Source organism: Pelodiscus sinensis, chromosome 1, assembly GCF_049634645.1.
Source record: "Pelodiscus sinensis isolate JC-2024 chromosome 1, ASM4963464v1, whole genome shotgun sequence".
Classification (NCBI taxonomy): Eukaryota; Metazoa; Chordata; order Testudines; family Trionychidae; genus Pelodiscus; species Pelodiscus sinensis.
Window position 1 is genome coordinate 125,576,449 of NC_134711.1, and position 896,770 is coordinate 126,473,218.

At 45.1% G+C, this 896,770-nt stretch overlaps 12 protein-coding genes and 3 long non-coding RNA genes across 49 annotated transcripts; 10 read left to right on the top strand and 5 right to left on the bottom strand.

Moving 5' to 3' along the window:
* Window positions 1-418: 418 nt before the first annotated feature.
* Window positions 419-34,383, bottom strand: LOC102456631 (TRPM8 channel-associated factor 2). Of its 6 annotated transcripts, none has more exons than XM_075900311.1 (9): window positions 34,224-34,382; window positions 32,324-32,403; window positions 29,065-29,697; window positions 22,039-23,030; window positions 20,645-20,739; window positions 19,529-19,742; window positions 17,920-18,159; window positions 16,241-16,578; window positions 421-6,843 (listed from the first exon to the last, which is right to left on the bottom strand). In XM_075900311.1, the coding sequence occupies exons 3-9, from the start codon at window positions 29,679-29,681 to the stop codon at window positions 6,589-6,591; spliced, it is 2,751 nt and encodes a 916-aa protein (XP_075756426.1). In that variant the 5' UTR covers window positions 29,682-29,697; window positions 32,324-32,403; window positions 34,224-34,382; the 3' UTR covers window positions 421-6,588. The 6 variants fall into 6 exon arrangements, with proteins under 6 accessions (XP_075756447.1, XP_075756454.1, XP_075756426.1 ...); XM_075900318.1 differs by having other exon boundaries at window positions 34,228-34,381; XM_075900332.1 differs by lacking the exon at window positions 17,920-18,159 and having other exon boundaries at window positions 419-6,843; window positions 34,224-34,383.
* An 11,366-nt stretch (window positions 34,384-45,749) lies between these two features.
* FKBP4 (FKBP prolyl isomerase 4) lies at window positions 45,750-77,541 on the top strand. Its single transcript, XM_075900255.1, has 10 exons — window positions 45,750-45,936; window positions 54,417-54,561; window positions 56,530-56,672; window positions 68,550-68,670; window positions 69,060-69,216; window positions 72,033-72,123; window positions 74,062-74,145; window positions 75,075-75,260; window positions 75,796-76,035; window positions 76,837-77,541. The coding sequence occupies exons 1-10, from the start codon at window positions 45,853-45,855 to the stop codon at window positions 76,945-76,947; spliced, it is 1,362 nt and encodes a 453-aa protein (XP_075756370.1). The 5' UTR covers window positions 45,750-45,852; the 3' UTR covers window positions 76,948-77,541.
* A 4,749-nt stretch (window positions 77,542-82,290) lies between these two features.
* ITFG2 (integrin alpha FG-GAP repeat containing 2) lies at window positions 82,291-105,164 on the top strand. Of its 2 annotated transcripts, none has more exons than XM_075900247.1 (12): window positions 82,291-82,501; window positions 84,061-84,156; window positions 84,603-84,644; window positions 85,811-85,988; window positions 86,336-86,475; window positions 87,349-87,497; window positions 89,397-89,491; window positions 94,942-94,995; window positions 97,462-97,553; window positions 98,523-98,640; window positions 99,340-99,513; window positions 99,673-105,164. In XM_075900247.1, the coding sequence occupies exons 1-12, from the start codon at window positions 82,478-82,480 to the stop codon at window positions 99,819-99,821; spliced, it is 1,311 nt and encodes a 436-aa protein (XP_075756362.1). In that variant the 5' UTR covers window positions 82,291-82,477; the 3' UTR covers window positions 99,822-105,164. The 2 variants fall into 2 exon arrangements, with proteins under 2 accessions (XP_075756362.1, XP_075756355.1); XM_075900240.1 differs by having other exon boundaries at window positions 82,292-82,588.
* Window positions 105,165-109,077: 3,913 nt separating this feature from the next.
* On the bottom strand, window positions 109,078-130,048 carry NRIP2 (nuclear receptor interacting protein 2). Its single transcript, XM_006123018.4, has 6 exons — window positions 129,794-130,048; window positions 120,193-120,372; window positions 112,782-112,864; window positions 111,806-111,933; window positions 110,782-110,834; window positions 109,078-109,209 (listed from the first exon to the last, which is right to left on the bottom strand). Exons 1-6 carry the CDS (start codon window positions 130,022-130,024, stop codon window positions 109,117-109,119), a joined length of 768 nt encoding a protein of 255 aa, XP_006123080.1. The 5' UTR covers window positions 130,025-130,048; the 3' UTR covers window positions 109,078-109,116.
* An 18,756-nt stretch (window positions 130,049-148,804) lies between these two features.
* On the bottom strand, window positions 148,805-156,495 carry TEX52 (testis expressed 52). Its single transcript, XM_075931003.1, has 3 exons — window positions 156,356-156,495; window positions 154,012-154,557; window positions 148,805-149,063 (listed from the first exon to the last, which is right to left on the bottom strand). Exons 2-3 carry the CDS (start codon window positions 154,527-154,529, stop codon window positions 148,805-148,807), a joined length of 777 nt encoding a protein of 258 aa, XP_075787118.1. The 5' UTR covers window positions 154,530-154,557; window positions 156,356-156,495.
* A 9,594-nt stretch (window positions 156,496-166,089) lies between these two features.
* Window positions 166,090-179,018, bottom strand: FOXM1 (forkhead box M1). Of its 4 annotated transcripts, none has more exons than XM_075900276.1 (9): window positions 178,862-179,018; window positions 176,408-177,004; window positions 174,722-174,870; window positions 174,299-174,502; window positions 172,762-172,890; window positions 170,183-170,227; window positions 169,144-169,219; window positions 168,442-168,623; window positions 166,090-167,732 (listed from the first exon to the last, which is right to left on the bottom strand). In XM_075900276.1, the coding sequence occupies exons 2-9, from the start codon at window positions 176,955-176,957 to the stop codon at window positions 166,674-166,676; spliced, it is 2,394 nt and encodes a 797-aa protein (XP_075756391.1). In that variant the 5' UTR covers window positions 176,958-177,004; window positions 178,862-179,018; the 3' UTR covers window positions 166,090-166,673. The 4 variants fall into 4 exon arrangements, with proteins under 4 accessions (XP_075756391.1, XP_075756382.1, XP_075756397.1 ...); XM_075900267.1 differs by having other exon boundaries at window positions 169,144-169,222; XM_075900282.1 differs by lacking the exon at window positions 170,183-170,227.
* A 105-nt stretch (window positions 179,019-179,123) lies between these two features.
* RHNO1 (RAD9-HUS1-RAD1 interacting nuclear orphan 1) lies at window positions 179,124-190,225 on the top strand. 2 transcript variants are annotated; one of them, XM_075900290.1, is made up of 3 exons: window positions 179,124-179,498; window positions 180,049-180,255; window positions 185,349-190,225. In XM_075900290.1, the coding sequence occupies exons 2-3, from the start codon at window positions 180,088-180,090 to the stop codon at window positions 185,988-185,990; spliced, it is 810 nt and encodes a 269-aa protein (XP_075756405.1). In that variant the 5' UTR covers window positions 179,124-179,498; window positions 180,049-180,087; the 3' UTR covers window positions 185,991-190,225. The 2 variants fall into 2 exon arrangements, with proteins under 2 accessions (XP_075756405.1, XP_014429092.2); XM_014573606.3 differs by having other exon boundaries at window positions 179,125-179,498; window positions 179,996-180,255; window positions 185,349-190,224.
* Window positions 190,226-192,035: 1,810 nt separating this feature from the next.
* Window positions 192,036-243,040, top strand: TULP3 (TUB like protein 3). Its single transcript, XM_075900305.1, is given in 13 exon segments — window positions 192,036-192,750; window positions 192,752-192,786; window positions 192,788-192,838; window positions 212,056-212,107; window positions 226,975-227,137; window positions 230,280-230,456; window positions 233,524-233,654; window positions 234,807-235,004; window positions 235,525-235,637; window positions 235,979-236,093; window positions 238,545-238,643; window positions 240,953-241,124; window positions 241,488-243,040. Coding segments are annotated over 13 exon segments (1,524 nt in total). The 5' UTR covers window positions 192,036-192,666; the 3' UTR covers window positions 241,622-243,040.
* LOC142818722 (uncharacterized) lies at window positions 201,594-206,892 on the top strand. Its single transcript, XM_075900300.1, has 2 exons — window positions 201,594-206,146; window positions 206,346-206,892. The coding sequence occupies exons 1-2, from the start codon at window positions 205,604-205,606 to the stop codon at window positions 206,760-206,762; spliced, it is 960 nt and encodes a 319-aa protein (XP_075756415.1). The 5' UTR covers window positions 201,594-205,603; the 3' UTR covers window positions 206,763-206,892.
* A 10,717-nt stretch (window positions 243,041-253,757) lies between the features above and the next one.
* On the top strand, window positions 253,758-334,863 carry TEAD4 (TEA domain transcription factor 4). Of its 2 annotated transcripts, none has more exons than XM_075900387.1 (12): window positions 253,758-253,832; window positions 254,224-254,307; window positions 298,889-298,953; window positions 301,496-301,558; window positions 306,645-306,779; window positions 309,030-309,073; window positions 309,495-309,550; window positions 311,225-311,355; window positions 312,934-313,107; window positions 328,413-328,553; window positions 330,080-330,232; window positions 334,636-334,863. In XM_075900387.1, the coding sequence occupies exons 5-12, from the start codon at window positions 306,669-306,671 to the stop codon at window positions 334,747-334,749; spliced, it is 924 nt and encodes a 307-aa protein (XP_075756502.1). In that variant the 5' UTR covers window positions 253,758-253,832; window positions 254,224-254,307; window positions 298,889-298,953; window positions 301,496-301,558; window positions 306,645-306,668; the 3' UTR covers window positions 334,750-334,863. The 2 variants fall into 2 exon arrangements, with proteins under 2 accessions (XP_075756502.1, XP_075756491.1); XM_075900376.1 differs by lacking the exons at window positions 253,758-253,832; window positions 254,224-254,307 and adding exons at window positions 263,942-263,956; window positions 273,547-273,801.
* Window positions 334,864-348,414: 13,551 nt separating this feature from the next.
* On the top strand, window positions 348,415-619,824 carry TSPAN9 (tetraspanin 9). 3 transcript variants are annotated; one of them, XM_075900398.1, is made up of 8 exons: window positions 348,415-348,735; window positions 476,588-476,667; window positions 604,454-604,645; window positions 607,649-607,723; window positions 610,393-610,494; window positions 611,190-611,324; window positions 611,409-611,492; window positions 615,201-619,824. In XM_075900398.1, the coding sequence occupies exons 2-8, from the start codon at window positions 476,605-476,607 to the stop codon at window positions 615,270-615,272; spliced, it is 723 nt and encodes a 240-aa protein (XP_075756513.1). In that variant the 5' UTR covers window positions 348,415-348,735; window positions 476,588-476,604; the 3' UTR covers window positions 615,273-619,824. The 3 variants fall into 3 exon arrangements, with proteins under 3 accessions (XP_075756513.1, XP_006123094.2, XP_006123093.2); XM_006123032.4 differs by lacking the exon at window positions 348,415-348,735 and adding an exon at window positions 431,560-431,835; XM_006123031.4 differs by lacking the exon at window positions 348,415-348,735 and having other exon boundaries at window positions 475,698-476,667.
* On the top strand, window positions 479,984-491,438 carry LOC142818747 (uncharacterized). Its single transcript, XR_012896397.1, has 2 exons — window positions 479,984-483,177; window positions 483,282-491,438. It is a non-coding gene; the product is annotated as an uncharacterized LOC142818747 (long non-coding RNA).
* On the top strand, window positions 491,896-525,238 carry LOC142818746 (uncharacterized). The gene is made up of 2 exons (XR_012896395.1): window positions 491,896-507,130; window positions 507,619-525,238. It is a non-coding gene; the product is annotated as an uncharacterized LOC142818746 (long non-coding RNA).
* On the bottom strand, window positions 604,645-876,169 carry TSPAN11 (tetraspanin 11). 21 transcript variants are annotated; one of them, XM_075900437.1, is made up of 11 exons: window positions 876,078-876,169; window positions 875,842-875,898; window positions 793,187-793,284; window positions 747,030-747,221; window positions 702,335-702,409; window positions 697,974-698,078; window positions 697,228-697,386; window positions 682,869-682,955; window positions 657,705-657,737; window positions 656,942-657,055; window positions 651,899-652,488 (listed from the first exon to the last, which is right to left on the bottom strand). In XM_075900437.1, exons 3-10 carry the CDS (start codon window positions 793,271-793,273, stop codon window positions 656,975-656,977), a joined length of 819 nt encoding a protein of 272 aa, XP_075756552.1. In that variant the 5' UTR covers window positions 793,274-793,284; window positions 875,842-875,898; window positions 876,078-876,169; the 3' UTR covers window positions 651,899-652,488; window positions 656,942-656,974. The 21 variants fall into 21 exon arrangements, 20 of the variants coding, with proteins under 20 accessions (XP_075756559.1, XP_075756633.1, XP_075756626.1 ...); XM_075900454.1 differs by lacking the exons at window positions 875,842-875,898; window positions 876,078-876,169 and adding an exon at window positions 822,151-822,375 and having other exon boundaries at window positions 697,234-697,386; XM_075900427.1 differs by lacking the exons at window positions 875,842-875,898; window positions 876,078-876,169 and adding an exon at window positions 822,151-822,370 and having other exon boundaries at window positions 656,947-657,055.
* Window positions 641,791-702,473, top strand: LOC142818748 (uncharacterized). 2 transcript variants are annotated; one of them, XR_012896401.1, is made up of 5 exons: window positions 641,791-642,013; window positions 673,035-673,163; window positions 673,487-673,543; window positions 674,509-674,647; window positions 701,784-702,473. It is a non-coding gene; the product is annotated as an uncharacterized LOC142818748 (long non-coding RNA). The 2 variants fall into 2 exon arrangements; XR_012896400.1 differs by having other exon boundaries at window positions 673,035-673,543.
* Window positions 876,170-896,770: the final 20,601 nt, after the last annotated feature.

The following is an 896,770-nucleotide window of genomic DNA, read 5'->3' on the forward strand; positions in this document are numbered from 1 at the left end:
ATAGGTGGCTAAAACAGCCCGTAGAGAGGGCTGTGGCTGGGGGGCAATCAGGACGAGGCAGATGACAGCCAATCAGAGCCAAGCTAGGCCCTATAAAAAATGCTGCAGGGCCAAGGGCACTTAAATCTCTCTCCAGGGCTGGAGAGAGATGGACTTGCTGCCTAAAGGACCTTAGGTACCACAGACAGAGCAGTGCTGGGAGAGGCAAGCAAGCCAGCAGGGTTCCAGAGAGTTTAGCACCCAGGCTCCGGCTCTGACACAGGGACCCAAGAGCTGCTGGGGGTTGCAGAGATGTAGCTAGCGAAAGAAATAGGCAGCAGGCTCCACCCCCTCGGCCAGCGAGAATAGACAATTCTGACTGCTGTTTGCCCCTGAGAGGAGGGGCGAGATGAAGGACAGCAGTAGGTCACTGAGTTGAGTGGTTGGCTTAAGGGAATTAGGTCTCCCAGGAGGGGAGGAATGTATATGTGGGCACCGCCCTACAGCAGTATTCAGAAGGAAGGGGTTCTGTGGTCTGGGAGGGACATGGGCCCCAAGTGATGGTGATCTTGAAAGGGACAGGTAATAATGGGCGTGACGCTGCCAGAGGAGGGCACTCTGGTCCATATCTCCCTTCAGGGGTGGTGGGTATAAGAGGAAAGGGGAGGCACTACCTTCCCTGCATCTTAGTGCTCTATCTGTTACCCCTTCCTATCCCTGTTCTGACCATTCCTACAGGCTCCCACAGCAGGCTGTTCTAACCTGGAGAGTCTTCCCTCAGAGTGGATTTATAACTGAAAAGCGAAAAGGCTTCCAGCTTGCCAGATCTATTAGCATAACAATGAAGCTGTGAAAGAGACACTAAATGATAATTAGGCCATTTAACAGGCATGTGCCCCCCTGGAGGTGTATATACTATCAGTTTCTGAATGTACTGACAAAAACAGTTGTGCAGTCCTGCATTATTGCAATATTTCTATTGGACCTCACTTTAAATATTTCACTAGTTTGTTGCTAAAAATTATAAAAAGCACATTTTTAGATGTTTAGATGCACACTTTGAATATTCAGTGTTAGCCTTAAATGCTTGGCTCTTCAGACATACAGCTTTTTAAATAAATTCTTCAAAAGACCGCCCATATAACAAATACACATTTTAATTTTAATTACTATAGTCCAAAAACTTGCTTCCAAAGTCTTCCTGTCCTTTCTGTCCATCCCTGCTCTCCTTCCACCCCCATGTTGAAGAAAGCCCTTAAAAGGGACAACATCCCTTTTCTTCCAGATAGCTGGACAAATAAGTTTTCCTTTCTTTTTACTTAGACTCATAGACTTTAAAGTCAGAAGGGACCATTTTGATCATTTAGTCTGACCCCCTGCACAATGCAGGCCACAGAATCTTACCCACGCGCTGCTAGAATAATCCTCTCACCTATATCTCAGATATTGAAGTCCTTGAAACGATGATTCAAAGACAGCAAGATGCAGAGAATCCTCCCGCTAGTGACCCGTACCCCATGCTACAGAGGAAGGCGAAAAACCTCCAGGGCCTCTGCCAATCTACCCTGGAGGAAAATTCCTTCCCGACCCCAAATATGGTGATCAGCTGAACCCTGAGAATGTGGGCAAGACTCACGAGCCAGACACCCAGAAAAAAGTTCTCTATAGCAACTCCTATCTTCCCACCATTGGCCTATTTACCACTGATAGTGAAAGGTTAATTAATTGCCAAGATCATGTTACCTCATCAAACCATCCCCTTCATAAACCCATCTAGCTTTATCTTGAAGCCAGACAGGTCTTTTGCCCCCATTACTTCCCTTGGAAGGCTGTTTCAGAACTTCACTCCTCTGATGGTTAGAAACCTTCATCTGATTTCGAGTCTAAACTTCCTAATAGCCAGCTTATATCCATTTGTTCTTGTGTCCACATTGGTACAATACTTGATTATTTGATTAACTAATTTTAAGAAAAGCCTCCACCAAAATCAATAGCTTAGTAACATATAAAAGCCTTTGTTATGCCTAAAATCTTTGGAAACATATTTAACATAAAATTTCATAAACATGTCTAATGTTGTGGAGATTGCACAAAGTAAATTAGTGTTCCCTTGACTGCCACACTGTGCTGACCATCAGCTGAGACGGCACAGCACAGTGGCCATTTTTATTTTAATGAAGCGGGGGATATTTAAATCCCTGCTTCATTGACTGTAGGGTAGTCTAATTTACATGCCTCTGTTGGCAGAGGCATGTAGTCTAGACATACCCTTTCTGTTTATCCTGAGTGCAATAAAAACACCATCCAATAACACATACACAAAAAGCAATGACTAACTTTCTGATGGGAGAGGTTGAATTTAATAAGGCAATAGAAAAGAACAGGGGACAACTCCTGAAAAGTTAAAACATCAGCAATCTGTATTTAACTACAGTACCCAGATGGTAAAGGGATAAGAATTAAGGATGGGTGGCAGGCATCTCCTTGCTCAACATGCTGGCTTCTGCAAATATGTTTTTTATTGACTTATTCTCCCCATTGAATATATAGCGAGCTGGGGTGTCTAAGTCAGAGTTGTGAATTCTGCTGGACAGCATGGCATTTAAGTCCATCTTGTGATTCTGGTCCACAGTAAAATATCAGAGTTAGATGGGGTCTAGCACAGGGGAATCAGGGTATGTCTATTCCAAAATAACAGGAGTGCGGGAGTGCCGAGTTCTCATGGAACCCTTACTTTTGCTTCCCAGTTGGGAAACACTGCTCCAGAGTGTCCACAGGGGGCAGCTGTACCAACAAGGGAGTGGCCCTCAGGGCTGGAGCTCCACCATATTGCCTGACAGCACACTGGGTAAGTAGCTCCCCTGCCCCAAATCCTTTCTTTGCCTCTCTCGGGCCTTGGCTGCAGCACTTGAGGGGAGGAGAAAAGATGCCCCTAACAGCCAGGAAGGGAACTGGGGGGAGAGAAAAGGCCTGTACCTGATAGGACATCCCCCCCCATCAGCCTCTCCCCAACACTCACTCTTTCACACACACACCCTCAGCCTCCTTCACACACACACACCACATTCCCAAGGCCTTGCCCTAAGTCCTGCACCCTCCACACCGCCAGCCCCCTGCCCTGAAGGACTTGGGAAATGGTTAATGGATGTATAAATTATTCAAATATCTGATGATTGGTATAATAATTTAATCTGCAAACTCTTTCATCTACTAAACCTTAAATTTGAGGATCCTTTTCTATGGTTCTTGCCAGAAGTTCAAGGACTGGAGTAATCAACTGGAAAAATGGAGGAATTTTGCCTTCTTATTTTAGATTCACCTGAATGAGCAGAATCTGAGGCTATGGATACCTGAGGTTTATGGTACAGAGCTTAGAACTATAATTAAAGCAGCAGTTCATTCAATGATATCAAATGCTTTACAATCACTAAGGAGGAAAGCCTTGCTTAGGTGCAATTTGTTTCTAGCCAAAAATTGCCAGGAAAGAATCTAATAAGAGTTCTAATGTTGTTGGTCTCAAAGATTTTTTTGTTTTACATGCCCTGGTGTTGAAGAATTAGTGTGCCTATATATTTTGTCATCAGTCAGCAAGCGTACTGGCTAGATTCTGATTTATACTATGGAAGTAAAATCAACCTTGATTTGCCAGTATCAAGAGGTACTGTTTGTTTTGGTAGCAAGGGAATAGGTACCAAGAACAGACACTAGCAAGTAATCTTTCAACAAAGTCAAGCTGACTGTACGAATGAAGCCAGTAAATCTATATTTAATTTGAACAGCTCATAAGTGAACGTATTGGTTTGCAGAGTTTATTGGAAGGGTAAGGTCTTTAGTCACTGGCTTTATTTAGTCTGAAGTTAATGGAGCCTCTAGCTCAATTTTATTTTGTCCATTTCAATTCCTTAAAGGGCTATTCTCAGCAGGAATGCAGTCTTCTTCTGGACAGCACATTATTTGGTTTGATCCTACTCCCTAACGTAGTGTTTCATAGTAGCTATAAAATGTTTGTTTATTATTTGAGACTGGCTGCTACCCCAACATTTTCTTGTTTTGTTGCTGCAATTACTGATTAGGCTTCCTGCTTTCCTGACAAAGGCCCAATCCTGCACTTGGGAGTGCTCAGCAAAGCATCTTTGAACTTCAGTGTTCAACTCCCTGATATGCCAGTATTACTCAGAATTATCCCCCACTTTGTAGTATAGCATATTTTGGTTAAAAAACTGATCTCTCTCTTTGGGTAGAATGATATCGGTCAGTTTAAATTTGGATTTCATCCAAGTAAGTCTCCAAACACTTCAAGTCAGACCCTCAGTTGGCATAATTTGTCATAGCCCTATTGAAATGAACAGTTACACTGATTCATATCAGCTAAAATGTGGCTCTGTTCTATTTTGAATTTTCAAGCTCATTTTGGTGAGGAAAAATAAATAATCCCATCTTAAGCAAGAAAGTCCTATAATACAACTGGCAGAATTGTGAGCAATTTGTTTATATCCATTCATTTTTTGTTTTCTGCTTATTAACTCACAAAGAGTGAAATGTATCCCTTTATGTAGAGTCAGCACAAAAATCTAAACACCATTTAAATTGCATTTTGAGTCTTAAAAACAAGGTCAAAGTATGATTTCAGTGGCTGAATTCTTGCATGGAGAACGAGGGGTAATGGTCTACTGGAAGAACACTTCATATCAGTCTGGAAGAAAAAGAATAGAAAGTAACTTTGGAACATGACACAGAAATCTAAGCCAACGCATTGCCAAGAAGATATCCCAGAAAAATCAGGAATTCATCCAAGTCAGAAGAAAAATGAAAATCAGCAAGGCACAGTGGAAAGGAGTTATGAGTATCTGGGATTTCAGATAAGGGCCACTGTAAAAACATATGAGATTTTCTGACTGCGTGTGGAATCTTACTCAGTATTAGAGAAATACAGTCTTAAAAAGAACTAAGAACAATGAAATGTATACTGAAGGTCTATTGCTACTTACATTAAAAACAATACACTAGAAATCAATATTGTCTTTGCCATTGTTAGCATTAAGGATATGAATCTCTTTTGTGTAATCCTTGAACCCCATGATTACTCCACCCATCAGCATGGTGAGACACGTTATGCAGCAAGTAAGCACAGTAAGAATTAAATTCACTCCTAGGTAGAGGGTTGGCACAAAGCCTGTGCTCTAAGTCCTCAAACTAGGGTTTATGTGGACGTTAAGTGTCATTTAGATGTTTGCAGACACAGGGGGAACTTTACACAGTGAGAGTAACAAACTATAGAATTCAGGGCATAGCAAGAATATGTCCCACCATTCAGTAAAGGACAAAGGTTGTGGGTATAAAATCAGAATCAGTCAGTGTGCTGGCATGATCATGGAAACGTTTGGGTGGAAGGGACCTTGAGATGTCATCTTGACCACCCCACTGCACAGAGGCAGCAGAAGCTACCTAGACCAGCAGTTCCCAACCATTGGGCTGTAGACCGCTGCCTGCTGGGCCATGGCAGCTGCGGAAACTCAAGCCAGCTGTTCGCAGCGGCTCCGCTCTAGCAGCCATGGTGGCTGAGACATGGCAAGAGGAAGCGGAATAGGAGGTGCCTTCCTCTCTCCTCCACGCTTGGGGACGGAGGGAGTGTGAAAGAAGAGGGAGCATGTGCACTGCCAACAGCCCCTCCCCCTGCCCGCTTTTGCCGTCGGTAGCACTACACCTGAGGTGGCGGCAGGAGGAAGAGGCACCTCCCTCCTCCTTGGAAATGGCAGCCAGTCAGGGCTCCATGTTCTGCCCGTGTGACCACTTTTGCTGGTGGCAGCAGGAGGAGGCAGAGGAGGAGGCGCCTCTCTCCTTCCTCCCCCCTCTGTAATGGCAGCCCAATTGGGGCTCCATGCTCCCCGCCCTCTACCCATGGGGGCACAAGACGCACTTGGAGAAGGGAAGGGTTCACACAAGAGGCAGGAGTGCGTGCGCTGCCAATAGCCACTTCCCCTTTTCACATGGCAGTAACAGCCACACTCCTTAGGGTGGGCAGCCTCGCTCTGGAGAGTGTTGGGGTGGGGAGCCAAATAGGTGTTGGGTGAGGGCATAGTGGGGTCACAGGGCAAGAGGGTGTTGGCATGGGCTGTAAGGGTCAGAGGTTAAAGGGTCAAAGGGCATGGGGTGTAGGGGTGCGGGTCAAAGGGTGTTAGGCACTGGGGAACAAGGGGCTGGATTGGGGCTAGGTGATTAGGTAACGTTGATTTGCATATTCATTATTTGCATAATGAATATGTAAATATGCTAATAAAATGTTACCAGTCTGCCAAAGATTTGTGAATGGATTTGCCAGTCCCTGGCATAAAAAAGGTTGGGAACCATTGATCTAAACTAATGCAAATTGTGGTACATCTTAAAAAAAATGTAAGAGGCTGTTGGATTCATTTTAGAGACTACAGGCAGCCCCCAACTTGCGATGCGATCAATTCCTGGGGAAGCGTCGCAAGTCAGGGGCATCATAACTTGAACCCTCGTTGACAATGCGGGCTGAGGACATAAGTCTGCTTACAAAAATGGTCGTAAGTGCGGGGCGTCACAAGTTAGTCCGTTGTAACGCAAAGGTTTCCTGTACGTGCCCTGATTTTATTTCTTCTCACGTCTATACAGCTTCATTGGACTCTCCTCCCAGTTCGGTAGAGAAGCCAGTTCCAAGGAGACTTCTTCCTTGATAGGCCATCCCCAGGCCAGAAAGAAAGGAGCCAGATTCTTTTTCACCTGACGAGAGAACTTCTCTGCCCACAGGTTCATCTTGGCAGAGTTGTCCTGGGGAATATTGGGCATTGCCTGGTATTCAGAGAAGAGGAGGATGAATGGTTCCCAGCCAAAGCCCTCTTGCAGCTGAGAAGCAAGAAGGAAGAGGGTTAAAAATATCATAGTGGTCCCAGACTGTAACATGAGACATTGTACTTGATCCCAAAATGCAATCAGCAATATTAATGAACACCTCATGAATATGAAGAAGGAACTCTTTGCTGATCTAAATGGAACCTCTGTGATTATGTGTGCTTCTCACTTCACAGGCATGAATTATTCCACCATGGCAGAAGCTTTCATTTAAAAATGGTACCTGCAGATACTTTAGGCAAGAGAAAAACTTATAAGGGTGACAAATCTTCAGGGCATACAACAATGTGCTCTGGACAGGAAGAAACATCCTCCGTCCAAGCTGCGGTGGAAGCAGCAGTGACCTGGCTTCCTAGCCCTAGAAATCTATTGCAGCCTTCTGGGCCCACTGCTAATACGTACAATGGAAGGTGATTTGCACAAGGGAAGGAGAGGACTGTCAGAGGGAGGTTGTACAAAGGCTGGGTGTAGGGGGATAGCGGATGGAAGAGAGAGGAAAGGAAGGCAGAATTAGATGGGGAATACCTTGGCATGGAATGGGAATTTGGGGGCTTGTTTTCAAAAATAAAAATGATTGAGTATTTAACACAAAGAAAAGGGTGATCAGGCATGGGCTGGGTAAATGATCAAGATTAGGTTAAATTAGAAGTGACAGTAGGGATGTAAGTGACTAGTCACCTATCCGATAAGCATAAGCTTATCAGACAGTGGAGTAGTGACTCGACCAGTCACTCCTCCCCCCCCCTCCCACTTGCTGCCTCTATCAGAGAGAGGCAGCAAGGGGTGGGAGAAGTAGGCGCGGGTGACGGGGAAGTGGGCTTAAAAGCCAGTTCCCTTCCTCCACTGTCTCTGTGGGGACAGGAGAGGCAGAGGCACAGCAGGGAAAGGTGTGAGAGGGGACTGAAGCAGTCCCCACTCATGTTGGTTCCCACTGTGGGGCTTCAGCCTTTGAAATGCAGCAAGAGCCCCCTGGGGCTTTTGTTATATTTCAAAAGCAAAAGCGCCGCAGGGAGCATGGGGCAAACAGGGACTGCTTCAGTCTCCTCTCGTGCTGTTTCCTGGCTGTGTCTTTCTCTCCCCTGCCCCCCACAGCAGCAGGGTGGGGGAACAGGAGCCCAGTGGTGGGGGGAGCTAGCTTAAAAGCCCCAGCACCGTCTCCAGGGTGCTGTCTTCCCTCTCCCCCACTGCCTCTATCAGAGGCACCAGGGGGCAGAAATAAGGGAGGCTGCTGTGAAGCAGCCCCTGTCCATTGGGGTCACAGTGGGGAGCTCTACCCCCCCCCCCCACGGGCAGGGGCTGCTGCCGCCAAGCAACTCCTGTTCCTGTCAGCCAGGGCTGTCTGCCGTGAACCGAGGCCGCTGCACTCAGCAAGAGTCGGGACCGAGCAGTCCTGGCTCGCGCTGGTCCGGGATGCTGCGCCTCTGGATTTTAAACGTAGGAAGAGCCCGGCAGCTCTTACTACATTTAAAATGCAGAGCCACAGCGCGGGTGGCTCCCAGAACCGACACAAGCCGTGATAAATTGTATCGACTATACGATTAGCTTGGTAACCGCAATTTCACATCCTTGGGTGATAGCAGGGATCATACAGAAAGCATGTCATATCCTCTCCTAAACAGACCCTGCCCAGGTAAAGGAAAAGAGACTGATAGGTCTTTGGGGCCCTGTGACGGGGCGGCCCCGCCCCGCACTCAAGCCCAGGGAAACCACCTGGGGCCGGGGGCGGAGAGGGCCCCACCCACACAGCCCTACTGGGCATGCTCCAAAGGGAGCAAAGGTATAAAAGGCTGCTGGCCTGCTCAGAAGGGGCAGACTGCGACCCGAGCAGGAGCTAGCGACCACTGGCCAGAGAAGGAGTCGCCAGGGGAGCTGAGCGTGCTGCTGCCGGGCCTCTGCCGGGCTCGGCCCCAACGCCGGAGCCGCCGACCGACCACCCGCGACCCGAGTGCTGGACCGGACTCCACCAACTCTGCAGCTGCCAGGGGGAGGACCCCTACAGCCGGGCGACCGGCGCCGACAGGTGGGACCGCGGCCGGCTGCGAGCAGGGGGTAGGAAGCGACCCAGGGCAGGGAGCTGGAGAAGCCCCTGAGGGCTCGGGGCGTTGCGGGGAGGAGCCCCCCCGAGCCAGTGGTGGGAACCACCCGCCACTACTAGGGCCCTGGGTCGGGGTCCGGTGGAGAGGGAGGGCCCGGACCCCCCTAACCCTGCTGCCCGAGACCCTGCAAAGTGGGGAGCAGGGTAACAGGGGCCTGCAAACTGTGAACTAGGCCGGGAGGCCGTATTTCCCCTACGAGAGGGGCAGTGTACTTGGGGACTAGGCCGGTGGGCCGTATTTCCCCTACGAGAGGGGCAGTGTACTTTGAGGGCTAGGCCCAGACGGGCCGAGCTAGGCCCCGGATGGGGGTGGCAACCCTGAGGCAGGGGCGAGCCCCCCGACACATGGTGGAGAATGTGGGTACGCGACCCCGCCCCTGGACAGAGGGGCTGGCAAAGGGGATTGGTAGATGCGGGCCGCGAGAACCCCGGGGACAGAAACCGGGGTTGCTGATCTGGCGACAGCGGTATGAAGGGGACCTGACTGAACTGCGGAGGCAGTTGGCAGGCCTACAAGAGCGACAGGACCGATGGGAGCGGGAGGTCGCGAGCCAGTTGGGGGCCCAGGGAAGGGCGGTGCCCCCCGGGGGCTGCCCCTTTGGGCAAGCGCCAATTGTAGAACATGGTAGGGGGCCAACGGACCCTGCTAAAATGGTGGTGAGACTTAGGGTAGAAGGGAACCCCACGGTGGCACTGGTGGACTCAGGGTGCAGCCAGACCCTAGTTAGGGCCGACCTAATATCTGAGCCAGAGCCAGCCGGGGGCCCCATCCGGTTGTTGTGTGTACACGGGGACGTACGGGCGTACCCGACAGCATGGGTGCAGCTAGATGATGGCCAGGAGGTGGGGGTCTATAGCGTGGGTTTGGTCCCGACGCTCGCCTACCCCGTGATATTAGGCCGCGATTGGAGAGGCCTAGGCCGGGTGTTGCGGGAGTGGGGACAGCAGTCAGTGCCAGGGCAGGGCACCCCCCCACACGACCTGGAGGAAGCCGCCCAAGGCAAGAGTCTAAGGGGGGAGGAGAGGCCGAACCCAGGAACAGCGACAGGCCTGCCACCGAACCGGGGAGACCACCCCGCCTGGGAGGAGGAAGTCGAAGCCTTAGAAGTAGAGGGCGACTTTATGAGAGAGCAAAGGGAAGACCAGACCCTGAGTCGAGCTTGGGAGCAGGTACAGGACCCAGGGGAGGGGACCAGCCAAGACCCCCATAAGCCCCAAGGCCCGCGGTTCTGTGTGAAGGCAGATCGGCTATATAGGGTGGTCCGGGAACCCCAGACGGGGGAAGACATCTGGCAGCTCCTGGTCCCCCACAGGTTTAGGAACGCCGTACTCCGGCTGGCGCACCGGCTGCCTTGGGCTGGCCACCTCGGGCGAGAAAAGACCCTGCAACGGATAGGGATGAGGTTTTTTTGGCCGGGCATACACCACGCCGTGAGGGCCTTCTGTGAATCCTGCCCCGAGTGCCAACTCACCAGTAGAAAGGGGGTGCCGAAAGCCCCCTTGGTGGCCCTGCCCGTGATAGGGGTCCCCTTTGAAAGGATCGGGTTGGACCTGGTGGGACCCCTAGAAAAGGCCAGCTCAGGCTGTCAGTACATTATGGTGGTGGTGGACTACGCCACCCGTTACCCAGAAGCGGTTCCCCTACGTAATACCACCGCCCGCACTCTTGCCGAGGAACTTTTTAAACTGTTTGCACGAGTAGGGATACCGAAGGAGATCCTGACCGACCAGGGGACCAATGTATCGTCCCGGCTGATGGCAGAACTGTCGCGGCTACTGAACATCCACCCTCTGAGGACGACGGTTTACCATCCCCAGACAGACGGCCTGGTGGAGCGTTTTAACCAAACGCTAAAGACGATGCTGCGTAAGTTCGTGGCTGAGGACCCTCGACACTGGGACAAGCTCCTACCAGCCTTGTTATTTGCCATTCGGGAGGTCCCCCAGGCGTCAACGGGTTTCTCCCCATTCGAGCTCCTGTATGGGCGACAGCCGAGGGGAATACTCGACCTTTTACGAGAAAGCTGGGAAGAACAAGAATCGCGGGTACAAGGGACAGTACCCTACATCTTACAGCTGCGGGAACGCCTGCGGAAGGTAGGGGAATTTGCCAGGGCTAACCTCCTACAGGCGCAGGAGGTCCAAGCCCGATATTACAACCGAGGGGCCAAACTCCGCTCTTTTGAACCGGGGGACCACGTCCTCGTCCTACTGCCATCCCGAGAGTCCAAGCTACTGGCCCGATGGCAAGGCCCGTTCGAGGTGGTCCGGCGAATAGGGACGGTGGACTACGAAGTGAGGCTGCCGGGGAGGAGGAGAGAGGTACGACTATACCACATCAACCTCTTGAAGGAGTGGAAGACCGCCGAAGGACTACTGGTCACCCCATATCCCCCGGAGCCAGAGCTCGGGCCAGCCGTAGAGGACCTCCAGGGGGAGGCTCAGGTAACGATGGGGCCCGAGTTGAATCCAGTACAGCGGGGAGAATTACAGCGAGTGGCCCAGAGGTTCGCGCCATTTTTCTCCACTCAACCCGGCCGCGTCCACACCACGCATCACCACATCGCTACCTGGCCAGGCCATAAGGTGCGAGACCAACACAGGCCCCTCCCTAGGAAGATGTGGGAAACAGTCCAGCGGGAACTCCAGACCATGCTAGAGATGGGAGTGGTGGACGAATCTCATAGTGAGTGGAAGAGTCCCATAGTTCTAGTCCCGAAGCCAGACGGCACGACGCGATTTTGCATCGATTTTCGGAAAGTGAATGCCATCTCGCGGTTCGATGCCTACCCGATGCCCCGAACCGAGGAGCTCTTGGAACGGCTCGGCCAAGCGGAATACTTCTCCATCCTGGACATGACGAAAGGGTATTGGCAGATCCCCCTGACACCAGCCTCCAAGGAGAAGACGGCCTTCCCTACACCATGGGGCCTGTTTCAATTCGTGACCATGCCATTCGGACTGCATGGGGCAGCGGCCACATTCTAACGATTAATGGACCGATTGTTACAGCCCCATCACGCCTACGCAGCCGCATATATAGATGACGTGGTGATCTATAGCCCAACGTGGACGGCCCATCTGCAGCATTTAGAAGCCGTATTGAAGTCCCTGAAGGAGGCCGGCCTCACAGCCAACCCGCGGAAATGCCAGCTCGGACGCCGGGAAGTAACCTACTTGGGGTACACGGTCGGGCAAGGGACAGTACGACCGCTGGTGGACAAAGTGAAAGCCGTGCAGGAGTGCAAGACACCCACGACCAAAAAGCAGGTACGCCAGTTCTTGGGGCTTGCGGGGTACTATCGCCGGTTTATCCCCGGTTTTGCGGACATCGCAGCCCCTCTATCTGACCTCACGAAAAGTACCCAGCCGAACAAGGTACAATGGTCAGCAGACTGTGAGGTGGCTTTCAGGACACTGAAGGACCAGCTTACTAAAGCCCCGGTCCTGTTCCACCCAGATTTTTCAAAACCCTTCCTACTGCAAACGGATGCATCAGAAAGAGGCTTGGGGGCAGTGCTGTCCCAACAGGCAGAGGGAGGGGAGCACCCGGTAGTATACTTGAGCCGCAAGCTCTTCCCACGAGAACAGAACTACGCTACCATAGAAAAAGAGGCACTGGCAATAAAATGGGCTATAGACGCCCTAAGATATTATTTATTGGGCAACACGTTTCAGGTGGTGACAGACCATGCCCCCCTGAAATGGTTAAATAGCATGAAAGAGACGAACCCCCGTTTAATGCGGTGGTACCTATCCTTACAGCCGTACAATTTCAGTATAACCCATCACCCAGGGAAGGCGCACACGAATGCTGATTTCCTTTCCAGGGTGGGGGAAGAAGAGACGGGAACGGGCGAGGGGATAGGTACCCACTTAAGGGGGGGGGGGTGTGACGGGGCGGCCCCGCCCCGCACTCAAGCCCAGGGAAACCACCTGGGGCCGGGGGCGGAGAGGGCCCCACCCACACAGCCCTACTGGGCATGCTCCAAAGGGAGCAAAGGTATAAAAGGCTGCTGGCCTGCTCAGAAGGGGCAGACTGCGACCCGAGCAGGAGCTAGCGACCACTGGCCAGAGAAGGAGTCGCCAGGGGAGCTGAGCGTGCTGCTGCCGGGCCTCTGCCGGGCTCGGCCCCAACGCCGGAGCCGCCGACCGACCACCCGCGACCCGAGTGCTGGACCGGACTCCACCAACTCTGCAGCTGCCAGGGGGAGGACCCCTACAGCCGGGCGACCGGCGCCGACAGGTGGGACCGCGGCCGGCTGCGAGCAGGGGGTAGGAAGCGACCCAGGGCAGGGAGCTGGAGAAGCCCCTGAGGGCTCGGGGCGTTGCGGGGAGGAGCCCCCCCGAGCCAGTGGTGGGAACCACCCGCCACTACTAGGGCCCTGGGTCGGGGTCCGGTGGAGAGGGAGGGCCCGGACCCCCCTAACCCTGCTGCCCGAGACCCTGCAAAGTGGGGAGCAGGGTAACAGGGGCCTGCAAACTGTGAACTAGGCCGGGAGGCCGTATTTCCCCTACGAGAGGGGCAGTGTACTTGGGGACTAGGCCGGTGGGCCGTATTTCCCCTACGAGAGGGGCAGTGTACTTGGGGACTAGGCCGGTGGGCCGTATTTCCCCTACGAGAGGGGCAGTGTACTTTGAGGGCTAGGCCCAGACGGGCCGAGCTAGGCCCCGGATGGGGGTGGCAACCCCGAGGCAGGGGCGAGCCCCCCGACAGGCCCATACGTGTCTTCTCATATATGTGTAAGGCACCTCCTGGGCACTATATAAATAAACGGCAATAAATGATGGGGGAGGGGGTGTTACACCATCCTCTGTAGCATCTGGGGAGGCCCAGGTCAGAGACAGGGCACCACACATGAGGGACCTCAGCTCTGATCAGCATGACAAGTCGTAGGTTTTCAGATGAAGGCTATGCATGGGCCCTGACTCCGACTCCTCCTCACAAAGGCAAGGAACCTCAACAAATGAGAGCCTCAGGACAGGGATGATGGATTCTTCCTAAAATTGGGTAGAGGGGTCCAGCAGGCCCCACCCCTTCCATGGTCTGCCACTGCCTCCCCCTCCCCCCAAGGCCCTGCCCCTCTGGACAAGCTGGAAACTGACCCACACCAGGAAGCCTGGGTTCCCTTCTGTGTGCTTGGGGGAGCAAAGCAGTCCCTGGCCTGTGTCCCCATACCCAGGACCCCCACCCCCCCAGAGCACATGGAGGATCTGCTGCTCCCCAGAGCTGCTCACTTGGCTCTCACACTTATTAGAGTTGCCAACTTTCTAATCACACAAAAGCAAACACCCTCGTCCCGCCCTTCCCTGAGACTCTACCCCTGCCCCAGCTGGACCCCACACTTGCTCCATTCCCCCTCCCACCATGGCTTGGTCCCCCCACCCTCACTCACTTTCACAGGGCTGGGGCAGGAGCTTGGGGGGCAGGGTCCAGCGGAGTTGCAGGCTCTGGGGTTGGGCCAAGCATGAGGGGTTACGGGTGCAGGCAGGGACTTCAGGATTGGGGTCTGGTCCTAGCAGCACTTACTGTGGCTCCCTGGAAGTGGCCGTCCGGCCCCTGTGGCCCCTAGACACACAGACAACCACAGAGGGAGTGTTCACGCACCGCCCTTGCGCCCACACTTCCTATTGGTCACAGTTCCTGGCCAATGGGAGCTGTGGAGCTGGAGGGGGGTCCTTGGAACCTCTCCATCCAGGAGCCGTGTGGAGCCTATGCAGGGAGGGACCGGATCCTGCCTTAGCCCGGGGATCCTGCTGCGCCGCCAACCACAATTATAAAAGCCTGGTTGGCATGTCCCTTTTCGATCCTGTATTCCAGTAAAAAAACCAGACACCTAGTAGCCCTCATCCCAATTCAGATCCAGTTTTTGGCCAGATGTAGGGGTGGGGCCTTGGTTGCTGAAGGGCCACAGCCAAGCCATGTTAAGAGACACCCAGGCAGCTGTGGAGAGCTGCAGACCCTCCATCTGTCCTAGGGAAGGGGTGAAAACACTGGCTGGGGCTGCTCTCATGTCCTCCCCGCCCCCCGCCCCCACCCCAGGTGGATGGAGGGTCCATGACTCCCCACAGCTGTCCCCACTACCTAAGCTGCTCTTACCTAGGCCAGACTCCAGTTTCTGCAAAGGACACTGGCATATGTTCCTCGCCCAGCTGTGGAAGACCTGCCACCACTACTCTCCCCCAGTCCAACCAATGGCTCCTTTTCAGGCCACTCTAGGTGTGGTAAGGGAGAAGGGAAAGGCAGATGTTCTGCAGCTCCTCCACTCTTATCTGCCCACAATATGAATCTGGCTCCCACTCCCCTAGTAACTGAGCACCTCACGATCATTGTGTGTCTCTCCTCACTCTGCCCTGAGAAGGAAGGCAGTGGTGCTAGCCCATCTCACTGATGGCACACACAAACCAGGCCCATGTCCTCAAAGGTAGCTAGGTGCTAACCACCCATAGAGCATAACATGCAAAGAACCAGACCAACAGCTCCCGTTTTCCTGCCCACCAAGGGAAAGCAGCCGATGCTGTCTGCCAAAGTCCAGCAGCAGAGGGAGTGCCTGGAGAAACACTAGGGTAGACCGTCAAGTATCAGAGGGGTAGCCGTGTTAGTCTGAATCTGCAAAAGCGGCGAGGAGTCCTGTGGCACCTTATAGACTAACAGATGTATTGGAGCATAAGATTTCGTGGGCAAAGACCCACTTCGTCAGATGCATGTAGTGGAAATTTCCAGAGGCAGGTATAAATATGCAGGCCACGAGGTGGATCCAATCAAGGAGGATGAGGCCCACTTCTAGTAGCTGATCTGGAGGCGTAAATTCCAAGAGAGCAGAAGCTGCTTTTGTAGTTAGCAAGCCATTCACAGTCTTTGTTTAATCCAGAGTTGATTGTGTCAAACTTGAAGATGAACTGTAGCTCAGTTTTTCATCTTCAAGTTTGACACAATCAACTCTGGATTAAACAAAGACTGTGAATGGCTTGCTAACTACAAAAGCAGCTTCTCCTCTCTTGGAATTCACGCCTCCAGATCAGCTACTAGAAGTGGGCCTCATCCTCCTTGATTGGATCCACCTTGTCATCTCCAGCCTGATCCTGGCCTGCATATTTATACCTGCCTCTGGAAATTTCCACTACATGCATCTGATGAAGTGGGTCTTTGCCCATGAAAGCTTAGGGCAGACTGGTCCATTCATGTGCCTGCAGGTGTTTTACAGACCTAAGCTCTTGACCAATCTTTGCATGAGCTGCAGACTCCACCCTGAAGGTGTTTCCCTCCATCTCCAACTCCGTGTTTCCCTTGGTTACCTGCAAATATGTCTCCAGTGCAGTCCACACGCTCCAGTCCTTCAGCTGTGCCCCTTCCTTCACATAAGCTGTTATCCTCTCCTTCCGACAGTGCGGCTGGAGGGCTGGGTGGGCCCGGTCCCTGGGGATCCCCAGCACCTTCTCATGCACATAGACAGACCACAGGTTGCAGGTGGCCTCAGTGGTGTGAGGGGGAAATTCCCAGCCTGCCCGCTGCTGGTTGTGCCCAAGCTCATGGATGGGACCCCACAGGCCGGTGGCTCGCATGTGTTCCGTGTTCACCATTTCCTCCACTGACTCCAGATGGCCCATGATGGGGTAGCCAGCATGCATCCAGCCTGGAGGGAAGACATAGTACCACAGGCAGTGTGAGAGCTCACCCCCAGATCAATCTTAGACATGCACCTGGCCTTGGCCATTGTCGGCAGACAGGACACTGGGCTAGGTGGACCTTTGGTCTGACCCGGTATGGCCAGTATTATGCTTGTGGTGCATTTGATCACTGTGGATGCAATTATTTTAAACTGCAGGTCCTGCCCATATCCATAGCGCCTTTAACATAGGTCAGATATTTATAGGAGCCCCAACCCTCGCTAATGTTTTTCTCTGCACCACACCCCATGAGGCAGGACTGGACTGTGATCCCCATTGTATGGATGGGAATTCAGACACAGAAACTGCACTGCAGTTGAAGCATGCCTCTGCAGCTTATGCGAGCATACCCTAGCAAGCTGGGATCTCCCTAGGGCAGGTACTGGCACCATGAGGCTGCACCACAACGTGCTTTGCTGCAGGCTTCACAAGCTGGCTCTTGACTCCGGCTTATTGCTCGCACAAAGCCCACACTAATTTCTGTACTGCTTGCAGCTTCAGTACTTGAGCGAGGTAGATGAATGATCGTGCGGGTATGTCTGCATGAGCTGCAATCATACCCTCTGACTGCCATGTGGTCTAAGTGACTTGCCCATGGTCACACAAAGTCTGTAGCAGAGCAGGAAGACCCAGGTCCAGTTCTGAGAGCCCTGGACAAGGTGTCTTCCGGATGGGTCCTGACATACTTCACAAACCACACACACTCCTTATATCTGCATTTTAGGAATCGCTTCCTTTCCTGCTCTATCACCTCTTGGGAAGCGCGCAAAGCTGTTCAATGGCCCCCAGCAACATTTTACAAGAGATCAAGACCAGAAAGAGGCAAAAAAAATTCTTCTCTCGGTGACATTGCTGCTGAACCTTATTTTCAGTAGGTTTGGCAGGTGTAACGGGAAGGCCCCATCGCTGACATTTAACACACAATCCTGTTGCTGAGACAGATGGGGGAAACAGACTCCAGAGCGCTCGCGCCAAGCTGCACTGTAGTAACAACTATGTAGCTGAGCACTAGTGTCAGCAGCTCTGACTCTGACCAAGCCCAGGGAGCAGAACTGCCCGGTAAGAAGAGGGTCACAGTCCCTCGTCAAAGCCAAACAGAACTCTGCCTCAGCAGATCCATCCTGGACACCCTGATGGACACCGAGAAGCACTAGGAGGGACTAGAAACGTGCAATGCTGCACGTTTATTTGACTCGCTGCATTTGTCTGAACTTTTGGTTTAACACAAAAGTGTTGAATGAATTAAGTTACTGCCTAAGGCCACTTCTTTTGGAAACCCTGCTCAGACCACATGGCCATAGACCCACCAGCTGAGATCTGGACGTCTGTTACAATCCTCTCTGGCCGTGGGAACTTGGTGGGGGCTGCTGCCAACTCAGCTATAGCCAGCATGATCTGGTCCCAGATGGTCAGAAGAGGCTCTGGGTTCTCTATATGGCGGATGCTGTCAGCTGGCACCGTCAGGATAAGGTTCTCAGTAGCTAGCTCGGCCCAAGGAGCAGGGTAGTGCCGGATGCTGGCCAGCCACTGGCATTTACAGGTATCTCCTGTAACAACATGGAAACCACATTAAACATACCCCAGTCTCCCAGTTACATGCCTTGAGTATGGACTGCAAATGTGCAACTTCACCCTGAGCTCCTCTCAGGAAGGAGAGCAGTCCTTGGCATGTATAGAGCACTTCACACTTTCAAGTGCATTAATCATTCAATGCTCCTAAAACGTATCATTATCCTCTTACCCCCGGTAGTAGCATAAGAACGGCCATGCTGGGTCAAACAACGGTCTAGCTAGCCCGGTATCCTGATTCCCAACAGTGGCCAATGTCAAGGCCCCAGAGGAAATGAACAAAACAGGTAATCATCGACTGATCCATCCCTTCTGCCTATTCTCCCTTGAAACTGAGGCACAGAGTGATTAAGTGACTTGCCCAGGGTCACACAGTAAAGCTCTGACAGAGCCAAGGACAGTACTCAAATTTTCCACTTCTCAGGCTTAAGTGCAAGATCATCCTGGCTCATTTTGCTGCTGAGCCTCCTGTCTAGTTATTATCTCCAGGAGTGAAATTAGATACCAGGACTTACTAGTGCACCCTGCACTGGGCCTAGTATCCTTAGCAGGAGGGCAGGGGGTTGGCTCTGGGCCCAAGGGGCATGGCTGGGGTAGACCCCTCCCACCAGTCCTTCATAGCCAGAAGGCTGGGACCCTGGGAATTCCAGATGCTGCCGAATGGCTGGGATCCCCAGGCCCTTTTAAATTTCTGGGCCCTGGGGTAGCTGTCCCTTTAGCTTCCCACATTGGTTGCCCGGCCAATAGGGTCTGGAAGCGCTGCAGGAGCAGTGACGTTAAGGTGCTGCCATGGCAACATTACCAGACCCTATTAGTATGGCCACCAACAAGGAGGAGCAAAAAGTCAGCTGTATGTGGGCTGGTCCAGAATCTGGTGCACCCCATCAGCCTACTTTCACCTCGGATTATCTCCTACCTTTACGTGAACCGCTGTTCTTTGCATCCACATCTAGTACTGATTTTCCCATCATGTATTTAAATAGCAAATACCCAGCTGTGAAAAATGGAGCACATTAAAGGAGCAGTTATTGATTCCTATTGTAGTGACATGAAATTGCCACACAGGGGCAGGAGAGGAGAGGGATAAGGAAAGGGCAGATCTGTTTAATGCTAACCTAGGGCTGGTGGAAATCTTTCAAAAGGGCAATACAAAATTTTGACAATTTCAGCAAAGTTTTTAAAAAAAAAAAGGAAAAAATGACCGTCGCAGTTTGTTGTTTTTTAGTCAATCTGGATTGTAAGTGTTGGATTCCAGTCTTATGTAAAGCTGTGCATTTTGATTTGGGTGTCCCTGCGCAGCGCTTGGAGGGAGGACTCGGGGACAGGCCCCATGGGATAAACACCTACCCAGTCGGAAGTAGGGAACCTTGACTGCCCCTTGCACTGTGATGGACACTTTGCCCAGGCGGCTTCCTCCTGGCACAATGATGTAAATGAGGCCACCCCAGAGGCAGGAGACTGACTGCTTCTGGCAGCTGACCTGGCACTTGTGTATCACCATGGGGGGCCGTTTCAGCTCTGTTGCAGCAGTGAGGTCATCCGAGTGACACCCGATCTGCACCTGGGGAATAGAAGGGCCGGAAGAGCAGGGTCAGGCACTCCAGTCTCCCAACTACAGCCTCCCCACCCCCTCTTAAGGCCTGCCTGCAATAGCACTCACACAGCTGCAGGGCACTGATTGCAGCCCTGCCCTGAGCTGCCCAAAAGCAGTTGCTGTCTGGCTGCTGCACAGGAAGCAGGTTCATAAAGCTCAGTGCAGTTATCAGGGCAGCTATGCCCCTCACAAAGCCACCTGCCTCCCCAGCACTGAGGCTAAGGTCCTTCAAGGTATTTCAGGTGGCTTGATTGCTGTCACTAGGTGTTGGCACCTTTGGGGACCCAGGCTGGAATGCCTCCCTCATCAGAACCTCAGCACAGAGGCCACTGATTGACACAGTCGTAGTGACTGAATGCCCCTGTCCCTTGAGAGCAAAGCAGATGCAAGCTGGAGAAAGTGCAATAGATGAGGGGGATGCTGACAGTCTGCTGCCTCTGGCATCTCCAGAAACACTGACCCAATCTCAGACTCCAGTAACATAGCGCACTGATGTCTGCACTGCAATTTATTACAGCAAAAGGTCCTGGAGCAGCATCAGTGGCTGCCTGATCCTCTCCCCGACTTCTGTGCACTGCTATCATGAAGTAGACGCACAGTGCAGAGCACAACACCCCAAGGAGCAGCAAGAGCTGTGAAATACTCTAACCAGCGAGGCAAAATGGGGAGGAATATGACAGTCAAGAGAGAGGGCAGAAGAACTGATTTTTTAAAATGTGATGGCATGAAACAGTGAGCAAATGGCAGCAGAAGATAAGGGATGAGAAAGGAGCAGGGCTAGGCATAACAAAACGATTCTTGAGGACAGTTTCAGCTCATCTCATTTGTGTAGGTCCCTGACACATGTCAACCAGTGTAACAGAAATCACCTGCAGACCAGCACTGATCGCCATGCAAGGAAACGTTATCACTGCTGTGTTCCCATCAGGTAGGTAAAGTCCTGTACTCAGCCATGCTGCTCCACCTGTAGGGAATGGCAGAAGGCTTGATTACAGGGCACTTCGGATCAGGTCTTCAAAGGCATGCAAGCACCTAACTTACAGTGAAAATAATGGGAGTTAGACACCAAAATACCCTTGACAACCTGAGCCTTACTGGGCACTCTCCGCCCCTGCCCATTTGCCTGGCTAGAGTCATGCAGTTTGGGGTTTCCAGAATGCTAAGAAAGAATCCAATATTTTGTTCTTGCTCCAAACTCTCAGAAGTGGCCTGTTACCAGACCTGCTGGCAATGTGCTGCTTGGCTGAACACAGAAGACATTTTAACATAAAGGACTTGTTCTTTCTAGCCCTAACTAAAGCATGGGTACCCTAGCATTTCACTACAGCGAGACTTGTTTCTGGACAGCCACCCTAGTGAGCTGCAAGCATCAGCTGCCCAGCAGAGATGGTAAAGCTGTGATAAGCAGCTGAATTCACAGAGCTCTTTATAGTGCTCAAGCAGAAACCCTCCCTTACTTTGCAGTTAAGGTTATTCAAGTGTACTTCAGCAAGACTCTTAAGGTATATCTTCACATCAAAGTTATTTTGGAATACCAGAGGTATCCTGAAATAGCTACCCCAACATCTTCACAAGCCACCCGTTATTTTAAAATATTTTTCCAAATAACAGGCATGCTATTTTGGCATCCCGGTGTGGAAGAAAACAACACCGGTAACCCTCATTCCACGAGGGTTAAGGGATGCTTAAAATAGCACTTTATTTTGAAATAAACTCGAAATAAGTTACACAATTTACGCAGCACAAATTGCGTATCTTATTTTGAGTTAAGCGTGCAGTGTAGACATAGCCCTAAGGGCCAGATTGTAGCGACCCCACTTCACTGAGAGTAACTGGATTACTTGTGCAAGTGGGAAGACTTTATTCACAGCATTGCACATCTGGCCCCAAAAAAATCCTTATGCAATTGCCAACTAAGCCACCATTCACACCTCTAGGAAGCACAACTCACACTCCTTACAACCCACACAACACACACTCACAGACTGCAGCTCCCCAGCTCTGTCACTTCTAATATGGCACCATGCACAGTGCACTCATGCGGTTCCCCAAAATCACGTGCAAACACCCCGGTCTGACACCAAACCTGTCTGTCTGGTGGAATGGGGTTGCGTGCTATGGGCACATGAGAAAGCATGCAGTTGGTGTTAAAGTGCCATCTCAGAAACGTGGGAGTGCATGGGTGTGTGAGTGAGAGAGAGAGACTGCAGTTACATTTTCCATGTGATTCTACCTGGGGGAAGTGGAATTATGCTCCTCTCACCTGCATTTGTGCCATCAATTTCCAGGGTGATAGGAGAGGGGGACGGGAGCATGCAGACCCCATCGTCGGGGTTCTGCAGCAGAACAGAACAGTCCGTCATGGTCTGGGAGAGCTGTGTTGCCAGGCACAGCAGGGCTGCCTCCTTGGAGTTGCTCTTGATTGGGTTCTTCTTGCTGACCTGCGGGATCCCACCTCTGCGCAGCACTTTGCGCAGAATGCGGTGGAACGAGGAGTATGCGGGGCAGTCTTCAGCAGGGATCCTCAGGAAGGCAGAACAGTCTTGCACCAGCTTCTGCAGCCAATTTGCCAAGGGGACTCCGAGGGCCTCCTCCTTGTCCACATGCCTCTGGAAGAGGGAGAGTGCCTGGCGGAAGTGGTAGCGACGGAGAAGCTCTTCCGGGAGCAGCACTGGGTATTTATCTGCCTTCATGCTCATGCCCAGGATGCTGATCCCAAAGGGGTTGAGGATTTTGTTGCCAGGGTATCCAGCAACAGCAGCTTGGCCTTGATTCTGGCAGGCCCAGTACCAGGCCTGCCCCCCAATCAGCAGCCCTCCCCCCTCCGCCACAAAGGTGTGGATCTTCTCTGCCTCGTGGTCGCTGTGAGAAGAGCAGCAGAAGACGCTCATGTCGCTGGTCAGCCCCGATACCCGGTGGTTCCACCCCTCCTGGGACAGCAGGGAGCACAGCCCCTTCAGGTGGTCAGCAACCCCAACCAGCCCCTGCCTCCCAGCGTCCAGCCAGCGTACAGCATTGTGCAGGAATGCTGCCAGCTTCGGGGCACACAGCTGGCCCTCGTGAGACGCCACCACCACCCGGCCTCGGCCATAGTGTGCTGCAGCAAGGAAGCAACGATGGGAGCTGTCCAGGCCAAGGGGGAAGGCCAGCACCCCGTGCACCAACAGTGAGGAGGGCACCCCGCCCGTCACTATATCCAGTTCCGACACACCACTGAGGAGAAGCTCTGCATCCTGGCTGAGATTAGCCCCGTGCCTGCAAAAATCAAGGGGCATCCTGCTTAGGCCCAATACTGACATCCTGTATAAATCACAGGATCATAAGGGATACCAGGGATAAAGAAGAGCTTGAAAAGAAGAGCTTGAAAGCATGTGTCAAGTGTGTTCAAGAAGCTCAGAACCCAGGAGACCAAAGAAAAAGAACCCCATCTTTACGTTGTGTTTTCGGCTGTTTTAACTCTGATGTCTAAGCCAATTTCCTCTGGCCTTACTCAAGATTTTTGAACCCCTGGGGTTGGCAAAACCATTATAGCAGAGGCATAACATGCCTAAACCATCTCAAAAATGCATCCTCTAAATCCAGCCTGAAAGATTTGCCAGTGCGCCTTTTCCTTAATTATTCTGTGGCTACTGTTGCTCAGAAGAGATGACTGCCTCTGTCTCTCTCTATATATAGATCAGTGACTCAAGCTGAAACAAAGCTCGATCTCTGTAAAGTATAAGCCACTTTTCCTAGCCATTAACCTCTGCTCCCCAGTACTCCTATTTCGCATCACTCATACGTATCATTTTACCCTTTGCTGCCCTTGCATGGCTCTTGCAGTTAAAGTTCTAAGGAGTGCTGCTGTACAACTTTACCAAACTTCATTGTCTCTTTGTCACTTGTGAGGAATCTTCTGCTATTTGGAACATCTGAATTTTTCACACAAACAAACAAACAAACAATGCTTAGAGTGTGAGAATAAATAATGTTCAATTGTCGTTAGGGCAGAAGTTAAAATCTCAGGGCTCCTCATTTGATTTCTTCCCCCAGCTTCTTTTGTCACACATGGCACCAATTCCTGTGGCATGTCTGTGGCCTTAACGCTCAGTTTTATTTGCAATGGATGAAATTTATTCCTATGCTAAGGGCCAGAACCAGGTGCGAGCAGCATTTAAGCCCTACTTTAACTCTCAAAATAGGGTGAATTTCATCCTAACAAAACAAGATGATCTCCATGTATCAGAGGGGTAGCTGTGTTAGCCGCAGAAACGAGTCCTATGACACCTTAAAGACTCACTGATTATTTGGACATAAGCTTATGCCCAACTAAATCGGCTAGTCTTTAAGGTGCCAAAGGAATTCTCACTGGTTTTGATAATCTCCATATAAGTTTCCTAAGAGGAAAGCCTCATACCCACCTTATTGCAGATGTTCTCCAGGTGAGAACATGGCAATCAGCAACTTGTAATAAATAACCTAATTGCATTAATTTGTAGCTATGTTCTGAGCACCTTTCTGCATCCTACTGGAAAGATTTTTTACCTTTGTAGCAAAACAAACCCAGCATCTAGAGAGCAACAAAAGCAGTGACCCAATTGGAAAAGAGATGTGGGAAGGGGAAGGGACTGGGGAGACAAAAATTTGAGAGGAAAATATTCTTACAACTGCTGTGGTTTCAACTACAGCAAAATGAAGTGGCCACATTATGGAAGCAAAGCAACAGCTGTGGTCATTAAAGACCCCATTGCACTTTGTTTAAGTCAAAAGCCCAGATTCTGAACTACAGTATGCCAGGCACAACTTGGGAGCAGGGGCAGAAAGAAAATGGCTAGACATACCCTGGATTCTGGAGCCAGCTGGGAGCTTGTCTGGTTTGTGGTACAAGCCTAAAGCTTTACACCTATTGTTCTTAGCCTGCTGCTGCACACAGTCCAAGCTCCATCCATAGGATGGCTGCATTTCATGTGTCATCACATCACATAAAATCCCCATCCAACTCCTGCCAGAGCCAACAGGAGACTTCCCGTAGACTTCAGTGGAGATGACTGGGACTCTGGAAGCATGGTGCATTATCTAAGTAACACAATTAATTCTCAGTATCTGTTTTCTAAAGCAAATTCATTGATTGGATTTTTAAAACACAGACTCATAGAAATGAAGGGCTGGAAGGAACCTCCAGAGGTCATCTAGTCCAGTTCCCTGCCCTGTGGCAGGACCTCTCTAGCCCATCCCTGACAGGTCTAGCCTGTTCTTAAAAACCACCAAGAATGGGGATTCCACAACCTCCTCTGAAAGCCTCTTGCAATGTTTAACCATCCTGATGGCTGGAAAGTTTTTTCCTATCATCTAATGTAAATCCCCTTGCAGCCAATTAAACCCATTAATTCTTGCAACTGTGGTTTAAACAAGTGTTGCAATGAATCTGCTGGCTTGGTACTCAGCACCTTCCCCTCTCCCTGGCTGAGCTGCAGAGAAAGAGGTGCTCAGTGAGGGATGCTGGGTTACTCAGTTCAGTACTCAGCCAACAGAGTGGGGACTGAAGGAAGGAAGCAGTGTCCTGAGAGCTGAGAGGGCCTGGCTCAGGTGGAGTTCAAGGGACCAATTGGCCTGAAAGCTGAGTAGGGAAACAGCTAGTTGCCTGTTTTTGGCAAGGGAGCTGCAGCAGCAGCAAGGGCACCCCAAAGCTGAGGGACAGCTTAGGGCACTATGAATGCCTCAGGCCTAGGATGACCAGATGTCCCAATTTTAATTAGTCCCAATATTTGTGGCGTTGTCTTATTTAGGCACCTATTTACCCCCCTTGTGCCAATTTTTCATTCTTGCTATCTGGAGACCCTACCAACAACACTCCCTGTTCCATCTAAGGTTCCTGTAATATCACACAGTCCTGGAGTACACAGCTGAGAAAAGAGTCAGGTCCAAAAACAACTTGTAGTTCTCATGGGTGGTGAGTTATATGGGCTCGTGGTGCCCAGGCTCCCGCAATATTTAGAGCCAGGGGCCCTACTCCACCAATATTTGGAGCTGGGTCTCTTCCCTGGCTCTGAAAACTGCCTATCCCCCCCACCCCTGCAAGAAGATGCCAGCGGCCGAGGTGTCAGAAACTGCGCAGCCCGGCGCGCCTCGGCGCTGCTGCACATGCTCTGGCGGCCCCGGGCACTTCAAAAGCCGGGGCCACACACCATGAAGCCGGTGCAGGACGTGGGAGGCCTTCGGGTGAGTGCGGCCCCTCCCCACTGCCCATGTGCCCCCTACGGCCGGCCACCCCCTCCCGTGCGCACCCCCGCATCTTCCCCCTCCCCGCCTGTGGGCTCACCTCACCTTTGTACCCCTACTGCCGGCCACCGTCTCCGGAGCAGCTCACAGGGGGCAGGCGGGCTCCCTACCTCACCAGCGCCCCTCGCTTGCCTGCACCCCAGCAGCCGATCATGCACCCCAAGCCCGAGAGCCGCCCCCTCGGTGCTGGGGCCCTACAGCCCGGAGTCTCGCCACTGGCCGGGCTGCGCCGCGCCGCTGGAAGGACTGACTGGCTGGGCAGGGCAGCAGCAGCCGCTCCTTGCGCGCTGGGATCGGCCCCAAGCTGGGCTGCTGGCGGCCGGGCTCCGGAGCTGCCCACATGGTGGGGGCCCGCTGCTCAGAGCCCACCCAGGGAAAAAATACCAGCCGGGTGGGGGGGCAGCGTGGCTGGACAGGGGAGATGGGGGGGCTGGGCAGGGGAGATGGGGGGGCGGGGCTGGCAGGTGCGGGCAGTGTAGCTAGCCTGGGAAGATGGGGGGGAGGGGCAGTACAGCTGGCTGGAGGAGATATGGGGGGGGGAGGGTCGGGGGCAGCGGGGCTGGCCAGGGGAGATTGGGAGGAGAACTGGGAGGCAGGAAGCAGGGGTGGCTGGGAGGGCGTTGGGGGCACCAGTGCTGGTTCGGAAGGGTCGGGGAAAGCAAATCGGCCAGTGGGGAGCGGGACTGACCCCGGTACATGCTGATCCTGGGACACTGTCAGTCCCGCGCATGGTCCCGGCAAATCATGAGTGAGTCCGGCGGCAGCTCCACAACTCACTCGGGATGGGACAGGGCTTCTCCTCCACCCCAAAGCATCAGACTCAACCAGGAGTCACCAATTCGGCCCCACACAGCTTGCTCTGGGGAGCTACATTTCCTGGGCAGGTGGGATATTGAACCTGGAGGATAAATGTGGCTTCCGGTGCCTCTGTGTGTGGGTCCTGCTCAGAGCGTTGGAGCTCTGTGGTTACTACGGTTTCACATGTCTCTTGGAAACCTTCCGCCTGGCCCTGGGCCAGTAGCTGGAGCAGCTCCACAGATTCCACCCTGGCAAACTGGAAGGCAGAAGGTTGGGGAGGGGAAGGGGAAAAATAGGAAGGAAGGGGCTTGTGCTGAAGGGAGGGGAGGAGAGGGGGGCAGGGCAGGAGAAGAAAGGGGAAGGCACCAAGGGACAGGGTGCAGGAGAGACAAATGCCAGGGGACCAAGTGGAGACAATGAGGAAAAGGCCAGGAGAGGAGGTGTCAGTGGGAAGGGGGACAGGGTGATGCTGGGAGAGGAGAGGGTAAGGGCACTGGGGGCTAGAGGAGGAAGGGGGAGGTGCTGGGAGAAGGCTTGAAAGAAGGGGTGAGCATGAGGAAGGTGGGGATTGAGCAAGTCATGTGTGAGGGCACAGAGGGGCATGAGGGGAATGGGGGCAGAGGGTGGTGAGGGGTGGGCATCAGGAAAAAAGGGGGCAGGGCAGTGAGGGAAGGGGGAGGCACCAGGAGGGTACAGGGCTAAGGGAAGATGCAGGCGCCAGGGGATTTTGGGGTGAAGCAGAAGGGCAGACACCTGCAGGGGAGGGACCAGCACCAGAGGAGAGAGGCAGGGCAGGTGTGTAGAGGGATGTTTTAGGAGAGGGGATGAGGAGGGGTAGCTCACATGATCAGAGTGGGGCTACTGGAGGAGTGGGCACTGGCGGGAGAGAAGGGCTGATGGAGGGGGCAGGTCTCAGGAAGGCTGAGGGCAGTGAGAAGGGCAGGAGTCAGGACAGCAGAAGAGGGTGAGGGGTTTGGGGGGGGGGTCAGCAGGCACCAGGGGAGCTGATGGAGCAAGGGGAGGAGACATGGCAGCAAAGGGAAAAGGTAGAGGTTTATACGATATTTATTAATAACTTGGGTGCCACAGTGGCACATCCAAACAAGCCACATGAACTCAGTACTTGTGCACAACACAAAATTCATTCTGCTCATGGGAGGAAACTCTTAGGCTATGTCTACACTGGCAGTTTCTTGCGCAAAGGTTCTTATGCAAGAAGTCTTGCGCAAGAACACATCCACACTACCACGTGTGAGCTGTGCTTTTGCGCAAGAGCATCCACGGCCGTGTGGATGCTCTCTTGCCCAAGAAAGCTCCGATAGCCATTTTAGCCATAGGAGTTTCTTGCGCAAGAAATCCCTGCTGAGCATCCACACTGCCCTCTTGCGCAAGAGAGCTTACACCTGTTAGAAAAGAGCGTAGCTCTTGCGCAAGACACCCTCTCTTACCACTCCATACTGTAAATTTCCTTGTGCAAGAGCAGGCGGGCAATGTGGATGCTCTGTGGGTTCTTGCACAAGAACAGCTGTATTTGCGCAAGAAGCCGCGAGTGTAGACATAGCCTTAGAGGGAACACTTCCCCCAACTCTCTGCCCCCGAGTTAATGTCACACACATTGGGTTAATACAACTGCAGGATAGCTGCATGCGGGGGGGTTTGGTGGGGGCCAAACGAATCCCTGTTGGTAGGAGGATGGTGGGAAAAGCCCTTCAAGAGGGGTGACATGACACCTTTTACTTCTGGTCATCTGTCTATCTTGCCCTGAGTGTGTTACCTCCAGAGGCGTGGCTAACAGGGGGAGGAGGGTGTTGCCAGGGGGCGTGGCTAATGGGGCACCACCAAAAACTATACTAACCTGCCACCCATGGTAGTACTCACCTCATCCTATGTGCAGTAGGCTTGCAAGAGCCTTCCAGACAGTCAGTGCTCAGGGCCCACAGACATGACCCTCTCATGGCCCTGCTGGTAATCTCTCTTGGGTGGGAAGCAGTCCTTCTAGACTCCATAGATTAACCCAGTGCCAAATGACTACCCAGAACATCTCTGCTCTTTTTCCATTGAGGATTTGATTAACTAAAGGATCCCTGCTTCCCTGTTGGGATAATGACTTGCACCCTCAGAGGCTATCAGGAAATGGGGGTGTTTCCCTCCTTTCCTGGGCATTTATGTAAATCTCTGATGGCTGTACTTTACTTGGCCAAAGCCATTAATGAGAAAGGTAAGCGTTACTTACCGGACAATCAAGGGCATCTTTGGTATCTTCCCAGAGACTTTGAAGATCCCTGGCTCTACTGTATTGCCTGTGAAGTACACGCCAGCTACACTGGTCACTCGGTTCCCAGGGAATTGGAACAGCACCTTCTCCACCCCATGTTGACTAGCCCAGTACCAGGCCTGACCACCAATAAGCAAGCCCCCACCTCCCTTTACAAACTGGACCAGCTCCTCTGTCTGAGTGTCATCATAGGCATTTGTACAGTAAACCCCCAGGGAGGCATTGAGCCCCACGCCCGGCTGCACATTAGTGCTGGACTTGAGGAGCAGCTGAGAGAGTGGATCCAGGCTCTTATGGACTCCGACCTGTGCCTCCGCGGAGGGTCTGAGCCAGTCCACAGCATTCCTGAGGAACTGTGAAAAGTTGGCATTCTTCAGGATTGCCTCATGAGAAACGACCACCATCCGGCCTTTTCCATACTGAGAGACAGCGACGAGTACCTGCTTCTCAGGGCCTACCAACACCGGGAACGCAGCATCTCCTGTGAGCAACAGCTCACAAGGAACAAAACCTCCAGTAAAATTCCACTGCCCAACTCCATCCACAAGCAGCTCATAGGTGGCAGAGGGCTTCATCTTCAGTTTTCTTTATCTGATGGGAAGGAAAAGGAATATTACTTTGCAGTTCGACACTGAAAAGTGACTGTCCATGACCAGTTAACTGTCCCACAGGGAGCCCTCAGGAAATGGGCTTTGTTTACAAAAGAGGGGCCAGCACTGCAAACACTGGGATCTGCTTTACAGCAGAAAATTAGTTCTGCAGGGGTGTGAAAAAGCCACCTCCCCCACTGGCATAGTTAAGCCGACCTAATGCCCTGTGTAGACAGCACTAAGATGATGGAAGAATTCTTCTGTTAACCTCGCACACAGCTCTCAGCAAGGTGACATTCCTACAGTGACAGCAGACTCTCTCCCATTGGCAGAGGTGGTATCTATGCTGAAGTGCTACAGCAGAGACCTTGTGTGCCATTCTAGCTGTTTGAGTGTAGACAAGCCCAGAGAGTGTGTACACAGTATTTTGGAGCCCACAGTAGCTTGCCTCCCCACCTAGTCTGACAGATGTGGGTCAGAAGGGCTCTAAAAATAGCTGCGTAAACCCATGGAAGTGGGCTCAGGCCCTGAAGTTCAGGGATGGAGGTGGATTTCAGTGCCTTCGCCACAACTTTGAAAGGCTGTCTATGCAGCTAATTCTAGAGCACTTGCATGAACCCTGCTAGCTTGACTTGCTCAGCTCAGACAGGGAAGCTTGCTCCTGTAGGCTTCAAAGTGCTGTGTGGACGTATCTCAGGCTTGCCATCTTCTCTTTGCCTTCTGGCTTTCTGCTCCTCCAGCACTTTATGAGCACAACACCTTTTTCAGCAGGTGGGCAAGGGGATTTTCTTTATCTGTTTGGGTTATTTTTAAGCATGATGTTTGTCACTGAAACAGAAAGACATGACAAGAAAAGAATCAATTCTCACCAGAGAAAAATGTTTTGACATGGAAAAAATTACTGACACAACTCATCCCATTACACAGTGTGGAAGAGGTAAAGCAAAAAATAAGCCCAAGCAGCAATGAAGATTTCCCATTCAGACTGTGGTGGGGAGAGGTACTAAAGACTGCATTAGAGACTGGGCTATTGATTTTACATGTAAGATACTCAGATACTATACTGCCAGGTGGCAGTCTAAACCCTGGAGCTAGATAAAGAGATAGAGAGCCAGATGGAGCTGTCTGCAGTTAAAGACTTAATCCCCAGGAGACATACTGTAGGACCTACATGAAATTTAACAAAATTTTCCTCCTGTATCAGGCAGTAGAGAACTGAAGTAAAATGTCAAACATGAGCGTCCAAAGTTAGGCACCTAAATAAAAGCCACCTGATTTTCAGGCAGTGCTGGTCACCCACAAATGCTCCTGAAGTTGACAATGGGAGCTGTGGTCTGCACCTCTGCAGGACCCTTATTTAAATCCCTTACATATAGGCATTCAACTTAGGAAAGTTTGGCTGAAGTCTTAATCAAACTGACACTCCTGGCTATGCCAATGCTCCTTCTCACCCAACTGTCCAAACAGCACAACTTAGGGGTGTTAGTCAGTGCCAATCAGCTCCTGCCACTCAGGAGCCCTCAGTGCTGACTCAGTGCAGGGTGAAGGAATGATGGAGAGGGAGAGACCAGCAGGCTTCCGAGCAGGGCTGCTCCCCCTCACTCTAGTCTATGGTGGTGTGCCAACAAATCACTGAAGCCGCGCCTAGATGGCTTTCACAATCAACATTGAACAGTCATGTAATATTTGGCTTCCCTGAAAGCAAGTCACTGATCTGCTAACAGAGGAGAACTGGCTTTGGGTAGAGGAGCAGGATCTTCCACCCGGATTCATTTATCACTCACTCCTAGGGAAATGGCGTCCCAGCCAAGAGTCATGGGACTATTAACTCATTGCTTGTCCTTGGACGTGCAAGGAACATTCCCCATCTTGCACAAACATACCAGAGATCTTCTTGCTATTCCAAACCTTTGCAAAGTGAATTCAGTAATTGTAGTACTAATTAACCTAGGGAAACCATGCCCAATCCATGAGTTTGACCATGTTTACGGATGTCATTCTGAACTCCACCTTTGCCACTCTGTGTTTCAATGAACCCTAAACTGAATGGTAAATACCAGGGTTTGATATAACAGGATAAAAGTTTGACACAATCTGTGACTGAAACCAGCAAATTTTGCATAACTCTGGTTAAGTGATTTGCCCAAGGTCATAAAATGAGCCAGTGTCAGAGCTAGGGACTGGAAGGCAACCAAGTAGTCATCATTCTCTGGGCTGGATTCTCCACTTTGTCACCCCACTTTTACATGGCTGTAACTTCACTGACATTTACACTGGAATAAGTGAGAGGAGAATAGAGCTCCCTATCATTTACTCAGTGGTCAGATTATGTAGCCTTATCCAAACTGAGGAGTACTGTATGCAACTACTCATAAAGTATTCACCATCTTGGGGTACAATTGCCAATATTTGGCCCTAAATCCTTAGCCTGTGCTTCTTCCTGTTTTAAGGAATACAAAATGGCATCAAGGGCCTGCTCCAGAGCCAAGGGATCTGCACACCCAGACGCTTACCCAAAACACTGCACGTCAGTGCAGCGTGGACAAGTTGGGAACTGCTTAACAGTAACTCCATTACTCTATCATCATAACTTAGTTTTATTGACTTTCATATATGTAAAAAGATACCTTTAATGTTGCATTTGCTTTACCCACCCCCTTTGTTAAAATGGATGCAGGACTGCAATCTCCATGGGTTCCCAATTGATCTGGAAATACAAATAATAAGTAATAACTACAGATGTTAGAGTGAAACCAACTAACCATTTAATCTATAGGCTGGTGCTAGCCCTAATCTTGGTCAACCTCTAAGCTTGCTGCTGATGCTTATCGGTTAATGGTATTGGTTACTCTCAGCAGGGCAGTGAAGCCTCCTTCCCAGGTGCCTGGCGGGCAAGAGCTGCTTGTTCCACTCCTGGGGAGTAGGCTTTGTTGAGGTACGGAAGCCGCCTCCCCAGGAGCCCACCTCCAGGGAGGCTTTGCTGCAGGCGCTGAAAAAAAAAGCTTAAATGAGCATTATACTGCAGAGCCCACAGCATGGAACTGCTGAGATTTTCAGTGGTTACTTGATGAGCTATTTCACCGCATTGTAACGGTCTTATTAATAACCATGTAGCATGGGTTAGGAAGTGCACAGAGTGAAGAAGGGGCAGATGGACAGCAGCAGCATCGCCCTCCTGGTGCAATCGTCCCGAACAACAACAGGGGAATCTTTTGATGAAGCACAAGCTCATCCAGGTCAGTTCTACTCTTGGGTCAGAAAAGAAAAAAACACCTTAATGGGCCAAAACCATTTGTCTGTCATTCAGCCTGGCCATATGTAAGAGGGGGGAATGGCCCCCCACTCGATAGAAACTTTCCTGACTTCTACACTATTCACGTGAAATGGGCCAGTGAAAGGATCCAAGTCCCCGCTCCCTCTTCTTTTACCCAGAGGCCTCCCTGACCTTGAGAGCTGCAGTAAACTCCATCCCTAACTTTATTGTGGTCACCTAGGAAGGGGCTGAATGTTCCCACTCTGGGGTGCTCTCTTCACACTGAAGGCCTCCCTGGCCCACTGACGGTTACGTACAGTTCAAAGCAAATGCAATTTATTAAACAATCAAATGTTAAAAAGAAAATAAGGAAAAGTGACCGGAAAACACCTCTCTCCGCTCTATGGCGCAGAGACCCGGGAACGTCAGGGCAGGTCACAGTCTGTTCCGTGTACATCACAAGCCTCCTGACCAGTCCCTGGCTGTGCTGCAGGGACGCTGCGGGTCAGATGCTTGCTTTGGGTGGCAGGACCCTTCTCCCCAGCATCAGCCCCTCCCCAGCCTGGCTTGAAAGGCCTGTTGGCTGGTGAAATCCCCATGCACCTCTCCCTAGGGTCCCCCCCTGCTCTCCCACTGCTGCTCACCACACCCACTTCCACTCTCTATTGTGCTGCATCCAGCTGCTGCTCTGGCCCCAGCTGTAGCTCTCCTCTCAGTTCACGCCCATGTTATCTCCCTAGCTCAGCCCCACTCAATCTGACCCAAGAAATTTAGCTTACAGGTTTGACAGGACTCTCCCCGGACTCCTCACTCCCTCATTGGCCTACCCACACTTGTCAATCAGGCTGACCTGCAGTACTGGCCTCTTCCCATTGTTCCTGGGGGCTGTCATTCTCAGGACCCTGATTTCTCAGAGACCTTTCCCCTTAGAAACTGGGAGTTAACTAACCAACAATCCCTGCTGAATTTTAGCAAGGGGGTGGAGGGGAACAACAGTCCCCTTATATGTAGAAGTCACCCAGCGATTGAGACAACACAATCCCAGAAGTGTGAAAGTGAGCTGGTTTACTCCTAAATCACACCAAGTGCAGCCCCTTTCCCCTTCTCAGCCAGGGTAAGATTGCATGGCAGAGTACTGCCCAGTGCTTTGTGCAGACCAGTTCTAACACAAACTCTGCCTTTCGGAAAGTAATCAGCTAATAAATATTTACACAGCCCTTTTCTCTCCTGGCCCTTCCCATGTACACAGAAGAACAATCTCAGCTCCTTCTCACCTACTCGGGTCCCAGCAGGGGGATTCACTCAAGTCTGCTGCCTGCAATCCAATAGTCAGAATGTTTTGGACTTCAGATCCCTCGCAGTCCTCTTTACTAGGAAATGAGGGGAGGGGAAGAGGAGGCAGTGAGAGAGCCAGATTCAGAGAGGAGGAGTCCGGATTTCCAGTCTCTCCAGCTCCACCCCAAAAGCACGTCACTTAAAAGAGGAGGGTTTTCTCGGACTGTTTTGCTTACTTCTCACTCCTCCAGTGAGAAGTTTGCATTTTTAATATTTTGGGTATTTTAATATGAGGGAACAACTTTTTTAAAGTAAAAAATAGCAGTTCATTTTCAATTTTCTTCTAGACTGAAACTTCATATACTAAAGAAAAACATAAAAGCAGACGCCCATCACACCCACCCACCCAGGAACCTACCACTGCAATAAACCCCGTTGCCAACTCGATCCACAAAACTATACTAGCAACACCATCGCAGGACCTGATCACATACACCACTAGACCAGAGACTTATACAACTACACATCCACCAATGTGATGGATGCCATCAAGTGCCAGCATTGCCCCTCTGCCATGTATATTGGCCGAATGAGGACAAAGGATTAATGGACACAAAACAGACAACAGAAATGGTAACAAACAGAAACCAGCAGGGGAACATTTTAGCTTTTTATAGGACATCTGATTGACCACTTCTTCTGCAGCCACTCTAGCCTCATTGGAGGACTACTATATTGTCTTTTTTGGGGTAATGCGAGGCAAGGCTACAAGCCTCCAGCAAGGAGCTTTGGGGTCTGGTCCATCCCATCACAATCTCCCACATTCAATCTATTGTAGCTCCTGTCCTGACCTTCTCCTCATGCCTACGTGGGCCTTGTAGTAAAAATGAGCAAGTATGCAAGGCCAGGGAGAGCGAGCGATGGAGCGGGCAAAGAGGATGGAGTGAATGAAAGGCAGGACCTCAAGGAAGGGATGGGAAAGAGGTGGGGAGGAGGTCAAGGCAAGGGTGCTGTTTTCTGCAATCCTAGGTGGGGGAGCTTTGGAAGAGTCTGAAAGATGGGCTGTCGTGTGAAGAGGCTGGAGAGTCAGTGGAGTGAAAGGAGCTGGGTTAGGGTTACCAGATGATTTCAAAAAAATACCTGACACACTTGATCTAAGATGGGGGGCGGCAGGCGGCCGGGAGGGGAGTGGGGCTGGCTGGGAGGAGGTCGGGGGGAGCAGGGCTGGCCAGGAGAGATTGGGGGTGGGGGGTGGGAAAGTTGGCGGGAAGCAGGGCTGGCTGGGAGGGGATTGGGGGTAGTGGGGCTTGCTGGGGGGGCGGGACTGGCTGGCGTAGAGCGGGGCTGGCCCGGGTTCACTCAGATCTCAGAGTGCTGCCCGTCCCGCTCATGGTCCCGGCGGGGTGCACAGGCGAGTCCAACCTCGGGGATTCCATCCCGCCCTGGTCCCTCCCCCTCCCTCTCTATGCAGTGTGACGGTGTCTACCAGCCAGGCAGTATGCAACTGCATATTGATACTCATGATAATAATAAAACTTACTTAATTAGAAAATACCAGACATTTATGTGTCCGGTATTTTCTCAATTTGTTTCCTTGACAGAAAGCTCAAATACCGGACTGTCTGGTTCAAAACCAGACACCTGGCAACCCTAAACTGAGTTAGCTGGAGAGAGCCGTTGGAGATTATTAGGGGTGAGGCGGAAACAAGAATAGCCCCTGTAATGACCATGAGGGTTAGCCAGCAGCCTAGGGACTAAAGGGTTAACTATGTCCCTTACCTAACCAGGTAGCCGGCAGCCAATAGAAATGTAGGTAGGAATTTCAAACTGGGACAAAGGAATTTTTGAGTTTTTCCCTCCTTTGTCTCTGGGCAGTTTCTCTCCAGCTACTGAGGGGGACAGACATGTCTCTCTGTCCAAGAAAATACTCTTCACTATCTGTAAGTAGGGTAAAGTTTAGATAAATCCAATAGGTTTCATTGTTTTATGGTTTGGGAATGGGAATTTGATGTCTGTGCATTTAAAAATTTCCTGTCCTTTGTAACTAAGCTCTTGGCCCATAGAGGGTCCCCTCATGAGTATATTAATTGGTGACTTTTTCATCTAGTCATTATGCTTGTAACAGGAGTATTGTGGTGATGATAAAAGTTCTCTCTCTTTTTTATTAACTTGGTATTGGTTAATTTTTTTGTGTCCTGATTTTATTTTAGGGGTGAGATTTTCCAAGCGCTCTCCCCTCTGGTTTCCTTATCATTACTTGGGTGTTGGCAGTGGATTTTTATCCCCAAAATCTAGGTTTTTTAAGATTTTGGGGGGAAGTTTTATACCAAAGCCTGGAAAGATAAGGTTTGGGGGTACTTTTGCGGGCCCCCACTTCTGCATTCATCATGCCAGAGTGGGGATTGAATCTTGACAGCCCCTCTCTCTCGGTTCATATTCCCAACAGCCTTCCCCCAGCCTCTCTGACTTGCTCGCCTTACCGCTCTACCCTGCACTTAACAGTGTGCCAGCAGGGGAAGCACAGATAGGGGAGGCAGAGAGACTACTTGAAACTGGCACCACATAGTAGCTTGGCAGCCAAGAGAAGAAACTGCCACAGGCTACCAAATATATCACACATGCAACTGCAGCTGAGATATCAACAAGCACGCCAGGGCCGCAACGTGTGAGGCTTGGTTACATAACACTAGCAACTTAAGTCAGTATAACTACGTCACTTTCCATGCCCCTGAGCAATGCTGTTGTGCAGACCAAACTCCTGCTATGGAGGTGCAGGAACTATGCCAGCAAGAGGCCCCTTCCCATCAGCCTAGGTCCACAGTCTGAAACAGATTGAGAACCCCTGGCTTATGTTATCTGAGTCACACTTGTTCATTCCCAATGCCTGAGCACAGACACATTCCAGAGGAAACTTGCACAAGCTACTTAGGAGGGACAGAATCCCACCCCACCACTCAGCAGCTGGGAGCACAGTCCCCCTGGGCCTCTTTGTAGTCAGCACTACTGTGCACTGCACGCCACATCTTGGCAGTTTCTTCTTTTGGCTGCCAAGCTACTACGTGGTGCCAGTTTCAAGTAGTCTCTCTGCCTCTCTGCCACTGGTTATGTTTCCAACATTCCCCACCCTTTCTTGCACCCTCCTGGGTATGACTGAGTCTCCTGCACAGCTTCTCCACACAGCTGCTTATTGGTAAACCACCCTTTTGGAGAGTGGTAATTATTGTCTTACTTTTGCATTGCTGATCCAGACAGATATGACTTGCTGTGGATCTGGAAAGAGCTGAATCTGTGCAAAAGGTGCAGGACAGGAAAAGAGTGTGCAAAGTGCAATTAGAAATAAAGAAAAATACTTAAAAAATGATGCATAATTCAAATATAGTTTCCTTCATATATACAGTATTTTGTATTGTAATAGATCAAAGTATTTCAAAACATAATTCATCTTTTGAAATACTGTATTTATTGTCTGTCCCTTCCTCACTTTTCCAGTGTTTACAGCACTTGCCCACATCCCAGTCCTTTTCCACTTTGAACATAGAACTGGAAGAATCTTCCTGGGTCATTGAGTCCAGTACTCTGTTATCACAGGCACCTCCATTATATAATCCCCTTCATAAACTTTTCAAGCTACTTCTTAAAACTAGTTAGATTTTCTGCCTCTACAACTTCTGATGGGAGGCTATACTAGAATTTCATTCCTTGGGTAGTCAGAAACTTTCTCATTTCCAACCTAAATCTAGTCATTGCTGCACACTTGTCCTCTCTGGTATTACCTTGCTCCCCTTCTACTCTATCCAAAATCAGCTCCCAAACTCGTCGTTCTCACCCAGAGTTCTGTTCAAGTCCTCTCCCCTCTACGAACACCTCCTCTGGCTGCCTTTGCATTGCCTTTTGTTTTGGAGGCCCTACGTAAGTCATCTCTGACCTGTATCTTTCACAGTGGTCCTGAATCTCTTTTTACAGTAAAGCTCCTTCACAATGCTCTGGCAATATAAACAGGCCTTCAACCAGTTGTAATGCGTAGGAGGACCATGCCATCTTTTTAACTATGCCAAAATGACACCAGCTGCAAGGCCCCCTTTATTTTCTACTAGCAGTCTTGCTTCCATGCTTTTTCCCATGACATTCTCTACATCTGGAACAATCGTACCACACTTAGGCTCCTCTCATTTCCTCTCCCTCATTTCTATCTTTTCTCAATTCCCACTTCTAGCATGTCAAACCAAGTTCATTAAATTGGTACCTTTTCTGCCTCTAGCCTGCGCCCCTTATGTTCTCTCCCCTGGGGTACAAAGTTTACAGTCTAAAGTTTAAATCTCCCGTAAGTTCCTGGAAGTATCAGTTTTTGGTAATATTTTAAACTCCTTTTCTAAGCACACAACAATTCAGTGGTGCATGAATTAATCACAAGTCACTGCATTTTGGAGACTGCAGGAGGAGCTCTCACAATGATGTGAGAAGCGTGTCCATCCAGCAGCAGAAGCACAATACTACTGCAGCCTCAGCCATCCCTGCCACACCTGAGCCTTGGCAGCATTCCCCTAATGACCATTGCTCACACACAGCTCACGCTGCTCCAGAACTTCCTTTGGAAGAGCAGAGGAGAATCCCTGAAAAACTGAGGAGGGCAGAAAAAGGCGGAGGCAGTTGGAGAAGCTGCTTCTTGCAAAAGGGTAAACCAGTCCCACTGTGTGTTTACTGTGACATTGTCTCTTACATGAATGATTTATATACATTGTAGAAATACTGTCACTATATAGGATCATTTTTGGAACATTACAATTACTTTCAACACTTAATTATTTTTGAAATATTTAATGAACAGAAATTACAGAACACTGTGGTCCCTATGGATACTGATTACAAGTTAGCTATCCAATAGCTAACAATAGTTAGTTCATACTTTTTTGTGACTGTCAGTTGTTTTTTTATTGCAGTCCATAAACATGCACTTACTTGTATATCATAACAGAGCATATTTCTGTTGCCTACATAGTACAATATACACTTTTATCTAAGCCCTCTTTCTACTGACATGTTCCTCTATTTACTGTTCAGCTAAATTCAGATAGCAGCGTTACTGTAAAGCACTTTAGTATGGATAGCTGTAACTCAACCCTCTGAAGTAATATCAGTTCTGTGTGTAAACATGAACCATGATGCTTCAATTAGATCAGTAGTTCTTAAACTACAGTATTTACCAATCAGTCCTTCTTCTGTCAAAGGCAATAGTGAGTCCAGGAAAGAACAACATAGTAAGTGGGAATGAATGACAATTCCTCTCTTAGGGGTGAGGTGAGAGTAACTGCAAATTTCCATCTGGGCAGCCTGCTAGTGGAGTGTATTTTTGCTGTGCATTAAACCTGAAAGTCTCTCTCTCACTCTGACAGAGGAGTAGAAGGGAGTTAAACCATGAAGAAATACTTTTTAAAATGCATTTTTAAAAAATCTCATGATTTGGGGGGCTAATCTAATGATTTTTTGAGGACTGACTTATTTGATCTCTTGAGATTTGCAATGCCATGCCATGGTATCTGTACACATTCCTGATTCTTTTCAGCCACATTGTCACATGTATGAATAATGTCCAAATTTATATTTAACATTTGTAAAGTTTGTGGGGAAGACAACTTTATGATTTATAAAAACAATGTTTCTAGAGCAAGGAATTGTGTGGGGGTGGGGAGGGCAGGGAGAACATAACTGGGATCATGCTCATCCCACAATTCATCCATTCCTGTTTCTAGATGTAAGAGCACTACCACTTAAGGTTCTGCTGCTGTAATAAGCTCACATGGGTGCAGTAGTCTCCCAAACAGAGTTCCTAAATTGTAGGATGGGGGCCTAGCCAGAGTGTCGGTCAAAGGCAAACCTAGCAGCTGTCAAAGGAGAGAAGTCAAATATCACGTGGTGTCAGCCGAAGTCCTTTACTGAAGGAGTTTTTGTCTAACAGTTCAGTACAAACATTCATGCTGCTGAAATGCAGTTCCCAGATGCAGTCAAACCACCAGGAATGAAAGAAGGAAAAACAGAGTACATCACTAGGGAAATAGAGTCAAAAGCTTGTAGGAAGAACGAAAATATAGACTAGGAACCGCCCAGAAAGCCATAACCTTACTCCATTTACTCCTTCCCCCTCAAATAATACCTAAGGGTACATCTACGCTAGCTCGTTAGTTCGAGCTAGGTAGGGTAATTAGGGCAAGCACAGTTGCAAATGAAGCCTGGGATTTAAATATCCCGGGCTTCATTTGCATGTTCCCGGGCGCCGCCATTTTTAAATCCCCCTTAGTCCGAACTCCGTGCCCGCGGCTACACACAGCACAGAGTAGGTAGTTCGAATTAAAGATCCTAATTCGAACTACTGTTACTCCTCATTCCGTGTAGCTACGGGCACAGAGTTTGGACTAAGGGGCATTTAAAAATGGCGGCACCCGGGAATATGCAAATGAAGCCTGGGATATTTAAATCCCGGGCTTCATTTGCAACTCCGCTTGCCCTCATTACCCTACCTAGCTCGAACTAATGAGCTAGTATAGACGTACCCTAAGCTATGTTCTTTCACAGGGAAGACTTTGAGTTTCCAAGCTACACCCATATACTAAGGAAGAAGAGACCCTGCGGTTATAGTATGGTTACGTCTCCCTCTCCCTTTAGGGCAGTGGTTCTCAAAGTATGGTCTGTGGCCATGACCATCTTGCAGGTGATCTGTAGGCTCGGGGCTTGCCCCAATGTGCTCCAGCCCCATGGTCCCCCTCCACATGCTTGGAGTGCCAGCACTAGCTCCCTGCAGTGGAAGTGGGGAGAACCCCAAGCCTGGTGGAGCAGATCCAGCTCTCAGGGGTAGGAAGCAGTCCTGCCTCTCTCCTCCCAGCCCCAGGCTGGGGGAATGTCAGTACAGGAAATCATTCACTTGGAATCTTCCCCCACGGCTCCCATTGACTTGAATTGTGGCCCATGGGAGCAGCAGGGGGTGTGTGCCTGGGGGCGGTGGGGTGCACAGAGCCAGGTAAGAACCCCCCAACCCCTCATGCCCAGACCCCTACCCCCATCTTCCTCTTGTACTCCCTCCCACCAAGACTCCGCACCCTATAAGCCTGCTCCTGCACCCTTCCCCTCCCCAGACCCTGCACCTCCTCCCACCCAGACCTTGTTTTCCCATCTGTACCCACCTCCTACCCAGACCTCCCACCCCCAGCAGACCTCACCGCCTTACCCCCTCATCCACCCTACTTCCCACCCACACCCCACATCTCCATCTCCTCCTACACTCCACCTCTCTCACAGACCCTGCACCTCATCCCTATCCTGCTTGCACAGGAGCAGCCCTAGCCGAGCTGCTGGCAACTGGCGCCCTACGCGAAACGCACAATCAGCACCCCCACCTCCAAAGCCCTCAACGGCCATTTATCTTGGCACCCTAGGCAACTGCCTAGTTTGCCTATATTGATGAGCCGCCCCTGTGCTTGCAGCAGCCACCCCTCCCCCACACACTGGATTCTTCATTTTTGGCTCCACCCTAGAGCTTGGGGGACCCACAAAATCTATTAGCCCTGGGATCCCAGAAGAGTTAATCTGGCCCCTGGGAAGCTCTCAACTTTGGTCCTTCCTTCCCCTCTCTTGCCCCCATGGGGCTAAAGCATGAGAGGAGTGAGGTGTCTCAATCTGGGGCCATATAAGTGAGAGTTGGAGGAAGTTGTTTGCTTGTTGTTTTTTGCTTCTCACTTGTGTGGCCCCTGACTGGTTTTTCTGTGGATCAGTGGCCCCCGGCCCAAAAAACGGTTCCTCACACCTGCCATAAATAAAGACAATATTGAAAACTTTTGGTATGGACATAAATTAATATTTTTATTTAAAATTAAGTTGGGTAAACTAACAAGATAAAGTGCTTAATCTATGTAATGATTTTGATTAATAATATTTCCCTTCTTACTGGTCATATATGCCCTCTTATGTTATAGCAGTTTTTATGCTTCAGTTGCCTAATATGAATAATTTAGTAACAGAGAGGTAGCCGTGCTAGTCTGAACTTCGTAAAACAAAAAAAGCAGTCATGGAACACTTTAAAGACTAGCAAGGTGGTTTATTAGGTGATGAGCTTTTGTGGAACAGACCCACTTCTTCAGATCATATTCTGAAAGTGAAATGGCATGACCATTATATAGCAGAGGGATACAATGAAGAACTAAACAAAACAGCTACATAGAATAGAAGGTAAGGGCAAGAGGACCAGGAAGAGACAAAAAAAGAGGAAATTGCTTATTGTAAAAATCAATTAACTGGCTAATCTGGAGTTACTAGGCATATCAAAAGGTGGGGAGGCTGTCTTTGTAATGTGTAAGGTACTTATCTAAATTAAGGCCCATTCACAACGCATCGAATTTTAGAATAAATAAAAGTTCTGACGTGTGTGTGTGTCTCTCTCTGTAATTAAAACAAAAGACAGAGCTATGTAGCACTTTAAAGACTAACAAGATGGTTTATTAGGTGATGAGCTTTCCTGGGCCAGACCCACTTCTCACGAAAGCTCATCACCTAATAAACCAGTGGTCCCCAACCTTTTCAGGTTGGCGGGCGCCAGGGGGCGTGGCCGTTCGCCCGCCGGGCGCCAGGGGGCGGGGCCCCCTCCATAGCCGTGCGCCCGGGGAAGGTGCCCCCTGGCAAGCGCCGCGCGCCTGGCGCCCCCCCCCGTAAGCGCCGCGTGCCCGGCGCCCCCCCCCGTAAGTGCCGTGGGGCCGGGGCCGGGGCACGCGCGGCGCCAGAGCCGGCAAGGGTACGCGCGGCGCCCCCGGGACCGGCCATGCGCCCGGGGCTGGCACCTGCCAGCCCAGATTGCTCCGCAGGCGCATGTAAAGAGCCCGGCGGGCGCCATGGCGCCCGCGGGCACCAGGTTGGGGACCACGGTAATAAACCATCTTGTTAATCTTTAAAGTGCTACATAGTTCTGTCTTTTGTTTTAGCTAGACCAGACTAACAGGGCTGCATCTCTATCACTACTCTCTGTAATTACGGTATTTAGAGTTAAGCAAATGTGTTTTGTCATCATGGGTGGTTGGCAGGCGGGCCACAGAAAGGTTTGTGTTGAGAGGGGTGGGAGTGGGCCAAAAAGTTTGAGAACCACTGCCTTAGGGTTAAGAAAATAGAAGAGATGAGTGAAAACACCAAGGTAATGCAATCATAGCTGGCTGTCAGTCATGAGGTAGGGCCAAATAAAAGAACATTTCTGTTTCCATTCTCCAGGATGACAGGGCTGTGTGACCGTGGGCTGTTTTGCCATGATGGCTTTGTTCTTCTAGCAGATGTCACTTGTGAAGCAGAGCTGTGCAGGGAGCCAGTCCCACAGGAGCACTAACTCCGGGGGACAGGCGAAGCTGTGGCCGAGGCTGTGTGTGCTGCCTTTGGAGTGGGCTGCCAGCCAGAGGGATCCGGATGCAGAGATTTCACAGAGCAGCAGAGGGCCTGGCGGGAGGCGGGGCAGCATTCTCTGCATGTCTGCTGCAGGCATCAGGAAGTGGAAGCAGAGGGCGCTGCCTATCTATCGGCTAGGGCGCTGCAGCGCCAACCCCACCCCACGCCCCCACACACTTTAGGGAACGTCTGACAAGTGTGAGAGGAAAGAGAAATAGAAAGTGCAGGAAAACTCGGGAACACGCCGGCAGCTTCATGCTGCGTGCAGTGACGGCCCACAAATGCACCCCAGCACAACTGAGAGGGGAAATTGTAAAGTTGCTGGTTAGGACAGGGAGAAGGCAAACAAACCCTACATTAATTAAGAATGAAAAGTGAATATGAAATGAGGTATTCTGGGTATCTCAAAACTAATGACCCAAATACTGATCCCATGTACATCAGCACAAATTCAAAGTAACTCCACTGACAGTGAGGTCAGCATAATTACTCCTCATTTGCAGGGGTGCACCTGAGAGTAGAAGTTAATTTGTCACATTGCAATATAAAGGGGGCTTTACTGCCAAATGAGGCATTACCTTTTGGGGAAACTGGTGGCAACTGCCCAGCTACTCCTGGGGCGGGAACATGTGTGGTGCTCAAACCCACAGTACCAGGATCATGCCTTATCCATTAGGCCACTGGGAAGCACCCACTTTGCTCTTTTCAAAGGTGCTATTTGTTTTTTTTTAAATTATGGACTAACATGGCTACACCTCTGAGATTAGGAAAAGGCAGTTAGTAAGCAGTAGCCACGATTTATTGCAGCTGCAAAACTACCAATAAAAATAGAAGTCAGGCTAGAAAATAGATCTTTAAAGAAGGAAGGTCAATGTTGCTATGAGAGTGTTTGCATTTCTTGTTTATTTTAAAGTCACATTTTTTAAGGAGAGTGCCAATGGGCAAGTAAGGAGACCTGAGTTCTATTCCTGGCCCTGCCATTGTCTCAATTTGAGACTTTGGGAATATTCCATCTCTTCTCTGTGCCTGTTTGGCTATCTCATCTGTAAAATGATCATGGATTTAAGGGCCAGATAGGGCAATTGTGTTTGTGATCTACTCTGACCTGCACATTGCAGGCCACAGAACAGTGCCCACCCACTCCAGTAATAAGCCCATAATCTGTAGCTGAGTTACTGAAGTCCTCAAATCATGAAAACAATTTTAAAGTTAAGACTAGATTTGGAAGTAATTTAGGGCTTGATTTGAAACGCTGTGACTACTCAGCATTATGTGTCTCTTTTTGAAAGTATGGATGGAAAGCACTATATAATATACAAATGTAAAATATTAATAACCATTATAGCAATTTTAAAATGCAGTTTTCCACAGTGCCACTTCTTCTTCGCTGCAAGAAAAAAAACCAAGGTGGGGGAGTCAAAAGGGGATTGACTAATTTACTTCTGCCCCCCTGGATAACTTGTAATTTTTCTCACTTTCATTTAGAAACCTCTTATCTGGAAAGGGGCACAGAGAAAGACTAGCGCAACAGTTACAAAAACTGCCCATGGGACACTTACTACCACCGGGAATGAGTGGATGCAATGACAGCCCATGTGAGTAAAGCAATTTTTTATTGGACTAATTATTATTGTTGAGCAAGATAAGTTTTCATGCTTACCCAACAGTTCTTCTTCAGGTCTGGTTACGGTAAAATACAATGTGGATCAGATTGTTTAGCCTAAGTAGTTAACGCTTTTGGAGGGACCATTCAAGATGAATGGGGTGATACGATGTGTCCAGCCAGAGGCAGGAAAGGCAGTGGGAGAAGCAGCTGGGGGAAGACGCTGTTAGTGGATAACAGATGTTATTAAGCCATAACTCCAGTATCGCCGAGTCACGATTTGGAATAACACAGCGGACGCTCTCAGATGCGCACCCCTATGCACCAAGCTTTGCTCGCTACACGCCTGCGTCCGCTCGTCTCTGCTTTGCTGCTCCCGGAGCGCGCCACCTCCCTCCCCTCCCCGCCCTGCCGCTGGGCTTTTCCATCGCTGCTTTTCGGGTGCTTGCGCGGTGCGGACTTTAGACCCGGCCCCCGGCGCGCCCCTGCCTTTCACCAGACCGGGCTGTCCCTCTAGAAACTTCTCAGTCCCGCCTCTTGCCGCCGCGAGAGCCCGCGCCTCGCTCTCCACTGCCGCGCGCCCGCTCCCCCCGCCCGCGCCCCGTGCAGCCCGCGCCATGACTGCGGAGGAGATGAAGGCGGAGGGGGCGCCCGTGGAGGGCGCGGACATCACCCCCAAGGGCGACGGGGGGGTGCTGAAGGTAGCGGGGGCTGGCTCGGCGGGGCGCGGCTGGGAGCAACGCGGGGGCGCAGGCGGGCGGCTCCCAGGCCGGGTAGCAGGGCGGCGGGTGCAGCGCCGGGGCACTGTGTGTGTGTGTGTGTGGGGGGGGGGGGTGCAGCGCCGGGGCACTGTGTGTGTGTGGGGGGGGGGAAGGGGGGGTGCAGCGCCGGGGCACTGTGTGTGTGTGGGGGGGGGGAAGGGGGGGTGCAGCGCCGGGGCACTGTGTGTGTGTGGGGGGGGGGGAAGGGGGGGTGCAGCGCCGGGGCACTGTGTGTGTGTGGGGGGGGGGGAAGGGGGGGTGCAGCGCCGGGGCACTGTGTGTGTGTGGGGGGGGGGGAAGGGGGGGTGCAGCGCCGGGGCACTGTGTGTGTGTGGGGGGGGGGGGAAGGGGGGGTGCAGCGCCGGGGCACTGTGTGTGTGTGGGGGGGGGGGAAGGGGGGGTGCAGCGCCGGGGCACTGTGTGTGTGTGGGGGGGGGGAAGGGGGGGTGCAGCGCCGGGGCACTGTGTGTGTGTGGGGGGGGGGAAGGGGGGGTGCAGCGCCGGGGCACTGTGTGTGGGGGGGGGAAGAGGGGGGTGCAGCGCCGGGGCACTGTGTGTGTGTGGGGGGGGGGGAAGGGGGGGTGCAGCGCCGGGGCACTGTGTGTGTGGGGGGGAGGGGGGGGTGCAGCGCCAGGGCACTGTGTGTGTGTGTCTGTGTGTGTGTGTGTCTGTGGGGAGGGGGGGTGCAGCGCCGGGGCAGTGTGTGTGTGTGGGGGGGGAAGGGGGGGTGCAGCGCCGGGGCACTGTGTGTGTGGGGGGGAGGGGGGGGTGCAGCGCCAGGGCACTGTGTGTGTGTGTCTGTGTGTGTGTGTGTCTGTGGGGAGGGGGGGTGCAGCGCCGGGGCAGTGTGTGTGTGTGGGGGGGGAAGGGGGGGTGCAGCGCTGGAACACGCAGCGCGCGCGTGTGTGTGTTTGGGGGAGAGTGCAGCGCTGGAGCCCGCTGGGGGACGCACCTGGCAGCCGCCTGCGTCTTGCTTCGAGCGTGTGAACGCTGCCCCGCCGCCGCTGCTGCCCAGGCCGGGCGGGACCCAGGCTACCGGCCCGCGGCGCGAGAGGGCTTCGCAGCCTCTGCGGTTACATATTCGCCCCTCGTCGGGAGGCGCAGGCAGAGCTCAGCCCCGGCGGGGCGCGCGACCGCGTGCGTGACCGCATCGGGCGGGCTGCGGGAGCCCAAGGTGCGGCGGCGGCGGCGGCCCGGTCTTGCAAGGGGCCAGACACTTGGCGGCGGGGCTGCTCCCCACTCTCCCCATAGAGACCGTGAGCGTCTCTCATGGTTCCAGCGGCAGCCCTGCCTGGGGACTGGGAAGCAGCTGGCGCACATGTTACAAGTGGTTTCCCCTTGAGAGCCAAATGCTGTACTCTGGGAACTACAGCCACATGCTCAGCTGCTGCAATTGATGTGGTTCCACAGAAATCCAGGACACTCTGCTGATTTACAGCAGCTGTGCATCTGACAGTAACGGTTCCAGGAGGGGATGATCCATCTTAATGTGAGTGTCCTCCTCAGACAAAGGTGCAGCACCACATGGTTGGATCTGTAATCACCTTGACCCCACCTTCCTGATTTTTTTTAAAGGTGGGTGGGGCAGAGATTAGGGATGTGAATGACTAGTTCACTATCAGATAAGCAAAGAAGCTAGTCAACCCTTGCTGCCTCTGTCAGAAAGAGGCAGCAAGGGGGAGGGAGGGCAGAGAGAAGAGGAGATGCTTCAAAGCAGCAGTGCTGTGTGGAGCTTGGGGCTAGACCCCACGTTCCACATGTCACTGCTGTTTTGAAATGCTGTGTGCAGGGACAGCCAACTGGCCCCGGGCTCCCTGTGGCCATTCAAAGTGGCAGCAACTCAATTCCCAGCTGACCCTGTGTTCCATGTAGCACTGCCGCTTTGAAACGCTGAGGGGATCACAGGGCCAGTGGGGGACTCAAGCAGACTTGAGCCCCCCAGTGGCCCCTTACTCTCCGTCTCCACAGCACTTTTGCCTTTAAAGCATGCATTTAACCGGAGCATGCTGCCCCTCTAGAAACTTCTCAGTTCCGCTTCCTGCTGCTGCGACAGCCCGTGCCTCACTCTCCTCTGCTGCCACACACCTTCTCCCCCCCACCAGCAGCACCTCATGCAGCCCCCGCCACGCCCAGCACCCCATGCAGGCCCTACTGCGGAGCGGGCCCTGATGCAGAGCAAGCCGCGCTGCCCGCGCATGACTGCAGAGGAGATGAAGGCGGAGGGGGCGCCTGTGGAGGCAGAGCCTTCCTGGGGCTGTTGCTGTACTTCAAAGGCAGAGGTGCTCTTATTGACTAATCGAATAGTCAATGTAAATTGCATCAACTATTTGATTAGCCAAATCAAAATGTTACATTCCTAGTGGAGACTGCTATGTATCAGGTTTTGTGCAGTTTAGATGCAGCCCATGAGCTTTTGGCAAGCTGAAGATGCAGCCATCAGCTGGGCCGAGTCTCTATGCTTCTTGCATTAAGAGGCATGGCTTACTGCCAAGCTGACTGTAGTGGTACCATTGATCATTATACCCAGAAAAGCAGAAGTCTGACTTACACAGGGTTTGAAAATTCAGAATGTAACTTTTTATTTTATTTTATTTTTGTAGGTGGATACTACTCCACTCAGACTGTAGTGTATAACTCTGCCTGGGGCTGTTTTTTAAATCCCACTCCTGTCTTGCAAAACCCATTCCACCAGTTTCTTCATTATTTCTTGCATTAATTATCCCACTCACACAAATTTTAGATCCTGCAAGAGAGACAGATTCCTCCATGCTACTTTAAAAAAATAAAACCCAAGAACAGTCAGTTGATATATAAAAATATGGAATTAAGATGCAATTTTTATGTGGGAAACTTGGTGAGAGATTAGTTATTTGCAAGAAAACATTGAGTCTGGTTTGTTGTTTTATTTTCCCACTCAGTCCTGTCCACAACAAAAGTACATTTTCTGTGTTCCTGCTATAATGGCAGGAGCTCTCCAGGATCGCAGTCCTGCAGCAGGGCTGTACTGCACAGTCCTTTTCAAAAGTCTGTTTTGATTATCATCCTTAGTCTTGTTGAAATGTGAACATGTGGATCTATGAGGGCACCCACGTACTCCAGAAATAAAGAATGAAAGACTCTGTCCACCCTTCTCTTAGACTGAGCCCCTTCACAGGTTGTATAATGGGGTAGGAGGATTCATTCACATCAGGAAAACTACAGATTCTAGCATGATTTAATTTGAAGTTTACATAGTGTGTATTAGGGATGTAAGCAACCAGTTGACTACTCAATAAGCTTAGGCTTATTGAGTATTTGAGTCGCTACTCGACTAGTTCCACCCCCACCCCCACCCCCGCTTGCTACCTCTGACATAGAGGAAACAAGGTGGGGGGAGGGCAGGAGCTGGCTTAAAAGCTGGTTCCCCCCAGCACTGTCTGCAGGGGGGTGGGGAGGTAGAGGTGCAGCGGGGGAAATGGTGTGAGTGGGGACTGAAGCAGTCTCCACTTGCACTAGGTTCCGACTGCTGCCCCTCTGCCTTTTAAATGTAGTAAGAGCCCCGTGGGCAGCTCTTAGTACATTTAAAAGGCAGAGGTGCAGCAGGGATAATGAGCACCCCCACCTTATCGACTAATCAAGTAGTCAATGGAAATTCCATTGACTACTTGATTAGCTGATTGATCGAAATTTAACATCCCTAGTGTGTATGCAGATGACCAAAATACAGCCATGTCATAGAGTTAGTTGCACAGTTCAGATTGCTGTGTCCTTTGATTCCCGGTACCTGTTAAGGTTTTGAAATGTGCAGATTTGGGTGAGTGTTGTTTGATAAGTGTAAAATCAATACTGGTGGCAGGGTGAGGAGAAAAGGAGAGGTTGACAGCTCTTTTAAGTCACAGTCCTATTTTCTAGAAAGTTTCCCTGCCAGGACAATGTGGGATGCTGAGGAGTGCACTTGGGGGATGCTCCTGTTTCTCAGCAGTGTTAGACTATAATTAGATCCAATCATTGTATCTTGGTGTTACTGCAAGCAGTATCAGATCTAGGAGGTTAGGCCCAGTGCACAGGCTGTTAAATACAATTAAATGAGAGTGTAGAGAGATGTTTACAACCCTGCTGTGAATGGAAAAATTAATTCAGTGTAGGTGATTGAAAAACGCTGGGAGTGCAGGTGAACCTTATGATCATCCAAAATGAATGAAGCACAAAAGGTGAAGCACACGTATGTGGTGCAAGGTCAGACATGACTAACTTTCGAGTACCCAACACACATCGTAAAGAAACAACTCTTCAAAATGGGTACCCACCACTTTCTGAGCATGATCCCATTTCAGATCTCAGGTTTCAGCTCAACATCCCAATGCTAACAGCCATTGCTGACAAATCAGGGTAAGATCTTCTAAAAATAATTTAAAAAAATCTAAAGCACAAGGTGGCATACTGCTGGTGACACCGAGGGTCATGACACCAAGGACTGTGCTTTATTTCCATGTAAATACACTTATCTAAATCAAAAAATGGAAGGCTACAATCATCAGTTGCCTGAACATCTGTCTTCCTTGACAGATGTCATGAATTTGCTTGTGTTAATTAATCAGCAGTATTTTTAAAGCAGAGTGCACATTGGGTGGGAGGAATAGCAGCTATTGCCCATCATATAGTGGCTGGTGGGTTGTACTTAGTATTTGGGCTTCTCTCTGTATATACATTTATACCAGCAAGGGAGTTTTTCCTGTTAAACAGCTGGCACTGGCAACTTTACATTTTCATAACCCTCTGTTTCGGTGGTTAATAGTTCTGTCCCTACCATTCTGGACTGAAATTTTAATGCTTGTGCTCTAATGCTTAAGTGCTATAGTTCAGTCCTTTACAAGAACGAAGCTTGTAGGAAAGACACACAGAGTGATTTTTTTTTAAAATTTTTACTACTTTGTGGGAAGGGAGAGGGTGGGTTGTTGTTGTTGTTGTTGTTGTTGTTTTAACAGTTGCAGTTTGAAGAAGTAAGTCAACATTTTGGAGGGAAATAGTTCCGTCCCCTACAGTTACAGGGAAAATCTGTCTTGATTTATAAGCTCCAGAATGGACAGTCTTCATAAGCACGTGCAGATGAGTGTGTTCAACTTTTGGCATTTTGGGCTTTGCCAGGCTGCTCTGCACATGCACCTGTTTCCTCTGAATCTCTTAGCTTGTGTTCCATCTGTATCTACAGAGCTACATGAATCGTTCCAGTCTTCCCAAATAACCTAGGGATGTTAAATATTAATTAACTAATCGAATAGTCGATGGGATTTCTATTGGCTGTTCAATTAGTTGATAAGGACTAGTGCCGCATTTAGCCTTTCAAATGTACAAGAGCCCCAGCAGGGCCTCTTATGCATTTCAAAGATTGAAACACCTCCTGGAGTGTGGGGTCAGTAGGGAGTTCCCTGCTGACTCTGGGCTCTACTTGGCATTTCGATCTTTGAAATGCAGAAGAGCCCCTGGTGGGGCTAGTGTACCTTTCAAAGAGGAAGTGCCACTACTGCGCCCCTACCTCTGTCCCATGGGGTGGGGGGTGGATGGGAACCAGCTTTTAGCTGACTCCCTCTTCTCTTCTCCTCCTCCCCCTCCCCCCGGCTGCCTATATCACAAAGAGGCAGCAAGGGGGTGGGGAGAGGAGTGATTAGTAGACTAATGTGTAGACTGTCCAGTAAGCTTTTGCTTATCGGATAGTCAATTTCGTCGCTTACATCCTTAAAATAACCTTTGTCCTTGTTGAAATGCCGGGCTAGTTCTAGTTCTGTCTCCTCTACTTATGAACTTTCCTGGTTTCTATTACTTGGTGAGACCTTGTACCTTAGGAAGAGGTCAAATAATGTTTCCCATGTTACAGATGAGGTAACTGAGGATTAGTGGGGTTGCACAAGGATACTGCTTGCTGAGCTGGGAATTGAGCCCAACTGGCAGTCCCTCTTGGAAAAAAATGTCAAATCTATGTATTTGTATATGTTGTCTGTAAAATGGATCTCCCCTCACCACCTTTACAAAGTTCTGAAAGTCTGTGGATGAATAAGTCGAGCCCTGCATAGATAAAACATGTGTAGCCACAAAAATGGCTGCAGGTATCCACATCCATGGATATAAAGTGGATAGCCAGAGATTTTCAGGGTTCTAGATACAAATTTTGTATCCGCAAAAATGAGCCACACATATCTGCAAATTTGAAGGGTTCCTGATACAGATTGAATCTCTCTAGTCCAGCACCCTTGGGACCTGACCAGTGCCAAACCAGAGAATTTGCCAGACCATGGGAGGTCAACATTGTCTAGCAGCCTTGCCAACACTTTCACTGCTTACTGGACATTTAGGGGTAAATTAGAGCTAAATAATAGCACAGAACACTGTGAGCCAAGACAGGTGGCTGTAAACAAAGTTTATGGGATTGCAGGAAATTTGGCCACACCCATGATAAGTGGACATCCGGCTAACTAAAATCATGCTGGACCAGAGAATGCCGGTCTAGAGCGGTTCAACCTGTACAAAATTTGTATCCACATCTGTATCTACAAAATGAGCCATGGATCCGGGCAGATAACCGTGGATATAAGGCAGATATCTGCAGATTTTCAGGGTCGTAAGGCTATGTCTACACTGCCCTCTCCTGTGCAAAAAATATGCAAATGAGGCAAAGCATGGAATAGCATCACACCTCATTTGCATAATTAATGAGCCGCCGTTTTTGTGCAAGAGGCTTTTGCACAGTTTTGCGCAAAGCCCCCCTCTTGTACAAGAGCCGTTTTTCCTGAAAGAAAGCGGAAAAATGGCTCTTGCGGAAGAGGGTTTTTTTGCACAAAAATGGAGCCTCATTCATTATGCAAATAAGGCATGACAATATTCCACACTTTGCCTCATTTGCATATTTTTTGCACAAGAGAGGGCAGTGTAGATGTAGCCTAAGAGTATTATGTAACCTAACTGTGTTCCCTACTAGATAACACTTGAATTTGAGACTAGAACCCTTAGTCCCCATCTAACGTAAGAATGTGTTCTCAGGTAGAAAGAGGCAGGGCTTCTTCTTGACTGCACAGATGTTTTAGTGCAGAATTCTGCTTCTGTGCTTAAGACAGCAATCAAGTATATACACAAGGAAACAGAATTAAGGTTTTATGGATTATACCTTACTTTTGTCATTTCCTAACTTTTGAGTGATGTCCCTTTAAAATCTTGGGGAATGAAAAGTTAGCTGATAAGTGTGTATTTTCTAAACAGATACCATGCTGTGAAGCAGATATGTAAGCACCTCTTTGCTGATATAGTTTGGTCAATGTTGGGATAAAGGTTTTTCCATGAGTGTCAGTGATTTCAGTAGGGTTTAAGAGGAAGTTAGTCTCATTAATGAAATAGAAATTGTGATAATCACCTTTCCCTGCCAGAATAATCCCTAGTGTTATGCGAAAACCCTCTCCTAAACTTTCCGGCTACATCTACACTGGCCCCTTTTCCGGAAGGGGCATGTTAATTTCAGCGATCGTAATAGGGAAATGCGTGGGGGATTTAAATATCCCCCGCGGCATTTAAATAAAAATGTCCGCCGCTTTTTTCCGGCTTTTCTAAAAGCCGGAAAAGAGCGTCTACACTGGCCCCGATCCTCCGGAAAAAGCGCCCTTTTCCGGAGGATCTTATTCCTACTTCGAAGTAGGAATAAGATCCTCCGGTAAAGGGCGCTTTTTCCGGAGGATCGGGGCCAGTGTAGACGCTCTTTTCCGGCTTTTCTAAAAGCCGGAAAAAAGCGGCGGACATTTTTATTTAAATGCCGCGGGGGATATTTAAATCCCCCGCGCATTTCCCTATTACGATCGCTGAAATTAACATGCCCCTTCCGGAAAAGGGGCCAGTGTAGATGTAGCCTCCCATTTTAGGTTGGGTAGATCCTGTAGTTGGATTTATAGGTACTGTTTTAAAAAAAGCTTCCTTTGGAAACATGGTATTTTCATTTGCTTCCTTTCAGAGAGTTAGTTTATCTTTAAAGGTTGCAATTTTCAAATCTAGGTTCCCATAGTTAGTCTCCTAAATCTAGATAGCTAATACATACTTGACTGATTCTTAGATTCAAAACTTCAACATTTTGGCTTAGACGGTCTTCCTTTTGACAGCAAAATGTGCGCCTATCAACCCAAAATAGCTCAAATGCAGGAATAGCTTATGGTAGCCAGGTAGTATCTTAGGATGAATAGAATGAAATAATAGTAGTAATCTTCCCCAGTTGGTATTATCAAGGAAATCTGTGTAGTTACCAGGAAGCCGAAAGAGCCATTTTCTCTGATTTCTAATCTAAAGAACAAAGTGTTAGGATAGTGTAAGCCTGCCTAGTGTTACACACAAGGCACAGTTATGTGACTTCGTTATTCAAACTGTATTTGTATATGTATCTCAGTATCACTTACTTAGCATTTCTTTTGCAGGTTATCAAGAAGGAAGGAACTGGGACAGAGTTTCCTATGATAGGTGATAAAGTGAGTGTCCATTATACAGGATGGCTCCTGGATGGCACGAAGTTTGATTCCAGCCTGGACAGGAAGGACAAGTTCTCATTTGACTTGGGGAAAGGTAATGTCTCGTGTTTCATGTTTAACAATCTGTTTGGTACCGGTAAAGCTGAGAACTCCCTCCCCCACATATATAATGATTGTGGCTTTATTTAATTCTTTCATACTTGCATATTTTAGCTCCTACATAATTGTGCTCTAGAAACTAAATGTTATGTTTTTTAAACATTAGACATGTACCTGTTCTGATTTTTGAAGTAAACCTTCTGAATGCGAATGGGGTGTAGTCAGTGCAGCAAAGCCTGCCTCAGCATTTATCTACATGGGAAGGCATTTCTGATTAACTCTCTGTATGAATGGTCTTATTATGGAATAAGAATCTTACAAATTTTCTTAGTGCGATTCCAAAGTGGATTAAGATAATTTGGAATAAGGCATTCTTATTCCAGAATAATAACCACAAAGGAAACTAAACAGGAAAAACTATTCCCTCTTAAATAATATATTATAATAATATATTATACTAGGGATTATTTTCCCCATGTAGAGAAGCACAAAGAAGAATGCTGATGATCTGGAACAATAGTCTAAATAATTGAACTTGCTTATTCATCTCAGTGGTCAGATTCACCCTGAATTGTACTGATAACTTAAAAAATCCACACTGGCTATTTCACTCTTCTTGTCCTGGTAGAAACATCAAGAGAGCATAGCTATTTTTGATATTTGGATATAAAAGCAGATTGTACAGGTTTAACCTCTCTGGTCTGGCAACATCTGTGGTCTGGCATGATTTTAGTTAGCTGTATGTCCACTTATCATGGGGGAGTCCAAGTTTCCTGTTGTCCCATAAAGTTTGTTTACAGCCTCCAGTCCTGGCTCTCAGTATTCTGTGCTGCTGTTTAGTTCTGATTTACCCCTCATGTATTCTAAGAGCCCGGTAAGCAGTGGAAGTGTTGGCAATGCTGCTAGAAAATATTGACCTCTTGACTGTAGGTTCGGCAAATTCTCTAGTTCAATGCCGGACTAAAGAGGTTCAGCATTTGAAGCAGCTGTCAAACGGTGAAGGTGGAGAATGAGGAAAATAGTCCCTCTTCCCCTATGTTTGTAAGTCATCCTTTGTCAGAAGGGAGTGGGAAAGAAACTGAGGCATGCTTCTCTTATCTCCATGACTCCAGAAGCCCAGGAATAACTTCTTCCATTTCCTGAACCTCCAAAGCTTCTCCTAGACATCTTGTACCTGACACTTATATTTTGTCAATATGAAAATGTCAGCACACGTAAAATTAGGGGACAGTGTAAAGTTGACTACCATAAAATAATTAATGGAAAGACTAGTGTACCAATTGGATCTGGGGCAGTTAATAAGAGGATTTGATGTGGCATGTCATCAGGGGTTCAAGCCTCTATTGTCTTTGTCTTCAGAAGAAACATTTTCCTCCTCCTTTTGCTCAATTTTTTGGGATGAGGGAATGCGAAGAAGGCAAGTTCTAAGGGTGTCTAAAGGAATTAATGCCCCAACTGTCCTCAGCTGTAGTAGAGCTTATTTACCTAGATTTTTTTTTTCCATGTTGAAAGGCATCTGAATAACATTTATGCTGCCTTCTGCCAATTGATAAAGTACAAAGAGAAAAAGCCATCATTGTGGATTGTCTGTTTTCAAAATATGAAAAAATCTTACACTCTAAGACCTTCCTCTTCCAAGAATTTATTATTATTATATCACAGCACTTGGAAGCATGCCAGGAACCTCAGACGGTTTGTACTCTTGTGTAGACAAAAGATTGGGAGTGGGGGAATTTAGGGTTAAGTACTGAAAGCCAGATTTTGATTACTGGCATGTTTTTACTTGAATGTAATTAATCCTGAAGTATACAAGCTGAAGAGAGCAGAATGAAGTCTGTAGTTTCTATAAAGTGCTATATCAACTTTTGAGTGTTCGTGTAAAACTCTAATGACCCCAGTGACTCACTGTTCGCTTCTTTGATGTATGCCTAGCAGTTCTATAACTGAGCTCTGATTTGTGCAGGTGAGGTGATCAAAGCTTGGGACATTGCTGTGGCAACTATGAAGGTTGGAGAAATCTGTCGGATTACCTGCAAATCAGAATATGCCTATGGTAGTGCTGGGAGCCCCCCTAAGATACCTCCCAATGCCACATTGATTTTTGAGGTAAGTAGGGATTGTCATTAATACTACACTCTGTGTAAAAGAGATGGTGCATTTGCTGTAGAATGTAGGGAATGCATCTTAACTCCACCAGATGACACTTGCTTATTTCTAAATTCCTTTCATTAGCTTGGAAGACTGGCCAGTCAATGGGAACAAAACAGGACAGTCCTTGCCCTCAGAATCCAGGACCATCAGCGGATATACAGTTTAATAATTAACTTTGTTTTGAAATCTTGCCCTAGCTTATGAACTTGTAGGAAGAGGAAAGGGCTGGAGGAGGGAACAGTGTGACCTGTTGTTACTCATATGATCCGCACCATAGATCTGGTAGCAGATGCAAGGGAGATTGACACAGATGTATAGCTCACTCTAGGATGGGATCCAAGGACACCTTATTGGCATGAAATAATACATTCAAAGTGAAATACTCTTTATATAAGGGAGGAAGAAAGGAAGGATGATCTGGAAGGGCAGAGAGTGAGAATTCCAGGGTTCCATTCCCAGCTGCCTTTGACTTGCTGTGTAACTTAAGGAAAAGGGGGTTCTATACAATGGGAATAAGTAGGAGGTCTGCGGTCAGGATATGGGAGACTCTGGGTCCAGACCACCTGCCCCAGTGACTAAATAATTGTTCATTCAAAACAGAACAGCTTCAACAGAAGAGATGCAGAGACCTAGATCAGACTATTCACATAGTTGTGGTGAGAGCATTTATCTGAGAGGTGGGAGACTCCTGTTCAGTTCTCTTCTTTCCATTAGGTAGAGAATGGAAATGAACTGGGGTCTTCCACGTCCCAGGTGAGTGCTTAACCCCAGAACTCAAAGGCATCACTATCTCACACTTTCAGTTTGAATGGGCAGCGATCCAGTGTGTAGGCTCTGAATATATAGCATCAGGGCCCACAGGTGAGAGAGATGTGGGCAATGCTCATCTTCCTCTGGTTCAAGGATCACATGGGAGATGAGTGTCCAGAGACCTCAAGAGAAATATGGTGCCCAGAACTGGATGCAATACTAGGGATGTTAAATTAAGATTAATTAACTAATCAAATAGTCAATGGAAATCCCATTAACTATTTGATTAGTCTATAAGGACGCAGGGTTCTTGTACATTTCAAAGGTTCAGACATAGCATGGAGCGTGGGGCCAGTGGGGGAGTCCCCCGTGGACTGTGCTTCCTTTTAAAATGTACAAGAGTCCTACTCGGGCTCTTGTACTTTTCAAAGATGGAGGCGCAGAAGGGAGTGCGGGGCCAGCAAGGGACTCTCCTGCTGACCCTGTGCTCTCTGTGGCACCTGAGCCTTTAAAATGTACAAAAGCTCTGTGCCCTTGTAGACTAATTGAACAGTCGATGAAAATCCCATCAACTATTTGATTAGTTAATTAATTCTAAATTTAATATTCTTAGTATTGTGTCCAATTCTGGGCACCACATTTCAAGAAAGATGTGGAAAAATTGGAGAAGGTCCAGAAAAGAGCATACAAAATTATTAAAACATGACTTATGAGTGAAGACTGAAAGAACTGGGCTTGTTTAGTTTGGAAAGGAGAAGACTGAGAGGGGACATGAGAGTGGTTTTCAAGTATCTAAAAGGGCATTACAAGGAGAAGGGGAAAAAAATTGTTCTCCTTGGCCTCTGAGGCTAGGACAAGAAGCAGTGGGCTTAAATTGCAGCAAGGCAGGTTTAAGTTGGACATTAGGAAAAACTTGCTAACTGTCAGGGTGGTGAAACACTGGAATATATTGCCTATGAGGGTTGTGGAATCTTCATCACTGGAGATATTTAAGAGCAGGTTAGACAGACACCTGTGAGAGATGATCTAGACAGTACTTGGTCCTGCCGTGAGGATAGGGGACTGGACTCAATGACCTCTCGAGGCCCCTTTCAGTTCTGTGATTCTATATAGTTGTGAATAAGCGAAACAAAACTTCATTCTGTGGAAAACATTGGGCCTGTTTCTGCAGATGGCTCCCTTGCACCTAATGCCCTTTGTTCCTCACTACTTTTAAGTGTTGCCTTGATTCACCCTGCAACACGATATAGATGCTCTTGAATCATCTATAGTGAAGCTAAAAGGTCAAGGTCCTCAAAGGTAGATAGATGCTTAAATAACTTTGAGGATCTAGGGTGAAGTCGCAGTGATATCTGATATGTTTCAAAGTCTAAATTACCCTTCCCAGCAAAGAGAAGGTTTCCCTCCCCCCGCCCCCCAAAAGGTATTCCCAAGATGAACACAGAGCAGAAAGGGAGGATGCTACCAGCTGCCTCTTGTCAGCCCTGGAGAAGTAGCTCCTACTGATTACTGGGATGTGGGTGGGTGCAAGCCTGTCCACAGCTAAAAAAAGCCCGTCCCTTAGCCTAGGAAGAAGCTACTGCACCCAGAACTCAACTAAGTCTGAGGGACAATGAAGGCAAAAACCAGGAACAGGTGTGAGAGTTAGAGGTGCAAAACTAGGGAAGCTGAAGGGGACACCAAGCAGAGAATTCCAGACAGTGCCCCACTGCTCCTCAAAAGCTTCCAGGGAGCCAGTGGACACTGCCCAGAGGAATTCTTTTGGATACATGAGCAAATAAAAGAATGAAAACAGAACAGGCCCCCAAACTTGCAGGGACCTCCTCAGCCAACTGCCTTTCCCTGGTGTTCTGAATAGCTGCCTTAGCCATTACTAGGAGGGGTTAAGATGGCCCCATGATTTTGTGACCACATAGATAAAGTCTGCATAAACAAACAAGTGTAGGGAAATTTTAGAACTGTCATCTCATGTGAGGCTTGACCCCACATCCCTGAGATTTGAGTCACATGTTCTGCCAATTGGAGTGGGGGCAGGGTTGGAGAGAGACACATTATCCCTTCTCTCCTTATGTACTGTCCTAGAAGAAAATAGTAGAGCATTGGATTTCATTTCTTGGAGCCAGAGATTCCCCCTTTAAGGCAGTTCTGGGAGCATGTTTTATAGTATGAAGAGTCCATTGTACTCCTCCCCAGATATTCTAGCAGGGAGAAGAGGTTTCTTACCTAGGTACATCTACACTGCATGGCTATCCTGAAATAGCTACCCCACATCTACACAAACCGCTGGTTATTTTGAAATATTTTTTGAAATAATGGGCACACTATTCCACCATCCCAGTAAACCTCATTGCATGAGGGATAAGGGATGGCTCGAAATAGTACGTTATTTCAAAATTTGGCGTTGTGTAGACGTACCACATTTAAAAATAAGCTATTTCGAAATAGATTTGAGAGAAGATACGCAATTTGCATAGCTCAAATTGCGTATCTTATTTCGAGTTTAGGATGCTGTGTAGATGCACCCCTAGGAACCATGCTCATTACTGCACAGTCTAGGAATATTAGTGCAGAGGCTCTGATTTGTTCAGTGAGGTCATCAAAAGCCTGGGATATTGCTGTGGCAACTGTGTAGGTTGAGAAGTCTGTCACATTACCTGCAAAACAGAATAGTCCTTATAGCTCTGATAGGAGCTCCCTTGAAATATTTCTCAGTGCACACAGTTTTGAGTTGTTTGTTTCTCCGGGGCAGGGATTCCCCTTTGGAGGAAGATCCAAGAGAGTCCTTGGTCAGATGGCTCTATTGGAATGCACTGTTGTGGAGACTAGGGATATAAGCGAGTAGTCGAGTACACAACTACTGGCTTCTCCCCTCCTTGCTGTATGAAGCAGCAAGGGGGGTGGTGTGTGGAAACAGGAGCTAATGTTGCGGGGGGAGCCAGCTTAAAAGTCGATTCCCCCTGGTGCTGTCTCCTCTTCCCCCCCCCCCCCCAATATAAATTGTCTTTACATGATTAGTCCATTACTTGCCTCTTAACATCCTTAGTGGAGACCATAGGGCCTTTGCACGGATGTGCTGTGGTTTTTGTAAGGATGTGCATAGGGCCTGGCTTGAAGCTATGACCTGTTCTCTATGGTGGAATGTCTGGGGAGGAAGATTATAATGAAACCCCTCCCTTTTTGCCCCACATGTGACTTTTATGGGAAGGAGGTTGTCTGCCTCAGAGCATTTAACCTGATTTATATTCCTAAGAGGGGCTTAGATAACCGCACAAGTTGCATTAAGGAGATGAGTTTATATTCCTCTTCTTTTCCACTGAAAAATGCTGCATTGTTCTGATCTAATGGCTCAAAAAAATAAAAATGGCCTAGTATCTTGCATGCCATAAGGCCCAGGATCCAGTGGTACCCCACTTCCTCTCCAGACTTTGCAGGGTAGGGGGGGAGAAAAGACCTTTCTTATTGAAGTGGTTTTTTTTGCAGCTTACTCATGTGAAAAGAAGTACTATTACAGCTCCAGTGAGAAAATCATTGTAATCACTTTAAGTGGCTCAGCTTGATTCTATCCCAACAAAGGTGACAAATACTCTACAGCTTTTATGCCTGGGGAGAAATGTTTGATCTTCCAAATGCTTGTGCTGAGGAAATTGGGAGGAGTTTTATGTAAAAAAAATAAGTTCTAGTAATATGATGCAAATGACTTTCCTGAGAATCTTAAGAGAAAAATTCCAAAGAGTATCTGGTTCTCTGTTGAACTTAACTCAGCTTTTCACTAGCCTCATTCTACTTCCTTTTGTGCTCTGCTTTCTGTTTCCCAACTGCTCTTATGCATGAGACCCTTTAGCACGAGTACTCGAGTAATGAATGTTCTAAGCAGTGAGTTGGGGCTTCCAGCCTTTTTTCCCCCCAGTAGAAGTTAGGGATGTAAAAAATCGTTGAAAACTGTAATAGTGTAACATTAAAAATACTAATGGTTACATGGTTAACTGTTTTACCAGGGGTTGTATGAGCAATGGATCTAGAGAGGGAAGGAAGAATGGTAGAGGGATGCCTCCATGGTTCCTGGAGAGCCAGCTGCCCTGCGCTACAGTCTCTGCAGTAGAGCTGGTAGTCTCTCGGCACGTGTGGGCTGCTGGCCCTGCTCACGGGGAGCTGGCTGTCCCGCTCTGCAGAGAGTAAACTGGCTCCCGGTGTGCTCCAGTTTCCTGCTCCTGGCCTTGCTCTTGGACAGCCAGCTGCCCCTTGCTGCAGGCTCTGACAGCCCCACTGCTAGGGTGCCGGGAGCTGGATTGTACTGTAGAGCCTTCAGCGCAGGGCAGCCAGCTCCTCCGGAATGTGGGGCAGCCAGCTCTCTGGGCAGGGAGAGTTTAACCAGTAACAGAAACAGATAAGCATCAGCTTATCAATTAACATATTAAACTCTTACATCCCTAGTAGGAGTCATTCCACTCATCTGCCTCCCCCTTCCCCTGCCCTACCTCCAGATGAGCAATGAAAGAGGGACCCTTTCCCCAGACATAGAGCTTCCTACTCCTTGTTCACTGCCCCGATGCTGCTTTAGCTGAACTCAGTGAGGGACTCAATAAGGCATTTAAACCAAAGTAAGTGTGTTTAAGGCACAGGGTTGCAATTATTTACTAAATCAGGGTATGTCTACACTACAGCACTAATTCGAACTAACTTAATTCGAATTAGTTAATTCGAACTAAGCTAATTCGAACTAGTGCATCTTGACCTAAAAACTAGTTTGAATTAGCGTTTTGCTAATTCGAACTAGCATGTCCACATTGAGTGGACCCTGAACGGAGGTTAAGGCTGGCTGGAAGCAGTGCCGGCAGAGCATCAGATTAGGACTTAGAGCGTGGAACTGCTGTCTCAGGCTAGCCGAGGGCTGTGCTTAAAGGGTCCCGACCTCCACCCCAGACAGACAGTTCTCAGGAGTTCCCCGCTCGCTTGTCTAACTCGATGAGGGACAGCAAAGCAGTCCTGTCTTGGATTGCCCTGAATGCCCACACTCGGCACATCACAGCACTTGGCCATCAGCCCGGCTGCACTTGCCGCAGGCTGCCATCCCGGGGGGGGAGAGGTCAATCGGGGGGCTGCAGGAGAAGAGCCTGCAGAGCCACCCCAGTCCTCCCCATCGGGGGCTTGTACCCCATTCGTCCCTCACCTTCTTCCACTTATCCCTCCCTAGCCCCCCTTCCTGATGTACAAAATAAAGGACACGTGTGTTCAAAAATAGAAACTCTCTTTATTGAACAAAACTCGGGGAGACTGGGAAAAGGAGGTGGGAGAGGGGAAGAGAGAGGGTAGGAGAGGGGAGGGCAACTAAAATGATCAGGAGTTTGGAACAGGTCCCATATGAAGAGAGGCTAAAGAGACTGGGACTTTTCAGCTTAGAAAAGATGAGACTGAGGGGGGATATGATAGAGGTCTATAAAAGCATGAGTGGTGTGGAGAGGGTGCATAAAGAAAAGTTCTTCATTAGTTCCCATAAAAGAAGGACTAGAGGACACCAAATGAAATGAATGGGTAGCAGGCTTCAAACTAATAAGCGTAAGTTGTTCTTCACAAAGCAAATAGTCAACCTGTAGAACTCCTTGCTGCAGGAGGTTGTGAAGGCTAGAACTAGAACAGAGTTTAAAGAGAAGTTAGATAAATTCATGGAGGCTGGGTCCGTGGAGCGCTATTAGCCAGGGGATAGAAATGGTGTCCCTGGCCTCTGTTTTGGAAGGCTGGAGATGGATGGCACGAGACAAATGGCTTGGTCATTGTCTTCGGTCCATCCCCTCCAGGGTAGCTGGTGTTGGCCGCTGTCGGCAGACAGGCTACTGGGCTAGATGGACCTTTGGTGTGACCCAGTACGGCCGTTCTAAACTCAGGGCTCAGGGTCGGGTGTGTCACTGGACCACCTTGATTTTCATGCACACCTGCTCCTGGGTGGCCAGGCTGGCAGCTCTCCTGCCCTAGACAGCCACTTTCCTGTGCCTAGTGTGGAGGTCGTGGATGAGGTCCACGATGTCCGCACTAGACCAGGCGGGCGCCTGCCTCTTGCAGCCCCGGGCAGGCTCCTGGGAGCAGCCAGGTCCCGGGAAGAGGCGGAGGGCTGGGTGGCAGCGGGTGGTTGGCTCGTGCCGTGCCAGGTGCAGGGTCTGCTGGCTGGGTGCTGGCAGGCTTGTACCTAGCACGGGCACCATAGCCAGACCATGCCCCTTTAAGGGCTCCGGGGCCAGGAGGGCGGCAGAAGTGTTTCCCTGGTGGTTCCCAGAGTGGCCACCAGGGAAAGCTGGGAAGAGCTAGCCTCCCACTAGTTAGAATTAAATGGCTACACAGCCCTTAATTCGAACTACTTAATTCGAACTAGGCGTTAGTCCTTGTAGAATGAGGTTTACCTAGTTCAAATTATGCACTCCGCTAGTTCGAATTAAGTTTGAACTAGCGGTTTGCCTGTGTAGCGCCTATCAAAGTTAATTTTAATTAACGTTTGTTAGTTCAAATTAACTTTGTAGTGTAGACATACCCTCACTTACTAAGCCAGTGTAAATTTTTTTTATGAAAATAAGACCATAGACCAGTGGTCTCCAACGTTTTGGGGCTGCCAGGCGCCTGGGGGTGGGGCTGCTCACGTGCTGTGCATCCGGGGGCGGGGCCGCTCACAGGCCACGTGCCTGGGGGGCGGAGCAAGCATGCGCTGCGCGCCGGTGCCAGCTCTGGCATGTGCCTCGACCCCGGGCAGGGGCTGGCACCTGCCGCAGGCCCGGGGGCGGGGCCAGCCCAGATTGCTCTGTGGGCGCACATAAATGGCCCGGTGGGCACTGGCACTGCATTGGGGACCACTGCTATAGGCTGTAAAGTTCTCTTTTTTACCACCTGCAGATTAGCCAGCTAATTGTGGGTTGGAATGATTTTCCAAAGTGATGATCTGCTAGCCAAAAGAAGGCACATTCTGCCAAAGAGGGAAGCAAGCCCTCATTTGGTTATTGCTCCCCATTTCTCTGCCCCATGCAGGTCCAGTGTGTTCCTGGTAGGATGTTCTAATTTACACCAATCTAGTCACGGTCCCTCGAGGGACCGTCTGCCAGCTGAGAATTTCCAGAGAACAGCAGTGCTGCAGCCAGGATCCCTTCCTCTCCTTACACGTGGGACAAATGGAAGGGATGGCTTAGAACCAACATTATGCTCATTGAGAGCTTCCTTCGCAAAACAAGGGTCTTCTCAGCTGGCTGGATAAATCCATTAGCCAGCTGCCATTTAAGCGGTGCTATAGTGCTGGATGTGGGGAGTCTGTGACCCAGGAATTCTTTCCAACAGTTGTTTGACACTCCCAAATGATTAAAGTCTGTTCTATCTAGGCTTAAAGCTAGTTACGAAAATCCAGACTAAATGAGCAGTTAATGTGGTAAAACGCCCTTTTCTGCAGGGAGAGACGAATTCCTTCCTTAAGTGTCTCATTGGCATGTTCCTTTTTTAATCAGAAAGTTGTGGTTTCCCTACAGTGACATCATAGGCCGTTGAAAAAAGAGGGAGAAACACATTGCATTCTGGAAGACAGAAACAGAAATGAAAGTGTCTTCTCATGACTGGCCTTGTACATAGTAGGCTCAGGAGTGTGCAGGTGGAGATTGAGCAGCTATCTCCTCATCCTATCAGCATTTGCACTGGTCACAGTCTGGACTCATTTCCCATTTTTTGCTCCTTCTGCCAGGTTCAATATGTATTGAAAGGTAAAACAGAGGGCTAGTGCAGTGTGTGAAAAAGCTGGACAGATACATGCTAACCTAGGGTTTCAGCTTTATGGAACCACATCCCAAAAGAGAGATGTCATCAAATTGTGCATGTAGAACAGTGTTCTGCCGCTTCCAAGTTTAAGCACCTTTCCAGATCCAGATATTGTCTATTCTGTGAACCTCCCCAGCAGTGACCTTGCACAGTTGTGTTTGCTATCTTTAAACAAGGAGCATTAGCCTAAATAGGGCTGATTATAGCCACTCTGTTCATTTATACTTTTTGTTTTACCATCAGTCTCACTACAACAGGTTTATTGGTCTAAACAATCTTTTGTTACCATTATCATAACGTAAGACTTGCTATCAGTGATCAGCTTGCTGGCCCATCTAGTCTGGTATCCTGTTTTCAACAATGACCCATGCAGATAGCTAGGGGGAAGCGGATAGTGATTATCATTTCTTAAAAATCTGGAAATACTCTCATGCCACACTGTCGTTGAGAACTTGGGTACATGTTCCAGCCAGCTTAATTTTCAGTTGCAACAGTGGCTGTTTGTGTTTCCCTTCCAGCAGCCTACAAACTCAGAGTCAGTTTGGCTTCACTCTCCTCTTCTCAGTATCCTAACCTTTCCCTGAAATGTGGTGCTTCCCAACCTAGCCCTCTTTGTGGTAGGGCCTCACTCACCAGTCCATCACAAGAGGAGAAGGAGGGCTAACAACAATAAATTGGGAATCACTTGACTTCACCTGAGTTAAAGCTAGGCTGAGACTCGACTAGACTCTTGGAGAGTTTCTCCTGAGTTACTGGGACCAGCCTCTGGGAATCTGTCAAGACTGGGGCTCCAATCCTGTGCCTATTGAGTTCAGTAGGAGTTTGTCCGTTGACTTAGCGAGAACAGAATCTGGCCTGTGTGAGCAGGTTGCTTCAGCTCCTATAACTGCATTTGATGTTTCTTCATATTCTCTCTCTCTCCTCTTCCCCCACCTCTACCCCCCGCTCTCCATGCCAGTCTTCTCCATTTCTACCTCACCTTGTTGCTCATAGCCAGCGCCGATCCAGTTAACTTCTGTTTCCTCCAGAGTCCTATTCAAGAGAATGTCATGGTCATCATAGTTCCCTCTCAGCTGCGCACTTGTGTGCATGCGCAGAGGACATTTTTACCCTACCCACCTCCTAAGCAGAGCCACGCAGCAGGGCAGTGGACGGCAGGTGGCTGCTCCAGTGGCCAAGGCCAAGGCTGGAGCTGCAGGGCGGAAGCAGCTGGGAAGTCACCAGACAGCTCTGGCCCCAGCTTCAGCCCTACATACGCAGTTCCTGTCACTGGGGATCCAGATGGGGCAGGAGCATGGGGGGGGGGGGGGGGTATGGGACTCTTGGCTCTGGCTCCATGAAGCCCCAATGGCTGCATGCAAGGTGCCCACATGAAATGAGTTTGGCAGGTCTCAGCCCAGCCACTAGCCAAGCCCATACTGCAAAAAGTGCTACAGATAGAGGCCAAGCTGGACTTAGCTCCAGAATATGAATGCCCTTGAGCATACAGTCACTGTGTGGTGGGGGCCCGGCTGGCTGCCCTACTTACTATGCTTGTTGTGACCCATAAGCCACCCTCCCCAGTCAGGCTAGAGACCTCTGCCCCCCCCCCCCCCAACACACACACACACGTACATACGTACGTATGTAGCTTCTGGACTTGGGATGCCACGGCAGGAACCACCTCTGGCCTGGCCACTGTGCTGGGTGCCACCTCACAGCCTCTGCTTGAGGGCTTCTTGCTTGTGGAGAGAGGAGGGCTAAGGCAGGATGTCTGGATCTATCCCATGCCTCTAGCGCAGGCCTGCACAACTCGGGAAGTGGCGAGGGCCATATTACTCCAAAGAAAACAGCTGCGGGCCACAAGTAGGGATGCTCTCCCAAAAAATACCGAACCTGCGGGCTAAAAATTTTTGTCAAGGGGAAAAAACCCCCACGTGTGTCTCCATTTGTCCCCCTGGCATTTGTCTCTCCTGCCCCTTGGTACCTTCCCCTTTCTCCTGACCTGCCCCTCTCCCCTCAGCACAAGCCCCTTCCCCTCTCCTACCTGGCTTCTGCCTTCCGGGTTGCGGGGCTGCCGGAGCCTTTTTGAATCCTGCAGTCGCTGGCCGTGATGTCACGCTGGTGTCTGCAGGCGTCCCGCTCTCCTCGCTCATGCCCCACCTCCTCGCACCGGAGCTGCATGCAGGCAGTCTGGCAGCGAGAATCACTGCACTTCCCCGTCCCTGGCGGCACTCTGCTCCTCCGCCTGGCCGGAAGATCGGATGGGGCCACGCTGCCCGTAGCTGGTATGGGCCGCACAGTGAGCCCCTGCGGGCCGCATACGGCCCTCAGGCTGTATGTTGTGCAGGCCTGCTCTAGCGCCACGGCTGGGAGGGGCTGAGGCCCCAGAACAACACTGCGGGCCACTCACCGTGGGAGGTCTGCCCCTCCTGTGAGATCTCCAGCCAGCCCTAGCCCAGCCTGGGACATCCCCACCCCCATCTCTGCCCACAAGGGCTATAAACAGAGGAAGTTGCCTACTGAAAATTTTGCAGTGTTAATTTTCTTTTAATTTGACTTCATATTAAATAAACATTTAAAGTCATGCTCCTTGTTAATTAGCCCTTATTTTAGTGTTCTATCTTCCATAACATTTAACAAAAAATTATATAAAAAGATATTGGTTAATAACTTGGGTGCCACAGTGGCACACATCCGCACAAGCACACAACAAAACTCAGCTCATGGATGGAACGCATATGGCCATGCCCATTTGTAGTGCATTTAATTCCAGTGCCAACATGGCAGCCAGGAGCAAGTCCATCCGGCTTTAAAATGCAAGTCTTTAATGTCATTCCTGCTGAGCTGCCTGTGGTCCTATCGGTATTTAGTGTAAACGCTCCTCCCCCCCACCCCTCTTGCCTATCCCCGCACAAATACTCACTAATTTTAAACTGCCTGTTGAAGGATGAGGGCTGGCTCTCACTTGGTGTCATCCTTCTCACAGCATCATTGTCTATCAAACAGTATGTAGAAGGCAGGACTATATGGTTACAAAGCTTGTTCATAGTATTCAGGCTTTCATGTTCTTTGCCCCTAGAGGGCTAAAAGTAATGACAAACACGAAAGGAGTTGCAAATCCATCTGCAGAAAGGCAGGTAGACTCTGCACATGGCAGCAGTCCCAGCTGTGTTTGTCTTATGCGTGAAATATCCAGTCCTTATGTGCAGCAGGATTTTCAAAGCCCTTGCTGCTGCTTTTCCTCTCATGCATGGGAACATAGCTCCACAAAACTGCTATCTTGTTACGATAGGAATTAATGTAAGTCTTCCCTTTTCTCTGCAGATAGAGCTGTTCGAGTTTAAGGGGGAGGATATCACAGAGGATGAAGATGGTGGAATAATTCGACGAATCCGTGTGAAGGGTGAAGGCTACTCCAAGCCGAATGAGGGAGCCCTTGTAGAGAGTAAGCCTGTTTCAGGAATATTAAAGGAAGTTGTCCTGTGAGTGGGTGGCAGGACGGATGGCTGGTTACTAGATAGCAAAGAAGTCATTTTAAAATCACCTCTTTTTCTTTTTTGCTGGACAGCTTTTAATCTACCAGAAACCTGACTTGGAGACTCAGGAGGCTTGGTAGGGCTGCCCAGGTGCCCACACTCTTTGACAATAACAGCCAGACATGTTTCAGGAAATGGAAATGTGTCAATAGAGGGAAGGGGGAAGGTTCTGACATTTGTTCCCAGATGTGAGTGAACAGGTTTACTGGGTTTAGCACAGATGTTACATTTGTTGCCCAGACAATCTTTTTTAAGGGGTACCTGCCTGAGAGTGTTGGTTTTTTTTTTTGCATCTCAGTCCACCTAGAAGGTCGACATGGAGATCGGGTGTTTGACAAGAGGGAGTTGCGGTTTGAGATTGGAGAAGGAGAAAATTATGACCTTCCTCCTGGCTTGGAACAAGTAATTCAGAAAATGGAGAGGTCAGAGGAATCTGTGGTGTATCTCAAACCCAGGTAAGTGTTGCTGAACTCAGGTGGTTTCATTAGGTCAACAGTTCTCAAACTGTGGGTCTGGACCCTATTTTAATGGAGTTGGCAGGCCTGGCTTAGATTTGTTGGAGTCTGGGGCTGAAGCCCCAGCCCCACTGCCCAGGGCTAAAGCCAAAGAGCTTCAGCTCTTGGTTATAGGTCTCAGGTTATAGGCTCACTGCCTGAGGTAGTGGGGTTCAGATTTTGGTCCCCCCTCCTGGGATCATAGAGTAATTATTAACAGAAAGGGGTTGCTGTGCAATGAAGTTTGAGAACCCATGAACTAGAGCTGTGATGTCCAACCTGTTTTGAAGTTTATTGCAAACTAGCCACACTCAACTGGCCAAATAGCCACATGTGGCTAGTGTGTTGGACACCACAACATTAGACTGTGACCCTGGCCCAAGGTGGCCCTAGTACTTCTGGCTTTTGATTATTCTGGGCATATTTGCAGCTCAGGGGAGTGGGTGTGAGTGTTTTCTTAGTGTAGTTTTTCCTTCTTGCCCACCAAAATACCCTGGTCCAAATTTGGATGGCCCTGATAGGTAGGAAGTATCTAACCAGCTTGACACTCAGGTTGATGAAGCAGCTAAACTGTAATGTGAGTGGACATGAGCTGCATTCCCCACTGTTGGAGTAGAGGAGTAGAATTGACTAAAGGGTTCAGGTGGAATATAGTGATTGATGTACCAAGACAGAGCGATAGTCTAGCTAATGCCGTCTCTGAGGTTAGGGAGAGGGGTAAAAACCCCATGCAGCTCCTAGTATTCAGCATAAAACTGTAGCGGGTAGTGCCTTCCTATCCCCTGGGAGTGATTATGCTCTGAAGCACTTGGATTCACAGCTGTTGTCGTTTTCTTCGTAGCCCATGTGATTTCACAAGTTGTTCCTATATGCTTAAAAATGCATGCCCTTTTTTGACTCTTATTTACCTCAGTAATAATCAGTGTATAGTGATTCATGTGAATGAGCCTGGAGTAGAGGACGGACATTCTTGAGATCAGCCTTTTGATCAGCCCAGTGTGAGAAAACACCCGGCTTATAGAGGCTAAAGTTAGGAAAATCTCAACTATGAACAATTTGAGAGACTTTTGGGGAGATGAAAAAACATCTCTGTTTCCTCTGAAATAACACCACCTTCTGTTCAGCTTCCATGGTGGATGCAACATTTGTTTTGATGATGGACGTTCTGAGGAAGGTGGGGCATAGGCAGCAAGAAGCTGCATCTTTTTTAATGGTCCCGCATGTAAGCAGTAGTTCCCTTTTCCAAAGAAATAAGACAGATTCTAAGGAAAGGGAGGGGATGCAGGCTACACAGCAAGGTTGCAAGCATGAGTAGTTTGTCATTATAGCTTTCAGCAAATCCTGCCTTGTTTTAAGTTTTGAAATACCTTAAACTGAATCTGCTCTGCATTACTCACTAGCATTAAACAGCATTTGGAACCAGAGTCCTCTCTTCATTCTCAGAATGGATAGAGGACAGGCAGCAACTAGACACACTCCCCTTACCCAACATGCCAGCAACTGTGCTTAAGGTAGTCCTTCAGCTGGGAGGAAGTAGTTCTGTGTCCAAGCTCAATAAACTCTTGGCCCCAGGTAAGAGTCACCAAGAGAGGCATCTACTGCCCGTTACCAGTAGTTTTATGGTGTGGTCACATCTACTAGGAACTGAATTATGACCAGCAAACTCATTTCATATAGGCCATTTAACAGCCATGACATGGTAACAGCTTTGGGTCACTGCTGGCTAGGGTTGTAATCAACTAGTTGACTATATGATAAGCAAATGCTTATCGGATAGTCGACTCGACTAGTCGCTCCCCCCTCCTTGCCCCGTTTGCTGCCTCTATCAGAGAGAGGCAGCAAGGGGTAGGGGAGCAGTAAAGCTGGTTCCCCCGAGCACCGTCTCTGCAGGGGGCAGGGGAGGCAGAGGCACAGTGGGAAACAGCACAAATGGGGATGGAAGCAGTCCCCGTTCTGGCCGAGTCCCACAGTGGCACTTCTGCTTTTGAAATGTACGAGAGCCCTCCGGGAGCATGGAGCAGGGAGCATGTGGCAAGCTGGGACTCAAGCAGTGCCCCCCTCCCCTCACTGCCTCTGAAAGGCAGCAAGGAGGGGGGAAAGGAGCTGATGCTGCAAAGCAGCCCCTGTCCACAGGGGTCCCAACAGGGAGCTGAGCCCCCTCCCCCGGACAGGAGTTGTTGCCGCCAAGCAACCCCTGTTTGTATCGGACAAGGCTGGCCGCTGCGAACTGGGGCTGCTGGACTCAGTGCGAGCCAGAACCGAGCAGTCCTGGCTCGTGCTGATCACTGTGCCTCTTCATATTAAGTTTAGTAAAAGCCCAGAGGCTCTTACTACATTTAAAAAATGCAGAGCCACAGCGCGGCCGGCTCTGGAGCCGGCACGAGCCAGGACTGCTCAGTCCTGGCTCAGGTTGGCTCCTCTGGAGCTACCCCCTCTGCGGCTCTGCAGAGACACCTATCGACTAATCATATAGTCAATACAAATTGTATTGATTATAAGATTAACCAGATAAACACTTTATCATCCTTACTGCTAACCCAAAAACAATACAAACTAGTAACCTAATGATGAAAGAATTTGCATTCCAATCCCACACAGTCATCCAAGCCCCACCTCTCCTGTTTTTAGGCAAAAACTGCTCATGCCTTAGTGTCTTTGATAATGCTGAGTAGAATGTGAATATGGTGCTTCTATACAGGCATTTTATCTTGGCTCCGTGCTTCCATAACAGAGAAAAGGTCCAGCTGGATTCTTAAAGCCATTTACTTCTGTTACAGCTACGGTTTTGGGAGTGCTGGGAAGGAGAAGTTTCAGATCCCTCCAAATGCAGAGCTTCAATACGAAGTGAAACTCAAAAGCTTTGAAAAGGTAGGAACAAAGTGCTGAAGTCCTGTTGTGGGAGGAGAGGGGTGTGTGAGTACAGCCTCTGCTTGAGAGAGCAGGAGGAAGATGAACTTTGAGCAGCTGAGGATGGAAAAAAATATTAATCCTATAAAAGGTGAGGTGGGAATAGGAATCCTTGGATTAAATCCCCTGTTTTTTTTCAATGGACCCAAACCTTTGAGCAGCATCTCTCCTGCATGAAATCCAATTCATGCTTGGTGGTAATATCTCCACCATTCCTCCATGCCTTCCTTCCTCTCCTTGTCCCATAAAAATGCAGCACATGCCAATTGATTTCTGTAATGCTGCCTGGAGGGAAAATAACAGATGTCTGTTGTACTCTTTATCATCTCTCAATAGTCTGGTGTCACTGGACCTTTCCTGTTGGGCAGGATGTAACACCTTCTGTTGGAGAGCAGCACTTTACAGTAGCTAATATCTTCCTCTTGTCTGCTGATTTATACAGTCACAGAGGCTCATAAGACAAGTGTTCAGATATTATCCTAGGGTATGTCTACACTATCAGGTTTGGTTGACAGAACTTACGTTGACTTCTAAAAACTGACAAAACAAAAATCGCCAGAAGGTGTAAGCCTTTCTTTCCTCTGTTGACAGACCATGTCCACATTGGGGGAACCATTATTGACATTGTGAGCAGTGCACTGTATGTATGTATCCTACAGTGCAGTATTGTGGGAAGGCAGAGCTAATCCCTGCGCATTTTGGGATTCCTTCCAAGTTCTCCCACAACATCCTCCATTGCTGGGAGTGGCATCACAGTAGCTCTGTGAGCTCTCCGTGCTGAGGAATGTCAAAGCAGCACAACAGTCTGTCCTCCCTTTGTAGCAGAAGTTTGCCTGCCGCTGTGTTCCTAGTACAGGGCAAAACAAGAGCAGTTCATTGTTTTGTTCTGTTTGTTGCCCAAAGGGAGCAGCTCACTCAGCTGTCAGATACTCCCTGAAGCTTTGAAAGGAGAGGGGCACATGCCTGCAGGTCAACAGAGATCAAAGCACTGAGCAGAGCCATCAGGTCAGAAATGGTGGGATACAGGCTCTTTGTCATCAATAAAGGGAGAGGAACAGAAAAGTCTCTGGTAGGGTGGAAGTTTTTTTGTCACCAAAACTGGGTGTTTTTCCCATCAAAAGTTGCATTACAGTGTGAACTCTCACTGTTTTGTCGCCAAAATATAGTTTTTGGTGACAAAACTTGGTAGAGTAGACAAACACTTAGGCTACGTCTAGACTGGCATGATTTTCTGCAAATGCTTTTAATGGAAAAGTTTTTCCGTTAAAAGCATTTGCGGAAAAGAGTGTCTAGATTGGCACGGACGCTTTTCTGCAAAAGCAATTTTGCGGAAAAGCGTCCGTGCCAATCTAGATGCTCTTTTCCGCAAGAAAGTCCCGATCGCCATTTTCGCGATCGGGGCTTTTTTGCGCAAAACAATATCGTGTTGTCTACACTGGCCCTCTTCCACAAAAGCATTTGCGCAAGAGGGCTTTTTCGCAAGTGGGAGCAGCATAGCATTTCCGCAAGAACACTGACAATCTTACATGAGATTGTCAGTGTTCTTGCGGAAATTCAAGCGGCCAGTGTAGACAGCTGGCAGGTTTTTCCACAATGCTTTTGCGGAAAAACTTGCCAGTCTAGGCGCAGCCTTACAGAATGGGATACAGATGTTTTAAGTGATATTAACGCCTGTAGCAATTCACAAGCATTAGTAAAGTCTAAACACTAAATACATTGCTACAGTTATAATATCTGTTTTAACCATGCTAACACACATGTGAGTTGGACTGGTTCTGGTTCTGCATTTGTCAGTGTTGAGTTGAGACATGGAGACCTTGCCCTGAGCTGGCACCTCATCTCCCAGCATCACAGTTTCTTCCAAAAGCAGGTGGCTGACAACTTTTTCTGTCTGGACAGGCTAAAGAATCTTGGGAGATGAATACAGAAGAGAAGCTGGAACAAAGCTCCATTGTGAAGGAGAGAGGCACTCAATATTTCAAGGTAAGTTAGAATCCTCTCTGCATGTTGTCTGTATTGACCAGTCCCTGCTACAGACCTGTATTGGTGCTGGAGAAGACCCTATTGCAGGATGATCTCATATATTGAGTGCATGTTGCTTACAATGTGCTGCTGAAAATAGGGGTGCTTGCCTTGGGTTTTTTTTGTTTCTTGGGGAGGGATTGGGGGGTACTGGAGGATGGACCTTGGAGGTTTTTTGTCTTGTTAGAGAGCTCTCCTTGATGTCTATTTTGCATTTTTCCCTGAGGACCAAGTGAGGTGGAGCCTTATAGACCTTTTTTTGTTGTACCTACTGTGTTATATGTCTGGAGTTAGTGAGCTGGGGCTTTTGCAGCTTTAATGAGAATTCTCCACTCTGCAAGAACAATGTGGCAAAGCTACAATGCTTGAATTTACTGCCATGAGACAATGCTACATGTGGGCAAGGTTCTGCTCACCCATGGGGACTGAGAAGGCCATTATTACAGCTGGGGACCAAGGAGGAGTTTTGGCTGTCCTGGGTGCTTTCTTGTGGCCTGCCCTGGCATGCATGCCACAGTGTCACTTCCCCTACCTCTAGAGAGTGCAGCATGCTCCCTGCTCTGCATCTCACCAATTGCAGCCGCTGGTACAGAGGGGGTACAGTGATATCCTGCCTTTTCCTTTTTAGTGTGAGATATGTGGCATTCATGGGGGACTTGGCTTTCCATGGTATATTTTGGCCTGGTCCTGTGGCTTTTGCACAACTAGAGAGAAGCATATTAGTGTCCTGCCCTTATATCAATTTTATCTTCACATACGAGCACTTGTGTGGATTTTGGCCAAAGAAAATGTTCCCTGTTTATCATAAGGTAGCTGTTCCTAGGTTGAAAAAGGGGCATAAGGAGTGTTGTGAAGAAGGGGTGGACCTAAATTCAAGTTCTTGACTACAGGAAGGGAAGTACAAACAGGCAACATTACAATATAAGAAGATTGTGTCCTGGCTGGAACATGAAACTGGCTTCTCTGAAGAGGATGATGCAAAGGCCAAGAGCCTGAGGCTTGCTGCCCTCCTTAACCTGGCCATGTGCCATCTTAAGCTGAAGGAGTACTCCCTGGCCTTGGAAAACTGCAGCAAGGTAACAAGGTTTTACACACCCTGATGAGCAAAGTGGGCAGAGCAGTTGGGCCTTGCTGTAACTAGTGGGCAACACAAATCACTGTAGTGGGTTTCTGCCTCTTACTTACTCTGCCCACACCTGGGATGGGTTTAATATGTCAAATTCCTCAATGGAAATTATTATTCTTTTCCTTCTTCATTGACTGTGGGAGAGTTTTTAATAGCTTCTTGTTTGAGAAGCTCTGAGCACTTTAGAAAGGAAGGTAAGCTTCACTTTTCAGATAGGGGAACTGAGGCACAGAGAGGTGAGATGATGTGGCCAAGGTCACACTGGAAGTAGGTGGTCCAGCCATGACTAAAATCCACATCACCTGACTTCCTGTCAGATGCCCTAGCAGCTGTGGCACACTGTCTCCCTTTGTCTTACCAAGCCCATAATTCCTGGAGTGTGTACCCTGTAAAATAAGCAAGCTTATCCCCTAAATGTATCCTGCTGATTGTCTGGCTGTATTTTCTAAAGCCAAACTCCAGCCTACTGCTCCCTTCTCATCCAGGCTCTTGAGTTGGACAGCAGCAATGAGAAAGGCCTTTTCCGGCGTGGCGAGGCCCATCTGGCTGTCAACGACTTTGAATTGGCCCGGACAGATTTCCAGAAGGTGCTGCAACTTTACCCTAGCAACAAAGCAGCCAAAGTGCAGCTTCTAGCCTGTCAGCAAAAGATCCGGGAGCAGCACGAGAGAGAGAAGAAGTTGTATGCCAACATGTTCCAGAGGCTTGCAGACAAGGATTCCAAGGTAAGTGGCAGCACACTGCAGAGTCCTGATAAGATGAAAGAGTTCATGTGGGGAAAAGAGGCAAAAAAGGTCATAGGGATAGTCTGCTTGTCATCTTTGGTGCTGCTGATGGTACAAAGGGAGGATATCCCAGCACTATGTAAAGTCCTCATAATTCAGAGCCAAAATGGAATCAGAAGCATGTGCATGCTGTTGCTCTCTGCATGAATACATTAAGCATGAACCTGGACTAATTTAGGAAGAACGGCGTGAAGCACCTCTTTGCCCAGGCTTCCCTTACTGCTCCTGGCTTCTTAGTTAACTGAAGAAATTTGAGAAAAGCAGGGTGCATGGTCTGTGTTACTGAGATCCTGAGTCTCAGCTGAGAGATCCTGTGGGCGAGCACCAAATCTCTTTGGGTATATCTACACTACCCCACTAGTTCGAACTAGCGGGGTAACGTAGGCATACCGCACTTGCAAATGAAGCCCGGGATTTGAATTTCCCGGGCTTCATTTGCATAAGCGGGGAGCCGTCATTTTTAAAACCCCGCTGGTTCGAACCCCGTGCAGCACGGCTACACGGGGCACGAACTAGGTAGTTCGAACTAGGCGGGGTTTTAAAAATGGCGGCTCCCCGCTTATGCAAACGAAGCCCGGGAAATTCAAATCCCGGGCTTCATTTGCAAGTGCGGTATGCCTACGTTACCCCGCTAGTTCAAACTAGCGGGGTAGTGTAGACATACCCTTTCATAGTAATAAGCTGTTAGAGTGGGGAAGAGGTGAACATATTACTCAGATTTTTTCAATGTCTCCCATGTAGCCAGAAGCTGATACCCTCCAGACCAGTGGCAGCTGCAAAAATGACAAAGATATGAAAGAAGAGAAACAGAATGGAGTTGAAGATAAATCACAAGTTGATGCAGAAGCATAAAAACAAACCCGAATCCATTAGTTTTGTAAACTGAAGAATTTCCAGTGAATTAGACCTTTATTTTTCTATCTGGTTGGATGGTGGCTTCAGGGGAGCAGAGGCTGGGGCCACAACACCGCAGTCATTTGCAACTTTGTGTGTGTCTGTGTAGGAAACTCGGTGGCAGCCCAGATCTGGTGTAATTTTAGGACTTTATTTATTCATTCTATAGCTCTCTGTTAATGTTGGGAGGTCTGTCAGGATTCCTTCTGCTCAGTTTCATTTCATTCTGCCATTGGTGTGTGTCTTTTTTGGAGGGGTGGTCCCAGCTCATTTTAATCCCAGTCCTGCTTCCTAATCACACTTCCTTGATTTTTTTTCTTTTAAAGCAATCTGCCTTTCTTGAGAGAGTCCTCACCTGAGAGACTTACGAACAAATTACTGCACCCAATTTGTCTGCCTCCACCTTGCTCCTTGCTGTTGCCTCTGTTAAAACAGAAACCCCTCCCATGAGTAAGTGTTTGTAACCCTCATTGTATGCCTGTTCTTTGCACATTGCTGAAGGTGAAGACTGTGAAGTCAAAGCTTAAGCAATAAAGCAGAAAAACTCCCAAAGGTCAAATTTGTGTTTTTAAACAGGATGTGCACAGCTCTACGAAAGAACTTGATTCTCTCAGCATCCCCAAACTATACCAAGCCTTCACAGTCATACTGCTGCATCTAAGTCGTAGTGGTTTTAATAGATGCCTGTATTCAGTGTTCACCTCGTTCATTATTATAAAAGATAAGCTTTCTCCACCCACTAATTGCAAAGGAAAAAATGAACTTCTCACTGTACCTAGAAAAACTAGGAGTCCAGTAATTGGTGCCCTCAGCTTCTGCACCACAGCTTCTCTGTTGATGGGAGCATTGCCAATAGTCTCAGTTTCTGAAGCATCTGTAGCAGAGCCTGCAAAAATATCATTCACTGATGCATCAGTTTTAAAGGGACTGCAGCAGTGGTTAAAGTTATACCTAGTAGAAATATGCAGGATTTTTAAATCTTAAGTATAAGCTGTTGAGAAGAAAGTAGCAAAATGACTCCTGTTAACTTCTCCAATCCCACAGAGACGCCGTTATATGTTGTACACCCTCCCAGCTATGAAGTGTTCTTCCTGACTGCAGGCATGGAATGTAGCACTGTTCTAAATTTATCTGCCTTGGTGGTTCTGCTACCTGGAGTGAAACCAATGGGCGTCACTTTCCTTTTGTCACTGTGCTATAGGGGGAAAGGGTGGGCTGGTTCACCTAGGGGCTGAGTTCCTACAGAACCACAGATTGGATATCTTAAGTGGGCTGTCCACCTACGGCAGAATATTGCAGCACGCATACTTCATTTAGATATAGGATGAGGGTCTTTGCCTTCAGAGAATGTAAGTGGAGATGCCCTTTGGCTTTCCTTTACATAATGGGATGGAGAAAGGAACAGCCACGAATGAAGAATTTTAAGGAAGAAAGGAAAAAAATCCTACACGCTCATCTGAACCAATATGTATATTATAGCTTTCATTTAAATGAGCTACAAGCACTTGGAGAATAGAGGATGTTTGTTCATAACTCAGCAAAATGTTCTTTCAAACGTATAAATGTTACTATGCAGAAGAAAAACTCTGCTTTAACCATCTTAATTTAAAGGAAACAAACACAGAAACAGCTTCTTTAACTTGTCAAATCTTGTTTTAACCCCCCCCTTTTTTAGTAGTTTAATATACTACACTGTTTTTGTTTCTGCTATTTGAGTATTTCCAATTCCAAATGAGGTGTGTTGTTGATGAGTCACTTTCTGTGTTCCTTCTAAGATTTTCTATCCATGAGGTAAGTGAGTTTTGTCTTGTGCACCAATATTGAGGTAATGTGTGCTAGTTCAATGTGGCTACGTCTACACTGGCCCCTTTTCCGAAAGGGGCATGCTAATTTTACAGGTCGTAATAGGGAAATCCGCGGGGGATTTAAATATCCCCCGTGGCATTTAAATAAAAATGTCCACTGCTTTTTTCCGGCTTTTAGAAAAGCCGGAAAAGAGCGTCTACACTGGCCCCGATCCTCCGGAAAAAAGCCCTTTTCCGGAGGATCTCTTATTCCTACTTCAAATAAGAGATCCTCTGGAAAAGGGCTTTTTTCCGGAGGATCGGGGCCAGTGTAGACGCTCTTTTCCGGCTTTTCTAAAAGCCGGAAAAAAGCAGTGGACATTTTTATTTAAATGCCGCGGGGGATATTTAAATTGCCCCGCGGATTTCCCTATTACGACCTGTAAAATTAGCATGCCCCTTTCGGAAAAGGGGCCAGTGTAGACGTAGCCTGTATGTCACCGTGGTACCTAAGTTATAAACCTCTCCCTTTTCCCCTCTGCTGCCATGTTTCCCACCTTCCCCTTGCCCCTTCTGCTCACCTGGTGCCTGCTGCTGCCCTCCTACCTGTCACCCTCTGCTGTCCTGGCTCCTGCCCTCACTCCCTTCAGCATTCCTGGGACCTGGCCCCCTCCTCTGCACCAGCCCTTCTCTCCCCCCTGTGTCCACTCCTCCTCTAGCCCCACTCTGATTTGTAGCTACCCCTCCCCTCTCCTAACACCTTCCTCTACCTACCTACCCTGTCTCACTTCTCTGCCCTCTGGTGCCTGTCCCTCTCTTTCATGCCCATCACCATGTCTGCCCTTCTGTTTCACCCCCACATTCTCCCTGGCACCTTCAATTTCCCTTACTCCCTACACCCTCCTGGTGCTTCCCACTTCCATCACTGCCCCTGCCTTCCCAACACCTGGCCCCCTTGCCCTCTTCCTCCCTGATGCCTACCTCCTCACAACTCTTTACCCTAATTCTCATGCCCCTCTTCACCCTCACACATGACTTGTTCCATCCCCTTCCTTCCTCATGCCCACGCCTCTTCTCCTCTCTCCTCTTCCTTCCTTTTGTACCCCTCTCATTTCCCAGCATCACCCTGTTCCCTCCCCTCTCCTACCCCCACTGACACCTTCCCATTTCCCCCCACCCCTGCTCCTCCTGCCTTTTCCCCTCATTGTCTCCTCTTGGCCCCCTGGCATTTGTCTCTCCACTCTGGCCCCTTCCTCTTCCCTCAGTACAAGCCCCTTTCTCTCCTCACTTCCACCTTCTGCTTAGTTCTCTCCCTGCCTCTTCCCTCCCCTTCTGCCTTCCTGATACCTGCATCTGCTGGGCTGGGCAGAATGGTGGGTGGCTGCCCTGTGTGGTGGGACTGGAGCCAGGGCTGTGGTGCTATTTTTAGTACTGTGGCCCCAGCCCAGAAAAAACTGCACCATGGCCCGACTCCAGTTCCGGCACACAGGGTAGCTGCCTGTGGCATGACTCAGCCCCAGGACAGCTGAGGGTGCAACCACAGTACTAAAAATAGCACTGCAGACCCGGCACATGAGGCAGCACACTCTGTACCGCGGTCCTAGCCCCAGAAACTACGGCCCCAGCTCCTCTGAGGGGCTGGGCCACACAGCGGGCAGCTGCCCTGTGTGCCGCGATTGGGCCTGGCCATGGTGCTATCTTTAGTACCTCAGCCCAGGCTCCAGATCTGGTAGCTGCCACACAGGCCACATGGTGGCTGCTCAGCTGCTCATGGGTGGGCAGTCATCCACCATGTGGCCCTGCCCCTGGGAGCAATTGGGGCCACATTTGTGCAGCTTGGTTGAGGGCGTGGGCAGGAATGAAATTCTTGGTGTGCACCCATGCAGGTGTGCACCTTACAGGGAACCCTGGTTACTTTATAATTCTTGTGTTTCCAGCTCTGAGGTTTCCTCCTGAACTGATCCACTTTACTGTGAGCCTTATTCGGATCTCACTGTAACACACTGTAACACCACTGACTAATGGAATTCCTCCTGATTTATTCTAGTGTAAACTGGAGGAGAATCAGGCTGTATGTGAACAAGACCCATTTCCTGTGCTGCAGTGAAACTACCTCTTGAGTGGAACATTAGAAACACTACATGACACTTTAGGACAAACTATGAAGCACAACATCCCAACTTATGTGGGGGAATTTCAAGAAATAATAATTGGGTCCCCCACCTGCAATATATGAACACTTTCTAGCTGAATTTTACAGTTTTTTTGGACCTACAGGTGCCGTCACAGATCTGATTATGTAAAGTTCAGCATGAGAACTTTACACAGGTTTCATGTTCTAAAGCTGAACTATAGAGTTCTACCATTGTTTATACTACTACTAATATATTGCTTTCTATCAGTACCACCGCACCTGTTCAAAGAAGTTGCTTTTGCCACAGGGGCCACATGACCACACAGGTGGATTTCAGTCATCTGAATTGCAGTGACTGGAGTACAAGAACCCATAGCAAGTAAACCTCAACCTGCTTTACAAAGGAATGTATCCTATTGAGGAAGCCAAGAACTAGAGACTTTGTGACTGTCCATGGTCACACTACATATTAGAGAGCTGGGAATTTAGATGTCTAGTTCAGAGAGAGCAGAGGTTTCAGCATATAATTCCGTTTGTACATAGCCTCCTGGCTGTCTGCACTGGTGTGTTCTTGTGCATGAACATTTTGCGCAAGGGTTCTTGTTCAAGAACTCTTGTGCAAGAAAACATCCACACTGCCATGTGCTTTTGCACAAGAGCATCCATGGCAGTGTGGATGCTCTCTTGTGCAAGAAAGCTCTGAAGCCCATTTTAGCCATAGGGCTTTCTTGTGTAAGAAACCCCTGCCATGCATCCACACTGGCCTCTTGCGCAAGAGGGCTTACATTTGTTAGAAAAGAGCATAGCTCTTTCGTGAGAAGCCCTGTCTTCTGACAGACTGTAAATTCTCTTGCGCAAGAGCAGGCCCAGCCATGTCGACTCTCTGCTGGTTCTTGTGCAAGATCCGGCCAGTTAAACGTAGCCCAGGACTCCTATGTGCCAGAAGTGAATCGCCAGGATCTCATCTTTATACCGAAGTGAAGCGGGCTCCAGTGATTGTTAACCATGGCACCATAGGGCTCCATGATTTGTGGGGCTCAGCGACTCCAGTGCCAGTCTGTTCAGTGTATGAGTGAAAGCCAGTGGGTTTGTAACTAGCACATGGTGAAACCCAAGGAGGAACGTGAGAGTTGAGCTGGGCTCTTCCCTACTCTCCCCATTGTGGCTGCCTAAACCCCACTGTCACCAAACCCCGTAGGAGTCGCGCCCCCCCCCCGCTGAGACTTTAAGCAGGCGGCTGATAACGCTGCAGGTTGCAATCCAGCAGCCTGGGCTGCTTTTCCCGCGAGAGGCGGGAGCTGCCCGTGACAGCCAAGCGCCGGCTGCAGGCGCCCGCACAGCGCTGGGGGGAGGGGCCAGAGGCGGAGCAGGGCCCCGCCCCGTGGAACTGGTGGAGAGACCGAGCCTATGGCTGCGCTGCGGGCTCTGGAACCGGGTCTTGCGAGGACCGGCCTATCACGTGATAGCTCCCCCTCCCACGTGCGCTTTTTGAGCCCAAGGAGCTTCCGTAGCCCCACCCGCCCTCTCTGCCGCAGAGTGCCGGCCCACCCGAGTGGGAGGCGCCATCTCTATGGTCGCCGGAGAGATGCGGTCGGTCAGTTATGTGCAGCGGGTGGCGCTCGAGTTCAGCGGGAGCCTCTTCCCCCACGCCATATGCCTGGGGGACGCCGATAACGATACGGTACCGAGAGGCGGCAGGGCGGGGGGGACTCTGCGCATGCGCGAGAGGGGAGCGCGAGAACACGGCGAGAATCTGCAGGATCAGTGGGCGGGGTCTGGATCAGTTTTTGCATAACGGGCTGTGGGCGGGGCACCAGCGTGGTGCGCGGCCTGAGCGAACGCCCCCCCCCGCCCCCGCGCGCTGTGCCTGGCGGTGCTGCCCCCGCGTGCTGCCTTCCCCCAACATCACGCGCCCTGCGCTGCGTTCTCCTGGCGCCCCCCCTGCATTGCCCCTCCCCCCCCGGTGCCTGGTGCTGCCCTTCCCCTGGCAGGCTCCCTGCACTGCCCGCCCCTGGGTGCCTGCTAAGTGTGAGAGCTGGCACCCTCTTGGGAGGGGTGGGGCCGCACTAGTTTACACACTAGTTTGATGATTATTTTCACATCTTTGCGGGTGAGACTGTGTGTGTGTTTCCATCCATGTTGTACAAGATTACGGCCTCGCCATTTGAGGCAGGTCATACCAAAGCAGTGCAAACCCTTGGTTAGGTCACTGGAATGCAATTCAAACACTCCTGTTCCTCCCATCCAATGTGGCACAAACAATCCGCCTGTAGTGGACTACTGTGCTCAAGTGCTACCTCAGGATTCCTGAGAGAAATGTGTGACCATCAGCCTTGATTATTACAACTCGTGTTCAGGAAAAAACTACTGAACCTGAGAACTCCTCCATTTGATACAACACTTAGCAACACGGGTCACTATAAACATGTAACTTGTTTTTCCGCTTAAATAGAAACTTGTCTATCCTAATCAAAATTATGGAAGTCAGCAGCTAATTGTCGCTGGCCTCTCTGAGAAATGGCCAGCCCCTGGAGAAATTTTTGAAATCTCTGTCACTTGGTGCATTGGTCCATTGCAAAGATATTATTTATTTGTATTGCGGTAGGTACTAATAGGCCACAGATCAGATCAGAGCCCTTTGGAGCTGGGTGTTTTACATGTGTATAGTATGAGACAGTTCCTGCCTCAAAGAGCTTACACTCTAAAAAGAGAATGGGAGGGGAAACGGAGTCAGTAAACACTAAAGTGATTTCCATAAGGTCACGCAGTACATCAGTTGTAGAACCCAGCTCTTCAGAGTCCCCCTCCAATACATTGGACTAATATTTTAGGGAGCATTTCTGTCCGCCCAAAGGATGTAATCTCAGATGGTGCTGATTTAATGGTGTTCCAAAACAGGGACAGGGAAATCAACCCAGTCTTCCCTGGTGTTTGAATTTGAATATGGGAACCCCCTCCACTACCTCCCTATTTGATGGAATAAAATGTTCTCTTTTATCTTGTGTCTCTATGGTAGCTACGTTTTCTCCCATCATCTCTGGTCTCCTCTTTTCTCTCTCATCTTACATCTGAATTCTGGTCTTTTTTTCTCTCATGGGGCTTCTGAGAGTGAGTGTGAATTTCCCATCACTAACAGTCTTCCCTTCTCTTCAGCTGAACGAGTTAGTGGTGGGAGATACCAATGGGAAACTCTGCGTGTACAAGAATGACGATAGCAAACCCTGGACTGTGCGCTCCTGTCAAGGAATGGTCAGTTGGGACAGAGTTTGACACTTCCATATTCTTTTGAGCCTTTGCCATTTGTTTACTTGGAATGCTGTGTGGGAACAGAATGCCTGCTTCTCTGAAGGCTATCAGGACCAGCCCTGATGCCCTGCACAATTGCATCAGTGATCCTGTTTCTGCCCTCCCCTCCTTCCTCCCTGGGCGAGCAGTGCTGTCCAAAGTGCTGAACAGCCACAGGAGAGAAGATTTTGTTCTCTACCCAATCCTGATCCTTCCCTCCATATGCTGAGGTCCTTGGGCCTGGCTTCTCACTCATTTGCCTTGAGGAGTGAGGTTAGACAGGCCCTCAGCCAATGAGATGCTGATTCTGAGGATGATCCTGAAGGCTGGGAGATCGCTAGTGCAGGATTAGCACAATGTGTTTTCCTTTGCTGCTTCCTGTTTTCTGAAGTCCTTTTCTTTTCTTGCAGCTCACCTGTGTCGGTGTTGGGGATGTGTGTAATAGAGGAAAGGTGAGAACATTTGGCTTTTCCCCAGCTACACTCATGCTGGTGGTGGGAGATTGGCTTTTGACATGTGCAGTTGCTTGGGATTATGGCACATTTTAATCTCCAAGGTTTTTCTCCATACATCTCTTCCCTTGGGTTTGAGAGAGCTAGTGCTCCTGATTTAAACATTGTCCTTCAACTAATGTCCTGTTTGAGCCATAGTCAGGCCTGTTGAGTAAGCAAACCAACCCTTTACTAGAGAAGTGACCTGCCAATGACTAGCTCATCTTATCTTTACTGGCATTTTTGACCCTGGAATATTCCACCTGATTCTCAGGGTTATTACTTGACTGTGCTGAGCCCTTTGGTGCAGATGTTGGCTGCCTGCCATTCACTTCTGCACACTTAAACTGACTCTTGCGAAGACTGAGATGCAGAGCAGCCCAAGCACCATTGCAGGTTCCAGTCCATGTAATACAACAACTCCAGCTCTTTCTGGGCTATTATCTACTAGGATTAAACCCAAAACCTTTGGATTCAATAATCCAAGATCAGGTTCCATGGCTTAACTGCTATAGCAACTTCATTAACCTTTATACGCTAGTGAGGGAAAGAGCCACTCGACATGAATATAATGAATAGGAGGGGACTATGACATCTGAAGTCTTAGGTCTGGTCTGCACTAAAAATGTAGTTTAACCCAGCTGTGTTACTTACGGATATGAAAAATCCACACCATTGAGCGACATTGTTAAGCTTACTTAACTCTTGGGGAGAAGGATTGCCTACACCAATAGGAGACCCCTCCTGCGAGAGTATGTAGCATACACTGAAGTTCTGCAGCAGTGCAGTTGCTGTAGTGTTACAAGTACAGGGAAGCCTGTGGGCTGGCAAAAGTGACCAAGAAGGTTGGACACTGTGGCTCTGCAACAGCTTTTAGGCAAAGGCAGAATCTCTGCTGCACTGTTCTGTACTCTCCAAATATCTTTCCGTCAGTGTAAACTGGCTCTGGTGCAGTTGCCACTGTTCACCGATCACACTTAGCTGATTGCTATAACAACTGGTCCCTCCAACAGCGTTCACAGAGTAGTCATTGTTCATCTTGATGGCCTTGCCCGTGTCACCATGAAGGACAGTTGCAGGCAATCTCACCACCTCTTCTATTAATTCTATTTCCTCTCTCCTGTCAGAATCTGGTTGTTGCTGTGAGTGCCGAGGGCTGGTTTAATCTCTTTGACCTGACTCCTCCACCCTCAAAGCATCCAGATGCTTCTGGCCACCAAGAACCTCCAGTGGCAGATGAGCAAAAGCTGGTATTCAGGCAGCACATTCCTGCCAACACCAAGGTCATGCTGATCAATGACATTGGTGAGTATGTGGGGTAGAAGGGGGCAGAGCAGGAGCTTATGAAAATGGTGATGGTAAGAGTAGAACAGGCACATGGGGCACAGTGGGGCAGTGCACATACCAGGACATGAGGGAAGCAGAGGAGAGAACACCTTGGGGCTTTGGGGATGCAGCAGTACATGAGATGTGAGGGAGCTGAGAGGTCTGAGATTTTTCTAAGGTGCCCTTCACTTGGTATCTGAACACTAAGGCTCTCTTGGATCCTGGTACGACTAACACTTATGTTGCTCAGTGCTAAGTGTGCCTGCAGGCAGTGAGACTGTGATGTGTCGAGGGAACCCATTGTTGTCCCCCGATGTCCCCTGCAGATGGAGATGGGAAGTTTGAGCTGGTGGTGGGTTACACAGACCGAGTGGTACGAGCCTTCCGCTGGGAGGACCAGTCTGAGAGCTCTGACCACATCTCTGGCCAGCTGGTGCTGCTGAAGAAGTGGCTGCTGGAGGGACAGGTAGGAAGCAGAAATCCCTAGGGGAGATACGTTGAGTACAGACTTCAGGAGCTGTCTCCCCCAAAAGGCAGAGCCCTCCAAAGGAAGGGGAGCAAAGCTTCAGTCTTCCAAACAAACGAATCAGTAATGGGAGTCTCAGGAGTGAATTTCCCCAGAGTTTGTGCTGGGTGTGCAGGGCAGCTGACTGATGCAGATGACTGAGTGTCTGATCAGTTGTTTTAACCTTACTGTGCTCTCTGTGAATCCAGGGTTGCCAGCCCTTCAGGATCATCCTGGAGTTTCCAAGAATTAAAGAGTAATCTTTAATTAAAGATTATACCATGTGATGAAACCCCCAGGAATATGTTCATCCAAATTGTCAATCCTATATGAATCCTTTCCCCACCAAAGTGCTTCCATTCTCTTCTGGGGAAAAAAGATTGCGTTTCCCAACATGAGGCAGGACATGTCATCTCTTGCTGAACTCAGCTCACTGCCTGATGACTTTCTGGAAGAATTGTATCAGAGGGGTAGCCGTGTTAGTCTGAATCTGCAAAAGCAGCGAGGAGTCCTGTGGCACCTTATAGACTAACTGAAGTGTAGGAGCATAAGCTTTCGTGGGCAAAGACCCACTTCGTCAGATGCATGTACGAAGTGGGTCTTTGCCTACGAAAGCTTATGCTCCTACACTTCAGTTAGTCTATAAGGTGCCACAGGACTCCTCGCCGCTTTTGGAAGAATTGTGTTTCTCCAAAGAGCTGGCTGCCTTGAGTGTGGCAGGGGGCATTCACTGGAAGTTGCCAAAGTATTGGTGGGGGATACATGCACATAGTCCCTTTGGGATGTGTACAACCCTTTCATTAAATCCTCCTTACTGTTCCTGGGCTGGTGCAGGTAGACAGCCTCTCTGTGAACCCGGGCCCTGATGGTGCCCCAGAGATGATGGTGTCCCAGCCAGGCTGTGGCTACGCTATCCTGCTGTGCACCTGGAAGTCAGACCTGCAGCCCCCAGCAGAAGGAGGAGACAGCTCTGCAACCAGCAGGTGGGCATTTGGATCCAATGGCACAGACATAGAGATGCAGTTTTACAGACCTGCCACAAGGAGGCACAGTTGCAGCATATCCTGACTTCAGTCAGTCGGCCCCATTGACTTTGCATCCTCCTTGGCTGCCTGAATTCTACCCTGGCCTGTCCCCCTGTTCTGGAAGCATGTACATGCTCTAAGCCCCCTTACCTTTCCTCCCCCAAACCCTGGTGTTCCCTGCTTTGCTCTGCCATGGACCAAACATTCTGGCTACAAGTCTTTTATCCACATAATGCTCCCCGTGCTGTGGGTTGGCATGCAGGGCAAGCAGATGCCATTGGGGTGTGGAGGAAATGGCTTGTGAGATCCCCAAAGGTTTGGGGGAGTGGGTGCTGAGTTGAGGGAAGTGGACGAGAGTCGTGTAAATGCCAAGATGAGGGAAGTGAAGCTTACTGGGGATCTGATCAATGGGCAGGGAACTAGCAGGAGGCTTAGTCAGGCCTCTGAATCTAAAGGCCCATAGCAGAACTTTGGTGGGTTTTATTATTGTTGTCTGTGCTCCCAGAGGTGTCAAAAGGAGTGTTTTATAAATCAAATTTGGGGAGATTGAGACAGAAAAGCCCCATACGTTCATCCAGACTCTCTCCCTGGGACCAAGGCAGGCTTGCTCCTTCCAGAACCTGTTCTTGTGTCCCACCTAGCTGATTTCCTGAGTGAATAAAAGACAGCCTTATAATATAACAATTTCCCTACTGTTCCAGGTCTCTGGCACTGGTGCACCTCAGATCCTGCTAGCTGCTGCTTGTGGCACATAATAGTCTAGTTTCCTGAGGGCTCTAATACTTTGGCCTCATTTCGGTTGTTAGGTTTAGTGTACTTGCACACTAAACCTAACAACTGGTGCTGGTACAGGAGGTCATGGATAGGGCTGGGAGTGGTGCCTGCGTCCGGGTGGTCTGGAGTCTCTGGCTGCCCTAGAGGTCCCACTGCCCCATGTTTGAGGGCCCCGGTGGCCATTGGGGAGCCGTGGAGGGGAAACCAGGGTGCAGGCAGGGAGGTGGATGGTGGCCCACTCCATGTATGATGCCATGCACTCCTTCACTGAGGTGAGGGTGAAAAACATGGTGGTGTGCTGGTTCACCAGCTTGTCCCAGGTGGCCTTTCTCTGCTCCCAGCCAGCCCGATGCACTTCCTGGTTGGCAGCCCTCTCCTGGTGCTCTTCTTCGAGCCCCTGAACGAGAAACTGCAGGGAGGCCATCTGCTCCTTCATGAGCTGCTTCTGTGTGCATTTCCACTTGTGGATCCTGCTTAGGTGGGTAGATGGCATGGGAGTTGGGGGTTGTGCCAAGCCCAGTTGTGAAGCAGAGTTACAAGGGCAGTCATTACAGGAGACACTGTGTATGAGGCCTAGCCCTAATCTCTGAGCCAGTACCGAAGGTCTCAGTTCATACAGTGACGATGTGCTTTGAGCAAGGCCATCTGTTGCCTAGACAGCAGGCACTTTGCAGCAGGTACACAGATGTCTCAGAGGAGGATCACAACACCCATGGCCTGGGGACAAGCAGGCATGGGAAGGTGCTGGCCAGGCCAGGAGCCTGCGGGCAGAATGACATGGCCCGTTATGTTGAAATAATGGGCTTGGTGGTGTGGATGCTCTGCTTATAAATTTGGCCTTAGGGGGTTTATTTCAAAATAAAATCCTAGTGTAGACCAGGGCTCTCTGACTGAAATATCCCCCAGATGAACTAATCTTGCCTGCCTCGCAGCCCTTCTGAGACAACAAGCAGCTCCCCAAAGTCAGCATGTGTAAAAAATCCCAGCTTTGGGATTCGAGGGCAGAGGCTAGGGAGTCGTTCTGAGATTCTGTCTGTCTGGAATCCCTAACCCTTTCCCCTCTGTCTCGCTTCTTCTCCCTAGGGAGGCCCCAGTTCGGGATGTCATCCTTCACCAGACATCTGGCAGGATTCACAACAAGAACGTTTCCACTCACTTAATTGGCAGCATTGGTCGAGGTAAGAGGCAGAACCTGCAGCAATGTGCAGGGCTGAGACCATGGACTCCGAGATAGCGACTGCATTAGAGGGTGGGGATATCACTTAAAGAAATCCAGCAGAAAACGAGATCCTTAGTATGTGGCCACAAAAACAGAGAAGCCTGGCCCACATTAGCTAGCCCCCAAATTAGGGCTGGCCCTGGGATGTTCAAACAGCTAAACAGTTTGCATTGGGCTTTTCTGTGCAGCTCCCTCCAATGGAGCTGCCCTCATCTCCCACCTAGCGTAGCTTCCTCCCATGCTAGCATTGCCCTGGATGCCTGCTTTGTGCAGCTGGGCCGTGCGCCCTGCTGCACTGCATGTGTCACCCTCATGCCTTCACGTCAGCAGCTTCAATCCTGCACATTGAGTCAGTTCATTTGCCACCCTCATTCCCAAACCCACCTAGTGCTGCTGCGGCACATGTTCCTGCCCTGCCCCATGCAGTCCCAGTCCCACACCTCTGCTCAGCTTTAGCCCACTTTTCCTTTACCCTGCACAGTCCCAGCCCCTTCTGGGGCCATGTCCAGGCTCTAGGCTTTGTGCTGGCTCACCTCCCATTTTGGTCTTTGTAGCTGCCATATTCAAATCTTGGCCAGCTGCAGGCTCCTCTTACCCCCTTATGTGTAACCATCCCTCACATGCAGCTGCCTGCTCTCCTCTAGCTGCAGGCCCTTTCCTGCCTGCCCATGGTCCTGGACTCTTCCTCCTAGACTCCAGCCTAGCAGAGCTGCCCTAGCTTCCCTCCTTTACTCCATAGTTCATGGAGACTGTGATCGAGGAGGCATGAGTTGTCAGTGTAATCCTCTTTCTCTATTGCAGTGGTCCCCAATGCGGTGCCCGCGGGCGCCATGGCGCCCGCCGGGGCATTTGTAGGCACCCGCCGACAACCCGGGCTGGCCCCGCCCCCCGGCGCGCGGCGCACTGGAAGCGCAGGCCCCAGGCGTGCGACACTCACCGGTGCGCGGTGCTCGGGCGGCCCCAGCCCCGGGGCACATGCGGGTGCGCGGCGCCGGTGCCGGCCCCAGGCACGCAGCTCGGGCGGCGGCGCCAGCCCCGGGCACAAGGGGCTCGGGCGGCCCCGGCCCTGGCGTGCCCCAGGACGCGTGGCCCTGCCCCCGGGCGCCCGGCGCATGAGTGGCCCCGCCCCCGGGCGCCCAGGAGCCCGTAGAGGTTGGGGACCACTGCTCTACTGCTTGTTGAGTCTAGTTGTGCTTGCTCTGGGCTGGGGAGAGGGTTATCCCAACCATGCTGTCTGAGGAAGTGTGAGCTGCTTTGTAGAGCTGGAGCAGTGAGGGGGAGCCTCTAAGGTTCCCATTCAACCTGTCACATTCTCCACATCTTAAATGTTGCTCCGAGCGCTGGGAGCACCAGGCCATGGAATCAGTTATTTCTCTGCATATGAAGCCCCAAACCTTGTATTGATTGGTAGAGCTTGCTAGCAAAAGGAGATGTGCAGAACACGGGGAGACAAGGATTCCTGATGTCAGAGCAGTGCCATCTGGTGAGGGCTAAGAGCTAGGCTTTGTACAGAGGGGTCAGGTTTCTCTCAGTACACTTCTGAGCATCCAGCTCTAACTGGCTTTCAGTGTCACTTTACAAACCCCAAGGAGACTGTACATGAGAACATTGCTTACCTGGCACAGTGTTGCCCAAAAGAAAATCCTGCCATAAGAACAGAAGAATGGCCATACTGGGTCAAACCGAAGGTCCGTCTAACCCAGTATCCTGTCTTCTGACAGTGTTCAATACCAAGTGCCCCAGAACAAATGACCAGAACAGGTAATCACCAAGTGAGCCATCCCCTGCCACCCAGTCCCAGTTTCTGACAAACCGAAGCTTGGGATACCATATCTGCCCACGCTGACTAATAGCCATTGATGGACCTTTCCCCTATAAATTTATCTAACTTTTTTTGAACTCTGTTTTAAGTCTTGGGATTTCACAACATCCTCTGGCAAGGAGTTCCACAGATTAACTGCGTTGTTTAAAAAAATGCTTTTTTGTTTGCTTGATACCTGCTACCAGAGGTGAAAGTAAGTGGGTGTGCCCTGGTACACAGCTATGGCAAGAGCTGAGCTGACTGAGCTAAGCTGTGGCAAAAGCCAGCAGGGAGCTATTTAAAGAGCAGACAGGGATCTGGGTTGCAATAGGACCGTACCTATAAGAAATTGTAAGTTACTTTCACCGCTGCCTGCTACCTGTTAATTTGGTGACCCCTTGGTCTTGTGTTACGAGAAGGAGTAAATAACTCTTCTTTAGTCACTTTTTCCACACCAGTCATGATTTTATAGACCTGTCATATCCCCCTTATAGTTGTCTCTTTTCCAAGCTGATACATCCCAGTTGTCTTAATCTCTCCTCATATGGCAGCTGTTCTATATCTCTAATAATTTTTGTTGCCCTTTTCGGAGCTTTTTCCAATATCAAGGTATCTTTTTTGAGGTGTGTGTGTGAGACAGAGAGAAGAGCTAGCGAACTCCACTCCATTTCCACAAGGCTGGCCAGCAAAGGCATTGCAGTTTGGCGTCCCAGTCTCTCACAGTGAAGCTGAGTTCTTGTGTAGTCGCTGCGTGGCTGAGGGAAGGGACTGCCCCTCAGCTGCACTGGCTGGCTGTGGGGAAGCTGTATGTCAGCACCTAATCTGGAAGGTTCCCTTACAGCTCACTACGTAGTACTCTAGTCAGCTGGACCCTGCTTCTCAGAAGGCTTTCTGTGTTGTCCCCCTCAGGTCCTCAGGGTCCTCTGGTTTCTCCTGTCACTGTTTTTTCAGTGAAATATGGGTCTCATTTCTACATGTAAGCACTCTCCTGCTGCACTAGACACCCAGACAAAACAGAGTTGTGCCAGAGTGGGAAAACCACAAAGCAAAACTGATTAGAAGCAGAGGCCTTCACACTTGCCCTTTGTGTAGACAGTTGCTCTTCTGTAAAGAAGACACGAAACCTCAGTTGCTAGGCAATTGCACTCACTTTCCTCCCTGTGCACAATAGGTAGCTTTGCAATTACCCTGGTTAGATCCATGAGATAAGTTGTGAGCCACAGAAGGAAAGTGACTGAGTCGAAGTGGGCATTGTTATCAAACTGTGCTGAATGTCCTCTCTAGATGGGAGGCAGGGTAAAGATAGCTAAAGTGGCTGGTATAATCCCAACAGCAGAGCTGGTTTCAAGAGTACATCAACACCACAAAACAAAACAAAAAACCCAACACCACAGGAGCAAGTCTTAGATCCCAGATCAGATAACTTGGGCTCACATTATGGGGCTAAAAATAGACATGTAGATATTTAAGCTCAGGTTGGAGTGTAGCCTCCGAGACCCTCTCCCCTCATCGAGCATGAGCTAGAGTCTAGGCTCTGAAGCTCAAACATCTACCTGTCTATTTTAAGCACTGTAGTTCAAACCGTGCAAGCCTGAGTCTGTTGATCCAGGCTCTGAGTCTTACTCCTGCAAATCTTTTTTTACTGTGTAGTTGTATCCCAAGGGACCCCACTCAGTTACAGTATTTAACAGTGCCACTCTGTGGCTACCGTCAGCTATGTTCCTTGGAGAGACATATGCCCCTTTTCATGCTGCCCTCTTGGTACTGTCATATAAAAATACAATTTTTGCCTGGCCTGCAGACCTTGGGAATGGTGCTGTGTTTGCCTTTGTGTATCATGAAGGATTGCCTCATAGCACTTGCTCATGGGCACAGTATGTGAAAGCCACTTTGTGTTTGTGTTCCCATATAGACAGCTGTTCCTCTTCCATCTTGTGGAGTTTGCCACATGCCCCCAGCAGCAGCACCAGGCTGTGTTCAAGGGCAGGGAGTCAGATGTAGCTGCGTAGCCTCTCCTGCTCCACAGTGGAGTTGCTACCTGCACTTGTGCATTTCTGGAGAAGTGGGGGCTATAAGAGAGACAATTAAACCACAGGCTCCTATGGGCATGCAGCTGTCACTCCCATTACGTGGGGAATCCCAGGGAGCCAAATCAGCCAGTCCCACTTGTGTGTAAGCTCCTGTTTAAAATTCATCGGTTGGTAATGACCAGGAGTGCCCCACAGGGGAAGGAAAGTGATGTGGCTGGCAGAAAATAGGATAGTATCAAGATGGTGAAAGTATGGTAAATAACCACTAGGCAGAGTTTCAAGGCTGAGCAGAAAACTCTCCTAACATTTCAGGCTTGATTCCTTCAGTCATTCCTGCAACACCCAATTGCTATTTCCCCTCCCTGTCCCTGTCCCTGTCCAAAGCTCGTATTGTACATCCACCACTTGAGTCCTTATTTACATAAGCTTCAGGAGGTAGCCGAGTTAGTCTGTACAGGATAAACTTAAAAAACCAACAAATCGTTTGGTAGCACTTTAAAGACTAACAAAACATGTAGATGGTATCATGAGCTTTCGTGGGCACAGCCCACTTCTTTAGATGACCAGAGTGTTGGATGTCCAGGACCAAAATAAATAGGGGAGAAGGGAGGGGGGTGAGGGTGGGAGAAGGAAAAGATGGGGGGGGGGGGACAAGAAGAGGCAGTGGGTATAAAATATACCAAGGGGAAAGCCATACTGGAATGTAATAGGAAAAACAAATAGTTTATAAGTACATAAAGGCTGAATAGTCAAAAGAGACAGTTAAGAACTATTAATTAGCAAGCAACAAATGGTCAGGTAGCACTTAAAGACTGACAAAACATGTAGATGGTATCATAATGAGATTCTCATAGACATAGTTAGTGAGAGCAAAGTCAGACTCACAGTTGTTAGCTTGATGCTGGCCCTTAAATTCAAGGGCAGTCACCAGCTCAAGTTGTTTTGTCACAGTTCAGGGGAAAGTCAAGCTGGACTCTCTGGGTCGAGAGCACCATCAGTGTCCCTTCTGTGGGCTTTAGGTAGCAGTGCCAGATGAAGGGGGTGGAGCCTCTATCCCTAGCATGTTAAAAGCTTCTTCCTGGAATTGCTGCTGTCACAGAGCCCTTGAGTGGGAGAGAAATCAGAAGGGGAGAGCCTTGCGACCTGTGGCTAGGAGTGGGAAGGACTATGTTTAAGACCAGATTAAAATATTGGCCAAGCCCAGGAAGAGGAAGCAGAAAGGAGGGGTGCAGAAGACTAGAAACAGCAACAAGGGCCACTAGCTTGGGAGGGTAGATTCACTGAACTGCTTCTGTGCCCCTTTTCCCTTTCAGCTCGTCCTCTCCCTCCAAACATTCAGACATGACTATATCACAGTGACCCACCCCTCCAGGAGAGCAAGGGAAGCAGACTCCTCTGGCTTGCCACATGCTGCCTCACCATAGCCCTAGTGCACCATGTAGAGAGAGAGAAGGAGACGGGAGTGGTGGACAGATGGATAGTGAGAGGTTATGGAAGCTACAGCTCAATCTCACTGCTGAGATCGGGGCTAGATCGACTGCACCATGAGCAACATGTGCTTCTGTTCTGTGTCCGCAGGTTGCACTAAAACAGATGCTGGCTCAGGCCTCTTTGCGCTCTGCACTCTGGATGGTAAGTCCCACTGCTGCCCTTGGGTCGAGAGACAAGGAAGGAAAGGATTGACACCCGTTACCTATCTGGAGTAGGGCTATAGGGGTTTTTCTAAGACTACACCAGAGGCTCAGTGCTACTGAATTTGAGAAGGGATAGAATCAGGCCTCTGAAGTACCAGTAGAGCAGTGATTCTCAGACCGAGGCTCAAGAGTTGCAAGCACTCATATCTCCTGTGGGATTGAATTATTCATCAGGATGCTTTTATGATGTTATTGACCTTTTAAGTTATCAGCTTGTGCTAAGTTATTAATTTATTTGCTGTGAGAACAATATAAACTAAGTATTTCCCTGTCATACTCTTTAAATGTAAGTAGTCCTATTGAATTGACAGAATAAATTCACTCAACTGTGGCTCATTTGGATAGTGCTTGCTAATTTGGCTCCTGAACCGCTGAGCTCTAAGTGTTACTGCCTTAGAGATATGTAGGAGAATTTGGCAGCAGAGGTTGCTGCACTGGCATTATTCCTTGTCCTCATCTCAGATACATGCTTTCATCTGAGGGGAGAGGGCAGAAGGTCCCCATCGCTCCCTGCACCAGCCTTTGCTCTTGTGCCCACAGGAGCCAAGAGGAGAGGCATCACCAGAAGGTCATGCCCTGATTCAGCCAGGTGTATATGTACCAGGCTGACTCTAGGCATGAGAGTGGCCCCATTTTGCTAGGCATGTGCTCCAGTTTCTTACTGAATCAGGGCCATGCTCCAGGGTTTTGTTCTCTACAGGAAAACCGAAATGTTTATTTCTCAGTGAATTATTCATAGCAGTCCACTACACTTCCCTAAGCAGGTGCTGTGCATCCATGGATTTCAAAGCACTTGACGAACATTTGTGTGGCTTCAGTGATCAAACAGCAGGTTCTTAGGAAAGGTGGTACTAAGAACCCAAATCTCCTCCGACTCCCAATCTTCTGCTCTAGCCACTAGATAACAGTCCCCATTTAAGACTCGAATCATTCACAGAATTTCTGTGTAGGTGTATTTCCAAGTCCACTTGCACGCTAAGCTGAAATTCTATACAAACAATGCCATCAAAAGAGCAGGGAGGCATGTTCCTTACCCACTTTAAGGTGGTTGAGATGCTGCCAAGCAGCAAGGTAAATGAAGAGGCTATGGTGTGTAGTGGACTGTGCATGGGCCTGGGAGCCAGGTTCTCCCATGTGATTTGGTAAAGAAGAGACAGGATTCAGGTCTAATAAATAGAAGGGATTTGGTATTGAAGCTTTTGGATACAGAAAGCTGTGATTCTCACTAACTTTAACTCCCAGACTGGCTAACAGCCTGAAGTCACCATGCAGGGTCTCCCTAAATCCTGGCCTACTTCAGTAGTCATGGAAGAGACATCTCAAATCAGATACTGCTTAAGCCAGAGGGTCCCCAGCTGTGACTCATGGATTCCTGGTGATCCAAGGCTGATTAATCCCTGTTTTGACTTGTGTGGCCTTTGGCAACTCCATTAGCCTCCTTCAAACTCAGTTCCCCTCTCTGTAAAATGGGGCTAATGATATTTACTGACTCCACAGGGTGCTGTGAGGATTGTTTAGAGTTTAACCCATGCTTTGTCTCACAGACACACCTTTCCTGCCAGTCACAATCTCCTAGCAACATCCATGTGCCAGCTATAGCAGTTGCTGACAGGGAACAGAAATGTTAGGAAAGTATCAAGTGGGTTTTTAGTTTCTCTTAATGTAATTTGGCCTCTGGGAACATAAAGGAGAAGCAGTCCCATGTGAACATCCAGCTCTCTGCAGATCCCAGCTCAAGCGCCTCGGATCACCAGGAATCCATGAGTCAGAGCTGGGGACCCTCTGGCTTAAGCAGTATCTGATTTGAGATGTTAGAGCTCATTGTGCCGCCATATCGTATTCTGAGAGAGCATTTCAGTCCATTTCCCTGCAGTCTCAGAGTTCAATCCAATTAGCAGAGCTGCTGCTTTTTCCCCTCTGTATCTCCAGCTATTGCTGACAAGCTAATGGGTCCTTGTTGCTCCTGGAGTGAGAGACGGTGCTGTGTGAGTCATCAACCACAGGCAGCACTACAGGGCTTCTTCTCCCTGGGAGATTGCAGATGGAAGCCTCTGGATCGGGCGCAACATGTTGCTGGGGACACCACCATCCCCAGTGGTAGTGTCACAGAGTCAGGCTTGGCTGCATGTCATGGGGATAGGAAAAGTTGGCACCTCCCTTTGCTTTGCTCTGAAATCTGCTTGGCTATAAACAGAGCAAGCCTGGAATTCTTGAGGTGGCCTGAGCATGTTCAAATGCCCCCTCCTCCCTGCCAATTTCAGAGCATGCTTGACTCTAATACTGAAAAGTACCCCTGGCAGCACAGCTGTGGGACAAGGGCTCGCTCCACTTCCCATCCCACAGACCCAAGATGCTGACTCCTTTGTGGTTAGATGTTGTCAGAATGTCTCTCTTTCCCCTTCAGGAACATTGAAGCTCATGGAGGGGGCAGATAAGCTGCTGTGGTCTGTGCAAGTCGATCACCAGCTCTTTGCTCTGGAAAAACTGGATGTTACTGTGAGTGTAAACGTGAACAGAGCAAAATCTGGTGTGGGGAGAGGGTGACTGGGGTGAGACATTGAGATGTCTCTTTGCCATCTCACCCACAGAAGAGAGAGCAGGGCATCCTGGGATTGTCCCATGCCCACACAGAGGGCCCAAGAAAATGGAGCCTGTACTACAAACCCCATCGGTACTGTAGACATTCAGCTAAGGAACTTGCTGGCACATGAAGTTGTTCAAGCCAGTAACTCAACAGAATTCCAAAAGCAATTGGCCATTTACTGTTACTGTGAGTGTAAACATGAATAGAGCATCCAGACGTATAATTAATGACACCACATAATTACCAGGAATATTAAACTTTGTGCCTCAGGGCTTAAAGAGTTAGACACCAGGATGAGAGTTATATGGGGCGGGATACCTCCAGGGTTCTTACACCTTACTCTGCAGTATCTGCTGTTGGCTGTAGTCAGAGACAGGACACTGGGTTAGATGGACCTTGGGTCAGATCCGGTACAGTAATTCTTTTGTTCCTCTCCTCTGGAAACTGGAACAGCCTGACTCTCCTCTTCCAAAGCAGGTAGGTCAGACTGAGATGCTTATAGGAGAATAAGGCAGCGAGGAGTGATTGAGAAGGAAGCAGTCGCTACTAGGGAATCAGGATGTTTGTCAAGAAGGACTGAAATGGGGAAAATGAGAGGTTGAGAGCACATGGGATGGGAGAATGGGTGACTGGCCCTGTCTACATTTTGTGTTGTAGGGCAGAATGAACCTAGAGAGGCCACTTGTACAGGAAGAGCAGAGATGTCTTTTCCTTGAAAACAAGTTATCAGTGTCCCCTGTTAGGAGACTGCTGCATTGAACACATGTTATGGAAGAGGCTAGGAATGGATGCTCCTTGCTGTAGGCTGCTGGATCTCTGGATGGCTGAGGCCTGTACTAATCAAAGCTCGTCCCGCTCTCTCACCTGTGCAACTCTGGCAGGGCAATGGACACGAGGAGGTGATAGCCTGCGCCTGGGATGGCCAGACGTACATCATCGACCACAATCGGACTGTGGCCAGGTTCCAAGTGGATGAGAACGTCAGCGCCTTCTGTGCAGGTGAGTGTGGCCTGCTCCTGCATCTGAGACACGAGGCCTGGCTGTGAACTGAGCTGTTGGCTGCTTTCCATGAAATATGTCACTGCTGCTCTGGGAAAGGGGGAAGCCCCCAGATAGTATGTCCTGCTTTGGAGGTGGGTGACATTGTGGGAAGCCCAGCTAATTTCTTCTTCCTGGCTGCTGGGAAGAGGCCATGTCAGAGGGGAGGGATGGTAGGAGACCTGACCCGGAAGAAGCACAAGTGTCCTGCTCTGTGCCACATTTACTTCCTGTTGACCCCAGTGGGTGCTGTGCCCCCCACTGTCAGCTCCTGAGACCTTTTCCCATCAAGGTGTTTTCACTGATTTTCTCTGTTGCCCTGGGGCACCTCTGCCCCCAGCTGGATTGCTCAAGCACTCGCTGCACAGACAGCCTGCTCCTGCCACCATGTGACTCAGTTTAGCACAACACAGGCCATGTCTCTGTACAGTGCCTCTCACCAATGTATTGGCTGGCAGCCAGAGACTTTCTACTCCCTCTTAGATCAGTAGCACAGTTGGGCACAGAGGGGAGAATTAGGTTACTCCATTGTGTTTGCTGTACCCCACCATGTGCCTTCTGATCTCCAGTTGCCTCCCCCTTATCTGTTTTCCCAAGTTACCACTTCATTTCCTCTGCTTTTCACTAACTACTGTTGGCTCCCTCCCTGGCTTTTCCCAGGCCTCTATGCGTGCAAAGGAGACCACAACAGCCCCTGCCTGGTTTACGTCAGTTTCAATCAAAAGATCTACATCTACTGGGATGTGCAGCTGGAGAGAATGGAATCCACCAACCTCCTGAAGATACTAGAAACCAACCCAGAATACAGGGATCTTCTGCAGCAGCTAGGCGTGGGTGAGCATTGCGCAGTCTGCAGAGTGCAGTGAGAAGGGTGATGGGATAATGGGAGGAAGTGTAAGTGGTGGTGACAGCTGGGGTTCCTAGCTACCTTACTAGGGCTACAATGTTTCTCGCTAGTGGTGATAGTGCTGTTCCTCTGTCCCACTCTTACAGAGGCAGATGATGTCTCGGCTGTCAGAGATCTGATTCACAAGACCCTGTACTTCCCAGAAAAGCAGCCACAGAACAGCTCTTCCCAACATCGGGACCCTGCTGGAGCAGACTCCTCCAACCACCCCACCATTCCTGAAGATGGTTTATAATCAGAGCTGAGCTTTAATTAGCACCTCTTCTCGCAGTAGTGACTCCGTTGCATCAAGCTCAGTTTGCATCTTGCATCTTTGTCAGTGTAGACTTCCAGCGAGCTGGCAGCAGCAAACACGGCACTGTGTTAGAACTGAGCTTTCAGATCAGGATTGAGGTAAGATGAGAACAGGGTGCTTGTTTTATCCATGCAGGGTGGCAAGTTCATTGCCCTTTAAAGTAGAGGCAATGAAGGTCCACTGAGGTATTCAGCTCTCAGCAGCCATGTTCTCTGCTGCCCAGACTTGTGTTTGTGTGTGGGGAAGGGCAGGGGGTGGGGAGTAGAGAACAGCAAACTTCAGTCCAGTTCTTGATAAGTTATTTGTGCAGTACCTGTGGAGTTGGTCCTCTTGAGTTTCTAGCAGCTTAAGGGGGGAATCAGCTGGTGGTAGAGAGGGCTTTTGGATTGTTCTTTTTTTTTATCCCATCTCCATGAATTACTAGACAGACCTGGAGCATTACTCCTGCTTCAGTTCAGACACCTCCCTTGGTCCTAGACCTCCTCTCACAGTAGCAGCCTTTCATTCCGAGGGGTTGATCCCATGCGCAGGGCTGAGTTGTCTCCCCGGTACTCATGAGAGGGAGATGTGTAGGGACACCTAGGCTTCCCTAGCAACGGTGCTGGCAAAAGCAACCCGAGCTGCCCTTAGTAGGAATACAATCAAGAGAAAATGGAGCTCCCATTCTGGTCGCTCACATAAATGCTATGGGCCCAGCTAATCCCTGGGCTGACTCTGTTATTTATACAGAGCAGTCAAGAATTGGACAATACATTGAATCCATTCTAAGCATTGTTCTATGATCATGACAAGCCTTGCAACTAGCGGTGCCACTGTGCCTCCCAGCCTTGCACATCTGTAACAGCTGCAGTAGTGCTACTCTGCCTTCCGCCTCTACACACCCGGAACAGCTAGAAAGAGACTCATGTTGCTTTCTAGCCCTGCATGTGTAATACCTAGGAGAAGTGGGCACTGCAAAGCCTGGGACCATGGAAGTCCAGGTCCAGCACTCTACATGGTTGGGGGGTAGGGGGCACTGCAGGTTCTGCAGGCGCTACTCTGCTCTCCAGCCCTTGCACATCTCTGTCTGCTTTACCTCCTTCAGTCCAGCACCACTCTCAGCTCATTAAGATGAGATCAACAGGCAGACCTGCTGCTCTGCATCCATTATCACCTCTCATCCATGTGATGATTTATTTAACATGCATAATGGATGGACCTTTCCTCCCCCTGCCCCACCACAGAGAGATTTGGATCTGACTCAGAGGAAATATAATTAATTCAGTGATCACTCCTTAGCAAATGATAACATGTAAGGATCCCACAAGCTGTTGAGCTCCTGCTGCACCATGTTCTGCAAAACACTCTTCAGCACCTCAAAACACCAAATTCCCCGCTCATTTCAGGAGAGTAGAAGTCCCTGCCCGGGGAGAGATATAGAAGTGGAACAGACAGAGTTGGGTGAGGTGGGAAGCATTTGATCATTAGACCATAATCCTCAACTCCTGGGAGTTATTTATGTCCAGAGATCTCAAAGTGTTTTAGAAATAAAGGTTCTCCCTATTTCTCAGCTATAGAAAGGGAGGCACTGAGAGGTAAAGATCCCTGCTTCAGGCCACACCGGTGAGTTGGTGACAGAGCTGGGCACAGAAGTAAGTTTTCCTGATTCCCAAATCCTGTGCCTTCCCCCATCCAATTCTGCTCCACAGCTACAGAGAAAGCAGGTTTTCTCTTCCCCTGTAACCAGTACAGGGGATAGCATTATGGGTAATTTCTTCAACAGTGCTTAAGGCCTAGATTATGAGGATTATGTCCCTGAATATCTTGTAAGGGCCTAGGCCTAAATGACCTAGGACCTCAAGTCCCATTGATTTTTTTTTTTAACATTGCCATTTGTGGATAGGGAGGGGTTGGAGTTTCAGGAACACTCCTGCACAAACTGAAACTGGGCCTTTAAGATGTAGAAGCATCTGTTGAAAAAAATCAACTAGCCTGTAGGAAACATTTAGTGATGAATGAGATGAAGCTGTGGGGATAGTTATCCAAGGGCTTGTCTTCACTAGAATATGCCATTGAGCAGTGATCTCAGCTAACACAATACTGAGTAGGACTTTTCAGGTGCTGTAGACAGGGACCAGCCATGTTTCACACTGTGCCAGCTGGTGATGGGTTACTAGTAACCACTTATCAGGGCTGTGTTTTTAATTTTGTCATTTTCTAGTGGAGATGAATCCCACTAGAAAACTTGCGATAGTTAGCATCTTATTCTACGTCCAGGCTGCAAGTCAATTACGGTCTCCAGCCCCAACACAGTCAGGCTTTGCAGAAGACTCATGGTTAGCAATTATCTTCATTTCTAACACAGCCAAAACTCAGCATTTCCCACCTGGCTTTTGAGGCTGGGCACTGAACAGCAGTATAGGTCTGTCTCTGTAAAAATGATGGAGAAAGCTCTTGCCACAGGTGTTGGTGTGATCCCAGGGAACATTCACCTAACATTCCTGGAGTGGAAGAAAGTGACAAAAATAATCACTTTCCCGTGCTATACTGCTGGGGAGGGAGGGTCTGATGCATGTTTCTCCCTATGTCTATAAAGCTTCTATGTCCCACTGTTATAAGGAGTGAAAGCAGCGAGACTCCAATGGAGCTGGAGTCTAAGCAGGTTTTCTACACAGGCTTCCTCTGCCAATCCTATGGGACTCTGATGAATTTGTGATGTAGGCACATAGTTGCCTACACCTCTGCCAATGCTCCTCTGTCCCTTCCATTTGGCATGCAGTTCCGCACAGAAACACACACGCTCCCAGTCTCACATGTGCTCTTGTGCTCATTACCGTAACACTTCGTTTGTCTGGGTATTTTTTACACATGCGCCAACATAGAGTGCTTATGAAAAGAAAATTATACACAGATATAGTCCTGCATGGCCACAGCGTGATGCCTCTTCTCAAGCTCTGTTCCCTGCACATCCCACTTTGGTTGGCAGGAGTTACTACATGTCCCAACTCTGATTACATCTCCTGATGGGGTCCCCCTCACCAAAGGGTTCCCACAGCCTGCTACCAGGAGCTCTCCATCTGCCAATGCCGGGATTAGACTGGCAGAGCTGCCTAAGTACTCTGAGCCCGGGCTGTGGCTATTGTATAGCATTCCCAGTGGCCTGACAGAAGAGCAGCTGTTTGCTCAGCTGGGTCAATAACAACAGAGAATGACTTGCTTTTGGCTGCCTGCTTGAAGCAGAAATCTTTATTAACAACACATGAGATAAGGGAGCACAAATGACTGTCCTGGTACGGTGGCTGCAGCATGTTCATATAAAACACAGACTCCGCCACACAGGTCAGATTGTGGTCTAGATTGGTGGTGGGCAACCTGCAGCCCATCAGGGTTTTTTATGAGGCCCACAAGACATTTTGTTTACCACTGTCCACGCACAAGGTTGCCAGATTGTGCTGTTTTTTGTCTATGTAATTTTTTTTCCTACTGGAATTACAAAAGTGACACACATTTAAAGCAAAAGGATGAGAAGTGAGGTGCACACAGCATTGTGAGAACCATATGCTCCTTTGCATGCAATCAGAGCGCTACTGGTCACATATTGCAAATTCTTGGTATACAAGCACAGTTAGTAAAACTACCCTATCCCAGGAGACCGTCTTGGTTATGACAATCTTGAAGCCCACTGAGTTGAAGGAGGGCCACTAATGCAGCCCACTCACTAGTCTAGGTTGCTCCTCCCTGGTCTAGATTGTTCCTACCAATCAAAGCCAGTGGCTGTTCCTGTTTAGTCCCATCTTTCCCCTGTTCCCATTACATGCACAGGAGGAGGGCAAGGACAAAAATCCCTTATACAAACCAGAAGTGTTGTCTTCTGCTGAGGATCAGGGCAGTCTTTATCTTGCCTTTGTGCCAAATGATAACTTCCCTTTCTCTCCATGTCCCAAGCTGCAACCCAGCAATCAGTGGTGGCAACCCCACTTGAATAACTTCCACTAAAGTGTGGCTCTACAATGAGAAGTGACTAAACATGGCCCCTTCTTCCTAGGGTACATTCAGGGTAATCTCTGCTGCTCGTAATGCTTTTCACCCCGCAGAACCAGCACGACTGAGAGAGGGAGCTGGATTCTGTTCCTGCCTTGCTATGATCATTGACATCTGTGCAACTCCACTGATGGCACTAGGACTCCACTGTGTCACACGGCAGAATTTGCCCGACAGCCTCTTAGTCACAGGTAATAACAGAGGAGAAAGAATGAGCACGCTTGACTCTGAGATTCTAGGCAGCTTGCAGGATTGGCATTTAGGCCCAGATCCTTGAAGGAATTTAGGTTCTTACCTTTCTTTGAAATCAACAGAATGTAAGATCTGAACCATAACTGATTCCAGTTCAGGATGCTCAGTTTCCAAACAAAAAGATTTTTTTTCCCGTGAGACAATAAAAATGGATGCCTCCCCACTGTTACTTGCCAGTTTGACCTGGGGGGATCGCTTAGAGCCTGAGCTTGTGAGCAAGACCCAGCCAGCCAAGCACCTGCAAGAGAGAGAATGCTTGGGGCCATCTCAGAATCCCTAGCCCACCCTGCCCAATGTCCCATCGCCAGTCATAGCCTTTCTTGATGCTCTGAAGAAGGAGATAAAAAACTTCCCAGAATACATGGAGGCCTTCCTGACCCCTATAAATGGCTGTCTGAAGCCTTGAAGCATGAACTTTAGAAACACAGTGAGACCCATGACTGCTTAGCTATACTCTGGCCCCATTACAAGCATATCCCCCCATACAGTTATACTCAAAAGTTTGTCCCCTCTCTTGAAACTAATGCATTTGTTTCCCCCCACAGCTCCCAACTGGGAGGCTGTTCCAGAACCCCATCCCTCTGATGGTTGGAAACCTTCCAATTTCCAGACTGAATTTATTTGTGGCCAGTTTACATCCATTTGTTCTTGGGATAGCATTGGCCTTTAGCTTAAATAGCTCTTCACCATCCCCCGTTGTTACCCCCTTACAGTACTTATATTTCATAGAAAAATCATGCTTCAGATCTGCTTGATATTTTCTCCTGTCCAGTGGAAGAGGACTTTAGTCTTTGGTGCCTTTCAGGAAAACAAGGATGACTAAGCACTGACAATGGCTCTAGGAGAAAATACATTTGTAAATGCACTTGAGGCTTTTCCAAAGTTAAACAAGGGTTAAGCCATCATCAGCATCACTAACTCTAAGAGCGCAAACATCACAAGTCATCCCCCTGAAAATCATGGGACTGGCTTAAAAATCATGACATTTTACAATTAAGCTATTTGGGTTTCTTTTTATTTGTCACTTGGTTATTAATACTTTATTGCACCATGAAACTGACTTTTTTCAAAAAATCAAGCAGTGGTTCTTGTGTAATCCAATGACTCCAGCAGCGGGGGCTTGAAGATGAACACCAAAGAGTGCAAAATGGTGAAATGGTGAGAACTGGCAACATTTGATGCTGTCATGCGAGGGCAGAGCCTAGCAAGGGTGCTGGGCAGAGGTTCCATTTCTGATGCAAAGGAAAAGAGGCCAAACCATGATTCAATTCCCAGTGAAGGGAGGGAGCAAAGGAAGCAGTAGAAGGGATCTCAACCTGATTCAAGCCTAAAGCTCTCACTGCCTGTATTGCTTCTGCCCTTTATGCGTTGGGGCTGGGACAGGATTTGGCAACCCAGATAATGCTGAGGGTAAATGCTGTTATCTACAAAAGGGTCCACAGTGTTCAGGGAGAAGGTAAATGCCACAGAGCTCAGTACCGAGTGACCTATTGGAAGTACCAAGCACTTGACTGACACAATAGGGAGGAGAGTGGAAGAGCATGTCTGATGATAACAAATTGGGAATTAGAGTCTCCTGTGCACAGATGTAAGGATCAAGCAGAAACACCCTCAACACAACTGACATAGAGACTGCATGCAAGCATACATGACTGATTCAAAAGCAGGAGAAAGAGGAGAGACTGGAAAAGCAAAGGCACAAAATCGGGATATTAGCAAAAGAAACAAGAAAGCATCACTATAATATTTATGTGAGAAACAAGAGGCTAACATAGAAAAGGGCAGATCTGGTACTTATCAGGATAGGAGAACAAACAAGCCAAAGGAGGAAACTGAAATGATTCATTATGGAGAGGAAGAGAGTACAGAATAGCCAGATAACCTAAATTTATCCACAGCCACGGAGGCTGGTGAAATTCACACCACTGTGCAATCAGAGTAAGCAGAAGCATCAGAACCTTTGGAGATTAAATTGAGAACTGATGAAAGATAAAGCCTCTGGAAGGAAAGAGAAAAAGCAAAGGATTTTTTGAAGGAGAATAAAAAGAGGAGGATCCCAGGATTAGGCTGTTCTCAGTGATGGCAGATGACAGAACAAGGAGCAATGGTCTCACGTTGCAATGGGGGAGGTCTAGTTTGGATACCAGGAAAACAATTTCCTTAGGAGGGTGATGAAGCACTGGAATGGGGTTACCTAATGAGGTGTTGAAATCTTCATCCCTAGAGCTTTTTAAGTCCTGGCTTGACAGAACCCTGGCTGGGATGATTTAGTTGGGGTTGGTCCTGCTTTGAGCAGGGGGTTGGACTAGATGACCACCTGAGGCAGGTGCAGGCAAAATACGTCTCCCAGGTTGGATCCAGCCCACTACCGTCTGACAGCCCAAAGGGAACCTCAGACGGCTCCCAGCCTGCCATGCCCCCTCACACCACTCAGTGTTCGGTTGCAGGGGCCATGTGCTCTCTGTGTGCCACCCCATCCCCCAGCACAATCTTGCAGCTCTCAGTGGCCAAAAAGTGACCAATGGGAGCTGCCTGGGCCATCATGAAAGAGTGAGGTTTACCACTTACTTTGAGTGGCCCCCCCCATCACATATTATTGCCCATCCCTGTCCTGAGATCTCTTCCAACCCTAATCTTCTATGAGTCTATGACTTACAGGTGAGTAAATTTAACTGCAATGCCTGGTATATTGTACAAGCAGATAACAGAGAAGCCAAGTAGTGAGCACCTACACAAAAATAAGAAACAGTAAGCAAAGTATATTTCTCAAAGAAAAATCATACCAGTTTACCACAGGAACCAATCCTCCCATTAAAATCAGTGTAAAGACCTATTGATTCCAGTCTGAGCTAGAGAGAACTCTTAGGTTTTGTTTGTTTGATGAAATAACAAACTTAATGGATAAAGGAAATGGAGTGGACATAACAGCTATTGATTTCAACAGGTTATTTGATACATTTCCACAAACTATCCTTTGAATGAAACTAGAGAGTTGTGGACTCAATGAGTTGCCGCAGGGTGGGATATAAAAATAAACAACGCATTTAACAAATTGTGTTCATTCAAGAGTCAATGTCAAATTTGAAAGAGGTTCCGATACCAGCCAATGTGCTCAGTAAAAATTCAAATGCACAAATGATACAGATCTAAGAGGAACTGCAGATATTCAAAGGATAGGATCATAATACAGGACAATCATGACACATATGAGACAAAGACCTTTAAATCATTGTTATTATTCAGGAAAGGCATGTAAAGTGTGTCACATAGGAAGAAATCATCGGATGCACAATTGTAAAACATTGAACTAGGCATCTACACCACAGAAAAGGAGCTGCCAGATACAATGGGTGATGAACTGAGTAAGAGTCAACAGTGCGACACATCCATTAAGAGAGGCACATGCCATACTGAGTTGCATTGACAGGAGTATTATATATAAAATAAGCAGGGTAATTATTCCACTCTTCTTAGCACTAGTTATGCCTCAGAGTCCTGATCCCAGTTGAGGGAGGGAGGGAGGGAGGGAGGGAGGGAGGGAGGGAGGGAGGAAGGAAGGAAGGAAGGAAGAAAGAAAGAAAGAAAGAAAGAAAGAAAGAAAGAAAGAAAGAAAGAAAGAAAGAAAGAAAGAAAACCCAGATGGATCCAGGAAAAAGATGCCAAAGAGCAGACATTAGAACCATTTACAAGTGAATAAAGGGACATTATGAAGGAGGCTGGCATCAGTTATTCTCATTAGTCATTGAGGAGAAAAGATGTAACTGGGCACGTATTGTAGAATAGAAAATTTTAGTCAAAGATTAGAAACAAAAATTATCCAATGCATACTTTTGAGAATGGAGACAGCTGCCCACAATGGTTATAGTGTGTCTGTCCCTTGAGATATTGATGCGATGCTTTTAGGGTAATGAAATCAGGCCCACCTGTATGAAGGAGAAAGGATGACCTCCCTCCCCCTTTCCCAGTTTCTGTCCATTCCAGGTGAGTTTGTAATCTGATCTGATACTGGGAAGGAGTCAGGTTCTTTCCTTTCCAATGGGGTGTGAAAGTGCAGTGATTGAAGTAGATGGTGTCTCTTTGTTGAATAGCCAGGGTCCAGGCTAGAAGAGGATAGCTGATGGCAGATATAGGCTGTGTGATATCCCAGTTGAATCCCTCCCAGTGAAGAAGCAGCACTGATGCGTGTATTAATCTGGTGACTAGCGCTCCTGGCCAGCGGGGGTGTCAGCACAGTTCCTATGGTTATCAGGGAGAGAGACTAGCACTGGAGCTCATACAATACAGTCTGGTAGCAAAGGCTGGCCTGGCCAGGCCCTGGTGCCTCCGTTGCTTGCAGGGTGTTTCAGCTCAGCCTTTCCTAGAAGTTTGCCTGCTTTGAATGAAAACTCTCAAAATACAGAGACTGCAATGTAGCCACTTCCAGTAAAATCCTTCTAGTCTGCTCTGGGCCAGTGCAGGGCAATGAAATCCAGTTCTCCAGAGGATAGGGGGCCATTGGCCACAGGGCCTTACCCAGGCCTCAAGGGAAGAGAGTTCATTCTTGTCCAGGTAGACCTGCATCCAAAAGGGAAGGAAAACTTTAATCTTCAGAGGCTTTAGAAGAAAGCAGGCAGAACCTCTGGAGACTGCTTGCAGTGACACTTTCTATGTTATCAATCCATGGCAGTGTAAAAAGAAGTCACTAAAAGGGCAAAAGCAGGAACCAGAGAGAACAGGGACAAAGAACAACTATCCACGCAGCACGTGGGGACAAGCAGGAGTGTCCATTGCAAGGAGGAAGAGCTCTCCATACAAGAGGTCAGCTTCTATCAACAACTGTGGAACAGCACCTGGCTCCCCTTTATCTCCTCCATCCCCAGTATCAGCACCAGGACTCAGCAAGATTCAGGTGTGTCAGCCCCAGCTGCAGGTTTCTCTGGTAGGACGCAGAGTCTCTTCCCTGTGGACATGGGGAGCCAGCCCATCACTGCCCATGCTCATCAGAGGCATTTAGGAAAGGCAGCTCTTCATTCAGGGCTTTCAGCCGCAGGACTCCTTCCTCCAAGTCGATGCAGCACTAGTGGATGCAGACGATAGCTGGTTACTCATAGTGCATATCAGAGTCACAAGGCATCAGCAGGGTATATAGACTGTGTGGTGTCTATTACCACAAGAAGCTGGAGCCCATCCAATAATCAGTCCCTCCCCCCCCCAAGCCAGATTTTCGCATGCACCCTTCCATCAGATTCAAAGCATTCATTAAGGAAGCATTCTTCCTTAGGATGCTCTCCACTCTCGGCCTTCTTTTCCTTCCATCCCCCTAACACAACTGGACCTCTTCTTCTGAATAGACCTTCGTTGCTCCTTCCCTCCCCTCACGTCCTCCAGCTCCCCAGCAAGGCCTGCTCAGGTGGCTCTCTCGCACCTTCAGCACAGCCTCCTTATTCACGCATTGCATACTTGGCCCTTGTTAGGGGGATCAAAGACATCCCACCCCCCAACACGTTCCAGGCTGGGTAGATTCCAAATCACCTTCCGCTCTTAGCTCCCTGCCTTCATTCCCTCTGCTTCCCCATTGTGTTTCTCTCTCACCCCTGCATATGGCCCTGGGGTACACTGATCCCACACTGCACATCTGGTTCTGTCTCTTCCCCACCTTCCAGATTATGGAGTCAATCAGTCTTCAGCCTGACGCCATCCCTCCCATTGAGTGACAGTGCCCAGCCCCATTGTTTTCCCTTCCCTCATTGCTCCCTACTTCCATCCTCCCCTTTCCCACTCATCTGTCCACGCTCCCATTCCTGCATTTTCCCAGCCCCATCTTCTCACCCCATTCACCTTTTGTCTCTATCCTTGCTGCCTCTTATTTACACATCTACAAGGCCTTCACTGGCTTTCTTAGCACAGTTACAGTTGAGGTTTTCTTTACACTTGCATTCATCCCTCTCCTTCTGTAGTTCTCTCTGTTCCGTCTGCAGGATAGGGGAGTTTCACAGCTGCAAAAAGCATTTCTTCTCCTAGGAAGCATTGTCTGATGTTCTGAGTAATCACAACCGAATCAAGACGGGGCTTTCTCTTCGAGCTGTGCTAGAATCTCAGTCACAGGCTGTGTTTGGGAATGGCAGGCATAGATGCTCTCTGTCCCTACGCTGCGGGGAGGCAAAACCTCTAAGAGAGATTTCCTAGCTGAGTCTCCCTCCACTGAACAATTCAAAGTCCATGCACTCCATGCACAGACAGGCCCATCCTCCTGCATGATGGAGACTGGTGGGGATTCTTCAAGGTACATCAAAGATACTCTGAGGATGGGGCTACTTTTAAGAGATGAAATCTCCTCGCCTCGTGTCCCTGAGCAGAGCATTTGCCCCGCTCCCAGGACAGAGACACCGGGACTGGGAGATACTCTGTCTCTCTCCCATGGGGTTGCACAGGGCCCTAGCCACTGCCTTATCCGCTAAGGTTTTTTAATGATTGGAGATCCATAGCAGCGAAGAGCGTGCTGCAACCGGAGATCAGGAAGCAGGGCAGCTGACATCCTGATAGGTTTGGCCAGCAGCATCGCATGCTTCCTGCAGCCCCAGCTGGGGTCTTGTGGAGACATCACAACTGCTCCATGCATAGATGTGATGAGAGGGAACCCATTCCTTACCTTGAGAGACAGCAGAGTCTGGAGGCCGAAACAGAACTCCAGCATTTCATCCTCTGGGGAACCAGAGAGGAAGTGAGTCAGGCTCAGGCATAAGGGTTTTCTGACTGTTGCTTTTACACAGCACCTGTCTTATGACTGTAGCTGGAACTTGCTAAAAGTTATCAAAATGATGGCACATATGGGGTCAGCATGTGAGGCACAGTAGAGTGTGGCAACCCCTATCTTCCCAGACTCCTGAACTCCAGCCATCCCACAGCTGCAGCCTGCAGGGATTAAGTGCTACTCTTCCTGCCCAGACTCCTATACACAAGCAGCCATCAGAAAGGCTGGAGGAGAAGTCCCACTTTCCCACACTGGAAGGACACAGAACTAGGGATGAGCAGAAGCAAAGAGGGGGAGGGAAAAAGAATAAAGTGAGCTGGGGTGCGGAGAGCGATAGAAACCAGAATCGAAGGAGGAAAGGGTGTGGCAGAGGTACAGTAAGGAGGGCTAAAGACAACAGAGGAACATGACAGAAAGGGGGCTGGGAGTTAATAAGTGGGGCGGAGGAGGAGGGGACAAAGGCACTGGGAGAAATCAGTGATGGCTGAGAAGATAAATATGATGGGGGGAAGGGGCGGAAAGAAGAATTCGTTATTGTTGTATGCAGAGATCCACATTCCTGCAAAAAATGCAATCTCCCTGCTACTCCCTCCAATGCCTTCATTCCCATCAGCCCCTCCCAACAAGATTCTGCCTCTAGTTTCCAGACTTTTCTACAATACATTTCTGCGGCAGGGAACACTGACAAACATAGCCATCCTTGGGTCCTAGCAGGAAGGGATCTCTGGGAGGGGGACACAGCAAGAAGTTCTGGAGCCTTTCCCCATCTATTGTCTTTAGTACATGGTACTGTGCCTGGACCCAGCCCTGTGGGCCATGGGACCTTCCCCCCATCCCTGCTCCTAGAGGAGCGATATAGGTGTGCTCAGCAGGGAAGGAAGAAGCGATCTGGGAAGGGGGAAGGAAGCTCTGTTGTGCTTACCTACAATCAGCGCTGAGCACACTACTGTCTCCTGGCCAAGCTGCACCTCCACACACTCCACCTGGCCAACCACACTTAGGACAGGAAGGAAGAGATCCCCATGGTCAGCATCGGACACTTCCTGCAGCCTGTGGGACACAAGGGATGTTACTGCCTGAAACATGGCATGGAGAGGGGGAAGAACACTGGGAGCTCCAAGTAGTTATGGGCACTTCACTGTCTCCATGGGACTGGCCTGCTGAAAAGGGGAGCTCACTCATGTAACAGGCATGTCAGAGAGAGACAGATTTTCCAGGGGTAGCCCTGAGGCACTTTGGGGGCAGGTTTCCCTGAGCAGGTGCAAAGAATCATCTGGTCATCTTGGGATATGTAGTTATCTACAGCCAAACTGTTACCCCTCTGCCAATGCTCCTCAATCCTGCCCTGCAGCCATGAGTGCTGACTTCCTCTCTACTGGGGGGCATGCTCAACACCCCTTCCACTACAAGCCCTGCCCACATCTTCCTGGCATCTTCCCTACCCTGAGCACACCCTGTGCCCACTTCTCTCCCTCCCTCCAAGCACCTTCTGCATACTGCAGAACTGGCTGATTGACAGTAGTGCTGGGAAGGGGACCGGGAGAGGAGTTGATCTGGCATTGCTAGTGGCAGCGAGGCACTCGTGGGGAGGGAGTGGAGTCCTGGATTTCCCACACAGCTCTGCCAGTGCCTCTCAGTCCTACCCTGCAGCCCCCTGCTATTCCAGCCCAGGGCTCCCCTCACAACCCTGCCAGTGCCCCTCAGTCCTTTCCTCTGACCCCCTGCATTTCCAGTTTTGGGCTCCCCACATCGTAAGCACCAGGTGTGAATACAGGGGTTCCCTATATGAACTGGAGTTGGGGTATGACCAAAAGTGGTAATTTCAGATTCAGACTGAGCCCAGTTTAAATGCTGTGTTTTCTGTCCCACCTCCGTCTCTTCTGCAAAAAGGCTCTTACCCCAGGCGTTTCAGACAGCTCATGGAGATGAGGTTTTGCTGGCAGCCAGTGTTAACAGAAGCTCTTAATACTTGACCTTGGCACTAGAAGAAATATAAAGGCAGGTTAATTAATATGGACTTAAACTGATCCAACCCCCCTGGAAATAATGTGAAAAATCCCTAAAATCTAGAAACAAAAGATCATCAGAAGGTTTGGGGTTCAGATAGCATCCACAAGTTGGGGGGTGACTGGGATTCCATAGAGGCCCTAGCAAGTTTCTGAGAACCTGACCTCACTAGCATTTTCCTGTCTCTGTCTTATTATGGGAGGCCTGGTAACCTGCCACCTCCTCCTCTTCTGGCATCTTTAGGGAAGGATGATGGGTCTGCTTCCATCTCGCTGTTTCATTCTCCCTTCCTCCTACTGAGTGAGCCCCCAACCACCCATCCGTATAGTTTTGCATTCTCCTGCCACAAACTGTACTCTTGTTTGCTACTCTTGGAGTGGATTCTCCTCCCTCCAGCTCCAGTTTCTGTGAGTACCCAGACAGGCTCAAGGGAAGAGATTGACTGCTCTTCCCTGGAACCACTGCAGCATTCAGGAAATTAGAAGGGGGCAGACTCCTTTCCTGCTTTACTGCCTCTCCCCTCTGCACTCAGCTAGGGTCCAGGGAGCACAAGGAAGCAGTCACCATTTGCCTCCTGCTCGCTTCTCTCACAGCTGTTGGTGGCATTGCTTTCTAAAGCTGAGGCAGAAACAGTCCTCAGTACTTGGGAGAGGATTTATAACCCTAGGCTACCAGGAGCTGTGTGGATTGGCCCTGGAATCAATAGGTAACATGATCAGAGAAAGATGAGACAGAATCACAGAACACAGGAAAGGAGAAAGACATATTAGCTCCATCCAGTCAATCCATCGTGTCCCCTGCCAGTGCAGGACTGTTTCAAGGGCCTATTCTCCAGGGACATGTTCAGGATTCATTTTAAATTATCCAAGTGATGAAATTCTTCCCTTTCCCTTAGGAAGATTCTTCTATTGACCATCACATCTTGCTGTCATGAAAATTTCCCATATATTTTGCCTGCATGTTAATTTTCTTCATTTCACTATGGGTCCATCTACACTACACCCTTAAACTGCAAATTGTGCAGCTTATTTCAAGTCAATTTCAAAATAGCTTATTTTGTAATTTGGCGCGATCTATCCAGCTCCAAATTTCAAACTAAACTGCTATTCTGAAACGTCTCTTAATCCTCGTGGAACAAGGTTTACAGGGACGTCAGAATAGCGAGCCCATTATCTTTCAAAATAACAGGCTTGCTTAAAAGACGCAGAATAATTATTTGGGGATACCAGAAGTATCCCAAAATAGCTCTGCAGTGTAGACATATGCTATGCGAGATAGAGCAGTGAGACAGCTATAGGCAAGAGCAATCCCTCCCAGAACTCCCTGGAGGGTGGGGACAGCTCTGTACTACCTCCAATACAGGGTGCTGGATAAACTGCCAGATCTAATCCTAAATACAACACAGGCAGAGCTCTGCTTCTCATTACAATCTGTGCCACGGGAGCATGATGGAAAGAAAAGGGTTAATGAAAGAGAAAGTTCATAATATCCTGATTTCTAAACCAACTCTTTTCACTCTAAACTAATCTTCCCAGAGGGCTAATTCCAATATGAGATTTCATTTTGAAAATAAATGGCTGGTGAGTTGTCAGAGAGAGAGAAAAAAAATAGTGAGGGAAAGATACAAGCATCTAAATAAGGTAATAACAGAAAGAGTCGTCAGAACCTCCAAGACTTGGAGCATTTTTGATGGATTCAGAACTACTGAAACTGGAACAGCTAGACGTCCAGGTACATTTGAAGTAAATCAGTCCAGGGAGTATCACAATTACGAGTGCTTAAATCTGTCACATTCTCCACTAGAATCCCCAGTAACAATAAATAACAAACACTCTGGGCTCGTCTACATTGGCTTTTAGAAAAGCCGGAAAAGAGCGTCTACACTGGCCCCGATCCTCCGGAAAAAAAGCCCTTTTCCGGAGGATCTTATTCCTACTTTAAAGGAAAAGGGGCCAGTGTAGACGTAGCCACACAGTCCTTACATAGCACTTTCCACCTTCAGAATGATTTATAAATCTTAGCAAATTATTCATGACACTCAGCACTTTGTAAATATTAACTATTCCTCACAAAACCCGGGTGAGGCAGACAAGTGACTGGACCCAGGTCATAGAGGGAGTCAGTGCCAAGAAAGAGCTCATGGATTCCTGAGTCCGAGTATGATGCTTACCGTTTACGCTCCTTGTGCTAAGGAGTCATTTGGCTGCTAATCAGGAAATCACTGGTGTCCTGCAGGGCAATGGGTCAGGAAAGTACAGAATGGACAACATGAAGCTCTAATATCCCAAGCCCAGTAGCAACAGCATGCAAAGAATGTAAAACAAGGCAGAGAAACCAGCTCCAGAAGCTGCCCAAAGCACTGATTCCAGCAACCAGTGCTTCCAGTACATGCTAGCACAGAAGTATCCCTCTCAGCAGCCTTGCAAATGAGCAGCTTTGGCCCCTATCTCATGCTGCAGAGCATCCAGTTCTCTCCTTGTGGTGAATTTCATGCATGAAAGGACTGAGAGACCCAGCCAAGCTGCTGCCTATTCAGTGTATAAACCCACGCATTTATACTCCATTCACTCTCAGCTCTGGCCTCTTTGTGCACAATGAACATGAGTACATGGAACAGGATGTTAGAGCTTTGCGGAATGAAGCGAAAAGCCTTCCTTCGGGCTGACACAGCTACTTTCCTAGAAGCTACTGCTGCCAGTTACCTCATATCAGTCTTCATCATCCCAAACCACTAAGGTTAAGCATCAGAATGAGCTGTAGCTTGTACCTTGTGAGAGGACACCACTTTCCAGTGTTCTCATTCCACTGCCCCCCCGCCTCCTGCCCCCACGCTGCACAGCAGCCTACCGGAAAAATTACTACCCTAAACTCCCGGCAGCTGAAAAGAGAACAACACTGAAATGAGAAGGGCCAACCATCTGTCCCTGCTGTGAATGCTCACAGACTGGGCTGTACTCAAAAAGCCAATTTCTGACCCAAGTGTACCAAATGTCTCTCTTTCTGCCTTCGGAACCCTGAAAAGCTGTCTCAGCCACAGAATGCTCACTGAATGGGGTGTAGGTGAAACACTGACCCCTCCGAGATGGAGGGGGCAGTATGTTAGGGAAGGAAATGGGATAAAGCAGGGCTACTCAACTTTGGAAGCCCCAGGAGCCACAATGATACTCACAGCACATGCCGAGGGCCGCAACTTAAGTGTGGTTGCATATACATGTGAATATATATGCAAATATATGCAAATAGCTTCTTTCACACTGACAGACATGAATACAAAGATTAAGCCTTAAGCCATGATGCCGGAACCAAATGTGGCCAGTGTAAGCCAGTCAGCATCTCAAGGCTAAGCAGCCAGCACTTCCCACAGTGCTCCAGTGCTTCCAACACTTCCACCCTGGGGGCTAGAAACACCAACATTCACTTGTGTCTTTCAGTGCTCACCTCCCCTCCCCCCCAGGAGACGGCTGGCCATTTTGGAGCATGTTCCTAGTGGAGGCCATGTTCAAAGGATCCTACTGATGGGACCATGTGTTGAACCCTGTGTAAACCCAAACCGCACCACGGGCCGTGTGTTGAATAGCGCTGGGATAAAGCATGTGTGCTCTCAAGGGCTGAACCCTGCTTCTTGGCTGGTTAGTAGGGTGCACAGTGTTATCATAAGAACATAAGAACGGCCGTACTGGGTCAGACCAAAGGTCCTTCTAGCCCAGTATCCTGTCTACCGACAGTGGCCAACACCAGGTGCCCCAGAGAGGGTGGACCGAAGACAATGATCAAGCAATTTGTCTCCTGCCATCTCTCTCCAGCCTCTGAAAAACAGAGGCCAAGGACACCATTTTATCCCCTGGCTAATAGCCTTTTATGGACCTAACCTCCATGAAATTATCTAGCTTCTCTTTATGATGTGTCCTGTATACTACAATCGTGGACAATAATGGAAGATTGCAACAGGCTTGTAGCATTTGACTGAAACATTTCATCCCATTAATAGGTGTTAATCCTGCTGGGAAACAGTTAAATGGATTCTGCTGACTAACTGAGGCAGATAGCCCATTGCTCCATCTGGATAAAAGGGAGGTGGGAGTGGCTTTCTAGGAGCAGAGGATCTTAGGGGGTAGGCTGAGCTGAGCTAAACTAAACTATGCTACGATATTCTGAAAGAGGAATCCTAGGAGCAGCCAAGCCATGGAAGGAGGCTTGAGCTGCACTTTATGTAATGTTATGATTAATTGTTTTATTAATAAAATCAACCTCCAGGAAGCTAATATCCATGAAATCAGTGACATTTCCAAGGGCTAGATTGTTTCCTAACTATATCATGAACTCATTATCAGTCAGAGGATCATGTTTACCTTAAAGGAGCGATAACAGGGTTGAAAGGCCAGATGATGCCTGTGAGCAGATCTGGGTTTCAAGCCCTGTTGGAGTCAGAAGACTTGTTCATTGTGTTACTCTTCTTCATAGCCATTCAGAATTACTACCTACCAAACTTTAAATCTGGGGCCATCAGATGCCATTATTATTTATTCAGTGTTTATTAGTCAAATTTCCAGAAAAGAAAGGAGGGGGAAGGACTTTTTTAAGAATCAGTCATTTACCAATAGCCATATTTTTGCAGAAATCACATCAGTTTCAAAGCCAGCTAGCTGCTTCCACGGAGCTCTGTCCTGTGGCTGCAGCACATGCTCAGCATGGAGGAAAAACAGCCTCACACTGTGGGCTCCTTCAGCGTTTGTTTCCAAATGAACAATGCACAAGCCACAGTACAAAAATAACATCTTACTTCTAGTGTGCAGATGTCAGTCACATGACTGACTTTCCAATATGCCTTGCAAAATCTGCAGCTGGCAAACAATGGGATGAAATAAGGGCACTTTGCTCTAGAACTGTATGCAGAACTCGTATAAATCAAGTAAACAGAAGCCACAATGACTCTGCAGCAGAATGTGTTTTGGACATGGAGATCTCTGGAACTAACCAAGGCCCGAAATGCAATTTGACTGTATAGTTGTTCGTGTGAAAATAATGATAGATTGAGGATCCTCACGAACTAATTACCATTGACTATCTGCAGTCAGCTTTATTTCCAAATACTGCAGCCAAGTGACATTATGGGGACACACATGTCACCACCACATAATATTCTGCTTGCTTGCTTGGGTCTAACCTATAAAGAGCAGCTCTTAGCTGAAGAATAAGTTTCACACAGACGGATTCTGGCACAGAGAACAGACTTTTGTGAAGATGTGCTCAGTCTCTTTTAAAAACAATATCACAGCTAGTAATAAGCATTCGTCCCAGACCTAACAGCACTTGCAGCTTTTTGGTGACTCCTACTCAAGCAGTTTCCATGCATGTGTTTTTATCCATGAAGTGAATTAGAAAAGTTTCAGGACCAAAGGAAACTGAGTTCTTAAGGTGGGAACTCAAGTTCAATGAATAATACTTGACTATCACTCAGCAGAACAAAATAAGCCTGACTATAACAGTCGTCAATGTTTCAGAGTAATTCTTGTGAAGTGGTTACAAATTCTCTCGGAAATCCTGACTGCCTGTCACTGGATGGGCTGGCCCTTAGAGGGCTCAGACTCATTAGAACTTATCACCTGCCTCTCCAGGTGTTGGGCTTTAAGGCAGACACAAGGCAGAAAGATACCAGCCAAGAAGAAGTGCCCATGTCCAGGGGATAGGGTTTTCAAAAAAGCACTGTGGAACTGAACAAGTGGTTGAAGAAACTGTGGAGTAAGGACAGACTCAGTATATACCAAAGCACTGTTTGAACTTTGGTGCTGTTTTAATAATCCAGATTGCAAGAAAGGGTGTTATTTAACTTGCATCAGAGTGAAACGAGGTTTACAGGATCGGTTGGCAAAGGCTTCCCCAGCCGACAGATCCGCGTCTAGACTGCCGCGCTGTGCCGGATCAGCTGATTGTTGGCACAGCACGGCGGCCATATTTATTTTAATGAAGCGGGGATTATTTAAATCCCTGCTTATTTGCCTATGCCAGGTAAACTAGTTTACACAGCTCCATCAACGGAGCCATGTAGTCTAGATATACCAAAAAATGTCATTCTCCATTTATGGAAATACAAAGACCCTATCATGTTAAAATAATCAAACCCCTTTATTCTCCGAATTGGTTTGAGCAAGCCCTTTGGCTACTTTGATATACTCCAGCAGCTCAAGCCATGACTTCACACCAGTGCAAGTCGCAGTATGTCCTTTTGCTGTTATGTCAGATGTATAAGCTACTCCAGTGGCTAAAACCCAATGTAGACAAAGCTGAGTAACTTCAACAGTAATAGCCTGGAAACAAAACAGATTAATAAGTAATTGTGTGAGTCTGAGATACATGGGCCTAAACTTTCCAAAAGAGTGTGAGTGTCCCCTTGTGCGTACATTTGTATGCAACTGTGGCACCTATGTGTTCTAACTGGAAGTGCAAAGACATGCACATTTTACTGGAAGTCTAATCTTTGAATATAAGGATACTAATGGATTTAAAACTAGCCACTGAAATTGAAATATAGTTTTAAAGGAGATTTTTAGTCACCTAAAATTAACCAAAAATGGATCTATACCTTTGGCAATGGTGGTTCGACACACGTGGGATTTGGATTTACTTCAGAGATTGCAAGAGGATACTAGGAGGTGTCAGGCTAGTTTTCTTGTACATGGAACAACTTAAGAAAAAAGGCACTACAGAAGTTAAAGTAAGACTACCTCACTGGGGCTCAGTGGAGCTACTTAATGTTTGTGGATTCAACCGAACAAAGAAATCTTCTGAATCCTTACTAATTGACCACATACATTAGTGAAAATATAGCAGTAGGTGAGCCCACAGCTCTGTGGGAGAAATAAATTGTATTCAGATTCATGCACGGAACAAGAGAGGGACATATGTAGCTGTTCTGAAGAAAGAAAGAAAGAAAGAAAGAAAGAAAGAAAGAAAGAAAGAAAGAAAGAAAGAAAGAAAGAAAGAAAGAAAGAAAGAAAGAAAGAAAGAAAGAAAGAAAGAAAGAAAGATCTTGTATAGTCCACTTGACTGCGTCTGATCCAGTCTGTCAATGAGACAGACTGATAGACATAGAAAATGGAATGAGGAATTGCAGAACAGGAGAGAGAACAGAAAAGTAGCAGTTCCTCTGCTTGGGTCATTTGAAATAAGACTGGACAAAAGCACTAGCACAGCCTGTAGCTAACACTCTGGCATTGGCTCCCCAGGAGTGAAACAGATGGGACTCTGGTTATTTTCTATCACTAAATACATAAAGCAGCTCTGTATAAATGCCAGGGTTCTTACCTTGCAGTGTATGAGCAGGGACACAATCTCTTTTCGTCTGTCATTCTGTTTCTTTTCTGCCCCATTATCCTTGTCCTTCACCAGTGGGGATTGAACCCATGTGGTATACTCCCTGCTCTCACCCCGCAGCTTGTTCAGATTCCCCTCCAAGAGGCGCCGTTGTACCACACTGTGTGGCTGCTGTCTCCACCACAAAAAAAGAACATTGTCAGCAAGGTATTGGACCATGATCCAGAAAATTACTTCTACCACCAGCAGCTGTATGGGCCTAGGAAAGCAGTCTGCAAAAGCTCTTTAGGCCTGGATGAGCAACTTACTCTCAGAGGCCACACATGGCATGAGTGTCTTAAGGGTCCTTCTTAGGGGCGCCATTTCAGATTTTGAAGGGAGGTGACCGACCTGTCTATGCCGTGATGGAGGAAGAGTGAGAACATGGGAGGATAGACTGAGGACAGAGGCTTCAGCATTGTTACTCAGCATGCTCAGCACAAGCCAAGCACCAAATGAGGGGGAAACCAACCCCATCTCCCCTTCATCCCCCCTCCCATCCCACATCCTCTTTATACAAGGGCTACTATGGCATTGGAAAACTCTACTTTTTTTGGTGGACAGCTTAGCAGTTAGCTGACAGGAGCACTGTATCTAATTCCTACATAAAAGAAAGACAATTAAATAAATATTAGACCCACTCAGCTCTAACACTAACTTATTCTGACATCTTGTGGCAAGTCACTTCAGAGACACCAATGATTCTTAACATTTTAATGTATATTCTTACTTTGTTATTAATTCTGTGGAGGGAGAGAGACTCAGTCAGGACTCCTGGGCTCTATCTAAGCTCTGATAGAGGAGTGGGGCCTAGTGGGTTACATCAGGGGACAGATACATTTCAGCTCTATGTAAGAACATCAGAATGGCCATACTCGGTCAGATCAAAGGTCCTTGTAGTCCAGTATTCTGTTTTCCAACAGTGACCAATGCCAGGGGCTTCAAAAGGAATAAACAGAAGAAGCAATCATCATGATCCATCCCCTGTCACCTATTTTGTTTGTTTTAAATTTGCTGCCTTTAAATTTAATTGGGTTAGCTTCTTGTGTTATCTTAGTGATGAAATGAATAACATTTCCTTATTCTATTTTTCTATACCATTCAGGATTTTCTAGACCTCTAACATATCCCCCCACCTGTTAGCCATTTCTTTTCCAAGCTGAAAAGTCCCAGTCTTGTTAATCTCTCCTCATATGGAAGCTGTTCCTTACCCCAATCATTTCTAGTGCCCTTTCTGCACCTTTTCCAAATTCAAAATACCTTTTTTTAGACGGGGTGACCAGATCTGCATGCAGTATTCAAGATGTGGGCATACAATGACTTTATATAGAGGCAGTGTGGTATTTTGTCTTATTATCTATTCCTTTCCCAATTATTTCCAATATTTTTTTAGCTTTTTAGTTTTTAGACTGCCACTGAATATTGAATAGATGTTTTCAGAGAATTATCCACAAGGATTCCAAGATCTCTTTCTTGAGTGGTAACAACTATTTTCAACCACATCATTTTTTGTATCTATAGTTAGGATTATATTTTTCCATGTGCATTGCTTTGCATTTATCAGCACTGAATTCCATCTGCCCATGTGTTGCCCAACCACCCTGTTTTGTGAGATCCCTTTGTAACTTTATGCAGTCAGCTTTGAATTAGTCCCCATTCACCCCTTTTTTCAAGAACATTTAAAAGTTTAGCAGCAGTACAGAGCCCAGCAGCACAACACTCATTCCTATTCTTTTTTTCCCTATCTTTTAAGTGGAGTACGTGGCAATGTTTTCATGATGATCTAACAGTCCTTCAATTACTTGAATGATCAGTCTTTTGTTATTCTTAATCACCTGCCTCCCTCTTTTTATAACAAACTGTCCTAAAGGCAAAGCTGCAAGCAGCTCAAACTGTGTTGCATTTAAGAACTGCCTCTAAAGTTAGGGCATGGGCTTGCAGCAGACCTCATGTATGAAATCCAGCGGTTCAAACTTTTAGCCCCCCATAAATGGTACCCTTACTGTAATGGCCAGCTGCTTCCACCTGCCCCTGAAATATCCAGCTCTCTTATGGTAGGAGTTTGGGCTTGGTAGCTTTTTTACCACAATGTAGTGTGAATTTCTGAGAGAAAGAAGGCCTACCAAGTCCTTCTCCCTACGGCTACATCTAGACTGCAAGCCTCTTTCGAAAGAGGCTTTTTCGAAAGATACTTTCAAAAAAGCTTCTTTCGAAAAAGAGCATCTACACTGCAATCTCTTCTTTCAAAAAAGTGAGCCACTTTTTCTAAAGAGAGCACCCAGGCAGTCTGGATGCTCTCTTTCGAAAAAGCCCTGTTTGCATTCAAGAACGCCTTTTTTCGAAAGAGCACTTTTGAAAAAAAGGCATTCTTCCTCGTGAAATGGGGAATACTGCCGTCGAAAGAAAAGCCACGTTCTTTCGATTTAATTTTGAAAGAACGCGGCTGTAGTCTAGACGCAGGTGAAGTTTTTTTGAAAAAAGGCTACTTTTTTACACAGCCCACAAGTACAAGATACACTGTAATATCCTTACAGAGAACATATCCCTGCATCTCAATAGTTGTCAATTTGATCTTAACCATAAGGCTATATAAGCTTAGATTAAACCTCAAATGGAGCCCACTGTAGCTCTGATTTATCAGCTTCCCAAATGATTAGAGCAGGAGACCTGTTTTCTATTCTCAGCTCTGCTAATAGTGCAATGAATGTTGTGGGATAAGACATTCAACCTTGCTGATCCTCAATTTACCTACCCATAAAATGTGAAGGGTAATAGCTTTGTAAAGTGCTTTGGGATGAAAGACACCATCTAAGTTCAAAGAAATAATTACACCCTTTTACCTACCCACCCTCTATTCCCTGCATCCCAGTCTACACATTAAAAGGGAGGACTGCTATGTCATTTTATTCTCTAAGTACTCCAAGCTCAGTATAATGAGGCTTTAGAGTCAAACTATAACCCAGTGCCAATCAGGCTGCCAGCTAAGATTGGGGCCATGGGAGAAGGACAGGGGCTCCATATTCCCATCCTCTCTTCTCCTTGTACTCTCACAGTCTGTCATCCAGACTGTCTCACAGTCTGTCATCCTGCATTACTGAGGAGAAATAGGAATGAAGAGAAGACAGGGCAAGAAATGCAGCATGAGGGAGAAGATAAACTGGTAAGCTGGGAGGTGTGGTGTCGGGAGAAAAATGGTCCTTCATGGGAAGCTTCCTGACTCTGGGATGGTTGGACAGAGCTCCTTGTGGAATCCAGCAATGCTGCTCCTTAGCCAGTAGAGGCTGAACCTAATTCAGTGAACCTTCCCTATTTCTCCTTGCACCTCTGGAACTCAGTCCCACCTTGGTGGGGTCCCGGAATCCCAAGGGTGGGGATGGCAACACCAGGGCTGCTGACAGACTTGCCGGGATCCCAGAAGCTGCTGGGCCTTCCCCAGCCAGCCCTTCAGTGCTGTCCAGCCTGTGCTGCTCAGAATTCTGGTGATGAGTTAAAGGGCCTGAGGCTCTGGCTGTTGCCATGGTAGTGGTGGCTGGGAGCCAGGGGGCTCTTTTAAATCACCAGGCCCCAGGTCCTTCCTATTGGCAGCCGTGAGCAGCACTGCCCCGCCTAAGGAACACACCTGAGCTGAGGATTGATTGCTAGATCATACACAACAATTACATATGGCTGATTCTCACAATTTTATCACTTGTCTTGTTTTCCGCCGAGTCATGTGATCACTGGAGACTCTCAGCTTTCTTTTCTCTGTTTTAAAATCTGTTTCTAGCCCTCATGTTTGCAGAGATAAGCTGAAAAATATGATGTATCTGCACCCTAAGGGCTCAGAAACCAGAAGGCAAAGATAAACAGCCCAACCTTTATATTTTAAAAACATATCAGGATTTTTAAGCCAGTCTTGATATTTAAGTGGGATCAGTAATACTGAAATATACGTAACCGTGTGAGTTTTGGGTCAGACCAATAGCCCATCCTGTCCTCCCAATAGTAGGTGGTGCCATATGCTTTGCATATAGACACAAGAATAGGGCAGTTATTGAGGAATTCATCCCCTGTTATCTAGCTCCAGCTTCTGGCAGCCAGAGGTTTTGGGGCACTCAAAGCATGGGGTTGCTTCCCTGGCCATCCTGGCTAATAGCCATTAGTGGACCTGTCCTGCGTGAACTTACCTCGTTCTTTTTATGAACCTAGTTATACTTTTGGCCTTCATGACAATCCTTGGCAATGAGTTCCACAGGTTGACAATGCATTGTGTGAAGAAATATATCCTTTTGTTTGTTTTAACCTGCTGCTTATTTATTTCATTGGGTGACCCCTGGTTTATATGTTATGTGAAGGGGTAAATAGCTTTGGGATGAGTCTTTGCATAGGTTGGGGTGGGCAATAATTTTTACTGGGGGGCCACTCCAAGCTTTTGGCAAGTGGTCAAGGACCACACTTTTCTATGGAGGGAGTATGGGGTCTGGAATGGAGATTGGGTGCAGAAGGGAGCTCAGGGTAGAGTATTGGGGGTGCAGAGGAGCATGTGGGGTCTGATCCAGGAGAGAGTGAGAAAGGAGGTCAGGAACAAGACAGAGAGAGGGATGTGGCTAAGAAATGACTGAATGGTGATTCTGGCCTACAGCTGGAATGCATAGAATGCTGAATTGTCTCTCATGGCCCTACCATGAGTAAGGCAATGTGACCAGGTGACTAGACCACCAGATTGAGAACCCAGGTCTCCTGATTCCATTCCCAGCTTGGCCACTGGCCGGCTGTGTGCCCTCAGGCAAGTGACTTCATTTTATAGATGGAGACACTGAGGCACAAAGATGTGGAGTTAATGATATTGACCTTCTTTGTAAAGTGATTTGGGATGAAAAACACTATATAAGAGTTAGGTATTATATTATTGTCGCTCTGCAACAATTATCATAATTAATTCCCTGTATGTGGTTCCACAACCACCTAAGGAATTCACACTGGGTGATAATATGCAGCCAAAAAGACATCTTGCCACAGACACATGAAGGGAAAATCATGGGAGACAGGAGAGATTCCAGAAGACTGGAAAAGGGCAAATATAGTGCCCATCTATAAAAAGGGAAATAAGAACAACCCAGGAAACTACAGACCAGTTAGTTTAACTTCTGTGCCAGGGAAGATAATAGAGCAAGTAATTAAGGAGATCATCTATAAACACTTGGAAAGTGGCAAGATGATAGGGAACAGCCAGCATGGATTTGTAAAGAACAAATAATGTCAAACCAATCTGGTAGCTTTCTTTAATAGGATAACAAGTCTAGTGGATAAGGGAGAAGCGGTGGATGTGGTATACCTAGACTTTAGTAAGGCTTTTGATAGGTCTCGCATGTTATTCTTATCAATAAACTAGGTAAATACAACTTAGATGGGGCTACTATAAGGTGGGTGCATAACTGGCTGGATAACTGTACTCAGAGAGTAGTTATTAATGGTTCACAATCCTGCTGGAAAGGCATAACAAGTGGGGTTCTTCAGGGATCTGTTTTGGGACTGGCTCTGTTCAATATCTTCATCAACTATTTAGATATTGGTATAGAAAGTAGGCTTATTAAGTTTGCAGATGATACCAAGCTGGGAGGGGTTGCAACTAATCTGGAGGATAGGGTCATAATTCAAAATGACCTGGACAAATTGGAGAAATGGTCTGAGATAAATAGGATGAAGTTTAATAAAGACAAATGCAAAGTGCTCCACTTTGGAAGGAACAATCAGTTTCACACATACAGAATGGGAAGCGACAGTCTGGGAAGGAGTACGGCAGAAAGGGATCTAGGGGTTATAGTGGACCACAAGTTAAATATGAGTCAGCAGTGTGATGCTGTTGCAAAGAAAGCAAACATGATTCTAGGATGTATTAACAGGTGTGTTGTGAGCAAGACACGAGGAGTCATTCTTCCGCTCTACTCTGCACTGGTTAGGCCTCAATTGGAGTATTGTGTCCAGTTCTGGGCACCGCATTTCAAGAAAGATGTGGAGCAACGAGAATGATTAAAGGTCTAGAGAACATGACGTATGAGGGAAGACTGAAGGAATTGGGTTTGTTTAGTTTAGAAAAGAGAAGATTGAGGGGGGACATGATAGCAGTTTTCAGATATCTAAAAGGGTGTCATAAGGAGGAGGGAGAAAACTTGTTCATCTTGGCCTCTGAGGATAGAACAAGAAGTAATGGGCTTAAACTGCAGCAAGGGAGGTTTAGGTTGGGAGGCTTAGCAAGGGAGGAAAAAGTTCCTAACTGTCAGGGTGGTCAAACACTGGAATAAATTGCCCAGGGAGGTTGTGGACTCCCCATCTCTGGAGATATTTAAGAGTAGGTTAGATAAATGTCTATCAGGGATGGTCTAGACAGTATTTGGTCCTGCCATGAGGGCAGGGGACTGGACTCGATGACCTCTCGAGGTCCCTTCCAGTCCTAGTATTCTATGATTCTGTGAAGTACCTGGTGCTGCTGTATGTTTCTCATTATTCCTGGAGATCTAAGGCCTCCTTTTCCTCTCACCCCAGTACAAATCAAGAGTGTCTTTACTGAAGTTAGTGCAGTCACACCACTGTAAAACCAAAGTGAGTGGAGAATTGGGCCCTAACAGTATTCCCTCTAATTTTTCCATTCACGTGCAGAATAAATTTTGTTATGTGCACCAAGGCATGTGCAGATGTGAATCACTAGTAGAAACACAGCTTGGAGGCATATGAATCTCATCTGCGTGGCCACCCAAGCACTCAGCTTACAGGGAACACTGGGCCAGTACAGGAAGAGAGCAACAAATATTTTCACATAAACAGAGTGAGTTCTTCTTGGAAGTTATTGGGAGGCTGGAGTTACAGTGTTTGTTGTTCAAATATTCATACAACCACTGTTTGTGAGAATGTTCAGGAATCCTAAAAGTTTTGTGATTTTAACACAAATCTCATAAATTCATATCTGAAAGTTAGCCATAATTTACTTGCTATTCCCCTGTTTAAAAAATTTCAGTCAGCTAATGGTGTATTAGATATGTTAACATGTGACTTAAGTGACCAGTCAGGGCCAGTTCATGAGCAATTGGCAAGCAATAAAGAAGGCCTACCCAGCAGAATACAGACTCCATCTGCCTCTTATGGATGGTGCAGGGGAAGGTGTGTAACACGTTTTCCTGTAGTTTCTACATCTGCTGACCTGGTAAGAAGCTGCCTTGAGTGGTCCAAGAGTGAACTGTCCCTCCCCCTTCTCAGCACTGGGAAGTTGTAGAGATACAGGGACTATAAGGGAAAGTGGGGAGGGTAGGTGATAACTAGATACTGCTCCCTGAGCTTAGGTTGTTAGCTGATCTCTTGAATCACATGGTGAGTCAGTGCTGATATATGTACCTGGCCCGATGAGGTGAGAATGACAGCTAGTGCAACCCCATGCAGTGTCTTTGGGGATCACGGCATGAAACGTATGAATATTTTCTGAATGATTGTGCCCTGCAGCATGGAAAGGAGTTGCCACAGCTCCTTTAGGAACTAAAACAAGTAGAAAAAACTTAAAAAACAACAAATAGTCTCACAGCACCTTAAAGACTAACAAAACATGTAGATGGTATCATGAGCTTTCATGGGCACAACCTACTTCTTCAGATGACCAGCTGAAGTCCTGTTACAGACTAACTCGGCTACCCCTCTGAAGCTTTAAAACCAGTAGGGTGGGCTGATTACCTAAGGGAATAGTAAATGGCACCACACTAGGGAGCCAGATAGGGAGGTCAGCATATACTGGTTCAAAGTGGGTTTTCTAGAGGCTCAGGCAAAGAAAGGGTGCCATACTTTAACTAACACAGTCCCTTTGTTTTCCGTCAGTAAATGGACAGGACCCTTTGTCCAAAGGAGGACCCTAGCACTTGAGGAGGGTTTGGAAAGGGTGTTGGGTCCCATAAGGAAGAGGGTGATTTCTGGTATGTTTGTTAATAATCACATAGGAACTTTTTGGTTTTACGTTTTTTCTGTGATGCTTTTGTCCTTAAAATGTAGTCAGCTGAGAGAGAGCTGGATGGTATTTTGTAGTAGCTGGCATTGTACTGTTCATAACTCTCAGGCAAATAGCTCAGCACAGGGGTTGGCTTACAGGCAAACCAGTTTACTGGGGGTATCACAGGAAAGGCAGGGAACTATGCAGCCTTACCACACCCCGCCAGAAGGAAGTAGGACAATGGTTCCTGTCAGAGAAGGGATGGCTGGAGGCCAGAGACCTGGCTGGGCACCATGGAGCGGATACAGGTGCATGTAGAGATATAATTCTGTAAGATTGAGATTTGGAGACACTCCCACATAAGGGGCTGTGTTGTCTGGGGATTAGGAGATGTGCAGCTGGTGAGGGAGAGGCTGGGAACCCTGCACAGATATTGCAGCAGTTTCCCAAAGACACTCCCATTTGTTTTATTAAAATTTTATTCCTTTCTCATTCACTGACTTGTTTAATGAACCCCCAAGATCGTTACAGTGTAGTTCTCTGAAACAGAGAGATCTCTAGGTTTCAAGAAGAGTCAGTGATGGTCCCTCTAGCCTGCTTCCCCAGTGGGCTGGAGCTGCCAGGAGATCCTCCTGCAGTGGAGATAGTTGACATAGTGCCCTGTATTTCCTGGGCCTAGGAGTTGCCCACCTCAGCAGCAATCAGATCACCTCAGAGCCAGTGATTTCTTTGGGTCAGGTCACTGACTACAGGCAACTCAACCAACTTTTTGCAGGAGCCCTCATCAGTTTGGTAAAACAACCTGGAGCCTGCAGGGGAAAGGAGCAGGAAACAAAGCCAGACTGGGAAACAGCATTTCAGCTCAGATCCTGGATCAACATAGTGTGTTACACTATGAAGTAGCGGAGAAAACTCATGGTGACCAATGGGAGGGGCAGAGATGTACTTAATTGATTAATCCCAGGAGAAACCATTCCCTGTTCTTATTATACATCCTTAGGGAAAATCCTGCCTGGTCTCTCCAGCTTCTCCTCAGAGTGCAGGGGCAGAGTCCCTCGCCCCCTGCTCTTGCCCCACACCCACGCCCTAAGGAAATGTGTCAAAGCAAATCCAGAATTGGGAAACTGCACAGAAAAGTAAAACGTTTCAACAGAAGACTCCAAAGTTTCAGGGACTGGTGGGTGTGTTTACTGCGGAATACAAGAGGGACTGTTTCCACATTATATCATGTGACTCAATGTATGGATTCACATCAGCCCAACATGTAAACACATGTGAAACATTCACAGAATCCCCATGCAAGTTACACAAACTGTGTGGGCTTGGAGCTGAGAGCTAGGGGGAATCCCCTGCCATCTACTTCCTCCAGGCTGTGAAGGGGACTAGACCTAATGAAGATGGATAGGGAGAAAGATGCAGGAAGGGAGGGATAGCTCCTTTTTCTTCTCCTACCCCAGCCCTATAATGACTCTGGTGAGCTATTTGTTGTACCTGGACCTATGATTTCCCCCCCCCCCCCCCCCCCGGCTAGTATCTCTAGATTCCCTGGTATCTCTAGGAGGAGAGGAGTGGAATATCCAGTTCCAAACTGGGTCCCGCTTGACTCACCAGATCCTTGGAGGTGCCCAGCCTCTTTAAGCCATCCAGGGGCAGCAGATCAGCAGAATCCTTGTGCACGAACTGGGTGGCCTGTTTCAGGTGCCTCTTCTGTTGCAGGATGGCTTTATCCTGCAGCTCCACATCTCCCTGTTTTCTCTCCGGATCTTGAGTGTCTTCACTCTGCTTTTCCTCCCCATCTCCTAGCCCCACTTCCTGGACATAGGTCTCCCTCGTGCTCATGGCGAAGAGTCCAGCTAGGTAGGTCTTTTTTGGGATGGCAGAGTGCTCTCTAGGCTCCCTCTCTGTGTTTGTCTGCTCTCCTGTGACTCACTCAGGATCTCTGCTCTCCCTTTCCCCTTTATCTATCTCATCTGTAGCTGCCCCATCACTGTGGTATCTAGATGCCCTTCTCTCTTTCTGGCTTCCTCCTGCGCTCCGCTCTTTTCCTCCCTCCCTTCTCCTGCCCTGACTGCAGCTCTGCCTCCTCCAGCCGGTGGGTCCCTGCTGTAGCAGAAAAAGCCCCACGTCAGAAACCAATTTCCATAAATTGCAGCAGAGACGGTAAGATGCTTCAGCTGGAAAAATCCAGCAGCAGAAGGATGGCCCTGCTGCTGGGGGTTGGACTCACCTTCCTCCTGCTTTGTCTGTATGGGTGCACACATATACTGTCCTGTTCCCCACTGATACGCCAGAGAGACTGTAAATCTTTCTGTGGCAGGCTGTGCTGTTCAGAGTCTCTGCCGGGGTTTTTGACGCATCTCACTAAGTCTATTAATACTGGAGAGAACATACTTTGCTCTAGGAGATGATGTAAAGGGAAAAGCTTTAGCCTCCAGGGTTCTGTCAGGCATGCCCAATCTCTCTTATTTGAACAGAGAGTCATACATTTGGGATGGTTTTTAAAGCCAACGTGGAGGATTTTACTGTGTGTTTCCAGTGAGACACAGAAGGCCTACTTTTTTGCTCACACCAGCACAACTGCATTGGGCCTGACTCTGATCTCACGGGAGTAACTCACTGAAGCCAGTGCCTTGTGTGAGTGTAAAATCAGAGTGAGATCAGCAGCAGGCTCACTCAAGTCAATGCAGCTACTCCTGATTTACACCTTCGAGATTTGAATCTTTCTGTTTTGACTCTCACCTGCTGAAATAGGTGCAGTTTGAGAGCCGTGCTTCAGTCCCTGATGTAGGGGCAGGGACAGACAGCAGGTTTTACCCTCCACCCCTTTTTGTGTCTTTCCATCTCTGCTTTGAATTGTCAGCTGAAGTTTGGTCTGTTTTGGTCCCCCTGTAAGCCAGTGTAATGCTTTGAGAGTCACAGAGTGCATGATTCCGATTTCACATGCACAAGAGCAAATCAGGAATGTCTTCCCCGAAATCAGCAGCATTACATTAGTGTCACACTGATGTGAATGAGAGTAGAATTGGGCTCTAGGCATTTAATTCTATAAGATCAAATCCAGAAGTCCTTATTCAGGCAAGCTACCATTGATCGCATTGAATGGCTCTTCATTTATGCTGTTGTAGATGTTCCTACCCAAATCCAAGGAGGCATTGAATTGCAAGGAGCACGTCAAATATCTGGGTGGCATGACTACAAGGGATGCTAAACATCACTCAGATCTGAAATAGCATTGGACTCATGACTGCTACTCTTGTGACATGCAGCCACGTTTGGAGAAGCAGAGTTATTACCATGAAGTGTAAAAGGAAATTGCTGCTGTTTCTTGTCTTCAGCCTCTTGCTATGTGAGTGCAAGGCATGTGAATGCTTGGGACGCCAAACATTACGAGCTTTAGGGGGTAGCAGAGTTAGGCTGTGTCTAGACTGCACACCTTTTGCGGAAAAGGGATGCAGATTAGACACAGCACAATTGCAAATGAAGCGGGGATTTAAATCTCCCCCGCTTCATTTGCATAAACATGGCTGCCACTTTTTTCCAGCTCGGGGCTTTGCCGGCAAAAAGCGCCAGTCTAGACGGGGATCTTTCAGAAAATAAAGCCTTTTCCGAAAGATCCCTTATTCCTGATTTTAAGAGTCTGTAAGAACTCTGAGGTGGCTTTTCAAAGGACTAGTGCCAGGGGATGGGGGTGCCCATGGCTAGTGTGATTCAAGAGTAGGGCTTCCTGGATGGAATGCTTCCTGATGCACCTTTTAAGGCTACGGGAAGACTGTGAAATATGGAGGAAGATTGCTGGGTGGTATATTTACTGTTATTTGTGATCTGATTTTAATTCATAATAGCTGCAAGTAGACTCTGGGCTAACATTGGAGGTATGAATGTTCCCAGGGAAGCCACATCCCACACTGTTATTCCCTTGCTCATGGGTTGTTACAGTTATTAGGTTAATTGCACTTATCCTGGTCTCTCCAAGTGCTCCTCCATTCAGCTCTCGGGCCTCAGGCTATCATCGCTCTCTGGATAGAATCACACAGTTCTCCTGTTCTTAGACTGGGCTTTGAGTTGCAAGCTGATTGGCTCATCAGGCCTGACTTACGCTCAGACCCTGCAGTTCTGCTCACTCTGCAAAGAACAACAGTGGTACCGAGTGGCTAGGCAGCCATTTGGGAGCAAAGTAGTATTGATTAGAGCAACAGCACCTGAGAGAAAAACAAACCCAAGAATAATAAAATAGACTTTGTGCATGACTAGTATGATAGATAGCTAACCATCTTCTACATGGGGACCCTGGTAAATCTAATTTTCCAGAGGTATGCCAAGATCTCTAGGGTCTGGCTGGCACAGTCACAATCACCCCCATTTCTTCAAACACCATAACTTTTTAACTTCTTATACCCCTTTGATCTGTTAGATCCCAGTCTTGATGGAACAGGACTTGCATCTTATTAGAAACATGGTGTAAGATGTCCAAAGGTAACGGCTTTCCCACTGACTTTCAGGTGTGTGCTGGAGTGTCCTTATTTGGGGCGATTGTTTTCTTCCTGTTTCTTCTTTCCAAAGTCCCCTCATAATCTAAATCAATGCATTCACAGAGGAAAGTCTTATAACCCATAACACAAAATCTCACCACCCTCACCAGGTCATACAGAGTGCTCTTAAAATTGTCATATCTCAAAATTCTTGACTTATGACACCACAGTTTCTCTTCCATCACAAAGGTGGCCCTTCAGTGTTCTGCTGGCTCTGCCTGGTCTGAGATACCTGCAGAGGATAAAAGCTTTACTACTAACAGCTAACGAAGATTCCCTTTTAGCTCAAGTGTTAAGAGGCTTGTGGGGTGGTTTTGTTTGTTTGTTTGTTTGTTTTTGAGCTAAAGATTCTGGCATCTTACTCAGAAGCCACAGTTATACCTCTTTTGTGCAGCAAAAGTAAATTTGGGTAAATTTGTCATGCTTGGAAGCACCTGAGAGGCACTGAAGAATTTTTAACCAGTTCCCTCATTTGTGAGTAAAAGTCATTGGAAGCTGCCAGGTGGGAATTCAACACACCTAGCCAAAAAACAAGAGACGGAATACATCCCTTCTAGCAGCATGTGGTGAGGGCAAGTGGCAGTAGCCAGGGTAGGTGAGGAGTGAAATTCCCGGAGTGGCATTGAGGAGAAGATGATCCCAGAAGATGAAGGAGTGGGAAACAAAGTGAATGGGATTCTCCTTCCATCTGCGTTCTGGGATATGGAGCCAGAGAAAATAAGGCTGTTGAACTTTGAGGTGCCACAAGAAAAAAGCTGAAAACTCCAGTGCTAGAGTCCCCCTGCATCATGCCTTGCACTGGAGACTTTCCGTAAATATTGTGTCTGATAGAGTCATAGATGCTGGAGATGAGAGATTTACTTAATCATAGCCCATCTCTCAGAGTATGTCTACACGACAGAGTTTTGTCGGAAAAACAGCTGTTTTCCCCACAAAACCTGCATTACGTCCACATTGCAATCGCGTTCTTCCAAAAGTAAATTGAAAGAACAGAAGGGTTTTTCCGGTGTTGGTAATCCTTTTTCTATGAGGAAGAAGCCTTTTTCTGAAAGAGCTCTTTTGGAAAAAGGCATGTGTGGACGGGGAGGAGGGTTTTTTTTTGTTGTTTTATTTTTTTTAATTTTTTTTTGCAAAAGAAGAGGCCTCCAGGAAATAATGCAGGTGCCCTGGTGGACACTCCATCCAAATTAATCAGGACTCTATAGTTCCTGTCTCCTGACCCCTCTTAAAGCTGCAGGCACCCTGGACAAGCCTTGTGGCAGGAAACCAGCCTGAGAGCAGCACCTCGCCACACGGTTCTCCCTGCCACAGGCCTGGCAGAGCCTCAAGCCCCCTGCGACCCTCCTGGCCCTCACAAGGAGCAGTCCCAGGGATCCCAACACCCACCCAGGGGGACCAAGAGGCGGGCACCCTCCTAGTCTTGAGTGGAGATCCTGACCCTCCTCAAGCTGTGGGGTCTCTGCTCCAGGCAGTGAAACGCTGGCATCTATGAGCGCATGGCTGCATCCCTGGTGGAGTGCGGACGCCCACCCTGGACCTTGGAAAATAAGGTTAAAGAGCTCTGTCAGGCATACGTCTGAGCCAGAGAGCACAGCTTGCGCTCAAGGGCAGGACCCCACACCTAATCCTATTACCAGGAGCTACACCAGATCCTGTGAGGGAGGGACATCTTCCCCACCCATTGTCGTGGACTCCAGCCTCCAGACCCCTGTCGTTGCCTGCCCTGAGGTCATGGCAGAGGAGGAGACGGACGCCATGACCCTGTCCCTGGAACCAGTGCTGATCAGCCAGGACGTCTCCCAGGCCTCATTGGACGCCAAGGAAGGATCTTTGGGTGAGTGGTCTCAGTTTGTCACACACTCAGGATGGGGGAGGCAGGCGCACAGGGGGCACAAGGGTCCATGAGGAAAACCCTGACGGTGGACTTCCCCATGCCAAACTGGTTCCCCACCAACTGGTGGCGAGCTTACAGAGGGCGATGGCGACCCGCTGCTCCAGGGGATAGCAAGCTGCAGGTGGGTGTCCCATTTCCAGAGGGCAAGGACAAGCCAGGCACATAGCTCCAAAAAGGTCACCTTCCGAATGCAAAAGTTTTGGAGTCACTGCTGGTCATCCCAATGCTCCATGACCAGCCGGTTCCACCAGTCAGAACTGGTGTTGAGCCTCCAGAAACACGTCTTCACACTGGGTTGCGGTTGCCAGAGTGTAGCTCCTGCACCCAAGGAGAGGGTCACTAGAATGAGTATGGGGTCCAGCTCGGTTAGGACCAGGAAGGCGGCTGGCATAAAGTGCTGCAAAAACTGCAGCATGGCCGTGTGGAGCCATCGCATGCCCTGGGGCAGCTCCGGCTCCATGGTACAAAAGCAAAAGCTGTAGCGTCCACAAAAGCAGGGCAACCACATTAGGCACTGCAAGAGCTTTGCTGTCCCCCAAAGAGGTAGGCAAGCACGCAGCAGAAGCAGATAAACGGCTGTCCGGGGGGTCCTTTTAAGCACGTGTCTCTGCAAGACTCCAGCACCAGCATTCAGAAGGAACTGGTGACCTAAAGCCCTTGCTGAAGTGGTTCTAGGTGGTCTTTTATGCAAGAGAGCGTCCAATCAGTGTGGACACTCTCTTTCGAAAAAGCGCATTGCTTTTTCTGTGCATTTTTGTGTGTGGATGCTCTCTTTCGGAAGAAGTTTTTTCGAAAGATCTCTTCCAAAAAAAGCTTCTTCTGAAAGAGCCTGCAGTCTAGATGTAGCCTCAGGGAGCAATGCAGCACTATTCCCTATAGCACATAGTCTAGCACAGAGGTGGCCAACCTGCAGCTCGCGAGCCACATGCGGCTTTCCCCCCCTTAAAGTGCAGCTCGCAAAGCCTCCCCTGAGTCCCTAGAAATGGCCCCTGGCTCCCTGTACTCACCGGGGCAGAGGAGCTGTCTGGTGTGGTGACTCAAAATGGTGTCCAAAAAGCCTTATCTTTTAAAGGTGCAGTGTCCTTTTTTTTTTTTTTCCTTTTGCTCAACAACTCTGCGGAATGGTGGGGTGCTCTTCCTTTTTTTTTCTCAACAACTCTGGGGGGCTGGATGGGAGCTCTTCCTTCCCCCCCCCCCAACAAAAATTGTTGCTCAAAAAAAAATTCTGGTGTGGCTCTTCACATTTTTTCGGCCGCTGTTTCGGCTCTCTTCATTTAATGGGTTGGCCACACCTGGTCTAGCACTCTGTCCAGGATAGTTTTTAAAGTCACAAGCCATGGAATTTCTACCACTTACTGCCTGTTTTATAGCATCTTGCTGATAAACCCTTCCTATCTAACCTAACCTCCTTTTTCTTAACTCTTCCCCCAATTATTTTACCACTTTAAAGCCATCTTTGGCTTTTTTATCCAATTCAAATATCTGTTGTCTATTAATTTGTCTTGTCTGAGGACTAGCACAATCCAGGGGGAAGTTGGGTCAAAGGTAACTTTAAAGTATCTTTGCATGATTCCATCTCTGAGCTACTAAGGGATCAAAACAATCCCCAACATAATATAGGCAGTGCACGGGCTTTCACTACATTACACTAGACTCCCACAAGGCACAATGGCCATAGCAACATATGCTATTGCCTCGTTCACAATATGACCCCATTCCCAGGGTCTTGTGTTGGGTGAGGCCAGTGATGGGTTGCCTATGTTGGCCAACACAGAGTGACAGACATTGCAACCACAAGTAATATATTTGGGGACCTGTGATGGGTTGGATCAGAGAAGCCCCCTTGAGGTTTTCCTGGTGTAGAGGTATGATGGATAGGAGGAGTACTGGCCAGCATTCAGTGACTAAAGTGTTAAATTCAGGTAGTTAAGGGGTATTGGCAGGGAGCCAGGAGAACCAATGGGAGAGGGTGTTGAAATTTGAATGAAAAGATATATCTGGCTGTCATGGAAGATGGGAGGGGTTCCAGAAGACTGGAAAAGGGTGAATATAGTGGCCATCTATAAAAAGGGATATAAGGACACCCCAGGAAACTACAGACAAGTCTGCTTAACTTCTTTGCCAGGAAAAATAATGGAGCAAATAATTAAGGAATCCATCTGCAAACATCTGGAAGATAAAATAAATGATAGCATAGATTTGTGAAGAACAAATCATGTCAAACCAACTTGATAGCTTTCTTTGATAGAATAATAAGGCTTGTGGATAAGGGGGAAGAGGTAGACATGGTATACCTAGTCTTTAGTAAAGCATTTGATACAGTTTCACATGACCTTATTGATAAACTAGGAAAATACAATGTAGATGGGGCTATTATAAGGTGCGTATGAAACGGGTCTTCTTAGAGAGTAGTTATCAAAGGTTCACAGTCACGCTCAATGTGCAGCAGCAGTTAAAAAAGCAAACAGAATGTTAGGAATCATTTTAAAAGGGATAGAGAATATAACAGAGAATATCTTATTGCTTCTATATAAAACCATGGTACGCCGCCCACATCTTGAATACTGCATACAGATGTGGTCGCCTTATCTCAAAAAAGATATATTGGCGTACGGATGTGGTTGCCTTATCTCAAAAAAGATATATTGGCCTTGGAAAAGGTTCAGAAAAGGGCAACAAAAATGATGAGGCTTTGGAACATCCCATATGAAGAGAGATTAAAAAGACTGGAACATTTCATCTTAGAGAAAAGGAGCCTAAAGGTGTGTCTAGACAGCACCTGTCTGTCGAAATAAGCCATGCAATTTGCACTACACAAATTGGGTAGCTTATTCCAAGTCTAAATTGAAAGAGCTTATTTTGAAATTTGGTGTGGAACGAAAGTTACAGGGACGCCGGAATAGTACACCCGCTATTTTGGGAAATAGCGGGTGCTTTAAAAGATGCAGCATTGCTATTTTGGGATACTTCTGGTATCCCAGTCTAGACATACCTAAGCAGGGATATGATAGAGGTCTATAAAATCATGACAGGTATAGAGGATAAGGAAAAGTTATTTAACTTGTTCCCATAACATAAGAACTAGGAGTCACCACATGAAAACAAAAGGAAGTTTAAACAAAAAGGAAAGGAAGTTTAAACAAAAAGGTTTAAAACAAAAGGAAGTTTTTCTTCACACAGCACACAATCAACCTGTGGAACTCCTTGCCAGAGGATGTTGTGAAGATCAGGAATTTAACAGGGTTAAAAAATGAACTAGATAAATTCATGGAGGTTAGGTCCATCAAAGGCTATTAGCCAGGGTAGGTAGGTATGGTGTCCCTAGCCTCTGTCTGTCAGACGCTGGAAATGGATGAAAGGAGAAGAATCACATGATGATTATCTGTTCTGGTTACGCCCTCTGGGGCATCTGGCATTGGCCACTGTTGGAAGACAGGATACTGGGCTAGATGGACCTTTGGTCTGACCCAATATGGCCCTTCTTATGCTGAAAGGGCATTATAAGTTGGGTTCCACAGGGATCAGTTTTGGGACCAGTTCTGTTCAGTATCTTCATCAACGATTTTGATAATGGCATAGAGAGTATGCTTATAAAGTTTGCAAATGATATCAAACTGGGAGGGCTTGCAAGTGTTTTGGAGGATAGGGTCATAATTCAAAGTGATCTGGAAAAATGGGGAAATAGTCTGAAGTTAGTAGGATGCAGTTCAATAAGGACAAATGCAAAATATTGCACTCAGCGAGGAACAATCAGTTTCACACATACAAAATGGAAAGTGACTACCTGGGAAGGAGTACTGAAGAAAGGGATCTAGGGGTCATAGTGGATCCACAAGCTAAATATGAGTCAACAGTGTGAGACTGTTGAAAAAAAAAAGCAAACATCATTCTGGGATGCATTAACAGGAGTGTTGTAAACAAGACATGAGAAATAATTCTTCCGCTCTACTTTGTGCTTATTAGGCCTCAACTGGAGTTTTTCATCCAGTTCTGGGCACCGCATTTCAAGAAAGATGTGGAGGAATTGGAGAAGGTCCAGAGAAGGGCAACAAGAATGATTAAAGGTCTAGAAAACATGACATATGAGGGAAGACTGAAAGAACTGGGCTTGTTTTGTCTGTAAAAGAGAAGACTTTCAAATACCTAAAAGGTTGTTACAAGGATGAGGAAGAAAAATTATTCTCCTTAATCTCTGAGGATAGGAGAAGAAGCAATGGGCTTAAATCGCAGCAAGCGAGCTTTTGGTTGGATATTGGGAAAAACTTCCTAACTGTCAGGGCAGCTAATCACCGGAATAAATTGTCTAGGGAAGTTGTGGAATCTCTATCTCTAGAGATATTTAAGAGCAGGTTAGATAGACATCCATCAAGGATGATCTAGATGGTGCTTGATCCTGCCGCGACGGCAGGAGACTGGACTTGATGACCTCTTGAGGTCCCTTCCAGTTTTAGTATTCCATGATTCTATGATTCTATGAAGCTTATCTTGTCAATCAAATCAATCAGTGAGTGGAACAATTAGTCTAATTAGTCAGTTAAAGTACAGTCTTAACAGCCATCTCCTGAGGAGATACGTTTATGGAAAAATGTAGCAGGCAGTGTCCAGCCTGATATGAATTCTACTTGCTGTATAAATATTGACTATTTTAATGATGTCTTCTGTATGTATTGATTTCACTATTTTGAGCTCAGCTGCATAAAAATGGGATGTCTCTAGTTGCATGGTAATGAAGTAGTGTTAGAATCATTAGCCCTGCTACAAAGCATTCAAATGTGTAATGCAGAAAACAGAGTGAAAACATCTCCCTTCAGTTATAGAGTTATGTGCATACCACATCTGTTTTTACTTCAATTTGGTAATGTGGGAAAACTACAATTTCTTTGTCCCTACTAACATACATGGTAAAAAAACCCAAACTTTTTTCCTAGTGCTTTTTTCAGCTTGATGGCCTTGTAGTTAAGGCACTGGCTTGTTACTGGGATATTTCACTTACTGTCAGCAAATAGATGTGAAACCCTCTGGTAAATCATGTCCTATTGTCTTCTTGTGGCTGGTCCATGTAGGAGATGATAGCTCACTACCACTTCTAATTATTCCACTAGGTCAAGTGGTAAAAAGCTGTACTGTTGGGTCTAATAACCTACACCAGGGGTGGGGAACCTTAGGGTCAGGGGCCACCGAATCACAGAAAAATCATTTGGGGGCTGCACACGGTGAAGCAAAGTGAGAAGCCTCTGACAGGAAAAAGACACTCCCCGCATTCCCCTTGCACACCAGAGCCTAGGGGGGGCCCAGGCTAGTAGATTTTGTGTGCTTCAGCCCTGTGGGTGGTTGGCAGGGGAGCTGGAGTGCCAGCACGGGCTTCCCAATGCTGAGCTTTGGGGGCGAGATCCAGGCAAGCCAGGATCCAGGCAAACCAGACACAAAAGGTAGAGGAAACCAAGTATGCTCTCTGAGGCCAGCAGAGCTCACAGTCTCCATGGGGGAGGGGACTTCACACTTCCAGAAGGGGTGGGCTGAGGGCAGCCAGCCCTCAATGTGCTGCCCTCAGCACAGCACACAACCCTGCCACATGGAGTGCATGATGCAGGGCTCCAGCAATGATTTAAAGGGCCTGGGGCTCTGGCTATCATTGCTGCTACTGTGGCATCAGAGGTGGCTGGAGCCCCGGTCCCCTTTGAATTGCCAAGCCTGGGGCAATTTCCCCCTTTACCTCCCATCAATCAGCGGGCCTGATAGTGGTCGCTCCTCCAGGCACAACAAATGCAGACATCTTAAAGTGCTGATCTCCCACAGTGCTGGCTGCTGGGTGAAGAATGGTAGTAAATTGTAATTGCTGGATGCTGCCAGCTAGTGGCAGGGTGGTACTTCTGGGACCAAACCATCTTCTGTTTGATCACTAGCCTGGAATGAATGTTTAGAAAGTGTGATGATCCTGAAAACACCAGTCACAAAACCCTGATGTTGGTGCCACATCATTTGAAGACGTTGTTTTATTCACCTTTGGTGAATGTTAAATATGTAAAACTTCATTACTGTTCCAAAACTCTAAAGACAGAGTTCCTGTCTGAAGGCATGAGGACTGGAAAAGGTTTGTTCTATAACTGTATCAGGAAGATGAATCCAGGTGGACGGATTGCCAAGCAATGACATTTACAGACTGTCAGGAAAGAGCTGCTGAGTCAGAGGGGACCCATGAGGCCTTTGAAGCAGGAGGAAGAGAAGAGCAACTAATAAGGGCACAAAGTGAAAACTGGGGCTAGACAGGGATGGTGGGAGGGAACTACAAAGAGCAGCCTTATATACACCAACATACCAAGCAGAAAGAAGAGTGAGAGGAGTTCATTCCAATCTAGGTGTGAGGAGTCTGGATCAAGGAGGCAGGCACCAAAGAAATACCTGCTCCATGGTGAGATTGTTGTAGAGCAGTGGTTCTCAACCTATTTACCATTGTGGGCCATGCATGCAACCACAGCCCCCTATGTGTTATGTGAACTAAAACATTTACTATCTGATCAGCCTTGAGGATGTCAGATGAGCCACAGATGGTTGCTGATTGGCCACAAGTGGGCTGCAGGATGAGAACCACTTTCCTAGATAAAATGTCAAAGGCCAAGTGAGGGCAATGAAAAAAAGCCCAAATCAAAAGGCAGGATGGAGGCCTGTGGGCAAGAAACAGGTAGCACCCACCACACCTGCTCCTAGTAATCCAATGTGAGTCTTCAATATATCCCACTCCAGGAGAGTCCCCTTCTTTTGCAGGGACTCGAGAAAGTAATGGAATGCCAGCTGGAGGAACCCGAGAGCACAGTATAAGAGGGGAAGATGGCACAAGCAGAAAGACCGCAAACAAGAGGAGGTGAAGAATGGAGGAAAGAAAAAAGTTCTAAGGAGAGGGATTAGAAAGGAGATCATGGCTGGGCAGAAACAGAGAGAGGCATTGTCTGGTGTATCTGTCATCTTTGCCTCCAAACAATGGGTGACAATGTTCACTGCTCCAGCAAAGCATTAGTATTGAAGTACCAGGCCTCAGGAAGGAAACTGCCAAACTCATCCAGCCACAAACAATTCTTCCTCTAATTATTTTGTTCTGCATGTGGAATGATAGTCTGACTGACCATAAATTAGTATTCCCAGATAAAATCATATTAAAATGGAATTAAAGTTGAAAGTACATATCAGTAATTGGAGGTATAATACACCGCAGGGATTTTGTAACACACCCAAGTGTTTTAGGGTTTGTCTATAAAGGGAAATTAACTGCAAGAGTTATTCCGTAATAGCTATTGCACTTTACATTCACACTTTATCTTGGTCTGAAAGAACTTTCAAGTGTAGGAAAGCCCCCAAACACAAGAAATTCAGTGTTAAAATTAATCTAAACATGCTAAGCTATGGAAAAGCACAGTTAAGCCAATAACAAATATTTACTCTCATCTGTAGTGACCCCACTTAAGTGCCATGCTTATTAATTTAGATTTATAAAAAATTAAAATGGAGCTTTATGATTAAAGTATTTTAGTGTGGTGGTCCTAGATTAGATTTTTAAAATGTTAGCTTTTTTCTGCCTTGTGGTGTTACCACATATTTTTCTTTTCAGATTCTTTTTCCACATCCATGTGGTAACTAGCAGCCTGATGTTAAAGTGTGGCATATGCAGCTATGTAAAATGTAAGGCTGCTTAGTATGTACTGGACCTTTATATTACAGTGTGTATCTGTGAGACACAATTCAGGACAGCAGTTGTTACGGAGAATCTCACTGTCTCAGGTACACATGGGCTGCGTCTAGACTGGCAAGTTTTTCCGCAAAAGCACTTGCTTTTGCGGAAAAACTTGCCAGCTGTCTACACTGGCCGCTTGAATTTCTGCAAGAACACTGACGATCTCATGTAAGATTGTCAGTGTTCTTGCGGAAATACTATGCTGCTCCCGTTCGGGCAAAAGCCCTCTTGCGCAAATGCTTTTGTGGAAGAGGGCCAGTGTAGACAATATGGTATTGTTTTGCGCAAAAAAGCCCCGATCACGAAAATGGCGATCGGGGCTTTCTTGCGCAAAACCGCATCTAGATTATCACGGATGCTTTTTCGCAAAAAGTGCTTTTGCAGAAAAGCGTCCGTGCCAATCTAGACACTCTTTTCCGCAAATGCTTTTAACAGAAAAACTTTTCCATTAAAAGCATTTGCGGAAAATCATGCCAGTCTAGACGTAGCCATGGAGACTTAGTATCGGTTCTTCTTCTCTTTGTTTGCCTTTATGCCAAATCAGTCAGCAAGACTGAACATATATTCGCTCTTTGCAGAAGGCTTCATACAGAGCAGATCAAAAATGACAAGCTGATTCACAAGAAAATTTCAAAAGATTTTTGTTATTTAAATTGTCTTCTTTTTTATTACCAACCTCCCTTTTCTACAAATGACCAAAAAATTAGCTCTGAAAGCAGATAACTCTCCCCTGCCTCCAGTCTTGGCATGCTCTATCCAATTTGCCTTTCTCCTTTTTGCAAAGTGAAAAAAGGGGACAAAAGGTAGAAAGGGCTGGGAAAGAGCTTCAGAAAACATTATCTCCCAGTTCTAGTTGTGACCTTTAAAAAATTATTATGATTATTTTTTATTTAGGAAGTATTAATAGGTTCACAAATCCTTAACTTGTAAATAGCAGAAACAAAACAATCATTACAGTATTGAGCTTTTCTTTAAGGAGACTATACAGCAGTGAGGGGCAATCTAGGCTAGTGAGTGGGCCAGATGAGTGACCCCCCTCCTTCATTTCAATGGACTGCAAGATTGTCAGAGCCAAGATGGTTTCCTGGGGTAGGGTAGTTTTGCTAACTGTGCTTGCATACTAAGAATTTGGGATATGTGCCAATTGAACTGTAGTAGTTCTTTGGATGCAGAGGAAGTTCACAGCTCTCACAATGTTGTGTGCAATGAGCACACACCTCACTTCACATACCGCTTGCTTTAAGTGCCTGTCACTTTTGTAATACCAATAGGAAAAAAAACCCAACTATGTGGATGAAAACTAGCAGAATCTGCAACGTTATGCATAGGCAACAGTAAACAAAATGTCTTGTGGGCCAACCATAGAATCCCAATGGTCCGCACCTGGCCTTTTGACTGCAGTTTGCTCATCACTGCTCCACAAGAACCTTTTTAACAGGGTGTTACAGTATTGCAGAGTGAGCCTTATTACAACTCGCTTAACATGTGATTTTATTAAATTGTGACCTCTGATTACACATTTCACAAAGCAGGCATGGTTATCAAATGTTAATAGTTTAAAAAATGGACAGATGTGCTTGTTTATTTGCAGCTGAATGTACTCTGAGTACTACATAAAAAGTAATCAAATATCTAAATGTCACATGTATGCATAATTTTCCTAACAAAAAATGCCAAGATTGATACACACTTATTATAATATATTGTTTCCTAATTGATCAGATTCCAACATTTCCATTAAAATTAGCTTATTGTATAAAACAGGTTTTCTAGAAAGCTGGGAGATATAGTGCCTGAATAGCTGGCCAATTGTATGTGTTCCCTGGATCTCCCAATATTTTAAGTTCTCCAGTTTGCAGTTTGGGTAAAGATCTGGATTATTTACAATGGGTATTGTTGGGTAGGGGAAAAATTGTCCTGCCTCTAGTTCTAACCCAGGCTCATAAAGTAACCTTTGCTAAAGGGTCTGTATTTTTCAATTAATTAATCCATGGTAGCATTGCAATGTTTCCACTGTTACAACTTTCTTATTCACAAAAGACCTAGTATTTGGCTGGATTTACAGCACCCCTAAATCACTACTGCTTTGAGCTGATTGGTTTGATAGTATGATAGAATATTTGAAAGAGGTAGTTTTATTGATCTGTACAAAGTATCTGTACCCCTTCTTGGTCTTTTCTGAATCCATATAAATTCTAAGAAGATCCTTTGTGTTGCTGCTAGGGTTTAATCTAGGATGATTATAGGAAGATTTTGAAACAAGAAAGACAGTCCAGCACTTTTTCATTTACTGAAGTATCGATTTAATATTTAAGTCAGAAAGCTCTTCTAGACTGACTGAGATTTGGATTTGCAGGTGTCTTGCAGAGTTTTTTGCCTGTTTGTGCCCACATGTTTTGCGGAGGAATGACTTTTCAGAATCTGACTAATTTAAAGCCAGCACTTAGATTTGGCACAATTTCTTTTAAATTCAGCTGCTTTCCCAAAGTCCTGGATTTTTTTAGAAACTAATTTTAGGGCACTGTTTGGTTTAGATAAAAATAATATTACATCATTCTGATGTGTTCTTACAAGTTATATTCCAATGAAAAATGCATTGTTCCTTATCCTGTATGCAGAAAGCTCCAGGGCCAGGGCATGAAGTAAAGGAGACAAGGGACATCCCTGCCTGGTCCCTCTATGTCAGTGTTTCTGAAAGTGATTTTGCAGAACACTTTCAGAAACACTGCTCTGTGTAATTCCAACAGGAGCTGTAAGCCCATTAACTTTCACAGCTGCTTTGGGGCTGGTATACAGAGCAGATATTCATTTAAGGAAAGTGCATTTGCACAGGACTTGAAACAGAGAGTTCCGTCCTACTCTATCAACCTTTCTCTGCATCAAGAGATGATAAGAAAAATTGACCTTTGTTAGATCTGGCATTATGAATGGTTTCAAGTACTCTCTGAGGATACGTCTACACAGCAGCGTTATTTAGAAATAACTGATGTTATTTCAAAATAACAAAATGCACGTCTACACTACAAGCCTTTATTTTGAAATAATGTTGAGATGGGGGACTTCTTACTTCAACTCCTGTTACCCTCATTTCATGAGGAGTAAGAGAAGTCGAAAGAAGAGTGTTCTTCGATTTTCTGTTGTGTAGCCCGCACCAAAAGCCGAATTAAGCTATTTCGACTTCTGCTACACAATTGACATAGCTGAAGTTGCGTAGCTTAATTCGACTTTTGCCCTGCTGTGTAGACGTGCCTTGAGTGTCGTCTAAACTTAATGAATCCAGTCTGATCAGGGTTTATATAGGTTGAGAGCATGGACCACTATTGGCTGGCTAGTATTTTTGTTAAAATCCTTATGTCATGATTCAACAGTGCTATGAATCTATAAGAGCTGCATAAGCTAGGTCTTTTCCAGTTTTAGGAGAAAGCACCGCAGTAGCTTTTTTCATAGGTTGTGGAAGTTCCTCCTTTTACAGAATGTCACTGACAGTACCTCTCAAGGAACTCACTAATACTCCTTAAATATTTTGCAAAAAGTTAAGGTGAAAAGCCCTCAAGGCCCTGCAGTTTTACCACTTTTCACACTTGTTATTATTGCTTCTATGATTGCTTTGTCTATTAATTCCTCTACAATTTATCAATTGTCCTCATCTTTGGAAAAGCCTGTTACTTCCAGATATTGGAGAATAGTTTCAGGACTTGGCATATCGACATATAGATGGTTTTATCATCAATAACATTTGTTTTGTTAAGGTGCGTAACTATCTTTTGCTGATTGTTATTAATTGGTGGAATAATAGGTTACTCTTGTATCGCTTCAAGCTTTCCAGCTAACACCCCAACAAATTTTTGTTTTCTTTTTAAGAAAACATCTGCTATGAAAACCTATGGACTTTTTCTAGGATTGCCAACTTTCTGATTGCAAAAACAAAAATAAAAACCACTCTTGCCCCACCCCTAACCCCTTTTCTGAGGTCTCCCAGCTCACTCCATTCCATTCCAATGATAGCTGTGGAGCTGGCACTTGGGGCAGGAGCAGCATATAGAACCTCCCAGCCCCCTCTGCATCTAGGAGTTGCAGGGACATGCAAGCCACTTTAAGGAACCACACAGAGCCAGGTAGGGAGCCTGCCCTTGCCCTGCTGACCAGACTCAAGCAATGCATTAATAAAAGATGACAGGAAATGCCCTGATCAGTGGCCCTTTGGAAGAGAAAGAAGCTCTTGCTTCAGTCCCAGTTGGTGTCTTCTGAATGGCTAGGAGTATTCGAAGGAAGTTTCATTGTCGTGAATATTCTGGCATGCATCTACATTGAATTAAACTTGTCAGGAAGGCAGTTGATAGAAGAATGCTGGCAACTAAGTAAGTTAGGCTATGTCTACACTACCCCGCTAGTTCGAACTAGCGGGGTAACGTAGGCATACCGCACTTGCAAATGAAGCCCGGGATTTGAATTCCCTGGGCTTCATTTGCATAAGCGGGGAGCCGCCATTTTTAAAACCCCGCTGGTTCGAACCCCGTGCAGCGCGGCTACACGGGGCTCGAACTAGGTAGTTCGGACTAGGCTTCCTCGTTCCACGAGGTGTACTGGTAGTTCGGAATAGGAAGCCTAGTCCGAACTACCTAGTTCGAGCCCCGTGTAGCCGCGCTGCACAGGGTTCGAACCAGCGGGGTTTTAAAAATGGCGGCTCCCCGCTTATGCAAATGAAGCCCAGGGAATTCAAATCCCGGGCTTCATTTGCAAGTGCGGTATGCCTACATTACCCCGCTAGTTCGAACTAGGAGGGTAGTGTAGACATACCCTTAGAATGGTGTTTTGATCTCATTCTGTGGGGTTGTTTAAATATTTAACTCTTAGGAATTAGTTTCTGCAATTCTTCAGGACATACAATTTACTCTGGTATCAGCTGACAGGGACAGTGCTAACTATATTGCACTGCCATGAGGGGTATTAAAAAGAAAGCTATATCTTTCCAGGGCCAGATGTTTCCATAGGGATTTCAGCAAATAAAGTAGATTGTTTTGGTGCTATTTCAATAGGAGTCCCCTCTTCTTGGTGTTAGAGCCCTGACAGCTGCTTTTGCTTGAGTGATGATTGTTAATTAGTATAATTAGGTCCTTTCCTTCCTTAAGGAGGAAACTCCTATTCTTGCTTCATCAGTCAAGATGCAGGAGCCAAATCTTAGGAATTACCTCTACTTCCCTAACACATTGAGTGCCCAAACCCTCCCCATCAGTCCAGGATGCTGTGTGAGGAAGCCCACTTAGTGAGGGCAAGAAAAAGAAGTTGCTTGACTGGAAAGGATCAATGAGTTGCTCTCCCCTTGTGTGTGCTGTGCCTTTTTTTCCAGACTTAGAGCTGGATTTTCAGAGGCTCTGAGTACCTATTGTTCCTAGTGACTTCACTTGGATTTGTCAGTGCTCAGCTGCTTTGCAAATCAGGCCCTTAAAAGTTCTCCTTGCCCTTAACATTGGTCACAGAATATGGGGTTACCCAGAATCTCTCCTAAATGGTGCTCTCAGAATTCTCATGTGTGGCATATCTGTGAAGTGTTTTGCAATAAGAGCAGGGGACGTGCCCTGCAGGATATGCATAAGTGCAACCTTAACATGTCAGACAAACTCTCTGTCACATTGAACCCCAGGTTGACTTCTTCTGTACTGATACCCACCCCACACATACACCCTGTGTTCTCCAGCCAGGCCTTCCACTCAGTTACTGACCCTCCCATACCCCTAAGCCAACCAAGCCATGCACCTTCCCCCTCCTGTTGATCGAAAGGCCAAGTGAACACACTGACCAAATGTTCTTCCCAGTAACAAGCCACTCCCACTCATCCTGACCAAGCACTGCAAGTTGTCTTGTTACACAGGTTCCAGCCACCATAATCAAACTGAAAGCTTCAACCCAGCTGGCTTAGCATTTTATACAAGAACCAAGGGCCTAATTGCAGATTTGGATGACCTTGAGGAGGGGCAACAGGATTTCCTGGTTGTATTTGGGGCTACCTGAAAGCTCAGCACCCAACTGGTTCACAAATGGGAAGAGAAGGAAATCTTCCTGGGCAGGTGCCAGAGACTCTCTAGAGCTATCAGAATGCTGGCCAGCTCAACAATAAGCATCCGAAATCCAAGACACGGGTAAATACAGGCAAGGATGTCACGCTGTCTAAGTGCTGCAGTTGTGCCTCAGTGCTGGGGACTCTCAAGCACAATGCTGTTTTAAAGCAAAGCTGTTGCATTAGTATTTTTATGGGGTAGGTTCCTGGATAATAATTTTTTATATCAAGAAGCAGAGGAATCTTGCTATTCTGGGGGTGCCCAATCGCTGGCAAATCCTACTTGCATCATCTGTGTACTCTCAGTTTTTGGGGTGCTGATTGCTGTTATTTGACATGATGGCTTGCGCAATCTCATATAGTTGGGTCCCCTGCCTATAGTGTCAAACAGCCTCCTTGTGCCTTAGGATTAGCCCATCTAGTGGGCTGTGTTCTGTTTGCTGACAGGGCCCTGGTGCCTCATTTGTCTCCCAGAAACAGCCAGCTCCTGGTATCTCTGCAGCAGCTCTTCATAGACCGGACTGCTGTTCCTCAAGGCGAGTCTCTGGGCTGTCTCCTGATAATGTGGTTGGAGACTGGGGCAAGGCAAGTCCCAACAGTCTCTAGTTGCAGGTTTGACTGGTTGCAGCTGGACATAGAGAGATCGCAGGCCTCTTCCTGCAATCAGGTGTTTGTATCTGTCCAAAAGGAAAGGAGGATCAATGCATTAAGTTTCCAAGCACAGAGGTACCTTGCATGTCTTTTTCTGACTTAGCTAGCTGTCATAGGATTGGAGGGATTAGGACCTCACTGTTAATACTAATTTTCTCTAAAGAAAGGGGTAATATACTTGGTTACTATGCTGCACTGCTGGATAAAGGTCTCCCTGTCTTCTGGAAAACATTGTTCAAGACTGATCCCAGTTACAGGAATGCATGCCTGCTCATAGAAGTACAGATGTTTAGCAAGCTCCCCTAATCGATACTAGCAAGGAGTGGTTCTGTCCTATAGCTAGGCTTGGCTAGAACCTCCTAGTCTGCAAGGAATAGGCATCCTCCAGGGGTTCCAGCAGGCATAGCAATATGTACGTGCAAAAGGGAGAAAAAACAAAGAGAATGAAGGTTCTACAGAATTTAGATAATTTGGCTTCAGTTTGCCAGTTACTGAAGTATCACTGTGAGCATGCAATTGTTTAAGCTGCCTTGTGGCAGTTTGAGGAATAATAGGATGGAACCAAGGGCACATGTACACAGCTGGGCAAAAGTCGAATTAAGCTACACAACTTATGTCAATTACATAACTGAAATCAAAATAATTTAATTTGGCTTTTGCACTGTCTACACAGCAGGAAGCTGAAGGAAGAAAACTCTTCCTCCGACTTCCCTTACTCCTCGTGAAATGGGAGTTACAGAAGTCAGAGTAAAAAATCCTCCAGCTTGCCATTACTTCAAAATAAAGGCTTACTGTGTAGATGCGCTCTTTGTTATTTTGGACATTATTCTGAAATAAATTACATTATTTTGAAATAACACTGCTGTGTAGACATAACCTCAGGGAATAACATTTAGGCAGACTATCAGGTGGGGGCAAAACTTCCTGATGGAGATATGCTTTAGGGCAGCTGTAAAATAGTCTCTCCAGGAAGTAGTGGAAACCCCATCATGTAGGAATTCTTAGCGAGGCTGGACACAGCAGCAGGAAATGTACTGTAATGAAAACAGTACTACCTGCAGAGATAAGCCAATGCTTGTCAGACCTAATTTCTGTGATGTGAGTGCTCTCTAGTGGCCATTCAACGTACAGTACTTACTGTTGGCATTCTTGGGTTCAGAATGACAGGAACTGGGGTGTGTCTCAGCCAGGATGCCACAGCAGGACAAAGTTGCTTATTGGTGTGGTGGAGCATCTCTCTTAGAGTTAGGTTGTTCTAGACTCCCACCCCTTGCCTGGAGGTGAAGAACCCCCCTTCAGCCAGGGGTGTGCTGAGGCAGTATGTATGACTTACTACACTGTCCTTTTTCCAGCACCCCAGTTTATTGCTCTGCAGAAGCACAGATCAGTGTACGTTCTTTGCAGAAAAGTATTAAGAAGAAATATACAGCGTTGAACCTCAAAGCTATGGTGTGCGGAGCCCTTGGATGTTGGTGTTAACATTTATCAATCAGCCTAAGAGACAGTACCATACAACTTCTTAGTAAATAACTATGTAATATGTACACAAATCTTTGCAAACGGTATTCTGAATATTTTTGAACAACTTAAACACAACCATTCAAGGGCCAAACTATTGGTGCTATTTATCCAGACTTCCTCTGTTTTTGTGGCTTCATATATTTCATTCCTATGTTTCAACAGAATAAATCAACTTTTATACTTTGGTACACACACAGAGATACATTCCCCTATGATCTTCTCAAGGAGAGAATTTCTCCATCCCTGCGGTATGAACAAAATGTAGGAGTATGTCACCTAATCTCCAGAGCCCAAGGAGGATGGCAGCTTCTTGGCACCCCTCCAAACACCTTAGAATCAACTCAGCAAAACTGTCTGATGAATTCCCATACCATAGCCAAGTTTCCATTTCTAGAGCTGCAGCTGCTGTCCAAAGCTGCACAGGTATTAGGACACAGCCTCCACAGCAGACACAGCTCTTGGTTCTGCACTGATCAGTAGCTAGGTCCAGTGGGCTGTTGGCACTTCCATATTCAGTTGTAAGTGTTTTCTTCTGAACTCTCATTGGCTCTGAGCCCAAGCTCTGACCTGAGCCACAAATTCAAAGCGCTGTTTTTAAAGTAGCAGGGCTCACGCTGTGAGTCTCTGAGCACAGCCCAAGAGGCTTGCTGAGAAGACATGCCACAATGACCTATGTCGCTATGCTTCCTGCCGCTGCCATAGCATCTAACTGAACAGCATCTTTGTCCTCCAGCAGGAGGAAACCTGTCCACAGGGGTATGATCTACTGGCTCTCTAGCCAACTAGGACTGTGCAAGGGTGGGGATGGAGAGACCCTTTCCTCCTGTCTATCCATTCCCTAGCCAGTCAGGGCTCTGCGGGCAGGGATGATGTTAGTGGCTCAGCTGCAGGAATGTGGAGTGTCGGCTCTATGTTGGAAGTGCCGTTCCAGTCCAAGGATTAAAACATTGCTTGAGTGAGTTCTTAGGGAGCTCACATCCCAGGTGCTTGGCTCTGTAGGGACACGCTTTCTCCTCAGAGCATTTAGGTTAAGCCTTTTGGAGAGAACCAGGCTGTCCTTGGTAGAGGCAGATTACAATGTATTGGGGCCCCTCACAAAGAACATTTGGGCCTCCCATATGCCTCTTGCCCTGGGGACCCATCATCTGTTCCACTCCTCCCCCTGGGGCCCTATCTCCTGGCCAGGCCAGAAGTTGCAGTCAGGCCATAGTAAGAGCCACCCTGGGAGCCTGGACCTCTATGGGGAGACCCAGCCCCTTCACCTGTCCTGGGCAGTGCACCCCAAGGAACAGGAACATGGACTAAGGGCTGCTCATAGGCTCCCTAGCCCTATACCCAACCTTCTAATTGCATGAAACCAAACACCCTTGCCTCTTCCCATGCCTACCCCTTCTCTGAAGCTCCCACCCCTCTGTCACTCACTCTCCCTGCCCTCACTCACTTTCACTGAGCTGGGACACAGGGTTGGAGTGCTGGAGGTAGTGAGGGCTCCATGTGGGGCAAGAAATATGGGTACAGGTTGCAGGAGGGGGCTCTGGGCTGGGAGGGAGTTTGGGTGTAGGCTCCAGCCAGGCAATGCTTATCTCAAGGAGCTCCTGGAAGTGGCTGGCATGCCTGGCTCCTAGGCACAGAGTGGCCAGGCAGTTCTACACATTGCCCATGCCTGTGGAGACCACTCTAGAGCTCCCATTGGCCACAGTTCCTGGCCCATGGGCACTGTGGAGCCAGCACTCAGGGCGGGAGCAGTATGTAGAGCATCTAAGAGCTTTACTTGGCAGCCATTTCTAGGAGCTGCATGGGGCCAGGGCAGACAGGCAACCTGGCTTAGTCCCGCTGTTTCATCAACTGGCGCAGTCAGTGGAGCTCACCAGAGCTGCCAAGATCCCTTTTCAGCCTGACAACCCTACTCCCCATTTCAGCCCAAGTTCCCTGGGCAGCTCTTCCCAGGGCCTCGTTCCAACTTCTGGCCTGGACAGGTGTGGAACTCCAAGGGAAAGAGAAGGAGCAAACATAGGGCCAAAGTTCTGGTGCTGGTGCTCCCCCATGCCAAAACAGGTTCCAGCATTCCTGCAGAGGCCCTCAAATGGCCAGGACTGCTGGGAATAGATTGCATGGCTCTATGCAGTAATCCACCATAAGACCTTGGAGAGCTGAAGACAGAATCAGGTTGGGTAGCAAAGAGAACTGAAGAGTGTGGCGCTAAACAGAAGGGGCTATTGATCACCATTAACATGGGGTTTGCATGGGGAAAAGGTGGTTAGAAAGAGGCTCTCTTTCTATTTCCTTTTCCCTGCTCCTCCTTCCATAGCTCTTCATCTATAACATCTCAGTGCTTTCCAAAGAAAGGGAAGTATTATCTGGGTACATCTCAGACTGTGAATTCCTTGCTGTTACAGAGACCATTGGCATTGCTCCATCCCTGCTGTTCTCTGCTAGTGATACACGTAAGTGTAATCTCCTAAGGGTTGGTCGACTTGGCTCTCACCTCTAATTCTGGTTGCTGGGTTTAGTGTGGGGATGACTGGGTGACGTTGGTGGCCTGTCATAGAAATGTAGGATGGGAAGAGAACCTTGAGAGGTCACCAAGCCCTAGACCTGGCACTGAGGCAGGACCAACTAAACCCTCTGGCGTTAGAATCTGTGACTCCTTTATCCCTGTTTTCCAGAGGTGAAATCTGAGGCATAGAGCACTGATGACTGTTGCCCAAGATCACACAAAAGACTTGGGGATAAATGCTCTTCTAGTCTTGTGCACAGTCCCTAGGAACTCAGAGGCTCCTGTGTAGGGGAGATACCACCAGGCTACGTCTACACTGGCCCCTTTTTCGGAAGGGGCATGCTAATTTTGAAAGTGGGAATAGGGAAATCCGCGGGGGATTTAAATATCCCCCGCGGATTTAAATAAACATGTCCGCCGCTTTTTTTCCGGCTTGGGGAAAAGCCGGAAAAAAAGCGTCTAGACTGGCCCGATCCTCCGGAATAAAGCTTTATCCTCCAGAATAAATACTTTGAAGTAGGAATAAGAGATCCTCCGGAATAGGGCTTTATTCCGGAGGATCGGGCCAGTCTAGATGCTTTTTTTCCGGCTTTTCCCCAAGCCGGAAAAAAAGCGGCAGACATGTTTATTTAAATCCGCGGGGGATATTTAAATCCCCCGCGGATTTCCCTATTCCCACTTTCAAAATTAGCATGCCCCTTCTGAAAAAGGGGCCAGTGTAGACGTAGCCCCCAATGTTATCACCAGGATGTAACCCAGGAATTATAAAATCTGTGTCTTGATAAAATACCATCTGCCCAGCTATTCAGTACCAGACAATGGGCAATGCCAGATGCTTCATATACAGTTGGAAGCCCACCTACCACCAATCCTTTTTGAACTGGTGACTAAGTTTCTATGGCCTGCCATGTTCTCCAGAGCAACTGAACGGGAATGGGGAAGTCAGTGCTTCTTACCGGTTAAACTCCTTAGGAGGCAAAATATTTCCCTGACTATTTAGTGGAGGTGCTCGGCATTCGCTCATTATCTTCAGTCGCTTGTATTCCTGTAACTCTTTCTGTATTTGGGCCATAGCTTTTTCTTTATGTTTCTGGTCCAAAAATAGAGTTCCCTGTGTGATGAACTTGAGGTAAGTATTCTCATCCATCTCTGAAGGAGGAGGGACAGGGGGTTGAGGCATGCAGTATGTCCTGGCAGTTGTAATCCATCGCCACACATTGCTGTCGTAAGGGATGTCTGGCCTTGAAGGGAAGAGTGGTGGCAGCCTCCCTACATCCAGCCAGGTGTGGTATCCCCAGATGTGCCAACAGCATGTGTCTTCCCAGGGGCAGCGCTGTTTCTGATGAACCTTGATCTTGGCATCTGTGCATGGTGGTCTTGCAACTGCCAGTTTATGATAAGCTCTTGGGGAAAAACCAGGCCATGCTGTATGCCTCTCTTTACACAAGAACTCAGGTTCTGCCCAAGTGGTCATCTGCAAAGAGATCCCAGACAAGTCCTAGCTGGGGAAAAGCAGGGAGAAAACATTTGATAAAGCCAGTCCTCGGTAAAGATCTCTACCATCTCTGTGTTCTTGCCATAGCTTGCAGCTTCTCAACTGAGCAAAGTCAGGTACAATTTGCAGTGTTCACTGTAAATTTTCTCCACACAGGCCTGCCAATTCCCCTCAGTCCTACCCTGCACCATCTCTGCTGTTCTAGCCCTGGGTTCCCCACACAGCCCTGCCAGTGCCCCCTCAGTCCTGCCCTGCAGCCCCCCTGCTATTCTAGCCCTGGGCTCTCCACAGGAGAGAAAGAAAGCATCTTCCACTGTTTTCCTCCAAGAGAAGAGGGAGGAGACTCAGTTCACATTTATCCTTTAGCGCACCTAACACTAGAGGGAGTGTCCCATAACTTCTGTTTACTGAGGCGATATCTAGACTATGGAGTTTTTCTGGGATACCTCTGGTATCTCAGAAAAACTCTGTGGTGTCCAGGGAACGCATCTGCTCTTCCAACATATTTTGCGGAAGACCAGACGCTCTTTCGGAAGCCCTGTCCTCTTTGTGCCACGAGGAAGAAGAGTTCTTCCGAAAGAGGAGGTTTTTTCCGAAATTTGGCCCAGTGTAGAGGGGCCAAATTTCAGAAAAGCCTCTTCCAACAAAACTATCAGAAAAAGATACGCAAATTGCAGAGCGCAATTTGTGTATCTTTTTCTGATAAAAAGCGGCAGTCTAGATGTAGTCTTAGTGTGAAGGTATGTATCTTCTTGAGGGACCAAATGACCACAGAATCTGTCATCAGAGAGAGCTTTCTGCTGTTTGCACTCTCAATACTTTCTCCCCTGTGCTGACTCTTTGCTCCATCACTTCCTACGCCTTCCTTCCCTCTATACATCTTCCAACTGCCTTCCTCCCTGTCTCCATCCCTCCCTGGTCATTTGTTTTTCCAGCTGGCTAATCTACTTCTAACAGTGAAAGGGCTGAAATAACAAAACCAAAAAATGGTGCCATCTTGTCATTCACTCTGCATGTATGCTCCATCCCTCTCCCCTACCTTCTCTTTATACTCTCTCTATTGCAGGCTGCTTTGGGACAGGGATTGACTGTTAGCCTGTTTGTACTGTGCCTGGCACAAGGGGGTGCTGTTTTTTGCCCTGGGTACTACAATGAGAAATGTTTAAAAGTCACCAGCTTTGCTATAAACAGTACAACTTACAAAAGATTCATTGCAAAGCGGCATGCAAATACAGTGCACACCCTGCCACGATGAGTCCTGTGTAGCATCTTACCTAGAACTGCATGCTCTCTGTGGATATTGTGTACTGCCACTCTGGGGGAAAAGGAATCCAATTTCCTCTTTAGATATCTACTGAGTTTGTAGTTTGATACCCATAGGATTCTGGAAAATCATTCTAAAAAGCCTCTAGAATGCCATAGAAAATGAGATCGTCTCTGTCAATGTGGAATTCAATTCAGAATTAGGTCCCCTGCTATGGAAAGACCATTCTATCCAATCAACGGGTCTCTTCCATAAAGGAAGAATTTCAGGAACAAAAGTAATATCTGCAGACTGTAAATTGACAGTCTTGCCATAAGCACCTTTCTAGAGATGTTTCCGTTTCTTTCTCTCCAGGCAAGCTGCTTGGGCACAAAGAAGGGCTTGGAGGCAACTCTCTTCGGACAGACACAGCCGATTTCCCAAGAGCTCTAGCTCTGTGTGACATTAGTATGTGTATTTGTTGTTATGGCAACTATATCTCGGTCGTACTTACACAGATTTTCTATAACACTATTGGCAATAGAGCACAGTTCAGACTCACCCCACAGATGTTTACCTTCTGAGGTTTGCAATTAGACAGTGATGCCTAGGTCATAATTTTGAGAAACAATCTAAGATCCTCCTCCTTTAGGTGCATTACCAGCCCAGCTCCAGAACGGCAGGTGATGGGGATTTGTAAGTTTCATGTGAACAAAAACAAAATGCTGCAAGGCTCAAAGAATCACAAATGCTAAAAAAATATTCAAAAGAGAAAAACTCCTGACTTCTTGGCTGCTTGACTTCTCTACATCTCACTGCTGCTTCCTCTTTCTTCTTTTCATGCCCTGCTGTCCAGTGCAGAACTAGGATTTCCCTTTAGGCTCTCTTGTTTTCTCATCTGCCCTTGGGCCTTGGACCTGAGAGCTGCACTGCACAGATCAAATTTCACAGCAGTCGCTTGTGATGTCATGTACAGAGAACTATGACTTCAGCTGGCACTGAAGCAGGAGCAAATGAACTAAGGAATCTTGAAAGGACATTTGTGGTAAAATAAAAGGAAGAGAGCCTTCTTGCCCTACAAATATTGGCAGCTTTGCCTCTAAATTGAATGTTTTTTTTCATTTAGGGGCAAAAGCAAGACCTAGCACTTCATCACCTCAAAGTTCTGTAAAGGCAAGTGTGTCTCCGACTTAGAGATGAGGAAACTGAAGGTTCAACCAGAAGTTATGGACTTGAAGCAGGAACCATATAGTGAAATTCTCTGTCTATGAAATAGAAGTCAGACCAGACAACCATAAGGGTCCCACCTAGCTTTAAAATCTCTGAGCTAGGCCTGTTGATGAATCATAGTTAACTCACGTGATTAACTAAAACATTAATTGTGATTGAAAGTTAATTATGATACACTATTTTAACAATCAAATACCAGTTCAATTTTATTAAATATTTTTGATGTTTTCCTACATTTTCAAATATATTGATTTCAGTTACAATACAGAATATGCGTACAGTGCTTACTTTATATTATGTTATCTAATATATAAAGGAGAATGTTTGTAAGTTTGTGCGCTAATAACTTGTACGCTATAAGAGCTACCTCAACCAAACTTTGCATGGGATAACCTTTCCTCCAGGAGAAGGTTTTACGGTACTGTTGGACCCAATTGGGCCCAAGCTCAAGCTGTAAAAATAAAAATGTAACCCACCGCGCTATGCTGCAGGGGCCCTAGATCCCGTGCCTGGCCCCTAGCGCCATCCAGGACTGGCCCCCTTCTGCCTTCAAGGTTACGTAAGTAACCCTCTTCCCCCCCTCCCCTGTGCCGGCATGCAGTGCCCCAACTCCCACGTGCACAATGGCTTGGGCACCCGCCCTGTCCCCTGTGGCACCTGTAGCCCCGGGCACGAGCTGGGGCGCCCCTCCCACATGTAACCTCCCCTCCACCCAGGGTCGCACCCGCTCTTCCCTCTCCCCCTCTCCCCCCCGGGCATGACGCAGACCTATATTTTAATCCCTATAGAAATCAGTGCAACTTTTCTACCATTCAAAAAAAAGATAGTGGACTACTGTTTTTCTACATTTTCTTCCTCCGGTTTCCCGAGCAATACTGGGTAACTCCACCTAGTATAGTCATAAAAGAAAGTATTCTAAAGCATGAGAAAACTCATAAGTGACATTATTTGCCTAAGGTATATCCCAATAGAGTTGTCAGATATTCCTATTTTATAGGGACAGTCCCAATATTTTTTTCCCCTGTTTTTCCCCCCTCACAAACCACACCATTCTGATTTTTCACATTTGCTATTTGGTCACCTATTCCTAATAGGACTGACACATTAACTAATGCCAACTTATGAAGACTTTGCCCTCTAACAGGAACTTTACCCAACCATCTCAGGGTGCTTTACAAATATCGTGGACCTGATTTTCAAATCTGCTGGGTAGCCCAGGCTGGAAATCAAGTTTGGGGTAGTCTGGGAATCCAGCACTAATTATCAAAGTCTTGCAACATTCCTAAAAATAGCTCCATTTTATTATCTTCATCTGACAGGTGGGGAAAGAAGAGAAGTTAAGTGACTTCTCCAGGTTCAGACAAAAAGGAATAGCCAGTTTGGGGAAACAAATCCAGGTGACTTGATTCCCCTTTCTTTAACAGGGACATGACATTTCTTTTCAGGGAGTTCCCAGACTACTGATTGGATGACTCACCTCTGGAGATTCCTACCACCCTCTAATCTCTGCCTAGAAATCTAGCTGCTCAACATGGAAAGAAAAACTGAATTTTAAAGAGGTTTCAAACAAAAGCCTCAAATAAAATTGACATGCCTGAGGGTAAAAGCTTTTTATTAATAAGATATTTTTCCTTGCAACGTTGTGTGTGATGCACACACCTCCAACCGAGGAAAGCTGAATGAGGCTGTAGATGCCTTGTGATTCTGTCCAACCAGCTTTGCATTTGTAGTTACCAGAACAACTTGTGCTACTCCCTTTAAATGGATGGAGTCTCATGCCTGAGGGGCAATAGGGCTAGCTTTGGGTTGGTTCTTTTGGTTTTGCCCAGCTGTATCCTTGCGTGCCCGTACCTTCAATCTGCAGGTAATACTGAAGCATTGTAAAACACATAGATCGCACTGGAGAGGGGCTTTGTAAATAAAGAGTAAACCTGTCTTTGTGGGTAGAACAGGAATAGGCACTGAGCCTGAAAGACTCCCTCTTAGGGACAAATTTCCAAAAGATCTCACTGCCCAACATCCAAGCACTTAAGAGCCTTCATTTCCAAATGCTCAGCTCCCAGGAGCACCCATTGTTTGCAGACCAGGAAGACGCGGAGCAAAGCCGCGGAGGGGCTCGGGCAGCCCAGGCGCGCCTGGGCTGCCCGAGCCCCTCCGTGGCTTTGCTCCGCGTCTTCCTGGAGACCCCCCAGCAGACCAGGGAGACACAGAGCAAAGCTGGGGAGGATGCAGGCGGGACCGCTGCGCATCTCCGTGGTCCCACCGTCCGGGTTTCCCTGGTCTGCTGGGGGGCGCAGCTAGTGCGCCCCCCAGCAGACCAGGCTTTTCTCGCCTGGGGTAGAGCAGCTGGGGCTGCTGGGTTGGTCCTGCAGCGCCGCTCCTCGGCGCTACTGGACCAACCGGGCAGCACCCCAGCTGCTTTTCCCCAGGTGTCCCCAAGTCAGCCGCTGCTTAAACTGATCAGCGGCTGACTACAGGAAGCCCGAGGCAGAGTTGCTCTGCTCCGGGCTTCCTGGAATCAGCCACTGATCAGTTTCAGCTGCTGACTTGGGGACACCTGGGGCAGAGCGGCTGGGGTGCTGCCCGGTTGGTCCCCACAGCGCCGCCCCTGCGGGGACCTACCCGGCAGTGCCCCAACTGCTCTGTCCTAGGCGTCCAGATTCAGCTGCTGTTGAAACTGATCAGCGGCTGATTCCAGGCAGCCCAGGGCAGAGCAACTCTGCCTCGGGCTTCCTGTAGTCAGCCGCTGGTCAGTTTCAGCAGCAGCTGAATCTGGAAGCCAGTTCCGACTTACATACAAATTCAACTTAAGAACAAACCTACAGTCCCTATCTTGTACGTAACCTGGGGACTGCCTGTATATATTTTAGGGCTGTCAATTGATGTGCATTAACGCGTTCATTTTTTAAAACACTTTAATCTCAGGCATTAATGCTGCACTGCCCCTTTGAAGCTCCACTCTGGCACTTCAAAGGGGCAGCGCTGCACCGAGCTGAGGTCAGCTGGGACTCCAGCTGATCCTGGGCTCCCGCAGTGCTTTCCCTTTGAAATGCCACCACTGCATTTCAAAGGGGCAGCTGCACTGAGCCTGGGGTCAACTGAGAACTCCAGCTGATCCCAGGCTTCTGCAGTGCTGCCCCTTTGAAACACCACTGCAGCGTTTCAAAGGGGCAGTGCACGCGATTAATCTCTTGACAGCCCTCATATTTTTGTTAGTCTAAGGTGCCATGGGATCGCTCATTGTTTTTAAAGTTACAGACTAACATGGCTACTCCTCAGACTTTTATTGTGAAAGTGCAACTTACAAACATAGATTTATTTTTGTCACAGAAATACACTCAAAATCAGAACAATGTAAAACTTTATAGTCTACAAGCCCACTCAGTCCTATTTCTTGTTCAGCCAATTACTAAGACAAACAAGTTTGTTTACATTTCTGCAGGGGAGCCAACAACCTTGGCAGGCAAGGTGGTGGGGGGTGGCAGCGCCATGCTCCCAGAAGTAGTGGAGCCTTGGGTGGAAGGGGTGGGGCTTGGGCAGCCAGCTGTTGGAGCCTCCCAGAGCATACCATGCCAGTCCTCCTAGCTGCATGTAGCACACGGCATGGCATTCCAGCAGTGATTTAAAGGGCCCAGGATTCCAACTGCCACTGATACATTAGGAGCAGCGATGGTGGGAAGCCCTGGATCCCTTTGAATTGCCAGGCACTGGGGCAACTGCCCCCCTTTATTCCCCCCCCCCCCATGTTGGCGGGCCTGTCTTTATGGGAGATAATGCTGCCCGCTTCTTATTTACAGCTGTGAGTGCAAACAGGCTTCATGTGGCACTTTTGTAGCCAACACTGAAAGCACTTACGTGCCAGATATGCTAAACATTGTATGCCCCTTCATGTTTCAGCCACCATTCCAGAAAATGTGCTTCCATGCTGAAGATACTTGTTTAAAAACTAATGTGTTAGTGACTGAACTCCTTGGGGAGAATAGTATGTCTCCTGCTCTGTTTTATCCACATTCTGCCATATATTTAATTGTATAGCAGTCTCAGATGATGACCTAGCACTTGTTCTTTTTAAGAACACTTTCGCTGCAGATTTGAGAAAACACAAAGAAGGCACCCATCTGAGATTTCTAAAGAGACCTACAGCACTCGACCCAAAGTTTAAGAATCTGAAGTACCTTCCAAAATCTGAGAGGGACAAAGTATGGAGTATGCTTTCAGAAGTCTTAAAAAAGCAGCACTCTGTTGTGGCAACTACAGAACCCAACCACCAAAAAAAGAAATCAGCCTTCTGCTAGTGGCATCTGATTAAGATGATGAAAATGAACATGTGGCAGTCTGCATTTCATTGGATCATTATTGAGCAGAACCTGTCATTAGCATGGATGCATGTCCTCTGGAATGGTGGTTGAAGCATGAAAGGTATCTGGCACATAAACATCTTGTGACATTGGCAGTGCCACATAAATGCCTGTTCTGTCTTTCAGGTGACAATGTATACAGGAAACGGGCAGAATTATCTCAGACAAATGCAAACTTGTTTGAGCAATTGGCTGAACAAGAAGTAAGACTGAGTCAACTTGTAGGCACTAAAGTTTTACATTGTATTAAAATATAAAAGTTATTTTTGTACATAATTCTATTATTTTAAGTTCAACTTTTATGGTAAAGAGATTGCATTACAGTACTTGTATGAAATGATTTTAAAATACTATTTATTTTGTTTTTAAAGAACAAATATTTGTAATAAATATAAAGTGAGCACTCTGTATACTTTGTATTTTGTGTTGTAACGGAAATCACTATATTTGAAAATGTAGAAAACATCCAAAAATATTTAAATAAAGGGTATTCTATTATTGCTTAATGTGATTAATCACACACATTTAATTGTGTGATTAATTGCAATTAATTTATTTAATCCTTGGCAGAGCTAGTCTGAGCATCGACAGGGGAAAGTAAGTGAGAATAAAACTCAAGTCTGCTGTCTCTCAGACACATGCTCAATTCATTAGAGTACAGTTCTCTGGCAGGCTTGTCATGTGTTTAGCTCTTTGCTGCCCATACCATTGAAGTTAATGGCGAAACTCCCTTTAGGCAAACACTTCATTGCTTTTGAAAATCCCACTTTTAGGTTTCTTGTGCCTTTCTACTTAGATCCATCAGCACAGTGGTTCTCAACCTGCGAGCCATGTGCAACCCATTAAGCACACAGCTCAGCTGTATGCTAAAGGCTTAGGGCCCGGTCATGGCTGCCCTTGTGCATGTCAGGCTCCTGGCTGCTGCCCAGCTCTGTTCAGTAGAGTCCAGATTGCTGGCTGCTGTCTAGCCTCACTCAGCAGGCTTTGGGCACCTGGCTGACCCTGGCCCCACATGGAGGAGTCGGAGTTCAGGCTTCTGCCCAGGCTTCAGGATACCCCCTGGGCCCATGTGTGAGACTCTGAGGTCCTGGCTGCTGGCTAGCCCCAAGCCCTGCACATCAGGGTCAGATTCCAGGGTGCTGGCTGCCCCTTGGCCCAACAAGGTTGGAGTAAGTGCTGTTATTTGCCCTAGTGGGCTCTGGTGTGCTGGCTGACACCTGGCCTGGCAGGGTCAGGGTTGGTGCTGCCACCTGGCCTCATGCAGCAGGGTCAGGATTCCTGCTCACCCTGCATAGCGGGGTCTGGGTCCCTGCCACCTGCCTGGTACTTTGCTCTGCCTCCTCCTGGCCCCACTTTGTGGAGCAGTCTCAGGGCAGAGGGCACTAGGCATAGAGGTTGAGTGGGGTTAGATAGGGGAGCACTGTGGTTCTCAACCTGCCACCCAGAAAACACTTTGTGGGTTACAATGGTAAATAGCTGGAGAACCAGTTTTAGTATTTCAATGTGAACTGAATAGTGAAGTTGCATTTTTCATTCCCAAACCAGTTGGATCTGATTGTACCCTCTTTTCATTTCTGAATTTTCTACAGCCGGTCCCCGACTTGCAAACGGTCGAGTTACAACCGTTTGCATTTACGACCATAGCTCCCATGGAGTAGTCATAAAGGCGGTCCCAGAGTTACGAATGCGACGCGCACTTATGAACAGCGCGGTCGCTATGTAACTCAATGGGGTCCGAGTTACGAACAGATCGAGTTACGGCCAAGTATTTGGTTTGTAACTCGCGGAGAGGCTGTATTTGAATGTACATTAGTGAACAGAAGCTGTTTCACCTTGCATAATTCCTCTTTTGTTTGTGCCAAAAGAGACCATAAAATCAGATACGCTTTTAGGCTATATTTGTAGAGACATCACATCATAGAGTGAGGGTGGATAACAATATGACCACGCTTGGCATATTCTATTCTGCACAGCACAGATGTAGGAGTGAGAAACCAACAGCAAATGTGATTATGTAGTTAGGAAGTGACATCTGAGGAATGACCCATATACATGGGTCTTAGGCAAATGACCACTAAGAGAGAAGCATGAAAGAACTTAACTGCAATTTTTGAAAAGGTATATAGGTAAATATGGATTTTTAAATCTCAAGAGGAGGAGGGACACCCAAAACTTGTGTAGGATGTTTTCTAAAGACAGGGAAGATATACTTAGCAGGCTGGGAGACCCCATACATCTTAGTTTTATAAAATCAAAGGTCATGGTGGTAGGGCTTCTCTATGAATACTAGGAGAGAGGATTTATTTAATGTGGTACAAGGAGATAATATAATCAGACAAATGCCCTATTTTCCTGTCCACTGACTTTCCCCATGAAAATGATGGAAGCTACATACGGAAACCACAACTAAGGAAACAATCCTGTATTAGTCCCAAGGGCACAGACAACATGGGACCCAATATCTTTAATAGTTACTTCCCATAATTTTCCTAATGGAATACCCCTCTGCACTAATGAATATGAGTAGGACTGGATTATATTCAGCATTCTATTCACTGAAGGCAGAGGCAAAATTCTAAGAATGGTATCTGACCAAGCTGCAAGGGTTTTATCTCCTTACCAATAAAACAAGGGGATGGGAAAATGTTGTTATGAAGGTGGAATTGTGCTAGGGAAATCTTAGACTGAACCAGTGCAACCACTCAGAAGAGATTCAAATGCCACCCAGCTGATGAGCAGAATTCTTTGCTTCCACTGGTAGTGCACATTTGCACATGTCTCTATGCACACAAAAATTGTATTCTGCACATGGATGGAAAGAATCTGCACTCGGTCTAAAAAGATTAGAGGGACTATTGGACTGGACCACAAAGCCCCACTGGCTAGCATCAGCCTGTGTATTACTAAGGAATATTACCAAGTATTGTTAGAAATCACTGAGATTTGTGTCCCTTTAAATGCAAAGGCCAGTGCTAAATAGTGAGGCTTTACAGTCCAATCTAAGCTTTTCTTTGTATTATTCCACTTTGACAAGACCATTGCAACTCTATCTGCAAAATTAGATTTCAGGAATATAGGGGGAAGATGGTGGAAGGATATCAAACACAATATTAAACAGAAACAAATTAAAATTACAACAGGCTATCCTCCTCCACCCCCTGGATGCGTTAGTTTCTGGAACGCAGTGACACAAGATATCATTGATTAGACATTCTTACTGATAACACCTAATTATATAAGAGTGCTTCTCCTGTGGATATATTATTAATTTTCTAGTGTGGAGACTGTTGCACTTTCCTCTAAATATCTGGTACTATCCCATCAGAGAGAATGTACTGGAGCAAGGTTCTAATCCAGTATTAGTTTTTTGTTTAACATGCTTTGATTAGAATTCCAGACAGGGGTTTGGTGCTCGTCAAATGTCTGCTAGTCTTTTTCTCAAGCTCCTGCTTGTGATACACTGGTGGGCAGTCAACTTGCACCATGGGTGGACACTGTTGCCACCATCTCCCCTCTTTCTAGTCTCTTTGCTTCTTTCCTTTCAGCCTTGTTTGTTTCTTTTATTCCATTCCACCCCTCTTTTTTGTTTTTAAACAACTTATGTTTTACTTCTGCTGAACCCCAAAGCTAAGTAGTATTTAAAATAGGGAGAAGTTGAATGGTGACTGTATGAAACCATGATCCTTATGTTCTCACAGCTGAGGAGGACAAATGCTAGGAGCATCAACTTACTGTCAGGGTCTTTAGCTCTGAACAGCTAGCAGAACAGATTCCAGGAGTCTTCCATAACTCTAAGGTTTTCTCAAACATTGACAGGGTGTAACCCAACTCATTCCCCCACCCTCCCCCCAAATTTTTTCCACCTCATATACCACCAAAATTAGTCTAGAGACTTGCTTCCAAAACTGAGTCACAGTGCTAGAGCATGAATAGCAGGCAAGAGAAATAGACATAGCATTGTCTACCTTGAGTGAATTGTTAAAAAGTTGGTACACCAAGAAAGTTAGAATAACCATGCTGATTCTGCCCCTTGAGCACTGGCAGCATGTGGCCCAGCAATACAACCCCCAGTTAGGAGACAGGAAATAGAAACAGTTTGGTTGAGGTACTTTTGTGTCTTATTTTGTTTTTGAACAGAGGTGTCATCTAAACCCCTTCCAGGGCACTTTCCTTGTTATTACATAAACTCCAGAGGACTCACACCTATTACACACGGCAATGGAAGATACACAAGTGAGTTTCAAGAGACTCCATATTTTTAAGTGAAGATTTTAACATTCATCTTACAAGTCCTCTCAGCCTCTTGAATTGGTGGGACTGATTAGAGCAGCTTGAAGCATTTGGCTAAATGTCAGTCTGAGCTGCAGCAATAAATGCAGCTAGGTCTCCAAGTGTACAGTGTCAGGGAGCTGGTGAGTGGCACCCAAGAAGAGACCTAGATTTCAGAGCAACTGCTCTTTACCACCACAACCTGGATGACATTGCTGTGAGACAAAACCCAAGCAAAGGGGTTAAGTAGGACTGTAGCATAAAAAGCTGTTACATTGCAGTTGGAAGAGACAGACACATGCAGAGGGATGTTTCAGTCTCTACCCCAACAACATTCAGCATGCCCCATGTCAACGTGTTTCTGAAGTGAAAGGAAGACCAATGGCCTCTAAGGCATTCAACCTGGTTCAGGGGGAAGAAACAGGGACAATGCTTCAAATCATGCCCTTTACCACCCATTTTTATTCCCATAAAAAGTCTAAAAGAATAAAGTGACATTTATAATTAAAAGCTAATTTAAGGAATGTACAGTATTTACAGTCATGAACCCTACAGGCAAGACACCTAAGGAAAATGAAGCAAAGTGAGAGGAAGGGAATTGTATGAGGGAGTTGTTGAGGACAGAGCCAGGAAAGGCTAGGAATTTTTCTCCCTCCAGTAGCTGTACTTTGGAAGGGCCTATGTCCATCTCTTCCAACCCCTTCGATGACAGGATTCAGCATCCATCGGGAGACATTCTCTGTAACCTTTTCACAAGGGACTCTGATTTTCCACTAACACAGACCTGAGGCAAGACCAACCAATAGGTTTTGGCCTGTCCCCAACTAATATTTATTGCAGCTCATAAATGAGCTCATAGCAGCCAATGGGCCTGTCTGTTTTCCAGCCAAGCAGATCTCAGTACAGCCCAGTATTTCCAATGGAAATAAGTCAAAACCACATGATGGGCCCCTGCATAACCATCTGAGCAAGTCTCAGTAGAACCCAGTTTCCATTACAGCTTAGGAACAAGCCAAACACAGCCTATCTCAGTTCAGGAATAAACTGAGACCAACTCATCTCTGGTCCCAGGATATCATCCTCCAGGCCAGAAAAGCTGATATCCAGTAGGATTTTACTCAGGCTGTTGTTCATAGTGTCCAGGACCAGACCCTCCATGAGAGACTGATTCTCAGGAAGGCCAGAGACTGGCAGTTCTGGGGAGGATTGCTTGGTGAACTCAGGAGTAGAAGCAGGAGAGCTTGTTAGGGGCCCGGAAACCATGTCATTGGACTCTGTTTGGAGAAGTTGTTGAGGGGAGTCAAACAAAGGATTTTTAAGGGGAGTGCCGTTGAAGCCCAGCAAATCCAAGTTCTCTTGGAGGGGTGTGAATGGTACCTGAGGGATTCTCACGGGGCTGAAGTCCAACTCGCTGTTTTCCTTAGCAACAGGTGCAAGTCTCCAAGAGTCAGCACCCCCCATTGGTGGAGTAACAGTTACAGCTTTGCTGGGGGTAGATGAAACTGGCAGCTTGCAGAACATCTCCTTGACTGGTGTTTTAAAGGGGCCACCCTCCTCCTGGGAGCAGCTGAGCTCCAGAGATTGGGTTTCCCACAGTAAGGAAAGGTCAGACGTCAGCCTGAAGGAGTCAGAGCCAGTGCTCTCTGGCATAACCAGGACTGGCTCTTCTGAGCAAGGCAGCACTAGGTGCTGTTTCCTTCTGGACCTGCCCATTTCCCGCCTCTTTATAATCACTGTGTCAGATACGCCCCGCGGTGGGGACTTCAGCATGGTGAAGTGTTTCTTCTGCTTCACACATGGCACTGGGAGCAACAGGCCTGGCTCTTCATCAGACTGTGCCACTTCTTCTTTTATAGACAAGGCTGGGGGGAATGAGGACAGCCATTTATCAGGATAGGAGTCCTCCTTTTCCTCCTTTATACACAGAGCTGCAGGGAAAGAGGTTGGTATGCCACCAAGCTGGGCGTTCTCCTTGACAGATTGGGTTGGAGCAAATGGGGACAGCCCTTCCTCACAGTGACTCTCCTCCTTCATGGGCTCCGCAGGCAACAATGAGGATGGCTCGTCAATGGATGGCAACACCTACACAGAAAGCATAGAAATGAGGTTAGACACGTTGCAGTGAGTAAATCATAGGGCAGGAAAGATAGCAGGAAGGAGAGGGGCAGTAGGGTTTTGGGCACAGGAAGAGTGAAGGAAAAGAATGCACATCACTGAAGTCAGTAGCAATAACAGGATTAGAGAGAGAAGAGCTAGCAGAACAGATGGGAAGGAACTTAGCACAGCACCAACAGATGGCGACCCTAGAGAGCAGTACTGCCGGAGGGGCACTCTGAACCCAAGGAGTGTTGTGAATGGAGGGTGCAGGTAGTAAGGAGAGCTAAGTGCTTCTGAAAGAGGCAAAAATCACACTGTTCAAAATGCAAAGGGAGACCAAAAATGCGTTGAGCGCGCAAGCTGGTTCAATTCGGAACTGAATGAAAGCTTGAAAAAAGGAACGAATCCACTCTGCTCCCAACTCTGATTCACTAGAGAGTCGGTTCACACTGTGAGAGAAGAATCCCTGTGTAGACTAAAAAACAGTCAACCCATGATAAGGCAATTAGAGCAAAGCACAGTCGTCTTAGGAATGGGGGATGGAAGGCAGGGGCAGCCAAGCGCCAGCCAGCTCCAATTCCCCCAGCGGCAAGAATGAACATTTGTGATAACAGTACGGAGGGTAGGCAAGAACACCGTGTGCAGATCAGGGGAGACTGCACCACAGAAGCCCATGGCTAGCAGAAACACTGACCTTTGGAGCAATGCGTACACGTTTACTGCTCCGGATAGCCTCTGAGCCACTGAGGGAGGCTCCCTGGGCCATAGGCTGAGGTACCTTCAGGGAGGACTGGAGGATGAGAGACTGACTCACAGGGAACTGGATTGGAACGAGGTAGGAGCTGACACGAGGAAGCAAAGGTTTCATCTTTCGGCCTGGAAGGGAAGAGAATGGATAAGCTAGAGTCCTGCTTCGGGGAGTCTCTTCACCTCCTCCCTCGCACCCCAGGCACTAGACCGCCACGAGCTGAGAAGCCTGAACCATTCCCAAAATAACAAAGGGTTCATGCTTCCTTGCCTTTTCTGCATAGTTATGGGGATGCATGTCCTGAGCTGAAACCCAGCAGAACCCCCAGAGCACAGGTGAACAAACCCCCCAACTAAGGTGTCTTAGGTTGGGATACTGCTCCCAACAGAGCTCAGCTCCTGCTCCCTTTGAATGCCTGTATCAAGTTTTCCCCCCCGAGATGTCTTCTCTCTCAGGTGCAGCAGCCCTGCCCTCAGCTCCAAACCTGTCAAACAGGAGCGGCCGTGGCAAGCCTGCAAGCAGGCAAAGCTGGACAGCAATTTCCATTTCTTTTCCTATGGACTGGAAATGGCAGTACAGGATCAAGCGCCCATCACCCTGGTTAGGGGACTGGCTCTCTCTCTGTCCGAGACAGATGCACACACTCACGTGCATTCTGCGGCTCAGTTTTGTTGTTGCTGTTGCCCCCTGTGTTCTTCTGGAGTTCTGCAATGTGTCGTTTTTGCTGCTATGGTCATTATGGGATAAGAAAGAGGGGGGGGGGAGGGAAAAGAGTTAAAGAGAAGAACTCATCTCTGATTGCTTCGCTTAGGAACCTGGATCCAGAGACCTTTGCTGAGCTACTGACAACAGAAAAATTGCGTATGAGTGCCACCTGCCATTGCATGCTCATGCCATCCCTCTGCCAGCTGCCACCCAAGCCTTGTAGAGGCTGAGCTGACATGTTGGAGCTTCTCTAGCTGAGGTCTCTGCTTCAGAAGAAATGATCTGATTTTGGTGTCCTCACTGCCTGAGGAAAAGTGAACAGTACAGCTTTATAGCATGTATTGTCTTTTGTACAAGCCAAAGCCAAAAATGCTCAACAGAGGACCAGCAGAGGAAAAAAAGGAACTGAAGATCTAAGCAAGTGGAAAGAGGGATGGGGTTGGAAAGGAAATGGAGGCAAGTCTGGCTAGCTGTTTGCACACCTGTTAGCACTACACTGTTGGAGGTGAAAAAGGCAGCATCAGCTTCCATCCTGCCAAAAGTCATGGTGTTGCCATGTTCTAGGGGAAAGAAAGTAGTGCACAGAGAATTTGCCCTTCCTCAAACTACTGTCCAGAAGAAGAGCTGCTGCCAGGCAAGGTTGTACATGAAACTTCTGGCTGGATTTGTTCTCTGGAGACACATTTCAGGCCAATATTCAGGTGCTGGTACCTCACTGCACCTATAAATATGTGCATGCAGCTATTATGTGGGTTGCAAATACCCATCTGTCATTATCCCGTCTTCCAACAGCTAGTGTATTTTCTGCAGCAGTTAGAAACTTGGCCCTCCATTGTATCATGTCTCCTTCCCCAAGAAAGGTGTGCAAGGAGCTAATGGACTGGCAATTACAGTGACTCATTTCCCTTCCCCAAGCATCCTTTCTGCAATGACTGGCAAAAGGAAAAGCAGCCCAAGCCCCGAGCCAGAGGGAAAGTCTTACTGATTCAGAGTACTCAGGCGACGTTGGTGACCCCGCATCCTGTGGCTGGTGGCAGCAAGGCATCAGAGGGGAGAAAAATAACAGGGCGTTACCAACCAAAGGGGAAAAAAAATATGGGACATTAACCCTTGCACAAAATTCTTAAGTCAGAGCAGCCAGCTATTGAACATGCCCACCCACCAAGGATAGATCATAGAAAGCGTCCAGCCTGCCTGCTCTGACAATCACTGCCACAGGAGAAGGTCTCCATTCCTTTCACAGAGAGAATCCTTTTAATAGCCCCCGACAGGTTAAACACAACCTTGCAGTACATGAAAGGCCCAACCAAACTCTCATTTAAGTCAACAGGAGTCTTTCCATTAGCTGCCATGCGAATTTCCATCAGGCCTTTGGGAAGTGGCTAGTTGAAAGTAGGACTGTCAAGCAATTACAAAACTTCATGGTGATTAATCTCACTGTTAAACAATGCCATTTGTTTAAATATTTGTGGATGTTTTCTATATTTTCAAATATATTTATTTAAATTATAAGACAGAACACAAATTGTATAGTACTCCTTTATATTTATTTAGTTACAAATATTTACACCATAAAATAAACAAAATAAATTGTATTTTTCAATTCCCCCATTACAAGTGCTGTAGTGCAATATCTTAATCTGAAAGTAGAACTGACTAATGTGCACAAAAATAACTGCATTCAAAAATAATATAGTGAAAAACTTAGAGCCCTCAAGTCCTACTTCTTGTTCAGCCAATTGCTCAACATTTGTTTGCATTTGCAGTAGATAACGCTGTCTCTCATATACAATGTCACCTGAAAGTGAGAACAGGCATTGATGTGGCACTGTTGTAGTTGGCATTGCAAAATATTTTTGTGACAGATGTGTGAAGGATTCATATGTCCCTTCATGTTTCAACCGCCATTCCAGAGGACATGCATCCATGCTGATGATGGGTTCTTCTTGGCAATGATCAAAAATAGTGTGGAACAAGACATGTTTATTTTCATCATTTTAGTCAGATGCCACCAGCAAAAGGTTGATTTTCTTTTGGTGGTTTGGGTTCTGTAGTTTCTGAATCAGAATGTTATTCTTTTAAGACTTCTGAAAGAATGTTCCACAACTCCTTCCTCTAAGATTTTGGAAGGCATGTCAGATTCTTAAATCTTGGGTCAAGTGTTGCAGCTATCTTTAGAAATCTCACCTAGGAATCTTCATTGTGTTTTGTCAAATCTGCAGTGAAAGTGTTCTTAGAACGAGCATGTACTGGCTCATAATGTAAGGCAGAATACAGGTAAAATGGAGCAGGAGACCTACTATTTCCCCCCAAGGAATTCAGTAAAATGTAATTAATGCATTTTTTTAATCAAAAATCATCAGCTTGAAGTATGCCCTGACATAGTGGCCAGAGTATGAAGGGGCATACAAATGTTTAGCATATCTGGCACATAATTGCCTTGCAATGAGAGCTACAAAAGTGCCATGTAAACAGCTGTTCTCACTTTAAGGGGACACTATAAATAAGAAGCAGGCAGCATTATCTCACATAATGTAAACAACCTCGGTTCTCCAAGTGATTAGCTGAACAAGAAAGAGGACTGAGTGGACTTGTAGGCGCTAAATATTTACATTATTTTGGTTTTGAGTTCAGTTATGTAACCAAAAAAAATAAAATCCAGATTTGTAAGTTGCACTTTCACAGAAGAGTTTGCACGACAGTACTTTTTATAAGTTGAACTGAAAAAATACAATTTCTTTTGTTTATCATTTATGTAATGCAAATATTTGTAATAAAATATAGTGATCACTGTGCAGTTATATTCTGTGTTGTATTTTAAATAAAAACCTGATTAATCATGATTAATGTTTTTTAATTTATCGTATGAGTTAACTGCAATTACTCAACAGGCCTAGTTGAAAGCTTAGCGTCCTTCTTTCAGTAATCACATTGCTACACAGCACCTGGAGAGTCCTTTCGCCTCAAAGTTGCTCTAGCCCTTCATGTTACTTTCCACTTCAAACAGAAAACCTGCCATTATTAAAGTTAACAGTGACTTAGTCCAACATCTAGGGTGTCTAAACTACACCCCTCTGCCGGCAGAGGGAATGTAGATTTGGCACTGCGAAAGTGCAAAAATGAGCCCGTGATTTAAATATCCTAGGCTTAATTTGCATACTCACATTCAGGCACTGTGTCAATCACACGCCTTTTCGAAAGTGAAAGTAAAGTCTACCCGTGGCTCTGCTGACAGCGGGGAGCTTTTTCAGCTTCCCGTTGTCGGCAGAGCCACGGCTTGACTTTACTTTCACTTTTGAAAGGGCGTATGATCGACACAGCATCCGAACGTGAGTATGCAAATTAAGCCCGGGATATTTAAATCCTGGGCTCATTTGCACTTTTGCAGTGCCTAATCTACATCCCTCTGTTGGCAGAGGGATGCAGTCTAGATGTAGCCATAGAGAACGGAAGCCACATGCCAAGGGGACTTCATCCCTCTGTTGAAATCAAGTGCTGTCAGAGGTCCTGACGTTCAAGATTTGGGAAGACTACCTGTTTTCCTTCCCAGGAGCCACTCACCTTGAACACTTGGTCCAGTGTCAGATAGCGGTTTGCCTCAGGATGGATGGTCCAGAAGGAGATCTTACCATTGGCAGACGTCTCCCGTACAAACATATCATGAAGGGATAGATTGTGTCGAATTGAGTTCTGGGTGGAGAGGAAAAACCTTAATGTTTTTGAAAAACCAAGCAAATGCAGGACCTGACACTACAAACCAGACAGGGAAAGTTCCCCCTGGCAGACCACGGTCCTGCATTCTCACCCGGTACCCAGATATATCCCTATCATTAAAGCTGCATAGTGCATCAAAGATACTTCAGATGCCAGTCCAGTAACCAGTGAGCCCTCTGCCCTGCCTGAAGGAAGTCAAGAGAGTATGCTGAGGTGTTTGGAATGGAAAAGGGAACATCAGGAATTGAGGGGGGCCCTTAGTTTCAAACTATTTTCCTTCCTGTTTCACAGGTTGCTTGTTCCTTTGGATGCAAATGAAAAGCAATTCTCCACCCAAGTATCCCCCTAGAACAGTGGTTCTCAATCTATTAATTATTGTGGCCCACATAAGTGGCCCATAACATATTATGTGGGTTGTAGGTTGAGAACCATAGCCCCGCACCCTAAAACTACCTACAGTCACCTATATCCATTGCTTTTTCTCAGTGGGCCAGGGCCAGGAGCCCTGGGAGCAGGCTGTGCAGTATGATCCCCAAATCCTAGTGTTGCGGGGCTTGGCAGCCTCAGGTGCGGACACCAACCCTCTTGGCCAGGCAGGAGCCGGGACTCGGATCCCAACCTACAGGGCCAGACAGCCAGGATCCGAGAAGAGGGTCTAGGAGCAGTGTTCCACATAAAACTTGGGGCAAATGCCAAGTTCCCAGAGGTCCCTCTCTCCCCTCAGATCCACTCTTCCACCTCCAGCCCAATATCAGCCCTTCAGAGGCTGTCTACCCCTAAGGAAGCGCCTGCCCTCTGCCAGACCAGAGCAGTAAATTGTGAAATTTTTTTTACCACACAGCCATGGCTCAGCTGTATGCTAATTGGGCCGCAGGTGGCTTGAGAGTTGAGAACTGCCCTAGTGAGAGTCTTTGCTAATGTTGTAAATCACCTAAGTTACACTACTTCGGTGAGAGTACTACTGAAATCGATGTACCTATGTTCAAGTTACAACGTCTACACTGCGCTGTATCAACAGGAGATGCTCTCCTGCTGAATTGTCTTCCACTTCTTGGGGAGGTGGAGCACAGATACAGGTAGAGGAGAGCACTCTGCCATCAACTTAGCTTGTCTTTATCAGAGCCGCTAAATTGACACTGCTGCATAGATCTCAGCAGTGCCAATTTAGTGGGAAATATAGACAAGCCCTAAGACTCCATAGGTGCTAGAAGTAGAGATGATGCTGTGCAATTTGGCTGGAAGTGGTTTCCATTATAATGAGGTTTACAGTTTGGTTCAATGGTTTTCAGCACCCCCACTACACAAATTGTTCTAGCACCCCTGCAAGACACTGTTGCCCACACGTAGGGGTGGGATCAGGTGCACCCCCAGCAGAACATGTTACCTTCCAGCCTGGCTTGGCCACATATTTGAAATAAGGAAAATGGTCCTCAATCCAGGTATAAATATCCTTCAAGGTCATGCGCTTCTTCTCAGTGCTGTTGATGGCAAACTGAATCATGGCCATGTAGGAGTAAGGGGGTCGTTCTGATACTGAGTCCTGCCACAAGGAGGCGGTAGCAGTGGGAGCAATGGAGTCTTCTTCAGTCTGGAAGAAAAAAGGAGATAACAGTATGAAACTTGCAGGGGCCCAGGAAAATTCCCAGGAAGATCCTCTTAACTTCAGGACCCTGTTGCAAAGATCAACTAGAGGCTCAGGTTACACAGATTTTGTCAGTTGGGCTCTCTTTGAGTGTTCTCACCCATATGTCCTGTTTTCAGTTTCCAGAAGTTTCCTCTTTTATGTGCCCCACATCTCCCCACTTACCTTCATCCTCTCCTGCACAGGTGTCTTGTTCTCTTTCTCCATCTCTTGCTTCACAGTACAGGGGCCCAGCCCATCGGAGCTCATCTTCCCTAGCCATTGGATGTTAGTCAAACTGTTATCCAAGCCGCTGCTTGTTGCCTCTCCACTGCCTGCAGGGAAACAAATGGAGAGCCCTGCTCATTCACCTGCTGCCATTCCAGATGCTTAGAGAGAGATCCTAGAAAGGTCTCCTCAAAAGGGCTCAAGCTCCCCATCTCTAGCTAGAGACACAAGGTGGAGATCTGATGCTAAAAGCATCTTGCAGATCTAGACAGAGCTCCTGATTTAGCTGCAGATCAGCCCAATTGCTGTAAAGGCTCCAAACCTAAAAATCCCAAATTGGATCTGAACCTTCAACTGCCCTGGCCCAGAGTGACTGCTGAGAATAGTGCTTAAAAACATCACAAGATATTTATTAGCCAATGACCCAAACATCTTTGTCCCAGCTAGGGATGTAAAAACAGCCCAGAATAGTTAAGCAGTTAAATGATTTAACTGCAGGCAGTGCGGGTTGCTCTGGACCCGGCAGCTCGCTGTGGCAGCTGCTCCTGCACGCCTCCAGCCAGGCCCCCATTATGGGGTCAACAGATAAGCATGCTGGTAAGGTATATGTTTACTGGTTAACCTTTAACATCTCTAGGCCCAGGCTGAAAAATCCTCTCTCTTGTAGTTCTGACCCCCCCTCACTTCCCACTCTGTCACTATAGGCACTTCCCAAGTTACAAATATCTGACTTAAGAAAATCTGCACTTGCAAACACAAACGCACCTGCAGCCTCAGGGAACAGGCAGGAGGCACAGGTTGCAGCAAATAGCGCAAGTGCTAGACGGAGGACTCTGTAGGAATAGGGGGTGACTGTGCAGCTGGCAACTGAAGAGAAGCAGCACTTACTCCTCTGGAGTTCTCCTTCCGCATTCCTCCTCCATGTGAGTGGGAGCTAGGTGCAGCTCCCAGAGGGTAGGGGAGTGGGGTGGGGAGGAAAGGGAGGAATGGCTGGGAGGATGGGGGCTGCCAGAGCAGGCACTGAGCATGAGAGGGGAGAGAAAGCTGGCAGATGGGGATGGCTGCAGGAGCCAGCACAGAGACCGGGGAGGGAGTACAGTTGAGGGATGCCCAGAAGTTCCCTTTCAAATCTCCACTTAACTCCTCATCCTCCTTTCCTCAAGCAGCAGCATTCAAGGTTAAATGAAAAACTATTTCTATAATTTTTCATTGCAAATTTATAGTATTTCAGCTACATTATGGGTCACATAGGCTTTTGTGGGCTAGCCTGGGCACCTAACCACCATTCAGAATATTGTTTCTGTGGGAAAATGCACTCTGAGTTTCAAATAACCAACTTACAAACTTTTCAAACACAACCCTTTCATAAGCTGGGGACTTTCTGTATACCAAAATCCTGACCTGTAACATACCTTACCAACTCTCAGAAAAACCCCAGGCCCTAAAATCACTGACTTTTACTTGGACTCAGGATTTGAACACCTATCAGCGTACATATAAACCTAATATATTAATCACCTGGGTTGCTTGAAATTTCACATTTTCACCACTGCGCTCTCCTATATCAAGCAGAGCATCAATCCCCCATCTCTACCCACTCCACATTGTGCTGAAGAGTTCAACAGAAGGGTACAGCCTACGTACTGTTTCCTTCCTGTTCTTGTCCTTCCATGGAATTGACTTGTGGATGCCACAGTACCGGCCTTTCCATAATCCCAGGGTTTTGTCCAATGTTCTTCTCTCCATCCTGACAATCTGCTGCTGTGGCTCCCTTTGTTGCTGTGCTTGTCTCATCATTTGATTGGAGCTTCTGCTGAGTTGCTGGTGAGCCTGTGGGGAGTGAGTTGCCCCCACTGCTGATGAGAATGAACTTGTTGGGCCCATTGCTGCCACATTCTTTCCCTTTGGCTGTCAGAGCCTCGATGATACTCTGAATGTCAGCATCGGGAGGGATGACTACCACCTGGGTGTTTGTCATGGTAGGGTGATTAATGATCTTTATTCCTGCTGGGAATTTCTGGGTGCTACCCTCCACTCTGTCCCTGGATTTGTCCTCTCTGACCTGCTCATGCTTGGGGGCTCCTTTACTTTGCCCATCTGGTTCATCTCTCGCTGGGGTGTTGGATGAATTGCGATTTGGGAGGGACAGTTTTCGTCTCTTGAGAATCAGAGGCCTGCGAGGGCTGGTCCTCATGATTGATCTGTACAGTCACTCGCCATTGAAGACTGCAAGAACAGACCCTGCAAAATATAAGAACATGAAAGAGGAGCTGTAAGCATGGAACGTACAGGAATGGAATGAATTATCTCTATGCAAGGTACCAAATCAGCTGATGTATGAGGGGTACAGTGGTAATCCTAAAAGAGGAAGATTCCTCACCATCTGTCTTGTGACTAGAGGACAATCCCTATGCCCATAGGGAAGAATTGCATGCCACATCCATTGAAGGGAAAGGTTCCTCCTTATTTATTGATACACATCTTGTGAAAACTCCATACAGATGAGGAGCACTAATTGCATGATAACTGAATATCTCAGATCACACCCGTGAGGTTAGTGTTATCATATTTGTTTTATAGAAACACCATAAACTCAGAGCTTGAAATAGATTTGTTAGAAGCCAAGCACTTCCTTTCTTAGCACTGTGTAACTCAATTCACCATCATCTAATGTCAGAATAAATTTCTTAATCTGGACTTTATGGATGGTAAACAATTTTAAAGTTTAGAACTAGGGGAATCAATGACAAAACCAGAAATAGGGATGTGGAGATAGGATAATTGTTGCATTTATGGGAGTTGTGGCAAGTGGTACTTTGCTCTTGCACAAGAAATCTTCAGTGGATCTACAGTGCTTGCATTATACAGATAACGTATGGGAGACTAAGAATTAACCAAAATGGAGAGGATTTCACATCATTGGAGCGGATTAGGGGTATTAAATATCAGTTAATTGAATAGTCGATTAACCTCATGAATTCTTATTGGTTACTTGACTATTCTATAGTCCCTAGGGGTGGGGCTGGCAACCAGTGCGCTCCAGCCCTACTCCAGAAGAACCTCCTGACACTCTGTGCTGCTGCCTGTGTATAAGAGACAGCAGCGTAGGGTACCAGGCAGGAGCTGGCCCGTGAGGGGAGCCAGTTTAAAAAACAGCTCCCCTCACAAACTGGCTGCCTGTCACCCCACAGCGTTGGGTGGCAGCAGCTCCTGTCCGGAAGGAGAGGGGTCCGAGTTCCTGGACCTGGCGTGAACCAGAACTGAGCCAGGTTAGCTGCCCACTTGGCTCTTAATACACTTTAAATGTAGAGCCACAGCAGGGGTAGATCCTTGATCTGGCACAAGGCAGGACGTAGGCTACTGGCCAGCCTGCTAAAAAATTTATTGGCAAGTGTTGGGGAGTGGGGGAGGGGGGGGGGAGGATGCGTGTAGTCTGTAGCATTAACAGACAAGCTTTTGCTTATCGGTTAATAGACTACACTATTACATCTTTAGAGCCAATCCAGCCTGTTAGTAACAAAACATCCTCAGAACCGATAATTTGTAGGGCCCTGCAAATCCACAGATATCTGCTTTCTATCCTCGGATATCCGCTTCCACAGATATGGTTGTGGATATCTGCTGCTCATTTTTACAGCTATGGATCCGTATTTTGTATCCGTGCAGTACCCTAGTCATTTGTACGGTCATAAAAGGGTACAAACAAAACTGACAGAAAAATAAACTAGCCCCCTTCCTAAGTGATAGAGGCAAGTGACACATCCAACCCTGGCCTCTGGAAGGAGGCGGCTTCACGGGACGCCCTGCAGCCACTGACAAAGGCCTCGCTGCATCCTGGCTGCGGGTGGTAGCTCTGCGCTGTCACACACACGCTGGGAATTCTCACCTGCTCTTTCCCCTGGCCCCAGCCCCTTCCCCCATCCATCTCCCCACAGGCTCTCCGGCTCCTAGAGCCCCCAGCCCGTGTTTTCACCCCTTCGCCCTGCCCCCCATGGCCCGCCGGTGCCCACCGACCCCCTTTCCCTTCCTAGTGGCCCCTATCAGTCTCCCCGCCCCGGCCCCGCTCCCGCAGCAAGGCCCCTCCCAGCCCGCTCTCACCCCGGTGTCGGTGGGGGCAGGGGGTCGCGCGCCCCGCTGCCTCCCCGCGGGGACCCGGCACCGCCGGGCTCCGCAGCTCTCAGGGCACAGAGGCAGTTCGTTTCGTTTCCCGGTTTGAATTTGGCGCCTGGCGGCCCGTTGGCATCACGTGCGAGGGCGGGACCAATGGAGATGAGGCCTGGGGCCAGAGCGTTCCATCCGGCAACGGAAGTGGCCAATGAGCGCCCGCGCCCGGCGGTGCTCGCACACGCCTGACCCCTGGCAGGAGCTGGGATCAGACCCGAGGCCGGTTCAACCCCCCCACCCGGCTCCCTGCGCGGAGCAGCGTCCGCGGGGGCGGGGGCGCGGCCGTAGGAGGCGGCGGCGGCGGCGTTTGTCTCGGGGCTCTGCCCCCGCTCTCAAACGGTGGCCCCTGAGCGCCTTTGCCGCTGCCCTCCCCGCCGCACCTGCTCTGTGCTCCTGGGCCTGCCGCCCGCCCCGCCGCTGCAGCTTGGAGCAACCGGCCAGCCAGTGATGGCGGAGTAGCCGCCGTGTGCGAGAGACAGCCAGCCCCGGAGCAGCCGGGCGGGCGGCGTGTGCGTTCAGCTGCCGGGCTGTGCGCGAGAGAAAAGTGCCCAGGAGTTACTGGATGCCTGGGGTAGGGCATAGCGAGAGCACCGCGTATGTGTGTGTACACGCCTGTAGATAAGTAGAGCAGCGGACCCCAAACTTAGCAGGGTCGTTACCTCCTCCTCCCCTGTCTGCACCCTCCAGCTGGTGCGGCTGTGTGGACTAGGTAACCGGAAAGGGCCACGGCTAGGGATGGTGGAGCAGCATTATGTCAGTTCCACCTTGCTGATGTCGTTTAGTGAGGATCTTCCCAGGAGCAAGACATGACTGGATATACTCAATAGGGAGGACACCCCAAAAACCCAAGACCATGGGGAGAGGCACCCACTACAGACTATATCTTGTGTAACACCAAGAAAGCTCTGATTGTGTCCCTAATGGGAGTATGGCTGAGTGGATGTATATAAAAATGTATATTTCCATTTTTTATTAGACTTTTTTGGAGGCAGATCAGAAGTGTGTTCTATGTAGGAAAAAACAGTTGCTAGGTTTGACGACTTGACATCCCTCTGTTGCTTTCTGCAGATTTGGGTACAGTTTGTCATCTCTTTCCTCTTCTCCCTAACTGGCTCCACCAGGCATCATGAGGTTTCATAGCGACTTTCTTACCCTTTTTGATGCCTCCAAAGAAGAAATGCATCCACCAGGCTCACAAGACACAACTGCGATTCCTTGAAACTCCAATAGAGGGGCCTACACATCACTATGGATCTCCATTGCCTTTGGCTGAGAACCCAAGACGTGTTTCTACCAAACCTCTTGACCAAAATGCTTCCGTCTCATGGGTAGGTGCAGGTTTGTTTTCCTTAGTTTCTTATAGTAAGTGTTCTCAGCCTTCTTATGCATATCTTAATAAAGAATTGTTTGGAGTGGATCTTGGACATGGATTACACACACACTCCCCCCCCCCCCCCCGCCTGGTTACAGTGTTACAGTTGCTTCAGATCCCAATCTAGCAGTCACAAGCAGCCTGAGATGTATTTTAAATTAGCGCACTCACATCTAAATGGGAAATGGTGGCCACTGGCAGAGTTCCCTGTCTTGGGAACTAGCATGGTGGCATGAAAAGGTTGGGATCCATATGAGATGGGGATTCTTTTTGGCTTTTATGATAACTGAAAACCTTGGAAATGGATAGTAGAATAGTTACTGTTTAGTTACTCTTTATTGGATTTGATATTTAAACTACAGCAATTATTTCAAACTGTTTGGTATAACTCTCAACTCTCCAGCACTTAAATGTGACAACTTCCTGCTCAACTATGATACAGAAATAGAGTCTGCATCTTAATTGTGGTTCTCTTATTTAATATTCATGTATTAATAATCTCAATTTTGTAAGTTTGCCTATCTATGGTCACCCCCCAATGGAGTTAAATGTGGGTTAAAATGGATGTTATATCTTGTAATGTATATAGTTAAAAGGTGGAATACTTGATGTAAAATGATGAGGCCTACTTCCACAGATGCAGTGTGATAAGGAGCAGGTGTCTTCCCTTAGTTAAGCTTGTTGGTGAGAAATGCAGTTTCAAAAAGCCAGTGTATTGCTTGGAAACAAACAAGTATATGCCTGAGGTCAGTGGGAGTCTGTTGGAAGATCAAGCCTAAGGAGTGGATGTGTTTGTTTTCAGAGGCTTTAGCAGAACTACATAGACTACAAACCAAGAATCAACAGCAAGAAAAATGGTACTACTGAGAGAGTTGTATTTTCTAAAAAAATTTAAAATTGTGTTCACTTTTCACTGCTCATGTACTTTATTGATGTCTTGCATTTCATTCCTGATTGGACAATGCTGGTCAGTTTTACTGTTACACTTCATTTAGGTCAGTGCTCTTTTTGTGTGTGTGGTGGGGGGGGGAGTTGTCAACACCCCAATGAGCTCTTTAAAGAAACATGTTTTCATTGATAACAAATCTCAACTATTTGTTTTTCTGTTACATATTGTTAATGTAATATTACTTGGTTTCAATCAAAAGAAAATGTTGGGCCTGAAGTAAACCAGCAAATAGATCATCTCTTCTGGAAAGCAGGGTGATAATGCAGGCTACAAGCAGACACTATGGCGAAGATATCCAGGCAGCAGATTTTTGAAGCAGTTTTCTATGTACTTTAACCCTGCCCTCCTTTTCATTTTTGTGTGTGTTAAATCTTCTGCTTTTCCTAACACAACTCTTCCAATAGACTCAAATCTTGTTGAGAGGACTGCTAAGTTTCTTTTCACTCAGTCCTAGGATACTTTATTATGATATGCACATTTGCTTAAAAAATCTTGTAATTGTTCTGTAGGAGCTACCTGTCTTTGCAGAAGCCATTACCAGGCAGCTCTGTTAAATAACAACACTTAGGTCTCAAAGCTTTATAACAAAGCAGCCCTAAAAGATTTCAAACTTTAATGAGGAGTCCTGTGGTACCTTAAATGCTAACAGATTTATTTGGGCATCTTGTTCATTTGCAGCTGACAAAGTGGTTTTTACCCATGAAAGCTTATGCCCAAATAAATCTGTTGGTAAGGTGCCACAGGACACCACCTTGTTTTTGCAGATACAGCCTAACATGGCTACCCCTTTAAAACTCATATGAAACACTCCACCAGCCCCAGAGATCTAGATTTCTCTGTTTGATTTTAAATTTATTTTTGTATTTTTAATAGAGCATTTTAAACTCCATGAGTAAAACAGTTCCTGAGAGAAGACAGAATCCATTTCCATCTGGAACGATGGAAAATTTCCCAATGTAGACAAGGACTTATTTGGATTAGAGATGTTAAATGAAGATTAATTGGCTAATCAAATAGTCAATGCAAATTGCATCGACTATTCGATTAGTTGCTTAGGGCACCTCTGCCTTTGCTACACTTCAAAGGTGAAAGTGCTGTGGGGAGCTCAGGGCCAGCAGGGGACTCAAGTAGTCCCATGTTGGGCCTGTGCTTCCTGCGACGTTTCAAAGCGTCAGCGCCACAGGGAGCCCAGGCTCAGCGGGGGAGTTTCCTGCTGGCCCCAGTCTACACATGGCATTCCAAAGTGGCAGTGCTGCATGGAGCGCAGGGTCTGGTTCCGGGCTCCATATGGTGCTGCCACTTTGAAGCACCCCCACCTCTTTCCCCTCCCCTTGCTGCCTCTTTCTGATAGAGGCAGCAGAGGGCTTGAGGGAGGGGGGGCAACTTGTCAACTAGTCGTTCACATCCCTAATTAGGATATGCCTGAGAAATAGTCTGTTAATAACTAGTGTCAATTACAGGGTTAACTGCAATTCTGGGCTCCTCCTGGTCTCTTTGGGTACACTGCTACTCAGGTCTTAAACCTCAGCCTATCACCTCTCTTGAGATGGAATGGAGATGGAAGAATTTTCCCTTAGACTGGTCCCTGGATAGCCACTCTCTGTAACCTTGGATCTGACTTGCATTCAGTACTTGCAGTTTTTCTCCTTCTGGGGATCAGTGTCAGTGGTATCCAGTGATCAAGTAGCATTTTAAAATTATTATTATGAACAAAAGCATTTCAGAGAAAATAGATCTTTAAAATAATAAACAGATTGCATAGATGTCTAGGTGTCTTTCACATGGGAATCTTGTAGAGAAGTAAAATCCTGTTTAATTGGTTAATCAGTTAAATGTAATGTTTAACTGGTTAATTAATTAAAAGGAGGGGTGTGACAGGGCAGCCCAGTTTGCAATGCGCCCTGGTTCACCCTGGGCAGGGGCTGCTCTGGATGTCCAGAGCAGCCCCTGTCTATGGCAGGCCCCATGGAGATGGAGAAACCCCCTGCCTACAGCGGGCAGGGAGCAGCTCCAAACTGTTAAACATCATATCCCTAGAAACTTGGTATATTTAACTTCCTAAAGACTTCTCAAGAAAAATATTTTGTCAGCTTTTCTACTTGGACAACCCTCTGGCAATGAACAACCCCTGTCCACCTCAGAGGGCTTTTAATTGTTTGGTATCCTTGTGATTTCCATGCTCCCAGCCGGGTTAAAACAAGGCTTGCAGCGTTCCCTGGTGTCTTCCAAATGTGTGCCAGGATGCTCTTATTTAGGATCCACTATGTTGGCTTCCTGTGTAGCTCTCTCAATAACTAAATTATCAGTATTCTTCAATTACACAGTAACTCTATAATCATCACAACCAGCACCCAAGTTTTGGAGATCCCCTTGGTACTAGGAGAAAATGAATGATTCTAGAAAATAGATCGTTTCAATTAGGGATTTAATGGAACAGTTTGTGGAAATCATTTTTTAGTATAAATGAATCTCTATCCTAATTCTTCAATACACAGTAGATCAGGGATCTGCCACTTTTTCCTGACATAGTCTGACTTGGGAAATGTTCAGGTTTTAAATGCATTACAGAAACTGTGGGCTTAAAGTTGTTTATTTTTTATAATGTAATCTTAGAGTTCAGTAGCTTAGTGTGCACTTAATATTGGATGTTGACACTGCTACAATGTACTGAAAGTCCTGGAATACCACAAAAATGTAAATAGGATCATTTTGTGTGTGTGTGTGTTTGTAATAGTCTTGCAATTTCAGTCTGGGATCCAAGAACCTTGATTTTTTTTTTATTATATATATATATATATATATAAAATATATTATGCACATACATACTCACACATATATATAATCCGTAGTAAAGGTCCTGCTAATCGGATTTTGCCCTTAGAGATACCAATGCAGCCTCAGTAGGACTTGTTGAAATTTCATAAACAATTTTGTTGATGTACAGGAATGAACAGAATCCAATTCACTCTTTGAACTAAGGATGTTAAGGACTTGATGACTATCCGATAAGCAAATGCTTATCGAATAGTCAGTCCACTAGTCAATTTCTCTTCCCCCTCCTCCTGCCCTTGCTGCAGACAGAGGCAGCAAAGGGAGTGAAGAAGGGGTACTTCAAAGTGGCAGCGCCGCACAGCTGACTCGGGATCACCTGTGCAGCGCTTCTGCTTTGAAACCCCACGCTGCCCCAGCTTGAAACTGTCCCAGCTGATCCCGGGTTCTGTTGAAATGCCATGTGGAGCCTGGCATCAGCTAAAGAGTCCCCAGATGACCACAGACTCCATAGCGCTGCCCCTTAAAATGCAAGATGGCATTTTAAAGGGGCAGCACCTCACAGCTGAGCTGGGGATCAGTTGTATGGCGGCTACCCCTTTAAAACGTCACCTCGGCATTTCAAAGGGGCAGCGTTGTGGAGCCCAAGGTCATGTGGAGACTTCCCCAATATCCCCGGGTTCTGGGGAAATGCTGCACGGAACCCAGGGTCAGCTGGGGAGTCCCCCACTGACCCCAGGCTCCATGAGGGTGCTGTGGCTTTGAAAAGCACAACAACCCCCTCTGGGGACTTTTGTACATATCAAAGCAGGCACGCCTTTGTGTAGCCCAGAGTCAGCAGGACTTCCCATTGGCTTGCGTTCCTCCTTTTAAGTGTACAAGAGCCACAGAGGGATGTGCCTATTGACTAGTCGAGTAGTCAATGGAAATTCCACCAACTACTCAATTAACTGCTATTTAACATCCTTTAAGCTGTGGCTCTGCAGAGATAAGAGAATGACATAGAATTTTCTTTTGTTTATCACTAAAGTAAGCAAACAAAGGCTTTGAATATATTCAGGGAAGGAGGTGCATTTAAATAAAGTTACTTTTCAGAATAGAACTTTAAGGGATATCTGAGCCTCCAGTATTTCTCACTCATCTGGATAGTGAGCATGATTACTGGACTTCTAGCCAAAGAAGCAATAAAATGGGAGTTCTCAAACCAAGAGAGGCAAGCAGCAGAGTTGGGGAGTAGGGTAAATAGGGTTGCCCTGTGAAAGAAGTAGGGAGTATGATGTCACCCTCTCTGAAAGAAAATGGTTTTTCACCATCTCTGTCTGGCCCTTCAGGTGTCCCCACAGTTTGAAAGCACTGTGTCAACAGGCTTCAAGAGATGTCAGAAGAACCGGGATGACAGTCGTGGTTTCCTCCATGTGGGAGGAGTATATCGGAAACACACCGTCTGTAAATTTCCACCTTTAACGTTTGAGGCTCCACATGCACACCTCAACGCTGGAGCAACAGAGTGTTCACACTCTAGTGGTAATCCAGAGAACTGTGGAAAGACATACCATATCCAGAAACAGAAGGGCACTGCAGCAAAGCTCACTACCTTAATTGACAAGCCTATGAGCTATAGAAAAAGGGCCTCTCAGTTTCCTTACCAGCATGCCGAGCCAGATGTCTTCAGTCCACCAGATGTACAGACTCCAGACCTGTCTTCTGTGAGAAGCTATGGCTGCAGTGGTGCTTTGCCAGAGAGGAACAACCTCTCTCCAAATCCACACAGTGGCCTTGATCTCTCTACTGATACCACTGAGAACCTTGAACCAACAGCTGTACTAGTCAAGGATACCCCAGAGCATGAGTATGGAGTGAAGGTAATGTGGAGAAAACGGTCTCGCTTGATGAGATACCTAAGGGAGAAGGGGATGTTGAGCCCAAGTGACATCCTAGTGAAAAATGTCAGTGCTGATTCTAGCCAGTGCTGATTCCTTTGACCAAGAACAGACAGACTTTGATGTGAGGGGCACAATAACTGAAGTCTCTCTTTGCTGGCTTCAAAATCACAGGCATTGCTGCTAAGCCTAGATGGAAGATCAGGGAAGGGATAAAGGGAGAAGCCAGGACTTCTACTGGAGGCTGAGACTGCATCATGCTGCAGAGGGATGCTTCCCCCGTCCCCGAGTGCTCTTTAGTCTAGCTAAATCATCTTCAGTACACAGCAATGGGTGAGGGTGCTGCTGAGAGGCTCCCATTCTCCAAGAGGCTCTGCGCCCACCCACGTGTCCTTTCCTGCTGGCCAGCAGTATAGTCCTTGCACCTTGTCCTGGATTTACAGACCCTGCCCACCTCCACCTGGGCATGAGCAAGGATGCGTCTTAGCACCCTGCTTCAGCCGCGGTGAGTGAGCGGCCCACGCTGGCGTCTCTGTGTCCAGCCCAGCCTCCTCCCCGCGCAGCCATTCTACAGCCCCGCCTCCTCGGAGCCTCCCTCTGCTGCCCGCCTGGAGCCGGGTGGCTCAGCCTCCGGGTGCCAGGCACGAGGCAAGAGCAGGGGCGGGCCCGCTAGCGCCTGGTAATAAGCATGCGCAGGTTCTGCCCTGCTCTCTTCCAGGCACTGTAGCCAATGAAGGCTCCTAGTGTTGCGCCTTCGACAATGGCACGATGCCTCTGTGCTGGGTGCAGTTCCTAAGGGTAGCGGCAGCCAGCGGGGCTAAGTGCGAGTGGCCGGGATCCCATAGCAATGGTGGGGTGAAGATGGAAAGCGCAGGGGACCGGGCCGGGCTCCGCGGTGGCAAGTGCACAGGCGGGGTGGGTTGGGGGGCACCGGGGTTTCGTCCTGAAGCCTCCTCCGCTGGGGCTGGTGCAGTTTCGCAGGTCTGGTGCCTGGGCTCTTGCTCCCCGCTGGTACCGAGTGAGGCGCCCCGGGCTCAGTCGCCGCGGATGCCGCTGTCGGGCCCAGCGCACCTGGACACGCCCCCGCCACATACACACGCTACAAGCGCAGCCCCCTTAAATGTTTCCCTCCCCTCCTTCTCTCCCTACCCCGGCTTCTGTGGAAAACCTACCCAGTCAGGCTGGACAATGGCCTTCCCTGGTGGATAGGGCCCCTGGCTGTGTCAGAGCACCAAATAAAATTACTGCACACGGGAATGGCTTGGTTTGGGTTAGTTCATCACAGTATTTTAATCTTGTGTTAATTGTAGCCGTAGGAGATAAAAGCAATAGACTGATGTCTTTGAAATGAATGATGTTCCTTTGATGTACAGTTTATCGATATGGGAGCGTGTGCAGCTTGCCACCCTCAGAGAGAACCTTACATGGAAGGGGTTAATATAACATTTAGTGGTGGAAAATCCTCTTTGAAAACTTGTCTGCACTTCAGGGTCCCAGAGCCTCATTATCCTCTCTTCCTGAATTTTGTCAGTGCATCTTTATCAGGTAGCCAGTCTAGGCTGGAGTTCCCACAGCTGCTGCAGAGGTGGGGGATTTTAAGAAAAGGCTCATGTCTGCATGCAAAGGTTGTGTTATTTTAATTTGGTCAATATAATTAAATTAGCTTCAAGGGAGTAGCTGAGTTAGTCTGTTACAGGAGAAAAACAACAAATGGTCTGGCAGCACTTCAGAGACTAACAAAACATGTAGATGGTATCATGAGCTTTTTATGGGCAAAGACTACTTCAGATGATCGGAGTTATTAGTTTAGGATATGTATACTCAAAATAAATGGGGGAGGGGAAGGAGAGGAAAGAAAAAGGAAGAGGGTGGGAGACAGAGAGCATCAGTAAGTATCTGAGGATTGTGTAGTTAAGCTGAAGCAGATAAGAGTCAAAGTCAATAGATAGACTCCCATGTCAGGAAGGATACTACACAGAGAGCTGTTTGCACCTTTAATGGCTGTTGAATTGGTGATGTCCCAACCATCTTTCATCACAATTGAGTCCATTAGCATGTGAATTGAATTTGCGGATGAACTGTAATTCCAGTGCTTCCCTGTGGATCTGGTTTATGACAAGACAGCTACTTGGAGATCTTTCAAAATGTGATGTGGAAGATGGAAAAGCTCACCAATAGATTTCTGTATGTTTCCTTTATGTATATCTGATTTGTGTCCATTGATTCTTTCCCGCAGAGACTGTCCAGTTTGTCCAATATATATAGCAGTAGGGCACTGCTGGCATTTAATGGCATAAATCAAATTACTGGATGTGCAGTCAAATGACCTTTTGATATGGTGGCTTTCTGGTAACCATGCCACACAATCACATCATAAGCCTCCAGGAACCCAGCCCTGCAACCAAAAAGGATGCCAACTCCGCCCATCTAGGACTGAAAGTGAACAATCCATTAAGATCAACATACTGCACTGACTACAGTGAAAAACTCCACCCACATATCTATACAGGAGAATTAATCACTGGAGCCAACAGCCTAAGCCACTAAATCAAAATTAACACCAGCTCACTAATATCAAATGACCTTTCCTCAGTAGGCCAATCATAGCAGCCTTTCTGAGTTTTCTGACTTTTCTTAAGATTCTATTGCACCAAATCCATCATCATCTGGAGATTCTCCTTAAAATGAGATACATATTCCCCCATCAAAGTCCTGTTTCCTACCGACTGCCCTCCCAAGAGTCTCAAATTAAATTTAGGTTCCCCTCACCTGCCTCCCATATAGGAGATCAAAGGGAATAAAATAAAGTAGATGCTGGAGTATGCTTCTGTACAAATCTAGAAGAAACGAGCAAAATGTCCTAGTTGTTGTCATACCTGGAGACATGTAATCTTGACATAGATTTTCAGGGGCAGTTAAAGTCAATTTCTGTTCTCCTACCTGATGAGTAACACCAAATTTGACCTTTTGTGGTCGACTTTGGAGTAGTATAAATGCAGCTCTGTGAAAGTCAACGTTCTTGGCCTCTGGAAGGTGTCCCACAGCGCCCCAATTTGACCACTCTGGCCAGCGCTTTCAACTCTCCTACTCTCCCAGGTGCTCAGGAAAAGCCATGGGAACATTTGAATGTTAATTCCTGTTTGGCTAGCATGGTGAGCACAGCATCACTCCTCAGCCACACACCTGACCATGAATGCCTAATGTTGCAAATGAGCTCCAGCATGGAGCATGAAGGAGATCCTGGATCTGATTGCTGTGTAGGGACAGGAATCTGTGCAGGCAGAACTCTGAAGCAGCAGAAGGAACGCTGATATTGATGCCAAAACCGCACAGGGCATGGTGGAAAAAGGATACAGTAGGGACAACCAGCAGTGCCATGTGAAAATAAAGTTGCTCAGGCAGGCATCCCAGAAAACAAAGGAGGCAAACATTTGGTCTGGGTCAGAGCAGCAAACATGCAGCTTCTATGAGCAGCTGTATGGGATTTTAGGTGGAGACCTAACCAGTGTTCCAAAACTCTCCATGGATACCTCCAAAGAGACTCTTAGGCACCCTCTGGCAACAAGGAGGACACTGTGGAGGAGAAATGCTCAGCAGGCAAGTGGAAGATTTGATACTAACAGCCAGGATTGTTTTTTAATTTGGAGTCAATCCTCTCATCCCAGGATTTATTACCGCCGAACTCTGATGGCAGGGAGGGCACTTTTGGTGAATTTACAATTATAATCATACCTCAAATGGGTTAAAATAATTGGGTTTTATCTGTGGTGGCCACTTCGCTTACTTATCAGGGGCTCCTCAGAACAATTTGTTAACATAGCTGGAGACAGAGCGGGAATCCTCCCTGCACATCTCTACAAAAATGTTATAGACAGAGCTTGCCAATCTGGCTCTTCTAGGTTCCCTGCGTTTCCTAAATAAAAATACATGATTTAAGAACAGGATCATGATGCAGAGAACACCTTGTTAAGAACAACATACAGGACTGTCACATCACTGTCCTGTCATTTGAGAAACTGGTTTTTGAAACCTCTCTAATTCGCAGTGCTCCTCAATGTGCTCTCCTTATTGCCTTGGTGTCTGGCTGCTAATTAGTGGCTGGGCAATCTGCCTGGAGTCCCTTGCCCCGCCAGAAACTTCCCCCCTTACTTTCACAGATGTTACAAAGCACACAGCCACCAGCCACTTGGGATGTTAGGAAGTATGTAATTTGGTTATCGTGTAGCCAATGACAATTTTGTTGGGTACATGATTAAAGTGGGTCTTCTTTTAAAAGAACTTGAGAGCCTGCATGCAAGCACGCTGGCTCTCTCCCAATTCATACTGGATCCAGCACCTACCCCCACTGTGGTGCTTGTGCTCTGGCTCTGGCTCTCAAGCTATTTAAATACAAAACGGGGGAGGAGGGTATTGCGTGTAGGCAATAGCATTAACTAATAAACATTAGTTTATTGGTTAATTGTTTAACTGGCTACGCTATTACAACCCTAGCAGCCACAACGATGGGAATGTTGCTTTCATTGAAGTTTAGCCTTGTCAATAAACTGTGAAAGTGTGCCTTTAAATGGCCAAAAGCACATTCTACCACCATTCTGCACTTTCTCAGCCTATAATTGAACTGCCCCTTACTGTTGTCCAGGCTCCCTGTTATGAGCAAGGAGCAAGGGGTAGGCTGTATCTCCAAGGATAACTATTAGCATTTCAACATTTCCAATGCTAATCTTGTGGTCTGGGAAGAAAGTTCCAGCTTGCAGCTCTGAAGAGACCAGAGTTCCTAAAGATATGTTCATCCTGTGCCCTTTCTGTCCATCCTGTGCCCTTTCCATCCATCCCATGTTGATGTTGGTGTGAAAGCCTTTGTGATCCACCGGTGCCTTCTACACCAAGAAGTACCTGTTGTAGTTCATGTACTCTTTGTTGAGGTGATCAAGTGTCAAGGTAGGGATGGGTGTTCCATCTACTGCTCCACCACAGAGAACCCCATCGTGGCAAAGCCGTCCACCGTGTCCTGCACGTTTCCCAGGGGCAGTAGCTTTACTAGCAGAAGAGTATTGATTGCCCTGGCTACTTGGATCACAGCAGTCATCATTGTAGATCTCCCCACTCCAAACTGATTCCCATCTGACCAATAGCAGTCTGGTACTGCAAGGTTCCATGCGGCTATTGCCACCTCCTTCTCAACTGTCAGTGCGGGTCTCCTGGTATTGCTGCTCTTCAGGACAGGGGAAAGCAATGTGCAAAGTTCAATGAAAGTGGCCTATGCATGCAAATGTTATCGTCCCATAGCTGTATAACTATGTGGTCCCACCAGTTTGTGCTTGTCTCAGGGATTAGAATCAATGTTGCACTGTGTCAACAGGATAGACTGTTGCCAGCATATGCCAAGTGCTCCACTCAGTGGTTTCATGCCTATCTGTGTTCTTGGCCTTATCAAATTCTTCTTTACTCCAGCAGCTTCTGGCTAGGCTCTGGACAAGCCACAGCATAATACACTCGGGCTGTGTCTACACTGATGTGATCTTGCGCCAAAGCGGCCGCTCTTGCACAAAAACTTGCTGCCTGTCTACACTGGCCGCGAGTTCTTGCGCAAGTACACTGACGTTCTAATGTGTGAAATCAGTGCTTCTTACACTAGAATTATGATGCTCCCGCTCAGGAATAAGCCCTCATGCGCAACTGTTCTAGTGCAAGAGGCCATTGTAGACAGGCAACATGAATTTCTTGTGCAAGAAAACCCTATGGTTAAATGACCATCAGAGCTTTCTTGTGCAAGAGAGTGTCTACACTGGCATGGATGCTCTTGCGCAAAAGCACATCTCTTGTGCAAACATACATGCCAGTGTAGATGCTCTCTTCTGGAAGAGTTTTTGCACAAGAACTCTTCTTCAAAAGAGTTCTTGTGCAAGATCATGCCAGTGTAGATGTAGCCAAAGGGCTACATCTACACTGCAGGTTTTTTGTGCAAGAACAGCCAATCTTGCACAAAAACTTGCAGTTTGAAAGCATTGTCAACAGGCTTAAAAAGATGTCAGAAGAACCAGGATGACAGTCATGGTTTCCTCCATGTTGTAGGAGTATGTCAGAACCACAGTCTGTAAATTTCCTCCTTGAATGTTTGAGGTTCCACATGCACACTTCTACTCAGTAGCATCAAGGTGCTCACACTCTTGTGGTAATCCAGAGAACTGTGGAAAGACATGCCATATCCAGCAAAAGAGGGGCACTGCTGCAAAGCTAAGCCTAGATGGGAGATCAGGGATGGGAATAAAGGGAGAAACCAGGACTTCTACTGGAGGCTGAGACTGCACGGTGCTTCCCCCGTCCTCGAGTGCTCTTTAGTCTAGCTAAATCGTCTGCACCACACAGCGATGGGCGGGGGCGCTGCTGAGAGGTTCCCATTCTCCAAGAGGCTCTGCGCCCACCCACGTGTCCTTTCCAGCTGGCCAGCAGTATAGTCCTTGCACCTCGTCCTGGATTTACAGACCCTGCCCACCCCCGCCTGGGCATGAGCAAGGATGCGTCTTAGCACCCTGCTTCAGCCGCGGTGCGTGAGCGGCCCACGCTGGCGTCTCTGTGTCCAGCCCCGCCTCCTCCCCGCGCAGCCATTCTACAGCCCCGCCTCCTCGGAGCCCCCCTCTGCTGCCCGCCCGAAGCCGGGTGGCTCAGCCTCCGGGTGCCAGGCACGAGCCAAGAGCGGGGGCGGGCCCGCCAGCGCCTGGCAATAAGCATGCGCGGGTTCTGCCCCGCTCCCTTCCAGGCGCTGTAGCCAATGAGGGCTCCGGGTGTTGCGCCTTCGGCCAATGGCGCGGCGCCTCAGTGCTGGGTGCGGTTGCTACGGGTAGCGGCGGCCACCGGGGGTAAGTGCGAGCGGCCGGGATCCCATAGCAACGCGGGGTGAAGATGGAGAGCGCAGGGGACCGGGCCGGGCTCCGCGGTGGCAGGTGAGAGCCGGGAGGCAGGTGCACGGGCGGGGTGGGGCGGGGGGCACCGGGGTTTCGTCCTGCAGCCTCCTCCGCTGGGGCTGGTGCAGTTTCGCAGGTCTGGTGCCTGGGCTCTTGCTCCCCGCTGGTACCGAGTGAGGCGCCCCGGGCTCAGTCGCCGCGGATGCCGCTGTCGGGCCCAGCGCACCTGGACACGCCCCCGCCACATACACACGCTACAAGCGCAGCCCCCTTAAATGTTTCCCTCCCCTCCTTCTCTCCCTACCCCGGCTTCTGTGGAAAACCTACCCAGTCAGGCTGGACAATGGCCTCCCCTGGTGGATAGGGCCCCTGGCTGTGTCAGAGCACCAAATAAAATTACTGCACACGGGAATGGCTTGGTTTGGGTTAGTTCATCACAATATTTTAATCTTGTGTTAATTGTAGCCGTAGGAGATAAAAGCAATAGACTGATGTCTTTGAAATGAATGATGTTCCTTTGATGTACAGTTTATCGATATGGGAGCGTGTGCAGCTTGCCACCCTCAGAGAGAACCTTACATGGAATGGGTTAATATAACAGATTTAGTGGTGGGAAATCCTCTTTGAAAACTTGTCTGCACTTCAGGGTCCCAGTGCCTCATTATCCTCTCTTCCTGACTTTTGTCAGTGCATCTTTATCAGGTAGCCAGTCTAGGCTGGAGTTCCCACAGCTGCTGCAGAGGTGGGGGATTTTAAGAAAAGGCTTGTGTCTGCATGCAAAGGTTGTATCATTTTAATTTGCTCTATATAATTAAATTAGACAGCTACAGCCTGTCTAGTGTGGCTGCAGTATACTGTACTTCTGAAGGAATTCTATGCCAAAAATAAAAATTCTGTGAGATTGACTGATCAGCATAGGCTTATTGGTTAATCGTGTAGTCAACGACACATTGCCATCCCTACTCAAGAGACTATATCGTCCGTCTCTCCACACCAAGGAAGGATTAAGTATACCTTACATAGACCAAGGATAGTTAGTAGGCAGATTGTGTCCAAATTGATAGCACCATCACTTTTGAATAGATCGTGAATCTTTTTATTTACTTAATATAATTGTTACTGTAGCATGAAAAATGTTTCTCTGGAGTCTGGACTTTGAGCAAGAAAACGACCTTGACAAAAAATAATTGAATGTCTCAACCTATACTATTCCTGACAAGGGTGTGTTTAATCTTTTCTTAAAAACTTCCAAAGACAGGAATTCCACAATTTCTCTGCAAATGAATAAATGTGGAGGCTCCAGCATGTCAATAAGGACAGAGAAGAACAGGCTGCACAGAGGTTAGCGAGCACCTTGCAAGCCTTCCATCTCCAGGGACTCAGCAGTGAGGCTGAGGCTGACCCTGAGATAGTACAAGAGCTGGGTCTGCCCCAGAACATTCTGGGACCTTGCCCCTCTGCCAAGTGCATTATAGCCGCTCCCCAAGTTGCAAACAGTTGAGTTACAACCGTTCACACTTACGACCAAAGCTCCCATGGAGCGGTCGTAAAGGCGGTCCCCGAGTTACGAACGCAACCTGCACTTACGAACAGTGCTGTCACGTGTAACTCTGTGGGGTCCGAGTTACGAACAGCTCAAGTTATGGCCAAGTGTTTGGTCCGTAACTCGGAGAGAGGCTGTAATTGTAAGCAGGCAGCGTCAACCCTGCATGATCCAAGTGCAGAAGGGCTTGGTGTTCATCTATTCCTGTAGCTAAAAAGTTGTTCCTAATATCATATTTAAATATCCTTCACTGCAGACTTCTTGGTTTACCCTCAGTGTACATGGTAAACAATTCATTGCCATTGTATTTTTAACAAACTATTTTACATATCTGAAGACTCACTTATGTGTCTCTTAAAGTGTAGTTTTGCTTCAAAATTGTGACTCTCAAATGTCTTTATGGCTTTCCATGTTTGTCCATTAGTAACTGCATATGACATCTCAGATTTTAAGTATACATTTTTTTTCTAATTCCTGGCTGTGGAAACTCATCCTGGGATTTAAATCGAGCTGTGTGTGTCACTTGTTCCCCCTCTCCCTTGGATTTAACTTTATCACCAATAACCCTGTCCCAAGTGAGGTGCACTTTAAGTGTAGCAAAAGTGCAGTTGGTGTGCTTACCTAAGAATACCTCACCTCAGGGAAAATATTCTGCAAGTGGAATCTAGTTAACAGTCTTGTTAACAGTGTGTGAGCCAAGAAGGGTTTCAGCTTTCCCTCCATAAGGATGAAACACTGCATAACAATCACATTGGGTAAAGGTAGCAAATATGTCACTAAAATAAGTAGTTATGAGCTGGAATGCATTGTTACTAGATCCATTGAATTAAAAAAGCTCTTTTTGCAGTCTCTTTTTCAGAGTCACAACTGCACCTGAATCAGGATCCTGTAATTCTTTCTAAATGTAAAATATTGATAGTGCATTTAAAGTAGATGTGTAAGGACTTTCTCTGTGCCATGACTCATTTAAATAAAGAGATCTAAGCTTTCATTTTTGCTATAATTGCAACTGAGACCAGGGACATGGTTTACAACCCTTACAATTTGTAGTCAACTTGTAAACTGTTCCTGCAATCAGGCCAAAGCTTTGGGTTGCTCAAGGCCCTTGCATTTTTATTGGGATGTAATTAGTCCAGTCCACACTACACTCTTTAACCTTTTTGTAACTGTTAGGGTATAAGATTTTTGTAACAAGTCTGCTTAAGGTGATTAAAGTTGTAGTCCTTGAATATTGAGGAAATGATTAGCCCTTCCTAAAAGAGGAAAGTTCCATTCTTTAAAACCTCAGGTCAATGGGAGAAACTCTTCTGTCAACTTTGCTTACACTTTGTGACTCAGAGGAATAGTGGGATCAATAGGGACACCCTCAGCATTTGATTTAGTAGTTTCTTACTAGACTTGCTACATATAACCCCAGAAGATCAACCTCTGGAGCGTCAATATTCCAGGAAGCAGGGGTGAAAATAAGTGGGTGTGCCCTGGTGTGCAGCTCAGGCAAGAGCTGGCTGAGCTGCTGCAAAAGCTAGCAGGGAGCTATTTAAAGAGCTGGCAGAGCCTGGGTTGCAATAGGACAGTGCCTGTAAGAAATGTTCAGTTACTTTCACCTCCGGCCAGAAGTATAGACAAGGCCTGAGTTGGGCCATACATTAATGACTCAAAGTGCTAGATTTGTAGAAGCCCATACATGGGCTTCCACACTTCTTCTCTGCAGTGTTCTTGTAAGACGTTCAAATAAGGTAAATAAATGGACAGGGATCCAAGTCTCATGCTTCCAAGAACCTAACTAACTTAGATGTTTTACTTACTTATTGAGCCACCTACCCTGGGTTAAAATTTTAATTCTGCTGATCCCTTCTTGATAACTTTCATTATTTCATTTAAAAAATTAGATTTTGTATGTGGGATTAAAACTACTGTCCTGTCTACTTCGTGTATTCTCTTGTGTAAGGAATATTTGTGTTGCTTGTGAATGAGGACACCCAGAATTGTGTTTCATGTGAAAGGACATAAAATAAGGGCAGTTTGGAGAGTGAGGTGTATATGCAGATTTTAGTTTTTGAGGAAGTGGATGAGTAAGGGAATTAGCATTCTGAAGGGAAAGCTGCTTAAATTTAGGTTTTGGGCGTGAAAGTAATGATTGCTTTAGCATGATGTGGAAAACATTCCTGCTTGAGCTTGTAGCTTCTGCTCTAAATAAATCACAATAACTTTTAAAATGAATAGATTTCACAGCAGCCATAACTGGGACTATGAGTCATGTTTAGCCTGGACTAGGTATAGCACAGACAGTGTAACTGCTGACTTTGTTGCTAGGAGAGAATGGTATTTGTTTTATTTTTCATTGGTTCCATGCTGTAATGGGGTACAACGTCAACAAAAGTGACAAAAACAAGGTTTAATAATTCACAAAGGGGAGGTCATACTGGTCAGGAACCTAAGTTCCTGAAAACTGTTCACCTTCTCTTCCTGTCCTACTTTTTAAATAAATTTGTTTTGCCATGGCGGAGAAGCTGCTAAAAACAAACCAAAGAAACAAAATGTCCTCAAATTTCCATTAAAAATTCCTATCTCATTGAAAGGCCTTGATTAGTTAGAAGTGTAGCTGGTGCTCTCTTGCTGCTGAGTAGAGAGATTCCTGTTTAGATGAAGCCTGGTGAGGTCGAGATCAGGTGCCCAAATTAATAAATCACCAGAGCTATATATGATAATCTTCACAAATTAATTAGTTGCAGGTCATCCACAATCTTCCCTGTGAAGCAGCACCTGCTAAGGGGGCAGGGCTAAAGCCCTGAAACCACCCTCCCTTCAGGACAAAAGCTTCTGGCCTCACCATCCTGCTGTAGGGCAGAAGTCCACAGCTGCCCCCACCCCAAGTCTGGTAGGTTGAGAATAGGAGGGAGATATCGTGGGCTCTACAAGCCACACTTTAACTGTAAAATACTTGCATTCAGCTTATGAGCCGCAGTTTGGCTACATCTCATCTAGATAATAAGATGGATCTAACTTAGCGTAACTCTATCCTTCACAATCCCTCAGAAGAAGCAGTAGCGCTGAAGAGCTAAAAGATGCCCTATCCTGAATTATATTGTGACTTAATTTTCCTATACATTCCAGTCACCTCATGGCCAGCAGATAGACGGTCCCTCAGGTAAGCTCCTTGCATGCCACTCAAAATAGGGATGTAAAATCCTGCTTCATTAGAAACCGGTTCACTGATTAAATGGGAATAGGTTGGGAGCCTCCTCCCATCCCCAGGCCTCCCATGGCTAGTCTGGAATGGCCTCCACGCCACAGGAATGGGCTACCCCAGCCTGGCTGCTCCAGCCCTGTGGGCCTGCTGGCACCCAGCCCATGCAGGCTGAGAATCCGCAGCCTCATGTAGGGGTAGAGCGAGGCAAAAGCTGCAGCAGGAAGGAGCCAGCAGTCCTTCCCCCACTGCTTCCACCCAGCACAAGCCTGCCAAGTCCCAGCCCGTGAGCCTGTGCAGGCTGGGAACAGGCAACCTTCCCCACCCCACACAGGCTGCTCCCAGGTAACAGTTACCCAGTAAGGGTGATGCTTATCGTGTCACTGTTTATCAATTCACATCCCTAGCTCAGAGAAACCATCTGTGGGGGCCCTGTACTCTCTGCACACCATGGGCCCTGGGGGTAGCCCGCCGCACACTGCTTTACGCTGCAAGCATGGTCTAGGCAGCTCCCATTGGGTGGAAACCAGCCAATGGGAGCAGTGAGATTGTGCTGAGGACAGGGGCAGCACACAAAGCACCCATCAGGTCACATGGCATGCACACACATGTCCCCCGCAGCTTGCCACTTTGAGGCTTCTGCTGAGCTGAGGGACAATGGCAGGCAGGATCCAGTGGTTTTATGGGCCAAATCTGGCCCAGGGGCCATATTTTGCTGCCCCAGCATAGAGCTTGCTACACAGTGGCTACTTAATTTATTTTCTGCATTGTAACTGGCCATTGGAATCTATGGATGTTAAAAATGCATTTAAGTAATGGTGTAACTGCTGAAAATGTTCACAGTTGCATGGTTACATGCGGGAGAAGGGATAGGCTGCTCTCTGGGAGCTGATGTGCATGGGGAACCGTCTTAAAAGCCAGCTCCCCATGCATACTGGCTCCTGTCTGCCCCTCCCCCCTCACTGCTGCCTCTGATACAGGAGCCATTGCATGTGGGGAGTCAGCTTTTAAGCTAGCTCCTCGTGCATACAGGGAGCCAACGTGTAACTGTGAAGGTTAACTGATGAGCCCTGGCCAGCCACAGGTTTTTAATTGCTTTGTAGGCATACCTGTAGTGTAATGTACAGGGTTCAACAAATTATACAATCTACTCACCCGTGGCGAGTAGATTGTAACCCGGAAGACCCGGGTTCAGGCGATCTGCGCATGCACAGATCGCCAGACAGCGCGGCTGGCGAGCGGGGCTCACCATGGTTCGGCGAGCCCTGGTAATGTATGTTATTGACTACGAAAAGATTTAGCTGGCATTGCCTGGGTCTGGCCAGTGGCAGGGTGGGAGCAAAGATGCAGGTCTCCTGAAGTGCACCCTAGGTAGGGTCAGGGCCAGAGTGTGGGGCTTGGCCTGGAGTCACAGAGGGGGCTGAGGCACGAGGGAGACCTGGCCTGGAATTTGGAGTGGGGGCTGGGGCAGGAGGGGGATCTGGCTCAGGGCCCGGAGTTTGAGGGAACCGGGCTGGAATTTGGAGGGGGAGCTGCGCTGGCATTGGGGCAGAGGACCAACCGGGAGGGGTTTGAGGCTGGAGGGCCACTTACTTGGAGCAGTGGCAGGCAAGATGGCAAGTCTCATCCCTAGCTGGCCACTCCCTTGGTGATGCAGCTGTCCTCATTGGTCACTGCAGGATAGCTATTCCCTGCACTTGCTGCCCCTGGTGGTGACTGTTTCGCATCGTGACCTTCCTCTCTCTACCTCCTCCCTTTCCAAGTTATGGAAAATAGTCAAATTCCAGGCACATCCCGTTTTCCTGGCACACCCAAACCCTGATCTTGCTTTAAGTTAGGACAAGAGGAAGCTGAATACCAAATTTGATGGTCCTAGCTTTTACTATTAGGAGTTTTTGAACAAATGGACTTGCAGATAGACTTACAAATCTCTAAAATATCAATATATAAATAAAATTTGATTTTTTTTAATAGCTAAGCTTTTTATAAATGTGAGAAAGTACCTTTTGACTCTATTTTTTTCCCCATTCTGTTGAAAGAAATATATCAGAAAAGTCCCACATGGGCAAATTGCACAGTACAAGTAGCATTGTAAAGGTTTGATCCAAAGTCTATTGAAGTAAATGGTAAGGCTCCCATTGACTTCAGTGGGTTTAGGAAGAGGCCCTAGGAGCCTGCTAAGCAACAATAAAGTGCTAAGCAACAAAACAGGTAAGTAAACAAGAGAACTCATCTCACCATAACACCTATGATGAAACAGTGGAAACCTAGAGAAAGAAAAGCACAGATAAATGCTCTGTGTGCTGAGAGTACATATGATGGTGTTAACCATACAAGTTTTGCATATTTTGTTTACTATTGCCTAATTATATTATTGTATTCTGTTTCCTTAATCAGAAGTTTGATGGAGCTAGTACTTGCTGCTGGGCATTTTGGGCTTTGTGTACAGTTTTAACTGAATAGATTTTTAAGGAAGTGAATGTCTTTTTAAAAAAGTAGGTTTTTAGCCCTTATGGCTCCTTAAAAATCTAACTGAAAGTGACCTCATGGTATAATATTCTTATTGAACTTGCCTATAGCCTATCATAAGATGGGATTTTCGGGTCTCTCCTCCATGTCCGTGTCTCTGTCTCCTCCTACTGCCTTCCCCCACCCTCCTCCGCCATCTCTCCTCCGTCTCCTGCCTTTCTCTCCATCTCTCTCTTTCTCTTCTCCTTCCCCTCCTGCCTCTCACTTGGGGAACTGTGGAGCCCAAACAGCCGTATGCTGCATGGGGAGTGCTGAGCCCAAATGGCCGCTTGTTCCCATGGGGTGGCCCGGCTGAGCAGTGCAGAAGTCAGCTGAGCGTCATGGCGGAAGGCGAAGGACCTGACTGGCTCCAGGACCCGTCCCCTGGCCATGCACGCCTGCAGGAAGCAAAAGGGGCCGGAGCGGTGACGTTCACGGGTAGGGGGCGGGGCCTGGAGCCACTGTCACACCGCACGTCACTTCCCCGCCCCACCCCCCCACTTCGCCTCCTGCCGTGGCACTCGGCTGACTTCTGCACCGCTCATCTGGGCTGCTGCGGGGGAGCAAGCGGTGCAAGCGGTCGTTTAGGCCCCGCGCTCCCCAGGCCCCGCGCTCCCCATGCACGTGCTGCATGGGGAGCGCGGGGCCCAAACATCCGCTTGCGCCGCTTGCTCCCCCGCGGCGGCCCAGCTGAGTGGCGCAAAAGTCAGCCGAGTACCACGGCAGGAGGCAAAGGACGTGACTCAGTCAACAGCACCGCCCAGAGGCAACAGCCAGCATTTCAGCGTTAGTCACATACATTGGGCTACTATATATATGATCGTAATTTGTAATAGTTCTTATAACTCAAATAACCAAACACATTTTGCAAAACCTTTGTAAAAGTGTCTACTACCAACATTAGATTCTGGACCTGCTCCCACAAGCTGAAATTTGTTCTTGATGTATAACTGCTTGAAAACAAAGATCTGTAATTGAAATGCTGATGCAACCTCAGTTTACAGTGTTTAGAAATAGATGTGCAGTTCTATAATCTAGGGGTCTGTAGAAAACTGATTATATGAAATGTTTTGTGGCAATCCATCTAAATACAATGGTGTCGAGAGTGTCTTGTGTCTACCAATGAGAGAGTTGTTTTAGTTCTGGGAGAAGTTTGGACATTTTCCACTCTTGCTGCAGGTACTGCACATCTTCCCAAGAGTGAAAGAGTAAAATTACATCAGTCATATTGTAAGCTAATAGGCTTTACTGTTTGAAAGATCTCCTTGCTGAGATTAGTCATGGATATTGTGAAGAAATATTTGTTTGTAAAACACTTTTAAGATTAAAAGTATTGTTTGTTTTTGTTAAAATCTTGTTCCAGTATCTCTACAGATGCAATTGTTTTATGCTTTTATTAAATGAATAGAGTAAGCCACAAATAAGATCATATTATTAAAAATATAACATCATAGAGAGTTGAAGTAATAGAAGTAAAGACCTATTCCTATTAGTTGACTCAGTTCTTTAATTATTGGAGTTGCTTTTGTTTGTGCTTCTATGCTGACTAAAAGTAAATTTAGGCCTGGTCTAATTTAACCACATTAGGTTGATTTTTCTAAACAATGAGTTTACACTAACAAGCTCATTCCCTCAACTTTAAGGGCCATTAAAGTTGATTTTGGCACTTCTGTTTTTCACAAGTAGTAATGATAAATTCGATCTTGCATGGTCAACTTTACGATAGTGTAGACGCAGCATTGTGAAAGTCAACATTCTTGGCCTCTAGGAGACCTCCCACAGAGCCCTGCTGTGACCGCTCTGGCTAGGACTTGCAACTCTGCTGCTTTCCAGGTGAACAGAAAAAGCCCTGAGAAAAATTTGAATTTCATTTCCTGTGTGGGCAGCATGGCAAGCACACCTGAGCAGTACACCCAGCCATGAGTTCAAGTTCCATGAGCTCTATGGCCACCTCCAGTACCCAGGTTTGCAAACAAGTCCCAGCATGGAACCTGAAGGAGATTGTGGGCCTCACTGATGTGCGGGGAGAGGAATCCGTTCCTGTAGAGCTACTGCCATGAGTGAGGGGCGGGGAGTACCTGCTGCTGGTGCCAGCCCCACTAGTCCTCTTCCCTCTGGGCCACATCACCTGAGGGAAGAGACGGGGCAAAACAAGGTTAGGGAAGAGGTGGGGAGAGGACGGGATAAGGACTAGGAGGAGGCAGAGCAGGGACATGAAGAGGCAGGGCCTGGGCAGAAAGGAGTTGTGCCGGCTCTTCTCCCAAGGTTCCCCCTGACAAGTTGCCTCTGCATAAAATCAAGAGAAAATCTGATGGCTTTGTCCTTCCTAGGAACTATCACAATAGTAGGTGCTTAGGGACTTTTTTAAAAAATTGATTATCCCCACTTGCAGCATGCTTTCCGCCTCCTGGATTTGTCCTGCTAGGAGCTTGATGGGGCACTGTGGTTTGAATGAAGCATATAGCCTTGTTAGTTAAATCTGGCCAGAGGGAAAATATTTGTGGTGCTTTAAAAGGGCCAACATTTCCTGCTGAGAAACTGGAATTAAACTCTCCCCAAACTCAGTGCTTTCCAGTAGAGTTCTTTCTTTGCTTGTTTTGACCAAATCAATTAAAGGGGCAGATGTTTTCTCATCAGCACAACGTATAATATTCACAGCCTTTCCATGGTAAGCTTTTAACCAATTTATATAACCTACCCTGAGCTTGGAGGTCTGAGGCTTTCTTACATTATATGTGACTTCATTCTTTTTTTCAATCAAAAGGTCCTTCCCAATAATTCGGCATTTTGTTTTTCCCCTCACAGGAATTACATTAACACCAGCTCACTAATATCAGATGACTTTTCCTCAGTAGACTGATCATAGCAACCTTTCTGAATTTTCTGACTTTTCTTAAGGTTCTGTTGCACCAAATCCCTCATCATCTGGAAATTCTCCTTAAAATGAGATACATATTCCCCCATCAAAGTCCTGTTTCCTGCCGAGTGCCCACCCAAGAGTCTCAAATTAAATTTAGGTTCCCCTCACCTGCCTCCCATATAGGAGATCAAAGGGAGTAAAACAAAGTAGACTCTGGAGTATGCTTCTGTACAAATCTAGAAGAAACAAGAGCAAAATGTCCTAGTTGTTGTCATACCTGGAGACACATAATCTTAACATAGACTTTCAGGGCAGTTAAAGTCCATTTATGTACTTCTGCCTGATGAGAGGAGTAACACCAAATTTGACCTTTTGTGGTCGACTTTGGAGTAGTATAAATGCAGCTCTGTGAAAGTCAACGTTCTTGGACTCCAGGAGGTGTCCCACAGCGCCCCAATGTGACCTCTCTGGCCAGCGCTTTCAACTCTCCTGCTCTCCCAGGTACTCAGGAAAAGCCATGGGAACATTTGAATGTTAATTCCTGTTTGGCTAGCATGGTGAGCACAGCATCACTCCTCAGCCACACACCTGACCATGAATGCCTAATGTTGCAAATGAGCTCCAGCATGGAGCATGAAGGAGATCCTGGATCTGATTGCTGTGTAGGGACAGGAACCTGTGCAGGCAGAACTCTGAAGCAGCAGAAGGAACGCTGATATTGATGCCAAAACCGCACAGGGCATGGTGGAAAAAGGATACAGTAGGGACAACCAGCAGTGCCACATGAAAATAAAGTTGCTTAGGCAGGCATCCCAGAAAACAAAGGAGGCAAACATTTGGTCTGGGTCAGAGCAGCAAACATGCAGCTTCTATGAGCAGCTGTATGGGATTTTAGGTGGAGACCTAACCAGTGTTTCAAAACTCTCCATGGATACCTCCCAAGAGACTCTTAGGCACCTCTGGCAACAGGGAGGACACTGTGGAGGAGAAAGAAGAGGAAAATGCTCAGCAGGCAAGTGGAAGATTTGATACTAACAGCCAGGATTGTTTTTTAACTTTGGAGCCAATCCCCTCATCCCAGGATTTATTGCTGCTGGACTCTGATGGCGGGGAGGGCATTTTTGGTGAATTTACATTTATAATCATGCCACAAATGCATTAAGATAATTGGGTTTTATCTGCAGTGGTCACTTCACTTACTTATCAGGGGCTCCTCAGAACAGTTTGTTAACATATCTGGAGACAGAGCGGGAATGCTCCCTTCACGTCTCTACAAAGCTGTCATAGAGGTACTCTTTCATCTTTCTCAGAAGGTTTCTGGGGAGGCCTGCCTTATGATGTTGTTCACCGTATGACACATTTCTACACCAAGCTAGCAATAAGTGATCTGGCTTCATTACAGCACCAAGCATTGTAGCATAAGGTCCAGGTTTCTGGCCACAGTCAGTCAGCATCCGCTCCCTATCATGCTCTATGATTTAGAGAAGACTGATATCGTGTATGGCAACCTGGATGAAGCAGGGGAATCTCTGTAACATACCATCAACCTCCATTTGCTCATCTCCCACAAAGCATGACGCCAGGTTTGCTAACCATGTGAGCCCCTGCAGTCCTGCCTGGTTTCCTGCTCCCTAGCAGGTCCTTATGGGAAGGGAAATTTGCACTGTCCTGGGAAACGGGTGTGGCAAACACATCCTGACCATGTGAGCCCCAGCAATCACACCCAATTCCCCCACCCGTCTTTGCAGGGCTCCTCACATCCGTGGTCCCCCTTTGCAAACGCATACTCATGCCTAGCTATGAGTGCTGCAGCCACTCTGTCACATGTTTTCAAAGCGGAAACAAAGGAGCAAGAAACTCAGCCTGTTGCTTATCACGCCTGCCTCAAAACCACGTCCAGATGCACGGTGTAGATCTGTGTCTTGTACCTGCCTATTAGGCACTTAAAAACATGACTTTGGTCTTGTTCATAACATATGCCTATTGTTTAGCACAGAGGTTCTTTCATGGTAAAAGATTAGCTTCTGTGTTCTACAATGTATCTTCTCTAAAGTCTGCCCTTCATATTTTTCGTTACAGCAATTGCAACCGTGAATCTGTTGCCCACTGCTCTTGGTCCTTTATCACATACAGAGCTGCTGAGGTGCTCAGTAGCGATGCAGGAAAAGCATCTGGAGCAGAGTCCCCCGACACTCTATGCTGAACTACCTGCCTGCTTCGCGAAGTTCGATAGCCTTCTCTCCTAGGCACCCTATAATGTGCGGCGGGTGGGGGAGTGAAGGGCAGCCTTGCATTCAACTGCTAGGGATATCTCTTGGGGTATGTCTACACTACAAAGTTAATTCGAACTAACAGCCGTTAGTTCAAATTAACTTTGATAGGCGCTACACTAGCGCTCCGCTAGTTCGAACTTAATTCGAACTAGCGGAGCACTTAATTCGAACTAGGTAAACCTCATTGCACGAGGACTAACGCCTAGTTCGAATTAGCTAGTTCGAATTAAGGGCTGTGTAGCCACTTAATTCGAACTAGTGGGAGGCTAGCTCTTCCCAGCTTGCCCTGGTGGCCACTCTGGCCAACACCAGGGAAACTTGTCTGCCCTCCTCCCAGCCCCGGAGCCCTTAAAGGGGCACGGGCTGGCTACACAGTTTGTGCCAGTTGCAAGCCTGCCAGCACCCAGCCAGCAGACCCTGCACCTGGCACAACATGAGCCAGCCACCCGATGCCACCGAGCCCTCCCCCTCTTCCTGGGACCAGCCTGGCGGCTCCCAGGAGCCTGCCCGGGGCCACAAGCGGGCGCCCGCTTGGTCAGGTGCGGAGATCGTGGACCTCATCGAGGTTTGCGGGGAAGCCTCCAATGTCCACAATCTCCGCACTAGCCACAGGAATGCGGCCATGTACGGCCGCATGGCTGACAGCCTGGCCGCCAGAGGCCACCAGCGGACCCGGGAGCAGGTGTGCTGTAAAATCAAGGACCTGCGGCAGTCGTACTCCCGGGCTTGCCTGCCAGGGGCCGACCCGGAGGCCTGCCCCCACTTTCAAACCCTGGACCGCATCCTGGGGGCTCACGCTGTCCATGCCCCCCGGGTGGTCATCGACCCCGGGGCAGAGGGACCCGTCCTGGACACTGAGGAGGAGGTGCCAGAGGATGCCGAGAGCCAGGAGCCTGCCGGGAGCCGACCCAGGACCCCCGAGGAACCCCACAGACCACATCGCCTGTGTCGTCCGAGGCTGGGGAGGGCTCCACATGTGAGTACCATCATGCTCCCCTTATGTGTACGGGGCGGGGGTGGGGGAGAGAGGGAGCCCAGGGACCGTGCGCCTGGGCCTTGCCCACCATGGAGCAGCAGCTGTGTGTCATGCAGGGGCCTTGGCCTTGCAGAGGGGGGCTGGGTTTCACCCACCTTGTCCCCAGGGAGAACTGACCGCTGCTCTTGTTTCACCACAGCTGCAGCACCTGGGACTGCAGGGCGCACCACCCCTCCTGCAACAGCCACCCGCGCCCGGGCAAGTAGGCACACCAGGAACCAGGAGGACTACCAGCGGCGGCACCTCCGGTTCATGGAGCAGCTGCTCCGCAACCAGGAGCACTGGGTCCGGGAGGACCTTCGGCTGCGCCAGCGGAGTTTGGAGGCGCTGGAGGAGCACGGCCGTGCCCTCAGAGGCCACCTCCAGACCCTGGTCGACTGGTTCTTGCCTCCTCCAGCTCCTGCGGCTGCCCCAGCTCTCGCTCCTCCTCCCACCCCTGCTCCCCCTGCTGCCCCTGCTTCCTCTCCCGCTTCCTCCGCACCCCCCATTCCTCCTGCCCCACCCTCCACACTCATTTCCCCCCCCCCCCGAGGCCCCCGCACCCGCAGTGTTGTGAGACGGGAGAGCCCAGACGGACCTCCAACCCTGAGCTTTCCCTTCCCTTCCCTCCCTCCCCTTCCACCCTCTTCCAGTTCCCTCCTCCCAGGTTTCCCCCTTCCCTCTCCCACCCTCACTCCTCCCTCCCCCCACCCCAGTTATGTAAAATAAGAAGAGATTTTTTTGGCCAAAACAGGTGTCTTTGACATTAGGAAGGGAGGTTAGGAAGGGGAAAGGGGAAGGGGGGGAGGGTGGAAGAAGGCTCCAGTGGGGCATGCAGGGAGAGTTCAGTCCTTCTCCTCCACATGGAAGCTCTCCCGCAGGGCTTCCCGGATCCGGACGGCCCCCCGCTGGGCTTCCCGGACGGCGGCAGCGCGGGGCTGAGCGTATTGGCCAGAAATGCGGTCAGCCTCAGCCATCCAGGCTGGCAGGAAAGCCTCCCGCTTCCTCTCGCACAAATTGTGCAGCACACAACATGCTGCCACCAAGGGAGGGATGTTGTGCTCGGCGAGGTTGAGGCGGGTGAGGAGGCATCTAAATCGGGCTTTCAGTCGCCCGAAGGCCCCCTCAATGATGATGCGGGCCCTGGTCAGCCTCGCATTGAAGGCCTGGCGGGAGGGATTGAGGTGCCCCGTGTACGGCTTCATGAGCCAGGGCTATAGGGGGTAGGCCGCATCCCCCACCAGGCACACGGGCATGTCCACGTCCCCGACCCTGATGTGGCGGTCGGGGAAGAAGGTCCCGGCCTGCAGCCTCTGGCACACGGAGGAGTTCCGGTACACCCGTGCGTTGTGTGCCTTGCCGGACCAGCCCACATTAATGTCCGTGAACTGTCCCCGGTGGTCACACACGGCTTGCAGGATGACGGAGAAGTACCCCTTGTGGTTCACATACTGGGAGGCCTGGTGTTCCGGGGCACGGATGGGGATGTGCGTCCCGTCAATGACCCCCCCGCAGTTGGGAAAGCTGAGGGCGCCGAACCCCCGGATGACCGCTTCTGGGACAGCGAGGCGGACCACCCTGCGGAGCAGCACCCAGTTGATGGCCTTGACCACCTGCGGAGAGACACAGCAAAGCGCGAATCAGTGGGGCGCCTGGGTGGCTGGGAGTGTTTGTGCCCTGGCACTGCCCCGCGCCCCACTCCCGGAAGCAACCCCCCTGGGCGGCGTGTAGTACGGCCAGGAGAGACCGGCCCCTCCGGTGCGGGACACTTTCACCTCCTCCTTCCAGAGGGCGATGGCCACACACTTCTGGAGGGGGATGGCGGGCCTCATGCGAGTGTCCCTTCTGCGCAGAGCAGGGGCGAGCCACTTGCAGAGCTTCAGGAAGGTGTCCCTCTTCATCCTGAAGTTCTGGGTCCACTGTTGGTCTCCCCAGCGCTCCAGGACAATGCGGTCCCACCAGTCGCTGCTGGTGTCCAGACGCCAGATGTGGCGGTGCACGCCGGCACCTGGGCGCCGCCGCAGCTGCTCCATGGCTCCCAGGCGGAGAGGCAGGGGGCTGACGTGCACCAGGTGGTGCCAGACAGCCTCCAGCCATTGCTGGCAGGCTTGCAGCAGCAAGTCCAGAAACTGCACCAGAAACTGCAGGGCAAGCTCTGGCTCCATGTTGCCACCTACGGCGGCGTCCCCAAAGGGAAGCACCGACACAGATGGGCGCAGAGAAAAACGCTTTGCTGTCCCTTGGCAAGGTAGGCAAGCAAGTGGAAAAGCTGAGAACCGGCTGTCCAGGGGGGGTCCCTTTAAGCACGAGCCTCAGAGAGCCTCAGACAGCAGCCACACAAAGCAACTACTGACCTGATGCCCTGCCAGAACCGGTTTCATCCGCCCTTAAGTGCTCCCCAGCGTCCAATCAGTGTGGATGCGCTAGTTCGAATTAGCAAAATGCTAATTCGAACTAGTTTTTAAGTCGAGATGCGCTAATTCGAATTAGCTTAGTTCGAATGAACTAATTCGAACTAAGTTAGTTCGAATTAGCGCTGTAGTGTAGACATACCCTTGGAACAAAAGGCTGTCATTCCCACACAAGAGGATTGTAATATGTCATTTGCCCTCGCACACTCCCTGCCACCTGACCTCATGCCCAGAACTCCTTTTCTGTCTCTGTTCCCTGCGTTTCCTAAATAAAAATACATGATTTAAGAAGAACAGGATCATGATGCAGAGAACACCTTGTTAAGAACAACATACATGACTGTTACATCACTGTCTTGTCATTCGAGAAACTGGTTTTCGAAACCTCTCTAATTCGCAGTGCCCCTCAATGTGCTCTCCTTATTGCCCTGGTGTCTGGCTGCTAATTAGTGGCTGGGCAATCTGCCTGGAGTCTCTTGCCCTGCCAGAAACTTTTCCCCCTTACTTTCACAGATGTTATGAAGTACACAGCCACCCGCACTTTGGGATGTTAGAAGGCATGTAATTTGGTTATCATGTAGCCAACAAAAATTTTGTTGGGTACATGATTAACTGATAAGTGGGTCTTCCTTTAAAAGAACTTGAGAGCCTGCATGCAAGCACGCTGGCTCTCTCCCACTGTGGTCTTTGTGCTCTGGCTCTCAAGGTATTTAAATGCAAAACAGGGGGAAGGGGAGAGGGTATTACGTGTAGGCAATAGCATTAACTAATAAACATTAGTTTATTGGTTAATTGTTTAACCGGCTACACTATTACAACCCTAGCAGCCACAACGATGGGAATGTTGCTTTTACTGAGGTCTAGCCTAGTCAATAAACTGTGAAAGTGTGCCTTTAAATGGCCAAAAGCACATTCTACCACCATTCTGCACTTCCTCAGCCTATAGTTGAATTGCTCCTTACTGTTGTCCAGGCTCTTTGTGTATGGTTTCATAAGCCACAGGAGCAAGGGGTAGGCTGTATCTCCAAAGATACCTATTGGCATTTCAACATTTCCAATGCTAATTTTGTGGTCTGGGAAGAAAGTTCCAGCTTGCAACTCTGAAGAGACCAGAGTTCCTAAAGATATGTGCATCACGCACCCTTTCCAACCACCCCATGTTGATGTTGATGAGACAGCCCTTGTGATCCACTGGTGCCTTCAACACCAACAAGAAGTACCCATTAGGTTTATGTGCTCTTTGTCAAGGTCAGGTGTCAAGGTAGGGATGAGTGTTCCATCTACTGCTCCACCACAGAGAACCCCATCACAGCAAAGCCAACCACCGTGTCCTGCACGTTTCCCAGAGGCAGTAGCCTTACTAGCAGAAGAGTATTGATTGCCCTGGCTACTTGGATCGCAGCAGTCATCATTGTAGATTACCCCACTCCAAACTGATTCCCATCTGACCAATAGCAGTCTGGTACTGCAAGGTTCCATGCCAATTGCTGCACTCAGTGGTTTCATGCCTATCTGTGTTCTTGGCCTCCTCAAATTCTTCTTCACTCCAGCATCTTCTGGCTAAGCTCTGGACAAGCTGCAGCGTAATACACGAGGTGTTTGCAATGCTTGCCACAGCAGTTTGAAGGTAAGCAGGGTCTGTGCTAGGCATGTTAAAGACTAGTCAAATACCCGATAAACATTTCTTTATCTCATAGTCTTTTGACTAGTCGATATTCCCCTCCCCTTGCTGCCTCAGAGAGGGGCAGCAACGGGGGGGAGGGGAAGGCGTACTTCAAAGTGGCTGCCTCCGCATATTTCAAAGGGGCAGCTGCCGTGGAGCCCAGGGTCAGCTGGGTATTCCCAGATGACCCCGGGGTCTCCGTGGCATTTTGCCAGAACCCGGAATCAGCTGACCCCGGGCTCCTAGTGGCACGCAGTGGCATGCTGTACAGAGGTCCACATTCTTCTTTTGAGTTCTGCCCCTCCTGCTGGGGCTCTTGTACATTTCAAAGGAGGAATGCAGAAGTGCCTATTGACTAGTCGATGGAAATTCCATCAACTAGTCGACTAGTAAATTAACTGCCTTTTAACATCCTTAGTCTGTGCTTGCCCTGGTATGTTGTCTGCAAAGATATCCAGGGTAAAAAGGGCACAGAAAGATTGTTTGCCATTGCTTTCAAGTAGGGGGAGAATGAAGGAGATAAATGCATTATGGGGTACTGAAGACATAGGATGCTGACGGAGAATTTAATCCGAGGGTTTGGATGGGGGCCCAAAACCCCTACCAAATCAATTCCAGACACCCTTCTTAAGCAACCAGCTTTATTCAGGAATGCCTTCCAGGGCAAAAATCTCCAGGATACTCAGGAAAAAGTTTCTGCAACTGCCCAAACAAAAGGCAAGGTCTTTTGTACTGCCTTACATGGTAATTACCCCTTTTTCACTGACCACTTACAATTGCATGCATATACAGGTCATGCCCCTTTGCACCAAATTCCCTCCAATCATTATTTGTCCCCTCACAGTCCCTTTGCAGGCCTTACAACAGGTTCAAACCAGTTTCATCTATCCCCTCCTTTTGTATACCTGTGTTCAAACATGTACCTCTTTACAAAGACCAGACTTAACATCCAGGTCACACAGAGGTCATACTGACAACAAATTAAGTTTATCCTTCAATGCTGATGACAGAACCACCCGCTGCAATGTTTTTGTCCTATCAGGCACTGGGAGCCAACCCAGAATGCAAAAAGACAGCAAGAACTGTGGGATGGCTACCCATAGTACATTTCTGTCAATATCAAAGGTAGCCACCGTCAACCTCATGCACATGGTGAGGACATGCACCTTCGACTTTACAAGATCAGGTGCTTAAACATTTTACCTTAATAAATTTGATCTAATCTTATAGTGTAGACATACCCTCAGCTTTCAAAGTTCCATTAAGTTTTTCTACCTGCTCATTGGTCCCATCATTTTTTAATGACAACAGCCATGACACTTCTACCAAGATGGGTCACTGTTTTCCGGGGAAAATCTACTCTGCTGAAAATGATTAAAAAAAAAAAAGCTATTGCCACAGTTTCAGCTCTATTATTAGAGAAGACTTTGGTTTCAGAACATGTGGCTTCAGAATCCATAAGTATTGTTTCTTTCCACCCCGATTAGATATTGTGGGACCTTTCACTAAACCTTTAGACACTCTGGAAAATGCCTCCTTGGTAATGGGCTGTTTCAGTATTGCTTCATGAATGTGGTTAATACATCATTTTGTCTTGTATAAACTGCAGTATAAACATGAGTTTTTAAACCTATCAAAGAACTGTTGTAACTGGGTGTTCCAGTATGGTAAAAAGTGCATTGCAGGCTGGCAGTTAGTTTATAAACTTGTTTGTTCTGGAACCAAGTCTTTCCTCTGTAGAGCACCACATGCACTTGCAGTGCATTAATACTTTTTTTCTTCTTTCCTTTTCTCAGTGTTTTTGAAGATGAAAGTGCAAAATTGCGTCAGCTGAAACTAGAGAACCAGGTATGTGAATAGACGGTGCAGAAGTTGGCAAGTGTTATTGTGAGGGTACGTCTACACAGCAACATTATTTCAAAATAACTAGCTTTATTTCGAAATAACTTAGTCTGAGTTAACACAAAGACACGGTGATGAGTATAATATAAATACTTGGAATGATGGTTAGAGACTGATAAGAACTAATTGCTACCTTTAAGGATTGCCGCCTTTAAGGATTTTCTGGTTATCACTAGTTCAAGGGCAAAATTTGCCGCTTTTTTTGTTTTGATTTCCTTAATATTTTGTGCTTCCTACAAGTGTTGCTTTATTCATTTCATTAGGATTCAGTCATTACAACACTGAGCTGATCAAAAGAGAGGAGAATTAATCTCGATAAAGAATTATCCAGTTTAAACATCAAAGCAGAAATTAAAATATTCTCTAAACAGTAGAAAGAGCTGCTTAATCCCTCTGGGTATGTCTACACTACCCTGCTAGTTCGAACTAGCGGGGTAATGTAGGCATACCGCACTTGCTAATGAAGCCCGGGATTTGAATTTCCCAGGCTTCATTTGCATAAGCGGGGAGCCGCCATTTTTAAAACCCCGCTGGTTCGAACCCCGTGCAGCGCGGCTACAGGGGGCACGAACTAGGTAGTTCGAACTAGGCTTCCTAGTTCGAACTGCCGTTACTCCTCGTGAAATAAGGAGTAACGGTAGTTCGAACTAGGAAGCCTAGTTCGAACTACCTAGTTCGTGCCCCGTGTAGCCGCGCTGCACGGGGTTCGAACCAGCGGGGTTTTAAAAATGGCGGCTCCCCGCTTATGCAAATGAAGCCCGGGAAATTCAAATCCCGGGCTTCATTTGCAAGTGCGGTATGCCTACATTACCCTCCTAGGTCGAACTAGGAGGGTAGTGTAGACATACCCTCTGACAGGACACTTCCAGCAACTTTTTATCTTCCTTTTTCTAAATACAAACCTATTTTGGCTTAGCATTTGATTTGGAAGAACATTCAGGAATTGTACCTCTTTTCAAACCACTGATTGATACACAACTTGCTGAATGCAGATCACCATAATTATTAAGGATATTTGTGAGGGGGGTCACTCACCACCGTAGCGGGGGTCCGTCGTCGGTCCCCGGAATCAGTCCATTCCGCCCGCACAGGCCTCCACTCATGTGGCGTTTCCCCTCTGGAATCTTCTGGTCGCGTTGCTCTCTTTGCCACACTGCCCTCCGGCAGTGCCCAAATCACTCGCTCTGAGCCCCCCTTCCGGGGGTTTGGTGTCTCTCCAGCAGGCCTGTCCGCAGGCCTAGCAGGCTGGCTGTCCGAGCGCCCTGGCCCAGCCTAACTCTCTAGCCCTGCCCTAGCTCCAGAGAGCGTCCTGCTCCCTCGGCAGCCAGGCTCACAGCCCTGCCGCAGGCCTAGCAGGCTGGCCAGTTGGCTGTCCAAGCGTCCTGGCCCAGCCTGACTCTCAAGCCCTGCCCTAGCCCCAGAGAGCGTCCTGCTCCCTCGGCAGCCAGGCTCACACTCTTGCCGCAGGCCTAGCAGGCTGGCCAGTTGGCTGTCCAAGCGTCCTGGCCCAGCCTGACTCTCTAGCCCTGCCCTAGCCCCAGAGAGCGTCCTGCTCCCTCGGCAGCCAGGCTCACACTGCCTTGGCTGAAGCAGCCCTGCCCTTTTATAGCCCCCAGCTGGGCCTTAATTGGCCAATGCCACCCAGCTGGGCTGAACTCCCCGGGCCTGCTCCAGGCTGGGGTTTGGCTCTTAAGGGGCCAGTACAGGGCAGCTGCCCTGTTACAATATTAAATTTAGATTAATCAACTAATCAAATAGTCGATGTAATGTGCATCGACTATTTGATTAGTTGATAAGAGCACCTCTGCCTTTGAAATGCCAGGCTCTTGTACATTTCAAAAGCAGGGAGCACGGGGCCAGCAGGGAACTGTTTGACCCCATGCTCCCGGTGGCACTTCTGCTTTTGAAATGTAGCAAGACCTCTGCTCTTGCTACATTTCAAAGGTGGAAGCGCTGGTAGTTCCCTGCTGCACCCCTGTCCCTTCTCCCCATAGAGACGGTGCTGGGGAGAACCAGCTTTTAAGTCGGCTCCCAACAGCACTGGGTCCTGCTCCCTCCTCCCTTGCTGCTTCTCTCTGATAGAGGCAGCAAGTGGGGGAAGCGACTAGTTGAGTCACTAGTCAACGATCCATTAAGCATTTGCTTATTGAATAGTCAGCTAGTCACTTACATCCCTAATACCTTAGGGCACTTAAATAAACATATTCATCCTTGCTAGTCTGCCCTGTGAAATTTAAGGTGAGTATAGGTTCATACAGAGATGGAATAAAGTTTGGTGGGGACCTAAGCTGCAGCAAGTGGGGGGGGGGGGCTGCCTGCAGCCCCACGTAGGGTCCCACCCCATTTTCCCTTTCCCCCATGGCTGCACTCCTGTTCCACCCACTGTCCCTCCCTTTTCAGCCCCAACCCCTCCTGTTTGCTCCTCTCTGCCCTTCCAAGACTAGAGATGCTCTGTTCTCCCCACCACAACCCCAGAGGCATGGCAGGGAGAGAACTCTGCCAGCCCTGAAGCCACAGCAGGGAGTGAGAATGCTTCCAGTCTGGAGCTGCAGATGGATCTAGGTGCTAGGGCTTTGCTTGGTGCGTCTGCTGGGAAGTGGAGAGAAGGTACGGGGGGTTCCCCTGTAAAGTGCTGCTACTGAGGTTAGGGAACTGGGGCTTCTCCTGCCATGTCTGGTGCTTCTTCCAGGGCTCTGAGCGTCCACCGCCTGGCAGCAGGGCTTTTTCTGATCTCACCTGGCCAGGGCCCCTGGGCACAGGCCCCTTTGGCTTAGTGCCTAATCCATCAGTGGATTCATAGATTTTTAAGGCCAGAAATCCATAATGATGATCTAACTACCTACTGCTCCCCTACACTGCTGTCTCAGATACAGAGGCAGCAGTGTGGGTGGGGAGGGACGGCAGCTTCCCAGGAGCCGGTACACGTGGGGAACCAGCTTTTAAGCTGGCTTCCCACACATTCTGGGAGCCTGCGTGTAACCATGAAGGTTAATTGACGAGCCCAGTGTTTTCCATCCCTATTCCTAACACAAGTCATAGCGCATCACTGATTAATTCTTATATAGAGTCTAATAACTCTAGGGATGTAAGAGACTAGTCAGCTTGTCAACTATCTAATAAGCAGAAGCTTATCGGATAGTCAGTTGGTGATGCGACTATTTGCTCCCCCCCACACCTTGCTGCCTCTATCAGAGAAAGGCAGCAAGGAGGGGGAGCAGGAACTGGTGCTGGGGGGAGCTGGCTTAAAAGCTGGTTCTCCCCAGCACCATCTCTGCAGGGGGCAGGGGCGGTAGAGGCACAGTGGAAATGGTGCGAGCGGGGACTGAAGCCCCTTTCACTGCTTCTGCTACGATTCTGCTTTTGAAATGTACAAGAGCCCCAGTGAGTGGGCACTACATCCCGAGGTGACTGCCTCCCTCTTCCAAGACTGGGGCTATCCTCTAGTAGAGCTCTTCGTAGTGAGAGACAATGCAAAGTGCAGATGGTTCTGTTCAAGATTCGGCTTCAAGTGGGGCTCTCTGCCACATCCGTTCCTGTACATGTGATCTGAAGGTCTTCTTTACAACGTCCGTCAATTTCCCCTCATCGGCAAGGTCCTACGAAAGGTCAAAAGAGACATAGTGATGGTCATCCTCGTCACACCGGCCTAGCTTCGCCAGTACTCATTTGGGGTGTTGATGAACCTGGTTCCTGCACTCCCAGAAGGCTGCCACTGAGGCTGGACCTGCTCTCCCAGGACCAACATCACTTGTTCCACTTGAGCCTCAGCTTGCTCCACCTGACGGTGTGGTTCATCGTGGTTGAACCTTCAGGAGCTGGCATGTTTGGGTGACGTGCAGCAGGTCTTCGTTGAGAGTCGTAAGCCCTCAATGCAATCCACCTCCCTGGCTAAATGGACCTGTTTCTCTGCATGGGTGCAGCAGTGGTGAGTGGTTCCAGCCAAGGCCTCCCTTCAGGAGATCCTGGACTACTTGATGTTCCTGAAGTGGAAGGGTCTGGCCTTGGCCACCATCGAGGTCCACTTGGCGGCCATCTCCACTTTTCACTGTGGGACTTTAATCTGGTCCTGGCAAGGCTCACAGATCACCTGTTCGAGACATTATCTATCTGCCCCGTGTCGCTACTCTCCAAGGTGGCCTTCCTGATCGCTGTCACCTCAGCTAGATGGGTGTCGGAGCTCTGAGCACTGATGTCAGAGCCGCCATATACCTGGTTCTTCAAGGACAAGGTCCAGCTGCCGCCACACTCAGCTTTTCTCCCCAAGGAGGTTTCTGCCTTTCACGTGGACCAGGACATTTTTCTGCCAGTCTTCTACCCCAAGCCTCATGCAAACAATGAGGAGAGGTGCCTCCACATACTAGATGAATGTTGAGTGGTGGTTTGTTACCTGGAGAGGACACGTGCTTTTCACAGCTCTATGCAGTTGTTTGTGGCCTATGTGGAGTGTGGGAAGGGTTTCCCTATCTCCTCCCAACGATTGTCTAAATGGATTACTTCCTGCATCTACATGTGCTATGAGTTGGTGGGGGCCTGGCCACCAGAGCTGATTAGGGCCCACTCCTCTCGCTCAGGCTTCCTCGCAAGCTTACCTTGTGCACGTCCCTATCCAGGACATCTGTAGGGCGGTGACATGGTGGTTGGTCCATATCTGCATGTCTCATTCTGCCATCACACAGCAGGCTGGGGGATGTCACTTTTGGCAGGGCTGTACTGCAGTCTGCATTCTCATAACTCCTACCCACCTCCATAGACACTGCTCACAGTCACCTATATTGAATGGACATGAAGAAAAAAAGCAGTCACCTGTTCTGTAACTGGTGTTCTTGGAGATGTATTGCTCACATCCATTCAACCTCCCACCCTCCTCCTGTCTGCTGGAATTCCAGCAATAAGGAACTAAGGAGGGAAGGGATGGGAGGGGCACCCTATATAGCATGGCATTCATGCCCGACTCCAGGGGACACTAGGGACCCTGGCCCCTATGGGTGCTGCTTACAGAAAATCTTCCAGCACCGGTGCATGTGACAGGCACACACACGCCTATGTTGAGTGGACATGAGCAACGCATCTTGAAGAACACCAGTTACAGAACAGGTCTTTTACATGACCTGTTTTGCCTAAAGCATCTTTGAGTTATGCATATTCATATTCACAAGCCAATTCTTAAGAGGCACCATGATGATTATTAATGCCAACATGTATTAATGCCTAGGCGTATCTGTTGTTCTTGTTGACTACACTCATTTCTCTCCCATTTGCTGCCTCTATCAGGGAGTGGGAGCTGGCGCCTGTGAGGAGCTAAATTAAAAGTTAGCTCCCCCTCCCCATGAGCACTGGATCTGCCTTCCCCTGCCAATGCTGCTGCCTCTGATAAGGAGGAAGCAGTGTGGAGAGCGAGGAGGGCAGACTGGAGCAAATACACGTTGGGAGCAGCTTTCAAGCCAGCTCAGCCTCTGTCCATGAGGAACTGAGATCCCTTACAGGCAGGGGCTGTTGCCACCCTGTGCTGCTGCCTCTGTATCAGCCCGTCTGTGAGGGAGAACTGGTTTTTAAACTGGCTTCTCTCATGGACTGGCTCTGCTTGCCACTCCACTGGCAGAATGGGATGGCAGGGGGCTCCCCGGGAGTGGAGCCAGGAGCACGCTGTCTGCAGGCCTCACACCTGAGGACTATCATATAGTCATGTAACCAACAATATTTTGTGCGGTTATACAACTGGTCCATTACCCGATATCTAGCATCCCTAATAATCATACTCATGTGCTTTATTTGAAGGAGGGGGTTGTTTTCCCCTAAAGCATCTATTATTGACTCCAGTATTACAAAGAAAACCAAACTAGATAGCCCATTTGTCAGCTGTATGCTAGCCTGATGGTCCTAATTCTCTGGGCACTCTGCTGGAAATTTGGTAGACTCAATGTTATTACTTTGTTTCCTGTGTTCACGGTGTTCTGAATTTTCAGGCATCCTGTGTTGCCTGAAAGTAAAAAGTTTTGGAAAGATTTTAATGTGCAATGTTCCCAAAGTTTCAAATGCATCATGATAACCAGTAACCATACTGCTCCAATGTATTTTCCCTGAAGTACATTAATCTCCATTATAATACAGCGATGGAAAAAGAGCTGGATATTAGCCAAAAGTTAAAAAGGTCCAATTTTATTATTTGTATGTCACATCAGTGTAAGAGACTTTTTAAAAGAATGCTTAGAAATTTATTATAGAGTTTCTCTTTCATCTAGTCTAAACAAAGTGAACTGCACTCTAACAGTCTTACATAAATGCTTGGAAGATATAGATTTTTATCAATAAATGCTGGTAAATATTGATTTTTGCCATACAAACTCAAACTGACTGTAATGGGGCACACTTCCCCACGCTGAGGAAGCCCCAAATCTTCACTCTTCAGCCCCACATCACTCCTTCACTCTCAGGTGTACCACTATAAAGGTATGTTTAGATTACATGCCTCTGCCAACAGAGGCATGTAAAATAGGCTACCCAACATAATCAATGAAGCGGGGATTTAAATATCCCCTGCTTCATTAAAATAAAAATGGCCGTCGCGCTGTGCCAGCTCAGCTGATCATCAGCACAGCGCACGAGTCAAGACGCGAGTTGGTCGACAGGGAATGCCTTTGTCAATTGCTCCCTTATGCCTCGTGAAACGAGGTTTACAGGAGTGGTCGACAAAGGCTTCCCCAGTCGACCGATCCGCATCTTGACTCATGCGCTGTGCCGACGATCAGCTGAGCCGGCACAGTGCGGTGGCCATTTTTATTTTAATGAAGCGTGGGATATTTAAATCCCCGCTTCATTGACTATGTTGGGTAGCCTATTTTACGTGCCTCTGTCGGCAGAGGCATGTAGTCTAGACGTACCCTAAAAGAGAGCAGCTCAGCTCAGTTGGGGCTGACTTCCATGAAGAAAGGACAAGTGCCACCTGCTTCAGCCAAGGATCAGAGTGAGTCTGAGACCATAAGAACCAGAGATGCTGCAGCCCAGACAAATGCCAAGCCAACCCCAAAGGCCATGAGGTGCAGAGCTTGAACATGATGGCAACATTATCCAAGAATGAGAGGACCCTTCACTTAAGTACTCCTGAGAATGGGCACAACTGTAGACCAAGGGAAGGGACCCCCTAAAACTGAAAAGGTCCAACCTTTGAAATAAGACAAGACAAACTCTATTGGCAGGTGGAAGAGCCACAGACTTCAGAAGTACTCTGTCAGCTGCTGGTTCCTTGAAGATTACCCGAGGATCTTTAATACCTTGTTTATTTGGTGCCCTGTGCTGGGCACCTGTCCAGAGAAAAGACCCATTGTGTTGGGTAGCACAATGATTCTTCCACCCAGGTGTCCACCAGGATTTGAAGTATGATTGTGCATCTTGCCCCGGAATGCCAACACATGGGCCCAAAAGGAGTGCCAGAAGCACCTCTCATTCCCCTCCCCTCATTTCCCACCAGAAAAGCATGCATCCAGCCACCATTACAGACTACCATTGACCCTAAGATAGCTGCCGAGTTTATCAAGGCCTTAGCCCAGGTAGAGATACCCTACAATATCTTAATGGATCAGGGGACAAACGTAACTTCCTGATTGATGTCTGATTCTTGCCATCTTTTAGGCGTACAGGTCCTCAGGATGTCCCTATATAACCACCAGATGAACAGAGTGGTGGAATGTTTAAAAAAGACCTTAAAGAGCATGCTATGCACATTTGTGAAAGAAGATCCACGACAGTGGGATATGTTATTCCCAGTGTTGTTATTTTGTATATGGGAGGTACCCCAAGCCTCTATGGGATTCTTCATCTTTGAACTCATATATGGGAGACATCCACAAGATATCCTCAATCTTCTGAAGGAGGGCTGAGAAGAGCAGCACACCCATGTAAAGGGGGTCATCCATCATGTGCTACAGCTATGGGAGAGGCTTCAGAGACTAGAGACCTTTGCTAGAGAGAGCAGGCGTGGTAGCATCAGGCTCAAAACTATAAAAAGGAACGAGGCTATGGGGCTTTGTACCTGGAGATTGGATCCTAATCCTTTTGTCCTCAACTGAATCCAAAATATTGGCTAAGTGGCAAGGCCCTTGTGAAGTCACATGGTATATCAGGTCAGTGGATTGCGGTTGCCCTTTCTGGATCAAGTTGAGTCATGTTCCTAACACTACCAGCCCGTCCTTGAAGGGTTCATCAGCCGGGGTCCTAATTCTGCTTCAGGAAGGTAGGGAGTGATCAGTAATGTGTCTCTGCTCATCCAGGTTTTCAGCAAATGTACAAGATACCACAATTGACTGACTTGATCCTCCATGTGATAGGGGTTTTGCCACTTAGCCAATAGTTTGGATTTGGTTGAGGGCAATGAGATGCATGTATGTCTTGCAGCACTGGCCCCCAAACTTAGTCTCCAATGCTATAGTAACGGGGTATGCTTTTACTGCATGTATGTTGTCTCTTTTACTTCCTTTCAGCTCTTCCCTCTGTCAGGGAAAGGAAACTTCAGTAACAGATTCTCCCCCATATTTATTTTGAAGATAATGTGGTGTTGACTTGTGCTGTCTTGCTCCCTGACATTCCCTTTCTTCACATTTCTTTTTCTCCAGCTCTTGGATGAATATGGAATATATTTTGAATTTTTTTATTCCTGTATCAATATAGGAGTTCTGTGATTTGAGTCTGGTTATATATTTTGTAAAACTACAGAACCAGCAGAACTGAATTTCTGGTAAAGGGCTTGACTACCAGTCAGTAGGGTAAATTTGACTTTCAATATGTATTTTCAAAGTTTCTCAAATTCATATGTGTATTGTTTCTTCTTCCAAACCAGTATTTTAAGAATTATAAAATATATTTTTAATGTACAGGCTATCCTTTGTGAATAACATTGCAATAACTAATTAACTTAGATCTTACCGCTGTAACAAACCAGCCTAGAGACCCTGTAACAGCTTAGAGAACATGGCTCTCACAAATAATATTAGAATAAGAGCCACTCATGTACCCCAACCCTCAGAAATGCCAACTATAATAACAAATCCATTCATGTGGGATAGCACTCGATGAACAGTGCTAGGATAATAAACCAAAAAGTGGAATCTAGCTTGAATGTGATCATGCAACTAAAGAAACAATGTGCACGATCCAGACCTTCTGAGGAAAGTTGCCTTAAGAGATAAAAAAGAACAACGGAGAAAAAACTGAGACTTGAAATTAAAGGTACATGCAGGGAAGAGCCATCAACAGAGACAAAAAGAGAGAGGGCAGCTTACTAGGTTTCGCGGAGAATGATGACAGAAGGAGTTCTGCATCCAGGTGTTCGTTTATTTTAAGGACAATGCAGAGAGAAGTGGATGGGGGCTATCATCGGGAGAACAGCCTTCAAATTTCTCTTAAGGTGACTAATGGGCAGACAGGAATGATCTGTCTTTAGTACAAATTACTTTTATACAAGCAGCATATCCCAGTTGGCTTACTGACGAGCTACAGCATACTAAAATCAAATTCTCCGCTTTCTGTACCAAACATTGTTCTCTTCACAGTTACACACGTGCATCCAGCAATGCTTCCCCTAACTCTTTAAGTTAGAAGTTGTTTTCTTATTGCTTGTTGTGATATCATAATTGACAAGCTTATAAATGCTGACACTAAGATTGGGATTCACAGTTCATTTAACTCTGGCTGATTTTGTCATTCAGCTTTTTATCACAAGGAATGAGTTCACTTGGTGTATCAAAGGGGTAGCCGTATTAATGTGTAACGTTAAAAACAACGAGCAGTCCTGTGGCACCTTAAAGGCTAACAAATCTATTTTATATATTTTAAAATATAAAAAAATGTGTCTGTCTGCAAGTCTGTTTGTTCAGGAACTCCTCCTAAACAGTAAGAGCTACGGCCACCAAATTTAGTGTGCAGCTTCCTCTTCTCCTAACTTAAAGCAAGGTCAGGGTTTGATTGTGCCAAGGAGAAGCCGAAGCCCTGTAGTTTTCTATAACATGCAAAGGGAGAGGCTGCTCTTCCAAGGGACACGACATAAAGGGCAGTGCACCCACAGGGGAGAGCTATATACAGGGTGTCCACTGAGGGCAGACACATCACCAAGGGCATGACCAGCAGGGCTAGGGTTCCACTATCTTGCCTGTGAGCACACCAGTAAATAGACCCCCTGCCCCAAGCCCTTTGTTCCCCTCGTAGGCCTTGGCCTCAGCTCCCCTCTTCTCCCGACAGCTACAGAATATGGAGGGGCCGCTGGAGGCCTGGACTGGCCTCTGAGCCTGCCCTGTCTGCAGGCAGTGCAGGCTGGAGTGGGGAGGAGGATGTGAAGGATAAGGCAGGCCATCAGAACCTTGTCCGCCCCCCCTTACAAGCTGCAGGAAATTGGGGGGGGGGAGCTGCTGGAGGCTGAGGTGTCCCCATAGGCAAGCCCCTCCATACAGGCTGAAGGCAACAGGGGGCCTACTGGAGGCTGGGGCCAACTCCCCAAATTTCACCCCTTCCTGGATAGGCTGCAGGACACGGGGAGGAGGCGTTAGAGGCAGGGACCAGCTCTGGGACCTGACCCTCTCCTACCCCGAACCTGCAGGCCATAGGAGAACCCTGAAAGCCTGAATCGGGCCCCAGAGCCTGCCACCCCCCATGGATAGCCTGTAGGCTGTGAGGAGCTGTTACAGGCCGGGGGCAGCCCTCAAATCCTGCACCCCCTGTGCAAAGAGCAGTGTTGTCTTCAAGTTGTCTTTGTCAAGTCCAAGTAGAGTCTCAAGTCCCTAAAGTCACTTTTGAGTCAAGTCCCAAGTCAAGTCTCAAGTCTTAATTTAAAAATGTCAAGTCACTTTTGTACAAGCTATCAATATCGGCATTTTCGGACAATTTTTTCACCATGTCGATTTAACAGACTTAGCAAGTCTCAAGTCAAGGCTCAAGTCACAAACAATGAACCTGAGTCGAGTCTCAAGTCGAGCCACCTAGGCGACTTAAGTCGGACTTGAGTTCAAGTCGTGGGACTCGAGTCAACAACTCTGGCAAAGAGGCTGCAGGGGGACTGCCCTCAGAGCCTCACCCAACCTTCCCTCCCCAGACAGGCTGCAGGTCAGGAGGCTGGGTCTGGAAGCCAAGACCATTCCTCTGAGCCTTGCCCCTTCCTCCCCCGCAATGCAGCCGCAGCCCTGCATGAGGAGCTGCTGTCTGGAGAGTGCTGCCATTAGAGTTGCCAGGTGTCCGGTTTTGAACCGGACAGTCCGGTATTTGAGCTTTCTGTCCAGGAAACAAATTGAGAAAATACCGGATTTATAAATGTCCGGTATTTTCTAATTAAGTTTTATTATTATCATGAGTATCAGTGCATAGTTGCATACTGCCTGGTTGGTAGACATGCTCACACTGCGTGAGCGTGTATCAGCCAGGCAGTACGCAACTACGCAGTAGAGAGGAGGGAAATGGGGGCAGAGCCGGGGTGGGATGGAATCCCCAGGGCTGGATTCACCCATGTGCCCCACCGGGACCGTGCGTGGGACAGGCAGCACCCCAGGATCTGTGTGCGCCCAGGCCAGCCCCACTTCCTGCCGGCCAGTTCTCCTCCCCCCTTCCGTCCTCCCCGGGCAGTCCCGCTCCCCCCGACCTCCTTCCAGCCAGGGCCACTCCTCTCCCGACTGGTTCTCCCCCTCCCCCCCCCCCCCCCGCCATCTGAGATCAAGTGTGTCTGGTATTTTTTTTAAAATCATCTGGTAACCTTAGCTGCCACGGCCCCATGTGATGAGCTGCTGCCACAGTAGTACCATTCTTGCCGCTCCAGGGTGGCCCCGGTAAGCTCCCCTCACTTGGGCCTCCCAGCCCTTTGTCCTGGGCCCCCTGCCCCTGAGTCTGCCCCTCCCACTCCCTGCCCTTCCCTCTGCACCCCCTCTACATGCCTGAGCCTCCCCCACACCCTAACCCCTGCCTTGAGTTCTCCTCTCCCATCCCCCGGTCCTATACAATCATGTAAATAAAACATGTACATTTTCCCTTTAATTTACAAAAAACTCCAAACATTACTACAGTTAAGGTCTCAAGTAATATCCATTATATCATGATGTTTCATTGAGTTTTACCCACAAAAGCTCATGATATATTTGTTAGTCTCTAAGGTGCCACGGGACTGTTTATTGTTGGTATATCAAGTTCTCTGTCATTCACTTTAGCTCAACACACATGACTGAAACACCCTTGACTCACCCTGTAACTCCTACTCCTTCACTAGTGTCCTATCCATGACCCCAGTGTCTGGGAGCTGTCAGTTGAGTTCTCTCCGGAGGCTTTCTCCCATCAAAAAGTCCATTTCCTGTGTAAGTCCTAACTTGTTTTGCTGAATCATAATGATATCTCTGAGTGTAATAGTAATGTCATTTGGAAGAGGGAGTTCTGATCAAGAATTTGAGAAACAGTATGCACCAGTGTAATTGAAAACTGGGAGAGACATGTATTTTCAAACTTAACTTTGGCATTTTGTGGTGTGTGTGTGGTTTTTTTTTCTTGTTTTGAACTTTTTACTAAGCAAAAGTTGCAATAGCATGTTAACAGTCTACACCTATATAGTACTTTACTTATTTTCGCATCAAGTTAATATTTAAAGAACCTGGCTAAAGTTTCTGGAGATTTGCTGACTGGAGAGCCCTCCTCCTCTGAGTACATTTAAGAGGATGAACACATTTCTAAACACCCATTCTTTTTTTAGCACTTACTTGGAGGGGAAGCTTTCCCATTACTAGAACAGTCCATATTTTATTATACCACAGTACCATAGGAGGGAGCAGTTTACATTTTTCTGGTAATGTGCAATGCGAAGTCTAGCTCCTAACAATAAAATTAATGAATTTGTCATTCTGTTTAAAATATAGATCCTTCACTCTAGGTATTAAGATAACAGGTCAGGGGATAGCTAGAGAGCTGGCACTTTGTCATCAGATGAATTTATTTAATAATTCCTTCCCTGAAGCATTTAATTCCTGGATACAAATACCACATGTGCACATCTGTTCTCCTTTTCTTGCAATCTCTCCAACAGAGCACCTCTCTAGTAGCAAAAAATATGAGATATCTTAACTGGTGTCAAATGCTATCCATACAGTAGTAGTTTATTTTAAAAAATTCTGTTTGAGTGACACAAATTGAAGTGTACACATATCCCCTTTCCCATGTAGCGTCCCACCCATCCAAATCAATTTTTGTCCACATCTTTCTCCCTTCCTTTCATCTGAGTTGTTTTCTTATCAGCATCTTTTTCATTCAAAACTGTATATTTCTTAGAAACATTTTATTCCAGCTTGCTCTTGGGTCAGGTTCTCAAATATGGTTAGAAAGAGCAATCTGTATTAAGATTTTGCGATAAATGTTTTAATTGTTAACCATAAAAAAGTAAAGTTGCATAAATACACTAATTTCAAATTAAACTCCAAGAAGTATATCTGTGCTATTACACATTTGACAACCGAAGATGTTATTCAAAAAGGAAGAATGTTTAGTCATGGTATCAGAGCTACTGTAAAGAGGCTGGAGGGTTCCGATGGGTCATTATTTCTATCCTATCACTCAGTTTTAAATAGGCAAGTTATGGACAGTGATTAATAAAACCATGAAACATGTTCTGTATTAATGATTCTAGTTTGTGAAATGCTTCATAGTAAATTCTGAATGAACTTTCTAAATTTAACTCAGTGTGAATTAAAGAGCTGTGACAGTTTATATTGGATACAAAGACAAAAGGTTTCTGATGGCCAAGGATTAGGCTGAAGTCTAAGATGGTGTCTTGACCCCTTGCTGCCAGCAGTGGAATCTGAGTATCCAAGTGGGTGCCTCACTCCACTTCAGAATCATTCTGAAGTGTGAGGGTCTTATCAGAATCCACCAGAGCTTTTCAGACATCCCAGTCGTTCTAGTACAGTAAAACTCCATTGGTCCGGCATCTGATGGTCCGGCACTCCTGATGGTCCGGCACCATCAGGAACCCAGAAGTGCTCCGGGCAGCCAGACCATTGGAGCTGCTCTGCCCCCAGCTTCCCCGATTCAGCCGCTGCTGAAACTGACCAGCGGCTGAATCGGAGAAGCTGGGGGCAGAGCAGCTGGAGTGCTGCCGGTAGGTCCCGTAGCGCTGCCCCTCGGCGCTGCAGGACCAACCCGGCAGCACCCCAGCTGTCCCCGATTCAGCTGCTGAAACTGACCAGCGGCTGACTCCGGGAAGCCGGAGGCAGAGCTGCTCTGCCCCGGGCTTCCCAGAGTCAGCCTCTGGTCAGTTTCAGCGGCGGCTGACTTGGGGACGCCTGGGGCAGAGCAGCTGGGGTGCTGCCGGGTTGGTCCGGTAGCACCGCCCCTTGGCACTGTGGGACCAACCCGGCAGCACCCCAGCTGCTCTGCCCCAGGCGTCCCCAAGAGCAACTAGGGTGCTGCCGGGTTGATCTCGCAGCGCCAAAGGGCGGCGCTACTGGACCAACCCAGCAGCACCACAGCTGCTCTGCCGCAGGCGTCCTGATTCAGCTCCTGCTGAAACTGACCAGCAGCAGCTGAATTGGGGACACCTGGGGCAGAGCCAGACTATTGGAAGGGGGGGCTATGAGGGGTCTGGGGTGGCATCCCCCCCACACCACCCTAGACCTCTCATAGCCCCCCCTTCTGATAGTCCGGCATATCTGATTATCCGGCACCCCCTGGGTCCTAAAAGTGCCGAATTATCGGAAGTTTACTGTATAAAATAGTTTGTTACAAATAGCAAGGGACTGTGCATTGCCTCTTACTCTCTGGTGGTGGGGCTGTACATCCGTACTTCATATCCTTTGTTTCTCTTACAGCGAGCTCTTCTGGAGAAGAAGCAGAGGAAGAAACGTCTTGAACCCTTGATGGTGCAACCAAATCCAGAAGCAAAGCTGCGAAAATCAAAGCCCAAAGGGTGTGAGGAGCAGACTCCCTTAGTGGAGACACTCACCCCTTTTCACAGTGATGTTGTCCTGCATGGTGCGTAGTCATCCTTATCAACAGACATTGTTAATAATGCTAATTTGTTTTTACTTTTGAGGTGATCAAATTTACATTCCCTAGGGGAATGAGTGGGTGAGAAACTAAAGGGGTTAATGATTTTGTTGGGTACAAAAGAAGAGCAGCAGTACATTATTCACTTGTTTTTTGTCCCTCATCTCGCTGCAAAGCAGCATTGCGTTATTAAAAACTATCAACCAGAACTGGACTCTAGTGACAGATTAGCGAATTAGACTGGGAAAAGCCATCCACCTCTGAAAGACTTCTCCTTGGTTTTGGTAGCTCTATATGGCTGAATGGAAGTATATGTGGAACTGTTTAGTTTCCTCACTTCCTGGGAACTTTAGTTGATTTCCCAGAAATGTAGGGAGCTATAAATCTGGAGCAGGAGAAAGATTGGATGTTTCTGAAGAGGAAAAACAAAAGGAGGACAGGGCATAAATGACCAGCAGCAATATGCACTGTCTTTCAAGACAGAACTCTTAAAAATTGCTGTGACAGACTGATTCGGAAGGGGAAGGCAGTACAGAGGTTGATCAGTGAATTTAGCTTTCTTACTTTCCTCTGACTCTGCTGGTGTTTGTACACAATGGCTGTGTCTAGATTGGCCAGTTTTTCTGGGAAATTAGCCGCTTTTCCAGAAAAACTTGCCAGCTGTCTACACTGGCCGCTTGAATTTCCACAAAAGCACTGACTTCCTACTGTAAGAAATCAGTGCTTTTTGTGGAAATACTATGCTGCTCCTGTTCAGGCAAAAGTCCCTTTTGCGCAAAACGGCCAGTGTAGACAGCAGAGATTTGTTTTCCGCAAAAAAGCCCCGATCGCGAAAATGGCGATCGGGGATTTTTTGCGGAAGAGCGCGTCTAGATTGGCCATGGACGCTTTTCCGCAAAAAGTGCTTTTGCGGAAAAGTGTCCTGCCAATCTAGACGCGCTTTTCCGAAAATGCTTTTAACGGAAAACTTTTCCGTTAAAAGCATTTCTGGAAAATCATGCCAGTGTAGACGTAGCTGTCTAGATTGGCAGGATGCTTTTCCGCAAAAGCACTTTTTGCGGAAAAGCGTCCGTGGCCAATCTAGACGCGCTCTGCCATTTTCGCAATTGGGGCTTTTTTGCGGAAAACAAATCTCTGCTGTCTACACTGGCCCTTTTGCACAAAAGTTTTTCTGAAAAAGACTTTTGCCCAAACGGGAGCAGCATAGTATTTCCACAAAAGCACTGACAATCTTACATGAGATCGTCAGTGCTTTTGCGGAAATTCAAGCGGCCAGTGTAGACAGCTGGCAAGTTTTTCCGCAAAAGCAGATGATTTTGCGGAAAAACTTGCCAGTCTAGACACAGCCAACGGGTTTCTGCCACAGCCCAATTCCTGTTGACAATCTAAGGGAGTAAACTGCCCTCTGCTGGTGGCAGAGATTTTTTTCATTCTCTTTCTTCTCAGTCCTGGAATTTCTCTCCTCTATCCTGCGAATTCACTTGCAATTAGGATGAATTACAAATCCAAATGCTGAGTGAGAGAAGTTTTTCAGATTCTTGTCCCTGTGACATGCAGGCAGGTTCCATTGGATTTAGGTTTTGCTGCATGGCAAGAAGATAAATTTTGGGATAGTTGGCCCTGCACACAGCAGAGAGCTGACAGCAACATAAAGCCAACTGTTGGTAGTAAGGAAAGCCATTAGCACTGTGAAAGCAACTCTAACCAGTGGCAAGAGTTCTGTGGTCTGATAACATCAATGAAATAGAGGCAAGAACCATTGGGGACGGTAACACAGCAGGGGGCATTGATGAGCTCACAGCCCAGGGAGTCCCACACATGATGAGGAATAGGAGGTGACAGTGAAAGTCCCGTAATTTTGTGAAAGTATATGAAAAGGTACCATGAGAGTCAGAATTCTTGCTATTAGGAGGTAGCAGGGTGTTCCTTGGGGTGCTGTGATACACATATGGATACCAAGAGCTAAAAAAGATCATACTGAACTTTTTAGTGGTAGTTCCTAGAAATGTATTGTGTCTTTTAGCATCTCATCTCTTTAAATGTCTGTCATGTTCCAGCGATCAGTGGCTGCAGATTGGGAGAGCAGTGAGATGGGACTTCAGCTGTAGCATTTGGTGGGCTGATAGCACACTTAGACTTAACTGGGAGAAAGCAGATTGTGAGAGAAACTTTCTGGTCAGAGAAACTAGATATGAGGAAACTAGATACTATAGAAGTCAGAGGAAAGAGAGATGTAAATTGGATACCTTCCCCATCCTTGAAGCTACTTATATATTTTCAGACCAAAAATTTTTAAGATAGAGTGAAGGTTGTAAATGTGTCAGTGACCCAAAGGTAAAACACCTGAGTAAACAGTTGCAGTTTTAAAATGCAAAACCAGCAAAAAGCTAAGAAATCCAAATCAAAGACTGCACTTAAATTCTAGATGGTTTGGAAATGCAGAGTTAAGGTCCCCCAAACAATCTTCACTCTTCTATATCCCTGGTACATAGGGCACTCTCTGTATAAAGTGTCTGTGACAAAAACGGCATTGTCACAGCTGCTTTGTATGGTTAACCTTATGTATGTTGATTCCACTAGAAACCCAGGTGGCTGCTGCATATATTTTGGCATCTTGCCTACAGCTGCAGATACTCCCCTAGTTTACTGTGACTTACATAACAGTATTTATAGCATATCATCAAGGTGATTAAAAAAGAACATGACTACTGTGGACAGGAAAGGCTTAAGATGATTGCCCATAAATAAAATAAATCTAGGTATTTCAGTATGCTTTACAAACATAAATTAATTGAAACTCACAACACCTTGTGAAAATAGAGTATAATTATCCTCATCTAGAGATGGTCTGGAGAGGTGAAAGTGACTTTCTCTAGGTAGCACAGAAAGTCTGTGTCAGAGCCATATTTAGACTTGAGGTCTCCTGACCCATAATCCTGTAAAGTGCTTCTTTGTGAAATCATATTTTCCCCTTCTGGAAAATGTCTGGGCACTCAGATGCATCAGTGCTCTAAAAGGGTGTTTGACAAAGAGAGGTGAAATTAGATGTCGTCTTTTGATGTTTAGCACAGTCAGCCAGTTACAAAAGGAGTGAGATTTCTTCATTCAGTTTCAATTTTGCCTGCAGGCATTGATGGCCCAGCTGCCTTCCTGAAGCCAGAAGTACAAGACTTGGGGACCAAACTCCAAATCCTCTCTGTAGGATCATCCACAACAGAAGATGATGCAGATCAGGACAATGATGAAGAGACCCTGATAGACACAGCTGCCAAGCCAGATCTGCAAGAAATACTACAGAAACGAGGTGAGAGTTGGCTATATGGAAGATTTGGATAGGAATCTCTGAAAGGGTTTTTCTAGTTCATAATTTTATTTTTTATTTCATCAGAAAGCTAAAAATTCTGATGAAATATCTCATAATACAATTGTTTATGTGAGTTTCCATACACAAAGGCAGCCAGCAATTTCTAGAACACACATTGGCAGATGAGTAACAGTCATTGAGATGCTAATAGTAACTGGCATGTAACTAACACATTTTGAAAGATTACAGAATAATTTCTGGTCTTTCCAAAAGAAGTAATCACAAATTGCCACTCTTGGGTTTGCCAGAATCCAGGACATTTTTATTCCATGTACCTATTTGTTAATATTGCAACAACACAACATAGTTCTTAGTTATTAGAAATCTCCACAGCCAACAATGCAGTAATTACTTAACTGTTCAGGAAAGGTGCCCTTCCTGACTCAGAGGATATCCCAAACAGTTGTTATAGAAAGTATTCTTAAAGCTTTATTGTTAAGTACTGTGTCCCGTTGAGCAATTTTGCATCAGTGTGTCCACTACTGCCAGTACTGCAGGAAGTCTGTTAGTTGTGTCCTGTCTAAACTTTTTGAAGTGAAATAAAAATGAGTACTATATAATTCAATACATAGTTCACACTGCCTTGTCATAATTCTCATCTAAAAGATTCTCAAAGGACTTAACCTACAATTTAATTTGTAGGAATCGTTTCATCCACCATTCCGAAGCAACAGTTGTTTACCAATGAACAGAAACATTACACAAGAGTTACGAAAGGAAAAGAGAGAATATCTGATTGAAATTCAGGGAGGCAGAATATAAATACTCAGATTAGAATTGGCCAGAACACCAGGGTTAATGCCTTTCCTCTTTCAAAAGATGCTTATTGCAAGTGGTCAGGAATTTAGCTTTATATCTCATCCAAAATGCCCTGTATGTACAGTACCATTTTGGGACACTATTTAATATTGATTTGTAGGGAAGAATGCAACAGACTCAATAAAATCATGTACTACTGTACTTCTCACTTCTAAACCTGCTTACCAAGGGAAATCACATATGATCACAAAACAAAGTGGTGCGACTCTCCAAGTATGAGTCCTACGAAGTTTATAGAAATTCCTTCTCAGTTCTTCAAGTATATGTGGGTACTGTGTACTGTTGACTGGAAATTATCTAGCAGTGTCTGCAGACCTGAGCATATGCAGAACAGCTCCTCATATGCTGTCATGTAGGGAGCTGTGGACCCGCTGCGACTCATTTATCTCTCAACTCATCTGTGGCTAGAAACTTCTCAAAACTTGGTGTCTGCTGTTCCACAGCTTCCCACTTTTCTCAGTTATTGTGAATTAATCTTTCTTTTGTTTAGTTATTTATTTTATTTATTTTATTTCATTATTTTTATGTAATTTCAGAACGGTTATGATTTCAAAAGGGAGGGGTGTCGCTCACTTCCGCACCACCTTTCAGGACTTCTGGTTTAGTGCACTGCACCAAATTAAGCTAAAGATACTATGGTTTAAGTTTAAGCCCTTCCCACAGGTTTTTCCCCATAGCAACAGGAATTTTAGTTGTCTCTGGTGTCTCAGAGAGACCTGCTTCCCATCAAAAGGCAACTCTTCTCAAGGTTTAAAGACAAGTATAGAAAAGACAGGGAACCTTGCTTAATGGAATGCATCTTAACTTTTGAGGGGTCTGCATCCCCACTTGCCCATTGGCTTCAGCAGCTTAGGCAGCTCCAGTGACATGAGAACAGCCCCAGAGACAGCGACTTCTAAGAAAAGAACTCTTTCGCTTTTCAGGGAAACAAAGACAAATGGTATGTCACCCCATAAATCTCAGTCATGGGAGACCCTGAGTCCCCTAAGGAATAATCTAGAACTCTTTTTATGAGGTACTGACACCTTGGTGCCAGTTTCACTTGGAGACTCAGAGTGAAATTGGTAGCAAAGCTTCAATACCACATAAGGAATTGTGTGCAGAGAAGTCTTCCATGCACAAATATTGGCTCCAATATCAGTATCATCCAATACTTCTCAGCACCTTGATGTACACAGGACTTCTGCCTGTACTCTGGTACCATCATATCTTACAGCTCCAATGTCAAAGAAGCTTCTCTGTCAACGTCTCCAGTACTGCATGCACCAATTCTTCCTGGGCACTAGTCCACAGGCCAGCTCAAGGACCATAGGCTATCATAGCTCTCCACTAACCTTGAGATTCTTTTCCATTGAATATCTTCTCATTTTGGACAAACACGGGTCTCCCCTACTAAGGAACTCTACTAGAGTTCTCTCTTGGGTACTGCACTGACAGCTGAAACCTGACTTCCAACACTTGGTACTGGCATCAGTGCCCCTGGACCCACCATTTTAGCTTAGGGGTGGTATTTCTGACTCTGAGGTCTCTTACAGGGTAATGAGCAGGAACCTTCACATCTCTCAAGTCCCATTTACTGAGGAGGACTTTGTAGAACAGTTTTAGAGGGCACCATCTAGAAAGAAAACCCAACACCACAAGTACTGCCTCATTCATAGGCATTGACAAATCATCCGTCATGTGTATTTATTAGACAGCTTCTTACTCATTTCACTAAAATGTCACTATGCTCAGAAAAGCAATATCCCACGAGAAGAAAACTCACATTAGGAATATAAGGATTCATTCAGTAATGTTTGAGAGACACTCGGTCTTACAAACTACAACAAGGAGCATCATGTATATATAAATGTAAATATGCAAGGAGTATCATGTACGTAGAAATATGTAAAAATAAATTTATATAACATAGGGGTCTGGAATTAGGCTACTGAGTTACCATTTTGGTATCTAAATAAGTGAGCTGATTTTCAGAGATATGGAAATAAGGATTTAGGTGCATAGCTTTAGACTTTTAAGTCAGCTAAAAGGGCATCATTACTACCCTAATATTACTTTCCCATGTAACTAGTCATGGCAGGTATGTTGTGGGTTAAAGTGAGGATCAAAGCAGAGAAGGTAACTGAGTATCATGTGAATTGGTGATGCTGTGCATTCATGACACCTGCTTGGTCCTGCATTTTGACAGGGATCTCAGGCAGTTTGAATTTTGATGAGGACACAGAAGAGGAGGAAGAAGCTGGAAAGAGGTCAGGATCTCATTCTCCGTATTCTGAATCTGAGAGGCCTAGTTCTGCAGCCAGCCAGAAATCTGCGACAGTAAGTGTCAGACCATGCCTTCTAATGCCCATATGTAAGGTGCTGACTTGTATCAGCCCACAAGGGACTCATTCCCATAATCAAAGTCTCTTTCCAGGCACAGTTTTATTTTCCAGACATATACAAAACAAACAAACAAACAAAAAGATACAGAAATAGTCCTCAATCCACCCAAGACTACACCTCTTTTTCTCTTTTGTCTGTCACTGCCTGATTCTTTCTTGCTCTTTTGGTTGAGCACTGTCTCTCAGGACTTTCTCCTTGGAGGCTCCTTTCTACTCCAGCAGGTTCTTTCATCCTCCTCTCTTAGGGGACTCTGGCAGCATCTTCCAGGGAACTCCTTGATGCTCCTGTTCCCCTGCTTCTCCTTCCTTACTGACAACCTGGCTGTAGGAAATGTGATTCCCCTCCTCAGCTGCACCTAATTAATGAACAAGGTTGGCTGGCCCCAAGCTCTGGCTGTTAGAGGAGAAAACAACCTAGTAAAGCACCTCAGTGTTAAAACATGCTAGTTCCAATCCCCAAACTGTAGCCAACCTGCTCAAACCTGAATCCAGAGGGAAGCCATGGTGTTGATTTCTGTACCTTATATCCAGTCCTCCACTAACTTCCACTGCCATCTGTGCCCCTTTGTTGAGCTGCACCTTCTGCACCTTTATTGTTGTCACTGTTCCTCTAGTCACTGCTCACTCATGCTATGGGGAGATCTAATTCCACTATAGATACAGACTGAGCGAGCATAAACACGCTGATGGTTTTAGCCCATTGTCCCATAGTTTTCCCCAGCCTGTCCTAATCCAAGATCCAGACTGACCCAAAAGTGCTATTCCTCATACAATCTTTTTTTTTTTTTATACAGTACATTTTAAGCTTAGCTTAGAGGTAAATGTTGTGCTAAAAGGGATGTTCCGCCCTTTGAATATTACAGCTTTTCATCCTAGGTCCTCTCCCCAGCAAGCCATTCTGTCCTCTAGTTGTTGTGGACTCTAGACCAATTTCTCCTTCCTCTTTCTCTGATCCAGCTTCACTTCCCCAATATATCATTGCCCTCTGGTGATATGGGGATCTCCTACCCTGTATGCCATTCATCTCTTAAGCTACAAGGGCCTCTGCCCTGATTTCATTTTGCTAATGGGATAGGTCTTCCCACAGGAAAGAGGTGCTTCCTGCACTGCTTCCCCAGAGACAGATGCTCAGCTGGGAGAAGTGGAGAACTTGGAGGAGTTTGCATTACGCCCTGCTCCCCGTGGCATTACAGTGAAGTGTCGAATCACTAGAGATAAGAAAGGAATGGACCGAGGTCTCTTCCCCACTTACTACATGCACCTTGAAAGGGATGACAACAGAAAGGTATTGGGACCAGCACATGGTCTCCAGCCCTGGGCTACTAAACTTCTAGTGCAAAACCTTTAGCTGTGTTGTGGAGCAGTGCTTAAATGGGAAAGGAACAAGGAGCTGAGAAAGCTTTTGAAAAGAAGATGGGGTGAAGGTCTGTATCTGGGCATGGTACTAAGGCAGCTGTTGGGAGGTGTGGAAACAATAGCATAAAGAAGGTGAGCTAAAGCAGCAGTAAAAGAAGAGCAGAGGGATGAGTTTCTGGTTAAAAACTAGAATGGAAAGGTGCTTATAGTCTGAGCCATTCAGTGAGCTCAAGGCAGCCAAGATTTGGGGCTGTTTGGTCATTGGCAGGAGAGAAAAGTTAGTGGAATGGAAGTGACATAGGGATAGCAAGAGGGAGTCTGACAGAGTGGGTAGGAGCTGATAGGTAGAGCAATCTGATAGGGACAGTGGGACGGAGGGCAAAAGTTATGCTGTACCTCTGGGCTCTTACAGAGCTTTTTGTCGTGACTAAAGTTTTTTGTGTTTGCAGACCTTCCTTCTTGCAGGGAGAAAACGGAAAAAGAGCAAAACATCCAATTATCTCATTTCAATTGACCCAACAGATTTATCCCGGGAAGGGGAAAGTTTCATTGGAAAACTCAGGTGAGAGCCACAGATAAAAGCTGTTGAGATGTGTAAAGTTTTTATGTTTGTGTACTGCAAGAGAAGTTGGAGGAATGTGACCTCATTTTTTAATTCATTCTGGCTATCACTTTGGTACCAGTATCTGTTTCAGACAGATAACTGTTGCCATTTATTTGAGGAGTCCTGGTTTAATTTTTTTTCTAGTTCAGGTTTTGGGCTCAGCATAAGAGAGACTTTCATTAGAGCTGTTTACTGTGCTGCTGAAATCCCAGATGGGCCGATACAGTGTAATTGTGTCACTTAGTCTCTTGTCAGGGGAAAGGCGAACATTTCACTGACTCTCTGTTTCCTAATTCTAGGTCCAACCTTATGGGAACGAAGTTTACTGTCTATGATCATGGAGTTAGCCCAGTAAAGGCTCAGGGGCTAGTAGAAAAGGTCCATACACGACAGGAGCTTGCAGCCATTTGTTATGTAAGTTCCTTTTCCTTTAGTCCCCTTCCCCAAGCTCCTGAATCATTTCAGTCCAGGCTTTGGGGATGGCACACATCCTGAAGTTACAGTCACTTTGGTGGAGGTTTTGTCAGGACTTTCAAGCCACATTGGGTCAGTATTAGAACTGGAAGCCTGCAGGAGAACTTCAGGTAGCTTCAGAATGTGTTAGTGATTCAGCAGTGGGTTTTCTAAATTCATCAGCACTGTATCAGTACAACAGGATAATTATAAGGGGCTTTGGACTGCCAGAGGACTTGCAGTAAAGTCATAAAAACAAGATCTTGATTATTTATGGTTCTTCAAGATTTCAATGGCAGATTAACAAGAGATCAGGTGTGTTATCTCCAGTTTTGTCCAGTTTCTACTCTTGTAATCCTAGTGTCCTCTGGAGTTTCCATTGGATACAGGATTCATCTTTTCCAATCCTAAAATATTATGTAGTGTTTCTGTGAGCTGTTAAAATAAGCAGAATGTGTCACCTAAAAGGTAGCTTTGTGTTAATAGTGATGATGTGATGTTTCTGTATATACAATGAGCAATTCAAGCTTGTAAAATGTTTACTATATACAGGTAAAATCATTATCCTATTCTACTGGTCTCTTCTCAGAAAGACTTGAGATGGAATAAGACAGGTTCCAGCTCCAAGGACCTACAGCAGAAATCCCCAGTTTGTGGGGTGTGCCCCACCTGGGGGATGTGGAAGAATATTCAGGAGGCACAGTTGGAGCCTGAGCCAGTCCCCACTGTTGGTGGGAAAAGAGCACCATACAGCTCCATGCCTGGTGTCAGCCTTGGATGATGGCCCTGTATGCAGGGATCCAGCTGCTGGTCCATCTCCAGCCAAGGCTCCACTTTTGCTTCTGCTCCTACCCCGAGCTTTGGCCCCAGCTTCTGCCTTTTTATCCCATCCATGTCCCTGGTGCCAGCTCCAAGGGAAAGGAGAGGGTGAGGACAGAGGTAAGGGGAGGGTGCAAGGTAAAATGTTTGGGAATCATTGATCTGTAGTCTATAGCAGTAAAATGTAATAGGATGTGAGGGGAAGCTGTATAACTGCTATTAATGTTATACCTCATTTTTATCATATGTGCTAGGAACTTTCAGGAGACATCTTGTTGGAATAAAATTGAAATAGCCTTTAAGATAGATTTTTGGCTAAAAGTATTAAGCAGTTGCTGACTAGAAGACCAAAGAAGTCTGTTTTTTCTTCAAGTAATGGTACCTATTGTACTCCATTGTGGATTACACATGTGCACCATGTACCAGGAGTCACAGAATTTGAAAGTAGCATCTATTGGTCTGCACGTGTGTCCCAATTCACCTCATATACCCAAACACGGTGATTAAGGGCAGGACTGACCTACCACCTCTTTTCTTCCTACTCATTGCCACATGGTCCAGGTTGGAAGCTTAGTGTCTTCAGCTCTGATGTTGTTCCTGAAAAACAATAGTGTTAGCTATAAATAGTTTGTGGTTTTAGTAGTCTTAATAGGTTTAGTAGTTTTGGTAGTTTTAAAGTTTTAAGGCTCCAGGGGTCTCCTCCATTCTTCCCCACTCGGGTACTAGGCTGTACCCAGAACCCCAAGCTTCAAACTCTGTATCTTCTGCCTGCAATCTTGATGACCACCAGTTCTGTATCTAGTGCTTCCGACAGGCTCACGTCACAGATTGGTGCAGTATTTTCAGTCCTTCCCCAGCCACACCTGAGACATACCGGCTTTTCACCTCCATATGTACCTCATGGATGGCCATGAGGCATCTATCCCCATACGTCATCCTGAATCAGCAAGAAGTGTGCCTCCTGCTGCAAAGGCTGACTCTGGTCCCGGAGGATCCAGCACCACAGACCCAATGGCAGGGCCTAGTAAGGAGATCAAGAAGCACTTCCATAACAACTAGCCTAAGTTTTCCTCCATGTCCTTTTGAAAGATACTGGACGTTCCTATGAGCAAACCCACTGGTTCAGTCCAGTTTGGGAGAAAATTCTAAATGTAGCCTTAAAAATAAAACAAAAGCTAACAAGAATTAAATACATTGTCCATTTAGACAATAAGATCCTTGCAGAGTTGACAAAGTACAGACACAATCAGAGTTATGCTGTCTATAATAGTGTTTATACCTTTGTTGCTAGCAGAGATCTAGCATATTTCTCCTAAAAAATTTAAAATATCTTCATTGTCTGAGAACCACACTAACCAAATTGTGTAAGCCTAAACGTGCTTTAGGCTTATATTTGAAATTTGGTTAAAGTGGTTTTGGAGGAGAAAAAGAAGTATATCACTCATAGGGAAGGAAACAGTGCTGCTGCTATTTAAATACAGAAGTAACTAGCATGTTTCTGATTTCAGTGTAGACAGGTCGATCTCAGTATCCTCTCTTCTGGCTGAAGCAGTGTTTTAGTTCCTGAAAAGAACTTATTTCCTTGTCTTTTAGGAAACCAACGTGCTAGGATTCAAGGGTCCCAGGAAGATGTCCGTGATCATTCCAGGGATGAATATGAACCACAAGCGGATTCCAATCAAACCACGAAACGTACGTTTGGAACTGGGTCAGATTCCAGTGGAGCAAGGAAAAAAGTTTTAACCTCTTAGTGATCCAAATGTTAATTATTGGCAATCATAGAAATTAGAAGAAAAAGACTTAACTATCCCGTCCTCCAGAAGTTAGGGGGGGATTCTTCACTACACTGTACTTTCCAGGCCATTTTTAAATTACTTCTATATCAGGATTCTACAATTGCCCTGGGGGAGATTAACTTCATATCCAGCCTAAATTGCCATTTTTAAAATTTGGGGATATTTCTTTTTGCTTGTAGCCCTTGTGCGGCCCTCTAAAATGTGTCTCCCTCCTTGATCATTGTATAGCCAGGCTGACAATATTTAACTCTTGTTTTATTTGTATTACTATAGTGCATAGGAGCCCTAGTTATGGCTGGTCTCCATTGTATTATGCACTGTACAAACACAGACTAAAAAGATGGTCCCTGCCCAAAGACTTTACATTCTGTGTATAAATCAAGAGATAACAGGTGGCTGCACACACAGAAAGAAACACGAGAAAACAATGAGGTATGATGGGCAGTGGTCTCAACACATCAATTAAATCTGAGAGGCTCACAATGCTCAGAGAGCATAAGGGATACAATCAAGGCTGACCACCGACCTGGGATGCAGGGTTGATGGGTGCATCTTCTTGTAGCTTTGGTCAAATACCAACCACAGTTTAGCTCATATAGATTCATTATCTATGTGGTGTGCAGCATGACACCCCTGAATAAGTAGAGCCCACTGATCTCTAAATCATGGCCCCAATGACATTTCTAAATGTAATTTGTTGATGCCCATTCCCCAAGTTCTATGGGCATCCTTATAGAAACAAAATCAGAGACACAATTAAATAGTAGGCCTATTTTAAAAGCAAACAAACCCAAGAAGCAATAGACAGATCACCACATCCTGCTCAAATCTTTACCATAAATCAATTAATCGGTCACTCAAACCTCCCTGAACAACTGCTTTCCAAGCATCTCCCTCCATGGAATAACTTCAGTTTGAATAGCTTTTTTATTTTTCCAGATTGAAGTTCATTTTGCTACTTGTTATATTTCCTTGCCACTTTGTCCTTGCTACTATTTGCATCTCCTCCAAATTTACTGTTCTTCTCAGATATAGTCAGCTGGTTTACCCCCTTAACATTTCCATGTGGGTGTGTACCTACGCCTAAATGTGGTAGAATAGCAGGGGATGGAGTCCACTTTAATTCATATTTACCTGTAGGCCACTGTAGCCTTTAAATTTTCCACTGCAGCCTCCTACCTTCTTGCATGAGAGAAGGCCCCTGCGGCTTAGAAATAGACTTCTGCAAGTACATTGAGAACTGGAGGAGAAGGTATTCTCACTCTCTTTCCTGGTTAGAATTGACATGCAGTGGGCCCAACAGGAGAGAGAACCTCAGGACTGGGAAAGTATGGAAATATCTCCATGATACCTGCAGGATCTTATTTCAGCAGGGCTGAGTGTATTGTTCACTAGATCGGTGATACGCATGGTTACAGAGTAGGGATGTTACCAAGCAGTTGACCGAAGTATCGACTACTCACTCCCCCCTCCCCTTGCGCCTCTATGAGAGGCAGCAAGTCGGGGGACAGGAGCCGGTACTGGGGGGAGCTGGCTTAAAAGCCATTTCCCCCCAGCACCGTCTCTGCAGTGCCACCTGTCCCTTCCCCCCGGGGGGGGCCCTCTATCAGAGGCAGCGGGGGTGGATAGGAGAGGCTGCTGAGAAGCAGCTTTTGCCCACCATGGGCAGAGGCTACTCCAGCAACAGCCTCCAGCAGGGAGCTGGGCCCCCCTGCCTCCCTGTAGAGAGGGGCTGCTACCACCAAGCAGCCCTTGTTCACGGTGGCCTGGGCTGGCCATGTGCAGGGGTTGCTCCAGCAGCATCCCCTGGCCGCTGCAAACAGGGGCTGCTGGACTCAGTGCCAGCTGGGACTGAGAAGTCCTAGCTTGCGATTGTCCAGGATGATGTGCCTCTGCATTCTAAATGTAGTAAGAGCCCAACGACTTTTACTACATTTAAAATGTAGAGCTGCAGTGTGGGTAGCTCCTGGACCTGGAACAAGCCAAGACTGCTCAGTTCCAGCTCGAGCTGGCTCCCAGAGCTACCCTTGCTGTGGCTCTGTAGAGTGGTCCTTATCAACTAAGCATATAGTTGATACAAATTGAATCGAATACACAATTAGCTAGATAACCACAATTTAACATCCTTATTACAGAGTAAACCTAACTTGAGAGAGGCAATGACTAAAAGTGGATCCTCCCAAGTATATTTTTTCTCTTGAGCAGGAGCATGAGAGCTTGTTGTCAAACTGGCAAAATAAAAGCCTGGAGAACCTGATTGAGCTTCACAACAAGGCTCCAGTCTGGAATGATGACACTCAATCGTACGTCTTGAATTTCCATGGCAGAGTCACTCAGGCCTCAGTGAAGAACTTCCAGATCGTCCATGAGAATGACCGTAAGAGCTCAGGCTTGTGCCAGAGTGGGGTGGGGAATGGGTCTGTCATCCAATGAGGAAAAGAGCATCGTTGCATTAGGGGTAGGGGAATTTGTGAACACTGCTCCTACACAAGGACTACAGGATGAGCAAGATGCTGAAGACAGAAAGGAGAGTAATAGGGAATTGCTGTCCCAGCCAAAGCATAGATCTGGGATTTCTCTGTAAAGGAAGTCAGCAGGACTATTGTTCTGGAAAAGCAGATTCTGAGCCACTCTGGTAAGGAGGGAAGATGGGATAGACTCTCCAGCTAGGTGTATTTGGAACTGCTCCACTCTCTGTATGAAATAGCTAGTTTCTGACCCCCTCTCTTTGCCTCCCTAGCTGACTACATTGTGATGCAGTTTGGTCGTGTAGCAGAAGATGTGTTCACTCTGGACTATAATTACCCCCTGTGTGCCCTCCAGGCCTTTGCCATTGGACTCTCCAGCTTTGATAGCAAATTGGCATGTGAATGACAGAAAGAGTGGACTTCAGCATGGAACTCGCTCCTATCCCCGCACCTTGTAGATGAGTTTTTGAGTGGAATCATGAGAAGTATCCTGGGGACAGAAAGAAACTGGAGGCCAGATATCTGCAAGCTCAACAAGAAGCAAGTAGTAGATTTGGGGGCTTTACAATAACCAATAGAGACCATGGCCCTGTTGGAAGGGAGATCTTTGCATGTGCAGTGGTGGAAGACAAGGATAATGTACGAAGTCTTTGTTACAAGCATTGAGAATCTTGATGGGTGATGGTGTGAGCTCATCCTGCTCCTCAGAAGCTAAACATCATTGTGACTGAAAACACTTGCATTGGGATCAGATTAATAGTGCTTTAGTGCCCAGGGACCTTGGCTCTCACAGTGCCCCTGTGTGCCTGTACTAATGCAGCGAATATTAAGATTAGTTCAGAGAAGGAAGGAAAAGTACAGTCTGTGCCCTCTCTTACGCTGTAGAGCTACTCTCCTGTGTAAGGCAATGGAGAGAGAACGAAGAGATGGTATAAGCCCGATGCCCCTGTGCAACTGTAAGCAGTGTTCAGTGAACAAAGAATAGGAATGTGCCCCATGCCTCTATACTTTTACTCAGCAGGATAATTCTCTGTCAAGGCTGATGGATCCCACTTCCTGTTAATTGTTCTGCTTCTCATTGTCCTGTGACAACCTTTTCACCAAATAAAGATCTCCCATCATTAGGAATGTGAGAAAAGCTCCTATGGTCACTTTTAAGCGGGCAATATTAATATTATGATCATCATGGTTTCTTTTATTCTTAACAGCTCTAAAACTGAAATTGAATAGATCATTGGACCTGAGAGAAACTAGCCAAGAAGGGTATGCCATTGACTATTCCCAAAATGCAACATTCTGATTACCTTAAATACTAGATTCTGTAGGTCAGTCAATCAGAAACATTTAAAAAAAATTATTTTATGAAAGTTTGCTGATTTTTAGGAATGAACTGATATCTGAATTTCTTCTTTGTTTTATTTAGCTTTTTTCTCAGCAAATAAGAGATACCCTTTTATGGCAGTCTGAATAGCTGATTCCAATTGCATGTGGTTTAATAACCACAGATATCTCAAATCATGACCATTGCAGACAATTTTGTATAAAAATTTAATCTGAATATGAGATTAACCAAAAAATAAGATAATAGACATTTTGCAAGGCAGAAAGAAAGAACAAGAGTGGTCGAAGTACTGCTCATAGGCCTTTATAATGTGTCCTGAAGTAGCCCTCATCTTTAATTCTGGGTTGCAGTTAATGGAGACCATAAGTCTCTGCATGCAGTCCTCCTTGATCCACCAGCTTCAATTTTCATCGAAGTGGAGCACCTCATAGGGTATGTCTACACTACCACCCTAGTTCGAACTAGGGTGGTTAATGTAGGCATTCGAAGTTGCAAATGAAGCCCGGGATTTAAATATCCCGGGCTTCATTTGCATCTTGCCGGGCGCCGCCATTTTTAAATCCCCCTTAGTCCGAACTCCATGCCCGCGGCTACACGCGGCACGGAGTAGGTAGTTCGAATTAGGCTTTCTAATTCGAACTACCGGTACACCTCGTTCCATGAGGAGTAATGGTAGTTTGAATTAGAAAGCCTAATTCGAACTACCTACTCCGTGCCACGTGTAGCCGCGGGCACGGAGTCCGCACTAACGGGAATTTAAAAATGGCGGCGCCCGGCAAGATGCAAATGAAGCCCGGGATATTTAAATTCCAGGCTTCATTTGCAACTTCGAATGCCTACATTAAGCACCCTAGTTCGAACTAGGGTGGTAGTGTAGACATACCCATATTGAGACCTCTAGGTTACATGAGGTATGCATTGGCTGTATATTAAAGAAGAGGGCAGCTACCATCCTGTCTGTTTCATGTTCTTTATGTACAGCTGTCAGAATCGTTCCTTTCACATTCATTATGTATAGTTAATTGCCCACGTGTCCCTCTGTTAAGTAAACTACAGGAGTTCCCTTCTTTGCATGTTGGGGGTCTATTTTAAAAGGTCATTGTCAGCCCACAAGTCCTATCTGGATGCTTCCAGCAATCAGACTTTCATCATTGTGCCATTGTTTTTGCATTATATGTCACTTAAGTCTTTATATCGGTGGATATGATCTTGCTGTTTAATTTCCAAAACACCAAACTCTGTGTAGACATGTCCTAATGATAGAAAAAAATGCTTCAGTCATAGTAACATGTAATCTCTGTATTTAACTGTAAACGATGAGTTGTTGCTCAGAGCTCCAGTTCTAGAAAATTCTTATCTCACAAGTACCCAAGCTACACTGGCTGAGGTGCCGTTGCATTCAAAGCAATCTCATCAGCAGAGCATTCAGCAAAAAGAGTTTGTACCAGGTACCTCTTTTGTGCCTTCATGCGCTTGTCAATGTAGGGACAGAATTCAATGGCTCTTGTGCTCTCTTGTGTCCAAGACACTGCTTTGCAGTGTATCTACCTAGAAAAGCCAAGAAACCAATTCATAGCGCTTCTGTCACAATTACTTTGTAACTAGGAAAATTAGTAGAAAATTAGTTTATGTTCACTTGGGGTTACTTGAAAGCACAAATTAATTGATAGTCCAGAAAAGGTTTCCTTGTGCTTAGCAAGCCATCTTGCATCTTCCTGGCTCATCTCCCCAACCAGGCAATGGCTCTTTCAAACTATTCAGGGTAGTAAATCAATGGGTGAGCCTAACTGATCATGGCTAAGTCAGTGCCTGTGATTCTTTCATGGGTTTTCTCATGAAATTGCACAGACAGATAGCCAAATTTCTTGTCTCTTTTAAAATGCTTTCTGTACTGTGGGCATGTGATCTTTCACTGTCTTCTAGTATTGAAGCTCTTTCTTTTGTCTCAATTTTTGAGTTTTTTTTTTTTAAAGGAATTGTACACCGTGACCTTGTCCACATTAACATTAGAATGTGTTAGCCACACTGTGTTTAAATAGAGGCTATTGCTAGCAGGTCCTAGCATGGTTTCTGTGATAACCTCCATTTCTAAAACATTTCTAAAACTTGGGAAACTTTTCTAAAAAGGTTGATATACTAGTGCTAGGAAACAGTCCTATAATTTGTCTGTGGGGTCAAACTAAAAGCCTGATTTTCAGACAAAAATCCCAGTGCACACTGCTCAGGGAAATAGTATGCTCTATCACATTTAAATATGTCTCTGGATAGCTTGATGTCAATCCTAATGTGGACAGAAGCATGGGTCTGTTTTTGTTGCTCTTTGAACAGGCAATAGCAATGCAGGCATTGTGTGTTTATCTCATCTCAGAAACTTTCAGACATATCTAATATATAAAGGAGAATGTTTGCATGTTTGTGCGCTAATAACTTGGGCACTATGGATGTGTCTAGACTACATGGCTCCATCGATTTAAATAATCCCCGCTTCATTGACTATGTTGAGTAACCTACTTTACATGGCTCCATCGATGGAGCCATGTAGCCTAGACACAACCATTGTGGGATTTAAATAATCCCTGCTTCATTAAAATAAAAATGGCCTCTACGCTATGCCGACAGTCACCTGATCCGGCACAGCACGGCAGTCTAGACGCGGCACGGTCAACAAGGGAAGCCTTTGTCTAGCGTGCTGCATCTAGACTGCCGCGCTGTGCTGGATCAGCTGATTGTCGGCACAGCGTGGCGGCTATTTTTATTTTAATGAAGCGGGGATTATTTAAATCCCCACTTCATTGACTATGTCAAGTAAACTACTTTACATGGCTCTGTTGAGGGAGCCATGTAGTCTAGACACACCCTATAAGAGCTGCAACCAAACTTTGCATGGGGTAACCTTTCCTCCAGGAAAAGGTTTTAATGTACTTTTGGCAGTGAGGGGAGAAGCAGCTTCCTGGGGGAAGCGGCAGGGACAGTCACTAAGGCTGGCGCCGGAGGCATGAGGGGAAGGGCGGTGCTCCGAGTGGCAGCTGCCCCACTCACCTCTACCAGGCTGTTCAACTGCGCAGGCGTGTCCAGGGCAGGGGAGGCCCCTCCTTCCTCCTGCCCGTGATGTCACTTGGCCCGGGCCCCTCCCCTCCAGTGGCGGCTGAGGGTTGCCGAGTGGCAGGCTGGAGCTTGCGGCCACCGCTAGGGGGTGATTGCGGGCACAGTGGGGCGAGCCCAGCAGGGAGGCAGTGGTGGTGCTAGTAGCGGCCTGGGGTCCGGCGCAGCTTCCTAGTCGCGTGGCGGGGAGCCCGGCACCTGCTCACCGCGGCCCGCAGGAGAGGGGAGCCCCCAGCGTAGCCCCATAGTGCAGCAGGTAGTGGGGTGAAACATTTGGGGTGGGCGGTGGGGTTGTTGCCCCCTGCAGCACCTGCAGCCCCAGGCACGAACTGGGCCGCCCCACCTACTCTAGTTCCTGTGCTCGCCCCCTCCCGCCCCTCACACGGGGCACCCCGGGCAGGACCCCACCGCCTGTCCCGAGCAACGCTGGGTAACTCCAGCTAGTCATGGGATAAGAGGGAAGGTCCTATCATGGGCTGATAACTGGTTAAAAGATAGGAAACAAAGGGTAGGAATAAATGGTCAATTTTCAGAATGGAAAGAGGTAACTAGTTTTATATATTGGAGGCTTCAGTGCCCTGCCTCCATTATATTAGTGTTCTTCACTCACTTTGTTGCTGCTCTGAGTGCCCAAGGTCCACCTAGATGACTGAGGGGCTGGCTTTGTGTGCTCCCTGCTGCTTCCAAGCTTGTTTTGCTCTGCAGAAATGTCCAGTGGTTTTTAGTCAAGTATTGTTCTACATGAATTATATTTATAACTTTTGTACTCTAAGAAAAATAAAGTAATTTATAAAAAACAAAACAATCAAAAAACCCACTCAACTCTGAATTGGTCTTGTTCTCTAGGACTTTTGCTGCATATGGTGTTTGTTGTTGGCTCTGATCTCTCTGCTTCTTCTGCTTTGGCTACTGTTCTTTTTTTCCCTGTCTCCCTCCACTCCATCTCTCTTCTTTCTGTATCATTTTCTTCTCATTTGTCTCTTACACTCCTCCTCAGTGTCGCTTTTACATATTTTTAGAAGTGTGACAATTGCCTTGGAGACACAAGTACCACAAGTTTCCCTTCTGCACCACCAGGAACTGCTTGAAGTCTTATTTGTTCATTTTGCTTCCCCTTTATTCTCCTGCTGCTCATACCCCTTCTCTCTCAAGTGTTGTGGCTGCTTTTCCTCGCCTCATGTCTGGGCTGCTGAAGGGGTGTATCTTAAGCACTGGAAATATTTACCCAGCCATGGTCACTTGTTCCAAGCCCCTCCTGCTGTCCAAGTTTCATATGATGCAATTCTGGAACAAGGTTGAAATAGTGTGAGGTAAAGAGGGGCAGTTCAGAGCTAAAGGTGAAAAGAAATGTCTTCCTCACTCAGGGGAAATGTCCATTGATCCATTGGTTTAAAAAACTTGACGTAAGGGAGATCTAACTTTGCAGACCTCTGTTCTGAATGCAGGTTGAACAATCACCCATTTACCTCCAGCTCAGCCAGAAGTGATACAAGATGCAGGGATTTTCTGCTCTCTGTGTTCGTCTCTCAGATCTGCAGCAGGCAGTTTCTATCTCTAAAGCACCGTGATAGAGGCCATGCTCTCACTCCCACATCAAACACACCATCCATAAAACTCCAAGAATAGGCTGAATATAGGAAGCAAATGCTACAATTCAATGTGAATCCTCCAAGATGCTATGAGCTTTTCAGCTTATGTACATCAGAAACGGGGGAATATTAATTTCTTGCTCTTTTTGGCTCAATCCTCCTTGCATTGAAATGTTGATATCAATAGGACTAGGCTCAAAGTCTGTTACTTAAAAGTATAGCTCAGTGATAAAGCACACACCACCCAACAAGCTCTTTTATTTCCTTATATTAATACTTTATGGCTACGTCTAGACTGGCATGATTTTCCGGAAATGCTTTTAATGGAAAAGTTTTCCGTTAAAAGCATTTTCGGAAAAGCGCTTCTAGATTGGCAGGACACTTTTCCGCAAAAGCACTTTTTGGGGAAAAGCGTCCGTGGCCAATCTAGACGCGCTTTTCCGCAAAAAAGCTCCGATCGCCATTTTCGCAATTGGGGCTTTTTTGTGGAAAACAAATCTGTGCTGTCTACACTGGCCCTTTTGCGCAAAAGTTTTGTGCAAAAGGCCTTTTGCCCAAACGGGAGCAGCATAGTATTTCCGCAAGAACACTGACAATCTTACTTGAGATTGTCAGTGCTTTTGCAGAAATTCAAGCAGCCAGTGTAGACAGCTGGCAAGTTTTTCCGGAAAAGCAGCTGATTTTCCAGAAAAACTGGCCAGTCTAGACACAGCCTATGTATATCATAGCTATTGTTACTTAAAAAAATTTCCTTATCCCATTCAAAGAGGTAAGCAACTATTCCTTTATCCCAGTGGTTCCCAAACTTTTTGGCTTCATGCCCCCTTTTTGAAACACACACACACACACACACACACACGTTGAGGAAAAAAAGGAACTGATGGGGGGGTTGCCTTGCGCCTCCCCTGGAATTTCTTCATGTCCCCTCCAGGAGGGCATGACCCCCAGTTTGGGAACCCATGCTCTACCCCATCCTTTTCATAGATGGGGAGCTGGGAGTTTGCATGAGCTCACTGTATTGAGAAATGGGGATTCAGTTTTGTCGAAAAGAGCACACCCAAGAGTCATCCACGCTACTTTTCAGAAGGAATGTGTCAAATCTATGAGCTCTAGTCCTGTCTGTAACCACTACATCCTACTGCCTTCCAGAGCTACAAATAAGAACTGGGCATGGTGAGTGTGAGCTACTGGTGAAGTGTTGTATCCCTTTCTAGTGGCTTGACCACAGAGATGATAATAGCCTTACTATTACTATCAATTACTTATTTAGCTCAATTAATAAGAGATCAGTTTTACATGAAAGGAGGTGAGGACAGGCTAAATGTCAGAGGTTTCTCAAGAGTTTTTGTCCTTGTATCCTTCAGTCTACAGCCTTGTCTCCCCATTTTGTTCCCTTTCCCATTCTCAGTGGAGTTCTTGTTACCCTGCTGGGGCTCACAAGTCACTTTTCTGTTTCATTTTGGGTAAACCTTTTCACACCTAGATAAGCTCTGTGCCCAGAAAAAGGTCATCCTTTTTATGTCAAGGTAAAAACTATTATCATTGTACATAGATGATTTAGCATTTAATTGTCAGTTGATATATATGAATGAATGTTGTTTCCACTAGACTTGAAGGTAGAATCTGATCTCATTTGCTTTGATAAAAGTAAAGTGATGGTTTAAGAAGAAAGAATCACTGCACTATGCTACAATGAAGCAGTGAGCTTAAAATATAGAAGTGAACAAAGAAAAATCCTTAACTTGAATTGAGATCCCCTTTCCTGGTGAGACACTATGCACACAATAACATAATTGTGACTGGAATTTGGTGAGCAATTCTGTGGATGATTCACAGAAAGGAATAAAATCTAGCTCCCTCTCTGAGCTGTGTATATTAGCCCCAAAGTCAGCAGATCTGACCTCCCAATACACACAAGCAGATGTAATGATTGATAAGATGCCATTTTTACAAAGTCATTTTTCACGGTAGTACTTTTAAACATTCACTTTTAGTCTTCATGTGGTTTAGCAGAGACACACAGAGGCTAAATGGGTTCATTACAGGTACATCATCATGGCTTGGCTTCGCGAACGAAGATCTAGGAAGGAAATCCACGTCTTCTGCAGGCACGCTGGTGGCTGACGAGGCCTATACAGGACAGACAGGTCCTGCCACAACAGCTGCAAATATAGGTCTGATCCGGGATAGGTGCTGAGGGGTCACGGTTCTTCTTCCTTCTCCTTTTGTCCTCCATACAGGCCCTGCGGGTATCTTCGAAGAAGGAGGTGGCCTGGTGGACTGTGTGCCGCCAGGAGTTGCGATCAGCTGCTTGTGTTGCCCACTGACGGTGGGCAATACAGGTACATATTTAAAGGAAAACAGCAACATGTGTGGGTTTACTGTGTATAGAATAACACCATAGATAATTACATGGTTTCTTTTAAATATCCAGTCATATTTTAATGCTCATGTATGTTACTTAAAATTGTATGACTTAAAAATTGATGGGGGCTCTCTACATTCTAGGAGAAAATTAAAACAAAAAATGTAATGGCATTTAACTACAGAGAAAAGTAACATATATATATATATATATTGCAACTAGGGACATTTTCAAGTTCTTCTCCGCAAATATGAGATGTAGGAGCTTACTTTGAAAGAAAGAAAGAAAGAAAGAAAGAAAGAAAGAAAGAAAGAAAGAAAGAAAGAAAGAAAGAAAGAAAGAAAGAAAGAAAGAAAGAAGAGCTACTCACATAGTCATGTGACCCCACAAGGTGGACTATCACTGGAATCTGCAATGCTGCTGAGAAATTTTAACCGTCTCAGGCCTTGGTAGTCTGTATTGTTATTCTGATACAGCTGCACTGGCAAAACACTCTATTGTGGATTTAGTTATAATAATATAAAATATGTTGGTTTGAGGAACCTGAGAATTACAACGCTTTAGTTTAACTGAAGTCACCAATCTCTGTGTATGAGTATTTGGGTGAAATATACAGCTTGTGTTATATAGCAGGTAGGGATGTGAAAGCCCCCACGGACAGGGGGCTGCTCCAGTCCCACAGGGTCCACTGCAGACAGGGGTGCTCCAGCCTGGCTGGAGCAGCCCCTGTCCACAGTGAGCCCAGGCACACCACAGGCAGTGGGATCTCAGGTCATGCCCATGGTGGTGGTCCCTGCCTGCTCTCCCTTTAATTGATTAACCAGTTAAACATTATATTTAACTAGCTAACCAATTAAATGGGATTTTACATCCCTATTAGGAGATCAGACTAGAGGATCCAATGGTGCCTTCTGGCCTTAAATGCTATGCTCTGTGAAACCAGCATATGCAATACCAGTATATACACAGCTACACTGTATAACTGTCTGCAGCAGGACTTTTTACTGGCATGGCTATATTGGTTAAAAAAAATTACCTCCCTAAAGCCATGTCTACACCACAGAGAAGATTGAAGCAGGCTCAGTTGATCTTCCAGAGTTCGAATTAGTGGGTCTAGTGAATACACACTAATTCGAACTGAGAGGGGCACTCCCAGTGGTGTCAGTAGTCCTGCTTCCATGAAGAGAAAGGAAAGTTGAAGGGAGAATGTGCTCCCTTTGACTTCCCGCAGTGTGAATGGTGCCAAAAGTTAAGATACTTTGACTTCAGCTACGCAATTAAACTTCAGACAATTAATGTAGCTGAAGTTGCATATCTTAATTCGAATTTATCCTGTAGTGTTGACAAGGTCCCAGTGACATAGTAATGGTCGTGAAAGTTTTAAGTGTAGACCAGACTTTAATTTCCCCAGTTGTAAAGGAGAAATGGGTCATCTCAGCACATAAGAATATATATCACTGGTCATAGGTTCAAAGAGTCAGTAAAGTTGTTCTGCCCTGCATTTGCCTTCCTAGTTAAACTCTTAACAATACTGACTAACCTACTTTGTAGGCTTTTTTGAGAGGGTTAGGTAAATATTTGTCAAGAGTGCTGAATGTGAAAATGTGCACAAGGGCTAAGTATTGTAAAATGAGACTGAAAGAATTGGCTGTGCTGCAGAGTGTGGTGTGAGTGACTCACGAAGGCTGTGTCCAGACTCAGGGGTTTTTTCGGGAAAAGTAGCCTTTTCCCGAAAAAACTTCCCCTGCGTCCAGACTCAAGCCGCGTTCTTTCCAAATTATTTCGAAAGAACGCGGCTTTTCTTTCGATGGCGGTAAACCTCGTTTCACGAGGAAGAACGCCTTCTTTCGAAAGTTCCTCTTTCGAAAGAAGGCGTTCTTCAATGTAAATAGGGCTTCCTCGAAAGAGAGCATCCAGACTCGCTGGGTGCTCTCTTTCGAAAAAGCGGATTGCTCTTTCGAAAGATCCGCCTGCAGTCTAGACGCGATCTTTCGAAAGAGGCTCTTTCGAAAGATGCTTTCGAAAGAGGCTCTTTCGAAAGAAGCCTGCAGTCTAGACATAGCCTAAGAGAGGGATTCTTCCTTCTTAGTCCTGAGCCCAATGTCTCCCCTTCTGGCACTACAGGGTGTTATGCTGCAGAGCCTAAGCTTGAGGAGAGGTGCTGCATCCCCGACTCAGTGCCAACCACAGTATTCCAGCATGGGATAGGAGATGCTGGAAGTACCATCTTTGGGGTCACTGAAGTTATTTTAGCCTCTGTCCCGTTGCAAGAGATTGGGCCACTGCTTATGCACCCAAGGGATGGAGAGTTTAGAAAGTATTGAAAAATCAAATGCTTGTGGAAAGGGAATATTTTATTGATCTTTCTTTTTCCACTCTTTCATGGGAATGAGGCCTACTAAAAAGGAGCACGCAGCAGAGATGGATGCCAACCTCCCCCTCAGAGGGAGGTGGGAGCTGCTCCTTCCTGCATTGGAGGTGGTCTTAAAATGGCCTGGGAAGGGGAGGGGGATTATCATAATCCCAGTTGTCATGGACTTGACACTATTTGTAATTTTATGTCAATATTTATTTAGCTCATGCTACTATTTATACCTCCTTCCTGTCACTGTTTTTCAATGAGCAGGGAGTGATACACCAGCATTCCCTGAGACCTGCAAATAGCAGCAATGTTTTAAATGTTAACTCTTTATCCTTTGCTAGTGTAACTCACACACCTACTGGGTGTATTTCACTGTCCCATGTAGTGGCACTTAGACCACTTACAGAGAGAGAATGAGTGTGCTCTACAGCTTGTGCTAAAAGCCAGTTGGCTCTCAGTTTAGGCTGTTGAGGTCACTCATTCTCTCTCTGGTCTAAGTGCCACTACATGGGACAGTGAACCACACCCAGTAGGTGTAGTGACTGTTCCAGGTAACAATCCCCTGACCTTTCCAAAGGTCACCAAGTTTTACAGTGTGCGCCCACCTCTGCATGAGTTACAAATCACCCTGAACCAATGTGCAGGTAGCTCTGCCAGTCTCTGCTACTCTGCCCTCTGTGCACACTGCCCGGTAGGGGTGGCTTGCTTGTGTCCCAGTGTAAGTGAAAGCAGCTGCCACAGAGAGTGGGGACAATCGCATCCTCTTTGCCTCCCAGTGTTGCCACTTTGGATGGAGGCAGGGCAGAACCTCCCCCTTCCACAGGCCCTATCCACTCCTTTCCCCAAGCTCTGCCCCTGCTTTGCTCCATTGCACTCCTTGCCCAAAACACCCTCCCCCAAGCAACAGAGCCAGGGGATTACTGAGGCCCTGGCATGGGACACTCCCCTCTCCCAATTACTGCAGTGGCAGCAACAGAGCATCCTAAGCCACAGCTGGGGTTGGGCCGGTGTAGCGGTGAGGCAGAGTGAAGCGGGCTGGGAGCTGAGTGGCGGGGGTGGAACTGCGTAGCTCCTGGTGCCGGGGTGTGGGTGTGATCCCTGCGTGTGTCCCCCCCCCCCCCCCCAGGTAATCCCCAAGCTGCCGTGGGCCCCATGGGCTGGCTGCATTCCTGGAGGTTTCCTCACAGACATACTCTTCGGTTCCAGCAAAATGCAGGACAATGTAGCACTTTAAAGACTAACAAGATGGTTTATTAGGTGATGAGCTTTCGTGGGCCAGACCCACTTCCTCAGGTCTGGCCCACGAAAGCTCATCATCTAATAAACCATCTTGTTAGTCTTTAAAGTGCTACATTGTCCTGCATTTTGCTCCAACTACCCCAGACTCACACGGCTACATTTCTATCACCATTCTTCGGTTCCAGGCTACTCTGTGATTCCCGGGGCTGCAGGGCAATCCTGGCGGGAGGCGACTCCTTCGCGGCAGTGATTTCCGCAGCCTTCTCCGCTTGGCCCTGCGGCTCGGCCATGCCCAGCTAACTCCTTCCCCTGCGCCTGCCGGGAGTTTCCTCTCGCCTCTGCCTAGTTGGAGGGCCAATTCCCCCCCCCCCCAGCCCCCAGTCTCCTCCCCCCAGGCCTGAGGCGAGTCCTGGTCACTCCGGTTCCCAGCTCCGCCTCAGCCCCTCGCACACCCCCGAGGGGCCGGCCAGCCTCCTGCCTCGCTCCCTTCCCGGCCGCGTTCACTTCATACCAGCCCCGCATTCCTCGCATTCCTCCCTCGCTCCCGCCCGCCCGCCCGCCGCGGCTGGGAGCGCCCCCCGCCCGGTGCCTCCAGCGCCCGCCCGCTCCGCTCGCCAGGTGGGTGCCATCCGCGGGGGGGGGGGGTGCAGCCCTTTGGCCCCGGGCTCCGGCCGCTTCCCTCCCTCCCCGCCCGCCAGCTGCATTTCCCGCCCCCCCCCATCCATCCCAACTTCCTGCGCTTGCTCGGGGAGCTGGGAAAGGAGCCCCCCGAGCGCAGGGCGGAGCCGCTCCCAGGAGCGCGGCGGGGGCCGCCCGTAACTTTCTGCCGGACTCGGCGCGGGCTGCGCTCGCCAGCTCCCCGCCCGGCCGCCCTCTGCGGCGCTAGGACACACGCGCACCCCCCCCCTCCCAGCCCCAACTCCCACCGCCGCGGCCAGGGGGTGGGGAGCAGGAAAGAGCGAGGCTGAGCCGCTCGGCAGGAATGAGCCTGCTCTGTTCCCCTTGGCAGCGAGTCCCGGAGCAGGCGGCGGAAAAGGGGAAGCGGATTGGAAGCCGGTTCCTCTGCGTGTAGGGAACAAGCGCCACTCTCCAGGTCAGGAAACGCTCTTTCACCGCCTGCTTTTCCTCGCGGCGGACGGGTGCGTGGGGCGAGGAGGGGGGAGGAGAAAGGCACAAATGTACAAAGAGATCGGGAAACGGATGGAGGCTGCTGGCTGCCTCCCCCTTTCTCTTCCCAAACTGTTGGAACTTGTTGCTGTAGAAGAAACCAACAGCCCCCTGGAGAAGCCCTTGAGAAATCGGTGCAGTGAGCACCTTGTATTGATTTTGTTTGTACTGTTCTTACACCGGGGGTGGGAGTCTCCATTTACATTTAAATTCAACAGCCCCCCCCCAGGCCTACAGGAAAGTGATGAGCCCCCGTGGGACTTTTCCCTGCGGCGGAGAACGCGCTCTGGGGGCCTCAGTTATTAAAAAATGGAGCAGGGGGAGGGAGTGTTTCCTGGCCCTTTCTCGTGTGTGGCTGTTCCCCCTCCAAGCCTCTCCTGTGCTTCCCCCGGAGGTTAAGTACCCTGCAGCCAGCAGGGAAGGGGCCCTGTGTATCTTGAAAGTGGGGAAGCCCTGTGGGCTCTTTGGGGGGGGGGTGTGTGAAAAGGGCAATATATGGTGGGTTGTGGTTTTTGGTTTTTTTTTTACGGAAACTTGACTCGAATGATTGTTAGTCTTTGCAAGCTGAAATCAGTGGGACTCCTCCACAAACACACACCACCAAGTTCTTTTTATGCATAGAGTGGAAGGAGGCTGATTTTGTTCCTGTTGCCTGTCGCCTGGGAAAGATTGCCGAGAGGCTGCCCCCAGACGTGGGCAGTCATGACTGTCCGTGCGCAACATCGCAGGGAACATGTATCCACCTGTCCGTCTGCCTGTCCATCTGTCGGTGTAGATGTCAGAGGCTTCATTGTCTCTGCTCTGGAGGGAAGCAGGCAGCAGGACAGGGCGTTGGGCGATGGGGAGGAGCGAGAGGGCCAGAATAAGGGGTAGAGAAGCAGTACAAGTAGGACTGGACCCGATTGGAAAGGCTGCTGCGCTGCTTGGTGATTTTTCTCACGCTAGAGAAGAGTCTGGACTCGGCTGTAATTAATATAACAGCGGATTCGTTATTGAGGCTGCTGGGCACAGAGAAACTGTAGTTCTCACTGGCTCTGTTGCCTCCTAGACTTACCAAAGGCAGCCTGTTGCTGCACAGTGCCACCTTACAGGGTTCCCCCTAAATCCTGGCCTGGACTGTACAGTCACTCACTGGACTATGCACTGTATGTACTTGTCTAAGACCACTGGACAAAAAGGGACTTTCAGTGGAAATTGCCAGCTGATGGTTTTGTTTTTCAGAAAAATTCAGAGTTCAACCAGAATACAATACATTAAAAAGTGTCAAATTTCCTGTCAATATGATGTGAGAGAAATCTCTTCCACCCCTTTTCACTTTCTTGAATGTGCTTTTCTATTTTGAAGTCCTTCAATTTTTTAAACAGTTAAAGTAATAGTTTAAAATAAAAAAACCTAGTGTAGAACTTTCATAGAAACCCATATCACAGCAGCACTGCAGTCTGTTCTTGTGAGTCACATGACTGAGAAGAGGATCTGGGAGAAACAAGTTTAGAACAAACAATTGTAAGAATATCCTCCGGAATCTCTCTAAGTCACTTGACTTCAGTGTGAAGACTGGGATGGTGTAGATAGAGGACTGGGATGGTTGTTGAATAGTAAAGTAACTAGTGCACAAGACATACTCTGTTCTGAGTGATTGTTACAGTTGTTTTCACAGCTTCTGCCCACAGTTTTGTGTAAATTTTTACATCTAAAATTAAGGTGTGCCATTGATAAGGCTGTCTCTCTGAATTCTTGGTTCAATAGCAACTGAGCTCAGTCAGCCTCTGGGGGAGTTCAGAAAGTTAACTCTGACCAGGCCATTAGGTTATTTCAGAGAGAAGCAGAAATTCATTTTTATTTGTTCGTAGAAATTAAAGACTGATTACATTATCCAACTCATCATGCATCTCTTGGCAGGTGGGATGCAATGCAGAATTTTTCCCTAAATCCCATTTGATAGTGCTTTGTCCAGTCAGGTTTTTTAAATGCCAACTGATAGAACTTCCACCGCTTCTCATGTGAGGCTGTCCCACACCCTGATACAAGTCACTAAGGGTATGTCTACACTACAAAGTTAATTCGAACTAACAGACGTTAGTTCGAATTAACTTTCATAGGCGCTACACATACAAACCGCTAGTTCGAACTTAATTCGAACTAGCGGAGTGCTTAATTCGAACTAGGTAAACCTCATTCCACGAGGACTAACGCCTAGTTCGAATTAAGTAGTTCAAATTAAGGGCTGTGTAGCCACTTAATTCGAACTAGTGGGAGGCTAGCCCTTCCCAGCTTGCCCTGGTGGCCAATCTGGGCACCACCAGGGAAACTCGTCTGCCCCCCTCCCAGCCCCGGAGCCCTTAAAGGGGCATGGTCTGGCTACGGTGCCCGTGCCAGGTGCAAGCCTGCCAGCACCCAGCCAGCAGACCCTGCACCTGGCACGACACGAGCCAGCCACCCGCTGACACCCAGCCCTCCGCCTCTTCCTGGGACCAGGCTAGCGGCTCCCAAGAGCCTGCCCGGGGCTGCAAGAGGCAGGCGCCTGCCTGGTCTAGTGTGGACATCGTGGACCTCATCCACGACCTCCGCACTAGGCACAGGAAAGTGGCCGTCTAGGGCAGGATAGCTGCCAGCCTGGCCACCCAGGAGCAGGTGTGCATGAAAATCAAGGTGGTCCAGTGAGACCCCCAACCCTGAGCCCTGAGCTTCGAACATAAAAACATAAGAACGGCCATACTGGGTCAGACCAAAGGTCCATCTAGCCCAGTAGCCTGTCTGCCGACAGCGGCCCATACTAGGTACCGTGGAGGAGATGGACCGAAGACAATGACCAAGCCATTTGTCTCGTGCCATCCATCTTCAGCCTTCCACGAACAGAGGCCAGGGACACCATTTCTACCCCCTGGCTAATAGCACTCCATGGACCCAACCTCCATGACTGTATCTAACTTCTCTTTAAACTCTGTTATAGTTCTAGCCTTCACAGCCTCCTGCAGCAAGGAGTTCCACAGGCTGACTATTTGCTTTGTGAAGAAGAACTTCTGTTATTAGTTTGAAGCCTGCTACCCATTCATTTTATTTGGTGTCCTCTAGTCCTTCTATTATGGGAACTAATGAAGAACTTTTCTTTATGCACCCTCTCCACACCACTCATGATTTTATAGACTTCTATCATTCCCCCCCCCCCCCCAGTCTCGTCTTTTCTAAGGTCCCTTTAAGCACAGCCCTCGGCTAGCCTGAGACAGCAGCTCCACGCTCTAAGTCCTAATCTGATGCCCTGCAGGCACTGCTTCTGGCCATTCTTAACCTCGGTGTAGGGTCCACTCAATGTGGACATGCTAGTTCGAATTAGCAAAATGCTAATTTGAACTAGTTTTTAGGTCTAGATGCACTAGTTCGAATTAGCTTAGTTCGAATTAACTAATTCGAATTAAGTTAGTTAGTGCTGTAGTGTAGACATACCCTAACAGAGAAGTTTTCCCTATATTCAGCTAATTTTACTTTTCTTAACATTTCATTACTTCTGTTTATGCCTCAGTATACCATACTAGGTAATTCATCACTTTCTCTCCAGTACCTTCTAAGTACTTGTGAAGTGTTAGGACCCTCAGCCTTTTCATAATGAGTCTATATTTTCAAACTTTCCTCATAAATTAGTTCTTCTAGACTTCTGATAGTTTGTGCTACTCTCTCTCAACTCTCCAGTTTGTCATCATCCTTATGGAGATGTAGGTTCCAGGATAAGATGCACTATTTCAGGAGAGGACAAACTTGTCTTTGAGTAAAGTGATGTCTGACAAAATGACACTGATAATTTATGCAGTCATAGTGCCTTGTAAATTCATATCCGATTTGTTCTGTATGCCCACTGTAGGGTGTCATTAAGCCGTGCTGTTTCCAAGGTTTTCCCCTCATGTTGTATATCATGCCGTTTTCCCCTAACTGTACTGGCTTTACATTTTCCACATAGCATCTTATTTTCTAACCTCTCTTGGCCCCAGTAAATCATCTCTGTTCACTGGTGTTTGTAACTCTGATTCCGCATCATCTGCAAAATTCATTAACATGACATTTATTTAGTCTTCCAAATAATTAATTAAGATGTTAAATAAAACTTAACTAACACTGATCTTTGCAACTCCATAACAGACATCCCTGCCTCCTTGATACATTGTTATCTATCTTTCCCCTTTGCTTCGCAACCTTTGTGCTCATTTTCCATCTATGTCAGTGTTGCTATCTGAATCAATTTGAATTACTTTTCCAGGTATGATTTCCTGGAAGAGAAACAAATGCTTTCCTAAATCTCAACTTACTACATCATCGACATTCCTCTCATTTGCTAACTTTGTAACTCTGTCCCCATTCAGAAAGTAATTGAGTTTGTCAAGATTTACAGTGGACTTTAAAAACTCATATTGCTTTGTTCCTGCTTCACTGCCATCGATCTAGGCGTCACTGCTATGCTCATCACCATGGTAAATGAGCACCTACTAGGTTACCCTTGGAGCCCAGCAAAGAGCATTATAAAAGCCCAAGAATTTGCCTGCATGGAACTCCTTGCAGGATCCTGAACAAGATAATTAGCTTGTCTCCCCCTCCTTATTTTTGTTCCCAACACTTATGATCAATCACTCTCCCAGTGTTTTGTTTTGTTTGTTTGTTTATATGTTTTCAGAAGTAGGCATTTTCCTGCTAGGGAAGGGCACTTTTTCTAATTAGAGACACCTCAGATTCAGGCCAGGGACCTGTACTTTTAGTTCCCCTGTTCATATTTCATTTTTGATACTAACACCAGAAGCTTGGTATTGTATTCCATCTGCTGGGCTTCAGTGTACAAGATGGAGCTGAACATGTGTCTTTGGAGCTTCTTCTGGGCTGTTGTCTTAGAGAAAATAAATTAGCTTAGTCCTCACAGTGTTTCCCTTCAAACAGTATGGTAACCATTAATGACAGATGTCCAGTCAAAGTCTAATCCCCAGTAACCAATGGCTGCAGGGTAATAACTAAGGGAGGAAAGGTCAGGAGAGCACAGAGAACGTGTAGAGTGTGAAGTGAGTGTGTGAGACAGCACAACTACGGATGGTGCAGAAATAGGGATGATGTGATGGTGAGTGTGTCAGCCTATCCGGGCTGAAAATATCCTGCTTCAGTTTTGCCCTTGGGTAGAAAACACTAATATTATACCTACTGCACTGGTGAACCTAGAACTGGCAGGGCTTAAAGGGGCACCCTCTACTTGGAGTTTGCTTGTTTAAAAAATGAAGCGAAAGTACTTTGAGATCCCTTGCCTATCTCTGAATCCCTCTGCCAATTTTTGTACATTTACAATATCATTTTCCCAATTTTTTGAAAAGATTTTTCTCTCTCCCCCTTATTGCTGTGTGAAGGACCCACACAAACAACAAGGGAAACTGACTATACAGAGGAAACAATGAAAATGGTCAGATCACATCGTTCAAGTAAGCTAACTGGAAAAACAAAGACAAATAACAGTTTGTCTCTAATCTCTCTCAATCACAGATGTTACATATAGCGATAGGTAAAAGAATTTCAGATAAAAATGTAAAGTTGACAATGTCCCTTTAAGCAACTAGTTTTGCTTAGCAGGGGGCATCTGCAACTTAACCCTGCAGAAGGTATATAACTAGCTGATTTTCCCTGGGAGAGGGGCTGGGAGATTAGAGAGACAAACTAGTGCACCTGCAGGAGATACTGTCCCAGAATATGGGAGGAAAATTTAACCTGGATGTGGCCTTTTTCTTTCTCTTCAATTGGTGCTACATTTGTACCTCTGTGAAAGAGGCACCTGATTTGGGACTGAGCACAGAGTGATGTTTTATTTTTTCTTTCTGTGACAAACCTAATAACCCAACACCCTGGAAAATGGGGAGACAGCAGGGCCAATTTTTATCTCAGTTATCCTGGTATAAATTAGGAGTAGCTCTACTGACACCAGTGGAAAAACACTCATTAAACAGGAATGAGCCCAGAATCAGGGCCAGTATCTGCTTGTTCACATCCTGTTACAAAGGAATTAATCTGATAATATTCCATGAATCCTGGCTCTGTACTGCAATCCAGTTGTTTTCAAGTAACAATCTATAAACATTGAGCTGCTAATGGGGCCCAAATGGGCTATGGGGACATTTTCTGGCTCTTGCAAAGATTCCTGCCAGCCCTAGGTGTTACAGGTAGACTCTGTTATGTGATTTAGCTGTTTCCCAGGCATTCCTTGGCCAGTGGTTCTCAACCAGGGCCCTAGTTTCAGGAGATGCACCAAGCAGGGCCTGTGTTAGATTCACTGGGGCCCAGTACAGAAAGCTGGAACCCCATTGCCACTTGAGTTCTGCCACCAGGGGCTGAAGCCAAACCGGAGCAACTTAGCTTCCTAAGACTCCTGTGATGTGGGGCACCAAGCAGCTGTACTGCTTGCTAACCCCTACCACCGACTCTGGCTTTTATAAGCAGAAAATCCCTTGTTGTGGCACAGGTGTGCAGTGGAGTTTTCATACCACTTTTGGGAAGGCCTCAGAAAGCAAATGATGGAGAACCCCTGCCTTAGGCCTCAGTTCAGCATAGGGTTGCCAGGTGTCCAGTTTTGAACAGGACGGTCCAGTATTTGAGCTTTCTGTTTGGGAAACAAATTGAGAAAATAGAAATGTCTGGTATTTTCTAAATAAGATGTAATGTAGATTGTGATGTAATGTCAAGTATTTTTGTTGAAACCAGCTGGCAACCCTAGTTCAGCAAAGTATTTAATATCTTTCTTTAAGTGTGCTTAATTCCAACTGCAGTCAGGGGGAGTAAAGCACATGCCTAAGTGCTTCACTGAACTGAGGCCTTATTTTAGATGATTGGAGGGGCCAGAAGTAAAAACTTGCTTCTCTCTTAGGACCTCGGATAGGCAGTGACTGTGTTGGTGACAGCTGCAGTGCTAATGTTGAGCAAGGGGGCAGTCAGGTTGTCATCCAAGAAGGCACGCAGATGCTGTTGGATGATGGCCACATAATAAACCATATATACAATGGGAATACTGATGTTTTCACCGCCAATGTTAACTTTTGCTGGGATCTTCAAGAGCTTTAAATTTCAATGGATTTGGGTGTGTCACAGTCCTGTAGCCTCCTTTGTAATTCCCAGCCATCCGGGATAACATGAAGAATAATCTTGAATGACTTCCTGTTTTATTACAGTAGCTTTGCTCTAAAAAGACCGAAACTTTATATTGTGCATTTTAAATAGTGACTAATTCACTATTAGAATTACTAAATAAAATTCTACAACCTTGTTTACACTGGAGTGAACCATTACATTTCAACCTATGTAAATGAATTCGATGGATAATTCTAGTGCGGCTGAGGACATATTTATTTAGCTGACACTTGTTACTGCACTCACTCATTTTACATCACTATGGATCCTTCCACTTCAGGAGTGCCAGTCCTGATTTCCCCTGGCATAAGTGAGAGCTGAAGTAGGCCCTCAGTCTGCGTGTGCCCTTTTGAGTTGTGTGTGCTGTTCTCTCGTCATCACAGATGGCACTAACATTGGATCATGCCAAAGACCACGCATGCAGTCTTATCTCATTGCATCCTGTTTGACTACATAATCAGGGGCTGCACTGATGGAAATTCTCATGCTTTCTTGTTTTGATTTGGATTGCTGCGCTGGACAGTGCATCCTCTCTCTGGTACAGATCAGGCTGAGCTACTGTGATCATTTAAGACAGTTTTGTTTTGCTTTACTCAGGAATTCAGGTGCCATGTGCACAGCAGCTGCTGCAGGGAGAGTCAGTGTACTAAGTAGGGATGATAAAAAGCCCCCCCCCCTTCCTCCCTCCCCAGTAAATGTGTAACCGCTGAAATTTTCAGTGGTTACACATTTACTCACAGGGGGAGAGGTGGCTCTCCGGGAGCTGATGGTTTCAGGGAGCCTGCATAAAAGCCAGCTCCTTGCAAGCACCGACTCTCGTCTGCTCCCCTTCCTTCCATGCTGCTGCCTCTGGTACACTGGTTAACCACTTAACCATATACGCTATCACATCCCTAGTACCAAGGAAACTGAGCGAGTTAAGCTCTGAGTGGGAACCCAGGCTTGCGAGTGACACAGTCTCAAAGCAGCAGTGCTATGAAGGACTTTTCCTTTACAAAACAGACTTGCCCTGTAGTGAGTCAGACAGCCATTGTGCTGCGTGGTCAGGCAGAGCAAGGACTCTATCCATTGGTCAGACATAGATTACAGAAATCTCTTCTCCTTTCCTCCCTGCCTGCCTTTGTGCTAGTCTGGCCTGTTGCTACGACCCAGTAGAGTCCATGCTTCACCTCTGTTACTTGCATTTGAAGCTTTTTACAAACCCAGATTTTCCCAAATATCATTCAAATGACTCGGCTCTTGAATATCACTCACATTTCAGCAAAGCATAATTACCCTTCCCTGTGCTAAAGCCCATCAAGATGCGTGGCAATGCCCTTTCCACCAAGAATACCAGGGTCAAAAACTCTCTCAGCAGCTGTGCCTGTTGAATGCTGGTAGTGCAGGACAGTGCGGTACAAGACACAGATGCATATCAAGACTGCCCCTGCTTCAAAGAGTTTATAATCCAAGGGAGCCAGATGCAGAATAGATTGCATATCCCTGGGAGTGACAAGGCTGTAATCATACATACTGTTCAGTTCCTGTGGACACTAGGGAAGAAAGGACTCTTCAGGAGGGATTTGCAGGAGGGAAGGAGGCTGCCTGGATTGGAATGGAAAGAGTTGCATGGAAGAGAGCACGGATACGAGAGAAATGGATCAATGGGGCATCATGCCAGGTATGACTGGGAGAGCAGAGTGGTCAGGGAAGAGACTAGGGGTACGTCTAGACTACAGGGTTTTGTTGACAGATACTGTCGACAAAGCTTCTGTCGACAAAGAGCGTCTAGACTACATTCAGTTCTGTCAACAAAGCAAGCTGCTTTGTCGACAAAACCCTGTAGTCTAGACACAACCCTACATGCAATAACACCTTCTGTCGACAGAACTCTGTCGACAGAAGGCGTTATGCCTCGTAAAATGAGGTTTACCAGCGTCGACAAAACTGCTGAGTTCTGTCGACGTTATGTCGACAGAACTCAGCGGTAGTGTAGACACAGGTATAGTTTTGTCGACAAAAGTCGACTTTTGTCGACAAAACTCTGTAGTCTAGACACACCCTAGGTTGGAGATGAAGGCCAACGCAAACTTCTGTAAGGACTCAAGAGCTAAGAAATGAATATAAACTTAGGTTCTGACTCAGCTCCCATTGACGTTAATAGAAAAACCCGCAGTGTGAAATGGAAGTCCATGGAAACACCCCCACTGATTTCAGAAAGTTCCTGCTCCAGAGAGATTGATTCCTATTGATGTTGGCTGCCCTTCTCTTTTCCCCTGCAAGCCTTAACTAACCCCACATACTCTTGTATATCTGACATCTTCTCCATTTCCCGGAGTTTTTTCATTTTAATGTATGTGCATCTCCTCCTGAAGACACATTTATTTATTGCATGAATTCTTTTCAGAGGAACTGAGCCATAATTAGTGTCCCTTGGGGTTTCCGAGCCTCCTTCCACTCTGGTGAGTTTCAATGCTCTTTCCTCTTGCACCTTAGTAGCTAGATTTCTTAATTCCCCAACATATGCCTTCCTCAGATCAAAAGCGCTGGTACTGCTGCATTGTGTGAATACGTTCCTTGCCATGCTGAATGCAAGGAACTGGTTGTTATTGCTTCCAAGTTCCCTATTATTCTCAGTCAGAGCCTCTCTCGGACTATGAAGCAGCTGTGGCGTGCCGTCTTCTCTGGCTCTGTGGGTTATTAGGAAGTTTTTTGTAGGTTTGGATGGTATTTGTTACCCAACAGACAGTTAGATACTGTAGTTACAATTCTTAGCAAGAATGGTGTTTCATGGCTTAGCATACCCCGAGAGTTCTCCCAAGGGTTTTTCATTATTTGATCAGAGTAACGCCTAGGGGGCCCCAGCCAAGATTAGAGTACCGTTGTCCTGGGCGCACCCTACAGATTCATAGCAAGTAATAGTCCCTGCCCTGGAGAGTCTACAATCCATATATATAGGATAGAGAAAGAGTGAGATGGGAAACAGGGACACATGGTAAGTCAGTCGCAGAATCAGCACTGGAACCTTTGTCACCTGACTTCCAGTCCAGTGCCCTATCCACTAGCCCACACTGCCTCACGTTCCCATTCTGGTGTCCAAGACACATGTAGTGGGGGGGGGGGGGGGGGCTGTGCTTAACAAACCGTGCATGATACTGGATCCCTGGCGAGGAGAGTACTTACACAAAGCAGCTCTAAGAAAGCTGAACAACTGTAGCCAGCTGGCTGCAATTCTTCACAACCCCAGGAAAGTCTGATTTTTGTGTTGAGTGGAGCAGCTGTCACAAACACTTCGGAGGAAGCTGCTACCAACAGTAATAACCTGGAGGACGGATATTAGGAAGCAGATGTGTCAGATTATGGATGCCCTCCTTGTCAATGAGGCCTCTGCTGAAGGGCCCTTGGCAGCTGTCTGTCCCTGCAGGAACTCTGAATCTCAATGAGATGCCATGTGTGGGAGGGAAGAGAGCAAGCACTGATCTTACCAGTCCCGAGGAAAACAACTGAACTGAAGCTGCTGGATCTGTAAGGGTTTTGCCCTGTTATTCTCACGTTCCTTTCCCGCTGCCCACAGAGCTGATACATTAAAATGAAGCTGATACATTAAAATGAAGGACAGGCCACAGCAAAGGAAAAACACAGGCACCAAGAATGAAGGGAAAAAAATAGGAATTGAACAGAAGGAATTGTGGCAGCAGTAAAGGTAGTGGTGGTGTGAGGTATCAGCCTGTTCAAGCTCTGAAAATGTGGGTGGGACTCTTAAAACACAAGTAGCTACCTTTCTACAACAAATAAGGAGGGGAAGGGTGGCAGAAGCAAGGGTTAACTTGTGACAGAGAATGATAAAAGGGGGAAAAGGAGTAAAGGTCACTAACTCAGAATGAGGGCACTCCAAGAGGGACACCAAGAAGAGAATCCTGGACAACATCTACTGCTCTGAGAGAATCTAAGTAATCTGTGGACAGTGCCCAAAGGAACTCTGCCTGGGTACGTGAGGTCAGAGTGAAAGGAAATAGGTAGAGCTGGGTAGAAAACAGATTTTCCATTGTGCAGGAAAGTCTCACATTTCAAAATTTGGTTTAATTCCACATCGGCAAGTAAACATTTTTCTGCAAAAATAGAAAGTCTAAGAAATATTTGTTTTGGAAATATCAGAATGTTTTGGTTTTGATTTCACCAAAATATCTTGTTTTGTTGTCAAATTGTTTGTTAGGTAATGTCAAAGCATGATAGTATAAAATATTTTGTATTTAATGCATTTCATATGACATATAATGTGATGGGATCCCAGAAGTGCAGCCTGGAACTGTGGGTCTGCCATGTCCCCTTCTGGGAAAATGGTGCGGAGAACCCTGGGTCAGCTGGGGACTCCCCAGCTGATCCTGGGTTCTGCTGAAATGCTGCGGGGAGCCCGGGATCAGTGGGAGAGTCCCCAGCTGACCCTGGCTCCACGTGGCATTTCAAATGGACAGCGCAGCATGGAGCCTGGGGACTCTGAGTCATGACTCTGCACCATGCTGCGCTGCGGCTTTGAAATGCACAAGAGCCCTCAACGGGCTCATTTCAAAGATGAATGCGGAAGTGCCTGTCGAGTAGCTGATGGAAATTCCATCGACTACTTGACTAGTCAATTAACTGCAATTTAACATCCTTACTCCAGGCAAGTCTGGTGGGCATTGCTGAGTCCCCAGGCAAGATTGAGCAGTTCCCCTGGCATGGCCTCATGAAGATGAGTCCTTGAATTCTAGTTCCCTTGCTAGATGGTGACTATTGAATTGATAGTTGTTTGACATCCATCCTGGGCATTGGTTACTCTCCTTGCTGTTGTCTTTTGGGAGCTAATATCTGGCTGATTGTCCAAATTTTAGTGTGTTTTAGTGACAACCACACAACGTGATTTCATAATTTCACAGTTACATTCAGATGAGGAATATGGTGGTTGGAGGGGGCTCCCCTAAGATATAGAGCATCCCATATAATATATGTAACATTTCTAATATATAAATCAAATAATCGTGTAATATAAAAATAGAGATGTATTGAAATTATAAAGTTGAAGTGGAACATTTTTACCTTATCTAAACGAAACATTTTGACTTCCTGCAAAATGTTTTAATTACAGCAAAGTTGCTTTTTCTTGTTCTGTTGAAATTTGTTTGACCAGCTCTAGAGGTAGGCCAGGCTACCAGAGAAGCCTCCATCATCCCGCCCCACACCATAATCCAGCTTTCTCCTCCTGCTGTGAGGAGTGGCTGTTTTGGCCAAGTGTAAAGGGCCAGACTTCCGTTTCCAGGAATGTCAGTCTCTGCTCAGGTGAAAGAGAGCAGGTACAGTGCAGGGAGCAGCAGCTCCGGCTCCTGTATTGCTGTAGCTCAGTCCTGACCTGAATGAATCACCATGAGTCTCTGATTCAGGAAATCCTGTAAGTCCATCGCTGTTTCAGAAGCACTTAAGCAAGCGCTTAAAGTAGGGTTGCCAGATGGCTGAAACAAAAATACCGAACACCCCCTAACCCCCCCCCCCAAAAAAAAACACCTGGAAAAAGTTTTGTTGAAGGGGGGAAAAAAGGGGGAAAAAAAAAAAAAACCTCCAGGAACCTGAATCGCTGCTAGGGGTTACCAGGTAGTCATTAAAAAAAACCGAAAAAAAACCCAGACATGCTTCAGGGGGGGAGGGAGGGAGAAGGACCAGCCAGGAAGGGAGCGGTGCTGGCCGGGAAGGGAAGGGGAGGGGCAACGGGGATGGCCAGGGGAGATGGGGGGGCCAATGGGAAGCAGGGCTGGTCGTGGGGGGCAGGGTTAGGCGGAACAGGGCTGGCCGCGGGATATCGGGGGAGGGAGGAGGGCTGGCTGGGAGTAAGGGGGGGTGGGAAGCACAGCTGGGGGGATATCGGTGGCCGCGAGGGTGGCTGGGAGGAAGGGGAGCCGGGAAGCAGAGCTGGCGGGGGAGTGGGGAGGCTGCAGCAGCGCTGGCCTTGGAGATCAGAAACAGAAATGGGCCAGCAGGAAGCAGAGCTGAAGGGGGGTTGAGGGCCGCGGTGCTGGCCGGGAGGAAGGGGGATTGGGAAGCTCAGCTGGTGGGGGAGGTGCAGCGGCGCTGGCTGGGAGGAAGGGGGGGCAGGAAGCAGAGCTGGGGGGCGTGTAGGGGGGCTGGCCGGGGAAGATCAGGAGAGGAAGTGGGGGAGAACCGGCTGGCCGGGAAGGGGGGGTGAGCAAATCAGCCAGCGGGGAGCGGGACTGACCTGGGCACTTGCTGCCTGTCCTGCGCAGGCTCCTGGCGATGCACAAGCGAGGAGGAGGCTTCCCCTCCTCCTCACACTCAACCGACTGAAGGCTCCCGGTGGCAATCGTGGCCCTGTCTCCCAGCTGGGACTCCCAGCTGCTCCCTCCGCCCCCGCCAGGCTTCCATCCTGTGTGCAGCTGGAAAAATCAGAAAATACCGACATTGCACATGTCCGGTATTTTCTGATGTTTTTTACCGGACAGAGCACACAAACACCAGAGTGTCTGGTACAATACCGGACACCTGGCAACCCTAGCTTAAAGTTAAGTACAGTACTTAGAAAGTCATAAGTCTTCATGGCCTAGTCCAGTGGGACCCAAAACTGTCTGTAAAGTCAACCATCAACTGCATTTTTTTGCAACCTACTTGTGGTCCAAATTTATGTGTGTGCGTGCGGGGGGTGCCATCCATCCACAGCAGCACCCTCCACCCAAGCACAGTAACCCTAATCCCAGCCTCGTGGAAAAAAACCCCTAGTATTGGGATGGGAACAATGGAGAGCCGAGCCCACTCTGCATTTATCCTGCAGCGATGGCAATTCGTCTGTGGAGCTGGACCCCAGAAGTTGCCTGATTTGAGTCTTGCAACCTGGCACATGGGGTCTCAGTACCACTTGGGTCTGGCCCGGCTGCCCCTCTGTCCAGCATGAGGGGCAGCTGAGCCAACCCTGAGCCATGCTGTGACTCTGTGCACCATGTCGATGTCTGGCGTGGAGTCCAGGTCCAGCCCCATAAGATAGTAGCTACTGCTGCAGGGAGAGTGGGGGGCAGGCTCGCTCTCAAACCCTCCCAAGCCTGCAACCCATTTACTACCTTCCTGCCCCCGTGGATTGGTTTAGTTCAAATAGTCTTAAAGGTGTTATCCAGTACCTACTTGGTGGGGTGGGAGGGTTGTAATTGTAGTCCTTCCCACACAGGAAAAACACACACATTTTGATTCATAAAGACCCTGCTTTCGCTAGGCAGTAGCCGCGTCTGTATTACTATAAAAGACATGTTTAACACCTTAGCTGACACAGGTTACAGTGCTAGGCAACATGAGGCAAGTTGTAGTTTTAACATTTAAACAGGGTCAATCTTTAGGGCTGAACACGAGTTAAAAATAAAATGTACTTTGTGCCCACTTGGATTTGATCTTGTTAAAAACAGACCTTTTTATCCTAGTGTAGACAGAGTCCAGGCCCCAGGGAGCAAGGCGATTTCTAAGCGTGAGAAAAGAGGTGATAAAGAGGTGATTTGGGTTTTACTTTTTCTGTTGCTGAATCTCCGCTGAGGAGACGTGACTCATTGCCCAGGAGCAGAATCTCTTGGATGTCTGAATAACCTTCTGCAGAGCACCTGCCAATGGAATAGGCCATTGGTGATTGACATCTGACTATTAGTTGTCCATTTTTCATTCTCTTAAAGGCATGGTGCCTGTTTTGGTTCAGTTCTCATTACAGTTCTGGTGTCATGTTGCTTAGGACTGAGTTTCAGTTATCTCAATGCCTTTATCTTCTTTCACATGTTTTATGTGGGGGTGTGAGCACATGGTTAGTGTCCATTTCCTTGGAGTTCAGTGGAAAACAAAGCAATCCCCCAGAATGGAGTTCTAATAATTATGCAGCCTGGCATCTTTCAGTCTCCATGCAACCACCAGATTAGTCATTTTGTGTATATTGTTATTATTATTTTATTATTACATTATTATACTGTTTTTTGTTTCAAAAGCTTTTGTGTCACCTGCGGTGACTGTTTAGGATTGAAATGGGTGTGGATATTACAAAATCTTCAGGAAACCAGTGTTGTCAACTCTCATAACTTTTTCATGAATCTTGCAATATTTGGGGGTTTATCCCCCTTAAAGCTCCAGCTTCTGGAATCATATGAATTCATGAGACTCTTGGGGAGAAGGGGTTTCCAGTAAAGTTCAAGCCCTCGGGGTGTAGAAGTGCTTGAAAAAACAAATCCAAAAGATTCCAAAACCAAAAAGAAAACGATAAAAGCCTAAAATTAATTATTTTAAGCCAGTCCGATGACATTGGGGGCCTTACTCCTGAATTTTGAATGCTTGGGATTGGCAGAACTGGGAAATCTTCCCAGCACAGGCCTTGCAAACAAAACAGCATCTCCAAGTCTGCGGAGTGTGGTGATTGCTGGTAGGAGCCCTAACCTACTCTTGGTCTCTTTCTCTGCACTTTCTCTTGCTCCTTTAGCCCCTTCAGTTCTGCTTTTCATTTTCATATCTTTCCCCCTCACCTTACCACACATTTTCATCCTTCCTTTTTACTCTGCTTCTTCTCAGTCTTCTTTTCCTTGGTGATCATTTTTCTTCTCTTTCAGTCAGTCTTTCTTCCTTCCTCCCACCCTGACTGATTAGGTTTTGTATTCTAGTGGCACCTACTTGTCCTCTCTGAGACAAGGGCCCTATTGTGCTAGGCCTTTCTATAGACAAGTCCTGGAGCAGAGATAGCTGCTGCCTCAGAGTGTTGGCAGTCTGTGTCAGACAAGACAGAGCATACGTCTCTCTTTTTCTTTTGTTCTCTCTTGTCTGTGTTTGTCTTTTTTCCTGTTCCTTTTCCTTTCCTTCCTCCTTATGTCTGGGTCTCTGTCTCTTTCTCTCGCCTTGCTTCTTCAGCTCTGCCTTCTTGTCTCCATCCTGCTTTTTTCTGGGTTTTCCTCCATCACTTTTCCCTCCTCCCTCTCTGCTTCCAGCTACAGTCTCATTGCTCTGTTTACTCCCTCTTCACTATCACTCTTTCTCTGCTCTGGGTTCTCTCACCCAGTTTGAGCCTCTTCTTTTCGCTGCCCATGGCCATGTCTGTGCTGCCACTTTCCTGCCCTGCAACTTTTTAGCTCAGGGGTGTGAAAAACCTGTGAAGCATGGATATAAATGGACTCCCACCCCTGTGAGCCATGCCCTTGGTTTGGTGATTGCATAGAGCGCTGGGAGAGATGTTCCAGCACTAATGCTGTGATTTACACTTTCATGCTATGGGGGCTTAGGCTTGATGTTTTTTTGCTCCCAGCGGAGATACACCCAGATAAGCACTGATTTTTCCCACCTCTTGGCTCAGGGGAGTGGCAAAGTGGGATTTTTCTGCTCTTTTGTTCTCTTTCACGGCACAGACTAGCTAGCTAGAGCAGCGGTTCCCAACCTTTTCCAGATGGAGACCCATTTTGACAATTCAGGAAGACTTGGTGACCCAAGGCAATTCAAAAATGGGAGGATGCAGGAGGGGGCAGAGCCACCTGGGGAGACACTTGGCGACCCATATTTCCCATAAGTTGGGAAACCCTGAGCTAGAGGCTCACAAACTGTGACTTGAGAATTACCCATCCACCCTAGTGGCTCATAGAGTGAAACATTTGGAGAACTAAGCAGTGAGGGACGGAGGTACTGGAAGGTGAGGTGGGTTTGTAGAAGAGATTTGCTTCTGTGGGCCAGCTGCCAGAGCTCTGGAGTACCTCTAGCTCAGTGGTTCCCAAACTTTTCAGCATCATGCCCGCTTTTTGATTTTTGAGAAACCCTCACGCGCCCCTCACCCCACACCAGCAACATTTTTTGGGGGGGGAGATTGATGGGGGAGAGCTGAGTCGCCTCGCGCCCCCCCCCCCCGAATTTCTTCACACACCCCAATTTGGGAACCCATGCTCTAGCTAGTACTCTGCCCTCCTCATCACATGGATTTATCCAGTATGCATCATTATGCATTATGTGTATCATTGTAGTGCCGTGAACTACACAAACACATAGTGAGAGTCCCTGCCCCAGAACACCTTGCAATCTAAATCGACAAGACAGGAAGGTGAAAAGATTTGCCTGAGGTCACCCCACAGATCTGTGGTAGAGCCAGGAATGGCACTTCAGTCTTGTGATTCGCAGCCCAGTGGCTCACCTACTAGCCTAGTGGTCTCCAACCTTTTTACACCCAAGATCACTTTTTAAATGACAGACCAAGCCAAGATCTACCACCCCGCCCCTTCCTTGAAGCCCCGCCCCTTCCTTGAAGCCCCGCCCCCTCTATTCTCCTCCTCTCCATCACTTGCTATCCCCAATCCTTATACTGCTGCTTATTTTTTTTTAATTCTTCTGTAGGAAGAGGTTTTTCCAACATTTGGCCTGTCTACACTGGACCAAATGTCAGAAAAAAACCCCTTCTTTTGGAAGCCACCTTATTCCTTGTGGAAAGAGGAATATAGGGGTGACCAAAAGAGCCTGTTTGCTCTTCCACTAAAAAAGCGGAAGAACAAACGCAACTCTGGATGCAGAAGAGTTTTTCTGGGATATCTCCAGAATCCTGAAAAACTCCTGCTGTCTAGCTGGACCCTTGCTGTGTTGAGACAGGATGTGTAGGCTCTGGGGTGGGAATGAGGGATTTGGGTGTGGGAAGGGGTGAGGTGTGCGTGCAAGCTCTGGGAGGAAATCTGGATGCAGGAGGAGGTGGAGAAGGGGATACTGGCTTGGGGAGGGGGCTCCAGGCCAGGCAGTGTTGGGATACTAAGCAAGCCACAGGCTTGCGGATGTAAGGGTGCAAGAATCTGGGTTGGGGTATGTGAGGGGCTGAGGGCAGGAGGTTCCAGTGTTTGATAGGCTCAGATCTAGGTTCTGGGGAAGGGGGAATGTAGGAGTGGTTGTGGCCAGATGGGGGCTTGGCCCCAATTGGGGGTTTGTTGGCCAGGATTCATTTTTAAATAGAATACTATGTTAAACACAAAAAGTTTCTGCATTGTCTTTATTTATGAGAATGGCAGGGAACCTGCCTTGAGTCAGGGGTCACTGACCCATAGAAAAGTCATTTGGGAGCAGGGGACACTGTACTGGGGAGGGGTGCTAGTGGGTTCTGGAGCAGGGAACAGGGTGCCAGTGGGGGCAGGGGAGAGGGGGCAGGGTGCCAGGACAGGTTTCTGCAGCAGAGGTCAGGGTGCTGGGGGGGACAGGTTTCTGCAGAGGGGAGCAGGGGGACAGGTTTCTGTAGTAGGAGACAGGGTGCCAGAAGGAACTGGTTTCTGCAGGGGGGGCAGGGTGCCGGGGGACAAGTTTCTGCAGGGGGGGCAGGTTTCTGCAGCGGGGTTGGGGGGGCAAGGGAGAAGGAACAGGAGGGCAGGAGACAAGTTGGGGCAGAGGAGAGGGAACAAGGTTGGGGACAGGGAGTTCCCTACACCAGCCACGGAGGGAAGCCTCCGACCCGCACTCCCTCCGGACTGACCGCAGGGCAGCTGGGCTGGAGCGAAGAAAAACGGCTGCCCGGCCAGCTGGCCATGGCGCTCAGCCAGGGTGCCACCAAGCTCCACGTGGGCAGGCACAGTTCCTTAAGCTGGAGGGATGACTAGATAATTCATTGTGGCTTTATTTTGAGGAGTGTCTTTCACATCGACTGAATCCCTGCATGCTTTGGAGAGTTAATACAGAGCTAGTGACCGCAGAGAGAGAGGGACATTAAGAGGCAAAGGGGAGGTGTGTTTTCAGATGAGAACTGATAATAGATGGAGAGTTAAAGACCAAAGAGACACAGGAAGCAGAAGCACCTATAGAGGAGAAGGCTCCCTCTTGAAGCAGTAGTGAGATTGCATGACAGGATCGTGACTGCTAAGACAAGGAAATTTCCTGGGTGTTTCTCCATGGTTTATTGCATTATCAGTAAAGGGTCTTAACAAACTACTCTTGTGAAAGCCAGGGTCCTCCGCTCAGCCAAAGACCAGGAAAGGAAGTGACCCTGAAATGGTTTTTACTTTACTGCGGTCTTCCTGGTGGGAGACATCAGGTACTGAGACTGTATTTGTCATTGAAGGTTCTGTGACTGCTTCTCCAAGTGGCGCTTTGGAGTTTCTAGCTGGCACCATTACCTCCAACGAGTGGAGCTCTCCCACCTCCCCTGAGGGGAGCAACGACTCGGGGGGCAGCGAGGCCTTGGACAAGCCCATCGACAATGATGCCGAGGGTGTGTGGAGTCCGGACATTGAGCAGAGCTTCCAGGAAGCGTTAGCCATCTACCCACCATGCGGGCGGCGGAAAATCATCCTGTCGGACGAGGGCAAGATGTATGGTAAGGAGAATGGAGGGAGCGTCCCACCATCTCAGGAGTGAGATCTGTGCAAACCCATTTATCCTGCCATGTATGATGGTAGGAGTGAAATCTTGCTCTCCTGGAGATGGCCCAGAACATGCAGCAGCTCAGATCCAATACATTTTAACAGATCAGAATTGCAAAAAGAAGTGAGGGAGGCTCAAAATTGGGTTTAAAAGAGGCTTTTTCAAGGAGACCCATTAAGTGCCAACCTGGAACTGGAATGTTGCTGATACAGGTTTTGGATAAGTACAAGCAGGGCTTGACAAAATGCGGCGAGATCTACTCGCCAGCCCCGCACCGCGCATGCGCCAGACTGGCACCGCACATGTGCGCAGCGCCGGTGAACAGGGTGAACGGCTGAAATCTACTCGCCACGGGCAAGTAGATACAGCGATTTGTCGAGCCCTGAGTATAACACAACCTGTGCCTGTCTGCCTTTGGTGGCATCCCCCACAACCATCTGTGGTTTGGTGCTGAAGGTTCCAGGTTCAGTCTTCACTGATGGCCTTGGTGTATGTGTCCAGGGTTTGTTACACTGCCTCGTTGTGTGGCCTTTGAGTGGGGAACTCTTTGAGAACAAGCTGGTATGAATTCTGCTCTCTACACTTCCTGGTGACAAAATTTTGTCTACTTCCAAGCCTGGTATGAATATTTTTCACATGTGGGCTGTTCTCAGGTGCCTTGCACAGTGCTCTTCTTTTCCTCTAAGGTCAGACTGATAGGGACAGTAGCTTCCTATGGTCAGGAATAAAGAGAGGTGTTGGCCTGCAGCAAAAGGGTAAAGTATCTGTGAAGAGCTGGTACAGAGTGTGTGCTGTAGTGGGAGTGGCCCCTCCAGGATTGTCTATACCGGAAAGGTGGTATCTATTTTGAGTTAAGTGGCAATCAGCTAATGCAAGGGGAGGGGGGAGACCTTTACTGAAGACAATAGGTGTTAAGAGGAAAAATCCTAGTGCTTCTGTGGTACAACCAAATGAGGTGCTGAGATGGCACAAGCTGTGTTCAAAAGTCTCCGACTGATTGGCTTCTGATGGGCCCATCTAGAGGCCGTGCCTTCAGTTTGGCATGGGTGGAGTTTTTCAAAGCCCTTTTCTACAGAAGGAAGGTTTTACCAGTTACACTTGCATGGTGTTGCACTTACAGGAATGGTTCTCAACTAGGTCCACAGAGTATTTTCTATGGGGGTCCGCAAAATACTTAGATTGAAAACAGACAGAACAGAAGTCAGCTCTGTGTACAGAGAGGAGATTGCCAAAGGCGTCTACACTTCCATTTAAAAATGTTTAGGGGCCCACCAGTGAAAAAAGTTTTAGAAACCTGACCTAGACGGTATTTCTTCACTGCAGAGTTGGCCTTGGCTCTAACCTATAAAACCCTCCCATAAAACCCTCTGAACTGAGTCTCGTGCTACTCTAAACCCAGACAGCCTGTCCCAGCTGGGACAGTAGGTTGCTAACCCTCCTATTTCACAATGAGGATGCTAAACCACTTGAGTACTCATGGTCCTCCTTTGTCTTCCCATGCCAGGAAGGACAGACAGGTTCTCCAACAATTCCCCAGGGAAGAATCATAGAGGATCACAATCACCTCAGGGAATGTGTGTGGCCTCACCAAGTCCTAGCAGCACACTTGGGCAAGTGTAGCACCAATGAGCAGACAGTAGCGTGGTTAGGACTTTGCAGTGTGGCTGTCGGCAACTGTGTTAGGCTGACCCAGGTCCTCACAAGTGGATGCCAAACCCCTGGTTTAGCTCTGCAGTGAAGACATAGTCATAGTTACCCTGGTATTATTGCTTGTATTAATATTGGAATAAGGGTGTCCACCCAGAGTATAATCTATATATGTATTTTTAGAGGTTCTGTCTATGAGTTCATTTGTTCAGGAACTCCTTCTCAAAGGTAAGTGCTAGGTTCACCAAATTTGTTATGCAGCTTCTTCTTCTCCTGAATTAAAGCATGGTCAGGGTTTGGCTGTACCAGAACAACCAGAAACCCTGGGAAAGGGACAGTTTTCCATAACAACCAAAGGGAGGGTCTGCTGTTTGGTAGGACACAATACTGATACTATCCACTGAGGGCAGCCATATCACCAAGGCTATGTCTAAACTATGAACCTCTTCCACAAAAGGAAATGCAAATAGAGCGCTCATTTGCATAGGTCACACTCTCATTTGCATTTCCTCCTCAGATCCCTTTTGCACAAGAGGTTTTTGCGCAAAAAAGCTGTGTAGACTCAAAAAGGAGCTGTCTATGCAGCACTTTTTGCACGAAAACCTCTTGCGCAAAAGGGATCTGAGAAGGAAATGCAAATGAGAGTGCAACCTATGTAGATGAGCGCTCCATTTGCATTTCGTCTTGTGGAAGAGGCTCGTAGTTTAGACGTAGCTCAAGGGAATGATCAGCAGGCCTGGAGTTCTACCATCTTGCCTGCCAATGCACTGGGTAAGTAGCCCCGCCCCAAACCCTTCACCCCTCTTGGCCCTGGGTTGCAGCGCTGGAGCGGGGAAAAATGGCCTCTGATGGCCGGAGGTGGGACTGGGGGAGAGAAAACACCCCGGCAGCTGGGGGTTGCAGGGGAGGGAGAAAATGCCCCCGGCGACCAGAGGGCTGCTGGGTAGGAGAGAAAACACCCCTGGTGGGTGGGGGGTGGGAGGCTGAGGAGAGAGAAAAGACCTGTGCTGGATGGGGCCTTCAGCCCCACATCACCCTTCCCACCCTCACTCTCCCACTTCCCTCCCACCCCAGCCTCCTGCACTGCCCCCTCCAACATTCACATAGCCCTGCTCTAGTTCTCGTTCTCGTTCTCGTTCTCTCACACACACACACACACACACACACACACACACACACACACACACACACACACACACACACACACACGTCACCAGCTCCCTGCCCCGAAGGACTCAAGCACTGGGTAAATCTTTTTTAAAATCACACCTTTATTTATAACTCAAAGTGTTCCAAGGCCTTATTTTAAAATTGACCTTGCTCATCTTCCTTGATTATGAAATGTAGATTATCAGCACACTTAACACCATCTGTAATTACTTCCATTAACATAAAAACATCCCAGTAAAACCAGGTTGTTTTGTTTGGGTGGGGTTTTTTTGGTTTGGTTTTAAACATTCTGTGCAGTATTTGTAAACAAAACATGGCGGTGATGTGACAGGCTGGGCATGAGACTCAGGAAGTGGAGCTGACAAGATGCAAGAGAATTCACTTAGGAAGAAAACGAGAACAGAAGGGAAACTGACAAGTAAACTAAGGGCCTGATCCAAAGTCTGTTGAAGTTTAATGAAAGGACTCCTGTTAATTTCACTGGGCTTTGGGTCAGGCCTTAGTTGAGCAAAAAGGTCAAAGTCAGTAATGCATCCTCACGGGCAAGGAGTAGACCAGACTTATGGGCGAAGAAGTGTGATTCACTACCCATGCTGGGATGGAACAATGTCCCTGGTTTCCTCGGTGCTCCTCTATCCAATGAGGATGGTGAGTTCAAGGCACCCCTGGCAGGCCCCCAGCCACTGATTTATACCCTTCTTGGCTCACATGTCTCTGGTGTCCATGCCACGGAAGAGGTGTCCAATGCGTGATCTATCGAAAGGTCTGACCACAAAGAGATGTAAATATAGTCCTGATGTCATCTTTGCAGTTTATAAGCTGGTGTGTTGAACAGGACAAACTGTGTGTGCAGCAGGCCCAGCCAGCAAGGGAAAATTATACAGTAAAACTCCGATGGTCTGGCATCTGATGGTCCGGCACCATCAGGAACCCGGAAGTGCTCCGGGCAGCCGGACCATTGGAGCTGCTCTGCCCCCGGCTTCCCCGATTCAGCTGCTGCTAAAACTGACCAGCGGCTGAATCGGGGAAGCTGGGGGGAAAGTAGCTGAAGTGCTGCCGGTAGGTCCCGTAGCGCTGCCCCTCGGGGCTGTGGGACCAACCCAGCAGCACCCCAGCTGTCCCCGATTCAGCCGCTGCTGAAACTGACCAGCGGCTGACTCCAGGAAGCCTGAGGCAGAGCTGCTCTGCCCCGGCTTCCTGGAATCAGCCCCTGATCGGTTTCAGCAGCAGCTGACTTGGGTACACCTGGGTCAGAGCATCTGGGGTGCTGCCTGGTTGGTCTCCGCAGCGCCGAGGTGCGGCGCTGCAGGGGACCAACCCCTCAGTGCCCCAGCTGCTCTGTCCCAGGCGTCCCGATTCAGTTGCTGTTGAGACTGACCAGCGGCTGACTCTAGGAAGCCTGGGGCAGAGCTGCTCTGCCCCGGCTTCCTGGAGTCAGCCGCTGGTCAGTATCAGCAGCGGCTGACTTGTGGACGCCTGGGACAGAGCAGCTGGGTGCTGCCAGAGTTGGTCCAGTAGCGCCGCTCCTCAGTGCTGTGGGACCAACCCGGCAGCCCCCCAGCTGCTCTGCCCCAGGCATCCTGATTCAGCCGCTGCTGAAACTGACCAGCGGCTGACTCCAGGAAGCCCGGGGCAGAGCAGCTCTGCCTGGGGCTTCCTGGAGTCAGCCGCTGATCAGTATCAGCAGCGGCTAACTCGGGGACACCTGGGGCAGAGAAGCTGGGGTGCTGCCGGGTTGGTCTCGCCGCGCCAAGGGTTGGCGCTACCGGACCAACCAGGCAGCACTCCAGCTGCTCTGCTGCAGGCGTCCCCGATTCAGCCGCTGCTGAAACTGACCAGCAGTGGCTGAATCAAGGACGCCTGGGGCAGAGCCGGACTATCGGAAGGGAGGGCTATGAGCGGTCTGGGGTGGCATCTTCCCCACCACACCCGACCCCACCCCAGACTCCTCATATCCCCCCCTTCCGATAGTCCGGCATATCTGATAATCCGGCACCCCCTGGGTCCTAAAGGTGCCGGATTATCGGAAGTTTACTGTACAATGTGTTTGATCTGCAAAGAATTCACTTACCTGGAGGCAGGAGAAGCTACAGAAAGTACATGCCCCTCTCCCAGAACTCTTCCACTGTCTCAAATCAGGAGGTGGCCTACACAGATTGACTTTTTCTGGCATGATAGCCCAGTTCTCTAGGGGTACATCTACACTGCAGGCTAACATCAAACTAAGCTAAGTAGCTTCAGCTATGTTAATTGCGGAGCTGAAGTTGAAGTACTTTACCTCGACTTTTGGCACTGTATACATTGCAGGAAGTCGAAGGGAGAACGCTCTTCCTTTGACTTCCTTTACACCTCGTGGAAGCAGGACTACCGGCATCGACCGCAATTTCCCTCTCAGTTTGAATTAGCGTGTCTTCTCTACACCTGCTAATTCAAACCCTGAAAGATTGACAGCGGCAACTTCGATCTTCCTCTGCAGTGGAGATGGACCCTAGGGGTATGTCTAGACTACATGCCTTTGGTGACAGAGGCATGTAGATTAGGCTACCCGGCATAGGAAAATGAAGCGGCGATTTAAATAATTGCCGCTTCATTTAAATTTAAATGGCTGCCGCCCTGTACTGATCAGCTATTTGTCAGCTCAGCGCTCTAGTCTGGACGCTCCACAGTCGACATCAAAGGCATTTGTCGACCTCCCTGGTAAACCTCATCCCACGAGGTGTCCTGCCTTAAGAATGAAATTGCTTTTCACCGTGGTGGATAACACCTAAGCTGTTCAGAACTGGTTACCTTGGTTTAGTTTGTTCTTGTAAATGTATCGACCTAAGCCAGGGACGGTAGATGTGTATTTTCCAATAGTTTAATTGATTTAAAATCGCGCCTTTACTGAAACCGGTGTGCGTTTCAGAAGGAGGGTAAGGGGGGGGAGGTTAGTGTCTATGACATAATGATATTAGGGGTGGTAATTGGGGAAGCAGTCTTTGTAATGGGAAAGGTAGTTAGCATCCTTACAAAGATAGCTCACCCTCCCCCCTCCCGTTCTAAATTCTGATTTGTCAATTTTAGATGTGTTCACTTTTTTTGATTGTATCCCTTTGGTATATATGGTCGTGCCAATTTTCTTCCACAGTTTGATCTGAGGAAGTGGGTCTGGCCCAGGAAAGCTCATCACCTAATAAACCATCTTGTTAGTCTTTAAAGTGCTACATGGTCCTGTATTTTGTTTTTACATCCCTAGTGCTCTGGGGGGACCCTCCAGAGAATATCCGTGTAGGGCGAATTGCTTAGAGACCAAGCTACCATAGCTCAGGACAGAGATTCCTCCGCTATAAGGCACCAAACCTGTCACACAGAGAATTTCCGTTTCACCCCACTAGCTAGTACAAAGTCACACAAGCATTTCTCTCAGGCACTCCTGTTCCCATGTAGCCAGGGCCTTTTACAGCCTGTTTTTCATATCATGGAAAAGCACAGCAACAAGGTGGGGTTTGGAGTCACACGAGCAACTCACGTGTCCCATGCATGAGTCACTACTTTGCAGGTGGACAACATTGCTCCTCATGCTAGTCTGCACCTTCACAGGGAAGCTTATCCGATAAGGATTGGCACCTCCAGCGCCCATTGTCCGTCAGTTACTCCTATTCAACTTGAATGGTCCTGTCACAGCAGGCTGGCCAAATGTCTCACTCAAGGGACTACTCAAGATCAAACACACTGAAATACAAGCACAGAGCCAAATACAAACATGACACATGCGTAGACATAGCATAATCCTAACCAGCAAGTCATCAGCTATTCATAGATACCTCACCTTGGCTCACTGTGTACCAAACGTATTGCAATATGGAACAGTGGTTGCAACAGTGATCTATATCGTCCTGTTTTAATCCGATAATGTCACAGACCTGTATTTCTTACAGTAGTGGTAAGGCAGCTTTCAATAAGAATTGCATTGTAAAAGGTGCTTGTGATTGCCTGCTGCAATATCAGTGAGGGTTAGACAACAAATGGCTGCTGTTTTTCACCTTCTCAGACAATATTGTGCCCTTGGGGCAATGATATAAATGACTGTGTGTCTGCTCGGGAAGCCGAGGTTGCCGCCAGGTTAACATCGTCCTTCAGGAGCTGGAAAGGTAGTACACCAGTGCCGTGTCCAGATGACCGTGACTAGAGGGGGGAATTGTACACACCAGGGAGGACAGAAAAATAACCAACGGGGAGACAGCAAGATTAGAAATAGAGCAAAAAAAAGAAAAAAACCCAGCCAGTGAGATTCAGCAAGAAAGAATGCAGCTCAGTCACCCAAGAGAAAGTCAATCCAAAGTGCAGCCATTCCAAGAGAAGGGGGGCACCAAGGAAGCAGTGATGCCAAGAGAGGGAGCCAAAGCTTGCGTGTTCAGCGCGATGGGCTTACTGGTAAAAGGCTCGAGTGATTTTGGGCTGAGTGGTGAAAGTTGGCATGGCACAGAACAGTGCCTCTCACTGAGGTTCGCTTGTGAGTGCCCTTGTGGTGTTCATAAAATCATAGAAGGTTAGGTTGGAAGAGACCTCAAGAGATCAGCTAGTCCAGTGGGTCCCAACCTTTTTGATACCGGAGACCGGCAAACTCATTCACAAACTTTTGGCAGACCAGCAATGTTTTATTTGCATATTTGTGTATTCATTATGCATATATTGAATATGCAAATAAAATGTTGCGGGTCCGCCCAAAGCCCTAGTCCCCAGTGCCAGCCCTAACCCCTAGAGCCCTCCACCCCTCTGCTACCCCCAGCATCAGCCACTGACCCCAGAGTCCCCTGCACCCAACCCCCCCAGTGCCAGTCTCCCACCCCTTAGAGCCCCCACCACTAGACCCCCCCCAGTGCTAGCCTTCTGTTTTCAGAGCCCTACTGCACCCAATTCCTTCAGAGCCCCACAGTGCCAGACCCCAATATTAGTCCCATCCCCACAGGCCCCCAGTACCAGTCCCCCACCTCTTAGAGCTCCCAAAGCCCCCAAGCACTAGCGCCACCTCAGAGCCCTCAGTGCCTGCCCCACTCCCCTCACCTAGTCCTGTGCCACTTCTCTGCCTGCATTGCTGTGGCTCTGGGAGCCAGGGCTGGGGAACACGGCCCAGCACCTCTCCTCCTGCTGTGGCTGTTGAGAGAGGCGTATCCTGCCCCACCTCTCAGCCAGACAGTGCCAGGCAGGGATGGGGTCTCCTCCCGGTCATGGAAGAGTGCTTCCTTGTGCGGCGGGAGGCCCACGCGGAGCCTGGTGCAGCAGCGTGTTGGGCTCCACACAGCCCTTTAGCTGCGTGGCAAACCACTCTTCCGCAGCCGGGAAGGGACCCCCACCCCTCCCTGGTGCTGTTTGGCTGAGAAGTGGGGCAGGATACGCCTCTCCCAACAGCCGCGGCCTCCAGCGTTGCCGCAGCCTGCTATCAGTCTGCGGACCAGCGTTGGGAACCACTGATCTAGTCCATCTCCCTGCTCAAAGCAGGTCAACGCCAACTATTGTATTTGTTTCTTGAGGGAGGGAGGTACCTTACCAGACTGGATTGGTATGGTTTTTCCCAGTCCAAAAAAGCCACCTGGGAAAACACTGGAAAACAAACACATCTGTTTTATGAAATGAAACACACAAAACACATCCTGTGTGATTCACTTCATAAGCACACATGTACCCAGGTAGAAGGCTCATATTGCCCAAAGGGAAAGCTTCAGTTGCATTCCCTGTCTACTAAAAAGCTAAACTTCTCACTCTCATATCTGCCCTTTCTAGCTGAGTTGCTGCAGTTTCAGCTAACCCAACAGGAATGTGCCAAAAACACACACTCCGTAATTGATTCTGAGCAAACTGGCCAGCCACTCAGCTTTGCAAACAACTGACAAAATCCGGAACACTGCTGTGTCTCACTGGTTTGTTATTTTGATCCAAAGAGCTTTAGCACAGCCTTCTGCGCGCACACGCACACGCATATATGGGATCCAAATTTGGATCTCTAGTTTTGAGTGCCAGCAGAAAAAGAAGAAAATCGGGTGGCTGTCCTGAAATCATTATCTTCTAGTTTGTCAAGTTCCTCCTTCAGCTGCTTTGCAAGTTCATTGTCTCTCAGTAGAGTTCCTTGTGTGAAAATGCATGTTATGATCAAAGACCAGTCCACCTAAGATGTTTTTTTTTCTGCTTAACTGTTGTTGTTTAAGCAAATGGCAAGACATACATATTATACATTATGTGCATTTTCAGCGATGTGGCACCATGCTCTGGGGGGTATAGACAGGCATAGAACAAAAAGCATCACATAGGGACATGCTTTCCAGAGTATGTGTGATCATAGCCATTATTAGATCTTTCCTCATATTCACAGAATCATAGAACCATAGAGCTGAAAGAGACCTCAGAAGGTCATCATGTCCAGCCCCCTGCCCAAGGCAGGACCAATCCCAACTAAATCAACCCAGCCAGAGCTTTGTCAAGCTGAGACTTAAATACCTCTAGGGATGGAGACTCCACTACTTCCCTAGGTAACCCATTCCAGTGCTTCACCACCCTCCTAGTGAAATAGTTTTTCCTAATATCCAATCTGGACCTCTCCCACCACAACTTGAGACCATTTTCATTGTTCTGCCATCTGTCACTACTGAGAACAGCCTTTCTCCAGCCTCTTTGGAACCTCCCTTAAGGAAGTTGAAGGCTGCTATCAAATCACCCTCCCTCCCTTCTCTTCTGCAGACTAAATAGATCCAACTCCCTCAGCCTCTCCTCATAGGACATATGCTCCAGCCCCCTAATCATTTTGGGGGCTTTGCCCACGAAAGCTTATGCTCCAATACATCTGTTAGTCAATAAGGTGCCACAGGACTCCTTGTCGCTTTTGCAGATCCAGACTAACACGGCTACCCCTCTGATACTAATCATTTTGGTCGCCCTCTGCTGGACCCTCTCCAATGCATCCACATCCTTCCTGTAATTGGGGGCTCAGAACTGGACACCAAACTCCAGATGTGGCTTCACCAGAGCCGAATAAAGAGGAATAACCACATCTCTGGATCTACTGGCAATGCTCCTCTTAATGCAACCTATTATGCCATTAGCCTGCTTGGCTACAAGGGCACACTGTTGACTCATATCCAGCTCCTCATCCACTATAATCTCCAGGTCCTTTTCTGCAGAACTGATACTTAGCCAGTTGGTCCCCAGCTTGTAACAATGCTTGGGATTCTTCCGTCCCAAGTGCAGGACTCTACACTTGTCCTTGTTGAACCACCAGATTTCTTGTGGCCCAATCCTCCAATTTGTCTAAGTCACTCTGGACTCTTATCTCTGCCCTCCAGCATATCTACCTCTCCCCCTAGCTTAGTGTCATCAACAAACTTGCTGAGGGTGCAATCCATCCCCTCATTCAAGTCATTAATAAAGATGTTGAACAAAACTGGTCCCATAACTGAACCTTGGGGCACTCGGCTAGAAACCGACCGCCATCCTGACATTGAGCCATTGATTACTACCAACTGGGCCCGACCTTCCAGACAGCTTTCTATCCATCTTACCGTTCATTTATCCAATCCACATTCCCTTAACTTGCTGGCAAGAATATTGTGGGAGACCATATCAAAAGCCTTGGTTAAGTCAAGGTATATCACATCCACTGGCTTTCCCATATCCACAGAGCCAGTTACCTCATCATAGAAGCTAATCAGATTGGTCAGGCACGACTTGCCCTTCATAAATCCATGCTGACTATTCCTGTTCACCTTCCCCTCTTACATGTGCTTCAAAATGGATTCCTTGAGGATCCCCCCCATGATTTTTCCAGGGACTGAGGTAAGACTGACCGGCCTATAGTTCCCTGGATCGTCCATCTTCCCTTTCTTAAAGATGGGCACTATAGTTTCCTTTTTCCAATCTCTCCCGATCTCCACGACTTTTCAAAGAGCATGGCCAAAGGCTCCTCAATGACATGTGCCAACTCCCTCAGTACCCTCAGATGTATTAAGTCCAGACCCATGGATTTATGTACGTTTAGCTTTTTTAAATAGTTCCTAACCTGTTCTTTCCCCACCAGGGGCTGTCCACCTTTGTCCAATATTGCGTCACTTAGTGCATTAGGCTGGGAGCTGACCTTGTCCGTGAATACAGAGGCAAAGAAAGCATTAAGTTCTTCAGCTTTCCCCACATCATCTATCACTAGGTTACCGTCCTCATCCAGTAGGGGCCCCACACCCTGTCTGATCACCTTCTTCTTGCTAATATGCCTATAGAAACCTTTCTTGTTATCCTTCACATCCCTTGCGAGATGCAATTCCAGTTGTGCTTTCGCCTTCCTGATAACTTCCCTACATTCTCGAGCTATGCATTTATATCCCTCCCTAGTCATCTGTCCAAGTTTCCACTTTTTGTAAGCTCCCTTTTTGTGCTTAAGTTCACCAAGGATTTCCCCAGTAAGCCAATCCAGTCTCCTACCATATTTGCTTCTCTTGCTATGCATTGGAATGGTTTTTTTCTGTGCCTTCAATAAGGCTTCTTTAAAATACTGCCAGCTCTCCTGGGCTCCTTTCCCCTTCATGTTAGCATCCCAGGGGATTCTGCCCATCAGGTCTCTGAGGGAGTCAAAGTCTGCTTTTCTGAAGTCCAAGGTGTGTATTTTACTACTCTCTTTTCTTCCTTTGGTCAGGATCCTGAAATATACCATCTCATGATCACTGCTTCCCAGGTTGTCACCCACCTCTACTTCCCCTTTTAGTTCATCCTTGTTTGTGAGCAGCAGGTCAACCTGCACACGGCCCCTGGTCGGATTCTTCAGCACCCCAACACGCTCCAAAAACTTCCTGGATTGTCTGTGTACTGCCATATTGGTGTCCCAACAGATGTCAGGGTGATTAAAGTCCCCCGTGAGAACCAGGGCCTGCAATCTGGAAACTTCTTTCATCTATTCATCTAATCATCTTTTATTATTGTAATTGTTGATCCTTTCGGTCTTTCCTTTTCTGCCATTTCTAAACTTGCTGTATTTAGTAGACTGCAAGATGGAATCAGTTTGGCTTGGTTTTATCCAAGCCAAATTCTCAACCTATTTGTCATCACGGGCCACGTAAATTATTCCTGGGAGCATTGGGTGCCAAAAAATTAAACATTATTTGCACAGTATTTTAAAATTCTGCATATTTTATTTGTTAACGTAACACAATATAATCACAGCAGTTTCTGTTATTTTGGTAATTTATTTCAAAATACCCATCACCAAGAAATAATGCAGATACAAAATACCCATCATCTACAATAATGCAAACACAAAAAGATTTGACAAATAGATTCCTAACTAGGCATATTAATACAACATTTTGAGTAATTAATTTAAACTATAGTACAGAAGCGTGTTTCCCACACACTGTGGAAGCAGCGCAAAGGCTTGGGGGAGTCAGAGGTAACGGGAGCTAAGGAAGAGGGAACTTGGAGGATTCTTGGGTATGGGTAAGAGAAGAATGAAACAGGATTTTTGTGGGAAGAGGAGAGAGATTTTTAGGGAATTGAAGAGCCACCCCAATGCAGACCCTGGCTCAGGTTGACCCCACATGAACTTTGATGCTCTCCTTGCGTCCTTTTTAAATGTCTAGAACAATGATAACCTTCATTCATACGTGGAATTTGTTTTATTGAGGAACTTTTTTTCCTTTTCTTATCACTGTTTGTCTATTTAGGAAGCTTTAACAGGTTTAAAAATCTTGCCAAGTAAATATCAGAAACAAAACTAATAAATTACAACCATGAGATTTTGTTTCAAGAAACAATACACCGGAATATAGACCTCAGATCTATATTTAACAAATTGTTACCCTATTGCAGAGTGAGCATTGTTACATCCATGACATGTCATTTATAGTGATTTTATAAAATTTGCGTGAAGTCTCTGATTTCACTTTTAACAGGCAAAGCATGTCTACCAAGTGTTAATTAAAACAAAGCAAAACAAAACAAAAAAACAGATTGTGTGTGTGTAAAATCATAAAGTCACAAAATCCTCTCTTCAATATAGTACAGGTTGGACCTCCGTGGTCCAGCACCCATGGGACCTGACTGGTCCTGGATTAGGGATTTTTCCAGACCCGGGAGGTCATTTCAGGCCCCCACCAATGCCTCCTCTCCACTTCCTGGCTCTCCCCCCAGCCCAGCTGAGCCTCACACCAGCTCCCAGCCCCTCCCCAGCTCAGCTGAGCCAAGTGCCAGCTCCTGGCATTCCCCCACAGCCCAGCTGAGCCACAGACCCGCTTCCTGCCCTCCCCCACCCCCAGTAGCCCAGCTGAGCCGCGCACCGGCTCCCAGGCCTCCACTGCCCTGCAGCACGCCGGGACTCTCTGGTCCTGGAACTTCCGTGGTCATGCCGGACCATGGATGTTGCTGGACCAGAGAATCCCAAAGTTTAGAGGTGCAATCTGTACTAGGAATCTCAGTGTGGTAAAACTACAACTATTCAAAAAAATGATGAGTCCTGTGGCACCTTAAAGACTCACCGATTTATTTGGGCATAAGCTTTCGAGGGCAAAAACTACTTCATTGGATGCATCTGGTTTTTACCTAAAAAAGCTTATGTCCAAATAAATCTGTGAGTCTGTAAGGTGCCACAGGACTTCTCGTCGTTTTTGCAGATACAGACTAACACGGCTACCCTATGAGACTTACTACTATTTAGTAGTTCTAGGCAGTTGCTTGTGAGCCGCTCTGTAACAAGCCCTCTATTGTCTCTGTGAGATGAAGATCTATGGAATGAAACCAGGAAGACTCTGTGCAATTTATGCTCAGACAGATGACCTCCCACGCCTGTTGGTCACTGGCAGAACTAGCTCACCCTCCTAGTCCTGCTGCACCTGCTGCTGAAGGGTGTGCAGCCAGCGGCTGTTCCTTTTTAACTGTCACCTTGAACTTCTGACCTGTTTTCTGGTCTCCTGCAGACCGCACACACTCATCCATGGCACGCACAGTCTCCACAAGGGCTAGGGGACTCTGGAAACTGGTGATAATTGATTGAAACTGATCTACCTGAATGGCTTTTTTTGGCATTCACCATGTATTCCCCTGCAGTCCAAATTATATCACAAGCAATGTTCCCGCTAATCTTTCCCATCCATGTGCTGATTTTTTTCCATCTACAGTTGGAATACATTTTATGTGCGCTGAGGCATGTGTGAATGTGCACCACCAGGAGAAACACAAATCTAGCTGTGGGCACTCTGCTGATCAGCTGGGCAGGATTGGAATGTGTCCGGAGGGGCCACACAAGCACACAGCTTACAGGGAGCACTGATCACAACTGCAGTCTCAACATCCCTTCTTTTCTCAGCATCCGATTTGAACCCTTAGACCAGCAGTGGGGAACCCACAGCCCAGGGGCCAGATGCAGCCCCCGGCTTGTCTGAGTCTGGTCCCCATGAGGCTCAGGGCTCCCCCTGAGCCCACGCTGGTGCTCTAGCCTTCCTACTGCCCCCCTGTTGGGTTGAAGCACACAAAATCTATTAGCCTGGGCCCACCTAGGCTCTGGTGTGTGAGGGGAATGTGGCGAGTGTCTTTCTCCTTCTCAGTCAGGGGCCACCTCAGTGATGGGTTTTTGTTGTTGTTGCTTCTCATCTGTATGTGGCCTCCAAATTATTTTTCTGTGGGTCAGTGGCCCCCAACCCAAAAAAGGTTCCCCACCCCTGCTTTAGACTGAAACACAGCAAAGGTGGCGTAACCTTGAGAGAGCCTCCTACCAAACGCAAACGATATTAGTTTGGTTAATTATTAGTGTCATTTACATAGCCCCATTACTGTGCACGGCACTTCATGAAAAGAAAAAAAAAGATTAAAGAACAAGCAAAGTCTGGGCCCGGAAGACCTGCCAGTCTAACAGCACGACCAGCTGCAGTACAGATAACCGAGAAAAGAGCCAGATTGAGTCTACAATTTCAGCCCATTGCCTTATTGATTCTCATATCTCAAGGGAGAGTTTGGCCAAAGAGTATTGCAGATGTGATCTTTTTGGCTTCCCAGGGCATTTGACTTTCTAAAGCAGCTTGAGAGCTACAGCTAAAAAGTGCCATGTAAGTGCTAAGTATTATTTCTGAAGGGAAATGTCGGAACCTCTCTTGAGTGCAGGGGAGGGGAACCTGTGGCCCCTGGCTTATCTGGATCTGGTCCTCCTGAAGCTCGGGGCTCCCCCTGAGCATTGGGGAACCTGTGCTGGTGCTCCAGCCTTCCTAATGCCCCACAGTTGGGTTGGAGCAAACAAAATCTAGCCTAGGCCTGCCTAGGCTCTGGTGTGTGTGAGGGGAACGTAGGACATGTCTTTCTCCTTAGTCAGGGGACATGTCAATGAGGGTTTTTGTTGTTGTTGTTGTTGCTTCTCACTTGTGTGTGGTCTCCAACTGATTTTTATGTGGGTCAGCGGCCCCTGACCCAAAAAAGGTTCCCCACTCCTGCCCTAGTGAGTTGGCAGTGGCCCAGTGTAACTAGAATGTCCTGCCTAATGGATAGCACCTACTCTTCTCTGCCGCGCCAGGGAAGTGAGGAGTGTAGCTCAGAGTCGCAGACTTTGTGTGAGCGAGAGAGGAAAGCACATTTGTAGCACTAATACTGAAGGTGCAGGTGGTCCTGAGCTCTCATCTGCTAAGTTACATGCCCTGCATCAAAACCAATGGGTTTCAAAGAAGTACCTGATCAGCTTGCTGAGGTGACTGTGGGCCTCAAACCATTATTGCTGGAATTGAATGAAGACAGGGAGTCAGTTCTTCTGTCCCAAGAGCAGTGAGCCCTTCTTGAGGAGGGTTAGAGATCAGTAGAGACATGCGAAGGAGCAGCCCAGAAGGGAATGATCCCAGAGATGGAATTCTGTCCTCATACCCACATATACAATTACCTGATAGTCTAGAACTTGTGTTTATATCAAAGGGGCTTACTCCAATTAGTTAGTGCTGTTCTGGTGGCATTCTTTGATGCCCCGCAGGGATCAGAGAGAGGTTTCTGGGATAGACTTGGGCAGGGGCCATGTATTTACAGTGAGATACAATCAAATGCAACATGTTTCCCATGGTGTGTCTCATACACAGTGATCCCAGGATGTGGACCATAATGGTGACTGAATTCATAAGTATGGACAGTGGGCTTGGCAGTGTAGATGGCACACAATAAAATAGTCTTTTCCTCTGCAGAACTCAATTTAATAGCAATTTACTGCAGTTTTCTTGACTTGCAGTATGGAAACCTATGCAGTATATACAAATGTTGTGAGAGTTCAGTAAATCGGGTCCCAGGCTACTGGGATTACCTTGGATTAACCATTAAGGCTTGAGATTTGTGTACAGAACCAGCAGATCTATTGAATGCACGTCATAGGCAGCCACATAACACTGACTACATTCCTAATTTGTGTCCCACTATGTACTGGGCTCAGTGTGAGACCATAGATGCATTCCTGGGGGTCAGACTTCCAAAAGCCTCGTTACAGAGGGGTCTCCCTGGGACACCACACACGCCTGCATAGCATGGAGTAGCCATGGAGGACATTGGGGTTCTTAAGCCCAGTTTCAAGGCTGAGGACTGAGGCTAGGAAAAGTGGGCTGCTAAGGCAGTGGTGTTTAATTCTTTTGTCAGTGAGAGGATTAGGTCAGGGAGGTAAGACTCACAGGAAGCTGGGGAACCAGCTTGACACAAAGAGACAGAGAAGCCTTTACAATGGCAGCTCTGAGCATCTATGAAGCTGACCCCCTCTTGTGGTTGGAAGAGAGAAGACGGGTATATATGGACAGGCAGCCAAGTCATGTGGAGTCTGAGGGCCAGGGCACCTACAGGAAAGGAAACCCCAAGCTCTACTGAGGCGAAGACATACCGTAGCTATGTAATTACGTTTCATCGTCTCCTCCTAAGTGTGTGCCTGGCTGTGGATTCAGCACTGACCGCGCGATGAGAAGAGAGGAACAATGCAGATTTTTGTGAGGTCTGAAACAAGTTGGATGTGTGTGAATTTCGGCCTTGTTAATGTCGTGTTTAGAGACTCAGACACTGCTGGTGAGAAGCCAGGTAAGGGAGTGTCCTCACTGCAGCGAGACACCTGCAACTGGCCCGTGCCATCTGACTAGGGCTTACGGGATTGTTAATGACAATATAGACATTTAGGCTCAGGCTGCAGTACAGTGTGTGAGAGCCCAAACAGTCGGTTAGTTGGAGCCCTGTGTGCCCGAGGCAGCCATGGGTGTCTAATGGCAGTGTAGACGTGCCTTGAGCGTGGCGGAACGTGAGAGCTGAATCACGGTCACCGTACCAGTGCTTTGGAACAAGGGCTTGTGGGAGAATTGTCATGGAGTCTGAGGGTGCTGAGTGACTGGACACTAGTGGTGCATGCATTGAGCCGAGGGAGGTTCTGTAAAAAGGAGGAGCTAATGAGATGAAACAGGCAGAAACGCTGATTTAGTGACTGGGTGAGAGAGCCATCTGTATAGGAAAGTGATAGGCAAGGTTAAATTTGGAAAGGAGATAGGCCAATGGGGAATAGTTAGAGGACAGGAGAGATGAGGCCAAGGGCTAAAACCTTAGTGGAGAAGTTCCTACCAAACAAAGGGGAGTTAGGAAAACAATAGAGCAGGGATTGGGAATGTTAAATTTTGATTAATCAACTAATTGAGTAGTCAATGGAATTTCCATCGACTACTCGATTAGTCAATGGGGTCATTCGCTAGCCCGCTGCACCTCTCCTTTGAAATGTACAAGAGCTGCCCGTGGCTCTTGTAGATTTCAAAGAGAGAGGTACAGCAGTAGGGACTCTGCCTCCTCTACCCCCCCCCCCCCATGGAGACGGTGCTGGGGGGAACCGGCTTAAAAGAGGCAGCAAGTGGGGAGGGAGGGGCGACTAGTCGAGAGACCACTTAACTATCCGATAAGCTTCTGCTTATTGGGAAGTCGACTAGGGTATGTCTACACTACCCCGCTAGTTCGAACTAGCGGGGGTAATGTAGTCATCCGCAATTGCAAATGAAGCCCGGGATTTGAATTTCCCGGGCTTCATTTGCATAAAGCCGGCCGGCGCCATTTTTAAATGCCGGCTAGTTCGAGAGTAGCTAGTTCGGATTAGGCTTCTAATCCAAACTAGCCGTACTCCTCGCGGCACGGGGTTCGTACTAGCCGGCATTTAAAAATGGCGCCGGCCGGCTTTATGCAAATGAAGCCCGGGAAATTCAAATCCCGGGCTTCATTTGCAATTGCGGATGACTACATTACCCCCGCTAGTTCGAACTAGCGGGGTAGTGTAGACATACCCCTAGTCACTTACATCCCTAGTAAGGATATGCTGGGTCATCAACAGAGAGGCCTCATGGGGAGGTAATATCAGACATTCAGGAGGGAGGGAGCTGGGGCCAGATGAGAGACCAAGATCATTGATTACTCAGAAAAGGCAGTTTCAGTGGTCTGAAAGGAGAAGAAGCAGGACTGGAAGCAGTAAAGGAGACTATGCTGGGAGATAGGAGGAGGAGAAAACTTTTCCCAGGACTTTGGTGGGAAATGGAAGGTGGAACCATAGCCAACAAACTTGAAAGAGGCTAACCATTACGGCAGTGAACTAAGTAGCAGGGAAGCTATCAGTGAGTGATTAATTGTTGCAGTTATCTTGCGGGAGAGGAAGGATCATACAGTAGAACAGGGCTCCTCAACACGTGTCCCCGTGGGCCGCATGCGGCCCATAGCCTGTTTGTTTGTGGCCAGCGGTGCGGTTTGGGTTTATGTGGGGCTCAACATGTGACCCATGGGTGGGATCCTTTGAACATGGCCTCCACTGGGAACATGCTCCACAACGGCATGGTGAGCACTGAAAGACACAAGCGAACAGGCTGGCTGGAACAGATGGGTACAGGGTGTCGGCATTTCTAGCCGCCAGGGTAGAAGTGCCAGGAGCACTGGAGCATTGTGGGAAGTGCTGGCTGCTTAGCCTTGTGGGCAGAGCCTGAGAGGTGCTGACTGGCTCACACTGGCCACATTTGGGTCCAGCGCTTCAGCTTAAGGCTTAATCTTTGTATTCATGCCCCTCAATGTGAAAGAAGCTATTTGCATATATATTCAACTACACTTAGGCTGCAGCCCTCATCATGTGCTGTAAGTATCATTGTGGCTCCTGGGGCTTCCAAAGTTGAGTAGCCCTACAGTAGATAGACTAGGTGAGTGGATCTAGGAGTGTCATAAGAGGCACTGTTTTTAAAAAGATGTTGTCCAAGAAGCATCTACTGTGTCTGGAAGGAAAGAGGAAAGGAATGAAGGGGTTAGTTTTGACAGTGGCGATTTAGCTAAGTTTTTCTTCCCTTAGGATTTTGTTAAAGCCATGTCCCAATGAACCCAGAGCTACCTTCCTATTTAGTTGCATTTCATGTTTATAGTTCATTGAAAGGTGCAGACGTGCGGTATATCATTAACTTCCTAGTGGCATCATTTTATTTGTGTGTGTCTGTTTCTGGTGCGGGCAATTCTTGGAGGAGATGTTTTATAATCAACAGTTAAGTAAATAAATATAAAGTCCAGAAAAAAGTGACATTGCATTTGCCATCCATTAAAGTCATACCACCACATTGAAAAGATGGGTTGGATGATTTCCCTGTGTCTGATTTTACTTAACACTTTTTGTGAAACTGTTTGGTCACCCCTGTCAGAGATTGCTTACCCATGCTGCTCATCAAAGTGCTGCCCAATGCAAATGTTCTTTTCTTTGTCTTTGGAACAGGCCAGATTGGGAGCAGGAGCAGGTATTTCCACAGCATTTCCAAATGGAGGGTATCTTTAGAGACTGCTCTCACCAAGCACAGACTAGAATCTCCTGTTCCCCACTCCCTCCTTTGTGTGTGCATGTGCTTTCTGATACAGAGCGTTTATCCCAGGCTAGTGGGGGAAATTTCTTTGGGAATGCCTTGTGCAGGCAATATTTTGTCACTGGAAGGCAGCAAAGAATAGCTGAGAAATTGGATTGGGAGGGGAGACATTTCTCATGGCTTAGGAACCTGCTTTGACTTCTTCAGGTATCTGCAATGATGAACAGCACACAGTACAGAATGGGGAATTACAGATGCTTTGTGCTTCTTTTAGGAAAACCATGTTGGGATTTACTGAATTCAAGTAGCTGCATTCTGGAGTGAGGTGGAATGAAAGCCAAATCTAATGCTGGTAGGGATAGATACCTAATAGGAGTGAGAGATACAAAAATAGGAGGTGAACTTGCTTTAGATGCACAGGGCTATTAAGAGAACAAGAAGCAGAGAAAGAACCTGAGAGAGGCTCTTTCTTGCACACACTGTTTTTTCATCCCATGCCTCCAAGGGGAAGGCTTCAGGGAGGATAAAGGGCTTTCTGGCTGTAGGCTACAGTTGGTATGTTGGCTAGAGCTCCATGAAATCCAATGCGCAGTTCAGACAGAGGAGACACAACTGTTGGCAGGTTCCTGTGACTCTGGCAGGCTTCAGTGGGAGTTATTCTAAGAACACAACATGCGGTCGGATTACTGAGCTCTAAAAAATGATCCATCTGACAGTGTGCAACAGCTCCCAGCCCATTCCAGCCAAGCGAAGACAGGGCACTAGGCTTTGAATATCCTGCAACCAGGTTTGTGATGGAAACAAACTGCCCTCTGTAGTCTGTGAACCTACACACTCCCAGAAATCCATCACAAGCGCACCTCGGGCTTTAAATAGGGAGAACAACAGATCTTTAGAACTGGCAGCTTCTTGTGGGGTTATGACCTTGTGTTTTTTTAATTTGTTCCTATTAGTGATGTTCTCGGGTTTAGCACACTCCATAATTCTGTCTCTGGGTTCCTAATATCTGTGTTTGTTGTGGAGCCGTTAGCAAATAATATACCCTGCTGCCTTTCTGTCTCCTGGCTTGGTACAGAAAGTGGCCCTTCAGAGAGCAGAAGGTGAAACAGGGATACTGAGAGATGGGAAATAGAAAGCAAAACATAGAAGCTGGAAGTGACTAGGTGACTGTAAATTCTGCACCAGCTTCTTGTACGTGCGACTTGACAGATTGTAATGGAATCACATAGGCTATGTCTAGACTATATCCCTCTTTCGAAAGAGGGATATAAATTAGACAGATCGAAATTGCAAATGAAGCCGGGATTTGAATTTCCCACGCTTCATTTGCTGGCCGCGCATTCTTTCGAAAAAGGGCTTTTCAAAAGTGAAACCGCCGTCTAGATGCGGTTCTTTCAACCCCTCTCCCCTTTTTCGAAAGATCCTGTAAACCTCATTTTTTGAGGAGTACAGGATCTTTTGAAAAAGGGTTTGTTTGTTTTTTCAAAAAAAGTCATCTAGACGGCGGTTTCACTTTCTAAAAGCCCTTTTTCGAAAGCGTGCAGCCACCATTATGCAAATGAAGTGTGGGAAATTCAGATCCCGGCTTCATTTGCAATTTCAATCTGTCTAATTTACATCCCTCTTTTGAAAGAGGGATGTAGTTTAGACATGCCCATAGTGTCTATATTGGAGCAGAATTTGGCCTGCTTTGTCAGAGATGGTCTTGGTGATATTTGTGAGGGGATTGGGCTCGCTTTGTATAAACTCACAGATTTGAATGGTGTTGCACCACAGATGAATCTTCCCATAAGCCATATTTTTGCTGGTTTATGAAAGTCTACAATTCTTCTTGTAAAATTCTTTCTGGGTCAGTTTTTCTTTCTTTCTTTCTTTCTTTCTTTCTTTCTTTCTTTCTTTCTTTCTTTCTTTCTTTCTTTCTTTCTTTCTTTCTTTCTTTCTTTCTTTCTTTCTTTCTTTCTTTCTTTCTTTCCCAATTCCTCCTCCTCTGCAGACCATCCTCCTCTGTAGACATACACATTCCCTCACATTTCAGTAGAGGCAAACAGGTTTTGAGGAGTTCACTTTGTTCTGCTGAATTTCCATTGTCTTTTTCCAGCTCTGGGCCAAGCCAGCATTTTGGAAGTAGTACCCTTTGCTCCATAAATGCAAGTCTGGGAGGCTACTGGCTTGAGTCAGCCAGATGAAGGCTTTGAAAAGCTATAAATATTATTCTTGGCAGTAGATTAAGTCTGGACTTCCCATGTTTCTACTGGAAGTCTCCATGGAGGACTCAGCGAGTTAGAGTGGAAAGTTTCTCAACCCTTCATTAAAGGATCTGGGCAGGGCTGGCCTTAGGCTGATTAGCCCTATTCCCCTGAATGGGGCCCCGCACCCTGAACCCGGAAGTGTGCCGGGAGCTATAGGTGGTGAGTTAATATTCAGAGCCAGGGCCCTGCTCCAGCAGTATGTGGAGCTGGGTCTCTCCCCCAGCTCTGCCTGGAACAGGAGCAGGCCCCGGCCCCCCTCCCCGCCAACCCCCTGCGCGTCCTCCCACCCCGCCCCCAGAGTGTCCCCCCCCCCCCCAGCCCCGGACTGTCCCTGCTGTGCGCGGCTCTCAGTGTGGCTCCCCCTCGCTGGCGCATGCTGCTGCTTCCATGTGCAGTATTTGAAGGTGAGTGGGGAGGACGCCCGGGCATAACATGACGTCACGGCCCGGGACTTTAAAACTCCACGGAGGCACATTGCATCGCGTGGCCTGGCTCTGGGTTCGGAGCCCAGGGCCCAAGCGCAGACTCTGGCCACGCAAAGTGGAAGGCAGAAGGTAGGGGAGGGGGAAAACTAGGGGAAAGGGGCTTGTGCGGGGCGGGAGGGGGGAGGGGAAGGGGCTTGTGCGGAGGGGGGAGGGTGGAAGAGGAAGGGGCTTGTGCAGAGAGGGGAGGGGAAGGAGCTAGTGCAGAGGGGAGAGGGGGAGGGGAAGGGGCTTGTGCGGACGGAGAGGGGGAAGAAAGGGGAAGACACCAAGAGAGGGTGGAGGGGAGACAAATGCCAGGGGGCCAAGTGCAGACAATGAGCAAAAGGGCAGGAGGGGAGGTGTCAGTGGGAGCTTGTAGTGGAGAGGGACATTGGGGGCTAAAGGGGGAGGTGCTGAGTGAAGGTTTGAAAGAAGGGGTGGACATGAGAAAGGTGGGGATGGAGCAAGTCATGTGTGAGGGCACAGAGGGGCAGGAGGGGAATGGGGCAGAGAGTGGTGAGGGGGTGGGCATCAGGGAAAAAGAGGGCAAAGGGGGCGGGGGCAGTAAGGGAAGGGGGAGGCACCAGAAGGGTGCAGGGCTAAGGGAAGGTGCAGGTGCTAGGGGATTCTGGGGTGAAGCAGAAGGGCAGACCCCTGCAGGGGAGGGACCAGCACCAGAGGAGAGAGGCAGGGCAGGTATGTAGAGGGAGGTGTTAAAAGAGGGGATGAGGAGGGGTAGCTCACATGATCAGAGCGGGGCTACTGGAGGAGTGGGCACAGGGGGGAGAGAAGGGCTGGTGGGGGGCAGGTCACAGGAGGGCTGAGGGCAGTGAGAAAGGCAGGAGTCAAGACAGCAGAGGAGGGTGAGGAGTTGGGGGGCAGCAGGCACCAGAGGAGATGATGGAGCAGGGGGAGGAGACATAGCAGCAGAGAGAAAAGGTAAAGGTTTATAAAATATTTATTAATAACTTGGGTGCCACAGTGGCACATCCAAACAAGCCACGTGAACTCAGTACAGGTGTACAACACAAAATCCATTCTGCTCATGGGAGGAAACTCTTAAGCTATGTCTACACTGGCAGCTTCTTGTGCAAGAACATCTTGCACAAGAACACGTCCACATTGCCATGTGCAAGTTGTGCTTTTGCGCAAGTGCGTGCATGGCAGTGTGGACGCTCTCTTGAGCAAGAAAGCTCCGATGGTCATTTTAGCCATAGGGGTTTCTTGCGCAAGAAATCCCTGCCAAGCGTCCACACTGCCCTCTTGAGCAAGAGAACTTACACCTGTTAGAAAAGAGCGTAGCTCTTGCGCAAGACACCCTCTCTTACCACTCCATACTGTAAATTTCCTTGCACAAGAGCAGGCTGGCAGTTTGGCTGCTCTGTGGGTTCTTGCACAAGAACGGCTGTACGTGCGTAAGAAGCCGCGAGTGTAGACATAGCCTTGGAGGGAACACTTCCCCCAACTCTCTGCCCCCGAGTTAATGTCACACACATTGGGTTAATGCAACTCCAGGATAGCTGCATGCGGGGGGGTTTGGTGGGGGCCAAACGAATCCCTGTTGGTAGGAGGATGGTGGGAAAAGTCCTTCAAGAGGGGTGACATGACACCTTTTACTTCTGGTCATCTGTCCATCTTGCCCCGAGCGTGTTACTTCCGGAGGCCTGGTTAATGAGGGTCAGGGAGTGTGGCTAATGGGGCACCACCAAAAATTATACAAATATGCCAGCCCTGGAGGAGGAGTGCGTTGGCTGCCTGCGCCACAGGAGGTGTGAGTTTAGCACAGGGTTTTCCTGTGCCGCAGGATGGTATGTGTGTGTGTGTGTTGGTGTGGGATTTTTTTGTGCTGTGGTTTTTTTTTTTTCTCAACCTAAATTGCTGTGGGGCTCCGTCGAAATTGTTTGAATTGGGCCCCACACTTCCTAAAGCCAGCCCTGGATCTAGGCATTGAATCTTTAACAGAGAGCTTTACTTCCAATTGTTTATCCACATTTTTTAGTTAAATAAGTGTTTCCAAAAAACTTCTAAACCAATACTCTGTCTCCCCAGAGAGTTTTTAACCATCCAAATACAACATTCCTTTTTAATTATCATAGTTTTGATATTTGTGATTGTCTAATCCTCCTAGTTTTTCACACATGCATGTAGCCTTCCATGGAAAACAAGACAGAAAAGACCTGAATGTTTAAGGTTCAATAAAGAAAGCAAGAAGAAAAGCCTTCCATACTTTATTGATCACAAAATCTTCAGAGGGTAGCCATGTTAGTCTGTAACTGGGAAAACTTAAAAAACAACCAATAGTCTAGCAGCACCTGAAAGACTAACAAAACATGTAGATGGTATCATGAGCTTTCATGGGGTCATACGAAGAACTGGTTTGTGCCCACGAAAGCTCATGATGCCATCTACATGTTTTGTTAGTCTCTAGGCTACTCGTTTTATTGATCACAGTTAGCCTGATCTGTTTTCTTTTCCTTGTATAGATCCTTTTAAATTCTATCCAGACAATATAGGGAACAGAATTTTCAGTCCAGACTTCTGCTCTTTAAACACTGGCCTCTGCCACATGAACTAAATTAGAACATTCCTGAGTTAGGGGATAGTATTAGGGCTTATCACCTCTCTGCAGGCCACTATAGATAGAAATGTCTAGGCTGCATCTTCTTTCTGAGATCATATCTCTCTAAACTTTGGTTTGCATTATTTCCTTGTTCCAGGCCGAAACGAGCTCATTGCCCGCTATATTAAACTGAGAACAGGGAAAACGCGTACAAGGAAACAGGTAGGTGTGAAGTTGACTGTGTTACACTGGCTGCTTTGTTTTTGTCCTGTAGGATGGAAGGGCTTGTGTGAATAATTGCCTGTCTGCTGGTTGCAGTTAATCTCTGCCTCTCGGAAAGAGATCATCGCAGCTGGGTAATGAGAGTTGTGATCTCAGTCGATCTGAGTGTCTTCCAATAGGAATGTAGCACTGCAACACAGGGAGATGTCCTTACATTCAGTGAGATAGTAAATATCATATTTTTGGGTTACTGAGAGAGGCCATTAACTGGCTTAGGCCTATGGTACCTTTCTCCCCTTCCTTCTCAATGACTGGAAGTTGTTACCATCTAATGGGTGACACATGAATGGCAGTCTCAATTCTGTCGGTTAGACAAGAGTCCCATCGTCATAGCTGGTCCCCTGTTAGGCCATCCCATTTGAAAGGCCAAAGAATGAGTAGCCCTAGGAACAGAACTCCCTACACCTCAGGGGTTAGAACACAGTGGGTGGTTCGGGCTATTGAGAATAGCCTGGCATTGCTGGATTTCAGGTCTCAAGACCTTTCAGTTAAGAAGCTTTCAGGCACATACAAATTCAGGGTTAGCTTTACTCCTCTCTTAACTCACCCGCTTTATAGAGGAGTTGGGCAGAGGCTCAGGCCTTATTTGTCCCCTTTTTTATGATGGTCGTATGCTAGTTGTTGGGATTTTACTCACTTTTCCCCAAACCAGTTTTGGGATTTCAAAAAAGCCATATGCCGGTTTTCACCCAAACGTTGGCTGTCTGGAAACCTGGGGCTTATTTGAGGGGAAGCAGACAGGGACAGGCTGAAGGGCTAGGGTCAGCAGAAGGCTCTCCCTGGCAGAGGAGATGGGTACTCATGGGTTGCAGCCTTCCGCTTCTCTCCTGACCCCAGCCTGTTAGTGCAGCCCCAATGCACAGAGCTGCCCCTCCTACATAGAGCTCCCTGCTGATCCCAGCCCATCAGTCCTGTCAGCTTCTCTGCACAGTGGGGCAGCAAGACAGGCAGGGGGTCCCAGATAGAACTGCCTGGATGCTGCAGGGAATGGACGGCTTTCTCAGCTATTGCCTCCTCAGTCTCTGACCCCCATCCCCTGTGAGCGCCAAGCACTCCTTCAGTCCTCTGCCTACTGCCCATTGCTTATGTTTTTTACTGATTTTTAAAAATAAAGCCCAATGAATTCCCAGGGGGATTAACAATGGCAAATGAAGGCCTTAGGCATAGCCTGTGGAGGAAAAGTCATGGGAGTCAGAGGAATTTATAAAGGCAAGGGTGGTGAGATGTAGGTATGAAATCCCTTTGGGGAGCATCCCTTCTCTCTGGACGAGGCTGTAACGTGGTACTATAAGCAGAGCAGCAGCTTCTGCCTTCATTCTCTTCAGGGCCTAAGGAGTCTGCTTACATGCCACAAGTCTGTGCTTTCAAGAGCCGTTGAGTCAGCAGAGGCCTCTAATTTGACACCTGTTCTGAGTCCCTGCGTCATAATCACAGTAGATTTGTTTACATTTGAGTTACCTCAGAAATTCCCACTGGAGACCACCCAGAGTTACACTAGTATGGATTTATTGATTGAGGAATTAATCCTCTACTATAAGCACTATATAGTTAAATTAAAGAGGATATAGCTGTCACTAAATGTTTAAATTAAGCTATCTCTCTCTCTCACACACATTCCTGCCCGCAGGCTCTCACACACTTACACAGGCACATGGGTTGCAGAAGAAGCCAAGACATGTAGATTCTGGAGGGTCTGTCTGCTGATCATGGCTGGGGGAGCTGGGCAGGAGAGAAACTGGCTGCAGGAAGAGGAGCTTCTCAGAAAGAGAGCTACTGTCACATGCTCTCTCCTTTTCTTGCCTCTGTACAACTCCTGTGACTCATCACCAGGGAGCATGCCCAGACTTCCCTTGATCCAGTAGAGCAGCAGTATCTCCTTGATTGGTCTGATCACTCATCACCTGGCTCCAGGTGCTCAGCCTTGCAGTTTCTAATCCCAAACACACATTAGTCTCCATGCACACACACATTCATATTTTAGGGGAGAATGCAGTTTAGAGCAATTTACAAGCAGTGTGGATGAAAGTTACAAAAAATTGGAAGGTTTTACAAAGATTACGACCAGTTGCCGAGTTTAAAAGACAATGCAGCTGAAACAATTACAAAGTTTCAGAGACGCATTTACAAATAATCAGTAATGAAGTGATTTAGAAGACAACTGTCCTCCTCCCCCCAACAATGCAGTCACCAGGAGGTTTTTGTCAGTCTCTAAGTCATGTGTTGGCAGGACCTCACAGTTAGTGTATTTCCAGAAAATCCATGTGTAAAATCAAGTAATAGCTCAGGCAGAGGCTTTTATGCAACAGTTTGGAAGAAAGTCTTACTACAACCTCTCTTTAAAAAAAAAAAAAAAAAAAAAAAAAAAGAAACTGAAAGGATTGCAAATTCCCCAATGCACAGACGTCATGGGCTTCTGTTCAGTATTGCAGGCAACACCCAAGTTGTCCCCTTGAATGAGGATGGTACTTGTTTTCCCATGCAGGTGTCCAGTCACATCCAGGTGCTGGCGCGTCGGAAAGCCCGGGAGATCCAAGCCAAGCTAAAGGTATGCTGGGCATCCTTACCCATAACACAAACCCCAGCCTGTCCCTTATAATAGCCCTGTTAGAAGGGAGATCAGCAGTTAAACTGCTGTAAGCCGGGGAGGAAGAGGCACTTCCCAGGAAGTGCTGAGCTAACACTTGTATTGTTATGGCTCTGTGGTGCTGGAGGCAATTTCTATTTAAAGAATGAAGAAACAATGACTTTCATTTCTATGGGGCTGATTTACCTCTGGTGTATGCCGCCTTAGTCTGCATCACAGGGCTCACAGTGGCAGAACATACCTGAGGGTGGAGGAGAGTTTGTGGTGGCATAAAATGGCCACAACCTCCATTTCTTGCACTGCGAGAGCTTGTGATAGGGTCAAGATGAGACATGGGGATGAGCTGACTCCTGGTGGAAATCCAATGGAGCTTCCAGGACAACCTAAAGCTACCTCAGCTAGCATAACCCCAAGGGCACGGCTGTGGTGGCAACAAGTACCTCCTCAGGAGATGGGTCTGTGTTGGGGAGGAACAGGCCTCGCAAGTTGTGACTTCCTATGCCAGCTGAGGTGACCTTGACCACGTGTCTAACACATGTCTGGGTGAGAAATATAATTTAGGACTGAGCTGCTTCGAAGCTGTAAGTGATCTCTGGGGTGTATTAACAGAATTGTTGTATGTAAGACACAGAAGGTTATCATCCCACTGTACTCCATACTGGTAAGGCCTCAGCTGGAGTGCTGTGTCCTGTTTTGGTGCCACTCTATAGGAAAGATGTGGACAAGGGTTAGAAAACATGACCAATAGGCAGGCTTGGAAGGAGGAAATTTTTATCATTAAATGTTGGTAAACATCAGTTTCACCATACACACGCAACCTGAAAAAACCCATTTCTAGCAGCAATAACGGAAAGTTACAGCTAGGCAAACAAGAGAAATGCTGCTTGAGAAGGTATCAGAGTTTGATTTAAGGATATTTACTGTGTATATTTTGACGTGTGATATTGACAGTTTGTGTTTTAATGGTTATAAACCTTTAATTTTTTCAAGTTCAGTGTCTATTGTCATTAAATAATTGCCTCCCCCACCTCATTATTTCCCACAATGTTAAAAATTTAACTAGATAAAAATAAAAAGCCCTTAAAAAGCCATAATTTTTGCAACTGTGAAAATTTAAATAGACAAAATAACTTTAAAAAAAAAAACATCTGCCAAAATTATTTAAAAAGATTAAATTCTAGCAGGCTCACCTAAAGAAAGGTTTTAAAAACCCAGGGTATGTTTAGTCTTGTGAAAAGAAAACTGAGGGGGGGGATGTGATAAAACTTTTCAGATATGCTAAGGGATAAAGAGAATGGGAATCAGTTGTTCTCCATGTCCACTGAAGGCAGGACAAGAAGTAATGGGCTAAATTTGCAGCCAGGGAGAGATAATAGGAAATGCTTTCTAATTGTAAGGGCATTAAACATTAGGCGGTTGTGGAATCCCTGTTGCAGGAGGTTTTTAATAACAGGTTAGACACACACTCGACAGAAATGGTCTAGGTTTACTTGGACCTGTGTCATTGGAGCAGGCTGGAATTGATGACCTCTCAGGGCCCCTTTCAGCCCTACATTTCTATGACCCCTCAGTGTTCATGATCAGGAGCTGACCCTCTTTAAATAACCCAGCAGGACTCAGGCCCGATCAGTGTTGAATTGCATGCATGTGCATTTTGAGCCCTGGCCACTACTACACTTTCTACCCCACTCTCAGTTTCACTGTAGAGCTCTGTTCTAGTTCTGTGATCTGTGAATCATGTCCCCAGCTGCTTTGGAAAGAGAAAGAAGTTACAAATTACAGCTGCACAGTTTCTAAGATGCTAGGTCTGGCTCTCTGGTCTGAAAGCCTGGGTGCCAGTCAGTGATCTATTCAGGTGGAAACTGGCATGAGAGACAAAGTGTGAGTAGGAAAGAACAGCCCACCATGTGCCAGGAGTTACTGGATTTGTATCTGTCACTTTGATACCCATCCTGGAGCACCACAGCCCTGAGATTTGGCATGATGGGAAAGTGAGCCAGCTGAGCCTGCTTTCACTTAACACCTAGGGGCAAAGAGCCTTCATTCACAGGGAACGAAATTGTCTTGGGGAGCTCCATTTCTAGCATCCTTTTATATTTCCTTGGGCCTTGCTGTGAGCTCTGCTCAGATGCCTGCAGTGAACCATTTCCCCGCACAAAGCAGTTCCTTTCTGACCTGCACAGACAAGTCTGCTTCACTGATTTAACTTACTTACTTCACTCCCCCCACTCATGCTTGTAAAGCAAGTAGATACAATCAGAGTGGTGACTGCCCTTCTTCCTGCTGACATCTGCGTGCTCTCCTGCTGCTGGTTCCCCTGCCATATCAAATACACATTTCGTGTTTATACCCTGGAGATCAGACCTGCCATGTTCTGATTTATTTGGCAGTTAGCAGAGGGTTATTTCCACAGCTCAAACAATAGTGTATTCTGCAGCTGTCCACAGTACCTGTAACAGGCTTGTGCTCCATGTTTATGATGAATTTAACAAAGATAGGGTAAAGCTTGAAGAAGACTTCCCCAGAAGAAAGCAATTTTCTATGGCCCAGTTGGCTAAAGTATCTGTCACCTGAGCTACAGCCAAACTGAAAAATGATCTGCTAAGAAAAGAAGTGGGGGAGAAGTTGTCCTCATTTCTTTCTTTACAAAGCATAAGAAGGGCTGGAAGGGGCAGTGGGCAGGAGGGAAATGGAAGGACATTTTTGTTTTTATGACTTCAGCGACACGAGGAATGTGAAGTCTGCTCCTAAGTTCCCTGTAAGTTGTGCCGCCTGCACCCCAAACTTCTAGTCCAGCCCTGAACCTATCGTTCCCACCCCCGAGCCTGCTCCCCAACAGGAGCGTTACACTCACCCCACCCCTCCATCCCAAAGCCTGAGACGCTCATCTCTGATCCCATCCCAAAGTCTGCACCCCACAGCAAAAACCCTCACAGCTTTGCACCTCTGCCCTCTGGCCGAGCCTCCTCATACACTGTAAACCCCTTGGCCTCACCCTACCATATGAATTTTATTATGTGCACCAATATAAATGTGATGTGTCACACATCACCGTGTCACACGTCACCTCCACATTGGTGCACATAAGAAAATCAATTCCACTCAGGGGTAGGAAAAATTAGAGGGAACACTGGTCTGCTCTTCCCTATTTTTGCTGGATGTCCAGAGAAATTGATTGAATTTCTCATCCCTTAGATGCAGGGGAAGGGATCAATGATGAATTTTTAACAAAGACAAGTTTGCTTCCACCTCTTTGTCAGAGATTTGAATTAACAAAATTCAAAACGTAGAAAAAAATTTTAAATGGTCCAATTGAAGATCCCTTCTACTCTCAGTTGCCCAGTTTTCATTTCTCAGTGACAGTGTGTTGTTACTCTACAGGTTGTCTGTCATTTCTTATGTCTTCCACATAAAACAGAGTAGACTACATTTGAATTTCAAATGGAAAAGCAAATTTAAAAAACCCTTTTTTCAGTGGTGGCAATTAGAAAAATCTTTTTATATGATCAAGAAACAAAAATGGATATAATCTTTTTTTTAAATTAGCAGGTCATCTCGAAAATATTTTCCTAACACCTTATTTAAATAGGTCTCTGCAGAGACATTCGCAGGCTTTTGAATATTTGTAGGCGTTGTCAGCAGTTAAAAATATTTCCCTCCACATAGTGAGTGCTACCAGCTGGTTCTGTCAAGGCCCCATGGAAAGCACTATAGCTGGAGACCATTTCGTCTGTAGAGATTCAGTTATTTTCAGGGTGTTTTTTTTTTACTTCTGCTGGTTTTTTGTTTTTTTTTAATTATTAAGCATTCAGGGATTTTTGAGGGAAGAGAATATATTTTAGGTACTAAAGTTAGCTGCAAGGGAAGAAGGTACTACTTTTCTTCACTTGTAAGAGGTTTCCTATTCTCAGTTGTTTATGAAGGCCATCATCCCACCTGTGACATCACTGTTACAATTATGATGTCACAGACAGAGGAGAGTCTAAATTAGGAACTGGGTAGGGAACAGGGGAGTGGGAGGGAGAGTTGTCCTACCTGCTGCAGATGTTCCCTAGCTGGGAAGAAGAGAACTTCCTGTAGAAAGAGCCTTGATATTCCTGTTGTACATATGAAACGTGCTAGTGACTACATAGTGTCATTGCCCACCAGCATAAATGCCCAGCTCCATAGCATAACTAAGGCTTTGTCTGCACTTGTGGTGGCATGTAGGGTATGTGTAGCTACATGCCGCAGTGAGAAGCTCTGGTAGAGGAGATTCAGCGGGACACTACACTGCCAAAAATAGCAGTGTAGATCAGCTTGGCTGTGCAGTGCATATACCCTAGGGTTCAGGCATATAGGGCGCTCTGCTCCTCTAAACTCTGCTTTGCCATCTACACTGCTACTGATAGCTCTGCTAGCTGGGCATACAGTGTCCATACACTACACAGCACTGCATGTATTGCTTTCCTCTACAGTGAAAGCTGGGCTTTCCCGCCATGCATGCCCAAGGGCAATTTTATAGTTGCTTACAATTTGTTTTCTCCCTGAAAGTACGGATTATAATAAAGTAACCGATCCTCACTTAGAGTAGCCCACATGCCAGGTTGGAGGGGATTGTCTGGTGGTGAGCTGTTTTTGTGTTACCAGTGAGTCACAGTCTAGATTTTTATTCATGGAAAAGTATCTGTCCCGCTCCAGCCCCTTGCCAGTCATTCAGAAATGGCTGGCTGGATATGACTCTCATGCCCCATAACACAACCTCTCAGCCTTGGAGCTGAGACTAAGTGTGAAAAGGTTCAGCCCCAAAGGAGAAATGTTGGGAAAGTGCTAAGTGAACAATCACCGGATTTTATAGTGGAAGTTGCAGCCTTAACTCTGGTGAAGGACAGAGCTATGTGTGTTGGAACATCACTTGTGGTCTTGCTGAATGACTTTACTGGCCTGATTTTTCCGAGGTGCTGAGCACCCATTTGTCTGAAGGAGAGTCGTGGATACCTAGCACTACAGCAGGCCATATATTTATTATTATAATCACCGTGTCTGTTCTCCCTCCTCTCCCCGCTAGGATCAGGCAGCTAAAGATAAAGCCATGCAGAGTATGGCTACAATGTCATCTGCCCAGATCATCTCTGCAACCGCCTTCCACAGTAAAATGGCATTGCCGGGCCTCCCACGACCAGCCTACCCTGCTGTTTCCGGGGTGAGTGAAGTGTCTCAGTGGAAACGGGGCAGGAGAGTCAGCTAGAGATAAGGATTAGAAACTGTGACACACACCCCATAAACACACCATCTGGGACAGGTTCAGAGTGCACCTCATTAACATGAAGGGCAAATTTGCCATGTAATAGCAACATTTAAGCTGGTGTAAATCCGAAATAACTCCAGTGAAGTCAGTGGAGACGCACTTTGCCGATGTAAAACCAATGTAGACAAGAGGGGCGTGTGCTGTTGTAAGATGTCTGTGCTGTCTTTTTTGGCACATGGTTCCTTTGTATTGGGCAAATCCATCCTTGCCGTCCCTTCCTAGCCCCCATACAGTCATGAGGGCTTGTTTACCATGGTGACGGGTGACCTCATCTGGAACTCAAGAGAGGTGAGACCTGATCGAAAGGCCCATGGGTGTCAATGGAAAGACTCCCCTTGACAGCAGTGGGCTTTGACCTGGGCCATAGAACTTTAAAATTCTCTGTGCCCTGCCGGAGGAATCCTACTGAGATCCCGAGGGGAGGGATACTCCTTCTGTCAGGGCAGGGGGAATGTTGAGCCTCTGGGACTATATAATTCAGAGGCTGTGCTAAGGGGATGATGGAGGGTCAGATACATAATGCAGTCTGCGTCTTGCTTTAAAGCCGGGGTGGGGACCCTTTTTAGGTTGGGGACCGCTAGCCCGCAGAAAAATCAGTCGGGAGCCACACGTAAGTCAGAAGCAAAACCAAAACAAAACACCTGGCCCCCAAGTGAGGAGAAAAAAGCCCTCACTGACAAGGCCACTAACTGAGAAGCAGAAAAAAAACCCCACTCTCCTCACTCGCTTCACTCATGCAACTCAGGGCGCCAGGATTCCCCTTACGCTCCTCTTACGAGAGGGGGAGGGGGAGTTGAGGCTCAGGGCTTTCCCCCAAGACTGGGTGAACTCCTCTGGAAGTCCAGGGCTAGTAGATTTTGTAGAAGCCCCGGAGATCTGGTGTGGGGACTAAAATGAGGGGTTCAGTGTGTGGGAGGGGACTGCCAGAGGGGGTGGGCTTCCTCCCCCTGCCAGGCAGAGATAGCCCTGCAGGGGCTTTAGTGCTAGCTTCCTGCCACTTCCCTACACAGCGGGGGGTTAGCACTCACACTCCAGCCATGCGAGGGTGGGATGGGTGCTGAGGCTCAGAAATTCACCACGGAGCCGTAGTGCCAGCACTATCTTGCCCTGTGGGGGAAGCCCCAAGTCTCGTGGGCTGGGGTCAAAGCAAACCGGAGCCCTGATCCAGTCCATGGGCTGTAGGTTCCTCATCGCTGCTCTAAAGCCACTAGATCAGTCACCTGAATGCCCCAGCTCCAGTAATGGGAGAACCTTCTCTCTCTCTCCCTCTCTCTCTCTCTCTCTCTCTCTCTCTCTCTCTTCCTCTTCCTCTCTCTCCTCTTTTTTTGTTTGTTTGGTTTTGGTGCTGCCAGTTGTAATGCACTGCAATGTAATGTAGCAATCGGGATGTAACCTGATAAATAAGGAGACAATGACGTCTGACTGCCCGCTAACCAAAATGCTAGGCCCAGCTGTGTTCCTCCCTCATTCCTCCAGCTACTGTCGCCTCCATGTTCCCCTTGGACATTGTTACCGCATGACATATCAGCACCCAGACTGCCTTTCTCTCTCTCACTGTTTCTCCCTCTACCCTCTCCACTCTGTGAGAGGTCAGGAGAATAATGGTTTGGAATGGAGTCAGTATTCCTGGTTTTGAAGTTGGACTGATCGGGTGTACCCAGTATTCTTTGAGCCATGGAGCAAAAAACCTTAGAGCAGGCATGGGTTTGCAAGGCTTCCCCGAGCCTGCTTTCAAGATTCACATAGCCAATGCAGAATGCCTGTGTGCAGCACAAAATAACGTTTTTCCTGCTCCATCTCTGAAGAGAGGTCTATTTCCTGGTACTAGCCTATCCTGAAGTAGCCTCCCAGCTCATCTCAGTGTGAGATGCTGGGTTAATTACACGCAGCCAAGGTGTCACAGTGACTATGGACTTTGAAATTGGATATCCCAAAATGGAGCCACTCTTACCCAGTGACTACCTCTGGAAACATTGGCCTTGCCTACCACATCCTTTCAAGACCCCTTGGTGGCACTGCAGGGGGATAGGGACTAACTTAGCCCTTCTCACTGTTGTACTGTGCCATAACCAGCCTCTGACAGGAGGAAGATCTGGCTTTCTGTAGCCGCAGGATGGTGACCGTGTCTGTACTTTGGTTTTGCAGTTTTGGCAAGGAGCTTTGCCAGGCCAAGCTGGATCCTCTCATGAGTGAGTACTCCCACACCTAAGCATACAAAGCATGGCCAAAAGACAGTATAAATGCATGGGGATTAATGTCTAGGTGGGCAGGCCACATAGGGAATCAAGTCAGAAGCTCTGCAGGTAAGGAGATTGCAATCTTTGAGATGAGCTTGAAGGACTCCCTGGAGTGAGTCTATACTATGGGAGGTGTAGGTAAGAATGCTGCGTGCTGTTTGGGTCCCTCTTTATTGTGTTGTGCATTGGGTGCTCCACTGAAGTTAGGTTCTTAGAGTATTGACTATTTGGCCCCCTTTCTGGGTCCTTCTTGGGTCACGTGGAGTTACATCTCCCCACCTCCCTCAGAATAAGCCCTTCACCTAATTTGTCCAAAGAACTGAACAAAATGCTTTGATTTTTCATTAATTAACTCTCATGTGTATTCCTGCAGCGTGAAACCTTTTTCTCAACAAACCTATGCTGTTCAACCTCCACTCCCGTTACCAGGTAGGTAGGGAAACACCATTTCTTGTGTAGCACATACACATCATATTGCCATGTGAGAAAATCATAGTTCTTTAGTTGTAACTATAAAAGAGACTTCCGCACTTCCTGCCTCTGAGGGGGAAATGGGAAATTCAGACATGTCACAAGGAACCACAAAAATGAGAACAGCCTACATCTAGTCCCAGACTTAGTCTATCCAGCTACAGATTTACCTAACACGACCAACCAATGCTTGTTCCATCCAGCTCCACTCACTTAATCTAACCGTAACCATAACTGATCCAGCCTTCTACACCTGTCCTTTTCAATTTCTCTCATCCCCATGTACAAAAAGCAACATTTACTTTCAGTCTGAATGACTCCACTTTTAATTAAGGGAAGCCACAAACATAAAAGAACAGTATAGCTTCTGAGAGAGCACAGTGTGTGTGTGTCTCCTCTACAACAGGCCGCAGCAACTCCAAAACCAAAATGACGGCTTTCTCTGCACGCAGGCAGAGTTATTAGACAAATAGGATGAGACTCTGAAAGCTGCCTCAGGATTTAGATGCCACGATCCCATTAGTGGAAGCGGAGCAAGACTAAAAGGCTTGCTGGAGATTATGTAATAAATCAATTGCAGAGGCAGGATTAGAACTCATGGGCTACGTCTACACTGGCCCCTTTTCCAGAAGGGGCATGTAAATTTCATGAGTCGTAGTAGGGAAATGCGCGGGGGATCTAAATATCCCCCGCGGCATTTAAATAAAAATGTCCGCCGCTTTTTTCCGGCTTTTAAAAAAGCCGGAAAAGAGCGTCTACACTGGCCCCGATCCTCTGGAAAAAGTGCCCTTTTCCGGAGGATCTTATTCCTACTTCAAAGTACTACTTTTAAAAAAGCCGGAAAAGAGCGTCTACACTGGCCCCGATCCTCCGGAAAAAGTGCCCTTTTCCGGAGGATTTTATTCCTACTTCAAAGTACTACTTTGAAGTAGGAATAAGATCCTCCGGAAAAGGGCACTTTTTCCGGAGGATCGGGGCCAGTGTAGACGCTCTTTTCCGGCTTTTTTAAAAGCCGGAAAAAAGCGGCGGACATTTTTATTTAAATGCCGCGGGGGATATTTAAATCCCCCGCGCATTTCCCTACTACGACTCATGAAATTTACATGCCCCTTCCGGAAAAGGGGCCAGTGTAGACGTAGCCATGAGGTTCCAGCACCCTGCTTCATCCATTAGATCGCTGTTTTCACCACAGTAAGGGGTTGCATTTCCAATGTGATGATCTCCACAGATGCCTTGCTCTAGAAGAGCAGAAGGTGTTTTTTCCAACCCAATCTCAGCATTTCCTCCTTCACAGTGATGGATTTTCCTGTGAGGTAGCCAAGCAGCTTGTCTTGCTATTCATGTGAGGCCCAAGCCAGCTCCTATGGAAGTTGGTGGGACCCTTTCCTTTCACTTCAGTAGCAGTTAGATTAATCTATTACTTAGTAGCATGCGCAGGGACACTTGCTCAGAGAAGAACAATTGAGGAGCTGGTCAGAGGAGGGACAGCGTGCTGGGTCTGTGGCAAGTGTTTTTACATGCGGGTTTAAGTCCAAAAAGATTTTCACTGGGCTGTGACATTAGATGCAGAAAATGACAGTTGTTATCGACTTGGCTCTTTTTCATTTCATTGTATTATCCCCTTGCATTAAGGGTTTGATTCTCCCGCGGGCCTCTCACCTTCCCCATCGGCTCCACCTTGGCAGGGGCGAAGGGTTGCCAGCTCCAAACTTTGGATGTTAGAATTCTCTGCGTTCTTGGAACAACAACAAGACCAAGACACGGTAAGATACAAACCTCACTCCCATTTGCCATATATTTTTCTTCTCTGGATAGTTGTAATTTACACTGTTCAGCCTGGCTGTCTACACTGCAGCATTATTTCGGAATAACATTAGTTATTCCGAAATAACATTGTCCACATCTACACAACAAGCAGTTATTTCGTCATAATGTCAAATAATGTTGAGCTGGAGGACTGCTTGCTCCAACTCCTGTAACCCTCATTGTACAAGGAGTAGGGGAAGTTGGGGGAAGAGTGCTTTATCTCGAAATAACTGCTGTGTAGACTAGGGATGCAATAGTGTAATCAATTAACCAATAAGCAAAAGTTTATCGGTTAATGCTATAGACTACACGCATCTCTTCCCTCCACCCCCTCCCCCAACCACTAAATTTTTTAGCAGGCTGGCCAGCAGCCCAGCTCAGTCCCAGCTTGCACTAGGTCGGGGACCTACCACTGCTACGGCTCTGCATTTGAAGTGTATTAGGAGCCAGGTGGGCAGGCAGCCTGGTTCGGTTCTGACTCATGCCAGTCTGGGAGCTCAGATCCCCCCCGCACAGGGGCTGCTGCCACTCCATGCTGTTGCCTCTATAAGAGGCAGCAGCACAGGGCAACAGGTAACTGGTCTGTGATGGGGACGGGTTTTTAAACAGGCTCCCCTTGTGGACCAGCTCCTACCTGGCACCCTGCGCTTCTGCCTCTGATACACATGCAGCAGCACGGAGTGGGGCTGGAGTACACTGGCTGTCGGCCTCACCCCCAGGGGCTACAGAATAGTCAAGTACCCGATAGGAATTCATGAGGTTAATCCGCTATTCAGTTAACTGATAGTCGACATCCCATGTGTCAACAGCGCCAAAAGATAAAATAAGCTATTTTGATTTAAGCGACGCAATTAGCGTAGCTCAGATTGCATAGCTTATTTCAAGTTTAGCCCTGCTGTGTACGTGTCCCTTGTGTCTGGTTATTTCACTGTGTTTTGAAACATTCCATCCACTGAACTGCTCTGCACTGGCAGGACAAATTTAGAAGCCAGGCTTGGGAAATTTAGAATCTGGTACAGACAGATTCTCTGCCTCCATCAAAATGCCTCAAGGCCCAAGAGACAGAATAACATGAAGCCAATGTAGCCAGTTCCATGCCATTGACTTTTGGTTCCCCTCCTAGTGTAGTGGGGATTCAGGATATGTGCCGGGGTAGGAGGATGTGGCCAGAGCGAACAGCACATGGTGATCATGAGCCAATGGAAGAACCCCCAAAGAGTCATTTATGTGGGCCAGTACAGAGACTGCTCTAAGTTGGCTGGGGCACTTCCTGCAGCATTTCCTGTAGTGTTTTCTTAAGGGTCCCACTCCCACATGATGTTCATGCCAGTTGTGATGTCACTGCTTCTTGGAACTTAGGGTCCAAAGGGGCTCCCTTTTCTGTCGCCGTCCAAAAGCTCCCTTGTGCTTAATGGTCAGATGGGTCCAGCTAGTCCACTCTGCTCCCATCTTTTCTGCTGTGAAGCGCATTGGGGCATTGGGTGATAAATGTGAACCGAGGCCCATCCTAATGTCTCGCACCTGTCTCCCTGCAGTACAACAAGCACCTGTTTGTGCACATTGGCCAGTCAAGCCCCAGTTACAGTGACCCCTACCTCGAGGCGGTGGACATCCGGCAGATCTATGACAAGTTCCCTGAGAAGAAAGGGGGCCTGAAGGAGCTCTTTGAAAAGGGGCCGCCCAACGCCTTCTTCCTTGTCAAGTTCTGGGTAAGAGAAGCAAGCTCCCAGCCAGCCCAGCTGCTCCTGCTCCTTTTGCTGTTTTGTGGGAAGTACCGGATGCCAACTTTGCAGTGTTGAGTATGCAACTAATTCACCCACTGCTGGCATCTGGGACTCCCCCCGAAGAGCAAAAGACCTTGTTATGACATTCTGGCTGGGGCGAGGCAAACATTTGGTGTTGCCTTCTGCAAAGCTGTAACTGACTAAACTCTTGGGAGTTTATTTAGTAGCAATTAAGACCAGTGGTTTAATGATTGATGTGTAAGGGAAATCCTTCTCCTCTGCAACCATGAAGCGATCTGTTCCCTGACTCTAGGACGGTATCCAACAACTTTCCACCTGGGTGCTCTATTTTCCCCATCCTGCCCTATCTTACTTTTTCTGTGGGTTTGTATTATCTATGCACAAGTGACTTCTACTATATACACACACTGAGCACAAGTCCAACCACACGATAGAAAACATGCACCAAGGAAAGTGGTTTATATAGAAAATGTGTTCTTGAATCAGCCTAGCAAAATTCTATCCTCTCAATTGCCTGGATAGAATTTTTGAGGGTCAAGCTGAGATTTTGAAAGAGCTGTAGCATCGTGCCACTGCATCTTGTTTGTGCTGTAGGGCACAGAGAAGATAATTTGGAGACGAACGTTGTTGTATTATAAGATTACAAATAATAGCAGCTTGGGGTCATGGGAGCGCTGGATGGCCAGGGGATCTCTAATGAGAGATGGAACATTTCACTTTAAGATTACCACTTGCAATTCAATGCTGGATAAGTAACGAGACAAGGAGAAACAAGCTGATGGTTTTAGTCCCATTCGTAGTGGATGCGCATCCTTCTCTCACATTATGTTAATGGCACTAACTGAGCACCTGATTGGTAGGCTCAGCAGAGACAGCATAGAGTTCACCAAGCAGGGTGCATGGCTTCTTTGCAAACACCTTGGCTGTGTTTTGGACTTGTGTACGCACCTGTGTGTTTTTATCCCACGTGGCTAAACAAATAGTAGATGCCACTGAAGTTTGAATTCAGCCTTAGTTTGAAGGATGTCAGTGGCACAGGATGAATTTCACCCAAAGGGACTACATGTCATCTCTGTGCTGGGAATGGGTGGGGCATCTCCTGATCACAGGACATGGACTGACAGCTCCTGGTGTTTGGGGCATTCCAAATCCTGGTCTTCAGTGGGAGGGAGGCGGGGGGGGGGGGGGGGGGGATGGGAGTGCTGTAGAATTTGGAATGCATCAGAGAGTGCAGGCAGTGATACCCTCCAGCATACTGGTTGTGATGCCATGTGGGCACCATGTGTCGGTGAATCATGGAGTATATATGTGTATTTTATCTGGTGGTGACCTTCCTGCGCGCCTGAAAGCAGACGTGTAACCATTATCCTGTGACCCTGTTGCTGCTTATCATAAGTTAAGCAAAGTTGGACAGGGTCAGTAACTGGACTGGAAACCTCCAAGGAATATCTACTCTCTGCCAAGAGCAGTATTTGATTCACCGCATGCCAGTTTGGAACCACTTTCTCAGCATAACGCTAGAGAGTGCAGGGCCACCAGGGAAGCTTTCTTTTGGCAGATACGGAAAACAGAGGTCTTGAGCACTTGAGATCATTCATGATTCAGTGGCATTTTTCACAAGAGCAATGGTGCTAAGCTGGTAGAGTTTCAGGGTGGTGCATTGATGAGAGTGTTATTTCTAAAGTGCACTAATATGTTGTGCATGATTTGTTGGTGCACTTGACCGTCGCGTGGTTTGAAGCAGTGCTGGGTTAATGTGAACTAGGGAACCTTTAGTACACGCCAGTAAGTTCGACACAGACCACTTAAAGAACAGCACTCTGGTGTGTTTTAGAAATCACACCCATATAAAGCATATTATCCCACCATGTAGACAAGCCCAATCCCACTGACAGTGGGGCAAAGGGGGAAAACTGTCCCAGGGCACAGCGATTCTAAAGGGCCCAGGGCTTCTGATTGCTGCTGCTCTTGGGCCCTTTCAATTGCTTGTGGCTCTAAAGCAGAGCTGGGCAAAATATGATCTGCAGGCCAGATCTGGCCTGCGAGAGCCTCATCCGGCTCCCTGCCTGCCCCGTCCCCACTCAGCACTCAGTGAAGCCAGCTGCCATGGGGCCATGTGCTTCTGTGAATGCTGGGAGCCTGGAGGAGGGGGCAGAGGCTTCTCACACTGCTCTCACCCCTGTAGCTCCGATTGGCCAGTTTCTTGCCAATAGCAGCTGCCTGTTTGCAGTGTCTGGGAAAGTGTCAGTGCATGTCCGCCCTTTCCAGGGATGCAGTGTCTGGGAAGACATATGGGGGCTGGACCAGGGGTGCAGAATGTTTGGGTTTCATGGAGTAGGAGTGCAGGAGGGGGGCAGAGGGTTGGGGAAGAGAGGGACTGGGGTGCCAGAAGCAGGCTCTGGCTGCGAAACCTTACCTAGGTGGCTCCCAGCCAGCAGCCCAGCAGGTTCCTTAACCAAGGTCCCTGCCTTCCACACCCATGTATTGCTCACAGCAGCTACAGGGGCCATGTGAGCCCAGAGGTTAAGAGGGGAAGGCCTGGTGTGACTGTCAGCTTCCCAGGACAAGCCGTTGGCTTCTCCATGGCTGAATACTGGAGCTGGTTGGGCAAATGATGAGGAGGGAAGAGGTTTCTGCAGGAAATGTAGACTTTCTAGGGAAAATCTAAAAACAGAATTTGCAGCCAACAACATTCAATTGGAAATTCTGCCACAGTGTCTCATGGCAGTTGTAGTTCAATGTGCTCTGTGGACTCGGCTCTCTGGCCAGAATACACCTCCCATGGTGCCATTGGGTCTTTTCTTTAGTTGAGCAACCATAGTCTATCATAGGTGATGCAGTTTGACTGGGACCCAGCCCATGGGGGCATAAGGGAGTAGAAGTACAGGTTGGACCTCCCTGGTCTGGCACCCTCAGTCCCCTCTGCTGCTGGCCTCCAGGCTCTCACAGGGGCAGCCAGCCTCCTGCTAGGCTCCCCTCCTGACTGCCAAGCCCCCTGCCCCAGGACCGGCCTCCCTGCCCCCCAGTCGCTAGCCCAGCTCCACTGCTGGCCTGGCTGCTGGACTCCCAGACGTCCCCCACTCCCAGCTGCTGGTTTTCTCTGGTCCAGAAGGATCATGGATGTTGCCAGACCAGAGAGTCCTGAACCAGAGAGGTTCAACCTGTACAACTTTCATGAGGTACTGTGTCCGCTGTTTGTAATAATGTTTTTGGCAGAAAACTGAACGTTTTGGATGCTCTCTCTCTCTTTTTTTTGTTTGTTTGCAAAAAGTCAAAATGTTCTCCAGAAACCAGACCCCTCATATTAAAAAAAAAAAAAAAAAAAAAAAAACCCCAAAACAAAATCATACTTTTTTTTGTTATATAAAAACAAGGTACCAGAATTTTCAAACGTAGGGGCCTAAAAGTAGATATTAAAGCCATATGTAGATTAATATGTTAATTTAAATGGCAGTTGCATGTGAGCAGTGCCTCTCAAAGTCAAGCTACTGATTTATTACATTGTTGTGTATTCACTGAATTCTGTTGCTGTGGCACCTCGGAGCCTCGGCAATAGATCAGGGCCCTGTTGAACTAGGTGCTGTCCAAACACAGAAGAAAACACCAGACAAGGTTGCTAAATGTCCCAACTGGATGGACCTAATGCCATTGCTGTCAATGGTGTCCAGACAGCAAAGCTGGCAACCCTGCCCCAGTCCCTGTTCCAAAGAGTTTGCAAGGATTCAATGCCTGCCTTAAACCCCCAAGTTTGGGAATTTTGGCCATGATCAGCAATGGCTGTTTCTGTGATACGGCCGTGTGCCCATATTCATTCATTAGTATTTTAGCTTACCGATACCAAACATACAATTTGTTTAAAACTTGAATAATTCCAGCAAACCCCCTGTGATGAATTCGGCCTTTGGAGTCAGAGGGACAATGAACTGAGCCCTGGGCTTGGATCGGTGGCTTGTGAAGAGCGACTCCATGACATTTCCCCATGCTCTGAGCACATTCCAGCACATGACAATGAGGAATATGAGACACTAGCCTCCCAACACATGGGCAGTGGCAGCCCTGCTCTTTTCCAGGGTAACTCTATCTCTTGCACCTGTTACTTGGCTCTTCCCCTGAACCTCCTGCTACACGCATGCTTATTAATAGCACAGGACGAGGGGTGCTTATGGCTTCGCACGCCACTGGAATGGAGCACTCACAGTGTACAACTTTCAGGGGATGGTATGCTGGTCAAGAGGCCACCAGGGAGGGGGGGGGAGATGGAATGAAAATGAGAGACCAGGAGTTCAGTGTGAGTAAGTGGAGTCTAGTGCTGTTCAAAGCAGCTGTCTGCAGAGAAATCACCTGCTGCCACTCAAGGGTTAATGGAAAGTGCACAGAGCAGTCTGATTCAGAGCTCGGTGCAGCTGAGGAATTGCCCACAGGGCTGATTGGAGACTTTTCCTAAGTGGATGATAAATAAGTACAATAATCGTCTCCCCTTGGCAATGGGAAAGCCAAGAAACCAGTCAGATTGTTTGGTTCTTTCTTTCCATGAAGAGAATTCAATACTCATAAGAGGAGCTGGAGGGGAGGGCTAGAGACTGAAATTGTCTGCTTTCCCACAGAATAAATACAGCACCAGCAGCTGCACTGCCTGCTTCCCCACACATACTGCCCTGCCTGCCTGTGCAACTTGAGTCAGTTTCTAAGTCCATTCCCTCCTTGGCCATTCTAATTGCCATTGCAACTAGCACACTAGGCAGCAATTAGTAATGAAGATTTTGATGGTGTTGCCCCTTTTGCTGAGAAGGGACTGATGACCCCAATTAATTTCACGTGAGCTCAGGAATCAGAGTAAGACTGCACAGACTTTTAGCAGCTGTTCTGTTCTCACAAGAGACTGTACAAATGCTCCTTTTCCAGCCAGTGTGCTTGCCATGTGCACTCAGAAGCACAGGAATTGTTTGTTGGCAGAGGGAACCGTGTCGAGGAGCAGGGCATCTGTCCTCCAGTTGTCAAAGTGGCACAGAGTCATACAGCCTGGTTGAACTTGTCTTTGCTCCTGGGTTCGCAGATACCGCTAGTGGCTGGAAAGGCCTTCTATCATCTTTGGCTAGCCCCAGATCCTCCCCCTTTCCTCTCGGACATGGATCTACCCATCAAGGCCCCCCAGGGACCCTACCCTGGTGACCATCTGGAAGAAGCGGTGGGCAACCTGCAGCCCATTGGGGTTCTACGAGCGGTCCATGAGACATCTTGTTTACCATTGCGCCCACGTGCAGGGTTGCCAGATTCCGCTGGTTTTCGTCCGCGTAGTCTCATCCTGCCTGTATTGCTAACATGACACGCAGGTAAAGCAAGGGCAGGTGCAGTGAGGGGTGTGCTGACTGCACACAGAATTGACTGTGAGAGCCACGTGCTCCCTCTGCATCCAGTCAAAGCGCTGCGAGGGTTCAGTCAGCACACCCGGCAAGTGCTAGGTACACAAACGCAATTGGCCAAAACTGCCCTATCCTGGGAGACTATCCTGACTACAATCTTGCGGCCCACTGAGATGAAGGAGGGCCACTCACTAGCCTAGGTTGATCTGGAAGCTGCAGCTGATGCAGTGTCTTATAGACCTGCCTTGTAAATGGGAAATACCTAATGAGCAAGGCCCTATCAAATGCATGGTCCATTTTTTTGGTCAATTTCATAGTCACAGGAGTTTTTAAAATAGCCAAATAGAGCTGGGCTCTGAAGGCAGCATCTGCAGAGCTTCCTGCAGCTGGGGGAGGTACCTGAGAAGAAGACGACTTGTCCCTCCCCAGCCCTGCTGGGACTAGCAGCTGGAGTCCCGTGCATGCGTGGTACGAGCCACCAGCCGTGCCTGTCCCCCTTCCTTACAATTGCTAGATTTCATGGGGGAGATCTGATTGCACAGGTTTTGATGCATTTTTCACAACCATGAATTTGGTAGGGCCCTACTAATAAGAGCCTATCATACTAGGGCACCACATTCTGCATTAGCGGTCAGCTAAATTCTGGGTCCTGTCACTTCTTTTAAAGTCCTAAAGGAGAAGAGGCCTGTTTTGGAGACCACAGTTTCTTGAGTGGCTATTAGCAGTAATGCTCTGGTTGGCGCCAGTGTGACTAGGGCTAGCGTCATATCAGTGGACGGCGCTCAGCTGTAAATCGCTCTCCCATTGCAGATCAAACTGAGCCTGAATCCTGGCACCCTTAGAGCACAGTACAAGACGTGGCTTTCTGAGCAGGCCTTTTCTGCCTGGGGTTGCTGCGGTTGAGTGACATGCTCCAGCTTTCACGAGCAGTTTGCAGCCCTGTCGCCAAGAAGTCCCAGATCTCCGCTGTGGATGATCCATTTGTACCCACTATGCTGTGGTGCCTCTCAAACAAGTTGCTTCAAACCTACATATGTAATTATGCCGCTAATGGGGCTCATGAAACTTGGCCACCTTTGTAAAGCCCTAGAAGACAGGCCTGCTGAGAGGGATAAGGAGGAACAACAGGAGGCAATTGCCTAGGGGCCCGGGTGATTTAAAAGGATCCAGAGACCCCTGAATGTTGCTGGCTGCACAGCAGGGGCTAGGCTTCTATCTGCCCTCACTGCATGCCGCTCCTGGAAGCAGCTGGTCCGTCCCTGCAGCCCCTGAGAGGGGAGGGTTATGTATCTCTCATGCTGTCCCCATCCCGAGCACTGGCTCTGCAGAGCATTGTGGCCAGGGTGTGCTGCAGAAGTGGTGCCACTGGGCAGTGACGTGGCGAGAGCTCTCAGCACCGCGCCTAGGCGCTGCTGCCCAGGGGATGTGCCACTTGCTTTCGAGAGCCACACGAGGTAAATGCTGACCCTCCCCCCCAACCACCTCCTGCAACCCAACCCCCTGTTTCATCCTATAGCTCAAACCTCTCATCCAAACTCGCTCCCAGAGCCTGCCCCCCACATTCCCTCTCACACCCCAGCCCGCAGCCTAAGGTAGGGTTGCCAGGTGGTTTAACCAAAAATACCAAACACCTCCCCCCCTCCCCCCCCAAAAAAAAACACACAGAGGAAAAAGTTCTGTTGAGAAAAAAAAAGGGGGGGAGACCAAAGTTGTTGAACCAAAAAAAAAGGGGGGGGGGGCCTGAGAGTTATTAAGCTAAAAAGATATTAAAAAACCAGCATGGCCCCTTTGAGAAATGCTTTTGAGGCGTTTTGCTGGCAGCCATCTTGTTTTCCTGCTCCAAGACAGAAGACAGCTCCTCTGCAGAACCAGGAGGCGAAATACCGGACTGTCTGGATCAATAGCGGACACCTAGGGAAAGGAAGGGAGGGTGGGGGAAAGCGACGGAGAAAGGGAGGGGAAGGTGGAGTGGGCGGGACATCAGAGAAGGGGCAGGACAGGAACATGGTCTCGCGGAAGGGGCAGGCAGGGGTCTTAGGGTTTGCGTGATTAGACAGTTGTCAGCCCTGCTGGACGGGCATGTGCATGCCCTGGCTGGCAGCTCAGTAGGTACCAGGCAGGCTGTATCCACGCACATGCAGCTTATACATGTTTGGGGCCTTTTGCCCTGCCACGGGGACCGGAATTGCTGTTGTGGGGCCTGCCTGAAGATCAGCAGGTGATAATACAGTGTAAGATGTACAAAGCAACAGTATGACACTTTTCCAAGTAGGGTGACAAAGGCACAGTGAGGGTAACTCACTTGCCCATTAGGCACCAGGCTCTTGTGGTAGGAGAAGGGTCTTGTCCCCAATGGGTCTGACACTTATTTGCAGTGAGATCTTAAATAAGTCTCTTAGCCGTGGTAAAATGAGGGCATTCATACCTGTCCACTGAGCTGTGAAAATAAATTAGTTCAATTTAAATAACAATTAGCATCTCTCGCCTGCTTGGAGGATGAGAGAACCCTGCCTAGGGTCAGGCTGACATCTCTGTACTAGGCCTGGCCCAGAGCCCGGGACAGGAGGAGTCGCATGAGCAGGAAGGAATAGGAGGGCCTGGGGCTGCGGGGCACTAATCTTCCCTTAGAAAAAGAAACTGCTCTCACATGGAGAGGAGAGAGGAGGCACCTAGCATAGCAGAGCAGCATTCAGCTCTGCTGGAGGGGACGCTGGAGAGGCTGGACCTGGGATACAAGAGGGGTCTGGACATTGGATTTGAGAGCTTTACCATTCCTGGGACTAGTTCAAGCCCTGTGGGGTTGGCTCTGGGCATTGTCCTCAGGGCATACACAGTGTGAGTCCCTGGATCTTCGCTGTTATTTCATAGATTCCAAGACCCAAAGGGACCAGTGTGATCCTCTGATCTGATTTCCTGCATAGCGCTGCCCACGGAATCTTACCCAGTGCTGTCTGCAACAAGCCTGCATCTTCTCTGGGAGCTAGAGCAGCGGTGCTCAAATTGTGGGTCGGGACCCCATTTTATTAGGTCGCCAGCTTGCTGGAGCCCAGGGCCGAAGCCGAAACCCAAGCCCCACCACCCAGGGCTGAAGCCAAAGCCTGAGGGCTTCAGCCCTGAGCAGCAGGGCTCAGGTTACAGGACCCCTGGCTTGGGGTGAAGCCCTCAAGCTTCAGCTTCGGTCCCCTACCCCCGCCCAGGGCAGTGGGGCTCAGAATTGGACTCTGTGTCCTCCTGCACAAGGGGCGATGGAGCTCAGGTTTCAGTCCCCCCTCCTGGGGCATGTTGTAAGAAAGCCTCAGTACAATAACGTTTGAGAACCCCTGAGTTAAAGCATCTCTTTTAGGGTATGTCTACACTACAATGTTAGTTCGAACTAACGGACGTTAGTTCGAACTAACATTCATAGGCGCTACACTAGCGCTCCACTAGTTCGAATTTAAATCGAACTAGCGGAGCGCTTAGTTCGAACTAGGAAAACCTCATTTTACGAGGATTAAGCCTAGTTCTAACTTACTAGTTCGAATTAAGGGGTGTGTAGCCCCTTAATTCGAACTAGTGGGAGGCTAGCTCTCCCCAGCTTTCCCTGGTGGCCACTCTGGCCAACACCAGGGAAACTCTATTGCCCCCCTCCCGGCCCTGGCCCCCTTAAAGGGGCACGGGCTGGCTACGGTGCCTGTGCCAGGTGCAAACCTGCCAGCACCCAGCCAGCAGACCCTGCACCTGGCACGGCACAGAGCCACCCACCCGATGTCCCCCAGCCCACCCCCTCTTCCCGGGACCAGGCTGGCGGTTCCCGGGAGCTTGCCCGGGACCGCAAGAGGCGGGCACCTTCCTGGGCTAGTGCAGACATCATGGACCTTGTCCACGATCTCCACACTAGGCACAGGAAAGTGGCTGTCTAGGGCAGGAGAGCTGCCAGCCTGGCCACCCAGGAGCAGGTGTGCATGAAAATCAAGGGGGTCCACTGAGACCCCCGACCCTGAGCCCTGAGCTTACAATGGCCGTCCTGGGTCAGACCAAAGGTCCATCTTGCCCAGTAGCCTGTCTGCCGACAGCGGCCAACCCTAGGGACCCTGGAGGGGATGGACCGAAGACAGTGACCAAGCCATTTGTCTCGTGCCATCCCTCTCCAGCCTTCCACAAACTTTGGGCAGGGACACAACTCCTACCCCCTGGCTAAGACTACTCCATGGACCCAACCTCCATGACTTGATCTCACTTCCCTTTAAACTCTGTTCTAGTTGTAGCCTTCACAGCCTCCTGCAGCAAGGAGTTCCACAGGTTAACTATTTGCTTTGTCAAGAACAACAACTTTCTCTTACTAGTTTGAAGCCTGCTACCCATTCCTTTCCTTTGGTGTCCTCTAGTCCTTCTTTATGGGAACTCAGGAAGAACTTTTCTGAATGCACCCTCTCCACCCAACCCCTGCTTTTAGAGACCTCTATCCTGTCCCCCCTCCATCTCCTCTTTTCTAAGCTGAACAGTCCCAGTCTCTGTAGCCTCTCTTCATCTGGGACCTGTTCCCAACCCCTGATCATGTTAGTTGACCTCCCCTCTCCCAGCCTTTCTCTTCCCCTCTCCCACCTCCTTTTCCCAGTCTCCCCCAGTTTTGTTCAATAAAGACAGAGTCAATGTTGGAAGAAATGTTATCTTTATTTTGTACATCAGGAAGGGGGGCTAGAGAAGGGTAAGTGGAAGGAGGTGAGGGAGGAATGGGGTACGAGCCCCCAATGGGGAGGAGTGGGCTGGCTCTGCGGGCTTCTGGGGGTGGAAGCTCTCCTGCAGCCCCCCAATTGCCCCCTCTCCCCAGATGGCAGCCTGCGGCAAGTGCAGCCGGGCTGATGGCCGAGTGCTGTGATGTGCCCAGTGTGGGCACTCAGGGCACTCCAAGCCAGGACTGGTTTTCAAGCGGGGCACCCCTGAGAACTGTCTGTCCGGGGTGGGGGTCGGGTCCCTTTAATCGCAGCCGTTGGCTAGCCTGAGACAGCATCTCCACGCTCTAAGTCCTCCTCTGATGCCCTGCCGGCACTGCTTCCGGCCATCCTTAAGCCCTGTTCAGGGTCCACTCAATGTGGACATGCTAGTTCGAATTAGCAAAACGCTAATTCGAACTAGTTTTTAGTTCTAGACGCATTAGTTCGAATTAGCTTAGTTCGAATTAACTAATTCGAACTAAGTTAGTTCGAACTAACTCTGTAGTGTAGACATACCCTTAGAGAGTATTTTCAGACTGTACCTTAAAAACTAAAGCTCGGTGGGACATTAAAGAGCCCAATTTGCAATAGGGTTTTCTTCTGGAGTCATCCTCAAGAATTTCCACTTCCCACATTATTGGGCAGCTGCCTTTGTTCCCAGAGGGTTCGGAAAGTCCTGTCTTCTGGTGCATGGGTTGGGATGTTCAAAGGTGACTAAAGAAGATAAGTGTTCAACTCCTATTGATTTTCTGCCTAAGCCTTTTTGAAAATCCCAGCTGTAACATGCAAAGTGCTTGGAATGGAAAGTTGTTGTATGAACATAACATATCATTGAACTATAGGCTGTTACTTCATTGTGACATGGCACATCAGAATGTTAGGAAGCTGGTGTGGCTTAGGCCTGGTCTGGATTTAAAATATAGATCAACATATATTTATGGTGCTCAGAGGTGTGAAAAACCTACAGCTATGCCAGCCAAACCCTGGTGCAGACATATTGAGATGAGTTGTCCTTAGAGAGGTGGTGTTTCCAGGGCAATGGAAAAAAAAACCTCTTCTATCGCTGTAGACTTCATCATATGCTGGCATCGCTACGGCACTCTAGATATATTTTGCTAGCAGCTTAAGCATCGCCTTAACTGAAGTTACTGACTGGTAATGATGCCTGGTTAACTGGAACAGTCTTAACAACATAAATTTACCTAGCGCTAAATAGTTTAATGTTGATTAACTAGGTGAGAAATTCTAAGCCCTGACCTTTTAATAGGTGAGTTGCCAAATTATGGTGGCATCTGTAATGACTTCTTAGTTAAGGCTGTGTTGATCTTTTCACTTAAAGTGGGACTGCAGGCCTTGTGTTTCACCTCTTTAATGATTAAATTTGTGTTCCAAATTCTACCACAGTTACTGGTCAAGTGATCATCCAGTTTTCTCTGATGTTTTCTGAATAAAATGCTTGCTAATTTTTCTAGGGAAAACATTTTAAAATCTGTTTTTTAGACTGTAACCCTCATCTTTTTTGATCACCCCTGCTACATAGTCATAATGTCCAAAATGCATAGAGTTAAGGGGTCTGCAACTCTATTTGAAAAAAATATTAGAGGTCTGCTAATGGAAAGGCTGAGAACCACTGTCCTAGGGCAGGGTTGAAAAGACTGGGCCTACTGAGGTCCCAAAACACAGTGCACTTGTTCTGAGCTGAGATTGTGATGAACTTGTAACCACAAAGAAGTGCCTGGGATGGAGGTTTGAAGTACTTCTCCCACCTAAATCCATGTGAAGAGTTGGGGTGAACTCTGGTAAGGTCATTAGCTTTTATTGTTTCTAATATGTTTTCTTAATATGCTTTTTACCTTAAGAATAAAGTAGGGTTGTTTAAGAGGTTCTGGTGGGTATAGGGCCAGCCCACAACATTTTGGCCACTGAGGCAGGGAGCTCAAATGATGCCCCTATGCCCCTTTTCTCCTGCCTGCCTGCCTGTTATGTCTCTTGTGCCCTCCTTCCTCCAGCACAGCACTCCACCATCTCTGTGCATCTAGAGCAGAGAGAATACATGTGCACCAGCAGCAGACACAATTTTCTACACTCTGGGTCCTAGTGGCGCCCCCCCCGTCTGGCACTTGAGGCAACCGCCTCAGTTCGCCTCATGGTTAGGCCAGCCCTGGGTGGGTGATACCTAATAACTGTAGCAACTACACCTGTAAACTGTCTCTGAGGAGAAAGTGAGCAGGTGTCCTTGAGCAGCCTGTCTGGGCTGGAAATCACACAGTGCAGTCAGGGAGCTGTGCAGCCTGGACATATTCCATCAGCAGGGAGAGGGACATGAGTCTCTAGAAAGGCAATAGCTGGGGAGCTGGAAGCCTGAGCGTAGGTGCCTTTGCTGGGCACTGAGGGGACACACGGGGGCAGTTGCCCTGAATTGTGAGGTGTGCTCTGGGAAGACGGGTGAATTGGATTTCAACGGCCTGTTTCTCAGCTTTCAGTGGCATCATGTATCTAGCAGAGCCCAGCAGTTTCCCTGAAGGCAGAAGTATCCCTGTGTGCGTTGCGTACTGCACACTGCCTGTGCAGATGTAGACGGAGGCAACAGGGATGGAGCAATGGAGCTGACATGCTAAGTGGGAAATGGAATTGGACTTTGTGAAATAGATGGGGGGGGGGGCGGTTTATTGCATTTCCTCTTTCTCTTTGCCTTCCATGTGCCTGAAGCAATACCTTAACAGGCGGGGGAATTAGATTGGATTGAAATGCTGTATTCTTGCTTCCTGCTAATGCTGTTAGTGTCACCACTGGCAAAGTGATGAATTCTGCTGTAGCATCGGCTCCTGTATTATGGAGTGGGGGACCAGGGGCTGCTGGTTATTTCTGTAGTGCAGGGTCTTTATCTGCCCCAGCCAACTTGTGGGGCCAGGTTCCTGATTCTGGAGCTAAAACTTAAACTTCTCGGAAATGGTAATAAAGTGGCACCACCAGCTCCTGTGGGAGGCCTCAGAGAAAGAGTCATATGAGAGGGCACGTGGCTGTGACGAACAGGACAAGGATTCCTTATTGTGGATGCCAGATGCGCAGACAGCCCAAGTTCATGGCTCTCTAACTCCTAGCCTGACTAACACAGCCAGTGCTCCTAATATCACCAAGCAGAATCTCCCTGTATCTAGGCCCGGCCAGAGCAGTCATGGAAGAACCTGCTGACTGTTGAAATACGAAGGCTCTTTCCATACTGCAGTCCCACCTTAGCTCTAGCACTGTTTAAGTGTGGTGGAAAGAGGATGGCGATCAGTCGTTCTCCGGGTCCACCATTGTTGAGGGTAGGACAAGGAATAATCAGCTCACTTTGCAACAAAAGAGAGTTAGGTTGGATGTTAGGAATAACTTTCCAACTGCAAGGCTAGCTAAACTCTGGAATGTGACCTGGAAAGCTTGCAGGATCCCAAACCCTGAATATCAAGAAGAGGTACTGTTAGACAAATGCCTCTTAAGGATGTCTAGGTATCTTAATCTTACCTCAGCATGGGGAGATGCACTAGCTGATCTCTTGAGGTCCTTTCCAGCCCTACATTTCTGTTATTTTATAGATTTCTTAGCAGGATTCTACCAGGTTTCTGTGACCAGTGTGAAGATGGAGTTTTTTCCTTAGCATCACACTGGATGTGCTTGTACAGTGGGCTCTCCCAAGGTTTATTCCCTATGGTTCCATAACCAGGTTCTTTGATAAAAATCTCTGCTGACATTGGTCAGGAAAACCACACTGGAATGGTGTGCTGGTTCTAGTCACACTGTCAACAAAGCCATGGAGCCCACTGTGCTAGGAGCAGATTTACTTTTCCATTTCCCTTAACCCCGCAGGGAGTAGTGCAGATTGAAGAATTGGAAGAAAGGTAATATAGTCAATTAGCACATGGTCTCATCAGACATTGAAGAATGTGAGACCCTCTGTTCTCTTGTTTTAGTAAGATGAAAAAACGAAGTGCCTTTTTCTGTTGCTTTATTTTTTTAAAGGCATATGTAAACTTTTTCTTTTCCTTGTTCAGGATAGAATATAAGCCTGGCATGACCCCTGGTGGTAGATGCACAGCACTACATCTTCAAGCTTGGGGCCCAAATGATAGCTTGTGCACCTAACTTGAGCCCATATGCCTATTTCAAGAACCTAAATAAGATTCATGAACCAAAATTAGAATTTGGGTGTCTACATTTCAGCAGCCAGATTTGAAAAGGTGTTGCAGGCCCTCAGTGGGGATGGGTTATGGCTAAACTGAGCTAGATCCACCAGCAGTTTGTGCCCCTTAAAATGGTGTTTTCTGTCTCTTTATCTAGGTTCTTTATACTATGCTAATCACCGTGGCTGCATCTAGATTGGCATGATTTTCTGGAAATGCTTTTAACGGAAAAGTTTTCCATTAAAAGCATTTTCAGAACAGAGTGTCTAGATTGGCACGGACGCTTTTCTGCAAAAGCACTTTTGCACAAAAAAAAGCTTTGCGCAAAAGGGACTTTTGCCTGAACGGGAGCAGAATAGTATTTCCACAAGAAGCATTAATTTCTTACAGTAGGAAGTCAGTGCTTTTGCGGAAATTCAAGCGGCCAGTGTAGACAGCTGGCAAGTTTTTCCGGAAAAGCGGCTGATTTTCTGGAAAAACTGGCCAGTCTAGACACAGCCCTCAGGTAGCTAACCACCTTCCCCCTCCTGAAAATAAATTCCTTCTCCTAGTCCTGGCCACCACCATATCCTCCCTGCTTATCCACTTTCCTCCAATTTCTAAATCCATGGTCTTCCTTTTAGCTCAGGTAGCTCTGCCCACCTGAGAGAACAGCTGTGTACTTCACTGTCAGTAACAACAATGTCTTCTGGTTCACCAGGCCAGACCACCACATCTGCCCCCTGTACAGACAACAGTAAGCCACTGCATGGTCCAGTTAAAATAGCTGTTGTCTGTTGCTCACATCCCTTCTCCAAACAGCCCGCATCACAGACATGACTGCTGTTCTTACGTGTATGCTAAACTTTAACAACGTATCTCTGAATTTCCTCCGCCACTTCTGCGGTACATGTGTTGATCTGCTTTGCAATGTGATTTCCCTTTTCCATGGCCCCTACAAACATAAGCCTGGTGCCATTGGAGAACCGTTTCCTTGGGTGAGATGTGATGTTGGTAATCCAAACCTACTGAACTACTTGGGACTATCCTGCTGTCCTTGTCTTTTTTCCCCGCAGGCTGATTTGAACACTAACATTGAAGATGAATCCAGATCTTTCTATGGTGTTTCCAGCCAATACGAAAGCCCAGAAAACATGATCATTACCTGTTCCACGAAAGTGTGCTCCTTTGGAAAGCAGGTGGTGGAGAAAGTGGAGGTAGGAATGGGATGCAGTGGAGACCTGAGTTCAGAGCTCTTTGGGTACAACACAAACCCCACCTATGTATCTGAGGGCAGACAGCACCCCCTTGCTAAGGAGATGCCTTGGGAAAGGGTTGAAAAACAGGCAGCATCAGTCTAGTGCAGTGTATCAGACCCACAGCGATGGGCCTGGTCCTTGCCCCTAGTTTTGCCCTCTTGCACCATTTTACTGCATGTCTTTGCAGTATTTGGCATTTCCCCTACTCACCAGCTCCTGGAGTGAGTGACGGAGAAATCGCAGCATTCATTGTTTTAAACAGTTATCTTTCCAGCCCTTGTAGTTGGGGAGGAAAACTTGAAAACATGACCTCTCAGGGTCATAAGCCAGAAGGCAAGTAAGATAATCCCCACGTGTATTATTATTTTGATACTCACCATTTTTAAGCTAGTCTTTTGTGACTTTATGGGACTCAAGTCAGGATTTTTAAACCTCTGGCTTTAGCCAGCTCAGTGTGCTCAAGCGGCCTGCAGGATGATGCTAAATGACAGATAGAATATATAGACAAAGGAAGTTTCCATCCCTTATGTCTACAAAGATAAACTTTCCCAGTGTTTGCTGACAGCTAATGCCACCCGCCTACGGCGAGTGTCTAGACTAGTCCCTTCTGCTCCCCATATAACAGCAAGCTCTGACAGGAATAAGAGCTACGCCTTTCTTAAAGTGCAGCAAGAACTGCTCTTTGCCTTGTCAGCTGAAATCCAAAGCAAATCTGTGGCTGGGGGCCATTCCATTATTCAGAGACCAGGAGCCTCATTACAATCTCAAAGGAAGGGGCAAGATGCAACACCTCCTCCGCCCCTGATTTAGTGTTGTGTTGGGGGTGCTGGCCCGTGAACGGGGAGATAGGATTCTAATGGGAAAACAAAGTGAAGGCGTATGGGAAATGCGGAAGATTGCTAGGAAGTGATAAACTCCCCTGTCATTTCAGTTTGGGGGACGTTTACATGTTCTGGAGTTACAATGTGACAAGTAATGAAAGAGCTCCACAAATATGTAATCTACATTTGTTAATCTGGGGCAGTGTAATCTGGCAGGTAGAGAATTGGACTGAGATTCAGGACATATATTCCTAGATAAACCATTGCTTTGCTCTGTGATCTCAGGCAAGTCACAATTCCTGGGTGCCTCACTTTCTCCATCTGTGAAACGGGAATAATGCTTCTGATCTATCTCCTGGAAACATTGGGAAACTTAATTCTGTTGATTGCAGCAAAGCACCCTGAGGTCCTTAGTTGAAAGGTGCAACAACAGTACAATCCATGGTAGATATGTTCATTTGGTTCTCTTTTAAACTATCAAAGCAGAGAAATTTGAGGACTCAAGGAAAGCTACATCAGAATGGATGATTGTAAAGAATGACGAATGAGCTAATGTTAGTAAAGTGATGCGAAAATGCAAATGGTAATTCTTATTTGTAACTGTTAGTAACATTAATGAAGGCAGTAGTGACCCTGTGTGTACCTTTCTCTTTTACACTATAGACGGAGTATGCTCACTATGAAAATGGACATTATTCCTATCGCATCCACCGCTCCCCTCTGTGTGAATACATGATTAATTTCATTCATAAACTCAAACATCTCCCAGAGAAATACATGATGAACAGTGTGCTGGAGAACTTTACTATATTACAGGTGAGGATGCTGAATTGTTTTTTATTGTCACTTTGAGCTATTCAAGGTGTATCCAAAAGTGCCCAGCTGTGACTCAAGGAAGATTTCCACAGAGAGCTCAGTAGTTAATCTGTGCCACTTGCATCTCAGCCCCCTTTACAGAGCTATGCAGAGTGGAGTTAGTCACAGAAACAGGAGCAGAGAGGCATGGGCAATGAAGAGAGAGGAGAGATAAAGGATTGAAAAGGGAGAGTTGATGTGGCCGGAAAGCTGTGCCAGATGTGAAGGCAGAAGTTGTTTTTCAGCGGAGAGTCCCTCTAGAATTGGGGCTGGACTGCACTAAAGTAGACTCTTGTACCAACAATAGCTGGAGGATGAAATTGTCCCTGCTCTGGCCCCTTTACACCATGTAAGAGAGCCAGAGCATCATAAAAAAGTGCTGAAAGCCCTGGTGGTGACTGGAGGAAGATGACTCCAGTGCAGGCACTGCAGAAGACAGCCATAAAGCTGCCTTCCCGGGCCTCATCCCAAATCCTGGCAGAAAGGGCGTGTTGCTGCAGAGATTCCGCGGCACATAGGGCAACCCTGGGTTGGGAGGCTGCCATAACTTAAGCTTCCAGGGTTGTCCAAATTACATGTTGGGGCCTTTTCAGCCCCTGGTGCAGCCAAGAATGAGAAGGGTACCAGGGTCATTCAAAGCCACCCTGGACTGTTGAGTTTTGTGCTGTGCCTCTTTATGGCACACCACGGATCCTCACTTGCTAGCTCTGTGGGGGATGGCCTTCTGGCTAATGCCCAAGATTGGGAATGTGAAGGCCTGAGGTTCCTGGCTTTCCCTAGAAGTCCTGTGCCCTTGGTCAAGTCACATCCCCTTTCAGTGACTTAATTCCTTTATCGGTAGGACTGGGTTAATGCCATTTCTCTGCCACAGGGGGCCTTGAGAAACTTTAGTCCCTTGTGTTTGCATCAAGCTTTTAGGTCCTTGGAGGAAAGCTGAGCCCACAAGTGTAGTTCCAGGCGAGCAGAGGAAGAGGGTGTGGTAGTATGTGTGCCGTAACTCATGCTGCCGAGCACTTGCAAATGCTTTACCATCTGCCTCGTTCCACAGCCATGCCCAGTGCCCCTGTCAGTCTACCATTGAACTTGTCCTACTGTTGCACTTGCTGATCTCCTTTCCTTCCACAGGGCTTTACAGTCTGAACAATGGTAGGTACCCCCCCCCACACTCCTCCCATCACAGACAGCTGTATCTCACATAGGCCAACAAAGCCTTACACTGCCCACACTGGTAATCCTACAGTCTTGGTGCTGGGTCTGAGAATTTTCCACCTTCCCCACCTTCTTCCACTTTGGGATGAGGGGGTCTCTTTTGGTACCAGGTGGATTTTTAGCCCTTTGACTCCCGGGGCCAAATCCAGAGGAAGTCTCAATAAATTCTTCCGGCCCTCTCCTCTGTTTTTCAGTGGAGAGTCCCTCTAGAATTGGGGCTGGACTGCACTACTGCGGGAGATTGATCTAATTTGCGCAACTCTCAATAAGAGCCGAAGTTGACGTACTCGGATCTACTTACTGCAGTATCGTCACTGCGGTGTGTCGACTGTAGGTGCTCTCCCGTGGACTCCCCGTGTGCTTCCCATTGAAGCAGAGTGCTGGAGTCAACAGGAGAGCGCTCGGCAGTCGATGTATCACATCTGTACTGGATGTGATAAATCAACCCCTGCTGGATTGATCGCTGCCCCCATTGATCTAGCCCATAGTGAAGACATGTCCATAGTCTCATATGTACCATTATGAATTGTATGCCCGGCCTTATGCAGCACGTCTGCATTCGGCCCTCTGAGGCTATGAGAGTCTATTTGTCTGCTACCTCTGTATAGCACTTGGAAGAGGTCAGTGGAATGTTCCCCTCCCAGACTTGGCCCTGGCCAGTTCCCGTCTCTGAATCCCAGACGCAGGGCAATGATTAGTTCAGCCACAGAGGTAAGCACAAAGCAGGAAAAGAAAACAACACAACAAAATCAGCTACAAATTCACAAATCATCAATGACCTTAAAACGAGTTCCTGGGGCATTGCTTCCGTGGGTGGCCATGCACCTCATAACGCACAGGCCCACAGTTCATCTGTTCAGTGTGTGGTTGGTGACCATGGACTATGACAGCTGCCAGTGTGAGCATTTAGCTTCTGATCTCCTGGCTCCTCTCGCAGGGCAGAACAGGGCACAGGTAGGCTGTCAGACATAGCCTCTATCAGAGGTGTGCTGGGTACAACCATCACTGCCAGCAGCAATCAATCACACCAGCTGTAAGAGTGACCCTCTAGCATGACCCTCTAGCTTCGCTGAGATTATTGAAGGGCTGGGCAGGGTGTGAGGGCGATTGATATAATAAGAAAAATAACTTGCAGGAGCCTGTAGGAATGTGTAAATTCAAGTAGGCAACTCCCAGGCACCTTCTGCTTACACACTTCTTGATGTGTCAGTTAAATCTATTCAGTCACTTAGGACATAGCTACACAGCAGGGCTGAAGTTGAATTAAGCTACGCAGCTTCAGCTCTATCCATTGCGTAGCTTATGTCGAAATAGCTTAACTCAGCTTTTGGCGCTGGCTACACAGCAGGAAGTGGAAAGAAGAGCCCTCTTCCTCCGACTTCCCTTACTCCTCGTGACATGAGGGTTACAGGAGTTGGAGTAAGAAGACCTCCAGAGCTGCCTTTCACTGGCATTAGGAGACCTTTCCATTCAGCACCCTCTCAGTGCTGTTGGAAGTGGGCAGGCGTAAGCGAAAGGACCCTCCCCCAGCCTTTAGGAAAGATCCACAAGGCCCAGGAACTCAAATATTTACCAGGGACAACCAAAAATATTACAGGGGTAGGTGTGAGGGTCAAAGGGTCAAAAAAAAAAGAACCTTAACGGGACACTGAGCAAAGAACCCCAGTCAGTGCCCACGGCTCTTCAAAAACATGAAGGGAGCCAGTGGAGGCACCTAGAGGAACTCTGTTCAAGTAAGTGAGCAAAGGGAGGATTGTAAATAGTCCCCTGAGTAGTGGGAGACACTCCCCATCCCCTCAGCTAACCTCCTCTCCCTGGTCTTATAGGGTACATGTACACAGCAGGGCTAAACTCAAAATAAGCTACGCAACTTGAGCTATGCTAATAGCTTAAGTCAAAATAGCTTATTTCGAATTTGGGCGCATCTACACAGCACTTATTTTGAAATAGAGCACTTTTCCTCCGACGTCCCTTACTCCTCGAACAATAAGGTTGACAGAAGTCAGAGTTAGAAGCCCATTATTTTGAATTTATTTTGAAATAACGGGCTTGCTGTGTAGACCTGCAATACATTATTTCGGATTAACGTCCATTATTCTGAAATAACGCTGCTGGGTAGACGTAGCCATAGGTGGCCACTTAGCCCAGAACTAGGAGGCGGTTGACAAGGAGCACCCACAACTTTGGAGGCTACAGTTAGGGAGTGCATATCTGAAAAGGTGTCGGGAAAAGTGCAGCCAGAAACACTAAAAGATATCCAGGAAGAACTGGAATAGGGTCTGCAACCTGGTGCACTGCAGGCATATGTGCGCCAGGGTGTCGCTCATGCTGCAAAAGGGCCAGGCATTGGGACTGGGAGTGAACCATGCCAAGTACATGCCCCCATGCTCACAGCTGAGGAATTCTGTGCATTTGGACTGCCAGGCTACGTCTACACAGCAGCGCTATTTTGGGATACCGGAGTATCCCGAAATAGCTGTTCTGCTTCTTCACAGCAAGCATGTTATTTTGAAATATAATGGGCTCACTGTTCCAACCTCTGTAAACCTCATTCCGTGAGGAGTAAGGGACGTTTCGGAAGAGTAGGTTTTTCAACATTTGGTGCTGTGTAGACCGCTCCAAAGTACAATATAAGCTATTTTGAAATAAGATTGACATAAGCTACACCATTTGCGTAGCTCAAATGCCGTATCTTATTTCGAGCTCCAGTGCAGTGTAGACGCAGCCTCAGTGTAACACACCCATGCCTCAAACTTGGGAACAGTGACATCTGCTGGTTCCACGGACACATGGCTGCTCACTGCTCTCAGACCTGACAAGACTTTTTCCCTTTGCTTGATGAATGCTTATTATACACTGGGCACATATTTCCATTCTCTGTGGTCCTGAGGATGTTTCTCCTCCTGGATTTTCATTGACTCTCAGTCCCCACATTGTGAGAAAGCAGTCCCTGTTAGTACAAGGCAGATGCCTTCATTATGGGTGTTTGGAGCCAGCCCCAGGTTGGGGCGTCATTACTAATCTACGTCACCTTCCTGTTTCTCATTCGGTAGATTATGTTTAACAGTGGATATGTTTAAAGATGTTAGAATATTTGCAAGTTGAGATGGAAAAAATAGTACTTGCTTTCTTGCCTTCCTTTCTCATTTGTCTAGGTTGTGACAAACAGGGATACTCAAGAGACCTTGCTGTGCATAGCGTATGTTTTTGAGGTGTCAGCTAGTGAACATGGTGCCCAGCATCACATCTATCGGCTGGTGAAGGACTAGAAATTCTCTGCCCAAGAACTGCCTCCGTGAATGTATATCTGAGGGAAACGCCCGTGCCTAATCCCCGATACCAAACTGAAAAATAAACTGCAGACATGTATTTTCAGAAAAGAACCTTTGAGCTAGTTTGTGATTGAAAGAGTAAAATAGTTCAGCCTCCTGGACTTGTTTAAATGGCGAAAAGGCTTGAAAGCAAAGAAATTGAAAAACAAGTACACAATATCACACCACACCACCCGTCTATTAACTGCTGCCTCTGGATTCCATCTTATTCGGGGCAACAAGGCCTCAGAGCAGCTCAAGAACAATAGGATGCAAATGTACTTTCATACGCACAGATGTACGGTGAGATATGCAGATGTATGCATGCATGCACACAGCCTCAGGCTTGGTCATAAGCACAGGTTGGGTCATGTGTATGCACCCACTTGGATATGTACCAAGTCATAGTCGTGTGTATTCACAGGTTCATTTGGACACTCCTGGCCAGCACACATTTGCACTGTTAGATGCATGCAGGCATACAGATGTGTACAACAGACATGCACAGAAGAAACACACAGCGATGCACGCATGCAAGCAGAGACATACATACAGAATCATATATGCAAGTGTGCCTGTTTGCACATCCAGTCACACGCTGCTTCCATTTAAACTCTCCTGAGCACCAAGATTTTTCAGGTCTTGTACACAGCACTCAGGGAAGTAACGCTTCCCACTGTGTGGGGGGAGGGTGTGATTGACACTTTTACCTTTCTGAAGTGCAGTTCTCCTCAAAAGAGCAAACACATAAAATCCTGTCTTCATACTCAGCAGATTTCCTCCCCCTGCGTACTGAGTCACCTCTGCTGACTGAACTGACATAAGCCCTTCTTTTCACTCCTGTTTGCCCAGCACAACTCTAAGAGTTGGAGTCTAACCCTTCTTGTGTTCCAGCAAAACAATGATTTACTAGGATCCTATCAGTTACTGCTGTTCATTGCAGACCATGGGAGGGTTGCACATGTGTCACTGAGGGCACAATTTGTCCAGCTGGCTCTTTATCATTGGTGATGATGTTTGAGAAGAATTAAAATCCAGCTGAGCTGCCAAAGGCCCCACTGAGTCTGAGGGGCATGCAGCTGGGGAAATCTCTTCTGTTGTAAACTGCCATACGCTCTGGCAGCAATGAGTGATGATAAACATGGAACTCGATGATACCATTGCTGTAGAGTCCCTTGCCAGAGAAGAACCAGCCGGACAGGCAGCTGCGAGGGAGTTGGAGTGGCATTGGCCCTGCTGGTGGGAGGTGGGGGAGCTGATGAAGTATCAGTTGTCCAGTCTCAGTGTCTCAAAACACATTTTCCGGGTGCTTTTAACATCAACTCCTGAAAAATAATCATAGAATCGTAGAATACTAGAAGTGGAAGGGCTCTCGAGAGGTCATTGAATTTAGTCCCCTGCCCTCACAGCAGGGCCAAGCACCAACTACATCCCTGATAGATGTCTATCCAACCTGCTCTTAAATATCTCCAGTGATGGAGATTCCACAGCCTCCCTAGGCAACATATTCCAGTGTTTAACCATCCTGACAGGAAGTTTTTCCTAATGTCCTCCCTAAATCTCCCTTGCGGCAGTTTAAGCCCATTGCTTCTTGTCCTGTCCTCAGAGGCGCAGGAGAACAATTCTCCCTCACCCCCACTTTACTATCTCACATGTTTGTTTCAGGCACATCCATCCATCAAGATGCTTGGCATATGCAAAACCACTGTTGTAGACAACAGGAGCACATGGGAAATCACAGTGCCCTGACCCAGTATCCACACTGCATGGCTGTGTCTAGACTGGCCAGTTTTTCCAGAAAATCAGCCGTTTTTCCGAAAAAACTTGCCAGCTGTCTACACTGGCCGCTTGAATTTCCGCAAAAGCACTGACTTCCTACTATAAGAAATCAGTGCTTTTTGCGGAAATACTATGCTGCTCCCGTTCGGGCAAAAATCCCTTTTGCGCAAAACTTCCGTTAAAAGCATTTCCGGAAAATCATGCCAGTCTAGACGTAGCCCATCAGTGTTGCTGGGAAAGTACCTGCTGAGCAGAATAGTGATAAAATACTCCCCTGGCTATAAGCCAAGCACCATATTTGCACACAGGCTTGTGAGGGGCAGGACTGTGTGAAGAAGCTCAAGAGAAAGGACAGTGCAGTTTGCTTTGAAGACAAAGCTGGTTGAGCTGCTAAGCCAGGCCAGAGTTACTGAAACTTTCTGATCACTACTAATTTGTATTACAGCTGCTCTATTGGCCCCAGCTGAGACTTGCTACAGCATTTCTAGCTGGGGTTTTAAGGGAATTGCACCACGTTCTGGAATGTTGCAAAATCCAGCCTATTCCACTCAGGCCCCCTGACACACAAACATTCCTTTCCGGAGTTCCTTTCACTATTGCCTGTTGATACTGTTTGTGGGTGAATGAGCTCAACTGAAGAACAACAGTGAATGGCACTGTGAGCATACACAGCAGCCATCTCCTTCATTTGAGTCATTCTGCGGAGCTATGAACACTGAACACCTGCATTGCTGAATGGAACAAGAGGCAGCTGACACTCCAGCACACAGTCCTTAAGGTTGTGTCTGCACTAACACTAGCCTCAAAGTATCCCGTTGGTGCAGCAGCAATAGCAGAATGTTCATTGGTGTTTTTGCCATCAAGTCATCCAAGCCTGCTTCACACAGGTCCCTGCTAAATGATGAATGACAAGGTCCACACCCTCACTCCCTGTTGTGGGCACCAGCAGGACTGAATGTGTGCTAGGAACATTAGAAAATCTTCAGGAAGAGGCTGGCTGGCATAGACAAGTCGGTATTTGCACACAGGCTTGTGAGGGGCAGGACTGTGTGAAGATGCTCAGGAGAAAGGACAGTGCAGTTGGCTTTGAAAAAGAAGCTGGTAAGCCAGGCCAGGATTACTGACACTTTATGATCACTACTAATTTGTGTTACAGCAGCTCTATTGGCCCCCGCTGAGACTGGAACCCCACTGCATTGCATGTTGTACAAACCCCTAAGAGCTTGCAGTTTTAGCAGACAAGACAGACAAAAAGCAGGAGGGGAAACAGCAGCACTAAGGGGTCAAGCCTTAAAATGTAAGAAGGGCATAGAGGAGTTGTCATCAAACTCTTCTGAGTTACTGGGGTGGGCCTGTGCTACTAGAAAGCTCTCTCAGTGTTTCACAAGCAGTAATCAGCTAAATCTAGGTAGGTAAATATTTAATTCCCATGATACAGATGAAGAAACTGAAGCCTACCCAGTCTGCACATAGACTTGTAGTTGTTCAAGTAAAGATGTGTTTGAAAGCCATTTAATTACATTGGCACAAGTTTGTGTGTAGAGGCTCTCATTTAAGAAAAATGCGCTAAACTTAGAAGAGTGTCTGCCCTCAAACTTGAACCACTTTAAATTAGTTTAAAAACACCACTTTAATTAAACTGCAGTAAGCTTGTGTTGCATGCCTCATCTACCTGCAAATAGCTTAAGGGACTTTCCACGGATCCCACAGCAAGTCAGCAGCAAAGATGGGAAAACCTAAGGCAGATCTTAAACACTTAGTCTGTGTCTATACTGCACCCCTTTTCCGGAAAAGGGATGCAGATGAGACAAGTCGGAATTGCAAATGAAGCGGGGGATTTAAATATCCCCCGCTTCATTTGTATAAACATGGCTGCTGCTTTTTTCCGGCTCGGGGCTTTGCCGGAGAAAAGCGCCAGTCTAGATGGGATCTTTTGGAAAATAAAGACTTTTCCGAAAGGTCCCTTATTCCTGATTTTAAGAGGAATAAGGGACCTTTCGGAAAAGGCTTTATTTTCCGTAAGATCCCGTCTAGACTGGCGCTTTTCTCCGGCAAAGCCCCGAGCTGGAAAAGAGCGGCAGCCATGTTTATACAAATGAAGCGGGGGATATTTAAATCCCCCGCTTCATTTGCAATTCCAACTTGTCTCATCTGCATCCCTTTTCCGGAAAAGGGGTGCAGTGTAGACACAGCCTTATAGAAACACAGTAACATGAGTGAAAATTTAAAAGCATACAGTTGTTGCAAACATGGCCAGCTTCCACCATGAAAAACTTTGGGTTGTTTCCCACTCTATCCTTAGAAAAATAGGGATTAAAATAGTTTCTGAATAGCTACTACTTTTTCAACAGTATGCTTGATTACTGGTGACCTGTCTACCATGGTTTTGTGCTCTCCTCTCCCAGCAAGCTGCTCTGGGAAACAGATCTTTAAATCTGTGGGGGACAAGCAGCTGCAGTCCTGATGTGGCCATTTGAGCAATTGTATGCTTCTCCCCCTGCAACTAACAGATATTTTTAGCTGCTATTTTGTTTATCTTTGATTTGCCTTTCCTCTTATTCTTAAGGAAATTGCTTCAAGCCCCAGTACACATCACAGGGAGGAGGTCTTGAAATAGCCAAAGAGCAAACAACGATGAGAAATAAGCAGCAAGAATTAAATGCACAAATCAAATCAGTCAAAGCTGATGAGATTGTTTTGGGTTTTTTTTTTAAACCAAATTACTCAAATAGTGGTCAAAAGGAATGTAATAGCTGTAATGTACTTGGAGTGTTTTAAAATTTCTATGCCAGACCTCACTGAATTCCATGTGAAATTCTAGCAATTCAAATTTGCTTGGATGTTAAAAGTTACATGAAAAACTTGTTGAAGTAAGGAGCATGATAAATGGTGCTATATTAACCAAGGGAAGGGTAGGTGCTGAAGAGATCAGTGTTATGTCTACTGTCATTTAACAACTTAATTGATGAGCGGGAGCAAACAGCATGGTAATTAAATCTGAAGCTGGTACTAAAGAAGGTATCCCCAACAGAGCAGATATAGGGATGCCAATGCTTTTGAGCTATGAATCGTTTTAACCCCATTGAAACACTTGACTGGAACCTGGAGAATAGATTGAAAGGTTAGATCTGAAATATAATTTTAAAATGTCCTTAAAAACTAAGGACAGATGGCAGCTGAACAGTAAATTAGCAGTTAGCAATTAGATGACATATAATGCTAAAGACTGTATTGAGGAAGGAGGTATTTTCCATATGTTTCAGGGATGCTAGAAATAAAAAAAAAACCCTATTAGAAGCAAATGCTCTCACTCGCTTGCACTTTCTCCCTCAAAATGATTATTCTGCAGATCCCGCTAGATCCCAAAAGACATGCAGTAGGGCAACAGAAGAGTACGTTTATACACTTTGCAGTGTAACCAGCTCAATGGAGACTAGCTGTGTTGTACTGTTGATGAAGATCTCACCCTCTACAAATGGTCACAAACCAGACGGTAAAAATGGCATTTCATTGGAGCAAGTGTGGTGCTGATCTGAGGGATTCCCATCTTTTTTGGGCCCTCCTACCTAGGACTGTATTGTGGCTAATTCCTGCATGGGATGCAAAAGGCCCTCGTCCTTCTCTTCTGCTCACTGTTGCAGGTACTGCTCACAGTCCCAATTCAGGAGCTCAGGTAAGCACAGGGTTTATACAGGACTGGTGCTGCCAGCCACCTTTGCAGTGGGCAGAACTGGATGGCTGTGGAGTGGAGCACAATTTGCTCCTCGTAAGGAGAGTAACTGTGGCAATGCTCCCCTTGCATGGCCTGGGAGCTCCTGGAGAGGATGTCTTCCTCTGGGGCTGGATAGCCGAGTTTGCACCATCCACAACTCCCACCAGGGCCTTTAATAGCTGACTTACAAAAAGGAACGATGTCCGCATGTAATTATAGTAATAGATTTACCTTGTATTCAAGCAGCAACAACTTGTGTTTTTGAAACCAAAAGTTTCGAGTTTCCTCCCCCATGCTGCTTATGTGCAAATACTGTGATGAGGGGCAACCTTTAAAAAAGATAGCTAGAGCTAGTGAGACGGACAGCCAGTGATGATGACAGCTGTCATCCCCTGTACTCTGTAAGGCCAAGCAAAAGACAAAACTAGTTAGCACTTATTTGGCAGCAAGCTTACTAGGTTAGAATGCCTACAGTTTCAGCATAGATATGCAATGTTCTTCTACAGCTTCATTATTGCCCATTAGGTGTCAGTGCCACCAAGTCTAATTTCAAAATGCAATTTTTTGAGGGGGAAAAGCAGTTTTCAGTAAATCTTAATTGTAACACTTTTGTGGACAATAACTGAATTGTCTGCAGAGGAGCCTGCCTACTTTTAACTCTAGATGATGCTAAACTCTCACCTATAAACTATAGCATGTAGCAAGGCAACTGTGCTCAGATAAAGAGTAAACCTGGGAAGCGGGGTTTTTTTTCTGTGCAGTGAAGTTATGTCTTTTGTTGGAGGCAAAAAGATGCCAGGTTGACATCCCTAGGGATGGTTTGAGTGTTTTCTGGGCACAGCAAAAGCAGAGCACAGAGAGCAGCAAGGCAAGGTTCCCTCTCTGCCATATACCTCAGCACGCTTCTGTTAGGTGCCCCTGCACTGGATGGTTGCACTGGTGTAGCTCAGCAGATAGGAATCCCTACACAATTTAACAGTTCACATTGCAAAACACCAAACAGCAGCATAAAATGCACCCAAACGGGTGGTCATGGTGCGATCGGAAGACTTACTACAATCCAGGCATGTGGAAGCATGTTTACCAGACATCAAGCCAGAACCTCATATGGAGGGTGCCATCCATGCCAATGGCTCATTCCCACAATGGGGTCCATAAGCTATTTTTGTGGCACCCTTCCCTTATCTTCTTCCATAGACTGCCATATCCTTGGGGGTCAATCATTCAAGGAAGACATGAATTACCACTATCTGCAAATCCAGTGAAAAGCCAACAGCAAGTCCATGCTCCCTGAGGCTGCTCTAATTCTTCCATTTCACAATTCTGGGGAAATTTACCCTTAAGGAAGGGCTCCATGGGCAGTGATTATAACAGCTGTGCTGTTGGGGAGTCGGGAAATGGCGTGGGGGAGGGGCGGGAGAGGGCAGTAGGCTGGCATAGAAGAACTGAGCTCTCTCGAAGAGATAGCAAGATCCATGCAGAACCACTTTGCGTGCTGGCACTCCTGCTGGGGTGGAATGATCTCAGCTCCTATAGTCTCTTCTCACAGGTATTTCCCACTGAGGGAGCTAGCCAGCCTAGCATAATTAAGGCAGAGCACACTCCCATCCCACTTACTGCACAACAAAATCCTCCACAAAATAATCACTGAGGCTTCAGGGGGCTTGCAAACTGGTAAAGGTATGGAGGAAAAACAAAGCATCTTTGCTGGAAGTGGTTTATTACACTTACTTGAATTACAATACTCTTAGAGGCGCCAGTTGCGATTAAGGCCCCATGTGGCTGCCAGGTGTTGTATTTACATGTAGCAAGAGGCAGTTTCTACCTTGAAGATCTTGCTGCATAAATAGAGAAAGACAAGAGGGCAGGAGAAAGATGAGGAGTATGAGTCCATTTCACAGATGTGACACCAAAGCAAGCAGAGAATAAGTGATTTGCTTCCCGGTTACAAAAGGAAGCTATGGCAGAGCTGGGAACTGAATGTACGTCTCCTTAGTCCCAGTCCAATACCTTAATTGTAGATCACCCTTCCCTTGAAATGGAGTTGGGTAAAGGCAGACAAAGGAGAGGTAAAGGCGGTAGAGAAGCAGATTTTGTTAATGCTATAGTCAATGGGCATGAGATACTATAAAGGGGCTGTTACCTATATATCAGGACAAAAAAGAAATATGAGAGAATCACTATGCAACAATCTGTAAGCACCTAGTGGATAATGTCTCCATTAGCAATAATCAGAAGGGAGTAATAAAGGAGAAATCGTTCCAAACAATACTTGATCGTGAATAGTGCCCGATAAATTCTCAGTGAATTGCAGAATTAATTACTGGCTGAAAGGAATAGATGTTCTTTATTGACTTTAGTGCACATTTGATAGTGTCTCAGGAAATTAATTCAACTTGCATTCAGTATGAGTTCTATCATCAAGGGCTGAAACACAACCTGGAAGGACAGTGAGCAAAAGGTCACTGTAAGCAGGGAACTATGCAGAGGGAGTAGGAGAGGGAGTGGGTCCAACCATGCAAATCCATGATCTTGACCTTGTCTACATCCCTGAGATCTGGCTGGGTGACACTGCAAGTTTCTGCTAGCCCACATCGTCCCCCCAAGATGTGTCATACTTCACAGACCCAGGCTGGACCAGGAAGCAGACAGGACTGTCTTCATCTTCCTCAAACATCAAATCTGAAAGATGTTTCTCAGGTAAGATAAATTAATTAAAATTCACTCAGCTGACAGTAGAATCCAGAGCCAAGAGAAACAGATTTTATGCTCATTACTAGAACACCACTGATGGCAGGATTCATAATGGAGCTCACTAACGCTTGACTGGCAACGGTCGTGGAATCATGCTGAACTACAAGGAAGACAGAGCAACCCCCCTCCAAACTCATCAGCTTACTAGCCTCCCTAAGGTTTTCCCAGGTCATCACTGGTCCAACCCACAGACCCAGTTACATCCTGAACCCGGCTTAGATGTGAATGTAGCAGACAATACAATCCAGCCACAGTCTTGGGTAGACCATCCTCCCATGAAGGGAATGGTCAGAGCCCTTCCAGTGCCCAGGCAACAAGGAAGCACCATGATTCTGATTTGACCACAAAGACTCATGGACACGGCATGACCAATTTCCAATCCATGTGTTGCAGGTTTGCCTGGACCAGTGGCATACCTCACAAAGCAAGCTCCATCTAATTTGTGCTGCAGCCAAATGATAGTCCGTTCAAATGGATCACCCAGGCTGTAGTTATATGAAGTAATACTTCTTTTTGTTTTAAGCCTGCTACCTATTAATTTAATTCGGTGACCACTTGTTCTTGTGTTATGTAAATAACACTTCCTTATTCGCTCTCCCCACACCATGCATGATTTTATAGCCCTCAATCGTATTCCTTCTTATTTGTCTCTTTTCCAAGCTGAACAATCCCAGTCTTTTAAAACTCTCATCAGATGGAATCTGTTCCATATCCCTTGTCATTTTTCTTTTTCTTCTCGCTACCTTTTCTAAATCTATCTTTTTGAGAGTAGAACTGCACCCAATAGTCAAGATGTGGACATACCATTAGGTGCCAGGCTTTTAGACTAAGACAGGGAAATCCTTCCTCATCTCTCCCCACTTCACTCAGGATTGCTCATTTGGAGGAGGTAGATAGCTCTTTTCAGCTTGTGGTTGCTGGAGCGACTGATCTTGTTCTTCCAGGTGGAGTGATCTGGGGTGGCCTCTTTAGGTAATGCTTGGAGGCCCAAACACTTTGCTCTTTTTTCTCCCAAGTGGACACTTGCTTGGGATGGGGTGCACTAAGGTGAATCTGGCAGAGACACCGAATATCTGGTTTGCTCTTTCCAGCCTGCTACAAGACAGCAGTATGCTACCCAAAGTGTGGAGCATATTATGGCACACTGGACATGACTCTTGACATTACTCTCCTTCAAACAGCCCCTGTCTCCCATCACCCACACAGATTCCTAGGAACATGAGAATGGCCATCCTGGATCAGACAAAAAGTCCATCTAGCCCAGTATCCTGTCTTCTGACAGTGGCCAATGCCAAGTGCTCCAGAAGGAATGAATAGAACAGATAATCATCAAGTGATCTTGTCGCTTATTCTCAGCTTCTAACAAACAGGATAAGGAGACCTTCCCTCTTTTTAAACCCTGTTATAAAGCTCTTTTTTAAACCCTGTTATAATCTTGGCTTTCACAACAATCTCTGGCAAGGAGTTCCACAGGTTGACTGTGTGTTCTGTGGAAAAAAATTCCTTTTATTTGTTTTAAAACTGCTGCCTATTAATTTCATTTGACAGGGGAGGGATAGCTCAGTGGTTTGAGCACTGGCCTGCTAAACCAAGGGTTGTGAGTTCAATGCAACTCACAATGCTTGCAGAGACCATTTGGGGCAAAAAATTTGTCAGGGATGGTACTTGGTCCTGCTGTGGAGGCAGGGGACTGGACTCAGTGACCTTTCAAGGTCCCTTCCAGTTCTAGGAGAGAGGCAATCTCCATAAAATTTAATTTAAATAGCACTTCCTGATCTATTTTCTCTACACCAGTCATGATTTTGTAGACTTCAATCATATCTCCCTTAGTCATCACTTTTCCAATAAGTTCCAGACTTATTAATCTCTCCTCATATGGCAGCTGTTCCGTACCCCTAATAATTTTTGTTGCCCTTTTCTGAATCTTTTGCAACTTCAATATATTTTTTTCAGATGGGGTGACCCACAACTTCATGCAGAATTCAAAATATGCATGGAGTTATATAAAGACAATATGATATTTTCTGTCCTATTAGCTATCCCTTTCTTAATGCTTCCCAACATTCCATTTGCTTTTTTGATTGCTGCTGCACACTGAGTGGATGTTTTCAGAAAACTAGTTACAGTGACTCAAAGATCTCTCTTTTGAGAGGTAACAGTGAATTTAGACCCCATCATTTTATATGTACAGTTGGGATTATGTTTCCTACATATATTACTTTGCATTTATCACCATCGTCGGCCATTTTGTTTCATAATCATCCAGCTTTGAGTTCTTTTCAGTCTGCCTAAGACTTAGCTATCTTGAGTAGTTTTGTATCTGACATCCTGCACCAGAAGAAGAGAGGGAGTGGAAACATAACACATTCCTCCACGCCTGTGCGGAGGCTGTATTACAACCGAAGAGAACCTTACCTTTTAGCTTCCACTGAAGTTGCCAAATCCCATTCAAGGATCTTATAACTGATTCTTAATTGTGAATGACTACAGCTTGCATCAGAACAAAGTAGCAAGGGCTGCAAAAACTCATCCTACTTGGCTGAAAAATATCAACATATTCAGGAAGGTTTCCCAAACAGCCTGGATCCACCCCACCAACCAGCTTGCATCCCCACAGCAAGAAGTTCTGGTTACCCTGAAGCACTCTTACCCCAAGGCTTGTGATTCCAATCCAAGCTTTTCCTGCCTTGTGAAAGAAAGTATGAGTAACTGGTGTCACTCATGATGGAAACAGCTAGTTCACCACACAGGGAAGGAACCCTCATAAGAACGGCCATACTGGACTAGCCATACTGGGCTAGCCAAATGGTACATCTAGCCCAGTATTCTGCATTCTGATAGTGGCCAATGCCTGAGCCATCAGAGGGAATGAACAGAACAGGTCAGTTATTGAACGATCCATCCCCTGATGTCCTGTTCCAGCATCTGGCAGCCAGAGGCTTAGCCTTGATGGATCTATCCTACTTGAACTTATCCATTTTTTTAACCTTTTTTGAATAATATTGGCCTTCACAACTGTCTCTGGTAACAATTTCTATAGGTGGATTGTATGTTGCATAACATTCTCTTTGTTTTAAACTTGCTGCTTGCTAATTTCATCAAGCGACCCACAGGTCTTGTGTTACGTGAAGAGGTAAGTAGCAGCTCCTTATTCACTTTCCACTCACCATTCATGATTTTATAGACCACTATCATATCCCCCCCTTAGCTGACTCTTTTCTAAGCTGAACAGTCCGTGTCTTTTTACATTTTCCTCAGATGGAAGCTGCTCCAAATCAATAGTAATTTTTGTTGTCCTGTGTCCTGCTTGGTATCTTTTCCAATTCTTTGTTTTTTCCTGAGATGGGGTGATTAGCATTGCACAGTTAGGTGTGGCTGTACCACGGGTATATAGTAGCATTGTATCTACTGTTTTATTATCTATCCCTTTCCTAATGGGTCTTAGCATTCTGTTAGCTTTTTTGACTGCTGCTGCACCATGAATGGATGTTTTCAGAGAACAACTCCACAATCTCTTTACTGAATGGTAACAGTTAATACAGACCCATCATTTTGTATATGTCGTCGGGATTATGTTTTCTAATGTGCATACTTTGCATTTATCAACATCAAACAAATCACTCTGCTGCATACGTTTTTCTCCCTGAGGGAAGAATGAGAGAACAAGCATGTGACACTCATTAGTCATGTTGCTTAATGCACTAATGGAAAGTGCTCAGATGCTATGGTGATGAGCATGGCATAAGAATCTGAATAGAAGGAGGATACATTGATGGGAATCAGGCCCAGCTTCACATATCAGTCTTTATTACTGAAGATCTGGAAGAGGTGATAAAAAGCACGTTCATTGTGTAGATGTTCCTGACTGGGAGTAGCAAAGGCCACAGGGATAGAGGAAACACACAGGGAGCTACCTTTCTGAAAGAGGAAATAATCACATCCTCTCGCAGAAATACAGAGGGTGAGACTTGGGAGGGAGGAGAATTCTGCCATTTCTCTTACACATTAGCTACGTCTACACTGGCACCCTTTTCCGGAAATGCTTAAAACGGAACACTTTTCCGTTATAAGTATTTCTGGAAAAAGCGCGTCTACATTGGCAGGATGCTTTTCCGGAAATTTCGTCATTTTCACGATAGGGGCTTTTTTGCGGAAAAGACTACTGTGCTGTCTACACTGGCCCTTTTCCGGAACAGTTTTTCTGGAAAAGGACTTTTGCCCGAACAGGAGCAGCATAGTTTTTCTGGAAAAACAGTGACAATTTTACAGTAGATCGTCATTGCTTTTCCGGAAAAGCAAGTGGCCAGTTTAGACAGCTGGCAAGTTATTCCGGAAAAGCAGCTGCTTTTCTGGAATAAGTGGCCCAGTGTAGACACAGCCATTGTGATTGTAGTGGTCGGGGGTGTTGTTCCAACCTGTGGACTGGAGGGCTCTCTGTTGGGCCTAAGATATAGGAGAGAGGTAGCTGTCTCTCTCTGTTGCCCAGAAGCAGGGAGATTCAGATAGGGGCTTCCCTCTGCCTTTGAATAAAACAAAAACAAACCAACAAACAAAAACCCAGGGCCTGTTAGCAGTGATAGCGGGGGTGTCACAGACGCTGGCAGGTTAGGGAGGAGTTTGCAGTGTGACAAGGCAGCCTAAATGTCAGTGCCATGGAAAGTAATATCCACCACTCTAACTGAGCATGCAGAGGCCTTAATGCTGGGCTCCTCAGCAGCAGGGAAGCTAATGCAGGGCTGTAAGGATTCTTTTGTGATCAGAGATTGGACTGTGCCCATGAAAGCTCATGATCCCATCTCCATGTTTTGTTAGTCTTTAAGGTGCTAATAGACTATTTGTTGTTATTTACGTTTTTCCTGTTACAGACTAACTCGGCTACCCCTCTGAAGCAATTTAACTAAGCAATGGAGAGTGGGGGAGGAGGAAGGGTGTTACCTATCTCCAATACCCAGAGGAAGTAATTTCCCAGGAGCCAGAGGGGTTATTACATAGAGTGGTCATAGGGCTGATAGCTAGAGCAATGTGCGATACAAAGTTGGTTATCTGCATCTGCAGAAATGATCGGCCTGTGGATACCCTTTGAGCTAAAGCGGCTGTCCAAGGATTGGCAGGGCTCTACCGCTGGAGTGGGATTGGTGTGAGGGAGGCTCCAGCGGGCAGCTGCGGGGAAACCTGGGCGAGCTCTAGGGGCAGAGGGTGCTGGCGGCACCGCTTTGGGGTGGCCCAGAGCCCTGCGCCCCGCATAGCAGAGGCCGGGCAGTGGCTGCGGGGCCCTAGCAGACTCTGGTCCCTCTCTGGAGCTTAAGGGGCCCAGCGGAGGCGCCGAGCTCGGGACAGGCGGAGTGGGAGGGAGCCCGCTGCAGGCTCCCGGGGGCAGGCAGAGCGAGCTCAGGCCCGCTGGGGGCTTAAGCCCCCGGGTGCCCAGCGCCCGGCTCAGAGATCGCCCCCTGCCCGCGGGAGCAAAGATCCCCGGCAGGGCCCGGCGGGAGCAAACGGAGCGCGGCTTCTCTCCCCGCGGGGCCGCAGCCGGCGCCTCCTCCGGGCAGCGCGGCGCCCCCCAGCTCCTCCCCGCTCAGCTCCGCGGCCCGGCCCCTCCCCCTGTTTCCGCTGGCAGCAGCCGGAGCCTGGAGCCGCGTCCCACGGTGCAATCGCAGCTCCCCCAGGACCCGGCCCAGCTCCCCGCCCGCTCCCGGGACCCGGTGAGTCCGGCGCCGGCGCGGCAGGGTGGGGAGCGGCTGGGAAAGTTACAGGCACTTTCTAGCCTGAGAAGTTGGGCGGGGGAAGGGAAAGCTGGGGAGACCCGGGGGGGCGGGGTGGAGGAAGGCGGGGGAGCAGTGGGGCAAGTAAGATCCGGATTCAGGGGGCGAGTTGGGGCCAGGTTAGGCCCGGGGGTGCTGGGCAGAAGCAGCAGCAGCGGCTGGGGTGGTGTAAAGGGGATGCAAGGAAAGGTGCGGAGAGAGCGGGGTGCAGCAGGGGAGAGCCTGGGGGTATGCAGAGGGATAAGAGCTGCATATGGGGACGGGCTCACTGCCCCTCTCTGCCATGTGGATGACCCAGCCTCTTGTTTTTCCCCCAAGCTGGCGCGTGTGTCTGATTCCCCCAGAGATGGAAAAGTTAGTGGCAGCAAGAGCAGGGAACAGCCCAACAATGGCTGTGTGGGCTGGGCCCCCTGGGCCAGGGGCTGAAGTGCTCTCGTGAGAAAAGATTTTATTCATTTCATTCGCCTCGTCCTCAAAATAAGTGTGTTTGGAGCGAAGCCCTTTCCTGCTTCTGCTCCCAGCGTCTGTGGGAGGGGGTGTGAGCTCTCGCCCCACAATGCTCCTGTATCACTGCAGCCCAAGCAGAGAGGAGGAACTTCAGGGATGCTAAAGCACAGATCTCAGCTTGGGAGCAGTGCACTGTGGTTGGAGGGGGAAAGCAGGGGAGCTCCTGTACTATAGGCTGAACCAGGGGTTCCCCTATAATGCAGTAGCTCCTGTGGGAAGTGGAGTGCCGCAGGAGAGGGAACATGGGAAGCAGGCTGGCCTACCATACTAGTATGATCCTTCAAAGGGCTGGTCATACCATTTTTGGCTTTCTTCCTGTTGTTTAATGTTTGTTCCTGTTTTCCCCCTTTTGCTTAGAGGAAATGTCAAGAAACATTTCATGTTGAATTTGGTGAAATGTGCTCTTAACTCAGGTCCTGCTGAGGCCTGGGAGGTGTTGGAAGGCAGTCACCTCCTAAGGAGGTGGCATGTAGGGTATAGGGGGTGCAGCACAGGAGGGGCTGTGCATAGAAAATAGGGTACAATGGGACAAGGATGACACTTTGGGGGGGGAGGTATATTTGTGGGCGACAGTTGCAATTCGGTTACTGCGTCCCTTTATTAGTGCTCTAGTGTGTTGTCATAAGATGGTATTCCCATGAATTTGTGATCAAAGGACTGGGAGTCAGAACATCCGAGTTCTCTCCCGAACTGTACCCAGAACTTCCTGTGTGACTTTACTGCTTCTGGCTTGATTTTGAAAGATACAGAGTGCTCACAGCTTCCACTGACTTCAATGAAGAGTCCGGATGCAGAGCAACTGTGAAAAATCAGGCCATTAGCCCCCTCTCTGCTTTTGCCTGCACCTAACCCTTACCTGTTGGGAAAAGCCTTCTTTTATAGAAGGTTTTATGTAACTGCAAAGCTGCTGCTGTTTTTGTATGTTTAGTTGCTATATTAAACATATATTATATTATATTATATTATATTGCTTTTGATGCCCTTCTCTGCAATGATATAGAATAATTATTGCCAAAGAGGAGGATGCAAACAAGACTGGTAGGTATGGCACCCAAGGCCAAATTTACAGTTCTCAAGACTTTTACAATGAAGTGATGTGGGTCAGCTTAAAAAAACCACGCATGATTTAAATAGCATTTCATTACCTCTTGCTTCCTTTTTGTATTTTTCTTAGTGTGAATAATTCAAATTAATTAAGTCAAGTTAGCTTGAGCTTATAGATGCTTTCACTTTTGCAGTCTTAGTGCTGCAGTGTTTGGGTTGCAACAGTACAGGCAGGGTTTGGAGCAGGGGACTGCAGAGATGTGCTCCACTATCTAAGCTTCCTTTTAAACCAACTAATCATAGTCCTTGGGGTTGCCAAGAAAACCTTGAAGACAGAATCAGAATTTAGGCAACACAGCAGCATCTGCCTGTTTCAGACAACTTGAAACAATAGCTCAGAAGTATGAAATAACACCTTCTCTGAGATGAATGGGACAACTCTGAAACTACAGTCAACATCAATGTATAATTTAATTACTTTAAACATATTAATTTAGTTCACCATTGATAACTAGCAGAAATATGGTTTCCATGTCCTTTAGTCTCCCCATGAAAACTTCTATGATTCAGTTGTGCATTATCAATTAAAAAAATAAATCCCTGTGAAAAAAGGAAGTGCGAGAACAACATAGTTAATAAGGAATTATTTTGGGGAAGTTCTGTGACACAGGAGGTCAGACTCAATGATCACATTGGTCCCTTTTAGCCTCGGTGTCTGTGAAACCATTACTGAAACTGCTGTACTGATTGTATGATTCAGTTTCACATTTAACTCCACAAAAACCTCCATTTTAAAATGGATGTGATGTTGCAGCAGAATTTACACCACAGAATCTAGGGAGTTGGGCTCAGAGTCTAGTTCCTGGGACTTGCTATGGAGTCCAGGAAGCTTTTACTGCAAGGGATTGCTTGTGTAAAAACAATTGTAAATGTTTTTTTCTGCCTTACTTGGGTTTTACAAAATCTCATGTTTGTCAGTTTTCACAGTTGGGCTAGTTTTAAGTGTCCCATTAATTTTCTTTATTTCAGAAATGTCCTCAGATTTATTGTTCTATGAAAAGAGCAGAGGTACTTGTGTCAGCTCAACCAAAACCAAATCTGGGGTGGGTCAGAGCAATTTTGAGTGTTATAACTAAGACACAAGGGCTGGCACTTCAGTTTATTAATAGGGTGCTAATATTGTAAATATCTCTACCTGTGGGAAATCTGGAATAGTAGGGTGCATATACTGTCTGGCAGAGGATAGAGACTGAGGAATCTATTCATGGTTTGCATTGTTTCTTTGTTTGAGATGTTTCTCTTCTAACCAAACTGGATGAAAAAGGACGGGTTAAGTTCAAGAAAGGGCAGTTCACTCCTTACTCTTACTTGCACTGTGTTCTGAAATCTTCTCTCTAAGTCCCTCTGTAGCTTTCCCACTGGATTCTCCTGTTTTCTCAGAATAAAATCTGTGTACAGGCAGTCCCCGGGTTACGTACAAGATAGGGACTGTAGGTTTGTTCTTAAGTTGAATTTGTATGTAAGTTGGAACTGGTACATATTGTAGGGGGGGAAACTCTAGTCAAACATTTCTCCAGAGCTCAGTTTTATTCTCTCAGACCTCACTTCCCTCAGTCCTTTATTCTCAAGCTGAGGTGTCTGCTGAGAAAAGCCGCTCTGCGTCTGCCTGGTCTGCTGGGGGGAAGCAGCTAGTGTGGGGTTGCCTCACCCCGTTTGTAAGTAGGGATCCGATGTAAGTCAGATCCATGTAACCCGGGAACTGCCTGTACTACTTTATAGTCAGTTCTGTGTTCCTTAGGGTCATACAAAAAAAAAAAACCCTTTAAATTCTCATTTGGGCAGCTTGCTGTTTTCTGTAGCGTGTGTGCAATTCTCATTTGGGCAGCCTGAGCTCCAGTGGGCAGAGAGTTAATTCTAGCTCATCATCGCCACCTTTTGCATGGGTTTTTACAGGAAGGCCATAGAGTGTCTTTCTGGGTGTTGCTTTGGAAAATTTGGCTCTGCATCTGGTGGGAAATGATCTGAGTACAATCCGCAGTTTAGAGAACACTTGTTTCCAGGCTGTGTTAAACAAATTTTGCTGAAGTTCTAAGCACTTGAGCCCATCAATAAAAAATCTTGCGGAATGGATCATGCTGCCTAAGAAGCTAGTCCCTGCAGTAAAATGCACACAGGCAGATCTTGTGCCAAGCAGAACTCCACTATCTGTAAACAAAGTGAAACTGAGTGCACTATTTTTTTTCTCTCAAGCTGAAAGAAATGCAGAAAACAAACATTGGGTGTAGATGGTGACAAGTGAACTGGATTTTTATAATTCTGTTACATCTAAGGGGTTATGTTCTCTGTTGGAAAGATTTGTTTTAGGACATGCCACCTTTTTAGTTACGTTGTGTCATTGTATAATACTTCTGCTTTAGAGCCCCTAAATGTGAACCTAATTTGAAGAAACTGTCTTTGCAACAGTAGCAAATGGAAAGATCTCTTTTTCTTGGATGAAATATGTGAAGGGTGTTACCAGGATGCAGGGGAATTATTTAGTGAGATATAGTGAAACCTATGTTTTCTGGCATGTTGGTGGAATGGAGGGTGCCAATTAGTCAAAAATTCCATTTACTTAAGAATTATACTTATCGGAATACCAATTTCGACATATCTATTTTCTGTTTTATTGTCAACACAACTCTATTATTTCTCTCATTTGCTTTTTGCTTGTATCTTGGATGCTATAGTCGTACGATATTTAATATGATAATAAAAGACAATACACCAAGTAATAAGACAACCAGTCACAATGATGGATACAAATAGAAAGAACAGCTTTCTGCTCTTCTCAGCTAACTTGAGTGTAGCCTGACTGCTCTTGGAAATATTCTAGTCCCAAATAGCATTGGCTATTCCAGTTAGCTTCAGCATTGATTCTAGTTACAAGATGAAGATTTGTATTGGGAGATATCAGAAGTACTGGTTTCTAGAGCTTTCAGGTTGTTAGTTTTGGATGACGCAACTTTTACTGTACATGGGCTTTAATAAGTAAGATCAAGAGGAAGATATTTCAAAACGGAAAATTTAGCCTGAACATCAGAAAGAAACTTCCTGACAGTGAGATGTAGTAGGCTGTCATCTGGTCTTGCCAAGGGAAGGTTAGTAAGTCCCATTGGTTAGGACTCTGAAAGCTAGAGAGAGAAACACTAGAACATATTCTTCAGGGAACTGCCCTGCATTGTCCCCAAAGAGATTTTACAGACTAAATAATTTTGTTCATTTCTAATGCCTATGATTCTTTAAAAGGAAAAAAGGCTTAGTATTTCTGTTCAGTTGTCTGATATATACATTATGATAACATTGCAAGAATAGTCTCAGTTAAAAGGACTGTCACCTTTTAAAGAAGCACAATAGGAATATTTGCATGATGTATTTTAAATTCCTTTGAAATAAAATTTTCCTTTGGATGTAAAAGTTTTCCCTGAAACACTTGAAATCATGTAACACATTTGCAGCCCTGGATTGATGTCTGGTAATTCTGAAGCTGGAAGTGGAAGTGACTAATAGCTGGGGAGTCAACTTTCATTGTCTGTATTGAGAAAAATACAAAAAGGAAATCAAGAGCATTAAATAGTGGAAAGTAAATTACATTTGGCCCATACAGTTTTTTGTACCAATTTAATTGTGTCAGTAGTGTGTGTATGTGATTTGTGTACTGATATCCTTTACAGCCTCATCGTATGGGTGCAGATTTATCACTATGAAGTGGCTTGTGCTGGTTTAGTTTATTGCCCTAATGAGCTATATTCAGGAGAAGCTCCTTTATACAGGCATATCTGCATCCCCCCTAGAATACTGTACTACTTTAACAGTATGTTTCTAAACCAATTTATTTAAAGCAGTATACAAAGTGTGTGTGGACCATCCTTAAAATCCTCTGACTCCCAATAACCCAAGCACCTGGCTCGTTGAAATTTAATATTGAACATTGTGTCTTCTTTGGACTATTCACTAGTTGCAGTATTGTTTGCAGGATCACCCTAAATTGGTGTTAAACACAGGCAGAGAGGTTAAAAAAGTCATCCCAAAAAATCTTTAAAATTGAGGAGGGAAATGGAGAATGCCTTTTGAAATTCCTGATTTGTTTAATTTTCATTATTTTAATCTGAAATTTTCCATACTTTAATTTGGAGCAAGGATGAGTGTGTTTTAAATCACTTTACACTTTTCTTAACATTCACTTATCTCAATGCTGTCAGCTTCAATTTGTACTTTATACTGAAAATGTAGTTCCGTGAGTGAGGGAAAAAATGTTTTGCCCTGTTTGAAGAAACTGGGATTTGATAAACTGTAATTGAAGTAATGTAGGTTTGGAGACTGTGCTAAATATATCTAGAGTGTTCTTTTCCTTCCTGAGTCAAGGACAACATTGCAGAGTATTATTTATATGTATTTGAGAGCACTTTGGAAAAATCCTGTCAGGCAGATGGAATACTTCTCTTGATGTGTCAGGGAAACTTCATCCGCAAATTATTCAGAATAAGTTTGCATTTAAAATAAAACCAAGTTTCTAGGCGGTAGGCTTGGAATGATAACCTTTCAAATATGAATACAGGCAGTCCCTGGGTTACGTACAAGATAGGGACTGTAGGTTTGTTCTTAAGTTGAATTTGTATGTAAGTCGGAACTGGTACATATTGTAGGGGAAACTCTAGCCAGACATTTCTCCAGAGCTCAGTTTTATTCTCCCACACCTCACTTCCCTCAGTCCTTTATTCTCAAGCTGAGGTGTTTTCTGAGAAAAGCTGCTCCGCGTCTCCCTGGTCTGCTGGGGGGGGGTGGGCGCTAGCTTCACGTCTCCCTGGTCTGCTGAGGGGAAGCAGCTAGTGCGGGGTTGCCTCACCCCGTTTGTAAGTAGGGATCCGATGTAAGTCGGATCCATGTAACCCGGGGACTGCCTGTACTTTAAATCTATGCAGTATCTTATTGTTAAGTTTGCACACATGCATCTTCAGTGCTTCCCCAAGCTTTGCCAGACAGTCCTGGAGTGGAATTGAGAAAACTGATGGTCTCCTATCAGATGGGTGGACATACACTCAGACTTTAAGGTCAAATAGGACCATTGTGGTCATCTGGTCTGATCTTCTGACCATTGCAGCACCCATCCACTCCTCTAATAGACCCCTAACCTCTGGGTGAGATACCCGAGTCCTCAAATCATGGTTTATAGACTTCAAGTTACATAAAATCCACACTAGTTTAAACTTGCAAGTGATTGTGTCCCATGATGCAGAGGAAGGCGCAAAATCCCCAGTGGTCTTTCACCACTCAGACCTGGGGGAAAATTCCTTTCTGCCCCCAAATATAGTTAGATCCTGCACAGGTGGGCAAAACCTACCAACCAGATACCACAGAGAATTATTTGCTGGTAACTCAGAACCTTCCCCATCTAGTGTCCTGTCTTCAGTTGTTGGGGAGTATAGCTACTGGCAGTCACCGATGGGCCACATGCCATTGTAGGCAGTTCAATCATGCTAGCCCCTTTATAAACTTATCCAACTCAGGATAAGGCCATTTTTGAAGCCCATTAGGGTTTTTGTCCCCGCTGCTCCCCTTGGAAGGTTGCACCTTTGATGGTTGGAAACCTTAAATTTTGAGCCTAAACTTGTGGATGGCAACTTTGTATTAATTTGTTCTTGTGCTAATACTGTCCTTAATTTAAATAACTCCTCTCCCTCCCTAATATTTATTTCTCTGATGTATTTATAAGGAGCAATCAATATCTTTCAGCCTTCTTTTTCAAAGGTTAAGCAAGCTAGATTCTTTGAGTCCTCTTTTGTAAGGTAGATTTGCCATTCCTTGGATCATCCTAGGTGCCCTTCTCTGCACTTGTTCCAATCTAAGTTCATCTTTCTTAAAAATGAGAAACCAGAATTGCATACAATTCCAGATGAAGTCTTACCAGTGCCTTTTTGCAGTGGCACTGACTCTTCCCTGGCTCTGCTGGAAATACCTCACTTGATGCACCCCAGGACTGCATTCGTGTTTTTCACAGTCATACCACTTTTTCTCATAGGGTGTGTCTAGACTACAGAGTTTTGTCGACAAAAGTGGACTTTTGTCGACAAACCTATACCTGCGTCTACACTACCGCTGAGTTCTGTCGACATAACGTCGACAGAACTCAGCAGTTTTGTCGACGCTGGTAAACCTCATTTTATGAGGCATAACGCCTTTTGTCGACAGAGTTTTGTTGACAGAAGGTGTTATTGCATCTAGGGTTGTGTCTAGACTACAGGGTTTTGTCGATAAAGCAGCTTGCTTTGTCGACAGAACTGGATGTAGTCTAGACGCTCTTTGTCAACAGAAGCTTTGTCGACAGTATTTGTCAACAAAACTTCTGTCGACAAAAGCCTGTAGTCTAGACGTACCCATAGTCATTTTGTGATCAACCAGCACACCCAGGTCTTTCTTCTGCTTTGTCACTTCCAAGTACCCAGTTTAGGGACTAAAACCAAGAATTTTTTCTATAAATGCATGACCTTGCACTATTAGGGTACGTCTACAAGCAGCATTATTTTGGAATAACTGAAGTTACACTACAAGCCTTTATTTCAAAATAATGTTGAGCTGGAGGACTGCTTTCTCCAACTCCTGTAACCCTTGTTTCATGAGAAATAAGGGAAGTTGAAGAAAGAGTGTTCTTTCTTTGACATCTTGCTGTGTAGACAGCACCAAACGCCGAGTTCAGCTATTTCGACTTAAACTACGCAATTGATGTAGCCGAAGTTGTGTAGCTTAAATAGACTTTAGCCCTGCTATGTAGATGTGCCCTTACATTTAATCTAGTTTCTGTTACTCCAGTTTACAAGATCCTCCAGGTTTTCTAGCATGATATTCCAGTCCTCCTCTGCATTGGCAGTACCTCCAAACTTTGTGTTATCTGCAAATTTTATTAGCACACTCCTGATTTTTGCGCCAACATCTGTAAATAATGTTAAATAAGATTGGTCCCAAGACCAGTCCCTGAAGATCTCTCCTAATAACCTCCCTTCAGATGAACAGTTCACCTTTCTAGTATGATCCATTGTAGTCTCCCCTTTCACTAGTTCCCTATTCACTTTTCAGTTCTCATATTAATCTCCATTTTCTCCAACTTAACCATTAATTTCCTCTGTGGAACTGCCTTAGCTGTCTTACTGATATCCAGGTAGACTAGATCTACTGCATTTTCTTTGTCTAAAGCATCAGTTATCTTCTCAAAGAAGAGATCAGGTAGCTCTGGCATAATATACTTTTTGTAAAACCATGTTGTATTTTATTCCAATTACCATTCACTTCTGTGTCCTTAACTGCTTGCTCTTTCAAATTTTGTTCCAAGACCTTACATACAATAGAGGTCAGTCTAACAGGCCTGTAGTTTTTCCAGTCATACGGTACAACACCCGAGTTTATAGATTAATTACAAATCTTTGCTATTGGCCTTGCATTTTCCTGTGCTAATTTAGTTTATATTCTTGGATGGAGAATATCTGGGCCTGCCAATTTAGTCCCATTAAGCTTTAGAGTTTGACTTCCAGGTCAGATGTGGTAATTTCTACCTCCACATCCTCATTTGCCACACTGCCACTAAACCTAAACTCTTCATTACCCTCATTAAAAAGAGAGAAAGTATTTGTGTAGGTGTTGGGCCATGCTTAGATAATCTGTAATCTCCATCCCCATCCTTCGTGGTTAGTGATCCCATTTCTTTCCTGTTTTCTTTTTATTCATATAGTGAAAGAATCTTTCGCTGTTGGATTTTAATTTTCTTTGCAAGGTCCAACTGTGACTTTTGGCAGTTCTCACTTTATCCTTATCACTTTCTGATCTCCAAGAGGTAGCTCTCCTTGCAGATCCCTACCATTTTCTAATCCTTATGGGCTTTCTGCTTTCTCTTACTCACCTAGTCTACAACTCCTTACAGTTTTTTCCACTTTGTTTGGGATGCAGCCTATACTTTCTGTAGTTTTGACTTACAGTGATTCTAAGTTTCCTCCACATTCAGATCCTTGAGTTCTTCAGTCCAGTCCTGTCCCCTAACTAATGTCCTTAATTTCCCAAAGTTTACTTTTTGGAAATGAAGCAGTGGAACTGCCAAGAGTCATCAGTTTTATAGAGTGGAGCTGATATGCCCCAAATAACTGTAGAAGCAGGTGCTAAAGTTATTCATATGCAGCAAAGAGGAACCAGAAACAAGCTGGAGGACAGATGGATCAATAGACACCCGCTTTGCCCTCTCCCCAACCTCTTCTATTCAACAGGTTGGAAGTTTTGGGGGATGGGAGTGGAACAGAGTCAGAGTTTCTTTTCTCTCCTAGCAGTGAGAGCAGAGTAAAATGTGGTACTTCAGATTCACTGGACACCTATTAGCTAGCTAGTGACTTATGGATAAGATGAAGCTCCCATGCTGGCAGGGTAAAGAAACAGCACTGTGGCAGAAATTCCAGCAGACAGCCCCATGCCAGCAGTTTACAAAGACAGAGAGGATGTTTGACTCATTGTCATCTCCCTTTTTTAACCAGCTCCTTATCCACCAAGATCTTGCCCCCATTTTACAAAACCCCTTCCTGAAGAAACTCTGGAGTGGGGCAGAGACAGGACCACAGTTCAGGTGAAGGAAAGTATAAAGAGAATGTTTAGAATAGGATTTTTGATGGCCTGTGTGACTTAAACTTCCTCTTTTAGAACAGTGCGTGTCACCTTTTCCATACCGCCTCATCTGTCCTCAGGGCCCTCTTCCCATTTAATGATATGGAAAGGGCAGTTTGAAACCCCCCTAATTTAGCATGCAGCAGTAAAATATCTAACCCTACGTGCGGTACTTCAGTATGCCAGAGTGCACTTTACATTACAGGCAGTCCCTGAGTTATGCAGATCCGACTTACGTTGGATCCGCAGTTACGAACGGGGCCCTCCCTCTCCCTGGTCTCCAGCAGACCAGGGAGAGGAAGCAAAGTGGCGGAATACGCGGGCAGCGGACAGCCCAGACGCGTCTGCGCTGTCAGCTGGCTGTGTGCTCCGCGGCTTTGCTCTGCTCTGCTCCCCGTCCCCCTGGTCTGCAGACCAGGGGGACGGGGAGCAAAGCAGAGCAAAGCCACGGAGCCCGAGGGCAGCAGGATAGCCACGGCGCGTCTGGGCTGTCCCGCTGCCCCCGTGCTCCGCGGCTTTGCTCCGGACGCCTGTGGTACAGCAGCTGGGGCGCTGCTGGTTGGTCCCGTAGCCCCGCTCTGCCCCAGGTGTCCCAAAGTCAGCCGCTGCTGAAACTGACCAGTGGCTGACTACAGGAAGCCCCTGCTCCGGGCTTCCTGGAATCAGCTGCTGATCAGTTTCAGCAGCAGCTGACTTGGGGATGCCTGGGGTTCTTAAGTTGAATCTGTATGTAAGTCAGAACTGGCCTCCAGATTCAGCCGCTGTTGAAACTGATCAGTTTCAGCAGCGGCTGAATCTGGACGCCAGTTCCGACTTACATACAGATTCAACTTAAGAACAAACCTACAGTCCCTATCTTGTACGTAACCCGGGAACTGCCTGTACTTGCGTAGAGGGATCCGCTATGGTGTGACATAACACAAAGGGGTTACTGATATTGAACGTTGCTATGCATGATTGGTGAAATAATCAAAGTATCTGTGTGGAAGAGATGCTGCCAGTTTATTGACACTGAGCATTTAAAGACATATGGCCCTACCTGTGACACTCTGAGTATCTTTAATTATGAGAATTGAAAAAGATAGAGTTTAGTGAAATTATGTTGCCCATTGCAAAGTGTAGGGAGTAAAAATAGAACAGCATGCTTTCACTTTCTGGTTCTGCCCTAATACAATGCAACAAGATTTGAATTGAAGACGTTGCGGGGAGAATATTTATAGACATGCATTCACTGAGGGTTTGTCTTTACTAGAGAATATGTTTAATGTGGGCGGAAGGACTTGCTAGTGAGTATGATGTTGACCATGAGTGTCATGACATGACATGACATAAGAATGGCCGTTACTGGTTCAGACCAAAGGTCCATCTAGCTCAGTTGCCTGTCTGCTGACAGTGGCCAGCACCAGGTGCCCCAGAGGGGGTGGACCAAAGACAATGATTAAGCAATTTGTCTCCTGCCATCTTTCTCCAGCCTCTGAGAGATGGTCCTTGTAGATGAAGTCACAGTGATAATTATGTCGTCTAACTTGGCTCCTTCCAATCCACTGCAACATCTGAGTTGCATTTGAAATAATTGTTATGATTTGTAAATTCACCACTTTGTTCCAAAAAATGTAACACTGAAACATATGTGCTGAAACTGTGCTGTCAAATAAAATGCCCTACTGCCCGAAAATCAACTACAATTAATTACAAATTAAAGAAAATATGGGAGATAAATCTTTTTCCTCCGTTTCCTTTGAGCATAAAAGCACTCTGTATATAGTCAGTTTCTCCTGTTGTGTGCCATGTTCCTGTCAACAAACTGGGAGAGAAATCACTTAAAAAACCCCTAATTTTAAAACCACAAAAAGCTTGCAGGGGGATATAATACCTGAGACTATTGATAATATTCTTTGGTGTTACTCAGTTTTTAAAATGAAACTGTCTCTTTAAAAGACAAAAGCCCCACAACTTTTTGTTGCTGAATGCTCACAAAAAAGCTTATGCTTCTCTTGCCAGTTCAGCAGCAGAAACCTAGCAATATTCCCAGTGCTGGCTATGATCCTGTCAACTTCAATTATGTTGTGCAATCACAAGTGAATCACATTGGCTTACAGAGTATTACGTACATTTGGGGAAAAAAACCCTAATGATTTGGCAACTAGAAAATAAAACTGGTAGAGAGAGCTCCTTTCCAGCTTTGCTCTAAACTGAAGAATAGAAATATAGTAAAATAAAGGGAGGGTTAGTGCAGAAATCTAATAGTGGTTGGTTTCTATTTAATAAATAAACCTTTCTTGTGCAGATTCCACAGACTGCAGGGAAATATTCTGACCAACAGGAATAATCATTTTTAAACCTCATCTCCCTCCCTGATTTTTACTTGAGGAAGCACCTGAATTGCTCATGAATTTTATAGAGTAAGCACCACAGAGTCAACTTATCCCTGTTGGGGCCATAACTCAGCTTCCCTATCTCTAGCAGTGGTTTGGTTTTAGATACACTCTGGAATTTCCAAATCACCCCAGCATGGTTTAGTACATTTCAAACTGCACCCCACCCTCTGGGGGCAGGTTTAATGACCCCCTCCCCAATCTCTCCTGACAGTCAGATAAGAGCCCCACCCATGGTAAGCCTGTTTTCCTTATGGCATCCTGAAATCCCTCAGCTTTTCCCGTGAACATGGTTCAGCTGTCATCCTCCTGGGGTCTTTGTCTCCTATGGATAGGCCTACTTTCCTAAGCTCCAACTGCCAGTTTCCTCTGTGGGGAGACCCTCAAATAGCATCTACCTCATGTAGGTGGCTCTTAGACTGAGCAACAGTTAAAGTACTTGGCATGTAAAGGAAGGCTTTTGTGTAACCACTTCCCTTGTTCCCTTTAATTGTAGAGAGTCTTCAGAAGGGAAAAAACCCTCTTATTTGATATTCTCTTAGATGGTATCCTTGTGTGTGTGTGTGTGTGTGGGGGGGGGGAGGCAGGATGAGAAAAGAAGTTAGTTAAGTGCTTATGTTGTTAAAGTCTGATCCTGTTTCCGAAAAGACAAAACAAGACACAGACAAGAGAAAATAGCATCACGAATCATGGGTAGTGTGAATGGTTAGCATAAGTGCATGATTCTTTAATGGTATCAGTTGAGCTTTTTGTTTGTACTAGTTCTGTTTTTCTGTATTGGCTTTTGCTCCATTTCCCACCAGTGCTAGTTGCTATAGGTTATTGTGACATTTCTTGAGCCGTCACTTGCCTCTTACAAGTCGAGCTCCCAATTAGGGTAAATGTATAGGCCTAATTATTACAACATACATCTCTGTTAATATATATTATTTCCATTAGGTGGTCATTCCCCTTTTCTAATGAGACTGACTTGTCACATAAAGGGCTGCTTCTGTCCATTGATATTTAATGTCTCCTAATGTAACCTTTGTTTTAGTATCGTGTCCATTGCTTTTATACTGGTGTGCCTTCTAAAATTAAATCTACGTCTGCTTCCCCCCTCTGGAGAGGCAGGTAGGATGTGTGAGAGTACTTTGTCTTGACCGTTCCTTCACAAGCTGAGAGAAGAATTGTGTGTGTGATGGGAAAACTGTGTCAAACGGGAGTCCCGAAGATGGTCAGGTCAGTCAGTGTAATTTTTTTCCTCTCTTATCCCCTTCTGGATTTCCTTAGCTGCTTGCTCGTTGACCTATGTGTGTGCCACTAAGAAGTGGGATCTTAAGGTGGGATTTCAGACGCACTTAAGCATTGACCTAACGCTGCCCGCAAAGATGTTAGCAGCAAACCTGCCATTGACACCAATGGGAGCAGAGCTGGACTCAGATGAAGCTCTTTTGAAAATCCTCACCCTTTAGGATTTGTGACATGGAGAATCAAACGTTATCTCCTCTCGTATAAAAAGGGCTCCTGGGGTAATTCTGGTGTCTCTTTTACTGTTGCTTTGAAGTAACCATGTGTATTCCCAGGGAGATATTACACAGAATTATTTTAGTTTCATCCGGTATGTGGAAACATTGGCCCACTTTGTGGTCTTAATTATTAAATGTTATATCTGTCTCTGACACTTTGGAAAGGGAAGTGGGGAGGGGGGAGGAAGAGATCCTTTGAAGGGCACTATGGTATTCACTACTGATACTGAATATATTCCACACCCTTATCCAGCCATAGCAACCCTCCTTAATTTAATCTAATTACACAAACATGTATTAATCAACAGGGTGTGAAAGTGGTGTCAGATGCTACTATGTTGACGTCTATCCACCTCTACACTCACATCTTTGGTGCCCTAGTACGAAGATGCTGCCCTGGACTTCCTAGGGAGATTTCCTGAGGGTATTGACCTTCCCTAATAAGCATCTGGAAAATGGAAAACTATGCTGTTCTGACATTGTAGAGAGATCCACTTCCTTTCTTTGTGGCTGTTGGGAGAAGCAAGAGAAAGCTTGTCTCTTATTGCCATCTGTTCTGCCAAAAGCTGAGCAGGGCAGCAGGGCCTGGCAATGGGAGGAACAGGGTGTCAGCGGCCTGCTTACCCACTTGATTTGTTGTGGGGTAATGCTCTGGAGGTGAAATGTGTAGAGCAAACTCTAGACAAAGAGCAGCCGCGACAGTATATTTTGAGATCAGTGAACTGTGAGTCATAGCAATCCGCAATAGCTGAGGTTGCTAGAGTTCAGACTGGAGGAAGGATGTGAGGGTTGTAGCTCAAGGCTTGAGGGAGGATGGGATGCAGTCAGTTTGTTATTATGGTCAGGCCAATGGGGAAAAAAAATCTCCTCTCTCCCTGTGATCTAAAAAACCCAACATGTTAGGCTGTGTTGAGGAAGGGCTAGCGATGAATTCTGAAAACATACTCTTGCTGTTGTGCAAATCAGTTGCAGGCCCCCCTCTGGAATATTGTATTTATATCTAGTCTCCTCATCTCCATAAAGAGGTAGCAAAGCTAGAAGGGGTAAAAATACTCATTCGTGTGAGGAGAAATGAGAGATTAGGAGACAGATTTTTCAAAGGTTCAGATGACGGACATCTAACTGCCATCTGAGTCTTTGAAAAGACTAGGGATGTAAGCAACTAATCGACTAGTTAACTATTCAATAAGCAAAAGCTTATCGGATAGTTGACACATTAGTTGATTAGTCACTTCTCCCGCCTTGCTGCCTCTATCACAAGGAGGCAGCAAGTGGGGGGAGAAGGCAGGGGTGCTGGGGGGAGCCAGCTTAGAAGGCAGTTTCCCTCTAGCTCCAGCTCCGTGGGAGGGGGCAGAGGTGCAGGGGCGGCGCTTCCTCTTTGAAATGTACAAGAGCCGCAGTGGGCTCCACATGGCTCCCCGGGCTATATGCAGCGTTGCAGTCTTTGAAATGCACAAGAGCCCTTGCTGGGCCTCTTGTACATTTCGAAGGTGGAATGCTGTGCTAGTCCTTATTGATTAATCAAATAGATGATGGAATGTAAGAGGCATATAAAGTAATGAACAGTTTAGAGCAGGGTGTTAGCAACGTTTCTGAAGTGGTGTGCCGAAACGTAAACCTCCTGCTCTGGGCTGTGCTGCTGTTTTGGGAGAGAGGGGCTCTCTACACTGCGCACACCATGGAATAGGGTTTCTGGCCAGGGGAGAGGGCAGAAGCAAAGCAGGGGGCAGGAGAGGCATGGGGGCAGGCTGTTTGCCAGGGTGTTGGAGCGCCCATGCTGTCTGGCTAGGGGGAGATGAGTAAAGGGGGAGGGTCCTGGGCATGAGGGGATGGGTGGGGCACTTACTTGTGTTTGTGGCACATGGCAGGCTGGGCACAGCGGTGGTAGTGTGGCCGCAGTGCAGGGTCACCAGCTCTCACAGCAGCCGAGCAGGGGTCACCCAGCACCTTGCCCACTTCCTTAGGTCTACCAGCTGGCCAGGGCGGCAGGCACAGTGCCTTCTTGTGCAGGCCGAGTGTCAGTCTCTCGGCCAGCTCCTTGGGCCACAGGTGGGCCAGCCAGGTGGCAGTGCTGTAGGCCATGTGGCCAGCACGTCCCCTTGGGTGCAGACAGAGGCCCTGCTCCAGCTGTGGCAGCTCTGCCAGTTGCAAACAGTTCCCTTGGCAGTGGCAGCCTGCAGGAGGAGGAGGTGGCGCGGCCGGACCCTGGGCCCTGTGCACCAGAGGCAGTCCCGCTGGGGGAGGGAGAGAGCCACGCGGCACATGGTGGTGGGGCAAGGGGTGGTAGGGACTTGCCAGCAGCAATGTGCATTTCAGCTGGCTCAGGGATGCCTCTGAGCACGCAGCCACTGTGTGCGCAGTCTAACCTGCTGCTGGGGACTGGTGAGGGTGCTGGCAGCAGGTTAGTGTGCGCGTGCCACTCAAAATCGGCTCGTGTGCTGCTTTGTGGCACGTGAACCGGAGGTTGCCGACCCCTGGTGTGGAGAAAATAAATTACTTGCTCCTGTTTTCCCTCTAGCTGTGTTCAAGAACAACATGACACCCAGTTCAGTTAAATTAAAGGGCAAGACATGTCATGTGGATAAAAGGGAATTCTTTTTTATATGATGCATAATGAATGGGTGGCACTCTGTTGCAAGATATTGGGTAAAGAGTTTATCAAGGAATGCTAGACATTTATATAGCGAAATTCACAGTTACTGTGGATAAGATGAAGTAAATTATAGGCATATGGTGCTTCCAGAGTATAAATCAACCACTAATTGCCTAGGGCTAAGTGAGAAACTTCCCTGTGGGTTGCTGCATATTGGAGTTTTGCAGGTTTTTTTGTAGCCTTTCTCTGAAGCATTTTGCAGTGGGTACTGTCAACAACAGGATCATGCACTAGAACAGTGGTCTCCAACCTTTTTAACTTTTTCCATTTAAGTGCAATGTAAGATCTACCTCAAACCCAAATGATCTCCCCCCCCCACTTCCTTCTTGCCCCTTCTTTGAGTCCCCGCCCCTGTCCCACCCCTTCTCTGAGGCCTCACCCTGCTCACTCCATCCCCCTTCGGCCCCCATCCTCACTCAATGTCACCTGGTTGGGCAGGAGGTTGGTTTTGAGGATCTGGTTTTGAGCCAAGGAGTTTGGAGTGTGGAAGGAGCTCTGGGCTTAGCCTTGGGTGGGGGATTGGGATTGGGGTTTCATGGTACAAGCTTTGGGAAGGAGTTTGGGTGCAGGGGGACTCATGTCGGGGTCAGGATGTTGGGGGCAGGAGGGAGGTTCAGGACAGGGACAGTCAAAAACCAAAAAACCCCCACTTTGCAAATAGTAAAAGAAGTAACAACAACCCCCCTCATATGTGTTGGGTCGGGAGATGAGAGGGAAGGACAGTGTGTGTTTGGGAGAGACAGAGACACATGCAGTGTGTGAGAGTGACAGAGACTTGCATTGACAAGCTCCCTCCATCCCCTTCTCTCTGTGTGGAGATAGGGAATAGGAGTGGGGGGAGGAGGAACACCCTGACATCAGCGCCCCCCCTTCTCCCTCCTACACTCTGCACAGCAAACAGGAGACTCCCAGGGGTCACCTCCAAGGTAGAGGGCAGGAGCAGCATGACAGGGGGTGGAGGGGCAACTGAAGTGCCAGCGCTTGAGAGCTTCCTGGCCAAACCAGTCAGGATCCCCTGTCAGCTGCTCCAAGATCTACTGGTAGATCCCAATCTACTGGCTGGTGACCATTGCACTAGAAGGACCACTGGTCGGGTGTTTCTTATGGCCCCAATCAATGAGAGCAGGAGCAGCCTGAGGCAGGCTGCGGCAGCTGGTGCCCCAGGCAGAAGGCACGATCGGCGCTCCCGTCTGCACGGCCGTCAATGGGCACCCGGGCTGGCGGCGCCCTAGGCAACTGCCTAGTTTGCCTTGCCTCACGGGCCGCCCCTGAATGAGTGTCTCCTTTTAGCTGATGGGAGGCATGTGTGAATAGATGAATAGCTGGGGAAGCTTGAAATGGGTTATTGCTACACAAAGATCTTCTGTCTTTCTCTCTCTGTCTCAGTTCAAATGACTTTGTGTTGTGATCTCTTTAAAACTTGATACTGCAAAAGTGTAATGTAACATTAAGTATAATATTTAACCTTGAAGTAATAGGAAATTGAGAATTCCCCAGGCAGCCTTAACTCTGCCCCTGAGGGGAACATGTGCTATGAGTGTGTCTCAAGTTACATGATCACATAACACTGGGCAATGGAACATGCTGTTTGGCAAATGTTTGTTACAAATTGGGTTAAATCTATGGCAATGTAGAAATATGTCATATACCAAATACGCTAAATTATCTCATTCCACTAGTAAATGGTGATAGACACGATTTCCAGAATGCTGATCTAGGCACAAAATCACCTGGGAATACTACTTTTACACAAGTGTCAAACAGACCGTACATTTCAGATGTTTCTCACATATACTCTAATACACCATTCCTCCCACTGCCCTTCCTCTTACAGTGCTGAAGTCACTTTCACAGCAGGTTGAAAAGTTTGTCTCTATTCTCACATTAGTGACGACAAATCACATCACTTTCTTAGCATGCTGACTACGGTCAGAAGTGGGAGTTTTGAAACCTCCATTGTAATTCAGGGCTTTTATTTTCAAATTCATCTGTTTCTGCTGATAAGGTGGGACTGTGCCATGCTGAGCAGAGGGAATTTCCTGGACTTTCTTCCAAAAAATAACTATATATTTTAAAGTAAAAAATGAATCTGGTTTCTAACTAGGCTCAGATACTACAGCAATATGTTACTGAAATACCCATAAATAGTGAAATAATAGCATCAGCATTCTTTTTGAAAATTCAGTGGAGTACACTGTGAAGCCTGACTTTAGAAACTGCCCAAGGGAGTGGTACAAATGGTATATGATTGTTTAGTAAAGAAGGTCTTCAGTTATGTTTTCAAATAGAAATGGTCCACCAGAGGCCTGATCTGTTAATGTTCAGTGTTCACTGAAGCTCATCTTTTTGTTTCTTTAGAGTGGGAAAGAAGTGGGCTGAGGAATTTAAGGGGTAATCGAGGGGCTTTATTATTGTATATGTGGGCAGTCATTAGAAAGGGCTGGACAGTTTATGATTGCATAGAATGTTTTTGATTGTGTGCAGAAAATCTCAAGATGGCATGAGTAGAAACCAGAGGAGAAGAATGGTCCTTTGCTGTACTCATGCGACTGGGCTTTGGGAGAGTTAGGTTCTATCCCCAGCTCTGCCACAGGTTCCCTGTGTGACTTTAATTTAGTTATTTAATCCCTATCCCTTAGTTTCCCATCTGTACAACTGGGATAATAGTATAGGTTGAACCTTTCTGGTCTGGCAACATCTCTGGTGTGGCATGATTTGAGTTAGCCACATGTCCACTTACCATGGGTGTGGCCAAGTTTCCCACAGTCCCATAAAGTTTGTTTAAAGCCACAAATCCTGACTGTCAGTGTTCTGTGCTGTTATTTAGCTCTAATTTACAACTAAATGTCTTTTAAGAGCCCAGTAGGCAGTGGGAGTGTTGATAATGCTGCTAGACAACACTGATCTCCTGTGGTCTGGCAAACTCTCTGGTCTGGCACCAGTCAGGTCCTGAGGGTGCCAGACTAGAGAGGTTCAACCTGTAGTACATTTCTCTCACCCTTTGTCTGTCCAGTCAGCTAAAACAAGGACAGTCCCTTCCGGTGTGTTTGTACAATATCCAGCACAATGGGGTGCTGAGCTGGTCAGGAAGAGCGCGAAGATTATAATGAGATGAGGATCACATTGTGACAAGTGTTGTTACAAACACTATGGAAGCTCAGGTCCTGAAGAACTTAGTTTAATGTGAAATAAGATACAGCAAATGAGGAAGGAAGTAGAAAGACAAACTAATTATAATACAATCATACAGTAACATAGGTTAGTGACATGTACAACTTAATGGTCCCAGTTACATGAATTTTTTCTTAACTTTAAAATGAATGTCATTTTTTTCTGATTGTCACATAACCCAACTAACATCTGACTGTCTATTGGTTTTGATTACTGCTAACATGATTGATTTCTTACTACAGTAATTTTAGTTCAAATAGTTATTGTTTTGCCACTGGAAGATGTTCCTTTTGTAATTCAACAGGGCTAAGTTTATGTTGGTCAGGAATATTATAAATCCCATCCTGGGGCACCCAGTAAAATTGTTCTATTAGGTCAATAGATAAAGAAAATTCCCAGTTGAAACAGTGTTAGGCTTGGGTATTTATTAGGTCAAGATAATTTCTGTAGTTGAAGGCCTTATGCCAAAACTGTAAATGACCCTTTCCTTTAACTTACTAAAATACAACAAAAGTTTAATCTATAAATATAGACATTAGTAGATACAAGCATCCTGCAGGTAATAGATAAATTATTTATGGCGTCAGGAGACTGTTTTGTCTTGGAGATATTGCAGGGGTTAGCTATTGTCCTTTCTCAGTTTTCTAAAGCCTGGTCTCTTCTCAGATAATATAATGAATAAGTTATTTGCAACCACTGAAAAAAATTACTTGTTACTACTCTGAATCTATGCGATATAGGACTCCTCCCCAACTAGGTTTCAGATTTATTTATTTTTAATCAGAAGAACGTCTTTCCCTTCCTCATCTATAGTCAGGCTTAAATCAGGAGGAAATAAATCTGTTGCCTCTATATGATAGGTCAGCCCATCCTTCTTCTTGCTTTAGTAATCGTGTTCCTCTTCCTTTTATCTCTCACATGACAAATGAGCATCCTTGTCTGGTCTCCCTTGGCTTGCTGCTTTCTCATTGCTATTCTCAAAGCTTGTTCAATAGTCATAGGTTCATTTCTGCAGTTCATGAGCTCAGCACTCTCCAGGTGTCCTTCCTTTCTGTACAGCAGCGGTCTCCAACCTTTATAACCACAAGGTCACTTTTTCAATTGAAGTGCAATGTAAGATCTACCTCAACCCCAAATACCCTTGTCCCACTTCCTTCCCACCCCTTCTTTGAGGTCCTACCCCTGCTACACCCATTCTCTGCGGCCTCACCCTGCTCACTCCATCCCCTTCCTCACCCATCCTCACTCACTTTCACCAGGTTGGAGTAGGGGGTTGGGGTGCAGGCTCTGGTCTTGGCCAAGGGGTTGGAGTGTGGGAGGGGCTCCAGGCTTAGCCCTGGGTGGAGGATTGGGGTCCAGGAGGGGTTTCAGGGTGTAAGATCTAGGAAGGAATTTTGGTGCAGGGGTTCTTGCATATGGGGCAGGAGGTTGGGTATAGGAGGAGATTCAGGTCTGGGACAGTGGTTCAGGAAGCAGGTTCTGGCTGGGCACTGTTAACTGAGACGGCTACCGGGTGGTGAAGCAGTGGGGTTAAGGCAGGTTTACTCCTTCCCTGGTCCAGCATCACTCCTATAAGCAGTTGGCATGTACAGCAATGGCTCCAGGGTACCATGTGCTGCCCCTCATCTACAGGCACTGAGCCCACAGCTACTACTGTGGAGACCCTCTGTCTGCCTTTCTCGGGAGCTGCAGAGACATGCCAGCCACTTCCCCGAGTAGCAATTCCCATAGGGATAATTACTCCAGCCATGACAGGTTAGGTATTTTAGAACTCACTACTTAAAAGAATTACATTTAAAAGTAAGAGAGAAATGAAAATGATGACATGCACAGACCAGTCCAAAACCAAAACTAATCCACTTTGCAAGCAGTAAAAGGAGTAACAACAACAACCCCCAACGTATGTGTTGGGTCAGGAGAGGAGAGGGAAGAACAGTGTGTATCTGTGAGAATGACTGACACAGTGACAGAGATTTGTACTGCCAATCTCCATCCATCCCCTTCTCCCCCCACATACCCTGCACAGCAGGGAGGCAGCTCCAGGGAGAGGGCAGAAGCAGCATGACAGTGGGTGCAGGGGCTACTGAAGTGCCAGCGCTTGATAGCTTCCTGGACAGTCCAGTCAGGATCACAAATCAGGGGCTCCTAGATCTACAAGTAGATCCCGATCTACTCATTGGTGACCATTGCTGTGCAGTCTGCTTGGACCCTAAGTATGCATCTGTTGTGCTTACTGTATTTTGAACCACTTTAAAATGAAGAAAATATCTTGGGCCTTAGGGGGCAATTCATTCAAGTCATGCTAGATTTCAGAGACGAATAAATTGAAGCTGTCTAATTCTGTAAAGAATGGGTTCTGACTTACGTGCTTGAAACCTTATGCTCCCACTTTGTCTGCCCGTATCTGTACTCCTGACACAGTTGTTTTCATGTTAACATCTTCTCCAGCTTAGATTTCTCTCTGCACTAGTAAAAGCTGGATATGGGGAGCTGCAGTTTTTTCAGGAATTGTGAGTAAGATTATCACATCAGGCAGCCAGGAGTCAAATCTCTCCTTGGAGAAATCATCTGCAGAGCACCACGGAATGCTAGGACACATGGTTTGGATTTTAACCAGACTTCAACTTTATTAGTCTAATTACACCCACGATTCCCATTGTGGGACAGCTAGCAAACCCACTTGCATCCCACTGTTCCTTTGCCAACTCTTGGGGGGGCTTCCACCTCAGGGGGAGCCAATCATCGCGCTTGGTGCAACCTCTTGTCCACAATCGTCCCTCCCGTTTTTGGGCCTGAAGCAAGAAGGGAACCTCAACTACCAGCTGGCACCACTGTCCAGCACATTTTCAGTGTGGTTCCCCAGGGGATTAGAGACACTGCCGCCATCTTGTCAGGAAATGCCATCAGGATGATCACCATGTTACATTTTTGGACCCAGAACTTAAATCTGGACACCTTTCATAACAAGTCACCATCATCTGCTGGGCTGCCTCCTCCCTTCCTCGCTTGGGCTGCCTAGAAGGTCACCCAGTAACAAATGAGCACCTATACTGGAGAGGTGGGTCCATCCTCTCGGTGAAACTCAACCATATTCGTAGCTATGCAGCAAGGAGTATTAACCAAGCCACCTTTGGACTCTGGCCAGTGTCTCTTTTCCTGCTGTCCTTCTGCTAGGCCCTGTCTAGCTTTTGTGGGTCTTCCAGATCTTGCAGGCCAGCATCTCTGACCATGCTATCCCCATGCTGGTAAACACGTCCCCCAGCAGCCCTGTCAGAACCGGTTTGAGCCAAAATACATTCCAAGGTCATTCTCCCCCGCTGGATAGCAGATATGTTTGGTGAGTCTTTCCAGGGCACCAGCCCATGTAAGGGGCACGAGCTGGTCCCAGCCCATGCCCTATCTGCTGTGCCAAGACAAAGTCAGATCCCTCCTGAGGCCCAGCTGAGAGCCTCTCATCAAATGACGTGCTCTTTTTGTAAGTTCAGTGCACAGTGCTGGGCACCTCAATTCATATGCTCAGGCGTGGCTGTGCTGTAACACAACCTTTGTTATTGAAAAGGGAAAGGAAGCAAATGTAAGCAGACTCTATAGTGCTTACGGGCAGTCCTTTTTTTCCTACATAACTTTCCCTCCCAGCTCTTTGCGCTATATTCACAACCATTTTGGCTCTTTGCCTGTAATGGATTGGCCACCCCTGGCCTAGACTCTGCACACCCTGATCCGTCTGCTATATGGAATGAAAGGTAGCCAGGCTCTTTTTGTGGCAAGCCCAAGAATGACATTCTCTTCCTAAACATTGCCACAAAGTGGAATTTGATGAGAAAGGGATGATCCCCATGCAACATGAGGGAATTGCCACTGAACTGCATATATCTGCAGTGTCCTTTCCGGACAGTGACTGCAGAGCCGGAGCCTAACCAACCCTCCTTTTTGACCTGCAGCTGTTGATCTGTAGAGAGTCACTTTTCAGTACATATCTGTAGTTCAAGAGTCTACTGTGACCAGTCTCTCTTGGCTGAAGGGACTAGCTCAGTGACCCAGAAGGCCAGTAGAAAGGCTGCTTTGAATATAGCTTCACTTCTCAAATGGGAGATTGGAGGAAGAGCCCTGACTGATTGTCTAAGGACCTGCAAGGTCACTAGCTCCCTGACAACACTCCATGTTCCAGCAGCTTGTGCCCAACATTGCAGCATTATGTGGACCACGAATGCCCAATAGGAGCCCAGATGGTCAAGAAAGCTGCAGTTAACTAGTTAATTCTAGTTGTGGTGCCAGCTGCCGCATTGTGGTGAGGTGGTTAGCTTTCCATGGACCTGAAGGGGCAGGATCGCATCTCTCCTCCCCCACACCCCCCTCCCACCTTGCTTCCTGGAAACCAATGGGTGGGACCAGAAGTATAAAGGCCAGAGCTGTAGGTTCAGTTCCAGCCATCTGAGGGGACAGATGCTTCCCCTGAGCACCCCTGCTGGAGGTTGCAGTAGGCCCAGAAGTGGATGTCAGGCCCGGACCACTGACTGTTCTGACCTCGGAAGAGCTGCTGGTGGTGACAGAGGCCCTTGCTGAGCAAGAGACCCCTCTGGACCAATAAGTATTCCCAGAGGAGGATTGTGGAAGCGGCTTATGGATAGCGAACTCCTGTGTGGCCGCAGCGCTGATTCAGTGGCAGACCTCTTTGCTGCTAATAGGGTCGTAGGCTGGAACGCAGGGGAGTGGGGGAAACTTGTGCGAGGCAGCCTCTCTGACTGGACCGCTTGGGTGTAAGCAGGGGCTGTTGAACTAACTGCAGCTCTCCCTGCGTGTAGGCTGGAGCTGATTAACTCTCTGTGCTGCCTGGCTCTGAACCAAGAGACTGGGCTAATGGACCAGTTGCAGCTCCCTCCGAAAACAGGTTGGAACTGATAGACATTTTGAGCTGCTCTGCCCAGAATCAAGAACAGCTCCCCCAGAGTATAGGTTTGGACTGGTTGATTCCTGGTGTTGCCTGCTCTGTGCCCTTGCCTGGGCTAGTAGCTTAATTTTAGTTGTGGCTCACCCTGGAGTGGACCCGACCTAAGTGACACTTGTGTTGTCACACCCTGGAGCTGAGGCTGGGGTTAATAAGCAGCATTGTTGCTAGGGCCCTGAATTATTGTCCGTCCAGGCCTTGCTAGTTCCGCATGAACATTGATGTAGTGAGGGGGGCTGGCTCCCAAAGGCTTAGAGGGGGAGCAGCCCTGCCAGAATGCACTATAACCCTAAACTGCCAGATTCGGGGTTCCGCCTGCCCCCACCCCTCGTGTAAATGTGTAACCACTAAAAATTCAGGCAGTTACCCGTTTACACAAACACCCGCTAGTGAGCATCCTTAGTGGGAACTAGGAGTGGGAACTGATGATTAGAGGTGAGACATAAGGTCATGGACGGGAGGAGAGACATGGATCGAGCACAGAGCTGGTGCACTGTAAGGACAGGGGGAAGGCAGGTAGGAGGTAGGGGCTGAGCAGGTTAAATTGCATGTTTTGCTATTAAATAGCATGGTTTGAACAATCGATGGAGCTGGGTGATTCTCCAGTTAGGCTTATGGGGGGTTGCCTCAGCTGAGCCTATAGTCCTATTATCTTCAGTCAACCAGGTTTTGACAGACATAGGCTGGTGGCCAGGATGCAGCAGCTCTTTGAGAACTACCAGACGTGGGTTCAAGACCCAAGCCATCACTGGTCGCCCCGATCCCCTGTTTGATATGAGAGATGCTGAATGAGGTGTTACCTACCAGGCACTTTCTTAGGCTTTGCAGGAGATGCAAAGATTAGGCAATGGCATTTGCAGGAAAGAGCCCAAACCAACCTCCTCTGGAATCTTGTGCCTAGCTATGCTCTCCATGCTTTCAACTGGTCTGACTGAATAAACGGGAAGTCCTGTGGCACCTTATAGACCAGATTTATTGGAGCATAAGTTTTTGTGGGCAAAGACCCACTGTGTCCGATGCATGTAGTGGAAATTCCAGAGGCAGGTATAAATATACAGGCATATGAAAAGAGTACCAATCAAGAGTAAGGCTGGAGATAACGAGGTCAATTATAGGCTCTCTAACACGGCTACCCCTCTGAAACTGATCTGAAGTTATTTGCTATTAAGTGCTCCCCCTCTCTCATAAGGGATCCTCAGACCCTGAACTAGGGATGTAAAACCCCAGTTAACCGACTAAGCAGGATCCAGGAGGGGGATTGCTCCAGCTAGGCTGCAGCAGCCCCCAGCCTACAGGGCTCCCACTCCTAGCCCTGCACTGGGGCTGGCTGCCAGTTCCCACTGGAGCAGCCCCTGTCTGCAGCGGGCCCCCTGAGCAGCCCTCTGCCCGTGGCAGGTGGGAGCTGCTCTAGCCTCCGTTGGTTACTGGTTAACCGGGACCTGTATGCCTCGCCCATTAAGGGTGATGCTTACCGGTTAATCTTTCACACCCCTAACCCTGACCCAGATCCTCTGTCTTTGGGGGTAATCCCTTGCAGGAGGGCTAAGACACGCAACCTGATTGGAGATGTCTTTTTCTGCTGTGTTGTCCCTGCTTCCGCTCTGTGTGGTTTTGGGCTGCTGCCCTGCTCTCAGGGAAGGTGCGTTTAAGTGCAGGCAGCCTGAAGACACGTGCCTACCTCCACTATGCCCATGCTTGTGACCAAACCTACCTCATGTACAAAAGCACATTTCTCTCTCCTTGTATTCCTGACATGCCAGCCTTGGTTGGCCAGGCCCATCTAGTCCTGTCCCCATTTTCACACCTTGACTTTGCCAGTACATGGCTGCTGCTGGCATCAGGGCCTGTTAACAGGTGCCTCTGAGCCAGGCACTCCAGCCATAGTTATGGATCAGTTTTATCCCAGCACTGGGAGGGGCTGTCCTCGTTTTCAAGTGCTCATCATACAAGAGCCAGGAGGAGTCTGAAATTGTACTCCGTGACCTAGGTATAATACCCAAATACTTCAGCCTGGGTCTGTACATTGTTGGGTATAGCTGTCCCATCACCCCCACATAGATGGTATAGGCTCTCTTTTCTGCCTTATCCCTGTTCCCCAATATAGGTTTCCTAAACAGAAGGGAAAATACGTCCATATACTTGGCTTTCCAGATCTTCTTACATGTTAACGGGGAAAAAATGGGCCTCCAACTAGTCATGTGCAGAAGACCATATACAAGCCCACATGAATAGACCGATTGGGTTGCTGCCATCAAGGCTGTAGGGTGGGGAGAGGGAGAGTTGTGGGATCAGAGACTGGAATCTGTAAGGCTGCTGTTTCAGGATTTAGAGGGCTGGTAGCTTGGGGTGTAGGGCTTGGGTGCTGGGGTTCCCCTGTGTCCCATACATGCAAGCAAATAGCATGTTTTGTAACCCCCCAACCCTGAAGCCACCCAGCTCATTGCTCTTACCAGACCTTCCTGCCTCAAGCCATAAGATCACCTTAGGGGGATTGTACTGAAACTCACATATGCCCACTGAGGCCATCCAGACCTTTCTTGCTTTCCCAGTGGTCCCTGACTGTGAACTGACCCTGCTACGGGGACCAAGATGTGCCATGCTGTGCCTTGTTTCCAGGGCTCTGATCCAGTCTGAAGAGGACCTCATCATCTCCATGAGTCCCCCTGACCCTGGCTGCTTAGGACCTGGTTCTCCTTCTGCCCTCTTGCTCTTTTCTGTATCCTTCCTGGCCTTTCCAGATGCCTCCTGGTGGGGTCTTGCCTGAAATTGGTCTGTACCTCTGCTCTGCTGCCGGATCTCATTCCCAGCTCTAGTCAGCCACATCCCCAGCCTAATTAAGCAGGTTTTGATCATTGCTGTATGCTGCTTATGATCCTTGTGCTCTGTTCCTCTTTGATTGCTGGAAACCGACAAACTGTCAGTGGCTCTGAGCACATCACTCCATGGTTTCAAGTCTCATGTAAAACCCCACGAGACAGCAAGCCTACCCCAGCTGGGTGGGAGGTTTAGGGCCCTCTGAGCTTTCTTGCATAGCATTTTCCAGCCCAAGTTTATTCCCTCTATGTTCTCTGAACTTTTGTCTTGGACCCGATTTTTTTCTTATGTCACGTATCCATGTCTCCAGAGTAACAATAGGTAGAAATCTCTGGGTCTGCTCTTTGCTTTCCAGGTGGCTTCTCTCCTCCTGTATCGCTCTTCAGAGAACTCCCTGTCTCTCAGTGGAGACATTTGTGGCATCCCCCAGAGGGTAGAGATGGAAAAAACCTGTTATACCACTCAGCCCTCCTTGCTGCTGCTGTTGGATTGTTCCCGAGAGTACACTTTGTCCAGCTTAATTTTTAAAATTTCCAGGCAGCCAGGCTTCACCTAGAGCTGAATATACTGAATCTTTTCCGGATATGTTGCTTAACTGTTCCTGTTCTTAATTTTGTGCCACTGCCACAGTTGTATCTCCTTGTCACTAAATAATTCCATTCTTTGTGTTTATGTCCTTGAAATATTGTCCCCATTCTTTTGATGTTGCTAGGCCAACCTATGCTGTGCAGTTCTCTTTAATCTGTTCTTACATGTAATTTCTTCATTACTTGCTCTGTATTGCTACAGAGTAGGTGGCAGGGGGATTAGATGACAGTAATACTGTAGAACTTTTCCTTCTCTAATTTCCATGGTTAATTGTTTTTGAATGTATTTCAGGACCTTTTAAATCCTCTCAAGTAACTTACTCTAAGAAACTGTAGCAATTAAAACGTCTATCTGTATTACACTGGAGGAACCTTTAAAAAGGGGATGGATAAGAATTAGGAAATTAATGGACAGTTAGCCTTTTGTGTGAAAGGTTTGAGGATTTAAAAATTAATGTCTGACCATTGGGGCATCAAGTGTTGAATAAGTGAAATTTTGATCCGTATTGAACTATAGATACTAGCAGTAGAAAACCTGTTATATTCCATTTACTTCACCCACACGATCATTTCTGAGAGGACAGTGAAAGACTGTGTCCAACAATCGCTCCAACTGAAAGCTCTAATTTATTACAAATGGATTATGGCCATGCAAATTTTGAATCCTTCTCTGTCGTAATTACAGATTGGGTCGATGGTGATTATGGTGGATACTACATATTTGGATTTTAGTCAGGGATTTTGAGACAGTGCCAAACAGTCGACATGAAGTGATATTGTGACAAACCCTAACCTGCTAAAACACGGTATTGTATTGATCAGAAAGAGTCTGAACAGTAAACCGTGTAAGTTATACCAATTGGGACAGACAAGGGGAAGTGTGTGTTGGCCTCGAAGTTGTTTGTTTTTACTCTAGCTAAAGGAAGATTGAAACACATAACGTTGTTTAAAATTACAATTTTTTTCTAACATGTTTGGTTTTAAAAATGTACGCTTGGGCGCTCTCTGTATATGAGAATTTTTCCTGTGGGGTGACAGTGTGACATCATCACGACACTCTGTCTCCCCACGCTGAACAGAGTCCCCAGAAGGGGAAGCAGTGGCCATGACTTGGGGTTCCCTTGGCCCCTCTTTGGGGGGACACCCTGGGCTCCCTTGCTGACTCCCGGCTCCCTTGTAGGAGGGCTAGAGGGTGGCGGCAGAGGCTCTAGGGGCCTAGTGGGGAACCGTTGCCTCCACCTGGCCTGTGCTCGGGCCGCCGCCTCCTGGCATTCCAGCCTTGAACCACCCTTCCCCCCCCCACCCCCGCAAGATTAGAGCACCAGCACTGGCTTCCTGAGGGGGAGGGAGGGGGAAAGGCAGAAACCCCAGGACTCGGCGCTGGGTCTTGCTTGCGGGAGAGCATGCGCGCTGCTGTGGAGAGAGGCTGGAGGAGGGGGAAGCTGAGATGCTGGGTTTGGCTGCAACCGGTGTTGGGGAGAGAGGGGATGGGAGGGGAGGATGAGAAGCTGCAGCTGGCTGTGGCCGAAGAGGGTGGCTGAGAGCTTGGGGTTGGCGCGGCCCCAGCAGCCAGGTGTGGGGGGCCAAGAGGCTGGGGGGGGGGTTGGAGGCTGGGGCTGGCTGGGGCGGGGACAGGCGGCTGGTGCTGGCTGCAGCTGGAGGGGGTGGTGAGGAGCTGAGAGGCTGAGGCTGGCTACAGTTGGGTCGGGGGGTCCTGAGCGGCTGGGGCTGGTGCCCTGGCCCTCCTCAGTGGCTGTGGGATGAGCTAGGCCTGCCTACCCCTAGAGACAGAGGGGTTGGCAAGCGTAGTGAGCGGGGGAATCACCCCCTGTGACGGCGCGTTGGGGGTTCCCCGTCTCCTGCACCCCGAAATGGCACAAACAGACTGCACCAGCCGGTGGAATAGAGGAAGTTTATTGCCTCTCCAGGATACCGCATAGCACAGATGTAGTCTGGTCACAGAGCTGGGCTAGGATGCCTCAGGCCCCCTTGAGTTGGGGGGAGACTGGGCCCCTAAACTCCAGCTCCTCTCCCTAGGCTGTCTCCTCCATCCTCACAGACAGCCACCAACCAACTAACCCCCTTCCAGCCCTGCCCCCCAGCCAGGGCAGCATCCACCTTCCTTTGTTCCTCTCCATGGGGGGTGTCTGGCCACTGGTTCAACAAGTTTGGCATTACCTTGGCCTAGTGAGGTTTTCCCTGCTGGGTCTTGCTCCAGACAGCAGGGGTCACCACAGCCCAGCAAGTACCCCCACTACGTCACACCCCCTAGTAAAAATTAATTGCAGATATTTTATTTCATAAATGTTGACTGAAAAATATTCAAAGAGACATTATTTTAATGTTTATGGATTTTAAAATTACAATATTGAAGTAATTCCATATGCGTCTTTTAAACTTTTTCAAGTTTCTACTCTTGTCATATATTGCTTAGACAAATTACAGAGCATAAAAATTAGCAGGATAAAGTCGTAGTTAAGGCTGCATGTTGTAGGGATGTTAAGTGGTGATTGATTTGCTAGTTAAGTAGTCGATAAGCACTTCCACGTTCCGCCTTGGAACTGTACAAGAGCGCCAAAGGGGGCTCTTGTGCATTTCAGAGTTGAAATGCTGTGTGGAGCCCAGTGCCAGTGGGAAGTCCCGCTGCCTCTGGGCTCCACTTGGTCACTTCCCTTCCTCTTGAAATGCCCAAGAGCCCCCGCTGGGTAGTTCCCAGCTGTTCCCAGGCTACATGATGTTTCATGATCAGCAGTGTGGCAATGTGTCGGCAAGCAAAATTTCATGGTAACTTCCCATTAAATTAATGAATTTACCTCTGCCACCTGATTTTTTTTAAAAGGAGTGTGTATTTGTAGAGAAAATAAAGTATGTGACTCTGTATATGTGTTTGTTATATTGTTACGTCCAAAAACGAAGGTTCTTAGTTACCTTTTGCAATCTGTGACTTTTGTATCCAATCATCTCTTAAAATTAAAATAAAATCCTGGGGGCAGCAATGGCCTTCTGCAAAATTTTTCACAAATCATAAGCTGTTGCTGCTCCAGTTTATTTTCTTTTTAAAACAGTAGACACTGTGTCTTTTATTTATTGGTATGATTCACCATCTAGGAGGACTCCCAACAGGCCAAGAGTCAGTGCCAAAAGCATCCATTTATGTTATGTTTCCTGCGTTTATATTTTTGTATGAGCGTTTCCTTTGATAGCAACCCCGAACAATGCATAGACTAAACTCTTTAAGTTATTTTAACAATAGTTATTTGTTCAGGGACAGTAGTTTAGAGTTGGCTAGTACCAGCCATTTACAGCCAATGGATCTAGGGTCGAGTTTTGGGGAATCCAGCCAAAGTAAAACAAACTCTTGTTTGTTAGAGCAGCTAAAGCAACCCAATTTGAAATGTATCAGAATAGCCTGATGAACCATTAGATGAATGAGAGGGGTAGTAGCAGGACACAGAGAAAGAGAAATATGGATATGAAAATTCTTTTTGGGTTTGTTTTCTAGGTTTTTTTGTTGGTTGAAATATTAAAAACAGCCTTATGCCTTAAGATCTTTTAATTGCATATTTATTTTAGATTCAGTTGAAAGTACTGGACTGGGACTCAGGAAATATGGGTTCCAGTCTCTTCTCTGTCACTGGCTTGCTTGGTGACTGGATAAGCCACTTCCCTATTCTGTGCCTCAGTTTTCCACTCTGTAAAATTGGGATAATGATAGCTCCTTTGTAAAGTGCCTTGAAATGTACTTTATAAGAAATAGATATGATTATTGTGTTATACAATCAACTTGTATGCAGATGTTGAATATTTTAATACATCGATTTTAAAACTGCATTGATCTGACAGTTAACTGATCTTACTACACTCTTTTGCCTATAGTGTTGTAACTTCCTAAAGATTCTTCTTAATAAGAATTTGACTTAAATACTTCATGTGACTCTTACCTTTCAATTCTAGCTATTTTCCATGATGTAAAAGGAAAGCTGTTCTCCATTTTCCAAAATGCAAGAAAAAGGGGATAATGAATGAAACTGTAAGATGGAAAAGTGCAGACTGATAAAAGGATATCGTTTCTCACACAATGGGCAATTTGACTTTGGAAATCCATTGTCACAATGCTATATAGGCCAAGAATTAGCAAGATGCATGGAGAGACTGGACATGTATATGGCTATCAAGAATACCCACATGTAATGCTAAAGAGTTGGGAATAAATATTAAGCTTCATGTGTCAGGATTTAAGTCAATATCTAGCTATTGGGGAATAAGATGAGAGCATTGTGAACATCAAATTGTGCCCCATCTGCCTACTCTGGGGTTCTTGCACCACCGTCTTCTTCAGCATCTAGTGTTGGACACTATCAAAGACATGATGTTTGAGTAGATGAACCACGAGTCTGACGTAGCATGGCAATTCCTACGTACAGAAGAACAAAATAATGGCTGTACTGGGTCAAACCAATGGTCCATCTAGGCAAGTACCTGTCCTCTGACATTGACCTGTGTCAGATGCATTACAGGAAACGAACAGAACAGGCAGTTTTGAGAGATCCATCCTCAGTTTTCAAGTCCCAGCTTCTGGCAGTAGGAGGTTTAGGGACAGCCATGTCATGAGCTTGCATCACTAGCCATCTTGGCTAATAGCCATTGGCAGATCTGTCCTTCGGGAATTTATCAATTTTTTTTTCAAACCCAGCTATATTTGTGGGCTTCACAACATCCCCTGGCAATGAATTCCACAGGCTGACTGTGAAGAAGTATTTCCTTATGTTTGTTTTAAATCTTCTGCCTATTTATTTCATCTGTTGACCCTTAGTTCTTGTGAAAAATGCATAGTCCAGTAGCACCTTAGAGATTAACAAAGTGTGTGTGTGTGTGTGTGTATACCGTATTTTCCGCCATATTTTCCGGTGGATAAGGCTACTGGGCGTATAAGACGACCCCCTAATTTTTTAGTTAAAAGATAGGGTTTCGTCTTATACCCCAGCGACCCTCCGCCTCCCCGGCTTTGCTCCCGGTGTCCCTGGTCTGCTGGAGACGGTCCCCAGCAGACCAGGGACACCGGGAGCAAAGCCTCTGAGGACGCCCCGGCAGCGGGACAGCCCTGGGCTGCCCCGCCGCCGGCTTCCCCCGAGGCTTTGCAAAGCCGCAAAGCTGTATACCCGGCGTATAAGACGACCCCCGATTTTTGGGGGATGTTTTTTAACATCAAAAGTCGTCTTATACGCCGGAAAATACGGTGTGTGTATATATATATACACAGTTTGTCAGAGGAGCAGAGTAGAGAAGAAAGTGGGGACCCTCACAATTTATAAGAGAAAAAGATGGGACAGGCGAATTGTAGTAGTGGTGCTAATGAGGCTAATTGAGTGGCCTAGAAGAGTCGGTACTTTACTTTTGATATCAATTGGGTGTTGAATGTAAGGAAAGCAGGTTTTATAATGGCCTATCCAGTTCATGTCTTTGTTCAAGCCATGACAGACTGCGTCAAATTGCATATGAAAGCCAATTCCACAGTCTCTCTCTGTGGTTGGTTTTTGAAAATGTTTTTCTATGGGTTTTTGTATGTTACCATTTCTTGTATCTGACTTGGGTCCATTAATCCTTTGTCATGGAGACTGTTCTGTTCGGCCGATATACATGGCAGAGGGGCATTGCTGGCATAGATTACACAAGAGGATATGCTTATTAGTTGTATAAGTCTCTGATGTTGTGGCTTCTGTGGTTAGGTCCTGTAATGGTGTTGCTAGTGTTTGTGGACAGAGCTGGCAACAGGGTTTATTGCAGGGGTAGGCTCCTGGGTGAGTGTATTTGAGGTGTGATGCGTGGTTGCTGGAAAGAATTTGCTTCAGGTTGTGGGGCTGTCTATAGGACATTATTGGCCTGTCTCCCAAGGATTGTGAGGGTGAGGGATGTTTTCCATGATAGGTTGTAGATTCAGTGTTGCACTGGAGGGGTTTAAATTGGGGGTTGTAATAGGGATGTAAGTGACTAGTTGACTATCCAATAAGCATAAGCTTATTGGATAGTCGACTAGTGATGTGACTAGTTACTTCCCCCCCCACCCCCCTTGCTGTCTCCATCAGCAAGGGGGGAGTGTGAGCCAGCTTAAAAGCTGGTCTCCCCCAGTACCATCTCCGTGGAGGTCAGGGGAGGTAGAGGCACAACAGCCTCTGCTCGCGCTGGTTCTGCTGCACTTCTGCTTTTGAAATGTGTAAAAGCCCCACCCGGGCTCTTGTACATTTCAAAGGCTCAGGTGCTACTGGGAGTGCAGGGCCAGCCCCTCACTGGCCCTGCACTCCCTGTGGGGCTTCTGCTTTTGGACTGTAGTAAGAGCCCAGCAGGTCTCTTGCTAGAGTTCAAAGGTGGAGGTGCCTTAATCGACTAATTGATGGAAATCCCATCAATTATTCAATTAGCTAATTACTCTAAATTTAACATCCCTGGGCTGTAGATGATGACTAGTGGTATTCTGTTGTTTTCCTTGTTGGGCCTGTCCTGAAGAAACAGATTCCTGGGTACTCGTCGGGCTCTGTCACTGTTTCTTCACTCTAGCCATGGTGGGTATTTAAGTTTTAATAATGCTAAATAAAGATCCTGACTAAGCAGGATCCAGGTGGGGAACACTCCAGCCGGGCTGGAACAGCCCTCCGCCCACGGGGCTCCCGTCCCTAGTCCTACACTGGGGCTGGCTGCTGGCTCCCAGCCCCCGCAGAGCAGTCCCTGTCCACAGCCAGCCCCAGGTTTCCTTTAGACAGGCTGCTCCAGCAGAGCAGCCCTTGCCTGTGGTGTGCCCGGGCTTCCCCCGGATAGGAGCTGCTCTGGACAAGTGCAGCCTCTGCCTGCAGTGGCCCCCATGGGACTGTTGCAGCCTTGGCAGGTGGGGAGCTGCTCCAGCCCCCACTGGAACTGGTTAACCTTTCACATTCTTAGTCTACTCTTAAAATGCTGCTGGGTCACTGTAGCTCTTGGGTGAAAACGTTTCTGAGGCAAGAGCTTCCCAGGAGTTAGTAATTATATCAGTTGTAGAGACTCGCCATTGACATAGCACTGTCTCTGGTTAAAATTCATATGTGGGGAAGAGGAGAAATTTCAGACTTACAGTTATTTATTAGCAAATGTATCCAGTGTTGCTTGGGTCTTCAACTGAAGTAACTTTTTTGGAAAATAAATGAAAAATGTATAGGCTTATGATTATATTTTTTGAAAATGAAGGCTGGAATGAGGGTTTGGAGGTAAGGAGAGGCAGGGGATGGGTGACTTAGGGCAGAGGGCCTTTAGTTTTCTAAAAGTTTATTTTCTCCTTTAATTCTTGTTCTGTATTTTTCTAAAAGTTTATTTTTACAAAACTTAAATTATGGGCCAAAGCTGACCAGACAGTCTGTTATTGAATGTGCTCTTTGTTTTAATTGTTTTTTAGCTCATTTAAAAAAAAAAAGTCATCTTCTGCAGAACAGCCTGTATGTTTGTTTCACCACTAGATGGTGCTTAGAACACTTCAGTTCCTAGTAAAGTCATTTTTGGAATAGGACTGTTGTTTTAATTATAGGACTATGGATTTCCAGTTCATTGCTTATAATACAACTTTCCTTTCCAGTAATTATTTTTATTACTGTATGTATTTTAGAGAATGCTTTTTAATTTAGCTAATCAAGTACCTTTTCTTTCTTTAAAAAAAAACAAAACCACACTGTTGTACATTTAAATTGGTCAGCAGGCAAGGAGGAAGATTCCTGTAATCTTAAACTTGAAGTGCAAACTAGTTTGTTTCAGAAGCCAAAGCCAGTAAACTCCATGATCAAATGGAAGGTCAAGGTGCTGCATGGAAATGTTAGTTTGGGATCGAGTTTGTTGAATTTTATAGCATGCTGCACATGGAATATATTTGCTTTCTGGTGCTGATTTTTTTTCGGAGAGTCAGTGTTTATTTTATACAACTTATTACTTGTTTTAAAGTTGCATATTATAGTTTATACTGGTTACAATTAAAAATACCGTTCCCTAGCACTTCAGTGCAAACTTTGCTCTGTTAAAGTTTTCAGTTCAGAGAAGGTGCTCTTCACTGTACTCTTCCTAATGATGTTCCCTCCATTTCTAGATATATTATTCTCTTTCTTGGCTACAAATCTGAGGACATAATCTAGTGGAAAAACTGGAAAAAAAGAAAGTTCAAAGCAGTTTCAATTGATTATTCTCAGTGCTTATTGGGTGGGGGGGGGGTGGGACTGAACAATGGCTTTGAGAGGGTTTTTTGGATTAAACCAGAAACACTGTGCATTTTGGGGGAAAAAGGTGTGTGGTGGTTTCCTTTGCTGACTGCTTCAAAGATATATTGTCAGAGTTGGGATTGATCTACTGTGCTGACCAGAAGCAAGGAACCTGCATCTTGACCATTGTCATTGAAGCTGGTATAGCTCTTTCTCTCTCTCCTTTCTTGAATTGTGTTGGATTATTTGGAGTGCTGATAAGCAAAGGTCTGCAGCTGAATAGTCACACACAGATTTGGATTTGAGGAATAGGACATACTATTTGCACAAGAGAAAAATCTTGTAGGCCTTGAAAAGGGATGCTTTTCATCCATTGTCAGTCTTGGCATAAAGGATCAACATGATGTTCCTTCACCTGGTATAAAAAAACCAGGCATCTTTCTTAGTTACAGAATTTCTGGTAAAAATACACCCAACTCTAGCAATTTTATCATGTTATGAGCGGTGGTGATTTTCTTTAAAGCCTCTAGTCTGGCTATCATAAAATATAGGGATGTTAAGTAGTGGTTAATAAGCTAATCAAGTAGTCAATGGAACTACTCAATTAGTTGATAAGGGGGTTAGCTCCCTGGGGGCATTGTGAGCTGAGACTGGGCAGTCTCGGGTGGGGGGGGGGGGCGGGAGAAGGAAAGCAGAGGTGTAGTGGGGGATCCGGCGGGTCAAGAAGGCTAACGGCATATTAGGGTAGCAGATCTAGAGAAGTGATTATTACCCTTTATTTAGCACTGGTGAGGCCACGTGTGAAGTATTGCATGCAATTCTGGGCCCCCCATTAGAGAGAGGCTGTGGACCCATTAGAGAGGGTCCAGCAGAGGGCAACCAAAATGATTAGGGGGCTGGAGCACATGACTTACAAGGAGAGGCTGAGGGATTTGGGCTTATTTAGTCTACAGAAGAGAAGAGTGAGGGGGGATTTGATAGCAGCCTTCAACTACCTGAAGGGGAAGGGTTCCAAAGAGGATGGAGAAAGGCTGTTCTCAGTGGTGACGGATGGCAGAACAAGGAGCAATGGTCTCAATTTGACGTGAGGGGGGGTTTAGGCTGGATATTAAGAAAAACTATTTCACTAGGAGGGTGGTGAAGCACTGGAATGGGTTACCTAGGGAGGGGATGGACTCTCCATCCCTAGAGGTTTTTAAGTCCCAGCCTGACAAAGCCCTGTCTGGGATGATTTAGTTGGGATTGGTCCTGCTTTTAGCAGGGGGTTGCACTCAATGACCTCCTGAGGTCTCTTCCAACCCCATGATTCTATGGTTCTATGAACTTCCTAGCTTGGGGGAGGTGGATCTCAAGCCATTCTCTGCCCTCTCTCCCCTTCCCATCTCCTGTTATGGCCTCTTGATAAATGGTACAGTTTGTCCTTTTGTGCATCTGAGACCTGCTTCTGAGCCCACTTCCCTTTATGTTATGGGGTGGGGGGGGGGCAAAGGAGAATTGACAACAGATCCCACAGAATGCCCTACAAAGTTAATACTCTGAGAGGAGATAACTGAGAGGAGTAAATGAGGGAAATTCCAGAGAGCAATTCTACAAGCCTCAGTCCCCGCATAATGCACGACTCTCGGTGAGATGTGACAAGAACTCAGATTAGCGGGGAAACAAATTTCCCGCAATAAAACTGGAAGATACTTCTGTCAGGCTGAGTATAAAAAAGAAATAAAACTGTTCCCAAAGGAAGCACTGAAGCCAACATATATACGGGGCTAGTTTTTCTCAGACATCGCATGCAGAAGCTGTGCTTTTCTTTCTGGATTTTTCCGTTTGGATTGGCTGACTCAACTGCCAGTGTAAGCTCTGCCCTTGAGAAACCAGCTAAAGAGGACTTCTTCTTCTTCAGATTGGGGTGATCCCTCCCCCCATCCGCCACAATCACATGGGTTAGGTTCATTCAACCAGAGTTGCAGAAGAGGCCATATGACTCACTCCATATCCAGGGCTACAGATCTGTCTTTCATCTCCTATCTCTATTACTCCTGTATATCTGCCTCCTGTCCCTCTGCTCCTCTTGCTGGCACCAGGCCAATGTGGTGCCCCGGGGAGAAGGAGGATGTGGCAGCTGCAAGTGAGGAGGGAGGGGGAACAAAAAGGGGGAAATAGGGAATTGATGGAGAGAGACTGAAAGGCTTAACCCACTGCCCCCCCTCCTAGGCTCTAAATCCTTCTCAGGCTGTGCTAGGCTCTCCCAAAGTCTCAAAAGCGCTCCAGACTCCTCCCCCCAACTAATCCATCTTTCAGAGCCAGTCCCTTCCCCCCTGTCCCTCCAGCAGCACCCAGCTGTCCCCTCCTCTTAATACCCTGTCCCTGTTTGCTCTTCTCCCAAACACTCCTGTCTGCCACTGGCTCCCTCTAACCTCTTCCATTTTTGAGGCGTGGGGGGATTAGACTTTTGTCTCCCCAACACCTGCTCCTGTTGCTTGGAGGAGAGCCTGAAGCGGAAATTGGTAATTAATTCTCATTCCCCAGAAATGTCACACTTGGAGCTGCCCAGTACGTGGCAGCTGTGCACATTGCCTTCTTCGGTCCCAGCTGAGCTCATACCCCAAAACCACCCACTGTGACTTTTAGAAGTTCTGGTTCCCACAACTCTCATTGGGGAACTGGTAATTGCAGGTGTTTCAGCACCTCTGAAAAATCAAGCCAACTGTAAACAGCTGCCTTGAAGAAGGGCATAGATATCAACACTGAATCCTCTCCCTCTCCCCAACTACCCCCACACTCACTATCAGTCTCTGGCATGCCCGTAAAAGCAAACCACAGTGCTAGTTCACAGATCTAGTTTGAACAAGGGTTGACTTCAGAGTACTTTTGTAAAAATGCCATGACAGTCCTTTATATTAGTCTCTTGATGACTAAAGGTTAATATCAACTGATATGGAAAATTATGTTTTGTGGTTTAGGTATTTTTTTTCTTGTAAACTGCCAGCCCTGCAAATTCAGGAATCTTAAGCATCGGATTAATTTCTTTTGCTCACAGGTAATAAAGGTTTACAGGCGAACTTGTGTCTTCAAAAGACATCTGTGCTACTGTACTCCATTTGAATTATGTTCTGAATAACTCCTGTGCCATGTTCTTGTTATCAGTGGATATATACAGATGTAACTGATTTGGAATTAAATAAATGCTTTCCTTGCTGATGTATAAGAAGGAATAGATTTCTGTTCCTTTTCTCTGCTTTGCATTGACTCAGCAGGGCAAACATGAATAAGAACCAGCAAGGGTTCTTTTCTGGCAGGTCAGCAGGTAGAGCTTTGAATATACTTCGGGAGCAGGCGTGAAGGAAGTATGGTGGTGTTGTAACTCACATTTTAGGGCACAACTGCACTTGAACGTGCTTCTTAAACAGGCCAATGCATGTCTACTGGGACTGCTGTAACACATCGTCTGTAAGAAACCGATCTGCCCATAGACACATTTTTACTTAAAGAGAAAAACCTCCTCTCTTCAGGTTTAGTGTATTTTTCCTCTTATTTGTCTTTCATGTTGTAACTTTTTTAAGATATGAAGAATAGTGAAGCTTTATGTCTTTGTTAGAGGCTTGCTTCATTTTTCATTGTGTTATGAAACACCCGCAAAGCTCTTGTATTATGCTATCTGCAGAGGAGTTTATGCCCAGGTGTGTAGACTTTCATGCCCTGGGACAGCTCTCTCTGGTGGTAGTGAATATTTCTAGAGCGAAATAGTTCTTCTAGAAAATATACCTTCTGGTTTATTTTGATACTGTTGACACAGAGAATAGATTAGATTAGCTCTCATTACTATTTGCCTATGGTACCATCCTTTTATTTTGATCTTATTTGAACTCCATTCATAACAAACATCTTTGTCATGTGGGAGAAAGGCCAGGCCAGTCAAGAGGGATAAAGTAGTTTGTCTAGTGCATGGATACTGATGAAGCCAGGCTTCTGTCTGTGTGAGAGAAACTGGCTATCTTTAATTATCTGCTATCTTTGGTGGGGCAGATGGGATGAACCATTATCCTAGTCGTGTTCCCTATTGGAATCTCCATTGTTCTCATTGTGAGGAGAGCCACTGTCTTTTCCTCATCCTTCATGGGACTCTGTATGATTGTCTGCATGCAATGGAGAACGTGCCCCCTCTCCACCACAGAATTGTACCTCTTCCACATACAGGTCCCTGAGTGGACTCTCTAGACTTCCACCCATAATCCTACTTTCCTTGTAAGAACAGGCATCAACACTAGACCTCCGAATGGAAGATCACTGCAGCAGCAGCTTGCTAGTGCTTGCCACCTCCTGTGTATCTTGCTATATAAGATGGGTTAGACTATTATCAGTAATGGCACCATTGCTCCGGTTTGGCTGGTGAACAGAGTATTTTACATTCCAATGTAAGTTAGTTAAGTCCACAAGGAACTAACATAATAGTCTCTTCCTCCCAAAGTGTGTCAAACTCCTGAGAACAAACATGGAAACAGTAAAAATAACAAAAGCCTCCACTGTGTTTCTCAGCCTCTTTGAGCCCGTAGGGGAAAGCATCTGGTATAGCCTTTAGCTTTCTTTTATGGACTATAAATCCTGTTACATTGCCAAGTGGCATAATATTACATTACATTTTTATAGTGTTTTTTCAGAGGGAGGGTGCACAATGGGTTTATTTCTTGTACAATAACGTCATTCACTAAAAATGAAAAAAGAAATCTAGAACCATCTTATATTCAATCAGCTTGAGTTACGATTAGATGCAGTTCTACAGGCAGGTTTGTCATTTTTAATATTTTCTTTTGGATTATATACAGTGATTGTAACCTATAGTAAGAAAGTTAACAACGATAACTGCATTAATAAGAGGATGTTTTTGACTCAATTCATATAATACATATAGTACACACACATAACCCCCATTCCTCCCAACAAACTTGATTAAGGTGGTTAAGTGTATTTTTCATTAACTACCATACATTAGGAATGTTAAAAGGTGTTTGTTTAAGATTCTGTGTAACCGCTGAAAATTTCAGTGTTTACATGTGGGGAGCAGGTAGCTCCCCACAGAGGCAGCAGCACAGGGTAAGGGATGGGGGGGACAACAGACAGCTCCCTAATACCGTTTCACATCCCTACTACCAATCTAGAAAATTGCAAATTAAGACAACATGAATGTAAAACATTAGGATTGAAATCACCCACAAATTACCTATCTTTGAGTACATAGAACATTAACATTTGTGCCCTACACACTGCCATGACACATCCCTTTCAGAAACAAATCTACAGCCATCTCCCTCTATTGCAAGCCTGTTCATAACCCTCAAATCCAATTACTCAGGCTAGGACTGCATTAAAGGGGAAGGTCGAATCAAGATACACAACTCCAGCTACGTTAATTATGTAGATGGCGTCGACGTACCTTGATTAAAGTTTCCCCGCTGTACTAACAGCAGGAGGCTTAAAGAAGCAAAATCTCCCAGCGGCTTCCCTCACTCTTTGCAGGTGTAGGAATACCAGCTGCTGATGGGGGTGCTCTCTGAGTTCAATTTAGCGAGTCTTAGCTAGACCCACTACATCAAACTCTGGAAGCTTGATTTAGTGTCAGTCTTCCGCTGAGTGAAGATGTGGTGTTAGATGCAAACAATCAACCTAAAATTTGACCTTGGAGTATTCTGATTTCAAGAAATATATTTGACCTTGGGAAATGTCTATTTTATCCACAGATAAGAGAAAAATATTGGGGATGTTTTGTATAGGAAGTAAATTTATTCTTTTTTTTGTTGAACAACAAAGTGGATGTTTGTTTATAAAGAATGTGTTAAAAGTAGAAGTATTGTAAACTCCTTGCATGGAAGATTGAAGAAGATATGTCAAACATGAAGATTGTATTTTGATAGTGTTAATATCCCAGGCAATTAAAGTAAAAAAGCTATGGCTGAAGATTGTGTCTTTTGAATTTGAATAACTGGATGTGTGAGTTGTGTTTTTTGTATTGGAAGTATGTTCTGCAAGCATATAGGATGGGAATGTGGATGTAGATTGGGGTGGGTAATAATTTTAGAAGGGGGGGATCACTTCACAAATTTTTGAAGTGTCACTTGGCTGCCGTGGAAGGTGTGGGACCAGGACGCTTCCGCTCTCCCCCGCCCACAGACCCGGATTGCCCTGAGGGTGGGGAAGCATGTGAAATCTTTGTTCCCATTCCATGGTGTCTAGAGAAAACCATCAGCTGTTTTGAACAGTTGACAGTTGCCTCTTGGCACTGAGTGCCCCTTGCAGGGTGGGAGGAGACTTTGTGTGCTCCCCCCCCCGCCTTCAGGGCCTGGGGCGTAGGAGCGCGCAGACTCCCTCGCCCCCTGGTTCCACCCTGCAAGGTGTGTGCAGCACTTAGAGGTCACTCTAGGTACCGCGCATTCCTGGCGGTGGGGTGGAGACTTTGTGTGCTCCCCCATTCCCAAGTCTTGATTGGCCTGGAGTCCGGGGAACGGCAAGGACCCACTTTGCGGGTCGGATCTGGCTCGTGGAGGCTCTCTTGCCCGCCCCAATGTAGATGGTTGTGAAGATTAATAGTGTTGAGAGTCATTTGGATGCTAATGTTTCTTTAGCTCATGATTGCCTACATGTCTGATGGTTGTACTGGTGGGAAAGAAGTGTTACAACAAGATTGGATGTCTTCCTAAAAGATATGCTCTAACTCTGAAAGAAATTGTGGACTTGTTGCAGAAATCAGTAAGTGAAATTCTGTGGCATGTGCTAGGTAGGAGTTCAGAGAAGTTGACCAAAATGGCCTTAAAATCTATTGATCTATTTGTAACTGTACAGTTTTTTCTTTGCATGTTTGCAAATGCCCCTGTTTCTTAACTGGCAGTATCATTTTAACTATTGTAATTCATAAAAATGTTTTTAGGTGTGCATCCTGTGATCTGATTTCCTTGCCCATAAATTAAAATACAGCAGTAATACAAAATAATACAAAAGGACTGCCCATAAATATGATCATCTCCAATCTTCAGTCCCTCCGCTTCTCAATCGCCTAAGAAACGAGAGGCTTTATAAGCGCTTCTAAGGCTAATGAATCTAGGTCCATGGTGGGCAACCTGTGACTATCAGGCTTGTGGGTGAGGAACTATGAGACATTTTGTTTACCATTGCCCAGATTCAGGGTTGCCAGATTCTGCAGGTTTTCATCTGAGTAGGGTTTTTCCTACCAGTATTACTAAAGTAGCACACACCTAAAGCAAGGGCACGTAGACTGCATACAATATTGATCATGAGATCCGTACACTCCCTCTGCATCCAATGCACTGCTGTGGTTTAACTGGCACATGCTGCAAATTCTAGGTATGGAGGTGCAGTTAGCAAAACTGTCCTATTCTGGGAAACTATCTTGGTTACGACAATCTTGCTGAGACTGAGGGCCACTCATGCGACCCACCCTCTAACTTAGGTTGCCCATAGCTGATCTAGGCTGATTTGACCAAGGGTGCAGTGAGTCAGTCAAGAACCTTTCATAGAGATGACCTGCCTACAATTACACCTCATTTTTCAGAGGCAGGGGCTCTCCACTGTGGCAATATGTCCTGGAGAGGGAGGCAGTCTCTCAGATCAGACCTAGAACAATTTGGGACTTTGTAGATTAAAACCAGAACCTTGAGCTCTGTAGCTTAATGGAAGCACTGGTCATTGTGCACCTCTACCTCATAAGTGAGCCCTCATTTTTCAATGCTAGCTTCGAATTCTGACCATATAGAGTGAATTATAGCAGTCTAATCTCAGGATTAGATGTGTGTAAAGGTGTGTAATTGTGGCCGAGACTCCATTGGAGAGCAGTTTGTGCACTCAGCATCAGATGCAGATGGAAAATAATACTCTTAGACACAGCCACTAATCAGCACACATGGTTGCCAACAGTCCTGTATTAGAAGGGATGTCCCGTATTTAAATAGAAAATTGCCTGTCCTAAATCGGCACGGGATGCCTTTTATCCCATAATCCAACAGCAGGGGGCCAGTACTCACAGGAGCATCTTAATACTCTCCTCCTATCCCCGGCCCTTCTGAGCTGCGCCGGGAATGCAGGTGGGGCCGTGCTCAAGGGCCAGGCTTGTGAAGGGAGCGTGAAGATGCACTTGACTACTGGCCCCTGCTAATTCCAGCCCTTGGGAGTGGCACTGTCTGCTTTCCCTGTGCAGGCTCTGTCAGGCAGGGTAAGAGGACGGGGCTGCATGCCCTGGCGCTGCACTGAAGGGTCACAGAGATAAGCTTGCCCAGCGCTGTGGGACTGGCGCCATTCACACATAATGGGGCAGGATGATCAATACCCGTTTTTCGGGTCCCATCCTAACCCTGCCTATTCTCCTTGCCCCATTACGAGGCTATGGCCCAGGATCAGACTCTTGCAACACTGTTTGGTGACTTGCCTGCTATGGCCAGTGCTGGCTGGAACACCTTCCCTTCCTGCCCCCCGGTCACGTGTCTCAGAGCAGCACAGATCTGATGCCTCTCTGCTCAGCTCTCAGCTGGCTCCCCACATCTGCTCCTACTCATGTGGTACTGGCACTGCTCCCTGACCTGCCACTTCAGGTGAATTCCAACAGGCAGGGGATGGAGCTGGCTGCAGGGCTTCCAGGGAGCCATTTTGTCAGGCACAGCAGTTGCCCACTCCCATGTGGGAGCTGAACAATGAGCCCTGTTGGTGGTAGGCAGACAGGCTGGTGGGCATTGAGCCAGGATTCCAGGAAGGATGGAAGGGGCTGGCCTCCAGAAGTTCAAGTCACGATTGGGGACTTCTGAGGTCTGCCCCATATTTTTTAAATTTGGGGTTAGCAACCTTACCAGTAAACATCCCTGGCATATTTCAGTAGGTTTAGTTCTGCTTAAATTTTCTTCAGAATTTGGGTTAATTGCTATTTATAGACTGCAGTGGATGATCTGAAAATGATCTTGAGCTAATAGCTCATGAGAATATTGGCTAATGCGGTAGTGGAGATATCAAACAGGGCGTAGTGCTGGTTTTGTGCCATACAAGTTACAACTAACCAGGGACCTCACATTTTAGAACCATTTGCTAGATATCTTTTTAAAGTGGATTAACACACACTATTCTCCTGATAGAAACTTCTGGAATTAAGCAGTGTCAGATTAGGTAATTTATTTTGCAAGCGTCTGTTAGCGTGCACATGTGCTTTTTGTGTGTCGTGAGAGTAAATGTTGTGGCTGCTCTTGAGTCCGTTAGTAAATTGCCAGACTCAAAGCTGGTTATTTTCTTTCTGAACTGTAGTTAATCTTCACCGTTCCTTACATAGAATTGACCATCTGCTTTAAAAATAAAGATGTAAAACAATTACGTATGATCCATTTGACTGATCTTGGTGCGTGTTCTCATAAGAAGACATATTGCTGTATTTCCATCGCCAGGTTATGGTCATTACAATTTTTTGTAATGTGAGAGTAAGCTGAGTAAATGATTGATTTAGGTATACATAAATTATTACGAGTTCATACTGTTCTCATAAGCTCAGTTGACTCCGCCTGGGTTAGGAAAATGTGCTGTTGTTCTCAAACTGATACTCAATTGCAATTTTTAAAAAACTGTGCCTAGAGTATAAGCTAAGTTGTACAGGACTCTGTAATTTGTTTGTTCTTTCCCATGATAGTGTTTCTCATGGCATCTGTTGCAGTATTGTAATACCATGCAGACTTGTGCTTTTAAAAAAAGTCTTGTAAGGCTGTTGAGCACTTTTACTCCTATGAACTTGTGACATGTGAAATCCCATCACATTAGGCATGTATGAGCCGATGTGAATTTTGAACCCAGAGCAGCAGTGAAGAGGTAGGAGATGAGAGAAGAGTCTTTTTGTTAGGATGATTGAGATTTGTGCCACACATCTTTTACATAATGGATTTGTTTTTGGCATCACAGACATTTAGGAAAATCTTTTTTTTTTAACAAGGTGTGTTTTTGCTTTGAATCAAGACATTCAGTGCTGATACGTGCCAAGTAAAGCATGTTGAAAAAATAATCCCAGCTGTATACAGAGAATGATGGTGTCTAATTTAGCAGTTACCACTCAAGAAAGAGATCTTGGAATCATCATAGAATCATAGAAGTGTAAAATTGGAAAGGACCTTAAGAGATCATCTAGTCCAGTCCTCTGCATTCAAGGCAGGAATATTTACTAGACGCATGGTGTCCAACCAGTTCTGAAGCAGTAGCCACTGCTATAGCTAACTAGTTACACTCAGCTGGCCAAATAGTCACGTGTGGCTAGTCTTTTACTAACCTGAGAGTTGGGAAGGTGTTTTGTTTTGTTAATGTCCAGCATAAACCTCCCTTACTGTAATTTAAGACTATTGCTTCTTACCTCCCCTTCAGATGTTAATGAGAAGGATTTTTCTCCTTCCTCCTTGTAACAATCTTTTATGCACTTGAAAACTGTTATATCCCCCTCATTCTTCTCTTCTGCAGACTAAAAAATCCAATATTGTATAGTCCTTGAATTATTTTTGCTGCTTTGCACTTTCTCCAATTTGTCCACATTTTCCCTGAAATGTGGCACCCAGAAATGCCACAGTTGGCCTAATCAGAGTAGAGTAGAGCAGAAGAATTATTTCTCTTGATTATATTTGTAGTAAAAAATTGAGTGAGCATTTATATATTTTGTAGTCTGTGTTGTAACTGAAATAAATATATTTGAAAATGTAGAAAACATCCAAATATATTTAAATTAATGTTATTCTATGGTTTAACAGTGCGATTAAATGAGTGATTAATCATTATTTTTAAATTTTGTGATTACTTGAAGTTATTTCTTTTCATTGTTTGATAACCATGATTAGAACTGAAAAAGATACAGAGACGGATCACAAAATGATTAGGGTTATGAAACAACTTCTAAGAAAGGAGAAACTAAAAAGACTGGGACTATTGAGATAGCACACAGTTGTGAATGGTCTGAGGAAAATTAATTGGGAAGTATTATATACCCCTTTGCTTAACACAAGAACTAGGGATCAACCTATTTTAAAATATTAGGCAGAAGATTTAAAATATTAGGAAATACTTCCACACAGCATGTACACAACCCGTGGAATTAATTGCCTGCAGATGTTGTGAAGGCCAAAAGTATAACTGGCCACCAAAATAATTATATAAGGTTGTGGTTACGTCTGTCAATGGCAATTACCCTTGATGGTCAGAGAGACCAGCCTGTGTTCTGGATTACTCTAAACCTCCATATGCCAGAAATTGTGACTAGACAACAGGGGATGGTCTGGACCACTCACAATTATGCTGGTCTGTTCATTTCCTTGGAAGCATTGGCCACTGTCTGAAGACAGGATACTGGGCTAGATGGACCATTGCTCTAAGCCAGTAGGGCCATTCTTATGTTCTTATGAAGTGAGGGAGAAAATAACAAAATGAAAACACCATCTCTTTCTGAGTTTTTACATGGCAGAGCTTCCATGGGCCTTGGTCAGAATTATTCTCAGCTTTCGTCTCAGCTCTATTAAGACCCTTTAATTGGCTAATGCAGCTAATTTGTACTCTGCAAGTTCTAATGGGAACTGGTGTTACTGAAAGGCCATTGTGTTCTCCAAACCTCCCTAAGAATATGAAATGTCCACCATGGCGACTTAATTTTAGTTAGCACTCTGGCATTTCCTACATTCAAACCCATCAGTTTGTTCTCTCTCTTAATTTCCCCCCATCAATCTATAAGGTCCCTTTGCTAATTGCCATAACCCCAGCAAGGAGGATCTGAATGCACAAAGACAGAGTCATGATGATACTTACCATAAATTAGCTAATAGAACACGTGTCCAAGTATAACACGCACTCATGTATTACCCAGAGTTCTTCTATCGTGTGTAAAAAATATATTAGAAAATCCGCGGATGTGCATAACCCGCAGAGACTTCTGCCGCCTTCATAAAAGAATCTGGTGGTCTTTGATGTGGTTGCCATTTGCCAGCTATAAAGATTGTAGATTATGAAGTCATGCAGCCCGATAATACTGGGTCTTGTTATTTTATTTTAGTAAACACAACAACATTGCCGCTCTTATTAAATTCTTATTAAATCAAAGATACTGATTTTATTATGTTGATCTTGTCTTGTAATATGAGTAAAAATCAAATTGCATAAGATTCGGTATATACCCCGCGGCAGGGGTGGAGGGCATGATAGGTAAAAACATGGACAACCCGCAGGCTATAGTTGCTAATTTATGTTACTTCTCCTGTGTTTATCCCAAAGGTAAATACAGAATTTCATAGAAAATGGGCCTTCCTACCTTTGATCCTAATCTGGTTTGCAAGACAGGGTTATTATGGCATAAATTGGATGTCAGGCGGACAATAATAGCTTGTCAAAGGAGAACAGGGTAATTCTGAACATCTTTGGCCTTTTCCACCCTGATGGAATACAGAAAGGGTATGGTGGGAAAGAATGCTACCAAGTAAATGATACTTCCTTGCATCTTGGAATGTTACAAGATGAGTGGCCTAAATCTTCTTTTAGGGAGCAAGAAAAGTGGCTGCTGAATGGGTGAAATTAGCTTCCATATCTGTTGAGAAAATTCAACATCTTCTAGTTTAATTCAGTACTTGATTTTTCTCTGTTTCCTCAGATACTTCCCTGGACGGAGAATTTTACAGCTCATAAGATGAAAATAATAATAATGATTTATTATTATTATTATTTATGTATTAAGTCCTTTAATTGGGCATTCAGCTTGTCCAGTCCGTATGAAAAATCCTAGCAAATTTATTTCCTATACAGTATTTGTCAACCCATAGAATTCTGTAGTTGGGATATACTCTCTGCTAAACTTTGGAAGGGCTCGTCTAGACTATGCCGAAGTTCCGAAAGAGGATATGCAAATTCCATGGGAATTTGCATATTTTCTTCTGATCCCACTTTCTAAAGCTATGCTTGCATAGTCGGGATGTGAGTTTTTGTTGTTGTTGGTTTTTTTTTCCCTGGCAACCCCCTCCCTTTTTAAAAAAGCCACATAAACCTCTTTTATTGAGGAAGAGTGGCTTTTCGAAAAAGGGAGGGGTTGCTGAAAAGAACCACGTCCCGACTACTTTCACTTTCAAAAGCTCCGCTTTCGAAAGTGAGACTGGAAGAAGATACGCAAATTCCACATATCCTCTTTTGGCACTTCGGCGTAGTCTAGACATAGCCTTGAAGTTTTTAGAGTCATTTCTATAGAACCCCATTGTATCTCTCTTGAGTAGTCTTTGCTGAATTGTATAGGAGTTTTCCATAGGTTAAAGTAGGGACAAACTTTTCCTCTATCTAGTTATCTCAGTCCCCCTGGTACTTAGTGAGAATGGGTGTTGGCTTGAGAGGAAGATTTATCTGTCTTTTCTTGCATAAAGACCTTTCACCAATCCGATCCACGTGATTGCCGATTGAGGATGGCTTTTAAAGTGACCTAAGTAGTTCATGTGTAGATTAAATTCCCATTTCCAACTGCTTTCTAGGTTTTTATATTAAGTACTCAGTCATATTTTGGAACATAGATATCTGGTTATTAGCCAGGATGAGCAGGGATGGTGTGCCTAGCCTCCGTCAGAAGCTGGGAATGGGTGACAGGTGTGGGATCATTTGATGATTACCTGTTCCATTCTTTCCTTCTGGGGGCACCTGGCATTGGCCATTGTCAGAAGACAGGATACTGGGCTAGATGGACCTTTGGTCCGACCCAACATGGCCATTCTTATGGTGGGCAGTATGAAGAAATGAGGCTGCCCTGATTGAGGGCTTGGTGACAGTACCCCTAGTACTGTGAGAAAAGACGTAAGACTATGTCTGCACTAGGAATTGAGTGACAAAGCTTTTGTCATTCAGAGGTTCTAAGCCCCTCTCCCCTGAAAGGTAAAAGTTTTGCTGTGGCAAATGTCAGTGTAAACTGTGCATTGTTGGCAGGAGTGCTTTGCTGTCAACAATGTGAACACCCCCTTGTTGGGGGCCAGAAGTATTTTGTCAGCAAAAGGCACCAGACCCCAGACTCCCCATTGTGGCTACTGGTCTCTACGGGATAGCGCCCTCTCAGAGTGCTGGGGTTGCCAGTCAGGGTAGCCCCTACTCCCCCCGTTCTGACCTGGAGTGCAGGGAGGCCAGGCAGCATGGCCCCAGCCCCAGAGCATCCAGCCATAGACAGAGTCCTTCAAAAGCAGAAGTGACTGGGGGCAGAGCACAGTTTGCATACCTTTTTCCAATAGATCATTGTAGTCTAGACAGAGCCCTGGTTGTTTAGGGAGGTAAAGGTGCCTCTGATATCCACTGCCGATGGGTAAAAGTGCTAGCCAACAGTGGCTATGCTGCCTGACTTATAGAGACACAGCTGTGTTGACATGGCCGTTTCACTAAAAGCAGTGTGTAGTGTAGGCAAAGCCAAACATTTGAGAGAGGTTTGATGAGAGGAAGATGGAAATGAACAGGTGAGCCATTGTGGCTTTCTTGTTCTGGGGCAGTCTCTGAGTGACTGAAAGAGAACAGACCCCCAAAAGGTTTTCAAAGTGCAAGGCAATTTCCTGGGTTTCTTTTATATTTAACTTTTTAAAACATACCAGACTGTCTTTAAAATTTCAATTATTTATCAGGTTTTGAGTTTGGATAATTGCCTCTACTTCCCATTCCCCATGGTATCCTTGAGGCTCTAATTTACTGTAATAATTTATGAGGAAAAGACCTCTCTGACTGTAGTAATCTGGTAGCTACTGTCTTACTTGTCTTCTGATCCTGACTCTATAATATGAATGGCATTTACAGCTAATAATCTAAAACAAGCAGTAGCCAAGGGTAGCCCATAAAGAACTAGGCAGGTTTGAAGATTGGACAATTAGCCACAGATGGTACTTGCAGTTCCTGCGTGTCCCTGGGGAAAACAGAAACTCTGGGGTGGGTAGCTTTTAAACTTGTCAGCTAACAATATGAAAAGATCTCTGATTGATAGACTTGAAAAACATATTCCCTGTTCACCAGATCTGCTAATTACTACGTAGCCTGCACTGCACTGTTTGTTTTGCTAGGAACTTGATTTGTGGGTGATTTTTAAAAAAACCTACTGAGCACCACCAGTTTTATAAAGTTTGATTTTAAAATGTCCATTGATGCTTAAAGGCTGAGGATATGACTGTAGCATTTACCAGAGGTGAGGGAAAGCAGCAAGGTCATCAACCATTTGGTTTAGGGATGTGAACGACTAGTCGACTATCTGATAAGCAAAAGCTTATTGAATAGTCAACACACTAGTTAACTAGTCACTCCCTCCCATTGCTGCCTCTATCAGAAAGAGCCTGGGGTCAGCTGGGGACTCCCCCACTGACCCTGGGCTCCATACTGCACTGCCACTTTGAAACTCTGTGTGTAGCCTGATACTGGGCTTCTTGCGGCATTTCAAAGTGGCAGCATTGCATGGAGCCTGGGGTTAGCAGGGGACTCCCCAGCTGACCCTGGGCTCCATGTGGCGATGCCTCTTTGAAGTGCCACGGGGCCAGCGGGGAACTGCTTGAGTCCTCCACCCTGGGCTCCCCACAGTGCTTTCGCCTTTGAAGTGTAGCAACAGCCACGAGGCTGTTGCTACACTTCAAAGGCAGAGGCGCCCTTATCAACTAATTGAATAGTCAATGCAAATTGCACTGACTATTCGATTAGCCCAGTAAACTAAATTTAATATCCCTAATTTGGATGAAGGTTTCCTTTCTAATAAAGGGAAACAACTGAATAGCAAGAAGGGAAGGGAGATGGTAATGCCTTTATTCAAGTTCTGTACATGTCCTTACCATAGCCATGGATCAGTGAGGAGAAAAATAGTATTTTCCCAAGCTGGGTCTACAGATACCAGAGAAAATATATGCTGTTCAGAGTGTTTTGTTTGGATTGTCTTCACTGTATGAGATTTCAAAAACAATACACTTTTGGTACTTTTTCTCTGCCTCTTGGCTTTGAACCTGTAGGGTTCACATTGTCAAGCTTTTTTCTGCAACCAAAAGGATTTTTTAAAATGAAAGTGGAGATTTTTAGAAAATAATTTTATTCATACAGATGAGGCTTTAAGGATCCCCTTGAATATCACAATACTGGCCATGCAATCACAGGAGTTGGCAGTTCTGTAAATTCTTGTTTTTTTATGAAACTGCAATCAAAACAGCATGAGTTAGTACTTACCAATGATGCACTTCTGCTTGCTTATTTACTAGGGGTTCAGTTCTTTGGAGTAGATTCAGCATATGGCTGCTTGCATAGTGTCAGCTACAGGCTTGTCAGAAGAGTGTCGATAAAGAAAATAATACTAAAACATGAGCAGACTAGGCATGTTGCAGAGTATATTGCCGATATAAGGGGTTGGGGGATTTTAATTTCAGGTTTTGTAAGGGACTCGAGGAATGTATGTCAAAAGTAAAACCTCTTTGAACATCTTAAATGTGGAAGGTGAGATTGATGTGATAACGGAACTTGATATTTTATGTTCTGTGTGCAACAACAAATCGTACACCCAGAAAAATATATAATTCAGTAGGGATGTCAATATATAAATAACGTTAAAGTAACAATATAAATAGGGCCCTATCAAATTTACAGTCCATTTTGGTTAATTGCACAGTCATACGAGTTTAAAAATAGTACATTACACGATTTCATTAATTTAAATCTGAAATTACATGATATGATATGATTGTAGGGGTCCTGACTCAAAATAGAGCAGAGGGGTGGGTTGCAAGGTTATTGTAGAGGGGTCAGGGTATGCCATCCTTATTTCTGCACTGCTTCTGGCTGTGGCACTGCCTTCAAAGCTGGGCTGCCAGAGAATAGCAGCTGCGGACTGGGAGCCCAGCTCTGAAGGCAGAGTTGCTGCCAGCAGCAGCACAGAATTAAGGGTGGTATGGTATGATCTTGCCAGCCTTACTTCTGTGCTGCTGCCTTCAGAGCTGGGCCCTTGGTCAGCCAGGTTCCTTGATCCAGCCACTCAGCTATGAAGGCAGCTCAGAAGTAAAGGTGGTAACCTTGAATCTCTCTCCTTTTGGGTTGGGACCTCTAGTTTAAGAAATGCTGGTCTCTCCCGTGAAATCTCTAAACTACAGGGAAAAAATACACAGAATATTGTGTGTGGGAGGCGGGGGGCGGAGGGGGGGGAGCGGGAGGAGAACAGATTTCAGGTCCATGATGCTTTTTTCATGGCTGTGAATTTGGGTAGGGCCCTCAGTATAAGACCGTGGTAGGAAAAGAAACAATAGCCTTACAGTTTAAGAAGCCCTTAAATAATGTGGCAACAAAATCAGGGAGGTAAAATTGCATAGCCTAAGAGTTTAATGAAATAAAGAGTGAGTTTGTAAGTATACCAGGGACAGAAGGGAACACAGACACATGGCAGAACCCATATTAGGTAAGGAAGGAATTGAAATGCAGATGCGGAGAAGGCCATGACAGTGTTCATAACTGCTTTATATTGGACTGCAATGAGAAAAGAAAACAGGGTTGGAGAGCTTTTAGAGTGAGTGCAGATATAGGTAATTTACAGAGTGGGGGCAGAATGAATAAAAAAAGTAATAAGGGTTGTACAGAAATGGATTTCTTTCAGGCAGTCAACGCATCAGAATACTCTTGAGTTACTGATTGATAACTGTACAGCTTTTTCCTCCCTCACTTATGCAAATCCCTGCCCTCTGGCTGAAAGGCTCCAATTTACATAATCACTGTGTGGCTGGTTCTCAGCCATACAGGGAACATGCTCATATCTGTGCTCTGATTGGCTCCTCTAATCCTCTGGTTCAGATTGGCTTAGAATTTTCAAGCTATTTGTCAGCAACAAAGGTGCTGTTTCAGCTTCTTACTCTCTCCAGCTGACGCAGAAAACTGTCCGGACATTTACTTGAAAGGAGGGGAAGTAATGAAAATGTGACCCTCAGACGGCTAAGGGGGAAATCGTTTTTTAAAGTAACGTTGATTCATTTTCACGGTTTCCTCTCATTCCTTTTCCTTCTCTTCCCTTTCTCTCCTCTCTCGGCAGGGTAGCAGAACTGTTAATCTCAGCCTCTCCAGGGACAAGAGCTTTGCTGGCATGCAGGTTCATAGATCTCAAAGCACTTTAGAAAGATGGATATTTATTGTCCCTTCCAGCTTGTAACACAGAGAAGCATAGTGACCTGCCTCAGCCTTGTAGCCAGGAAGAGAAGGAACCTTTGTTGCTCTAATTCCAGTTTCATACTCTAACCATTAGACCATGTACCTCTCCCTTAAGGAGATATTGAGATACAAACCTATTTATTGCTTGACCTCCTTGCTTTTATGTAATCTAATGTTCCTCTTAATAAAATATTCACAAGACACAGACTATTACAGCTTCTGCAAAGTGCTGTAGAGCCTTGCTAATGCATGTGTTAAACGGCAACTCTTCTATTCCATATGAAAAGTGATGCAGTGAGCAGCATAGATGTGTGATGTGTTTTTTGTTTTTTGTTTTGCAAAACATACTGCATTTTACTTACTGGGTATGCTACTGCATATTGTCATATATTTCATAACTCAGGGTCATGCAACTCAAATGGAGCACTGCATGCTGGGACCTGTAGTATCTGTGAGCTTTATCTCCATATTAAGAATAATGCTGTCTTGTAACCAGTGGAGGGTCACTGTGATAAAGATGAAGCATTGCATATTGGCTTTGTACAGGTTGTACCTCTCTAGTCTGGGACTGTGTGGTCCAACAACATCCGTGATCCAGCATCATTGGGGACTCCATGGGTGCGCTGGGATTGGAGCTCTCCTAGGGAAAAACAAGCACAGCAGGACCATGGATATTGCTGGATCAGAGAGCCATGCCGGCAGCCGGAAATGGAGTCCGGAGTCTGGCAGCAGAGGGGCTGGCATTGACCTTCTCTGGTCCAGTAGAGTCCCTGATGTGGGACCTTTAGGTTCTGAGGGTGCGGGACCAGGGTGGTCCAACCTGTAGTCTCTAGATTTTCCTCTGTGACACAGATGAGGGCTGTTGCACTTGGATACATTTTAAACAAAATAGTTTTACTCCTCCAGATCCTGTCAGGTTGCCAGTGAGCCGTCTTAGTTGGGTAAAGTTTCAGAATACACTTGTGATCATCACAAACTGCAAGATTCTGAGGCATCTTTAAAATAAAGTGTAGTCACAGCTGTGACTATCTCATGTACATCTACTGCTGTACGAGTATGCTAGAAGACCTTTCTTATTGCCTTAAGAAAATTGGATAGCCCAGTCACTATATTGAGTATTTCTAAGGCACCTATTGCTATAATACATTAATGTTGATATGGTTAGAAAGCGAAAGGTGTGGGGGAGGTGATATCACAGAGTGTAACCTTCAAAGATAACTTTAACGGAAGCATAGTATTTTGAAAGGAGGGAGGTGTTCTCTGACATGGAAAGAGTAGGTTTCATAAGACAGTATGATCCTGCGGTAGGGCACTGCATTAAGACTTAGGAAATTCTATTGCCTTTTTCTGGCTCTGTCACTAGCCTGCTTGGGCATGTGACCACTTCATCTTGTGCCTCAGTTTCCTCAGGTGTAAATTGGGATAATTGCTACCCTTGTTTGAGAGGTGTGGCTGGAATGGTTTATATAGCCACTACACAGATGTATTTTTTCCATGTAAAGCTTTTTTATAACAATCAGGTTAGCAGCTTTAGAGTAAAGTAGCTATTCACTGAAGAAGGATAAAATAAAAAAAATCTGTCCTTGCTCACAGCACTGACTAAATGCTAGTGGAAAACTTTTGATTGAGATGAGCATCTCCTTGTTCCCACTAATAAACTGCTGGCATTGCTCATTAGCCCCAAAATGTTGGCCTCCTGTAAACAGACCCAGGTTGGTTTCAGGAACCTTCTCTCTGTCCTCTGGTCCCTTGGATGAGCTAGCCCTGACCTCCTCTGAGGCCCTTAGCATAAACTCATTACTGCCAGTGCAAGAGCTTTCTCTTCAGCACCCCTGTGATCCAGAACAGCCTCTCTACCTCATTGAATATATCTCATTTCACATCTCGGCTGAAAGCTGCATTTCCTGCACGGGCTGTGCTGCTTGTTGTCCCATTATCTAACGCCGTGAAATGTTAGGATGCGGGTTTTATAAAATACTAAACAAGAGAACATTGTATTGTGTGAGCTAGTGGCCCAGTTGGGGCTTTATTTTGTGATCTTTAGACTGGAAAAATTTCACACTGTGTACCATCATGACTCATTAAACTCGTTCTTTCTCTGAGCGAGACCAAATCTCTTCCCCGCCAATCCATTATTTAGGACAGGAACATACAATTGTCCAAGACATAATGCCAAACAAAAGGGATGTTATGTCTGTTCATTTAGCATAAAAATATATTCACTGCATCATCAGGAAACTTATTGAATTTAAAAAAGGGTGATGGTAGAAAATACATATCCTCATAGTCCCCATATTCCCAAACCAAACAACAAATAGCGCATCACCACTGGAGAGGTGTATCTCCATTATTCCTCAAGGAACTGTCATGATTTGCTGATTTTATAAACACGCATAAAGAAACATTTATCAGTAAATAAAGGTAAAACCACTTAAATGCATATTTTTCAAAATTGCTATTACGAGTGATAGCCAGACCACTCACAGTGTCTACCCTGTGGTTGGCCCATGTTAACTGGCTTGGGCTGTGGAGCTATAAAATTGCAGCATAGATATTTGGATTTGGGCTGGAGCGCAGGCTCTGTGATGCTCCCCCTATGCAGGATGCATCTGTCATAGTCTTTTGTTTGAGAACCCTTCTGCAGTTTAATCTCCTGCACTCTTAGGGTGTGTCTACATTTCATTCCTCTCTCTCTCTCTCTCTCTCGGAATGCAAATGCAGACACCCAAAATTGCAAATGAAGTAGGGATTTAAATATCCCGTGCTTCATTTGCATAATTGCGTTATGGCGTTATTGCGAAATAGCGCTATTTCAAGAGAAAAAACGGGGTTATTTCGGGAGAAAACCCTTCCCTCAAAATTAACCCTTAAACCTCATTTTTTGAGGAATAAGGGTTATTTTGAGGGAAGGGTTTTATCTCAAAATAGCGCTATTTTGAGAGGGGGAAAAAACAGGGTTATTTCGCAATAGCACTATGACACAATTATGCAAATGAAGCATGGGATATTTAAATCCCCACTTAATTTGCAATTTCAGGTGTCTGCATTTGCATTCCTCTTGAGAGAGAGGAATGAAGTGTAGACGTATCCTCACATGCCTGTTAGCTGTCGACTTTCTCCCATTCTTCCAAACTTAAGTTGAATTTGCCATTGAGTGACAGCTCATTATCCTTGCAACATGTGAGATGTGCTTAAAAAAACAACCCAACCTCCCTCCTCCCAAAGAAATCTACATTACAGGCACGCTTGCTCAAATGGATTTCCTGTACTGTCTGTGCAGTAATGCCAACCTCAAGTGCTCAACAATTGAGTCATGAATTTTTGGGTTCTTCTTATTTGCCCTCTGGCTTTTGAACCATGTGGGTTCTCACTTTCAACCTTTTCTTCGCAATTGTGTGGGTAGAAACTTTAATTTAAATGAAAGCTGTGATTCTCACATACCTCTAGAACTTGGGTATTTTTCTGTACAGCCCCAGTATTCCAAGACTCAGGATAAAATCACAAGAGTTGCCAGCATGGTCTGTGTCTTAATCTTGCTCTGGTCCCTGGAACTTTCTATCCAAGCATCAGTGTTACTGAGCCTTTTGGAATTTGAAGGTGATGTATTTGATTTGGCTCCTACTTGTGAGCTAAAAGAAAGTGAGCAGTTGCTGGCCCTCAGCTACTATCCTTTCAACGCAGGATTGAGTGATTTTAAATGCTGCTGCATTGTATGAGTATGTGGTTGGTGGGGTTTTTTCCTTTGGTTACTATCCGAATGCGATTCATTGTTTTGGGGGAGCTGCAACATCTTCTAGTGCAAATGTCTTGAATGATGTCAGTTATAGTTTGTATTTATTAGCTTTCTCTGCATTTAACGGACTAGAAAACTGAGGGTTTCTATGATGCCCATTCCCAGTGTGTTTAAGTTTATACATGGAGGATTTATGAGCTAATGGATGCTGAACTGTCTGGGTGGGTGTTTTATTTATAGCTTTCCTCTCCTTTTTGTCTGTAAGTTAAAGTTTAAATAAATTGGATGAAAAAGAGGCGGGGGGGGGGGGCTGTGGGGAGAAGAGGTGTGTGAGAACTTCTGAGAGATCCCTCTTCTCTGGCTGATCTGTAGGTCCAGCTGTTAGGGTGGCTCCAGTGTTTCACTCTTCTTTTTTTTTTCTCCCTGCAGCAGCTGTTGCAATTTCATCAATGCTCCAAATACCACATTTCCCATTAGCGCCAGTGCTCCCTGTTTTAAGGAGAATTTCATTTGTATGTGTTTCATGTGTATTATTGCTAGGGGACCTCCTGCAAAACAGAGTGATTCCATCTCTGAATTCCAAAGGGCTGGATTTCTTGGCAGGACACAGAAATGCACATAGCAAGATTTGCAGACTTGCTGGCAACAAGTGGTTAAGTGTTTTTTTTTTTTTTTTTTATTGTCCTGTGCTGTCCTCTTTAAATGCCACCGCACTGTCACTGGCCTTATCCGTGTCTGATTTAACAGTGGATGCCAGCTTTTTTTTTTTTTTTGACAGTTTTAGTACCATGTCTCTCACTGACTGTCTCTGTTGTGCCAGATATTTGGTGCTTGATCCTGAAAGTGTTTGCTAATGAGTCATCTCTGCCTATTTAGGGGTTTTCAACTTTAATTTAGATTTTTCTTATATAATTGATTGAGGTTTGTGTGAGTGTGTTGAAAAATCTGGTTTATTGCAAGCTTCACAAGCATGGAACTTTGCCCAAGTCCTTGGTCCTGCCCTGCAGTCCCCCCTGCTCTGCCCTGCAGTCCCTCCCGGGCTCCTCTCTATGCTATGACAACGAGTCGTACTCTAAGCCTGCAGGATGCCCTGCTATTCCAAGATGGAGCACTTATACAGCTGTACTTTTAAGCCTGCCCTCCTTTTGCAGTTTTGAAAAAACTTAAAACAACGAATAGTCCTGCAGCACCTTAGAGACTAACAAAAAATGTAGATGGTATCATGAGCTTTTGTACCCAAGAAACCTCATTATACCACCTACATTTTTTGTTGCTCTCTAAGGTGCTGCAGGACTATTAGTCTGTAATAGGAAAAAAAATGAAAAACAACAAACATGGTTCCCCCACTGAAACTTTTTCAGCTTTGAGTAATTTCTGAGGAAAGATTACCATTCATGCCAGGTTCTGTGAGTGTAGGTGCTACTTTTAGTATCGGCAATTCATGTAAAATTATTTAGGGATGGAAGAGACCTTTTTAAAGAGTCTTTAGTCTGTCCAACACAACAGACAGGATTGAGTTGGCTATCCTTAAACCATCTCTGATATAAGAATGTCTAATTCCTACTTTGAATATCTCCAGTAAGGGTTATTTCAGTGTCTCAAATGTTAAGAGCAAAAAAAAAAAAAAAAAAAAAAAATTATCATCATCCTCTAGTTTGACCTGCATTCCACAAATCTCCACCCACTTGCTCTTGCAATGGCCCCATAATATATATGGAGATATATCTCATAGAACTGGAAGGGACCTTGAGAGGTCATTGAGTCCAGTCCCCTGTCCTCATGGTAGGAGTAAGTACCTTCCCTGACAGATTTGCCCCAGTTCCCTAAATGGCCCCCTCAAGGATTGAGCTCACAACCCTGGGTTTAGCAGGACAATGCTCAAACTATTGAGCTATCCCTCCCTCAACCTCTGGCTGAGTTATTGAAGTCCTCAAATCATGGTGTAAAGACTTCATGTTACAGCAAATCCAGCATTTATTCTAGTTTAGACTAGGGATGTCAAATATCGGTTAATTGAATAGTCAATTAACCTCATGAATTCTTATTGGTTGGTCGACTATTCTGTAGTCCCCAGGCAGCCTCTGTTTTGGGTGGAGGGGTCTGAGCTCCTGGACCTGGCATGAGCTGGAACTGAGCTGTTCTAGCTTACTACTTGCCATCTTCTGCAGCTAGGAGCTATGGGAAGGCAGAGGGGCTCATAGTGCATCCTGGGCGCAGGCTCAATCTCCCATGATGCAGTGTTTTCCATTCCAGCATTCCGTGATCATTCCCATGTTCAGAGCAGCCTGTTGTGCTCTCTCTGTTTGTAAAGCCAAGGGTGAAAAGTTTCTCTCAGGACAGAGCGCGGAGGCAGATCATCTGGCTGCTGAATTTGAGCAGCCAGATACCGGGGCTATTAAAGACTACTACATGGCACAACTCAAATCAGGGAGGCTTTGAGGCAACATTTTGGCAATGAGCACCAATAATGTGTCTTTTTACACAGCACTCTGCCATGCTTTGTTAACTTGATGCTCTTACATGAAAATTGTGATGATTCCTGACTTATAATTGTAGTCAGCAGATGATCAGATTGCTACTATGTATTACTGCAGGCAGCAAGTGCTATATGTAGGAAACAAAAATTGGTTCTCTTTCAGAGAGATTGTTTTTTATTAAATACCAATTAACAACACACTCAATGCTTGGGAAGGGAGGTAAAAGTGCAGGGTAGTATAGGCTCTCTTAGCAGTGTGTCAATTCAGCTATCATTTTGGAAGTCCTCTGAAGCGGTGGACTGAATGGAGTACCAAGACATTCAGGGAAGTTGCAAGGAACGCATGGGAAGGCATAGAACCAATTCTGTATTGACTGTGGAGGGGATGAACGAGGGGTAGGCAAGGTGTTCTGCCTGGAGAGGGATTAGAGATTTCAGCACCTATGTTTGCTTTTCCAATATTTCTGTCATCGCCCTTTTTATAGTGTGCTCCTCATTCTCTTCCCTATCCCCCCACCCCCCGCTTTTTTATTTATTTTAAAATTTTCCTGCAGGATCTATATCTGTACCCTGCATTCTCTCTTTTTAGCCTCTGAGGTTTGGAGCACCTCTTGGAACAGGTCTTACTTCCTCCACCTTAGTCATTTCCTTATCTGGCAAAAGCATTCCACCAGTGTGTGGGGTGTTCCTCATGAGGGCCACATCTGCAGAAGCACAAGACACAATACTCAGAAGCATTATAGTAAAATGGACCTCTTTTTACATACCAACCGCTCTCTCAATTGTCCTTTGGAGAAGGGGAAGATTGGGCACTGAAGATGGGGCAAAGGCTTTTTAAGGAAATCCCCGATAGCATGTAAGGACAATATTATAAATTATGCCTCTGTTTTCCACAGACAGGGGATACTGAAGCCAATATCTCATTCCTGAGGGTAAGCAAGGATGCAAGGGTACATCTCCTGCATTCATGTAACATCAGGCCTGGCTCCTATGCTGCTCATCTATGTTCCATTTTGATCCCTGCATAAGTTATTGATGCAGGAAAATGTCCTACAGTGGGGGAAGGAACAAAGCAGTTCTGCCATGGAACCTTTGGCGGAGGACTGAATACTTCAAGGGAAATTTCCTAGAGATCTCTCTGGAAGATTCCCATGCAATCTTGGTGTGCCTCAACACATTGTTCTGCCGCACTGCTTAGCTGTAGGGAAGAATGTGGAATGCACTCGAACACTGCTAATTTTGTACATTTTCTGTCCCTTCATTCAATTCTAGACTACACAGAGCAAAAGACAGCTCTGCCTCCTGTAACTTGGCAGCATCAACTAAAAAGATCACTTACCAGGGCTCTTTCCTCTCCTTCATCATGTAAGCCGGAGTTGGACTGCTGGGACTAGCTAGACTCCTCTAGAGTGGAGAAGAGGTTCTGACTCATGCCATTGGATAGTCCTGCTCCACAATATTCTGCAACTCAACCTCCTTGTCCATAACTTTGTTCCTAGGATTGACTGTATGGTCTGCTGTCTCAGATCTGCCAAAGTGTCCACAGGGCTCTAGGCAGTGGAGATGGGGTTGTTCCTAAGGATAATGTCCAGCTTCAAGTCTTTGGTGTGGCACCAAAGCAATGGTTTGCCTCCCTTTCCTTCTGCTATACCTGCCTCAGCTCCTTTACCTTCACATGACACTGGCGCATGTCTCATTCGTAGCCCTTATCCAACACGTCACAAGAAATCTGATCGTAAATATGGTGGTTCTACAGCTGCAGCGGAGCTGAGATTGCACAGGTTCCTCTCCTCACAGCACTGAGGGTATTTGCTGTATGGAGCTGCCACAAGTCAGGGGGGAGATGAAATGCACGCGCTCCAGCCTGAGCAAACAAGAAGTGGAATTTAAAAGATGTCAGGAGTTTCTATCCAGGACGGGAGGACGCTTGTGTACCTGGTTGCAGGGCAGTGGTGTTCGAACTGCTGACTAGAGCACTCAGGATGGACAATGTGGGATACTTCCTGGGGCCATTTAACGTGACCTAACCAAGTGTGGTGTCTACGCTGACACTGTTGATCTAACTTTGCTGTAAAAACTTTACGCGCCAGGTCGAGGCGGTTTTATTTTGTTGGCAAAGCAGGAGAGTTTTGTTGGCAGAAGGAGCCATGGCAATGTATGTACTTCCAGTGTTTTGTCAACGACACCTGATTTTTGTCACAATAACTGTCTAGTGTAGACAAGTCCTCGGTCTCCCCTTGTAAGGCAAGGTCTCCAGTCCATTGACCATGTTGGTAGCCCTTCACTTCACCTGTTTCAATTTGAATCTTCCTTAGAAATGGGAGACCAGAATTGCACACTGTATTCCATATGAGGCCTCTCCAGTGCCTTGTATAAGGGTAATATCTCTACTGGAAAAAACTTTCCCGATGCATCTTGGGATTGCATTAGCTTTCTAAATGACTGTTGTACTTCCACAGCTCAGTCTTCCTGTGATCAACCAGTACACCCAGCTCTTTCTCTTCTTCTGTCATTCTCAATTGGTATGTCCCCGACTTATAGTAAAAATCTTGTGGTTTATCCCTAAACATATGTCTTTGCATTACTAACTTTCATGCCATTTCTGTTACTGCAGGTTTCCAGGTCATTCACGTCTTCTAGTGTGATATTTTGGTCCTCCTCTATACTGGCAGTACCCCGCAATTTTGGGTCATTTACAGATTTTATTACCATACTGCCACTTTTTGTACCAAGGTTATCAAAAATGTTAAATAAGATTTGCTGTAAGACTGATCCCTGAGGAACTCCACTAGTAATTTCCCTCTTGCCCTACAATTTACCTTTCAGTATGACCCTGTGGGCTGTGTCTAGACTGGCAAGTTTTTCCGCAAAATCGTATGATTTTGCGGAAAAACTTGCCAGCTGTGTACACTGGCCGTTTGAATTTCCGCAAGAACACTGACGATCTCATGTAAGATCGTCAGTGTTTTTGCAGAAATACTGTGCTGCTCCCATTTGGGCAAAAGCCCTCTTGCGCAAATCATTTGCGCAAGAGGGCCAGTGTAAACAGCACAGTACTGTTTTCCGCAAAAAAGTCCTGATCGCGAAAATGGCGATCGGGGCTTTTTTGCGCAAAAGTGCGTCTAGATTGTCCATGGACGCTTTTCCACAAAAAGTGCTTTTGCGGAAAAGCATCCTGCCAATCTAGACGTGCTTTTCCGAAAATGCTTTTAACGGAAAACTTTTCCGTTAAAAGCATTTTCGGAAAATCATGCCAGTGTAGATATACCCGTATAGTCTCCACTTTAACCAGTTCTTTACCTGCCTTTCGATTTATGAATTAGTTCTCATCTCTGGTTTAACTAATAATATCCGTTGTGAAATGGAAATGCCTTACTGAAATCCAGGTAGATTAGATGAACTGCATTTCATTTGTCTAAAAAAAAAAAAAAATCACTTATCTTCTCAAAAAACAAATTGGATTAGTCTGGCACAATCTATCTTTTATAAAACCATATTGTATTTTATCCCAGTTACCATTTACCTCTATATTCATAATCACATTCTCTTTCAAAATTTGTCCCAAAATATTGCATACAATTGAGGTCAAACTAACAGACCTGTAGTTTCCTGGATCCCTTTTTCCTCCTTTCTTAAAAATAGTAACTATATTAGCATTTCTCCAGTGATAGGGTACAAGCCCTGAGTTTAGTACTTCATTAACAATTCTTGATATTGGTTTTGCAATTTCATGCTCCAGTTCTTTTAATATTTTTGGATAGAGCTTAGCTTATCCATGCCCCTGATTTGGTCCCATTAAGCTGAATTTGATTTTCATCTCTAATGTGGCAATTCCTATTTCTCTATTCTTGTTCCCACTAGTCACTGTTCCTAAGCTTCTAATTGCTCCTATTAAAACTGAGGCTAAATATTTGTTTAGGGGTTGGGCTATGCGTAGATTATTTTTCTCTCCAGCCCATCCTCAGAGCTTAGTGATCCCACTTCCTCCTTCCCTGTTTTCTTTTTATTTATATAGCAAAATAACTTTTTACTATAGAATCATAGAACACTAGAACTGGAAGGGACCTCGAGAGGTCATCGAGTCCAGTCCCCTGCTCTCACGGCAGGACCCAATACTGTCTAGACCATCCCTGATAAATGTCTATCAAACCTGCTCTTAAATATCTCCAGAGATGGAGATTCCACAACCTCCCTAGGCAATTTATTCCAGTGTTTAACCACCCTGACAGTTAGGAAGTTTTTCCTAATGTTCAACCTAAACCTTCCTTTCTGCAATTTAAGCCCATTGCTTCTTGTCCTATCCTTAGAGGCCAAAGAAAACAATTTTTCTCTTTCCTCCCTTTTAGATACCTGTGTGGGCTTTGGACACCTGCCCCCATCGAACCTAGTTTAAAGCCCTCCTAACTACATTGGCCAGTCTGCATCCAATACAGTCTTCCCCTTCCTCGAAAGGTGAACCCCATCTTTAGATTTTAGTTTCCTTTGCAAGGTCCAGCTCTGCTTGGCTTTTGGCATTTCTCAAAATAAAAGTTGAGTATCAGACTGAGCTGTGTAGGGGCTCCACTGGTGACAGCTTTCAGGGAGGGAGAACAACTGGCCATCTGAGTTCTGTTTGAGGGGAATGAGTGAAGCCAGCTCAGTGGTTTCCCTCCTCACTGCATGGTCAGTTTGTGGAATCAATAACAACTAATGACTGCTGGTGACAAAATCTTCAGGCAGATTTAACAGCACTGGGCTGTAAATTTGCCCCTTGATTAAGTGATTTGTCCATCAGCATGACCAGTGCTCTTTGCATGGACTGAAGTCTGACTAGAAGATGCCTAGGATACTGAAGGAGGCCAGGTGCTATTGGACAACTTCTAAGCAGGGATGTAAAAGAGTAGTCAATTAGTCAACTACCTGATAAGCTTAGGCTTATCTGGTAGTTGAGTCAACTATTTGCTTTCCCCCCCCACCCGGCTGCTTCTATATCAGAGGCAGCAAGGTGGGGGGGAAGCAAGAGCTGGTGCTAGGGGGAGCTGGCTTAAAAGCTGGTTCCCTCCAGCACCGTCTCCGCGGTGTCACTTGTCCCCCTCCCCGCCTCGTGCTGCTGCCTCTCAGAGGGGGTCCCAACTCCTTGCTGGGATCCCCTCCAGATGGGGATTGCTGCCGCGAAGCAGCCCCTGGCTGCAGTCAGCCCTGGCCGCCATGAACAGAGGTTGCTCTGGGAGCAGCCTCTGTTCATGGCAGCTGGGGCTGGCCATGAACAGAGACTACTCCACAACAGCCCCTGTCTGCGGGGGGTCCCAGCTCCCCACTGGGACCCCCCCTGCAAACAGGGGCTTCTGGACCCAGCATGAACCAGGACTGAGCAAGCCCAGCTCAGTCCCAGCTGGAGCCAGGTCCAGGAGCTACCCCTGCTGCAGCTCTGTAGTTTAAATGTAGCAGGAGTTGGCCTGTCTGTGCGCCTGGCTCTTGCTACATTTAAACTGCAGGGCTGCAGCAGGGGCGGCACCTTCCCTTATCGAGTAATCGTGCAGTCGATACAGTTTGTGCACTGAGCATTGCTTTCTTGAATGTGAACGGGGCCACTAGCAAGTCTTCCATTCTAGGACACTGGAGATTGCCCCATTATAAGACTTCTATGTGATCCCCTTTAACTGTAGTACCCAGGTGTATGCTCTCCATTGTAGGGCCTTAGGCATTATCTCCTATTACACTGCTCTCCAGCCAAAATGCTTCTGAAATAAATGTAGTGAAACTTTACTGATTCTGGGTCACTGAGAACAAAAATGATGCTTAAAATTGTTTATTGGCTCTAGTTTTCACGATATGCTATTGGGTCAGTATATACGACCCTTGACTTGCGAATGGCGGAGGATAAGTGAGTTATAAAGGGAAGGGATCTCAATTTAAACCAGAAATGACTAAAATACATCTTTGACTGGATCTATGAATAAATCTATGACTGGGTTTGGAAAGTACTTGCTTTTTAGGAAAAACAATGAAGGATGAAGGATGCAATCTGAAGCTGGTATTGCGTCATACATGATATGAATTGCATCATGTTATTCCTAGAAGTCATGGATGTTTTGCTGCATAATGGCAATGTTTTGCCATCAATTCCAGTTGGTCATGCAGTCCATATGAGGGAAACCTATGACAACATGAAACAACTTTTGAGGTGCATAAACTATGACCAACATCAGTGGCAGCTTTGTGGCAATTTGAAGGTTGTTGCTCTCCTGCTTGGTCTGAAGACTGGATACACAAAGTACTGCTGTTTTCTCTGCGAATGGGATAGTCGTGCAAGAGATTCCCACTACATCAAGATAGATTGGCCACTCCGACAGTCATTGGAGCCTGGGAGGAAAAGTGTTCAGCATCCACCACTTGTTGAATCAAGGAAGATTTTGTTACCACCCTTACACATCAAGCTGGGTCTGATGAAGAACTTTGTCAAGGCCATGGACAAAACAATAAGGTGTATTAGGTCTCCCATTATAAGGGCCCTACATGGACCCTTTCAGTTACAGTGGGCTGAGGGTCCCCCCTCATAAAACCCTAGAGGGTAGTTTACCATTATAAGGCCCTTGGTGGTCCCTGTCTAATAAGGGATTTAGATGGTATCCACTGTTATGGAGTCCTTTTTTGGCTTTCTTTAGACATGGGGGCAAGGGTCTCGTTCAGAAGTAAGAGGCAGGAATTTCTTTAATGCCGGTTCTGTGATTAGCCCCCATTTGATTAAAGGAGATTATGATTTGCTTCCCAGCGTTGGATTCTGGGTGGCTAAAAGTATAGCAGCCATGACTGATCTTTCCCACAAAGTAAGCTGAAAACTTCTTGCATCTGGGGGGGGGGGGCAGTCTTGAGACAAGTAGCATCTAAACTAAACTCCATCATTGCAATTGACATCTAATTTGATGCTGTCTAGAGAGGAATAATTACCAGGCTTGCTTTGCACGTTGATAGTACTTTTACTACAGTTCAGCATGACAAGTGCCTTTTTTCACAAGTCTTAGTGTTGATTCTTGTCCACTCTCTTAGTCCTGCCAAAACAATGTTCTCCAATAACTAATAATGTATTATAACTGTTCAGTTATCCTTTTTTCTTCTTCTTCTTCAGTTTCAGTCCATTTTTCTCCAGTTTGTCAAAGTCACTTTAAGTGTTTTCTCTGGCTGAACTTTGTGGCAGCTTCTGTGTGGTGTTCTCTCTTAGACAGCATTGATATTACAATGGAACATCATTGCAACCCACTGGCTTACCTGGTGTACAGGAAAGTAATGGAAGAACTCTTCTGTGCCTGCATATAGCTGGTGTGCTAAGCAGCAGGGAAAAGGTAAACCTGGCTTCCTAAGGGTTTGTCAGTCCCTCCCAGCTCTGTATCAATCCTGGATCTATCTTATGTATTCCCCACTCCATTCTTTCAGTTGACAGTTACATCATTGACTATTCACTGGACTGGAAATTGATCCCCTGTGGTACCTTCTTAGATACTTCCTCTTATAGTGTATACTGAAGCATTAATAGCTCTTCTGTTGGTTTTTTTTCCATTGTGTATCCACTTTATAGTAGTTTTGTTAAATACACATTGCTCTAGTTACCCAAGGAGAACATGCTGCAGAACACATACAAAAGTTAAGCTGTACTGTGCCATGTGTTGCATTTGAATCCAGATCTCCAGAAAGAGATCTAGAGGATTCAACTAAAATGTTGCCTACATCCATTTTATTTATTTTTAAGCTTAATTGTTCTGTTTAATAATGTGCATGTATTTAACTTCTGTCCTGTCAATGTTCTTATTGAACTGCACACAAGCAGGGTTGCCCACCATCAGTAAATGTATGGACCGTCCGTAAAAAATTAGCCAAAATTGGACATGTCCGTAAAGTCTGTAAAAAAAAGTAGGTGTCTGTAAATTTCGTAACAGCATTAAATGTTCAAAAACAGCAATTATCCTATAGCAATTAAATTTCTTCTGTGCTGCTTCAGCCATTTTACTGTGGAGCAGCGGAAATTGGACATTTTAGTTTATTTAGCTCAATGGTTGAGGTGACATAACATGACTCACGTGATCCACGTGATATCATCTACATTATCCAGCTGAGTTAGCGTCAGCACATTGATGTATGAATGACAACGATTACTTTTCACTTTTGGCCATTTATGTCATCTTAGTATACTAAAAAAATTGTCTATCCATAAATTTTTCCCATTTTGTCCATAAATGAATTTTCTGTGTGTTAGCAACCCTGCACACAAGAAATGTCACCATTCCCAACCCCCCCTGCCCGCCCCCTACAAAAAAAGAAAAGTAAGGAAACCCAGATTTTGTTCATGTCATTTCTTTATGAATAGGTAGGTCCCTGCAGGGTAATAAAAGGATTTAGTATCTCTGGCTTTATTTCAGCTAAATGTTCAGTACTTCATTGGCTGCAGTTGTAGACCTCACATACACAGTATAAGTGCACTCTTGTTTCCAATACTTGTGGAAGTTGGGTACCTTTAAGGAGGATTCTGTATTATGTTACATGTTTCAAGCTGACAGTTCAAATTTCTAAAGCAGGATTTTTCTGATTACAGGCTAAAGTTTGGATTTCTACTCCCACCATCCCCCTTCACCAGTTCTACTGCCTAATAATGCAGAGACTGATATCTAGTGGATTTGTTAATGGTCCCAACTACATTCTTTCAATTCTTTTCTCACAGGAAAATATCTGTAAATAACAGTCTAAAATTTCTTATTCTGCACTAGGTTTTCTGTCACCCTCATGAAGATTAGTGTGCCCCTTTTATTTTCAGTGTTAGAAAACCTCCAAGAATAATCAGCCCCTAGAATGTGATGATGGATTTGTTTCATTTGGATCAACAAGAGGAGTGTGTGTTAAATGTGCCTTTCCTTATCCCTTTTTAAAGGAAACACTTGATCACAGCGTATATTGTTATAAATAGTTTTGTCCCCTAATCTATTATATTAAACTAAGTTTGATCATTGGATCATTCATCTCTTTTGTTTTTCCTGCCTGTTTAATGTTTGAATCTTATGTTGTTTGGTTTTAGAATGAATGCAAGCATATGTAGTGTGGTTTGAATCCTTGTTTTCAGAGTGAAATCCTGACTCGTTTGAAGTCAGTGGCAAAAATCCTATTGACTTCAGTGGAGCCACCTTTAATTTTTACAATGCTGAATCTCACTTGTTTTTAAAGAGCTGTCCAGTTCAATCTGAATATGGATACTCCTTGCAATACTAGTAGTAAACATTGAAGCCATAGATGTGATCAGAAGCTTGAACTTAACAGTTTTTCCTCCTCTGTCTTCTATGATAAAATTCATATTATTTGTTTTTTGGTCATATTTCCAGATTTATTTCACATAGTTAATTTTGATTCAGATGTGAATGTTGAATTATATCACCTGATCTCCAGTTGAAGTGAAAACTTTTGAACACTTGTGAATCCGTATTTAGGCATCTTTCAGAGATGATTGCAGGGAAAGTTGTAAATATTTGGCACCTCTGGAAATCAAGCTAAATAAAGTATGAACTTTTTTTTCTTGCTTTATGCAAACCAGTTGATTTTGACCTTAATAACCACAGTTGTGTCAATAACAATTCCTGATCTTTACCGTTCTCTTTATAATTTGTTTTGCTTTTTAACACTTCAAGGTGAAATATTGACAATTTCTGCATATGATTACTAGTTGCACAATTACTATTGTATGTTGTATTACATTTTTTTAGAAAAATAACTAACTGAGCTTTATAAATATGTAAGCAAATTTATAAAGAAATAGTATCTGTTGGAGAGTGATCCAACTTGTAGCCGTAACGTCTGTTCTTCAAACTGCTTAATAACTTGTAGGACTGAGTTCTCAAAATAGGTTACTGAAGATAACATGCTTCCCACTCCAAGCCATAGTGTCCATGCGTATATGAAACTTTTGATGGGATAGAACCAAAAGAACTCTAGAATAGTGTTTCTCAATCTTTTTTTTTATAAAGTACCCCTTTAAAAAAAAAAAGTATAAGTACCCCCCACCTTTTTTTAAGTACCCCCTCAGGACCTACAGTTTTCAGACACACCATTTTTTTCTACCATTGCAACACATTTGTTTAAACAACTTAATCGTAGCCAGGCGGTCGATGAAATTTTTGGGTGTAAAAAGTACAAAAATAATAAAGCACTGTAAAACTGAAAACAAAAATTCAGTTTTCTCCAAATTTCAGTTGTGTTGATGTATCCCCCCATACTTCTCTTGAGTACTCCTGAGGGGACTCGTACCACTGGTTGAGAAACACTGCTCTAGAACACTTATTGTAAAAGTGGCAGCAATCTGTCCTAGTGTCATTAAAATACATTTGAAGTGTCACTTCTTCCACAAGGCCAACACATGCTGATTTGTGTCAATAAAACTCACATAGTTAAACCTTTACTCCTTGGAAGTTAATCAATGAGACTAGAATTTAGCTCCCAAACTCCTAGCTAGCACCCTTCTCTTGGACTCGCAGTGTTGTCTGTTGATTTACATGGCAAGCTTGTCAATGCAGAAATGGTCTTGTACTGCATTGTCCCTCCCACCGTAGATCAGTTGGCATCTGTTAGAAAAATATATGCTGATTGAGTCCTGGTTTGTTTGAGGGCTCGAAACTTTTATTTTAAAATTTGAAGCTGAGATTGGGATCAACTAGATTCCAGGAGCCAAAGCTTTAAGACACTGCGAAGCTCATAACATTGCAATAGTTGGCAGCATTAATTACCTTTGTGCTGATCGTCTTCTGGTTAGGCTAGCTGGATTTAGTTTAGATTGTAATACTTCGTTTTGATTTTATTCACGAAAATAAATGCCTGTCAATTGGGGTGTTACAAATGTGCTAAATAAATCTCCAACCATTTAGTCTGCAGAACAAGCTAAGATCAAGAATTGGTAGCCTTCTAAGTCACATCATGCAGAATATCCAGTGCTGTCTGATTTATGCTGTAACTTAGAATAAATTTAAGACTTTTATTTTGAACTGCCACATCCCATATATTAAAATGATTATAGGGTGCTGACTAGGCAGCACAATTTAATAAAATGAATGAGTGAATGTGAGTTGGGCCTTTTGTTCAAGGTACAGCTTTGTTGTTTAAAAAAAAAAAACTTGCGAAAGAAGATGAGGTGCTGTCAAGTGATGGATCACAGGGGATTTGGGAGCAGTTGTCAGTAGCGCTCGCAGTGGTTTATCTTTCTAATAATATATTCCTATGTGATGAAATAACCAAAAGGAAAATAGAAATTGGGTAAAATTCCTGTTACTGATGCCTTTTTGCACTTTCCGATCTGAGAGACTGAACACTTAGACAGCCTGAAATGACAGACAACACAATCAACTATTGTTTGTTATGTGCAGTATTTTTTATGAGTGGATAAAACATGTGCTTATAGCATAGTAGTATCTGCCTTAAAGGCACTAACAGAGATCAGTGGCCCCCTGTACTAGGCCCTGTAAATAGACATTGTAAGGGTCTGTCTACACTGTAGAGTTAACCCAGGGGATCAGGTGTTAGTGGCCACATTACAGAGCAGCAGTTTTCAAATCTTTTTTCCCCATAACCCAGTTGAAGAAAATCGTTGATGCCCGAGTCCCAACATAATTTGAATAGAGTATGGGCTCCAGGGTGGCGCTGAGGATTAGAGCTGTGGGCTGTAGCAGGGGACTCTGGCTTTGGGGGAGTGTCAAGGCTGGGACAGGAGGGGCTTAACTCGAGTGGCTCCCACTCAATGGTGCAACAGTGGGGCTAAGGCAGCTTCCTGCCTCTCCTGGCACTGCAGACCATGCTGCACCGCAGAAACAGCCAGCAGCAGGTTCCCAGCCAGTGGGAGTGCAGAGCTAGTGCTCAGGGAAGGGGCAGTGCTCAAAGCCCTGTGCACTTTTCCCCCTGTCCACCAGAAGTCCGGCCTGTTGCCAGCTGCTTCTGGGGCGCAGGGAAATTCTTGTTGTAGGACAGACAGGTAGCCTCTCAGCACCCCCATTGGTCACCTGATGCCCCTGCAGCAATGAGACCCAGAGCCTGACAGTCCATGTCGTGACATGTAGTTTGAAAACCAGAGTTGCAGATAGGGTTGCCAGATTGTTGAAACAAAAATACCGAAACAACTGCCCCTCTCCCCCCAAAAAAAGCACCGGAAAAAAATTCTGTTGGAAAAAAAAAGTGGCGGGGGAAACCAAAGTTGTTGAGCAAAAAAAAGGACTCCATATTGATCCCAGATTTTTCCTCATTGGCTTCCTTCAGTTAAACTGAACTTTTGTTTGAAAGCAAAAAAAGTTTCTTTTTTAAGTTTTGAGATAAACAGATGTGCTGCTGCCCTGTTAATCCAGCCATGCAAACGATTTCCAGTTAACAGTATTTGTGGTGAAAGGTAGGTATCCACTCTTCCCCAGCCCCATTCATTTCAGTGAGCTGTGTAAACTCAAAAACTTTATTGGAACTATGCTGAATTCTTCATAGACAATTTTGTTCTCTTTCTTGAAAACAATCAAGCAATATAATTTACAAACTGTCAATGTTATTTATGTTCAAGGGAACCCGCAAAGGGAGGAAAATTATGTTTGTGTACATTATTTCTTGGTTCGTGATGTATAAAGAAGGCTTGAAGCCAGTGTGCCCTTTAATTTTCCCACACACATGCAGAATGAATTTAGTTATGTGCACCAAGATGGAGGTGGTGTAACACTTCACTTTCACATTAGTGCACATAACAAAATATCCGTGGTAGAAGGTGGGGCCAAGGGGCTAGGTGTGTGGGAGGGGGTTCAGGTCTGGGGCAGAAGATTGGGCTGGGTAAGGGCGTGAGGGTTCCAGCTTTGGGTATAGGCTCTGGAGTGGGGCCAGCTATGAAGGGCTCAAAGCTGGGCCAGAGAGTTGAAGTGCAAGGGAATGTGGGCTTTGGCTGGGGATAAAGGTTCTGGGGTGGGACTACGGATGAGGTGTTTGGGTACAAGCTGCTCCTGGGCTATAGTGGGAAGAGAGGACTCCTTCCAGCTCTGTCTTTCTCTGCAGCAGCACCTGGGTTGGGGTGGTGAGGTGCTTCTCCTTACTGCAGTATCTCCAGGGCTGGGACCACAGAATAGGTGCCCCTTCCCTACCAGGTACTGGCTGTGGAGGGTTGCTCCTCACCAAGCTGTGGCAGGTCTGGGCTGGGCAAGTTCCATGAGGATCTGTGTAGTGCTTGACAGGCCACACAACTTACAGGGAACTTACTTTGAAAGCCTTTAGATTTTTTTCCCCTCCCTGATTATTTTCCATTAGAAAGTCAATTATTTTCTGGCTGGTAGCGTACCAAAGAAGCTGAAATTTAGTTAAATTAGAAAGAAGATGGTTTTATTCAGGCTGTTTAAAAAGCTGTAAACTCTGTTTTTAACACCTACTTAATAAAAATGCTTTAAAATATCAGGAGAAAATTAATTTGTTTAAATTAAAAGGAGTCATCCAAAAAAAGCTTCCAGCAAAAGGGAATATTGGACTTTACCTTCCTGCTATTTTTAAGGAATTAAGAAAGTAAAATATTCAAAAATCAAAACCCAGAAGACCAACCCTGTGTTATTTGCATTATAAAGAAGCAAAACCAGACTTACCACTCTTTAAAAATTGCAGATAGCCTATAAGGTTGCATATTTAAACAATTCCTGATTCATTTTGTGTTGCTCTAGAACCTTAATTACTGCACTTTTTATCCTATCCTAACCAACCCAACCCCCACTCCCCTCCAGTTTTACTGCTGCATGATGTGGGATTTTTTTCTTTCTTTTTTGCATTTAATATTTTAACAGGAACCTACTGTAGTTTCTGAAGTAGCGGAAAGTTAATTTCTGCAACTCCAATATAAAGATGCTAAAATATACTCCTTAATCCAGTGGTTCTTAACCTCTTTGGCACAGTTACCCCATAAGCTTAACCAATAAACCAAAATTACTCCTCCTCCTTTTTAAAATGGCAATAGACAAAAATAAAATTGCGATTCATCATTTTTAGTGTATTTCGTTTTCTCATGCATTATCTTGAACAAAATTGAACACCTATTGTATTTTAAACTTATTACCCCCTGAAATATGCCAAATTACCCATGGAGGGGTAATTACCACCAGGTTAAGAACCAGTGCCTTAACCATTATTTTAAACCTACCTCGCTACCATTTTCTCATCAGTGGCTTCAAACTAGAATGATAAGGACACATGTGGCAGCAGCCTCTGCATTCCTGTGTTCCAACAGAATCCCATAAAGTGAGCTATCAATCTGTAATTCAAAACGGTAAGGGGGGAACCCAGCTGAAGCAGTGGAAGGTCCCACTTCTGGTATTTGTGCAGCAGCTGCCTGGGCATTGTGCCATACATCAGAGGCATTTTATAGTCCCTCTCCGTCCAGCCGAAAGCCTTGATTCCCTTCCCCCTTGCTATTTCCAATGCTTTAATAGGCGGACCAACTTGAGCTGGGTGAACTTTCCAGAGTGGGGATAGTGGGGGTATTTACTTTGTAAACATCCAGCTTTATTCTTCAGAATTCAAGGCCTCCAGGATGCAAGTGACCCATTTCTTTTCTCTCAGTGTCAAACCCTGGGTCACTGACCAGATATTTATATTTAAATGTTAATTTAAAGAACCTTTTCTCACTCAGACTACTCAACTTCCTTTTTTTACTCTGAGCCATATTATCAGTATTCGGGTTCTATTTAGTCCCTTTCCAAATGAAAAGCAATGAAAAGATTGATAGTCCTGATCTATTTGTGTGACCGATTCCTCCTATGAGTAATGGCGAGATTCATTTTTTGGAGTCAGTGCCTTCTTCTCAAAACTTTTTTCCCCCCTGCCAACAGATATCTTCTCTGAACTTGGACTTATTTAAATAATTTTTCACTTGGAGATATTTTAAATGGTGGTTGGGAAGATTTTATTAGCCGCTCCCTTCATTTTCTGAGACGTTATAACCAGAAGCTTATATACTATCTGTCTTTTAGAAAAAATTAAATCAAAATCAAAATCCTGTCAGCAGTAAAGAAACCTTAAGAACTTCTGTACCAAAGCAGCTGTTAGTGAGCATCTCTGATGGGGGTCTTGCCATCAGTGAAAGATTGTGTCTTACTTTCTAATAAAACCCTCATATTGCCTTGCTTGCAAGAATATTGTAAGGAAGACAAAGTAGTATTTGGAATTTGATGTATAGTGCTACTTTTTGTATTCATGCACATTGGTCTGGGTCCACTGTTGAGGGTTTTGGGTTTTATTTTTATTTTTTTGTTTTAAAATGTGATTCAGCTATCTCCTCTATTTATCTGAGTGACTATACACTGAAGTGAGAAACTACTGTAGTAAAATGAACCTGACAGTAATGGTGTTCAAGAACATCATAAATCTAACCGATGGAAGAAACTTTCCGGGTCACCTAGTCCAGACCCCTGCAAGAAATGGGATTTCATTTACAAAAGGTTGGCAACTGTCTTACTAGCTTTGAAGCCTCTCAAGTGTTAGAGCATCATGGATGATTCCAATACCTAAGCTCCCTTTTGTGATGCTGCCTGAAATCTCTCCCCAGATGGATCATTTTGCTGTCTTAACTCTGAGGAAAAATAAATCAAAGGGTCTAAATAGTTCATATGATGAATAATGGGCAAAAATAGAGCTCCCATAGCTGAGTCACTGGTCTGCATTAGGGATATGAACAACTAACTAGTTGACTATCCGATAAGCAAATGCTTTTATCGCAGAGTCGACATACTAGTCAACTATTCGCTTCCCCCCCCCCACCTTGTTGCCTCTATCAGAGACAGGGAGGGAGGGGAGAAGAGAAATGAATGCTTCAAAGCGGCAGCACCACAAGGAGCCCAGAGCCAGATTCTGGTTTCCATGTGGTGCTGCCACTTTGAAATGCCATGTGTAGCCCAGGCCAGCTGGGAATAGGGTTGTCAGTTGTCTGGTTTTTGCCTGGACAGTCCGTGATTTCTGGCCCCTGTCCGGAAAAACAGAAAATACCGGACATATAAAATGTCCGGTATTTTCTGTTTTTCTTGGATGGATGGCCGACAGGGACATTGTTCCCCCGTCACGTCTGGCATGGGCGGGGGGAAGTGAGGAGCATGGGGATTCTTAAAGGTGTAGCGCCCTTTTTTGTTCTCCCGCTTTTTTTTTTTCCCCCCTCAACCAAGTTTTTTTTCCTGCCATGCTCGGGATTTTTGGTGAAAGCATCTGGCAAGCCTAGCTGGGAATCCTTATTGTCTAATTGAATAGTTGATTCAAATTGTATCGAGTATTCGATTAGCCATTAATATAAATATAACATCCGTAGTCTGCATCTAGCCAAGGCTGGTAGTGTCTTAAAAATAGTATTCTCTGGTCGTTTTTTGGTGGTCTGTGTAAAATGGGCTTCAGTCCAGACATTAGTGGACGAGTCTGCTATTCGAAACATCCACTTGCTACTTATACTCTTATTGGTGATTTCAACAGAGAAGGCCTGAGTGAGCCAAGGAGACTGAGCTTTCCAAGTTGTGTTCCTTCCAATTTATTTCCTCGGTGCACAGCAAATGACTGCCGTGGATCCGGGTTAAAATCTAGGGTCTGGTTTTCTAACAGCTTTTGTACCACTGCGGCTATACTGATTTCATACTGATTCAGGTTGAACTTCTCAAGTCCAGCACCCTCAGGACCTGACTGGTGCTGAATCAGAGAAGTTGCCGAATCATAGCAAGTCAGTATTGTCTAGCAGCATTGCCAAACTTCCATTGCTTACTGGGCTCTCAGAAGACAATTAGGTGTAAATTAGAGTTAAATAACAGCACAGAACACTGAGAGCCAGGACTGGGGGCTGTAAACAAACTTTATGGGACCGTGGGAAACTTGGCCACTTCTATGATAAGTGGACATCTGGCTAATTGAAATCATAGCGGACCACGGCTGTTCCAGGATTAGAGAGGTTCACCCTATATAGTGATACAATTCCTAGTATGGGTGAGGTTAAATCGGTATTGTGGGAAGCAGCTCTGTGTCTCAGGGTTTTTTTGTGTAACAATGTGAAAATAACATTTTTAAGATTGTCAAGGTGAGCACTAAAACGTGAGGAAATGCCAGAATTTAGGATGCTTGTGCATTCTTTATTCATCCTCCTTGTTCAGAAGCAGTAAGATACATTCTTTAATTATGTGACCACATACTGTTTTTTCCCCTCAGGATCTGCTCATTCAATGCACAGGATGGGCAGTGTTCACTTAATGTGCTAACTAGTAATTTGCTTTTGCCTAATTGCTCAATGGATGGCCACATGCCTTTGCAACCCTTGCTCTGAATGCAAATGTATTAATTTCCTTACGGGCTTTTCTGTGGGGCTTAGTACTATTAGTATCTGAGTGCTTCATAAATATTAAATAATGTATTTTGACAGCATCCTTGGGAGATGAGCATATCTTGTCCCCATTTTAGAGACGGGGAGCGAGGTCCAAAGTATCTACTAATCTAGGGTGCCTAATATGGGATGCCTGGGACTTGATTTCTCAGAGTTCTGAACATTATATAGCATTTTACATGCTCAATGCACAGTTGCATTGCCTGCTGTAAGCACTTTTGCAAATCAGATCTCATAATCGTGGGTCAGGCGCCCAGAAAATGAGGAATACACAGTTAGTGACCACATGTAAAAAGTTCAGTTGAAATGATTTGCTGAGCATCACAGAGGAACTCTCTGGCAGAGGCAGATAGAATCCAGTTCTCCTGGGCAGCATTCTGTTGCTTTTTCTGTGAGATCACCCTTTCTTTTCCTGAAAATCCCGATCTCATTCACGGAACACCTTTCCAGCTTCTGCAATAGGTGAGGCAAGTGTCCTGTAGACACAGCCTTCTTCATTACACAAACCTATTTAAACCCCAGAGCATATTCATCTCGTACACTGAATGAAGCAGAGGTCCTGTAGAAAAACCAGGTACGTGATGATGTAATTAAAGAATGTATCTTAATGCATACATATAAATGCTCTCCCACCTGTTATGCTGGGAACCTGACTGTCCCACAGGCTGCCCTCCATCCCCGCTCTGCTGCACTGAGTGGGGTGAACTCACCCAGGAGGGGACGCAGCCTGCCTGGGGCTTCTCACGTCCATCCCCCCTCTGTGAACTGGGGGAAGCTGCCCAGTGCGTCTCACTCCCTGCTAGTGACTCCCAGTTGGGAACAAGATTTGAAGCCCCCTAGGATTTGGTTCCCAGCTGGGAGTGGGGGGAAAGTTCCCCCTCACCCAGGCTTCTCTCCTGGCTCCAAGACAGGGGCAGGGTCCAGTTGCCCAGCTCTCCAGGGAATTGGGGAGCCAGCTGGGCAACAGCCAATGTATGGTGAGTCACCTGAATTACACCGACATAAGCTTTACACTGCTCGTGAAGGTGGAGTTATGTTGGTGTAGCAGTGCACTTACGCTGGAGGGAGGAAGGCTGTGGTGTAGATGCTGACATAACTAGGTTGATATGAAGGACTTTGTGGACCTAACCGTGTAATGTAGACCAGCCCTTAGTTGTCACAACCTTTCTGTGAGGTAGGTAAATGCTGTTACCTCAGTTTTACAGATGGAGAAACTAATGCATAACGAATGAGGTCAACCTTTTACATTTGGCTGCATTCCACAAATACAAAGATAATGAAAAACAAGCTAGGGATGCTTCAGCGGAACACCTACCAACACTCATAAAAGGAGGGGAAAAACTCCAATGCAGGGAATTCCCTTACCAGCCACATACTGCATTAACCACTGACTTGCTCTACTCCTCCTGAAATAAGCCTCATGCCCCTCTTCATGTTTAAAAAAAAAAAATGACACACACTGCCATTATAAAACAAACCAGCTCTTTGCCTCCACTCCTACTCCAGCAAGGGGCTGGGATTTGCTTAAAGATTTTCTCCCATATGTTCCTTTATCCCTTTTAAATATAAAATGAATTCGTTAAAGGTTTAGGATTCCAAAAGAATGATCTTGATAACTCACCCCCAACCTCCCAGACTATCTGACCTCGTACATCCTGGCATTGAAAAGTCAGTTGGGGTAACATGAAAAATTGTTTCATAGGCCTTCTTGTCTCAGAGCAACAACTACCCCAAAACACTGTGGAAAATACAGAAATTTGCAGCCACCAGTGGGATGGCATTAATTTTACAAAGACATGCTGTTGTTTTAATTAATATTGATGTTGCACCAGCAGACAGTTTCCTGGGATTCCCTTACTAAGGATGGTACTATAATTGCTTTTCTACAGCAAACACCTCTCCAGTATCCCCTGCTGTCGTCTTATGAATATCTGGCTGACTGTTATTTGTGCCTGCTGACTGAAAAGTAGTGTTTTGGTTTTATTTTTAAACATCTAGGTCTTGTTTTACCACCCGCCTTGTTGTTTTTGAGGTGGTTCACCCAAATCAACACCAAGGCTATATCTACACTCGTGACTTCTTGCGCAAGTAATATGCAAATGAGGCTAAGCATGGAGTATCGCCAAGCCTCATTTGCATACCTAATGAGCCACCATTTTTTTCAGAAGAGGCTCTTGTGCAAGAAGGAGCGTCTACACTGCCCCTTCTTGCGCAAGAAAAACCCTCTTGCGCAATGCCGTTACACCTATTACTTTTCAGGAAAAATGGCGTTGCACAAGAGGGTTTTTCTTGCGCAAGAAGGGGCAGTGTAGACGCTCCTTCTTGAGCAAGAGCCTCTTCTGAAAAAAATGGTGGCTCATTAGGTATGCAAATGAGGCTCGACGATATTCCATGCTTACCCTCATTTGCATATTACTTGCGCAAGAAGCCGCAAGTGTAGACATAGCCCTCATGTCCCATTCTCCTCTTTACCTTCTTCCCAGACACTGTAATGTAGCTTGCTTCAGTGCAGACTCACCACAACACCTCTTGCTGGTCCTCCTAGGAATGAGCTCAGTCATGCCCTTCTTCAGGGCACCTCCTCTGACATTATGTCGCCATCGTCACTTCTGCTCCTAGGCTACTGATGGGGTTGAGCAGGCCCCAGAACTCGGTCATTCAAAGGGGCCTGGAGCTCCTGGCTTCTGCTACTGTGGCCCCTTTCCTGCAGGACTCCTGGAGCACCGCTGTACACAGCTCTGAGGGCTGGGGCGGGGGAGTTTGCCATGGTCTGGCCGGCATTAAGGGCAGATCTCTCTTGGCCCTGCCCCTTCCACCTTTGAAAGCATAGAGCCTCCCTTCTGGGAGCATAGAGCCTCCCCCCCACCTTGCCCTGGGATCTGGGGTGGCTGTCGGCCCCTCTATCTGTTCCAGGCCTGGGTCACTCTCCAACCCACAGCATCCTCTTTGGGACATGCCCCTTTGGCTGTGCCCCACTCCATTCTAACCCCTTTTGAGGGAACAACACTCCTCTGTCCACCCACTTGCCTAGGTATTCGACTGTAGTCCACTGTCTAGCCACTTGCCTTAGTGGCAAACTGCAGCCCTTCGCTGGCCACTCGCCTTAGTGCAAAAGGAGGATAAAAGGGAGGGAGTGCTGGGCCCACCCACTACTCTGGGTCCCAACCCAGTGACCTATAGCCAGCAGCCACAAGCTTCCCCATCTCCAGCTCCTCAATCTACTTCGCTGGGCCACTTCATCCCAGCAGCCCCCAGCACCTCCCTTGGTCCTAGTGTCAAGGCCTCAGTCATTAGCCTGGATCTTCCTCTCACTCCAGCCAATCCTGCCCAGCATTACTCTGGCCAGGGTGCTGGCAGTTCTTCCTCCTTAGGCTTCCAAGAGGGAACTGACTCCTCTGCCCTGCAGCCCTTCTTGAACTATAGCGAAACTCTTTGTCAGCAGTAATAATAGATCCCTTAGGGTAGGTCTACACTTGCACGCTAGTTCGAACTAGGGATGCAAATGCAGGCATTCGAAATAGTCAATGAAGTGGGGAGTTAAATATCCTCAAAAAATGAGGAGTAACGTTAGTGCGAGCAGAGTAACATGCTGGCGAGATCATGCTAATGAAGCGCGGGATATTTAAATCCCCGCTTCGTTGACTATTTCGAATGCCTGCATTTGCATCCCTAGTTCGAACTAGCGTGCAAATGTAGACGTACTCTTACTCTGTGGGTTCAGGCAGTAACAGAGCAATGCCATTCACTTAGGGTGCATCTACACAGCAGGGTTTCACTCGAAATAAGCTATGCAAATTCAGCTACATCAATTGTGTAGCTTATTTCGAAATAGTATATTTTGTAATTGGGAGCATCTACACAGCACTTATTTTGAAATAGAGCGCTCTTCCTCTGACTTCCCTTACTCCATGTACAATGAGGGTTACAGGAGTCGGAGTAAGAAGTCCTCCAGCTTGAAGGTATTTTGACATTATTTCGAAATAACACTAGTTATTTAAAAATAATTTACTGTTCGACGTACCCGTATATTCCTATAAATGCAGAGCCTCGACATTACAACATATAATGGTAGAGGATTTAGAATTTAGGTTGCAGTTTAACCCAGATTTTCCTGGCTTGTCTATGATTTGACTCTAATTTAACCGTGCTTTCATTTAGTATTTCATGGGGGTTTTTTTGTAGTAAAACTTTGAGGCAGATTTTCAAAAGGATCCATCTCCTAGTCAGTCTTTTCAATGAAATGGCCAAGAGTCCCAAGTTCTTTGCAGCTCCTTTTGAGAACGTGGAGTCATTTAAGCTCAGTGGAGCTGAGTGCTGATAACTGCATTTAGGTGCCTAAAGAGAGCAGTTGGGTTCTGAGCTCTTTTGAAAGTCAGACCCTTTAAGGCAGACCTTTCTCAAATGCACATTAGGTGTCTCTGCCATGGCTTTTCTGAATCTTCTCCATAATGTGAATGGCTCTCTGACTATTTATATATGCTGATTTCTATCTTCTAAGGCTACAAACTACTTTCCAGTCTCCCTTATAAAACTGCAGTGTCTGTCTGACTGTCTCCTTTCTTCTTTTAGACCCAAGTGCTCTCTTGTTCTCATTCTGTTTTCCCTTTCGTGTCCTAGGATGGAGTGCCCTGTGCTTTCTAATACACTCGGGCTTATGCTTTCTATTTGAGCCAAATTCCCTGTCATGTGATAGTTGCATTCTGCATTCTTACATTCGTAACAGATATTTTCTGCATAACCCGCATCCCTCCACCCTTCAGAGTTTAAAGCCGCCAATAAAACACAGTCTCAGTTGCCATAGATGGAGTAGTAGAAGGATCACCAAATGTTGGAAGCTCTGGAGAGTGACTGGGGAGATGGTAAGAGTTTATTAGGTTCTTGGAGGATAGAGGGTCAGAAGATCTGTTGGTTGTGACATGTAAATGCAAGAAGTTCTTGGGTTTTAGTTGAGCTAAAAGATAGAGGTTTTGGTTTTTTGGAAAAATGGAGAAAGAGAGAGGAAAAACTATAAAGAGGCCTTGTAATAACTGGTAAAAATTACATTTGATTCATGCATGTCCATCACTTTTATTTTTATTTTGTTTCCTTGCGAGGAAATATTTTAATATGTGTTTCTTTAGGCATCACTAGAATTTCTGCTACTCAGCCTTAGTGAGTAGTTCCTTAGCTCCTCTTTCTCCCTTTGTACTTTCCATTCAGGAATACAAGAACAAGTCTGGAATTGCAAAGCTGCACAATCCAAGTTTTGTTCAAAACTAATCTTGTATTCTGTATCTGCATGTGAGTCTGTCTTCTGCTGTCGGTCATTAGTCTTTTTGAAAAAAAAAATTGGTCTTTTTACACAATAATTTACAAGGGGCATAATTTACAATTTATGCTAAGGCACTGAACTAGGACCTAAGAGATGAAGACTTATTTCCTGCCTCTACTGCAGGTGATCTCTCTGAGCATCAATTTCCCTTTTCTGAAATGGAAATACTACTTTTCTTCTCCAGCCTTTGTCTGTCTTGTCTAGTCAGACTGTAAACTCAGCCGAGGGAAACATCTCTTTGTGAATGTATGTAGGCTGGAAGCACAGTCTAGTGGTTTGGATTGAATGATATCGTGGGACTCTGAAGACCAGGGTTCAAGTGCCTGATCCACCACAGAGTTCCTGTGTGACCTTGGATGAATCTCTGAGGGTTTATCTGTGCCTGAAGTTTGTTGTTGGTTAAATGTAATTACTTCAATGAAACATTTGTCATTAACAGACGTTATTAAACCCACTTTGGAAGCACGTTCAAGGAGTTACATGATGGGTTTACATTAGTAGCTGTGGATGCACCCCCATTCTGAAAGAACTGTTGCACATAAGCCCTTACTCTAGTATCTCACCTTCCTTTGTCAGCTACCTGGGTTGTCTTGGGGCTAGTGAGAAGTTCACAAACCTGTGTGAGATTATTGATCTGCCTTGCCTTGTGCTTCAGCATGGTCTCATGGGGTACGTCTACACAGTGGTGTTATTTCACAATAAGTGATGTTATTCAAAAATAACAAAGAGCGTGTCTACACGGAAAGCCATTAATTCGAAGTAATGGTGAGCTGGAGGACTTCTTACTCCGACTCCTGTAACCCTCATTGTATGAGGAGTAAGGGAAGTTGAAGGAAAAGGGTTCTTCCTTCAACTTCCTGCTGTGTAGATGGCGCCAAAAGCCGAGTTAAGCTATTTTGATTTCAGTTACACAACTGATGTAGCTCAAGTTGCATAGTTTAATTCGACTTTTGCCCTGCCGTGTAGATGTGCCCATATTGAGGTTCCTGATTTCATTGCCTTGTGGGGAGGGTGTGTGTGTACAGGCCCATCTGAATTCTAATCTCTGCTGTGCACAAACATGAAAGCAGCTATCTGAACAAATGAATGAGAGGAAGTACCACTAGGCCTTAACCCAGTGTTACACTAAGTGACCGGTGCTGTGGTTGTGTTACTGAAGTGTGAAGGACAATAATAGGACCTCTTGGAGAGGTTTGATGAAGTGTGAAGCTCTGAACCATATATTTTGGTGAAATCCTGCTACTAAACCAGTATATTTTGTGGACTCCACCAACTAAATCTCCTGGGTACAAATCAGGAGAAGATTGATTCCCAAATCCTGGATCTTGTTGCCCAGTAAACTAAAAGGCAGACACAATCCCGAGACTCCCTGAATCACAGCTGGAGGAACCACAAGGGTAACATTGGATACCAAACGTGTAGGGACCACTTTAGGGAAGTTTTATGTGATAATAGGATAGCTGCTATATGGGGGAATTAAAACAATTTTATTCTGGATGCCATCAGGGTACTACTATGTTGGTCTCTCTACTACCTGGGCTTTTATCCTCCCCTCATGTGTTGTTCAAATGGCAGCCACTCCAGAGAGTATATAAATTCTCCATCCTCTTTTTCCTTCAAACACACAACTGCTATTTAAGCTCGCTGCCCCCCCAGGCCTCTAGGGTGGAGTTTATTATACTCTCTCCAGCCTCATTGACCTCGGGATATTAAATTTATTTTAATCAACTAATCGAATAGTTGATGGAATTTCCATTGACTACTCAATTAGTCGATAAGGGCGCCTCCCACCTTTGAAATGTGGTAAGAACCCTGCGTCTTCTTGCTACATTTCAAAGGTAGAAATGCCTCCAGTTCCCCACTGCACCCCTGGCTCTCCCCTCCCCCAGAAACAGACTTTCAAGCCGTCTCCACTCAGCACCGGCTCCTGCTTCCTTCCCCTGCTGCCTCTCTCTGATAGAGGCAACAAGGAGGGAGGAGCAACTAGTTGAGTCACTAGTCGACTAGTTGAGCATATGCTTAGTGGATAGTCAACTATTAGCTTACATCGCTATATTAACCCTCCCCCCCTTACTGCAGCCAGGACAGTGATATACAGTTGGTTAACCAGGAGACAATGGTTTGAAGGAAAGACACTTTAATTGTTATGGCAGTTATAGAAAAGAAAAGGCACAGGAAGTCATGCTATGCAAATATTTAAAAAATATTTTTAGGCCCTTTTGGATTACTGCAGAACTCTATTTTTGTGGCAATGTGCTGTATGCAGGTGTTAACAAAAGAACTTAAGTTATGGCAAAGAGAATGCTCAAATGTGCCATGAAGATTGCCTGGCAATGCAAGCTCTTTTCCAGGTCTGCTGTGGCCCAATGTGGTTGGCTGCCACTGGAGTTAACTGGCAAGAGCTGGTTAACCAGTAGCATACCAGTGAGCTGTAACCAGTTAACATCCCTAGCATGGAAGTACCAATTCCTAGAAGTAGATTATTTTCTAGGCATTTTGTGCCACAGGTCCAAAAAACCATGTACAATGGGCAATCCCCCTTAGCTCTCTTACCCACATGGGAGATGTCCTTCTGTCAACACCCCATGTCCCAAGGTGCAGAGAGCTTTATTGAGCCCCCTGTGTACAGTAATTTGTGACCTTGAGAAAGCACAAACTTTTCTGCACATTTCACTTGGTTTTTATGTTTTAATCAGCTTTATCTTTGCCCATTGTTATGCATATACAATAATGTTTTTACTGCTCATCCTGTTTAAATTGGTGCATTCACTGTTATTTATTAAAAATTAATTGAAAATGTCTTTGCATTCATGGTTCTGCATCTTGAACAATTAATTAAAATGCCCTTGCTGTGATAAAATCCACACATGCACTAAAATGCAATCCTCACGTACGCAGTACTAAAATCTCCACATGAAGCATTGCACATACACATTAACACATGTGTAGTAGTCCCGAATAACATCTTATGCAAAAATCTATCCATTGTTCACAAGTGGTCCCTCTCTTCTGAGAATGTGCACACATACCCCTGATTCTGTACCCATGAGTTGTGGCAGCATTTCAGAGAGTCCTCTAGCTATTCATAGTGTTCAGGAAGTCTGCCAGCCTCCTCCTCTGATCCAGCCACAAAGATCTCCCTTCCACGCTCACAAATGTTGTGCAACATACAGCAAGCAGCTATCTTAAGTCAGATATTGTTCATCATTTTCAAGCCTCAACATCAGGCTCCTCCATCTACCTTTTGTTCTTTCAATGTATGTTCCACTGTCATTCTGCAGTCTGTGCATTCAGGCAATGGCCAAATAGGTCCTTTCCCTATCCTAGTGTCCAGGAAAAAGCTTCATAGCAGAGGCTAAGTTGGGTCTCTCAGTGTGACTGAAGGACTGGCAGTTCCATCTATTAGAGAGAGGTAGCTAGGGGGTGGGGGAGCAGGAGCTGGTGCTAGGGAGAGACCTCATAAAAGCTGGTTCCCCCCAGCACTGTCTCCATGGGGGGCACGGGAGTCAGAGGCGCAGCAGAGAAATGGCACGAGTGGGGACTGAAGCAGTTCCCGCTCATGCCGGTTCCCACTGCATCAGAGGGAGCTTACTCAAATGTATCTTCCCTTTTCTTCTTGAGGCTGGATGAGGAGGGGTTGGTATTAATTACCAACTGATTGGTGACATAATTACAAGATCTTAAATATTCTAGGAAAATATGATGGGAGAAAGAATAAGGTAGCACCCCCTCTTAGACTTGTAGAGCAAACACAAAACTGACTCCTCAGCAGTTCGAGATCAAAATATTTTTCACCCTGTATCAGGAGGGAAAGATAAAGAGCTTGCTTTTGGCCATGTTGAGTTTAACAGGAGGCAGACCAGGCTTTTCTCGCCAATGCCTGGGGTAGAGCAGCTCGGGGGCTGCCGGGTTGGTCCCACAGTGCCGAGGTGCGGCGCTATTGGACCACCCCAGCTGCTCTGCCCCAGGCGTCCCCAAGTCAGCCGCTGCTGAAACTGATCAGCGGCTGACTACAGGAAGCCCAGGCGTGTCCGATTCAGTTGCTGCTGGTCAGTTTCAACAGCGGCTGAATCTGGACGCCAGTTCCGACTTACATACAAATTCAACTTAAGAACAAACCTACAGTCCCTATCTTGTATGTAACCCGGGGACTGCCTGTAGTTCCAGGGTAGTGTTAATTTTGCTTTTATTTGATATTAAACAAACATCATAACCATTGCTTCTTGCTAACTCTCCCTTTTTTTAAATGTTTGTCTTCCATACCTATGAGCTGTTTAAAATACAGACTTATATCTAGGTTTTTTGTTTGTATTGGTGGTGCACATAACAAAATTCAACCCGCCCAAGGATGGAAAATATTAGAGGGAACACTACCGTGTTTGAATTTCACATTTGTGTTTCAGAATTCTGAGGCTACTACGAAACACTGGCTGATGCTTGGCCAGCATCAGCCAATGTACTGTTACTTCGTAAATGACGTTGAACCTATCTTGAGACACAATGTTACCAGGTTATCAGCTCTGTAGCACAATGCATTGCTCTGTGGATTTTACAGTCATAGTGGCGGCAACATCACCTTACTTTTCTCATCAGCCAATTAACTATCAGGCAGATCCTACGTATAATTGTAATATTCAACAAAATGGCTGTTGTTTTAGAATGAAGTACCATGAATTTCTCACATGGTGTGCCACTTTCAAGAGCAAAAATTCAAGTGGGTGATATTAGGTGTATAGGTGATAAGGCATTTTTCCCTTAGGGTATGTCTATACTTGCATCTTCTTTCAAGAGAGGGATGCAAATGAAGGCATTCGAAATTCCAAATGAAACCAGGATTTAAATATCCCACACATAATTTGCATAATCGCGCTATTTTGAAATAGTGCTATTTTGAAATAACAGACGCTGTTAAGACACGTTTATTTTGAGAGAAACCCCTTCTCTTGAAATAACTGGTAAACCTCATTGTATGAAGAATAAGGGTTATTTAGAAAGAAGGGTTTTCTCTTGAAATAACTGCATCTTAACAGAGTCTGTTATTTTGAAATAGTGCTATTTCGAAATAGCGCCATAACATGATTATGCAAATGAAGGGTGGGATATTTAAATCCCGGCTTCATTTGCAATTTCGAATGTTTTCATTTGTATCCCTCTCTCGAAAGAAGGTGCAAGTGTAAACATACCCTCATATATTACTATATAATCTCATTTAAGGGCCTACGATTATGAGTGCGCCTAGGGCCTACGAAAAGCTTAATCTGGCCCTGCTGCTCCGCTCTGCTGCCATCTTCCAGGCCAGACTGGTTGCTCCGCTTCACCATGGTGGCTTATCAATGGGATAGCTCTGTACACACCTCACCTGGGCCACAGAGACGTGCTTGCAACAGCATGGAGCTAACAGCCAGAAGCCACTTTAGCCTGTGTGGGATGCACTGAGATCCACTTCTTTTTCGGGAGCCAGTGCCAGAGAGAGGTGCCTGCTGGTCCACTAGTAAGATTTGAGGACTGGCCCTGGCCCTTAATTAAATTGAGTTTGAGACACCTGCTCTAAAGGGTTCTGTAGCCTGACATCGAGTAATACAGCTACTAAACACTTAAAAGTATAGCACCGTATTTCAAACAATCAAAATCATACTTAACTAACGTGCTGCCCATTTACACTTTGCACTCCACAGTTGCGAACTGTACAGTGGAACAAACAGGCAGTTTCATGTTTTGATTATAATACATTAGGGCTGTATACTGCATCCCTTTTCCATAAACGGGATGCAAATTAGACACATCGCAATTGCAAATGAAGCGGGGATTTAAATCCCCCCTGCTTCATTTGCATAAACATGGCTGCTGCTTTTTTCCGGCTCGGAGCTTTGCCAGAAAAAAGCGCCAGTCTAGATGGGGATCTTTCGGAAAATAAAGCCTTTTCCAAAAGATCCCTTATTCCTTTTTTTAAGAGGAATAAGGGATCTTTCAGAAAAGGGTTTATTTTCCGAAAGATCCCCGTCTAGACTGGCACTTTTTTCCGGCAAAGCTCCGAGCCAGAAAAAAGTGGCAGCCATGTTTATGCAAATGAAGCGGGAGGGATTTAAATCCCCGCTTCATTTGCAATTGCGATGTGTCTAATTTGCATCCCTTTTACGGAAAAGGGATGGAGTCTAGACACAGCCTCGTTGTGGTGCGAGTGTGTCTGGGGATCCCACAGTGAGGGCTATCAACAGGTGGCTTGATCCTGGTAGCCTCTTGCCTTCGTTTCTCTCTTGTGTCTCCAGGAACTCCATATGAGTTTATCCTCTAGTCCAGTGTTTCTCAACCTTTTCAATTCCAGGGACCGGCTTGCTGCCTTCCTAAACTGTGTCAGCAAAATCTCTGCTCTAGTCTATGGACGTAGTCTGTTATCTTTTGATAACTTTTAGTGCACATAGACTATGAGCAAAAGCCCCAAAACATAGTCCATATCACCCCAATGTGTGTGGTCTTTAAAACCTGGCTTTGTTCTCACCACGTCCTGGTGTCTTCTGCCACAGCTTCATCTCTCTGCCAGGAGAGCTGGCCCAGCCCTTCCTGCTGGGGTGCAGCACCGCTCTTCTTGGCGATAACTTCCAGTGGTTCTCTGCTGAGAGCATCCTTGCTAGGCAGCCTTCCTCTCTCCCCTGGGCCCTCTCACTTTTCCTCAGAGTCTAGCTACTTGGCAAGGAGATGGCAGCAGGTACACACTTCCGTGGCTGCTCCTTCCTTCTGGCCCTTGGATCTGGCTCTCTGATGTGCAGTCAGCAGGCATCTGCTGCACTTCCTGGTTTTAGCCCTTTTCCAGGATCCACCGTCTGGCTCTGGTAGCACTCCTTTACCGCCCCGTCACTGACCTTTGACAGCCCCCTAGGATCTGCCCTGCCCTGATCTCTTAAAAGGCCTAACTGGGAGCCCTGGACTGGAACAGGAGTGCTGAGCCCAGTTTCATTTAATGGGGCAGCTACCCTGTTAGACGGTGCAGGTGTAAATGTCATTGGTTTTAGTTCATTTTCATGAGATCATTTCATTAATTTGGGGCTTTCGTGCCTTTTCAAACAAAGCTGAAGCACTGGGCCTTCATTGTCCCTTTTAAGAAATACAGAGCGTGGAGAGCAACTGGCAGAGAAGCATGTAAAATCCATCTAGGAAACATGCACAGACCTTGGATGCACAAAACCTGTGAGGTGGATACGCAAACGAACGTGGCCCCATTTCTTGTATTTTGTATACTAACCAGGAGAGATTTATGCAGAGTTTGTTGACTGCTTCTGTAATGAGTCCTTTAGCCCTTTTCATTTTCAAAGCAAGCGAAATATTCATTAAGGATGGGGAACCAAGACACTGCTAGATTATGCTTTTTGTTGTGCTTACAGGCCTACCTGTTATCTGTATGCTGTTCCTGGTCTGTCTAAGGACACCTTCCCAGGTGTCAGCCCTAATGTCTTTACCTGTCATGCAGAGCAAATTCAGTTACCCTGCTCTTAGCCCAGAACCTGGGCTACGCTCCTCTCTGTATGAACCCTCTGTACCTAGCAGGTTGTCACCCACAATCCCTTTGGGAGTCTGAGGTCAGGAAGAGCATGACCAGGTAGATTCTTAAACCAAGCTCTTGTTTGTTTAACACAAAGGGAACAAAGCACAAGAGAAGACAGATTTTAAAACAAGACTTCATGCAGTTCTGTCTTACCTGAAAGTTTATCATTCTCTGGTGGTAACCTAGGCAGTCTTCACTTTTTTAAACACCCGTGCAGAGTGGTGTATTTCAGGGTGGTTCCCCTGAACAAATCTCCCCTCTCCTGTGAATCTCCATTTAAAGTACTATATTCCCTTTGGTCTCTGGTGTGTCTGTCTTCTACGTTGCTTGCCTTATTTCTTACCAGTACTCAAGTGTTCACAGAGAAGTGGCTTATCTTGAGCCATTTTGTTTCCTTCCTGCTTGTTTTTTTCCTTATTAAACTAAACCAGCAAACATCCTAATAATCAGGTCAACATGCAGTATTCATAAATTATTCCAGAGCAGCTCCAATTTCGTCACAACATTCTGCCCGATCGCTGCTAATAGAGTGTTTAAGCTGGAGTCTAAACATGTATGGAAATTCAATAACAATGAATTGTCCCTTGTAAAAATTCTCCCCATGCTTTCCCTATCCTCCTTGGAGTCCCTGCTCAGCCTGCAGGCTCTGTCTCACCTCTCCAGTCCTTGGCCCCCCTGCTCAGCACCAGCAATGCATGACACGACTGGAACTTCCTCAGTCTGCTCTTTGTCTTTCATTTTATTAACTCCTGCCAGCTTTCATCCTTTGCTTCCATCTTACTCGGCCTGGAGTTCCACTGCTTATTCATTGCAGCTAGTTTAACTATTAATTGCCACATTGATTCCTCAGCATCATTGCCATATTAGTGCTTACCATTCCAATTAACTGCCCTATCGATTCCTCACCTCACCATGCTTCCTGCTCTCCACCATTGCTGTGACTTGGTCCTCTCCCTCCCTACGTCACCACTCGCCTCTCTTCCTTCCTCTGCTGCTCCTATACCTGCAGCTCTCCCCCTACAAATCCTCAGCACACCTTTCTCTTTTCTCTTTCTCCTCATTTATGGTACCAGGTGCCTCAGACCTAGCCACACAATTTTTCCCTTCATTCTGTTCCTTGCAACATGGGCTATATTCTGAGCTGCCCTTCTCCCATATCAGTGGTAATGCACTTAAATACTAATGTCTAGAGGTCTCAGTGGGATTGGGGCCTCACTATGCTAGGCACTATACAAACATGTAGGAAGTGTCTTCCTTTGTCCTGCTCTCCCTCTTTCTCTCCCCTAGCCTGGCTTATTGAACCTTAAGTCTCTCCCCATCAGAACCTCTTTCCCCTCTCGTATCACAGCCTTCTCTTCTTTTCTCGTGATGTGACAGCAACGTTTGCTTCTGACTCCCTTGCTCTTCTTTTCACTTTAGCCAGTGTCTCCGTATCATCTTGTTCTCTAGGAATTTATGCCATTGGTCTCTCTCTCTTCCCCCCACTCCCCCTCCGCTCCCCACAATCCTTGTCTCTACTTTCAGGAATTGGTTGCATGCTTTCATCTTGCTCCCATCCGGTACTACCCTTTGAGTCTTCTCTCATGTTTGTAAGCCCTTTACCTCTCCTGCCTCTCTGTAACATATTCTTTCACACTATAGGCACGGATCCACTCCACCACACAGGTCACTTGCTTCATTTGATCTTCATTAGGCTTTGCTGCGCCTTACTCATGGGGAGGAACTGACTGAAAATGTACATGTAATATGAAAGCTTGGAATCAGAGACCATGTGCTCCTTGAATTCAGCTGTGTAAGGCAGATGCACAGAACAGATGTCAGGGATGTTAGAAATCTAGTATGTAAGGTGCAGTTGGGTGTGAGTATTAAAACCCATAAGCATGGGAAAAGCTGAAAAAATCTAGAATACACTGACATAAGAGGGCATAGACAACACTCATTCTGGAAAAGAAAAATGCAAAGAAATAAGAAGCAGTCATGCTGATTACATAAGGGGCTGCTCAACAATCTCAGATTATACAACCCCTCTCCCCCAATCATCCTGTGGTGGAAGTGGAAAGGGAGGCAGACAATGAGGCAGGAATATTTCGGTAAAGCATACTGGAAGAAAGGTAAGAGATCTAAGAGCCAAATGAACGCAGAGTAGCCCAGGGGGTTAAGAGGGCTTTTACAAACACATCATATGAAAAAATAGTGTGAGGATGAAGGAAGGTTCAGTAATACAGGAGGAGATGAAACTGAGTGACACAATGGAGCTACCAAACTTTTCTTGTAGTTTAAAAAAAAAAAGAAAAGAAGTAAACAACTGGTGAGGAAGGCAGACTGGTGTCATTGCTGTTAATAACAGATGGGTAAAGCGGGTACATAGAAAAAGTGGACATGGTAGCTAAGCAGCCCCAGATGCCACATACCCCAAAGGGTAGTCTAGAATGTAGCTAACCTTTTTACTGTATTACTGTTGTTGAGAGGGAGAATGGACAAGGGGGGAGGTATTGAAAGGCTGACTTAGAGCAAAGACAGTACTGACCTTTAAAAGGAGAGCAGAGTGAGCCTAGCAATTGATGTTCTGAATATATAACTGCTAGTAAAATAATGGACTAAATAATAAAAGGGGGGAGCAGGAAGAGAACTGTAGGAAGCTGTAGGGCAACAGACTCCTATGCAATAGATCTCACCAGACGTTATTGCTCTTTTGATAGAATTACAAAATTAATAGATGTAGGCAACAGAGAAGAACATGGATACATATTTGGATTCTAACCTGAAAATTAATTGAAATTGGTTTGGGTTGGAACAGTATCAGGTGGATTGAAAACTAGATAAAAGACAGTAAACAAATGTTAATGATAAGCAGCAATGTATCAGAGAGCTGGATGAAGCTGGGGGCTCAGTAGTTAGATTGGTCTTCTGTAACATCTTCGTTAATGATCTGAAAGAGGGAGTAAACAACCCACTAATGACATTTGAAGATAAATTGGGAGATGTGAGCCTCAGGGAGGGAAGAGTAATAATACAGAGGGACCTAGCAGGGTTAGAAAATAGGGAAAGAAATGCAATTAGATTCTGCTAGGAAAACTAACACATCTGGGATGAAGTACTCCAAAGTGCATTTACTAAATGGGAGGGAGAAATGTGGGCATCTGCTGAAAGAGGCGTATCAAGTCTAACTGCTGTTGTGCTGACAAGGGCATTAGGTGCTGAAGAACTGCCTCTGTATGGCTGCTCCTAGCTGTGTTAACACCACTGGAGTTTAAACCAATGTTGGCTACAGCGAGACTTCTTACAGAAATTCTAGCATAGACAATGCTTTGTTCTGCTTTCGAAAAGTTTGGTCCTGCCTATGTCAGCAGCTCAACTATTTAGTATCATTTCAGTGGTGGGAACTCAGGCTCAATTGGTCCATAGATGGCAGCACTACTTGCTACACTACTGTGGTGTGGTGTTAATCTTCCGCTCCTGGCCACTGGTCTTCATGCTAATGGTCTACAGCAGGGGTCAGCAACCTCTCCAAAGAGGCATGCCAAGATTTAACCCTCCTGCCCTGGGCCGTGCTGCTCTCTCGGGAGGAGGGAAGGGGCTCTCTCTGCCGCATGCCCTGTGGACCACTTGGATCAATGCAAACTTTTTCATGGACTACCAGTTGCTAATTAAAACTCACCCTTAATTTACATAATTATGCCCCAGCCATTTTGCTAGTATTGCAGCTGGGGAGAATGGTTTACTTTAAATTATTAAATAGATTAAGCATTTTAACTTATGTTTATCAAACTTCATTTTAAATAAAGTAAAACATTATGTCCAGCACAAAAGGTTTCAATGTTTTCTTTCTCTATGGCAGAGGTGGGGGGACCTTTATTGGGTCAGGGGTCACTGACCCACAGAAAAATCAGTTGGGGACCACATAAGTGAGAAGCAAAAAAAAAAAAAAAACCCTCCTCCCTAAACCCCCAGCCCTCACTGATGTGCCCCCCAACTGTGACACCTCACTTCTCTGGCGCTCTAGCCCCCATGGGGCGAGGGGAAGGGACAGGGAGGACTGAGGTTCAAGGCTTCCCATAGGGGTTCTGGGGTTCCAGAGCGAATGGATTTTGTGGATCCCCTTAGGCTCTGGGGTGGGAACAAAAATGAGGGGCTCAACATGCAGGACAGGGTTGCCAGCAAGTGGGATAGAGATGCAGGGTCTGACAGGAGTTGGGTTGCTGGACGGGCTGAGGAGGGCAGGGTCTGGAAGGGAATTTGGTGGCAGAAGAGGGGGTAGGGTGGGATGGGGATATGAGAGGGAGTTTGGGGGTGGGAGGGTTGGGGGAGTAACACAGAAAAGGTGGAAGAGTGAGAATGTAGCCAAATAGCTAGTTGGGGAGGGAGGCAAAGAAGTGGGGAGTAAAGGAAAGTGCAACTTTTGCAAAGTAAAATTGTATTTCTCCCTCACATCTTCTCTCAGCCCCATGATCCCTCTCTCAGCCTGATCCCCAACATCACCCCATGTCCCTCAGTGCAACCCCTGCCCCCTCCTATCCTGCCCCTATCCTCCTTCACGCCCCCCCTTACTTCACATGCCTGTACCCCCAGCACACTCACTCCCAGTGCTGCGGCCCTGCCACTCGCAGACCCCTGGGAGCAGCGCTGGGGCAGGGAGAGGCGGGCAGAGTCTCTTCCCTGCCCTGCCCTGCCCAGCCCAGCCCTTTGCCTGCAGGCTGTGGCTCCGCTGCTAGGGCTGGCAGAGGCTGGGGCTGCTCGGGGATGGATCCAGCCTGGCCGGGTGCAGCAGGGCACTGGGGAAGGGGATCCCCACCCCCGCACACAGCTCATGGGGAGCAGTGCAGCAGCTCAGGCCTCAGCACGCCACATGTGACCGGCTGCCCTGCCCCGCCCCCTCCCGAAGCAGGGAGCAGAGCCTGCAGCCGGGGAGAGGGGAAGAAGGGGAGAATTAATCCCTTAGCTGCACCCCCAGGCTGAGCAGGGGCAGCCCCAGGGGCACATGTGCGCCTCTCCCACCCCCCTCCCCAAGCGGAAGCCAGAGCTGTTGCTGCAGCTGTGCAGGTGAGGGGAAATATGAGCTCCCCGCTCCATGCAGGGGCGGGGGCGGGGGGGAAGAGTGGGGCTGAGCTCTTACCCCGCGTGCCAGTGAAAATCGGCTTGCGTGCTGGGGGTTGCCGACCCTGGTCTACAGCAGCTGTGCCCCAGGCCCTCAATTGGTTGGGTAGGCAGCATTCTCAGTGGATACCTGCTCTATATAAAGGCCTCAAGAATCAGAGGAAGTTGTCTGAGCAACAGGCCAAGCCCACTTGTCGATATCTGATTTGACCCTTTCCTGGCGCCTCGCCTGACCTTGCTTACTGGTGCCACCAACCCACCTCCTTGGATTGGATCTCCTGGCTCTTGACTCCCCCTTTTCGCCCCCACCAGCACCCTGAAATGGCTCTAACGCTGACTGAACTCTTGGCTGCCAGACCACCCACATGTCACCTGACTGCAGTACTGCCCTGAGCCTGCTTTAGGCACTAGCCATTGCTGGCAGGACCTGTTGTTGCTGACTGTCCCTGTGGGCCATCTGTAAGGCTTGGTCTGTATGAAGGGTTCTCAGCTTGGGTGTCATGAAGAGGTCCTTGGGCCTGTGAGGACGCTGCCTTTCCCATATTGATAAATGGGAGAAGCAGTTCCAGGAGGCCCCGATGCAGAGAATGGGGCATAGTATGGAAAAGGGGGGGGACGACTCTGATTTACTCTAGGACGCTGAAAATGAGTGCCAGTAATGAGGCCTTAGGCCTCCAGTGTTGAAGATCGCGTAGCAGATGGATATAAATCTTATACACAACAGATTGGAAACCAGATTCTCACCACTACTTCCAAAAGCATGACCGAAAGGGGGAAGACCCTCCACAAACTGGGCTAATGCTTGGCTCTTCTCCAGGAAATACCCATCTAAAATTTCCCTCCGTTGTTCCTGGCTCAGCTTCACAGGTAAGAGCAAAGTGGGGACAAGGCACCGCAGTTCTAAACATCATGAGTAATAAAATCTTGGCCCCACTGAAGTCAGTGAGAGTTGTGTGGACCTGCCCAGTGCTGGATTAGACAACCTGGAGCATACAGGATATTCTTATTTGCATTGTGGCATTAACCTACGGTGCCCTGGGTAAGCATCAGGATCCCATTGCGTTTTGGGCTGTACAAACACAAAGCAAAAGAGAGGCCCTGGCACCTAACACCTGGCAGTCTGAGTGATAGATGGTTGCCTGGACCTCTGGCTAGACTTGCACTCCCAAAGCTGCGCCCCCTGAAGGAGGCAAGCAATTAGTAGCCAGTGTCAGAAATCGGTGGCCAAAAAGAACAGTGTAAAAGTCCCACAGTCAGTGGCACAAGAACAGGTTTTGGAGTGTGGGGGCTGAGCTGCACTCCCCATTGCCTATGTCTGTGCCCCTCACTGCCCCTACAGCTGGGGCCAGCAGCTGGGAGCCCACATATGGGGCCGATGGGGTTGAGCAGGACCCTGCATAACTGGACCAGCAGCTATGCAGGATCTGAGGCCAGTCGCTATGTGGGGCCTTCAGCTAGTGGCTGTGTGGGACCCTGGGACTGGCAGCAGAGCCCACAAACATGAGTGGGCCTGGTGGCTGGTACCTTGGGTGGCAGTGGCACAAGGGTGATAGGCAGGACCATAGGTGGCAGGGATCCAAAACCTGGGAGTGCTGCAGCACTTCCAACACCTATGCCCACAGTTGGGTTTGGTGTGGAAAATGGTTTTGTGTGGCATGTGGTAGTACATAATGTTCGCAGTACCAGTGTTATAGTGTAAATAAGATTCTGATGCTGTTTCAGCTGTTTGGTTTTGTTTTCCAATTTCCCATTTCTTTGTATGTCATTTGTATGTATGTTTATAATAATACAAAAAAAAGGTGCAGCACTTGTTGTTTGCAGCTTCCTCTAGTAGCAATTCTTGGGGCTGTGCCGCCATATCAGAAGTATCTCATATAACTGAATTTTAAAATCTGAACTTTTGAAATGGCTGAGTCAGAACAGCTGCATATATCTCCAGGACTAGCTCTGTCCCCGTCTTCGCCGTTCCACACCTCACTTACCACTCTATTCACGCTGAGGCTCTGGCTGCCTAGGAGAGTTTACAGCTGTGCAGATGCACCAATGCAGATGCATTGCTGTACGCTCATTAATGTAGCTGCCCTAAGCCAATGGGATGGAGCTCTCTCATTGGCTTCATTACTTCAGCCCCTATGCACAACCGGCTCCCTGGTGTGGCTGCAAAGAGTGCTCTCTGAATTCCTTTCTTGTTTCCTCTCTCAGTCCCTGTAGAGCTCCCAGCTTGGGATTCAAATCAGGATGCACCACATGGAAGCCCATTCCAATCACGAGAATATTTTTCAGCCATTCCAGAAAAATAAGTGTGAAAACAAAAACAACATAAATTCAGGCTAACAGATTGGGTTCTACTGCCTCATCCCCTCAAATAATAGTTTAAATAGATCTGGCTTCTTATAATCATAACCCACAAACTTTCCTCCAGATTGACCCAGTTGATTTCATCTGTTCTTCTACAACTGTGGTAACCTGAGGCATTTTCTGTACGTGCATGCTGTCAATAATCAAGCTATAATGACCTCGCTTTTTGTTAGGGTTACGTGTTGTTTGCTCCTGGAGTTGCACATGCAGGTTGCTGTGCATGACACTTACAAAACTGGATGCACATGATATGCAGGAAAACAACTTCAGTTATATTTTGCACCACTTGAAAGAAACATAATCAAGGGATAGGATTTGGGCAGGTGGAATGGCTGGGGGCATGCAAATGTCACTGCACCAGTGCAGTTTTGATAGAGGAAATTTTAGCAACAGAGAAGGCTACAGAGAGGTGTCATGTAAAGGAGAATTTTAAATCCCGAGATAAATCCTGATCTCATGTGAATTAAGAGCCGCTTATTATTATTTGCCATTGCAAATGTAGGGGAATTTTGCCATGGATTTTCATTGGGATCACCACTTACTCGCATATGTTGTTTTCCCTTTGGGCAATAGCAAGCAATGGATGATTTTAATGAAACATGATGCTTTGCTATCAGGGAGAAGCTCCAGAATGAACTTGCATGGCTCTCAATCTTAGCCTTTAAAAGATAAATCATGCCAAGGCATGAAAATCCATTTAATTCCTTAAGAATGAAAGCAACATGAGGTGCTTTGAATGCGTAAGAACAGGATTCTTGTGTGTGGATGTTAAAATTAATAAACCATATTCTGTAGTTATGTGAGAGCCAGTGGAAGGCAGGTTTTCCTTTCTTGAAAAAGGTTTCTAGCATTTCAGAAATCTAGAGAACTAGATTTATACAAGTATGTGTGTTTGTTTCATATAATGTTCATTGCAAAGTAATTCAGTGCAGTAAACACAGACAGCAGAGCAGTGCAGAAGAGGTGTTTCCATATGGCAATAATGACCCTCAAAGGAGTGCATTACAAAGAGGATAGAGAAATCTTTTAAAATCCTAAGGAAAACAGTGCACAATGGATGGCTGCTGCAGAACTAAACATGTGGACAAACTCCTGCAAATGGCAGGGTCATTCACAACTATTACAATTCTTAATAGTAAGTTATTTGGGCGTGTTTACAGCCGTGTTGTGTTCATAGTACTTGGACAATGTGAATTGCCTTGGGTTTTCCTATGAAAGTCTAGCATTATACATAGTCTTTTTTTTATGAAAGGCTTTACTGATTAGACCAATATACATTATTCATATTCCTGAACCAAGATTCTTTCTCGCACTTAAAGGGACACTATCCATGCAAGTCATGCTGCTTCCAAAAGTTTTATCCACCCTTGCTACACTGAAGAAAATGGAACTTTTAAGAAAATGGAACTTTTCTCTACTTTTTTCATTTTGTTTTACTTTGTTCATTTGGTAGCGCTCTGAATAGTCAGTTTCAGTGATTTCCTGTTTTCCATGTAGGTCTTTCACAGGGCAACAAGGAAGAGAAAAATATTTAAAGGAACAGAATAAGATGATTATAAAACCACAAAAATTGTCAGGGGGACTAAAAATATGTGTGACACCCCTTTGTATTATTTTTGTTTTAAATAGGTGAAGTTTCATGCTGATGGTGTTCCTGAGTTTGATTTTGTTTCATAAACTGCAGTTCCACAGCAGTTTCCCCAAACCTCCTCCTTAACTGCAACGCAAAAGGGAATTCCAGTATCTCTGTATTTAAGGATCAAGATTTCCTCTCCCATATAAATAACTTTAATTTAGGATCTTCAAAAAATATTTACTATTGAGATTAATCCAGCCCTTCCTCTGTGCAGCTGGTAAATTTCCAGGGCCAGATGGATTTCCTGCAGAAGTTAATAAAGCCTTTAAATAATTACTAATCCCTGTTTTTGCAAATAGGTTAGTTTTCTCTCTTTCTGGATAAGGTCCTGCATTCTGCCTAATTCACTCCTCTACTGAGGTCACCTTGCAGTGGAGTAGGAAAAATCTATCAGATCAAGGGTTTGTTTGTTTGTTTGTTTTTGCATTTGTTGTGTTTGTTCCTTTTGTTTTAAAACCCTGGCCAAGACATTAGTTAACAGATTAGAAAGGATAATTACCAAATTAATTCACACAGATCAGACAGGCTTTATGCTCTGTAGATACTCAGTTGATAGGATGAGGAAGTTGCTAATTTCCCAGGTCTAGCTACTAATAAGAAATGCATCTTATTTTCTTTCCGCTCTGAAAATGCTCTTGCTTTGATTACATATTACTGCATTGTACATCTTACATTTGACAGTGTTTCGGTGCTTGCAGCTGTCTTTGTGCAGCAGGCAAGTCAGCCATCTCCATTATCCGTTTAAAGCTCTATATCCGTGGAACCTGAGCCCTGCCTTTTAACCTTTAAAATGGGGGTGGTTTGGAGAGGGTTATCAGAGACATTTAGTCCCTCTGTCCCCTAGTTTTAGGGACTTCGCTATTACATTTTTGATTGATTGCAAGATGTTGTGACAATATAGTGGACATTTCAGGTAATAGAACATCTGGTCCCAGTCCTTATCTTCTACTTAAGTTAAAACATAAGGCTTCTGTAGACTTTAAATACAAAATTATAAAGACACTCAACAAAATGAGTCCCCCAGAATTTATCATCTGTGTACTATGCAGCAACCATGGAAGATGTCTTACCTGGTTTTCCCCCAACCACTGTTTTTTTCCCCAAAAAATATTGTTTTTAGTAATAGCCAATTCTATTGCACTCATCACAGTTTTGAGAAATGTGCATAACTAATATTTATGTGGCTTTTTATTCTGAAGGTCCCAAAATGCTTTACAGATCTAACAAGTTGATTTTCAAATTGTGTGTAGAGGTAATTTCTGCCAATTAAATTTGTGGAAACACATGGCAGCTATTCAAAAGTGCTTCACAGTGCTACCCAGTCGCTTAGGGCAAGAAGTGTGTGAAGTTACTGTTTTTTCCTGCTTGTTGTGTGAGTGTGGGATACAGTGTGGGAGCCTTTTTGTGGTCCTTAGATTTCTTGTTGGCTGAGTGATTTTGAAAAGCTAATTAAATTTTAAATACAAGATATACTTAAAAAGCAGTAAACTGGGATAATCTCGAGGCAGGCATTTGAAAGCTAGCATGCACATGAACAACTCATTAATGAGCATCCTGTTTTTCCCCCTATAGCTAGGGTATTGATGTCGTCTAAAAGACCCAATTAGAGCCCATTGATGTTTGAGAGAGCCTATATAAGCACAGCAGACACATTAGCGAAGGGCAAAAATGAAGCATGTGTACAGTATGAGCTGAAAGTTTGGGTATTGAGCAGTGCTAGATACTGTCCGAGAGGCACTGACCTGGAATATCTGGCAGCTCAAAGTATTTTGATAAGATGAAATTTTCTGAACCTTATTTGCATCAACAGCTAAGTTCAGAATCAAATTATAGAAATGCCATTCTCTTTTAAAAATGACTATGCAAAAAGGGAAAATGTCACTTTTTCTCAACTGATTTGGTCACTTGGATTGTTAAGAGAGCCATAGCTGCTGACTTTATTGATTGCTGGAACAATTTGCATAGTGGGGGTGCTGTGAGCCATTGAACCAAAGTGTAAATCCTGTACATAACAGAAACCACTTCAAGCCGGGGGTGCTGCAGCACCCCCTACACCTATAGTTTCAGCACTCCCCACACCCATTGTTTCAGCACCTGTGCTTTTATTACTGTAAGCTATACAGTGCACTAACAGTGTGGCTCTGAAAGAGAGAGCTGGATTCTGTTCTGGCTCATCAAAATCAATTGACTTATTAAGTAAGAACTGGTCTGCACAACGAGCTTAGGTCGACGTGTTCAGCATAAGGTCAAATTTATAATGAGTGTGTCTACATTGCTCAGTCCCTCCCATCAACTTGAAGGGCTTTCGAAATTGACCCCTGTAACTCCACCTGAAAAAGTGGAGTAAACCCTGATGCAACGTTCAGGAATTAAAGGCAGTATAAACTAGGAATGTTAGCAAATGTTGATTTTTGTAAATGTGTAACTGCTGAAATTTTTCCGGGGTTATATGTTTACATTCTGGGGGGGAAGAGGGAACAGGCAGCAGCTGGTACTCATGGGAAGCCAGCTTTTAAGCCGGATCCCCACGTGTGCTGACTCCTACCTACCTCCTTGCCCTCTAACCCGCTGCCTCTGATACCGAGGCAGCAGCACCAGGAAGGGAGCAGGTGGCTCCGCACAGCCGGTACATGCAGGCAGCCAGTTTGAAAGCCAGCTTCCCACGTATACTGCTTGCCCCCCCCACTTCAGTGTCAGATCCAGTGGCTCCATGGAAACCAGTGCTCATGATGAGCCAACTCCCCCTGAGCACCAGCTCCCATCTGCCTCCTGCGCTGCTGCCTCTTTGGGAGGTAGTGGCGGATGGGGAGAGCAGGTGGGTCCATGGGAGCCGCCATCATGGCCGGCCCGAGCCCTTTTGGCACCCTCGGCCTGGGCGTGCGGCGCCGCCCCTTGGCGCACGGCGCATGTGCGGCCCGGCTATGGCCGCTGGCGTGCAGCCCGGGGCCTGCCCCCAGGGCACACGGCGCATGCGCTGCCCATCCTGGCCACTGCTGCTGGTGCGCGCGTCGGGCCGTGCAGGGCCCCGTGACCGTGGGGGGAAGGGCGCTGCTGGTTAGCGTCGTGGGGCTGGCGCTGCGGGAGCTGGGCGCACGGTGCCTGATGGCAGCTGTAAGGGACATCGCGCACCCCTTACAGCTACCATCAGGCGTCCCCATCGGTTGGCTCTCCGGGCAGCTGCCCGGCTCGCCCATGCCTCAGTTCGGCCCTGGCCGGCACGCACAGGGAACCTTTGTAAAAGCTGGCTCTTCACAGGCACCAGCTCCCACCTCTCTCCTCCCCTTGCTGCTGCTGATACAGGCATTAACTGATAAGCCCAGGCTTACTGGTTAATTGTTTAAACAGCTACACACTAACATCCCTAGTGTAAACACTGTGTGTTGTAATTCAGAGTTACTGCCTCCAGGTGGTGACCCAGAATGCCCATTGTGATTGCTCTGGTGAGCTGGCGAACACTTTGTACTCCACTGCTCCTTAGCCAGGTGAACAGGAAAAGTCCTGGGAACTTTTGAATGTTCATTTCCTATTGGAGTAGTGTGGAGAACTCAGCAGCACAGCTAAACAAATGCATTTCCAGAGATACACATACTTCCAGCATGAAGCGTTCAGGAGAGAGTGGATCTGATTGCTATGGAGGAGGGGAGAGGAAGAGTCTTTTCAGGCAGAGCTCCGAACCAGCAAAAGTATTTTGATTGCTGTGCCAAAATCGCACAGGGCATGGTAAATTAGGGCCTCACAGCAATGCTGTATGAAAATAAAGGAGCTTAGATAAGTATACTGTTGGACAAGGTTGGTTCTGAGCCACAGGCAGCGGAGGCTGATGACATGCACCCATAACCGCCCATAATCATGGTTTCATCCCATGAGGTATTGGGTCCCTAGCCCAGAATTCCAATATGGGACAATTGGATAGCTGCCCACAGTACATTACCCCATGAATTGATACAACCTCTGGCAGGAAGGGTGTGCTCCATTGACCACAGCCACCCAGTGGGGATATGCAAAATCACATTTGTTAAATCAGGTGCTTTAAGTCAAATTAAATAAAATTGACATAATTTTGTAGTGTAGACATGCCCTACACTATTTTAATAGTAGTATCTTTACTTAATGCATGGGGCAAAAAAACATCAAGGTGAGTTTGAAAAAGCACCTTGTTGACTGCTGTTTTGATCTGGAAATGAACCCTGTCAATTTTGGATTGAATAAAGATCTCAACTAGTTAACACGTTACAAAGGCAATTTCCCCTCTGAATATTCATATCTCTAGACCAAATGCTGTGAATGACCCACTTTCACCCTGACTTGATTAGCTTCATTAACACAAGCAACTTCTTCCTTATATATACCCTCCCTTCTGTTACTTCCACTCCAATTCATCTGATGAAGTAGGTTTTATACATGAAAGCTTATGTCCTAATAATTCTGTTAGTCTCTAAGGGCACGTCTGCACTGCGCAGAAGATCAACGCTGCCACAGTTGATCATCTGGGGGTTGATTTAGTGTGAATAGACATGATAGATTGAACTCAAAGGGCACCCTTGTCGGTGCTGGTACTCATGCTCCTTGCACAGAGTAAGGGAAGTCGATGGGAGCATTTGTGTCCGTTCTTGGCCTCCCGCTGTGTGGACAATGCAGAAACGTGATGACGTCTACTCCAGCTACTTAATTTACATAGCTGGAGTTGTGTATCTTACTTTAGCCTTCCCATGTGTAGACCAGGTCTAAGGTGCCACAGGACTCCTCATTTTTTCTGGAAATGAGTGACATACAGCAAACACGGGAGACCAATGTACAAAGTTTACACTCACTGTTCAGATTGAAATTATCCTTTTAATATTCCACATTTGAGTAAAATGTATTATTAAAAAGAAAAATGGCCAGAAAATACATTCTTTTCCTGGTTTGCAAGGGGGATGACTGGGTTAAGTATTCTTTCCTTCAGTTTGCAGTGCAGGGGAATGGCCACATTAGTAATAAAGTTTTATATCACACTAGAAGATTTACTCTGTGTTGCTTGGGTGCTTCAGGACAGGGAGCTGGGGAGTGAGGGCTCAGGGAAGGGGCTTGGAAGGAGTGTGAGGGATTAGGAATGTTAAATTGTGGTTAATCAGCTAGTCGAGTAGTAGATGGAATTACCATCTACTACTCGATTAGTCAATGGGGGGGGGGGAAGGCGCTCACTACCCCTGCTGTGGCTCTGCAGTTTAAATGTAGTAGGACCTGGCCATGCAGGGCCCAGCACCTACTATATTTAAACTGGAGAACTGCTCCCTTCCCTCCCCCCCCCCTCCCGCTGCCTCTGACACAGTGGCAGCAAGGAGGGGGAAGTGAGTAGTCGACTCGACTACCTGATAAACATGCTTATCGGGTAGTCAACTACTTACTTACATTCCTATGAGGGCTCAGGGCATGGTATGGAGGGTGCTGGAGTTAGGGCAAGGGGTGTGTGGTGTGTGGGTAGACTCAGGGCAGGAAGTGGGAGGTGCTGGAGTCAGGGCAGAAGTTTGGGCATGGGCGGGGCTCAGGGCCAAGGACTGGGTTGGGATATATCCATCTTGGTGGCAGAGCAGCAGCTCCCCAGGACAGTGGGGACTGCGCAGCCTAGCCTGCCACCCCCCCAAGCCAAGGCTACCCAGCACTGCCAGGGCCACTGGGTACAGTGGCTAGCAACAGCCAAAGCCCTGTCCCAGCCGGCCACTCTGTTCCCAGTTTGGCCGCTCTCTGATCACTTGACAGCATGACTCTTGCTGCTAGCACTCGAATTCCAGGCACATCCCGTTGTCCTGGCACAACCAAACCCTGACCTTGCTTTAAGTTATGATGAGAGGAAGCTGCCTACCAAATTTGGTAGCTCTTAACTATTACAGTTTAGGAGGAGTTCTTGAACAAACACACACAACACCTCTGCCTCCCAATATATAATAGATATTCCATACCAGTGGTATAGAAATAATAAATTGCAGATGATCTGAGAAGGTTCTTGTCATTCTGGGCTGGTTTCTTTGAAGGAACAGTAAGAAGGCACGTACTGGAGGAGTGGACAGGGCATGAGGGAGAATAAAGGCGTGAGAAAATAGCGGGTCTGAGAGAGAGGATAAAATCCTGCTTGATAGTGCATATACCTTTCTTGATAAGTTATTGGTTACCTGTGTGACTTTTAAAACTTTGAAAGGTTTTTTTTTTTTTTTTTAAGTGAAGGTAAGTTGGGCATAGATGTCAGGGGTGCTATTGGTGATAGAGGCTATCCACAATTGTTTTTTCATAGCACCACAATGTGGCTCTTTTAGGACATCATTTTACTAAATCCCTAGCATCTTTGCTGTCGTGGGATTATGACTTTTTTTTCATTTTGCTTCCAGGGCCTTTAATTTAGTTTGCCTTTTAAAAATCCATCCTGACAAAAGGCATGTAACTATGTAAGCATTTAACAACACACATTTGGTAGATTTCTCTCTGTCTAAGATGAATGTGTAGCACATAGGACGAAACAAAATGCCAGCATCCCAATTAATTTGCAAATGGAAAATATCTTCCTTTGATGAATGTACAAAGTGCTGCTGTTAAAGGCCAATCGATATTTCATACCATAACTGCTGCATACTTGTTACATGCCTAAATGGATCAGAGAAGATTGAATGACACATCTTATTCCAAAATATCTATTTTTTTCTTTTAAGCACTGCTATGAAGAATTTTAGGGAGGTTCTCAATCGCTGGGCACTGACCAAAAGTAATTTGGTCCTCTTGTCCCTGAGACTCTGAGGGTGCGACTGACTTTTTCAAAATTGAAGTGAATGTGGGCTTGGCTCTTGGAAGGCAGTCAAATGCCTGCTTCCATTCTTTTACACCCCATGTTAGGCTCTGAATGCCTGGTATTGCAGCTAGCGCCTAGCATTCTCGCCAAGTGTAAATGAGCCCTCCTCAATGCAGATAAGGTCATAAAACTGTAGATTAGCTATTGCGGTCATACTTCTGCATTTAAAATGCCTCATTAATTAAGACACAATAAAAGTTAGATGACTTATATCATAGGACAGGTTGTTCAATTACTACATAATTTCTATAGGTTGATAGACTGTATCTTATAGAATTGTGACCTAAGTGTGTTTCCCTTCCCTTTCCTTCTTTGTCATTTTTAAACTCTCACACCCAAGTGATAAGAGTTGACACAGTGATCATGAAGCTTCTGACTGGCAGCACTGTTATATAAACCTGCTGGATTACAGTAAGAGGTTTACCTTGCTTTCATTTTCTTCACTGTTTCTTGTACCTCAAACAGAATAGATGCAAACCATTTATTCTGCATTCTCATGAGATGAGTAAAATGGATACAGTCTCTACCTTCTCTGGGATTCAGATTTTTCTTTTCTTTGCCAAAAAGAAAAAAAATGTAATTGCACGGCTGACACTTTACTGATACATCCACTGTTTAATGTCTAAGCTGACAATATCCCATGGTAATGCCGCAGAGCAAGCAGGAAGATGCAAATGTCCAAATGAGACCCAGTTAATAAATCTAAATAAATAAATAAAATTAAAATAAATTCTGATGAGCTGAAGACAGGAAGGAAATCTGAGAGCATTGCTTGGAGAAATGTTGAAAAACTAGGGTAAAGCCATGGAATAGGGTTTAGTCAGCCTTGCAGGATGAGTGTTGGTCCTGATGCAATAGCTTGTTTGAAGTTATTCTACCTGAAGGTGGTTCAAACATCTTAATGAAGTCTTCCTTTATGGTTCCCATCTTTTATTGTCCCCAGAATTTACTCTGGCCTATACTTTGAGTTATTCCAACATGTTCTTTGTGGATGCAGGAATGTCTCCCTTGAAAGGAAAAGGGGAGAAAACCAGTATAGCAACATAATCCATTATCACAGTTGGTAGCCTCAGGTGGAAGGCCAAGGATGAACTGGGCTATGGAGACTGAGCTACCTTCATATCTTTAGGGCTACGTTTACACAGCAGTGTTAATTTGAAATAAAATAGTCCACATCTACACTACAGCCAGTTATTTTGACACTATGTCGAGCTGGAGGACTTCTTACTCCGACTCCTGTAACCCTCATTGTACGAGGAGTAAGGGAAGTCGAAGGAAGAGTGCTCTACCTCGGACTTTCCGGTGTGTAGATGGTGCCAAAATCTGAATTAAGATATTTTGACTTAAGCTACGCAATTGACCTAGCTCGAGTTGCGTAGCTTATTTCGGCTTCAGCCCTACTGGGTAGTCGTACCCTAAAGAATTATGCTCCACAGCCTTACACTGCTGCTGCATGGAGCGATCCTGTTTTGCTTCTGTCTTCATGCTTGTCTTACACCTTTCACAAATGCTGAATTCACTGGCTATGTTTGGGGTTCTGCTGTGCCCTTTGGATAACAATGGCATGTTCCTCAAACTGGGCATATAAGCTGAGGTGAGTTTTCTGTACTTCTGAACCACATGTTATAAACAGTCTCCTGATTTCCATTAGTTATGCTCCTCTTCTGGGATGCCATTCTCCATGCTATCCCTTGACTTAGGCTTAGGGTTACCAGAGGGTTTAAAAAAAATACTGGACACACACTCAGATTGGGAAGAGAGGGGCTGGCCGGGAGGAGCTCAGGGACAGGGGGAACTGGTTGGCAGGAAGCAGGGCTGGCCAGGAAGGGGTCGGGGGAGCAGGGCTGGCCAGAGATCTGGGGGAAAAGGGAGGGGAACTGGCCGGGGGAAGCAGGGCTGGCTGGAAGGGGGTTGTGGGAAGCGGGGCTAGCCGAGGAGGAAACGGCCGCCGGGGAGCGGGGCTTGCCGGTGGTAGGGGAAACAGCGGGGAGCGGGGCTGGCCTGGGCGCACGCAGATCCCAGGGTGCTGCCCATCCCGCGCCCGGTCCCAGTGGGGCTCCTGGGCGAGTCTGGCCCCGGGGATTCCATCCCCTTCCTCTACTGTGTAGTTGCGTACTGCCTGGCTGGTAGACATGCTCATGCAACTACGTACTGATACTCATGATGATGATGACAACTTAGTTAGAAAATACCAGAAATTTATGTGTCCGGTATTTTCTCAATTTGTTTCCCAGACAGAAAAACTCAAATACTGGACTGTCTGGTTCAAAACCGGACACCTGGGAACCCTACTTAATCTAGATGCTCCGGGCAGTGATGGGTTAATGAGGAAGGGAGCCTCCATTAACACTGAAAGTGTGCTCTGCACTGCAGGCCTCTCTGCTGTCTCTGTGCCAGCCCTGACGTATTGGTATTAAATGCCTCTGTTCATGGGATCACACCTGCTTACACTTAAGCGCCAAAAAATGAATATTTGAGCAGTGAAGGAATGGAGGTTATGAAATGAATGTGCCAGGAATTGTATCTTTATCGCAGTGCAGTGAAGCAGTTTTGAGAGGTGTGTTGCCTTGTTAAATTGGTTACTCATTTATGAAGTTATTTGTCATCCTTTTGGATCTTTCCTCTTATGGAGTCCTGCTGGGTAGATTTGTTTTACAAAATTATCATTTCTATTGTAACAGAACATACAGGTCAGCCAGGTAGCAACCCCACCGTGCTAGACACTGAACTGACATTGAATATGATGGCTCCTGCTCCAAAGTGCTTACACTCCTTTCCCCACCCCCCCCAAAGAACTTGGAAGCTGCTTGAAGAACATAGGTAGGAGAGTTCTCTTGTAAATATGATAACTAGCATCTTGAAAAGCAGGTGAATAAAAAGACACCAAAATATATAATTTATTAACATCTCAGGAATTTTAGGCCAATCTCTTGATTTTTAGGGGACTGACTTGTGGTATTGGAACACTTGAGGTTCACAGTGCTGTGGTGCACCCACTGTTCTGTATGGATTCCATCTGTGCTATGCACAACTTCCACTCTAATCTCTCTGTGTGTGTGTGCCGTTATACATCTTTTCTCTGCATAGAGCTATTGATGTTGTGGAAATGAGACAATAACTGGTGCTATCTATATATTTGCATTACTCTGCAAGCCAAAGTTTGGTTTAGCTGATGTCAGCTAGTTTACAGTGAGGCTCTGTCTTGACAACAGGGCGACTTGCCTTTTTATTATGAATATCTCTACAAGTTCACAATTACAAGTATTGTTGTGAGTAAAAAATGATGCACATAGGGTAGAGAAATTAAATTACCAGGATAGTTCTTTGTAGTCTCTAAATTTAAATAGCTTGTGTTTTTTAAGAGAGATAATTTTAAACCTAATATTTATAGAAAGACACGATATGAACTGTGAAAAGGCATTTATCGAATTACCTTCAGTTTTAATACTCTAAGGTATATCTAGAAGTATAGCTGATTACATATATTGAAGTATGGTTTTAAAATCTGTCCTTTTAAAAAGGTTCTAATCGTCACTATATCAAAAGAGATTACTTTACTAATTTCAGAAAAAACATACAGCAGAGATAGAAGGGGGTCTAAAATGGGTGAGTGAAATGATTAGAGGCCTGGGAGACTTCCATATTAGGAAAGACTGAAAAGATTAGAACTGTTTAGATTAACGGAGAGATTAATAAAAGGGGATGTAATTGAGGCTTAGAAAATAACAAATAATACACATTGAAAGCAGATTAAAGGAAGCACTTTTTTACATAATGAATAGAGAACCTATGGAACTCACTGCCAGTAGATCAGCGTTTCTTAAAGTGTGTTTTGTGGCACACCAGTGTGCCGCGAGGCAGTCAGAGGTGTGCCTTGGAGAGAACAGAAAAAATTCTGCTCCCCTGCAGAGCCCGTAGGCAGCTCCCGCTGTGGTTGCCCCACCTCCCTCCCAGCCTGCAGGACGGTCCCTGTCCCACGGGCCTTCGGTGCTGTGCAGCCTTCTCCTCCTCCATGTGTGCAGGCAGCAACTTTTACAGAGGCTGCTGCTGCTGCTGCTGGGAGGGGAGGGGTGGTCGGAGCTGAGGAGCTGCTCCCGGACCTCTGCATTTTAAAACTGCTGCCTGCAGGGAACTCAGCTCAGGCTCTGCCGCCCCCTCCCCCACCTGGGGCTCACTTGGGCTCTGCTGCCCCCCCATGCGCTGCTCTCTCTCCCCTGCACCCCGATCCAGCCTCCTGGGGAAGTGGCAGAGTTTAATCTGTTGGGGACGGTCGGGGTTTCTACTCCCTGCCCCTCCTCCCGCCCTGCCAGCAGGAAGCCTGGCCTTGTGCTGCAGGTGTGCTGGGTTCCCCATTGCCTGGGCGGCAGGGCAGGGGGGAACTGAGCTTTCCTCCCCCCCCCTGAGAAACAAGAGCATGCTCCTTGGAGGCTTTCCCTGCTGCAGCAGGGTGCCAAGCCAGGTAAGTGTCCCCCCTCATGCCCAGGCCCCACACCCAAACCCCCCTAACTCTCCTTCCCCAGCCAAGACCCCGCATTCTCAGCTTGCTCTGACACCCTGCCCTAAGTCCCCTCCTGCACCCTCCCTCCTGGCCAATCACCCTGCCCCAATACCTGCTCCTGGCCAGACATCCTGCCCCAAGTCTCCTCCTGCACCCTCCATCCTGGCCAGACAACCTGCCCTGAGACCCTCTTCTACTCTCCCTCCTTGCCAGACACATAACCTCATTTAGCATTTGTTTATTATTATCCTTACTTTTTTGTGGTCTACGTTTTCAGTTCCATGTACCAGACTGTTATTAGGACAGTCTTCCTTGTGTGCGTGTGCATGTGCGTGCGCGCGTGCATTTTGATTCCCAGGTCAGGTGGTGTGTTTTTTCTACTCGACAAAAAAAAAATCCTTGGTGTTCCTCATAAAAAAAATTGTTTGGTGTTCCTCAGTCTTAAAAAGTTTAAGAAACACTGCAATAGATAGTGAGTCCAAGATCTTGGTAGAATTTAAAAAGGATTAGCTATATATGTGGACAAGAGTGCATATTCCCAGTTACGCAAGATGAGAGCAAAACAATTAGAAGGGATAGATACACATTTTCTTCAGGGCATAGATTAACTATTCTTCTGAAGCATCTGGTACTTTCCACTGTCAGACAGGATACCAGACTAGATGGACTGATCTGTGATGGTAATTCCTATCTTCCTGTAGATATTACTTGCCTAAAAGATTCTGCTGAGATAGTTATCTGGTTACTTTAGGAATGCCATTCTAAAATTGCAGTGCAATTGTTTTTCCATGCTTCCCACACCTGTTTGTGTCCACCTGTTGTCTCTTGTTGATAGTAAGTTCTTGGGGGAAGGGGCATCTCTTTGTTCTGAGCTGTACAGTGCCTAGCACAATGCTTCTCCACCCTCAGCCCCTCAAAACAAATAACGAATGAAAATAAAAGACTTGCCAGATTACATTTCCTGGAAGGAAATGTAATGGTGAATTACATTCTAAAATCTGTTTCTGAAGGGTCATTTTTAGGTTTAATTCAGTTCACAATGAGGTTTAATTTTTTAAAAACAAATTTATACCATTAGAAATCTATGAATTGAAAATATTTAAATTTTGTTTTAACAAATAAACATTTCCTTGTAGTTTGCGACCCAAATATTGTAGCTTTCTCCTAGTGTGAGTGACCGTATCTGTGTAATTGACTAGACAAGACTATTATCCAGGGTTTCCCAAACGTTTTCAGCCATGGAGACCCTATGGGGTCCTGCAAATTTGGCAGAGTCCTTAAAATATTATGAATTTTAATTCAATAGGTACCCAAATAAATAGACAAAGTTTTGGAATTCTGTGTTTATTTCTTTTATATTTCTTATACATTCTTTTTTTAAAGAAAACTATTAGAAAATTAGTAACAAAATAACAGGATCATACAACTGTCATTAATATTTTCTTGCAGAGTCCCTGGGTCCATCTCCTGGAGTCCCATGGCTCCACGGAGCACACTTTGGAAAACCCTGCCAAAACTATACCTTAGAAGTCTATTTTTACATCCAAGTTGAAAAAAGTGAAAATGTAAATAAACAACAATGTAAAAATAAACTGGATTTTTGAAATATGGAGTTTATTAATAATCCTAAAACATTGGTTATGGCTGAGTTAAGAAAATTTGCTTATGAAATACGTGATTTTTTTGCACAGAGGGTAATGGTCAGTGAAGATGACTCTAAAACATAATATTTTGGCTCAACATGAAGGCACAGAGTAGTTAGTGGAAGTTTTCTCTCCTACCCAAAAGTTTAGATTGAAGAGTCATAAAATGCTGGCCAGATTAGTTCAAAATAATGTTTGATGTTATGCCAGAAAGAGCAAGAGATTTTCAAGCATGCATATCTATGTCCTCTGTGGGGCATTTAGAAATATTGGATTTGCTTGGTCAGTAAATTTCCACTGATGCATAGTAATAAACCACAGTATTAATCACATTTCACTTGATTTGTGCCTAGAGTTATCTTTCACTAGCTGCAGCAGCCTGAACATACTGATAAGTGTTTATTTCCTAATATTTTATCTGAATATCATGGAGTGTAGTTCTGGTCCTGTTAGAATGTATCGAGCCATTTATTAGGTAGTGAATTATTATGCCTGATTCTGAATTGAGAAAACTGGCATGCACATCTGACATTTATTCTATTTTTAGATTCAGACCCCATGCCTGATCTTTGACATTCATACCCCATATCTGCTCTGCATTAGCATGTCATTTCATCATCAGCATTTGATCTTAGCAAAATAGCATGTCATGACATTGATTGCAGTTATTTCATTGTCTGACTTTAAGGCATGGTGACACTTCAGATTCCATATACAGCATAAGAGATGGATTGTGAAATGCGAAATCCAGACCTCTGGTATATGCTGGTGGCAGCCAGTCTCCTTGAACAGAACACTATTGACCAAATGCCATTGGATGCTTGGCACAGTGGACTGTCCCACAATGGAATATTTTCTTGTTCATGTGTGGATGTTGGAAGCCAGAAGTCTTTATCTCTACCCAGTGGGGATGCCATTTTAATAGACAAAATTGTACATTTGTCAATAAGAACCACATAATATGTAGTCCTGGGGGAATTTTGCAGTTGTTTCACTAGGAACTATAGTAAAATTGCAGAATTGCCCCAGGACTGAATGTAGTTTGTTACACAAACAGAGGCTCCAGTGCCAGGAGTGGGAGAGGGGGATTATGTCTGTGAGTCTGAGACACAGTAGTGTTTATTTCTGGATATGTGTCTTATGGAAACATAATTTTCTAAAATATAATTCTCAAGTGAAGGCAGCCCTGACTGAAAGTAGTGGAGGCTAATAGGTATGGCACAGATCCTGGTAGCAAAACCTTCAGCCTTAGAAGACCCACCTCTGGGGTGAGGGAGGAAGTCCATCTCTATGGCTCATTAAATATGTACAGCTTTTACTAAGACTTGGCTTTTGGGATGTGGACACTTGTCCATTAGGAACAGTCCTGAAACCCAGGCATGATCCTGAAACCCATTGACTATGATTCACCAAGTTATACACCACACTACCAGATGCTGATGATTTGGGCCAGATATTATCCAGTGAACTAGCAGTGAAGTCTCTCTTGTTGTACCCAAGCTATGTGGTCCCCAAGTTGAGAATTTTATTGTGGAACACTCCACAGGGAATTCTTTTGTTCAGCGGTTCGGGAGAGGTTTTATTATGCCATGTATATTTTTTATAACCCAGTCTTATTGTTTGCCAGAAAAATCTGTAGTTCTATTTAACATATAGTTAGCTGTGTAATTTACTCTGGGTTAGCTCTTGGGAGTAAGGACCTTATCTTTTAAAGCATCTCACACGGATGCTAGCACTTGGTGGGTTCTCAGTAAACCCTCAGATACCTCTGTTAAGTAAGAGGACTCTGTACTAAGGCTGTGAGGAAAGAATGAATCCTGGTACACTAGGCACAATTGTGTGAGATTAGTTACAAAAGGAAAGTAGACAATTCCAAATTATGTCCCAAAGGGTCACTCCTAAAGAAAGAACAAAGCCGCTCCCTCAGGGTTCCTTTGGTTTAGTACTGCAATTGCCTTTTGCTCCATTATTTTTGTCTGGTAGGGGTATAGTATCATAATTCTCACAGGTCTGATCTTGCTCTGTGTCTTGTATTCTGGGCATCTCCCATTGGTCATATCGGGGACTTCTTTGTGTTGTTTCCCTGTTATGCGGCTGGTCCACATCTCCTGCTGGGCTTCAGTGAGTGACAGCCTCTGTAGGCCTCAAAGTGAATCTTTTCCCACCCTTAGTTCCCTGTTGGCCTCAGCTCCTGCTGTTCCACATTCTTTGCCTGCTGCTCCTCCAGCATTTGTTCTGCTGGCTATACAACCTGCTGCTCAGTGACTCCCTTGGGTTTTTACTCTTAGCTGACTGCTTGCCGAATTGCTATCCCATTCTCATCCTCTAGCCCTAAAAGGGCTGATTCTCCTGGCCCTAACTCTCTTGGGTTTTGTCTCTGGCAGCCTGGCAGACCTTGTTTACTTGGCTTTATTCCTTCAGCTTCTGCACTGCAGTCTCCAGCCTGTCATGTTCTCGTGCACGTATACACACAGCCCTTTTCTCTGTCTCGGTTCCCAATTCTTTCTGCTCTCTGGAAATCATGTTTTTCCTGGACAGTTCCCTCTTCTGGGTGGGCGGCGATCTGCATCCCTGCTCCTCCCACAATGACTTTTGGGCCCAGTTTCTTCTCTCCTAGTCCTTCAGAAATGGGAGGGATGTTTATCCTGTAATGAGTGAGCAAGGCTATTGTTGGCTTAGGGGAATCCTGGTGTTCTGTGCACAAATCCACAAGACTAGGTATTAGTAATGGGAGGTACTTATATGTGGTGAGAGAGGAGACAGTTGGCCCTACTGAGTAGCTTGCTTGCCTGGGACTCAGGAGACTAGGGTTCTGTTCCTGGTTCTGCCTCAAGCCTGCTGGTTGACCCAGAGTCACTTTGCCTGTCTCTCGCTCAGTTTCCCCACATAAAGTAGGCATAATAATACTGATCTCCTTTGAAAGTTCTTTGAGATTTACAGATAAAAAGCACTAGATATGAGAGAAGTAATACAGGGTGAGCACCCTTGGCACCTGAGTGGTCCTGAACAAGGGAATGTACTGGACCCAGGAAGGTTGTGGAGAGCCTGGAGGCTGCCCTGAAGTGCCCGGAGGCCTGACCTCCTCTGCCTCACCTGCCTGCTTCTGCCGCTCCCAGCCTGCTAGTGAGACTCTGCTCCTGGGGTTCCCTGATCCCGCATGGGGTGGCAGCTGCACCCGGGGTTCCTTGGCCCCAAACCAGCAGCCGTTCCCGGGGTTCTGTACCCCGGTTGTCTGGCCCCACATGAGGCGGCAGATGCTCCTGGGGTTCTTCCCCATGGCCAGCTGGTCCCATGCAAGGCAGCAGTCACTCTTGAGGCTCCCTGCCCGTGTCCTCTTTGGGGTGGCAGTCTGTGGCAGTCTGTCCTGGTGTTATCTACCCCCAGGCCATTGGTCCTGCAGACTGCCGCTGACCAGACCAGTTCTGCTTCCAGCCACACTCAACCTGTGTGGCCAAGGCTCTCTGGTCTAGCTACATTTGTGGTCCTACTGGACCACAGAGTCCTGGACCAGAGAGGTTCAACCTGTATTACTATTTTGTTATGCTTGCTCACCCTCACCCTAATATGAATACCATCTAAACATGACCTCCCAATTTTCCCTCATTCATTTACAGCCATCTAGTTGTGGCTCTTAGTGTTCTATGCTGTTGTTTAGCTCTAATTTACCCCTTAAATGTCCTCTAACAGCCCAGTAAGCAGTGGAAGTGTTGGAATGCTGCTAGATAATATAGACCATCTGTGGTACGGAAAATTCTTTGGTTTGGGACTGGTCAGGTCCCAAGGGTGCTGATTTAGTGAGGTTCAACCTGTACTTTATACTTGATATCATTCTTAAATGTGTTTTACACTTCAGATTACCTGGGAAATTGAGATTGGTCAGAGAGTAGGAAAACCCGGAAGCTAAATTAACAGGAAAGGTGGTTCTCGACATCTTTACATATGCCTGATTTACACTGCTTCGTTAGAGCAACACAAACTGCCTTGCATCAACTTAGCTGTGGAGTTGTCTTCACTTAAATTTGGTGCCTGCTGATGTAAGTGCCTCTCTACACCGATTCAGTAAAGCTACCTCCCTGAGCACTAAAGAGTCACCACTGATGTGATTGGGCTGATGTAGTTTTTAGTATAGATACTGTGTTGCTTACATGGACTATAGGGGCTTTCCTGTAAAAGCCCCATAGTGACAATACAGTCAATACAAGTGCTTCTGGTAAGGACACAAGTGCACACAAGTGATTTAATACCTGCGGTGGCTTTACATAAACATAAGTTAGGTACGCACGGCCCTATTCTGCTATTTCAAATCCTTGTTCTGTCTCATGGGCATAGTATTCATGGGTCTTGAGTTGTTTTAGCTATCCTGAGCTACTGATGGGAAGAGGGTGGTCATCAAGTTTCCTGGCAACAGTCTAGTTTAATTTAGGGCCTTTTGTAACTTGGAGAAGGTCTGAATATTCTTGGTCACTGGGTTGTATAGAAAAAGAATGAATATGAAAAGTGTATTGATAGCTGCCCCCCTCAAAATACTTGGAGTCCTGCCATTCTTGGCATTCCAAATCCACGAGACATGTTCGAAAAATTCACAAGTTTTTTTTTTATTAAAAAATAACTTTTAGATAGAGAGGATGGCCTAGTGGTTAGGTGCTAGCCTAGGCCGTCAGAGACCTGGACCCAATTCCCTGTTCTGCCACAGTCTTCCTGTGTGATGCTGGACAAGTCAGCATGTCTAAACAGCAGGACTAAGCTCAAAATAAGCTACACAACTTGAGCTACGTCAATTGTGTAGCTTAAGTCGAAAAAGCTTATTTCAACTTTGGGCACATCTACACAGCACTTATTTCGAAATAGAGCAGTCTTCCCCATACTTCCCTTACTCCTCAAGCAGTGTTTACAGAAGTTGGGGTAAGAAGCCCGTTATTTTGAATTATTTCACAATAGACTCGCATTACATTATTTTGGAATAATTGATGTTATTCCAAAATAATGCTGCTGTGTAGACATGCCCTCTGTGTCTCAGTTCCCTATCTGTAAAATGGAGGTAATAGAAAGGCCTTGCCTCACAGGGGTGTTACAAGATGAACACATTAAAGATTGTGGGATACTCAGATGCTGCAGTGATTAGATTCTTTTTTTTTCTTTTTGGTTTTTGAGGGTTTTTCTGCAATCATGAGGGCTGAAAACTTCTTTCCTTCAGTTCTGATTCTCATGTAATCTCATAGAATCATAGAATAATAGGACTGGAAGGGACCTCGAGAGGTCATCGAGTCCAGCCCCCCGTCCTCAAGGCAGGACCAAGCTCCGTCTACACCATCTCTGACAGATGTCTATCTAACCTGTTCTTAAATATCTCCAGAGAGGGAGATTCCACCACCTTCCTTGGCAATTTATTCCAATATTTGACCACCCTGACAGTTAGGAATTTTTTCCTAATGTCCAATCTAAACCTCTCCTGCTGCACTTTAAGCCCATTACTCCTTGTCCTGTCCTCAGAAACCAAGAGGAACAAATTTTCTCCTTCCTCCTTGTGACACCCTTTTAGATATTTGAAAACCGCTATCATGTCCCCCCTTAATCTTCTTTTTTCCAAACTAAACAAGCCCAGTTCATGAAGCCTGGCTTCATAGGTCATGTTCTCTAAACCTTTAATCATTCTTGTCGCTCTTCTCTGTACCCTTTCCAATTTCTCCACATCTTTCTTGAAATGTGGCGCCCAGAACTGGACACAGTACTCCAGCTGAGGCCTAACTAGTGCAGAGTAGAGCGGCAGAATGACTTCACGAGTTTTGCTTACAACACACCTGTTGATACAACCTAGAATCATATTTGCTTTTTTTGCAACAGCATCACACTGTTGACTCATATTCAACTTGTGGTCCACTATGACCCCTAGATCCCTTTCTGCCATGCTCCTTCCTAGACAGTCACTTCCCATCTTGTATGTATGGAACTGATTGTTCCTTCCTAAGTGGAGCACTTTGCATTTCTCTTTATTAAACCTCATCCTGTTTACCTCTGACCATTTCTCTAACTTGCTAAGGTCATTTTGAATTATGTCCCTATCCTCCAAAGAAGTCGCAACCCCACCCAGTTTGGTATCATCTGCAAACTTAATAAGCGTACTCTCTATCCCAATATCTACATCATTGATGAAGATATTGAACAGTACGGGTCCCAAAACAGACCCTTGAGGAACTCCACTTGTTATCCCTTTCCAGCAGGATTTAGAACCGTTAACAACAACTCTCTGACTACGGTTATCCAGCCAATTATGCACCCACCTTATCGTGGCCCTATCTAAGTTATATTTGCCTAGTTTATCAATAAGAATATCATGCGAGACCGTATCAAATGCCTTACTAAAGTCTAGGTATATGACATCCACCGCTTCTCCCTTATCCACAAGGCTTGTTATCCTATCAAAGAAAGCTATCATGACTCTGGGAACCAGGCTGTTGGAAAAAAAAACCAAATAACTTGAAACTTGCAATAAAATCACAGACACTGGCAATTACTGGGTGTGCATCAGCCTGGAATTGTGGACTACTGCATTAGAAAGAACTTTGTAGTAGATGACCAAACAAAATTCCATCGCTCTTTAATTTACCAATCTTGTGCCCCTGTTCCCCCAGATTTCCTTCAGTTATGCAGCACTCTGCTATGTGTCGGATAAGAGGCTAGTGTCCTAAATATACATCTTTTTGATAGGCTGACCCTTAGTTTGGAGACCTGTGGGCTGGAGTCTTAAATCTGTTTGTTCCTTTGCTGTCTGTGTGCCAGATGCTTAAATATGAGACTTAATGGATGTTTTGGTAGGAAATCTCGTGATTCAGTAAAATTTGTATCAGATTAATGAAACCCATAAGAGGATTCTGAATGTCTTCCGTGCCGTAATTATTCAAAAGAAGGGCATCTGAGACCATGTGGGAGAGGACAGTGCATTTTACTGTAAGGTCACACTAACATGCAGAGGCAGCCGTAGGTGTTTCTAAACCGCCGAGGCAGCCTTAGGTGCTTCTAAACGGCCTTACGGCAATATTTACCAATCAAGTCTCCTTTAGATGCAGAATGGCCAGCACTCACACAGTATGTTTGTAAAAAGCCACCTGGCATAACAAGGGATGATTTTGTTGGGATAAGCGAAGAGTTTGGCATAATTTATTAATTGAGCCCTGCAAATACCAAGGAATAAGCCAGATGTGATCTCTCCAGCTGCGTGACTTTCAGTGGAAGTGGGGAAAAGGCTGAAATGAACTGGAGCTTGTAATGTAATTGAGTGCTGTTAGGGCCTGATTCTGTCAGGTGCTTTTGACCTTCTACTTCCTTTGTGCCGAGGGGGAGGTGAGGCCATACAGAACCTTAAAGCGTTGGTGCCTTAGGTCAAAATTTTGAAACTCCAGAGCTTAAAGTTAGTCATTTACTTAAGTAGCCTAGTTTTCAGAGCTGTTGAGCTCTAGCAGTTTGGTTTGGTTTCACTCTGAAATTTTGAGTGCTTGGCTTCCCTGAAAATGAGGTCCGCTATTTAGGTGCTTAAGTATAGAATTGGATGGCTAATGTTTGGGCTGCTAGTGCGAGATTATTGGCTTTAGTGATCAACAGAATAATAAAATGCTTTTGGGTTTGCTGCAAAGCATAAATACGTAATGACCTCACCATGCTTGCTGCTTTTTTATACCTGCCATAAATTTTCCCCAGCCACCAGAGCTTTCTGATGAGATGTCAAAGGTATTCTGCAAAGATATGAACAAAAATAGAGAGGTGCTAGAAATACAGGTGGGGGGACGAGGGGCTGCCACATCCCCTGGCTTGAATTAGTTTCCTTTATATAGAGGATTTACAGTTTGGTTCAGTGGCTCTCAGAACCCGCACTACAAAAATTGTTCCAGTGCCCCTAGCAAAAATGAGCTAAATATATTTCTGTTTATTGTCCTAAAAGAACAATTAACTTACATCTGGTTTCCTCTTGTTTGTTTCCAAATTGTGTTGGCTAGTTCTGTTCTTCTGACCATCCCAACCTGTATCCTTCAGCCCTGGGGGAAGATGAGATCTAGCCTAAAGGAGGATCAGAAAAAGTGTTTAAAATAGATCTCTATATAGCATGGCTTATAAACTTTTTTTTCATTTTATATGGTAAACAATATTTTTAAAACCTCCACTTATCTCATTCTCTGTCTAGGCCAGCATCATGGTCCAGCAAGGCTGAGTGCTGCTAGGTTAGCTGTGACAGCACAAAACTGCACATTGTGGCACATGCAGCAAAGCGAAACTCACTAGTCCTCATTTCAAGGTGGACTCCAGAATTTATATTAATCAAACAAAAAACACCTCACATGTTGTTTATAACTTATATGGTGCCGAATATTTCATCTGCCGCTTAGCGTTGATCATAGTACCTAGCACTTACCAAAAACTTCTCATGAGTAGATCTCAAAGTTTTACAGATGAGGTCAGTATCATTATTCCCCATTTTACAGATGGGTAAACTGAGACACGGAACACTGAAAATAATTGCCCCAAGTCAAGCAGTGGGCTTTTGTCAGAGCTGGAAGTAGATCCCAGATCTCCTGCAGCCTAAGACCAGTGCCATATCTATCCTCCATTACACAGAAGTACATTTGCTAAGGTGTTGAGTCTGTGATCAGATCTGCCAGGATGACCCTTTGCTTTGATTCCAATCATTACTGACTTCAGTGGGGTTCTGTGCAGATACAGGGCTTTGCAAAGAGAGATGCAGTGGCAGTATTGGGGAATTAATACATGAATGTCTGACACTTACAGGTAGGGTAAATGATACAAGAATGGAAACAATTCCATATAAGGAAAGTATTGGAAATTGCTACGGCAGGGGTTGGCAACCTTTTCAAACCAAAGAGCCAAGCTTGGTCAAAAATCTGACCAAGTGGTCAACAAAGAGCTGTATAAGAATGCCCATTTGTGTGATTGAAAACATACAACTTAATATTATTGATATTCGCATAATGATTAATAATAGAATGAATGAAATATATTGTACACTCAGACTGTATTTAATGGGACTCCTGCTGCTGCATCTTTTTTTTCATCATGGCGGGTCATATCCAGCTTCATGCACACATTCAAACTTCCTGGGTAATGACGTATTTTTAAAATTTTGAATTCGTTTTCCGTTTAATTTAAAAAGTTGCGTGTATTTTGGGAATGACAAAAGACTCCTATTTGGTTCCACACTAAGCCATAGCTTGCAGACCCCTGCAACAGGAATTGCCTCCCTCCAGCCTTCTTAAAACAAATACTGATTTATATTTTTCATCGTTTTCTGTAGTATAGGAGCAAGGCATAAGGCCACTTAGGGTTGGCAGCAGGGGACAGGTGTGCATAACATTATTACTTGACTGAGACATTAGTAAGAAGTACATTGCAGGAGATAAAATATTTCAGAGACAGCCAGGCAAGCAATAATTGTTCATTCTGTTGTCAGTTCAATGGAATAGAACGTTTAAGCAGAACTTGCGATGCAAATCAACCATGGCTATCTTCTAACAAATTATGAGTTTCAGTGAATTGCAATGGAAATGTTAATGCAAATCCCTTTTAATAAGCAAACAAGTCTTTCATAACATTTTTTTTCAACTTAGCTATGGCCCCATATTAAAATTTGTAAAAACAAGCTTTTCAAAAACTTCAGGCCAATAAAATGCTTCCACACTTAAGTCATTAAAATAATCCAATGAACTCAGTTATTGTTAAAGAAATAAACATCCCTTTCAGTGTTTGAATCCCATGGTGGGTAAATAAACAACACCACATACCTATGATGAAACTGAGGTAAAGAGCTTAAGATTACTAAAGGTGTGAGTTTTCACATATACATATAATTTACAATTTAACAGTGTAAACTTTTGTGCTAAAGATGTTAGCACTTGTTCTTCTTTAGAACACCTCAGTATAAACGTAATTGCTGCTTAATACAATTAAGTATTTGTCACTTGGGAGCACAGTGACATTTGCATGTCAGCTTACCAGAAAAAAAGTTCAACTTGAGCATTTAGAAATATACTAACTTTAAGATCTGAGGGAGATGGGGGCAAATTCGGTACAGTAAGCTCTCTCTGAAGCGGAGGAAAAACACTTCAAAGGATCTTAAAGAAGCTGTCTGCAATTCATCATGAAAAAGTACAACATTTAGAAGTTACGGTGGCCAAATTTTTTTTAAAATAGTTGAACTTCTAAAATCATATTTAGGTATGTGCCTGATTTTCAATAGTGCTTATCATCCAGCTGTTTATCTTTGGGCTCCTATTTTTAGAAAATCTTGGCCCCTCAGGATAGGCTATGGGAGAGGCAAATACAGTTTCCATCATCATGACAAAAAATAAAATAAATATTATGATACAGTAATTCATTATTTAACACTATAGATGTGTTTCTGAAAATGTTTGTATTAGTGAAAATGTGCTATGTGGGGTCAATTTTCCCATTTGAAATAATGGAAAAGGTGGGGGTTGCATTTCAGGTAATGGTGGCAAAGTCAATTTTTTGTTGGTGCTGGGTCGTCAATGTCAATATTAGATATCTAGCAACACAAGCCGCCGCGGTTTGTCAAAACACAGAGATAAACACGTGAGTGAGCAGAGGAGCATTGTAACCACATGTATTCATCCGCTCATGCATATTACCACTGTTTTCACAAATTTATACCACCGCGTGAAATAGTCCGCCACTTGATTATTTTCGTGTTATTTCGGTGATGGTTATGTTATTTGAAAAACACTCCCCCCCAAAAAAATCGTGCTATTGAGAAAATGTGTTAAGCGGGCACGTGTTAAACAAGTAATTACTGTATTCTCTTTAATACAATTATGTTAGGATATTTGTTAAATAATTTCTGACTTAGTGCTTAAACACACTGTGATCTTATCTTGCAAACACACACACTCCTGAGTTATTTTCCTCATGTGAGTAATGATGGGACTACTTATGTGAGTAAAGTTATGTGCTTGATTACTGGATTGGAGCCTGTCAGTTGCTGAAACTGCTTAGAGAAGAGAGAGACAAATCAATTTTATGTATAGTACATAATTCATGGCAGGGTAATTAAAATACTATACAGAAAGCAGAACTTGTAGAATAAATGTATCACTGCAGACAAATCATATCGTTATAAAATCATGGAAATGTAGGGCTGGAAGAGATCTTGAGAGGTCATTTTGTCTAGCCCTTTGCTCTGTGGCAGGACCAAGTAAACTTAGCTTAGACCAGTGATAGGCAATAAAACGGCAGCAGTTCACCAAGGTTAGTCTCTGAGGGCCACTGTGACTATATTTACCTGCGCCTGTGCAAGTACGGGAGATTGTATCTCCTGTTGGCTGTAGATTTCCATTCCCCGCCAATGGGAGCTGTGGGAAGCAATGTGGACCAGGACACCACTTCTCTCACTCCCACTGTCCGGGAACAGTGGTCTGCGGCCATTGAGAGCTATAATCACCCGTACCTGCGGTGGTGCAGATAGATAAATATAAAGGTGCTGGCCTACCAGGGACGAATCATGATAAACCAGATCTGGCCCACCCCTAGCAAAGACCATCTTGACAGATGTTTGTCTAATCTGTCCTGAAAATCCTCCAAGTTTGGGAACTGTACAGCTTTCTTTGGAAACCTATTCCAGTGCTTAATTATCTTTGTAGCTAGAAAGTTTTTTTTTTTTCCTACAATGCAACCTAAATCTCCCTTGCTGCAGATTGAGCCAATTACTTCTTGTCCTACATTCAGTGGACATGGAGAACAATTGATTACTGTCCTCTTTATAACAGTCCTTAAGAGTGTTATTAGGTTCCCTATCTGTTGTCTTTTCACAGGGCTAAACATACCCATTTTTTAAACCTTTCCTTGTGGGTCAATTTTGCTAAATCATTTATCACTTGTATGGCTCTCTCTCTCTCTCTCTCTCTTTCTCTCTCTCTCTCTCTCTCCATCTCGCTCCAGTTTGCCCACATCTTTCCAGAAATGGCCATAATACTCTAGCTAAGGCTGCACCAGTGCAGAGTAGAGCGGACAGTTACCTCCCATATCTTACATATGACACTTATGATGTTACTCCCCAGAATGGTATTAGCTTTTTTTTTTTGCAGCTGCATCACATTGTTGCCTCATATTCAATTTATGATCCACTATAACCCCCAGATTCTTTTCAGCAGTACTATTGCCTACCCAGTTATTGCCCATTTGTAGTTGTGCGTTTGATGATGATATGGTCGTAAATTTAGAATAACTGTATAAAGATGACATCATATTACAAGATGCTGATGGGCATATAGGTCTAAGATTGAAGAAAAACGGATTATTATTTTCTCAGTATAGGTGCTCACACGATTAAAGACTGTGTTGTAGTTTGCAAACTTGAGAGGTCAGATGTAAGATTGTGCATAATTTTTGCATTTCCTGGCTTAAGTGCTTCACTATGGAAACTAAAAGGTCTGTTAACATTGGAGTGTTTTTTTTTCGATTTAGTATCTTTTGTGTGGATAGTTCCTTTACATAGTTATTTTTGCTATTCCGATACCAATTTATGAACATTCAGAGCTAATGTGGAACCAGTTTTAAAACACCAAGCAAACCCAGAAAACCCCTCAGGTTTCAGGGTAGTCCTCTTACTGTAGGTTTTCCAGGTAACATGAGAGAACTTAATTCTGTGTGTATGTTATAGGATGTCTTGATATCATTATCTAAATGTGCTGTAAAGTCACGCCATGAGGCGTCCCACTATCCAGGGTGAGAATTGTTGCTGTCTAGAAAGGAAATTCAGGTCAGAGTTTCAAGTTTGCAGGCATCTATAATGAAAGAAGGCTGACAGAATACAATATGCTAGAGCAATAGTTCTCAACCAGGGGTACATGTATCACTGGGGGCATGCCGAGGTCTTTCAGGGGATACATCAACTCATCTAAGTATTTGTCCAGATTTACACGGGCTACATAAAAAGCACTAGCGAAGTCAGTACAAACTAAAATGTCATACAGGCAATAACTTGTTTATATAGTACTTTATATACTGTGCATTGAAATGTAAGCACAATATTTATATTCCAATTGATTTATTTCACAATTATATGGTAAAAATGAGAAAATCAACATTTTTTCAGCAATAGAGTGCTATGGCACTTTTGTACTTTTATGTCTGATTTTGTGAACGAGTAGTTTTTAAGTGAAATGAAAGAGAGGGGCATGCAAGACAAAACAGACTCCAGAAAGGGGTACAGTAGTCTGGTGAGATTGAGAGTCATTGTGCTAGAGTAATCTCTAACATTCCGATTAAATATTGTGGAAAGGGCTGCAGGCTCCGATACTGTAACATTTAGGAGATTTAGGATTGATTGATTACCTTGTAAAGACAGCAGCTCGGTGTTTCATGTTATGGTTAATTATATTATGGTTCATGGCGTCATACTATATGTGTGTATAACTGAGAAATGTGCGTATGAGGCAGACACTAGACACTAGCTGGTTCCATTTTCTTGTCCCATGCCATTCCTTTAAGCTGCAAAAAATGTAAAAGTATATAGTTACTGCTAATTTCACTGGGGGGTTGTTAGCTTCTGTATATCTAATCCTTACTTTTACAGTCTTTTATTTCATTAAAGGAGTATCGTTACCTCATGATTCTTGCCCATAAACAGCTAAATAGTACTTGACATTTAAAGAGATTTTCTGTTGTGCACTTGTATAGTCAAAGAGTAATACTAATCCTATTAAAGATATTATGTCATGGAGGCATGCCTTGGGGGGAAGGCTTGTTCTAATTGGCTAGATGTAAAGTAGAGGGGAGGGGCTATCAAGAGAGTGGATGTATCACTTGATAGTTAGGTCAGGGATTTCTGTGGGAAATGCCCAGTGGTTGCAGTAGCTGATGATTTCACATCAACAGCAGTGCAACACTGAGAGTGAGCTCCAATAGCTGATTACTGAATGAGATACTGCAAACGGGTTAAAAAAAAAGAGCAGCATGTGAGAAGCAGTCAGAGTGAGGCAGAGAAGAGAGCTGAGAGAGCAAGAAAAGTGCTCAGGCTGGAGAAAGTCTTCCAGGTGTACTTGGGGAAATGGATATAAGGACCATCTGCTGTCTATAGATCACAGGACTGTGGACTAAGAGTGTGGAGAAAGAGTTTTAAGTAAAAAGCTAAGTTATTCATAACCAATTTATCAAGACGTCATGAGAATGTTCCTGCATGGGATGCTGGTGCATACATTAAAGCTGCAGATCCCTATTGTATAGCCTACTAAAAAGGAAAAAGAAAAGCAGCAATGCAGGGATTTTTGCATTAAATTCTACAGTGGTTATGTGATTTGTGTATTAAGATAAAGAAAAATCCAGCTTTGTAAAACTGTGGAGTTCACAAGGCACCACATTTAATGCTGAGAGATGCTAGACATTAAATCTGACAACTGTGAAAAGAGAGATCATGGAGAAGTCAAGTAGTGAGGATTCTTCAATTCACCGTAGTCCATCTTTGGATAGCAAGGACTCGGACTTTGCTAAACCTTCTACCTCAGGCAGGCAGTTTGGTCGAGGTTTTACTGCTGGAGCTTTTTACGGCACTGCTGGATCACGCACACAGAGTCACACCAGAGCTGGAACAGGGACCGGCATTGGAACTGGGACTGGCATAAAAAGTGACAAATACAATGCACCCAAAGGCAGCAAATATGTAGTGTTTTACCTGGATCTATCCTTTGTTTTCCTTTTAGAATTTAAGAAGTGCAACATGGCAAGAGGCTGCCTGTGTTGTTTGAAATACATGATGTTCCTTTTCAATTTAATGTTTTGGGTGAGTACTGCCTTTTTTTCTATTGCTTCATTTGTCAGAGTTCTCTGTACTGCTGCATTATGTGCCTAGTGCATCTTTTCAACACTACCGTATGCTTTTTTTTTCTCCCCCTCTCTTGTACCTGCATGGAATATTTACAGTGCTAAATCTGTGCCCTATGGGAAAATGTACATGCTTCCTACAGATTTTATCTTCTTATAACTGTACTTTAATTACAGATGATTAAAACTGGAGTCTTTAATTCATGTGTTTTGACCAGGATAAGTTAAAGAAGGGCAGGACCTTTTTACCATGTAAAATGATCCAAATGAGTTTAGTGCAATTTTTTACATTCTTTTATAATGCCTGGTGCTACTTTATGTTGCAAGTTAATTTAAACCTAAATCACGTTGTTGTTGTTCCCTTCAGTCTTCTCCACTTTCCTAATGTAATTGACAAACTGCTTTTCTAACTGAATGAAGCTTTGTCTCATTTTTCCACCTTTAAAAATATACATATATTCTAGTTCTTAAGATGTCAGCACAAATGTAAAATGACTGGAATGACAAATGACTCCTGATACTGTTTCAGTTGTAGTTGTCTAAATTGGTGTGTTAAGTTGGAGACTAGCTTGTGCTTTTGAGGGATCAAAATTGATTTTCCTCTATCAGCCAGGAAGCATGAGGAATTGTAACAATGCTTCTGCAAGCAGATTCAAAGTGTAACGACTACTTTAAGCAAACTAATGTCATGTACACTTGGAAAACAATTGTGTGAAGTCAGCCAGCTACTAGGCATCCTTGTTTGAACAATATTTTTTGGGGGGAGACGGGTAAAATGCAAGCAAATTGAAATGTCAAGTACATTTCAATACAGCACAGTACAAAATTGTTTTATCAGAATTAAAGGTCACCAGGTTTCTGGTGATTAGGAAAAGCAATTTTAATATTAATGCATTTGATCTTAAAAAATCAAGGTTATAATTCAGAAATAAAAAACCTTATCTCAGAGATAAATGAAAATGTAATTTTGTTGGTTTATTTTTAAAGTAGAAGGGTATTAAAATTCCAGTTTGGATAGGTATTTCTGCTGTGAAGAAGTCAACATTCAAGTTAAGAGCTGCTTTAGCCACCGGCTTTGCTGTTTAGCTGACCCACTTCCTAAAATAACTTGTAACTGCCAAAGGGAATGGGAGACCTCCATAGGGCACTGGCCGACTCGCGCACCAGTGAACTCCAGGAGTAATGCTCTGAAACATTGCCATCATGGAAGGTGTGAGAATCTGACTTAGCCAAGTTTCACAGAAGGTTGGGGCTGAAAGGGGTCACTCAGGAACATCAGTCTTGATTTTTCACGACACGAATCCAACCACAAATTTGCTTCACTTCTGTTTGGAATTCCTGTTAGGATATAAAGTTGTTGCCAAGCTGGGCCATTCATGCCAATGCTGCATTACTCTGGCTCCTTAGAAATATTTTCCTAAGCTAAATATTACCATTGGTTTTAGTAAATGGGACACTAGATGGGGACAGCACTGAATTACTGCAGAGAATTATTTCCAAGGTGTCTGGCTCAGGGTCTAACCCATCATCATATTTGGGATTGGGAAGGAATTTTCCCCTAGGTCAGATTTCCAGAGACCTTGGGGTTTTTTTGGTTTCCTCTGCAGCCTGTGGTACAGGTCATTTGCAGGTTTAAACTACATCAGTTATGAAGTTTCTGTGACTTGAAGTCTTTCAAAGATGATTTAAGCGTTTCAGTACCTCAGCCAGAGGCTATGGCTTTATTACAGGGTTGGGTGACTGAGGCCGTGTGGCCTGAAATGTGCAGGAGGTCAGACCAGATGATCATAATGGTCCCTTTTGACTTTAAGGTCTATGAATTCATTACTCTTGGTCTTATTGCTCTTATTCTATGTGATCAATCCTTAGCTATCCCTCCAAACTCCATGTATAAATGGTATGAATCCCTTTTTTGTCTCCTCCCCAAGTGACATTTTTCTAGGTTGTCCATAGTTAAGTCTTAAATCTCTCTTGTTGTATTCTTTTATTTGAGCTCCTTATTATTCCCCCCTAACTTCCCAGTGACCCTGTTTGTGTGGTCCCTTTGTGAACTCACTCCACCCTATTTCATACCTTCTCAGACCTTCTCTCTCTGTTCCAATGCCTGATTCCTCTTCTCATCCAATGCTGGACTCTTCTCTGTCTCTCTATGCAGTCTTATATTACCAGGGCCAAGATTTACTGTGCACCCTTCCTGTATCTCTGCATCTCTTTCTCTCTCTGTCTCACCTGAACTCTTGCCTGAAAATGTTTCTTTCTTGATTTATATCATGTTTTTATTTTATTTATTTATTAATCGTTGTCTCTCTATTCATCATGGTAAGTCCTGTCAGTTGTTCTCAGATGCTCTTACACAGAATGTAATCATTGGCATAGAATAATGAATCTTTGAGAATTTGGAGAATTGCTGAAAACAAACTAGCAGGTTTTCCAAGTTGTTTGCAATAAGGAGTTGGTTCCATTTGTGTTGAGGTTCGAAAGTTCCTGCTCTTTTACAAAATCATCTATTGTGTTAAACTGAAATGCGATGACTCCTGTGCATCCGCCCATTATGGTCAGTGGGCTGCAGTACCGTTGAATGCTACTGTGGAACGATTATTTTTAACCAGAATGTTTCATCCTTTTGTACTTTTGCTGCTCTCAGATGAAAGTTGTGTTTATTTTGTAACAGTCTGGGTCAGTTAGAATGAAGTAGGCTGTGGCCAGGTGCTTTGCAGTCTGCCCGATTTTGACTTTGAACATTGGTCTTGATCTGACCTACCATGTTATGTTTCTTGGATGCCATCAAAGCTTTGCTAGTGTTTCTTAACACTGATCTTCAACTAACCCTGTTATTCCAGTCTTGGGCTCCCCCACAGCTCTGCCAATGCCCCACAATTCTTCCCTGAAATCCCCTTGGTATTTCAAGCCTCTCCTCCCAGATTCGTTAATGCATCTCTGTCCTTCCCTAAAGCACACCCTTCTATTACAGTTCAAAAATCATGCCTCTTCGTCTCTGCCAGTACATTTAATTTTGGAGCTATGTCAGGCTCTGCTGCTGCAGTTGTATGTCCCCACACAGCTCTGCCTATATTCCTCAGTCCAAACCTACAAAGTTCTGGGTTTCTCATGAGCAGTGGCTGCTAACTTGTTCAAGACTATTGTGATGGCTTTGTGACATGGAATGTTTTTCTCAAAGGGCTCATTTTAGAGTACCACACCAGTCTGAACTTGTGACTTAACCTACAATGTGAATCCACGTCTCCAGAGATGGAAGGTGAATGCCGTAAGTCAATATCCTCTCTTCTTGCAAATGGAAGAGACACTATTTCATGAGTTTGTTTGGAGAACTCTAAATTGAAACTGACAAGTTATGTTTCAGGGAGCCTGCAATCAGGTGCCAGTCTAACCTTCTGTCTGTTGAATTCTCTTATTAATGAGTACTACAAAATATGAATTTGTAAGGCATCCTGTTGTGGTTCTGCAGTGCAGAAAACCTGTTTGATTTGACAGCATACAGAGCATTGTCAACAAAATGCAGTAGATAGGGATTATTTAGATCTCAGTGGTACTGGTTGAACTTCTCTAGTCCAGCACTGTCTGGTCCAGCAACTTCCGTAGTCCGGCACGATTTGAGTTAGCCGGATGTCCACTTCTGTGGCTAAGTTTCCCATAGTCCCATAAAGTTTTATAGCCACCAGACCTGGCTTTCAGTGTTCTGTGCTGCTATTTAGCTTTAATTTACCCCTAAATGTCTCCTAAGAGCCCAATAAAGCAGCAGAAGTGTTGGTCATGCTGCTAGACAATATTAATCACTTGTAGTTCAGCAAATTCTCTGGTTGGGCACCAGTCAGATCCTGAGGGTGCCAGACTAGATAGGTTGAAGCTGTGCTTCATCACTGTTATGTTTTGTAAGTGGTATCTTTTGGAGTCTCTTCTCCTACAAACCATCTTCATATGCTGTGTCCTTTTAGCTAAAGAGTGTTGGGCATTGTTCCCTTTTAAGGCCCTGTCAGTCCTGCTTTTGAGCAGTTCCCTAGAAAATGAGGTCAGTGGCTCCTCTTTCACCATTCATAGCCTGGCAACAAGGGGCCAAACCTGATACCTATGTAATATGAGATCCCCCATCTGTCAGCCATTTGTGCTGCCCCTTTGGTCTGGCTCAAAGGGTATCCATCTGAAGAAGCTGTGACTGTAATGATTAGAATACAGTTTGCACTGTCACATACCTGTGTACCATCTCTGTGTTGGCCTTGGTGAACAGGTGGTACGTTGTTTCTACAGATGATCATTTTAATTGTCACATCGAGAATTGTGTTAAACTTATAACATCTTAGTCATCTGTACTCTTAACAGGAAAATGCACTTTTGAATTTAGTACCAGGCAGACTAACTTATAATGTGGGATGCACTTGCTCTGTAAAAGATGCATCTTGCTTTATATGGGCATACCAATAATTTGAAACAGAAGGTATTTTTCACTATATTTAAGAACTTCAGGTATTTTTCTGTGGCCCTATGTGGCTCTTAGCAGTTGTTCTCAGCCATCTGGCTTTGCTTTCTTTTGGAGATTAGAAAAGTCTGAGCTGAGGGTTAAGCGAGCTTATAGTATTTAATTGTGTGGCTAGGATGGCGATTTATACTGAATTCATCTTAAGTGCATAATATGTTTGACAAAAGGTCTGTGCGTGTACAAATATTAGTTGATTCAAGTGTATCTTCCAGGGTATTTATGTGCAAAATGGCCAATACAGCCTCACAGAATTTCATTTATAGAGATAGCAGCTTAATTGGTAATAGCGATAACTACTAGATTAAAAAGATCAAATATGGGTTCATATAAAATATTTTACTTCATTGTGTTTGTTATCCAGAAAGATATAGTGTTACAGCAACTAGTTATAGAACATATTTCAAAGTCTTTAATAAGTTATGAACAGAACAGTAAACTTAAAAAAAATGAAAGTTCACTTGTCCTATTTAAGGAAGGGAAATTTTGAAGTGTTGACAATATGTGATCAAAGTTACAGTAGACAACTTTGCAGATCGAGTTTAGTACGTGGATAAATGTTAGGTTGCCCTTATTCCTTTAGTTAAGGGCAATTTAATCCCAAATTATCTGTATATTTTGGAATGTTTATATTATACATTTTGATAGAATTTAGTTACATTTGTTAATATGATGCATTTGTTCTCCATGAATGTTTGGTGCGACAGAAAATAATACTGAGATCAAATAATGTTGTCGGGGTAAGAAAGCTAAGAATAGCCAGGAAATTAATTAATGTGATTTTTCTTTAAAATCAAGCTTGCCTAAATATTTTTTTGACAAAAATATAAACCCTCCTGTTAGGACTTTAAATAATAGTTACAGGTATTTTGTCAGTTAAAGTTAATATTAGTCACATTAATCTTATAGTGAAGGTCAAAACAGATTAAGTTATATATACTTTTTTGGAAATGTTCAATATTCAGTTTTCAAGCAGACTTTTCCAGTAAGAGATTTTGGAAATGTTCTTAAAATGTAAACCTTCAACAAAAACCAAGCTGAAAAAGTGAATTTGCAAATGGCAGTGCAGATAATTTCAAACAAGAATCACTGCTTGATTCTGTTTATGAATACATTTTAATAAAATAAAGGGAAAAAGCTGTCCTTGAAAATATTTTCTATTTCAGTAAGCAATCCAATTTTATCTAACAATAAAGCAAGTGGTCATAATTTCCCTTATTGACCAAAAATGATCATGGATATTTAGTGATGGAGCAAATTTAACAGAATATGTAAAGCCAGTAAACTATGACACATCTACTTAGTCTGGGGTCTGGGATCAGATGCAGAGAGAGAGAGAGAAACATGTCTGTTCTGTTGGTGGGTTAGACTGCTATCACAGGTATTGGTACTGTAATGCAGCTAAGATCGCTAGAGCTGTGTATGTAGGGTAATCCATACTTAGAGGCATTTTTTTCCCAACTGGAATATATACTATAACAACATACTGTTACTTTGAATTGCAATGCTTTAATGCGTATCTGAACCTGTTGGTCAGACATATAATCTTGTGAGCAGGCTTTGTGTCTTTGCCTAGCTGTAAAGTTAACCTTTTGGGTTTAATGGTGTGTATGGGGTCTCTGAAATAAGAACAGGATTGCAAGCTATAGGCAGTGTGTAACAGGGCACACATTCAGATTTACCGGTTGTTCTGACTTGGCCCTGACTGCATGATTTTGTGATAATTTCCTGTGTAGTCCATAACTCTTTTTTAACATAGGGAATAAAGAGAAGGAATAAAGAGAAGGAGAGATGTAAAAGTATATAGGGAACTGGGTCTCATGACAAGCTATCAATATTTTTTTCTATAATTTTCTGGCAGGAGTGAATGCAGAGCCACTTGAGAACATCTCACCTGGCAAGTGACAGAATACATACACAGTACAGAAAATCTGTACTGGCACAAGGCATCAGTGTGGTGGCATTTAAAATACTACCCAGGTAAAATGAGGCCACTTAAAAGTTCAGATTCATTCTTTGTTTTTAAAGTGCTACATACTGAACTCGGACAGAAAGGTTTGAATTTTGCTAAAATGCTGTTTCAGGTTTCATTCTTGTCTATATGAAAAAGCGCATTTTGAATGGGGATTTCAAAGGTAAATAATTTATTCTCAGCATGATAATTTAGACTCTTTTTTTCTAAATGCACACTTGTGCATGCTAGGGTTGCCAACTTTCTAATCACATAAAACTGAACATCCTTGCCCTGCCCCCAGACACCACCACTGCCTTGCCCTGTCCCAAAGTTCCTGTTCCCAACCACTGCATTCCTCCTTCTTCTGTTGCTCAGTCTCCCCCATCTTCATTTGTTTATTTTCACTGGACTGAGGTAGAGGCTTGGGGTGAAGGAGAGGACTCTGGGCTGGGGCTGAGGGGCTTGGGGTGTGAGAACAAGGTATGGGTTCTGAGCTGGGTGTGCAGGTTCTGAGGTGGGGCTGAGCATGAAGGGTTTGGGGGCTAGAAGGGGACCCTTGACTGGGCCAAGGGGTTGGGGTGTGGAAGGGAGTGTGAGCTGTGGGCTCCTGGAGGAAGTTTGGATGCAGGAGCAGACACAGGGCTGGGAGACGGAGTTAGCACACAAGAGAGGGCTCCAGCTGTGGTGTGGCCAGCAATGAGGGGTTTGGGGTACAGGAGAGGGTGTGGGCTTTGGCTACGGATTTGGGGCTAAGGATGAGGGGTTTTGGGTGCAGGAGGGGGCTCAGGGTTGGGGTGCGGTTAGGGTGCAGGAGTAGGTTTGGTCTGAGCTCCAAGCGGTGCTTACCTCAGTCAGCTCCTGGAAGTGGCCAGCATGTCCTCTAGCTCCTTGGCAGAAGCAAGGTGACGTGGCTGTGGTTTCTGACTAGTGGGAGCTGCGGAGCCGGCACTCAGGGCAGTGACAGCATGTGGAGACCTCCCCTCCCCCAGCCATCTTTTCCCTTACTGGCCAAGGGATATGTTGCCTCTTCTGGGAGCCACATGGAGATGGGCAGAGAGCTTGCCAGCACCGTGCCAATCGGACTTCTAAGAGCCCATTTAGTAGTGTTCCTGTCAAAAATCGGACGCTTGGCAACCCTACTATGTGCAAAGGTTGTGATCTGTACAGTGCGTGCATGCATTGCAGTGCAATTACATGCATATTTTCGCATGTGGATCTTTTAGCTGCTGTTTTTAAAATTTGGTGCCCAAAATGGGGATTTCGAAAGTAATTTCTCAGCTCACCATTTGTACCTCCCCTTTGTTTCCTATCTTTTAACCATTTACCAGACCACGAGAGGACCTTCCCTCTGATCCTGTGGCAGCTTCTTTTGCTTAAGTTCTTATTATTTGTTATATTGGATGAATGGTGTATTGATTTATGATTCAAAGGTAGATGTGTCAGATAGATTTGTGGTAACATAGCTGGCTGGACACAGCTATTTGATCATCTTTATGTGAGGCTCTCTCAATTCACTGAATGTGAGAAGCACAATGCTCACATAGGCCCCGAGGCAAACTCTCCTTGTCAGACTCTGTCCTCACCCACAGCAGAATTATCATCTCTTTTCCCTCCTGAACAGTCACCCATTCTGCTTCCCTCTTACTATGCCCCGGCTTCTTGCAGTGACTCCTTTTCTGGCCATGGTTAAAAGCTTTGACTGATTTACCATTGCACCCCTGTGATGCTTCTCCTACAGCATTTCTCTGGCTCTGTCTTCACTGCCCACCACAGTATCTTCTGTGTCTCATTAGCTACAGTGGTGAGAGGGACTTGCAGCACCTTCATTGTGCCCTGAGAAATTGGCAGCAGTGGCTCCGTAGAGGAGCCTTCTTTTACCCCACCATACACCATAAATCAATAGATACTTAAGGGATGTGTGTGTTCTAGTGCAGCTGGGCCTGCCAGTGGGTTGTTGGGCTTCCTATGTGAGTTCCTGCTGCTTCCCATCTTGCTTGTTCTAAGGGCCATGTAAAGGAAGACTGGAGATGACAACACAGTTCAGGAGCAGTGAGAAAAAAAGAACAGCAGCCTGTCTTCACCCTGACTATAAACCAGGTGTGGGCAATAATTTTTGATGGGGGGGCTACTCCAAGAATTTGGTAAGTGGCCGGGGGCCGCACTCTTCCATGATAGTAATGGAGGAAATGCGAGGTCTGGGATGGAGGTTGGGTGCAGAAGGGAGGTTGGGGTAAGGGATTAGGGTGCAGGAGGAAGAATTGAGTCTGGGAGGGTGTGTGGATGAAGGAGATGGTTATGACCTAGGGCAGGGGACTGGAATGCAGGGGTTTGAGATGTGACCTAGGGTAGGAGGGGATTGTGTTCTGGGGCAGGAGATTGGGGTGCCAAATCTGGGAGGAGGTATGGGTGCAAGAGGGGGGCAGAAGGTTTGGGTATGTTGATGGGGGGGCAGAGGGTTGGGGAAGGCAGGAGCTGGGGTACCAGGGGCAAGCTCTGGCCAGGAGATATACCAGTTAGCAGCCAAACCTGCCTGCAGAGCTTAAAATGTTTCCCTGCCTGCCTGCCTGACCGGCCATGTGCTTGTGTGAATAACTGAGCCAAGGAAAGGGGGTGTGATTCTTCTTGGCTGCCTGTTGTTTAAACAGGCAGCTCCCATTGGCCAGTTTCTGGCCAGAACCTGGTCAATGGGATTATGTTGGCAGCTCCTGAAGCTTCCCCCCACCCCCTGTTCCAGTTTTGAAACAGAAACGGGCTCCAGCAGCCGTGTTTCTGAGTGGCATGCGGGGCTGAGCCCTTGCCTGGGGCTCCCTGCTGACTCCGTGGGCTGAATCCAGTGGCTTGGTGGGCTGAATTTTGCCCAGGTCTGCTATAAACCTCACAGTGGAACTCTTCAGCTCTGGTATTCCAGGATTCCCTAGTGCTGTGGGGATATAATTTGTGCTGGTAATGGTCTCAGACAGATGCAATCAGAATTGAAGTTGAACCCTTTAAACTAGATTAAGTTCAGTGAATAGGAAACCTGTGAAAGGGTGAATCAGCTTGCAGAAACCTACCAGTAGATACGGATGTTGTGCCCCTATGATAATTGACTAGACAGAAAGCTTTTTAGGAGATGTTACTGTGCTGGCTTGTATTATGATAAAATGTGCTGATGGGCCTGGAGTGTGTTTTGACATTTTGAGGAGAGACTGTTTTGATCATGTGGTGAGAGGGAATTGTGGTCTGGTGGCTAGGTCAGTGAAAAAGTGTCAGGAAAATTTAGCTGTATTTCTAGTTCTACCAGTGATTCACTGGGTGACTTGGGCAAGCTTCTTCATTCTCGGTGACTCAGTTTTTCCATCTGTAAAATGAGGATCGTGATAGTTATTTTTGTAAAAGAAATCTGTGAATGCAAGTGCAGAACACTGTGCTGATTCTTTATTTCGTCTAATGTTTCATACCTGCCTCTGGATTAATAGACCAAACAAAAAATGTAGGTAGGTTACTTTATTCGGGTCTCTCTCTTCTCTCTCCCCTACTCCTGCCAGACATGCCTGTCATCCTCCATATGGGTCTACTGTTGAGATTGCTCTGAAGGTGAAGTTCAGCTCATGTACATGTAGTAGGATGAACACATGGGATCCTGACTATCTTGGTGTGAGAAGGAAGTTAGATTTGTTTGCATGAAAAGGAGGAAGCTATTGTCTCTGAACATAAGACCAAGTAAGGCTTCCATACAGAAAGGCCAAGGGAGAGAGAGCTCAATGTGTGGAAAGAACAGTCCAGTGAATTGGGGTTCTGTTGTATGCGCAAATAAAAGTGTGACCTATGCAAGGCTGCGCTGCCATTTAATAACGCAGTTAATTGTATGTAACTGTACCTGGTAATTTCTCTCCACTCACCCTGTGCCAATGTCTCAGTAACTTAACCTACCAGCATCTCTGTCATTGGACGTCTAACATTAAATCAAAAGAGGAACCCTGCTTTGATTGGACTTCTCTGGAGATATAGATGACCTCAGTGTCACTACCATTACCTCTACTTTGTCTGAAAACAAAGAATCCTGATATGGCTGGAGTTATGCTGGTCAGTAGTGAGCATACAGTGAACCTATTGGAGAGTTCATGTAAGACTTAATCATTTAATGTCATCCCACAGAAATGACTGCAGGCGTTGAACTCAAAGCAATTTCACAGGCTTCCGAAACAAATTAGCTCTAAATCAATTCAGATAGTCATCTCCATTCCATACAGTCCCCTGCTGCTTAAGAGCAAATTAAATTGCTGTATGTATTGGACAGAGATAATTGAACCTCCAAATGTTTGGAGGTTCAACTTGGATAATTCCTCTGTATTTCTCCCCCTTGCCCTGCTCCTGGTCAAGTTTGAACTGCCATCCCAACATCTTTGGTCTAACTAGTCAATGAATAGAAACAAGTGAAATTGGTTTTCCATTAGGAATCTGTAGGGCTAATCACTGATTGTGGTTATCCCTGAAAAAAACAACAGGTAAATCAACCCACGTACTCGCTACTTTAGCATCCTGCTTGTATCATTTGGTCCTACATGTGCCAATATAACCAGGGCTGAATTGTAAATGTTCGCAACTACGCCTATCATACAGAGAGCATCATTATTAAGTGTTTGGGAAGTGCCTAGTGCAAATTGGATGCTAGCTCAAATAACTAATAAGTATTATCAATTGGAAATTGGCTGTTCTATTATTTTGTCATTTACAAATTTATCAATTTCTTAGTTCTGGTGAGTTTTGAGACACTTCACTGAAAACACTGTAATTGTTCCATTGGCTCATTAGTGCTTTTTTGGAATTGTGTGTGTGTGTATTTGTTTTGTTTAATCCAGAACTGAAATAAGCAAATTTTAGACCTTAGTCCTGTGTAATCCTCAATTCCTGGATTTTAATCAATGCAAAAACTGAAGAAAAAATTGTATGAGAATAATTGTGCATTTTCTTTCTGTCTGTCTGTGTCTCTTGCTTCCTCTCTTTCCCCTCTCCTCCCACTAGAGCAGGTTTTTGAAAATATTTCTTTTAGCTGGTGGGTAAAGTTTTGTCTGTGTGCATGGATGGTGTATGTGTTCATGTACACTGGTACCTAATAGGACTGCTGCTGCCCCATCATCCACTTGGCCTTTGCAAAGCATCGTATTTAACTGCTTATCTGAAATCCAAATCCTCCCAAGTTTCATAAAACTACATTACATGGGAGCATAATGGGCCTGATCCAAAGCCCATTAAAGGCAATGGCAAGAGTTCCACTGACAATGTATAATGTGTATGTACACGTGTTTATCTACTTACCTTTCTGCTATATGTTTGTAACTATGTAGCTATATACATATATGGTACATGTTAATGTGCACATGTACATGTATGAGTGAGCATTACATACAAATTCACTTGGTCTGCAGGCTTAAAGAGTAGAAATGTGAACATTAATATTTAGACTAACATAAACTGTACTTTGCTATGATATTTTCCTGGAAATGTTGATGGGTCAGATTTATTCGTTGTAATTTGTGTGTATCTCTGTTCCCCTTCCCACACCTTTTGACTGGGGTCTTTTCCTCTTCATTTAATTCTTCTGGCATTTGATATCGTATCATTTTTTGGAGTTTTTTTTTACCATGTGTATAAAGTTTGTTACTGCCAGCACTACTTCTTAATCGATAAACTTTTTATTGTTGGTTGTTAGTTCTTGGTCTAGTTATTAAACACTGTAGATTTTCAATGTTAGTGCTGTGCAGGTGTTCCTTACATTTTGCTAGCAGCTGTGTTACTGGTGACGAGACTGACTTCTTTACAAGACTGATTTCTTCCTCAAGAAAATCTTGGACAGCTTCCAATCAATTATGGTTTTAAGCCAGGTAAGAGAACTGCTTGTCATTGGGTTGTCATTCAGAAACATGGACATTTAATTGCATGATGAACAGCTGTTTCAAACTACATCACTGGTAGAGAATCTTAGTGTCTTACGATATTGCTACATTGCAGAGTAAGCCCAGGGGAGAAACTCAGTCTCAAGCCTAATCCCCCTTCAATCTACACACAAATTGCACTAACACAGGGATCAGACCTGGGATTCCAGGACACTCCTAACCCCCCTCTCAGGTGGAGGGTCTAAGTCTGAGCCAAGGATTCAAGCCCTATCACTTTGCAGAGCAGAGGAAGCCTCACTGGACCCATGCTGTGGATGTCCTTCAAAAGATTTCCATCATCCCATAGGACAACTTTGTTCTGTGGACAGTCAGGTTTTCCCACCCAGCTCCGTGAGCAAAGAGCTAGAGTGGGCACATTGGGATGGCGCTAGAATGTCTGGGATAAGGGTGGTTGGACTTGGCCTACATAATGGAGTATAGATGCTGGAGCCCAAGGTTGGGACCCAGGGTTCAACAATTCCTAACCTGGGATTACAAATGACTGTAGACGTTCAAGCCCTAAGGGTACGTCTACACAGCAGGGCAAAACTCGAATTAAGCTATGCAACTTCAGCTATGTCAATTGCGTAGCTTAAGTGGAAATAGCTTATTTCGGCTTTTTCGCGCTGTCTATGCTGCAGGAAGTCAACGGAAGAACACTCTTCCTTCCACTTCCCTTACTCCTCGTAAAATGAGGGTTATAGGAGTTGGAATAAGAAGTCCCCCAGCTTGACATTATTTAGAAATGTAAGGCATGTAGTGTAAACGTGCACTATGTTATTTTGGAATAACTTCAGTTATTCTGAAACAACGCTGCTGTGTAGACGTACCCTTAGTTAACAAAACCAGCATGTGCTAGCTCAAATTCCACTGCCCTGATATGTCTACGCTGTAATGTAAGCCTGTGGTTAGTGGAACTTGAGTCCACAGACCCTGTGATTGAGAACCCCGGGGTTAAGTGTCTACACTAGGTTAAGATTTTTTTGAAACTGGACGTGAGCCCAGGCTTCTATCTGCTATTCTGCATTTTGAGGGACCACATCCAACTACCACATCCCAGACTTCCCAGTGCCTTTCTAGAATAGGCCCCCTCTAGCCCTTTGTTTCTGTTCACTGTGGGAAAGCTGGACTGTCCACCCCTGCATGTCCCAGGAAGTTTGAACAGGCCACCAACACATCCCGCTGAATCATCATTTTGGTCGGTGCGCCTCCAGCCAGAAACACAGGAGGGCACCTTTTGGAAGAACTTCTCTTGCTTAAGCTTTCACTCCTATTTCAGGAAATGGAAGGAGCTTCTGTGAGGCGCTGGCCGGTGTTTCTGGCAGTGTTTACTGACCTATTGGAGCTAATGAGGACAATACGGATATGGAATAATTGCACAGGCTGATGCTGCTTGCGACTTTAGGTATATCTGCTGATGCCTCTTTCATAGACTGGTACTTCTAAAGCAGGGTCATAACCGGACTGGTTGGACCACATCATCCTGCAGACCTGGGATGACCAGCAGCAGGTGTAGAAATTCCACATGAAGAAAAGTCCATTTCTGGAACTCTGCAAGCAGCTTGCCCTGACCTTCTGGTGTCAGTACCCACTCGTGAAGGCAGCTATACTGACCCAGAAAGGGATTGGTATAACCATTGGGAGGCTGGTTACTCTTGACTCTAAAAGGTCCAAAGTCAACTGGTTTGGTGTTGTAAAATTGACTCTTGGTAAAGTGGTGGTGGAAGTTTCTGAGGCAATCAGGCGTGTGCTTTCTCACAAGACATTTCTGAATTTGTTGCTGGCTTTGAGAGAATGGGATTTCCAAATTGTGCAAGGGCCCATGATGGGGCTCTCATGCCTCGAGTTTGCCTTCCTTTAGGAGAACAGGAGTACGTACGCGGCAGAGATCGCTATTGCATAGGTGCACAGGCCTTTGTGAACCAGAAGCTGTGTTATGAATGTCAATGTGAGCTGCATTGGGAAAGTTCATGCTGCTGCTGCTTGGGAGTCTAGATTTGTACCAGATGTAATTGTCATAAATGGAGCTGTAGATCTCACTGTTATTTTGTGGAGATGCCATGTATCCACTTGTGCCTTGACTTATGAAACCAGAACCTGACCTTAGAGGCCCAGCCAAAAAAGGCTTAATTACTTTGTCAATGTGTTTAAAATGGTGGCTTAATGGCAGACAGAAATCTCACTGGCATGGTCTACAGACCACTTTGGATACATTAGAATGCCCACACTGGGTCAGACCACAGTCCATTTAGCCCAGGACCCTGTTTTTCAACAGTGGTCAGTGCCAGATGCCTCAGAAAGAATGAACAGAACAAGACTATTGATTTTCCATTGTCTACTTCCAGTTTCTAGCAGTGGAGTTTAGAGACCCCCCAGAGCATTGGATTGTGCCCCAGACCATCTTGGGTAGTGTCCACTTATGGACCTATCCTCCATGAATTTATCTAACTCAGGGTATGTCTACAGTACCACCCTAGTTCGAACTAGGGTGGTTAATGTAGGCAACCGAAGTTGCAAATGAAGCCCGGGATTTGAATTTCCCAGGCTTCATTTGCATCTTGCCGGACGCCGCCATTTTTAAATGTCCGCTAGTTCAGACTCCGTGCCCGCAGCTACACGCGGCACGAACTAGGTAGTTCGGATTAGGCTTCCTAATCTGAACTACCATTACTCCTCGTGGAACAAGGTGTACCGGTAGTTCGGAATAGGAAGCCTAATCCAAACTTCCTAGTCCATGCCGCGTGTAGCTGCGGGCACGGAGTCTGAACTAGCGGACATTTAAAAATGGCGGCATCCGGCAAGATGCAAATGAAGCCCGGGAAATTCAAATCCCGGGCTTCATTTGCAACTTCGGTTGCCTATATTAACACCACTAGTTCGAACTAGGGTGGTAGTGTAGACATACCCTCAGAGTTTCCCAACCTATGGATCGGGACCCAAGTATAGGTTGCCATTACATTTCAAAAGGATCGCAAAATGTCTCCCCAGGTGTCTCTTAAGGAGCCATTCACTCATTTTTTGAATTGCCCTGGGTCACCAAGTCTTCCTGAATTGTCAAAATGGGTCCCCATCTGGAAAAGGTTGGGAACAGCTGATCTAACCCTTATTCAAATACAGTTATAGTTTTGGCCTTCGTTCACATCATCCTTGGCAATGAGTTCCACAGGTTAACTGTGCAATGTGTCAGAAGTACTTCCTTTTGTTTTAAAAACCTTCTGCCTTTTAATTTCATCGAGTAAGCTCTAATTCTTGTGTTCTGTAAAAGGATGATAACACTTTCTCCACACCATTAATGGTTTTATATCTCTCTTATCATATCCCCCTTCATCTTCTAATTTCTAAGCTGAACTGTTCCAGTCTTTTTCGTTTCTCCTCATGAGGAAGCTGTTCATACCCATTGCCATATCTGTTGCTCTTCTCTGCACCATTTGCAATTCTAGTGTATCTTTTGTTAGATGGGACAACCAGAACTTCATGCGGTATTTGTTGTGTATGCACACCATCAGTTTATATAGTGGCACCATCTGTTTTATCTGTCTATCCCTTTTTTAATGGCCCCCAATATTCTGTTCCATTCCAGTGTTATCAATGCTCTCCAAATTTCTGTGCCTTGTTGTGGTCTTCACAAACTTTGTGATGCTAGAGATAAACCATTTCCATATGACTGAATCTACAACAATGATGGACTGCTGAACTGCTACGCTCAGCCTGAAAATGCACTGACCCACAGCTGGGAAACAGAAGTCAGGGTTGTTCTGTACTCCTGTGTTATGAGGTTGCATGGGCCATGTAAGAGGGAGAGTAGTACTCCATTGTGAATGTGCTTGTACAATGCTTACAGGACCTTGGGTTCCATTACACCGTGCAATGACACATGGGATGGCAATTGATTGTTGTGCATTCTACTAGTGAATGACATGACCATTTATTTATTGTGCTCTTTTGACTGCCGCTGCACACTGCGTAGATGTCTTCTGAGAACTATCCACGATGACTCCAAGATCTCTTTCCTGATTAGTTGTAGCTAAATTAGCCCCCATCACAGAAATAGAGTCAGATGCTTGCAATGATCTGGGGCGACTTTTGCCTCCTCTGTTCTGTAGCAGGCTGCTCCTCTGTGGAGAGCATCAAAAAGCTCCTCCAAATACTGCCCTAGGCTGTGCTGCAGTTTCCTCTGTGGCAAAACCTCCTCAGGAACTGGTTCCAACACCAGACTTGCTTCAGTGGCCCCCATCTGTAGCCAATGGCTGCTTTATGTACCCATGCTAATGTCTGGGGTCAGTAGGTCACCTTCCTGGCTGACCCGGTCATTGTGCAGCCCTGTTGGCTCTATGCTCGGTATTCAGTCAGACTCCTCATAAAACGGGCACAGTGACTGCAGGTTCTCAGAGGTGCGTTTCTGGTTCCTGGTTTATGGTAATTGGTCATGAGCTATTGAATCTGCTCTCTGCACTGTTCCTTTCTGATTTTGCTGCCAGTTTTTTTGCTGTTTGTTAGTAGGCGCAGCCACTCCTGGTACTCATGCCAAAATCCAGTGTTTTGCTGGCCTTGCGCTAATGAGAGGCCAGAATCTAGCTGTGATTGTGCAACCAAGAAGCAGCACACTTCCAAAGCACTTCCTGCACTTGGTGACCATTACAAATACAGGAGACGATTCATTGTACTTTGCAGTTCAGCAGCTAGAACACCCTGGAAGGGCTAAACGCCAAGGAGCTGTAAGTAAACAAAGGGGGTTGCCTCTATTTCCCCAGGAGCTAGAAAGAACGGACACCTACCCATGGGATTGTGAGATAGCATTGGTGGACTGCCAGGTCATGAGTCCAAGCAGGCTTGAGCTCACAGTCACAGCAGATGTGGCCTTGTACTGCCCCTCCACGCCCTCTGAGGACCTGGGTCTCAGGCCCAGGTGAGTCCAACCAATTTGTGTGTATAGTGGAATTGGGGGTTGCATTTGAGCCAGTGCAATGTGGACATATCCTATTTGTTTTCCTCATACTGGTCCTTCTTTTCATGCCAGGCCCCTGAGTACATCCCTTCTGCAGTATACACAATAAATGAACCAAGAGCCCCTTTAAAATGTTTATGAAAACATATTCCCCTGTAGTCCTTCCTTTGGGTTTTCATGCTTGCCCTCTTTTTTCTGTTTGTATCTGTCTACAGTATTTATATATGGCCCCCATTACTGTAGTATATGTCCGCCTTGCAATCTTAATTTATTTATCCTCACAACACACCTCTCTGTGAAGCCTGTGCTGTTATCTCCATGTTACTGAGGGGGAACTGAGGCACAGAGACCAAATGACTTACCCAGGATCATACAGGGAGTTTGTGATGCAGAATAATCTTGAATCCAGGCCTTCCCAGTCCTAAGCTGATGTCTTAACTACTGAACCATGCTCCTTCATTGGGTCGAGCCAATCCTGCAAAGGATCTTGATGCAGGCAACCCCCGAACTGAGGTCAGCTGGGCTCTGCAGGCAGAGGGTTCATAGGCATAGAGTTTCTTGCAGATGTAGGGTCTTAGACTGTCAGCTTCTTAGGACAGGAACCGTTTCCATTTCACGTGTTGTTGGAAGTTAAAGAATAATAATACAAATGAGTGCAATTTGTTATGATTGGTACTAGTTATGTTAATTGTTGTGTTGGTTGTATCCAGTCTCTGGTAGCCTCTCTAGTAGTTCAGTGTGCATCAGGATTTACAGAATAATCTCCGTAATAAATGTGACATGAGTGCTGGTAAGAAAACTGAACTTCTTTTTCTGTAACCCAGTCATCTGACTGACTTGTGTCAAGGTTAGTAAGATGGTTACTTCATCTCATGATATGAGGTTAGGGCCACTTTTTTCAGTGGTTACTCTTATGCCCTTCCAGTTTAAAAAAACCCCAATGCAAATAAATAAAGCATCGTATCAGCCACAAACAAAACAAACTAAGAGAGCCAGTTAACAAAGCCCGGTAAATAAAACCCATCGGAGGTGGAGGTCAGTGTAGAGGACCTGAACTCTTTTTGATGGATGATAATTATTTTGCTTCTTATCCGATATCTCAGTAGCTGCTACCTCCACATCTCTATGGCTCTCACATCACATGGCTGTCTTCTTCTCAGAACAGTTTCTGCCTTTTCAGATGCTTAGCACAGCAGATCTGCCACCCATATTTGCTCCTTGTGTGTTTCATTGTTAGCGACCACTATGTTCAACCTGTCAACACAGAAGCACAAGCCTCAAAAACCAGATAGCCAGTTTGGTCTTTGGTTTTGTGCTTTAGATGTTTTCTGATCCTCTCATAGGATTCACCCGCAGAGGTGGTTAGGGTGTATGACCTTGGTGCATTTGAGCTACCTGTTACTTTAACAGGTTGGTGCCTACTTTCTCTGTGTGATCTAACGTTTTCTCCACTAGAAACAGAAAGTAACTGTCTGGCATTCTTCTCACAGAGTTTCTCCTGTTCTAGTTTTCTGACATGGTCTTTTTGTAACTTCTTCAGGGTTAATTGTTGGCTCAAGTAGCATGTTACGTGTTGGCACTTAAGATTTTGTCCTGACCATAAGTCCTTGGACTGGTGAGCCTAACAAAGCAGGAGAGGAGAGGAGAAAAATCAGAGAAATTAAAATACTGTACAGAAAAGTAGGTTACTGCAAAATGAAGATTATAAATATAAGTATTCAATAATAAGTCATTGTATTTTAAGATTCTTAAAGTAATGCTTCCTTGATCATGCTGTGGTGTAGTTTTCTTTTTCTGTGTTGCTTTTAAATAGCTATTAATGCACATTAATACCATACAACATATGGTACAATGTGATGAGTAAGTTTTTGCTATGACACCTGGAACGTTTTCATTCCCAGACTTTTAAGTTTTTAAATTCACAACCTTAATGTTGCAGTAATATAATTGTTGTACTTTTATTATTCCTGTAACTGCTGAGATTACTTTTTCCTTATTCTTACAAAATCTTTCCTGAAATACCCTTACTTCAGCTAAAACACTTAAGCTCTTTTGATCCATGCTGTACTTTTTGTAGCCCGTCATGCAGTTTTGTTGGTACGAGTCATGTTTAAACAAACTCCATCCAGTTTGAAAGTGAGTTGGCTCAAGTGCTGACATGAAGAAAAACATTGATCCTATTACTTGTCTTTCCAAGCAGCTGAAGTATATAGATTGTGTTTTCTAGTACACTATATTGATTTTGTAGGTTGCTGTATGTGTTACACTGTTTCATAGCATTTATCTGAACTGCTGACTGTGTATCTGTGTCCATAGCAGTTGCATTTCTGGCTGTATCATGCTTTATACAGTCCAGATGGTGCTTCTTTTCCATTGTGTGTACTGTAGCCTCCCTGTGTGTGGTGCGTTATTTAAAATGTCATTACATAGCCTATTGTATTTTAATGATTTTTAACAAACTCTCTTTAACTTAAAATTTGTGTGTAACATAACAGAGAAAAATAAACCTCTCTAGTGTGACACTCTGAAAAGTGGTATGAAAATTAGCTTTTTTTTTTGTACCAAAAAAAAAAAAAATCCTTTTATTTAATTAAATAAAGTAAAGGCACCATGGTGACTTCACCTTTCACAGTGGTGCAGCTATCTTGCCATGTGTCCTACTTTCCGGCCCTTTACAGGAGTGAGCTGAATGTTTTACTCCAAGGGCTAAATTAAAGCTAAAATGCTGGTTTTTTTTCAGGAAACTTTTCTCTTCTTTTTCTCAATAGACAGGAATATAGAACAATCACATTTCCAAGGCATACATGGTTTTGGAAGTTATGAGAAAGCACGTTTGTCACTAAGAAGCTTTCTCTGCAGTGTGTGAGACGTAGTAAATGGTAGACACAGGCCCCTAGGGACAAGTTTAAATGGGTGAACTGTTCCCTATTTCAGCAGTCCTGGGGATTTTTCCTCGCCAGTCGGATGCTATATTATGAGGCTGACCCGATCCTTAGTGACAGCTTGTCGGGCTGATTAATGCAGACTCCAGAGAATAGCTCTTTGCTGTCTGATTGATTCATTTTGCCAGTCTAATTCACATTCCTGTGGTGTGAATAATAAACGAGTGATTTAATGAGTTCCCCCCAAATCCATTCTAAATCGCACATCCTGATTGGAGCAGGGCATGCTTTCAGAAAGCTTAAATACGTGGAGTGTACTGCATGCTGAAAACCCACTAAATTATATACTTCTACCATAAATCTACATTAGAAACTTCAGCATGAATTTCCATGTTTGTTCTACGAATAGAAGCATCTCCAGAGAAATGATGGGCGTGTTAATTATTACTTGTTCTTCATTTTGTTGGCTCTCAACTATTAGTATGTGTCCCTCTACTAAGATATTACAGGTTCTCAGGAGCCCCATTCTCAATTTTAAAGGTGACTAGCAAAGAAGGAAAAAAGGGGCTTCTTTCCATTCTGGTCTCTTTATGGTATACTTATCTTCTACACTCCCCTTTATATTTATTTTTGAATTTAGTTGCATGTCCTTTGCATTAGAAATTTAGATATAATCTGTCCTGTCTTTCTTGGGGGACACTCTGAATGACCGGAAAACAATATTGCAAAGTCACAAGCATTAAAGAATTTTAACCAGAACAGTTAAAAGGGTAAGAGACTTCTATTCTAATCTTCTGGTGTTTGTTTTTCTTAACTGCCTGAACAAATAGTTGTGAGGAAAGCTTTCTTTGTTGAAGTTTCAAACATCTTCATCCCTTCCATTAACATCTTAACCCCCATTCCGGTACTGTGGACCTCCAAGGAGCCCTCTAGCAACAAGGATGAGAAGGCCTGGTAAAGTAAACACAAATATAAGGTGGGAAATAACTACCTTTAACCTAACCCCTACCATCATACAAACCCTGAAGTTTAGACATACTAAGAAGAGTGATCCCCTTCAGATCACTTTTAACCATTATCTTTTGTGTGTCCATGTGGATTGTGGTTTCCCATGTACCCTTTGGATGTGTACATAATCTCCTGTGTCTCTGACCCGCGAGCTCTGTTGTTGCAAGTGTGCCCTTTGCTTTGCTATGTGTGAAAGCATGCATGCCGGAATGGGAGGCTGTGGTCTTAGTCAGATCACCTGGTAGCCTAGGCTGAAAGGAATGGTAACTGCTTGCTTTTATCCCTTTCTTTCCTCCTCTCCCTTTAACAAAGCTCAGGAGGTGGATTTGCACACGTGAGGCTTTCCTTTTGCAAATCTCTTACTACGTTGCCTGAAAATACACAGCTCATCAGACTTGACTTCACATTTTTGAGTGGATAATAGGTAGGTGGCTACATTCATTAGTTTTCTCAGTTGTTCAAAGAGGCTGAGCACCTTAAAAACATCCTTCTTTGTGTCTTCAATTTAAATGCTGGATGAAGAGGTTTAGAAGCTATAATTATGAACATGTTAAAATGACAACCTCTAGAATAGTTTTTTTTGGCATTTTTCTTCACTGGTTTACTACTTTCCTTTGGGCTTCTGTTCTACTATGTCTCCTACTTTTGTCTTTTACGAGGGCTGCCTTGGTGTGATATTTACTCCAGCATGGCTCTTCTTGCTGCGGTATCGGCACACATTCATGCTGGTCACTCATGCAACGTATTCATTGGTTACTCATCTCAAGGTTACTGTTGTTACCGAGTTTGTTGTAACCAGGCTTGGCAAACAGCATGCTAACCTGGACAGCTTGAAGGGGAAGAACAGGTGTGCAGCAATGAACTGTATTATAGTTCAGGATGATATAAACTGGAGATCTGTTTTTAACTGAGTGCATCAAACAACCCTGAAATAGGAAGGCAGTGTACAGGGCTTGCAACGTTTCATAGAAAGGAAAACCACAGGCACATCAGATTCACCCTAGTGAATCCGATCTTTCATCCGCATCTAGTTTGATATCCTTTCTCTTGAAGTCACAGAAACATCAGCTCCGGGAAGCAGATCCTGTGGTCCATCATGAAACTAGCAGGTTGAATGTGTCTGTAGTATAGAAGCTACAACTTGTTCTGCACATTTATAAACTAACCAGGAGAAAGAATGGCCACATCTCCTGAGTAACCCAGGACCTTTGCAATCTCCCAGTTCATTTCTGGATCAAATTCTGTGGTGGGATGCTGGCTAGAAGAACCCCTAACTAGAGGCCCCATATCTTACAGAGTGTGTAATCTGACAAAACCAAAGGTTGACCACAGTCAGCTCTAACTGCAGAACTCACGGTCTCTTCCCCTCACGGAGATCCAGAAACGGGAAAAAAACTAAATCCCAATGCTCCAGCTGTCTGGGATGTAGAGAGTTGTGCCCTGGTTGGCCAGGAATATGCTAACTTCAGTTGTTTTTGGCACTTAGATACAGTAGTGGTTAAGCCCTATAGAATCATCATCTTAAACCCTTGTACTCCGAGTGGAGCATAGGTCATCTACAAGTCTCCTCCACTTCACTCTGTCTTGAGACAAAACTTCTAGCTGACTACAGGAGTACCCCAGTTGTTGTTCTTCAATCTCAGTAGATCTTCTCCACGTTGCCTGAGGTCTTCCTCTTTTGCGTTTTCCTTGTGGGTTCCATGTGAGAGCTTGACAGACTATGCTGGATGATGGTTTTCTGGGAGTATGGCCTAGCCATCCCCACTTTCTTCTCTTGATTTGAACGTCAAGGGGCTCTTGGGGCAATTCCTTTCTGACACCTATAATTATTCCCTAAGCATGAGATTTAATTATTCTTTCATCATATAGAATCACAAATGTTACTTGTTGTAGCAGTATGTAGCTCCTTTAATAATCCAGTGACATTTGATTTAGTAGATTCCTGCAGTCATGAATACCACAGAGTATGTGAATAAGTATTTTCCTTTCATGTGTTCTAAATATTTTAATTGCCATTAATTTCAAATGACAACTTGAGATCTTATTCTGAAAAAGTCTTATAAGGAGGAGAGTGGTCAGTTTTTACTCGAGTGGTTCTTTACATCAGTGTTTTAATTATCTTCAGTGTTGATTATCTTCAGTGAAGTTACTACCCATTTTACCTGATATGTATGATTGGAGAATCAGGTCCTGTTCCCTGCACATTTTCTGTCAGAAATTAGCTGATCAGCCACTAGTTGCAACAGCAGGAGAAATGTGATTTAAAAAAAAATCCTCAACTAGGGCATCAAAAATCATTGAATTTTCAGAAGCACTCACGCCTGGCTCAACTCTGCTCCTATTCAAGTCAACATCTTTGTTTGCCAGAAGTGGGAATGAGTGACAGAGGCTGGATCGCTTGGCAATTCCCTCTTCTGTTCATTCCCTCTGGGGCACTTGGCATTGGCCACTGTCAGCATGCAGGATACTGAGCTAGATGGAGCTTTGGTCTGAACCAGTATGGCCATTCTTATATTCTTACTTCTCTTCAAAGGAAGCAGAAATAGCTAAGCATTTTTGAAAGTCGTACCTCAAGAATTTGCCTGGCTAGAATTTTTTGGAACAAATATACGTGTTGCTTTGTTAAAACCACTCATAAAAGTTTGAAGAAAAAATGTAATTATATTTTACACTTCAAGGTATCTAATTATGCTTTTCTGCTTGCAGACCTGGATCCGAATGATCAGTGGAATGGATGTTTAAATGTACAGACTCTCGTTTGGCCAACTAAGTACTTTGTGTTAGGGCTGTTTTTTCAAATGTAGATGACTAGGACTAACTTTCTTTTTATAGGAGGTTTGTAATTTAAAGTGTCTTCACTTTTGAACAATAGCTTGCAGCTACTTTTAGTTGCCGTTAATGATACTTTGAAGACCATTGAGCTCTGTTTGCTCTTGTTTTAATATCTTAATTAGGAAAGGTCTTTTACATTCAGTTTCCAGAGCTTGATCATTCAAGTATAATAATAATAAGAATGGCAAATAGTTTCAACTGATAAATGACATGAAATTTATATTTTGAGCATTCCTTGTTCAAGGTTACTGAATTGGAAAGAACAGTTTAAATTAAACCATTTTTTTTCTGTCTCCAGAATGGCAAGGTTTAGTAAAAGAGATTTCCATTCATTCAACAAGGTGCCTCTGTGATCTAGTGGTTAAAGTATTGAATGAGTTAATGGGTCTCAATCCAGATCTTACTGGACAAGTGATTACAGCACTCAAATCACTGCCATAGCTGACAGATATTAATAGCCCCTTTGCTGGTAATTTCAGCAGAGAGGCCAAAGCTCAAATAGATGTATCACTGAACTAACTTCTAGTGATGTCCTGAGAATAGGTTTGAGGCACATCAATGGGGCATAATGGGATAATTTTACATTGTTGTTGCCTGTGCTTCATTGTGTTGTGGTTAAGCAAAGTTTATAGTTTCAGGGCAAGCAATCTCTGACTTTTCACTACCGGTCGTACCTCCCTTAACCGGGACTCTGTGGTCCGGCGTAAATCATGGATGTTCCTGGACCACAGAGCTCAGGAAGAGGGAGGTCCGGCAGTGTGGCAGGAGTGCCATAAGGGGCACTGGCGACTCAGCTGGGAGCCTAAGAGAGGGAGTGGGAGTGCAAGTGTGGATGGCTTGGTGGGGAGTTCTGGCCCCAGCAGAGCTCCCTGGCCCCAGTAGCCTGGGAGCTTTAGCCTGGCAGCGGCTGTGGAGCTCCAACTCTAGCTGTAGCTAGAGAGCTCTGGCTCCGTCCAGGCCATGAGCTCCAGCTGCGTTCTGACTCCAGTGGTTGGGAACTCCAGCCCCAGCGGCAGCCAGGGAGCTCTGGCCTGGGCCGCGGAGCTAGGTGGCTGCGGAGCTCTGGCCTGGCCCCGACAGAAGCAGGGCTGGCGAGAGCCCTGGTGGGCTGAGGCAGCAGCAGGGGGCAGGCTGGAGCCCTAGTCCAGTGGCAGCACAGGGCACAAGGGGAGGGACTTTCCCTGGTCCGGCAAATCCCCTCGTTCAGGACCAGTGAGGTTCCGAGCGTGCTGGACCAGCAAGGCCCAACCTGTACCAAAATTTTGGGGACTTGAAGGCAAAGTAGTGCTGGGATCAGGTAGGGGAAGAGTAGGGGGTGGAGGGGATCTGATTTATTGTAGACTTCTCAAAGTGGGGGGAAGCATTGATGGGGGACACAGAATGTGTAATGGGGCGGCAGGGCACTGAAAAGCTTTGCCAAAAAAAGACTGCATCCATTTTCCCCCATGGCAGTAACTCTGCCTCTGCTCTGCCTATAAAATGCACTGCAAATGGAGAAGGCTTCCTTCTTCTAGTAGTTCGTGTGCCGCGAGCTTCTAGAAGAGCAGAAGGAAGAAATGACGGATGTTTGGTATTTTATTGCTGTATCTGCTTTGCTGTACTTCAGACTGCAGTATCTAGCAAGGGTCCTGTTGAGCCTGAATCTTCTATAAAATGTGACCCTGCTGTGAAATGTGACACTGTGAAAGGAACACTATCCTGTTTAGCAGATCTGCTCCGAGTGCAAGCAGTCTTATCTGTTGACTTCAGTGATTAAAATGAGTTTTACTTTTCACTCCAGTTCACCTTGTAGAGCCAACACAACTCAAATAGACACAACTGGATTCTGTTCTTTCTTGTGCATCATCCACTGAATCCACTGCTAAAGTCCAATCCATTATAGCTTGTGCACACCCAGGGAAAGCAACAGAATTTGGCCAGTGAAATCTTTTTTACTAGTGATTGTGCGAGAGAGGAAAAGAGTCCAACTTGGCACTCAGTTCCAAGGCTTATGTTGCAAGGTTGACAGAGCAAACAAGGGCACCATTTCAGGAGAGCGGAGGGAAGGGGGGTAGAGAAAAGAGGGCTGCAGCCATGCGTACCGGGATGCTCTTTGCTCTTCTTCCCATTCCTGACTACCTGTGTACTTTCCCCTTACTCCCTGATAGTCAGAGGAATATGAAAAAAAGGAAGCGGCGTCCTGGTACGGATGGCTGCAGCCCCCCTGCTGTCCCGAAATGGTGCCCTTTAATCTCCTCCCCCTAGTTTTCTAAAATTGTAAACTGAGCAGATTGAATGTAAAAATAGAGACATAATATAATATGGAACCCTCTGGTGTCTTTTCCCATCACTTTTCAGGAAAGGACCAAACCTAGCCCAAAGCATTGGGGTAGACAAGAGGTGAAATTTCTTGATGGCCAGGACAGAAAATACAGCTCGTTGGAGAAAGATTCTCTATTAACACTGCCACATCAAATGAACTTGTACTGGTAATTGTAATTGCCTCTCTAGTAATTAGACTTGATAGTAGGGATGTTAAATATGAATTCTTATTGTTTACTCAACTATTCTATAGTCCCTGGAGGTGGGGCTGGCAACCAATGCGCTCCAGCCCCACTCCTGAGGAGCCCCCAGCCACTCTCTGCTGCTGCCTGTGTATCAGAGGCACAGCGCAGTGCCAGGTGGGAGCTGGTCCATAAGGGGAGCCAGTTTAAAAAACAGCTTCTCTTATCAACCAGCTGCCTGTTGCCCTGCACTGCTGCCTCTGTATCAGAGGCAGCAGTGAGGAGTGGCAGCAGCCCCTGTCCAGGGGGTGGTCTGAGCTCCTGGACCTGGTGTGAGCTGGGCTGCCTGCCCGCCTGGCTCCTAATACACTTTAAATGCAGAACCACAGCAGGGGTAGGTCCTGGACCCATCGCAAGGCAGGTCTGAGCCAGGCTGCTGGCCAGTCTGCTAAAAAATTTACTGGCAAGGGAAGGGAGGGGAATGCATGTATTCTATAGGCTTTTGCTTATCGGTTAATCAGTTAATTGACTATACTATTTTGGCCCTAGTAGAAGGGAAGTGTAATGTGCTGATTTAGGTATTATGCTAGAGTATCTAACTATAGAGTGATTTTGGGCAGTATTCCCCAGAGATGGACTCTCAGAATGAAACTTTCATAGCAATGGAACAGAATTTTAAATCAATATGAGATTTATTCGGTTTTGCTTTGCATTCTGGTTTATTATCCTATAGTGGATAATGAAAGGAAATTAATATTATTTTTAAAGATAAAACACAATATCTTCCCCATGTGAACACTACTCTCTAAAGCACCTTTGCTGTCACTGATATGTTCCATCATGTCTCCAGTTTAAAATAGCCAATACAATCCAGATTGTTTGTTTGAAAACTGGAAAAAGGAGATCTTTTGCCTTTACATCTCAGTAAGCCTTTGAGAATTCATAAACTTTCTGCTCCTTTTTGTTTGTTTAACTCTGGATAGAACAACCTAGTTCCTGCCAATAATCTGTTTTTAATTTTCTTTTTCTTTCTTTTTTGTGTATGGTAACTTCTTTGTTTCAATAAGTCATGTTGATGCTAAGCCCAGTGGAAGTGGAACCAAATTCAGTATTGAAAGGTGAATGGAAAGATAAACACCAAACTGAGTTAAGTCCTTATATGTGCTGACGTCCTTAAAGGAGGGAGTTCAACAGAAGCAGAAGCTTTAACCTTCACTTTTCTAAACTACTTTATCCGTCCACGAACCTTAGCTGCTTTTCTGGGGATACTAATGATAACCCTCACTGCAGCACAGTGAGGTCTCAATTATTATTATGATTTGTATGCACCACTATAGGTGCTGATTTCCCCTGCAACTGGGGGGTACTCAACTCCAGGCTCCTCCTCCTTTCTCCCAGAGGTTCCTGAACAGCTGATTTTCAGTGCTTTGGAAGCACTGGTAGGGCAGAGGAGGAGTTGGTAAGTGGGGTCACCAGCATGTGGGGCACAGGCAATGGGAGCTTGACTGCCGGTGGGTGCTCTGCATCTACTCATTTTTCCTAATGCAGTACCATTTAGAAGATCCTGATAATACTTGTGCTAGAGGCTGTGTATGCACATAGCAAGGCAGTCCCTTCACCAGAGAGCTTAAATAGACATGACAGAGAAAGGGTGGAAGGAAGAGACTATTTAATACCTACACCTAAAAAGAAACCCCCTGCCAAATCCTCACTGATATGGCCCCTGACTGAGAAGGAGAAAGACACTCCCACATTCTCCTCACACACCAGAGCCTGGGGGGGAGGCAGGCTTGTGGATTTTGTGTGCTCAAGTCCCATGGGAGCCCTGAGTCTCAGGGGCCAGATCCAGGCAAGTTAGGGACTGCATCCAGCCCCTGAGCCTTAGGTTCCCCTCCCCTCCCTACACTTCTTTATAGATGGGGTACTGGAATACAGAGCAATTAAGTGACTTGCCTAAAGTCTGAGTCTGTGGTAGAGCTGGGAGTTGATCCCAGATCTACAGAGACTCAGTCGAAGGTTTTATCCACAAAAGCATTTTCCTTCTCTTGGGAATCTAGATATTACTATAGGAGTGGTAGTGATGATGATCATTCTGGGATGTTACAGGTCTATGGAGAACCAGTAGTTGTATGGAGACTTCTATGGTCTCTATTCCCTCCATTCTGAGGCATTATTATTAAACCTATAACTGTCTGTGGACTTTGCTGGAGCTAACTCAGTTTTCAAATAGATGATTTATATCATCCTGTGTATGTGGGGCATGATGGGGGGCTATTATGAACAGAAATCCATGCTGCTCTTAATTTTGAGTTTTGCTGATAGCCAACTGGTCTGATTGTATGTTTGTCATGTTCCAAAAATGATGGTTGAGCAGCTGATCATAAATTCAGGGAGAGCTGATGAAACAAGAGACAAGGTGAAAGTTAAAATACATGAAGTGTGCTGTGTGAATTCTCCCCAAAGGCTGAACTTCATACATTGATTATTCATGTCTAACTGAAGATTTCTGCAGCTGCCCCAAGCACGGGGAAGCTCTGCCTTTCTGTTTTGGGCTCCTGAGGACTTGCTGCCTGAGTTGATCTGAGTGAGTAACAAATCATGGCGTTTGTGAAAAAAGCTGTGCCACATAGCACTGGTGTAGTGGTTATTGGGTCGTCTCTTCCCTTTTCTCAGTTGCTATTTACTGTGTTGCAGTCAATCACTTGGGGTATGTCTGCACTACAGGGCAAAAGTCGAATTATGTAGCTGAAGTCGAAATAGCTTAATTTGGCTTTTGGTGCTTCCTGCACAGCAGGAAGCTGAGGGAAGAGCACCCTTCCTTCGAATTCCCTAATTTCTCGTGAAATGAGGGTTACAGGAGTCAGAGTAAGAAGTCCTTCAGCACGACATTATTTCAAAATAAAGGCTTTCTGTGTAGATGCACATTTTGTTATTTCAAAATAACATCAGTTATTCCAAAATAACGCTGCTATGTAGACATACCCTAAGAAACTAAGCAGGTGTCCACTGAGAGTAAAGAATGAGCAAGAGAAACTCTCCATTTGATTGCCTTTACTGATACTAGTTCTCCTAACCAACCACAGCTACTACTCATGTCTGGCATTTGGTTGAAAATACATGTATACTCCCTGCTTCATTAAAGAAAACAAATCCAAAGTTTGAGGTTCTAAGCTGGGTGTTAAGACTTTTCCTGCTCTGTGGAAGTCACCCAAAGTTTTGGTATTTACCTCAATGGGTGGAAGGACTGGCCCATAAAGAGGATTCTTCCATAGTGGAAAGTCACATATGTATTTTGCTTTTAAAGTTATTGATGTTTGTGCAATGGAGTTGAAAAATAATTAAATGGGAATATAATCTTGTGCAAATGTATCTGACCAGAAGACAAGTGTGATGCTGGGTTGTGTTAAACCACAAGATGAAAAAGAGAAAGAAATGAAAGCAGTTCTTGGATAGGAAGAAATCCAACAAAGTAGCCAGAGGTTTAACTTAATCTTCAGGTGGTTGATTGTTAGCATTTTCTAACACAAAGCAAAAAGAATCTGATTCCAAACCATTTCACAAGAGCTGCAGGAAAGCAAACCAAAAGAAGGAAGGATCAGCATAGAGATATAATAGCTAGAAATGATCATGCTAGGAAATGGTTAGTCATTAGAAAATAAAGTTCTCCCTCATGTAGCATAGGTGTGGGGCAAGGCCCACTTTCATTGCTGCCTGTTGTACCTAGGAAATCTCTATTGAAGTGACAGCATTCCGTTTAGAGTTTAGAATTCTGTTACATTGTTTCCCAGTCCAGAGCTGTACAGGAATTGTGCTGTGCACCAACAAAGTAGTTGATCAACACACAAACCTAACCTGATCCTTCTTCTGAAAACATAATGCTTCCTTTTGGGTTTATGTTCCACAGTCCTCAAGATGTGAGTGATGGTGAATTAAAGTCACCCAATTTTAGAACTGTAGCATCTTAGAGACTAACAAATCTAATCTAATCTATCTATCTATCTATCTATCTATCTATCTAATCTATCTAATCTATCTATCTATCTATCTATCTATCTATCTATCTATCTATCTATCTATCTATCTATCTATCTATCTATCTATCTATCTATCTATCTATCTATCTATCGGGGGGGGGGCGAGCTTTTGTGGGCAAAACCCATTTCTTCAGATGGGTTGTGCCCATGAAAGCTCATGATACTAATATATATTTGTTAGTCTCTAAGGTGCCAAAGAACTACTCATTGTTTTTAAAGTTACAGACTAACACGCTACCCTTTTGAGAATTATAGACCTGTTTAAATTGATCATTTAAATAGCTGATTGCCTTCTAGTATGTTGTTTTCTATTAAAATCTTGTTTTTGTCTGAGGCCTTTTTAAAAAAATATTATTTTATTCATGCAGAATCTTTTTGATTGGATTAATACAACCAGACCAATTTCAAAATATCACAAGACGTCTGACAGATGAGAATGTGTTTGCCAAATCTAATCAGATCACTGATCCATCAAGTCTCTTACTTAGCCTCTGGTTACAGCCAATATCTGATGTGTCTGAAGAAGATGAAAAAACCCGTAAAGCACCTGGACAATTTTACAGTGATGTACTTGGGGGAAAATGTTCCTTCTTGACCCCAAGGTTATCATGTGCATCGAAGTATGATATTCGATTACCTCCCATCTTAGTATGTTGAGCTGTAAATGTAAGTTCCATACAGTTTTAATTGGCCACCAAAAAACTTCCAGCTTTTGACTTCTTTGCTTTTAATAATCACTCCAGACCATCTCAGATTTTTGACACTATTGTTAAATGTTTGTGATGGGACCAGAGTGGTTTAGAGAAGAACAAGGATATCCTTAAAATATAAAGCACCCTCATGAAATTAGATCATTGTATCTTTTAATGTAGGCGTAATGAATTTTTTTGGTAAATTTTTTGGTCAAGACAGTAAAGACTCCAGAGAACATTATATCAATATTGTTATTATCTGTCTCTATATACAAAAAAAGATTTTCCTGCCTGATGACAGAATGTTCCCGCCAGGCAACAGAATGACATCATCAGTGTCAACAGACCCTCTCAGTGAAGTGAAAGTGGCTAGAGAGATGGGGGTATGCAAACATAAAGAGCAGAGAGTCCCCTAATATTTATAATAAGTAAATAAAAAGATTTCATGGTCCACTCAAAAAAAGTCTGGCGGGATTTGGCCCACGGTCTGCCTACTGACTACTCCTGGTATAACGTTTCCCCATACTTAGCTGCAAGACCTCCAGAAAAAGCCCAGCTGGTACAGAATATATTTTTTGGTTATTGAATAGGATATGCTCTGTTTTCTGAGTTGATGCTGATGTCAGTACCCCAGTGTGGTTAAGGGGATACTTTGATGCAGGGAGTCATTTAGGTGATTCCCTAGGTCACTGAAGAACAAGTGTCCCATTGTGGCTTCTAGCTAAATGTGATTCTGTTTATTTTGGATGAGAGGCAAAACAGAGTTCCTGAGCACCTTTCACAAGAGTGGGAATGCCAGCCCTGGTGTCCTGGCCAGTTCTAGCTTGGGTGACTACATCCTGCCTCCATAAATTCCTTCCACTGTTTCCCATGAGCACAGTGTTTGTCAATTCATGTTCTAGACAGTTACTTAGCTTCATCATGTGCAATTAAACAGTAGCCACATTGTACCTCAGTGTTGGAGAAGTGATGTTTATTTACACAGTACTGCCTAGACATCAGAGAATGGGGCTTTATTATGGATAGTTCCTGCTCTAGAGAGTTTGCAATCTAAATGGGAAAGACAGATGAAGAGGTTTAGTATGCGAGCAGAGTGAATAGTGTTGTGATGGCCAAAGTTTTATTGGTGAGGTGACATTATTGTTTAACCTAGGATTGGATTTTGTTGGGCGGGAATTAGCGCCACTGAAAGACAAAGGAAGGGAGAGGTGATGTAGAAAGGAGGTGATTAGAAGTTGAGGGGGCACGGCAGAGGGGAAGGGAGAGGGCTGGTAGATTGAAGACAAGTTGAAGAGACTGAAGGTGGGAGCTGGAACAAATGGCCAATCAGTGCAGTGGAGAGACTGTCTTGTGAAAACTGTAAGAAATGTTCTGCTGATGTGAGAATCCATTGTCCCTGCTGTAGAACCTGATGGGTTTCTCACGTGTCTTCTGCCACCTTCACTTTCAGGGCTGGTGCCCCTCTGGAATTTTCTCTCTTACCTAAGCATGCATGGTTTGGGGGCTTTTTTGGGTGGTGCTGGACTGTGGTAGGAGAGATTTTGTATGTGTCTTAGTGGCCAAGGGCCCATGTCTTCCCTTCGGTTCTGGGCCTAGGGTGGACTGAGAAGAAGACATGATCCCAGCTAGGTCCCTTTTCCCCACAATGCTGCCTCGTGCCCATAAAGCACTCTTGGGGGGGGGGGGGGTCTTTGGGCTGTAAAGTGCTATATGTAGGCCACTGTCTTTAGTGTTGCTACTTTGTCCCTGGTGTCAGAGTGTATGCGGCTTCTTAAATAGCCATGCTACTACTCTCCGAAGCCAGGGAACAGGCTGTCTGTCACTAGATCAGCCACTCATCTTTGAAAAGACTCCTCCCTAGGTTCTCTGCTCTGGGATGACAGAGAGGAGAACTCTGGTTTGCTTTCCAGATTACCTGCCTTCAAAGCGACTGTGCTTCAATGACCTTATCGCTTTTTCATGATACTGAGAAACGTTTACCATAAATATGTCTGCTATTTATGACAGTGTTCACAAGTACAGCCACAGCTTATAATTAATTATGTAAAAATCAGCCACAGGGGACTTCTGAGGGAAAAGTGATTTCCCCCAAGAAAACTCTTCTCAGAACCCATTGGCTGCATGTGTTTTTGCAGCAGTCAAAAACCACTGAATGTCAAAGTGGTTTAGTATTCAGTTCACACAAGCCGCAAGCAAACTGCATGTAATTCTGGCCAGTCTGTGGATGAACAGTGAAGGATGCAAGGCACTTCTCTTCGTATTTACCAGGCATGCTCAGGCCACATCTGTGAGAGCGAATGGCATTTAAAATATCATGGTAAAAAGAAGTGACTAACTCATTGCTTGTTGCAATGCTTGTGCTGCATTGGGAAAGCATTTCTCTAGAGGAGAGTGCACTGCACTGTTTTTACTGGTAAAAAGTACCTTCAGACATAGTACATTTGCTTCCCTTTATGTTTGTAGTAGTGAGCGGCAGTAGATAGGGTTGCCAGGTGTCCGGTATTGATATGGACAGTCCAGTATTTTCGCCTCCTGTCTGGTTTAAAAAAAAAAATCAGAAAATACTGGACACCTAAAATGTCCAGTATTTTCTGGGTTTTTCCCCCTGCCAGGAGGCGAAAATAGGCACCTGGCAACCCTACATGAACTCAGCAACCGGGCCTAGCCCCCAGGCCGCTCCTGGACCCCCCCAGCCTCTCCGAACTCCCCCCTGCTTACCTGGTTCTGCAGGGGAGCTCTCTTCTGGCACAGAGTAAGAAAACAGGATGGCTGCTGGAAAAAAAAAAAGCCCCAAAGGTCTTAAAGGGGCCATGCTCATTTTTTTGTATTTTTTTTTTTTTGCAACTTTGGTCCCCCCCCCCCCTTTTTTTTTTCTTCCCAGTGGTTTTTGTTTTTTGGCGGGGGGGGGGGAAGGGGTGTTCAGTATTTTTGGTTAAGCCATCTGGCAATCCTGAGTTGCCCTTATGCAGCTATTACTATTGCTGTTGTGTTTTGCAGTTGCTCTCAATGCCTTTTCCCTATTTTCGGGTCCCTTTTCATGCTCCCTTAGTAGCCCTGTTCTGAAATAATGAAATATGATCTCCCAGAGAACAACTTTTCCCTCACTAAACTTGTTGCAAAAATTCAGACTGAAAATTTCTCTTCTAATATCTCTTGTCTTTAAGGGATGGAAGAAGGGAAAGAGATTGGGAGAGAAAGGGTTGCATGGAATCAAAAAGAAGGAAGGAAGGAAGGAAAGAAAATGAATTTTAGACACTCCCTTCTCCCTAGAACAACCTTTTTTACTTTGTTTCAGCTTCTGGTCCCAAACCAAGCAATGCAGAAGCTCCCCAACTGTATGTTATGAAAAAAAAAAGATAAACCTTTCAGATAGTATATGTTCATTTTGAGCTGTTTGTTTTGTCTGTGTTTACCTGATCCATTTGGCTATTGTATGTTTCTGATGCAAATCAAACTCACTTTTACTTAACTATTTTGTAGCATGATTTTACTGTGCAATGTTTATTAAGTTTCCTCTGGATACATGTAGTGACAGTCCTGAAGCTCTTCTAGACCCATGTGATTGATGGGAAGATGTTATCAGCAAATGATGAGGGAAATGTCAGTGGAAACATTGGCACTGAGAAGATTCCAGTGTTTCTAATTCTCATGATTTTATTGAGTGGCATATTATTCGGCATTTCCTCTAAAGACCCAGATGGAGTCACGTGATTGTGAGACTCTGTTTTTAGTTAAAAATAATCATTTGTAGCCTTCATAGTGGCAGAAAGAGACTTGAAAATGTGAGCCCTAAAAGCACTGAAACTAGAAAGCAAATACAGTACTTCCTTCCCACTACTAATCTTTGAATTCATAAAATCTCAGGATTTTTAAGCCAGTCTCGTGATTCTGGGGGGCCTGACTATTGATTTTTGGTAATAACACAAGTTAGCAAAAGAAAAGCGTTTTAAGGAGAAATTGGAGGGTGCTTGGAAAGCAGAAAGTTGTTTTGGATGAAAGGGGTGGTATTAAGTTGAGAGTGGGAGGAAGAGACAAAGGACCTGATTCTGCAAGGTGCTGAGACCTAGAGTGTCTCAGGTATGGATTTCAATGGGAGTTTGGCATTAGAATACCTTTGAGGATCTGAGCCTGAGTGCTTTTAGCTTCCATTACCTTCAGTGGGAATAGAGGTGACTCAGCAACGTGCAGCATGAATGGGGCTCCCATAAGCTGTTGGTGAAGAGGATTAGGAAGGGCATGTGAAACAGTCGGGTTAGTAGGAAGAAATTAGATAGGAATTGAAAGGAGCAGTGAAACTGTTCAGAGCTCTGATGTGAAGGCTAGTAGCTTGTACTTGATGTAGCAAAATAGTCAATGAAGCAAAATATTCCAGAACACTGGTATCAAGTGAGTGACTCTCCCAGGGAGACACTGAGTCAGATTTTAAATGCTTCTCCCAAAATACACCTTCAAATGCGTATTACATCTACATGAATAAAATTCACACACCACTGTATTCATGCAAAGCTCTTCAGGGCAAGGGCAGTGCCATCTTTTGAGTTCGTTCAGCACCTTGCACATGGGTGCTGCTTAAAACAAATTAGCTTTTCTTCCTCCAAAATTAATTTTAACTTGAATATGGTCTTTTTGCTTTTAAATAAAAAAACTGTCAACTTTCAAAGGCTGTTTCACAAAATTGTCGAATGCTGAGTCAGAGTTTTTTGTGCTGCTGGAGATTACCAAATCTTAACACTCATCTGTCAAATGCATTTCAGCATGTTGAAATGAAATCTCTAAAGAGATTACATTTTGAATTCATTTGTGCATATTTTTATGGGATTTTATGCCTGGATATTTCAGTGTCTCATGAACTGGTTTAACAGCTGTCTCTGATTGTGTACACCTTTGAAGATAGCTGACTTAACAGACTGACAAAGGTTGGTGTGAGCCACAAATGTTCACTGTATATTTTACAAAATAAAATGTGCTTGTTGCACTCCCTAGAAGAGTTTGTATTGGTGGTGTTAGAGTAGGAAGTTTACTAATTTTTTAAATTCCTTAAGGCTATACTGCAGTGCAGTGATCTGCGGTACATAACATTTTTCTGAGACTAGAATCCTACAGAAGGTCTCTGTATGCCTTTTGTGTGACAGCAGCAGTGTGTGTCCAGAAAGGGGGTTTTCTGTCAGAGATGCCCTTTGTTATATGAGTAGTTGTGATACCCCATCTTGCATTTGATGCATGCACAGAGAGAAAATCAAAACCATTTTTGAGTTGGAATTTGGATCTGTGGGTCAAAGTTTTTCAGCCAACATTTCATAAGCCTCGTGTAATGTGTCCTGACGTTTGAACTACATTAGAAGAGGAATAGATGAACTGGTTCAGTTAAAATAAGGACTGATCTGAATTGTGCCTCTGAGTGAACCAGATGCTAAAGCTGCTTTGTTTGGTTAAGGAGGGGCTGCCTGGGAAAGAGAAGATGGAGCTGTTTCCTGCTTCCCCTGGTCACCCTCATTCCCCTTCCTGCAGGCTATGACATGACTAGTTCCTCCCTTTTTGCAGTCTGTGAGAAATGCAGCAGTAGAGATAAACACCTGTTTGAGAACCCTGATATATAAAGTAATTTGCCTATAGAACTACTATAGCATGGATCGAGGCAATGTAAGCTTCACATCCCCTCAGCTTCCTTCTGTATGCCTTGACCTAGGATGGGATAATTGTCTCCATCTGTATCCACCTCTTGATCTCTCTCTATCTGGTGAGATTGCCAATTTTTTTGTGGCCAGCATCCATTAGAACAGGGTTGACAAGCAACTAATGGGAAGTTAGACAGGAACAGCTTTTTGGGCTTGACGGAGTCAGTGCCCTTTTCAAACTGGTGACCTAGATAGAGGTGAAAGGTTGACTATTCCATTGGACTTCCTCCCCTTCAACTAGAGTCATCTGGTTTCTCCTTCTCCAACATTTTTGCATTTCTAGTTTCAAATGTTAGAAGGCAGGGCAGTGACACAATTTCATGATTTTATGGTTGAATGTACCAAATTGTAGCTAAACCACAGAACATTTTACTAAGTGACTTTTTTCCCCTTAAGAAGCTCATCTAACCTTCCATGAAACATGTCGCCTCAGATTACAATTGACTTGCTGACATCCTTAGAATACATTATTCTTTTAAAGGAAGATTAAAGGTTTTTTATAAGCAAGTTCATGGATATGTAAGAACTCAACCATTCTAACTGAAGTACTATAGAGCATATTAACAATGTCCTATAATAGCTAGGTGGCTCAAGTTAAAGATGTGTAAGTATTTTAATTCATAATGCATTGGCTTTTCCTAAGTTTGTAACTTTATCTAACCATTTCAGAGTGAGTCTTGTCAAATAAAGTTTATCATCAGGAATCGGTTATTTTTAGAAAATCACCAGTGGGCTAGAGCTATAAAAATGCTTATAAAATAAAAATTGCTTGGATACTTTTTGTGTGTGTTAATAATAGTGCCAGAAAATCTGCTGTAATTAAAGTTGCATAGTAGTTTCCATTTGAAGACGCATTTTCAGCTCATAAAAACTCTTTGAATGGTTTACTATTATTATTTTATTATGGTATGTCCTGGAGGCTCCAGTGAGGAGACATTGTACAAATAAGTAAAACAAAGGCAGTCCCTGCTCTAGAAATCTAGCAATCTAATCGATATACAGCAAGGCTAAACACTAAGGATGAGATGGAGGACAAGTAATAATACAGATGCATACATTAGTAATCTTGGTAGTCAGAGTAGTCACATGTGACCACCAGCCTAACTGGTGCGTGCCGACCGTGATTTGTCATCATCACCATAGAGGTGGCTTTAAGGAGGATTTCGGAGGTTCAAGTTGGTGACTTTACAGATTTTGGTGATGAACTGATCCCATGCTTTAGGCTAGCACAGGAGAAAGGATGAAGGAACATGTGAGAAAAGCAGACAACTGGGCTATGGATACTGGCATCATTAGAAATTAATGATAATAATCAAGATTAGCTCAAAGCAGAGCTGAGGAGTTGTTGGGGGGAGGTTTCTAGGTTGGTTTTATTTAGCAGGACTGAGTCACTGGAGGCAGACCTCCAAAAGACAATTACTGGTACATAGAAGGAAAGGTCTCCTCAAAATGTCCTTCAAAATCATAGATTCTAGATGTTTATCAGATATGTGCTATTCGATGCCAACTTTGAAATCTTCTCGCTGAAATAATTCTTCCCTGAGAGAGGCTGTCCCTTGCCCCAAACAGAATGATGGAAGGTAGTCTCTTGTTGTATGCAATATTGTTTCATCTGTCTGTCTGAAATAAATCAATTCCTTTTGCATTTGGAGTCTAGGATTAAATTAATAGGAAAATTAAGTGCCTTGTTGTCATTCCCTGATCTGATGTTGTTGCGTTCCCATTCCAATATTAAAATGACAGAGGTGGAGGACGTCTTCTCTGCATCAGGAGTAGGACTCTTTGGCCCTTTGGTTGCTGAGATTTCACCTGCTGTCAGTCAGTCAAGGACGTACACCCCGCACCTTCTCCCCGGGAACGCTAACTTCCCTCTTCTGTTCCCATCCTGCAACTCACACTCCCCTTCTGAGAGCCAAGGGACAGCAGCTCAGCTCCCTCGTGCCAGGTGTCCTGACTAGGACACATGTCTGGAGGCGTTTATAGCACCTGCAGATAGAAACACCATCATTTGAATTTAGCACTCTTGTGCTGGAATCAGAGGGAGAATAACAGAAACCCCACTTTAATAATCACTTCTTTGACTTCCCCATCTAAATTGTCATGAGTTTGTTAGCATCAGTGCTATAGTGACTATTCCTTTCTATCAAAACACCTGCTTGATAAATCTGTAAAGTGAACATAACTTTAAATGTAGTATATTACTTTCATCCCAGAGTGCATCAACGACTTAATCTTTGCTGTCATACAGTGCTTGATTATATTATACTGGGATTCATCTAATCAGTTCTTCCCTCAAATAATGATCAGGGGCTCATTCTACATCGTGACATCTTCTTTTGCATTTTCATGACTGTGGTTATAGGTTTTAACAGCATTTCCACTTTAAACCCTCATTTCTAGAGGCTTATAATTTTAAACTCACGCCATTCTTGTGTTCTGTATATTTTAATCTTACAGAGAGAAATATCCCAGTGCTCTGTGTATCGACATACAGTGAGGGACTAGGGATCTAGTTTAATTAAAGTTATCATCATCCAGGTCTTAGTATTCTTGTTTGATGCTGAATGAATGACTTGAAGTGCAATACTGTGTGTGAAAGTCCATGGTTTTAATATCCATGAATATAAAGACAGATCTCCATGCCAGTTCTTCATTAACTTGCCTTTAGCGCTTGGCTCAACCATTGACTTCAACAGTTTGATTTATATTGTTGCTATTTTGCTTTCAAATTAGAGGTACTATTGTGCTAAGTCTGGTTTTAAAATCAATGCAGAGTAATTGCAGTATGTTTGTAGTTGAAAGACATTAACAAGGGAAGTATGTTGTTGTATTAATGCTTGGAACAAACACAAACAATTACAGTTAAATTCAGTATCTTTTACCAAGCTAATTTAAACTCATTTTATGCTGTATCTTTCTAGACTTTTAAACTTGTTTTTCATAGGTAAACATCTAATAGGGCAAAGCCATTAGTTCAGACTATCTGGTGTAACTCTTTGCCACGCTGTCATATTTAAAACAAATTTTTAGTTTATTTGCTATCACCCCAGGACTCTGGTAGATTGTCATCCTATGTTCTTTTGCAAATGACTTCATGCAGGCAGAGTTTTGTCTGGTTGCATGATCCACTTTTTGTCGTTTGGTCCTGTCTTCCAGTCACCTGTTCTAATTTTAGTGTTGACAGATGTAATCAGTTATGTTTGGTATACTTCCATAGCCATATTTCCAAAGCTTGTCTCAACCAACCTACCTCATAAGCTGCTAAGGAGACAGTTTCTTGGTCTAGTTGGGAGTATCCAATCCATATGCTTGCTCCTCCCCCCGTCCCCAATGTAGTGAGAGGACCACTACTAAATAAATAAAATGAGTACATTTTAGTGACAATTAATTTTAGTGACAATTAACAGTGATTGTGTTAATGCACGAGACAAGCATATGGATTGGATGCTTTCAACTAGACTAAGAAACCGTCTCCTTAGTAGCATTTTCAATCACACTTAAATCACACTTCTCACTGAAAACATTTTATTTGCTCTTATTACAAGTGACACCTAAGATGACTAAAATAGAAGAGATTAAGGGGAAAACATTTTTTGGTATTTTTATACTGCATTACATTGAACATTTGACAACCTTTTTGTGCATCGTGTGAATTTCACTGTTTTTTCCTCTGTGAAAGATTCATAAAAACATTGGGAAAGAATATGTAAACAAATAGAAAGCGTTACTATAAACCCACAGAAACTAGCAGAGGGACTCAGTAGTAGGCTTTTTGCTACATGAAACTGCATAAACTGGTTGGATTTAAAGTTGACCATGCCTCTTTAAGCATTTGTGTTGCTGTATTGTTGCTTTTGTCCTATTTAACATGTGAAAGAATAGAAGAGGGGAAGACACCATTAGACTCTTGCTCATAATTCCCTGCCAGATATCAATTAAAAGTATAAAAATATGCACAGAAAATACTTAAGTCTTGATTGTAGTTGGGACAAAAGACTGTGTTTTCTTAGTTAGGGCCACAATACGGCATGACGTTCTCTGATGCATGACATACAAGGAATGACAGCTGTCATAGACAATTTAATTTTATATTTGGCTCATGTCCAAAATCAGATTGTGCAGCTATTTTCTCTGTACACTTCCAAGCTGCAGTTTTCAATAAGTGTGTTTATTGCTATGTTTTACAAATTTGAAGTTATTTTTAAAATCCAAAATTTAACCAGACAGTGTAGTTTTATAACCCTAGATCAACTTGTGTAATCTCACATAGGAATTTTGCTGTACACAATTTCAAATTAATTTGTTATTTTGTTATGAAATGATCACTGACCCAGTTCTGTGTAGATAGATGAAAACTTAGGAAGCAGTAAAAGTTTTTCTTTGTAAAAGAGGTTAGATTAAAGTTAAATCCAGATGTCAGCATTTTATTTTATTTTTTATTATTGGACTCATCTCTTCCCTTCAGCTTACTATAAACTGCCGGGGGAGCCCTTTCTGTTGCTTGCTAATGTTGTTCGATGCTGGGAGCTACTGTGAGTTTGCTCTTATATGTGATTTCTTTAAATAAGGAGAAGTAGTAACCTTCAGGGCTTTGACCCACCCAAGAGAAGAATTCCAACATCACTTTTTCACCATCTGTATATCAACTACAGGAGGGACCTTCTTGGCCCCCCGCCACCAGCCTCTCCCAGCCCTGGCTTTGCTACCAGCTACAGGCCAGCTCCACTCCCTGCTGCTGCACACCAGCCCCTGACCTTGCCGGGCAGTCCTACTGCCACGCACCGGGCCCCAGCCTCCCTGGGCTGTTCTGCTGCACATGCCGGGCCCCAGCCTCAATGGGCAGCCCTGCTGCTCTACACCAGGTTTCCTGGCCCTATAGGACTCCTAGTCACCATTCCTCCACTGGGACTCTGTGGTCCTGCAACATCCAAGCTGGACTACAATGTTGCCAGACCAGAGAGTCCTGGGTAATAGAGGTTCAACCTGTAGTGTTCCTGCAAAATAGGGATGTGAAAGATTAGTTGTTCCCTTCTCCCCTCCCATTGCCTCTATCAGAAACAGGCAGCAAGGGGGGGGAGGGGGAAGGGGAGAGAGTACTTCAAATTGGCAGTGCCACATGGAGCCTGGGGCCAGCTGGGGTGTCCCCAGGCTTTCACTCGGCTTTTCAAAGCGGCAGCGCCACTTGGAGCCCGGGGTCAGCAGGGGAGTTTCCAGCTGACCCTGTGCTCCATGCTGCACTTTTGCCTTGAACTTTAGCAACAGCCCTACACTGTTGATACGGCTATTGCTACACTTCAAAGGCGGGGGCACCCTATCGACTAATTGAATAGTCGATGCAAAATGCATTGACTATTTGATTAGTCAGTTACTTGCAATTTAACATCCCTACTGCAGGGCTGTTTTTCAGCTCCAAGACCCTCTCTTAAGGAGAACAGTGCTGAAGATCATGTGATGTAATAATCAGTTCATAAGGATATCAGTAACAATACTTTACATTACTCTGGAGTCTTTCCTCCAGAGATCTCAGCCCACTTACTATATACTTGGCAGGTAGCTTGAGTAGCTGCTTTGATCTGAGGCTCACAAGTGCTTCTCTTAAGGAGAACGGAGGTGCTGAGAGGTGAAGTGACTTTCTCAAGGTTGCACAGTAATTCACTGGTCCTTGAGTCTGAAATAGATGTGACAAATCAGTGGTAGACTCAGGAATAAAGGAGCTGAGAATAGAAGTCTTAACTTCTAGTCTTCTGCTCTGAGCCCCAGAGCATCCTGATGAAGTTGGTATCTATTATATCCACATTTTACAAGTGGGAGAACACTGAGGCTCAGCGGGAAAATGACTTTCCAAAGATCACACACAGTGTGTGATCCCAGAGCTTTTGATTCCTATGTGTGAACTTTAGCTATGAGCTCAGGTTCCTACTCTCATTAGATTAGCATAGATTTTTGCTGCTTCTAATGAACTGCGTGGTCTGTCTTTTAGGACATGTCCGTATGGGTGGGTAATATTCAGGAGGTGAACAGATGGGAGAATTTGCAGAGCATTGGTATATCACTTGTGAAGAGGAAAGAGCTGTACTGTTTGAGTGGCTTCTACCTGAACATCAGTGGTGCTACCTTTCTGGCCAAAGGGCTTGTGGGTTTAGTGGAGAGTGTTTTGAACTATTAAAATAGCTGGCGTCTGTGACTGCCCACAGGAGGAATATGGAGTATCCTGAAATTCAGGGCAGTGACCCAAGGAGTTCCCTATTTAGAGGAAGAAAGCATCAAACTGCCTTGTGACCCTGCAGTCCTATAATGTATAGGAGAAGTAGTGTAGAAACATTGTGAGGAAGTACGGACAGGAAGCCCCCTTCGCTGCTTCAGCTCTAGTGGCGCCCAAATTTGGTGAGCTCACCAGCATTAAACCCTTCTCCTTTTTGCCGTTTGCGACCATTGAGATGACTGCAACCTGCACAGGATCCCTGATGGTGCCCTTAGCACATCTCTGCTGCACACAGATGCCAGGAGGAGCAGGGAAGCAGACAGGAAACTGATAATACTAGTGGAAAATTCTCAACTGCCCTGTGATTTGAGACATGAGGGGGCGGCAGGTGCAATGAGGAGGCCAGGCATCGTATTGAAGTGACTGAGCAGGGTGTCGGAGGAGAAGCACATAGATGCTTACGTCTTGACCTTGGCTGGGCTTGTGGTGAGGCTGTTGTGAATGAAATGCTCTGCCTAGGAAATTGTGAGGGGAAGGTAACAGAGAATCCTTTATGGATGGCATGTGTTCTAGATGCCTAATGAAAGGGAAGAGGAGGGCAAATTGTTGCTAGGGGAAATGGGGACAGATGGTTGAAACAAATGACTTGGGGATTCTGGAATACTTAAGCAACCTAGCAATCTATTGGAAAAATATGCAGCGAAGCAAATGCCCTCAATAAGTTTTTTCAAATTTTCATGGAGGATAATTTCCTGTCACAAATGGTAGTTGAATCTGACAGTCCTGCAGTCATGCTACCTTTGGGCTATGCTGGGATCAAATCTCTCAAGCTATACAAGGTTGGTTGAGTCTGGTCAGGGCTTGGATGGGAGAGCGTGAAAGAAAAGCCAGGCTGCTGCAAGAAGTGGGGTTGAGGATTAAATAGGAGTCACTCTGTGAGCTCTGATTCAGGAGAAAATAATTGCTCTGTGGCATGGTAAAATACAGGCTTGAAAGTCGCACCCCTAACTGATATAATTATGCTGACAAAAGCCCTACCTATATCAGCAAAAAAAGTCCTTTTGCTGATACTGCTTATTTGGGGAAACCGGTGTAAGCTGTACCAGCTATTAATAGTCATAGACTCCAAGCTTGGAAGAGACCTTTATGCTCTAGTCTGACCTCCTATATAACAAAGGCCCTAGAACTTCCCCCAAATAAAAGTACTGTGTGCCCCCTTACTAGGCAGATGTGCCCATGTGATTATACCAAGATAGCTATACCAGCAAACCCCTTCTACTGGACACAAGGCTCCTTTGTTATCCGATAGACTGAGCATGGGACCAGAGATGGATTCACTAAGCCACTTAGGCACTTGACCATCAGATTTAGGTGCTTAAGTTAATTTTCAGGTGCCCCTGCAGTTGGCAACACTCCTGTTCAGCTGCTGCTTAACCCCTATAGATATTGAAACTCGGTGCCTAAGATTTTGCACGAAAAGTTCCCTATGTGCCTCTGTTTCTGCCTCTGAATATGCATGTCTCTTCCTAGGCATTAGACACCATCTCCTGTCCATACTAGCAAGGCCATTCCATTGACTTTAAGGGCTGTTAAAAGTCAATTTCTGTCATCCTGCTTTCATGAGAAATAAGTGCTAAATTCGATCTTTCATAGAATCATAGAACCATAGAGCTGGAAGAGACCTCAGAAGGTCATCAAGTCCAGCCCCCTGCTCTAGGCAGGACCAATCCCAACTAAATCAACTCGGCAAGGGTTTTGTCAAGCTGAGACTTAAACACCTCTAGGGATGGAGACTCCACTACTTCCCTAGGTAACCCATTCCAGTGCTTCACCACCCTCCTAGTGAAATAGTTTTCCTAATATCCAACCTGGACCTCTTCCACCACAACTTGAGACCATTGCTCCTTTTTCTGCCTTCTGCCATCTATCACTACTGAGAACAGTCTCTCTCTATCCTCCTTGGAACCTCCCTTCAGGAAGTTGAAGGCTGCTATCAAATCCTCCCTCACTCTTCGCTTCTGCAGACTAAACAAACCCAACTCCCTCAGCCTCTACTCATAATTCATATGCTCCAGCCCCCTAATCATTTTGGTTGCCCTCTGCTGGACCCTCTCCAATGCGTCCACATCCTTTTTGTAGTGGGGGGCCCAGAATTGGACACAATACTCCAGATGTTGCCTCACCAAAGCTGAATAAAGGGGAATAATGACATCTTTGGATCTCCTGGCAATGCTCTTCTTAATGCAACCTAATATGCCATTAGCCTTCTTGGCTACAAGGGCGCACTATTGACTCATATCCAGCTTCTCATCCACTGTAACCCTCATGTCCTTTTCTGAAGAACTACATTCCAGCTTGTAACTATGCTTGGGATTCTTCCGTCCCAAGTGCAGGACTCTGCACTTGTCCTTGTTGAACCTCATCAGATTTCTTGTGGCCCAATCTTCCAATTTGTCTAAGTCACTCTGGACCCTATCTCTGCCCTCAAGCGTATCTACCTCTCCCCCTGGCTTAGTGTCATCCGCAAACTTGCTGAGGGTGCAATCCATCCCCTCATCCAGGTCATTAATAAAGATATTGAACAAAACCGGTCCTAGAACCGAACCTTGAGGCACTCTGCTAGAAACCGACTGCCATCCTGACATCGAGCCGTTGATCAATACCTGATGGGCCCGGCCTTCTAGCCATTTTTCTATCCCACTTACCGTCCATTCATCCAATCCACATTCCCTTAACTTACTGGCAAGAATATCGTGGGAGACCTTATCAAAAGCCTTGCTAAAGTCAAGGTATATCACATCCATTGACTTTCCCACATCCACAGAGCCAGTTACCTCATCATAGAAGCTAATCAGATTGGTCAGGCACGACTTTCCTTTTGTGAATCCATGCTGACTATTCCTAATCACTTTCTTCTCTTCCAAGTGCCTCCAAATGGATTCCTTAAGGATCCCTTCCATGATTTTTCCAGGAACCGAGGTAAGACTGACCGGCCTACAGTTCCCTGGATCGTCCTCCTTCCCTTTTTTGAAGATGGGCACTACATTTGCCTTTTTCCAATCCTCCGGGATTTCTCCCGATCCCCACAACTTTTCAAAGATAATGGCCAAAGGCTCCTCAATGATATTTGCCAACTCCCTCAGTACCCTTGGATGCATTAAGTCCAGACCCATGGATTTGTGTACGTTTAGCTTTCTAAATAGTTCCTAACCTGTTCTTTACCCACCAAGGGCTGTCCATCTTCATCCCATCTTGTGTCACTTAGCGCATTAGTCCGGGAGCCCACCTTGTCTGTGAATACAAAGGCAAAGAAAGCATTGAGTACTTCAGCTTTCCCCACATCATCTGTCACTAGGTTACCTCCTTCATCTAGTAAGAGCCGCACACCCTCTCTGACCACCTTCTTCTTGTTAACATGCCTGTAGAAACCTTTCTTGTCATCCTTCACATCCTTAGGCAGTCGCAATTCCATTTGCACTTTTGCCTTCCTGATAACCCCCACGCATTCTCGAGCTATACATTTAAACCCCTCCCTGGTCATTTGTCCAAGTTTCCGCTTTTTGTAAGCTTCCTTTTTGTGCTTACGTTCACCAAGGATTTCCCCTGTAAGCCAGTCCGGTCTCCTACCATGTTTTCCTCTCTTGCTACGCGTCGGGATGGTTTCTTTCTGTGCCTTCAATAAGTCTTCTTTAAAATGCTGCCAGCTGTCCTGAACTCCTTTCCCCTTCATGTTAGCATCCCAGAGGATTCTGCCCATGAGGTCTCTGCATGGTTGACTTTCCTGTAGCGCAGATGCAGCATAGTGAAAGTCGACGTTTTTGGCCTCCACTCTGGTCATGACTTTCAAATCTACTGCTCTCCAGGTAATCAGGAAAATTCCAGGGAAAATTATGAATTTCATTTTCTGTGTAGCCAGCATGGCAAGCAGATCTCAGAGCTGGCAGCACACCTGAGCAGCTCACCTGGCCATGAGTTCAAGTTCTGTGAGCTTCATGAGTTCCCAGGGTCGCAGACAAGCACCAGTGTGGAACATGTAGGAGATTCTGGACCTCTTACTATTTGGGGAGAGGAATCTGATCTCACAGAACTATGAGCCAGCAAAACACCAATGCCAAGATCGCAAAGGGCACCGTACAGAAAGTGATGCCCAGCAGTAAGGAGTGAAAATAAAGGAGCTGAGGCAGTCTTACCAGAAGACAAAAGAGGCAAACAGACAGTTTACAGCATCACTATAAACATGGCACTTCTGTGAGCAACTGCATGCAATCCTAGGGGGAGACCTGACCAGCTTCCCTAGCCAGTCGGTGGATTTCTTCCAAGACAGGCAGCCTCAGGCAGCAGTAGGGAAGAGGAAGAGAAGGAGGAGGAGGAGAATGGAAGGGGACTTCTGATGAGTTCACATTTTTTATCTTGCTAAAAGTGGGTTAAAGTAATTGGTGCGATGTGTGGTGTGCTCTGGGCCTACACAGTGTGGGGGGTCCCTGGAACAGCTTGTTAACATGTCTGGAGATATAGCAGGAATCCTCCCCGCACATCTCCATGAAGTTCCCACATTGGAACTCTTAAATCCTTCTTGCAAGGTTTCTGGGGAGGCCGGCCTTATTCCATACTCCATGGTAGGACACTTGCACATGCCAAGTCAGCAGTATGTGCTGTGGTGTCATTGCAGCACAAAGACTGAAGGATAAGGTCCAGGTTTCTGGCCACATTCTGTCCCTATCATACTGTATGATTTGGAGAAGACTGATATCGCACATGGCAACCTGAATGAAGGCGGAGGAAGATGTGGGGGAAGTTATAAGTGATGTCTCTGCAATAAACCTGTTTGCTCATTCCCCAGTGAAGCATAGTTTGAGCCCTTGCCCTGCCCTGTCATACTCAGATTCCCTCTGCTTCCCTCCCACCTGCCAGCTCCTGCAAATGGAGGGCAGGGTGCCAAACACAGGGGCACTGCCTGGTCTCTTGCCCTGCCCTGCCCCCACACCCAGACATCTGTCCTCTCCTGCCTGCGGGGTTGTGCCCTGGCCTGTTCCTTACCTTGCTTGCCACCAAGCAGAGTCCAGCTGCTCCCCTAAGAATTCTGAGGTGTACCTTCAGCAAAGTGGCTTTGTGCATAACAAATCCTTATTGTCTTTAGATAAACTTTCATTTTGTTCTAACAGATTATGTTTTACACTCTTCAATGTGTTTCCTATAAAGTCTGCCCTTCACTTTTTGTTTCAGTGGGAACAGTAGTCAGCCTGCTATGCACTCCCCTGGCCCTGTCAGCTGTCTCCTGGCACATATGACAGGTGAAAATGGACTAGGGAAGAGATATTCAAGGAGCAAATGAAATCTGCCAGCTTGGACAGGGTGTGTGTAAGTGAGTGGAGGAATACGCTGCTGGAGGAGATGTGTGCGGAGGGTGAGGAAAGGTTAATGTGCAGAGAACAGAAAGTGACGCACCCAGAGAGTGTTATCATTCGTGGCATTTGTGATGGACCTCATAGTGGCTTTCCAGGATGCCTGCCTAAACAGGCACCCTCTCCAGCCCTTGTGGACCAATATTCCCTCCTCCACTGAGTTTCATAGGCTCCTCCCCTAGGGGTCCTAGAACATGGGGGATGGAGGGAAATCAAGAGTAGTATCTCACTCAACTCCCAGGGATGTGTCATGAAGCAAAAGGCTGTTGTTCTTGCAATTGTGATCACCGCCCCTCCCCCCCAAGCTCCTGCCCTGGGCTCCTTTTCTGTCCCTACTCCCTAAATAAAAATGCATGATTTCAGAACGACTGTCTCTTGATTGCTTGTGCTGAAGAGAGGGTGGGGATTACAGGCAAGCACATTGTGACTGCAGGGGTACCTCACTGAGAGGAACATGCATGACTCTCAAAACTAGCCATTCATAAAACTGTCTTTCAAAGCCTCTCTGGTTTGCATTGCCCCTCACTGTGTTCTCCTTAATGCCCTGCTGTCTGACTACTCAAAATCCCTGGGTAGGCGAACTGCTTCAGCATTCCACCCTGACGTTTCCCCCTTGCTCTTGCAGATATTATGGAGCACACAGCAGGCTGCCATCACAATAGGAATGTTGCATTCACTGAGGTCTAACCAAGTTAGTAGACCGAGGAACTTTCCCTTTAAACATGTAAAACCACATTCTACCACCATTCTGCACTTGCTCAGACTGTAGTTGAACTGCTCCTTACTGTGGTCCTGGCTGCCTGTGTATAGCTTCACGTGGTACAGGAGCAAAGGGCAGGCTCTGTCACCAAGGATGACTATTGGCATTTCAATGTCTCTGCTTGTCATTTTCCAATCTGGGAAAAAAGTTTCAGCTTGCAGCTCGCCGATGAGACAGGAGTTCCTAAAGATGCGCATGTCATGCACCTCTCCCAACAGCCCTTGTTATCCACCAGCCCCTTGAACACCATGGAGAAGTGCCCCCTGATGTTTATGTACTCCTTTGCAAGGTGATTGGATTGCAAGAGGAGATATGCTTTCCATTGAGCCCCCCACCACAGTTAAGGAAATCCAGCAAAGTAAAGCCCTCTACCATGTCCTTCACATTTCCCAGAGTCACTGCCAGAAGGGTAGCAGAAGAGTATTGATTGCTTTGACTACTTGGATCACACCAGCTCCCACTGTAGATTTCCCCACTCCAAATTGATTCCCAACTATCCCATAGTTGTCAGGTGTTGCAAGCTTCCACAGGGCAATTGCCACTCGCTTCTACACCATCAGAGCGGTTCTCATTCTGGCAATTTGCATAGTTCCATGAAAGTGGCCTAATGCATGCAAAAATTTTGCAGCCATTGCTTATTGTCTCATACCTGTATCACCATGCGGTCCCACCAATCTGTGCTTGTCTGTCGGCACCAGAATCAGCGTTCCTCTGTGTTCAGAGGATCGAATGAGGTGGCATTTGCAATTCACCCCACTCAAATGCTTCACAGAAGAGTTTTTTCATGGCCTCCTGAGATATTTCCTTATTCTGGCGGATGCTGGAAACACTTTGGACATACTCCAGCATTAGGCACACCAAGGTAAATATCATCATCATAATGCTTTGATGCACAATGGGATCCATGAGGGAGTCCATGCTACTGCTGCTATGGTGTCTGCATGGTTAACCAACAAGAGAAAAAGGGGTGTGAAAAGACTGTTTGCCATTGGTCTTAAGCACGGAGAAAGGGAGGAAATGTGTACATTATGGGCTGCTGACGATATGTACCCAGAACTACCCGCTGCACAATTTTGGTCCCAGAGTGCACTGGGAGAATAACCCAGAATGCAAAGGGGAACAGGCACTGTCGGATAGCTACCCCGAGTGCATCTCTCTGAGTCAACAGTAGCCACCCTACTGGGGACAAGCTATTTCAAACTATGTTGAATTCTTGCCCACAGTGGAGAAATGCACTTTTGACTTTGCAAAATTGGGTGCTAAAAATCGCCCTTAATCAATTCGACCTTATCTCTCAGTGTAGACATGGCCCCAGATTCCTTCTCATCAGATAGAAAGAAGGCTCGAATTAAGGGATTCATACGTCCCAGGTGAGTGCACCAGCCACTGGGCTAAAGGTTGTAAATAGGCCCCATATCACATTCCTGGCCATGAAAAATGCATCTCAGACTCTGAAATCTGGTCTCCCCCATGAAATCTGGCTTCCTGGGTAAAGGTGAAGGTATACTAAAATACACTGAGGGTCCTAACCCAAAATGGGGGGCAGATCTATTGTAGGGGATGGTCATGGTGTTGGCATCCTTACTTCTGCAGTGCCTCTCTGGACGCCAGGGAGATTTCTGATGAACTCAGGAACCTGAATAGCAGATTCTACCAGTTGAGTTACCCCAGAATCTGTATAGTGCATAATAATAAGCAAAATCTAACAACCCAGCATCCCGTGACTGCAGCTGTGCCAGTGACTGCCTAGCCTGTTATACCTACCACCTATGCCAATCAAGAGGGCACCTTTCTCGGCATATGAAACCCAAAGGTGATAGAGCTTTTATTTGTTTTCTGATCTGTTTCCTTCACAGCTGCCTTAGACATGCATTTGCTGCTGTTACTGATTTCCTGTCATAGGTGCAGTCTGCATGAACTAGATCAGACTGAACTTCAAGATCTTTTTGAGTCTGTTGGGATAATCTGTGAAAGTATGTTTGTTATGCGCTGTGTTCGGCTTTTGTATTTTGTGCACCAAAGAAATAAAAAAAATAAAAAGAAAGAAAGAAAGAAAACAGACAAACCGTCCTAACCTTAATAGGGCAGAATTCAGTCTTGGTCTTAGCAGGTGACACTGGAATGACTTCAGTGCTATTGCACCTGTTTGTATCAGGTTGGAACGTTATGCAGTGTATGGGATGATGGAATGAAGCGATATTTACAGGTATTGGGGTGTCAGCCAGAAGTACATCAACTGGGCTACACTCCTCGCGGTGGCCTTGGCAGCTAAAGCTCCTTGCGATTGGACGATGAAGAACTAAAAAGACATGCTCTTGCTCTCTTGTGGTCAATCTAAATTTATATTTCATAGAAAGAACAGATAGATGTTAACTTAACAGGGTGGGAATGGTGCTACTCTGTTGTGAGTGACAATACTAACTGAAATGGTAGAAAAGACAGCTTGATTTAAGAAATGCACTCCCAACTTGTTTTTTAGATCTATGGACATGGATAAACAAGCCAGGAGAGGGGTTCTGAAGAGCTCCTCTAGCAGGTGGGGTAAAAACAGTCACTACATTATCCTAAACTGTTGCATAGTTATGCACCCTAAAAAGGCTGTCATTTTCCAGCACAGAAATAGCCATGTTTCAATGGAGGGTGATATGCAGTTTGTACAGTGCTGTGGTTTAGAATAAATAAATACACGTTAGGGGACTTGTTGCCAGAAGCACAAAAAATAAAATCTCTTTAAGGGCAGTAATGTCTTTTACTTGCATTTACAAACAGCAGTGTTATCTCTGGTTTAAAAAAGAATGTGCCTGCATTTTTAATTCCTTACTATCTTTTGCAGAATAAATACTGCATGAAAGGAAAGGTGGCCTTGTAGATGAAGGACTTGATTTGGGACTAGGGTAATCTGGGTTTTAATTCTGATTCTTCCACAGATTTCCAGTGTGACTTATTGCAGGTCACTCAATCTCTCCTTGCCTCCATTTCTTATCTGTAATATAGGGATAATCATACTCATTTCACAGGGCTAAATTACAAGGACACATTCATTCCAGTTTGCAAATGCTTGAATAGTACAGCAAGGGGAGCCATGTAAGTACCTAGACAGATAAATACATGCAAATTAAACCACCCACAAGTCTAGTTAACAGCATGCTCAAAACATTAGTCAGCAGGCATCTCATTGCAGCTTATCCTGTGTAAAGTGTCAGTATGCACAGGTGTCAGTGCCAAACACTCTGTAAGGTACCAAATCATGCTGTGTGTGTCTTTTGATGTTATTCTAAGGAACAAGTGTCTTATCAGTTACATTAGAGATTCATACTGCAAAATAGGAAATTATGTGTGTGGGGCAGGACAGCAGGAACAATTCTTATTTAGAGGTTACTAACACAGTCTGAAATTCTTCAATGAATGTTTTCTTTTCTATGTTTTTCTCTCTCTTCCATCCTCATCTTGGCATTGTTTCTACCACCTCCAGCTGTTTTTAGAGGTGATTGTTTAAAGTGACAGTGATTAAGAAATATTTAGAGCTGTATAACTGTGAAAATGTTTTACTTAATTTCTAACTGCGTAGTGTACGAATAGGATCAGACTGGCCAACACTTGGCTGATATTCAGAGACACCTCTGACTGAAATTTAGCAATGACGAAAAGGAAGCTTGTCAAAAAAACACCTCAAAAGCTTCTGCAAAAGGATGAAGCGTTTTTATCACTTTAACGTTCCATGAAGTTAGTGAGATGATTTTTTTTCTAGTAGCCAAAAAGAAGTTTGTTGGAAAATCTAGCCCTCTTAATTTTTACAATAATTTTGTCTTCTCACGCATACTTATCACAAAAAATACAGTGGTTTTTGCAAATGGAAGTTTAAAACCAGCATTGATAATGGCCATAGTTGGATACCATAGGTTACAAATGTAGTGTCATAAAAATGCGTGGATGAGTGACATTAGGGTTTTTAATACATATTTTGGTTCCTAAATAAGTTGCCTACTTTTCAAAGTTCCTGAGATCCCAGAGTTCCAGTTAACTTCAGTGGAAGCTGAACATCTGAGGATTTAAGTCCCTAAGGTCAAGGATCTTTTCTGAAAATCTTGGTCCCTTTTCCCAATAAAGAAATGAATAGATCTAGTCTCAAGTCTGTGAGTTCCTCACCATGGTTGAACAGTTTGAAATGACTAAAATGGAAATTTAGTCTAGTTTCTTTACCTCAGTTATATCAGGGTCTTCTGCTGCTGAGTGAATTAATACCCATTCGGATATGATACTGACCTAAAAATCATTCTTCAAGTTCATCATTTTTACTGCAGCTAACATGTCCCTCACATTAATATCTTTATTCAAGAAGGATCATGTCATTTGGTTGCACTAGGCAATCAAATTGCACCCAAAAGATGGTGTAATACATGACAGCATATTGTCTTTTAAAAAAGTTAATTCCTCCTATATTTTCCTTCTCATATTTTTACATGGCACTCATTATTTTGTGTTTGTGATATCTGAAGCTTCATGCTATGGAAAAGCCATGCCTGGCACTTAAAATACTTATTTAAAGAAGAAACATTAACACAATTCAGCACATACAGATAACTGAGTTATGATTTCTGGCATTATCAACTGTATTCATGCTCTGTGAATGAAGTGAAATGTGAGTCTTGCAGAGTCCTGGGAAAGGAGTTTCTCTTTTTCCTTGGTTTCATAAAATAGAGGTAATATTACTAAAATAAACCTTTTGCTTTGCTTAAGACTCCTGTGTATTTCTGCTCTTCACTACTTCAGTAAGGCATCTGCCAATTAATACAGTTAATTCAAATGAATCACATTTGCTTCTAAAATTACAGTCCTTGTTAAGATTGAGTATTATAAATACTACATCAAAACATTTGAGGCAGCTATTAAGTACTTTTGGAGGAGAAAAATGTCAATTGCAAAAAGGGTTGGCATTTCTTAAGAAATGAAAGCTTTGTGCAGAGAAAGGTTAGTTATATGGCTGAGACTTTTACATGCAGCCTCAATTATACAAGCCTTTATCAATTCAATATAGAAGACAGTCAGTCAGTGGGTAGAGTAATATAGCAAGTCTCTGACAGATATGACTGTATTAAATTGCATGCAGTGATGGCATTCTGCCAGCCAAATAAGACTGTTAAAATGAAAAAGTAGCGTTATTTTAAAATGTTAAACCCGGCCTTCTAAACCCATTGCTGCTTCATCTCTCTAGGTTTGTAGTTTGATAGCATGGCTTTTGAAATTACAAAAGGCAGGCTTGGAACCCAGAACAGCAATGGCAATATTGCTCTTATGTTTTAGACCATGACATTCTCTCAGTGGCTTGTACGTGCTTGTTCATGAGATTTTTGCATTGTCAGCCTTTGTCGTGACATTAAAGAGCCACTGTTGACTCATAGGAAAACTTTGGAAGACATCCTATTTAGGGACAATTCTAATGGTGTGCCATGTTTTCTGTACCGATCTATATTATAAAAACGAGTAGTCCTGTGGTGCTGTAGAGACTAATGAATATATCATGAGCTTTTCTGGGCAGAACCCACTTCTTCAGATGAACTGGAAGCTCCACAAAGTGGGTTTTGCCCACAAAAGCTCATCATACTGTATATTTTTGTTAGGCTCTAAGATGCCACAGGACGACTGGTTGTTTTTAAAATTACAAACTAACAGTTGAGATTTTTCAACATATACTACTTACTTTCTTTTCAATACTTGGGGAGACTTTGGATGAAACGGCATCTCTTGCTTAGGGATTCCATCTGCTTCTGCCCATTAGACAGATAACATAATCCTTTGTGATAGCACACTTTGTTGCTGTAGAGAAGATTGTGATATCTGAAGAGAACTATGACTTCAGATGAAGAACTAAGGGATGGCAGCAGCCATCTTGAATTACGGTATGTTTGCAACTTGGTTTCCACTATGAAACTGATTTTGTACTCTTTCCTAAATAGGATTTCCAGATACCTTCACAAAAAATCCCAAACATGGTGGGGGAAAAATTTGGTTGAGTAAAAAAAAAAAAGGGGGGGGACCAAACTTGTTGAGAAAAATAAGTATTTTCTGGGGGTTTTTACATTGTAAAATATAGTTATAACATTAGTTGTTGTTGGATTAATATTGATCATTATTTTTCCTTCTATAGCTGGGTCAGCATTAAAACTCTCCCTCATGCTCATAAGCTAAAACCTTATCACCTTTCTTTTTGCATAATTATACTTTGAGCTGGTGATTCTTTAGAGAATACTGTACCATTTTAAGTGCTTTTAAAATTCTCTCTGGTTTGCTGAAAAATAAATGCTGCAGTTGTCTTGAAACTTCCAAACCAAATGTTAAAGGCCATGAAATTGTTTAATTTGATGTAGATTAAGAGCTCTCAAATCTAGTAATTAAATTTGTCCAAAGAGCTATTTGGGCTTATTCTTTTCATCATAATAAATTAAATAATTTCCCTACTGAATGCTTGTATTATTCTGCCTCTGCAGCTACTTCTTGCTTAACAATATTTAAGCAATCTTACAACGGAGCACACGTTTTTCTTAACTCTCCTTTATATGCATGTGTTTAGGTAATGTCACTGCCTCAGTTGCTTTCTTTGTATGTGTTCAAATAAAGATAAATTTGACACAGGGTTCTTAGGCCCAATACTGTACTATAAACAGAATTGTGAGGGGAACCCAGTATCACAGATTGGCTTGTTCTAAGGGCTGGAAAGTCTGGTGCTAAGCCTACTTGGTCTCAGAATGAGTCTTACCTGAGGAAAACCAGGCAAATTGCCACATAGAGCAGAAGGTGAATACAGTAATCGGCAGGAGAGCTAGGCTTAAGCAATGTTAAAGAATTGGAGCACCGATCGCAGCCCCGCTTCCCCAGCCATTCCCTCCGCCCCTGCCAGGCTTTCGCACACAACCAGCTGTGCTGAGGGCTCCCAGCGCTGATCACAGCCCCACCTCCTCGGCTACTCCTCCTGCAAGGCTTCCGTTAGGCGCCCAGCCAGAAAAGCAGAAAATACCAAACATTGCACATGTCTGGTATTTTTTGAATTTTTTTACTGGACAGAGGGCACAAAAAATGGACTGTCCAGTTGAATACCAGACACCTGGCAACCCTAATTCCCGGACTGTCCGGGTGAAAACTGGACACCTGGCAACCCTATTCCTAAATCAACAAAAAATGGAATGGGTTAAGTCTTTGGCTGGAATTTAAATTTTCTGTCAAGTTTGAATCTAATTAGATGAGGAGTTCTATATTTATGACACCTGAAAAAGGTGAAGGATAATTAAGACTCTGAAGTGGCACTCAGAATTCTTGGGTTGAGTTGCATTCCTGATGCTGCCACAGACCTTCCGTGTGGTCTTGCATACTTCATATAATCGCTCTCTCCCTCTTTCCCCCATCTGGAATATAGGACCGATCAGGAAAATAGTACTTGCAGGGGGCTGACAGAATTGCTGGGCCTCTGGGCAAAGAATGGAGACCAGCTCTGCAGCCCTGGAAGGGGCAGGGCCAGAGGCAGCCCTAGACTAGCTGCCAGCAACTGGCGCTCTAGGCAAACCGTGCAATTGGCGCCCCAACCTCCAAATCCCTCAATGATATTGCATCACCATTTGGTGACCCAGTTAACTTGGCGCCCTAGGCAACCTGAGCGGGGCCTTAAGCTGAATGGAGGGGAGGGGGTTGGAAGGCAGCCAGGCCTTCAGCACTACCCTGGGCGTGCCGCCCTGAGTGCTGGCAATGATTTAAGGGGCCCAGAGCTCTGGCTGCAACTGTGATTCCCTTTTGAATCACCAGGAGATGGTCATCTCCTATTTTTCACATACTTGGCCTTAGTCATTTAAAAAATTAAAAAACAAGTTAAAATGGGGGGGGGAAGAAAGGGTTCCTGGAGAAATTTTCTGACTTGTTTCAAAATAGGCTATATTTGGTGGGGAAAGCAGTGATTCATGCGTGACTCATGTTTTTTAAGTACGACTTAATCAAAAAGAAAGAAAAAAGAAGAAAATAATTGAAAGAGGAAACTCAATGGCAATTCTTATTTTATTTGCTACTCCAGTTTTGCCAGTGGATGCCGAAATTTGTTTTGAAAATGCTTGTGTGCATTGGTGACTGGGTGACCCATTCACCCTCCACCCACCATAAGTATCTCGGCTCTGAACCTTTCTTGATATAGTCTGACCCCCTCAGCCACCTCAGGGAGAATGTGTTGGAAAGCACTAAATTAATGTAAGCATAATGCCCACTTTAGAGGGGAGCTGAGATTCAGTAAACTCATTGATCATAGATCTTAGTTATATGCAGCTTCTGAATTCAAGCAGATGTTGAACCCAATAATACTGAAAATATAGATGCAAATTTTACAATCTTGTTACACTGACATTCTCTCTGTAATGCACAGTGTCTCAGAAATGTTTTGCTTGTTTTCCATTATTATTTAAAAAGCAAACTCAAAGCCTGTATTCCCCTTTAAAAATAGAAACCAAACATTGGATGTAGGAGACGATTGTTGTCTTGGAGCCAGTGGTTGCCTGCTTAGCCACAAAGGTCTTCATCTAGCTCAGGGGTGGCCAAATTTATGAACCCTCTGAGCAGCATATGATGATTTTCAGAAGTTGAAGAGCTGGGGTACTCCTTCTGGGGTTCAGAGCTTCTGCCCCATGGGAGGCACCTGCTGGGATTTAGGGCTTCAGTCCCACTCCTACAGAAGCCCTGAGCCTTGGCAGGTGTACCCTCTCCCTGCTGGGTAGAAGCCCATACCCCATCAACCCCCTGCAAAGCAGAGGTTCTGAGCTCTTCACAGCCCCATTCTGGTAGGTGAAGAAGGGGTGTGTGTATTGTAGGCTCCAAGGGTCACACTTTTAATGGTAAAAGAACCATGGCTCACAAGCCAGAGTTTGGCCATCCCTGATCTAGCTCATTATCTTGATTCCCAAAATATCATGAAGGATTACCCTTGTCTATCCCTTTCTTACCAGAAACCTGCTCTGCTCCCCATGGACCTGATATACTATGTGCACATCTTTTGCCAGCTTCAGCAGTTAAGGGTCACAGTCCTGCCAGTCCCTGTGTAGAGGAATTCTATTTGATCTGGCAACTACTTCCCTTCCAGTTTGAAAGGACATTGCATTACTGCGTCGTAACCTGCGTTAAACCTGTGTTTCGTTCACTTTCTATTTATAAAGTGCCTTTCACCCACTGACATTTAGACTAACTGGTTGGAAGCTCTCAAAGCTGCTTTCTTATGAAATCTCTCTCTCAGCAGAGCAAGTTGCTTAGATGCTTTTTGCTTGAGCTTCTGTCAAGTAATGTGTTGACTAAAGTACTCCTGCAGGGTCCTTCAGACAGATTTTACAAATGAGAGTGAGACCCTACAATTATCACTGACTTTCAGTGGGAGCTGGCTGCATGCTTTACTCCCCTTTCTAACTTTGAAAATATCCCCCTTATGTCTACAATGTAGACATAAATGCCTCAATAGTTGAATTGGATATAGGGAGTAGTGTACTCTATTGGTTACAACAGGAGACTGAGAATTGGGACTCTCAGAGTCTGTTCATAGTGCTTCTGTTTGACCTTCTGTATGACATTGGGGTAAGTAATTTAAACTCATTGACTCAGTGTCCTGAACATTACAGTAGATATAATAGTACCTTCCTAATTCACAGGGATGTTAAGACGTCCTTGTTTGTTAAGCACTTTGAAATTCTCTGATTGAAGGTCCTATGTAGCTCTCAAATGGATGATGATGATAAAAGGTTTGCTGTTTGTAACTTTCCTGGTGTGTGTTCATGAAAGCAAAATTGAAAAGGCTTTTAAATGGTTAAGAACTGATAAAGCAGAGTCAAGAAATTAGCTTTGGTTTATAGAGATTATGTGTCCATGTCCTAAGATGTGCTCATCCCTGTATTTTTCATTACTGCAATACGTTACTTTATGAGCATTGCCATATATCATTTTTTTTAGACAGTTTTTTTTTCCAGGTGAGAAGGGGGGAAGGAGGGCTATTAAGTGAAAGCAGATAAAATTGTAAGTTATTACTTACTAGATATTAAAAATCTTGGAAGTGTTCCTTACAGTTCGTGGTGATTTTAAATTAGGAACCATCTCAAATTGCTTATTGGCGTCAATGTGTTCCTTTCGTTTCAGTATCTGACATGTCTCCAAGATTATCTCCTGGTCTCTGAGTTTCAGAGCTGTATACGCCAAGTCTGAATAATTGTTTTTGGAAGCTCAGAGCCACAAAACTGAGTTATTTTAATTGCTTTCTGCTGCAGAAGTATTCTTCCTAAAATATAGTGACTGGAATGGCACACAAATATTCCAACTATGGCTATGCTAATGCCTTTTAGAGCGCCTCAGTAGGTTCTGTTTATTTTTGTTTAGTATAGACACGTCAAGATATTCTTTAACTGTTTCCACGACTGGTAAAACTCTTTGATATTTCAATTTATCATTCATGGTCACACTTAGCCTATTTACGAGCAACATATATCTATGTGCCTTAACATACTTGCTTAAATTCTGCCCTATATACTTGTATTTATCTCTCTGCTTATGAGTGTCTGGCTTTTTTTTTTCTTTAATAAAATAGTGGATAAGGCTGCAGCAAGTTGTTTTCTAATAAATTAAATCTTTCATAGGAAAAATCACTTTAATGAAGTAATGGAAGAAATATTATTACTAATTGTAAAATCATGGACACACCATTATTGACTAAACACAAACTAGTAAAGAAGAAAAAAATGGGGTTTTCATAGCAATGCTATCAATTTGGATAAGAACTTGTGTGGCATAGCTTATGTTTAGTCCAACCATTTTATTGAGTATGTAATTTTCACTGCATGTTATGTCATCAGTTATCTATTTGGATCGCATTGACACATTTTGTGTCAGATGTTATATCTTATTTATGTATTTGATTTGGTGGTTTGCTCTCTTGTTCTGAAGCATCATGGGGGATATGGAGAGGAGTCATGGTCTGCTTGTTAAATGTGGTGTGTGACTTTGTGCAAATCACTTCTCAGTGTCTATTTCCTCATTAGTAAAACAGAAAGTGACACCTCAAAGGAGCATCAGGAGTCATAGGCCCCGATTCTGCAAAGCTTGTAAGTTCCCACTGACATCCATGAGACTTAAATATATACTTAAACTTAAGCAGGTGATTCATATGCTTTACTGTACTTGACAGTCTTTCTTTATTTGGGGTTATATTGAGGCACACCCATTGAAAGGGGCCATGTGAAGGTACCTTACCTCAGTAAAACAGAGGAGGCAGTAGGCCTCTTAGACCTCATTATGTAGGAGAGTAACAGAGAGGTAGCCGTGTTAGTCTGATCTTGGTAAAAAAAAAAAAAAAAAAAAGCAGTCATGTAGCACTTTAAAGACTAACAAGATGGTTTATTAAGCGATGAGCTTTCGTGGGGCAGACCCACTTCTTCAGATCATATTCTGAAAGTGAATTGGCATGGAGAGTCACGCAGGCTACTCCACCTCTGTAGGGAGAGAGAGGTGCAGTTCATTTCTCCCATTCCGCAGTCCCAACCCAAGATCTGGAGTAGAGGCGAGATGGAGCACTGACTACAAATCTGCCTAGCTCTGGTGTGGGCAATTCAACAAGAAAATGGCTTCTTGAACTTTCTTCTCCTACAACTGCACACTTGCTGAAGTGACCCAAAAAGAATCTGGCCTTCAGTGTTTGTACAGCTCTTGGAGATCTTTGGTCGGCAGCAGCAATAGAAATACAAAGTGGCATACTGTTCAGTGCCTGTCAAACCTTTTAATAAAAGTCTGTTATGCAAAGAGCATTTTGATCATTACTAAGAGAAAATTCTAATGGTTTACTTAAAATACCTTCTTTTGTTTCTCTGCTGTAGGTGGTTTAGAGGTGTTGTTTCATCTGTTAATTTGTCTGTACAGCTAGCTGGCCATGTGGTGAATGACAGATTATATTGTCTTTCCTTCAGAAAATCTTCTTGTCGATTTCAGCTTTTCAGATTCTTTAATTTTTTTTAAAAAAGAATGATTACTGCAAAAGACATTTACATTCCAAGATGATGCTAAATAGATTCTAAATGGTACCTGTTGCTTAATTTACAGCTTTTAAATTGTTTAATATCATCATCTTTATTCAGTGTAGAATCAAAACGTGAGTGCCTAGCACAATATGTCAGGTGTATTTCACTCTTTACTTCCTTCCACTAAATATCCTGTCGCACCATAAAGCGGGAATGAATGATTTGGTCCAAAAAGTGACACCCAACTACAAAGTATAACTCAGATTCAGTGCAGTCCATTATGCCACGGTTCAGGAAATGGAGATGAACTAACCTCCCCTTGTGAAATCCCTTTCAAGCCAAGGATACTTGGCTTCAAACATTGTAAAGAATAATCTGTATTCAGAGGAAGGCAGACAATGTAATTACTTATCTGGTTTTAAAGGGGAGAGTAAATATTCTCTTAAAACCCAGTTACTAATTTTTGTCAACGTAATGACACCTGCTGTTAGCATGAAGTTTGTCCTTGGGTGTTACAGAGATCTCAGTCTACCCACGGACATAAGAGTGCTACACTTCATATATAGTTCTTTTGGTATCTGTTTGCTACAGAGCCTACAAATCGGGCCAATTCTTTCAAACTTTTCCTCACCCAAGTACTTTAGAGCCACTTAAGTAGTTCCATTGCAGCCAGTGAGGCTATTAGCATGAGTGAGGATTTGAAGGACTGGGGTGCTCAGTTTTAGTCTTTAAAGTATGCACGTGTGTTTCCCTTTGGAGAAATTCTCTTTCAAATATCACTGAATGGCATTTTTCAATTATTTAGGAATTTGGAGTTTTCTGTGGTGAATGCATGTTTTCTAACTACTCTATTGTTTTCACTGTTGAATATATTTTTTTCATGGTAAGGCTCATGACCACATGCATTACATGTGACTGGCCAGTGCCAGGGGCAGGCTTTTGAACTTGATACTGGTCTAATATGTTATAACAAATCCTGTATACCATAAGCGGTGAGGAGTCCTGTGGCACCTTATAGACTAACTGAAGTGTTGGAGCATGCTTGGGGGTCACGTAACTAAAGCTTTCGTGGGCAAAGACCCACTTCGTCAGATGCATGCAGTGGAAATTTCCAGAGGCAGGTATAAATATGCAGGCCAGAATCAGGCTAGAGATGACGAGGTTGTTCCAATCAGGGAGGATGAGGCCCACTTCTAGTAGCTGATCTGGAGGTGTGAATTCCAAGAGAGGAGAAGCTGCTTTTGTAGTTAGAGCCATTCACAGTCTTTGTTTAATCCTGAGTAGATTGTGTCAAACTTGAAGATGAACTGTAGCTCAGCAGTTTCTTTTTGAAGTCCGGTCCTGAAGCTTTTTTGCTGCAGGATGCCTACCTTTAGATCTGCAATTGTGTGTCCAGGGAGATTGAAGTGTTCCCTTACAGGTTTTTGTATGTTGCCATTCCTAATATCTGATTTGTGTCCATTGATTCTTTTACGTAGGGACTGTCCAGTTTGGCCGATGTGTATAGCGGTGGGGCATTGTTGGCACATGATGGCATATATTACGTTAGTAGATGTGCAGGAGAATGAACCAGTGACAGTATGGCTGATCTGGTTAGGTCCTGTGATGGTGTTGCTGGTGTATATATGTGGGCAGAGTTGGCACCGAGGTTTATTGCATGGATTGGTTCCTGAGTTAGAGTTATTATGGTGCGGTGTATAGCTGCTGGTGAGAATACGCTTCAGGTTGGCGGGTTGTCTGTGTCCTGCCTCTGGAAATTTCCACTACATGCATCTGACAAAGTGGGTCTTTGCCCACGAAAACTTTAGTTACTTGACCCCCGAGCATGCTCCAACACTTCAGTTAGTCTATAAGGTGCCACAGGACTCCTCGCTGCTTTTGCAGATTCAGACTAACACAGCTACCCCTCTGATACCTGTATACCATGTATTTCAAAATGAAGGTGGGGATGTATCATTTACACAGTGTGCCATACGGACACCTGAGTCAAAAGTGATTGTATTCTCCATAAACAGAGAAGTCAAGTGTCAGTGGAATGCAACAATTAATTCTTTATCATCTGTATGTCTATTTCATAATGCACAATACTTAAATGTGGGATGTGGTTTGCTATAGGGCGCTTGTTTATTATTTAATGTCATGGGTCTATGCTTCGTTAGGTGTCATATTCCTTTTGTTTATAATGATAAATATAAATAACTAAAAACCTTGAAAGTCCCAAGATCAGTGCACAAATTGAATTTGTATTGGGAAATAAATATTTTTGTTTAAGATGTATGGATATAATCTTAATAAAACGTTATCCTTTATTAAAAAAAAAAGTGAAACCTGTAGGTCTTTGTCACTCTTGCTTAGTATTTCTGAGCACAGTATACTTCACTCTGATTGATCTCCCTCTTAAAATCTAACATGGAAGGTAATATGCCTAGCATAAAGCAAGAATCCCTATAAGCTTTGTGCAGCCAAATCAATACTGTACTTTTTGGAGATGGTAGCTGAAAGCTCTCTAGAAAGTAGGTCTTGAATTAGGATTTTTTTCTGGTTTATTTTTCCTCTACATCCTTTTGATTTTCTGAGTCAGAAGAAGTGGGAGGTAGAATGATATTCCTTTTCCCCCAATTGCTTGGCGTGAAAGTGGATTCTGTTCAGCTGCTGTTAGTTCAAACAGCCAGCTGTTGCAGTTGTGCTGAAGAGTATAACCACTTCCATCTGCAACTAATTCCACTGGTTTTGGATTTTGCAAGCAACCTTTTTAATTGTGTTTATGAACTATAAACGTGCTCACTGCAGATTGGAATTCCAAAGCCGAAAAAAGATGTTAGCTGTAAAAATAGCTAATTCTATTGAACCTTGGGTTGCATTTTTATATCTTTTACTCAGTTCTCATACAGGGCTTTTTAGTTGGTTGGATTTTTTAACCACTTTTGGCATCGTAGATTGGTGATGGTAAAGACAGCAGAGACTGAAGTATATCTCATTGATGTATATACCAGTTAATTTTTTATATGACAGGCATTGAATAACGAGTTTGCAACAATTTGCAGTAGTTATTTAGGGAGTTTAATTCATTTCTCCATAAGTCATGGAAATTTTGGTTCAACAATGTTTGTAATCAACAGTATTTTTAACATTATATATATACACACACACACACACACACACAGAGAGAGAGAGAGAGAGAGAGAGAGAGAGAGAGGGGCTATTTCAGATTATCACAGGCTAGATTGTTTATCTTGTTTTAATTTACTGCCCTCTTCAGATAAATTAATAGAGAAATATTAAAGTAAAAAAATTCTGATCATTCAAGAGTGGTTTCTATTAGGTATTTGCATATTCAATTAATATATTGAGCTTCCAACATAATACAGTAGACTGTGGTGAAAGATTTAAATTAGATTTTATATTGAGAAAATCAAATAGAAACTATATTTATGTTTAATATATTTGTGCGATTAGAATTACAGGCAGTCCTCGGGTTACATGGATCCGACTTACATCGGATCCCTACTTACAAACGGGGTGAGGCAACTCCGCACTAGCTGCTTCCCCCCAGCAAACCAGGGAGACGCGAAGCTAGCGCTCCCCCCAGCAGACCAGGGAGACGCGGAGCGGCTTCTCTCAGCAGACACCTCAGCTTGAGAATAAAGGACTGAGGGAAGTGAGGTGTGGGAGAATAAAACTGAGCTCTGGAGAAATGTTTGGCTAGAGTTTCCCCTACAAATATGTACCAGTTCCGACTTACATACAAATTCAACTTAAGAACAAACCTATAGTCCCTATCTTGTACGTAACCCGGGGACTGCCTGTATATTAAGAGCTCTTTGTGGTGCAGAGTTGGAGTGAAACTTTCCAAAGCACCTAACTCCAACTTTCAAAAGACATGTAGGTGCTTCAGACTCTAAGTCCCATTGATTTTCATTGAAACTTAAGCTTCTTAAACACCTTAGTTGCTTTTAAAAGCAACACTTAGGTGTTTAGGTCACTTAGGAACTTTGAAATGTGCTTGCTTTTCCTTTTAGTTGTACTGGTAAGTACTATACACTTGTGGGTGCTGTAAAAGTAATTAACATCATACACTATAATTCAAATTTGACTGTATACTAAGGATACCTTTTATATTAATCATTTCTATGACAAAGTGAGTTGATGATGGAGAAGTAAATACTGCTTTTCTGATTTTTTTTATATACACACATTATATATAAATAAATAAAACTAGGTGATCTTGATGGTCTCTTCCAGATTTAAAGTCTATGAGTAAAGTACACACACACACACAATGAGAGTCATATTTAGTTATTCTTTTAAAATTATATATTAGAATTTGTAAATATAAATGCAAATTGCTGTTATAGTTAGAGATTAAAATATCTTGTGTGATGCTCTTTTTAATTAAAATACTGATTTTGAACTATTTTAAGAGAAACTGTTTCATAACTTAAAACTACAAGCCGCTTGTATGTATCATAACGCAGAGAATTTTCCAGATTCTGCGAAGAAGGAAAGACGTTTCTGATCAATGGAAAGACAAAGCATAGTGACCAAGAGCAGGACTAAAAGAGAAAATAAATGATAAAAATAATGAAATAGTTCAATTAGTTCTGACTAGAAATGTCTGTTTTGGAATGACTTCATTACTTTAGGATCATAGTGAAGTTGTGTGTATCGGTGGGTGAGGTTCTGCAGCTTGTAATATGCACAAAGTCAGACTAGGTGATCTTGATGGTCTCTTCTGGATTTAAAGTCTACGAGTAAAGTATAGAAATTTAAGACAAAACAAGACTAATAATATTCACCCTAGTATATAGTGGATAAAAGGAAAGCATACTATTCTTGTTGTTTAGTGCTTAGAATTCCACTTGAGGCTAGGCGCTTAGAGGTCAATGATTCCTTTTTTATGGCCCTCTCTGCTCTACAGGTGGCACTGTTGTGACACCTTTGTCTATCCAAGATGTGTCCACACAGCTGTGTTTTTTCACAAGATAACCATGTGCAGTGGTATGAAATTTCTTCAGTACATCCTGAAAAGAACTCCAGGTCCAAAATGAAGTGCTTCTGCTGCTGCTTTAGGCACTCTTTCTGATGTCTCAACTAATGATAACATTCCTTTGCAGCCAGCGCAGAATCATCAATTTCCTGATATTATCTGGGTCTTATCATTTTAGGTGTTTATCCCCCCCCTTAGGCTTTAATGATCACCTGTTTATATAATAGAGGGCTAGGACTTGTTGATGTAGTAGAATACATAGCTAAAATTTCACTGTATTAAGTATGGGATTGTGTGTTTTGGTACATGAGTATGTGTATAAATATAGATCAGCTTACATAAAAAAAACTCTGCACATGGCTATAATTGAAAAATGCAACTATTCGTTTCTGCATTTTCCTGCCAGCAAGACAGCATGCTGTAATAGCAAATCCCTGCTGCAATGACTCTGCATTTCTTGATGATATCTTAAATGTGTAGTCTAATGGTTGGGTATGTGCTTAAACGTCTGAAAACAGAATCAACAACCCCGCGTTTATTAAGAAACCCCTGGGTTCCTGTGCATGATAGCATGGCCCTGTGATTCATTCCACAGGAGGATGGTGGAAACAAGGGTACTTTATATTTTCTTGTCTCTTTCGCTGCTAATCATGAATGAACTATGATGTATATTTTATAATCTAATTTAAATTGTCATTTTAAAAGCCCCAGTTATCGAAGGCAGCTGTTACACTTAAAAAAAATGGTCTTACTCTGACATTGACAATGTGGGAGACACTAAAGCCATTGTCCATACAGCTGTGAGAACAGTTTAACAAAGTCATTAATGTTGACAGCTCCAGTGCTTGGGGCTCTCAAGACAAACATGATGCAGGCTGTGTTAGATCTGTGGTACCATAACCCTAGTGGGAAACGGCAGATGAAAAAGCGCTTCATTGAGTGTTCTGCAGCGCTCCCTGCCAGACACCAGCTGAGTGTTGAATGGGGATCGCATGAGAGGTCTGCTTCCAGATCAACAGATGTAGCAGAGAGAGTGTTGAGGCTTCTGGATCAGCTGGCAGCCCTTTTGTATGTGAGAGAGCACCACAAGGCTGGTAAAACATCAACACTAACTTTAAGGTCATTGGCAACCAGGGGCCCTGGAACAGTTTTTATAGTGGATGTGTTGAGAGCCATTGAACCAAACTGTTATCTCTGGCTATGATGGAAACCACTTCAAAACCACCCCTACTTACAGCGCCTCTGTTGGGCATGAGCTGTGGGATGTGAGAGAATTTTGTGGAGAGGTTGAAAGGAAGAGCTTGTATGGGATGCTTGTTGCAAGCTGGAAGCAGTTCATGCTCCTGTTCGGTGACCAGTGGCTGAATAGTAATAGGGAGGTAGCCATGTTAGTTCTTCCTTTTGTTTCATTGAGTTGAGGGAGCTGTTAGGGTAAGGCAGAGGAGACCTATACAAAACCCTTTTCCAGCACCTCTGCCACAGTCTTCTCCCCTGTAAACCGGGTGTGTGATACTGGGAGATGAAGAGCTGCATGGTGGCTGTTAACCAGGTATGGGTTAAAGACTTGGTTGCTAGGTGGAGGGAGTATCATCAAAATCAGCCTAGGGCTGACGTGCTCCAAGGGAGTTTTCACGAGCTCAAAAAGATCCCAGTGCAGCTAGTGCTTTGTAACCTCTGTTTACACTGCAGGCTGGGGCCTTGACTTCTTGGCTAATGTTTACTCAGTGTACATCCATTGAAACCACCAGTGCCATTAGTGCAATTGCAGGAAAACTGAATGTCTATAAATGCCTTATCTGGTGCCTCCCTCTGTGTTGTGGTGTAGCGCATAGTCAGTCACCCTTAACTCACCCGTTTGTTAGCTGTTGTTTAGAATGTTTCCAGCAGGAGTTGTTCATGACCTCCTCTGGCAGCTTGTTCCATTATTGAAATGTTCTTAATGATTCCATCTTCTTCATGAAAAAAGAAATGCCTAATTATGTAACTTGGAGAGAAGAGGGGGGGACTAAGATCATATCTTTTATTGGACCAACTTCTGTCGATGAGAGAGAGAGAGAGAGAGAGAGAGAGAGAGAGAGAGAGAAGCTTTTGAGATTCAGAGCTCTACTTGAGGTCCAGGCCTGGTCTGATCTCTGTGTGTCTTGAGTAGTTGTCTCTCTCGTCAACAGAATTTGGTCCAAAACCAAAATTACCTCATCCAGAACCTTGCCTATCCTAATATTCTGGGATCAACAAGAGCTACAACTACATATTGCATGTACTGTTTAACTTCAATATTTTTCCTGCTACAGCTTTAAGCCCATAAGATTTCTTGTTTTGTTTACATCGATTAACAGGAAACTGGGGTATCTGTCTACTTTTTACTATTCTTACATGAATTTTAGGCATGGGTGGTGGGTGAAGGCCTAGCTTGGGGGCCCCAGCCCTGCCCTTTCTGTGTCTACCAGAGCCCAACCCCATTGGGATTGCTGGGCTGCACTCTGCACTCCCATACTCTACTTATGCTTATGGCTGCTGGCCCCTAGTCCCAGGAGCAGCCGCACTGCAGCTCCGACCCCAGCGCCAGCACAGAGGGCAGCCCCCACACAGCCCCGGTCCCAGGAGTAGCTGGGCAGCTGCCACGTGGCCCCAGACTTCTTGGCTGGCCAGAGCACTGGTTGGCCTGGCAGTCACACAGCAGCCAGAACTTCTGCTTTACCCAGCCAGTCAGAATGTTGGTGACTGGGCCACCCCGGTCTTTTACGGAACGCAATGCCTTCCCTTGCCTATATTACCCACTGCCTCATGCCTGGTCCCCCACTGCACCTCTGCCTCCTCTGGCCCCCACAGAGATGGTGCTGGGGGGAACTGTCTTTTAAGCCAGCTTCCCCCTGCACTAGCTCCAGCTCCCCCCCTTGCTGCCTCTGATAGAGGTGGGGGGGGGGGAAGCGACAAGTCGAGTATTGAGTCGACTAGTTGCTTACATCCCTAATAAGAACTAGGAATGTCAAAATTAATCAACTAATGAAATAGTTGATGGAATTCCATTGATTGTTCAATTAGTCAATAAGAACATAAGGGCACTTCCGCTTTGAAATGTAGCAAGAGACTGTCCAGCTGTTGCTACATTTCAAAGGCGTAAGCGCTGCGCTGCATTCTGCCTTTGAAATGTATAAAAGCCACAGCAGGAGAGGGGCTCTTGTGCTTTTCAAAGATTGAAATCTTGAGTCCCCTGCTGACTCCAGACTTCATGCTGCTCTTCCTCTTTGAAATGTACAAGAGCCCTAGCAAGGACTCTTGTACATTTCAAAGGTGGAATGCCACTGCTGCACCCCTACCCTCTCCCATGGAGCTGGGGGGAACTGGCTTTGTGATAGAGGCAGCAAGTGGGGGGAAGCAACTACTCAACTAGTGTGTCGACTGTCCAATAAGCAAAAGCTTATCGAATAGTCAGATAGTCGATTAGTCACTTACATTCCTAATGAAAACTAGGGGTCACCAAATGAAATTAATAGGTAGAAGTTTTAAAACAAACAAACAAAAAGTAAGTTTTTCTTCACAGAGCGCACAGTCAACCTATGAAACTCCTTGCCAGAGGATGTTGTGAAGACCAGGACTTTAACAGGATTCAAAAAAGAACTAGATAAATTAATGGAGATTAGCTCCATCAATACTTATTAGCCAGAATGGGTAGGAATGGTCCCCCTAGCCTTTCGTTTGTCAGAGGCTGGAAATGGATGACTAGAGAGGGATCATTTGATGATTACCTGTTTCTGTTTACTCTCTCTGGGGCATCTGGCGCTGGCCACTGTCAGCAGACAGGATACTGGGCTAGATGGACCTTTGGGCTGATCAAGTATGGCCATTCTTTATTTCATATGTTCTTAAAGAATCATACAATGAGCAAAATTAAGTTTAGTTGTCCTCCTGTATTTTAAAATAAATGAGCAATGAAATGTTGGCTAATTTTTTCCAACATTGGCACCAAATAAATAAATACATGTAATCTGTTTTTCAAATATGCTAAGCTCCTCTGGCTTGCCTTGATTTTAAGCTTCTGAGAAAGAAGACACTTCATTTTCAATACCTAAATATGGATTTAAGAACCTCACTAGAGGCCCCCTGGACTTTAATGCCATTGCCAACGGATAGGTATTAGTCATTAAAAAAAGAGATGAAGATATATGTCCTCAAATACTTAAAAACTTCTGATATCTAAAATGGACTATCCCTTCCAAGCAACTATACATCATTCACTGAGATTGCTTTACCATACTACCTTTTCCCATTTTTGGAGGTTTATTATCTTGGCATCTAAATTCAATGTTCAATTTGTCATCCAATGAAACCCACCAGATCCTTCCATGTGGAACAACTGCCTAGCCAATTAACCACCTTTCTCTATTTATACATTAGGAAGGAATTATCAATGTGATTTGCTCCCCATTTGTCTTTATTGAATTTCAGTTCAAATCATTTCAGTTCACTCCTCCAATTTGTCACTTTTATTACTACATTAAATGTTATGTGTAAGCTACTTGGCAGTATCCCCCTTCTAAAGCTATATTTTATATGAACTATCTGTAATTTTTTTCTTAAATGATGGGATGGGGGGGCGGGGGGACGGGAAAATAAAGCCTTGTCATTTCTGGAAAGAACAGTATTTCTACTCTGAGATTTATTTCAGTGGGTATACACAGTCTCCTCTGAGAGAGCTCTGTCTTATCATTTCTGAGGCATTATTTTTCTGATTATTTCCCCCTCTCGCCGCATATATATTTTGGTTTAGTAGTTAGAAATTTGTTTTGAATTTTGAAAAGTTAGTAACACAGAGATGTGTAGGCTCTTCAGTCAGCAGTGCGCACTGTGTTGGCACACCACAGTAGTTTTGGAGCATGACACTTTAAAATACGTGTTCCAACAGAGCATTATTTCTGAGTCTGATCAGCTTAGCTTTTTCATAGTTTTAGTGTGTATAATTTATGTATATTTCATTTCAATTATTAATGAAGCTGCTTCTAGACTTTCAATATGAGAGGCAGGGCCCCACAACACAGCGAGGAATGCTTGTTCAGCATGAATTTGCCTGTGGCGTGGAACAGGTTTCAGTTTGATTAAATTTTACCTCTGGCCTTGCACAGGGTGCACTCAAAGCTTCCAGTGTCCATTGCTCTGGTTTATGTCGTACATTTAATTTAGCTCAAGCAAAATGCAGGACAATGTAGCACTTTAAAGACTAACAAGATGGTTTATTAGATGATGAGCTTTCGTGGGCCAGACCCACTTCCTCAGATCAAATAGTGGAAGAAAATAGTCACAACCATATATACCAAAGCATACAATTTAGCTCAGAATTCTGTCAACCTACGTAGAGCCTTGTGTGAAACTAGGGTTGAGACTCTGCACTCACGCAGTGTGGTGGCTGCTTTGATATATTGGCTGCAGCAGGCAGGCAACCACATTACCCTGACACAGAAATATCCAGTTTCTCAGACAAGATCCCTGCTTATTTCAGTAGATGAACCTCTGGCAGCAGCAGAGTTCGATTATGTCAGCAAGCAGTTCTGAGAAGCTTTACTGCATGAAAAGATCAAGGAGCAAACTAGAATACACTTTAATAGGGATCAACACCACTCGAAATAGTTACTCCTTATTTTATTTTCCTTAACTGTAGATCTTACTTAAAAGAATGGGAAGTGATGGCACGCCTAGTTTAGAATCAAAGATAATTACATTTAACTAATTTAGCGAGTGTCCTACATAGGCCATTAGGTGGATTTGAAGGCCAAATTCTAATTGCTGAAGAGTGATTGGGAGCGTATGTCATTGAGAGAGAAATGATCCATGCTTCATTGTGAAAGGCCACATTTAGAGTGTGTCTCTGTTAAACTGTACTTCCTATAAAAGATGTATCCAGACATGGAAACAGGCTGATAAAGTGTTTTACATTGTACAGAGGAGAGCTATCATGCTACTTCCTATATTCTGCTGAAATTCCATTGACTCTGTTTATGTTTTCTTCTTGTTCCTTTAACCATATTGAAGAATATTTAGGAGCATGGAAATACTCTTATATGATGGCAGACTGAAAAGACTGGGATTATGCGCTTTGGAAAGGAGATGAACAAGGGGGAACATGATGTTCCACAGAATGCATAATTTGACTGTGGACTCACCTGCCACATTATGTGGTTGAGAACAAGACCTCAGTAAATTCATAGAAGAAATGGCTGTTTATATAGAAAACAACCATATCTAGGGTTATAATTTTTAATGCTTAAAATATTGGAAGGGATATAAAAACTTCATGCTTCAGAATTTAAACTAACATTTAGGGATTAGTTTAAATTTTCATCAGGGTAGATTATGCTATCGTGCTTCTGTACATCTTCCTCAGAAGCACTTAGGGCTAGTCTCTGTCAGAGACAGGATACTGGACTGAGCAGAATTTAGTGCTGAGCCAGAGTGGCACTTCCTGTGTTCCTGCTCTGACACCAGAAAAGTACCTGAGAAAAAGATGATACAACTGAGATTTTAACGTACTATCATATACTATTCTTAGTATATTTCAGCATACTGAAATATTCAGAGAAGATGCTGAGAACATTGTTCACCTTTGCATAAATATGAGTTGTCTTAAAATACATAATGTTGGATAAATGATTTTGGTAACAGTATGTTACTTTCTTCTTTTCCTACTCATTCCTTTCTGCCCTGTTTATCCTTGAGTGTCACTGGCTTTATACTTGACCTCATTTGGATGTTTGCGTTCACTTTGCTTCACTTGGGAAGGGTGCAACTTAATGGAAAATGTATAACAGTTTCAAAAAGAACCTATATGCCATTTTCAAGAGAGCCTTAGGCCTTGAAAGCCTAAGTCCCATTGATATTCAGTGAGCCTAAAGCCTCTAAGAGCCTACATCACTTTTGATATGGGTCTTAGGGTCCTAAATCACCTGGATGTTTTTGAAAATTTGATTCAATGAAAATATAGAAAAGGAGTCTTTTAAATCTCAGTGTGGGACTAATCCTATTAGGCATAGTGATTGAGAAACAGAACTAATAGCATACTGTAAAAATATGCAGAGGATGTAAAGTTAAGAAGGATTCTAAATACATTATTGGATATACTTGGATTACAAGGAGGTTTAGGTACACTAGAGGAATGAGCAGTTGACCATATCATAAAAGTAAGACTGCACTTCAGGTAATTCCAAATAGCTATACTTTTCAATTATCTAACTTGGACCTTTAGTCTGATAATCTCAAGGGTCTATGGGAATCATGTATAGTCCAACACCATCTCTTTTACTACTAAGTAGATGTAAGGTGGGGTGAGGAAACTTTTTTTTCTATCAAGGGCCATTGACTTAGAGGAAAAAAATCAGTCATGTGCTACAGAGGGGTTCCCCGACCAATAGGAGCTGCCGTGCTGGAGACAAGGGCATCACTCTGTGTGTCCCTGATCACCCCTGCATAAAGGGGCCATAGATATAGGCTTGAGGCTTCTGGCCCATGACATGAAGATTTGCCATGGACAGGATGAAACGAAGCCGGGTCTCAGATTCCTCACTCTTGATGCAAGGCACAGTGAGGGCAGCAGTGACTGCTAGCGTGAAATGCCAATTATTTTGTCCATTGTTTCTGCTTCTGGTATGAAAAGAGAGCCTGAAAGATTGGGATTTCACATACCTCTTTCCTTCCCCACCTTCCTCAAGTAAAATCTATCATGTTTTTCTAACTTTGAAAATATCAGCATGAAGTGCGGCGTTCCCTCGTGTTACTGGAATACTGTGTTGACCCAGAGAACTTCTTTAGTCCTTCGCTGAATTAAGGAGGGGAATTGCTAAACTTTAAGATGGGCTGGGGAACCTTTTTTGGGTGGGAGGTCGCTGACACACACAGAAAAATCAGGCTGGCGCCGCACAAAGTGAGAAGCAAAAAACCGAACAAAAACCAACCAACCAAACAAAAAAGCCCTCATTGACGTGGCCCCCAACTGAGAAGGCAAAAGACACTCCTCTCATTCCCTTCACACACCTGAGCCTGGGAGGCCTAAGCTAGTAGATTTTGTGTATCCAGCCCCGCAGTGGGGTGGCGGCAGTAGTGCTGGAGCGCCAGCGCGGACTCCCCAGTGCTGGGGGTGGGGAAGCCCTGAGGCTGGATCCAGGCAAGTTGGGGGCCACGTTTGGCCCCCAGGTCTTAGGTTCCCTACCTCTGCTTTAAGCAAAGGTGACTTTCTTTCTGACTGTTTTTAAAGCATTTCAGTTAAACAGGCCTTAGTAAAAATATTAGACATTGACACAAACTCTTCGCTTCTCAACTGCTGATGGTTTCACTTTTTCGATAATTTGTAATGTCAGTCCTGTTAATTCTCCTCTTATCTGATCTAGGGTAGATCAGATCTCATTTTTTAATACACACATAAGAAAACCCAACAGAAATAGAATGCTATGATTCTTGCACCTGTTACAGAATAAGCCTGCGAGCTGAAATAATGAAGTTTGAAAACTGTCTTGAGACTAGCTTACTGGTAATTGTGTTGCTTGGCTTTGTTCAAGATGACCGAGGTGTGATTGTTTAAAAATCATATACCGAGCATGCTTTGTTCAAGTGTGCACCGAAGAAACAATAAGTGGGACAGCTGTGTTAAGTGTGCACCGGCATGTCTAAGACTTATTAGAGTTTAAGCAGGATCACGCCAACTGTTGTCAATGTGAACCAATTTAAACTATGATGATTCTCCAGCACCTGCTCTAGCAGCATTCCAGCAGACCTCCCAACTTGCACAGAAGGGAGCCCAAGCCAATTCACTAGAGGAGCCACTCAGGTTTTTGGAAGAGAGATTTGGTCCCATGGAATTTAGGAGCCATATATTCTAAGGTTTTTGTCCCCCTCCCCATAGTAACGTACAGCGCAAAACAGTAATAAACAGAGGTAGCAGCTTGTTTGTCCTCTACTATGTTAAGGCTTAAAGAATAAAAGTATCCACTTACTACTTAGTTGCAGACTTTTCTTTAATCTGATCTGATTACGCAGACATATATTGTCCATTATCAATTATGTCTCGGCCATATGGTGTCTCCAGAGCGATTCTTTGAAGAGGGCCATCTGGCCAAGACTATGGTAGTAATGGACAGTGTATGTCTATGTAATGAGATAAGATTAAAGAAAAGGAAATACTTCAACGAAGGTGTAACACCATTATATTATTCTTTGAAAGCTGAAACACAGGCTAAATAAAGGGAACAACTGAAAGACTTGTGGGATTGTGAGACAAAGCATCTCACACTTTAAGGTGGGTCTGTTTCTAATCCAGTTTAAGTTGTTCCTCTTTAAAAGATGTTGGTATCTGATATATTTATGTCCTATATGTCCTGATTTGGTGGGGACACAGCCCAATGTCTAGGGAAAAGTATGAGCTTGGCTGCACTGCTTTTCATTGTACAGCACAGCTAAGCAGAGTCAAGCCAAGTCAGTATGGGGATGGGAGTAGGGTTGTCAGGTGTCCAGTTTTGAACCGGCTAGTCCAGTATTTGAGCTTTCTGTTCGGGAAACAAATTGAGAAAATTTAAATGAGAAAATAGAATTGTCCAGTATTTTCTAAATAAGATGTAATGTAGATTTTGATGTAATGTCAAGTGTGTCTGGTATTTTTGTTGAAACCATCTGACAACCCTAGATGAGAGACCTCGAAGGAAAATCCAGGCCCTGCAGGAAGTAGTGATTGAGTCAGGAAATCGTTTTCCTTTTAGCCCAAGTGGCAGTATGTTGTTGAGCTGCCTGGAGGGACTCTCTTTAAAACCAAAAGCCCTGACTGTGTCTGATGATTAAACATTCCCAGATAATGAGCATTCTGACCAAATTACTATTTGGCCTGATTTTCAGAGAGGCTTAATACCTGCTGCCGCTATTGACCTCAGTTCTGGGTGCTCAGTACTTCAGAGACAGAGTGATGTTTACCTCTGAGTAGAGTCTAGCTTTGGTTCTGATGGGGGCCTGACCATAGTGCCAATATTAACTAAGATGAGTGAAGGCTGTACTCTGTGCACTCCCAACGATAAACTGCTTCAGACTTAAATATAAAATGTACCTGACCATTTTTGAAATTTGCTGTCAGGTATTTCATACTTGCCCCCAAAAAGAAACAGCCAGTTAGCTAGTAGCTTGTTAATGTTCCTCTGCCTACTAACCAGTAATTGCTTCCTCATTTTGCTTTCTATTTTTTAAAGTAGAATGATGAGTAGGGGAAAGAACCAGGTATGACACTCTCTCATGATGCTGGGCAAGAGAACATATAGGCACCAAAAACCATCACTGAGGGAGGTGTGCTGAGTGAAAAGGGGAAGGACAAAGGTTCCCAATGCTTCTTTTCCTCAGCATCCTGTATTCTAGGCTCTGGGATGGGATGGCTTGTGAACTCCATCAGAAGAGGAAAGATTTCATACAGAAGCTTCATTGGGCAGGGATAGTATCCCTAGCCTCTCCCAGAAGTTGGGAATGGGTGACAGGGGATGGATCACTGGATGATTCCCTGTTCTGTTCACTCCCTTTGGGGTAACTGGCATCAGTCTTAGTTGGAAGACAAGATACTGGGCTAGATGAACCATGGTTCTGACCTAGTGTGGCCGTTTTTACGTTGGGTAGGCAGACATCTGACAGATCTGATGAAATGTAATCTCTGAGGTGCATATGTACTCTGTCGTGCTGCTATTAATTTCACCAGCCAGCATGTCCATTGGCTCCTTCAGGTGCCCATACTCTTCAGGGTTTATAAAAACAGTGACAAGACACCATTTTCTGTAAAAGCTACAAGGGTGCTGGAACAGCTCAGAAAACTGGGTCCCTGGATGTGCCAGCACTTTGTGATAGAATTCTGGAGAGCACACAAGAGTGGATTACTGGGTGTGGTCCCATATCTGAGTATGGGGCACGTGGTAAGCCCTGAGAGCAAAGCTTGAGATGTAAGCACTCAGACATTGTTGCTCCTCCCTTTGTTTACGTACATGAATCACCCCATAATAACCAATGGAAGAATTTTAATGGAGAAGTAAATTTGATTTAGCAAAACGCGATCAATAATATTTCTAATGTGAATGAGATGCAGTTATTACTCTTTCTGCATTTCTCTTAATTGACCGAGCTTCAGCAGAGATATTGCATTGTTACTGAAAATGTACTAGGGGCCAAAGACTATCCTGGACATTTTTCAGATGGCTCGGTAGAATGTGTTGAGGCCCCCTTACTAGTTGGTAGAAAAAGAGAACTCTCTTCTCAAGTCTGCTAAGGCCTCTTGGCATCACTTCATTGTGCAGAACAGCCATAAAACTGACACATCTGGCCACGTAGGGGTAACATCTGTGTGTTGTACGGGAGCATGGCCAGAGGATCTCTCCATCTTAGCAGTTCGGGGTACTGGAACAACACTTAAGGAGTAACTCATTCTCCTAGCCAGCCGTGGTATCGAGGAGCTACAAATACGGCATAAAGTCCCCTGGAGTCTTGAGCTAGTCCAAGCTCAACGCAGCTGGACCTGATGTTCATTGTCAGAAAGTCCAAAACAGTGATTTGAGTAGCCATGCTGATTTCAGTTTGCCTGTATGATGCTAAAAGACATGATTGGAATGGGAGGGGTGAAAAACAGTGGTCACACAAATCTCTGCCTTTTCTATGTGGGCAAGTGTAACAGGGTCACACTCCCAGGTGCATGTGCCTGTATTCATTCTGGTTTTTGTGGGGTTTCAGTGACTCAGCCCTTCGGCCAAGTCACACACAGTCTCTTAAAACAAAGCGAACCCCTTTGGGGTACAAGTCTAATAGGCCCCTCTCCATGCCCTCTGCTGCTCTTTGAAAGAGAGCAGTGCCTCGGGGCTCCTTCTCTGGAGGCAGCACCTTAGCTCTCTCAGGGCATTTCTGGTCTCAAGTCTTCAGCTGGGCCACAGTCATTCAGTCTCCTCCACCCAGGTTGCCTCACTGTCCAGGCCACGACTCCCAGTAGCAGGGCGGGTCAACAGAATGGCTGGGCCCGTGGGCAACGGGGGAAGGGCTGGCTCCACACTCCCATAAGGAATGGGGCCTCAAGTGGAAGGGACGGAGTGGGAATGTGAGCCTCCTGCCAGCCCTTTAGCGCCGCCTGGCGCCCTGGGGCAATTTAAAGGCAACTAGGCTCAAGCCACCACCACTGCTAAACTGGGGGTGGCAGCTGAAGCCCCTGGCCCTTTTGAATCATCTGGCCTTGGGGCAACTGCCCCTTTTGTGCTCCCTACCCCCCGCAGGCCTGCTCAGTGGCTAATGGGTAGGGGCGGTTGGAGGGACTAGGGCCCACCCTTTACTTTGAGTCCCAGCCCAGGGACCCTATATATAGTAGTTGTCTGCAATATCCTTGTAAATGACTGTGTTGCTGCTTTCCCATGGCTTCAATACATTCTTCACCCTTACTTCAGGGCCTTGCCTTGGTGGAGTCCCAGCAGCCAGCCCAGAATACCATCTACTATTCTGCAGCTCTGGCAAGGAACTCCTCTTGCTCTGACCCTGCAGCTCTTCTTATACTGCCCTGCTGGCCCCTGATGGGCTGCATCCCACACAGCTGCTCTACGCAGCTCAGAAGACCTCTCTACTGCTCTTTTCTGGGGCATGGCATGGAGGGAGCACAAGGCTTCCAGCAGGGAGCCTCAGAACCTAGTCCAGCCCGTCACAGGAAGAAAAAGAGGAGTCATGGGATAAAAGTTAGAGGAGGGGATGGGGCAGAGGTGGAGAATCGAGACTCTTGAATTGTGCTCCCATCCTAGCACCGAACATCTGAGTAATCTTGAGCAAGTCATTTATAGAGCCAAATTTTGCCCATGGAGACTCATGTACCCCTCATTGAAATCAGTGGAAGATGTATAAGAATATCTGATGGTAGATTTGCTCTCTAATCCCTTGTTATGTGTCTAAAGAGCAAGTTCTGTCGATTTCCAGGAATACATTTATTGCTGCAATAGTGGGGGGGGGGGGGGGGGGGACATTCCCACTCCCCCGTAATGGACTTACTGGCTATCTTGGCAGCAGCTGAAACCTTTCAGCCGAAAACATTTTCTGGCCAGGAGAATAATTGCATTCGCTCTGCAATGCTGACTGCCTTGGGTTCAGTTAGATTAGTCCCCTTAGTTGGATTTTTCCTTAATCATAATCCAATGTGTAAAATTTTCAGTGGTGGGACCCTGCCACATTGGGACTGGAAAGTTGTTCCACACACATAGGGCAACATATAGTTCATCTGTTTACTCATAGTGGCCCTGCCAAAAGAGATCTGGTCTTTTATTGTTTTGGCTTGTTTTAATTTGATTTTTATGGTTGTTATTGTTAATATTAATATTAATTATTCAGCCTGTGTATATTGTTTACAAGTTATTACACTGCATGTTTTCCCATAGGTTGGCAGAGTGACAATAGCACTTTGCTTGTGTGAGACAGAAAAAAAGGGCTCTTTTCATTTTCCTTGCTAATTATTGCACAATTTCTGTATTATCACACTGTTTGATTTTACTACAGGAAAGTCCCAGAAGCAGCAAATGCATATCAGTTCAAAGATGTTTTCTTCTCTTTTCCATTGCATTTCCAAAAAACAAACAGGCGATTCCCTCTTCTATCAAGTCTCTTGATTGTGGGGGTGAGATTCACTTTTTCTACATTTTTTTTACATAGCCATATGGAATTGACTAGATGGTCATTTTCTATTGCATTGGACTAGGAGGTATACTTATTTGACAACATATTTTACACTGCCGGGATAGTATCTGGCAAAGTTTTGTACTCTAAAAATGCTTGAAATTGCTTCAGTGTGCCAGTAAACACCCATGTTATTACAAACCCACATTATACGGGTGAGTGATCCCACATCTTTTGGCACTGGCAGAATAGATTAAGAGCCTATTTTTAGCTGCTTTCGGGTTTTTTTTATGAGTTTGTAGTTGTTGCACTAAAAAGGTAATATATAACTTTGAGTTTTGTTTACATTATCATCATTCAAAGTGGTCATTAGGTGATGATTCTGAGCCTGTCCTTTTTGTCAAAATGATGCAAGGGGCAAGTCACTTTGTTTGGGTCACCAACCTTTAAAATATGAAAGAAAATAGATGGCCAAAATATTGCAAAATTAGGCTCCAAAATACAGATTTTAGATTCTCCTAGGAAAAAAAAGTGGCAAGCACCAGCTACTCCCACAGAATTGTTGCTCTTGTATTTAAAATATATTCTCTGCTTCAAAAATTAAGAAATTACTTGTCAGTTTATATTACATATTGTATTAACTGGAATGTCATATAAAACGTATCTAGTAAGATGTAGTTCAATGCATATGACTTTCACGCTTGATTATTTTAAGTCTCAGATCTACAGAAGAAAAATTAGTTGTCATTTAAACAACATGCAGTGTGCAAGGCTCTTACATTTTAAGGTTATAAACATTTAAATTAGAAAGGTCCTGACTTTTGGATGGTCCTCAGCTCAAACATCTGAGGAATTCCTGAAAATAGTATTTAGCCAGGGAGCTAGGTGATCATTTTCAGAGTCTATGCTCATTTCTTTGGGAGTTGGTGTGATAACCAGAAAGCCTCCAGTTGATCATATTCACTTGAAGTTCTGATTGTAAAATGCAAACATTTATGTATGTAAGTAACTGTATTCATGTGACTTGTCCCATTTATTTAAATAAGTCTCCAACATGAGTAAAGTTACATGTGTGGCTAACTGCATGCAGCTTTAGACCCTGAAAATCCCCTGGATGAAATCTTTTTTTCCATTAACTTCAATGGGGACAGAATTTCATCCTTTATATTTAGGCACTTAGTTTATGCTTAGATTCCCTTTGCCTTGAACTCTTAAATTCGCTCTTATCCATAGGTAGTGTCAGAGGCTCAACAGCTAACAGTGTTGATGAGACCAAAGGTCAGCTTCCCTTCCAGTCCTCAGTCTTTAAGAGGATATAAAGATAGATATGAACAGCAACTGTTGTAGTATTTTTGTCATTTATATACCTTGTTCTCCTGACCAAGAAATATGCCAGGGGCACAGGTAGCTGTTTGCAACCAAATTCCTCTTTGCAGTGATGAGATCATAAAGGCTGGCCCAGAAATATATTTAGGATAATGGAATTAAACATAATACTGCCCTAAAATGTTCTGCTACAAGCCTCCCTCTGTGCAAAACCCATCTGATCTCTGTGGATTAGTTGAGCCAAACCTTAATTTAATCTGAAAGATAATACCTTTTGGAAAGTGATTTACAATCTGTATTTATTAAAGACACTGGTCTGTTCCTAACAAGAGCATTACTGAAGGCTTTTAGCCGTTTTTAGAATAGGTGAAATTACTGTATTATAGTTAGATAGGAGCCATTGCCACTTTGTTAAAAGGAATACTTAGGCTTCCTCGAATACTGGGGCTGCTTCTTCCAAAAGAGTGTTAGAAAATCAACTAAGAAACCATTCTGCCCTGAAGACTCCTTCTGATTTAATGAGCAAATAGCCCCTGTAAATGTCTTCTACAATGATGGAGTCCCCATTTACTACTTGTCATTGAGAAATATTCATTTGTCCAGAAATTAATCCTGAGTTGCCGCCTCATAAATGTAATTGGACAGATCCAATTCTTGTAAAAACAAAACAATAAAATGTTACTGTACACCTCCAAGCATATTTCATTTTCACTAGATGGCTCTTGAAATATTTATTTATTTCTAGGTTCCATGCTCCCTTGAAGTTTTATATGGTATTAACAGCTTGATGTTGGGAGATCCTTCTTTATTTTAAACAGTAATCACAAGGAAAATAGTGGAAACCACATTTCATGGGTCAGTTAAAACCAAATTAGAAAAAGGACTGGAAAATATTCTCTATAAAAATCCTTCACTGGTTGAGAAGAAGGGAAGATGGAGTGATCAAAGTATATTTTTCTGACTCTGACTCTGTGAGGCTTCAACAGAAGGCATCTGATTTAAAGTGGACATGAAAAGCACAGGTTATTACTGCACCAAAATGGGTGTTTGTTTTTATCAAATTATGCTATTTGATTTTTCAGCAGTAGATCATCAGTAGCAGTACACTTGTTCAGACAACCCACTGTAAAATATCTCTGTTTGTTTCTCAGGTTTTGTAAAAAAAAATCAATGATACAATCATGTTCAATGTACTGTTTATTCCCCGAGTACAGGCTGCACACGTGTGCATATTTACAACTCTGCCATCCAGCTAGATCAGTGATGTGCAACCTAGGCTTGTGAGTGGGCCTCGTGAATGGCCCTCCTTCATCACAGTCGACCTCAAGATTGTCAAAACCAAGGTGGTCTCCTAGGGTAGGGCAGTTTTGCTAACTGCATTCGTCTTCCTAGAATTTGCTGGGTGTGCTGACTGAACCCTAGAAGTGCTTTGATTGGACACAGAGGGAGCATGCAACTCTCACAGTCAATTCTGCGTAATCAGCATGTTTCTCACTTCACATGCCCTGGCTTTACATGAGTGTCATGTTAGTAATACAGGGAGGAAAAAACTACACAGATGAAAACCAGTGGAATCTGGCAACCCTGCATGTGGGCACAACGGTAAACAAAATGTCTTGTAGGCCACACACACAGCCTCAAAGGGCTACATGCAGCCCTGCCCACCACTGAGTTAGATTAATTCATGGTCTCATAGGCCTGTTACCAAAAAGGCTTATGAGGCCATTAATCTGGTTGGATGGTATAATGCTATTTTAGGATAGGATCTTTTGACCCAAGCATCTGAGTAGTTTACAAGCCTCATACATTTCACTCCTAGGGTTGCTAGGTGTCCAGTTTTGAACTGGGCAATCCAGTATTTGAACTGTCTGTTCAGGAAACAAATTGAGAAAATATAAATGAGAAAACAGAAATGTCCGGTATTTTCTAAATAAGATGTAATGTAGATTGTGATGTAATGTCAAGTGTGTCCAGTATTTTTGTTGAAACAATCTGGCAACCCTATTCACTCCCTGTGAAGAAGGCAAGCAGTAGCATGTCCAGGGAACTGGGAAGGTGCCTTGTCTGGCCCAGAGTCACATAGTGAGTCTGTAGAAGAATTAGGCAAAGAGTCCGGGAATGTAAAATCTCATGCTGTAACTGCTGGATACCTCTTCTTTCTTAAGATGATGCTTATCTCCAAATTTGGGCTACATTCTGTAGCCGCAGTAATGAATAAATTAGATTTTTAATTGTAAGTAAAGAGAAATGAACTAAGAAGCAGACTGCAGGATTGTAAGCTCTTTGGGATAGAGCCAGCCCCTTTGGTATGTAAGCCTTTAGCACAGCAGGTGTCAATCTTGATTGAGGCCTTGTGTTGTGAATAGTTAATTGGTAATAATAAGGTTTATTTGCTCATACATAAGACATAGTGCGCTCAGTCTGAAAACCAAGGTTTATTCAAGGAAAAAACAAAACAAAGCAAAAATACACAAAATAGAAGGAAAAGTTATAATCTCTTTGAATGCAATTTCAGTGAAAACCAGCAGGCTGTGCTAATTCCTAGCTAAGGCAAGACAGCCCTGTTGTTCTCCCTTGAGTATGAACAGAGAAGAACTCTGCAGAATGAAGCATGTGTTTTTTACATATGCAGAGGATTTATCTGTGTATAATTAAAGAAACATCCAACAGTATTCCTTAAGAATCCTTTAAAACACTCAAACCCCTGTTTTGTAAAGTATTTCTTCTCTCTAAAGGATTCGAACCAAGGAGAACTGCATTTTTACACTATACGGGTAGCACTATTTAAATCAGAGTTTGGGAGGGTGCCCTGGTTCTGTATGACAAGTGTAACTCTATTGTGACTTCTTACATATTAGTGTTCAGAGGAAAGTTGTCAGAACTGATGTTATCTTGTCTTGTTTCTCCTCGAGACAGCTAGAATCAGGATTCCATAAGGGTGGTTGTTAAACATTACTATGCATTGCTTGATTAAAGATTAAATGGATTCTTACTAGGGATAGTTTTAGTAATAAGTGGGTGTTTTCAAGATAGAAATAATGCCATGTTTCCTCTACTCCAGTTTCCCAAGAAGAAAATGGACCAGTTACCTTGCAAGTGAAAAAAATTGCAATACAAAGATCTAAGCAATAATAACAATATTTAGTAGTTACATAGGGAATTTCACGTGAGGCTCTCAAAGCTCTTTACAAAGGTGAAAGAGCGTTATTACACCTTTTTTACAGACAATATGAATTCTAGAGAGGTGAACTGACTTGCCAAAAATATCACAGAAAATTAGGGGCAGAGGTAGAAATAAAATCCATATCCATTGACTCCTAGTGCAATGCTTTACCCATTGAACCATGCTGTCTTCAATAGCTGAGCAATGGAAGCAGCTGATGACAATATCTTACACCTTTTTGGTGGTCTGGCAGCATAACTTTAGTAAGCAAGTGTATCTGTTGTAACAGATAGAAGAGGTCATGCTGTACTATCCATAGTGATGACTATCTAGGAACCACAACCAGTGAGAGCTGTGGGGGCGATGCCTGCTGACGAGAGGGCAGTGCACAGTAGGGATGTAAGCAAGCAGTCTCGCTGCTACTCGCTCTCCCCACCCTTTGCTGCCTATGAACTACTCGCTCCCCCCCCTTTGCTGCCTATGTACTACTCGCTTCTCCCCCCCCTTGCTGCCTATGTATCCGGCAGAGACGCAGCGGTCCAGGACAAGCGGGAGCTGGGACTGCTCCTGGGTGGCTGCACCTCTGCATTTTAAATGTAGTAAGAGCCAGGAGGCTCTTATTGCATTTAAAATGCAGAGCTGCAGTGGAGGTAGGTCTGGGACCCGGCTCTGCATTTTAAATGCCTGGGCAGTTCTTACCATATTTAAAATGCAGAGGCACAGTGGTCTGGACCTGGTGTGAGCCAGGACTGTTCAGTCCCAGCTTGTGCCAGGTCCTGGACCTACCCCCACTCCTGCGCACCCGGCTCCTACTACATTTAAACTGCGGAGTCTCAGCAGGGCCCCTTATCACGTAGTCAATACAAACTGTATCGACTACACAATAAGTCAGTTACCCGCTTCTTAACATCCTTAGGGCACAGATAGAGCCTCTGCGTACCTGGGCTAGTGATGGGCACTAGCCTAGAGTCTGTGCTAGCTTAGAGAAGCTCTGATTAGGCATTAAGAGGGCTCTGAATGCAGCATGAGTTATATCAGATCAAGTCTCTTTACTGTTTTTCATTTCTGAAACACTCCTTCCCAGAAATAGTAGTTTAACAGCTTCCATCTGATGTGTGACCCATTATTCATGCTTATGACATGTCTTAAGGGAAATTTCAGGCCCTGAATTGAAGGGGCATTGTGGCAGTTTCCATAAAGCATACACTTATATTCCTTTAGCTTGCTCACGTACCCCTTCCAGCATTGTGATTAATGCATAGCACAAGATTTACAACATGAGAAGAAATCTCCATGCAGGATCGATATAAAACCAAGCCTACAGTTGCCAAACTAGATTCATATTGTTTCAGTCATCACTTGCTTCATATAGATGGCCTTTTTGTTTCCTTCCCCAAGGAAGATGGTGGGTGATCATTCTGTGTGGAGGGATTTTTGTTCTAGAGGAGTAGCAATAGCAAATCTAGAATCATAGAATACTAAAACTGGAAGGGATCTCGAGAGGTCATCAAGTCCAGTGTTCATCAAGTCCAGTGGTCCTCATGGCAGGACCACTACTAAATGTCTCACTACTCCCTGCAGCCTGGATGCTCTGCATCCTGGCTCTTGCACTCTGCTCTGCTCCAGTTTCCCATTTGATATTAATTCTTGTTGCAGCTATAGTTTTAATCATTATAATGGAGAAGTTTAGCCTGTTGCACACCATGGTTCTTGAATTAACCTGCAAAACATGAGGAACAGCCTGTGTGTCAGTTTGAATCTAGTATCATGTTACCATGTTGTATTTGACTGTCATTCTAAATAAAAAAGTCTTCATGAGTTGACAGAGTTAACAGAATGGGATGAAACAGGATGGCCCCATTGAAGCAGTCTCTGCTTTTGCAAACCCAATGATAGACATGAAAACAAGTACAGTCTGTTGTTCTGGGAAGAGATAATACTGAATATACTCAATTGGTTAGTTTAGAAACTAGTGGAACAATGTCTAGGTGTTTTCTTCATATTGTCCAAACATGATCATTATGGGCCAAAGCCAAATGAAATCTACAAGAGGATGTATTTCCACTGACTTCAGTGGGATTATCAGGTTGATAAATCATTGTCCCAATTCTGCTGTTGAAGGGACTGGTTTTTTACTACGTTTATTTGAGAATTAAGGGGGGGTTATAAAGTTCTTACAGCAACTAAAAGTGGTGACATAATTGTTAATGATAGAACTCACCAGGGGAGGCAGCCTGCTGGAAAACAAAGCATGTGCATGTCACAGAGGAACCCCGCACATTGGGGATAAAAGGGGGGGGGCACTGCTGTTGTCCCAGTGTGGAGTTGGTACACCCTGTCACACAGTTCTCGATACTCCCTGTAGGTTTGGTAATGACCACAAGGAGGATTACGGGGCCTCCTCCCCCATGATGGCCCTTGAGTCTCCTGATTGGGATAGGTAATAGCAGTTGGGGTTCTGACCCTCTTGACAAGGCAAAACAGACCATCTGTAGCCCCTGGCCAGAGCTGAGCAAACCTGTGTGGGGCGAAGCAAACAAGCAGTAGCCATACTTAATGACAAATGTGGGTGGAGAGTAGGGACACCCGGGCTGATCCTACTCCAAGTTCCAACCCAAGGCCCTGAGAAGCTGGAAAAATCCCAGTTAATGGTTTAAACATCGTCGTCTTCTGCATTCTCTGCGTCACTGCCTAGCACAAAGCGTATCTTTGGGCATCTCCTGGGCTGGCATTGGCTCAGCGTCCCCCTCAGTCTGCCAATGACTGTTGGCAAGTCATTGGCTGCATAGGACAGCTCAGCAGCTACAACCTCTTGGAGAGTCACAGGGCGTCCACAGTACATGTTCTTCCTACTCCTCAGCCAGCCCAGACTGAGCTGGGCTGACTCCTTTCATGTATCTGGAGCATGTGCAGCAGGGGTCTGGCCTCATGGGCCCAGAGTAAGTAGTCTAGCCCCATTGGCCCAGTGCAGGGTTGGGACAACCAGTTGCTTGGCAGCAATGGTACTTTTTATGGGCCCACAAATGTAGCGTTCTGAGGGAGTTTTTATTGCCCGAGGGGAAGCATTATCTGAGCTGCCTTTTGCTCTGTTTCTATTTGTCTGGCAGAGGACTAGCTGGGTAGAACCAGCAAATCCCTGCTAATCTTCTAAGGAGCTAGATAGAGCCACCAGGAACTCAGGCATGGGGGAAGGGAGAAGAGAGACAAACCAGGAATTGGGCAGTGCAGGGTGTGTGCGTGCGCTCATGGGACGGGGGGAGGATGTGGATGTGGATTAATGTGGCCATTTGGGGAAGGGAAATTTGTCAGTGTTCTGTCAAGGATTTCACTTTACAAACACTTTCCTCCTGTGGGTAGTTCCATTCAACTCCTGTGAGTTGCCCCTTTGTGTGACTGTAGATTTGAATCTCAGATTAGTAAGCATTAAAGTTGTACATTCTCACTGTTCACATTTCCTGACTCTTGTACTTAATTGCATAAGATTTATTTTGCCATCTGTGTATCGAGTGTATTGCTCATACACCTTTGCAATCATAGAGTCGATTTGCAGGTCTTTAGCTGACGCTGATTACAAAACCCCCACTTTTACTAGAAATTGTGCAAAGCAGAGACATTTCAGCCTGCAGCTAATTTTTTTGCAGCGTAGTGGCATCCAGGCTATAACCAATCTGTCAGTAGGCCCAAAGAACTGTTGGTAGCACTGGTGACAGTGGCAGTCTCAGAAAGCCGGGAATGTTGAGCATGGTCCTGAGCCAAACACTGATGAGGTAGAGAGAACACGATGCCTCCTGATTGCCAAACTCTCTTTGCGTGGAGCTACTATATAAGGGCCAGTCAGCTGAAAGCTTGGCTGGACTCAACCTGACCTTTTCGGTGGGCATGGGGCAGATATATTACTTACTGTATGATCAATTTAACAGGCCTACATGAACTACTTATGAAAGGGATATTGCGAAGGCTCCATTATGGCACTCAGTTTGGCAAGAGAGCTAGAATTAATAATGTCATTGCAGTAAAAGTCAGCTGTTCTCTAGTCACACTCCTTGCCAAACGTTACGAGATGCAGATCCAGAAATATTTCCCCCATCTGCCAATAGTTTCAAATCATCTTGGCAAGTTTCATATTTCTATTTAAAACTCGGTTAAAGAAAATTGCTCCCTTGCTTTCTGGGCTGAGAACTCTGACACCGAGCGCCATGAAGAATGTCCCCTGTGTAGCCTACCTGCATTTGGTGAAGAGGGTCTAGAGCAACAAACATTCTTAAAGGCCATCACAAAGCTTTAATTTAGTGTCTGAGATATAGCGAACACCTGTTACAACTCCTGATTTAATGGTTTTGTTCTGGATGGTCAGCAACTTTCAGGATCAAGCCATTTCTGTCTTGATTCCAGCAAAACATTCCACAACATATTTCAAAGTAGAATTGACATCTTAAATTGATAAATTATAGAACTGCCATTTTATTTCTTCTACTCACCCTGTTTAAATGAAGCAGATTAATATATTAAATACGTCTCGGCTATTTTGTTTACAAAATGTTGAAGTTATATTTATTTTCACAGCTTGCTGTTCTTTTGATCTGACATGACAAGAACACTCTCTTCTCAAACTACCACCCCAGGCAATGGATTCTGCAGCGTGTTCTATTTGGGAATAAGTGTATAACGGGATTTTCAATTAGATTCTAAAACATATTCTCCCCCGCCCCCCCGGTCCCATTTCATAGCTGAGCTCCATTGTAGCTTCTATGTTTTGATTAGGACCAGTTATTTAATAGCAATATATGAAACCAACTGAAAGGCCTTAGGTAGTAAATTATGAGTGTGATAATAATATATACGCAAGTACACTCATTCTTTACGTTTGCAGAATTCCTGTATTATCCCATTTTTAACTTTGTCCTTGCTGTAATATGTAAGCTGTAAAACCTCACAACAGTAGTCCTCCCTACTCACATGAATAAGGGCTTGGAGAGTCAGCCCCTGTATGTTAACAGTTACATATCATTTGTTGAGTGAGGCAGCACTAAATTATTTTATATTGCCCTGGTTATTGTATATGGCAGAGGCTGCCACCAGATCAACTATGTTTTGAGGGAACAGCATCAGGAGTAAAATGTAGGTTTGGGCCAGAGAGAGGAAAATCTTCCTCTGTTACTCAGGCAAATGAACTGAAGATATAAATCTTGAATAACTGGAAAGTTTTGTGGTGGCTCCGAACCCTCGGTTGCTTTTTCCAGGGTGTAGACAGAGACAAGTAAAGGCAGAACTGCAGCTACGTCACAAGTGGATTCAAAATTAAATTAGTGCCAAATGAGGTGGAAGATCCTACTGATCTGTCAGTGTTGTTTTAACTTTGCAGTTGGGCAGTGGGTTTGGGAGGGCAGGGATATGAATATATCCCTACAGTCAAGTGTGTTTTGATTTTGATACTTCGGACCATGCTTTTTATGGAAATATCCTCCCTTGTTCTTTGTAGCTAAGGGAATCTGCATGTGATATTCATCTGACACTGCTATTTTGACTGTGGCATGAAGCGATATTGTTCCATTCCTACTCTAGTTTTAATCTGTCTAGCAGCTGGCACGTTTCCCTCTGTCCTTCCAGCGCAAATAAGACTAGGGCAGGGGATTTAAAAATTATATACATTTCATTATAAAGGGGGTGAAGGATGGGGAAGGCTGAAAGACAATATGTGGGGGAAAAAGGAACACAGAGGGAATAGAAAGTCTGACAAGTGGGAGAGATGGAAGTTAAGGATAGTAGCTACCCAGAATAGAGAAGAGAAGCTTGTGGAAGTGGAAACTAGTCAGTAAAGAAAGCCAGTATTAGAAGCTGAGTTTTCCTGGAAGATGGAGGAATAAACTTGAGGAAAACAAGCTAGATGCTTTGTGTTTATTTTTAATTAATAAACATGGAAAAATCGGGAAGTGGAAAAGAAAAGATAACCAAGTGGGAAAAATGAGTCAAATGAAAGAAGGAAAACCAAAAAGAACAACTAAGACAAGGGAGACATAAGTTACATGGATTTTAAGCAAGCATATCACGTACAGTCTGCTAAAAACCTGGCTCAGTTGTGACAACTCACAAATGATGACACTCCTTTTTCCTCCATCGACCTCCTGCCTAGTCTAACTGCTAGAGATTTGGCCTATTCCCCCATTTCAGACTCATGAGTGGCAGCAGCAGACCAGTGAAGATGGGAGAAGAGGAGGTTCTGACTTCTCTTGCATCTTCAAAACACAATGGCATCTCCTTTTCTTAGGGCTTGAGGAAGCAATTTGGGGGCCGAAGAAAAAGTGAAGCTCTTCTCACACCACCTTCAACTGCAGAACTTGAAGTAGGTGTCTTGTGAAGGAGGAGGGGAAAGCAGGGCACAGGCACCACTACAGAGATATTAAAGACTAAGAAAGTGTGAGATGAGAAACTCTTGATGGGGAAATCAGTGAGAGCTAATGGAGTATGGGAGGTGCAAGAGACCAGGGAGATAAGTGTAGGAAGCTAAAGGGACTCTGTGGAGCAAATGGATAGCAGAGAAAAGGCAACATTACATGGAAGGAGAGGAAGGAGGTGTATATTGGGGGCAAATGAAGCAAAAAAGGAGAGGGAAAGAGATGCTGGTTTCTCAACAAAAAAAGAGAGAGGAACACTGATAGAGAATCCTCTAAAACAGGGTGGGTAGAAAAATGGAATGGAGTTTCGTGGTTAATCTGAGGCTTGAGGTGTAGGAAATGAGGGATAAAGGAAAACCAACAAACAAGAGAAGTTGACTCCTAGGTGGAGTGAATTTTAATTTAGTCTCCCTTATTTTATTGTACTTCCTTGGTCAGTGTCCCCTCTCTCTCTCTCTCTCTGTTTGTGATGTGATGACTGTTTTTGAACACTTGTGATATTTATATTTCTTGGCACTCTGGCTTCTGTAATGGAATATTTGCAGAGATGGAAAAAGCAGAAAACCTAAAATTGATCAAAATTCATCCACAGACCTTCAGCAAATGAGCCCAATAACCAATGCTTATTTGGAGAATTACATCTTGAAAATGTTGGCAACTCTGCATGGATCTCAGCACAAACTGCTAGGGAGCGCATTCTCCTCCATTAAGGATGGATGTGTTGCACAAAGATGTGTTGGTCTGATGTGTTGCACAAAGATGTGTTGGTTTGATGTGTTGCACAAAGATCATCATTCTCTCTGTCTTGCCCTCATTATTGCCGTACAAATACCTTTTCCACTATCGTATTTAGAATGACCCAGTTAAATACTTGTCAAGAATTTTTGCCACGCTCTTCACCATAATATCAGAACACCTAGTTGTGAAGGGGGATGTGTAATGAAGGGAGAATCATTTGCGGCCTCTCCTCAGAATTCCAGAATTGGCTGTGGTTTCTAGGAACAAATAGTAGAAGTTTTAAAACTTCTGCCCAATTCCTTGTCCTGTAATGCTGAACTGTCGTTTGCTCTTCCCACACATATAGCTATCACCTCATACACTTCACTTGTGTTCAGCTATTTATACTGCATATGTGTTAACATTGCAGAGATCAGCATTATTTTTTGGTATTACAGTGCGAGTTCAGGATATTTGGCTTGTATTTTGTTTGATTTTTACTATTTTGGAAGTGTTTGAAGTCAACTCATGGAGGGGTAATGCTTGTCACCATCAACTGGTAATATGATGAGTGGGTATCAGAGCATGTTTAAGGATCTTTTAACTGAATATTTCCTGGCTTTTAAGGCCTTGTGTGGATAGACTTCACACTTGACCTTCTTAGCCAGGTTGTTAATTAAGCTTTTTTTTTTTTTAAGGTGGCAAAGGATGGAGTAGAGTTATACTGAATCATGGATTAACACAGACTCCATTTTGTGATGCTAGTAAGTCAGATAATGTGCCTGTGTGGCCCAGGACAGACAGATCAACTTAGGACCTCTTAACATGAGAAGCGGGGAGGGAGATTTGGCCTGAATGGAGGCTAGAATGGCTGAGAAGAGGGCTGAACTTGCCCATCTATTTCTGCAACAATCAGGAAGGCTTGCATGGCGTATTTTACTTGTCACAGCTTATTTAAGAATAAATCATCTCAAACCAACCTACAGTAGAACTTCAAACACCAGAGTTACAAACTGGACACCATGGGTACATCTAGACTACATGGCTCCGTTGATGGAGCCATGTAGATTAGTTTACTCGACAAAGGAAAATGAAGCGGCAATTTGAATAATCACCGCTTCATTTAAATAAAAATGGCCACCGCCCTGTGCCGATCAGCTGTTTGTCAGCACAGCGCGGCAGTCTAGACGGGGATCTGCTGACCCCAGAACCCTTTGTCGGCAGATCCTTGATGCCTTGTGTAACGTTTCATGAGGCATAAAGGATCTGCCGACAAAGGGTTCTGGGGTCGGCAGATCCCCGTCTAGACTGCCACGCTTAGGGTTGCCAGATGGTTGAAACAAAAATACTGACCCGCCCCCTCCCCCTCCTCCCCAAAAAAACCACCGGGAAAAAATTTTGTTGAAGGAAAAAAAAGGGGTGAGGTGGGGAAAAGAGACCAAAGTTGTTGAGGAAAAAAAAAGACTCTCCAAGAACCTGGATCACTGCTAGGGGTTACCAGGTAGTCATTTAAAAAAAAAAAAAACCCACCGGACACGCTTCATGGGGGGAAGGGCGGGAGGGGAAGGACCAGCCAGGAAGGGAGCGGTGCTGGCCGGGAAGGGGGGGGGGTCCTGGAAACAGCTAACGGGGGGGGGGGAGGGCAACAGGGCTGGCCGGGGGATTTGGGGTGGCCAATGGGAAGCAGGGCTGGTCATGGGGAGGGGGGTTGGGTGGAACGGGGCTGGCCGCGGGATATTGGGGGGGGACCAGCCAGGAGGGGGCGGGGCTGGCCAGGAGTAAGGGGGGGCGGGAAGCACAGCTTGGGGGGATCAGGTGCTGCGAGAGTGGCAGGGAGAAAGTGGGGGTGGGAAGCAGAGCTGGAGGGGGGCTTGGGGGCCGCGAGGGTGGCCAGGAGGAATGGGGGCTGGGAAGCAGAGCTGGCGCGGAGAGGTACAGCGGTGCTGGCTGGGGGAGATGAGGAAGAGGAACGGACTAGCGGGAAGCAGACCTGGGTGAGGGTGCAGGGGGGCTGGCCGGGGAAGATCAGGAGAGGAAGGGGAGCGGGACTGACCTGGGCACTTGCTGCCTGTCCTGCGCAGACTCCCTGTGACGCAGGCTTCCCTATCTCCTCACACTCAACCAACTGAGAGCTCTCGGCGGCAATCGCGGCCCCGTCTCCCAGCTGGGACTCTCAGCTGCTCCATATGTCCAGTATTTTCTGATTTTTTTTTTACCAGACAGAGCGCACAAATACCGGACTTTCTGATACAATACCAGACACCTGGCAACCCTAGCTGCGCTGTGCCGACAAACAGCTGATTGGCACAGTGTGGCGGCCATTTTTATTTAAATGAAGGGGCGATTGTTTAAATCGCCGCTTCATTTCCCTTTGTCGTCCTGCCTCATCTACATGGCTCCGTCGACAGAGCCATGTAGTCTAGACACACCCCATGTGAAACCAGAAACAACTAATCAGGCATCAACAGAGACATCCCCCAAACCCTCAAAAATGGCAACGACTATACTGCGCTCGTATTGCATCTTAACCCTGGGCTGCCTGTCCCCACGTCACACCACAGTCATTTACAGCAAGCTTTCCCTTACAATGAAAGCTTGAACCAACAGATCAGAAAGAGCACAAGGACGTGCACTACTTTCACCTTCCCCTCCTCCCCACCCACGGGAGGCATGCGCACAGGCTATAAGGGGGACAAGCATTGCAAACTCTTGCCAGCACTGAGCAGGAAACTCAGTTGCTGCTGAAGCCTGACCTGGAGTGTCACCTGCCAGATTTGAGGCCCAAACTTCATTTTATTCAGAATTATCATAGTTGAGGATATCCTCCATTCCCAAAGTTTTCATAACTCTCAGGTTCTACAGGTTGAACCTCTCTAGTCTAGAAACATCTGTGCTCCTGCATGATTTGAGTTAGTCAGATGTCCACTTATCATGGGTGTGGCCAGGGCCGGCCCGAGCCCTTTTGGCACCCTGGGCACGGGCGCATGGCGCGTATGCGGGACCGCCCCCGGAGTGCAGGGCATATGTGTGGGCCAGCCACAGCCGCTGGCGTGCAGCCCGGGGCCTGCTCCTGGGGCGCACGGCGCATGCGCTGCCCAGCCCAGTCTGGCCACTGCCATCGCGGGTCATGGGGAGTAGGGTGCAGCTAGCTGGTGCTGCGGGAGCCAGACGCGCAGCGCCTGATGGGAGCTGTAAGGGACGCCGCGCACCCCTTAAAGCTGCCATCAGGCGCCCCCCATCTGTTGGCGCTCTGGGCAGCTGCCCGGCTCGCCCATGCCTCAGTCCAGCCCTGGGTGTGGCCAAGTTTCCAGTGGTCCCATAAAGTTTATTTACAGCCACCAAAGCTGGCTCTCAGTGTTCTGTGCTGTTGTTTAGCTCTAATTTACCCCTAAATGTCCTCTAAGAGCCCAATAAGCAGTGGAAGTGTTGGTCATGCTGCTGAACAATATTGACCTCTTGGTCCAGAAAATTCTCTGGTTCGGAACCAATCAGGTAGGTCCCAAGGGTGCCGGTCTACAGAGGTTCAACCTGTACTTTACCATCCTTTTTTGACAGGGTAACAAGCCTTGGGAGGAGGGGGGTGGCAAGGGGAGCAGTAGATGTAATTATTTTTTAGTAAGGTCTCTGATACCATCTCACATAATCTTCTCTTAGGCAACCAAGGGAAATATAGACTAAGTGAACCTACTATAATCTGGAGATCTGTATTCAGAAGAAATTATAAGTGATTTACAGTCAAGCTGGAAGGGCGTATGGAGTGGATTCCCACAAGGATCTCTCCTGGGTCCAGTCCTCTTCATTATCTTCATAAATGATTTGGATAATGGCAAGAAAATACACTTAAAAAATCAGTGGACAATACGAAGCTCAGAGGGGTCACAAGTGCTTTTAAGGACAACATTAGAATTCAAAATAATCTTGACAAACCGGAGAAATGCCCTGAAAAAATAGGATTAAATGCAGTAAGGACAAATGCAAAGTACTATATTTATGAAAGAATAATCAGTTGCACAAATACACATTTAGACATAACAGCCTAGAAAGGAGTACTGTAGAAAAAGATTTGGTGGTTATAGTGGATCACATATTAAATATGGGTCAATAATGTAACACTGTTGCACAAAAAGCAAACATTGTTCTCAGATGTATTAGCAGATGAGTTGTAAGCAAGACCAGAGAGGTAATTCTCCTACTCTCCTCTGCACTAAGACCTCAGCTGGAGTACTATGTCCAGTTCTGGGTACTACACTTGAGAAGGATGTCGTCAAACTGGAGAAAGTCCAGAGGCAATCAACAAAAATGATTAAAGATCTAGAATACATGACTTTTCAGGAAAGACTGAAAAAAATTAGCTTGTTTACTCTGGAGAAGAGAAGATTGAGGGGGGATATAAGTGTCTTCAAGTACATTGGTAGTGATAAAGAGCAGAGTGATAAATTGTTCTTATCCACTGAAGACAGGACTTGAAGCAATGGTATTAAATTGCAGCAAGGGAGATTTAGTTTGCACATTAGGAAAAACTTTCCTAACTTTTAAGTTTAGTTAGTCACTAGAACAAATTATCTAGGGAGGATATAGACCTTTCTTCAGTGGAGGATTTAAGAACAGGTTAGACAAACACCTGTCAGAGATGGTCTAGATAATATGTGGTTTTACCACAGTGCAGGACACCTGCTGGGATTCCTTCCAATCCTACATCTCTATGATTCTGCGATTTTAGTTCTCAGGTTCTAAAGTCATGTGAGCTAGGGTTTGAAACACACATAGTGCAACTGTGATTTTATTTGTACCATCCAGACACATTTTTCCCATGTGTACATTGGGAGTCACTCCTGAAATGCTGTGTGCTAAGGAGTCATCGATAGGATTTTATCATGACAAGCAGTTTTATGTAAAAAAACCCTCACTGTTCAGATTCAGTCCAACAATTGAAGCTTTTGTATGAAATCCATTAAAATCAAACAAGGAAATTCAAGCCTAATGTAAGGTGATAAGGTACCCTGTTACAGGTTGAACCTCTCTAGTTCGGCGCTTTCAGGACCTGACCGGTACCAAACCAGAGAATTTGCCGAACCATGGGGGATAGATATTGTCTAGCAGCATTACGCAGGCTTCCACTGGTTACTGGGATGTTAGAAGACATTTAGGGGTAAGTTCCAGCTAAATAATAGCACAGAACACTGAAAGCCAGATTTAAACTTTATGGGACTGCGGGAAACTTGGCCACACCCATGATAAGTGGACAGCCGGTAAAGTAAAATCATGCTGGACAACGGATGTTGCCGGACCAGAGCTTGCTGGATTAGAAAGCTTCAACCTGTACTAGATGGGGTTGGTTAGGATGAATGTCAGGTCCTTCTGAAGTTGATGTGTCTTAGAGTGGTGGGTAGTGTCATTGTGGGTGATGACGCTGTCAAGCTTTCACAATCTAAACTCCTCTTCCAGGGGTTGCACATGGTGCTGCCATTGTGAAAGATTTTGCGGGTGGATCTGGATTTTGTTTAGACTCTCAGGCATGAATGCCGGCTGCTCCTATGCGTCCTCTGCCTCCTGCCTTCTCTGAGAGTGTCCAATTGCTAACTCTTCAGGGCAGGGATTGTCTTCATCTTTTGTGTCTTGTACAAGCGTGTTGTTTGGGCTTAATTGTATCCGCACTTTATACAGTAAATGAGCAGCCTGAACACAGCCTGAGCTCCTTCCCAGTGGGCTGGAATGTAGAGAAGGTTAGCAAGTTGGCAAACACAGATTGGAGAGATTGTTCAGTGCATGGCACTGAGCCTGGTGGAGACGGAGGAGGGGCGGGGAGAGGGGCTAGAAAACGGCACAGATATGGGTGCATGAGAAGTCAATAATTTATAGGTGCCCAATACTGGGATTGCCCTTCCTGGACAAGTGAATTTGTGCTGCATGAATGGATGACTGGATGGGATGAAGGATAAGTATTCAAGGAGTGTGAATGCCAGAGGTGAAAGAAAGGGGCGCAGCTCCAGCAAGAGCTGGCTGAGCTGTGGCAAAAGCCAGCAAGGAGCTATTTAAAAAGCTGGCAGGGACCCAGATTGTAATAGGACAGTAACTGTGAAAGGAACTTACATTTCTTACCTGTGGTGAATGCTCAGATACAGTACTTATATGGATCATCCTCTCTCTGACCACTGCTAGGCACTGTGCTGACGAATCCACATTCGGATGTTAGACTGTTGCTAATTGCTGCCCTAAAGAGAGGTTTCATTGCCACCCATGTCCACCATTGCACTGCCACAAACATGTAGAAGAGGCAGCCCCAGTAGTCAGAACAGAGATGTGCTGTCTTGCTATCAGTCAACAGAGAATACGTCAGATGAAAGGTTAGCTAAGCAGCCATATTTGGAGATAGGGTGCAGCTATGCATCGCCAATAACTTGAAAATAGAAGACGGCAGCTCTTAAGAAAACACAGCAGAAGCAAAATAGTTCAGGATGTCAGGATGAGAGTTACTGAGCAAGATTAGCCAGAATTGCTTCAGGCTTTGCCAAAGAGAAACTAAGAACATTAGCTCAATAAAAACTTCTCAGTCCTTGGCACTTCCGAAAATTGGGAAGCTGTCGAAATATAGATTTAGGATCCTATCCTTAGGTTCCTATTTTTGAAATTCTTGGCAATATATTTGGGTGGGGGGAGGAGAGGAGAATGGGGGAAGAAATAAGGCAATATAAAAAGATTTAGGTTATAGGGATTTTTCCAAGGCAGCGTCATAAAGCACATATGCTATGGTAATATTCCTAATGCTGGTAGTAAGAATGAATATTTACACAGCACTATGCTATGTCTGATATTTCCCCAAAACAGCACACTGCTGTGATCTAATTTCCAGTGTGCTGTGCTCCTATTCCTGGGCAGCGTGCACGCATGCTTTTAGCATTTATAATTCATGAGAGGTTCAGCCTGGCTGAGCTTTAAATATTGTGGGCCTGATGTTCCTCTCACTTTCACACGTGTCAATCATGCGCAACTCCACTGAAATCAGCTTCATCTCCGCCTTGACATGCTACCTTCTGTGGAAATTGTGTGTGTGTGAGAGAAACAAACTACGTCAGCTTAATGGCAACTAGAAATCTCCCTGTGTCGGGAAGATCCCAAGGGAGCCAGTACTGAACAAAATAATAATCGATGGCAACAAAATGGGCCAAAATATAGAAACACAAGGCACGATTAAAAAGAAAATACCACAGGAAAAGGAGAGGGGTGTGGTGATTATGTGAGGGATAGCTTCCTTAAATTTGAACTCCCATTTTTGTAGGGCTGCTAGAAAGGTAGGTTTTGTAGCTGAGGTGGGAGAGAGAAAAGGAAAGGAGAGATGAATGAGAGGAATTGGAGGCATTCAGACTGCTGATATCGTATTAGGGCAGGGCAAGGAAAAGACTGGAGAGTCTAGTAATGTTTTCCTCCCCGTTTAGGGACAGTTCTCCAAGTCTGCCAGTTCTGAGTACCAGTGTCATACTTTCTGGCCAGTGGATTTGAAACACCTGGCACTGATTTTTCAGAGGTTCTCTCCCCCACAACTTCATTGGAAGTCCATGGATGTGATGAGTGAAATGTCAGGGCCTCGGTGTCTCAAATTCAACACCTAACATTTAGAGGCTTCTCTTAGTAGGACCAGTGAAATTAATAAACTGTTGGGTTCAAGCCAAAGCAGTCTTTCTGTGTTCCTTGAGAATATTCTTGCGTTCTTATCTAAAGATTTATCTAGGCAAAATTGTGCAGCTAACATATTAATTATCTCTGGATAAACACTGAGCTCTCAGAGTCTGTGCAGGATGGTTTATCACCACCATGTTGCTGTTAGCATAGCTAGTGTGATGAGATTTGTGATGCGATTAGTACAGTATCTTTGTGGTGAAACATGTCTTTAATGCGGTGATCACTGTAAGCAATGGTAATAACATGCTGTAAGTCAGAGAAGGAGCTAATCAGTAGGGTATTTGAGGACTGGTGTAATCAACTCTTCATAGTTTGGGGCAGTGAGATTTGACAGAGGAAGGCATGCTGGTTAGAGAGGTGCCAAAGGGTCCTGAGTTTTGGTGTAATTTCGTAGATCTGCCATGGATTTCCTGAGGGAAACATATTTAACCACTTGTGCCTCAGTTTACCATCAGTTGTTACCATTAAAAGTGATCATTTGTCCTTTCTCATTCTAAGTGGGAAGGACACACTCATCTCGGATACCTCTGTACAGTAACTGCTAGCAAATTACTCTCTCTAACTACACCACCATGTCTGGAAATATACTATAGATCACGAGGGATGGTGAGATAGAATGATGTAGAGAAGTGCCTTATATACGTAAAGATGCCAGGCACCACACACAAAAGGATGAATGTGTGGGCTTGCAGAGATGGATGGACTATTTTTATCTTATAGTAACTTTGCACAGAGGCAGCTCCATTTTTTTTACTGGGGTTGACTCTGATTTACTATGGTACTATACATATATAGCCTCTCTCAGTGAACGAAGATACCTAAGAGAAGCAGGGAAGTATTACTGTCCAACTTGACAGATGGGGAACTTCAATTGTAGAGCCTAGTATAGGGATTGGGACTCCCATAGGGAACTATAGCCATTGTATGGCTATTGTACTTTGTATACATCATCCAGATTGATGGGAAATCCTAAGGGATTTCCAGCAAATCAAAATGCTAGAAGTACTAGGGATGTGATGGACTAGTTGACTATCCGATAAGCAAATGCTTATAGGATAGTCGACATGCTAGTCGACTAGTCGCTTCCCTCCCTCCCCCGGCTTCCTCTATCAGGAAGAGGCATCAAGGTGGGGGGCAGAAGAGGGGGTACTTCAAAGCAGCAGCGTGGCTTGAAGTCTGGGGCAAGATATCAGGCTCCACATGCAGCCTGGGGCCAGCTGGGGTGCCCCCCAGCCTGCACGCAGTGTTTCAAAACAGCTGCGCCATGTGGATCTTGGGATCATCAGGGGACTCTCCCACTGACCCCGGGCTCCATGCGGCACTGCTGCTTTGAAACACTGCGGGGAGCCCGACGTCAGGCTGCACATGGCATTTCAAAGCGGCAGCACCATGTGAAGCCCAGGATCAGCTGGAGTCCCCAACTGATCCCAGGCTCTATGTGGCGCTTTCACCTTTGAAGTGTAGCAACAGCCCTAGAGCCAAAGCAGGGTTTTGACTAGATGCAGTCAATGTTGTATGCAATCAGCGCCTCACTTCACATGCCTTTGCTTTACGTGTGCGACAGTTTAGTAATACCAGTAGGAAAAAGACTGCGTAGATGGAAACCAGCAGAATCTAGCAACCCTGCGGCAAACCAAATGTCTCACGTACCATGCATAGAACCCCAATAGGCCACATGCAGCCTTTTGGGCCTCAGGTTGCCCAACGCTGATCTAGATGCATATGATTCTTCATCAGCCCTCGGAAGTGTTTTTTTTTTCTATATTGCTAGGAAGTTTACTTATTTAATTTTGGAATCATTTGAGGTTACTTTTGAAACTCTTGCTTGCTTGTTAACTCCGTAAAGGACCATTTTGAAAGTGCAGGTATTTGTATACATCTGTGATCAGCTAGAATAGTTTAAATAGTTGTCTCACTGCAAGAGAGAGAATATAGAGAGAGGCCAAGCAATTTACACAGGGCTGCATGGTCCAGTGGATTGAGCTCGGGCTGAGTTCCAGACATATCTGAATTTTAATTCTAGCTCCACCACTACAAAAACTGTGTGGCCTTTAATCAAGTAGCGGTGCTACTGTAAACTGTACCTTCTATCCACAGATCTACAACTATAAATTGTCTTTGTCCTTCATGTGAGGTAAACAGAATACTATTAAAAGAGGATTAAGGCTAAGGGACTTGCCCAGATTTGCACAGAGCTGGGATTAGACCTTGCGTCTCCTGACTCGCAGTACCAAGCCAAATCTTCCAGACCACAATACCTCCTGTATAAATCACTGAAGCTGTTTGTGTCACTGTTAAAGATTTTTAAAAGGAAACTTCTTAAGGTATATCCTTCAGTTATTGCCATATATTTACACCTTTAGCTGAACTTGAAGAAGTATTTGCTTGGAAACAGCTATAAAATGTATCCATTTTCATTTGTCTTTGTCATCGATATTATTTCTTACAACAAAAAGTGGAGTAAATGCCATCTGATTCTCATTATGTAGTTAAGAAAATGGGTAGTCACATTTTGTTTGCCATTATCAAGTACATTTTTGTTCTATTCACTAACTGTAGTATCCAGGATTTCCCTCAGCCTGATAATTTGTAACATGCATTTCTCTGCCTTTTGAGATTTTTTTTTTATAGCTAGAGAGAAAGGGCTCATCTAGACTACATCCCTCTTTCGAAAGAGGGATGTAAACGAGCCTTATCGAAAGTGCAAATGAAGCACGTATTTAAATATCCTGCACTTCATTTGTATATTTGCTTCCAATCGCTGTATCGAAAAAGGGTATTTTGAAAGTGAAACCACAGTCTAAACACGGTTCTTTCAACCCCCCCTCCTTTTTCAAAAGATCCCGTACTCCTGAAAAAAATGAGGAGCACTTTCAGTCGGGCTCATTTACATCCCTCTTTCGAAAGAGGGATGTAGTCTAAACATAGCCAAAAATTTGCTGACAGGGGTGCAGATTGAAATGGTTTCATATCATGTTGGAATTGTGTTCACAGATTTTAAAAGCTGCATTGGACATTCTCTCATTAAGTTCTTATCACTTAATTATTTTTCCAAACAAAGTGGAAATAGAGTTAAACATGACTCAGAGAAATACGGTAAACCCTTCCTCTGGAGTTAAACTCATGGGCTACGTCTAGACTACATCCCTTTTTTGTAAAAGGGATGTAAATTAGACGTATCGCAATTGCTAATGAAGCGGGATTTAAATCTCCCCCGCTTCATTAGCATAAAAATGGCGGCTGCTTTTTTTCCGCACGGAGCTTTGTCAGAAAAAAGTGCCAGTCTAGACGCTGATCTTGCGGAAAAGAAAGCCTTTTCCGAAAGATCTCTTATCCCTCTATGAAATGTACAATATACCAAGGGAGACTGCAGAATCTCCAGGTTGGATAGACATCTATCAGGGATGATCTAGATCAGGGGTAGGCAATATTTTTTAATTGGGGGCTACTCTCAAGATTTTGGAAAGTTGTTGAGGGCCACACTCTTCCATAGTAATAATGGAGATGCAGGGTCCAGGATGGAGGTTGAGTGCAGAAGGGCTCTTGGGGAAAGGGATTGGGGTGCAGGAGGGAGAATTGAGTCTGGGGGGGGTGGAGTTTAGGCAAAGGAGGCAGTTGTGGCCTAGGGTAGGGAACTGGGTTGTAGGATTTTGGGATGTGACCTAGGGTAGGAGGGGGTTGTGATCTTGGGCAGGAGATTGGAGTGCCAGATCTGGAAGGGGGTATAGGTGCATGTAGAGTAGCAGGGCAGGAGTTGGGGGCAGAGGTTTGGGGAAGGGAGGAGCTGAGGTGCCAAAGGCAGGTTCTCACCAGGAGACTTACCTGCCTGCCTGCCGAGCTAAAGGCTTGCAGAGCTTAAAATGTTTCTGCCTGCTCGGCCATGTGCTTGAGTGAATGAATGGGAGGGTTGTGCTTTGCTTTGTGGTTCCCTGTTGTTCAAACAGGCAGCTCCCGCTGGCCAGTGTTTATCCAGAAACCGGGCAATGGGATTGTGCTGGGGGAGGGGGCAGCATCTGAATCTTCACCCCTCCCCTCCAGATTCAAAGAGAGAGTGCCCCACAGCTGTGTTTCTGAGCAGCATGTGGGGCAAGCAGGGGAGCCTGCCTGGGGCTCCCCACTGCCTCCACAGGCCGGATCCAGTAACTTTGGGGGCCTCCGGGCTGTATTTTGCCCAGGCCTGGTCTAGACAGTGCTTGGTCCTGCCCTGAGGGCAGGGGACTGAATTGGATGACCTCTCGAGTTCCCTTCCAGTTCTAGAGTTTCTATGATTGTCTGAAGAAGTACTTCCTTTTGTTTGTGTTTAAACCTACTACCTATTAATTTCATTTGGTGACCCCTAGTTCTTGTGTTATGTGAAGGTGTAAATAACACTTCCTTTTTCCTTTATCCTCACCAGTCAGGATTTTATAGATCTCATGCATTAGAATTGTGCAATAAAGAGCTCATTTTCCTCAGTGACAGAGCATGCTGTCAAAACTGATATCTTTAAAGGATCCTCATCTACTTTTCAGTATAAGTTTTTTTTGATGAGCGGGAAACTGAGTTATTAGGTTGTTTTCTTGACAGATTGCTTAAAGGTGTCATGAACGGAGAGGGAATAATGGATTTGTGGCCATTTTTTCCCTGTTAAATTAATGTGTACAAAGAATCAGAAATAGTAGATTCGGGAATTTCTCACCTCTCAATTGCAGGAGTCAAGTGTTGAATCTCTAAGAGAAGTCTGTTCTGCCATCTGTTTAAGTTTTTGAGTTGGATAGATGGTAAAAATTAATAAAGATTTTAAACAGTCGAAATAAAAATCACTTTACCTCTCATTTAATACATTTAATTTCTTTGATATCTGTTGTCTTACACCTGCTAGTCTTCCAACTGTCCATAGTTTTCCAAGGAAAACAGTAGATAAGACTGCACTTTTAAGGGGTGTCGAAACAATAATGAATCTTGCTCCATCATACATCGTAAAACAGCAAAAAGTGGGAAATTTTGTTTTTCCTTTGCAGGTGACTTTTAAAACTGATTTAATTGTATAAAATATCTTCATATATGGTTAAACCTATTGCAGTCTGTTTTGGCTACCTAAATGGTGTGTTTATGAAAATCCTTTGACAATTGTGGTGTTTTGGCCTTTGTGTATTGCAATGAACTCTGCAAGGGTAGCTGAAAAACCTGGAAGGTCAATGATATATAGCACATTTCTATGGAGAGTTACTATCAGTTGTATTCTCTCCTGGAGACATTACTTTTACTGTATTCGTTGTTTTTCTACTGTTTTCTTTAAGCTAACATAAACCATTCAGGATCACAGTACAGATTTGCTTTTTGCGTATGGAATAGGGATGTAAGCAACTAGTCGAGTAGTTGACTACCTGATAAGTCTAGGCTTATTGTGTAGTCGAGTCACTACTCAACTAGTTGCTTCCCTCCGACCCTTGCTACCTCTGATAGAGGCAGCAAGGGGAGGGGAACAGGAGCTGGTGCTGGGGGGAGCCGACTTAAAAGCCAGTCCCCCCCCAGAACTGTCTCCACGGGGACATCTTTTGCATTACTTTACATACTGTCGTTGGACTTTTCAGCTTTACATTAAAGGGACACAATCCATGTGAAATCTAGTCAATTTAAAAACTGTAGCTATTTCCATTTGTGCCAAATGAGTGTAAAATGCTCGCATCAAGGTGAATGAACAGAAAATGTGGATATAATAGTGCAGAACATCCACTAAACACTCACTTGCACAGTAGTAAATGACTACACAGGGTGCGACATATTTGAATGAATTTCCCTTATTTTGCACATATCATTCCTTTAAATTATCAAGTTGGCGTAGCTTAACATTTGCATCTAAGGAAGTCTTCACAGGATTCCTTATAAACTTCTGATTGACATTTTTGCAAGCCAAGGGGTAGGAGTTTTACAGTGTGTACCAGGAAAAATTAAATAAAACAAAATGTATTTTGATTCTCCCCAATGAGATGTGTGATAACCACAACAGAATTGACTTTGGCATATGGGTCTTGCTTTCTCAGTTCAGGATTGAAGGGATGAGGAGAGAACCGTAATCTGGATAGAGATAGGGGAAGGATAAACAGGCATCTTTCTAGCCTGTCCTTTATTATCCTTGCCCATATTTTCTGGAGCACTGGCATAGCCACAGGTTTGAGAATGCCTGAGGAGCCTGTGAAAACCTTTCAGAGATCTGTGATTCTGCATATTGCAGAAGGATCGAGGTCCAGAATTGCTCGCTGGTGACACAGTTTGAGGAAGAAACTTCTGGGTTAGAGAAGCTTCTTCCCCACAAGCCTTTGCTGAAGGGAAGGTGTGGTCTTTCATGTCTTCCTGGGAATGTTTGTCAGTAAAGGCAGGTCTCCAATGACAGGGAGATTTGTGCTGTGGTGATCGATCCCCAGCTAAATCGACTGTTAATTGCTTTGTCATCGACTCCGGTACTCCTGGAACAAGAAGCGTAAGGGAAGTCGACGGGAGAGTTTCTCCCATTGACCCACAGCAGTGGAGATCCCCTGGCAACTCGATCTAACGTACATTGACTCCAGCTACCGTATTCATGTAGCTGGCACTGCGTACCTTAGATCGGTGGTTTTCAAACAATGGGTGTGACCCAATACTGGGTCATGGAATGTCAGGCACCGGGTCTCTTTGCTGCCGGGGGTTAGGTGACCAGTGGGAGTGCTAAGGCAGCTGCCTGGCTGGCCTGGCACCACAGACTGTGCTGGGCCACAGGAGCAGCCAGCAGCAGGCCTGGCTACTAGTTGGGGGGGGAGGGGAAGGAGAGTGCATAGGGCTTTGAACACTGCCCCTGCTCTGAGCACTAGCTCTGCACTCCCATTGGCTAGGAACCTGTTGCTGGCTGCTTCTGGGGGCAGCATGGTCTGCAGTGCCAAGAGAGGCAGGAAGCTGCCTTCGCATCCCTGCTGCACTGCTGCCCAGGAGCTGCTCAAGTTATGCCCCACCTGCCCCAGTCGTTAGCCTCCCCCCAAACCTAGAGCTGCCTCCTGCACCCCAAAGCTCTCACCCTCCGCCCCACCCTGGAGCTCACGATCTAGTCAAAGTATTTTGGGATGTGGGCATCAACAATTTCCTTCAACTGGGTCATGAGAAGAAAAAGTTTGAAAACAGCTGCCTTAGATCAAAATTGTCCCATAGTGGTGTCATACCTTGATATCTGTTTGTTTGATTCGTGTCCAAGAACTCGAGAAAAGATTTGGACTCTACTAGGAGGAGGATTCCTGTTCTTAACACTAGAGCCTGCCCTGCACACAAATAGTTTTCAACGGAATTACTTTTACCCAATAAGAACTTCAGAATAGCCCTGTAATAGCAATCAAGGAGACACTGCTTCTAGAGACCCCAGTAGACTTGCTGCTCTCCTCTGGGTGTGGGGGAGGGGTTGAAGGCAATATGCAATACCACTTAATGTCTGCTAGTTATGGATTCTCTTTTAATGAAGAATTAGTTGTGGAATTAGGAATTTAGCACAAATTGTGAATTAGGGTTGCCAGCTGGTTTCAGCAAAAATACCGGACACACTTGACATTCCATCACAATCTACATTACATCTTATTTAGAAACTACTGGACATTTATATTTTCTCATTTATATTTTCTCAATTTGTTTCCCGAACAGAAAGCTCAAATACTGGACTTTCCAGTTCAAAACCGGACACCTGGCAACCCTATAAAATCCTAGACAGACTGAATTGAGAGAGAGGGCTCTGAAAGATTTTTTTAGACTGACTCAATTCCTACTAGCCTGTGAGAAGAAAGTTAGGTTTCTTGAAAGTCACACACAGGCACTACCTGCCACATGCTCTATATTCACTTGCACCTCCCCTCTTTGCTACCCCCTTCTAGAAGAATCTAGTGGATTGCTCTATCCCTCCCCCATTCCTCTTGAGGCTCTTCTCACCCCTCCAAAGTTGCCCAGAGCAAGTGGCTTTTCCCTATCCTGTGTTATAAATATATGTGCATCATGTGTGCACGTAAGTGTCAGTAATATCTGCTGGAGTTGTAATCATTGCTGAGATTCTGATACTACATTTCTCAGAGTTTTTCTGTCCCCATCTCTTCCAATACCAAAAGGGTTTCAGGTTCCATGATAGCGTCTCTTCTTATCTAGCACTAGCAACTTCTTGTCTAGCTAATAACCTTTCTCGATATCAGGAATGTTTCTCACAGCATACGTAAAACAAAATAACATGAAGAGCAAACATGACAGTGATTGAAACCTCCCCCTCTTTCTATGATGTGCTATTCTTGGCTTCAGCTCTTCCTATTTCAGTTTAAGTTGACCTTGGAATTCAGAGAAGCCCCAGGACACAGTTCTCGTATACAAGTATTTCCCTAAAATTATTTCAGATGAGCTCTTGCTGATTGATCCCTATGCGGGCCTTTGAATGCAAGCATTAAGTAGGACCTTCATAGAACCTAACATTGTGAGGTGCAGGACAATGAGAGTAAAGAGGGCCCTCAGCATCCAGCAGGATCAGACCTATATTAAATATTCTCCTGCATAATTGGTATTGGTCTCATTTTTGTGGCTAAGTTCTCCCTTGATTCAGCTAGTCTGACTGAATATTCAAATTGTGACCAGTCAGAAAATTCTGATCTAGAGTCAGGATGTTTGCTTTATTTAAGCCATAAATATCCTTGACATGAACACTACAGTATTTCATGTTTATGCACTCCTCTTTCTGGATCTCAAATAGACCTTGCATACCCTGGAAAACTACTTCAGTGGAAAGCCACACTTTTGTCTAAAGATTAGTAAAACAGCTGGATGTGTATTTCAATGTCCAGACTACATTGGCTTAGGAAATAACATACTCTGATACACAGATTTATTTGAAAGAATGGCAACAGTGAACTGCACACGTTAAGGACCTGCTTCTGTACAAGTCAGTAGAAATTTTGTAGGACTCAAAAATATCTTGCATCAAAACCATTTTGTTAAGCATTCCTGTGTCACTTTGATGCAGCAGATTTTTGAGAGGCAGGCCGAGGGGCAGGTTGGCTTGACTTAAATGTCCATCAACCCATGGTCAGCTGAATTTTATTTCTTCTTTTATATTTGGGCCACCGTAACTCCATTTTTCTCGCCTCCCAGTTGCAGATTATTGGACTGGAGGAAGTGACAAGATTTGATGTACTCAGGGGAGTTCAGTCCTAGTGTTATCCTGTCTTATCCCTGTAGCATTAGCCTCTGAAGTGAACAAGTGCTTGCTGGGCCCCTTGGCAAGGTGTGGGAGGCATCTCTGCACTCTTAGAAGGAGCAGGGCCGCAGGCGGAAGGGATGGGATGGGGGCAGCCATCACTCAGTGCATCCCATAGCATGCCATGGTGCCCCACCAAGCCCTTAGAGCTGCCCAGAGCATGCCACACGGTGCTCCAGCAGCAATTTAAAGGCCTGGGACTTTGGATGCTGCCACTGCTGCAGCAACGGTGGCAGCAGCTGCTAGGAGTCCTGGTCCCTTTAGAATCGCCATGCCTCAGGGCAGTTGCCCTCCTTCCCCACACTCCTCCCTGCAGGCCTGGACGTCCTGGACTCTTCCATTCTTCTGGCCCACCTGTAATATCTGTCCTTATTGGTTGCCCTCTTGAAGCAACCTGGTGTGTCTGTACTGACACATTTCCAACAGAGAGGAGACAGAGCACTTCATCTGACTCAGGTTGTTCAAATATTTACAAGCAGCAAGAGGCAGAGGGACCACTTTTAATGGGGGGGGGATGCAGTTTAATAACCTCCTTACTGAAGGCCCTTTGCCAGAGTCCATGGAAAATGGGAAACCCTCCAGCTCTTCAAGAGATGATCTTCCCCAAGCAGTATGTCTAGAACACTACACACTATGAAAGTGTGTCAGGACAGTTTTGGATGTCCCAGCAGGAAAACCTGGGCTGGGTTTAGCCAATGAATTGTAATGCTATCGTTTCCTGTTGGATTTAATATAGGAGTTGTGTGCTATTACTGGTTTTTGTTTAAACATTGATCATAGCCCCAAAACATTTTACCTTAGTTTTTAAAAAATTGTACTTCACTACATAGGAGAGTGGCTAGAGCTACGAGCAAACTACGTGGGTTCATTTCCTGACTTTGTACATCATGCCTCTGTTCATCTTTTAATATTCTGATACTGAAACTTGAATTGTATTTAGTGCTACCTACTTTGTGTATAGAATAACAGGCAGGTGTAGTAACACAACGTATTTTCTGGTCTCAGGGCCAGATTCTGATTTCATTTAGAGTAGAATTGGAAGTCAGTGGAGTCACACAATATGAAACTGGTGCTGGGTCCTTTGATTTTCCATGTGTGAATGGAACAAAAGAAAGTGCCCACATAGTTTGAAAGCCCTCTGAGTCTAGGTAACAGTGAGGATTGATGCAAAATGCATGGGGGGTGGGAGTGGGGGGAGGAGACTATGCAATCCCAGGAGGGGTAGGGCCTTGGGTAGAAGGGATGGGGGCAGCCAGCACCTCAAGCCCTTAGAGCTGTCCGGAGCATGTGGCGTGGTGCTCCAGCAACAAATTGAAGGGGTCAGAGCAGCCTCTTTACACTACTTATCTGTTTTTAACACATAGAGTGGTTGGTTTAGAACCAGCCTTTGCAGAGGGATTTTTCTCATTCTAATCCCTAAATCTTGACTCAGAGGTGCCTCCAAATGGCAGAGGGCAAAGAAGGAAATCTGTTGATGTGTAGAATGTAGTTTAATCCACTGCTAATTTTTTTGAGCCTATGGAAAGTGCTGTTTGCTTGGGATACTGCATTCTTGAGAATGCACCACAGTAAACCTTCAGTAGAGTGTTTTAAATCATGGGAGACTGGTAATGTCTTTTGTGCCATAAAATTTCTCTCTCAAATTTGTAGACTGATCTGGGATTAGAAATGTTGGCTGGAGTCTCAGCAACTCTTTAAAAGATCTGACATATGTATTGTTTTAAAAATACAGGAGCATTAAGCAGCTGTGATGAATATAAACAAAAAGGATACAGAGGCTTCAGGAGGATTTGCTTGGGAAGAAAGAGACAAATTAATAACACATGATGAATGGAGGTGCCGCGATCTGGTGAATCTGTATCTGCGAAGGCTGAATTTCTTTATATTTGATAATAGATGATAAACTCACCCCAGTTAATGTAGGGCATAATGTGCACATCCGTAAAGAAGAGGAAACATACTTCATAAGCAGTAACAATGCAAGCACAAGCGTCAGAGTTGAGTGGAATACATAAACATATAATTTGGAGAGAGCAGCAAAAAGATTTTAAGTACGCCCAGGTAAATGTTCTCTGCAAGCTGAGCACTTGTATAGCCACTCAGGAGAGATTTAAGTGCTGCCCAGCTGATTAGCAGTGTCCACAGCTAGGTTTTTTGTTTCTGCTGGGGGTGCACATTCTCACATGCCTTGGTGCACATAAAATTATTCCATACATGGAAGGAATAGATAGAGGGAACATTGGCCCACGTGTATTTGTAAAGTAGCACTACGGGGTTCTAGTTTCAAAGGCCTTTAATAGTAAACATCTTCATAATGCAACTGTTGAAAAATTCAAATTCTGAACGTGATAGTTTTTGTGTTATTGAAAGGATGTAGGATTTCCCATCTTGTGTGATAAATTTCTAAACTCTCCTAGGACACAACCTTTGGGAGTTTTGACTTTTATCCAGATGTGCTGTTTTCCTTTAAGTTGTATTTCTACTTTAAAAAGTAACTGTAAAAATGTTTTTTTAATTTCCGTATAAAATGGATTTAGTTTACAACTGACAGAATTTCCTTCTACCTTCCAAACTCTCAAGTTCCCCCTGGAATCTGAGGGCATGTCTACAGATCAGCGTTATTTTGAAATAACTAGGTGAGCAGCTACACAGCAAACCCGTTATTTTGAAATAATTTTGAAATAACGGGCATCTTATTCCAGTTTTTGTAACCCTCATTTTGCGAGTAATAACGCCTATTTCGAAATAGTTATTTTGAAATAGGGTATGTGTGGATGGGGCAGTTGTGGTTTTTCAAAGTCATTGGCCTCCAGGGTTTCCCACAGGTGCCCTGTTGGCCACTCTGTCCACACTCGTCAGGACTCTATAGTTCCCCTTCTCTTGCAGGCTTTAAACTTTGCATGGTACGCAGCAGGCCCAGCTTGCACTGAGACACATAGCAACACCCAGCTATATCTACTGTGCTGCCATGGCAGACCACAGTGCTCAGTCTGAGCCCCCACAACTGCGAGCACAGCTCCAGCCAACTCCCAGGCCCCTGCCTGAGGGTGGAGGAGGTGGGCCGCATCCTGGGCTGGTGTGGAGATTCTGGATCTCATAGAAATCTGGGGAGATGAGGCGAACCTCCAGGATCTCCGCACCCAGCGCAGGAGTGCCGATGTCTACAGCTGGTGGCTGACAGCCTGTGCCACAGGGGACATAGCCACACTCAGGAGCAGGTGCGGATGAAGATGAAGGAGCTCAGGCAGGCCTATACCAAGGCCAGGGAGTGCAGCTCCTGCTCAGGGGTGGCACCGCAGACCTGCCGGTACTACGACCAGCTCCACTGCATTCTGGAAGGGGGAACAGTCCCTCCCACTGCTTGTTGTAGACTCTGGGCAGGAGAAACGAGATTTACCGGAGTGGTCAGCAAAGGCTTCCCTTGTTGACCGCAGCGCATCTAGACTGCCCCGCTGTGCTGGATCAGCTGATCGTCGGCACAGCGCGGCAGCCATTTTGATGTAAATGAAGTGGCGATTATTTAAAACTCCACTTCATTTTGCTATGTCTAGTAAACTCATCTACATGGGTCTGTTGACGGAGCCATGTAGTCTAGACACACTCCTAGTCAAATTGCTTGCCACGAGGCAGGATTTGTTGTATCTAAACCATTGAAGACCGATGGCTATTTGGAAGTCCCCAGTGGAGAAGCTTCTGCACCCTTCCTCGGTAGTCTCTTCCTTGTCCTATTGTTGTTACTGTGAGGCCAGAACTACACTGTACCATTTTGTTTTTCTCATTAGTATTTCTCGCGCTCTCATTTGCATAGTTTCTTCCGATCCATTTTGAGGAAGAGGTTTTTGGGCAAAAAAACGCAGTGTAGATGGGGGCCATTTTGCGCAAAAAAACCCTTTAGCGCAAGGTCCTGTATACCTTCTTTTTTGAGGGATAAGGGATCTTGCGCAAAAGGGTTTTTTTGCGCAAAATGGCCCCGTCTACACTGTGTTTTCCGCAAAAACCTCTTCTGCAAAACAAACCAGAAGAGACTATGCAAATGGGAGTGTAAGAAATGCTAATGAGCTCTTCATATGCATTTCCTCTGCCGACAAAATGCTACAGTGTAGATGTAGCCTCAGGAAGTTTTCTCTGAGATTTAATCTAAATCTGGTTTAAACCCATTGCCTTGTGTTCTCCCCTCTGTGGCAGGAGAGAACAGCTTTTCTCTAGATTTTTGGTGGCAGAGGTTCAAGTATCTGGAGACCTGCATTTAATTAGCTGAATCAGGACGCCTGGGGCAGAGCAGCTGGGGTGCTGCTGGGTTGGTCCAGTAGCGCCGAGGAGGGGCGCTACTGGACCAACCCAGCAGCACCCCAGCTGCTCTGCCCCAGGTGTCCCCAAGTCAGCCGCTGCTGAAACTGACCAGCGGCTGACTACAGGAAGCCCGGGGCAGAGTTGCTCTGCCCCGGGCTTCCTGGAATCAGCCGCTGATCAGTTTCAACAGCGGCTGACTTGGGGACGCCTGGGGTAGAGCAGCTGGGGTGCTGCCGGGTTGGTCCCCGCAGTGCTGAGGTGCGGCGCTGGGGGGACCAACCCGGCAGCGCCCCAGCTGCTCTGTCCCAAGCGTCCAGATTCAGCCGCTGTTGAAACTGATCAGCGGCTGATTCCAGGAAGCCCAGGGCAGAGCAACTCTGCCTCGGGCTTCCTGTAGTCAGCCGCTGGTCAGTTTCAGCAGCGGCTGAATCTGGACGCCAGTTCCGACTTACATACAGATTCATCTTAAGAACAAACCTACAGTCCCTATCTTATACGTAATGTGGGGACTGCCTGTATATCTTGCTGTCCATATTATCCTTTAATCTCTTTCATTACCTTTTCCCAAGTTTCACCCTTTATTAGATAGAATTTTTCCTACTTGAATTTAATTTTTGTATTTCCTTGTCGTGCTACTTTATCTCTCTAGGCCCCTTTGAATTATGTCTGAGTTCTCACTTGTGTTTTTAAATACTCCCAATTTGTCATATATAAATTTCATTAACATGATGTTTACAGCCTAGTCTCGATCATGAACGACAATATGAAACAAGAACAGTTGTAGCACTAATCGATATGTTATCCTCAACAGAAATTGATCCAGTGCCTTTATCATCCTTTGTATAGTCATTAAGCAATTTTCATCTTACCTGGACGCTCTTATTCAAACTAATTGGAATTGTTCAGTTCACATTTGGTGAGACACAGTATCAGATGTTTTACTAAAATCCAAATATGTATATTAGAATGGGTTCTCCTTGTTCACTGTAAGCTCCAATCCTGCAAAGCAGTCTTGATTACCGGATTTCCTTTGCTCTTGGATCTTTTCTTGTAGTCTGCTTTTTTGCAGATTATATCTCAATGCATTCATGACTCATTTCACACGGTTTCACCTAGGCCAGTGTTTCTCAAAATGGTCCACGGACCCACTCTGAGAAAGCTGCTACCAGAATGTTCTGGTTTGTTTACTTACTGGCTCCGCAGCCACAGAGTCTCACAGCTACAGTTGCCTGCAGTTTGCTGTTTGAAGCGGCTGCTTCCTGTGGCGAACTGCAGCCAATGGGAGCCACAAGTCTCTGTGGCTGCAGAGCAGGTAAGTAAGCAAACTGGAGCAGCTCGGTAGCAGCTTTCTCAGAGTGGGTCTGTAGACCATTTTGAGAGACACTGACTCGTGCCCATTAGGGAATTTTCTTCATTGTGCTAAGGCCAGAGGCCTATTAAATGGGTACTTAAGCCTGCTTGCAGCTTGAGGGCAGAACCAGACTTGTCACTAAGTAGTCACAGGGGAATGCCTTGTGCTCTAGCATTCCTTGTCGTTTTTCATCTGCTTCTGCAATAGCCAGCAGCTCTGCCATACCACCTTGCTGCGGAGATTTTCTAAAGAAGATGGAAGATTTCCAAACTGTATTTCAATGTTTTGACTTAAAATACAACTCAATAATGTGTCCATTTGATTCCCAGTCCTCTTCCCGGGTTGCATTTTCTAGATGAGGAGATTATCCTGGGCGTACCACAATGGCTGGTGGACCTATAGATTCAATGAGAGAACTGAGCCAAAAAAATAGAGGCAAAAGCTCTAACTTTACCCCTTATTGAGCGTCTCATTGGGAAGCTTGACTGGCTCAGTGGACAGAGGGTATTTCCCACACGCCGCCCCTTTCCCATGGGCAAAAAAGGAGCAAGCGGGATGGAAATAGCTGGCTTCAGTGGCAAATTGTTCCTCCTTCCCCACTGCAATGCTGGCAGCAATACCAAGTTAATGCACTGATGGAAAATACGACCCATGTCTGTAGTGCCTACCCTAGCCGCCATGGTCCTAACTCTAGAGCTCGACCGCCTATTCCTCCTCCATCTTCCTTTGGAACACGGATGGAAGGACCACCCACAGCATAGCCACTGCCAACACCAGTAAGGGTAAGGGGGTCTTTGGGCCCAGCTCCTTTCCCCTGCAGTAACAGGCCTCCTAAAGGACATTCCAGGCTGCCACTTCCTATGCCGTTCCAGACTGTCACCCCCCAGGAGAAAGGCAACATGAGCATTCCAATAGAGAGGGGCAGAAGCTCTGGGAATTTTGGTTTCACCCCACCACCTCCCTTCTCTGAGGCAGAGTCCCGGGGACAAATTCCCAGAAGGGAAATATGTAAAATCAGCGCTGTTGCCCCTTGCTCGCTTCCATGAATTGCAGCGTCAGATGTGCAGACAAATGAGTGTCCAGTTCTCTTAGTGCTACAGCAGGACACTTTATGGGAAGCTGAAGCTTTTCAGAGTACCTGGAAAAGCAGATTCAGAGACCTAGTTTGTGCCAGCACCAAACACCCCGCGCCAAACAAGTACAAGGTGCATACTTGGATGAAATAATTGTTACTGGCATGGACACTAGCAAGAAGCCAACAACTAGAACATATTCTGTTGGCTCAAGGATAGTCCAAAGATTAACTATCACATTAAGCAATGAAAAAGTGGCCTTGAATTCATGCAAGAGGGCTCTGATGTAGGCATGTGAGAGTGTCCAAGAAAAAGGTCCAGTCTCTATAGTATGATCTTATAAACACATTCAAAATAAGGAAGCGTTGGAGAAAAACTGATAGTAAATGCTTTCTTAGGGCAACTATTATGATTCCAGCCCCAGATGGCTATAGTATAAAGCCTTGGACCTTCATTCTGGTTCTTTCAGCATTTCCCCAATTGATCCCGTGTCAGGAGTCGTCATAATTCCTAACTATTGAAATAAACTTCCATATAGTCTCTGTTTCCAATCGGATGAGTTTATGAAGTTGTCAGGTGAGACTGATATTGTACTTTTAATTCAGACATGTAGTACTCAGGGCGATCACAGAATTCATTCTTGAAGTTAATTTGAGAAATATTCTTTTGTCAGGCGTCAAAGTCCATTCTGCAGGAGCACTGGCAGATTCAGGGCAGAGAAGTCATGTTTTCTGCATTGAGATCTGCTTAAGGCTGCCACGTCACCATCAGTACATAAAGTCATCCTGTTTTACTTACTGGCATTCGCCTTTAGCCATTGACATTTTTCGGCAAAAGTATTCTCTATGTTTCTGTGCCCAGAGAAGATAGAGAGTATATAATTGATCTCACTTTGTCTCTCTGTATTTAAAAAATTATTCTGACTTAAGGTGCTCCTGGAATCTCGTTGGCTTAAGCTCAGGAAAGGAAATCAACTGAATTTTGTGTATATATGTTCTCTTTCCTTCTTCCTGTAGCAAAAGGAACATGGTGTAGGTTACGGGTGGGCAATAATATTTGATGAGGGGCCACTCCAAGATTGTGGTAAGTGGTCAAGGGCTGCACATTTCTATAGAGGGTATCTGGGATGGAGATTGGGAGCAGAAGAGAGCTTAGGGTAAGGGACTGGGGTACAGGAGAGGGTGTGGGGCCTGAGAGGGAATTTGGATGAAGGAGGGGGTTGTGACCTGGGGTAGGAGGTTGGGGTGCAGGGTCCAGGAGGGGATATGAGTACAGGAGAGGATTCTGGCCTGAGGAGAGGTATAGAATGGGGTGCAGGGTCTAGGAAGCAGTTGTGACCTGGGGGAGAGGAGGTGCAGAGGGTTTGGGTGGTGGGACAGGGAGTAGGGAAGCAGGAAGGTTAGGAGTGCCAGAGGCAGGCTCTGGCTCAGCCTTGGCAGCTCCCAGCCAGCAGCCCTGCAGGACTCTGAGGCAGGCTTCCTGCTTGCCATAATCCCAGGCTGCTCAAAATGGAAACCAGCCAATAGGAGCTGAGAGATTTTGTTGAGGGGCAGGAGCAGCACACAAAGCTCCCCCTCTCCTGTCAGTCCCTGGCACAGGGTACCACAGGGAGTTGCCAGCTGCTGAAAGCAGCATGTGGCTGCTTAGTGCCTGAGGGTTTTGGTGGGATGGCCAGTGGGCCAGATCCAGTGACTTGGTGGATCGTACTGGGCCTGTCTCTGTTGTAGGTTCTGCATCATGTATCCTTGTCACTTACTGTTCCAACTGTTGTTTCTACCAATGACACCTTACTCAGCTAGTAAAATTTAACAGGACTTAGCTTTTTCCTTTCCTCATCACTTGTTTGCTGTTCAGTAGCCGTGCCAGGCCATGGGTGGAGTATCTTGTTCCAAGAAATATGAACTATCATTATCTTAGCCTGCAAAACTACAAATGTTATTAGTGGTAATGAAATGATCCTACTGCTTTTGTAAATTACAGTCACAGTATTTTACTTTGATAACCTCTTGGGGCAAAGCATTCCTCAAGTTACCTATATGCAGCATGAAGCACAATGTACTGTGCGTTAATTGTCAAAGGCCCACTTATTTTCATTGTGGGATATAGTGGAAAAAGAAGGGCTGATCAATTTTCACTCTGACCTTCAGTGATTGTGAATTCTTTCTTCATATCCTCTCTGATAATACCATCTAGGCAAGATAATCCTGTATACAATCTCACTTCATATAGTATGTCAGTTTTGGAATACCTCTGACCATCTGTTTTGTCCTTCTCTTGACTTTTTAATCTTTACTATATCTTGTTTAAAATAAGGTGACTAAATATGGATACAGTGCTCCATTGTTGAATAGCATAGTTATTTTATTTTCTGTATTTTATTTCCTTTGTTTAATGCTACAAAATAATCTTTTTGCTGCTTTGACTGATGCTTCTGCTTAGAAGGCCTCTTTCTGAGGTCTTGACACCACAAGTTCTGAGTCCGTTTTCTTACATATAACTCTAGTAAGACTTCCCATAAAATATATTCCTTTCAGGCCACCACAATATCAGTAGGGATGCGAATGGGTAACTGGTTGACCATTATCTGATAAGCAGCACCTTTACCAGTCGATGCTTTCTGGGTAACAGTTAACCAATTCCTCATGAGCAGAGGGCTGCTCCAGCCCTTCTGGGCCCCCATGCCAAGTTGCCAGCTGTAAAATAACACTTTTATAAAAGTATTTGAAGAATATAAACCCCAAAGGGGGAGAGAGGTTTTTTTTGACATAATGTAAGGTGTTATAATTTGGAACAAGAGGAGGGAATTCAGCAGAAGTGCCATTTAGATGAATATCTTGGGGGGGAAAAAAATCCAGTGAGATTTATCAGACTACAGAATAGTATCCCTGGGGAAATGGTAGAAATGCCATCACTTGAGTAACTTAAGGCTGAGTAAAAGCAAAACAGTGAATAATCCTATATAGGAATGTAAGGGAATAGTCAACTAGTTGACTACTTGCTCTTCCCCACCCCCTTGCTGACTCTGTGTCAGAGGCAGCAAGCGGGGGAGGAGGGAGGGAGCAAAAGCCGGATCCCCCAACATTGTCTGCGTGGTGCAGGCGGGGGAGGAGGGCAGAGCTGCAGCATCCTGGAGCCAGTGTGAACCGGGACTGTTCTACATTTAAAAAGTAAAGCTGCAGTGGGATTAGCTCCCAGGACTGGTATGAGCAGGGACTAGGCAGTCTCAGCTCGTGCCAGCTCCGAAACACTGCAGCTCTACATTTTAAGTGTAGTAGGAGCCGGGCTGCTGTGTGCCCAGCTCCTACTACAGTAAAACTCCAATTGTCCGGCATCCAGTGGTCCGGCACTCTGATAGTCCGGCACCAACTGGAACCTGGACGTGCTCCAGCCAGCCGGACAATTGGAGCTCCTGTGAGCCCCACACATGCTCATAGGCTGGGAAAGGGAAGGGGTGAAGAAGGTAAGGGGATTATACCCCTGTGACGGGTCTGCCGGACTGCACTGTGTCTGGGTGGGGTGGGCAGGGAACAGCACAGAGAGGGGCGAACCCTCTATCATTTTGTAGAGAGGCAGGGTAAGCCCCGCGCAGCCACCTGCTACATGCTAGCTGGGGCTGCAAGTGGCAGCGGCGGCCTTGGGGAAGCGGCAGGACAGAGCAGCTGGGGTGCTGCCGGGTTGGTCTTGCAGCGCCACCCCTCACCTGAGCGGCGCTGCAGGACCAACCTGGCAGCACCCCAGCTGCTCTCTCAGCCGCTTCTCGAAGTCCGCTGCTACCACTTGCAGCCCCAGCTGGCCTGTCGCCGGCGGCTGTGCAGGGCTTTCCCTGCCTCCCTGCAAAACGGCTGAGGGTTCACCCCTCACTGCGCCGTTCCCCGCCAACTTCCCCCCCCTTTCCCACCGGTCACAGTGCGGGTCTAGCAGACCCGTCACAGCCCCCCGCCGGAGTACCTCCTGATACTCCGGCATATCCGATAATCCGGCACCCCCTGGGTCCAGAAGGTGCCAGATTATCGGAAATCTGCTGTACATTTAAACTGCAGAGCCACAGGAGACTACTCAATTAAATGATTAACTGCAATTTAACATCCTTGATCCTATATGCACAGAGCCCAGAATAAGATGACTCAGTACATGTTTTCTATCTCTAACTTAGAATCAAAGAAGGGTAGGACTGGAAGGGACTCATAGGCCATATTTCTCAGACCTTTAATTGTTTTTGTTGCTCATCCTTGGACTTTCTCCAGTCATCTTTCCTGAAATGTGGCATCCAGAATTGGACACAATGCTCCAGTTGAGGCCTTAATCAGCGCAGAATAGAGCAGAAGGATTATAAAGTACGGACCTGCCTTATAGTAGCTCCATCTAGGTTGTATTTCCCTAGTTTGTTTATGAGAAGGTCATGTCAGATAGTATCAGAAGCCTTACTACAGAAATATATACCACATCCACTGCTCTCCTACCCCAAAGCCATTAGATTGGTTTGAAGTGATTTGATTGTGAGAAATCTAGGTTGACTTTTACTTATCACCTTGTTATTTCTAGGTATTTGCAAATAGCTTGAATATTTGCTCCATTGTCTTTCTGGGTACTGGAGTTAAGCTGATTGGTCTGTAAGTCCCCTGGTTGTTCTTATTCCCCTTTTTATAGCTCCTGCCTCTACATTCCCTCTGAAATATCTCCCATGTTCCATGAGTTTTCAAAGATGGCTCAGATATTTTATCAGTTAGCTCCTTCTCCTGTAATTCTGGTTTGAAAAAGTAAAGTTCCTCAACAATAAATAGAAATAAAAGCACAGCCCTTCTCTTCTCCATATTATCTGTGCGTGTCTGTGTGTGTTGGCTCATAAAGGGTAATTAAACTGAGACGTTAAAATTTTGGAGGAAGCTGTTTTTTCCTCAAAATATGTAGTGTCGGGTGGCTGGGTTTAAATCCAATGTCAGTTGGGTTTCTGGAGATTTTCACTGGTGCAGTGAGAGTAGAATTTGGCCCAAGGTCTAAGGCTATAAAATAAATCTTCAGTATGAAGAGTACATATTTTCAGCAGGAGAATTAATGGTTGGAAAATTGAAAAGGTAGCACAAAACTTGAGCCATTCAGTAGTAAGAAAAATGTTTAGTTTGCTTAAAAGTAAAGCTAGGAACTTCTATTCAGTACAGAATGCCATCTTGTGGAAGTTGTGGGAATATGTCATTTCTTTCGTCCTAAAATGTCAAAGTGTAGGTTTGCATTGGGTTTTAAATATTACTCCTGTTGCTTGATGTTCTTGTGTACTCTACAGTTTCATTTGTAGGTACCGAGTGTATTCCAACATATTGAAGCATGACACATGATGGAAAATGAAAAGGTTGTGAAATAACAAGCGGAAGGACACTCTCCTTTCCATCAAGGCTAGTCAATCTGTGAAATCAACCACAGGTGACCATCAAGACAACTACTGTGGTTGATATTAACAAGCTGGCTAATTTTAGCACGGCTACTAACTTTTATAGCTGTAAAGCTACAAACAGAGGTACTTATAATCGGATCACAAACTTTGGTGTGTAACACGATCACTGGCATGGTCAGGAAGGAATTATCCATACTTATGAATTGCACAACTGGCCAGTGAGTTTGTCTTTCTCTGAAGCATCAGGTATTGGCCATTACTGGAGGGGGGAATACCAGGCTTAGATAGAACAGTTGTCTCTATGAAGGAATCCTCTCCCAGATGCTTCCATAATCTTTCCATTCAGCATTTAAATTAAATTAGAATGGCCATCCTGGGTCAGAACAAAGGTCCATCCTGCCCAATATCCTGTCTTCCAGCAGTGGCCAATGCCAGGTGCCCCAAAGAGAGCTGTGGCCCATTTGGGATGTGACAGAACATTCCATATTTTTATAGAAACTGCTAATGAATAGGACGTAAGTGCTTTATGCAAGACACTTCATGTGAAATATCAACAGAAAGGTTGTAATCCACTGAATATATTTACCCCATTTGTACTCATGTATCATTTTTGTAGTTCAAGTTAGGAATATTGAACTGTGCATCTGTAATTCCATGTTTGCTACTTTGGGTCACTCCCACTGTTCACACTTCAAGGCTGTGATAGACCATTAGTAAGAGAGAATGGAGCTTACCTTTCCTGTAGACTTGTGGGTGAGCCTGTGAAGTATCCAGACAGGGGCCTTGCAGACATGTGGCCATGTCCCCTGATGCAGGGATCCATCTTGGATGTTGTATTTTTCCACAAGAGCAGGTGAGAAGTTTTGAATGAACACAAAGGATTCTTGCCTTTTGCAAAATCTATTTAAGGGTGGGGACTGAAGTAATCATGGTCAACAGTTCTCCCTGGCTACCCCACCCAAGATGACTGCTGGAAATAACTCAGACTGAACTGAGGGAAGGAACTGGGCCCAGGTTGGAAGGAAGTCTAGTCTGGGAAGATTATTAGAAAAAGTTTTAGGGTGAGATACTACATGTAACTAGTTTCTTTAATGAAGTTAGCTTAGCTTGAATGTTCTGTTCTATTTTAATTAGTGAACTACTTTGTTCTGTGTGCTATCTTTTATGACTGCTTGCATACTACCTTTTATACTGACTAAAGCCACTTTTGTTTATTAATGAATCCAGTGTAAATAATAGTTAGCTGGAGGGAAGCAAGGAGTCTGTTCATCTCTCTCTTTACATTGAGAAAGAGGGTACATTTCATGAGCTTATACTGTACAGATCTCTCTACAGCATAAGAGATTTACATAGGGTTCAGCTCCCAGAAGGGCCATGTGCTTGAGCACTGAGAGAAGGTCTTACACAGTGCTGTTAATACTGTGTGTCTGCAGCCTTGGGGATGTGGCCCTCTCTCTGTGTTGAAGAGCAGGGCTCAACAAGACAGGATTACTGGGGTCCCAGGCTGTCAGGGAAAGCAGGTTCAGTGGGGTCTCATCACATCAGGAAACAGTGCCAAGGGTCCAACCCATCAATAGAATCCACAACCTTGGCATTAGTAGCCCCGTATGCTAGCGGAGCTAACCAGCCAGAGCGTTTTGGAGTAGTATACATATTTCACTGGTCTCTGGAATCTTTTCTCAAACACTAAAGTTCAACTATCATCTGTTTCTTTTTGGCCATAGCAATGTGCTGAATGCCTGTACAGATAAGCTCATCCTAGAGTTGTGGGTGACTCCCTTTTGTTCCTGTAAGCAGGTGACTTTGACATAAATCTTACAGAATTTCAGCGTTCATTACTTTGAGTGTCTGGGGCAATGGTCTGGATGCACTATCCTCCCAAGTGGAAGGTCACATCTGTGGCCACCACGCTGCTCCTAAGCATTGGTTCTCCTGCTCCTCTAGGAATGACGACCTCCGTTTTTGCATTCATCCCATAGAATGCTTTTGGTGACAGTCCTGTGACTTTGCTGACAACCTGCAGCTGAAATTCATTCCCTCTTTTCTCAGTTCTGCTGTCTTCCTTTCTAAACAACAATCCTGTCCTGCCATATTGATTTGCTTGCCTCCAACCCCATCTAAATAAACGCATTGATGATTTTTGAGTCTTTCCTGCCCCCTCTTCTGAACTCACCCCTGTACAGGAACTTGTCAGCTTTTTCAACAATAAAGATGATGTGGAAAAGAAGTGGGTTGTGCCCACCAAAGCTCATGACACCATCTACATGTTGTGTTAGTCTCTAAGGTGCTGCTAGACTATTCGTTGTTTAAGTTTTCCCAGTTACAGACTAACTCGGCTACCACGCTGAAGGTGGGAAAGAGTATCATTCCTCATTTCTTTTGCTGTCCACCATTCTCCTATCTACTCTCATGCCTGATTCTGAGGTCTTCTTTTATTATTTACTGGTTACCTAGTCCCTCAGCTCATACCCTCCTGCTAGCTATCCTCCCTCAGTGTATGACACACCCTTGTCATCTCCCCTGTCTTTCCATTTATCTGCAAGGACACTTTATATCCTCAGTTTGAAACAAACCTTCCCTCAACCCCATTTGGCACTTCAGCTTAACTGTCCTGTGTTGTCTCCCTCTTCCTCTACATTCGTATAGTCTTTAAATGTGCTTTTACTTCAACTCCTTCCTACATGCCTGAGGTTTCCATGGCTCTGGACTCTCTTTGTTCTCTTCCTTCATTATGACTCACATCTCTTCTAAAGGCTCCTTATCTGTTGGCTTCCATTAAGGTTTTGTCCTAGATCCCATCCTCCTCTTTTCTCCACTCCATCGAGGCAGCCTTATCCATTTCCATGCTAAAGACTCCTACATTTACTACCAGTCTCTGAAATATATTTTACTGTGTAATCACCAAGATTATTTATGTGCCTAGTGCTGAAGATGGCTGTCCAGATATTGGCAGTAGGAGAGCCTTGCCGTGGTGGCTGCAGACAAGCTTCTCACTTGCTTTTCATGCTGACTTCAATCCCCGAAGCTTTGTTTACTCTTTAAAAAATAAATCTTTGGTTCTTTTCTGTAATAAATAATTGGCAGTGCTTTCCATTGGTCCCAGGTTGCTCTTGGTTTAAACTAAATCTTTTTTCAGTGATGTGTCCCCCACCAAAGCTTAGAAATGCCAATTGTAATGAAAAACTTAAATGCCTTTTGCACGGTGAGAGGTGCTTCTCACCCTGTGAACTTTCACACTCTTGGCCTGAACAAATGGCTGCGGTTCTCATCTAACAACCAGAGCAGCTGCGCCATGGAACAGATTCCAGAGAGAGGTGGTTGAGGCACCATAGCTGCCGAGATTCAAGGACAATGTAATGAGATCTTTACTGGAAACGAATTAGGGATTTTCACAAGTCCTCTTGCAGTACTGGATGAGGAAGATTGTAATTCACCTTTCCTCTCATGTACTAAGCTTGCATGTCCCAGGCTGCCTTGCTATGAAAGGGGAGTGTGATCGAGCATTTTCAAACTCATTTTTAAGGAAAAGTTGCTAGGAGGGTTTATACAATGAGTCCAAATCACAACAGATTGCAAAAGCTAGCAACACACTTAACTAAGTCCCTAATTCATTTCCTGGTGTAAAGAGATTAAAATGTTTTCAGATCTCTGAGGGAGCATCTACACTGCACCCTTAACCTCAAAATAGCTTATTTTGGAACTTGGCGCCATCTACACAGTGACAAATTTTGAAATAAAGTGCTATTCTGAAATGTCCCTTAATCCTCGTGGGAGATGGAATAACGTGCCTGTTATTTCGAAATCTGTTTTGAAATAATGGGCTGCTTTAAAGGTACAGAATAGCTATTCCAAAATATCTCCACAGTGTAAAGGTAGCCCTAAAGAGAGACTTATTTAAATAAGCCACATTTTCCTGATGTAGCATCCTTTAAAACAGTAGGTCCTAAAATATTTTTAATTTAAAATTATTTTTTCCTGCTCCACCCTGATGTTTAGAAGGGCCCTAAATGGGTGAAGGACAGCAACAACATCACCAAACTTACTTGGGCCCATCCTTCTGCCTTTTCCCTTTCTTTGTGTGCACAAACCGGTCAACAGACTCTTTGTCACTGGTTAGTTTAATATTTGCTGCTGTTGTTACCAACAAGCCCCCTGTTTTCAGAGTTGGGAGAAAAGTGTGTGTTAGGATATGCTCCATCCACAACGGCCGTGTATGAGAATGATACTATTGTGCAGGTGCATAATAGGAGATGTGCAACTGATCATCAGGAACCAGTGGATGTTGGCTATATATGGAGAATTGTCAAACACACACTGTGAAAACAAAAATATCAATAAATGTAATACCAAATACATTATTTTTCTCTTGTCTCTTTAAGTTATAGCAATCTTAAGGGTAAAACATACAAATAGGTGTAAAAATAAATCAGGTAGCTAGAAGGATTTTAATGTTTAATCTGATTTACGGTGTACTCTGTTTTTACCACATTTGTCACTCAGCTACTTGAGCACCAGCAATCCTGAGGGGTCAGGTTGCAAATGTAGCTTTAGCTTGAATTAAGTGATTTTCCCAATGAACATCTGGGTTTAAATGTGAAACACGTGCAAAGTAGACACAAGGGGAGAGAGTGCTGAGATCTGAGGGCCATTGCAAATAGTCCCTTGCAGGCCCCCAGCATGCCTTGAAAGAGGAGTTACTCTTGCTGAGCCAAAGGTTCTCTCTGGCTTGCGTTCTGCTCTCCCCTATGAATGGCATTTTCTCTAATCAGAAGAGGTCAAAACAGGGCTCATCAGAAACCCTGAACCAGATGAGCGGAAACGTTTGTTATTTCAGGAACTATTTCGCTGCTGTCAGTAAGGTGGCAGATGCACAAAGAGCAACTTCCAGCTGAGCGCGGCTCCTCCAGCAAAAGCACTTACCCGCATGCTTAACTTGGAGCACATGGCCAATGCCAATGGGACTATTCACGGGGCTAACGTTAAGCATGTTCTTTCCCATTGTGTGGGATCTGGGCTGGAATGCTCAGCACCTTGCAGGACTGAGCCTGAGCTTAGCACAGCTGCTAACTCCTCAGCCGCAGAGTCCCATTCTGAGTGCCAGCTGTGGGACAGAGCAGGATGCACATGGGTAATGAAGCCAGATATCAGACAAGGCAGAACTTTGCTAATGGCTGAGAAGTGCTCTGGCGCTTTGCTGTAGCTGACAGATAAGCAGCAGCAAGTACGACGTGCATCACTGGAATTAATACTTTGTGGTTTTCTCCTTCCTACAATAGTCATGGTTTGATGGCTGCACAGTGCTTCCAGTTTGGGGTTCTCTTCAGTCCTGCCCCCACTTGAAGTCAATGGGAATTTCACCTTTAATGTCAGTGAGAACAATTTCCAGAAAGCTGCCTGCAAATACCGCCCAGCTTTCAGTGTATGTACAGTACTGACATTTTGTTTGGGCATCCCACATGTTCACAGATAGACATTTGGCACCAGCATTCAGGGGCAGCTATTTTTGAATCTATGGTATAACTTGGTTTATTATACCCACAATAAAATGACTGTTGTGACACCATCATCTCTGTGAACAGTTGGAGTGGGCTGCTATCTCTAGACACACACAGTGCGGGTGGAGAGACACATTTCCAGAGCCTGAAACAAAATTGTTAACCGTGAAAATCAAAGGCTTATTAATTTTGTATTTTTTTAATAACCTTGTACTTTCCTTGGTATTAGTCAGAGTCCTTAAGTAGGAAACAAATTGACCTCACTTAGGAATCTGATTTTTGTTCTTTTCATTGTGCATCAAAACTGCACCTGCTTCCACAGTCAGGAGACCCATTGCAGGGGTAGCAGTGGGATTTGCTCATTAATTCTTAAAAAGAAGAGCAAGAACTCTGCCATTCAGTCACATGAGTGGTAACCTAGGGTGAGGCAATTCTGCAGGTAAGAAATGGAATTTTACATTCCTTTAGCACCAAGCAATGAATAGTTACTTTCGATCACTTAAGTAGTTTGATAGCCAAATGCTTCTTTTCTATTTGGAAACTGAACTATTACTCCCGAGGAAATTCTGCAACCCCCCCACCCCACTTACAAAAAAAACTTCAACAAAAATTAAATCTTCTGCACACAGTACTTTAAAAATTTTGCAAAATTCTGCATATTTTGTCATAAGAACACACTATAATCACACTGGTTTTAGTTCTTTTTGGACATTCATTTCAAAATACCTGTCAGTAAGTATACAGACGACAAAAATATTCAGGAACGGTTGTTTAACAAATAGATTCATTACTAGGCATATTGGTACAGTACTCTTAATAATAATTCATTTAAACTACAGTATAGAACCGTATTTCCTGCAACCCTCAGAAGCAGTGCAAAGGCTGAGGGAAGTCGGGGTAATGGAGAAGTTGAGGGAGAAGGGAAGTAAATTGCTACGAAGGAGCCTGGGTGTGAACTTGGAGGGTTGTCAGAGGTGGGTGGGAAAAGTATGAAATGGGTTTCTGTAGGCGGTGTGGAGGGACTTTTAGGGATTATTAGGGATCTTCCCCCATGCAGACCTTGGCTGATCCCTAGCCTCTCCCATTTACTCAGGCACATGTGTCTCTTCACCTTCATGTGTCCTTGCACCCCCTGCCCACATGTCTCTCCACCGCCCCCCCCCCCCACTCAGACTTGATTCCCCCATCTCTCTGTGGCCCTGTATCCTTTCCTCTTGTCCCCATCTGTCTCTGTGCTCCCACTCAGCTACCCGGTCCCTTTGTAGCTCTGCATCCCTCCCCCATCATTATTGGCCCTGCACCTCCTTTCCCCTATGGCTCTGCCTCCGTGCCCATTCAGCCCTTGCCCCACTAGCCCTCATGAACCCCTGTCTGGTCCCCTGGCAGCCCACACTGTCTGTCTTCCCATAGCTCCTGTCTTCTGTCCTGGTCCAAAAGGCGCTATGAAGAAGGCTCTGCAGGCTCTTTCCTTCCCTAGCTGGCTGAGAGTGGCTGCTCTGTTCTGTTGCTGCAGCTCCCACTGGTGGACAAAAGGAGGAAATGAAGACACTATCTTCTGCTATGAACTGCTTTTGTTCTAGCACCCTCTCACTGCAAAATATTAGCAACATTTCAATAGAAGCTTCCCCCCCCCAAAAAATAAAAAATGTGCATGACTCATTAATTATGCATGTGTGCAGTCGCATAGAATTCCCACAGGAGTTAAATGTGTCCCTTTTTAATGTTGGAATCTACCTTTTTCTCTCTTTGCAGTTATGTGGCTGTGGACTGTTGGGCGTGGGAATATGGTTGTCGGTGTCACAAGGAAACTTCGCCACATTTTCTCCCAGCTTTCCATCCTTTTCGGCTGCCAACGTTGTCATTTTCATTGGCACAGTCATCATGGTGACCGGCTTTTTGGGGTGTCTGGGTGCTATCAAGGAAAACAAGTGCCTCCTTTTAAGTGTAAGTCACCTGTATTGGAAGTAAGTTGTACATTTTTAGCAGCGTGGGTTATTAGCCATTGGAACTTTTTGGTTGCATTCTTCATTAGTGGTGGTTTTTGAATTCTAAAATATATGCTCTAGTTCAAACAGAGATATTTTTGAGGCAAGTCTGTGGAGGCCAGGCTTAGATGATCACAGTGGTCTCTTCTGGCCTTGGACTCTACGGCTCTGAGACTCTAGGGAACGACGATCTCTACCTTGGAAACAGAACCCTGATTCCCTGGTTACTTTACAAGTGACCTGTATGGAAAAGAATGCATTAGAGAAAATGTTTCTATTGACTTTTAAAATCAATGTATGGAATTCTATAGCAGGTATTCTCTATTAAACTCTGCAGAGTGAGTTAAAAATCCTCCTCCTCTTGTGCTGTGTAATGATAGTTATATAGTTAGAATGATACCACTACTTGGTTTTATTCAAAGAACTATGTATACATATTTGTTTCTTTTTATAAACATTTCCCTCATGTAGGTAACACAGCAAATTAAACGGGAAATACAAACCAGGAACAATTCTCAATGTACAGTTCATCACAAACCAACTGCCAGGCAAGAAACTGACTCATCCAGAAATCTCAACATTAGAAGAATTGTCTTGAAAGCATTCATGATAACTCCAATAATCTACCGTCAGTCTTTATCCCTCCCCGTATTAAAGCCCAAGAAAAACACTGTGCGCCAAAAGTTCTCAACTCTGGTCACCCCTAGACCACACAGATTAATAATTCTCAACTCTGGGTAGATGAAAACTGGTGCGTGAATTCTAGACTCTGCTGGCAGCCCATTCCTGTTTAAACCTAGAGGACTCCAGCTTAATCACCGCTACTAGTTGGAAGTGCAAAATCTTCACGTGATAGAGCCAGATTCTAAGCCAGTTAGGGATTACTAAATCACAGCGGCAGAGTTGTTATGAAATAAATGTGATTTTTTAAAAATAGCTCCTTAAAAAATCTACTTATGTTGTTAACTTCACTTCAGGTTGTTAGAGGAGAAGGAAGTGGGAAGATGCTCTTCTCTGTTTATGCTGTTTCTTTATATTTTGTGTTTCATTCAGCGTGGGCAGCTTGGGTAATTTTTATTCTCTGGATCTCATACACTTAGCTACTATGCTACTCTTTGAGTTTCCAGTGTAAAGAAATGTTTCTTGTTTTAAAAAATCATCTTGGTTGAAATTTTAAAAAATGGTGAACTTATCCCTATTCGTATTAGTAAAACACAAATCTAAATGGTTCACTAAAAGCTATTTGCCATTGCATCTTTATACTGTACTTTGAAAGTGCCTCAGAAGGTAGTAAGAAAAGAGTTAAGGGCTTGTCTACATTGTCCCACTACTTGGACTCTCAGGACAATAATCACTATATGCATCAAAGAGCTGTGCTGTAACCACCTAGTGTGGATGCTGCAGATACAAAGTAAAACAAAAGGAACAGCTGGCCCAGGGCCAAGTGATTTAAAAGGGGCCAGGGCTCCTGGCCACTGCTACTGCAAGCCAGGCAGCACTGAAAGGCTGTCTGGGGGAGGCTAGCCCCAGCTCTGCCCTTTCTGCCCAAGAGCCCACCCTTTCTGGGGGGCCCAGAGCCAGCCCCCCTCCACTTTGCCCAAGGCCTAGCAATTCTGTCAGCAGCCCTGCACCCCTAGCATTTGTACAAAGTACCTTCACTCCCCTGTAGTTTGAACTATGGGGCAGTGTAGACATACCCTTTAAACTCTGGAAGGGACTGGTCTGCTGGTGCACTGGAGACCTAAATACTGGAGCTCACGCTTTGGAAAGCAACCAGAGTGTATAAGTGTGTTTCCGTGACTAAGCATGTTTAGATCTACCTAGGGAAGTCTACATTGCCATCCAGAGGCATGACTCCAGCACCTGCGGACGTACCTGAGCAAGCTTTAATCTAGTGAGCTCAAATAAGAATATCAACGAAGCTGCAGCAGCACAAGCTGCAGCTAGCTGCTGCAGAACACACCCAGGGCCTATGCTGCTGTGACTTTACTGCTGTTATTATTCAGACTAGCTAAATAAAAGCTAACTCAGTTCTATGTACGCATGCTCATTGCCATGTGGACATGCCCTTGGTGATTTGCTGCAAACTAATACTAAGCTATGAAAAATGCTTTGAGATCCTTATTAGGAAGGTGCTATAAAAGTGCAAAATAATAATTCAGTTTTTGAACAAAGGAGCAGTTAAATTCAGCTAAAGCTGGGAATTTGTTCCTATACTAGGGGAAATTTATCTTTGTGGCAGCAGGCCTTGTGTTTGTGTTCACTTTGCTGAACATACTGAGGAACATACTGGTACAATCTGATTTCTGTGCCCCTAGCCAGTGAACTGCACAGTCAAGATATGTAAACAGTGTGACATAAACATTGCTAAAAGACAGTTTTATTGTTCTCCCTCTGAAGGTGGAGAACAATAGTTAGGCTTAAACCACTGTCTAATGAAAGCACAGTCTGGGGAAATGACAGTACTGCAGGAGAATAACAATATGATTAATTTAGTTTAAAATTTAGTAATTTTGAAATCTAATTTGTAAGCTTTGCTGAATGTGGGGAAGAGGTAGGTGGGGAGTCAAGGTTAAGATATGTTCCTAGGATTTGAATTGCAAAGTAACACAGACTTTAAAAACGCACACACACACACACATAAATACAGACACACAAACCCCCAAATGTATAAGAGATGGATGACTGGATTACAGGAGGGATAATTCATCAGTGGGAAAATGATGTGAAATATATACTGCATAAAAAAGTTCTGTGTAGGGCAAATAAATGACTGCAGTCCTCTCAACCATCATGATTTTCACATGAAATATTTGGGATTCTTGTTACACCTACTGTCTGTATTGCACTGAAATTGTGTTTTCAATCTGGTTTGTCAAGGCCAGGGGCCCTTGACTAGCATGCTTGAATTAGTTCTTTATTCAGGTAGCATGTATCCATGTTTTATTTCTCTTTGTTCTAGTTTTTCATCGTTCTGCTGATAATTCTCCTGGTAGAGCTGATATTACTCATTTTGTTCTTTGTTTATATGGACAAGGTAAGCAAATATGTCCCGTAGATTAGTTTATCAGTTCTGGCAGCTAAGCTGGTTTTTGTTTGCTTTTGTTAAACAAAGATTCTTCTTACTCAGTGGAAATAGCTTTAACCTTGTGATCTTCACTTTTATGTGTGCCTCCTCTGCATGTTGTCTGAGAGTAATTATTGATTACGGTGGAAGGATTCTCTGAGAGGGTTGAGGTAAAACTTGAGTTTTGCAGTTTCCTGCAGAAACCAAAAGCTGGGACCTCTATTTTGTCCTTCCCTCCTAGGCTTGCAGTCTCCTCAGTTTAAGTTGTTGCTGTCTCCTTGTGAAGTTTGTTCTTGCAACCCTCCTCCTTCATCACCAGCAATGTCTGAGTGGCTGGATGACCATGCAGTGGTTCTTAAGGCCAGATACCCCGTTCTTTCCACCACCTGTTTTCACAGGCAGGTTAAGTGGAAAGATAAGCCCCTTTCTATCCCCCGTAGTGCCCAGGTTTCTTGCTAGAAAGCTGCATTCTGCCTAGCCAGAATGGGATGAGTGGCATCACAGTGTCACGGCATGCTGAAACCTTTTTAGGTTCATTATTACTATTGAGTAAGGGATAGGCAGGCAGCTCGCTCCTCAAGGACATCCTCGGTATTCAGAGGAGCAGATCTTCCTTACTGGCCGCATGTGATGGCAGAAAATAGCAGGGAGCAAATCATCTGCCCTTTCCAGCCCCTTCACAAGCCAGCTAGTCATCCCTTGAAAAGACGGGGAGGGGCCTTGAAGAAATGAGAGGTTGGAAGTCTACAAAAACAAGCTGATAAATTGAGGATGGAGTCCTGTGGGGAAGGAGCCTTTGGCCTGACCGGGGCTTACTTGGATGCACGTTTTAAGAAAGCTTCACAAACTTTTCAGTGGGGTTGGCTTCATTGCACCAGTACCCTAGTCAGCATGATGAAAGCTAGCTTGGGTATGTCTACTGAAGCCCCACTCGTGGGCGGCAGGTAATGAAGGCAAGGGTAGGCATTGTCTTTGGACCCCACCCACATGTTGCCCCAGCCTTTCCAGCTGGCCAGAAGTGTGGCTGCCTGGCTGCTCTGGGGGCTGGAGCAGAGTCAGGTCTGAGGTGTGGCTGCCTGGCTATTCCAGGAGCTCGGGCCATGGCACAGCTGTTCTGGGAATCAGATCATGGCCAGGGAGTAGCCATGCAGCTGCCCAGCTGCTTTGGGGGACAGGGTTAGCACCATAACAGGGGCTGGACTCCGGTGGGCATGGGGTTGGAACTTGACTCCCCAAGCCAGCTGCACAGCCACCACCTATGGCCCCATTCACATCCCATGATGGCAGAAGTTTCTAATTTAATGAAATTGGAGTCCAGTGGGTTTTATTGCATATCTGACCATTCTTGTTTTGGACTCATTTAATTTCAGCTCAGTCCCTGGCTTCCTCTGAGATCATGAGCCAGTTGTTTGGATCCATGTTTTCAAAAATGTCCACTTATTGGGATATAAAATTTGAGACCTTCTGTTTTTTCAGAGGTCCTAGGCATTCAAAACTCTGACGGAAGACAGTGGGAGCTTCTGGTGCTCAGCATCCCTGAAAATCAGGCTGTAGGGGAGTCAAGTTAGATACTCATAAACTTTGGCTCCCGAAATCTGGGACTTAACTTCTCAGTGTCTCATATGCCCTATCTGTAGAATGGGGATGATAATATTTCTCTCTCTTCCCATGGCTTTGTATGCTGATTAGTTTATTGATGATTATAAAAAACGTTTAGAGAAAGGGTGCAAACTGTTACAGTGAGGCTGGGACTCTTGGGCTTTATGTTCTTAAATTAAATAGGTCAGACTCTGCTGGTAGGAAAGAATGTTGAAATTTGTAGTTGGACATTGTTGTGTCTAACTTTGCTGCAGATTTAACTCAATTTAGCTATGCTGGACTTAACTCCTCTCGAGTCATCCTAGCTTAAGAGGGAGTTCTCACTACAAAATAACTCACAAGCTGCACAGAGGGCTGCGCTTCGCAGCACAGAATGAGCTGTACTAGCACCGGCGATAGCCTATTACCATTATGGACTAGCTAGCTGAAGTGAAAAACACCACCACACTTGAGTTACTGGGGTTTGTGTGTGAGATGGGACACAAGAGCGAGGCGATACTCAAGTAAAAATGTTAACCCTATAGTAAAGAGAAGCCTCATGTTCTTATAGGTGTGTGTGCATCCATACAGCACGCATGTTGCATATGATTATGCTGCACATGTCTATGGAGGTGATCCATGTTGTCTGTCACCCTCTCCCTCCCTTCCACTCATACGTTTTTTTAAAAGGGGGGGGGAAAAGTGGCAAATTATTACCTCCCAACATACACTCAGCTGTTAGCAGAGAGGAGACTGCTTGGTCCCTCTCTGTGCTTTTCTGTTCCATGTCCATAGTTTAAAAGATTTAATAAATGCTAAATCCAGAATTGGGGTGGGGGAAAACTAGAGCTTCAAAGGCAATTAGCATCCACGGCAGGCACTTTGCATTGTCAAGTGAAATGGAGTTTAGCTATAAAGGTGAGGATTCTGCTCAGTGATGTTCAGTGAGAGATCTATCATAATGTGCATCCAGAGGTGGGGATGAAGGCAACATATGTATGCAGGTTTACACATTGGATATTGTCCTTTAACTGGCTGTGTTTTGTTTTGATGGGAAACAGGTCAATGAGAATGCAAAGAAGGATTTGAAAGAAGGTCTTTCACTTTACAATACGGAAAATAATGTGGGACTGAAGAACGCATGGAACATCATTCAGGCAGAGGTAACATATTTTCTTTATTTAAAAATATTAGCTGACCATCATTTTGTTAACAGTAATTTGCTCTGTCTCATTCCATAACTGGCAAGTTGGTGATTGATATCAGTCAAATATTTGTATATCACTTTACATTCAGAAAGCACCTTGGGCATTCTGTGGGATGAAAGGTGCTTTATAAAAGTAAGATGTTTTTCATGAGATCCACTGGGAATAGCTATGTGACAGGAATATCACTACAGGAGGTTATGATCTGTATAAGAAAGATAAAGGAAGAAAAGAAATTGATGTGTTAGGATTATAATCACAAACCCTGAAATGCCATTTGGGAGCTGAAAGTAGCAAAGCCTGTGGGTTTGAGTGAAATTGGTTGCAGATGAGGCTTTAGTTGGAAACGTGTTTTCTAATGGTAAGCTCAGAGATGTGGGAGTTCAGGACTACTGGCTTCCTCTCCCGAGAGTGCCATTGACTTAGTAGTCACAATTTCTCATGTCTTGGCTTGTGTCTCTCCAAAAACTTATTTTCTAGACAGGGCTATTTATGAGACTCTTTCAATTTTTGTCCATGCTCTTTGTGATCTCCAGGCGAGAGGTGGTATCAAAGTGCAAAATACGTGGGGTACAACAGTGGGTTAAGAAAAGTAACATGTAAAAAGTTGGTTTGTGAAGCTTCTTCATGGTCTTTTTGTATTTTACTTGTAGATGGAATGCTGTGGGGTTACTGATTATACTGATTGGTTCCCAGTCCTGGGGGAAAACACTGTCCCAGACCGATGTTGTAGGGAAAACTCCCAAGACTGTGGACGGAATTCAACTGTAAATTCAGTGTGGAAAACGGTAATACTTTCTCAGTTGAACTTGATTTTGTTTTGAGTGCACCCATGAAATGGGCAAGACTTAGGTTTTATTTTTCTCTTTCAGGGTTGTTACGAGAGAGTTAAAAGTTGGTTGGAGGAACATAAGCATGTTCTCGGGACAGTGGGGATGTGTATCCTCATAATGCAGGTATTACTCTACTCTTATGTAACCCCTAACTTATTACTATTGTAGTTATCTTTATTTTGCCAAAAGATGTTGCTTGGCCCCTTACAGATCAAGTAGCCAATGTCCCTGTTTGAATTTGAGAGCTTAGAATCTGAAACTGAGCTTTAGTTTTGCTGGACCTGGAGTTTCATGGATTTATCCTGTCTGTTAGATTAAATTCCCTAATTCTTCTTATTGAATCAAATAATATATTTTGGTTTTTGGGGAATAGTGAAAACTGGTGTTTTTCATCCTTTTTTGTATTCCGCCATTAAGGGCATGAATAGGTCTGACAGAACTCATAGCTTTCAGATGCAAAATAATTATAGCAACACTGTTAATGCTGGCAAGGTGATACTGCATAATTTACTCTGGTATCCAAACCTCCTAATTGTGTGTGTGTGTATGTGTGTGTGTGTGTGTGTGTGTGTGTGTGTGTCACACAGAGAGAGAGAGAGAGAGAGAGAGAGAGAGAGAGAGAGATTAAGGGATAGCTGGATTCTATCCATATTTGGTCTTAAACATGCACAAAATATTTTGCCTAAATTTTGAGGACAAAATTGGTCCAAATGTTTTTAAGTGGCCTAATTTTCTTAGCAGTTCAGATTTCTTTTCCAAGCTATAAACCACCTACGCCTGGTACTCTGTCCATACATGAGGACAGGTTACTTTGTTTTGAAAATGATGATGCCCAGTGATGTTCTAGTTATGGGCAGGCTGACAGTCAAGGGTCAGTTATAAGTGTCAGCGAAGAACACTGAATTCATAATGGTAGCCATCCACAGAAGTTCACTCATGTCTGCTGCTTTTTAAAGTATGCTGATTTCACAATGTTTATTTTACTTAAACCCATAAAGGAAAAAATCCTATAGAATTTAATTAAAGAATTAATCTGCTTTTGATTGCTACAAAACCATGTTATAGAATGTAAAAGGGAATTATGGGGATTAAGTGCAACAGGTGAGTTAAAGACAGACCTACAAAAAAGAGCTACCTCTCCAGTAACATTTGTAGATTTCTAGGGTTACCTCTGTGCTTTGGAAGAAAGCAACATCCTGCCTGCTGTACTGTCTGGTAACTGAAGAATGAGAGCTGTGTTTTTTAAAAGGCCATCAGTTTTTTGTGCCTTCATGGCACAGAATGTGACAAAGAAGATTTGGAAACCATTTCAGTTTTTTTCATAACTCTGACAATAACTGGCTGTTGTCAGAGCTACTGAAACCTTTGAGCACCTCATTCAAGATCCAAGGAGGGTCGCAATATTTTGTGACTTAAGGTGGAAAATGCTTAGCACAGCCTCAGATATCAAGGAACAAAGCCTAACAACCTCTTCACATGGGCTTACTCTTCACAAAGGAGAGATAGAGAACAACTCTCCTGATGAGTTGAAGTTTCTAGCTGAACGTTCAGTGTTTTGTTGCATTATTGCTACTGCAGCGATTGCCACTTAAAGACAATCAAACCAGCAATTACCCTGACTGAAACCACAGTGTATTATCTGAGATGGCATGATTTTTCTCCTACACTTTATAGCATATAACTTTAAGCCAAATCTGATTATCAACTACAGGCAGTCCCCGGGTTACGTACAAGATAGGGACTGTAGGTTTGTTCTTAAGTTGAATCTGTATGTAAGTCGGAACTGGCGTCCAGATTCAGCCACTGCTGAAACTGATCAGTTTCAACAGCGGCTGAATCTGGACGCCAGTTCTGACTTACTTACAGATTCAACTTAAGAACCCCAGGCATCCCCAAGTCAGCTGCTGCTGAAACTGATCAGCGGCTGATTCCAGGAAGCCCGGGGCAGGGGCTTCCTGTAGTCAGCCACTGGTCAGTTTCAGCAGCGGCTGACTTGGGGACGCCTCGGGCAGAGCAGCTTGGGTGCTGCTGGGTTGATCCAGTAGCGCCGCCGCTCCTCGGCGCTACTGGACCAACCCAGCAGCACCCAAGCTGCTCTGCCCCAGGCATCCTGATTCTGCCGCTGCTGAAACTGACCAGCAGTGGCTGAATCAGGACGCCTGGGGCAGAGCAGCTGGGGTGCTGCCCGGTTGGTCTAGTAGCGCCCAGAGCGGCGCTACGGGACCAACTGGCAGCGCCACAGCTGCTGTACCACAGGTGTCTGGAGCAAAGCCGCGGAGCACGGGGGCAGCGGACAGCCCAGACGTGCCGTGGCTGTCCTGCTGCCCGCGTGCTCTGCGGCTTGGCTCTGCTTTGCCCCCCCCCCCCCCCCCCCCTGGTCTGCAGACCAGGCGGACGGGGGTGGCAAAGCAGAGCAAAGCAGAGCCAAGCCGCGGAGCGCGTGGGCAGCAGACAGCCCTGTCCGCTGCCCGCGTGTTCCGCCGCTTTGCTTCCTCTCCCTGGTCTGCTGGAGACCAGGGAGAGGAAGGGCCCCGTTCGTAACTGCGGAACTCGGGGACTGCCTGTACTCTGTGTTTAGATCTACTGTATGCTATGCAGAACTTGGCTCTTTGGTAACTGTGTAATTGGTTGCAAATACGGACTTTTTAATGACCGTCCCTGTATTAATCAGACTCATAGAACAAGAGAAATTCAGAAGTAGAGATGTAAAAGGGTAGTCGATTAGTCGACTACCTGGTAAGCCTAGGCTTATTGGGTAGTCGAGTCGACGTTGCACATCCCCTCTCCCCTCGCTGCCTCTTATATAGAGGCAGCAAGGGGAGGAGGAAGCGGGAGCTGGCTTAAAAGCCAGTTCCTCCAGCACCGTCTCTGCGGTGCCGTATGCCCCACCTCTGCACTGCTGCCTTTATCAGCAGCAGCCCTTTCCGTGGGGGTCCCAGCAGGGAGTTGGGGCACCCCGTGGATAGGAGCTGCCGTGATGAAGCAGCCCTGTGTGCAGCCTGCCCCAGATGCTGCAAACAGAAACAGCTCTGGCAGTGTGCGGCAGCCTGTCCTGGCCACAAACTGAGGCTGCTCTGGCAGCAGCCCATCTGAAGGGAGGAGGGGAAGGCAGTTGGGGAAGCTGATCGACTCCATGTGTGCCAGGACTGAGCAAACACGGCTCATTCCCGGCTTGCACCAGGTACAGGAGTTACCCCACTGTGGTGCTGCAGTTTAAATATAGTAGGAGCCGGGCTGTCTGCGCACATTTAAACTGCAGAGCCGCAGTGGGGGTAGCAGCTCCTTCTAAGCGCCTTCCCTTAGCAACTAATGTAGTTGATGCAAATTGTATCGACTACACGATTACACAATTACCCGTCTCTTAACATCCTCATTCAGAAGCAACCAAACATGTTCCAATAAATAAATAATGAACCAGGGCTGATGTTTTTTCTTTTTGCAGTTTTAAAAAGGGGATAGTCCAAGTGTTTCTGTTCAATTGTCTTTGTGGTATGTTGGATTCAAGTGAGTTTCTTGCTGTTCTTTTGATTTTCTGATGCTGAATTGCAATACAGCATACCTCTGGGAAACTCTGTTCATCAGGGATTAGTGCTTTATGGAAGCTCAACTTCAAGGAAGATACATCTTCTGCAAATTCTGATCACCTGTCCTCTCAATTCCAGACCCCTTTAAAGGTCTGCTGTTGGCCACTCAGAATCCTACTGAACATATCGGCTGGAGGGATTTTTTTGGTATTGAGTGAAAAAAAATTCAGGCACCCTTAGACAAAAATATCATCAGCAGAGTTTTGAGGTGTTCTATATTGAGCCCATATTATTTGCTCTCTTTCAGATACTTGGCATGGCCTTCTCTATGACACTCTTCCAGCAGATTCATAGGACTGGTAAAAAATACGATGCCTAAATCTTCAAAATGTTAATTGCATCTTCACTTCTGTCTTGCCATTAAAAACAAAGCAAAACAACTGAAAAGAAAAATCAAGCTTTGCTCTACTGAGGGCATTCATCCCACCGATCAATCTACATCATCATTACTTGAGTGATTACTAGCACAACTTGTTACTTGACTTACATTTTTCTGTTTTGCATTTGCCATTTATTTGCCAAAGAAGAAAAGGAAAATTATAAAAGCAAATCAGTTTTCTATGCTAATTCATAGATCTATTATTAAACTTTTCCCTAACTTTATTTAAGAAAATGCTTTGCTCTACTAACTGGTGTTAGACATGCAAGGGTAATGCGTGTTTAACTTCAAGAAAGAATTCTTTGCAGTCTTCTGATAAGTCTCAAACTGCTCATGTCTGACATGCTGGAGGACTCGGCAAAGCCACTCAGACTGAGAGCCCTAGGAATCAGAGCTGCTCGCTTGCAGCTTTTTGTACCTTACGCTGTATACTTTTTTATTATGGAGATAGCTTAGAATTTAGTAGCCTGATTTGTAACTTCTTACTGTTATGTTTTACATTTGTTATATTTTAATCTAGGAACCACTGTGCGATCTTTGAAGGATACATATTTAACATTATTTTAAAAGGTGAAAATAAAGACACGATCGTTCTAAAGTCCAGAAGGAGGCTACATTTAACTGCATTCACTAAGCTACTGTGGGTTTGTACCCTTACTATACTGAGGAGAGTCCTTTCCATCAGGTGGCTCATTACTTTAGGGCCAGATTGAGTTGTCCTTACTCTGTGGGCAACTTACTCCTCAGGTGGGTGCATACAATGGGACTACTTTCAGCAAACTATTGAGCATGAAAAAACTTGAAAAACAACAGTGGCCATGTAGCGCCTTAGAGACTAATAAAAATATATAAACAGTGTCATGAGCTTTCGTGGGCACAACCCACTTCTTCAGATGACAAATGGTTGTGCCCATGAAAGCTCATGGATACTGTTTATATATTTGTTAGTCTCTAAGGTGCTGCAGGACCATTGTTGTTTTTTTAAGTACTTTTAGTTACAGACTAACATGAGATCTACTGAGCACGAGTAAGTGTGTAATGTAAATAACTGCTCACTGGAGCCGTGAATGGGTAAATGGTTAACTGGTTACCCAGTATCTGGGGGCACCCCCCTCCATCTCGTCCACAACCAGATGGAGGGGCTGCTCCAGCCTGCCGGCCCTACTTGGGGGTGGAAGCAGCCAAGATTGAGCAGCCCGCTCCCCCCCACCTGCTACACTTTTAATCAGTTAACCAATTAATTGGGATTTTGCATACTTACTGCCCACTAGTAACAGGAAGGGGCTTCACCCTCTGGCCCATTGAGTAGTCCCATTGAAATCAGTGGGATTGCTTATGTTGCATAGTGCTGTTCAGCGTAGGGGGAGCACAACAAACTCATTGTCAGCTTTTTCATGAAAGGCGTTTACTTTCAATGGATGCAGTTTTGTCAGGCTGTCGCAGTGGCTTTGAACAACCACAGCGTGATAAAGCTGGTTAAAGGCAAGTGGAGGGAAGGTTATGCCGTATGTCCATGGGGATCATCAAAAAGGTGATTTACATTTTCACTCTGAAATCAGTTACCAGCTAGGCGCTGAGAACCTGTTTGTATCTTTGCACATACAGTACTGACTTTTGTCATTTTCCAAGTCACATGTACAACATTGTAGTTCAGAAACAACACACATTTCTACCGACATTCCTGCTAGAAAACTTGAACATATTCCTGTCTAGTTTGAATGCTGCTTCTTTCATAGTGGCCCCTGCTTATCTTTTGTTACATTTTTGGCAGAGGTCTTTCTTATATTTTGCTGCTTCACAAAGGAAAATATGAATTAAAATGAAACTTCAGTTATTTTGTGGATACTCGTTTTATTGTAGTCAGAAGTTTACCATAAAATTGAATATTTAGACTGGTCATTTAAAAAATACATTTTAAAGCTACTAATTTATTGCCCACTGGGCTCAGCTAGCTGTTGAAGTGTAAAGAGATAAAAGGGCATTAATGTAAGTGAGAATTAGGCTCTGAGACTCTAGTCTACCATTTTCAAATTTGGATGCCTACCAAAAGGCAACTGCATTGATATTTAGGCAGGTCATATATTTAGGTAACTTTCAGAGTGGTTGAGCTCCTACCTACAGTGTGCACAGAAGTCAGACACACTACAGGGGCTCAACCTTTTTGAAAAATCAAGCCACATATTTTTACATGCCTAGACTGCAGAATTAGGTTTTTAATTTTAGGCATTCAAGGTTGAAAAAGTTGGCTCTAATGCACATGTTATTGGTGCAGGATTATACAATCCTTCTGAAATAGCTGTTTGGTTGTATATATTCTTCCACTGGCCATATTGGTGACTGATGTTTCATTCATATTTCCTTTCAAAGACTTGAGGAATGAAAAGGGGGAAAATAAAAAAGGCAAAAAAACCTGGTTTACTTTAATTGTAACTAAAATTGGGACCATGTGTGTCTGAGCTCTGTTTGAAACATTGTGTGTCAAGAATGGGAGCTCTGGCACTGAGCATATTAGCTGCTATGCATAAAATACTCTCCAAAGTTTCTAAAAAAGACAGGTTTTGAATTTTTACATTTTAAAAAATGTGTATTTTTAATTAATAACTCTACTTTTTATGGTAGGGTTGTTTCTCTTTCTCTTGTAAAATACCAATGTTTTCTCTCTCAGACAAACACAGATGGGTGGAAAAATAAGCAAGGCCAGATGTTAATCCTTCTAAAGTCGCATAGTGGTACCTGTTGAAATCTTAAATTTTAATCTGTGGTTGGTTTTTGTAAAAAAAAAAAAAAAAAAATCAAATCAAAGTGAATATATACAAGTAACTGTGAAGGCAAAATACATAGTGAAAATTAAGCTATTTTGCCTTCCCTTAACACATATTTTTGTAGAATTACTCGATTATGTTTTATGATCTGCTATTGAAAATTTCTTTTTTCATGAATTCTTTTTGCATTTTAAGTACAGTATTAACAGAGATAATTACACAAACAGTATTGTCAAGTCTCACTTTAGCTGACTATGGAAAGGGAATTAAGCAAATTAAGTAGACAATTAGCATTATAGCACAGTAGCTGAGTATCAAACTATGTAATGGAAAACCTATGTTTTGAAAACAAAGAAAAAGCAATACTGTTCTTAAGGTGACAAAAGCCAGCCATAAAAAAAATCATTAGATTGTATCTGTGGGTATATATCAGAGAAGATACTAATTGTCCTTTAACTGTTTATTGAAAGGGATATAAATCGTGTTTAAAAATGCACTTTTTTGCTTGCATTGGTGGATGGCTGTCTGTGCATTTTTCAAAACATTGCTTTGATTATTTAACGACACATTTTTAGCATGTTTTAAATAAAAACTGATACTGAGTAAAAGTATTTTAAGTGTATACAAATGTTGATTTGTATTTATATATGCATATATATATATATATATATATATCTCATTGAAGCTCAGTTCAACTGTATCAAAGTTTTGTTTCTTTTTAAAAACTGTCATTTTAGAATTTTGCATACATGATATTTTGTGCTTTTTGCACCCAAGTTTTTATATATAAGCTTACATTGTAAAGAAGCTTAATCTGGTTGATCCCTTTTTTTGATTTCTGAGAGGCAAGAGTTACAGCAGGAGAGTATGTATCAAGAGGGAAAAGGGCTTTTTCTTTTACAAAACGTAACAGCTTTACACTTCCAAGCATGTGGCTTTCAAATCTTGGGTGCATAATGTCCAGAAACCAGGGCTGTTTTCTCAGTCTAGCTCATTATGCTTACCTATATTCCTAATAAAAAACAAGGCCAGAGTGCATTTTATTTCCATGGTGAAGTACAATGGTTGCTGGAGAAAACAACCACGTGTAACAGGAATAGGTTCTGTATGGGAAATAAGAGAGCTCATAAGAATGAGAGTAAGTGGCTAAGGTTCAGAGATTCCGCACTACAGGTCTGAGGAAAGGTCATAGCAAAGTGCTTAAGTTGTTAGCTGGTGCATGTTCCCAGTTTCGCTGACTTCAAGGACAGTTGATGGTGTGTGGTATTGTCAGGCTCTAAGCCTCGGGAGAATGAAACAAAACACTTTTAAAAGTTAAGTCAGACAGTTTTCTAGCATGGGATTGTCAAATCATTAACTTTTGACTGTAGCAGGGTGAGTGCCTTGAAATTATATGCTTAAAGCAATCATGACCGGACCTCCTAAAACAGCTGTTGTGAGCAAAATTAAAGACAGTGACCAGTCCTGCCATTGATGAGATTTCTGATCACTTTGTTTCACTTGACAAAAAATGGCTCCAAATTGCTGTACATTAAGGCACCCAAAGAGGTTAAAAATAAGTGACCCACCATAGGATATGTTTGGAGGGAAAAAGGGCTTGGGGTTTGGAACCCTTTTTTGCTTGTATAAAGAAGGGCACAAATGCTTTTTGATTTTATCTGGGGAGCATTCCCTCTGTTTTTTACTTTGCAAGTTATAAATAAATTAAGTTCTTTGTCTTTTTTGGAGGACGTGTTGGGAGTCTTGGGTAATCTCTCTTTGCTCTCCAATCTTAATTAAAATAGCACTGTTAGATCTTTGACGCCCTTTGTCTAGAACAAGGGTCAGCAACCTTTCAGAGGTAGAGTGCTGAGATTTCACGTATTCATCTCTAAGTATGGGTCCAAGTGCCGGTGATACTTTTTAAAGTCATTAATAGTCCTACTTACAGCAGCATCATTAATAAATAAATTAAGATGCAGATCTTACCTTTTAGTTTGATCTTTGGCCTTGCTGACTTCTTCAATCTCAGGCTCGTATTTTGATACTTCAAGCAGCACACAAGCCTCTGAGTGTTCAGTCTTTAACCAGCTCTGAGATGAACAAAGAACAGTCTTCATATGTGAAAATATCTATTCACAGAGGTATGTAGAGCCAAAGGCTGAGAGCAGTGAAAACAGCACTTTCTTCAAGCAGTCAGATTTCACAGACAGGGATTTTCAACAGGCCATGATAGAGACCCCATTATCTGTCTCGGTAGCCTCAAGTATGTGATACAGATCCCTAAATGTCGAGGTCCATAAGTCTAAGCATTACAATTCAATTAACTGGATTTCCAAATCCTCAACACCCATCCACTGAAACACTGCTGAATCCATGTCACTAGCAGAAAAATGGTCTGGTATCATTAGAAAGGAAAACATCAGGCCAGAACATGGGAATCTTGAAAACTGACAGAAAATTCTGATGCGTGTTCTTTCATGTACATTTTAATTTCAACAACCCTGATGGTGCGATGTTTCAATACTTCTTTAAAATGTTGGAATATTGGACAGCTGAGCTGTCAATGACCTGAGGAAAAAAACATTTTGCAACAAATGCCTTTCATGTTTCAAAAACATCCATAATAGTATAGCCTGCACCCTGCAGATGGAGATTGAGTTAATTTAGCTGTGCCGTGATGTCAGTTAGAAACATCAGTTGCATGAGCCATTTGTCATCATCCAGTTTGGGGTAGTTTTGACCTTTTTCTGACAAAAAGATCTTGAGTGTATCAAGACAGTCCACAAAGCGTGTCAAGACCTTCTCATGGCTTAACCAACGAACATTACAGTGAAGCGGAATGTCCTTGTATTCACTGTCCATTTCCTTGAGCAGGGCTTAACCTGCCCATGCTTTGCTTTTCGTATCTCAATGGCCCATTTGATTGACTCAGCCTTGTCCGCCTCATCCTTGAAGTGTTTCTCATGCTTTGTCTGCAGATGTCGCCGGACACTTGATATGCAGCAAACGCTCACAACATAGAGCGCAAACAGCATGGTCTTTATGTTGAACAAAACCCTATTGGTTTGTCCAAGAAGGCTGAAATGAGCGAACATCCAACTTTGCTTTTTTAGGAACTGTCAGTTGCTGAGAATCAATTTTTTCTTCTGTCCAGATGTCTGTATTTTTTTTAAAAATGTACTGGTTTGATGGCTTTGCTTTTTTCCTCCCTCTGGCTTCGGCTGCCTCAGAATAACACGAGGCTAGTGCATGTGGGAGAAGCAGGAGATTGTCAAAGAGCAATAGTTTTTCCAGTTAGCTCTATGCATATGCAAAGAGCAATAGTTTTTTCAGGATCTGCAATGCATACCCAACCCCTGGCTTCAACCCCCAATGGCAGTAATTCGCCTCCCCGCAGGTTCAACATCCCTGCCCCCCCCCCCCCCCCCAATCCCCAGGCAGCCTACAGCTTCAGCTCTTCAATCCCCAGGCGGCCCATGGCTTCAACATCCCCAGTACACAACCTGACCGCCTGCAGCTTCCACATGCCACAGCAGCAACTTGCCCAGCCAACCACATGTTCTAGGCCTGGAATCACTGTCTGCCCCACAATGCACCCTCAGCCCCAGCTGGTCCCCAAAATGGCACTGGCTGTCCTCAGCTTCAACACTTCATCCTGAAATGCATGTAATGGGGTCTTGGTTAGGGATGGGGGGTTGGGGTGGGAATCAGTGCTTTACAGTAAATTGTCCATGAATTACGTAACTCTTTGGGGGGGTGGGGACGCGGAGGGAGGAGTCCTTAATTTTGAGTGTTCGTCTTAGTGTTACAAGGGGTTTCATGAGTAGGTGGATCTTGGAAATCACTGAAAAATGAGTTACCCCTTGTCATGGCGGTGTTAAAGGGGACACACAATGGAGCTGAGGAACTGAAGATGATACACCACCGAGAAAAAGAAAGGTGCCTTTAGAACCTAAGTATCAATTTGGTAACCTTTAGTGACATTGCCTAATACTGATATAGTTATGTTAGTGCTGGTGTGAATAAAGTGCACTCTTTGTCCATTGGTAGGTGGAATAATAGGTGTTAATGTCAAGTCACAATTGTACACAAGCGAACTTCAGTTGCCTTTGGAATTTTATCTTGCGAATGTTGCACTGAGTAACTGAGCTCCAACAATGTATCTGTAGTAGAATAATATGCTGAAATGCACATTTGAAAGTCACAAGCGGAGTGTAATGTAACTCAGCCACCCAGTATTTTTGATGCCATACATTTACACAAATTAAACATATCATTTGTATTGTGCCAGAGACACTGTGATTTACTGGAATAAAGATAAGGAGAAAAAGGACATTTTCCCAACAAATCTATTTCTGGCAACGTGGTCTGTGTGTAAAAGGGAATTGGTGAGAAGCAGAATGCAAAAAAAGCACAGCTCATGTCCTGAAATAATTTCCTTTTAATCTTAATTTGTTGGCTTCATCAGTTAGCTCTTGTGTGAAACATGGAGATATTTTTATATCAGAAATACATTTGCAGACCCAGAACATTTGTTGTATGTGTGGTAGATAGTAGAACCTAATGTGCCATTCCATCCAGGTTACGTTCACACCGGTGTTCCTTCTATGCAATACCTATTTTAGCCTTTGTACAAATTATTTTGTATTAGTATTACATATAAAAAATAAAAGACATTAGAAAAGGGATGTACGTTTGACCTTTATTCCCCTCCAAATCCAACCCCTCTCCCCCAGATTAGCAGCTCCAGTAGTTAAAGCATGCCAAGAGACATGTCCGTCTCTAACAGATGGGGGCACCGAGATTCCCTGATGTATCAATGCTCTATTTCCGGCTGGCAATGTTCTGTGATAGCAAATGAACCCAGAAGAGGAACAGTGAAGAGAGCAGGTGACAGTATTGCTCCACGGGGAGTGATCTGAACAAGAGTACAGGTAGTCCCCGAGTTACGTGGATCTGACTTACGGATTCCCCCCCCCCCCCCCAGCAGACCAGGCTTTTCTCCGGACGCCTGTGGTAGAGCAGCTGGGGCGCAGCCGGTTGGTCCTGCAGCACCACTCTGGGCGCTACTGGACCAACCCGGCAGCACCCCAGCTGCTCTGCCCCAGGTGTCCTGATTCAGCCGCTGCTGGTCAGTTTCAGCAACGGCTGAATCAGGACGCCTGGGGCAGAGCAGCTGGGGTGCTGGTGGGTTGGTCCAGTAGCGCCGAGGAGCGGCGCTACTGGAGCAACCCACCAGCACCCCAGCTGCTCTGCCCCAGGCGTCCCCAAGTCAGCCGCTGCTGAAACTGACCAGCGGCTGACTACAGGAAGCCCGAGGCAGAGTTGCTCTGCTCCGGGCTTCCTGAAATCAGCCTCTGATCAGTTTCAACAGGCTGAATCTGGACGCCAGTTCCGACTTACATACAGATTCAACTAAAGTCGGAACTGGCGTCCAGATTCAGCCTGTTGAAACTGATCAGAGGCTGATTCCAGGAAGCCCGGGGCAGAGCAACTCTGCCTCGGGCTTCCTGTAGTCAGCCGCTGGTCAGTTTCAGCAGCGGCTGAATCTGGACGCCAGTTCTGACTTACATACAGATTCAACTTACGTACAAGATAGGGACTGTAGGTTTGTTCTTAACCCGGGGACTGCCTGTACTGATAATGCTAGGTTTAGAAGGGTAATTGAAAATAAAAGAGTTCCTAAGGTTGTGCACTAGCAGAACCTACATTGTGTTGTTCCCTGTAAAGCAGTGGTAATGTAGGTCTTGCTACACAAGGTGCAAAAGGAAGATAGTCCCTGCCCCCGAAAACTTACTAGTCAATAGAAGTTGAGAATTCAGGACACACAGTGTCAAAAAGTTTCCCCCTCCTTTGGCTCTCCTCTTTTTGGGCACTGTTGAAGTAAGTCTTTGAGCAGGGACGTTAAAATTAGGAGGGTAGTCACTTGGGGTATGTCTACAAGCAGTGTTATTTCAGAATAACTGATTTTATTCCAAAATAACATAGGCCACGTCTACACAGCAAGCCAAAATGTCAATGTCAAAATACTGTCAAGCTGGAGGACTTCTTTCTTTGACTCCTATAATCCTCATTTTTACGAGTAGTAAGGGAAGTTGGAGGAAGAGTGCTCTCTCTCAGCCATCCTGCTGTGTAGACTGCGCCAAAAGTGGAATTAAGCTATTGAGCGATGCACTTTACATAGCTCAAGTTGTGTAACTTATTTTGGCATTAGCTCTGCTGTGTAGATGTGCCCTTGGTGAATTGAGATGTATTCCTCACATAGGGAATAGGCAAGGAGATGGACACTGGCAGAGGGGCTAACAACATATGGTCTTTGGGAAATGCATGACTATGTAGGTTGAGGCAACTGAGGCAACGTTGACAATGGGAAGTGGAGCTGAGGCACACACAGGGCCCGTGAGTCAACAGCCATTGTGAACGGGGAACAGAGGAGCATGAAGAATTTCCTGAGAACATGGCTGTGGTGTGTAGGGATTGAGTCATAGAAGAGAAGCAGATAAACCCAGTTCATTAATTTGCCAGGGCACTGGTTAGATTTGAAAGCTGAAATCTAACAAACTACATTTGCTTTTATAGACTAGAATCTAGCAGGTTAACCCCTTTTATTGAGTCCAGGGAGCGTTAGTTCACCAATTACAATGCTAGATTTTTTTTCAAGTCCACTGTTAACTTAAACAGTATTTTCCAACTTAGTACACTTGCTTATTCTTAATCAATCAACAATGTATTAATTTACCTAGAACCACATGAATCAATAACTCCACTACTCAGAACTTAAACAATGAATAGTCTAGCAGCACCTTAAAGACTAACAAAACATGTAAATGGTATCATGAGCTTGTGTGGGCGCAACCTACTTCAGATGTAATCTGAAGAAGTGGATTGTGCTCACGATGCCATCTACATGTTTTGTTAGTTTTTAAGGTGTTGCTAAACTATTTGTTGTTTTTTAAGTTTTTCCTGTTACAGACTAACTCAGCTAGTCCTCTGAAGCTTTTACTCAGAAAGAGAGATAATCAATCATGTGTACTATGTACAGCAGGGGTGGGAAACCTTTTTTGGGTCAGGGGCCACCGACCCACAGAACCTCCCTCCCCCACAAAATAAACCCTCACTGACATGGCCCCTGACCGAAGAAAAGAAACTCCCCACATTTCCCTCACACACCAGAGCTGGGGGGGAGAGGCAGCCTAGTAGATTTTGTGTGTTCCACTCTTACAAGCCAGTATCACAGACTAGAGTTAGAGCTCAGCAATTACATCAAAGAACAATGCAAATTGCCATGTTATTTATTACATTTACTTAATGAAGTTCTTGAGCAGCTGGCATATTTTTCATACTTCCAAGGATGCACTTGGCTTTAAGGCGCCTTACAGAGGGGTTCTTACGTCTGTTTGATTAGATTGGTCCAAATGGACCAAGTTTAGAATATTAAAAGCAATTGCTTAAAGTTATTGTTTTCAATCTCTCTTGAGCCAGTTTGCTGGGACTTATAAAGAAGTTAAAATCTAAAATATGGTTGCTTAAGGTCTCACTAGAGAGATCCAATGGTGGCATGTGGCAGAAGATTCACTGACAAACTGAGCCTGCGTGACACATTGGTGGTGGTGAATTTATCCACTAATGATATCTGAAATGAATGCATAGATGATATTTAAGAAGTCGTGTATATATACTGAAAATACATTTTAAAAGTCTGTGTACAAGGCAGCAGTGACAAGAGTTTTGAATCAGACAAAGGATGTCAAGCAGGTAGATTAAGCATTGTATCTGATCACAACAGAAGCCCCGTTTACATAGGCAATCAGCAGGAAAGGAGCAGAGAGGAAAAAATAAACTATCAGGATTAGCCTGCCCATGCATAAAGACAGTGAATTCCGGGGATTTAAGAAGAAAGCAACGAGCCATATCTCCACGGCTGTGATGATCCATGCAACCCCGCTGCCCGCCCACAACACACCTTTCAAGATCCATGAATCTTCCATGTACCTATCACAACATGTGGTGTACCTCATCCAGTCCTGTAAAGCCCCAATAACAAGTATGTGGGTGAGAGGAGACAATCTCACCACTCTTGAATATTCTCTCACAGAAAAATGATAAAAGACAGAAATACCATATCTCCTCTGGGGAGCACTTTTCACAGAGCCATCATTCTCTCACCTATCGTTCCTCATCCTCAAAGGAAACCTGCACAACACTTTCCATAGACAAGCTGGAAGTTAAAAATTCATAACTTTGCCAGACACTAAAACCTATAGCCTTAATAAAGCCACTGGATTTATGACTCATTACAACAATCTGTGACTCACTAACCACCCCTTTTTTTTTTGGTCCTAAGTCTGCAGGGCTGTGTCTAGACTGGCAAGTTTTTCCGCAAAAGCATGTGCGTTTGCGGAAAAACTTGCCAGCTGTCTACACTGGCCGCTTGAATTTCCGCAAGAACACTGACTTCCTATTGTCTGAAATCAGTGCTTCTTGCGGAAATACTATGCTGCTCCCATTTGGGCAAAAGTCCTTTTGCGCAAAAGGGCCAGTGTAGACAGCTCAGATTTGTTTTGCGCAAAAAAGCCCCAATTGCGAAAATGGTGATCGGGGCTTTTTTGCGGACAAGCACGTCTAGATGGCATGGACGCTTTTCTGCAAAAAGTGCTTTTGCGGAAAAGCGTCCATGCCAATCTAGACACTCTTTTCAGCAAATGCTTTTAATGGAAAACTTTTCAGTTAAAAGCATTTGCGGAAAATCATGCCAGTCTAGACGTAGCCTAGCTGTATAACCCACCACTTCACCTTGCAAGGTCTCAGCTTAGCCTGTGTTTTAACTACTTACGCTAAACAATCTGTTCTCCCTTGCATTTAGCTGGGTCAAGCAGAGTACCATTGCCAGACCTGAAACATAGCTCTGTGTAAGCGTGAAAGCTGGTCTCTCTCTCTCATTAAGGGTATGTTTACACTGCAGGGTTTTTCCAGGATACCAGCAGTATCCTGGAAAAACTCTGCTGCGTCTAGGGAAAGCATTTGCTCTTCCACTTTGCATTTGCACTTCTGCAAAACAAAACAAAACAAAAACACAAAACCTCTTTTGGCAGCCCTGTCTTCCTCATTCCATGAGGAAGATGGAATCTTCTGAAAGGGAGATTTTCTGAAATTCAGCCCAGTATAGACAGGCCAAATTTCAGAAAAGCCTCCCGCCTTCCCCCCCCAAAAATTGGAAAAAGCTGTAATGTAGACCTAGCCTAACAGATATTGTTCCAAAAAAGATATTGTCTCTCCCACCTTGTCTTACTATCCACTCCTTTCCCTGACATTATCTTAAAAGGCAAGACAAATGTGGATCTGTTGCTCAATTTATAAAGCATATTAGTTGTAGCAAGAAATCTGGCTACATTTCTGAGGCCAAAAAACAAGAGCTGGAAGGGCATATTTGCCACTTGCTGCACTCTTGAGGCTGTGACTTCTCTTTGGTGGATGAAAAGAAGCTATTTTTTTTTCACTCAGTGTTAAACCTGACTGTTGCACAACTTCCTTCGTGTTTGGAAGAGTAGGATTTTGTGCTTGGCTGACTGACTGCACTTTGGGGCCCATTGTGAAAAGGGATGGGTTGGTATATCTGTTCTAGAACTATACTCTGTGACTGTGTCTACATTGGCAAGATTTTGTGCAAAAGCAGATGCTTTTGCGCAAAAACTTTCTGCCTGTCTACACTGGCTGCGAGTTCTTGCACAAGAACACTGACGATGTAATGTATGAAATCAATGCTTCTTGCTCAAATACTCTGACGCTCACGCTCAGGAAGAAGCCATCTTGAGCAACTGTTCTTGCACAAGAGGCCAGTGTAGACAGGCAGCCAAGACATTTTGCGCAAAAGCAGTCTAAACGGAAAAAAGCCCTTGTGGCCGCTTGGACGCTCCGTACCTGCAGTCAGCTCCGGACTTCCTGGTAACCCGAGCCCCCTTAAAGGCAGACGCAGCCTGCAGAGGCCACGAGGCAGAAGCAGCTTTGCCACCTCTACCCAGAGCTCTGCCACGCGGCTCTGCTCCCTGCAACAGCCACCAGACCACCCAGGATGGCCGCTCCAGGGGTGGAGCAACCCGCACCCCCAGCGCAGAAGGCCCCAAGGGGCACAAAGCACTGTACCCCTTCCTGGTCTGCAGGGGAGCTCGAGGTCCTCCACGACTCACGGTCCCGTCGGTGCAACATGGACATTTTCCGCCGCATGGCCCAGGAGCTCTCTGACCAGGGTCATCCAGCCCGGACCCTGGAACAGGTCCAGACTAAGGTCAAAGAGCTGTGCCTGGGCTATGTCTGGGCCAGGGGGCAGGGGCCGACACCTGCCCTCACTACCAACGGCTCCATGCCATCCTGGGTCAGGCACCACCACCCCATGGACCCTCGGTGCCGGTAGACACCTGCAGGCGCCCTGCTGTCACCAGGCCCAGTGAGGTGGAGGAGGAAGCACAGCTGCCCAGTGGGTCAGAGGACGAGGTGGACTGGGGGAGCAGCGGGACCTTCCAGGTGGAGGCCCTCTCCAGCAGCCCCGATGTCTCCCGTGTGTCCTAGGAGGCCGGGGAAGGATCCACTGATAAGTGTTGCAATTTGCATTCACAAGGGCGGGGGGGAGCCAGGCGCCTGGCATGGGGAGAGGAAGAGAGCATCACTCAGGCCGTGAGAGCTGCATGCTGTGTAGCATTAGCAGTATGCAGCACGTGCAACCACATGCAGCCTGGTGACCGAGTTGCACGTGGCTGCGGCAGGCAGCTCCAGGGCATGCCTGGGACTGTGCTGCTCACACACATCCGGCGGGACTGGAGGGAAGGGTTAGGAACCAGCCAGGGGCTCAGGCCAGAGCCCGCACCTCCGCAAGGGTGCAGCACGCAGAACAGCACACTGTTCCATGCCTGGCTGTGAGGCACAGCCAGCTGCTCCTGGGAAAACCGCAGCATCACAGCCCTGTGAGCGTGGCCCCCACTGAGCCCCTCACCTGCTCCCGGTGCTTTGGCTAGCCCACCCGAGGGAAGTCCCTACTGCGGCCACACATGTCCCTGGGCTATGTGTGTGAGGACTAGCGGGAGGAGGAGAGGGGAAGTACTTGGGCTGGCCCTAGGAGACGTCCCACGTGATCAGGATCTGAGAGCCCAGACCACGTCTGCCATATGTGCTCCCAGGCACTGTGAGGGGATCCATCTTGCTCCCTGTCAAACACCATTGATTAGCCTAAAGCCTCACAGCCTCCACCGGCAGGGAGTTCCACAGGTTAACACAACACAAGCGCCCTTCCACAAGGGGTCAGGACACAGACCAGTGGTTACAATACATGTAGGAGGACCCTACTCCAGGGGCGGTCCTGTATGCAAACATACAACACGGGGGGAAGAGGGATAACTGAGTCAGCCCAAGCCACACTACTGTGGTGTCACCTGGGCTCAGGGGTGGAGGGCATGAGGTGTGGGGACAGTGGCTGGGCTACCTGACTGACCCATCCTTTCTTCTGTTCCCTGCAGCGGGACCAAGCGGGAGCGGGGGACCCTCCAGACCTGCGGCAGCGGCGGTACCCCCAGCCGCCCAAGCACCAAGCCAGCAGGTCAGGCAGTGGGACCAACTGCTTCGGCGGCACATGCAGGCCATCGAACGGGTGGAGGCAGCCATCACACGCCGGGTGGAGGCAGGCCTGGAATGATGCCAGCAGGCCTGGGGCCCCTTCCAGGCCCAGTGTGTGTGCATGGCAGATGCCATCTCCGCCCTCACCGCGCACATTGTACATTCAAAATTGCAAATGAAGCCAGGATTTAAATATTCTGTGCTTCACTTGTATATTTGTGTTATGGCGCTATTTTGAAATAACGGTTGCTGTTAAGACGCGGTTATTTTGAGTGAAAACCCTTCTCTCGAAATACCTGGTAAACCTCATTGTATGAGGAATAAGGGTTATTTTGAGAGAGGGGTTTTCTTAACAGTTGTGTCTTAACAGCAACTGTTATTTCGAAATAGCGCCATAACATCCCAGCTTCATTTGCAATTTCGAATGTCTTCATTTGCATCCCTCTCTCAAAGAGGGTGCAAGAGTAGACATACCCTTAGTCACCCTTCAAATATATAAGGGACCAATCAGTAAAAGCCCCACTGCCTGGTAGAGGTGATCTTTGAAAAAAATTGGAGAGATTTTGAATTTACTTCTTCTGACAGAGTGCGTTCTCTCACTGGATGTGGGGTCTTTAGCACAGATCCTGAAACACAAAGTTAAACAACTCAAATGCGTTGTCACAGGTAACTCCATTCAGTTGTAGACAACGTGCAGCCCAAAGACAGAAGAACAAATCCCTTGAAACTGGAAGTCAAAACATCTCACCTCTTCACAGAGCTCACAAAGAGCTTGTTCACCCAGACACACAAGTCACGACAACCCTCGGTAGAGAGACGATACATCCTGCCTTTCTGTGGCCATGACACGTGTCCATCATCCACACCAGAGTGACAGAGTGATTTCACCTCCTTGGTAACAGAACCAATCTCTCTGTGGGCTCCTATGGAGTAGCAGGGAGCCTGCGGCGGCCTTTCAGAGGGAGAGGCTGGGGGTGCCTCTATTTCAGTGGTTCTCAAACTTTTTGGCCTGTGGACCACTTGGCTCAATGTAAACCTTTCCATGGACCACCAGCTGCTAATGGAAACGCACGGTTAATTACATAATTATGCCTGAGCCATTTTGCTAGAGCTGCAGCTGGGGAGAATGGCTTCATTTAAATGATTAACCAGATTAAACTAACATGAGAAAGTTAAAATGCTTCAGTTTAAATAAAGTAAAATATTAATTTATGTCCAACACAAAAGGTTTCAATGTTTCCTTTATTTATGGCAGGAGGAGGCAACCTTTTCTGGGTTGGGGGCCACTGACACACAGAAAAAAAATCAGTCAGGGACCATGCAAGTGAAAAACAAAAACCGCCAACCAGCACTCAGGTGGCCCCCAACTCAGATGCCTCACTCCTCTGGCGCTCCTTGGGGCGAAGTGAAGGAACAGGGAGGACTGAGGTTCAGGGCTTCCCATAGGCCAGATTTTCTTTTCTATTAAATGTTATGGACCCCCTTAGGTTTTGAGGTGGGGACAAAAATGACAGGGCTGCCAGTGAGTGGTATAGGGGTGGGGTGCAGAAGGGGGAGAGGTTACACGTCCTGGGTGCGAGGTAGGGTGCAGAAGTAGGCTGGGAGTAGGGTGTCTGGCCAGACAGAGGGAGCGGGAGCAAGGGAGGGTGCTGCCAGGAGGGAGGGTGCAGGAGCAATGGTGGATGCAGAAGCAGGGTGGGGATAAGGTATCCAATCAAGGAGGAGGTGCAGGAGCAGACTGGGGGTAGGAGTTGGACCTCCCTGGTCCGACATAAGGATGTTAAAATGTGGTTAACTGACTAGTCAATGGAATTTCCCATTGCAGGGGCTCTTGTACATTTCAGAGAAGGAATGCGGAACTCTGCGTACTGCCCGGGGCCAGCGGGAAGTCCCATCGACTCTGGGCTGCACGCAGTGTGCCAGCTTTGAAATGCACAGGAGTCCCCAGCGGGGGCTCCTGTGCATTTCAAAGCCATGGAGCCCAGGGTCAGGGGACTTGCAGTCTCCCGCTGACTCCGGGGTCCATGCTATGCTACATGCTGCTAGGAGCTCGGGGTCAGCTGGGGACTCCCCAGCTGATCCAGGGTTCCAGGGAAATGCCATGGGAAGCCCAGGATCAGTTGGGGAGTCGCCAGCTGACCCCAGGCTCCAGGGCTGCCTCTTTGAATTGCGCAGAGGTGTTTTCCAGGACAGATGGTCAGCATACCCACACATCGTACTGCAAGACTGACCTTGTTATATGAGGAGCTTCCAAATTTGTGTTCCTAATGTACACATGGGACTCCATAGTGAGTTTTATGCTGAAAGTGACTCCGTAAAGCTCACTGGTTTGTCACTATGTATTTGTGCACAATTTACTAGGGAAAAAAAAGATGTTTTTAGTTAGCTGCCAGCCCTGCAACAGGAATCTGAACTCAAGCTAGGAACATTGCCTGCACTCAAACTTTGTTAACAATTCTGTTGATGATGTGAGAGCTGGAACAGGTCTGGTAACAATCTCATGGCTCTGCAATTCTTATAAATAGTTGTGTTTGTTTCCTGACTTAACACAACAGTCATTACCGGAAGGCTGCTGCCTGGAGGTGGTGTGTTAGAAGGTGCCATTTTCTACTTATCCCTTTCCCTAGAAGATTCATTTGTTATCTAAGTGTTGTTGGAACAAGAGGTGAGATTCTCAGCTGTGCCACTAGATGCGCAGCACAGAACTGACAGCCAGGACGTGCGGGTGGTGCTAGTGTGGCACACCCTGGCTTTAAGCCATAACAAACAGTCTTCCTGGGTTGCTCTATAGGCTGCAGCACTGCTCAGAATCACCACAACACTGTGTTGTGCCCCTATCTGTGGCATGTCCTTCCCCACCTTCAGCATGCTTCCCTATGCCAAGGATTGCGAGATTGACCTGAAAGGCAGTGCCTGCGGCTCTTAGGGCCCCTTCATGCTACTCCATTCCTTTCCCTCAGTGTAAAGGGTGTGAAGCAAGAATTAAGAGCTCACCCTGTGTGTCTTTCACCTCTAGTTGTTAGTCACAAAAACTGACAATCCGTGGGTTCTTTCCTGAATGTCCATACAGTATCCCCCTGATTTGATGTAACACAGATGATCATGGTTGCAGTGAAAATCTTGCGTAATGCTGATTTGGAGGATGGTCTGGCAGGGCTACTCAACTTTGGAAGCCCTGGGGGGTCACAATGATACTTACAGCACATGCCGAGGGCCACAACTTAAGTGTGGTTGCGTATACGTGCAAATATATATGCAAATAGCTTCTTTCACACTGAGGGGCATGAATACAAAGATTAAGCTTTAAGCTGTGGCGCCGGACCCAAAATGTGGCCAGTGTGAGCCAGTCAGCACCTCCCAGGCTCTGCCCACAAGGCTAAGCAGCCAGCACTTCCCACAATGCCCCAGTGATCCTGGCACCTCCTCCCTAGGGGCTAGAAACACCGACACCCTGTACCTGTCTGTTCCAGCCAGCCTGTCCGCTTGCATCTTTCAGTGGTCTCCCAGGTGGGGTGAAGGCTTGCTGTTGTGGAGCATGTTCAAAGGATCCTACCCGCAGGCCACATGTTGAGCCCCAAGTAAACACAAACCACACTGCAGGCTGCAAACAAACCCTTGGGCCTCATGTTGAGTATCCCTGGTCTAAGGAAACAGTAGTTTGCTCATAATGACTCTCAAAATAGACAGATCCCATGAAGATCCCTCTGTATCCACTGTCATGACCTGCAGCACCCGCAGTTTCAGGAAGAAAGGTAAACATAAAAATGGTTCTACCCAGCTATCTGTTCTCCCCTCATCACAGCACTTACATTTTAACTGTACGCCTCCAACAGAAGACTCCTTCTTGGACTGTCAAATGGAGCACATTTATATGCTGCAAGGAAAACAATCAGGAGTCTGTTTAAATGCCACCTGTCATCTACTGCAATGCCACATATTTAAATAATTAAAAATGAAACAATGGGTGCAAGCATAATGCTATATTCATATACACAAAATATACATGAATGCAGTATTAAGGGCTCTAAATTTTAAAAATTCAGCTGCTAAAGTTTCATATACAAGTTTAATTTTACTCATGCATGTGTATTCTGATAATCCTCTTATGGGGTCATATAGATATGAGTTGTCCATTAAAAGAACAGAAAATATTTCCATTTTTCCTGCACATACGTATATAATAATATAAATATAATAGTTTAGTTTGATGATCTACTTAAGAATCTGGACATTTTAGATAAATTATTGTGACAAAACATAATATTTGTTTTGTCCCTGCATATGTAGCGCACACATTTAAAAGATTATTTCCTTTGGATACAGATGCGTTTAGGGATAATTCTTCATTACCTGTATGGAGTTAACTCATTGTATTATAAGATCTGTGGAACAGCATCATATGTCGATAAAAATTAATGAATCTGTATTTCCGATAGAGATGCCTTCTCACATTGTTATAAACATTTCAAACGGTTACTTCCACAGTGGGTTGGGTGGGCTTTCTATATAACATTGTAACTGCCCTTATGACCGTTTGGATATTTGCTGTGGGTTAAATTTGTTCTAGAATAGAAGCGACTAAAAAAATATAATATTTTCAGTTCACAGCTGGAACCCAGTAATATGTGCTCCTTATCTAAACAGACATCTTCAGCACAGCTCAGCAGTGTCTTTGTATGTGCTTTCACTGGGCTCTGAAAAGTATAATGCCATCTGGGTTCATGGAGCAGGCAAAGTCTGGTTAAGGTTTCCCTGCCATGAGCATTCTCACACAACTAATTTGTCTGTTCAGTTGTGCTTAAAGACAAGTTAGAGCTTTGTTAACATCAGTTTTCCCAGACAGCCTAGTAACAGCACAGCAAAGTAGCCTATAGCAAAGGCTTCCAATCTTTTTTATATCAGGGACTGGCAAACCCATTCACAAACTTTTGGTAGACTGGTTACATTTTGTTTGCATATCTGCATATTCTTTATACAAATAATGAATATGCAAATAAAATGCTACCCATCCACCAAAAGCCCCAGTCCCCAGAGCTTCAGCTCTGCCAGCCCTCCCACCGCTTAAGGCTTAGAGACCCCCCAACACCAGCCTCCTCTTTCCAGAGCCCTACTGCGCCCAACCCGCCAAGCTCCCGCAGACTCCACTACTGGCTCCACCTCCGGAGACCCCCAGTGCCAGCTCCCCACCCAGACGCCCCGGTGCCCCCTGCCCCCAGCGCACTGCACTGGGGATAAGGCGCTTGCACTGGGGAGGCGCTTGCACTGGGGATAAGGGCTCGGCATATGCCAGGGTGGGGGGCGCCCCGACTCTGGGCTGGACGCGACAGCTCCTGGGGCCCCCCGCCAGCCAGGGCAGGGTGCGGGCGGGAGCTGCACTCACCCCTGCATAGTGTGGCCTGGTGGGAGGGCGGGCGGGATCCGTGTTTGGTGCGCGCGGGGCCAGCGATGCGGCTCCAGCCTCCTCCTCGGCGCTGGCGGCTCGTCCTGCAGCAGCTCCCCGCACACATGGGCCCCACCGATGGGACCCCCGCCCCGCAGCTCAAGCCCCGGCTGGGGCTAGAGTTGCCAGGTGTCCAGTTTTCTACCGGACAGTCCAGGTCCATCTAGCCCAGTATCCTGTCCTCCAACAGTGGCTAATGCCAGGTGCCCTCAAGAGAATGAATAGAATAGGTAATGATCTATTAATCCATCCCGTCACCCATTCCAAGCTTCTGTCATATAGAGGCAAGTTGTTACAAACCCCTAATCATTTTTGTTGCCTTTTTCTGAACTTTTTCCAATGGCAAGATATCTTTTTTTGAGATGAGCGGACCACATCTGCATGCCGCATTCAAGATGTGCAGGGCTGGACACTAAAGAGCAGATGGTATGGGGGATCTTTGGCATGGGGGGGGGGGGGGCACATGGCATAAAAGACCAGAGTGGTGGAAGCCAGGGTGTGATCCGCACGGATGTTGCCGGACAGGAGACTCCCAATTTAGGGAGGGGCAACCTGTATAGACATGCTTTTCACCACGAGAATCCCATTTCACTTGCTGCTTTTGGCCAAGAGAGGTCATCACACATGCACAGGGCTCTACGTACACGAAACAGCTTGCAGGCTCAGGGCCTGGCAAATATTTGTTCCCATTTGCTTACTAACACTTTAGCTCCTCCAAACAACATGAGCTCTGCAGGTGGGTAACGATGAATGCTGCTGTCACAGGCTGATTGGCAAAACATTACTATCCCATAATGATCCCATATTATTTTTTAAAGAAACAGATACATTTTTACATCTGACCAGAGATCAACACCAGCAGCAGGTCGTGTGTTTGTCTGAGTGCACCTGCCGACATGTCTCGGCACATGAAAATCTTCAAAAGGGAGAGCGAGCATGCTGAGATGTTTTCTCAGTATAATGCCAGGTTGTGTTTTTTGTCTCTGGGAGGGAGGTGTTAGTGACTTGCTTAGCTCCATTTTTACAGCTAATTATTTAATTATTTACTTTGGCTGCTTTGGAGGCCCTGGTTTTCATAATTGTTAAAATTGAAACCCTCTCGGAAAAACTCATTAAAAAGAACAAACCTGCTCAACTGTCTGCTGTAATGACCCTTCTGAAAGTCACAAGCTAAATACCATCCAACATGGTATCACCATGATTTGAAATTTCTGCATTCTGACCTTAGAAATGTCAGATATTTTTGGGGTTCAGACGATGTTTGCTAATTATTTATGTAGTGCCATAGATGTGCTTGTGGTTATTTAGAAAATAAAATAATATGGTCCTTGACAGGAAAACCTGATCACAGAAATTAAATCAAGCACATAGAAAAGCTAATAGACCACAGTGGTCAGAGATTGGAATGTGTGGATTGGAAAGATGACATTGCGAGCTTGTGGGACTGTTCTTTTTCCCCACAGATAGCAAGTTCAGTGCATCTTCTGTGCTAGTAGATTTCTAACAACCATAGTTTGAATAATTTCTCACTGTGAAATATGTGTATGTAGCAGAAGGAAAACAGCTATAAACAACCTTAAAACCACCAGGAAAGAGAAAAAGGGGAAAAAAGGAAAGAGAAAAGGACACTCCCCCCAAAAAGACTGAACCCCCTCCAAATTTTGTTTTCAGTTTCTCAAACCAAAAGCTGTTTAGTTTTTCAATTTTTTTGGTCAAAGAACTGGAAAAGTTTGACATTTTTCATGTTTTTTTGAGAAAACTCACATTACCAAATTTTTTGAGAATCATACTTACAATTTTAACCAGCTATTGGAAAGACTAAAATTGTTTGATTTTTTTTAATATTAACAGATTATGTTGAAAATGCAAATAAAAATATTTTTTCTCCTCTTCTTTGATTTACACAATTGTAACTGAGACCTAGGTCTAGCCTGATGGGTTTAAAATATCAAAGTTAAACAACATGTTGTGGCTATAACCCCAGGGCTCTGTCACTTAATGTGTGCAGAGGGGAAGTCAGTACCAATAATCTTTGTCTATATGCCTCCTTAAATCTTGTCTTTGCTATGATGCCTACAAAAAAAATCAACAATAGGTAGGCTGTCTGTGTGCACAGATCACTGCCTGTCATAGTGACCAATATTGTCTCAGTGTTTCCTTGTATTCTTCCTTTGATTTGTAGTCACCTATTTGTCTCTTGTCTTACACTTAATATTATCAGCTCTCTGGGACATGGTCTGCATTTTGGTCTCTGTTTGTACAGCACCTAGCACAATGGGATACTGCTCCAGGGCTGGAACCCTGAGGCAGTATGGTAGTAATAAGAAGAGTGAATTTCATGCTTTGCAGAGTTCTGCTGACAGCTGCTAACACCTGGCTAGTGAATCCACATAGAGAAAAGAAATCTCTTCATATGTGAACATGAGAAAACTAGAGACAGTCAATGACTGTCCTTTGCAGGGAAGATAAAACAGGAGGCAATAGTGCTTACCATCCTACAATCACAATTTTAGAAATGGAGTGTGTGAATGTAACAATTTAATGAGTGATGATAGTAACTGATTCCTAGATTTAAACATTATGTAAGCAACAGGAATGAAAACTTAGGCTGTCATGATCTTTAAGAATGCAAAGCTATATCATGTCATCAATTCTTAAACACTGATTTAACCAGGGTGCTTGTTTAAAAAGTCAGTGGCCCAGTGCTGCCCACAATCAATCATGTATCCCAGCAGACACAGTGCAAAATCAAAGGCTGTAAATTTCTCTTGGCCAGCAGATGACTCCACACACTGCGCTGCCAACAAAGTGGCCTTGGTTTTGATAGCAGAAAGACACAAAACAGATGTTACCATTTAGATGATTTAGAAGATAGGGAAGGAAAAATGAGGACTAGCTATGTCTATGAAAATGTTTTGCTGAGGACTCACAACCCATTCTGTAGTGCATGGGGCTTAGGAACAAATACAGTAACTGCAACAGCTGGCGTCAGAAATTCCGAGGTTTAGAGGAGAGCAACAAAATTTTGCCCAGGCTGTACTGCACCATTATGTGCTGCTGATCGGCGTGTCAGAACAATTTTGATAGTGGGGATGCTGAAAGCTATTGAACCAAATTGTTGGGTAACCTGCATACAACAGAAACCACTTCAAGCCCAGGGGTGGGACAGCACCCTCAGCCCTCCTAGTTCTAGCACCGATGCTGCTGATGTATATGTGGTTATGCAGAGATTTTCACACCATTTTAAAAATAGTTGTAAAGGAATATGACTTTCTGAATTCCAAGCACGTGCAGAAGCCAACACTCTGCAAATACTATACCTCTACTCCCCTGAGAGGTTAAGTTTGTTAGATTGTGTTGATAGAGTAATAAGCCAATGCAATGCATTTCGCAGCTATATCCATACTCATGGAAAGAAGCTGTTGATTTGTCCAATAACTGTTGCACAGACCTGGCCAAAAAAAAATCATTTTAATTTTTGAAAGCTACTCATCCTCTTTTAACACATTTCAAAGTGGTTCTCCAGTGTACAGTTGCAATCTGCCTGTATTGCAAACTGGAATGAGAATGCTAGAGAAATCTCTGGTGGCCCCAGTTACATTTCTCTGTACACAAAGGGCAAATAGATACCATCAATCTGAATAACTTTCATTTAGATTAAAAGAACAACAAATCAAGAAAGAACAAACCAAGAAAACGTCCCTTTAAGAGACAGGTCTTCCACAACATGGTTGTGTCTCTTATTTTAGAAGGCTGAACAGACCTGAGCACAAAATGGGTGCCAGCAACAGCCCAGACCTTAGAAATTGCAGTAATACCAACAGGCCCGCCAACAGGGAAGGGGAGGGAATAAAGGAGGCAGTTGCTCTGGGGCCCAATGATTCAAAGAAGACCGCAGCTCCCAGCTTCCTCCGCTTCCACAGTTGCAGAGGCAGAGGCCAAGAGCTTTGGGCCCCTTTGAATTGCCACTGGTATACCATGCTGCGTGCTCCATGCAGATGGGAGGGTTGGCACTGGTGCGCCATGGTCTGGGTGGTGCTACGGGCTGACTGTCCTTGGCCCCGCCCTTCCCACCTTTAGCCCCATCTCTTTCAGGGGGTGCAGAATGCCCCCTCCCCCGACTCCAGGGCCTGTGGTAGCTGTTGCCCCACTGATCAAGCACAAGCTTTCAGAAATCTGGAATCAGGCCCCCAAATCATAAGCTTGGCTTAAAACACCTGATAGTTTTTAAAAATAAAGGCTTATTTTCCTTTTCCTTGTGGCCTAGATTCTTTGCTCCTAACTGTACGACTTTACATTTGGCATATGGTTTGATTGTGCCCACCGCCTCTACCTGCACACCAAGTGCATTTATGACCATGCAAATGCCCTGCCTCATTATTGAGTGGCTCACCCCCAGCCACATGAACACTCAGGTGTATTTTTCCCACCAGCTCGCTGAAGCTGGGTCTCTCCTTGCCTGCAGGAAGTGGGTGAAGGGCTTCCTCCTCTCTCCTGGGGAATGCCCTGCTGCTGGCTCAGTTCCTGGCTCAGTGCTGCTTTGTGGGTGGGTGGAAAGGTCTAAGAGCCGGATACCCCTGACCCCTAGCAAGGAGGTAACCAGGCCTGCTTTAGCGCAGGAAAGGGTTAAAAGGCGCTCAGAAGCCAGGCAAAGGGTGCTGGACAGACTGCAGAAGAAAAAGCCAAATCAGCTTCTGAGGGGACCACAGAATGTGTAAAGCCCACAGGCAAAGCCTTCTCCTACTACCAATCCCTTTGAGAACCAGCAGGTCCTGCCAGGCCCTGATCCTTTGGACTCTTGATTGTAAGGCGACTGGCTGTTTGGATTTTAGGGAACACTCCCTGAAGTGAACCGATCTACAGGTAGGGTGTAACCAAGCAACTTTAACTCACAGGGGATATTGGCTGGTCTTGCCCACACAGTCCTGGGCTGCGACTTGCTAGAGAGAGTAACTTGGAGTCCTTCTATCACACCCCCTCAAGGGCCTAGACCTAGATGTGGGTGGAAAGCTGACGATCCCCAACTTAAGATCTGGCATGGGTTCCTCTGATAGAGGTGGCTGGATGCTCTAGCCACAGGCTGTCCGGCCCTCTGAGTTCCCTGTCACATATTGCAGTCTCTCCACACATCCATCCCAGACAATTAGAAGTGATTATTGCTCAGGAGCCAGATTCCCCTGCTGGTCACATGAAGACCATCCAGCAGCATGCTGGTTCTGCAGAGGAGCAGAGCAGTGCTCTGTAGTATTGTCATAAACTATTTTTCTAAGGATTGTCACTTTCTACCTCTACCACCCATTCCATAAAGAAATTAATCTGGTGTGTTAACTGTACAGACAATAGGACTCTGGAGAAAATCAATTTCTCTGTGATAGTCCTTAAATGGCTGAATTGTTAATGTCTCCAGGTGTTCAGGCAAAGTTTTAGCACTTCCACCCCTTCCCCTAAGATTATGCAAGTTTCCATGGCCAAAGGGGTAAGACTACATGTAATATGACAACTGGAGTGCACGTTTACTCCAAGAAAACTCATACACTTAGGAATGCATGGATAATTTTTGTACTTAAGGTTGGCTTAGTACCTTTAAACAAAGCCAGTCACGCAAATAAATACAGCTAAGGATGGACGTACACTGTACACCACATGAGAGACACGTTAATAGCCTCTAACACAGCCGTCTCCAACCTTTATAACCACAAGACCACTTTCAATTGAAGTGCAATGTAAGATCTACCTCAACCCCAAATACCTTTGCCCCACTTCCTTCCCGCCCCTTCTTTGAGTCCCTGCCCCTGCTCTCCTGCCCCTTCTCTGCGGCCTCACCCTGCTCACTCCATCCCCTTCCTCACTCACTTTCATCAGCAGGGGCGGATATAGGGCAGGGCGAACGGGGCGGCCGCCCCAGGCCCCGCGCATGCGCTGTGGCACCACCGCGCATGCGCATGGCAAAAGGGGGAGGGGGCGCGGAATTATGCTGCCCGGGGCCCCGCAAAACGGTCATCTGCCCCTCTTCTTCAGGCTGGGGTAGGGTTGGGGTACAGGATCTGGTCTTGGGCCAAAGGGTTTGGAGTGTGGGAGGTGCTCCAGGCTTAGCACAGGGTGGGGGATTGGGGTCCAGGAGGGGTTTCAGGGTGCAGCTGGCATGTACAGCAATGGCTCCATGGGACCATGTGCTGCCCCTCATCTACAGGCACTGAGCCCACAGCTACTACTGGCCACAGTTCCCCAGAGCTGCAGGAATGAGGTCTGCAGGCAAGGACAGCATGTGGATGTTGTAAAGCAGGCTTTTTCTGTCCATGGCCTTCGCGTATAGCCCATCCTGCCACACAAGGCCCCTCACAGAAAACCCAGACTGTGAGATACTCAGAGAAGCATGGGAAGCACAATGCAGCTTTCTGTAAAACAGAATTTAGCTTTGCAGGCATCATAGAACAGGGAGGTGAGCATGAAAAAATAGAACACAGCTGCAAGAGATAAATAAGACTCTCTCGACCAGTCCTTGAAGGCAGGGAGGTAGGCATAGGGAGATAAGACGCAACTGCCACGCACACTGACCATGCCCACACCCAGCACCGTCCACGGGGCCATCAGGCGGGCATCATGAAAAATCCTATAGGGCAGTATTTCACGTTACCTCATTACCAGCCTATCAGGCCCAGCCAGGGAACTGACCCTAATAAGGTACCGGGTATCAGGTTATGTTATAAAAGACCCTCAACCCCTTTGTTCGACGGAGGTTCCATGTATTGAAGGCACGTGGGTTTTTTTTGCCCAGCTGAAGGATTGATCACCCTGAGGCTGCCTTCCCCACCCTTCGAGTCAAAGATAAGGGTGCGCGAGTCCTGAGCATGCTCCAAGTTTTTGTGCGTCTTCATGTTGTTGTTATTGCTGGATTTGTAAGTATTACTTAAATCTATCAATTGTTAGCTTAGTCAGTAGTTAAGTTGTATTAATCATATCTTGTAATCTTGTAAGGTATAAGCAAGTTGCATTGTATAGATAGTGTAATTTTGTGTTGTGTGATAGTGTTATGTTTTAGTCTAGGTACAAGTGTTAGAAGAAAAACCCAGAAGTTGTTAACCTGTAACAGCAAAAATCAATGACTAACTCTGCCTGCTGTCCTAAAGTAACATTGAAAGGATTAGCTGTGGGTAGCCTTTTTTATTGTTATTATTTTAGCTTTGTTTTTTGTATTTTTCGTTTGTATGCTGCGCTGCGTTAAGCGAATTAGGAATAGTGATTTAATATAAGTAAATTGTAATCTAGGAATTGTAATCAGTTAGGTATAGTTGTGTTCAAGTTTTCTAGCCTGTAAAAGCATTGGGCAATTGTTAGTTAAAAAGACCATTTTCTAATTGTTGGTTTTGATAAAAGAATCATTCCACTTAATAAAGATCATTTGTTTTACACCATCATCCAGTAGTTTTCACTGGGTAATCGGCTTTAACCCTTGAGGCTTCCACCACATCACTGAACCAAGGTGTAACAGTGGAGACCCCCTGCTCTGCTTTTTTCAGGGTCTGCAGGGATATGCAAGCCACTTCCAGGAGCAGCAATTCCCATAGGGATAATTACTCCAGCCATGACAGGTTAGGCATTTTAGAACTCACTATTCAAATAATTAAATTTAAGCATAAGAGAGAAATGAAAATTATGAAATGCACAGACCAGTCAAAAACCAAAACATACACACTTTGAAAGCAGTAAACATCGTAACAACAACCCCCCCTCTGGCGGGGGGGGGGGGAGATTGGGTCAGGAGATGAGCGTGAAGGATAATGTGCGTTTGTGAGAATGAGAGAGTGACAGAGACTTGCATTGCCAAGCTCCCTCCATCCCCTTCTCTCCGTGTGGTGATAGGTACAGGAGTGAGTGGAGGAAGGACACCCTGACATCAGCGCCCCCCTCTTTTCCCTCCCCGACCCTGCACAGCAAGCAGGAGGCTCCCAGGGGGGCAGCTCCAGGGAGAGGGCAGAAACAGCATGACAGTGGGGGGAGGGGCAACTGAAGTGCCAGCGCTTGATAGCTTCCAGGCCAAACCAGTCAGGATTATAAATCAGAGTCTCCAAGATCTACAGGTAGATCCCAATCTACTGATTGGTGACCACTGCTCTCACATAACTTTTTGAACTGACTGTAGTTTCTATGGGAACCATGTATTTCTGTGTAGCAGAAATACATTGAGAACAACTGAAGGAAGGGAGGGAAACTTTTTTTTAAATTTACCTTTTCTTTCAATCATAGGGTGTGTCTAGATTACCTAGTTTTGTCAACAAAGTGGACTTTTGTCGACAAAACAATACCAGCGTCTACACTACCGCTGAGTTCTGTCGACGTAACGTTGACAGAACTCAGCAGTTTTGTCGACGCTGGTAAACCTCATTTTACGAGGCATAACACCTTCTGTCGACAGAACTCCGTTGACAGAAGGTGTTATTGCCTGTAACGTTGCGTCCAGACTACGGAGTTCTGTCGACAAAGCAGCTTGCTTTGTCGACAGAACTCATTGTGTCTGGACGCTCTTTGTCGACGGAAGTTTTGTCGACAGTATCTGTCGACAAAACTTCCGTCGACAAAACGCGGTAGTCTAGACGTACCCATAGAAATCAACACTTAGTGTGAGAGCTGTAAATAGGCTATAGTGCCCCCAGGCACAACCTACACTGGTATGTACAGAAGGCACTCTCAGTTTGCTTATCTTGGAGTCTTAGAGCACAACACTAGCAGCACATGTTCCAGCCAGATTAGGAGCATTTTTTGTTGAGTTGCCTGGGAGATGCCAGGAGGTGTTTGAGCAAAAATGTTACACAGTGGACACAGCAACTGCTGAAGCTGCACAGCAGTGCGTAGCTGCTACATAGCACGTTTCCCTTGACTTCAAAGCATTATGCCAAACTGCGTAAACATCAGTAGCCCCATTTTATAGACAGAAAAAATGAGGCACAGACAAGTTAAGGTCCCAGTCTAACCCTGGGTACCTCTAGGCCTGGGTGTCCAACTTCAGACACCAAGGATTATCCCTAATCAAACCAATTTTTGAGCCTCATTGTCCCCTCACACCAATGTAAATCAAGAGAAAGCCACTTAGGGTGCATCTACACTGCACAGTAGGTCAAAATAAGATACGCTACTTGAGCTACACAAATTGTAAATCTTATTTTGATGCTATTTTGAAATAGCTTATTTCGTAATTTGGCACTGTCTACACAGTGCCAAACTTCGAAATAACCTGCTATTCCGAAATGTCCCTTACAACTCATGGAATGAGATTTACAGGGACATTGGAATAGTGAGCCCCGTTATATTTTTAAATAACAAGCTTGCTGTAAAGTCATGGGATAGCTATTTTGGATATCTCTGGTATCCCAAAATAGCGCTACAGTATAGATGTTGCCTTACTGTAGTCGTGCTACAATTAGATTACAGCAGTGAGAGTGAGAAGAGATGCAGGTTCATTATGTAAAAAAGTTGCATGAATGTAAAATCAGGGTATGTGTGAGACTCCAGTTCAACAGGTGCCAACTGAGCTTTACGAGCATCTGCTCCAGTGCCAAAATAGAAGATAGGTGCATAAGTAGCTTTATGTGGGGATGGTGTGATAAGCATATGCAGGATCGCTATGAAACCTGAATTAGCTGCACCTAAATTCTGAGCACAGTGGATAGTTTCCAAAGCATAAGATCCTAAGTGGGACATTCAATATCGATGTGGGGGGAGGAGGAGGTGCTTGGCTACACTTGGGCACACTCAGGCACCTTTCGCAGGCTGAGGAGATGGCTAATGCATAAGGCACAACTGGAAGTGAGCACAGCATGCAGCACAGGAACAAAGAGGCAACAGCTGGGACAGGAAGGCCTCCAGTCACTCAGAGAGACAGGTCAGGATGGATATGGAAAGGTGGAGCTTAAGGATAGGTAATACATGTCAGGCACACAGTGGGTTGGGAAGACAGCAAAAGAAGACAGGCAGGTTTGGGATAGAGCAAGGAAGCAGGAGCTAACCAGGGCACAGAGAGGATGAAAGGGTATTGGGGAGTTTTATAGCCCTGAAGCAATTGAGAGAGAGGAGCTGGCTCTTAGCATACTACCAGTGCACTGCAGTTATGCCAAGGTTTGCTGGGGCTTGCTAAGCTGGAGGGCATGCATAGAAACAAAGGCTCCAAGAGGATGGCATCCAAACCCTCTATGGTGAGCTCAAGGACAACCTGGAGACCACAAGACAGAGGCACCCATAACTTATCTACAGCTGAGTATGTCACCATGGTCCAGCAATTTCTTTGACATGAACACCTAGCCAGACGATGGCCATGGGCAATACCATCATTTCTGATAACTAACTGCTCCAATCACAGGCATAATCTGATGCTCATTTTCCTGTCTCTGATGATTTTTTTGTTTTGTTTCACTTCATAGCAAAACCACTTTTGGCTCCTTTATACTTCTTTTATTGTTGGAGGAGGCAGTTTCCGCTCTTGATAACACATGGAGCTGCTAGTCACCATGCAGCCACTAACATTTCCTTATCACAAAGCCATCGCCCATATCTTGACAAATTACCCAGTGTACTTTGGATAAGCCTTATTTTTTAAATAGATGTTTCTGGTAAATAATACTATGGACTTAACTGGGCAGAAAATTGGAGTGTTGAGAGAAATGATTTTCAGCAGTAGCACCAAAGAGATGAAATGACAGAAGTTTTGGTGCAAAGGCTGTTAAGATGCAGGCTGTAAAGACTGAAACTTTCTTGAGAAATCGCTATGAAACGCAATGTAGGCATAAGACACAGCTTATTTGGGGAAAATCTGGTCACTGAATGCAACCAGGGAGAGCTTAAATTCTGCTTTGATGGACAGCTGGCTCTTCTTGCATTAAACTCAAAATCAGTGCAAGGGATCCTGGCTTATTTTATTCCAGGAAGTCTCCGCACTGCAAGTGTCATACACTGGAGAGATGTGCAACCCAGATGAATAAATGAAAGGAACTAAAGAAAAGGGAGCTTGAAGGATACACAGCAGGGAAGGGAACAGGCAAGACAAGAACTGGTTAGTTAAGACCAATCAGTTGTCCCCATTTACTATGATAAATATTTTTCAAATTTAGGTGTTCCAAATCAAACGTAAATTCAATATATAGAATCACAGAAATGGAAGGCACCTGTAAAGGTCAAGTCCAGTCCCCTGCCCTCATAAGGCACCAAGCACCAGCTAGACTGTCTCTGACAGATGTTTTTCTAATCTGCTTTTAAAAATCTCCAGAACTAGAGACTCCACAACTTCCCTAGGCAATTGATTCCAGTGTTCGACCACCCTGACAGTTAGGAATTTTTTCCTAATGTCCAACCTAAACCTCCATTGCTGCAATTTAAACCCATCCTCAGAAGTTAAGGAGAATAATTTTTCTCCCTTCTGCTTGTAACAGCTTTATGTACTTGAAAACTGTTATGTCCCCTCACAGTCTTCTTTTTTCTATATAGTTTCTCCTAGTTAGGAAGCCTATTTTTAAAGGTTTTCAGCACATCTGGAAATCAAGTTATTTTAATAGATATCTACAAATATATTTAAGAGCAGTGTTCCCTCTAAGCTGCCCAGCGGCACAGCTTCACTGCCTAGTCAGAGGCTCAGGGTTCTGTGCATGGAGTTCACTGACTGGGCGGGGCTTATTAATCACCTGTAAAGCTGGGCTGCCATGCAGGTTATAGGGAACTCTGTTTAAGAGCCCACCTTTAGGAACCTACATTTGAATATTCTGATCTATATGTTTTGAATGAAATAATGGAAATGCAAAAACAGATATTTAAAAATGTAGTTATTAAAAAACACAAACTAACTAAGAAGCAATAGCAGCACCATAAAAGCAGTGTTTTTTGCCCACACATCTATCAAAGATATGTCTTCATGGACCTGCCTTAGCATCTCCACCCCCATGTCAACGCGCAAATTACTTTGAGTCAAGGAAACAAAATGAGACTGCACTGGAACAGATGTGCCATAAATCTGCTAAGGGCTGAGAGTGTCTCAACAAAATGAGAAAGTGCTTATACAGAGAAATGAAGTACAATATATGTTACAAGCATCAGACAGCCTACCTGCAACTAGTATAAGAACACATGCTTGATTTACTTATGGTACAATCAGCACAGAAAAAACTCTATTTGTTAATAATATTTAGCTGTTTTTCATTGATAGTTTTCAAAATACTGCACTCTGGTGAGTAATTAGCATTGTCCCTGTTCCCCAGAGAGGGGACACGAAGCATGGAGAGATAGGACATGCTCACCACTGCATAGTGAATTGGTGGAAAACCTGAGATTTTTCCCATCTGCCAGTGCAATGCCTGATCCATCAGAAGATGTTCTCAACCCTTAAAGTCGTATAGCATTTAACAGAGATGAAACCATTAGCATTACTGAGAAATTGCTGTATTAACTTAGCAACTTTAATAGAGTGCCGAACCATACTATAGCAGGGATATAATTTCTGTTAAATAAAATACCATGGCTTTTTTTTTAAGGGAAATATTTACCATTCAAGGACTAAAGAAACAATTTCTGTTTTATTGAAATGAGATAAAATGTGTTTATGGGACTTAGTTCTGATTTAAATTCTATGCCTTTATTCACTGCAAAATTATAGCTCCACATACAACAGCACAGAAATCTGTCAAATAGGCACCACAAGATACATTTTGGTTGTTTGACAAGGCAAAAGTTGGTTTAACAGTTATTAGACTGGAGTTCTAGAGTCTGTTAGTAAGTTAATGAAGCATTTTTACATTACTCTAACTGGTAGACTGTTTATATTACAATTCCAAACAAGCTGATAATGTGCATATTATAAAAGTACAATAAGGCAAAAGTTCTTTTTCTCCACTAAATTTTATGTCCGACAGGAGAGCATATTTGTTCCATTGCTTTAGACTGTATACAAGTTCTTTATATTGTTTAATATCCTCACCAGCTGTACTTTCTATTGTGCAATACCATTTTGAGAGCTAGAGAGACTTTAACACAAAATGGAAGCCACTGATGCAAAATTACATTTTTCACTTTAAATTTTCTTTAAAGCAGTCACTTAATAGCCTGATGAATTCTAAAGCATCTATATGCAAACAGGTACTTTATCAATAGAAAAGCTAGTTGCTGCTGTCTGTAAGGAGGTAATGTTTACTATGTTTGAGCCAAATTGTGTACTCATATTTTATAAAGTACAAATTTAGGCTTCATCCTACAATTGACAGTCTGCCCACAGGATGCCAGTTCCCAGTTCTGCCTTACTTCGTTCCTGGAATTTAATTTTATGGGTAGCAAATATCGGTGAAGGAACCAGCCTATGCTACTTTTATCCCCAAACTGGTTCTTCTTAGGGTTTGTCCTGCAAACCTCCTGTCTCAGCTCCCCTCCCCCACCCCCATTCTCTCTCTCTCCAACCCATATTTCCTGAATGTAGTTAACCAGGCCTCTTGTAACCTCAGGGCAGATCTACATTACAGCCAAAAGTTGGCTTAAGGTATGGAATTCCAGCTCTGTAAATAACCTAGCTGGGGGATAACATACCTTGAACCGAGTTATGGCACCATCCTCATAGTGTGACGTCAACAGAAGAAAGGCCCCTGTTGACTTCCCTTGCTCCTCGCAACTGTGAAAAGTACCACAGTCGAGGAAAGTGCCCACAGTGTTCGATTTAGCGGGTCTTCACTAGACCCACTAAATCAAATGCCAGACTATTGACCACTACAGCACAGATCTTCGCAGCAGTGACATGCCCTCAGAACGACTCAGTAAAAACACAATTTCAAATATATGCTGCGTCCTAGCATTTGAAACAAGATAAAGCAGCAGAGAAACCCTGGAATCTGCCACTCTGTTATGCCTCCTCTCTCCCCATCCCTTGCAGCTATCCCATGATTTAGCATGGATGACATGGTCAGTAGCCTAAAACACAAAGGAAGGCTGCTTAGGTATCTGTTTACACTGCTATAAAAGGAAACTATCAAGTGCTATATACCACTGCAACAAACATACACCTTCTCAGCCTATCCCTTTCTATCACTTCTCATTCACTATCAAGTGCTTGACGTTCACCTCCCCTTAACCCAGGATGTCATCCTCTCTTGCACACTTGTTACATTTTTGAACAAGCACATTTGTGCTTTCTTCCATGCTGCCCTTCATGCTTTGAAGGTGCTTCCCATACACATCTGCAAAGTTACCTCACTATCTTCCTTCAAACCCTCCTTAAACCTCTCCTTTGCTCAGAAGACTATACAAAAAAACTTCACAATAGTTTTGACTGCAGGTATGCTGAGATCACTTCCTGTCATGCTGACCAGTACTGTCTCTTTGTATCCCTGTTACTCCTGCATTGGTCTGTCTCCACCTGTTATCTCCTGTCAGATACTTACATTGTAAGCTCTCTGGAGCAGGGATATGATTCTTTTTTGTCCTGCATTTGTATTGTGCTAACCTATAGGGTTCTGGTCTATGACTGGACAACCTAGGCCCTAATGCAATACAAATAATACAATAAAAATAGCAAGCTCATGTAAATAATGGAGTGTATCAATAGAGCTTTATCTCAAGATTAAGAAGAAAAGTAATGGAATCTATTCAACTTGTTGTGGATGGAGGTGCACATATAGAAAGATCCCCAAATAAGTCATAAATGACACTTTAACACAGGCACATATATTGCCGCCTGCCTTCCCCTCATCCATGCACGTTTGGCTGTCCTGTTCTCAAACAGAAGCTTGCTGGTGTTAAACTGTAAAACAAAGAAGTGGTAACGAGCAAATAATGAAAGAAACTGCCTGTGACTTAAAAGATGCTTAACATAACTTGGGCTGTGCCTACATTTAAGGAGAGACAGCTGCACCACTGTAGCACTCCTGCGCTACGTCTAGACTGCAAGCCTCTTTCAAAAGAGGCTTCTTTCAAAAAAGCCTCTTTCGTAAAAGAGCATCTAGACTACAAAGTAGATTTTTCGAAAAAGTGAGCCACTTTTTTGAAAGAGTCTAGATGCTCTTGTTAAAAAAACCACAGTTTGCATTCAATAGTGCCTTTTTTCAAAAGAATACTTTAAAAAAAAGGTGTTATTCCTCGTGAAATGAGGCTTACCGCGATCGAAAAACTTGCTGCGTTTTTTCAATTTATTTTCGAAAGAATACGGCTGCAGTCTAGACGCAGGTTAAGTTTTTTCAAAAAAACCCTATAGTCTAGAGTGACACACCCCTGGTGAAGATGCTCTAAGATGACAGGGGCAAGTTTTCCCGTTTGCTTAATAATTCCTGCCATCACGAGAGAGGGTAGCTATATTGGTTGGAGAAGTTCTTCTGCTGACACATTGCTGTCTACACTGGCACTTAGGTGGGTATGATTTACATTGCTTGGGTGTAGATTATTCACACTCCTGAGCAACTTAACTTACACCAAAATAATGTGTAGTAGGGATCAATGTTCCCGCTAATCTTTTCCATCTATGTGCGGATTGTTTCTATCCATGTACAGAATACATTTTTATGCACACCAAGGCATGTGCAAATGTGCACCACCAGTAGAAAGAAAACCTAGCTATGGGCTCTCTGCTAATCAGCTGGGCAGCATTTGAATCTCTCATGGGTGGCTGCATAAGTGTACAGCTTATAGCCTCAGTGAAGTAGCAGGCCCACAGTATATAACTAGCTGCAGTAACTGCATTAGAGATATTTAAGGTTCTGAGGTTTTAAAAATCATTACTATGATTCTTACAGTCTATCTTAAAATAAGTCACAGAGGCATCACTGGCAACAGAAAAATGACCTTTCGCTTACACACATTTAAGTAATAGTGGTCAAGTGTTGAGTAATGCACGCAGGTGTAACTTGTGAAACTGCACATACTTTGGGTTCACTTGTATTTTGCAAAACAGCTGAATCTCTCAACATTGAATTTAAAGTTATATATAAAGAAGTTGGGGGTTCCTTCTATTTTGCAACTGTGTAATCAAGACCTACTCTATGGCAGAAGAATAATTCATTATTGAAAGAATTTCACTCTACTGAAAGAGAGCCTCAGAAAGAAAATTGCTTACACTTCTAGCCATCCACACTATCTAACCACCTATCTATCCTTTCAATCTAGCCATCTGTTCTATCAAAGGACCCACTCCAGCTATCTAATAATTTATCCATCTTGTGCTCATCAAAGAGGTTTCTGAGCAATCTGGCAATCACAGCAAAGTGATAGCAATTCAGATTTGTTTTTAAATATATTTCTTTTTATTTGTTCCTCATAACTATAGGCTCACCAGCAAAATAATCCTCATACCAACATGGAATTGATATTATGGATCTTTTTCTAATGACAGAGAATGATGTAATAGTGAAAAATCTTCTTAAATAGAGATTTTTCTCCTTTGAATCACGATCCCCAAGCTATGAATACATCTCCCCTTTTATTAGTTAGGTTTGTGCTGGTAATCTGCAAAAAAAGCAGAAAAGCTAAAAGTCCCAACTGAGGCACTTTGGATAAATACGGAACAGCAACAAGATGCAATGCAAAAGCAGATACTCTCCCACTGTTGGTGCCTACTCACAATCTTCCCAGAGGCCCTAAACAATAGGTAAATATCTTTCTCTAAATCAAATCTAACTGAAATGCATCCACTCTACTCATACAGTACCCTCTGCTGGGCTACTCAAGGTGTCGCACTGGCAGCAGGGCCAGTCTACTATCCTATCCTAAATCTTCAACAAAATGGATTGTGATGGCAGTGCAGCTTCAACCTGGGGTGGATGAAGGGGCAGACAGACAGGTTTTTTTTTTAATTACTCAGCAGCAAAAAGTTGACAATGTTATGAAATACAAAACATTCTGGTTGATCCCGTCATTAAAAAAATAAAGCTAGTTGCTCAAATTAAGATACCTTTCAGTCACTAAGCTATCTCTATTAAATTACGAAATCTGGAGGCACGTTTACTACACATTTTTCTGTAGCTACAAAAGAATGACTTTACAAATCATACCACATAAGGGCAGTAATCCATTTTTTTGTAAAAAACAAAAAACAAAAAAAACCACACACACACATATTGTACCAATGGGGAAAAAAAAGAAAAAGAAAATTCTGTTTCTTTTCTCAGTTAAAAAAGAGTCCAAAAGGTAGATTGTAAAGTGTCCCAGGCAGTGACTTTGCTAAAATTCATCTCAATTTAAGGCATCTCAACATCAGCAGAGAAGGAGGCTATACATATGGCCCATTAACCATGCACAGGTAATACTGACACTGGCACATGTCGAAATTTTGCATTAAGGCAGAGAGAGTGGAGACTTTCATTCTTCAGTAAGAGTCTATTTTAATTCTTCTGTGTAGACCGCAGGTAAAAATCATCCCACAGCTCTGTGTTTAAAGCAAAACAGAACAAAAATAAAATTATTGTAGGACATTCGTAGTGGATGGAAAACACTAAAGCATATTAGCAGGTCTAATCCAATGTCATTGAACCAAAAGAAAAAAAAATTAAAAGCCTTTTTATTTGCATAGTAATCACATTTCCATTCAGTCAGATATGGATTTTGTTTTTCCATTAATACCATATTGACAAGCAGAGCTCTCAAATATCAACAACAAAAGATTCCTTATATGGAACATCACAACTCTTATGATGCCTGATTTATATGCTCACCACAGGGGAGGCCTTTAGACCCAAGCTCATTGCACATCCAGGGGTCCTTCTTCGTGCAGTCAGGCAATTGATGGCTTTGGAGAAGAAGTTGTCTGCTGAGGTGCACCCTGTGAGATGCGAGAACATCTTGGGAGGCTGTGAACGCTACCGTTCCCACTGAAGTCAATGAGTCTGATCCTGCTGCTACTGTGACGCAGTGTGTTTCACCATTGATTTTAGTGGGGAGCAGCATTAAGGCCAAGGGTAGCTAATGGAGCTCAGCATCTCAGACCAGATTCATTGACTGTCTGCTTTCCCAGCACCATTAGGCCCCTGTGCCCTGCTGTATGGAGAAGGTTAGGAGCTCAGACTCAGGTAGGGGGAGGCTGGATGGTGTACAAAACACATCAGTGTCATCTATTTCCTTTCAAAGTGGGACAGGAGAAACACCAGCCACCTAATTCCTGTCCTCAGCCCCCATGAACGATTTCAGTTAGTGAGGAGGGAAGCACTTGCAGGATAAGGCCCTGTCAGGGAGAGTCACGCCGACAGATCTTACAAAGTAACTACATCCTGATTGGAGACCTTGGCATCCATCTCCTCAGCTGTTTTTACCTTACTTCTGTCTTGTTTGTCACAGTAGGTTAATTTCTGGCAGCTATTTTTCCATGCTGCAGAATGTTCACATCATGATTCTATTTATAGTTCCCGGGCTGACAGTTGGTAATGAAAATATATTCTCATAATTTGTATGTGCTTCTTTGGCTTTCTTCTTTTCACCTCCCTGACCCCACTGCTTGCTTCTTGAATGACTGAAACTTTTCATGCTGCCACGAAAAAGTAGATGAAAAGAGGGGCATTTCTGAAGTTGAAGATGATTTAACCACCCCTGAAATCAGTCTCATTTAATTTATGAGATCAATCTGATTGTCTAGTGATTAGGAATCTTATTGCTTTCTGGATATCTTCAAAGATGTAGATTATGAAGAATTGCAGAGATTAGGAAAAAAAATTCCAACTGTTTCAAATTAAAACCTTAAGACCTTGTCTGTGCTTAGACAGAACATATACAGAATCCTAACCATAACTAGGTTGGGCAGCTGCAAATTCACTCAGAGGAAGGTATACACAACATCTTGGTCTTTGAGTTTGCCAGACAAGCAAAGCTGCAAGATGTATTTTATGCATATGTGCATTTCTAAGCTCTAAATCAGCCCAATGCAAAGGCTCCAGGCAAGGTCTCACCTGCCCATAAGGACAAATTCTGATCCTGCTGACATGGATGCCAAATTTGCATTGACTCCGAGAATGGGATTTGGTGCTAAAGCACAAATCTGTGTCCAGGCTTCTGTTGTCTGGAGCTAGGCCAGGCACAGGGCAGAGTGGGAAGGGAGGAATCTTCCCTATACTATAGGGCAACTGAGCAGATGCTCCACAAAAGTTGCTTCAGCTGATGGTCACGATAGTCACCATTTGGCCGTATGCTCTGTGGGGCAAAGAACAAGAAGATCTGAACTGTGTGGGAATCTCTGGCCAGCCCATGTCCCACCCCTTGCTGCTCTCTGCAGCAATGGGCACTGTGATGAGCATGAAGTCTGCACCTCTGGCACAGCTCACCCTCCCAGTCCCTTCTTCCCAGTGGACTCCATTCCATGTGGGCCAGGTATCTACCCCAGTATGCAGCACTTCATTGATGTGGGGGCTGTGAAGTGGCTGCCCCTGCTCTGGGGCAAGAGAATGCTAGAGAATCTCAGAGTTTGCTTATTTGCTTGAGCAGGGGCATTCGCCCTCGGAATGTGCGTGCAGTGCATGTAGCTCTGCTGCCGGGCCCATTTTCTGCCTCAGCTGTTTCTACTAATTAGGCTTTGATGCACAGGGTCACATCTTGACTTAATTGCAGTCCGACTCTTTTGGCAGGCCATTTAAACAGAACATCTCCATGAAGCCGAAGCAGGTGCTTGTTTTCCAGTTCTATGACAAGGAAGCCTGTCAACATAGCAAGGAGGCGGCAAAAGATCTACAACCAATTCACACACAAGATAGCTTATTACCAGTTTGACAGTGCACAGAAAACATAGGGCCCAATTCTCATTTACACCAAAGTCACTGTTTATAGTTCTAGCAGTGGGAAGGGGCCTTAGAGTGAGTGGAAATCTCACGTATGCCCACTTTAAAGCCTCTCTGTGCTCTAATGTAGCCTTAGCATTAATGAAAATGAAGCCCCCAAACCTGCTTGGGTCTACACAGAAGCTTGGCTTGCAACAGAAATAACAAAAAGGCCTTTTTGTTGCAGGAGAGAGGTCAGACTGCGGTTCAGCCCTGGCAATCAGAGGTGACCATGATCACTGCTGATTCCAGGCACTGTTGTTATTATTTGTAACACAATGACACCTACATGCTCAAGTACAGGAGCAGGGGCTCGTTGGGCTGGGCACTGTTCACATGCATATAAGAGTTCACAATCTCCACCTGCAATGAGAGACCCAGCAAAGCGACGGTTTGAGTGACAGTTAGCAGTGAGTTAACAGTGCCCAGTCCTACAATTCTATGATTCCCGTTACTTTCACATGTTACACATGCCCTGTGCCAAAGGCATCTGTGATACCTGCTAGGGACCAGACCACCTTGTCTGTAGCCCAACTCATTTGAAAACATCACCTTTATTGTCCATGTGCGTGTCAGATTCCATGATGCTTTAGGGACCAGGCCAGGGTCTGACTTGCACGCTGACTGACTTGAATGGAAAAACAAGGAGTCCTGCGGCACCTTGGAGACTAACTACAGTGCACTCTTATTTCAGAATAAGCTATTCTGGAAGAAATACTACAAAATAGCTTATTTCGAAATAGCGCATCTACACTACAAGGAAGCCTCAAAATTAGAGGTCGGCTTCCCTAATGTGGATGCGCTACCTCAATTGAGAGCCCTAGGAGGCACTAGGGAGTAATTACTTTGAATGACCCCTGGGGAGGAGCGTCTACACTACTGCTATTCTGAAAGAGCTATTTCGGAGTAGGTGTTATGCCTTGTGGAATGAAGTTTACAGAAGTCGGAATAAGCCATCCATTATTTCAAATTTATTTTGAAATAACGGAATTGCAGTGTAGATGCTGGCATTGTTATTTTGAAATAATATCCTTGCTCTCTCCTCTCCCCCAAATTAATTAAGGACCCGGGCAGTGCTGGGTAAATCTTCTAGTTGCAAATAAAACAAAAATTAAACTTACAATAAAAGTTAGACTATTTCAGAAAAATCTACTCCTGACACCAATAACATTATTTTGATCAAATTAGTTATGCTAGTAATTGAAGAGATTTCGCCTTTAATTTGTATGCTTAGGACCTGATCCTGCAATAAGTAATTCTTACTTAAAGAGTACCGCTGCCTTTTCAATATTTGTAGGAAGATAAAGTTGTATCCCAGGCATCACTTGAAGTTAATAGGAGCTTTGACATTGACTTGAATGGGATCAGGATTTCTCCTGTAGGAACTGCCATACAAAATAAGATCACTGATACATCTAATCCAGTATTCTGTCTCTGACACTACTTCCATGGAAGATACAAGAAATTCCAATATGGCAGTTAAGGAATAACTAGGGGAAAGTTTCTTCCTCATCCTCTCAACTAGAAGTTAACAGATTCTCTGAAGCATGAAAGTAATTTATTTTATCCTATCAAATGTAACCGGGGACCTTCTCATCTGTAGACACAGCCAGTCCTTTTTTGGAATCCTGCTACGCTCTTGGCTTCTGTAATTAGGTAATATGATTGCTGTATTCCCAATAGCAAAAGGAATACTTGGAGAATTCTACTAACATTGCTAACTACTAGATACAAAGGCCATTAAAAAGTGAAAGTGAGCCACTGTAGACCCATTGACTTCAATGGAACAGTTCAACGGAACAAGTTGGTCTTGGAAAGGTGGGTTTGAAGACAGGCTCTATGTTAGGTTTTACAAACATTTAATCATCCTTAGTGCTTTTTTACTCTGACACAACTCCGCAAAGGCAGGCAAATTGCATGCAAAGCCACTGCAAGGTTGACTGTCCGTTATAGGTTATGCTATGCAGAAAGAGCTGACAGCCTTTTACCAAACACCCAAGAAAAACAACAAGAAATCATGCAAGATGGTCACAAGTCACAAGAGCATTCCCAGGCATGCATTTAAAAGAATAGCACACGCACCATACCATAGTAGGGGTAAAGAAGGCTAACCAGTCACATTACAGAATACGCATCTTCTTCCTCTTCTTTATAGAGAATATAGACAAAATAGGCAGTCAGACCTGCACCAAGCAGCTAGCACACCATAAACAAAAACAGTCAGGAAAACAAGTTAAATTGGATTCAACAGATTAATTTAGTACAATAATGTCAAAGCATTGAATTAGCTGCCCCCTATTCATTCCAAATTAGCACATGACACAATCTCTAATTTCCTCAGGACAAGAACTGAAATTGACCACAGGAAAGTAGCAAATTAGGTTTTCACGTAACATATCAGTATGTTTGGAAACAGAGAGATTATCAAAAATTTTCACCCATTGAAATTAAAATGTTCACCCACTGAGATTAAAATAGTGAGCAGCTGTTTCTATAGTTTAAATCATTCAGTCTTTAAAACCAGTACAAATTAATTTACAGCACAGCAGAACCACAGAGATTCCCATCCAGCAATGCACTTGAACACATGCTTAGCTTTAAGCACATGGATCACTACCTTGACTTCAAGTGAGCAGTAAGCTGCTACTCAATGTGAGTAAGGGTATCAGAAGCTGGCTCATATTTACATTAGTCAGTTATTCACAACAGTAGTCATTAACACAAATTAGCAAAGGTTTTTGAAGCTGGACAATGTTATTTTCTTAAATGCTATTGCTTTCTCTGGAGATAACTACTTCTCAGAGAGAACAAGGGATACTTTCACTGCCTGGGAGTTTTCTCTCACCTGACTACCCAAGATCCAACCTTTGGCTTCTTTCTGCCATTTGAAAAATAAAAAATTAAACATCAATTACATGTATTTAATATCAGGAAAATAATTTCCTATGTTAGGAAAAACTAGACAATGTTGAGATTCATGAAATCAAGTACAGACTTTCTTGCATGCTGTCTGGAGAGAAGCCATTTCTCCATTCCTTATCTGGCCTATTTCAGGCTAGTTTCATGGCTGCAAGACTTGCTATTGGTGAGACAGGTATACAGGTCTCATTCAAAACCCATCATAGTAGAAACTTCCATTAACATCAATGGACTATATATAATGAGGGACATAGTGTATGCAACATTAAAGCAGCAAATGTCCTTGGAACAGAGAGCTATGTTTGATTTAAAAAGATAGTGAAAAAGTGCATTCACACTCAGTTTTGGTCTCAAATGAGCATATAGCTTGTATCTATTACATGAAAGAACTCTTCCAGATTAACAGACTAGTGCTGTATTTAGGAAAGCAAAGCGCGAGGAAACATCATCTGTTGCAAAACAAGTGTTTTGTTTGGACCAGGTCTAACCTTATAACACAAATATTAAAACCTCTCAAGAATTAAAACGTCATGGAATGCATCAGCCCCAAATTGTCAGACATGCCGTATATAAGAAACATGTATATCTGTGATAGGAGGCAGCTAAGTTTGAGTTGGGAGAGGTCAGCAACAGTAAGGGGGTGATGCTACGTTATACAAGGCATTGAGCCTTTATTTAGACTCTGAGGGGGGAGAAACTAAGGGATGCATAAATGTCCTATTGAGCTTGATTGTGCTTGGTATTTTTTCTTGTCTGTTGTTCATTCTTATCAGTCTGAGCACTTGTTTGTTGATTGGATTACAAAAGCCATGGGTGTGCAGACTGCAGGGGAGCAGATACCAAGCTGTGAAAGACCATATCCATGATGCATGACAAATCAGAAAAGCTTCCTGTTTACTGTCCATTGCCATTTCTGGATGATAAACCACTGGGGGACAGGAGTGAAGTAGTTGAACTGGATTGGGGTAAAAGCTAGACACTGTCTTTCCCTTATAACTAGTGCTGGGCAACATGTTTGAAACAAGAAATGAGAAACACTAGCAATGTAGTGTTGGTTTTTTTTAAACTTGCTAAAAGTAGAGCGAGACCTATGTAATGGAGAAAAAGACCATTTTTGTGGTTTACAGTGAAACAGTGGGAAATGGTGGCCAAGCACCAGTGTGTATATGGAGAATTTACAGTATGAATCCCACCCCTATACATAAATAGAGCATACGTTCAGTACAGTGTATAACTGAGTGCACAGGGCATATTCACTTATATTTTGCCTGCACATTCTCAGCACTGAAAAGTGAGGTTGGTTGGCTGCAAATCAGATCAGAAGGTCTGTAACTTTTCCACCACCAGAATGTACTATTATTGTAGTCACACCTTTCCCTGTGCATGAGAACATTATGGTGGGTTGGTAAGGAGCGGGCCAAATCTGCTGCTGTGCTGCTGCAGATGCTCTTCTGTATGTGCAATTGAGAATACACTTCGACATATAAACGCTAATTGCTCTTTTAGTCCATCTGCTCCTGAGGTACGTTCACCTCTTCTGATCTAGTCTTTACGTGGCATAAACTCCATTGCAAATATTTCATGGCCCCCTTGCTTAATGAAAAATTGGTTAAAAAGAACAACAAAATGATAGTTCTAAATTTATTACTGTTCTCATTGGACACAGAGCACAACTTGCTAAGTACTCAGTATGGCTACGCAAGCGAGTAAGGGACGGGATGCCTTTATGTGGACTGCTAAAACATGAACTGAAGCGAGAGAGGGGAATCAATCTTCACAAAATGGCAACCTATCCCCCTGCACAGGTGGGTAGGAGGACCTGGAGAATGGCCAGAGTTCTAATGCCAATGTGTCTGTCTGTTCAGCCCTGCAGATCCCCCTGCAATTGGCTCAAGGTCCTCCAGAGGGCTGTGGACTGCTGGTTAAAAACAAGCAGGGTTGGGCTAGAGTCAAGGGAAAATATTTACAGGAGTTCTGCTCCAAACAAGGCCTTGCTGAATTTAAGCCTGCTCCTGTTCCTGCAGTACAGATCAGGGACCCCTGCAGAGTGCACAGCTGGCCAACCATGCCTTATCCATGGGCCCAGTGGCCTCCTTGGAATATTTAGGATATTCCTCAGTGCCTGTGGTTTCACTCTTTCACCCACTCCAGAGCAAGATCATCCAGTCCAACAGTGATAGCCTCTTCTAAATCGTTGCAGTTACAAGTGACCCTGAGCCTATTCCTCCAGTATGCTGCCAGTGTGGAGGCAGTCAGTGCTGGGGCTGATGTCATCAGTACCAGACAACAGATATCCCATGGCTGGAACTAGAGTCAATAGAACCAGCCCTATCTACTCTCAGTGCAGAAGTGGGGAGTGGGTAAAGACACTACTGCTCTGTCCCGTGAGCTGAAGGCAGAACGGTGCCCATCGACACTTCCCTTAGAAGTCTCCCCTAGCCTTGGAATGGTCCAGATTTATTTTATGGGACTTCTTCCTTTCTGTATCAGAGGATGGAGAACTCCTCTTCCTCTTGGGAGAAGACTTGATCCTGAACAAGAAGAGGTATCGCTTGCCAAATGTGAAGGTGACTGCCGATCAGACACACACCTCTTGCGCTGTTCCAGCAGGTCTGCTGCAGCTTCAAGTCTCTTGCCACTTGGGTCCTCTTGGTGAACATCTTGCAGTTGGAGCACTTGGCAAGCACCTACTGTGGGGGTCACTATTGGGGATCACCTGCCCCTCCTCTCCGAAACAAGACAGTGCTTGAACACTGGTAAAAACAGCATACAAGGCAGCCCACTACTCTATTACTATACTATTAGTACACTTAACCTAAGGTACTACTAACTACTACCTAAAGGAAAACAAATCTTAGATTGCAAGTATGAGGTGGAATCGACAAGAAGCTCTGACTCTCGCCATGGTGGTAAGAAGGAACAGAGAGGACTGTAGTGACACTGGACTTTTACAGCGAGGGGAGGGACTATGGTTGCAGGGCGTGGGCATTTCCCTTAAGGTATTGCTAGGCCAAGTACTCCTGCTCACACTTAAGTAGAGTACATGGATGCAGCTACTCAATGAAGAATAAAAATGAATATTTTAGAAAACCATGGCAACCACACTTCCTTGAGATCTTATAGAGGGTTCCATGCCCTAGAAAAGTTCTATGGTAGCTATTACCATCAGATCAAGGGAACTGCATTGGAGTGGAATCTGGACAGCAGTCTGGCCCTAAAAAGCAAGCCAAGGGAGTGTCTAGGTAATGTATGGAGTGCCACCTTTATCCCAGCTCCTGGGCACATGCAGCATATTTTGGACTTTTCACCTGAGTTTCTGAAAAGTGGCCTATGGGATTTGGATGCTCAGCTCCCACATCTGAGATTTTCAAAGGTGTCTTTCCATCATAATGATAGAGATGTAGCTGTGTTAGTCTGGTGTAGCTGAAACAAAATACAGGACTATGTAGCACTTTAAAGACTAGCAAGATGGTTTATTAGATGATGAGCTTTCGTGGGCCAGACCCACATGAAGACGGATTACAAGCAATTAGAAACACTATCCCAGAGGACACCACTGCCAACCTGATAGCAGACCTATGTAACTTTGTTCTCACCCACAATTACTTCCAGTTTGAGAACAACTTATACCTCCAGATCAGCGGCACAGCCATGGGTACACGCATGGCCCCACAGTATGCTAATATCTTTATGGCTGACCTAGAACAATGTTTCCTCAACTCCCGTCCCCTTTTACTCTTTCTCTACTTACGCTACATCGATGACATCTTTATGATCTGGATGCATGGCCAAGAAACACTGGAGACATTCCACAGAGATTTCAACAACCTACACCCCACCATTAACCTCAGCCTGAACCATTCCACATGAGAGATCCATTTCCTGGACACCACAGTACAAATCAACAATGGAAAATTAGACAACACCCTCTACAGAAAACCCACCGACTCATACAATTACCTACAGGCTTCCAGCTCCCATCCAGCACACACCATACGATCCATCATCTATAGCCAAGCCCTTCGATACAACCGCATCTGCTCTAATCCCACTGACAGAGACCAGAAACTTCAGGATCTCTACCAAGCATTTATAAACCTCAACTACCCACCCGGAAAAATAAAAAAGCATATTGAAAGAGCCAAACGAATACCTAGAAACCATCTACTACAAGACAGACCCAAGAAAGCCAACAATAGAACACCACTTGTCATCACCTACAGGCCCCAACTTAAACCTGTCCAACACATTATCAATAAATTACAGCCTATACTGGAACAGGATACTAAACTCCAAGAAGCTCTGGGAAACAGACCCATAGTCTCCTATAGACAACCACCTAACCTCAAGATGATTCTTACCAACAACCACAGGACATACCACACTAATACCAACCCAGGTACTTTCCCTTGCAACAAACCCCGTTGCCAGCTTTGTCCACATATTCACTCTGCCGATACCATTATTGGGCCAAACCAAGTGTGTTATAAGATCAAGAATACATGTTCCTGCGCATCCAGAAATATAATTTATGCTATCATGTTCTGAAAATGTCCATCTGCTATGTACATTGGACAAACGTCTCAGACACTTCGCCAAAGGATCAATGCCCACAAAACAGATATTAGACAGGATCACAAAGAAAAAACAGTTTCTTGCCATTTCAACCAGAAAGGACACTGTCTCAACGACCTAATTACATGCATCCTACTCCAGAAGACTTTCAAATCTGCACTTGAAAGGGAATCCTCTGAACTGTCATTCATGCTAAAATTCGACACTCTCCGCAGGGGGTTGAACAAAGACACCAACTACCTTACCCATTACAAAGATAGCTTCCCCAATTATCACCTCTAATACCATTAGCTCACAGACATCTACCCTTCCCCACCTCTAATATCATTAACTCACAGACATTTACCTTCCTCCCCCCTCCCGCATCCCCCTTCTGTTCTGAAATGTGATTTGTCCTTTTCATATGTGTTCATTTTTTTTAATTGTATCCTTTGGTATATATGGTTGTGACTATTTTCTTCCACTATTTGATCTGAGGAAGTGGGTCTGGCCCATGAAAGCTCATCATCTAATAAACCATCTTGTTAGTCTTTAAAGTGCTACATAATCCTGTATTTTCCATCATAAAGCATTTTACATTTTCTGGTGACCTTCAACAGAGCGATGGCTGTAAGGAAAAGAGGGTTAGGTCCAAGTATAAAAGGGAATAATTATTTCCATAGCGGGTCTGCATTTCCTCCTGGAGACCTTTGCCATTTATTACATGATATATCCTATATTCCTGACCACACTTTGGGTACGTCTAGACTACAAGCTTTTGTCCACAGAAGTTTTGTTGACAGATAGGGTGTGTCTAGACTACAGGGTTTTGTCGACAAAACTGGACTTTTGTTGACAAAACTATACCTACGTCCACACTGCCTTTGAGTTATGTCGACATAACATTGACAGAACTCAGCGGCAGTGTAGATGTAGGTATAGTTTTGTCAACAAAAGTCCAGTTTTGTCGACAAAACCCTGTAGTCTAGACACACCCTTTGAGATCACGGACTGGCTCGAATGTGTTATCCCAAAGCAAAATGATAGTGGACAGAGTTCCTTGTCTGTTGCGTTTGAAACCAAACGTTTAGCTTGGCACAAAAATCTCTTACTCTCTCTCTTTTCATTCTATTATTCTCTCTGTCTTCCTCACTCTTTCACACAGACTCATCAGAGAAAGGCAGCAAAGTCAATGGGCTGTGCATAGGGCTGGGTTCCATTTTGCATTTTAATGACAGCTCTTTACCTGCCTCACTGTGTAGTCTTGGAAAAAGTCCCATGTGACCAAAGTGTGACTGGGCTTGCATGGCAGTGCTGGTGGGCAGGAGTCAGAGGCTTGCACTGTTTCCAGCCAGTAGGAGCTGAGCAATTGGCTGAGGTCAGTTCTTATTGGCTGGTTGTTTCTGGCCAATAGGAACTGAGGATTGGGTTGGGAGCTTGCATGAAGCTTCCCCTCTCCCTGCAGAGCAGAGAGCCGCAAGGACTGTGTTTTAAACCATGGCAGCTGCATGCCTAAGGATCCTAGCAGGGTGGTCTGAGGGGCAGATGCGGTGGCTTGGTGGACCAGATCTGGCCCCTGGGCCATATTTTGCCCAGCCCTGGGTTAAAGTGTGCTTCCCCGGAGCAGTGTGGCTGTGCACTGCTGAAGGCTGAACCCTGACAGTTCCTGATCATGGAATACCTGTACCTGAAACAAAATGCAGGACAATGTAGCACTTTAAAGACTAACAAGATGGTTTATTAGATGATGAGCTTTCGTGGGTCAGACCCACTTCCTCAGATCAAATAGTGGAAGAAAATAGTCACAACCATATATACCAAAGGTGTATACCATATGTACCTGAAAGGCACAGTTTAGCCCTCAGCCTTTCTGGGCATGATTTTCAGAAGTGTTCTGTAGCCACAACTCCAAAGGAAGTGAGTGGGAGCCATGGATATTCAGTACCTATGAAATATAGACTTTATGTATCTGTTTCCCTGTCTTAAAAAGGACTTGTGTGAGGCTCCAAAAGCAACATTTGGCCAGAGCTTTTACGTTGTGAAGTGCTAAATATTACAATTAAGGTTAATGATGTCTCACAAACAAATGAAGGTTGTTCGGATCCACAAGATCCTGTAACCCATTTTGCCTGAGTGACACTTCAGCTTTTCTATTTTAAAAATAAAACAGGAAAACAGACAGAGAAATGCAATTGTACATCCCAGCAAAGAAATGAAAGGCATGAGAAATTGATGCGACATTATTGCTGCTGCCAGTAGCTTGAAAATTCTGAGAATGGACATACTCAGAGCAGAGGGATTATAGCAGCCAATCAAGAATATGGAGATTTTCATGGAAGAGAAATCCCTATAGTATAACTGGCTAATGTCAGTCAATCAGAATGAAGGAATCTGCATACTGTAAAATGATGGAACTATAACTGTAAATTATTATGCAAAATCAGATACATATACCAATGAATGTGCAGGAAACTGCATAACTGAGAAAAACAACAGCTGTGCATCCATAAATGTGCAAAATCCCTGAACTCTGACTCAGTTGATACCATGTCAGTACCATTTTTCATAATACATTTATGAAGAGAGTAATATGAGAATTCTATGCAAATCAATGATAAAAAAAAGAGATACAAAGGAGGGGAAAGTCTCAGTAGCCTGAGAGTAGCCAAAACTATATTACAAAAGCAATGGTTGTTAGATAGAAAGGAACAAGTTTCACTTAGAGAGAAAGAAAAGCTCTCTAAAAAAGCAGTTTGACAGTAGAACAGCTGCCATGAGAGGGCATTGAGGCTCCATCAATGGATATATTGAAAAACTGAACTCACTCTAGGCAACTGTGATACTAAAAAAGGGAGAACTATATAAACTATATTAACGAGTAAAATCACATGTCATAACGGAAGCCAATTATGTTGTAAGAGGAGATAGTGTCTTGCAGTGCCTAGATGGTGCAAAAACTAGCAGAGACTGTCTAAGCACTTGTCTACATATGGAGTTCTTCAGGAACAGTTGTTCCCACATATAGTAGGCAAGTCCTAAGAAGGACTCTGTTGTCCAACCTCTAGCATAGTGATAAGGATCCACATTCTCAGCTGTGTGGTGATCGGATATTAAGGAGCAGCAAAGCCTATTTGTCGGTCTTCTACACTGGCTTACTGCTATTTATTATGGGATTTTGTTGCTTTGGACCTGTGGAGAGAGATTCACATAGATCAGTGTAGTAGAAAAATTCCAAATCCTTATACAGGCAGTCCCCGGGTTACGTACAAGATAGGGACTGTAGGTTTGTTCTTAAGTTGAATCTGTATGTAAGTCGGAACTGGCGTCCAGATTCAGACACTGCTGAAACTGACCGCCAATTCTGACTTACATACAGAATCAACTTAAGAACCCCAGGCGTCCCCAAGTCAGCTGCTGCTGAAACTGATCAGCAGCTGATTCCAGGAAGCCCGGGGCAGAGCAACTCTGCCTGGGGCTTCCTGTAGTCAGCGCTGGTCAGTTTCAGCAGAAGCTGACTTGGGGACGCCTGGGGCAGAGCAGCTGGGGTGCTGCAGGGTTGGTCCAGTAGTGCCCAGAGCGGGCGCTGCAGGACCAATCGGCAGCACCCCAGCTGCTCTGCCCCAGAGTCCAAAACAAAAGCCTGGTCTGCTGGGGGGGGGGGCGCACACTAGCTGCGCCCCCCCCCCCAGCAGACCAGGGACACGGGGAGCAGAGCCGCAGCGGCAGCGGGGTGCCGCGCCTCTGAGGCTTTGCTCTGGCAAAGCCTCAGAGGCGAGGGACCCCGCCGCGGCTGCGGCTTCAGTCTGGGTGCCTGTGGTCTGCTGGGGACGGTCCCCAGCAGACCACAGGCACCCAGACTGAAGCGGCAGCAGCGGCGGTTCCCCGCGCCTCTGAGGCTTTGCTCTGGCAAAGCCTCAGAAGCGCGGGAACCCGCCCGGTGCCCCTGGTCTGCTGGAGACGGTCTCCAGCAGACCAGGGGCACCGGAGCAGCTTACGAATGGGGCTTTCTCGCCCTGACCTCCGGGGCGAGAAAGCCCCGTTCGTAAGTGCGGATCCGACGTAAGTCGGATCCGCGTAAGTCGGGGACTGCCTGTATTGGAAAGCCCTGTTGCAATGCTCAGAGGCAAGAAAGAATTAAAGTTGCTCTAAGAATCAGCCTCTTGACTTTTAAACAACTAAATGTCACCTTCTGTGGTGCAGTAACACGATATTGTATACAATAATATTCCCTAAAAGGAAAACGGGGATTTGCATGAAACCACAATAAGCTGAGTGTCACTCCATTGTCCCACTTCTTGCCTCTCAACTCTCCCAAGCCAGAAAAGCAGCGTCACCATCTTTCCTCCACAGATCTGTCCCTTCAGAAGCAACAGCAGCTATGTCCTCCCCTTCACTCCTTTCCTCCTCTTCACTCTAGTTCAGACCTGGGCAAAATACCCTCCACAGGCCGGAGCCAGCCCGCCAAGTCACTGGATCCGGCATACGGACTCAGTGGGAAGCCTCAGGCAGACTCCTTGCTTGACCTGCGTTCCCCTCCTAACACCGTTCAGAAAAACGGCTGCCACATCCATTTCTCTTTCTCAGCTGTGAGCCAGCGAGGGAGGAGTGGTGCTTCATGCAATGCTCCTGCCCCCAGCACAATCCCATTGGCCAATGGGAGCTGCCTGTTTCAAGAACAGGCAGCTTGTGAAGCACCACTCCCCCTCCCCTCCCGGGCACTTATTCATCAACCCACATGGCCCCTGCAGCCTGTGCGGGGGTGGGGGTAGGCAGAGAAGCTGCCTGAGAAATGTGTTGGTCTGCTGGCTGGGAGTTACCCAGGTAATGTCTCCCAGCCACAGCCTGCCTCTGACACCCCAGCCCCTTGCTCCCCCGAACCTTCTGCCCCCACGCTCCTGCCCCTCAACCCCACATAACCCAAACCCTCTGCCCCCTCCTTAGCCCATATCTCCTCCCAGATCCTGCACCATAATCTCCTGCCCCAGGTCACAACCCCCTCCTGCCCTAGGTCACAATCCAAAACCCTGCACCCCAGTCTTGTGACCCAGGTTATAACTGCCTCCATCACCCAAACTCCCTCCCAGACCCCAGACCGCCTTCTGCACCCAGATCCCTTTCCCCACGATCCCATCTGCACCCAACCACCATCCCACATTTCCTCCATTACTATCATGGAAGGGAGTGTGGCCCTTGACCACTTTCCAAATTCTTGTAGCGCCATCCTCCCCCCCTCCCCCCATCCAAAATTGTTGCTTGCCCCTTTTCTAGTCCCATCCTGCAGGGACTAGAGAAAGGTGAGAAGTTTCCCGACAAAGACTCTAAATGCTGTGAAGTTACAAAGTGGAAATTTACAAGATGTGCCTCCTTAAGAACTGAACTTGCACGTATTGGTGGATACTCATTCTCTTCGATGGAGAGAGCAGCTGGCTAGATGGACTCATTACAACTGTGATTATACTCATCCTTCCCAATCATGAGAAAACAAATGGCCAATGGATTGCGTGAAAGATTAGTTGGAGCAGATAACTTCCGATAAAGCACTCATAAGTTCAGCACTTATCAGGTAAGTTAACAATGTTACCCACTTACATGGCAAGTGAAGGAAAACCTCACTCTGGGCCAAAATAATCCTGCAGTTCTTAGGGAAATTGTCCATTAAAGTCCTGCTCATTATGTCCTTGGCACTTTTAGCAATAGAAGGATTTTAAATCTCTGTATCCTGGCTAAACTCCAGGATGCTGCCAACTAAAAATTCCCAAGAGATGCTTTTTCTTGAAAACAGAATCTTTCTGGTTGCAAAATACCACATTAGAGGAATTGGCAATTTGGCGGTGGATGAAGCAATGGCTGGCTATAGACACAGATGTTTGCAATTCTGTCAAATGCTTTGACGCTTGTGACTCTTGTAATAACAGCAGCATTCCAACAGGGATTGGCTTAGGGGAAAATGAGTCCTTTTGATTTTAGGGAGGGGAAGCTCTCGATTAGCCAAAGAAAGCAATCTGTTTGTGTTAGGCCCACGGACAGCAATTCTGGGCCTCAGGGCAAAAATCAATGGCCCCCTGTCCCATCTGGAGAAGCCCCAAGTGGCTCCCCTGCCTCCGCCACAGGAGCCCTGGTCCAGCCCTGTTCTATCCCCACTTGTTGGGATGAGCAGCAGGGCAGCTGCAGCGCACCTCCCTTCCCTTCCCCTGGCCCAACCTTCCTGCTCTGGGGAGCAGTTGCAGCATCTCTTGATTTCTTGATTGAAAGATGCTTTTGATATGCCCCATGTAGGTTATAGGGCTCAATAAACCTGTCCCAGAACTTGCATGTAGCGTATCAAAAGCATCTTTCAATCAAAAGATGCTTTTTGGCAGAGCTACAGTGGCATCTACCAGGGCTCTCAGGCCCCCACTGGGCCCCTGGGCAATTGTCCCCTTTGTACCACCCCTTCGGCAAGCGTGATTCTAGGCAACTGCACCTGATTCTTTGGATCCCACCTATTTCCTCAGCTTGTACTTGTAAAAATACCCTCAAATAACCTGGTGCACAGTTCTGCCTATTCAAAAAGGCCTACTCAGGTTTTTTTGTGTGGCAAGTCTCCAGAATTGACATATTTTTCATTATTAATTCATAAACTAAGAATTGAAATACTGAGCACTTTCATCCAACTATCTCAAAGTGCTTCATAAACACCAATTAAGTAAAGCCCAGGGAGGGTAGTGCTCATTTTACAGATTTGTAAACCAAGGTATTGAGAGACCAAGAGACTGGCTCAAGCACATACAGTGAGAGAGTGGCACAGCCAGAACCCAAGACTAAGATTTCCAGAAATGATTATCTAGCGTTAAGCTCCTAAATCCTTTTCTCGGTGCCTAAATTTAGTACCTGATTATCAATGGGACTATGCATCCAGCTGCTCCTACAGAATATCAAGTAGTTTCTGTGTGGTCAGAACTATTGAAAAACAGGGTAAGAAATTTAGTAGTGAAAAATGAATGCAGGAGCCTAAACTGGAGCCATTTTTTGAAGTTTTTGAAGAACTCTGAAGTCCAAGTTCCCTGCCTTAACCACTAGACAACATTCCCTCTTTTCATATAGTTCCTCTGTGTTTACTGCACCAACAGTCAGAAAGAACTTCTTTTAATGGAGAGATGATAAATCAATTCAATTTAGATGTTGGGGAAGATTATGAAGTAGCAATAGACTCCAATACAAGAAAAGCCATTTCACACAATTTGTTACCAAACTTACAGTTTTAGATTTATTTTTACAAGTAGAGAGTGGGATGACTTGAGAGAGTGGGCTAAAAATATCACATGGGGGAAAAAAAAAAATCACATGGAGTGAGGAGATAAAGTGAAAATAAAATGCTGCTGCTTTTTTCTTTTTAGCATCTGTTTGAAGTGTTTGTCTTTCATTGAGTTACATGTTTATACAATTATATTGACATCTCCTGTCCTCCAAAATTGAATTTCAGGTTTAAAGCTGTGAACCATTCCCTCTATCACAAAGCAAATCAATGTCTGAGAAGTGCCTGTGAAGCACTAGCAACTTTCTGATGATTTGGATTATAATACGCCTTGCTCTAAAAGGTCTCACTCCCTGGCATGACAGGAGTTGACCTCATACGAACAACTAAATAGAACAGTGAGTTTAATAAACCACATTAATGGAACATTACATTACAGATTTTAAACTCATAGGAGTAAAGCAACTGAGATTTAAGGTTACTATAGCAACCCAAACTCTCCTCTGTGCATGTACTGTGTGCATGCTTTTTTTTTCTTACAAGATTGAACAATGATGGGCAAAGGGACATACTACTGGGCAAACATAATATGTTAATAATGAACCAGTTTTACTGAATATAGTAAATAGATAGGGTAACTTCAGTACCAGCAACATTTCCTTATATTTCCCTTTACTTACAATAGGAAATACATCTGTACATTGCAGTATTCAAGGTAAGACTAGAGGAGACTACCATTATAATCTAGTCTGACTTCCTGCATGTCACAGGTCACAGAACCCTACCCACCCATTCCTGTGATAAGTGCATAACCTGAGTTATTTAAGGCCTCAACTTGATTTAAAGACTTTCAAGTTACAGAGAATCCACCATTTTAGTTCTTATCAGAAAATAACTCATGGACCATGCTGCAGAGGAAGGCCAAAACCCCCAGTGTCTCTATCCATCTGACTTGGGAGAAAATTCTTGCCTGACACCAAGCATGGAGATCTGTTAGATCCTGAATGCATGGGTGAGACCTCCAGCTAGAAGCTTGGGAAATAATTCTCTATAGTAACTCAGAGAAATTCCTCATCTAGTATCCCTTGTCTGGTCAGCTTATATCCATTTGTTCTTGTGCCAACATTGGCCCCTAATTTTAAATAACTTCTCTCCCTTCCTGGTTTTGTGGACATGGGCAAGACAGTGGACTTAATATACCTGGACTTTAGCATAGCTTTTGATACGGTCTTCCACAGTATTCTTGCCAGCAAGTTAAGGAAGTATGGATTGAATGGTGGATAGAAGGCGACTGTCGGGCTCAATGGGTAGTGATCAATGTCTGGTTGGTATCAAGTGGAGTGCTCAAGGGTTGGTTCTAGGGCCAGTTTTGTTCAACAACTTCATTAATGACCTGGATGAGGGGATGGATTGCATCCTCAGCAAGTGTGCAGATGACACTAAGCTAGGGGGAGATGTAGATACATTGGAGGGTAGTGATAGAGTCCAGAGTGTTTTAGACAAATTGGAGAACTGGGCCAAAAGAAATCTGATGAGGCTCAACAGGGACAAGTGCAGGGACAAGCGCAGAGATGGAAGAATCCTAAGCACTGTTATGGGCTGGGAATTGACTGGCTAAGTAGCAGTTCATCAGAAAAGTACCTGGGGATTATAGTGGATGAGAAGCTGAATATGATAGTGTGTCCTTGTAGCCAAGAAGGCTAATGACATATTAGGGTGCATTAGAAGGAGCATTGCCAGCAGATCTAGAGAAGTGATTATTCCTCTTTATTCAGCACTGGTGAGGCCACATCTGGAGTACTGTGTCCAGTTCTGGGCCCCCCCACTACAGAAATGATGTGGACACATTGGAGAAAGTCCAGCAAAGGGCAACCAAAATGATTAGAGGCTAGAGCACATGACTTAAGAGTAGAGGCTGAGGGATTTGGGCTTGTTAGTCTACAGAAGGAAAGAGTGAGGGGGGATTTGATAACAGCCTTTAACTACCTGAAAGGAGGTTCCAAAGAGGATGGAGAGAGGCTGTTCTCAGTGATAGCAGAATGAAAAGCAATAGTCTCAAATTGCAGTGCAGGAGATCTAGGTTGGATATTAGAAAAAACTATTTCACTAGGAGGGTGGTGAAGCACTGGAATGGGTTCCCTAAGGAGGTGGTGGAATCTCCCTCCCTGGAGTTTTTTAAGTCCCGGCTAGACAAAGTCCTGGTTGGGATGATTTAGTTGGGGTTGGTGTTGCTTTGGGCAGGGGGTTGGACTCGGTGACCTCCTGAGGCCTCTTCCAACCCTATGATTTTTATTCCCTCTGATTTATATCTCCTTTGTTTTGTTAATCTAAACATACCAAGCCCTTTAATTCTCCTCTCAAAGGCAGATTTTCCATTCCTCTCTAATATAGTAGCCCTTCTCTGCATCTATCCAGTTTAAATTCATCTTTATTAAACATGAGACACAAGAATGTACACAGTATTTCTAGATTTCCAAGCAGGGCCTATTGAAGTCAATGAGAGTCTTTCTAGTCACTTCAGTGGGCTTTGGAATAGGCCAATAGCGAGACAAAGCTCCAGCTGTTCCCCATGGGACTCGCACTACTGAGGGATAGTGCTAGCCTCAAGCGCTCTCATTCTCTTCACTAGAGGCAGGAGCCACAGTCTACCGAGCCATACTCATCGCAGGCTAGTTCATAAGTTTGGAGTAAAATCCCCTCTGGAGTCCTGATTTCCCTTCTCGAGGCAGAGGTTGAGATGTTGTGAGAAGGTTTGCGGGGGAACTCAGGCCTGCCCACTCCTCCGAGTTCTGGCCCAGGAACCCTAAGACAGTGGCAACAGAGAGGGATACTGCCACTCACAATCTGGCAGCTTTTCCCTGGTCCACTTCCCCAAATGATCCCTCCCAGTACCTTTCCTTTGGTAACTGCTCTCAGTCCTCCACTCACACCTACACAGCTCCTGCACACAGCACTTCCTTATTCTTGTCCTTCACTCTTCCTTCTTCCAGCCTTGCCTGGGGATGGGGAGACCTTTTAAAGCAGCTCCATAGGCCTTAATTGGCTGCAGATGTCTAATTAGCCTATAGCATCTAGCAAGATCCAATTCACCTCAGGTGCCTGCCTGATTATGCTGCATTTAGGCTTGGCCTTTTTTTTTAACTCAGGGAAGAGAAAGCTGTTCACCCAAGCCCCAGCATATCTTCCGACCATAGTATGTGGCAGCCAGCAGGTCTGGGTCTGTCACAGTATGGAAAGGTTCTAGTTCACTGCCCCTGGTGTAGATGGTATAGATGCAGAGTTAAACCTGCTGTAACAAGATGAATTCTGGATTTCTTGATATATAAATGTTTAAAATCTCACGTTTAACACTAAATTAAAATGTTTGTGTGTTCACGCATGCATGTGTGTGTTTATTTGGTGTGAAGGGATTATTACTACTTTGCAATTGTTTTTCATAATTGTTTTTTCTCCTACCCTACCAAGCAGCAGTAAGGACTGACAGTAGGATGACCCCACCTACACAACAAAAAACAAGAAGGAAAAATAACTGAATCATCAAAGTGTCAGCCTCCCCGCTTCAACAAGAGATGTTCGAAGCCCTATGATAATGCCAAGGTAGTGCACTGCCCAAGGGGGAGGCACATGGCTGGATGTAAGACGGTACTAGAGAAAACTATCACAAACAGAAATACTGGTAAACAGTTTAGTGCACTTTCTGGCCTGCAGTAGCAGTCGTGGCCAAAGGATTGTGCCAACCAGAGGGTGTGGAGGTGCCCAAGTGGGAACAATAGTAAGAAAATATGGCCAAAAGATGGGACCTGAGAAAACTCAAATATTAGCTGATATTGCGGAAGCCTTAAGGGTTATATTTCCACTTGCCTGAAATTAATGAAAATTATCTTTTCCTCTGTAGTAGCTAAACTCTCTTTCCCCTGTAGGTAAACCAGGCAACATTGAGTAGATGATAACTCTACACCAAGAAGAGGCACAACAAGGTCAATTCCCAACTCTGCTCTCTAGTCTGGTCAGAAAATGATGGCTCTGAAGCACAGTTACCCAAGCTGGCTGGGCTAGGTGAACTGACGTTGAGCCTGTGCTCCCTAGAGGAACAGAAACTATGGATGGGAAGAGGACGATCCTGAGATACTAACAATCAGGACACAGATTAGGTTGCAAGTAGGAAAAAGCTGCAACAGCTATTGCAACATGGCATGAATAACTATGCAAGAGGCTCTCGATACCATGAGAAGGAATATTTGGCAAAAGAGAGGGACGTTTCTGGAGAAAATAAAATGTTGACCCGGAAGAAGAAAGAGTTACTCATCTTGTGCAGTAATGGTGGTTCTTCGAGATATGTGTCCCAGGGGTGCACCACTCTGGGTGCTGGTACGTTCTTGCACCAGCAACCGGAGATTTTTCTAGCAGTGTCTGCCACGCCATGGTCCCTCCTCGTGCCGTTGGTGTCTGTTAGGTGTGCACGCAATGCAACTCCCTCTGTTCCTTCTCTATTCATGCTAGTAGAGCAGGTCTCCAAAGCAGGGGAAGGCAGGAGGCTAGTGGAGCACCCACAGCGGGACACATCTCGAAGAACCACTGTCACTGTACAAAGTGAGTAACTCTTTCTTCTTCGAGTAGTTTCCCCATGGGTGCTCCACTCTGGGTGACTATAAAGCATTAGTCAGATTGTGGAGGTGGGCTTGGAGCCCTATTGTTGTCATGGACGATAATACTGTGTGTCTGATGGCCACATATGATGCTATGGAGGATGCAACAGCATAATGTTGTGCAAATGTATGGTCTGATGACCAAGTGGCTGCGTTGCAAATGTCCTGTAGAGGTACATTTTTGAGGAAAGTGGGTGTAGAGGATCTGGCTCTGGTGGAATGGGCCGTGATGGTGCCCAGTGGTTCTTTGCTCTCTTCTGCTGTTGATCAATATTTCTTTTACTCTTTCAGAGCAGGTGTTCTTGGTATCCAGGAGCCGTGAAGAAACCAAGCATGGAGGTGGACTTTATGGAGCTCGAGGTGAAGAATTGTGCAGTGATTCTGGGAGAGTTGAGGTGGAAAAGCATATGGAACTGTGACAGTCATTCTGAGGAGGTATGGATACCATGTCTGTCTCGAACACGCTGGTGCGATGAGAATCACTCGAGCTCCATCTGATTTTGATGATGACCTTGTGGAGAATGGGGGGGGGGGGGTGCATAGAGTAGCGGTGCGTCCTATTTGATGGCAAAAGCATCCCCCAGAGATTGCTTTCCTAAGGCTGCTCTGGAGCAATAAAGGTGGCATTTGCGATTGTTCCTGATCGCAAAAAGGTCTATGTCTGGTTGACCCCATCAGCGAAACACATAGTGAGGGTGTGTGTATCTATCTCCCATTCGTGGTGGTTGTAAAACTGGCAACTGAGGGTGTCTGCTGTCACATTTAACACCCCTGGGAGGTACACAGCAACGAGATAATCTGTTGTGCCAGGCACCAATTCTATAGCTTGAGAGCCTGTGTTCATAAGGACGAGGATCATGCACTGCCTTGCTGATTGATATAATACATGAAAGTGGTGTTGTCCATCATAATGTTGATAGTTTTGCGAACTATGTGGCGTAGGAAAAGCTGGTATGTGTACCATACCACTCTCAGTTCTAAAAGGTTGATATGGAGGGTTTGCTCTGTGAAAAACAATTTGCTCTAGGCCGTGAGGGCTCCTAGGTGAGCACCCAATCTCATGAGTGATGCATCGGTTGTAATGGTATGTATAGGAGTTAGCTGATGGACTGGAACGCCAGTTAAGACATTGTGTGGAATCGTCTACCAGTGCAAGGAGTTGAGGACCCGTGACAGAATGGTAACTGACTTGGAGAGCGGGTCTCTGGATGAGGTGTAAAGTGCAGCAAGCAAAGACTGAAGGAATCTCATGTGAAGCCTCACCAGCCTGACAACACAGGTTGTGGAGGCCATATGGTCCAAAATCATTAGGCATTCGCGAACAGTCGTGGTAGGAGTCACTCGTACTACCACTATGAGGTTGCATAGGGTGTTGAATCTGTGCATGGGCTGTAACGGTACTGATGTGTGCTCCTATAAATTCCAGCAGCTGTGTGGGATGGAACATGGATTTTTCATAATTTATATGGAAGCCGAGATGGAGTAAAAGGTTCATGGTAGTTTTGGTCATGTGCGTCGTTTCTTGGAGGGATGTGCCTTTTATGAGACAGTTGTCTAAGTATGGAAATATTATGAGCCCCTTACGACATAGGCATGTTACTACAATGGCTGATGTCTTGGAAAACACCCTGGGGGCCATTGAAAGGCCAAAAGGGAGCACTCGGTATTCATAGTGATGAACACCAACAGTGAACTGTAGAAAATGTCTGTGGGTGGGGTGGATTGTTATGTGGAAGTATGCATCTTGAAGGTCGAGAGCTGAAAGCCAGTCTCCTTGATCTAATGCTGGGATTATTGTTGCTAGGATCACCATCTTGAATCATAGATAAGCTATGTGATTGTTGAGCCTTTGTAAATCTAGAATGGGCCTCCATCCTCCATTCTTTTTCCACGTCAGAAAACAAGTTGAGTAGAACCCTTGGCCCTGGAACTCTGTTGGTACTGGTTCTATGGCACCTAGGAGGAGGAGGTGAAGCACCTCTTGCTGTAGGAGGGTCTCATGAGAGAGGTCCCTAAAGAGGGACGGGGAGGGAGGGTGGGTAGGAGGAAGAGAAATGAAAGGGATGGAGTAAGCATAGTGGATGAGGTCTATGTCCGATGTAATTTGAGCCCATTGTTGGAAGAAGGCGCAGAGGTCTTGAATTGTGGATAGGTGATTGATGGAGTAACCACAAGGAGAGTTTTTCTGGCTCCCAACTGAACCTTTAAATCTGCTGTTTGGTGGAAGGTTGAGCTGCTGCTGTTTGGTGTGACTGTTGATGTTGAGGCCTACGTCTTTGCTTTTGCCGAAAGTCATATCTTGATTGCTGCCTGTATGGCTCCCTACGTCTTTGGTAATTGGTATATCTGGCTCTCTTAAATGGGGACATGTACATCCCCAGGGTCCAGAGGGTGGTGCAAGAGTCCTTCATCGAGTGAAGTACTTCATCAGTTTTTGCAGCAAAAAGGTTGGTCTTCTACTTTCTGCTGCAAATCCCTAGGCACTCCTGATGGTTGGAGACAAGATATTCTCCACAACACAATTGCAGAGGCGGTGACACGTGTGGCTGTATCTGTCACATTCATCGCAGACTGTACAGCAGTGCGAGAAATTGTATGGCCCTCCTGCATAATGTCGAGGATAAGCTACTTATGTTCAGGTAAAAGTATTGTGTAAATTCTTGGAATTTAGAGTAATTTGAATAGTCATAATCTACTAACATGGCGGTATAATTCGCTGCTCTGAGGAGTAGAGTGGCCAAGGAATATACTTTGTGGCCAATTATGTCCATTCTTTTGTGGTCCTTGTCTTGTGGCATTGCCCTCATATTTGGTTGCCTGGCTTTGTGTCTAACCAAATCGACTACTAAGGCGTTTGGTGGAAAGCAGGAAAAAAGAAAATCCATTCCCTTTGGTGAGACAAAGTATTTTCGGTCCGCTCTCTTATTGGTTGAAGTGATGGATGCTGGGGTCTGCCAGATAATGTCTGCTGGGTCATGTTGGTGGTGGGGTAGTGGATATTATTGCCTTATTTGGCAAGGATAATGATTTATGGAGAGGGGATCTCTCTTCGCCTTCCGACAAAGAGTCCTTCATTTCAGCGTGGACCGGGGAGTTTGGAATAGTCATCGAGGTAGAAGGTTGGAGAGAACGAGGTGGCTCCCTGGATGTTACGGAACGTGTGATATGGCAACTCTTCGAATGAGGACGTGGATCCCATGATTGCCATTGCCCTGGGTAAGGGAGTGGCGGATATGTGTAATGAGGCGCATACCAAGGTATGCATATGTAGCAGGCCTAGTATCCCAAGACGGGGCGCTGTGTGCCGGACTGGAGTGCTGGGAAGAAAAATGGCTCTGTGGTTCAATGCCATCTTCACTTGGGGAGCGAGAGAGATTTGGCAATCTGCGAGAGTGCACAGATTGTATTGAGGAACCTGGGGATACCAGTGCCAGTAAAGGGTGGCTCCTGACAGGGGCATCATGTAGTCAATGGTCTTGGGATGGTGCAGAGGTTCTTATATTACTCGGTGCCGTGGGAGAGGGTTGTGCTGATGGTCCGGAGGAGGCATATCAGCACGGGGTCTCTTTGGTGCCGACTTTCGTGCCGATTGAGTTGGGTGTTTTGGTGCCGAGCTGCGTCTGTGGTGGCCAGATGGTGCGGACAGTGCAGTCAGTGCCGCTTGTTTTTGCTTGAGCTCTGAGTGTGCTCTCTTGTGCGGTGCTGGCATCTTGGGCAGCATTGTGCCCAATGTGCTGGGTCTGTTCATAGTGCTGACTTTCGAGGCAATCAGTGCCAAGGGCAAGGATCGGACTTGGGGATAGTCTCAATTGTGAGACAGACTTGCCAGAAGAGGGGACATGATTTGTCCATACCTTTTGACTCAGATGGTGGTTTTGAGGCACTTAGGTAGTCCTCTGAAGGTGGCTGGAGAGACCTTTCATAGAGGAAGGTCTTTAGTCTGTTTGGATCTGAAGACTATAACAACTTATTGATTTCTCCTCCCTCCTGCCCACCGCACAAGTCTCCATGGGTGGTGAGTATAAAAGGCCTGGGGAGGCTTAGCCTCCCCAAATGGCCAGTCTGTTGCTTTCGGAGAGCACCCTAGTTATGACTCCACTTGCGCTCTGCCCTCAGGCCCTACTTCCACTTGCTCTTTTCTCCCTCCCCTCCTCTCCTCCCCATTTCACTCTGCCTGCATGGGGCCCTCAGAAGAGAGGGCGAAGAGGCATGTATGAGTGGTGAGTGGCCAGCGAATGGGCAGGAGGGCCCAGGGGAAGGGATTGGGGGTGCCCAGCCTCCCCAAATGGAGGAGTCACGGACCACTCATGCAGTTTTCCTTTAAACCAAATGTTACAAACATGAGCTTTTTAGAGGTGAAGGTTCCTGATTTGATTCTAGCTGAAGACCACAGTATTTGTATGTAATACATACTACCACGGTTCATTATGGGAGGGATTTTCAAAAACTCACATCAATGGCCTGCTGCTCTGGTAACGAAAATGGGAGTTTCAACACTGATTTCAGGGCTAGGACAGCATTAAGTGCTTTTAAGTATCCCACTCTATCTGTACATAGGGTCTAAAGCTAGTAAGGTTTTTTTTAAAATTGATGTTCTAAATAAAAGTTAACTTTCTGACACACAACATTTCTTATTCCCCCAGTTTTTAAGAGTTTTTAAACCGATCTAAATTTCGACTTGAGCAACAGGAAGAGGAAGACAGAACTTTCAAGTATAAAGGATGTGAGGGTGTCTTCCAAGAGACTGTTTTAAACAAAAAACTCTATTCATTGACAAAAAGAAGCTGCTAGTCAGTGTCTGGGACAGGAATAGACTGCCTTCAAATAGGCATAGGGAGTGTTCTGCTCATGCTGGCAACACGGATGCTGACATCTTTGTTGCCTTCACAGCATGTCTAGTTAGCGTTTCAGCTTGCTCGCAGGGAGGTTAAGGGGCTAAAAGGCACATTGGTTGAGATGTGCGCATTCAAATGAAGAAAATCCAACTCCAGGCTTTGCAGGCTAAAGTTACTGGTACAGAAGTGAAAGGACCTCAAAAGATCATCTAGTCGAGTGTTTCTTAACCAGTGGTACAGTACCTTTAGGGGTATTTGAGAGAAATCTGGGGGGGGTACGTCAACAGCTGAAATTTGGAGAAAACTGAATTTTTGTTTTAAGTTTTACAGCACTTTATTATTTTTGTACTTTTTACACCCAAAAATTTCACCACCGCCCGGCTACAATTAAGTTGTTTAAACAAATGTGTTGCAAAGGTAGAAAAAAATTGTGTGTCTGAAAACTGTAGGTACTGGGAGTACTTTTTTTTTTTTTTTTTTAAAGAGGTACGTTATAAAAAAAAGATTGAGAAACACTGATGTAGTCCATTTGCCCATGCAGATGCAGAGCCAAGTATACCTAAGTTCTGTCAGACAGGTGTTTTTCTTGACTATTTAAAAAAATTTTCCAATGCCAGAGATTCCACAATCTCCTTAGATAATCTGTTCTAGTGTTCAAACTAGAATTTAGATACTAGGAAAAACTTTCTAACTATAATCTAAATCTCCTTTGCTGCAAATTAAATTGATTACTTCTTGTCCTACCCTCAGTGAACACAGAGAAAAAAAATGGTCTGTAACTATTGTTATTCAAGACATGGAGTGGACATGAGCAACACATTAGGGGCATGTGGATTGTGTGCACTGTTGTCAGAGATTTTTCCCTCAGTGATATCTGTCAGGCTGACTCTAGTGCCCGCTGGAGCTCATGTGCTAGTATAAGGGGCATTGCTGGCCCTGTACTGTTTCAGTTCCTTCCTGCTGGCTAATTCCAACAGAAGGGTAGCAGCATGGGTCGTGGAATGGACATAAGCAAAACATCTCAACAAACAACAGTTATGCACTGTAGCGTGGACACAGCCTGCTTTTTGCTGTGGCATGAAGCTATATATGCCCTACGCACTTCCACCGGTGGTGTGTGTTGTAGACACCTTGCAGGAGCCTTGTGGGAATAGCACAACAGCAAGCATTTTAAAAGCATAAGCTTGAATGCAGCCACCATATGTTATTTAAAACATGTCTGAGGAATCAGTAGGAACTTGACTTTCTCCCAGGACCTCTTCCTACACAAAAAGACAACCAAATGCATAGCTTCCTTATCTTTGACTAAATCTTCTAAAGAGTATGTGCATTTTGAACATGTCGGTCAGTCTGGTCACTCTCCCTAGAAGAGAGAGAGAGAGAGAGCTGCCAGGTCCTTCTGTAAAGGCTTGGGAGACTGAAGAGGGAAAGGATGGTTGGGAGGAGTCATGCCTGCTGATATTCAAGACCAAGCTAAACTCAAAAGTCAGACTTCCTTCCTGGCTAGGTTATGTTGGATACATTTAACATTCTTGGAAAGAAAAAATGTCTTTGTTTTTTCCCCTGGATATTAAAAATAATCCTTTTACTGCGATTTTTTTTTCTGGAGACCACTCGATTCAATATTCAGTGTGAAATTCTTTTACTATAAGTTCCAAAGGAAGACAGAACCATGTTGAGCTCTTCCTCAGTTGTGGAATCTGGAAGATTTCTAGGGACAAGCTCCAATAACCCAGATTTTTTCCTCTCTCTTTTCCATTCACTACAGTGTCCATTTTGGAAAGTGAATGTGCAGTTTTGTAGCTAGCATTAGGAGTACACCCTTTCATCTCTGTCAATAACGGGTAATCAGAATTATTTCCCTTAACACTACTGCTAAAATGACTAAAGATGGGATAGGGCCACACACCATTTTCTGGAGTGCATTGTGAAATACCAACTTTACTTATCAGTAACCACTGAAGGAGGGAAACAAACAAGCCTATTTCCCATTTTGACAAATTTACGATTAGTGGACAAGAGATGTCCACATCCAAAATCATTTTGCATCAGAAGTACTGCAACCATAAATTCTGAGAAGACTCCTGAATATTTAATGCCAGAGGATTAGTAACAACTTGTACTGAACAAAGAACTGAAGGAAAAAAATTGCCCCCATGTGTTCAAGCTTAATAGCAACATGCCTCTATATAAGCAACAGATAATAAATTAGCTGCTCCAGGGTTCACATGGAATTTCTGATATTTCCCCTGATCTCTACAAACATCTCAGATCTAAGACTTCCTGTCTTTTTTTCCTCTGCCAAGTTCCAAGCTTGTGAAACATAAAAGGGAAGTTTTGCTAGACCATTGAGCAGAAAAGTACATGTCATTCTGCTATAAGAACCTGAGAGAAATGGAATCTAACACCAATATTCCAGATGGGAGAAAATATTTTCCAAGGGAGCAGAATTGTCTAATGGTTAAAGCACAAGAGATAGAAAAACTTGCCTTATAGTGATTGACTGAAGGATCTAGTTAGTTTAACAAAGAGAATTAAGGGGTGACCTGCTCACAGTCTAAAATTACCTGCCTAGGAAACATATCTCTGATAATAGATTTCTCAGTCAAACAGAAAGATATAATATGACCTAGTGGCTCAAAAGTGAATTCAGACTGAAAATAAGGCATAGATTTTTAACAGGGAGAGTCATTTACCATTGGAATAATGTATTGAGGACCATGGTAGATTCTTCATCACTGAATATTTTAATATCAAGATTGAATTGGTTTTATTTTTAAATGATATATGCTAATTCAAAAGGAATTCTTTTGGGGAAGTTCTCTAGCCAGTGCTATACAGGATATCAGACTAGTGTTCCCTTCTGGCTTTGGAATATAAGCATCTATGAAAAACAAAAGTCTGGGTTCTGTTCCTAGTAGTCAGTGACTTACTCTGTGATCTTGGGAAGGGAAAAAAGCAAATTAGGAGGATAAGAGGATACTGCTGCCTCCTTTCCACTACAGCTGATTGCAGACAGTTTTCTTATTGGTTAAGACAACCCAGCTATTTGCCACTTGAATAGTGTCAACTAGCGCTATCCCTAGATGCCTGAAATGATTTGTCATTCTCTTTCTGTTTCAGTTAATTGTTCCATTCACAAGAGAGACGGGGAAGCTTGTTTCCCAAATAAACTTTCCCTCCCACAGACAGGAAATGAGGTCAAGAAATCCATCCATCCTTCCCTCAGAGTTGAAGGAACTAATTGTCATAGTGGGCTGTTCTCTACCTATCACCCATACATGATGTTCTCACAGAGAAAACTTTGCTACTGTATCTGCTCATTTTCTCTCTCTCTTTTTTTTAAATAAAGAAAGTGGTTTAAACTGGCCTCAAAAGCCACTCAGTTAGTTAAAAGAGTGCTGTGCGATTCACTGTTCAATAAAACAAAACCCCCCCAGGAAAACCCTGTTAGAAGAAACTATGGGCCAGATCATCATCAAGAGAAGCCTAAGTCAGAGGTACTAAATTTGAAAACCTTATATTTCCTATTTATGCCAACCACAGCTGCATGATCAGCTACTGGATTAAGATCTCATAGTTTAAAAAAAAGCAAGCTTTACATACAAATCCAGATGATATTATGTGCAATATCTAAAAGACAAGTGACAGAAAAGCACACCAAGGTCTTGTGGATGCTAGACTTATTTTCCTAAAATCTTCTGAGGCTCCTGCCACCAGTTCACCTTCCTCAGTGGTAACATGAAGTACAAACAAGGTACTGGGGCTGCAGGTGTGAGTTGGAACAATAAACCAGGGTTCAATTTGCTGGGGGGACTTACCTGAAGACAAGCTATTCCTATGCCAACAGCTCCCATTATCAAAAGATGATCTGCCAGGAACTGTTCCAGTTTAGTAATGCATCCTCCCTGCAAGCAAAATCACTGTGTTTACTATGTGGGATAATAAAACAGTGTTGACAAGATTTCCTCCCCATTTCCTCCCCCTCTTATCCAGCTTTTATAGTTGTTAGAGACAGGAAATTAAAGCTCTTTAGTGTGTGTAGTGCTACAGCCTATATCCTCAAAATCAAAAGGAATGAGGACAGGGTAGGGATGTATTAGTATAGCCGATTAACTAATTAAGCAAAAGCTTATAGGTTAATGCTATAGACCAATGGTCTCCAACCTTTTTAAGCATAAGATCATTTTTTGAATTTAAGTGCAATCCAGGATCTACCTCAAACCCAAATACCCTTGCCCTGCCCATTCTCCAAGGCCCCGCCCCTGCTCACTCCATCCTTCCTCTCTTTCACCAGACTGGGGCAGAGGGTTGGGGCACAGGTCTAGTCTTGGAGATTTGGAGTGTGAGGGGGCTCTTCGCTGAGCCTGGGGCAGGGGGCTGGGATACAGGAGGGGACTCGGGGAACAGGCTCTGTAAGAGTGTGGGGATCCAGGGGGCTCATAGCTGGGGTGGGGCTTGGGTGCAGCAGGGGGTTCGTGACTGGGGCAGAGGTTCGGAGCTGGCTCTATCTGGACACTGCTGATCACAGGTGGCTCCTGGGCGGTGATGCAGTGGGGCTAAGACAGGCTCACCCCTGCCCCGGCCCTGCCCCATTCTCCAAAGCAGTCAACAAACTCCATCCTTCCCAAGCCCTGTTGTCCCCCCCCCCCCCAATTCTATGGAGATAGAATACAGGGTCCTATCTCCTCTGCCCTGCCCTGCCCAGCAAGCAGGAGGACCCCAGGGAGGGGCAGCTCCAAGGCAAAGGGCGGGAGTTGCACAGCAGTGGGGGGAGGGGCACCTGAAGTGCTGTGCTTGATAGCCTCTTGGCCAAACCAGTCAGGATCACCTGTCAGAGGCTCTAAGATCTACCAGTAGATCCCGACCTACTGGTAGGTGACCATCGCTACAGACTATACGCATTTCCCTCTCTCCCTCCGCCAGTAAATTTTGTAGCAGGCTGGCCAGCAGCCTAGCTCAGTCCCCACTTGTGCCAGGTCCAGGACTTCCAACTGCTGCAGCTCTGCATTTAAGTGCATTAGAAGCCAGGCGGGCAGGCAGCCTGACTCAGTCCCAGCTTGTGCTGGGTCTGGAACCTACACTCGCTGTGGCTCTGCATTTAATTGTATTAGAAGCCAGGCAGGTAGGCAGCCCTGCTCAGTTCCAAGAGCTCAGACCCACCCCCCACTCTGGATAGAAATTCAGGGCGACATGCAGCTGGTCCGTGAAGGGAGCTGCTTTTTAAAATGGTTCCCCTTGCGGAGCAACTTCCGCCTGGCATCCTGCGCTGCTGCCTCTGATACAGGCACTGGCTGTCAGTCCTACCCCTGGGGACTATAGAATAGTCGAGTAACCGATAAGAATTCATGAGGTTAATTGACTATTCAATTATCCGATATTTAACATCCCTAGACGGAGAAAATATTCCACACTGACAGTAAAGCCAGAGAAGGTCAATTCTATTTGCTGTGAAGGTTTTTAACTCCACAAACAGTAAACAGCATGCCCAAACTTGAATCCTCTCTGCAAGTCTTGGGATTTGTAGATTGCTAGCTGCCTAGTGGTCATAGCAACTTTAGGACTCAACATGTGCTTTATAGGGAGTTTATTATTTTGTGTGAATCTTGTGCTGTTAAAGAATAATCACATGCTTGGTTCTGTGCAAAATATCTGTGTGTGTAACATGTTTTACACTTACCATGGGACTCCTGAGGGAGTTTAATGGCTCACATAGTTGTGGGTGTCTAGGAGAGGGTGTGTTTGAGCTAAGGGGGAGTCTGAAGGGTCACTACTGGGTCCAACGGGGCAACAGCTGGACAGAAGCTTTCAGGAAGAGTTGCCAGACAAAGGGTCTGTGCCCTGAGAATATGCCTAGGGATCTCATACAGATTGAGACAGATACAGAAGAGGCACTGACAGGAGTGGCAACCCACAGAAACACAGGCATCTCTTTTAAGTAATAGTAGTTTAGATGGAGCATGTGCAAAACCCCACCCATGATTTTCACCAGAGCACTGAGCACTAACAAATCTCTGAGGGGGCATAACACTACTGGGAGAAGTATGCAAACCCCATTTCCCCTTATTTACAGGTTATAGGCTTTTTGCTGCCCTTTCACTGGAGAGGGGCAAAATGCTGCCATTTGCCCTATCAAGAGCATGTCACAAATCTGCTCACTTTTCCCTATAACATACAAATATTAAAGGCATATGTGCATGTCATGTATTTGTTCCAAATGCTTTAACTGGGGCAAATGTACTTTCCTTCCACACTGGATGTCATTTTCACTATTTAAAGTAGTCAGAATCGACAGCTTCTTGCTAAATCTAGTGGTTGCCATACAGAGCCACCAACTGGTTGGAACACTCGCTGCTGTGGAGATTACACTATTGGATACCTTCAAACACACTTTCTTGTTAGTGACATTCCAGTAAGCTTATTTGGAACATGGACTCAAAGCAGAGATGTTGAAATTCCATTCTAGTAACAACAGAACAAAGGCTGAGAGCTGAATGTTCCCCAGCAACTGTGTGATAATAAAAACTAAGAATGGCAGAGCTCATTTTTCAGCATGCATGCTGAAGAGAAAAAACAGAAAAATGACTGTACAAAAATGGCACTTTCCTAATTAACTGATCTCCTCTTTCTGTGTATTTAGAATAATTTTTCACTGAAGTCAGCAGATGTTTGGAATGTATTGCATTTTTATTCGCACTAGTCCTGCACAGCCAACACAGCTTGGGAAGAGGGAGCTGGAGTCTATTTTTTCCTATGTATCATCAACTGATTTATTTACTCATTTCCAATCAGTGACACCTGTGCAAATCCATGGACGACAAATGATTTGCACTGGTGTTGCTGAGGGCATGATTTGACTTGCAGAACTCGTATTTCTTATTATTTGCACTGAGATAGCACTCAAGCCCCACACATGGACCTGAACTCCACTGTACAAACACAGACCACTAAGTCCCTGCCCTGAGACGCTTACAATCTACTTGGTCACATAATAGACTTGATGCATCTCTCACTTTCAATAGTGTAAATCAGGAGTAACTCCACTGAACCCAAAGGACTCGTACCAGTGTGTAAGAGGAGCAGGACCGTCAAGCATAGCATAGGCCATGGCATGGAAACTTTCCACACTTCTGCTTACCAGCATGCCTCAGTCCACAATGGTGTCAGTGTTGTTAAGAGACTAGAGCAATGTATTATGTTTCTGGAGTGTTTTGTCTTAAATGGAAACTTTTTTTTTTAAAGATTGCATAGAATTAAACTAGTAACTAGTCACAAATCACATCATATTTTGGGTTCATATGGATTTTTTTAAAGGTCCTCGGTTTATCCCCCCTCCTCCCGCACTGCAACAGGACTGATTTTTATTTTCCCTAACACATTTTTATTATCCAGTTTAGAAAAGTCTCAGTGCCACAAATGCAAAGTAGTAACCTGAGCATTCAAAATGAAGTTTCACTCTGAAAAGTGACTCTAATAATGGCATTTGGGGGAGGTTTTCCAATATTATTGCCGGTCACTGACTCCTGATTAGTTGTGCTTTGTATTCAAATAAAAACCTGTCAGACCCACAAACTCTACCTGGGAGCTGAGAAGCAAGCTGGATGCTTCTATTCACACAAATCAGCAACCCTAACAGAGGATTTTACAAGCCAAGGCTATCTAGCCAACCCTTTTCACTAGCATTATATTCACTTTAAAGGTGACCTACAAAGGAAAAAAAGTGAGTCTGCTGCCTTTTTGGCTTCATTATCATGCAGAGAGAAGGCCTGAAAGGCATTAGATTTATTTAATACTGGTTTGGTCCATCAAATTTACCCTAGAAAACCCTATAGATGCCAAAAGATCAAGTAGAATTAGGGCAGGGAAAACACTAAGGATGTGAAACCTAAGCACTTTAGCAGATAAGTGATTTTTAATCAAGCTGTTCCAAATTCTGTGTTTTCTTAAATTTAAATTCATTTAACTCAAATACCTCAAAAAACAGTTGTGAGGAAAGTTCTTTTAAGTGAAGATTTATATACCCACAATATGCTCATCCTGCTGATTAAAGGCTGAGATAGCTCCCAACCTACCAGTCTAGTTCTCTGATTATTTGAAGAAGCCTTCCAGCGAGGAACAGGGAAAAGGAGATTTGATATTCCTGATATTTTTAGAGGAAAAAATGAACAGAAAATATCCCCTTTCTATTTATATTTTTAATAAAAACTCAAGTCCTTCTTTGTACATGATAGTGAACCTAAACATAGGCACATGTATTGTGAATGACTGACAACTGCTGTGACACCAAATCTAAAACTGACTCAATCGCTATGATTGGGTGGCACAGTCTTAAAGCAGCTTCTGGGCTGGGGGGGGGGGGGGGGGGAGAATGAGGAGGGGGGATAATAAAGTAATGAGAACTGAATTTTGATTGACCAATTGTCTCCCACCCACAGAAGCATATCCATTCAGGTAACTTTTTAAAGTGCTGATTTGTCAGCGTCAACTGGTAAGCTAAGGACCTATATTTTCTTCTATTCTTCAATGTCTAGAAATGGATTTTCATCCATTAATTCTGGAAGCAAGCATTAAATGAATGTGTATTAAAAATAAGGTTTATAAAGTGACACAGTACTTTGTAGCATGCACAGTACAGTATTTTGTTGCCACTTGTAATGCAAAACCAGAAGCAGAGAAAAGCTTAGGAAAAATGTTGGCTTTGGAGTTTTAAGGGGATTCTGTGCAAAGAATCAAGTTTTAAAATTAGTTTCTGCTGTTGGATGTAACGCACACTGTGCCAGAGAAAGCAGCAGTGTGAAACAGTGAGTTATTTTGGTGTTAAAAGAAAGAGAGAAACCCTACCCCAGGAGGTAGTTATGTAATTCTTTTTTGCTTCCGTCAATGCAAAGTACAGCAGGGACTTAAAAAAAATGAAAACAGCCTAGACTTTAATACTTTCAAGTCCCTTTATTGCCTCTCTCATGTTTATCATTAAACAACTGCAAATATTGGCACTGAATTTAAGATCAGTTGAATTTCTAGCCTGCAAGCAAAGACTGAAGTATGAATATCTCTGAAGCATCTGGCCAGCATTCACAGAAAGACTTCTAAAGCGATGTTTTTAACAAAATCTGTAACTAGGTTTCTTAAATATCACCTCCATATGTCTGAGTCTGGTCCACAAGGAGGATTCTCAGTACTTGTTCATTCTGTAGTCAGTGCTGTTTAGATAGGGAAGATGTGTGGACTAGTGGACAGACTGCAGGACTAGAATGAGAACCTTTTCTCCGAATTTTCAAACCTCCATTCCTGAAGTCAGACTCCTAAAACCATTTATAGTTGGGCAACAAAAATGATTAGGGGTTTGGAACAGGTCCCATATGAAGAAAGATTAAAAAGACTTGGACTTTTCAGCTCAAAAAAGAGGAGAGTAAAGGGGGGATATGAGAGAGGTCTATAAAATCATGACTGGTGTGGAAAAATTGAATAAGGAAAAGTTATTTACATAGTCCCACAATGAAAGAACTAGGGGTCACCAAGGCTAGACTACATGGCTCCAGAGATGAGGCATAGAGGATCTGAAGACAAAGCATTCTGGGGTCAGCAGATCCCTGTCTAAACTTCCGCGCTGTGCCGACAAACAGCTGATAGGCCCAGCACGGTGGCCATTTTGATTTAAATGAAGCAACGATTATTTAAATCGCAGCTTCGTTTCCCTTTATCATCCTGCCTCATCTACATTGCTCCGTCGACGGAGCCATGTAGTCTAGACACACCCCAAATGAAATTAACAGGCAGTAGGTTTAAAACAAACAGAAGGAAGTTTTTCTTCACTCAGTGCACAGTCAATCTCTGGAACTCCTTGCCAGAGGATGTGGTGAAGGCTAGGACTTTAACAGGGTTCAAAAAAGAGCTAGACAGATTCATGCAGGTAACCTCAGTGATCCCTCAATGGCTAATAGCCAGGATAGGTAGAAATGGTGTCCCTAGCCTCTGTTTCTCCGGAGGTGGGTGACAGGGGAGGGATCACCTGAGGATTACCTGATGTGTCCCCTCCCTCCGGGGCATCTGGTATTGGCCACTGTCGGCAGACAGGATACTGGGTTGAATGGGATCATTGGTCTGACCCAGTATGGCCGTTCTTATGTATAGAATCCTAAATACCAAGTGGGCTGATTTTCAAAACAGCTGCACATTAATGGGAGATGCAAGTGTTAAGCATTTTGGAAAATTAGGAAATTTTTATTTGGGAGCCTAAATATGGCTGTGGAAATCCAACATTATGTCCATAGATCTGAAAATGTTTGACCTATGGGCTCTATACCTGTCTCTTTAACTGATACACTGAGTGTCACTGAGGAGGCCACTGATCCTAAGCATGACATCTGTTCTCCACATCTAAACGGGGTTGGAGACAGAGAGAGGGAGGGAGAGAGAGACAGACTGTGTCTAAGACACAGGGACCGTGACACATGTTTGTGTGTAACAGTGTGTGGTAAAAAGACAGGGCAAGTATTTGGTACAGTATGTGTGTACAGTGATTGCGTGAGCACATGAGGCAGAGAGACAGTGTGTGGCACAGAGTGTGTGTTTGTGTATGAGAGAGAGTGAGAGCTGGCTGCTGGAGAAGTCTTAGGAACAGTGCACTGCCTCTTTAAGAAGCTTTCCTCTCATTCACCATTCATCCCTCAGACTGGAGCAGCTCTCCTATGTGTCCCTCTCCCAAACCCCTTCAATGCAGAGATGGGGTACAGGGGCGAGAGGACACTCTGACAACAGCATTCCCCTCTCATGGTCTCTCCCCCCCACTCCCCAGAACAGCTAGCAGGAAAGTCCTGGGAGCAGCTCAGCTGCAGGACAGAGCAAGGTGGAGGAGGGGCAGCTGAACACACACTGCCACTGCCGGCTTTGGCTTTACGTATGCATGCTCTGCTAATCAGCTACGTAGGCTGGATAGAAATGTTGGGTGAGCTGTGTTTTGCCCACCCCTGAGGTAGATACTGATAGATCTCTGTGGAAAGTTCTACAACCTGGAGAGAAAGTTCCACAATCTTCTCCATCCGCAGCTTTCAGATCAGCTCCTCATCTCTAGGTTTGCTCTTTTGTTTAGTAGGTAACCAGTCCATTTTTCAGTTCCTGAGCATAATCAGACTTATAGATGGGACACAGTGTCTTCATAGTTGAGTTTACAACCAACTGCCATTATAAACTCCAGCTTTAGTCCACTCTCTCCAATCAGAATGACTTGGGAAATGGGTCGGGCCTGAAAATGGCCAGATCGGTCGTCAAAGTTTGAGCAAAGTGCAACACATTTGAATTACAGATCAGTAACACAGTTTCCAATTTGAATTTTTGACTTATTTCCTGTTTCTTTTCTTCCCTCTGGTGTGAAAAGCTATTTGCTACTTCTTCAAAGCTCCTTGAGAACTCATGCCTCAGCAATATGAGAAGAAAACAGACTGTTAGTTATAATTTTTGTTGCAGCTGTGAGCCAAGTTCTCCCCCCACTGATGGCAATGGGACTTTTTTTCCCCCTCACTAAGCAGGACCAGAATTGTTCAAATTTGTCAACAGTTGATGCTGATTTTGGGCACCTCCACTTTTGGATATGCAGCTTGAAATGCCTTGGACCTACTATAACGGGTCCCTTTTATCTACTGTCTCTTGATACGTATTAACTGTTATTTTCCCTATTAGCAGTATCTTGATGATTTTGGGAATCTGAACTTATGAAAACTGGTCTATGCTATGAAGTTGTTAGGGGATTGTTGCATAATGGAACCCACCATTTGCTGACAAGGACTGTATCTCTACAGTGGTGAGTTGTTAGAGGTTAGTGGTCACTATTCAGGTGGAAGCACCTTGGGACAACAGTTTAGCTCAAACTTTCCTATTTCTTATCTGCAGGGAGCTGGTGTTAGCTGAATGGAAAATACCAGCAAAGGAACCACAAGTTGGTAGGGAGAAACAAACTCAAGAGATGCACTGAGACAGGACTAGGAAGCTTTGAGAAGAAGGGGGTAGGAGAAAAGACGGACAAGGCTGTTACAGAAGGAAATGGGGTAGGATGACCTGTTCCACACTGCTATTCAGCAATGGTCAGAAGGGCCAAGTTTGGAAAGAGAAAGCTCCATGTTTTTGAAGAGAAGTCATACAACTGAAAGACAAGATCCTGGGCATCCCAAGGACTTTGACCAAGCCCAAAGAATTCTCCAGAGTGTCAAGGGAATAAGACAGGGCAATGTGGAGAGGGGCATTCATTATTTTGTCTACATATGTGTATCCCCATGCTGTCAAGTAAAGAGAAATAGTGTTTTAGACTCCTGTGAAAAGTCCATCCATGTGCCCCTAGAGAGGTAAAGTAGACAACCAGAGCTCCCACATGTCTGGAGTTCTGGGAAAAGCTACAAGAGTCTGAGGGGTCAATAATGGACCCCAGGCTTAGGCAATTGGACTGCAAGCTCTCAGAAGGGGGTGCTATGCAGAGGATCTATACCTTGAGAGTGTACCTAGAGATGCCAAGTCTGGGACAGTGCCTGGAAACTATTCAGACTATGGAGGCTTAAAGCAGATGGTTTCCAGCAAGGAGTATCACCTCTGAGCAGTCTGGTGAATGTCCAAGGGAGAAGCTCAATTAGTTATGTGACTCTTAAATATCAGAATTAAGATTGTAATGATAGGAAATCAAATTTTCAAAAATCTGTAGGTCAAAGTTAAGCATGTGATAAACATATTATCTTTATTAAGAATAATATGTTTATATGTGGGAAATATAAGGTTTATGAGGCCCATAGCTATGCTTTTCAATGCTTGGGTTTTGTAAGTAGCATGACAAGTATGTATTATACACAGTTGACAGTTAGCAATGTTAGCTCATTTAAAACCCAATTTTATTGTTTTGAATAATTTATTTAGAGATGCTCCAAGATTCTATTAGTTGCTATATGCAGTTCAATCTGAGCTTCTTGGATGGAAGTTGTGGTAACAGACTGTGCTTCTAAGGGCTGAGTTTCCCAGTACAGAGCCTGGACGAGTTGCTGTGAAGCTCTTGTTTTACGTACAGCCAGATGGAACCAGTGGCAGAATAAAGTAGATCTTTTGCAAGCATGTGATGCATTGAACATAACAGTATACTAGAAGCATACAAGGACTAAGAAATACCATGAGTAGAAGAATGGAACATTTAAAACCCCATTCGAGTGAAATGGCTTCAAAATGTGAAAAACAACTCAAAATGGTTTGCACAATGCTTTACTTTAAATCTGCAAAGCAATGGATGCTAGCAAGGGTGAAAGTAGCTATTGTCAGAAATGAGGAAAGTGGTGGAATCTCCATCCCTAGAGGTTTTTAAGTTCTTGCTTGACAAATCCCTGGCTAGGATGATTTATTTGGGGTTGGTCCTGCATTGAGCAGGTGTTTGGGACTAGATATCCCCTTGAGTCTCTTCCAACCCTAATCTATGATTCTGTGAAATGAGACTGTCTCTAAAAACACTTTGTGTGTTAAATAGTTTTCAGTTAGCTCAGACAGAGAAGGTAAACTATGAAAGTGTATTACAGGGTGTCCCCACTGTAAGTCACCCCCGTATACATCCATTCTGCATGAAAGTCACTGAAACGTGTAGGAACTGATGCATTATAAGTCCTCCCATTCCCTGTTCTTAAGTCACACACACACACACACACACACACACACACACACACAAAACCCCAAAAAACAAACCAATTTATGCAATGGAAGTCAGTTGTGGGGGGAAAATTCCTGACTTTGTTTAGCTATAAGTCCAAGTTTTTTTTTTTAATGCATCTTGGGTTTATAGTGAGGATGGCCTGTACAGAAAAGTGGGCAGTACTGCACTCCCCCCAAAAATGAACCATATGAGAGGGAGGTTTTTATAAAGTGTTGTTGTAGCTTTGTTGGTTCCAGGATATTGGAAAGACGAGGGAATGGGGGTGAGATAGTATTTTTTATTGGACCAACTTCTGTTGGTGAGACCCAAAAACTTTCAAGAAGAACAGCGTTATGTAATTTCAAAAGCTTGTTTATGTAATCAACAGAAGCTGGCCCAATAAAAGATATTACTTTGCCCAGCTTGTTTCTCAAGAGTTGTTTTTAAACAGGAGTGTAGCACAAAGGTGAAACTGTAGACTTCCTAAGTAATCTAAGGCTGTCGAGCCAATCTTCCAATTTCTTGAAGCATAGAGGGTAGGATCTGAGGGCTTGATTAATAGACATCTCAGACTGTTAGTGGAATTTAGAACAAAAAACTAGAGCAAGACTACTGGGAAATCCAGAATTAACCCTTGACAAAACAATTAGAATTGACCAAGAAAAAGAAGTTACCCAAACTGGAATGGGGCTTGTAGAGACTGCACAGTAATCTGACTCTGTAGACATGGTATTTTGAATTCTCTAACATAAGACACAAGGCAGAAAGGCACATGGAGCACAAGTCAGAATCAAGTAAAAATAGCACATGCAGCTGCATGTACTGTGACAGTTACTACAAGTCTGTACAATGCCTGACAAATGGGAAAAGATGCGGGAAATGCAGTGCATTCCATCATCTTGCAAGAGTTTGAAGCACCAGCAATGTGCACACTGCTTAGTTCAGGTGAATGTGTCATTGGTGTGATGGACAAACAGTACCAGAGGATGAATGGCCTGCCAGCATGAAAGCAAATAAGATAAATACTAATTTTAACTTGGACATTGGCGTAAAAGCCACTATATTGCTAGGAACAGTATTAACACTATATAAAAGCCACTGATACTGAAGAGTAAATGGATAAAAACTGAAGGATTACAGAGGTGAGACTGTTCACGCTAAAGCCATGTGAACTAGATAGATAAGTAAATAAATGAAAAAAGTTATAATTTGTAATACCACCAGGGAAGAGTCCCTCTTATTGAATGAAAAGCATGTCAAATGGCTGGTGTCCTAAAGAAGGAGCAGCACTCCTAGGGTTAGGGAAACAAAACAAATTGAGGATGCCTTGCAGAGGATAGGGAAGTTCACAGCAGAGTACAGAATAAACCTCAAAGAACCCAACTATCCAACAATTCACATCCACAGGAAAGTTACCCTTGCCTTATGGTAGAGGCTAAAATGGGAGCTGGATTGGTTCATTGCTCTAGAATTTTCCCCTACATAGGGAGAAAGCTGATGCCAAATATTTTTCTACACCTGACATAATCAGCAGGGTTCTGACAGCTGCCCTTCGAGGAACAGCATGTTTATGCATATTCAGCACCTGATTGGGAAGACATTGTTTCTACCGGCTGCCATTTGCATTGTGTTTAGCATCCAAAGTGTCTCACTGGAAAGTACAACACAACTTTCATGGTCTAGAGGTTTACATAATGTTTTTGATATGAGGAAAAACAAAATTAGAGGAGAATGACCATAAGCCCCAAGCAGCTTTGTAAAGAACCAGAGCAGCGGGGCTAAAGCAAAACAAACAAAAATATAAATTCCACATAACATAAATAACACACCTGGGAGAGAAGTTAACAAAGCAAGATAGGGATCATCACTGACACGCCTGCCCCAGCAGAAAAGGAAAGGCTACCGGGATTCCTTGGAACTGTGAAATATGTAGAGAAATAAATGCCTAATCTGGTTGTTCAAGACGACAACCCGAGAGAGCAATTTTCCAAAGGACATAGGATACAATTCTTAGGATACGTCTACACAGTTATTTTGAAATAACGGCCATTATTTCAAAATAACATGTGAGTGTCTACACAGCAATTCCGTTATTACAAAATAATTTCGAAATAATGGATGGCTTATTTAAAAATCTGTAAACCTCATTCCACAAGGAATAATGCTTATTCCGAAACACCTATTTTGGAATCACAGTAGTGTGAGTGCTCCATTGCTGCTTTTTGAAATAGCTCCTCCCCAGGGCCATTAAAGTAATTACTCCCCAGTGCCTCCTGGGGCTCTAAACTGAGGAAGCACATCCATATTAGGGAAGCCGGCCTCGGACTAATTTTGAGGCTGCCCTACAGTGCAGAAGTGCTATTTTGAAATAAGCTATTTTGGAAAAAAAATCAAAAATAGCTTATTTTGAAATAAGCATGCTGTGTAGAAGTCCCCTTCATAAAGAATTTGAGAAACTGACAGTGTTAATTAAAGAGAGTTGGGTCCTGAGGTATTAGGAGAATAAGCGCAAAAATAAATTGTCCACAGACACCTCCAAGGAAGGTATCGATATGGTTGTCTTACAACAGTTACGATCAAAACTGAAGACAAAATGATGTAAGTGTCCTGAGCACTACAAAAAACTGAGAGCATCAAGATGTCTAAATGAAGGAGTTGTTAACGGAAACTGACCATAAACCACTTGTTGCCATTGCCACGAGGGGCCCGGCAAACACAACCCAGAGGACAGAGATGTTTTTAGTTATAAAGGTACTATTTGCAAATTGAAAGGGAGAGATTTGCTGCTTGCACATTCCCTACAGAATTTGACTAAAGTTCAGTGGAGCAAAGTAGGCAGATTTGTTTATGCTGGCTGCAGAAAAGCTATGTACTTGTCCCAGACTATTATTCTCTCTTCCCGGAGATACCTTTACTAGAAAATACTACAGCTAAACAGATGTTTAGATTTGACATGCACATTTATGCACAGTTTTGCGGGCATGAGTTTAAGCAGTGAAGTACACATGTAGACATATAAAACTGTTAGTGCCCATTAACCCCCATCTAGTGAAAAATGGTGTGTCAGTAATAAAAGGTCTACTGAAAAAGAATGACGAGTCAGACGCTGGTCCATATTAAGCATTGTTAAATTACAGAATGGCACCACCTATCCAACTAACACAAGAATGCCTGCACTGTTAGAAGCTGTTCTCTCAGTCACTGGGGATTTGCAGATATATAAAGAGACAAATAAGACACTACACAAAAAAATGATTTGAGTACCTAAAGCTGTCGCTTCATGAAATGAAGCTGTGAATATCTATGATGGAAACAAGAGTCGCAAACAACAGTGGTGTCATGAGATGTATCCCCACCGTTGTATGAGATTAACACCCCATTTGTACATGTCTTATAGAGGAATAAGTGACACCTTTTCCAAATCCCAGAAGGGAGAGAGGTAAGGGGCACAGAGCCTGCCATTTGAATGGAGAGGGGTCAGACAGGCAACAACCACAGCAGGCTGAGAGCACTGAGTCCCAGGACTTCAAACAACTAGCCGCCTTCTGACAGCAGTAGCGCTGATGTTATAGGGGAGTCCTGGAGGTTCAAGTAACTGTGATGAGCACATTGAACTCTAATTGACCATTCTTTGCAGTTTAGTTACTAGGTTGGTTAAAAAAATGTGTGTGTGTTATGTTAATGTTGGTTTTTAAATGTTGTACCTATTAAGTTTTGGTTTGAAAGGGAAAATATACCAGAGAGGACTGTGCCTTTAAGAGTTGATTTCAACAGAATCAGAGCTGGGCGCTAGGAGGCTCTTCACAGGCAGTTGGAGCCAGACTCAAAACAGACCAGGCAGCATAAGGACCGAGTGATCACAGAACACCACACAAAAGTGCAATTAAAGCGACTGGGACTTTTCAGTTTAGAAAAGAGGGGACTGATGGGGGGATATGATAGAGGTATATAAAATCATGAGTGGTGTGGAGAGGGCCAATAAAGAAAAGTTATTTATTAGTTCCCTAAATAGAAGAACTAGAGGACACCAAATGAAATTAATGGGTAGCAGGTTTAAAACTAATAAAAGAAAGTTCTTCTTCACACAGCATGTAGTCAACCTGTGGAACTCCTTGCCAGAGGAGGCTGTGAAGGCTAGGACTATAATAGAGTTTAAAGAGAAACTGGATAATTTCATGGAGGTTAGGTCCATAAAAGGCTATTAGCCAGGGGATAAAATGGTGTCCTTGGCCTCTGTTTGTCAGAGGCTGGAGAGGGATGGCAGGAGACAAATCGCTTGATCATTGTCTTCGGTCCACTTTCTCTGGGGCACCTGGTGCTGGTCACTGTCGGCAGACAGGATACTGGGCTAGATGGACCTTTGGTCTGACCCAGTACGGCCATTCTTATGTTCTTATGTTAATTATTTCGGATACTTTCATCAGTTTTCTGGATGTTCATGTTTGAATCCCTTAATTTTTCTGTAAGATAACATCATTTATGCTTTGTTCAAGAAACAGGGAAAAAAACAGACCAACAAAATGACATTTTACCTCCACCTTGTAAATGTTGGATGGATGATCCCTCTTCCCACATTTGAAGGTGACTGTTTTACAGCAGCTATCTGGTACCAATCGGCCATTGGACTCTACAGACAGGATATAGATACTGTGCTGCCAATCAGTAGAGCTATTGCTGCCACAGCATTTGAACTGCAATGGAAAGGAAATGCTGACATTGTGTGGATGGCATGACATTATCCTCACAAGAAGAAAACAGAGTGGGTTGAGTTATTGGTCAGTTAAAACATACATCCATTTCAGTTGATAAAAATGCCAACAGGATGGATGTTTTAGCAACTTAGTTTGGACTCCAGCCATGTCAGCTACAGCCTGCTGCTGGGCACACACACAACCCAGGGGCCAGATTCTGATCTCACACTAGCTTTTCAATAGTTAAATTCTACTAGCTCCAATAGTTATTCCTAATTTATATCAGTGTAGATGAGATTGGAATCAGGTCCAGTGACCATACCTGTTGCAAAAGGCAATGCTATCATGTTTACAGAAGTGGTCACTGATTTGGGAGTACCTCTGCTTATACATTTCGACTTTGAGAACTGTAAAGGTAGCTATCTAAAGGCTGAAACTTTCAGATGTTTGCCTTCATTTCTTCGGTCTGAAAATTAGGCAAGTTCAGGTCATTTCATGAGATTCCAGCAACTCGTAATAATAAATGAAACATGAGCTGGGACAAATAGCAAGGCAGAAGCAACATGAGCAACAGAAGGTTTCCTTACGTCTTGCTGCAGGCGATCGACGGAATGTGTGATGTGTGTTTTCCCAGGAAGAGCATAATTCTCAGTCAAGGTCTGGGTCAGGTGGCGTTTTAGCTCCTCGCTCAGCTGTACACCAATGAGAAAAGTCATGATGAATACATTCTAGAAGGAAATGTGCATTCTTGCTTTAGCTTTTAGATCACTCCCAGGCATGCTTCAGGTCCTTCCTGTTTCAGTGTAAATCATAAATAAGTCCCCAGTGTCAGCGGAGTTACAGTGGTGTAAATCTGGTGTAAAGTTGGAATCAGGCCTGATATATTTAAAGATTAAAATCCTAAATTGGTGAAATCTTCTTTTAAAAATTGCTTAAAGCAACATAAGCCCTAGACAAACAGGAAATTTCAAAGGCACAGATGGCCCTTCATCCTAAGTGTGAGATACCTATGTCTTTAAAAACAAAAGAAAACAAAAACCAAGAAAAGTCAAACACCATAATTATCTTTTTGAATACAAAATTCTCTTCCTCACTAACCCCTCTATAACCTTCTGTTCCCTGAACTATTGTTCTGTGTCTTATCTCATGGCTGCTCATGTTGTTAGGTTACATAAGCTCTTCAGAGAAGAGATCGCATATTAATCTAGATTTGCAAAATGCAGTGTTAAATTACAGTGCTATGTAAAATGATAATAATATAATAAACAGGAAATGAAAAATATAATTGATATTAAGACCAGGTCATTAACTGCAATCTAAATTATTAAAATAAATTAAAGGCATGAGATGAGCAACATTATGAGGCTGCCTGGTAATAACTTCATGGAGTGTTAATCTGATTGATGGAACTTCGGATTGAAACTACAGCCCTTTGATTACTGTTTACTTAAAGTCAGTGTGAGCTGGCTTCTTATCTATGATTAGACTACTGGGATTTAAAATGTAAATAAAATAAAGTGTTAAAGAAAAAATGATGAGCCAGATTCTGATCCTAGTAATGCTGTATTAAAACAAAAGACAACTCCGTTGAAGTCAGTGACAGTGTACCAGTGTGAGACTAGAATCAGGCCAAAGATTTGCCAAGAGGGAAAAAAAAAGTGCATGGAGCAATTCTTCATTGCACCTAACTTCAAAGCTTTAAAAAAAAAAAAAAAAAAAAAAAAGAACAGCTTCACTGTTGTATAACATGCGCAATACTGGCCAAAATATAATATTCCCTTCATAGATTACGTGGGAGTATTTCTGGTGACGTATGGTGTTTTTTGGAAAGGCGTCCACAATTAAAGTCAGCAAGTGTAATGTTGGATAATTCTACAAAATTGAATCCAATTCATACAAACATTTTTTTTTTAAACTGACAAATATACCAGCTGGTGGGAGGAAGAACAGTAGATCAGGACTTGGGAACTGCTTCCACACAATATGGGCCTCAGTCTAATGTTGCTTCTGTTCTAAACCAATATAAGGCTGTTAGCTTCAGAGATATTCTGAGACAAATGAGACCGGAATCTTTAACTTTCTGAAAGTCGGTCTCCACCTAAAGTGCTGTAGTGCTTTGTGAAGATGCTAGCTATGCCCACAGGAGAGCTTCTCCTGTTGGCATAGGTATTCCATCTCCCCAAGAGAGCATCTCCTCTCGACACAGCACTGTCTACACTAGGGTTGGGGAGGGGGTGGTGTGGATTTGTGGTGAGGAGACCATGGAAATGCCCACCATGTTTCACCACTACCAGTTCTTGGGGATATAAGTTTCAATTGTCTGCCAGCAGTCATACAGTTCATAGAGCCAAAAAAATTACCCCATAGGAGTGGGACAGAGGAGCTTGAACCTAACCTATGATCCAGATTTGTTTTGGTTTAAATGCAGTTGTCTGGGGGTAGCAGTGGAGATGAAGAGCTCATCGGAATTGCTGAAACAGCAGTGAGGGCATCCTTCTCTAGTTATACAGGGCTTCTAGGGGAGTAGGGAGTTTTCCTTCATGTTTCTAGAAGGGATGAGATTTTTTTTTATCCTGCAGTAACATGTTGTATGTGTTGGTTAGACTCATATTCACATAGGCAGGCCACTTAACCAGATGGACCAATGTTCTGAACCTGCTTATTTTCTAATTTATGCTATGCCTGTCAAGCGATTAAAAAACAATCGTGATTAATTGCGCCATTATTTGAGCTGTTAAACAATAACAGCATATCATTTATTTAAATATTGTTGGATGTTTTCTACATTTTCAGATATATTGATTTTAATTACAGCACAGAATACAAAGTGTATGGTACTCACTTTATATTATTTTTATAAGAAGCACTTGCACTGTAAAAAACAAAAGAAATAGTATTTTTCAATTCATGCAACACAAATACTAAAGTACAATCTCTTTATTATAAAAGTTGAATTTATACAAATGGAGAATTATATTTAAAATATGATTGAATTAAAAAATAAAATAATAAAAAATTTAAAGCTTACAAGTCCACTCAGTCTTCCTACTTCTTCAACCAATCAGAAGTTTGGTTACAATTTGCAAAAGATAATGCTGCCCACTTTTTGTTCATGACATCATCTGAAAGTGAGAATAGGCATTTGCATGGCACTCTTGTACCTAGTGTCACAAGATATTTGTGTGCCAGATGCACTACAGATTCATATGTCCCTTCATGTTTCAACTGCTATTCCAGAGGACATGCATCCAAACTAAGGACAGGTTCTGTTCAATAATAATCCAAAGCAGAGAACACCACCACATGTTCATTTTCATCATCTGAGTCAGATGTCACCCACAGAAGGTTGATTTTCCTTTTTGGTGGTTCAGGTTTTGTATTTTCTGCATCAGTGTGTTGCTGTTTTAAGACTTCTGAAATAATGTTCCTCACCTCACCTCAAGTTGGGAAACACTTCCGATTCTTAAACTTTGGGTTTCATGCTGTAGCTATTTTTAGAACTCTTACATTGGTACCTTCTTTGTGTTTTGTCAAATCTGCAATGACAGTGTTCTTAAAATGAACATGTACTGGGTCATCATCCAAAACTGCTATATCATGAAATGTATGGCAGAATGTGGATAAAACAGAACAGCAGACATACAATTCCCCCTCAAGGAGTTCAGTAACACATTTAATTAACACATTATTCTTTTAATGTGCATCATCAGCATGGAAGTATATTCTCTGGAATGGCAGACAAAGTATGAAGGGCATACAAATATTTAGCATATTTGGCATATAAATGCCTTGTAATGCTAGCTACCAAAGTGCCATGCAAATGCCTGTTCTCACTGTCAGGAGACACTGCAAATAAGAAGCAGGCTGCATTATTGCCCATAAATGTAAACAAACTTGTATATTTTAGTGATTGGCTGAACAAGAAGTAGGACTGAGTGGACTTGTAAGTTCTTAAATTTTACATTGTTTTGTTTTTGAGTGCAGTTATGTAATAAAAATAAATTATACATTTGCAAGTTACACTTTTATGATAAAGAGATTGCACTCTAGTACTTCTATGAGGGGAAGTGAAAAGTACTATTTCTTTTGTTTATCATTTTTTAATGTGCAAATATCTGTAATTATATAAAGAGAACACTGTACACTTTATATCCTGCATTGTAACCAAAATCACTATATTTGAAAAAGTAGAAAAACATCCCAAATATTTAATACATTTCAATTGGTATTCTATTATTTAACAGTGTGATTACTCATGATTCATTTTTTAATCGTGATTAATTTTCTTTAATTAAATTGCGTGAGTAACCATGATGAACTGACAGCCCTACATTGAATGTGTAGGAACAAATTACAAATGTACTCAGCCTCAAGCACACTCCTTTGCACTGTTACAGCCTGCAGTGTTCTCAAGAGGTTTCCACTTATGTGCTCAGACAAAGGCTCAAATGCAGCAGAAATGTACAAAGGAGTGAAGACAGCATCAGCAGCATATGAAGGGATGCCATAGCCTCCTTGTGTGCTGAGCTCTGCAAAAACCTGTCTGCACCAGGTCACATGGAGGGAAGATGGAACGGCCAACCAAAGTGTACACTGGACAAAGTCATCTTGCCCCAGAATTTTGGAAGAGGATGGATCAGGGGTTGTGCCTCCTGTTTTTCCCTCATATTCTATGGCTGAGGCATAACTAAGATGGATGGGACTGGGATTTTTGTTTCTGAGCCCAGCAATATTTCCCTGTAGGTTAGAGCTTTATTATGTGGTCTTGCTTTGTACAACAGCATTTGGCCATACAAATTTAAGAAAATCCTTTGGGTAACTTTTATACATTTTATTTGCAATTATTTTCTACTGAGCTCTTATATGGAAAAGACTTTTTAACCCAGTCTCACAGACAGAGTATTGCTCTAACATCAAAAATATAAATGCAACAAACCTTCCAACTTACCCTTTGATAGTAAACATAGGCAAGAACTCCAGCAACCAGCTCAATAAGGAAGATCAAGAGAAGCATGGAGAAGTACTGCAAGGGGGAAACAAAAAATAACCCAGATTGTATATGATTAGAAAAATTGGACAATGTAGTTTACCAACGGAAGGGAAAACATGTTCCTAAAATGCCAGGAACTCTGACACTCCTATGTTTGAGAAATGGTATTTCCCTGAAGTTCTGAAATAATTTTCCCATGAAGAAGCAAGCAGAGAAAAAGAAAGACTGTTCAAAGGCTGGGGGAAGATTAGCCTAGAACTTGGGAGATTTGGATTCAATTCCTTATGCAGCCACAGACCTCATATGTGACCTTGGTCTCCCTGGGGATGAGTTCCTCATCTGTAAAATAGAGAGAATAGTGCTTCTCTGCCTTCTAGAGGTGCTGAGAGCTGCTGGGACATTATGGTAATGGGGGTCACTTAAGTAGCTGACAAAGATAGACAGAAACATGCTGAGCAGGAAATGAAGGAGTTAGGATACAAAGAGAAGACTACCAAAGGAAGAGCAAGTGGGGATGAAAGGACAAGATGGAAAAGCCCATCATCAACAGCAAGAACAAGGAGAAGTAGGATACTAACAGGTTCCTTTATCGGAGATACTGGCTTTACCAAACATCTGTATCCCTCGTAAAGAAAGCATGACTGGTTTGGTGCAAAGTGACTAGAACAGGGGTGGCCAACCCGTTAAGAGATAAAGAGCCAAAACAGTGGTGGACAGAGTTCAAAGAGCCATGTACTGAGGGGAAGAGTTGTTGAGAAAAAACAAACAGGCCAGGGGAAAATAGGTGCCGGTACACCATCCTGGGGCATACCATCACAAAAAAAAGCACTGGAAGGGGTGAGAGGTGCAAGCTCTAGGAGGGAATTTGGGTATAGGAGGAAGGAAAGAAGAGGATGCTGGCTCAGGGAGGCAGCTCCAGGCTGGAGAGTGTTGGGCTCAGGTGGAGGGTTGGGGTGCTGAGCAAGCCACAGGCTTGTGGCTGTGAGGATGCTGGAGTTTGGGCTAGGATGCGTGAGGGGTTCAGGGCAGGAAGGCTGGGAGTATGATGGGCTCAGGACAAAGATTTGCAGCGTGTGGATGGTGCAGGAGTGGTGTGGCAAAAGACTGAGGATGTGGGGGTGCAGGAGTTTGGGGATGTGAGAGGTTCAGGACAGGGGATTCCAGTGTATGAGAGGCTTAAGTTTGAGGTTGGGGGGCGGGGGATGCAGGAGTGTTATGATGCTGCGGCCAGATGGGGGCTTGGCCCCAACTGGGGGCTTGTTGGCCAGGCTTCATTTTTACATAAAATATTATGTCAAACACAAAATGTTTCCGCATAGTCTTTATTTATGCAAGGGGCGGGGAACCTGTTTTGAGTAAGGGGTCACTGACCCACAGAAAAGTCAATCAGGGCACACAAGTGAGATGCAAAAAAACAACAGCTCCAAAACCCCCCAAGCCTCACTAATGGGGCCCCAACTGTTCTCGTAGGGGTAAGAGACAGGATGCTGGGACAGGGTGCTGGTGGAAGGGTCTGGCCAGGGGGAGGGGACAGAGACAGCTGGGGCCAGTACCTGGGGATCCCGGGTCTCAGGAAGCGTGCTGGCTGCTCTTCCCCTCCCCTCCCCCAGGAACCCCCCCCCCCTGCTCTAACCCAATCCCCATCCCCTTCCCCAAAGCCAGGAACACACTCCCTCTAACCCAATCCGCTCCCCCCCTAACCTAATCCCTCCCCTGAGCCAGACACTGCCCCCTCTCTATACCAATCCCTTCCCCCCCCCGCTCGAACATAATTCTCAGGTCCTGGAGACGGAGCTGCCGCTGCCATCGCTACAGCCACGCGCGTCTCCCTGCAGGCGCTAGGGGCATGTGCGCTGAACGGCCGGCCTTGAGACATGCTGGCTGGGACACCGTGCACACCCCCCGCCATCCGAACCCAATCCTCTTCCCTTCCCCTCCGCTTTCCTCCCCTACTCCACACTAGAGCCAGGCACCCCCCTCCCTCGCTCTAACCTAATTATCGGGTCCCAGAGCCACCACTACAGCCGCATGTCTCCCTCCAGGCACTGGGGCATGTGCACTGAGAGGCCAGTGCACTGAGCGGCTGGCACGCCACATGCACTGCTCCAACCCAATCCTCCTCCCCTCCCCTTCCCCAGAGCCAGACACCTCCCCTCCCCACTATAACCCAACTCCCCTCCCCCAATAACCTTATGCCCAGGTCCTGGAGCTGCCACTGGCACTGCCGCCGCCACACCCAGAGCCCTTGCCACTGCTTGTGCTCAGCAGCCGGCTGCTAGCACATGGAGGTTGGGACGCTGTGTGTGATTGGGCCTGCATGTGCAGTGTGCTGGACGCTGTGAGCAGAATGGTGCGGGCCGTGAGCATACATGTGGCTCACAGAGGCCTGGCCATGACAGCGGTTGACCTAAGCGGTTCCGGGTTCTGTCCCAGTTCCATCAGGAGCCGCGGGTTGGCCACGCCTGGACTAGAAGATCCCTTAGGGAGGTATATAGATATAGGTGTATTCTTGTTTAGAGCATCTAAGGAAAACATCATAGTTTAGACCCTGCTTCAGCAAAGCACCTAAGTATGTGTTTAAATCCGTAGCAAAGCATTTATGCGCATACTGAATAGCCAATGTGCTTACACGCTGTTATGAATTGCAGCCTTAAACAATTAATGGCTTTTCGCACTAAGCATGCCTCAAAGCTAATTTTATAAATTCAAAAGTCTACTTTACAGCCATTTAAAAACAAAACTGTAATAAAAACAAAAGCAACCTAGCAAAGCAAATGTACACTGAGTAATCTGCACATGGAAAACGAAGTTCAAGGCTTTAGCTAGTTTCATGCTCTTGCTCTCTCTCTCTCTCTCCTGCATGAAAAAAGTATTTCTGCACTTTGTGTGTGACCCTTTCGACAAATTAATAGCAGTAGTTTCTAGAAACATTCATATTGAGGCACAAGCCAACAATAGGAAATTTCTGCCTCAAAGATTAAAAAAAAAGCTAAGAATTATGAGCATCTAAAAATTGGGATTTGAATGTAAACAGTTTTACAATTTTAATTACTACATAATGGTCAACATCTGTGCCCACTGTAAAGAACCCAATCCCAATCTTTTATTGAAGTTTAATTTCTCAGTTTATTCAATTAACTTTTGTCTACTATAAATAATAATCCTAACAGAAGTATTTTCCCGTTATCCAAGATGGGATATAGGAATTTCCATACTGTATCTGTCACAAGATCCTGGAAAATACATTCTGAAGCTCCATGTTTATTGTCTCAATGATTCCAGCTCAAATATGCTCATAAGCAAAGAGTATTTATTCCTAACTACCAGCATTGCAAACACTTATGAACGTGCTTAATTTTATGCACTTGAGAGTATGTCTACACTAGGAGAAAAAACCCACACATCCTGAGACAGTAAGGCTGTGTCTAGACTACTCCTCTCTATTGACAGAGAGATGTAGATTAGGCACGTCGAAATTGCTAATGAAGCAGGGATTTAAATATCCAACACTTCACTAGCATAAACATGGCCACCGCTTTTTCCTGAAATGGAGCTTTTTCGGGGGGAAAAAAAACCAAAAAAACCCCCAAAACGGCAGTCTAGACACAGATCTGTTGAAAATAAACCCTTTTTTGAAAATTCCTATATTCCTCAAAAAATTTGGTTTTCAGGATCTGTTGACAAAGGGTTTATTTTCAACGGATCCGCGGCTAGACCTGGGGGTTACAGTGGATGAGAAGCTGGATATGAGTCAACCGTGTGCTGTTGTAGCCAAGAAGGCTAATGGCATATTAGGTTGCATTAAGAGGAGCATTGCCAGCAGATCCAGAGATGTCATTAGTCCCCTTTATTCGGCTTTGGTGAGGCCACATCTGGAGTATTGTGTCCAGTTCTGGGCCCCCCACTACAAAAAGGATGTGGACGCATTGGAGAGGGTCCAGCGGAGGGCAACCAAAATGATTTGGGGGCTGGAGCGTATGACTTATGAGGAGAGGCTGAGGGACTTGGGTCTGTTTAGTCTGCAGAACCGAAGAGTGAGGGGGGATTTGATAGCAGCCTTCAACTTCCTGAAGGGAGGTTCCAAAGAGGATGGAGAGAGACTGTTCTCAGTAGTGACAGATGGCAGAACAAGGAGCAATGGTCTCAAGTTGTGGTGGGAGAGGTCCAGGTTGGATATTAGGAAAACTATTTCACTAGGAGGGTGGTGAAGCACTGGAATGGGTTACCTAGGGAAGTAGTGGAGTCTCCATCCCTAGAGATGTTTAAGTCTCGGCTTGACAAAGCCCTGCCCAGGTTGATTTAGTTGGGATTGGTCCTGCCTAGAGCAGGGGGCTGGACTTGATGACCTTCTGAGGTCTCTTCCAGTTCTATGGTTCTATGATTCTAGACTGCCGTTTTTTTCTGAAAAAGCTCCCTTTCGAAAAAAGCGGCAGCCATGTTTATGCTAATGAAGTGCGGGATATTTAAATCCCTGCTTCATTAGCAATTTCGACATGCCTAATCTACATCTCTCTGTCGACAGAGAGGGGTAGTCTAGATGTACCCTAAGTCTCAGATTCCAGGTCAACTGACTTGAGCTTGGGTTATGGGACTAACTATTTTTAGTCACAGTGTTACTCAAAGGCATAAAATCAGTCATGCCTGTAAGTATTTGTAGGATAAGGGCCTCAGTCTCAGCCTTGAGAATCAATATGGGTTCCTTGCACGTCAACTGTAATAGGGATTCTACAAGCTAAAGTCTGTGCTCAGAGACACACAGGTGAACACTACCTTCAGTAAGTTTGCCAAAGTGTAACTAATTGGCCCTGTAACAGGAACCTAAAACAATTCTGTTGATGATGCTCAAGAAGGATCCTGATCCCATTCTGTGAGCTGAGCTAGTTTTGCAGGGCTAACATAGTGACCACCTACTAAATCTGGGATCTTCAGCATGAGGCACAATTGCTTGAGCTAAAGGAGATACTCCTTTAGCTGGCAGACATATTAGAGCCTTACTCCCTCTTCTGAAGACCAGCCCTAGGGCAGAGGTATAGAAGAATCACAATCTGGACTGCCAGATGCTTGTGAACAGACCCTGAAATCTTTATGTATTTATTGTCATTATTGGAGATTTTTAAACTTTTTCTGGCACCTGGAGCTTTATATCTCAATCAAAAATATTGGTTTGATAAAAAATAATTGACTTCAACCCCAAGGGGGACAAAAGTAACAAATGTGCAAGTCAGGATTACATGAACAAGAGTAAAAAAAGGAGAAAGAAATAATTTGTCACTAAGATATGGCTTTGAATGTACATAGGCAGATTTACAAATGGGTTTCTTTTCAATTTAGACCCATAGTACAAATAATTCTTTCCTTTTATACCTTTGGACATATGTTCTTCAAATTTACCTCCTTGTCTACAAATGTATGTGGGTTCTATTACCAGCCATAAGGTTAGATACCCATTTTTTAAAGGATGCTTGTTAGGGCCAAATTAACTTTTGTTCTTTATCCTCTACAATTCTGGGGTCTTCCCCTCCATGCCTCAGGTATACATTCTACCATGAGTCTAATGTGGCATCCTTAAAAGTATTATTATCCACTTTTGGTTGTTGCTAACAAAATGACCTCCTGTATGGGGTGTTTTTTGTTTGTTTGTATGTGTTTTGGTTTTTTGCATATTGCCCATTCAAGTATTAACCAACAGAATTCTGAGAGAGAGAGAGCTCAGCCAGAAATGTGAATACTGCAGACTAAGGCAAACTTGATTGTATGACTGCCCTAAGTGCTAGATTTGGAAAGAGGGGAAATGTGTTTAAATTGACTTTGGTGGAGTTGTGCTGAGTTGTACCATCTTAGCATCAGGTTCTCCAACTGCAGTCAAATGGACTGAGGGCCTGATTTCCCTCTTACTCTGCTGTAACTCCGCTGAATTTATTGGAGATAATTCTGATTTATTCTAGCGTGCAATGGAGTAGAATGAGGATTTTTGTTTTCAAAACATCACCCAGTTCATCCCTACTGAGAACTTCTTCATTTGAGATGAGCAAAACTGGATACACTTTGCTCTTAATAACACTATGTGAAAGGAATCCCTGCAGTTTTTTTCACAGCTATTGAAATAACTCTCTGAGCCATGACAATATCAACATTTTACCATCACTGTGTTTTTTTTTTTTTTTTTGTTTTGTTTTTTTAAAGAACATAGAATCCCAGTCAAAGGAAAGTTAGTTTGATATTCCTAACCTGTATGCTGGTGTAAACCAGGAGTAACTCTGCTGAAGTCAATAGAGCAATACCGGTGTAAAATCAGAATTAGGTAATCTAAATGCTCCTACGAACCCACTATTAACTGAATGTTATAGTACACAAAGCACTTTTTGCATACAATCTACAAGAGGTCCATACCCATGGTATGACATTATGCATATTAAAAATTCTGGGTAAATGTAAATACTGCACATGGATTCAAGTTGATGTATTATTGCTTTCTGGAACATAAAAGGACCAGTACTACATTATAAACACAGGATGAGAAAATTTTGTTTTGCAGTAAGTAATATTCCTGAATATTTATACAGCATCTGTCAATCCAGAGAGATCCCAGAGTGCTTTACCAACTACCTACCACTGAAACACACATGCTTCTGAAGAGAAACACCGCAGATATTTTAACAGAACAAAGCACAGAATGCACACGAAGTCTGAGCCACAGCACGTGAAGTGTACCATATCCATTTAAAACTGTAGGAGCATCTAAGAAGGCAGAATGTAATTAACAGAAATGACATGAATTAAAGGAGAGAAGGGTTAACAAACAACCCTAGTGATGTTAAGGATCCCATTCAGGACTTCGGCTTTATAAATCATTAAGCAGGGACCATCTCACTGTTATATGTCTGCATAGTAATGAGGCCCTAGCCTCTAGGTGCTACCATAATTAAAATAAAAACAAAACAAAACAAAACAAAACAAGTTGGCTAGAGAAATGGCAAGGAATCCTAGAATCTTTCAACTACTCTCTTTTGGAATTGGGCAGCAATGAGGAGACCAGGGATTCTGAAAATTTTGGGGTTTCATTCCTGACCACATCTGTGAAAGTAAGGATTGAAGGGCAGGCAGAATTCAACCCCCCTAACCCTATGGAAGCATAAGAAGGAAACTCCTCAAGTTAAAACTCATGGAGTTTCTTGTCCCCTTTGTCCCTAGAATAACAAAAGTAAAAAATAGGAGAGTTAAACATAATAGCCATGGAATTAAAGAACTGTTCCTCTTTGGAAAGCACATAGTAAAAGGGATGGGATGTGTCCTTCTAACATAGCTCAAAGCAGCCTACCAAAATCTGGGAAATTGTTAAAAAATTATTTCTTTCCATTTATTTTTTATTTTTTTGAGTTCTGGAGGTGGATCATTATGTTGGCAATTTTACAGTTGATGCATTTGTTACATGGGATTCTAAGAACAGTGATTAGGATGCTTGCCTCATTAACTTGTCACTTCTCCTGCTAATCTCCTCCACACCTGCATGTCTTACATATTGAAAAATAGTAATGTTCCAAGAGTATTGTGAGAAATTAACATCCAATAAAATCTAGGTCAAACCTAATTATGAGAATTAAACTTTCAGAATGGATGTTTTGGAAAATCATAAGCTTACCTAAACCCATCTATTTTCTGTGTCTTGGTCCGAAATTCATATCTAATACTGCCTAGGACACCAAATGCATATTACTTTTTTTTTTTTTTTGAAGGAGAATGTTAACAAAAGGATGGCTTCACTTTGTCAGCACCAATTCATGTGTCACTGAAACAGCATTACAAATACAACTCCAGGGTTCTCCTAAAAGAATATAATTGCTATGGTTGCTATTGAAGAGAAAAATTATACCTTCTTTTAATGGCAGTCTAAATTAGTACATGCCATCACCTCTCAGGGATTTTTAAAAAATCAAGTCTTCTATTAATACTTAGTCAAGTCATCAGAAATCTTTCTAGAAATGTAAAGAGTAAAAGAAATATCAGATAAAAGTGTCTTTTAAAACGCCTCTTTCTTTCCTAGTAAATAAATGTCACTAGATTCCTTGGCACATGCTCAGAATACATACATTTGCCTCATGAGAAATGTTGTTTGTTCAGTGGTGAAAATAAAGCCAGGCTATTTTTTCCAGCAGCTCTTGAAGGTTCCTTCCCCATCCACACTGAGTATTGATTCATTAGTTAAATGAGGATAGCAATTATGCCTCAAACCCCAGGCCTGGCATCTAGTCTGATTAGTTTGGCTAGACTCTTGAACAGACATATGGGGAGGTGGGGGGGACGGGAGGGGAGGAAAGAAGACTGGGTTACAGAGTTGCTCACTAGACTTACTTTACCACTACGGAGGCTTGTTTGGAGACCTTCTGAAGCCCTCTTCTGTCTGACAATAGAAAATAGGTGGTGGCTGAGGGAGAGGATTATTATAGTGGCCTCTCACACATCTGACTCATGCCCATTCCTGTTGCCACAGACAGGCCTCATGCAGAGTGGGGGTAGTGAATTGGGCAGGTTCCCCTGCAGAAGGACATATGGAGGCAAAGACTGGCTTGCACCCAAGTGGAAGCATAAGAAAAACCAGGGCTGAACCAAGGCCTGATCTACATGCAGCCTTTATTCAATCCAGCTGCATATGCACCTACACTTGAACATGTCTTCCAGCAACATAAGCGGCCAGTGACAGATACACGGTAACATCACTTCCCCAAGTGGTGTTGAGCCATGATCAAAGCGGGGTCAATGCAGCGTGAGTGTGGACAACTATGTTACTGATGTTGATCCTTCTAGTCTCCCTGTTGTTGTCCCACAATGCCTGACATTGTCTGTTCTGGTCACAATTGTGAAATTATTCCCCAGGGACCATGGGGACCAAAAAGCCCCCTACTCCTCTAAAGCCCTGCTAATTTTTGAAATGCCTTTTCCCGGTTGTCCATTTTGGCCAGCACATTGAGCAGCTCCTCACAGTTGCATACATCTGCTCCAGATGAGCTCCAACTTGTGACAGGAGATGTTGAATCTCCTGGGCCTGGGGGAGAAAAGGCTGTGACAGACCAGCCATAGAAACATGGACAACTGCAAACAGATTGCAGGGGGATTCAGGAGGAGGATTATGACCGGGGCTAACAGCAGTGCAGTGTGAAAGTAAAGGAACTGTGCTAGGCTTTCCTGGCCTTCCGATATGTTTAACAGTCAATCCAGAGCCACGGAGCTGCTATTTTTACAAAGATCCGCATGCCATACATACCTGTGATCCCACTCTCTCTCTCCACTGACCACTCTGGAGACTTCTAAGGATCCCGAGTCACAGGACAAGGAGGAGTAGGGTTGCCAACATTGACTGACGCTATTCCAGGAGAATTTTTCACAACATGACGCATCATCAGTTTCTTAACGTAGCCAATTAAAATCTCCAGTTTTGCTTTCAGTAGTCACCCAGAGATTGATGCCAATTCAGTTGGCAACCCTAAGGAAAAGAAGAGGATGGGGGAGAAGGGGAGGCATGCAACTTGTGGGGTCGAGTTGGGGGAGAGAAAACTTCACTGTGAGCCAGGATCCATCTGAAACTCCATCACAGTCCAGTCAGTCCCAGCAGTTGAGCCTGGGTAAGCTCAATGCAAATGACGACTCCTTGGGTAGGTTTGTTAATTTCTTTCCCATTATGGTGAAGGCACCTCCAACTTAACGGGACACACTATTGACCTTTCATTATTTTACTCTTTCTAGAGGAGGCAGTGGTACAACAAAGAAAGGTAGCGTTGTTTGCTTTTTATTTCCCTGTAGAGTCAGCCAAAGAGGCACCATGAGGAGCAGTTCATTCATGTACACAGGGATGTTTCTTAAATCCTCCTGAGAGATCTTGATGAAACTTTCATGGAGATACTGTCCAGGCCTCTTCCAAAAGCTTCTAGGGATGGCAGTCTTATTTCTTTCTCTGTGGAAGGACACTTTTCCACACCAGTCAGCAATAAGTTCAGGAGGCCCCATTGCAGTATAGAGGCTAGCAGCATCCAGGCCTGGGTGGTTTCAGAACACTCGCTGCAGGTGTGTTCGCTCTGCCTTTGTTACCCTCAGGAATTAGGTATCAGCCAAATTCACCACTGTCTCTGGAAAATGGTGCCAGAGTTCAGGTCTATTATCCTATACTCACTGCTTCGTGCAACCAAAAGTTCCCTCCTCATTTCCCTCATCCCTGGTGGGCCAGGCTCAACAAGCTGGAGCTATAAGTGGCATTGTGTGCACAAACACTCCAAAGCAGAAGTGTCAAGAAGCATGTCTTGTGCAAAACTTCAGAGTAGCAAGGGAGGGAGTTCTGAATCTTTTAACTTCTGATTTCTGTTGTCTCTATATACAGCCGGTGCCCGAGTTGTGAACGGTCGACTTACGACCATTCGCATTTATGACCAAAGTTGTTGTAAATGGAAGACCCTGAGGGTACGTCTAGACTACATGCCTCCGTCGACGGAGGCATGTAGATTAGACAGATCGGCAGAGGGAAATGAAGCCGCGATTAAAATAATCGCGGTTCATTTAAATTTAAATGGCTGCCCCGCTCTGCCGATCAGCTGTTTGTCGGCAGATCGGGGCAGTCTGGACGCGCTGCGCCGACAAAGAAGCCTTTCTTGATCGGCACAGGTAAACCTGGTTTCACGAGGCATACCTGTGCCGATCAAGAAAGGCTTCTTTGTCGGCGCGGCGCGTCCAGACTGCCCCGATCTGCCGACAAACAGCTGATTGGCAGAGCGGGGCAGCCATTTAAATTTAAATGAAGCTGCGATTATTTTAATCGCGGCTTCATTTCCCTCTGCCGATCTGTCTAATCTACATGCCTCCGTCAACGGAGGCATGTAGTCTAGACGTACCCTCAGTTACGAACACGATCAGCACTTACAAACAGCACGGTCGCGTGTAACTCTATGGGGTCCGACTTATGAACAAACTGAGTTATGACCAATTGCTTGGTCCGTAACTGGTTCGTAAGTTGGGGAGAGGCTGTATAGACAAGGGTACCACTGTATGTGTTACATTTGCAGCTGCAGCAGCCTTGAGAATTCCGCTACACAAGCATTCAATGTCAGAGACGTATACGGAAAAAAAGAAGAGGACTTAAAATGACACAGGTTCAATGAGCTCTTGCAAGCCAGTGCTGACTCAGACCCTGAAAAAAGGTCCTGGAGCGTGAAAACTGAAGACAGCCTGGAGAAGGAAAGAGCGACAGACTGGAGCAAGGCCTAGGAACCCCACAGGGAAAGGAGAAGGAAATGAACAAGGACATAACAGGTCTTCTCCAGCAGCAAACACGGAAGTTGCAGACTCTTGTGGACCTGGAAGGTTCAACAATTATAGACTCATCCCCCTTAGCAGTCCACAAAGAGCTCCACTGCCACATCTCCCTTTGTCCCTCAACATTCCATGTAGCACAAAGGATCAGGATGCAGCAGAGAACATTAAGGACAACTACGGCTTCACACACACTGACATGCGAAAACCATGGTTGCTTTACATGTAGCTAAACTGGACATGAATGTTCTTTCCTCTAGTTAGATTCTGTTTCATTAATATATGAAGTTTTGAATGTGTTTGCTTTGTTTTATTACAGTAATATTCATGTTACTATTATTTGGAACATAATTCACTTTTGTATTTTCACATGTGCTGGAGATTGTCTAGCAGTTCTGAAAGTGCCTGTTTACTTGTTACTGTACAACCTGACAACTCTCAGGGTCTGTGACAAACAGTTTAATAATCACAAATGTATAAGTGTTGCACAATTCCTAAAAGGCCTCAAAACAGCAGGACCAGGCACAGCACAGTACACTACAACATATTCCTGTGGCTCACGATAAAAATGCTCTTTCAAAGCCTCCCTGACCAGGATAGTTCTGCACTGAAATTTTCTCATAGCGCTTGTGTTTTACTTTTCACACTCTGAAAACAGTCACTGCACTCCCCCCCGAGTAGCCTTTGCTTCACAAATAGTATGTCCAACACAACGAGCAGCTATAACTGCTAGGATTTTTTTTTCCATTTTTCATGTGATCCAATTTTGTGAGTAAGCAAAAGCATCAATCACCCTTTTAATCTACAAAAACAACAAGAAATCCTGTGGCACCTTATAATCTAACAGATTTATTGGAGCATAAGCTTTCGTGGGCAAAGACCCACTTTGTCAAATGCATGTAGTGGAAATAACATGGCTATCCCTCTGATACTTCTCATCTTTTAATCTACCTGCTGAGCCAGTTGTTGAATCCATCTGTGGCACTGCCCAGGTGGCCAGATTGCAGCCTCACAAGGTAGAGGAGCAAGAAGTAAGTTGGGTTCCCTGTGATTACTATTGGCATTTCAGCATTGCCTTTGGTAAGCCACTGTTTGGGAAATAAAGGCCCTACTTATAGCGTTCTGAACAGTCCTGTGTTCTTAAAGATGTGAGCATCTTTCTTGTTCACTGGCTAGGCCACACTGTTATCAGTGAAATGTTACTTACCAATAAAGCTTGCACAACGATGTATTTTATGACAAGATGTATTCTATGGCAAGATGCTCTGGTGTAAAAATAGGAATGTGTGCCCCACCACAATTTAAGAACACTTCTGCTAAAAATCTATCCACTCAGAATCAGTCTTGCTGAGCAGGAGACTATTAATGGCCATGCATACCTTCATGACAATGACTCACTCAGTGGATTTTCCAATTCCAAAGTGATTTCCCACTGACTCAGCAATTCATTGCTGCAAGTTTCCACAGAATGATCACCACTTGCTTCTTCTCAATGTCATAGCTCTCACTTTGGTATCCCTTGCACTGGCGGGGCTGGGTTGAGCTCAGCACACAGATTCAGGAATGTAAAACCTTGTGCAGTTCTTCAGCCACACTTTGTCATCTCAAACCTGCACTATGATGTGAATCTACCAGTCAGTGCTCATTTCTTGGGCCTATAAACCGCAATGCATGATTTGCAGTTGCTTTATGAATGCTACCTCTAACCTTGAACTAGTTTGCACAATGTCTCTCAGCAATCTGTCCTCCAGAAAATCATGTTACACGCTGATTCAGTTTGTCTTATGTCAGTGCAGATACCAGAGCATTCTGCATCCTTTTTTGCAAAGCTTAAGACAACAGTGCACAACTCTTACTCTTGGGGGAGTTTTGCACCTAAAAATTCTGCACCAAAAATTAAAAATTCTACACACAATATTTCAAAATTCTGTAAATATTACTGTTTTATTTATCAAAATAATGAAGTATACTCATCCTGGTTTCAATTATTTTGGTAATTTATTTAAACTAAAATACAATGGCTAGATAATGGAATTAGGGAGCACTGGAGAAAATCCCCAAAGTCCCTTGCCAAAGAGTAACGTAGCCAGGTATAACCCTGTATTTCGAGTTCTTAGAGAGCAAATATATGCAATCATATGTTCACTGTTACATCATAGGCAACTAAACAGGAAGTGAGGGCTGGGCAATCAGACAATTTATATTGGATACTGACCCTCTCCAGAAAGGTCAGTGGCAAAGAGATCCTGGACCACCTTTTTATAGGATTTTTTTTTTCAGTCCAAAACTTCAGTTTAGTTCTACTCACTAAAGCACCCTAAGCATTTATAAAACCATACTGTCCTTTGTACCATTCTGGCAACGTAAAGGAGAGTTAAAACTTTTACATCTTTATACTCCTGTGAACATTTACAAAGACAATGGGAACAATTCACTAAGCAGGCATTCTGCTACATTCTGCTCGAGAAGACGGAGCTTGCCTACCTCCGTAGAAACACCCCAATGCCCTACTCCTTCATGCGGAGCATGCTGCATTAGCAAGTGAGAGGGACATGCCGGAAGCAAACATCCTGAACTATTTTGTGATGTTTGCACCAGCGTCCATTGGCACAAACCCAGCAGAAATGGTGCGGGATCCCAGCCACTCCTCCGGGAGAGCACATACTTTGTCCACAATGTCACTGGAGGTGTGTTCTTTTCCACTCCCATGTGTGGAGAGCAGTATGAAGTTGAATGAGGCTGTAAATGTTGGCAGGGCTGTTGCTAACCCAGTGGACTGTAACTAGCAAAGTCCACAGTGGTCACCTGCACATTCCTGCCTTCACACTGTCCCAAACCCACACTTCTCATAGCAGCACACAGACCTGGTGGTGCCTTGTTAGCGAAACAGGAGAAGCTACCCAGAGAGCTGCCACCTGGCACAGCTGCAGCCACAAAGCATCTAAAACAGGGGTGATGAACCTACAGCTCCCTCAGAGGCTGCATCTGGCCTCCGGCTTCTCTGGATCCAGTCCCTGCCTGATTTTTCTGTGGGTCAGCAGCCCCCTACCCAAAAAAGCTTCCTTACCCTGAACTAAAGCCCTCACCTTCCAGTGGGGAGAAAGGAAGCATGTCCACAGCCACCTCCTCACATGTTCTGCAGCCAGTTTCACATCCATGGGGGCTTGCAATGATATTTTTGCCTGCTCTGAAAAGACTCTGCTGTGGTCTGACGCTGCTGGATTTAGCAGATGAGATGGTGGGAAAGTGGTGGTGGTGTCAGTCTCTCTGACCCAGTAAACTCGGCTAACTGTTTGCAGCATCTTTGCTCTGTGGTTGTGTTTTAGCAAGTCCAATGCCACCAGTCTTTTGGTGTCATGGCCCAGACTGACACTGTCTGAAGAGGTGGCGAATGGCAGAAGTACTCACCCCAGCATCAGGCTGGGAATGGTTGCAGACCCAGAAGTGTGCTTGTTTGCAGGAAGGGATTGAGGCTTATAGCTGGTGATGGTCACTACTGACCTAATTGTGGTGTGGGAACATTGCCTACTCTCCCCTATACAATATCCAGCAGAGATGGAGGCATGACCTGTTCCCCACCAATGGGCTGTAGCTTATAAGCTAGAATGGAAAGAGTCAAGCTTAAGACTGAGCTGATGGTCTCTGGCTCAAGAAAAGAAACCTCATATAGTGCTGGACTAAGGAGAGAGTTGCTTCCACTTGGTCTGGTCCATTCTGCTGCAGGGGCCTCTTCAGAGGAGCTGTGTACCTCTGGGAAAGTCAGATCTACTGGTTCCCCTATCTTCAGTTCCCAGAGTTCACATAGCAGCACTTCCACTGAGCAACATTCCAGAAGAAAGAGCTTCTTCCTTCCTCCCCCTTCTAAAGTGCTCCGCAAAAGAATCCTGCTTGTGAGAAGGCTCACACTGTGGTTTCCTAGACCAGGCATGTCCAAAGTCCGGCCCGGGGGCCAATTGCGGCCCGTGTCCCGGTTTAATACGGCCCCCCAGGTAATTTGGCAATATCTATCTTTTATGGCCCCCAACGAATCCATATGTATTGAGATGAATACATTGTAAAATCTCAGTTAATGTCAGTTGGTCTAAATCAGTTATAAATATATTTGGACACAACATGTATACTTGGTGTTATGTTCCTGTTCATATTTTTTGAACTTAAAAGTTGACAGACAACCTTTATTACCAATAATATGTAATGTACTTTACAATGTTCCTGACATATATTTCAGCTTCCTGGATTTTTTTTTCATCTGGCCTTCAGATATGAAAGGCAGAGTGATTTAACACCTGTTTAGATTTGTCATCCATGTGACGAAATGAAAAGTATGCCATTTGCAATAAACTTTGCATAAAATAGTTAATTTGCATTTAATTTTAATGGTTCAAAGAATGTCAGGCAAAATGGTCGGCCCTCATGCATGTTCACTTCATCAAATCTGGCCCTCTTTGAAAAAAGTTTGGACACCCCTGTCCTAGACCAACTAACACAGCTCTCAGACTGTGGCTGTACGAGCAATGGGGAGACGTTACTGCTTCAATTGGCAGCACTGTCTGAGACCAATCTTTTTCTCCCTCCCCCTTTTTAAGACTGAAATAACTGCAACTTCACAGTCCCTGTTTTCAACTTCCAAAAAAGTAGGTAGCAGGACAGGCTTCATGGAAGTGAGATGAAGTCAAGGAATTGTTGCTGCTACATACAACAGAAGAAGCATCCGCTAGCACAGGTATAAGCTCAGAATATACCTCTCTGTCCTGCACTGCCAGAAGAATCCTCTCCAAAAGCTGCAGCTTCCTATGTTTCTTTTCCCAAAGATGCAGTCTGCTGTGCTGATGTGCTCCAGAGAGCTTCAATCAAACTTCAAGGGGCTACACTGAACCGGCTGGAGACACTGTGCGCTCATTCAGTGAAGGGATACCCATAGCAACACATAATAGACTACACAGAACTGGAATTTTCCAACATTGACTTGAAACAAAATGGTAAAGAAACGCAGGACAGTTTGATAAAGCTGGAATGGAATGAAAAATTAGAACGAAATTCTGAAGTTGGAACAAAATAAAATGGTAACATCAAAACAAAATAAGGCACTTTACAATTTTTTCCAAGTGCTCCAAAAATATCTTGTTGAAAGTTTTGTGGAAACTGAATCAATTTTGCAAAAGCATTTCTTTAATGAAAGAATTTCACATCAGAAAATACCAATTCATCAGAAAATTCTCAGCTAGTACTTGACAGTCCCTGTGTGGAGCCTCACAGAAGTCAGTGGGCCTTTGCATGAATGCAGAAATCCAAGGGCATTGAGCAGTTGTAAGATCAGAGCCTAAACCAGAAGAGTGTATTTATAAAGAAAACTAGTAAAAGAAAACAGAACTCGATCCTGTATTGAATAATAAAGGCTTTAGATCAGGTTTTTCCTGGCCATTAATAACCAGCTGGAAGAGTTGAGGCTAGAAACAGGGCAGGTCTTGACATCTTTTTTCTGTGAATTATGGCATGTGAAAAAGGAGATGATGGTTGTTAAAGAAACTTCTGTTACACTGTTCATTTAAAAATAAATAAAAAGAAGACTGTTCCTTTCCACAATTCACCAGCTGTAAATTCCCTCTGAAAGAAAGAATGAAATCCCAGATTTTAATACATAAAGTCAATAAGTCACTGTTTCTTTTGGCAGATCAGAGATGAAGTAATGGGAATGTCTAAAAAGACAAAGACCAATTAAGTAAGATCCCAGATGTAAATTTTGTTTAAATAAATAAAATAAAATCTTATTGATATGTTTTGGAAACGTGCATCTGTCTGATTCTCTGTCCATTTGTTCAAGGACTCCTCCTAAATGGTAAGAGCTAGGACCACCAGCTTTAGTATGCAGTTTCCTTTTCTCCTAACTTAAAGCAAGGTCAGGGTTTGGCTGTGCCAGGAAAATAGGATCTGCCTAGAATGCGATTATTTTCCACAACACGGAAAGGGAGGGGGCTGAGCGGAGTGACGCTATATTGCAGAGTGACCACTGAGGGCAGCCGCACCACCAAGCAAGCGGCCAGATGGATTGGGTAAGTGCCCCCCCTTCCCAAACTGCTCTTCCCCAGCCCTTGGCCACAGCATGGGGACGGAGGGGAAGCCCCACTGATCAGCAGCCCCATCACCTCATGGAGGGAGCAATACCCTCCTCCAGCACTGCCAGCTCACCCAGCATGCCTGCTCCCTGTCTGGCCTATGCAGTCCCCCTCTTTCTGCCCCCTGTGCCGGGCCTAAGGAGTGCCACTGAGGTCGGTTTGCGCAGTCCTCACCTCTTGCCCCTGGACTGGACCCAGGGAGCGCCAGCATGCACCCCCCGCCCCCCACCTCTGGTCCCTGGCCAGGGTCCAAGGGTACTGGCCAGCGCTGCCCCCCTTCAGGCCAGGACTGAGGAACCCTAGTGGGGACAGCCTGTGTAATCCCCACACCCCAGCCTGGTCAGTGGGACCACCTGCACAGCCTTCCCCCACCCTATAGCCTCTGGGAAGAAGCTGGCAGCAACCCTCTACCCTGAGCACCCCTTCCCCTTCCTCTGAGATCAACCTCCTCTCAACACTCTGCATTGATTCCTGCACTCCCCTCCCCTGAGCCTCCCCTCCTCACCCCTGCCCTAACTCCTGAACCTCTCAAGCTTCTAGCCTCCTGCCCTGAGTCCCCCACATGCCCAAGACCCTGCCTTGACTCCTGCACCCCCACACCCCCAATCCTCCTGCTTTGAAGGGCCCAGACAATGCTTAGTAAGTCTTCATATAACATAACACAGCACAACATAACATATAAAAAATAAAATATAAAAATAGCTTTTATAAACTCTAGAAAAACTGCATCAAATGTTTCCATGACATTAAACAACAAAAAAAAGAAACAGTTTTAAAAATAAAATAGACATCTCCCTCCAGCATTTGCAATGTAATTGGTGCAACATGATGCAAGTGAATAACAACCTGAAAATGAAAACGTCAGGACTGTCCTCAGTGACCAGGTAGAGAGAAATGATCAAAATAAACAGAGTATAATCAGTAAAACTAGATTACTTTTTAAATAGTTCAATTTTAGCTTCCTAAGGCAATGGCAGTAAAATAGACACACACAAAAAATTTTAGTAATTTTTTTAAAGTTTAATAATCCCCTGCATTGACACAACACCTTTCACTGAAAAAAACCCCCAATAAATCTCAAAGCACAAACATTTCCCTTATCATTCTGATGGCCTATCTTATTGTACAAACACCTAATGAGATTCAGTTCTTGCTGCACAGCATTTACAATACAAACAGAGAGGAGAGACAAGGGTCAGCGAGAAAACAGAGGCAGAGAGAAAGAAGGTGACCTGCCCAAGGTGATATATGGCCAGGAACAGAACTTAAGTCCCCTGATTCCCAAAGCAATGTCCAGCATGCTGCCTCTCAGAATAACTCATTTAGCCTGAGCTGTATAATAAGTATTTATTACACATTTTACAGAGGAGGCACCTGAAACAGAGATGTTAGATTACTTATTCAAGGTCACACAGTGGAGCGGTGGCAGAACCAAGACCAGAATCAAGATGTCCTAGGTTTGAGTAATCTATTGCAGTCACTAGATACACTGCTCTTAGATAAGAGAGACGATGGACTGGTAATATTCTTCAGCCCCTCCTGTGTGAGCAAAGAGAGGAGCTGAGCTAAGTGGGAAACCTCACGCTTCCAAAAGGACCTGTCTGAACTCAACGCACAGCATGAAAAGTTCACTACCTTGGTTCGAAAGAGACAGCCAGAGTTGCACACAAAAATAGGGAGCCTGCTGCAGTGGTGGACAGGACAATTCAATCAACAACTATTATCAGCAAGTTTTAAAATGTCACATCACTCACTTCCCAACACGGAAAGGGAGTTGATGACAGAAGAATGCCACCAAGCCTTCCTTAAACACACACAAATGACAAGTCCTTTCCCCTTTTCTTCTGTAGCAAAACAAGGCTTACGAAAACTCTGCTCTAACCAGCTGATGTGCAGGCCTCTAGAGAGGCAGCCTTGTTTTTGCTCCAGGATTCTGCCCCTCCTTTGGCTGACGTCAATACAGAGCTGGGGAATGGGAATCCAGATGTTTGGCTTCATACATTTCTCTGCTTCAGCACTTCACCCACAAGGTCATAACTCTTCATGAGTTTGAATCTACATTTCTTAAGTAGCAAGAGAAATAAACTAAGCCAGGTGATCAAACCCTGCTGTTTGTTAAAATCCTATAAAAACTCCAGAGCGGCACTGTGCTGAGGGATGTAATGTGAACACAGCTGTACACTAACACAGCTGCCCTTTTACCCACATAATAAGATCACCCACATGAGAATGAGAATCAGGTAAAACAAGGCCAGAACAATGGCCTCATTTACAACAGAGGCTTGGGTGTTCAAGTGGCCATAAAATATCTTTACACTATGACATGTCACCTGCTGGGCTCAGTGTTTCCCCTTCTAGTGATGGGGGAACCAAGAGTAAATCAAGCCCACTCCAGAGAGTTTCTACTGCTCACCTGGGTTTTATTTTTCAATATTTCAGCCTTCCACCCTGGAGATGCATTTTTTTCTCTGCTGCAGCTTGTCTCTCCTCTACTGGGCTGAGGTATCCCTTGTTGACTAAGCTACCTGCTTTCCACCATTCTCTCACAGTGCTATTCTTATACCAGTAAAGAGACTTTTAGTGCAGACCTGGCCTTACGGACATATGAAAGGGTGAAAGGGCCTGTAGTGCAGCAATGGGCAACCTAAGCTAGCAAGTGGGTCACATGAGTGGCACTCCTTTATTCTCAGTGGGCTGCAAGATCGTCATAACCAAGACGGTCTCCTGGGATAAGGTAGTTTTGCTAATTGCACTTGCGTACTTCGCGTTTGCAGGGTGTGTTGACTGAGCCATAACAGTGCCTTGATCAAATGCATGGCTCTCACAGTTAGGGTGCATCTACACAGCAGGGCTTAACTCAAAATAAGCTACACAAAAATTGAGCTGTGTCAATTGCGCAGCTTATTTTGAAATAGCTTATTTTAAAATAGGGAGCATCTACACAGCACTTATTTTGAAATAGAGCGCTCTTCCTCCAACTTCCCTTACTCCTCGTACAAAGAGGGTTACAGGAGTTGGAGTAAGAAGTCCTCCAGCTTGACAGAATTTCGACATTATTTGGAAATAACTGCCTGCTGTGTAGATGCGGACTAAGTTCTTTTGAAATAACGTTGCTGTGTAGACATAACCTCAATGTTGTATGCAATTAGCACGCACCTCACTTTACGCGCGTGTCACTTTAGTAATAGCGGTAGGAAAAAACAGTGTAGATAGAAACCAGTGAAATCTGGCAACCCTGTGCGTGGGTAACAGTCAACAAAATGCCTGATGGGCCTCACACAGAACCCCAACGGGCCACACACGTAGAGCTGAGCAGAGATATGCAAGGGTCTCAGGGTAGGAACTGGGCCAATATCAGAACTGGGGTCTATTACAAAATCAGGGCTCACTTTTAGTTCACTTTTCTGTCCTTCATTGCAGTGCAGTCAAGAGAAAAGGGCCTGGTGTCTGAATCACAGCAAGCGTTTCAGACAGTTTCTGTGCAAACCAGAATCCAAAGTTTCACAGCTATTATAACAGTTGAGACTTTACTCAAATGCCTGATGACTGAGGAATTCAAGCTTTGTCCTGATGGGAATCAATCAGTTCTCCCAAAAATATTTCTGGAGGACATTTTGCAACAGCACTTGCCCAGATCTTATGTCAGCATGGGATAGTTTAAAAGAACAGCATTCCAGCAATTCTACCTAATCTTACCAGTCTAGTTTGTCTAGTCTTAAGTGACTTGGCAAGCACATAGGAGCTTTTAACAAGAGATTTCTACTGGAAAATAACCCAAATAAATACTTTCATGAAGCTCCAACTGACTAGGGTACATCCCCAACTTCCTTGGGAACAATTTCAATGTTACTGAGACATATGGGAATTTGATCAAAGAATAAAACGTTTGGGCCCAGAAATGATCCTAGGGAAACTTTTTGAACTAGCGATTGCTCTCTAATCCAGAAAGAAAATCCTGAACTGAGTTCCACAAAATTTGGCTATAGATTAATCTTTTGCAACACATGAGCCATTGCAACAGAAACTATCCCATCTCTTTTAGAACACATCTCTTTTAAACCTCAGTAGGGCTACTTCTGATTTACACAAGTTTAAGTGAGGACAGTCATACCCACTGATTGTAAAAAAGAGCATGTGCTGCAAAATTATATTAGGCTCATACCAATACCTGGGAAGCCCTCCATGCTTCTTGGTATTTTCATCACAAATATGACTTTCTAGAAACATGCAAAAATCACAGCCCTAATTATCTTCCATTTTGTCTACATACCAGAGCAATTAATCAAGGTCTACTAATAAGTTTAATTTCACTTAACAGAATGAGATCCAGAGAGCTGACACCTGAGAAATGATACTCTACTAAAAATATAACACTAACCCATCACATTCCCATAAGCAATACAGTCATCATGCTTCAATTCTGTCAGCTTGCACCATCAGTTCTTCCTTGCAGGCTCCCAGTGGAAAGTTCTTCCTTTAATAATTTGCATTCTATTCTCTCTTTCTGCTTTTTTATTTCATAAATCTACAGTGGTGTCAAGACTGACTGAGATCTACTATTATTGTTTAATCATTTTAAAATGCACGTCATTATTTTTCAAAACCAAAATTAATTGTCAAAAGTTTTGGAACATAGTCCATAAAACTCCCGTAGATGAAAAGATGGCCAAATAAAATTATTTCTCAGATAATGGTCTCTTATGTGCTGTTTTCGCTATATCTCTCTGAATTTCCTCTCATTTTTTAAAAAAAGGAAGCTGGACTCAAAGTTCTTATCTTTCACCATTTTACTTACTCTACTGAATTTCTGTCTTTGCTGGACTTATTTTTAAACACATTGGGGATTGCATTTTCAATAGATTCTCTTAAGAAGTTGATGCTGAGGAAAAGAAGAGATTAAGAATAATTAAGATAGTGCTTCAGAGTCAAAAATCTAATATAATGATAAAGGTGGGATAAACAAAATCTACAGTGCAAATTTGCCATCACTCTAGGCCAGACGTTCAAAGGATAGCAGTAATCACAATGACTGGGGCCAGCTTTTCCAAGACCTCAGCTCTCAGTGAGGCACCAAAGTAAATGGCACATTTTCAGAAGAGCTCAGCCTACTGCATACTTAGCACTTTTTAAAACTGTGACCCATATTTAGATGCCTAAAAGGGAGCTGAGTTCTTTGGAAAGTATGGCCCAAAGCATGTCAGCTCACTAGCTATATAAAGTCAAGCTGCCTACTATTTCATGAGGAGATGTCCAAGGACAATTCAGGAAGCTGCAAGAAGTACTGTTTGCTATTTAAAAACAGAGACTCTTCACTTTGAGTCAAGGTAGGAACTAGGGTTGCCAGATGGTTTAAGAAAAAATACTGAAAAAAACCCACCACATTGTGGCCCCTTTAAGAAATGCATGGTGAGGCTTTTGGGCCCTAACAGGCTGCCCGTAACTGCCTGCCATCTTGCCTCCCTGCGCGGGGCTGGACAGCTCCCCTGTGGAACCTGGTAAGCACTAGGGTTGCCAGGCTGCCTCCATATTGAGCTAGACAGCCTGGGATTTTCACCTCCTGGCTGGGAAAAAAAAATCAAAAGGTACCAGACATTTTAGGTGTCCGGTATTTTCTGATTTTTTTTTTACCAGACAGGAGGCAAAAATACCGGACACCTGGCAACCCTAGACAATACTTCAAAGCCGCATTGAAGGACATCAGGCATCCCTGGTCATTGAATGTTCCAGGGCACTTTTGCTGAGAGCAAGGTGTCAGCCATGGCATCCTAGAAAAACTTGAATCTGGGTTGCTACATTCTGCATGGCTAAATTACCTCTGCAGTATTCTAATGTAGCCATGCGAGATTGGGCAGGAAGGACAAAGAAATAATAGTATGGGGTGTAGGCAGAACAGAAAAAAGAGAAGATTATAACATGAAATTCAGCTTGGAAAAATGCAAAGTAAAGCATATGGGGGGAATAATTTGAAGCTGGGAGAGCAACAATGATAAAGAGGGACCGGGCCAGGCGAGAGGAAGAGACACAAATGATGCAAGTTAGATGTGAATTTGAAATACACACACACACACACACACACACACACACACACACACACACACACACACACACACACACACAAAAGGCCAAGATAGGCTTGATCAGGCTTGATCAGCATGTAGAGAGGTATCAAGTTATAGAGATGAGAGCTATGGGAAGACATAGCAGGAACAACATGTTGCCTTCTGGGCATCCAAATATTATAGAGGCACTGAAAAACTTCAAAGAGCAGCAATAAAAGGGATCGGAGAGCTGGAGGAACTGATTAATAAAGAAAGATTAAGACCCTGATGCTGCACTTTGCATGACACAGCAAGACCTGTGATGTGCCCCACTATGGTGCATCAAAATCACTGTAGCTGAGGGAAGGAGCAAGGGTTTCCTCACCCGTGACTTTGAATGCATATTTCAAAGGTGAAAAGAGCTGAATATATTCATTACAACTTGGCTCAGGGGAGAAAATTAGGACCTACAATTCTCTTAAGGTTCTAAATGCTTCAATACTTAAAAGGCTGGACTCAATAGACTCATGGGAGGAACACAAAAGGGGGGAGTAGCTAAAGGGGGCTACATGACTGCCCCACATGATTCCTCCCCACTTTGGAACCCCAGCCCTCTCCCTGTCCCCTCCCCATCTCATCCTTCCTGTGGCGGGGCAGGGGAGAAGCAGGGAGGCGCACTGTCTACTTCCTGCTAGACCAGATACACATTTCTGAACCACAGGACTCTCTGGAAGCACAGCGGTGAAAGGAGCAGAATGTGGTTCCAGAGAGTCCTATGGTTCAGAAATGTGTATCTACCTTATATGCAGCTGTCTCCCCTGGGGTCTGTACAGTCCCACCAGAGGACAGGGCTGGGGGGCAGTACTGGTAGAGCTACTGGGGCAGGGCCCTGGCTCCTGGGCGTGGCGGCCTCCCATTCTGTTCCTTTCTCCGCAGTGGCTCCTGGGAGAGCCCTGTGGTTCAGTGCTGTGCACATTCAGTAAGGAAACACAGTGGCAAAAGGAGCGGAAGGTGGTGCCATTGGGTGACCATAGCCCTCCAGTGGGGCTGTACAGACCCAGACAGGAGAGAGAGCTGTGTGGAGGGGCTAGAGGTAGGAGCAGTATAGCTGTGCCAGAACAGCTGCCAGCACGAGGCTGCCCAGTGGGCCCAAGTTCCACTCCTTTCGCTGCTGCAGTTCTCTGCTGAATGGGCGTGAGGGGGCAGAGGAACATGCAGGCATCTGGGGAGAGGTGTGTGGCCTCTCTTGCCCTTCCCAGACATTGACAGCTGTGTATAACATGGAGCAATAGGATGAGGTGAAGACCGGAAATGTTTGTGCTGATATCAGGAAGAATCCCAACTGAAATTGAAAGCAGCAGTGTAAACACCACCATTTATTCTTTCAAAAGTAGAATGGTCAAAGCACTGGAAAATACGCAAGAAACACATTGCAAGGTGACCCACTCTATGTTTTTTCTCTCACTGTCACCTAGGCTAGTACAAGCAGGACACTCAGCAGCAGCCTAGCAATAACAGAAATTCTTTCCTCTGTAACAAACTCCTCCCTGTTAATCAAAGGTCTAGCAATGGAACGCAAATCCTGGCCAAAGCTCTAGAAACACGATTATTAGTTTTCAAACCTAACCTGAAGTGTGTACTGTGCTTCAAACTTTGTGACTTCACCTGCTTAGGAAAACCTTCCTGAACAGGGATTTTGTGAACCGGAGCTTATAAAAGCTCTGTGCTAGTGCATAGGCACCAGGCCTCGTGTCGGATTCTCCTCTGGCACACAGTGGGGGAAATCCAGAGTAACTCCATTACAGTCATTAGAGTAACATTAGTATAAAATAGGGTTGCCAGATGGTTTAAACAAAAATACCAGACACACTTGACATTACATCACAATCTACATTACATCTTATTTAGAAAATACCGGACATTTATGTTTTCTCAATTTGTTTCCCCAACCAAAAAGCTCAAATACCGGACTGTCCGGTTCAAAACAGGACACCTGGCAACCTGAGTATAAAACCAGTTTGAGTACAGCATCGGATCCTTTGATTAGATCATGGGTGGGCAATAATTTTTGGTGGGGGGGGGCCACTCCCAAGATTTTGGTAAGTGGTCAGGGGTTGCACTTTTCTATGCAGGGGGTGATTAGGCGGAAGTAGCGTGCAAAGTGTCCTTCCTCGACAAGGGCTACATGGCACCTTGAGGGAGCTGTCGGTTGCTTTGAGCAGCCTGGGGTTGCAGCAGGCAGAGAGCCTGCCTCGGGGTCTCAGCAGGGCAGGCCAGGCCAGGGGCTGGGTCAAAAAGCTTGGCAGGCCACATCTTGCCCACCCTTGGGCTAGATATACAAGTGAAATAGATTAGTTTCACTCTTCATGGGTGATGTGCAGAATGGAAGGAAGCAGCAAAGACAATAGAAAGTAAGTTATATTTCTTAAAACAGTTTCATTATTCTAAAATATTAGTAAAGAGCAGGAAGGATATTTGTTAAACTAGCATTAAGTGTCCACTTAACTACACTTCAATTGGGTCTGTGAAGGTGAGGCCTTTAAAATTTTACCTAATTCAGATGCCTTCAAAGATTTCCTAATAAAAAGCGCAGTGAAAGAGGAAAGAGTCCCACTGAAAGTGTAATGTGTCACCAGTGTTGCCATTTCGAGGCAGGAGGTAAATTTTCTCTTCCAGGTTGCAGCTGATAATCCAGATGATGCAAGCCTAAAGTTCATTATTTGCTTTTTCACAGCAAAGCACATTGCATTTCCAATGCCCATTAGTGACTTGGTAACATAGCTATCTCTTTTCTTCAATGAAAAAAAACCCCCAGAATCAGTATGACCGGGTTAAATCAAGAAAACGCTGACGGGTCATTTCCAACAAAAATAAGATAACGTCATATTCCCAGAAGCAGAATGAGCCCACACATGCTGCAAGATAGGTGTGTATCGTGCCAAATTTGATGTGCAATTACTGAGGTTTATACTAAGTTTGTCTAAAATTAAGTATTAACATGGTTGTATATATGAGCTCTGAGTCTCCGGTTCCTGTGTCGGATGCTGCCTGTCATCAGGATGCTACCCCACCCTCCTGGGGAGGGATAACTGCAGAGAAGTGAGCTCTCTAGAGAGGCTGAGTCTAAAGCAGTAGGCTCCTCTCACCACACAGAGCTACAACGGGGCAATGATACAAGGGGTAAAGGGGAAGGAGCACATTTTTCCGTGGCTCTGGCTTGAGATTGTTGGTGTGGCCCTGTACAAACTGAGATATTAGTTATGTAAGTCAGGAAGCTCTTCTGATATCCTGGGAGATAAAGGAGTTTCCACTTGTCCTAAAATGATTAATGTATTTTTGCTGGTTTGAGACCAATATTATTTGTACATTGCAGGGAATCTATCCATCTAATCTATTTATAAAGTGCCCAATCATGGAAGCATCAAGGCTAGGGAGTACAGCCTGACTGATGTTGCCATTAGAGATATCAGATCTCTGTGCTTGCAGTTATTAATGGTTTTAATTCAGGGTGGTTTTTTTCCCTACTCCCATAACTGTGTAAAGATGTTTAAGGGAGAGAACTAATCATAAATTTAAGACTTGTTTACTTACAAACAAACAATAGACTCGCCTGACTCCCCTCAGCCCCCGCCCTTCCACTTAGTGGCTGTTTAGACAACTGAAAGAGATTTATAAATCATTCTTATCACCGGTCTTTGAAAATTAATCCCTCCAGCCCTGTAAAAATTGTTGTGGTCTCTCTCAAAACTGTTTTTGGATGACAGTATCTGTCTTGCAGTAACAATAGAAGACAATATTCCAGGTACATTTTTACCAGAAGCACAGAAAGGAACTATAGCCTCTGTGCTATGTGAGATGATGCTTCTGTTTCATAACTGCACCTGGTGTTAGCCCTTTCTACTGCCATCCTGCACTGCAAATTTGTCTACTTTGCCACTTCTTGACCTCCTTCTTCATTACAGAGAACTAAAACTGCTTCCCATGTGTCTTCCATAGTATCTGGCTTTCAGATAATTTCCCCCTCAAATTGCATTTCTTGGGTCCTATTCCTAACTTTTCATGGTCCTCTAGTATTATTATTATTGTGTCTCCATGGTAGTTGCGGCAACTAATAATTTATATTTTACCTGTGAATTTAACTGAGGTTCTGTTCAACATCTTTTCAAAGATCAGATATCAAGAAAGGAGACAGCCTGGATTTTGGAGCTCTGAGCCACTCCTAGCTGTACCATATTTTGGAGCTCTTGTTTTAGTACCTGCTTGTGACAGGATGTCTGTTCCCTTTAAATGAAGCAGGCCCAGTTTACCTATGCTAGAACTGGTGCTCTCAGTTTGGCCAATTAAACAGGCAGCGGAGTGCCTGGGGCTATAAAGAACTAGGCCATCAGTAAGGAAGAAGAAGTAGGTGGCTCCCTGGGAGAGGCCTTTAGAGCAAGGTAGGCAATAATTTTAGAAGGGGGGCTGCTTCACAGGTTTTTGAAGTGGCCCTGCGCTGCCTTGGAAGGGGCAGGGCCAGGACACTTCCATGCTCCTCCCTCCGGCACCCACCCACAGGCCCTGATTGGCATGGGGGTGGGGGAGGGCATGAAGTCATTGCCCCCCCACACACACACCATGAAGAGAAAACTGGCCTCTTGTGATGGGAGGAGACTTCGCATGCTCTCCCTACCCCCAAGCCAATCAGGGTCTGGGGGCAGGGAGTAGGGATGTTAAATTTTGATAAATCAGCTAATCGAGTAGTCGATGGAATTTCTATCAACTACTCAATTAGTCAATAAGGAGGGTGCTCACTGCACCTTCTCCTTTTGAAATGTACAAGAGCCTCGCTGAACCAGAGGCAGCAAGGGGGAGGGGGAGTGACTAGTCGAGTAGTGATTCAACTACCCAATAAGCCTAAGCTTATCAGGTAGGCAACTAGTGGCTTACATCCCTAGTGGGGAGAATGAACCAAGTCTCTTGTCCCCTGCCCCCACCCTGCAAGTGCATGTGCCACCAGAGTGAACCACCAGCTATTCAAAACAGACATCACGTGTTCCCCTGTCTGAGGGAAGGGAGTGGCATGGTGGCTTTGGGCAAGATCAACTTGCTTGGTAGGCCAGATCTGGCCCGCAGAGGCTCTCTAGCCCACCCCTGCTTTAGAGTGGGTGTGTGCGTGCGCGCGGAGGGGAAGCGGGGTTGAGAGGACAAAGAAGTGGGAAGGAACCTGGGCAGAGAAGAGGCCACCAGGGAGAAAGTCCAGGGAATGAACTAGTGCCCAGTCCAAAGAGCGAGGAAAAATCCTGCAGTTGGCCCTGAAGCAGGAAGGACTGAGAAGTTACGTCTACACAGCAGAGTTATTCCGGAGTACTTGACATTATTCCGAAACAACACAGTGTGTGTATACATTACACAGTGTGCACTACAAGCCTTTATTTTGAAATAATGTCGAGCTAGAGGACTCCCCTCTCACACTCATGGTAACCCTCATTTCATGAGGAGTAAGGGAAGTCAAAGGAAGAGTGCTCTTAAGACAGCACCAAAAGCCGAATTAAGCTATTTCAACTTCAGCTACGCAAGTGACGTAGCTGAAGTTGTGTAGCTTAATAGACTTTAGCTCTGCTGTAGAGATGTGCCCAGAGAGTCAAAGGGGAAAATCCCCTGGGAGCTTTTGGGCTGAAAACTATATTGTGTTTTCCTTATGTTTAGGAAATAAAATTGTACCTAGAAAAAGAATCTGGGTGTGGCAGCGGGTCCTGTTTGAGGTGGGGACAAGCTAATACCTTACATTCCTGCATTTTCTTTCCACTTCAGAAACAAGACCAGCTCTAGGATAAGCAGGCTGGTTACACTGTACCACTTGAGGGTTTGGAGGGGTTCTTTGCTTTTTTTCCCCCCCTCAGATGCTAGGTGTGGAGTTGAGGGTGATGAAAATTGTTTGAAGCTGGTCAGCAAAGAGCTGCTCCTGTTGGTGTTCCCGAACCCAGTGGTTCTCAGCCAAGGGACTCTACCTCTGGGAGTACCCAGAGGTCGTTCAGGGGTTACAGCAACCTACTGGGGTATTTGCCTAGTTTTTCAAGAGTTTACATAAAATGCACTACAAACTAAAATTTCATACGACTTGTTCATTCCGCTGCATGTATGATACACTAAAATGTAAGAAAAATATTTATATTCCAGTTGATTTCATAATCCTACAGTAAAAAGGAAAAAGTAAACAATTTTTTGGTAATAATGTGGTGTGATGCTTTTGTACTTTTCAGTGAGGTGAAACCTGGGGGCAAGCAACTCAAATCAGACTTGGAGAAGAGGTGTAGTAGTAGAGAAGAGGTTGAGAATGACTGCCCTAACCTATTTTACAGGATATTTTAATAAACCAACAGGGCTAAGAAAACGGAGGAAAAGTATGCTCTGCCCCTCTCACTCTGTTTCCCTCCTCCTCCATTCCTCACTTTCCAACCCTCACTAATTTTTACTGGGTTAAACAGGAGGTTCAGATTCAGAAGGGGAATTACGGTGCAGGAGGGGGCATAGGTGTTGGCTCTGGGAGGGGGCTCAGGGCAGGGAGAGGGTTTTGGAATGCTGGCTTTAGGCAGGGGAGCCAGTGCTATGGCATGGGGGCAGGCAAGCTCTGGGAAGAGGCTGGGGATTGCAGTGCAGGCACTTATGGGGCCACACTCACTGCCCACAGCTCTAGGTCGGTGACACAGTGAGGCTGGGGCAGGCTTCCTGCTTACCCTAGCCCTGGCCCCACGCTACAGTCCTGTGTGGCTATAAATATCTACCTGTACGTCGACACTGGCATCCACTGATTTGCAGTCTCCCATTTCCAGCCATTGGGAGCTGAGAGGGGAGGCAGTGCTTGCAACAGGACTCCTGCCCCCCCCCCCCATATATGGGGCCATGTTGGTCACTCCTGGGAATGGGCAGCAGCATGGGGCTTGCCAGGCAAGGAGCCTACCAAGCCACAATCGCAACTGACTGGGAGACTCCCCAGATCAACCAGTCAATTGCAAACTTAGGCCTTTTGCTCAAGGAAATGCAATGGCTTCCTCTATTGGCTTTGGGCTCTATCATTAGGGATATAAAATTGCAACCCTGACTCTGGTTCCTCTGGATAAGGAGGCGTAAGCCTAGTTTTCCTCTCTGACTAAGATATTATAGGAGTCACATGATGTATTTGTGACTGTTGTTCGCAAGTTACTGAACCTCCTAATGTAGGAGTCTGGTTTTCCTTATGACCTCATAGGAGGTCATTTAACCAACAGACTTCACGCGGCACGGACTAGGTAGTTCGGACTAGGCTTCCTTGTCCGAACTGAAACGAGGAGTAACGGTAGTTCGTGAAACGAGGAGTAACGGTCTGAACTACCTAGTCCGTGCTGCGTGTAGCCGCGGGCACGGAGTCCGCACTAGCGGACATTTAAAAATGGCGGCGCCCAGCTTTATGCAAATGAAACCCGGGAAATTCAAATCCCGGGCTTCATTTGCAACTCCGGTTGCCTACATTGCCACCCTAGTTTGAACTAGGGTGGTAGTGTAGACATACCCTCACAGTTTAAGCACATGCTATAAAACCATACCATGACAATGGAAAGAAAATCATTTTGCTTCTATGTTGAAAAACATTACTCATCCCCAGTGGGTGGGTGAATAGGAATTTTTAAGGCTGTATTAAAGTATGCTTCTGAAAATGGTTATGTAGAAATAGCACTTTATTACTCAACATCTGCTTCCAGATCATGTGAAGAGTAACATGTATTTTCTTTAGAGACCCGAATACATTTTCACTCCTGACAGGCCTTCAGAGACAACACAGCTCAGAGAGCTGGAGGGGGTTTCACCCTAGCATCACAAACAAATCTGAGAACCAAATTCCAATTCTGGTGCCAAATTCTGCCCTAGTTTACACCCGCAAAGCCCTATAAAAGACAATGAGGTTCTATCAGTGTAATGAGACAGAATTTGAGGATAAGTAAGATTGTAAAAGGACTCTAGCATCTGATCTGCAGAATCTCTGATTAAGAGATCATTTAGTCAGAAAAAGCCCAGGCTTGACTTTCAGGGCTCAGGCTTGGGCTGCAGTTCTGGGTACTTTGCGCTCTACCAGACCGTGGCCCTGAAGAGGGCCTTTGTGATTTCCTCCTGTCATCTAGGAATAGAAGGCTTATCTGGGATGGGAAGGGATTAGGTCTGGATATATTCCTATAGGATTCATCATACGGCCATTGTCATTAATTAAAGGTTAATCTTTAATTCCTAGAGACTCCTGGAAAATCCTAGAGGGTTGGCAACCCTAGAAGGGATAGGGACATGTATGCCATGTAAGGACAGGCAGGGGAAGCACACAGCAAGCTGTCAGATCAGCAGTTTCTGGAACAGGCTGCACAATTACTGCAACCCTGGAGCTGCTCTAGGTCAGGGTTTCTCTTGAGTCAAACATCACTTACAGAATCTTTCAAAATATTCAATGGTGGCTCCTGTCCCATAGGGCTGGCTGCGTTCACCTCTCTGCTCCAGGCACTGTGACCTCTGGGATCCCAGCACTACTCAGGTTTGGCCTGATGACAGGTAAGCCATCAGGTAAGCCAAACGTGTGAGTGAGTGGCACTGCAGCCTCACGAGTTAGGTCACAACTCCATTCACTCAAACTTAGTCCAGGCCAAAGGGGAGGCGGGCAGTGAGGTAGGACAATCTGAGTGTGCTACAACCCTTGGAGTGGAGAGCCGAACCCAACCAGCCCCACAGCACAGCAGCTACAGAAGCAGCCACTGTGGGGTGAGTGCTGGGCAGGACCCAAAGCCCTGAAGGTCAGGACCTGACCAAAGTCACCCTAGGGCATCCACCCCTGAACTATTTACTGGTTTGCAACAGGCCATAAACATTTACAAATGTGTCCTGATCCTGAAAAGTTTGAGAACCTCTACTCTAAGTTACCTCAGGGCCATTTTGGTCCCCAGCCACTCCACCCTCTAAGTTGAAATTCAATATAGTGGAGAACTGAGCACTCAAATTTCAAGTTGAAAATTCTGGGTCTTGCAGAAAATATCTGTTTGGATCCTGAGCAAATCTGGGACACAAAACAGACACAAAATGCTCAAAAACTCCACAGCACCATTTTTCTGAACACAGTCACTCTTCTGTAGGGTTGCCAGGTGTCCAGTATTTGAGCTGTCTGATCGCGAAACAAATTTAGAAAATATAAATGAAAAAATATAAATGTCCGGTATTTTCTAAAGAAGCTGTAATGCAGATTGTGATGTAATGTCAAGTGTGTCCAGTATTTTTGTTGAAACCATCTGACAACCCTACCATTCTGGAGACTGCCTGGAGACAGATATACAATTTGTTTGTACAGCTAGCTGATGGACATTGATGAAATAGCTTCCTGTATCCATGTCAAGTGTGCAAAACTCAAACAGAGCACTTTGTAACAGAGTGCACATTATGCCAAAGAAACAGCAATTTCCTCACCCACTTCAAACAAGCTAATCAAATTAGACAATTTGACACATAAGCTTTCCAACAACATTCTGACACTCCTGTGGGATTAATTCCTCTTTAAAGCCCCAAAACTGCTGTGCATATCCATTACAGGAAAAAAATGTCATTCCTAATTTGATTAACATGATCGATAAACTAATTTCACATTGCTTCTAAATGGTTAGAGATGCACACTCTCTTATACAAAAATGTGTGAGAGAACAATCTTTGGGACCGAGAAACACTATAGTCCCTAGCTTTGGAAGTCAACAATCCTGAGATGGTTTTAAACATCTAGTACATCATAAAATTATTCAACCTACAGACATAGCATTAACTAGAGAAATGTCCCCCGCGGCATCTGCAATTCCAAATTGTCTAATCTGTATCCCTTTTCCGGAAAAGGGGTGCAGTGTAGACACAGCCTTAGAGTGGGATTTGTAAAGGCACCTGAAGATGCAGATAAGTATCTAATGGAGTTTTCAAAAGGAGTCAAACATCTAACCCTCACTGAATTCCATAATGTCTTAGGAGCTTTTGAAAAATCTCATCACTGGGTCAGACCAATGGTCTAATTTAGCTCAGTATCCTCTCTTCTGACAGTGGCCAATGCCAGGTGCTTCAAAGGGAATGAGTTACCAAGGCCATTATCAAGTGATCTATCCCCTCTCAGTCCCAGCATCTGGCAGTTGGAGGCTTAGGAACACCCAGAGCATGAGGCTGCATCCCTAACATCTTGTCTTATAGCCACTGCTGGACCTATCTGTTATGAACTTGTATTGTTCTTTTTTTAACCCCACTATACTTATGGCCTTCAGAACATAACCTGTGGAACTCATTGCCAGGGTAACCACGACATTTGAAGAAGTAATTCTTTTTGCTTGTTTTAACTTGTCAAATTTCATTTAATGACTCCTAGTTCTTGTGTTATGAGCAGAAGTAAATAATACTTCCTTATTCACTTTCTCCATACCAGTCATACTCGCCAGACATTTATCATCACTCCATTTAGTCATCTCTTTGCTAAGCTGAAAAGTTCCAGTCTTATTAATCTCTTCCCATATGGAAGCTGTTCCATACCCTTAATTTTTGTCACCTTTCTCTGTGCCTTTTCCATCTCTAATATCATTTTTGGAATGAAGTGACTAGAACTGTATGCAGCATTGCAGATACAGCACACACAGATTTATGTTGCAACATTATGATATTTACTTTCTTCTTATCTATCTATTCTTTTCTTGATGGTTCCTAACAGTTAGCTTTTTTGACAGCCTCTATACATTGAGTGGATGTTCTCAGAGAACTATCCACAGGGACTCCAAGATCTCTCTCGAGTAGTAACAGCTAATTTAGATCTCATTATTTTGTATATTTAATTGGAATTATGTTTTCCAATGTGCAATATTTCTATTTTATCAACATTGAGTTTCATCTGCAACTTGCTTGCTCAGTCACCCAGATTTGTGAGATCCTTTGTAACTCTTCAGTCTGCTTTGGACTTCAGTAATTTTGTACCATCTGCAATTTTTGTCACCTCACCATTTACCCCTTTTTTCAGATCACTTATGAATATTTATCACTCTCTACTCTGAAAACATACTGGGTCATCTAGCCCAGCATCCTGTCTGCAGACAGTGGCCAATGCCAGATGCCCCAGAGAGAGGGAACACAAGTAATCCTCATGTGATCCCTCTCCTGTCATCCATTTCCAGACAAACAGAGACAAGCTAAAAGAAACAGGATTCCTACACATCCTGCTAAAAGTCATTAATGTACCTAACCTCCATGAATCAATCCAGCTCTTTTTTTTAAACTCTGTTCAAGTCCTGGTCATCACAACATCCTCTGGCAAGGAGTTCCACAGGTTGACTGTGTGCTGTGTGAACAAAATCTTCCTTTTGTTTGTTTTAAACCTTTTGCTTATTAATTTCATTTGGTGACTGCTAGTTCTTGGACGTTCCACTTTTCCTTATTAACATGTTCCACCTTAGTCGTGATTTTATAGACCTCTATCTTTCCCTCCCTTAGTCTCCTCTTTTCTAAGATGAAAAGTCCAAGTCTTTTTAATCTCTCTTCATATGGAACCTGATCCAAATTCCTAATAATTTTTGTTGCCCTTTTCTGAACCTTTTCTAATGCCAATATAGCTTTTTTAAGATGAGGTGATCACATCTGTATGCAGTATTCAAGATGTGGGCGTACCACGGTTTTACTGAGGCAATAAGATAGTCTTGGTCTTATTCTCTATCCCTTTTTTAATGATTCCTAATATTCTGTTTTCTTTTTTGACTGCTGCTGCACACTGAGTGGATGTTTTCAGAGAACAATGCACGATGACTCCAAGATCTCTCTGGAGTAGTTGTAGCTAAATTAGTCCCCATCGTATTTTATGTATAGTTGGGATTATTTTTACCAATGTGCATTACTTTACATTTATCAGCATTACATTTCATTTGCCATTATGTTACCCAATCACTTAGTTTGGCAAGATCTTTTTGAAGCTCTTCACAGTCTACTTTGGTCTTAATTATCTTGAGCAGTTTAGTACCATCTGCAAATTTTGCCACCTTACTATTTACTCCTTTCTCTAGATTATTTATAAATAAATTGAATAGGATTGGTCCCAGGACAGACCCTTGGAGGACCCCATTACAGTAGACCCCATTCCAATAATCTGGCACCTTTAGGACCCAGGGGGTGCCGGATTATCAGATATGCTGGACTATCAGAAGGGGGAGCTATGAGGGGTCTGGAGTGGGGTGGAGAGATGCCACCCCAGGCCCCTCATAGCCCCCCCTACCGATAGTCCGGCTCTGCCCCAGGCGTCCCCGATTCAGCCGCTGCTGGTCAGTTTCAGAAGCGGCTGAATCGGGGACACCTGCAGCAGAGCAGCTGGGGTGCTGCCAGATTGGTCCGGTAGCATGCCCTCAGTGCTGAGAGACCAACCTGGCAGCACCCCAGCTGCTCTGCCCCAGGCGTCCCCAAGTCAGCCGCTGCTGAAACTGACCAGCGGCTGACTCCAGGAAGCCCAGGGCAGAGCAGCTCCAATTGTCCAGCTGCCCCGAGCACTTCTGGGTTCCTGATGGTGCCAGACCATCAGGAGTGCCAGAGCATTTTATGCCAGACCAATCGAGTTTTACTGTAGTTACTTCTCTCCAGTCTGAAAACTTACCATTTATTCCTACCGTTGGTTTCCTGTCTTTTAGACAGTTGTCAATCCATGAAAGAACCTTCCCTCCTATCCCACGACAACTTACTTTAAGAGCCTTTGTTCTTATGTGATGCATGATTTCCCTTGCCTAAATATTTTAAAAATCTGGTCCCTATTATCCACAGAGGGGTTTCAAAAGCCTGAAGCATTTCACATTAAAACCTCCAGCCAAAGAACCAGAGTGTGCAGAAATAAGCATGTGGAGTTTTGTTTTGCAGAGTAAACACCCTGGGCTACCTTACATAGGCAGCAAGCACTCCATGACTCATCCTGTCCTTCTTTACAAGCACTCTGCCGCAAATAAATGAATAAAAAGCAAAACAATGAAGACTCAAAAAGAAACCAATCTAAGGGAAACCTTTCCAAAAATTTTAACATGAACTAGTGAAAGAAATGTTACTAAGATACTTCCAGCAAATGAAATTTAAACTCGTACAATTATTTTATTGATCTATTAAAATGAGGTTGTAACATAAGTTCCTAACAATTTCTCCTATTATTCACCAGATATCCATGATACCTTATCAATGTATTCATGGAAAGAAGACAGGGGCTAAATAGTAAACAAAGAAATAACTGGATATAACTGGATTTAAAATTCGTAATATTGTTATTGGCCTGTCTTCAAATAGAAGAAGCTACTTAAGAAGCTAAATAACTATTTTACATATCTTCTTCAATTTCATAGGATTTTGTGAAAATTACTTACTTTTCCCAAAAATAAATTGTTTGGAATATAATTACTGACTAGACAGGTTTCATTTGCCCTTAAACAAATTATTTTAACCATCCTTAACCAGTTTTAGGTACCTAATGCAGAAGATTTTGTCACAGATATTTTTAGTACTGTAAATGTGACGGGAAGCTCATGAGCAGTAAAGAAAAACATCATTGATGCCTGTGACCTGTCTGTCACTTTTACTAAAATATCTGTGACAAAATGGGAACTGCCCACACTCCATCCACAGCGGTTAGGCAGTATCAGGGTCCTCATCTCCCACAGCAGGTATGGCTCAGAGATCGTGACGGGGGGGTTCGGGAGGGGTACGGATGGCAGAGGTACTCTGTAGCTCCCAGCCACCCTGGCCTGAAGTCACTGAGGTCTCTGGAAGTCACAGATTCCATGAATTACACAACCTCTATGACGAAATTGTAGCCTGATCAGATATTAAAACTGAAATCACAATAATTCTGGCAAACAATATGCATTTGATTTTAACTTACCACAAAAAGAAGCCCCCCCTAGAGGTGGCCCATTCTGAATTATGTAATCTCTGCAAAAGATCTCCACAAAAAGATAGTCAAAAGAAATTATAATATAAATAAACCAGTTTATCATTTGTATTTGGTAGTATGATGTTTTATTTAATATTTTATTTTCCTTTCTTTAATAACACAACAGCCATAGTTACTCATTGCGCTCGATCTTAACTTGGTGTTCCCTGAAGCATGTAACTAAATAGTAAGAGCCTCACCTCTGACTTGGCAGTAAGAGGAAAAATAGAACTGATCTGCCATTTCTTGCCTTAAAAATATTTAGTTTAGAGAAACAAAATTACTTGGTGACCAACAATTTAAAACTTGCCCTTCCCGACCCATGATTTTCATCTTAGATCTTAGTTTCCAAAAAGGGTCTGCATTTTGTTCTAGTAACATATGACCCTTGAATGTAGTTGTTGCTAATGTAAAGCTGAGTACACTTGAACGTCCTTTATCTGTGCACCTGTGATCCAAGCACACTCTTCATTGTGGCAAACATCCATGGTCTGGAAAATTCCATAAACTGGTATAGCCTGTTTCCTAAAGTTTCCAGATTAAAAAGGTTCAAGTGTACTTACACTTCTTAGCTACAGTTTGAACCTCTCAAGTCCAGCACTCTCTGGTCCAGCAACATCTGTTTACTTATCATGGGTGTGGCCAAGTTTCCTGTGGTCCCATAAATTTGTTTACAGTCCCCAGTCTCAGTGTTCTGTGCTGTTATTTAGCTCTAATTTAGCTTTAAATGTCTTCTAAGAGCCCAGTAAGCAGTAGAAGTGTGGGTAATGCTGCTAAATAATATTGGCCTCCGGGGTTCAGCACTGATCAGATTCCGAGGATGCCAGACTAGAAAGGTTCAATCTGTACAGGATTTTTGGTATAGGCACAACGTATACTTCCATTTGTGCCTACAAATGAATTGCAAGTGCAAACATGATGGCACTAAATAGGACTGGTGAAAACAAAAGCCAAAGGTTTTTCAATGAGAAAATTGTGTTTTTGACAAAATTAGATTTGTGAAAGTTTCTGCTTTCCTTAAAAAAAGTTTCAAATGAAATGTTTTATCCAGCCCTAATAAATGCCTTCATGTTTGCACTTGCAATTTATTTGTAGGCAAATAGGCTAGCACTTCATGCTAGCCCTAAACTTACAACAGCTAGATGATATTGGTGTACCCATTCTCTTGTGTGACCCACCAAAAGATTTGAGTAAGTCTTACAAAGTTTAAAAGTACAATTCATATACTGGAAAAAAAACTTTCTATTTTTTGACAATCATTATGTGATGTTTGTTTGCTAGAAAAAAATCCAGTGGAGGCAATTTGCTTCAATGTTCATTATGACTTTCATTTTAATAATTATTCAGTGTAGTCTTGCAATAGGTGGAAATATAATTTGGCTTATTTAAGGTGAGTACCCCTCTCTCTCCCAGTTATAACAAATGCATAGGGATAACGAATGGCTCCACATGGCAGCCTTTTTGTACAATGCATTACTCATATTAGTCAAGGAGTTCATTTTGGCTCAGAGCACTCCTGTGCAGCCAAGTTTTATTCATTAGTTCATTTGCCTTTATAACGTACAGAGTGTCAGTAATACGTCAATGCTCAAATCTGAAACTAGGTGAAGGAAAAGAAAATTAAATGAAAGATGACTCTTCTACAGAAGGAATTTTTTCCTTTTTTTTTTTTTATTTAAAGGAGTAGGGAAATAAAACCAGTGGTCAATTACTATTTACCTAAATAACTGTTCCATATTGTGAAATGCCTCTGCTCTTGTTTTTACATATAAAAGGGTCACTTATACATTCATTTTTGGTTTTGTAACGGATACAAGTATTAGTTTTGAGATCAGGAATTGTAAATAACACTTTAAATATCTTTTGAGGTAGAATTGAACTTAGTGACTGGTGAAATAGGGGACAGGATCGGGAATCAAAAAACCTGGATTCTATTCCTAGCTCTGACAATGACTTGTGAGGTTCTTAAGAATATAAGTTCACTGTTCTGTGCCTCAGTTGCTCCTTCTTAAAAATGGGGATAAATATGCCCTCTCTTTGTGATGCACTTAGAGTTCTATGAATGACAATTACTAAATTACTGCTAATGAATACACTTTCGTAAATAAAACTGTCTGCTGAAAATCCAGTTTGAGAACAGTCAATTAGGAAAAATAAATCTAAATCTTTCTTTAAGCACTTTCATCATTTTAGCAGACAGTGTTGCAGATTTAGATTTTATTGTACATCCACAAGCAATAATTGTACAAATTCTTAGGCTACTGCTGCTATACAACTCTTATTAACATTACTGTATTTAATCAAACATAACTAATGTCATTACAGGCAGTCCCCGGGTTACATGGATCCGACTTGCATCGGATCCCTACTTACAAACGGGGTGAGGCAACCCCGCACTAGCTGCTTCTCCCCAGCAGACCAGGGAAATGCGGAACGGCTTTTCTCAGCAGACACCTCAGCTTGAGACTAAAGGACTGAGGGAAGTGAGGTGTGGGAGAATAAAACTGAGCTCTGGAGAAATGTTTGGCTAGAGTTTCCCCTACAATATGTACCAGTTCCGACTTACATACAAATTCAACTTAAGAACAAACCTACAGTCCCTATCTTGTACGTAACCCGGGGACTGCCTGTACTGTTAAAATAGTCACAGTATGACATGTTGGGCTTGCCTTTGCCAAGCACCATACTTATTTTCAAGCTGTTACAGAAGGTTCCCCTGTATCTACCTGAAGTCAATTCATGGGCACACACACACAGGTCATGATCTTGAGAGTTTCTAAGTTCTTTCAAGCTCCATTGAAATCAATGATTCTAAACTGAAAGTCCTTACTCAATTTAAATCAGTGAAAGCTATAGCTGGCCAACATTTTTCAAACAAGAGCTAACAGCTACAGAAAGAATAGCTTATTGTTATATATGAGTTATAAAGTTATATGAATATGAAAAAATATTTATAGATACCTTTCAATGCAAAAAGGGGAGAGGTAGCTCAAACAGGCCTGGTCTACACTAGGATTTCTCTGAAATTAGCCCCATATGGTTGATTATCTAAGCAACGCATCCACACTACCAAGCTCGTTGTTCTGCAATTAGGGGCTACAGAAGTTGAACACTGTAGTCTTGTTTTTCATGAAGAGCAATGCTATTACTGACTGTGCATGCCTGCAATCACAGCAGTGTAGATTCATTGGGCTCAACTTCATTGGGCTCCGGGAGGCCTCTTGCAGCTGTCCGCTATGACTGCTCTGGCCGCATGTGGAGTCTCCATGCTCCCCCCTCCCACAGGGCTCTATAAGTTCCAAGGATTGGGGAAGTGTCTGTCCCACGTCACCAGCTTCATGAGCTCTGTGCAAGCGACCGGCACATGGAGACATGAGCACCCCCAACATCCCCTCAGACATCCCAATGGCTGCCAGCACTTCTGCTTCAATGGCCTCCACTGCCCAGGGATGCAGGAGAGCTCCAGCAAGGGAGAAGTTCAAGGAGAGATCTTGGAGCTCATTGAGGTGTGGTGGGAGGAGTCTATCCTCTAAGACCTCCACACCAAAAAAAGGAACACTGACATCTATGGCAGGATTGCTGCCAGCCTCTTGGCCAAAGGCCATAGCAGGAACTTGGAGCAGTGCAGGCTCAAAATAAAAGAGCTACTCCAGTCCTACCACAAGGCTAGGGAGCAGAGCAGACACTCTGGGGCAGCACCTCAAACCTACTGCTGCTACAACCAGCTGCATGCCATTTTGGGAAGGGCGCCGGTCACCTGCCCCACATTACTCATCAAGTCCAGCCAAGACATGCCTGGTGTCAGCCTGCAGCAGGGTGGGGTGGAGGATGACGAAGATATGGAGGAGGTGGCAGCCAGCCAGGCGACAATGCCCAAGGGCCAGGAGCTGCTCCTCACTTCAGAGCCTTTCACCCCAAACGTGTCTTGCAGTCCACCAATGACCCCAGGAAGGGCACTTCTGGTGAGTTCTTTAACTTTCTCTAATGACAGGCGGGCTTAGATGATCAGCTGTGAGGGGACGGCATGCCCTCTCTCAGCATACTCAGTGCTGGGGAGCATGGAGCAGCTTGTTCACATGTCTGCAGACGGTGCAACACGCTGGAGTACTCAGCTCCATGAAGCTCTCACACAGGAACCCCTCAATCCTTCTCATATGGTTCCTGGAGAGGCTAGCCTTATTCCGGCCTCTGTGGTAGGATACCTTCCCACACCAAGCCACCAGTAAGTAGTCTGGTGTCATGGAACCACACAAAGTGTCTCCTGTGATGACTGCCCTTGTAACTTTTCTTCACAACTGGGACAGTGGAGAATTGGGCGCACCCTCCTCCCCCCCGCCACACCTCCCACTGCATTTACCCACCTAAGCAGGATCTGCAAGCGAAAAAGAAACCAGAATGAGCTCATGAGGGAGCAGATGGTCTGACTTAGTCCCTTGTGCAGGAAGTCGAGGCAGAGCGCCTAGATTAGGTCATTGAGAGAGAGGAGTGGCAGGCCGACCAGGAGGAGCGGCAGCTGACCGGGAGGAGAGAAGGGCTGTGTAGGAGGACAGAAAGACCATACAGGAACAGCTCACATGCCAACAGGAGAACATGTTCTTCACCCTCCCCATGATGATGCAGGGCATAGCGGCGGGCATGGAGCGGGCCATCATCTACATTCCTGCCCGCTCCATAGCTTCTACTGCAAGGGTTACCAGGAGCTGCCGAGGCTCCAGAACATGGGGGTGGAGGGCTGCTTAGGTGGCCGGAGGAAAGTGCCAGTTCCAGCCCCATTCCTGAGCCTCCCCCCCCCATTCCATGTTCTATTTCAATTCCCTCCCCTGTGGTACGTCCCCCCGAATAAATGATCTCTTTATTGTCTGTTCTGCAGGGGAGAGGAGAATAGAGGAAGGGAGGACAGGGGAAGGGAGAGGTGGGGCATAAAAGGCGCACACAGGGAATGCAAGGGCCCCTTGTGGAGAGCCACAGGGGAGAGTCTCAGAATTGTCTTGTGTAAAACTGTCCTTCAAGGCCTCTCTGATGAGCACAGCTCCTTGATGTGCTTTCCTGATGGCACTGGTGTCTAGTTGCTCAAAGTCCCTGACTAAGCGTTCTGCCTTAGACCTCAACCCTGGCAAAAAAAGTCTCCCCCTTATTCTCACACAACTTGTGGAGCACACAACATGCCATTAACACAAAAGAGATGTTGCACTCACTAAGGTCCAGGTGGGTGAGGAAACTCCTGAACTTCCCGTTCAACGCCCGAATGCACATTCTACCACCATTCTGCACCTGCTCAGTCTGTTATTGAACTCCTCCTTGCTAGGGTCCATGCTAACCATGTAGGATTTTGTGGGCCAGGGGAGCAAGGGGAAGACTAGGTCACCCAGAATCACAATAGACACGTCCATCTCTCCAACTCGGATTGTCTGGTGTGGGAAAAAAGTGCCGGCGTACATCTTTCGGAAGAGGCAAGAGTTCCCAAAGAAGTAGGCATCATGTGCCTTCCCGAACCATCCAACATTGATGTTGGTGAACTTCCCCCTGCAGCATTCAGTGGTCATGGTTTGCTTTGCCTGGCCAAGGGGAGCTGTGGAGGTGGTGCCTGCAGGCAATGGGGCAGCAGGGACGTACTAGTCACCTCTTCCCACAAATTCCATTGGCTGGGAATGGCAAACTGCAGCCAAAGTGAGCTGAGGGGGGAAGTGCCTGTTGACCGTCAACGTCAGCAAAACGTCTTGTGGCCCGCATGCAGCCTGAAGGAGGCAGGTTGCTCACTCCACTGGTAGAGAATGTCACACACTATGCCCTGTAAACCGCACATACGTGGCAACTTTCCACATCTTACACATACTCAGGCAGTGCAAAGCTTCACAGATGCTTGGGATGAAGGCAAGGCCAGGATCACAAGGGGCTAGATTAGCCATTGTAGCATCTGGAATGATGCAGCTTGGCTCAGAGCATTTATCCCTGGCAAGAGGGACACAAACCACTCTGACCCTCCCCTTCCCAGCCCGGAGCTGGCTGACCTGTCTCCGTCAAGCCTCGGGAGCTTCCTGCACTCGGGATGCAAAGCTCCCACCCTACCTTCCCTGATCTGCCCCGACTCTCTACACAGCCTGTGTTGTACAATGCTCAAGCTTGTTTAGGTGTCATTATGCACCTCTCTCCTCCATTCAAAGAGAACTTCTGTTGCTGTTGACTTTATGTGTCTTCAGATCATGCCATAACTCTGCTCAGCTCCTTTGTCTCCAATGGGTTTTCCAAGCTGCAACTGTCGACAGAGGGATGCAAAACGTTGAAATTGCTAATGAAGCAGGAATTTAAATATCCCGCGCCTCATAAGCATAAACATGGCCGCTGCTTTTTTCCCGACACAGAGTTTTTTTGTTTTTTTTTAAAAAGGCAATCTAGACATGGATCTGTCGAAAATAAAGCCTTTTTCAACAGATCCTGTATTCTTCAAAAAATTAGGAATACAGGATCTGTCGAAAAAGGTTTTATTTTCGACAGATTTGCGTCTAGACTGCCTTTTTTTCCCCCCTCCGAAAAAACTCCATGTCGAAAAAAGTGGTGGTCAAGTTTATGCTAATAGAGGCACGGGATATTTAAATCCCCGCTTCATTAGCAATTTCGATATGCCTAATCTGCATCTCTCTGTTGACAGAGAAGTGTAGTCCAGACACAGCCTGAGTGACCATTTAATTGGCATTTAGTAAATAATTCTATCAATAATGCACAAGCTAGAATAGATTCCCGCTTCCTTCCTCTGAGCTATATTGGTTCTGAAGGCTGAAGTGAAATGCAATATAAAACATTTACGTTACAGAAGTTTTGGAAAGAAATAGGGAGGAAAACACATAAGCAGAAAGATTGCAACATCTTGCTGTCACTTAACACAAAGTTTAGGATGTGGCATTCAGCACCTTTTCTGAAAGGCTTTTGTGTTCATTTTCACCAGTAACTTTAGAGCTTTTTGGAAACCAACCTGGATTTCACAAAATTGCTGAAAGTTACTTTAGCTGATTTTATTTTACGGATATCCAGCAATAGTTTCTCAATTGCATCACAGATACAAAACAAAATGCTTGGTATACTGGGAAGCCACCTTCAAAATATGCTGCTTGTTTCGTAAAAGATACATTTCTTCATACTATGTTTCACCTCCAGGCCAAGTGAAGGCACTAACAGAATGCTGTACCTGCCCTTCTTTCTTCTAAATAGGGTTTATTAGACTCTTATTAGTAAGCATTGGCTTTTGTTAAATATAAAATTCAGTTACTTACTGCGGAAAGACAGCTCCTTTGTTCCCTGATGATTGCACAGAATCCCAGAAAACCTGTAATCATCACAAGACCTCCTGCAAAGATCAGGATGTATGCAGACACGGCAAATGTACTAGATGCCAGGATATTCAGATAGTCGCTTTTGTCAATTAGGGTCCATATGCCAACTGCCATCACTGCAGCACCACCCACCTGTGGCACAAATGGAGAAGGAAATGTACACAATGAAGCCACGCTATGAAATATTTATTTCTGGAATTTAGAACTTGTACCTTAGCTGAAAAACAAATCAAGTATCTGGGGAGCTCTAAGAAATAATTCAGAGTCATCAGATGATTACACAATCTTCCATGTTCTTGGTGTGCAAGCAAGTTTTGACTCTTAGGAAGACATTTGCTTTGCTGTTAGTTTTTAGTTCTACAATGTTCTGTGCGGAAGCAACTCTGGGAGAGAGGAAGATGTGCAAGTAACAGGAGAGTTTGCTATGTGTCCGGAGTTCTAATCAGAGGCAATTCTTGGGACAGAGTTGCCTCCTGGGAACTGGGCCTTGGCATTCGGCTAAAATTCCTGGAAGAGGGGACTGACCAGCATACTGTTTTACTATATCATCTCGGGATAGTGTATATGTGTAAATCAATAAGTTACATTATAACTAAATTCCATATTGCAGATTTCTCTTGCACCGCAAAGCTGACCTGTAAGGCCCTTGATTTCGACTACTGATTGGCAGAAGTATGATACTTTCTGAAGGAGACACTGGTGTCAGAAAATGGCAACATCAACACCAGCAGCACGACCAAATTAGAAGTCAGTCTATTATTTCAATTCCTGAGTAAAGAATTCTGTCAATAATTCAGGGTGAGACTGGGGTGACATGGTTCGGCTGGGAGGTGAACACAGCAATACAGGAATGGACATAATGGACAAGCAGCTAATGCTATTTTAGTTATTTGAGCTGGTAAAATAATTTAAGATTCCTTAATAGACTTATTCTAATAATCTAATCATATTTTTTTCATCCTAACACATATTGTGGTATCAGAGCATCTATACATGGTATATTGATGAATAGAGAGACTGACTTTACTCTTGTTTGGGTCATAAAATAATGACCCAAAGAACAACCAGCTCAGTCTAAGAGTGTACGTTTACACAGCAACGTTATTTCGAAATAACTAGCATTATTTCGAAATAACTTAGTCCGCGTCCACACAGCAGCCACTTATTTTGAAATAATGTGGAAATACTGTCAAGCTGGAGGACTTCTTACTCCGACTCCGGTAACCCTCATTGTACTAGGAGTAAGGGAGGCTTACTTACCAACCAAAGCAGACTGTTTCCCAACCCACTAAAAAGTATACAGTGCAGGTTTAACAACTGAGGGTATGTCTAGACTACATGTAAACTAATTTACCCAGCAAAAGGCAAAGAAGCAGGAATTTAAATAATCCCCACTTCATTAAAATAAACATGGCCGCCGTGCTGTGCCGACAATCAGCTGATCCAGCACAGCGTGGCAGTCTAGACGCGGATCTGTCTGCTGGGGAAGCCTTTGCCGATCGATCCCTTATGCCTTGTGAAACGAGGGTTACAGGATCGGTTGGCAAAGGCTTCCCCAGCCGGCAGATCTGCATCTAGACTGCTGCGCTGTGCCGGATCAGCTGATCATCGGCACAGTGTGGTGGCCATGTTTATTTTAATGAAGAAGGGATTATTTAAATCCCTGCTTCTTTGCCTATGCTGGGTAAACTAGTTTACATGGCTCCGTCGACAGAGCCATGTAGTCTAGACATACCCTGAGTGATTAAAATAATCAGAACAGCATTTACCATGAAATAGTACTTCGGATGCTGTGAGAAAGAAAACTTAACAACTGGGGAAACTATTCCACAAAACCCTGACCTGCAGAACACGCTGGAATTCCACAAGACAAACATGTCTTACACATGCCTCTCTAAGAATTGCTAATGTGTTTTATTTCCTGGTATATCTTAACATTTTGCTGTATGACAATGCACCTATTGTACCTCAGTGGTCAATCGCAGGCAGAGACCAAGGCAGTAAAACAAATATCCTTGTTAGACTCTACAATTCCTATTAGCTCTGACTGCTCCTCTTCCACTCTCCATCTCACTCTCCCCAAACCATCAGCAACAGAAACCCAGCCATGTCCACACACTCTTCAGACTCCTCCTCCTAAGGTCCTATGACATTTGCTCTATTCCTACTTCTCCCTCTATCCCCACCCTCTCTCTTCTCCTACTCTCATCCTTGCCGCCACCTCCACTCACTTCTTGCCACCATTCCTAACCTCACACCCTTTCCCCTCCTTTCCTTGCTAGCTCTGGAAGTCATACTCCACAATCAAAAAAGATCACAACCACCCATGACCTTCCCCTATCTCACTCCCACCAGCTCTCACAGAAACCTAGATCCTTTCATCTGACTAGGGTCTGATTAACTCTTCTCAGGGCCTGAGGCTATTAGATTTTGTGGGGCCCTGTAGGCACTGGGGCGGGACCAAAAATGAGCAGCTCGGTGGGCTGAGGCAGGAGGGTGGATGTGGAAGTAGTGAGGGCTCCAACTGGCAGTACTGTTTCTAGGCTGGGACTGAGGCATGAGGAGGCTCTCATGTGGGGGTTGGGTTGTAGGGTCTGGGAGGGAGCTCGGGGCTGGGGCGAAGCATTGGGGTCCAGGGCGTTTACCTGGGGCAGCTTCTGTTTGCTATGGGGAAGAACAAATGGATCTGTGTGGCCCCCTTTTGGAAGGAGTAATGGCAGTATGCTGAACAGCCCTCCACCCCCTGCCAGGAAGGGGTGGTGTGGAATACGGGGCTTTAGTGTCTGCAGCACAGGGCCCCAGGCTAAGCCAGCCCCCTTTGCCTAGGGCCCTGGGCTACAGACACTAAAGCCCCTTTCTCGATCTTGCCCTGTGCCTGACACTGCCCTTCCACAGCTGCACTCTTTCATGGAGTCCTCTCCTCTATTTTCTGCCCTGGATCAGGTCATGAGATCCAATCCTCCTATCCTCTCTCTTCCCCCTTTTGAATAGCACAGCAACTGTCCTGTCTCTCCTCTCCCCAGCCTTCCTCTCTGATTTTGACTCCTGGCTCTTCACCTTGCTCTCCTCACAGTCTCCCACACTCACTCGTGGTGACTTCAACCAGGCTTTGGTATAAAACTTCCCCCAAAAAAATCCTAAAGACCTAGATTTTGGGGATAAAAAAACTGCTACCACCACCCAAGTAATGGTAAGAAAAGCAGGGAAGAGAACTTGGGAAATCTCAGCCCTAAAGTAAAATCAGGACACAAAAATTAACCAATACCAGGTTAATAAAAAAGAAATAACTTATTATCACCACATTACTCCGGTTACAAGTACAGTTGTATTGGCTAGATGATAAGAGCCACCAATTAATAAACTCATAGGGAATTTTCCCCATGGGGAACAAAACTTAGTTACAAAAGAGAGGAAAACCCATTTCTAAATGCACAGACATCAGATCCCCCATTCCCAAAGCATAAAACAATAAAACCTAGTGGATTTATCTAAACTTTACCCTACTTACAGATAGTGAAGAGTCTTTTCTTGGAAAGAAACATTTTGTCTGTCCCCCTCAGTATCTGGGGAGAAACTGCTCAGAGACAAAGGAGAGAAAAACCCAAAAATTCCTCACTACAAATTCATTTTCTTCTCTTCTTCCATCTTCCTTGCAAAACAACTCTACTTCTCCAGCTTAACTGAATCTCCTGATCACAATACCAGCCACCTTTCTACCATCTTTGACTCAAGCCTCCCTCTCCTCTTGCCTCCAGTTCTCTCTCTGCACAGGATCTCAGTTTCCCACGAGAAAATTGACCAATATGACATAACCTCTCTCCTCTCCTCAGTTTGCCTCCCCTTATTTCTACAACTCTCTTCCTCTGTCACAGGTGAGGAAGTGTCTTGTCTGCTGTTCTCCTTTAACCCCTCCCATTTGCCCAGCAACTGCAGTCCCAATCTCCCTCATATCTACTCTCATCCCCTCGACTCTTCTCCATAACTTCTTATGCTCTTACCCCTCGCAATACAAACATGCTTCTGTCTCTCCTATGCTTCTGTCTCTCCTATCTTTAAAACCCTCCCACCTCTTTACCCCATTTGCTTCTTCCACCTACTGCTACATCTCTCTTCCTCAGCAAATTTTTTTTGGGGGAGCATTCTTATTTTGGGGATTGGTTAAAGGAAAACTTTAGTATTAAACAAGGGCTGAATAAACAGATGAGTTTGTAGTTAGAACCAGAAGATACTAACATTAAAAAAAAAAAAAAAAAAAAAAAAAAAGAGTAGCTTAAGCACCTGCAGGATTGTAGCCTTTATGATATATTTTAATTAATATTAAATATTTTTAGTTACAATTAAATTAGGAACCCTAGTCATGGATCACTATCCCTGTGTGCCACACACTATACCAAAAAAAAAAAAAAAAACAAAAAAAAAGGAGCACCTACCCTAAAGAGTTTCCAATCAAAGTAAAAGACGAGAGACAATTGGTGGCTAAAACACCTGGTGGTTGCCAGGATTTAGGAGGGAACAAAAAGTGAGCTGTGTCGTCTTCTCCCTTCTTCGCACTCAACTGGACACTCCTCTCTCCTCCACCCCATTTTACCAGCTTGTTACATATGAGGGATATAATGTGAACAGTTACATGCAGGATCCCACCCTGCTCCTGGGGAGCTGGCTGCTGCCCCGTGCTATGGGTGCGTGTAACCACTGAGAATGTTGAACGCTTGGAAAAATAACTAATATTCAAAATATTAACCATTATAACTGCTGTACTAAATATAGCTCAACTCAATTTCCTGAGAGAGCACTATGCAAACTCTAGCAGCTTGAGCTAAAACAGACCTCTTACACCAAGCATTCAGAGAAGATTTACCTCAAGCCCTGGACATTTTCTGTTGTTTTCTCTGTAAACAGCATCCTTGAGAACATTTGCTATGCTTTGCCCATGCAGAAGTTTTCATGGTCTTAAGTCTTCTGTCTCTCTGATCTCTTTAATGCCTGTCAGTAATATGACCCCAAATTTGCTGATGCTGCGCTTTCAGTGGGTCTCACTTTTCTGTCTGAAGTCTTACAGACTTTTAGCTATATGCATTCATGTTATAGATCTCTCCTCTGTGCCTCTTGGGTGGATGCTATGTCAAACCTACTGAAGGTCAAAACGTAAATTTCACTTATTTATGGCTCATAAATGCTTTCATAATGATCCACAGTTTCTAAAATACACTGGTATGAAAGGACACTAAGTCAAATCCTTCACACCCAGCATGAAATAGCTAGATGTTGCATGGCTCCATGGAGACTGCATTAGACCAACATCTGAAATAGTGGGCAACCTCAATGAGCTACCCTCCCAAAAAACCTTGCAGAAGCAAAGATCTGGAGAGCCTCAATGTGCTGAATTTTCGGGCCCCACATGCCTTTGTGTGATGCTGCATAAATAGTTCCAGAGAAACAGAGCTTTATAATTTGCACCTCAGGCAGCCTCCCCTAACTTATCCTCATGCATTGCACAATGGATCTGAATTTGCAACCTTTTCACCTCCTGAGGAAGGGATCATTTACATTGTAGGCGTCAACTTTTAAAACTGCATTGTGACCCACCACAGTTACTACAGAAAGGCAGGAGACGGTCTTGAACTATGTTACTAGGCTAGAGCCTCTGCTGCAATACAGGCAGTCCCCACATTACGTATAAGATAGGGACTGTAGGTTTGTACTTAAGTTGAATTTGTACTTAAGTCGGAACTGGTGTCCAGATTCAGCCACTGCTGAAACTGACCAGCGGCTGACTACAGGAAGCCCGAGGCAGAGTTTCTCTGCCCCGGGCTTCCTGGAATCAGCCGCTGATCAGTTTCAACAGCAGATGAATCTGGACGCCTGGGACAGAGCAGCTGGGGGCGCTGCCAGGTAGGTCCCCGCAGCGCCGCACTTCGGCGCTGCGGGGACCAACCTGGCAGCACCCCAGCTGCTCTGTCCCAGGTGTCCCCAAGTCAGCTGCTGCTGAAACTGATCAGCAGCTGATCCAGGAAGCCCGGGGCAGAGAAACTCTGCCTCGGGCTTCCTGTAGTTGGGGGGGGGGGGGGACGTGGCAGCAGACCAGGGAGACGCGGAGCAAAGCCGCGGAGGACCCGGGCGGCGGGACCGCGGCGCGTCTGGGCGGTCCCACCACCCGTGTCCTCCGCGGCTTTGCTCCGCATCTCCCTGGTCTGCTGGGAGGGCCCCCACAGCAGACCAGGGAGATGTGGAGCAGCTTTTCTCGCCCCGGAGGATGCAGGCGGCGGGACCGTGGTGCATCCTCCGGGGTGAGAAAAGCCCCACTTGTAAGTACGGATCCGACATAAGTTGGATCCGCGTAACTCAGGGACTGCCTGTAATTCTCACTGAAATCAATGTGCTCAATTACAGGGCTGAAGTTATGCACTTGCTTAAGTACCTGGCTATATTAAGGCCGTAGTCTTTTGAGTATAAAGACACACATTCAACAAAATGATCCACATCATTTAATACAATATCAACTGCAACTCTATTTAACCTTTAAGAATGCTGGCCAAAAGGGTGTGCTTTTGCATTGACAGATTAACTTCTTTACATAAACAGTCAATCTAAAGAGAAAATAATTGGCAAGGTTTAATAGGAAAATGCAAAATACTTTCATTACATACTGAAAATGATGCAACCCAGTGTGAATAGAAAACAGCTATTGATTATGTTAATACCACAAAATCCCAGCATTTTGCCAATGCATTTTCAGGTAGATTAAGTAAGTAAAGACCCCAGAAATGCACCAAAAATTTGAAAAACATCTACAGCTGGTTTTGAAATCATTAAAGTTGCTACCCAGCTATTACTCAAATACTTGTAAGCCAACTAGGGATGTAAAATCCTGTTTAATCAGTCAACTGTTCAGATGTTATATTTAACCAGTTAACTGCTGAAATGAGGGTGGGCGGGGTGCTGCCTCAGCCTGGCCAAGATGGAGTGCCCCCATGCCCACAGCACAGCAGACTGCTCCAGCTGGACTGGGCCCACCACAGATGCAGGCTGTTCTGGATGGGCTAGAGCACCCCTTTCTCGTGGCATGGAACGGCGGGCCCAGACAGTCCAGAGGGGTGAACGGGGACTGCTCCAGCTGGGCCATACCAGCCCACCACACTGCACTGCAGGCTGGGCTGCCAGTAAGTAACACCTGATAAGGATGATGCTTATTGGTTAACCAGTTAGCCATTCGCATCCCTTCTAGGACATGTTACTTAGATGATAGCCTGAGGGTGCTTCCAGTTAATGAAGTAATAGCCTGAGGGTGCTTCCAGTTAATGAAGTAATAACAGGAACCAGAGACAAATCAAAATCTGAGCTTGAAGCTCATGGTATTTGTAAGTTTCAATGCCAACAAATCCTATGGGCCAGATAATATACAAGGGTCACACATAAGGTATGGTACATGTCTGAGTAGCATGACTACATCCTCAAATTTGGAAATGTCCTTTAGATATAAGCAGAAGAACTCTTTGTCAGCAAAAAAGGAGATACCTTACTTCCAAACCATGGTAATGGTTTCTGCATTGAGAGTAAAGTTGAGTTACTTGCAGGAAACAAATTTGTTCAGAAAAGTCAGCATTTTTTTGGCTGTTTTGAAATTGGTCATGAAAAGATTAGGATTTTTACAAAATATATTCTTAATAAAAAATGTGTCACATTTTTTAATAAACAAATTACATGAGCTTTATAGTGTCTGTTAGGTTATTTGCATTTCATTATCAAAATTGTGTGATTACCCACCTACTATCACTTATTGATTCCATTCCTTACTGAGTGGCCTAATATAAATAAATACTCCTGAGGGAATTCTACTCCAAAAAATTAAAGATTATGTGCACAATATTTTAAAATTCTGTGGGAGATCTGAATACATAGGGCAGGGGTCTCAAACTCCCAACCCACAGGCCAGTCCTGGTCTGAGTAATCGTGCAATCCGGCCCAGGACTCCCCGGGGGGGGGAAGAGGAGGAGCGCTGTCTGTTACCAGCCCCCAAGCCTCCCCGCTTCCCACCATCACCCTACCCTCTCCCCCTCATAGCACCCCATCTTCCATGCATGTGGGTTTGGAGATCATTGGGGGGAGCTTGGTGCCACGCAGCAGCAGTGGTCGTGGCCCCCCCCACCGCACTTCCCACGGCAGCAGGATCCGTGTGGGGAGTGCACTGAGTGGGCGCACTCATTCTGCTGTGCTCCACTGCCCCACAGCTCCTGTGCCTGAAATGCCAACCCTCAACACAGCTGATGAAGGTATGGACTTCTACCTTTGCAAAGCAAACACTTGTTGTGTGAAGAAACCACAGTTTTTGTGGATGGTGAGAGCCAGCATGACCTATGTTAGCTCTAGTACAAATGCTGCAGTCCTTAATGCTACAGTTGTGTTCCAAGTAATGCTCTGGTGCACTTCAGACCCCCAAAAGACTCAAGTCATCATCAGCTAGGATCAAACCCAGGACCTCTGGAGCTTAATACCTGAGCTTCTACTGCATGAGCTAAAAAGATGCACCTAACTAAGCCAAGGCTGTAGCAGTTCCATAAATCAATACAGGCAGTCCCCGGGTTACGTACAAGATAGGGACTGTAGGTTTGTTCTTAAGTTGAATTTGTATGTAAGTCGGAACTGGTACATATTGTAGGGGAAACTCTAGCCAAACATTTTTTTTAGTTTTGGATAGCATAGGGAAAGGTTAACTCCCCTCTAATGTTTGTTTTGCTGTCTGTTCCCCTGTTCAGAAGATTTCACATCTATTTCTGTCCCTGTGACAAACTCAGGACTAAAGGAGTAACTCATCAAATACCAAACAGCTCTGCACCATGCTTTGAGCTAATAGCTTTATTTCCACACACCACCCAGGGTTCTAGGAGGAGGGTCCTTTTTTTGCTAACACAATGAGGCCAGCACTTTGTTTGTTTTGGTGGAGTCTTTGTTTGCCCAGGGAGCCCAGCATGTATAGGGGGAGGAGGGGCGGAGAGGCTGCTTTTGTCTGCTGTTTGGCAGCCTGTTGCTCAGGGGAGGGGGCAGCCTGTTGCTGGCAGGGGGGGAGGGGGGAGGCGTGCAGGATGCGAGGCCGCGGGGGGGGGGGGGGCAGCGGGCGTGGGGAGGCACTTTTCCTCTGCCCGGCAGCTCTGCGGGATCCCTGTCCCTGTGGCCAGCTGCTGCAGGCAGAGGCCAGTTGGAGCCGGCCGAAGAGGAGGAGGAGGTGGATTCTAGGACCCAGGTGAGCGAGCCCCGGGGACGCGGCTGCGCTCAGGGAGCCCGGCATGTATAGAGGGGAGGAGGGGCAGAGAGGCTGCTTTTGTCTGTTCGGCAGCCTGTTGCTCAGGGGAGGGGGCAGCCTGTTGCTGGCAGGGGGGCAGTGGGCGTGGGGAGGCACTTTTCCTCTGCCCGGCAGCTCTGCGGGACCCCAGTCGGAGCCGGCCCGAGGAGGAGGAGGGAGGAGGATCCTAGGACCCAGGTGAGCGAGCCCCGGGAATGCTGCTGCGCATGTGCGGGAGTTGCCTCACCCCGTTCGTATCTAGGGATCCGACATAAGTCGGATCCACGTAAGTCGGGGACTGCCTGTAGATGTTCTAGTTGCCACTGGCTGGGGATGGCCAGGGGGCACGAGAGTGTCATAACAAGCCAGCGTGAATTACATATGCATACCTCCAGAAGTCCCATGCTTTAGGGCAATTAGGGTCTCCAACAACCCCTCCACGTTTTCAATTAGGGATGTAAAATCCCATGTACTGTAATTGCTTAACGGGTTAAGCATTAAGTTTACTTGGATCAGGCCCCACATGCCTAAACATTAAAACACAATGGAAATACGAGTGTGTAGCAAGCTGTAAGATGTATTACTTACTATAGCGTTCTCCATTTTTAAAGGATCCCTTCAGAGGTCTTTGTGAAGTCTCAATACAAAACTGTTGCTAATCTAGCATAACTGCCAGCTCTGATCTGTAATACATTTAAGAAGGCCAGGATCCTCAGGTCCTGCAGGGGTTCTGGTATTTCAGCAGATGTTTCAACAGTGGATACTGCCAAAAGGATTAATTTTGTAGGCCACAGGGACCATGCAATTCATCAGATGATTGAATAGTATTTTCATGGATTCGCTGCAATAGGGAAACTGTTCTTCTCTCAATCCACTTTTTCCGTCATATGCATCTATTCTTGAAAAAGATATTACTGCTGCCCCACAGGACAGTCTTCTTGTAACTGGCAGAGGAATTTCAAGTTCAGCTGGCAAATAAATGAAAATTTCCTAGAAACGAAGACCACAGGGAATGCTGTCTGAGAATATATCATATGTAGATTCCAAATACAATGATAATGGAAGAGATGTAGCAGCTCCTGCTCAGCATGAACTAAGACTGGAGTATTAACACCAATATTTTGATGCCAAAATGCTGTCTGTCTGAAGAGAAATGAATAAAGCACTTGCTAACAAAAGTGGGGTAGATGGGCAGGGAGAAGCAATATTTGCCTCTTCTAAGCTTTTTAAAACACTTGTGACAGTCTGATATCTATCTAGGGCTATCCCTCAAACTATGTCAAACAGGGTTGCCAGATGGTTTAACCAAAAATACTGAACACCCTCTCCCCCCCCCCAAAAAAAAACACCGGGGAAAAAATTCTGTTGAGGTGGAAAAAAAGGGGGGGGGGGAGGAGGAGAGACCAAAGTTGTTGAGAAAAAAATAAAATAAAATAGCATTAAAACAGCATGGCCCCTTTCAGAGTACATGCAGAGTCAGAATAGGGATAGGAACAGGGAAGAGGTAGAGCATTAAGACCCAGGGGAGGCATTGCTTCCCCTTGGTCTTTAGGCTTTTTGCCGGTGGCCACTTTGATTTCTTGGTCAAACCAGAACACAGCTTCCCTGTGGAACCAGGTAAGCACAAGGTCCAGGGGCGGGGGGATAGGGATGTCGGGGACCGGGGGGGCGAGGGGCTGGGCCCAGTTGCTGAGTGTGTCATAGGGTTGCCAGGTGTCCGGTATTTTCACCTCCTGGCCGGAGGGGAAGGGGGGAGGAAATCAAAAAATACTGGACATTTTAGGTGTCTGGTATTTTCTGAAATTTTTTAGCAGACAGGAGGCTAAAATACCGGACTGTCCAGGGCAATACCAGACACCTGGCAACTCTAAAAATGAAGCTGGAGGGGAAAGACTAAACACATGCAATCAATCCTATAGGACAAAACTAAATAAGCAGCCAAGAAAGAGAAGTAAAACACTGGAGAGATGATTGCAGCCTGCATAGACATAACTGAGCTACCTTTAGTCAGTAGCTTGGTTAGCAATAGCCATAGCAGCACAGACGACAATGTCAACTAGTCACTCAGTTAAGTACCCTTGGTCCCAGGCAGGCTTATATGGCCTGCACTAAAGCACATGATGTTGCAGCTTCACCGCTATTAATCTTCATGCCAGCAAGCTTAAAGCTAGCTTTGGCCTGTCTATGTGTGCTGCAATCACACCTCCAACTGCTGTCTAGAAATACCCATAGATGAAGCCTCATCATACCCTGTGAAATTCATACATCACTGACCATTCCTGTAAACAGTTCCCAAATGCAGGACTAATGTGAGACAATATTATGAGACAAAAGTTATAGAAAATATAATGAAACAAAAGGGATAGAGAACAAGACGGAGAATATGTTATTGCCTCTATATAAAACCGTGGCACGCTCACATCTTGAATACTGAATACAGATGTGGTCACCTCATCTTAAAATAAGCTATATTTGGATTGGGAAAGGTTCAGAAAAAGGCAACAAAAATGATTAGGGATTTGGAACAGGTCCCATATGAAGAGAGATTAAAAAGACTTGGACTTTTCAGCTTAGAAAAAAGGAGACTAAGGGGGGATATGATAGAGGTCTGTAAAATGATGGCTGAGGTGGAACAAGTTAATAAGGAAAAGTTATTTACTTGTTCCCCTAATATAAGACCTAGGGGCCACCAAATGAAATTAATAGGCAGCAGGTTTAAACAAACAAAAGGAAGTTTTTCTTCACATAGCGCACTATCTGTGGAACTCCTTGCCAGAGAACGTTGTGAAGACTAGGACTTTAAAAGGGTTAAAAAAAGAGTTAGATAGATTCATGGAGGTTGGGTCCATCAATGGCTATTAGCCAGGATGGGCATGAATGGTGTCCCTACCCTCTGTTTGTCTGGAAATAGATGGTAGGCGAGGGATCACCTGAGAATTACCCTTTGTGTCCACTCCATCTGGGGCATCTGGCATTGGCCACTGTCTACAGACAGCATACTGGGCTAGACAGACCTTTGGTCTGACCCAGGATGGCCTTTCTTATGGAATATCACAGTACAGGCAGTCCCCGGGTTACATGGATCCAACTTACATCGGATCCCTACTTACAAATGGGGTGAGGCAACCCCGCACTAGCTGCAGGGGACTGCCTGTACAATGCTTCTTAAGTGCACATTACCCTGTAGCACAGGAGAGGACAATCATTTTTGATGGGGGCCACTCCAAGAATTTGGTAAGTGGTGAAGAGTAGGGATGTGAACAAATAGTTAGCTAGTCGATTAACTGATAAGCCTAGGCTAATCGGTTAATCTAATCAACTACTCGCATTTCCCCCATCCCAGCTTGCTGCTGCCAGTGTAACAGAGGCAGCAAGAGGGGGGAGCAGGAGCCGGTGCTGGGGGGGAGGCAGCTTGAAAGCCAGTTTCCCCCAGTACGAGATCTACAGTGCTGCCTGCCCCTCCCCTCTGAGCAGCGGGGGTGGTGGTGGTGTAGGGGTGGCAGCCACAGAGCAGCCTCTGTCCTCAGCCAGCGCTGGTACTGCCATAGACAGAAGCTGCTTTGGGGCAGCCTCCCCCAGCTCCTCCCCCGCCCCACAGCCTCTGTTCACAGGGAGCTCAGGCCCCCCACAGACAGGGACTGCTGTCACCCCGCAATACTGCCTCTGTATCAGAAGTCAGAGTGTTGGGGGGGAAAGAGGCTGAAGTACCAGAGGCTCCAGCCAATGGGAACTGCAAGATTGCGCTGTGGACGGAAGTTGCATGCACATCCTCTTCCTCTCCCTCCCCCCACAACACCTGGCTCACAGAGTTCAGAAAGCTGCTCTGAGCAGCCTGCAGGGGCAGGGCAGGCAGGGAACTGGGCTGGATCTGGTGGCTTGGTGTGATGGATGTAGCCTGCAGATCGTATTTTACCCGCCCCACTTCAATACCACAACTCACCTATTGGACTGAGGCATTCTGCAGAAGATAGGTCTTTTAAAAAAAAAAAATCAAGGAAAAAGCTACAGAATAATCTTCTGAAACAAGCTTCTTAATTAGAAGTCAAACTAAATATTCCATTGCACACACAGGACTAGCCCATATTGTAAACTATAAAGGTATCGGCCTCCTTTATAGGTATTCCTATAAAGCATTAGGAAGCTGCAGAAGATCAACAAGAGCATTCAGAGAAAGGTACTGCATGCTTTCTACACAGTAACAGCCCTCAGGATGCTCATTGCTCTCCTTTTACATTCCTGCAATAACTATGCAAAAGTACAATCAAACTCACTCTGCTATATACGAGGAAAAACTCAGAGCCTAGCAATAACTGCAAACTACAAGAGATGTGTCAGAATCATAGCAGAAATGCTTCATCTGCAATTCTGTATACAAATATTACACACACACACACACACACACACACACACACACACACGAATTTCCCACCAGTAGCTATAGGGCAGACCTAGGATGATGTCCCTTATTTATCACCATACAAAGAAAAGGACATCATCACCAGATGCTCCGGTGCTTATGGTGTCATTTCCACCAAAGCAACTTAAGCATTAAACCAGAGCTTGAAATATGTGTAAAACACATATTAGCTGGATGACAAAGCCTACTACAGTAAGACTCCAATTGTCCGGCATCTAGTGATCCGGTACTCCTGATAGGCCGGCACCACTGGAACCCGGAATTGCTCCAGCCAGCCAGACAACTGGAGCTCCTGTGAGCCCCACACACGCTCAGGGTCCAGGAGAGGAGAGGAGAGGAGGGGATTATACCCCTGTGACAGGTCTGCCGGGACCCGCACTGCGGAAGGCTGGGGGGGCAGGGAACGGCGCAGTGAGGGGCAAACCCTCCACCATTTTGCAGGGAGGCGAGGGAAGCCCTGCGCAGCCACCGGCGACAGGCCAGCTGGGGTTGCAAGCGGCGGACTCAGGGAAGCGGTGGGGCAGAGCTGCTGGGGTGCTGCCAGGTTGGTCCCGCAGTGCCGCCCCTCGTCTCGCCCCCTCTCCTCCGCCACCACTTGCAGCCCCAGCTGGCCTGTAGCAGGCGGCTGTGTGGGGCTTTCCCCCACCTCCTTGCAAAACGGCAGAGGGTTCGCCCCTTGCCGCGCCGTTCCCCCCACGCAGAGCCATCACAGCCCCCCACCGGAGTACCTCCTGATACTCCGGCATATCCAATAATCCGGCACCCCTTGGGTCCCAAAGGTGCCGGATTATCGGAAGTTTACTGTAGCTAGAAGTAATTATGGAAGACATGTAGGGGTGGGCACTGACAAGAGCCAGAGGCAGGGCCTGGGACAAGAAGCTGTCTATGATTTCCTATCTTCCTCCCACTGGCGCTTCCTGGACTTGGCCCAGAGGGAGAAGAAAGGGAGAGCTGCACAGGCTAATTGGCCACAGCTGCGCTGGGTGGCCTGGCTGAGTGGGGGTGGGCCAGCTCTGTATGCTGCCCAGACCCAGCAGAGCTTCCTGCCCTCTTCTCTCCCCTTAGTCTGACACCAAGGACGCGGGGTAGGGATCTGGGGCAGGAGGGGCCACTTACCTGGGCCAGTGACAGGCAAAATAGCAAGACTTATCCCCAGTTGACCACTCCTGTGGTGGTATGGCTACCCACAAGTGGTCAATCTGCAAAGCTTTGCAGATAGCTTCCTGCAACCAGTGGTGACTGTAAGTAAGCATCCATCCACTCAGCCCCCTCCCTTTTCATGTTATGGAAAACAATCAAATTCCAGACACATCCCATTTCCCTGGCACAATCAAACCCTGACCTTGCTTTAAGTTATGATGAGAGGAAGCTATGTACTAAATTTGGTGGTGCTAACTCCTAAAGTTTAAGAGGTATTCTTGAACAGACAGACTCAGACAGGTGGACAGACTCATGGACAGATGCACAAATATCTTTTTATATAATGAAAATCAGTAAACACACATTTTGAAAAACCTGGAAATCAATTGTGACGCAAAGGAACAAGTACTGCTGAATTACTTCTGTTAGGATTTTTATTTTTAGTGATTAGGCATCCATTATCTTCCCATTTCTGAATGTCAGCAGAAAATTCTCATTATTAATGACCACACAGCCTAGCCACAAAGCCAGTCCACTCCTAACTCCTCTCTTCTCCTTCCAGTGACAATATTATATTTGATTCAACATGACTTGCCTTTCATAAAAGACTTTCCAGAATATGAACTACAGATTTCAAGTGTACTGCCTACAGCTAATTTTTGCTTGTGGTGTGCAACTGAAGTGAAAGAGAGCAGTTATGCATTAATTCATGTAAATGTGTTAGCGAGACAATTTTAGCAATACCAAAGGTGTCAAAGCCCAGAGATATAACCTAGATTTGAAAGATTTGGGGAAAAAAAAGAATTAAACTCATTTCACATTTTGTCTTGTGATGCAATTTTTACTGTAACCATCGGGGTAAATTGGCCAGTGATCCAAGTTGCATACAGAACATACATTAGTCAGTAAGTGATTGTAAGCAGGGCCAAAGTGGACTCAGCTGTACCATTCTAATATTTATTTTGCACAGCCAAATGATTTCAACTCCATCAGGTCATTCCAAATTTAGAAATAAGTAAGTATGAAGGAGGGAGAAGGGAGAATTGTAGTTGAAAGTATAGCTAGCCACAGAGGATATTCTAGGGATATGTCAAGAAGCCTGCTATGGGTGTTCAGAGATGGTTTAAGCCTGTGGTTCTCAACTGGTGGTCCATGGTGACTTTTTTGATGGTCCACAGGAACATTGTCCAAAGTCACACAGCGTGAGAGGCACCGCCATTAGGCTGTTTTACACCGTGTTCACAAACACGCAGCGCATCATCCATAGTGTCACCTAGGACATAACCGCGTTGTGTTGCCAGTAACGTCTGTCTGAGGCTCTGAGCGTCAGTGTAGCTGCTGCTGTTGTGCTGAGCAGTTGTTGTGCTACATGTGCTGTTTTACAGGTGTGGTGTAGTTTGTTTATAATGGCAACGACAGGAAGAAATGTCAAGTGCAAGTATTCGGAGGACTACGTCAAATTCGGCTTCACTTGTCAAGAAAAAGAAGGCATGGATTTGCCACAACATGTTATTTGTTTCAAAGTCTTGGGGAATGACTCAATGAAGCCAGCTAAGCTGAAACTCCATCTTGAAAAGTGTCACCCCAACTTGTTGCAAAAAGATGAAAATTATTTTGAGCAGCGGTTATCAGGTCACAAGTGTATTCTACAATAAGACAAGCAATGCAGTGCGCACTTCCTACATTGTTGCATACAAAGTTGCACAGGCCAAGAAGCCTCAGATCATCGTAGAGCAACTCGTGCTCCCCTGTGCAAAAGAGATGGTGCGGCTTGTTCTTGGCGAGGAAGCAGCAAGGAAACTGAATGATATATATGTCTCCAATGACACAGTATCGAGACAGATAAATGAAATATCACAGCACATCAGTGAACAAAATAAAGTCTCCATTGATTGCCATACAATTGGATGAATTGTCCGACGTCACACTGTGCTCTCAGCTATTGGTGTTCGTACGATACATGGTTGAGGGAGACTTCAAAGACAAGTTTCTTTTTTGTAAGACTCTTGATACCACCACAAAGGCTCAGGATGTGATGGAAATTGTTAATTTCTTTGAAGAACATGGTCTGCATTGTTTAAATTTCGTGGGTGTCACCACTGATGGTGCACCTGCCATGCTGGGCTCAAGATCGGGCTTCCAAACGCTGGTGAAACAGCGTGCTCCAATGGTAACCAGAGTTCATTACTTCATTCATAGGGAAGCTTTGGCATCAAAAACATTGCCTGATCAACTGAACGCCGTTTTCAAAGGGTTGGTGAAAGTGGTGAATCACATCAAATCATCAGCTCTGAAACCAGGCTGTTCAAAAGATTTTGCCTGGACATGGGTTCCGACTTTGATGCGTTGCTGTTCTACACTTCTGTACAGTGGTTGTCAGCAGGGAACGTACTCAAGAGCTTTTCAATTGACAGAGGAGTTGGATTTATTTCTCCAGGCTCAAGGGAAAGAGGAATTCTGAAATGTGCTGACAGTCAAATTTAGAACTTGCGTATATTGTCGATATTTTTGGACTCTTGAACAAACTGAATCTTCAGCTGCAAGGGAAAGGTGCAAATCTGTTCTCTCACCAAAGCATCATCAAGGTTTTTCTTGACAAACTGGAACTCTGGATCGTAAGAGGCAATAATTTGGTTCAATTTCCATATGTGAATGCCATGCTCGGGGAAAAGGAAGCCATTCGGATGCAAATTCTCTATCATTTACGGACGCTATGAGACGAATTTCAATGATACTTTTCAGAGGTGGACAGGACAAAGGATGGATTATCTGTCATCAGGAATCCATTTACAACAGATGTTATAAGTGTTCCAGAGAATCTGCAGGAGGAATTCTTGGATCTGAAAAATGATTTTGTGACTCAAGACGTGTACTCAACAGTCTACCATAGAGAAATTTTGGGCCAGCGTGACTGGGAGTTACCCAAATCTGTCAGTACACGCAGTCAGATTTCTTTTGCCATTTGCATCAACATATATGCGAGAGACTGGAATTTTGTGTTTGTTGCATATTAAGTCCAAACAGAGGAATCAGCTTGCAGTGGAAAGCGATATTTGTTGTACATTATCAAGTCCCACTCCAAACACTGAAAAGCTTGTCAGTGAGAAGAGGAGAATCCAAAAATTTGTTAGTAAGAAATAAATTTCAAACCAAAATGTTCTTTTTTATCATGTCTCAAAAAGGAGGTGGTCCACGAAAATTTTTTGATTGGTCTGGTGGTCCGTTGACTGAAACAAGTTGAGAACCACTGGTTTAAGCGGTTGAAAGGTGGCTCACTGGAAGGATCAATATACAACAAATCCCCGACCTCTAATAATTCTTAGAATATGAAGATCACACAGCCTCTCTTCTGAGTTTTGTACAAAAATGTTGTCTGTCCAAAGAGCTTTCAACATTGGCAAAGCCTAGAGGCAGTCAAAATTAGGCCAACTAGCTTCTAAAAAGTTTACTGATTATTACAAAACATGTTTGAGGAGGTTTTCCTGATTCTAACATGAAAGATTACAACTTGTCCAATAAAGCGATTAGCTCAACGGTTCCCCTGAAGTGAGAACAGTGCACTGCGAATGGTATGTGGAACATTTGGGGAGACAGAGAATGTGGGCTGTTGGGAGGGTCAAACAGGGGTTCATGAGTAGGGTTGCCAGATACTTTCACAAAAAATCCCGAACATGGCAGGGAAAAAATTGGTCAAGGAAAGGAAAAGGAAAAGGACCAAACTGAAGGGGAAGGAAAAAAAAAAAAAAAAAAGAGGTCACTGCACCTTTAAATTCCCACACTCCCCCACCAAACACAGAGGGGGAAATAGGTCCGCTGTTTTACATGTCCGGTATTTTCTGGGTTTTTTAAACTGGCCTGTCCGGACAAAAACCGGACACCTGGCAATCCTATTCATGAGGGCTAGTGGGGAATGACAGGCGCTGATTGGGAGTGGAGGGGCAGGGAAGTGCAGAGCTACAGGGAGGATGGCAAGCCACATAAGGATAGAGGATGCACAGAAACAGAGACTGGGGGATGGAGGTAGTGAGTGTCTGAGTGGAGGTGGAGGGGCACATGTCTGACTGAACGAGAGAGGCTAGGGGGTCAGCCAACATCCACATGCCAGAAGCTCCTTAACATTCCCTTTCCACACCCCAAAAACTTGCTCCATATTTTTCCCACCCATACTGCCCAACCCTGCAAGTTCATATCCAGGAACCTTCCCAGCAATTACTTCCTTCCTCCTCAGCTCCTCTGTTAGTCCTGACTCCCCCAATCCTTTGCACTACAGGAAATATGGCTCTGTTTCCCTCATGTATTCCCTCCCTTTGGGGAATCTGGCATTGGCCACTGTCGGCAGACAGGGTAATGGGCTAGCTGAACCTTTGGTCTGACCCACTATGGCCGTTTTTATGTTCTACTGTAGTTTAAATTCATTATTACTTGGAGTTCTATATTATCATACCTAGCAAGCAATCTATTGGTCAAAAATTTTCTGAATCTTTTTTTTGTCTGTATTGTTACAGATATACTGACAGATATTTCAAAACAAATGATCAAAAATAACTGAACCTGACATGTTATTTTGACAAATAAAATACACAAAATTTTGCAGAATTTGAAAGTATTTTGTGCAGAATTTTAATTTATTTGGCACAGGATTTCCCTAGGAGTAGATGTTGCTCTCTTGCGAATGGGAGAGCTCCATGTCATTGCACGCGGAAGGGGATGTGTCCAGAAGGCTCTCTGTTAAGATGCAGTCCAAACTATATTAATAGGTGCGTCAAAAGATGTGGTCCAACAATAATAAAACTAAGAATCCCTGAGCTATGTGGATAGGGCAACGTATCACCACTCTTTCCCATCCCCTAATAAAATGGTCCCGAAACATTTAAGGATACCTCTCTTACTCCATCTGCCCCCCAAGAGGGGCCGTGACTATGTTGAAAGGGATGAGGACAGGGGTAGAGCAGGTCTGGAGGGGTCTGGGGCAAGAAGTGGGGCTGTGGCCAGGGGCCAAGCCTAGGGATGCAGGCAGAAGTGGAGCCATAGCCGGGCTGCGGAGGGGTCTGGCAGGCAGGTGCACAGCCAGGCACGGCTCTGCTCCTGGCCTAACCCCCAGCCTTAGGCCCAGGCTGATAATGGAGCTATGGACAGCAGTTGAGGCTGGCATGGGGCTGGAAGTAGAGCTGCACCAAGGCTGGTGATGGGATCAGGTGTAGAGCAAGGAGCTGGGGATGCAGCTGGGAGCAGGACCTTAGCAGAGCTGGGGACTAGGTGGCCCTCCCGAGTGGGGGCTAGTCAGGGCCCACCCTTGTTCTTCCAGACATTCCTCTATGGCTCCTAAAGGGGACCTCAGTATTAATAAACGAGAACACCCTCAGAATGCAGGAAAAAGTCACTGAGCTGAAAAGTTTAGCCACATACTTTATTTGCTCTCGTGTTATTCATATGGACAATGGAGTGCTATTTAAGGGAGTATATTATACTATTGCTGCCAGTTATTCTTACCACACTAAGTTTCATTAAAACCAATCTAAGTACTCTGTGCATTTCAAAGAGAATCCGTAAATAAAATACAGACTGAAACTACGCCAGCTGCTTACTCAATAATGTCTATCTCCTAAGCAGCAGCAACAGCAGCCATATTAGCCTTACTTTATAGTAATGTTTTAACTTAGCACATCAGAACTCAAAGGGAGAGCAATCATCAACATGGTGAAATACTTTGAAAGGCACATCATGACCTTCACATGAAGCAGCAAGGACATACAATGAATTCCTTTCTCAAGAGGAAACCTGATGAAACATGAAGCTCTAAGAGCAGAACAGAAATTCCCAACCATCTCATATGGATTAAAAAGTAAAGATCAGAAAGGCTGTGTTTTAAATTACGAGTTCCTAAATTACACCCACAAAATGTGTGCGCCCATGCACACTGGTCTATTCTGCATATAACACATACATGCTTGCCTATATGCACACTTTACTGTTTTGAATGCACATTTGCTAATTTGCATGTGAGTGAAGGAACATTTTGCTGATGGAATTGACTTGCGGGTGCTGGATTTTGAGCATTTTAGCCCTACTTTGCTCATATTCATTTTTTACATCAGAAATATTATATTGAAGAAATACTAATAAAAAATGCTGCATTTGAAACTATTTTGTAGGACTACATCACAATCTTGGTACCGGTCTCAAGATGCTTAAGCAACAATTTCAAAGCAGTATCTAAATTAGTGCATTCAAAAGCTGTTGTGCTCCTTCATTCCCTAGCAGAAAAATATATATATTCCCAGAAGCACTCAGGCATTTGCAAATCAAACTAATAGCATGTCTAACTACCCAGTTTGTGTGGCATATGGACTTTCTAGATGCTGGCACACATGTTGAGGTTGTTTTGAAAACCTATCACCAGTAGTATTCATCTTATCTGTTACCATAAAGAAGTTCCATTGTTATCAATCCCCAATAACTCAAAAATCATGAGTCAGGACCCAAAAATATGACACTGGCTTACAAGTCATAAAATATTTCAAAGTAAATAAATAAACTGGGGGTTTTCTTTGTAGGTCTCTCTTTACTGAGCCTGTAGTGTGCACGTGGTTCATGTTTTCAACCTTTTCTTCAACAGCCTTAAAAGATAGAGAAACTCTCATGTGGGGGGAGGAAGAAGCAGTTATGCTCATGCAATCTCTTGATTCCAGCAGCTAGGGCTTTAAAGGGAAAAAAACTCACTAAATGTTGCACGACTTCTGATAAAAATAGCTAGAGCTGGCAACACTGCTACTCTTAAATGGTGCATAAGCACTCAAAAAGAAATAGGCCTTTCATAAACAAAGGTCTTATCCTCCCATAAAGAGGTAGAGTAGCTTCAAAATCATCATGGTGCATAAGTGGACCACTCCTATTGCCTTACCCTCAGAGTTGCAGTATGCTGCACTCCATGGACCAGTACAATGGGACACAGTACCATAGCTCTGCCTACGTTCTGTCCCTTCCCGCCCATTCCCAGGCACTGGGGGAAGCTATGAGGAAAGGGACAAGAGAACATCATGCCCTGAGGCACAGACTTCAATCCTGTTCATCCTTTTCATAGGTAACAGGCGTAGAGAGAAAGGTTCCTTATTCCAACCTTCATTGGTAAGGGACCAGAAGAATCCATGTCACCAAACTTGGGGTCACCAAATGAAATTAATAGGTAACAAGTTTAAAAACAAACAAAAGGAAGTTTTTCTTCACACAGTGCACAGTCAACCTGTGGAACTCCTTGCCAGAGGATGTTGAGAAGACCAGGACATGAACAGGGTTAAAAAAAGAACTAGATAAATTCATGGAGGTTTGGTCCATAGATGGCTATTAGCTAAGATGGGTAGGAACGGTGTCCCTAGCCTCTGTTTGTCTGGAAATGGATGGCAGGAGAGGGATCATGTGAGGATTACCTGTTCTATTCACTCCCTCTGGGGCATCTGGCATTGGCCACTGTTGGAAGACAGGATACTGGGCTAGATGGACCTTGGTCTGACTATTCTTAGGGTTATTCTTATGCTCATGTGAATGGTATGGCTATTCTTATGCTCATGTGAATGAGATCTGGTTACAAATATTATAATAATTTTGTCCATTTGTATTTTTAACATATTATTAAATATACAGCAACTCTTATTCGATCATCTCTAACATTAGTTGTTCAAGAACTGACATTAGGCATGCAACAGAGCCTCACAAAAAGCTACACTAGTTCTGTCACCCAGTACACTGGGTATTTTGGTTTTCACTTGACCCAGGAACTATGAAAACAGAAAGGTCCAATATTAGCATGCAGCATTTATAGCAGGCAAATGCAAAGAAAAGCTGTGTTACGAATGAAAGGAACAGCAGACTGAACAGAGATGTTGATTTATATTATCAAAATGTTGTGCTGCCAAAAAATTAAGCAAATGTCTCAATAAAACACTACACTAGGTACAGAGTGTACAGCGCAGTCTATCCATAAGGGCGTGTTAGGAAAAAGCTAACCATGAGAGGTCTTTGCAACAGGAAGAAGAAACAGCAAGCAGAATATGCAGATCTAAAGTAAATCACACTGAATGGAAACACTAATCTTCCATGAGTGCCAGGTGGCAAGGCAGAATCGAGGGCAGCAATGAATTACTCAGGGCTACAAAAGAAATAACCAATTAATTTTTCCTTGAAGTTGATTATGCTGAAGTGAGTTTTAGCTAATGGATTTAAAAGTTCAGTGAGGAATTCACACATGCCTCAGTGCCATATTTATAATGTGCTCTACAGCCTGAGTAAGGTTTTTTTCGAAATGTTTCTTCAGACTGCCTGGCTGTGAAATTGTGCCTGTCAAGGTATTCTCAATAGTTCGTCTCTTGCGTGGTATGACACAAAGATTCTACCCAAAGGTCATTTCCCTAAATAAATAGATTATAAAGGCAATGCAGTACTACAAACTTTAGCTCCTAATACAGATGTAATAGTGTAGTTGATTAACCAATTAACTGAGAAGCAAAAGCTTATCGGTTAATGCTATAGACTACACACATTCCCCCTCTGCCAAGACATTTTTAGCAGGCTGACCAGTAGCCTGACTCAGTTAGGGTTGCCAGGTGTCCAGTATTGTACTGGACAGACCAGTTAAAAAATAGAAAATACCGGACATGTGCAATGTCCGGTATTTTCTGATTTTTCCGGCTGCGCACTGGACAGAAGCCTGGCGAGAGCGTGGCTGGGAGTCCCAGTTGGGAGGCAGGGCCACGATTGCTGCCGGAAGCCCTCAATTGGTTGAGTGTGAGGAGGAGGGGAAGCCTCCTCCTTGCTCATGCGTCACCAGGAGCTCACGCGGGACAGGCAACAAGTGCCCAGGTCAGTCCCTCTCCCCGCCGGTCAATTTGCTCACCCCCCCTTCCCGGCCAGCTAGTTCTCTCCCACTTCCCCTCCTGATCTTCCTTGGCCAGCCCCCCTGCACCTCCCCCAGCTCTGCTTCCCGCCAGCCCCTTCCTCTTCCTCTTCCTCATCTCCCCCGGCCAGCGCCACTGCACCTCTCTCCGCCCCTGCCCCCGCTAGCTCTGCTTCCGCCCCCCCACTGCACCTCCCCCGACAGCTGTGCTTCCCACTCCCCCTTCCTCCCAGCCCCCCCTTCCAGTGCTGCTGCATCCCGCTCCCCCGCCAGCTCGGCTTCCCGCTCCCCCTTCCTCCTAGCCACCCTCGTGGCCCTCGATCCCCCCCCCCCCCGCAGCTGTGCTTCCCTCCCCTCCTTACTCCCAGCCAGCCCCATCCCCTTCCAGCTGGTCTCCCCTCCCCCAATATCCTGCAGCCAGCCTCGCTCCACCCAACCCCCCCCCCCGACAACCAGCCCTGCTTCCCGTTGCCCCCCCACCCATCTCCCCCGGCCAGCCGCATTGCTGCCGCTGCTTCCCTCCCCCCACCATTAGCTGTTTCCAGGCCCCCTGCCCCCTTCCTGGCCAGGGCCTCTCCCTTCCTGGCCAGCCCCCCCCCCTCCCCAAATGAAGCATGTTCGGGGTTTTGTTTTTTTAAATGATTACCTAGTAACTGCTAGCAGTGATCCAGGTTCTCAGAGGTTGTGTGTGGGGTTTTTGTTTTTTGTTTAAAAAGCTCAACAACTTTGGTCCCCCCCCCCCCCAATAAACTTTAAATGCAGAACCATAGTGGGGGTAGGTCCCAGACCCAATGAGAGCTAGGACTGAGCCTAGGGTTGCCAGATGGCTGAAAGAAAAATACCAAACCTTCCCCCCCCTTCAACAAAACTTTTTCCCGGTGGGGTGTTTTTGTGGGGTTTTTTTTTGGGGGGGGGGGAAAGGTTTGGTATTTTTCTTTCAGCCATCTGGCAACCCTAGGATCAGTCCTAGCTCTCATTGGGTCCAGGACCTACCCCCACTACGGTTCTGCATTTAGAGTTTATTAGGAGCCAGGCAGGCAGGCAGCCCAGCTCAGTTCTGGCTCATGCCGGGTCTGGGAGCTCAGCCTGCACCAGACAGAGGCTACTACCACCCTGCACTGCTGCCTCTGTATCAGAGGCAGCAGCACAGGGCAACAGGCAGCCAGTCCGTGAGGGGAGCTGGATTTTAAACTGGCTCTACTCGCAGATCAGCTCCCACCTGGCACCCTGCGCTGCTGCCTCTGATAGAGAGGCAGCAGCGCAGAGTGGTAGGGGGCTCCTTGGGAGTGGGGCCAGAGCACATTGGCTGCCAGCCCCACTCCCAGGGACTATAGCTAATCGAGTAACCGATAAGAATTCATTATGTTAATCTGCTATTCAGTTAACCAATATTTAACATCCCTAGCTCCTAGCACGTGCCACTAAGGGCTTATAGTCCACATGTACGACAAACACTACCAGCCTCAGCACCTGATCCAAAGCCTATTGAAGTCAGCGTGCTTTTATTGATCTCAGTGGACTTTGAATCAGGTCCACTTCTGAAATCTCGTTCACTATTTGCATTTTTGTGCACTTAAATACCTTTGAAAATGTGGTTCATCATGCTTACTATAAAAACATGTCATTTTTAACCTGGTCTTTTAAACAACTAAATACACTTCAGAGAACAAAATATTTTGTGTTATTACACTTGAGGAGTTTCCTTAACAGGAAGAATTAAAAGGACAGACTTTTACTGTGCTTCTTGTTAGGCATTCTTACCTCAGCAGGTTAACTGTCAAAATATCAGCAGAAAGGCTGTTGAAATGCTTTTTGCTGGTCCAAGAAAACCTACATTTGCAATAAACACGGAGACAATGCAATTTTATCCTGCTGCATTTTTCAACAAAACTTGATGTGCTCCAGGCTTTTACCAGTCTTCATAAGTGGAAAGGCCAGTAGCTATAAATGTCAGCCAGTGTCAGTATTACAGCAATGACTGCTCTGTGAAACCTATCCCCTGTTCTCTGATCCATTCTGACGCGCTGTGGTTTTTCAGCATCATAATTGGTATTGTGATAAACAAACATGAGCTTGTAAAAATTAGCAGTGGCTTCAGACATTGTGCTTTGATTCACTAAGGAATTTTCCATTCCTCTGTACCAAAGACTATCAATGCTCAGTTTGGGTTGGAGAGAAATTTTCTCACATGGATCAAAAATTGCGTGAAGGACCAATTACTTCATATAGGAGAATGGAAGGCAAGAATGACCCTGATCCAAAGGATAAGAAAGTGGACTGGGATTGAGAAAACTGGGTTTTATGCTAGGCTCGGACATCGATCTGCTCTCTGAACTTGGGCAAATCACTTCACTTCTCTCTTTCCTCACCCAACTTTGTCTTGTCTATTTTAATGGTAAACTTTTCCAAGATGTTTCTTATATAGCAAAACTTGTAAAGTGGTCAGACATTAATATGTGCAGCATGTGATAAAGATGATATCTGCCCAGATAGACACAAAGTGCTAATAAACAGCATCATGCATCATGTTAGGGGCAAATGCCTTTAATGGCGTGCTCCAGAGATTGTAATTGGCCCCAGTTTTATTTAACATTTATTCATGATTTGGAAAATAAGTGGACAAGCAGCACATAAATAAAATCCACAAAGGACAAGGGTCTTAAAAATACACTATAACAAAGGAACAAAACATACTAGCTTTAAAAAATTGGACAATAGGGGAAAAATAAGATTAAACATTGAAAAAATGCAAGCTGGGGAAAATTCATCTGAAAAAGATATTTTGTTGGTTTTATTTGATTGAATTTTAATGAGGATTGGTCTTTCATTATTTTACCATAATTATTTTCTTAATATGTTGTTCAGCTCCCTAGGCCCCTTGACAGGGTTAGGAAGGAAATTAATAGGAGGAAGAAACTCAGAAAGGAATACCACAAAATGAGAGAGGAGTGGGACAGCAAATTAGATGCAAACTTAAAATATGATGCGGTAGGTGGGGACCAGTATGGTTTTGAACATCATTTCACAGATCTAGGTACTGCTATGCCTCTTTGGCAAAGTACTTAAGGACATGCCTGACTTTAAGTACCAGAGTAGCCCCACTAACGAATCACATCCTTAGAAGTTACATAAGAACAGCCATCCTGGGTCAGTCCAAAGGTCCATCTAGCCTAGTATCCTGTCTGCTGACAGTGGCCAATGCCAGATGCCCCAGAGGGAGTGAACAGAACAGGTAATTATCACATGATCCCTCTCCCGCCATCCATTGCCAGCCTCTAACAAACAGAGGGTAGGGACACCATTCCTACCCATCCTGGCTAATATTTTTTCAAGAAGAATGGCTCTTGTGCAAGAGGGGGTTTTTTGTGCAAAAAGGAACCATTTACACAGCTCTTTTGTGCAAAAGCCTCTTGCATTAAAACGGCTGCTAATTAATTATACAAACGAAGCACGGCGATATTCTATTCCACGCTTCATTTGCATAAGCTTTTGTGGAAGAAGGCTGCAGTATAGACGTAGCCAAGGAGGAGTTCCACAGGTGATTGTGCACTGTGAGAAGAAAAACTTCATTTGGTTTATTTTAAATCTGCTACCTATTAATTTCATTTGGAGACCTCTAATTTTTATATTATGGGAACAAGTAAATAAACTTTCCTTATTCACTTTTTCCACCTCAGTCATCATTTTACAGACATCTGTCATTCCCCCCCGCCAGTCTCCTCTTTTCTAAGCTGAAAAGTCCAAGTCTTTTTAACCTCTCTTCATATGCGACCTGTTCCAAACCCCTAATCATTTTTGTTGCCCTTTCCTGAACATTTTCCATGCAAATATAGCTTTTTAAGATGAGGTGACCACATCTGTATGCAGTATTCAAGATGTGGGCATACCATGGTTTTATATAGCGTCAATAAAATATTCTCTGTCTTCTTCTCTATCCCTTTTTAAATAATTCCTAACATTGTTTGCTTTTTTGACTGGTTCTGCCCATTGAGTGGATATTTTCAGAGAATTCTCCACAATGGCTCCAAGTAGTTGTAGTTAAATTAGTCCGCATCATATTTTATGTATAGTTGGGATTATTTTTACCAGTGTGCATTACTTTACATTTATCAGCATTAAATTTCATTTGCCATTATGTTGCCCACTTACTTCGTTTGGGTGAGATCTTTTTTAAACTCTTCACAGCCTTCTTTGATCTTAACTATCTTGAACAGTTTAGTATCATCTGCAAATGTTGCCACCTCATTGTTTACCACTTTCTCCAGATCATTTGTAAATAAATGAAATAGGATTGGTCCCAGGACAGACCCTCTCTCTATTCTGAAAACTTATCGTTTATTCCTACCCTTGGTTTCCTGTCTTTTAACCAGTTATCAGTCCATGAAAGGACCTTCCCTCTGTGCCTTTTAATTTCTGTTTAACCAACCTCCTCATTTTTGTTCAGCACATATTTCAATACTTTGGTTGATCAGACCTCCATTGTCGTATGTGATTATGCCTTGAATACTGGGCTTCATTCTCTTTTCACATTAGTTTTAAACTGGAGTGATACCAGAATCAAATGCAGCGTGGATGATCTAAGCACACTGAATCATGCCGATGAACTCACATTCTCTTGTGGAAGACAGAGAAACATAGCAGTCAGAACCAATATTGATAAAGTATGTGATCCTGTCGCAAAGCTGATAAAGCTTTTTGCTGGGGCTGCCTTGACACCTGCTGCTGTTCTCATCCCAAGTCCTGTTTCAAAGGAGGGCAAACAACAGACATGTTGATACCTGGCTTGAAAGCAGAATCTCTACACAAGCCTGAGGTCTTTGAGTTTGTTCTGGAGTTCTGACTCCAGGGTAAACAGACAAATAAATGACTTACTATAGTTATACTGAACACTCATTGTAGTAGTCAGACCCATTTTGGGTTGTTTGGGTATTGAGATAGTTGACAAATGCTGGAAGACAGGATATGCATCATTAAAATATGCAAATGACTTACTAGGTAAAAAGATTATTGTGTACACTCCATAACCACAAACTTTTCAGTAAAGAAAAATAAGTAGAGAACATTGCCTGTCTTTATGGAAAAGTCCAATGATCTAACTAGCTCAGGGTGAGCAATAATTTTTGATGGGGAAGCTACTCCAAGAGTTTGGTAAATGGTCAAGGGCCTCACTCTTCCATGATATTAATGGAGGAGGTGCGGGGGTTTGAGATGGACGTTGAGTGCAGAAGTTAGCCTGGAGTAAGGGACTGAAGTGTAGGAAGGGGGTGTGAGATCTGGGAGGGAGTTTGGGTGAAGAAGGGGGTTGTCACCTGGAGTAGAGAAGGGTTGTACGAGGTGAGGATGTAAAGGAGTAGTCGACCAGTCGACTACCCGATAAGCAGGAGCTTATTGAGTAGCACTACCGACTACTCACTCATCTTCCTCCCCCCTGCATTTTTAAAGGGAGGCCGGCAGGAGAGGACGTTGGCTGAATCCCTGATCTGGGGTCTCAGCACAAACCCACACCTCCTGCTCACTGCCGCTCTGCATTTGTAAAGGGAAGCCGGCGCGAGTGCTGAGACCCGGGACCAGGGATTCAGCCAGTGTCCTCTCCTGCTGGCTTCCCTTTAAAAATGCTAAGTGGTAGCAGAAGGTTGTGATGAGAGGACAGCTCTGAGCTGGGAGTGAGCACTGACACTGCCCTTCCTTATTGACTAATTGAGTAGTTGATGGAAATTCCATTGACTACTTGATTAGCCACTTAACTGCTACTTAAGATTCCTACTATGAGGGGCTGCAGGGTTTGTGAGGGGGTTGTGATCTGGGTCAGGAGTGTAGGAAAAGGGGCAGGGATTTTGGTTGTGACTACAGTTAGGGGTTGGGATGCAAGGTCTGAGAGGAGTCTGTGACCAGGAGTAAAAGTGTTGGAGGGGTGTGCAGGTTATGGGGGGGGGGGCATAGGTGCAAAAGCAAGGGTGCAAAGAGTTTGGGTTACATGGGCCAGGGATGCAGAAGGGGGGCAGAGGATTGGGGGAGGGAGGGGTTGAAGTGCCAGAGGCAGGTTTTGCATGGGAAGTGCTTATCTGGGCAGATCCTGGCCAGCAACCCTACCTAGCACATTCCTCAGCCAGGCAGGGGCCAGGTGTGCTGCTCTGAATGCTGCGAGGGGGGGGGGAGACGGGGAGAGGAACTTTGCACACTACTTGTCCTGCAAATAGGCAGCTCCCTTTGGCCAGAAACTGGCCAACAGGAGCTGCAACATTGTGCTGGGACAGTATGTAAAGCCTCTCCCCCACTTTCTCTTGTGCTCACAGCATTCAGAACAAGGATGTTAAATACTGGCAAACTGACTAGTCGAGTAGTTGATGGAAATTCCATCAACTACTCAACAGGCACTTCCGCATTCCTCCTTTGAAATGTACGAGAGCCCTCGCTGGGAGCTTTTGTACATTTCAAAGGAGGAATTCGGAACACCATGTACAGCCCTGGGCCAGCGGGAAGTCCCACTGACTCAGGCTGCACAGGGGTGCCAGCTGTGAAATGTACAAGAGTGCCAAGAGGGGGCTCTTGTGCATTTCAAAGCCGCAGTGCAGCATGGAGCCTGGAGTCAGCAGGGGACTCAGAGTCACCCATTGACCCCGGGATCCATGTTGCACTGCGGGTTTGAAATGCTGCACGGAGCTGGAGTCAGCAGAACCCAGGATCAGCTGGGGAGTCCCTAGCTGACCCTGGGTTCTGAGCGCATTTCCCCAGTTGACCGAGGGCTTCACAGCACCACGTCAAAGGGGCAGGCAACACAGCTGAGCCAGGGATCAGCTGTGCAGCGCTGCCATTTGAACACTGCCTCCACGTTGCCCCTGACCTTGTCCAATATCCCACCTCAGGCAATGACCAAACTAAAAATGCTCAGTCATATAAAACTTTATGGATTTTTTTTCTGTCTTACCCACCTGCCATAATTATATCTGGTGACAGAATATTCCACAGAATAATTATAATCTTAGCCTCAGTGGTGCGCATTATCACACTGTAGACAAATCCCTAATGTTTTAATCACTTGTGCAGTAGTACCCTTTACACTTCTACCTTGCATGCCTTTGAAAGAACTCTTTTATATCTGCTGTGCCTTGTTTGAGATAAACAGTGCACTGAAGGCTGGGATGTATATTTCAGCTACTTATATTGTGACATTTTCTGTATTACCCATAACATTAACATTCTTATTAACCAATAACATTCTTTAAGTACTCTAATATATTGTTTCTTGATGCCCATATGCATAAAGAATATGTTTTCATTGTGTGGCCTGGCAATAAATTAATTCCCCACTAGCTTACTATGACATTGAATTACATGTCATTTTTGTCTCAGTAATATTGTTATATGAGTGGCATAATGATGATGTATTTTGCGCAAGATGGGTAATACGAGAAATTGCTGGAAAAGTTATGTATCATTTCTGTATCTGAAGTTAGGAATATAAACTATACATCAATTACAAGTATGCTTACACCAATGCCCCCCAGAAAGAATGAAATCAGTCGAGAGGGCTTCTTGTGAGAAAAAGCCATTAGAGAACCATAGGTCTCAGAAGATGTTTCTCTCAAAAGACTTCCTAGGATGCTACAAAAAACCCGAGTCATGGCTGCTTTTACACTGCAGGGCTATGTGATACTGGACTCATAGCAGAATACCAGCAATTTTCCACTGGGGTGGGAGGGGCACATTGGAAAACAAAGGATTCCTGCCATATGTGAAACCTATTGAAGACCGTGAAATGACCATTAGGATTCTTTCATCACTGAATCCCTACCCAGGATGAGTGCTGAGCATATCTAAGAAACAAAAGGGGTGGGGGAGAAAGACTGAGCCCAGGCTGGAAAAGGTATCAGGGTTGTGAAAAAATACTTGGAACTTTAAGCCGCAAGTGACAGCATTTTGCCTTCAACAACCTCCACAATCTGCTTAAAACAACATTTAAGGCAAGAAATTACTGCTTGTAACCAGTTTCTGTAGCATCTAAGCTTATACTGAGTTTGTGTTTTATTTGCTGAGTAATCTGCTTTGATCTGTTTGCTAACCCTTATAATCACTTTAAGTCTATCTTTTGCAGTTAATATACTTGTTTTGGTTTTCTCTAAAACCAGCTAGTGGAATTTACACGTAGGGGACTAAAAGCTGTGTATATCGTCGTTCACACTGAGTACTCCGTGCAGTGCAAGACATGGCAATTTTGTGTTTATACCCCAGAGGCAGTGTGCAGTTGAGTGTTGGGCAATTCCTTAGCTGGTGCCTTCCCATGCTGTGCTGATTTCAGTATCTGTGTCTTTTTGTAGCTAGGTGTGTCCCTAGTGGTGGGTGTGATGGAAGAGGCTTGAGAACTTGTAACAGGACAGTTTAAGGGAGCCCCAGCTAGAGGAACAGGTGGGTTCAGTAGTACCTCAGTATATCAGGTGCCCCACTGGGGGAAGGTAACATCACACTTACTGCTAATTTATATTCCATCATTATGCAAGTACACAAAGTTGTTTCTCATAAATGTTATGAGCTAGGTGAAACCACATGATGGGTTGGGTTAACACCCCACTGAGATTGATAACTGAAGTGTGGGCTCATACCTAAAAATTGTATGCACAAGTCTCTACCTAAAATAACAGAGTACATGAACCTGCCCAGGAGTTTCTGGTTGAGTGAGAGGGAGCTGTGTATGCACATATGTGCAGAGACAAGACAAAGACAATAGTGAAATACAAAAAAGGAAGAAAGTTGAACAGTATCCTGCCAACACAGTGTGACTCTGGAAAAAGCTAGAGAGCGCTTTGGGAACTTGGGGGTAAAGAGGGTTAACAATACATGCGTGCTCCATTTGCTTGGTTACTCCTGCATTCAAAGGAGAACTTCCCATGAAAATTGACAAGGTTTTGCAGGAAAGAAAATACCAGATTCAATTTCTACTTCCATATGAGCATCCCCAAGACCCCAAATTTTGACTAACTGCTCAGATCAAAAAGGGGTAATAAGGAATATTTAAGGTATGGGCCTAAATTTAATTTTCTCTGCCATTGTGATACCTAATAACCTAATTTTGCATGAATTTGTCTGAATAACTCCCCCCCCCCCCCGAAAACTTAGTTACCTCGCAATTCATTCCTGTTTTAGATCATAAGGACAGGTTGAACCTCTCTAATCCGGAACTCTCGGGTCTGGCAACATTCAGGGTCCGGCATGATTTTAGTTAGCCAGATGTCCACTTATCATGGGTTGTTGCCAAGTTTCCTGAAGTCCCATAAAGTTTGTTTACAGCTCCCCATTCTGGCTCTCAGTGTTCTGTGCTATTATATAGCTCTAATTTACCCCAAATGTATTCTAAGTGCCCAGTAAGCAGTGGAATTGTTGTTAATGCTGCTAGTGAGGCTAATGAACTTCCATGGTTCGGCAAATTCTCTGGTTCAGCACTGGACAGGTCCTGAGGGTGCCGGACTAGAGAGGGTCAACCTGTATAGTAAAAAGTGTAGTCCCTAGTATTTATCCCTACATTTTGATTCCTATATATCTTTTACTAACTTAAAAAAAGCCCACCATGACATGTGTTTAATATTTATTTTGTGGTTTCCAATATTCTGAAGGATTCTATCAAAAGCCTTTAGGAATGTGTAAATATATATGTTTTTATTTTAGTGCATTTAAAAACACTTATCTAGTCAGTTTATAAATTCCAATGAGGCAGAAAAGCATGATTTAGTAAAATCTGTGGTGGTTTGACCCTGCCTACTAGCTATAAATCATGTTGGTGAGTAAAAGTTATCTTTTCTACTATATTTCCAGGTCCTGACTAGTAGTCAGGGCAGTCCGTACTGCTATGGAAAATATCCGTGTGGTGCGTTTGGGCCCCGTGGCCAGCCCCACCCCTCAGATGGCCCTCCACCAGTTACACCCAGCCACCACTCACTTCCAGATTGAGGTGAATGAGTCATGTGAGCCTATGGGCTGGAGGAGTGCTCCCCCACCCGAAAGACACTCCAGAGAGGGAGGACAGTGTCCATCCCACTCTGGCCGAGCTACTGCCCGGCTCCCAGGGGAGGGGATCGTTTCCCCAGAGCTGCACACCACCTGCCCTGCACTTGCTACAGTTTCTCCGCTAACTGGCCCCACCTTTCTCTCCCTTCTTCCCCAAGGGGACAGCAGGCACTCACTGCAGAGCAGAGCAGCACCCCAGAGGCAGGGATGTAAGCAACTAGTCGACTATCCAATAAGCATATGCTTATCAGATAGTCGACTAGTGACTCAACTAGTCACTCCCCCACCCCTGTTGCTGCCTCTATCAGAGAGAAACAGTGGGGGGGATGAAGGGGAAGCAGGAGCCTGTGCTGGGGGGAGTCGGCTTAAAAAAAAAAATCGGTTCCCCCCAGCACCATCTCTTTGGTGGGGCATGGGAGGCAGAGACGTAGCAGGGACTGGGTGTGAGTTGGGTGCCTGGTCCCTGCCACTGCGCTTTTGAAATGTATTAAGATCCGCCAGGCTCTTAATACACTTAGCTCCACGGCTGGGAGCTAATCCCCCTGTGGTTCTGCAGTCCCACCCTCCCCCAGCCTTATCAACTAATAGATTAATTAATGGAAAATGCATCGACTAGTCGATTAGCTGATTAAACACCATTTAACATCCTTACCCAGAGGCCTGGCTGGTTGTGAGAACTTTGCTGGAGCCAGGAACTCTGTTGAGAATGTGGACCGCAGGCTCAAGCCACCAGGCACTGGCCCTGGTAGGAAGAAGGGATGTTAAACATCGTGTATTGTGTAAATATGTAACCACTGAAATTTTTAGTGAATACATGTGTACACACAGGAAGGCAGGTGGGAGCTGGTGCTGGTGGGGAGATGGCTTATGAGCACCAGTTCTCACCTTTCCCCACTTTCTCTGATAGAGAGGAAGCAGCATGGAAGGCAGGCATACGCAGGAAGCTGGCTTGAAAGTTGGCTTCCCATATGTACCGGCTCCCGCCTGCTCCCCCAACCCCTCTATCCGAGGCAGCAATGCGGAAGGGCAGGCAGCTCCGCGGCAGCTGATGCTCGTGGGGAGCCAGCTTTTATGCCCCGCTGCACTGCTGCCTCTGTGTGTGTGGGTGGGGGTGTCGGGTAACTCCAGGAGCCGGTACATGCGGGAAGCAGGCTTTAAATCTGCTTCTCCATGGGGACCGGTTCCTACTTTCCCTCCCTTACTTGAAAGCTGGCTTCCCATACAAGATTAACCAATAAGCCAGGCTTATCGGTTGAATGTATAAATAAGTACACACTAACTTCCCCAGTAGGAAGAAGAGGCACTGTGCTGTTTGGTCCTCTGGACCTGCCTTGTGCATGCAGCTGCTTAGGGCAGGGAGGGAACAGGGAGTGTCCGGCTGCATGGCCACCCCTGCTCCTTCTGAGTCCTCTGGCCTGCAGGCTCATACCACTCAGGAGAGCCTCTCTGCCCTTCTCTTGCCTGTCCCCGGCAGCTCTTGGCATGCCCCCACACCAGCTTCTGTCCCCACAACCCTCTATTTGAGGGCAGCCCCCCATGGAGTGGCAACCCTACTCCAGGGTTGCAGGGTCAGAAGCTGCATAGGAACCAAGATGGCCCTGCCTGTAGTGGTCTATATTGTTCACTCACCTATAATGGCCAGGATGCTGCTTGAGAAAGTTTGGTCTGGAGACTAGGGCACTAGACTGGCACTCTCAGTGTCTCGAGAATGGACCTGAGTTCAATTTTTGCTCTGCCTTTTGCCTTCTAGGTGCCCTCTATACTTACCTCCTTTGTGAAGCATTTTGAGATCTAGGGAATGAAAAGCTCTCTATAAAAAGTATGTATTATTATTAAGCTCACCTCTTCAACGCTTGTTTCCTGGGATACTGAACCCCCTTCAGCTACATCTGGGGGAGTTGAGCCAGTGCAGCACCTCATAGGATCGAGTCCTTAAAAGACAGATAGAAAGTGGCCCACTGTCCTGCCCTCTTACATAATAGAGGTTTTAAATACAGGTTGGACCTCCCTGGTTCAACACCCTTGCCCGGGACCAGTCAGGTCCCAGGCAAAGGAGTTTGCCAGAGAAGAGGAAGTCTGGGGAGGAGGGGGCTCCTCTCCCTGTGAGCTGCGGCAGCCCTGTCACTGCCAGAGTTCTTCAGCTTCTCTACCCCACCAACTGCGGGCTCTGGGCCCCTGTGGGATCTGACGACTCATTGTCCCCATCAGCAGGCTCCACCCTGAGCTGCTGGCAACTTCTGTCACTGGGGTTCTCTAATCCCGCAACATTCTGGTCCTTTCAGACCATGGATGTTGCCAGACCAGAGAGTCCCAGACCACAGAGGTTCATCCTGTACTACATATTTTTGTTAGGAGTCAAGATGCTTCATTCTTTATTTCCTTAAGAATATTCAGATGAATAGAATCCAGTCTTGATGATTTAATGCAATTTAGTTTCCTGAGTTGGTCCATCACTTCTTTCAATCTTGTGAAGGATAACCCTAGGGAAGGTACTTCCCCATCATGCTGCGTTCTGAAGACCGCTGCAAAGAAATTATTTAGTTTGCCTGTAATCTATTTTCTGATTGCTGTCTTTCCCCCCCCCCTCCCAGCAGTCTAGTGAATCCACTGCTTCTCCTGCAGGCTTCTGATTCCTAATGCACTTTAAAACCTCTAATCATTGTCTTCATATTTTTTGTTACCTCGTCTGGCCTGAAGTTCCTCTTGCTCTCAGTGTTGCACCTTACCTGTCAGACCTTGTATTCTGTTTTACCTTAGCATGTTCTGAATTACAGATTTTTTCCAATTACTACTAAGGTGCCAAATATACTTCTATATCTTGCTATTTATCAGTCGTCCCCCCCCCCCCCCAGATAAAACTCTGTGGCACAATTTGTGTGTGTGTGTGTGTGTGTGTGTGTGTGTGTGTGTGTGTGTGTGTGTGTGTGTGTTCTGTGCTATGCATGACTTGTGTGATGCTAAGGAGGTTTTTTAATTAGGTGTCATGCTAAATTCATTTTCTACTCTTTCCAAATTATTGATAACCTCCTGAATTTTTTTTACAATATCCTTTACTTTCTGCCTAGTAATATCAGTGGATCTGGCACTATAACAGCCTACAGTCAGTCAATCAGAAAATGTAAGATGGCAAGATTATTCGACATTGTTCTTCCCATTAGCTCCTCCTCCTCTGATTAAGTCATCTGGGACACTGCCCCAACTCGGAAAAAAACACCATAAAATAGATCAAAGTAAAATACATTTACTTCCTCCAAATGATTCCACCATTCAGAGCTGTGAATTGAAGGGAATTTCATGCCCAGTTGAAGAAGCCATACAAAGCAACTGTTTTGTGACATGGTGTATAGTTAAGTCTGAGGCAGCAGCAGCACTTCAAAGAGCAAGCCCAGGAGCACAGCACACCACTCAGGATAGGTCTCACACAGGCTACCCTACCCAAGCTAGCAAGACTCTACTGAGTATAGATAAACACAATATTGAAGGCTGAGAAACATGGGCTAGCAAGTCACATACCTTCCCAGTGTGTGTGTTAAATTTGTATTAGGAACTTTCAAAGATTCCCTTAAGTAACAAGACTGGGCAGAGCTAAGGCAACTGTTTCACCTAAAATTCTAACCAAGAACAATCACTTCTCACCCTTCTCAGACAATCTGAGCTAGCACAATGTATCAAATGCAACCAAGAGAAGCAAAAAACAGCAGCATACACTTACACACCACTTTTCATTCAATAGCACAAAGCCCTTTATGAAGGTGGGCATTATACCTTCCCCTCCTGCTCCCGCCCCCACCCCCCTCCCTTTAGCTGATAAGGAAGCTAAGGCTCAGAAAGGTTAAGATAAAACAATTTTCTGAGCATCTATTGATTTTGGATGGCTTCATTTTTGGCTGTTCAGTTTGAAACACCTAGGGTCCAATTTTCTGAAGTGCTGAGCATCCACAATTCCAAATGAAATCAGCAGAATATATAGGTAGTTAGCCCTTCCAAAAAAAAAAAAAAAAAAAAAAAAAATCAGACCCTATGTGTTTTTAGTTAAACACGCAAAAATGGTGGCACCTAAAAGCATGGGCTGTGTTTGACAATACTGGGCCAACTTTGTACACAATCGGTGGCAGAACTGAAAACGGAATCTAGATGTCAAAGACCCATGCCCAACACTAACTACTAGACACAGAGCCTTCACGGAGCCATTTTGGGACAAGCAAAAATGTCTTGGGACAAGCAAAAGTGTGTCTATACCTTTGCTATTTGAAACCGGTGCTTTTGAACGGTTTAATGGCAAAGTGTATTTCAGCAATGAAGATACATTATGTCACACTGACAATATACCTCTACCTGAGCCCTAGCTGAAAAGAAACGTGACTTTCTTACCCCACGAGACTTTTAAAACCAGCTGCAAACGTGGCCCTCAGGATATCAAAGCTAAACTGCAAGGTTGTCAGCAAGTGTGGAGAGATTTTGATTCATGTAATGAAGAGTCCTATGGTGAATGAATATAGGCTGACCCTACACTTTTAGAATAGGGCATTATACCTGCCTTACAAATCCCCCAGGTATGCTCACTGCTTGCATCCTTAGTCCAACCTCAGGAAAGCACCATTAATCTAGTCAAATTAACTTTTATTGTAGAAGGCAAATTCTTGTGGCAGGGTCTGTTTTCTGCTTGTACAATGCCTAGCACAACAGGAGGCCATGACTGCAATAAAAATAATAGCAATGTGCAAAGATTAAAATGTACAGCATTTAAAGATGTCCCAAACAAGAAGCTATTTTCCTTTTTTCAGAAAAATGGTTCTCCTTTTCACTAGGTTTCTTCAATTAGAAACTGGACTTTGAAAGCGAAGTCCTCTTAACTGAGTACATACCTCTTAAGTACCTTGTCTATGGACCTTAAGTCTCCCACCTCTTTTTTTAAAAACCTACTCAGTCATCCCATATGCTGAAATCTGAATAGACTGAATACAGCATTGTTAACATTCCAACAAGGTTCATTATTAATCCTTTTTATTTGAATAATAGGACATCAAATTCCTGCTCTTAAAATCCAGTGGGTACCAAACAAAGTTTGAGTAATAAGGCAGATACACCATTTTGTGGGAAAATCAATATAAAATGTATTATAGCAGTGCTTTAAAAGCAAACTATTACCACATATCCCATCTGTGTGCAATTTAAAATAAAACAAAACATTGTAGAGATATACATTTGTGTAAAACTGTATTGAGTACAATTTCACTAATGTGGTGGATCAAACCTGGGATCTTTATTCAGTGTTTACTCAGAAAAAGCTTGCACTGATTAAAAATAGAAACTGACAAAAGATCCCAGGATTTGACTCCTAAAAATATGAAGCTACAACTTTGCCATCATCAAAAAGCAGCTTAGTCTAGTGCAGGCCTGGGAAAAATATGGCCTGCGGGCCAGATCCGGCCCCCCCAGTCACTGGATCCAGCCGTGGACGCAGTGGGGAGTCCCAGACAGGTTCCCTACTTGCCCCGCAGCCCACTCAGAAAAGCATCCCTGGGGCCATTTCTCTTTCAAAATTGTGATCTCAGAGGGGAGGGGGAAAAGGCTTCAGGTGCTGCCCCTGCTCCCAGCACAATCCCATTGGCCAATTCCCTTACCCCAAGTTCCCCGCTACACTCAACCTCCATCCCAGACCCTTCACTTCCTCCATTAGTATAATGGAAGAACATGGCCCTTGACCACATTCCAAAATCTTGGAGTGGCCTCCTGTCAAAAATTATTGCCCATCCCTGATCTTGTGGATAGGATGCAAGAGATCTGGGTTCTACTCCAAGCTCTATTATTTGCCTACTGTGCATGAATTCTCACTTTTTGTCCTCTTTATTGAGGTTTCAAGCTCTAGGGCAAGAGTTCTCAAACTTCACTGCACCACAACCTCCTTCTGACAAGAAAATTACTGTTACCCCAGGAGCACGAACAGATCTGGCCTAAGCTCCCACTGCCCCAGGTAGAGGGGGCTACAACCCCCATGGATTGTTTCCTACAGAGTATCCATACCGTTTAGCATAATGAAGTCCTGATCTCAGTTGGGGGCCTATAGATAGTTCATTAATACAAATTCATAATACTTGTGATGTTAATTGTGGTACCAACTTGCCAAATCATCCCTCATGTAAAAACAAGAATTTGCCCCAAAGTAGTCTTTAATTAATAGATGTAATAAATGTAAGTTTTATCATTCAGTAATGAAGGAGAGGTAAAGTACATAATGTGCTTGAACTTCTGTATGTGATAAATTACACTTTTTTTAAAAATAGCTTTTTTGTATTTTCTGGCAGCAGCCTGGATCTATTTTGCAAGTAGAGCCAAAATAGCTCTCTCTAAAAGATGGCTGAGGTGGGGAATACACTGTGAAGAATATGGCAGTTCCTCTTAATGTCCTCCATGATATGCTTCCTAATATCCTATCTCCACATACCTTCCTAGCACTAATGTTGCCTCAGCATGAAAAGATTATCACAGTTCATCTGCTCCCACTGCGTGGAATCCCAGACCTGGCCCAAGTCTAGGCTGGCAAGTTATTGCACAGCAACTCAGCCCCAACACTGTAACTTTCAAGGCGCCCGAACTGGCAAGGCATTGAGAAAATTGCCAGTGCTGCAATCAATCTTCTGGAGTTTAATTTAGAGAGTCTAGTTAAGACTTGCTATACTGAACTCAGAGGGTGCCCCCACCAGCGTCCAGTACACCTCCTTTTGTGAAGAGTAAGGGAAACTGACAGAAGCACTTGCTCCCATCAGTCTCCTGCTGGGAGGATGCCATCAAGCTCAGCTTAAGGTAAGCTCAGCTATTCTACATAGCTGGGGTTGTGTACCTTAAGCCAAGCTGCTGGGTCTAGTCTAGTTAGAGCGCTCACACCTCTGTGAGAAGTGTAGAATTTGCTGTGGTCTAGTCAGCGTGCTGGGGTGCCAGGACGGACACTTGGACACTATGGTGTGGTACTGCTTCCTGACAGGCTTCCAGTACCTTTCCCACAATGCCTGTTCTGATGTCTCTGGTCATCTGTTTGAACTCTACCGCCCTGCTCAGGTGACCAAGACCTCCCCTTGCATTCTTTTTGAAATTTGAAAGGCCCTTCCCATTGCATCCACATGGTATGTTCTCAGCCCATCGCTCCAGCTGGCCATGCCTGCTCCAAGCATCAGGAGATTCCTGGATTGGAGCTATGCCAGGGTACTAGACCTCATCAGCATTTGCTTAGGAGGCGGCAGGCCAGTCCCAGCTGCACGCCAGCCATAGGAATTTCAATATCTACAGGCAGATTTCCACATGCATGTCCAAAAGGGACCATGACTAGGATGCACTGCAGTGCAGGACTCGGCATTTATAGAGGCTGGCAGTCAGAAGCTGTTTTGTACCACTGAAGATGCTAGTCACTCACAGTCCTTGGAGGCTGTGGATGATGCAATTGGTAAATGGCTTGGGAAGCACTCAAGCAACTTGCTGGGAGGGGGAGGATTACAGAAATGAGACTTTTTTGTTCTGTGTGATGCTACCACCAGCAGAGGGTCCATCAGATAGTGAACAGATCGTTGATACAATCGCTTACATTTTTGGTAATCTGCCTCACAGACCTCACTGAAAGCATCATGCAGCTGGTATGCTACCCTTCTCCTCAGATTAGCTGGCAAATCAAATATGGTATTTGACCTCTGAAGGCTGACATTCCCTCACCACTGTGCCATCACTGTGTCTAGTGTTAACAATGGACCTTCTGTTACACTTTGCAATTTTGGCCTTGATAGAGCCAGCCTTGAAATGCCAGTCTCAGGAAGTTCTAACTCCTGCAGAGCACCTGAAGCGGGCACAGAGGCACCCAGGAAAGACTACAGAAGAGTTTTTGAGAGACGTCCTTAGCAATGCAGATGCCAAACACAAGGATTTGCAGGAGTGGAGGGACGACGACAGAAGGGAGCACATAGTGGTTCCTAAGCACGATGGAGTGATAAGCACACTTGCTAGAGGTGCTGCTAGCAGTGCAGAAGGAGCAGTTCTGTGTCTGCCCCTCCTGCAGCCAGTGTCCCAAAACTTTTTCCAGTACACCCCCCCATCCTGCCAATGCAATTTGGGGACCACTCTCTCCAGGAGCCATTCACCACATTCCACCTATGCAGTCGCCTACAGGCTGCTGATGTACTCAACGCCAATCTGCATGCAGCTTAGCCCTGATGAACTACAGCCCCGACAAGGCTGCTCCCCACTGTGGCACTTCAAGTGCAGAAGATGGGGGCCCTCAAAAGACTTTAAAAATACCCTGCCACTAAAGGCTTCTGCTTAAAAACTCCTAAGGTCACTGATTACCTAACCGTGGGTGGTATGTTACCACCACCCAAATACAAAAACCCTTTGAGAATCCAGGAAGATACACTTGGGATTTCTTCCCAAGTTCTTTAACCCTCCCTCAGGAGAGAGGGGTTTTTTTTTAAGCAACAACTGTAATGTCTTAATAGCTGATCTTGCAAATCTCAGGCACAGGCACATGCACACAGAACAACCTGCTTTCTAGGACACAGGAATTAGATCAGTGTTAAAAAAGTTATTTTATTAACAAAACAAAGAAGATATACTTGGCGATAGGGAGGTGAAAGTATAACCATGTACACAGTTAATTGAGGAGCCTGGGCTCCTGGTGTGCACAGGGAACCTGTTTAAAAGTCAGCTCCCCGCACGCACTGGCTCCCTGGCAGCTGTCTGCCCTCCCCTATCCCAAGTGTTACCACTGAATTTTTCAGCAGTTACACAATTAATTAAATGCATTTCAACGTCCCTGCTTAGTAAAGCATGCTTGGTTGCTAGGTGTTACAGAGCAACTTAAAAAAGGCTGATTAAAAGCACAGAGAATAGATTCCCTGGGATTCAATTTAAAATTTACAGTGTATTGGGGACAGGATAGACATTGGCACAGCACTGAGGAGTTCAACAAACCTGATCACGTCTAACTAAACATTCCGTGTTCTACTTACATCTCTGTTGTTCCATGGTTTCGTCTTTCCCTAGCCATGGATATCGTTGGAAATTCCATGTCTTGCTCCTGGTTCTCTCCCAGCTCTTGCTCCAATCACACAAAAGACTATAGCAAGAGGGACCTTCTTCAATTCAAAACTCATACTCTCTTTGCATTGGCTCTCTGGGCTCCTTGCAAACACTTCCTAGAGACTCTCAAGGACCCACTGTCTCTGAGTTCATCCCTTACAGTCAATTTAGTTAACTGAATGGCTGGGATGTCCAGGAAAGGATAGTACCTCCCCATTCGTCCACAGTTCATCAGATGGTGGGGTTGCATATGAACTGGGAACGTACACAAACTTGTGACATTCTAGGGCCATACCTCACCTCCTGCTTCCCCTCTCTCCCTGTCTCTCACAGTGCAAATGTTTGTTTCATTCTTCACGGGTGTCCTACATCTACCTTTTTGTGTTAAGTAAATGAAATTCCTATGTTTCAACAAAATCTTTATTCCATTACAAGAAAGCAAGCAAGCTAGTGAACCCCAGCAAAACTAAGGTCACTGTAGTACTGAGTGCAGCACACGGACCAGTGAGCGTAACCCCCTAGCAACACAGCTACTGTACTCCAAAGGATAGCAACCAGTTTTGACTTTCAACATGCACCTGTCTAGACCAGCCTGCATTAATATATGTGAAATGCCCAAGGTGATCCACAAGCACCTGCAGAACCATGGGAAAATAACCTTATTAACCATGAGGTTAATGTACTCAGAATCTAGATAGTCTGGTGCCAGAATTGGCATGTGCATGCCATCTATCACTCCACTGCAGTTTGGGAAGCCCATCTGTGCAAAGCCATCCATAATTTCACACGATGCCCAGAGTCACGGTCTTTCAGAACAGGATGCGATTGATGGCCCTGCACACTTCAATCAGCATGAGTCAAATGGTCAGCTTTCCGACTCTGAAATGATTGGTGACCGAGCAAAAGCTGATTGGAGTAACCGGCTTCCACAGTGCAATTACCACTTGTTTCTCCACTGGCAGAGCAGCTCTTATTTGAGTGTCTTTCTATCACAGGATTGAGGTGAGCTCAGTATACAGTCCCATGAAAAATGGCTTTTTCACAAAAGTGAACTTGTTTCCCAAGCCCAAAAGTGGCATTTCACTATGGTCAGCACCTCCGTGAATGCCACAGGAAATCTTGTGTCGTACAAATGCTGCACAGACTCATCATCACTTTGCATATTCAGGAATAACTCAACTGCCATCCATGACGTGTTAGTGAGGTCTAGCAGCATTTTCATCAACAGCTGTGGATCCATTTTCACAAACGAAGCATGCAGCACAGAAGGCATTGAAAGATGGTGCCAGAGTATTGATGGAAGTGCAGGGGCTGTTGGGATACAAAGCAACGTACCACAGGGCATTGGGGCAGGACCCAGGATATCCTATGTCTCCCCACAAACCTCTGAGGCAGAGGAGGAAGAAGTGTTCACTAGAATAGCTGCCCAGAATGCACCACTCCCGCTGTGGCCACGCTAATGTACTGACAGAAGGGACACCCAATAATGTTTTTGTTTTTGCACTTTGTGAGCAGTGCTGTAACTGTCACTGCTTTACATCTGCCAGTGTAGACACAGCCCTGGAAAGAAGATTCCTCTTCCCATGCTTCTTGCAAGAGGGGGAGATCTGTGCACATAAGGTATCCCCCATGTACAGGTTAAGTGGACTTGATCAGACCATTAAGGCCTAGTGCGACAAGACTATACATACTTCGGTGAACACTTATTCATTCAAGTGGTCTCTCTGACTTCAGTAGATTTACTCATTTCTAGAAGTATTCCTCAAGGGTGGTAGGATAGCACAACTGGACACAGCGATTCAACTGACAAAATGTAATAAATAGTAATCGTATGTACAGGCAGTCCCCGGGTTACGTACAAGATAGGGACTGTAGGTTTGTTCTTAAGTTGAATTTGTATGCAAGTCGGAACTGGTACATATTGTAGGGGAAACTCTAACCAAACATTTCTCCAGAGCTCAGTTTTATTCTCCCACACCTCACTACCCTCAGTCCTTTATTCTCAAGCTGAGGTGTCTGCTGAGAAAAGCCGTTCCGCGTCTCCCTGGTCTGCTGGGGGAGGGGGGGCGCTAGCTTCGCGTCTCCCTGGTCTGCTGGGGGGAAGCAGCTAGTGCGGGGTTGCCTTACCCCGTTTGTAAGTAGGGATCCGATGTAAGTCGGATCCATGTAACCCGGGGACTGCCTGTACTTCTTATGTAGCACTTTGTACCAGTAGATATCAAAGCACTTTTACAAAGGGGTCTATATCATTTTCCACAGATAAGGACGCTGAAGGGAATGGAGAGGTGAAGAGATTTGCCCTCGGTTACCCAGCAGGCAAATTTCAAAGAGAAAATTTTCAGAGAAAAATAAAATATATAGCAAATCTGCCAGATTGTCCAGACAAAGCTGTCAAAACATTTTCAGCCCATTCAGAATGATCCACACCATTTAAAAAAAAAAAAAAAAAACTATCACAATCTGAGAAGAATGATGTCTATGCTGGTTGAAAAGCGGTGCTTAGTTAATATACATGAAATGGCATAGCAAAGCCATTAGAAGTGCCTCAATTACTTGGTATCCAATTTGAAGCACCTTCCTCTCTTCCCCCATCAACTAGTGACCCAAAAGCTGTTCTCCAAGCACAACATAAAACTGAATTAAAATGTGATGTCCAAAAGGATGTAGAAGACATTATGAAAAAGATTAAAATATCATTGTAGATTACTAATGTCTTCTCCAATCTTGTTTCCAGAAACAAGAGGAACTTAACATGAACATCCAAACCATTTAAGTCTTCTAGCAAGACTGTCCTTCTAATACTAGAAGCTTAAAGAGGATTTTCAAAGAACTTTTCTTTCTTGTGGTGTAGTGAATTGTCCTTTATTAACACCCCCAGTCTTCACACTATCAGATATAATTTGCAGTTCATTAGTTTTCAGACACAGCTTTTTAACATCTTTTTCCAAAGAAATCAATATAAGAACCACTAAATCTTTTGATCTACTCAACTCCAAATAGAAGATTCTAAAGCTTGAACAGCTGTTAATATTAAATATAATGATGTACTAAGGGATAAAGTGAACAGAGGCAATATGTAAGGAGCATGAAAAGTCTCCAAGTAAGCCATGGCTGAAAATGATTCTGAAAATAGTAAGGAAACAAGGGAAGCTGTTCATTTAACTCCATAATTTTCAGGTCCTGTGGAATCAGGAAATACATGCTTTTCTACACCCTCTCCTTCCTTTTGCAACCACTTGTTAGAAGGCATTTTTATCAAGATGAACAGAGCATAAAGAAATACCGGTAATTCTGCAGAATTACCAAGAAGTCACACTTACCCAGAAGAAGAAATTAAACACAAACAAGAGATATTTCAGATAAACAGTCATCCAGTCATCTTGCTCGGCTTTGTTAAAATGGGACATTGTTGGAGTTCCTAGAAACAAACAAACAAACAAACGATAAGTGTACACACCCTACATTTTCAAACTGATTATTCCTCCCCCCAAAACCCTCAGACACATCCTTTTGTTCTAGAACAGAATGTAAGGTAAAGTTCTACACTGAAAAGTGACTTTAAAATAGCATTATGAGGCCAGGTTTTGATGATTTTTAGATCAAATATGCTCAATTTGCAAATTAAAAAAGGTATGTTTTCTGACTTCCAATCCTGTAAATTCACATTGACTTCAGTGTCAAGCTGGGTTCTTTTCTTTTTGTCAGCTTCACCACTAACTGTCTGCATACAAATCTTCATCGGCTCCCATGGTTCTCAGCAACATATGTAAAATGTCCACTGAATTAGAAGAACTGTAATTACATTATAATTCTATTATCTGACTTTCCTTTATCCAAAACCCCCAGTTATCCAAATCTGTAGCATGGTCCCCCATGTAGCCCTATTTTAGTTGATAGGGCTTCTGGTTATCCACATATCCAAAATTTTGGATGTCCCCAGGGCACTCGGATAATGGAGATTACTGTATTAGGAATTCAGTCATGAGATTCGTTACTGATAGATGGGAAGAACTGGAATCTAGGTGCATCCCTCTGAGAGTGCTGGGTCTACATGGTGAATAAGTGTAAAATACAACGAAAACAAATTAAAGTCAGAAGGTTGAAATGCAGGAAGAATTTGTGGAAAGATCAATCAGGTTAAATAATATCTACTGGGCTAGAAAGATAAGAAGAATTGATGTTCCTAGGTAAAGACTTTGTTAATTGGAAGCTCAGGACTGAAAGAATCCATGATTTAATTTAATCACACACAGAAATCCCTTTAGACAACTCAAAAACCATAAATGACAACAGGCAAATGTCAAGTCAAGGTTCATTTTTATAAACTACACAAAACACTCCAGTATAGTATATAAATGTCTGAATTAAGATTATCCAAATAACCAATTGCACCATGCTCAATTTTCCTTCTAATTTTTTCCATCCATGTGTGGAATACATTTTGTTATATTCACTGAGGTACGTGTGAATGTGCTCCACCAGTAGAAACACATGCCGCCAGCTGTGGGCACTCTTAATCAGCTGGGTGACACTTGAATCTCTCCTGGGTGGCTGCCCAAGCTCTCAGTTTACAGGGAATATTGACCACTCTAGAAACAAATTCTGAGACAACTGTATCTATTCCTTACACAGCTTCATCTTGTTTCAGGAATATTTCCAGCCTAAAAAAGCTTTCAGAGAATGTGGATCACCAGGAAATTTAAAAAGCTTGATCACTCTGAAACTTTGTGTGATTTGTCCAAAGCTTTCTAGAAACTTTTTTTTTTGCAAGGATAAGATCTGGCATGAGAACTCCAACATGGATTGGTTTCATTCTGAGGAGATCAAGAGGTATTAAAAAATTAGGTTTACAAGAGGAGGGTAATGGACTAAAATAATAGGAGGAATTTTCACTTCTCCAGACTGTCTGCATTTTTAGAAAGTTATACACAATGTATTGTAGTGTATATCAACAAAATGTGAGTTAGATGAGTGGTATATGTACCCAGATAGCACTTAGAGGTCTTCTGAAAGTATATCCACTCATCTAGTTATTTGCCTAGTTTTACCAAAAGGCTACATAAAAAGCACTAGTAAAGTCAGTACAAAGTAAGTTTCATACATACAGTGACTTGTTATACTGCTCTATATACTAAATGTAATTACAATGTTTATATTCTAGTTGATTTGTTTTATAATTATTTTTACCATATAAGTAAGCAATTTTTCAGTAATTGCATGCTGTGACACTAGTATTTTTATTTCTGTCTTTGTAAGCAACTAGTTTTTATGTGAGGTGAAACTTGAGAATATGCAAGAAAAGTCAAACACCCAAAAGAGGTACAGTAGTCTGGAAAGAGTCTGAGTAAGGATGTTAAATTGCGGTTTATTGACTAATCGAGTAGACAATGGAATTTCCATTGACTATAGGAAACCCCAAATTGCAACCGCCAGAGTTGCAACCTCCCGCATTTACAACTATTTTTTGAAGTGCAGAAGGGCTCAAAACCACCCAACATACGTTCTTGGCCTGCTTTTACGACGGCATACGGCGCCTATCATCAATGAGGGCTCAAGTTACGATGTCTCCAACTTGCGACGCTTCCCCAGGAACCAATCGCGTCACAAGTCATGGGTCGCCTGTACTCGACTAGTCGATAGGCACGTCCAAATTCCTCTTTTCAAGTGTACATTTCAAAACAGGCAGCCAGGAGTCAGTGGGACTTTCCCAGTGGAGGCTCTTGTGCATTTCAAAGCCATGGAGCCCAGAGTCAGCTTTGAAATGCCGCAGGGAGCCCGGGATCGGTTGGGGAGTCCCCAGCTGACCCCAGGCTCCATGGTGCTGCCCCTTTGAAACACAGAGGTGGAGATGGAGTCCCCAACTGACCCCAGGTTCTGGAGAAATGTCACTCGCAACCCAGGGTTAGCTGGGGAGTCCCCAGCTGACCCCGGACTCCATGGTGCTTCAGCGTTTTAAAGGAGCAGCGCTGCACAGCTGAGCCACGGATCAGCTGTGCAGCAGCTGCTGCTTTGAAGTACCCCTCCTCCCCGGCCCCCTTTGCTGTTTCTATATCATAGGGGCAGCAAGGAGGGGGAGGGAGGAAAGTCGGTCGACTAGTCAACAGACTATCTGATAAGCAAATGCTTACCGGATAGTCAACTAGTCCTTAACATCCCTAGTTGAGAGCCAGCAGGTTAGGTAATACTACCCAGTAAGCATTACCTAGTAAGGTTAACCAGATACCCATTCACATCCTAAATAGGAACTGGTCTTGTATTTTTATTAATAAATTCAAAGATACAATATGCATCTGGCATCAAAATAGAAGAAATAGTTAAGACTTAGAGGAATGGATTAGGCAAACAGACTCAAAGGTGGAATATGAAATTAATGTAGAATGATGTGCATAGGTAGAAATGATTCCCAAGGTAAATACAGTTTTACATTACAACAAATGAATTAATGAGGCAGAGGAACAGGCACCGGGTGTACTGGCAAACTGAAACATTACATTTTTGGTCAACTGTGTAAAGTACTAGTAGTAGTAGTAGTAGTAGTAGTAGTAAAGAAGTCAACCAAGTAGGGAATACTAGCTGGACTTACCCAGCGTTGCCTGGGAAATGAGAAGAACAAATTGTAGGAAATTTACGAAAGGAGGGGACCCTGAGCCAGGGGACCCCCAGAGCCACAGTCCCTGGGGGCTGATGGCTCCTGGCCCACACCTGACCCTGTGAGAGCAGCAGGACCCTCCTCCCCGCAGGACCAAGCAGCCAGCCCCCAGGAGAACAGTACACAGTCATGTGGCCAGTAGCAAGGGGACTTCTCTTTCCAAGGTTGGCTCAGGGATCCACCCGCCCTGCCTTGGCAAGCAAAAGCTCAGAGCTCATATCTAACCCTGACGTCTGGAACCAGACACAGAAGAGCCCCACTCACAATACGAAGAGCAGCTGGCTGGTTTCACAGCAGTGTAACACATTGAAGGTTTAACCCAGCCCCTCCGCCCTGTGCTGCAGCAGGCACACTGATTCCTTCTGCTCGGATAAGCCCAGCAAGCTGAGCAGAAAGGCTGCCGGCTTTGGTTTTGGTTTCCGGGGGGAGGGGCAGAGGGGCTGGCAGGTGGGGAGCAACCCCGGGTGGAGGGAAGGTTATACGCAGGAGGGGTGCCGCAGCTCGTGCCCGGGGCTGCAGGTGCCGCGGGGGGCAGGGCAGGTGCCCGAGCCATTGTGCTCATGGGGGGGGGCACTGAGTGCCGGGGGGAGGGTCAGTTATGTAACCTCGCAGGCGGGAGGGGGTTAGTCCTGGGAGGCTACACACAGGGGGGCACCCCAGCTCGCGCCCGGGGCCTTAAGTGCCGCGGGGGGCAAAGCGGGACCCCAATCGGGTCCAAAAATACCTTAAAACCTTCTCCTGGAGGAAAGGTTAACCCATGCAAAGTTTGGTTGCGGGAGCTCTTATAGTGTCCAAGTTATTAGTGCAGAAACTTACAAACATTCTCCTTTATATATTAGATAGGGTGGTACTTGGACAGATGTGGTGGAAGAAAATCAGATTCTCTGTCTATGTGGGGCACAGGGTGGCAGTTAGGGAGGTGGTGGGGAAGGGGAGGATGGTGGCAGTGTGCAAAAGAGCCAACCCTGCTCCCCCTTCCTCCTCCTCTCTCTATCCCCCACTTGTGTCTGGCCCGGCACCAGTTTTAACCATCAGCGCCCTTTTCCACGCCGACATCCCTTCTCTCCCCAGGTCCACCTGCCCGCCGGTTTGCACGCCGGCTGAGGCATGCCTGCGCCGTGAGGGCGGTCCTCCACGCGCTGCCTCTGCACAAGCGCCACAGGCCCAGAACAGCAGCAGCCTAAGAGCACATTGCCACCAGCGGAGTTAGTGCCGGTAGGGGCGGGGGGGAGGGGGGCCCCCGTCACACCCTCCCACCGTACCTTAAAAACCTTCTCCTGGAGGAAAGGTTATCCCACGCAAAGTTTGGTAGCGGTAACTCTTATAGTGTCCAAGTTATTAGAGCACAAACAGTCTCCTTTATATATTAGATTATATAAATCCAAGGATATTGTGCTATCACTGGGAGCATGTGATTTTTCACAGCACTGATTAAATTGTATTTGAAATTGTCCATTTCTGACCCATCAAAGCAGAAGACAGTAAAAATAAGTCAAATAAATTGATAAGTGGAAAGGATGGATTTACAGATAAAACAAGATTGTAAAACAATGGAGGGAATACTTTATCTTGAAAAGGGGGCAGGATTAAGGTAGTTAAAAGATTATAACATTGAACCTGATGATACTGAAGAAAACAGAAATAGAGGAAACGGGTTTAAATGAAGAGGCATTGTTGATAAGCAGAATTTAAAATTGTATTATTTTAAGAGAATAGCTAAAATGAACTTCTACAGAGGTAGTGGAGTCAAGTGGTAATAATGTATTTATGCAAAAATTGGAGGACTATCTGGAATTTGATAAATTCTATTTTGAAAGTGATTATGTAAAAATTGCACCTTCCTACTCAACAGATCTGCTCTGTGTTTATTCAAAGTCACATCTATTTACATGGAACATAAAAATAAGTTTTTACAACTTTTATTCCTGTTCTCCCTGCAGAGCCCACACAATTCAGAAAGGGAACATGGATTCTGTTCCTTCTTGTGCATCATCAGCAAAGTTGCTGAGAAAGATTTAGTCAGTTACACCTGGGAAATGGATTGGAACTGAGGCTACTGGGTAAAATTCTACGGACTGTGTTATACAAGTCAGAAAAGCTTATGATAATTGTTCCTTTTGGCCTTAAAATGTAAAAGTGAATCCTGGCTCCACTGAAGTCAATTACTTTTGCCACTGACTTCGCTGGGGCCAGAATTTCATACAATGAATCTATGAAGCGCCATTAACACCTCATACAGAGGTGTCACAAGAGGGAAACAATTGAAGAAAATGGAATTGCACAGGTGTGTAACGAATGTCAGAATTTGGCCTCCAAAGCTTTTATGTACAGTGATAGTTAGGGATATGAAAGTGGAACCGTGTAAACAGTTAACTGATGAGCCTGGGCTCATCGATTAATGTTCTCAGTTACACATAGGCTCCTGGTATATGAGGGGAGCTGGCTTAAAAGCTGGCTCCCAGCAGGTAATGACTCTCAAAGACCTGCCTGCCATCCCATGCTGCTGCCTTCCATACAGACGCAGTCGCATGGGGTGGCAGGCGGAAGCTGGCTCCCCGCATGTACTAGCTCCCCCGCATGTAACCGTTGAAGTCTCCATTACACAGTTACTTATTTACTCGTATTTTAACATCCCTAGTGATAGTTGAGAAATAACCCACATTCAACCTCAGAACTTACATTGAGTGGATAGTCAAAATCCTTCCACAACTAGAAATCACTAGTTTATGTATGGGAAAACTGGATTTAGAAAATTGTGATGGTCATAGTCACGTTCTATAAAACCAGGATTAAAAGTAGGGATGTTAAAATTCAGGTAACCTGCTAACCGCGTAACTGGTGAAAATTTTCAGCTGTTACCTGGTTACATGTACCTGCAACACGAAGCGGCAGCCAACTCCCTGGGAGCCGGCTTTTGCATACCAGCTCCCACCTGTTGCCCCATGCTGCCGCATCTAACCGTTTGGATAACAGAAACTCATACTTATTGGTTACCTGTTTAAACTGCTACACTGGTACATCTCAAATTAGAACTCAATCCTAATTGATTTAATTTGCTTCTATTTGAGTCCAAAAATCACTTCCACTAGCTGAAATTTGAAACTATGTTACAGAGTGAGCCTGTTTAGCTCACTACATAGATTGTAAATTATTAAGAGCAAGGAGTGTCTTTGTTGCTTTGTGTTTGTTCAGCACCTAATAAAATGAGGTCCTGTTCCACGACTGAGGTTTCTAGACACTAACACAATACAAATAACAGTCCCAAATAACAGTATGCTTTATAGTGTCTTCCCTTTCTATATTACTGGAGGGGAGATTCTAAAATGTAACCCTTGTCAGTTATCCTTAAAACACAGGAATATGAAAACTGATCCTACGAAAATTAACACAATCCCTTCCCTTTCATCCTTCAGTGAATGAATATTCCAACTGATGTACAGAAACTGAAAATTAAAATCCTTGCTTATTACTGAAGTTGCTAATGACACATCCTTTATCTTTGAAAATGCTTCATTTCCTTTATCTGGAAGTAAATATTTCCTGTAAAGACACTTCAACGAATTAGGTATTTCAATCAAAACTGATTCAACACTTCTATCCTCTCTTAATCTTTGCTATTTATCATTCGACTTATCACTTCACAGCCATGTTTTTTGAATCTCAGCAAACACTCGGCTTGGGTTCAATTTGCATCATAATAAAAAACACAAACCAAACTGCCCCTTTCTATCCAATCTACATGCTGCAAAAAATCCAAGCTTGTTAAAAATCTGAAAGTTCCTCAACACTCACCCCAATATTCACAAGCAAAGAGGAAATAGTCTATTAAAAGTGATGTTTTTCGTAAGGTGATCTGTCAAATACAATTTATTTTTTTCTTAGTTTCCACTTGGAAATGGAAGTGAAATAAGCCAAAGCACATTAGGAAATGTTAGTGCATAGAAGGGGTTTCACAGACATTTAATGCATGGCATGCTAGGGCACTGTAGATTTACATTGCAGTTTGCCACATACTAACAGAAAATCCAGACATGCCTTGAGCTCAAAAGAAAGTTAAATCACATTGAACATTTGACTTTGTAAAAAACTGCCCTCTTCCAATCAGAGCCACACGTAGGATGAAATTCAGCCCCTTGTAAAGGGCATATACCTAAAGCAAACACACCACTTAAGTCTTCAAAAAAAGGTCTTGCATGGTTTTACATAGGTCACTGGTTAGCCTTCTCTTCTCAGTTAAGAGGGTGCATTTTAGGCCTTCAAATGCCACTGCAGAACTGCTCAGCAGGGTCTGACTTGGTGGTCAGAGTAGAGTAGGGGTCAGATATCACACCAAGGCTATGTCTACACTGGCAGGTTATTGCGCAAAATGGCCGTTCTTCCGGAAAGCGTCCACACTGCCCACCCGCTCTTGCGCAAGAAGATTTACAGTATGGTGTGGTAAGAGAGGGCTTCTTGCACAAGAGCTACGCTCTTTTTTAACAGGTGTAAGCCCTCTTGCGCAGGAGCTCTTGCACAAGAGGCCAGTGTGGAGGCTCCGCAGGGATTTCTTGTGCAAGAAAGCCCTATGGCTAAAAGGGCCATCAGAGCTTTCTTGTGCAAGAGAGCGTCCACACTGCCATGGGCGCTCTTGCACAAAAGCACAACTTGCACAGGGCAATATGGATGTTTTCTTGCGTAAGACTTCTTGCACAAGAACCCTTGCGCAACATGTTGTTGAGCAAGAAGCTGCCAGTGTAGACACAGCCCAAGTGTCACAGCTAAGTTACAGTTAGAAGTCACACCAAGGGTCAAGGGGGATGGAGGGAGGGTCAGTAAAAGGAGGCAGGACAAGGAAGAAGAAACAGGAACAAGGGGTGGTACAAAGAATAAGGAGCAGAAACCAGTGGAGGAGGCAAGAACCTGGTCTCAGAGGTCTGGCCAACAGCAGGCTTAGCAATTAATTGCTCAGACAAGAGGTATGGCATGAACAAGACGCTTGATGCTAAATGGTATCGTATCAACTGCTAGTCAGGTGAACTCTGTATAGGGGGCACAAATCCTCTGTTTGTGGGTAGTCAGCAGCAGTTTCCTTGTCTAGACTTGCAGTGTGGTGGTGGGACACAGAGGGTAGGCTTGGCAAACCTAAGGGACCTGAAATGCAGGACACTGCCACCGAATCAGGCTGAGTTTTGAAAGTGAGGTTTGACTATATCCTCTAGTGATAGGAGCTTCCCAAAGTGATGGCCCAAGCAGTCTCTCTGTTGCAACGTTGCGTCACAACATTCTTTCCCCAAGCACAGAAAAAGCACTTGGATCTTCCAAAATGCATATATGTCAGGGGATGGTGGGCATGGGACAGGCTTCTTTTGACAGAAATTAGTGCATTTACAAGTGTATTTTAATGCTGTGCAAACGACAGCTTGAGAATTTTGCTTGCTTTCAGGGTCATCTCCAGTTTAAATAAGGAATCTACTACTTGGTAATAAATATTTAGTATTGGTTTCTAAATTTTCCAAATCTTCAGCAAAGAGGGGGGAAAAAAAATCACATAGAAAAGGTTCCACTGTAAAGTGAAAGTCCCAAACCACTTCACTGCATTTCAGCTCCACTTATAGGCACAGACTAACCAGTAAACACCTATTTAACAATGACCTTAGGCATGCTTGAACCCTATTGATGTTTGAGTCCCATTGACTAAAACAGGATTTAAACATATATAAAATTACTGTGCAGCTAGGGTAATATCAAAAAAGATTACAGATTACTCTGCTACAGCATTATGGAATAAAACAAGTGGGATTTACTTTTATAATCAGAGTCAATGGACACTAATTGGCCAATTTCATGTAGGCCAAAGGGTGTCTGGAGGAGGAACTTAAATGTGGCGGTAGGAGCTTAAGGATCAATTTAGGGAAAGTGTTTCATACATAAAAGGTGAAGTGGTAGAAAGCATGAAGACATTTCTGGGAGAATCAGACAGGAAATCAAGACTAGAAACCTTGAGGGGTCACAGGATGAAGTGATAAAACAGAAGGTCAGCTAAGTGGGAGAAAAGAGTTGTGGAGGACTCTGAAAGACAGCACAAGAAACAAACTGGATTTTGAGGAGAAGGAGCCACCAGTGGAAGGATTCAAAGGGCAGGGCAGAATTTCAGACAGACAGAAGAGAAGTACAATCGGTGTCAAGGAGCCAGAGAGAAAGAAACTGAAGTACTCAGATCAGTGGATGATAAGGGCTCAAAACCAAGGGTGCCATTTGGGGGGGACGGGCTAGAGGGGTCAGTAGTTCCCTCTGAAGTTTGAACCCTGGATTTAAAATGTGAGGTCTGCTTAAAGTACATGCCCTCGTCCCAGAGGCAGCTCTTAACTGCAAGGGAGTTTGTGCTGCTCCCAGCTTTGCCTTTGAAAGAGGCAGGGTGATTAACTTAACAAAAGGCTTTGTTATTCAAGTAATTGAAGGTTTCTTAGAGCACTATCAAAACATTGCAGGGTACTCCACTTAAGATAGGGGGGAAAAAGATCTGCATTTGGACACTTCCGTTAAATTTCTCATAAATGTTCTCGAAAAAGCGCTAAATAGTGAGGTGGCAAAATTTGCAGATCATACAAAATTACTCAAAATAGTTAAGTCCAAAGCTGACTGCAAAGAGTTACAAAGGGATCTCACAAACCTAGGTGACTGGGCAACAGAAGGGCATATGGAATTCAGTGTTGATAAGTGCAAAGTAATGCATGTGGGAAAATATAATCCCAACACTGCATACAAAAATGATAGGGTCTAAAATAGCTGTTACCACTCAGGAAAGAGGTCTTGGAATCATTGTGGATAGTTCTCTGAAAACATCTGCTCAATGTGCAGTGACATCCTAAAAAGCTACCAGACTATTGGGAGCCATTAGGAAAGGAATAGATAACACAACAGAAAATACAATATTGACTCTATATAGAGTCATGATTTGTCCGCACTTTGAATACTTCATGCAGATCTGGTCACCCCAGCCGAAAAAGATATATTGTATTTGGAAAAGGTACAAAAAGGGCAACAGAAAGGATTAGGGGTAAGAAACAGCTTCCATCTGAGGGAAGATTAACAACGGGACTTTTCAGCTTGTAAAATATATGACTAAAGGGATCCGAGGAGGGTATGATAGAGGTCTTTAAAAAAAATAAATAAAAAAAAAAATCATGGATGGTGTGGAAAAAGAGAATAAGGAAATGTTATTTATTCCTTCACTAACAACACAAGAAGCTCACCCAATGACATTTATAAGCAGCAGATTTAAAAAAACAAACAAACAAACAACATTACTATTTCTTCAGTGTTGACCTGTGGAACTGTTTGCCATGACATGGTGGAATGACCCATGCTATAACAGGGTTCCAATACAAACAAAATAAGTTCAAGGAGGCTCCTAGCCAAGATGGTGTTCCTACATTCTCTTTGCCAGAAGCTAGGAATGGGGAACAGGGAATGGATCATTTGATGACTGCCTCTTCTGTTCATGCCTTCTGAAGCACCTGGCATTGGCCACTGTTGGAAGACTGGATATTGGGCTAGATGGATCATTGGTCTGATCCAGTAAGGCCATTCTGGTGTTATTATATAGAGCCCAAATATAGCTGCTCCCTGTGAGGCTGATGACATTCTAAGAGGTTTGAAGCAAATGTATTTCCCTGAAGTCTGGAAGGTTTCATATGATTCTAGAATATTCTGGACCTTTGTAGGACATTAGTGAAAATGAATCCACATGCAGAGTTCCTAAAACATTTTACTTCAAATTTTCTCATCTGTAACCAACAACAAAAACAGCACGCTGGTGCTCCCTCTCCAAACATCTACCTAGGTCGCCAGCTCCTAAATTAGGACCTGCTTGTGGAGATGGTGCTTCATTCAAACTTTTGCACCATAAAGAGATGCCACTGGTTGGCTTTTTTACAGTGTAGCAGAAGGAGCAGCATGTGTAAACCATATTTCTTGAAGAGTAGCGTGAACTATTGGTGCCAAACTACATCAGTGTAAACACAGCCCTGAAGAAACAACTTCTGAGGAAACTTTTTAGAGGCTAGTTAGTTAAAGAGCAACCACAGTCCTTATTAACTATCTAGTCATTCAGTTCTCTCCACATCTGCTCAGATTTCTGGACACATCTAGTTCAGAGTAGGCACACTCAGAAGCTTAACATAATTATTAATGTAGCCACTCTCACATTAAGAGTATATCTCTTTATTAGCCGAGTCACTTGGTTTTGTTCCTTGTGCTTACAGATTTCAGTTAATATTTTCTGGCCATAAGAAAAATTAACACAAGGACATTTAGAGAGGTAAAATAAAGCTGTCGTGAAAGTGCAGATCCATCGAGAATATGACACTGTCCCATTCCTTTACTTCATGGCATGGTTAGGCTCAAATTATCTGGAATGACACTAGTCTGGGCTGAATAAAGGAAAAGGTGAGTTCATCTACAACATAGAATACTGATAGATAGCCACTGTAAAGGGTTGGGAAATTTTATGGTAACAGGGAAGAAGATGTTCAAGGGCTTGAAAAGAAAAATAACAGAATATTTTGGAGTTGTCTTGTGACGCGAGTAATTTTTTTTTTTTTAAACTGAGCCAAATATCGCTGTCACTTCAATGTGGGTAGAATGTAGCATGTTGTCTGTCTCTCTCTCATTTTCAAGGTCTCAGTGAAAGAGACCAAACACTCTGCTTTCATGATACATGCAGTTTTGCAAGACAGTTAGAAAACCAAGATGTGGGCCTTAATCCAACAGAGCACTTCACTAGGTGTGCTAAAAGTGAATGCTTAAGTGTTCTGCTCAATTACTGAGGCATACCAGGCAAAGAGGTGCTTCTTGCAATGCTTTCTGAAAGAGGCCAGGTTCATACTTAATGATATTTCCAGTAGCACAGATGGGCTACAGAGAAGGCTCATTTAATGACTTAAGTAAAGGATCCTGCAACGGAAGAAAAGTAGTTATCAAATAAAGTTCATACCCTTGATTCTTAAGTTTTTGGAACATAACCCCACAACTGCCTAATTACCGTATATACTCGAGTATAAGCCGAGTTTTTCAGCACAGTTTTTGTGCTGAAAAATGCCCCCCTCGGCTTATACTCGAGTCAGCATCTCGAGAACTGAGGCGGGCGGGCTCAGCGCGTCTCTGCCGCCGGCCGGGTCTAGCCGCGTGAGCCCGGAGCTCCGGCCCCGTTAACCGAGGCACTCGGGGCGGGGGGGCGCTGCCAGGAGCGGGCTGGGCTCCATGTGTCGGGGGCCGTCGCTGCACGGGGCGCTCGGAGCCTCTGCCGGCCGCTTGGGTTGCGGGTGCGCCTGCACGTGCTGCTCGGAGCCAGCGGCCTCGCCCCGGGTCTAGCCGCGTGAGCCCGGAGCTCCGGCCCCGGTAACCGAGGCGCTCGGGGCGGGGGGCGCTGCCGGGAGCGGGCTGGGCTCTGTGTGTCGGGGGCCGTCGCTACGCGGGGCGCTCGGAGCCTCTGCCGGCCGCTTGGGTTGCGGGTGCGCCCGCACGTGCTGCTCGGAGCCAGCGGCCTCGCCCCGGGTCTAGCCGCGTGAGCTGGTGCTGGGTGCTTTCTTGCAGGCGGCCCTTCAGGGGCTCATTGGATTGGTGGGAGGACTTTGAGGACTGTGTTGTGATCTTCTAATATTTAACATTACCGGTATTTATTTATTTATTTCTCCTACCAAGAAATCTTAAGCACTTGCACTGAATTTGTCCTAAAAGGTAAAACCCTGCATGTAAAGTTTATTGTCCAGTGAGATCTATTAGATGATCATTAATTAATATACAATCTCTCTCAACTTATGACGCTGAGCTGTATACTCCTTACACAATATGTGGAATACAGGGGATGGAGTGGGTGGATTCTATAAGGAGTGGGGCTTATGAGAAGTAAGAGGGGTCAAAAAGGAGGGACGGGGCCTGGCGCCCCCCATCCTAAAAATTCTTTTTTTTATCCTGTTAGAAATGGATCCCAATATTGGTACTTCTAATCCTGGACCAAAACAAAAACGCAGGTCATACGAAGCTGGTTTAAAACTTAAGGTTGTGTCAAGAGCAGAAGAAAGCAATAACAGTATTGCAAGTAGGGAATTTAGTGTTGACGAAAAACAAGTAAGGGAGTGGCGGAAAATGAAAGCTGACTTGGAAAAGATTCCAAAGGCAAAAAAAGCTCGACGTGGTTTAATGACTTCATATGGGGCTCTAGAGACTGAATTGCATAAATGGGTTATGGAGTGTCGTCAAAATGGTTACTGTGTAACACGCATGGGAATTCGCTTACGTGCCCTTCAAATGGCTAAAGATGACAAATTTAAAGCACCAGGCATTGAAAATTTTGTTGCATCAGCAGGATGGTGTACCCGCTTCATGAATAGGTTTGCCCTATGTTTGCGGCAAAGAACGAAGATTTCACAGAAGCTGCCAAAAGACCTTGATGAAAAAGTGGTGTCATTCCATTCATTCATCATAAAACAAAGATCCATAACTATGACCTGGGAGATATTGGGAATATGGATGAAACGCCTATGACCTTTGATCTTCCAAGCAACAGAACTGTGGCAAGTTTGGGAGACAAAACTATTTTACTAAGAACCACAGGAAATGAAAAAAACCATTTCACAGTCGTTCTGTCATGTTTGGCTAATGGAACTAAGCTGCGGCCTGTCATTATTTTTAAAAGAAAGACCTTGCCTAAAAAGGTCAAATTCCCACCACGAATTATAGTGCGTGCACATATTAAAGGCTGGATGGATGAAGACAGAACAAAAAAATGGCTGGAAGAAATTTGGAACGGACGACCAGGAGCAACCTTAAAGAAAAAACCATCATTGCTAGTTTGGGATATGTTCAGAGCCCACACATCTGATGACATAAAAAAATTGGCAAAGTCTTCTCAAGTTACTTTGGCAGTTATTCCAGGTGGGCTTACATCTGTATTGCAGCCCCTAGATGTGTGTTTAAATAAACCTTTCAAAGACCGTGTGCGAAAGATGTGGCATGAATGGATGTCATCTGGTCAAGCTCGACTGACAAAAGTTGGAAATCTGAGGAAGCCAGACATAGAATTGATAGCACAGTGGGTTCGTGATGCATGGGAAGAGATTCCAGAGGACCTGGTGCAACACGCCTTCAAGAAATGTGGCATTAGTAATGCTATGGATGGCAGTGAAGACAGCGCTTTGTATGAGAACGACAGCAGTGATGGTGATGACTGTGAACTCAGTGATGATGACAATGTCTATGCTGATAACCTCACACCAGCTGAAGCTCTGTTTGGACATACAGATGATGAGGAGGAGAACTCCAGTTTTGAAGGATTTTAGCTCTTGTGTGTTAGCTTGGTTGCTGATTGAGCTAAGGTTGTTGTACTTTTAAAGTTATGGTATTTTTGATACCATATTATTTTTGTTGACCCCCTTTTGCACTTACAGAGCTAGGTTATTGTTTTTCTTTGAAATAAATATTCATGTAATTTTATTGGTATCTATCTTCATTTTTTACATTTACCAGTAACTGCCTCATTTCCTACCCTAGGCTTATACTCGAGTCAATATTTTTTCCCAGTTCTTTGGGGTAAAATTAGGTGCCTCGGCTTATATTCGGGTCGACTTATACTCGAGTATATACGGTAAACAGATTTTACAAAGCATCCTTTAAATTTAAGGGCAGCCTTGCCTCAAAATGATGAGCTTGATTCTCTCACTTCGTTGACTTTAATGGATTTGATCCTGATTTTGAGTGGAGTTACACAGATGTAAATCTAGAGTTTGATTCTTGTAGTCCGGGACACTCTCATCTGGCAACATTTGTGGCCCGGATGACTACTGATATTGCTAGATCAGAGAGCCCCAGTAGCAGAGGGTGCCGTGGCAGGCAGAGCAGCAGAGCCCACAGCCAGCAGGGCATTAGGAAGCAAATCCTGTGGGGCCACCGAAGCTCAGTGGTGCAGCAAAGCCAGTGGGACCAGGGAGAGGAGTCCAGTGAGGAGGTTGGTGCCCCCCCCCCGGCACGGTCTGGCAAACTCCTTTGTCCATGACCGGTCAGGTCCCGAGGGTGCTGGACCAAGAAGATCCAACCTGTAGACAACAAAATCTTTTGATATATAGATATATATATATATATATATATATATACACACACACACACACACACACACACACACACACACACACTCCAGTTGTCCAGCATCCAGTGGTCCTGCACTCCTGCTAGTCCGGCACCACCTGGATCCCGGAAGTGCTCCAGGCAGCTGGACAATTGGAGCTGCTCTGCCCCGGGCTTCCAGGAGTCAGCCGCTGGTCAGTTTTAGCAGCGGCTGACTTGGGGATGCCTGGGGCAGAGCAACTGGGGGGCTGGGTTGGTCCAGTAGCACCGCCCCTTCAGAGCTGCGGGACCAACCCAGCAGCACCCCAGCTGCTCTGCCCCACGTGTCCCCAAGTCAGCTGCTGCTGAAACTGACCAGCGGCTGACTTCTGGAAGCCCGGGGCAGTGCAGATCGGGTCCTGCCAGGTTGGTCCCGCAGCGCCGCCCCCATCCCTCCCACCCCACACCCCTCATAGCCTCCCCTTCCGATAATCAGGCATATCTGATAATCCGGCACCCCCTGGGTCCTAAAGCTTCCGATAATCTGGCATTTTACTGTATGTAAATTCTTCTCTCATTTTTTCAGGCAATACACTTCAGTCATATTTGATTAAGATAAATCTGACTTTTCACTCCTAAAAACTTCTAAATTATACATAAACCTGGTGTTCTCACTGCTTATTGTTATGAACTACAAAACTTTAACTGTGCAAATGAAATGAGCCTCATATCTTTTGAAATTCTGTTCTCCATTATTTTCGTTTTACTGCATGGCTGGTTCTAAAAGAACAGGTGTCAAGAATTTGGGTCTTGATTAAATATAGATGAAAGCTCCTAACTATTCATACAGTGTCATGCATTTGCATGTGGTATTTTAAGAATATTGAGGTTTAAACCATATTAACAATGAGATTTAAAATACAGTCTCATAGACTTTAAGGCCGGAAGGGACAATCATGATCTAGTCAGATCTTCTGCAAACTGCAGGCCACAGAAATTTACCCACCCACTAATGGTAATAGAACTGTAACCTGAGTGAGCCACTAAAGTCCCCAAATAATGATTTACATACTTCAAGTTACAGAGAAGCTATCATTTACACTAGTTTAACATGTAAGTGGTCCATGCCCCTTGCTGCAAAGGAAGGCAAAAACCCTTCAGGGTCTGTGCCAATCTGTGAGATTCTCTCCCTCTGTAGTTTGCCAGTCAATTCTTTCACCATTGTTTCATCTATTGATATGCAACACTGGTCAGCTTCCATCAGCCTTTCTACTGACACTAAACTAGATAAAAACAGCTCTTTATATAGCCTTTACATTTTATTTAAGCACATGTAAATGAAAATTTAGAAATAAAAATAATTCAAGGCTTCTTATCTTTAGATTTCTATAGACAGACTATCCAAGGGATCAAGGGATAAGTAAAAGGTCCTCTTTGATGCTCTGCATGAAATAAATCTCTTCAATTCCCTGCTCTGGGAAATAAATAAGTTTACGAACTGCTATTTTTACCAAGCATACGTCTATAGAAATACCAGACAACCAATCCTATTGGCATGGATTTTCACTGGTGTAAGTGATTAAACCATAACCTGGAATTTAGTAAATACAGGTCTCTCTCTCTCTCTCTAAGCTATGCTATCTCTGGATGGTGAACAAGTGTGAAAAATTAGTAAAAATGTATTTTAAGCACCGAAGTGAGGAATGATGCTTGTGAATACACACAGGTAGCATCAGGTCTGTTGGTAACAAGGTGCCATTTTTACACAGTCACTTGTCAGAACAGAATCAAACTTCAAGAACCAACAAAAACTGCAGTATTACAAAATTATGAACTCAAACATATTAATAATTCACATCCATTAAAATGCCTTGATTATAAGAAAATACAAAAACTGTATTAACTCAGACAACTTTGTGCAGTGATTTGTAATTTCAAATGTACTACACTTTTTTTTTGTAAAAAACTTGAAAGGATGTGAAGATTTCAATATTTTTTATTAAAAGTTCTTCAGTGGTGAAATCACAAGTTTTAAAGGGGTAAAGATGCAGTACAAAATATCCCCGTCTGAGAATTAAATTTCATGTGTACACAACCGTATCAGAGTCTGGGCACTTAGAGTACTGAAATAAAACAGCCAGCCTATTACAAAAAGCCACTCACTCAATTCACCTTTCCAAAGGAAGCTCAGTTAGAAAATTTACCTTTTAATCATGTTTAGCAAAGCAAGAATGGGAGTCTGTTATATCAAGATTTATGGCCAAAATCAAGGCAATGATAATTAGCCAAAAGGTTAATTCCTCGATGATATCATTCAAAAACGACCAACAGTTGGTCTACTGGCTTTTGTCAGAAGTTGAAGCCATATCAACTAGACAGTCTGTGGGAGATTAAACAAGTTTACAAATGAGTCCAAGAAATTACACTGGCAGCTGAGATATTGCAGTATAGAAAAGTCAGTTTGCTGAGATACATTCAGATTTCCTTCTAAATTAAAAAAAAAAAAAAAAAAAGATGACTTTAGATTACATTTTGCTTCTTATCACAAGTGTATCTTATGATTCTCTGTCCATTGATCATTACTGATTCTATGTGACTAACATGATGTTATCGTCAAATTTAAAAGTGAACAGATTTTTTTTCTGTTATTTTGCAATATAAAATTGATCTTCTCAAAAAAAAAAAAAAAAAAAAAAAAAAGATTTGAAATAACATACAGAACTGCCTTGGGACAAAATAATGAATACTCCTTGGGCAGGAATACAAACAAGTCAAAAGACAAACTGTTTTGTCTCGTGCATATACTTAACTGACGCAGAACTGTGTTGTTTTTATTAATGCACAGAGTGGTATTAATTTCACATTTAGCTGAAGTCACGGAGGGAGGGAGAGAGGAAGTGTTCCCTCTTTAGATCACCAAAAAATAATCAATAGTTTATACAGCTTTCTGACAACTGATCCCTTAAACAACATATACTCAAGCTTGGACATTACAGTACTGCATACACAGACCGCTACTTTGTCTTAAGGAGCTGCATGCAACACAGTTGCTGTAAAACCTGCAATTTTGTTCTTTGAACTATTTTATACAACATGACTCTATAAACCCCCAAAAGCAAACATCCCACTTAAGACTCAATGCATCTGTATTCCTTAAGAATAATAAATGCAACAAATATTAAGTACTTTATGTGAAGAAGAAATAAAAACAAAATGTTTACACCTTTTAAACTAGAAATAGGTTGTTGGATTATTAGAGAGGACAGTCTGAGCTGGCACAGAACTAACGATAAATATCAAAACACTACAATCTGTATTGACTGTTGTATGTGGTGCTCTAATTTTTAAAACTCCTTGATTAAATTAAGCTTTCTAGAACACTTGTGAAGTATTACAATTCATTTTACAGGGTATTTGCAGGCAAAACAGGGGAATCAGTAAGAATGTTTGTTAAATAAAGGAGTATTTTAAGCAATAATCTGCCACTCTCAAAGGGTAGAATTATATTCTTTTTATCTTTCAGAAAAAGCTGGTTCCAGCTAAAAAATAACCATGAATCAACTGTCGCAACAAGATTGTATTTTATGTGTGTGTTTGTTTTGTGGTATTTGTCTTATTGCTAGACTTGTAAGTTTGTCCTATATGTCATGTATGTTGCCAGTATTGTATGCTGTGTGTCACGTAACTATTTTCTAAATTTCATTTTGTTATAACAAAAGTCAATTTTATACCCCCCCTTTCAAAAAAAAACTAAGTGGTACCACACTATTTTATATCATGGTTGGGGCATAATCATAATATTGTTAATACCATTTTTTCAAAGTTCAAAAAGGTTTCATTAATATATGTCCATATATTTCTTCCTCAACAAATAAAGCAATTGCAAACCAAAAAAATCTCTATTATTAATTACAGAGTTTTTTATTCAAAAAAAATGTTAGGGGAAACCTCAGTAGGTAAGTGTGATATTGACAAAATATCATTTCTTATAAATTTGTTGGCATTTTTTAAATAGAGTTATAAAATTGCTGTAGTTAAATTGTTAAAAAACACAACTATTTATGCATAAAGCTAATTAAATATTTCAACAGGCTTAAATGTAAAACAAGCAAACAAACAAAATGTTTATTCTGTCAATTAATTTAAGCCATTTAAGGTTGCATCCTACAGATACCAGAAGATCTCACCATAAAGACACCAGAAGATAATGGGTATACACCAGAAGATAATGGGTTCAAGTATGGAGAAAAAGGAAATGTTTCATAAATAAGAGCCTAAGTCTACTATACAGGGACATTTAAATTGGCACTCAGAAATCACTGTTAACTTAAAGTTGGCTACTGTGTAAAGTGAACAGTAGTACTTCTGTATCACTGTATTATTGCTGTATTGTATTACTGATGTACATAATTTATAATATGCATAACATTGCTAAACAACAACAAAAAGGTAAACCAAAAGTTGCACAGTATCTATACATTAAACAAACAAATTCACTGTTAGCATAACTCACAATTTAAGGTCAAACAAACAACAAATAGTCTTTAAGATGCTACTAGACTAACAAAACATGTAGATGGTGGTATGAGCTTTCGTGAGTACAACCCACTTTTCCTAACTAAAGCACATATTATTCAAAACAATCCTGTTCAGTATCTGGGCACCAATACTAAATCCTGACACAAAAAACATTTAATAAAATGGTTACTGTCCATTCACTAGATTATCTAGAAAACAACATCCAAAACAAACCAACCAACCAACCTGGCTCTATGTCAACTACTGGCGTATCACAAAGCAGTGTTTCCAATGGAACAAAGAAACTAGCTATTCCTGTTTTCTGCCCAGCAAAGCTTATACCAAAAAGCAACAACCAGCAGGAAAAGTAACCTATAAACATAAATAGACAGTACTGTAAGGTAACCAATTATATATAAAGGCCTCATTTGTATAATGTCACTACTCCAATTTTCTGTTTTACTTCTTACACATGTAGTCTTGGGGGACACCTATAATAATGCTTATCCCAGGATAGCAAAATACTCAGCCTATAACTAATAATGGTAACTGTAAAAACCCTAACAGGAGTGTGTTCCTATCATTGCACTAAATTGAAAAAACCCCCACAAGCTACCACATCATAAATTTATTTATTTATATAATTATGCTTGGCTATAAGGTGGTGTCATAGGTACAAATACCTATATGTCCACATACACTACATATAAATATATGCACCATATCCACATATATTACTTATCTGGCAGTGCTCCAAGGTTCAATCATGAAACTACATTCCTCAACCAAAGTCCTGAGCCTAATATCCCCAGGCCCACCATACAGGACTTAACACAACTGACAAAGTCTGCTATCAGTCAAACAAGGGAGTGTGCAAACTAAGGGACAGATGGGGCATAAATATGTAAATAGCAAAGAAAAATAGCTATATAACAGTGTTTAGCTCACTGGGTCACCTTCAGTCCATACATTATGTTCTTCCTGGACAATGGGTAAACATTCTCCTCATATAAAAAAAAAAAAAAGTTGGGGAATGTAGGAGAAAGAAAGAGCCTGAAGCATGGGCCTGGTGCTTCAACCAAAGTTAGAGTTATACTATGAGTAACGGACAGGCCATGTCAAAAGCAGATGTTTGCCTGCAAGCCAGTGTCTCTGCACTAGAATTGCTAGCACTGAAAAAAAACAACAAAAAACAAACAAAAAAAACCACACTACGTAAATATATTTCATCAGTACAAGGACACCCAGCTGAGTATATGATAAAATAGTTTGAAACATCAACAGTGTAAGCATAACAATGGGTAGTGAATAGGAATGCTTTGGAGGAAAGTACAAGGGGAGGTACCAAACGTGTCATCAGTGCACAAGAGGATAAGTACAGTGGATATCATAGATTGTTCATTTCTGTCTATAAATATTGGGGTACCTCGACTTAATTCTTTGGCTGGCCTAGGGAGCAATAGTGAAATTCGTATTATTGACTGAGCCGTGTCCATTGTCTCGGGTACAAACATGTAGGGGCTCAGAGATCATCTGGCTACTGACAACTATTAATGTACTTCGTTCAACAATAAACCTAACTTAGGTACCTTCATATCTTATCTGAGTCTGTGGTCTTTGAGAGCTCTCGTGAAATCTACCAACACAGAGCTGGCATGATATACTGAGGGAAGCATACAAAAATACATGCAGCCAAACATTTATAATCACTGATGCAGCAGGAGACCTGTCAGGACGCTACACTAGTGAATCCCGAATTTACTGTATCGCTGTCCTGAACTACTATAGGGTAAACTGAGGCACAAAGTAGTTAAGTGGCTTGACCAATATCAAACATCAAGTGGCAGAGGGAGAGAAAGCACCCATGAGTTCTAAATCCCACACATTTGCTTTCGAGGAGACTACATTCCTTCACCCGCTGGGCAAAACAGGTAGTATGGCAAAAGTCAAATCCAATTTTTATTAAGAGACTCCAATGCAAACTATTTAAGAAGAGCTTGACTTTTAAATGGTGTTTGTTTATTCAGTATCTTTCCACTGATTGAAAAGAAAAGCTATCTTTCCCTAGACACATTTTAATTTTTCATGTAGTAAACAAGTATTCCTATAGAGCAAAAACCAACATGGTTTCCCTTTGTTTATACCCTTCTGCTTGCCATAAGTTTAAGCAGAGCCTGCTGAGTACACTTGATTATCCAAACCCTTGTTCTGACTGACTGATAGGACTTTCCTGGCAATGTTATTGTTGTACCTCCTCAGACCTGCCAAGGAATACACTTGGACAAAGGGTGGGCTGGAGCACTATGGCTTTTGGGGTTGTTTACTAGTACAGATCCTTAAGAGAAAGAGGATACTCACACTCATACTCCATTCATGCTGGCAGTTTGGAGGCACTCTGCAAGTGCGGTGTAGATTGCTTTTGATTTTGCTGGTGGCTGGAGTGCTGGCCAGGCATCAGCTTCCCAGAGACTCGACCATGATGTTTCTTGGGAGATCTCTTCAGATCTTCAGGAGGCTTTACTTCTCTGGGCTGATCCCAGGTTTCTGCTTTGATGTTACATCTTGTCAGAGAGAGATCTTCTGGCTGCTTCTCAGTTAATTTATCTGCTTGCAGGGTCTTTGTTTGCCTTAGAAGGTCACGGATCCTAAACTGTCTTTTGCTTGAGCATTCCTCATTCATACTTCACATTCACTCCACAGGTTACATACATATTCATAAGTCTAAATAAAATTCAGCTTCATGGCCTTGAGTAACAAGAAACTGCATTGTACTAAAGAGAACATACCAAAGACATGATAAAAAGCTTAACAAATTGTAACTAAGAGAGCTAAGGTCAGTACAAAGGGAAAAGCAGAGAATGTCCAGTCAGCTAGGCACTAGCAGAATGGAGGTCGTATCTCACTGGTTAGTTACAGCCATGCACCGACACCCAATGGTGATAATGGAGGCTTCACCACAAAAAAAATAAAAAATAAAAAATAAAAAAAAAGGGTATTTTATATATTTTAAAGGAAATAGGTTGGAGACCTTTCTTGTAGATTTCTCATAATATCATTTAGCCCATTTCAACCATTTTCTTTTTTATTCAAATACTATCCCCCTGACATTCAAGAAATTGCACCAAGAGCCTTAATGCTGGTACAATCACTGTGTTTATACAGTGTGAAGCAGAAATGGGCCCTGACCAGGTTAAGATCTCTAGGTGCTATTGCAATATGGATGTTAAAAATAATAGGGCTTGGAGCAAACTGAAAAGGGCCAGAAAAGGCATCTGCACAAATAAGTTGTCAATATGCTTTAAAAAAAAAAAGGGGGGGGGGGGGAATCCTACAAAAAGCTCCCGTTGTACCATGTTGTGGCAGAGATGTGTTGGGTTTGAGGGCCTGGGGAAATAGATTTCTTTCCTTATTTAAAGATGAAGAGTGATAGCCTGACTCCACTGATGTCAATGGAGTCCAAGTTTCAACCAAACAGTCTTAAAAGCAGAAAGAAGAAGGGAGGCAACACCACCTGGAAAACAACCCAAAACAGCCATCTATCAAGGCACTTTGCTGGAAATAGTTACCACCACTGAACAGGATGGTGTACATAAAGAGCGAGAGCAAGGGAAATCCAGGTAGCAAAGTCCACTGGGATATCTTTTTTTAAAAAACCTTGTCCCAGTCCCAACAGACACCACCACTTGAAACACAACCCCAACTTTTTTCCATTATTTTCAATGGGAAAATTGACCCTGCATAACACATTTTCACTTAACACAATCATTTTCTGAAACATATCTATAGCGTTAAATGAGGAATTACTGTATCTGATATTAAGTTAATTCAAAGGCAAAATATTGTTTCTTCAGAAACAGCATTAAGTCCCCTTTAGCAGGAAATATCTAGTAATCTCCAGAAATGGGGCAATTCCACTGGAAGCTGGGAAATTACTCAACTTTCCCTTCTTTTTGAAGGTGAATTAATAGAAAGAGGCTCTTGCAAGTCCCCCTTTTCCCCAGCCTCTTCAGCACATCATCAGAGGGCTAGACTTAAGTGAACAGAGATAGAGAGGGAGGAAAAAACAGTTTTAAACTGTCACTCATTCTTCACACAATCCTCCCCCTAGATTTCTCCTTTTCAATCAAGAAACTCAATCCAGAGCCTTAATATGGCTCTGAGTTCAGCTTTCTAGGTCTACACTTAAGCAGCCAAGCAGATTGTCTGGTGGGGTGGCCTGGGCTGGAAAGCTTCAGCTTCTCTTTTTGAAGTGCTGTTGCAGAAGTGCTAGCAATTGGGACTTCAAACAAAAACTATTAGTTCCCACATAGCTTGACTGTAGCACTAAATGGAATTAAGTGGAGAGTTCTACAGGGTAACCTTACAGTTTGCTGAACTGCAGACTGCATCAAGTCTCATTCCAAGTTTAATTTCTTGTTTACCCTCAGAGAACAGTATAAAGAAAACAGAACACCACGGCTTTTGCTTTTCATAACTCCATAAATCAAAGTATCCAGCTGGAAAACCAATGACGACAAAGTTAAAATTTTACTCACAGACCCACGAAGCTGAACATTAGCATACAAGAGTTGGTTATTCTTAAATGTCACCTGTCAAAAACTTTACAGTACACACAATTGCACATCAAAATAGATATCCACTTCCCATTTTTGCACAGGCCAGATGAATACACCTTTTCAGAAATGTAGCCCCAAAATGAAGTGTCTGTGGGCTAGAGAAAATAATTTTTTTAAAGCACATTTAATAAATGCATGTTGTACTGTACCTTCAACTTCCTTCCTACCGCTTCAGAGGTTCCGTACAATAACTGAGATATATGCATCTTAAACTATAACACACCGAGATCATGGCTTACCCCAGAAGGGTGAACATTTGCCCCCAAGATGAGGAGCCATAGTTCAGTGACTCGTAAGGCCCCCATTCAGCCAAACTACCTATGCATGTGCTCAACTTTAAGCAGGTTACTTGCCCCCGAAGAATTCAATGGGTCTATTCACATGCATAAAATGAAGCAACAGTTTAAGTAATTTCCCAAGTCAGAAAGTAGGAGCTAAAGCAGTGGTCACCAACCAGTAGATCAGGATCTACTGGTAGATCTTGGAGCCTCTGAGAGGTGATCCTGACTGATTTGGCCAAGAGGCTATCAAGTGCCTGCACTTCACCTGTCTCTCCCCCTACTGCTGCACCTCTCCCACCCTTTGCCTTGGAGCTGCCTACCCCCACCCCTGGGCAGGGGAGGGAGAAGAGGGGTGCTGATGTCAAGGTGCCCCCTCTCACTCTGTATCCTATCTCCTCAGAGCAGGACTTGAGATGGAGTTTGCTGGTTGCTTTTGAGAGTGGTGCAGGGTCAGGGCAGGGGTGAGCCTGCCTCAGTCCCACCGCACCACCAACCAGGAGCAGCCTGAGGTAAGCAGTGCCCAGTCGGAGCCCACATCCTGAAGCCCTACCCCAAGCATGAACCTCCTCCTGAATCCCAAGCCCCTGCCCTAGCCCTGAGTACCCCTGCCTCCAAACCCCCTCCCAGAGCCTGCACCTAGAACCCCCTCCAACACCCCAACTGCCTGCCCCAAGCTCAGTTCTGAGCCCCCTCACACTCCAAATCCCTTAATCCAAGACCAGAGCCTGCACCCTAACCAGCTGCCCCTGCCTGGGAAAGAGAGGGAGGACCGAGTGAGCAGGGCGGGGCCTCAGACAAAGGGCACAAAGGAGGTGGGGCAAGAGTATTTGGGTCTGAGGTAGATCTTGGATTGCACTTAAATTCAAATAACGATCTCATGCTTAAAAAGGTTGGAGACAACTGAGCAAAAGTGATATAGAGGGGTCCATGAAGCTTAGCTGCACTGGGACAGTATTTCACCTTACAGAGGGGCAGGCAATATTTAAAATGGTTTTGATAAATCACTCAGTTTTCTCTTCTGGCTGCCCAGGCACACAGCTCTAATTTTAACCCAGGGAGCCTCAGAAACAGTATTTACTGTTCTCAAAAAAAGATTCATATACAGCAAGTCATATGGCCTACAATCTTGTTAACACTCGGTTACTGTATTTTAAATCATTCTAGTTTCACAGACAGCAGGCTGGGAAAGGAATTTAAAGAGGCAACAGAGAGCATAGGAAGCAGGCAGACCATCACCTTGCCATCCATTGCTTGCAAGCCACTCTGGAGTACTATACACAGGTTCCTCTATTGTAGTGGACACGCTGTGCTTATCCCTCATCCCTTGTTATTTCTGTTCCTGTTGATTCAAATTCTCCCCCACTAAGACACATTTGATAGTTGCATTGCCATAAGAACTAAAAAATACTTTGTTTTTAATAGTGTTCTGCCACTGACATCCAACTAATTGCTTTGGCCAGGAAAACAAGTGTCAACTTGACATCAAATACACATGTAGTTCTGAGGCTGTAGAGCTGAGAATGCCAGAAACATTTTTAAGTGCCACCAACAAGCTTAATTTATTGGAAACCAGTAAAGGGGGTGGGGGGGGGGAGAATAGCTGGCAGAAGACCAATCTTCTTTTATTATAAAATTACCCTATTTTCTTAATTCAAAGAGGGATCATCAACTTGAAAGTCACATTTCACTCTGAACGCTGTCTACCTCTAGATCCAAGCAACACCTAATATAGCTCTAACTGAAAAAGGTAGCAAAAATCATTTTAAAAGGTAGCAAAAATCATTTTAAATCCACCCCATTTCTGATTTGCTCACATTTTTGACAATACATGGAGTGCTGTCAAACAGTCACTGTTCGCTTGAAGGGCCAGTTATTAGTACCTAAGCAGTCAACTTTCTCTGCAGGCATGCAGGGACTGGCCTAACTAAATATATTTGCAGGATCAGTACCTTAAGTCAGTTTCCTTCCTTGCTAAAAATAAACATCAAACAAGGGATCAGAAAAACTTTCACAGTGGATATTTTTTTAAAAATTGAATAACAGCTGGTTCTTTAAAATAAACTTAAGTTATTTTAAAACTTTTTTTAAAGAAAATCTGTTTATAAAAATGTGTTGACAGCATCCCTTTAAAAATAAATTTCAGATAAAGCAGTCACCAATATTAAAGAGAAGTATTTACTTCCCTCTCAATGTGCCCTACAATCTAGTCTAATGTATATTTTATACTGCTATCATCATGGTACCCTATGAGCATATGTGTGTAGGAGGAGAGGAGAAACATCCCTTCCCCTCCAGAAAATCCTAAAGGCATAGTGCTAATGGAATTGCTATGGATTCACATCAGGATAAATGAGAGTCTAGCCCTTAAAAAGGGTATGGGCCTGTGACTCCACTGAAGTTACAGTCACATCAGGGCAAATGAGAGTTAGACTGAATACTTTTATTTGCTTCAGAGGGATAGCCAAGTTAGTCTGTAACAGGAAATACTTAAAAAACAACAGTCTGGTAGCACTTTAAAGACTAAGAAAACATGTAAATGGCATCATGAGCTTTGGTGGGTACAACCCACTTCTTTAGATGACCAGAGTGTTGGAAATCCAGATCCAAGGAAAAATAGGGGGGGGGGGGGGGGAATTGAAGGGGAGGAAGAAAAAAGTGAGTAGATAAGCTTCAGAGGGATAGCAGAATGAGTCCGTAACAGGGAAAAAAACTTTTAAGCAACAGTCTAGCGGCATCTTAAAGACTGAGTAGTTATAAGGGGCTGATAAGAACCATTAGTTAGCACTTTATTTGGACATGAGAAGCTAACTTCTAGCATATCCTTTAATTTCTAACAGACGCGCTCGTGCTCTAAGATTTAAAATCCTTCTATTAAGACATCAACAAAAGTCAGTTTTTAAATGGGATTTTGATGTCAGCCACTAGGAAATGTGTTGCTAATATGCCAGGATATTGACATCCTTTAGCTTTTCAAAGTCAGTCCGATTTAAGGATTCCTTCTAGACTTTTATAAGGAAATATACACCTAAACAAGCATAAGCAGGTTACCAGTACTGTATGGAAACAGAAGCTGTATCCTCAAAGGAACATTAGACAGCTAACTGGGGATCTCGCTTTCTAGCGATATACATGAGAACTGCCAACTAACATCTCAGAATAGTGATAGAAATGTAGCCGTGTTAGTCTGGGGTAGTTGAAGCAAAATGCAGGACAATGTAGCACTTTAAAGACTAACAAGATGGTTTATTAGATGATGAGCTTTCGTGGGCCAGACCCACTTCCTCAGATCAATAGATCTTCCACTATTTGATCTGAGGAAGTGGGTCTGGCCCACGAAAGCTCATCATCTAATAAACCATCTTGTTAGTCTTTAAAGTGCTACATTGTCCTGCATTTTGCTTCAACTAACATCTCACTTACAGTTGGCAGACGGCACACTATTCAAAGTAGGAAGAAATAAAATCGAAGAGGGCGAAGTGTTGCAAGGCTGAAGCACACCTCTGAAGGGAAAGCAGAAGAAAGGTGGAAAACACTTCTCGTGCTACAAGGCTGGTCCCTGAGTGTAGCAGCACATCACTGGGGAGCTGAGGAGAAGCTCTGTACTGCTTGCGAGACAGGCTGGAGCTAGGGAGCAGAGCTGGGGGCGGAGGGTAGGAGGGGGAGACGTGGGAAGAGCCAGTATGTCGCAGCACTGGTCTAAAGGAGCAGAACGAGGGGACACAGCTGGGGAGAGCAGGGGAACCCCTGTAATGGCGCAGGGGGCTCATTCAAGGCTGCAGAGTTCAGCTCTAGGTCGGGGGTGGGGGCAGGCCGAGGGGGAAGCCAAGATGCCACTGGCGCGCCGCAGCCCCCGTGCAGCCCATGGAGCGAGAGGGAAAGGGGGAGAGCGGCGCCCCGCTGGAGCGGAGCAGGGGGTGGGTCAGTGAGGCAGGAGCGGGCCCGCGCAGCAGCCCATTGCGCTCGCTGCTGGCGCTGCCCTGCCTGGGGTGCATGGCCCCCGTCAGTCTCTCCGCAGACACCCCCGCTGCGAGGAGCGCTGAGAAACTTCCTTCGCTCCTGGGGCGCTGCTCGGTAAGATGGCCGCAGAGCCGCCTCGGGGCTAGCCCGGCAGCCCCTCCGCCCCGCTGCACGCCCCCACTTACCCCGGCGCGGGCTCCTGCGCCCACCGCCACTCCCGCACCAGGCGCAGGGCGCTGACACCCCCGGGCGAGGAGCCGACGGATCCGGGAGCCCCTAGCAGCAGCCCCGGGCTCCCCCTTCCCCTCCCCTCCGCGGCCACGTGTATGCAGCCTGGGCAGGAGCGTCTTAAAGAGGCAAAGCGCCTCAGAGCTGGGACGCCCCCTCTACTTTTCCGGGTAGCGCCTGGGCTCAAGGCGGCGAGATGCAGGAGGCAGCGCAACGCTGAGGCGAGGAGGGAAGCAGCGAGGTGTGGGGCCGAGGCCCTAGTGCTCTTCTATAGCAGCGTGAGTGAGAGAGAAATCAGGCCCACCTGCCTCCAGTTCCTCTCGGGAAAAGGGCTTGTGGCATCCAGAAGCAAGATCCCTTATGGGGTATTTTCAGGCCAGGTCTAAACTAGACCCAAAAAGTCAGCTAGGCAGGCAACTCCAAGATACATAAATAATAATCAACATAGCTGGAGTTGAGGTACCTTAAGCTGAGCTTGGTGTCATCTCCACAGCGGGAGGTCAATGGGAGCAAATGCCCCTATGGCCTTCTCTTGTTCCTTGTGAATCGAGGAGTACTGGCACCAACGTGGGGTGCCATCAGCATTTGATTCAGCGGGTCCTTACTAGAGCCGCTAGATTGAATGCCAGAAGATTGATCTCTAGCGCGGTAAGTATAGAGGTAGCCTCCATATACCAGTGAAGGAGTGAAATGTTACATCAAGTTTCAAAGACTCACTATTATGAAGAGCTGAAAACAGAAACTGTGGAAATGGCAGAGGTGCTTACTGGTTGGTGGCGATTGGGCACCTGGCATAGTGTATGCTGAAGAAAATTGTAGGTTCAGAAGTTACAACAGGAAAAGAACAATTACTTAGAAAAGCTAGAGGTCTTCAAATCACCAGGGCCTTATCAGATGCATCCTAGAATACTCAAGGAATTGACTGAGGTGATAAGTGAGCCATTGGCTATCTGAAAACAAAAATAAGGACAGCCCAGGAAACTACAGACCAGTTAGCTTAACTTCTGTGCCAGGAAAGACTTCTGCCCTACTCCTTCATCAATGCTCCAACCCTTCTCATTCCATTCCTCCATCACTATCACTTGCTCTTCCCAACCTTCACTCACTTTCACCTGGCTGGAGCAGAGGGCTGGGGGGCGAAAGGGGAGCGAGGGCTTCTGCTGGGAATGAAGATTCAGTGGTGGGGCTGGGGAGGAGGGCTTGGAGTACAGCAGGCAGCTTCAGTCTGGGACTCAGTGGGTATGTCTAGACTACATGGCTCCGTTGACGGAGCCATGTAGATGAGTTTACTAGACAGGAAAATAAAGCGACTATTTAAATAATTGCTGCTTCATTTACATAAAAATGGCCACCACGCTGTGCCGATCAGCTGTTTGGCGACACAGCGGGGCAGTTTGGATGCTCCGCGGTCGACAAGGGAAGCCTTTGTCGACCGCTCCAGTAAACCTCATTTCACAAGGCATAACGGAGCAGTCAACAAAGGCTTCCGTTGTCGACCGCGGAGCATCCAGAGTGCCCCGCTGTGTCGCCAAACAGCTGATTGGCACAGCGCGGCAGCCATTTTAATGTAAATGAAGCGGCGATTATTTAAATTGCCACTTAGAATCATAGAACCATAGAGCTGGAAGAGACCTCAGAAGGTCATCAAGTCCAGCCCCCTGCTCTAGGCAGGATCAATCCCAACTAAATCAACCCGGCCAGGGCTTTGTCAAGCCGAGACTTAAACACCTCTAGGGATGGAGACTCCACTACTTCCCTACGTAACCCATTCCAGTGCTTCACCACCCTCCTAGTGAAATAGTTTTTCCTAATATCCAACCTGGACCTCTCCCACCACAACTTGAGACCATTGCTCCTTGTTCTGCCATCTGTCACTACTGAGAACAGCCTCTCTCCATCCTCTTTGGAACCTCCCTTCAGGAAGTTGAAGGCTGCTATCAAATCCCCCCTCACTCTTCGCTTCTGCAGACTAAACAGACCCAACTCCCTCCGTCTCTCCTCATAGGTCATATGCTCCAGCCCCCTAATCATTTTGGTTGCCCTCCGCTGGACCCTCTCCAATGCGTCCACATCCTTTTTGTAGTGGGGGGCCCAGAACTGGACACAATACTCCAGATGTGGCCTCACCAGAACCGAATAAAGGGGAATAACAACATCTCTGGATCTGCTGGCAATGCTCCTTTTAATGCAACCTAATATGCCATTAGGCTTCTTGACTACAAGGGCACACTGTTGACTCATATCTAGCTTCTCATCCACTGTAAACCCAAGGTCCTTTTCTGCAGAACTACTTCTTAACTGGTTGGTCCCCAGCCTGTAACAATGCTTGGGATTCTTCCGTCCCAAGTGCAGGACTCTGCACTTGTCCTTGTTGAGCTTCATCAGATTTCTTGTGGCCCAATCCTCCAATTTGTCTAAGTCACTCTGGACCCTATATCTGCCCTCAAGCATATCTACCTCTCCCCCTAGCTTAGTATCATCCACAAACTTGCTGAGGGTGCAATCCATCCCCTCATCCAGGTAATTAATAAAGATGTTGAACAAAACCGGTCCTAGAACAGAACCTTGGGGCACTCCGTTAGAAACCGACCGCCATCCTGACATTGAGCCGTTGATCACTACCCGCTGGACCTGGCCTTCTAGCCATCCTTCTATCCATCTTACCGTCCATTTATCCAATCCACGTTCCCTTAACTTGCTGGCAAGAATATTGTGGGAGACCGTATCAAAATCCTTGCTGAAGTCAAGGTATATCACATCCACTGACTTACCCATGTCCACAGAGCCAGTTACCTCATCATAGAAGCTAATCAGATTGGTCAGGCACGACTTTCCCTTTTTGAATCCATGCTGACTATTCCTAATCACTTTCCTCTCTTCCAGGTGCCTCAAAATGGATTTCTTAAGGATCCCTTCCATGATTTTTCCAGGGACCGAGGTAAGACTGATCGGCCTATAGTTCCCTGGATCATCCTTCTTCCCTTTTTTGAAGATGGGCACTACATTTGCCATTTTCCAATCATCCGGGATTTCTCCCAACCTCCACGACTTTTCAAGGATAATGGCCAAAGGCTCCTTGATGACATTTGCCAACTCCCTCAGTTCCCTCGGATGCATTAAGTCCAGACCCATGGAATGCCCCCTCTCAGTTTGAATCACCACTTCATTTTCCTATGTCTAGTAAACTCATCTACATGACTCCATCGACGGAGCCATGTAATCTAGACATACCCAGTGTTTCAGAGTTCAGGAAGGGATGCTGGCTCCACCTGGGAGTATAGGCTCTGGTGTGGGGCCAGGAATGAGGTGTTTGGGATGCAGGAGAGTAATCCAGGCTCGGGCACAGAGGTTGTGGGGGTGGGATCCCAGCAATGCTTACTGTGGCTCCCAGGTGCATGGCGGGTGGCCAGCAACGCTCCACCTGCTGCCCTCATGCTCAGAGATGCTGCTCCTGAAGCTCCCATTGGTCGCTGTTCCTGGCCAATGAAAGCAGTGGGATCAGTGCCTGTGGGCGTGAGGGCAGCATATGGAGCCTTCCCACCCTGGTCATCCCTGAAGCCAGGGCAGGAAGTAGCCTGCCTTATCCGTGAACTCCTGCTGTGCCACTGACTGGACTTTTAATGATCCAGGCTGCAGCGCCACCAGGATCCGTTTTTCACCACACATTCCAGCAGAAAACCAGATACCTGGCAACCCTCAGAAGATTGCTAAGATGCACCACCTCCCCCTCACTTCAAGATGGACACTGCACATCCCTTTACTCAGTACACATTGCAAGAACAAAGAATTCTCCCCCCACCCCAAACAAAACACACAAGATAAGATTGTGCCCAATGACTCTGCTTGCCTTCTTGACACCGATTATAAGAGAATCTTTTTGTTTTAAATAGGAAAACGCATGAATACAATTCCCATTTCCTCTCCTCCACAAGACATGTTCCTAGGCTTACAGTTCCTTACAGGCTAATGGGAATATTGAATTCCCATCCTTGATTCACCTCACCCAGTATCAGATGCTTCAGAGGAAGATGCGAGAAACTCCAGAGTAACAATTATGGAATAACTTGCCCACAGGGGAACTTTTTCCTCACCTACATCAGTTAGATACGTCTACACTATAGAGAAGATCGAAGCTGCCTCTGTCGATCTTCCAGAGTTTGAATTACGGGTCTAGTGAAGATACGTTGATTCAAACTGAGAGGTGGCGTTCCAGTAGATGCCAGTAGTCCTGCTTCCACTAGGAGAAAGGGAATTCAAAGGGAGAGTGTTCTCCCTTCATCTTCTTGCACTGTGAACAGCGCCAAAAGTTGAGTTCAAGTATTTAACATAGCTGAAGGCAATTAACATAGCTGAAGTTGCATATCTTAATTTGATCTTATCCCGTGGTGTAGACATCCCCTTAGTGAGTGGATTTGGCTTTGATTCATATGGGTTTTATCTCTTTTTTTTTTAACCCTATCCAATGTGAGTGTTCTAATAATCAGTAGAGGATGGAGAATTTTTCCAAAATTGAGCAATCAAACTGCTTATAAATTAGATGGTTTATTTTAGGGGTTTTCTTTGAAGGTGTTCTTCACAGTTATCAACTTCTAATGCCTTTCTGCAAGCTACTAAATGGAACCTGGAAGATAATTTTGATTAAGTTTACAGGATTCATTTAGCAAAACAGTAGGGCACAGGAGTGAATTTCTGAACTTGATGCTCAAATTTAGAATCATTATTAAATGTTGCACTAGGAACATTAGGTTGCCAGGTTGGGCTAGGATAACCTTCCTTAGTTTTCCTGGAGGCTCTACTGAGGCTTAAGAAATTTGTCAGAGTTCTGGTGAAACTTACTAGATTTGCCAGCCCATTGACATTACATGCACACGAGGTAGTACCATAGTAGTACTACTCATCGTGAGTCAGGGTTGCAGCCTCAGAGGATGACAAAATGAGAAAGAAGTCAAGTCTTCATAAGAGGTCATAGTATATATGTGTGTTGACACTGTGCACACTGAGCTTGGGGAAGAAAATGGTTGCTGAACCCTACACTCAGGAGTTCACTTGTACTGTGTCATTCTTATTTATTTTTGTAGCACTATCCTATGCCTGCATTCTGGGCAGGAATGTCTATTTGTGAGAACACAGCAGAATAAGTTTTAAGCTTTTGCTGCCCATTGTCTGTTGAGGGGGACAGAGGGACACACACACACACACACACCAGTCCCCTTTGAATATCTTTTTCTGGCCTTTGCTTGTCTCCAATGCACCCCTCTACAGCAGGACAAGGACTAAGGTAGGGTCACTGAAGCAATGCTAAATGGGTGGGAAAGCTCCCTTACACAGGATATTCTGGGGGATCATTTACAACCTTTTTATCCCACTGGTGCATGATAAAGGGGCTACTCCACAAGACAGAATCAGGCCCAGGGAGAGCTGTGTAGAAATATAAGATGCCGTACATAGAAAATAAAAGACATCACACTTTCATAGCAGTTCCATGCCATGCCTCCCCTGCATCCCAGCCTGGGTCAGCTGAGGAGTGAAAGCTGTATTCTCTGAGAGGTTGCCTGCTAGATCCCCTCCCTGCCCTCATTTTTTGAGGAATATAGGATCTGTTGAAAAAGGCTTTATTTTCAACAGATCCGCGTCTAGACTGCCATTTTTTCGAAAAAACTCCATTTCGAAAAAAAGCGGCAGCCATGTTTATGCTAATGAGGCATGGAATATTTAAATCCCAGCTTCATTAGCAATTTCGACATGCTTGATTTGCATCCCTCTGTTTACAGAGGGATGCAGTCTAGACGTAGCCCATGAGTGCTCTACTGTTGGTGACTACACAGCGGTACCCAAACAAGTGATAGGTGGGTTTCGGCTAGGTGCCACACGTGGATGAGAGAATCACATTGGCTACTATGGCACTTATGTCAGTCTGTGTAGGGATTGCATAATGCCTCATGAATGTGTGGTTAGAGGACCAGGTAACCGCATGGCATATTTCTTGGAGCAGGACTCATTTTAGAAAAGCTGTTGATGTCACCACTGCCCAAGTAGAGTGTGCCATGGGGAGTATAAGGAGAGGTCTGTCCTGGAATGAATAATATTGGATGATGCAAGATGTTACCAGTTTGGAGAAATGCTGGGAGGAGAGTGGCATCCCGGAACACTGAGCTGCAAAATGAACAGCATCTGTGATTTATGGAAGGGTCATGTCCGGTCTACATAGAATGAAAGTGCTCTTCTGACATCCAGCATATGTAGTATAGCCTCCTCTCGGGAGGCATGAGGCTTTGGGCAGAAGGTGGGGAGGACTATAGGTTATTTATGTGGAAGCCTCTGTATTGGAAGTGATCTGAAGGAACCATGAAATGGAGAAAATGCCTGTTCCCTGGGTGTATAGTTATGCAAAAATACGCATCTTGGCGTGTCCTTCGTACAATGTGTGGGCTCTTGCTGGAGAGGAATGTTGAAAAGAAAACACACTGCTGCGGTCATTTTGGTCCACCTTTGGTAGTCACTGCAGTGAGACAGAACAGGTGATCGTGGTGGAAGAGGAGCGTCCAAAAGGGATAGAGGAGAGCGAAAGCAATGTTGCAATGAAGAATCATAGGGGTTCTGGGTCTCAGTTCTGGATCTGGCACCTGCTTCACCTAGACAGCGAATACAGGAGCTGTCGCCATCTGAAGCGGGCATAGGTTCACGGGATTTCTCACAATTTTTGAATCCCAAGAAGCACAGCATTTTGTTATTCAACATTGTCTCCATGCTTTTATGTTGTTCTTGTTCTCTCTTTTTTTTTCTAAGTAAAGGCCTGATGGGCTCGCCGCTCATGGCGTGCTGCCCCTGAGGGACTGTGCGGTAACTATTTACAACTGCTAATTAACTGTGTACAATAAATTTTTTTTAGTGACTCTTACTAACTATTAGAATGAAAAACAGAACAGTATTTAACTACAGTATAACTCAATCTCTAGATACAGAGAAGGAGAGAGGTTGGAGCTCCGTCTCCAGCCAAGGGTGGCAACGAAGGACTTGAGGGGAGCCTGGCGGCACACGTGTGAACTCCAAAAGGCGTGAACAGCACATGTCCCTCCCGCGCCGATACTGCTCATAAAAGTCTCCAATCTGCAGCACCGGGATGAGCCTGAGACCAACAGTAGAGCCCCCTCAGGATCATCACTTGAAAAAGAAGCACCAGTTGCAGCCATAGGAAGTATCTACCCTCCTGGTGCACTCCCCAGAGTGCTTCCAGGGGCTCGAAGTCTGAGGCAGGCTCTGTTCTGTATGGATGCACTATTTTAGACCAATTTTGATGCTTCCCCTTAGTGAGGACATGCAGGTTCGAATTTGTTAAATCGGGAGTGCATATGTCAAATTTAGTAAATTCAAAATAATTTTCTAGTGTAAACACGGCCTAATAGAGAGTCCATTGCCTTCTTGCACTGTGGTGCAGTTAGAGTCATATAAGAGACAACTCCTGGCTGTCTGGGTTTTATTGTTCCCCTGGCTAGCCCAGTTAAGTTACTGGCAGGGCTGGCTGGGACTGGGTCCCACAGCAGATCAAGAACTGCAGCAGGTAATCCTGCTCCTTACTGCTCCTGTGCTCTGCATCCCTGTCCCTTTCGGGCTTAAGAGGAGAATTTAAAGGTTTGTTACAGAAATGCAGCTTCCTTATCGCTGTGTATACTGTGGGCCACATTCTCCTCTCATTTAACTGAGCTTTACGCCACTGTAATTCAACTGACCTCAAAGGAGTTATTCCAATTTTACACCCAGGTAAAAGAATCATCTGGCCTAAATATCTAAGCCCCATATTGTAAATAGAAACACAGCATAAACTAGGACACAGGAAAGGAAGCTATCTTTCAGGCAGAGTTTCTTTACCACTCATAAAACTTGCTATGGCATTAGTTTGAAGATTTTACATATGTCATGACAATATTTTATTCTAAACAGTAACTAGACAACACCCGACTTGTGTGGGATGGAGGTAAATGTGGATCTGAAACAAGTGAAATACCTGGTGATGATATAATCGGTGTGATGCATGCGTCACTTCCATATGGCTGAGCTTTTGTAAGATAGGCGGGGAGGGGGAATTCTGCTTTTTCACACACTAAGATTCTCCTCATATTTTGAATTATAGCCCCTGAGGAGTCTTGGAAGTTAAGGTGCATTTTAACAGCCTCCCCCCCCCCTTTTTTTTTGAACCGAAGAAGATTCTTAAAACTCAGATTCTTCAATCACTCTTAACAGTTTTAAAACACAAACAGCCAGAGTATGCAGGTGAATAAGAGGGCGGAAGGTACAAGGATCCATGCCCGGACCAGGCACAGAGATAATCCCTGTTCTTTCCTGAGTGCAGGGATTGCTCCCTGCTGGCACTCCAGGAGAGTCTTTGCTTCAATCTTCATGGCTGAGGATGTTAGGGAGATTCCCAAACCTGACCCACCCTTTGTAGGTGACAAATCTGAGGACTTGTCACAGATTGAAGTGTCATTAGAGGAGGTTTTGGAACAAATAGAAAAACTTAACAGTAACAAGTCACTGGGACCAGATGGCATTCCCCCAAGAGTTCTGAAAGAACTCAAACGTGAAATTGTGGAACTATTAACTCTGGTTTGTAACCTGTCCTTTATATCAGCGTCTGTACACAGTGACTGGAAGATAGCTAATGTAATGCCAATATTTAAAAAGGGCCCTAGAGGTGATCCCAGCAGTTACAGACAGGTAAGTCTAATGTCAGTACCGGGCAAATTAGTTGAAACAATAGTAAAGAATAAAATTGTCAGACACATAGAAGAACATAATTTGTTGGGCAAAAGTCAACATGGTTTCTGTAAAGAGAAATCCTGTCTTACTAATCTATTAGAGTTCTTTGAAGGGGTCAACAAACATATGGACAAAGGGGATCCAGTGGCTATAGTAGACTTAGATTTTCAGAAAGCCTTTGACAAGGTCCCTAACCAAAGGCTTTTAAATAAAGGAAGTTGTCATGAGATAAGAGGGAAGAGCCTTACATGGACTGAGAACTGGTTAAAAGACAGAAAACAAAGGGTAGGAATAAATGGTACATTTTCAGAATGGAGAGGGGTAACTAGTGGTGTCCCCCAAGGGTCAGTCCTAGGACCAATCCTATTCAACTTATTCATAAATGTTCTGGAGAAAGGGGTAAACAGTGAGGTGGCAAAGTTTGCAGACAATACTAAACTGCTCAAGATAGTTAAGACCAAAGCAGACTGTGAAGAACTTCAAAAAGATCTCACCAAACTAAGTGACTGGGCAACAAAATGGTAAATGAAATTTAATGTGGATAAATATAAGGTGTAATACACATTGGAAAAAATAACCCCAACTATACATATAGTACGATGGGGGCTAATTTAGCTACAACTAATCAGGAAAGAGATCTTGGAATCATCATGGATAGTTTTCTGAAGACGTCCATGCAGTGTGCAGCAGCAGTCAAAAAAGCAAACGATGTTAGGAATAATTTAAAAAGGGATAGAGAATGAGACAGAGAATATATTATTGCTCTTATATAAATACATGCATACAGATGTGGTCTCCTCATCTCAAAAAAGATATACTGGCATTAAGAAAAGGTTCAGAGAAGGGCAACTAAAATGATAAGGGGTTTAGAACAGGTCCCATATGAGGAGAGATTAAAGAGACTGGGATTTTTCAGCTTGGAAAAGAAGAGACTAAGGGGGGATATGATAGAGGTATATAAAATCATGAGTGGTGTGGAGAAAGTGACTAAGGAAAAGTTATTTACTTGTTCCCATAATATAAAAACTAGGGACCACCAAATGAAACTAATGGGCAGCAGGTTTAAAACAAATAAAAGGAAGTTCTTCTTCACATAGCACATAGTCAAACTGTAGAACTCCTTGCCTGAGGAGGTTGTGAAGGCTAGGACTATAACAGGGTTTAAAAGAGAACAGATAAATTCATGGAGGTTAAGTCCATAAATGGCTATTAGCCAGTATGGCTAAGGAATGGTGTCCCTAGCCTCTGTTCATCCGAGGGTGGAGATGGATGGCAGGAGAGAGATTGCTTGATCATTACCTGTTCGATTCACTCCCTCTGGGACACCTGGCATCGGCCACTGGTGGCAGACAGGGTACTAGACTGGATGGACCTTTGGTCTGACCCAGTGTGGCCATTCTTATGTTCTAGGGGATAAAGAGGTGCAGTTTATTTTTCCCACAGCCATGCAGTGGTAATAGAAAGTAGGAGTAGAGAGGAAAGGAAGAGTGAGAGAAAGAAGATGAAAAGTTGAGAAGGAAAACAATAAAACAAAATTCTCCAGACTTTCTTGAGGGAAGAAGGGAATATGCTATGGGAAGAGTTTCTGTTAGGTGCTTAGATAGTATGGTGGTGCACATAACAGAAATGCCATTAGATAGAAATGGGAGTGTGGGGGACAGACAGGCTCCCCCTGTACACCCTTACTGATTGTATTCTGTCTGCCACAGATGTAGGCACATACTGCGTCTTCCTAAGGGACAGCGCTGTGGGAAGCTAAGCTGCAGGCAGTAAGCTGCTCCCTGGGGCACAATTCCTCTTCTAACTCCCTTTTGGATATTGCAGAGCCACACTGCTCCCAGTGTGGGCCTGTGCCTAATATAGGCACAATCTGGCTCTAAGTACAAAGCTCCCTTATTATTACTGTGGATGTTGTCTCTGTGATCACATACATTTTAAAAATAATCAAGTGTGGGAATAAATTCTGCTTTCCTGTTCAAAACCATGCTCTGCCCTGGCATTGACGTCAGCCTGTCAACTCAACTTGACTGCCCACCTGAACCATAGAAGGGGAAGGAACCATTTATTCAGCCGGAGAAAGGGATTCGAGCATGCTCTCCGCCTCAGTGCCAGATCCTCCTGCCAGAGCCATCTGTTTGAGAGACATCACAAGTTGTTCCATTCTGCTCCAGTTTTACAAATGAAAGTGACGGGAATATACTCCTTTTTTTTTTTTTTTGGGATGAAGCAGGGTATTTTATTGGTGTTTCTGTTGTGCTAGATGTCGAGCATTTTAACTTTAGTAAAAGCTAATTTTGTAAAAGAGAGATTCCTAGAGGTTCAGGAATCTGATTAGGATTCTACTCTGTCACTGGAAAAATGAAACAAGGGTTTCAGTGCTTCCCTCATTGCTAAAGAACTGAACCAAAGCCCATAGTTAAATTGTGATTGCTTTTGTCATGTGAGCAATCTTGCAGAAGTCAGCCGTCTGAATTCTCCTTCTGCATACACTTCAGTGGAGTTGTTCTTGAATTAGACAAGTGTCTATACAAGAGTCTATGAGAGGTGGTTCAGTCCCAATGTGACCATTGGCTTGAGTAAAATGGATGAGATTTGGGCTTGGTTCCGTCCTCTTTCCATCACTCCAGCAGTGCAATGGAGACTTAAAGCTGCCTTCATCAAGCAGCTGAGGATTTTCTCAGGGTGGGATTTTCCCAGCATGCTAATTGGGCTGATATCAAAGCAAAGGACTTTGGGATGCCTTTGAGTCCCCACATCTTATCTTTCTGGGCTGATTTTGAGTCAAAGGCCTTTCAAGGGATCAGCACTCTGATGCTCACTCTGTCAAGACTGTTTGCAAGGCACGGACTTCTGTGAACTCACTGTCTCAGCAGGTCTGAAATAAGCGCATAAGCCTTTGTAAGGAAACTGGCTCAGTAAACGGAGGAAGGGAAGAAGACAAATTAGTTATTGTCTTAAGAAAGAAGAAGGAGGAGAGGTGCACAAGGAAAGCACAGCCTGTCATAAGAGAGAGGAGAAAACTAACGGCAAGACTACACTACAAGGACAAATCAATCTAAGGTATGCAATTTGAGTTACATCAATAGTGTAACTCATATTGACATAGCTTAGATCTACTTACTATGGAGTCCACACTGCAGGGGTCAACAGAAAAAATTCTCTTGTTGACACCCCTTACTCATCTCGTTCTGCTGGAGTACCGGATTTGACCGGAGAGTGATTAGCAGTTGATTTAGTGGGTCTTTACTAGACTCACTAAATTGACCACTGGTGGATCAGTCGCTGCAGTATTGATCCACCCCACAGTGGAAAGAAGTCCTAGGACAGAAAATACTCTTTTTAAGGAATGTCTCTAAGAGTATGTCTACACTACCCCCCTAGTTCGAACTAGGGGGGGTAATGTAGTCATACGGAGTTGCAAGTGAAGCCCGGGATTTGAATATCCTGGGCTTCATTTGCATAAAGCCGGCCGGCGCCATTTTTAAATGCTGGCTAGTTCGGACCCCGTGCCGCGCGGCTACATGCGGCACGGACTAGCTAGTTCGGATTAGGCTTCCTAATCCAAACTAGCTGTACACCTCGTTCCACCTCGTTCCAGGCGTACAGCTAGTTTGGATAGGAAGCCTAATCCGAACTAGCTAGTCTGTGCCGCGTGTAGCCACGCGGCACGGGGTCCAAACTAGCCGGCATTTAAAAATGGCGCCAGCCGGCTTTATGCAAATGAAGCCTGGGATATTCAAATCCCGGGCTTCATTTGCAACTCCGTATGACTACATTACCCCCCCTAGTTCGAACTAGGGGGGTAGTGTAGACATACCCTCAGTTTCTCTTTGAAACCAAGATGTTGCAGATGCAAGTATTGAAATGAATTCTGCACATACTAATCACCTGGGCAAGGGAAATAATTGTGTATAACATTTCACATAAGGGGCCAATATGTAGTTTCAGTTACTGCACATATGACATGGTTTTTATGGGTGTTGTAGCAGTCTATTTCATAAAATATGTCCTTCTGTAATTATTAATAACTAGCCAATTAGCCCGTCATAAGACGGGATTTTCAGGTCTCTCCTCCACATCGGTCTTCTCTCCTGAGTCTCCGGTCTCTCGCTCCATCTCTCTCTCTCCTCCTCCTACTGCCTCCCCCGCTCTCTCTCTCAGCTCTCCTCCGCCTCCTGCCTCTCTCTTTCTTTTCTCCTCCCACTCCTGCCTCTCACTCGGGGGACCACAGAGCCCAAACAGCTGTTTGGGCCCCACACTCCCCTTCCTGCATGGGTTGCGTGGAGCCCAAATGGTCGCTTGCACCACTTGCTCCCACGCGGCGGCCTGGCTGAGGGGCGCAGAAGTCAGCCAAGCGCCACGGCGGGAGGCGAAGGGAGGCAGGGCGGTGACATTCACAGCCAGGGGCCGGGGCCTGGAGCTGCTGTCACACCGCACATCACCGCCCCTGCCCCCCCTTCCCCTCTCTCCGTGGCACTCGGCTGACTTCTGCACTGTTCAGCTGGGCCGTTTGGGCCCCGAATTCTCCATGCAGCACGGGCCACCCAGAGGGAACAGCCAGCATTTCGGCGTTACAGACTCTCAGACACTGGGCTACTATAGATATGATAATAATACTGAATTCATCAATTGTATTTTGCATCTAAAGACCTCAGAGAGCTTTACATGGTTGGGAATCAGTATCCCCATTGTACAGGTGAGGCAGCAGAGGCACAGAGCGATTTGCCCAAAGGCCTAGCAAGTCAGCAGAACTGCCAGGATTAGAGCATAGGTGTTGTTTTCCACTCCTCTAACCTGTAAAGTTTCCTCTAGATGTAGAATATTTAGAATCAATCAGAACTGCCATTCAAAGTGAATTTTATTTGCGGTTGTGAAAAGGAACCTAATCTAAAAAGAAGAAAAGCAACATAAAGCAGCCAGAAAGAAAACAGCCAAAGAGTTATCTATTTATAAAATATTATTGCACTCAATAAGCACTACAATAAGGTGCAACTGCACAACCTCCTTCCCCTTACCCAAGAGTTGCAAGATGTTTACAATGAAATGTTTAAAACGTGTCAGTGCTTACTTTTAAGAAAATAAAAGGCTAAACAGTGAGAATTCTGCAATCACTAGCCATGAAACAAAGGTTTCTAACTCCCAAGGACCTACATTTATAGCTCCAAGAGATTAAATATTACCTGTTTCAGTTGACATCAGTTCAGGAAGGTGCAGGAACATATGGTGACAAAAGACTATGTATGACCTATGACTGTTGACTGCCTTAAAATGAAGTGATAAAACCTTAAAATCAAAATAGAATTTCACTGGGTCATTGTAAAGACTGTAAAATAGAAGTGATATGTTCAAGCAGATGAATGCTGGCACTAAGTATAAGACTAAAAAACACTAGAGAGAGAGCAAATAGCTCTAGATTTCAAATCATGTTAAGCATGGCTAGCACTCACTTCAGTGCAAATGAAACTTTTCTCTTTCTGGTACAGTTTGCTTCCATCCATATGTTCCTTCCATTTCCCTTGTAATTGATTGGTGAGATACCTATTTATAACTCACCTGTTAGGACAGGTTGTCTAACATTAAAGCACTGGTTTCCAACCATTAGTACATGTGCTAATACTGATACAGCCTTTGTGACTTAAAATCCCATCTACCCTGCATTTTGAGAAGAGTGTTGACCTCAGAGAAGTTATCATCATAGGGGCACTTTTGTTTTCAGCCTCTGTTCAGAGCCACTCAAAGAAGAGTGGGCATAGAGATGCCTCTCTAAAGTCATGATGGAGACACATTAATGTCAAGATAGAGGCTTCATGTGGCAGTGTGGACGCGCTCTTGTGCAAGACCTTTTGTGCAAGAACTCTTGCACAAAACAGTTCTTGCGCAAAAAGTCTTCAGTGTAGACATAGCCATAAAGTAGAGCACTGAGCTGTCATGCCATTGGAGGCTGGTGTGGTTGAGTAGGAAACTTCAGCACTCTGAACTAAATGAAGCTTTTCCAGCACTGGGCAATTGATTTGCATTCATAGATATAATGAACTGCAATAATCCAGGGGAAAGAAGCATTTATCTCTGCTGCAAAGTCTATAGTAGCTTCACGTATGGAGGCTTTCAGGGATGTGTCTTGTGGCCATGCAGCTCGCTCAGTAGCACTGCCCGTTTTGGGGTTGCTTTGGCCAGCATCAGATTCCAGTGGAAGGAAAGAGTACAGGTACCTTGCTCTACCAACACTCCGTCTTGCACTGGACTTTCTGCTATTGAGGTCTGCACAAGAGACTCTAGTCATAAAATTATGCTCCTATACAGCACTCATCACTATAATCTCTGAGAACCACTTAAAAGCCCTTAGAGGAAAGGAGGTACAGATGGGGAATTGAGATACAGAGCTGTCAGCAATTTCTCCAAGATCACATGTGAAGCCTCGCACTAAGGCAGGTGGTGAGTGCAGGGTCATTCTAGTCTCAGGCTGTCTCCTATTCACTAGTTGGTCCTTTCTATCCAGTGAAGAGAAATAAATGGCACAAATACAAGGTGGGGGAAAAGCTGTAATGAAATCTCTGAATTTGGAAAAGATCTAGCAGTAAACAGATCTTTGATTAAATGTGAGCTTCCAGGTATGACAGTATTGGGAAAGAAACAAATGCTATTCCTGGCTTCACAGAGTAGTGCAAGGAAGCAATGGTTTTGTGTTGTGGAAAAAGAAACGTTTAGGCTGAACAGTATGGATACATCTACACAGCACCGTTATTTTGGAATAACTGACATTATTCTGAAATAACATAGTCCATGTCTACACTACAAGCAGTTATTTTGACCTAATGTCAAAGTAATGTTGCGGTGGAGGACTTCCTACTCCGACTCTTGTAATCCTCATTTTACGAGGAATAAAGGAAGTCAGAGGAAGAGTGCTCTACCTCAGACTTCCTGCAATGTAGGCAGTGCCAAAAGCCCAAAGAAGCTATTTTGACTTAAGCTATGCAATTGATGAGGCTGAAGTTGTGTAGCTTAATTCGACTTTAGCTCTGCTGTGTAGACTTGCCCTATGAAATAGTTCTTGACAGTAATAGAGGACAGACAGCAGAGCCAACACTAAGGGTATGTCTAGACTTCATCCCTCTGTTGGCAGAGGGATGCAGATTAGGCAGGTCGACATTGCAAATGAGGCAGGGATTTAAATATCCCGTGCCTAATTTGCATAAAAATGGCTGCCGCGTTCTGCCGACTCAGCATTTTGTTGGCAGGTTTACAGGATCTGTCGAAAAATCCTTTTTTTCCTCAACAGATCCCCCTCTAGACTGCGGCTTTTTGCCGACAAAGTGCTGAGTTGGCAGAACGTGGCGGCCATTTTTCTGCAAATTAGGTATGGGATTTTTAAATCCCTGTCCCATTTGCAATGTAGACCTGCCTAATCTGCATTCCTCTGCCAACAGGGGGATGCAGTCTAGACATACTCTGAGGGAAGAGGTGGTAGGATTTTGGAGATTTGAGAATCCATTTGATGAGACATTATGGGAATGACAGAGTGAACTGTCTTGCAAAATGCAGGGTTTCGCAGTGATTGATGAAAGCAGGAGCCGTTGGGGGTCCTGCTGTCTACGCTCACTTCATCACAAGGAACAGCAGTGCTTAATGGCTGTTATAATTGAGCTGAAGGAAAAGGGCTGGGTCAAGGAGAAAGCGGGACACTGGAGAAACAGCATAAGACAGGAAGTGCAGTAAAGTAGGGAAAGAGATGTGAGGAGAGGCGGATACATGCATGAAAGAAAATATCATGTAAAGGAGCTGCCGCAGGTAGCGAGTCTGTGAAGGAGGACTGCAATTTGCACAACTTCTAAAATAAAGGCAGGGGCTGTGATGGGAGTGAGGTGTACAACCCCGGATCATACCATGTCTACATGGTTTTCATTAAGGGGAGGGACCGAGTTAGATGGAAAGTTCATGTCATGCATGGACTCTGCAATAGCTTCATCATGTAGAACAGCTGTGGGGTCTGAGATCTCCTGATCCTGTGATGTTCACAGATTTATCGGGATATCAGGTTGAGCTATGAACCTTTATGAGGCTATGTCTACACTCCTGAAATAGCTATTCCACGTCTTTTGAGCGCACCTGTTACTTCAAAATATAACGGATTTGCTATTCTGATGTCCCTGTAAACCTCATTTCATGAGGAGTAAGGGGTGTTTCCGAATAGTGATTTGTTTTGAAATAAGTGCTGTGCAGACAGCACCAAATTTCAAAATAACTTATTTCAAAATTGAGTCGAAATAAGCTACACAATTGGCATTGCTCAAATTGTGTAGCTTATTTCGAGCTCCGGGTACACTCTAGAGGGCCAGGGCATTCCTTCAGGGGCCTAGAGAATTCCTGGGCAGGGCCAGAAACGCCCTGCCAAGCCACTACTGTCAGCTGTGGCAGTGTTACTTCTTTTCCAGCATTTACTGGGGAATGGTCCTGTGGACAGCACCCTTTTCTCATATTTGCCTTCTCTGTGCCTGCTACACAGCTACAAATGTGTGGAGTTTATACAGAGGGTTATCTGTGGAGTGGAAGGGAGGGATGGTGTTGTGTTGGCTCAAATCCTTCTCCCTTTGATACTTGTTTACTAAATACCAGTTCTGTATGTGTACAGAAGTAGGATGATCTATTTCTGTCTTACAACAATCATGAAATACTTTATATTCCTTCTGTAAGTAGGGAGAATGTTAAACAGCAACCATTAATCATTTGGAAATCTGTATATCCATTTAATTTGCACTCAAGAATATTAAAATTATTGGCCAAGGAGTTCTTTGAAACATGAGTGCTGACTGGAAAACAAGTTAATTGGTGCCACTATTTAAAAGGATAAACAGGATGATCCCATGAACTATAGGATGGCTAGCCTAACATTGATCCCAGGCAAAAGCATGGAAAGGTTGATGTGAGCGAGGTAACACAGAAATTACTGGATGCAGTTCTTTGGTGTGTAAGTTCAGGAAGTCAGACTAGATGATCAAAGTGTCCCCTTAAAAAATCTATGGGCTAAAGAGGTGGATTTTCAGTTTTTCCGTTCCCTTTGCTAGACTTTCCAGGTGGCGTGCTCTTCCCAGGAGAACATAGATAGCTTGATCCAAATCTTGTGGCCAATTTGTAGCATAAATTTATGGACTCAAAATTATATGAATGAGGGTCAGCTATAAAACCAAATTCTGATCATTAACATCTTAAAAATGCCTGGCCTCAAAGGCAGTTTTATTTACTCCTATGATAAAGGGAATATTGCATGATTATTCAAGACAGCAATATGATTGGCAATGTACAGGAAATGTATTATCTACTAATGCCTTGTACATTGCAATTGAAATTGCATTGTGCAATAAAAATCCATAACTGAACTTAATTAGCATGATTCAAGGTGGACACAGGGCACTGTTTAACAGAGCAGAAACAATTAAAGAAGCCTGTACAAATGACAGGCTATGGGACTCTTATGCTTAAAATAGAAAACTCTATTCCTGACTTTCCTACTAACATGTTGTTTGACTTTGGGCCATTCAGTTAGGTTAATGTTTCCAGACTTTTATACTAAAGAAAGGCCTGTCCATTTATATTAGGGCTGTCAATTAATTGTAGTTAACTCAAGCGATTATCACAAAACAAATTAACTAAATTTTAAAAAAACAAGTGCAATTAATCCTAGCTCTAATCACACTGTTAAACAATTATAGAGTACTAATTTAAATTTATTATACATACAGGCAGTCCCCGGGTTACGTACAAGATAGGGACTGTAGGTTTGTTCTTAAGTTGAATTTGTATGTAAGTCGGAACTGGTACATATTGTAGGGGAAACTCTAGCCAAACATTTCTCCAGAGCTCAGTTTAATTCTCCCACACCTCACTTCCCTCAGGCCTTTATTCTCAAGCTGAGGTGTCTGCTGAGAAAAGCCGCTCCGCATCTCCCTGGTCTGCTGAGGGGGGCGCTAGCTTCACGTCTCCCTGGTCTGCTGGGGGGAAGCAGCTAGTGCGGGGTTGCCTCACCCCGTTTGTAAGTAGGGATCTGATGTAAGTCGGATCCATGTAACCCGGGGACTGCCTGTATTTCTGGATGTTTTTCTTCATTTTAAAATGTATTCATTTTGTTTACAACACAAAATACAAAGTGTAAAGTGCTCGCTTTATATTTTTATTTTTGATTGCATACATTTGCACTGTACAAAAGACAAACTAAAGAAATAGCATTTTTCAGTTCACCTCATTCAAGTACTGTAGTATAATCTTTTTAACATGAAAGTGCAATTTACAAATGTGGATTTTTTTTACATACCTGCCAGGGGCACCATTTCAGATTTTGGGGGGGGGGGGATGACCAGAGCATGCTGTAATGATGGGAGCGGAAGAGAATAAGAGCATGAAGGGGGCGGACTGAGGACAGAGGCTTCAGCAGTGTTACTGAGCATGCTTAGTACAAGCCAAGCACCAAATGACGGGGGGGGAGGAAACCAACCCTATCCGCCCTCTCCCCCCACACATCATCTCTATGTAGGGTTACTAAGGCACTGGAAAATTATACTTTTTTTTTGGCAGACAACTTAGTATTTAGCTGACAGGAGCACTGTATCTAATTCCTGTGTAAAAGAAAGAAAATTAAATAAATATTAAATCCACTCTGCTCTAACACTAACAAAGTCTGACCTCTTGTGACAAGCCGCTTACGGGACACTGGTTGCCCTTAACATTTTAATGTATATTTTTACTTTGTTACTAACTCTGTGGCAGGAGAGAGACCCCATCAGGAGTCCTGGACTTTATCTCAGCTCTGGAAGAGGAGTGGGGCCTAGTGGGTTACAGCAGGAGGAAGATACATTTCAGCTCCGTATAACAACAACAGAATGGCAATACTGGGTCACTCAGACCAAAGGTCTATCTAGCCCAGTATCCTGTCTTCCATCAGTGGCAAGTGCCAGATGCTTCAGAAGGAATAAACAGAAGAGGCAATCATCATGATCCAGCTCCTGTTGCCTATTTTTTGTTTTAATCTGCTGCCTTTAAATTTAATTGGGTCAGCTTCTTGTGCTATATTAGTGAAGGAATGAATAACATTTCCTTATTCTATTTTTCCAAACTGTCCATGATTTTCAAGACCTTCAATATACCCCCCACCCTTTAGTCATTTCTTTTCCATGCTGAAAAGTCCCAGTCTTGTTAATCTCTCCTCATATGGAAGCTGTTCCTTACCCCCTAATCATTTCTGTTGCCCTTTCCATATATTTTCCATCTTTTTTTAGATGGTGTGTCCATATCTGCATACAGTATTCAAGATGTGGGCACACAATAACTTTATATAGAGGAAATATAGTATTTTGTCTTATTATCTATTCTTTTCCTATCGATTCCCAATATTCTGTTTGCTTTTAGTTTTTAGCCTGCCACGGCACATTGAACAGATGTTTTAAGGGAACTATCTGCAAGGATTCCAATATCTCTTTCTTGAGCGGTAACAGCTATTTTAGACCCCATCATTTTTGTATCTATAGTTAGGATATTTTCCCATGTGCATTACTTTGCACTTATTAACACTGAATTCCATCTGCCCTTGTGATGCCCAACAACCCAGTTTTGTGAGATCCCTTTGTAACTCTTTGCAGTCAGCTTGGGACTAGTCACTGTTTACCCCCTTTTTCAAGAACATTTATGAGGAGTTTAATAGCAGTGGTCCAAATGCAGATTCCTGCAGCACAATACTCATTCCTACTCTTTCCTCGCCATCTTTTAAGTGGAGTACTTGGCAATGTTTTCACGACGATCAAACAATCCTTCAATTGCTTGAATGCCCAACCTTTTGTTTTTCTTAATCACCCTGCCTCCTTCTTTTTATAACAAACTCCCTGCCCCAAAAGGCAAAGCTGCAAGCAGTTCAAATTAAGTTGCATTTAACAACTGCCTCTGGAGTCAGGACATGGGCTTTCAGCAGACCTAAAGTATGAAATTCAGGTGTTCAAACTTGGGAGAGAGGCCCCATGAATGGTGCCCTTGATAGCTACACTCAAAAACAAAACAATATAAAACTTTAGAGCACACAAGTCCACTCAGTCCTACTTCCTGGTCAGCCAAATGCTATGACAAACAAGTTTGCTTCCATTTGCAGAAGATAATGCAGCCCACTTCTAATTTACAATGTCACCTGAAAGTGCTTCCATGCCAATGACATTCATTAATAAATAATGTGTTATTGTTAATTCTGTGATTAAACTCCTTGGGAGAGAATTTTAAATAATTTGCTCCATGGTTTTACCTGCATTTTGCCATATATTTTGTATTATGGCAGTTCCAGATGATGACCCAGCATATGTTGTTCAATTTAAGTATACTTCCACTGCAGATTTGACAACATGCAAAGAAGGTACCAATATGAGATTTCTAAAGACAGCTACAACACTAAACCGAAGGTTTAAGAATGTAAACTGCCTTCCACAATCAGAGCAGGACAAAGTATGGAACATGCTGTCAGAAGTCAAAAAGAGCAACATTCCAATACCAAACTACAGAAACCAAACCAGCACAACACACACACACACACACACACACACACACACACACACACACACAAAAGTAGAGAAAAATAAAAGAAACCATACCTTATGTTGGTGATGTGTGACTCAGATGATGAAAATGAACAATTATCAGTTTCACTGTTATCAAGCAGAATATGTCATTAGCATAGAAGGGAATACCTGTTTGCACTTTCAGGTGACATTGTAAATAAGAAGTAGGCTACATTATCTTCTGTAAATGTAAACAAACTTGTTTCTCTTAGTGATTGACTGAACAAGAAGTAGGACTAAATGGACTTCTAGATTCTGAAGTTTTCCATTGTTTTATTTTTTTGCATTATATAAAAAAATATACAATCGTAATTTGCACTTTCACAATTAAAATATTGCACTCTGGTACTTATTTGAGGTGAACTAAAATACTATTTCTTTTGTTTATCTTTTTTACAGTGCAAACATTTATAATAAAAATAATAATATAAAGTGAGCACTGTACACTTTATTTTCTGTGGTTTAACTTAAATACATAAATATATCTAAAATATGAAAACATCCAAATATATTTAAATAAATGGTATCCTATTATTGTTCAACAGTCCAATTAAAATTGTGATTAACCGTGTCTATGTTTTAAATCTTGCAGTTAGTCATAATTAATTTTTTTAATTGTTTGATAGCCCTGACCTATATTTAACTATTGAGATAAGTAGCTTTATTTTCAGTGATGATGAGCAATCAAATTCAGTTTCTGTCGGTTTAAAAAATATTTTCCTTAAGCTCCCTAAGTCTCAGTTTCCCCAACAGTAAAATGGGAACAGTACCTCCCTCCTTGACGAGCAGTGAAGATTCATGATTACAAAGCATTAAGATCATTTTCTTCTGTGAAATCCCATATAAAAGCCAAGTATAATATTAATATTCTGAATAAGATGTCTTGTCCCTGTGTTTTCAGGGAATCTTCAAATTATAGGTATAGGCCCCAAACCATCTCTCTTCAACAAATAATTTAAATACATGCTTAATTTTGAGGGTGTGTTAAAATCTCATTGTAGTTAAGTATAAACTAAATGCTTTGCTGCATTGGGGGTCTTTATTTAGAAGTCAGTACTTCTAACTAAACATTATTTTTTGTTTATAGTCAATATATTATTATTTCAGACCATAATATTAGTTCATGCTATCATAAGTACATTAGTTTTCACAACCTTTTACATATAGTACCATCACCCCTTAACACATGACTATGATTCACGAGTTCTTTCTGTTTATACTGCTCAGGACAGTGAAAAATTCACAAGTTTGAGCAATTCAGTTAAACACACCTAACCTTTGGCATAGACAATTCTCCCATTGACTTAGCTGTCACATTTTGGGTGGTGGGTTACCTACACCAATAGCAGAAGTAGTACAGGTTGAATCTCTCTAGTCCAGGGTCCTTGGGACCTAACCAGTGCTGAACCAAAGACTTTGCTGAACCATGGGAAGTCAATATTGTTTAGCAGCATTACCAAAACTTCTACTCCTTATGGGGCTCTTAGGCTAGCGTTGCCAAAATAAATCAGAGAAAGAAATGCAATTTGCAGTTCGTAAATTGCGTATTTTTTTCACTTTCCTGTCAAAAAAGGCTGTTCTGAAATTTGTTGCATCTACACAGCATCAAATTTAGGAAAAAGTCCTCTTTTGACACATCTCTTCTTTCTCTTAAAACGAGGTTTACAGGGATGGCAAAAAAGTGCATCCACTTTTTTGAAAAATTTTCTGAAAAAGCAGACACATTCCTTGGATGCAGCATTGCCTTTCCGGGATACCTCCGGTATCCTGGAAAAGTGCTGCAGTCTAGACGTAGCTTTAGGTGACATTTAGGGGCAATTAGAGCTAACTAACAGTACAGAACACTGAGAGCCAGGACTGGTGGCTGTAAACAAACTTTATGGGACTGTGGGAAACTTGGCCACACTCACGATACGCGGACAACCGGCTCACTGAAATCTTGCCAGACCATGGCTGTTGCCAGACAAGAGAGTGCCAGACTAGAGAGGTTCAACCTGTACCTGCACTGAAATGCTACAGCAGTGCATCTACACTGTAGCAGCATTTTTAATGTAGATAAATCCTTATACACTGTGCTTTTTGTCTCCTGGAGACCTTGCTTTCATTCATTCCTACTTGGATATGTTCCTTGATCTAAAATACAATTATTAGTTTGTCATTATTTTTTGTTGTTGTGATAGCCTCCATTTTGTAGCTGTTATATAAACACCTAACAGAAAATCAGCTCCCATCCCAAAGCACTTATTTGCCACCTAAGGATTCCTTTAGAAAGGTCATTCAGACCCATATGATATTGCTGTTCTCCTCCGAAAACAGCACTACTCCATTTCACAAGGATTTTCAGTAGCTTCCCTTCAGTGTAGAAGGGATTTCTGAAGAACAGAGAGTTCTTTAAATTATCCAGTTCTTTAAATTATCTCTGGCTCTGTAAAATTCCAGCTCTTACCTAAGGATCAGGGGGGAAAATGGGAGGGGGTGGAAATCTGTAAGGACATTTTTCCTTTTATAAACTGAAAGAAACCAACTGTCAAAGCTCTTTCACAAGTTGAAAGTGTAGGATCTCACTTTGAAAAATCTCTTATTGTGTGCTAAGGGGCATTTGACCAATATATAAAATACATGTGGACTATATGGCTTTGCTCTTTTTAAAAAAAATCACCATCTTTGCAGAGAAATGGACTCCGCTGAAAGGAACTGACTGTGCCCCAAATTTCTATTAAATGTAGAAATGCACTATGCTTTGTCTTCCAAATGCCTTTGTGGCACCTCCACCTCCTTTAGGACAGAAAGGATCAGAGTCTCTCTTGCTGATGCAGGAAGATGTAATTTATATCATCATAATCCTGCCTGGCCACTAGTACCAAATAACATTGCAGCCACATTCTTTGGCATTTCTGCTTTAGATTACAGAGGGGTTCTATAAAAGCCTCAGTGACAGAGGCTGCCCAAGAGATGCTCTGAATCAAAATATCCCCTGACTGCCCTGGCCAGCACTAATACTACCCACTTGTAGAGCTCCCAGCTGGCCTGGCTCTCAAGTCACTTTGTCTCTTAGGGTATATCTACACAGCAGTGTTATTTCAGAATAATGTAAATTATTATATACTGATGTTATTCTGAAATAACATAGTCTGTGTCTACACTAGAAGCAGTTATTTCAACGTAATGTCAAAATAATGTTGAGCTGGAAGACTTCTTACTCCAACTCCTGTAGCCCTCATTTCATGAGGAGTAAGGGAAGCCAGAGGAAGAGTGCTCCCTCTCAGACTTCCTGCTGCATAGACTTTGCCAAAAGCCGAAATAAGCTATTTCGATTAAAGCTACGCAATTGACATAGCTCAAGTTGCATAACTTATTCGGCTTTAGCCCTGCTGGGTAGATGTGCACTCAGTTGTGTGATGAGGGAGAAAACTGGGCCTAGGTAAAAGCAGGGACTTTTACCCCTTAAAGCAGGGCTACTCAACTTTGGAAGACCCAGGGGCCATAATGATACTCAAAGCACAGGCCAAGGGCTGCAACTTAAGTGTGGTTGCATATACATGCAAATATATATGCAAATATATGCAAATAGCTTCTTTCACACTGACAGGCATGAATACAAAAATTAAGGCAAGACTGCACAACACACAGGCCCCTTTTAAGTAAGTTCTGCTCAGATTAATACAATGCAATATTTACCCGATTTCCACCCATATGTCAGCACTTTTAATGAGCAATGCCAGTCCAGGAATGTAACAACTAAAACGCCTATCAACAGAAGACCATTATAGTGACTCCTTTTTTGGTTTAGCTCACACCCACAGGCCGCAAACAAATGGGCTGCGGGCCACATGTGGCCCATGGGACGCGTGTTGAGTAGCCCTGCCTTAAAGGCTCAGCTCATCTTGTGACAATCCAAATTAAGGCAAATATCATAATGATGTGTGCTCTTAAGTGAGAGTGTGAAATGTTTGCTTTCAGCTTTTGTGATGATCCTGGGGCCATTCTCTCTGTAACAACACAGAGAAGTGTTAGGAGGTGTGGCATGGCTTATAGCTATGCGCTTATGCAGCTCCACTGGCCAACCTCCCCTGGCGATATAGCGTGGGATGGAGAAAAGTGGAACAGCAGTCATAGCAGTTGCACTCATGTTCTACAACCTGAGTAAACTGAATTCTATTCCCTCCAGATTCTTGTGAATAACCCCTATTTAAGGCCCACACATTCAGGCTTCATGCGAATATCTTCAATTTAGTGCTTATAGAAAATAATTGCCTCCTGTGTATTCCTCGGTGCACCGCTCCCTGTAGCTGTGTACAGTCTTCTTTACATTTTCCCAATGAATGTTTTCAAATGTAGGATTTATATTTCATAGAGTATATGACTGTCAAGAAAACAACTACTGAAAATTCTCACCCAACAGTCCCTAAAGAGCATAATGCAATGCAGTGCCTAGGTTTGCTCTAGAAAGTACTCACTTTTGGAGAAATATTAACACGCAAATGAAAGAATCTGATAGCTATATTAGGGTATGTCTACACTATGCGATAAGGTTGAATTAAGATAGGCAACTTCAGCTACGTTAATTGCACAACTTACGTCAAAGTATCTTAACTTTAATTTTAGCGCTGTCCATGCTGTGGGAAGTTGAAGGGACCATACTGTCCCTTCGACTTCCCTTACTCCTCATAGAAGCAGGACTGCTGGCAATCACAGGAACGCCCCTCAGTTCAAGTTAATATGTCTTCACTAGACCCACTGATTTGATCCCTGGTAGATTGACAGCAACTGCTTCAATCTTATTTATAGTGTAGACATACCCTTAGGAAGTAGAGGTCTTCCATAGAAAATACAGGATGTATTCAATTATAAATTATTTGAAAGAAGCACCATCAAAAATAATTATTCAGGCAAATATTAATCTTACTAATTGAAATAATTATGAAAGATCATGCCAAGCACATGATTTGCACTCAATGAATTTTGACAATATATATATATATTTCCAGTCTATAATGCAGACAAGTTTGTTTTTCATGGCCAGTATTAGAATCCTTATTACAGCACATGCTTTAGTTCTCTTATAGTAACGTGTATTATTTTTTTAATACTAAGTTAAATATAAGATCTTTTCAAGGGGACTTGACTGAGATCTCACTTCTGTATGAATCAGGAATAGCTCGACTGAAGTCAGTGGTGTTACACTGGTGTAAAGCAGAGAAGAATCAGTCTCTATAGGCCAATTCTGGTCTCAGCTATACCAGAGTACTGCAAATCTAGAGTAATGCTACTGCTAGAATTGTTGTGCTCAGATTTACAGCAGCATGAACAAAAGCAGAATTTGCTCTGAAGTCTTTCATAATTATGTTTTATGTAATTTTGATAAAATATTTGTGAAAAAATGCTTAAAGATGCCATGAATTTCACATCAGCTCTCTTAATGCAATAGCTTGTCAGCTTAGTTTTCTGAACTGCAGATTGTGGTTGCTTGGTTGGCCTGTACAGCAACTATGGCAGTTGTTCTCCCCTCCCCCCATTTTTAATATACTAATTTCTTTTTCTAGTAATGCTTAATCGTAGAATCATAGACTACTAGGACTGGAAGGGACCTCGAGAGGTCATTGAGTCCAGTCTCCTGCCCTCATGGCAGGACCCAGCAGGACCAAGTACTGTCTAGACCATCCCTGATAGACATATATCTAAACTGCTCTTAAATTTCTCCAGAGATGGAGATTCCAGAACCTCCCTAGGCAATTTATTCCAGTGTTTAACCACCTTGGCAGTTAGGAAGTTTTTCCTAGTGTCCAGCCTAAACCTCCCTTTCTGCAGTTTGAGCCCATTGCTTCTTGTTCTATCCTCAGAGGCCAAGGAGAAATTTTTTTTCTCTCTCCTCCTTGTGACACCTTTTTAAATACCTGAAAACAGCTATCCTGTCCCCTCTCAATCTTCTCTTTTCCAAACTAAACAAGCCCAATTTTTTCAGTCTTCCTTCATAGGTCATGTTCTCTAGACCTTTAATCATTCTTGTTGCTCTTCTCTGGACCTTCTCCAATTTCTGCACATCTTTCTTGAAATGCGGTGCCCAGAACTGGTCAGAATACTCCAACTGAGGCCTAACCAGCGCAGAGTAGAGCGGAAGAATGTCTTCTCGTGTCTTGCTCACAACACACCTATTAATGTTAATGCATCCTAGAATCATGTTTGCCTTTTTTGCAACAGCATCACACTATTGACTCATATTAAGCTTGTGGTCCACTATAACCCCTAGATCCCTTTCTGCCCTATTCCTTCCTAGACAGTCGCTTCCCATTCTGTATGTGAAACTGATAGTTCCTTCCTAAGTATAGTACTTTGCATTTGTCCTTATTAAACTTCATCCTGTTTACTTCAGACCATTTCTCCAGTTAGCTCAAATTACAGCTTGATTTAGTGAGGCACACCAAGGTCAATTGGTTTTGAAGTCTCCTAATGACTGAATGGCTAATTCGAGTGATGAAGCCAGAATCCTGCTGGTCCCTAACATTTTGCTGCAATCACTAGGACATCTCCCTCATATTTGGGACAAAAGTATGAGGTGAAAAACAAAACCAGCAATATTTTCTTTCAAGTTAACAGCATCTTGGGTTATTTGGGGTATGTCTACACAGCAGCATTATTTCTGAATAACCAATGTTATTTTGAAATAACAAAATGTGCATCTAAACAGCAAGCCATTATTTCAAAATAATGTCAAGATGGAGGACTTATTACTCCAACTCCTGTCACCCTCATTTCACGAGGAGTAAGGGAAGTCGAAGGAAGAATGTTCTTCCTTTAGCTTCTTGCTGTGCATGCAGTGCCAAAAGCGCGGCAACCATTTAAATTTAAATGAAGCGGCGATTATTTAAATTGCTGCTTCATTTTCCTTTGCCTACAACCCTAATTTACATGGCTCCGTCGATGGAGCCACGTAGTCTAGACACAGCCTTTGTGGCTAACAACTTTTTTCCCAAATAATTTTTAAAGCCATGAGACAATTTCCCTTTCCAAGCATCAGACTGTGAATATGCATGCAAATGAACCTTGTTAATTCAGGTTCCTTGGCTGGATAGTGCAGGTAACATTTATTAAGAACTGACATTGTCAAAGTTCAGTAGACCTCTATTAATAGAACAAAGCTATAATGCCACAAGTGATTTGCTGAATGGGAGTACTAATGCAGGCAGACCGGCTTCATCTGTATCAGTCTGCAAACTTCATTTTTCTGTGAATTAAGAAACTTTAGCTTCACCAGTAATTGTGTTACTGCTCTGTAAGGCCATCAGTGGGAAATGCTGGGGAGGGCCACATGCATGGAGGATCAAAAGCCATGCTAGAAGGTGAAAAACAAGGTTATTTTATCTACATTGAATCTGTTGTAATGTCTCAGAATGATACCCACTCAATACAAATGTGCTCAGGAGAAAAAGAGAGATTCTCCCTGCAATAGGGAGAGAGATGTATTTTCAGGCCAGGGTTTATTTGAGGGAATCTGGGGAGCCAGATTCATTGGGCGACTAAGGGGGTATGTGTGCACTGCAAGTAGATACCAGCAGCTGGCCTATGCCAGCTGATTTGGGCTCATGTGGCTCATGTTTAATTTTAGTGTAGAGTTTGGGTTCAGACTGCAGCCTGGGTTCTGGGACCCATCCACCTTGCAGAGTCCTCCTGTTAGGGCTACAGAATCATCTGAGATGAGAAAGTCCCAGAGCGCAGGCTGCAGTCCGAGCTGAGATATCCACACTGCAGTTAAACAGCTCCTTAGTTCAAGTCCAAGTCAGCTGGCATAGGCCAGCCTCAGTTTTTCAGTTGCAGTGTAGACATACCCTTAAGTATTAGTGCAGACAGTGTTTTTACCATCATGTCCTGAGTGTGATGTGCTGGATCACAGAATTCTGCTTGGGATTGTCGCCTGGTGTGCTGATCAAGCTACTGACACCTGCCTTCCTGTCCTCTAGTGCTCCCATAACCCTGTCCAGCTGAGCCAGAAGCTCTGGTCTCCCCCAGCCAAGGCACAGAGTTGGAGTTACTGACACCCCAACAGAAAAACACAGATGGTGAACTAGTTCAGCTCTGGAAGGACTCCAAGAACTTAACCCCCCAAAAGGCACCAAAACCCCAGATAAATCTGTCTTACCCTGTATAAAAGTTTTACAAAATTTTACACAGAGAAAGCATATAAATTCAGCCTCTTTATCAATAAAAGAGAGATATGCATGGTGGTTGCATCCCCCTCCCAGTAACAGTTATTTACACTGGCCTTGAAAATAAAATAAAATAATTAAAAGTGGATTTATTAAGTGTAAAAAGTAGAATTTAAGTGATTGTAAGTGAAAACAGACAGATCAAAGTAAGTTACTAAGTGAAACTAAACAAAACATGTCAGCTAATCATAATAAGTTTCTTTGTGTGTTACATGCAAATTCTTACCCTAACAGTTGTTCTAATCTTCTCTTTTGCAGGCTAGGCAGCCTTTTAGCCAGGGCACCTCCTCCCACTTTTCAGTCTTATATGTTTCCAGCAGTCATTTTAAGTGATCAATGGAGGAAATTCCCCTAATATTTGATCCCCTCTCCCACCTTTATATCCTCCTTGCCCAAGGTAGGAATTCTTGGTGTTCAGTTCAAATTTTTCTCATATTGAGTGGAAAAGTACTAGATCCAAAATGGGTTCCAGCACCAGGTGGCAGGGTCACATGTTTTTGTAGGACCAACCACAGGTTGGGCTTACAGGAAAAACAAAACCATACACAAGTTGTTGATTTGATCCCTGAGCCATTAAGTTCCTAAAATATTCCTAATAGCCCTCATGAACACATTTAGAATTAAAAACAGATTCACACTTCAGATTTCTAACTTCACATACAAGAATGACACATGACAAAAGTAGGACATACATATTCAGGTGATCACAGACTCTTGAGTGATAGGTTACATGACCTGTTTTGCAAAAAGCATCTTTGAGTTGTGCATATTCTTATTCTTAAGACAATGTTTATAATGCCAGAGAGAGGGCCTTGACAATGAGCACCAGTTTAAAGCAGATGTAATCCTTCCCACTCCTGTGCTCTGCCCAGGCAAGTGCTGAGCACTGTCTAGACACTGTTTATTAGACAAGTGCTGCCACTGATGAAGCTGCCCCCATGATATCATATGTTGTGCCTTAGAGCGACAAGCAGTTACTTTGATCTGTCTGTTTTCACTTACAATCACTTAAATTCTACTTTATGCCCTTCAGAGTGCTCTGTGACCTTGGAACATGTTCTCTCTGATGGTATGCACTGGAGCATTCATAGCTGCAGGTCCGAAGGCTGTGGTAGCATTGTAGCAGGAAAGCAGTGGTCCTAGCTCTTCTGGAACTCCCCTGCACATACTTGGACTGCATGCAAATGCTGGACTTTGTCCTTTCAGGGGTGGTTCTGCTCTCAGGGCTGTGTTCAGAGGTGCTGGAACTGGCTATGCTAGGAGTGCTGCTGCACACTCTGGGTAGAACTGGTTTCCATTACATGCAGGGTGTACAGTTTAGTTCAGTGGCTCTCAGCATGCCCACTATAGAAATTGTTCCAGCATCCCTAGCTGCACTTGTGAGTCTTGCACATAAATCAAATACATACATTTTAAAAAATAACAGAATAATGTGTGCCTTAGAATTGCTAGGAGCTGCCAAAAGCTCATGCATTAAAATACAGATCTGCTGGTTTTCTGCTTTCCTCCTGGGAACATATTTCCCCAGATTTGCAACTGCGATGGCAGGTCCCCCCCACCCAAAAAAACAAAGGCCTCAGTTTAGCCAAAAACAAACAGCTTCAGCTGATTATACAAGTTCTACATCCATCCACATTTCTCAAGCCTAATTTTCTTGATTGCCTTTGCTTGACTATCCAGTGCTCCTAAGCTCCCTGGGTATGTCTGCACTACCCCGCTAGTTCGAACTAGCGGGGGTAATGTAGTCATCCGCAATTGCAAATGAAGCCCGGGATTTGAATTTCCCGGGCTTCATTTGCATAAAGCTGGCCGGCGCCATTTTTAAATGCCGGCTAGTTCGAACCCCGTGCCGCGCGGCTACACGCGACACTGAGTAGCTAGTTCAGATTAGGCTTCCTAATCCGAACTAGCTGTACTCCTCATTCCACGAGGAATGGCGCCGGCTGGCTTTATGCAAATGAAGCCCGGGAAATTCAAATTCTGGGCTTCATTTGCAATTGCGGATGACTACATTACCCCCGCTAGTTCGAACTAGCCGGGTAGTGTAGACATACCCCCTCAGATGTAATGAGTCAGATTTGTAGAGGTGCTGCTGGACACTCGCAACTACAATTTAAAAGTAAATTTAATGCCAGTAAAAGCCATTGCACTGACCACGCTAAAGAATGATGTTCTCTGTTTAATTACAGGTCAAGAACATCATGAGCAGCATGAGATTGCTCTACCACACCCCTCCTCGCCCCCCCACATACACACATGTTAAAGAGGCAGCTAGTGCATTGGACTGGGAGTTAGACAAGAGTTTTGTTCCTGGCTCTGTCACGGACAACTGGATGGTCTTAGGCAAGTCCTTACATCGCTCTCTGCCTCTGTCTTGACTATGCAGATTGTAAGTGCTTTGAGACAAGGGACAGGCTCTTAGTGTGTGTGCCTGTACTGAACCCAGCACAGGGGGCCTTGATGGTCCCATAATACTGATAATTACTAAGGCTCTACCAAAAGGCCTGGACCCAGCTCAAGAAGCACAGCCTCCAGGGTTGAGAAGGCCATGCTCTTTGTCTGTGCATCCCAACTGTGTACTCACTTTCAATAGGGGTGTGATTTCAGTAGTAATTTTTTTGATATATACAAAGGAACTGACGTGCCTACTAGCAACTCATTTGATGCAAGTCAAACAGTTATTGGATGGCAATGCTTCCTGGCTAGTAATGTGAGACCTACATGAACTGCTGACCTAGAGATGATTAATATCTTGTCCTTCAAATATAGCAGTTAAATCTGAGATGGAGAATTTTGTTCCAATATTTTTCATGTAATTCAAAGGAAAGCTACCAATTATCCTGAACCCATCAGTCAAAAAGCTAGGAATCAACCCCTATTTTTCTCAGCCTGCTCAAGAGATTGGAAACACTGTTCAGTGTGAGTGCATTGAAATGCTTTGGAAAGTAAAGTTTTAGATGGATTTTCCTCTTGATACAATGTATTGTTATTGGTTAATTGTTATCAGTGGCCTCAGCATTGTAAAAGACAGAGTACAACAAAGAGGCCTGACTCACCACTTTCTTACACCCACCAGGCATGATGCTAACTACACAAGATGTAAGTGAACTGTTACCACTTCAGAAGCTGGTCCAATAAAAGTTATTTCCTTATTCACCTTGTCCCACTACATCAGAATATTTTGTACTCTCTATGCACATGTCTTAAGTCATTCTGTGAGGTACAATGGTTCCATCACTAAGTCTGTGATCTCTGTGCTGAGACTCAGTTTGTTTAGAATGAGAAGTGATCGTCAGCTTTTGAAAGTACAGACCACTGGTCTGGCAAACATCAAGTGCAGTTTCCTTGTAACTGTTTCAGGAGTTCTCAGCAGAGAGGAAGTTGCTTTTTCTAAATGTGAGGACCTCATGCGCACCACTTGGTACATACCACAGCAAAGATTCTGGTGGTCTGGAAGCTGGAACCCTACTGAAATCAGGGTAGGGACAACTACCAGCAACACACATCTACCAAGGTTCATGAAGAATTCAGCACATTAGGGCTTATGTTAGTCACAGAGTGTAGCCAGACAGGAACCCCCCCTTGTAACATCCATTTTTGCTTGCCTGGAGCATACAGGGCACACAGAGCAGAAGGCCCAGGCTGTGTGACCGTGAATGGCTGTAAACAGAGATACGCCAATTGCTGACCAAGAGGCTGCCAAGGAGTGTCCTTGACTTAACCCATATTGATATGAACACACAGCCGTCCGCGGGGGGAGGAATCTCTCGCCCAGTAAAAAATGTCTAGTGCTCACAATTTAGTTCTCTCTCTTGCAAGTGTAAATTAACTTGAAACTTGCTTGTAAGAACTGGCGCCACAAAACGGACCAGTAGAATTCGGCATCTTAGATAAGAAAGAGGATACGGGCCCCCAGGGGTATATAGATGGGTCCAGCAGCGCATTTTCTCTGAGTGTCAATCTACCATCTATCTGCTGGTCGGGTTCGGTGTTTGATCTCCCGAGGCTCCAAGGGGACGCCCACCTCGTATTCGTCTTTCCTAGGAATTGAGAGACCGGCCCTGGCCTAACATGCTGGAGTCGAGAGGCACAGAAAGAGGTAAAAATTGTACCTGGATGTGGTCCTCTGCTTAAGTATATATATATACATAGACTTAGAGCTCTTTAAAGATTAAGCTGTCACTTGGTACCATTATTTCTATTTTCTATCTTTATCTTTTTCCTGTGATCATTTTTAAGACCTATATATATATATATATATATTTGCTAGCATTTAAGAAATAGAGCAATAGCCATTGTAACCATATGCTTTTATAAGTCTTTTAATAAACCTGTAACTGTTTAAGCTTTAACCTGACTCCTCCAGTTGCTGTAACAGAACCAAGCACAATTTAAAAGAACTTCAGCCGGTCATAAAGGGACAGACATAGGGAGAGCTTGGGCGTTTGGATCTGTGTTACTCCCAGGTGACAAGATCCGTTGGGGCACCTTTCCAGCCTTTCCCAGGCTGCCCGCTGCGAAGGAACTGTGTGTTCTAGCAGTTAAAATCTAAGGTGTAATAAGCTCTTCCTATATAACGGGGTGTCTGTTGGCCTTCTGGCCACCCTCTGCGACGGGACCCCGGTCCTAGCAGTAAAGACACGGACGTTAAACCTTTTCTCGGAAGCATACACACACACACTGCCCTGACCGTCGGCTGACACAGAGTCCCCTCTTTCTTCCATCCCCTAATCAGCAAGACACCTCACCACTCTGTTCCTCACATTAGACATGTATAAAATTTCATTTCTTGGTTATACCAAATGTTTGGATTGGTGATCTGTTTCTGGTAGAGAAATAACAAGGAAGTACAGCAATGAGACACATGTAACCATGTGATACCACATCGCCAAGTAAGTAGAGATTTTGAGGGAAGAATTTTTCATTATTTTTCCAAAGATAGTGGTCCTGATTTTATAGGCTACATGGGCTCCAACTCAGAAAACAATTGTCTTCAATATGACACTGCAAAGCTTATTGTATATATTGTGTAGTCTTGAGTAAACAGCTATGCATGAATAAAGAAAGAGCTATCAAAGAGATATCCCAGTTCAATATGCGTCCAGTGTGGACAAGCAGCTCCTAGTGACTTGCAGTTTGGGTGCAACTTAAAAACTTGTATGCAATGGCTGCATAATCACACCTGGAGTATTCAGTGCTGTTAAAGTCTTACAGTAAAGAAATAATACATTAGACTGTATTATATACTCTTCCTCCATTCTTTGCTTTTGTTTTGTTTTGTTTTCTAATCTTCCTCTTGATTAAGAAGCCAGTTGTCTTATCCTCTCCCTGCAGGAAAATGAGTAGTGGGAATCACTTGGATCCTGCAAAGAAAGAGCTGTGCTCTTGAACTGCAGACCAGAGACTTTTCAACTTTGTCTTGTAGCTCTGTATTATTCATTCAGTAGGAGTACTAGCTAGCAGAAGATGCTCGAGAGGTGACCGGGTCCTCTTCTGATCTTGCCCCATTCCAGGGATTCTAGCAAAAGTTGGGTTTTCAGATGACTTAAGCTGAAAGATCAGCACCGCAGGTGGGTTTTTTGTGACCAGAGGCCCACAGCCATGGTTTTGCTGTCAAAATGAATTAGGACCAAAGACTAAAACTAAAAGTCCTGGATTTTTCATGAGCTAACAACTCAACTGCCTGCAACTGCTGCTGCATAAACAGTCCATTTGAATGGAATTCAAAAGCTACAGTAACTGTATTTGTTAGTCCTGTCAACTCCTCTGAGACCTGCTCCAGGTGGGTGGCAAAGAGAAGGAGGAGGAATGAGATGGAAAGTGAAGGGAGCAGTTGCCTGACAGCTAAAGATAGAGCTGAGTTACTTTTACTTTTCTGCTTTTCCTTCACTTCCTGTTTCTCTTTTACGAAAAAGTCGTAACATCAGTATTTGGTTTGAATGAAGGAGGGGGGATGGGCTCTAAATTGTATTTTCAATCTTCTCTACCAAATTGAAAAGAGAGAGAATTCTTAATCTGAGCACAAACTGCAACCATTGTACTGTACAATCCATGATAGCAATTTGGTGAAGCAGAGGCTACTCTGGAGGAAGCCTGCACTGCTTTGGACAGGTAGGACGAGGCACATGTGAGTTGACAGCAGCCTCAAGATCTGAATTATTAATCTAAGATTATCCAGGTATGAATGTTTGTCAGCAGAGGAATGATAGACTGTGAAAATTAGTGGAACCAAAACCCAGCAGCACAAAGATTCACAGGGAAGCGGGGGGTGACAGGCAGAAGACTAGCTCACTATACATTCCTGAACTGTGTATGAAAGACTTGCACCCTAAGAATATCAGAATAATTTTAGAGAGAAATAAGGGCTGTAAAAGCTTTAATCAGAGTCACAAATCATGAATGCCTGCAATATTTAGAGTTGTGATGTTCTTCTGCTAAGGCATGATTTATAATGGAAAGGTTTTAGATAAAGGCTTCAGCACAACAATACTCATGCAGTGTCAAAGTCCAAGAAGCCTGCATTTTAGCTGGCACAAATCCAACCAGGTAACACTACCTTACTTATTTGGGCTATTTCCTTTTTTATTTAGATATACAGGCAGTCCCCAGGTTACATGGATCCGACTTACATCGGATCCCGACTTACAAACGGCGTGAGGCAACCCTGCACTAGCTGCTTCCCCCCAGCAGACTAGGGAGACGCGAAGCTAGCACCCCCCCCCCCCCAGCAGAGCAGGGAGACGCGGAGCGGCTTTTCTCAGCTGACACCTCAGCTTGAGAATAAAGGCCTGAGGGAAGTGAGGTGCGGGAGAATAAAACTGAGCTCTGGAGAAATGTTTGGCTAGAGTTTCCCCTACAATATGTACCAGTTCCAACTTACATATAAATTCAACTTAAGAACAAACCTACAGTCCCTATCTTGTACGTAACCCGGGGACTGCCTGTACTTTAGTTAAACTGGAAATCAAAAGATTCCGGCTATCTCCTGTATTGTATTGTTTGCATTGGTAGTTGTAGTCTTAAGGACATGATATCAGTGAGAGGTTTTTGAACTGAAATCCAATGTCCATTGCAGCAAACAACTTTTGGGGAACACCACATATTTCAAAAGGGGCTTTTCAAATTTTTTCCATTAATATTTCTTTGAATAAGATAAAACCAGTAACTTGGTGTTAGATTTTTGTGGACTATACATGAACTGGAAACCTGTGCCCAAAAGAAAAGAATACTGTTTTCACAGTTAGCTAACTGAATATGCCAAATACCAAGGATTACTCATTTCAAATGCTAATTTCTAAATCTTGATGGGAAATGAATCACAGATTTCAATAAAAGCCCATGTCAGACTACTTCTAACAAAATGAAGAAGTTGATTTTAACAAACAGCAAAGACAGTTGTTGCTTGACATTATAATAGAGAGAAAAGAAAGTGGATTGAGTAAAAATAGGGATCTGACATGTAACATAGAAGAGGTGAAAGATAGGAATATAATGACTATTAGTAATGATTATTCACCCATCCCACCAAGGAAGTGGTGGTGGTGGTAAAATATTATATCCATCAATCAGAAATTAAAAGATCCATTAAAGAAATAAACGTGGCTAAAGTATTATAACAGGAACGTCTAAAACTAGGCTCCTAAGTTCTTACTTAGGCATCTAAAGGAATGGTTTGATTCTCTATCCCATAGCTCTTATTGACATAAATGGGAATAGCAGCCAAAACAAAACAAAAACAACCAACCAACCAAAAAAGCTAACAGCATGTTAGGCACCATCAGGAAAGGGCTAGATAATAATACAAAAATATATTGCCACTATATAAATCCATGGTATGTCCACATGTGAAATACTGTGTGTAGGTCTTGTTATCCTCATCTAAAAAATGCATTAGAATTGAAAAAAGTACTGAAAAGGACAACAAAGTGCTTCCGGGTATGGAACAGCTTCTGTAAGAAGAGAGATTAATAAGACTGGCACTTTTCTATTTGGAAAAGAGACAACTAAGATGGGATATGATAGAGATGTATAAAATCATGAATGGTGTGGTGAAAGTGAAGAAGGAAATGTTATTTATCCCTCCATATAACACAAGAACCAGAGGCCACCAAGTGAATGGATAGACAGCAGATTTAAAACAAACAAAAGGAAGCATTTCTTCACACAACACACAGTCTGCCTTTGGAATTCTTTGCCAGGTATATTGTGAATGCCAAAATTATAACTGGATTTCTTTAAATGAGGTAAGTTCATGGAGGATAGGTCCATCTATGTCTATTGACCAAGATGGCAAATAGTCATAGTCTGGGTGTCCTTAGCCTCTGTTGACAGAAGCTGGGAGTGGAGTAGAAGGGATGGATCACTGAAGGCTTACCTTTTCTGCTCCTTTCCTCCCATGTGCCTGATATTGGCCACTGTCAGAAGACTAGATGGACCATTGATCTGCCCCAGTATGGCTGTTCTTATGTCCAAAATTGCCTTTTAAAGCCACTTTTGTACTCCCTTGATCCTGGCTGTATTCAGACCCAGGCCTCCATTGTAAATTAGAGTAGCCTGAGGGCTGCTGTAACTCTGGCCAGCTGCCAAAGGTCTCTTAGCATCTGGAAAGCACCAGACCATGGGAAACCATAGAAATTGTCTTCTTTTCATAGCCATATCCCTTACACTGGTAGCCAGGAAGGTGGGTAGTGTACGAAACAATACACCAGTCCTACATCACCTGAGGATGCCCTTATGTTGGACAATATTGCTGAGACAGACTACATTGGCATGAAGCCCAACATCTGCTAGCACCACAACACGAAGCAACTGCACCACAGTGGAGCATCAGTTCCACTGGGTCTAATTCTGAGCTTGTCTTTTGATCAGAACTTTCACTGAATTCGGTACATGTTTTATCACTGCGAGTTATTCAGGATTAAAGCTGAGCAGAAAATCGTTTATTTTTTTATTTGTGAAAATGTCAATTTCTGGTAACCTTCCTCTTCCAGTCACAGGGAAAATTTTCACTGGGGTGGAATATTCAGGTGGATCTGCTGGCAGCTGATTTTGAGCAGCCAAACATGGGAGCTATTAGGGACTCAACAAGGGAAAAGATGGAGGTGTTTGAATCAGGGAGGCTTAGAAGCAGCATTTTGACAATGAGCCCAGTAATGTGTCTTTCTGCAATGCATTCAACTAGTCATTGTTTACTTGTCATCTCGAAAGACCCTTGTAATGACTGCAGCCTAAATATTAACTGTAATATGCAAATGTGCCGATTACCTCTATGTCTGAATTTCTGCTGCACCCACTCTGTGTAAGACACAAATAAAGAATCATTTTATTTGTAAGACTAAATTAAATTAAACAATACACAGTTACATTTCTCACAAGAGATATGACAATGAGCAGTACTCTCTCAAATGAGGCTCTCACAGCTGTGTGTAAGTCCAGCTGCCATTATGGAATATGTCCTTGGGGGTGGAGTATAAGAGATACCATGACAGGTCCAGAACATGCAAGAAATGTCTATGGGGAGTTTTGGGAAGGCACGGAACATAGTTTTGTATGGGCTGCAGGGGAAGGTGAGCACAGATGTGTTCTGACTACAGAGCAGTCAGGGACCTGAGCATCTCTGGTCCTTCATGAGCTTCATCATTTGCTCCTGACCCTATTATCCACTCCTGCCTATCTGCTCTCCTGGTTATCCATTTCTAGTCTCTCTATGCTCTGTGCTCACTATATGCATGATCAGATGTTTATAGCACTTCTCAGAATACGTCCTCCTTACTCTTCCTTGTTCGCCTCTTTTTCTGATGGAGGTGCTCTGCCAGGATGTAGAAACTGGCCCTCAAGGGCACATTTGCAGAAGCAAAAGAAACAATATGCAGAGTCAGTATTGTGAGTGCACTCACACCCTTGAATAATCAATAAAAGTTATATACGCTTTTTTCCTCACTTTCCCTTGGCAAGCATGCAGCACGGAGAGAGAGCATTATAATTTCAATCCATGGTGAAATCTGCAAGATGTGAGGAAGGGTCTGGATGGTTTCAGAAGGGGATCACTACAAGGGCCTAGATATACTATTCTGAACACTGGCATCATTTTCCACAGGAAGGGGGGGATCAAAATTGATATCACACTACTGGGGGTAATAGAGGATGCAACGGTGCTGCTCCTGCATGTGTACAGCTTCACACTGTGTTCATATGCTATTTGCCTGTGTGCTGCTTTGGTTCCTTCAGAAGTAATTACTGATTGGCACAGCAAAGCTTCCAAAAATTGCGGGTGAAGGGGGGGGAACAAAGCAGCTCTGACAAGGAACCTTTGGCAGAGGTTTGCAGAGTTCTCCCAAGTTGCCTAGAGATCTCTGTGGCAGATTCCCGGAAGACCCCATGTGCAGGGTCCCCACTGCATTGCTGCACAGTGTGAAGAATAAGCAGGTACAAACAGTACTTAATGTTGTTAATTTCTATCTCGTCTCCCATGTGCATCATATAGCAAAATAAAATACATGCTATTTCATGTAACCATGCAGTACAAAAGCTAAATTAATACTTACTAGACCTTCCAGCTCCTCCTTCAGGCATGCCAGAGCTGGATTGCTGGGATTAGGTAGATCCTTCCAGAGTCAAAAAGAAGACCTGGCTTGCCGTGCCATTGGACAAGCCTGTTGCCCATCCCACATTCTCCTCCAACTCAGCCTGATTCTCCACCACTTTGTTTCTGAGATTGACTACACAGGCTACTGCCTCCAGTCCCCCTGAAATATCCAAACCGCTCTTGGCAGTTGAGGTGAGGTTACCACCAAAGATGGTGTGCTACTCCTTGTAAAAGTGGCATGTTTTCTGCATTGCACCAGAGCAATGGTTAGCCTTCCAGCTCCTTGATCTTAGCACAGTACTGCTTCATGTCCCTTTCATTGCCCTTCACCTTCATGCCATAAGCAATCTGTGTGTAGATGTCAAATTTCCTACACCAGGATGGGAAATGCTACTTTACAGACAACTATCCCCACCGACCATGGATGCTGACTTTCGTTTTTGCCCGTGAATGCTTTTGAAGAGGTGTTTGTGTTTGGAGGACAATTCTTGAAATTCTTTCATATTCCAACAAATTGTCTGGTAGTACTTTATAGACTAAGAAAACATGTAGATTGTATCATGAGCTTTCTTGGGCACAGCCCACTTCTTCAAATGACTGGGGTGTTGGATGTCTAGGACCAAAAGACATCCAACACTCCAATCATCTGAAGAAGTGGGCTGTGCCCATGAAAACTCATGATACCATCTACATGTTTTGTTAGTCTATAAAGTGCTACTAGACTATTTGTTGTTTTTTCAGTTTACCTGTATGGACTAACTCGGCTACCCCCGAAGTTTCTTTCATATTCCAGTTCTTGAATATGTCTTTCATTGGTATCTTTATTATTTTAATAATGATTCTTTCATGAACTACATAATTATATTATTGTGAATTACAGTTTATTAAAATTATTGCAAGCTGTCTTCACTAACATCCCAGTTTAAAGATACGTCTCACTATAACTATCTGAATGAAACTGTCAGCAATCTTATTTACATCTAATTCTGTGTTATTGCCTTGATGCACACTAAAGGACAGCTACATTATTCAGTCACATCTGTCCCATGATTGGAGATAATTTAAAGTCTTCTGAAGCTGGAGAATGTGTTCAGGATGATACAGACACAGTGAGAAGGGTCCTTATACATTTGCAGTACTCTGAAAATATAGTGCGTCCAAAGAACTGCAAATGACTCCAAGTTCTTTCTTGATTTATAACAGCTAATTTAGGCACCATGATTTTGAGTGTATGGGTGTATATTTTGCCATGAGCATTATTTTGCATTTAACATTGAACGTCATCAGCCATTGTTGCCAAGTCATCCAGTGTCACGAGATCCCTTTGTAACCTTTTATAGCAGGCCTGGCCTTACTATGAGGCCAACTTAGGCGGCCGCCTCAAGTGCCAGACTCTGCATCTAGACTGGCATGATTTTGCGCAAATACTTTTAACGGAAAAGTTTTTCCGTTAAAAGTATTTGTGCAAGAGAGCGTCTATACTGGCATGTGCCTTTATGCAAAAGATTTTCTTTTGCACAAAAGCATCCGTGCCAGTGTAGACGCTCTCTTATGCAAGAAAGCTCCGATGGACATTTTAGCCATCGGGCTTTCTTGCGCAAGAAATTAACATGGCTGTCTACACTGGCCCTCTTGCTCAAGAATATTTGCACAAGAGGGCTTATCCCTGAGCAGAAGCGTTGGAGTATTTGCGCAAAAACCACTGATTTTGTACATTACAAAGTCAGTGTTCTTGCGCAAATACTCGCTTGCTTTTACGCAAAATCATGCCAGTCTAGATGCACCCTGTGTGTGTGGGTGATGGGGGGAGGGACACCACTAGAACCCAGAGTGTAGAAAATTGTGTCTGCTGCTGGTGCAGCAAGAGGGCATCATTTGAGCTCCCTGCCTCAGGTGCCAAAATGTTGTGGGCCGGCCCTGTTTTGTAGTCAGCTTTGGATTTAATAATCTCGAGTAATTTTGTACCATCTGCAGACTTTGCCACCTAACTGTTCACCCTCTTACAGATCATTTATGAATATGTTAAACAGTACCAGGTACAACACTATTTACTTCCCTCCATTCTGAAAATGGGACCATTTATTCCCACCCTTTGTTTCCTATCTTTCAACTAGAGTGCCTAGGAATGCTTTCAAGATCATCTAACAATCCTTAATTTAATTTAATAACAAGCTGTTTGCTATCTTAATCACTTTGCCTCTGTTTATAAACAAACTCCCTGCCTAAAGGCAGAAGCTGTTAGCAGCACAGAACTCATCGTGCTCCAGACTCAAGCTCTGAGGCTCCTTGGTGCTGAGCACCCTGTGGCGGGATTATGGGTGCAAGCACCACTCTCCTTGCCCTCCTCCGCGCAGAGGGAGGGGCGGCTCTGCGAACTCCACCGCCTTGAGTTTGTCTTGTGAATCCCTAAGCAGGATCTGTCTGCAGTGGGATGGATGGGTGCAACCAACCCTCTGTCCTGGCCAGCAGAGGGGGTTCAGCGGACCCTCTACCGCATCACTCCTGAGGGGGCTAGAGTCTTAGCCCTACCGCAGGCTTTGGGGTCCTTGCCCCTTTCGACGGGCGGTTATGCGTCTGTGGGGCTGGGCGTGACCACCGTCCTCAGCCTGCCCCCCCGCGCGGGAAGTTATGCCACCTGGAATGCTTTTGTGTGTGGGGTGGGAGGGGATGAGGGGAGTGGGGGACCCAGGCCCTCCCTCTCCTCTGGGTCCCAGCCCAGGGCCCTAAGTGGAGTAAGGTGTCAGTGAGTCACCCTCCACGGCAGATGGGGCAGTGGCCCTAAACTCGGCTGCCCACGGGCGCCAGAAGTGCCCTGCCCCGGGCTCCTTCCACTCCCCGTCTTCAGGCCCACTAGCGGGACGCCCGTTGTGTCACTCACCCCACCGGAGCCACCGGGTCCGTCCAACTAAGATCCAGAATCCGCTGGAGCCGTCCTTCTTCTTCACCCGGGGGGCGGGAGGCTTGGTGCTCCTAGAAGCCAGGGTGGCCACGTCTCCGCTTCCCCCTTGTGGCGTCCTCCGGTTGCTCTTCAAGGTACCCGGGGAGTGACGTCAGGGGGGTTAGCTCCACTCCCCCTCTGCCTTCCTCTCTGGGCGCTCCCCGGCGCATGCCCGGGGCCCCGCCCCCTAAGGCAGGTCGCCCCCCCCCCGCCCGTGCACTTCCCCGCAGGCCGGGTCAAGCCCCGCCTCCTCCGCCGCGGGCTCATCCGGGCTCCCCCGCATTCTCGCTCCAGCCAGGCGGGCTCAGCCCTGCCGCGGCGGCCTTTCTCCCGCCCAGGGGGGTAACCTTCCCCCCGGAACCAGTACGGACCCTGCCGGGTCTGTCACACACCCCACTACTTTTTTTTCTTCAAGTGCAACAGCCCCAAAGCACCTATGAAGTTGGCACCCATGCCACAGATCCAACAACTCTGGTGAAGTCCAGGTGGAAACATGTTTGCTGCGAAAGGCTAGTATGGTCAGCTGGGAAGATGCTATATGAGCTCTCTATGCTGCTGAGCAAACAGGAAATGGAATTGAAACTGCTGACCAGAGTAGTCATGATGGGCATTGTGGGACACCTCTTGATGGCCACTTAAGGTGATATAAGCAAACTCAGTATCTAGATTGCCCCTACATCACTCTAACTTTGTCACAAAAATCTCAGTGATGCTTATTGAGGTGGTTTTATTATGCTGGCATAGCTGGAAAGGAGCATTGTAGCATGTATACCTCCACTGTTTTGTTGACAAAACCTGACTTCTTTTGACAAAACTGGGTAGTGTAGATAAGACTTGATGCTTGATTTCTTACAATAGCTCATTTGCATTTAATGAACAGGATTTAACATCATCTTCTTAGAGTTACAAGGCATTTTCCCTGTTAGATGAATTACATAGTCACAGAGGTTTACAATGCAAATGCTTGTTATCATTTTGTCACATGGCACATAGATGAGAGAGAACAATTCATGCAGCATCCTACCTGCACTACAACACCGACCTTCGACACTAGCCACATTCTTAACAAGCTTAGCATCTAATACCTATATTCATAATGCTAAAACACAGGTAAACAAGACTGATTTCCAGCTATCCATTTGTAGATGTTCAGTGAAACCTAATGATTGCCATAAACTGGTATCTGGTCTGCCAGCATCACAGGTTGGATTTACTACAGCAGTATCAGTGCTAAACGACTCTTGAAAATGGGACTTCTTGAAATGTTGTATGGTGCAAAACAGTGGGGAACTCCACAAGTGGCCAGAAATAAAATGTCATAGGCAACTGTTGATCATTTGGATCATGGTGTATGCATAAGAGGTCTAATCAGTTGACCCAACTAGAAAAGCAGGAAACAGTTTCTGAAAGATAGGTGCCTTGAACAGAGTTGCCTTTTGTGATAGCACCAAGCTAGCAAAAATCAGCATTACAAAGGCCTGGTCTCTTGTTCTAATATGATTGTCTTGCTGCATTAAACCACCGTTAAGGCAGCAGAAAAACTGAACATTTGTTTTTCTTCCAGTAAATGAAAAGTGTAAGCATGAGAGAAAGTGAGAGAGAGAAAGGCTATGTCTACACTGGCACGTTCTCACGCAAAAACTCTTGCGGAAGAGAGCGTCTACACTGGCATGTGCTTTTGCGCAAGTGATGTGCTTTTGCGCAAGAGCATCCATACCAGTGTAGACACTCTCTTGTGCAAGAAAGCTCTGATGGCCATTTTAACCATAGGGCTTTACTGCACAAGAAATTCATGTTGCCAGTCTACATTGACCTCTTCTGGAAGAGCTCTTGCGCAAAAGGGCTTCTTCCTGAGTGGGAGCATCAGAGTTTTCATGCAAGAAGCTCTGATTTTATACATTAGAACATGTTTACTTGCACAAGAACATGCGGCCAGTGTAGACAGGCAGCAAGTTTTTGTGCAAGAGCGGCTGCTTTTGCGCAAGATCGCGCCAGTGTAGACACAGCCAAAGTGTAAAGGGTTTGTCTGCACAACTGGTTATTCTGGAACAGCTGTTGAGCTTTAAACACACTATACCTTAATCTGAATTAACTTTCAAATGTAGACAAGCTCAATATCTTTCCTTCCAATTTGTGTTTTCTTGTTGTCAATCTTCTGCATTTCATATTTCTCTTATCTGGGTTCTGATTTTAATCAGGGCACCATGTTTGTGACAGAACCAATGAGCTCCTCTGAAATGCTCAGACTAATACTTCTGTGGTTTCAATTCAGAAGGCCATCTTATAGGAAAAACCTTTGTCTGGGGAATTCACTTGTCTCCTGAGTTCATAGAACTCGAATCTTTTAGAAATGGCCAGTTCTCAGAAACTTATTCTGTGGTGAAAAGCAGCATGAGTTGGTAGAAAGAGCTTTGGTGGGATCTGGAAGGGTTTTATGACTTTTTTGTAGCATTGCCTTTAGTCTGATTTGTTGTTTTAATTTTGTAAGATTTGTACATGCACCTAGAGACTAGGCTGGTAACTTTAAAAACGTGCATGGATATACATAATTTATAACATGTACTATTGACTGGTTTTAGCTGTTTCTTCTGAGCCACTTCATTGTATAAACCTCAGTTTAGATATTTTTGTTAAGTGTGGAATATACTCACTTAGATGGAATATTTCTAAAGAAGCCTATTATTTACCCTCCATAGAGCATGATTTTCATTTGAACAAGGCATTGTTGTTTGCATTGCTGAAGGCCATTCACCAAAAGTACAAGGAATTCATGACAGGTAGCCTTGATCAACATTTTTCAGCTATATGAATTGCAAGTTATTTTTGTACCGGAGCAGAAAGAAAACAACACTGAAAGGAATGCAATTCACATTTGCTTATTTAACGTGACAATGGAATGGAAGAAAATTATACAGACAAAAGCCTCCATTTCTTCCCCAGATCTATTGACCAGTGGAAAGTACCCACCTGCTGAGATGGCAATTGGTGCAATTTTCTCTGGTTCATGGTTACTTCAGAGTAATATCTGAAAATATCTTTACTGAAAAGAAGTTGCATTTCCATAGGTCTATTTCTTTGATTTACCATGTATGTCATACATTAGTCCTATTTTTAGCCTCATGTCTAAATTTTGCATTGAATATTTGAGAGCTCAAGTTACTGACATTGTTCAGGGTCCTTACAATTCTATCCCTCTATTGACATATACATGTAAATATGATTTCCATCATGTATTAGCACAGTCATTCAGGAGACTAGGGTTCTATGCTGCTTTAGCCCTTTGGCCCAGCAAGGTTCAAACACTTCTGAAAGCTCTCAGTGGCTCCCCTGTGGTTTGCTTAAATATATCCTAGGAGCAAGGATGATGTATTCTCCACTTACCTGAGCATTGGATTTACTCTATTTTAACAATGTTCTTTTTGGCTGAATAGGTCACAGAAATTACTGCAATTCATTTCAATGACCTCTCATGCAGATTGTTTCACAGCCTGAATGGAAGCAGATTCTGAACAATAGATCGGTATGTTTTCAAAGCACATAGGCCAGACCTGGGTGCTGAAGGTATGGTGTCTAAGCCCAATTTTTTTAAGTGGGTGCTTAAAGTTAGGTTCCTGAGTTTGTGTCTTGATTTTCAAAAATGTTGAGCACCCAGCATCTCCTCCCACCGACTTCACTGCAGCACCTCTGAAAATTAAGCCATGTATTTAGATGCCTAAATATGAAAATAGACCCTTATTTTAGGCATGCAAGGCTGCAAAATTTGGCCAGAGGATTGAGTTGTGTGAAATCAAATAATGTCTGGTTTGTGAGCAATGATCTGAAGCATATTTTGTCAGGTTTTAGAATTTGATTTAGCACTTTAATATTGCCATTTCTATCAATGAAATCCTATTTTTTCAGTAAAAACACTGAAGTTCTTTTTATGGGTAAAATTGCTGGCAAGAATTCACTTTTTTGGGGGCAGGGAAATGGCATAATTTTCCCAATGAAAAATTAGCCATTCACAGCAGTTTGACACTTGCAATTGCACAAAAAACTTGCATTTAACCTCCGGATTATTTTCAACTTCTCTTCTCACTGAACAGTTGCCTGCTGTTCAGCCTTATTAGCTTTCCACATGACAATATCTTGAAAATCTGTCTCTGTCTCCACTGTCTCTGCCACTTTTCTGTCCAATATAGAGTCATATTTTGCACAGACTTCTGCAACTTCTTCCTCTTTGGAATTCCTTCTTCTGACTCCTGCCAGTCTCTTATGTAGAATCCAAACCCCAATGAATTTTGGGGCTATATGGGCAACTTTTTATTCTTCTCCAAGTGAGCCATGCAATAATAAAGCAAACAGTATGGAGCAATCTTATGTCCTGATAGCCAATGGTGGACTGGCAGAATCATAGCCAAGGAATGGAGGTCTACAGCTCTAGGACAGTGGCCATGCAGGTGTATAGTTTGAATAAGGGTGGATAGCTCATGAATTACCAATGCCAGTGTTGTATTGTATTCGGGGGAGAATTCACGAAGTGGATCCTAAGTGCTTTGGCGCTGTAGTGGAATTTACAGCTCTGGGTTGGACACCCAGCCTCCCTATGCAATGCATGGGAAGACTCAGGCTTCTAGGAATGGGATTCATTAAAGCCATCACTCAGAAGGTATGTCTACACTGCAGTTAGACATGGCCTATGCCAGTTGGCTTGGGCTTGTGGAGCTCAGCTTCAAAGGCTGTTTAATCAAGATGTAGATGCTTGGGCTTACAGGGTCCTAGATCTCGGACTGAACCTTGAACATGTACGGTGCAGTTAAATAGCCCCTTAGTCTGAGTCCTCACAACCTGAGTCAGCTGGCATAGACCAGTTGGGAGTTTTTAACTGTAGTGCAGACATATCATAGGGTGCTGCCTAAACTAGCCAATAGAAAATGCTGAGGAGGGCCTAAACTCTGTCATTCACATGGACTTAGGTATTTCTATAATTGGAATTCACAGGTGTGAACTCCATTATAACTTTTAGCCCAGTGGTTAGTGTCAGGGGAGCCGAAAGCCACACAGGGCCACTGGGCAAGTTGGGGGGTGGGTGGGAGGAGGGCTTCTAACTCTATTCACCCAGAAGGGGCAGAGCCACAGGCAGAAGGGGTGGATCTGAGGAGAGCCAGCCCTTAGCACCACCTAGACTATGGTACCCCCCACTACTGCTTCCCGGAGCATGCTACACAATACTTGGGGAGCAATTTAAAGTGCTTGGGGTGTCACCACTGTCACTGCCTCAGTAGCAGCAGCAGCCTTTGAATCACTGGGCCCCAGGACAGTTGCTACCTCCCCCTCACCCCCGCACCCTGTCAGTAGGTCTGGTTAGCTCACTCACCTTGGTTATGGAAGACCTGGGTTCAACTCTCTAGTCTTCCTGAAGTGGAAGAGGGATCTTTCTGCTTGGGACTCCCATCTCCAATGAAATTTTCTAGCCAATGGGGTAACAGGGTATACTGGAATGGATCTCTCACACACTCTCGTTGAATCTGCCCCACTGTGTATAAATGCTTAAATATTCACAGGAGCGGGGGGGAGGGGGAGACCTGGGTCTCTCCACTCCAAGTGGGTGCTCTAACCAGCAAGCTATAAAGTCACTCACTCTGTCTCTAGTCTAATAATTCAGAAACAAAGGAAAAGCTTCAATAGGAGAGACACCTGCCTCATAGCCCCAGAGTTAGGGCCTGGAATATGCTGCATTGGTGAAATGCTGACTATAATCCTCCTCAGGTTTCAATCAGTAAGGCAATCAAGAATGGTCCAATCTGGCATAAACCATGCCAGTTACCTCAGGTGGAATGCTCCAAAATGGAGCAAGAAATAGGAATCCAAAAATCACACTGAGAAATCAGGTTCTTGGTCCCTGCCCAAAATATCATTTTTGATCTTAGAGAGCCCACAGAAACTCTCATAATCTGTAGCAAGATTTTGCCTGAATAGGTAGACCCAGTATTTATTGGCTCCCATGGAAGATTTCTAATTCAGACAGACATTTGTAAGTGCTTCCATTGTCCTCCTGCACCTGTGTCACAAGCTGAGTTCAGCATGCACTCCAGTGAGGAACAGATGGCTCCAGGGACTGGCAGTGGAGAAAGGAGCATTTAGCTTCAGCATCACAGACCTGGAATTAGCCCAGGTTGGTTGTAACAAAGTTATTACATCCAACAGCTATTTTGCAGGTTATGTAAAATGAGTTGGTTTCCATCTTGTTCCTGCCGGTGAGTTCATATCCAATTAACATCCCTTTTGAAAGTCTCAACAAAAAGACAAATGACAGAATATGGACACTGGAACTGAATGATTGTCTCACTCCAGGTATGTCTACACTTGCAGCCTAATTCGAACTAGGGCTGCAAATGTAGGCAGTCGGAATTGCAAATCAAGCCCGGGATTTAAATAGCCCGCACTTGATTTGCATCTTCCCGGCCGGGTGCCATTTTTGAAATTTACAAGCCTGGACTAACTGCCCACATCTCCATGCAGCAGGGAAATGGGCATTCGAAATAAAGCCCTATTTCGAACTACCTGTTAAACTTAATTGCAGGAGGAACAACAGGTAGTTCAAAATAGGGCTTTATTTCGAATGCTCGTTTCCCTGCCACGTGTCGATGTGGGCAGTTAGTCCGGGCTTGTAAATTTCAAAAAATGGCGCCCGGCCAGGAAGATGCAAATCAAGTGCGGGATATTTAAATCCTGGGCTTGATTTGCAATTCCGACTGCCTACATTTGCAGCCCTACTTCGAATTAGGTTGCAAGTGTAGACAAAGCCCCCTAGAATTAGTTCTCCCCATCAGGGAAGAAGCATATCTGAGCAAGTACCAATAAAAATGTGGAAACTCACTGTACTAATGTATTTCTCCTTTGTCCATGGTATTTTCAGTACCCCTGTACTCAGCAAGGAATATAGCACATAACCAACAAATAAATCAAGGATTTCAACCTCTACTATTTGCATCTTTTGGGATCATTAAATTGACTTGATCACCCCCTACCCCCATTATTATTCAGTTATTTCCCAAATAGGAAGGCAAGGATAGACTTCTTGAGAGCTCACTAGATTTCCCAAAATGACCACAGAAGTATTTCTGTTTTCAACCATTTAAGGTGTCTAGGGAGAATTGAACCATCATAGTGAGGAATTACGAAACAGAGACTTAATATAAATAACTGTGTAGGCTTTTTTCAGAGGGTGTGATTTTTATACAGTGATATATGCAAGAGATACCTTCCTTGTTGTTACCAGTTTTGTGAGTAAATGTCTCAATATGAAAAAAATCAAAAAAGTGACAACAGGGAATAAACCTTGCCTGGTTCCTTTTGTCAAAGGCCGAACCTATCCAATGCCATTAACACTGGTCAGTGTCAGAATATAAAGGAACCGAATTAAAGATTTACTCTATGAATTTAGCCAGATTGTGGTTTCCTTAAATTTATTCAAGGACATATTTGTGCACAGTGTGCCCTCTGTAGGCAGATCACACTCCCATTTTAAGTGGTGGTGATGTGAGGGGGATAGTTAGTAAACTCCTAGCACTGTTTCATCTCCTGCCTAGAACACAAGGTCACTCAGGGGAGGAATGTCAGAATCTATGAGAGGAAAGAGAAGAGCATATGAGTGAGGCTTGTGATGCAAACCTCCCACCCCCTTGCCAGCCTCATGGAGTTTCTAGGGGAAAATCCGGTTGATTGTGGGGAGGGGAGAAATCTGTTCTACAGCCGTTTCAATGTTTTAAGAATCGGAAGAGGAACTCCAGCTAGGAAGACGGTCAGGATGCTGGATGCTGCACTCTGAATCTCTGCCTAGCCATGGGCAATGGGCTTAGAGCAGCCTTGGAATATGCTCTAAATTGTACCAGTTGGCTTTCGTTTCCAAGGATATGTCTAGACCACGGTGCTATTTCAGGATACTGGAAGTACAGGCAGTCCCCGAGTTACGCGGATCCGACTTATGTCAGATCCGCAGTTACGAACGGGGCTTTTCTCGCCCCAGAGGACGGGAGCGGTGGGACGCCCAGATGCACTGCGGTCCGCCATCCCCGTCCTCCGGGGCGAGAAAAGCTGCTCCCCGTCTCCCTGGTCTGCAGGGAGACAGGGAGCAAAGCCTTGGAGCACGCCCGCAGTGGTACAGCCCGGGCGCGCTTGAGATGTCCCCCTGCGGGCGTGCTCCGCGGCTTTGCTCCCCGTCTCCTGACCAGCAGACCAGGGAGATGGGGAACAAAGCCTCGGAGCACGCCCGCGGTAGGACAGCCGCGGTGCGCCTGGGCTGTCCCGCTGCGGGCGTGCTCCAAACCTTTGCTCCCCGTCTCCCAGGTCAGCAGACCAGAGAGACGGAGCAAAGCCGTGGAGGACTTGGGCGATCCTGCCACCCCCGTCTCCCTGGTCTTCTGGGGGAGGGGGTGCAGCTAGTGCCCCCCCCCAGCAGACCAGGCTTTTCTTGCCTACCCCTGGGGTAGAGCAGCTGGGGGCTGCCGGGTTGGTCCCGCAGCCGCTCCAGACCAACCTGGCAGCACCCCAGCTGCTCTGCCCCAGGCGTCCCCAAGTCAGCCGCTGCTGAAACTGACCAGCGGCTGACTACAGGAAGCCCAAGACAGAGTTGCTCTGCCCCAGGCTTCCTGGAATCAGCCGCTGATCAGTTTCAGCAGCAGCTGACTTGGGGACGCCTGGGGTTCTTAAGTTGAATCTGTATGTAAGTCAGAACTGGCGTCCAGATTCAGCCGCAGTTGAAACTGATCAGTTTCAGCAGCGGCTGACGCCAGTTCCGACTTACATACAGATTCAACTTAAGAACAAACCTACAGTTCCTATCTTGTATGTAACCCGAGGACTGCCTGTATCCCAAAATAGCTATTCTGCATCTTTTGAGCACACCCATTATTTTAAAATAGATTTCGAAATAATGGGCACACTATTCTGGCACCCCTGTAATCCTAGCTCCACACGGTGTAAGGGACTTTTCGGAATAGCACTTTATTTTGAAATTTGGTGCTGTCTAGAGAGTGCCAAACTTTGAAATAAGCTATTTTGAAATTACCTAAAGTAAGCTATGCAATTTGCACAGTGCAAATTGCCTAGTTTATTTCGAGATAAGGGTGCAGTGTGGATGCACTCCAAGGCTGTGTCCAGACTCAGGGGTTTTTTCGAAAAAAGTAGCCTTTTTTCTAAAAAACTTCACCTGCGTCTAGACTGCAGCCGCGTTCTTTCGAAATTAAATCGAAAGAATGCGGCTTTTCTTTCGACGGTGGTAAACCTAATTCCACGAGGAAGAACGCCTTCTTTCGAAAGTGCTCTTTCGAAAGAAGGCGTTCTTGAAAGCAAACAGGCTTTTTAGAAAGAGAGCATCCAGACTCACTGGGTGCTTTCTTTTGAAAAAGTGGCTTGCTTTTTCGAAATTCCGCGTGCAGTCTAGACGCTCTCTTTCGAAAGAGGCTTGCAGTCTAGACATAGCCCAAGGAAGCATATGCCCTTGGGGACTTTCCCAGATTATTTTTAATTACAAGGCTGTGAACAGTGTCCTCATACCTTCTGCTCTGCTCACTTGGGGTGCAACTACACTACATCATAACTCAAAATAAGATACGCAATTTGAGCTATGCAAATTATGTATGTTAGTTTGATGCTATTTTGAAATAGATTATTTCGTCATTTGGCGCTGTCTATACAGAGCCAAATTTAGAAATAAAGCACTATTCCAAAACATGCCTTACTCCTCATAGAATGAGGTTGACAGGGACATCAGAATAGCAGCCCAAAATAACAGGCTTCTTGCGAAGATGCGGGATAGTTATTTTGGGATACTCCAGTATCCAAAAATAGTGTTGCAGTGTAGACGTAGCCTTGACGAAGTTCAGGTAGTGTAAAACTGAGAATATGGCCCATAGAGTAGCATCATGGTTAATCTCATATTGGGCTGCATTTTTACATCAAGATGTAGCACATTAACAAAACTTTTCATGTGATTGTCATTAATATTTGAAAGTAATTCTAACATTTTTATTTCTTGGATTCTATGCACTCTCTCTAAAATACCTTAAAGTTTATCTAGTGAGTGAGAATTTGAGCATAGATTTTATAAACCAATAAGCAGATCCATCTATTTCTAACTGGACAAGCACAACAAAACTGAATTTTTCATGAGACATAAAGGCAATGTTTCTCCCCTCTCCCCCGCCCCGCCCAAAATCAGGAACCTAAAGTTAGGCTCCTAAAATGCATGTTAGGCACTAACCAGAGCTTTAAAACTGCTGAGTACTGAGCAGTTCCCACTGATTCTTATTTCTTAAAATCTTAGCCAAAATATTAGCATGCTTCCAGGTGTTATGTCACTGAATTAAGGAGTGAGAATGCAAATTCTAATGTGGGCAATATCTTATTCACTCCTTGGCTCTACCGGTTTGAGAAGCCCTTGGCTACTCTCACAATTTGCTCCCATTTAATTCAGTCAAGGGTCTATTTTTCTCATTGATAAGTGACCTAAAAAACTCTCAGGTCTTGCTACCTATTATCCCCTTCTCTATTTCTTAGTAGACAAGGAGGTCAGACAGCATAAAGATGTCTTTCTAGTTGACACTTACCTGGTCTGTGTTCCCCAACCCATATGCCTTGCCTCCTGAAGAATTTAGGATGTGAAACTGTAAATAGGACAGAAGAGAAAGTTGATGATAGCTAGTGTATGGCATCTGTTACAAAGCAATGTATAAACAAATACTCAGCATGTTATTTGTGTATCTACGGATTGTTAAAAACACAGATAGTAATCCATATTATCTCACTTTTTTTTGTGCTCCCCCATTAGTCTGTCTGTACCTACCTGTTGTCTCTTGGATTAAATTTAGATTGTGAACACGATGAGGTGGGGACTATCTCTTTGTTCTGTATTTGTCCAGCACCCAGCACAATGAGATCTGTGACCAGGATGCCAGATGCTTCTGCAAAACCAATAAATAATCATCTTCATCATCGCTTATGTTTAAAACATTTTTTTCTATTAATCATTCATTAACAATTACACACACATCTGTATATGGTATTGCTCAGATTTTTCTCCAAGACTTTTCCCATTCAATTCCCAAGATATTAGCTTTAGTCTGTCTATCTATCTAAATACACTAAAACCTTCACAATCTTTACATAAACAAATCTTGAATTAGTCACAGGTTACAAAATAGTCTAGTAAATAAAGCTACAGATGAAAACTTATCACACATTACTTTTCTTACTGTTCTTTTATCTACTAACAACATGTTATTTACAAGGTCACATTTGAATTCATGTTTTGTCCTTTGTTAAAATATGCTTCCTTACGTCTATTTTCTTTCATTGTTTATACAAGGCCTACAGATACTTTCTATTTATAGGAGTACCCAAAAAAGGATAGCAGTGTTAAAGTTCTGTATGATTGTTAATAAACCAGTAGCTGCATTCCTCTAGTTGGGGGTAGGGTGTGGGGTGGGGGGATGTATTTAAGCTAAAGCCATTCTCAGCAATTCACTGCTTGGCACTGACCTCCCTTTGCTGATCCCTAGCCAGAGTATTAGGCAGGCAAGGATTTTGCTTTGTTGATGGGAAGCTGAAAGGACACAATATTTGCTGACGTAATAGAAATGGACTTTTGAGTATTACACTCACTGTTGTCCATCGTAACAAGATAATATCGAAACAATGGCAGACCTTCATATAATAACCTCTCCCAAACTCGGGATTCTATACATGTTTGTGTTTGCTTTAAAAAAGTGAAAAATGAATGGTGCACTCTGTGCTTAACCAGCAAAAGAGGTTATAGCGGGACAGGAAGAAATCTCATTTGCAGGATCATTCCCCGTTGTACTAAATGAAAACGGTTTAATTGAATTTAGGGGTGTACCTGGTCATTTAGCAAAGATACTATTCTCCACACCAGTTCCTGACTCCCTTTGCTTTTACACCCAACAGATACATTGCTACCCTGACAGAGACAAGGAGTCCTGTGGCACCTTATAGACTAACAGGTGTATTGGAGCATAAGCTTTCGTGGGCAAAGACCCACTTTGTCAGATGCACGTGGGTCTTCACGAAGTGGGTCTTTGCCCACGAAAGCTTATGCTCCAATACATCTGTTAGTCTATAAGATGCCACAGGACTCCTTGTCGCTTTTGCAGATCCAGACTAACATGGCCACCCCTCTGATAATTGCTACCCTGGATACATTTCAAGATCCGGCAGTGTATTAATAAAAGATGGGGGTGAAGAATGCAAATCCTGTCAGCTGCCAGGACAAATGTTGCTCTCAAGAAATTAAAATTGCATTGGGTAACATGTATGGGCCAGATACTGGTTCCTGTTTTAGTGCTGTTCTGGTGGCATATAGGAGCTATAAAACTGTCCAGATAGGGCAATTGAGGATTCCTCCCAGTGTGTTGGAATCCTTGGGTGTCCCTTGGGAATTCTGGCTCCCTGGCATAGAAGAAAATAGTTCTCTAACTGGGTTGGGACCCCATTTTAATAAGATTGCTAGAGCTGGCTTAGACTTGGTGAGGCCTGGGGCTAAAGTCCCAAACCAAAACCCAGCACCCAGGGCCAAAGCCAAAACCTGAGAGCTTTAGTCCTGGGCGGTGGGGGTCAGGTTATGGGCCCCCACCTTGGCCTTTAGCTTTGGCTTCCCTGTCCAGAGCAGAGGGGCTCAGGCTTCAGTCCCCCATGGCCCCTAGGGTCATGTAGTAATTTTTGCTGTCAGAAGAGGGTCATGGTACAATGAAGTTTGTTAGGGTGTGCACAGGAGAAAGGTATGGATGGAAAACTGTTGCACTCTGACAATTTCCTGGTGGTGTAATGGCCCTTTTATAGCAGTACCAGAGCTATTTTAATTTATCCTAAGAGCTGTGGGAGCACAAAGATAGAAAACAGCTCTCTTTGCTTCCTCTACTGGGAATTGGGGACAGGGTCTGTGCCTACTTATACCCCAATATGAATTCTATCCCTATCAATGAAGAGGATTACCAGTCCCTGGTATAGGTTGGACCTCTCTGATCTGGCACCCTCAGGACCTGACTGGTTCTGCATGAGGGATTTTTCCAGACTGGGCGTGGGCGTAGGCATAGGCATGGGCATGTGTGTGTCTGCACACCGGGCTCCCGCCCTGCTGAACAGCTCATCTGGGGCATGATGAGCAGCCCTGCTATGACATGCCGGGCTCCCACCCTGCCAGGCAGCCCCACTGGGGCACGTCTGGCTTCTCAGCTGAGGGGATCTAGGCTCCTGGCCGTGCTGGCAGCTTGCAGCCAGAAGCCTGCAACTCTGCCAGTCTGCAGGGCTTTTAGGTACCAGCCCTCCACTGGGATTAAATAACCCTGGAACATTCATGGTCCTACTGAACCATGGATGTTGCTGGACCAGAGTGTCCTGGATTAAAGAGGTTCAACCTGTACACTGGGCATCTTCTGATTTCTGCTGAATTCACTAACTGAGAAGCCCTAACTTATGCCAATGAATGGGTCACTTTTGAAATAAAGATGTATCTGAAACAAAGCCCAGTAACTGAATACTCTGAACACTGGAGAAATTAAGTTCCAAAAAACTGTAGGCTGGCACTGTCATTACTTAAGCTTATTGATCTAACTGCAGAACATTGGCCCACACAACTGAGGCAGTCAAAAAAAAAAAGGCACATGCTAGAGAAATCTGTTGGAATAGTGATAATTGCCCCTGTAAATTGAGTTATTCATATTGCAGAGTATCTGAAAGTCTTCTAAGACACTGGCTCCTATAATTTCAAAAGTGTGGCAGGTATTTACAGTATGTGGAAGCATTTGCTGGGATAAGTACTTTCTTGAGGAGTGTTTACATAGCAGTATTTCAATTAATGTGGCAGCAGTCTGTGTGAAGTATTTAAATATGCAATGAGGAAAATGTTTGCTGTGAGATAGGGTATGTGGCAAAATGGGCAGCTCTGATTCTAAGAAATCAGAGGTATTTTAATGGCTCCTCAATGCTCGTAGGTTTTTCCCAACTGGTGAAGTTCAGTTGGAATGCCCAATACAGGCAGTCCCCGGGTTACGTACAAGATAGGGACTGTAGGTTTGTTCTTAAGTTGAATTTGTATGTAAGTCGGAACTGGTACATATTGTAGGGGAAACTCTAGCCAAACATTTCTCCAGAGCTCAGTTTTATTCTCCCACACCTCACTTCCCTCAGTCCTTTATTCTCAAGCTGAGGTGTCTGCTGAGAAAAGCCGCTCCGCGTCTCCCTGGTCTGCTGGGGGCGTGGCGCTAGCTTCGCGTCTCCCTGGTCTGCTGGGGGGAAGCAGCTAGTACAGGGTTGCCTCACCCCGTTTGTAAGTAGGGATCCGATGTAAGTCGGATCCATGTAACCCGGGGACTGCCTGTATACAACATATAAAGTGATTACACCTTTAAAGACTTGACAGGTGAGCATAAATACTTTGAAAAGTAGATAAATATACTAACTATAGGGAATACTGCAGTGATGTTATTTAGTTATTTTATATAACTGGCAGGTTTTTTGTAACTGTCTGCCATGTGAGTGCTTGACAAAAACGCTGAATGGCTAAAGAAAATAAGAAAGCTATAAATAAACAATTAGACAAAGCTTGGAGAGCAGTATAGTTCATTTGTGAAACATTTGCTTGTAGTTTGGTGATGCAGGTATAGGTGCTTATAGTTAAGGTTGCCTGAGTCTTTTCGATATGATCTTATTTTCAGATGTGTACAGTTTTGCCAAAACTAAACCATTCCTGTTCACTGAGGCAAGGGTCCTGTTTAGCAAAAAAAGGATGTTATCATTGTGACAGACCTAAGCCAGCAGTCTGCCATACACTGGTCCTATTCGGTTTTGGGAGGTGGGCGGGCATTAACCCGCCTACATTTAAAGGACACTACCCCAGCCTACAGGGTGGCTCCAAAGAACCCTAGACACCAAGGGTACATCTAGACTACATGCCTCTGCCAACAGCGGCATGTAAAATAGTCTACCCAACACAGTCAATGAAGCAGGGATTTAGTCTTCTGAAAAAACTTCTTCCAAAAGAGAGCATCCACACTGCCAAAGCACATCAAAAAAGCAATCTGCTCTTTCTAAAGATAGTGTCCATTCAGTGTAGACACTATCTGGCATTTAAGCTGTGATTGCTATGGACGGAGTGGCCACCAGGACACCTGTGCTTTTTCCTCTTTCCTCCTCTTGCGAAAGAACTCCCTCTTCCCCGTCCCCACACACCTTTTTCTGAAAGGGCTATTTCGGAAAAAGACTTCTTCCTCATAGAAAGAGGTTTACCAATGTTGGAAAAACCCCTGTTCTTTCCATTTTTTTCCCCGAAAGTACGCGATTGCAGTGTGGACATAAATGAAGGGGTTTTTTTTCAGAAAAATGGCTATTTTTCCCAAAAAAATCTGTAGTGTAGACATACCCTCACTAAGGTCTTTTTCTGCTCCATGCAGATTCTGATGGGATTCTCCTCTAAAACAGTAGCCTTCAGTCCCATCTTAGCTAGGATATAAGTAGAAAGTGACTAAAGTCAAAGAATTGAATGAATTTCTCTTATTTTCATGCAACTTTGTTCCAGGCCATTGTCTTGCTCCTTCTGTGGTCATGGCCACTGGGCAAAGTATGTCGTAGCTGACTCTCTAACCAGCAGTGACTAGTGAGAAAACCATTGTCTCAGTCCTCCTCCCATTTCCTTGGGCTTATCATGTAAAGAGATGGGCTCAAAAAAAGCAGCATTATTTTTGTAAGTACATCCTCATTTAACAAAGAACTGTGTTTAATCAGAATGGAAAGATGTTCACTAGCTTGAGAATTCATATTAGGCAGATTCTACTGTAATGTTCACTTCATAGCAGATATTTCTTGATTTGAAGCTATGTACAGCTGGGCCATTTGCTACTGATAAGTAGATGCCTCTCTTCTTTAAAGGCATCAAAATTATTCCACATGCACTTGATGACTGACTGAATGTTTCTCACTGCTGAGTCACTAGGGATTTAAGTGCAGTAACTATAGAATATAGCTCATTGCTGCCTTATATAACCTGATATCACCTCCACTCATTAATACCCAAGAGCTATTTCTAATGCAAAGAGGTAACAAGCACTGTTTAACAGTTTTGGTATATCATGGATACATCTAATAAGTGAGAGTGTTGAAACCACAACCTCCTCAGAGGGCTTAATTCTTAAACCGAGAGTTTAATTCACTTTTCTTTTTCTTACTATATATATTTTAGAAATATGCATCTGTCTGTCAGTCTGTGAATCCATTTGTTCAAGAAATCCTCCTAAACCAGAGTGGGCAAAATACAGTCTGTGGGAGCCTCTGCCAGGCTTCCTGCCTGCCCTGCCCCCGCTCTGCACTCAGGGCAGCTCTCTGAACACTGTGAGCCCAGGAGAGAGGGAGAGAGGCTTCAGTCACTGCTCCCATACCATCACAATTTGCAGCTCCCCTTGGCCAGTTTCTGACTAATGAGAGCTCCTATTGCAGAACAGGCAGCGGGCAAAGTAACCCTCTCCCCTCCCAGACTACAGTGTTCAGACTCAGCCACACACGGCCCCTGCAGCTGTAAGCATCACCCAGGCACAGCCTGCCTCTGGTACTCCAGTCCTCTGCTCCCCTCCTGCATCCCTGCCACATATAACCTAAACTCTCTTCATCTCTGCTCCTGTACCCTTTCCCCCTCTCAGACTTTCAATCCCCTCCTTCACCCCTCCTCCAGGTCACAAATCCCTCCCAGATCTTGTATCCCAATCTCCTACCCGCAGTCACAAACTCAAATCCACCTTGGTTCCGTGGCCCACCGGGGACATCAGCTGGAGAATCCTCCATGGAGCTGTGAGCATGGGCATGTACTTAGTACAATGCATTCCTGTTCCCGACACTTGCCTTTTCTGTGGTGTGAGGGAGACTCTGGCGCACATCTACCTTGAGTGTGCCAGGTTACAACCCTTCTTTCGGCTCCTCCAGAACCTCTTGTTGAGATTCTGGCTGCACTTCTCTCTCGCCTATTAATCTACGCACACCCCATCCATGGCCCCACAAAGTCACGGTACCTTCTGGTCAACCTCTTCCTGGCTATCACCAAGATGGTGACTTATAAAACCAGGGAGCAGAGGTTACCTGAGGGAGGGGCCTGTGACTGTAAAGCCTATTTTTGTTCCTTCATCCGTTCAGACATTTGGGCAGCATTCCACTGGGCAGAATCCGCTGGCTTTCTCAAAACCTTTGAGGGGCAGTGGGCACTGTCCGGGCTTCTCTGCTTGGTATCCCCATCCAGTTCCCTTGATTTAGCCCTTTGACCCTCACACCCTGTTTTTCTTTTCTTTGACCCTCAGAATCACTTGGGGGTACGTCTAGACTACATGTCTCTGCTGACAGAGGCATGTAAAATAAGCTACCTGACACAGTCAATGAAGTGGGGATTTAAATATCTTGTAAATCTCATTTCACAAGGCGTAAGGGAGCGATCGACAAAGGCTTCCCTTGTTGACCGATCTGCATCTGATACTCAAAAGTGTCAGTTAACTAACACCCATTGCCAGTTATCTTCATTTGGATTTAGAATAGTTCCCTTGTAGACGTCCAAATTAAGTGAAATTCTCAATTAATTATGTGAAATATCATCAGCTAGAGTATATCAGATAGCTCCACTTAAATCAATGGACTCTGCCAATTTATACCACCTGAATATCTGGCCCTAAAGGACTTATCTACTAGGACTCTACAAGGCCCAGATCCTGATAGTCATCTAAACACCTAACTCATTGAAACCTATGGGAGTTGAGTGCCTAAATATCTTTGAGGATCTAACATTCTATATAATCAAAAGCTTCACTATTTTCTAAGCAGAAAAATCTATATGAAAAGCAGCTATATGTTCCCTGACTGCAAAGCTTATTGCTGAATCCACTTGTGCTGCAGACTTATGCTTCCAAATCTCAGTTTTCATTTCAGAAAAAATTATATATTTAATGAGGGATTAAATATGTCTTTTAAATGGTAATATTTTTGCCTGGTCCACAGCACCAGCAGCTCTTTCAAAGTCTTATCTTTTGTGCACCATCAGTAGGGCCCTACCAAATTCATAATCCATTTTGATCAATTTCACGGTGATAGGATTCTGAAAATCGTAAATGTCATGATTACATCTATTTATATCTAAAATTGCAGTGTTGTAACTGTAGGGGAATGACTCCAAAAGGAGCTATGAAAGGGTTGCAAGATTATTGCAGGAGGAATTGTGGTACTGACATCCTTACTTCTACCCTGCTGCTGACAGTGAGACTGCCTTCACAGCTACACAGCTGGAGAATGGCGGTTCCTGACTGGGAGCCCAGCTCCGAAGGCAGAGCCACTGACAGTAGCAATACAGAAGTAAGGATGGCAGGGTATGGTATTGCTACCCTTACTTCCGTGCTGCTGCTTGCAAAGCTGGGTCCTTAGTCAGCAACTACCACTATCTGGCCACTGGTTAAAAGGTGGCTACTGGTTAAAGGGGAGACCTCATGCTGAAATGTGTAGCCAAAAAAAAAAAAAAAAAAAAAAAAAAAAAAGGGGGGATGTACTTATACAGTTTGCAGATGACACAAAGTTGGGATGGATTGCCAATATGGAAGAGATTCAGAATATGACTGAAGATTTGTATGGCCTTGAATACTGGGGAAATAAAAATGGTATGAAATTTAATAGTGCAAAGTCATACACTATCAAGAATTTTTGCTAGAAGCTATAGACTTAATTGGAAATGACAGAGGAAAAGACCTGTGCTCGTTGTTTGAATGCAACTATAATTCACCCATGTGATGCAGCCATGAAAAAAGCTCTCTCCTCTGATGCATCAGGTGAAATATTTCTTATAAAGAGGTGACTTATAAAAGTGTTACTACCATTGTACAAATCTCTGATGAGAATGCATCTGGAAGACTCTCTGCAATTGTTGACTCCTACATTTCAGATAGATTCCAACTGGAGCAAGTTCAGAGAGGGCCTTCTAGGATGATCAGAGGAATGGAGAATTTGCCTTCTGTGAAAGGAAAATTAAGGCGCTTGGCTTGTTTAGCATAACAAAACAGAGGCTGAGCAGAGATGTGAGTGCTCTCTGCAAATACATCAGAGGGATAAACAGCAGGGAGGGGGAAGAGTTATTTAAATTAAGTATAGTATTGCCACAAGCACGAATTGAGAGAAACTGGCCATCAACAAGTTTAGGTCTGTATTAGATGGTTCTTAACCATCAAAGAAAAGAAGCTGTGCCACAGCCTGCTAAAGAAGTGGGGCTAAAAATGATAAATTGTTTCAAGACGGAGCTTTGTAAATGTATGGATGGGAAAGAATCATAGAATAGTAAAACTGGAAAGAAACTTGAGAGGTCAAGTCCAGTCCCCTGCACTCATGGCAGGACAAAGCACCATCTAAATCATCCCTGACAGGAGTTTATCTAACCTACTCTTAAAAAATTCCAGTTATGGACATTCCACAACCTCCCTAGGTAAATTATTTCAGTGCTTAACCACTGTGACAGTTAAGAAGATTTCCTAATGTCCAACCAAAACCTCCTTTGCTGCAATTTAAGCCCATTGCTTCTTGCCTTATCCTCAGGAGTTCAGCAGAATAATTTCTCACTTCCAGTAACAACATTTTAGATATCTGAAAGATGTTATGTCCCTTCTGTCTTCTCTTTTCCAGACTTAAACCCAATTCTTTCAATCTTCCCTCATAGGTCAGGTTTTCTAGACCTTTAATCATTTTTGTTGCTCTTCTCTGGACTTTATCCAATGACTATGTCTAGACTGCAGGCTTCTTTCGGAAGAAGCTTTTCTGGAAGAGATCATCCAAAAAAATTCTTCCTAAAGAGAGCATCAACACTGCCAAAGCGCATCGAAAAAGCGATATGCTTTTTCAAAAGATAGCATCAGCACTGAATGGAAGCTCTCACATTTAAGCTGTGATTACTATGGACAGAGTGGCCACCAGGGCACCTGTGCTTTTTCCTCTTTCCTCTTCTTGCAAAAGAACTCCCTCTTCCCCATCCATACACACCTTTTTCCAAAAGGGCTCTTTCAGAAAAAGGCTTCTTCCTCGTAGAAAGACATTTACCAATGTTGGAAAAAACCCTCTGTTCTTTCAATTATTTTTTCTTCAAAAGAACATGATTGCAATGTGGATGTAAATGACTTTTTTTTTTGGAAAAATGGCTGTTTTTCTTAAAAAAAACCCCTCTAATGTAGACATACCCAATTTGTCCACAGCTTTCCTAAAATGTGATACCCAGAAATGCACATAACACTTCAGCAGAGGTCAGTAGAAAAATTATTTCTCTTGTCTCTCACACCACCACCATTAATTCATCCTAGAATGATGTTTGCTTTTTTTTGCAACAGTGTCACCCAGTGTCACTAGCTTATAGTTCACTATGACCCCTAAATCCCTTTCTGTAGTACTTCTTCCTAGACACTCATTTTCCATTTTGTATGTGTGCAACTGATTGTTCCAGCCTAAGTGGAGTACTTTGCATTTGTCCTTATTGAATTTCTCTCAGATCATTTCTCCAGTTTTCCAGATCATTTTGAATTATAACCCTACCTTCCTAGGGTATGTCTACACTACAAAGTTAGTTCGAACTAACCGACGTTAGTTCGAACTAACTTTAATAGGCGCTACACTAGCGCTCCGCTAGTTCGAATTTGAATCGAACTAGCGGAGCGCTTAGTTCGAACTAGGTAAACCTCATTTTACGAGGATTAAGCCTAGTTCGAACTAGCTAGTTCGAATTAAGGGGTGTGTAGCCCCTTAATTCGAACTAGTGGGAGGCTAGCCCTCCCAGGTTTCCCTGGTGGCCACTCTGGCCAACACCAGGGAAACTCTATGCCCCCCTCCCGGCCCTGGAGCCCTTAAAGGGGCACAGGCTGGCTACGGTGCCCGTGCCAGGTGCAAGCCTGCCAGCACCCAGCCAGCAGACCCTGCACCTGGCATGGCACAGAGCCACCCACCCGATGTCCCCCAGCCCACCCCCTCTTCCCGGGACCAGGCTGGCGGCTCCCGGGAGCTTGCCCTGGACCGCAACAGGCGGGCACCTTCCTGGGCTAGTGCGGACATCGTGGACCTCGTCCACGATCTCCGCACTAGGCACAGGAAAGTGGCCGTCTAGGGCAGGAGAGATGCCAGCCTGGCCACCCAAGAGCAGGTGTGCATGAAAATCAAGGGGGTCCACTGAGACCCCCGACCCTGAGCCCTGAGCTTACAATGGCCGTCCTGGGTCAGACCAAAGGTCCATCTAGCCCAGTAGCCTGTCTGCCGACAGCGGCCAACCCTAGGGACCCTGGAGGGGGTGGACCAAAGACAGTGACCAAGCCATTTGTCTCGTGCCATCCCTCTCCAGCCTTCCACAAACTTTGGGCAGGGACACCACTCCTACCCCCTGGCTAAGACTACTCCATGGACCCAACCTCCATGACTTGATCTCACTTCCCTTTAAACTCTGTTCTAGTTGTAGCCTTCACAGCCTCCTGCAGCAAGGAGTTCCACAGGTTAACTATTTGCTTTGGGAAGAACAACTTTGTTACTAGTTTGAAGCCTGCTACCCATTCCTTTCCTTTGGTGTCCTCTAGTCCTTCTTTATGGGAACTCAGGAAGAACTTTTCTGAATGCACCCTCTCCACCCAACCCCTGCTTTTAGAGACCTCTATCCTGTCCCCCCTTCGTCTCCTCTTTTCTAAGCTGAACAGTCCCAGTCTCTGTAGCCTCTCTTCATCTGGGACCTGTTCCCAACCCCTGATCATGTTAGTTGCCCTCCCTTCTCCTAGCCTCTCTCTTCCCCTCTCTCACCTTTTCCCAGTCTCCCCCAGTTTTGTTCAATAAAGACAGAGTCAATGTTGGAAGAAACGTTATCTTTATTTTGTACATCAATAAGAAGGGGGGCTAGGGAAGGGTAAGTGGAAGGAGGTGAGGGAGGAATGGGGTACGAGCCCCCGATGGGGAGGACTGGGCTGGCTCTGTGGGCTTCTGAGGGTGGAAGCTCTCCTGCAGCCCCCCAATTGCCCCCTCTCCCCAGATGGCAGCCTGCGGCAAGTGCAGCCGGGCTGATGGCCGAGTGGTGTGATGTGCCCAGTGTGGGTAGTCCGGGCAATCCAAGCCAGGACTGCTTTGCAAGCAGGGCACCCCTTAGAACTGTCTGACCGGGGTGGGGGTCGGGACCCTTTAAGCGCAGCCCTCGGCTAGCCTGAGACAGCATCTCCACGGTCTAAGTCCTCCTCTGATGCCCTGCTGGCACTGCTTCCGGTCATCCTTAAGCCCTGTTCAGGGTCCACTCAATGTGGACTTGCTAGTTCGAATTAGCAAAACGCTAATTCGAACTAGTTTTTAGTTCTAGACGCGTTAGTTCGAATTAGCGCTCTAGTGTAGACGTACCCCAAAGCACTTGCAACCCCTCCCAAGTTGATATCATCTGCAAACTTTATAAGCATACTCTATGACATTATTTAAATCGCGGATGAAGATATTGAACAAAAATCGGTCCCAAAACTGATCCTTATGCAAATAATTGATAACTACTCTCTGGGAATGGTTATTCAACCAGTTATGTACCCACCTTGTAGTAGCTTCTGTGTTATATTTCCTTATTTCATGTAAGACTGTACCAAATGCCTTACTAAAATCTAGATATACCACTTCTACTGCTTCCCCCTTATCCGTAACTCTGCACACAGCAAAAGTGGGAGGCCTTCATTCCAAGTCTGGGTCTCAAAGGTCTCATAGCAAGGGAAGTGGGTGCTGCTGCTCTGCTTAGTGTCCTCCTAATGGCAGCAATAACATAAGAGCCCCTTGCCTGCAAGGCAGACAGGCTGTGCCCCAGGATAGGTGGTGGGTCTGGTTGGGAGGGCTGCTGGCTGTAGCAGGAAGGGTCCAAGAACGTAGCTTCCCCATCCCAACTTCGGTGAGTGCCCCACTCCTTGCCCTTGGCCTCCTGAATACGGAGGAGGAGATTTGCTGCAGGAGGAGTCACTGCTGCTCTAGCGGATGCTGTTGCTCAGCCACAGCTTGGTACTGACAGCCTCAGCCCATCCCCCCACTTCTGAGGGGTGATTCCCTTTCACTGCTGTCACCTCAGTTCCACATTCTAATCCCAGAGGGTATGTCTACACTACCCTCCTAGTTCGAACTAGCGGGGTAATGTAGGCATACCGCACTTGCAAATGAAGCCTGGGATTTGAATTTCCCGGGCTTCATTTGCATAAACTGGGCGCTGCCATTTTTAAATCCCTGCTCGTTCAAACCCCGTGCCGCGCGGCTACACGCGGCACGAAGTAGGTAGTTCGGACTAGGCTTCCTAGTGGAATGAGGAGTAACGGTAGTTCGAACTAGGAATCCTAGTCCGAACTACCTAGTTCGTGCCGCGTGTAGCCACGCGGCATGGGGTTCGAACGAGCAGGGATTTAAAAATGGCGGCGCCCAGTTTATGCAAATGAAGCCCGGGAAATTCAAATCCCGGGCTTCATTTGCAAGTGCGGTATGCCTACATTACCCCGCTAGTTCGAACTAGCAGGGTAGTGTAGACATACCCAGAGGAAGTAAGGAGCCCATCCCTTTGGGTAGTGTCTGATTCTGTTCCAGCTTGCTCAGAGAAGGGCAAGAGGGTATGAGCAGGTTTGAAAATGCCTTTGAAGCTACTACACTTTTCACAAAACCATCGCTCTGTATCTTATCCCTCAGGCCTTGCTCTCAGAGGAAACCTGCACGACAGCTTCAAAAAAATGAGCCCGGGAACTTAAATTCATACCTTTGCTAGATGCTACAAAATATGAACTGGACAGACATACTGGATTTATGATTCATTACAACATCTCTTAACAATGGTCCAACCATGGGCTGGGTAAGGGGCCACTGGACCTAAAGGGGTCCTTTGAAAAATGCGTTAACTATTTATGCTAAGCCATCTGTTCCATCTTATATTGGACAGTGATACTGACTCTGCGTGTATTTCCCAAACCTGAAAAAGAGCTCTGTGTGGCTTGAAAACTTGTCTCTCTCACCAACTCAGATTGGTCCAATACAATTTATACAAGATAGTATCTCAGCCAACTTGTTTCTGTGAGGTAACTGCAAAGCATACTTCCCCTTCTTACCAAGCCTTGTGGAAGCCCCTCAGCTACCAGCATGGGGGTAGACGTGGTTCTCCAGAGCACAACAGGGTTAAAGTGGAGAACAACTTCTGAATGTGGCTTCAAATGCAGGCAGATTTCCAGTTAGCAATTTGAACTGATGAATCAGGCTCCTATGCAAGGAGGTGTGAAAGGTGCAAGTGCACTCCCAGAGTCACCCAAGTAAGCATGCTCTGGCCAGCTGGGGGAAAAACAGGAGCAGCGTGCTGCCTGAGCCTCCCTCCCCCAAGCTCCAGCTGGCTGGAGGAAAGCTGGGGCTGATTTCTCCTAGGACAGGGGGACGGGAAGAAAAATCAGACCCAGCCTTCCCCCAGCTGGCTGGAGCAGGAGAGAGGGAGTCTTGGGTAGCATGCCACTCCTGCCTTCCCCCAGCTGGCTGCACCATGCTTATTGGGGGACTGTGACAAGGTGGTGCACTTGCACCCTTGCAGTCCACATTTACACAAAAAGCACCCCCCCCCACACACACACAGAAATTCCTGTCTATGGGCCTGAAGTAATAGGCCGAACCTTCTATCTGTGTTCAGTTAGGGAAATGGGTGAGGATGAGCAGCTATCCATTACCACTCTAGAATTCGGAAAGGGGAAGGAATAAGATAGCTTAGCAAAAACCCAGCTTCGTCTGCCAGGTCCCACAGATGAGCTAGCAGAGTCTTTTAATCAGCGGTGTCAAAGGCCACAACAAATATAAGAGCAATAGCATTAGAGATAGATCTCAGTTCATAGCCAAGAGGAGATCATTATGGGTGCCACCAATGCTGACTCCATACTCTAATATGGCCAAAAGCCTGATTTGGTATTAACATATTGAAGTGTTAGGCACTGTTGAAATCAAGCATGCTATGTACAGCCTCACTTTAGAAGAGCTCTGGATTGCTTTTTGGATCTGGGAACAACTTTAATTCATTTGTAGTCCATTAATTACTTGTAATACTGGGTAAAGCTTCCCCAGCTTTTCATGCTTTTATAGAATGCGACAAAATCTTGGCACTTACTGGAAGAAAAAAAAAAAAAAAAGAGTAGTGTCTGGGTAGAATAAAATATCAACCCTGAAGTTACAGAAACACTCCTTGACTTGTCATCAACAATTGCCAGTCACCTGTACTTGTCAGAAGGAAACTGTGCATGAAGGAAAAAGCCATCAGGAACACTGCAAATTAAAACAATGAATTAGATAATTCTGGAAGAGCAAGCAATTGGGTGACCAAGTGCCTGTTTGTTTTCAAAATGGCAGAAGGGTTTTTTCCAGTCAAATTATTCCTCTAGACAGTTTGAAAAATCTCAGCTAGAAAATTGGAAAGAAAACAAACATCAGCAATAGATATTCCTCTGAAGCATGAATAATGGGAGTATAGCAGGCTTCAATTAGGGCCAGAAAATGGCAGTCATCCCAGAGGATTGTGATGGTCCTGCTGGGCCACCTGAGGGCCTAGCAACTGAGATACTGAATGCTGTTCCGCCCCCACCCCTGTACTCCCTGAGTCCCCCTGGTCAGCTGGAGAAAAGGGGAGGGTAGCAGGATCCAGCCCAGAGGGGAAGAGGTAAGAGAGTCTCAATTCCCTCTAGGTGTAGGGTTGCCAACTATGTAATCACACAAACCCAAACACCCTTGCCCTGCCCCACCCCTTCCCCAAGGTCCCAACCTGCTCACTCCATTCCCCCTCCCTCTGTCTCTCGCTTTCTCCCTCTCAATTACACTGGGCTGAGGCAGGAGACTGGGGTGTAGGAGAAGGTGTGGGCTCTGGACTGGGGCTGAGAGGTTCAGAGTGTGGAGGGAGCTCTGGGAGGGAGGTTGGGTGCAGGAAGGGGCTCAGTCTGGGGCAGGAAGTTGGGGTGCCCAGCACTCAGCTTTCCTCTCTGTGAAGGTCTGCTTAAAACAGTCTTAATTATTCAGACGGTCACTTGGGATTTCCCAGTTCACTTTTTAGTGTCCTGTTATTCCCCCTTTTCAGGGAATAAGAAGAGGGAGTCAGGCCCTTGGCCTTCTAGTCTAGTCTTACCCACAGTCCAGAGTCTTCTCAGGTAGATCCCTCTATCCCCAGAGATGCTGCTTTCCTGCAGTCTCTCCCTTACTCTCTCCCTGCTTGCCTGTTACAGTCCCCTTTTAAGAAGGCCCTCCATTTGGAGCAAGCTCTGCAGTTATTGAGAGGCATGGCTTCCTTGGCTGAGTACTACTCCATCATATCTTAACCTTAATGTTGGATCTGTAAACCCCATCTCAGGGAGGAAGGCAGAAAATAATCCAAACTAGTAACTAAGATGACAGAGGGAAGGAGCCACTAGACAGAAAGAAAAGACGAACAATTCCAATTAGTTGACTCCAGGGAGCTATCTGTGGCCCAGATGAAGAAAACAGGATGGTGCTAGGCTCCTTGTGGGCACACACCTGCTGCCAAGAGATGACTAACTCATGGATGGGTTATACTGGGATTATCCCTCCAGTCAAGCCTGTTAGAATATTTCCCTTCATAGAGCACCTGAACGGCAACACGATTGTTCTCATCCCTTCAAGCAGAGATGCCCAAGCCCTGGCTGCAGCTACCAATGAACCCTGTAGACACAAGTGTGGTAATCCATAGGCTTTTCTCCTCCTCCGGATCACTCGATAGACAGTTTGCTATCACCAGACTATACAATGCCTTACCTAATGATGCATGGCCAAAGTGGGAGGAAACATCTCTCTTTCCCTTCAGCACTGGATGCCCCAGCTTGGGACCCATCAATAAAGACTGGCTGTTGAAGGCTGGGTGGCGGCACCTTGCCTACAACCCTGCATCTTCCACCCAAGGCTTTGTGCCTTCCAGGGATCCAGAGCCAAGCTCACCTCCCACCTTGGCCAGGGCCCGGCAAAGTCTGTCACCAGCACTGGTTTATAGGTATAATCTATACACGAGACAAAGACAAGGGAAGCAGAGATAGAGGATGGTGCTACATATCATGTATGTTCACAATGCAAAGGAGTTACGACATCATAACTAAGACTGAGGGAAGGAAAGGAAACATTTACCGATGTTCATACCATGTCATACATAATGGGACCCTGGTCCAAGACTGGGGCTTCTAGATACTACAATAATACAAAGAAATCATAAACAACCTATATTTCCCTGGGAAAAAAACAAGTCCTGAAGTACTAAGGGTATATTTAACATCAGGAATGCTATAGTGGCACAGTTGTGCCATTCTAACGCTATAGTGTAGTCAGTTATGTCTACACTTGCACCCTAGTGCAAATGAGGAGTAATGTTAGTTCGAACCAAGGGGTTTGGTTTGAACTAACGCTTCCCGGCTCACACTTCCTGGTTCGAATCAGCTGTGATTCGAACTACTGCGCTGGCGAGATCATGCTAATGAAGCATGGGATATTTAAATCCCCGCTTCATTAGCAATTTTGAATGCCTGCATTTGCATCCCTAGTTCGACCTAGGGTGCAAATGTAGATGTACCCATAGTGATGGAAGGGGTTTTTCCGATGCTGTAGCAAATCCACCTCTGTGAGAAGAGAGCTTCATTGACTAAAGAAATCTTCTGTTCGCCTAGTGCTGTCTATGCTGGGGCTCAGAGTTGGCTTAACTACAACTCATGGGTGTTAAGTTTTAGGTGTGGATCAGACCAAAGAGCAGTCAAAGTGGGCTCATATGGGGCTCTTCAAACTTCTGAAACTTAAAAATAAAAGCTGCATTGAAAATAAAAAGGGGGGAGGCAAGCCAAAGGGACTATTAAAAGCAAAGAAAAGAGCAGGGAGGTAAAATAACTTAATGCTATAGCTAAAAAGGTTAATAGGAATGTTAAGAGTTTTTATGAATGTGTCAGAGAAGATAGAAATACAAGGGAGGAGTAGATACTTCAGTGAAAAGATGACTCAGAAATGTCTGGGACCCTGAACGCTTTTAAAATCCAGCTACAGTACGAAACAGATAAAAGAGAAGTTTGAGGTCTGAGTAAGGAAGGAGGAGATAGAATTTCAATCTCCTGAAAAAGATGAAGTAAGGGAGCACTAGGAAAGGTCAAATGTACATAGATTAGCTGTCCTGGAAGTGAATTAGCTAATACCCCCCCGTATCTGGGTGATAACCATTTTGGGAAAATCAGAGAATGAGGAGGTGCCCAAAGTTGTACATATAGTCCTAATATTCAGATAGAAAGAACAGATCATGGAAATTCAATCCCATCATTTTAGCTACTAAAACAATGGAAGATGGGGAAAGGGGGGGGGGGGGGGGAGGAAAATCACTGGATTATATTTTAGTGGAAGTTAGGAGACTAACTATCTCTGTGGATCTGGGCCTAAATGCTTAGAGGATGATTGTTTATATTTTCAATCCATTAATGGGCCACTCAATAATTAATGGGAAGTTTCATGTTTGTGGGCTGATTGATTTCAATAGGCTAGCAATGAGTCTTTTGGTCAACTTCAATGGACTTTGGAACAGGCCCTATAAGCCTGTTTTTCAACTTCACTCCATTACTTTCCATACAGGCAAACTGATCCTCCTGCAATCTCACATGAATGAAGGGAACTGCATGTTGCTGCCTCCTCCCCCTAAAATCTATAAAAGCAGGACTTTCTTCTTGCACACCTTATCTCCAGTTATAGGAGCAATTATAAGCCTCACTTTAAATGTCTAGCACTCATTCTAAACATGGAAATCAGTACACAAAAAACAATGTTGTAAAGGTGATAAAGTAGAAGTAGTGTTTCAGTCAAATCCAGCAAATCCTTTCCCCAATCTAAATTACAGTTTCTTTACCAAAGCAAAAATAAAAATCTATGATCTTCAAAAAAAGTAGAAGGTCTGGAAATGAATCTCTAAGTGATCTTGCCAGTTCTGCATTGCCATCTAATTCAGTATTTATTGTTAGTACCCTGCATGACATTCATTACTCACTCAAACTGATCTAAAATTAGAGAAATTTATCAATGTCAAAATAAGGTCAATTATAAAAATCACATTAAAATGTTCATGATACCTATTTCCAAAATACAATGCCACTTATATGGACTACAATATTACTCACTATAAAAAAATTTCAAATGTTAATTGCTGTAAAACACAGCTAGAACACAGTTATAGCTAAACATAAACTATCAAGGTCAAGGAGGCAATGATAATGTTACATGGGTGGTGTAAATCAGATTGAGAAGAGTGCAAGTGACAATGGATTATATGCCAATAGGAAAATGGTTGAAAAATATGGAAATAAACTATTAAGGGAGCCAATGCCTTTTTAAATTACTTTGAAATGAAATCAAGACAAAATGGAAATAAGAATTTGGAGAGAAAGTGTTAGTCAGAATTGTAAAAGCCCCAAAATGGTCTATTTCATCACGCTAACTGGGAAAAATGTCATGTACTGTGCAGACCTCAGAATAGATATAATAAAACAGAAAAAGCGTTTGTGTTATCGACATTTTTTAGAACACAATGAGGACAGATGAGGTACCAGGGGACTGGAAAGATGGCCAAATATAATATCTATTAAATGGCAAAAATTGTTGTTAGTGCAAAGTTAAGGTTGTCTGGTAATAGCCCATGCCCTTCTAAAATGTCAACTTCAGGAAAATGCAAACGTCTGAAAACAAGGAAGTACAGAGGGCAAAAAGCCATGCATCCTTAACTCTGTCTCTCAGAACAGGCAGTAGTCACTGGAAATTATCTCCATGCACTTCAGCTAAAATTATGGTGTGAGGCATAGCTGGACTGAATGGAGCAGGAATAAGTTGCAACAGCTGGGTACAGCTGTGATTGTGATACAAGGAATTGTGGATCTGAATCTCTACCACATGTGTTCTCACAGGAAAGAGGTGTTTACGTATATAGAGGGCTGAGCCTGAATCATTTGTGTACATGGTATCAGTAGCAGGATACTGCAGTCATCTTGACATGAGTTTTGTCAAAGATTTAGAATATGAGAGCAGTCTGTGGGTTTAATGATGAACAGGGAAAAGTATAGGTATAGAAGATATCCTGTGTGCAATTGAAGGGGCTGTAAAGGGATACGAAATGGCTATTAAAATTTACAATCATGCTATTCTGTTGGGGAGGATAAGTTCAGAGTTTGAGAGTAGGGCTAACAGGTAGACCTGCCCATTGAAGTGAAAAGGCAGTGTGCAAATCTGTGTATTATGAGAATTATGTTCCCTCTCATTATTCCCACCCCTGAGTGGAATGAATTTGTATGGGAACCAGTGTGGAGGTGATGGCCAACATATCAGCTTCATACTTGTCCACATCACAAAATTAATGTGGTGGGATTGGGCCAGAGGATTCTGAATGTAAGAGGGCCGGGGAAGAGACTTGGGATGCAAGGGCTTTGGCTGAGAGTGCAGTTTCTAGGGTGGGAGTGAAGATGAGTGGTATGGGTGCAGGAAGGGGGTTCCAGGTTCAGGGAGGGTCTCTGGGCTGGGGATTGGTATGGAGGGAGTACAGGTTCTGGGCTGAGATTGTTGGGGTGGGGCCAGGGATGAGAGCTTTGGGGTGCAGGAAGGTGCTCAGGACTGGGAAAGGCTCAAGATGGAGCAGGTAGTCGGGGCCTGGGCTTACCTGGGTGGCTATGTACTGGGGCGGGCAGTGGAAGGAGCCCTTTTCCCAGCCACGGTAGCTCAGTACTGTGGCTGGCAGGAATGGGCTGCCTTCTGCCAGCTGTGGCAGCTTTAATTCTTGGAGAGAGATCTCTCTTCCCTGCTACAGCCCTGAGCAGGACCGTAACAGTAGGAATTAGTGGCCATTTAGGCAGCTGTAATCCTCACCATGATTTACAGTTGATGTGTTGTTGTGGTAGGTAATCAAAAGACCTAGCTTTTATATAGTGCTTTTCATCAGTAGATCAAATAATTTTACATCATTATTTCCACTTCACAGAGGGGAAACTGAGGTACAGAGTAGTGACATGACTGCCCAATGTCACCCAGCTAGCCAGTGACAGAGTGTAGAAGTTCAGGACAGTGGTGTAGTAAATTCAGGATTTACTGGTGTGGTATCCAGACAGGTCTCCTGATTGATCAGTGATGATAAACATTCAGCTACCTGTGGTTTTTTTATGTTCCCTCAGTATATTATGCCAGATCTACTCAAGTAGCTAGCAAAGACCACAGATTCAGAGAGCCCCCAAAGACCACAGTCTCATATAAGATATGTAGGCACTTGAGTCAGGTTTACTGTTGAACAAAGTACTTTTAAAACAACGAACAGTCCTGCAGCACCTTGGAGACTGACAAAAATGTAGATGGTATCATAAGCTTTCATGGGCACAATCCACTTCTTATGATGAATGGAGTTTAAAGGGTCCATGTTCCAAATAAATAGCAGAGAGAGAGAGAGGGGATGGAAAGGGAAAGGAAAGGAGAAAAAGTAGAAAAGAA

Coding starts and splice junctions, on each gene's coding strand:
- TEAD4 (XM_075900376.1), top strand. Junction 306,780..309,029: donor CCTACCCTGCTGTTTCCGGG/GTGAGTGAAGTG, acceptor TTGGTTTTGCAG/TTTTGGCAAGGAGCTTTGCC. Junction 309,074..309,494: donor CAAGCTGGATCCTCTCATGA/GTGAGTACTCCC, acceptor GTATTCCTGCAG/CGTGAAACCTTTTTCTCAAC.
- NRIP2 (XM_006123018.4), bottom strand. CDS start 130,024: ATGAGCACGAGGGAGACCTATGTCCAGGAAGTGGGGCTAGGAGATGGG. Junction 120,373..129,793: donor TGGGCACCTCCAAGGATCTG/GTGAGTCAAGCG, acceptor TGGTGGAGACAG/CAGCCACACAGTGTGGTACA. Junction 111,934..112,781: donor AGCTGTCTGAAACGCCTGGG/GTAAGAGCCTTT, acceptor TGTGTCCCACAG/GCTGCAGGAAGTGTCCGATG.
- TSPAN11 (XM_075900437.1), bottom strand. CDS start 793,273: ATGTCCCATTTTAACAAAGCCGAGCAAGATGACTGGATGACTGTTTAT. Junction 702,410..747,029: donor AAAGGAGCTGTCTTTCCGCA/GTAAGTAACTGA, acceptor TCCCCCTTGCAG/TACTTCTCCATGCTTCTCTT. Junction 682,956..697,227: donor CCAACATTTACAAGGTGGAG/GTAAAATGTCAT, acceptor TTTTGCTTGCAG/GGAGGATGCATTACTAAACT.
- FKBP4 (XM_075900255.1), top strand. CDS start 45,853: ATGACTGCGGAGGAGATGAAGGCGGAGGGGGCGCCCGTGGAGGGCGCG. Junction 56,673..68,549: donor ATGCCACATTGATTTTTGAG/GTAAGTAGGGAT, acceptor TTTTCTCTGCAG/ATAGAGCTGTTCGAGTTTAA. Junction 76,036..76,836: donor TTGCAGACAAGGATTCCAAG/GTAAGTGGCAGC, acceptor TCTCCCATGTAG/CCAGAAGCTGATACCCTCCA.
- FOXM1 (XM_075900267.1), bottom strand. CDS start 176,957: ATGAGGACCAGCCCTCGCAGGCCTCTGATTCTCAAGAGACGAAAACTG. Junction 174,871..176,407: donor ACAAGAACAGGAAGGAAACA/GTACGTAGGCTG, acceptor GTTTCCCTGCAG/GCAGTGGAGAGGCAACAAGC. Junction 174,503..174,721: donor CTGTGCAGGAGAGGATGAAG/GTAAGTGGGGAG, acceptor TTTTTCTTCCAG/ACTGAAGAAGACTCCATTGC.
- TSPAN9 (XM_006123031.4), top strand. CDS start 476,302: ATGGAGAAGTCAAGTAGTGAGGATTCTTCAATTCACCGTAGTCCATCT. Junction 476,668..604,453: donor TTTTCAATTTAATGTTTTGG/GTGAGTACTGCC, acceptor CTCTCTTTGCAG/TTATGTGGCTGTGGACTGTT. Junction 611,493..615,200: donor TGTGTATCCTCATAATGCAG/GTATTACTCTAC, acceptor GCTCTCTTTCAG/ATACTTGGCATGGCCTTCTC.
- RHNO1 (XM_075900290.1), top strand. CDS start 180,088: ATGCCTCCAAAGAAGAAATGCATCCACCAGGCTCACAAGACACAACTG. Junction 180,256..185,348: donor AAAATGCTTCCGTCTCATGG/GTAGGTGCAGGT, acceptor CTGGCCCTTCAG/GTGTCCCCACAGTTTGAAAG.
- TEX52 (XM_075931003.1), bottom strand. CDS start 154,529: ATGACCACTTGGGCAGAACCTGAGTTCTTGTGTAAAGAGAGGCATACA. Junction 149,064..154,011: donor CCTCCTAAGGAGTTTAACCG/GTAAGAAGCACT, acceptor CCTTTTGGACAG/ATACAAACACCTGATTGCAG.
- LOC142818722 (XM_075900300.1), top strand. CDS start 205,604: ATGAGCCAGCCACCCGATGCCACCGAGCCCTCCCCCTCTTCCTGGGAC. Junction 206,147..206,345: donor GGCTGGGGAGGGCTCCACAT/GTGAGTACCATC, acceptor GTTTCACCACAG/CTGCAGCACCTGGGACTGCA.
- ITFG2 (XM_075900240.1), top strand. CDS start 82,478: ATGGTCGCCGGAGAGATGCGGTCGGTCAGTTATGTGCAGCGGGTGGCG. Junction 84,157..84,602: donor TGCGCTCCTGTCAAGGAATG/GTCAGTTGGGAC, acceptor CTTTTCTTGCAG/CTCACCTGTGTCGGTGTTGG. Junction 85,989..86,335: donor CATGCTGATCAATGACATTG/GTGAGTATGTGG, acceptor TGTCCCCTGCAG/ATGGAGATGGGAAGTTTGAG.
- LOC102456631 (XM_075900323.1), bottom strand. CDS start 29,681: ATGAAGCCCTCTGCCACCTATGAGCTGCTTGTGGATGGAGTTGGGCAG. Junction 18,160..19,528: donor GGTTCCCTACTTCCGACTGG/GTAGGTGTTTAT, acceptor ATGTTGTTACAG/GAGATACCTGTAAATGCCAG. Junction 16,579..17,919: donor AGACGTCCAGATCTCAGCTG/GTGGGTCTATGG, acceptor TCTTCCCTCCAG/GCTGGATGCATGCTGGCTAC.